The sequence below is a fragment of the Mastigoproctus giganteus genome, chromosome 11 (genome assembly GCF_048544385.1).
Source record: "Mastigoproctus giganteus isolate SK-2022 chromosome 11, ASM4854438v1, whole genome shotgun sequence".
NCBI classification, from domain to species: Eukaryota; Metazoa; Arthropoda; class Arachnida; order Uropygi; family Thelyphonidae; genus Mastigoproctus; species Mastigoproctus giganteus.
Genome location: NC_143585.1, coordinates 92,056,657 through 93,210,089, shown reverse-complemented (window position 1 = coordinate 93,210,089; position 1,153,433 = coordinate 92,056,657). Strand labels below are relative to the sequence as shown.

Below are 1,153,433 nucleotides of genomic sequence, written 5' to 3'. Positions count from 1 at the left end.
CCAGCGCGATGATTGAACCTATTAAACCACCCACTGGTTGCTATGAACTTGGCTTGGAGTTCGCCATACTTATCCTTAATATCTTCATAAATACTTCTTGCTTTTGCTTGAAAGACCATTGCACTCAGGGGCACTTGCTTCTGAATCTGATTTTTAGATCCATATTATTAATAGATTTTCCATCTTAGATATAGCCCACCTGAATGCTGTTTTGTGATCACTGTCGATCTTAAATGTGTTGATCCTTTAACATGTTCTTTTATATGTGCACTGTCCCTTAAAATAGTTGAAGCAGTGAGACCTAATTCCATTCAATAGATGACAAACTTTGTCCTGCTTCGTATTTCTTAATTAATCGTCTTCATTTCTAAATCAATTTTGTTTTGTTTCCTAGCACTGCCAGCACTTGCACATTCCATTGGTCCCTATCCCTTTACTATTGTAATAAGTAAATAGGAATGAAGAGAAGATTCTGAAAATTTATTTATGTTTCTTATATGTTGAAAATTTCAGTGAAGGGGAACACATTTCACTATAAATACCACAACATAAAAACCCACAGAAGTTCAATTATCGGTATTATTGCAAATGCAATAAGATCGAGTTTACTACCATTTATAATAGATTGTGCTAGCAAAAAAGTCCAATTAACCGGAAAGTGCAAATTGTTTTTATTGTTTTATGGTAGTGACCTCCAGAAATGTGTTTTAGAAAAATATCACAAAGACGTTAAAAATTGATTCTTAAAAAAGAACGTATGATAACGATGAAAGTGTAGTGCATTTCCATTATAAAAATGACCTTTCAGAGAGATAAACAGCTTTGTTATATAGCAGAAATTTCAACTTCCAAGGTCTTGGAATGAATTACCAAAAAAAAAAAAAAAAAGTGTTATTGGGTTCACATTACGATGTTTTCACAATACCTCCATTTATTCCTGCAGGATGCAAAATACGTTTCCATGATTTTTTTAAGTTTGCACTGGCGGACAAAAGCTTGTGTAAAGTTGAATTTCCATAAGTCGAGTATTACATTAGCCGAGGATTGGCTGTATATGTTGTTTTTGTGTTTGCTCATCTCCTTTGCTAAACCTGTGTCTCCTTCGCTTTCTAAAAAACTAATTATCATATCAAAAAGGTTTATAAATCTTGTTAGACAGTTTCCTTTAGAAAGCCATCTGACTTCTGTAAGCAAAAGAAGCCTAACATATTATTATTATTATTATTATTAGCCACATGGTGCAAGGAAGTCTGAGGCTTATGCTGCACCAGGCAAAAAAAAAAAAAATTTGAATTACCCAGAGAGAGAGAGAGAGAGAGAGAGAGAGAGAGAGAGTAGAAGGGAATCACCAAGAAAGAGAATGATGATATCCAGCTCAGGACCTTGGGTGTGCCAAGCCCATACTCACCGGATGTGAGCCCCCGGGACTGAACTGTTCTTCATTATCAACACAAAAGTTTCTGAGAAGATGATCATATTTGCTATGTGACTTTATTTTATTGATGGTTTTAATTAACTATACTGAGAGATTGATAAAGAATTGGACTAATATTTTTTGCAATCAGATGTTGGTGCACAATGCAGTGTATTGCAAGAACTTCACTTTGGGACATGCTTCCTTTAGGTGGGTTATAAAATCTTTGTCTTCCAACCATGGAGGTACTACCATCAGTGGCACAGGATACCAAATTTTCGAGTGGTACTTGTTTTTCATCAAACCGTGTTTTCATAGCAACAAAAATGGATGCTCCAGTACAGTCAGTTTCTATAGATTTTACAAACAATATCTCTTCTTGCAATTTACAATCATCATCGAAATAATGAATGTATGCAATTAGAAGGGTGAACTGTCAGTATCTGTGGATTCGTTAATCTGAATAGAAAATTTTCTTGTTTTTAGTTTGTCAATTAGCTGCTCTTCAATGTTAACTGACATCTTATCGATTTGTCTTCGAATTGAATCATTGTTCAATAGCAATGCTTTTAAAATACTGGAAGGATTTTGATGCATCAATGTTGAAATTACAGTCTCTAATGCGCAGGGCCATGCCGAGCCATTTTAGTACCTAAGGCAAGAATGAAAAATTGCACCTTACTGTTAATCATGGCAACTATTTAATCTTTCTTTTGGGGCTCCTTTCAGCTTTTAATCTGAGGCAAGAGCCTCATTCGCCTCACCCTTGGCATCTGTATGATACAATCATTCCATCATTATTCATTTGGTTGTTCTTCTTAAATAAGGAAGTAACGGTGTTATGTTGCTCAAAATTCTGTTTTAAATTTTTAAAATATTCTATATGTTTACCAACTTTATCAGGATGTTTCCTTTTTATGTGATCCCAAAGCCTTGATGGTTTCATAGCCTCATTGGGACAAAAACCTCTTAGACATAAGACACATAGGCTGTCTTGAGTCGAATGGGTTTTCAATAAAACCTGAGGCAAGATACAGTATCTAGATATTCATCCAGATACTGTCAACACTTTTTCTTTTCAGTACTTGACATTACCATTAGAGGAGACATATGATGTAAGAGAGCAAACTTATGCAGAATCAGCCAAATAAAAAAAAAAACAAAAAAAAACACACTCCCATTTCATCTCTCTGTTCATTTGAAATACCTGTCCAGCTGAGTCTTAAATTTATTTAGGCTATCAACTTCCACAAGGGATAGAAGTCTGTTCCACCAACCAACTACCCACTGGCTAAAGGCAAATTTCTACACATCTATCCTACATCTGTCTTTCCACAATTTGAATTTATGCACTCTCAGGTGATTATTCCGAGCAAGAGGAAGATTCCCATCAGCATTGAGCATGCTCAAACTATTCAAGGCTTTATACACCTCTATCAGATCACCTCGCTGGTGCCTAGTCTTCATAAGAGCAACCCTTTGTTCTATTCACTAATCTTGTTGCCCTTCTCTGTACTCGTTCCAGCAGCTCTACATCCTTCTCAAAATAGGCATCCAGACCTGTAGACAGTACACAAGGTGTGGCCTGACCATTGCCTTATACAAGGGAATAATCACCTCCTTATCCCTACTAGAAAAATTCCTGTATATCATTGAGAAGACACCATGAGCTACTCTTGCAGCCCGTCTGCACTGCTCAGAGAACTTCATATCTGCCTGCACAATTACGCCCCCCCCAGGTTCTTTTCATTTTCTACCACTGTCAGTGTAGTACCACACAGCTGATACATTGCTCTGGGGTTACTGTTTCCTATATGTAGTACTTTACATTTGTCAATGTTAAACTTCATTTCCCACCTCTCAGCCTATCTGCTCAACCTTTCCAAATTCTGTTGCAGCAGCATAGTGTCAGTAGTGTCCTTAACAACCCTGCCAACCTTTGTATCGTCTGCAAACTTGGACATTAAGCTTGATATACTATCATTTATAAATACAGAAAACAACAATGGAACCAACACTGAACCCTGAGGAACTCTACTAATAACTTTAGTCCACAATGAGCAGTGTCCATTGATTACCACTCTCTGTCTTCTCCCCCTCAACCATCCCTTTATCCATAGGAGCAATTTGCTTCCAATGCCACACTGCTCCAATTTGTGCAGCAGTCTTCCATGTGCAACAGTATCAAAAGCCTTTCTAAGATCCAAGTATACAGTAAACCCCCGCTATTCGCGGGGGTTACGTTCTTGAGAAATGCCGCAAATACCGAAAACGCAAATACTGAGTTATGGCTCCCATAGTAATAAAGGGGTTCCGTTCCAAAGTATGAAATATATAAGAAAAACTAGTCTAAAATTGTGTCTATGTATGTATTATATGTACCTTCATAATATGACTATGTACATAGACAGTGAAATGCAAGCATATGGCATCGAAATGAAAATAAGAAACAGTTTAATATTAAATGTAATATTTATTAGAAATTTCAAACAAATCTTTCAAACCAGCGCCTTTGCTAGCAAAACTTATCCCACCAGTGCTATCACCAGTTTCGCTAAAGTGTTGATAAAGGAGTTTTGCCTTTTCACGAATGATGAGTGAACTTAACAGAATTTTATTTTGAGTTCGGTCTTCTATCCACAGATTTAAAGCTTTTCCATTTTTTTCTAATTTAACATCACGAGTTACAGAGCAAATTTTTGAAGCAATTAGCACGTTTTCACGGACACTATGGCGGATTTTTTCTTCCGATTTCTTGATTGATTGTACCGTTGACTCATTGATTTTATAATGTTTTGTCACTGAGAAGACACTTTCACCATTAGAAATTTTGTCTAATAACTCAATTTTATTCGCCAATGTCATCACCTTCTTTGATAATTTCACATTCACATTTCCCTTGTTATTCGTAACCATATTTTTGTACGGGTTAGAAAGAACTTATCCAAATGTTTTACACTGCAAAATGGTAGATTTATCAATTTTGTAAGCATATCAATTTATAAATTGATAAATTTATTCAATTTTAAAAGCATATAAATTAAAAACAAACGATGAAACCTTCCATGGCAAGCGCATAACACATACCGAACAGGGATTAGCGAGAAACATCCACGCTCGTGATTTTGTCACCCTTCTCCCCCACCCACTGAGTGCTGTTTTGACCGGGAAAGATAATTTTAGCAATGCCCATGTTTTTTTATGGCGGAAAATGTTCACGGCACTTTAAAATTCATATTTTTTTAGGTTTCATTTTATGTTAAATCAGCGACCGCGAATACGCGAAAACAGATACCGGGAATAGCGGGGGTTTACTGTATATCAAAGTTATTCCATGCATCCAGTTTTTCTGTGACTGCATCACAGTATCCAATCAAATTGGTCAGGCAAGACTTTCCCTTAACAAAACCATGCTTTGTCCGAGCTATAACTGAAGTCTTGTCTAGATGATCCTGCAGTGCTTCTTTAACCAGTGCCTCCATTAATTTTCCTGGAACAGAAGTTAAACTGACAGGTCTATAATTACTTGTGTCAGCCTTTGATCTGCCTTTGTGAATTGGGATCACATTTGCACATATCCAGACTATAAGTACCTCCCCTGAGTCCAAAGAAGCTTTCATAATTATGGCTAAGGGTTTGCTTACTTCCTTTTCTGCCTCCTTTAATATAACTGGACAGATCCCATCCACCCTGGGTGCCTTTTTTATGTTTATCCTCAACAATTTCTCCTCCACCTTCCTCTCAGTTATTACAAAATCATCTAGATCACTGCCAGAGTTTACTTCACCTCTGGCATTCCCCTTCCTGAATAACTCCTCATGTGTGAATGTAGATGCAAAATACTCGTTTAGTTTTGTTAGCCACCTGCAGGATCCTCAACTGTTGAACTATCAATATCCAGTGGACCAATGTGATTCATCCCTTTCCTTCTAGAGTTTACATAGGTAAAGAACTCTTTTTTGTTTTTCTTTGCATCCTTTGCCAAGGACATGATTGATGATGGGTTGATTAACTACAAAGAATTAAGTAATAAAATATAAACTATTTTTATTTAACTCACATTGCCCATGTTACTCACAAAAAGCACTGTAGATCAAAACTGAACAACTTCCATAAGGAAACAAAAAATCAATTCTAAGTGTCGCTTAGAAAGTAGAAACAATAGACTGAAATATTTACTCATCCCATTTATGCCTCATATATTGACCAATGAAACAAAAGAATAAGTAAATAAACCAAGCCCACCAACAAGGTCGCAGCTGTTGGAAAGGCACAAACGGCAAGGATTGCGGAGACATTACCTCTGAAAGCATTTAGGCATTTAATGCCTATGAAAAGCAAAGGTGGTTTAATTAAATCACGCCCACTATCTTCCTTTTATCAAAATTTCTCAGTCACCCCTAATATAATATACCTATATATTAAAAAGCAGTTGTCTCAGGGGAAAAGAAAACCCAATGAGAGAAATTAAATATTAAGGAATAAGATGTCGTCAGGTAGGGTTGAACTTTGGAGCGCCACAAACCACTTTAATATCCATGATTTTTTTGCCTCCCGAAAACCAATTTTTTGTCCCCTTGGGGGAGATATTGCTTCCCGTTGAGAATCCCTGCTTTAAATCATGACTAAAAGAAGTTCTTTCTCTCCAGAGGAACACTGAGCAATAATCTAGGAATGTTTTTGGTGTATGAGATGCTATCCAAAGTTATGAGTATGGTGAGGTAGCTCTACTGATATTAATACAAATTTTTCAAGTTAGATAGAGCCAGCACATAATTCTGCAGAAATTTTCCTCATTTTATGCCACTATATGTATTCCAGTTACATATGTGAAGCTGTTTCAGGAAGAAGTGTACAAGATGCAGTGTGTTTTTGAAATGAGTGACTCAAAAAACCAAATTTGCAATAAATTTGTGTGCAAAGAGTGAGGACGCAAGTTTGAGCTTTACTAAGCTAGCAGCTATTCATAACATGCCATACAGTAGAGATACATTGGCATGTTAAGTATGAATAGCTTTGGATAAAGCATTGACCAGTTGTCTGACAGTTTTTGACCAATTACCAAACTCTTGTGGACTCTCGCTCCACAGACCTTGCTCCTTACAATTTCTTGCTTGCAATGAGGTATAATAAATAATTGAATAACTAAATTATCAATAATAATCTTGGAGATTCAGAAAAAATTTCAGGAAATAATAGTATTGTGAATCAAAGGGCTCAGTGTATGCAGATCCAAACGGATTATCTTGAAGCAGGTGTGAAGCAAATTTAAGAAGTTAAATTATTTTATTTCTTCTTATTATTTTTTAAAATACATTTTCATACCGTTTGGGTAGCAACCCATATGTGTGGTTCTGTGATGTCCAATTGTAAGGGTCTATACATAACATCTCAGTTGTAATAACGTGTTTTGTCCAACAATAAATAAATCTGTTTTAAATTATAATTAACATACTAGCTTTTTTTTATAATTATTTTCTTTGAAATGTTCTCCCAAATGAAAAGTGCTAACACCCCAAGGAAGGCCCTAATGTATGCAGTATTTGTATTTTCTCATTCCTCTCTAATAATATCCTGAACTTTTTGGATGGACAAATAAACTTAATATATTATAATTAATAACAATGAGAGATTAATAATCAGAGGGATATTTTATTTCTAAATATTTAAATACATTAAACTAACTGTAAAGTACCAACTGTTGTTTTATAACAAGATGGTTGGTTGGTTGGTTAGTTGAGTTTTATTGGCGCATCAGCAACTTAGGCTATAATGTGCCAAAACAATTAGTAAAACGTTCAGTGACCTAATGAATTAGGTCACTATTCAGAGTATAAAACAATTATAAACTGTAAAAGACAAATATCTGTAAAAAAGTAACAGTAGTAAATCTTAAAATAATAAGATTTTTTTAAATATGAGTAAAAAGGTTTACTGTTTTTAGGAAACTAAAAATAGCAGACACATTGTCATTGTCGGATAAAATCTGACTGAGTGTATACGGCTCAGTCAGATGGTTAAAAGCGGTAAAACGAGCATTTCTAAAATTGGTACAGTCACATAAAATATGTTTAATGGATAAAATGGTGTCGCACTGCTCGCACATAGGAGGGTCATCAGCCCTCAGCAAAAAGGAGTGTGTCACATGACAGTGTCCTATGCGGAGCCGCGCAAGAACAACTTCCTCTTTGCGATCCCTGTGTAAGCCGGACCGCCAAGGATGGATCACAGGCTTAATTTGACATAGTTTGTTTGTAGTAATCAGTCGATGCCACGAATGTTGCCACTGAGATTGTAAGTTACTACGGATCACTTGCCTGTAGTCTGTATAGGGGACTAACAGGTCAAGATTATCCGTCAGGGCTGCTGATTTGGCTGCAGTGTCAGCCAAATCATTTTCTCTAATCCCGATGTGACTGGGGATCCAGCAGAAGCGGATATCGAATCCACTTTCATAGAGGCTGTATATTATCTGCTGGATTCGGGACAGGGTTGGATGATTAGTGTGTGACATCGCTGATAAAGCCTGTAGTGCACTCAATGAGTCGGCATATATAATACACCGTGGGTAACGGTGTTTTCTTATGTGATCTAGAGCTAACTCTATGGCATGCAGCTCTGCAGTATAAATGCTGCAGTCAAGGGGTATCTGCTCTGATATGATATTATTTGGAAAGACAGCAGCAGATCCCACATACGATTCTGACTTCGAGCCGTCTGTGTAAACTGGCAAGAAGTCAGAATGTTCTGCACAGTGTTGTGAATAGAGCTGAAGGTAGACTGAAATTGGAGTATTTGACTTCGTCGCAATCTTGAGCGAGAAGTCACATGCTGGTGTTTGTGCATGCCAGGGTGGAATGGGTTCCTTTGGTGATTGAGCGACCTTGTCTACCGAGATGTTAAGCTCATTGAGTAGCTCTTGAACACGAATGCCGAATGGGCGGTTAGCGGACCGTCGTGTGTTGTAGAGATTTTCCCATCGTGGCTCGAAAACGGATCCACGTGGGATGGTTCGGCAGGGACTTCAGCTTGAAGCATATTGTAGAGACAACTGCATTCGTCGAAGCGACAAGGATGGTTCGTTTGCTTCGACATACAGACTTTGGCCAGGTGATGTTCTGAATGCACCAGTAGCAATACAAATGGCTTGATGATGGATGGGGTCAAGCCAACGAACAGCGCTATTTCTGGCAGATGCATATACCTGAGACCCATAATCTAATTTTGAGCGTACAAGTGCACGGTACAGACGTAGAAGAGTGCACCAGTCTGCACCCCAAGAGGTAGAAGAGAGAGAGCGGAGGATGTTAAGCCCTCTCGTGCACTTTGTGCGAAGCTGACGAATGTGTTGGACAAATGTCAGCTTTTTGTCAAAAATGAGTCCCAGGAATTTCGCCTCTGATACAATTGGAATGGTGCTTTGTCCAAGTCGTAATTCAGGCTCAGGGTGGAGGTTACGTTTGCGACAAAAATGTATGCAAACGGTCTTCTCCGGTGAGAACCTGAAACCATTGGCCGTGGCCCAGGAGTTAAGACGGTCAATAGCTTGTTGTAGTTGTCTCTCAATAACCCTCATATTGCATGATTGAGAGAATATGCTGAAGTCATCGACGTAGAGTGCACTGTTTATAGTTGGAGGAAGTTGTTCAGAAATAGAATTTATTTTAATGGCAAAAAGCGTGACACTTAAGACAGATCCTTGTGATACCCCCTCCTCTTGGCAAAAGGGCCGCGAAAGGGAGGATCCTACACGAACTTGGAAATAACGGCAGGATAAAAAATTTTTAATAAAAATCGGATGGTGGCTTCTTAGACCAAGGTTGTAAAGGTCTTTTAAAATACCAAATCTCCAAGTTGTGTCGTACGCTTTTTCCATGTCAAAGAAGATGGACACCAAATGTTCTCTTTTTAGGAAAGCATCTCGGATAGATGTTTCCAGTCTAATTAAGTGGTCCAGTGTGGACCTGTTTCTTCGGAAGCCGCACTGAAAGCGGGAGAGAAGGTCGTTCGATTCTAAATATCATAAGAGACGGGCATTGACCATTCTCTCCAATATTTTGCACAGACAGCTGGTCAGAGCAATGGGACGATAGTTTTTTGGACATGTAGGATCCTTTCCTGGCTTAGCAAAAGCAAGAATAGTTGCCTTGCGCCAAGAATCCGGAAAATGCTCTTCAAGGAAGATTCTGTTGTACAGGAAGAGCACATGGTCTATGGATTCTGGTGAAAGATGGTTGATCATTTCATAATGGATGTTGTCTGGTCCAGCACCTGTAGCCTTTGTACGGGTGAGTCGAGTGCTGTTTTCAGCTCATTGATATTAAACAGCCCATTGTATGGGTGGGAACCCTTTGATGTGAATTTAAGGGCCTGTTTTTCAATGTTGTGCTTTAAGACCAGAAACTCTGGGGAGTAAGATGATGTTGCAGAGATGTTAGAAAATGTTTCCCCAAGAGCATTGGCTATTGCAGTAGAGTCTGCAATAGTACATCCATTATATTCAAGGACTGATGAGGGGTGTGCTGTGTATTTTCCCTTCATTTTCCGGATTTTTTCCCAGACCACCTTAGTACTGGTCGTCTGGGTAATGGATGATGTGAAACGGATCCACGATTCCCGTTGACTCTGACGGCGGATGTAGCGTGCTTTGGCTCGGGCACGTTTAAAGGCTAATAGATTGACTGTGGTAGGATATCTTCGAAATATCCCCCAAGCCTTGTTTTGAGCCTTTTTCGCTGCTGTGCATTCTGGATTCCACCATGGCTTTGGAAATGGAGGAAACCGGGTGGATGTTTTTGGAATTGTGGTTGCAGCTGCATGGACAATATTTTCTGTTATGTACGTAACTGCATCATTGATAGGCTCCTGACTGACTGTAGAGTTGTCAAATTTTGCCAGGTGTTGAAAGGCACTCCAGTCAGCTTGATCAAACTTCCACCGCGGTAACCTGACAGGAAGACAAGGTCTCCCAGTAATTAAGGTGGTTATCACGGGGAAGTGATCACTTCCATACAGGTTCCCTTCTACCTCCCAAGGTAAGTGAAGAGAGAAGAGAAGGCGAGCTGATAGAGAGATCAATGGCAGAAAATGTACGGGTAGGCATGTGGAAAAAGGTGTTTGTTCCCACATTAAGAAGGCAGAGGTCATTGTCAATGAGCATACGCTCTATGACTCGTCCCCTTCTATTAATGCTAGCACTACCCCACAGGGTGTTATGTCCATTAAAGTCCCCAAGAAGTAAGAAAGGGGGTGGCAACTGCATTACAAGATCATCAAGGTCTTTCTGGCATGTGTCAGTACCAGGTGGCAAATATATAGAGCAAACGGTTAGTAAAAACCCCACTGTTATTCGAATTGCTACTACCTCTATGCTGGTGGTAAGTTGCAGATGCTGAAAAGGGGTATGATTGCCCACAACGATTGCGACTCCTCCATGAGCGGGGCCATCCCCAGTTCTATCCTTGCGAATGACAGTAACGTTGTGCATCCTGGGGTCATCATTTGCCCTTAGGTAAGTCTCCTGTATGCTAAAGCAAGATGGTTTGTGCTTTTGCAGGAGTGCCTTGATGTCTTCTGCATTTTGCCGGAATCCACGGCAATTCCATTGTAGGAATTTAGCCATTATTTTGGCTTGGTGGGTCCATCAGGCGGCTTCCGAGGTGCTGAGGGCTTACTTTTATCAATCTTGGGTTTATCTTTTTTGGGGAAGAATGGACGCTGTCCCGTGTCCATTTCCTCCTCCGCAAAGAGTTCCAAGACTGAATCTTCGGGTACCTCATTCTGCTCGACATCCATCTTTTCTTGGGTACTAGGGGGCACTTCCCTTTTTTTATTCTTTTCTTTCATAGTTACCTTTGGAACTTGTGGAGCATTAGGAGGTACCGATATAGGAGTGGCAGCTGATTGGTCCTTCTTCGCAGGTTTTTCAGAACTTAAAAGGTAACACGCGATGGGAGTGAAAGACTCCTTTGGAGGAATGGTCATGTCCGTCTGAGTTCCGACGGAACATCTCCCTGCCACCTTCTGGGCGTAGGTAGGTTTCTTGATATTCAGGGGTTTGACCGATTTCCTTGCCTCCTGGTATGATATATTTAGCTCTGCCTTCAGCCGTTAAATTTCTTTTTCTTCTTTCCACCTCTGGCATGCTCGTGAATAGGCCGGGTGTTTGCCTTCACAGTTAATACAGGTGGGTTTTGCGGCTGAACATGTTGTTGTTTCGTGGTCCTTTGCACCACATCGAGCGCATGCAAGGACTCCACGGCAGGCCATTTGAGAATGTCCATACTTCTGGCATTTAAAACACCGTAAAGGGTTCGGAATGTATGGACGCACTGAACAGTTGATATATCCAGCTTTAATCTCGTCAGGAGGTTTAGGAGAGTTAAAAGTCAGGATAACGCTCCTGGTTTTAACAATTTTTCCATCCCTTCACGCAGTAATTCTCTTGACGGCAATGACTCCCTGTGGTTTTAATTCGGAGCAGATTTCCTCCTCGGTTACGTCGAGAAGGTCCCACTCCGAAATGATACCTCTCGATGAATTGAGTGTTCTGTGTGGTGTCACTGTTATAGGGATTCCTCCGATTGATGTTGTTCGGAGGAGATGTTCAGATTGCCTGTCATTTTTAGTTTTAATTAAGAGGTCTCCAGAACGAAGCCTCTTAACTGATTTGGGTGAACCTGCTAACCCATCTAACCCTTTTTTGAATGAAAAAGGGCGACATTTTACCAATCGGTGTCTCATTGGTAGAATGCATGATTAAGAACCTTGGGACTGGCCCTGATGGTACTTCGGTTCGCTGCCTCTTTTTAGCAATAATGCTATCTGCTTCACTGTCTAAATTTTCAGATAGGGACCGGGTTGGGGCCCCTGAAGGAGTAAGTTTATCAGGATTCATAGAGGTTTTTTATTTGTTCAGTGCCCGGGTTCCCCACCCACCACGGAGCCCAAAGGGACGCCCACTACCCGGCATGCAATAAATGTGCTCGGGAGTGGGACGCCAGGGCTACCCAGACACTATACCCGCACCGCCGCCAGCCTGAATCCTGTCCCTCGGACCATGAGGGTAGGGGCGTGGCATTGACACGGTTGACCCTCGCAGGCGAGCCTACTAGCTGATTGATCCTAGCCGGGCCTTCCAGGACCACCCGTCTTGTCGAAGCAGGGGCCAAAGTGGTGTATTGAAGCTGGGCCCCTCAACCACCAGGATCCCCCTTTCCGAATTTCCACGGGTCGCAGCGCACGGCAAACACGCCGGATTCCATTGATGTAAGCCTGGAACCTGGGCTGTGGGCGTTGGATCCCAGTGATGCTAGTCTGGAAGTCCAGCAGCGTCACTGGGAGGTCCCCTCACCACGTACAGGTGCCCACGTCGAGGGGTTTTATAACAAGACAGTAATATAATGTCATTAGTCACAATGGCAGACTTTTTTACCATGCTTATGCTTAAAATAAAGGCATGAAATAATTCAAAATTATTGTTCACTTTTCAAAGCCAACTTTACTTTTAACCTATTATGAATACAGCTGTTAAAATCCAGTTTTCTTTTTATGAAAATATATATTTTTAATATTAATAATTTTTTTAAAATAAAACTCCCCTTTGCTGGGCTTTACATGTGCTTTTCATAACATGTTTTTTTGTCTACATTTAAGTGTTATTTCTATTGACAAGCAAAACTTGAAAGATACAAAAATATAATGAAATCATTGGTTAAAGAACTGTAGGATCATCTAGACAAGACAGCAGTTATACTTTAGACACAGCATGGGTTTGCTAAGGGGAAATGTTGTGACCAATTTGATTGGATACTATAATGTGGTCACAAAGGAACTGGATGCAAAAAATAATTTTAATATCATATATTTGGATTTTGGGAAAGCCTTTTGATGCTGTTGCACATAAAAGACTGCTGTACAAATTGGAGCAGTGTGGCAGTAAGATCAAGTTGCTGCTATGGATAAAGGGATGATTGAGTGGGAGAAGACAGTGGTAATCAATAGACCTGCTCTTTGTGGACTAATGTTATTAGTGAAGTCCCCCAATGTTCGGTGTTGGGCCCATTACTGTTCTCTATATTTATAAATGATATTCTTTAGGGCATATCAGGCTTAATGTCTAAGTCTGCAGATGATACAAAGGTTGGCAGGGTGGCTAATGACAATAATGACAGCATGCTACTGCAACTGAAGTTTAACATTGACAAATGCAAAGTACTGCATAAGGGTAACAGTAATTAAAGATTAACTTAATGTACTAGGTAGTAGATGACTCTCATCAGCCAGTGCAATACCACCACTTTGCTTATTGAAGACTTCAAGTGGTGGAACCTATGTTTAGTCTACAAAGCTAAGTTCCGGTCAACCCTTCTCTATCTCTTCCATCATGCAGTATGACTGATGACTTTTGAGGTTATGATGGAAAGTGTAAAGTGTGTTAGTTGTCTGACAACACCAGGGGTTTCCCCCCATTTCCGCATTGTATTCTTTGTGAGTGACACAGAACTCTGTGGAGGCCAGAGATTTAAAAATTGTGTGGGGGGAGTGGTCTGTTGTTTCTCTGACCATTTAGCTGTTGGGCCCCTATTGGGACCCATTGCTCACACTTTGCCATGAGGAGGCAGGTCAGGCACCATCGTAGATTATTTAAGTACTCTGGCAGGCTCCACCACCTAATTTTTCAAGGATTTCAGTGGCAAGGCCTATAAAAAAAGGGGGGGGACTACACTAGAATTTGGCCAAAAGAGATTTATAAGAAAACCCTAGAATTTAGACAGTGATTAGAATTTGGTGGCATTGTTAAGGGGTGTACTCAGTCAGTTTAGTGAGAGAATGGGGGAGACTGAAGACTGGGGGGAAAAACAGATAGAAGAATAGGGACGATAGAGTAGGCATCCCCAAAGAGGTCAGTGGAGACGAGCCCCACCAGGCGAAGTATGGGGATAGGCAGGGAGGAGAGGAGACAGAGAACTGTCTCCTCTCTCCCCTGTCCAGGGATGGGGTTTTAAAGGGAACCAGGTTAGAGTACCCAGTTCAGATTGCCAATGGCGTCAGCAGCAAAGCCGCAGAATGTCTTCGTCGGTGTCATGTCCAAGTAGTGTCAAATCCAGTAGGAAGGTCAAGCTGCCCATCCCACTCTGGGGGTGGGATATATTAGCTGCCAGTGGGGAACCCACCGGGCAAAGGGATGGGAGAGACACACATTTACTTCATTTGTAATTTGCATTCTATTTTTATACTTTTTTTTTTGAATACTTTTTCTTATATTTTATATGTATTAGATAGTATGAATCAGAGCTGTAATACTCAATACGTTCTACGCTGATAATAATATTTGTAAAATAATAAGAGGAGTTTACCTCAATATAGTACATAGAACACTTCCATATGATACCCTCCAGAAATTAAAATGGAAAAAACGAAAAAATTGACAACTTACCGGTACATTAGAGTAAAATATAAATAATTAAATAATTAAAAAAACAATTTAACGCAATTCAAATCAATTTAAAACAATTAAAAAACAAGTTAACGCAATTAAAAGAATCTAACGAAATTATTCAAAACGATTTTCCTTCCTGAAGCTGACAACGCTTTTCGACTTACGGTCGAAAAGCATTGTCATTTAATGTCATTTAATTTCATTGTTTTAAATTGATTTGAATGTACTGGTAAGTTGTCGAAAGTGTTCGACATACGGAAGTGTTCTACGTACTATATTGAGGTACACTATTCTTATTATTTTACAAATTTTATATATATATATATATATATATATATATATATATATATATATACAGGGTGTCTCAAAAATATTGGTACAAAGGTTTAGGGGAGGTAGGTAACATCTAAAGGAATGTGAATCGCATAGGAACGCATAACCGGAAACGTCACGGGAAAGTAGTAGCAGAGGCACAAGAAGCATAAATGACACAAGACAGTAATTAGTGGCAAACATTTATTTGACATAATATTAACAATGCAGTACGAGATAGATGCATTTCAAGATGTTACAACAGATGCTCGAAGGTTCCACCATGAGACGCAATGCGTGTATGACACCGACGCAGCATGGAGTGGCGGACACGGTCAAACACATCTGGAGTTTTCTTGACAGTAGCAGCAGTGAAGACGAGTCTCGCCACGAGATCCATTTCCGTCTCCACAGGCGATTCATACACGATAGATTTGAGGGGCCCCCACAGAAAGAAATCAAGGCTCGATAAATCAGGTGAGCGTGGGGGCCAGGCAACGGGTCCACCATGGCCAATCCATCGACGCCCAAAATGCCTGTTCAAATGGTCACGAACACACATTCCATAATGGGCAGGCACCCCGTCATGTTGAAACCAAATGTTGCGTCTCACATTTGCTGGAACATTGTCAAGTAACAATGGTAGAACTTGTTCAAGAAAGATCCTATATTTAGGGGAGTTCATGCGGGATGGTAACAGGTATGGGCCGACTAAGCAGTCACCGACCATACCTGCCCACACATTTATTACGAAGCGATGTTGTGCTGCATGGGGGCGCACACCCGTGTGGGTTGTCAGTGAGCCCACACATGAGCATTGTGCTGATTGAATAAGCCTTCTAGTGAAATAAGCCTCACCTGTGACCAAAATTCAAGTCTGGAAAATTCAAGTCTTGAACACTTTCTTGGAGAAACCACTGCACAAAAGCCACACGTGCAGGATGATCTTGGGGGAGCAGTAACTGAACCCTTTGGAGATGAAAGGGGTGTAAGGAATCGTCGTGCCAGACACGCTGTACATCACATAAGGTATGTTCGTGTCAGACGGCACCTGGGATTTCTCCCATCTCCGCGCGTGTGTTTCTCTGTATCGAGGACAGTACACTGTCAAGCCAGAGAATTGAAAGTGTGGTGGGCCGTGTCTGTGTAGTGCGATATGTTGTGCCCATTGTTTGTTCAGCTAATTGGCCACCAGGCCCCTAGTGGGGCCCGACATTGCCCATACCTTGCCACGTGGAGGCTAGCCGGGTGTATCCAGTATCACAACAGATTGCTCTGGCAGGTCCTGCCACCTAGTTTCCTGGGATTTCAGTGGCTAGGACCTAAAAAAAAAATAAAAATAAAAAATTATGCGTTTGACATTAATGCTTAATGGGATTGCTGTTGGGAAATCACTGGTTGGGGTTGAACGCTAAAGAAATGTGTTAAAGGCCTAATAGGTCGGGCAAATTTTTGATGTTATTAAATTAAAACATGTGAGGCTATACGCTAGATAAAAGCTAATAGTGTTAGTTGTCTTAGAGATTTACACGAAACCGGCAGAATTTAGATGCTGATTAGAATTTGGCGGCATTGTTAAGGGTGTACTCGGTCGATTTAGTGAGAGAGAGAGAGGGGGGAAGACTGAAGACTGGGGAGAAAACAGAAGAATAGGGATGATAGAGTAGGCATCCCCAAAGAGGTCTGTGGAGACGAGCCCCACCAGGCAAAGTATGGGGGATAAGCAGGGAGGAGAGGAGACAGAGATCCGTCTCCTCCCTTCCCTGCCTGGGGATGAGGTTTTAAAGGGAACCAGGTTAGAGTACACAGTTCAGATCGCCAATGGCGTGTTGGCAGCAAAGCCGCAGAATGTCTTCATCCATGTCATGTCCAAGCAGTGTCAAATCCGATATGAAGGTCAAGCTGCCCATCCTGCTTCGGGGGTGGGATTTGTTAGCTGGCAGTGGGAAACCCACCAGGCGAGGGGGTTTGAGAGACATATTTACTTCATTCATAATCTGCATTCTCACTCTACTTGCATTCTTTTTATTTTTATTATTATTATTCTTTTTATTTATTCATTTTATTTTTATTTAATTTTTTTATTATTATTATTTATTATTTTTTTTATTTATTTATTTTTTTAATACTTTTTTCTTATTTTATAATTTTTTTCCAAGTTTTTATGTATATATATATATTTTTTTTTTCACTCAACTCATTCATCTTTTTCTCACACACCAGGAGGAGATGCAATGATGTGTAATGTAAATTTAAATACTAGTTAAAACTAGGGTTAGTGTGTACTTGACTGTAGCATTTATGGTTTGTGTTCTTTTTCTCGCACTTTTATTCATTCTTCTAACTCTCATCTCATTTATTCGACTCTTACTTTCTGCACTGCACTCTCTGGGCACTTCAACTTACTGTTATTCTTCCAGTTGTGGTGCAGGCCTAGCCACAAGGCTTTTTTTTTTTTTTTTTTTTTCAGGCCAGGGAAGAATGCAGTGATAGTGTTTATGTGGTTAGTAAATGTTTGTTAGCACAGTATATATAAAGTAATGTAAGTTATTTTTAACTTTGTATTCTTTCGGCCAATTACATTTGCTCTTCCCCTCATTCCCATTCATTCTCTCTTTCCCTCATGCTAAGTCACTCTTTCTTTCACCAAAACTGCCATTTATCGCCTTTTACCATAATTCCTAGTTCACTCAGTGCCCAGCCTATTCATTCTATCTTTCATTTTCATTCATTCATTCTTCTTTCATTCTACACTGCATTCCCTTGCTACTAGCTTACTGATATTTTTCAGTTAATCTGCTTCCCTGGCTGGCGCCTCCGTAGCCAGGTGAGAAGGAGCAGCAGTGCGTAGCACACGCTTCTTGATTAGACCGGGGTTCGAGCCCGTCACCACCAAATACGGAGGATGCGGAAAGGTCAGGAATGACCACCGCATATTCACGGAGCAATATGGTCTTAGTTGCTAATGCTCCTAAAAACCAAATAACAACAACAACAACAGCTTCCCTGGCTGCCTGTACATCTCCCTCCCCTACATGGTTACTTATTTGGTGTGGGGCCCCAGGTTCCTACACATGGCAGGGTAGTCCTGGGGAGTTTTGTTATGTCAGGTTTCTGTCAGGGCGCAGAATACTGCTATCCTAACAGTTTTTAAGTCATCATCTGGGCGTGGTGGGAAACTTGGGCAATTTTACTATTGCAACGAGACACTCTTAAGGCAGAGGCAACGGCACGTGTGCTGGTAGTAGGATTATTCTGGATGGCACTCAACACACTTTCTTCCATGGCGGGAGTTCGCGTCGAATGTGGTCTGCCCACACTACTCCTGTTACCTCTAAATGACCCATAATCGCACAAATTTTGATGCACACGTGCAAACAAACAGTGGTCCGGTACATGTGTGTCTGGGAAGCGTTCTCCATAAATTCGTTGAGCGGCTTGTCCATTGCCCTCTGCTAATCCATACACTAGGTGCATGTCTGCCAGCTCACAGTTCGTATACCGATGCATGCTCTTCGTGCAGCGACTACTGCTTGAATGGGTAAACCAGAAATTTTCCCCCTCGTGAACTGATGAACAGCGCCGTATGCCGACTTACGGCGACGTTTCCGGTTATGGGTTCCTATGCGATTCACATTCCTTTAGATGTTACCTACCTCCCCTAAACGTTTGTACCAATATTTTTGAGACACCCTGTATATATATATATATTTTTTTTTTTTCCCAAGTTTCATATATATATATATATATATATATATATATATATGTCTTTTTTCTTTTTTCACTCACACTCATTTGTCTTTTTCTCACACACCAGGGGAATGCAATGATGTGTAATGTAATGTAAATTTAAATACTAATTAAAACTAGGATTAGTGTGTACTTAACTGTAGCATTTATGGTTTGTGTTCTTTTTCTTATACACTTATACTTTCAGTCATTCTTCTGGCTTTTATTTCATTTATTCAACCCTTGCTTCCTGCACTGCCCTCTCTGGGCACCTCAACTTACTGTTATTCTTTAGTTGTGGTGCAGGCCTAGCTACAAGTTTTTGCAGGCCAGGGGAGAATGCAGTGATAGTGTTTGTGTTGTTAGTAAATGTTTGTTAGTATATATAAAGTAATGTAAGTTATTTTTAACTTTGTATTCTTTCAGCCAATCACATTTGCTCTTCCACTCAATCTCATTCACCCTCTCTTTCCCTCATGCTAGGTCACTCTTTCTTTCACCAAAACTGCCATTTATTCCCATTTACTATAATTCCTAGTTCACTCAGTGACCAGCCTATTCACTCTGTCTTTCATTCTCATTCATTCTTCTTTCATTCTACATTGCATTTCTTTGCTACTAGCTTAGTGATATTTTTTAGCTAATCTGCTTCCCTGGCTGCCTGTACATCTCCCTCCCCTACGTGGTTATTATTTGGCATGGGGCCCCAGGTTCCTACACATGGTAGGGTAGTCCTCGGGAAGTTTGTCATGTCAGGGTGCAGAATACTGCTATCCTACAGTTTTTAAGTCATCATCTGGGCGTGGTGGGAAACCTGGGCAATTTTAACTATTGATTATTGTTTAATTGCTGGGGGGCTGAATTGCCATTCTTTGAATAGTTGTGTGCATTTCGAATACTTTATGTGTGAAAAATGTAAAGGTTTTATAATTTTCCTCTTCTATGATGAACAGACGTTCTCCTCCCCTGGGAAGGTGGCCAATCTGTGCTATTAGCTCTGTTCTGGGAATGTCATATATTATACTTTCATATTTAATGCATGCCCAATCTTCACTCTCGCCACAAGTGCAGTTTGGGCCATCAGTCAGGCCTAAGGAGGTTAGTTCCGCCTTTAGGGAGCCGTGACCTGTCAATATAAAGGTTGGAAAAAGTCCAGGGCATACCACTTAAATTGCCACCCATGGTAGAAACCTTTTAGTAACCAGACCTCTGGTTTCCTGCTCCCACTGTTTGCCATAGCTCATAGAGCTTTGTGGCTATTTTTTTTTTTTTTTTCCATCATTGAAGGTGTATCAAGGGCTATCCCCAGAAATTCTGTGGGTATGCCCTTTTTAAATCTATAATATTAGCCTCTTTTGGCTACTTCCAGGTAGAGTGGGAGAGCTCCAACAGCAACTGTAGTGCAGGCGTGCTTACTGTGCGACATGCTCTGGTAATAGTGAGTAGTATTGTCCTTTGTATCGATTCTAATTTATTCCTATTGCTTACTATAACCGAGCGGATGAACCACACACTGGCTCCACAGCTGATAACAGATAGGAACATTGCACAGTATGTGATTGACAGGGTCTTTCTTTTGAGCCTCCAGTCTGCACGGCTGATCCCGGCAATGATATCTGCATAATTTCTCCCCTTTTTCACCTAGTAGATCAAATGGGGGTAAAAAATTAATTCTGAATCGAAGACCACTCAAAGATATTTTAGTTCTGTTACCATTTTTATAGTGGTTGTGTTAATTTTGATTTGTGGACGTCTTATTTGTTTGGTTTTTTCAGGCAATATTTTGAGCAGGTGCATTTGTGCCCATTCCTGCAGCTGCAAGAGGGCGGCATTTGATCTTTGCTCTACAACCACTCATGTGTTACCTTTTACAAGGAAAATCATGTCATCTGCAAAGGCCAGGCTTTCTACGGGACCAAGATCCAATGCCAGAAATTCATCCAGAACAATGTTCCAGAAGAAAGGACAAAGGATTGAACCCTGCGGGCAGTCTTTATTCACAGGGCGTGCCAATTCCTGGAACCTTGTGCATACCGAGACACTTCTGTCTGTAAGGTTGTTTATTACCTTGTAGAGGTTTTGTGGAGCACTTGCCTGGCAGAGTCTCCTAAGGACAATAGGCCACCAGAGTGAGTCAAATGGCCCAGCAAAGTCAATAGAGATTACCAGCATATATTTCTCCTCTGAGTTTTTAACTGCTGTTCCTGTCAAGGGTTCTGACAGTAAGATCGCTACCGCTATAGCGATCGCACCATGCAGAAATACACTCAAAAACACAAAAATATATATGAACTATCAAGAACAAAACTCTTACCTCAAATAAATTATTTCTCTTCATCTATGGTTACCTTAAGAAATGCTTGAGGAAAATACACAATCCAACTGAGTCGTCCTACGATCACTGTCCGCCATCTACATCATGTGGAGCATCGTGCAAATGCGACTGTTCACCTCTGCGACTACAGGTTTGGTTTGTTTGGATTTTTTTGGCGCATTAGCAACTAAGGCTATAATGCGCCAAGACTAGGTAATATTTAAAAATTTAACCTCTCGGTGACCTAATTAGTTAGGCCACCATGTCCAGATAAATAATAACAATTATATAAAAAATAAATCAATAAAGAGGTAACAATAACATAAATTTTAAATACAATAGCAACTAAGGCTATAATGCGCCAAGACTAGGTAATATTTAAAAATTTAACCTCTCGGTGACCTAATTAGTTAGGCCACCATGTCCAGATAAATAATAACAATTATATAAAAAATAAATCAATAAAGAGGTAACAATAACATAAATTTTAAATACAATTAAAAACTTTTATTGATTTAAGATAGCTAAAAACAGCAGACACATTGTCATTGTTGGATAAAATCTGACTGAGTGTATACGGGTCAGTCAGATGATTAAAAGCGGTAAAACGGGTGCTGCTAAAATCTGGACAGTCAATTAAAAGGTGTCTGATCGTTAAAATTGTGCCACAGGACACACACACATAGGAGGGTCATCAGCCCTCAGTTAAATGACTGTGTCCTATGTGGATCCGGGCAAGAACAACTTCCTCCTTACGATTCGTGCGCAGACTAGACTGCCACGGTTCAATTACAGGCTTTATACGATATAATTTATTCCCAGTCTGTCTATTCCACGAGTCCTGCCATTGGGAGTGTAGGTTTTGGTGTATTATTTGCCTGTAGTCTGTATAGGGGACTGACAGGCAGCGGTTATTATTGGGAATTGCTGATTTGGCTGCGGCGTCAGCCAAATCATTTCCCCTAATCCCAATGTGGCTGGGAATCTAGTAGAAGCAGATATCATATTCACGTCCACGGAGGAAGTGAATCTTCTGCTGAATACTAGACAGAACTGGATGAGAATTATATCTCACAGATATTAAAGCCTGTAACATGCTGAGAGAGTTGGAATATAAAATGAACCGTTGGTATTGGCATTCACTAATGTGATCCAAGGCTAACTCTATAGCGTGCAGCTCTGCAGTAAATATGCTGCATTCAGAGGGAATCTGCTCCGATGTAGAGCTGTCTGTAAAGACAGCAGCAGATCCCACATATGATTCCGACTTCGAACCGTCTGTGTAGACTGGCGCGAAGTCGGAATATTCAGTTCGGTGTGCTGAATGAAGCTGCAGGTAGACAGATGATGGAGTGTCCGACTTTCCCCAACTTCTAAGAGACAAGTCACATGCCGGGACATGAGCATGCCAGGGTGGAAAGGGTTGCTTTGGTGTTTGTGCAACCTTGTCTACCTTGATATTAAGTTCTTTGAGTAGCTCTTGGAGACGAATACCAGAAGGACAATTGGCAGTCTTAGGGATATTATATAAATTTTCCCATCGTGGCTCAAAAACGAATGGCCACGTAAGATGGTCTGGCAGGGATTTCAGTTTTAAAGCGTACTTTAAAGACAACTGCTTACGTCGAAGCGATAACGGTGGTTCGTTTGCTTCGACGTATAAGCTCTGGACAGGAGATGTGCGATATGCTCCAGTAGCAATACGTAGGGCCTGATGATGGACAGGGTCCAGCCATCGAAGGACACTGTCTCTGGCTGAGGAATATACCTGGGACCCATAATCTAGTTTGGATCGCACAAGTGCACGGTAAAGCCGAAGAAGGGTGCATCGGTCTGCTCCCCAAGACGTAGAGGAGAGCAAGCAGAGAATACTAAGCCCACGTGTGCACTTTGTGCCTAGCTGACGGATAAGATCCAGAAAGATCAGCTTTTTGTCAAATCTGAGTCCTAAGAATTTTGTGTCCGCTGCTACTGGAATAACATTTTGTCTGAGCCTTAATTCGGGTTCAGGATGAAGATTAGCGGTAAAACGGGTGCTGCTAAAATCTGGACAGTCAATTAAAAGGTGTCTGATCGTTAAAATTGTGCCACAGGACACACACACATAGGAGGGTCATCAGCCCTCAGTTAAATGACTGTGTCCTATGTGGATCCGGGCAAGAACAACTTCCTCCTTACGATTCGTGCGCAGACTAGACTGCCACGGTTCAATTACAGGCTTTATACGATATAATTTATTCCCAGTCTGTCTATTCCACGAGTCCTGCCATTGGGGGTGTAGGTTTTGGTGTATTATTTGCCTGTAGTCTGTATAGGGGACTGACAGGCAGCGGTTATTATTGGGAATTGCTGATTTGGCTGCGGCGTCAGCCAAATCATTTCCCCTAATCCCAATGTGGCTGGGAATCTAGCAGAAGCGGATATCATATTCACGTCCACGGAGGAAGTGAATCTTCTGCTGAATACTAGATAGAACTGGATGAGAATTATATCTCACAGATATTAAAGCCTGTAACATGCTGAGAGAGTTGGAATATAAAATGAACCGTTGGTATTGGCATTCACTAATGTGATCCAAGGCTAACTCTATAGCGTGCAGCTCTGCAGTAAATATGCTGCATTCAGAGGGAATCTGCTCCGATGTAGAGCTGTCTGTAAAGACAGCAGCAGATCCCACATATGATTCCGACTTCGAACCGTCTGTGTAGACTGGCGCGAAGTCGGAATATTCAGTTCGGTGTGCTGAATGAAGCTGCAGGTAGACAGATGATGGAGTGTCCGACTTTCCCCAACTTCTAAGAGACAAGTCACATGCCGGGACATGAGCATGCCAGGGTGGAAAGGGTTGCTTTGGTGTTTGTGCAACCTTGTCTACCTTGATATTAAGTTCTTTGAGTAGCTCTTGGAGACGAATACCAGAAGGACAATTGGCAGTCTTAGGGATATTATATAAATTTTCCCATCGTGGCTCAAAAACGAATGGCCACGTAAGATGGTCTGGCAGGGATTTCAGTTTTAAAGCGTACTTTAAAGACAACTGCTTACGTCGAAGCGATAACGGTGGTTCGTTTGCTTCGACGTATAAGCTCTGGACAGGAGATGTGCGATATGCTCCAGTAGCAATACGTAGGGCCTGATGATGGACAGGGTCCAGCCATCGAAGGACACTGTCTCTGGCTGAGGAATATACCTGGGACCCATAATCTAGTTTGGATCGCACAAGTGCACGGTAAAGCCGAAGAAGGGTGCATCGGTCTGCTCCCCAAGACGTAGAGGAGAGCAAGCAGAGAATACTAAGCCCACGTGTGCACTTTGTGCCGAGCTGACGGATAAGATCCAGAAAGATCAGCTTTTTGTCAAATCTGAGTCCTAAGAATTTTGTGTCCGCTGCTACTGGAATAACATTTTGTCTGAGCCTTAATTCGGGTTCAGGATGAAGATTACACTTACGACAAAAGTGTACGCAAACGGTCTTCTCCGGCGAGAACCTGAAGCCATTAGCAAGTGCCCAGGAATTCAGACTATCAATGGCTTTCTGCAGTTGTCTTTCAATAACCCTCATGTTGCATGACTGACAAAAAATGCTAAAGTCATCAACATAGAGGGCACTGTTTACAGTTGGAGGAAGTCGTTCTGTGATTGAATTTATTTTGATGGCGAAAAGCGTGACACTTAATACTGATCCTTGTGGTACTCCCTCCTCTTGGCTGAAGGAAGGAGAGAGTGAGGATCCCACGCTAACTTGGAAAGATCGATTGGCTAAAAAGTTTTTAATAAAAATTGGGAGTTGCCCCCTAAGACCAAGGCTATGCAGATCTTTTAAGATGCCAAATCTCCAAGTTGTGTCATATGCTTTCTCCATGTCAAAGAACACCGACACCAAGTGTTCGCGCTTTAGGAAAGCATCCCGGATGGATGTTTCCAATCTAATGAGATGGTCCAAAGTGGACCGGTTCCTTCGGAAGCCGCACTGGATGTTGGAGAGAAGGTCATTTGATTCTAGATACCATATTAAACGAGAATTAACTATTCTCTCCAGGATTTTGCACAGACAGCTAGTCAGAGCAATAGGACGATAATTGGTGGTGACTTTTGGATCCTTTCCTGGCTTAGGAAAGGCAAGAATGATTTCCTTGCGCCAGGAATCTGGAAACTGCCCTTCAATAAAGATTCTGTTATACAGAAGGTGCAGATAATCCATAGATTTTGGTGAAAGATGTTTAATCATTTCATAATGGATGCCATCTGGTCCAACAGCACTTGCTTTGGAAGGAGTGAGGGCTCTTTTCAGTTCCTCTATAGTGAATGCCCCATTGTAGGGATAGAGGCCCTTGGACTTAAAATTAAGTGCCTGTTTTTCGATTTTATGTTGCAGAACCAGGAACTCTGGGGAATACGAAGATGTTGCGGAGATGTTAGAGAATGTTTCCCCAAGAGCATTGGCTATTGCTGTTGTTGTTGTTGTTGTTTGGTTTTTAGGAGCATTAGCAACTAAGGCCATATTGCTCCGGGATATGCGGTGGTCAGTCCCTGACCTTTCCGCATCCTCCGTATTTGGTGGTGACGGGCTCGAACCCCGGGCTAATCAAGAAGCGTGTACTGCGCACTGCTGCTCCTTCCCACCTGGCTACGGAGGCGCCATTTGGCTATTGCAGTTGGATCTGCAATAGTGCATCCATTATAATCTAGGATTGAAGAAGGGTGGGATGTATATTTTCCCTTCATTTTCCGGATTTTATCCCAGACTACCTTAGAGTTGGTAGACTGATTAATAGATGATGTGAAACGGATCCACGATTCATTTTGACTCTGACGGCAGATATAGTGTGCTTTGGCTCGTGCGTGTTTAAAGGCTATAAGGTTGGTCGTGGTAGGATATCGGCGGAATATCCCCCACGCTTTGTTTTGAGCCTTTTTTGCTGCTGTACATTGTGAATTCCACCAAGGTTCGGGAAATGGTGGAAACCGGGCAGATGTTTTTGGGACAGCATTCGCAGCTGCTTGGACAATGATTTCTGTGATGTATGTTACTGTGTCATTGATAGGTTCCTGACTGACTGTACTGAGGTCAAAATTTGCCTGATGTTGGAAGGCATTCCAGTCACCCTGATCAAACTTCCACTGTGGTAACCTAAAAGGAAGACATGGTCTCCCACTGTGTAACAAGGTTATCACAGGGAAGTGATCACTTCCGTATGGATTCTCCTCCACTTCCCAAGTGAGTGAAGGGAGTAGAGAAGGGGAGCAGATAGAGAGATCAATGGCAGAAAAAGTACGGGTAGGCATGTGGAAGACGGTGTTTGTTCCAGTATTTAGAAGGGAAAGGTCATTGTCATTGAGCATACGCTCTATGACTCGTCCCCTTCCGTTGATGTTAGCACTACCCCACAGGGTGTTATGTCCATTCATATCCCCGAGAAGTAAGTAAGGGGGAGGCAACTGCATTACAAGATCATCAAGGTCTTCCTGGGGAATGTCAGTCTCAGGTGGCAAATAAAGAGAGCAGACTGTTAATATAAATCCCACCATAAGGCGAATTGCAACAGCTTCCATGCTAGTTGTAATTAGCAAGGGCTGAACTTGGGTCTGATTGCCGACAAGGATAGCCACTCCTCCATGAGCAGAGCCATCCGCAATTCTATCCTTTCGAAAAATCGTGATGTTGTGCATGGTGGGATCATCATTTGCCTTTAGATATGTCTCCTGCAAGCAGAAGCAAACTGGCTCGTGCTTTTGCAGGAGGGCCTTGATGTCATCAATATTTCGCCGGAATCCATGACAATTCCACTGTAGGAATTTAGCCATTATTTTGGCTTGGTGGGTCCATCAGGCGGCTTCCGAGGTGCTGAGGGCTTACTTTTATCAGTCTTGGGTTTATCTTTTTTGGGGAAGAATGGACGCTGTCCCATGTCCATTTCTTCCTCCGCAAAGAGTTCCAAGACTGAATCTTCGGGTACCTCCTTCTGCTCAACATCCATGTTTTCTTGGATACTAGGGGGGACTTCCCCTTTCTTATTCTTTTCTTTCATAATTACCTTTGTTACTTGTGGAGCATTAGGAGGTACTGATATAGGAGTGGCAGCTGATTGGTTTTTCTGTGCAGGTTTTTGAGAACTTAAGAGATAACGCGCGATGGGAGTGAAAGATTCCTTTGGAGGAATGGTCATGTCTGTCTGAGTTCCGACGGAACATCTCCCTGCTACCTTCTGGCCGTAGGTAGGTTTGTTGATATTCAGGGGTTTCACCGATTTCCTTGCCTCCTGGTATGATATATTTAGCTCTGCCTTCAGCCGTTGAATTTCTTTTTCTTCTTTCCACCTCTGGCATGCTCGTGAGTAGGCCGGGTGTTCTCCCTCACAGTTAATACAGGTGGGTTTTGCGGCTGAACATGCTGTTGTTTCGTGGTCCTTTGCACCACATCGAGCGCATGCAAGGACTCCATGGCAGGCCATTTGAGAATGTCCATACTTCTGGCATTTAAAACACTGTAAAGGGTTCGGAACATATGGAGCATTGAACAATTGATGTATCCAGCTTTAATCTCATCAGGAGGTTTAGGAGAGTTAAAAGTCAGGATAACGCTCCTGGTTTAACAAGTTTTCCATCCCTTCACGCAGTAATTCTCTTGACGGCAATAACTCCCTGTGGTTTTAATTCCGAGCAGATTTCCTCCTTGGTTACGTCGAGAAGGTCCCACTCCGAAATGACACCTCTCGATGAATTGAGTGTTCTGTGTGGTGTCACTGTTATAGGTATTCCTCCGATTGATGTTGTTCGGAGTAGATGTTCAGATTGCCTGTCATTTTTAGTTTCAATTAAAAGGTCTCCAGAACGAAGCCTCTTATCTGATTTGGGTGAACCTGCTAACCCATCTAACCCTTTTTGAATAAAAAAGGGAGACATTTTACCATTCGGTGTTTCATTGGTAGAATGCATAATTAAGAACCTTGGGACAGGCCCTGATGGTAATTCAGTTCGCTGCCTCTTTTTAGCAATAATGCTATCTGTATCTTTTTCATTGATTTCGGATAGGGACCGGGTTGGGGCCCCTGAAGAAATAAGTTTATCAGGATTCATAGAAATTTTATTTGGTTCAGTGCCCGAGCTCCCCACCCACCATGGAGCCCAAAGGGATGCCCACTACCCGGCAAGCAATAAATGCGCTTGGGAGTGGGACGCCAGGGCTACCCAGACACCATACCCGCACCGCCACCAGCCTGAATCCTGTCCCTCGGACATGAGGGTAGGGGCATGGCATTGACACGGCTGACCCTCGCAGGCGAGCCTACTAGCCGACTGATCCTAGCCGGGCCTTCCAGGACCTCCCGTCTTGTCGAAGCAGGGGCCAAAGTGGTGCATTGAAGCTGGGCCCCTCAACCACCAGGATCCCCCTTTCCGAATTTCCACAGGTCGCAGCACACGGCAAACACGCCAGATTCCATTGATGTAAGCGTGGAACCTGGGCTGTGGGCATTGGATCCCAGTGATGCTAGTCTGGAAGTCCAGCAGCGTCACTGGGAGGTCCCCTCACCACGTACAGGTGCGCATGTCGAGGGGCTGGGACTACAGCGCCACCCGGTTATGATGGACATTATGGCGAGATCCAGTCATTACTTTTTGAGAGTACAGCTCTAAAACAGTGTTTTCAGGCTGGCAGCTAGTTAGTACACCGAACTGAACCTATTGGTAACTCTTTAGGAGGCAGGCTTCTGGATAAGCTAGTGTATAATCTTGCTACCTGTACTCTACCAGATAATGACTGGAAGGAGTCCGAATAGTATGTATGCGGGGGGCATTGTCGACGCCACGTTATGTCAAGGATCTGGGTATATTCTTACCATGTGTACACCATATCCAAATATTTCATTACTTCATACAGCACTTTTTCTTACTATTTTTTCTTACTTTTTCTTACCCCCTCCACTTTTTCTTACTATTTTTTCTACTTGACACCATGAATTGTCAAACTAATAGAGTAAGCTTATCTGCGAAAAGATCTAAACTTCCCAAACACTTCCTAGTTCATTTCACAAATATACGTGATCTCAATTCTAATCTCAATGATATTATTTGCTTTATGATTCCTTTCGCCTCAAAGGTGGCACTTGTGCATATGTCCGTTCCGATATTCCCTGTCAGAGACTTGGCAATTTGGAATCTCCTCTTTTCGATCTTTTCTGGCTTAAAATCTCTCTTATCTCATTCTGTCAAATTCATCTGCTGTCACTACCATTCTCCCAACTCCACTGATCATTTGGAGCTCTCTGACTTCCTCTCTTTGCAACTTGACTTTCTCCAGTCCAACTTTCCCAACAGTGAGGTAATTTTCCTTGGTGATTTTAATGTTCACAACTCCAGCTGGCTTCCATTTTCTAAGCACACCAACCCAGCTGGTCGAGATGCAGAGGCTTTTGCAATTACTAATGACCTTGCACAGTTTATTCATTTATCTACAAGAATACCAGACAATCCTAACCATACAGTTAACGTGCTGGATCTTTTTTTCACAAACAACCCTTCTAAGTACACGATCAAAGTGAGTGGTTCTTTAGGCACCTCGGGTCACAACTTGGTGATGTCTCTTCTCCAATGGAGCCTTTATCTCACGGCTATTCCCAACCTCGTGTTGTTTGCCACTGCAAGAATGCAAAATGGGATGACATGCAAGATTTCTTTTCCTTGATCGGATTACTGTTTCAAAACTTCTGATTTCAACATTTGCTCAGATCGTATCAGTGAAATTATTCTTGTAGGAATGGAATCTTTTATTCTACACACCACTTTATGTAATCTTGTCCATTACATAAACTTTGGTTTTCCAATAAATGTGCTAAGGCTGTTCAAGAGGAGAATGCTGCATATCCTAATTGGCTTGTTTCCAATTCTTCAGTTTCATTTTCTGCCTATATCAAACTCGCAACAATTATAAAGCAGTTATTAATCAGTCCAAACTAGATTTTGAACAGGCAAAGAGTAGAAAAATTTGCTTCTTGCCCTAATGGTAGCTGAGCATTCTGGTCTCTTGCCAAAGCTATTGGCTGCAACTTTTGCCCATCTCTGCCAAACCAGATGGTTCTGTTGTCATTTCAGCCAAGGATAAAACTGACCTGCTAGCATCCCATTTTTCTTCCAACTCGTGTATTAATGATCTTGGTAAAACACCTCCTGCCATTTCCAACAGTTAGTACACCGCTAACTTTTGGGAATGGTAGGTGTTTTCAATGCCTCCTGTGGTCTTCAGTCAAAAGGATTTGACAAATCTTAATGCTAAGAAATCTCCAGGTCCTGACGGTATTTCTCCACTTGTTCTCAAAACCTGTGCTCCTGAAGTTACTGCTGTTCTTTGCCACTTTTTTCACTTTCTTATTCCAAAGGTGTTTTTCCTTCTGCTTGGAAATTTGATCATATCAAGCCAGTTCCTAAAAAGGGTGACAAATCCCTCCAATCCAATTATCATCCCATTGCAATTACTTCTACTCTTTCTAAAGTAATGGAGAAATCAATTAAACCACTGGTTACAGGCTAATCAATAATAAAGAGTGTGATAAAAATCTCTTTAGACAATTTCAAAGGCAAACAACAGTGAGCATATCATTATGAGAGACTAATTTCATGGATATAAAAACAGTAGTTCTTAAATCATCAAGATGACTGTTATTTATTTGAACTCGTTAAAAAAATTAGAAGAAATATGTATGAGATCCATATAAATTATCAGGTGATAAAGAAGTCTATGGTAGATATAAACTAGTCAGTAATCAAATCACAAAGTAGGTTACCAAAGCTAAGGCAGATTATGAGAATCTTTGACAAAGGATTCAAAGAAAAACAGCAAACATTTTTCTACTTATGTAAACACTAGTAGGAAAGGAATGAATCACGTTGGCCCACATTATATCAGTGGTTTAACTATTGATGATTCTGCTCAGGTTGCTGACAAACTGAATAGGTATTTTGCAACTAAATTTACATATAAGGAATTCTTTAGAGAAAGGGATGACAGAAGTTTATAAAATTCTAACAGTGATGTAAATGATGAGTAAATGATAAGCTGAGTATGAAAAATAAATGGTAAGAGAGCTAAGAACAGGGAAAAAGGAGTTCTCATATATGAATTAAAAAACAGAAAGAAAAGTAGAGAGTAAATCTGATATGTGAACTTATAAGATCAATGTGATGGTATAAGTGATAATCCAACTAAAATGATCCAACTTCACAATCAACTTGTGAAGGGCTAAGTTTAATAGGTATTTTGCAACAATCTTTACTATTTGAAATAACATTACAGTTATGGGGGAACAGTGAAGTTAAGTTGAATCAGTGTAAAAAAAATGACAATGATATCAGAAAGGTGCCTATCTAAAAAATTATTCCTGAGACAGAGAGAGTAAAGGCACGGGAGCATGTTATGCACACCCAACCATACTGAAAAATGTGGCAAGTAAGTGCATCCAACAATTAGTACTGTTAATGAGATTATCACCGACTATTTTGGACTGGAGAAAGGCCAACATTTCCCAATCTATAATAAAGAACTAAGAAATGATGGTTAATCATACATAGACTGGTGATTGATTGATTTTTTGGTTTTCATGGTGCAAAAACACTGAAGGTTATAATACACAGACTGGTGAGTTTTACTTCTATAGTTGGTAGGATTATACAGACTACAGTTAAAGATTCAATACAGACCATATCCACAAGAATAGCATCCTAAATGCATCTCAGCATTTTGTGAAAGAAAAATTTTGCCTGAAAAAACTAGTATATTACTGTAACATGGTTCTAAAGACATAATTTTTTTGAAAGGCTCCTGATACAATTCCTCATTAGAGAAGGTCAAGGTAAATGGGAATCTCCACTTGTGAAATAGAAATTGGTTGAAAGGCAAATAGTAATAAATGAGCATTCCTCAGAGTAGAGCGGAGTAGTAAGTGGTGTCCCTTAGGGATCAGTGCTCAGAGTTCTTTTGTTTCTTATCTTCCAAACCTATTGTTTGTTTCTTATCAATGATATTGATGAGAGAATACACAGAAGCTTCCTAATGACTTAAAGGTAGAGAAGGTGGTTAACAACTGGAATTAGACAATGCTGTTTCAAAAGGATTTCTGGTTGTAAGTATAGTCCAAAAAATGACAGCTAAAGTTTTAGTGCTACCAAATGCAAGGTACCAGAAAACAGAAATCCAATCCAGGAGAAGTTTACAGACTAGAGTGAGATGAAATAAAAGGTGTTCCAAATGAGAAAGACTTTGGGATTATTATACAGAAAGACATGAAGTTCAACACGTAGTAAAAGCAAGTGGCAAGAAGGGAACGTGTTTTCTATCTAAGCCTTATGAGAATTCTGCAATTAGAATGGAGGAGGTCATTATCCCTGTGTGTGTGTGTGTGTGTGTGTGTGTGTGTGTGTGTGTGTGTGTGTGTGTGTGTGTGAGAGAGAGAGAGAGAGAGAGAGAGAGAGAGAGAGAGAGAGAGAGAGAGAGAGAGAGAGAGAGAGAGAGAAAACACAAATGAGGTAGAAATATACTCACTAGTTAGTGAGACATGAACCAGAGGGTATGACAATAAAATTTTAGGGAGTAATAGTAGACTAGATCCCGTGATGTTTATCTTTGGGTAGCATGTTGTGGTTTGCTGGAATAAATTGCCTGCAAAGGTAGCAAAGCTTGGCAAAATTGAAGGAAGAATTGGATAGGCACTTTTTGATGATGGGAATAATTTGTGTTTTTTTTTTTTTTTTTTTACAGATGCAGAATAAGTTCACTTCTTTCAATCATTTTAATACTAGCATGTATTATTTCTGAAATTTCCAAATAAAAGAGGCGACATGAAATAATATGTATTACTGATATACTTTGTTCCAAATTCTTTATTCACTATACATTATAGAAATTACAGATATGCTTTCAGCCTAGAAGTTTTTCAATTTACAGGCTCTGATCATATCAATGGCATTACAGTGGCTTAAAAAAATCCAAGATTGTAAATTTCAGCACTTAAAAAAATCATTTCAAAGATTTTTGTATGTTGATACCTTTCTAATGAACTCTGTTAGAGTCCTAGTAGGTCGTCCTGAAAAAAATTAAATGACTTACTTCATTAAAATTTTTACCAGAAGAGTTAAGTAAATTCTTATAAAAGTAATAACAACTATACTCACCACATGATGATATAAAACTCTGGACACACACACACACACTTCATAACATGTTTTATAACGGTGATAGGTGCAATATGGCCTAAGCAGCCCTTGCACCAAAAAAACAACAACAACAACAACAACAACAACAACACATACACACACACACACACACACACACACACACACACACACACACACACACACACACACACACACACACACACACACACACACACACACACACACACACACACTCTCTCTCTCTCTCTCTCTCTCTCTCTCTCTCTCTCTCTCTCTCTCTCTCTCTCTCTCTTCATAACATGTTTGCTGTACTTTCAGGATTGATTCAAGACCGGAAAAACACCAAAAAATGTTAATATAAACATATGACCAATTTTCAGCTGTCACAGAGCTATGACCGTTTGAATTTTTAAAAAATGGCAATGGAGTCTTAAATGGTAAAAAGTAATAAAATATATTTAAAAAATAGATAAGAATAAGCAGACATGTACTTTGTATGAATAAGAATTTTACTGGCATGTGTCTTCTTATTAGAAAAAAAGGGGTATTCATATTAAAATAATATTGCATCAACTGATGAACTGTTAAAATAAACTTTAATCAGTAATTACAATTACATAAATAAAATGTACAATGTCAAAGTGAGAGTAATATAAAAAAATAAAAGCATTAAAACTTGTATAAAGAAATAAAATAAAATAAAACACATAAAAATCAAATAAAACAATAAACTATTGGAAGTTTTATTTGATTTCTATGAGTTTTAATTTATTTCTTTATACAAGTTCTAATGTTTTTATTTATTTATTTTTTTATATACTCTCACTTTTAAGTTTATGTATTTAGAATTTCCAATTAAAGTGTATTTTAACAGTTTGTCAATTGATGCAATATTATTTTAATATGTGTCTGCTTATTCTTATTATTTTATTATTTTTTACCACTGAAAACTCCACAGCCATTTCTTAAAATTCAAACAACCACAGCTCCTATAACCATTTGAAATTGAATATGTGTTTATATGAGTTTTTTGAACTTTATTTCAGGTCAGCAATCAATTATGAAAGTATTACTCACATTTTATGAAATGCCCTGTACATATCTAATTTTGAAAGAATGTTCAAAAAATTCTTGGAATAAAGTGGGGAACAAAAAATTTCTAAGATAAAAGTGGGGGGGGGGGGAGTCACATAAACATCCTTCAGAAACTGCTTTAGTCAGCATTACGGACAGAAATGGTTAACAATAATCAACAGTAATCATTCAAGTTGTGTCCTTAATTGATGATGTAGGGAAGAGGAAGGTGCCAAATAGCAGTAATAGTATTTGCCAAATTGTGCAAGGAAGCCACAGGTTTTTGCTGCACTTACACAAAAAAAAAAAGAAAAAAAGTAGCTAAGAAAATGCAAATTACATGCTTCCTTATGCACACAGGTAACTATCCAATTGACCTATGAATGTATTCAAACTGTCAGCCTCAACTAGATGCGAGGCTAACTTGTTCCAGCAATCAGTGACTCGCTGGCTAAAAGAAAACTACCTACAATCTAATCTAAACCTCAGCAACTGTAATTTTAATTTATGACCCATAGTTCTGGAATTCTTTCCAACAGTGAGAATTCCAATGTCATTCATTTTACCAATCCCTCCCAGAGGTTTTAGCAAATCAGGTCACTTCTGAGGTGCCTGATTACCAAGCTCTGTAGCCCACATCACTGGAGTCTTTTCTCAAATGGCTGTCCTGCTGATCTCACCATTTGAGATGTCCTTCTTCGGACCCTTTCAAGAAGCTCAATGTCTTTTTTCAGATGAGGTCTCCATACTTGAACACAATATTCCAAATATGGCCTTACAATTGCCTTATACATTGGGATTATAACCTGGCTATCTCTACAGGATTTGTTCGATAAAACATCAATAGGACACCATGGGCTTTCCTGGTTGCCTGTTTACACTGTTAAGAAAACTTCATATCTGCCCGTTTTCTCTTTTCTCATCCACTGTTTTTTTAATTCAACCCTACCAACTGTTGTGTTCCATTTCAAAAGATAAATTGTTATTTTTAAAAGCTTGGAAAGAGAAGGTGGTAGTAGTGGCATGCAATGCAAGAAAGCAAGTGCTTTCTCGCATTGCATGCAAGAAAGCATGCAATGCAAGATTAATGACAGTAATGGCACGCTGCCATTACTGTCATTAATAACCTTGCTAACCTTTGTATCATCTGCAAACTTCGACACTAAGCCTGATATACCTTCATCAATATCATTGATAAATATACAAAACAACAGTGGACCCAACACTAAATCCTCTGGGACTCCACTAATAACATTAGTCCACGAAGAGCAGCACCCATTGATTACCACCCTCTGCCTCCTCCCACTCAACCATCCTTTTATCCATTGTAGCAACTTAGCCTTAATACCATTCTGCTCCAATTACCCTTAATACCATTCTGCTCCAATACAGTAGTCTTCCATGTGCAACAGTGTCAAAAGCTTTCCTGAAATCCAAGTATATGATATCAAAATTATTTTTTGCCTCCAGTTCCTTTGTAACCACATCATAATATCCTATCAAATTTGTCAGACAAGACTTTCCCTTAACAAACTCATGCTGTGTCTGAATTATTGCTGCAGTCTTGTGTAGATGATCCTGCAATGCATCTTTAACCAGTGACTCCATTATTTTACCCGGAACAGAAGTTAAACTAACTGGTCTGTAATTACTCGTGTCACCCTTTGATCCCCCTTTGTGAATTGGGGATACATTTGCACATCTCCAGTCCGTGGGGACCTCCCCTGAGTCCAAGGATGCTCTCATAATTATGGCTAGGGGTTTGCTTAGTTGCTTTGCCGCCTCCTTTAATATAACTGAATAGATCCCATCCACCCCAGGTGCCTTTCTTATGTTTAACTTCAACAATTTCTCCTCCACTTTCTCTCAGTTATTACAAAATCATTAAGCACCCTGCTACAATTTGATAACCTTCTGGCATTTTCAAACCTTAATAACTTCTCATGTATGAATGTAGATACAAAATACTCATTCAGTTTGTTTGCTATCTGAGCAGGATCATCATCAACAGTCGAACCATCGATATCAAGTGGACCAATCAGATTCATCCCCTTTCCTTTTCGAGTTTATATAAGTAAAGAAATCCTTGCTGTTTTTCTTAGCATCCTTTGCCAAAGATTTCACGTAATTTGCCTTCGCCTGCCTAACCTCTTTTGTGACTTGATTACAGACTAGCTTATATCTGCCATAGGCTTCTATGTCGCCTGATAATTTATATGCATCCCATGCATTTTTCTTCTCTGTCACGAGTCTCATTAGTTCATTTGATAATAATTTAGGCCTAAACCTTGAACAACATTTCTTAATAGGTATGAAACTTTTAGTAGCTTCCACGATTAATTCCTTGAATGGTCCCCACTTAGAATTTGCTGTTGGTAACATCATCAGTTGATCCTATTGTACAGAATTTAAAAACTGTCTGAGACCACTGTACTCACCTTTACGGAAGCAAAAACCCTTTCCTTTTCCCCTGATGGTAATTATATCTTTAAGTAAATCCCACATCAGTACACTGTGATCACTGCCATCTAGTGGTTCCTTTATCTGCAAATTCTTAATACACGAATGATCCCTGCTGATTACCAGATCAAGAGTATTACCCTCTCTGGTTGCCTCTCGAACATGCTGCTGCAGAAAACAATCATCCAATAAATCCACAAAAGTCTTACTAGTGTGCGAGTGACCAACCCACAAGTTCCTGTCAATTGTTCATTGTACTCATTCGATGTCATTAGGCCTATATCATACTCCTACTCTTATTTTTGCCTAGCAGTGCGTATGCCACACCAAACTGACTGAACAGTGCACTGTTCATCTATATCAACTGGATGCACTTCTTTTGATTTTATGTTTTTCTTAATTAACAGCATAACACCTCCTCCCTTCCTATTCTGTCTATCCTTCTGGTGCACATTGTTACTCCCCAAATTCTAATTCTGCATTCCTAATATTTGTGTGACACTACGTCTCTGATATCCCAAAATATCCGCCTTTGATGTCTTGACCAACACTTCAAATTCATCAAATTTATTTGCTATACTTCTAGCGTTGGTATACAAGCAAGGATACATGCACGTATTCTTATTCTTAGTTACCCTAATTCATCCCATATATCCGCCTGTTTCACGATGACTGCCATCAGTCCCTGAAATCCCCAGCACCCCTCGCTCCAGACTGCTGCGTATTCTAATAGAAGTAGTGCAAGAATCACCTTCAACTCTGCCTGCAGCTACTTTTAACCTTTTAATCTGCGAATCCCCCCAAGCTAGCAGTTTTCCGATCCACCTAACATTGCCTCGATAGCATCAGCAAATGTTCTTGCACCTTTTCTATTTAAGTGTATCCCATCCCTGTAGAAGCAGTCTCTCCTGTTAAGAAGCACAGACCACACTGAAAAAAATTCTACATTAGGTGACTAACTGGATCAGAAAGAGGAAGTAATATTTGATTTGAAGAGATAATTTTTGTATAACATTGTATAACTATATAGTGAATAAGAGTCAAAGTTGTTACTAGATGGTTAGAATAATCTACAGCCATTTGACTTAAATGGTTTCCGATGCTATAGCACAGAAAGCTACTGTTGAAATCTCATTTGGCAATTATTCGGTCCTTGAGGTTGTCACAGACATTCTCTCAGATATGCCAGACAAGCTGTTCTTGCTACCTGGGAGTCTAAAACGCTGATGGAACTGATATTCGGGTGACATTCAAGTCAAAGTGGACCCAATTTCGGCGAAGTCCGGACGGTCTATGACAGCCAAATCCTCTGCTTGCACCTTCACGATGGTGGGACTGTTAGTAATCCTGGGTATAACCTTCATGCACAAGTACATGGTGGGTGACCACCCAGGTGTGAACCAACGTAAGCAGGGGTCGAGGTGTGGCGCCCACACCACATGGAGGAACGCCGCCCCTCTATGTTACCAGGCAGTACTAGGTGGTAGATGACTCTCATCAACCGGTGAAATACCACCACTTTGCTTATTGGAGGCTCGAAGTGGTGGAACCCATGTTTAGTCTCTAGAGCTAAGTTCCGGCCAACCCTTCCCTATCTCTTCCATCATGCAGTATGATTGATGATTTTTGAGGTTATGATGAATGTCGTGGCGAGATCCAATAGTCCTTACATTTCGAGGGTACAGCTCTAAAACGGTGTTCGCAGGCCGGCCGCTAGTTAGTACACTGGACTGAACCTATTGGTAACTCTCTAGGAAGCTTCCGGATCAGCTAGTGTATAATCTTGCTACCTCTACTCTGCCAGATAGTGACTGGAGGGAGTCTGAGTAGTGTGTATGCGGGGAGCATTGTCGAGGAAAGTTATGTCATGGATCTGGGTATATTCTTACCACATGTACGCCATATCCAAAAATTTCATTACTTCATACAGCATGTCCCACCCACTTTTTCTTACTATTGAATACACCATGAATTGTCAAAATAATAGAGTAAGCTTATCTGCGAAAAGATCTAAACCTCCCAAGGACTTCCTAATTCATTTCACAAATATACGTGGTCTCAATTCTAATCTCAACGATGTCCATTTCCACTTGCAGTCTTCCAAACCCCATGTACTTTTTCTGACTGAATCTCAGTTATCAGTTGATTCAACTACTGCTCATCTCAGATGTCCAAATTATTTGCTGTATGATTCCTTTCGCCTCAAAGGTGGTACGTGTGCATATGTCCGTTCTGATATTCCCTGTCAGAGACTTGGCAATTTGAAATCTCCTCTCTTTGATCTTCTCTGGCTTAAAATCTCTCTACCTCATTGTGTAAAATTCATCTGTTGTCTCTACCGTTCTCCCAACTCCACTAATCACTTGGAGCTCTTTAACTTCCTCTCTTTGCAACTTGACTTTCTCCAGTCCAACTTTCCTAACAGTGAGGTAATTTTCCTTGGTGATTTCAACGTTCACAACTCCAGCTGGCTTCCGTTTTCTAGTCACACCGACCCAGCAGGTCGAGATGCTGAAGCTTTTGCAATTACTAATGACCTAGCACAGATTGTTCATTTACCTACAAGAATACCGGACAATCCTAATCATACAGCCAATATGCTTGATCTTTTTCTCACAAACAACCCTTCTAAGTACAAGGTTGAAGTGAGAGGTCCTTTAGGCACTTCAGATCACAACTTGGTGATTGTCTCTTCTCCAATGGAACCTTTATCTCATGGCTATTCCCAACCTCGTATTGTTTGGCATTACAAGAATGCAAAATGGGATGACCTGCGAGACTTCTTTTCTTCTTTTCCTTGGTCTGATTACTGTTTCAAAACTTCTGATGTCAACGTTTGCTCAGATCGTGTCAGTGAAATTATTCTTGCAGGAATGGAATCCTTTATCCCACACTCCACTTTAAAATCTCGTCCTTTATCTAAACCTTGGTTTTCCAATAAATGTGCTAAGGCTGTCCAAGAGAAGAACGTTGCATATCGTAATTGGCTTGTTTCTAATTCTTCAGTTTCATTTTCTGCCTACACCAAAGCTCGCAACAATTGTAAAGCAGTTATTAATCAGTCCAAACTAGAGTTTGAACAGGCTAAGAGTAGAAAACTTGCTTCTTGCCCTAATGGTAGCCGAGCATTCTGGTCTCTTGCCAAAGCTATTGGCCGCAACTATTGCCCATCTCTGCTCCCACCCCTGTCCAAACCAGATGGTTCTGTTGTCACTTCAGCCAAGGATAAAGCTGACCTGCTAGCATCCCATTTTCCTTCCAGCACATGTATTAGTGATCTTGGTAAAACACCTCCCACCATTCCTAACACGCTCCATTCAATGCCTCCTGTGGTCTTCCGTCAAAAGGATATCAGAAGGATTTTGATGAATCTCGATGCTAAGAAAGCTCCAGGTCCTGATGGTATTTCTCCACTTGTTCTCAAAACCTGTGCTCCTGAACTTACTCCTATTCTTTGCCGCCTTTTTTCACTTTCTTATTCCAAAGGTGTTTTTCCTTCTGCTTGGAAATTTGCTCATATCCAGCCAGTTCCTAAAAAGGGTGACAAATCCCTCCCATCCAATTATCGTCCCATTGCAATTACTTCTACTCTTTCTAAAGTAATGGAGAAATCAATTAACCGCCAACTCTTAAACCACCTAGAAACCTTCCGTCTGATCAACGATCGCCAGTATGGATTCCGTCAGTGTCGATCCACTGGTGATATTCTGGCTTATGTTACCCATTTATGGACTAATTCAATGGAAAGGTTCGGTGAAACACAAGTAGTTGCTCTTGACATCTCAAAGGCTTTTGATCGTGTTTGGCATAAAGGTCTTCTAAACAAGCTTCCATCTTATGGTTTGCCAACTGTTTTTAGTAATTGGTTATCCAGTTTTCTCTCTGATCGCTCACTGAGGATGATGGTAGATGGCTCTCTGTCTTCTAACTTCTCCACTAATGCCGGTGTCCCCCAAGGTTCAGTTCTTTCCTCCACTCTTTTCCTCTTGTATATCAATGACCTTCTTCCATTGACTGGAAATCCTATCCATAGTTTTGCCGATGATAGCACATTGCATTCAACTTTCCATTTTGAGAAACCTTGTCCAGCTCAATCAGCTTCAAGTTCTTGAAAATCTGCTGCCAATTCCTTAAATGCCGATCTTCAGGTAATTCTCCAGTGGGGCAAAGACAACTTAGTTGATTTCAACCCTTCTAAAACTCAATCTTGTCTTATATCTCACAAAAAGGATTCTTCTGCTCCTATGCTTATCTTTAGTGACACTCCGATTTCTAGGCAAAATGATATATCTCTTTTGGGGATTACCCTGACTTCTAATCTCTCTTGGCACAAGCACATTACAAATATTGCTTCCTCTGCATCTAAAAAACTTGGTTTTCTCTTTCGCTCTCGGCGTTACTTTTCTCCCAAACAGCTGCTCACTCTGTATAAATCGCAAATCCGCCCTGCCATGGAATATTGTTCCCACATCTGGGGTGGTGCCCCCAAAACCTCTCTCAGGCTTCTTGATTCCATTCAGAAGAGGGCAGGTAGGTTAATTAATGATTCATCTCTAACAGAGTCTCTCCACTCGCTTTCTCATAGACGCACTGTTTCTGCTGCATGCCTCTTCTACAGATACTTCCATGGGCACTGTTCTTCTGAATTGGCTTCTATAATTCCAGCTCTCTCTTCCAAGACAGTCCGAACACGTGCCGCCACCAGCCAACATCCATTTACTGTCCAACTTCAAACCCACAGAACCAACTTTTCATCTTCCTCATTTATTCATTCAACTGCCGTTTTCTGGAACAACCTTCCTTCATACGTATTTCCTGAAAATTACAATCTACAGAAGTTCAAGTCCAATATCAACAAATATCTTCTTTCGTCTTCTCAACCTCCAACCCAAGCACAGTACTAAGTGCTATAGGTTATAATACCTCTCGTGTTTGGGGTTCTCATAAAAAAAAAAAAAAAAATTTTTAATTATGAAGTTTCTGCCAACTTATTCCATGACAGGGGGAAACACAAGCTGATAATATATAAAACCATATGAGGTAATACATTACCTGATTTGAAGTAACAACAACAATTACGTACTAATTACTAATTTGAATAGCTTTGGTAAGAAGACATTTGCGCCACCTGATTAAATGTGTAACACTTATCAACTAGTAGAATTAAGCAAATTAGTAAACTAATATACATGTACAGCGTTAATAATAATGATTACTGCTTAAGAAATAAGGAAATATTACAAATTGGCTAATTTCTCCTTATGCCATTTTAACTGCTTATTCATAATATAGAGTTGAAATGAGGAGGGCAGTTATTCAATGCCACCTGGAATTTTAATAGTGAACTCTGGATATCAGTGATTCTGCATCACCTGAATTTGATCTAGTTGTATTAATCTATAGTGGAGGTGAGACAAATCACAGGCAAATGGAGACAGTGTTAGGGGAATGGACTATGGGTACTGCTTTAACATTTGAGCCATTTGAACAAGAAGCAAGTTTCTACCTTTAGACCATTCAAAATCAAGTTTGGATTGATTAACTGTTTTATAATTGTTGCAAGCTTTAGTGTAGACATAAATGAAGCTGAAGATTTCAATACAAGCTGATCTTGATATATGTTACACTCTTATCTTGAACAACCTTTGCACATCTATTAGAGAACAAAGATTTAGATAAAGGATGAGATTTTTGCATTAGTAGTAGCATATGATGCAAGAAAACAAACTTGTACAGCATTAGCCCAAAAAAAAAAAAAAAATAACACTTCCCATTTCACCCGTCCATTCCCTCCAAACATTTGTCTAGCTCTTCCTTGAATTTATTTAAGCTATCAACTTCCACAACAACAAATAGAAGCAATCAACTACTTCCTGACTAAAATAAAATTTCTGCACTCAATTCTGTAACCGTCTTTCTTCAATTTCAATTTATGCCCCCTCAAGTGTGTAATCTGAGCAAGAGGAAGAATCCCATCAGCACTGAGCTTGGCTTGCTCAAACCATTCGAAGCCTTATACACCTGAATCAGATCACCTTGCAGGGGCCTAGTCTCCAGACACTGCTATTTGCAGAACAGAATCCTTTCTTGGTAAGAGCAGCCCCTTTGTTCCCCTCACCAATCACATTGCCCTTCACTGTACTTGTTTCAGCAGCCCTACATCCTTCCTAAAATGAAGTCTCCGACCTGTATGCAGTACTCAAAGCAGTGTACTCCAAGAATGGGCACACCACCTGGTGAATTTAACTGACCACCCAGCTAAAATTTAAGTGATTCTCACGATACTGTATGATACTGCTCACTGATCTCAATCAATATTAATTCGAACATACTGTGCAATCCAGGTCAATGCGACAGGAGCATAATAATTTTTGACACTTAAGTCACATTGGGGCCTTACTGTATCGAAAAATTTTATAATATTGGGAAGTATTACACTTCTTCACCCGGTTACTTCATAATGCCACCCGGCTGACAAAATTTTTGGGGGAGAACACTGCAAAGTGTGGCCTGACGATGGCCTTATACAAAGGGATAATCACCTCTAAATCACTAAATCTCTGATCGCTAGCAAAATTCCTCTAAATCTCTAATCACTAGCAAAATGCCTCTAAATCTCTAATCGCTAGCAAAATTCTTTTGAATCTCTAATCAATAGCAAAACTGTATATCACTGACAAAACTCCATGAACTGTCCTAGCACTCTGCACTGCTCAGAGAACTTCATATCCGACTGCACAATTACCCCCAGGTCTCATTCTCCTCTACCCTGATTGTAGTACCATACAGTCGGTATGTTACTGTGGGGTAACTGCTACCCATATGTAGTATCTTACATTTGTTAAACGTCGTTGACACTTCTCAGCCCACTTCTCTGCCTAACTTTTTTGGTCCTGTTGCAGTAGTATACTGTCATTAACAACCCTGCTGACCTTCATATCATCAGCAAACTTAGACATTAAGCCTGATATACCTTCATCAATATCATCGATAAATATAAAAAACAATAATGGGCCAAACACTAAACCCTGGGGGCCTCTACTAATAACATTAGTCCACAACTGCTCTGCCTTCTTCCACTCAACCACCTCAACTTTATCCATAGCAGCAACTTGTCCCTTAATACCACACTAATACAATTTGTACAGCAGTCTTTTATGTGCCAGATGTATTTGTGAAATGAATGAGATAGTTTTTGGGGAGTTTTGCAGGTAAGTTTGTCCTATTACTTTGATCATTCGTGATGCATTCAGTAAATAAATTAAAAGTAGAGAGATGGGGATAAGCATGAATCAATGAAATCTTTGGATATACAAGTCCGAATCTACATAAGTTGGGGACTTACTGTATCGAAAAATGTTGAGCAACCTACATAAAATGTATGGCGATAGATAAAAAATGAAAAAACTTACCATGCACTACTCGCATATCCAATACGTGAGTAGTGCGTATTGGACATGCATTTATGTTTTACGATGTCGATTTTAAATCTAATTTACAAAGTCGCATATGGTTTGGTCACCAACATTATAATGGTTCATTAGAGATTTAACGGATGCACAGTTTTCAAAATTTTTGAATAATTCCAAGTTTTTGTTTAATTGAAAGCACAACTCTTGCATTTGCCCATCACTTTTGCGATTTCTAAACAAAAAAAAAAGAAAAAAGTTACTATAAAAAAAATTCCGACATCTCTGACATAAATAACGAAACAAAATTTGCACTTTTGCGATGCAACCGAGCATAACAATTGACGTGACGCACTAAAATTTTTTTTTTTTTTTTGACTTGAATACGTCTTTAAATTTGGTCCGGTATAGGGGAGTCTCTACGAAAACTCTAGCGACCAAAAAAATGGCAAGATTTGTCGCGCTTATATCTCGTAAACTATAAATGATTTAAATTTTGTTAGATAGAGGGTTTATGTCCGTATCTAAAATGGTGGGTAGTGGGGGTGTGCAGCGGTGAGGGTGTAGGGGTAGCGCTTGCGCATGAACACCAAAAATGGCGATGCCGCACGGCGTTTGGGCAGTGTAACTTTGGATTGCGAAGAGATAGGACGTTGAAATTGGTGTTGATTTGTAGAGAATAACAGGATCTACAATATTATTTAGCAATAATAACTGATAAAATAAAATTTGTAAAGTTATAAGCCGATAAGTGTGCTGAGTTGAAGATAATTTTCATAATGTCGAAAAAATTGCAAAGGAAATATGAACAGAAATGTAAGAAATGTATATCATCAGAAAGAAAAATTCAAAAGTTCAATGTGAGTTCAACTTGAAGTACATTTCTACATCACTCACTACTCTGGGCAACACTTGTATAGCTTTAACCTTTGTAAGAAACATCGATGTAAATACTATGCCATATGTATCTTACTTCTCCTATCATTGGCCTTTGATAAATAAAATTATACTTCACTTATAACCACCAAGACTTTATTCATTTACATCTTACCCTTCCTCTAATAACATAAAGACGGATTCACGCCTTAAACGATTGTGGTTGTGTCCCCGTACACACCCCACCCCAATTTTTTTTTGAGCGGCGGATGTGAAGACAGGGAGGATTGCAAGATAATAGGTACACTAATCCCCTAATGACAACTTATAACACCGCTTCTTGTCGCTTATTTACGACTTGCAAAACATCTGTTTATACATATTCCAGGTGTTACTTGAATTTTATGATTTATGGTTGATTTTTTTTTTTTTTTTTTTTTTTTTTTGGAGTCTTGAAGTGTCCCGGTAAATCGAGAGTCCGCTGTATATTCAATAAGCCCAAGGTGCTTTATTTAATTTTGGCATCAACAATTTCTCTTCCACTTTCCTCTCAGTTATCATAAAATCATAACATACCTTAAAACATTTTCATGTGCAGATATGCCACTGATATCCAGTAGACCCAATGCGATTCATTCCTTTGCTTCTAGTATTAACATATACACAGAAAATTCCTTGCTACCTTCCTTTGTATTCTTAGCCAAAGGCTTCTCACAATCTGCCTAACCTCCAATAACTTGATTACACACTAGTTTATTCTTACTGTAGGCTTATGTGTTTCCTGACAATTTATAATCAGCCCATGCATTTTCTTCTCTGTCACCAGCCTCTTCTTCAGTTTATTTTACATCCATTTAAGTAAGAAATATTGTTTACCATTGAAAAACATCTCTTAGTCTATATAAAAAGCACTTGACCACCTGGTTATGTCAGGCTTAAATATGAGTGTGCATGTATATATATATAAAAATTTACACATACTTGTAACAAATCATGTTGTTTCTTCTTGTGTTTCTTTTACTGAATTTGCCTCAAATGTTGCACATTTTTGGACCTTTTCAAGAAATAAAAATCTTTTAAGTCGTGGCTTCCATAACTTGGATACAGTATTACAAGTACCATCTCACAACTGTCTTACACACACAGTGGAATATAACCTCCCTATACTTACAAGCAGTTATTCAAAAATATCATCAACAGGATACCATGGTTCCACCTTGCCACTTCTCTGCACTGCACAGAAAATTTCATGTCTGCCTTTATTGTAACCCCCAAATCCCTTTCTTCCTCTACCAATATTAATCCAACCATTCCAAGTGTATAAATTATTTTGAGACTACTATTCTCAAGCATAACCCTTGCACTTTTCAGGATTCTGAGATGGCACTTATCTGACCATCCCAAAAGAACTGATTTTGGGATGGTTTTTTTCAATTGCACCACTTGGAAACTAGACATATGCAAGGTGTCCTGATTGAAGTGTTCACGGTTTTAATTGGACTGAATAAATTAAATAATGCTAATGGCATCCTTGCTCCTCTTTCTCAGATAAACATCAGGGGGACATAGCTTTAAATTAAAAACAGGTGGTAGCAGGATAGGCATGAAAAAATTTGCTTTGAGCCAGAGAGTAAATGATTGTTGGAATAAGCTTCCATCTGGTGTTGTGGAAGTTGGTAGTCTGAATAAATTTAAAGAAGGATTAAAAAATTATACCAGTCAACAAGTATTTTTCATTAGTAAAAAAACATGTGGACTAGATGGATCTTCAGATGCTGATTCCAAATCTGTTTTCAGATTTTTTTTTTCTCTAGCATTTTTTAGTTTTTGTTATGAGCCTGATTATTTGACATGATGAGACATTATACCACTCAAACTCATCAGCCAACCTATGTGAATATAATATGTATTTATTATTACCCTCTACAGATTCATATTTACATTCTACCATTTCCTTGCTATTTCATAATTTAAGTCTTTGATTATAAACTGTTTCGGGTAAGATCTGGTGAATTACTAAAACACATTCATCATCATGCCTCTAAAGGGTAAAAATCACCCCAACAAATTCTGCTATATTGAAGCTCTATCCTAACTAAATCACAACAACATACAATTATGATGGATATTAGAAAATTTACCACTTATACTTTGGTTTTTCTCTAGGTGATCAGATCACGTTATTTGTGACTGATTGAACAAAAGGAAAAGGTCTGTGTTTGTTATACCCATAATACGGAGGGAGCCAAAAGACCATGATGGCCTTTTGTAATATGACTGTAACTGGATTCTCATTGAAGAATAAGCATGACTGTTTATTGGTAACCGGATTCAGTGATGAGACAACCTTCTCATGATGACAGTATGCCAGTATCTCCACAGCACAGACTATATTCTTTAGAAGATGAAATGAAATGCAATAAATGTGTCATTGGCAGAGACATGAGAACTTCAGCTGATCCTGAATACACACCTGAGAAAGGACATCACAGTCATTTACACGGCAGCCCCGGAGAAGATCCAGCCTTCTCCAAAGATAAAGCTGAACTTTTCAACTCAAGACAAAAGCAGAAACACTTGGTTAAGAAGGATGTCAACATGTCTTACTATCAAAGAAGAAACTAAGTTTGGCAACATTCTTTAGAGTAAATGGTATCTTTACAGTAAATGATAACTCCATGATATCAATGGAGTTTTAATAGATTTGTCACAAGTACACATTGCATCTGAATGGCAACTCTTCATTGGAAACCCCCCCCCCCATAACCACAGCAAAGTTTGAAGCTGTTCTCTTGCATAATGGAATTTAAAGCCATTGGGCATGCAAGGAGGATTCACAAAATATTGTTGTTTCCTATGCCTATGGGACAGCTGTTTTATCGCAGACCCTTACATCAGATATGACTGGCCTCAGAGAAGCACAAGAGCCAGAAATGAGTAGTGTGCAGTATGTTCCATTAGTGGATCCCGTGAAGATTTTCCTTCCAGCTCTCCACACTAAACTTGGACTAAGTGAACAGTTTTGTTAAAGTGACAGGAAAGATGAATTTTATTGGATTTCATTACTTAAGTGAGAAATTTACAAAGATCAGTGCTGCAAAAGTGAAAGAGGAAATCTTTATGGTGTCTCAAATCAAAGAGCTTTTACAAGATGAAAACTATGGAAAATGTCTCAATACATTAGAATAAAAAGGATGGCAGGCTTTCAAATGGCTTTGCAAAAACTTTTTGGTAACCACAGGTCAAAAAAAGATGTACTTCAGAAACTGCTCGATGCATATTGGGAAATGGATGTAGTATGTTGATAAAACTTAATTTCTTGCATTCACATTTAGACTGAAAATCTTGGCATGGTTAGTGATGAACAGGGGGAACAATTCCATCCAGACATTAAGTCAATGGAAAATTGCTAGCAAAGAATGAACATATGTTGGAAAACTACTGCTGGATGTTGTACAGCAACATTCTGGATAAAGTGTATCAAATAAAACCACATGCACATTTTTAAATTGTATGCTTTTTTTTACAATAATATATTGTATTGTTTTAGCCATGAATATAAAGTGTATTAGGTTTAAACTGTAAAGTTTAAACCTAATACACTTAAAGTACAGGAAATTAGCTTAAAGTACAGGAACCATTGTCAGGAAGTGATCATGCAATCATCAGCTGTAAGATGAAGAAAGATGTTGCAGTAGTTAGAGGTAAAAGCATGCGTTTTAACTTCAGAAGAGGGGACTTTGACAGTTTAAGGTGCTATATGGCATCTTTTTCTTTTTTTTTTTTCTTTGTTAGTTGTTGGCGCATCGGCTTCTGTGCCCATAATGCACCTCCAAAGGTTTTTGCAGTACTCTGATCCAAGCCCTAGGCGGGATTCGAACCCGCGACCTTTGGGTTGCCAGACAGGCACTTTACCCACCCAGCTAGCCCGGTCGGCATATGGCATCTGTGAGCTGGGCAGATTGCTGAGGGATGTGAATACATTTGCATTATGGAATACTTTTAAAGCAAATATCACAGAAGCCATGAACACATACATACCTTTAAGAAAATATTGCAGAAAGAGGATGTCAAAATGGATGACTGCTGAGCTGGCTCGTCAAATAGAGCAGAAAAAGATAGCATGGGACAGTTACAAAGTGATGAAAAGTACCAAAGCCTATAATAGGAACAAGCTGATCTGTAATAGTACCACAAATAAGGTCAGGGAGGCCAAGGCTGCATATGAGAAAGCATTGGCAAAGAATGCAAAGAAAGGGTACAATGAATTTTTCATGTATGTGAATACAAGGAAGAAAAAAGCAAATCAGATTGGACCCTTGTGCACTGGATGTGGGAAAGTTTTAGACAACCCAGCTGATGTTGAGGATGAATTCAACAAGTACTCTGCATCTGTCTTTACTGACAAAAGACCCTTTATGCTGAGAAGAGGTTGTGTGAGTGAGGCTGAACCATATGAAATTAGTTATGCCGTAATTACTGATGTTGTCAAGACATCAAAGGCGGATATTGTTGGGATATCAGAGACGTGGTGTCACACAGATATAAGGAATGCCGAACTGGAATTTGAGGAGTACAATGTGTACAGAAAGGATAGACAGGATAGGAAGGGAGGAGGTGTTATGCTGTTAATTAAGAAAAACAAAATCAAAAGAGTGCATCCAGTTGATATAGATGAACAGTGCACCTGTTGAGTCAGTTTGGTGTGACATAAGCACTGCAAAAGCAAAAATAAGAGAAGGAGTGTGTTATAGGCCTAATGACTTGAATGAGTACAATGAACAATTGTACAGAGAAATAGAGTGGGCTAGTAAATCAGAATGTCTTATAATGGGGGATTTTAACTTCCCAGATATTGACTGGAACTTGTGGGTTGGTCACTCACACACTAGTCAGACTTTTGTGGATTTATTGGATGATTGTTTTTTACAGCAGCATGTTAGAGAGGCAACCAGAGAAAGTAATACTCTTGATCTGGTTATCAGCAGTGATTATTCATGTATTAGGAATTTGCAGATAAAAGAACCACTAGGTGGCAGTGATCACAGTGTACTGACGTGGGATTTACTTAAAGATTTAATTACCATCAGGGGTAAAGGAAAGGGTTTTTGCTTCCGTAAAGGCGAGTACAGTGGTCTCCGACAGTTTTTAAAATCTGTACAGTGGGATCAACTGACGATGTTACTAACAGTAAATTCTAAGTGGGAAGCATTCAAGGAATTAATCGTGGAAGCTACTAAAAGTTTCATACCTATTAAGAAATATTGTTCAAGGTTTAGGCCTAAATGGTTGTCAAATGAACTAATGAGACTCGTAACAGAGAAGAAAAATGCATGGGATGCATATAAATTATCAAGCGACTCAGAAGCCTATGGCAGATATAAGTTAATCTGTAATCAGGTCACAAAGGAGGTTCGGCAGCCGAAGGCAGGTTACGAGAAATCCTTGGCAAAAGATGCTAAGAAAAACAGCAAGGATTTCTTTACTTATATAAACTCTAAAAGAAAGGAGATGAATCAGATTAGTCCACTTGACATTGATGGTTCGACTGTTGATGATACAGCTCAGATAGCAAACAAACTGAATGAGTATTTTGCATCTACATTCACACGTGAGGAATTATTAAGGTTTGAAAATGACAGAAGGTTATCAAATTGTAGCAGGATACTTAATGATTTTGTAATAACTGAGAGCAAAGTGGAAGAGAAATTGTTGAAGTTAAATGTAAGAAAAGCACCTGGGGTGGATGGGATCTATCCAGTTATATTAAAGGAGGCGGCAAAGCAACTAAGCAAACCCTTAGCCATAATTATGAAAGCGTCCTTGGACTCAGGGGAGGTTCCCATGGACTGGAGATGTGCAAATGTATCCCCAATTCACAAAGGGGGATTGAAGGGTGACACGAGTAATTACAGACCAGTTAGTTTAACTTCTGTTCCTGGTAAAATAATGGAGTCACTGGTTAAAGATGCATTGCAGGATCATCTAGACAAGACTGCAGCAATAATTCAGACACAGCATGGGTTTGTTAAGGGAAAGTCTTGTCTGACAAATTTGATAGGATATTATGATGTGGTTACAAAGGAACTGGAGGCAAAAAATAATTTTGATATCATATATTTGGATTTCAGGAAAGCTTTTGACACTGTTGCGCATGGAAGACTAGTGTACAAATTGGAGCAGAATGGTATTAAGGGTAAGTTGCTACAATGGATAAAAGGATGGTTAAGTGCGAGAAGACAGAGGGTGGTAATCAATGGGTGCTGCTCTTCTTGGACTAATGTTATTAGTGGGGTCCCACAGGGTTCGGTGTTAGGTCCACTGTTGTTTTGTATATTTATCAATGATATTGATGAGGGTATATCAGGCTTAATGTCGAAGTTTGCAGATGATACAAAGGTTGGCACGGTTGTTAATGACAGTAATGGCAGTGTGCTACTGAAACAGGATCTGGATAATTTGGGCAGATGGGCTAAGAAGTAGCAACTGAAGTTTTACCTTGACAAATGCAAAGTACTGTATATGGGTAGAAGTAACCCCAGAGAAACGTACCAACTGTGTGGTACTACACTTAAGGTGGTAGAAAATGAAAAAGACCTGGGAGTAATTGTGCAGGCAGATATGAAGTTTCCTGAGCAATGCAGACAGGCTGCCAGGGCAGGTCATGGGGTTTTGTCAATGATATATAGGAATTTTGCTAGCAGGGAAAAGGAGGTGATTATCCCTCTGTATAAGGCAATGGTCAGGCCACGCCTTGAGTACTGCGTACAGGTCTGGAGGCCTAATTTTAGGAAGGATGTAGATTTACTTGAGCGTGTACAGAGAAGGGCAACAAGATTGGTGAGGGGAATGAAGGGATCCTCTTATCAAGAGAGGCTTAAGTTCTGCAAATCGCAGTGGCTGGAGACTAGGCACCTGCGTGGTGATCTGACTGAGGTGTATAAGGCCTTGAATGGGTTCAGCACGCAAAATTCTGATGGGATCCTTCCACTTGTTCAGATTACGAACCTAAGGGGGCATAAATTCAAATTAAGAAAGGACAGATGTAGAATAGATGTGCGGAAATTTGCCTTTAGCCAGCGGGTGGTTAATTGCTGGAACAAACTTCCATCTGTCGTTGTGGAAGTTGATAGGTTGAATAAATTTAAGGAGGAACTGGACAGGCATTTGGAGGGAATGGTGTGATTTTTTTTTTTTTTTTTGGCTGATGCTGCATAAGCTCATACACTTGCTTTCTTGCATCACATGACACTATTACTACTACTACTACTATTACAGATGATTGTATATTAGAAAAACTTTTGAGCATAAAAGCAAGTAAGGCTCCTGGAGTTGATCGCATGTACTCAGTAGGAAGGGAGCGAGGGAGTATACTGAACCACAGAGGTTAATTATGAGGGCATCTTTGGACTTGGGGGAGATTCCTTTGGATTGGAGAAGTGCCACTGTAGCACCAATACATAAAAGTGGTTCTAAGAGTAAAGCTGGTAACTACAGACCAATTAGCCTGACTGCAATGGTAGGAAAAATCTTAGAGGTAGTGATTAAGAGTGTAATCCAGGGATATTAAGATAGATATGGCATTCTGAAGGTCACACAAGGCTTTGTTAAGGGTAAATAATGTCTACCTAACTTAGTAGGCTATGTTGACACAGTCAGTCGTGAGCTGGATTTAGAGAATAATTTCGACATAGTTTATTTGGATTTTAAACAGCTTGGAATTAATGATAAGATTCCAAGATGGATTTCTGGGGGGATGCAAGGCAGAAGGCAGAGTGTTGTGATTAATGGATATTCTTCAGATTGGTGTAACGTCAGGAGTGGGGTCCCTGAATGATTGGTTCTTGAATAACTGCTGTTTCTCATTTTCATAAATCACATCAACAAAGGGATAGAAGGCAGAGGTCAAAATTTGCAGATGATGTAAAGATTGGAAGAGTCAATAATGATCAGTGCAAAACAGCACTCCTTCAAGATGACTTGAACAGATTTCAAAGATGGTCAGAGAAGTGACAGCTATGTTTTAATGCTGCTAAATGCAAGGTATTACACTTGGGGAATAGCAACCCACAAATAAATTATACACTTGGTGGGGTTGAATTAAAAACAGTGGAAGAGGAAAGGGGACTGGGAGTTACAATGGCAAATATGAATTTTTTTCTAAACAGTGTAAACAGGCAGCCAGGAAAGCCCATGGTGTCCTATCAATTATTTATTGAATGCTATCCTTTAGAGATAGGGAGGTCATAATCCCACTGTATAAGGCAATTGTAAGACCACATTCAGAATACTGTGTTCAAGTATGGAGACGTCATCTGAAAAAAGGCATTGAGCTTCTTGAAAGGGTCCAAGATGGCAACTTGAATGGCAAGATCGACAGGAAGACGACCGTATGAGGAAAGATCCCGATTACGTGTGCTACAGGGTTTGGCAACCAGGCACCTCAGAAGATGACTGATCGAGGTTTATAAGGCTCTGAGAGGGATTAGTAAAATGAATGAAGGTGGAATTATAACTGTTCTAAACAATTCCAGAACTAGGGGATCATAAAATTAAATTACAGGGCTTGAGGTTTAGAGTAGACTGTAGGAAATTTTCTTTTAGCTAGCATGTTGTCAGTTTAAATAAATTCAAAGGTCTACTGGATACTTACCTGTGTTAGGAGGGAAGCATATAATTTTTTTTTTTTTTTTTTTTTAATCTACTTGGAGGGTGTTTTTTTTTTTTTTTGCCAGCGCAGCAAAAGCCTGTGGCTTCCTTGCACTATATGCAAGGAAGCCACATATGGTAAATGCTACTTAGGAAATATTTGGTGGTTTTATATATATATATATTTGGTTAATGCTGTATAAGCTTGCTTCTTTACACTATTTGTCATTATTAATCCTAATACTAATGCCAATGTAAAAATAATAGAAGCTCCTAAATTTAATACATAAATATCAAATGCATTTAAATAGAATTATGAATATTTTAAATAAAAAATAACCATTATGATTATTAATATATTTTAGAATTATAGTGTTTATATAATTATTCCCCAAGGAAAAAAGTTCTATGTAAAATAATTATAAATTTCAGCACTATAAATTGCCAAGTTTTTGAGGTACCATGAATCTGCCAAGTTTATCAGAAGTTTACAAAAGTTTATCAGATTTATAACAGTTTCTATTAATCATTATTAATCATTATGATTAATTAATTAAATTAACAGTTTCTATTAATGTCATTATTAATCCTAATACTAATGCCAATGTAAAAATAATAGAAGCTCCTAAATTTAATACATAAGTATCAAAAGCATTTAAATAGAATTATGAATATTTTAAATAAAAAATAACCATTATGATTATTAATATATTTTAGAATTATAGTGTTTATATAATTATTCCCCAAGGAAAAAAGTTCTATGTAAAATAATTATAAATTTCAGCACTATAAATTGCCAAGTTTTTGAGGTACCATGAATCTGCCAAGTTTATCAGAAGTTTACAAAAGTTTATCAGATTTATAACAGTTTCTATTAATCATTATTAATCATTATGATTAATTAATTAAATTAACAGTTTCTATTAATGTCATTATTAATCCTAATACTAATGCCAATGTAAAAATAATAGAAGCTCCTAAATTTAATACATAAGTATCAAAAGCATTTAAATAGAATTATGAATATTTTAAATAAAAAATAATCATTATGATTATTAATATATTTTAGAATTATAGTGTTTATATAATTATTCCCCAAGGAAAAAAGTTCTATGTAAAATAATTATAAATTTCAGCACTATAAATTGTCAAGTTTTTGAGGTACCATGAATCTGCCATGTTTATCAGAAGTTTACAAAAGTTTATCAGATTTATAACAGTTTCTATGTAAATTAAAGGATGGTTGAATAAATACTTAGATGAAACAAGTGAAAAAAAGTTATGATGGATGATGTATAGATAGCTGTGCAACTTTACTTTCAAGGCTGAAGCTATATAAGCCTGGCTTTTTTCATCATTTTCCCTGTACCAAATGAACATTTATCTCACAAAGCTGGCCCACTTTTCAATGTGACTGCATATCAAACATTTCTATATATACAGAGTGTTTCAAAAGTGATGGTCAATAATTTAAATGTGAACTGTACAGATTATAATATGCAAAAAACCCTAGTAAACATGGATCCTTAAATGAATCGTTTTCGAGATATTGCACATTTCTAGTTGGGATCCACCACTGACTTGTTTGTTTAGGTTAGGTTATGCTCATTCTCTCCCTTTCCCCTTTCTCAATGCTCTGAGACGTAGCAGGCATACTAGTACTTGTCAAAGGATAGTCACCTTGGAAAGAGGTTACAGCAATGAAGAGTATGTGGACATGCACTTCATGTATGGTAAAGCCAACGGCAGTGCACTCGAGGTTGCACATTTGTACCAAGAAGCATTTCCCCACTGAAGGCAGCCGAACAGGTGCACATTCATAAGGGTACATCAACGCCTTAAAGAACATGGGCGCTTTGTACATGGAGTACGAGCAAGTAGGCCCAGAAGCATAACATCTGATGTTGAGGAAATGGTGTTAGAAAGAATAGAAAAAAATTTAAGGAATTTTGACAAGGAGAGTTGCTCTGCAAGAGCGTGTACTGAGTCATAGCAGCAGAGTGGCAAATTTTACATCGTCGATTACTGTACCCCTACCATATCCAGTGTGTACAAGGTCTCAGCAATATAGACTACCCTCCCAGTGTTCCCATAATAAGTGGCGGATCTTAACAGAAAATGTGCATTATCTCGAAAATGGTTCATTTACAGTCCGATGTACACTGGGACATTTTTTGCTTATTTTAGTTTATACTTTTTGCCTTTAAATTATTGACCATCATTTTTGAAACACCCAGTATATTAAACATTTCTGCAAAGTATATTTTTCCACAATATGAGAGATGCCTAGTGGTGTGCATAATGATTATATGAAATAATGTTAAATATACTTATGCACACTACTAGGTATCTCTCATTGTGGAAATATACTTCACAACTGGATTGTCGTGAATGCAACACCCACCCACCAACGATACGCCAATAAGCCTTGAAACAGTGCTGTCTGGGCAGTGATCTGCCGAGAATAAGTTACAATGTCTTCTCTATTAGTGAAGCATTACTTATTCGAGGCGGTGCAATATCGTGGCAACTCATTGTGAAGGTAGTCACGATATGGGATACAATTAAATCAATGTCATTTCAACTACTTTTGAGTTCACCACAAACAAAATATTGTGTATCTACACTGAATGTTCATTAATTAATTAGCATAATAATTTTGAACTAAATTTATTTTACCTGAGAATCCTTTTGATAAATAAGGTATTTCATCTTTATTTTGCATTACCCCGGCAATGTCTAAATGGAGCCATTGGTTGACATTCACAAATTCCTGAAATATTTAAAAATACATTAATTATTGCTTGGACATTATAGTCTCTATGCATGAAGAATTCTTATGTTTATGAATTTTTGTATAAGCCTGATGTATAATTTGACCAGAATTATATGCATATGATTTATAATCATTCTAATCATTCTAATTATATACTTGCTTTTACAACCAAACCTAACTTCTTCCTTTTTTATTATACAACAGTGATTTATACTTTTCACTTTTTTTTTTTTTTTTGACAACCACCTTTTATGACAAAAAATTTAAAAAAAAAAAAGAAAAAAAGTGTGCTTACATATCTGAATAGACTGATCAGCAGTACTCTTTGAACTGTAATTTTTTTCAAAAATAAATTAGTTGGTTATCACCATAATTGGCTATCAATATCCAACTAATTGTTGGATAATGTGGTTGGATAAATTGATTGTTGGATAATTTGGTTTGGATAAATGGATTGTTGGATGATTGGTTATCACCATAATTGTGAAGTAAATTATCACCATAATTGATGATAACCAACGTAGATTCAGAGGAGGAAAGTATGGAGTTGAAATATGCAGTATGTCACCCCAATTCACAAAGGGGGAAGTCAGAAATTGCAAACCTGCAAGCTTGATTCATGTTACAGGGAAAATAATGGATGAAATAACGGTTAAAGAAGTAATACAGGATCATTCTAGACAGGAATGCATTAATATGGCAATCACAGCATAGATTTCTTAAGTGGTGATCTTTTCTCACCAAGCTAAATGTATACTGTGATGCAGTAACAAAGGAACTGGATGCAAAAAGTAATCTTCATATCTCATACTCAGATTTCAGAAAATCATTTGATATCGTTCCACATAAAAGACTGCTGTACAAATTGGAGCAGTGTGGCATTTGAGGTAAGTGGATGGTTGGTTGAATATAGATAAAGGGGATGGTTGAATGGGAGAAAACAGAGTGGCTATTAATGAACACTGCTATGCTTGGGTTAATATTATTTGTGGAGTCCCTCAGTAATTCAGTGCTGAGCCCATTGTTATTTTCCATATTTATTAATATCGATGAAGGTATGTCATTCTTAATGTCTAAGTTTGCGGATGATACAAAGGTTGGAAGGGTGATTAACAACAGTAATGAAGGTATGCATGCTGCAACAAAATCTAGAAAAATTAGGCAGATGGGACTGAGGAATGGCAATTGAAGTTTAAAATCAACAAATGCAAGGCACTAAATATGTAGTATTAATCCCAGATTAACATACCACTCAGGTTAGTGGAAAATGAAAAGGACCTTGGGTTAACTGTGTAGACAGACACATTCTCTGAGTAGTCCAGACAGGCTACTAGGCCAGCTCATAGGGTTCTGTCAATGAAATATAGGAATTTTGCCAACAGTGATAAGGAGGTGATTATCCCATTGTATAAGGCAATGGCTGTATCTTGAGCAGGCAGGTCTGGAAGCCTCATTTTAAGAAGGATGTGGATCAGTTGGAATGGGTGCAGAAAAGAGCAATGAGATTTGTGAGGTGAACAAAATGCTACTCTTATAAAAGACTTCAGTTCTGCAAATTGCAACATTTGGAAATGAGGGACATGCAAGATATGATTGAGGTGTTTAAGCCCTTGAATAAATTAACTAAGCTAAACATTGTTTGCTAAATGTTGTTGAATTCTTTGCTTATGTTAACATAAGCAAAGAATTAATGGATTTGGAGAGCTTTAAAACTTAGTGGGGCAATTTGGGATGAACCACATTGACCCACTAGGTATGAATGACATAACTAATGATGATCCTGTTCAGGTTACTAATGAATACATATTTTGCTCCTACACTCACATGTGAACAATTTTTTAAGGATGGCAATACTACAAGTATACAAGCAAAATGATTTTGTTATAACTGAAAAGAAATTATTGAGGCTAAAAGTAAATAAATCATCTGGGGATGATGGAATCTATCCAATCATATTAAATGAAGTAGCAAGAGAGGTAAGCAAAACTTTGGCCATAATTATGAGAGCATCCTTGGATTCAGGTAAGGTTTCTATAGATTGGAGATGTGCAAAGGGTGAAGTGAGTAATTACAGACCTGTAAGCCTGACTTATGTTCCTGAGAAAATAATAGTCAGTTGTTAAAGAAGCACTGCAGAATCATCTTGACAGGAATGCAGTTTCATGGAAATCACAGCATGGATTTGTTAAGGGGAGATTTTATCTGACCAGTTACTATAACACAGTAACAAAGGAACTGAATGCAAAAAATAATTTTAGCAACACAGACTTCAGTAAAGCTTTGACACTCTTCAACTGAAAGCTTGCTTCACAAATTGAAGTACCATGGCACTGGAGATAATTTGCTGCTATGAAGGGATGTTTGTATGGCAGAAGACAGAGGGTACACATAAATGCACACCTATGTTCTTGAACATAGGTGTGCATTTTTTTAGTGGAGGTCCTCGGGGTTCAGTGCTGAGCCCTTTACTGTTTTCAATATTTATTAATGATATTGATGAAGGAATAGCAAGCTTACTGTCTAAGTTTTCAGATGATACAAAGATTGGTAGGATAGTTAATGACAGTAATCAAGGCAAACTAATTCAACAAGACTTACAAAAATTGGGACAGGGCGGAGATTTAACACTTTTAATCGCATTTTATAAATGTGCAGCAATAGTCCCAGAATAACAAACAAACTGGGTAATACCACACTCAGGGTGGTAGAAAAGAAAGAAACCTATATTCTTTTTTTTATTATTATTAGCCTTATTTTATTATTATTATGATGCAAGGAAGCCTGAGGCTTTTGCTGCACCAGCCAAAAAAAAAAAAAAAAAAAAAAAAAAAAATTCTGAGTTACCCCTGAGAGAGAGAGAGAGAGAGAGAGAGAGAGAGAGAGAGAGAGAGAGAGAGAGAGAGAGAGAGAGAGAGAGAGAGAGAGAGAGAGAGAAGGGAATCACCAAGAAAGAGAAGAATGATGATATCCAGCTCAAGACCCTGGGTGTGCCAAGCCCATACTCACCAGATGTGAGCCCCTGGGGGTATATATGTAATTGTATGCAACAAAAAGTTGCCTGAGCAGTGCAGACAGGCTGCTAGAACAACTCATAGAGTTTAGTCAATGATACAGGAATTTTGCCAGCAGGGACAAAGGGGTGATTATCCTATTGTACAAAGCAATGGGAAAACATTTGCTTGCACAGACAGGAAGAGCATGCTTCCACTATACAAGGGAATTGTCCCCACTAGAGGGCACAGAGTGGTAAGACGGCATTTGAGAACTGTGATTTTTTTGATTTTTATTAAGTTTTTCCATGTAGTTTCTTGACAGAAATAACAATCGCAGTCTATGTAAAATATGTGAGCACTGCGACACCTCCTCCTTCCTCACAAAATTTTGAACTATTACGACTGTAGCTATAATTGCCATTGTTGTTTGTCTACTCATAGGGAACAAATGTGTTATTTCAGAAGTGTTTTTTCCCTTATTTTCCTGCTTGGAAACAAAAACTGGTTTCAAAAATGCCAATACTGACATGAAAATTAAGTTGCTTAGAAAAGGCAATTCTGAATAATTAGTTCTGAATGCAGTATCTGAAAAGCTTTCATGTGAGTGTTATTTTCCTTAGTTTGGTTTAGTTTTCACAAAGTCCTCAGACATTTTCCCTCCTGTGCTACCTCTACAATGAGGATGACGATTGTTGCCATTGTCGTAACATAGTGATTACCAATCTCTCTGCCACTCATACCCTTTGTTCTCAACACTTGGTGAATTCTGACTATATTCACTGTAAAGTTGACTATAGTATCAAAAATCCCATTTGTAGTACTAAACTAAATGTTTGTGGATAGATTTCAGCACATGCAAATAGTGAAAATAACAATTGCAGTCTATGTAAAATACATGAGCACTGCGAAACCTCCTTCTTCCCCACAAAATTTTGAACTACTACGGCTGTAGCTATAATTGCCATTGTTATTTGTCTATTCATAGGGAACAAATGTGTTATTTCAGAAGTGTTTTCCCCTTATTTTCCTGCTTGTAAACAAAAATGATTGGTTTCAAAAATGCCAATACTGACATGCAAATTACAGTTGCTTAGAAAAGGCAAACCAAGCAGACATTACTGAGAACACTAACAGTAATGACTATACACCTGGACCTGCATCAAAGCAGAGGCACCACAGGCTATTCATTCACCATAAGGATCCCCTGACTGATCAGAAACTGAACAAACTGAACATGGCAAGAAAGGTGATACTTAGAAAAATAACAATGAACTTGACAATGAGGGCACTGAAATCATGACTACTAGCCCACTGGACATAATTAATCCAAATCGCATCTAATTAGAAGAAATCATGGTCTCTCAGACAGGGAGAATCACTGCTGCAGCCAGACTGCAAATAATAGGGTGCTGGCTGCCCTGCCTTTGTTCTCCACATGTAAATTGTAACCAACTTACATGTGGAGAACAAAGTTCTTCAAGCAAAATTAGTGTGCAACAGTAAATGTAAGGGAAATTCTCCCAACAAAATACCTTTACTTAATGAACAAGTGGCAAGAACAAGACAGCAGCAGACTAAAGGAAACCCATACAGAAAATCATGATAACAAAGACCAAAATACTTCAATTATAAAGTGTCTAGTGAGCAGCACTCTTCCAATGAAGCTGTAATCAATCACACAACTGCAGCTTCGCCTGAAAAATGTTAAAACCAAGACTCTGCATAAACCAAGAAATCAACGTATTGTAATTGAGACAGAAAGTAAGGAAGATGCCAATAAAATTAAAAACCTTAAAGAAATGGAAGGCATAGCACTAAAGGCAGAGTTCCCTAAGGACGGGAATCCTCCAATCTTAGTTTTTGACATAGAAAAAGATAAACCAATGCAACACTTCATGAAGGGGATTTATCTAAAGAACTCCGAAGATCACATGAGCCAAGAACAGATATCAAAAAAATTCATTTTAAAGAATCTACACTGGCTGGAACAGCCACAGATTCCAAGAGCAATTCCCCATACTAAAATGCTTCAGGTATCAAAAATCTCACAACCAATACATGCACAGAAAAAGAGTCCATGTGTGGTCACTGTGATACCAAAGGTATACATATAAAGACTGTTCAGAAAGACACACTGAACCCAAGTGTATAAACTGTAAATCTGCCAAGCTACTAAAATACATAGTTTTATATGTTTTAAAACATATAAAACTAAGATAAATTATGGATAATATCCAAAATACCACCCCTAACCAGGCACTAAAATTTTTCCAGCTGAATTCACAGTGTGCAAGAGCCATAGCTGACCTTCATAAAATCAAGATGGAGGAGAAAATTGGCCTACCCAGCTGGTCAGGTACCTTACACTCATAGCCCCTGTCCTCCCTATAGGGTTGTGAAAGCAACTACAGACACCACACCAAGTGTTCAAGAGCCATAGCTGACCTTCATAACTCAAGATGGAGGAGAAAATTGGCCTACCCAGCTGGTCAGGTACCTTACACTCATACCCCCTGTCCTCCCTATAGGGTTGTGAAAGCAACTACAGACATCACCTGGGTGGCCACAGTGGTCTGTAATCCTACACTCACAGTGACTAAAGTCAACATACTGCACATCCCTCTGGCAGTATATGCCCACATTGCTAGCCAGCTTGGCAGCTTCCACGTCATATCGCTCTATTGCAGATCCAGAGAGAACTTAGCCCCTACAATCCACTATCTGCAGTGGCTATTTTGCCTGGTGGCAGCCTGCTGGTATCAATGGATGCCAACTGTCACTCAGGTCACTGGCATAGCCAGACTGATGACCGTAGAGGCACTGACAACAGTGCCTCTACAGTCTAGCAGCTGGAAGACTTTTTAGCAACAACATTTGTGGTTTAAAACCACATCTACCTAACTTTAGCAGCACACTGTGGGAAAATAACGTTGATGTCACATTGGCCATGGGGTCAACCTCTAACAAATTCAAATTTGTCATCTGGCAGGTCCAGGAGGCCTGGACTACTTCTGACCACTGGGCTATAGCATTTAGCCTGGTGCCATGTAATGCCGTTACTGCCAATACATAACATAGTTAGATCTAATGTTAAGAATGCCAACTGGATGACCTTCCAGGAATCCCTGAGGATTCCTGGAAGGCTCCACCCAAGGCCTACAACCACCTGCAACAAGAAGACTATTGTAATAAAATAAGAGAAATACTAACTACAGCCTGCAACTCCTCTATGAGGAAAAAATGTCCCAGAAAATATGCTATCCCCTGTTAGTGCCCCAAACTTGAGAACCTTGGGCAAAGGGTCCACTGGGCCATAAAAGTTTTTTAGCAGCTATACTGCAACTGGACACAACAAGAGACATGCTTTAAGCAGACAATACCAAACCCTCAGGAACACTTATACGACAAATACCAGGAAAAAGAAAGGGGAGTTTTAGAAGGCCTTGGTTGGGCAACCGAGAATCTCTGCACTGTGACTTACCAAAATATGCTTTATGATCAAGTATCAGCCAGCCCGTGGTCTGAATGGTTCATGATAAAACAGTTACTACTAGGTAGGTGTCATATCCACAAATCCCAATCTATGTCTGAATAATTAAATTTCTCCAAAAGACATTCCAATTTGCTTGCCAATTCCAGTAGCACATATGGCCTGATCATCATAACCAACTGCAGTCATTAGGGTTGAAGCAGCATAGTTCTTAATCTCAATTCTGTTGTTTCACCCTTTATATCACAACCAAATTATTCTGATGTTCCCCACATGAATATTTCAACCATTCTTGATGTTACTTGATAAAACACATTCTGTGTGTGTGTGAAAGTGCACGTGTGCACAGAAATAAAGACAGGCTATTCATTTAAAATAGAGAAATGTAACGGTTATACAATACATTTTATATAAAAATATAGTGCACAAATATATATATATAAAAGTGAACACAATACGTATCACCACATTCACCTTAATTTTTCACAATTTCAACAGTTATCTAATGAATAATTTAACTATCACATACAATATGCAATGCAATATAACGTAGTGCAATACCATCAGTTTGCATAGGGCCATAAATAAAACAAAAAAACATAATTACACAATCTCATATTAGATAGTATGAACCAGAGCTATAATGCTATATTGAGGTAAACTTCTCTTATTATTTTACAATCTCATATTGTAAATCCCTTTGTGAGTTGTCCTCAAATAAGCAGCATTCCCCAAAAGGGAATTATACTGATATTTATTCTCAGTTAACTGCCACCACCATGGCACCATTTCAGAGATTGCTGTCTCCTTGTAGATGAGTGGGTGGATAGATGATGTATGATGTTTATTCATGAAAACTCAATTTTCTTTATTTATGACTGCATACAAACTGATGTCATTGTGCTACCAATATTTCAATTATATTTATGTAGCCTGAATAGGCTAAACAGAAATATAACACAAAGGTCTAAGATAAATTTATTCCTGAGAGAAACATACCATACCTTAAGAAAAGCAGCAGCAATACAAGCACCACCTGCACTGCCATATTTTCCTATATTGTTTAAGTCTGCCAGAGTTGCCTCTACTTGATTTGTGTAATGTTTAAAGAGTGGCATTCGCCAAACTCTATCGCCAGTCCTTGAACCTGCCTAAATATACAAAAGGAGCATTCCCACTTTATTTTACTTAAATATTCAATACAATGAATTATTTTGCTTAAATGCAATACTGTGTATAATTACAAAAGTAAATAAAATTAAAATCCCATTACAATGAACTTCTCAAAGGTGCACCAATCATTTCACTGCACAAAAATTTCATTCTAATAAATATCACTGAATATTATTTCAATAATAACACTAGCCAACAAAAAAATATTTTTTGTCATACCTCCACAATGAAAATATGTGATTCTGGAGGAAATAAACGTGCTGATTCCAAAAATCACCATAAAAAGTCTCTATCACATCTACATCAAAAGATGTACAAACGTTTAATGTTAAAATAAAGGGATATATACGTATAATTCAACTTTGTAATACAAGTGTAAAAAAATATTATATGTTTGGAGGATAGATTTACAACCCTGAGAACATGTCAGGATCAGTTAATACTTGGAAAACCTTGGCACAGTCTACAAAATTCCTCGCCAAAAATGCAGTACTCTTTTCAAATTGTAAATTGTTGCATCAGAATTTGAACATAAGAACCATAGGTAGAAGTCTGATTTATGTTTATCACAAGAAAACCGAGGCCAGAATCAATTGCTAAAATTAAGAGAATTAGCTTATATTTGTTAAAACAAATCAGTAAGTCATACATTACTGGCTAGCTTATACAAAATTGGCATATTTTGGTAAAATTTCTCTTCTATATTTAATAACTGTGACATGATGTGAAACTATCATGGTGATTTTCAAAATCTATGCATAAAACTGGTTAAAAACAGCATTTAAGTTCTTGGAGGTAAAAATCTTGTTGGGCTAGTGTAATTATTACCTATGTAAATAATGATTATTATTTAAAATTATCTCAATTATTAAATTATTGAAATAATTTTCAGGGAAAATTTTAATAATAATTGTTATTTTTATAAATAAATAAATAAACAATACAACTTGTTACTACTTTTCACTAATCAATTTGTCAGTTTTGTTTTTAATGTTTGAGTTTCTTTTCCACACACTAATAGTGCAATTTCAATTTTAGTGTAATTGAAAACATATGAGTACTGCAGTGATAATAAATAATGATAATAATAACAATAAATTTAAAAAAAACATGGTAGGTATGATGATGAATTTTGTCTCATTCTTTAAAATATCCATTTATTTTTTTTCACATGAACACATACAGGCTAAATAGTGCCATTCATAATTTTCTAATGAACTTTTTTATTTTGCTGTAAATCAGTACATTACACACACAGATGGAGTTTGAAAATAATTCATTCTATTGAATTTTCTGTCAATGCTATTTCATTCAAACAAGGCTTACAAAGCTCTAATAATAAGGAAGTCAGCTGGGACATAAAAATATTTTTGCTATAGTGAAATTTTCATTAAAATGGTATTTGATATAATGAAATTTCAGTGTATAACAGTTTAATAAATTGAAATTATACTAGAAACATCAACAGCAAGTAGAAATTTGAATTTTCTGTTTTTCACATATTAATACTGAAATATGGTAATCTAATTTTATTTTATTTGGATAAAATTTGTTATTTTGGATTAAAATTTTCTGGGTAACCAAAATCAAAATACATGCTGGAAGGTAAGTGGAGTGCAGTCCTGGGTGGAGCCTAGGTGGTAATTTAGGATAAACTTTGTGTATGTCCGGAAGAAATTTCCTTGTCACTTCTCCTTTGGTACTGTTTGTCTAGCAGGTTTGCCATTCTTGCTTCAGATGCCCCAATAATCGGGTCTTTTCGGTCTTTCTATCATTTGTAGGTTCGATGGTGTACCCCATGATGTGGCAGGCATCCCTTTAGATAGGTAGTACGACAGGCCACAACCGACAATCTCCAGGTCCAGTGGGAGAACCCACGCCAGCACCTGGAGCTCCTGCGTACTGACAGTCCTGCTTGCGCAGGTTATTGTTAGAAGGATTGATCTCTGGATTGAGTCAAGAATTCTTTTATTTACAGCCATTGGTGTCTTGTGGAACCAGATTGGAGCAGCATATCAGATTGCAGGTATAAATGCAGCCTTACAGTAGACAGAGAGTGTTCACTTTTTCAGGCCCCAGTTGTGCCTTGTAACACGGCGACCAGTGCAAAGTAGTTTCTAATTATTATTCTTAGTTGCTTGAGGTGAGGTTAGAAGGAAAGATTTTTGTCAAGAATGACACCTAGATATTTCATTTGGGTGGTAAGTTTTATTGTTTTTCCTTTTATTTTAATTTGCGAAGGTCTTCTGATATTTAATATCCTTTGAGAAGGATTGACATTGTTTTTGTCGGTTCAATTTGTAGGAAGTTTTCTTCTGCCCATTGTTGTAGGATCTCTAGGGCATGGTTTGCCTGTATCTCCAGTTGGGCCCTGGAGTCTGCTGCTGCCATCAGTGCGAGGTCATCTGCAAAGGCTTGACACTTTACTTCCCCCAGCTGGTGTCAAGGAAGTCGTCAAAGACTATATTCCAAAGCAGGGGGTCAGAAAGGACCCCTGAGGGCATCCTCTATGGATATTTCTTGTTATTCTTTGGAAGGGCACTATGACTTCAATTCTTCTTTGGGGCAGGTATGCTTTGTTAGTATTGTAAAGGTTTATGGGAGCATGCGCTTTGCAAAGGACACTCGGCCACCAGGGGAGTCGAACACCTCAGCAAAATCCACAGCAATCCCCAGAAAGTATTTAGTTTGGCATGCATTGGCAGTATTTATAAGGTTCCTGATGGCTTCGATTGTTGACAGTCCCAGCCTGAAGCCATCATTAGCCATTTTCAATCCACTGCAGGATGAAGCTCTCTCCAGCAACTTTCCAGTTCTTTCTGTTTTGAGCACTGGCCATCCATTTACTACCCACAAACTCATGAATTTCATCTATCTGTCTCCGCCTTTGTCTTCCAGGTTTTCTTCTAGCTCCTCTTGGGTACCATTCTGTTATTTTCTTAGTCCATCTGTCATCATGTCTTTGAGCTATGTGTCCTGCCCAAGACCATTTTAGTTCTTTAGTTTTGATAAGAATGTCCTTTACTTGAGTTTGCTGCCTAATCCATGTGTTTCTCTTCTTATCTAACAGTCTGATTCCCAATATAATTCGTTCCATTCTTCGCTGTGTAGTTCTCAGCTTCTCTTCCATTTTTTTGGTGAGTGCCCAAGTTTCACTTCCATAAGTCATGGTGGGGAGTATACATTGGTTCATTATTTTACGTTTCAGACAAACTGGGATATTGCTCTTCAGTATGTGACTATATTTCCTGAATGCTATCCATCCAAAATTTATTCTTCTCTAGACTTCCAGCCATTTATCATTATTACAGCTAATAACTTGTCCCAGATAAATATATATGACTCCATCTTTTCAATTACTGCTCTTTCAATCATTATTTCTCTTTCTGTGGCATACTTGTTCATCATTACTTTTGTTTTAGCCATATTCATCTTTAGTCCAAAATCCTTACTAACTGTACATAACTGATTAGGATTTTCCTCTAATTCTTTGGGATCGTGGCTTATGACCACAAGGTCATCTGCAAATCGTAAATGGTTTAGGTACTCTCCGTTCACATTGACTCCTTTCTGCGACCAGGCGACCAGTCTAATCTTCTGAAAGCTTCCTCAAGGGCAGCAGTAAACAGCTTCGGAGATATTGTCTCCTTGTCGAACTCCTTTCTCGATTTTAAATTTCCTGCTGTCTTTGTCTAGTCTAATAAAGGAGGTAGCACTCTCAAATATTTTCTTCAAAATCATAACATATGGAGTATCTATACCTTGTCTTTCTAGCGCCCGAAACATTGACTTATGCTGTATGGAGTCAAATGCCTTTTCATAATCCACAAATGCCAGGCATAATGGTGTTTTATATTCATTTGCTTTCTCCATTAGCTGTGATATTATGTGAAGGTGATCCCTAGTTGAGAATCCTGTCCTAAAGCCAGCTTGCTCTTTCGGTTGATTCTCATCAAGTATTCTTTCTAATCTGTTAGTAATGACCATTGTGAACAACTTGTAGATATGGGATAACAAGCTAATTGGTCTATAATTTCCAATTTCTGATTTATCTCCTTTCTTATGCAGCAAAACTATGATTGCATTATTTCACTGCTTAGGCATCACACCTTTTCTAATGCACTTTGTGAAGAGCCTTGCCAGTTTTTGTGTTATGTCTCTTCCTCCAAATTTTAACAACTCTACAGTAACTTCATCTTCCCCCGGGGCTTTCTGATTCTTAATTTTCTTCAATGCACGTTCTACTTCATCAGGAAGAATATCGGGTATGTCGTATGTGTTGCTACTTTGCAATCCATCTTCCCCACTGCTGGCATCATTCCCCTGCTCCTTGTATAATTCTCTATAGTAGTCTTCTGCTATTTGAATTATGCCTTCTCTGCTGTTTATAAGTACACCATCGCTATTCTTCAGTTTCAGTATCATTTGTCTTTCTGTATTATTGCTCATGGCTGCTGATTTAAATCCTTTGTTTTCCCTTAATGCTTGTTCTACTTTTCTTGTGTTAAATCTTCTTATGTCCTCTCTGAGTCTCTTTCTAATGGTTTTGCATAATCTGTATATTCAATTTTCTCCCTGTCAGTGTTTTTCTTGCTCTTCATTTATCGTCTTCAGTTCATCATGACAAGTGTTTTTTGACTAAGTTTTTTCTTCTTTGGATTTCTTTTTCCCTATAGGTTTTTTTGGGCTTTATCACTTTCAGAAAGTTGTAATATTCCTCGTCGATATCTTGGTCCTGAGCAGTCTGCAGAAGCTCAAACTTGTTCTTAAGTTCCAGTACATACTGCTTTTTTCTCCCTAGCAAACCAATATGGCCTGAAGCCATATTGGTTTGCTACTTTGAGGTTTGCTGTGGAGTAGGACTGTTGAAGCCACTTGTACAAGAGTCTTTCATAGAGCTTGCTCAAGACCAACAGCAAAGCAATGGGCCGAGAGGAGGTCGGAAGAGTTGGGTTCCTGCTAGGATTTTTTAGGATTAATTTAGTATTGGTAATTTTCCAGTCCTTGGGGAAGTACCCTTGTTTCAGACAACAGTTATAGAGTCGCAGTAGGAGTCCTGGTGTTAAATCCACAACACGCTTTATGATTTCCGGTTCAAGCATATCCTAACTCAGGCATTTCCTAGTTTTTATCTGCGCAGCAGTGCTCTGAAGCTCTTCCTGGTTGTCAGTGGCATAGTCATCATTTTCTTTACAAAGCCTGCATTGTGCTTGGGACTGCAGGTAAACCTGTTCCTTGAAAATGGAGTCAAGGATGTTTTCAATCGACTGCTCCCAAGATGCTGTAAGCAGTCCCTGTGGTGTTCTGGTAGTAGTAAGGACTTCCCCCCTAGAGAGTTTGTTGGTGGTAACCTTATACACCACCCCCCAGGGATCTGTGTTTCCCATGTTGGAGACGAGTTGCTCCCAGGAGTTTCATTTGCTTCTTCTGATCAAGTCAGGGGCTCACATCTGGTGAGTATGGGCTTGGCACACCCAGGGTCCTGAGCTGGATATCATCATTCTTCTCTTTCTTGGTAATTCTCTTCTACTTCTCTCTCTCAGGGTAACTCGGGAATTTTTTTTTTTTTTGTTTTTGGCTGGTGCAGCATAAGCCTCAGGCTTCCTTGCATCATATAGCCAATAATAATAATAAGTCTGTATACAGGTTTCTGGCAGCCTTGTAATGCTGTCTCGTGGCTTCTACTTCAGCTTCCGGCCAAGAGTGCCGGGCTCTTTGAAATTCTTTCCTGCGCATGATAACCTCCTTCTGCAGTGACTGCAGATCCCGATTCCACCAAGGCACTGCCCCTAGGGATGAAATTTTTTTCTTATTTGCTATCTTGCTGACTTTGGTGATGAGTTCTGTAATCTTTCGTTGAAGGAGGTCCAGATCCTCTTCCAGCATCAGGTCCTGCTGTCCAGCATTTACCGTTGTGAGGAGCTTCTCAGCAAACAGATTTCAGTCTGCCTTGTTTATTGCATATCAGTTGTCCAGTTGTCTTGGGATCGGAGTTCTGGTTAGTGCCCTAGATTTTCAGCATGATGACATGGTGATTGGCGGTTGTCCAGGAATTTTCCACCCTCCAGTCGAGATGTGGGCGGCCGTGTTGGTGGATGCAAGTGAGATGTCAATCGGTGCCTCTCACAGCTTATTGCAAACGGTGGGAAATTGGTGCGGCTGGTTGAGTATGGCTAGGGGTGACCCCGCAAGGAAGTTTTCCAAGAGCTGGCCATTATTTGTTCCTCTCCTGTCTTCAATTGCTGCTCGCTTTCCTGGCATAGCCAGGCAGGGAGCAGCAATTGACATCTGCTCCAACAATGATTTTCTGGTTTGGAAAGACATCCAAGAGGTGTTGAAGGTAGTTTATGGCGAAAGTGATTTCTACCCCCGGTCTAATATAAGGATACCACATAGAAGGATCCTATGGGTGTGATTATGTGGGTGCAAGCTGCCCAGGTTGTAATAACTGCATCACTTTGGTGGCTGTTATATTAGGATTCCTGATGAGAGGCGCCGCTGCCCAGGGAGTGTCTGTTTTGCGTTAGAATATGGCTCTTGAACAATAATTATATCGGCATTTTCCTCGTCAGCCTTCACTCTGAGCTGGTCAGCCACTGCTCTAGCCCGCTGTGCGTTGTGCTGAAAGATTTTGATTTCCGTGGTATTGAACTGTTTTGGCCTAGTTCCCATAATCGGTCCTACTCTGGTACATACTCTTGGCTTTTGTATATGACGGGCACTTAGGATCTCTTATGGAATGATTGCTATTCATTTTCGCTGCCTTGCAGTTCACACAGCCAGGTTCTTTGGACTTGTTTGGACAGCTATTAAAGTTGTGCCCCTTTGTCGGAGCAATGGCCGCATGTTGCTGTTGTTTGAACACAGGTGTGGGAAGTGTGGCTGAACCTGCAGCATTTAAAGCATTTGGGAATGATCACATGTTCCCTGAAGTGGTGACAGCTCCACTTGATGTATATTCTCGTTTGGGTTTTTATCGCTCGCCAGGCCTCCGGGGAGAACTCCACAATCCAGTTAGTGGCGTTTCTGTCTTTAGGCTTGGTCGCATATTTTGGAATTACTGACTTTTGCGGGTTTTGGTTGGGGAGCAGATCCCAAAGGTTCCTTGTATAGATCTCCTCCGTTAGTTGTTGTGGGGTAATATCCTTTCCAACGTCAAAAATAATGGCAGTTGGCTCCCTTCTCTTTGGCAGCTCTGCAGTTAAGCCTAAAGTTGCGATTTTAGGATTCCCTATTATTCCTTGTATTTCTTCTCAGTTTCTATCTCTATTACTGTACTTCTTATCTTCCTTATTGACTTGATTCGTGTTGTCTTGCACTGATTCCATTATTTTAGATTTAATTTCCTCACTGGTGGTTGCTGGTTCACTTGCATTCGGTCTTAGGATGACCAAATTTGGCCGCAGGATAGGTGGTTTCTTTTTTGTTTGTGCTACATCTGCCGAGGGAGAGGGAGCAGCGGATGTCCTCAGTGCAGCAGAGTAAGAGAGAGAGAGAGTGCTGTAGCATTTGCTTTTCTCTCCCTTCCATGAAGGCTTCAAGCTTAGCTTTCGTCTTTTCTTGTTGAAGGTGTTTGTTCATTAAGATGGTTTCTAGTTTGTTCCAAAGAATTACCATGTCTCCTCTGACGGCCGTAGTGATCCTATTGTTGTCTTTCATTATATTTTCCAGTTTGGTTTGAAATACCGAGACCTGATCCAAAACAGTATTTTTGTCAGTAGTGGGAGATGGGAGAGGGTGAGCTGGAGTAGCAGGGGAGGCCTGCACATATCTGTCCATGGATTCATTTGCAGCAGACGGCACACGTTGGACTGGAGTGGCAGTGTTTAAGCTAGGGGAGATAGCTGCAGTAGCCGAGGGAGCTGGTGTTGCAAAAACTCCAGCATGGAAGCAGCCACTGGTGTGGACATGATAAAGTCCAGTTCACCAGTGATGGACTTGTCCGGTTGAGTAGCAAAAGGGCTGCTGTTTCTCTGTCTTGTCAAGGGATTATTAGTAAGCTCTCCTAGGTTCGTAACAGATTCAGCATGGCTTCGTTTATCAAACTGGGTGGGATGCACCTGGCTGTCACTGACATGCCACCTTCTACTATGCTGCAGTGGGCAAGGCGGCGTCAAGCAGCAGTTTGGGAGGGGAACCCACGGCTCAGTGGGAAGGGATCCCTTGCCCATTCACCGGCTTTTTTCGGCAGCAGCATGAAATGAATTTTGCACGTGCTGCGCTTGATAATTTTTTCAGGCTTATGTAGGAAAAGCCTGAGCAGCTCTGGCAAATTTGGAATTTGCATTTGGATCATTTAATGTATGCAGCTTTGTTTGCTTTGTTATTTTCTTTTTTGCATAATCTGCAGATATCTGTATTTGTAAAACGAGTTGCCCCTTCCATAATTAACAAAATAACTGAAAGTGAAGACTACATATTGGGTGGTCACACAAAACTTAAGTCTGTTAGTCACTGCTGTAAAAAAAAGCTTTCTCCAAATGTGTACGGGACCTCCTGCTGTAGAGTGATTGCCGCAGGCAAGGAGGTGATATGAAATGGAGAGAGAGAGAGCAAGCAAAATGTTATTGGTCAGCGAAGCTAGTGTCCACTAACTGCAATTATGCTATACAAGAATAAGAAGCATGTCAAATGGACCCCGAGCAGTGGAAGTCAGTTATTTTCTCATATCAGAACAAATTCAACCTACATGGCTCTGATGGGAGACAAACAATTTGCCGTAGACAGAGTGAAGAATAACATCCAGACTGTATTCACATATCTGTCTACAGTGAAATTCCCTACCAGAAAATTATATGGGGGTGCACATTTCGTATAGGTCACTTGCAGTTTATAAAAGGTTTTGTAAATGCCAATGGATACCTGGCTATACTGGAAGGCAAATTGCTGCCAACTATTAGAGACCATTTCAACCTGCCAAGTAACTGCATCTTTCAGGATGACTCTGCTCCTTGTCACTGGGTGAAAAGTGTAAGTAGGCGCTTCTGTAGTTACTTTAGCTTCGTTTCTGCATTAGAGGTTGGGCAGTGTTTACATTTGTTACAGGTGAAAAAATGGTTGGAAGAATGGTTCATTACAACTCAGAGCTGGCCAGGAAACAGCCCGGACCCGAATCCTATAGAGAACTGTTGGCATCGTGTGGAATTTGCAGTTACCAGAAAGAAACCAAAGACCCTTCATGAACTTCAGGAAGCCATAATTCGTGTTTGGAACTACAAACTATCAACTGATTGTCAATGCCTTGATCTTGTCAGTGCCTTGAGAGTGTGCTGTTGTCATCAGGGCCAGAAGTGGTTCAACTAAATATTAGTGTTCACCCGGTGAACCTTTCATTTTGTTTTCCATTTAAAATGATCAACTGAAGAAGCTGAGGGCTTCTGATAACATTTCAGCCATAATTGTCGTGTTTACTGTTGTATAAAGGTTGCAAATGCTCAAATGCTCAAATATTACTTAACTTTGCCTTAACTTTTAATAAATATCATTTGTTTATATTTCTATTTGTGATGCTAGTCATTAATGTAACATACCATTGCAAAAAAGGGTTAGAAATGTGAAATTCCTAGGTGATGCACTTTCTTTGAACACCAGCGTACATGGCGCCTCGGTAGCCAGGTGGGAAGGAGCAGCAGTGCGTAGACATGCTTCTTGATTAGACCGGGGTTCGAGCCCGTCACCACCAAATACGGAGGATGCGGAAAGGTCAGGGAATGACCACCGCATATCCCGGAGCAATATGGCCTTAGTTGCTAATGCTCCTAAAATCCAAATAACAAACAAACCAGCGTACATGTACATCATTTACAGAATATCCATAATTTTTGTGTTCAGCTGATGAAATGTAACATTTTGCATCACTTTATTTTATTTTATTATTATTATTATTTTTTTATAAACATCACTTGTCTGTTGAAAATGATAAAGATGAAAATTTTATTATATTTTTAAAAGCTCTAGGATTAGCAAAAAACAGCAATTTGTGAATTCCAGTTACACTGCTGAATGTGGCTACTGTGATTCTTTCTTTGAATTTTTTGTATCATGTTGTTAATAGCTCTGCTTTTGTTTATTTACCATCAACGTTTTAGGTAACATCTCATAATTTAGGTCTGTTTTGTCCATATTATATAGCTGTTCTCCAATCAATTTTTCTCATTTGATACCATATTTTCCAGCTTATAAGATGCACAGGCATGCAAGACACACCCTAGTTTTGGCTACATATTTTGAAAAAAATAATAACCCTTCTATTATCCTTTGATACTGTTTACGGTGAAACTAAGAAGCGATCTTTTACCGACTGATGTAAACAAATATGGTGACATGGCGTGATACGGGACGTAATCAGGGGGTTGGTATTAAAAATAAATTAAATGGAGTTACATTTATTTTTTTAAATTTTTTTATTAAATGGACTTACAACATGGAGTTTTTATTCAATTCATAAAACACAAGAAATTTTTAAAAATATTTATTTGTTCTAAAGATTATGAAATGTCTGACATTTTCATTTATCCTTAAACCCTAAAAAGCCGTTACTGAAATTATCATAATACAAAGGTCGTCTTCCGTGCCGTCAAGAGCATTAGTTATGCCACACTTCTTAAACAATTGTACTATTGTCTCCATTTTAATTTCATTCCAAGCATTTTTGACCCACTGGCAAACCTGTACAATGGTAGGTCATTTGATGCGCCCTGTTGATGTTAGTTCATGCTGTGGGAGCATCATCCATTTATTCCATTCTTCACGCATGTAGTCCATGAAAGGCTTATTTATTGATACATCCAGGGGTTGCAATTGACCCATTAACCCTCCAGGAATTACAGCCATTTGCATGTTTAAACTTTTTAATCTTATCTTAGTACAATTAGTTAGGTGAGACCAGAACTGATCCCACACGAGAAGTGACGGCTTCTTGTTTGGGATCTCGATCATATTATAGAGGAAGCAAACACATGGGAAAATGAAACAAGTTTTTACTTACGTCTGATTGTGAGATTCATATCACGCAGATTTCAACAAATTTTCCACGAAAAAAAGATTACTGGTATGTATTGTTGCCATAGATTGTAACCACTGATAATTGTTAAAAATATATTTCAACAAATAAATCTTAAGTAAAATTGGTGTGAATTTCAAAGGGAAGTTTTCAGAACTCAGTTTACCGGCACTGCGTCATCGAAAATGCATTGCTGGTAGTCTTTAGGCCTAATCTGACATTGACCATATAAGATGCAGGGTGATTTTCCGAGTATTTCTTTGCAAAAAAAAAAAACGCGTCTTATAAGCCGGAAAATACAGTAAATTACTTTTAATCTTCTGTAAACTTTTCTTTTCTCACCCATACTGCTTTAATTTACATGATATTTAAATTAGATTATGTATTGTAGTTACAGTAACAAATAAATTTACTGGTTTAAAGAGTTCAGAACAAGCACACAAATGGCCTCTCAGGAAGCATGATGAGCTCCCAGTTAGGTGTAGTGTACTACACTAGCTTACTAACTGCAAGCATGCTGGATCAGTGCTGTGGCAATCGGAGACTATGTTTTAAACACGGAAGGAAGAGTTGTTTTAAGAGGACTTCTACTGCAGGAGCATATTATGTATGGTACAATTGACAATTATACAATCAGCATTTCAATTCTGAATTTGGATTGTTTAATAAATTGTAAAAACCTTTATCAACTATTCATTTAACAAGTATCGATAATCCATTTCTGCCAATTAGCATGGCAACTTCATGGAATGGAAAGAACATTTTTGAAGGATCATTTGACTGATTTTCATTGGAAAATTAGTCAAGCCAAGGGCACAGTCAATTAGTGCCTCAACTTCTTGCCCCAAATTCACAAAGGAGGATCAAAGGGTGACATGAGTAATTACACCTGACCTGTTAGCTTTACTTCTCTTCCAGAGAACATAATGGAATCACTAGTTAAAGAAATAATGTAGAATCACCTGCACAGTAATGAAGTTATACTGCAGTCACAGCATGGATTTGCTAAGGGGTGATCTTGTTTAACCAATCTGATTGGATACTATGACACAGTAACAAGGCACCGAATGTAAAAATAATTTCGACATCATATACTTAGATACTTAGCAATAACCTTTGACATTATATGCCTGGGTTTCAGTAGAGCTTTATAAGTGGTTTTTCATGGGCTTATTACAGGGATCTTCAGGTGCATTAAGGACTGGCTGCAGGGCAGAGACATAGGACAGTGATATATCAGCATATTTCAGAGTAGACTAGCATAGAAAGTGAGGTCCCACAGGTATCAATACTAGCAACCCCCCCCCCCCCCCGTTTTGTTTCTAATATTCCTTAATGACATTGATCAGGGCATAGAGGAGGGAATTTGTCAAGTTTGCTGATGATTTGAAACTTTGGAAGTGGCTAATGACCAGAATCAGGCTATTCTGCTTTGAAATCACTTGTCCTGGTTATAAATATAGTCTGAAAAATGGCAAATCAAGTTTAATGGTACCGAATATAAAGACTTGCACATGAAGAACAAAAAAAAAAAAAAAAAACAGGAGTAACCTACACACCAGGAAAGAGAAACTAATGGTAGTTCAGTATGAGAAAGACTTACTTGGGAGTTTAAACGAGACAAGAAAGGCACATGATGTCCTATCAATCATTTATCATACCTTTTCAACTAGAGAAAAAGCTGCCATTATTTCTCTACAAAAGAAGATGGGTAAGAGATCACATCTAAAAATTGACACAGGAAGCCCCAAATAAGGTTCAAAGAAGGATAACGAAATTGGTAAGGACAATAAATATTGTCTGTAAGAGAAAGAGCACATAAGGTGTGATCAGCAAACTTTGGAGTGGAGGGAAATCTGACTGAGGCACAAAAAGCTTTGAAAGGTAAAAGCTTTGAAAAGTAATCAATGACAGTCTTCTTTCTCAATGACAGGTAACACAAAGATGAGGGAGTGGGTGAGAGGATATAAATACAGAATCTCAGAAAATAACAGAGTAGATTTAATTTTTTTTGGGCAGCATATTGTAGATAACTGGAATAGTTAAATTCTTGGGTAGCTGATGCAGAGAGTTTAGCAATATTCAAGTATGTGCACTTCTGGCACTGGAAATATAAGTGATTGAGAAATTTTATTTATTTATTTATTCATATTTTTTATAGCCTTAGTTATAGGAGTCCATATATTGATTTAGAAAAGCTTTTTTCTTTCACAGTTTATTACAATTGTCATAATTAAAAGACAAACTCACCTGCAATAAAAACAACATAAATGTTTGAAACAATGGATTGGAATACTTCTAACAACCAAAAAAGTAGTTTAAACTGAAATACGAGTAACTGAATACAAGTCACTGCTTTCTTACTATTCACATTAAACTATTCTAACCATTATAAATCTAAATAAACTCCAAATATTAAACAGGCCTATTTCTAACAAAATTACAACTTGGAATTGTTCAAGCAAATAGTAATTTACCTCATGAATAGCATTCCACATTTCAGAAGTAGTAGTAAACACAGCTGTTGCTCCAGATCCTAAAGCAACACCAATGGCACCTAAACAGAAAATAAATATATTACTGTTATTTTATGGTATAATACAGGAATTACATTGTCTATTACATTGTTAGATAAGTTTACTTGCATGTTGCCAGATGCCTACACTCAGTCTGTTTTATACATATTTACTCATTCCACAGCACTATGGTCCTTGTAGAACCTTGGCTTCCTCAATGATTTTTCTTCAGCTGTCTCTGTCCCTGGCCATTATTCCCCATCATCTCACCCTAAGCTGCTGTAGGTCATTCTCTATGTCATCCACCCACCTCCTTCTCTTTCTCTCATTCTGCTTCCTCCCAGGTGCCCTTCTATTGCTTTCCTTGGCCACGTTTTCCTCCATTCATATCACATGGCCTGCCCGTCTAAGTCCTGAGCTCTTTATCACTCCTATTAGCATTAGCATTAGTAGAGGCACTTGATGCAAGAAAGCAAGCTTATGCAGCATCAGCCAAAAAAAAAAAAAAAAAAAAAAACCCACTTCCACTTCACCCCTCTGTTCGTTCAAAATACCTGTCCAGCTGAGCCTTAAACTTATTTAGGCTATCAACCTCCACCACAAGGGATGGAAGTCTGTTCCACCAACCAACCACCCGCTGGCTAAAGGCAAATTTCCGCACGTCTATCCTACATCTGTCTTTCCTCAATTTGAATTTATGCCCTCTCAGGTGATTTTTCTGAGCTAGAGGAAGAATCCCATCAGCATTGAGCATGCTTAAACCATTCAAGGCGTTATATACCTCTATCAGATCACCTCGCTGGTGCCTAGTCTCCAGACACTGTAATTTGCAAAACTTAAGCCTTTCTTCGTAAGAGCACCCCTTTGTTCCATTCACTAATCTTGTTGCTCTTCTCTGTACTCGTTCCAGCAGCTCTACATCCTTCTTGAAATGAGGCCTCCAGACCTGTATACAGTACTCTAGGTATGGCCTGACCATCGCCTTATACAATGGAATAATCACCTCCTTATCCCTGCTGGAAAAATTCCTGTATATCATTGACAATACTCCATGAGCTACTCTTGCAGCCCGTCTGCACTGCTCAGAGAACTTCATATCTGCCTGCACAACCACCCCCAAGTCCCTTTCATTCTCTACCACTGTCAGTGTAGTACCACAGAGTTGATACGTTGCTCTGGGGTTGCTGTTTCCCATGTGTAGTACTTTACATTTGTCAATGTTAAACTTCATTTGCCACCTCTCAGCCCATCTGCTCAACCTTTCCAGATCCTGTTGCAGCAGCATAGTGTCAGTAGAGTCCTTGACAACCCTGCCAACCTTTGTATCGTCTGCAAACTTGGACATTAAGCCCGATATACCATCATCAATATCATTTATAAATACAGAAAACAATAATGGACCCAACACTGAGCCCTGAGGGACTCCACTAATAACATCAGTCCACGATGAGCAGTGTCCATTGATTACCACTCTCTGTCTTCTCCCCCTCAACCATCCCTTCATCCATAGCAGCAATTTGCCTCCAATGTCACATTGCTCCAATTTGTGTAGCAGTCTTCCATGTGCAACAGTATCAAAAGCCTTTCTGAGATCCAAGTATATAATATCAAAGTTATTCCCTGCATCCAGTTCTTTTGTGACTGCATCATAGTATCCAATCAAGTTGGTCAGGAAAGACTTCCCCTTAACAAAACCATGCTGTGTCTGAGCTATAACTGAAGTCTTGTCTAAATGATCCTGCAGTGCTTCTTTAACCAGTGCCTCCATTAATTTTCCTGGAACAGAAGTTAAGCTCACAGGTCTATAATTACTTGTGTCAGCCTTTGATCCTCCTTTGTGAATTGGGGTCACATTTGCACATTTCCAGTCTATGGGTACCTCCCCCGAGTCCAAGGAAGTAATGTATTTATTTAACCGTACAATTTAACTGCTAACGAAGTTCAACTAACGCTATCTAGTACGGTATATAACCTACGGTATATCTAGTACGGTATCACAATGGCGGGAAAGTTACTAACGGTAGCGGTAGTTACGACACGTGGAAACCCTTACCGATACTTTTACAAGGCCGAGTAAAGAATAAATACACCAAATTATATCCAGTTCTCCATACAGTTCTTTTAGCTCTTCGTTTGACCTAATTTTTCACTGTTCCCTGGCTTTTACCAGGCCAAAGATTTTCCTTAATATCTTCCTTTCCCAACCATTTAAAGATTTTTCATCCTTCTTATTAAATACCCATGTTTCACTAGCATAAGTCATGACAAGTCGTACCACTGTTTTGTGTGTGGTGCCTCCGTAGCCAGGTGGGAAGGAGCAGCAGTGCGTAGCACATGTTTCTTGATTAGACCGGGGTTCGAGCCCGTCACCACCAAATACGGAGGATGCGGAAAGGTCAGGAAATGACCACCGCATATCCCGGAGCAATATGGCCTTAGTTGCTAATGCTCCTAAAAACCAAATAACAACAATAACAACAACACTGTTTTGTATAAAACTAATTTCATTCTTCTAGCAAGCAGCCTTTATCAAAAGTGTTTCTGCAGGGAAAAATATAGCATCTATTACCACCATTAAGATGAGCCTTAATTTCTGGTGTGTTACTACTATTGCATTTTTTTTTTTTTTTTTTTTTATGAAACCCCCAAACATGAGAGGTATTAGAACCTATAGTACTTAGTATCATGCTTGGGTTGGAGGTTGAGAAGACAAGTGTTGGATTATAGCTCCAAGATATTTGAAGGATTCTGTTCTATTGAAACTATGCTTTGGTGTTTGTAAGATCTGTTGGGTATTTTGTCTCTGCTTCCTACTTGTAATCATGTACTTTGTTTTATTTTCATTTACCTTCAACCCAACAACTTCTGCTTCTTTCTCAAACTCTTCAAAAGCTCCTCAGAATATGTGGGTTTCTTACAGTCATTCCTACATCATCTGCATAGGCTAAATGCTGGTAGAGTCTGTTATATATGATCCCATTGATAGTGGCCAATACTTTCCTCATAACCCTCTCCAATATCAAGTTAAAAAGGACTGGTGACAAAGGGTCACCTTGTCTCACTTTGAAGAACTCAGAGAGATTCCCTTGCACCCCAACCTTGCCCTTGCTTCCTTCCAGCATGATCTTCGCCAGTCTTATGAGTTTTTGGTATGCCCAGACTTCCCATTGTTTTCAACAGCTCCGTCCTAACCACATTATCACATGCCATGCTAAAAAAAATAGGCGCCTCCGTAGCCAGGTGGGAAGGAGCAGCAGTGCGTAGCACACGCTTCTTGATTAGACCGGGGTTCGAGCCCGTCACCACCAAATACGGAGGATGCGGAAAGGTCAAGGAATGACCACCGCATATCCCGGAGCAATATGGCCTTAGTTGCTAATGCTCCTAAAAACCAAATAACAACAATAACCATGCTAAAATCAATAAAGAGATGGTGCAGATCTACATTATATTCGTAGCACTACTTCAAGATCTGTCTGAAGGTGGAAATATGGTCAACAGTTGACCTCCCTACACGGAACCCACTTTGGTGTTCACCAACTATTCCTTCTGCTAGTTTTGATATTCTTCTAGTCAGAATGAAAGATAAAACCTTATACATTGTACTAAGCAGGGCAACCCCTCTATAATATCCATAAATTAGTTAATCTCCCTTCTTGTGGACTGGGATGATTACTGCTGTCTTCCATTCATTTGGCAATTCTCCTCTTTCTCATATATCCAATATAAGCTGATGCAATTTTTGGATCAGTTTCTTGCTGCCTGCTTTTATGAGTTCTGCTGAGATATTATATTCTCCTGGTGCTTTGTTATTTTTAGCCCTTTGGACTCCATTCCGTACCTCTTCTATCATTGGGCCCCAGATACCTTCAACATTATGTTTCTTCTTTCTCTTCTACCATTTCTTTTGGGCATGTGTGTTCTTTATTAAATAAGGAATTAAAATGCTCCTTCAAAAATTCTGTTATCTCCGCTACCCCCCTCCCATTATTTCTCCTTTCTTATTCTTACACAGGTTAAGACAAGGCTGGAAACCTTTTTTTTTTAATGTTTTCTACTTCTTTATAGAATTTCCTGATCTGCCCTGGGTCATATTCTTCTTGCATTTTTCCTATTCTTTTCTTTTCTCATTCTCTTTTCTTTTGTCTACATACTGACTTTCCTTCAGCTCTTTTAATCCTGCAATCCTTAGTATTCTTTCTAGTTCCTCTCTGCCGCATTTTCTGCCTGGCTTGGTTCTTCCAGGATCTGCTCACAGTCCCATTCAAACCAGTCATTTCTCACTCTTTTTTTGTTCCACTCCGAGCACCTCTTCTGCTGCTACACTCAGTGCTTGCCTTATATCTTCCCATTTTTTATCGATGGGCTCATCATCTTATGGTTGGTATTTCTCCAGCTGTTCCTCGACTTTCATTCTAAATCTTTCTCTAATATCTCCATCTTCTTTAAGCTAATCTTGTTGATATCTTTTCTTTGTAATTCTTCCTTAACCTCTATATACCTTTGAGAGCTTATTTCTTGGATGGCACTGTACCATAAAATGACCTGAGTCACAATCTGCCCCCCCATAATTCATCACGTCCATTACATCTGTAGCATGACAGGTATTAATGATGATGTAATCTATCTGATTTTGTGTGACACCATCAGGTGATTTCCAAGTTTCTTGGATATCACCTAATAGTGGTATCCAAGTGGATATTCTTATGTGGGAAATTTGTGTTACTAATGCTCAAGCTTTTCCCTCTTGCAAAGGTTATTAGCCTTTCACCATTTTCATTACTGGTTTCACGTAACCTGTTTCTTTCTATAGTTGGTATGTACTTTGTATACTTCCTCTCTCCCAAGCTTGGCACTGAAATCTCCAAGGATGAATTTTAAATATCATGTCTTGGGGCCTCATCTAATGTCCTCTCCAGTGCTTTGTAAAAGGTAACCTCTAAATCTTCTGTCAGAGCATGTACACAGATCATGAATGTGTTAAAAAGGCCCCTCTAAGCCTTAGCATACATATTCTTTCAATAATTACATTGTAACTCATCATTTGTGCTTTAGTGTCTTTCTTAATCATAAAGCCTGTCCCCAAAATGTTGTCTCTGCTTCCACTATTTATTAGGGTGTAGTGTCGGAAGTCTATAATTTCTAAGTTTCCCTGACTTATCTCTTGTAACGCTGCTACACTTATGTTATATCTCTTCAATTCTTTTTCCAATTTCCTGCTTGTTCCTAGTTGGTACAAACTTTGGATATTCCATGTGGCTACAAAAATCTCTTTAGTCCTTTTGGCATGCTTGGGTTAAATTTCATTTGAGACAGCCCAGCTATTTCCTTAAGGTTTTCTAACAATACGTTTGTTTTCTGGGGTGGAGTTTTTAGTCCCTCACCAAACCCCCAACCTGGAGGACCAGGGTATCTCTCTTAGTCTGAGTCACCTGTAACCTTTCCAGCATGGGGAAACCCTACTAGTAGTTAGACTACTGCCATTTTAGCTCACAAGATCATTTGGTCACACAATCCCCACCACTATGTCAAAGTGGAGATACATTCGACGGTGCAGATTATACAGCTGAGGTATAATCATGTCAGCTCTACTTTCCAATTAGTGGACAATGTGCTGCTATGATCAGATTTTTGAGGTTAGATGGGATCTACCCCTCCCAGATTTATATAAGACTGTTAGTACCATATGGATAAAATGTATTAATCAAATAAACATGCACAAATGGGTGGAAAAACTATTCAAGCTGTCTTAAAACTTTAACACTGGTAAACAACGATGATCAAATTAATGCTCTCATTCAAGAAAACATATAGATTACTGTACCTGCTATTGCTGGAAGGTTAGATATTATCAGCTATAGGTCTGCATATTTAACCATTAGTAGATAATACCTACAAATATCACAAAGTTTGTCCAAGGTGGGTCTCCAACTTTCTCAAGTATGAGCATAAATGGAAGCATTTGGAGATTTGCAATTTTTAGCGGCACTGTTAAGAGGCATTCCAAGAACAAATTACTGGGAAAAGAAGTGTGCGACACTGCAAGCCCAAAAACAAGTAGCAGAGCATGAAATGGAAACACATATCCCAAAAACCAAAAAATTCAAAAATGTGTCCTGTTGTTGTCTTTTAGACATAGCAGTTTAGACCAAATTGTGTATTATGTCTATACAAGTATGATTTGTGGGTCAATTTGCATACCATGTGGGCTGAAAACCCAGAATAACTCACAGGTGAAGTTGCTTAGACCTGAAATTGGCTTACTACAGCCTTCATTGAAGAGATCTTTAAAAATTCCTCCCTCCAGTCATTGACAGGAATGACTGGAGGAATTCTCAGAACTTAGTAATAGTAATATTTGAAGATTCAATGCGCAAGGCATAATATGATATGGGTTTAAATTAACTATATATCGGTGAGGATACACCATAGTTTACCCATAAATTAAACTACATATGTAGTGTGAAGGCATTATTTTTAATTGTATCTCTTGTGGCTACCTTCACAATGAGATAAATAACAGTAGCCTTCTCTAATAGAGAAGACTACTGTTATTTTTTCTCCGTGGATACCACCACCCAGATGGTCACCGTTTCAAAGCTGTTGGCCTATCATCAGTGGGTGGGCAGGTACCCTGATAATGCAAACATGCCATCACAGTTGCAAAGTGGTTCCACAATATGAGAGATGCCAAATGGTGTACAGAATGATACAATATTTGAAGATTCAATGCACAAGGCATAATATGACATGGGTTTAAATTAACTATGTAGTATCGGTGTGGATGAACCATACTTTTTCTATAAATTAAACTATGTACGTAGTGTGAAGGCATCGTTTTTAATTGTATCTCATAGGCCAACAGCTTTGAAACGGTAACCGTCTGAGTGGAAGTCTCCAGTGAGAATAAATAACAGTAGTCTTCTCTACTAGAGAAGCATTACTTATTCGAAGTAGTGCAATACCTGGTATCTGGTTGTGAAGGTAGCCACAATATGAGATACAATTAAAAACGATGCCTTCACACTACGTATATTGTTTAATTTATGCGTAAAATATATATGTAGTTTAATTTATGGGTATTGGTATCTACACCGATATTATATAGTTAATTTAAACCCATATTATATTATGCCATGCGCATTGAATCTTCAAATATTGTATCATTCTGGACACCATTTGGCATCTCTCATATTATGGAACCACTTTGCAACTGTGATGGCATGTCAGCATTATCAGGGTACCTGCCCAACCATCGATGATAGACCAACAGTTTTGAAATGGTGACCGTCTGGATGGTGATATCCACTTATCCACTGAGAATAAATAACAGTAGTCTTCTCTACTAGAGAAGCATTACTTATTTGAAGTAGTGCAATACCTGTTATCTGGTTGTGAAGGAAGCCACAATATGAGATACAATTAAAAAGATGCTTTCACACTTTGTACGCAGTTTAATTTATGGGTAAACTATGGTGTATCCACACCGATATTATACAGTAATAGTAATAGAGGCATGTCATGCAAGAAAGCAAGCATATGAGCTTATGTAGCATAGTCCAAAAAAAAAAAAAAAATACACGCAACTATTCCCTCTAAAAGTTTGTCCAGTTCCTTCTTGGATTTATTTAAGCTATCAACTTCCACAACGACAGATGGAAGTTTGTTCCAGCAATTAACCCACCGCTGGCTAAAGGCAAATTTCCGCACATCTATTCTACATGTCTTTTCTTAATTTGAATTTATGACCCCTTAGGTTCGCAATCTGAACAAGTGGAAGAATCCCTTCAGAATTCAGCATGCTCAACCCATTCAAGGCCTTATACGCACAGTACTTTGTATTTGTCAATATTAAACTTCGGTTGCGACTTCTCAGCCCATCTGCCCAAATTTTCTATATCCTGTTGCAGTAGCACACTGCCAATACTGTCATTAACAACCCTACCAACCTTTGTATCATCTGCAAACTTTGACACTAAGTCTGATATACCTTCATCAATATCAGTGATAAATATACAAAACAACAGTGGACCCAACATCGAACCCTGTGGGACTCCACTAATAACATTAGTTCACAAAGAGCAGTGTATACATTGATTACGACTCTGTCTTTTCATGCTCAATCACCCTTTTATCCATTGTAGCACCTTACCCTTAATACCATTCTACTCCAATTTGTACAGTAGTCTTCCATGGGCAACAGTGTCAAAAGACTTCTCTAAATGAGAGGCAAGTACCAAAACCACTATACAGTAACAGAGGACAAAAGTGTGCCTTCTTTTGGAAAAGTCATGTTGACACTGCTTTGGGATTAGATGCTTATTCTGGAACATTATCAAGAAACAGAGAGACTGTGAATAGTGCAAACAGAATTTTGCAGCAAGAACAATGCTCAATCTCATTCAGCCACTGAAATGATTCACAAAATTTCATTTTGATTTTTTCCCTTGCCCACCATACAGTCCATATCCCACACATTCAGCGATAACCAAAGTTCAGACCATGTGCATAAAGCAATGTGGACATCAATTTTTAAATGATGATTAAGTCAAGGAAATAGGTGCACAAGTGGCCTCAAGAACACCTGAAAATGCTTTTCTTAGATGACATTAAGAACCTTGTAGAACAATGTGAGCAGCGTTTGAAGAAGAAGAAAGGACTCTTTGTAAAAAATAATATACTAAAATTTTTGCATATTTTCTTTTCTTGATTTAATAAAAAATAAAGTGCCTTTACTTTTTGATTTGCCCTCATTTTTTATATATACAGGATGTTCCTAAACCACATCAACAAAATTATAAGATTAGTTCTTTTTAAGAAAACAAGTAAAAAAAGTTTATAGTTCATAACAATATTATGTCTAATTTTGAACAGTAATGATGCCATGGCTGTTTGAATTTTAAAAAATGGCTATGTTGTTTTGAATAGTAAAAATGAAAATAATAAATAATAATAAAAATAAATAAGAATAAGCAGACACATACTCAGCGAAATGTTATTCATACTAGGCTCATGCCTGCTTATTCCTATTTTTTTATTAATTTATTATTTTTACCTTTCACCATTCAAAACTCTGTACCCGTTTCTTAAAATTCAAACATCCATACTCTGCACCTGTTTGGAATCAGACATTTTTATATGAACTTTTTGCTTGTTTTGATAAACAGAACTACTCATAACTTTATCAGTGTAATTTAGGAACATCACTCACATGGCTTCAAAATTGCATGCAACAACTGCATAATAGAATATGTAGCATATTCTATCTAAATAAGAAAAAGTTCCAATAAATACATATTTCAAAAGTCTATATTTCTGAGATATTAAACATTGATCATAAATTACAAAACAACGTAAAACACTTTTATGGTCAAATTTGTCATAAAAATATAACAGTGAAATGGGCTTTAAATAGAACAAATTACACGCACCAATACCAATATGAATTAGTATGTTGTTCGTGCTAATTCCTTACTACTGGTTGTTTCCTTAGTTGCAGGTAACCTGTGTGGCTTAGTTTGGTTTGGGTTTTAATGGCGCAAAAACAACTATGGTATATAATGGACAAGAAAATGGTTGATTTTTCAAAAAGATCAGGATATTGGTAAACTTTTTTTTTTAAAGGTTACGTCATCAAAGGTTTATACACGTATATCACAATAAATAAAATATGCTATAACTGAAAATTGATTGCCTATTTTATATGTGTGTATATATGTTAATATCCAGTAGGAACTTAAAAATTGCTGACTCTTGATCACTGTCGGATAAAAGCTGACTGAGTGCATAAAGCTGTCAGGTGGTTAAAAGCAATAAAACGGGCATTTCTAAAATTTGTACATTTGGTTAAAATATGCTTCACAGATAAAACAATGTCACACTGCTTGCACATAGGAGGGTCATTGATCCTCGCCCATGTGGCAGAGTACATACTAGCAGTGTTGTTAATGTGTCTGTTACTTAGTTTCAGGTTCTATAATGACTGGCTCATTGTTTACAAAATGGCGTTTGTTAAATTGATATTAAGAGAAACACTACAAATCTTTTTATGGAGGACATTACATGACCAGCAACTGTATCCATTTTGCAATATGCCTATACAAAAACTGTTGCAGAAAAATACAAACAAATGCAGAAAATTTTGACAGTGGCTCATTTTGCAATGCACCCATTATCCTCAATTTCTCAGCCATATTCTGTTTACAGACAAATCACTTTTTTCAGGAAATGGCTTTCTCAATCTTAAGAGAATTCTCAGAATTCCATTTCTCAAGAAATGAAATTCTCAACTCTTAAAACACTCATACCTGTGCTGAAGAAAACCTACATACGACTGTCAGCACTCATTATGAATACACCTTTCTTTTATGTTTGGTGCAGTGTTCTTGCAAACAATCTTAATGTTCCTTAATTTTTTACTAGCAAGGCTAGGAGTGACATAACAACCCATTTTCCCCCATGATGTTTCTGACTTTTTGAATAAAGAGTACAATAACCGATGAATTGGTTGGAACCCTGTACAGTGGATACCATGATCACCCAACCTCACACCCTTAGATTACTTTGCATAGTATCGTGTGAAATCCATGGTTTATTTTGCACCTATTACCATGCAAGGTGAACAAAAAAGTAGCATTTTGGAAACTGCTTTAACAATTAAGAATAGCCCTGAAATGATAAAACATGGCAGGGAATCATGAATTCACCATGCTCAATGCTGCATTTAACAAAACTGAAATCACTTTGAACAGCTGTTTTAGATGTTTTCCTTTATTTTCCTTTCAGATGTTTATTTCAGTTTCTTTTATGTTTCATAATTCATGATTAATTTTTAATACTTTTGCGACATGTTTATAGAAACTTTTCTTTTTCATAATTTTAGTGAAGAATATGCTCCTACACTTGTTCCATGCAATTTTGAAACACCCTGTACACATACATATATATGCAGAGTGTATCAAAAAGATGTATGCAGATTTTCATCATAAATGCTTAATCATGTGTATTGATAGTTGAACTTAAATTTTTTCAGCTTTATTGGTATAATTTGCTGATAAAATATGCCACTAGTTGGTAAAATAAAAGCAAAATTATACTCATAATGCTAAGTGTAAACAACATGGTAGCTGGATGTTTTGCATCAAAACAAAGCAAAGCAATTTGAAAGTGGTACCAGAAATCCAAGAATGAGTGTGAAGTTCAAAGATAGAGAGGGGCAAATCTGACACAAATTCATCATCATGAAGAACAATTTCAAGGATTCAAGACATATGTTATTATACAAAATTTGTACAGGAAAAAATTTAATAGAAGACCCAACTCATCAGTGGGTAAGGAAACTTCTAATACAGTACTGCAGAGATATGCATGATCATCACAAAAACCTGTAAGGCACACTGCTTATGAGATTAGAATCAGTAGAGCAAGTGTACATCATATTCTCCACGAGCTAATTGGAACTTTTATGTGTCAAGATTGCTATATGATATTAATGAAGATGGTCCTGATTGCCAAGTTATGTTTTGTGAATGGTTTAAAGTGATGACAGACAAGGATGCAAGATTTTCCGACAAGACCATTTGGTCGAATGAGGGAGCTTTCAAGCTCCATGGTACACAGGTCACTTGGTAATGCAAACATTCATGCAGGGAAAGCAGTAAATTTACCAGAAGTTACAGTGTAGTGTGGTGTCTGATCCAAGGAAATTGTTGAACCATATGTTTATGAAGGAGCGGTTTCCAGTGATATGTACCTCCACACACTTCATGTATTCATAGTGCCTGCTGTTGAACTGTATGGGTTTGAAGTGGTTTACTACCAACAGGATAGAACATCCCACATTGTTTTCATGATGTCAGAGCCTGTCTTGATAATCATTTCACAGACCAGCAGATAAGCCAATGAGGAAGTGTCAAGTGTTCCCCACATTCACCTCATTTAATCCCACTGAACGTTTACTTGTGGGACTACCTGAATGCGGTGGTGTACAGAAGAAAACCAGCAACTTCAAGAATTAAAGGATGAAATTAAACAAGCATGTAAAACTACCTCAGCAGTTACACTGAAAAATATTTGTTATTCAGTTATTTTCTGCTGTAAACGGTGCCTAGAAGCAAACTGTGGATAAATCCACCACGTTCCACAAACTACTGCTTTTGTACATCCAAAATAATAATAGTTCCTTAGGTTCGTAATTAATTTTATTTGTTCCCTAAACTGTGTGTACATCTACAAGGAAGGGTTTGACAGAACAACCAAGTCTTTGTCATGATTCACAATCAGGAGTTACCTTCCTGCAGAGGGGAGAAGGTGTTCTGGAGATTGCAGGCAGTGGTGTATCATGATGAGCTTGGGCCGTGGGTGTAAGATAATTTTATCTTTTCCTTTACTTTTTAGGATTATGACCTGGCAACTTGACAGACAAAAGGTAACTATTTGTTTATTTATTATTTGTTTGTTTTCTTAAAAGATGATGATAAATAAGCCTGAATTACTTGCATTATTTTGCCATTATTATTTTTTTGTTTGTTTATTTTGATTCGAAAACCCAAAACAAGACAGGCATTAGAACCTACAATACATAGTACCATGAATTCAAACTTATAAGGTTGAAAACACATAGGACTTTAGGTGACATTAGACTTCAATTTCTGTATATTGTAATTTTAAGGAAATACACATGCCGACCGGGCTAGCCAGGTGGGTAAAGCGCCTGCCTAGCAACCCAAAGGTCGCGGGTTCGAATCCTGCCTCGGGCTTGGATCAAAGTACTGCAAAAACCTTGGGAGGTGCATTATGGCCACAGAAGCCGATGCGCCAATAACTACCAAATAAAAAAAAAAAAAAAAAAAAGAAATACACATGAAGAAAGGTTGTTCCAGAGAACAGAAGTAGAAAGGATAAAAGAGGAAGAGGAAAAACTGATTCTATAAGTTTAGAGTTGGACAATGAATGTATGTTGCCTGGTCAAGTGAAAGTTTCTTTTAGACTGGTTTGGAAAAGAGCAGTGGAATTACAGATACCAATTCAGAGGTCCAAGAAAGTATCTATAAAAAAAGGAATGCAGTAGAAACTGGACTTCTATGAAACAGAACATGAAAAGAGTTTGTAAGAGTTGGATCACTGATTAACCTAGCTGTCCTCTCTTTTGAATAGAGTCAAGGAACTTCAGTTATTTTGGAGCCACCACCCCCAGATGTAGGAACAATATTCCATGGTAGGGCAGATTTGGGATTTGTAGAGTCACTAATAGATAAGTGTTTAGAAAAAAAGTAACACTGAAAGCATAAAAAAAAAAAAAAAAAAACAATTTTTTTGGATGCACAGGAAGCAATATTTGCAAAATGCTTCTTGTGTCAAAAGAAATTAGAAGTCAGGGGAATCATGAATAGATATAAGTAACCTAGTCTAGAAATCTGAATGTTATCAAAGATGGCATGGAAACAGTCGCTTTTTTTTTTTTGCAAGAAATAAGACAGAAAGTCTTACTTCTTCCAAAACTAAGGTTTCCTTGCTCCATTGTAAAATTACTTGGAAACTGACATTAATGGAATTGGTGGTGGATATTCAAGATATTGAAGTTGTTTGTGCTAGGAAAAGTTTCTCAAACTAGCTGAAGGGTGGTATGCAGTGTGCTATCATCAGCAAAATTATGACTCGGATTTCAGCCAGTGGAAGACAGTTATTAATATACAAGAGGAAAAGTGTAGGGGAAAGAATTAAATGTTAGGGAGACATCAGCATTTTTTGAAAAGTTAGAAGACAGAAAGTCATCTATCATCAATGCAGTGACCAGTGAGAGAGAAAACTGGCTATTAAACAGCAAAACACAGATAGCAATCCATAAGGTGGGAACTTGTTTAGAAGACCTTTATGCCAAACATAGCCTTGGAAATGTCAAGAACAACTACTTGAGTTTTACCACACATTTCTGAATTTTTCCAAAGATGAGTAACATCTGCAATTTATCACCAGTGGATCAACACATAAAACCATACTGGCAATGGAAGATTTCTAAATAATTTATAAGAGTTGGTGTTTAATGAATTTCTCTCCATTACTCTGGAAAAGTACAGTTAAGTGCAATGGGATGATAACAAGAAGGGAGGGATTTGTAACACTTTTTAGAAAGTAGCTGAATATTAAGAAATTTCCATGCAGAAGAGAAAACACCAGTGGAATAAGAAACAGTAAAAATGCAACACAAAACAGAAGCAAACTCAGGAGCACAGGTTTGAGAACAAGTGAAGAAATTCTATCAGAATCCAGAGCCTTCTCGGTATCAAGATTGTTTAAAATTCTAATATCCTTCTGTTTGGAAGACCACAGGAAGCATTGAATGGAGCATGTTTGGTATGGTGGAAGGTGATTTAGCAAGATTATCGATACAAGAGTTAGAAGAAAAGAAGAATGCTGATAAGTCATATTTAAATTTAGCTGAGGATGCAACAGAACTATCAGTTGTAATAGATGCGGTAGTATAGATGGACAGAAGGCTGGACTACCATTGGACAAGAAGCAAGTTTTCTATTCTTATCTTCTTCAAAATCAAGTCTTAATTGATTAATAATTTTTTTAAAAATTTTTATGGACTTCATTGTAGCTAAAAAACAAACCTAGAGACTTGGATACAACCAACTACATTATGCTACATTCTTATCTTGTACATCTCAGCAAATATGCTGCATTATCTCAAACAATATTAGCATATTTATTGGGAAAAAAAAAAAAAAAAAAAAAACCAAGGTTTAGATAAAGGAAGAGATTTTAGGATGGAATATAGAATAAAGGATTTCATCCCTAAAAGAATAATCACTAACAAGATTTGAGCAAACATCAGGATCAGAAGATTTTGAACAGTAATCCAACCAAGGAAAAAAGGAATAGAAATTATGCAGATCTTCCTATTTTTGCTTTCCTGCATCTCAACCAGCTGGGTCAGTGTATCTAGGATATTGAAGCCAGCTGGAGCTGAGAACATTAAAGTCACCAAGGAAAATTACTTCACTGTTAAGAAATTTAAATTGTAAAAAGTAGTTTCAAAGAAAGAAAGTTCAAAAGTTCTGATTGAATTGTGGAGTTCTGAGAACAATGAAAGCAACAGATGGATTTGGCAGAATAAGATGAAGAGATTTTAAGCTAGAGGAAATCAAAAATAGATTTCAGGTGAGGAAACCTTTGACAAAGAATATCGCAGTGGACATATGCACAAGTGCTGCCCATAAAGCAAAAGGAATTGTGGAACAAATATAGCAGACACTGCTTACTGTGGACACTTTGAGATGAAGCCAAAATGATAATAATAACTGATTGATAACAGTAACCAGAGAAACAAGAATGTGGCTGTTCAGCACTGTATATTGATGCAGAACAGAAATGAATACATAAAAAGGAGAAAGAAAACATTAAAATCAAGCAATATAAAATACTTTAATTTGACTGTCTACTATTTCTTCAAGAAAGTCATTAAAATCTCTGTAAATCCATACAAACAATTAAAAACAAATAAAGAAAGTATTAAAATCAAGAATTAAAAAAGGGTTAATGCTCTAATGTAAAAACAGTCAAATACAGGAGAGCATTATACCCTCATGAGACCCAAGGCAAAATGTAATTTGGGGGCCCCATAATAAAGAAAAAACTAAATAAAGAACATTTTCAATTTCATTTTATTTTCAGTTTATTGTGACAACAAAAAAAATTATATGACATAAGAAAAATATCTAATCCAAAAGAATAATTTAGAAATAATACATACACTTAAACTAATAAGTATTTTTATACTACTTTATATGAACTTTTTGTGCTTTTTGGGCTGAGAAATTCTATATCAGTTCATTATAATCAATCCTGTTTGTGATATCATTCTCAATACAAATTATTGCCAAATTACTTAATTTTTATTGTCCAAGTGAATTTCTAATATAATTCTTAACTCTTTTAAGCACAGAGAATGATTTAAATTTAAATTGATTGTTCTGCTGATGGGTTCGAAACAGGAATTGACAAAAATATTTTAAAATTACGTTTACATTAGGAAAAGTTGATATCGGTCCTCCTTGAATTGCTTCGTACAGTAAAGAAGGCGAATATAAATTTTCATATTTTGCAAAATGTATAAAATGTGTTAATTCTTTAAAAACATTAGCATCAATGCCATCTGAATAAGTATTTATTAAATTACAGTGGCGGACAAAAAAACTGCATCACTTGTGAATTTTGCAATTAATGTGTTTTGCGCTGCATTGTGGGTTGCAAAAATGTTCGAAATGCATTTGTTAGATGGGATATATATCTCTGTGAATGAAATCCAATAAAAAGACTCCACCTGATATACCTAACTGTCCTAAATATCTTCCCAAAGGGTAAAATGCATAATTAATGGAAATATGAGAAATCATGCAAATGGCAATCATGACAACCAAACATACATTTTATTGCATTTACGTGTACAAACTGAAATGACAAGTTAACATAATAGTATTATGTACTGTAAATCAGCAAAATAAGTCCTCAATATTTTGTTGTTCTTCCTCAAGCTGCAATTACAGCCTTGCAATGATCTGGCATAGAGTTAATCAACTTCTGAATATACTCTTGCCACATTTCGTGGTACTATACCCTTACAACGCTTTCCTGCAGCTGGATCTTACTTGGCTTCTTCTGAGAAATTTTAGACAACATTATGTAACAACAATTTTCAATAGGGTTCAAATCTAGACTGTTGCCGAGCCAGTCCAACGCTGTAATGCCAGCATTTCTGAGGTATGATTGCACCTTAAGGGAGAAAAATGAGGGAAAACATTGGTGTATGTTTTAAGCCTTGTTCAGACAAGAAGACAAACTCATCATTAAATCTAAATAGCATAAAACTTATCAATTTTGCTGTATGCCAAGGTGCTGAGTCCCATTGAAAAATGCAGTTTTGGACATCTGTGTGGTGATCCTTAATAACAGATTTCAGGCACGCCTCCAAGATAGCAGTGTAGGTTTCTGCATTCACCGTTCCACTAATAAACTTAATTCACCCCACTCCTTTGCTTGTTATGCATCTCCAGACCATCTGACCGGCGGGAACTTTACAGTTGGTGTTATGCAGTCAGGATGGTATGCCTCTGATTTTCGATTTCTCACATATCGTTTCCCATCTGAGCCATGCAGGTTGAATTTTGTCTGCGAGGGGAGCACAGTGGTATTGTCACCGTCCACTCCACATCGGGTGGAAAAGCCTCGGGTTTGAATCCCGTCAATTATGCGAGGAACTTTAGTGGACTTTTTTCACTCCGTGGGTGGCTGAGTTATTCAGTCCCAGGAGTAGATAGCAAAGTTTCTCTCCCCCCCAGAAATGGGTTTTTTCATCCAGCAAACAGGTAAATCACCCAGAGAACACAGCAATTTACAGACAAAATAAATATATGGGTAGATGTAATCATTTATGGGGGACCCTAATATCATAATAAATAAATTCTTCAGAAAAGATGACAGTGTCCCATTGCTCTTTTGTCCACGAAAGATGTGTTTTAGTCCACGCAAGTTGCTTCTTCCTCATTTGTTGGGTTAACAGAGGCTTCTTCTTGGGATGATAGGCATGCAGACTACATTCTGAAAGCCGTCTTTGGATAGTTGGTGCACTTGTTTCAACACCATCTCCAAGTCCAGTTTTAGATCAGGAGCACTAGCATGTCGATTACTAAGTTTCACATATCGATCTTGGGAAGGCGTAGTCACTCTCTTATGGCCTGATCCAGGTCTTCTCTTCACATCACTGGTTTCACACTTTAATTTCAGCACCAGGGATACTGTAGACTTGTGGCAGCCTATTTTATCAGTGATAGCACGCATAGAAAGCCCTTCCTGGGACAGAGCAGCAGCTACACTATTGTTTTTCTTAGTGTCAACTGAACATATGGAGCCATGCTTACACCTCTGCAAAACAGGATTCTAACGAGTGTGTATACCCTTCCAATGCTGTATTTACAGAAATGGCTGATGCAATACCTTGCAATTACTGTCTGATGCAATACCTTTGCTTTGCGACAAACAAAATGACTATAATTAAACAATATCTTATATATTTCACAACAAATGTTACTTTTTTTTTAAGGTGATGCAGTTTTTTGTCCGCCACTGTGTATAATGCCAATGATTTTAAAAGATTTACAGCGTGTTGTAAATTCAAATCTTTATTTTGAAGATTTTCAAATTCATTTGCAAAAATATTTTTCTCTTCCACTTTCAATTATTATCATAGCCTGTGAGAAGTTTTAGCTGCATTTCGCTGCTAGTTCCGGATAATGGGTCACCTGAATTCTATGTGGGAACACCCTTAAGCATAAAGCTGTCAGGGGCGCTGGTTCCATACAAGGCAGTCTTTACTGAACTCAACTATTTAAGGAAGAACTAAATATAAAATTTCATCAGAATCAGTAAAACCATTTTTGAAGAAAACGTAATTTTCAAATTAATCTTCAAAGTTCATTTGACCTTCAAGTAGAAAGTCAGTTTCCAATAAAAATCACTTAAAAATATTAGTGAAAAACAACAATGAGGTTTTCAGTGATTCTGGGGCCCCCCTCTGATTGGGGGCCCTAGGCAGATGTCTTTCATGCCTATTGGATAACATGTCCCTGGTCAGATACAGTAGTTTCTTTCATGGAGTAATGACACTGACAATCATATGAATTGTACAAAACAACTGCAGTAACTATCTGCACAATGTTTCAGAGTTCAAGGACAAATCAGTATATTATATAATCACTTCCACTCCACTTGCTTAAATCATGATAAGGCAAAGTGATAACATAAACTGAAGCACTGATTATAATAAATGGTACTACTTCTATGTATTGTTATAAGTCTGATTGGGATCTCATAAAAGTGATAAATTAAATGAATGATAATATTAAGGGCAAATTGCTGTTATGGATTAAAGGGATGGTTGAGTGGGACAACACAGAGAGTGGTAATCAATAGACACTGCTCTTCATGGACTAATGTTATTAGTAGAGTCCCCCAGGGTATGGTGTTGGGTCCATTGTCGTTTTCTGTATTTATTAATGATATTGATAAAGATATATCATGCTTAATGTCCAAGTTTGCAGACGATACAAAGGTTGGCAGGGTTGTTAATGATACTAATAACAGTACACTACTGCAACAGGATCTAGAAAAGTTGAGCAGATGAGCTGAGATGTGGCAACTGAAGTTTAACATTGATAAATGTAAAGTACTGCATATGGATTGCAGTAACTCCAAAACTGTGGGGTACTACACTCAGTGTGGTAGAGAATGAAAACGATTTGGAGGTAATTGTGCAGTCAGATATGAAGTTTTCTGAGCAGTGCACACAGTCTGAAAGAGTAGCTCGTGGTGTCTTGTCAATGATATACAAGAATTTTTCTAGCAGGGATAAGGAGGTGATTGTCCCCTTGTATAAGGCAACAATTAGGCCACACCTTGAGTAATGTATACATGTCTGGAGGCCTCATTTTAGGAAGGATGTAGAGCTGCTGGAACAAATACAGAGGACAACGAGATTGGTGAAAGGAACAAAGGGTTGTTCTTACAAAGAAAGGCTTAAGTTCTTTAAATTGCAGTGTCTAGAGACTAGGCACCTGCGAGGTAATCTGATTGTGGTGTATAAGGCCTTGAATGGTTTGAGCAAGCTCAATGCTGATGGGATTCTTCCTCTTGCCCAGATTAGTTGCCTGAGTGGACATGAATTCAAACTGAGAAAAGATGGTTGTAGAATAGATGTGCGGAAATTTGCCTTTAGCCAGTAGGTGGTTGATTGCCTGAGCAAACTTCCATCTGTCATTGTAGAAGCTGACAGCTTAAATAAATTCAAGGTAGAACTAGACAAACATTTGGAGTTAATGGATGGGTGAAATGGGAAGGGTTTTTGTTTTTTTGGCTGATGCTATATATATGCTTATTTTCTTGCATCTTATTCCTCTACTAATGCTAACATTATCTCTGACCACAATAAGGCATGCATTGTAACTAGAACAATTGACTTGAATGGGTTGGGGTAAATGATAATTGAGATTCTGTCGGAAAAAGTGTGGCTTGGCAGATTGTAGATAGAAATGAACATCACTGAGACTGCTACTAAAACCTCACATATTTGGGAAATTAACAAGGAATTTTTTAGAAGTTTGGATCTTTTCTCAAATAAATTTGTTCTATGAGTTTGGAAATTCACAATGCATTGAGTAAATAAATTAAGAACAGAGGATTAAGGAACTTGTAGGAAATATCGAATTTTTTGACTATGGCATGTAGTATGCCATATTCAAAAATTATACTTAGGAGCTGGTTATAACTTTGCTTTGTGTACAAAGCAAAGTTATAACCAGCTCCTAAGATTACAGGGCCTTGAAAGAGACAGTTACCTATTGGTATCTAAGATAATTACCTACTGATAGAGAGAGTTATCTATTGGTATCTAAAAAGATAACAATAGGTAACTCTCTAGGAGGTATCCAGTCTAGTGGGCTATCTAGTGACTGGCCTGTGAAAATCATTTTAAAGCTTTGCCATCAAAACATAGTGAATACTGGATCTCATCATGATGCCCATACCTTCAAAAGACATGACTCATACTGCATGAAAGAGAAATGTGGTTGCCAAAGCATCTAGAAACTCAATATATGTTTCAGCGCATCAAAGCAAAGTGGTGGTATGTACCAGGTGATGAAAGTCATCTACTACCTACTACTGAATCAAACTGAACCTGAAAGAATGCTTACGACAAGCCTCAAGTCAGATACCTCCTGATCCAAATACTTCCTTGTGAGTTTCCAACAGGTTCAGTCTGGCATGCTATCTAGTAGTCAGACTGTGAAAACCATTTGAAAGCTGTACCATTAAAACCATGTCAAGTGAAAACCATTTGAAAGCTGTACCATTAAAACCATGTCAAGTGAAAACTTGTGAAAACCATTTGAAAGCTGTACCACTAAAACAATGTTGGGCACCATGTCAAGATCCATTACTGGATCTTGATATGGTGCCCAACATAACCTGAAAAGACATGATTCATACTGTATGACAAAAGAATTGGGGGAAGAAATTGCTTATTCCTATTAATACTAATACACAAGATTTACAAAATAAGACTGGATATTGACACAGCTATATAGCTTTATGTCCCTCAGATAATTGTCTTTGCTTCAAACATTTAAACAAAATGTTTAAAATGCTAAAGTTTTAATGAAAAAAAAAAATTGATTTCATTTTACCTGTTAGTGTAGCTATGTCAACAATGATATCAGGATTAAAAGAATGAGCATAGCAAAGAGCATCTGCCAATATTAGTCGACCTTCAGCATCTGTGTTTGTCACCTATAATGAAATCACAAAGAAATTAGTAATTAATATGGCACAGTGATGCAAGAAAGCAAACTTATTTTATGTCTGCCAAAAAAAAAAAAAGAAAAGAAAGAAAGAAACTCTTGTATTGTTGTAAACCATTGTCCCATTGCAAAATTGCCTGTCTAATTCCTCTTTGAACTCTGCCAAACCCTATTTCAGGAAACTTTACCCCAGTGTTCCACAGCATACTACCAAAAGGTAAATTTTATAAGATCTAGTCTACCATCTTTCCCTAACGTTTAATAGCACTAGCCAACAAAAAAATATTTTTTGTCATAAATCCACAATAAAAAAATGTGATTCTAGAGGAAATCAATGCACCGATTCCAAAAATCACCATAAAAAGTCTCTATCATGTCTACAACAAAAGATGTACCAACGTTTAATGTTAAATTAAAGGGATATATACATATAATTCAAGTTTGTAATACAAGTATAAAAAAAATTATACATTCTCTATAACTCATTTAACTCTGAAAAAATTATCATAAATCATAGTGAAATAGTTATACAGCAGACTCTTGACTTTATACAGGGATCGGATTAACCAGGACACTTCAAAACTCCAAATTTAAAAAAAAAAAAAAAAAAATCAACTAGAAATCATGAAATTCAAGTAATAACTAGAATAGGTATAAACAGATGTTTTGCAAGTCGCAAATAAGAGACAAGAAGCGCCGTTATAAGTCGTCATTGGGAGATTAGTGTACCTATTATCATTAATTTAGTTTGTTTAGTAAGTCGCGTGGTAATGCAAATGTTTGGTTTGTTTTAGCACGTCGATTGTTTCGTCGCACCGCAAAAGGACAAATTTTGTTTTGTTATTTATGTCAGGGATGTTGGGTTTTTTTTTTTTTTGTTTTTTTTTTGTTTAGAAATCACGAAAATCATGGGCAAACACAAGTTTTGCTTTCAATAAAACAAAAACTTGAAATTATTCAAAAGTTTGAAAGCAGTGTATCTGTTAAATCTCTAATGAACCATTATAGTGTTGCCAACCAAACCATACACGACATTGTAAAAAAAAAAGGGAAGCTATTTGATTTAAAATAGATATTATAAAAAATAAAAGGAAGAATGGCATTGGACATGCGGGTAGTGCATGGTAAGTTTTTTCATTTTTTATCTATCTCCATTTATGTAGGTTGCTGAACATTTTTCGATACAGTAAGTCCAAGACTTACGCAGCTTCGGACTTATGTTACATTAGACAGAATACGAGAAGCAGTGAAGAGATCAGCACCACCAATGAAGTCAACTGTAATAACCAAGGCTACGAAACACATATCAGTTTTTACAGTATAATAACATGCGTTTTTTCTTCCTTTTATGTTTTCTTATGTGCCACTCCGGCTACTTCACCGCTGTCCCAAATATAATTTAATTGAACTATTTTTTTTTTTTATGAAATCCACAAACACAAAAGGTATCAGAACCTATAGTACTTAATACAGTGCATGGGTTGAAGGAGAAGTATGAGGGGAGGGGGATGTCAGAAACTTTGCTCTAGAGACTAAACATGGGTTTCAACACTTCAAGCCTCCAATAAGCAAAGTGATTGTACCATAAGCCAAGGATACTTTGCACCATTTTTCATGATTTTAAAATGTTTTTCAGGAATAGCTTCATTGCAATGTGTGAAGAAAGTAACTTTATATTTTTTATGTATTCTAAGATTGGTAAACAAGCAATTCGCTCTCTCATTTGAACTCTGAAGAGGTTTACCTAATTAATATTAAAAATATATAACCATTTTTCTTCATTCTTCTGAGGATATTACATGGTTTTTGTAATTTTGGCATATCAGGGATATAGTAGCAATATTATATTAGTCATTTCTGAGTTCGTAAAACTTGTTACAGGACTTCTTTAGTAAGAAGTCCTGTAACATCTTATAAAAATAATGGTAAGATGTCATTTGGAATATTTATTCGATTGTCAAATTCTATTATTTAGCAATCAAATACATATTCCTGGAATTGTGTAATGTTGTGTTAGTTTTTTTTTTTTTTTTTTTTTGAGGCGTGATCTAAAGAGTATATTCTTCTGGTCTTGGCCTTCTGATTAGAGATAATCAGAAATAAGATGGATGATTGGGTAGTACATAATATTTTACTGGTGTGGTTCGCCACATGGTGCTTAGATGCGTTCCCTTTTTCGTGTTTGAATGTAAACATTACAGTATTATATCGAGTCATTTTTTCGTTGTTTGGATTTTAAGATAAGCCGTAGGAACAAAGAGTAAAAAATAATGGTGAGATATTGAGTTACAATTAATAAACCACTACAAATATTGTGTGCAGTGGTTTAATAAATTGTTTAGATCAGTGGCTGTCATTTTAGTGACATAATGACCTCTTTTAGCTTGAAACACTTTTCGCAGTCCAATAGGATTTTTTTAGGCCCCAAGTTTCTAGAACCCAGGGGCTGTCACCTGGTGAGTACGGGCTTGACACACCCAGGGTCCTGAGCTGGATATCATCATACTTCTCTTTCTTGGTGATTCCCTTCTACTTCTGACACTCTCTCTTGGGGTACTTCAGAAATTTTTTTTTGGCTGGTGCAGCATAAGCCTCAGGCTTCCTTGCACCTTATGGCTAATAATAACAATAACAACGTACTTTACATCTGTTGGGGATTTACTGTATTTTTGGATTAACTGGGAATTTCTTTTTACTATCTATCCCGGAAAATCGAGAGTCTACTGTATTTCAATAATATATAATCAGCATACCTGAAATTGTCCTTAAAAATATTTGCTACTAAGGGATTTTCTCTTGTATTCCTGCTTACTCTCCCTCACAAGGAACCAGCAGTAATCCCTCATCATTACAGGATCCCAGCGACCTTGGTACCGCTTTTCCGTCATGGAAATATCTTAATTAAACCACTCCCTTTGTTCGTCACTCACATCTCTCAGATTTTCGGAGGAAATTTAAGATGGGAATGAAGAAAATAAATTTTCAATGAAATGTGACAGCTCATGTTTTTGTAGCACTCAAATAAATTAGACACCAACTTTTCATTGTTTTCTTCTTTCCTATTATCCAAAAAACCATGTACAACTGCCTTAAATGATTGCCAAGCTGCCAATTCAACCTCCTTTAACTGGGTTTCAAACACATTGTCTTTCAGGAGTTTCCTAATTTGGTGTCCTACAAAAATACCTTCCTTAATTTGACACATGTTAAATTAGGAAACACACTTCTCAAGTATGCAAATCCGTTACCTTCTTTATCTAGTCCCTTCAAGAAATTTTTCATCAATCCAAGTTTGATGTGCAGGGGGTGGAAGAAGAACCTTGTTTGACTAAAGGAATATATTTTACATTACACTGTCCTGGTATGAACTCATCCCGCTTGTCCCAACGTTGCACAACATAATGTTCTTCTGTCGCAGGGCTGTCCCACAAACAAAAAACAACAATATTTTGTGAAACCCCCCTGCAAAACAATAACCTTAAGATCACTGCATATGTTTCAACCATAATCCTGGTATTTTATAGCAAGTAGAACCTTAGACGTGCTTTCATGACTTTCTTTAAGTTCAACTGAATGAAACACGGGAACTGATGGAAATTCTTTGCCATCATGAAACAAAACTGCTTTTAAACTTAATTTTGAGGCATCTATGAATAAATGCCATTCATCTGACTTATGCACGACACCTAGTTCTTTCAGAAGTCCAATAAAGTCTTTGCAAAAACACATACTGTCCTCGTATTTCGAAAACTTTTCCTATCACAAGGGCTGCACCCTCCTACTCTCGAGGGGCTGTTTATGTTTGGAGGATAGATTTACAACATATCACAATCAGTTAATACTTGGAAAACCTTGGCACAGCCTACAAAATCCTCACCAAAAACGCTAAGTGTGCACTCTTCAAATTGTAAATTGTTGCATCAGAATTTGAACCTAAGAACCATAGGTAGAAGTCTGATTATGTTTATCACAAGAAAACCAAGGCCAGAATTGAATGCTAAAATTAAGAGAATTAGCTTATATCAGTTAAAATAAATCAGTATGTCATACAATACTGGCTAGATTAAGTGAAATTGGCATATTCTGGTAAAACATAACTCCCTCTATATTTAATAACTGTGATGTAATTTGAAACTATCATGGTGATTTTCGAAATCTACGCATAAAAATTGGTTAAAAACAGCATTTAAGTTCTTGGAGGTAAAAATTGTATTGGCTAGTGTAGTTGTTCCCGCTAGCTCTCGCTTCACTGACCAGTGAGAATATCACATTAATTTTATTAATTCCCCTTATTCCCCTCAGGGAATTATATACTTAACTGAATCCTCTGCCACCTAAGCTGTCTAACTTTCTAAGCTATACAAATCACATCTTCTAAGCCGCTCCACATAAGAATAATGCCTAGCATTCTTTACTAACCTAATTGACTATTTTTTTGCACCTTCCTTAGAAGTCCTATATCGTTTTTACATGCTGTCTCCAGATCTGAACACAATATTCAAACTATGGTTTGGCCAACATCTCACAGAGAAGGATAATGACTTCCTCCTTTCCATTTGCATAATTATTGTTATTATTATTTATTATTAGCCTTATGGTGCAAGGAAGCCTAAGGCTTATACTGCACCAGGCAAAAAAAAAAAAAAAAAAAATTCTGAACTACCCTGAGAGAGAGAAATAAAAGGGAATCAAAAAGAAAGAGAAGAATGATGATATCCAGCTCAGGATCCTGGGTGTGCCAAGCCCATACTCACCAGATGTGAGCAATTCCAATAAATCACAGAAAGAACATTGTGCCTCTCTTACTACCTGTTTACACTCTATGTTAAACTTCATGTTTTTCTGTGTCACAATCCCCAAATCTTTCTCATCCTGACACATTCTTTAATTCGGCCACTCTGGTCTATAAACCATGTCTGAGTTTCTCTTCCCCAAGTACATACTTGCAATCAATCCAAATTCTTTTGAAGCAGCATACCTGGTTCCAATTGTTAACTATCTTCCCAACCTTTAAGTCATCAGTAAACTTCAACACCTCCTTGTTATCATTTAGGAAGATAAGAAACAAGAGGTCTGACCACCGATTCCTGAAGGACACCACTTGCTAATCCAGTTCACTCTGAAAACTATCCATATATGACTACTCCCTGTGTGTTGTCCTTCAACCAAATTCCAATCCACCAATAGATCTTCCCCGCTATCTTAACCTACTCTAATTTATAAAATAATCTCTCATGAGGAACAATATCAAAAAGCCTTACTAAAATCCAGATATATATATATATATATATATATATATATATGTAATGCCAAAGTCACGTCTTACATGTCAACTTCATCATAGTAATTTACCAGATTTTTCAGGCAAGAAATCCACTTTATGAAAACATGCTGACTCGTTCTGTTCAGGATGTTCCTCTATTGCATCTTTAACAACAGACTCCATAATTTTAACAACCACAGAAGTCAAACTCACTAGTCTATAACTGGCCATCGCTTCTTTAGCTCATTCCTTATGGACTGGAGAGACACTGAACTAAAGAGTTACCAGTTTCTCAACTGATACCTCTTTAGTCCAAGAGAATAATTCCCAAATCTAATGATGATGATCTCATTAACATTGTAAACTAATATAATTAATATTCACTCACTTGTCACTTTTTTTTCAGTATAAATAGATGTACATAATCCTTCCTAGGGCTTTACTTTCTCAACCTCGCTAACTTTTCAGATAGATAATTTCTGATATCGTTATTCACTATTCTCCCACAGTATCAATGTGATTTCAATAGTAAAGAGCACTGTAAAATACCTGTTCAACCCAGCCACTATTTTGCTGGGTAATTGATTATACTACCACTTTGATTTTGTAAGGGCCTATCAAATTTACTCTCTGGTTTTTTTTTTGTTTTTTTTTTGCATGCAATTAAGAGAAAAAAATCCTTTTTTAACTCTCTTTGTCAGTGATTATTTTTCTCAGCTTTTGCAAGTCTTACCTTCTCAGTTGGTGTTTCACATACTTGCTCATAATTATTGTATAAAGCAGTGTCATTTGATATCCTTAACTAACCCTTACTTTTTATTTTACTCAATAAAATCCTTCAGGCTTCTTGTGATCAATTTTAGTATCTTTCTTTTGTAGTACTTTTGAACTGGAACATATGTGTTTGTGGCCTACCTTAAATACTTCCCACAATGCTTTAATATCAAACAGCATATAGTAATAAATCCACATACAAAAGTTCAAGTAACAGCTGAGTCCACTGTAGTGCCCCTTCCTGTAATTAAAACTTTGACCTTTTCCTTTGATCACTGAAATTTTTCTCAAGTGGATTTGCTCCCACTAACGGTTCCTGAACTGTCATATTTTTAATACTAATTAGATGCTTGGTTAAGGAGAATTAGCTCAAGGACATTTGATCCCCTTGTGCTTTCCCTAATGAATTGAAATAAATAGCCATTATCTAGGTGATTCAAGAAACAACTCCCATGATGTGCAATGCACACCCATGGTTTCCAATCTTTATAGGGAAAAAATCAAAATCATCCATAGTGATGCATTTGCCCTTGCTGCCCATTTACTACAGAGATTTTAATCATACTCTTCAGATAAAATACTGTTAAAAACTAAAACATTATTAAAAATATTAAATAATAAACAAGAATCATTAGAAAATTACAACCATTTCCTTCAGTAACATATAAAAGAGAGGTAAAACAGAAACATATTTCTGAAGTTATGAATTATGTGAAAAAAGTAATGCTATTTCATTTGGATAAAGGCAATGTACATACTCACTGAAAAATACTTATACTTTTGGTTTTCCCCAAGAATATTATGTGTTCCCTATTTTTAATTCCAAAATATACTGGAGTTCATATTCAATAACAGTAACTTTAATATCATTAGAAGTATCTGTCAGAGAAACCATACAGAATTCCCATCTCATAATAAGAATTCTGTACAACTGTTCATTTATAAATGCATAACTGCTAAATTTTGAATTTCAAAAATGCTGGATATAAGGCAATTGTAAGCAGAAGGAAAACAGGAGATTTATGGGCCACAATATATGTGAAAAACAGGAGGTTCACACTGCTTCCTCATGCACTTGTCAGTTCCTCAACCAAGGACCACTGTACATCAGTTCCTCCTTTCATAAGAGTATCTGGTGGGTTCTCACACTGAAAATGTTGCAGCAAAGCATCTAATACTTCATCGATTTCTTTATATTTAATGACACCGAAGAGAGGACTGGAAACTTGTCCATAAAAAATTTCAAATTTGAAAATACTAATTGATTAAATTTGCAGTACCTCGGCATTTTTATCATTTTTCAATGGGAACTTAGGCACCACATGTATTTCAACGCAGCAATAAAGTACTTAGCATTAGCATTAGTAGAGGCATTTGATGCAAGAAAGCAAGCTTATGCAGCATCAGCCAAAAAAAAAAAAAAAAAAAAAAACCACTTCCACTTCACCCCTCTGTTCGTTCAAAATACCTGTCCAGCTGAGCCTTAAACTTATTTAGGCTATCAACCTCCACCACAAGGGATGGAAGTCTGTTCCACCAACCAACCACCCGCTGGATAAAGACAAATTTCCGCACGTCTATCCTACATCTGTCTTTCCTCAATTTGAATTTATGCCCTCTCAGGTGATTATTCTGAGCTAGAGGAAGAATCCCATCAGCATTGAGCATGCTTAAACCATTCAAGGCTTTATACACCTCTATCAGATCACCTCGCTGGTGCCTAGTCTCCAGACACTGTAATTTGCAAAACTTAAGCCTTTCTTCGTAAGAGCACCCCTTTGTTCCATTCACTAATCTTGTTGCCCTTCTCTGTACTCGTTCCAGCAGCTCTACATCCTTCTTGAAATGAGGCCTCCAGACCTGTATACAGTACTCTAGGTGTGGCCTGACCATCGCCTTATACAATGGAATAATCACCTCCTTATCCCTGCTGGAAAAATTACTGTATATCATTGACAATACTCCATGAGCTACTCTTGCAGCCCGTCTGCACTGCTCAGAGAACTTCATATCTGCCTGCACAACCACCCCCAAGTCCCTTTCATTCTCTACCACTGTCAGTGCTGTACCACAGAGTTGATACGTTGCTCTGGGGTTGCTGTTTCCCATGTGTAGTACTTTACATTTGTCAATGTTAAACTTCATTTGCCACCTCTCAGCCCATCTGCTCAACCTTTCCAGATCCTGTTGCAGCAGCATAGTGTCAGTAGTGTCCTTGACAACCCTGCCAACCTTTGTATCGTCTGCAAACTTGGACATTAATCCCGATATACCATCATCAATATCATTTATAAATACAGAAAACAATAATGGACCCAACACTGAGCCCTGAGGGACTCCACTAATAACATCAGTCCACGATGAGCAGTGTCCATTGATTACCACTCTCTGTCTTCTCCCCCTCAACCACCCCTTTATCCATAGCAGCAATTTGCCTCCAATGTCACACTGCTCCAATTTGTGTAGCAGTCTTCCATGTGCAACAGTATCAAAAGCCTTTCTAAGATCCAAGTATATAATATCAAAGTTATTCCCTGCATCCAGTTCTTTTGTGACTGCATCATAGTATCCAATCAAGTTGGTCAGGCAAGACTTCCCCTTAACAAAACCACGCTGTGTCTGAGCTATAACTGAAGTCTTGTCTAAATGATCCTGCAGTGCGTCTTTAACCAGTGCCTCCATTAATTTTCCTGGAACAGAAGTTAAGCTCACAGGTCTATAATTACTTGTGTCAGCCTTTGATCCTCCTTTGTGAATTGGGGTCACATTTGCACATTTCCAGTCTATGGGTACCTCCCCTGAGTCCAAGGAAGCTCTCATAATTATGGCTAAGGGTTTGCTTACTTCCTTTGCTGCCTCCTTTAATATAACTGGATAGATCCCATCCACCCCGGGTGCCTTTCTTGTGTTTATCTTCAACAGTTTCTCCTCCACTTTACTCCCAGTTATTTCAAGATTCTGTAACTTACTGCTAGAGTTGAATACACCTCTGGCATTCCCCTCGCTGAATAACTCCTCATGTGTGAATGTCGATGCAAAATATTCATTTAGTTTGTTAGCCACCTGAGCAGGATCATCAACACTTGACCCATCAATATCAAGTGGACCAATCTGATTCATCCCTTTCCTTCTAGAGTTTACATAAGTAAAGAACTCTTTGCTGTTTTTCTTTGCATCCCTTGCCAAGGATTTCTCGTAATCTGCCTTCGCCTGCCTAACCTCCTTTGTAACTTGGTTGCATATCAACTTGTATCTATCATAGGCTTCTGTGTCATGTGTTAATTTGTAAGTATCCCATGCATTTTTCTTCTCTGCCATATGCGTCATTAGTTCATCTGACATCCATTTTGGCCTAAACCTTGAACAATATTTCTTAGTTGGTATGTAAAGCCTAGTAGCTTCCAAGATAAGTTCTTTGAATGCTTCCCATTTTGAATTTGCTGTTGGTAACATCATCAGTTGGTCCCACTGTATAGAATTTAAATACTGTCTCAGTCCATCGTAGTCGCCTTTACGGAAGCAATAACCCTTCCCTTTACCCCTAATGGTAGTTACCTCTTTGAGTAAATCCCATTTCAGCACACTGTGATCACTGCCACCTAGTGGTTCATTTATCTGCAGATTCTTAATGCATGAAGAATCACTGCTGATAATCAAATCAAGAGTATTACTCCCTCTAGTTGCCTCCCGAACATGCTGATGTAGAAAACAATCATCCAATAAATCCACAAAAGCCCTGCTAGTGTGTGAGTACCCAGCCCCCAAATTCCAGTCAATATCTGGGAAATTAAAATCTCCCATTATAAGACACTCTGATTTACTGGCCCACTCTATTTCCCTGTACAGTTCCTTATTATACTCATCAGTGTCATTAGGCCTATAGCACACTCCTACTCTCAATTTTGATCTCCCAATGTTTATGTCACACCAAACTGACTCCACACTGCACTGTCCAGCGATGTCGACTGGCTTCACTTCCTTGGTTTTTATGTGTTTCTTAACTAATAGCATAACACCTCCCCCCTTCCTATCCTGTCTATCCTTTCTGTAGACGTTGTACTCCCCAAATTGCAGTTCCACATCCCTTATATCTGTGTGACACCACGTCTCTGATATCCCAACAATATCTGCCTTCGATGTTTTGAGCAATACCTCAAATTCATCAAATTTATTTACTAAACTCCTAGCATTGGTGTACACGCAAGTATACCTGCACCTGTTTCTATTCTTAGCTACCCTAACACAACCCATGTGTTTACTTGTACCACAATGGCTCCCAGCAGTCTCTGAAATACCATGCATCTTGTTTTTCAGGCTTCTGCTCATTCTAATAGAAGCAGTGCAAGAATCTCTTTCACCTCTGCCAGTGGCTACTGTCAATCTATTGGTCTTTGTCTCCCCCCAAGCTAGCAGTTTTCCGACCCACCTAACACTGCCTACTTCTTCACTGAACAATAGAACAGAATCTTCTCCTCTTGTTTTAGATCCTTCAAGGCCATGACAGTAAAAATGCCTATGACTAAGTCAGAATCATCCTTCTGATTTAGTATACTATAGTGATCAACTTCTAAAGTGGAAATGGGCAATTTAAAAACTGTTGGTATAATAAATTTCCAAATAACATTCTTCAACTATATATATGAAGGTCATTACCTAGGAGTAATGACTTCCATATATATTAACAGGAAATAAGTTGGATTGAAGACATATGTTGAGATTTTCAAACTTTATAATATTTAAATATTCAAACATATAATATTAGTATTAGCAATGGCCACATGGTGCAAGGAAGCCTATGGCTTATGCTGCACCAGACAAAAAAAAAAAATAATAAATAAAATAATAATAATAAAATAAAATAAAAAATAATAATGAAAATAAAATAATAATAATAATAATAAGAAGAAGAAAATTAAAAAAAATAATAATTACTAAGAGAAAAGGAAATTAGTAAAATAATAAGAGGAGTTTACCTCAAAATAGTTCGTAGAACACTTCCGTATGATACCCTCCAGAAATTAAAACGGAAAAATCGACAACTTACCGGTACATTAGAGTAAAATATAAATAATTAAATAATCAATTTAACACAATTCAAATCAATTTAAAACAATTAAAAATCAAATTAATGCAATTAAAAGAATCTAACGAAAATATTCAAAACGATTTTCCTTCCTGTGATTTTCCTGAATTTTCATTCCTGTGATCACGACATACGGTCGAAAAGCGTTGTCAGCTTCAGAAAGGAAAATCGTTTTGAATATTTTCGTTAGATTCTTTTAATTGCATTAATTTGATTTTTAATTGTTTTAAATTTTTAATTGTTTTAAATACTATACTGAGGTAAACTCCTCTTATTATTTTACTAATATTATTATCAACATAGAACATATTGAGTAGTACAGCTCTGATTCATACTATCTGAGAAAAGGAAATAGACAACCTATGAGTTTCCCTCCTCTCATAAGTAATTATCCAGCTGCACCTTTGAATTTCCCCAAAATGTCAGCCTCTACCACCCATGTAGTAACTTATTCCAGTAATTTATAACTCGCTGGCTAAAATAAAACTTCCTGCAATTAAGTCTAAACATCTCCCTCTGTAACTCGAAATTATGGCACCTAGTTCTAGAATCATTTATAACTGTGAAAATTTCATCCTCATTCATTTTACTTATGCCTCTCAGAGCCTCAACAACCTCAATCAAGTCCCCTCTAAGGTGACTAGTTTCCAAGCTCTGCGACCCACATATTCCATGTCTTTCCTCATATGAACACCCTTTTGCCGATCTCACCAGGCGAGTTACCTGTCTTTGGACCCTTTCAACAAGCACAATGTCTTTCTTTAGGTGAGGTTTCCATACTTAAACACAGTATTCCAAGTGTGGTCTAACAATAGCCTTATATAATGGGATTATGACATCCTTATTTCAACTAGTAATTGTTCAATAAATCATCGATAGGACACAATGGGCATTCCTTGCAACTTGTCTACAATGCTCGGAGAACTTCATGTCCGACTGTATTGTAACGCCCAAGTCCCTTTTCTCCACTACCAGCTTTAGTTCAACTCCATCAAGTGGAGTTGAACTATTCCTTTCATAAAAAATATATATGTGATTAGTAAATCAAGAATAAATCAACATTATTAGGAAATGGCTAAAATAAAACTTCTTGCAATCCACTCTAAACATCCCCCCCCCCCGTAACTTTATACAACCAAACATATTCGAAGCCTAGTAGCCTCCATAATTTTGGAAGCTACTAGGCTTTTCATTCCAACTAAGAAATACTGTTCAAGGCTTTAGGCCTAAATGGATGTCAGATGAACTAATGAGGCTTGTGGCAGAAAAGAAAAATGTATGGGATGCATATAAAGTATCAGATGACACAGAAGCTGTGGCAGATATAAACTAGTCTGTAATCAAATCACAAAAGAGGTTTGGCAGGTGAAGGCAGATTACGAGAAATCCTTGGCAAAGGATGCAAAGAAAAATAGCAAAGAGTTCTTTACTTATGTAAACTCTAGAAGGAAAGGGATGAATCATATTGGACCACTTAACATAGATGGGTTGACTATTGATGATCATGCTCAGGTAGCTGATAAACTGAATGAGTATTTTGCATCTACATTCACACATGAGAAGTTATTCAATGAGGGGAATGCCAGAAGTTTATCAAACTCTACCAGGGAGCTAAGTGATTTTGAAATAACTGAGAGCAAAGTGGAGGAGAAATTGTTGAAGTTAAACCTAAGGAAGGCACCTGGGGTGGACGGGATCTATCCAGTTATATTAAAGGGGGCAGCAAGACCAGGGGGTAAAATATAAAGTTCTCTGAGCAGTGCAGAGGGGCTGCCAGGGCAGGAATTTTGTTAGCAGGGACAGGGAAGTAATTATCCAGTTATACAAGGCAATGGTCAGGCCACACCTAGAGTATTGTGTACAGGTCTGGAGGCCTCATTTTAGGAAGGATGTAGAGTTGCTAGAACGAGTACAAAGAAGGGCAACAAGATTGGTGAGGGTCACAAAGGGGGTACACTCTTACCAAGAAAGGCTTAAGTTCTGAAAATTGAAGTGCCTGGAGAGTAGGCACCCGCAAGGTGATCTGATTGAGGTGGATAAGGCCTTGAATGGATTGAGCAAGTCGAATGCTGATGGGATTCTTCCTTTTGCTCAGATTAAGAACCTGAGGGGGCACAGATTCAAATGGAGGAAAGACAGTTGTAGAATAGATGTGCAGAAATTTGCCTTTAGCCAGCAGGTAGTTGATTGGTGCAACAGACTTCCATCTCTTGTTGTGGAAGTTAATAGCCTAAATAAATTTAAGGCTGAGGTGGACAGGCATTTGGAATAAATGGAGGGGTGAAATGGGAGTGTTTTTTTGGCTGATGCTGCATTAGCTTGCTTTCTTGCATCATATGTCTCTACTAATGCCAATGCTATATTAAGAAAGTCAGTAAAAGAGATAAGCAAACCTTTAGAGATAATCATGAGACTATCCTTGAATTCTGGCAAGAGTTCTGAATGGAATGGAGAAATGCAAATGCATCCTCAATTCACAAAGTTGGATAAAGGGATGATATAAGTAATTTTATATCAATTCTCCTTTGTTTCCTTTACTTTCTGCTCCAGACTAAATAATAGTCACTGACTAAAGAAGTAATGGAGGACCATCTAGACAGCAATACAGTTGTAGTTATACTACAATCTCAGTATGAATTTGCTAAAGTGCAATCTTGATACTGATAAATACAATGCAATGAATATTGGTAGCTGTAATCTCAGATTAATGTACTAACTGTGGTATGTTAATCTTGAATTACTGATTGCATTCTCCATTACCATGATTATTTGGTATCATACTCAGGGTAGCAGAAAATTTAAAAAATATGGGGGTAATTGTGCAGTCAGATATGAAGTTCTCTAAAGAGTGCAGATAAGTAGCAAAGGCAGTTCGTGGGAATTTGTCAATGATATACATGAATTTTTCCATCAGGGATAAGGAGGAAATTATGTCACTGAATAAAACAATGGTAAGGCCTCATCTTGAGTACAAGTCTGGAAGCTAATTTGAAGAATGTGCATATTTTGCCATGGGTGCAGAAAAGAGAAATGAGGTTGATGAAAGAAACAAAAGGGTACTCTTACGAGGAAAGGCTTCTTTTCTGCAAACTGCAGTGTCTGGAGACTAGGGACCTGTGAGGAGATCTGATTAAGGTGTTTAAGGCTTCAAATGGTTTTGAGTAAGATCAATGCTGATAGGATCCTTCCTCTTGTTCAGACTACACATACATCAAGGATACATATTCCAATTGAGCAAAGATGGTTGCAGTTGTGCAGAAATCTGCTTTCAGCCAGCTGGTAGTTGATAGTTGGAACTAACTCCCATCTAGTGTTGTATAGATCAATTTGTATGGAAATTTGGCTTCAGCCAATTGGCAGTTGGTTGCTGGAACAAACTTTCACCTGGTGTTTTAGGGATGGGTAGTTTGAATAAATTAAAGAAAAAAATGCTAAAAAAGTATTAGAGGTGATGGGCAGGTGATATAGGAAGGATGTGTTAGGTTTTTTTTTTTTTTTTGTTTATGCTCTATAAGCTTGCTTTCTTTCATCATTTGCCATACTAATACTAATAATAAATACATTTAACAAATAATTAGAGAATTTGAAATAAAACCTGTATAGTTTTTCCATTCATAGCTTTAACTACATCTCCCGGTTTTGTAGCTTTTCCACTAGGCATGTTCTCACAGAGTGGAATGAGACCTGCAATTATAAATATAATACTTCCCAAATACGACAATAATTTGGTTGAAAATATTTCCCATTTATCAACTGAATATTATTTAGTTAATAAAAAGGAAACTAAAATATTAATAAAATGTAAACAAGTAAATGTTCAAAAACATCTTTTACAGAAAAAAACTTTGCCACAAAACCATCACAAAAAAAAATAATTCGGTTATTAAAAATTATTCTTAATAACCAAAATGAAGACCATGTAGTTGTTTCAATTCAGCTAAAGCATCTACATTAACATATTTTTTAATTAGCTTTGTTTGACTACTTAAAGCTGCTCTACAGCTATCACATTCAAGAATTGCTATTAGTACTAAGAAAAATGATACAAGAAGGCAAACTTATATAGCATCAGCTAACAAAAAAATTAAGCTTTTTATCCATTTCATATTGCCTATCCCTACTAATAAAAATTTGTCTCATCCTTTAAATTTATTTAAACTACCCACTTTCATAACACTATTTGGAAGTTTTTCCAACAATCAGTTACACTGTGATTGAAGGCAAAGTTTTACACATCAATTCTATATAATTTTTTTTTTTTTTTTTTTTTTATAATTATGTCACTTATGTGTGCTGTCTAAGAAAGAATAAAGATGCCTTCAGTATATCGTTTACTCAACCTTTTTAAAGCCTTAAATTGTTCAATGGTTTTCAGATGAAAAAATACAGAATTCTAGTCCTTTTTTAAGAATACCTTTTGTGATCCAAACTAATCTTACAGTTCTTTTCTGCATCCTTTCAAATAGATCCATGTCCCTCCTATATGCTGTATTCACGATGCAGCCAAACCATTCTCTTTATAATGGGACAATCACCTCTCTGTCCCTACTAATAAAGTTTATATATATCACTTAAAATATCCCACGAGCCATTTAGCAGCCTCTGCACCACTCAGAACTTCATATCAGACAGTACAATTACCCCTAGGTCATTTACATCATCAACTGAAGAAGTTTCTCAAATGGTGCTAACCAAGTGGTACATTGCTCTGGTATTGCTGGTACCTTGCATTTATTAATATTAAATCTAGATGTCATTTTTTAGCTCATATGCACAGTTTACCTAGATAATACTGAAGTGACATACTCTGATTAGTGTCATTAAACATCCTGTCAACCTTTGAATTATCCAAAAATTTAGATATTAAACTTGAAATACCATATCAGTATCATTAACAAATATTAAAAACAGCAAAGGATCAAACGTCAAACCTTGTAACATCTCACTCATAAAATTAGTCCACTGAAGGGCAGGGGGTCATTTAAACTACTCTGTTTCTTGTCACTTAAGCATCCCTTTGTCCACAGTAGTTAACATATCCCTAATATTACATTGTTCCAATTTACATAATTGTTCACATGAAACAATAGACCAAACATTTTACTGAAATTAAATATGTGACGCAAAAATTATTCTTTGCATTGTATTCTTTACACCTTTAATTACTGACTTCATTATTTTTCCTGGCACACAGAACTCAAATATATAGGTCTGTAATTATCCAATTCACCTTTTGAACCACACTTGTGAAAAAGAGACACATTTGCACATATCCAACATATAGAGACTTTCCCTCAATCCAAGAATGCTCTTAGCATTATAAATGTTTGATTATACTTCTTTTGCAGCTTATATAAATAGATAGATTCAATCAGGCCCAGGTGGCTTATTCACTTTTAGCTGCTACCATTTCTCTTCCAATTCTGCAACCACTTCTCTTTCTCTTATTCCAGTTATCATAAAATCATTCAACTGCCAATCAGTATTAGACAGGCTTCTGGTATCCCCGTTCCTAAAAACTGCATGTGCAAACGATGCAAAATATTTATCCAGTTCATCGCCAACCTGCACAGGATCATTAAAAGTTATGTCCAGGCCTCAACAGATTTGGTCAAGACTGAGGTACCACCTTCAAAAAGACCGTCACCAGGTATGGAAGGAGGGGCTGTATATTAAAAAAAAGAAAAAAGAAAGAAATACTGGAACAGCCATTACGCAGTAAATTCTCCTCCTGGAGTCAGACAATGAGATGAAAATGTCCTCAAAACAGATAAATTACCAGATAACTTGCATAATTATGGACATTGCACATGCAAACAAAAGTCCATAATTCTGTTTTTTTTTTTGTTTTGTTAAATTTAATTTTGTTAAAACAAAAGTCCATAATAAAAACAGTAGAATGCTTCCACAAATGAGGTCTTAAAATATTTATTTATTTTTCCCTGGCTAAACAAAAAAAGGATAAAGTTTGTTGTATCAATGTTAGCATTAGCATTAGTAGAGGCATTTGATGCAAGAAAGCAAACTTATGCAGCATCAGCCAAAAAAAAAAAAAATAAAGTAAAATAAATAAATAAAAAATAACCACTTCCACTTCACCCCTCTGTTCGTTCGAAATACCTGTCCAGCTGAGCCTTAAACTTATTTAGGCTATCAACTTCCACGACAAGGGATAGAAGTCTGTTCCACTTACCAACCACTCGCTGGCTAAAGGCAAATTTCCGCACATCTATCCTACATCTGTCTTTCCTTAATTTGAATTTATGCCCTCTCAGGTGATTATTCTGAGCAAGAGGAAGAATCCCATCAGCATTGAGCATGCTCAAACCATTCAAGGCTTTGTACACCTCTATCAGATCACCTCGCTGGTGCCTAGTCTCCAGACACTGTAATTCGCAAAACTTAAGCCTTTCTTCGTAAGAGCACCCCTTTGTTCCATTCACTAATCTTGTTGCCCTTCTCTGTACTCGTTCCAGCAGCTCTACATCCTTCTTGAAATGAGGCCTCCAGACCTGTATACAGTACTCAAGATGTGGCCTGACCATTGCCTTGTACAAGGGAATAATCACCTCCTTATCCCTGGTAGAAAAATTCCTGTATATCATTGACAAGACACCATGAGCTACTCTTGCAGCTCGTCTGCACTGCTCAGAGAACTTCATATCTGCCTGCACAATTACCCCCAGGTCCTTTTCATTCTCCACCACTGTCAGTATAGTACCGCAGAGTTGATACATTGTTCTGGGGTTACTGTTCCCCATATGTAGTACTTTACATTTGTCAATGTTAAACTTCATTTGCCACCTCTCAGCCCATCTGTTCAACCTTTCCAGATCCTGTTGCAGCAGCACAGCATCAGTGGTGTCCTTAACAACCCTGGCAACCTTTGTATCATCTGCAAACTTGGACATTAAACTTGATATCCCATCATCAATATCATTCATAAACACCGAAAACAACAACGGACCCAACACTGAACCCTGAGAAACTCCACTAAAAACATTAGTCCACGTTGAGCAGTGTCCATTGATTACCACTCTCTGTCTTCTGCCACTCAACCATCCCCTTATCCATAGCAGCAATTTGCCTCCAATGCCACACTGCTCCAATTTGTGCAGCAGTCTTCCATGTGCAACAGTATCAAAAGCCTTTCTAAGATCCAAATATATAATATCAAAGTTATTCCCTGCATCCAGTTCTTTTGTGACTGCATCATAGTATCCAATCAAATTGGTCAGGCAAGACTTCCCCTTAACAAAACCATGCTGTGTCCGAGCTATAACTGAAGTCTTGTCTAGATGATCCTGCAGTGCTTCTTTAACCATTGCCTCCATTAATTTTCCGGGAACAGAAGTTAAACTCAAGGGTCTATAATTACTTGTGCCAGCCTTTGATCCTCTCTTGTGAATTGGGGTCACATTTGCACATCTCCAGTCCATGGGTACCTCCCTTGAGTCCAAGGAAGCTCTCATAATTATGGCTAAGGGTTTGCTTACTTCCTTTGCTGCCTCCTTTAATATAACTGGATAGATCCCATCCACCCCAGGTGCCTCTCTTGTGTTTATCTTCAACAATTTCTCCTCCACTTTACTCTCAGTTATTACAAGATTCTCTAGCTTACTGCTAGAGTTGAATACACCTCTGGCATTCCCCTCGCTGAATAACTCCTCGTGTCTGAATGTCGATGCAAAATATTCATTTAGTTTGTTAGCTACCTGAGCAGGGTCATCAACAGTTGACCCATCGATATCAAGTGGACCAATCTGATTCATCCCCTTCCTTCTAGAGTTTACATAAGTAAAGAACTCTTTGCTGTTTTTCTTCGCATCCCTTGCCAAGGATCTCTCGTAATCTGCCTTCGCCTGCCTAACCTCCTTTGTAACCTGGTTACAGATCAACTTGTATCTATCATAGGCTTCTGTGTCACGTGTTAATTTGTATGTATCCCATACATTTTTCTTCTCTGCCGTATGCCTCATTAGTTCATCTGGCATCCATTTAGGCCTACACTTTGAACAATATTTCTTAGTTGGTATGTAAAGTCTAGTAGCTTCCAAGATAAGTTCTTTGAATGCTTCCCATTTTGAATTTGCTGTTGGTAACATCATCAGTTGATCCCACTGTATAGAATTTAAATACTGTCTCAGTCCATCGTAGTCGCCTTTACGAAAGCAATACCCCTTCCCTTTAACCCTAATGGTGGTTACCTCTTTGAGTAAATCCCACTTCAGAACACTGTGATCACTGCCACCTAGTGGTTCATTTATCTGCAGATTCTTAATGCATGAAGAATCACTACTGATAATCAAATCAAGAGTATTACTCCCTCTAGTTGCCTCCCGAACATGCTGATGTAGAAAACAATCATCCAATAAATCCACAAAAGCCTTGCTAGTGTGTGAGTGACCAGCCCCCAAATTCCAGTCAATATCTGGGAAATAAAAATCCCCCATTATAAGACTCTCTGATTTACTGGCCTACTCTATTTCTTTGTACAGTTTCTTATTATACTCATCAGAGTCATTAGGCCTATAGCACACTCCTACTCTCAATTTTGATCTCCCAATGCTTATGTCACACCAAACTGACTCGACACTGCACTGTCCAGCGATGTCGACTGGCTTCACTTCCTTGGATTTTATGTGTTTCTTAACTAATAGCATAACCCCTCTTCCCTTCCTATTCTGTCTATCCTTTCTGTAGACATTGTACTCCCCAAATTCCAGTTCTGCATTCCTTATATCTGTGTGACACCACGTCTCTGAAATCCCAACAATATCTGCCTTTGATGTTTTGAGCAATACCTCAAATTCATCAAATTTATTTACTAAACTCCTAGCATTGGTGTACATGCAAGTATACATGCACCTGCTCTTCCTCTTAGCCACCCTAACACAACCCATGTGTTCACTTGTACCCCAATGATTCCCAGCAGTCTCTGAAATATCCTGCGTCTTATTTTCCAGGCTGCTGCTCATTCCAATAGAAGCAGTGCAAGAATCACTTTCTCCTCTGCCAGTGGCTACTGTTAATCTATTAGTCCTTGTATCCCCCCAATCTAGCAGTTTTCCGACCCACCTAACACTGCCTCGATAGCATCAGCAAACATTCTTGCACCTTTTCTATTTAAGTGTATCCCATCCCTGTAGAAGCAGTCTCTCCTGTTAACAAGTACAGACCAGGCTGAAAAAAATTCTACCCCTTGAGCCCTGCACAATCTTTCCAGAGCCGAACTGATCGACAGGGCTCTCATCATATACTCCCTCCTATCGTGTCTGGGCAGAATTGCAGACACTTTCAAATTCAACCCTAATTCACGGCTTTTTTTCATCAGTGACCTGTACTTGTTAAGTAATTCTGCCGGTCTCCTACTCTTAATATCATTAGTGGCAATGTGTACAACTATATCACCTTTTGTGCCCTTAAAAGATGATATCTGCTCTACAACGTCATCAACCTTTGCCCCTGGCAGACATACCCTGGTCCTGTTCCACCTATCCTTTTTTACAAAGCATGTTTCCTGTTTCACTGACAATAGAGTCACCAACAACTACTAGTTCCTTTGGGAACAGCGATGACCAAGTGCAAGCTCTGGCATTGGTGTGGGCAGCTGAGAGCTTGATGGGCATCCACCCTGTCCTTCAAGCTCTCATATAGGCCCATAACAACGCTGAGTTGTCGCCTGATTTCCTTAAACTCCTTGCATCGCGCACATACAAAGACACCCCCCATGGCAGTATCATGTCCCATACCTGACTGCTCCGCTAACATCAAACAAATAGTGCATCTTAAAAGGCTGTGATTCAGAGGGCAACTGCCCCCCTCAGTTCTCCCCTGAGCCACAGCATTCCCATTAGCTTGAGCCTTTTGCTTTGCTGCTCTGGTTTGAGTCATGCTTTCGATTTACTTTCAATAAAATTTCAATTTCGGTACAAAATTAAATCCTAAACTTGTATCCCAACACAGTTATAACGCTATATTTATGTTTCAGTAACGAGTGTTATCTACGAAATCTACGAGTGTTATCTACGAAATATTTATGTTTCAGTAACGAGTGTTATCTACAAAATATTTATGTTTCAGTAATGAGTGTTATCTACGAAATCTACGAGTGTTATCTACGAAATATTTACGTTTCAGTAACGAGTGTTATCTACGAAATATTTATGTTTCAGTAACGAGTGTTATCTACGAAATATTTATGTTTCAGTAACAAGTGTTATCTACGATATCCCTTTATATAACTTCCGTATCAAGTTATGTATTAATTATTTATTTTTACTAATTATTTATGTTACGTAACCTAAGTGGTTATATGTATAGTTAAAAGTACAATTTAATTGCCAATGAAGTTCGACAAGATTAATAGATTTTACTGATTAATTTTCCCGTAACAATGGCGGCTATTTACGAACGGTAAACATGTGGATTTGATACCCTTTCCGATACTAAGTAATACCTACAAAATCTCTCTCTAAGTTACTTTAAACTTAAGTACCGTAAATAGGAATATAAAGCTACTCTAGAAAATAAATTAATATGTCAATTTAAACTAATAAAGCAGAAAATAAATCAGAAAAAACTTCTCTGTTCCAAGAGCGGCAGAAAGGCACGTTCGCACCGGTAACTCTTGTCCTCAAACGATCAACTGTAATGTTGAATAAGAAACTAATTATTAAAGGCTCTCCAGGTAACTTTAGTTTAAGTTCCTATACTACTAGTCAAAAAATGGATATGACTGGTTGGGTTATTATTCATCATCCCATTTCTTCAACCAATAAGATTTGGTCTGTAACAGATTGATTAATAGTTTAGTATACAATACATTATACCACACCTGTCAAAAACTGTGCTAATCTTGAGTCAGATACAGACCTCAGTGACCATAAAACAAAGAACTTTCAGCTCAGTCTCACAGCTACTAGACTGATCTGTAAATAAAAGTCACCATGATGACTGGGTTTCTCCAGCCCTGGTTATGCCATTGCTACAAAGTGGATCAATCTGGTTAATCCCTTTCCTTCTAATGTTAACATAAGCAAACAATTTTTTGCTACTTTCTTTGGGGTCAACCAAAGAGTGTTATCTACCAAAGAAAAGTAGCAAAGATAACCTTATAATCTGCCTAATCCCTTGAGTAAACCGATCAATTTATACTTATTGTAAGATTATGTATCCACTGATGATTTATGATCATCCTATGCATTTTTCTTTCCTACCACAAAATTTGTAAGTTCATCTGAAATCCAGTTTGGGTTACCTTGAACAATATCCCTTGGTATAAAAAGTTTTTGCAGCTTCAATTACCACTTCTTTGAATACTTCATATATGCCATTTGCATTTTTTAACATCAGTTGGTCCCAATGAAAAAGAATTTTAAAAATGGCTAAGACCATCATTATCTTCTTTTTTTGAAAACAAAATGAAGATAATGATGCTTTCCTTTATTCATGACAGTAGTTACTTGAATGAATAAATCCTATATCAATACACTATGATCACAACTGCCCAGCTTCTTTTCCATGAACATTCTTAATAAATTATGAATCACAGCTGATAATCAGGTAGAGAATTCTCTAATGTTGATATAAAAAGAATCTAGAAAATTCGGAAATGTTCTACTGCTGAGTTAGCTACAAACTCACAAATTCTAGTCAATAACTGAAAGGTTAAAATCCTCCATTCTGATTTGCTGGCCCACTTTATCTGTCTGTATAGTTGTTTATTAGACTCATCACAGTTATTTGAACTACAAAGTGTAAAGTGTAAAGTGTATTTAGGGTCATACGGCACCAGGGGTTTCCCCCATCTCCGCGTTGTTTACATTGTGATGGGTGTGCCAATTTGCTGGAAATGCCAGAGATTTAAGTGTATGGATATTGTTCATATGTAGTGTCGTGTACCGTTGTTCATCTGGTCATTTAGCCGCTGGACCCCTATTGAGGCCCAACGTTGCCCCACTTTCGCCCCGTGGAGGCAGACCAGGTACACCAGTATTATAATTAATTTACTGTGGCAGGTCCTGCCACCTAATTTCCTGAGATTTCAGTGGCTAGGACCTTAAAAAAAAAAAAAATTTTAAAAAATAATCACACGTTGTATGTTGATCACATACATGTTTCCCGGTTTGAAGGGGTTGCATTTGAAAATTTAATGGCCGGGGAGAGGGCGAAATAATTTAGAGAAGCTAGAATTTTGGTGTGGGTCTTGCGCTGGCATAGAGATAGAGAGGGGAGGAGACTGAAGGCTAGGGGGGGGAATAGTTAGGAAAGACTGGGGTCAATAGAGTAGATGACCCCAGCATGTGCCAGTGGGGATGCCCATGCCCCACCAGAGAGAAAGATGTGGGATGGCAGGGGAGAGGCAACAAGAAGGCTGTCGCCTCCCCCTCTGCCAGGGAAGGGAGGAAAGTGTGCCCGGCAAGGGAGCCGGCACAGATCACCATATGGCCTGGCAGCTGCATGTCTGCTTGAGTCAGGTCCTTGTTGTCCCATCCGTGTATAGGTTCCTGTCTGTGGTTGTCACTTGGCAGCAGGACAGGTGCCTTAGTCAGGTCCGTAGTTGTGGGTATTTAGTCCAGTCTGTACTTATGTCTCTATCTGGAGTCATGGTCATTAGTTATTGGATCCTGGGTCCATTTGTTGGATCCAAGTTTGTCGAGTCCTGGTGTTTATTTTTGTTTTTTTTTTGCTGTTTCTTCCTGGGATGCAATCCCTTTGTGGATTGTCTTGATGGTGACTGTCCGTACACCTTATATGGTTGTTTGCAAAGTCATATATTGTGAGCCTGAGAAACGCTATTGTGGCTGTGGGGGCGGAAGAGTATGCCTTCTGTGAAAAAGATCTTATGCAAAGTTTGCTTTGTAGCTGTGCTCCTCCTCCAATAAGCGTTCCTCTTGATTCTCTGGTACATAATGTAATTCTGTAATTAGTCAGCATTGGAGGTCTTCATAAAGCTTGCAGTGGTACATTAAATGCTCCCACGTTTCCACTAAGCCACAATGACAGAGGGCAGTGTTGCTCAGTCCAAAGGTCATTAGTTTGAATCTGATGGCGCCATGGCCAGTTAGGAGGTACGTGGCCAGCAATCCTGGGGAGAGCCAGCTTGGGTATTTTGGGTATACAGCCGAGACAGTTGGGAGGAATTTTCGTGTTATTTGCCCTTTTGTTGAGTTTTGCCACTGTGTTTGCCAGGTTTGCTGAAGATGTACAGTTAGTCTTCTTTTCTCTATTTTCGGTACGCTGGCTACATTTAATGTGAAATTTAGGCAGGTATCCGGTATGCCTCTGGAAAGGCTGTAGAGGAGTCCACTGCGTATCACTTCCAGGTCCAAGGGGAGGGCACCCGTGAGCACCTGAAACGCATGTGTACTCACTGTTTTGCAAGCTCGAGAGATAGTCAGTAAGATGTACCTCTGTATGGTTTCTAGTTTTCTTTTATTAGTTGCAGTGGTTGCTTTCTTGTACCAGACACCGGAGGCATAGAGGATGACTGGCAGGAACACAGTTTTGTGAAAAAGAGCAAGGGTTTTCTTCTTTATGCCCCAGTCCTTGCAGGTGATTCTTGCAAATAGTGACGAGTAATTTCTGATTTTATTTCTGAGATAGTTAAGATGGAGAGTGAAGGATAGGTTTCTATCAAGGACAACCCCCAGAAATTTCATTTCTGTGGTCAGCTTGACGGTGGTTCCTTGTACTTTTATTTGGGGGGGTCTCCTGGTGTCCAGGGTTCCCCGAAGTAGTAGTAGTAGTGGCACTTGATGCAAGAAAGCAAGTGTAGGAGCTTATGCAGCATCAGCCAAAAAAAAAAAAAAAAAAAAAATCACACCATTCCCTCCAAATGCCTGTCCAGTTCCTCCTTAAATTTATTTAACCTATCAACTTCCACAACGACAGATGGAAGTTTGTTCCAGCAATTAACCACCCGCTGGCTAAAGGCAAATTTCCGCACATCTATTCTACATCTATCCTTTCTTAATTTGAACTTATGTCCCCGTAGGTTCGTATTCTGAACAAATGGGAGGATCCCATCAGAATTCAGTGTGCTCAACCCATTCAAGGCCTTATACACCTCAATCAGATCACCGCGCAGGTGCCTAGTCTCCAGCCACTGCAATTTGCAGAACTTAAGCCTCTCTTGGTAAGAGGATCCCTTCATTCCCCTCACCAATCGTGTTGCTCTTCTCTGTACACGCTCAAGCAAATCTACATCCTTCCTAAAATGAGGCCTCCAGACCTGTACGCAGTACTCAAGGCGTGGCCTGACCATTGCCTTATACAGAGGGACAATCACCTCCTTTTCCCTGCTAGCAAAATTCCTATATATCATTGACAAAACCCCATGACCTGCCCTAGCAGCCTGTCTACATTGCTCAGAAAACTTCATATCTGACTGCACAATTACTCCCAGGTCTTTTTCATTTTCTACCACCTTAAGTGTAGTACCACACAGTTGGTACGTTTCTCTGGGGTTACTTCTACCCATATGCAGTACTTTGCATTTGTCAAGGTTAAACTTCAGTTGCCACTTCTTAGCCCATCTGCCCAAATTATCTAGATCCTGTTGCAGTAGCACACTGCCATTACTGTCATTAACAACCCTGCCAACCTTCGTGTCATCTGCAAACTTCGACATTAAGCCTGATATACCTTCATCAATATCATTGATAAATATACAAAACAACAGTGGACCCAACACCGAACCCTGTGGGACTCCACTAATAACATTAGTCCACGAAGAGCAGCACCCATTGATTACCACCCTCTGTCTTCTCCCACTTAACCATCCTTTTATCCATTGTAGCAACTTACCCTTAATACCATTCTGCTCCAATTTGTACAGTAGTCTTCCATGCGCAACAGTGTCAAAAGCTTTCCTGAAATCCAAAAAATCAAAATTATTTTTTGCATCCAGTTCCTTTGTGACCACATCATAATAACCAATCAAATTTGTCAGACAAGACTTTCCCTTAACAAACCCATGCTGTGTCTGAATTATTGCTGCAGTCTTGTCTAGATGATCCTGCAATGCATCTTTAACCAGTGACTCCATTATTTTACCCGGAACAGAAGTTAAACTAACTGGTCTGTAATGATTCGTGTCACCCTTCGAACCTCCTTTGTGAATTGGGGATACATTTGCACATCTCCAGTCAGTGGGAACCTCCCCTGAATCCAAGGATGCTCTCATAATTATGGCTAAGGGTTTGCTTAGTTGCTTTGCCGCCTCCTTTAATATAACTGGATAGATCCCATCCGCCCCAGGTGCCTTTCTTATGTTTAACTTCAACAATTTCTCCTCCACTTTGCTCTCAGTTATTACAAAATCATTAAGCACACTGCTACAATTTGATAACCTTCTTCCATTTTCAAACTGTAATGATTCCTCACGTGTGAATGTAGATGCAAAATACTCATTCAGTTTGTTTGCTATCTGAGCAGGATCATCAACAGTCGAACCATCGATGTCAAGTGGACCAATCATATTCAGCCCCTTCCTTTTAGAGTTTATATAAGTAAAGAAATCCTTGCTGTTTTTCTTAGCATCTTTTGCCAAAGATTTCTCGTAATCCGCCTTTGCCTGCCGAACCTCCTTTGTAGGATGGAGCTTGTCTTAGTGGATGATATCTTCAGGTTATTTTCGTCAGCCCATTGTTGTAGAGTGGTGAGCCCCCCGTTTGCTGTGTTTTTCAGCTGTGCCCTGGAGTTTTCTGCCAGTGTCAGGACAAGGTCATCCGCATATTCATGGGAGGTTGCATTTCCGAGGTTGAGATTGAGGAATCCGTCCAGGACCACGTTCCAGAGCAGTGGGCCCAGGAAGAAGCCCTGTGGGCATCCTCTGTAGATGCGTCTGGTTATTGTACAGTAAGGAGCAGTGACTTTTACTGACCTGTCGCATAGGTAACTGCTGATGCAATTGTATAGATTACTTGGGAGTTTGGCCTCACGGAGCCTGCTGAGGACGCTTGGCCGCCAGAGGGTGTCAAACGCCCCGGCAAAGTCAACCGCGATGGCAAGAAAGTATTTGCGGTCTGTTTCTGTTGCAGCGTTGGTGATGCTGCGTAGGGCATCGGTGGTGGAGTATCCTTGTCGAAATCCAAATTGTTTGGGTGACTCTAGGCCTGCGTTTCTATAGTGCTTCTCTATCCTGTTTCGCAGGAGATGTTCAAGAAGCTTGCTGAGAACTGTCAGGAGTGCTATCGGGCGATAGGACCCTGGGAGGTCCTGCCTCTTCATGGGATTCTTCAAGATTAGCCGGAGCGTCGCCACCCTCCAACTGCATGGGAAGTAGCCTTCTTTGAGGCATTTATTGTATAGTTTCAGTATTTCCTCCGGGATAGTGTCCACTGCTTTCTTGATGATCTCTGGCTCTAGGAGATCTTCCGCTGGGGACGTTTTGTTTCTCAGCTTGGCCGCCGCGATCTCCAACTCAATCTTGGTGAAAGGTTCCTCAATTTGCTGGGTTGTGTATATCCTGTTCTGTTGGCAGAGCAGTACTTTTTCTGGCGTAGCAGGACCAGAAACATAGCATCCAAAATATTGTTGACAGTTTCGTGCCACGTCTTTGTGAACCCCCCTTGCGGTTTCCTCATTGCTGGGAGTACCTTGCCTCTGGGAAGCCTATTTGTAGTCACCCGATAGACCACTCCCCAGGGGTTCTCATTTCCTGTCGTGGAAACTAGGTGCTCCCATGTACGCTGTTTTCTTTCTCTGATTTTTGCTGTGTATTGATTCCTTGCAGTGCGGTATCGTTCCCGGAGTGCCTCTACTTCTGCAGTAGGCCAATCACGTCTAGCCCGCTGGAATTTTTTCTGACAGGTGTTTACTACCTGCCTTAGTTGCTGAAGCTCAGGGTTCCACCAGGGTACCGCCCCCCGGAGATGGTTTCTTTCTTTTGATAGATTTGTCTGCCGCTTCTGTGATAAGTCTCACCAGTTTTGCTGGTGTTGGTCTGGGGTTGTCTCTTCTGTATTGAATGTGTGGGCGGCCACCTGTATGGTTTGTTGGAATTTGGGCCAGTCTGCTTTTCCTATGGCGTATCTGTGCTGTATTTGTCTGGGAGTTGTGCTTCTGGCTATTGTTTGGTTTAGTTGGAATGTTATTGCTCTGTGGTCCGATGTTGTCCAGTTTTCCGTTACTGTCCAGGCTGTGATGTGATCAGTGACGGATCTTGTGGCAAGGGTGACATCAATTGTTGTCTCCCACATAGTACTGGAGAATGTTGGGAGGTTGTTTGGCTGGTTAAGTATATTATAGCAACTGTTTGTGAGGTACTCTTCCAGATGCTGCCCGTTCACAACGCCTCTCCGTCCTGGGGTTTCGCTATACCATGCCGGTGAGCGGCAGTTTACGTCTGCGCCTACAATTATTTTGGCGTTCGGAAATTCTGTGTGCATGGTCTGTAGGTAGTTAATTGTTGGGAGGATATCTTCCCCCGGTCGACTGTATATTGAGACAGCATAAAATTCCCCTAGTGCGGTGACTATGTGGGCACACGCAGCCCAGGGGAGGCAGTAGTTTGATAGTTTAGTCACTGTGTAATCCAGATTTCTAACTAGGATGGCTGCCCACGGGGTTTCAGCATCAGTATGCACAATCTTGTATTGCATGGGGTATCCCCTGACCTTTTTGCTGTGTGTATACGGCTCTTGCACGAGCATAATGTAGACATTTTCTTTGTTGGCCTTTTTTACCAACTAGGCGGCAACCGCCCTAGACCTTTGCGCGTTGAGCTGTGTGAACTGAACTTTTAGTTGGTTATACTGTTTAGGGCATGCTTCCATAGTCGAGTCTTGTTTGGTATACTCCCTTGGCCTTTATGTATACAGGGCACTTGTTGTCACGGATTGAATGGTCTGCCTGGATTTTGTGCGCCTTGCAGTTTGCACATGTTGGTGGATCCTCTCTTTTAGGGCATGTCTTAAATTCGTGTCCTACTTCAGCACAGTGCCCACATGTTGGTTGCGTTTGGGCGCATGTGTGGGTGGTGTGTCCGAAGCGGCCACACCGGAAGCATTTGGGGACTGTCACATGTTCATTGTAGCGATGACTGCCCCAGTTTATGAACACTCTGTTGTGTTTGTTTATAGTATTCCAGGCTGCAGGCGAAAGCCCAACCACCCAGTTTGTGGCGCTACCTATTCGGGATTTGATTTGATACCTCGGATTTATAAGTGATGCTGGATCTAACTCCGGGTGTTCTTGCTGGAGGTTTCTCATATACAGTTCTTCTCGAAGAGCTGTTGGTGTGAGGTCTTTGTCCGTGTTGAATATAATTATACTAGGCCCTCTTTTTTTGGGGGGGGCGCAGCCTCCAGGCCAAGAGTTTGTATTCTCAGATTGGCTATTATTTTTTGGGCATCTTCCTGCGTATGCGTTTCGATTATTATGCCTGTGTTGCGCGTTTTCCGTACTGATTTAATTTTTGTGCTTTGAGATCCTCTGCTAGTTTTGTCATTACTGTGGTTTTGACTGCTTCGCTGGATGTGTGCTCCTCTGTGGAAGTTGGTCTGAGGATGACCAAATTCGGCCTTGGGAGTAGTGTCTTCCGTCTGGATGCCGATTGGAGTGTCGTCTCTGGTGGTTCCTGGATTCTGGTCCTCAGCGCTTGAGCGTATGTGGAGGCACACTGTGGCATTTGGTTTGCCCCACATTCCATGTATGCTTGTAGTCGCGAGGTCGCTCTTTCACATTCGACATGAGTGTCTAGGAGTATTGTTTCCATTTTATGGAAGATCGTAACTATTTGGGCCCTAAGGCCTGTGGATACTCTGTTTGAGTGGTCCTTGAATAAGTTTTCGAGGGCCATCTTTAGGAAGAGAGACTTCTGGTAGACAGTACCCTCTGGGAGAGCAGGGTCAAGTAGTGAGTTCTGTTGCTTTTCGTCGTTCTGGTCCCTCTGTGAGGTTGTGTTGTGTAATTGGTCTCTCGCTTCAGTCTGAGACCGCGTTTCACGTTGTTCTGATTTTGGTGCCATTCGTTTGACATTCTTCCGTTTGGTTGAGAGGGCCCCCGGGTGAGTGTCCTCCAAGTCCTCTGATTGCTCTGTGGTTATCTGGATGTAGTCGCATTGATTAGGTTGCTGTGTGTCCTTCATTTTGTCTGTTTCCCCGTCCATGTCTACAAAATTCGGATTAACGGGGTCGTCCGAATTAGCGGGATTTTGTTGATAGTGTTTATTAGGGCTTGGATTTTGCCGGCGGATGATGTCAGCCACAAGTTTGTGGGTATATTAGTTGGCTTGCAGTAAGCCATTGAAGTTTGGTTTGTGCCCCCATATAGATTGTGGGGGGGGAGAAAACAGCTCGGTACAGAAATACTCCTAGGAGAGCAGGGTCACTTTCTTTGCGGTTTTTAGGGACGGCGAAGTTTCTGGTAATACTAAAAAGTTATTTGGTGCATCGGGAAAAAGATGACATTTCACCATTGTAAGTCTACGGTAGTGGAGGGGGGGGAACCGTTTTGGTCACTGTTCCTTAAAATGAAGAGTACGAAGATCGCTGAAAATTTGGGACTAGGTCACAGTCCGAGGTTACTAAGCTTGGGTCACCTCCCCAGTCAAGTTGCTCGATAGAAGCATGGCGACCGCGTTATGTCGGTTGCCTCTCTATATCCCAAATGTCAGCCACATGGTGACCATACGGTCTGGCACAAAGAATACAAATAGTGACGTTTCCAACCAGCCAAATTCCCAACAAAGCACAGAAAGTTTCTCCAGTGGACTTTGCACAGAAAGTCCACTGGAGTTGAGGAATCACTGTATATACTTTTGATGAGAAAAACACTTTAAACTGAAATCCACGAGTGTGAAATAAACAACGTGTCCGGCAGCCATATTAACGATCGTGAAGGCGGCCATATTGGCTCTGGCTCTATGCATACGCATTGCATACAGGCACAACGCTAACATATGTAAGAATTTAAAAACTCACATAAATTCTTTAAATCCAGACAGAAATTCACATAAAATCACCTGATGATTCAGTATCGTTAGTTCTTCAAGTCCGAATCTTTGGCGAATAGTAAATCCATGTTTAATCAACACTAAAATCACTTATTAATCAGAGCACATAGAAACGTGACCGCACGGTCGAAATCCCACTAGGTGATCCTCTCTATTTGAACTACATAGTGTTTTGTGAAAGGCGCCACCTGTGGTTTCCCGCATCTGCACCATGGTACTTTGTGAAGAAGTACAGAATCTCTGTAAAAGCCAGAAAAAGTGTAATGTCTGGTTTCTGTCAGAGTAGTGTTATGTTTTGTTGTTGTGTCTCTGGCTGCTTGGCCGCAGAGCCCCTAGTGGGACCCCACGTTGCCCGCCACCACCACTGGGAGGTGAGCCAGGCTGCCCATTATACTCTGGCTGGCCTTTGCCAGGGTTGCCTAAGCTTCCTGACAAAGGTCAAGTGAAAAAAAAAATAATAATAAAAATAAATATAATAATAAAATAAAAAATAAATAATAAAAAAATAATAATAAATAAATAAAAAATAATAATAAAAAATAAAAAAGTGTGGGGGGGAAGAAAACAGAGCAGGAGTACGAGTTAGAAGGAACAGAAAGAGGGAAAGGAGGACGGACTGAAGTTAAGGAGCAGTCCGCTCTTTGTGAGGTGAAAATAGGGATCTGGGGGTGGGAGTTAAAGTAGCAGGGGACAGGTGCCCCTGCATGATCACCAGAGGCCAATGGACTCTGTATCCCGCACTCAGAAGTTCTCCAGAGTGCCACCAATCCCACACCAGAATGGTGTCGGCTGATCCTACCCTATAAGGGGTTTGCAGCAGTATCCCGCACTCGATGAGTGCCAGCAGTCCCGCACCAGAATGGTACCAGCAGTGTTCCTACCCTTAAAGGATTTGTAAGTTGTCAAGGCAGTGTCCTCTAGCGGAGAAGGAGCTAACCCACGCCAGTCTGATTCAGGCCTTGGGCAGCATGATCCAATGTTGTTCTCATTTCAGCAATTTTGGCTAGCCTCAGTGCGAAGATTTCCTGCGCATACACAGTTAGTGCCCTGTATGTGTTTTCATCGAGCAGCAGCGAGGACTCTTGGTTACGTGGATTCCTTTGAATTGCGGTAGCAAACTTGATTCTACTGTTGTCATAGGCAGGGCACTCATACATGAGATGCCCCCAGGACTCTTCTTCTCCACAATGGCACCGCGGGTCTCTTTCAATCCCCATAGCTGTGAGTTTCTGACGGAAGGGGCCGTGTCCAGTGATAATAAACGTCATGTGCAGACCAGGTGAGAACCAGGGAGGGGGCTCTGGGTGAGTATGGTTTATAGTTGGGAGGAATCGCCTCGTGATGTCTCCTTTCTGCGTGGTTTCCCAGCTCTGTTGCCATATCGCTTGTAGGTGTTGGGTGATTCTCCTCTTCTCTATCTTGGGGTCATTTGCAAGATCCAGCTGGAGATTTACTATTTCAGCTGGTGTTCCTTTCCTAAGGTGGTAATACAGGCCTCGCCTGACTACTTCTAGGTAGAGTGGCTGACAACCTGTTAGAACTTGCAAGGCAGGGGTGCTAACAGTGCGGCACGCCCTACTAATTGATAGCAGCATGAACCTTTGAATTGTATCCAGCTTCTGTTTGTTTTTTGTTAGTGTAGCTTGTCTATACCAGGTGGAGGCACCATAGCAAACAATCGGGACATATACTGCTTTGTATATGAGGGTCAGAGCTTTGTGCTTCAGGCCCCAGTCGGCTCTGCTCACCCTCCTGATCATGGCCGCATACTTCCGGATTTTGGTGGCTAGATATTTCAGGTGGTTATGGAAAGTAAGACCTGAGTCAATGTAAATACCTAAGTATTTAACCTCTGTGTACAGTCGGATGGGGGTGAAGTTTAATTTCATCGTAGGTGGTCTTCTAATTTGTAGTCTGCCCTTGAGGAGAATGGATTTTGTTTTTTCTGCCGAGATGGTAAGGTTGTGCAAGGCTGCCCAGTTCTGGAGCTTCACAAGCGCCGCATTTGCAATAATTTCCAAGGTCGACCTAGTGTCTGCACGCACCAACAGGACAAGGTCGTCCGCAAAGGCCAAGGGCTCAGCCCCCCCCCCCCCCAAGGTCCAAGCCCAGGAACTCGTCCAAGACAATAGACCAGAGGAACAGGCCAAGCACAGAGCCCTGCGGACATCCCCGGTGGATGAATCTGGTAAATGTCTGATATTTGTTAGTAACTCGTACTTTTCTGTTGGTTAGATAAGACTTCAAACTGCTATATAGATTTTTAGAAACATTTGAGTGCTGAAGTCTCCGAAGAACGCTGGGCCACCACAGGCGGTCGAAAGCTCCAGCAAAGTCCACCAATATAGCAAGAGAGTATTTGAACTACAGTAAACCACCGCTATTCGCGGTATCTGTATTCGCGGTCGCTGATTTAATACAAAATGAAACCTAAAAAAATTTGAATTTTAAAGCGCCGTGAACATTTTCCGCCATAAAAAAACATGGGCATGGCTAAAATTATCTTTCCCGGTCAAAAAAGCGCTCAGTGGGTGGGGGGAGAGGGGTGACAAAATCGCGAGTGTGGATGTTTCTCGCTAATCCTTGTTCAGTATGTGTTATGCACTTGTCATGGAAGGTTTCTTCGTTTGCTTTTAATTTATATGCTTATAAATTGAATAAATTGATAAATTTATAAATTGATATGCTTAAAAAAGTGATAAACCTACCATTTTGAAGGGTAAAACAGACTTTCAAGTGTGTTAACGGAACAAAGTGACTTTATTGTGGACAAATTCTTTCTAACTCGTACAAAAATATGGATGTGAATAACAAGGGAAACGTGAAAAGATCAAAGAAGGTGATGACATTAGCGAATAAAATTGAGTTATTAGACAAAATTTCTAATGGTGAAAGTGTCTCCTCAGTGGCAAAACATTATAAAATCAATGAGTCAACGGTACGATCAATCAAGAAATCGGAAGAAAAATTCCGCCATAGTATCCGTGAAAACGCGCTAATTGCTTCAAAAATTTCCTCTGTAACTCGTGATATTAAATTAGAAAAAATGGAAAAGGCTTTAAATCTGTGGATAGAAGACCGAACTCGAAATAAAATTCCATTAAGTTCACTCATCATTCGTGACAAGGCAAAACTCCTTTATCAACACTTTAGTGAAACTGGCGTAGTACTGGCAGGATAAGTTTTTTAGCTAGCAAAGGCGCTGGATTGAAAGATATTTCAAATTTCTAATAAATATTACATTTAATATTAAATTGTTTCTTATTTTCATTTCGATGCCTTACGCTTGCATTTCTTTCCTACTACAAAATTTGTAAGTTCATCTGTTGTCTATGTATGTACATATAATACATACATAGACAAAATTTTAGACTAGTTTTTCTTATATATTTCATATTTTGGAACGGAACCCCTTTATTACTATGGGAGCCATAACTCAGTATTCGCGGCATTTCTCAAGAACGTAACCCCCGTGAATAGCGGGGGTTTACTGTATAATATATTCTTACTTTCATTTTCATTTTCCAATCTTATGTCACAACAGACTGACTCAATATTACACTTGCAACTTATCTCTAGTGGTTGTATAGTCTTATAATCTAGATAGTATGAATCAGAGCTGTACTACTCAATACGTTCTACATTGATAATAATATTAGTAAAATAATAAGAGGAGTTTACCTCAATATAGTACGTAGAACACTTCCGTATGATACCCTCCAGAAATTAAAACGGAAAAAACAAAAAAAAAAAAAAAAAACAACTTACCGGTACATTAGAGTAAAATATAAATAATTAAATAATCAATTTAACACAATTCAAATCAATTTAAAACAATTAAAAATCAAATTAACGCAATTAAAAGAATCTAACGAAAATATTCAAAACGATTTTCCTTCCTGAAGCCGACAACGCTTTTCGACCGTATGTCGTGATCACAGGAATGAAAATTCGTTTTGAATATTTTCGTTAGATTCTTTTAATTGCGTTAATTTGATTTTTAATTGTTTTAAATTGATTTGAATTGTGTTAAATTGATTATTTAATTATTTATATTTTACTCTAATGTACCGGTAAGTTGTCGATTTTTTCGTTTTTTCCGTTTTAATTTCTGGAGGGTATCATACGGAAGTGTTCTACGTACTATATTGAGGTAAACTCCTCTTATTATTTTACTAATAGTCTTATAATCTATATGCTTCTTAACCAAAAGCTGCCTTCGTTTATTATGAGTCTATTCTACACACATTGTACTGACATATTCAAATTCTACAATCCTATCTCAGAATACAACAAAACCATGGTAAATTGCACTGTTGTTCCAAAATTACATTGTTTATTTTTATATCAGGTCTGGCTAAATGGATCCCTCAATAAACTAACAAACTCATCTGGAGTCCTCAATAATAGCAAACCCATTTAGAATTATAAAATAATAATAAATATAAGTGAATAAATTTTAGAACAGTAAAATCTCCCCACTTAAGTTTTCTCTGGAATAATGTACATTAAATTCCATTTACTGTCCAACTTCAAACTCACAGAACCAACTTTTTATCTTCCTCGTTTATTCATTAAACTGCCGTTTCCTGGAACAACCTTCCTTCATATGTCTTTCCTGAAAATTATAGTCTACAGAAGTTCAAGTCTAATGTCAACAAATATCTTCTCTCGTCTTCTCAACCTTCAACCCAAGCACGGTACTAAGTACTAAAGGTTCTAATACCTCTCGTGTTCGAGGTTTTCATAAAAAAAAAAAAAATGTACATTAAATAAATAAGGGGGAGCTGCTGAATATTATTTATAATTGAAAGTGAGTTGCTGCATTTCATTCACTAAAAACGTTTACTTAAAATGTTCAAAAGGATTGACTCAGAATATGAACAGAACTATCCTTGTTTATGATATTAATCCTGATCCTATGGAAACAAATTTTTAATCATCAACAATATTCCCACATCATAAATAAATTTACAATAAATTAGCAATAATTGCAAATACAACTTATTGTAGACTATTCCAAAAGTAGATGTCGCTGGTGGTAAACATCAAAATGATCTTTCATTTTATTATCAAACTAAACACATACAGAATAAAAAATTATTTCATGTTTAGATTTTTTTACATGATATTTTGGGGACTCCCATTTTAGTATTACGTATTAGTATAAGATTCAAGGAAGCAAAGTTATACAGTTCTTGTATTTTCCCCCATCTTGTTAACTCCTATGACTTTATGTGGTCATTTCACAGAGTATAAATAGAAAATTCATTTATTTTAATCAGCCAAAAAAAAAAACTTCATCTATATACTGCAGCTAACAATTTTTCTAATCCTTCCTTGAATTTATACGAACTACTTACTTGCACATCAGAAGTTTGTCCCAACAATCATTTACTCTATGGAAAAAAACAAGTTTTTGCACAGAATATCCTGCAACTCTATTCTTTTTTCAATTTAAATTTATGTTCCTTTATATGTTATCCAAAAAAGAGTAACAAATATCAGTATTTAGTTTACTCAATCCATTTAAAGCTTTAAATGCTTCAACAATCAGTTTAAACCAGAAGTGCCTAGTTTCCAGGTCTACAATTTGCAGAACTGAAGCCTTTCTTGATAAGAGTGCCCTTTTGTGTCCCTGTTGTTGATATTCTCTGCACCCATTCCAAGAGATCCATATCATTCTTAAAATGAGGTCCCCAGACTTGTATGCATATTCAAGATGCAGTCTAACAACTGGACGCCTCCATAGCCAGGTGGATAGGAGCAGCAGTGCGTAGCACACGCTTCTTGATTAGACTGGGGTTCGAGCCCATGACCACCAAATACGGAAGATGCAGAAAGGTCAGGGAATGACCACCGCATGTCCCCGGAGCAATATGGCCTTAGTTGCTAATGCTCCTAAAAACCAAACAACAACAACTAACAACTGCCTTAGACAATGGGGGTAATCACTTCCTTGTCCCAACTGGAAAAATTCCTGTATATTACTGACAGAACTCCATGAGCTATCCTAACAATCTGTCTGTGTTGCTCAGAAAACTTCATGTCGGACCATACCATTACCCCTAGGTCTTTTACGTTCTCCACCACCTTGAGGTGTAGGATCACTCAAATGGTATGTTATTCTAGAATTAATGCTATCCACATACAGTACATTGTGCTTATCAATGTTAAACATCAGTTACCACTTCTCAGCCAATCTGCCTAAATTGTTTTTTTTTTCTAGGTCTTGTTTCAGTATTACACATTAATTTCTGCCAATAATCATCACCTTGTCAACCTCTGTACCAGCTACAAACTTAGACATGAAGCTTAATATGACTTCATCAATATCATTAATAAATACTGAAATCAGTAAGGGGCCTAGAGCACTGAACCCTGAGTGGCTCCATCAATAACAGTCCAAGAAAAGTAGTTCACATTAATAATACGTCTGTTTTCTGCCACTCAAGCATCCTTTTATTCACAGCAATGACTACTACACAATGCTCCTATTCATTCAAAATCTTTACCAAAATCTAAGTATACTATGTCAGAATTATTTTTTGCATCTAGTATCTTTGTCACTGGATCATAGTAGCTAATCAGATTAGTCAGACAAGACTCCCCATAACAAATTCATGATGTGATTTCTGTATAATTGCATTCCTGTCAAGATGAACCTCCATTCCTTTTTTAACCATTGACTATTTTCACTGAAACAAAAGTCAAGCTTACAGATCTGTAATTACCCACTGTGCTCTTCGTACCCCTTTGTGAACAGGCAAGACATTTGCACTTCTCCAATCCATAGCTAACTTCCTTGAACCCCAGGATGCTCTCATAATTAGAATCAGAGATTTGCTTGCCTTGGTTTGCTGCTTCTTTAAATATAGGTTCCATCAGCCCCAGGTACCTTATTTACTTTTAGCTTTGACAATTTCTCTTTTATTTTCTTCTCAGTTATCACAAAATTATTTAGATTCCATTTATAACTTGGTATACTTCTGGTATCCCCATTCCTAAAAATTTATTCAAGCATGAATTTAGATACAAAAATATTTATTCAGTTTGTCAGCAATCTGAACAGTTATGCCATCCATCAATAGTTAAGCCATTCATATCCAGTATCCCAGTGTGGTGCATCCATTTCATTCTAGTGTTAATATAAGCAAAAAACTATTTGCTTCCTTAGCTAAATACCTCAAAAGCTAGCCTAACCCTATTAGTGACTTGACTGCAGACTAGTTTGCACTTACTGTAGGTTTCAGTGTCCTCTGATAATTTATAATCATCCCATACATTTATCTTCTCTGCCACTAGTTTCTCATCAGTTCATCTTACATCTAGTTAGGTTTGAATCTTGAACAGTATCTCTCAGTTGGTATTAAAAAACCTAGTATATTTTATGATTACTTCCCTGAATATTCCCATTTAGAACAGCACAGTTGATCCCACTGAAAAGAATTTAAAAAATGTCTAAAACAATGTAGTTAACTTTACAAAAACAAAATCATTTCCCTTTATCCTTGACAACAGTTATATCTTTCAGTAAATCCATCATCATTATATTATGATCACTGTCATTTAGTGGTTTCTTTATCTGTGGATACTTCATGCCAAAAAGTCAGTACTGATAATTAGATCAAGAGTACACCTTTCTCTTATTGCCTCTCTAACCTGCGAGTGTAGAAAACAGCCATCCTACAAATCCAGAAAGTTTTTCTTCTGTGTATATTTGATCTTCTCGATGTATTCGATCTTTGAGTGGCCAAACCACAAATTCCAGTCAATATCTGGAAATTTAAAATTCTCCACTACAAGATATTCTGATTTACTGGCAGAGCAGTTTGCTTTAAAGTTCAATTGACCACAATAAATTTTAAAAAAATGTGGGTTACATTTTATCATATTTGCAAAGAAATTCAATGACATTATCACAATATTACTAAACAAAAACAAGTTCAGCCTTAACATTAGTGGTAAGTTAAAATTTAAATATTTAAAAATTTTAAAGGATGTAAAATAAACTAATATACAGTGATACATACACTGTGCTGCCACTTTATTAGGTACACCCCTGCTGTGCACATAAATGATTTGTCCCACAATGTTGCGAATGACATGACCACAGTTGTGGATATAAATGCAGCAGAACAACCTTTCTAGTATGTCAACAAATGTCCTAACAGACTTGGATCCAGTTAAATGTACAAACCATAGCAATAATGGAGAAAAGGAGTGATCTAACGCACTTCGAACGTGGCATGGTAGTAGGTGCAAGACACTGTTAGTTGCCATAAGAGCAATAAAGTGAAATAGTAGTAACAGTTGTTTCTGAAAGTAGAAAAGATCGTATTTCCTTTCTTCAATGTGTATTGCACCTACTAACAGAAAATAAAGAAAATTCATCTATTGGAAACGAGAAAAACTGGTGTAAAACTGATAACACTGCAATGCGCATTGGATAAAAAAAAAAAGTTTGCTCTATTGTAATTGTTTTTAGGGAACAATATAAAAACAGCAGTTTCCTGGATGTATATTTGATCTTCTAACAAAATTTCAAGAAAATATTTCTATTTATAGCTGCATTATAAACTTCAAAAACTGGTGAAAATGGCACTTCGAAAACGCCAAAGAAAATAAAATATATATATGCCCTAAGAATAATGGATGTTTCTTGAAATGTGTATTCTTCACAAAACTAATATTTTCTAACAATACAGAGCTAACAGATTATGACTAATGGGCTGCTCAAAGAGTATTGTTAGAAAATATTTGCTTGGTATGCTTTGAGGTTATCACAAAGGGAGAAATTCTGTTTTAGTACAGAAGCCGAATAAATTCTCATCTATGGTCATATGCTGTCTGAGCTGCAATAAAAAGATATACCCCACTGAAAAATAGATTTACTCCCTATCATTTCTCTTGTTTTACTGTGGTTTTTGGCAGATGTGCAATTTCACACAATCAACCCGTGACTTTCTTGTATTCTCTCTCTCTATCTTGGGATCTCTGACCATGTGGTCATCCCGGAGTATAAACAGAAAATTTTGTTTGTCGAAATGCTGCCCACCAATGGCACCAATTATCAACTCTTTTACTGTCCTTCTAATTTACATTGTGTTCAGATAATCTGCTTTGGGAAAATTCGAAAGTGCTACTTTAGGAGCAAATCCATTTCCATTCCCCCAACATAATGAATTACTTTAGGTACAATAAAGGACTACTACTACTACTTGATTTGACTGGAAGACACTTTCCACAATAAAACATCTTTATAAAGCGAAAACATGTGATCACTCAAAAGAAAGCAACCGTAGTCATTTGCATTCAAGGACAGGCTATATAACGATGTTTGAAATTTATAATGCAGTTCACTTGCCACTATTTGCAAAGGGATTATTGACAAGTACACGTTAGGAACAGAAAATGTTCGAGCAAAAAATTACGTAAAGCAATAAAGCAAAATATTGTAACAGGGCTATAATGCAAAATATTGTTAGAATGTAATAAGGCAATAATGCAAAATATTGTTAGAATGTAATAAGGCAATAATGCAAAATATTGTTAGAATGTAATAAGGCAATAATACAAAATATTGTTCCCTAAAACAATTACAGTAAAGCAAAATGTTTTTTTTTTTTTTATCAAATGCGTGCCAGACCAAAATAGGACTTATTAGAACTTCTGCATTCTTGGATGAAGCTGATTTGGGGCTATAATGCAAAATATTGTTGGAAGGTAAAAATGAAAAGTATTGTTAGAAAATAAAAAAGCAAAATATTGTTCCCTGAAACAATTACAGTAAAGCAAGTGGTTTTTTTTTTATAAAATGTACATTGTGTTATCAATTTTATGCCAGATTTATTTATTTTTTCTTCATTTTCCACTGTGGCTTCCAATAGACGAATTTCCTTGATTTTGTGTTATTAGATACAATACATATTGAAGAAAGGAAATACGATATTTTTGTTTTTCAAAAACAATTCGCTGCAATTCTTTCGTAATTGTTGCGAACAACAATTTTGAAAAGCAGTAAAGCAAAATGTTGTAACAGGGCTATAATGCAAAATATTGTTCGAAAGTAAAAATTCAAATTATTGTTCCCTAAACCATTATAGAAAAGCAATGTGGTTTTTTTTATCAAATGAACATTATTTGTTTTATGACAGTTTTTTTTTTATTTTTGTTTCCACTGTGGCTCCCAATAGATGAATGTCCCTGATTTTTTGTTAGTAGATACAATACATATTGAAGAAAGGAAAAACATTTTTTGCTTTTCAAAAACAATTCGTTGCAATTTTTTGTAAAGCAATTACGAAAAGCAGTAAAGCAAAATGTTGTGACAGAGCGATGCAAAATATTGTTCAAAAGTAATGATGCTCAACTGTTTGTTTTCCAAGAAAGTTGCTTACATTTTTATTTTCTCCTTGGATCACCTTGGTAACGCTAATGACATAAGCTTGACCAGTCAATTATGGCTCTGTGTGTGTGTTGATTCGTTTTAGCCAGTGATGCTGCAATGACGCGCCAAATTCAAACGAATTCAGTAACTCGTTGTATAATCAAAGTGCGGCCGCAGTTTTTTTCTGGTCATAATTTCATACATTGGTATGTGATCATACATTTTTGCTGTTTTCGAGTGAATTAATAGTTTTTGCTGCAATTTAAAGGTAGGAAATCAAAGAATATACTTCTGTTTATGTATATTGAGAGTTTCAATTCTTAAATTGAGTAGAAATTATGGAAATTATTAGTTTTTTTTCGGGGGAGGGGGCAATTTTCAAGTAATTAGGGTTACTGGGGGATGGGATAAAGCTAGGGTTAAACAAATCATTATTATAATTATAGAAATATTACATGAAATTATTGTAATGTAATTAATAAATTATTTTTTTATGTAGTCTGAGCAGTGACATAAATATAATGAAAGGGGATGCAGTCACTCTGCTCAAAATTATTCACAAAAGCTATTTTGGACACAAAATATACATGGATGTCAATTCTAATTCATTCTAAAAAGTTATGTAATCTTAAAAAAGAATAATTAATATTGCTATAGTTTAAAAGAGTTACATATACTCACCAATAACATTAACTGGAACTTTCAGGGTGGCTAAATTAAAAATAGTGCCAACAACACAGGCAGCCCCTCCTAAATCACCTCTCATAATTTCCATTCCAGCTGATGGTTTTATAGATATTCCTCCACTGAAAATGTAAAATCAAGTTTAAAAGGTATACTTTACAATAGGGCCTCTCTGGAATCCAAGGATGATCTCATAATCATGGATATGGATTTGCTTACCTTCTTTCCTGCCTCCCTTAATAAAATTGAATAGATTCCATCCACTACAGAGTATTGCTTCCTCATGTTGCTCTCTAACATGATGCTGTTTTCTACAGCAGCAAGTCAGAAAGACAACAGGAGGAAGCAATACTCTTGATCTGGTTATTAACAGTGATTCTTCAAGCATTAAGAATCTGTAGATCAAAAACCCACTGGGTGGCAATGATCACAGTAAAATCATTCTTACAAAAGGCTTTTGCTTCTGTAAGATAACTATTGTGGTCTCAGACAGTTTTTAAATTCTATGCTGTAAGACCAATTAATGATGTTACCAACAGGAAGTTCAAAATGGAAGCATTCAGGGAAAAAATCATAGAAGCTACTAGGCACTTCGTACCAACTAAGAAATACTGTTCAAGGCTTAGACCTAAATGGATGTCAGACGAACTGATGGAACTTGTGGCAGAGAAGAAAAATTATCAAGTGATACAGAAACCTATGGTATACATAAATTAATCCGTAGTCAAGTCACAAAGGGAGTTATGCAAGATAAGGTAGATTATGAGAAGTCTCTGGCAAAGAATGCGAAGAACAGCAGCAAAGACTTCTATGCTTATCTTAACAGTAGAAGAAAGCTGTTGAATCACATTGGGCTACTTGATATAAATAATTTAAATGTTGATGATCCCGCTTAACTTGCTGACAAACTGAATAAGTATTTTGCATTATCTTCACACATGACGAATTCTTTAAGAAAGGGGATGCCAGAAGTTTAACAAACTCTAATGGGAGCTAAATGATTCTGTGATAAATAAAAGGAAAGGAAGAGAAATTATTGAATCTAAACATATAAAAGGCACCTGGGATGGATAGAATCTATCCAATTATATTCAGAGAGACAGCAAAGGAAGTAAGTAAACACTAAGTCATAATTATGAGAGCATCCCTGGATTCAGAAAAGGTCTCTATGGACTGGAGATGTGTGAATGTATTTCTAATTCACAAAGGAGGATCAAAAGGTGATAAGTAATTACAGACATTAGCTCAATGTCTTTTCTTTGGAAAATAATGGAGTAACTGGTTAAAGAAGTAATGCAGGATCATCTAGACAGGAATGTAATTATACTGTAGTCACAGCATGGATTTGTTAAGGTGCAGTATTGTCTGACAAATCTGATTGGATACTATGATGCAGTGACAAAGGAACTGAATGTAAAAAATAATTTTGATATCACATACTTGGATTTCAGGAAAGATTTTGATACTGTTGTACATAAAAGACTGCTGCACAAACTAGAACAATGTGGCATTAAGGGAAAGTTACTGCTATGGATAAATGGATGGTTGAGTGAGAGAAGACAGAGTGGTTATCAATGGTTGTTGTTGTTATTTGGTTTTTAGCAGCATTAGCAACTAAGGCCATATTGCTCCAGTGCAGTGGTCATTCCCTGACCTTTCCGCATGCTCCGTATTTGGTGGTGACGGGCTTGAACCCCGATCTAATCAAGAAGCGTGTGCTACGCACTGCTGCTCCTTCCCACCTAGCTACGGAGGCGCCGGTTATCAATGGGTACTGCTCCTCATGGACTATTATTATTAGTAGAGTCCCCAGAGTGCAGTGCTGGACCCATTGTTGTTTTCAATATTTATTAATGATTTTGATGAAGGTATATCTTAATGTCTAAATTTGCAGATGATACTAAGTTCGGCAGGATGGTTAATGACAATCAGGATGAGCTACTGCAATAAGATCTAGGAAAATTAGGTCAATGGGCTGAGAAATGGCAGTTGATGTTTAACATTGACAAATTCTAGGTACTGTAAACGGATAGCAATAAGCCAACTCTGTGGTACTACACTCTGGGAAGTGGAAAATGAAAAAGACTTGGGGTAATTGTGCAATCAGGTATGAAATTTTTCAAGCAGTGCAGACAGGCTGCCAAAACATCTAATGGGATTCTGTCAATGATATACAAAACCTTTCTAGCAAGGATAAGGAGGCAATTATCTCCTTGTACAAGGCCATGTACAAGGGGATGGGATAATCCCCTTGTACATAGTTAGGCCACATCTTGAATATACTGTATATAGGTCAACAAGCCTTGTTTTAGGAGGGATGTAGATTTGCTGGAATGGGTGCAGAGAAGAGCAACTAGACTGGTGAAGGGAGCAAAAGGGTGCTCTTACCAAGAAGAGTCCAGTTCTGCAACTTTCAGCATCTGGAGACTAGTCACCTGTGGGGGTGATCTGCTTGAGGTGTTTAAGACCTTGACTGGATTGAGTAAGTAAGCTAAATGTTAATAGCATTCTTTCTCTTTCTGAGACTACACACATTAGGAGGCATAAATTCTAGTCGAGGAAGGATGGCTGAAGGATAAATGTGCAGAAATTTGCCTTCAATCAGCAGATGGTTAATTGTTGAAACAAACTTCCATCTGTTGTTGTTGTGGAAGTGGATGGTTTGAATAAATTAAAGGAAGAACTAGACAAATTCTTAGAAGGTATGGATGGGTGAAGCGTGTAGGGTTTTTTCTTTTTTTTTTTTGGCTGATGCTTTTTATGCATGCTTTCTTGCATCATTTGCCACTACTCATACTAATATTAATGGTATAAGCGAGATAATATAATATAATATAATATAATATAATATAATATAATATAATAATAAATAACAGGGTGTTTCAAAAGTTATGGTCAATAATTTAAAGGTGGACTGTACAGACTACAATATGCAAAAAAAGCCTAGTAAACATCCTTAAGTGAATCGTTTTCGAGATATTGCACATTTCTAGTTAGGATCCACCACTGATAAGGTGAACTGTACAGAGTTGGGATCTACCACTGACTTGTTTGTTTAGGTTAGGTTATGCTCATTCTCTCCCTTTCCCCTCTCTCAATGCTCTGAGACATAGCAGGCATACTAGTACTTGTCAAAGGATAGTCAACATGGAAAGAGGTTACAGCAACGAAGAGTATGTAGACGCACTTCATGTATGGTAAAGCCAATGGCAGTGCACTCGAGGCTGTACATTTGTACCAAGAAGCATTTCCCCATTGAAGGCAGCCCAACAGGAGCACATTCATCAGGGTACATCAACGGCTTAGAGAACATGGGTGCTTCGCACATGAAGTACAAGCAGGTAGGCCCAGAAGCATAACACCTGATGTTGAGGAAATGGTGTTAGAAAGAATAGAACAAAATCCAGGAATTTCGACAAGGAGGGTTGCTCTGCAAGAGCATGTACTGAGTCATAGCAGTGTATGGCGAATTTTACATCACCAATTACTGTACCCCTACCATATCCAGCATGTACAAGGTCTCAGCAGTACAGACTACCCTCCCAGAGTGAACTTCTGCCAGTGGATGCAACAACAGTGTGTCCTGAATCCCCAATTTTTAAACATTTTGTTTACTGATGAAGCTGAGTTTACTCGTAATGGTATTTTTAATTTTCATAACTGTCAAATTTGGTCTGACGAAAATCCTAATGCAATTCACGAGTCATGACATCAGCAATGTTGCTCGTCGAATGTCTTGGGTAGGACAACTAGGAGACCGTCTGATTGGACCACACTTTCCGCCAAACAGGCTAACAGGAGAGATGTACCTTCAGTTTCTGCAGAATGTTCTTCCAGATCTCCATCATGATGATAATGTTCCACTTCAGCAACACCAGAACATGTGGTTCATGCATGATGGTGCACCGGCACATTTTGCTCAAGTTGTGAATCAGTACCTAACTAGAAGGTATGGTCAATGGTGGACAGGTAGAGGTGGGCCTGTAATGTGGCCTTCCAGATTATCAGACTTAAATCCTATGGATTTTTGTATCTGAGGTCATGTAAAAAGCTTGGTGTACACTTCTGTACACTTCTGACATTAACACAGTTGAGAAATTGCAGAGTCAGGTTGAATGAGCCTTTCAGGAAATCAGAAATGACCCAGGATGCCTGAGAGGATTCGCAACTCGATGTAGAGAAGACTACAAAGCTGCGTATGGATGCAAGGACAGCATTTTGAACACCTTTTGTAACATCCTGTAACATGTAACATCTGTAAAATCCTGTGGCATTGAAACCAAAAATTAAAAATATATTATCTTATGTTTAATAAAATGACCCTTAGCAAAGGATTCACAGCTTTTTGCTAAACTATCACTCCCATAGTCAGTGGCAGATCTTAACAGAAAATGTGCATTATCTCAAAAATGGTTCATTTGCAGCCCGATGTTCACTGGGACTTTTTTGCTTAATTTAGTTTGTACTTTTGACCTTTAAATTATTGACCATCATTTTTGAAATACCCTGTAAATATGCACTCCTACCTAAAAGTTTGGGACCACATTTAATTTTTCTTAATTTTAAATTTTTTTATTAAAATAGGACCAACTTGCTTACTGCACCCAGGTGATTTGTAATAAAAATTTATATTATGTATAAAAATCAAAAAAACTAAAGGATGTTTAAGAAATGTTTAATAAATTTCTACAATATTTGAGAATATTCTGGAAAGCTAAAAAAGAAGATTCCTGAATGAGAATTATAGATGATTCTAGATATTCTAAAAAGTGGAAATATTGTTTCAATATTATAGAAGATTATAAACAATTCTAGAGTGTTTCGCAACAATATAAATTGAGGAATAAGAGCTGTAACTTATCAAATTGAACACCAGTCATTCAGAAAGAGTGTTTGATATAAGTTTTGTGTTCTGATAAAAAGGCAAGAAATACGGAACATCAAATTCATTATTTCTTGCCTTTTTTTCTTGATAACTCTGTATAAAAAAAGTTATTCTGTGAAAAGTATTACCAAAAAACTAGATGTTTCATATAAATGAGTACAAACTACAATTTGAATATTTAAGGAGATTGACAGTTTAAAGGACAAACTACAATCAGGACAATTGTGTGTAACAATGGAAGCAACAGGATAAGTCCATAACAATTTCTAAAAGCAATCAGTGACTTACTGTACCTAAAATCCACGCTGAGTTTAACAGGAACAGAGAAATTCCTTTGTCTACATTCAAAAGTTCATCTAAAATAAGCAGGACTTCTGGAGATACAGCAGTACGAAAATCTTTATTAAAAGTGGAAAATTGAAAGAAATGATTGGTTGTGTTGGGCATTTGACGACTGAAGAGTGGAAAAACGTACCAAATGTGATATTTTTGGATCCAAGCAAAGACTTTTAGCATTAGAAGAGGCATATGATGCAAGAAAGCAAGCTTATACAGCATCAGCCAAAAAAATAAAAAATAAATAAACCTTCTCATTTCACTGATCCATTCGTTCCAAATGTTTGTCTAGTTCTGCCTTGAATTTATTTAAGCTATCAACTTCTACAACAACAACAGATGGAAGTTTGTTCCAGCAATGAACTACCCGCTGGCTAAATGCAAAGTTCTGCACATCTATTCTATAACTGTCTTTCCTTGGTCTGAATCTATGCCCCCTCAGGTATGTAATCTGAGCAAGAGAAAGAATCCTATCAGCATTGAGCCTGCTCAATCCATTCAAGGCCTTATACACCTCAATCAGATTGCATCGCAGGTGCCTACTCTCCAGAAGCTGCAATTTGCAGAACTTAAGCCTTTCTTCGTAAGAGAACCCCTTTGTTCCCCTCACCAGTCTTGTTGCCCTTCTCTATACTAATTCTAGCAACTCTACATCCTTCCTAAAATGAAGCTTCCAGAGCTGTATGCAATACTCAAGGTGTGGCTTGACCATTGCCTTATACAAGGGGATATGCCTAATAAGGCATATGGCAGAGAAGAAAAATGCATGGGATACATACAAATTAACACGTGACACGGACGCCTATGATAGATACAAGTTGATCTGTAACCAAGTTACAAAGGAGGTTAGGCAGGCGAAGGCAGATTACGAGAGATCCTTGGCAAGGGATGCGAAGAAAAACAGCAAAGAGTTCTTTACTTATGTAAACTCTAGAAGGAAGGGGATGAATCAGATTGGTCCACTTGAGATCGATGGGTCAACTGTTGATGACCCTGCTCGGGTAGCTAACAAACTAAATGAATATTTTGCATCGACATTCACACATGAGGAGTTATTCAGCGAGGGGAATGCCAGAGGTGTATTCAACTCTAGCAGTAAGCTAGAGAATCTTGTAATAACTGAGAGCAAAGTGGAGGAGAAATTGTTGAAGATAAACACAAGAAAGGCACCTGGGGTGGATGGGATCTATCCAGTTATATTAAAGGAGGCAGCAAAGGAGGTAAGCAAACCCTTAGCCATAATTATGAGAGCTTCCTTGGACTCAGGGGAGGTACCCATTGACTGGAGATGTGCAAATGTGACCCCAATTCACAAAGGGGGATCAAAGGCTGACACAAGTAATTATAGACCTGTGAGTTTAACTTCTGTTCCCGGAAAATTAATGGAGGCACTGGTGAAAGAAGCACTGCAGGATCATCTAGACAAGACTTCAGTTATAGCTAGGACACAGCATGGTTTTGTTAAGGGGAAGTCTTGCCTGACCAATTTGATTGGATACTATGATGCAGTCACAAAAGAACTGGATGCAGGGAATAACTTTGATATTATATACTTGGATCTTAGAAAGGCTTTTGATACTGTTGCACATGGAAGACTGCTGCACAAATTGGAGCAGTGTGGCATTGGAGGCAAGTTGCTGCTATGGATAAAGGGGTGGTTGAGGGGGAGAAGACAGAGAGTGGTAATCAATGGACACTGCTCATCGTGGACTAATGTTATTAGTGGAGTCCCTCAGGGTTCAGTATTGGGGCCTTTATTGTTTTCTGTATTTATAAATGATATTGATGATGGTATATCAGGCTTAATGTCCAAGTTTGCAGACGATACGAAGGTTGGCAGGGTTGTCAAGGACACTACTGACACTATGCTGCTGCAACAGGATTTGGAAAGGTTGAGCAGATGGGCTTCGAGGTGGCAAATGAAGTTTAACATTGACAAATGTAAAGTACTACATATGGGAAACAGCAACCCCAGAGCAACGTATCTACTCTGTGGTACTACACTGACAGTGGTAGAGAATGAAAGGGACCTGGGGGTGGTGGTGCAGGCAGATATGAAGTTCTCTGAGCAGTGCAGACGAGCTGCAAGAGTAGCTCATGGTGTATTGTCAATGATATATAGGAATTTTTCTAGCAGGGATAAGGAGGTGATTATTCCCTTGTATAAGGCAATGGTCAGGCCACACCTAGAGTACTGTATACAGGCCTGGAGGCCTCATTTCAGGAAGGATGTAGAGCTGCTGGAACGAGTACAGAGAAGGGCAACTAGATTGGTGAATGGGACAAAGGGGTTCTCTTACGAAGAAAGGCTTAAGTTTTGCAAATTACAGTGTCTGGAAACTAGGTACCAGCGGGGTGATCTGATAGAGGTGTACAAAGCCTTGAATGGTTTGAGCATGCTCAATGCTGATGGGATTCTTCCTCTAGCTCAGAAAAATCACCTGAGAGGGCATAAATTCAAATTGAGGAAAGACAGATGTAGGATAGATGTGCGGAAATTTGCCTTTAGCCAGCGGGTGGTTGGTGGGTGGAACAGACTTCCATCCCTTGTCGTGGAAGTTGATAGCCTAAATAAGTTTAAGGCTCAGCTGGACAGGTATTTCGAACGAACAGAGGGGTGAAGTGGAAGTGGTTATTTTTATTTATTTATGTTACTTTTTTTTTTTTTTTTTTTTTTTTGGCTGATGCTGCATAAGCTTGCTTTCTTGCATCAAATGCCTCTACTAATGCTAATGCTAATGCTAATGATAATCACCTCCTTATCCCTGCTCACAAAATTTCTGTATATCGTTGACAAGACCCCATGACCTACTCTGGGAGCCTGTCTACACTGCTCAGAAAACTTCATATCTGACTGCACAATTACCCGCAGATCTCTTTCATTCTCCGCTACCCTGGGTGTAACACCACCCAGTTGGTACATTTCTCTGGGGTTACTGCTACCCACATAGTATAGTGTATAGTGTGTTTAGGGGTCTAACGGCATCAGGGGTTCCCCCCCCATCTCTGCGTAGTATACACTGTGGTGTGATACAGAACACTGTAGAGGCCAGAGGTTTAAAATATCCATACACCTCTGATTGAGGTGTATGGATATTGTGGTGTGTAATGTTTTGTACTGTTGTTCATCTGGTCTTTTAGCCATTGGGTCCCAAATGAGACCCACTGTTGCCCACACAACAGTGGGTCTCCATGAGGTATACAACCCACACAACAGTGGGTTGTATACCTCATGGAGGCAGACTGAGTACACCAGTATTTTTAGAGATTTGTGTAGTTTTGACAAGGGACAAATGCTAGTCGCAAGATAGCTAGGAGGGAAGGGAGACTGAAGACTGGGGGGTGAAAGACAGAAATATGGGGTCAATAATGAATATAACCCCAAAAGTCAGTGGGGCAGGCCCATGCCTCACCAGGTGAAGATAGGGAGGGGGTGACGGGGGGGGGGGGTACAGAGTAACCATCCCCTGCCCAGGGAAGGGATCGAAAGTGAACCGGGTGAGGATATCTGGTTCAGATCGCCTAATGATGTTTCGGCAGCAAACTGCACAATGTCTTTGTCAGGTCTTCCTATGCCATTCCTGGGACATGTTGTCCTGTCCGTGTGAGTGGTCGAGTCCAGATAATGGCTCCAGTTTAAGCCAGTGGTCAGTTCCAGGTTAAGTTAATGATTAGTTGTTCTTCAGATTGTAGCTGTTACTGCTACCCATATATACAGTACTTTGCATTTTTCAATTTTAAACTTCAGTTGCCACTTCTCAGCACATCTGCCCAACTTTTCCAGATCCTGTTGCAGCAGCACACTGTCATTACTGTCAGGGTTGTTACCCTGCCAACCTTAATATCTGCAAACTTTGACATTAAGCTTGATATACCTTCATCAATATCATTGATAAATATACAAAAGAATAACGGGCCCAACACCGAACCCTGAGGGACACTACTAATAACATTAATACACATAGAACAATATCTGCTGATTACCACTCTCTGTCTCCTCTCATTCAGCCATCCTTTTATCCATTGTAGCAACTTGCCCTTAATGCCAAACTGCTCCAATTTATACAGTAGTCTTCCATGCGCAACAGCAACAAAAGCTTTCCTGAAATCCAGGTATATGATATAAAAATTATTTTATGCATCCAGTTCCTTTGTGACTTTTTTTTTATGAAAACCCCAAGCATGAAAGGTATTAAAACCTATAGTACTTAGTACCGTGCATGGGTTGAAGGAGAAGTATGGGGGGAGGGGGGGATGCCGGAAACTTTGCTCTAGAGACTAAACATGGGTTTCACCACTTCAAGCCTCCAATAAGCAAAGTGGTGGTATTTCACCGGTTGATGGAAGTCATCTACCACCTACAAATTTGATCAACTGAAGAAAAACGGTGCCTACAGTCAAGCACAACGGTTGTTCAATCGTGATCTGGGGTTGCTTCTTTTTTTCTAGAGTGGGTGACATTGTCAAATTGAAAGAATTTTAAGAAAAGAAGGCTATAAAAATATTCATGAACATAATGCAATATCCTATGGGCTTTGGCTTTGTGGAAGAAATTTTATATTACAACAAGACAATAACCCCAAGCACAGCTATAAGCTGTGCATGGATTTTCTAGCAAATAAACAACAGGAAAAATTACTGCAAATTATGATGTGGTCACTCCAATCACCGACTTAAACCCAACAGATCTTTTATGGGATCATCTGAACCATCAAGTCCATGAAGTCTGCCCATCTTCACAAAAATTATGGGAAACCTTGCAGATCGCTTGGATTAATCACAAAAATTATGGGGAACCTTGCAGATCACTTGGATTAATTTTAGTCAAGACACTATTATAAAATTGATCACCAGAATGCCACATCCATGGAAAGCAATGATAAAATCAGTATAGTTGCTAATATTAATCATTTCAATATTTTCTTCTCTAAATTTTTCACAGCTTAAAAAAAACATCTTAAAATACTTTGTAGTGCGTTGTTTTTTTATATATTAAACCTTACATTGTCATAGCTAATTTCATAAAAATTAATTAAAACTGTTGTTGTGATACGTTGTGATTCCCGACTTTTATATGGGAGTGCGCTCGCGCACACACGTTGTACATATTGTTGTCCATTCAATAACGTTTTACTGATTTGCTGTGTTTTTTGGGAAAACTTGCATATTTAAAAAAACAAGTAAACTGCTTTTCTTATAAAGTATATTTTTCTTTCTAGGTCTGTCTGTGAACATTAACCAATTTAAGCCAAAGCAAAGAGCCATTATGAAATTCCTAATGAAGGTGGGATTTTCCACTAGTGACAGGCTAATGTGTATGGTGAAGAGAAAACAAACTGATGCCAGCAGTAGCCTAAGACTGGTGAAGAAATTTAAGCAGAGAGCAATGGGCAGTCATTTTGAAAGGCAGTCAGATGAAAACCAAAAATGGTGGGAAATGTGATTCTGGATAGGTAGACTACTGTCAGGTTTAACAGATACAATGTGGACATAACACTGTTAACACAATCATTAATGACTTAGATTTAAAACAATGTATACAATGCAGATTACCCATCTTAGAATGTACTTGATCTGATAATGCTGGTGATGTCTGAAGATCAAGGTGGAGAGCTTTATTAAATATAGCAACAGAAGGTGAAACACAGTTCAGAAACAGTATATGTGGAGGACAGATACAAGCACTCAAATGCAAGGCCACACCACTGACAAAAGTAATCTTAACCAGATTATATAGGCAAAACATGAACTATGGATAGATATCTATTTCTGTCCTATTTCTGGCATTTTTATTTATTTTTTATCATTATTCTCACTTAAGTTGTATCTCAAGTGTCATGTAGAAGAAAATGCTTTTTGCTGCCTATGATGTATGCTTTTACCCCTTTTTTATGTAAGATTCAGTTTTCAATTATTTCAAACATTATTCAAATATAAGTATATATATGTATAATTTGGTTAATCTAATTTCAGCTTATTTAATACACACAAATTCATGTCATTACTTACTGTCCAATACAGCCGTATCAATTATATTATTTTGTTACTTGCTGGTGACATACACACATCTACATGTATATCAAATTTAGGAACTAACAGCATTTTTCTCAATAGCAATAAGTATGTATATCAAGAAAAGGCTAGGATTAGGCTTTTGATAATTTCTACACTGAATTAATACTGTAAACAACATTGAAAAATTCAATGTATAAATTATCAAAAGCATGCATACTATGTACAGTGGAGGGCAAATAACAAGCATAATTATTAAAAGAGGTTTAGAAAAATAGAGTTCAGAGGAGATAAAATTTAGTCATTAAGCAGCCACCTTTTTTTTTTTTTTTTTTTTTTTCAATGTGAAAATGAAAAATTTGTATTTTATATTTATGATGAATATCAAATAACTATACCTGTCAAATGTGATACCTTTTCCCACTAAAACTACAGGTCTGTCTCCTTTCTCTCCTTTATAAAACAATTCTAGAAATACAGGTGGTTCTTCTGAGCCTTTGGACACGCTTAAAAATGATTCCATTTTTTTCTGCTCTGCCCATATCTTGTCTCTATCAATAGAAATTAAGAAAATGATACTCTTGAAGTTTTTCCCAACCAAACTAGTTTAATTTAAAAAACACTTCACCCATGTAAAGTTTAGAATATACTTATTACTAATAGAGTCTAAAAATCACATTTTGCAGATGTTTTCAAATCCTCTGCTTCTTCACTGATTATAATCTTGTTGTTGCACCATAACAAAAATCACTACAGACAAAACTGACACACTGTTTGATATTTAAAAAAAAAAAAGTGCCACAAGGAATAACATAATCTATACATTGTCCACAAAAATCTGAAAAATAATTTTGAAAGACTAGATGTTGTTAAAACACTTAAAATATGCTGATACAATGAAGACCAAATAGGACTCAGCTGAAATACCTGAACCAATCAATAAACCACATATAGTGATTTTTTATTCAACACACTACTTCTTTTCTTTCAGTTCTGTAAGCTTCCTTTTTTTTGTACCAACGTTACTCTGCAGAGAAAAGTTTGGAAATTTGGTTGCCAACCAAAATTGTTAGGATAGCATGAGAGTCAAGATGAATAATTCCCAACAGGTAAGAGGAATTTCTTTCTTTCTTTCTGCAAACAAGTATCATATACATTGCAATAGCTGAAATTTAAAAAGGAAACAGTGGCCATAATAACTAGCACCATCCTTTCACTAGTCCTATGACTCTAATATTGCTTATTTCACATGCTGCTGAGAAGAGTGAAAAACAGTTTCACTCATTGAAAATAGAATTTTTACTATTAAAAGGATTTACTTACAATGCTAATATTGAGTACAGTATTTCTACTAAGTTTAAGTCACTAGGTATAGCTGGCAGTGACCAAAAGTAGTGTTAAGTGGGGAAATTAATTTTGTAACTAAAAATGGTTGGATTCCCCTCCACCAACTCTGAAAATTTAATGCTAATTCTGGAACTAAAATTTTCTCTAAAATTTTATTGAATACCATGTCTTTAATTCAGTTATATTTTTTTTTTGTCAATCTATTGTAAGAATAACATGGAATTTAGATTCCCAAATATGTGTAAATAATTTGGGAAAACAATGGTCACAATCAGAACAGTTGCTTGTTAGTTTTTTTATATATTCTCAAATATTCATTCTTAAATAAATACTCACCTTCAACTCTGATTGTAAAAGGGTACAATCAACTGAATAGAACTTGTGTTAATAACAGATTAAACTGTTCTAATCATGTGTGCTGTTGATCTTAGATTAGATTAGAAAGGCCACTGCTGACCTTTAGACTTGATTCTGTTTGCTAATAAATGGGTATGTTTCAGGATGATCAATGCATCAGGCCATTGAAACAATAGATAATATATACAGTATATACTTGTTAACAATCAACATCCACCTATACAAGAAGACCAAGGGGTGATACTAAGTGAGGTGCACTGGGTATGGCAGAAGGTGGTATAGCTAAATCACTGATACAAGGGTTAGAATAAAGGTAGATGGACAGAAGTTGCAACCAACTGCTTTGGCCAGAGACCAGAAGGCTCAACTACAGTTTGGGAAAATTGAGTTTGGACTGATTAATAATTATTTTGCAACTGTTGCTGTTGTTGTTATTTGGTTTTTAGGAGCATTAGCAACTAAGGCTATATTGCTCCGTGATTAAGCAGTGGTCATTCCCTGACCTTTCTGCATCCTCCGCATTTGGTGGTGACGGGGCTCGAACCCCGGTCTAATCAAGAAGCGTGTGCTACGCACTGCTGCTCCTTCCCACCTGGCTACGCAGGCGCCACAACTGTTGCAAGCTTTAGTATAAGCAGAAATTAAAACTACAGATTTACAAAACCAAGGGTTTAGTAGATAAAGGACAAAATTTTAGAGTGGAATGAAAAATAAAGAATTTCAGGCCTACAAGAGTAATTTCACTCAATCTAAACAGACACTTAGGATAAGCAGATTTAAACAAAAAAAAAAAAAAAGCAATGAGGAATAGAAATTGCACAGATCATCCCATTTTCACATTCTCGTAATGCCAAATGACATCGGATGAGAAGCGCCATGGAAGAGAGGGATCCACTCAGTGGCATAGCTAAGTTTTTTGGGCCCTTACGCAAGAAATCATTTTGGGCCCGTTATTTTTATTAAAATAAATTTTAATTAGGTATATTTTATATAAAAAATTGTTGAATTATTTTAATAAAATAAATATGTATTTTATTTACGATTTCTTTATAACTTGACAAACATCAAAAACATGAAAATTAATATTACAATATGATACTACTTATTAAATACAATTTGACAAACATAAAAAATTATACTATACCTAATAAATTTACAAAAAAAGTTAAACTGTTACTTTTCGCACTTTTACATTTGCAAAATCATTAATAATCTTTTAAATTCATTTTACTGGCATATTTATGCTCAATAGCCAACACTGCAAGATTGCACAGTCTACTTTGATCAATAGCATTTCTTTTATAATCTTTTATTATTCGTAATTTACTAAATAATCTTTCGGCAGAGGCAGCTGACACAGGCAGGGTAAAAAATAACAAATAAAGTAAAAATTTCTGAAAAGTCACTTTCTAGGGCACTATATTTTAAAATTAACAAATAAAAAAATTGTCTGATAGACATGTCTGCTGATAAATCTTGTTTAATAAGTGGATTAAATTACAATATTGAATCGGCAGTTGGGTAGAGAGTACAGGTGAATACTTTTTTATGAGATTTTCACACTCACTTAATATACGATTTTCACACTCACTTAATATACAATTTTCACAATCAGCATTTGACATAGTAATAATTTTTTTGGTTCTAGTATTGCAATATAATTTTTTACTAACTTTATACTTTTGAAATGATTTTTAATTTGTGTTATAATTTTGTCTAAAACATAGTAAAAAACACTGATTTTAAAATACTGATCTCTATTGTCAAACAAAAAAATCTGAAGCTAATTCACTGTACTGTCTTTTAGTTCTACATTGTCATTTGTATTCAAATTTGGGATCTACACTGAATCCTTGGCAATTTGCTCAGATTCGAATTTAATTTGTTCGTATGAATTTCAAATGTTTTGTAAATTTTTACTGACTCGATCCAATACAGAAGTATATTCTTCAAGGTCTATAGCAAGCTTCTGTAGAGTTTTTGAAGCATAATTAATTTTGCACATCACGTTATTCAAAAATATACAAATGAAAATAAAATCATTTGCTTCATTATTCTAAGCACTTTGTCTAGGTCTGCTTTTAGTTGATTTAAGATTCATTTCTGTCAAAGCTTTTATAAAATCTGCAAAATGAACTTTCACAGCTGTTAGAGATTGTAATCTACCAGACCAGTGAGTAGGGTTGAGTTTTTTTAATTTAAATATATAAATAAATTTTAACTTCAGATTCCTCAGTAAATTTAGAAAGAACATCCCATCCTTTTGTACTATTTCCAATAAAAATTATACAAATTATGAAGAATGTTGAAAAATGATGAAACGTTATTACAACAATTTACACTATCATTAATAACTAAATTTAAATTGTGACTTGCACAATGAATGTACACTGCATTTGATTGAATCCTTTTAATGAGTGACTGCACACCATTATACACCCCACTCAGCATTAGCCCCACCATATCCCAGACCATAACATTTTTCAATGGGAATATTTAGTTTGGGTAATATTTTCATTATATTATCCGTCATCATTTCTGCCGAATGATCATTCATGTCATAGAATCCTAAAAACGTTTCATAAATTTCAAAATCTTTGGATTTTTCATTTTCACTGCAAATTACGTGAACATGTTGTACAATAACACTTAATTGATCTTTTTTTTGTGAGATCTTGAATAGTATCTAAAATTAGTGAATAGAATGGTGCGCTGAATTAATTTTGAGTGTTAATTCTTTTATTAATTTGGTACCTAAACATTCTATTAACTCATTTTGGATAGTGGGGCTTAAATAAGTTACTGAACCAGATGACTTATTAATAATTTGTTTCATTATGTCATCATAGTAGGAAAGTAAATGGACTTGCGATAAAAAATTGCCATTGTAATCTTCCGAAAATCCTTCCCAATGACAACGAAACTAAAGAATTTTTAGCCAACATAAGCATTATCCAAAATAATCGTTCTAGTATCATTTTCCAAAACGAGGATCTGTATCTTACTTTTTCCTCAAGGTCTTTTGCCACATTTCATGTATAGCATATGCCTTGATATGATGTTGAGAAACACTGTGAATTTTTATCCGAAAAGATAGATATTTCCAATTTCGTAGTCAGGAACACCACTGACTTTTTAATATTTAAAAACTGCCAGCATGGCTGGCAATGTGTAGCATCTAAAATTCGTGAGTAGCACAGCCACAAACAAGGAACTGGACCATACATTGAAGTAGAATAGTAGTACGCATAACTAAAACTTCTATTTTGTTGTTCAGGATCCCTTGGAAATGGTAATTTAGGTCTCTGAGGTAACAAACTCATAATGTTTCTTTTTGTTTCATCGGAAATGTTGATGTCCACGTATTCTCCAAGATCACTCGAGGGAATAAATGGTGCGGTGCATTCAACACAAATTTCCGACAAAGGCATATCTATGATTGCTGAATTGTTTTCATTTGATGACCCTGCTCGATTTAAATGATCTGCAAATATATTTACACCAGCAGCATTCTTTTCCACATTTTCTGATTCACTTCTGGACAAAATTCATTACTGTGTTTTGTAAAGAAATTATCTAATTTATGTAATTTATTGACTGCCTGTTCTTTTTCTTTCTTCATTGCTCTTTTTCGGGTTCCACTCTTTCCCTTTTTCTTTTCATCCATTTTTAACTAAAAATTTTATTAATTTAATTTTAAACTTTATATTTTAAATACAAATAGCAATAATAAACAAATACATTTTTGTATGTCAATTGCTGTTTTGATAATGATTTGAACTTGAAGAAACTTAAATTGAAATTAATCAACTAACAACTTCTGATCATTGTATATGGCTAAATGTTCATATACGTGGGGCCTATCCACCCCGTCCTGTTAAGTTGGGGAATCCTGAACACCATACAATATGACGCATACACATACAGTAACCGAACAGGTATCTGATCACTATACGAAGTTGCATTTGTAAAAGCGAAATAAAGACTGCCACCGCCTGAGTTTGTTATGCTTTGGTGACAAGATATAAAAAGAATTCCTTCCTTATTCTAGATGTATCACATTGTTGAAGAGCTCAGTGAGAAAAATATTTTCATTACATGTTGCATCTGTTTATAGGCCCTAGCAGAGTAGGGGTGGCCCCCTACTTGCATCTGTTTATGGGCCCTGGTGAAGTAGGGGCCCTAGTCTTTGCCTACTTTTGCTATACAGTAGCTACACCCCTGGCCCCAATGGAAAATAGACCATCACCAAGTTATGATCTGAAAAGTACCTAGAGAACCACAAATGTTAACTGTATACTTTGTGAAGGACTGTTGGTGAGGAAAGGATCAATTGTGTTCATGTGTGAGTAGGATTGTCTGATATTTTGGTAGGTAAACGAACAGGTTGTGTAAAGGAATTAGTATATGCAAAACTCTCAGGTTTTTGAACTTAAAACTAGAAAACTTGGTTCCTGAGGCTTGTCACAGAATTTCTAGATGTGACAGCTAGGGCTATTGCTTTGGAGTCTAAAACACTCGTGGAATTGATATTCTGGTCCTACCTCTAAACCAAGTGGATGAAAATTCAGCAGTCTGGGCATTCTGTTACAACCAAATCCATTTTGCACCTTCTAGGTGCTGGGACTGTTAAAAATCTTGTGTGTATTAAGCGACTAGAGAAAGCCACTGCTATGAGTGCTAAGAAACATTACTGTAAATGGTGGCCAAAGCCATTTTTTTTAATTAGCATTGAGCAAACTCAGTTTCATCTAAGTAGTAATGCAACATTTTAAATAAAATGGTAATATACTTCTCCACTGGAGCAGTGAATTTTATTTAAAGTGCAATACCAAGGCAACTCTGATCTGATTATCAGTAGTGATTCTTCATGCATTAAGAATCTGCAGATAAAGTGTGGCAGTGATCACAGTGTGCTGAAGTGAGATTTACTCAAAGAGGTAACTATCATCAAGGGTAAAGGGAAGGGTTTTTGCTTTCATAAAGTGACTATGGTGGTCTGAGACAGTATTTAAATTCTGTACGGTGGAACCAACTTATGATGTTACCAACAGAAAATTCAAAATGGGAAGCATTCAAATAATTAATCTTGGAAGCTTCTAGGCTTTTAATACCAACAAAGAAATATTGTTCAAGATTTAGGCCTAAATAGATGTCAGATGAACTAATTAGATATGTGACAGAGAAGAAAAATGCATGGGATACATATAAATTAACACATGACACAGAAGCCTATGATAGATATAAGCTGGTCAGTTACCAAGTTACAAAGGAGGTTAGGCAGGCGAAGGCAGATTACAAGAAATCTTTGGCAAGGGATGCAAAGAAAAACAGTGAAGAGTTCTTTGCTTATGTAAACTCTAGAAGGAAGGGGATGAGTCAGATTGGTCCACTTGATATCGATGGTTCAACTGTTGATGATCCTGCTCAGGTAGCTAACAAACTAAATAAATATTTTGCATCGACATTCACATGAGGAGTTATTCAGGGAGGGGAATGCCAGAGGTGTATTCAACTCTGGCAGTAAACTAGATAATCTTGTAATAACTGGGGGTAAAGTGGAGGAGAAATTGTTAAAGAAAGGCACCTGGGGTGAATGGAATCTATCCAGTTATATAAAAGGAGGCAGCAAAGGAAGTAAGCAAACCCTCAGCCATAATTATGAGAGCTTCCCTGGATTCAGGGGGGGTGCCCATGGACTGGATATGTGCAAATGTGACCCCAATCCACAAAGGAGGATCAAAGGGCAACACAAGTAATTATAGACCTGTTAGTTTAACTTCTGTTCCAGGGAAATTAATGGAGGCACTGGTTAAAGAAGCATTGCAGGATCATCTAAACAAGACTTCAGTTATAACTCGGACACAGCATGAGTTTGTTAAGGGGAAGTCTTGTATGACAAATTTGATTGGATACTATAATGTAATCACAAAGGAACTGGATGCAAAGAATAACTTTGATATCATATATTTGGATCTTAGAAAAGCCTTTGATACTGTTGCACATGGAAGACTGCTGCACAAATTGGAGCAGTGTGGCATTGGAGACAAATTGCTGCTTTGGATAAAGGGATGGTTGAGTGGGAGAAGACAGAGAGTAATAATCAATGGATACTGCTGTTCATGGAGTCCCTCAGGGTTCAGTGTTGGGTCCATTGTTGATTTCTGTATTTATAAATGATATTGATAATGATGGTATATCAGGCTTAATGTCCAAGTTTGCAGACGATACAAAGGTTGGCATGGTTGTTAATAACACTAATGACAGTACACTGCTGCAACAGGATCTAGAAAAGTTGAGTAGATGGGCTGAGAGGTGGCAAATGAAGTTTAACATTGACAAATGTAAAGTACTACATATGGGAAGCAGTAATCCCAGAGTAACGTATCAACTCTGTGGTACCACACTAATAGTGGTAGAGAATGAAAAGGACCTGGGGGGAAGGGTTATTGTGCAGGCAATGAAGTTTTCTGAGCAGTGCAGACAGTCTGCTAGAGTAGCTCATGGTGTCTTGTCAATGATATACAGGAATTTTTCTAGCAGGGATAAGCAGGTGATTATCCCCTTGTATAAGGCAATGGTCAGACCACACCTTGAGTACTGTATACAGGTCTGGGGGCCTCATTTTAAGAAGGATGTAGAGCTGTTGGAACGACTACAGAGAAGGGCAATAAGATTAGTGACTGGAACAAAGGGTTGCTCTTACGAAGAAAGGCTTAAGTTTTGCAAATTACAGTGTTGTCTGGAGACTAGGCACCTGCAAGGTGATCTGATTGAGGTGTATAAAGCTTTGAATGGTTTGAGCATGCTCAATGCGGATGGGATTCTTCCACTTGCTCAGAATAATCGCCTGAGAGGGCATAAATTCAAATTGAGAAAAGACGGTTTTAGGATAGATGTGCGGAAGGCGCCTCCGTAGCCAGGTGGGAAGGAGCAGTAGCAGTACATAGCACACGCTTCTTGATTAGACCTGGGTTAAAGCCCGTCACCACCAAAAAAAGGAGGATGCAGTAAGGTCAGGGAATGACCACCGCATATCATGGAGCAACATGGCCTTAGTTGCTAATGCTCCTAAAAACCAAATAACAAACAACAAACAAACAGATGTGTGGAAGTTTGCCTTTGGCCAGCGGGTGGTTGTTTGCTGGAACAAACTTCCATTTGTCGTTGTAGAAGTTGATAGCTTAAATAGATTCAAGGCAGAACTTGACAAACATTTGGAGCGAGTGGATGGGTGAAATAAGGATTTTTTTTTTTTTTTTTTTGTCTGATGCTATATAAGCTTGCTTTCTTGCATCATGTGCCTTTGCTAATGCTAATGCTAACTCATGGTGAAGGTGCCTCCAAAATATGAGATTGGTACACTAGGCAGCAAACTGAGTTTTCTCAATGTTACATAAGAAAAATGGCTTTGGACACCACTAAATTAACCTAGGGTATATACCCATGCACAAGGTCAGAAACACTGCACCTAGTATATTGCAAGGTAACCCAGGTGCGAACCAACATAAGCAGCATCACCTTACAGCATGCATATCACACAGAGGAATGGACAACCCTCTAATCAGCAATTTTAAACCAGTGTGCTGCGGCACATTGGTGTGCCACAAAGGGTCTACAGATGTGCTGTGGAGTTTGGGGGAAGGTAGAAAAGAAGCGAGAAAAAAATTGGAGAATAAAAAAAAATCGTTGAGGTAAATTTTAGAACTACTGTATATTTTTCTTGAAAGGCCAATAAAAATGAAAACAATAACAGTTTAATAAAAAAAAAAAATAATTATAGTAAAATTCCAAGAACTTCCGTCCTTGTTGTTCCAAATCCAAAATAACTCTGCAATGTACTTTTACCACCCCACCTTTCACCATTGTCAAGCCACCAGTGTCAGTCTTCAGTCAGCTGTTCGCATCGGGTGTGTTATTCCGTGTGAGTTTGCACTAATGCATTTTTGTTTATTTTTATTTCATTTTAATTATTTTGTTATTTCTGAATTTTGTTGATTTTTATTTTTATTAGGGCTTATTAGACATGGGCAGATTTCTAATTAAAAAACGTAAGTTAGATGATGACAATGAATCAAGTGTAGCTGGCACTAGTTCTAGTAGAATAACACATAGCGCAGTTAGTATTAGTTCTAAAACTGTCGTGTGCCAGTATAATTAAGACTATTTGTCTTTTGGATTCTTTTCATCTGGAGAAGAGCAGCCACGTCCTAAGTGTGTTGTTTGTGGTGAGAAACTGGCAAACCAAGCTATGGTTCCAAGCAAGCTGAAAAGACACTTTCACAAAAAACACTCACATTTATGCGAGAAACCAATTAAATATTTTAAAAGGCTTATAGCTGATCAAACATGCCAGGCTAAACAATGGATCAAAATCACAACTATTTCTGACAAAGCTCAAGAAGCAAGCTATGCAGTTGTTTAAATTGTGGCAAAAAAGATGAAATCACATACAATTGCTGAGTCAGTAATTTTACCAGCATATTGTAAAATTGTAAATATTATGTTTGGCGAGAAATATGAAAAAGAGATTTTGAAAATCCCTATGTCCGATAACACTATTAGCCGACATATACAAGACATGTCTGAAGACGTCGAGTCACAAGTGATAGCTAACATTAAACAAGCCGATTTTTTTGCCAGATTACGGCTAGATAGTAGTACCTGCCTCCCCGTGGCTGGGGACAGTAACATATTAGGATAAGTGGGACTGAGGTAACCAATACTATATCCTTCTTAGCTATGGCTAAGAGGTATAGTGCTCTCTTTAAGTTGAATTGGGTTTTGTATTTTTAATAGTTGATGTTTATAAAATAATAATAATGTTTTAATTATGGCAATAGAATAATACTGAAGTAGCATTATCCACATATAAGCTACGGCTTAGGAGGTGGATGTGCTGAAGGTGTTTCTGAATGAATGACCTGCTCAGTGATGAGACCTGGTTCAATAAAGTTGCTTTCCTAGCTAACATTTCCCAGGCCTTGAACACTCTTAACAAGAGTATGCAGGAAATAATGAAAAGATTCTTATTTGTACTGACAAAATTAACTCTTTTAAGGAAAAATTTAAATTGTGGGGATTCAAAAAAGAGAACAAAGTTGAAATGTTTGAGCAGATAAAAATTTGCAGACTGGACAAAAATCTTGTCGATTTAATTCTACAAAGTTTGTCACTGCTGAGTAAAAACATTGAAAAGTATTTCCCGTCACTTGATATATCTTCCTTGGACTGGGTAAGAGATCCGTTTGTATTAAGTGCATTGGAATCAGCAGAATTAACTGTTGCAGAAGATGATGAGCTGACAGAAATAAGAATGACAGAGGACTGAAACTAAAGCACTCATCAACAGATTTGCCCTCATTCTGGTTGTCTCTCCAACAGGAGTACCCCATTATCACAAAGGAGTCAATTGAAGCACTCCTTCCTTTCTCCACATCGTATCTGTGTGAGGCTGGCTTTTCTGCTATGAACACGATGAAGAGCAAGAACAGGTCGTAGCTTCAAAGATTGGAGAAGGACTTGAGGGTATGCTTATCAGCCATCTGACCTTGTCCAAGGTCAGATGGTTGATGTACATACCCTCAGCAAGACATCATGAGACAAAGTTTGTCACTGCACAGGTTTCCCATCACCAAGCACAGGTTTCCCACTGATACTGTTATACAGGGTGTCTCAAAAATACTGGTAAAAACGTTTAGGGGAGGTAGGTAACATCTACAGGAATGTGAATCGCATAGGAACCCATAACCGGAAACGTCACGGGAAAGTAGTAGCAGAGGCACAAGAAGCAGAAATAACACAAGACAGTAATTAGTGGCAAACATTTATTTGACATAATATTAACAATGGAGTACGAGGTGGATGCATTTCATGATGTTACAACAGATGCTTGAAGGTTCCACCATGAGACGTGATGCATGCGTGACACCGATGCAGCATGGATTGGCGGACACGATCGAACACACTTGGAGTTTCTTTGACAGTAGTAGCAGCGCAGACGAGTCTCGCCACGAGATCCATTTCCATCTCCACAGCTGATTCATACACGATAGATTTGAGGGCCCCCACAGAAAGAAATCAAGGCTCGATAAATCAATGAGTGTGGGGGCCAGGCAACGGGTCCACCACGGCCAATCCATCAATGCCCAAAACGCCTGTTTAAATGGTCACGAACACACCATTCCATAATGGGCAGGCACCCCGTCATGTTGAAACCAAATGTTGCATCTCACATTTGCTGGAACATCATCAAGTAACCCTGGTAGAACTTGTTCAAGAAAGATCCAATATTTAGCAGAGTTCATGCGGGATGGTAACAGGTATGGGCCGACTAAGTCACCGACCATACCTGCCCACACATTTATTTTGAAGTGATGGATGTTGTGCCGCATGGGGGCGCACACCGTGTGGGTTGTCGTGAGCCCACACATGAGCATGTTCAAGAAAGATCCGATATTTAGCGGAGTTCATGCGGGATGGTAAGAGGTATGGGCCGACTAAGCAGTCACCGACCATACCTGCCCATACATTTATTGCGAAGCGATGTTGTGCCGCACACTGTGTGGGTTGTCGTGAGCCCACACATGAGCATTGTGTTGATTCAATAAGCCTTCCTGAGTGAAATAAGCCTCATCCGTGAACAAAACATAAGCTGGAAAATTCAAGTCTTGAACACTTTCTTGGAGAACCCACTGTGCAAAAGCCACACGTGCAGGATGATCTTGGGGGAGCAGTAACTGAACCCTTTGGAGATGAAAGGGGTGTAAGGAATCGTCAGGCCAGACACACTGTACACTGCAACGAGACACTCCTAAGGCAGAGGCAACGGCACGTGTGCTGGTAGTAGGATTATTCTGGATGGCATCCAACACACTTTCTTCCATGGCAGAATAGTTCGCGTCGAACATGGTCTGCCCGCACTACTCCTGTTACCTCTAAATGACTCATAATTGCACTCGTGCAAACAAACGGTGGTCCGGTACATGTCTGTCTGGGAAGCGTTCCCCATAAATTCATTGAGCGGCTCGTCCATTGCCCTCTGCTAATCCATACGCTAGGTGCATGTCTGCCAGCTCACAGTTCGTATATCAATGAATGCTCTTCGTGCGGCGAATACCGCACCGTCTACTGACTTACGGTGACGTTTCCAGTTATGGGTTCCTATGTGATTCACATTCCTTTAGATGTTACCTACCTCCCCTAAATGTTTGTACCAATATTTTTGAGACACCCTGTATAAATAATATTTTAATCATTTTAATCATTTTTTTTTTTTTATAAATAGCATCTTTTTCAACTATATCTTATTTCAATAACTGGAATAATAATAAATATGAACATAAATTTTAAAAATAAATCTTTTGAAATCCAGATCAATATTATTTTAAAAAATAACACGATGATTAGAATTTTAGCTATTGAACTTTTACACACAATCTTAATACGCGGTTTTTTTTTTAATGATAAAATCTCTCCTGATGGTGTGCCTTGACAATTTTAGCACCTCGCTCAGTGTGCCATGAGTTGAAAAAGGTTGAAAATCGCTGCTCTAGGTCACCCACCAGGCAATATTAAATGGTACATGACTGTTCTCACCCAGTGCATTAAAACCACTTTGGAAGCTTGAAGTGGTTAAGCTCACATTTAGTCTTGGTGAGGGGCTGCTTTTCACATTTAGAAAAGCAGCCCCTCACCTCTTAATATACTACACCACACAGCTTTTGAGGTTATGATGAGTATCATGGTGAGATCCAATATTCCTTACATTTCAAGGATACTGCTTGAAAATGGTTTCAGGAGCCAGCTTCTAGACAGTGCACCAGACTGAACCTACTGGTAACTCTCTAGGATGTATCCAGATCAGCTAGTGAATTAACCTCATTGCCTCTAATCTGCAGCTAGTGATTGGAAGCAGGCCAAGTTATGTATATGAAAGAGGCACTGTCAAAATCAGTTAAGTCAAGAATCTAGGTATATTCTTGCTGCGTAGACATTTCATTTCTGCATGGAAATTTAATTAATTCATTCCTTTCCCTGCTCTACTTTTAAATCTACTCAATGAAGCATGAAGTCAAACAAACAGAACAGACTTATATGTGAAAAGATCTAAACTTCTCAAACACTTCCACATTCATTGCACAAATACATGTGGGTTTTCAGTTCAAATCTCAGTTACGTATATTTCCACTTACAACCTACCAAGGCTCCACATGGTTTTCTGACAGAATCTCAATTATCGAGTACTTTAACTCTATAATTGAGATGATTTTCTCTTACTTAAAATCGCTTTATCCCATTCTGTCAAACTCATGTATTGCCACTATCATTCTCACAACCCTACATCTCACTGAGAACATTTTTGACTTCTTCTATTTGAAACTCAACTTTCTCCTATTTAACTTTCCTAACATTAAGGTAATTTTCTTGTTGATTCTGATGTTCACAGCTCCAACTGGCCTTAAACACAGACCCAGCTGGTAGTGATGCTGTAGAGATATAGTATTCACCATATAGTGCAAGGAAGCCACAGGCTGCACTGGCAAAAAAAAAGAAAAAAGAACCAAATAGATAAGAAAATGCAAATTATATGCTACCCTCCTCACACAGGTAGCTATCCAATTGATCTTTGAATTTATTCAAACCATCAGCCTCAACTACCTGTGAGGGCAACTTGTTTCAGCAGTCAACGACTCGCTGCTAAATGAAAACTTCCTACAATCTAATCAAAACCTCAATCTCTTCAATTTAAATTTATAACCCCTAGTTCTGGAATTCTTTATAGCAGTAAGAATTCCATGTACATTCATTTTCCTAATCCCTCTCAGAGGGTATAGCAAATAAGATCACCTCTGGGGTGCCTGATTGCCAAGCTCTGTAGTCCACATAATCGGAGTCTTTCTTCATATGATCATCCTTCTGCCAATCTCACCATTCGAGTTGCCCATCTTTGGACCCTTTCAAGAAGCTCAATGTCTTTTTTCAAATGAGTTTTCCATACCTGAACACAGTATTTCAAATGTGGTCTTACAGTTTCCTTATACAGTGGAATTATGACCTCCTATCTCTACAGGATAACATTCAATACATCACTGATAGGACACCATTGTATTTCCTTGGCTGCCTGTTTACACTGTTTAGGGAAAAAAATTATATCAGCCCATATTGTAATTCCCAGATTCCTTTCCTCCTCCACTGTTTTTAATTAAAACCCACTAAGTGTATAATTTATTTGTGGGTTGCTATTCCCCAAATGTAAGACCTTGCATTTAGCAGCATTAAAACGTAGCTGCCACTTCTCTGACCACCTCTGAAGTCTGTTCAAGTCATCTTGGAGTGCTGCTTGGCTCTGATCATTAATGACTCTGCAATCTTTACGCAATCTACAAATTTTGACATTATGCCTTCTATCCCTTTGTCAATGTCATTTATGAAAATGAGAAACAACAGTGTTCCAAGAACCAATCCTTGAGGGAGCCCCACTCCTGACGTTGCACCAATCTGAAGAATATTCATTAATCACAACCCTCTGCCTTCTGCATGTAGTCACCCAGCAATACATCTTAGAATCTTACAAATCTAACCAGTAATCCCAACCTGTTCAAGCTTATATAGTGAGGGACTGAGTCAAATGCTTTGCTACAATCCTATGTTGAAACTGTTCCCTAAATCCAGCTCATTAGTAACTGTGTCAAAATAGCCTACTAAATTAGGTAAGCATGATTTACCTTTAACAAAGTCATGTTGTATGTCCTTCAGAATACCATATCTATCTAAATGTCCCTGGATTGCACTCTTAATCATTGCCTCTAAGATTTTTCCCACCACTGTAGTCATACTAAGCAGTCTGTAGCTACTAACTTCACTCTTAGAACCACTTTTATTTACTTGGGGACTTCTCCAATCCAGAGGAATCTACCTTGAGTCTAAAGATGTCCTCACAATTAACCTCAATGGTTCAATACACTCCCTCGCACTTTCCCTCAAAACTACAGAATACAGGCCATCAACTGCGGAAGCTTGCCTTTATGCTCAAGAGTTTTTCTTATAAACAATCATCTGTAATTATGACATCACTAATTTTACATGTCTCAGTCTCTTCTCAGTACAAAGGGTCTTTTGCCAGCAAAGACCAATGCAAAGCACCTATTCAATCCATCTGCAACATTAGCTGGGTTATCTAAAACTTTCCCACACCAAGTGCACAAAGGTCTGATCTGATTAGCTTTCTTCTTTGTTGTATTCAAACACATGAAAAATTCCTTGTTCTCATTCTTTGCTCTCTTAGCCAATGCTTTCTCACAAGCAGCCTTGGTTCTCCTGACGTATTTGTGGTACTATTACAGTTCAACTTTTACATGTTGTAGGCTTCAATACTTCTCACTGCTCTGTTACTGTCCCATGCTATCTTTTTCTGCTCTATTTGACCAGCCGGTTCCACAGTCATTAATTTCAGCATCCACCTTCTGCAATATTTTCTTAAAATGGGCTGAGAAGTGGCAACTGAAGTTTAACATTGACAAATGCAAAGTACTGCATAGGGGTAGCAGTAACCCCAGAGAAATGTACCAATTGGGTGGTGTTACACTCAGGGTAGCAGAAAATGAAAGAGACCTGGGGGTAATTGTGCAGTCAGATATGAAATTTTCTGATCAGTGCAGACAGGCTGCCAGAGTAGGTCATGGGGTCTTGTCAATGATATACAGGAATTTTGCAAACAGGGATAAGGAGGTGATTACCTCCCCCCCCATACAAGGTAATGGTCAGGCCACACCTTGAGTACTGCGTACAGGTCTGGAAGCCTTATTTTAGGAAGGATGTAGAGTTGCTAGAATGAGTACAGAGAAGAGCAACTAGACTGGTGAAGGGAACAAAGGGGGTGCTCTTAGAAAGAAAGGCTTAAGTTCTGCAAATTGCAGCTTCTGGAAACTAGGCACCTGCGAGGCGATCTGATTGAGGTGTATAAGGCCTTGAATGGATTGAGCAGGCTCAATGCTAATGGAATTCTTCCTCTTTCTCAGACTACAAACCTGAGGGGGCATAGATTCAAACTGAGGAAACAGCTGTAGAATAGATTGTGTGGAAGTTTGCCTTTAGCCAGTAGGTAGTTGATTGCTGGAACAAACTTACATCTGTTGTTGTGGAAGTTGATAGCTTAAATAAATTAAAGGTGGAACTAGACAAGCATTTGGAATGAACAGATTAGTGAAATGGGAAGGGGGTTTTTTTTTTTTTTTTTTTTTTTTTTGGCTGATGCTTATACAGCATCAGCCAAAAAAAATTAATAGAGCTAAGCATAAGAATCAGCTGTATTAATAGAGGCACATGATGCCTTCTTACATCATGTGCCTCTATTAATGCTAATGTCAATCATAACCTCAAAAGATATCATTAAAAAAAATGCATGATGGAAGAGATTGGGAGGGTTTACCAAAGCTTTGCTCCAGAGCAAAGTTTTGGTAATATGGGTTCCACGACTTCAAGCCTCCAATAAGAAAAGCGGTGGTATTGCACCGGTTGATGAGTCATCTACCACCTAGTATTGTGGGTAACGCAGAGGAGTGGCACCCCCTACTTACGTTAATTCGAACCTGGGTGGTCACTCGCAGTGTGTTTGGTTGCGTATTTCAGGACTTGCATATGGGGGTTGTACCCAGTGTTACTAACAGTGCTGCCATTGTGAAGGTGCAAGCAGAGGATTTTGCTGTCACAGACCAACTGGACTTCACCAAAATTAGGTCCACTTGGCTTGAGTGTCACCCAAATATCAGTTCCATCAGCATTTTAGACTTCCAAGTAGCAAGCATAGCTTGGAATATTCTCTCTTTTTATTCCAAGCTATTCTCTCTTTTTATTCAATAAAAAGAGAGAATTTATGACACCCTCAAGGAGCCTAATTTATCAATGTTACAGCTAATGACTTGTCCAAGATAAGTATGTGAATTCAATTTCATATTTCTACTATTTCTTTTCAATTTCTACTCCTTCAACGATTATACCATCTCTTTCTATGGCATACTTGTTTATCATTACTTTTGTTTTTGGCATATTCATCTTTAGTCCAAAATCCTAATTCTGCATAACTGGTTAAGGTTTTCTCTAATTCTTCGGAATCATGACTTATGATCACAATGTTATCTGCAAATCGTAAATGATTTCGGTACTTTCCATTCACATTGACTCTTTTCTGTGACCAGTCCAATCTTATGAAAGATTCCTCAAGGACAGCAATAAACAACTTTGGAGACATTGTGTCTCCTTGTAGAACTCCTTTCTCAATTTTAAATTTGCCACTTTCTTTGTATAGTCTAATAAAGGAGGTAGCATTCTCATATATTTTCTTCAAAATCATAATGTATGGGGTGTCTATGCCATGTCTTTCCATTGCCTGAAACATTGCCTTAAATTGTATGGAGTCGGATGCCTTTTCATAATCCAAAAATGCCAAGCATAATGGTGTTTATATTAATTTGCTTTCTCCATTATCTGTGATATTACGTAAAGGTGATCCATAGTCGAGAATCCTGTACTAAAGTCAGTTTGCTCTTTCAGTTGATTCTCATCCAGTATTCTTTCTAACCTGTTAGTGATGATCTTTGTGAACAACGTGTAGACAAGGGACATATAATTTTTTGGTCTATAATTTCCAATTTCTGATTTGTCTCCTTTCTTATGCAGCAAAATTATAATTACATTATCCCACTCCTTAGGGGTCATGTCTTTCCTAATGTATTTTGTGAAGAGTCTTGCCAGTTTCTGTGTCATATCTTTTCCTCCCAATTTTAACAACTTGATAGTAACTTAATCTTCACCTGGAGCTTTTAGATTCTTTATTTTCTTCAATGCATGTCTATCTCATCAGAAAGTATATTGGGCATGTCATATGTGATGCTAATTTGTGATCCATCTACCCCACTGCTGGCATCATTCCCCCGCTCCTTGTATAATTATTTGAAATTAATTCAATATAATTATTTGAAGGCATAATTCAAAAACTATTTGAATTATGCCTTCCCTGCTATTTATAAGAACATCATCACTATTCTTCACATTCAGTATCATTTGTCTTTCTGTATTACTGCTCATGACTACTGATTTAAGTCCTTTGTTTTCTCTTAATGCTTGTTCTACTTTTCTTGTGTCCTCTCTGAGTCTCTTTCTAATGGCTTTGCATAACTCAGTATACTCAATTTCGTTCTTGTCAGTGATTACCTTGCTCTTCATTTGTCGTCTTCGGTTCATTGTGACAAGTGTTTCTTGACTAATTTTTTTTTCTTTGGATTTGTACCTATAGGTTTCATGGCTTTATCACTTTCAGAAAGTTGTTGTATTCCTCATTGATATCTTGATCCCGAAAGGTTTGCAGAAGCTCAAACTTGTTCCTAAGTTCCAGTAGATACTGCTTTTTCTCATTTTCTGTTATCTCGAAGACCTTCATATTATTTACTAGAGTCAGTTTTTTTCCTTTCTTTTATTACATCTATATCAAGTGTGTATCTTACCATTCTGTGATCACTTCCAACATTTACCTTGTTCAGGATGGTAACATCATTCACAACATGTCTTCTGTTAGTGATGAAGTCAATTTCATTAGTTGTTAATCGATTTGGACTTTTTCATGTCGACTTTCTGTTCACCCTTCTCTTGAAAAAAGTTTCATTAGTGACATACCTCAAGATTCTGAAAATTGCACATCTTTCATTTCTTTCACCAATTCCAAAATTTCCTATTGTTTTCCATTTCTGTGCTGGTTTGTCTCTTTCCAACCGTAGCATTGAAGTCCCCCATAATGATGGTGTAGTGAGTTTTCTGTTCATCTAGAAGTCTCCCAATTTCGGTGTACATTTCTTCGATGGCTTCATCATCATCATGGCTTGATGTTGGTGCATATATCATTATAACCTTTAGTTTGTACCTCTTAGAAATCCTGAGTAGTAACCTAGCTATAATTATAATCATTTATTACTGACGTAAAGATTGGCAGAGACGATAATGAACACTGACGTTAATGATCAATGCCATGCAGCACTCTTTCAGGATGACCCAAACAGACTTCAAAGATTGTCTGAAGGGTGGTAGCTATGTTTTAATGCTGCTAAGTGCAAGGTCTAACACTTAGTGTAACAGCAACTCGCAAATAAATTATACACTTGGTGGGATTGAATTAAAAACATTGGAGAAGGAAAGGGATCTGCATGTTACAATACAGGCAGATATGAAGTTTTCCTAACAGTGTAAAAGACAGCCAGGAGAGCCCATGGTGTCCTATTGATGATTTATCAAACATTATCCTGTACAGATAGTGACGTCATAATCCCACTGTATAAGGCAATTGTAAGACCACATTTGGAATACTGTGTTCAATATGGAGACCTCATCTGAAAAAAGACATTGAGCCTATTGAAAGGGTCCAAAGACGGGCAACTCGAATGGTGAGTTCGACAGAAGGACGACCGTATGAGGAAAGACTCTGAAAGACTGTGGGCTACAGAGCTTGACAACGTTGTAAACCTCAAACCTGTTTGAGGTTTACAAGGCTCTGAGAGAGATTAGTAAAATGAATGAAGGTAGAATTCTCACTGTTACAAAGAATTCCAGAAGTAGGGATCATAAATTCAAATTACAGGGCTCAAGATTAGATTGTAGAAAGAGTTCTTTTAGCCAGCGAGTCACTGATTGCTGGAACAAGTTGCCCTCACAGGTAGTTGAGGTTGACAGTTTGAATAAATTCAAAGGTCAACTGGATAGTTACCTGTGGGAGGAGCAAATCATATAATTTGTGTTTTCTTATCTACTTGTTTTTTTGTTTTTTTTTTGCCAGTGCAGCAAAAGCCTGTGGCACTTGCACTATATGGTGAATACTATTACTACTATTACCTCTATTCTATTCTATTTTTTAGGTAACTTTACACCTTACCACACAGGTATGCCTTCAGTCTACCAGCATCCTGGACAAAAATTAAAATTGTAAAAAAATGGTTGCAGGATATCTTTCAGCCAGAGAGTAACTGATTACTGGAACAAACTTCCATTTGGTGTTGTGCAAGTGGGTAGTTTAAAATTTAAGGATTACACAAATTGATAGAGTGAATGTAAAGATGAGTTTTTTAATTTATTTTTTTTTTTAGCAAATTATGTATAAGCTTTTTTCCTTGCATCAGTTGCCATTACTAACACTGGAACCAATACTGATTCACAAAAATGAATTATCATCATTTAGTTTCAAAAATTATATAATAACAAGGCTCATAATCTACATTCTGAATATGAATTAGTTCCCTAAGGTAGAACTCTTTTTTAAATGATAAGCAGATTACTTTAAATGGATAAGACTTTTCTAAAATGCACTTATTTAGAGGCCCAATATCATGAAGTTTCTGCACTTTTAAAAATATATCTTGTGGAAAAACTATGCAATAAGACTTTTCTAAAATGCACTTATTTAGAGGCCCAATATCATGAAGTTTCTGCACTTTTAAAAATATATCTTGTGGAAAAACTATGCAAATATTTATGTGGAAGAAATGTATTGTTAATTCCATATCAATAATTAATTACATATATGTTGACATTATTTAACCCTCCACAAACAAGAGACACCATAACATTGATGTGTGATTAAAATGTAGGCCTACATTAGTTACGCACGTTGTTAGTTGAAATTCGTGCAAATACAAATACTGTATAAACATAAATGAAAATTTTAAACAAGCATATGTACTTATCACTTGTGGTTTTCAGAGCTCAATTAAGCTTTTCCAGGGACAAGTAGTATCTTTCTTTGTTGATGGTTGTTCGACTTTCCAAGAAATTGATAAAAATTATGCCTTTTAATAATTGATCTCAGAAGAAGGTTGCCATAAGTTCTGTCAATGATGTAAACACGACTTATAGCTTTTTTTGTGATGTTGAGTATGCCCATTTCACAGATTGTCATTTGGTTTGTGGGTCATAATGGAATACCCATGTTTCATCACATGTGACAATCCCTTTCAAGTACTCAGGACTGCTAGAACCAAACCTCTCCAGATCTTCACTGATCTCTTTCCTCACAGCCATCATCTCTCGTGAGCAGCTTAGGCAGCCACCAAGAGCAGAGTTTTTTGTACCCCAGTCTCTGTTGATAATGATCAAAACACTTCCCTTTGACATTTTCACAGTGTTCATCGCTTGTGCGGAGATGGGGGGGAAACCCCTGGTGCCATCAGACAACTAATACACTTGTCCATCACTTGTCTAATGGTTATGCACCTGTCATTTCAATAAATTCTTTGTTTTCACTGTTTGTGATAGCTGTTGGTCTTTCAGTTCTTGGTTTGTCCTTGATGTTGAAATTACCTTCCTGAAACCACTGGAGCCACCTCTGGATGTTAATTCAATCAACTGTCTAATTCCCAGGGAATACCAGGAGTTTCAATAGATAAATGTAGCCGAATGATCACTTGATTTGAACAGCAACTCCATACACTGCTGCCAGAAACAGCTGTCACTTTGTCCATCCATATCTTCAGAATCAAAAAGAAACCTGAAAAATTATATTAGGTGTGTTAATAGGTAAAAATTGATGGTACAACAAGTGTACATTCCCTCTTCTTCCTTATGCACTCACATATGTGAGAAATTATGCATTACTTATTGATTCATACTTGTACATATTTAGTTTATTTGCTGCAGAGGCACACAGTTTCGAAACCTTGTTTTTAAAGCTCTTAGTAATTTTGCTGATACAATGTACATATATGGAGAATTAGTTGATCTTATTTAAATTAATTTCTCCCTCATTTAAAATGTTTCCTGTATTCATTTATATATGATTAATTCTCAAGTGAAGTTTTGTTCTCAGGTGAAAATGGTTGAAAATATTTAACCAGATCCTTCTATTTAGGAATTAATTACCACAAGTAAAAAACATCTGTTTTCTAAATAGAGCACATGAATATAGGCAACAGCAGGTAGCAACAAAAACAAATTTAAAAGTGTACTGCTATCTAGCCAAAAACTATCTGGACTTATTACATACAATATATTGCATATTTAACCTGAATGCATTTCAATATGTAAAGAGCTGTATCAAGAAAGAGAGTTCTATATATATGGTCAGCTTGACTGTGTACTCAGAAAATTTATTACTTAATGAAGCACTAATGATTTGTGGCTTCCATTAAAAAAATCATATATTATATATACCTTATGATAATTTCTATTCCTAATGGCTTTAATTTCTCTGTAACAACTTCAGCAAACTTTGTAGGAGTCAGAATATTAGCAGGCATTTCCATCAGCAAACGAGCAAAATTTTGTCCAGCAGCTTTTGCAGCACCCATTTTCCACTCTTTTTCACTATCATGTACAACAGAAATACTTAACTTATAGCAAAATCAGAATTCTTTTAATATACAAAAAACGATGAATAAATTCTGTATCATAATATACTGACCATCAAAAAAACTATAAGCTTTACTTCATTTTCATTGACACCATGCAACAGAAATACAGTCGACTCAAAAGACATGTAACCCAAAATATATTTTCAGTTTTATTTCAGTTAATATTACAAATATAATTATGAAAGGGATTAGAATGAGTTAAATTTCAATTATCATTATCATTATAGTAATAAACACTGAAAGTGTCCTCTTTCCCAAATGTAAGTATAGGGGCAGCCAAACTTTGGTCCAAAACAGATAAAATACTGAAGCCCACAACTCACATGGGTTCTTATAAGAAGCAGTTTGCTGGCCACAAGAACAGTACCTTTCCACTATACATTTTTCAAAACAGAATTTAATATTTGTTATCAAATCTTACATTTACAATTTAATTTTTTTTTACATTTAACAATTAATTTGTAAAATAATAAGAGAAGTTTACCTCAATATAGTATGTAGAACATTCTAGATTCTTATTATTTTACAAATATTGATATCAACGTAGAACATACTGAGCATTACAGTTCTGCTTCATACTATCTAATTTAACAATTAAATATGAAAAATCCAACAATTATTAAATAATACTAATAACATTCTTATTATATGGTTACAATAGATATTGTTAAATACTTAGAAAGATACATAATACGTCATAAGAAAACAATGAAGAAAAATTAAATATTACTACAAATGATTATTATTAAAAAGTCAATGCAATATTGTATTTAGTAACACTTTAGTTTTAGATTCAGGGGACAAATAACCCTTAGGGCTGCCTACATGGTTGTGAGCATTATAGCATGAAGGGACAGACTGCAAACAACCCATGGATTGCATACTTCTGTAAAGTGCAAACACTCTTTCTACCATATTTGATAAGACTTGACATGGTGTTTGCAATTATAGTTGAAATTTCTGTTTCGATATTAACTCTTTTAAATCTTCCGACATGTGAAGGTAGTTAGTGTATATAGTACTATTACTTTTAAGTAGTCTTTTCAGCACTACCTGTACACAGACAAAAAAAAGAATAGAATGGAATCTTTAATTGCAGCATGATGTACAAACAATTAGTCCCGTCATGGCAAGGTGGGGCCAGGGGTTTACAATACATATTTCCAAAAGAGATACACATGAGAAAAACATATATGTTACATAAATCCAGATTATTGGAAGGCAACGAAGCACAGTGATGATGTTGTTATGATGTGGTTACAAAGGAACTGGATGCAAAAAATAATTTTGATATCATATATTTGGATTTCAGGAAAGCTTTTGACACTGTTGCGCATGGAAGACTACTGTACAAATCGGAGCAGAATGGTATTAAGGGTAAGTTGCTACAATGGATAAAAGGATGGTTGAGTGGGAGAAGACAGAGGGTGGTAATCAATGGGTGCTGCTCTTCTTGGACTAATGTTATTAGTGGAGTCCCACAGGGTTTGGTGTTGGGTCCTCCGTTGTTTTGTATATTTATCAATGATAGTGATGAAAGTATATCAGGCTTAGTGTCGAAGTTTGCAGATGATACAAAGGTTGGCAGGGTTAATGAGAGTAATGGCAGTGTGCTACTGCAACAGGATCTAAAAAATTTGGGCAGATGGACTAAGAAGTGGCAACTGAAGTTGAACCTTGACAAATGCAAAGTACTGCATATGGGTAGAAGTAACTCCAGAGAAATGTACCAACTGTGTGGTACTACACTTAAGGTGGTAGAAAATGAAAAAGACCTGGGAGTAATGGTGCAGTCAGATATGAAGTTTTCTGAGCAATGCAGACAGGCTGCCAGGGCAGGTCATGGGGTTTTGTCAATGATATATAGGAATTTTGTTAGCAGGGAAAAGGAGGTGATTGTCCGTCTGTATAAGGCAATGGTCAGGCCACGCCTTGAGTACTGCGTACAGGTCTGGAGGCCTCATTTTAGGAAGGATGTACATTTGCTTGAGCATGTACAGAGAAGGGCAACAAGATTGGTGAGGGGAATGAAGGGATCCTCTTACCAAGAGAGAGAGAGAGAGAGGCTTAAGTTCTACAAATTGCAGTGGCTGGAAACTAGGCACCTGCGTGGTGATCTGATTGAGGTGTATAAGGCCTTGAATGGGTTGAGCACACTGAATTCTGATGAGATCCTTCCACTTGTTCAGATTGCGAACCTAAGGGGGCATAAATTCAAATTAAGAAAAGACAGATGTAGAATAGATGTGCGGAAATTTGCCTTTAGCCAGCAGGTGGTTAATTGCTGGAACAAACTTCCATCTGTCATTGTGGAAGTTGATAAGTTAAATAAATTTAAGGAGGAACTGGACAGGCATTTGGAGGGAATGGTGTGATTTTTTTTTTGGCTGATGCTGCATAAGCTCATACACTTGCTTTCTTGTATCACATGCCACTACTACTATTACTATTGCTATTATTACAGTTCTGTGCTTTGTTGCCTTCCAATAATTTGGATTTATGTTGCCCTCCAAGAAGTTATAAAAGCAAACAGGTATACATGGTCTCTTTTAATAGTAATTCAGAAGAAATCAAAAACAAATACACTGAAATGAACTTCAACTAATAAAACACTAATACAGATCACACAGAAATAGCATTCTTGGATTTAATATAAATATTAATGAAAACAATTAAATTGAAATCAGATTATATGACAAAAAGGAAAAATTATAGCTTTGAAATAACAAATTTGACCCAATAGAAATCAAATATACCCACTAGGATGCAGAGGAATAAAATAATAAAGCAAATGATTAGAATGATTGGATGATTGTTTTCTACATCAGCATGTTCGGGAGGCAACTAGAGGGAGTAATACTCTTAATTTGATTATCAGTAGTGATTCTTCATGCATTAAGAATCTGCAGATAAACGAACCACTAGGTGGCAGTGATCACAGTGTTCTGAAGTGGGAATTACTCAAAGAGGTAACTACCATTAGGGATAAAGGGTAGGGGTATTGCTTTCGTAAAGGCGACTACGATGGACTGAGACAGTATTTAAATTCTATACAGTGGGATCAACTGATGATGTTACCAACAACAAATTCAAAATGGGAAGCATTCAAAGAACTTATCTTGGAAGCTACTAGGCTTTACATACCAACTAAGAAATATTGTTCAAGGTTTAGGCCTAAATGGATGTCAGATGAACTAATGAGGCATATGGCAGAGAAGAAAAATGCATGGGATACAAACAAATTAACACGTGACACAGAAGCCTATGATAGATACAAGTTGATCTGTAACCAAGTTACAAAGGAGGTTAGGCAGGCGAAGGCAGATTACGAGAGATCCTTGGCAAGGGATGCAAAGAAAAACAGCAAAGAGTTCTTTACTTATGTAAACTCTAGAAGGAAGGGGATGAATCAGATTGGTCCACTTGATATTGATGGGTCAACTGTTGATGACCCTGCTCAGGTAGCTAACAAACTAAATGAATATTTTGCATCGACATTCACACATGAGGAGTTATTTGGCGAGGGGAATGCCAGAGGTGTACTAAACTCTGGCAGTAAGCTAAAGAATCTTGTAATGACTGAGAGTAAAGTGGAGGAGAAATTGTTGAAGATAAACACAAGAAAGACACCTGGGGTGGATGAGATCTATCCAGTTATATTAAAGGAGGCAGCAAAGGAAGTAAGCAAACCCTTAGCCATAATTATGAGAGCTTCCTTGGACTCAGGGGAGGTACCCATGGACTGGAGATGTGCAAATGTGACCCCAATTCACAAGGGAGGATCAAAGGCTGACACAAGTAATTATAGACCTGTGAGTTTAACTTCTGTTCCAGGAAAATTAATGGAGGCACTGGTTAAAGAAGCACTGCAGGATCATCTAGACAAGACTTCAGTTATAGCTCGGACACAGCATGGTTTTGTTAAGGGGTAGTCTTGCCTGACCAATTTGATTGGATACTATGATGCAGTTACAAAAGAACTGGATGCAGGGAATAACTTTGATATTATATACTTGGATCTTAGAAAGGCTTTTGATACTGTTGCACATGGAAGACCTCTGCACAAATTGGAGCAGTGTGGCATTGGAGGCAAATTGCTGCTATGGATAAAGGGGTGGTTGAGGGGGAGAAGACAGAGAGTGGTAATCAATGGACACTGCTCATCGTGGACTAATGTTATTAGTGGAGTCCCTCAGGATTCAGTATTGTGTCCTTTATTGTTCTCTGTATTTATAAATGATATTGACGATGGTATATCGAGCTTAATGTCCAAGTTTGCAGACGATACGAAGGTTGGCAGGGTTGTCAAGGACACTACTGACACTATGCTGCTGCAACAGGATCTGGAAAGGTTGAGCAGATGGGCTGAGAGGTAGCAAATGAAGTTTAACATTGAAAAATGTAAAGTACTACATATGGGAAACAGCAACCCCAGAGCAACGTATCAACTCTGTGGTACTACACTGACAGTGGTAGAGAATGAAAGGGACCTGGGGGTGATTGTGCAGGCAGATATGAAGTTCTCTGAGCAGTGCAGACGGGCTGCAAGAGTAGCTCATGGTGTATTGTCAATGATATATAGGAATTTTTCTAGCAGGGATAAGGAGGTGATTATTCCCTTGTATAAGGCAATGGTCAGGCCACACCTAGAGTACTGTATACAGGTCTGGAGGCCTCATTTCAAGAAGGATGTAGAGCTGCTGGAACGAGTACAGAGAAGGGCAAGATTAGTGAATGGAACAAAGGGGTGCTCTTACGAAGAAAGGCTTAAGTTTTGCGAATTACAGTGTCCTAGTTGGAGACTAGGCACCAGCGAGGTGATCTGATAGAGGTGTACAAAGCCTTGAATGGTTTGATCATGCTCAATGCTGATGGGATTCTTCTTCTTGCTCAGAATAATCACCTGAGAGGGCATAAATTCAAATTGAGGAAAGACAGATGTAGGATAGATGTGCGGAAATTTGCCTTTAGCCAACGGGTGGTTGGTAGGTGGAACAGACTTCCATCCCTTGTCGTGGAAGTTGATAGCCTAAATAAGTTTAAGGCTCAGCTGGACAGGTATTTCGAACGAACAGAGGGGTGAAGTGGAAGTGGTTATTTTTTATTTATTTATTTTACTTTTTTTTTTTTTTTTTTTTGGCTGATGCTGCATAAGCTTGTTTTCTTGCATCAAATGCCTCTACTAATGCTAATGCTAATAATAAGGATTTGCAATAGTAACAAAAAAAGGGGGATATGAGGCATTGCACTCATTAAATGAAAAACTAAAGAAGAATGGAATACCAACCAACTTCATTAGATTTTACTTAAATAATGTGCTCATTAATAACAGAGTAAAAACCCTACTAAAATATAGAATATCGTCTAAATAACAGATTCAAGTGCAAGGTAGCCAATTTATGTATATAAATCAATTTCACAGCTACTGGTTACTTCTTTTCTCTATATCATGTAAAGAGAACAACCTCCAGGTAGAGTAATTCAGTATAGGCTGTTAGATGTACAGGCACTCCCTGACTTACGTAATACTCAACTTTATGTAAATTTTTGCTGTCAGATACAAAACTTAATGCACTGCACTTTCATCGCTTTCATATATTCAGTTATAAGAATCAATTTTGAATGGCTTTGTTGATATTTTTCTAAAGAACATTTCTGGAGATCACAACATAAAACAATAAAAACAATTTGCACTTTCCGGTTTATTGGGCTTTTCTGTTAGTGCATCTAATTATAAATGGGTAGTAAAATTATAAATGGGTAGTAAAAGTGATGCGATAATCCTGATAACTGGAATTGTGTGGGTTTTTAAGTTATTATTGTAAAATGTGTTTCCCTTTACTGAAATCTTCAATCATATAATAAACATAAATAAATTTTCATAACCTTCTCTACATTCCTATTTACTTATTACAATGATGAATGGAAAGCAATCAATGGAAAGTGCAAGTAGTGGCAGTGACAAGAAATGAAACAAAATTGATTTAGAAATGATCAGAAAAGTTGAAAATGATTAAGAAGTAAGAAGCAGGACAACGTTTGTCATCTATTGCATGGGAATTAGGTGTCGCTGTTTCAACAGTGAATACTATTTCAAAGGACAGTGCATGTATAAAAGAACATGTTAAAGGATCAAGGCATTTAAGATCAACAGTGATCACAAAACAGCAGGTGCCTACGTAGCCAGGTGGGAAGGAGCAGCAGTGAGTAGCACGCGCTTCTTGAATAGACCTGGGTTCAAGCCCGTCACCACCAAATATGGAGGATGCGGAAAGGTCAGGGAATGATCACCACATTTCCTGGAGCAATATGGCCTCAGTTGCTAATGCTCCTAAAAACCAAAACAACAAAACAGCATTCTGGTGCTATATCGAAGATGGAAAAGGGCACAATTAATAACATGGATGGAAAATCAGATCCAGAAGCAAGTGCCCGCCCCAAGGCTAATGGCCATTCAAGCAAAAGCAACAAGTATTTATGAAGGTATTAAAGATGAGTATGGCAAACCCCAAGTCAAGTTCGTGGCAAGCAACAGGTGGTTTAATAGGTTCATGCATCCTGCTGGTTTCCACAACGTTAAAGTATGCAGTGAAGTCGCCAGCGCCAATTCTGCAGCAGCAGAGAAATTTTGTGATGTGTTAGGAAAAACCTCAATCTAAATTTACACAGCCCTCAACCTCTGTAGTAGCATACTTATCAGCTGGAAACGTTAATTCTGGCAACAATGCTCAAAAGGTAAAAATTAGTAATGTTATGCCTGTGCCCTCCCTTTTTTTTGTAATTTTATAATTGCACATTTCTGTAATTTTCCCTACGCATGAAATGAAAAAAATTGAATAAATAATTTATTTACATGTTCATCAAACATTTCTTTTTCGCTTCAATCAAATTCAGCAAGCATAGTTGCGAGTGCAGCATAAGCATTTAGGGAAATCCTGACTTGTGCAAAACTTGACTTACGCAGAGTTCCAAAGAACACAACCCTCTCGTAAGTCGGGGAGTGCCTGTATATATATATATTTTTTTTTTATGTCACCATTACTGGTTACGTTTTTCAATGTTACATGTAAAGTAAACATCCTCCAAGGAGCATAGCTTAATATAGGCCATTAAGTAAATAATAAAAAAAGGTGGAATAGGACCAGGTTATGTCTGCCAGGGGCAAAAGATGATGACATTGCAGAGCAGATATCATCTTTTAAGGGCACAAAGGGTGATATTGTTGTACACGTTGAGACTAATGATATTAAGAGTAAGAGATCTGTGGACTTATTAACAAGTACAGGTCAATGTTGAAAAAAAGTCACGAGTTAGGGTTAAATTTGAAAGAGTCTGCAATTTTGCCCAGACAAGACAGGAGGGAGTATATGATGAGAAATTTGTCAAGAAATTCTGCCCTGGAGAGATTGTGCAAGGTTCATGGGGTAGAATTTTTCTCAGAGTGGTCTGTGTTTGTTAACAGGAGAAATTGTTTCTACGGGGATAGGATACACTTAAATAGAAAGGATGCAAGAAAATTTGCTGATGCTCTCGAGGCAGTTTAGGTGGATCGGAAAACTGCTAGCTTTGGGGGGGGGGGATTCACAGACTAACAGATTAATGGTAACCACAGGCAGAGGTGAACATGATTCTTGCACTGCTTCTATTGGAATGAGCAGCAGCCTGCAAAGCAAGATACAGGTGACCCCCGCTTAACGCTGATCATTCGTTCCGGAAAAACACGTGACTACAGTCATAACTTAGCGCTAAGTGAATCCGCGCTAAGCGAGCGCCGCTTTCCCATAAGGTAACATATGTATTTGTGAGCTGCGGTCGGTGCCATAGGATATTTCCTAATCAATAATAAACGGTAATGAAAAGATGCACAAATGTCGGTCAAAATATTTAATATTCAAATATTTGCCCATATAAAATATTCTGCATTACATACGTATAATTATGTGGTAACTACTTGCGTCTCAAAAGTAAACAAAATTCCAATTAAAATAATGAATTTAATTGATTTAATTTAATGGATGAATTTAATCATGAAAAATGTGTGGATTTTGAGTTGAACTTTGGCCCTCTTCCAAATAAACTAAAAGGGGTATTCATTTTAAATGGCCCGCAGCGTTACCACCCAACAATAAAGTCAACCGATCCTTCGCCGCTTTGAAACTTGGCATGTTTTTTGTTCTTTCAATATGAAACTTCTTTTATGCATTCGTTTCCACAAAAGTCCTGCTTCATCTATGTTAAAAACTTGTTGAGAAGTATAACACATAATACCCCTCTTCAATAATTTTAACAAGTTCTTTTTTGAAAGTTTCGGCTCCTTAATCTGCACTAGCGGCTTCTCCCGGGATTTTAAATCTATTCTACCAGTTTTAAATGGTTCCACATTTTTTTTTAGGCGAGTTTTCTTCAGATCATCGTATTGGCTAATCTCTTTCTCTCTCTCTCTCTTTTTTTAATATTTAATTTAACTGAATTCTGCATTGGAATATTATCTTCAAAAAAATTAGTCTTTCCATTTCAATCCTAATAGCCGGTCTAGTCCTAGTTGCTTGCAGTGGAACAGCTATCTTTCCCGCTGCTAAAATTAATTCTTTATTTTTTCATAATTGTTCTTATAGTTAAATTTGCGAGTCCTAAATTATGGCACACATCCGCTTGTCGTTGACCGGAATCGATTCGCTTCAAAACGTCTAATTTAATTTTCAAATTCAGTCTTTTTCTTACATTTATAGTCTTCATACTGCGCCCAGACGTTGTTGCATTTTCATTCCTGTCGGTCATTATTAGCTCTTCGAAAATATAACTGCGTTGGTTGAATTAATTATGATACAATGTTCAAGTAAACTGTCCGTTACGCACGATGTCTAATACTGTACTGAGTGATGACTAGACTTCGGATAAATGCATATAACGCAAATATTACAAGCAATATATTTGATCATTTTTTAAAATGTTGATCTCGGAACTACGTAACAAGTGACTGTACTTAAATTAGCGTGAGAGAAAATTTCACTGAGCGTGGGAAAATTGCTCAAGTCGGCGTGGGAAACGTTTTAATGCTGTTTTGCTATTCATTTTCAAGCTATCGACTCCATCAAATGAAACGATTTCGTTAAATATGTCAAAAATGTAATCTGTAAAAGAGCATTATAGTGATCTGTGACAGCGTTATAGTCAGATACGGGTTATAATATAAGAACAGCGTTATAGCGAATCAGCGTAAAGCGAACCGCGTTATAACGGGGGCCTGCTGTACTGGGAATTTCAACGGCTGCTGGGAGTCATAACGGAATAATTAAATACATGGGTGTGGTAGGGTAACTAAGAGTAAGAATAGTTGTATGTATACATGCATGTACACCAATGCTAGGAGTATAGTAAATAAATTTGAAGAATTTGAACTGCTGGTCAAGACATAAAAAGCAGATATTGTTGAGAAATCAGAGACATGGTGCCACACGGACATAAGCAGTGCACAATTGGAATTTGGGGAGTACAATGTGTACAGAAAGGAATGACAGGGCAGGAAAGGATTATGCTGTTAGTTAAAAAACATACAAAATCTAAGGAAGTGCATCCAATTGATATTGGAGGACAATGCAATGTTGAGTCAGTTTGGTACGATATAAGCACTGGAAAAAGGAAAATGAGAGTAGACGGGTGTTATAGGCGTAATGAATCTGATGAGTATAATGAGCAATTGTGCATAGAAACAGAGTGGGCCAGTAAATGAGAATGTGTTATAATGAGGATGTTAACTTTCCAGATATTGACTGGAGCTTGTGGGTTGGTCAATTGCACACTAGCAAGACTTTTGTGTATTTATTGGATTACTGTTTTCTACAGCAACATGTTGAAGAGGCAATGAGAGGGAGCAATACCCTTGATCTGATTATCAGAAGTGATTCTTCATGGGCTAATAATCTGCAGATAAAGGAACCACTAGATGGCAGTGATCACCGTGTACTGATTTGGGATTTACTTAAAGATGTAACTACCATCAGGGGTAAGGGGAAGGGTTTTTGCTTTCATAAAGGTGATTACAGTGGTCTTAGACAGTTTTTAAATTCTGTCCAGCGGGATCAACTGATGATGTTACCAACGGTGAATTCTAAATGGGAAGCCTTCAGGGACTTTTCATACCTACTAAGAAATACTGTTCAAAGTTTAGGTCTAAATGGATATCAGATGAATTAATGCGGCTCGTGGCAGAGAAGAAAAATGCATGGGATGCATGTAAATTATCAGGCGACACAGAAGCCTAGGGCAGATATAAGCTTGTCTGTAATCAATTCATAAAGGAGGTTAGGCAGTCGAAAGCAGATTACGAGAAATATTTGGCAAAGGATGCAAAGAAAAACAGCAAAGACTTCTTTACTTATATAAAGGGGATGAATCTGATTGGTCCACTTGGTTTGACTGTAGATGATCGTTCTCAGATAGTTGCCAAACTAAATAAGTATTTTGCATCTGTATTCACACATGAGGAGTTATTCAAGGAGGACAGGGCCAGATATTTATCAAACTCTAACAGGGAGCTAAGTGATTTTTGTAATAACTGAGAGCAAAGTGAAGGAGAAATTGTTGAAATTAAATATAAGGAAGGCACCTGGAGTGGATGGGATCTATCCAGTTATACGCTGGTGTGCAAAATTTAAGGACAAGTCAGGTTTTCACTTATAGCTTTTCATAGGAGTGGCCTGGATATAGGAAAAGTATACCAAAGGAACCTCGTGAGGTACAGAAATGATGAAGGAAACAACACCGACACAACAACGGAAACAAAACGGTACAGAGGGACTTTATTAAAAAATGGCAACATAGCACTGGCTGCCAAGATGCATCACTGCCAAAGATGGAACAAAGGGAACAGGTGGTCCTCAGTAGGAGATATGGACACCCTTAATGTCGATGCAGGCTTTGCACTGCCTGTCCATACTTAGAACAATGTTGTTAAGTTCTTGCGGTAACATCGTCCATTCCTCTGTCAGCACCATCTTCAGCTGGTGAACATTTTCTGGTGGGTGTGGACGTGCCGCTAGGTGTCACCCAAGAGCATCACATATGTGTTTGATGAGATTTAGTTTGGTGGAATGGGCAGGCCAATCCATACGAACAATATCTTCACTTTCCAAAAGCATATCAACAGCTGCAGTGCGATGGGTTGTGGTGTTATCATCCATAAACACAAACTCGGGGTCAATGGCACTTCGGAACAGATGTACACGGGTAAGGATTACCTCAGTACAGCAGCGTTCACCGGTTACAGTACCGCCTTCCAGTATCTGGAGTTGTGTACATCCATCCAAGATAACGCCTCCCCAGACGAGAACACCTCAACCGCCATATCGATCCCTTTCAGTGATGTTTGCGGGTTGATACCATTTGCAAACCTCTCGCCAGATTAGCTGATGTTCAGAATTGCTGCTAGACTGAATCTACTCTCATCAGTAGATTCAGTCAACACTTTAGAAATAGTGGTGGTCCTTAAGTTTTGCACATCAGTGTATTAAAGGAGGCAGCAAAGGAAGTAAGCAAAACCCTTAGCCATAAATATGAAAGCGTCCTTGCACTCAGGGGAGATCCCCATGGACTGGAGGAGTGAAAAATGTGTCCCCAATTCACAAAGGGGATCACAGAGTAACATGGGTAATTACAACCCTGTTAGTCTAACTTCTGTTCCAAAGAAAATAATGGAGTTACTGGTTAAGGAAGCGATGCAGGATCATCTAGACAAGACTGCAGTTATAGTTAAGACACAGCATGGGTTTGTTAAGGTGGATGTCTTGTGTGACAAATTTGATAGGATATTATGATGTGGTTACAATGGAACTGGATGCAAAAAATAATTCTGATATCATATACTTGGATTTCAGGAAAGCTTTTGATACCGTGGTGCGTGGAAGACTACTGTACAAATTTGAGCAGTGTGGCATTAAGGGCAAGTTGCTACAATGGATAAAAGGATAGTTGGGTGGAAGAAGACAGAGAGTGGTTATCAATGGACACTGCTCTTCGTGGACTAATGTTATTAGTAAAGTCCCCCAGAGTTCGGTGTTGGGCCCTTGTTGTTTTTGGTATTTATCAAAGATATTGATGAAGGTATATCAGGGTTAATGTCTTAAGTTTACAGATGTTACAAAGATTGGTCGGGTTGTTAATGACAGTTATGATAGTACGCTACTGCAACAGGATCTGGAAAAGTTGAGCAGATAGGCTGAGAAGCGGCAAATGAAGTTGAACATTGACAAATGTAAAGTACTGCATATGGGTAGCAGTAACCCCAGAGTAATGTATCAACTGGGTGGTACTACACTCAGGGTAGTGGAGAATGAAAAGGACCTGGGGGTAATTGTGCAGTCAGATATGAAGTTCTCTGGGCAGTGCAAAAAGGCTGCAAGAGTAACTCATGGTGCCTTGTCAATGATATACAGGAATTTTGTTGGCAGGAATAAGGAGATGATTGTCCACTTGTATAAGGCAATGATCAGGACATACCTTGAGTACTGTGTACAGGTCTGGAGTCCTCATTTTAGGAAAGATGTAGAGCTGCTGGAATAAGTAAATAAGTACAGAGAAGGGCAATGGGAGCAGTGAGTGGAACAAAGGGTTGGCGTTACCAAGTAACTAACTGAGGTGTATAAGGCCTTGAATGGATTGAGCAAGCTCAGTGCTAATGGGATTCTTCCTCTTGTTCAGAATACTTACCTGAGAGGACATAAATTCAAATTGAGGAAAGACAATTCTAGAATAGATGTGCAGAAATTTGCCTTTAGCCAGCAGGTGGCTGATAGAACAAACTTCCAACAGTTGTAGTGGAGGTCAGCAACTTTAATAAGTTCAAGGCAGAACTAGACAACATTTGGAGTGAATGGATGGGTGTTTTTTTTTTTTTTTTGGCTGATGCTATATATGCTTGCTTTTTTGCATCATATGCGCTACTAATGCTAAAGCTAAAAATGTGTGTGTGTGTGTGTGTGTGTGTGTGCGCGCGCGCGCACGCGTGCACGTACGCACACACACGTACATATATTAGTTGAAATCATGGGATCTTCAGCATCAGGTACTTCTTTTATTACTTTTCATTATTTTTTTTTTATGTTTATTTTTCTTGTACCTTTCCGGTATTTTCATAGTTTCAATTCCTGTTTTGTTAGCTCATTACCTTACTCTCATTACCTTACTTTTGTTAGCTCTTCCTTACTTTCCACCATCCCATTATGGTGATTGGGTCCATTCTGCTAAAATTTGCAGTGTCCCTGGTCCAAAAACCATTTAAATAAATTTTTTGTAACTTTCCTCTACAACCTCTTATTACATTTAACCCCAGAGGCTCACATCTGATGAGTATAGGCTTGGCATACCCAGGGTCCTGAGCTGAATATCATCATTCTTCTCTTTCTTGGTGATTCCTTTCTACTTCTGTCTGTCTCTTTCTCACTCTCAGGGTAACTCGGGATTTTTTCTTGGCTGGTGCAGCATAAGCCTCAGGCTTCCTTGCACTATATGACTAATAATAATAATAATAATAATAGCATTTTTTAGCATTTTTTTTTTAGCATTAGTAGAGGCATTTGATGCAAGAAAGCAAGCTTATGCAGCATCAGTCAAAAAATAAAAAATAAAGTAAAATAAATAAATAAAAAATAACCACTTCCACTTCACCCCTCTGTTCGTTCGAAATACCTGTCCAGCTGAGCCTTAAACTTATTTAGGCTATCAACTTCCACGACAAGGGATGGAAGTCTGTTCCACCTACCAACCACACGCTGGCTAAAGGCAAATTTCCACACATCTATCCTACATCTGTCTTTCCTCAATTTGAACTTATACCCTCTCAGGTGATTATTCTGAGCAAGAGGAAGAATCCCATCAGCATTGAGCATGCTCAAACCATTCAAGGCTTTGTACACCTCTATCAGATCACTTCGCTGGTGCCTAGTCTCCAGACACTGTAATTCGGAAAACTTAAGCCTTTCTTCGTAAGAGCACCCCTTTGTTCCATTCACTAATCTTGTTGCTCTTCTCTGTACTCGTTCCAGCAGCTCTACATCCTTCTTGAAATGAGGCCTCTAGGCCTGTATACAGTACTCTAGGTGTGGCCTGACCATTGCCATATACAAGGGAATAATCATCTCCTTATCCCTGCTAGAAAAATTCCTATATATCATTGACAATACACTATGAGCTACTCTTGCAGCCTGTCTGCACTGCTCAGAGAACTTCATATCTGCCTGCACAACCACCCCCAGGTCCCTTTCATTCTCTACCACTGTCAGCGTAGTACCACAGATTTGATACGTTGCTCTGGGGTTGCTGTTTCCCATATGTAGTACTTTACATTTGTCAATGTTAAACTTCATTTGCCGCCTCTCAGCCCGTCTGCTCAACCTTTCCAGATCCTGTTGCAGCAGCATAGTGTCAGTAGTGTCCTTGACAACCCTGCCAACCTTCGTATCGTCTGCAAACTTGGACATTAAGCTCGATATACCATCATCAATATCATTTATAAATACAGAGAACAATAAAGGACACAATACTGAACCCTGAGGGACTCCACTAATAACATTAGTCCACGATGAGCAGTGTCCATTGATTACCACTCTCTGTCTTCTCCCCCTCAACCACCCCTTTATCCATAGCAGCAATTTGCCTCCAATGCCACACTGCTCCAATTTGTGCAGAAGTCTTCCATGTGCAACAGTATCAAAAGCCTTTCTAAGATCCAAGTATATAATATCAAAGTTATTCCCTGCTTCCAGTTCTTTTGTGACTGCATCATAGTATCAAATCAAATTGGTCAGGCAAGCCTTCCCCTTAACAAAACCATGCTGTGTCCGAGCTATAACTGAAGTCTTGTCTAGATGATCCTGCAGTGCTTCTTTAACCAGTGCCTCCATTAAGTTTCCAGGAACAGAAGTTAAACTCACAGGTCTATAATTACTTGTGTCAGCCTTTGATCCTTCCTTGTGAATTGGGGTCACATTTGCACATCCAGTCCATGGGTACCTCCCCTGAGTCCAAGGAAGCTCTCATAATTATGGCTAAGGGTTTGCTTACTTCCTTTGCTGCCTCCTTTGATATAACTGGATAGGTCCCATCCACCCTGGGTGCCTTTTTTATGTTTATCTTCAACAATTTCTTCTCCACTCTCCTCTCAGTTATTACAAAATCATCTAGCTCACCGTCAGAGTTTAACTCACCTCTGGCATTCCCCTCCCTGAATAACTCCTCATGGGTGAATGTAGATGCAAAATACTCATTTAGTTTGTTAGCCACCTGAGCAGGATCATGAACAGTTGAACCATCAATATCCAGTGGACCAATCTGATTCATCCCTTTCTTTCTAGAGTTTACATAGGTAAAGAACTCTTTGTTGTTTTTCTTTGTATCCTTTGCCAAAGATTTCTCATAATCTGCCTTTGCCTGCCTAATCTACTTTGTGGCTTGGTTATAGACCAGCTTATATCTATCATAGGCTTCCATGTCACCCATTAATTTATATGTATTCCATGCATTTTTCTTCTCTGCCACATGTCTCATTAATTCATCTGAAATCCATTTAGGCCTAAACCTTGAACAATATTTCTTAGTTGGTATATAAAGCCTAGTAGCTTCCAAAATAAATTCTTTGAATGCTTCCCATTTTGAATTTGCTGTTGGTAACATCATCAGCTGGTCCCACTGTATAGAATTTAAATACTGTGTCAGACCACCGCAGTCACCTTTACGAAAGCAAAAACCTTCCCTTTACCCCTGATGGTAGTTACCTCTTTGAGTAAATTCTACTTCAGCACACTGTGATCACTGCCACCTAGTGGTTCCTTTATTTGCAGATTCTTAATGCATGAAGAATCACTACTGATAATCAGATCAAGAGTAGTACTCCCTCTAGTTGCCTCCTGATGTAGAAAACAATCATCCAATAAATCCACAAAAAGTAGTTCATTAAGTATTTTTTATTACTACAAAAAAACACAGAATCATCCACAGAAAAGAAGGGGACCAGTTCTCATTCTCGTCTGTGTCTGTACCATGAGAAAAATGTCTTGTGCTAGAAGATTTTTTAATTAAGTCTAAAACCAAGGAATTTGCCAGATTCCTTTCATAAATTTAAATCTCTTACCAGATCATTGAGTTCATGTTATGAAAACAGTTGAGGGCTGGACTCAATGTCTCCAGGTTGTGAAGACTTTTATTTCATCTTCAGAAGCTTCACTTTCAGCTCTCTCTCTGCAGCTACCTTGTCCAATATAAGTGAAGGCCATGGAATTGACAAGTTATTGCCCCTTATCGGACTGATATAATGATAGATGGAATATTAGGATATACAATGCCCTTCTTACTCTTTACATTATATCCCTCTACATTAACTAATCAAAAATAACAGTTATCAGTGTTTTGTAAGCTCCCACAAATCATGTGAATTGCAAATAGCATAGTCTTCTTTTTACCATTTTTCTATAATCTCAATCACAAGTTCAGCAAACTTTATATGGAGTCCATCATTTATCTTGCTCACCAAGTTTCACTCCAAAATAAGCATAAACCCATACCAACCATAATTCAGCCTGCGATTGACGGAGTCCCGATCCCCTGCGTTGAAAAGCAAAGAGATCTGGGTGTAATCTTCGACAGAAAATTACGATTCCATCACCATATAGAAGAACTCTGTGCTAAATTCAACAAGAAACGGTGGGTGGCCAAGCAGCACTTGCTACACATTCACAACAGAAACCTGATAAAAATGTATATCAGGATGATGATTTTTGGAAGTGTACTGTATGGAGTAGAGTTGTGGGGGCTCAGCTGCAGACACCACAATTAAACCATTAAAAGCCGTTGAATACTGGCTCCTGAAGTGGGCAACGTGGAAGTGTCATCTCCCACCACAGCAGCGCACAACACCGATGGCCAACGCGCTGAATTTAACCAGGTTTTTAGCATTAATGCACGAGAGAAGACTCATCTTCACCGTAAAAATGATTGCCGGAAGAGTCTCAGCACCCAACGTTTGGGACATCGTGTGCTGGCGGATTCCCCAACCAGGTCTCCGCTCCACTCCCAAGCTTTTTGCTCTTCCTTCGAGACTACATTTGAAAGATCGGTTCCTCCCTTATCAGAAGCTCCATCTGGTTCAATCCCTGGATGCTGACTTATTTAAAATCATAGATGATAAAAAGTATAGACGGATCATCCTAGATCTGCACGTGGTCTCCAGAACTACCAACTGATCTCAGATCGTTATGGCAGGGCAAGAGACTCTCAGAAAACTGGACTTGAGGAAAATCTTTTGTTATCACAATTTGTTATTTTTGTTATTTTGTATTAGTTTTCCTTTCAAGTCAATGTTATCTGCTATGAGTACTTTTTTTTATTTATTTTTTATTATATAATTTGCTTATAATTAATCTTTACAATTCCTTTATTATCTCTGCCGTTTGTTAACCCCTGGCATGGTGCCATGAAGGGTATTGTATAGTCGTGGTACCTGCGTGTACCGGTGAACTGTACAATAAAGATCTTATTTATAATACACATTTTTTTTATATATTCTGTAATATCTTTTCTTTGCTTGAGGACTACATAACTTCCACAAATATAACAAAATAAGTTTGGATTGGTGAAACACTTGCATGAAGACACTTTACTTCATGCAAGTGCTGGGGCAAAGTGCCTACCTGGCAACCCAAAGGTCGCGGGTTCGAATCCCACCTCGGGCTTGGATCAAAGTACTGCAAAATCCTTGGGAGGTGCATTATGCCCACAGAAGCCGATGTGCCAATAACTACAAAAAAAAAAAAAAAAAAAAAGCAAGTGCTGGCAACACTGCCTTCAGTCATTTATTTCTCAAGAAAACAAATGACTGAAGGTACTGCTGCCGACATGTGAAGATTTAGTTCTACTAAATCTTCTTAGATAGAGATTTACAAATTCCCAGCAAATACACTCAATAATACAACTCATGACATCAACTGAAGTGATTTGTAAAAATCACAGCACATGATAGAAAAAAAAAAAAAAAAAAAAAAACATTTCTGAAATCAGGTAAAAAACTGAGTTAAAAACAGCTATTAGTTTACAAACATTAAAAACCATGCAGATTGGTGTAATTTGTGATTTATAAGTTATAACAAAAAATAAGCAAAAAAAAGCAACAAAATTTTTATGCGAGAATTGAGAACATTTCATTTCTGTGACTCTACCACATTGCCATTCATTCCTCAAATCAGTGCATGGAAATAAACTTTCAACTACAATGCATAGCATATAGATAGTATACGTGATATGTAGTTGGCTAGAAGTTGGGAATGAGCGTAGCCTGTGCGGACGTAGATTTTTGCCGCTCCTGGAACAGAGACGTTTTTTCTGATTTATTTTCTGTTTTATTAGCTTAAATTGGCATGTTAACTTATTTTCTAGAGTAGCTTTATATTCCTATTTACGATACTTAGTTTAAAGTAACTTAGATAGAGATTTTGTAGGTATTACTTAGTATCGGAAAGGGTATCAAATCCACGTGTTTACCATTCGTGAATTGCCGCCATTGCTACGCGATACAAAATATCTCGAACTAGATAGCATAAGCTTAATATAGTATAGTATAGTACATAATATTGTCAATTAATCAGATAATTAATCTTGTTGAACTTCATTGACAATTAAATTGTACTTTTAACTATACATATAACGACTTGGTTACGTAACATAAATAATTAGTAAAAAATAAATAAGTAACACTTAACTTGATACGGAAGTTATATAAAGGGATTTCGTAGATAACACTCGATACTGAAACATAAATATAGGGTTATAACAGTGTTGGGATATAAGTTTAGGGTTTTAATTTTGTACTGAAATTGAAATTTTATTGAAATTAAATCGAAATCATGACTCAGACCAGAGCAGCAAAGCAAAAGGCTCAAGCTAATGGGAGTGCTGTGGCTCAGGGGAGAACTGAGGTGGGCAGTTGCCCTCTGAATCACAGCCTATTAAAATGCACTACTTGCTTGATGTTTGTGGTGCACTCGAGTACGGGACATGATACTGCCATGGGGGATGTCTTTGTGTGTGCACGATGCAATGAGTGTAAGGAAATCAGGCGACAACTCAGTGTTGTTATGGGCCTATATGAGAGCTTGAAGGACAGGGTGGATGCCCTCGAAGGATTAAAAGTGAGGGCCAATCAAACTCTCAGCTGCCCACACCAATGCCAGAGCTTGCACTTGGTCATCACGCAACACAGTGGCAGCCCCCAAGGCAGAATGCGCTGGTCCCAAAGGAACTAGTAGTTGTTGGTGACTCTATTGTCAGGGAAATGGGAAACATGCTTTGTAAAAAGGATAGGTGGAACAGGACCAGGGTATGTCTGCCAGGGGCAAAGGTTGATGACGTTGTAGAGCGGATATCATCTTTTAAGGGCACAAAAGGTGATATAGTTGTACACGTTGCCACTAATGATATTAAGAGTAGGAGACCGGCGGAATTACTTAACAAGTACAGGTCACTGATGAAAAAAAGCCATGAATTAGGGTTGAATTTGAAAGTGTCTGCAATTCTGCCCAGACACGATAGGAGGGAGTATATGATAAGAGCCCTGTCGATCAGTTCGGCCCTGGAAAGATTGTGCAGGGCTCAAGGGGTAGAATTTTTTTCAGCCTGGTCTGTACTTGTTAACAGGAGAGACTGTTTCTACAGGGATGGGATACACTTAAAGAGAAAGGGTGCAAGAATGTTTGCTGATGCTATCAAGGCAGTGTTAGGTGGGTCAGAAAACTGCTAGACTGGGGGGGGATACAAGGACTAATAGATTAACCGTAGCCACTGGCAGAGGTGAAAGTGATTCTTGCACTGCTTCTATTGGAATGAGCTGCAGCCTGGAAAATAAGATGCAGAATATTTCGGAGACTACTGGGAATCATTGGGGTACAAGTAAACACATGGGTTGTGTTAGGGTAGCTAAGAAAAAGAACAGGTGCATGTATACTTGCGTGTACACAAATGCTAGGAGTTTAGTAAATAAATTTGATGAATTTGAGGTATTGCTCAAAACATCAAAGGCAGATATTGTGGGGATATCAGAGACGTGGTGTCACACAGATATAAGGAATGCAGAACTGGAATTTGGGGAGTACAATGCCTACAGAAAGGATAGACAGGATAGGTAAGGGAGGAGGGGTTATGCTATTAGTTAAGAAACACATAAAATCCAAGGAAGTGAAGCCAGTTGACATCACTGGACAGTGCAGTGTCGAGTCAGTTTGGTGTGACATAAGCATTGGGAGATCAAAATTGAGAGTAGGAGTGTGTTATAGGCCTAATGACTCTGATGAGTATAATAAGAAACTGTACAGGGCAATAGAGTGGGCCAGTAAATCAGAGAGTCTTATAATGGGGGATTTTATTTTCCCAGATATTGACTGGAATTTGGGGGCTGGTTACTCACACACTAGCAGGGCTTTTGTAGATTTATTGGATGATTGTTTCCTACATCAGCATGTTCGGGAGGCAACTAGAGGGAGTAATACTCTTGATTTGATTATCAGTAGTGATTCTTCATGCATTAAGAATCTGCAGGTAAATGAACCACTAGGTGGCAGTGATCACAGTGTGCTGAAGTGGGATTTACTCAAAGAGGTAACTACCATTAGGGGTAAAGGGAAGGGTTATTGCTTTCGTAAAGGCGACTACGATGGACTGAGACGGTATTTAAATTCTATACAGTGAGACCGACTGATGATGTTACCAACAGCAAATTCAAAATGGGAAGCATTCAAAGAACTTATCTTGGAAGCTACTAGGCTTTACATACCAACTAAGAAATATTGTTCAAGGTTTAGGCCTAAGTGGATGTCAGATGAACTAATGAGACATATGGCAGAGAAGAAAAATGCATGGGATACATACAAATTAACATGTGACACAGAAGCCTATGATAGATACAAGTTGATCTGTAACCAAGTTACAAAGGAGGTTAGGCAGGCGAAGGCAGATTACGAGAAATCTTTGGCAAGGGATGCAAAAAAAAACAGCAAAAAGTTCTTTACTTATGTAAACTCTAGAAGGAAGGGGATGAATCAGATTGGTCCACTTGATATCGATGGGTCAACTGTTGATGATCCTGCTCAGGTAGCTAACAAACTAAATGAACATTTTGCATCGACATTCACACATGAGGAGTTATTCAGGGAGGGGAATGCCAGAGGTGGCAGTAAGCTAGAGAATCTTGTAATAACTGAGAGTAAAGTGGAGGAGAAATTGTTGAAGATAAACACAAGAAAGGCGCCTGGGGTGGATGGGATTTATCCAGTTATATTAAAGGAGGAAGCAAAGGAAGTAAGCAAACCCTTAGCCATAATTATGAGAGCATCCTTGGACTCAAGGGAAGTACCCATGGACTGGAGATGTGCAAATGTGACCCCAATTCACAAAGGAGGATCAAAGGGCGACACAAGTAATTATAGACCTGTTAGTTTAACTTCTGTTCCCGGAAAATTAATGGAGGCACTGGTTAAAGAAGCACTGCAGGATCATCCAGACAAGACTTCAGTTATAGCTCGGACACAGCATGGTTTTGTTAAGGGGAAGTCTTGCCTGACCAATTTGATTGGATACTATGATGCAGTCACATAAGAACTGGATGCAGGGAATAACTTTGATATTATATACTTGGATCTTAGAAAGGCTTTTGATACTGTTGCACATGGAAGACTTCTGCACAAATTGGAGCAGTGTGGCATTGGAGGCAAATTGCTGCTATGGATAAAGGGGTGGTTGAGGGAGAGAAGACAGAGAGTGGTAATCAATGGACACTGCTCATCGTGGACTAACGTTATTAGTGGAGTCCCTCAGAGTTCAGTATTGGGTCCATTATTGTTTTCTGTATTTATAAATGATATTGATGATGGTATATCAAGCTTAATGTCCAAGTTTGCAGATGATACAAAGGTTGGCAGGGTTGTCAAGGACACTACTTACACTATGCTACTGCAACAGGATCTGGAAAGGTTGAGCAGATGGGCTGAGAGGTGGCAAATGAAGTTTAACATTACATTTGTCAAAGTACTACATATGGGAAACAGCAACCCCAGAGCAACGTATCAACTCTGTGGTACTACACTGACAGTGGTAGAGAATGAAAGGGATACCTGGGGGTGGTTTTGCAGGCAGATATGAAGTTTTCTGAGCAGTGCAGACAGGCTGCAAGAGTAGCTCATGGTGTATTGTCAATGATATATAGGAATTTTTCTAGCAGGGATAAGGAGGTGATTATTCCCTTGTATAAGGCAATGGTCAGGCCACACCTAGAGTACTGTATACAGGTCTGGAGGCCTCATTTCAAGAAGGATGTAGAGATGCTGGAACAAGTACAGAGAAGGGCAACGAGATTAGTGAATGGAACAAAGGGGTGCTCTTACGAAGAAAGGCTTAAGTTTTGCAAATTACAGTGTCTGGAGACTAGGCACCAGCGAGGTGATCTGACAGAGGTGTATAAAGCCTTGAATGGTTTGAGCATGCTCAATGCTGATGGGATTCTTCCTCTTGCTCAGAATAATCGCCTGAGAGGGCATAAATTCAAATTGAGGAAAGTTGTTGTTGTTGTTGTTATTTGGTTTTTAGGAGCATTAGCAACTAAGGCCATATTGCTCCGGGATATGCGGTGGTCATTCCCTGACCTTTCCGCATCCTCCGTATTTGGTGGTGACGGGCTCGAACCCCGGTCTAATCAAGAAGCGTGTGCTACGCACTGCTGCTCCTTCCCACCTGGCTACGGAGGCGCCAATTGAGGAAAGACAGAGGTAGGATAGACGTGAGGAAATTTGCCTTTAGCCAGAGGGTGATTGGTTGGTGGAACAGACTTCCATCCCTTGTCGTGGAAGTTGATAGCCTAAATAAGTTTAAGGCTCAGCTGGACAGGTATTCCGAACAAACAGAGGGGGGAAGTGGAAGTGGTTATTTTTATTTATTTATTTATTTTTTTTTTTTGGCTGATGCTGCATAAGCTTGCTTTCTTGCATCAAATACCTCTACTAATGCTAATGCTAATGTATGAAAATAATTAATAATAAGATGTGGTATCCAGATATTTATAAGATGTGGTATCCAGATATTTATAAGATGTGGTATCCAGATATTTATTAGATGTGGTATCCACTTCCAGAAGGAGTAACTGTGATAGAAAAAGGATACTAGAGAAAAAACAAACAGACCACAGAAATTTACATGGGACTTTGAAACCAAACTGTAAATTTGTTGATGAGCAACTGGAATAATTTCAACGTAGACAAGCACCAATAATCCATATTGCTTCAACAGTGCACAAGGAACTGTGAAATATGGGATATGGCAGCCATCATCCTATCTATAAATTCTCTCTGATATTAGGCTAGGTTTGCCACTTTTCACTCATTTGGAAGTATGGGTTTGAATCCCATCAGAGAGTGGAAGAGTTCCTAAAGCCTTTCACAGTCATCTGCAACTATCTGAGGTGGAAAGGCAATAAGGTTATTTTTTTTCCCTGTGAGTTATGTTTGTTATTTGGTTTTTAGGAGCATTAGCAACTAAGGCCATATTGCTCCGGGATATGCGGTGGTCATTCCCTGACCTTTCCGCATCCTCCATATTTGGTGGTGACAGGCTCGAACCCCGGTCTAATCAAGAAGCGTGTGCTACGCACTGCTGCTCCTTCCCACCTGGCTACGGAGGCGCCCCTGTGAGTTATACCAGGATTTTCATCTCACACATGAAGATGAACATACGCATCCACACAGACATAATGCATTATTGCAATATGGACAATGAAAGTGATGCACTGTAAAACAATCACCAACAGTCTATATATAAACCATTGGCCAAAACTCAGAAACAAAAATTATAGTCTGCTGAATCCGAATTTGCACTTTTTTTTATACATATGACAGTGGATACCTCATGTGTTACCCTTATTACACAAGTTACAGAATGTGGTATAATTGCAGGGTTCTAATAGCATGAACTAGGTATAGTAATATGCCTGAAAGATGACAATATGATGCCACATATTTAAGAAATTTATCAGATCACACGCACCTTTCACTGCTTCATATTTACTCCAAAAGAGATGGCTACTTTGAAAATGATAATGTAGTTATTCATTGTGCTAGATCTGTTAGCGATTTGAGGATCATGATGGTGAATTTAGTCATATTCTATAATCCTCCCAATCTCCAAATCTGAAGCCCACTGAAAATCTATGCAATGCTTTAAAACATGGAGTATGGGCATTGAGTCCACTTCCTTCACCATCAATGAAAAATTATTGCAGGAGCAATGGCATAAAATTACACTAGATACCTTTTGGCTACTAGATATATCCATGCCAAACACAAGCACATGAAAGTTCTACAACAAGGGAGCAGTTATTACTCTTCCAATTTTGTCCCGTCAACCCACCTCCATTATTCCCGTTCCAAAACCTGCAAAGGAAATACATGGTCAAGAACAAGTTCTGAAAATCAATTCTGAAAAGATTTTGTTGTTTCACACATATTATATCCATTACAACTTTAAAATAAACAGGTGAAGTGGCATAAATAGCTCCTTGGCTAAGAAAACCACTGTCCTAGAAAAGGTGGAGGTTTCTAAAATTTTGGCCAAGCAGTGTGTAAGATCCACTTTGCATGATTTTTCTCTTTCTAAATTCAAATACAGTTTCAGATCAGCAATTATTTAATAACACAATGGAAAGCAGCTTAATATTACACTGGAACCTGTTCAATGTTATCCCACTTGGGAAATTCTGGCTGTTTCTAAAAAATGTCTCATAGCTCAAATATTTTTCCCTACTTAAAAGGATCTCCCAAAAATCCATTAAAAAAATTTTAGGCATACATGGGATTTTACTCACGTAATGTGTTTTCAATGGTCTGCTCAAATTATCACTGCCATACCATTACGTGTACCAGAACCACCAAATTGTCTGCTACAAACTACAGTGACTAATTCATGGGACCAGGAACTCTAATCATTTCTGACAATCATGAACTCCATTTAAAATTCTAAATATCTGGTGAGCAATATATACATAATGGTCATTCAAGGTTCATGCACTTTTGTTCCTGGGAAAGCAGCAAATAATGCTGGCAAAAATGAAATCTGATGTGGGAATATAAGAATTGGATTTTCCTTCACCTCATATTAAAGGTGATGGACAAATAAAATGAGTGAAAAGTATTTTCGTTTTTTTGTTTTTACAGCTGATGTTGTATAAGCTTACTTCCTTCCATCATTTTGCTAAAACTAATACAGATAAGTATTAAATTTAAAGAATATATAATATTCAGTTCTACATAATAATAATGTCACATTTAAAAAAAAATAAAAATGAAACTTTCATGATACATTACCCACACTCTTTGTCATAGAGATTCAAAATAACTTTGCGACTTCTAGATGACTTGTTTTTCAGATCATCGTAAACAAAAATTCTAAGATGTCCTCCTTCTGCAGCAGCTAATTAGAGTTACAAAATATGGATCAGTAAAATCTTTCAAAAAGAGAATTATCAATCAATTGCAGAATAAATGCAACTTGTACAGTTAAATAATGAAAAACAAAAATCTGTTGTTTGCAATGATATACATTTCACCACTCTAAAAGTAGAAAACTTACTTTTCAAATGGTAGTTGAGCATTCTGGTCTCTTGTCAAAGCTGTTGGCTGCAACTTTTGTATACCTATCAAATTGGTCAGACAAGACTTCCCCTTAACAAACCCATGCTGTGTCCAAGCTATAACTGAAGTCTTGTCTAGATGGTCCTGCAATGCTTCTTTAACCAGTGCCTTCATTAATTTCCCTGGAACAGAAGTTAAATTAACAGGTCTGTAATTACCTGTCTCCCCCTTTGATCCTCCTTTGTGGATTGGAGTTTAATACACCTCTGGCATTCCTCTCCCTGAATAACTTCTCATGTGTGAATGTAGATGCAAAATATACATTTAGTTTGTTAGCTACCTGAACAGGATTATCAACAGTTGAACCATCGATATCAAGTGAACCAATCTGATTCATCCCCTTCCTTCTAGAATTTACATAAGTAAAGAACTCATTGCTGTTTTTCTTTGCATCCTTTGCCAAAGATTTCTCGTAATCTAACTTCGCCTGCCTAACCTCCTTTGTAACTTTGTAATGCAAAATATTCATTTAGTTTGTTAGCTACCTGAACAGGATTATCAACAGTTGAACCATCGATATCAAGTGAACCAATCTGATTCATCCCCTTCCTTCTAGAATTTACATAAGTAAAGAACTCATTGCTGTTTATCTTTGCATCCTTTGCCAAAGATTTCTCGTAATCTAACTTCGCCTGCCTAACCTCCTTTGTAACTTGGTTACAGACCAGCTTATATCTATCATAGGCTTCTGTGTCACCTGTTATTTTATATGTATCCCATGTATTTTTCTTCTCCATCATATGTCTAATTAGTTCATCTGACATTCATTTAGGCCTAAATCTTGAACAATATTTCTTAGTTGGTATGAAAAGCCTAGTTTCCAAGATTAATTCTTTGAATGCTTCCCATTTTGAATTTGCTGTTGGTAACATCATCAGTTGGTCCCACTGTATAGAATTTAAATACTGTCTCAGACCATCACAGTCACCTTTACGAAAGCAAAAACCCTTCCCTTTACCCTTGATGGTAGTTACCTCTTTGAATAAATCCCACTTCGGCACACTGTGATCACTGCCACCTAGTGGTTCCTTTATCTGCAGATTCTTAATGCATGAAGAATCACTACTGATAATCAGATCAAGAGTATTACTCCCTCTAATTGCCTCCCAAACATGCTGCTGTTGAAAACAATCATCCAATAAATCCACAAAAGCCTTGCTAGTGTTTGAGTGACCAACCCACAAATTCCAGTCAATCTCTGGGAAATTAAAATCCCCCATTATAAGACACTCTGATTTACTGGCCCACTCTATTTCTCTGCACAATTGCTCATTATACACTTCTTCTTCTTCTTCAGGCACTATCTTTTTGTTTCAACGCGAAAGCAATTCAAAAACCAATCCTTAAAGATTTTAGCTGTCATCCAGGCTTTTTTGCTCAATTTCCAATGAACTGGTAAGGAGTTTTTTGATATTCCTTTAAAAGCACATGGATTTTCTGATGTATAAATTAGAAGCTGTTTACACTTAAAGTCACCCTCTGCATTGCCACATAACAAAAGTGTTAACCTATCTTTTGCAGCTTTGAAACCTGGGGCAGTTTTCTTTTCTTCTGAAATGAATGTTTGGCTTGGCATACGATTCCAAAATAAGCCAGTTTCATCAGTATTAAACACTTGACTTGCTAGATAGCCCTCAGTCACAATAACATCCTTTAAAGTTTTCAGATATAAAGAAGCAGCTTCCATATCTGCACTGGCTGCCTCGCCTGTTAATTTTAGATTGTGAAAACTTTTGAGGTTTTTTAAAATTTTCAAACCGCCCCTTACTGGCCTGAAATTGGTCTGTATTGGTAGGAGCAGCTTCTTCTTCTTGTAAGTGATTAAAAATTTGCACAGCTGTAGCACGAATAATATCTGAACTAAGAGGCATTCTCTTCTGATTAAGATCTTCTATCCAGAAAGAAAGAAATTTTTCAGTTTTCTCTCTTAACAAATTTCTCACTTTTGTAGTACTTTTTGCAGCCAATGATGTGGAACAGATAACTGAACTTTTAATTTTCTCAGCATTTTCCCTCATTCGTCAAATGCTAGATTCATTTATGCTGTACTTCTTGGCCAATGTCACAACCTTTTCGCCATTTTCTAACTCCTTAACAATTTTTAATTTTTCCTCTAAATTAAATTTTTTTTGTTGTAGCTTTCTTCATTTTAGGCACTAATTAAACACACACTTTATATAGACAAGCAATATTAAATCAGCAAAGGCAATGCTTCCCGATAAAAACACTTTATGTTGTGTGAACCAGTGTCTGAACAGCTAACGTAGGATAACTGATGAAGGAGGTTCCCGAATGAGGAAGTTATTTCAAAAATAACCAGACAAATTCATTAACCAAATATAACCAAATGTAGCAATATTCATTGCTACATTTGGTTATAAGAATCAGTTGTGAATGCCTTTGTGATATTTTTCTAAAGTACATTTTTGGAGGTCATGACCATAAAACAATTTGCACCTTCCGGTTTATTGGGCTTTTCTGTTAGTGCAATCTAAACATAAATGGGTAATAAACTCGATCTTACCGAAAGCTGGAATTCTGTGGGATTTTATGTCATTATGGTGAAATGTGTTTCTCCTTCAATGAACTCTTCAGTCATGTAAAAAAACAAATTTTCAAAATCTGCTCTTCATTCCTATTTTTGAAACTTTGTAAACAAGGTAGCAAAACTCACTGTGCAATCTAAAATTTGAGTAGTAAATACGTGACTGCATAACAGCAAAACTGCACAATAAAAAACCATGCAAATCGAAGGATGACTGTACTTATCATTAGCTGTAACAATGATAAATGGCTGGAAGTCAAGAGAAGAATAAATTTCGGATGGATGGCATTCAGGAAATATATTCACATACTGAGGAGCAATATCCCAATTTGTCTGAATGTAAAATAATGAACCAATATATACTCCCCACCATGGCTTATGGAAGTGAAACTTAGGCACACACACCAAAAGAATGGAAGTGAAGCTGAAAACTACCCAGTGAAGAATGGAATGAATTATATTAGGAATCAGACTGTTGGATAAGAGAAACATATGGATTAGGCAGCAAACTAAAGTAAAGGACATTCTGAACAAAACTAAAGAACTGAAATGGACTTCGGCAGGACACATAGCTCAAAGACATGATGACAGATGGGCTAAGAAAATAACAGAATAGTACCTAAGAGGAGATAAAAGATAAAAGAAAACAATGGAGACAGACAGATGAAATTCAAGGGCAGTAAATGGATGGCCATTTCACAAAACAGAAGGAACTTAAAAGTTGCTGTTGAAGCCTTCATCCTGCAGTGAATTAAAAATGGCTGATGACGATGATCAGCTAGTGCCCTTGAAGAAATTTCTATTGAATCAACCATATCAATTGTCAATTTCAGCAATGAAAAAAAAAATTAATGTAACAAGCAAAGTATTCTTAATATTTACCTTCTGAATCTCCACATGAATCAACATCAACTTCTGTGATGCCAGCACTCCGTAAATGACTAACACCCACTATAATAAAACATTACGTGACAAGTTGATATTAGTGTACAGCATATAACAACAAAAATATAGTCAAGCAAAAAGCTTAAATATACCTCAAGTATTTAATACAGCAGATACTATATGGCCTTACATATAAATTGGGTAAATCAAGAATTACCTTGTCCATCTACGTTCAGAAGACAACAGAAGCTATATAACCTTAGATATAAATTTATTAAATCAAGAATTATTTTGTCCTTCTATGTTTGGAAGACAGCAAAATTTTAATATTCATGACACACTACCTTTAAACAAATAGCATAACCAAAAGGCTATTCTGCTATTTTTTTAAAATATTGACACCACTATGCTGGCTTGTTTCAAGACTTATTGGTCATTCAGCTGATAGCAGCCAGTCTCAATTAGTGAATGCCTAAAGACTTACATATAATACTACACCTCATTACTGGTAAGTGATAAAATAATCATGAACTGGTCAGTGAAAGTGCTTTATACTTGACTATGCTTGATGCATTCCAGCAGAACTCTCAGAGACATGATATATTTATAAATTTATATATACAGGGTGATTCACTACCAGTGCGACAAACTTGCAGGAGGTGTAGGGGGCACAAAGACGAATCAGAATCACATAGCATTGCAGGGTCCGAAATTCCTTCATCGTGCAGTAGAGGACATTGAATGGGAGGTCACGTGAACAGTGATCCCGCTGGAAGTCAGCATTTGCGAACCGGTTCGCGAGGCAGTAGGATGAACGAGTATTCAAACGTTGAACTGGCCGACATGCACCTCGCGTATGGAACTGCGGACTGTAATGGGCACGCCGTCCTGCGCTTGTACTAGGAACGTTTCCCGCACAGGCGTGCTCCTCATCATACAATTTTCTCACATGTGCACAGAAGGTTACGTGAGACTGGCTGTTTCACGAGAGGTACCATGAATCGAGAGCGAACGATGAGGACGCCAGACAATGAGGAGAATGTCCTACGTCTTGCAGAAGGCAATCCGAGTACGAGTACTCGAGCAATAGGCCAACGATTGAGTATTTCCCAATCCACTGTATGGAGGATAGTGTCAACAAACCAAATGAGTTCATACCATCTGCAACGCGTCCAATCATTGGAGCCTGCGGATTATCCACTCCGGAGGACTTTTGCTACTTGGTTTCTTCAACAGAAATGGTTCACAAATGCTGACTTCCAGCGGAATCGCTGTTCACGCGACCTCCCGTTCAACGTCCTCTACCGCATGATGAAGGCATTTCGGACCCTGCAATGCTATGTGATTCCGATTCGTCTTTGTGCCCCCTACACCTCCTGCAAGTTTGTCGCACTAGTAATGAATCACCCTGTATATTGTATTTATAAATACAAACTAATGTATATTTTTAAGGCCAATATAAAAATGATAATAAGACTGATGATGCCACATTCATTTAAACTAGACCAATCTTGAATCTAAGATGACCTCTTCCCCTCCTTTCTATGACAAACAAAGTTAACTCACAAAAACTGTAATGTTTTCATTCTGTGAAATATACAAGACATGGGAGGGGGAGATAGTCATTAATTACCATTAAAGCTACAAAAAGGAGAAACCTTTACTAACCTGCTCAACAAAGTTTGAAGGGATACAAGAGTGATCCACGTGATGCCACAATTATCAATAGTTTTCATACATGGCACTCTGCAAATCGTTGGAAGACTATCGCATGGTCTACACAGTATAACACTAACAGAGACAAGAGTATTCATATTCACCCTATCTTTAAATCCATTTAAATGTGATATGACGAACAGTGGCCATAGGAAAACTAAAGTAATTTGTTAGGGAGTGCAAGTATAAGAAAAGAAAAAATTTGTACCTATTTACTCATATTTATTTTACTATATCCACAGAATAAACAATTACAATTAAAAAATATATAAATACATAGTTTTCATTTAAAACCATCAATTACAACTTCAACACTGGATGTAGAAATGTCTCCAGAAGCATTATATTTTGAAGACATTCCTGCATTGTTGTTGAAGGCTACTTAGATTTAACATGACATAACTACAAGAATACTCTTTCACAAGAAAAGTTTGTGGCAGGAACTACTGTAAAATCCATATTCACCTTTGTGATTTGTCACCTTTCTCACCCTGTGACAAATCCAGGACATTTAATGCCCTGGATTTGCCACATAAGTTTAACCATAAGTAAATCAGGTTCTTTACAAGATTTCTCTTTTGATTTTTGTAATGGTGAGAAATCTTCATTACCTGATTCACTGCTGTTTATAGCTATATCATCTGAACCGAACACAGGAGAAATCTAAAATAAGCAGAGGAAACTCATGTGTCCTTTTCTAAACACAAGTTTTCCTTTTCAATTTTTTCTTTCTTAAAAAATTCTAGGTAAGACTGCACTTTTGTTGTTTTTTCTGTAATGAATTTATTAGCTCATTTGCTAAACATAATTAATTAAAGTTAGCATTAGCACTTGAAGTACGAGTCCACATTTGTGCAAGCCATTCTAAGGCAGGGGCTGTTGCATTTCTTTCTTCCAAAACCTCTTTTAATAATGGTGAGAAATCTCATTTTTTCAGTATGGGAAAGCCACTTTTATTAATTCACCACTAATGTATTTATCTTTTCCAACCATGTTTTAATGAACAAAAAAAAAAAATGTGTAACATTTGGGAAAAGAAGAATTATGCCTTTATTAAAATTAGATAAACATGGTTATGCCTATAAAATTATCATTAAAATAAAGAAGCATCATTTACTGAAAGGATACCAAGAAAAATGCAGTATTTACTTCTTTTGTTCTAATTTTATGTGGTGAACTGATTTGAATTTGATTTATTTTTTTTATTTATGTTAGTTCTTTTTATTATTATTTGGTTTAATGTTTATTTGCTTTAGACCTGTTGAATGGATGGTTGAAGTTTAAATTTACATTTTTTTGTTATGTTTCCTTATTTAATCCACAGAGGGCAGTGGCAATAGCATTCCTTATGATTTGAGTTTGTTCATTACTTTTCTTTGTATTCGGGATCATATAGGCACATTCTTTTGGCTGGATAACAATGAAAAACTGAAATATGATCCTTATGGAATGCACAAGTGCTGTCCCTTGAAAATGAGGTGCTCGTGAGTTCACTGTCTTTGGTTTTTTATTTTTATAACTAAGTGACACTCATACTTCACTGGTTATAGGTTTACATCTCCTTGGACAGCGAGTCACGCACTTCACTGCTGGGAGTGCATGTTGCTTGGTTTCTTCTTTCTTTTATTTTATTTTGGTTTTATTTTATTTAAGGACTAGAGTTATGTCAGCCAGGGGAAAAGGTTGAGGATGTTGTACAGCGGATATCATCTTTTAAGGGCACAAAAGGTGATACTGTTGTACACACTGGCACTAATGATATTAAGAATAGGATATTAAGTCGCTAAAATTGCATTTTTAAGTTTACAGTGTTTTTAGTCATCAAAATTGCACCGACTCCGGCCCACAATTTGTTATGAATTTTCTATGTGGCCCTCCAATGAAAAAGGTTGGGGACCCTGCTCTAGAGGATAGATTCTAATTTACACGCTAAATAAAACCAGTTATTAAAAGATTGGTAAAAAATATTTTAAAATTACATTAAAACTTATTATTTGCTTCCAAATTTGCAAGTATCAACTACTAATGCCATGTGGACTACTGCTACCAACCAGTCAGTCTGACTTTAGCAGTAGAGAAAAGAATGGAGACAATAATAAAAGTGCATTACATATCATTTAGACAGAAATGAACTTCTGAAAGAAACACAGCATGTTTATTAAAGGGAAAATCATGTTTCACCAACTTGGTTAATTATTTTGAGAGAGTCAATTCATGAGTTCATGGTAGGAAATCATTTAAAAGCATTTTAGGGCTAAAGCCTAAGGCTGCAGAGAAGTCAACTGATGTACAGGTTAGTGCAAATGCATTATTTTAGCATGCAGTAAACTACTAAAGTAACTAAGAATTGGCATTGTTTAAATATATCTTATATTGTGAATACCTTCACAATGAGTTGCCATAATACTGAACTACCCTCAAATAAGTAATAACGCTTCACCAATTATTCAATAGTGCAATATCATGGCAACTCGTTGTGAAGGTATTGTGAATACCTTCGCAAAACTTCATAACTGGATTGTCATAATTGCAACACTAGGGTACTTTCCCACCCACCAACGAGAAGCCAATAAGCTTCGAAACAGTGCCATCTGGGTCGCAGTATCTGCCAAGAATAAGTAACAATAGTTACTTCACAATGAGTTACTCATGGTAACTCATTGTGAAGGTATTCACAATATGAGATATACTTAAACGATGCCAATTCTTAGCTACTTTAGTAGTTTGCTGCATACTAAAATGATGCATTTGAACTAACCTGTATGTAGGAAATCATTTCGACACTGTTTATTTAGATTCGGCAAAGCATTTGACTCGGTCCTATACAAGAGGTTACTATATAAGCTGGAACACAGAATCACAGAGGCAATCCTTCGATGGACTGCAGAATGGCTGGCAGAGGAGGAGGGCTGTAAATATATATATATATATATTTTTTTAGATTGGGTTAATATAAGAAGTGGGGTTCCTCAAGGGTTGGTACTGGGACCACTCTTGTTTTTGATTTTCTTAAATGACATCAATGAAGGCATAGGAGTGTAATGTCAAAATTTGCAGATGATATCAAGATCAACAGAGTAGTTAATGAACAGTGCCAAGCAAAGCTTTTTCAAGACAACTTAGATAGACTCCAGAGATGGTTAGAAAAGTGGCAACTATCTTTTTTAATGCAGAAAAATGCAAGGTGTTGCACTTGGGGAATAGCAACCCCAAAATAACTTACACACTTACTAGGATTAAACTAAAAAACAGTAGAGGAAGAAAGAAAGACATTTAGGAGTTGCAATACAGTTCGACATGCAGTTTTCTGAGCAGTATAGATAGTGTCCATGGTAATCCATCAATGATTTTTCGAACGTTTGCTTGTGGAGATAGAGAGGCTGTAATACTAACGTTTACGGCAATTGTGAGACTACACTTGGAATACTATGTCCAGGTATGGAGACTGCACCTAAAAAAAGACATCAAACTTCTTGAAAGGATCCAAATACAGGCAACACACCTGGTGAGATCAGCAAAAAGCATCCACGTGAGGAAAGACTTCAAATACATGAGCTGCACAGCTTGGAAACCAGACACTTTAGAAGAGATTTGATTGAGGTGTATAAGAACATGAGAGATGAAAATAATATGAACAAGTGTGAAATTTTCACTGTTATAAATAATTCTGGAGCTAGAGGGCATAAATTCAAATTAATTGGAAAGAGGTTTAGGCTGGATTGCAGGAAGTTTTCTTTTAGCCAGCAGTTCATTAATTATTGGAATAAGTTGCCTCCATGGGTGGAGACAACTTATTCCAATAATTGGTGAGGCTGACAGCTTGGAGAAATTCAAAGCTCAGTTGAAGAGAGCCCTACATGAGGAAGGATAAAATAGGTGGTTTATTATTATTATTTTATTTTTTTTGACCAGTGCAGCTAAACCCCAGGGCTTCTTTGCACCATATGACTACTACTAATACTAAACATTTAGCATACTCAATCCATTCAAAGCCTGAAGCACTTCAATCAGGTTTCCTCACAAGTTCTTAATTTCAGATACTGAATTTGCAGAACTAAAGTATTTCTTGATCTTTCTTGGTAAGGGTACCCTTTTGTTTCCATCACTTATCTCATTACTCTTCTCTGCATCCTTCCTAAAATAAGGCTTCTGGACCTGTATACAGTACTCAATGTGGCCTTATCATTGCCTTATGCAGTGGAATATGCCAAAGGCAATGGAAACTAAAAGGTTAGTTTCTTTCAGTTAAAAAACTGAAATATACATGCTGTTTATTAAAAAAAAAAATGATATCTATATATACTAATATAGGTAAAGCAGTGGGAATAGGGTGAAAGAAAAGGTCAGCATACCATGATATATAAAAAAAAAATTAGACCATATTTGAAAAATTTCTACTCTATAGAAACTGTAATGGCAATTTTTGATCAGATACTTTAAGCAGTTTCAAATCTTTTCTACCTATATGCAGAAACAAAACATTTTTATTTCCTAAATATATCTGTTTGCCAAACAATTAAGCATATTTAAATTTAAATAACTTACATCCAACAGCATTTCTAATATTCTCTTTTCTCTGATCAACTTCTTCCAATTCATCGTAGCAAGCATTGAAGTTTCCAAGGTTGACTACTGCAACACAGGTGTATTTCTATAAATATCATAAAAATTGAGAATATCCACCAAAACATATATTTAAAAAAAAAAAATCAGTATACTACAAATGCAATGAAGCTGATAAGTCATTAATACATACATAATTATTCAGAATAGTAATTATTTTAAAGAGAATATTATTATTAATGTGGGACCTAATGACATTAACTGCATATGAAATGACAACCTTGTTGCTAAGCAATGGGATACACTAAAAAATGCTATGAGTTGGATCGGAATGTACATGTGCTTGCAATTCTGGAAAGCCATGGCAGGAGAGTTTAGACACTGAAATCCTTATGTAATAACCCAGACTCGAGGGAGTGTGCAAGCTTTTTTTTTTGGGGGGTAATTTTTATTATTTTATCATCACCTGCTGCAGTAGGCAGAAGGTATATATTTTGTTGTTGTTGTTATTTGGTTTTTAGGAGCATTAGCAACTAAGGCCATATTGCTCCGGGATATGCGGTAGTCATTCCCTGACCTTTCCGCATCCTCCATATTTGGTGGTGACGGGTTCGAACCCCGGTCTAATCAAGAAGCGTGTGCTACGCACTGCTGCTCCTTTCCACCTGTCTACAGAGGCATATATTTTGTAGAGATGGAATATATTTGAACAATGACAGTACAATGGTAGTGCAAGACAACATGCAGGATTCTCCTCAAGGTTCTTGGTTGGAAGCCCTCCATACTGCTGTTGTGGGTTCCATAATTAATCACAATCGTGGAACCCAGATACCTGCTATTATGGAAGCAGTTATGTTGTCACCTGTCATCATGCTGCTCCTGCAGCATGACAAGAAATGGCAGGTTCACAATATGGTAAATGTTCATCACCTTACTTCCACAGAACCTGACGGTTGATAATTTCTTCTTCTTCTCTTTTCTTTTCCCCCCACATCTCTTCTTTTGCCATCCACGATTTGCACATGCTCAATGATATCTGATTTTCTTTTATATTTTTATATATTTTAATAAAGTTTTATTTCACTGTTTTGTTAGTTGTGACAATATTTATTCTTAACATGCTAAGTAACTTTAAGGAATGTGTGTCAGGGTATTGAACAATACAAGAAAACTCAATCTGAACTTGCCTGCAGAAAAAATATTCAGAAGTGTTGTCAATAAAACAAGCAAGTTTTGGATTCCTACTTAGGACAAGTGACACTGAAATAATGACGCTAATGGAATCTCTGTGTCACCCAGAAATAGGGTACAACAATTATCACTTTGACATCCAAATGTATTTAGGAAGAATAAGAGAGAAGGGATGGGTTACTGTCAAAAGCAGATTGTGTGCAATAACATGTAGAAATGTGACTAGTGAGACTGGCTAAATGGCACCTGTATCAGGAGTGATTTCAAATACGTGCACTACAGAGCTTGGTAACTACTTAGAAGAGATCTAATTGAGGTTTATAAGACTAAGAAGAGAAAGTAAAACGAATGAAGGTGATGAATGAAATAAAGAATTATATTGTACGAAGTTTTCCTACAGCCAGCAAGTTGCTAATCATTTGGATAAGTTGCCTCCATGGGGAAATTCAAAGACCTTCTGGATCAGTGCCTACAGGAAAAGAAAAACACAGAGCAGAGTTGTTTTCTTTTTATAGTGCATCAAAAGCTTCCAGTTTCCCTGAATTATACTAATACTCCCTCATCCCAGATAGAGATCTTTAAAGAGAGAGAGAGAGAGAGACCTGATCTGTATATTTCAGAAATGACATCCTTTACTCATAAGGTTGCACACAATTCTGCTGAATCATACATAATTTACTTAAAATTGTATATATTAAATTCATTGACATATACATTATTTTGCAAACTAATGCACTTTTGGTATCTGTATCTTAACTTTTGCCCATATGTGTACATTCCAAATTTGACTCATCATCCAATTTTGATAAAAAAAAGTTTTAACCAAGATTTTTTGGTAACAATCCATTGTGTTGATTCTCATGCAACACATGCACATAATTTCTTATCAATTCCATATCCATTAAACATTTAAACTGTGTAGTCACCTCTGCACCTGATATATTTAGAAGTATATTTGTTTTCCACAGTTCTGTATTTTCAATATGCTTATGCACATGTATTATTTTATACTGATTATAGGTGAGAGTTTTATGTACAAAATATCAATTTGTTCTTGCAGATATATTAGCTATAAGTTCTGCAATTAAATTTAATTTGTCCAAGATATTGTCAGAGTACCTAAATAACAAAGATCCCTAAGTTACACAATGTCCATTAAATCTCACATCCAGTGTGCAAATAAATATTTTAATTTCTAAATTCATAATAATGCCTGAATCATGAAAAGATTTGTTTTTACTTAAGTACAGAGGAACTAGTATTTAATTATTAGCCTAAACTAGTATTTGATAAATAATTTAATAAAAATCAAGTTAAGGTTTTTAGTAACATTTAGTGAAAATAATCATTTGAGAATTGAGAATTATTAGTAGAAATAATTTATAGTTTAGTAAGAATTTATATCTTACAGTTTTAGTATCATTTAATATTATGAAAATATCACCTCCATTCATTTTCTTAGTTTTATTAACATTTAGTGAAAATAATCATTTGGGTTATTAATATAAATAATTTATAGTTTGACATCATCTGTTTTATTAGATACTATTATACTGTATTTGCATTTTTGTTTAATTATGATGAGTTACAAATGAGACACAAACTGATAATAAAATCTTGGATCAATAACTGCAAAAGGGGAGAAAAGGGGTAAATCCTGATATAAATAATTGTAATTACCAATCAATCATTACCTACCTTGTCAAGACCAAAATATAATCTGCTTTTATCTTCTTTTGTAAATCCTGATCTAAAAAACAGTAGTAAATGAACACTGTTACTTAATAAATAAATAAATACAGATAATAAATAAATACTTCAAAATTATAAATAAACCTATGAAATCCTACAATCATTATTCTGAACTGAAGGAGGAAACCAATGTGTTTCAAATACGGCTAAATATCAGAAATCCCATACTGTATAGCTGCTAGTTTATTAGTTCATTGGTTGGTGGCTCTCGCTGTTTTCGGGATTATTTTATTTTATTTATTTATTTTTTGTTGATGCTAAAAAAAATGGAAAATTGTATTTCAACTAACAACCAAATGTTAGTGCTGAATAAAGCTTAAAACAGTAAAAACTGATAGAAGAGCTTAATAAAGCTGATTAAAGCATCTTACTTTATATTGTAAGTGCAGTGAGCAATTGTTTACAAATGCCTAAGAACAGGTGGACTGTTCTTTTGATTCCTTGTTTACCAGAAAATTGCATATGAACTGTGGACTGTTCTTTTGATTCCAGTTCAGAAAAGTTACTTGTTTACCAGAAAATTGCATATGAAAATTGCATATTCCTAGCACCCATACGTATCATTTGAACTTTTAATTGTTAATAAAGAATATAATGTTGGTTCTGCTGAAGAAGACTCATAACACTTCGTTATTAAGTTCAAAATTTTCCAATAAATTTTTCAAAAAAATTTATGAAAAACCGATGAAACTGAATAATTTCCTGATTCTGACTTCAAATTCACTAATAATAATAAAGACTCATAATAACAATCATCAGAAAAATTAGCCTGCCATACTGAGGGATCAGCCAATGTTACAGAATACAGTAAAATCCTGTTACAATTAACAGTTTTAATGAAAATTTCGATATAATGAAAATATTTCCAGATCCTGGATGATTTCCATTGTTATTGCAAATGAACATTGCAAGTCCCAGCTGAGTCAAATAGTTTGATCAAATATTTGGCACAACAAATTGGGGCTAATGCCACTTGTGGCATTAGCCCCATCATAAATATTCTCCACAATCGTAGTATTCGCCACATCATAAATATTCACCATTAGCCACACTCACCTCGCAGGTGCCTACTCTCCAGGTGCTGCAATTTGCAGAACTTAAGCCTTTCTTGGTAAGAGCACCCACCCCTTTGTTCCCCTCACCAATCTTGTTGCCCTTCTTTGTACTCGATCTAGCAACTCTACATCCTTCCTAAAATGAGGCCTCCAGACCTGTACACAGTACTCTAGGTGTGGCCTAACCATTGCCTTGTATGACAGGATTATCATCTCCCTGTCCCTGCTAGCAAAATTCCTTTATATCATTGACAAGACTCCATAACCTACCCTGGCAGCCCATCTGCACTGATCATTGAACTTCAATATTCGGCTACACCATTACCCCCCAGGTCTTTTTCACTTTCCACTTCCCTGAGTGTAGTACCACCCAGTTGTTACGTTTCTCTTCGTTATTGTTAGCCATATGCAGTACTTTACATTTGTCAATGTTAAACTCCAGTTGCCATTTCTCAGCCCATTTTCCTAACTTATCTAGATCCAGTTGGAGTAGCATAACATCATTACTGTCGTTAACAACCCTGCCAACCTTTGTGTCATCTGCAAACTTGGACATTAAACCTGACATACCTTCATCAATATCATTGATAAATATACAAAACAACAATGGGCCCAACACCGAACCCTGGGGAACTCCACTAATAACATTTGTGGAGTTCAAGAGTAGTGTCACATTGATTACCAGTCTCTGTCGTCTCCCACTCAACCATCCCTTTATCCATTGTAGCAGCTTACCTTTGATTCCATACCTCTCCAATTTGTACAACAGTCTTCCATGTGCAACAGAATCAAAAGCTTTCCTGAAATCCAAGCATATGATATCAAAATTATTTTTGGCATTCAGTTCCTTTGTGACCACATCATAGTAACCAATCAAACTGGTCAGACAAGACCTCCCTTTGACAAACCCATGCTGTGTCTTAACTATTACTCCAGTCTTGTTGTTGTTGTTCGGTTTAACAACACAAGGGCTACTAAGGCCAAATTGTGTCTCTTCAGCGTTAATTGACAAAAAGTATATTGTTAGAGAAATTACATTATATGCTTCCGTACAAACCAATATGTTTTAGATATAATAAAAGTTCTTCAATATTTGCTTCATTTCCTAAGATGCGAGATAAATCAGGTGATATATTCAATTTAGAGAGAGACTGAAAATTGTTTGACCGGATGGTTGAATGTAAGGGGCAATCAACCAGGAAATGACGGACTGTAAGTTGCGTCTGACAGGATGGGCACTGGGGTGGGCTTTCACCCAATAATAGAAAGAGATGAGTATGGTGAGTGTGTCCAATTCTGAGTCTTGCCAGTACCACTTCCTCTCATCTGTTTCTTCGGAAGCCAGACAGCCACAGCTTTGGATCTTCTTTTATCTGGTAAAGTTTATTGTTAAGGTCACTTTTCCAGGTCTGTGACCATTTATTGTAGCAGGCTTTGCATACGACAGACTTAAAATCAGAGAAAGGAACCTGAGGATGTTGTGAGAGAGCGGGTTGAGGATGTTTAGCGGCAAAGTCGGCACTTTCATTTCCCGGAATGCCTGAATGGCCAGGGATCCAGCAAAAACTAATTGACCAATTCAACACACTGCAAGCAAATAGCTGGGAATGAATCTGTTTCAATGTAGGGTGAGAAATGGAGGAATTCTTCCTTATGGCAGAGACAGCACTAAGAGAATCTGTGTAAATTATGGCAGATGAGATGGAAAGCTCAATTACCTTACTAAGCGCCAACTTAATGGCATATAATTCAGCTGTGAAGACGCTGCAAGTAAGCGGTAGTGTGGTTGAAATTGTACATAAAGGAAAAACTACCGCAGCACCTACCATACTCTCAGTTTTTGAACCATCGGTATAAATTTTACAGGCATGGTTGTCCATAGCATGAGCTGAATGTAACTGTCTGATGTTACAGGAAGGTATATTTTTCCCCCATTGGAGGAAGTATGTATCTTCAGAGACAGACACATATGTCCAAGGAGCAACAGGTGTAGTTGTGTCTTGGAAGATTTCATTTAAATCAACATTCCAAGTCTGAACAAGCTCTTTGATCCTGAGAGAGGCGGGTCTATTTTCATTTGGCTTGCTCTCATAGAACACATCCCAACGAGTATTATAGAGGTACTCCCAACTTGGGTGTGATGGTAGACTCTGGATCTTAGCAGCGTAGTGAAGCAGTACTGTTTTTCTACGCAGGTGTAATGGAGGATCATGCGCTTCAATATATAGACTTTGGATCGGAGAAGTCCTGAAAGCTCCCAACGCAGTCCTCAGAGCACTGTGATGGATCATATTTAGCCGTTTTAAAGTAGTGCTCCTGGCATGGTTTTATATAGCCTTGATATAATATAGCCTTGAACGGATTAAACTTCTATAAAGATGCAGCAAAGTACACCGATCAGCTCCCCATGACATAGATGATACGGAACGAAGTATATTCAAATGCTTTAAACAAGAAGTTCTCAAATAAGTGATGTGAGCTTGGAAATTTAGTTTGCGGTCTAATAGTAGTCCAAGAAATTTAACGGTATTAACGAGAGGGATTGGAGTGTTGTTTATTTGTAATTCAGGTTCAGGATGCAGAGCTCGCTTCTTGCAAAAGTGAGTGACAGTGCATTTATTTTCTGACAGTCTGTAACCGTTCCGTGAAGTCCAGGATTCTATTTTGGTTATGGCAAGTTGTAGCTGCCGTTCAATGGTATTCATACTTTGAGATTGACAGGAAATGGTAAGATCATCTGCATACATATAAGTTTGAACAGTTTTTGGGATATCTCGTGTCATGCTGCTAACTCGGATTGAAAACAGTGTTGGACTGAGTATTGATCCCTGCGGGACTCCCTCTTCCTGAATGTGAGATGTAGAGAGGACGTTTTTGTATCGGACTTGAAAAGAGCGCAATTGCAGGAAATTCTGAATTATTTCTGGCAAATGACCCCTAAGCCCCAGATGGTAAAGGTCCATAATAATACCATGCCACCATGTAGTGTCAAATGCCTTTTCAAGATCTAAATTTACCACGACTAGATGTTGTTTCATGACAAAGGCATTTCGGATATGAGACTCGGCTTTAATGAGCACATCTAGGGTTGATCTATTTTTTCGAAAGCCATATTGGTGATCTGGAAGGAGATTCTCTGACTCCAGGATGTAAGTGAGCCTAGTATGAACCATTCTTTCGAAAATTTTTCCCATGCAGCTTGTAAGAGATATTGGCCTGTAGTTTTCAACACAGGAAGGATTTTTTCCTGGTTTTGGTAAGGCGATAATGAACGAATGGCGCCATGAAGATGGATAGGCATTTTCAGAGTAGATCCGATTGTAAAAAATTAATAGGGTTCTTAAGTCTTCTCCAAGTAAATACTTTAACATAATGTATTGAACTCCATCTGGACCTGCAGCACTATTGGAAGATCTGTTTAATGATCCTTGAAGTTCTGTTAATGTAAACGGTTGGTTGTACGGGAATGAACGGCGCGTGGAGAAGTTAATTTTATACTGTTCTGCACCTGCTTTGATTTTCTGGAAGGTGGAGGCATAGGTGGCAGAAGCTGATATTTTTGCAAATGATTCTGCTAATGCATTTGCAACTTCTTCGGGAGTAGAAATGTCTTTCCCTTTCCAATGAAGTATTGGAGAGGGCAGCCGAGAAAATTTGCCATTTAGTGCCTGTATTCTTTTCCAGATCACTTGTGCGTCCGTGTCTTTGGTAATGGTGGAGGCAAAAGCAATCCATGAATCCCGTTTCGCTTTCTGCCTAACTTGTCTAGCTTTTGCTTTTAAAAGCAATTAGGTTACTAGTGGTGGGATACTTGCGGAAATGATTCCAGGCGCGGTTTTTATCCAGTTTGGCAATTAAACAATCTGTATTCCACCAGTTATTTCTGTGTTTTCGATATGGTGTGGATTTTGGAATGGAGGCCTTAGCTGCAGTCAGAATCTGATTGGTTATGTAAGTGTTGACATCATCAATATGTTGCCTTTGAACATAAAATCTGTCTAAGCGTATCTGGGCAGAATAGCCACCCCAGTTTGCCTTTTTAAACTGCCAAGTGAATCGTTGGTCAGGATTTGAAGTTACCCCTGTTTGTAGCGAGCAAATAATTGGAAAGTGATCACTGTTGAAGGGATCGGTTAATACCGACCATGTCATGATTGGAAATATGGATGGTGAACAAATTGACAAGTCTATTGCGGAAGCAGATCCGGTTGCTAAGTGGATGTAGGTAGGAGATCCAGAATTTAATAAATTAAGATCATTATTATGCATGAATTCCTCCATCAATTTGCCTCTTATATCCATTGTGGCCGATCCCCACAATGGATGGTGTCCATTAAAGTCACCAAAAAGACAAATTGGAGTTGGGAGTTGTGCAATGAGGTTGTCAAGTTCTGAAAGCAGAAGTGGGGCAGATGGCGGAATACAAATGGAAACAATGGTAAATGACGTACCAACTGCAAGGCGAGCAGCCACAGCTTCTAGGGTAGTTCTCAATTGGATCGGCTTGGATGGTATGTTAGTGTTAACAAGAATAGCAACTCCTCCACGTGCAGGTGATACCGAGTTTCTATCTCGTCTGTAAATGGTATAACTTGAAAATTTTGGCAAAACTTGGGGTGACAAGAATGTTTCCTGTAAGCATACACCTATGGGATTAAATTGAGCATTAAATCTCTTACGTCATCAGAATGAGTGCTTAGTCCTCTGCAATTCCATTGTATGATCTTATTCATTATTGAGGTTTACCTGAGGGTGATTCATCTGACTGTTTTCTGTACGTGGGACATTTTTTCCGGTCCTCTTTTGAGAATGTGGGGCGTCCAGTATCCATGGTGTCTTCTGCATGGAGTTCTAGAATAGGTTCCTCATTATCTAGCAGCTCATCTACATCCATGCTTTTGGAGGAAGATTCCGTTTTTTTTGAGACTGATTCTGATTTTAATTGTTCTTTTCCAACTGGGACTAATGGGGTATGAGTAGGAATGCTGATTGGAGTATTTGTGGCTTCGCTAGTTCTTTTTGGAGGATTATCTTTCTTTGAGGTTGAAAGCGTAGATTTGAGCCAGTTCGCTAGAGAGGTGTTAGGTGGAACTGATACATCTGTTTGAGCTGCAGTAGAAACGAAGTTCCGAGTGCGAGCTGCATAGGAACGACTACTAGGCAGGGTCAACATAACTTGTCTACGTGCCTCAGGAAAGGTGACTTTATTTTATATTTTGTACTTTTGAATTTTCTTTCCTGTAATCCATAGCTCACATGTTTTGGAAAAAAGCTGGGTGGCTTTCTTTGCAGTTTGGACAAACAGGGGTTTTGACAGAGCAATCCGCTTGAGTGTGATCTTTAGAGCCGCAGATGGGACATATGGCCTCACCTCTACATGCCTGCTGCGAATGCCCGTATTTCTGGCATTTGAAGCAGCGAACGGGATTCGGGATAAATGGTCTTATACGACAATTCAAATAGCCAGCTTTAATTGAGGATGGTAAGTCTGGCGTACTGAATGTTAAGATGATCGATCTTGTTGGAGTGAGATTTCCATCTTTTTTAGTCATAATCCGTTTCACATTTGTAACTTTTTGACTACTTAGTTCTTGAAGTAGCTCTTCTTCGGAGACTGTAATTAGGTCCCACTCACTGATTACACCCTTTGATGAACTTAAGGTTCTGTGTGGAGTAATTGATACTGTGAGCCCACAAAATGATGCTGTGTTTAAGAGCCGCTCAGAATGTTTAGCGGTGGCAGTTTCAATGAGGAGATCTCCGGATTGTAGTCTTTTCACCATTTTTGGTGATCCAGTAATTGATTCCAAATATTTTTGAATCAAGAATGGTGACAATTTTCCTACAGGTTGGGAGGATAAGGAATGAATCACCAAGAAATTTGGTAATTCATCATGGCATTCATGTTTCCTTCTAAGCCTTTTGGGCTGGTTGGTGTCACGGTCGTTGTCAGGAATTTCTGACCTTGAGCTTGATGGCTCTAAAGGTGGATAATTAGTCGTATCCATGTTAGCTCCTTTTGGCCCTGGGGGTATATTTTTACCACCCAGATTACCGGCCCCGCCACGGGGAGGCAGGAGCAGTGCCGCTTGTGGCCAAGCGTATAGGTTAGTACAATTAGTAAGACTAATTTAATTAAAGAAAAAGGTTCTTTCCTTCTTCTGGGCTCTCTTCTTAGTGCTTTTAAGAAAAAGAGCTACTTAATGAAAAAGTTTAATAATCAAGGGAGAAAACAAAATAGAACCTAGTCGCTTACAGAAAAACGCTTTTCTATCACACGAGAATCGCTTGGCCACGGAAACGCTTGGCACCCGGGACCCTCCAGTCTTGTCTAGATGATCCTGCAATGCTGCTTTAACCAGTGATTCCATTATTTTCCCGAGCACAAGCTAAACTAACACGTCTGTAGTTACTTGTGTCACCTTTTGAACCTCCTTTGTGAATTGGTAATACATTTGCACACCTCCAATCCATGGGGACCTTCCCTAAGTCCAAAGAAGCTCTCATACTTATTGCTAAGGGTTTGCTTACTTCCTTTGCTGCCTCCTTTAATATAACTGGATAGATCCTGTCCACACCAGGTGCCTTCCTTATGTTTAACTTAAACAATTTCTCCAATTTCCATACAGTGGGATCAGTTGATTCCACTGTACAGAATTTAAAAACTGTCTGAGACCTCTGTAGTCACCTTTACGAAAGCAAAAGCCCTTCCCTTTAGCCTTGATGGTAGTTACATCTTCAAATAATTCCCACATCAATGCATTGTGATCACTGTCACCCAGTGGTTCCTTATCTGCAGATTCTTAATGCATGAAGAATCACTACTGATAATCAGATCAAGAGTATTACTCCCTCTGGTTGCCTCTCAAACATGTTGCTGTAGAAAACAGTCATCCAATAAATCCACAAAAGTCTTGCTAGTGTGCGAGTGACCAACCCACAAGTTCCAATCAATATCTGGAAAATTAAAATCTCCCATTATAAGACATTCTGATTTACTGGCCCACTCTCTATTTCTCTGCACAATTGCTCAGTATACTCATCAAATTCATTAGGTCTATAACACACACACCTACTCTCATTTTTCCTTTCCCAGTGCTTATTTCACACCAAACAGACTCAACACTGCATTGTCCACCAACATCAATTGGATGCACTTCCTTAGATTTTATGTTTCTTAACTAACAGCATAACTCCCCTCCTCCCTTCCTATCCTGTCTATCCTTCCTATACACATTGTACTCTCCAAATTCCAACTCTGCACTGCCTATATCTGTGTGACACCACGTCTCTGATATCCCAACAATATCGGCCTTTGATGTCTTCACTAGCACTTCAAGCTCATCAAATTTATTAGCTATACTCCTAACATTGGTGTACATGCAAGTATATATGCACCTGTTTCTGCTCCTGCTCCTGCTCCTAGCCACCCTAACACAGCCCATGTATTTACTTGTTCCACTATGACTCCCAGCAGTCCTGGAAATCTACATTCCCTTGCTTACCAGTCTGCTGCCATTCTAATAGAAGCAGTGCGAGAATCACTTTTGCCTCTGCCTGCAGCCACTGTTAACCTTTCAGTCTGTGTATTCCCACACGCTAGCAGTTTTCCAATCCACCTAACACTGCCTCAATAGCATCAGCAAATATTCTTGCACCCTTTCTATTTAAGTATATCCCATTCCTGTAGAAGCAGTCTCTCCTGTCAACAAGCAAAGACTAGGCTGAAAAAAATTCTACCCCTTGAGCCTTGCACAATCTCTCCAAGGCGAATTGATTGACAAGGCTCTCATCATATACTCCCTCCTATCGTATCTGGGCAGAATTGCAGACACTTTCACATTCAACCCTAACTTGCAACTTTTTTTCAATACTGACCGGTACTTGTTGAGTAAATCTGCAGATCTCTTAATTTTAATGTCATTAGTTCCAACGTGTACAACAATATCACCTTTTGTGCCCTGAAAAGATGATATCTCCTCTACAATGTCATCAACTTTTGCCCCTGGCAGACATACTCTGGTCCTGTTCCACCTATCCTTCTTACAAAGTATATTCCCATCTCCCTGACAATAGTCACCAACAATAAGTGAGTGTGAAAATCTCATAAAAAAGTATTCACCTGCACTCTCTCTCCCCAACTGCCAATTCAATACTGTAATTTAATCACACTTATTAAACAAGATTTATCAACAGACATGTCTATCAGACAATTTTTTTATTTGACTTTTCAGAAATTTTTACTTTATTTATGTTATTTTTTACCCTGCCAGCTGCCTCTGCCGAAAGAAGATCATTCAGTAAATTACGAATAATAAAAGATTATAAAAGAAATGCTATTGGTCAAAGTAGATTGTGCAATCTTGAAATGTTGGCTACTGAGCATAAATATGACAGTAAAATGGATTTTTTTAATGATTTCGCAAATGGAAAAGCGCTAAAAGTAACATTTTAACTTTTTTCATAAATTTTTTAGCTATAGTATAATTTTTTATGTTTGTCAATTTGTATTTAATAAGTAGTATCATATTGTAATATTAATTTTCATGTTTTTGATGTTTGTAAAATTATAAAGAAATTGTAAATAAAATACATATTTATGTTATTAAAATGATTTAAAATTTTTTTATATTATACCTAATTAAAATTTATTTTAATACAAATAAGGGGCCCAAAATGATTTCTTGCTTAAGGGCCCAAAAAACTTAGCTATGCCACTAGCGATGTGCCTAAAAAATTCCAAAACGAACAAACAAACAATCAGTGTTTATCTTGCTCTTCATTTGTCGTCTTTGGTTCATCATGACAAGTGTTTCTTGACTAATTTTTTCTTCTTTGGATTTCTTTTTACCTATAGGTTTCTTGGGCTTTATCACTTTCAGAAAGTTGTAAAATTCCTCGTCGATATCTTGATCCTGAGCAGTCTGCAGAAGCTCAAACTTGTTCTTAAGTTCCAATACCTACTGCCTTTTCTCCTCTTCTGTTATCTCAAAGACCTTCATATTATTTACTCGAGTCAGTTTTCTCTTTTCTTAAGTCTATATCAAGTATGCATCTTACCATTCTGTGATCACTTCCAACATTTACCTTGTTCAGGACGGTAACATCATTCACAATATATCTTCTGTTAGTGAGGATGAAGTTGATTTCATTAGTTGTTAATCCATTTGGGCTCTTCTGTGTCCACTTTCGGTTCACCCGTTTCTTGAAAAAAGTGTTCATTACTGACATTCCTCGAGATTCTGCAAATTCCACAAGTCTTTCACCTCTATCATTTCTTTCACCAATTCCAAAATTTCCTTTCTGCACTGTTTTGTCTCTTTCCGACCTTAGCACTGAAGTCCCCCACAATGATAGTGTAGTGGGTTTTCTGCTCATTTAGAAGACTCAATTTCAGTGTACATTTCTTCAACCTCTTCATCATCATGGCTCGATGTCGGTGCATAAATCATTATAACCTTTACCTTGTCTTGACACCCTTGGTGATGTACTTTTGAATTCAAAATATTGTTTTTTATATCTTTATGGATCAGAAAGCCAATTCCACCTTTGCTCCTTTCACTGTTTCCATTAGGGTACAAGAGATTTCCATTTGATAAATTTATAAGTGATTCATTTCTTCTTTTTTCAGCCAAACCAATGATATTCCAATTCACAGTTTGGCTGAAACAACAAGAAGAAAACATGGATCACTTATAAGTTTATCAAGTGGAAATCTCCTGTACACCAATGGAAACAGTGAAAGGAGCAAAGGTGGAGTTCTTCGGAAACTAATCCACTATTATCCATACAAGATCAGTCGCCAGCAGCAGCTGCAAAGAGATGATCCCGAAAAACGAATGGCATTTGCTCTAAAGTTTTTTGGTCAGAATGGAAGTGGACGATGCCTGGCCATGGAACATTCTTTGGGGAGATGAGGTCCATTTTTATCTCGATGGGACTGTCAACACTCAAAATTGCCGAACATAGGCTTCAGAAGCACAGCATGCTATTCAACAAATCCCATTGCAATCGCCGAAAATCACCGTCTGGTGTGGTGTGATTTCATCCTAGAACCATACTTTTTCAAGGAATTCCACCCAGCAAGAGCAGCCACCTGTTCCATTACAGCACAAAGTTATCATCACATGCTGAGCACTTTCATTATTCCTCAACTGCAGCAAAGAGGATGCCTGGATGAGACAATTTTTATGCAAGCCTCATATCGCATGACCAGTACAGCAGCTTCTCCAGCATCAGTTTACTGCAGAAAGAGTCATTAGTTATTTGTTTCCCATTGCATGGCCACCATGTTTGCCTGACTGACCTTACACCGTGTGATTATTGGCTGTGGAGTCACCTCAAGGCCAATGCCTATCGAGGAAGTATCCCTAACCTGGCTTTCTTAAAGGACAACGTAATGCAGCATGTGCGGAACATTACTCCAGAGATGTTGCATTCTGCAGTTGAGCACACTGTGCATCGAATGCAATTTCTGGTCCAGAACAATGGTAATCACATCAAAAACCAAATCCGACATCAGTGACCACTGGGAGTAAACTGTGAAACCATTGTCGCTGGCAGTTTAGTTCAGTTTCTTTCTGTTTTTGCAAAGAACACAAATAAAAATTTGTAATTTCATTAAGGTTTGTCTTAGTTATTTATTTTTTGGTACTTTGTCATGTCTTTCCACTGGTACAGCACCATATTATTCCCTATCAGCAGATTTTGGAACTATTTTTTTTTTCACGGGATTCTTCTCCCCATACCTTGAATAGTTTACTTACTAATTTTGGTGGCATTCCGCATATTACTTAGAACTGCAGCGAGCTCTCAATAGAGATACTTTAATTATGGCCACTCTGTATATCCTTTTAGAACCAAAAAAAAATTTTATGCGAAAATTATGAAAGTTCCATGTACCCATACAGTAAAAATGGCAGATGTACTTTAAGCAAAAAAATGGTCTACTTTGGCAAGAAATGGTACGATATACAGTCACTCCATGACTTATGTAAGGGTTGCGTTCCACGGAACTTTATGCAAGTCAAATTTTACGTAAGTCGGTTTCCCTAAATGCTTATGCAGCACTCGCAACTATGCATGTTGAATTTGATTGAAGCAAAAATGAAATGTTCAATGAACGTGTAAACAGAATTTTTATTTATTTGATTTTATATCTCATGTGCAGGAAAAATTACAAAAGTGTACAAAATTACAAAAATTTTAAAATTATAAAATTACAAAAAAAGAGAGGGGACGGACATAACATCAGCAAGTTTTACCTCTTGAGCATTATTGCCAGAATCAATGTTTCTGGCTGATAAGTACGTTGCTGCGAAGGTTGAGGGCTGTGGAGACTTAGAAGGGGTCGGTCACTCAGCGTTACGAAAGAACATATTAATGGATGACGGCTTTTTCTTTTCTTCATAGATTTCTTTGTAGCAAGCAATCATATCATTCAAACCTCTATTAACATTTAAGAATCATTCGCTGTCAGGATCCATTTTCTCAAACCTCACCATTGCCAATGCAATTTCACGAAATGCCATTGCTATCTCTCTGGTGATGAAGAATTGCGGCTCCTCATTTGGTTCACCTTGGGTCTCATCAGCATTTTCTTCTCTCACTATCACTGCTTGCAAGTCAATAAGTTCTTCATTAGATAATACCTTCTCTTCTTCCTTTATTAACTACTCCACGTCATTGGCATCAACCTCCAATTGAAGTAGCACTGCAAGCTTTACAATCTTATCTGCAACCTCTTCGTATGATTGATCTTTTTCAAATCCTTTGAAGCCTTTTACGTGCCATGGGCATATTTTCTTCCATACACCATTTAAACAACTTTTAGTAATTTCCACCCAGGCTTTATTAATGTTTAAGATGCCATGGTAAATATTGTAAGCTTTCCAAAAGTTTCTTAACATCAAATTTTTCTCACCATCTACTGCAGACAATGCCTGAGCAAATGCTGTGTGAAAATAATATGCTTTGAAATTCGAAATAACACCCTGATCCACAGGTTGGATGAGTGAAGTCGTGTTGGGTGGTAGATAACTCTCATGTTAGAAATGAAATCATCTAGGTGCGTAGGTTGTCCAGGAGCATTATCTAATAGAAGCAAAATCTTGAAAGGAACGCTGTTGTCTTTACAATATTTTTCAACCTCAGGAATGAAGAAGCATTTAAACCAATCCTCAAAGAGAGATATTATTATCTATTCTATCTGGTTCGATCAGAAATGCACGGGTAAGGTGGCTTTATTGATGCCCTCAAATGCACAAGGATTTCCAGAATGGAACACAAGCAGTGGTTTCAATCTGTAATCTCCCACTGCATTAGTCCCAAGCAAGAGCATTGCCCTATCTTTTGAAGCCTTGAAACCTGGAATCATCTTTTCCTCTTTGGCAATGTATGTGCAATCCGGCATTTTTTTCCAATACAGAGCAGTCTCATCAACATTAAAAATTTGCTGATTGAATAGCTGCTTTTATCAATAATTTTTCCAATACATCACAAAATTTCTCTGCAGCTGCAGAATTGGCACTAGCAACTTCACCACATACTTTAACGTTGTGGGAACCAGCACAATGCTAGAACCTACTAAACCCACTATTGCTTGCCTTGGTTTGGGGTTCGCCATACTTGTTCTTAATATCTTCATAAATATTTCTTGCTTTTGCTTGAACGGCCATTAGATTCAGGGGCACTTGCTTCTAAATCTGATTTTCCATCCATATTATTAATAGCTTTTTCATCTCCGATACAGCACCTGAACACTGTTTTGTGATCACTGTTGATCTTAAATGCGTTGATCTTTTAACATGTTCTTTTATATGTGCGCTGTCCTTTAATATAATATTCACTGTTGAAGCAGCGAGACCTAATTCGGTGCAACAGATGACAAACTTTGACCTGCTTCGTACTTCTTAATCAGTTTCTTAATTTCTAAATCAATTTTGTTTCGTTTCCTAGCACTGCCACCACTTGCACTTTCCTTTGGTCGCTTTCCCTTCATTGTATATAAGTACATGGAAATAAAAAGAACACTGACGGCAACTGACACAGGGTTAAAAAGAACACTGACAGCACAACTGCAGGTCTCTGATCCGAAACAGTAGTAAAGTATGCATTCATTTGACTACAGTGAACCCCTGCTTTACAATTGGTTCACTGTACGATCAAATCACTTTACGTGGACAAAATAAAATATACTGTTTACTATACGATATGTAGTAAGCACCAGTCATTGTGATCACATTTGCGAATTGAATTTTAATTCTATTAAATGGCGATTATTATAATAAGCGAAAATAGGAGGAATATTAGTAGTAGTAGTAGTGGCATGTGATGCAAGAAAGCAAATGTATCAGCTTATGCAGCATCAGCCAAAAAAAAAAAAAAATCACACCATTCCCTCCAAATGCCTGTCCAGTTCCTCCTTAAATTTATTCAACCTATCAAGTTTGTTCCAGCAATTGACCACCTGCTGGCTAAAGGCAAATTTCCGCACATCTATTCTACATCTGTCCTTTCTTAATTTGAATTTATGCCCCCTTAGGTTCGTAATCTGAACAAGTGGAAGGATCCCATTAGAATTCAGCGTGCTGAACCCATTCAAGGCCTTATACACCTCAATCAGATCACCGCACAGGTGCCTAGTCTCCAGCCACTGCAATTTGCAAAACTTAAGCCTCTCTTGGTAAGAGGATCCCTTCATTCCCCTCACCAATCTTGTTGCCCTTCTCTGTACACGCTCAAGTAAATCTACATCCTTCCTAAAATGAGACCTCCAGACCAAGGCGTGGCCTGACCATTGCCTTATACAGAGGGATAATCACATCCTTTTCCCTGCTAGCAAAATTCCTATATATCATTGACAAAACCCCATGACCTGCCCTGGCAGCCTGTCTGCATTGCTCAGAAAACTTCATATCTGACTGCACAATTACTCCCAGGCCTTTTTCATTTTCTACCACCTTAAGTGTATTACCACACAGTTGGTACTTTTCTCTGGGGTTACTTCTACCCATATGCAGTACTTTGCATTTGTCAAGGTTAAACTTCAGTTGCCACTTCTTAGCCCATCTGCCAAAATTATCTAGATCCTGTTGCAGTAGCACACTGCCATTACTGTCATTAACCCTGCCAACCTTTGTATCATCTGCAAACTTCGACACTAAGCCTGATATACCTTCATCAATATCATTGATAAATATACAAAACAACAGTGGACCCAACACTGAACCCTGTGGGACTCCACTAATAACATTAGTCCAAGAAGAGCAGCACCCATTGATTACCACCCTCTGTCTTCTCGCACTTAACCATCCTTTTATCCATTGTAGCAACTTACCCTTAATACCATTCTGCTCCAATTTGTACAATAGTCTTCCATGCGCAACAGTGTCAAAAGCTTTCCTGAAATCCAAATATATGATATCAAATTTATTTTTTGCATCCAGTTCCTTTGTAACCACATCATAATATCCTATCAAAAATGTCAGACAAAAGTTTCCCTTAACAAACCCATGCTGTGTCTGAATTATTGCTGCAGTCTTGTCTAGATGATCCCGCAATGCATCTTTAACCAGCGACTCCATTATTTTACCCGGAACAGAAGTTAAACTAATTGGTCTGTAATTACTCGTGTCACCCTTCGATCCCCCTTTGTGAATTGGGGATACATTTGCACATCTCCAGTCCGTGGGAACCTCCCCTGAGTCCAAGGATGCTCTCATAATTATGGTTAAGGGTTTGCTTAGTTGCTTTGCCGCCTCCTTTAATATAACTGGATAGATCCCATCCACCCCAAGTGCTTTTCTTACATTTAACTTCAACAGTTTCTCTTCCACTTTGCTCTCAGTTATTACAAAATCATTAAGTATCCTGCTACAATTTGATAACCTTCTGCCATTTTCAAACCTTAATAATTCCTCGTGTGTGAATGTAGAGGCAAAATACTCATTCAGTTTGTTTGCTATCTGAGCAGGATCATCAACAGTTGAACCATCGATGTCAAGTGGACCAATCAGATTCATCCCCTTCCTTTTAGAGTTTATATAAGTAAAGAAATCCTTGCTGTTTTTCTTAGCATCTTTTGCCAAGGATTTCTCGTAATCTGCCTTCGCCTGCCGAACCTCCTTTGTGACCTGATTACAGATTAACTTATATCTGCCATAGGCTGCTGAGTCGCTATATTATCCACAGACTATAAAAATAAAGATATAAAGCACAAATTTACACTTTATTACCTTACCAATTAACAGAATCAAATGATACGTGAATAACAGAAGAATATTTTCCACAGGTTAGAAAATAAAAATAAATTTGTGCTTACATACACAGCTTAATTAATACTGTAGGTAGATACTAACATTTTTTTTTTTTAGGGTTTTAAAATTTAAAACAGTTAAAAAAGATAAGCAATCAATAACAAAGAACGGGGCACACAAATTGCAACTAACACGATACATGCAAGATGGATATAGAGTAACAAGCTTACAAAGCTTCAAAAAATAAAAGGAATGAAGAAAAGATTCAGAAAATTTATTTATATCTTTCATATGACTGAAGATTTCAGCGAAAGGAAAACACATTTCACCATAATAATGTAAAAGCACACTGAATTCCAGCTATCGGATTATCGTAAATGCAATAAGATCGAGTTTACTACCTGTTTATAATAGATTGTACTAATAGAACAGCCCAATAAATTGGACTCTGCAAATTGTTTTTAGTGTTTTATGACAGTGGCCTCCAGAAATGTGCTTTAAAAAACACATCACAAAGGCATTCAAAATTGATTCTTATAACCGAACATATGATAGCAACGAAAGTGCAGTGCATTAAGTTTGCACTGAACAACAAAAATTTACATAAGTCGAGTGTTACGTAAGTCAGTGAGTGGCTGTATAAAAAAAAAAAGAAAAACTGGGTGATGCACATGATTGTTACTTCCTTTTCCCCCTTTTATTTTTAGAAATTTTTTTTAAAATGCTCAAATCAAAGAAATTATGTGAAAAGCACTGCCCTAGAAACATTCCCATAAATGATCACTAATTCAGCAAAAAAGCATTAGAGAATAAGTAACCTAATTCAAATTGTTGTAGTCTGAACTAATATTTCCTGATTGCATTAAAGTTTAATTTTCATATTAATACATGAAAAAAACAAGTTAAACGTTAAAAATAAAAATTAACGTGTGAAAATTGTTAATTTTCACACGTTAATTTTTAATCCTGGACTGATGCAATAAATAGAACACAAAATGAAGAAGCTCAAAAATGGTTTTATTTTTATTCAAAGTAATCACCACCTAATTGAATGCACTTATTGCACCCTTCTAATTTCTGAAATGAGTCAAAGAAAGCATCCAAAGGGAAGATGTTCAGTTCAGCAGTTACGTTTTTTTATACCCTCAAAATCTTGAAATCTCTTTCCTTGAAGGGTAGCTTTCACCTTGAGAAAGAGGTCTGCTGCTGCTGCTGGATCGGGTGAGCAGGCTGGATGGTTTATCTGTACGATGCCATGTTTCATCAGAAATATCTTTGCAACAAGTGTGGAATGGGTGAGTGTAGGTGCTTCAAAAACTTCATTAGTTTTTGATGCATCTGTACACTGTACTGTTGCTAGAGCTTTTGCCGCCTGGGGCGGTCCTTGAGTTTACCACCCCTCTCAACACACACCAAAAATACTACAAAAAGTCAAAATGACGTATAGGGAAATAAATTAAAACACTATGTAAATTTATTTTTAAAGTAAAACTTTAATTCCAATGTTCTAAAATGTTATTTTTCTTGCTTTTCTGTTAATTAAGTAATAAAAATTAATAAGTTAACAAAAATAAATGAATCGTCGAAAAATAAAATTGTGTCTCACGTGAAAAGTGCCGACCGGGGTGGACTGCCGCCTCTGCCCTCCCCTAGCTATGCCACTGCTTGCACACAGAATGCAACACACTTTCTCTCCTTCAGGTACAACTGCCTTGTGAATCAGACCGTTTATTGAAAACCATGGTCAGCATCATCTTGATCCTGGACTTGTGTAAACAAAAATTTTTGGCCTTGGTGATGATTCTAAAGATTAGCATTCAGGGAACTGATAGTGGATATTCAAGAAATTGAAGCTGTTTGTGAAGGGCAAGATTTCTCAAATTGAAAGATGGAATGCAATGTATCGTCATCAGAAAAACTATAGGTAGGATTTCCAGTCAATGAGAGAAGATTATTAATATACAAGAGGAAAACAGTAAGAGAAAGACAGAAACTTTAGCATTAGTATTAGTTGAGGCGTATGATGCAAGAAAGCAAGCTTATATAGCATCAGCCAAAAAAAAAAAAAACTTTTCCCACTTCACCCATCCGGTCACTCCAAATGTTTGTCTAGTTCTTCAGCCTTAAATTTATTTAAAGTATCAATTTCCACGACAACAGATGGAAGTGGGGAACACCTGCATTAGTGGAGAAGTTAGAAAGCAGAGAGCTGCCTACCATCATGTGCAGTAAGCAGTCAGAGAGAAAACTGGATACTCAAATAAAAAAAAAAAAAAACAGTTGGCAAACCATAAGGCGCCTCCGTAGCCAGGTGGGCAGGAGCAGCAGTGCATAGCACACGCTTCTTGATTAGACCGGGGTTCGAGCCCGTGCCCACCAAATACAGAGGATGCGGAAAGGTCAGGGAATGATCACCGCATATCCCTGGAGCAATATGGCCTTAGTTGCTAATGCTCCTAAAAACCAAATAACAAACAAACATAACAAAAGCAAACCATAAGATGAAAGCTTATTTAGGAGACCTTCATGAGGAAACATGATCAAAGGCCTTTGAAATGTCAAGAAAAACTGCTTGAGTTTGGCCAAAATTTTCGACTGAATTTGTCCACAGGTGGGTAACATAAACCAGTACATCACCAGTGGATCAAAACTGATGGAATCCATACTAGCAATTACTGACCATGTGGAAGGTGTCTAGATAGTTTAGGAGTTGGTGGTTAATAGATTTCTCCATTACTTTGGAAAGAGTGGAAGTGCAATGGCAAAATAACTAGCTAGATGGAAGGGATTTGTCATCCTTTTTAGGGACTGGCTGGATATGAGCAAATTTCCAAGCAGAAGGGAAAACACAAGTGGAATAAGGAAGTGTAAAAAAGGCAACACAGAAGAGGAGTAAGTTCAGGAGCACAGATTTTGAGAACAAGTGGAAAAATACCATTAGGATCTGGAGCTTTCTTGGTATTAAGAGTGTTCAAAATTCTTCTCACATCCTTACAATGGAAGACCACAGGAGGCATTGAATAGAGTGTACTAGGAATGGCAGGAGGTGGTTTACCAAAATCATCAATACACAAGTTAGAAGAAAAGTAGGATGCTAGCAGGTCAGCTTTATCTTTAGCTGAGATGGGAATAGAGCCATCTGTTTTTGGCAGAGGTAGGAAAAGTGATGGGCAAAAGTTGCGGCCAACAGCTTTGGCGAGAGACCAGAATTCTTGGCTATCATTAGGGAAAGAAGCAAGTTTTCTACTCTTAGCCTGTTCAAAATCTAATTTGGACTGATTAATAACTCTTTTACAGTTGTTGCGAGCTTTGATGTAGGCAGAAAATGAATCTGAAGAATTGGAAGCAAGCCAATTACAATATGAAACATTCTTCTCTTGAACAGCCTTAGCACATTTATTGGAAAACCAAGGTTTAGATAAAGGATGAGATTTTAAAGTGGAGTGTGGAATAAAGGATTCCATTCCTACAAGACCAATATGGCAATCCTTTGTGTGGGTGGAAACCACACTTCAACCCCTGCTTACATTGGTTATGTTCAACCCCTGCTTACATCTGGGTGATCACCTTCAGCATACTAGGTACCATATTTCAAGATTTGCACATGAGGGTTATACCCAGAGTTACTAAGAGTCTCATCATCATGAAGGTGCAAGCAGAGGATAATGGTTGTCCCAGAATGACCAGACTTACCCAATATCAGTCTACTTGACTTGAGTGTCACCTGAACATCAATTCTATCAGTGTTTTAGACCAGGGATCGGCAAACTACGGCCCGTGGGCTAAATCCGGCCTGCCTCCTCTTTTTAATCCAGCCCGCGGGTTAATATTGTTTATTACGTGAAAAAAAAAATTAAAAATAAATCAAATTACGTGCTGCAATAGCTGATAGTTGAGTTGAGAATAATGACCGCACGTGGCGCTACTGGTGTCGCATATTCGCATTCTGTCATCTACCGTAGAACAATTGTTGCCAGCATTTCTCTCAGTTTTGCTTTAGCGGCGCACGTGGTATTGTCTGTCATGGCGCTCTGCAATCTTTTTTTTTTCCTTTTATTTATTACCCACCTTTTCTATGCCCTCAAAGCCAAATATGAAGAGAAAAGTGGACTTCGAATGTCGTGCTTTTAAAGCTGAATGGAGTGTGAATTATTTTGTCGTAGAAATAAATGACAAAGTATCATGTTTATTTATTATGTAATGACACAATAGCTGTGCAAAAAGAGAACAATATATGTCGTCATTACCAAACTAAGCACGTGGCACAATATTCAAAACTCACAGAAAATCAACGGAAGCTAAAATTGGTAAGTTTAAAACGTAATGCATCATCACAACGCAATTTATTCGTTAAAATAAAAAATGATAATGAAGCAGTAACTAAAGTAAGCTTACGAATAGCTCATTTATTAGCCAAGAAAGGGAAACCATTTACTGATGGTGAATTAATTAAATCATGCTTGCTTGTGGCAGCCATGCTTGTCCAGAGAAAATGGATTTGTTTCGATCTGTCAGTCTTTTGGCGAGAACAACTGTTAGAAGAGTTGAGGACATCGGGAGCCACATCAAGAGTCAATTTAAAGATGAGGCAAAAAATTTCAAATGGTTTTCGTTGGCACTTGATGAGTCTACAGACATTACTGATACTGCCCAATCGTTGCTGTTTATTCAAGGAGTCAATACTGAGTTTGAGGTTACTAAAGAATTAGCTTCTATGAGTCTGCATGGAACGACTACAGGCGAAGATATCTTCAAGGAAGTCGAGAAAACACTAACACAGTACAATTTGCAATGGAATCAGTTAAAATGTGTCACAACTGATGGTGGTAAAAATATGTGTGGAACGGGGAAAGCATTAGTTGGACAAATTTTAAGGCTTATGAAGAAGCTAAATGTTCAAAACCTCTGGTAATTCATTGTATTATTCACCAGCAGGCTCTCTGTGGGAAAGAGCCTGTCGTGTTATTGAACCAGTTGTGTCAATCTGTCATGTGTTATTGAAGCAGTTGTGTCAGCGGTTAACTTTATTCGGACTCGTGGACTTAACCATCGTCAGTTTCGTGATTTTTTATTAGAGATTGAAGCCGAATATCCTGATTTGCCCTACCATACAGCAGTTCGATGGCTCAGCAATGTAAAAGTTTTATTGAGATTTTCTGAACTCAGAGAAGCAATAGAAATTTTTCCAAATGAGAAAAACTGCCCACAACCACTATTATCTAACAATGAATGGCTATGGAAATTAGCATTTGCTACAGACATCGTGGGATATCTTAACGGATTTAATTTAAAATTACAGGGGAAAACAGTGCTCATATGTGAAACGTATTCTATCGTAAAGTCATATCGTCAAAAATTTGCATTGTTTGAAACACAAATCACATTAACCAAGTTTGACCATTTTCCATGCTGTAAAAAATTTCAAATATTAGCGAAATCCTCATTTCCACAAAAATTCGCGGCAGATATATTTTCTGAACTTAAACTACAGTTACAACAGCGTTTTTCGGATCTTGATGAAAGTGCAAAAGACATTTCCATATTTCAAAATCCATCCGGTTCAGATCACTTGAACCCCCACGTGCTCACAACTGTCAATGCCTGATGGCGATCTGTACCGGGCTCCCTTGCCTGGTACCTTTACTCCCTTTCCCCTGGTGGGGAGGAGGAGACAGTCTTGTCTCCCCTCCACCCCTGCCAACCCTTATTCTTCTCCTGGTGGGGCTTGGGCCTGCCTCACTGAAAATCCTGGGGTCGCCTCCTCTATCGTCCCCATACTTCTGTCTTCCCCCCCCAGCCTTCAGTCTCCCCCCCTACTCTGCCTAATATGCCAGCGTATAACCCCACACAAACTGCAAAACTTAACTTCGTCCAAATTAAACCGCATAAAACTCAATTGGCTTTTCTAATTCCAGTGCTCACCCGCTCACCCCCTATAGAGTTTTTTTTTTTTTTTAGGCCCTAGTCACTAACATCTCAGGAAACTAGGTGGCAGGGCTTGCCAGAGTAAAATTTCATTGTGTATACCTGGTCTGCCTCCACGAGGCCAAGTGTGGGCAACATTGGGCCTCAGTAGGAGTCCAGCAGCTAAACGGCCAGAACAACGATACACATATACAAAATCCACACATTTTTAAATCTCTGGCCTTCCCAGTGAACTAATATACCTACAATGAAAGCAACACGGAGATGGGGGAAACCCCTGGTGCTGTTAGACATCAATACACTTTACACAATCCATTTGGCTGTACAATTGAGGAGCTTCCATCAGACCTTCAATTGGAAGTGATTGATCTGCAAAATGATGATATGCTAATGGTTAGGTTTAAAGAAATTGATCTAACCCAATTCTATAAATATCTTTCGGAAGATAAATACGGTCAATTAAAATCATATGCACGGGGATTTATATCTATATTTGGGAATACTTACCAATGTGAAAAGACATTTTCGAAAAGGAAATATGTAAAATCGCAATGCAGATCATTATTAATGGATGACCATTTGCAAACAACTTTAATGATAGGAAGTACTAACTTCGAACTCCAGTATGATGAAATGTTATCTCAGAAAAAAACAATTACATTCATCGCATTAGTACAAAATTTAACCAGTTCTATAATACGTTTATTAATAAATGGAAATATTTTATTATTTTTTTTGTAAGTGTCAGCATGTGTATAAATATTATGTAAAATATCACTTCCTAATAAAAAGATTTTGAACCTGTTTTTTTTTGTTGTTCTACGAGTAGAATTATCCATGTAAATATCTTCAAGCTTGCTACCTGGCCCGACGAGCCTAAAAATTTTACGATCTGGCCCTTTCCAAAAAAAGTTTGCTGACCGACCCCTGTTTTAGACTACTGGATAGCAAGCTCAGCTTGACATACCTGAGAGAATGTCTGTGACAGCCTCAAAGATGCAATTGCAATACTACTCAATATCTCCCAGACATCAATGCAGCGAGTACAACTTTGCCAAATAAAACTTTTTGAGTTATACTTTCATATTCTGTAAGAAGTTTTATTTTGTTGTTTCCGGCATTTTGAAAATTATAGGCCACGGAAACCCCGACAATAATTTAGAATCACCCTGTATAATGACATTCTACTGCTCAACTATCCCATAAACACAGGAAACAACAATACTTAGTAAAAATACCCTATAGTCCAAGGAACAAAGCAATTATTTTTAAAACCACACAGATTTTTCCACAAATATTTCTTATAGTTTAAAGCATTTAATAGCAATTACATGCTATCATAGGTTTCTTTCATAGCAATTGAATGAACCACTGGGACCGACTGTTTGATATTACCATTGTGTATCAAAACTGCTTTTAAACTGAGTTTAGAAGAATTGATGAATAATCTCCATTCTTCAAGATTGTGTTCAAACCCTAGTTCATCCATCAATCCATTTACAGACACAAAGAGAACCTTCCATTTAATAATAACCTGGAAACTATTCATTTTGGTTTTTAATCACAGAAATCCTCATGGTTTATGCCAGCAAATTCCACTGTTGCAAACTAGATCCTAATAGCTCAGCCTGTTGCTTTGAAAGATTTAAATCCCTAACAAAATCATTAAGTTCACTTTGCTCAATTAAGTGTGGAATTTTGTCATGTTCAGGATTGTAACAAAGAGATCTGCAGACATTGAGGGGGCAGGTATGGGCTCTAGTGAATCTTGCTCTTCTTCTGGAATAGTGAAGGAATAGGGAGTTCTGGTGTGTATGTGGCACTGGTCTTATTGCAGAGGTAAAGTTAAGGTATTTTATTTTAACTCTATTTTTCCTTGAAAACAACCCTTAGTATTTGTGAGACAGAAGTAACAATCTTCAAGGTGACTTGTTGGTTCTTGCCAGATCATCCGAACAGCAAAAGGCATTTTAAAATTCTTCCCCTTCAACCATTCAGTCAGATTTACATAGCATGTTAAACAGCACAAATGCGGTGCTCACCTTTTATCCTGATCACCCACATGGCAAACAAAATAAAAATAATAAGCTTGTTTCACCTTGTCTGTGATTGATCGACACTGAGACTTCACTGTAAGTTGTCCACAAACATAGCAAAAACTGTTTGGCAAATTAACACATGCACAGCGTTTTTGCTCCATTTCACGAGTTTTCACAGACCAAAATGGAACTTTAAAACACCACAACATACCACTAGATCTCACAAATCGAAACTAACCCCAAAAATGTACATTTAAGGGTTAAAGACAGCTTGTAAACAAGTTGTCTTTTGCAGAGGTGCCTGGTCACCAGAAATATAGTAGGGTCCACACATGCTACTGCATAATAAGGATTATAACAATATAACTCAGAGTGGCCACTCCTCAGGGCCATAAAACTAAAAAGAGGTATAGGTACACCATTAAACAACATAGATATGTCTCTTTTGTTACAATAAATTCAACTGGAAAAGGTACAGAGTGCGATGTTGGATGATTTCAAAGCTATTTTATGTTTTTTTTTTAAAACTGTTTTTGCATTTTTCTAAAATATGTGACATGATAGGAACTTTTTACCATCATATTCGTAATTAGCATATACAAATTAACAAAAAATGCTTGATTTCATCCATGTTAGCAAAACCTTGTTGACCAGTGTTATTAGAGGGGATGGACAAATATATGTGTAATTTTTCCCCTCTTTTTGCTATAAGTTTGCTTTCTTACATCAATTACCATTACTAATAATTTGTCTGCAAGGATGGCTCAGGTGGAAAGTTTGGTAAAATTCAAGGATGAATTTGACAGACACTTTTTGGTGATTTGAATCATGTCTTTTTTTTATTTTATTTTATTTTTTAACTTGGATCATTAATCACTTTCCATTTTAATACTAATTATATCCCAAAGAAAGCTAAGAAACAGAGATACAGAATGGTAGAGGATACTTTATCACTGAAAACAAAATTTAACAGGTTTTGGTCCTAATGCTCATTACTGCATTAGGTCCATCATGTACCTTATGCAGTAATGAGTCTCAAATCTTTCAGACAAAGCTTTATTTAGTTATTTATATATTGGAAATAACTAATTTGATACATAGGCTTTCGATGATGTTGGAGAGTTAACTGAGAGATGGAGGAGGTAATTGGTGCCAAAAGAGTAAAAATTTAGAACAGAATCGCCAAATACAAAAGTACAGTGGAAATTGTTTAACATGAAACCATGTGGACAGAAATATTTTTTCGTGTTAAAAGAAGTGAACAAAAAAAAAATCACCAATGTTTTTGATGTTGTAATAATCAAAAGAGTTAAGATAGAAAGATTAAACAAGTTAACATTTTATGCACTATATAACACTATTAAGGGTAAGTTGCTACAATGGATAAAAGGATGGTTAATTGGGAGAAGACAGAGAGTGGTAATCAATGGGTGCTGCTCTTCTTGGACTAATGTTATTAGTGGAGTCCCACAGGGTTCGGTGTTAGGTCCACTGTTGTTTTGTATATTTATCAATGATATTGATGAAGGTATATCAGGCTTAATGTCGAAGTTTGCAGATGATACAAAGGTTGGCATGGTTGTTAATGACAGTAATGGCAGTGTGCTACTGCAACAGGATCTAGATAATTTGGGCAGATGGGCTAAGAAGTGGCAACTGAAGTTTAACCTTGACAAATGCAAAGTACTGCATATGGGAAGAAGTAACCCCAGAGAAACGTACCAACTGTTTGGTACTACACTTAAGGTAGTAGAAAATGAAAAAGACTTGGGAGTAATTGTGCAGTCAGATATGAAGTTTTCTGAGCAATGCAGACAGGCTGCCAGGTCAGGTCATGGGGTTTTGTGAATGATATATAGGAATTTTGCTAGCAGGGAAAAGGATGTGATTATCCCTCTGTATAAGGCAATGGTCAGGCCACGCCATGGCCTGGAGGCCTCATTTTAGGAAGGATGTAGATTTACTTGAGCATGTACAGAGAAGGGCAACAAGATTGGTGAGGGGAATGAAGGGATCCTCTTACCAAGAGAGGCTTAAGTCTTGCAAATTGCAGTGGCTGGAGACTAGGCACCTGCGCAGTGATCTGATTGAGGTATATAAGGCCTTGAATGGGTTGAGCATGCTGAATTCTGATGGGATCCTTCCACTTGTTCAGATTACGAACCTAAGGGGGCATAAATTCAAATTAAGAAAAGACAGATGTAGATTAGATGTGCGGAAATTTGCCTTTGGCCAGCGGGTGGTTAATTGCTGGAACAAACTTCCATCTGTCGTTGTGGAAGTTGATAGGTTGAATAAATATAAGGAGGAACTGGACAGGCATTTGGAGGGAATGGTGTGATTTTTTTTTTTTTTTTTTTGGCTGATGCTGCATAAGCTCATACACTTGCTTTCTTGCATCAAATGCCACTGCTACTACTACTACTACTACTACTACACAAGGGGCATTTTACAAACACAATTTATTAACACTTAACATGTTCATTGACTTCATCAGATAAAAAAAACACATACAATATGTAAAAATTTTTAAAAAATGTTAATTATTTTTTGTAAAAAAATCTGATATCTTTTTTTGCACCGTGTTATTTATCATCTTATTATCTACAAATTCTTCAATATCGTCCATCATTTGGTTCATTTCACCACTCGTATGTAGATCTAAATATCTGTGCATACTTTTTATCAATTTCTGCATTTCTGATATAGTAGGAACAGGAACTAACAAATCGATGTCATTGTCTACATTACCATCACTATCTTCACACATGGGATCCACTTCCATACGTCGTACGACATCCAAAATATCACTATCTGTTAAAATCGGCTCTGTACACAAATTAGTATCATCAACTGTGACAAATTCATCCAAAGATACCGAACTTTCTAAAAGGGATAAAATGTGCCCAAATATTTCACTGAATGTCAGTTCAGCTTCTTGATCGTCTTGAGACTCTTGAGTAGGTTTCCAAAATTTTCCAAAATGTTGGAAACATTTTAGAAAATCCCGCATGACAAAAACAATTTGACAGTCTTTGGTGTTAAAAGATTCCAAGCAGTGTGCAAACATATGCAATGCATCCAATAAGTTGACAGAGAAATCTTCTTTTGCTTCAACTGTCGCCAAATATTTTCTTAGCAATTATTTACAGTAATAAAATTTTAAATTCTGTATTATGCTTTGATCACAAGGCTGTAAAATGCTCATAGTGTTTTGAGGCAAAAATATAAGCTTTATAGTTTTTAATTCTCACTTCAGAGCAAGCTGGACAATTATCAACAATCATGGCAACTTTTCGCATAAAAAGTGCTTACCTAAACTCAAAAGCCAATCAGTAAATGTTGTCGTGGTCATCCACGCCTTCTTGTTTGGCATGTACTCAAATGGTATTTTTTCTACATTTTAACAGTGCGGATTCATGCTCTTCCCGATAACAAATAAGGGCAGCTTTTCAGATCCGTCCGAATTGCAAGTCACCATTACCCTCTCTTTGGACTTTTTGCCACCAAAACACTGCTGTCCCTTAAACAATAAAGTTTTATCTGGTAAGCAGCAACAGAACAACTCCATTTCATCGGCGTTAAAGACATCTCTCATGCTATATTCTTCAAGCACTGTGGGCAATGTAGACTGCAGCCAATCCGATGTCATACTCGGTGAAACTTGATTTGCTTCACCGCAAACATTTTTTAAAAACAATGCCGTTTCTTTTCTTGAAATGTTCCAACCAGCCTGGATTCACAGTGAATTCAATCCCCATTTGAATTGCAAACACATCCACTTTTTCCATTAATAGAGGGACCTAGCTTGTTTAAACCAAACAAGCAATGCAGCCTCCAAATCTTCGTGTTTTCTATCCAGTTTTCTATTGGTTTTCTATCCGGCTCAAACATGCTGCGCTCAAAAGTAAGTTGGTCTCTATTCTTTATGACTGCTGACAACGTAGAGTTAGCGATTCTGAACTTTTTACAAATGTCTGTTTTTGAAGAATTCCCTACATCTACTGCTTTAAGCAACTCCATTTTAACTTTAAGCGAAATAGCGCTTTATTTATGCCCTGATTTTTCCATTGGGGTGATAAATTTGCGGATTTTTTACTAAACACGAAATTCACCACTTTATACAGTATGTGTCACTCACTTCAAGACTGTAAATGAAATGTTTTGCCCACCAAAGGGTAATCCCATTTGTTTAAAATGATAAGGGTGGTGTGCGGAAAGTGGCATCCTTGTACTACCTACATATTGTTTATTATCAGATGTCAGCCTAATCAATAGAAAGTTGAGTCATAAAGTCATAAACAGTAAAAATTTAGTGACGATGCGGCAGCCTGTATATTTTTTTGTTCTTCTGAGATGCAAATCTTTTCATGTTAAGCATTTTTTGTTTCATGTTAAAAGAAAATAAATGTATGAAATAACATAGCATTTTGTCAGGATCAGAATATTTTTTCATGTTAAACATTTTCCAGTGTATTCTTAGAAGGTAAATTAGACTAGTCAATATTCATAAAGATCCTATTTTTTTGTGGGCAGGAGGGGGTGCAAACTATTCTACAATAAAAAAAATCTCTAAATTACATTTATTAGTATTTAAATGTAATTAAGTATCATTAAACTTCAGAGATTAAAACCACCAATTGTTTTTGTAGGTATTGTACACACAGAAAGGTCAGAAGCCAAATATAAAATTTATTTAGAGAGTTACTTCTCAGAAGAAGTACAAAATAACAGACAACAGTATTACAGCTTGACACCCTTTAGGGAAAGCAGTTCAAACTTTAAAATACCCAAAGTCTGGTTTTAATTATGGGATATTCCTACTGGACAAAAATAAACATTTTCTGCTAATCAAAATTAGCAGAAAATGTTAATAAATCTTGAGTAAAGTCTCAAAAAACAATAGGATATCACACTAAGCAGAGAGAGAGAGAGAGAAGAACTTAAATTAGGTTGTCCAATTTTTGTTAAGACTCCTTGCATTTTGATAAAAGCAATCAACTTGTTTAAACCTTCTACACAACTATATTTGCTTGAATTATTCTGGTTAAACAATTCCTGTGAAATTTAATTTTAACCTTTCTTGTCTTCCACCTCTAAATAAATGCTGCATACAAAGAAATTCACATGCTAATTTCAGCAGCAGATTATAGACATTTTGCAGATCTAATAGAAGATATTTTGAGTAGACTGCACTCATTACAGCAAAGTTCTGCATGATAAAAAAATACACTAACACAAATAGCATGTTCCACCATTAGACAAGTTGCACAGAATAAATATATGAGCCAAGACAGCAATATAGTTAGTGCAAATGAATGAAGAGAACTGGCAGATAAGCATCAGCCTTGCACATATGAGCCACGTAAAAAAACTATAGCTGTCCCCACTATAGCATAGTTCACTAAGCACTTGTTTGCTATAGCACTCTGTATTTTGTGATACCCCCCCCCAAAGAGTTGTGCACTGTTTCCCCAGAATAGTGCTCTTCCCTCAAATGCCTTGGGAGGAGTTACCCATTAGCATGTTTGGGTGCCTGAGAGACAATTGAAAAAAAAATTTTTTGGTGCTCTTCAAATCAAATTTCCAATCAATTGTTATGCACAGTACTTGCCCTTCAAAGGTGTGTTCTTTGATTTAAATTGACTTCAAACAGATACTGTAATTAAAGAAAAAAACGGCTGAATTGCAAGCCAAAGTGGAAATGCTGCCTGCAAAGCATTTCTAATTTATTTATAACAAGGAGATATTTCAAAAGTGTCTTTTAATTGCCCCAAAAGTTATTTTTTGTGTCCATGAGTAATTTATATCTATGTGTTAAATTTTCTCTACTGGCATATGTATCCTGTGTCCACAGCTAAAAAACAATATGGTCACATGCACCATTTCTTGCATGTTATGAAAATATACACTTTACATCCACACACCCAGTGATGTTATAGGAAAGGGAGCACCTGCTCCATAGTTCTAATTAATTGAAGTTTATTGAAGTGCTGTTTATAAAACTTCTTTAAAAACTGTCGTTTCCTGACATGGAGTTGCTTTCAGCTGCACACTGTGCAGTAGCAACACTCAGCAATGCTGAGTGTTGAGTGTTGCTACTGCACTCAACAATGTTGTTTTCAACTTAGTTTCAGTTTTCAGTCAGTTCTGGTTTACATATTATTTATGTGCATTTCGCATCCACGCAACTGATTTTAGTTTACCATGTAGGTAGTTCCTCTATTTTTTTAAAATAACCTTAAAAGAGACCAAATGAGTCAGCTAGCATTAACGATGCAAAGAAGAAGAAAAGCTATTGGAAAAACTTGTCGATGGAAACTAAATTGGACATTCTAGAAAGAGATTCAGGAGAGCACTTGATTACATTACTTTCAGTAATGTAATCAAGTTTTGAGAGATCTTTAACTAACTGTATTGCAAGCTATTATTATAAATAATGTAAATACAGTATACATATAAAGTTCTGCAATTTTAAGTAAAATTATTTTGAATTTTCTTGACCATGTTTTATTGCATAATTTACATATTTAAACGTAAATGTTTCTGCTGCATTTAATATTGTTGTTGTTGTAGTAGTAGTAGTGGCATGTGATGCAAGAAAGCAAGTGTATGAGCTTATGCAGCATCAACCAAAAAAAAAAATCACACCATTCCCTCCAAATGCCTGACCAGTTCCTCCTTAAATTTATTTAACCTATCAACTTCCACAACGACAGAAAGAAGTTCGCACATCTATTCTACATCTGTCTTTTCTTAATTTAAATTTATGCCCCCTTAGGTTTGTTATATAGAGAAATGGTACCTTAAAATCAGCCAGAAACACTGATCACACCAACCAGTTAAATTATTTCTTATGGATAAATTTCCCCTGCTTAATAAGGTTTCACTGAGCACTTTGGTTTTACAGCCCCAATTAAGAGTGCTAAGCAGGGGACACCAATACTTAATTTTATTTATCTATTTTGATCTCTAAAACCATTTTGTTTACCAGGGGTAATTCACAATGCTTGTCACGATAATTTTTTTCAAAAATATCTTTTAAAACTTCGAAAAATCACTATAACGGGAACAAAATGCATAGGCACTTATATATGATTTCATGTAATTGCTGGCTTAATGCACAATGTACTCTAGTGAGAAGGCATTCACATAATTATTTATATGATATATTAGTATTAGTATTAGAAATGGCCACATGGTGCAAGAAAGCCTATGGCTTATGCTGCACTAGCCAAAAAAAAAAATAATAATAATAATAAAAAAATAAATAAATAAAAAATAAAATAAATAAATAATAATAATTAGTAAAAGAAAAGGAAATTAAACCTATCATCCTATGCGCTTCCCTCACCCGAAAGTACTATCCAGATGACCTTTGAATTTCCCCAAACTGTCAGCCTCTACCACCCATGTAGGCAACTTATTCCAGTAATTTATAACTCGCTGGCTAAAATAAAACTTTCTGCAGTCCAATCTAAATATTTCCACCCCGTAACTTGAATTTACATCCCCTAGTTCTAGCATCATTTACAATCTTGAAAATTTCGTCCTCATTCATTTTACTGATGCCTCTCAGAGCCTTAAACACCTCACTCAAATCTCCTCTAAGGTGTCTAGTTTCCAAACTCTGCAACCCACATATTCAAAGTCTTTCTTCATATGGACACCCTTTTGCTGATCACCAGGCAAGTTACTCGTCTTTGCACCCTTTCAAGAAGCTCAATGTCTTTCTTTACGTGCGACCTCCATACTTGAACACAGTATTCCAAGTGTGGTCTAATAAATGCCTTATATAATGGGACTATCACGTCCCTATCTCTACTTGCAAAAGTTCGATAGATCATCGATAGGACACCATGGGCCTTTCTTGCAACCTGTTTACAATGCTCAGAGAATTTCATGTCTGACCGTATCGTAACACCCAAGTCCCTTTCCTCCAGTACTGGGTTTAGTTGAACTCCACCAAGTGAATAAGTTATTTTGGGATTACTGTTTCCCAGGTGTAATACCTTACACTTTGTTGGATTAAAGCACAGCTGCCATTTTTCTGACCATTCCTGAAGTCTATCTAGGTCTCTCTGAAGAAGCTCAGCTTGACAGTGATCATTAACTACTCTACCAATTTTAACATCATCTGCAAATTTAGACATCACGCCGTCTATCACTTCATCGATGTTGTTTATGAAAATTAAAAACAACAGTGGTCCTAATACTGATCCTTGGGGAACTCCACTTCTTACATCAACCCAATCTGAGGAATAGCCATTTATCACAACCCTCTGCCTCCTGCCCTGAAGCCATCCTGCTATCCATCTAAGGATTTTCCCAGTGATTCCAACCTGTTCCAGCTTATAAAGCAACCACTCATGTGGGACTGAGTCAAAAGCTTTGCTGAAATCTAAATAAACAATGTCAAAATTATTCCCCAAATCCAGCTTGTGAGTGACCCTTTCAAAAAACAAATTATTACAAATGTTCTCACTAAATTATATTTTTTTCCTTTTTCTACACAAATAAATTAGACCTAATTTTACCAGTTATCTCTAATTTCTCTCCTTACAAACTGTTTTTGGTCATTATTTTCACTCTTATTTTTCTCATATAATTTTTAGCATTCTGTTCTGCAATATAATGTATTTGGTATTTTATTGTAAAATACAACAACATAAGAACTTACATAGTGAGAAGTTCTTTCAACCTTCCATTAACCACAGTGTCGTATTTTTCAGCTTCTGGTGTCAACAAAATATTTCTTATATGATTTTCTCTAGTCTCATGTGCTCCTAATATCAAGCCTCGTTTCTGAAAATGATTATCATTTACATATTACAAATACATAATTTTTATTTTTTCATTACAGTATAGATAAATATACAGTAAAAACAGAAACATACAAAATATATTTGTGATTATTTAAACCCATTAAGCAAGCATGCCTGTACGCACTAGTTTCTCCTGGAAATCATTTTCACCCCAATGAATAGGGTCAAAATGATGACCAGAAGATAATTAGTACCTACAGGCATTAAATATATTTCTTGAGATATTCAAGAAATCTCCACTGAATGGAGATGTCTTGAATACAGAAATTGGGCAAAATATTTCTGGGAAGGTAATGCAAGTTACTGCTGGCTGAAAAGAGTAGTTTTATAGTGAAAAAAGACAGAGAAGAAACTAGGGTTATGTGCTCCAAGCACTTATTTCGTTCCAAGGATGTGTGTTGGGTGTATATCAACCTCTTTTTTTTTTTTTTTTTTTTTTATTACACTCTGCTGCACTCTAAAACTATTCTGTTCACCCAATAATAACTTAGAATATCTTCCCAGAAATGTTTTTCTCTTTTAAAATTTGAAGAAATCTCCACTTAATAGAAAAATGACCAGGTACAACTAGTACCATTATTGAAATGTATAAACATTCATAAAAGTAGTAAAATCCATTATTATAGCTTGTAAATTGGTAAATTTACATGCATTGATTGTAATTATTATAATACTATATATAATAATTATATAGGGTGTCTCAAAAATATTGGTACAAACGTTTGGGGGAGGTAGGTAACATCTAAAGAAATGTGAATTGCATTGGAACCCATAACTGGAAACGTCACGGGAAAGTAGTAGCAGAGGCACAAGAACCCAGAAATGACACAAGACAGTAATTAGTGGCAAACTTTTATCTGACATAATATTAACAATGGAGTACAAGATGGATGCATTTCATGATGTTACAACAGATGCTAGAAAGTTCCACCATGAGACGCGATGCATGCGTGACACCAACGCAGCATGGATTAGCAGACACTGTCGAACACACCTGGAGTTTCTTTGACAGTAGCAGCAGCGCAGACGAGTCTCGCCACGAGATCCATTTCCGTCTCCACACGCGATTCATACACGATAGATTTGAGGGCCCCCCCACAGAAAGAAATCAAGGCTCGATAAATCAGGTGAGCGTGGGGGCCAGACAATGGGTCCACCACAGCCAATTCATCAATGCCCAAAACGCCTGTTCAAATGGTCACAAACACACCTTCCATAATGGGCAGGCGCCCCATCATGTTGAAAACAAATATTGCATTTCATATTTGGTGGAACATTGTCAAGTAACCCTGATAGAACTTGTTCAAGAAAGATTTGATATTTAATGGAGTTCGTGCGGGATGGTAACAAATATTGGCCGACTAAGCACTCACTGACGATACCTGCCCACACATTTATTGTGAAGCAATGTTGTGCCGCATGGGGGCGCACACCGCGTGGGTTGTCGTAAGCCCACACGAGCATTGTGCTGATTGAATAAGCCTTCCCCAGTGAAATAAGCCTCATCCGTGAACAAAACATAGGCTGGAAAATTCAAGTCTTGAACACTTTCTTGGAGAAACCATTGTGTAAAAGCCAAACGTGCAGGATGATCTTGGGGGAGCAGTAACTGAACCCTTTGGAGATGAAAGGGGTGTGAGGAATCGTCATGCCAGACATGCTGTACACTGCAACGAGACACTCCTAAGGCAGAGGCAAAGGCACGAGTTCTGGTAGTAGGATTCTAGACGGCATTCAACACACTTTCTTCCATGGCGGGAATTCGCGTCGAATGTGGTCTGCCCACACTACTCTTGTTACCTCTAAATGACCCATAATCGCACAGTGTATATCGATGCATGCTCTTCGTGCGCCAACTACCATGCCGTCTACCGACTTACAGTGACGTTTCCTGTTATGGGTTCCTATCATATAATATTATTATACAGGTTGTCTCAAAAATATTGGTACAAACGTTTAGGGGAGGTAGGTAACATCTAAAGGAATGTGAATCGCATAGGAACCCATAACCGGAAACGTCACCGTAAGTCTGTACACGGCGCTGTTCATCGGTTCGCGAGAGGGAAAATTTCTGGTTTACTCATTCAAGCAGTAGTCGCCGCACGAAGAGCATGCATCGATATACAAACTGTGAGCTGGCAGACATGCACCTATTGTATGGATTAGTGGAGGGAAATGGATGAGCCACTCAATGAATTTATGGAGAATGCTTCCCAGACAGACATGTACCGGACCACCGTTTGTTTGTGCATGTGCATCAAAATTTGTGTGATTATGGGTCATTTAGAGGTAACAGGAGTAGTGCGGGCAGACCATTTTCAACGTGAATTCCCGCCATGGAAGAAAGTGTGTTGAATGCCTTCCAGAATAATCCTACTACCAGCTCACGTGCCGTTGCCTCTACCTTACGAGTGTCTCGTTGTAGCATACAGCTACAAGGCAGCCAGGGAAGCAGATTAACTGAAAAATATCAGTAAGCTAGTAGCAAGGGGATGCAATGTAGAATGAAAGAAGAATGAATAGGCGAGTGAACTAGGAATTATGGTAAAAGGGAATAAATGGTAGTTTTGGTGAAAGAAAGAGTGACCTAACATGAGGGAAAGAGAGAGTGAATGGGAATGATTGGAAGAGCAAATGTAATTGGTCGAAAGAATACAAAGTTAAAAATAACTTACATTACTTTACATATACTGTACTAACAAACATTTACTAACCACATGAACACTATCACTGCATTCTCCCCTGGCCGGAAAAAAAAAAAAAAAAACTTGCGGCTAGGCCTGCACCACTACAACCGAAGAATAACAGTAAGTTGAGGTGTCCAGAGAGTGCAGTGCAGAAAGTAAGTGTCGAATAAATGAGATGAGAGCTAGAAGAATGAATAAAAGTATAAGCGTGTGAGAAAAAGAACACAAACCATAAATGCTACAGTTAAGTAAACACTAACCCTAGTTTTAATTAGTATTTAAATTTACACAACACATCATTGCATCCCCTCCGGGTGTGTGAGAAAAAGATGAATGAGAATGAGTTATGTAGTGTACAGCGTATCTAGCACGACGATTCCTTACACACCTTTCATCTCCAAAGGGTTCAGTTACTGCTCCCCCAAGATCATCCTGCACATGTGGCTTTTGTGCAGTGGTTTCTCCAAGAAAGTGTTCAACAAGACTTGAATTTTCCAGCCTATGTTTTGTTCACGGATGAGGCTTATTTCACTCAGGAAGGCTTATTCAATCAGCACAATGAGAAAAAAAAAAAAGAAAAGAAAAGAAAAAAAATATAATAATAATAAATATTTATATATATATAAAAAACTTGGAAAAAAATTATAAAATAAGAAAAAAGTATTAAAAAAATAATAATAAATAAATAAAATAATAAAATAAATTAAAATAATAATAATAATAAAAAAAAAAAAAAGAATGCAAGTAGAGTGAGAATGCAGATTATGAATGAAGTAAATGTGTCTCTCTCTCTCCCACCCCCTCACCTGGTGGGTTCCGCACTGCCAGCTAACATATCCCACCCCCGGAGCGGGATGGGCAGCTTGACCTTCAATACCGGATTCAACACTGCTTGGACATGACACCGACGAAGACATTCTGCGGCTTTGCTGCCAACAAGGCATTGGCGATCTGAACTGGGTACTCTAACCTGGTTCCCTTTAAAACCCCATCCCCAGTCAGGGGAGGGAGGAGACAGATCTCTGTCTCCTCGCCTATCTGCCTACCCCCCCTTACTTCACCTGGTGGGCTCGTCTCCACTGACCTCTTTGGGGATGCCTACTCTATCATCCCTATTCTTCTATCTTTTCCCCCCCAGTCTTCAGTCTCCCCCCTCTCTCACTAAATCGACCGGGTACACCCTTAACAATGCCGCCAAATTCTAATCAACATCTAAATTCTACCGGTTTCGTGTAAATCTCTAAGACAACTCACACTATTAGCTTTTATCTAGCATATAGCCTCACATGTCTAAATTTAATAACATCAAATTTTTGCCCTACCAATTAGGCCTTTAACACATCTCTTTAGCATTCAACCCCAAACCAGCGATTTCATAACAGCAATCCCATTAAGCATTAATGTAAAACGCATATTTTTTTTTATAGGTCCTAGCCACTGAAATCTCAGGAAACTAGGTGGCAAACCTGCCAGAGCAATTTGTTGTGATACTGAATACACCCAGCTAGCCTCCCTGTGGCAAGGTATGGGCAACGTCGTGCCCCACTAGGGGCCTGGCGTCCAATAAGCCGGACAAACAATGGACACAAAATATCACATTGCACAGACACGGCCCACACACTTTCAAGTCTCTGGCTTGACAGTGTACTGTCCTCAATACAGCGAAACACACATGCGGAGATGGGAGAAATCCCAGGTGCTGTCTGACATGACCATACGTTATGTAGTGTACAGCGTATCTGGCATGACGATTCCTTACACAACTTTCATCTCCAAAGGGTTCAGTTACTGCTCCCCCAAGATCATCCTGCACGTGTGGCTTTTGTGCAGTGGTTTCTCCAAGAAAGTGTTCAACAAGACTTGAATTTTCCAGCCTATGTTTTGTTCACAGATGAGGCTTATTTCACTCAGGAAGGCTTATTCAATCAGCACAATGCTCATGTGTGGGCTCTTGACACCCACACGGTGTGCACCCCCATGTGGCACAACATCACTTCGCAATAAATGTGTGGGCAAGTATGGTTGGTGACTGCTTAGTCGGCCCATACCTGTTACCATCCTGCTTGAACTCCACTAAATATCAGATCTTTCCTGAACAAGTTCTACCAGGGTTACTTGACGATGTTCCAGCAAATGTGAGATGCAACATTTGGTTTCAACATGACGGGGTGCCTGCCCATTATGGATGGTGTGTTCGTGACCATTTGAACAGGCATTTTGGGTGTCGATGGATTGGCCGTGGTGGATCCGTTGCCCCCCACACTCACTTGATTTCTTTCTGTGGGGGGTTCCTCAAATCTATCGGGTATGAATCGCCTGTGGAGCCGGAAATGGATCTCGTGGCGAGACTGGTCTGCGCTGCTGCTACTGTCAAAGAAACTCCAAGTGTGTTCGACCGTGTCCGCCAATCCATGCTGCGTCGGTGTCATCACGTCTCATGGTGGAACCTTCGAGCATCTGTTGTAACATCATGAAATGCATCCATCTCGGACTCCATTGTTAATATTATGTCAAATAAACGTTTGTGCCTCTGCTCCTACTTTCCCGTGACGTTTCCAGTTATGGGTTCCTATGCGATTCACATTCCTTTAGATGTTACACCTCCCCTAAACATTTTTTGTACCAATATTTTTGAGACGCCCTGTATATTGGTATTATAATACCAATTATAATAATTGTAATTATAATTAAATAATCATTAATGATAAATTTGTGATGTTTTATGATAATGATTTGTTTTATGATAATGATTAACCATAAAACAAAATTTCACAAACATTCACCACAAATAAAGATCTATTTACACATATTCATGAATTATGTACCCTATGCAAAATAAATATAGCTTTATAAATGTAATAATGATAATGAAGATAAGAATAACCAATATACATTTGTGTCCAAAAGGTATGACCATGTTATTTTTTTTAAATATTATTAAAAAATAAATTTTCTGTTTTTATATTCTTAAAAATAAATTTCCTGAATATGGCTAAGGCCAGACGAGTAAACATATTCATTGTGACTGTATATATATATATTGAATTAATAATTATTAAGGGCAGCCAGCTTTCTTGATGCCACAGTTTGCAATTTGTTATAGAATGTGATATCCTGTCTTACTTTAAAATGAAAAATCCAAATACTGTATTATAAAAGAATTCAATTTTAAGTTCTGTACAATAATCAGGTATATCAACTTTTTTTTTTTTATTATGGCACCTCTGTACTTAAGAGTACCTACTTACAGGTTGGACACCATAATAAAATTTTTTTTTTTTAAATGTTGTTTAATGATGTTTTTTTGAGACTTCTTCCACAGATCACAAGGCTCAAACCGGGAAAAAATGTCATTTCTGGCCACAAGATGCATACTGCATTTCTCAATGCTTGTTTGCATTTATGGCATTTATTTCTTCAGATGATATGAGTTTGTGAAGTTGCATGGTGTAATATAAATGGAAATTATGTTTATTAATGAAGAAAATTTATGTAAATGCATTGAGAGATAATATTCAAGCTCCCCAGGTCATCAATTTGAAATATCTATATGATACAATGGCAGCAAGAGCCAGACAGGTCTCAGAGTGCAAACAAAACAAAACAAAACAAAACAACATGTGAAATGTTTTTGCTGATGGATTCTGTGACAAACATACACTAAAAAAGCAGTAATATATGGACAAAGGTTTTTACAAGGACTTCATTTGGACTAACACATTATTATTTAAATTTTTTTCAAAACTGTACACGAATACAATAATAATATGGGTATCTAGATGGGAATTTAAAGATTTTTATAAATTTTAAAAATCTCTGTTGTGATCCTAGTTATTTTTTCTTATCAGTTCAAAATAATATGCTTTATTATATTTACATTCCTGTCTTTTTCATATAGCTCTCCTTCTAGAATATAATGAAGGAAACATTAAAAAGGGATGTTCAATTGAACAGCCTAATTATCTATTGGATTTTCATATAACTGCAGGATAAAATATTCAGGTTCCTCAGGCCACCTACCTGAAACATCTGTAAGATTAATGCACAATGGGAAGCATCTAATTCCTCACAGCACTCAAGCAAATAAACAGATTCACACAATCCTAGGGAAACTTTGATGTGACTTAGCTTCCAACCTTGCAAAAAAGTCAGCAGGAAGACAAACATTAACAATAACACAAAAAGAGATTTAAGAGCTGAACTGAAAGCACTTAACCTATGTAAAATTTCAGAATCTATTCACTGATAACAGAATATGTTTTGTGTATATGTTTTCTTCTTCAGTGATTGTAATCTTGCATTTACACTGACTCAAAAAATAACAAAAGACCAAACTAATCAAAAATACAAATTAATCTTTGGTTGGAATTTTTCTATTTAACTCTCAGATAGTGCTTCTTCCACAGTTAAGGCTAATATAATGTTTAAACAGAATGCTGTACAGGTTATCTTTGATCTAAACAGCTAATCTGAAAGCAATTCATCTGTGTAAGTTTTAAAATGCATTTTTTGTTAATAGAGTCTACAAATCAAAATCATACATTTTGCTGCTTTCTCCTCCACACGATTACGATTTCTAAACTCTATTCATTAAAGATTCCAAAAACTTCAGACAGATGATGTGCTTTCATTTCAACTATTTAGATCAAAGATAACCTATGCAATATGCCATTCAAACATCATAACAGGGACTTGATAGTACTATTCAATTACCACAGTGTCATGTGTAAGAACTTGTAGTTTGAATTAAATTTTATTAAGATTTGGGCTTCATTTATTTTCGGAGAAGGTCGAAGTGAACTGTTTGCAGACATTGTTGGATTATCTGATATGTGGTGTCACACAGATATAAGGAATACAAAATTTGAATATGAGAAATAAAATGTGTGCAGAAAGGTCAGACAGGATAGGAAGGGAAGAGGGATTATGCTATTAGTTAAGAAACACCAAGGTCTCACATCTGGTGAGTATGGGCTTGGTACACCCAAGATGCTAAGTTGGATATCATCATTCTTCTCTTTCTTGGTGATTCCCTTTTGTTTGTCTCTCTCTCTCTCTCTCTCAGGGTAACTCAGAAATATTTTTTTTTGGCTGGTACAGCATAAGCCTCAGGCTTCCTTGCACCATATAGCTAATAATAATAAACACACAAAATCTAAGGCAGTGCATCCAGTTTACATGAGTCACCAGTGAAATATTAAGTCACTTTGGTGTGACATAAGCATAGGGAAGGCAAAAATGAGGGTAGGAGTATGTTATAGACCTAATGAACAACTGTACAGAGAAATAGGGCAGGCCAGAAAATCAGAATGTCTTATAATTATAATGTGCAATTTTAGTTTACCACATATTGAGTGGAACTTGTTGGTTGGTCACTCACATACCAGCACGGACATTCCTAGGGTATGTGGCACCCGGGTGCAAATCGCAATTTGGCATCCCCCTTAAAAATTTTCTTCATATGTACGTGTAAGTTTCAAGTTTTCAACTTGAAATTTAATGTATTGAATTGAATTGAATTTAATGTATTGTTTTGTGTTTCAAGTTTTCAACTTGAAACAAACATTGTTTTGTGTATTGTTTTAAATTGTTTTCATGTATTAAAATACATTGTTTTGTATTACATTTTAATTACATACATTAAAATACATTTCAATGTATTAAAATACATTAAAACAATACATTAAACTGATAAATTTTGAAAAAATTGTATATGTTTTTAAATATTTTTTTAGTGCGATCAGTATATTCTGAAATATATATTATTGTGTGTGAGCTATATATACCTTTCAGACGCATAACTGTAACTTTCGGTTAAATCAGCTGAATTGCATTTATCTACAGAACACTCATATCCATAAACAAGCTCATTAAACTTCAATTGCTTTTTTTTCTTTCCTTGCATTTTATTTCAAACAGCTAACATATTGCAATGTACTATATTTAATTAAAAAGCATTTTGTAATAGTGTGTGAAAATTTATTTCTGGTTTAAGTTTTTTTCCCCCCTGTCTTATTCGTGAAATTAGCATATCCCCAAATCAACCACAACACCGTGCACTCAAAACACCATACCTCAATGGTTTCCAAACAGTGGTTGTTTTTTTTTTTTTTTTTTTTTATGAAAACCCCAAACACGAAAGGTATCAAAACCTATAGTACTTAGTACCGTGCATTGGGTTGAAGGAGAAGTTCGTATTGGAACCAAAATTTTTCCCGCCATTATTACTAGAAAATAATAACATTACTTTATTTCTCCCGCACTCCACAAGCCAATGGAAAAAATAAATGAATCAATTAAGCTAATTATTAACTTCCAAAACACTGCTAACAGTTCCGTTCATCAGCAATGATTTTTCACGAAAATCGTTTCCCACATAGCAAACAACTACCTTTTTCGAATCAACCGAAACTGAAGAATCACTAGAATTTCTACGAATAAATACCAATCTGCTTAGAAATTTATTCACTTCGAGTGGCACCTGGCTGGGTCGTAAAACATTCAAAAGAAATACGCTTGAATTAAACAATGTACATGCCATTCTTTCACATACGCGCTAAAAACTTTCCTCAAACGTGCAATTAGTGTGAATCGGACGTACTACAATGTGAACTTTTTTTTTTTTTTTTTTATGAAAAGCCCAAACACGAAAGGTATTATAAACTAAAGTACAGTACTTGGTACCGTGATTGAGTTGCAGGTTGAGAAGGGGAAAGAACATTTTTGTTGACATTAGACTTCAACTTCTCTAGACTGTAATTTTCAGTAAATACGTATGAAGGAAGGTTGTTCCAGAAAACGGCAGTGGAATGAATAAACGAGGAAGATAAAAATTTGGCTCAGTGAGTTTGAAGTTGGACAGTAAATGGATGTTGGCTGGTGGCTGCACCTGTTCAGACTATTTTGAAAGAGAGAGCGGGAATTATAGAAAGGAGGAATTATAGAAGCAAATTCAGAAGAACGGCCCCCATGGAAGTATCTGTAGAAAAGAAACAGAAAGTTTCTTTTCTCCACTCTCTGTCTCATAGACTTTCTGCAGAAACAGAAAGTCTATGAGAGAGAGAGAGAGTGGAGAGACTCTGTTAGAGATGAGTCATTAATTAACCTGATTGCCCTCTTCTCAATGGAATCTACAAGCCTAAGAGAGGTTTCGGGGGCACCGCCCCAGATGTGGGAACAAAGTTCCATGGCAGGGCGGATTTGGAATTTCTAAAGAGTGAAGAGATGTTTGAAAGAAACGTAACGCCGAGAGCGAAAGAGAAATCCAATTTTTTTCGATGTAGAGGAAGCAATATTTGTAATTTGCTTGTGCCAAGAGAGAGAGAGAGAGAGAGAGATTAGAAGTCACAGTAATCCCGCAAAACAGATATACCATCTTGGCTAGAAATCGGAGGGTCACCAAAGATAACCTTTGGAAGAAGAATCGTTTTTGGGAGATATAAGACAGGACTGAGTTTTAGAAGCTTTGAAATCGACTAAGTTGCCTTTGCACCACTGGAGATAGACATTTAAGAAATTGGTAGCGGATATTCCAGAAATTAAAGTTGATTGAGCAGGGCGAGGTTAGTCAAACTGGAAAGTCGAATGCAATGTGCTAGCATCAGCAAAACTATGGATACGATTTGCGGTCAATGGAAGAAGGTCGTTAATATACAAGAGGAAAAGAGTGGGGAAAAGAACTTAACCTTCAGGGCAACCAGCATTAGTGGAGAAGTTAGAGAGCCATCTACCATCGCCCTCAGTAAGCGGTCAGAGAGAAAACTGGACAACCAATTACAAAAAATCAGCAAACCATAAGACGGAAGCGTGTTTAGAAGTCCTTAATACCAAACACGATAGAAGGCATTTGAGATATCAAGAGCAACTGCTTGAGTTTCACCGAACTTTTCAATTAAATTTGTCCATAAACGGGTAACGTAAGCCAGAATATCAACAGTGGATCAACACTGCCGGTATTCATGCAGGCAATCGTTGATACGGAAGATTTCTAAATACTTTAAGAGTTGGCAGTTCATTGACTTATCCATTACTTTAGAAAGAGTAGATGTAATTGCAATGGGTCGATAATTGAATGGGATTGATTTGACACCCTTTTTAGGTACTAGCTGGATATGAGCAAATTTCCAACAGAAAGAAAAACACCTTTTGAATAAGAAAGTGAAAAAATGCGGAAAATAACAGAAATAAGTTCAGGAGCACAGGTATTGAGAACAAGTGGAGAAATGCCATCAGGACCTGGAGCTTCCTTGGCATCAAGATTCGAAATAATCCTTTTGACAGAAGATCAAAGGAGGCTTTCAATGGAGTGTGTTGGGAATCTTGGGAGTTCTTTTACAAAGATCATTAATACATGAGTTGGAATGAAATTTGGGATTCTAGTAGGTCACCTTTATCCTTGGCTGAAGTGACAATAGAACCATTGGTTTTGACGGAGGTGGTAGTAGAGATGGGCAAAAAGTGCGGCCAATATCTTTGGCAAGAGATCAGAGTGCTCGGCTACCTTAGGGCAAGAAGCAAGTTTTCTACTCTTTTTTTTCCCTGTTCCAAATCTAATTTGGACTGATTAATAACTGCTTTACAATTGTTGCGAGCTTTGGTGTAGGCAGAAAATGAAACTGAAGAATTGGAAACAAGCCAATTATAATATGCAAAATCCTTTTCTAGAACAGCCATAGCACATTTATCAGAAAACCAAGGTTTAGATAAAGGACAAGATTTTAAAATGGAGTGCGGAATAAAGTATTTCCATTCCTACAAGAATAATTTCATTGACACGATCTGAGCCGACAAAGAAAAAGAAGAAAAGAAAACTCACAGGTCTTCCCATTTTGTATTCTTCTAATGCCAAATGACACGAGGTTGGGAAGAGCAATGAGATAAATGCTTCATTGGAGAAGAGACAATCACCAAGTTGTGATCTGAGGTGCCTAAAGGACAACACACTTCGAACATGTACTTAGAAGAGTTGAGCAAAAGGTCAAGCGTGTTGGCTGTATGGTTAGGATTGTCCGGTATTCTGGTAGATAAATGTATTCTGGTAGATAAATGAACAATCCGTGTCAGGTCTTTAGTAATTGCAAAAGCCTCAGCATCTCTACTAGCAGGGTCTGTGTGACTAGAAAACGGAAGCCAGCTGGAGTTGTAAACATTAAAATCACTAAGGAAAATTACCCCATCGTTAGGAAAGTTGGACTGGAGAAAGTCAAGCTGCAAAGAGAGGAAGTCAAAGATTTCCAAGTGATTAGCTGAGTTGGAAGAACGGTTTAGACAACAGATCAATTTGACAGAATGAGGGAGAGCGATTTTAAGCCAGAGAAGATTCCAAATTATCAATCTCTGACAGGGTATATTGGAGCGGAGATATACAAAATTACCACATTTGAGGCAAAAGGAATCATACAGCGAATAATTTGGGCAACTGAGATGAGAGTGGCTGAATTAACTGAGATTCTGTCAGAAAAAGTACAAGGGGTTTGGCTAAATGTAAGTGAAAATGGACATCACTGAGATTAAAACTCAGACGACGTAATTTCTGAAATGAACTAGGCAGAACTGGAACACGAAAGCAAAAATATCCAGTGATAAAAAAAAAAAAGAAGTTTTTATTGAGTACGGTAGTTATGGACTTTAATAACATCAGTAACTCTTTTGGAGCACACAATGCAGTAAGATACTACTCTGGTATCTATTTACTACTCCAGAGTTCTTGTGGGTATCACAGCTGGTATAATCACCATCCTTACAACACAGGGTAGAAAACACCTGAGTTCGAATCCGTCAATGATGCAAGGAATTTTTATCGGTCTTTTTCAGAATGTGTCTGAGTTACTTGATTTCAAGAGAGGACAGCACGATTTTAATTTCTTCCAGCAAACACAAATCGACCACAGAACACAAGCAATTTACAGACATATCATATACGGCGCAATATGGCCTAAGTCACGACTCTAAAACAACTTACCGGGTTATAAAGGAACAATCTAAAACATACACCCCGAAAACACTGACGATGAAAAATAAAAACAATATAAAAACCGGAAACATGCAAGAAATTAAAAAAATATGGAAAGAATATTACCAAACCCTGTTCAAAGGGGAAGGAAAAAACACTCTTGCCTCAGATAATAGAAGAGATAAAGCACCCTCGATTACAAAAGAGGAAATTCAGAAAGCAATTAGCCAAATTAAGAATGACAAAGCACCCGGAAATGATGGTATCCAAGCAGAACTATGGAAATTCGGAGGCGATGCAACGTTAAAACAGCTTGCACAATTGTTTAATTATAACTTTATTTACAGGTGATATGCCACAACTGGAAAAGTGGAATAATAGTACCTATACACAAAAAAGGAGATAAAGAAAATTGTCAGAATTATAGACTAATTACCCTTTTAAACCAATCACAGGGTGATTCACTACCAGTGCGACAAACTTGCAGGAGGTGTAGGGGGCACAAAAACGAATCGGAATCACATAGCATTGCAGGGTCCGAAATGCCTTCGTCATGCGGTAGAGGACGTTGAACTGTAAGTCAGCATTTGCGAACCGTTTCTGTTGAAGAAACCAAGTAGCAAAAGTCCTCCGGAGTGGATAATCCGCAGGCTCCAATTATTGGACGCGTTGCAGATGGTATGAACTCATTTGGTTTGTTGACACTATCCTCCATACAGTGGATTGGGAAATACCCAATCGTTGGCCTATCGCTCGAGTACTCCTACTCGGATTGCCTTCTGCAAGACGTAGGACATTCTCTTCATTGTCTGGCATCCTCATCGTTCGCTCTCGATTCGTGGTACCTCTCGTGAAACAACCAGTCTCACGTAACTCTCTCATCATACGATTAAAATCGTATGATGAGGAGCATGCCTGTGCGGGAAACGTTCCTTGTACAAGCGCAGAGCGGCGCGCCCGTTACAGTCCGCAGCTCCATACGCGAAGTGCATGTCGGCCAGTTCAACGTTTGAATACTTGTCCATCCTACTGCATCGGGAACCGGTTCGCAAATGCTGACTTCCAGCGGGATCGCTGTTCACGCGACCTCCTGTTCAATGTCCTCTACCGCATGACGAAGGCATTTCGGACCCTGCAATGCTATGTGATTCCATTTCGTCTTTGTGCCCCCTACACCTCCTGCAAATTTGTCGCACTGGTAATGAATCACCCTGTATATAAAATATTTATCAGGATCTTACAAAATAGGACACTTAACGCATATGAAGAAACAATAGGGGAAGTACAAGCAGGATTTAGAAAAAGCAGATCAACAATAAACGAAATATTCACAACAAACATCATTACTGAAAAATATTGGAATAAGAAGAAACCTCTTTATCTCTGCTTCATCGATTTCAAGCAGCTCTTTGACTCTGTAACCAGAGAAAATTTAATGAAGCAACTACAACAAAACCCACTTGATCATGAAATAATCACGTTTGTAAATAATTTCTACCAAAATACAAGAGTAATAGTTAAATTCAACAACCTTAGAACAGAGAAATTTTAAATAGAGAAAGAAGTCATGCAGGAATGCCCTTTATTCCCATATCTGTTTATTATCTACCTAGAAGAACTAATGAAATCAATTGAAGAAAAAAGAGACACATTAATAAATGCAAAAAATAAAAACCACATAAAATATGCAGATGATATTGTGATTTTAACAGAAACCAAAGAATAACTAAAAAAATATTAACAAACATCGATAAAGCAAGCAACAATTATGGAATTAATATTAATATAAATAAAACCAAAGTAATGCAAATCGGGAAAAACATAGAAGACATAAACATAAACATCGAAAATCTACAAATAGAACAAGTACAAAAATTTGTATATCTGGGCTTTCTAATAAACGGAAACCCAAGTAATATTGATCAAATTAATCACAGACTAAACATCCAATGAACAAACATGAACAAACTCAAAAACATATGGAAGGGCAATAAAATCTCGAATTGTCTAAAAATTAGACTATAAGAAACTGTCATCATACAGAGTAACTTATGGATCAGATAACTGGAGATTTTGGTTATGTTATTCAGCAATGATTCCTGAGCTGGAAACTCTTTAGAACGCTTCTGAAACAATTTTGCCCAAGTTAAAGGGAAAATTGGTTTAGTTTGCCTTAGGTTTGATTATCATTGTAGTCCACGGAGGGTTAGAGAGGTTTTTTTTCATTCAGTAAATTCCAATCTGAAGTGATCTCGTGGAATCTAATGCCTGCAGGTACATCGAAGAGAGGTTTATTGCTATATTGCGCCATTCACTGAGGCTGGAAGAGTCATTAGCATTATTATTATTATTATTATTATTATTAATAACAGCCATATGGTGCAAGGAAGCCTGAGGCTTATGATACACCAGGGTAAAAAAAAAGTTCCCGAGTTACCCTGAGAGAGAGAGAAAGAGAGAGAGAGAGAGAGAGAGAGAGAGAGAGAGAGAGAGAGAGAGAGAGAAGCATGATGATATCCAGTTCAGGACCCTGGGTGTGCCAAGCCCATACTCACCAGATGTGAGCCTCTCGGGGTTTCGTAGAGGGATACGATGCAAGAAAGCAAGCTTATGCAGCAATAGCTAATAAAAAAGAAAGAAAAAACCTCCCATTTCATCGCTCCATTAGTTTCAAATGTCTGTCCAGCTCAGTCTTAAATTTATTAAGGGCTGAGCTTCCATCTTCCAACAAAAGATGGAAGCCTGTTCCACCAATCAACTACCCACTGGCTAAATGCAAATTTCCACACATCTATTCTACAACTATCTTTCCTCAATTTGAAACTGTGCCCCCTCAGGTTTTTGGTCTGAGCAACACGAAGAATCCCATCTGCATTCAGCTTGCTCAATCCAGTCAAGGCCTTATACACCTCAATCAGATTACCTCGCAGGTGCCTACTCTCCAGGCACTGCAGGACTTAAGCCTTTCTTGGTAAGAGCACCCCCTTCGTTCCCCTCACCAATATTGTTGCCCTTCTTTTTATTCGTTCTATCAACTCTACATCCTTCCTAAAATGAGGACTCCAGACCTGTTCACAGTACTCTAGGTGGCGCCTCAGTAGCCAGGTAGGCAGGAGCAGCAGTGCGTAGCAAACGCCTCTTGATTAGACCGGGGTTCGAGCCCGTAACCACCAAATATGGAGGGTGCGGAAAGGTCAGGGAATGACTACCGGATATCTCCGGAGCAATATGGCCTTTGTTGCTAATGCTCCTAAAAACCAAATAACAAAAACAACAACAACAATACTCTTGGTGTGGCCTGACCATTGCCTTGTATAACAGGTTATCACCTCCCTGTCACTGCTAGCAAAATTCCCATATATCATTGACAAGACTCCATGACCTGCCCTGGCAGCGCGTCTGCACTGCTCAGAGAACTTCATATTTGGCTGCCCAATTACCCTCAGGTAATTTTCACTTTCCACTTCCTTGAGTGTAGTACCATCCAATTGGTTCGTTTCTCTTCGATTATTACTACCCATATGCAGTTCTTTGTATTTTTCAATGTGAAACTCCAGTTGCAACTTCTCAGCCCATTTTCCCAACTTATCTAGATCCAGTTGGAGTAGCATAATATCATTACTGTCGTTAACAATCCTGCCAACCTTTGTATCATCTGGAAACTTGGACGTTAAACCTGATATACCTTCATCGATATCATTGATAAATATACAAAACAACAATGAGCCCAACACCGAACCCTGGGGAACTCAACTAATAACATTTGGGGAGTTCAAGAGCAGTGTCCATTGATTACCACTCTCTGTTGTCTCCCATCTCAACGATCCCTTTATCCATTGTAGAAGCTTACGTTGATGCCATACCACTCCAATTGGTACACAGCAGTCTTGCATGTGCAACAGTATCAAAAGCTTTCCTGAAATCCAAGTATATGATATCAAAATTATTTTTGGCATTCAGTTCCTTTGTGACCACATCATAGTAGCCAATGAAATTGTTCAGACAAGACGTCCCTTTGACAAACCCATGCTGTGTCTTAACTATTACTGCAGTCTTGTCTAGATGATTCTGCAATGCTTCTTTAACCAGTGATTGTATTATTTTCCCCGGAACACAAGTTAAACTAAAAGGTCTGTAATTACTTGTGTCACGTTTTGATCCTGCTTTGTGAATTGGTGATACATTTGCACACCTCCGGTACATGGGGACCTCCCCTCAGTCCAATGAAACTCTCATAATTATGGCTAAGAGTTTGTTTACTTCCTTTGCTTCCTCCTTTAATATACCTGGATAGATCCCGTCCACCCCAGGTGCCTTCCTTGTGTTTAACTTTAACAATTTCTCCTCCATTTTGCACTCAGTTATTACAAAATCACTTAGCTCCGTGTTAATATTTGATAAACGTCTGGCACTCCCCTCATTGAACAACTTCTCATTTGTGAATGTAGATGCAAAATACTCATTCAGTTTATCAGCTACCTGAGCATGATCATCAATGGTCAACCCATCTATGTTAAGTGGTCCAATTTGATTCATCCCTTCCCTTCTAGAATTTACATAAGTAAAGAACTCCTTGTTGTTTGGAAGGCTCTGAAATTTGTATGTATAGTTTCCTAATAAAATTTTCCTCTCTGGGATGCAATGGTGGATCGTGAGCTTTTACATATAGACTTTGAACTGGAAAAGCTTCTAACACAATTCTGAAAACGTTGTGCTGGATAGGGTCAAGCGATGCTAGTGCACTCCTCCTTGCAGAATAACGGGCTGGATAGCCATAGTTCAGATGCGATCTGATTAAAGCTCAGTAGAGATTGAATATCAGCACCCCTGATTTTGGTAGATATTGCTCTAAGAATGTTCATTTTTTTATGAGCAGTCGTTCCGATTTGCTTTATATGAGCCTGGAATTCAATTTCTTTTTTTCCCGTCTAGTATTAATCCAGAATGGCCTCCGTAACCGAGTGGTCAGGAGCGGGAGTGCAGTAGCACACGCTCCTTGAATAGACCGGGTTCGAGCCCCTGACTGCTGAATACGGTCGATCTGCCAACCCGCACTTCACCAGCGTGGCAGATTAAGGTCCATTTCCCTCAGCATGAATTGTTGAGGAGGCTTCCATCCTGCAGTGGGTTGGTAATGGCTGCCCTTTACCTAGTATTAATCCCATGCAGCGCATGGTACTAGTGAAGGGAATGATATAGTCTCGTACATCCCCAGGGGCTCACATCTGGTGAGTATGGGTTTGGCACACCCAGGGTCCTGAGCTGGATATCATCATTCTTCTCTTTCTTGATGAGTCCTTTCTACTTCTGGCTCGCTCTCTCTCTCTCTCTCTCTCTCTCTCTCTCTCTCTCTCTCTCTCTCTCTCTCAGGGTAACTCAGGAATTTTTTTGGCTAGTGCAGCATAAGCCTCAGGCTTCCTTGCACCCTATGGCTAATAATAATAATAATAATAATAATAATAAAAATATACCTGAAGTTCCGGATATGTATTTCGTTTTTTACACAAATGTATGGCTGCTGTCTTTTGTTTTGATAGATGATGGCCTTTGTAATTTGTCCCTGTAGCTATTCTATTGATAGTGATTTGCAGTTGTCTTTCTATATATGACATATCTCGAGAGTGACACGATATTGATAGATCATACACAGAAAGTTATTTATACCGAATTGGGAATGTTATTCACCTCTGGTGAGTATAGGCTTGGCACACCGAGAGTTCTGAGTGGATATCGTCATTATTCTCTTCTTGGTGATTCCTTTCGACTACTCACTCTCTCTTTTAGGATACGGGGAATTTTTTTTTTCGCGGTGCAGCATAAGCCTCAGGCTTCCTTGCACCATGTAGCTAATAATAATAATAATAATAATAATAATAATAATAATCTGTGAGAAAAAAAGAGTAGAACTCAGTATTGATCTATGCATGGCGCCGTGTTTAAAGCTTCCACCTCGAACCACTAGATGGCAATAATAATGGCGAATCGCTGAATAATATATTATTCAGATGGTTTTCAATTGAAGTATTGCTATTTTGATCTTCCATTGTACGAAAATTATGGAAATTTCCGAGAAATAAAATAAGGAAGTAAAAAGAACAAAGTCTGGTGTATATGACGGCCTCTTATTTTTACATATCGTTCTGTTTTGGTCATGATTCATTTGGAAAGGTAAGTTTTTTAACTGGTGCCCCGCAACGGAACGAATGCACATGAACGTACCAGACATAAGTGTTCGTTACAGTTAGCCTTCAAAACATTTCCCTCTTTATGTTTCCCAGTTTAATAAATTGAATAAGTATTATGTTTTAGTGGTCGTTTAGGTTTCTTAATACATTTCAATTAATAAAATTTTTCGTTCTTGGAGTGTCGAAAGTCGCCAGTTTTTCCTTGAAGGATACACCTTACCATTCAAGACGTAAGGTTTAATGAGTACTGTATATTTCAGTTAAGTGGAAATCTTTTTTTCAAGGTAATCTGTACTCATAATTAAAAATCGAAATAAAGTTGATCAATAAAAAACGATAAAACTCCAGATCTTGGTTACTAGTATTTCCATATTTCGACAAACGAACAGGAACAGCAGTGATTGGCAGGTGCCACTCACTGCTTCTCCCACCCACTGGCCTCCTAGGGTGTTTAACCCCCACTTGCATCTGTTTTGAAACTGGCAACTCGTTTTCAGAAACAAAACGGCTTCACAATAATCAGCCAATCGCCGAACTTGACCGTACAATCACTCCTTTCTATGACCACGCCCACTGCGCAGAGACAATTGGTACCCAAATAATAGCTTTTAGGCTATGTATATAAAGTGCTTAGCATCATAATACACAGCCATTTCTGAATAAACAGAAAATTTTTTAAGGTGGCATCGTTTTAGGTTATATCTCATATTGTGAATGCCTTCACAACGAGTTGCCATGATATTGCACTACTTCGAATAAGTAACGCTTCACCTAAGGAGAAGACTAGTGTTACTTATTCTCAGATAGGTACCACCACCCAGACAGCACTGTTTCAGGGCTATTTGGCCCTTCGTCAGTGAGTGGGTAGGTACCCAAGTGATGCAATGATGGCAAAAACAGTTATGAAGTATAACTCCACAATATGAGAGATGCCTGATGGTGTATGATGTATTTAGACTAAGGCGCATTTAGGGCTAGAGCCTCAAGCTGCGAACAAATTTAGACTATGTAACCTAAAACGATGCCACCTTAAAAATTTTCTGTTTATTCAGAAATGGCTGTGTATTATGATGCTAAGCACTTTATATACATAGTCTAAATTTGTTCGCAGCTTGAGGCTCTAGCCCTAAATGCGCCTTAGCTTTTAGGCTAAAAAACTTATCTTGACTTGTTGGTTGGTACAAGGTAGGAGATAATTTACCCTGATCATGTAATAGTGCCTGGAAAAACTTATCTTGACTTGTTGGTTGGTACAAGGTAGGAGATAATTTACCCTGATCATGTAATAGTGCCTGGAAAAACTTATCTTGACTTGTTGGTTGGTACAAGGTAGGAGATAATTTACCCTGATCATGTAATAGTGCCTGGAAAAACTTGAGTGAGAGCTAAGAAGCCAAAGTTGAGATTCTTGTGTATATTCAGAATTAGATCCCTTAAATTTTGCCCTCCTTGCCTTTTTTAGACTTCATATTCCTGAATAAACTGAAGGGAAACTTCTTCAGTTTTAACTTTTGCACAATACTGTGTTGCACACTTTTTTAGGCGCTTCTATAGTCAGGTGGGAAGGAGCAGCAGTGCGTAGCACACACTTCTTGATTTAGACCGGGATTCGAGCCAGTCACCACCAAATACGGAGGATGCGGAAAGGTCAGGAAATGACTACCGCATATTCCGGAACAGTATGGCCTTAGTTGCTAATGTTCTTAAAAACCAAATAGCAAACCAACAACAAGCACACTTTTTTTTTCTCACCAGTTTTCTTCGGGCTGTGATGATACTTGTCAATGAGGTTATAATAAAGAGGGCACGATATGATAGTGAGCGTAACACTAAATTAAAGTGACTAGATCCTTAGTATTCCAATGCGGGACATTGATTTTTCAACCCTCCCTAACACAATATATATACATATATATTTTTTTTTAAATTTTTTATTTATAAAAAAGTATTTACATACAAAATATAAATTAAATATATATACTTCTTTGACCTATTGAATTTGAAATATTCTAATAAAAAATCACAGTTACATCTATTTCAAAATTTTGTATTCATCCTTTCAGGGTGAACGTCCCATGGACTTTAACCTTTTGCTCATGGGGCCCATTCACACCTTAGAATGTAACTCGCACCCTTGTAGCCAATGGCTGTCGCAGGGGTGTCCCTTCGACAGAGAAATAAATTGATAATAATAACTAAATTTATAAAATAAAATATCACACGTCTTAAAAAAAGCAAATATAGCCTATATTTGGGGTTTTTTTCACATATATAATTTGCTTTATTTCGCAGAAATACCTATATTATTTCACTATTTCTGTGAAACATAATAATAAAAATACATGTTTTAACAATAAAAACAATAGAAATTAAATAATATAATTAAATATATTTTTCCTCAAAATGAATTTTCTTAATAATTCTTCATTATTTGCTATTTCTTCACAAGAATTAGCAGAATTGAACTTAATGTGTTGCTTTCAGCATTTCTGTGGTTAGTTGTGTTTTTTCCGATGTCTACAACTTATTTACTACTGAAAAAACTTTTCAAATGCCTTCATGCTTATATCCTTTTTGTCAAAATGTTTAAATATTTTGACCCACCTCACATCTGTTTACATTCTTTCATCATTCTATTCTTTTATTTCACGTTGTAAGGATGCAGAATAAAATAAAAAATGCAAAATCGTGATTCATGATATAAGTATGGAGGATACATGTCCAATCCGGGACATTTTCTGGGACAGTTTTTAATGCGGGTGAAATGACTTAAATCTGAGACTGTCCCATATAACCAGGACATTTGGTCGCTTTACCCTAAGTAGACTGACGTGCATGCCTGCTTCTGTGATTCATTAGCTCCCAGTTTCCCTATTTTGCGAGTACTCTCTGGTACCAATGAAATGTTTTCGTTTGTAAAATCAAGGGTTATTATATTCTTATGTAAGTGTGTACATTTGCAAGTTCTTTGTGATAGGGTTGTGACATTTTAAAATCTAAAAAGCACATCAACCTTTTCAGATTGAAATATGGATTTTGTACATGATTAAAAATATTGAATATTTTGAAAATATATTAATGTTTAAAAAATAGGTCCATATTTTGTTAGCTTGATGGGTTTTTTGCTTTTTTGATTCAGTTTTATTTATTTTGTTTTCAATTACAGTTGTGTTTAATAGTCACCTTTTCATTTTTGACTCAGTATCATGCCCATACAATAAACAATACATTTAATATTGACCTTCACTATTTTTTTTCTTTTTTATGCAGGGGTATTCTTTTTCCTGCCATTTTGAATATAGTGCTGATAATTTCACCAGTTTTATATGGGCATACAATAAATAATAAAGTGCTTTAAACAGCACTTTAATTAACCAGTACTAATATGTAGGTTGGTGCAAATGCATCATTTTAACATAGCTATCTACTAAAAGGAATTATAAAATGTAAATTGGGATATCATCGGTTTGGCTGAAACAAGAAGAAGAAGAAGAAGAAATGAATCACTTATAAGTTAATCAAGTGGAAATCTGCTGTACACCAATGGAAACAGTGAAAGGAGTGAAGGTGGAGTTGGGTTTCTGGTCCATAAAGATTTAAAAAACATTTTGGAATTCAAAAGTACATCACCAAGGGTGTCAAGAATAATACTCAAGATTCAAGAGGTACAAGCTAAAGGTTATAATGATTTATGCACCAACGTCGAGCCATGATGGAGAGGTTGAAGAAATGTACACCGAAATTGAGAGTCTTCTAGATGAGTAGAAAACACACTACACTATTATTATGAGGGACTTCAATGCTAAGGTTGAAAAAATACAAAACAGCACAGAAAGGGGAACAATAAGAAATTTTGGAATTGGTGAAAGAAATTAAAGAGATGAAAGATGCGGAATTTGCAGAATCTCAAGGATTGTTAGTAATGAACCCTTTTTTTCAAGAAAAGGGTGAACAGAAAGTGGACATGGAAGAGTCCAAATGGATTAACAACTAATGAAATCAACTTCATCCCCACTAACAGAAGATATATCGTGAATGATGTTACCATCCTGAATGAGGTAAATGTTGGAAGTGATCACAGAATGGTAAGATGTACACTTGATATAGATGTAGGAAAGGAAAAAAACTGACTCGAGTAAATAATACAAAGGTCTTTGAGATAACAGAAGAGGAGAAAAAGCAGTATGTACTGGAACTTAAGAACAAGTTTGAGCTTCTGCAGACTGCACAGGACCAAGATATCGACGAGGAATATTACAACTTTCTGAAAGTGATAAAGCCCAAGAAACCTATAGGGAAAAAGAAATCCAAAGAAGAAAAAATTTGTTGAGAAACACTTGTTACGATGAACTGAAGGCGACAAATGAAGAGCAAGATAAACACTGACAAGGAGAAAATTGAGTATACTGAGTTATGCAAAGCCATTAGAAAGAGACTCAGAGAGGACATAAGAAGATTTAACACAAGAAAAGTATAACAAGCATTAAGGGAAAACAAAGGACTTAAATCAGCAGCCATGAGCAGTAATACAGAAAGACAAATGATACTGAAGAATAGTGATGGTGTACTTATAAACAGCAGAGAAGGCATAATTCAAATAGCAGAAGACTAGTATAGAGAATTATACCATGAGTGAGGGAATGATGCTAGCAGTGGGGAAGATGCTTTTCAAATTAGCAACACATACGACATACCCAATATTCTTCCTGATGAAGTAGAACGTGCATTGAAGAAAATGAAGAATCAGAAAGCCCCGGAAGAAGATGAAGTTATTGTATAGTTGTTAAAATTGGGAGGAAGAGACATAACACAAAAACTGGCAAAGCTCTTCACAAAGTGCATTAGAAAAGGTGTGATGCCTAAGGAGTGGAATATTGCAGTCATAGTTTTGCTGCATAAGGAAGGAGATTAATCAGAAATTGGAAATTATAGACCAATTAGCTTGTTATCCCGCATCTACAAGTTGTTCACCAGGGTCATTACTAACAGATTAGAAAGAATACTTGATGAGAATCAACCGAAAGAGCAAGCTGGCTGTAGGACAGGATTCTCAACTATGGATCACCTTAACGTAATATCACAGCTAATGGAGAAAGCAAATGAATATAAAACACCATTATGCCTGGCATTTGTGGATTATGAAAAGGCATTTGACTCCATACAGCATAAGGCAATGTTTCGGGCACTGGAAAGACAAGGCATAGATACCCCATATATTATGATTTTGAAGAAAATATATGAGAACGCTACCTCCTTTATTAGACTAGACAAAGACAGTAGGAAATTTAAAATCGAGAAAGGAGTTCGATAAGGAGACACAATATCTCCAAAGCTGTTTACTGCTGCCCTTGAGGAAGCTTTCAGAAGATTAGACTGGTCACAGAAAGGAGTCAATGTGAATGGAGAGTACCTAAACCATTTACGAGTTGCAGATGACTTTGTGATCATAAGCCACAATCCCAAAGAATTAGAGGAAAATCTTAATCAGTTATGCACAGTTAGTAAGGATTTTGGACTAAAGATGAATATTAGCATTAGCATTAGTAGAGGCATATAATGCAAGAAAGCAAGCTTTTTCAGTATCAGCCAAAAAAAAAAAAAAAAACACTTCCACTTCACCCCTCCGTTCGTTTGAAATACCTGTTCGGCTGAGCCTTAAATTTATTTGGGCTATCAACTTCCACAACAAGGGATGGAAGTCTGTTCCACCAACCAACTACCCGCTGGCTAAAGGCAAATTTCCGCACATATGGCTAAAACAAAAGTAATGATGAACAAGTATGCCACGGAAAGGGACATAATGATTGAAGGAGCAGTAATTGAAAAGATGGAGTCATATATTTATCTGCGATAGGTTATTAGCTGTAATAATGATAAATGGCTGGAAGTCAAGAGAAGAATAAATTTTGGATGGATAGCATTCAGGAAATATAGTCACATACTGAAGAGCAATATCCCAGTTTGTCTGAAATGTAAAATAATGAACCAATGTATACTCCCCACAATGACTTATGGAAGTGAAACTTGGGCACTCACCAAAAGAATGGTAGAGAAGCTGAGAACTACACAGCGAAGAATGGAACGAATTATATTGGGAATCAGACTGTTAGATAAGAAGAGAAACACATGGATTAGGCAGCAAACTCAAGTAAAGGACATTCTTATCAAAACTAAAGAACTAAAATGGTGTTGGGCAGGACGCATAGCTCAAAGACATGACGACAGATGGACTAAGAAAATAACAGAATGGTACCCAAGAGGAGCTAGAAGAAAACTTGGAAGACAACGGCGGAGATGGATAGATGAAATTCATGAGTTTGTGTGGTAGTAAATGGATGGCCATTGCACAAAACATGAGGAACTGGAAAGTTGCTGGAGAGGCCTTCATCCTGCAGTGGAGGCGCCTCCGTAGCCAGGTGGGCAAGAGCAGCAGTGCGAAGCACACACTTCTTGATTAGACTGGGGGTCGAGTCCGTTACCACCAAATAGGGAGGTTGCGGAAAGGTCAGGGAATGACCACCGCATATCCCCGGAGCAATATGGCCTTAGTTGCTAATGCTCCTAAAAACCAAACAACAACCACCTGCAGTGGATTGAAAATGGCTGATGATGATCTACCAAAGTAGTTAAATTAATTAATTAGTCATTTGACCTTGTAGCACGAGGCCTTTGCCCTTAAATACTTCATAGTTTAACCAGTACTGTAAAGCTTACTAGCTGTCAACGCCCTTCACACAGGACAATGCTTCTTGCTGTTGCTGTGGTTTCCACAGAAAGAAGATTATATTGTTATGTACAAGCACTAACTGGTATATACTACAAAAGAGATTGGACGAGGACAAACCTTAGAATAAACACATTCAGAATGAATTCAGTTTGAGGAATCTTACAAAATTGCTCTAAACACTTAGTCACATGAATTTTATTTTGTATTATCTTGGAAATCCAGACAGTTGTTTTCTGAGAGAGGACATATTTTCAGAAAGCTGAAGTGACTGGCTTAAACAAGATATGTGGAACTCTAGTGAGAGTATAGTGGTGTTGTCACTTGTCATTCTTTGGTGAGTTCTAGGAATAAGTCCTCTCAAAGACCAAATATATTTCCAAAGGCCCCTTAAGTTGGGGCTCTGATTGGCTGATCTCAGATAGAGGCAGTAGGGTTTTTAATGTGAATTATTCCAAGTTTTTCAGTTTGCACTGCATACAAATTTACTTGCAAATACCCACTTGTACATTTTTTTAAAAATTTATTCTAAAGGTGGTCTTTGGCAATTCTACCATGTATTTACAATGTCATACAGATAAAAGCCAGTTAAAAAATAACAAAAGAGTTCCTGTAATGATTACATCCAGATCATATTATAATACTGAGAGATACGATACCACATTCTAGAACTGATATCAGTGAATAGAGGTACTACATTCACTGATATCACATTCTAGAATATGTCATTGTAGGATTGACTGTAGTTAGTCCATTCCAATACTGAGTTTAAATTCTGAGAAGCTTGCTTATTACGACTGTGTCCACTTCGGAAAATGTAATGCTCACTGATAAGATGTCACATTCTAGAATTTGTTGTTAAAGTAGGGATGACTCTACATCATACAAATAAAAAAATTAGTTCTTCAGTTCCTGGTTTAAATTTGCTGAACTTTTCAAAGTTAATTAAAATCTTTTCTGTGATGTGTTCCACACAAGTACCATATAGTTGTAGTGAATATGCATTTTGAGGAGTCATACTCTTTGAACAGTCATCTAAATCATGAATGTGTGTTCGGGTTCACATATAATTTCACATGTATTTAAATCTCTCTAATTCCTTTACCTAACCATATAACGTTGCCAAAGATTCATGTATCCATTGAGCCATGCAGCATGTACCTATGTGCATACATACATATACACACATAAATAAAAAAAATAAAAAAAAACTGTCATATTCGAGTTATCCAAGAACAATTTCATCAATGCATGTGTATATGTCCATAAATTGCATGTGTTCTGTGGTGAGTTTTCCTGTTTTGCTAGTTTAGATGAAAAACCCAAATTTCCAGGTGAGGAAAAACCTTGATATCCTCCTTCATACATAGTGTTCCAATTAAATAATGAGACTGTGTGTGCTGTGCGTTTAGTATTAACATAAGAGGCCAAAATAGTACATGATTAGATCTGCTAGAGTGTGCTCTTTCTAATGAGTGCAAGTTGAAACTTGTCCAGTCAGTAGTTCTTGATTTATGACTGAAAGAGTAATAGTAGTTTTGTGAATGTCATCAGAAAATTGAAAATGGTGCAAACAACAGTTATCAAATTTTATTGTAAATTGGGCAAAAGTTCTATGGAAATTTCTGATGATTTAAAAAAAGTTTATATGTACTTTGCCATTAGTGTTATTCTTTTTTTTTTTTGTAGTAGTGTCAGTCTTGTTATTTAATTGGCACACTGTGTATAACAAGTGAAAAGAGCCCATAAAAAGTTCCTTGTTTCATTGATGGGATTTGAACCAGGCATTTTTCATCTGGTGGAGGTCAGTGAAACATATTATAACCACAATGCTACCTGTGAGGACACATTTGTACGGACATAATACACAGTGGCCATATGGCCCAAGTTACTGATGTAGCTGAAAAACCCAACAAGAATGACAGACATTTAGCATTAGTAGAGGCATTTGATGCAAGAAAGCAAGCTTATGCAGCATCAGCCAAAAAAAAAACCACTTCCACTTCACCCCTCTGTTCGTTCCAAGTACCTATCCAGCTTAGCCTTATTTAGGCTATCAATTTCCACAACAAAGGATGGAAGTCTGTTCCACCAACCAACCACCCGCTGGCTAAAGGCAAACTTTAGCCAGCGGGTGCACAGCTATCCTACATCTGTCCTTCCTCAATCTGAATTTATGCCCTCTCAAATGATTATTCAGAGCAAGAGGAAGAATTCCGTCAGCATTGAGCATGCTCAAACCATTCAAGGCTTTATACACCTCTATCAGATCACCTCGCTGGTGCCTAGTCTCCAGACACTGTAATTTGCAAAATTTAAGCCTTTCTTCCTAAGAGCACCCCTTTGTTCCATTCACTAATCTTGTTGCCCTTCTCTGTACTCGTTCCAACAGCTCTACATCTTTTCTTAAAATGAGGCCTCCAGACCTGTATACAGTACTCAAAGTGTGGCCAGACCATTGCCTTATACAAGGGAATAATCACCTCCTTATCCCTGCTAGTAAAATTCCTATATATCATTGACAAGACATATGAGCTACTCTTGCAGACCGTCTGCACTGCTCATAAAACTTCATATCTGCCTTCACAATTACCCCCAGATCCTTTTCATTCTCTACCATTGTCAGTGTAGTACCACAGAGTTGATACGTCACTCTGGGGTTACTGCTTCCCATAGGTAGTACTTTACGTTTCTCAATGTTAAACTTCATTTGCCACCTCTCAGCCCATCTGCTCAACTTTTCTAGATCCTGTTGCATCAGTGTACTGTCATTAGTGTCCTTGACAACCCTGCCAACCTTTGTATCGTCTGCAAACTTGGACATTAATCTTGATATACCATCATCAATATCATTTATAAATACAGAAAACAATAATGGACGCAATACTGAACCCTGAGGGACTCCACTAATAACATTAGTCCACGATGAGCAGAGTCCATTGATTACCAACCACTCTGTCTTCTCCCACTCAACCATCCCTTTATCCATAGCAGCAATTTGCCTCCAATGCCACACTGCTCCTATTTGTGCAGCAGTCTTCCATGTGCAACAGTATCAAAAGCCTTTCTAAGATCCAAATATATGATATCAAAGTTATTCCCTGCATCCAGTTCCTTTGTGACCACATCATAGTATCCAATCAAATTGGTCAGGCAAGACTTTCCCTTAACAAAACCATGCTGTGTCCAAGCTATAACTGAAGTCTTGTCTAGATGATCCTGCAGTGCTTCTTTAACCAGTGCCTCCATTAATTTTCCTGGAACAGAAGTTAAACTAACAGGTCTATAATTATTTTTGTTGCCCTTTGATTCTCCTTTGTGAATTGGGGTCACATTTGCACATCTCCAGTCCATGGGTACCTCCCCCGAGTCCAAAGAAGCTCTCATAATTATAGCTAAGGGTTTGCTTACTTCCTTTGCTGCCTCCTTTAATATAAGTGGATAGATTCCATCCACCCCAGGTGCCTTTCTTGTGTTTATCTTCAACAATTTCTCCTCCAGTTTACTCCCAGTTATTACAAGATTATCTACCTTACTATCAGAGTTTAATACACCTGTGACATTTCCCTACCTGAATAACTCCTTATGTGTGAATGTAGATGCAAAATACTCATTTAGTTTGTTAGCCACCTGAGCAGGATCATCAACAGTTGAACCATCAATATCCAGTGGACCAATCTGATTCATCCCTTTCCTTCTAGAGTTTACATAGGTAAAGAACTCTTTGTTGTTTTTCTTTGCATCCTTTGCCAAGGATTTCTCATAATCTGCCTTTGCCTGCCTAATCTCGTTTGTGACTTGGTTACAGACTAGCTTATATCTATCATAGGCTTCCTTGTCACCCACTAATTTATATGTATCCCATGCATTTTTCTTCTCTGCCATATTTTTCATTAGTTCATCTGACATTCACTTAGGCCTAAACCTTGAACAATATTTCTTAGTTGGTATGTAAAGCCTATTAGCTTCCAAGATAAATTCTTTGAATGCTTCCCATTTTGAATTTGCTGTTGGTAACATCATCAGTTGATCCCACCGTATAGAATTTAAATACTGACTCAGACCACTGTAGTCACATTTATGAAAGCAAAAACCCTTCCCTTTACCCCTGATGGTAGTTACCTCTTTGAGTAAATCCCACTTCAGCACACTGTGATTACTGCCACCTAGTGGTTCCTTTATCTGTAGATTCTTAATGCATGAAAAATCACTACTGATAATCAGATCAAGAGTATTACTCCCTTTAGTTGCCTCCCGAACATGCTGATGTAGAAAACAGTCATCCAATAGATCCACAAAAGCCTTGCTAGTGTGAGTGACCAACCCACAAATTCCAGTCAACATCCGGGAAATTAAAATCCCCCATTATAAGACTCTTATTTACTGGCCCACTCTATTTCCCTGTACAGTTCCTTATTATACTCATCAGAGTCATTAGGCCTATAACACACTCCTACTCTCAATTTTGATCTCCCAATGCTTATGTCACACCAAACTGATTCGACACTGCACTGTCTAGTGATGTCGACTGGCTTCACTTTCTTGTATTTTGTGTTTCTTAACTAATAATATAACCCCTCCTATCTTGTCTGTCCTTCCTGTACACATTGTACTCTCCAAATTCTAGTTCTGCATTCCTTAGATCTGTGTGACACCATGTCTCTGATATATCAACAATATCTGCCTGTGATGTTCTGAGCAATACCTCAAATTCATCAAATTTATTTACCAAACTCTTAGCATTGGTGTACATGCAAGTATACATAGGTGGTAGATGACTTTCATCAACCGGTGAAATACCACCACTTTGCTTATTGGAGGCTTGAAGTGGTGAAACCCATGTTTATTCTCTAGAGCAAAGTTCCCCGCATCCCCCTCCCTCCATACGTCTCCTTCAACCCATGCACGGTTCTAAGTACTATAGGTTTTGATACCTTTCGTGTTTGGGGTTTTCATAAAAAAAAAAAAAAAAAAAAAAAATACACCTGTTCCTATTCTTATCTACCCTAACACAACCCAAGTGTTTACTTTTACCGCAATGACTCCCAGCAGTCTCTTATATATCCTGCATCTTGTTTTCCAGGCTGCTGCTAATTACAATAAAAGCACTTTCACCTCTGCCAGTGGCTACTGTTAATCTATTAGTCCTTGTATCCCCCCCAAGCTAGCAGTTTTCTGACCCACCTAACACTGCCTCGAAAGCATCAGTAAATATTCTTGCATCTTTTCTATTTAAGTGTACATCTCCATCCCTGTAGAACAGTCTCTCCTGTTAACAAGTACAAACCAGGCTGAAAAAAATTCTACACCTTGATAGTAATTCTGCCGGTCTCCTACTCTTAATGTCATTAGTGCCAACGTGTACAACAAAATCACCCTTTGTGGCCTTAAAAGATGGTATCTGCTCTACAAAGTCATCAACCTTTGCCCCTGGCAGACACACCCAGGTTCTGTTCCACCTATCCTTTTTACACAGCATGTTGCCCATTTCCCTGACAATAGAGTCACCAACAACTACTAGTTCCTGTGGGACCAGCGCATTCCGCCGCTGTGTTGCGTGATGATCAAGTGAAAACTCTGGCGTTGATGTGGGCAGCTGAGAGCTTGATGGGCCTCTCAATTTCGATCCTTCGAGGGCATCCACCCTTTCCTTCAAGCTCTCATATAGGCCCATAACAACGCTGTCGTCGCTTCATTTCCTCACACTCCTTACATCTTGCGCACACAAAGACATCGCACTTGGCGATATCATGCCCCGTACCTGATTGCTCCACAAACACAAGCAAGCAGTGCATTTTAAAAACCTGTGATTCAGAGGGCAACTGCCCCCCTCAGTTCTCCCCTGAGCCACAGCACTCCATTTAGCTTGAGCCTTTTGCTTTGCTGCTCTGGTCTAAGTCATGATTCCGATTCAGTTTCAATAAAATTTCAATTTCAGTACAGAATTGTAACCCTAAACTTGTATCCCAACGCAGTTGTAACACTATATATCTATATATATTTTTTTAAGTGTCAAGTATTATCTTCGAGTTTCTTTATATAAGTTCCGTATCAAGTTATGTCTTAATTAATTATGTTACGTTCGTAAAATCTAAGTTGTTATATGTATTTAATTAAAAGTACAATTTAATTGACAGTGAAGTTCAATAAGATTAATAAATTTACTGATTAATTGATAATATTATATATTATACTATAATAAGCCAACGCTATCTAGTTCGGGATATAACGTATAAACAATGGCGGCAAGTTACGAACGGTAAATCTATGGACATTAAGTTACATTAGTTACATTAAGTAATCCCACATCAATATACTGTGATCACTGTGTATTGTGTCTGTACACTTCTTTTTTATTTTTTTCTTTCATCAAAATCATTAGGCTTAAAACACATTCCTACTCTCATTTTTGTTTTCTCATTGTATATGTCACTCCAAACTGACTCAACGTTGCGCTGAACACCCATGTTAACTTTATGCACTGCCTTAGCTTTTGTTTCTTAACTAAGAGCATTAAATTAGTATTAAATTGCTTATTCAGAAGATCACCAGTTATTAAAATCTATGACACTCATCAGGTCATATATTTTAATCCAAGAATTAAACTATCTTAGTATCATTTTTGATAGTAAGCTGTCATTTGCACCCCATATAGACCACATAGCCAAACAAAATTAGAAATCATGCTGCCTTGATTGCCAGAATCAGCCTTGCTGTGTGGGGTCTAAATAGGAAAACACTCAGCCTGATCTGTAAAGTAGTATTTAGTGTATAAGTGCAATATTGAAATATGAAATAAAGGAAGATTTAACTTTATCAAATACATTGCAATTGAAAAACAAAACTGAAAAAAAAAAAAGAAATGCATTGGGTTCACAACATAACTGTTTCTTTAAATACCATACTTCTTCAACAAAATTGTAAACAAACATAATTTCAATATTTTATTTTAGATGTATTATTAGAGGGGACAGACAGATTAGGTGGGTAGTTTTTTTTTGGATGGTGCTGTATGAGCTTCAGCTACCAGTACATTACACTAAATATGTAATTCTATGTAAACAATCAATCACTTCCAAAACTGTTTGAGTATGCCTTTAGGAAGATAGACAAACGAAAAGCAATAATGTGAAACAGGGAATTAATAGCTCAGTCAGCAAATCATCAGAGCATTTCCATATGCTAAAAACAAAGATCAAAAAGTTTTCCGGCTTGGGTAAAGAAAGCCTGCACGAGAACGACGACAAACGTCGGATAACTTACGCGGTAAATTAGTTTGCCGATACGGCACTCTAGCGCTGCTCACTCGGTAAACAGACGGTAGGTGTTATCGGACTGGAGCAAAGTCGAGAACGATATACTGATTGACAGGTAGGCGTGGCAAACAATGAAATGATTTATTAATAAACAATTTATGTGCTAGTCCACTCATGATTCTAAAGAAAAAAGGTTAGGTTACCCCCTCCATTTCGGGAGAGGTTCAAGCTCCCATGGGATTCAAGTGGAGGTAACCTGACCTATTTTCACCATTAGGGCATATTATTGAACAAGAAAATAAAAATACGGTCATAAAAAAATTTATTTTTTTATGAATGTATTTCTAAATATGACTGATTCTAAAGAAAAAAGGTTAGGTTACCCCCTCCACTTCGGGAGGGGTTCAAGCTCCCATGGGATTCAAGTCGAGGTAACCTGATCTTTTTTCACCGTTACAGTAAATGTTAGGGCATGTACGATTAGGACAAGTTACCATTAGTGCTGCTACAGTGATACTAAACCGATGTTATCGTGTGTTGTGTTCGCGCACCAATCAGCACGTCGTTTGCCACGCCTACCTGTCAATCAGTATATCGTTCTCGACTTTGCTCCAGACCGTTAACACCTACCGTCTGTTTACCGAGTGAGCTGCGCTAGAGTGCCGTATCGGCAAACTAATTTTCCGCGTAAGTTATCCGACGTTTCTCGTCGTTCTCGTGCAGGCTTTCTTTACCTTCGCCAGTTTTCCTAATATTATTATTAGTAGTACTGTATGGGCAAATATTATTAATACTGTATGGGTCTTATCAAGAAAGGCTTCAATTCTGGAAATTGCAGCATCTGTAAACTAGGCACCTATGAAGTTATGTGATTGAGGTTTTTAAGGCCTTGAGTGGATTGAGCAAGCTCAGTTCTAATGGCATTCTTACTTTTTGCTCAGACTACACACATGGGGGCAAGGGCATAAATTCAAATTAAGGATGGTTGCAGGATAGATGTGTGGGAGTGGATAGTTCGAATAAATGAAGGAAGAACTAGACAAATTATTGAAGGAGATGGATAGATGATGTGGGAGGTTTTTTTGACATGCTTTATAAACTTGCTTTCTTGCATCATATGCCACTAATAATAATAATGAATGATGCAATGAAGCAAGCTTATACAGCACCGTCCAAAAAAAAACAGAACTACCCACCTAATCTGCCCATCCCCTCTAATAATATGTGTAATTATTCCTTAAATTTATTCAAGTTGTCTACTTCACAACGCTATGGCAGTTTGTTGTTCCGACAATCAGTTACCCTCTAGCTTGATACTCTGATCATAAGACACTTCAATTAGGTCTCCTCGTAAGTACCTAGTTGTCAAGCACCACAGTTGCAGAACCAAAGTATTTTGTGGTAAATGTATCCCTTTTGTTCACTACCCTTCTCTGCACCTATCCCAAGAGATCCACATCTTTCTTGTCATGAGGTTTCCAGACCTGTATGCAGTACTCAGGATATGGCCTAACCGTTGCCTTATACAAAGAGATATTGATTAAGGATTTTTTTTACAAATTTCATTATTATTATTATTATTATTATTATTAATATCCATATGATGCAAGGAAGCCCGAGGCTTATGCTGCACCAGGGGGAAAAAAGTTCCCGAATAACCCTGAGAGAAAGAGAGAGAGAGAGTCAAAAGTAGAAGGGAATCACCAAGAAAGAGAAGAATGATGATATCCAAGTCAGGACCCTGGGTGTGCATTGGGCCCAATATCCTGGGGACTCCACTAATAATATTATTCCACAAAGAGGAGTCCATTGGTTACCACTCTCTGTCGTTTCCCACTCAATCACCATTTTATCCATTGTAGCAACTTGCCCTTACTTCCATACTCCTCCAATTTGTTCCATGTGCAATAGTATCAAAAGCTTTCTTGAAATCCAAGTGTATCACATCAAAATTATTTTTTGCCTCCAGCTCCTTTTTGACCACATCACAGTATCCAATCAAATGTGGGACAGGAAGTTGGATAGGTTTTACGGGTACCACTAAATTGCCAACGGTAATCTTTTAAGCAAAAGAGATTACCATTGTGCTTAGCAACAGCACTGTTGCCTAAATTTCTTGAAGGCGAGAGGGGCGAACAAGGCGTACCCAGTTATGTCTCTCATAATCCGTTAACCACGTAATCTCATATAGAAAATTTTCTTTGTTCTATAAGCACTATTTTAAATGTAATTGCGAAGGAAAATTCAAAAAATTCGCTAAACAGAAAATTCTTGTATAAAGAATTTCGTTAAACAAAAGTCAGACTGTACTTATTATTATAATTTTATTTACGCCCCTTTTTACGATGGTTTCACTAATTATCATAAAAAGGCGCATAGCCACGAATTTGCCGAGGGCGCCAAAAACCTAGCTACGCCTCTGCTTCCCCTTAACAAACCCATGCTGTTTCCTATAGCAGGAGTTTTGTCTAGATGATCCTGCAATGTTTCTTTAACCAGTGCCTCCATTAATTTCTCTGGAACAGAACTTACAGGTCTGTAATTTACCTGTGTCTCCCTTTGATCCTCCTTTGTGGATTGGGGTCACATTTGCACATCTCGAGTCCATGGGTACCTCCCCTGAGTCCAAGAGAGCTCTCATATTTATGGCTAAGGGTTTGCTTACTTCCTTTGCTGCCTCCTTTAAAACCCGAGGGACTTACATCAGGTGAGCATGTGCTTGGCACATCCAGGGTCCTGAGATGGATATCATCATTTTTCTCTTTCTTGGTGATTCCCTTCAACTTTGACTCTCTCTCTCTCTCTCAGGGTAACTGAGGATTTTTTTTTTTTTTTTGGCTGGTGCAGCATAAGACTGAGGCTTCCTTGCTCCATGTAGCTAATAATAATAATAATAATAATAATAAATTAGATAGATTCCATCCACCCCAGGTGCCTTTCTTAAGTTTATCTTAAAAAATTTTCCCCCCACTTTACTCTCAATTATTACAAGATTATCTAGCTTACTGGCAGATATTTAATACACCTCTGGCATTGCCCTACATGAATAACTCGTCATGTGTGAATGTAGATGTAAAATATTCATTTAGTTTGTTAGCTATCAGAGTAAGATCATCAACAGTTGAACCAGTGATATCAAGTGGACCAATCTGATTCATCCCTTTTATTCTAGAGTTTACATAAGTAAAGAACTCTTTGCTGTTTTTCTTTGCATCCTTTGCCAAAGATTTCTCGTATCCTGCCTTTGCCTGCCTAATCTCCTTTGTGACTTGGTAACAAACTAGCTTATCTATCATAGGCTTCTGTGTCACCTGTTAATTTTTATTTATCCCATGCATTGTCCTCTCTGCCAAATGTCTAATTAGTTCATCTGACAGCGATTTAGGCCTAAATCTTGAACAATATTTCTTAGTTGGAATGAAAAGCCTAGTAGATTCCAAGATTAGTTCTTATGCTTCCCATTTTGAATTTGCTGTTGGTAACGTCATCAGTTCGTCCCACCGTATAGAATTTAAATACTGTCTCAAACCACTGTAGTCACCTTTACGAAAGTAAAACCCTTCCCTTTTCCCCCTGATGGTAGTTGCCTCTTAGAGTAATAATGGGATGAATTTTTGTTATGCTAAACTGATATTTTCATTATGATGATATTCATTAAATTGAAACATTTTTATTTAAAGATATATATTAAGGCTGTTGATGGGAAGCTATTTAGTTATACTGAATATTTTGTTATTGTAGCATTCAATATACCTACATTTTAATGTAGCAGGGGAGCTGTCATTCTCTGTTGAGGAAAAGATCAAGAGCATTAGATATGTAAGAGGATGGAGAGTTCAGCTGTTTGAGTGTAACGTACATTAGTCCCTTGGTTTGGTGGGAAGAGAAGGTTCCTCTTCTCACCAAATAAAATGAAAATATTCTTTTGTTTTTCTTGAAATTCTGAGTTATGTAGGAACAGAGTTCATTCTACTTCAGCTCCTGAAATTGTTTCCTTTGGTCAATGAATTCACTAAATGTGTTAATTAATGTTGCTATTTGTAATTTTGTTAATCAGATTGTTTCTTCCTAAAAGCAGCTGAGACTGATTATTCCATTGTTGTTTGGGTTGATGGAAGATTATATGCAATCTTTGATATTGTAAGTTGCTAAATTATGAAACTGGTCCACTGCAAAAGCCAGCTAATGACAGTTAAGAGAGAAAGAGTTTCTGGGGATACAAGTTGCGATCTGAGCTGCCTGGAGGGTAGTTAACATTAACTGTTTAATTTGAAGGGTTGTTGTTGAGGAAAAGATCAAGAGCATTAGATATGTGATTAGGATTGTCTGCTATTTGTGTAGTTAAATGAACAAGTTGATCAAATCACTAGTAATAGCAGAAACTTCAGCATCTCCATCAGCTGGGTCCATAAATTAAAAATTTGCAGCCATGTGTATTGTGAATGTTAAACTCACAAAGCAAAATTGTTTGAGTTTCAAAGAAGATAAGTAAAAAAAAAACGTTCAGCATAACTAGTGATTTACTAAGTTAAGAGAATGCTAGAGGCAACAAAGGGATTTGACAGAATTGGGTCAAGCGATATTAGTAATGGCAAATAATGCAAGAAAGTAAGCTTATAAAGCATCAGCCAGAAAAAAACTACACACTTCAGCCATCCATACCCTCCAAGAATTTGTCTAGTTCTTCAAACCACCCACTTCCACAATAACAGATGGAAGTTTGTTCCAACAATCAGTTGGCTGAAGGCAAACTTCCGCACACCTATCCCTTGACTTGAATTTATGCTTTCTCATGTGTAGTCTCAGCAGAAGGATTAATGCCATCAACATTTAGCTTACTCAATTCATTCTCCTCAATCAGATCACCCCACAGGTGCCTAGTCTCCAATGCTGCAATTTGCAGAACTGGAGCCTTTCTTGGTAAGAGCACCCTTTTGTTCCCTTCACCAGTCTGGTTGTCCTTCTCTGTGCCTGTTCCAGCAGACCTACATCCTTCCTAAAGTCAGACCTGTATACAGTACTCAAGATGTTGTGCTCCCGAAGAATAAAAAGAGAATACTCCAGATTAGGAAGTTTCTGAACTTACTAATCTGTGTGGGACATGTTCATAAGTACCATCTTTAAAGCGGAAGGAATCATTGAGCAGATACAAATCTTGTAATTACCACAAATCAGATGAGTGATGGTTAATGAAATCAGTAATTTAGATTCTGTCATGAAGAGTAAGTGGATGAGGTTCAACTTGTATTCTGAGTATGAACTAATACCAATATATTTACACTTTATTACATATATATTTAATACGGTATACTGTGTCTTTGTTAGATGAAGACAGTTTCTGGAATTATTTTAGAGTTGATGTTTTCGAGAACTTGAAAAGCAAATCTGCTTTTCTGCTACGAATTCTTTCTGAAAATATGTTAAGAAAAAGCAGAAAAGTTGAATTAAAGGTAGACAGTGGTTCTTAATGCAGACATTACTGTAACACACCACTATGTGAGATGCCAAAGATGAATATAAAATAAGGAGCTGACTTATAGAGCAAATATATGATTAAGCATAAATTTTTGAACAACAAAATATATGTCAGAAAGAAGGCAATGGTTAGGTTGCATCTTGAGTACAACATAATACATATCTGGAAGCCTCAGATTAGGAAGGATGCGGATAAATTAAGGTGTGAAGGATAAAAAACAAGTTTAGTTGAACCTTCACATGTATATTCTGAAAATTACAGTCTACAGAAATTAAAGTCTAATATCAATGAGTATCTTCTGTCTTCTCAAACTTAAACCTATGCACAGTACTTAGTATTGTAGGTTGCATGAAAGCAAAAATATGCTTTCATCTAAACAGGAATTGATTTTTTGTACAAACTTCCATATGGTATTGTGGAAGTGGTAGTTATAATAAATATAAAGGATTAGTCAAATTATTAGAAGGAATAAACAAATGAAGTGGGTAGGTTTTTTTTTTTTTTTTGGGATGCTATATAAGTTTGCTTCTATGCATCATTTTGCCAGTACTAATACTGATACAAATTCAACTTATATGCTGTAATATATAGTAATTCTTTTCACAGATAAGTTTGTTCCATTAGTTTGACTAATTTGTGATGTGCTGATATAGATGAGGTAAAAGTTTGGGTATATGTGTGAATTGATGAAATTTTTAGATATGATGCACAGCAAGATATACCCAGCTAATTAACTACCATTTCCCTTGCATTCACACTATTTTAGCTCTCTCTCCACTCACAGTTAGCAGAGTAGAGGCATCAGGATAATACACTACCATATCCAGATGCCTTGTGGAGCGTTACCAACAGTTTAAATGTTGTGGGTTATCTAGCAGCCGACCTACAAAAAATGTTTTAAAGCTGTATCCTGAATGCATGGATTATTGGATCTTGCTGTAATGCCTATCATAACACCAAAAGACATGACTTATACTGCATGATTGTAGAAATGCTGGAGCTTTGCTCTAGAGACCAAACATGGTTCTTGCCACTTAAAGCACACATTAAGTGAGGTGGTGGCACAATACCATCACATTTACTTAATATGCTAATGTATGCTCAGTGAACTGCTTGAACCCTAGTTATATTGATTTGCTTCTGGGTGACCACCTGTAGTGCAGTATTTTTAGATCTTTACAGTTCATAGATATACCCAGGATTATTATTTGCAGTCCCATCACCACAAAAATGCAAGCAGAAAATTTGGTTGTTGCAAAATGACTAAACTTTGCCTGTTTTGTGCATGAGTCAAAAGTTGGCCTGAATATCAGCTGTATTTGTATTTTAGATGTTAAGTGGCATTGCAGCCTTGGCCATTATCATTGAAGAATGTGCATGAACAAGCCACAGGACTTGAAGTACATTATCATTCCATTCAGAACAATTATTTGTTAGTTGGTCCTGGAACACTGAAATTAGCATACTTGAAGAAAAAACAAAAATCACTTTTTTTATAGTCACGGATCACTTTTTCATGGCTTGTAGCTACATCGTGAATAAGCTAAAGAGCGAAGTGATATAGTCGAGAGAATTTCTCTAAGCAGTTCAAGGGTTTTCATGCTACAGTCCCCCCTTCTCATCATCAAACTGTTCGTCTAAGAAATACATTCCCATATGTAAGCAGTCAGTACGATGAATTATGTGGGTGAAACGTTTTCATGCTACAGTCCCCCCTTCTCATCATCAAACTGTTCATCTAAGAAATACATTCCCATATGTAAGCAGTCAGTACGATGAATTATGTGGGTGAAACGTATATGGAATAAGATTGAGAAGAGGGCAGCTAGTGAATGACTTCATTCACCTCTAGAATTTCTTTCCAATATGTAGGAGATAGAAACTGCCAAAACCTGACATTGAAATTTCAGGTTTTTCTTACACATTGTCAGGTGGATGGTCATAGCACTGAATGGCCTTTTTCAGTGGATCCCAAACATAATTTGAGATGAGTTGGGCAGCCGTGGGAAGACAGAGAATTCATTGTCATGTTCCTGAAACCAGTTAGCTACCTGCTGGGCATTGTGGCATGTTGCTTTGTCTTTTTTGATAGATGGCAGAGTTGTCCAGATACACTGTCATCATGAAGGGGTGTACTCAGTTGGCAACAATAGAAAGGTAGGCATTCTCATTGAGCCATTGATTAACAGTGATAAGAGGAACCAGGGTATGACAAGAACAGTACCCAAACCATAACACTACTGCTTCCAGACTGCCAAACACCAGCAGTGTATCTAATGCCATGGCCTCATGTTATTTCTCCAAATGCTAATATGCTCATCAGCATGGCAGGGTTGAAAACAGGATTCATCAGACCAGGCAACAGATTTGCTCATGTCATTGGTCCATTGTTGGTGTGCAAGGTGCAGTTTCTTGTGTCTGACTGTCGTTGACTTCTATAGTCTATGATACAAGTGTCTGACGTATTTTTGGACTGCAGTACTTGATGAACCTAGATCTCAGTCCAGTGGACAAAGTTGCTTTTGTGGATGAACTCATCCTCCTTGTTCCTCATCCTCAATCCATCCCTGTATAACTTATCTCTCCATTTTTTTTTTTTTTCTTTTTCTGAGCACTCCCTGAGAAGCTCAGGCAACCTGAGGGTTTGCTCCACCAGAGTACTTATTGCTTCCTGTCCCTATTGCACACTCTGATGGATGCACTACAGGGGATTAGTAGTATTCTCTGGGACCCCTGGCTAAGATATCAGATCAACAACTTAATAACACAACCCATCTCCAACACTACACAAGTGTGTGCTAACTCCTACTCTCTGGCTTTTACAGAGTTAGCATTAGTAGAGGCACATGATGCAAGAAAGCAAACTTATACAGCATCAGCCAAAAAAAAAAAAAAAATCCTTCCCATTTCATTGATCCATTCATTCCAAATGTTTGTATAGTTCTGCCTTGAGTTTATTTAAGCTACCAACTTCCACAACAACGGATGGAAGTTTGTTCCAGCAGTCAACTACCTGCTGGCTAAAGGCAAACATCCGCACATCTATTCTACAACTGTCTTTCCTCAGTATGAATCTATGCACTCTCAGGTTTGTAATCTGAGCAAGACAAAGAATCCCATTGTGCCTGCTGAATCCATTCAAGGCCTTATACACCTCAGTCAGATCACCTTGCAGGTGCCTAGTCTCCAGAAGCTGCAATTTGCAGAACTTAAGCCTTTCTTCATAAGAGCACCCCTTTGTACCCTTCACCAGTCTTGTTGCCCTTATCTGTACTCGTTCTACCAACTCTACATCCCTCCTAATAAAATGAGGCTTCCAGACCTGTATGAAGTACTCATGGTGAGGCCTGACCATTGCCTCATTTAAGGGGATAGTCACCTGCTTATCCCTGCTCGCAAAATTCCTGTATATCATTGACAAGACCCCATGACCTACTCTGGCTGCCTATCTGCACTGCTCAGAAAACTTCATATCTGCCTGCACAATTACCCCCAGGTCTATTTCATTCTCCACTACCCTGAGTGTAAATGTACCAGTTGGTACATTTCTCTGGGGTTACTGCTACCCATATGCAGTAATTTGCATTTATCAATGTTAAACTTCAGTTGCCACTTCTCAGCTCATCTACCCAGCTTTTCCAGATCCTGTTGCAGCTGCATGCTGTCATTACTGTTATTAACAACCCTGCCAATGTATCATCTGCAAACTTGGACATTAAGCCTGATCAATATCATTGATAAATATACAAAACAATAATGGGCCCAACACTGAACTCTGAAGGAACACTACTAATAACATTAGTTGACGTAGAGCAGTATCCATTGATTACCACTCTGTCTTCTCCCACTCAACCATCCTTTTATCCATTGTAGCAACTTGCCCTTAATGCTATACTGCTCCAATTTGTACAGTAATCTTCCATGTGCAACAGTATTAAAAGCTTTCCTGAAATCCAAGTATATGATATGAAAATTATTTTTTGCATATCCTTTGTGACCACATCATAGTACCCAATCAAATTGGTCAGACAAGACCTCCCTGACAAACTCATGCTGTGTCTGAATTATTACTGCTGTCTTGTCTAGATGATCCCGCAGTGCTTCTTTAACCAGTGACTCTATTATTTTCCGTGGAACAGGAGTCAAACTAACAGGTCTGTAATTACTCCTGTCACCCTTTGATCCCCCTTTGTGAATTGAAGATACATTTGCACATCTCCAGTTTATATGGACTTCCTCAGAGTCCAAGGATGCTCTCATAATTATGGCTAAGGGTTTGCTTACTTCCTTTGCCACAACTCGATAGATCCCATCTACCCCAGGTGCCTTTCTTATGTTTAACTTCAATTTCTCCTCCACTTTGCTCTCGGTTATTACAAAATCATTTAACTCCCTGTTAGAGTTTGATAAACTTCTGGCCCTTTCCTCCTTGAATAACTCATGTATGAATGTAGATGCAAAATACTCATTTAGTTTGGCAGCTATCTGAAAATGATCTTCTACAATCAAATCATTCGTAACAAATGGACCAATCTGATTCATCACTTTCCTTTTAGAGTTTATATAAGTAAAGAAGTCTTTGCTGTTTTTCTTTGCATCCTTTGCCAAATATTTTTCATAATCTGCCTTCACTTGCCTAACCTACTTTGTGACTTGATTACAATCTAGCTTGTATCTACCATAGGCTTCTGTGTCGCCTGACAATTTATGTGCATCCCATGCATTTTTCTTCTCTGCCATGAGTCTCATTAGTGCATCTGGCGCCTCCGTAGCCGGGTGGGCAGGAGCAGCAGTGTGTAGCACACGCTTCTTGATTAGCCCGGGGGTTCGAGCACATGCCCACCAAATACGGAGGATGCGGAAAGGTCAAGGAATGACCACCGCATATCCCCAGAGCAATATGGCCTTAGTTGCTAATGCTCCTAAAAACCAAATAACAACAACAAATAACAATTAGTTCATCTGACATCCATTTAGGCCTAAACCTTGAACAATATTTCTTAGTGGTAAGTAAAGCCTAGTAGCTTCCAAGATAAATTCTTTGAATGCTTCCCATTTTGAATTTGCTGTTGGTAACATCATCAGTTGGTCCCACTGTATAGACCCTAAAACATATCTGAGAACACTGTAGTCACCTTTACAAAAGCAAAAACCCTTCCCTTTACCCCTGATGGTAGTTACATCTTTAAGTAAATCCCACATCAATACACTGTGATCACTGCCTCCTAGCAGTTCCTTTATCTGTAAATTCTTAATGCAGAATAATCATTGCTGATAATCAGATTGTGAGTGTTACTTCCTCTTGTTGCCTCTCTAACATGCTGCTGTAGAAAACAATTATCCAATAAATCCACAAAAGCCTTGCTAGTGTGCCACAAGTTCCAGTCTATATCTGGGAAGTTAAAAACCAATCCACAAGTTCCAGTCTATATCTGGGAAGTTAAAATCCCCCATTATAAGACACTGATTTCTAACTGATTTACTGGCCTGCTCTATTTCTCTGTATAATTGTTCATTGTACTTATCAAAGTCATTAGTCTTATAACAAACTCCTACCCTCATTTTTGCTTTCCCAGTGCTTTTTGCTTTCCAGTGCGCAACAGTATCAAAAGCTTTTCTGAAATCCAGTATAATGATATCAAAATTATTTTTTGCATCCAGTTCAAAAAATATTTTTTTGAGGTTATTTATTTAAGGTAAGTAATTAGTAATGGCCACATGGTGTAAGAAAGCCTATGGTTTATGCTGCACCAGCCAAAAAAAAAAAACAAACAAACAAAAAAAAAAAAAAATAATAATAAAATAAAACAACAAAAAATACATAAAATAAAAGAATAGGAATAAAAAACAAATTAATAAATAATAATAAGAAGAAAATTAAAAAAAATTAAAAAAATAAAAAATTAATAAGAGAAAAACAAATGGACAAACTATGCATTTTAATCCTCCCTTAGGTAATTATCTTGCTCACCTTTGAATTTCTCAGACTGTCAGTCTCTATCACCGATGTAGGTAACTTATTCCAGTAATTTATAACTCGCTGGGTAAATTAAAACTTCCTGCAATCCAGTCTAAACAACTCCCCCTGTAACTTGAAATTATGCCCCTAGTTCTAGAATCATTTATAACCGTGAAAATTTCATCCTTATTCATTATGGTTATGCCTCTCAGAGCCTTAAACACCTCAATCAAGTCTCCTCTGAGGTGCCTAGTTTCTAATCTTTGCAACCCACATATTCGAAGTCTTTCCTCATATGGACGCCCTTTTGCTGATCTCACCAGGCGAGTTACCCGTCTTTGGACCCTTTCAAGAAGAATGTCTTTCTTTAGGTGCGGTCTCCATACTTGAACACAGTATTCCAAGTGTGGTCCAACAATAGCCTTACATAATGAGTTTATGAAGTCCTTATCTCTACTAGCGATTGTTCGATTAATCATCGATAGGATAATATGGGTCCTCCTTGCAACCAGTCTACAATGCTTGGAGAACTTCATATCTGACCATGTTGTAATACCCAAGTTCCTTTCCCACTACCACTTTAGTTCAACTCCATCAAGTGTATTAGTTAATTTGGGGTTACTGTTCTCCAGGTGCAATACTTTACACTTAAAGATAAAGGATTAAAGCATAGCTGCCATTTTTCAGACTATCTCTGAAGTCTATCTAGGTCATTCTGAAGAAAAGAATGACCTAGATAGACTTCAGAGATGTTAAAGAATTTCATTAACGACTCTACCAATCTTTACATCATCTGCAAATTTAGACCTCACACCCTCTATCCCTTCATCGATATCATTTATGAAAATCAAAAACAACAATGGTCCTAATACTGATCCTTGGGGAACCCCACTTCTTACACCGACCCAATATGATTAATAACCAGTGCTATTTTTGGGACGGTACAGTGACGTGTGACATTTGGAATGCAGTGCACTTCGAAATTTGTAATATTCCATAAATTTTTTTTCACATGTTTACCTACTATTGAAATAAGCATAAAATTATTTAACTAAATTTGCATTTTTTACTGTCTATTGTTAAGATATTTCAATATAAAACTGTATAACATTTTTATAATTCTAAATTACTCAGTCGGACCTCTGTTTAACAAAGTCCTTTTATAGCGAATTATTTTGACTTCCCCTTGGAAGTTACATTTAAAATACTTTCCGTTGAGCAAAGAAAATTTTCGTATAGCGAACGGATTAGGAGAGAATTAACTCGGTACGCACTGTTCGCATTTCTGGCCTTCTGGCAATTAAGGTAATAGTGCTGCTGCACGAATTAAGAGAGCTAACGCATTCTACAACTTAGTGGTGCCTGGTAAAACCTATCCGACCACCTGTCTCACATACGGAGGAGTCACACTAGTCAAGAGTCAGCAGATCAAGGTGTATTCCCAATGGGCTCTGACCCACCTTCTATTGTACTGGCGTCCAACCTTTTCCCGTACAGGGGCCATATTCAAAAAAATTCAAAGTTGTATTTTTTTCGCGGACCGCACTGAGTGATTAGAGAAAAAATAGTGTGCTACATTTTCCATATCTTGTTGCATGTAAAAGTAAAATTGAAAATATTCGAAAATTTTATTAAGTACAATACACAATTACATTTAGTGAATATTTACATTTAATGAGAATTTTTTTGATAATTAACAAAATTTAAAATGCTGTTTTAGTTCACTTTCCTCGTGGGCCGTAGGTTGGACACCTCTGTGAATCAACTATAAGTGCCCCGTTCGAGAATTAGAAAAGTGATTTTCTTTTACCCTGACAAATAATCATCTGTTTCGTGGAAGTGTGTTATCCACATTTTTCAATAAATTTTCCCTATCTCTGTTTACATGGTCACAGTACCTGAATATCCGAATGACACCGACATTTTGGACAGTTTCGAAAAAAGAAAAGAAAAAATTCAAATTTAAGAACTAGTGACAATACTGATGACGAGAGACGGAAAACGAGGACAATGAAGGTATTAATCCTTCTAAGCATGAATTGTTGGCATTTGGTGAAAGCAAAGTTAGAAAATTGTCAATTAGGTTACAGTTAAATGAAAGGGATGCAATTTGTGGATTTCGGGGATACCTATTTGATAAGGTTTCCCAAGAATTGAAGAACGCTCTGAGTACGATACCAATTTCATCGAGTGAATGTGAATGAGGATTTTCACTACTGTTTCTTAAAATTGTAGGCCCGCCACTGACCTGCTTTGATCCAGCAAAATATGTCGATTCATGGCTGCATCGGAAACATCATTCAGCAACCGACACACAAAGTGGAAGAAAAGAAGTCGGCATAGGACAGGGGTCAGCAACCTGCGGCTCGCGAGCCGCATGCAGCTCTTTTAACACGTAACTGCAGTTCTTTAACTTTACAGCTCGCATGAAGCACAATTTAAAATGGAGTTAGAGGACTTAAAATTCAAGGACATGTGGAGTGCAAGACTAAAATGCCTTAAAACTGAAATTGAGGATTTGGGGAGCCAAAAGGCTGTCCTTTTTCTACACAAATGGACGGTGATAGATTAGTTTAAAATGCAGACCAAATTGCATTTGATTCGTGGAGTAGCTTACTGGACCCGTATATAAATTTGAAAATATTTGCGTTTGGGCTTCTCAGTTTTTGGTTTGACGTATTTCTGTGAGCAAATATTTTTGAACATGAACTATATTAAAAATAAATCAAGAAACCGTTGTCTGAACAATGCAAGCATGTTTAAAGCTCAGCATGTTTAATTACAACATACTCGCATGATGTTGAGAGACTCGCTGAAGAAGTTCATCAACAAAAGTCACATTAATTTGTACCTAATTGGATGTTGTTACGTTTTTTCAGTTTAAATAAATAATATTTCAAAATATATATATTTTTTTAATAAACACCTTTCCACTCTTCCATTTCTTAAACTCTTGCCTCTCCCCTCCTCCTCCCAGCTTGAACTGAGGTGCAGCTCTTCGGATTCTTTCTTTTTTTTTTTTTTTTTTAATTAGATCAAAAATGGCTCTTCACTCAAAAAATGTTGCTGACCCCTGGCATAGGATGTCGGTGAGAACTTAATAAAAATTTGGTATATTCTACAAAAACTTTATTATGAAATTATTTTTACTTATATTATTATTTTTTACTTATTTTACTCACATTTTACTTATTTTTTTATATACTTGAATTTATGCTTAATAAACTGTTATTATACTTAATTTGTTGTTCTTATTCTAAAAACATTATTACTAAAGTAACAATATCAGAAAAAAATTTTTTTAGAGTACTTTTCATGTACTTTTAATTTTCAATTTTTCCTGATAGCAAAGAATGAGTACTGGTACCTATTTTTTTTACAAAAAAAGCACTGGGAATAACCATTTATCACAACCCTCTGCCTCCTACCCTGAAGCCACCCTGTTATCCAGTTAAGGATTTTCCCTGTGATTCCAACCTGCTCCAGCTTATAAAGTAACCACTCATGTGGGACTGAGTCGAATACTTTGCTGAAATCCAAATAAACAACAATATTGAACTTATTCCCTAAGTCCAGCTCTTGAGTGACCCTATCAAAATAGCTAACCAGATTAGTTAAACATGATTTTCCCTTTACAAAACCATGCTGAGTATCATTCAGAATTCCATTTCTATCTAAGTGATCCTGAATTCCACCCTTGATCATAGTCTCCATGATTTCCCCTACTACTGAAGTTACTACCGGCTGGTAATTTCTCACTTCACTCAATCCAATCCAACTCAATACAATCCAACGGAATCACTCCCAAGTCCAGTTTGATATCATATACTTGGATTAGTCCCAGAACAAACTCCTACCTTCATTTTTGTTTTTCCATTGCTTATGTCACACCAAACTGACTCGACATTGCATCCATTTATGTCAACTGGATGCACTTCTTTAGATTTTATGTGTTTCTTAACTAACAGCATAATCCCTCCTCCCTTCCTATCCTGTCTATCCTTTCTGTACGCATCGTACTCTCGAAATTCCAATTCTGCATCCCTTATATCTGAGTGACACCATGTCTCTGATATCCCAACAGTATCTGCCTTGGATATCTTAACGAGCACTTCAAATTCATCAAATTTATTTACTATTCCCCTAGCGTTGGTGTACATGCAAGTATACATGCAAATGTTCTTACTCTTAGTTACTCTAACACAGCCCATGTATTTACTTGTTTCATGACTCCCAGCAGTTCCTGATATCCCCAGTAACTTGCTTTCCGGGCTGCTGTTCATTCCAATAGAAGCAGTGCAAGAGTCATTTCCACCTCTGCCTGCTGCTACTGTTAATTCATTATTCTGTGAATCCCCCTAAGCTAGCAGTTTTCTGACCCATCTAACATTGCATTGATAGCAGCAGCAAATATTCTTGCACCCTTTCTATTTAAGTGTATCCCATCCCCGTAGAAGCAGTCTCTCCTGTTAACAAGCACAGACCACGCTGAGAAAAATTCTACCCCTTTGAGCCCTGCACAATTTCTCTAGTGCCGAATTGATTGACAAGGCTCTGATCATATGCTCCCTCCTGTCATTTTTGGACAGAATTGCAGACACTTTCAAATTTAACCCTAACTCGCAACTTTTTTTCAACATTTATTTGCTAAGTAAATCTGCAGATTTACTTAGCAAGTACAGGTCAGTGCCATTAGTGTCATCATGTACAATGATATCACCTTTTGTGCCCTTAAAATATATCTGCTCTACAACATCATCAACTTTTGCCCCTGGCAGAGATCCCCTGGTCCTATTCCACTTATCCTTTTTGCACAATATATTTCCCATTTCTCTGACAATTGAGTCACCAACAATAACTAGCTCCTGTGGGACCAGCACATTCTTCCCTGAACATTACTGCTATGTTTCCTGGTGCATAAGAGTGAGCTGAGCTCTGGCATTGAGTTTTGTAGCTGAGAGCTTGATGGGCCTCCCATTTCACTTCCTTCAAGGGCATCCACCTAACTCTTCAAGCTCTCATAGATGCCCATCAGAATGCTGAGTTGGGTGTCTATGAGAAGGCACTTAATTTCTTCACATTCTCTGCACCTAGCACACACACACAAAGACATCCTCCATGGCTAGATCATGTCCTGTTCGAGAGAGATCTGCAAACATGTCGCATTTTGCACTTTTTTTAGACTGTGATGAGAATCGTCCCCTTTGGTTATCCCACGAACCACAGCACTTTTGCTACTTTGCACGCATTGCTTTGCTGCTCTACTCTGGGGAATGATTTCCGTTTAAATACAATTTAATTAACAATAAAAATTAAAAGTATTTATAAATTTAATTGATTAATTGCCAATACTATATTAAGCTAACAGATTCCCACTACAGTGCTACATATTACGCTATCTAGTTTTATGTTATACCTCACGCTATCAAGTTCGAGATATACGTAATGTGATTCTGTATCGATACTACACAGTGGCGGCAAGTTTCAAATGGTACAAGTTTTACCGATACTAAGTAATAATCCACAAAATCTCTCTCTCTAATTTCAAAATAACTAAGTATCGTAACTAGGAATATAAAGCTACTTCTAGAAAATAAATGAATATGCCAATTTAGTCAAAGTCAAAAGATCTCAATGCCAGTTCATTCTTCCTAGGAGACACTTAAAAACTGATCACGACATGTGTGAACTACAATCCTATATCAGTTCCCAACTTTGAGCCTTCACTAGCATTGCAGACAACTCAGGCAATGAAATGTTTGAGCCTTCACTAGCATTGCATTTGTACACAAGGGGCATTGCTTAGTGCAGCGTTTCTCAAACTGTGTTCTGCGGAACACAAGTGATCTAATAAATAAATAAATAAATTTTGCATATTTGTAGCGTACACCACTTTTGTATCATTATAATATTTAACATAATTTTTTTTTCGGTTATTAATATACTGACATAGACTAATAATAGACCGTGGAACAATTTATTTTGGCGTGCTTTGCATAGAGGTAATGACATCTACGAAAAAGTAGCAATGTAGTGATCTGATATGCCATTCATATGTGATTTAGCCTGGAGTACACGGGTTGAGGGAGAGGGGGAAGCAAACCGATATCATAACTAAATTCACTTCCTTGTATAAATTTTTTTTGATAATATTAGTATTTCAAAATATCATTATTAAAATAAATGACCATGAATTTGTGGTTGAAAAAAGGAACGTTAAAACGAGAAGCAAAGTACTTCTAGTAGTGCAACTGTGGTCGATGAAAATGAACACACTTCAAAATGAGGATGAACAATCGCAGCCTTTTGTTCCCCAAAAATCCGAATTGATAAAACAGGGACCAACTAATAAAAGACCAAAACGAAAGTATGATGACAGTTATTTGAATTGTGGCTTTACATGTGTTGGAAATAAAGATGCTCCTGATGAACAGTTGTTGTATGTAATAAAATATTAGCAAACAATTCTTTGGCTCCCACTAAACTTGTGTTCCGTAAGTGTTCTGTGAATACATTTGTGAGATGAAAAGTGTTCCATGACTAAAAAAGTTTGAGAAACGCTGGCATGCATGTTTCCGATTGTTTTTAAATTTTTATATCAGTATAATTAATGCATCCTGACAGTTAGGCACAATTTATGTAAAGGCATGTATATCACAATTCTCATTTTACTTTTAAAAAACTTTCCACGATTTCTGATAATTATTTAATTTAACATTCCTAAGAATAGGTGCACTATAGCCACAGCAGCATGTGTGCCATTAAACACACACACACACACACACACATGATTTCTGATTTTTTTGGATAATAACTGATCTGCATTAAATATTTTCTGATTTATGATTTCTAACAGTTGGCATCTGTGGAAGTAGTTATGAAGCTGTAAACTGTTTTGACTGCAGTGGCCATACCAAATATAAATGGAAATTTATTTATTTCTGTTCTTAACATGCAATATATAATTACAGATAATGAAATCTATGCAGGATGAATTATGAAGTTTTTCATTTTATTGGATTAAATAAAATGGAAATTTATTTTATAATTGCAGATTGAATTTATATTTTTTTTGCCTTTCATTGCCATTTTTTTGTTATTCTTAAAGTGCAATATGGAATTGCAGATAATGAAGCTCATCATGCAAATATATTCAGGAAGTATTAGATAAAGCTTATGGATAAATTGATAGCATCTCAAAATGAAAATTCGATGGACTCTTGATTCATGTGCACAGCGTCTTTGGGAACGACTAAAATTTCAAGCATACTTAATAAGGTTGACGTGCTGTTCTCTGTGTTATAATGAATTTGCTGATAAGTATTATCTAAGTGATACATGTATGGAACCAATGTTCTGGTTTGTTGATCATTTTTCTAAGGCTCTTGGTCCGGTAAGTATAATTTAAATATTAGTAATGAAGTATTATGAACACAGAATTTGTTATTATTTCAAACTATTTGATATTTTGTAGTTGCACCTCACTTTATATGATTCCTTTTTTTCACACAGCTTTATTGTTGCATGTTGTTGTTGTTATTTGGTTTTTAGGAGCATTAGCAACTAAGACCATATTGCTCCGTGATATGCGGTGGTCATTCCCTGACCTTTCCGTATTATTGCATAATGATACTGTTAAGCTTCGTATATAATCCAATTTGAATCAGTCTTATTAAGGTTGCAACACAGAACTTATGAAATATTAATATTTATTTTTATTTTTTAGGTTAAAATATATATATAAATTTATAAATGCATTTATATTAATATTTCGCTTTACTTTTTTGTATCATCTACCCTAATCAGCTTAACATATTTATAATCTCATTTTGCATAAATTTCGCATAGCATGAAATTGTTAACCTGTCTGTCACATAAAATGAAATATAATTGTATTTAAATTTCTGAAATCATTTGCAAATTGTGCAGTGCCTTATTATTTATTTATTTTTTGTTGTTTTCTTCCTCTGAGCAAGTGATTAATTTTGCGTATTTAGAAATGAATTTAGAAATATATTTGTTTATATAAATTCTCATTAACTTCACTTTGTCAGCTTTAGAAATATAGCCATATTTACTGAAAACAATTAACTGATGATATATTAAGGAATCCTTATGTGCTGTGATCTAACAACTAGATCGTAGGTATAGCCTAGCTTAATTATCAGCACTCACCTCACAGTAATCCGCTTAGTTTGATGAAAGTTTCATGTACATAGTAGTCATGGAACTTTAAAATTCCGATTAGTAGCTATTTTTGAATTAAAAAAAAAAAAATAGAAATCACTAGGTTTATAATTTAAAAGTTTATAATTTAAAACTCATAATTTAGTAATTTCTAATTTTTTTTTTTAATTCATAATTTCTTTAAGTTAAAAATAGCTACTAATCAGAATTTTAAAGTTTCATAACTACTATGTATGTGTTGAAACTTTAATCAAACTAAGCGGATTACTATGAGGTGAGTGCTGATAATTAAGCTAAGCTATGCCTACTATCTAGTTGAAAACAATTAATTATTATATTAATTAAAAAATCCATTTTTATTGGAGCAAGTAATGAGTACAAAACAGTAATAGATCCTCTCATTTTATAATATGAATAGAGTGCAAAGTTTTTTTTTTGAAGTTTAAGATGGATCTGAACAAAGAAAGAAAACAAAGCAGCAGCTTTGTTTTCTTTCTTTATTCAGATCCATCACTATTGAGACTACCTTAACATGTCAAGATGACATGTGAGGTGTCATTAAAGAATTATTTTGTAATCTGCCAGAATACTAATCCTTAGTGGGTAGACTTTTTTTTTTTTTTTTTTTTTGGAGAAGAAAAAATTTTTTTTTTGTGGAAATATTCTTTTGTCTGGTTTATCAAGTATGATTTTATTAAGATCATGAAAATATTTTACATGCATAGGGCCATATTTTGGTGTAATTGCAGATATTGTCCAGCCTATAACCTGATTGAGTAAAATCACCTGATTTTAAAATTTATAGAGGTTAAAGTAATCGATTTCATATGCATTTATTTATTTTTTTTTTTAAATTAGAATATATTAATATTTCAGCTGCAATTAAATATTTCCTAAATGTTATTAATAACCCTGCAGTGTTAGTGCCCTTAGTTATAACAAAAAAGGAAGCATGAGACCTGACAGGTATCTACTTTGTTTTTAATTTTTTGAATTCTGCTTGGAGTATACCAATATTTCACCTTTTCTTAATAGACCAGAATACTTACTGTGTGCAATTTTTTAGTTTTTTAATAAATATATTAATTTGCAGAAAATTAAGAAAATAGACATAAAACATAAAGATGAAACTGTTAGCTTCTTGTATTTTCCATTTTAAAAAACTGTTTAATACCCAAAATTTCAAACATATTTTCTAAAAACTCTTTATATACATAATAGGCAGAAATACATGCACATGAGTATGTATATAAAGAGTTTTTAGAAAATTAAAAAAAAAAAAAAAGTGTATATATATATATATATATATATATATATATATATTAGATACTATTATTTACTTACATTTGCAGTTTTTTTTTTTTAGTTTAAATAACTCTTGTATACATGAATGTATGGTATATATATTAATATACAATACAGTTACCGCTACAAGCCAGGGGTTCATATTAGAGGGGAAAAAAACCATGAGAGGACATGAATGAATACAAAATAAACAGCAATACAAAATACAAAGATAAACTAAAGTTACAAAATTATGGATAAAATAATAGATTCCAATTATTCTCAAATCACACAGTCTACAGTGAAGAATCCATATAAGGACCCCTGGCTAGTGATTTGACTTAGTATTAGTAATGGCCGCATGGTGCAAGAAAGTCTATGGCTTATGCTGCACCAGCCAAAAAAAAAAAAAAAAAAAAACAAATAAAACAATTATAAAAATATAAATAATAAATAATAATAATTAATAAAAGAAAAGAAAATTAATAAAAAAAAAAAGAAAATTATGCGCTTCCCTCACCCGAAGGTACTATCCAGATGACCTATGAATTTCCCCAAACTGTCAGCCTCTACCACCCAGGCAGCTTATTCCAGTAATTTATAACTCGCTGGCTAAAATAAAACTTCCTGCAGTCCAATCTAAACATTTTTACCCCGTAACTTGAATTTATGTCCCCTAGTTCTAGCATCCTTTATAATCTTGAAAATTTCGTCCTCATTCATTTTACTGATGCCTCTCAGAGCCTTAAAGATCTCAACCAAATCTCCTCTAAGGTGCCTAGTTTACAAACTCTGCAACCCACATATTCAAAGTCTTTCTTCATAAGGACACCCTTTTGCCGATCTCACCAGGTGAGTTACCCGTGTTTGCATCCTTTCAAGAAGCTCGATGTCTTTCTTTAGGTGCGGTCTCCATACTTGAACACAGTATTCCAAGTGTGGTCTAACAAAAGCCTTATATAATGGGATTATCACGTCCCTATCTCTACTTGCAAAATTTCGATAGGACACCATGGGCCTTCCTTGCAACCTGTTTACAATTCTCAGAGAATTTCATATCTGACCATATCGTAACGCCCAAGTCCCTTTCCTCCAGTACTGGGTTTAGTTAAACTCCACCAAGTGAATAAGTTATTTTGTGATTACTGTTTCCCAGTTACCTTACACTTAGTTGGATTAAAGCATAGCTGCTATTTTTCTGACCATTTCTGAAGTCTATCTAGGTCTCTCTGAAGAAGCTCAGCTTGACAGTGATCATTAACTACTCTACCAATTTTAACATCATCTGCAAATTTAGACATCATGCCCTCTATCCCTTCGTCGATGTCTTTTATGAAAATTAAAAACAACAGTGGTCCTAATACTGATCCTTGGAGAACCCCACTTCTTACATCAACCCAATCTGAGGAATAGCCATTTATCACAACACTGCCTCCTGCCCTGAAGCCATCCTGCTATTCATCTAAGGATTTTCTCAGTGATTCCAACCTGTTCCAGCTTATAAAGCAACCACCCATGTGGGACTGAGTCAAAAGCTTTGCTGAAATCTAAATAAACAGTGTCGAAATTATTCCCTAAATCCAGCTCGTGAGTGACCCTTTCAAAATAGGAACCAGATTTGTTAAACATGATTTTCCCTTTACAAAACCATGCTGAGTATCCTTGAGAATTTCAATTCTATCCAAATGATCCTGAATTCCACACTTGATCATTGCCTCCATGATTTTCCTTACTACTGAAGTCAGACTGACAGGTCGATAATTTCCCACTTCACTCTTAGAGCCACCCTTATGTATGGGAGATACATTGGCACTTTTCCAATCCAACGGAATCTCCCCAGAGTCTAGTGATGCTCTCATAATTAGCCTCAGTGGTTCAATGTGCACTCACTTGCCGCCTCCCTTAAGATTATAGGGTATATTCCATTAACTCCAGGAGCTTTACTGGCCTGTAGGCTTGAAAGTTTTTTCATTAAATAATCTTGCGAAATCTCAATATCATTAATTACATATTTTTCAACTTCGCTCCCACAATTTTCTATTGCCACAAAAGGTTTTTCATTTATAAATATTGATGCAAAATAACTGTTGAGTTCATCTGCAATGGCAGCTGGTGTATTTAATACTATCCTCTTTCCCTTAAGTAAAATTCTGATCTGGTTTGTCCTGCTCTTCTTGGCATTTATATATATATATATAGAATTCCTTACCCCCCTCTGCTCTGTTTGCTAGTGATTTATCATAAACTGCCTTTGCCTGTCGAACCTTTTCTGTGGCTCTATTACAGATCATCTTGTAGCTGTTATAGGCTTCATTGCTCTGTAACCTTTCCATGCCACCTTTTTCTGCTAAAGTAATGTGGCAACTTCACTATTCATCCAACTTGGAACCCTCCTCGTGGAGTATTTTTTAATGGTAAATACGCATTCAAGGCATCTGTGATTAATGTTTTAAAAGCATACCAAAGTTCAAATGTATTCATTCTCTGTGCGATATCTACCCAGTTAATAGAAGCCATGATGCCGACCGGGCTAGCCGGGTGGGTAAAGTGCCTGCCTGGCAACCCAAAGGTCGCGGGTTCGAATCCCGCCTTGGGCTTGGATCAAAGTACTGCAAAAACCTTGGGAGGTGCATTATGGCCACAGAAGCCAATGCACCAAAAAAAAAAAAATATATATATATATATAGAGGCCATGTAGTACCTTAAGGCATCGTAATTTGCTTTTCTGAAATTAAAACCCATTCCTTTGCCTTTTACTGCTACTACCTCTCTCTCATCATCATCCACCGTAGAACTCCGTGATCACTTCCTATTACTGGTTCCTCTACTGTCAGCCCTGTTATGTCATCTGATTCATGAGTGATGATGAGGTCTAGGATATTCTTTTCTCAAGTACTTTCCCTGACATGTTGATACAAATAACAGTCATCTAGTTGATTTAAAAATTTTGTTCCCCATGTCGAGTTTCCTTCCCATTTACTCCAATCAATTAGAGGCAAATTGAAATCACCCATAATAAGACATTGATGCTTACTTGCCCATTCCATTTGCATGTAGAGGCTTTCGTCATAATCTTCACAATCACCTGGTCTGTAGATTACTCCTACTCGCATTATACCTTTGTTTCCAACTATCTCACATCATACAGATTCTATGTTAGCATGTGAAACATCTGAATCCGGGAAAGCTATTGTCGTGCTCACGCTGCTTCTGATAAGAAGCATTCCCCACCACCCCTTCTATCTACCCTATCCTTCCTAAATACATTATACAAGCCGTTCTGAAACTCATCACCCCCAATTTCCGGGTGGCACCACGTCTCCGTAAGCTCTATTATGTCCACGTTACTTGTTTTAACCAGCAGTTTGAATTTTCTCATTTTATTGACGACACTTCTAACATTACTATATAAACAATTAAGACTTACTGTTCTTGTATATTTAACTACCCTAACACAGCCCTTGAAGTTTTTTAGGCTCTCTTCCCTGGCATTAGCTACCCGCTCACTTAAAACATTTCTGCCCCCAGAACATCTAAATAATATGTCCAGTTGGGGTAACAGATAAGAACTCTTGAGGTATGTGCAAGAGTTACTTTGACCAATATTATCAGATAAACGTGTGTCAGTATTTCCGACATTCCCCCCTAACTAGCAGCTTTCCTGAACCTTTAAGGTATCCTCAATAATACTGGCAAAAACTTTTGCACCACCTTTGTTTAAGGGCCGACCGGGTTAGCCGAGTGGGTAAAAGTACCTGCCCGGCAACCCAAAGGTCGCGGGTTCGATTCCCGCCTCGGGCTTGGATCAAAGTACTGCAAAAACCTTGGGAGGTGCAATATGGCCACAGAAGCCGATGCGCCAATAACTACCAAATCAACCTTTGTTTAAGTGTATCCTGTCTCTCTACAAAACAAATTCCTTCTACCTACAATTGTGGGCCAAGCTAATAGAAATTTCCCCCCAAAGCCTTGCAGAGTCCTTCAAGTCTTGAGTTAATCCACAAGGCTTTTAACATATAATCCCTCCTATCGTGTCTGGGCAGAATTGCAGACACATAGACATTGTGGCCTAGCTCGCGGCATTTCCTCAGCATGGCCCTGTATTTTTCCGACAAATCGTCAGATCGTGTACGTTTAATGTCATTAGTCCCCACATGAATAATAATGTTCTCTTTACCCCCCCCTTAAAATCTGACAATCTGTTGGTGACATCATTAATAGTTGCTCTGACAATGGAGTCTCCTAATAAAACAATGTCCTTTTGAACCAGAGTAGTTTGCACTTGGTTTTTCTGTTTTGAGGCCCGAATCAGGTATGCATCACTTGGTAGATTGCTCGAATCTTGAGTCCCTGGCGAGCTCCCAGATCATTATTCTCGAGGGCAAGCATCCATTTTTTCAGTGACTCAAATTGTTCCATCAGTGCACCAAATTGTAATTTAAGATCGGTGCACTCCTTACATCGATCACAAAGAAAAGAATCCCCAGGTGAGCTATGATTAGTCACCAGGTTCACCCTGGAAAACATTCCACAGGTTCCACAACGGATTAAATTTTTTAATGAGCATTATATAACAACATTTACATAATTAACAAACTTTTAATAAGTCTCATAAAAATTATTTACACACACACACACACATACAGATTTCAAATTTAAAGTCTCATAAACTGTAATACATGTAATGTAAACTGTAATACAAGTAAATCTCTTCCTCTCATCTCACACACATAATCTACTATTCTCATATATTCCTCATATGTATATACAATTTACTTTGATTAGCACAACCCTTTACAGGTTTTCACATATAATTTTTTTATTAGTTGTCTCTTCTTTACTATAAATCTCCAGTGTCTGTCAAATCACCTATATATCAAATCAACAATCAAATCAATCATCAACCGGTGAAATACCACCACTTTGCTTATTGGAGACTTGAAGTGGTGAAACCCATGTTTAGTCTCTAGAGTAAAGTTTCCTGCATCCCCCTCCTCCCATACTTCTCCTTCAACCCATACACGGTACTAAGAACTATAGGTTTTGATACCTTTTGTGTTTGGGGTTTTCATAAAAAAAAAAAAAAATCTCCACTTATCACCTTACATCAGCAATATGTGCACTACAAATCTTATTTCTGTCAATTCACCTATCTATTCAACCCATATCAAATCAGTTTACTATTTCATCACCTTTCTTCAGTGGTACTTACAACAAATCACTTACCTATTAACACATATCAGTTCAATTACTATTATTATCACCTTACATCAGTAGGATTTACTGCAAATCACTTATTTCTACCTTAGTTACTGCTTTAGTTAGCATCTTTAGTTAGTTACTCTCCCTTTCTAATACAGGGCAGCATTCCCCTTTTTTCTGAAAATAAATTTCTTCTTCCCTTTACACATTAACACATTACCTAGAATCTTATCTGTCATATTATCATCTGTTAACATATTGTCTAGAACAATAATATAGGTTACCACATTCTCATCCTACTATGCCTATGATTCATTCTATTATTAATTACCTTATATTTTATTTCTTAGGAAGTAAACACCTGCGAATAGCGGGGGTTACGTTCCTAAGAAATGCCGCGAATACCGAAAACATGAATACTGAGTTATGGCTCCCATAGTAATAAAGGGGTTCCGTTCCAAAGTATGAAATATATAAGAAAAACTAGTCTAAAATTTTGTATATGTATGTATTATATGTACCCTCATAATATGACTATGTACATAGACAGTACATAGTGAAATGGAAGCATATGGCATCGAAATGAAAATAAGAAACAATTTAATATTAAATGTAATATTTATTAGAAATTTCAAACATCTTTCAAACCAGTGCCTTTGCTAGCAAAAAAAACTTATCCCGCCAGTGCTATCACCAGTTTCGCTAAAGTGTTGATAAAGGAGTTTTGCCTTTTCATGAATGATGAGTGAACTTAATGGAATTTTATTTTGAGTTCGGTCTTCTATCCACAGATTTAAAGCCTTTTCCATTTTTTCTAATTTAACATCACGAGTTATAGAGCAAATTTTTGAAGCAATTAGCGTGTTTTCACGGACACTACGGTGGATTTTTTCTTCCGAAAAATTTTGATTGATCGTACCGTTGACTCATTGATTTTATAATGTTTTGCCACTGAGGAGACACTTTCACCATTAGAAATTTTATCTAATAACTCAATTTTATTCGCTAATGTCATCATCTTCTTTGATATTTTCACATTTTTCTTGTTATTAGTAGTCATATTTTTGTACGGGTTAGAAAGAACTTGTCCACAATAAAGTCACTTTCTTCTGTTAACACACTCGAAAAAGTCTGTTTTACACTGCAAAACGGTAGATTTATCATTTTTGTAAGCATATCAATTTATAAATTGATAAATTTATTCAATTTATAAGCATATAAATTAAAAGCAAATGACGAAACCTTCCATGACAAGCGCATAACACATACTGAACAAGGATTAGCGAGAAACATCCACGCTTGCGATTTTGTCACCCCTCTCCCCCACCCACTGAGCACTGTTTTGACCAGGAAAGATAATTTTAGCCATGCCCATGTTTTTTTATGGCGGAAAATATTCATGGCGCTTTAAAATTCACATTTTTTAAGTTTCATTTTATATTAAATCAGCGATCACGAATACGCAAAACCGCGATATATCCAATATTTTAAATTAAATAAAATAAACCATAAGCCAGTAGTATGGCAAAAACTGTAGAGCGAAAATTAACATAAAAATAACCCAAATAAACAAACGAACGAAAAGAAAGAATAGATATAAATAGTAGCCCAGAAACCCTTGTATAATTTCGAACTTTAAATCCAATTAACAAAAACTATACAAAATTTAGGATAATGCCAATTACATATTAATTTAGCGGTAACCCCCCCCCCCCCCCCCCCCCCGAGAGGTACCAGTTCCAAAAGACGTGAAATATCACTAAAAGAGGGTTAAAGGAACTACCAAACGATAACAAAATCAAAATAAATTAAAATAAAATAGACTGACCATCATGCCCCGTATCGACAGAGGACCACGAGGCCAATAATGGTCATGGAATCGCTGCATTTCAGTCGCTATACAAATCGTCGCCATGGTGAAAAGATCGAAGTACCAATTCACCCTCCCTTCTCCGATCGATCCACCAGTGCAGAGGATTTGCACGGCGGTGGTCCTTATGCAGCGTAAAATAAATTATAGAACAGAGAGCACTCTAGAGCAGAGCCACACCACTGACATACTGTGAGCTGAATCAGCTTATATAGAAGCTAATTTTATTATAATTTTATTATATTTTATATTATAAAATATAAATAAAAATAAATTAATAATTAAGCATTCATTAGAGGCAGCAACTTGCAATTCCTCCATATGAAGCTTAAGGATCGCCGCCGTGCAAATCCTCTGCATTGGTGGATCGATCGGAGAAGGGAGGGTGAATTGGTACTTCGATCTTTTCACCATGGTGACGATTTGTATAGCGATTGAAATGCAGCGATTCCATGACCATTATTGGCCTCGTGGTCCTCTGTCGATATGGGGCATGATGGTCAGTCTATTTTATTTTAATTTATTTCGATTTTGTTATCGTTTGGTAGTTCCTTTAATCCTCTTTTGGTGATATTTCACGTCTTTCGGAACTGGTACCTCTGGGGGGGTGGTACCGCTAAATTAATATGTAATTGGCATTATCCTAAATTTTGTATAGTTTTTGTTAATTGGATTTAAAGTTTGAAATTATACAAGGGTTTCTGGGCTACTATTTATCTATTCTTTCTTTTCGTTCGTTTGTTTATTTGGGTTATTTTTATGTTAATTTTCGCTCTACAGTTTTTGCCATACTACTGGCTTATGGTTTATTTTATTTAATTTAAAATATTGGATGTATTTCAGCTTCATATGGAGGAATTGCATGTCGCTGCCTCTAATGAATGCTTAATTATTTATTTATTAATTCACTTTATTATAATTTAACTTATGTTAATATTTAATATAATTCAATGATAATATAATTCACTAATATAATTTAATATAATTCACTTGGTCATCGACTTACGACCTATGCGACTTACGACCGGCCGCACTTATGACCACAAAAAAAATAAATAAATAATAAATCATAGTTACATGTATCACAAAAATAGTAAAAAATCCATTATTTAAACAGTATAACAATTGATTAATTTTAAACTAAACTAATTATAACATTATGTATGTCATAGTACACTGCAAAAATTCAAAATGAATGTTTATGCAATCTTCAGAATCAGTCACGTTGGGATAATTAATTATTAGTACCTCCCTGATCGACACGCCCTACCCCCACTCTCCTAAAACATGCTATGCTACTTAAGTTAAAAATAAATTTTATATGTACAGTCTGTCCTCGTATAGCACGATAGATAGTTGTGTTCCTAGAAACTCTCGTGCAATGCAAAATCGTGCAATATAAACAACAGGCCCTATGGGAAAAGTGGGGTTAGGTGCCGACCACCCAAGATTGAACACACATTTGGAACCAAAACATTACCAAACACAATAAATAATCGGGTAATTTTAATCGTTATAAAATACTTACGTATTTTATAACGATTGTAAGTATTTTATAACGATTAAAATACGTAATAAAAAATAATATTATAATATTTTTTTATTTTTATTATAATATAATAAATAATAAAAAATATTTATTTTTTTATTATTTATTTAAATAATAAAAATTTATTAATAAAATAGTAAAAAATTTATTATATTAAATAAAACAGTCGTAATAAAATACTTATGTATTTTATTACGACTATTACGTAATAAAATATTGCTAATGCTTTTGCTTCTATCGTAAGCAAACTTGTTTTTTGTTTGATTTTCTATCCAAACAGATAACAGCCGTTCCGTCTCTTCCAATTCTTTGTGTCTTAATCTAATGGATTTTAATTACACTTTGAGTTGTTCCTGCTATGAAAGTTGTTTTTATTTTCTCTGCATTCTTTCTAATTCTCGGCGTTGCCTCATTTCGGTCTGTAGCACGTGCAATATCACATGGTCTTTCATTTTGCTCAAAGCGTTTCACAATTTCATATTTTATTTTTTCTCTATCGACAGAGGCGGACTGGCCATAAGCCTTACCTGGGTAACCCCGGTGGGCCGGAGGCCGGTTTGATTTTGGCCATAAACCGTAGTATGAGGCCACTATAAATTTTCCCGGGTACGAATTTTTGACCCAGTCCGCCTCTGTTTATCGATATTGCTTTTTTTTTTTTTTTTTCTCTCTCTCTCTCTGAATCTGCAGTGTCTTAGCCAGGACGCTTCCTTTTCACACCTTTTAAGTATTTTACTAATTTTTAGGGAATAAAGCACAATTACAAAACTAGGAGGCACGCTTGATACGCATAAACAAAGCTGCGCGTGTGTAGAAACTGAATAAACAACACCGTAAAGGCCGAGATACACTATTAACACCTCACATTTTACTAAAGCACATTTCTGGGGGTTACTACCATAAAACAATTTCCAGTTGCGTTTCTGCTAGTAGAATCTGTTATAAACTGGTAGTAAACTCCATCTAATTGCATTTGCGATTATATCGATAGCTGGAATTGTGTTGGTTTTTACGTTATTATGGTGAAATGTGTTTCCCCTTCACTGATATAAAAAACATAAATACATTTTCAGAATCTTCTCTTCATTCCTATCGTGTTGCGTTCGGTTGGGGTGATTCTGCGTTCGACTGCCATTTCTTGTAAACACAAAGGCGAATCGTGCATAAGCGAATTCGGTTCGTGTTATATAAGATATCATTCCCCTATTTATAAATCATGTATGATCGAATTCGTGTAATGTAAACACGTTATACGAGGACCGACTGTACAGTATTGCCTGGCGATATTTGTAGGCAATAAATTGTTTATGCGATAAACTGACGTGGCGGTAAACTGCTAGCGATTAATTGCTGGCGTTAAATTGCGAGCAATAAAATTTCTTAGACTCCTCTGTCACATACACTCAGTCGCTTTCAAGCATCTGTTGCGTGTGGTATATTAATTCAAATTCTATTGAAATACTGTACCCATAAAATGTTTAGTAAAAGGAAAATGCCTTCATCTACATATACGTCAGCTAAGAAGTTAAGGAAAACTATTGATTTAGAGTGTAAAATGAAAGTTATCCAGCAGTATGAAGGTGGAAAGAAAGTGAATACGATAAGTGGTGACTTGAAGTTATCACATTCCACGGTATCGACGATACTTAAGGACAAAGAAAGAATTCGGGAAGCTGTGAAAGGTTCTGCACCTATTAAGTCTACAATTTTAACCAAACAACAACAGGGACCCATCCATGAAATGGAGAAATTGTTGTTTATGTGGATGGAAGATTTAATACAAAAAAATACACCCATGAGTCTTCACACAGTGCAAGCGAAGGCTAGAAGTTTGTTTCAGAGTTTAAAATCACGCGCCGGAGACGATTACGCACAAGATTTTCAGGCTAGTACTGGGTGGTTTAAGCGTTTTAAAAAAAAGATTTGCTTTGCATAATGTACATGTCACAGGAGAAGCAGGAAGTGCAGATGAAGATGGAGCCAAAAAATTCGTTGATAGTTTCGATTCTTTAATCAAAGAAGAAGGTTATCTACTGGAACAAATATTCAACATAGATGAAACCAGCTTGCAATGGAAACGCATGCCTAATCGTACGTACATACACCAAGAAGCAAAAAGGATGCCAGGATTCAAAGCTTTTAAGGATCGATTAACTTTGTTGCTTGGTGGGAATGCCGCGGGTTTTAAGCTGAAGCCTTTTCTCATTTATCATTCAGAAAACCCTCGTGCATTTAAGCACATCAACAAGCACACACTGCCCATTTACTACCGTTCAAACCGTAAAGCTTGGATGACTCAAGCACTGTTCGAAGACTGGTTCATGAACTGCTTCATTCCCCAAGCTCGTGAATATTGTGCGGAGAAAGGTATCCCTTTCAAGATTTTATTGGTTATAGACAATGCTCCTGGCCACCCCCCTCATCTGGATGACCTTCATCATGATGTTAGAGTGGTTTTTATACCACCTAACACACCGCTCTTATTCAACCCATGGATCAAGGTGCTATTTCAGCATTCAAGGCTCACTATCTCAGAACGACATTCGCACAAGCCATCGATGCGATAGATTCTGATGCTGATTTATCTTTGCGAGACTTTTGGAAGCAGTACAACATTCTTCAGTGTGTCAAGAATATTTCGACCGCATGGGAATGTGTATCAAAGAATTGTATGTCGGGAATTTGGAAAAAGTGTCTAAAATGTTATGCGAATACTGCATTTGAAGGATCTGAAAAAGGAGAGGAGCTGGAAGTGATTACAGAAAAAATAGTTAACCTTGCAAAAAATCTTAAATTAGAATGTGAAATAGAAGACGTAGAGGAGTTGCTAGCCTGTGAGACAAAAGAACTTTCGGATGAAGAGTTGATTGAATTGGAAGCACAGAGAGTGGCACAAGAAAAAGCGAGGGAGGAAGAAGAGAAAGAAGAAGAGAAGCCAGAAAAGAAATTCACTGCAAAGGGTTTATCAGATTCTTTTTCGCAACTAAATAAAGCTCTCGCCAGTTTCGAAGCAATGGACGCTAATGTCGAACGATTTACAAAGGTTGAACGTATCATTCAAGACGCTGTGCGTTGCTATCATGAGATATATGAAGAAAAAAAGAAACAAACTGTTCAAACAAAGCTCAGCATGTTCCTCATCAAGAAAACATCTCCTACCTCAACTCAAGAAAATGACCCTGATGATCCACAACCCAGCACAAGCAAAGATTAAAAATTTGATTTTGTAAATTTCATTTGTATTAATTTTTACATTAATTTTAGATTGTATTTCTGTGTTTACAGTACATTATGTACAGTATTGTTTTTCAAATTATGACAATACTGTATATTTAATTATAGATCGTAGTTTTGTATTTTTTATAAACAGTATGAATAATAAACCAATTAAAATGTACAGAGCGTTTGAATTTAACCTCCTAGAGAGAGGTAGCCTAGGCGTAGAAATGAAGTAAAAGATAAAAGCATTACTGTATTTAAAATGAAAAATAAAAGATGATAAAAATTTAAAAGATTATAAAAATAAATTATAAAGATAATAAAAAGATTAGAAAGGTTAAAAAATACTGTTAATAAATATATGGTCGACATACGACCAGATCGACTTATGACCTGTCAGTCAGTATATTTAATTATAGATCGTAGTTTTGTATTTTTTATAAACAGTATGAATAATAAACCAATTAAAATGTACAGAGCGTTTGAATTTAACCTCCTAGAGAGAGGTAGCCTAGGCGTAGAAATGAAGTAAAAGATAAAAGCATTACTGTATTTAAAATGAAAAATAAAAGATGATAAAAATTTAAAAGATTATAAAAATAAATTATAAAGATAATAAAAAGATTAGAAAGGTTAAAAAATACTGTTAATAAATATATGGTTGACATACGACCAGATCGACTTACGACCTGTCAGTCAGAACAGAAGGCAGTTGTCGTTCACCACCAAATACGGCGGATGCGGAAAGGTCAAGGGAATGACCACCGCATATTCCCAAAGCAATATGGCCTTAGTTGCTAATGCTCCTAAAAACCAAAAACAAACAAACAAGAAGGCAGTCGTAAGTCGACGACCAACTGTATATATATATATATATATTTTTTATTTTATTTTTTTTCCCTTTACTACCCTTACGTTATTTCATGGTTATTAACTCTATCTGTAATCTAACCCAACTTAAAAACTACTCACTTGTATATTACGAAAGAACTTCTTTTGAAAGACACTATCAAACAAATTTCTCACAGAGTTTAGCTTATGAGTGTGGGGTTCAATAAAACTGGAACACACTTACATTACAAAATGGGCTGCTACTTTCAATTCTTTGGCACTCTGGTTTCCTCTGTAGCAGCCCATTGATGAGCCCAAGGAATGGCTTACTTTCCATTCCTTGGCACTCTGGTTTCTTTCGTGGCAAACAGGCTTACGGCATTCTGGTTCTTTCATGGCAGACAAGCTTCTCGCATCCATTTCAAATTTTTCTGATGGTCTGTCTCTTCTTTGGGGGCTCTTGGACTGGACACGTTTTCTCACTTAGATTTCTCGGCTTACATATCTGCACAACTGGATCTTTCTCAATAGGCCGGACCTTAGACGACTTGTGGATTCTTACTTATTTATTTCTTCTTCAATTTTTGACCACATTATTTTTCTTGGAACAGAAGCCAAGCTTACAAGTCTCTAATTACCCATTTTGTCCTCCCCTCCTTCCTTTGTGAATACACATGACATTTGCGCACCTCCAATCTGTGGGAACCTCCCCAAAACCAAAGAATGCTCCCATAACAATGGCTGAAGGTTTGTTTAACTCTTTTGTTGCTACTTTTAAAATAATCAGATAGATTCAATGAGCTCAAAAGTGTCTCTTTTTTATTTTTAGCTTCAACAATTTCTTTTCCACTTTCTTCTGAATTATCACAAAATCATTTAGCTCCAAATTATAACTTGATATGCTTCTGGCATCCCTTCCCTTCCCTAAAAATTTCTTCACGTATGAGTATAGAGCAAAATATTTATTCAGTTTTTTAGTAACCAGACAGGATCATCAATAGGTATGCCATTCATATCTGTGGGCCAGTGTGGTTCATCTCTTTTCTTCTAGTGTTTAACATAAGCAAATAAATTTATGTTTTCAAACAGTTTCAATTTGAAATTGAATTTGAAAACGTGAATTGTTTGAAATTGTTGAAAACATACTAATCAGTAGGCTTCCACTGCTTTGACTATCTTTTGGCCACTGGGTTGCAGAAAGGAATCTGTCACATCAGCGGCATTTGATTTGGTTCAAAAATCCTGCTGGCTCTGATCTGTGCTGAATGAGAAGAGACTAACGTGAGGCAGTCAAAGCTGCTTTTTTTTTTTTTTTTTTCATCCAGCATTTGTGTACCCATTATGAAGTTGCTTTCATCATGCACAAAGATTATATTGAATGTTACTTCTAGATATACACAGATGCCATCAATGTATATCAGAATGATCTATTATTGTTCATTATCAGTTCTTCCACTTGAGCTGCATTTTGGCTGTGTGTGTTATATATGTTTTCCAGCCTTTGAGTCATTTTTATATGCATTTGTAATTCTTTTGAATTCGCAAATCCATTTCCTGATAGTACAGTCTGACATTGCACAGTGACCCCATACAATATGAATTTATAGCACGTCACACAGTGACCTGCTATAAATTCATAGCAGTTTAGTGGTCTCAAAAACAAGACATGAATTAAGCAGCATTCAGTGGTTCAGTGAATGAGACTTGCATATTGTTTCTATGATGTAGTAAAATAGGAAGGGATTGATTGCCTACTGTTCTCTCAGTTGCTACAGTGGGTACGTGAAACTTATTTTTGGATGGATCTCAGTAGAATAAATTTTTTTCTTCATATGGTTCCATTTTTGTATCTGTATTTTGTATATAGCATGGTTTTTTTTTTTTTTTTTTTTTTTTTCCAGATTTTAGTAGTTGGTGTCATTATTTTGATGGCATCAATGATTGCTGTTGCTTATATTATTGGATTGCCATTTTGGTGGCAGAAAAGCAAGATGATGACTGCTGTAGTTCTTGTAATCGGTCACTGGATATTGGTCAATGTTGTCTTTCATTATTATATGGCATATATCACATCGCCTGGATTTCCTCCTGAGGTATATTTTATAAAATTATGAATAAATTTTATATAATTAATATTTTTAAAAATATATGTAAAAATGAATTATTTCATTGATTTGCTTTCCTTCTTCAGATTGACAAGTCCTTATTTTTACTTTGATATAACTAATGAAATTAAATGGATATAATGGTCATATGTGAAGCACAGTAATTGCCATTTTGTTGTTTTTTAGGTAAAGAATGACCAACTCCTTAAACATCCTGGAGTCTTGTGTAAATTGCAGCAAGATTGAAGTGTGATGGACTGTCATCAAAGTTTAAAGATGGTGATGAGCTATGCATAGAAGACAATGCAGTATTAGATGAAAAAACAATTAGAAATTTTCACAAAAAAGTAATGACCATGGGTTCAGTTAAAGATTGGAAGAGAGGCCTTTGACTTCACAAAGAGAAGAAAATGTTTGATCCATGTCCTTCCGCAGTCAATAAAATCCATATGACAGACTGCAAGAGAAAGTGGAATAACATGTTATACTGTGCTGAAACAAGGAACTGCATTACCAAGCATGGAAGTCATATTATGTTTAAAAATTGTTTGAGACAGATGCATAGAATTTGATAAACACATTATCTTGAAAAAAAATTACCTTGATTACTCCATGATTACCTTGTGCACATAATATTATTATTATTAGCCATATGGTGCAAGGAATTTTGAAGCTTATGCTGCACCAGCAAAAAAAAAAAATTCTGAATTACTCCCTGGAAGAGAGAGAGAGAGAGAGAGAGAGAGAGAGAGAGAACAAGAGTCAGAAGTAGAAGGGAATCGCCATGAAAGAGAAGAATGATGTGATGATATCCAGTTCAGGACCCTGGGTGTGTGCCAAGCCCATACTCACCAGATGTGAGCTGAGCCCCCTAGGGGTAAAATTTTCTATCTATACAAAGTGGCATTTTGCATTGGCAGGGCCATAACCTGCCACAGCTCCCATTATTGGGTAAATTATAATCCAGAATGACAGTGGAGAAAATGCAGTTTAAGTTTCACAAAAATTTACTTTTTGGTATGGCTTGACTACAATGCACTTTGTTGGTCCGTACCAGTTACAAAAGACACTATGCATGGAGAATGCTATTTGTATATGCCTGAAAATGTGTGGCCAAAACCTGTTCCTTCCTATGTGCTCTATTTTTGTAATTAAAATAAAAACAGGGAATTATTTATCAGACAACCTCAATCTTTTATTAGAAAATATAGACCATGATAAGTTTCAGGCCTAAGTTTAAATTAATTCATTTGTAGTTAGTTAATGCAGTTTCTATTAATGTCTTGTGAAAGATAGCAGTAAGCTTACAAACTTCTTTTTTTGTTAATCAGCTTAGCAGACATATATAAATATGTCAGTTAAGCTGAAAAATGATTTGTTTACTTCGACAAGTAAACAAAATAAGATAATGCATAGATCACTACAGTGGTTTTCAAACTTTATGTAGCAAAGCATCTCCCCACCCCTATCCCAACTCAGCAGAATAAAGTTTTAGTTGCAGATCTTCTTTACATTGAATAAAAATTATAAATTAACTTAAGTTACAATTTAAAATAATTTTTAGCATGAAATATAGCCTAATCCATCACACTTTCTCATTTCTATTTGTGTGTGATTTCTAGTTTTATTACTCATAGAATATTACTCATAGATATTGGTGATAACAAAAAAAACCCAAAGATAGGTAATGTATTATTTACTTGAAAATAATGCAATACATGATGGGTTTTTATTAGTGCTTAGAATGGATTGGAGTGTACTGGAATGCCATTCTGGTTCTTCACATGCATTGGTAATGTCATGTATATATTTGCATAACAGTCTTGATTGGGAATAAAAATATCATAAAATAAATCTTATCACAACCAATGACACTGAAAAAGCATTATTAAAAATTTTATGGATAAAATAAAATAACTAAAAACTAGCAGCATAAAAACACACACATAAATATAATAAAAGTGCCTAAAAACAATAAAATAACTGTAATACATTAGAATATGGTTCACAATTAATTATAATCTGCATTCTGATGTTTAGATTTTGGACTATGCTGGTGATTCTCATCATCATTCTTGGTTAGGAGCACTCCATGTGGGTATGATGAGTCCCAATATCAGTTGCAATAGAGGGACTCACCACATTGCTTTAAACCTTATGAGTGGGGCAAACTTTCTTATACTTTGACTAATATGTTTAATCCAGTTTTCCCAGAGTCTGACAGATGATGTTTTCTTTTCTTGACTCCTCTTCTTCCTTCTGTTTTTAATTCCTCTCCCCTTTCCTCTTCCTTTATTTATTTTTTCCTTTTATATTCACCAGTCACGATCTGCACTGGTTTTCTGTTATGTGCTTTTTGTTGCATGTTTTTTCAATTGGGTTCTATGATGTATATAATGGTGATTCACATACCATGTTTCTTAAAGCTGATAATGGAGCACATCACTCCAAAAGCTACTTTGTATATATATTGTTGTATACGTTTAAACAGTTTTAGTGCCTCTATTATTGCTTTTAATGCTTTTATTATATTTTCATGCAGTTTTATGGTTTTATTCTACAAGTTTTTAGCTATTTTATTTTATTTAACATTTTTAATAAAGCTTTTTCAGTGTTGTCAGTTATAACAAGATTTATTCTATGATAGGTATGTTTTTCATTTTAAAAATAGCATGATATCAATGAGCATTCTGTTTCATGAAATTTTCCATTTTGACCCCGATTTTTATATGAAAATATGAGCAATAAGCATTTTTAATATGGAGTTTTAAAAATCTGCAGGTTAGGCAATGAAATGTTAGCACACATCTCTCTCTCTCTCACTCACACACACAGAGTTCAGTGCATTCTAAGGTCAGCTTCTCTACTTATGGCTACAAGACTTGCACCTCCACCTGTTGCCAGTTGACACACCCTATTGAAAAGGCAACACCCTATTGAGTAGGCAATATAGGATTGTACCCACAGAGTGGTTGGGCTGCAGGGACTGAAACTCCTCCTAATGATAATGTCTATTAAATAAATTAAATAACATGTTTATTCAAATTACATGGCATTATTTTGTATAAAAAAACTTGCATTGTTATATATTTTCATTTACCTCTTACCATCTACAAATTTAGTTAGACTAAGAGATTTGGTTGGGATTCCCCCTGCAGGGAGAAGAAATCATAATATTGAATAAACAAAATTCCACTGTACCTTTTGAAATCTAGTGGAATTATTTGAGTACAGTGAAACCTCTCTATAGCAGACACCACTAGGCAGAACAAAGTGTCTGCTGTAGGGAGGTGTCCACTTTGCTGAGGTCAGTGTGTGTGTAGTCAGTTTCAATAATTAAACTAAAATGAAATTCACTGTAACTGATTACTTAACACAGACTTTTTTATTGCTTATCATTATACATTTGAGTTTCAATTAACTTTTAATAAATAACATTTTATTTGTGTTATTTATTATAAAATATCATTAACTTTTAGTAAAAAATGAATATAAATTGCTTTGTTTAGGGTATTTCATTTTGACAATTTCATTTTCATTGTGAATAATTAGATCACTTATTAGTTTCACTCCATACTTGAATATTAAGTAAAACTCGTTTCTGCTCACATAGAAATCTTTTAATGTGTTTAGGTAGTGTAATGCAAAGCATATTTTTTTAATTTGGGGTCACGCTATTGTTCATCCTTTTCAGGTTCTTCGTCTTCCTCTTTCTTCATAAGTTCTTCATTGTTCATAAATTCACTTACAATGTCTTTTACTTCAGTGTTTATGCCTTCCATTGCTACATTAGAGTCTACAGAAACATATTTATCACCTCTCAGTGAAGGATTTCCTAGTGTCCATAGCAAGCTATTAAGTACAGACTGCATCGGCTGCATCTGCAAAGTCACCATCACACTACCTAACTCTCAAATCAAATCTTGCTTTGTGGAAGCAGTTTTTAATTGTAGAGTGACTCACTGCATTCCATGTTGCACTAATCCAGATTATAGCTTGTAGTACAATGTACATTTAGTTTGCTTATAACAAGAGTTATTTCAGGAGCCCATCTTTTTCTAGAGCTGTGTGAAAAGAAAGACCCATTTCATCATCATTCAGTGTGTTTTCTGGTGAATATGCAACAAGTATTGATGGCAGCCTTTTTTTTTTTTTCCCCATTTAGAAACTGTTTTCAAATTAACATCAGTAGACTCCTCACAAAATGCTTTGAAGTAAATCTTTTGACATGGAACTTACCTAACCAGCTATTAGATGCTTTAAAGTCAGTGGTGCCAATTTCTTTAGCAATTTCTAATTTCTTTTTCTTTGGTTTGAATTATAGGACCAGAGATGGTATACTTCTTTCCATTTTCATTATCCTGCCACTGATTAACAGTTTCTTGATTTTTAATAATTGCTGTTGATGTATTTCCAATTTTGAAATGATCAGCTAACTTACGAACTCCACACTTTTCTTTTCTAGGATATTCTATCACTTTTCTTTCACAGTTAACTGTTTTCGAGATATACTGTAGTACAGTGCAAAAATGTAAATGTAAATTCTTACTCATGCCTGGAACTCTACACAGAATTTCATAATTGTCTAGATTTGTCCATTTGAAACTTACTACAGTTCTGTAATAACCACACACTCTGAGGAAACAAAACTTAGCCTTAAAGAATAGATAGATGGTAGCAAGCCAGTTTTTTTATTTTGAAGATCTAGAAATACCATATGTTTGGTGGTGATAGACTACAGAGAAGTTTCAATCAAAGTGTCCTATTAAGTTTGACTGACAGTTTTATTAATGTAGCATACAAATTGCGAATGCATTAGAGTCCATTTGTAGGATGTTAATTTTTTAAACACAAATTGCACAGTATTATACAATAAATTAGACAGCGGATTACAACTGTATTCTCACGTTCACACTGAAATTCTCCCCTTTCTCTCTCTGCAACAGCGTCTCTCAGGTTTACAATTTTGTTTCCTTGCTAAGTGATGTGCACGCCAGTGAACTACTTCAGACAGTCAAAATGAAGTTTGTAAATTCTATATCAGTAGTGATTCTATATCGTGACACTTAGCAAGGAGGTTGAAAAATCAAAGACGGCTATCAAAGTGTCCATGTCCATACTAGAGTGTCCTTTTTAGAGAGGTTACTTAACATACATATACTTATGGCTGGAACCCAAGCCGGACTGTCCACAACAAGGGATGTTCACTTTAGAGAGGTGTCTGTTAAAGGGGATTTTGCTGTATTTAATGTGAAATGTTAAATACTATATTATTTAAATATATAATTTATTGTGGGCTAAGCAGTCCCAGACAGTACCATTTGGTAAACAGTGGAAATGAGGCAGAACAAATTCTATGCACAATCAGATTGCTAGCAACAGACCTTATGTACTCGTACAATGAAAATGGACCAACAAAAACTTTCATAATGAATGATGAGAGAGTGCGAAGGATAGACAACAAATGCCCAAGGGCATTGAGAGTCGTGGAGATTACGGGAAAAATAGCCTCAGAGGGACTTCCTTTCCCTCTCTTTCCTCTTTTCTGTAATTTCCAATATCTGGGCTTCTTGCATGATGTCTGGGCCCATAGTTAACCCACCTCCCCTCTGTTCTTGACTTCCCTGCTAATGCCACCAAATGCTATTAAGTCTTATTAAGAACATAATGGAGAGATGCACATTTAAGTAGATGCTCAAAACTGCAGTTGGCTTCATTTTTTCTAGTGATATGGACCCACCTAATGGAGTTACTGAGGCGTTTGTGATTACAATTGACTAGACATTGGATTATATTCATTGCATACAAATGCACATAACAAGAATATTAAATATTGCTACTTATTTTTTTTACTTATCAGTAGTTCATATAAATGCATATAACAGGAATATTAATTAGTTTATATAAAAGCATATAACAGAAATATTACTGGTGCAACACTGCATATTTCACTGATTATTTGATCAGTTTTTAGATGTTAAACTTATAAGGTTGCAGAACTTATAAGATGTGATTACAGATGTCTTGGGTATTTTTAAATATCTGAAACCTCCCTTGCATTTCATTCTTCCAGTTGAAGTTGAGGATAATTCATTTTCTACCAATATTAACAGCAGTGCATCTAGTCTGTTCAACCTTCTCATATCAGTACCTTCAAGGATTAAACTGAGCAAGGACTTTATTTTCCTTCAGTCATTATTTTCTTCTATAGACTTTTAGGGGTAGCTGCAATATTGTTGCTATTTTGATGATGACAATAGATAAGAGAAATGTGTTGTTCCAAACAGTATTATTACTATTTAAATGTAACAATTTGGTAGTAGTTTTATGATGCATCAGTATCCTAGGCCATGTTACACCATTATATTATTTCTGTGGAGAAAATAACAAAAAAACCCAGAATAACTCAGAGAAAATATATTTTATGTAATATGGTACCCCAACATTTGTTTCACTGTGTTGCCATCTGATGAGGACAGATAGGCACTAGATCATTTAAACATGAAAGTAAAAATACAAAGCCAGATAAAAGTTGCTGTGTAATAATGGAGCCGTAAACTTTAAAATAATTAAAAAAGAAAGGTTCATAGGAAAAAATTAGGAATTTTAAAGTCTATAGTTTTTAGAAATAAAGGTTTCTAAAAATATATACAAAAATACATTTAGTATTATGAGGTGTGGCAATAAAGTTCCTGAACTGATGCTGTTGCAGTCATGTTCAATGACCTTGAAAATAAATAGAAGTATGTTGTAGTTCAAACTTTTCCGAAAATGATGGTACAGAGATCGTCCAGTAGGCTGACAGGTTACAAGTAACAACCAGTTTCATTAGTAGTGTTACTGTGTCACGATTTTGCAATGGCGCAATGAATGAATATAATTTAATGAATATAATTCTTGCTTTAAGCTGAGAAAATCTGCAACAGAAACACATGAAATGTTAAAAACTTTTATGGTGATGAAATGTTACATTGTACCAGTGAGTTTGAATGAAGTGTTTTAAAGAAAAATGTGAGAATGTTCACATCGGTCCAAGAAATGGGTGTCTGTAAACCTTTCATAATGAGGACAGAGTTGCAAAAGTTCAGGAAATTGTGGCAAGAGATTGTTGTTTGATTCTCAGAATGTCAGCTGATGAGTTGGATATGAATAAGGAGGCAATTCATGAAATTCTGTATGAAGATTTAGAGAAAGGAAGGTTTGTGCAAAACTTGTGCTATACAGCCTCATGGATGAGCAGCATGTCATCATGTGAAGACTTCATCCAGACTTGTCAAGACAATCAGAATTGCCTTAACTGTACTGTCATTGTAGATGAGTGTTTGGTATTTTTGCACAACAGAGACAGTGTCTGAGCATGCAGTGGACCCGTCGACGTCGGAACCTGTACATGGGGCGCCTCCATAGCCAGGTGGGTAGGAGCAGCAGTGCGTCGCACACGCTTTTTGATTAGACTGGGGTTCGAGCCCGTGCCCACCAAATACGGAGGATGCGGAAAGGTCAGGGAATGATCACCGCACATCCCCAGAGCAATATGGCCTTAGTTGCTAATGCTCCTAAAAAACCAAATAACAACTTGTACTTGGTGAGGGGACCTCCCAGTGATACTGCTGGTCCTCCAGATTAGCATCATTGGAATCCAATGCCCACAGCCTCGGTTCCAGGCTAACATCAATGGAATCTGGCGTGTTTGTCATATTCTGCGATCTGTGGAAATTCGGAAAGGGGGATCCTGGTGATTGAGGGGCCCAGCTTCAACACACCACTTTGGCCATTACTTCGACAAAACAGGTGGTCCTGGATGGCCTGGCTGGGATCAGTCGACTAGTGGGTTTGCCTGCAAGGGTCAACCATGTCAATGTCATGCCCTTACCCTCATGGTTTGAGGGACAGGATTCAGGCTGGCAGTGGTGTTGGGTATGGTGGCTGGGTAGCCCTGGCATTCCACTCCAGAGTGCATTTGTTACTTGCAGGGTACTGGGCAACCCTATGGGCTTCATGGTAGGTGGGAGAGCCCAGGCACTGAACCAATACAAAAAGACTCATGAATCCTGATAAAATTATTTCTTCTGGGGCCCCAACCTAGTCCCTAACTGAAAACAATACCTTAGATGTAGAAAATGCCACAGCAGCAAAGAGACCATGAACTGAAGTTCTGTCAGGTCCCATTCCCAGGTTTCTGATCATGCACTCCAACACTGAGAAACCTATTGGAAAAATGTCGCCCTTTTTCATTGAGAAGGGTTTAGAGGGGTTAGCAGGTTCCCCTAAAGTTAAGAGGCTTTGTTCTGGGGACCTCTTAATTGAAACCAGAAATGACAGGCATTCTAAGCAGCTACTCTGAGCAACATCAATCGGAGGAATACCAGTTACCGTGACACCGCACAGAACTCTGAATTCATCAAGAGGTGTCATCTCATAGTGGGAACTGCTTGAGATTACTGAGGAAGAAATCCTCCCTGAATTTAAGCCACAGGAAATAATAGCTATTAAAAGAATTTCTGTGCGTAAGGATGGGAAGTCAGTACCAACTAGAAACCTCATCCTTACATTTAATAGTCTCCAAATTCAATAAAAGCAGTGTACATTAATTGCAGAGTAAGGCCATATATTCCAAACCCACTGTGATGTTTTAAATGCTAGAAGTATGGGCATTCAAAGATGGCCTATCATGGAGCACCTGCCTCTGCCTCAGTGCAGTGAAAAAGACCACGAAAGCAATGCATGTACAGCCCTAAAACCCATGTGCCAACTGTGAAAGTGAGCACCCGGCATACCCAAGGGCATGCCAGCAGTGGAAACAAGAAAAGCAAATAGAGCAACACAAGCTGGAACTGAATATTCCTTATCAGGAGGCCTGGAATATCGTAATGCCAGTAAGTAGTAATAAACCTACTTATGCACAGATGGCTGCAGGGAAGCTATCTGTTGGAATTCGAACAGATATAACAATCCCACCAAAAGAGGCGCCTCCGTAGCAGGGTGGGTAGGAGCAGCAGTGCATAGCACACACTTCTTGATTAGACCGGGGTTTGAGCCCGTGACCACCAAATACGGAGGATACGGAAAGGTCAGGGAATGACCACCGCATATCCTGATGCATATGGCCTTGGTTTTTAGGAGCATTAGAAACTAAATAACAAACAAACAAACCCACCAAAAGAATCTTTTGCTCCAATTGCACACTCTTACTGAACACTCCAAAGCTACTTCAAAACACCCAGTCAGCTGCCACTCCCATATCGATACCACCTACTGCTCCACCTCTACCTAAACAAAATAATGAGGAAATAAAAAACCTGATTCGCTGCCCTTGGCAAATTAAGAAATGGAGATAGAAGTGAAAGAAACAAATGAAGACGTGGTCTTGGAACTTCTTGCGGACGGAGATATGGACACTGGACAATGTCTAGTCTTTTTCAGAAAGGATAAATCCAAGACTGAGAAACTAAAGCCCTCATCCCTTCGGCAGCCCATAGACTGACCCACCAAATCTAAGTAATGTCCACTTTCAAATTTCTGCAGTGGAACTGCCATGGTGTCCGTCAAAACAGTGAAGACGTCAAGACCCTCCTATGTAAGGGTGCTCTCACATAGAATGCAGGTGACCACTTACTTGGAACCAGCAGCGACATGCAGCTGAAGCTTCTCACTGGGTATGAACACATAGAACCAGTGCAACTTCTCACTATGCGGTGGGGTAGGTTTTACGGGCGCCACTGTATTGCGGAATGTTAATCCCTTTAGCTTTCAGGTAAACTGGACCGTAAAATTGCTGATCAACTCCGCCTGCAGTTCAGCGGGTGTCACGTAATTTTCAGGTGCAACTTATCAAAAGATAAATAATTAGGGAAAAGGAGAGGGAGCAAGTTGTTTAATGCCCAATCGCAAGATATTTTCTTGCATTGGGCATTTTATTCCCTTCCTCTTTCAATTATTTCAACAATTTGTTGAAATAATTGAAAGAGGAAGGGAATAAAATTTTTGCAAGTGAAGAATTTAAAATTTATCAACGAAAAAAAAAAAAAAAACGTTAAAGTTGTGAAGTATTCGGAAGCTATATATAAATAAGCATTATGTATTGATAGCAGTTGAGGAGAATGGGAAAGAAAATAAATTAGAAAAGAGGAGGAAGCATAGTTACAAATCGAAAAAGTAAAAAACATAATAATAAAAGACAAAAAAAATAATACATTTTGAACGTAAGATATAATATACATAAGTATATTGTCCCATGCCAAACAAATCTGGCATCTCTTCCAGTGTCAGCCACCAGAATTGTACAAAAAACGATAATCTTTCTTTTTTTTTTTTGTTGAGGTAAGCTGGGGGATTAACACAAGAAGCGATGCCACTGTCCACATGCTGTTACTGTATGCACTCCTATTGACTTACATTGTTCATTTAGGCTACTTGTAGCTGCTGGTCCCAAGTAAGCGGTCACCTGCATTCTATGTGAGAGCACCCTAAGTATGAGCCAGTGTGCTTCTGCTTACAGGAGACATATTTAAAGGCAAATGAGGACCTTCATATGTGTAGCTATTCTATCATTCAGAAAGACAGAACTGGGGATGGACCTGTGGAGGAGTCACCAACCTTGTGGGTAACCAATACCCCCTTTTAAACTATGCCACTGACTACCAATTTAGAGGCCATGGCCATACATCTTTCAGTAGGGTTTCTTCTCATCTATCTGCTCAATCTATTTGACACCTGGAAACGACATCCCCCAGGCAGACCTTGATAATCTCATTAACAATTGCTACCCATTTTTCTATTACTAAGGGATTTCAATGGACATAATACCCTGTGGGTATTATGTCCATTGAACATCAATGGAAGGTGTCGGATTATATAGAGCGATTGCTCGAAAACAACGACCTGATCCTTCATAATTTGGGATCTCATACCTTTTTCCACATGGCTACCCATTACCTGTTCCACATGGTTACCCGTTACCTTTACTGCCATTGATCTTTCCATCTGCTCCTCTTCCCTACTATCTATATGTACATGAAAGTTCGAAGGAAACTCTTATGGTAGTGATCACTTCCCTGTGATATCCACCCTTTGCAATGGGAGACCATGCTACCTGTCTAGGACACCATGATGTCCTAGATGGGGTAGCATAGATCAAGTCAGCCAGGAGTCAATTAATGAGGCAGTTAAGTACATAACAGAAAGTAATGTCCACGCAGTGGCAATTGCAATTCCGAAAACATCAAATCGGTTTCTGTCATTTCCAAAATTGTGGTGGAACAAAGAATGCACAGCAGCCAGAAAGGCACAAAACAAGGTTTGGGAGATATTTCATTGATATCCCACTACAGATAATCTAATAGCCTTTAAATGTGCCCGAGAAAAAGCATGTTACATCAGACGTCAGAGTCAAAAGGAATTTTGGATCCGTTTCACATCTTCCACCAACCAGACAGCTTGTTTGGGATAAAGTCTGGAAAATGAAGGGTAGATACACATCATTCACTACATCGATTCTAGATTATAATGGATGTGCAATTGTAGACCCAACCACAATTGCTAACACTCTAGGGGGACACATTTACTAAAGTGTCTTCCGAAGCATTTTACCCCCACCAGTTTCTGGCCCTGAAAAAAAAAAAAAAAAAAAAAAAAGGTGAAAAGCAGCATTTGAAGCTATCTTCTAATAACTGGGAGACATACAATCAGCTTTTCACAGAATGGGAATTGAAAGTGGCACTGTCTCTATCCCATGCGAGTGCATTTGGGCCAGATGACATCCATTATGAGATGATCAAACATCTTTCACCTATAATTAAACTGTGGCAGTCTGGTCTGCACAGGAACTGCAGAGAGGAAGTTGTTCTCGCTCGCCTCCGCACAGAGCACAGTCATCTTACACACCTGTTCATGCTGAGGGCAGATGACTCTCCTGTGTGTGAGAATTGTGAAAATGTTTTAAGCGTTTGGCATAAATTAATTGAGTGTCCATGAACGTGTTTTGTATTTTAATGATTTTAGTCATCTGACTGAGCCTTATATATTCAGTCAGATTTTATCTGACAATGAACACGTGTCAGCTGTTTTTAATTATTTAAAGGCCTTAAACCATTTTAGCCTTATTTAAAATATATCATTTATACCACTGATATACTTTTATCATTATCCCGTTTGACATGACCTAATTTTTTAGTTCACTGAAATATTTTAAACGTAATCTTTTCCACGATGTGGTTTTGTTGCATTATAGCCTTAGTTGCAATGTGCCAATAAAACCTAAACAAAGCAAACCAAAGCATGCAGTGGACTTAAAAATCATCAAGCTCCAAAAACGTTTCATTTATAAAATTCCGATTCAAGACAATGCTGATCATGTTTTAAGAAAAACAGGGTGTGATTCACAAGGAATTTGTACCCGAAGGGTAGAAAGTCAATAGTGTGTTCTGTGTACAGGTGCTTCAAAGACTGTTAAAGTGCATTCCTGAATAAGGCTGCAATTTTAAGAGAAAGGCATCTGGTTCTTGTTGCATGACAATGGCCCCACCACCCTACTTCCCTGATCTAGCACCAGCAGACTTCTTCCTCTTTCCCAAATTGAAACTGCTCTCAAAGGAAAGAGAGTTCAGGAAGTTTAGGAGATAAAGAAAAACATAACTGCCGAACTGAACATCTTTTCTCCAGACACCTTTCCGGCTCTTTTCAAAAACTTTTAGAACAGTGTAATAAGTACATTCAGTCAGGTGGTGATTACTTTGAATAAAAATAAAACCATTTTTTAGCTCCTTCACTATGTGTTCTTATTATTGCCACACCTTGTACAAAACTTTTTTTTTAATGTGCTTATGTCAGTGGCTTAACCTTACATTCTTAGGTAGTGCTGATTTATTATAGCTGCAAAATTTATTCTTTTTTAAAATGTTTTTTTGCTGAAAAATCCAAATGTTGAAATTAATACTGTTGTACATTTTGTAACTTAAAGTACACACTGATTTATAAGAAATTTTTATGCCATGTTTATAATGCACAAGGGTTAACATTGAACAATTGATTTTTTAGGCATCCTTTTTAACAAGTTATGTTTATTTTTTTTTAAGGGTGCACTCATTCCAGAAGCTGTATCCATCTGTAAAAAATGCATAGCTCCAAAGCCTCCTAGGACTCATCATTGTAGTGTTTGTAACAGATGTGTATTAAAAATGGACCATCACTGCCGTATCCTTTGGTTTGATTGGTAAATTATAATGGTTTAAATTTTACTTTATAGCTTGTGCTATCAACTGTATTTGTCAAGAAAGTACATTATAAGTTCAAGATATTGGGTAAAAACAGTATCTTGAACATGTTTGCCTGCAGAGTCTTAAAATTCCGATACTGCGAGCAATGGCGATTCCACATGTATATTCCATTTAAGCCTCATCAGATGCTTGATGCGGTTGAGACTTGAGGTTTGGGCTTTAATGGTATATTGTATTGACTTACTGAAAGATTCATCACTGTTAGGGAATAGCAGGAACTTTGATGGATGTATTTGGTCTGCAACATTCAGATATTCCATTACTTTCAGGTGTTGTTCTAGTTTCAGAGTACCCAAAAACTTCTGACAACATTCTCCAAACTTTATTGCCACTTTACTCTGTCTGAACCATTCACGTTGGGTCTATTGCCTCATGTTATTTTGAAAATATGCATTGTCCGCTATTAGAATAGTACTTAAGTAAATTATATTTGTTAAAGCCATATGTTGGTTTTTGATCATTTACTGTCCAATTGAAATACCAAGCAAGTTATCAGTGATGTGGGATTTTTTACTACATTACCCTGCAGGAAATGCATGTAGAGCGCCTAATTTTGTATTATGAGGTGAGTTTTCCACTTCAGGTGACCACTTAATGCTGATAATTCGTTCCCGAAAAACAGAGTGCTAAGTGAATCAGTGCTAAGCAAGCACTGTATTCCTGTAATGTAACATATGTATTTGTGAGTTGCGGTCTATGTCATAGGATATTTTCTAATCAATAATAAGTGGTAGCAAAAAGATGCACAAATGTCGGTCAAAATATTTAATATTAAAAATTTGTACATATAAAATATTCTCCATTAAATATGTATATAATTATGTGGTAAGTAACTACGTTATGTATCAAAATTAAACTTAAAATTCATGAATTTATTAGTCTGATGGTCCTGGGCTGTCGAGTTTTCGTAACTTTGTTCGATTTTGGGTTGTACTTTGGCTGTCTTCCTAGTAAACTAAAAGGGGTTTTACTTTAAAATCCCCGCAGTGTTACCACCCAACAATAAAGTCAACCGATCCTTCGCCGCTTTAAAGCCTGGCATGTTTTTTTCTTCTTCTTCTTCTTCTTCCAATATGAAACTTCTTTTAGGCATTTATTTCCAAAAAAGTCCTGTTTCACCTATGTTAAAAACTTGTTTATAAGTTTAACACCACTCTGCAATAATTTTTAGAAGTTCTTTTTTGAAAGTTTCGGCTCCTTTTCGATCTGCACTTGTGGCTTCTCCCTGGATTTTAAATCTATCTTACCAGTCCTTACTACCTTTAAAGGGTTCCACATTTTATTTTATTTTTTTTAAAGGTGAGCTTTCTTCTGATCATCATATAGGCTGATCACTCTTTCTTTAATAATATTCAACTTAACGGAATTATGCGTTGGATATTATCTTCAATAAAATTATTTAGAAGTCTCTCCATTTCAATTATAATAACCGGCCTAGTTGCTTGCAGTGGAACAGCTGTCTTTCCTGCTGCTAAAATTAATTCTTTATTTTTTATAATTGTTCTTACAGTGGAACCTGCCAGTCCTAAATTATTGCACACATCCACTTAACGTTGAATGGAATCGATTCGCTTCAAAACGTATAGTTTAATTTTCAAATTCGGAATTTTTCTTACTTTAGTAGACTTCATACCGTGTCCGGACGTTGTTCCTTTTTAATTCTTATCTGCCATTATTAATATTCGAAAATGTAACTGAGTTGCATTAATTATTAGCATTAGCATTAGTAGAGGCATTTGATGCAAGAAAGCAAGCTTATGCAGCATCAGCCAAAAAAAAAAAAAAAAAAAAACCCACTTCCACTTCACCCCTCTGTTCGTTCAAAATACCTGTCCAGCTGAGCCTTAAACTTATTTAGGCTATCAACCTCCACCACAAGGGATGGAAGTCTGTTCCACCAACCAACCACCCGCTGGCTAAAGGCAAATTTCCGCACGTCTATCCTACATCTGTCTTTCCTCAATTTGAATTTATGCCCTCTCAGGTGATTTTTCTGAGCTAGAGGAAGAATCCCATCAGCATTGAACATGCTTAAACCATTCAAGGCTTTATACACCTCTATCAGATCACCTCGCTGGTGCCTAGTCTCCAGACACTGTAATTTGCAAAACTTAAGCCTTTCTTCGTAAGAGCACCCCTTTGTTCCATTCACTAATCTTGTTCCCCTTCTCTGTACTCGTTCCAGCAGCTCTACATCCTTCTTGAAATGAGGCCTCCAGACCTGTATACAGTACTCTAGGTGTGGCCTGACCATTGCCTTATACAATGGAATAATCACCTCCTTATCCCTGCTGGAAAAATTCCTGTATATCATTGACAATACTCCATGAGCTACTCTTGCAGCCCGTCTACACTGCTCAGAGAACTTCATATCTGCCTGCACAATCACCCCCAAGTCCCTTTCATTCTCTATCACTGTCAGTGTAGTACCACAGAGTTGATACGTTGCTCTGGGGTTGCTGTTTCCCATGTGTAGTACTTTACATTTGTCAATGTTAAACTTCATTTGCCACCTCTCAGCCCATCTGCTCAACCTTTCCAGATCCTGTTGCAGCAGCATAGTGTCAGTAGTGTCCTTGACAACCCTGCCAACCTTTGTATCATCTGCAAACTTGGACATTAAGCTTGATATACCATCATCAATATCATTTATAAATACAGAAAACAATAATGGACCCAACACTGAGCCCTGAGGGACTCCACTAATAACATTAGTCCACGATGAGCAGTGTCCATTGATTACCACTCTCTGTCTTCTCCCCCTCAACCACCCCTTTATCCATAGCAGCAATTTGCCTCCAATGTCACACTGCTCCAATTTGTGTAGCAGTCTTCCATGTGCAACAGTATCAAAAGCCATTCTAAGATCCAAGTATATAATATCAAAGTTATTCCCTGCATCCAGTTCTTTTGTGACTGCATCATAGTATCCAATCAAGTTGGTCAGGCAAGACTTCCCCTTAACAAAACCATGCTGTGTCTGAGCTATAGCCGACCGGGCTAGCCGAGTGGGTAAAGTACCTGCCCGGCAACCCAAGGTCGCGGGTTCGATTCCCGCCTCGGGCTTGGATCAAAGTACTGCAAAAAAACCTTGGGAGGTGCAATATGGCCATAGAAGCCGATGCGCCAACAACAACCAAATCAAATCAAATCTGAGCTATAACTGAAGTCTTGTCTAAATGATTCTGCAGTGCTTCTTTAACCAGTGCCTCCATTAATTTTCCTGGAACAGAAGTTAAGCTCACAGTTCTATAATTACTTGTGTCAGCCTTTGATCCTCCTTTGTGAATTGGGGTCACATTTGCACATTTCCAGTCTATGGGTACCTCCCCTGAGTCCAAGGAAGCTCTCATAATTATGGCTAAGGGTTTGCTGCCTCCTTTAATATAACTGGATAGATCCCATCCACCCCGGGTGCCTTTCTTGTGTTTATCTTCAACAGTTTCTCCTCCACTTTACTCCCAGTTATTTCAAGATTCTGTAGCTTACTGCTAGAGTTGAATACACCTCTGGCATTCCCCTCGCTGAATAACTCCTCATGTGTGAATGTCGATGTAAAATATTCATTTAGTTTGTTAGCTACCTGAGCAGGATCATCAACAGTTGACCCATCAATATCAAGTGGACCAATCTGATTCATCCCCTTCCTTCTAGAGTTTACATAAGTAAGAACTCTTTGCTGTTTTTCTTTGCATCCCTTGCCAAGGATTTCTCGTAATCTGCCTTCGCCTGCCTAACCTCCTTTGTAACTTGGTTGCATATCAACTTGTATCTATCATAGGCTTCTGTGTCATGTGTTAATTTGTAAGTATCCCATGCATTTTTCTTCTCTGCCATATGCCTCATTAGTTCATCTGACATCCATTTTGGCCTAAACCTTGAACAATATTTCTTAGTTGGTATGTAAAGCCTAGTAGCTTCCAAGATAAGTTCTTTGAATGCTTCCCATTTTGAATTTGCTGTTGGTAACATCATCAGTTGGTCCTACTGTATAGAATTTAAATACTGTCTCAGTCCATCGTAGTCGCCTTTACGGAAGCAATAACCCTTCCCTTTATCCCTAATGGTAGTTACCTCTTTCAGTAAATCCCACTTCAGCACACTGTGATCACTGCCACCTAGTGGTTCATTTATCTGCAGATTCTTAATGCATGAAGAATCACTGCTGATAATCAAATCAAGAGTATTACTCCCTCTAGTTGCCTCCCGAACATGCTGATGTAGAAAACAATCATCCAATAAATCCACAAAAGCCCTGCTAGTGTGTGAGTAACCAGCCCCCAAATTCCAGTCAATATCTGGGAAATTAAAATCTCCCATTATAAGACTCTCTGATTTACTGGCCCACTATTTCCCTGTACAGTTCCTTATTATACTCATCAGAGAGTCATTAGGCCTGTAGCACACTCCTACTCTCAATTTTGATCTCCCAATGCTTATGTCACACCAAACTGACTCAACACTGCACTGTCCAGCGATGTCGACTGGCTTCACTTCCTTGGTTTTTATGTGTTTCTTAACTAATAGCATAACCCCTCCCCCCTTCCTATCCTGTCTATCCTTTCTGTAGACGTTGTACTCCCCAAATTGCAGTTCTGCATCCCTTATATCTGTGTGACACCACGTCTCTGATATCCCAACAATATCTGCCTTTGATGTTTTGAGCAATACCTCAAATTCATCAAATTTATTTACTAAACTCCTAGCATTGGTGTACACGCAAGTATACCTGCACCTGTTTCTATTCTTAGCTACCCTAACACAACCCATGTGTTTACTTGTACCGCAATGGCTCCCAGCAGTCTCTGAAATACCATGCATCTTGTTTTTCAGGCTTCTGCTCATTCTAATAGAAGCAGTGCAAGAATCTCTTTCACCTCTGCCAGTGGCTACTGTCAATCTATTGGTCTTTGTCTCCCCCCAAGCTAGCAGTTTTCCGACCCACCTAACACTGCCTCGATAGCATCAGCAAATATTCTTGCACCCTTTCTATTTAAGTGTATCCCATCCCTGTAGAAGCAATCTCTCCTGTTAACAAGTACAGTCCAGGCTGAAAAAAATTCTACCCCTTGAGCCTTGCACAATCTTTCCAGGGCCGAATTGATCGACAAGGCTCTCATCATATACTCCCTCCTATCGTGTCTGGGCAGAATTGCAGACACTTTCAAATTCAACCCTAATTCTCGGCTTTTCTTCAACAGTGACCTGTACTTGTTAAGTAATTCTGCCGGTCTCCTACTCTTAATATTATTAGTGCCAACGTGTACAACTATATCACCTTTTGTGCCCTTAAAAGATGATATTCGCTCTACAACGTCATCAACCTTTGCCCCTGGCATTATGATACAATGCTCGAGTAAACATTGAGGTGATTGGGTGCGAAAGTACATGTGAACAAGTGAAGTTTTTGCTTTTTTATTGACTTAAATTGGCATATTAATTTATTTTTTAAAGTTTCTTTATATTCCTAGTAACAATACTTTAGTTTAAATTGAATTTAATAGAGATTTTGTAGGTTATTACTTAGTATTGGTAAGGGTATCAAATCCACGTGTGGACAGGTTTTGCAGCTCCCTCAAACGAAAGTTTTTAATTATACTTAGCCGCTTTATTGACTTAATTGTTAGATTAAATTATTTTCTATAAGTAGCTTATAGACCTAGTCAAGCTCCATGGTTTATTTTGAATTTAGATAGTGCAATTTGGAAAGTAAATAATACCTTGTGTCCGTAGATTAACTGTTCGTACCTTGCGGCCATTGTTATATGGTACAACGTGTGCTAGTGTAAGGTTTAAGGGAAAACTAGATGGCGTAAGGTTTAACAGAAAACTAGATAGCGAGTATAGTAGTATTAATCAATCAGTAAAATTTATTAATCTTACTAAATTTCATTGTCAATTGAATTGTACTTTTTTAACTAAATAAATACAGCAACCTTGTTATTACAAACGTAACATCATAAATTAATACCTATAAGTTGACAGGGATAAGAAAGTCATATAATGTAACTTGGAGATAATATTCGATACTGAATACATATATATATATATAGTGTTATAACTGCATTGGGATATAGGTTTAGGGTTATATTTTGTATTGGAATTTTATTGAACTTGAATAGAAATCATGACTCATACCTGAGCAGCAAAGCAAGAAGCTCAAACTAGTGGAAGTGCTGTGGCTCAGGGAAGACTGAGGGGAGCAGTTGTCCTCTGCATCACAGTCTATAGAAATGCAATGCTTGTTTTGATGTTTGTGGAGCAATCAGGAATGGGACATGATATTGCCAAGGGAATGTCTGTGTGTGCACGCGATGTAAGGAGTGCGAGGAAATCAGGCACAAACTTGGCATTGTTATAGGCTTATATGAGAGCTTGAAGGACAGGGTGGATGCCCTCGAAGGATTTAAATTGAGGGGACCCATCGAGCTCTCAGCTGCCCACATCAATGCCAGATCTTGCACTTGAACATCACTCAACACTGAGGCAACCCCCAAGGTAGAATGAGCTGGTCCCAAAGGAACTAGTTGTTGTAGGTGACTCTATTGTCAGGGAAACGGGGAACATATTGTGCAAAAAGGATAGATGGAGCAGGAACAGAGTATGTCTGCCAGGGGCAAAGGTTGATGACGTAAGGCAGATATCATCCTTTAAGGGCACAAAGGGTGATATTGTTGTACATGTTGGCACTAATGATATTAGCATTAGTAGAGGCATATGATGCAAGAAAGCAAGCTTATGCAGCATCAGCCAAAAAAAAAAAAAAAAAAAAACACTCCCATTTCACCCCTACATTCATTCGAAATACCTGTCTAGCTGAGCTTTAAATTTATTTAGGCTATCAACTTCCACAACAAGGGATGGAAGTCTCTTCCGCCAACCAACTACCGGCTGGCTAAAGGCAAATTTCCACACATCTATCCTTTAATCTGTCTTTCCTCAATTTGAATTTATGCCTTCTCAAGTGATTATTCTGAGCAAGAGGAAGAATCCCATCAGCATTGAGCATGCTCAAACCATTCAAGGCCTATACACCTCTATCAGATCACCTCACTGGTGCCTAGTCTCCAGACACTGTAATTGCAAAACTTAAGCCTTTCTTCGTAAAAGCAACCCTTTGTTCCATTCACTAATCTTGTTGCCCTTCTCTGTACTCGTTCCAGCAGCTCTACATCCTTCTTGAAATGATGCCTCCAGACCTGTATACAGTACTCAAGGTGTGTCCGGACCATTACCTTATACAAGGGAATAATCACCTCCTTATCCCTGATAGAAAAATTCCTGTATATCATTGACAAGACACCATGAGCTACTCTTGCAGCCCATCTGCACTGCTCAGAGAACTTCATATCTGTCTGCACAATTACCCCCAGGTCCTTTTCATTCTCTACTACTGTCATTGTAGTACCACAGAGTTGATACATTGCTCTGGAGTTACTGTTTCCCATATGTAGTACTTTACATTTGTCAATGTTAAACTTCATTTGCCACCTCTCAGCCCAATTGCTCAACCTTTCCAGATCCCGTTGCAGCAGCATAGTGTCAGTAGTGTCCATAACAACCCTGCTAATCTTTGTATAGTCTGCAAACTTGGACATTAAGTTTGATGTACCATCATCAATATCATTTATAAATACAGAAAATAATAATGGACCCAACACTGAACCCCGAGGGACTCCACTAATAACATTAGTGCACGATGAGCAGTGTCCATTGATTACCACTTCTCCCCCTTAACCATCCCTTTATCCATAGGAGCAATTTGCCTCCGATGCCACACTGCTCCAATTTGTGCAGCAGTCTTCCATGTGCAAAAGTATCAAAAGCCTTTCTAAGATCCAAATATATAGCATTAGCATTAGTAGAGGCATATGATGCAAGAAAGCAAGCTTATTCAGCATCAGCCAAAAAAAAGAAAAAAAAAAAAAAAAAACCACAACCACTACTCCCATTTCACCCCTCCGTTCGTTTGAAATATTTTCATGCATTAAGAATCTGCAGATAAATGAACCACTAGGTGGCAGTGATCACAGTGTGTTGAAGTGGGATTTACTCAAGGAGGTAACTACCATCAGAGGTAAAGGGAAGGGTTTTAGTTTTCGTAAAGGCAACTATGATGGTCTGAGACAGTATTTAAATTCTATACAGTGGGACCAACTGATGATGTTACCAACAGCAAACTCAAAATGGGAAGCATTCAAGGAACTAATCTTGGAAGCTACCAGGCTTTACATACCAACTAAGAAATATTGTTCAAGGTTTAGGCCTAAATGGTTGTCAGATGAACTAATGAGACATGTGGCAGAGAAGAAAAATGCATGGGATACATACAAATTAAGGGGCGACATGGAAGCCTATGATAGATATAAGTTGGTCTGTAACCAAGTCACAAAGGCAGGCAAAGGCAGACTACGAAAAATCTTTGGCAAAGGATGCAAAGAAAAACAGAAAAGAGTTCTTTACCTATTTAAACTCAAGAAGGAAAGGGATGAATCAGATTGGTCCACTGGATATTGATGGTTCAACAGTTGAGGATCCTGCTCAGGTGGCTAACAATCTAAACAAGTATTTTGCATCTACATTCATGCATGAGGAATTATTCAGGAAGGAGAATGTCGTAGGTGAAGTAAACATTGGCAGTGAGCTAGATGATTTTGTAATAACTGAGAGGAAAGTGGAGAAGAGATTGTTGAGGATAAACATAAAAAAGGCACCTGGGGCGGATGGGATCTATCCAGTTATATAAAAGGAGGCAGCAAAGGAAGTAAGCAAACCCCTAGCCATAATTATGACAGCTTCGTTGGACTCAGGAGAGGTACCCATAGACTGGAGATGTGCAAATGTAACCCCAATTCACAAAGGAGGATCAAAGGCTGACACAAGTAATTATAGACCTGTTAGTTTAACTTCTGTTCCAGGAAAATGAATGGAGGCACTGGTTAAAGAAGCACTGCAGGATCATCTAGACAAGAATTCAGTTATAGTCAAGACCCAGCATGGTTTTGTTAAGGGCAGGTCTTGCCTGACCAATTTGATTGGATACTATGATGTAGTCACAAAAGAACTGGATGCAGGGAATAACTTTGATATTATATATTTGGATCTTAGAAAGGCTTTTGATACTGTTGCACATGGAAGACTGCTGCACAAATTGGAGCAGTGTGGCATTGGAGGCAAATTGCTGCTATGGATAAGGGGATGGTTGAGTGGCAGAAGACAGAGAGTGGTAATCAATGGACACTGCTCAACGTGGACTAATGTTATTAGTGGAGTTCCTCAGGGTTCAGTGTTGGGGCTGTTGTTGTTTTCGGTGTTTATGACTGATATTGATGATGGATATATCAAGTTTAATATCCAAGTTTGCAGATGATACAAAGGTTGGCAGGGTTGTTAAGGACACTACTGACGCTATGCTGCTCCAACAGGATCTGGAAAGGTTGAACAGATGGGCTGAGAGGTGGCAAATGAAGTTTAACATTGACAAATGTAAAGTACTACATATGGGAAACAGCAACCCCAGAGCAACGTATCAACTCTGCGGTACTACACTGACAGTGGTGGAGAATGAAAAGGACCTGGGGGTAATTGTGCAGGCAGATATGAAGTTCTCTGAGCAGTGCAGACGAGCTGCAAGAGTAGCTCATGGTGTCTTGTCAATGATATACAGGAAATTTTCTAGCAGGGATAAGGAGGTGATTATTCCCTTGTATAAGGCAATGGTTAGGTCACATCTTGAGTACTGTATACAGGTCTGGAGGCCTCATTTCAAGAAGGATGTAGAGCTGATGGAACGAGTACAGAGAAGGGCAACAAGATTAGTGAATCGAACAAAGGGTTGCTCTTAAAAAGAAAGGCTTAAGTTTTGCAAATTACAGAGTCTGGAGACTAGGCACCGGCGAGGTGATCTGATAGAGGTGTATAAGGCTTTGAATGGTTTGAGCATGCTCAATGCCAATGGGATTCTTCCTCTTGCTCAGAATAATCACCTCAGAGGGCATAAATTCAAATTGAGGAAGGACGGATGTCGGATAGATGTGCGGAAATTTGCCTTTGGCCAGCGGGTGGTTGGTTGGTGGAACCGACTTCCATCACTTGTTGTTGAAGATGATAGCCTAAACAAATTTAAGGCTCAACTGGACAGGTATTTCGAACGAACGGAGGGGTGAAATGGGAGTGGTGTGTTTTTTTTTTTTTTTTTTTGGCTGATGCTGAATAAGCTTGCTTTCTTGCATCATATGCCTCTACTAATGCTAATACCTGTCCAGCTGAGACTTAAATTTGTTTAGGCTATCAACTTCAACAACAAGTGATGGAAGTCTATTCCACAAACCAACTGCCCGCTGGCTAAAGGCAAATTTCCGCACATCTATCCGACATCCGTCCTTCTGATGGTAGTTACCTCCTATCCGACATCCGTCCTTCCTCAATTTGAATTTATGCCCTCTCAGGTGATTATTCTGAGCAAAAGGAAGAATCCCATCGGCATTGAGCATGCTCAAGCCATTCAAAGCCTTATACACCTCTATCAGATTACCTCCCCGATGCCTAGTCTCCAGACTCTGTAATTTGCAAAACTTAAGCCTTTCTTTTTAAGAGCAACCCTTTGTTCGATTCACTAATCTTGTTGCCCTTCTCTGTACTCGTTCCATCAGCTCTACATCCTTCTTGAAATAAGGCCTCCAGACCTGTATACAGTACTCAAAGTGTGGCCTGACCAATGCCTTATACAAGGGAATAATCACATCCCTATCCCTGCTAGAAAAATTCCTGCATATCATTGACAAGACACCATGAGCTACTCTTGCAGCTCGTCTGCACTGCTCAGAGAACATCATATCTGCCTGCACAATTACTCCCAGGTCCTTTTCATTCTCTACCACTGTCAGCGTAGTACCGCAGAGTTGATACGTTGATCTGGGGTTACTGTTTCCCATATGTAGTACTTTACATTTGTCAATGTTAAACTTCATTTGCCACCTCTCAGCCCATCTGCTCAACCTTTCCAGATCCTATTGCAGCAGCATAGCATCAGTAGTGTCCTTAACAACCCTGCCAACCTTTGTATCGTCTGCAAACTTGGACATTAAGCTTGATATACCATCATCAATATCATTTATAAATACAGAAAACAACAATGGACCCAACACTGAACCCTGAGGAACTCCACTAATAACATTAGTCCTCGTTGAGCAGTGTCCATTGATTTTCACTCTGTCTTCTGCCACTCAACCATCCCTTTATCCATAGCAGCAATTTGCCTCCAATGCCACACTGCTCCAATTTGTGCAGCAGTCTTCCATGCGCAACAGTATCAAAAGCCTTTCTAAAATCCAAATATATAATATAAAAGTTATTCCCTGCATCCAGTTCTTTTGTGACTGCATCATAGTATCCAATCAAATTGGTCAGACAAGACCTGCCCTTAACCATACTGTGTCTGAGCTATAACTGAATTCTTGTCTATATGATCCTGCAGTGCTTCTTTAACCAGTGCCTCCATTCATTTTCCTGGAACTGAAGTTAAACTAACAGGTCTATAATTACTTGTGTCAGCCTTTGATCCTCCTTTGTGAATTGGGGTTACATTTGCACATCTCCAGTCTATGGGTACCTCCCCTGAGTCCAAAGAAGGCTAGGGGTTTGCTTACTTCCTTTGCTGCCTCCTTTAATATAACTGGATAGATCCCATCCACCCCGGGTGCCTTTTTTATGTTTATCCTCAGCAATTTCTCCTCCACTTTCCTCTCAGTTATTAGAAAATCATCTAGCTCACTGCCAATGTTTACTTCACCTACGACATTCCCCTTCCTGAATAACTCCTCATGTGTGAATGTAGATGCAAAATACTTGTTTAGATTGTTAGCCACCTGAGCAGGATCCTCAACTGTTGAACCATCAACATCCAGTGGACCAATCTGATTCATCCCCTTCCTTCTTGAGTTTAAATAGGTAAAGAACTCTTTTCTGTTTTTCTTTGCATCCTTTGCCTAGGATTTCTCATAATCTGCCTTTGCCTGCCTAATCTCCTTTGTGACTTGGTTACAGACCAACTTATATCTATCATAGGCTTCCATGTCACCCATTAATTTGTATGTATCCATGCATTTTTCTTCTCTGCCAGATGTCTCATTAGTTCATCTGACAACCATTTAGGCCTGAACCTTGAATAATATTTCTTGGTTGGTATGTAAAGCCTGGTAACTTCCAAGATTAGTTCCTTGAATGCTTCCCATTTTGAATTTGCTGTTGGTAACATCATCAGTTGGTCCCACTGTATAGAATTTAAATACTGTCTCAGACCATCATAGTCGCCTTTACGAAAGCAAAAACCCTTCCCTTTACCTCTGATGGTAGTTACCTCCTTGAGTAAATCCCACTTCAGCATACTGTGATCACTGCCACCTAGTGGTTCCTCTATCTGCAGATTCTTAATGCATGCAGAATCACTACTGATAATCAGATCAAGAGTATTACTCCCTCTAGTTGCCTCCCGAACATGCTGGTGTAGAAAACAATCATCCAATAAATCCACAAAAGCCTTGCTAGTGTGCGAGTGACCAACCCACAAATTCCAGTCAATATCTGGGAAATTAAAATCCCCCATTATAAGACTCTCTGATTTACTGGCCCACTCTATTTCCCTGTACAGTATCTTATTATACTCATCAGAGTCATTAGGCCTATAGCACATTCCTACTCTCAATTTTGATTTACCTATGCTTATGTCACACCAAACTGTCTCGACACTGCCCTGTCCATCGATGTCGACTGGCTTCACTTCCTTGGATTTTATGTGTTTCTTAACTAATAGCATAATCCCTCCTCCCTTCCTATCCTGTCTATCCTCTCTTTAGACGTTGTACTCCCCAAATTCCAGTTCTGCATTCCTTATATCTGTGTGACACCACGTCTCTGGTATCCCAACAATATCTGCCTTTGATGTTTTGAGCAATACCTCAAATTCATCAAATTTATTTACTAAACTCCTAGCATTGGTGTACACGCAAGTATACATGCACCTGTTTCTATTCTTAGCTACCCTAACACAACCCATGTGTTTACTTGTACCGCAGTGACTTCCAGCAGTCTCTGAAATATCCTGCAACTTGTTTTTCAGGATTTTGCTCATTCCAATAGAAGCAGTGCAAGAATCTCTTTCACTTCTGCCAGTGGCTACTGTTAATCTATTAGTCTTTGTCTCCCCCCAAGCTAGCAGTTTTCCGACCCATCTAACACTGCTTCGATAGCTTCAGCAAATATTCTTGCACCCTTTCTATGTAAGTGTATCCCATCCCTGTAGAAGCAATCTCTCCTGTTAACAAGCACAGACCAGGCTGGAAAAAATTCTGCCCCTTGAGCCTTGCACAATCTTTCCAGGGCCGAATTGATTGACAAGGCTCTCATCATATACTCCCTCCTATCGTGTCTTGGCAGAATTGCAGACACTTTCAAATTCAACCTTACTTCACGGCTTTTTTTTCAACAGTGACCTGTACTTGTTAAGTAATTCCGCTGGTCTCCTACTCTTAATATCATTAGTGCCAACGTGTACAACTATATCACCTTTTGATATAATATCAAAGTTATTCCCTGCATCCAGTTCTTTTGTGACTGCATCATAGTATCCAATGAAATTGGTCAGGCAAAACTTTCATTTAACAAAACCATGCTGTGTCCGAGCTATAACTGAAGTCTTGTCTAGATGATCCTGCAGTGCTTCTTTAACAAGTGCCTCCATTAATTTTCCTGGAACAGAAGTTAAACTCACAGCTCTATAATTACTTGTGTCAGCCTTTGATCCTCCTTTGTGAATTGGGGTCACATCTGCACATCTCCAGTCTTTGGGTACCTCCCCTGAGTCCAAAGAAACTCTCATAATTATGGCTAAGGGTTTGCTAAGGAAATGCTAAAAATTACAAGACAATGCTGAAAAAAAAGGCCGTGAGTTATGGTTGAATTTAAAAGTGTCTGCAATTGTGCCCAGACACGATAGAAGAGAGTATATGATGAGAGCCTTGTCGATCAATTCGGCCCTGGAGAGATTGTGCAAAGCTCAAGGGGTAGAATTTTTCTCAGCCTGGTCTGTGCTTGTTAACGGGAGAGACTATTTCTACAGGGATGGGATACACTTAAATAGAAAGTGTGCAAGAATATTTGCTGATGCTATCGAGGCAGAGTTAGGTGGGTTGGAAAACTGCTAGCTTGGGGGGGGGAGATACACGGACTAATAGATTAACAGTAGCCACTGGCAGAGGTAAAAGCGATTCTTACACTACTTCTATTGAAATGCAATTGAGCAGCAGCTTGGAAAGCAAGCCAATGGGAATTTCCAGGACTGCTAGGAGTCATAGTGGAACAAGTAAATACATGGTCTGTGTTAGGGTGACTAAAAGTAGAAACAGGTGCATGTATACTTGCATGTACACCAATGCTAGGAGTATAGTTAATAAATTCGATGAGCTTGAAGTGCTAGTCAAGAGATCAAAGGCAGATATTGTTGGGATATCAGAGACATGGTGTCACACAGGCATAAGCAGTGCAGAACTGGAATTTGATGAGTACAATGTGTACAAAAAGGATAGACAGAAAGGGAGGAGGGGTTATGCTGTTAGTTAAGAAATGCATAAAATCTAAGGAAGTGCATCCAATTGATGTTGGTGGACAATGCAATGTTGACTCTGTTTGGTGTGACATAAGCACTGGAAAAGGAAAAATGAGAGTAGGTGTGTGTTATAGGCTTAATGAATCTGATGAGTATAATGAGCAGTTGCAGAGAAATAGAGTAGGCCAGTAAATTAGTGTCTTATAATGGGGGATTTTAATTTCCCAGATATTGACTGGAATTTGTGGATTGGTCACTCACACACTAGCAAGGCTTTTGTGGATTTATTGGCATGATTGTTTTCTACAGCAGGATGTTCTGGAGGCAACTAGAGGGAATAATACTCTTGATCTGATTATCAGTAATGATTCTTCATGCATCAATAATCTGCAGATAAAAAACCACTAGGTGGCAGTGATTACAGTGTGCTGAAGTGGGATTTACTCAAAGAGATAACTACCATCAAGAGTAAAGGGAAGGGTTTTTGCTTTCGTAAAGGTGACTACTGTGGTCTGAGAGAGTATTTAAATTCTATACGGTGGAACCAACTGATGATGTTACCAACAGCAAATTCAAAAGAGGAAGCATTCAAAGAATTAATCTTGGAAGCTACTAGGCTTTTCATACCAACAAAGAAATATTGTTCAAGATTTAGGCCTAAATGGATGTCAGATGAACTAATTAGACATGTGACAGAGAGGAAAAATACAAGGGATGCAGATAAATTAAAATGTTACATAGAAGCCTATGATAGATATAAGCTGGTCTGTAACCAAGTTACAAAGGAGGTTAGGCAGGCGAAGATAGATTACGAGAAATCTTTGGCAAAGGATGCAAAGAAAAACAGCAAAGAGTTCTTTACTTATGTAAACTCTGGAAGGAAGGGGATGAATCAGATTGGTCCACTTGATATCGATGGTTCAACTGTTGATGATCCTGCTCAGGTAGCTAACAAACTAAATGAATATTTTGCATAGTCATTCACACATGAGGAGTTATTCAGGTAGGGGAATGCCAGAGGTGTATTCAACTCTTGTAGTAAGGTAGATAATCTTGTAATAACTGGGAGTAAAGTGGAGGAGAAATTGTTGAAAGTAAACATAAGAAATGCACCTGGGGTGGATGGAATCTATCCAGTTATATTAAAGGAGGCGGCAAAGGAAGTAAGAAAACCCTTAGCCATAATTATGAGAGCTTCCCTGGACTTCGGGGAGGTACCCATGGACTGGAGATGTGCAGATGTGACCCCAATTCACAAAAGAGGATCAAAGGGCAACACAAATAATTATAGACCTGTTAGTTTAACTTCTGTTCCAGGAAAATTAACGGAGGCACTGGTTAAAGAAGCATTGCAGGATCATCTAGACAAGACTTCATTTATAGCTCGGACACAGCATGTGTTTGTTAAGGGGAAGTCTTGTATGACTAATTTGATTGGATACTATGATGTAGTCACAAAGGAACTGGATGCAAAGAATAACTCTGATATCATATATTTGGATCTTAGAAAGGCCTTTGATACTGTTGCACATGGAAGACTGCTGCACAGATTGGAGCAGTGTGGCATTGGAGGCAAATTGCTGCTATGGATAAAGGGATGGTTGAGTGGGAGAAGACAGAGAGTGGTAATCGATGAACACTGCTCTTCGTGGACTAATGTTATTAGTGAGGTCCCTCAGGGTTCAGTGTTCAGTCCATTGTTGTTTTCTGTATTTATAAATGATATTGATGATGGTATATCAGGCTTAATGTCAAAGTTTGCAGACGATACGAAGGTTGGCATGGTTGTTAATGACACTAATGACAGTACACTGCTGCAACAGGATCTAGAAAAGTTGAGCTGATGGGCTGAGAGGTGGCAAATGAAGTTTAATATTGACAAATGTAAAGTACTATATATGGGAAGCAGTAATCTCTGAGTAATGTATCAACTCTGTGGTACTACACAGACAGTGGTAGAGAATAAAAAGGACTTGGGGGTAATTGTGCAGTGAGATATGAAATTTTCTGACCATTGCAGCTGGTCTGCTAGAGTAGCTCATGGTGTCTTGTCAATGATATACAGGAATTTTTCTAGCAGGGATGAGGAGGTGATTATCCCATTGTATAAGGGAATGGTCAGACCACACCTTGAGTATTGTATACAGGTCTGGAGGCCTCATTTTAAGAAGGATGTAGAGCTGTTGGAACGAGTACAGAGAACGGCAACAAGATTAGAGCAACAAAGAGTTGCTCTTACGAAGAAAGGCTTAAGTTTTGAAAATTTCACTGTCTGGGCACTAGGCACCTGCAAGATGATCTGATTGAAGTGTATAAAGCCTTGAATGGTTTGAGCATGCTCAATGCTGATGGAATTCTTTCTCTAGCTCAGAATAATCGCCTGAGATGGTATGAATTCAAATTGAGGAAAGACAGTTGTAGGATAGATGTATGGAAGTTTGCCTTTAGCCAGCGGGTGGTTGATTGCTGGAACAAACTTCCATCTGTCGTTGTTGAAGTTGATAGCTTAAATAGATTCAAGGCAGAACTTGACAACCATTTGGAGCGAGTGGATGGCTGAAATAAGGGTGCGTTTTTTTTTTTTTTTTTTTTTTTGGCTGATGCTATATAAGCTTGCTTTCTTGCATCATGTGCCTTTGCGAATGCTAAACTGTGGGTTACAGACGAATACTGTACTGAGTGATGACTAGACTTCGGATAAACATATATAATGCAAATATTGCAAGCAATATCATTTTATTAAAATGTTGATCTCGGAACTACATAAGTTACCATAGTGCAATTAAATTAGCGTGGGACTGTATTGCATTACCTAAATCTCTCTCCTGGTAATTTGAATTTACAGTCTCTGGTTCTGAAGTCATTTATACCAGTGAAAATATTGCGTTCATTCATTTTTGCTATCCCCCTCTCAGAGCCTTGTAGAACCCAAAAATATTTTACCATTTTTTTAAAGTTTTTTTAACATAAATACACGTTACTTAGTAAATAAATACTTTATTTACTAAGTAACTAAATACTTTATTTACTAATTTATTTACTTAGTAAATAAATACTTTATTTACTAATGTTTTATGAGTATACAGGTTAAAAGACAAAGTATTAAAGGTTACGTTCTACTGCTGTTATGGACTTACATTTTATGTATCTGTTCTGAAACAATGATGTAATTTAGTTTGCCAGAACTAACAGCAGCATTTTTCTAGTACATAACTCTTAATAGCAGTCAGATGCAATAAATATTCACTGTCACTCTGAAGTTCTTGTTGTTGTTATTTGGTTTTTAGGAGCATTAGCAGCTAAGGCCATATTGCTCTGGGGATATGCGGTGGTCATTTCTTGACCTTTCCGCATCCTCTGTATTTGGTGGTGACGGGCTCGAACCCCGGTCTGATCAAGAAGCGTGTGCTATGCACTGCTGCTCCTTCCCACCTGGCTACGGAGGCGCCTTCTCTGAAGTTCTAACCATGACAACTAACCATTACCTCATTAATGTTTTCAAGCAATTTGTTAATTTCTGGTGCTTTTTTCTTAGAAGAGTCATCCAGATTATCCTCTGACCAATTTTACTTAATCTGTGATGCAATAACAAAGGAACCGAATGCAAAAATAATTTTGATATTGTATACTTGGATTTCAGGAAAGCTTTTGATACTGTTGCACATAAGAGCGGTGTGCAGTTTGGAGCAGTAGCCTTAGGTGCAAGTTGCTGCTATAGATAAAGGGATGGTTGAGTGAGAGAAGACAGAGAATGGTAATCAGTGGATACTTTTCTTTGTGAACTAATGTTATTAGTGGAGTTCCCCAGGGTTCGATGTTGGGCCCGTTGTTTTTTATATTTATCAGTGATATTGATGAAGATATATCAGGCTTACTGTCCAAGTTTGCAGATGATACAAAGGTTGGCAGGGTTGTTAATGCCAGTATGCTGCTGCAAAGGGATCTAGAAAAATCGGGCAGATGGGCTGAGAAGTGCAACTGCAGTTTAACATTGACAAATACAAAATATGGGTAGCAGTAACCCCAGAGTAATGCACCAACTGTGTGGTACTATGCTCAGTAGTGGAGAATGAAAAAGACCTGGGGTTAATTAAACAGATATGAAGTTCTCTGAGCAATGCAGACAATTATGGCTAAGGGTTTGCTTGTCTCCTTTGCTGCCTCCCTGAATAGGTCCCACCACCCCAGTTATATTAAGGGAGGCAGCAAAGGAAGTAAGCAAAATCCTTAGCCATAATTACGAGAGCATCCTTGGATTCAAGGATGGTCCCCATGGACAGGATATGTTTCTTACTACTGAATACCCCATGAATAGACAAATTAATAGAACAGACTTATTTGCAAAAAGATCTAAACCTCCTAAACATTTCTTATTAATTTCACAAACGTATATGGTATCAGTTGCAATCTCAGTGATGTCCATTTCCATTATCAACCCACTGCAGGATGGAAGCCTCTTCAACAATTCGTGTTAAGGGAAATGGACCATAATCTGCCACTCTGGTCCAGTGCGGGTTGGCAGATTTACCGTATTTAGCAGTCGGGATTGAACCCAGTCTACTCAAGGAGCGTGTGCTACTGTACTCCCAGTTTTGACCACTCGGCTATGGAGGCCTTTGTAGAAATCTGCAGAAATTCTATTCTGATGTCAACAAGTATTGTCTTTCATCTTCTCAACCTTCAACCCATGATGGCACTAAGTTTGTTATACCTTTTAAGTTTTAAGTTTGTTAAAGGTATAAAAGGTTGTTATACCTTTTGTGTTTTGTGTTGTTTCATTCGTTCTGTACAAATCTCAAATCCATCCTAATACAGAATTTTGTTCCCACATCAGGGGCGGTGTCCCCATAATCTCTCTCTCAGACTTCTAGATGCCATTCCAAAGAGGGCAGTTAGGTTAATTAATGACTCATTTCTAACTGAGTCTCTCCACCTCTGTCTCATAGCAGTTCTGTTTCTGCTGCATGCCTTTACTATAGGTACTTCCACGGGTAGTGTTTTTCTGTAATTCTCCCTCTTTATTCCAAACCAGTCCGAACATGTGCTGCAACCAATCAGCATCCCTTTACTATACAACTTCAAACTTACAGAACAGACTTTTCTTCTTCCTTGTTTATTCCTTCAATTTCTGTTTTCTGGAATAATCTCTCTTTGCACATTTTCTGAAAATTGGAATCTGCAGAAATTCTATTCTAATGTCAACAAGTATTGTCTTTCATCTTCTCAACATTCAACCCATGAGGGTACTAAGTGCTATAGGTTGTTATACCTTTTGTGTTGCCCTAAAAAAAAAAAAAAAAAAATAATAATAAAAAAAAATGAAAAGAGAAACACACCTCTGTCTTGCAGTCATCCTGCAATTCATCTAAGAATCTTACATGTGATTCAAATGTGGTCCAGGTTATATAATAACCTCTTATATGGAACTGGGTAAACTGACTTGCTAAAATTCAGATAGTATCAAAATTATTTCCTAAATAATTTTTGGGAAAAATAATTTTAATAAATTTTCCTAAATAACTTTTGGGTGATTTTCTAAAAATAGCTAATTAAATTAGTTTAACATGATTTTTCCTTTGCAAAACCATGTAGTGTTTGCTTCAGAATTCTCTTTGTGTCTAAATGTTTGTATTGCACTCTTGATCATTTTGTCCATGCTTTACCTTACCTTTTAAATGAAAGTGCCATGTTTCCTTTTAAAATTTTTTTTAAAAATATGTTTGTAATTTAAAAATATTTTATTCATAGTTCTAATGTTCTATATTTCTAATGTCATAGTTGTATCCATTATAATGTCACAGCTGACAACTCTGGATTCACAGCTTCCACTTTTTTTTGTCCTTCATACCTACTGTCCTGACAATTGTTCTCCATCTTTTTCACAAAAAAAAAAAAAAAAAGTAAAACTAAATACAAAATTAATTTCTGCAAATTTCTTCTTAATTTTATTTTTCATCTGTAGTTAACAAATTGACTCAAAAGTGCTGTCTGTGTATTGTCCACAATTTGTAGAATGTGTGAAATTGTTACATACCACAGAGTACAAATCTTAAGAACAATTTTGTTTACAATAAAAACAATTTGCAGTTTCCTGTTTATTCAGCTTTTCTGTTAGTGCAATCTGTTATAAACAGATAGTAAACTCAATCTTATTGCATTTGCGATGATACTGAAAGCTGGAATTCTGTGGAATTTTGCGTTATAATGTGAAATGTGCTTCCCCGTCACTGAAATGTTCAATCATATATAAAACATAAATAAATTTTCAGAATCTTCTTTTCATTCCTATTTTTGAGCTTCTTAAAGTTGTTACTCTATATCACTTGTGCTTTCATGTTAGTTGCAATTTGTGCATTCCGTGTTCTTTGTTATTGATTGCCTGTTTTCTTACTGTTTTAAATTTTACAACGAAAAAAAAAAGTAAGTGAACAGAAATATCAATTAGTTACACTATTAATTAAGCTAATAAGCGTAAATTTATTTTTATTTATTTATTAAATACGTAAACGTAAATTTATTTTTATTTTGCTAAGCTGTGGAAAATATTCTACTGATTTTCACATATCATTTAATTTTGTTAATTGGAGGAAGTAAAGTGTAAATTTGTGCTCTATAGGATTACTTTTATAGCCTATGGATAATATTCCTCCTATTTTCACTTATTAGAATAGCTGTTTAATAGAATTAAAATTCAGTTTGCAAACATGATCATAATGACCGGCACTTACTACATATCGTATAGTGAACCGTATTTTGTTTTGGAGAGTCCATCGTAAAGCAATTTGATTGTAGATTAAATTAAATTACTTATTGTATTTAGATTAAATTAGTTTTGAATAAATACTGTACTCTACATTATTATTCATTGTGTGTTTTTTCAGCTTCATTTAACTCTGTTACAAATCGTAAAATGCTGCACATGATGAAGTTTGCTGGGGGTTATATTCTCAGTGCATTGTACTGTACACATATATATCCACAAGGCCGAAGTTGGACTTGCATACAAAACAGACTTAGGTACATTAAAAAAAAACGATTAAGTACATAAGCTGAGGAGTGCCTGTACACAAGATTTTTTATGTATTTTAAAATATGGAAAAGATAACACATTTGTTTTGTGTACTGTATGTAGATATGATTTTTCTGCTCTAATTTAAAATGGCAATAAATGCAATGTAATCCGACATTTGCAAACATGTAAGCATAACAACGGTGTGCAATGTGAGTAGAAAATAATGTGAAAGTACATTGTAGCATTTCAAAGTAAGGATAATAGTATTAAAAAAAAAATCGGTTCCAAAACACATTCTCCTATTCCCTTGCTATTTATCTGATTTTACAATGGTAATCTGATTTTCATGACAGTAATCAGGGTATGTTACTTCAAGAGGATGAGAATAAATGCAGCAGATGTGCTGGAAAATGGCAGTTGAGTTTTACTAGTGATAAATGCAAGACACTGCATTTTGGTAACAGTAATACCAGAATAACATACCACCTAAGGTTGGTATTGTGACCTAATTGAAATAAACTAATTGCTGATGGGATCTTTACCAACACATAAGGTGGCTTAAATTTAAAAGGATGGTTGCAAAATAGATCTGCAGTTACATAAATTTTAAAGGGTTGTTGCATTCATTTACAGTAATTAACTGTTGGAATTAATTACAGTAAATAAGATTACAGAATAGTTAGTGCAATTGCATCATTTCTGTACGTAGCCAACTACTTAAGTAGTTAAGAATTGGCATCATTAAGTATATTTAATGAGAATATCTTCACAACACGTTACCATGATATTGCACTACCTCGAATAAGTAACGCTTCACCATAGGAGAAGACTATTGTTACTTATTCTCAGTGGATACCATCACCTATACAGCACCATTTCAGAGCTTATTGGCTCCTCATCAGTGGGTGAGCAGGTACCCTGGTGTTGCAATGATGACAACTGAGTTGCGAAGTATAACTCGACAATATGAGAGATTATCAAAATTACTGTAACTCAGAGCGAAAACGGATACAAAATAGATTGTCACAAGTTTAATAATAGGAAATATACATATATTAGATTAGATACATACAAACAAAAAGCTTTCGGTTGCTTTGTCAACTTTCCTCAGTTAAACTGACAGTTAAGAGAGAAATGACAGTTAAGAGTTAATATGAGGGATGCCTGATGGTGTGGAGTAATTTAGATTACAGAATAATTTAGCGCTAAAACATTATGCCCAACCACTGTTGAGGAGCCAATAAGCTCTGAAACTGTGCTGTATGGGTGATGGTATCCATTGAGAATAAGTAACAATAGTCTTCTCCTATGGTGCAGCATTACTTATTCGAGGTAGTGCAATATCATGGTAACTCGTGAAGGTATTCACAATATGAGTAGGCCGACCGGGCTAGCCTGGCAACCCAAAGGTCGCCGGTTTGAATCCCGCCTTGGGCTTGGATCAGAGTAGAAAATGCAAAAACCTTGGCCATATGGCCACAGAAGCCAATGCACCAACAACTAACAAAAAAAAAAAAAAAAAAACAATATGAGTATACTTAATGATGCCAATTCATAACTACTTAAGTAGTTGGCTATGTACAGAAATGATGCAGTTGCACTAACTTGTATGCTTAGTTACAGTTATAGTTACAGTCATTAATTGTTGGAATTAGTTGTTGGAACAGCTCACCTAATGTTGTGAAGGTGTGTTTGAATAAATTTGAGGAAGATTTGGGCAAATTATTGGGAAGAATAAAGAAATGAAGTTTTTTTTTTTTTTTGGTTGGTGCTGTATAAGCTTTGCTTCCTTGCATCATGTTGCAATGCTAATATTAAAGAATTTGTAATGTTATCCTAATTTTACACAGTTTCATGCATTCTTCTCATATTGTAGTACTAGTATGACAAAAAGTAATGTAATTAATTATAACAAGTGTTTATGTTAATTGCAAATAAATTTTTTTTATTTAATTTCATAAATCCTTAACTCGATACAGCTTGGCTAAATAATTGTATCGGTCACTTCAACCACCGTTACTTCTTTATGTTTTGCATATATATTTGGTTAGGGGTAAGCTTTGTAATGCTCTTTGGACTTCCTGTGGCTTGGGAGCATTATTTTGGAAAGGATTCTATCTTGCCTGTAAGTTAAACTTCAGTCATATATTTTGTTTTTAGTTAAACATAATTTCAGATAAGTAGTTTCACACATTTCAGAAATATTTTTAAGTGATCGCCATCATTGATAACACTGAAAGTGTTACCAATGATGGTGATCAATCAGTTTTCATCTATAATTATTTCAACATCTTGTCACCTGCTGCAACTGTTGCCATCAAAAGCAAGGTTATGATACAAATTTACAAACTATATGCATGAAAGAACTTAGTTTTTTGTTTTCTTTTCATTTCCCATAAAACTACAAAAGGGAAAATCTACATATAAAAGCAAAGTAAAACTTACTTTTATCTGCGAAATAGAGAATTTACTTGAAAGCAAATTTCAGTAATATGAAATCTGGTTAAACTGTACAGTGTGGTATCCCTTCTGATCGATCGTTGCTGAGGCTGTGAGACAGGCGTAACACCTCCCACTGGTTGCTTTTTACTTGGCATTAGAGTGAATCCCCCCCCCCCCACTGCTGTTTTAAAACTGGGAACTCATTTTCTGGTTTTAAAACAGCTGTAGGGGTGGGGGAGAGAATAAACATACTGACTAAAATGGATACCTTATACTGAAGAGATCAGAGCTTCCAATCACTGTGAGGAAAGCAAAGAATAGGAGAGGCTAGGCCTGTCAATCACTGCTATTTGCAGCGATCCATGAGAAGGGTTATCATGTTGTAAAGATTAGCCAAAAATGTTATTGAAATGTACTTAAAAATAAATTTCTAATGTTTCCAACTTTATTGATGGCTGATGCAGAAATGCTTTATTGTCCAAAAATGTTAAAAATATCACTTAGGCTGGTAATTCACAAATTTGAACCTCACAAAAAGTCTGTGGATGTAGTTAAAAAAAAAAAAAAAAAAAAATTGATGAAGAAAACCCTCATATGAGTTGATGGAGGAAGTAATTAGAGTATGATATCATGAAATACCACAGAAATATTAAAAAAAACCTTCATTGCTACATTTGTAAAGTTATTAAAAAGTATGTCGTCTTGGATATCCAACAAAATATGTTATAATATTTTGGTTTTAAGTGAGTAATAAAACTTTTTTTTTTAATTGCCATTAATGATTATTTTGTCCATTACTAATTGCTTCAATTATTTTATTTATTTTCTTCATCATTGTCACCCATGTCATTTCATAGTACCCATAGTTTTTCGTTTACAAAAAATTTATAAACAGGCAAGTTGTTATTAATTTGTCCAGCACTAAATGCAGCGGACCCTCGCTTTACGATATTAATCTATTTCGGAGACACCATTGTATTGTGAAAATATCGTAATGTGAACCCAATAACACATTGTTTTTGGTAATTCATTCCAAGACCTCAGAAGTTGAAATTTTTGCTATATAACTAAATTATTTATCTCTTTTTATTTTCAACAGTGTTGTACATACACAAATTCAGTACAGTAAATTTGTGTCTAATAAGCACAACAAAAAAAATCACTTCAACTAAAGGATGCAAAAACAAAACACGTGGCCAACACATTTACAAATGCTGCTATTGGCTGAGAGGAAGGACCATGTGGTCTAGTTGGAGACAATCGTAAGCCTATCGTAAAGTGAAATAAGTAGGTGCCGATTAATTTGATCACTGGTTAGTAGAATCAGCCGTTTTATAGAATCAAATTTCAAAAATTCAATTCATTAAAATGCACTACACTTTCATTGCTATCATATGTTCGGTTATAAGAATCAATTTTGAACGCCTATGTGATATTTTTTCTAAAGCACATTCCTGGAGGTCAACCCTAAAACAGTAAAAACAAATTGCTGTTTCTGGTTTATTGTGTTCATATACAATACACCAACCGATGTTATAAATAGCGTTATGTTTATTAAAATGTTGTAAATAAAATAAAATTCCAATAAAAACTGATAAAAACTGACTGTACAATATAATATGAATTTAAACTGCAAAGAAGTATTTACAATAAAACAATGTAGATGAAACACAGGATAGTATAAGCGCTAAAATACCGTAGCTTTCAGAGGCATCCACCTCCTTTTTCAACAGTGAGGCTTATTGTACGGCACATCCTTAAATATCAGCAGGCTCACGGTTCTCAGCACGTGGTTCCACAGGAGCATGAGCAGCGCTCTTCCCATGTGCACTGGAACCGGAAATGGCTCGGGAGCATGCCAAGCGGAACCGCTCATCCTGTCCAAGAACCACTGCCTCGCAGAGGGGATGAATGCAGATTCCCCTGTCTCTATTAATGGTATTGCTCTCAGAGGAACAAATCCGCAAGCTCTCGAGCCACTTGCGGTCCAAATTCTATGTGCCTATGTGCCCGGTCGACAATAACAGCTTCGTCTGCGGAGATTTGATGGTGCTCCTCCCAAAAATGTTCTGCCACAGCAGATCTTCCATAATCCACAGTCTTTAATGTGTTCATGTTGGTGAAACGAAACGGTGGTTCAAAGATCGTCTGGTTGGGGGGCATATGAACGTGTTAAAGACTGTGGATTATGGAAGATCTGCTATGGCAGAGCATTTTTGGGAGGAGCACCATCAAATCTCCCAAGACGAAGCTGTTATTGTCGACCGGACACATAGATTTTGGGACCGCATGTGGCTCGAGAGCTTGCGGATTTGTTCCTCTGAAAGCAATACCATTAATAGAGACAGGAGAATCTGCATTCATCTCCTCTGCGAGGCAGTGGTTCTTGGACAGGATGAGCAGTTCTGCTTGGCATGCTCCCAAGCCATTTCCGGTTCCAGTGCACATGGGGAGAGCGCTGCCGATGCTCTTGTGGAACCACGTGCTGAGAACCGTGAGCTTGCTGATATTTAAGGATGTACCGTACGATAAGCCTCACTGTTGAAAAAGGAGGCGAATCTTCTCTACATTCCTATTTTTTAAGCTTTGTAAATTTGTAACTCTGTATCTCACTTGTGTGTTAGTGGCAATTGGTGCATGCCTTGTTATTTGTTTTTGGTTGCTTATCTTTTTTACTGTTTTAAATTTTACAGCTCAAAACAAAGTGAACAGAAATATCAATTAGTTAGTATGCATATATTATAGTATTAATTAAACTAAGCATGCCAGCTTAAATTTATTTTTATTTTTGCTAACCTGTGGAAAATATTCACATGTCATTTAATTTTGTTAATTGGTAAGGTAATAAAGCATAAATTTGTGCTTTATATGTTTACTTTTGTAGCCTGTGGATAATATTCTTCCTAATTTTGCTTATTAGAATCGCAGATAAATAGAATTAAAATTCAATTTGCAAACATGATCATAATGACCAGCGCTTACTACATATTGTATAGTGAGCGGTATTTTTATTATGGAGAGTCCGTTGTAAAGTGATTTGATTGTACAGTGAACTAATCGTAAAGTGGGCATCCACTGTATATATTTTTCTAAATTAATACTATTTGTTCCATCATAAACTCTGCTGAGTTATCTTAGCTTAGAGAAAAGACTAATTGGCAGGTGATACTATAATTGCAAAAAAGTATTGTACTCAATCATTTAGGACAAAAGTTATAGTTACAAGAGCTATAAAACATTATTGTACAAGCAGGGTATAGCTTCACTGTATGTGCAATGAGCAGACTCTAAAGCCTTTGCCCTAAATTACTTATTTTACCTGCTGTACTTTCTTGCATCACACATATTGTAGATAATCTTCATAGTGCCTACTTATCCAATGAGGAAACCCCAATCAGGGTTGAAACTATGGTCTGGGTAGTGGCATGCACTATTAAATAAATAGTAATATACCTCTCCATTGAAGAAGTGCTTTTTATTTAGAGTGGTGCAATACCTGAGCAGCTTATGGCAAAGTGCATCCAACAATAAGAGATCAGCGAGATCCCGTCACCACCAAATACGGAGTATGCGGAAAGGTCAAGGAATGACCACCGCATATCCCGGAGCAATATGGCCTTAGTTGCTAATGCTCCTAAAAACCAAATAACATAACATCAGCGAGATCATGTATGTGGTAAGGCTGTATCCGACTTTTGCAGTAATAAATTATTGTTTTAATCCATAAATAGATGCTCAGTCTCTAGTGGGATTCTCTCTGGTTATAAACTATATCTGGTGCAAAAAGAGATGTCCATTCATGCCAATCTGATTATTTTTCAAGGACATTGTGATAAATGGGTCAGCATGTTTTTTTTTTTTATTATATGTGTGCGCACTGACAAAGGTGTACACATTGAACTTCAGAGGCCTAGGTAATTATCCACATTAGTTTAGTGCAATGTTACCATGACTTTTCTATGGCTTATAAAGGCTTGTGTTTGCTGTGTAACTCAAATTGATCCCAGAGATTCAGCATGTGCTTATAGGATGCCCATTCATAGGAGGGCCAGCTTAATGTCTGAAAGCCTTATGATTATAGTTTTCTGTTGTTGTATTATAGCCATATTCAAGTTGACAGTCATTCACTTCGACAAAGAAGCCATTCTATAACATAAATAAATAGTAAAAATAATATATATATAATATAAAATATATATATATTATATATAATATAAAATATATAACAATATATTATAATTATATAGTATGAATCAGAGCTGTACTAATATTATAATTATATAAAATGTATAATAAATAGTAAATAAACAATTAGATGGGAAGGGGCAATATGATATACCATCAGGGTAACAGATGCATAAACTGTCCATTAATTACTTATGCAGTACACATAAATATGCATAACTTCTTTTTTGTTATGCCTTGTATGCTTGCCTGACTTCATTTGCATTGTCTGACCTTTACCATTTATGACTCACCTATTCAGTATTATTAATTCATTGTGGAATTGAATATGATAAATGCAATAAAAACTACATTTCAATTTAGTTTGTGTTTGTTTATTGTTCTTTGATAAAAAACAATGTTCAGGAATTGCAAACCCTGAACCTCAGGTTAGGATTCGCTGGTTCCCAGTAGACTGCAAAAAGTAGGTCAGGTGCTGCTGACACTTATCTCAGGTGTGGGATGCCATTCTGGCACTTTACAGGGCAAGGGTGCCCTGTAAGCCTTCTACTTTCCCTAGGGTCTGAGTGGGCCTCTCAGCCCAGGAGGATCCAACCCTTTACCCTCTATTCATCAGGACCCTTATCAGGAGAATGGCTTATTTCCCCGTCCTTCCCACTTTTGCTTCCTCTCTTAAACTATCTCCCTTGCTCTCACTTTTTTTTTTTTTTTTTTTAACTTGGTCTCTGTCAGGAAGCTCAGGCAACTCTGGCAGGGACTAGCCAGTGATCAATGGACTGCCTGGCCCATCTCCCTGTGGTAGTAGTGGCCAAGTAGCCAGAAACATTTGAATGGTTTTTGGATGTATGGCTGTTTGCATTTTAAAAAATGGCTATGCAGTTCTTAATGGTAAAAACCTAGGGTGGAAGCAAAAATGCCGTAGTTCCTTTGGTCCAACCCATATGGATATGGTGCTATGCAAGTCAGGCCTCCCTGTGATAAATGGATGCCTAGTTGGTACATTTGCATTTTCTCTTGTCAAAGAAACTTTCCCTTGTTTTTTGATTTTAAAAAATCAAAAAACAGGACATATCTTGGCTAACCAGCAGCCCAAGACATTTGGCTGCTTAGGTCATACACAAAATGCAAGCATGTGACAGCCCATATGTAATATTTTAGAAATGTACAGTGTCTATCACAGATGATTATGCTTTTACTTACATTGCTGTTTACCCACTGTTTCCAATAGGCATGAGCTTATTAAAAACAGATGGTAAATTGGTAAATGTTATTTTATTATAGTTGTGTTTTAAATATTTTTTAACTTGAAATGTTATTCTCTTACAATATTTTTATGTAACTTCTAAATGGGGTGCAAAATGAGAACATTTTGCATGCCAGCTCATCCTTTGTGGGATAGAAGGACACTTTGCTGAAAAATGGGATTATTCATTCAAAATGTAGTAGCTGATTATCTTGGTGTGACAAAACTTCCAAAGGAAAGAATACACCTGGTGCAGCTCAGATGGATATGCAGATTTGTTTTTAACTTGGAGAGGAAACATTAGGTGCATTATCGCATAGTTTCCAGTTTTCATCAAGTTTGGTTCAGACTTGTTGTTCTGCCAAGCTCTGTTCAAAGAGTCTTTGTTGATCTCAAGCAAGAATCGCAGAATTTTCCCTCCAGGAACTCCAGTTTTTACCTGCACCCAAAAAAATTGTGTGTTTTACAGATTTCCTCTGTGGGAAACCAGCCTTTTCTGCTTCCTGCTCCTGCACTTCTAGACAGCGCACAACTGGTCATATAGATGGTGGGTTTAGAATAACTTCTGGGTACTGTGTTGAGGGACACTTCCGTAGCCAGGCAGGAGCAGCAGCGCATAGCACACGCTTCTTGATTAGACTGGGGTTCGAGCCCATGACCACCAAATGCGGAGGATGCAGAAAGGTCAAGGAATAACCACCGCATATCCCCAGAGCAATATGGCCTTAGTTGCTAATGCTCCTAAAAACCAAACAACAACTGTGTTGAGGACTTTGGAATGTACATAAATAAATAATGAAAACAAATGGGTCACAAAAAAGGTGACGTTTAAATAAAATGGCTAATAGAATCTTTAATTGCAGAATAAGATACAGCAGACTCTCGATTTACCAGGATCGGATTAACCAGGACATTCAAGACTCTAAATTAAAAAAAAAAAAAATCAACCGGAAATCACAAAATTCAAGTAATAAATCGAACAGGTATAAACAGATGTTTTGCAAGTCGTAAATAAGCGACAAGAAGCAGCGTTATAAGTCTTGATTGGGAGATTAATGTACCTATTATTCCGCAACCAAAAAAAAAAAAAAAAAAGAGAGAACAAATGTTTAGTTTGTTTTAGTGTGTCCTATGGATTGTTGTGTTCCATCACAACACAAAAAGACAAATTTTGTTTTATGTCAGGGATGTCAATTTTTTTTATAGTAAATATATATATTTTTTTGTTTAGAAATCGCAAAAATGATAGATAAATGCAAAGGAGTTAAGCTTTCAATTGAACAAAAACTTGAAATTATTCAAAAGTTTGAAAATGGTGCATCCATTAAATCTTTAATGAACCATTATAATATTGGTGACCAAACCATATGCAATATCATAAAAAATAAAGGGAAGCTATTAGATTTAAAATCAACATCATAAAAAATAAAGGGAAGCATTGTATTGAACACGAGTAGTGCGTGGTAAGTTTTTTCATTTTTTATCTATCGCCATATTTTTTATGTTGGTTGCTGAATATTTTTCAATATTTTTGGATTAACTGGCAAGTCGATTATCTGGGATTTTTTTTTTTTTTTTTTACTGTTGATCCCGGAAAATCGAGAGTCTACTGTGTATACAATTAATCCCTTAGTTGGGATTGGTGGTGGTGCCAGGGGTTTACAAATACGTATATAATTAAATAATTACATTATTATTATTATTATTAGCCATATGGTGCAAGGAAGCCTGAGGCTTATGCTACACCAGCCAAAAAAAAAAAAAAAAAAAAAAAAAAACAATTTCTGAATTACCTTGAGAGAGAGAATAAGAGTCAGAAGTAGAAAGGAATCACCAAGAAAGAGAAGAATGATGATATCCAGCTCGGGACCCTGGGTGTGCCAAGCCCATACTCACAAAATTATAACATAAATTGGCATTGAAATCTTATTGTGATATTACAGGCACATAACTATAAGTTCTTATAGAATAACTGTGATGTTGTATACTGTTAGTATAATGGTCCAGAGCTGGAGCTGTGTGACGTAGCAGTTCCGAACCTAGAGACAACTACATCACACAGCTGGATGGACAGAGCTGGAAGCACTTTGAGTCCTGGTGGTATCCCAAACATGGTTGGCCAGAGTCACATGTGCAGGCAACTATTGGCATCTTACTGACATGTCTGTGTTGGTCATCGGTGTCACTATTGGCAGGTAAAAGTGCAGTTGGCTGAGATGTGGTGTTCTAAATTTTTAGTGTGGTAAGGATTTCCTTTCTGTATTTCTTGTCTACCACTTTTTGGAGGTCACCGTCAGTCACTTGCAGTGAAGACAGCATTTGCTTAGGCAGGAATCTATTGGTGAGTGCTAGGTGGTTATGGTTTGCTAATAGCTGTGCTGAAAACTGGAGATAAAGAAGATTAATTCACTGAGAGTATTGATCCCAGAAATTCTGTTCTCTTATTTTAGCTCTTGATGGAGTACAGCAGCCTTCTTTTTCTAACGTAGGACTGTATTGCCAGTTGAAGGGCATTTGCTAACTGTTTGCTCTGAGAGGTAGGGAAAAGTGGAGTTTGGTGTTGGCCCATTTTAACAGCCAGAATTCCTTTTAATGTTGGATTTTGGCAGCTAAGGCCCACATCCATGAGGCATATAGGGCGACCAGGTATAGATTGGATACGAGCAGGTGTGGAGCAGCTATTGCCTTTTAACCCACCATAGAGAAGTTGGCCTTGAATGTGTAAGATTAACATGCTAGATGATTGATAGCTTAGAGTTGAATATGACTCCCAGATCTTTGTGCTTCTGATCACAGTGTGCTGAAGTGGGATTTACTCAAAGAGGTAACTACCATCAGGGGTAAAGGGAAGGGTTTTTGCTTTCGTAAAGGTGACTACGGTGGTCTCAGACAGTATTTAAATTCTATACGGTGGGACTAATTGATGATGTTACCAACAGCAAATTTAAAATGGGAAGCATTCAAAGAATTTATCTTGGAAACTACTAGGCTTTACATGCCAATTAAGAAATATTGTTTAAGGTTTAGGCCTAAATGGATGTCAGATGAACTAATGAGATATATGGCAGAGAAGAAAAATGCATGGGATACATAAATCAATCGGTGACATGGAAGCCTATAATAGATATAAGCTGGTCTGTAACCAAGTCACAAAGGAGATTAGGCAGGCAAAGGCAGATTATGAGAAATCTTTGGCAAAGGATGCAAAGAAAAACAACAAAGATTTCTTTACCTATGTAAACTCTAGAAGGAAAGGGATGAATCAAATTGGTCCACTGGATATTGATGGTTCAACTGCTGATGATCCTGCTCAGGTGGCTAACAAACTAAATGAGTAGTCAGTCCTCATATAGCACGATAGTTGTGTTCCTAGAAACCCTGGTGCAATGCAAAATCCTGCAATATAAACAACAGGCCCTATGGGAAAAATAGGGTTAGTTGCCGACCACCCAAGATTGTACACACACATTTGTAACCAAAACATTACCAAACACAATAAATAATCGTAATAAAATATTGCTAATGCTTTTGCTTCTATCGTAAGCAAACTTTTTTTTTTTTTTTTTTTTCTATCCAAACAGATGACAGCCGTTCCATCTCTTCCAATTATTTGTGTCTTAATCGAATGAATTTTAATTATACTTTGAGTTGTTCCTGCTATGAAAGTTGTTTTTATTTTCTCTACATTCTTTGTAATTCTTGGCATTGCCTCATTTAGGCCTGTGGCACATGCAATATCACATGGTCTTTCGTTTCGCTCAAAGCGTTTCGCAATTTCATATTTTTTCTCTATCGACAGAAGCAGACTGGCCATAAGCCTTACCGGGGAAATCCCAGTGGGCCGGAGGCCAGTGTGATTTTGGCCATAAATGCTAGTATGAGGCCGCTACAAATTTTCCCGGGTAAAAATTTTTGATCCAGTCGGCCTCTATTTATTGATATTGCTTTTCTTTTTCTCTCTGAATCTGTAGTGTCTTCACCAGGACACTTCCTTTTCATACCTTTTAAGTATTTTACTCATTTTTAGGGAATAAAGCATAATTACAAAATGAGGAGGCATGCTTGATACACAAACAAAACTGCGCGTGTGTAGCAACTGAATAAACAACACCGCAAAGGCAGAGACACACTATTAACACCTCACTAGCTCACATTTTACTAAAGCACATTTCTGGGGGTTACTACCATAAAACAATAAAAACAATTTCCAGTTGTGTTTCTGCTAGTGGAATCTGTTATAAACTGGTAGTAAACTCAATCTAATTTCATTTGCGATAATATCGATAGCTGGAATTGTGTGGGTTTTTATGTTATTATGGAGAAATGTGTTTCCCCTTCACTGATATAAAAAACATAAATACATTTTCAGAATCTCCTCTTCATTCCTATCGTGTTGCGTTCAGTTGAGGTGATTCCGTGTTTGACTGCCATTTCTTGTAAACACCAAGGTGAATCATGCATAAGGGAATTCAGTTCGTGTTATATATGATATTGTTCCCCTATTTATAAATCGTGTATGATCGAATTTGTGTAGTGTAAACGTGTTATACGAGGACTGACTGTATTTTGCATCTACATTCACCAATGAGGAGTTATTCGGGGAGGGGAATGTCAGAGGTGAGTTAAATTCTGGCAGTGAGCTGGATGATTTTGTAATAACTGAGAGGAAAATGGAGGAGAAATTGTTGAAGATAAACATAAAAAAAGGCACCCAGGGTGGATGGGATCTATATCCACTTATATTAAAGGAGGCAGCAAAGGACGTAAGCATACCCTTAGCCATAATTATGACAGCTTATTTGGACTCAGGGGAGGTACCCATGGACTGGAGATGTGTAAATGTGACCCCAATTCACAAAGGAGGATCAAAGGGTAAAAAAGTAATTATAGAGCAGTTAGTTTAAATTCTGTTCCAGGTAAAATAATGGAGTCACTGGTTAAAGATGCATTGCAGGATCATCTAGACAAGACTGCAGCAATAATTCAGACACAGCATGGGTTTGTTAAGGAAAAATCTTGTCTGACAAATTTGATTTGTTATTATGATGTGGTTACAAAGGAACTGGATGCAAAAAATAATTTTGATATCATATACTTGGTTTTCAGGAAAGCTTTTAACACTGTTGCGCATGGAAGACTACTGTACAAATTGGAGCAGAATGGTATTAAGGGTAAATTGCTACAATGGATAAAAGGATGGTTGAGTGGGAGAAGACAAAGGGTGGTAATCAATGGGTGCTGCTCTTTGTGGATCAATGTTATTAGTGGAGTCCCAGGGTTTGGTGTTGGGTCCATTGTTGTTTTGTATATTTATCAATGATATTGATGAAGGTATATCAGGCTTAGTGTCGAAGTTTGCAGATGATACAAAGGTTGGCAGGGTTGTTAATGACAGTAATGGCAGCGTGCTACTGCAACAGGATCTAGAAAATTTGGGCAGATGGGCTGAGAAGAGGAAACTGAAGTTTAACCTTGACAAATGCAAATACTGCATATGAGTAGAAGTAATCCCAGAAAAATGTACCAACTGTGTGGTACTACACTTAAGGAGGTAGAAAATGAAAAAAGCCTGGGCATAATTGTGCAGTCAGATAAGAAGTTTTTTGAGCAATGCAGACAGGCTGCCAGGGCAAGTCATGGGGTTTTGTCAATGATATATAGGAATTTTGCTAGCAGGGAAAAGGAGGTGATTGTCCCTCTGTACAAGGCAATGGTTAGGCTACGTCTTGAGTACTAAGTACAGGTCTGGAGGCCTCATTTTAGGAAGGATGTAGATTTGCTTGAGCATGTACAGAGAAGGGCAACAAGATTGGTGAGTAGAATGAAGGGATCCTCTTACCAAGAGAGGCTTAAGTTCTGCCAATTGCAGTGGCTGGAGACTGTGCGGTATTCTGAATGAGGTGTATAAGGCCTTGAATGGGTTGAGCACGCTAAATTTTGATGGGCTTCTTCCACTTGTTGAGATTACCAACCCAAGAGGGCATAAATTCAAATTAAGAAAGACATGTAGAATAGATGTGCGGAAATTTGCCTTTAGCCAGTGGGTGGTTAATTCCAGGAACAAACTTCCATCTGTCGTTGTGGAAATTGCTAGGTTAAATAAATTTAAGGAGGAACTGGACAAACATTTAGAGGGAATGGTTGTGTGAATTTTGACTTGCTTTCTTGCATCACATGGCACTGCTGCTACTACTACTACATTTAACCATAATAATGTAAAAACCCACACAATTCCAGCTATCGGTATTTTCACAAATGCAGCAACAGAAAAGCCCAATAAACCGGAAAGTGCAAATTGTTTTTATTATTTTACGGTAGTGACTTCCAGAAATGTGTTTTAGAAAAATATTACCGAGCTGGTCAAAATTGGTTCTTATAACAGAACATATGATAACGATGAAAGTGTAGTGCGTTTAATGATTTGAATTAGTAATTAATACAATTTACACTACAAAAACAACCTTTTAGGGAATTATATAGCGAAAATTTGAACTTCCGAGGTCATGGAATGAATTACCAAAAAATAATGTGTTATTGGGTTCACATTACGATATTTTTGCAATACGATAGTAACAGATTAATATCGTAAACTGGGAGTACACCGTATTGTATAGCTACGCGCGCGTGGTTTGAAATGCGGTATTTATGAATGTTTATCATTCATTTTTTGCAATTAATGGTGATATTTTCGATTTTGTTGATAACTTGACACTTGAAAAAAAAGAAAAACTTGTGAAGTGAAAACTTGCAAAGCAAGAACTGCCTGAAAAATGCGCACGTGTGTGTGTGTGCACGTGTGTGTGGATATATATATATATATATATATTCACACACACACACACATGTGCACATCTCCGGGGGCGCAAGTTCCCATCCGTATTAGTAATGGCCCTGAATTAGGTAGGTATTTCCTATTTGGAAAGAGTTGTCTTTGTCTCTCTGTATATATGAAAAGTTATGTCAACTCTAATGCTTAAAATAACCACAAGCTATTAACAGTAATAGACTCACTAGCCTTAAGAGCTCAATTTGTAAATGTAAAATATTAACCATTAAAATTACATTCTGAATGGTATTAACCATGAATTGTATTAACATTGTCTGTACACTCCCTGTAGCATGTAAAGTGAACACCCTCTGGAAAGTCAGCTTCATAGTGGCTTATTTCTTTGTTGTATTTAGTTTAATCTTAGTAAGTTTTGGTTTATTTCATACTTTTTTTTGCAAACATTATTGTAGAGTGCCTTTACCACATTGGTGACCGTGAGAGGTCGCCACCTTTGCCCTTGCCCTTGACTAGGGTGGCAAACTCAAACAATCATTCTCACTTTTTGGTTCAGTTTGCCACGTGCAGATTGGTAAGTTCTAGCAGGAAATTAACTTGATAATTGATCTTTTCGTTTTAATTGTAACTGCCGCTACCGTCAACAACTTATGTGTATAAATGTATAGGTAACTTAACATAGATGCCACAGTGTCCTGTACACAAAATAAATCCACGTTTTTAAACTTTTGGCCCTAACACTAAATTATATGGACAGGAAACTATTGAAACATTAATGGTGGCATATATGGACTATTTCAGTACATGTACTGAAATAGTGACATGGTGTGGCATCCTAAAGAGATACCATTTCACATATATCTGCCAGTTACCTAATTTCTAATTTTATGATAATTTTTATGTTTAATACAATTCAGAACATAATTTTAATGGTTAATATTTTAAATTTAAAAAATTGACTCTATTATTGTTAATAGCTTGTGGTTATTTTGAACATTAGAGTTGACATAACATTTCGGATATACAGAGAGACAAAGACAGCTCTTTCCAAATTGCAAATACCTACCAAATCTAGGGCCGTTACTAATACGGACGGGAACTTGCGTGCCCAGATTTCCTGAGCACCAACTGTATTTTCTACAATCATATTCTATTCACTGTCCTTCCCCTAAAATTCTTCAACACTCTGAGCTATTAGTGCAATACGAGGGCAGCAGTGTCTATTGCTATCCTAAGTAGTTTCCTAACTTCGCTTCCCATTAGCTATATAGCCAGACATGGACTGCTTATGGAAACAACCTACACTTAGAAAAGTCAATACAAAAATATTTACTTACTAGCTCTATTTTTGCAGCCTGCACAAGATAGGCAAGTATTTTCGAACAATTACAATTAGAATTAATATAAAATAATAGCTTGTGGTTAAAATGCACACACATGCGTGCGTGTGTGCAGATGCGCGCATATACACCGATGAGCCAAAACATGACCAGCAAGGCGTTTTGCCAATCAAAGCAACTGCTGGTGAACTATGGCACGGGTCAGGACACGGTATAAAAAACACCTGATACTGAGCTCCGTTAATCAGTGTTACTCTTGTTCTTCAGATGGCAAAGGCAGCAGACTTAGGCGAGTTTGATGAAGGCCAAACTGTAATGGCCAGATGACTGGGTCAGAGCATATCTGAAACAGCGCGACTGGTTGGGTGCTCATGGTCAGCCATAGTTAGTACCTGCTGAAAGTGGTCCGAGGAGGGGGAACCCATGAACTGCCGGCGAGGTGTTGGATGACCACGGGTCATCGATGCTCAAAGTGAGCAAAGGCTCTCCCGGATGGTACTTGGCAACAGAAGGGTGACTGTAGTGCAACTCACCGGTAATTGAAATGCTGGTGTCGGGAGTAATGTGTCACGGCATCGAACCCTGCTGAAAATGGGGCTGTGTAGCTGCAGGCTGCTCCAAGTGCCCATGCTAACCACAATTCACCAGTGACAGCTGCTACAATGGGCATGCAAGCATCGAAACTGGATCTTGAGTGATTGGAAGAAGGTCGTCTGGTCTGATGAATCATGTTTCCTGTTGCACCATGTTGACGGCCGGGTATGTGTGGGTCTTTTATCTGGGGAAATGATGGTGCCTGGATGCACCATAGGATGAAAACAAGCTGGTGGCAGCAGTGTCATGCTTTGGGCGGTGTTCTGGCGGGATACCCTGGATCCAATCATCCATGTGCCAGGCACTCTGATGTCTACCACCTACTTAAATATCATTGCTGACCAGGTACACCATTTCATGGCAACAGTCTTTCCCTCTGGCGGTGCCGTCTTTCAGCAGGATAATGCACCCTGCCACACTGCCCGGATTGTTCGCGACTGGTTCGTGGAACATGAGAAAGACTTCCAGGTATTGGCCTGGCTCCCAGATTCCCCAGACATCAGTCCCATCGAACATCTGTGGTTTGTGTTGGAACAGCAACTCCAGTCTGCAGCATCTCAACCACTGACCTTACAGGAGTTGAAGTATTTGCTGGTTACGTGTTGGTACCAGATACCACAAGACACATTTATAAATCTTGTAGCATCCATGCCTCGCCAGGTACGAGCTGTTCTGGCTGCTCGTGGATGACCAACATCATATTAGGTAGGTGGTCATAATGTTTTGGCTCATTGGTGTATATGTATATATGCAGACAAATGTATTTTATCAGTGTATTCGGTATGAGTGCTGACCTGTCAAGTGTAATTACAATGGAAAAAATTGAGAATGCCTGCAGAGTAAAAGCAGATTACCTGAAATTAAATAAAATTAAGATTAACATAAAAATAATAATGATAACAAAAATGATACCTAATGCAATGGGTTCTAGGACTTTAACTACTGCATCAGAGGGTCGGCAGCCAAAACCATAGGAGCCACTGCAATAAGCAGGGTCTCTGTTGTGATGTATACGTACGAAACATGTATACTTCCTGTAAAGATTGTAATGCTTATTTCAAGTTCAAGGCCTTGAATGGATTGAGTAAACTGAATGTTTATCGTATTGTTCCTCTCACTGAGACTACCCACGTGATGGGGCATAAATTTAAGTTAAAGAAGAATGGTTGCAGTATAGATGTGCAGAAGTTTACTTTCAGCCAATGGGTAGTTGATTGTAGGAACAGGCCTCCACCAGTTGTTGTGGAAGTGGATGGTTTGAATAAATTTAAGGAAGAATTAGACAAATTCTTAGATAGTATTGCTGGGTGAAGTGTATAGTTTTTTTTTTTTTTTTTTTTTTTGCTAATGCCATCTAATCTTGTTTCTTACATCATTTTCTACTACAATCATGCAGTACTTTCTGTAGCATTTACTTGTGTTTTACCATCACCATTGATATGAGTAATTCTTATTATATTCAAAATTTTGTATTTACTGATCATTATTGTAAGTTCATAACTGAGTTGTTACTTATTGCAACACCAGGGTACCTACCTACCCACCTATGGTGGATTGGTACCCAGGTGTTGCAATAAGTGACAACCCAGTTATGAAGTATAACTTCACAATATGAGAGATGCGCATGCCATGTGGTATACAACAATATAGACAAACAATTTGGAAGGGCTAGGGTTTCCCACCCACTGATGAGAGGCCAAACAGCCTTAAAACGGCCGTCTGGGTGGTGGTGGTGGTATCCACTCAGAATAAGCAACAGCAGCCTTCTCCACTGGTGAAACGTTGCTTATTCGAGGTAGTGCAATATCAGGCAACCCGTTGTGAAGGTATTCACAATATAAGGTATAAAAAAAGATGCCGTTTCCACCATTTCGGTTATTCACTTATGTGTAACAATGATGCTATTGCACTAACCATTACTTCAAATGAATTCCCCGTAGGTTGAGGCCATAGCCCTTCTAAATTTTCACTCTTATTGAACTTTAATCCTCTGTGTTTGTGTAGTATTTTCTCTGCTCTTGTTCATGTTGTTCTATGGCCATAAGGGACACACTCAGTGGTGTGCTGGAGCTTGCTTGCATGAGCCGATTGTTAAATTGTCAAGAATTTTGTGAACTGGTTGTTAAACTGACAATGGCTATAAACTGTAGAGTTGCACCGACTTCAGTCCACAATTGCTAGTAGCGTTTGGGCGATAATCTTGTATATGGTGACACGGAAAATCCAGCTGGGGCACGCTTATTTCGGCATCCTTTGTGCTTCATTTCCCTATGCAGCAGCCTATGTAGGGATTATCTCTGCTAGCCATTTTACAGGAATATTATTTCCAACAAACATCCTAGGCCACTTCTTCTTAAGGTAGTGACATTTCCATGCTCGACGTCTCTCAAAGATTTTGCATTTCTAGATTTGTCGTGATATTGTCACATATCAGATTTAATGATGATAAATTTATTGAGAAAAGAATTAGCAGACTGGGTTGCAACTCCATTTGACAAATCATGGTTGAATAGTAACCATAGATTGGCTATAGATACAAGAGCTCAGTAAAAGTCACCGAAAACGTTTTGTGAGAATCAATTGGCTATGTGGAAATTTTAATAAAAAAATTAATATTTTATTATTGTTTGAAATATTTGTATTCAGAATTGTTGTAAATCAGTGAAACTTACAATAAATATATATACACATATATTCTTGGTCTTTTTTTTTTTTTTTAATAGCAAGCTGGTTAAAAATTTATCAGCACACCACTGGACACACTCCTCCATGAAGTGTGTTAAAGGCAATCAAAAACAACCACACACACATATCTTAAGAGTGCTAATTTCGTGGTAATGTCAAGCCCCATATGTTACTTATGACTAGGGCTTGATAAACCCCTGTACTGGTCACCATGGTGACTAGTATTTTATGGGTAGGTCTAGCAGCTGTGAGTTGGAACTGCCAGTTCTTACAAAGATTGGTGACGAAGATAGTATGATGGACTATAGTATGGATACTGAACTATCAACGGCATTATTTTATGGAACAAATCTTATTGGTTGAAGGAATGCAATAATGAATAATAGTTGAATCAGTCATATCCAGCATTTGTTAGGACCGTGCAAAAATTACTTACCTGGAGCACATATTGTAATTAGTTTCTTATTCAACATCAGTAATCAAATTTCATTCTCTTCAAATTTTATTATCAGGATAAAAATAAATTAATATTCAAAGTGGTTCATTCATGAACACATACTGTTTATCTCATGGGGCTTGGTTTACATGTACAATTGTTGCAAATTGGGTATTTGTAATTCAGGGAGGGAGGAACTTGGCAATTTAATGATCTTAATGATCTTGTGCTTTTTTAGTTTGTTTTGCTTCAGTATGCTAGTAATAGACAATGTATCATTTATAATCAATTTAACATATAAATAAAAGGTTAGTCATGTAAATAAATATATGAGCTTTTTTTGCAGAGTTAATTATAAACATCCATCAAGTATCATAGTATGAGGTTGATTTCAGCTACCCTAGGAAATTGACATCATACACAGCAAGCAGGGTAAAAAGTGTTTTCACTTTGACTCAAGCTTACTGTGTAATGGCAGTTCCAGAGCAGTTCTGCTGCTCCTCCCTCCTCCCGGTGACTAGCTGTTTGCAGCAGCAACTAAATCTTAAATTTTTTTAAGTTAATGTTAATCTGTTAATGATATCTGAGGCTCAGTAGATTTGGATGGGAAATATTGGAACTTCCACAGTGTGGTCTAGATCTATCATCTTGTAACTTCTAAGTGTGTGGAGAACTTAAATAAAAGCTGAAAGCCATATGTTTTAACTTGGATTATAGAAATAATGTTGAAGTCATCAAATTTTATCTACAGACACAACATTAACAGGTTATTAATACATTGCAATAAAAGAATTAATGCCTTTGGAATGTATTTTTAAATAAATACCTTGGTTTCCTTTTGTATATCATGGAACACTTTTATTTGACTTTCCTTTCTAATTATTGTTATGAAAGATCAAGAAAAAAATTCTTTCTTTCTTTACAGCCTATTAATATGTCCACAGCAGTAAGTGACAGCCATTTATCTAGTGAAGATACAATATCTCAGGTAAGCTCTTTTGTAGCTGGAATATCTGTTTCTTTATGTGGTAACCTAATGTAGCTTAAGGATGGTAAGAAAGTTTTCTGTTTGAAGTGGATATATAAAGCTGATTTTATTTTTCAATGATACTTGCATAATCTTAGGTATTTCTTGAGCTGCATGGTGTGTTGGTAAACTGCATTATTTGAAGATTATGTACATATTTCAAATTCAGAAATAAACATACTTTATACCAAAGTAGCTTTGAGTGCTTTATCTTCAAATAATGCAGTTTACCAACACATCATGCAGCTCAAGAAATACCTAAGATTATGCACGTATCATTGAAAAATAAAATCAGCTTTACATATCCACTTCAAACAGAAATATATAAAGTAAGCTCTTTTGTAGCTGGAATATCTGTTTCTTTATATGGTAACCTAATGTAGCTTAAGGATGGTAAGAAAGTTTTCTGTTTGAAGTGGATATATAAAGCTGATTTTATTTTTCAATGATACTTGCATAATCTTAGGTATTTCTTGAGCTGCATGGTGTGTTGGTAAACTGCATTATTTGAAGATTATGTACATATTTCAAATTCAGAAATAAACATACTTTATACCAAAGTAGCTTTGAGTGCTTTATTATCTTCAAATAATGCAGTTTACCAACACATCATGCAGCTCAAGAAATACCTAAGATTATGCACGTATCATTGAAAAATAAAATCAGCTTTACATATCCACTTCAAACAGAAATATATAAAGTAAGCTCTTTTGTAGCTGGAATATCTGTTTCTTTATATGGTAACCTAATGTAGCTTAAAGATGGTAAGAAAGTTTTCTGTTTGAAGTGGATATATAAAGCTGATTTTATTTTTCAATGATACTTGCATAATCTTAGGTATTTCTTGAGCTGCATGGTGTGTTGGTAAACTGCATTATTTGAAGATTATGTACATATTTCAAATTCAGAAATAAACATACTTTATACCAAAGTAGCTTTGAGTGCTTTATTGTCTTCAAATAATGCAGTTTACCAACACATCATGCAGCTCAAGAAATACCTAAGATTATGCACGTATCATTGAAAAATAAAATCAGCTTTACATATCCACTTCAAACAGAAATATATAAAGTAAGCTCTTTTGTAGCTGGAATATCTGTTTCTTTATATGATAACCTAATGTAGCTTAAGGATGGTAAGAAAGTTTTCTGTTTGAAGTGGATATATAAAGCTGATTTTATTTTTCAATGATACGTGCAGAATCTTAGGTATTTCTTGAACTGCATGGTGTATTGGTAAACTGCATTATTTGAAGATAATAAAGCACTCAAAGCTACTTTGGTATAAAATATGTTTATTTCTGAATTTGAAATATGTACATAATGGAGTCAAACATTTTACAGTATTTCCTTACCACTTCTTCAATGACAGCTGTCCTTGCAATATCACCATCACAAAAGGTCACTTTGGTCACAAGTGGTCATTTTAGTTCAACAAGTGCTTGTGACTGAAGTGACCTTTTGTGATGGTGATATTGCACAGACAGCTGTCACTGAAGAAGTGGTAAGAAAATACTGTAAAACATTTGACTCCATTATGTACATATTTCCTTCAGATATGTGCATAAAATATATTCGCCGACCGGGCTAGCCGGGTGGGTAAAGTGCTTGCCTGGCAACCCAAAGGTCACGGGTTTGAATCCCGCCTCGGGCTTGGATCAAAGTACGGCAGAAACCTTGGGAGGTGCATTATGGCCACAGAAGCCGATGCGCCAACAACTACAAAAAAAAAAAAAAAAAACCATTCAAAAGTAAAAATGTAGGATCATCTTCACACAAAAATTTCTTTATACCTGATATATTAAATTAATGCAATATCTATTTTTTTCTGTCACAGGTCATTGAAGCAAAAAATAATTCATGAGTTGTTGACTGCTTATTGATTGCCCATCATGTGACACATTGTTATTAATCATTGGTATAAATAGTTCAGATATACTGTGTGTTTTGAATATCCTGGTGAACCACAGCGTTGACCTTATCAAGTAGTACAGGATACTTGTATTCAGAACCTGTTAGTTTTGAGTATCATTTTGAGCCATAGAGTTGACCTATCAGGATACTTGTATTCGGAAGCACACTCACAGAGGAGATGGTAAAAGAGTTTAAACAGTTGACCCTGTATACCCAAATTACTACTGAAGAGATTGTTCATAAAATACACTTCTGGTTGTATATTATTATCTCTTGCCTGATTACATTGTGTACAAAAAAGACTGACCTCTTTTACAACCTCTTTAAGGCCTCTCCTTAAAGCAGATGAGTTGTTGTCAGAAAACCTTGCATGCTGCCAACTGAAGCTGGGTTCAAAATGGAATGTTCATCGAGATAATAAAACAGAAGGCATTTAATATATATACTGAACTGTAATGGTGTCCCACTGTGGGTGCTTACCTGAAAGGACTAAATGTCTTTTAGGGATCTGTTAGGTAAAAGTATCTATTTATTTCTAAATGTCTTAATAACTTTTGTCATCTAGCAGCAACACATCACGTTACTGATAAGATGATTGTTGTTCTCCATTCCTGAAATGAAACTATCATATTAGTAGAGTTAGTAATCTTTGAAGGAAAACAGTTACAAAAGGCAACAAGTTCTGTGTAATAACTGCACTCTTGAATCCTAATTTAAGATAAGTATTTCTAATTGACAGATTCTTAACTGTTCTAGTGACCACATGGGTTCCAACAGACATAGATCTGAAATACTTGGTTTTAAAGGAACAACATGTTTCAAAATCTGAATAAGACATTTCTAATGATGAAATTCAGAGACAGAGGCAATTTCATTTTTAGAAAAGAGTTCATTTAATTAAGTTCAGTATAATAATTTTACCATTTACATATCTGATCAGGTACTTACCAAATAACAGCCTCAGCATATAAACACAGAATTATAAACCATATTGTTAAACTGCTAACTAAAAGGTGGCTACTGAGATTAAAACTAGTAACCATGTTAAATTCTCAGACAATTTATAACCATTTTAGATATATTTTAGAGATTTAGATTCCCAGTATATTTTATCATTAAGTAAACAGTCTGTAATCTTTAGTTATGGTGATGGAGGAATATCCTTTACTTTAAAATTCTTTACTTCTGTTTTGTTTAAATTAGTTCCAGATAATGGCCACTTTCAGACAGTTTTTTTTTCCCTTTAATGTGCCAACTTTGCTCCAATCTGTATTTCAAGATTACTCTAACTATTAGGAAATCTCTTACTTGTTTATCTTCTTACAAATGGCAACATTATTTAATGTTCCATACTTATTTATTAATCCTTTTTCTGCACTGGAAAATTAAACTTTATTTTATGAAAATCAGCTGGCAATAGAATGTTCAAATGCCATAGTTTCAAAGAACTTTTAAATTAAATACTGCTCTTGCTCTTGCCTCCTTGTTTATCAACAAATAACAAGAAATAGCCCAGCCTTATGAATGAAAACTAATTAATTAAATTCTTTTTACTTTCAGGCTTTTAACTTTCGTTCTTTTAACTAGAATAGTTTTCAGGCTCCATATAAATTCTCGAAACTTTCTTGTATAGCTGCACTAAACATGCATAACCTGAACAGATTAAAAAAACTTAACAAAGATACTCTTTCTTAATACAGTGCACATCAGTCATTGTGTTTGCAGATAGTTTTTATTTGTGTAATGTGATCACTTTTATGAAATACCAGCCAGATGTATACTGAATACATAGTAAAAACTCCATTTATAGTAACAGTAGTTTGGTTTATGTTATCGCATTTTTGCCTTATGTTTTAATACATATGCAGTCCTGATTTGTTCTAGAACCCTGATGTATTGTGTGGCGAGTTACTGATTTTGCTTTCATAAGTTTGTATAGTTGTCAGTGTCATTACTCTGTGAAAGAAAGTACTGTATTTGTACTCCTGCCAGTTTGACTGTTTTATGCTAGAGCATTAACCCTTTTCTAATCTTGATTTTAATATCTTCATTTATTTTTAATGTATTTCCAGAAACACAGACAGTTTCATTTTTATGGGTGACCTTTTCAAAGAAATAGTGTATAATCAGATTAAAGTATTTTATATTGCTTGATTTTAATGTTGTCTTTTGATATTTTCCTGTACTCATACACCTTTTTATGTTCATATTTGCATTCCACATAAATAAACAATGTTGAATAGCTGCATTTTTATTTCTTCAGTTATTGCTTTAGTTAAGTCCTGAAGTGATCACCATAAGCAGCATCTACTGGTATCACCAACCTTTTTTTTTTTTTTTTTTTTTTTTTTTAAAGGACAGTCACTTCTGGGCTCTATCATTTATATTGTCAAGCACATCACATTATGAAAAAAATACTAAGAATAACACTCTGACAAAAACTGTAAACTTAATCATTGGTTACAGAGTATTCAAACGGAACAATGTATTAAGCTTTCAGTATGATAACAGAAAACATTTGTGACTGAATTGAAGTGTAATGAATATTTGGAAACAAAGATGAAGTGTAATAATGGTTGTATTCATCAATACTTCTAATTAATTAGGATTATTTTGGTTTATACAATAGCATATGGATAAAGGAATACATAAATTATCCATAATAATAGCAGACAGAAAAATAAATTTTTTTGATTCTTCAAGGTTACAAATGCTAATCAGTTTGTAAAGTTCACTTTTGTTAGACTTATCGTTCAGTTTGTTTCTATAAAATAATATTACCATTAAGTTGAATTAGAGATGAAGGTGCTATTGATTGCACCAGCATTATCCCAAGCCTTGCAGGTTAGGGTAAAATTTCTGAATTGCATATGTATTGCATTAAAAGAATACTAAACTTTTTTAACCATAATACCTACTCGTAAACTTACCAACACATTTTAAAATATCTTTAAATATAGTATTTTCAGAAATATTTTATTATCAAATTAAAGGTATGAGGAATTATGCATATTTGTAATTGTTTTGTTTTCTTAATTTTACCTGTTGTACAACAAATTGTACGTGCCAATTCCAAAAATGGTATCCAGTTTTTCACAAAACAGTGTTTACTTTTACATAAGTTGCTGAAATTGGATCACATTTCATTTTGCTCTAAATGTTGAAAACTAATGGTTATAGATTTCTCTAAAACAATTACAATGAAAGAATATTCTTGATTATTCCTAGCTTGCTCACTGTCAACCTGAAGTGATAATGAAGGCAGAAGAGGTGCCACATGAATTCAGGAATGGCATTGGATGAGAAGCTCTCATTCAGCAGTAATACATGCTGTGGGTCATTTTAGAACTTATGAGAAACACAGTGCTGTGTATATAACTGACTTAGAGGTTGTGATTTCTGTATAGTACTTGATTTTGCCTACACATTGACTTTTTTTTTTTTTTTAATTTTCTTTATTTATGAGAATGGCAGGAAGAGTTTCAGTCAACAGTCCAGATCATTTTCCACTTCTAATACTAATGAAAACTGCTGAAAGAGAAGCATGGATTGCTTCTTGCTTGGACATAAAAATAGCAAGAAGCTAAATTACCGATATATTGTTAACAGTATGATTATTAAATTTAAAGAGTTCAGTTGTGTTGAAAACCTTGCCTTTAAGATTAAAAACCTTCACTTTAAGAGAAAGTACTAGAAGCAAGAAACATTAAGTAAAAATTTTTATTATTTAATGTACAATGGGTTCGTCACAATACATTGTTTTTGAAAGAACAAACTCTGTTTCTACTAACCATGATGACAGACCTGGAACAATTCAATAATAAGAAAGAAATTATTGGAAATAAGCTCTGGAGATGGTTCAAAGAAGAGCAGCCAGATTAGTGATGAGTGCAAATTGATGCACCTATGAAGGATAGTTTAAAATATGTGGACTACAAACTTTGATGACTAGAGATCTAAGGTGAAATCTGATTGAAGTATATAAGACTCTGAAAGAGTTGAATAAATTTACTGAGAAAGGTATGTTCTCTTTCATAGGCAAGACACGAACCATGGGGCACAAATAGAAAATTTCATAGACTAACAGAAAACTTGTTCTCATGAAATTCACCTATCTGCAGTGTGTTGTCAAACACTGGCAATAAGTTGCCTAAATATGGTAGAGGCAGCAAGTCTCACTGAGTTCAAGGCAGAATTGGGGGTTATCTTTGTGTAAGTGGAAATAGTATCAATCTATAGAATTTATTTTACTTTTATTTTTTGTTAGATAGAGAAAAGGTCCCATTAGCATTAGTAGAGGCACATGATGTAAGAAAGGAAGCTTATACAGCATTAGCCAAAAAAAAAAACCCCTTCTCATTTCACCCATTCATTCCCTCCAAAAGTTTATCTAGTTTTTGCTCTCAGTTATTACAAACTCATTTCGCTCCCTGTTAGAGTTTGATGAGCTTCTGGCTTTCACTTCCCTTGAATTTATTTAAGCTGTCAAATTTCACAATTACAAATGGAAGTTTGTTCCCATAATCAACCACCTGCTAGCTAAATGCAAATTTCTGCACATCTATTCTACAGCTGTCCTTCCTCAGTTTGAATTTATGCCCCTTCAGGTGTGTAATCTGAGCAAGAGGAAGAATCCCATCAGTATTGAGCTTGCTCAAACCATTCCAGGCCTTATGCACCTCAGTCATATCACCTCGCAGGTGCCTAGTCTCCAGACTCCGCAATTTACAGAGCTACTCTTGCAGCCTGTCTGCACTGCCAAAAAACTTCATATCTGACTGCACAATTACCCCCAAGTATTTTTCATTCTCCACTACCCGGAGTGTAGTAACGCACTAGTAACACGTGGTTACTGCTACTCATATGCAGTACTTTGCATTTATCGAGGTTAAACTTCAGTTGACACCTGTTGCAGTAGCATACTGTCCTTAACAACCCTACCAACCTTCGTATCGCCTGCAAACTTCGATATTAAGCCTGATATACCTTCATCAATATCATTGATTAAAACAGAAAACAAAAATGGGCCAAACACCAAACCCTGGGGGACTCCACCAATAACATTAGTCCACGAAGGGCAGTGTCCATTGATTGTTATGCTGTCTTCTCCCACTCAACCATCCCTTTACCCATAGTAGCAACTTGCCCTTTTTGCCATACTGCTCCAATTTGTACAGTAATCTCCCATGTGCAACAGTATCAAAAGCTTTCCTAAAATTCAAGTACAGTAAACCCCCGCGAATAGCTGGGGTTACGTTCCTGAGAAATGCCGCGAATACCGAAAATGCGAATACTGAGTTATGGCTCCCATAGTAATAAAGGGGTTCCGTTCCAAAGTATGAAATATATAAGAAAAACTAGTCTAAAATTTTGTCTATGTATGTATTGTATGTACCTTCATAATATGACCATTAGAAATGCAAGCATATGGCATCGAAATGAAAATAAGAAACAATTTAATATTAAATGTAATATTTATTAGAAATTTCAAACAAATCTTTCAAACCAGCACCTTTGCTGACTAAAAATCTTATCCCGCCAGTGCTATCACCTGTTTTGCTAAAGTGTTGATAAAGGAGTTTTGCCTTTTTACAAATGATGAGTGAACTTAAGGGAATTTTATTTTCAGTTCGGTCTTCTATCCACAGATTTAAAGCCTTTTCCATTTTTTCTAAATTAACATCACGAGTTACAGATCAAATTTTTGAAGCAATTAGCGCATTTTCACGGACACTACGGCGGATTTTTTCTTCCGATTTCTTGATTGATCGTACTGTTGACTCATTGATTTTATAATGTTTTGCCACTGAGGAGACACTTTCACCATTAGAAATTTTGTCTAATAACTCAATTTTATTCGCTAATGTCATCACCTTCTTTGATCTTTTCACATTTCCCTTGTTATTCGTAACCATATTTTTGTACGGGTTAGAAAGAACTTGTCCACGTGTGTTAACGGAAGAAAGTCACTTTCTTCCGTTAACACACTCGAAAAAGTCTGTTTTACACTGCAAAATGATAGATTTATCACTTTTGTAAGCATATCAATTTATAAATTGATAAATTTATTCAATTTATAAGCATATAAATTAAAAGCAAACGACGAAACCTTCTATGACAAGCGCATAACACATACTGAACAAGGATTAGCGAGAAACATCCACGCTCGCGATTTTGTCACCCCCACCCCCACCCACTGAGTGCTGTTTTGACCGGAAAAGTTAATTTTAGCCACACCCATGTTTTTTTATGGCCGAAAATGCTCACAGCGTTTTAAAATTCACATTTTTTTGGTTTCATTTTATATTAAATCAGCAACCACGAATACGTGAAACTGCGAATACAGATACTGCGAACAGCGGGGGTTTACTGCATATAATATCAAAATTATTTTTTGCATTCAGTTCCTTTGTGACCACTCAAATTGGTCAGACAAGACTTTCTCTTAACAAACCCATGCTGTGTCTGACCCATAACTGCAGTCTTGAGTAGATGATCTGCAGCGCTTCTTTAACAAGTGACTCCATTTGTTTTCCTGGAACAGAAGTTAAACTAACAGGTCTGTAATTACTCATGTCACCCTTCTATCCCCCTTTGTGAATTGGGGATACATTTGTACTTCCAGTCTTTGGGGCAATTTTCCTAAGTCCAAGGATGCTCTCATAATAATGGTTAAGGGTTTGCTTACTCCCTTGCTGCCTCCTTTAATATAACTGGATAGAATTCATCCATCCCCGGTGCATTTCTTATGTTTAACTTGAACAATTTCTCCTCCATTTTGCTCTCAGTTATTACAAACTCAATTAGCTCCCTGTTAGAGTTTGATGAGCTTCTGGCTTCCACTTCCCAGCATCGTTTGGATTTATACTTCATATCAATTGGCAAAACCAAATAAATTGCAACAGAATTTAATTATTAAACCTATTAAACATGATTTATTTAAGAAGACTGAGGCTTTTTTTTTGTATGTGCATGTAATATGAAAATACAGTAAACCCCCGCTATTCGCGGTATCTGTATTCACAGTTTCGCGTATTCGCGGTCGCTGATTTAATATAAAATGAAACCTAAAAAAATGTGAATTTTAAAGCGCCGTGAACATTTTCCGCCATAAAAAAAGCATGGGCGTGGCTAAAATTATTTTCCTGGTCAAAACAGCGCTCAGTGGGCTGGGGGAGAGGGGTGACAAAATCGCGAGCGTGGATGTTTCTCGCTAATCCTTGTTCAGAATATGTTATGCGCTTGTCGTGGAAGGTTTCGTCGTTTCTTTTAATTTATATGCTAATAAATTGAATAAATTTATCAATTTATAAATTGATAAATTTATTCAATTTATTAGCATATAAACACTGCAAAAGCAGTGTAAAACAGACTTTTTCAAGTGCGTTAACAGAAGAAAGTGACTTTATTGTGGATAAATTCTTTCTAACGCGTACAAAAATATGGCTACGAATAACAAGGGAAATGTGAAAAGATCAAAGAAGGTGATGACATTAGCGAATAAAATTGAGTTATTAGACAAAATTTCTAATGGTGAAAGTGTCTCCTCAGTGGCAAAACATTATAAAATCAATGAGTCAACGGTACAATCAATCAAGAAATTGGAAGAAAAAATCCGCCATAGTGTCCGTGAAAACGCACTAATTGCTTCAAAAATTTGTTCTGTAACTCGTGAAGTTAAATTAGAAAAAATGGAAAAAGCTTTAAATCTGTGGATAGAAGACCGAACTCAAAATAAAATTCCCTTAAGTTCACTCATCATTTGTAAAAAGGCAAAACTCCTTTATCAACTTTAGCGAACTTTAGCGAAACTGGTGATAGCACTGGTGGGATAAGTGTTTTAGCTAGCAAAGGCGCTGGTTTGAAAGATTTGTTTGAAATTTCTAATAAATATTACATTTAATATTAAATTATTTCTTATTTTCATTTCAATGCCATATGCTTGCATTTCTAATGGTCATATTATGAAGGTACATATAATACATACATAGACAAAATTTTAGACTAGTTTTTCTTATATATTTCATACTTTGGACCGGAACCTTTATTACTATGGGAGCCATAACTCAGTATTCGCGACATTTCTTAGGAACGTAACCCCCGCAAATAGCGGGGGTTTACTGTAGTGTTCATTTGATGCATTTGACATAATTTTTTTAAAAAATTCATGAAGTTTACTTCATGAATTTTGAATTGTCAAAATGGGTCACATTCTCAAAAAAGATTGAGAACACAGCATAAGGAATAATTATTTCTTATATGTATGCTGCTGAATTCCTTTTAGCATACTAACAAGCGGTTTTATTCCTGTACATTTTGTTTATATTAAAACAGATTTCCATGATTTTTACACTTTAATAACACTGGTATACAGTTTTTTTTTTTTTTTTTTTTTAATTCTGCCTTTTTAATGCAAATAGACAAATTTTTGCGATTTGTTCTAACTCTGTAATCAATCCTGTAGTAATACAGGCAATATAAAAAAAATTATTGCCTGTAGCAATACATGTCTGTGCTTGTATTTTGATCAATCAAGACAATTTTCATCACAGCGTATTAAGAGCAAATGGTATTATACATAGATAGTGAGTCATCTGTTATCTTTCTAAATTAGTATTTTATTAAGTGGTTTAGTACATTTTTTTTTTTGCACACATTCATTACACCTCATCACATGACTCCCATTTCAAACATCAACAGTAGTCTGCCATCATTGCCTAATTCCATTTATCTTAGTATCTTTTTCTTCCAGGCTTTTGATATCTTGGTGATAACTTCCATTCTGCTCCACTCATTGCATCAAGATTCTGTGGAAAGTATTCAAGGTGGCATATGCAGAAGTTAAACCTTCAGATGCCTGTTTTAACCTAATTGTTTGAAAAACCAGCAAATGTATGAATATATATTATATAAAAATGAGCATGAGAAGACTGTCAGCAATATATAAGCATATTGCTGACAGTCTTCTCATAGTCCTTTGATTTATAAATACCTAAAAGGTTTGTCACAACATTCTCAAATGCTAACCAAGCCTCTAATTCAGTGCTTCTCAAACCTTTTTGGATCACCACCCCACCTAAAAAAAAAAAAAAAAAAAAAAAAAAAAGCCCTCACCAGGGCTTTTTTTAGCCCACTAATATAAAGTGAAGCTAAATAACTGAAATGAATATTTGTCTGTTTGCCTCCAAAAACATAAATGCAGCCCTGCATGTATGTGTGTGAATTATGAAGAAAACTATTTACTGCACTTTATTCCTTCTTCATAAAAAATTCCAACTACATAAATAAAGTCAGTTATAGTTACATAAATAAGTCATGATATTAATGGAAATAGTTAAGTTAATTATATTTTAATATTTAATGCGATGGATGAGCTTGGTGGAGATTTATTAGCTTATCAATATTAGGTTTAATATCTGTAAGTAGAAGTCGTAAATTGCCACGTTTAACAACATCCAGACAATTTCTTTGTTTTGTCAGTAATTGAGATACAGCACTGAAACCGGTTTTGACTAGCTATGATGTTGGAAAAGAAATAAGTAATTTTTTTACAATTCCCCACAATGCAGGATAATGGTCAGGGACTTTCTTTTGTAACCAAAATTCCTGATATGAATTTTGAAATTTTGGCTTCAGTTCAACTTCAGTTTGTAACTCAATCAATTCTTCTTCTACAAAACGTTCACCATCGTCATTATTTAAAAAAGGATTTATAACCCAATCTGGAATTTTCAAATTAAGGAGATCTTCGAACCTTTCCTGCTTATCTCTGTGCAACATTCCTAGATGATTACAAAAAGTTAGTAGAGTTTCATCAGCTATTTTTTCTTTTTTCTCTATTTCCAACAGATTTGGAAATTGATATAATTCACGTTGTCCTATATTGTGCATAAAAAGCTTTAATTTTGAAATAAATGCTGAAATTTGAGTTTTTGCCTTAATAAGAGTTACATCTTGTCCTTGTAAATGTAAGTTCATTGAGTTGAATCTAGTAAATAAATCTGCAAGATAAGCAATATCAGTTTTCATTTTCTTGAGGTCATTACTAAGGTCGTTGTTCCTATCTTCAAAAAACTCGACAACAGTATCAAAGAGTTCATAAAATCTGTTGAGACAGTTGCCTTTTGACAGCCACCGAACCTCGGAGTGAAGTAGCAATCGTTCAAAATCTTCACTGTTTTGATCACAAAGCTTTCGAAATATATGATCATTCAAAGAATGTGCTTTAATTTTATTTATAGCAGTAATAACAGTTTGTAGAGAATTGTGCAGTTGATCACCAAGTTTTTTTGCAACTAAATGCTGATGGTGAATGACACAATGAACAGTAATAATATTTGGCACAGCATTTTTTAAATAAGCCATAAAACCCTTGTAACGGCCAATCATTGATGGTGCTCCATCCGTTGCACAAGCAAGTACATTTGTAAGTGGAATTTCCCTGTCTTTAAAAAACTTTTCAGTAACCTGAAATATAGACTCTCCTTTGGTATACGTATCTAGATATCTTGCAAATAATAATTCTTCGCTCAACTTTTCATCTTTTATAAAACATACGTATGCTAGTAGTAAAGATTCGTTACCTGGCAGAGTTGATTCATGCAGTTGTAAGGCAAATTCTGTTGTTCGTAAAATGTTGCATAGGGAATTTTCCGTGTCTTTGGCCATTTCGTCTATCCATCTCTGAACTGTATCATTGCTAAGTGGAATAGATTTTATTATATTGTGCGGTGATTTATGTAAAACAGTACTGATAACTTCAGAAATTGCAGGCAAAATGAATTCTTCACCAGTTGTATGAGACTTACCAGCTTTTGCGATCGACAGTGAAATATCGTATGAGGCCTGCAAGCCATCGTTGTTTTGTTGCATCGCAACAAAACAACGTTGGACTTTTCAAATTTGTCACGTTGCTTTTGAAAGTAAGACAAGTCATTATTTCCTTATCTGAATGCACCTTATTTAAGTGCTCCAGTAATCGGGAAGGCTTCATAGCCTCATTTGAATGTCTTTTCACAAATAAGGCACATTGGAAGTTGATTGTTTGCTGGTGCTGATATAAATCCATATTTTAGATATTCCGCAGAATATTGTCTACATTTCTTTTTCTTTTCTGGCTTGGCCATTTTTCTTCCTATTTAAAAAAATAAATAAATAAGAAGAAGAAGAAGAAGAAGAAGAAGAGCATATACGTAACATTAATTATTAAGAAAATTAAAAATAAGTTATAAAAATATTTGCGATAAGCTTGTTTGACATTATACTGTTTTCAACTTTTTTGTAGGGTCAGGTCTGGTCCAAGCTTGAAGCTGGAAACCACATATATAAGAACATATATGGAGCTTAGAAAAGGATGTTCAGGACTCAATTTAGAGTAGGAGGTCCGAATTGCTAGTTGTTTTTGTCTAATCGTGCCCCCTTGTATGCTATGCACAGTACCAGATCATTACTTCCGTTGTGAAATGTAAACTATACCTTACATGTCAACAAAGAATTATTTATTCAAATTTGTGTTGAGATGCTATTTCTAAGAACTCAAAGTAGTAAAAATAACTATAAATCGACTTTTATTATTTTCGTGGAATCTGCAAATAATATGTATAGGGTGGTCCAAGAAACTGTCACCTACACATCAAAATCGGCCGACTGTGGAGCAAGCAAAACGGTTGCCTGGGTATTGTACTGAATATAGGAGCGTTGTTTCCATAGAAAATGCATTCAATGTTACCTATGACAAAAACCTTATTTTTATGTTTTACACTTACCTTTATTATATATTTTATCCTAATAAGAAAAACCGTTTAGCAGACAAAAATTACAAACACACCACAGAACATTCAATGAATTGTAGAATAGTTCTAGAATCAATGTAACTAGTGAATGACCATCACCTGATCAACGCAGAAACAGTCTCGATCGGGAGAGCTCATTTTAATTTTCAAGGGATAGTTAGTCTGTAGCACGTTAACATGGGTGGCTCAGGCCATTTGTCTGTTCAGCCTAATCATATCATTTCTGTAGTCAGCATTTGGTCAAAGCAATTAAAGGCGCGAATTATTGCAAGCCGCCTGTTACACACAATCATACCTAACGCCCCCCTGTTTGTACACCGTCACGCCTATTGCCCCCTTTCATGCCTAACACCCCCACGGATAATTCAAATGCCTCTGTCGTACACCGTCATGCCTATTGCCCCCTTTCATGCCTAACACTCCCATGGATAATTCAAATACCCCCCAGGGGCGATATCGTCCACTTTGAAAAGCACTGCTCTAATTCTTTGAGTGGAGAATAGAAGCTGTAAAATTATCATCTTGCTGAAGTTCTCCAATTTATGGATCATTTAAAACACCAGTGTGTGGTTTTGCATCATTTATCTCAGGAAAGTTTAAAATGATATATTAAAACAGCCTCCCTGTTTATATGTAGTCTTAACAAACTGTTTTGATTAGTCCCAGTTTTATGTGTTTTTTTTTTTTTTTTTTTATTTCCAGCCAACACAAGCAATGATTGGATGAATGACATTATTGCATACACAACAATTTCTTGCATTCAGACGGTACTGGAATCTATATAACTTATTTTTAAGTTCAGGTTGTGTCATATTTAGGTTGAAAATTTTGAATTTGATTAAAATTGGACTAAGGAATACCATTTAGATTTTATGATTTCTAAATTTAAATTTAGAAATTTTGTCTAATTAATTGCTTTTTTGTAAGTGGACAAATTGTTTAGTCCTTTCCCATCCTAATCTAGAAATATTATCAGTGTACTACTGAAAGGAACCAATTTTGTTTTTGTGTGTGTGTGTGTGCGCGTTATAAATTTTGATATACAGTAGACTCTCGATTTTCTAGGATAGATGGTAAAAAACAAATCCCGGATAATCGATTTCCCGGTTAATCCAAAAATATCGAAAAATGTTCAGGAATGTACCTAAAAAATACGCTGATGGATAAAAAGCAAAAAAAAATTACCTTGCATTACTCGGATGCTAAAGTCTGCTAATGGTGGTGCACAATAATTTTCACAATAATTTTTACAAGTTTTGTTTTAACTTAAAAAGGCTATTGATATCTTAAAAACATGTTTTGTTTTAAAATTATAATTGAATTTTACAAAAAATAGAAAGAGATCAGCGAAAATCAGTTCACTTAAAGAAATAAAGTATTGAAGATTGTTTTTTTCCTTTTGCAACTTTTTGACGAATGGCGCTTCGAATATTTCTTAAAACCAGTTTTTCCGATAGAAAACTATCATCTTACTGCTCCAGGTAGTCAGGAAGTGCTTCTGCTTGGCGTAAAGCAACAATGGCTAATTTTTTGTGACAATATCAACTCTTCTTTCTCTTCTTCAGGTTCACCATCATTATTTGTGGTTGATGTAGTAGCCGTTACTTTGTATAAAATTTCTTCATCATTTAGTACTTCGTGGCCAGCTAAATCTTTGTCAGAATTAAACCAATCATGAATTGATTGCTCATTGATATCCCCACACCCCTCAATTTGTTTCAATTTTCGTAACATTTCTGGTAGATCTTTTTTGACAAAAACTGCAAATTTTTGCAGATTTTTGACAAAAACTGCAAAGATCTGGTAGATCCAGATCTTTGCAGTTTTTGTCAAATCCCAAGAATTCTTCATTGTTTCCCGGTAAAATTTTACGCCAAGACCTCTTTAAGGTTATGCTTTTTATTGAATTCCATGTTGCTGAAACTTCGTAAATCGCATCCAATACAGTCAGGTTTTTCCAAAATGTCAATAATTCAGGTTTTTCCAAAATGTCATTTTCTTCCACTAACTTGAGAGATAAATTTCTGCGATAAACTGCTTTCATTTGTTGGATAACATCTTGATCCATAGCATTAGCATTAGTATTAGCATTAGTAGAGGCATACGATGCAAGAAAGCAAGCTTATTCAGCATCAGCCCAAAAAAAAAAAAAAAAACCCTCTCCCATTTCACCCCTCCGTTCGTTCGAAATACCTGTCCAGTTGAGCTTTAAATTTGTTTAGGCTATCAACTTCAACAACAAGTGATGGAAGTCGGTTCCACCAACCAACCACCCGCTGGCCAAAGGCAAATTTCCGCACATCTATCCGACATCCGTCCTTCCTCAATTTGAATTTATGCCCTCTGAGGTGATTATTCTGAGCAAGAGGAAGAATCCCATTGGCATTGAGCATGCTCAAACCATTCAAAGCCTTATACACCTCTATCAGATCACCTCGCCGGTGCCTAGTCTCCAGACTCTGTAATTTGCAAAACTTAAGCCTTTCTTCGTAAGAGCAACCCTTTGTTCCATTTACTAATCTTGTTGCCCTTCTCTGTACCCGTTCCAGCAGCTCTACATCCTTCTTGAAATGAGGCCTCCAGACCTGTATATAGTACTCAAGATGTGGCCTAACCATTGCCTTATACAAGGGAATAATCACCTCCTTATCCCTGCTAGAAAAATTCCTGTATATCATTGACAAGACACCATGAGCTACTCTTGCAGCTCGTCTGCACTGCTCAGAGAACTTCATATCTCCCTGCACAATTACCCCCAGGTCCTTTTCATTCTCCACCACTGTCAGTGTGGTACCGCAGAGTTGATACGTTGCTCTGGAGTTACTGTTTCCCATATGCAGTACTTTACATTTGTCAATGTTAAACTTCATTTGCCACCTCTCAGCCCATCTGTTCAACCTTTCCAGATCCTGTTGCAGCAGCATAGCGTCAGTAGTGTCCTTGACGACCCTGCCAACCTTTGTATCATCTGCAAACTTGGACATTAAACTTGATATCCCATCATCAATATCATTCATAAACACCGAAAACAACAACGGACCCAACACTGAACCTTGAGGAACTCCACTAATAACATTAGTCCACGTTGAGCAGTGTCCATTGATTACCACTCTCTGTCTTCTGCCACTCAACCATCCCCTTATCCATAGCAGCAATTTGCCTCCAATGCCACACTGCTCCAATTTGTGCAGCAGTCTTCCATGTGCAACAGTATCAAAAGCCTTTCTAAGATCCAAATATATAATATCAAAGTTATTCCCTGCATCCAGTTCTTTTGTGACTACATCATAGTATCCAATCAAATTGGTCAGGCAAGACCTGCCCTTAACAAAACCATGCTGCGTCTGAGCTATAACTGAATTCTTGTCTAGATGATCCTGCAGTGCTTCTTTAACCAGTGCCTCCATTAATTTACCTGGAACAGAAGTTAAACTAACAGGTCTATAATTACTTGTGTCAGCCTTTGATCCTCCTTTGTGAATTGGGGTTACATTTGCACATCTCCAGTCTATGGGTACCTCCCCTGAGTCCAAAGAAGCTCTCATAATTATGGCTAGGGGTTTGCATACTTCCTTTGCTGCCTCCTTTAATATAACTGGATAGATCCCATCCACCCCAGGTGCCTTTTTTATGTTTATCCTCAACAATCTCTCCTCCACTTTCCTCTCAGTTATTACAAAATCATCCAGCTCACTGCCAATGTTTACTTTACCTACATCATTCTCCTTCCTGAATAACTCCTCATGCGTGAATGTAGATGCAAAATACTCGTTTAGATTGTTAGCCACCTGAGCAGGATCCTCAACTGTTGAACCATCAATATCCAGTGGACCAATCTGATTCATCCCTTTCCTTCTCGAGTTCAAGTATGTAAAGAACTCTTTTCTGTTTTTCTTTGCATCCTTTGCCAAGGATTTTTCGTAGTCTGCCTTTGCCTGCTTAATCTCCTTTGTGACTTGGTTACAGACCAACTTATATCTATCATAGGCTTCCATGTCACCCATTAATTTATATGTATCCCATGCATTTTTCTTCTCTGCCACATGTCTCATTAGTTCATCTGACAACCATTTAGGCCTAAACCTTGAACAATATTTCTTAGTTGGTATGTAAAGCCTGGTAGCCTCCAAGATTAGTTCCTTGAATGCTTCCCATTTTGAGTTTGCTGTTGGTAACATCATCAGTTGGTCCCACTGTATAGAATTTAAATACTGTCTCAGACCATCATAGTCGCCTTTACGAAAACAAAAACCCTTCCCTTTACCTCTGATGGTAGTTACCTCCTTGAGTAAATCCCACTTCAACACACTGTGATCACTGCCACCTAGTGGTTCATTTATCTGCAGGTTCTTAATGCATGAAGAGTCACTACTGATAATCAGATCAAGAGTATTGCTCCCTCTTGTTGCCTCACGAACATGCTGGTGTAGAAAACAATCATCCAATAAATCCACACAAGCCTTGCTAGTGTGCGAGTGACCAACCACAAATTCCAGTCAATATCTGGGAAATTAAAATCCCCCATTATAAGACTCTCTGATTTACTGGCCCACTCTATTTCCCTGTACAATATCTTATTATACTCATCAGAGTCATTAGGCCTATAGCACACTCCTACTCTCAATTTTGATTTCCCTATGCTTATGTCACACCAAACTGATTTGGCACTGCCCTGTCCATCGATGTCGACTGGCTTCACTTCCTTGGACTTTATGTGTTTCTTAATTAATAGCATAACCCCTCCTCCCCTCCCCTCCTGTCCTGTCTATCCTTTCTATACACATTGTATTCCCCAAATTCCAGTTCCGCATTACTTATATCTGTGTGACACCACGTCTCTGATATCCCAACAATATCTGCCTTTGATGTTTTGAGCAATACCTCAAATTCATCAAATTTATTTACCAAACTCCTAGCATTGGTGTACACGCAGGTATACATGCACCTGTTTCTATTCTTAGCTACCCTAACACAACCCATGTGTTTACTTGTAACGCAATGACTACCAGCAGTCTCTGAAATATCCTGCATCTTGTTTTTCAGACTTCTGCTCATTTCAATAGAAGCAGTGCAAGAATCACTTCCACCTCTGCCAGTGGCTACTGTTAATCTATTAGTCTTTGTATCCCCCCCAACTAGCAGTTTTCCGACCCACCTAACACTACCTCGACAGCATCAGCAAAAATTCTTGCACCCTTTCTATTTAAGTGTATCCCATCCCTGTAGAAGCAATCTCTCCTGTTAACAAGTACAGTCCAGGCTGAAAAAAATTCTACCCCTTGAGCCTTGCACAATCCCTCCAGGGCCGAATTGATCGACAAGGCTCTCATCATATACTCCCTCCTATCGTGTCTGGGCAGAATTGCAGACACTTTCAAGTTCAACCCTAATTCACGGCTTTTTTTCAGCAGTGACCTGTACTTGCTAAGTAATTCCGCCGGTCTCCTACTCTTAATATCATTCGTGCCAACGTGTACAACTATATCACCTTTTGTGCCCTTAAAAGATGATATCCGCTCTACAATGTCATCAACCTTTGCCCCTGGCAGACATACCCTGGTCCTATTCCACCTATCCTTTTTACAAAGCATGTTCCCCGTTTCCCTGACAATAGAGTCACCAACAACTACTAGTTCCTGTGGGACCAGCGCATTCTGCCTAGGGGGCTGCTTCTGTGTTGCCTGATGACCAAGTGCAAGCTCTGGCGTTGATGTGGGCAGCTGAGAGCTTGATGGGCCCCTCAATTTATTTCCTTCGAGGGCATCCACCCTGTCCTTCAAGCTCTCATAAAGGCCCATAACAACGCTGAGTTGTCGCCTGATTTCCTTGCACTCCTTACATCGTGCACACACAAAGACATCCCCCTTGGCAGTATCATGTCCCGTACCCAACTGCTCCGCAAACATCAAGCAAACAGTGCATTTTAATAGACTGTGATTCAGAGGGCAACTGGCCCCCTCAGTTCTCCCCTGAACCACAGCACTCCCATTAGCTTGAGCCTTTTGCTTTGCTGCTCTGGTTAGAGTCATGATTCCAATGTAATTCAATAAAATTTAAAACAAAAATTAAATCCTTAAGTTATATTATATATATATATATATATATATGGATATATATATTGTTTTTTTTTTTTTTTTTTTTTTTCGGTATCTAGTGTTCCCTTTATACAACTTCCGTATCACGTGTACCACTATAGTTATGTATTAATTATTTGTTACGATTAAGTCGTTATATATATTTATAGAGTTAAAAATACAATTTAATTGACAATAAAGTTTATCAAGATTAATAGATTTACTGAATAATTGACAATATTATATTATGCACTATACTACACTAAGCTTATGCTATCGTGTAAAAATGGCGGGAATTCACGAACGAGTATCAAGTATGTATTAATTATTTGTTACGTTTGTACTCTAAGTCGTTATATATATATAGTTAAAAGAACAATTTAATTGACAATGAAGTTTAACAAGATTAATAGATCTACTGATTAATTGACAATATTATATTATGCACTATACCAGACAAAGCTAATGCTATCGAATTCCGGATATGCTGTGTCGCGTTTCAGTAACGAGTGTTATCTACGAAGTCCCTTTATATAACTTCCGTATCAAGTTATGTATTAATTATTTATTTTTACTAATTATTTATGTTCCGTAACCTATGTGGTTATATGTATAGTTAAAAGTACAATTTAATTGCCAATGAAGTTCGACAAGATTAATAGATTTACTGATTAATTTTCACGTAACTATGGCGGCTGTCTATGAACGGTAAACTCGTGTATTTGATACCCTTTCCGATACTAAGTAATACCTACAAATCTCTATCTAAGTTACTTTAACTTTAAGTACCGTAAATAGGAATATAAAGCTACTCTAGAAATAAGTTAATATGTCAATTTAAACTAATAAAGCAGAATATAAATCAGAAAAAACTTCTCTGTTCCAGTAGCGGCAGAAAGGCACGTCCGCACAGGAAACTCTCGTGCTCAAACTCCCCATAGGTTGTATTAAAGCTGTCACATTGGGAGGTAAATATTTGACAAAAAAAATTTCCATCATCTGATTTTAGAATTTCTTCATTAGGATGACTTGGTGCGTTATCTAATAGCAGGACAGCTTTCTGTGGCAAGCCCAGTGACGCCAGATATTGGTGCACTGGAGGCACAAATTTAGTTTTAAACCAACTGGAAAATATCTCCCTGTCCATCCAGGCTGACTTATTGTTGTAGTAATCGGCAGGTAATTTTGATATTACCATACTCGAGAAAGCCCTTGGTTTTTTTGCCATTCCAGTTGCACGGAGTTTCAAAGAATGAGACCCGGCAGCATTTGCACAACAAAGAACTGTCAATCTTTGCTTTTGCATTTTATGTCCTGGAGCTTTTACCTCGATTTCGTAAGCTGAAGTTTTTGTTGGAAGACATTTCCAATACAATCCTGTTTCATCGGCATTGTAAATTTGATCCGGCACAAGTTCATTGGTTTCAATAAATTTTTGAAACTCACTGGTGAATTCTTGGGTGGCTGGTGCATCACTACTTAGATTTTCACCTTGAATGTAAATCTGACAAATTGCCATGCCTCTGTTTAAACCGCGTCAACCACCCAGAAGATGTGTTAAAATCACCCTGCAGTTTTAATTTGTCGAATAAATATTTTGCCTTTGCTGCGCAAACTTCCCCAGAGACAGGAATGCCTTTTGCTCTTTGTTGACTAAACCAAACACCATTGCCTTGTCGAGATCCTCACATGTAGACAGTTTCATTGTTTTCTCTTATTCATGTCTTGAACGCTATCAGACGTGCCCGCAAAATCTAATAGCTTCCCTTTATTTTTTAAGATGTCGCATATGGTTTGGTCACCAGCATTATAATGGTTCTTTAAAGATTTAATGGATGCACCGTTTACAAACTTTTTAATAATTTTAATTTTTTGCTCAGTTGAAAGCACAACTCTTTTACGTTTACTCGTCATTTTCGCAATTTCTGAACAAAAAAATTACTATTAAAAAATCGACTGAATCACTTCACTTAAATAACGAAAAAAATTTTTCTTTTTGCAGTACTACGGAACACAGCAATCCACACGATGCACTAAAACAACTAAACATTTGTTCTCTTTCTGTTGTTTATTTGAGCGGAGGATGTGAAGACAGCGTGAGTTGCGGGGTAATTTTTTCATGTATCAATCATGACTTATTATTATTAGCCATGTGGTGCAAGAAAGCCTAAGGCTTATGCTGCACCAGCCAAAAAAAAAAAAAAAAAAATTCTGAATTACCCCAAGAGAGAGAAGAATGGTGATATCCATGAGCTGGGGACCCTGGGTGTGCCAAGCCCATACTTGCCAGATGTGAGCCCCTGGGGACAATATAATGCTGCTTGTTTTGTCGCTTATTTACGACTTGTAAAATATCTGTTTATACCGATTCTAGTTATTACTTGAATTTTATGATTTCTGGCGGATTTTTTTTTTTTTTTTCTCTTCCTTATTACTTTGGAGTCTTGAAGTGTCCTGGTTAATCGAGAGTCTGCTGTAATTATTTACAGTAAACTACCATTGAGTGGTAGTCTCTTATGTTTTCTTTCTTTTTTCATTTTTAAATTCAGTTGGATGTTTAATTAACTTCTTTGGAGTGAATTATTCTATTTAGTCAGTTTCTATAGAACAAAGAAAATTTCCATATAACAAACAAATTATGAGAAAGAGACTTGTGTATTATTAGAAAATTAGGAGAGAGTGGTTTTTCTTTACCATAGCAGGTAGACACCTGTTGCTTCACAGAAAATATATAATGGCATATTGCCATCCAGATAAGTAAGTTATCAATACCTTTGAATAAATTTTCTTCATCTCTGTTTCCATGTTAGGTACAAGTGTACCCTAAAACAAAGAGCAAATCCTTGAGTGAAGTAGAAAGAGTAGAAGTGATTAATAGTGTGGATTTGGTATTTCCGTGCCAGTAGTTTGTCAGAAACAGTATGGGAATTGAAACTGTTGCAATTCTCAAACTGTTTGAGGAAACCACACTCAGTTGGAAGCATGCAAAATTATTCCTAGATGAAACCATTTTTAAAGGGTGAAACTGATTTAAGGTCAAAGCATGTTGTGATATCAGGGTCATTAATAAAAGAAAAGGCTACAGACTATGCACCTTTTGTGGGGTGTAAAGCATTCCAAGCAAGTTCTGGTTGGTTGGACAAATTTAAAAAGCATACTTGAAAAAGTTATTTCTGGTGAAAGTGGAAGTGCATAATCAAAGAACATTGTATTCATTGGAAAGAAACAATTTTGAAAAAGTATTTTGGAGGACTACAAGTCCATAAACATATTCAACATTGACAAAACAGGTCTATTTTTTAAGTATTTGCCAAACGAGGCACTGACTTTTAAAGGTGACAAAAGTTTTGGTTGGCATTAATATGGCTAGTATCGAAAAACTGACACTTTTAGTAATAGGAAAAAGTAAACCACCAAGATGCTTCAAAGGTACAAAGTCAATAGAATTGAACTAAAACAAAAAATCTTGGATAGCAGGTGAAATTTTTGAATAGAATATTTTAAATTTAGATAGAAAGATGACTTTCTATCTATAGTTATGTTTTCTTCTCTCAAATACCATGACTAAACTGCAGCCATTGAATTAAAGCATTATCAAGAATTTGAAAATGCACTGCCAAAGGTGTATGCAGGTAGGTCCCATTTTATGATGGTCCATTTTACGACTTTTCACATTAACGACTGTTTCAAAAAATTACCTGAAAAAATTGAAAATAACAAAAAAATCACAACTGAGTAACACGTTGCAGCAACACCTGCAAGTCCAAACAAGCACTAGGCATTTCTTTTGTTTTTCGTGGTGCATTGTGGGTGGAATGATAGCTACGCCAAGGGTTATTATTATTATTAATAGCCATATGGTGCAAGGAAGCCCGAGGCTTATGCTGCACCAGGAGGGAAAAAATTCCCAAGTTACTCTGTGAGAGAGAGAGAGAGAGAGAGAGAGAGAGAGAGAGAGAGAGAGAGAGAGAGAGAGAGAGAGAGTGTCAAAAGTAGAAGGGAATCACCAAGAAAGAGAAGAATAATGATATCCAGCTCAGGACCCTGGATGTGCCAAGCCCATACTCACCAAATGTGAGCCCCTGGGGTTCTTTGTTTACATTCAGTGTACCATGTTCGTTTCATTGTGAATTTTCTCTCAATTGTTAACGGGTTACACAGTGTTATTTCTCATTAATAATAATTTTTGTGTAACCGTGAGCTTTAAGCGTAGGGCAGTTTCTGTGCGGGGGGGGGGGGCAAAAAGAGTGTAAAATACTAACAATTAAGGAGAAAATGGATGTGATCGTCACATGGAGTCTGGTGAGCATCAGTCGGATGTGTGTAAGGCGTTGTTTAGCACCTTCTACTGTATCAACGATTATGAACAATGTTGATAAAATAAAGCGCACGCACACAGGGATAACAAGTGTGTCATCCTCCAGAACAACTTATTCATGCAGTGAGACAATGGAAAAAATTATTAGTGTTGTGGGTTGATGATATGAACCAAAATAACATTCGTGTTACACAGGTGGTAATTCTGGACAAGGCAAAGTTGTTATGTGACGAAATATGTGAGGAGTCTGGTAGCACTGAAACATTTACGGCCAGCAAAGGGTGGTTTCATCAGTTTAAAAACTGTTGTAAAATTCACAATGTGAAAGTGTCTGGTGAGGCTGCTAGTGCTGACGTTGCAGTGGTGGAAGAATATCCTTTCGAATTTAAACGCTTAATAGATGAAGGCAACTACCACCCTGATTTAGTTTTTAATGTGGACGAAATGGGTAGTGGAGTCATCACTTGAGTAAATACGTACTCAAGTGATGACTCCACAGGACCAAAGTAAAATTTTATTTTATTAATTATTTTATATATAAGTATAAATAAAACATGTGCATTAAATGTTTAAAATATTTAATTATTTATAAAGAACAGAAATAGTGCATACTTGGAAAAATTTTGGGAATTTTGGAACCTATTTCATTCAATTACATTATAATTTGGTCTTGTTTTACAACTTTTCATTTTACGACCTTGTTTTACTGGAACCTAACCATGTTGTAAAATGGGTCCTACCTGTACTGAGAAAAATTATACCGGGAATAGAACCAACCAACCTACAGATTGAGTTATAGATTTGAGAATGTGCATATCCAAGTGCAATAGCTTGGAGTCAAGCTGTCATGAAAATAAAGATTCAGAATTGTTTTGCTAAAGTGCTAATTAACTTTGATGAGAGGGATAAGCTACTACTAGATATTGAAAAATCTTGGGATGGACTCCAGGTGATATGTTTGATAAGTGGAGAAATTGTTCTTGATGAATTTTTAGGAATGATAATGAGCTACAGTAGCCAAATATCTGAGTGACTGACATTTTAGACAGTATTTAAAGAACTAGTGGCAATGTCAACAATAAGGTGGAGGAAAATTTGGAAGGCTTAACGAAGATAATAAGTCTTCCAAACACTAAGTTTTGCCTCACTTGAAACTCAAGAAACTGAAGAAAATGTTCCTGAAAATATATTTGTGTTTAAACAAATGCAAACCTTTTTATGAATGATGTACCCTAAATTCCCATGTTCAACAAAAAATAACCAAGTATTTTTGCAAAATAATTCTAAATGTACTAAAATTGTATGCATCATGTACATATGAAAAATTTATTCATTCCCACTTATTTATGATTTATTTCCCATCTTTTACTGTGTTTCTGAATATTGAATTCTTTTTCAGTGTTGAAAAGATCATATTTCTTTATAACAAAATTTCTGTTTAATAATTTTTTTCAAGCAAACAGTCAATTTCATTTTATTTTGAAAAATTCATAATAAAACTTGATTCATGTACCATATGTAAAAGATGTAATCCTTTGCGGGATACTTTAACATATATTTAACTAAAAAAAATGAATATCTGCCCAAACTAAGTAGTGCAAATTATTGTAAAGGTAAATGGAGATTCATTTATTTTTAGTTAAATGTATGCGATGTTTACCCCACAACTAAAGATAATGAAACAGTATTAAATTATTCTATGCTTTTTAGCAGTCTTTTTGTTTTATAAACTGTTTAATGTCCTTGAATTAAAATTTCAGCTAGTTACAGCAGAAATGTGGGAGTCTGCAGCCTTTCCTTCAGATACATCTATATTGTGAAATCCAGATAACTTACTCAAATTAAGTATCTGTTGTTTACTGATGCAGCTTGTTCCATAATTACATTAATGTGACCTTTCATATATTCATTCATTTTATACACTGTTACAATAATAAATGTATGAAATGAATATATTTATCATTATTCCAAGTTCGAATTCTTATGAAAATAGGCATTGAAGGTAGAAGAAAGAGAGGAATAATAATACACACATACAGAGTTTTGCATGCCATATATCTTGTTTCCGTCTGTTTGTTAGTTGTGCATTGACAGCGGCATACATTTTTAAAAAAATTCTGCTTTTTTAATGCATAAATGAATGTGCAAATACGTAATTTATGTTGATCTATCATATCAGTTTTTTTTTATTATTTATTTATTTTTTCCTCCTCTGTAATCAGTAAAAGGATATCCCAGGAATGCTGCTTGACCTCAGATTAGCATTGCTGGAATGCAAAACCTTCACTAATTGAATGTGATGTAGCCAGAAAAATGAGGAGAGATTGAGACAGACTGTTGACAGACAATATGATGAAGTTCAATGAAATCCAAAGTAGAGAAGTTAGACAGCAGATGCCTTTTCCAAGAACTACAAGAATCCAGTATGTTTGTAGCATGCTGTGACCCATGGACTTTCCAGAAGAGGGTAATTTTACCTGAGTATTGACAGATCCAGCTTTAATACATTACTTCAACCCCTACTTTTGCCAAGATAGGCAATCCTCATTTGGCCCAACTGAGATCGTTCAGTTTCCTAGGGTTAACCTTCCTCTAAGATTCTCTTGGGTCCTCGGACAGGGTGAAGACTTGATCCATTGGCAATATGGATATAGTGCACCTGTCTTCTACACCCCCCTCCCACACACCAGTACCTGCTGGTTTGTAAATGTTGTCATAGACATTCTCTCAGATATGAAAAGCTAAGGCTTCCTACCCATGAGTCTAAAATGCTGATGGAACTGATATTTGGATGATACTTGAGTCAAGTAGACAGAATTTTGATGACGTTTGGTTGTTCTGTGACAGCCAGAACCTCTGCTTGCACTTTCATGATGGTGGGACTGTTAGTATAACCTCTGTGTGCAAGTCCTGAAATATGTCATTTGGTATACCAGAAGTGACCACCAAGGTGTGAACCAATGTAAGCAGGGGAACACAGAGGTATGCCACCCCTCTTGTGTTACCACACTGCATAGGTGGTAAATAATTCTCAACTGGTGCAATATCGCTTCTTATTGGTGGCTTTGAAATGGTGAAATCCAAGTTTAATCTCCAGAGCAAAGCTCAAGCAACCCCCAATCTCATCTGTCATATGATTTATTTTTGAAGACTGGATCTCACCATGAAGGATCTCACCATGATGGTGAGATCCAGTCTTCTTTAAATTTCAAGGGTTCAGCTCTAAAATGGTGTTCACAGGCCAACCACTAGATAGCCCACCAGACCAAACCTATTGGTAACGCTCTAAGAGGCATCTGTTTCAGCTAGTGTATAATCTTGATGTGCTACTCTGCTAGATAGTGACTGGAGGGAGTTTGAGTCGTTTATGCAGGGACATTTTCGAGGCCATGTTATGTAAAGGGGCTGGGTATATTCTTGCTGTCTCTATGCCATATCCAAAAATTTTGTTACTTCAAACAGTATGTTCTCTGCACCTTTTCTTAACTACCGAATACATCACGAAGGATCAAACTAATAGAAAAAATTATCTGCAAAAAGATTGAAATGGCCAAAAAACATTTCCTTGTTCATTTCACGAAAATATGTAAACTCAGTGTCAATCGGAATGATGTTAATTTCCACTTACAGTCTGCCAACCCCCACCTTTTCTGACATAATCCCAGTCATCAGTTCATTCAACCACTGCTCATCTCAATTGTCATAATTATTCGCTTCAAAGATGGCTTGTGCATATGTCCGTATGTGCATGGCTTGTGCATATGTCTGCTCTGATATTCTCTACCAGAGACTTATTAACTTGGAATCGTCTCTTTTTGATCTTCTCTGGCTTAAAATCTTTCTACCCCATTCTGTCTAATTCATTTGTTGCCTCTGTCGATATCCCAGTTCCACTAATCACTTGGAACTCTTTGACTCTCGACTTTTTTTCCTTCTTGATGATTTTAATGTTCATAACTCCAGTTTGCTTCTGTTTTCTAGTCACATGGACCCAGCTGGCTGAGATGCTGAGGCTTTTGCAATTACTAATTACCTCACACAGATTGTTCATTTACCTACCAGAATACCAGACAACCCTAGCCAAAGCCAACACTCTTGACCTTTTTCTCATGCACAACCCTTCCAAGTAGATTGGTGAGGTGAGTGGTCCTCTGGGCACCTCAGATCACAACTTAGTGGTGGTCTCTTCTCCAGTGCAATCTTTCTCTCATGGGCATTCTTAGCATCTTGTTTGGCATTACAAGAAGGCAAAATGGGAATATCTGTTAGTTTTCTATTCTTCTTTTCTTTGGTTGGATTACTGTTTAATTCATCTGATGTCAGTGTTTGCTCAGATTATGTCAATGAAATTATTCTTGTAGGGATTAAATCCTTTATTCCACACTCCACCTTAAAATCTTGTCCTTTACCTAAACCTTAGTTTCACAATAAATGTACTAAGGCTGTTCAAGATAAGAATGTGTTGCATACCGTAATTGGCTTGCACCCAAATCTCCAGGGTCATTTTTTGACTACACCAAAGTTCACAACAATTGTACAGCTTTATTAATCAGTTCAAACTAGATTTTGATGGCCAAGATTAGAAAACTTGCTTCTTGTCCAAATGATAAGTTGAGAATTCTGATCTCAGCTTGTTCAACAGATGTTTGAAAGTTGTGGCTAAAGATATTGGCCACAACTTTCGACCATCTGTACTCCCACCTCTGTTAAAAGCTGGTTGTTCTATTGCCACCTCAGCCAAAGATAAAACTGACTTACTAACATTCTACTTTTCTTCTAATTCTTGTATTGATGATCTTGGTAAACTGCATCCTACCATTCCCAGTACACTCCACTCATTGCCTCCAGTGGTCTTAAATCAAAAGGATATCAGAAGAATTTTTAACAATCTTGATGCCAGGAAAGCTCCAGGTCCTGATGGTATATCTCCACTTGCTCTGCCTGAGCTTACTCCCGTTCTGTGTCACTTTTTAAGCTTTCTTGTTCCACTGATGTTTTTCCTTCTGCTTGGAAATTTGCTCATATTCAGCTAGTTCCTAAAAAGGATGACAAATCCCTCCTATCCAATTAAAACCCCATTACACTTACTTCTACTCTTTGTAAAGTAATGGAGAAATCCATTAACAGTCAGCTCCTAAACAATCTTGAAAACTTTCATTTGATCAGTGATTTCTAACATGGATTCCTTCAGTGTCGATCTACTGGTAATAGACTGGTTTACTATTGGTAGTAGCAAATGATGCAAGAAAGCAAGCTTATACAGCATCAGCCAAAAAAAAAAAAAAAAAAAAAAATTTAAAAAAATCCATGCGTCCCCTCTAATAGTTTGCCAGTTCTTGAATTTATTCAAACTATCCACATCAACAAGGATGGTTTGTTATTTGGTTTTTTTTTTAGGAGCATTAGCAACTAAGGCCATATTGCTCCAGGGATATGTGGTGCTCATTCCCTGACCTTTCCGCATCCTCCATATTTGGTGGTCACGGGCTTGAACCCCGGTCTAACAAGGATGGAAGCTTGTTCCATCAATCAAGTGCCATTGGCCTAAGGCAAACTTCTACACATCTACTCTGCAACCACCCTTCTCAGTTTGAATTTATGCCCCCTCATGTGCATAGTCATGTGCATTATATAAGGCTTATGTTAGACCACACTTGGAATACTGTGTTCAAGTATGGAGACCGCACCTAAAGAAAGACATCGAGCTTCTTGAAAGGGTGCAAAGAAGGGTAACTCGCCTGGTGAGATCGGCAAAAGGGCGTCCTTATGAAGAAAGACTTCGAATATGTGGGTTGCAGAGTTTGGAAACTAGACACCTTAGAGGAGATTTGATTGAGGTGTTTAAGGCTCTGAGAGGCATCAGTAAAATGAATGAGGACAAAATTTTCAAGATTATAAATGATGCTAGAACTAGGGGACATAAATTCAAGTTACGGGGGGGAAATGTTTAGATTGGACTGCAGGAAGTTTTATTTTAGCCAGCGAGTTATAAATTACTGGAATAAGTTGCCTTCACGGGTGGTAGAGGCGACAGTTTGGAGAAATTCAAAGGTCATCTGGATAGTACTTTCGGGTAAGGGAAGCGCATAGGATGATAGGTTTAATTTCCTTTTTATTTATATTTTATTTTATTTTATTTTTTAATTATTATTATTTAGTTATTTATTTATTTATTTTTTTTTGTTTTTATCATTGTTTTGTTCGGATTTTTTTTTTTTTTTTTTGGCTGGTGCAGCATAAAGCCATAGGCTTTCTTGCACCATGCGGCTGTTACTAATACTAATACTAGTCTGAACAAGAGGAGGAAGAATCTCATCAACATTAAGCTTCCTAATTGCATTCAAAGCCTTAAATACCTCAATCAGATCATCTTGCAAGTGTCTCATCTCCAAACACTGCAGTTTGCAGAACTGAAGCCTTTCTTGTTAAGAGTACCCCTTTGTTTCCCTCTCCTATCTTGTTGGCTTTTCTCTGTACCCATTCCAACAGCTCTACATCCTTTCTAAAATGAGGCATCCAGACCTACTCAAGGTGTGGCCTGATCATTGCCTTATACAATGGGATAATTACCTCCTTACCCCCTGCTAGAAAAATTCTTGTATATCATTGACAAAACCCCATGAGCTGACCTGGCAGTCTGTCTGCACTGTTTAGAAAACTTCATATCTGACTGCACAAGTACTCCCAGGACCTTTTCATTTTCCACTAATTGGTGTGTAGTACTGTACAGTTGGTATGTTACTTTTAGTTGTCTGACAGAACTGGGAGTTCCCCCATCTCTGCAGTTGGTATGTTACTCTGGGATTACTGCTACCCATATACAGTACCTTAAATTTGTCAATGTAAAACTTCGACTGCAATTTCTCAGCCCACTTTTCAACCAACCGACTTTTCTTCTTCTTCATTTATCCCTTCCACTTCTATTTTCTAGAACAACCTCTCTTCAGAAATTCAAGTTTAATATCAACAAGTATCTTCATTTTCACAACCCATGCATGTTTTAAGTACTGTAGGTTTTAATTACCTTTTATGTTTGGGGCTTTCATTAACTCCCATAGTACTCCATGGTGGGTGGAGAGCCTTGAAAACAAAAATTCTTATTTTACTTTTACAATTAATTTAGAATTTTCTTCTTTCTCTGTTGCATCTACCAGAGCTATACCTGAAAAAACAAAAAAAAAGTAAAAAGAAACACTTAACAGCAGCTACACTGCCTCCTGTACCTCTTTGACATTTTAAAGTAGAAAAGACTATTAGCACCATCATCCTTATTTATTCTGAAGAGCTAGCATGGTCCCCAAAGTTACCAAAAGAACTTTGAACAGAAAACCTTTTGTTTGAAATTTTCTTAGTATGACCTTTGGAACTGCTCCTCCAAGCAAATCTCTTTGACATATTTCAAAGTAGCAGAACACTTAATGCATCACATGGCATAATTGCTGAGTGGGATTTTCCTTGAAGGGGAGATTATTATTATTAGCTATATGGTGCAAGGAAGCTTGAGGCTTATGCTGCACCAGCCAAAAAAAAAAAAATTCCCGAGTTACCCTGAGAGAGAGAGAGAGAGTCAAAAGGGAATCACAAAGAAAGAGAAGAATGATGATATCCAGCTCAGGACCCTGGGTGTGCCAAGCCCATACTCACCAGATGTGAGCCCCTGTGGTATGCACCGAATTGAGAAACCAAAGAGTGACAGCTGTTAAAAGGATATCCGTGCATAAGGAAATAAAACTAGTTCCAACTAAGGTTTTTATCCATGCATTTAATACTCCTAAACTGCCCACTTCCATCAAAGCAGGGTATCTGATGTGTCCTGGGCAATGCTTTATTCCTACTAGAGGCCTGTGTAGGTCCACTTCATTAAACCAACACCCAACCTGCATTGTTTGTGCCTGCAACTCGACTCGCAACCACAAAACAAATACATTAAGAAAATTGCTATTAAATTTTATACACATCAGTAATAATATATAGTTAGCTTTAAATTAAAATCAATAATGTTAATACTTTATTGTATTGTATATAATACATAAAAATAACAAAAAATATATAAATTAAAAAAAAAAAAAAAGAAGAAAGAATGAAACATATTCATAATATAATTTGCAAATTTTTAGTAAGTTGCTGTGCAGAAACAGGACATCAGCAGTTTCTGGGTTCAGCTGTACTGTACTCTTCTTCCTTGGATGAGAAATCCAGATGCAGAAAACTCTTTCGCTTACTGCACTGGCACCAATGGCAGAGATGGCAAGAATTAAATCTGGACAGTAAAAAAATGAAAATGCAGATTACTTTGTATGTATGACGATAAGCTACTTAAATTATACAGTAATTTTGAATTTACAATAATGAATGCAATTCTAAATTAGTATTCATTATATCTTCAATTTTTGGGAAACTTTTAACGATGTTCTTCTTTCAGTTTTGTACTGAAAGATTTCATTTTTATTGTCAATTCAATTTCTAATTCTGTAGCACTGAGTGCAAAGTTCGTAATCAGAAGCGATATAACATAACATAATAGCAACAGCAATAAAATCATATTCAGAGCTGCCGTGGGTAGCACGAGGGCTCTGAATGTGATATTATAATTGCTGTCCTCCCCACGTGTTGATGTTGTTTGTACCTGTCAATGATAAGGGGAATTTCTATGGGCCTTTTTGACAATGTGAAAAGCTAAGTCTCAGGCAAGGGTAGCATGGTTTTTCTCCCAGAAACTTGGGTTTTTCATCCAATAAACAGCAAATCAACCACAGAAGACATGCAATTTGTAGACATATTATATACAGTGCAATATGGCCTAAGTTAAGATGTGCTTAAACTCTACAACCATAATAATTAGAGATAATTCAGAAATCGAAAAATGACATCTGTGTGTCTTGTGTTTTGGTCTTTTTTTCATGTCTGGGAAAGTGATACTGAGGTGAGGATCAAAAAAATAATTTTAAATCTAGAAAACTAATCATACCTTTTGAATACAGGTGACCCCCACTTAACGCTGATAATTTGTTCCCGAAAAACAGAGCACTAAGTGAATCAGCGCTAAGCAAGTGCCGTATTCCCATACAGTAACATATATATATGTGAGTTGCAGTTTGTGCCATAGGATATTTCCTAAGACACAAATGTCGGTCAAAATATTTAATATACAAAATTTGTACATATAAAATATTCTATATTACATATGTATATAATTATATGGTAAGTAATTATACGTATATAATTATATGATAAACTACATTACGTATCAAAATTAAACTTAAAATGCAAATTAAAATCACAAATTTATTAATCTCATGGCCCTGGGCTATCGAATTTTCATATCTTTGGATTGAAATCCTATTGATTTTGGGTTGTACTTTGTCCCTCTTCCTCTCGTACAAAATCATGTAGAGATTCATTTCTTACCTTAAATTTTCTTATTACCTTGGAACTTCGTTCCATGTCAGGGTCATTCTTCCAGAAATCATGCATTTTTTTAAAGTGTTCGAAAGCTTTACTAAGTCCTTTTGCAGTCAGCGACTCTTCCGGTTCTTCATCTGTAGGATCTTGATCATCTTCTCCCTCAATTGCATGCTCTTGTTCTTTTGTCATTTCCATCAGTTCTTCATTAGAGAGGCCATTCCTGTCATTGTCGATTATCTCTTGTATGTTGTCATCGTTAATTTCGTCCAGTCCTGCCTCCTTTCCGAGCTCAACAATTTGTGCTTTAACATTCTCTTGGGAATCCTTTATGCAATCCTTCCAAACTTTTCTCCACACTCCATTCATGGTTTTCTGAGTCACTTCATCCTAGGCACTTGAAATGTAATAGATGGCAGTTTTAATGTTGTAGGACTTCCAAAACTCCTTTAGGCTTGGTACATTTTCACCAGTGTTGATGGCTTTAATAACTTGGGAAAAAGATGCTCCTTAAGTAGTAGGCTTTAAATGTGGCAATAACACCTTGGTCCATTGGTTGGACCAGAGATGTAGTGTTTGGAGGCATGTAAAAAAATTTTATATGATTGTTCAAGTCTTTCTAGGCTCTTTTTGCTTGGATGTCCTGACACATTGTCCATGATCAAAATTGTTTTGTATTTTTTGCACAATATCTTTTCACTGCAGAACAGAAGAATTCAGAGTACCAATCAGCAAAAAGAGGCCTGGTAACCCAAGCTTTTTTATTAGCCCTCCAAATTACAGGTAGGTTTGATTTAGTGAAACTTTTAAGGGCCCTTGGATTTTCTGAATGGTAAACTAAAATGGGTTTTAATTTAAAATCCCACAGTGTCTTCTTTCAATATGAAACTTCTTTTAGACATTCGTTTTCAAATAAAGTCTTGTTTCATCTATGTTAAAAATTTGTTCAGCTGTATAACATTCCCGTCAATAATTTTAACAAGTTCTGTTTTTGAAAGTTTCGGCTCCTTCTTGATCTGCACTTGCGGTGTCTCCTGGGATTGCTATGTTATATGCCTGATGGTGTATAAGATGAATTAAGACTATAATCTTATACACAATCAGGCATCTCTCATATTGTGGAGTTATATTTTATAACTGTTTTGCCATCATTACATCACTTGGGTACCTACCCACCAAAGGACCAAATAGCCCTGAAACGGTGCCGTCTGAGTGGTGGTATCCACTGAGAATAAGTAACAAGTCTTCTCCTTAATTGAAGCGTTATTTATTCGAAGTAGTGCAATGTCATGGCAACTCGTCGTGAAGGTATTCACAATATGAGATATGACTTAAAAGATGCCGCTTTTGCAAATAATTTGCTAATCTAGAATTGGCTGTGTACTAATATGATGCAGTTGCACTAACTTGTACACATGGTCTAACTCTCTCACAGCCTGAAGCATAAGCCCTTAATGCATTATACTCTTCAAAAATGTAACTGCGTTGCATTAATTATGATACAATGTTCGAGTAAACTGTTTGTTACGGACGATGTCTAACACTGTACTGAGTGATGACTGGACTTTTGATAAATGTATATAATGCAAATATTACAAGCAATACTGCATATTCCTTAACTTGATCATTTTTTCAAATGTTGATCTCGTAACAAGTTGCTGGACTGCAATTAAATCACTGTAGGAGAAAATTTTATTGAGCATGGGGAAATTTCTCAAGTCGACATGGGAAACATTTTAATGCAGTTTTGCAACACTATTCATTCTCATGCTATTGACTACATCAGATGAAACATTTCATTAAACATGCCAAAAAGAATCTGTAAAAGAATTCAATTTAAAAAATTCAATCTTACACTGGTAAAAGAGCGTTATAGTGAGATACGGGTTATAATATAAGAACAGCATTATAGCGAATTAGCATAAAACGAGCCATGTTATAACGAGGGCTTACTATATACACAAATTTATGAATAAATCAAAATCATTGTGTCAGTATAAATCAGTAGCATTGTGTGCAATTATAACCACATAAAAAACACGATACTTGCTTCGTAAATCAGTAGATAACGTTACTTAGAAAAACTAATAAAAACAGTTACTTTATAAGTTAATACAGTGTAACCTCAATATAACATGGGTGTCAGGTGACAACTTTAATATCCACATCATAAGTGAAGTGCATTATAGCCAAAAAAATTTTACCATATTTTTCTCAGTTATTTTTTTAAAACTTAAATACGCTTTACTTAGTAAATAATTACTATTGTTTTATGAGTATACAGACTAAAAGACATAAAATATTAAAGGTTATATTCCCTTTACATTCTACTAATACACAATTCTGTTAGGGACTTACATTGTTATGTATACATTTTGAAATAGTCATGTAATTTAGTTTACTGGAACTGATGACAGCGTGTTTTCAGTACATAATTCTTAATTGTGGTCAGATGCAATAAATGAAGATGTTCAATGTCACTCTGATGTTCTGACCTTGCTATCACCTCATTAATGTTTTCAAACACTTAATTTCCAGTGTTTTTTCCTTACACAAGTCATCCACATTATCTTGTGAGTCACTTCCTATGTCACTGGCCTTCTGTTTGTCAGTCCTCCCACTATTCACTCTTTCCTACTTTACATAGCTGTGTTCATCCCCATAGTTTATTCTGTATGGGCCTGGTTCACTCGAGCCGCACTTGCAAGAAACACCCAAAAACTGCAGTCAATTCAACACACCATGCTTCTGGCCATCTCCAGAGTGTGTTGCACTGTCAGTACTCTGGCACTCTTACCCTGAAGGCCTCTACTACAAATTGAGGAAGTCCATCCACACCTCTATCCTGATTACACCATCTACTGCGCAAATAGCTCGAAACAAGAGAAGAAGAGATTATTCACTCATCTCTACCAGCTTTGGCAAACCTGCTGGGATGACTCCAAAGGGCACCATTGCCATAGGTTCCTGCCCCAAATCTCATCACCAGTCCCAAGTCTCCTCCCTGGTTCTCACCCTCCTTATCATGGGGCATGTCTCACTGAAGTCCAAACTGTCAAGTCTCGGCATCATTGATGATCCATTTTACACTTGTGGCTCCTCGGAGGACCGGGAGCACATCCTCTATCATTGCCCACTGTATGAAGATCTTAGAGCATGATGTCACCTCCATTCATGGCATAAAATACCTTTTCATTCTAGAACAGGACAACTGCTGAGCACCCTCCTGCTTCTCTCAGGAAGCTTTCACCCAACATAGGACCAGCATCTGAAACTTCACCTACGTTGCACCATACGCCATCTAGTTAAACTTGCCTCCTCCCAGGCAGCTCCTCCTGCACTGTGAGCTTGGGCTCACTTCTACTCAACATGTTAGTCACCACCCAGAGCTGACTTCACCACAAGACCTCCTCCTCTTAGTTATGACTGCTTTCTTCTTTTTTTTTTTTTTATGAGAACCCCAAACACGAGAGGTATTATAACCTATAGTACTTGGTACCATGCTTGGGTTGGAGGTTGGGAAGACGAAAGAAGATATTTGTTGATATTGGACTTGAACTTCTGTAGATTGTAATTTTCAGGAAATACGTATGAAGGAAGGTTGTTCCAGAAAATGGCAGTTGAATGAATAAATGAGGAAGATGAAAAGTTGGTTCTGTGGGTTTGAAGTTGGACAGTAAATGGATGTTGGCTGGTGGCGGCACGTGTTCGGACTGTTTTGAAAGAGAGAGCGGGAATTATAGAAGCCAATTCAGAAGAACAGTGCCCATGGAAGTATCTGTAGAAGAGGCATGCAGCAGAAACAATGCGTCTATGAGACAGTGAGTGGAGAGACTCTGTTAGAGATGAATCATTAATTAACCTAACTGCCCTCTTCTGAATGGAATCAAGAAGCCTGAGAGAGGTTTTGGGGGCACCACCCCAGATGTGGGAACAATATTCCATGGCAGGGCGGATTTGCGATTTATACAGAGTGAGCAGCTGTTTGGGAGAAAAGTAACGCCGAGAGCGAAAGAGAAAACCAAGTTTTTTAGATGCAGAGGAAGCAATATTTGTAATGTGCTTGTGCCAAGAGAGATTAGAAGTCAGGGTAATCCCCAAAAGAGATATATCATTTTGCCTAGAAATCGGAGTGTCACTAAAGATAAGCATAGGAGCAGAAGAATCCTTTTTGCGAGATATAAGACAAGATTGAGTTTTAGAAGGGTTGAAATCAACTAAGTTGTCTTTGCCCCACTGGAGAATTACCTGAAGATCGGCATTTAAGGAATTGGCAGCAGATTTTCGAGAACTTGAAGCTGATTGAGCTGGACAAGGTTTCTCAAAATGGAAAGTTGAATGCAATGTGCTATCATCGGCAAAACTATGGATAGGATTTCCAGTCAATGGAAGAAGGTCATTGATATACAAGAGGAAAAGAGTGGGGGAAAGAACTGAACCTTGGGGGACACCGGCATTAGTGGAGAAGTTAGAAGACAGAGAGCCATCTACCATCACCCTCAGTGAGCGATCAGAGAGAAAACTGGATAACCAATTACTAAAAACAGTTGGCAAACCATAAGATGGAAGCTTGTTTAGAAGACCTTTATGCCAAACACAATCAAAAGCCTTTGAGATGTCAAGAGCAACTACTTGTGTTTCACCGAACCTTTCCATTGAATTAGTCCATAAATGGGTAACATAAGCCAGAATATCACCAGTGGATCGACACTGACGGAATCCATACTGGCGATCGTTGATTAGACGGAAGGTTTCTAGGTAGTTTAAGAGTTGGCGGTTAATTGATTTCTCCATTACTTTAGAAAGAGTAGAAGTAATTGCAATGGGACGATAATTGGATGGGAGGGATTTGTCACCCTTTTTAGGAACTGGCTGGATATGAGCAAATTTCCAAGCAGAAGGAAAAACACCTTTGGAATAAGAAAGTGAAAAAAGGCGGCAAAGAATAGGAGTAAGTTCAGGAGCACAGGTTTTGAGAACAAGTGGAGAAATACCATCAGGACCTGGAGCTTTCTTAGCATCAAGATTCATCAAAATCCTTCTGATATCCTTTTGACGGAAGACCACAGGAGGCATTGAATGGAGTGTGTTAGGAATGGTGGGAGGTGTTTTACCAAGATCATTAATACATGAGCTCAAAGAAAAATGGGATGCTAACAGGTCAGCTTTATCCTTGGCTGAAGTGACAACAGAACCATCTGGTTTGGACAGAGGTGGGAGCAGAGATGGGCAAAAGTTGCGGCCAATAGCTTTGGCAAGAGACCAGAATGCTCGGCTACCATTAGGGCAAGAAGCAAGTTTTCTCCTCTTAGCCCGTTCAAACTCTAGTTTGGACTGATTAATAACTGCTTTACAATTGTTGCGAGCTTTGGTGTAGGCAGAAAATGAAACTGAAGAATTAGAAACAAGCCAATTACGATATGCAACATTCTTCTCTTGGACAGCCTTAGCACATTTATTGGAAAACCAAGGTTTAGATATAGGACGAGATTTTAAAGTGGAGTGTGGGATAAAGGATTCCATTCCTGCAAGAATAATTTCACTGACACGATCTGAGCAAACGTTGACATCAGAAGTTTTGAAACAGTAATCAGCCCAAGGAAAAGAAGAAAAGAAGTCTCGCAGGTCATCCCATTTTGCATTCTTGTAATGCCAAACAATACGAGGTTGGGAATAGCCATGAGATAAAGGTTCCATTGGAGAAGAGGCAATCACCAAGTTGTGATCTGAAGTGCCTAAAGAACCTCTCACTTCAACCTTGTACTTAGAAGGGTTGTTTGTGAGAAAAAGATCAAGCGTATTGGCTGTATGATTAGGATTGTCCGGTATTCTTGTAGAGAAATGAACAATCTGTGCTAGGTCATTAGTAATTGCAAAAGCCTCAGCATCTCGACCTGCTGGGTCGGTGTGACTAGAAAACGGAAGCCAGCTGGAGTTGTGAACGTTAAAATCACCAAGGAAAATTACCTCACTGTTAGGAAAGTTGGACTGGAGAAAGTCAAGTTGCAAAGAGAGGAAGTCAAAGAGCTCCAAGTGATTAGTGGAGTTGGGAGAACGGTAGAGACAACAGATGAATTTTACACAATGAGGTAGAGAGATTTTAAGCCAGAGAAGATCAAAGAGAGGAGATTCCAAATTGCCAAGTCTCTGACAGGGAATATCAGAACGGACATATGCACATGTACCACCTTTGAGGCGAAAGGAATCATACAGCAAATAATTTGGACATCTGAGATGAGCAGTAGTTGAATCAACTGATAACTGAGATTCAGTCAGAAAAAGTACATGGGGTTTGGAAGACTGCAAGTGGAAATGGACATCGTTGAGATTAGAATTGAGACCACGTATATTTGTGAAATGAATTAGGAAGTCCTTGGGAGGTTTAGATCTTTTCGCAGATAAGCTTGCTCTATTATTTTGACAATTCATGGTGTATTGAATAGTAAGAAAAAGTGGGTGGGACATGCTGTATGAAGTAATGAAATTTTTGGATATGGCGTACATGTGGTAAGAATATACCCAGATCCTTGACATAACGTGGCCTCGACAATGCTCCCCGCATACACACTACTCGGACTCCCTCCAGTCACTATCTGGCAGAGTAGAGGTAGCAAGATTATACACTAGCTGATCCGGAAGCTTCCTAGAGAGTTACCAATAGGTTCAGTCCGGTGTACTAACTAGCGGCCGGCCTGCGAACACCGTTTTAGAGCTGTACCCTCGAAATGTAAGGAATATTGGATCTCGCCACGACATTCATCATAACCTCAAAAATCATCAATCATACTGCATGATGGAAGAGATAGGGAAGGGTTGGCCGGAACTTAGCTCTAGAGACTAAACATGGGTTCCACCACTTCAAGCCTCCAATAAGCAAAGTGGTGGTATTTCACCGGTTGATGAGAGTCATCTACCACCTAGTACTGCCTGGTAACATAGAGGGGCGGCATTCCTCCATGTGGTGTGGGCACCAAACCTCGACCCCTGCTTACGTTGGTTCACACCTGGGTTGGTCACCCACCATGTACTTGTGCATGAAGGTTATACCCAGGATTACTAACAGTCCCACCATCGTGAAGGTGCAAGCAGAGGATTTGGCTGTCATAGACCGTCCGGACTTCGCCGAAATTGGGTCCACTTTGACTTGAGTGTCACCCGAATATCAGTTCCATCAGCGTTTTAGACTCCCAGGTAGCAAGAACAGCTTGTCTGGCATATCTGAGAGAATGTCTGTGACAACCTCAAGGACCAATTTTTTCACAAGACTTCCCTGGATTTGTGGTCCCCTGACTCAACTTACACCAGCCTTTGCTGGATCTATTGATGTTGCAACATTGCAGTGTGATATACTCCTTCACTCTACCACACAGGACACTCTGCTCCTTTTATGGCTTCACTAAGGTGCTCCATCCTCTTTCCCCCCTTCTACGACTTCATTTGGCTTCTGCCACTGACTGCTAATTGCTGCCTTATCTACAACCATCACTGTTTATTCCCCTTTTTCTCCTCCCTATGCCTATTCTCTAATGCTCCTTTCAATTTTTTTAAGGGCCTCGTGTGGAAAGCTCAGGTGATTCAGGGGTTAGCCCTGCCAGAGTTTTAAATCCCTACCTCTTAGACCACCTCCTCGTGGTCTGGCCGATAATTAAGGATTGGTGGTGTTCCACAGGCCCCTAGGCTAAGATTTCCAGAACAACAACGCAGCCTTACACAACGCAAACCACATTATGCACACCCTTTCTGGCTTCTGCAGAGTACTGTAATCTTCACATAGTAACTAATGTGGAGTGGTGGGTAACCACTGATGCCACCAGCCAAACTACACTATACACTGTAGACTATGTTTACAGAGGCTTCAATTTCTTACTTGCTCAGATAATGTGCAACTGGAGCTTCTGTGTCCATCTCAATCCAAGCAGCCAGATCATTTGCTCCAAGACTGCCATCAAGTGCATTATAAACAACCTTTGCTTCATGTTTTAAAAATGCTGCTAATACAAGGTTATTATCAGTAATCTCATCTTTTCCAATACATTTTTTCCAGCAGTTTTCAATTGCTGTTGAGCTTATTTACTCCCATGCTAATTCAGTATTGTATGCAACATCTTTCAGTGTTAATGTTAGAAATTCTAGAACTTTAATTTCTGAGTTCACAACACCAGCAAATAACTCACCGTGATAGTGGCACCTCCATAGCCAGGTGGGCAGGAGCAGCAGTGCACCTGCCCACCTGGCTATGGAGGGCAGGAGCAGCAGGGCATAGCACACGCTTCTTTGGTGGTCGAGCCCGTGACCACCAAATACAGAGGATGCGGAAAGGTCAGGGAATGACCACCGCATATCCTGGAGCAATATGGCCTTAATTGCTAATGCTCCTAAAAAAAACCAAATAACAATAACAAACCGTGATAGTAGGTTTTGCCCTGGTCCATAGGATGAATTAGTGCAGTTGTGTTCCTCAACAGAAAAGACTCTGACCTTGCCATCTTTCGATTTCAGAATATCAGCCAAAGGATGAACTGGACAGGATCCAACAATAACAGAGCCTTTTTTTCAAGTTTTTTTGAAAAGAAAGTGGCATCTCACCAATGATATAAATTTATTTTCAAACCATGAAGTAAAAATATCACTGATCATCCAAGTGTTGGAGCTATTTTTATAAATTACAGGTAGAGATTTCATGTTGACATGCTTAAAACACGAGAGACTGACTTTTACTGATGCACAATGACTTTAGCCTGTTTTTTTCCTATTTTGTTTGTACATAGTAATAGTAATTTTCTCTTTGTTAGTTTTCATGCTCACTTTGTTGGGTGCCTTTTTAATATCCACTGACTTGTCAGGAAGAAGTTTATAGTACAACGCTGTTTCGTCACAGTTGTACAACTGTTCACAAAAAGGCAAATCTACATTTTGTGACATTTGGTTCACAGATCTACATTTGGTGACATTACAGCAGCGGAAGCAATTCAGGAATTGCTTCCGCTGCTGTAATGTCACCAAATTTAGATTTGCCTACAAGAACATTTCCAAAGCCACCCTTCAGAAGCTTTAAATGTGTCATCATCTCCACAAAATAGCTTATGAAACTAAGTGCCTGTGCTTTCAAAATTATCCCATTTGTCGGAATTCTTTCACTATGCTTCTGTAGAAACCACTTGTGTAAATATTGGTCCACATCACTGTTTTTGCAGTCTAATTTTCCTTCTTTAGAGGCCTACTTCACCTTCTGTAGAGTCTACAAATTAATACAGTTTTTCTTCCTCTTTCACCCAACCATTTCTTCTAGAATTCTGCACTTGCAAAATATATTGTATTTTGTTTCTTCGCTTTTAACTCTTTCAATAATATTTTTTTCAACTGTATAATTTTTTCTTTTGGTAGCCGTTATTTCAATCCTATAGGCTTACTAATTTTGCCATGTATTTATTTCTTATGCCCTAGAATTTAACATGTTTTGAGAAAACTAAATCAAAATCAAGTTGTCTGGCCCACCATAGTGCCGAAATGAAGTCACGTGTTTTCTCCATAAATCACTTGTCAGTTCATGTATATTTTTGTCTAGTTTAGCCCTTAGCTTTTTTTTTTGCTACCCTAAGTGCAACTTCTATTTGAAGAAAGGATGTTATGTGCTGTTGTTTACAAAAATTTACTTTGTAACTAATGTAACACACTTGACGAAAAGTAGCCATATTCCCCTCCAGAGGCAACTGTTTGTAATTAGCATTCCTGTGATATACTCTTTTATTGCATCTCTAGCTGAGCAGAGAAACTTTGAGTCTACAGTAATTATTATTATAATAATTTAATAATAATTAGTTTACAAAAATTACTCAGCAACTGAATACTGAATATTTCAAAGTGAATATACAACAATTGTTAGCTAATTTCCCCTCTTGGAAATACAGCAGTAGGATGTACAGCAGATACAAGTATGTACAGTATTCACTGTTTCCAGTTTCCAATGTGAAATTTCTAGTTTTTTGATCACACTACGTTTTTTCATAATTTGTTTTGGGAGACATGATCATACCCACAATATATCTAAAACCATGGTTTGAAGAGGTGTGTTATGTTGATGTTTATACTGCATATTAATTTTTGGTGTTATTTTATTAAATTATTTACATTCAAAAAGTGGACCCGTGCCCGGCCCACAAGCTACAAAATTTCTGAAGATCTGACCTGCACCATTGGTAACTCACAGGTACCAGAACCAGTGCAGGTCTCTAATTCCTGCTCCACCATTGAAATGATTTAGATGCCAAAAATCTGATCACTCCCAGATGGTTTGTCATGGTTCTGTTTGTGCTGACTCTGGAAGAAAAGTAAGTGAGGCATAAAGGAATGCTCTGCCCTGAAACTGGCATGCTTGAATTGTAGAGGAGAACATCCTGCTTACCCAAGGGCATGCCAACAATGGAAAGATGAGAAGCAAAGAAAATCAAGACAAAGCAAAATATTCCAGAATTGGAAGTAAAGAAACAGACAAGACCAGTAAACAAAGAGAAATGTGCTTGAGTGGTTTTTTGCAGATGTTCTACTGATGCAGAACTTCTGCAAAATCGCATTCATCTGGAGCAAATATAAGATGAAAAAGCAGTTACCATCCCATTTCAATATTGACAAAGCCAGTAATCCAGGATGATACAGAAAAAAAATTAACACATTTGTATTATCAATTAAAACTGAACTATCAGTTGAATTTCATGGCCATATCCTCCAGTAGTTTTTAGAATATTCACTAAGCGACAATAAGTCACAATATGGCATGCTTCTGAACCCCACATGTACACCCATCAGTAAGCAAAATGGCAGAGGAGCCAAACTTCATAATTGACAGTTTTTTTTTTTTTTTTTTCGCTGTAACAAGGAGTGTAACTGTTATACTGAGAAGATTTTTTGCTGTTTTGAAACTCATTCACTGCCAGAAATACGATACTTTGTTTATTCCAGCATTTTGAAGAGGAAGACTATGTAAAGAAATGAAAACAACCTCATTCCTCCTCAACCTCCAGATAATGTTGAAGCCCTATGAATTGCAAAGCAACCTAGTCCAGGAAAATTAACAAGGAAAGCAACTTGTGAACTTGGAATATATCAGTCTTTCAACAAATTCTTCAAATTGAATGTAAAATTTTGGTATACAAATATAAACTGCATTATCTGAGATCTGTTGTTGGGGAGGGTTTTATAGTCAAAGTGAATTTTATTACAGAACAGCTTCCTCCATCAGGTATTACTTTATGGAGGAATCTGTTCTCTATACTAATAGCACTCTCTCTATACATGGCTTAGTATTTTTGTCACTCTTACATGAGAGTTATTGAACAATTTTTTGTTCAATAACTGTTAACTGTATTTACCATTAACTTTATTAACTATTTTTTGTCACTCTTGGAACATGAGTTATTGAAAAACTGCAACAAACTACTGACCACTTTATCTCTTGGGCATTAGCTAATGGGTTCAAGTTTGAGTATTTTTGTCAGAAATGAAATCTTGATCCAGAATTTAGACTTGAACAAAATGTTGTTTTGTTTCAGTGGTAGCCAAAACAAACTTTCTGGGACTCGCTTTTGATCAGAAACTGACCTTTCTCCTACATAATCATCAGCTCAGATAAAATGTATGAGATGTTTAAACTTGTTCTGTGCTATCTGCACTTCCTAGAGAACAGACAGAAGCACATTATTATATCTTTATTGGGCACTAGCCTGGTCTAACTTGACTATGCTACATAACTTTATTCTTCTGCTAGAAATTCATTTCAGCGGCTTGATACAGTCCATCACTTGGACATTTATTTTGCTAATGGAGCATTTCATACTTTTATTGACACTAACCTTTGTCTGAAAGCTAGTTAAATGTTATTGATACTTAGATACCAGTAGTTGTTATTTCAATGTGCAACAGAAATAAAATCCCTGTCAGACCATTCCACATAACATCTGTTTTTATCCCATGATGGGAAAATTTGTATAATACAAATTGCCAATCATCACCTTGGTATCAAGATCCAAGATCTAGCTCAAGACCTAAGCTTTACAACAAATGATATTGCACATCAACCAGACAGATTCTTCTTTGGCATATTCATCTTCCATCTTGTGACTTTACTCGTAGGAATTGGTGAAAGTTGATATCTCCTTTTATATATTAACAATGCTCTGCAGCCTACATAAAGCTGAATATTTGGACTTTTTGCCAGTATATGCAGGTGGCTCAAAGTCTGAATCATCTGTGGGATCTGACAGTGTTTTCCTAAGAACTACGATAAGTAATATGGATCCCTCATGAATGCGTACATACATACATTGCCAAACAGTATGCAACAGAACTGTCTTGTATCATACAAAAGCTCACAATACAAAGTTGTATTGGTATATGCAGCTTCTCCAAGTGTGATGCGTACCTCATCTTTGAGATACATCACATCCAATGTTGTATCAGGTACAGTAGATGTTACACGCTTTTAAGAGTTGGACTTTCATATAAGCTGTTGCACTTATTCTCTAGCCGTGTTGGAATTACAGGCAATGAATTAGATGACATAGAGCTAAATCAGCTGTGCTCCAGAATGACATCCCCTTATTAGTCCCTTATATATATATATATATACACTACAAGGAATTGGTGACTGTGTTTAGACTGGTTTGCAGGAAGTTTTATTTTAGCCAGCAAGTTGTAAATTACTGGAATAAGTTACCTACATGGGTGGTAGAAGCTGGCAGTTTGGGAAAATTCAAAGGTCAGTTGGATAGTTATCTACGGGTGGAGGGAAACGCATTGGTTTTCTATTTCCTTTTTTTTATTATTTATTTTTTTATTTATTTATTATTATTATTATTATTTTATTCTCTTTTTTCTTTCTTTCTTTCCTTTTTTTTTTGCTGGTGCAGCATAAGCCTTAAGGCTTTGTTGCACCATATGACCATTACTAATTCTAATATAAGCCTTTAATATATAGCCAGTTACTTTCCCAATTGCAATGATTTTAGCACAGGCACATTTGTGAATCTAGTCAGTACAGAATTTGTTTGGAGGAAGATTTTCTTGCTTGTCTTCACAAAGGACATAGTCACCTCACACTCTGATTTGTTGAGGGTGGATGAATCAACCATGTATAGATACTGCGGCACCTTTTTTAACAATTTGAATTGAATATACATCTTTTTTAAATTGATGCAGTCTGTCTTTTATTCTGAACTTTATACACTGCAAAATTTAATCCGACAGTCGTTTTTTTTTTTTTTTTTTTTTTTCCCAACGCCATGATTTTTTTTTTTTTTTTTTTTTTACTTCTTTGTAGTGCTCCCTCCCAAGTTTTTACAGTTTTATCAACCATTTTCACACTATAGCCACAGATGCTAATGTTCCATAAATATCTTAACCCAGTAATCTTGAAACATTTTTTTATGCACCTTTATTTTACTTAAAAGGACTAGCGTGCACCCTAGAATTAAAAATTAAATATATTAGTTTATTTTTTTTATTTTATTTATAAATCATTTACATGGAAGGTGTTATATCTAAAATCCACATTTATAAAATCACATATAATTTTAAAAGATCACAAATAAAAAAACAAAATTAAATTGAAGTTCAAGCACAAAATGATATGAAATCATTAATGTAACAAGTGTAGTAAATGTAATGTAACACTATTTGTTTTTTTTTTTTATAAATAATTTATATGGTATACATTATATCTAGAATCACATATAATTTGAAAAGCTCGTAATCTAATTTGATGCAAAAATACAAAACAAAATTGAAATTAAGTACAAGGTAGTACAAATCAACAGCATCTTTAATGGGAACAATGTGCTTGAATATTTTTCATTATTGCTATGTATCTTGGTTTATTTTGGGACACAACTAGCTGAAGATCTAGTTCCAAGTTAAGTTTATTTCTAAACGTGGTTTTAATAATAGTCATTGCAAAGAAAGTCACCTCACATACGTATGTTGATCCAAATGGAAGGATTGCATCGCTCGCTCTGCTTACCAAATCACCCAAGGATCATCCGTGCACCCCATGGATCATCTTGCACACATCCCTACTGGTGCATGCACCCCACTTTTGAGACCCCTGTCTTAACCAACCAACCAACCAACCAGCCAGTTTTTGCACAAAACAAAATATAAAAAATCTATGAACTGTAACAAAATATACATGTGTTTCAAAAATTCAGCAGACAGTTTTCAGTATAGAGTATTAAGAACAATTGTGGTGTGGTGAAAAGGTGCTAATGGTACTCAGTCATCTCACTGACTTAATAATTTATTCAGTAGTTTAACACATTTTTATTTATTTATTATTTTTTTTTTTACATATGGATGAATTTGCACTTTTCTGAAACTATTTTGAAGTTTTTTTGGATTTAAACTGCTTAGGGTTTAGTGCTTTTTTGCTCATCATATGATTCCCTTTTCATATACCGACAAAATCTGCCAGCATTGCCTCATTCCATTTACCCTGATATCTTTTTCCATATTCTCTGATATCTCAGTGAAATCCTTTAGCTATTTTAACTAAGATCCTGTGGAAAGTATCCAAAGTAGTTGTGCAGAAAATGAACTTCACAGCCATTGTAACCTAGTTTTTTGAAACTAGTCAGCATATTGTTAACAATCTTCTTATGGTCCTTTGATTTTTTTAATTGCCTAAAACACTTTTCACAACACTCCTGAATCATAACCAAGTCTCCATATCTTTTTGAGATACAGATGGTATGAAATTATCACCTTGCAGTAGTCCTCTGATTTGTGTGGTGTTTCAAAAACAAGGAGTTTAATATCACCTATCTCAGAAAATTTTGAAATAACGTAACTGCTCCTTTTATCTATTGCATAGCTATCAACTCACCAGATTTATGATACAGAATTGCTCTTTTTTTTTTTTTTTTTTTTTTTTTTTGACAAGCTGATCCCTTCTCTGCCTCATCATAATACAAACCAGCAATCAAAAAGATTCCAAGCTATGACCTTTCATATATATATTTCATGTGATTTTTCTTATTTATTTGTTTACAAATATCTGATTATATTGCATTTCTCACCACTCAAATTTTAAAAATATCATTTACACCATATAGTACACAAGACAAACCTGTTACCTTTCTCAGATTTTACAATACATGGAAGAGCTCTATTTCTCACTATGGTAACCTTTTGCATCAGGTGTGGGTTTAGTCCAGTATACTGTGAATTTACACATAATACAAAGAGCTGTGCTTTTGGCTATTAGCAGAACATTAACAATATCCACTATGGCACAGGAACAATGCAGGAACAATTCCATCAGATTTAGACATAGTTTATTATTATTATTTTTTTTTATTATTATTATTGCTAGCTATATGGTGCAAGGAAGCTTGAGGATTATGCTGCACCAGCCAAAAAACAATTCCCGAGTTACCCTGAGAGAGAGAGAGAGAGAGAGAGAGAGAGAGAGAGAGTCAAAGGGAAATCACCAAGAAAGAGAAGAATGATGATATCCAGCTCAGGACACCCTGGGTGTGCCAAGCCCATACTCACCAGATGTGAGCCCCTGGGGCCCATGGTTTAGTATACAGAATTAAAAAACAGATATCTATGCCCCTCTTTGGGATTCAGTTGGATACATGCAGTTCCAAAAGCTAAAAGGAAGAGACACCGGTATCATTTAGTTAAGAAATGGCAAGAAAGATGGGATTCTTCATTATCTCGAACAGTGACAAGATTATTTGTACCTGATGTTACCTATGTGATGGACAAGAAATCAGTTGGATTCAGTTGGATCAGATCTCTTCTGAATAATCGAATATAAGGTAAGATTAAATAAATTTAATCTTACCTTATGATTAAATTAAATAATTAAGATTAATTAAACAAAAAACAAAAAAAAATTAAACCAATCTCGGAAAACAGAAACATCCATCCAGACATTTTTATGATTTTTATACAAAACAGGAAAATTAGAAAGATTTTTAAATGCGCTCAGTTTTTTCGACTTACTGTTAATGAGCACAGACAATCTGTACATCCCAGTAGCATTTGCACACATAGCTATTGTAACTCGCTCTTTTCTTATCTTAAAGCCTGGTGCAAGCATTTTCTTTTAATGGCTAGTTTTTCTCCGTATTGCTTTCCATAATAAGCACATCTCATCAACATTATAAACGTTTTCTTTCTCGTAATTTGCTATAACTGATGCAAACTTACAAGGACACCGCTGCTTATTCGTCTGCAGAAAGTTTATCATCTTGAATATCTAGTTCACATATACTGTGTCTCAGTTTAAAGTTTTTCAGCCAACCAGTGCTTTCCTTAAAATCTTCATTACCTCTTAATTTTCAATTAAAATCCAATACTTTTCACACAACATTGAGCCAGACACTGGTTTGCCTAAACTTTGCTTCTGAAGAAATCACAAATAAAGTGCACTCTCTAAAGGTCATTTTCAGGTTTCAACATTGTCTGTTTCCTGCTGGATTCTACAAGGCGTCTCCGTAGCCAGGTGGGAAGGAGCAGCAGTGCGTAGCACATGCTTCTTGATTAGACCGGGGTTCGAGCCCGTCACCACCAAATACGGAGGATGCGGAAAGGTCAGGGAATGACCACCGCATATCCCGGAGCAATATGGCTTTAGTTGCTAATGCTCCTAAAAACCAAAAAACAACAACAAAAAAAAAAAAACAGCTGGATTCTACTTCACTATCCATAATTGACACAAATTCTGTTATAGCATTGAAATTTTTCTTGATGTAAATTGTTGAAGTCTCCACATTAAACTCTTTGGAGAGATTTCCTAAATTTTCACCTTTTCTAATTCTATTAATTTCCTTTTTTTGTTGCAATGTTAAAAGTACGCATTTTCATTTTGTTCACATTTTACTGTAAAAATTGAAAAAAATAATAAATTGCATAGTTTTGGGCCGATATTATTCTTACAGAATCTTGAGCTAAACTAATCTGAAATTCACTTATGGTTTCCGAGAAAACCCAGTAGTCTCTGTGATTTTTTTCTAAAGCACATTCTGAAGGTCACAACCATAAAACAATAAAAACAATTTGCAGTTGGTTTATTGGGCTTTTTGTTTGTACAATCTGTTATAAATGGGTAGTAAACTTGATGTTTCGTTTATTAGAATCAAAATTCAATTTGCAAATGTGATAATTATAACTGGTGCTTACTATACTACCGTTAATAAAAAAATAAGAAGAAAGATATGCCTTTCAAATTAACCTGCCAAAGTTCTACTGTATATAAGATAAATAGTATATTCATCATTTTTATTTGTAATAGTTTTTTATTGTTAGCATCTTCTATATTTTTTATATTGGTATTCTCTGTAGTCATTACTTATATAAGATGATCATTTTAAATGAGAGACCACAAAAATAAATAACTTTGAATAGATGAATACTATACATATGAAATTTACAAGTAACATTTGTAATATTGTGACATTACTTGTTACAAAATAAAAAGTTGAAGTGTTGAAAAAATGTTGCACACCACACTCCAAATTTCCAATGTAAATTCAGCATATCAGATTGTATTTATGGTGGAACATTACCTGAAAACAATCTCTCAAAACTACTCTGATTTTTGTAGGAAAATTCAATCCCATAAGGCAGGGGTTGGCAACCTTTTTTGAGTAAAGAGCCATTTTTGATCTAATTAAAAAAAAAAAAAAAAAAAAAAGAATCTGAAGAACTGTACCTCAGCTCAAGCTGGGAGGAGAAAGAGGGGGTAGTTTTTTAAGAAATGGAATAGAGTGGGAAGGTGTTTTATTAAAAAAAAACATTTTTTGAAATATTACTTGTTGATACTGAAAATATGTAACAAACATCTGATCAGGTATGAATTAATGTGACTTTTGCTGCTAAACTTCTTGAGCGAGTCTCTCAACATCAGGTAAGAATGCCACAATTGTCATCTTTAAACATGCTGTGAGACTTGCATCGTTCAGATGGTTTTTTGATTTATTTTTAATATAGTTCATGTTCGAAATATTTTCTCGCAAAAATATGTCGAACCAAAAACTGAGAGAAGCCCAGACGGAAATATTTTCAAATTTATGTAAGTGTCCGGTAAGCTACTCCAAGCATCGAACACAATTTGGTCTTGCTTTTTCAACTCGTTTATCGCTGTCCATTTGTGTAGAATTGCAAGGGCAGCCTTTTTGCCTATCCCAATCCTCAATTTCAGTCTGAAGGCATTTTAGTCTTCCACTCCACATGTCCTTGATTTTTAAGTCTTCTAACTCTATTTCAAATTGTGCTTTCTCAATTTCAGGGAATGGAGAAAAATTTAACTGAGAAGTACTCACTTCAAGAAGTTTGATTAAAAATGATAGTCACCTTTTCCTTCCTAAAATCCTCAAATCTATAGCTAAATTTGGTATGCATTTTGACAATTGTTTGTTCAAAAAATGACAAATTAATAAGATTGGAATTATTTTTAGTACCTCATAGATATATTTTTAACACTGAAAAATGTAATAATTTGACACTTCCTATGTCTCCTTTAAAAACACATAATTTGTGTTCAAATGAAAGCACTTCTTCCAAAAGCATAACTGTTGTGTTACTTTTTCCTTGTAATTTCTTATATAACACATTTAAATGTGAAGTCACATCTGCCATAAAATAGAATTTTTGTAACCAATCAGTGCCTTCTAGCTCTTCATATTCAGCATTGATATCTTTCTATCTTAAAAATAATTTAACTTCAAGACAAGCAGCAAATCACATCAACACTGCCCCTTTAGAAAGCCATCTAACACGGTTATACATAAGGTCAGTATATTGACAATCGACTTCATCAAGAAGTTTATTATTATTATTATTAGCCATATGGTGCAAGGAAGCCTGAGGCTTATGCTGCACCATCCAAAATAAATTTCTGAACCCTGAGAGAGAGAGAGAGAGAGAGAGAGAGAGAGAGACACAGAAGTAGAAGGGAATCATCAAGAAAGAGAAGAATGATGATATCCAGCTCAGGACCCTGGGTGTGCTAAGCCCACCACTCACCAGATGTGAGCCCCTGGGGTAATTCACGGAATTGTCGATGATATAGTGGTCTTGAAATTATTTTATTGACTATCTTTATGACCAAATCCATCACTGCTGTTATCTCTTTTGGAAACATTCGAGCAAAGTGCCTCTTGATGAATTTATACAGTGAAAGGAAAACACATCATGTGAAATGTTTTTTTTTCTAAATAAATTAACGAAACCTTTGTTCTCACCTCTCATACTTGGGGCTCCATTGGTTGCAATAAAAATTATTTTGTTCATATTAATTCCCTCATTCTTGTTGGTAATTGCAGTTTCTATATCCTCCATGCGTTTGTCTTGTAAGTGGCAGTAAATCAAGCAATTCTTCTTGGGGTCCTTGGGAATTTATATATTTACAAACGAGGACAACTTGCACAATATCACATCACACGACATGATTCATCACAGGCTATAGAAAATCCTGATGCTGGCTTTAGGTCCATAATATACTAACTGGTTACATCTTCAGCCATTAGTAAAGCTCTGTCCCTCACAGTTTTTGCAGATATTGGCATTCCTTTAATTTTCATAATTATTTTTTTGTTTTGAAAATTTCTGAAAAGAATTTCCGACATTTTAATAAAACATTCTTTTATGTATTCGCCAATCGTAAATGGTCCCCCCCCCATATTACAATTTCATGTGCAACTACAAAACTAGCAGCATTTGTATTTCTTGATGATTTAATCTACTTTCACAATGAATTATTTGTTAAAGACATTTTATTTAGCAACTTGTTGCTCACCTGCTGGACATATTTTGGCGAATGTATCATGTTTAGTCAAAAAATGTCTTTTTACATTTGTTTTTTTATCATGTAGCAAAAAGTTTTTTGCTACATGTTAAACGTAAGTCCTGTAGAATTTTCCACAAATGCATATGACTCAGTTCATTCCTTCTGAAATTCCTGATATTCTTGCTCAATCTTTCTCTTTTGAGTTGACATTTTAAAAATGATAGCAATTTTAATGTGTCATCTTATTTCGCTTGTTTAATAATACCATGTTACTGATTTAAAAAGTCAAATGATTTATAATATCAATTTACGTACCTATCACAAACACTATACAGACTTTATATTGTTCCTGTTTTCACTATTTTATATTTGCCACCGCTGCAATGATTAATCTTCGAAGCCTTGCACAGTATATGTGCTCTGCTTGTGATGCACAGGCAGACTAAACTGAGAAGTGTTTGTGGCTTGTACTGAAACTAATGCCATGTTCACGTCGCCACATGGGCACTTGTCATACATATGAGCTAAAAGAAAGTTAAAGAGCAGCAGTTACATGTTCAAAGAGCTGCAGGTTGCCGACCCCTGCCATAAGGCACCATTAAAATCTGTTATTAGCATTGACATTAGCAGAGGCATATGAAGCAAGAAAGCAAGCTTATATCGCATCAGCCAAAAATAAAAAACTTCCCATTTCACTCACCCATTCACTCCAAAAGTTGGTTCAGTTCTTCCTTGAATTTATTTAAGCTATCACCTCCCACAACGACAGATGGAACTTTGTTCCAGCAATCAAACACCTTCAGACTAAAGGCAAATTTCTGCACATCTATTCTGGAACTGTCTTTCCTCAATTTGAATTTGTCCCCTCAGGTGAGTAATCTGAGCAAGAGGAAGAATCCCATCAGCATTGAGCTTCTCAAACCATTCAAGGCCAAATCTCCAGATTCTGCAATTTGGAAACTTCAGCCTTTCTTCCCCTCACAAATCTTGTTGGCCTTCTCAGTATTCATTCCAGCAGCTCTACATCCTTCCTAAAATTAGGCCTCCAGACCTGTGTGCATTACTCAAGGTGTGGCCTGATCATTGCATTATACAAGGGCATAATCACCTTCTTTTCCTTGCTAGCAAAATTACTGTATATCATTGACAAGACCCCATGAACTACTCTTGCAGCCTGTCTATACTGCTCAGAAAACCCCATGTCTGACTGCACAACTACATCCAGGTCTTTTTCATTCCATTCTTGATTAGTACAGTTGGAATTTTGCTCTGGGGTTACTGCTACCCATATGTAGTACTTAGCATTTGTCAATGTTAAACTTCAGTTGCCACCTCTCAGCCCATCTGTTCAACTTTTCTAGATCCTGTTGCAGTAGCATACTGTCATTACTGACATTAACAAGCCTGATATACCTTCATCAATATCATTGATAAATACAGAAAATAACAATGAGCCGAAAACCAAACCCTGGGGAACTTCACTAATAACATTAATCCAGGAAGAGCAGTGTCCCTTTTATTACCACTCTCTGCCTTCTCCCACTCCCTTTATCCATAGCAGCAACTTGCCCTTAATGCCATACTGCTCCGATTTTTACAGTAGTCTTCCATGTGCAATGGTATCAAAAGCTTTCCTAAAATCCAAGAATATGATATCAAAATTATTTTTTGCATCCAGTTCCTTTTTGACCACATCACAGTATCCAATGAAATTGTTTAGACAAGACTTCCCCTTAACAAACTCATCTGTTTCTAACTATAACTGTAATTTTGTCCAGATGATCCTGCAGTGCTTTTTTAACCAGTGACTCCATTACTTTTCCCCGGAACATAAATTAAACTGACAAGTCTGCAATTACTCGTGTCACCCTTTGATTCTCCTTTGCGAATTGGGGATACATTAGCACATATCCAGTCCGTGGGGACCTCCCCTGAGTACAAGGATACTCTCATAATCATGGTTAAGGGTTTGCTTACTTCCTTTGCTGCCTCTTTGATATAACTATATAAATCCCATCCGCCCCAAGTGTCTTTCTTATGTTTAACTTCAATTTCTCCTCTACTTTTCTTTTAGTTATTACAAAATCCTTTAGCTCTCTGTTAAAGTTTGATAAACTTCTGGCATTCTCCTACCTTAATAACTCCTCGTGTATGAATATAAGTGCAAAATACTCATTCAGTTTGTCAGCTACCTAAGCAGAATCATCAACAGTCGAACCATCGGTACCAAGTGGATTAATCAGATTCATCCCTTCCTTCTAGAGTTTAAATAAGTAAAGAAGTCTTTGCTGTTCCTCTTTGCATCCTTTGCCAAAGATTTCTCGTAATCTGCCTTCGCTTGCCTGACCTCCTTTGTGAATTGTTTACAAACTAGCTTATATCTTAATAATTTATCTCCTAATAATTTATATGCATCCCATGCACTTTTCTTCTTTGCCATGAGTGACATTAGTTCATCTGGCATCCATTTAGGTCTAAACCTTAAACAGCATTTCTTAGTTGGTATGAAAAGCTTAGTAGCTTCCAAGAATAATTCCTTGAATGCTTCCCATTTAGAATTTGCTATCGGTAACATCATCATTTGGTCCCATTGCATAGAATTTAAAAACTGTCTGAGACCACTGTAGTCACCTTTACAAAAGCAAAAACCCTTCCCTCTATCCCTGATGGTAGTGACATCATTGAGTAAATCCCACATCAGTACACTGTGATCACTGCCACCTTGTGGTTCCTTTACCTGCAGATTCTTAATGCATGGATAATCACTGCTAATTATCATATCAAGAGTATTACTTCCACTGGTTTCCTCTTGAACAATTTGATTTACTGGTCCACTCTATTTCTCTGTACAGTTGTTCATTGTACTCATCAGAGACTGATTCAACTTTGCACTGTTTACCATTGTGATATAAAAGCTTGTAAAAATGCTTAGGGCCTGGGAATGTCAATGTAGTGAGTTGCATTCACACATGAGAAGTTATGGTTTCTGTGAAAAAATACAGTCCATAAATTTCTGGGTACCTCACTGAGAACAAGATTGGTAAAAAGGTGGCTGAATGTCATGTTCATTTAATACTTGCACTGTAAATTCACATTCATAGTTTTATAGTTGTCATCAATCAGATGGAGCTGTGTATAGAATAAAGAATGTAAGTTGTAAATTTCATGTTTCTGGTATTCAGAGTTATTTGCATTGTCATGGGGCCTTATTTGAAATGAACATCCTATACAAGGGTGAACTATGATGAAATAACATTTTGGTTAAAGAAGTGGTATTAACATATTTATTCGTTTTTTTTTTTTTTTCTTTTTAATGTATCAAATTCAAAGTGGTAACATAACAAACTATTTTATGTATATATTTTTTTCACAATTAGTTGGTGCATGTTAATTTGTGAAAAATTATAGTAAAGAATACCTTATCCTTTTTGCTAGCATGTTAAGTTAATTTATTTATTAGTATATTAAATACTGTTTATGGGTATGTTAAGTTATGGATTTTTATTTGGACTTAAGTAGTAGAATAGTTTGGTTCTATAAAGTAAGTAAATAAAAAAAAAATAATTGGCTAATTCATCATCATTATAAAAAATGTAGCTTACGAAGATGTAAATTGTATTCAGAGTTATTTGCATTGATATCAATATTACTTTCCAGATTAGATAATGTAGCATAGTATCAATCCATTATGTAACTTGAAAGTGCTAGGTGCAGTTCATTCAACTCTCTCTTTGAATAATTATTTCGGAAACATAATGTTTCTTTAGCTGTGCTATAATTCCACTGAAGGGGTTTCAGCTTGTGATTACAAAATTATATTTCATGTTTCAGTACATAATTACTGTATATCTCATATTTATTAGCAGAACTATAGGGAAGCTTGTTAAGCTTGTTAAACATTTTGATCTTAGTTGTATACACATCAAAAAAGGTATTATTGCAAAAAGTTTTATTGCCTATAGTTGACATTACTTTGATTACTGAATATTTTTAAAATTGTTATAATGAATTTTGTATATATTATTGCTAAAAAATTAAAGTTAAACCTCCAGGCAGTGGAAAAACTAAAAAATATATTTTTTAAACAGATTAATTATAATTATTGTTTTTTTTAATTGGTGTAAAATTACTGTATTAAATAAATGTTAATTTGAAATTTCTCTGAATTTATTTTGTATATTAAAACAAAGTTTATGCTTGATCATCTTAAATTGGATCTAAGAATGTGTTGATTAACTGAAAAACTAATTAATCTCAAGTTGCATTTCCAGCATGGAGAAAAAACAATACATAAATATTTAAGAAATGTATGGGATCATACATGGGATGTATGCAAAATTATGTGAGAAATCATAAGTGGGCATTTATTAAATAGTAAAATATTCAGTGTAGGTATTGAAAAAGCATAATCTACATACAGGATTGGTGAAGAGAGTAAAAGTATTATAATGCATTTTGTAAACATGGAAAAATCAATGAGAGAGCTGCCCCAAGTAGCTTACAATGATATGTACTAGAAGCAAAATTTTGTAGTTAGATAAGAATATGTATGCAGTAGAATTTGGAAACTTTAAAATTTAAGCATCAATACCATAAAAGCATGAGGCCTCCATAGCCGAGTGGCCAGGAGCAGAGGTGCAGTAGCACATGCTCTTTGAGTAGTCTGGAGTTAAAGCCCCTGACTGCTAAATACGGCCAATCTACCAACCTGCACTGGACTAGTGTGGCAGATTATGATCCATTTCCCTCAACATGCATCATTGAGGAGGCTTCCATCCTGCAGTGGATTGATAATGGCTGCAGTTTATCTTTTACTTTTTACCATAAAAGCCCAAATATTTCTGTGTATCAATGCTAAAGAAAATCTTGACCCTCTTTCTGTGTCACACAATGTTTTTGACTGTAGTTGATCCATCTAATCGGTATTAGAAATGGCAAATGATGCAAGAAAGCAAGCTTATACTGCAATGTCCATTGATAACCACTTTGTCTTCTACCCAACCATCCCTTTATCAGTAGCAGTAACTTGCCATTAATGCCACACTACTCCAATTTGTACAGCAGCCTTTTATGTGCAATAGTATAGCTTTTCTGAAATCCAACTATATGCAATCGAAATTATTTTGTGCAAGCAGTTCCTTGATTACCGCATCATAGCAACTCAGAAGCCTATGGCAGATATAAGCTAGTCTGTAATCAGGTCACAAAGGAGGTTAGGCGGGCAAAGGCAGATTATGAGAAATCCTTGGCAAAAGATGCTAAGAAAAACAGCAAGCATTTCTTTACTTATATAAACTCTAAAAGGAAGGGGATGAATCTGATTGGTCCACTTCACATCAATGGTTCGACTGTTGATCCTTCTCAGATAGCAAACAAATGAGGATTTTGCATCTACATTCACACATGAGGAATTATTAAGGTTTGAAAATGGCAGAAGGTTATCAAATTGTAGCAGGATACTTAATGATTTTGTAATAACTGAGAGCAAAGTGGAGGGGAAATTGTTGAAGTTAAACATAAGAAAAGCCCTGGGGTGGATGGGATCTATCCAGTTATATTAAAGGAGATGGCAAAGCAACTAAGCAAACCCTTAGCCATAATTATGAGAGCATCGTTGGACTCAGGGGAGGTTCCCAGGGACTGAAGATATGCAAATGTATCCCCAATTCACAAAGGGTGATCGAGGGTGACACGAGTAATTACAGACCAGTTAGTTTAACTTCTGTTCCAGGTAAAATAATGGAGTCACTGGTTAAAGATGCATTGCAGGATCATCTAGACAAGACTGCAGCAATAATTCAGACACAGCATGGGTTTGTTAAGGAAAAGTCTTGTCGGACAAATTTGATAGGATATTATGATGTGGTTACAAAGGAACTGGATGCAAAAAATAATTTTGATAACATATATTTGGATTTCAGGAAAGCTTTTGACACTGTTGCGCATGGAAGACTATTGTACAAATTGGAGCATAATGGTATTAAGGGTAAGTTGCTACAATGGATAAAAGGATGGTTAAGTTGGAGAAGACAGAGGGTGGTAATCAATGGGTGCTGCTCTTCATGGACTAATGTTATTAGTGGAGTCCCACAGGGTTTAGTGTTGGGTCCACTGTTGTTTTGTATATTTATCAATGATATTGATGAAGGTATATCAGGCTTAGTGTCGAAGTTTGCAGATGATACAAAGGTTGGCAAGGTTATTAATGACAGTAATGGCAGCGTGCTACTGCAACAAGATCTAGATAATTTGGGCAGATGGGCTAAGAAGTGGCAACTGAAGTTTAACCTTGACAAATGCAAAGTACTGCATATGGATAGAAGTAACCCCAGAGAAACGTACCAACTGTGTGGTTGGTACGTTTCTCTGGGGTTACTATACACTTCCTATACAATTCTTCCTGTAAAATTCCTATACACTTAAGGTGGTAGAAAATGAAAAAGACCTGGGAGTAATTGTGCAGTGAGATATGAAGTTTTCTGAGCAATGCAGACAGGCTGCCAGAGCAGGTCATGGGGTTTTGTCAATGATATATAGGAATTTTGCTAGCAGGGAAAAGGAGGCGATTGTCTCTCTGTATAAGGCAATGGTCAGGCCATGCCTTGAAGTACTGCGTACAAGTCTGGAGGCCTCATTTTAGGAAGGATGTAGATTTACTTGAGCGTGTACAGAAGGACAACAAGATTGGTGAGGGGAATGAAGGGATCCTGTTACCAATAACTTAAGCCTCTCTTACCAAGAGAGGCTTAAATTCTGCAAATTGCAGTGGTTGGAGACTAGGCACCTGCGCGGTGATCTGATTGAGGTGTATAAGGCCTTGAATGGGTTGAGCATGCTGAATTCTGATGAGATCCTTCCACTTGTTCAGATTACGAACCTAAGAGGGCATAAATTTAAATTAAGAAAGGACAGATGTAGAATAGATGTGCGGAAATTTGCCTTTAGCCAGCGGGTGGTTAATTGCTGGAACAAGCTTCCATCTGTCGTTGTGGAAGTTGATAGGTTGAATAAATTTAAGGAGGAACTGGACAGGCATTTGGAGGGAATTGTGTGATTTTTTTTTTTTTGGGCTGATGCTGCATAAGCTCATACACTTGCTTTCTTGCATCACATGCCACTACTACTATAGTAGTCAGTTATTCAAATTGATCAAATTATGTATGCAGTAGAATCTGGAAACTTCAGAATTTAAACATTAATACCATAAAACATGAGGCCTCCATAGCTGAGTGGCCAGTATCACTCTTTAACATATCCATAGTGTTGCTGCAGTATAACTACATTCCTGTCTAGATTTTCCTCTATAACTTCTTTAACCAGTAACTCCATTTTTCCTGGAACAGAAGTCAAGCTAACAGGTCTTCAATTACACGTCACCCTTTGATTCCCCATTTTTGGATTGGGGATACATTTGTACATCTCCAGTCCAGAGGGATTCAAGGATGCTCTCGTAATCACAGCTGAAGGTTTACTTTCTTCTTTTTTGCTGCTTCCGTTAATATAATTGAATTGATCCCATCCACCCAAGGTACCTTTTTACATTTACTTTCAACACTTACTCCTCCACTTTTCTCTGGGTTATTGCCAAATCATTCAGCTCTCTCTTAGAATTTGACACACTTCCATCCCCATCCCTAAAAATTCCTCATGTGTAAATGCAAAATACTTATTCAGTTTGTCACCAACCTGAGCAGGATCATCAACAGTTAAATCATTTGCATCTAGTAGACAAGTGTGATTCATCTGCTTCTTTGTAGTGTTTACAAAGTAAGGAATTTTTTCTTGCTTATTTTTGTTTTCTCTGCCAGGGATGTCTCGATAATTTATATGCATCCCATGTATGTTTCTTCTCTGCCCCAAGTCTGATGAGTTCATATGACATCCATTTAGCTCTAAGGTTTGAACAGTTTCTCTGAGATGATATAAAAAGCCTAGTAGCTTCCTTCACTATATGCTTCGCATTGGAATTTGTTGTTGGTAACTTCATCAGCCAGTCCCACTTCATAGAATTTAAAAGCATTTGAGACCATTGTAGTGACCTTAATGAAAGCAAAAACCCTTCCCTTTGCTCTTGACAGTAGTTACATCTTTAAGTAAACCTTACATCAATACACTATGATCACTACCTAATTTGTAGGGTCTTTTATCTGCAGATTCTTAATGCATGAAAGGTCACTCCTGATAATCAGATCAAGATTATTTAGTTGTTCATTATGTTCATCAGTCATTTGGCCTATAACATGCTCTTATTCTAATTTTTGTTTTCCCATTGCAATGGCTACCTATATCAACTGGAAGCACAACCTGAGATTTCCCTTGGTCTGGTCATCCACTTCAGCTGAGTGTGCATTATTTTAGATTCTGTATGCTTCTTAATCAAAAGCATAACTCCTTTCCCCATCCTGTCTGCACTACATTTTTATATATTATACTCACCATATTCAAGTTTCACATTCCCTATGTCTGAGTGGTACCATGTGGCTGATATCCTGCAAAAAAAAACTCTTTTAGGATTAACCAGTACATCAATTTCATCAGATTTGTTTACTATACTTCTAGCATACATGTACACGCAACTGTTTTAGCGACCTTAACGTGCCCATCTGTGATTTTCCCAAGACAACATCCCAGCAGCCTCCATAACCTCCAACTCCTGTTTTTTTTCCATGCTGTTCCATGTATTAAACTATTAGCCAGTGTTTTCCCCCAACCATCAGTTTTCTGACCCACCTAACTGCCTTTCGATAGCATCAGCAAAAATTCTATCTACCCAACGATTCTTGCACAACCTCTCCAGGGCTGAATTGATTAACAAGGTTTCCATCTTGTAATCCCTTCTATTGTGTTTGGCAAAATTGCAGATCCTTTCATATTTAATCCTAACCCGTGACTCTTTCTCAACATTTTTGTATACCTGGACCCATAAATCAAATAAATCCTCACACCCCCTATTCTTAATGTCATTAGTACCAACATGTACAACAATATTATATTTTGTGCTCTTTAAAAGATGACAGCTGTTCTATAATATTATGTTTTGCCTCTGGCAGACATACACTTTGGCCTTCTTCTGCTTATCCTTTTTTACATGACATATTTCTCATTTACCTGACAGTAGCTACTTCCTTTGAGACCAGACGTCTCTGATGTTGAGGATGTCGTTGTGTTGTGTAATGTCAACTCTGGTGTTGAAATGGGCGGCTGAGTGTTTTATTGGTCGCTCATTTTAATTCCTTTGAGGGCATCAGCCTTTCTTTCAAGCTGTCATATAAGCCCATTAGAATGATGAATTTACACTTAATCTATTTATTCAGTTTGTCAGCAGTGTAACACAGTTCAATAGTAATTCCATTCATATCTAGTGTATTAGTGTGTCCTTCCCTTTCCTTCTAGTGTTAACATAAGTAAAGAATTCATTGCTCCTTTTTTCTTTGCATTCTTAGCCAAAAACTATAATAATCTGCCTTTATCATAAAAAACAAGAGGTTCCTATGATTACTTCACTGAATGCTTTCCATTTAGAATTTTCACTTGGTAACGTCATCACTACCCCACTGAATAGAATTTAAAAAATGTCTAAGACCATTGTAGCCACCTTTACAAAAGCAGAATCCCATCCCTTTGCCTTTGAGATTAGTTATATCTCTAAGTAAATTCCATATCAATAGATTATGTTCATTGCCACTTAGTGGGTCCTTTATCTGGAGATTCTCGATGCATGAAGAGTTATTGATGATAAACAGGTAAAGAGTATTGCTTTCTCTCATTGACCCTCTAACATGCTAATGTAGAAAAGAGCCATCCAATAAATCCACAAAGTCTTACTACGTGGTGTGTGACCAACCCACAAGTCATATCTGAAAAATTTAATCCCTATTATAAGATATTATAATATACTGGCCCACCTCTATTTGTCTGTACAGTTCATTATGTTCATCACAGTCATTTGGCCTATAACAAGCTCTTACTCATTTTTTGTTTTTCAATTGCAATGCCCACCCATATCAACTGGATGCACTGCCTGAGATTTTATGTGATTCTTAACTAAGAGCGTAACTCGTTTCTCCATCCCACCCACCTCCTGTCCTTTCTGTATACTGTACTTATGCATATTCAAATTCTGCATGTCACCGTCATCTCGACAAAGTCTGCATTTGATGACTTAACCAGTACTTCAAATTGATGAAATTTATATATCATGCTCCTAGCATTAGTGTACACACAAGTATACATCCACCTGTTTTTATATTTAGTAACCCTAACACAGCCCATGTATTTGCTTATTCCACGAGGACACCCAACAGGCCTTGAAATCACCAACACTTTGCTTTCTAGCCTGCTGAATGTTCTAGTAGAAGCAATGAAGAATCATATCCCTGCCTGAGGCTGCTATTAATCTGTTAGTCTGTGTATTCCTCCGAGAAAGATTCTATCCCGTGAGCCCTGCTCAGTCTTGTCTGATGACAAGGCTCTCATCAGGTACTCCCTCCTATCATGACTGGATAGATTACAGACACTTTCAAATTTAATCCAAACTTGATGAGACTTTTTTGTCAACATTTTCCTTGTTAAGTAAATCCTTGGATCTACTCTTAATATCATTAGTACCAACATTTACAACATTATCACCTTTTGTGTGATATTGCTGCTCTACAACTCATTAACTTTTGCCCTAGGTAGACATACCCTGTTCCTACTCCACATGTCCTTTCCAGCTTATCTGAAAAATCACCAATAACAGCTACCTTGGGATCAGCACACACTACCATGGAAGATCCCATTGAGTCTTTGTTGTGCAAGTGTAGTCTCTAGCATTGCATTGGGCTGCTGAGTGCCTGAAGGGTCCATCTTTTTAATTTCTTTGAGGACACCAATCCTGTTCCTCAAGCCCTCATAATAAGCCCATCAGAATACTGATTTAGCACCTAAGATCCTCTCACTCTGTACAACAAAAGCTCCAAAGATATCCCCCTTGCCCCTATCATGTCCCACTACAAATAAATAGGCAGAAAGGCCACAGTTAGCACAACAAATGTAGCTATGATTCTCAAGGAATCACCATCCACAATTCTCATCTAGGTCAAAGTATTCCACTTTTTTTTTCTTTGCTGCTCTTGTCGCATGATTGTAGTCTGAGTTTAATTTAAAATTTAAAATTACCTCACAAAAGCTAAGAGGTAGCAGTATAACAAAGCTCGCTATTACCAGATTTTTGTTATGTAGTATGGGCTACGTTATTACATTTTTGAATAATTCTATTGCCTTTCTAATTTTTTTAGCTGAAAAATAAAATAATAAAATGAAAACAAATCTTCGAGTTACTACTTATTTACTACAGCTACTACTACTGATGCACTGCAACTACATGTTATGAGATGATATTTGTGCCGGAATCACCAATAACAAAGCTCAATGAATATTAAGTCATAACTTGCTAAATTTAAAAGTAAGCTAATGAGCATGACTGGGACTATTAATGAACACATAATATGTTAAATAAGTAAAAAATGGCAAACATTTTCACGAAACTTTTCCATTTCCAAAGCTCAAGATTCTTCAACTTAGTTGAAATGGCAATATATCAGATATATGGCAATATACCCCTATTATACTTATAGTACAGTAGGAGCATAATGTCTCTGGGAGAGGATTCCATTTGACCCATGGAACATTACCTAGGACTTTGGCAGGTATCCTGGTACACCCTATATATAAGATTGTTTCTACTGAAAACAACTTATTCAACAGTTGGGAAAAATACTTGTGTAAATACTCCCTCCTCATGTGTCAAGTGTAATGCAAGGGATCTCTATCACACATCTTTTCATTAATGAGACAGACATCTAACAAATCTGGAAATTCATTTCTCAAAAAAATATCAAATGTTTCCTCTTAGATGGTGATTGAAGGCAAACAGTCCAGCCAACTATATTATTGAGTAAACCATGTCATACATTCACCAAGCTTCTTATCTGTAAGTTATTTTTGTACATCTGGTGGTTAATAAATGTGCTAAACTTGCTTTCTCTCTCTCTCATGTTCTTTAAAACATCTTTCTCTGGAACTGTTCACCCTCAGATGAGTATATTTCATCATTTCAACTCCATTTGACCCATGAAACATTACCTAGGATTTTGGCAGGTATCCTGGTACACACTATATATAAGATTGTTTCTACTGAAAACAAATTGGCTCTGATGTTTAAATTCTATCAGACTTGTTTTCACTACAACTTACTTTTTTTAAATTTAAATATTAAGATTATTAAGGATGTTTTATTTAATTGGCTAAACCTTATTAATTTTAACCAATTATAGGTTGAAATATCTAGTCATATACCTGGTGAGCCAAGTACCGTTGGTTTATCCAAGAGATCTCTTTCCAGCTACCTCTACCATGTGGCAATAGTTTATGCCGGACTGCTTTGCATTGGTGTATTTATGGCTGTAGGAGCCCTTTCTGCTTGGCATGCTCGTCTTATAACTCGAGGTGAAACAAGCATTGAAGCCCACATAAACAAAAAGGAAACATTGCGTTTGGCTAAGGAAGGGAAGGTATGGGCACTTAAAAAAGGCAGAGTGAATCTTATTACAGGTTCTTTTAATACACTTCAATTTACTGTAATTTTTCATTGATGAATTAATGTTTATCATATTTTTAATATTGTCTTTAATATTTAATAGGTGTATATAAATCCATACAACTTTGGACCTAGAACAAACTGGAAACTTTTCCTTGGACTGTTACATGGAAGGTATGTCCAAATACCATTTCAGAGTAAACTGTAATAATCATAAAGCATATTAAAGTATATACTGTAGTAGATAAAACAATTGCAACAACTTCATATGGATCAGGAGTAACTATGTGGGTAAAAATTATCTATCTATTAAACTGAATTACATTGATTATAAGAATGGGGTGAAATAAGTTCTAATGTAACAGCTCTCTCTAAACCATATCTTATCTCTGGAAGGAACTACTCAATTTCCTCATTCATTCAATGAAAACCTCATTCATTTTACAAATATATGTTGTCTCAGGTCCAATCTGAATAATGTTCATTTCCACCTACAATCTGCCTAGCAGCCCCACTTACTTTTTCTGACATAATCCCAGTTATTGATTGCTTCAACTACTGCTCATCTCACTTGTCCTAATCTCCTTTTTGATCTTCTCTGGCTGAAAATCTCTCTAACCCATTCTGTAAAATTCATCTGTTGTTTCTGTTGTTCTCCCAGTTCCACTAATCACTTCAAACTCTTCCTTTCCTTTCTTTGAAACTTGATTTTTCCAGTCCAACTTTCATAACAGTGATGTAATTTTTCTTTTGTGATTTTAATGTTCACAACTGTAGCTGGCTTCATTTTTCTATCTACATGGATGCATCTGGTCATAATGCTTGTTTGTTTGTTTGTTATTTGGTTTTTAAGAGCATTAGCAATTAAGGCCATATTGCTCCGAGGATATGCGGTGGTCATTCCCTGACCTCTCCGCATCCTCCGTATTTGGTGGTCATGGGCTGAAATCCCGGTCTAATCAAGAAGCGTGTGCTATGCACTGCTGCTCCTTCCCACCTGGCTACGGAGGCGCCGGTCATAATGCCGAGGCTTTTGAAATTACTAACGACTTCATTCTGCTTGTTCATTTCCTATCAGAATACCAAAAAATCCTAAACCACCCAATCTCACCCATCACTAAAGAACCCTTTAAAGTACACAGTCAACCCTCTAGGCACTTCAGATCGCAAGTTGGTGATAGTTGATCTCTTCTCCAATAATGGCTTTCTCTAATTGCCATTCTCAGCTTCACATTGTTTGACGTTGTGAAAATGGAATGATCTGCAAGATTTTTATTCTTCTTTTCTTGTTTGGCTTACTGTTTTAAATCTGATAGCAATGCTTGCTTAGATATTATGTCAGTGAAATTAGTCTTGTGTGAATGAAATTCTTTATTCCAAATCCCACCTTAAAATCTTGTCCTTTATCTTAAACTTGGTTCTCCACATAGATGTGCTTAGGCTATTCAGAATTAGTGTGGCATATCATAATTGATTTGTATTCAAATTTCCAGCTTCATTCACAATGGTTGTAAAGTTGTAAATCAATCAAAATTAGATGTTTAACAGGCTAAGAGTAGAAAATTTGCTTCTTGTCTAAACAGTAGTTTAGAATTCTGGTCTCTTGCTAAAGCTATTAGCTGCAACTTTTGCCCATCTGTACTTCCACCTCTTAAAACCTGATGGTTCCATTGCTTCCTCAGCTAAAGATAAGGATGACTTACTAGCATCCTACTTTTCTTCTAAGTCTTGTATTGATCAAAAATAGATCCAAGCAACATTACCTAGAAGTATTCACATAAGTTAAGTAAAACATGTTTGATGATACTGTGGCCTTATAGAATTTCAGCATTAGTAAAGGCATATGATGCAAGAAAGCAAGTTTATATAGCAACAACCAAAAAAAAAAAAAAAAACCTCATTTCACCCATCCACTTGCTCCACATGTTTGTCTAGTTCTGCCTTAAATCTATTTATGCTATCAACTTCTACGACACATGGAAGTTTGTTCCAGCAATCAATCACCTGCTGGCTAAAGACAACTTCCACACATCTGTGCTACAACTGTCTTTCCTCAATTTGAATTTATGCCCTCTCAGGCAATTATTCTGAGCAAGAGAAAGAATCCCATCAGCATTAGGCATGCTAAAACTATTCTTTATACAATTTAAAACTATTCTTTATACACTCAATCAGATCACCTTGCAGGTGCCTAGTCTCCAGACACCGTAATTTGCAAAACTTAAGCCTTTCTTCGTAAGAGCAACCCTTTGTTGCATTCACTAATCATGTTGCCCTTCTCTGTACTCGTTTTAGCAACTCTACATCCTTCTTAAAATGAGGCCTCCAGACCTGTATACAGTACTCAAAGTGTGACCTGACCATTGCCTTATACAAGGGGATAATCACCTCCTTATCCCCTGCTAGCAAAATTCTTGTATATCATTGACAAGACACCATGAGCTACTCTTGCAGACCATCTGCACTGTTCAGAAAACTTCATATCTGCCTGTATAATTACCCCCAGGTCCTTTTCATTCTCTACCACTGTCAGTGTAGCTACAGTGGTAGCATGATCATCTGTGATGCACAGAGATGTTACAAGAAAAATTAATGTCTCTGGGCATCACAGATGATCCACGCTGCCACTGTGGCACTGACGAATCTTGGCACCATATAATGTATGACTATGAAGACTTGAGATGTATTCTGATCACAAAGGTTATTAATTTGCCAAAGGACCAAGAACATATACTAATTCATGCCCATGACAATTATAAATACTTCACCATTTTTGCACAGGATATCTTCAACAGACAAAGAACATTAAGGAGCCCAAACCACCAAGACCAATAACTTGAGACAGATTCTGTGCACCCCTTTCCAGTAGCATCTGGGGCTGCCTTCTCTATTATCCCCAAACCCCTGTCTTTTCTCCCCACCCTTCAGTCTCTCCCTACTCTGTCTAACTCACAGTGTACACCCCACACAACTTATCAATTAATAACATCCAAATTTAAACCATGCTTACATAAACCTCTCTTGGCCTTTTATATTCTAGTGTTAACCCCCTTTTTTATTTATTTATTTTTCATTTTTCACATAGGAAAAATCTTTGGAAACTAGGTAGCAGGGCCTGCCAGACTACAAAAAATCTACTGGGTACCTGACCTGCCTTTCCGGGACCAAGTGTGGTAATGGTGGGTCCCAATGGCTAAATGGTTAGAAGAACAATAGTACACAACACTACACATCCATCCACTCCCCACACACTTTTTAAATCTCTGGCCATCACAAAGTTCTGTGCTACACAAAGAGAGTACACAATGCAGAGATGGGGGAAACCCCTGATGCCGTAATACAGCTAACACACTTTGTCAGTGTAGTACCACACAGTTGATACAATACTCTGGGTTACTGCTTCCCATATGCAATACTTTACATTTGTCAAGGTTAAACCTTAGTTGCCACCTCTCATCCCATCTGCTCAACTCTTCTAGATCCTGTTGCAGCAGCATACTGTCATTAGTTTCATTAACCCTGCCGACCTTCATATCATGGTTATAACTTGAGCTTCAGCACCTGCTACCTCCATGCCTCAGAATTTTTTTTTTTTTTTTTATGAAAACCCCAAACACAAGAGGTATTAGAACCTATAGTACTTAGTACCATACATGGGTTGGAGGTTGAGAAGATGACAGAAGATATTTGTTGATATTAGACTTAAACTTCTGTAGACTGTAATTTTCAGAAAATACATATGAAGGAAGATTCCAGAAAATGGCAGTTGAATGAATAAATGATGAAGATGAAAAGTTGGTTCTGTGAGTTTGAAGTTGGAAAGTAAATGGATGTTGGCTGGGTGGTGGTATGTGTTCAGACTGTAGTAGTGGCATGTGATGCAAGAAAGCAAGTGTATGAGCTTATGCAGCATCAGCCAAAAAAAAAAAAAAAAAATTACAAAACAATCCCCTCTAAATATTTGTCCAGTTCCTCCTTAAATTTATTTAACCTATCAAACTTCCACAACGACAGATGGAAGTTTGTTCCAGCAATTGACCACCCGCTGGCTAAAGGCAAATTTCCACACATCTATTGTACATCTGTCTTTTCTTAATTTCAATTTATGCTCCCTTAGGTTCATAATCTGAACAAGTGGAAGATTTGTTCTGAATTTTGAAGACCATCAGAATTCAGCGTGCTCAACCCATTCAAGGCCTTATACACCTCAATCAGATCACCTTGCAAGGTGCCTAGTCTCCAGGTGCTGCAGTTTTCAGAATTAAAGCCTCTCTTGGTAAGAGGATCCCTTCATTCCCCTCACCAATCTTGTTGCCTTTCTCTGTATACACTCAAGCAAATCTACATCCTTTCTAAAATGAGGCCTCCAGACCTGCACACAGTACTCAAGGGTTGGCCTGACCATTGCCTTATACAGAGGGACAATCACCTCCTTTTCCCTGCTAACAAAATTCCTGTATACCATTGACAACACCCTGTGGCCTGCCCTGGCAGCCTGTCTGCATTGCTCAGAAAACTTCATATCTGACTGCACAATTACTCCCAGGTCTTTTTCATTTTCTATCTCCTTAAGTGTAGTACCACACAGTTGGTACATTTCTCTGGGGTTACTTCTATCCATATGCAGTGCTTTGCATTTTTAAATGTTAAACTTCAGTTGCCACTTCTCAGCCCATCTGCCCAAATTTTCTAGATCCTATTGCAGTAACACACTGCCATTACTGTCATTAACAACCCTGCCAACCTTTGTATCATCTGCAAACTTCGATACTAAGCCTGATATACCTTCATCAATATCATTGATAAATATACAAAACAACAGTGGACCCAACACCAAACCCTGTGGGACTCCACTAATAACATTAGTCCACGAAGAGCAGCACCCATTGATTACCACCCACTGTCTTCTCCCACTCAACCATCCTTTTATCCATTGTAGCAACTTACCCTTAATACCATTCTGCTTTAATTTGTACAGTAGTCTTCCATGCACAACAGTGTCAAAAGCTTTCCTGAAATCAAAGTATATGATATCAAAATTATTTTTTGCATCCAGTTCCTTTGTAATCCATCCTGCAGTGGATTGATGATGTGTTAATTTGCTTTCTTGTTTATTTTACTTGTATAGTTTGCCAAAGCCAGTTTAGCTAGCCCTACTTCCTCGTAGTCTGGGGTGGGCAGTCGGGGAGAATTCCCCGGCTGGTTAGACGGGCTAAATTGATTTTGTTTGATTTGGGATTTTGGAGAGCTTGTTAAAAAGCATTTCCATGCCCTTGAGTTTTGTTCCTGGGATCACAACCCGTTTAACTTGGGTGTGGACGGTTTTAGTTTGTTTCTGATAGATTTCAGAGATCTTTTAGTAAATTCATTCTGCAGCTGCATTTATTCAGTGTTCATTGTGCAGGACTCTCGAGCCGTGTACATATTGTAAATAGTTATTTCTCACTGTTGAGACTTAACTTTTAAATTGTATATATGGCAAGTATTGAAGAATCAGATGTAACGTCAAGTGAAGAAGAACTGGTGGAAGTAATATCTGAGGCTACAGATGATGAAAAGATGGAGATAACAGGAGAAGTTCCGTCTAAGCAAGTTCAAGAACTGTCAGAGACGCAGGTCTTTACTAGAAGAACCTTGTTAAGGACTCCTGCACGTCTTAGGTCCTCCTCTCTCTCTCTCTCTCTCTCTCTCAACTTCCCAACAGAATTCACAAAGTCATGGTGAAACTAAGAAAAGGAAAGCAAGAGCTGGTAATAGTGTTGAAAAGAACAATCAGGAAAGTGTAAAGAAAACTGGTTCTCATAAGAAAAGAACTGATGGGAGCAAAGAAAGATCCAAGTACGAAGGATTGGAATATGTCAAAGAAATAAGGGGAAGGCTTAGAACCTACTTTTATGATATGCAAAATAAAGTTCCCACAGCAGCAATGAAAACAATTTTAGATCTGTGGGATATCTTGGAAATGAAGGCTATGGATGTTCACATAGAAAACTTGTTATTAAAAGAAAAGCTAGAGGGAAAGAAAAGCTATGCTTATGTGGCTCAAGAATCAGTAAAAGAAACCAAGAAACCATCAACGTGTGTATTGATTAAAGCAGCAAGTGAAAGATTCAAGACAAGCGAAGACTTAAAACAAAAGTCTTGAAAAAACTTAGACCAGTTCTGAAAGAAGTAAAAGCAAAAAATATAAGAACAATAAGAGACTGTGGGATTGTGTTGGAAGCGGAGGGAGAGGACGACATTAAGAAAATTAGAGGATGTTCAAAGATACAAGAAGTTGGATTAAAATACGTAATTCCAAAAGTTGTTCATCCTAGGATTGTGGTTTTTGACATTGAAAAGTACATTCAGAAAGATGATTTTCTGGAGCAGGTTTGGATAAAAAATTGTAAAGAATATGGGGTATCCAGGAAAGAATTCAAGGAAAATGTTGAAATTGTCTCTATAAATAATGTTAAAAATGGGAATGTGTCAAATTGGATATTGGAGGTTAGATCGAAGCTTCTGAATATAATAAGACAGAAAGAAAGATTATGTGCCGATTGGATGGCATACAATTACAAAGAAATATTCTCTGTGGCTCAGTGTTACAAATGCTTAGGATTCAGTCATATATCCAAATATTGTAAAAGAGAAGCTGTATGTGGACATTGTGCCCAGAAGGGACATGCATACAGAGACTGTAAAAACAAGGCAGAGGGACCAGTCTGCTGTAACTGTAAAAATAGAAGCAGAAAATGTGATCACACTGCTACTGATAAGGATTGCCTTGAGTACAAAAGAGCTTTGGAATTATATAAAAATAAGATCAATTATGGCTGAAAAACTAAGTGTGCTACAACTAAATGCACAACAAGCAAAGGCTGTAGCGGCTCAAATTCACTTAGAAATGGAAAAGAAGGGTATTGACATAAGTCTACTGCAGGAGCCCTGTGAAGTAGGGGCCAATGTACGAGGATATCCAAGTAATTATAGGATTTTGACAGACAGAAAACAGAAAAAGCCCAAAAGTTGCGATAGTAGTGAGAACATGATCTTGTGATTACTAAGATCACAACCCTATCAAATGAAAACATGATATGTGCTGAAGTCATTGGCGCATTTGGTAGAGTGTACATGATCTCACCATACTGTCAGCACTCAGTTGATATAAATCCTTATATCAATTACTTGGAGAAGATAAAGGACGTACTTCAAGGTTACCATATAGTTGTTGGAATGGACTCTAATTCTAAATCTGTATTATGGGGTAGTGTGGAATCTGATGATAGAGGTGAGATCCTTGAGGACTTCCTATCTACTTCTGGTATGGTGGTTGTCAATACTCCTGGCCATATACTATAGCTCTGTACATGGGCAATCCTATATAGATGTTACAGTATGTACTACATCAATTCTTGATAAGATAAATGACTGGAAAGTAGTTGATTATTTGACTACAAGTGATCATAATGGTATTTTGTTTGAACTGAGTCAGATAGAGAAAGTACGGCAAATAAAGGAAACGGAAAGGTTTTCTGTCAAAACAGTTAATTGGGAAAGTTTTGATCTAGCCTTCAATCATGAAGTAAATGACATAAACTGGGATTTACTAAGTCCTGAAGAATATGTATGTAAATTTCAGGACATAGTTTATAGAGCTTCAAAATTATCAATGAAAAAGAAAAAGCTTGTAACCAGACCTGTAATGTGGTGGAATAGGAACTTGCAACAAATGAAGAAAGAACTAAGAAAAGCCAGAAAAAGATTCCAAAGGTATAGAAGGTTGGGGGACGCTCAAATGATGGAATTGTATAAGAATACGTATAAGAATCTATGTAAAAATTATGTTAAAGCAATTAATGATTCAAAGCAGACTTCTTGGAAGTCGTATGTGACAGAAAAAGGCTCGGAGATCCCTGGAATACTGTTTTTAAATTAATTACAGAAAAGTATATTTTTAATTCCATAAATTTTACTGTCAGAACAAGAAATATGGATACCTTAGGATGGAGTGGGTCCATGGACGTGATCCTGGATGAGTTGTTTCCTGATATGGACACACAAGAACTAAGCCAAGAACGGAAGGAAATGATACGAGGCAATGCCACTCAATGTTCCAATATATGTGAACAAAATTTTGCCACAGAAGAGGTCCAAGATGCTGTTGCACAGGCGGTTGACGGCCGGTTGCCTGGTCCTGACTTAATAGAAGTTAAAATAATGAAAAGGGTTTTTAATATAAGATCTGATTAATGGCAAGATGTTTAATAAATGCTTGGAGATGGGTTCGTTCCCCGAGGTGTGGCGAGTGGTCGTTTTGAAATTGGTTATTAAAAATCCGGATTAACTACCAAGTGAAGCGGGTTCATATCGTCCCATAGTATTGTTGTCTGTAATAGCTAATACTTATGAACGACTGTGTATCAGTCGATTAATGATTAAATATGATGAGAATCAAATGTCCTCTGATAACCAGTATGGTTATAAAAGAGGTAAGTCTACAGAGGATGCTATTTATCAGATGACAACATACGTTCAGAGCTATGAGGGGCGTTATGTTCTTGGAATTTTTGTTGATTTTCACGGTGCATTTGACATGCTTTGGTGGGAGGGAATCCTCTCCAGGATTAGAACCATTCGATGTTCTGAAAAATTGTATTCAGTTTTTAAAGAATATTTTTCAAATAGAAAGATAATTGTTAGGACAAAATATACTGAAATAAAAAGGAATGTTAAACGAGGTTGTCCACAGGGCTCGGTAATTGGTCCTCACCCCTGGACAATAGTTATGGATGATTTTTTGAGAAGAAATCACGTTGGTGTGAATGTAATGGCATATGCCGATGACTTATTAATCCTGGTATATAGCAATGCAAGGTCCCAACTAGAGGTACATGCCTCCCAAATAATGGAGGAACTGATGGAGTGGTCCACATTGTATAAGTTACAGATCTCAAAAACAAAGACTGTACAGATGCTGCTCAAGGGACGCCTGAGTATGAATAGAAATCCAGTAGTTAAAGCATTTGATATGTCAATTAGGTATGTGACCTCTGCAAAGTACCTTGGTGTGTGTGTAGGGGAGAGGATGGCATTTTTGGAGCACATGAAGTACTTAAAAAATAAAGTGCGAGTGCTATATGCCAAGCTGAGAAGAATGATCAGAACAGATTCAGGGATAAAAGGAAGAGGCCTGAATCTCCTTTATGATTGTGTATTTGTCCCCATAATCACATATACTTCTGTGGCTTGGTTGCACCGAATAACTAATACTGTTGAAAAGAAGTACTTGCTCCAGGCGCAGAGGTTCGCTTTCTTATGCACAACACGAGCCTGTAGAACAGTGTCGACAGATGCTCTGCAGGTGTTAGCTGGACGATTTCCGGCTGATTTGCAGACCATCTTGTCAGCGTTACTATATTGTACTAGAAAGAACATCAGGAAAACTGTGTTGGGTGTGTCCTCTTGCCCAGATCTAAATAAGATATATTCAAGATCTGATTATAAACAAGAAAAGGCAAGAATTAAAAATGAACTGATGGCTGTATGGCAGCAGAGGTGGGACACGAGTGAAAAAGGCCGTGTCACCTATATGTATCTACCAAGAGTTGACATATTAAATGTGCGAGCAAATCCTTGGCAGCAATTTGGACTACATGCCACTTTCCTTATCACTGGACATGGATTGACAAAAGGACTCCATGTGTTCGGCCTTGTGGAAAATGATTAATGTTCTTGTGGGTTACAAGAAACTAGTGTCCATATTATGCTCCATTGTGATCAATATGTTGATCTAAGGCATGAACTGGAGATAAGTCTAGATAGACTTGAACAACAAGATCTATGGATTATGTTCACGGATAGGGCTCTCCTATGGTACTTCAATAAGTTTGTGAGTTTAGTTTTTAAACGGAGAGCAAGACTAGATAGTAGTTCCCGCCTCCTTGTGGCTGGGGATGGTAACACAGCCAATTAGGATATGTGAGACGATAATAGCTAATACTATATCTTGGCTTCTTGGCTGTGGCTAAGAGGATTAGTGCTCTCCCAAGATGTGTTGTGTTGTTTGAATTTTAAATAGTATTTTATTATTACTATATTAACATTTTTAGAACAGCTTAAGATAATAACACTGAAGTAGCATAATCCACATATAAGCCTAGGCTTAGGAGGTGGACTTGCTGAAGGTGAATTGAATGAATGTGTTTATGTCACACCAAACTGACTCGACATTGCACTGTCCAGCCATGTCATAAAATCCAAGGAAGTACTGGCTGTACTATGCTATTAGTTAAGAAACACAAGATCCAAGGAAGTATTGGCTGTACTTCCTTGGATCTAGTGTTTCTTAACTAATAGCATAATCCCTCCTTCCTTCCTATCCTGTCTATCCTTCCTGTACACATTGTACTCCTCAAATTCCAGTTCTGCATTCCTTATATCGGTGTGACACCATGTTTCTGATATTCCGACTTTTAAAAGAGTACCAATTTTAATTTGAACACCAATTTTAAGAGTATTGTGATTTTGTTATAATAAAATCAAATTTTTTAAAAGCTAAGTTATTTTGCACAACTATGATAAAACACACTGAGCTTAAAGAAAATGAATAGAAGTTATTAGGTACTAATGGGAAGCCTAAGATACCTTTCTTTTTCCTAAACTTAGAAAATGATTGAACCTTTACCCTAATCAGTTAGTACATCATTTATCAAATTATTTGTGAATGATATGGTTATTAACAAACACTGCCCTTTATGGACTAATGTTATTAGTGGAGTCCCTCAAGATTCACTACAAGATCCCTTATTGTTTTCCGTATTTATTACCAATATTGTTGAAGCTATTTCGGGTATAAGTTTGCTGACAATACAAAGGTAGCAAAGTTAATGGATAGAATCAGGGTATGCTACTCCAAGATCTGGATAAATTGAGATGAGCTGAACAGTGACAATTGAGGTTTAACATTAATAAATGCCAAAGTATTGCATCTGGGTAGTGGTAATCACAGAATGTACCATTTGGGTGGCAATCACAGAATAATGTACAGTTTGGGTGGCAATCACATGGAGGGTAGTCGATATTGAAAAACAACTAGGGATAATCACATGCACATTGGTAAACAAAGATCTGCACACTTGATTTTAATTTGGAAATCACTGCCAGTATTTTAGCTGCTGCTGCATTTTCTGCATGCAACTGATATATTTCGGGTAGTTGGTTGGTGGAACAGACTTCCATCTCTTGTTGTGGAAGTTGATAGCCTAAATAAATTTAAGGCTCAGCTGGACAGGTATTTTGAACGAACAGAGGGGTGAAGTGGAAGGGTTTTTTTTTTTTTTTTTGTCTGATGCTGCATAAGCTTGCTTTCTTGCATTATATGCTTCTAATGCTAATAAAATGACTGTCAGTGTATTTAACAGTACTAAATTTAATAATAACACAGAATAACAAATTCAAATCCCTGGTTTCGTAGCCTTATAGTAACCGCTCACCTCAAGTAGGATGCCTAAAACTCCACTGAAAGCATTCTCATTAGTTAAAATAGGGGTGTATTTTCATTTTATTCAGTTGAAGCCTTTTTTTTATGACTAATGGAGTTCTTTTTATTAAAATTTTATTTACACAATCATCTTGTTAAATTTGCTACTAGATTATGCAACAATACCTATTATGCAGCAAATTTATACAATCCAAGAACAAGCCCATACATTGTCACAAAAGGTGCACAGCCCATTTTTAGCTGGTTTGCTTATAAATAAACTACAATAAAATAATTACAATGAAGTTGTAAACTCATCTGCCCTCAGCCATCTAGAGTATAAATGGAAATTTATTTTATTTTTACTTTGTTATTTTATTACTTTTTTAAAATTTATGCAGTTGTCTCCAACAAACAGGAAGAATAACAAATTTTAACTGACATTAACTTTAAAATTAAGTTTTGTGAAGAAGATTGACTCAGAATTTTTGTCTCAAAATTGCATTCTAGATAGTCTTAAGTTACACAGTAGATAAATAAAACACCCTGTATATCCACCAGCCACCCCACTTATCTTGGTGGTCAGCAATCTGTTTTCTCTCTCTCTCTCTCTCTCTCTCTCTCTCTCTCTCTCTCTCTCTCTCTCTCTCTCTCTCTCTCACACACACACACAGTCATGATTCTGTGTGTAATCTTATTTGAGTGTAATTGTGTCAGCTTTGCACTTATTTTCTCTTGATAAAGAAACTTTTGTGACATTACTTCTGATACCAGAAGAAAATGCTCTTAAGTATTTTTCTTAAAAATTCTTAAGAGCATTTTCATGACCTTTTGCTGTCAGGAATTGACTAGAATTTTTACATGGATTTCTAAATAATCCTATATATTTATTATTTTATTTTCTGCAGTAAAATATTTATTTTTATATGAATAAATGGATATTTTAAAGGGTTGATATACAGAATGTTTATTTTCTCAAAACTTCCAAATTCTACAAAAAACTCTACATTCAAGACTATTGCCATTAGCAGTGGCAAGTGATGCAAGAAAGCAAGCTTATACGAAAGCAAGCATCAGCCAACAAAAAAAAAAAACACCTCCCATTTCACCTATTAATTCTCTCCAATAGTTTGTCAAGTTATTCCTTGAATTTCTTTAAGCTATCAACTTCCACAACAGATGTAAGTCTGTTCCAGCAATAAACCACCCACTGGCTAAAGGAAAATTTCCGCATATCTATTCTGCAATCATCCTTCCTCAATTTGAATTTCTGCCCCCTGTGTGTAATCTGAGTAAGAGGAAGAATCTTATCAGCATTAAGCTTCCTTAATCCATTCAAAGACTTAAACACCTCAATCAGATCAGATCACCTCACAGGTGCCTAGTCTCCACTTACTACAATTTGCAGATCTGAAGCCTTTCTTGGTAAGAGCACCCCTTTTGTCCTCCTTGTCAATCTCATTGGCCTTCTGTGTATTTGTTCTAGCAGCTCTACATCCTTCCTAAAATGAGGCCCCCACACTTGTATGCAGTACTCAAGATGTGGCCTGACGATTGCTGTATACAATCGGATAATCACCTCCTTATTCTTGCTAGCAAAATTTCTGTTTATCATTGACAAAACCCTCTGAGCTCTCCTGGAAGCCTGTCAGCATTGCTCAGAGAACTTCATATCTGACTACTCGGTTGCCCCCCGGTCGTTTTCATTTTCCACTACCCCAAATGTAGCACCACACAGTTGGTACGTTACTCTGGTGTTACTGCTGTCCATGCAGTACTTTGCATTTGTCAATGTTAAACTTCAATTGCCATTTCTCCACCCATCTGCCTAACTTTTCTAGAACCTGTTGTGGCATACTCTTATGACTGTCATTAATCCACCCCCCCCCTCCGCCACTAACTTTTGTATCACCTAATGTGCCTTCATTAATATCATTGATAAATATAGAAAACAATGATGGGCCCAACACAGAATCCTGGGTGAGTCCAATAATAACATTAGTCCATGAAGAGCAATGTCCATTGATTAGCAATCTCTGTCTTCTGTTTATCCATAAGAGCAACTTGCCCTAATTACCACTGCTCCAATTTGTATAGCAGTCTTTTATGTGTGCAACAGTATTGAAAGCTTTCCTGAAATCCAAGTACATGTTACAGTGGTGAAACCCATGTTTAGTCTCTAGAGCAAAGTTTCCGGCACCCCCCTCCCCCCATTCTTCTCCTTCAACCCATGCATGGTACTAAGTACTATAGGTTTTGATACCTTTCGTGTTTGGGGCTTTCATTAAAAAAAAATCGGTGACTTCATTATTTTTCCTGGGACAGAAGTTAAACTAACACATCTATACTTACTCATATCATCCTATGATCCCCTTTGCAAATTGGGGTTTAAACATTAAATTAAATTATCCAAAGAAAAACTAATAACAAACACTGATGCCCACCTCCGTTAGTGAAAATGCATAATTCCATACCCAAGGAGACACATTAATCAAATAAGAATATCGGCACTCACAGTGGACACAATACAAACTATGGAAGAATAAATTAAATGAAAAAGGGAGTTCACAAAGACAGCTTCTTCAGGAACAATCCAAGTTTAGTTTTTTCATCATTTTCCTTCTTGTTGTCAATTCAGGTTAGGACAACCATTGTCATTTTTACTATATAGCAGTGAAAAACTTAAATACAATCTTTAAAAACTCAGTGGCAAGTGTTCCCAGAAAAAGTTGCTGCTACTACAGGTTTTTTGAGTTCATTTTATTTCATTTCTTCTTCCTTGAATTAGGTTAATTTTCATACATTAACCAAAGAAGAATATTTCCACTTACAATCTGCATTACTTTGGTTGGTGTGAAGGCCTTATCTCATTGGGTATAGAATAGTGTGTTTGCACTACTAGAAGTGGGGTCCCGGGTGCCAAGCGTTTCCGAGGCCAAGTGATTATTGTGCGTATATCAAGCGTTTTTCTTCTCAGCAAATAAGTTTTCCTTTGTTTTATCTTGCAGTTATTCAATTTTCTGTTAAGTAGCTCTAGTCTCTTATAAGAAATAAGAAGAGAGCCCAGAAGAAGGAAATCACCTTTTTCTTTAATTTAGATTTACTAACCGTACTAACTCTACGCTTGGCCACAAAGCGGCACTGCTCCTGCCTCACCGTGGCGGGGCCGGTAACCTGGGTGGTAAGGAGAAACCCCCAGGGCGAAAAGGAGCCATTATGGATAAAAATAATTATCCACTGTTAGAGCCTTCGAGCTCAAGAACAGACACTTATAATAATCATGACCCCAATCCTGACTTAGAAAATGATCATCCAAAGAGACAGAAGACTAATCAGATGGAGCAACCCTGCCCATCCTTTTTAATTTTCCACTCCCTTACTAGTCAGCCAATGAGCAAACTGTCTCCCTTCGTAATACAAAAACATCTCGAAGGTATTGCAGGATCTCCTAAGACTGTCAAGAGATTACAATCAGGAGACCTGCTAGTGGAAACTACGAACCACAGGCATTCGGAGAAACTCTTACAGTTAACAAACTTTGCGGGCATTCCGGTAAAAATATCTCCTCACCAACCCTAAATTCATCTAAGGGTGTCATATCCAGTTGGGACCTGTTAAATGTCACAGAGGAAGAAATTACCCAAGAGCTGCAGGGACAAAATGTAATTCAAGCCAAACGTATAATGACTAAAAAAGATAATCAACTTATCCCAACTAGAAACATTATTCTCACGTTCGATACGCCCAACTTACCGTCCTCTGTAAAAGCAGGTTATTTACTTTGCCGTATCCGCCCGTACATTCCCAATCCTTTAAGATGTTTTAAATGTCAAAAGTATGGCCACTCACAAACTGTATGCAGAGGAGTTCCTGCCTGTCCCAACTGTGGTTCCTCGGATCATATACAAAGTGACTGTACGACTACTAAAATGATATGTCCAAATTGCAAAGGTGATCATCCTGCCTATTCCAGAACTTGTGAAAAATGGAAAATGGAGAAACAAATTGTAAAATACAAGGTCGAGAACAAAGTGAGTTACCCAGAAGCGAGAAGACTAGTGGCACCTACTATGAATAAAAATATTTCCTATGCTAATGCAGTTAAAAAATACCAAACAGTCTCTACTCAAACTAATGTTACAGTTCCTATTATTTCAATTTCAGATTGGGCTAGAACTGTCCTCTCTGAGGAAAAACCAAATGTACGTAAACAACAACCCAAACTCTCAGACCAAGCAAATAATACTCCTCTTACAATACCAGCGGAATCTCCTCCTCCAATGAGTGCTAGCTACCACACCATGTATTACAAATTCAAATATAATCAAAAATATTCGAGACACAACCATGGACACAGATGGCACATCTATAGAGGAAGATCCTCTTTTAGAGATCCATGCCGAAGAAGAAGAAATGGACACTGGTCGGCCAGTCTTCCAAAAAAAAGACAAACACAAATTGGAATGCCATAAACCAGTCACTTTCAAAAAGCAGTCAGAATCAGCTCCATCAACTAAACACAAATAATGCCTTGTATCTTACAATGGAACTGCAGAGGCTTTCGTTGCAATACAGTCGATATCCAAGATCTAATAAATCGATTTTCTCCAGTTGCCCTTTGTCTTCAGGAAACTTACTTAACTTTGCAAATTTCTCCTTCGATAAAGAACTATTGCCTTTATCGAAGGGATCGTAATACAGCAAATGCTGCCCATGGTGGTGTAGCAATCGTGATAAATTCAGTGATCCCAACTAAACATATTCCACTTCAAACTGAAATAGAAGCTGTTGCTGTGCGTATAACGCTCCATATTGAAATAACTTTAGTATCAATCTACTTACAGCCAAACCGTACCTACTGTTAAAAGATCTTGAAGATCTCCTTATACAGATACCTCCACCTCTCTGTATGTTAGGGGACTTCAATGGGCACCACCCCTTATGGGGCGATCCTAAATTAGATAGACGAGGTCGACTCATTGAGAGCCTAATAGAGGCAGTAAACCTCACCATACTCAATACTGGCACACACACTCACATTCAGCTCCCAAATGGACATACCTCAGCCATAGATCTCTCCATTTGTTCCCCATTACTGGTCCCGACCATAGAGTGGTATGTTTTAAATGATATAATGGGTAGTGATCACTTCCCGATCGTATGCAACCTATTAATAGCACAGACTCCTCCAGCTCAACCCTGCAGAAAATGGAAAGTTGCCCGAGCAAACTGGGCAAAATTCCGGTCATCAATATCTTTTGATGAGGAAAAAATCCGTCTCCAGCCTATCGATGATGTGACAGAATGCATCACGTCACATCTCCTAAATGTGGCTAAAGAAACAATACCACTATCAAATCCCTCGGTTCATAAGCATTATAATTATTGGTGGAATGAGCAATGCACAAAAGCCAAAAAAGCAAAAAATAAAGCCAGGAATTTGTTTCGGCAATATCCAACAACACCCAATCTAATAAATTATAAGAAGGCAAAAGCACGCTTCATACAAAGGCAAGCCAAGAAAGAATCCTGGATCCATTTTGCATCAAGCATTAACAAAAACACTGACACCAAAATAATATGGAAAAAAATTAGACAGCTTTCTGGTAAGTTCCCTACTGTACCTTCACCAATTCTGTCCTGTAATGGGCAAGATCTATCTAGTCCTTTAGATATCGCAAATGCTTTGGGCAACACATTTGCTGAAATCTCAGCGACAGAAGCTTATACTCCACTTTTCCAGAGAATTAAAAACACTGCAGAACAGCACTCTGTTAACTTCCAAACTGCTCTCCTTCTGCCGTATAACAAACCCCTACAATATTCTGAACTCTTGCATGCTATCGGAACAGCCCACAATGGTGCTGCCGGACCAGACGGAATCTATTACATCATGCTACAACATCTTGATGACAGAGCATTGCATCTCCTTCTGCTCTTTTACAATCGTATTTTTCTAGAAAATATCTATCCAACTTCTTGGCATCATTCTACTGTTTTGGCATTCCTAAAACCTGAAAAAGATCCAACCAATCCCCATAGCTATAGACCAATATCCCTCTCAAGCTGCCTCAGCAAAATTCTAGAAAAAATTGTCCTCTGTAGACTCGTCTGGATCATTGAGTCAGAACAGTTAATGAGCAATAGTCAGTATGGCTTTCGTCAAAACAGGTCATGCCTGGACCTTATGGTTAAGGCTGAATTTGCCATTCATAATGTCTTTATTAAGCATGAACATCTAGTAATGGTTTCCATAGATATAGAGAAGGCTTTTGATACCACCTGGCGGCATGGCATACTAAGAGACCTTTACTCTCTTGGTCTGCGGGGCAACCTTCCTATATTTATAAAGCATTTTCTACACACTAGATCTTTTCAAGTTCGATACCAACATGCCCTCTCTGCAACTTACATTCAGGAAGGTATTCCACAGGGATCAGTACTGAGTGCCACTCTTTTTGCCCTAAGAATAGATTCTATCACTAAACAACTTCCAAATACTGTAGAAACTTACCTTTATGCGGATGACCTTGCCATCTCTTGTCATTCCCAAAATATGAGATCTATTGAACGACAGCTTCAGATATCATTAAATAAAATACAGCAATGGGCCAGCCTTAACGGCTATAGGCTATCACAGCAGAAAACAGTTGCTATCCATTTTTGTAGACAACACAAATTTCATCTGGATCCTGAACTTCACATCTCTAATATTTCCATCCCAGTTACTAGTAACAATTAGATTTCTAGGTTTAATCATGGACAACAAGCTAAATTTTTTAGAGCACATTAAAAAAGTACGTACTGCCTGCTTAAAAAAGATAAACATACTCAGATCTTTATCTGCACAAGCGTGGGGTGCAGACCGTACCTGCCTTCTTCGATTATACAGGCATTAATCAGATCCCGTCTTGATTATGGAGCTCCCATTTATGACTCTGCCAGAAAGAGCACTTTACGCTGGCTTGATCCAGTACAACACAGTGCATTGAGGATTGCACTTGGCGCATTCAGAACATTGCCAGTACATAGCCTTTACATTGATGCTCATGAACCGCCACTATCTTTACATAGGAAATTGCTATTGCTAAAGTATTCTGTCAAGATACAAAGTTGTGCCTCGCATCCCATTCAGCCATATCTTTTCAATCCACCATTAGAAAATCTGTACAGAAATAAACCTAGCATAGTAAAACCAGCTGGTCATCGCCTTCTTGAACTACTGCAGGTTTGGAATATATCCATCCATTCCGTACAACAAGTAGCCACTTGTACCCAACCACCATGGGTTCAAACTCCTATACTGACCTGTGACACTTTCCTCTGTTAGTGGGGAAAGAATATTTTGCAACCATCAAATGTTGTTCACACTCAAAAGTATATTGATTTTTTACCAATATACACAGATGGCTCTAAATCAAATTCAAAAGTTGGAGCAGCTGCAGTGTTTCCGAATACAATTGTATCAGTAGCCCTTCTTCCTGAATTCAGTATCTTCTCAGCTGAGTTATTCGCAATTAAACTAGCTTTAAAAAATCTCCCTCCTGAATACTCATTGAAATCAGTAGTTTACATTGATTCCCTCAGCTCAATCAACGCTTTGTGTAGTTCCTCAGATAAATTTCACCCTGTTATAATTGAAATTAGGAAATTATTACTAAAGATTAAAGAACGTCACCAACTGGTCGCCTTCTGCTGGATACCAGCACACTCTGGTATTTTAGGCAATGAACAGGCTGATAAAGCTGCAAAAAATCCAACCAGCTTAGATTTCACCAATATCCCTGTCCCAGCCTCAGACTATGCACTAATGATTCATGCTGCATGCCTAACAGAATGGACAGCACTATGGCATTCCCAAATGAATAATAAACTCTTTCAGATTAAACAGGTTCCGAAAATCTGGCCCTCCAGTGTCCGGACATCAAGACGAGAAGAAGTAATTCTTTCAAGAGTAAGAATAGGTCATACTTACCTGACCCATTTTCATTTACCAACAGGAGATGATCCACCACAATGTCCACATTGCTATATAAATATGACTGTTAAACACATTCTCATTGACTGCCCCTATTATAAACAAGACAGAATTTCCACCCTGCAATCACTGGTTATCCTTCAACAACCAATAACCCTAGAGAATTTGTTAGGTGACAAGGCAAATATATCTGAATTCTTCCATTTTCTGAAGCAAATTAGAATTTTTAATCTTTTCTGATTAAGGACATTTCAGGCAGTACGATTCTTTCCCTTTTCCTTTAATATAAATAAATAGGCGCATTATAGCCAAAGTTGCTTATGCGCCACGAAACCCCCACAACAACAACAACAACTACTAGAAGTGGGTGTCAGTGGGTGGGATCCCCCCCACATATTAAAACTGGGGTTTTGACCAGACTGTAAACTCAGAAGTAAGCGTGTGGCAAATGCTCACACATGTTGATCTCATAAGCTTCCTTTACATTTTTAGAAAGTAGACTAAAAACATATTTAATACACAATACCAAAAAGAGCAGCATTTTTATCTTGCTGTTATTCACCTTTGATGTAATTTCTGAATGACACAATGTGGAGAAATTTAACTGAATAGTAAAAATCATGATGTGGACCACATCAGGACTACATTTTAAGACTGATTACAATCATTTTTCAAAGCAACAGACTGCAGCTAATCGTGAGAAGAAAGCCTTGTTCTGTTCAGTGATGTGTAGTTTATGAGTATCAAACTAATTACCATTTCTGATATGATGCACATTTTTATCATCCAGTTAGAATGATAAAAACTGTCCATGTAAATTTTATAATCCAATTAGTCTTTTCCAAAAAAACCAAAATTAGATAAAAATCACATTTCAATGATTTAATATTAATTATCTTTCACTGATATATCAATTGCCATACCAGTGCAACTTTACTAAATATATAAAGTTAAATTAAATCTGTATTGTGTTAATTAATCCCTCTAATTTTGCTTTAAATTTATAGAACTTGGAGGCATATCCTTTTTCCATCATCACATAAACCAGAAGGTAGTGGACTTACGTGGCATACACGATTCAGTGCAGATGAAAGTGTTGCAGAGTTAAACAGCTAACAGTTTGTGAAAATATGGTGTGTTATATGTTTTCCAGGTGAAATTTAATTCCCCAGTTTTGATATTTCCTATGATCATGTTTTGTTAACTAAATTTGGATAGCTATACTAGGAGGTTGTTTATGTGAAGGATATTTAGAGCAGTGAGATGTTATTTTTTTAAAAGACATTTTGCTCAAATTGAAGATTATGTAGGAATGGCGCTAGAAATATACAGTTTGTATTTTCATACTCAATTGTTATTTTTTTTAAGTGAAGCAAACATTTTTACCTGTTAAGATTTTTATAGTTAACATTATTTTTACAGACTTTATTTTGTGCATTTTTAAATAAAGTTATATGACTGTCATCTCTTTCCTCCCAGCATTTTAATGCAGCAGTATGCCACAAAATGATATATTTAAAATAATGCATCTTCACCCAATTCATACAAATATATATTGTACCACAGTGTATTTATCGAAAGTATGTTTCAGTCTGATTTGCTGTGTCATCAAATAATGTTCGGGTGAGGATAACAAACATAGACAGCAGCCATGTACATTCTTTCTCACAGGAAAGAAGTCTAATTGTTAGTTGCGTACAAACATGATTAGATTATTGATATGTGGTTCTTAATAATATTACTAACGATAAAAAATCTTGTTATTGTTCCATATGGGTTTATTTTTGAAAAAGCACCAAACTAATATGAAGTTATATGAAGAAATCTAAATTATACTTTTATTTCAATGGTTTAATCTGGGATTTGATTATGGTGATATCTGAATTGATTGTTTAAAAATACTTGAGTCCTAAAAATTTGCAAAAATTCTTTGAAAAATGGACGTTTTGTCAGTAAACTAAATTTCATGAATCATAATACTTGTATATGCTAATGCATTGATAATTTAATTATCTCATTTCCTAATGATTTGGAAAAACAAAATTAGGAAAATTATGATATATTTAGGAACTTATATGCAACGTTTGATTTTTGTTGGCTGCTGGATGCTAACTGAATTAGTGGTATGCTTACTAGTGTTAGGTTGCAGTTGTAATATTTTTGTGAACTCTGGTATGTATACAAATATCTCATTGCTTTACCTTCTCTTTTCATTCTGCATGGATGGGGCAAGAGGGGGCCTGTTCTTGAATTGAGTAAATTATGTGTGTTGTTATACTATTGTCCAGATAAAATAATTGAGATATTAAAGTATTATTAATATTTACAAATGCAGTTTTAAAGCTATAGTATAACCAGTTAGGAAATGATGTATTAATGTATTTTCAGTCTGAAATTACAGTACAACCTCAAAATAATGTGCCTCATTACAGTTTGGTTTTGAATATAATGCAAATTGATTCTTATCCTTCAGAGAGAGAGAGAGAGAGAGAGAGAACTATTTAGCTTAAGTAAGATTCAGGTTTGGTTGCAATGTGCTTAAACATCAAACACTTTGATTCATTAATTACACTGGTAAACATACATTTTGTCACATAAACATTTCTTGTTAATTCTTATGTATTTTTTGTTGCTAAATTAAAAAATGCAAACAGAATTTCACTATCCTGTATAACTTTTATGTGACACATCGATTTTGTTATAAATAATACAGTAATAACATGAATGAATGCAAAAATGGTTGGTCTGACAGGCTGAGGCATGTTCAAACCAGATGTTTGAACATGAAACCAGATGATTTTGAGTTTGATAGTAAGACTCTTGATGACCATGAAGTTAATGATCCCACATATGAAGTGACATGTTCATCTTCAGAACCACAGCCACTTAATATCTTAAGAGAAACTAAATGATCTTGTCCTTGATCTGAACTTATCTAAAAATTAAGCTGAACTTTTGACTTCTAAGCTGAAAAGATGGAATCTCCTGCAATAGGAAATCAAAATATGCTATTTTCATAAACATCAGCAAACATTTATAATATATTTTCTCAAGAAGGCAATTTGTTTTACTGCAATTAAATTCTCTAATGGAAACTCTAGGCAATCTGCACAATCCAGCTGAATATCAGTTATTCAATGATTCCTCAAAAGTGAGTTTGAAAGCAGTATATTACATCTTAACAGAAATACATTATCATCTGTACCTTATGCCACAAATGAAAGAAATCTATGGTAGCATGAAACTTCTCCTGGCAAGCATTAAGTATGATCAGTTTTCTTGGCATATCTGTGGTGACCTTAAAATGATTGCTCTATTATTAAGCCTACAACTTGGCTCTACCAAATATTGCTGCTTTATTTGTGAATGGAGCAGTATAGATAAGAAAATTGTGTTAAAAACATAGGCCTCAAATAAAAAAACTAATTGCAGGAAAGAAAAATGTTGCAAACAAACCATTGGTTACTACTGATAAAGTTTTGTTACTGCCATCACATATTAAACTTGGCTTAATGAAAAATTTTATCGAAGCAGTGAACTGAAATGGAGTAGGTTTTCTTTACCTGAAAGAGAAGTTTACTATAATCAGTGAGAACAAAATCAAAGAGGGCATATTTGTGGGACCCCAAACAAAAAACTGATAAAAGATGAACATTTTGAAGAACAGTTAAATGAAGTTGAATGAACTGCATAGAACTCTCTTAAAGTTATTGAAATTTTTTGGGAAATTCCAAGGCTGAAAATTACCAAGAAATAGTCAGTGAGCTCCTGAAGGCCTGTGAAATTATGGGATGTAATATGTCCCTAGAGATTTCTTTCTTGGATTCACATTTGGACTTCTCAGAAAACGGCTATCAGTGATGAGCATGGGAACATTTCCATTAAACTATTTCCACAATGGAAAATAGGTACTAGGGCAAGTGGAACCCAAGCATCCTGGCTGATTACTATTGGATGCTGAGAAGGGATGTTCCACAGACAATATACAACAGGAAATCATCAGTAACTATGTTCTCTGTTCTAGTTCTTAAATTTAATAAATAAGCTCATCTTTAAAAAAGTGTTCTAGTGTCACCTATTTTAATGTTTGCATAAAACTGAAATCATGTTAAAACTGAGTGATGGACGAAAACTGATTTAATATTTGAAATAAGCACAAAAAATGCTTTCAACTTCATCTACTTTGATATATGTGACAGAAAAAAGTAGTCCTTTATTTATCAGTATTATTAATCTTAATACCGTCTGTTCACACGTCTGTTAATACTTTCTATAATGCTGTCACAAATGAACATTATTTGAATTTATTTTTATTTTCCACAGTCAGATACAAATAAATGAAAGTTACTGTACTCATTGTTTACAGAAATAACAGTCTAAAAGTAGCCATTGTTTGGCATTCCTGAGCCATGATGGGATTTTGTGTGCAATTTCTCTCACCCTAATAAAGATTATTTTATCTAAGGGCTATGAGACTGAAAACCTCTGCATTCTTCATCACTAATTATCAATGCCTTTTGCTCATAAACAGAAAGACAATCCCATGACCTGAAACTCATGAAATAGCCCACAGTAATCAGGTTGCAAAATCATAATAAAAATGTTATCTCTGACAACTTATTATGGAATTGGTTATTACATACACATAACTGGAACACAAGTATTCTTGACATCAAACTGAAACAAATAAAGGTTGCATAAAACATAGAAGGATTTCATAGCTTTGGTGCTATTGTGTCCTTTGGCAAACATTAAAAGTGACCCTGCTCAATACAGCAATTGCATTCAAACACAAAATATGTCAACAATCACCTGTTAACCAATGACCAACAAGTAGTATGGTGGAAGAATACTACGGAAATATACTACAAAAATATTCCGAGAAAGATGTGTATATCCACAGTCTCACACAAACATACACACACATCTTCAGTCACATATTTCATCTGCAAACCACATATCTGCCTCTGCCTACACAACTATTTACATATACATGTACTCTTACATGCATAAGTAAAACACACATGCATATACATAGCTATGCATAAAAAAGTTAGTGGATGGTTCTGCAGAATGGCAGATTCTAAAGTCAAGTTAATCTGTCTTCTGCTACTCCCATTTATGGTGCTGTGTAATATTTAGATGGAGAGTTTTAATCTCTTGTCTTTGCAGGTTTTTGTGTGGCATACTACAAGTTCCACATGGACCTTAATGGGCTCTAAGATTCAGTCTTTCACTTTCCTCTTAAGTCTTTCTCACAATCTGTGCAAGGGATGGTAATAAACTATCCTACTTCTTCTAATATCATCAGCCAGGGATTTGATCTTGGAAGGCCCAAGTAATACATTATGAATGTGTTATTGAACAGGATGGGTGTAGAAGATTTGTTGAACACAAGATCTGGAAAGCTACACCTGGAAAATCGATAATGTTGGGGTTACTGCAGCATGAATATGCTTTATATAATAGGACTCTGGAAGTGTTCTTGTAGAGGATAATGTATACTGTGCTATAGTGAATGAACTGCAAATATCATTCCCATATCTTTTCCTGACACCAATGGGTTGTAGGGCAGAGATTGATGACAAGGCTCAGTGAAAACCCTATTGGCTGCATCTGTGTCAGACTGAGTATTCATAAGTTACTCAAAATCTGTTTGGAACGAAGACAGTATCTTTGAATATACCCTTCAACCTTACCAAAGTAGTATATTTCAACACCGGACTTAAATAATTGGAAAGTTGTATGCATCCCTGTATTAAATGTTTATCGTGGGTAGGCACTGGTCGATATGGTGACAGCCTAGTTGGTATAGTACATCACTGTCACTTTTTTGTAGAGTTCTGGGTTCAATTCCCATTGATAACTGGAGGAATTTATAGTCCTCTTTGATAAAGGCTATAGATAATCAATCTCAGGCAAAAGCAGTTGTCTGAATTATTCACTGTACGATTCCTTTCCCTTTAAAGGTAGTACTTGTGCATATGTTTGTTCTGATATTCTCTCTCAGAGACTTAGCAATTTGGAATCTCCTCTTTTCGATCTTCTACATCTTAAAATCAATCTACCACATTCTTCAAATTCATCTGTTCCCTCTATCATTCTCCTAACTCCACTAATTAATCACTTGGAACTCTTTGACTTCCCTTCTCCGAAACTTGACTTTCTCCAGTTCTACTTTCCTAACAGTGAGTTAATTTTCCTTGGTGATTTTAATTTTCAAGCTTCCATTTTCTAGTTACACAGGCCCAGCTGGTCGAGATGCTGAGGCTTTTGCAATTACTAACGACCTCACACAGATCATTCATTTAACTACCAGAATACCAGACAGTCCTAACCACGCAGCCAACGTGCTTGATATTTTTCTCACAAACAACCCTAAATAAGTGGTTGAGATGAGTGGTCTGCTGGGCATCTCATATCACAACTTGCTAAGGGTTTCTTCTCCAATAGAGCCTTGCTCTCATGACCATTCTCAACCTCTTGTTGTTTGGCATCACAAGAATGCAATATGGGATGATCTGTGAGATTTCTTTTCCTTGGATGGATTACTGTTTCAAATCTTCTGATATCAATGTTTGCTCAGATCATGGCTGAAATTATTCTTATAGAGATGGAATCCTTTATTCGCTACTCCCTTAAAATCTCATCCTTTATCTAAACCTTGTTTTTCTGATAAATGTGCTAAGGCTGTTCAAGAGAAGGATGTTGCATATCATAATTGGTTAGTTTCCAACTCTTCAGTTTAATTTTCTGACTACACCAAAGCTTGCAGCAATTGTAAAGCAGTCCAAACTAGATTTTGAACAGGCTAAGAGTAGAAAACTTACTTCTTGCCCTAATGGTAGCCGAGCATTCTGGTCTCGTGCCAAAGCTTTTGCCCACCTCTGGTCCCACCCCTTCAGAACTAGATCGTTCTTTTGTCACTTCAGCCAAGGATAAAGCTGACCTGCTAGCATCCCATTTTTCTTCCAACTCACGTATTAATGATCTTGGTAAAACACCTCCCACCATTCCCAACATGCTCCATTCAGTGTCTCCTGTGGTCTTCTGTCAAAAGGATGTCGGAAAGATTTTGACGAATCTTGATGCTAATAAAGGTCCAGGTCCTGATGGTATTTCTCCACTTGTTCTCAAAACCTGTGCTCCTGAACTTACTCATGTTCTTTGCCACCTTTTTTCACCTTCTTATTCCAAAGGTATTTTTCCTTCTTCTTGAAAATTTACTCATTCCAGCCAGTTACTAAAAATGGTGACAAATCTCTCCCATCTAATTATTGTACTACTGAAATTACTTCTATTCTTTCTAAAGTAAGGGAGAAATCAATTAACTGCCAACTCTTAAACTATCTAGAAACCTTCCGTCTGATCAACGATCACCAGTATGGATTCCGTCAGTGTCAATCCACTGGTGATATTCTGGCTTATGTTACCCATTTATGGACAAATTCAATGGAAAAGTTTGATGAAACACAAGCAGTTGCTCTTGACACCTCAAAGGATTTCGATCGTGTTTGGCATAAAGGTCTTCTAAACAAGCTTCCATCTTATAGTTTGCCAACTGTTTTTTGTAATCAGTTATCAAGTTTTCTCTCTGACCGCTCACAGAGGGTGATGGTAGATAGCTTCTAACTTCTCCACTAGTGCTGGTGTTCCCAAGGTTCAGTTCTTTCCCCCACTCTTTTCATCTTGTATATTAATGACCTTCTTCCATTTACTGGAAATCCTATCCATAGTTTTGCTGATGATAGCACATTATTCCACTTTCCAATTTGAGAAACCTTGCCCTGCACAAACAACTTCAATTTCTCGAATATCTACTACCAATTCCTTAAATACTCATCTCCAGGTAATAACTTAGTCAATTTCAATTCTTCTAAAACTGAGACCTATCTTATATCTCGCAAAAAGGATTCTCCTGCTGCTATACTAATCTTTGATGCCGATTAAATTTCTAGACGATCATATATCTCTATTGGGTATTTCCCTGACTTCTAATCTCTCTCTCTCTCTCTCTTGGCATAAGCACGTTACAAATATTGCTTCCTCTGCATCTAAAAAATTGGGTTTTTTCTTTCACTGTAGGCATTACTTTTCTTTCAAGCACTGTACAAATGTTCACACTGTACAAATCAACCCTACCGTGGAATACTGTTCCCATATCTGGGGCAATGCCTCCAAAACCTCTCTCAAGTTTCTAGATTCCATTCAAAAGAAGGGAGTTAAGTTAATTAATGATTCATCTCTATCAGTCTCTTCACTCTCTGTCTCATAGACATTATTACATGGTCTTGGCGCATTATAGCCTTAGTTGCTAATGCGCCAATAAAATCCAAATCAAATCCAAATCTCATAGACATTCTGTTTCTGCTGCATGTCTTTTCTATAGATACTTTCATGGGCACTGTTCTTGTGAATTAGCTTCTATAATTTTCATTCTCTCTTTGAAAGCAAACGAATGTGTGCTGAAACTAGTCAGCATACTTTAACTGTCCAACTACAAACTCACAGATATAACTTTTCTTCTTCCTCATTTATTCATTCAACTTGCATTATCTGGAACAACCTTCCTTCGTGTGTATTTCCTGAAAATTAGTCTACAGAAGTTCAAGTCTATCTAATGTCAAGCCGACCGGGCTACCCGGGTGGGTAAAGTGCCTGTCGTGGGTTCGAATCTCGCCTCGGGCTTGGATAAAAGTACTGCAAAAACATTGGGAGGTGCATTATCGCCACAGAAGCCGATATGCCAAAAACTACCAAAAAAAAAAAAAAAAAAAAAAATCTAATGTCAACAAATACCTTCTTTCATCTTCTCAACCTTCAACCCCTGCATGATACTAAGTACTATAGGTTCTAAATACCCTCATGTTTGAGGTTTTCATAAAAAAAAAAAAAAAAAAGAGTAGGGTTTCCCCGTGAGCTGTTCCAGGTTCGTCAACCTGCACAAAATGCAAATCAGTCCACTTCTATAACTAAACATATGGATATAAACAATATGCTTATGTCCATATGTAGTAGTAGTAGTAGTGGCATGTGATGCAAGAAAGCAAGCATATGAGCTTATGCAGCATCAGCCAAAAAAAAAACAAAAAAACAAAACAATCCCCTCTAAATATTTGTCCAGTTCCTCCTTAAATTTATTTAACCTATCAATTTCTTTCACTTGCAAGATAATTTCTTGCTTCAGCTCATTACTTAAAAAGAAATTTTGCTTGGATAATTCATCTAACATGAATTCTGTTGTTATATCTGCAACATACAAAGTCATGTTTTCAGAACACAGTGATTCTATTGCTACCTTTATAGGCTGTAATGTAAATATTGTGTTTGAGAGCAGCACAAATTAATTTTCAGTAAAGGTCACATCTGAATTAATGTCAATGAGACTCATTCTAACAGAATTTTTTTACTTCTGAAAAATGCTCCAACATGGTCAACAAACTGCTTCGTGTTTTAGAGTCCAATATCAGAGACAGTTCCTTACCCAGTTCCTCTTTAATAAATATGCTTCTGAAGAATATCATTTTAGGGGTGACTTGCGAAACATTTTGACATTTCATGTTTTCATTATTAAAAAATTCAAATGTTCATCTTGTAAAACATTCATATCATAATCACCATCAATAAAATGTTCTTGTGTCACTTCTAAGCCATCGAACTCATTCGCAAAGACTTCTGAATCTACATCCTTATTATCAGGCTCAGAATCTATTTGTTCCTCCCTTTCTTGAAAATCACTTTTGTTGTAAAGTATTTTCACTACTGCCAACTGAATTCCATGAGTCATACACAATTGGTTGTTTGCGTTAATAATTTTTGCAGCCTTCTTCATTAATGCAGCAGCCCCATCATTTATTAAAGAAACAGTATTGTTGAAATAAGCATTAAATTCATTTAATTTTATTTCTAACAATTCAACACAGTTTTCAGCACACAGAGATCCATATATGCAAATCAAACCAAGATTCCAAAATTTATCACTTGCATTGTACATTCATATAGCAACGGTTTTTTTAGCAATGCAATTGATAACCGGTAATTTTATCGAGGCGTGTTTTCCACCATTTACCGGTTACGCAATCCCTAGTTCCATTGTATAGAATTTAAAAATTGTCTGAGACCACTGTAGTCACCCTTATGAAAGCAAAAGCACTATCCTTTACCCTTGACAGTAGATATGTCTTTTAAGTAAATCCCACATCAATACATTGACCATTGCCACCTAGTGGGTCTTTTACCTGCAGATTCTTTGCATGAAGAATTGCTACTGATAATTATATCAAAGGTATTGCTTCCTCTTTCAGATGCTGCTGTTGAAAACAATCACTCAATAAATCCACAAGTCTTACTAGTGTGTGAGTGACCAATCCACGAGTTTCAGTCAATATCTGGAGAGTTAAAATCTCCCATTATAAGACCCATTCTGATTCACCAGCCCACTATTTCTGTTTAGTTGCATGTTGTATTCAATTCAATCATTAGGCCTATAACACACTCCTCTCATTTTCCCCAGTGCTTATATCACACCAAACTGACTCGCCAATATCAACTGGATGCACTGCCTGAGATTTTATGCGTTTCAAAACTAAGAGCATAACCTCCCCCTGTCCTTTCTATATTCATTGTACTCCTCATATTCAAATTCTGCATCCCTTGTCTGGGTGGTACCATGTCCCTGACATCCCCACATTGTCTGCATTAGATGGTTTAATTGGTATTTCAAATTTATTTACTGTGCTCCTAGCCTTAGTGTACATGCAAGTATATATGCAACAGTTCTTAACCTTATTTTTTCTAACATAGCCCATGTATTTTCTTATTCCATGATGACCCACAGCAAAGCTTTAAATCCCTGATGCCTTGCTTTCCAGACTGCTGCATGTTTCAGTAGAAGCAGTGCAAGAATCACTTTCACTTTTGCCTGTGGCTCTAGTAGATCTATTATCCCTCCAAGCTGGCAGTTTTCTAATCCACTTATCCCTGCTTCAATATCATCATCAAATTTTCTTTCTCCCCTTCTGTTTAAGTGTGTCACATCCCTGTAAAAACACTCTCTCCTGTTAACAAGCACAGGCCATACTGAGAAAAATTCTATCCCATGAGCCGTGCTCAGTCTATCCAGGGTTGAATTGATTGACAAGGCTTTCAACGTGTACCCCTCATATCATGTCTGGACAGTATTGCACATTCAAATATCCTAACTGAAAACTTTTTCCCAACATTGCCCTGTACTTATTAAGTAATTCCTCAAATCTCCTATTCTTAATATCATTAGTGCTAACATGTACAAGAATATCACCTTTCATACCCTGAAAAGATGCTAAGTGCTCTACATCATGTACTTTTACCCCCTATTAGAGACATGCCCTGGTCTTATTCACCTATCCAATTTGCACAATATATTTCCGATTTCCTGATAATAACTACTCCTTTGGGACCAGTGCATTCTGCCTTGGGGATTGTCTGATGCACAAGTGTAAGCTCTGGCATTGAGTTGGGAAGCCCCCCTCCATTTTAATTTCTTCAAGGGCATCCACTGTTCTTCAAGCTCTCATAAGCACCTATCAAATGTTGCATTCGCACCTAATTTTCTCACACTGTTTGCAGCAAACACACACAAAGGCATTTCCCTTGGCTCTATCATGTCCCATTCCAGAGCAGTCCAGTAACCACACAAGTGGCGCATTTTGTAAGAGAACTATTATTCACAGAACTGCCCCTTCAATTCTCCCTCAAGTCACAGCACCCCCACTACTTTGAGCCTCGATGCCTCCATAGCCAGGTGGGAAGGAGCAGCAGTGCGTAGCACACGCTTCTTGATTAGACCGGGGTTCGAGCCCGTCACCACCAAATACGGAGGATGCGGAAAGGTCAAGGAATGACCACCGCATATTCCGGAGCAATATGGCCTTAGTTGCTAATGCTCCTAAAATCCAAATAACAAACAAACAAACTTTGAGCCCATTGCTTTCCTGCTCTAGTCTGATGCATAATTTCGATTTCATTTAAAAATACTACACTAAACTGATAGGTACCATGCAGTAATATGTATTGCACTATACTGCTACTTTCATAGAGTTTTAAATTAGTTATAGCCTTACTAGAAATAAAATTTCTTAGGTTGCATATATTTTTTATTTAAACTATGTGATTAGAACCTTCATGCTACTTATTACCACAATTAAAACCTTACAATTCCACTACTATGCACTACACCACTAGTTACATGAAAAGATATTTGCGCCAAATCACTGATACACAAAATCTACAGATATTAAGCCATTACTAACAAAATTTCAAGCTAAATTTAAAAATAAGCTAAAGAATGTGACTAGGACTATTAAGTTGTTTATTCAACACAATTTAATATTAAGTCAAAAAATGGAAAAAATTATTCTAAAAATCTTATCTATTTCCAAGAGCTCAATATTCTTCATCTTCAGTTTGTAAACTAAATGAATATAAGATTAGCTAGATAGGGATTTCCAGAAATGGGAGCAAGCATCTTTTTAAAGTTTTGTATGGTGAAAAAGGTGTCCATATTCATGTTACTGAATGATTTTGGAACTCTATTGAAGAACTCAGAAGCTTAAGTGTTTTGTGCCAGATTTGTCTATTATAAATGTTGGAAAGTGTCTTGTGCAGGACAATTGGCACTGATATTTTTTAAGAGCTGGGGAGAATCATTGAAGCTGGAGATAATTTTATTCAAAAGGCTGAAGGTCCAGTAGAGTTTGATGTTTTGAAGGCAGTGAATGAAAATAGGTACAGCAATAATAATAAAGGATTTAGAACTTCAGAAACTTCAATGCAACAAACACAGTAAGAGAACAAACTTGAACTGCATATTCCACGATGGGTAGAATAAATCTTTTGTAAATGGTAATCATAGGAGCAATGTTGTTGAAGTGTATGTAAGCCTAATCTACAAACAGAACATTTAGAGAAAGTGAAAACCATATGTAGCTGATAAAAAAATCATATTTAAGTCTAGTTTAAAAGGTTCTATTATTAGAATTTGTTCCCAAGTTATAATCAAATGTTATAAGAGATTGCTTATGGTGATAAATAAGAATAAATAATGATATAAGAATAATGCACTTTAAGTTTAGGTTAAGACCATTAGAGGTCACCAGTTGTTCACAAGCCAACTAAAGATTCATACAATCAGACAAAGTACATATAGCGGAGAAAATTTTGACATTATCAACATAAATGAGATGTGCAGATGCTCACAACCCAAGGAAATATTCAAAAAAATTCTAAACAAGAGTAGATCCATGGCAGAACTCTGAGGGAAAAGGACAACTGTTTAATTGAAAAGGATAGTAGCACACTTGTGCATATAGGCATTTAAAATATATACAAACCAGTTAATGGCCAAATCCTTGATGTCATAATTAGTTTGATTAAAAGAAGATCAATAGGAATAGTATCAACTGCATTACTCAAGTCAATGTAAGTTGTGTCAAGTCACACACTGCAAAATAAGATCAAAATAAAGTAGATTAGTTGTTGATCTTCCTGTCACTATGAAAAAAAAAAAAAAAAAAAATATTGCTGTATGAAAACAGCAATTTCTATCAATTTGGCCAAGGAATTATTTATATGGGACAATAAGATGAAACTAATTTGTCACCTTTTTTGAAGAAGGGACCGACCGTTTTAAGATTCTCAGAAAGAATTCTGGTTGAGAAAGAAGCTTTAATAACATGATATAATGGAGGACTAAGATACATGTGTGTGTGTTTCCAGAAGGCCATAGATAATTTATTGGGACTAGTATAATATATAGTATGAAATTGTTTAAAGCTAGAAGAATCAGATTGTCAGAAATTTCAAATTCAGTCATATTAGAGAGATCACTGAAGTTATTTGAGGGATAAGTGATTGATGTCAACTTATATAGGGTTTCATACAAAGAAGTAAATTTTGACACTGAAGGATGTGGGCTAGCATGAGTATTGGCAGCATGATTTCAACAGAATTTAGGTAAGCCCAGACAGGATTAAGGTTTATCATATTTTAATAATATCTCTTTAGACAGATATTATTAAATAGTCTCTTTAGAGAGGCAAGTTTGACATCTGCAAACTTTATTAGATTTTTGTGGGACAAGAAATTTATTAAGAAATTGCAGATGGCATCAAGATCTTGCATTTTGAAGTAATCATGCCAATTAAAAGTTTAAACTGTAATTCACGAGAAATCTGAAAACAATATGTCTACAGTTGAAGGAGTATGGTGAGGAGTGTGAAAAGGATATATTGATCTCTCTATTGAAAAAGTTCAATATAAAGTGAAATTGTAAAAGCAGATGATCTGAAGAGACAAGAGGATTAGCACAATCATCACATAGTTCAGTTTTAGAAAAGATAATGTCTAGAAAATCAGAGACATATGTAGGAAGAAAACAATATTGGTTAAGAATAATAAGTTGTAGGTAAGTACCAAGGGAGTCAGAACCAGCAAGGACCTTGAGTGGAATATGCTTCCGAAATGAAATCCCCAAAAGTAACAAATGTAGTATCTGAAGGAGATGCAGTTATATACTGTTCAAGTTTCATTTGAAGAGTGGAAGGCTGTGATATCTCAAAATAGGTGGGAAAAGGCAGATTGCAATCACCACTAATAAGCAAGTCACCAATTGTATGACTGCAGCAGTGCTTTCAAATTTGTCAAATATTTTGTCTTTAAGAAACAGTGATGCAGAATAATCGCAGCTCCATCACCTCATCCTGGGTTCTGTCCAACCTGATAATATCATATAACGAGGGTACAATTTATCTAAGATATTGGTGGTGAGCCATGTTTATGTTAAGATTAAGAACTAAAAAACAAGATTTTGAGCTTGGTGCATCAGCAGCTGAGGCTATAATGCACTGATTTCTGACTTATATCTTTGTTGTTTGTTTTTCTACTGATAAGAGTTCAGACAAGGTGATATTTATTAATCGATTTTATGAAAACAAAAAAGTCATCCACATTCTGACTGCCTCCTAGAACATTCTGCAGTGATTATTGAAAAGTGAGGAGAAAGCAGTTTTTCGTTCTGTTAGATATAGAACAGATGTAATGATTTCTGAGATGCAAGGAAGAATATAACTACAGTTCTGATAGCAAAAATTAAGATATGTTTCAGTACCACGGTTGTTATAATTGTATCGGCTTTGCTTGTTAATACAAGAGTTATGTACAAAGTAGCAGATTATGCGAATGATTATTGCACATAGCAACGACAGAATAATTTAATCTTTCAATATCTTTAGTACTGAATCTGTTTTTTGACCAAAGATTTCCATACAGCAATAAATATATCCCATCTGATTAAACAGCAGGATCAAGTAAAACACATGCATGGGATTCATTGAAAGTGTTGGAAGAAAGGTTGTATATTGATCAGCGTAACAAGAATTTAGTTTAGAGGCTTATATCTTGATTTGATAGTTTTCATCAAAGTAAGATTCAATATCACTTTCATTGGTATCTGGGGCCAAACAAATATGAACAAGGCTGATTATTTTGGGAACTGTCCTTAAGGCCTGGGTAGAAGCAGTATCTATAAATTTTAAATTCTTTAATTTTCCTTGAATACTCTGTTTATTATTCTTAATGTGAGCAGGAATACAGAGCAGTGTGCATTTTGGTATTATTCAAATTTCTAATTCTAGATGTTGACTTTGTTGCATCATGAATAAGGTAGTATTCTTTGGTTGTTGAGCATGCAAAACAGAAGTACAGTCAGTCCTCGTATAACACGTGTTTACATTACATGAATTCGATCATACACGATTTATAAATAGGGGAACAATATCTTATATAACACGAACCGAATTCGCTTATGAACGATTCGCCTTTGTGTTTACAAGAAATGGCAGTCGAACGCGGAATCACCCCAACTGAACACAACACGATAGGAATGAAGAGAAGATTCCGAAAATGTATGTGTTTTATATCAGTAAAGGGAAAACACATTTCACCATAACAACGTAAAAACCATCACAATTCCAACTATCAGTATAATCGCAAATGCAATTAGATCGAGTTTACTACCAATTTATAACAGATTCCACTAGCAGAAACAAAATTGGAAATTGTTTTTATTGTTTTATGGTAGTAACCTCTAGAAATGTGCTTTAGTAAAATGCGAGGTGTTAATAGTGTATCTCTGCCTTTACGGTGTTGTTTATTCAGTTGCTACACGCGTGCAGCTTTGTTTATGTGTGTATCAAGCGTGCCTCCTCGTTTTGTAATTGTGCTTTGTTCCCTAAAAATGAATAAAATACTTAAAAGGCGTGAAAAGAAAGCGTCCTGGGGAAGACACTGCAGATTCAGAGAGAAAAAAAAAAAAAAGCAATATCGATAAACAGAGGCGGACTGGGTCAAAAATTCTTATGCGGGAAAATTTATAGTGGCCTCATACTATGGTTTATGGCCAAAATCACACCGGCCCCCAGCCCACCGGGGTTTTCCCGGTAAGGCTTATGGCCAGTCCGCCTCTATCGATAGAGAAAAAAATATGAAATTGTGAAATGCTTTGAGCGAAATGAAAGACCATGTGATATTGCACGTGCTACAGACCGAAATGAGGCAATGCCGAGAATTACAAAGAATGCAGAGAAAATAAAAACAACTTTCATAGCAGGAACAACTCAAACTAATTAAAATCCATTAGATTAAGACGCAAAGAATTGGAAGAGATGCAATGGCTGTCAACTGTTTGGATAGAAAATCAAACAAAAAAGTTTGCTTACAATAGAAGCAAAAGCATTAGCAATATTTTATTAAGTAATAGTCGTAATAAAATACGTATTTTATTACGATTATTTATTGTGTTTGGTAATGTTTTGGTTACAAATGTGTGTTCAATCTTGGGTGGTCGGCACCTAACCCTATTTTTCCCATAGGGCCTGTTGTTTATATTACACGATTTTGCATTGCACGTGGGTTTCTAGGAACACAACTATCGTGCTATACGAGGACTGACTGTACCATATTTATGAATGATTGTTTGCTGATATGAGGGGGTATCAGAAAGTTCGTACCCTTATCTAGAAGTAATAGTCTTAGAAAGATGAAACTTCACAGGAACTTGAATCCTTTTCTGGGTACTTTCCATGTATTGTAACATTTCTACCATCTGTGGATCAGTTATTTAATGCCTTGATCATAGAAGTCTGCACTTTTTGCCTGAAATGATTCCACTTCATTAATGGATTCCTGAGATGAATCAAAGCAGCGTCCACACAATGGTTTCTTCATTTCTTGAAACAAGAAGTCTGACAATACTAGGTCAGGAGAATAGGGTGGGTGTTGCAGTAGTTCGAAGCCACACTTTTCAGCATAAGTAGCTTTTGAATTCAATGTGGAAGAGCTTACATTAGGTACTTCATATGTAATAGGTGCTTTGGTCATTTTACAAGTGTCTAAATTAGAAGGTATGGTAGAATCTGTAAGTGGAGAAGAAACCAGATTTTTAAGGACTTACAATTTTTTTTTTTTAATAGTACCCATAGTAAGTTACCAGTCTGGTCTTTTTCTGCACACTTCAAACCAACAAAATCAGCTTGAGTTGAGGTTTCTACAAGTGATATTTTGGTGAATAAAAGCTGGTATTAAATTGAGACGAAGACACAGAGATAGGCTGGACGGTGTGACATTCAACATTCATGACAGACAAGGGAAATGATGCAACTTTTGAAGAAAGCATTTCTTGCTCAGTTATAATTGAACAAATCATTTGCAAGATATTATTCCGAGTGTTCTTGACATGATTTAATTCTTTCAAGAAGATGGGTATTATCACAAGGTATAAGAAGGTTTTGTTCTATATCAATAGTATCTTTAGTACACCAGCAAGCTAATTATTTATGGATTCTACCATAGAATTGTGTGACACCTGAAAAACCTTTCCCAATAAAAAACATAGCCTTCACAAATTGTGATATTATATAACATGTTAGAAATATTTTTAATTTACTAATCACTAAAAAGAATTGAAAGGCATTATCTCTTCAACAATTCCAGCATTGTTGACTAAACAAGAACAAGAAGTTTCTGAAATTGAAAAAGGGTCAGAATAGGTATTTTATCTTGTACAACTTTCTTTTAAGTGGTAAGGAAATTAACATCTGAATTGTCAGGAGGTTTAGAGGGAGAAACGAGAGGTATTAAACATATACATAAATATATAAAAAAGACCTTGGGGTAATTGTGCAGTCAGATATGAAGTTTTCTGAGCACTGCAGATGGGCTGCAAGAGCAGCTCATGGGTTCTTGTCAATGATATACAGGAATTTTACTAGCAGGAATAATCACCTCCTTCTCTGTACTCGTTCCAGCAGCTCTACATCTTTCCTAAAATGAGTCCTCCAGACCTGTATAAGGCAATGGTCAGGCCACACCTTGAGTACTGCATACGGGTCTGGAGGCCTCATTTTAGGAAAGGTGTAGAGCTGCTGGAACAAGTACAGAGAAGGGCAACGAGATTATGAACAGAACAAAGGGTTGCTCTTACCAAGAAAGGCTTAAGTTCTGCAAATTGCAACATCTGGGGACTAGGAACCTGCGAGGTGACCTCACTGAGGTGTATAAAGCCTTGAATGGCTTGAGCAAGCTCAATGCTGATGGGATTTTTCCTCTTGCTCAGATTACGCACCTGAGGAGATATGAGTTCAAATTGAGGAAAGACAGTTGTAGATGTGCAGAAATTTGCCATTAGGCAGTGAGTGGTTGATTGCTGGAACAAACTTCCATCTGTCATGGAAGTTGACAACTTAAATAAATTTAAGCAGAACTAGACAAACTTTTGGAGTGAATGGCTGGGTGAAATGGGAGTTTTTTTTGTTTTTTTTCCTGCTGATGCTGTATAAGCTTGCTTTCTTGCAAAATCATATGCCTCGAATAATGCTAATAAACAAGGCAATTAATGATGCAGATACAAAGGAAACAATTTTGAAGAATGCTAAAATTGACTCATTTTGTTAGATAATTTTTTATTTACATTTAATGGCAACTTAGCACTTTTTGGATGCACGTGCCTCTTGCAAGGTTACAGATGATATAGCTGTAATTTTGAGCAAGAATAATTCAACTTTGATAGCAATTAATGAAAAAAATGGCTTATGTTACCCATTTATGGACTAATTCAATGGAAAGGTTCGGTGAAACACAAGTAGTAGCTCTTGACATCTCAAAGGCTTTTGATCGTGTTTGGCACGTGCCTCTTGCAAGGTTACAAATGATATAGCTGTAATTTTGAGCAAGAATAATTCAACTTTGATAGCAATTAATGAAAAAAATGTGTGTGTGTGTGTTTATGTTTAGTGGTGCATAAGCTGCACTGGCTATAGTGCACCTATTCAATGTAATGTGTTAGGAAATAATTCAGAATTGAAGCCATTTCAGTTTTATTTTAGAAACCTATTCAGAATTGATGATATATTCTGATTTTTTACAGAAAGTAGAAAATTTTCATTAATATTTGCCTCGTCGCCATAATTCAGAATTGAAAATTATTAGGAAATAATTCAGAATTGAAGCCATTTCAGTTTTATTTTAGAAACCTATTCAGAATTGATGATATATTCTGATTTTTTACAGAAAGTAGAAAATTTTCATTAATATTTGCCTCGTCGCCAATAATATGCTCTAGTGTTATTGGAAAGGTGTTAAAATCATTAAAATCTGGTGTTAAAATCATTCTGTACTGTGAGAATGATGGTTTGCATACAGATCTGGAATACATAAGGTGTGAGCAACTGCAGTTCATATTTATGTGCATAAGGTGAGCAACTGAGAAAAGAGATACTTCTCTATTTATTATCAGAAAGATAACCAAAATTTATTTATTTATTTATTTAATAACTAAGTTAAAATAGTTTCCATTTAACTTACTAAACTATTTACATCATTTTTTATTTCCAACTTTATTTAATTTATTAATTATATTATTTTAAACACTGAGGAAGATTCTGAGACAAGAACCATTACCAGGATCACATATGAGAGAGTCATTTGGCCTGGCATTAAGAACAATGTACAGGGTGTCCTGTAAGTCCTGTTATACCTATAAATACTACTCCAGTATTGTTAGGGATCCAAGGATCCAGTTTAAGAAATGGTCTAAAGGAAGCTGTAAAAGATACTTTTAAACGTGTAACACCTAAGATGTGAGGAGCATATCACACTGAACCTGGTGTTAAAATCATTCTGTACTGTGAGAATGATGGTTTGCATACAGATCTGGAATACATGATGACTTGTTTATGAATATCTCAGGGTATCTCATAAATTTGAAATCACAGGGGAAAATATAAAAATAGCAATACAAACCCTTTTATTCACAGAACATGCTCAATGGATCCATCATTGTTCCTGATACACAAATCCAGATGAGATACCGTCAGCAAACACATGGTGAATGAAGGCAGGAGTAATGATGCATGCATAAATAATGCACTGCTGCATATATTCAACACTGATTTTTCTCCATGTAGACCAGAGCCTCAAGTGACCCTCAGAGAAAAAAAAATCTAGTGGATTTAATGTGAGATCCAAGTTTCTCACTGGCCATTCCACAGGCCCTCGACATCCTATCCAATTACGAGAAAACCGTTAGTACAGAAACTCTCTTACAGGGATGCTGTAATGGGCAGGCACACCATCTTGTTGGAACTGTGTCAGAAAACCTCCATCTTCTTTCAAGATGGGGAATACTTACTTGTTGAGCATACATAAATAGGCATCTGCAGTGACATTCCCTTGAAAAAAGAAGGGACCTATGATGTGGTTTTTCCACATGCCACACCATACCATTACACAAGTAGCACTTTGTTCCCTCGAAGCAGTAAACCAGTGAAGGTTGTTTTGAGACCAGTAGTTGAGTGTTCTGTTGATTTACCTCACCGTTTGCATAAAAACCTCGTCACTAAGCAGAACTGTATTCAGGAAATTTTCATTTTGAGCATATTGTCCTCTAGCCCATTTACAAAATTCATGTATCAGTCTGGATCATCTTTGTGTAATTTCTGAATGATATGAAGTTTGTGTGGTTGTCACTTGTGAGCTTTAATGATGCAGTGAATGCAGCTTTTCAACACACTTGTCTCAGAGGACAATCTTCAAAGAGATATTTTTGGACTTTTGTGTAAATGAGGAAGGATGGCAGTGGCTGTCATTGGTGGCCCTTCTCAAAGGTCCAATGCATGGTTTATCCTCTATGGATCCTGTTTTCCTGAACTTTGCAACAGGTTTGCTAACACAGCTCTGTGTTGGCTTGCATTCTGGATGCAGTCTGTTAATTCTGCAGCATTCCCTCACTCCGACTGATTTCCTATGTGAAGAATTATCTGGACTCTTTCTTCCTTACTCAAAGACATCTTGGAGCCACTAAGGTGAAAAATATGAATTAGTTATTTTTCATTGTGATTCCGGACTTATGGGACACCCCGTATAAACTAATACTATGTCAAATTATGTATGCAATAAAATATTTCATGTTTTCTATTATATACAGTACTGCCATAAATATGTCACATGTGTTACTGCATGTAGCCACAAAATAAAATGACACAGGAACTCAAAACTCTGTGGGTTTATTCTTGAACATCCAACAAATGAAGCAATGCAACACTCATTCAAAATGACCCCTCCTGTTTTTTACACAAGACCTCAAATGTTCCGGCCATTCATCAACAGCAGTATGCACATCCAGTGGGAAATTGGCCACACCTTGCTCCAGTGATCTCTTCAGACTCTCCAATGTGGCATACCTTTTACCATCCCTTCCAAAATAGCCCACAAATTGTAATCAAGTAGATTAAGATCTGGGCTGGCAGGAGGCCATTCATCATGATTGATGAACTCCGGCACATTCTCAGTCAGCCATGTTTGGGTGATCTTTGCCTTGTGGGCAGGCACTGAGTCCAGTGCTAACCATTGAAGAGAGCCTGATTGAGGGGTCTCACATGTGGCTCCAGAATATCATTCGGGTTCACCCTTGCACTAGTTTTCACCCCCTGAACACAAAAATGCATCTTTGTTATATCTTCATAAGAGACTCCCCACCAAACCATCACTGATGCTGGATGATGACCCCCTTTCAATGGCCTGACATGCCTCTGCAGAGCTATGGGCATACACCTTCTCTCCATTCAATTAGAGCTGGAGTTAGGAACTGTCCTGTTCTCCTGTGGTAGGCACTCATCCCTAGATCACTTTTGATTATGCATGACATCGATCTTGGTGATATTCCCATTTCTCTGGACATGATTTCCTGTTTTCGTAGGGAATTCCTACGAATTCTGTTCTCCACTGCCTTGATAGCTGCAGGGTCCTCACAGTTCTTGGGTGGCTGGATTGGGGCCTGTCCAATTCTCTGTTGTTCATTGTACCTATCAATTGCCCTGTAGACAAATCTTCGGCTTATTCCAAGTGGTTTCAGAAGTTTGAAAATTGTAGGTGCATCATGTCCTGCCTTATGAAGACCTATGACAGTAGTCCTGTTTGCTTTGTCTCCCCATTCCATTTTTGCTGGCTTCCTTTACTAGTTGATATCTGTTAAAGAAAACCATACATTAGTACTACACATGATGCAGAATCCACAGCTCTGTGATATCATTTTCTAATTTTACGGGCATCTACTTTTGTGACAGTATTTATGGCAGTACTGTCTAAGTGCAGGACACCATGTATGTAATTTGTGAAAGAGTGCCTAAATTATAAGGTTTACATTCATTAAAATAAATCATAAAAATTAATAATAAATGGTAGGAATGTTTAGTGAAGGTGACCTGATGTGTCCTGGTTTTCAATATGTCACAAGAGTTTCTATTTGGTAAGATATACATGTCTCAGGTTTCTGAAATTTTAAACATAATGGTTTACCCAGCAGTCTTTATTGTCTCCATTTGCAGAAATTCATTTTCAATCTCAAACTAGATCTAAAATACAACTTTATGAAAGGTATCTGCATTTTTTCTGCTGGAAAAACCACTTGTTTAAGTTCACCAATGCCCAATTTTAAGAAAATAAGGATGACAGCTAGGTATATATTTTCTACCCTTTTTACTTATCCCTAAGCATCCAAGTGATGCAGATTTTGAGGGCACTTGCAGTGGCATCTTGCAAAACACTCTCCTGTGGTCCAAAAGCCAAAATTATTTGTACATTGCATTGTATGTGGGACAATCCACCTTGCAATTTTCATTGAACTTGCTCAAGGATGCAATGTTATTTTTATACCAATTCGTTGAACTTTGTAATTCTGGGAATTTTGTTCTTTAGAAGATGTAACCTATAACAGGTTATTGACTGGTTACATTTATACTAAACAATTGATTGGGTATTAAAAATTTTCAAGTACTAAAGGCATTTTTTTCTTGCAGAAGAAAAGTTGCCAAATTTTATTATAAAACTTTTTGAATTGCCATTAAATTAAGTATACTTCCATATTATGCATAGTGTTCTTGGCATATTTCAATAATTGGCATATTTCAATAAGCAGTTACTAAAAACTGCATAATAAGAGTTATGTGCATTAAGCTATTGAAATGCTTAAATCACATATTAAAAAAAAATTTGTGACTTTAAGTGCTTGCCAAATTTTAACTGATCACAAATTCATGGTGAAGAAATTGTCATTTAAATATGTAATACGTACTTGGTATATACAAAAAACTTGGGGACACCTATAAAAATGGATTGAACCCTTCAGTAAATTCAAATTTACAGAATGGATTCTTTTTAAAAGTTTGTAAATTACTTACTAATTTAGTAAGTATTACTGATTTAGAATTTCAAATTGACAAAAATGTATTATTTAGTTGGTTTTCTTTACTTATCTTTTCTTTACTTATTTAGAAGATATATTATATCTTCTAGAAGATATTTGAAAGAGAGGAATCATACTGAGTTGAGATATGTTATGGCCAGCAGTCATTGCTTTTTCTGAAGAAGTTCAATAAAATATGATTGAGTAAATAAAGTCTGGTTCCTGAAATGCATTGTGGGGATTCAGTGAAATGTAACCAAATGTGACCATTTGATGAGTATTTCTGTGAAGGGCATGTACTGAGGATGCAGTGCACATAAGCAGCACTTAGGGCAGAAAATTTATTTAATTATAATTCTTTGAAATTTATATAGTACCACTTACAGGAAGGTAAAAGAAGGGATAAAGTAAACTTCATTGTTTTCCTTTTTCAAAATATAGTATTATACATTTGTATTAAATTTCATGTCAGATCTCGTCTGTAGTATAATTTTATAAATGTGAATAACATAATTTAAATAAATAAATTCATTATGAGTTTTTCCTTCGTTTTGCAGATTATCTGGAGTTTTAATTACCCGGGCAGACTTATTTACCAACCCTCCAGATAATCAAGAGTCTCCTATAAATACTTTGAATTCAGAAAAGTTGCTGCTTTATTATATTTGCCAAGGCTTATTTGAAATCCAATTAAATTTTGTCTTTTTTTTTAACTAATTTAAAAATATGTTTAAGCAAAGAAATGGCATTAAAATTCAATGCAGGTGTTGAAATGATATAAAAATTAATCTGTGTTTATATTTTCTGTCTTTCCTCTATAGTGACAGGCTTGAGCCTTTTCTCACTTTAAAAATGGCATCATTATCCACAAGCCAATTTAAATTTTCTTTTAATCATATATACCAAGAAGTTTAAACTCATATTGTTCACCATTTGGCACCATACGGTGATGAGGAGTCTGAGATCTGAAACTGGTCACACTCACCTTTGAGTTTCTAGTAAGTAATGATTCTTCTAATAGGTCTGTTCTTTGATAATGATTTTACTAATTTTAGATAAACACATGGATAATGATGTTTCTGAAGTGAGCATAAACCCAAGCATGTCAATATCACTCATGGAAACAAAGCTTCCCCGGGAGAGCAAGATATAAATAAAACTACTGCTTTCAGAGAGCTCACTGCTATCTCTGATGAAAAGCCAGTGACCTCAATGAAACCAGTCACAGTAGTGCCTTGAAGTTTTTAATGAATAACAGATTTGCCTTCTAGGTGGCATTATATGATTAAAAATTATATTAGTAGGCTTATGGATAACAGTATCATTTCTAAATGAATGTAATCTCAAGTGTGCCACTGGAGAAAACAGAACTTTGGCAAGAAAAAAAAAATATAATGTAGAAAACTATTTATTATTGTAGTATTAAAAAGAAAAACAGATGTTAAGTGATAAAGTAAGTTTTTCCTGGCTTTTGTCACAACATGTTATTCATCATCAGCCATTTTCACTCCATTGTAGGATAAAGGCCTCTCCAGCAACTTTCCAGTTCTTTCTGTTGTGTGCATTGGCCATCCATTTCCTGCCCACAAACTCTTGAATTTCATCTGTCCACCTCTGTTGTTGTCTTCCAGGTTTTCTTTTAGTTCCTCTTAGGTACCATTCTGTTATTTTTGTAGTCCATCTGTCATCATATCTTTCAGCTGTGTTTCCTACCCAACACCGGGGTTCGAGCCCGTCACCACCAAATACGGAGCATGCGGAAAGGTCAGGGAATGACCACCGCACCGGAGCAATATGGCCTTAGTTGCTAATACTCCTAAAAACCAAATCCTACCCAAGCCCATTTCAGTTCTTTAGTTTTGATAAGAATGTCCTTTACTTGAGTTTGCTGCCTGCCTAATCCATGTGTTTCTTTTCTTATCCAACAGTCTAATTACTAATATAATTTTATTTTTCGCTGCGTATTCAGCTTCTCTTCCAGTTTCACTTCCATAATTATACATTGGTTCATTATTTTATGTTTCAGACAAATTGGTATATTGTTCCATAGTATGTGACTACATTACCCCAGGGGCTCACATCTGGTGAGTAAAATTGGCAAACCCAGGGTCCTGAGCTGGATATCATCATTCTTCTCTTTCTTGCTTTCTTGATGATTCCCCTTTACTTCTCTCTCTCTCTCTCTCTCTCTCTCTCTCTCTCTCTCTCTCTCTCTCTCTCTCTCTCTCTCTCTCTCTCTCTCTCTCTCTCTCTCTCTCTCTCTCTCGGTAATGCAGGAAATTTTTTTTTTTTTTTTTTTTGGCTGGTGCAGCATAAGCCTCAGGTTTCCTTGCACCATATGGCTAATATTTCCTGAATGCTATCCATCCAAAATTTATTCTTCTCTTGACTTCCAGCCATTTATCATTATTGCATCATTACATAATAATAATAATATTATTATTATGACTTGTCCCAGATAAGTATTATGAATCCACCTTTTCAAATTCTGCTCCTTCAATGATTATATTCCTTTCTGTAGCATACTTGTTCATCATTACTTTTGTTTTTACCAAAATCCTTACTAACACTACATAACTGATTACGATTTCCTTCTAATTCTTTGGAGTCGTGGCTTATGATCACAATGTCATCTGCAAATTGTAAATGATTTAGGTACTCTCCATTCACATTGACTCCTTTCTGCAACCAGTCCAACTTTCTGAAAGCTTCTTCAAGGGCAACTTCAGAGATATTGTCTCCCCTTGGCAAACTCCTTTCTCAATTTTAAACATGTTATTAAATGTGAATTGGAATATCATCAGTTTGGCTAAAACAAGAAGAAGAAATGAATCACATATAAGTTTATCAAGTGGAAATCTGCTTTACACCAATGGAAACAGTGAAAGGAGTGAAGATGGAGTTGGGTTTCTGGTCCATAAAGATTTTAAAAACAACATTTTGGAATTCAAAAGTACATCACCAAGAGTGTCAAGACTAATACTCAAGATTTCTAAGAGGTACAAGCTAAAGATTATAATGATTTATGCACCAACATCGAGCCATGATGATGAAGAGGTTGAAGAAATGTACACCGAAATTGAGTCTTCTAGATGAGCAGAAAACCCACTACACTATTATTATGGGAGACTTCAATGCTAAGGTTGGAAAAAGACAAAACAGCGCAGAAAGGGAAACTATAGGAAATTTTGGAATTGGTGAAAGAAATGAAAGAGGTGAAAGACTTGTGGAATTTGCAGAATCTCAAGGACTGTCAGTAATGAACACTTTTTTCAAGAAAAGGGTGAACAGAAAGTGGACATGGAAGAGTCCAAATGGATTAACTACTAATGAAATCGACTTCATCCTCACTAACAGAAGATATATTGTGAATGATGTTACCGTCCTGAATAAGGTAAATGTTGGAAGTGATCACAGAATGGTAAGATGTACACTTGATATAGATGTAGGAAAGGAAAGAAAAAAAACTGACTCGAGTAAATAATACAAAGGTCTTTGAGATAACAGAAGAGGAGAAAAAGCAGTATGTACTGGAACTTAAGAATAAGTTTGAGCTTCTGCAGACTGCTCAGGACCAAGATATCAACGAGGAATATTACAACTTTCTGAAAGTGATAAAGCCCAAGAAACCTATAGGGAAAAAGAAATCCAAAGAAGAAAAAATTAGTCAAGAAACACTTGTCATGATGAACCGAAGACGACAAATGAAAAGCAAGAAAAACACTGGCAGGGAGAAAATTGAGTATACTGAGTTATGCAAAGCCATTAGAAAGAGACTCAGAGAGGACATAAGAAGATTTAACACAAGAAAAGTAGAAGCAGCATTAAGGGAAAACAAAGGATTTAAATCAGCAGCCATGAGCAGTAATACAGAAAGACAAATGATACTGATACTGAAGAATAGTGATGGTGTACTTATAAACAGCAGAGAAGGCATAATTCAAATAGCAGAAGACTACTATAGAGAATTATACAAGGAGCAGGGGAATGATGCCAGCAGTGGGGAAGATGGATTGCAAAGTAGCAACACATGCGACATACCCGCTATTCTTCCTGATGAGGTAGAACATGCATTGAAGAAAATGAAGAATCAGAAAGTCCTGGGGGAAGATGAAGTTACTGTAGAGTTGTTAAAATTGGGAGGAAGAGACATAACACAAAAACTGGCAAGGCTCTTCACAAAGTGCATTAGAAAAGGTGTGACGCCTAAGAAGTGGAATAATGCAATCATAGTTTTGCTTCATAAGAAAGGAGATAAATCAGAAATTGGAAATTATAGACCAATTAGCTTATTATCCCACATCTACAAGTTGTTCACAAGGGTCATTACTAACAGATTAGAAAGAATACTTGATGAGAATCAACCAAAAGAGCAAGCTGGCTTTAGGACAGGATTCTCAACTATGGATCACCTTCACGTAATATCACAGCTAATGGAGAAAGCAAATGAATATAAAACACCATTATGCCTGGCATTTGTGGATTATGAAAAGGCATTTGACTCCATACAGCATAAGGCAATGTTTCGGGCACTGGAAAGACAAGGCATTGATACCCCGTATATTATGATTTTGAAGAAAATATATGAGAGTGCTACTTCCTTTATTAGACTAGACAAAGACAGTAGGAAATTTTAAATCGAGAAAGGAGTTCGACAAGGAGACACAATATCTCCGAAGCTGTTTACTGCTGCCCTTGAGGAAGCTTTCAGAAGATTAGACTGGTCGCAGAAAGGAGTCAATGTGAACGGAGAGTACCTAACCCATTTACGATTTGCAGATGACATTGTGGTCATAAGCCATGATCCCAAAGAATTAGAGGAAAATCTTAATCAGTTATGCACAGCTAGTAAGGATTTTGGACTAAAGATGAATATGGCTAAAACAAAAGTAATGATGAACAAGTATGCCACAGAAAGAGAAATAATGATTGAAAGAGCAGTAATTGAAAAGGTGGAGTCATATATACTTATCTGGGACAAGTTATTAGCTGTAATAATGATAAATGGCTGGAAGTCAAGAGAAGAATAAATTTTGGATGGATAGCATTCAGGAAATATAGTCACATACTGAAGAGCAATATCCCAGTTTGTCTGAAACGTAAAATAATGAACCAATGTATACTCCCCACCATGACTTATGGAAGTGAAACTTGGGCACTCACCAAAAGAATGGAAGAGAGGCTAAGAACTACACAGCGAAGAATGGAACGAATTATATTGGGAATCAGACTGTTAGATAAGAAGAGAAACATGGATTAGGCAGCAAACTCAAGTAAAGGACATTCTTATCAAAACTAAAGAACTAAAATGGTCTTGGGCAGGACACATAGCTCGAAGACAGGTTGACAGATGGACTAAGAAAATAACAGAATGGTACCCAAGAGGAGCTAGAAGAAAACCTGGAAGACAAAGGCGGAGACGGATAGATGAAATTCATGATTTTGTGGGTGGTAAATGGATGGCCAGTGCTCAAAACAGAAGGAACTGTAAAGTTGCTGGAGAGGCCTTCATCCTGCAGTGGATTGAAAATGGCTGATGATGATGATGATTAGTAGTGGCAAAACAATGCAAGGAAGCAAATAAAAACTGCCCACTTTCATGACACTAGATGGAAGTTTTTTTTTCAACAGTCAGTTACTTTCTGGCTGAAAACAAAATTTCACATATCTTTCCTTCAACCACCCTTTTTCTATTTAAATTTATGCCCCTTTGTGCATGCCATCCAAGAAAGAGTAAGGATTCCATCAGCATTTAGTTTATTCAACCCATTTAAAGGCGTACAAATTAGATCTTACGGATTTCTAGTTTCCAGACACTGCAATTTACTGAATGCTAATTTTTTTTTTGGTTAGAGTACCCTTTTGTGCCCCTGACTAGTCTTGTTACTTTTTGATATGGCTGTTCTAACAGATCTACATCCTTGCTAAAATGAGGATTTCAAACCTGGTTGCAGAACCCAAAATGAAGTCTAACCACTGCCTTATAACAATAGTATAATCACCTCTTTGTACCTGCTGGAAAAGTCATTGACAGCAGTCATGATGTTTCCTAGAAGTCTGTCAATACTCTTCAGAGTAGTCAGGAAAGAGGTGCCAGAATAAGGAATAGAATTACCAAATGCACCATTAAAAACTATTTCTGATCCCCCCCCCCCAAATACTGAGTGATTGCTGCACTCAGTTCACCTGCCATGTGACTTTTTTTTTTTTAGCATGTCTGTTATTGGCTTAATAGTACTGTTTGAGTTGAGCAATTTAAGGAGAAACAAAAAGCATTTTAATACATTTTTATTTATAAAATTAATCAAATTTTCTAGTGTAAAAGGAAATCGAGCTAATTACAATAGGCTATTAACAACCTTTATTTATCTGCCTTAAATACAACACTAGTACAATTTCCAATAGACCCACATTACAATGTTGGTAAAGTATGAGCTGACACTAATCAATGGCAAAACATACAGGGGTTTACTGCCCAGTCCTATCAGGCACAGCCATATTTAACACTATTTCCTTACACTATTGAGAAACAAATAGTTATTGTAAATTTTGTTATATTAAATATATAGTTCCATGAATGGACAACAAACACTTTCATTCGAGGATATTACAAGCCACATATTTTGGAAAGGAATCTTGAATAATTTTAAAAGTGGATGACTTACTGAAATGGAATATCATAATTACTAATTTTAAATGATTGTTTCAGGTCCCAAACAATTTTCTCCATGAAAGAACTTATATAATAAATAAACTTCATAATTTCCAAATAATGATATGACTATTAATAACTAAAATAATAGATAAATATTTTAAATGTAAGTTTTATGCATTTAGGAACTCAAAAAATTCCGTTATTTTGATTCTTACTTCATAGTCCAATTCTTTGTCAAAGCTCATGAATCTTTCCTTCACTTGCAGAAAGGAAATTGGGTAAAACCACTCCATCTTCAAATATTACACAGAAAAGTATATACAATGTTGGAGTAAGTTTTACACACACACACATATACACAATTTAGGGATGTGGAAACACTCAAGAATACACAAATACTGTAGCTACAGGTACTGGCACAGACATTTATATACACTGAGATAAACAAAAGAAATTACTGATCAAGGTCAGTAGATAGGTATAGTACAAAATTTCCATGTACAAAGTTTTATAAGCTTAAGCTATTATTTACAGCTGACAAAAATTATAATTTTTGGGAAAATTTAATGGAAGCAACTTTACAGCAAACTGATTATATTTTACATAAGGAACTGGCATATGAAGATTACCTGTCGGCTAGTAATTATTATTATCATCTTAAAAAATGGTTTGAGCCACTGGATATGAGAACTGAAGTCATTCTTTCTCTTATTCCCACTCTTCCCCATCATTGGGAGAAAATGCTAAATAAATAATGAAATAGTCACTGTTTAGAAACATGCTGCTCATTAATGGAGTTTTAAACAGATTAGTAATTGCTTAAAAACATCGTTTAGCAATCTTTGTCAAATAAACTTTAAATTATATGCAAAAATCTGTGTACTGTAGAATGTTAGGAGGGATGGTAAAACAAGGAAAGAAAATGGATGACAAAAGGAACTATCCCAGTTTAGTTTATGCACTATACAAATATTCTGTACAAAACAACCCATATATATATATATAATAAAACCTTGAGCATTAGTTATGAGAATTTAACGACCATAAAAAAATCTACAACTCTAAAAATACAATCCATGATTAACTGGTTTTAAGGACATTCACTGAATTCTATTTATCTGTTATAAATGCATGATCACATTACAGGATATAAGTACTTTGATTTTTTTTTTTTTTTTTTTTTCCCCTGGGAGAGAGAGAGAGGGAAGAGAAGGAATGCTTTTACTTCACCTTTTTTTGATTTGTATAAATTTATTCCTTGTACATAATTTTTATATACAAATCTCCTATTACTGAAATTGTTATTAATATTATAATTTTATTTTGACTGCATGATAATTATAAAGATAATGTTACTTGTTAATTGTGTTCCCTCTGATATAAATTTCAAATAAACTGATTGTTAGTGTTAGTATTACTCTTTCACTGTTAGCATCCCTATTACTATTAAATGTCATAGCATTCTTTCATGTTTTATTTTTTTCCCTGTACTTTCTCAAATGATTTCTCATGTTTAAAGAAAGTAGACTTAAAATTAAAGAAATTTATAAATGATGAACAGGAAACAAAGGTAGTGTACTATTAACTGCACAAAAAAGGGATAAAAGAAGTCACCTGGGTATGAGTAGTCTATATTAACAATATACTTCAGTACTGCTGCATTCCCAGTCAAAAACGAAGTACATAACTCAAAATGAATGAAATTAGATGCTAGTTTGTAAGTTTTTAAACATTTGAAGTATCAGCAACCATATTTCATAGCAAGAATATAGCACAGAAATGTAAATCTTGAAATTAATATTAAATTTCATTGCGTACGGCAAAAGGAATTTTTAAAACATAATATAAAAATTTACTTATGGTTATAAATTCAAATGTATCCTTCAAATTTGGAAAAGGACATGGAAACTATTTTTAAACCAACAAAAACAGCACTTAAGTATTAATATTTTTTTCATGTAATAATCTTAAAGTCAGCCTATTTGAAAAACTTATTGCTCCCTAAAGGCAAGCAGCAGTACTTTGTACCCAACCACTCAGTTAGGAGGCCTAAAAAAACAGCCTCCACAGCATAGGGAGTGCAGTGGCACACGGTCTTTGAGTAGACTGAGGTTAAATATGCCAATCCGCACGACCAGCACGGCAGATTATGGTCCATTTCCCTCAACATGAATTGTTGAGAAGGCTTATTTTAGCATTAAATCAGCTCACACACCAACCATAAGAATAAGTATTTACTGTAACTAAAATATTTACATATTAAAATAAAATAAAATAACTATTTACAAAAACTACTATTATATTAAATTAAATTATATACATGTAAAAACCTTAAAACTGTGATAAAATCCTTAAGATAAAATACACTAAAATAAACCGGATTAAAAGCGATAAAAACAATAAAAGTCTCTGGAGCTTTCGGAAGCATCGGCTTCCTTCCTCAGCAGTAACAAAACTTCCTGCAGTGGTCCAGAAGGGGAGAGAGAATGATGCACTCCATTGGCTTAATAGCTTCTTCCAATTTATACAATTTACCTCAGAGGTGGAAACAGGAGGTACCCTTCCTTTCTTGGATGTACTGGTCTCTAGGGTAGGCCCTAGGCTCAAAACTTCTGTGTTTAAAAAACCTATGTGCAGAGGCCAGTACACCCATTATAGTTCAGCACAAGCTGGGCAGCATAAGAATAGTGTAGTGAAAGCTCTACTAGATAGAGCAGGGTCACACTGCACCACCTCTGAGGACAAAGAATGTGAAATTAGACGAGTCACAGCAGACCTTAGAAAATGCGGATACCCCCAGAGGATCATAGACAGATTTAGTACAGGAATAGAGTCTAACCGTCAGGAACTGTTTGTTCCTGTGGCTACCGCATACATTCCTTACTATCCGGGCGTTACTGAGCATCTCGCTAGAGTTTTGCGGGGTTATAAAACACGCTGTGTGCAGCTTCCCGGGCGGAGGTTGCACACAGTGTTGTCTCAGGTAAAAGACCCAATAGCAAAGGACCTGAGTAGTGGAGTAGTATACAGGATAAAATGCCCAGATTGTGGGGAATGTTATGTGGGCGAGACAAAACGACGGCTCAAGGATCGTCTGGGGGAGCATGCAAATGCTATAAAAACCGCTGATTACAATAAGTCTGCTGTGGCCGAACATTTTTGGGAGAAGCAGCATCAAATTTCCCCAGAGGATGCGGTTATTGTGGATCGAGCGCATGGGTTCTGGAACCGTAAATGGCTCAAGAGCCTACGAATCTGTTCATCCAACCACAATATTATGAATAGGGACAGAGGTATGCGTATGCATCCTCTGTTTGAAACTGTCATCCTAAGTACGGATGAACGGTTCTGCTTAACACGTTCCCAAGCTATTTCCGCTTCCAGTTCAGACCATGCGCCGACTGCACCATGTGTATAGGTACCGTGAGCCTGTTATATATGGATGTGCTGCAGGAAGTTTTGTTACTGCTGCGGAAGGAAGCCGATGCTTCCGAAAGCTCCAGAGACTTGTTTTTATCGCTTTTAATCCGGTTTATTTTAGTGTATTTTATCACAGTTTTAATGTTTTTACATGTATATAATTTAATTTAATATAATAGTAGTTTTTGTAAATAGTTATTTTATTTTATTTTAATATGTAAATATTTTAGTTACAGTAAATACTTATTCTTATGGTTGGTGTGTGAGCTGATTTAATGCTAAAATATGAATTTTCCCAACCTCAGAAGGCTTTCATCCTGCAGTGGATTGATAATGGCTGCTTTACCCTTTCTTTTTATTGCTCCATACATGAGTATAAAAGAAGAGAATAAATGTTAGGTTATTCTGTCTCTGTTATCCATCCTTAATTAATGCACTTAGTTTATTTTGTCTAAAGAAGTAGCAGCAATTCTGTTCTTTAGAATTTTTTGGCATTTAAAGTAGTTTCCTGAAAGACTGTTCAAAAGTAACCGTCACAAATGCAGTTTGTAAGTAACCATTCATAATTCATTAATTTCTTTAAATTATGTATAACAAAAAAAATTTATGCTTTGAAATGCAAGAAATGGAATCTGCTATTTACTGGTAATTAATAGCATTGCTATACACAATCTGTTTGCCTTTATTACCTTACTAAGCTAATGTAACTTAAACAAAAAAAAAAAAAAAAATGCTTGTGAAGACACATTACAGTAAAACCTGCTTAAATTGTTTATGGAGAAAACAAATGGTTTTAACTTCTTAAGCAGAACAATATTCTAAGCAGGTGGAGCTTTTTTTTTTTTTTTTTAAATCCAAGTGAGAAAATTCTCTTTAAGTAATTAATGGTTTGCATTTTACTGTAAGCTTTTGGGTACTGATTATATTGAACAAGTACAGTTAACAGACAGAAATACAAGTATTTCAGTTTTCCATGGGGTTAGTGGCTTTGTATTTATCTAAAGGCAAAAGTTTAAAAGGTATGAGTTAAAATCCTGTAAGCAATTGGGGATATTTCTTAAGGCCTTTTTCACACAAGATAGTAGCTAGCTAGTTTCAGAGTTGCAGTTTCTTCCTAATGTAACAGTCTTGGTTTTTCATTTCACTTGCTCCAGTATTGGAGCATATAACACTCTGTTTGGCACTAAAATAAATAATTGGTAGTTATCATACAAAATCAGATTGCAAATTTTTATTTTTATTTTTAAAAAGCTGCCTGCTTAACAAAATGAATATAAGGAAGGTCTGAAAATTCAAAATGTACTATAATTGTAAACTTTAAAATAAAAGCTTCAAGTTTCATGCTTAGAAAAATTATAAACATGGTATATCAGTAGCATTATTTTTTTAAATGTAACTTTCTATTTTTCTCCCTTCCTTTTACCAACCCCCTTCAAGCTGAGGGGCATTACCTGTAAATCACAACTACACAATTGCAGGTAAGACAGCTAGACATGTCCATGCATGTCTTATTTTAGACTTAAAAACCGTGCCCTCATGAGTAGCACAGTTGGTATGATAACCATCTTCTCCATACTGGGTGAAAAAGACTTTGAATCCCATCAATGACACAAGGGATTTTTATGGGTCTTTTTTTCAGAATGCGGCTGAGTTAGTTGGTCTCAAGCAGGGGTAACATGGTTTTTTCCCCCAGGAACTTGAATTTTTCATCCAGCAAACAATAAATCGACCACAGAAGACCCACTAGTTACAGACTTATATACAGTGCAATATAGCCTAAATTGCTGATGCACCCAATAACAACTTACAAACCTTGCACAATATGCACCATTTGAGGCAACAAGGAAAAAAATCGAGGAAAGGATTAAAATCAGGCACATCATTGTGTGCTGCTACTTCTGCCTACTAGCAGAGTAACATAATGGAAAAGATAGAAAAGTTGCTGGCAACATGGCTGCATCAACAGAACAGACAAAACATACTGATCAGCTCCAGGGTGGTGTCAGCAAAGGCCACAAGTCTTATGAAAATTTAAGAACAGAAGAAGGTGAAGTAAAAGACTTCACTGAAAGTTCTGGATGGTTTAGCTAGTTCAGGGTTTGATATGGCTTCAAGAATATGAAACTATCAGAACTTACAAACCAAGGTTTGTATTAAGAATAAAACAATTTTTTGGCTGCCATTGTTCTCTATCTCACTATTAACTGCTAAAGTCGGTTCTTCAAAGTTGGAGAGCACTACATATAAGAAATATATGTTATTACAGCGGGAAAAAAATCTATTCTTTACTAATACTGTAATAATCTATGGTGTATCTATACCTATATTTAATAGTCTTTTCTAATGCATACCTTGTCTTGCTAAATGGAAATATATTAAAATAAGAATATGGGAATTTTTTTGGTAACAGCAATCTGAACTTCTTAGGTGGGATAATGTCTTAAACAAGTTCCACTACATGTCTTTACAATTATTTTTGGTACAAAATATGCTTCAAGAATCACATGAGCCAAATAAAATCATTTTCTGCAGTTCACTCAAAAAATGCATGCACTCTTCCTTCCTGCTCAATATTTAAGATTCTTTTGCTGCATTTTTTTTGGAAATTTATTTTAAAAAATGCAAGTGCTTTATTACGAATATACATTTAAGGTACCTTTTATAAATGGTAAAGTGCAAAAAAAAGACATTAGGATTGATGACAACAAGATATGGCATGTCAGCAAAAAAAAAAAAAAAAAAAAAAATGTACAGGTACATGCTTTGTTGCATCATTTTTACTGTGGTTCTCTATGTGTTATATACTTCTCAAAAAAAAAAAAAAAAATCAGAACCCTTAGTATTTTAAATCAATCCTGTCCTTTTACCTTAAAATGATTTTGAATGCCACAGAGTTATGATCTCTTAATACAAACTTACTTTTTTAGATTTTTACAATGATGTGTTGTCCATTTTTAACACAATGTTAAAAGTGAAATTCTTTGCATGCCACAGCATTTTTTTTTTTAAAGGAAAGGAGGGAATAATGCTAATTTGCTGAGTATTCATAATGAATTTTAAGACTTTTTCAACAATATTTTAAATTAAACTATATCACAGTAAATATCACTATTTATGTAAAAAAAAAAAAAAAAAAAAAAGTCAAAATCATATCTTTTCATTTCACATAAGACTTGAATGCTTCATTTTATCATCTGAATACAATGGTACAAATAAGCAAAATTAACGTATTCTTTACGTATGCAGATATGAAGATTGGTGTTCCTGTTGCAGGTGTATACCCAATATGACATATACAAATTAAAGGAATTAATATTTAATAAAATATTAAATAACATAAGAATGCATAATTCTTGTGTATGCATTTTAACCATAATCCAACCACAGTGATAACCACTTTTCTAACTATATCATTTAGAAAAGTAGTATGATTATCAAAATAAACCTCTAGGCTGCACAGGTAATGGTAGTTAAAGGGAAAAAACCTCTCAAGCAGTCTCTAATTTGTTTTACTGCGATCATTATATGCCATGCCCTAATTAAAAACTTGAGGAGGTGAAACATAAAATTACTGAAAAGTTCGTCCAAATCTTGGATATGTAGTATCAAATGCACAAGTAAACTTTTTTTTTTTACAGATAAAGATTATATAATTTACAATGATACTGCACTTTATCATCAACTGTTTGGGACATTACCTAATTTAACTAAATTTTCATTCCATTAATTAATTATGTTATTCTTGGTAAAAGAGTATAGTCGTTTTCTAACTAGAAAGCCAAAAAAAAAATTAAAGGAAATCATTTGGAAATGGATTTCCATTCTATTTCAAAAACTCTAACACTATTTGGACTACAAGTAACCCCGTTACTTTACATATCACGTTTTAAAGTTAGGTTTCAAAAATACAGTAAACCTTCAATGTAACAAACTTTGGAGATAATTAACAATGTCCACTGAACCAGACTTTTCATCTGTACAGGACCTAGTGACAATAATTGCCTTAGTCTGATGGTATTTACTACTAAAATATTTTCATAATAAAGCAAATTTAACTTGTTAATGAGATGGCTGGCCTTGTTTTCATTTATCTATACAGTATCTGAAATTAGATATAAAAACTGAAATACTGTTTGAAGCATTTTTTTTCTCTTTTATGAACTCTGAAGCAACTTGTTTAAATTTACTAAAAACAATCCTGAATTCAAATACCATACAAAAGTTGTGCATGAGGTGAGAAGTTTTTGCCTTATGTGATCCTGGTTTACAATGCTGTAATTTGTTCAGTATCAGCAACAAGAAGTGTGGTGAAAAATCTTCCAATTATGGTACTGGTTTTACAGTTTTCAATTGGGTGCTGTAATACAAAACTTTGCTTCTCCATTTTAATTTTTCATAATAGTATCTAGAAAGGGTGATGAGAAAATATAGTGTGTAAATCTAAACACTTCTGATAAATTGAAGTTTCAAAGCTTGAAAATTTCAGGCTCGTCTACTCCACACAAATGCTAAGTGCAATAATCTACAGCACGGGTTCTCAAATTGTGTTCGCAGAACACTAGAGTTCCGCCGATAACATTTGGGGTTCCACAAGAGCTCTAATTAATAGTTTAAAATATGTATGAAAAATTTATTTAAATAAAGTTTCAAAAATTATTAATATTTCATAGGGAGAGGGGGACCTGCATACAGACTCTGCACAGCTTGCATTTGTGGAAAATAAAATCTGGTTAGTCTAATGGTGGATAAATGACTCAAATACTTGAATTCGATTCTCCCACCACTAGTTGAGTCATATCCCCTGATGGAATCATCTGTAGTGAGGTGGGGTGCAGTGGTACAGCGTATGAGTGGGCATATCAGTCATAGATCAGTGGTGTTTTGCACTGCAATCATTTTGTGATGTCTTATGTACTTTTCATATAAAAATAAAGTGGGCATCGTATTAATTTATAATATTACGATTGTGCATACCCCAAATTAAAATATATAATGGATCGTTGTTTGAGAGAAGGAGTTTTAAAAAAAAGTATAACAAGCAGTTCACATGTTTATAGTGACAAGGAGACTGGTAAAGCAGATACTGACAAAAATACAGATCAAGGCACTAGCATTACTTGTGTAGCATATGAATCGAGGAAAAGGGAAGTGTTGTTCGTCAATACTAAAACATCGCTCAAGTCATAAAAAGCATAAATACAACTTGAGTTATTTATTACTCGGATTCACAACCACAGGAAATCCCAAGGCCCCAATGATAAGATCTTATTGCATAATATGTATATTATGCAATAAGATCTTATCAAATAGTTTGTTAGTACCAGCTAAATTGGGCAGATATTTTGAAACGAACCATTCAGATAAAAATAAAGATGTCAAATTTCTTGAAAGAAAACTTGAGTCTCTTGACAAAACTAAACATTTTATGTCGAAAATTTTGTCGAATAACGAAAGGGCAACAATGGCTTCCTACAAAGTAGAATTCATGATATGGCTGAGGATATTGAGCAGGGACTTATTTTAAGACTTTAGTCATGTGATAAGTACTCTACAATTAGATGAGACAACAGACGTTGCAAACCTATCAATTTTATTAGTTTTCGTTCGTTATTACTACAATACAATAATTCTATTGAAGAAGACATGTTACTCTATGAAAATTTACAAACCAATGCAATCGGAGAAATATTTAAATGTATCAACTATTTTATGAAGACTTGTGGAATAAGTTGGGACAAATGTGTCGATGTACATAGCAATGGTGCGAAGTCAATGATAGGATCTGTGAAAGGAGCAGTAAGACGAATTAAAAATATTGCTAAAACATGTACGAGTAGTCACTGTGTTCTTCATAGATATGCACTGGTTGCTCGAAATACCCCTTCATCTTTAAAATGTATTTTAGGTGAAGCAGTGAAAATTATTAACTTTGTGAAAACACACCACACCGTTAAAAACAAGATTATTCCAAATTATATGTGAAGATATGGGCAGCCAACATACATCTTTGCTGGTACATACTGAAATTAGATGGCTGTCACATGGCAGAGTTCTTGTCAGATTGTTTGAATTACGAGAAGAGCTCGCCATATTCTTACACAATGACAAATTTCTATTAGCAGATAGCTTTAGAAACGTTTCGTGGTTGAGTCAAATTGCTTATCTGATGGGTATATTCACAAAATTGAATGATGTTTCTCTCTCCCTTCAAGGAAAAAATGTAAATATTTTCAACACAAAAGATAAATTACAACCATTATTATGAAAGCTACAATACATGGCAGTTGAAAAAAATAATATGGATCCATTTCCAACTTTAAATGACTTTTTACAGGAATCGAACTATGAAATTGACGAGGAAATTCGAAAAGAAATTATTTCTAATCTAAAATCAATAACTATGGCATTAAATGAATACTTGATTTAATCACCTCCCTTATACAGAGGGAGGTGATTGTCCCTCTGTATAAGGCAATGGTCAGGCCACGCCTTGAGTACTGTGTACAGGTCTGGAGGCCTCATTTTAGGAAGGATGTAAATTTGCTTGAGCGTGTACAGAGAAGGGTAACAAGATTGGTGAGGGGAATGAAGGGATCCTTTTACCAAGAGAGGCTTAAGTTCTGCAAATTGCAGTGGCTGGAGACTAGGCACCTGCGTGGTGATCTGATTGAGGTGTATAAGGCCTTGAATGGGTTGAGCACGCTGAATTCTGATGGGATCCTTCCACTTGTTCAGATTACGAACCTAAGGGGGCATAAATTCAAATTAAGAAAAGACAGATGTAGAATAGATGTGCAGAAATTTGCCTTTAGCCAGCGGGTGGTTAATTGCTGGAACAAACTTCCATCTGTTGTGGAAGTTGATAAGTTAAATAAATTTAAGGAGGAACTGGACAGGCATTTGGAGGGAATAGTGTAATTTTTTTTTTTTTTTTTTTTGGCTGATGCTGCATAAGCTCATACACTTGCATCACATGCCACTACTACTACTTTCCTCTACTAAAAGATGACAATAACTATTGGGTTTTCAATATTAAAGAAAAACCAGAGGAACTACTTCTGTATCTACTTCAGAATATGAAAATCTCGTCGACCTGACATCAAACAGCCAAACAAAAGTTAAATTTAATGAAGTTTTATTAAATGAGTTTTGGTGTGACTTAAGAGAAAATATCCAACTTTATTCAAAAAAGGCAATTCATTGTTTGTTGCCTTTTAGTACCACATATTTGTGTGACACTGGATTTTCACTTTACACTGTGACAAAAACAAAATAGAGAAATAAGTTGGATGCCACTCCTAACATTAGAATTCCACTGTCCACAATTAAACCAAATTCGGAAAGAAAAGAAGACGTTTAATTCTTCACATTAATTCCAGTTCGAATTAATAATATTTGCTTTTCCATTATTAATCTGTTTTTTTTGTTTTTTTTTTTGTATTTTCAATTAATTATTTTTGATTTTTTGTTTTATTTATAATCAGTAAAAATTGTCAGGGTTCCACAATTTTTTTTCAAGGGTTCTGCAATTAAAATAAGTTGGGAACTGCTGATCTACAGTATAGTATTACAATCTATAATTTATTTATTTATTTTTTTAATTTCATAATACAGCATTTTGTTTATAGCATTATAACAACTTCTAAAATACTCCAAATTTTAAGGGGCAGGCCTCATCTCCACGCAGTCCATTAAATTGAGGTATTACTGTAATAGTCAACATATAACAGCTAGCAAAAAAAATGGATGATTTAAAAATATATATTTATTTAATATTAACTTTACTATGTCAACATTTTGTTATTCGATTTTACAAAATATAAATCACTTAATTTGTTATCCTATTCATTCTTTTTTCTGTTAAAAAAAAAAAAAACATAGCTACACACTTTTAGTTTAAATACAGAAAAATTATAAAATAACTTCTAAAATTTGAAGTCTCCTATTTCTCAAAGTACATGTTAATATTCTTATATTAGGGTGCATTCAAGATATCAAATACAGTAGAAATGATCTTATTCAACATGATTAGGACCAGTTGGTCAGTTAATTGAAAAGTCACTTACAGCAGGGAATCATAAACATACCTTAAAAATTTTATTTTCACTTAAAACATACATGTATACACTCATTTATATAAAATGAATCTGTTTATATGATGAAAAATGGGTTTTGCAGCATCGGTTAGGTTATGCTGTAAAAACTCTACTTTTTATAAATATCGCATGGTGATTGTTGAATCAGGCTGTTTTTCAATATAACATAAATTTGTATTTAGGGCATTTTTAGCACTGGATTTGATTCAGTCTCCTCTTCTTTATATTTAGATCTATCTGATTCTGTCATGGCACGTGTATGATTTCAGCTTTTTTTTTTTTTTTTTTTGTTGTTGTTGGCACATTGGCTTCTGTGGCCATAATGCACCTCCCAAAGTTTTTTGCACTACTCTGATCCAAATCGGGATTCAAATCCGTGACACTTGAGTTGCCAGGAAGGTACTTTACCCACCCGGCTAGCCCGGTCGGCACACTGACAAGTGCAATGTGATTATTTAGTGAAGCATTAGCTAGTGCTAAAGCTATGCTATAGAAATACTGATGTACATAATCTGTTATTATGGATTGCTCTGTTCTTTGTAAACATCAATCACTTTCCATGCACATAGTTTCATTTGTCTGCTTTTCAACACCAGTGGATTTTTGATAATAACAGATACCTAGAGTTTATATAGGGGTTATCTCCCCCCCCCAACATTACTGGAATTGAAAGTGACTTTAATTCTGCAAACATTCCAGGTAAAATGCTTCCAAGCTGTGAACAATTTGAAAATTTGAAAAGAAATTTAAATCGCAAGTTGCACACTGAATAAACCACATAAATACCCTTGTAACAATACAGAAACTGTTTCTTAAATAATTTTAGCAGTAGAGGAGCAAAAATTTAAAGGATACAGCTAATGTGCATGACGTTTTGTGTCATTTGGAGGCACGAATATTTGTAGTTCTTAATACTAATGACTAACTTTTCACTACACTTTCTTGCCATGTTATTTTATATGTTGTTGTTGTTGTTTTGGTTTTTAGTAGCATTAGCAACTAAGGCCATATTGCTCCAGGAATATGCGGTGGTCATTCCCTGACCTTTCCGCATCCTCCATATTTTGTGGTGATGGGTTCGAACCCCAGTCTAATCAAGAAGCGTGTACTACGCACTGCTGCTCCTTCCCACCTGGCTACAGAGGCGCCTGTTATTTTACAATATGATGACAGATAATGTAACAAATTTATGTCTGCCTACTTTATGACAGCTGATGTTTGTCCCCCCCCCCACCTTCACAATCTGCACTGATTTGCTGTAGCACATATATGCTGCACCTCTGCAGAATATAATGATGTATGTCATACTACTTGTCTTCTAAGTTGATAAAGAGGCACATCTCTGAAAGCTTATTAATGTATATTTTGTTTTTGTACTTATCACTTTTAGTACTTTTATCATTTATCTGTATATATTTTTATTTTTACTGTATTTTTAATAAAGTTTTACTTTATACTTTTATGTTTCTTCGGTAATGACAAGATTTGTTTCATTATGCTTATTCCCAATGCACAAGATCTTTTTGCTAATATTACTAAAATGGCAAGTGACTAGTTGAACAGGTAACAAACATCCCAGGCAAAATGTTTCCACCAGTGATTAGCCATATGCAGTGTGTTGCAGACATTTGTGGTGGTCACATATCAAAATAATGTTTTACAGTTTGTACCCAAAATAAATTGTCATGGGAGTAATTTTTATCTTTGTTAATTTTTTGTCCTAATATGTTGGCACTCAAAGACTATGAAAAAAGCAGAAAAATATGAATATATTTTTATATACAAATAAGAACAGAACCAAACTCATCATATATGAAACAAACAGTCTCTGCCTGATCCTGTAAACATGATCATACAAACTCTGTGTATTCACCTCTGCTGTTTAAACTGTTAAATCAAAAGAAGAGAAGGAAATAATTTGGAAGAAAAGTTATGATAAACTCTTACAATCAAAGCTTGTAGTAATGTTTATGTAAATGAATTTTCCCTTGAATTTAAACTCAACTTGGAATTAACTGGTTTGTAGAAATGTATTAACTCAATAATTTATCTGATAAATAATTTATCAGTACTTATCTGATGGCACCTCCGTAGCCACGTGGGCAGGAGCAACAGTGCGTAGCACACGCTTCTTGATTAGACCGGGATTCGAGCCTGTGGCCACCAAATACAGAAAGGTCAGGGAATGACTACCGCATATCCCCGGAGAAATATGGCCTTAATTACTAATGCTCCTAAAAACCAAATAACAAACAACAAACATCTGATCTAATTATGTGTACCCTTTACTTACATATAATTCAATTTAATTTAAATGCACCATTTACGCTTGCCTATAATCTTAGGTGTTCATCTAAGTATGTTTTATCTTGGTATTTCATTAGTCAAAGCAATTGTTGTGTTTCACTGCTTCTGTTGTTAGTATTGCTAGTAGGGAATATGGGAAATATTAATTTTCCATTAGCTTAACATCCGTGAAATATACTGTGTTAAAAAAATTACGTTCCTATACGGTTTAAATATAGAGAAAATAAAGGTATCAGAGTCACTGCCTACTTATGTATCTTGTGCTAGTTTAAGAAGATTTAGGAAAGCCTTTAATTATTTTCTTCATGAACTCTCATTCTTAGCACTATGTGGAATTTATACATTTAGAATGGAATCTAGCAAACAGAAAGTAGCTTACTTGTATTCTATTATGACATAAGCATATTGAATATCTGCCTCTTATTTTGTTACTAATGCTTAATAATATTAACTTACTGGTGGTCATAGTTGTATGTTTAATATTAAAATTTAACAACCTACAAAATGACAAGAATGACAACATACATATCCTCGGACAGGTCATTAATGATGTTGACATTGACAATGAGTGAAAATGGACAGTTCTGCATGAAGAATATTTAAATATTAAATATTTGGCTCTAATTTATTCTGAAATTTATTTGAATAATTTGTTTCTCAGTGAAATAGTAGTTTGTCTTTTTTTATATCTTTTTATAACTATTTACGTGAACCTTCTTATAATTGGGGCAGCCGCTTAATCGGGCCAAAGTGCACTAGTCCCAATGTGTCCAAATAACCAGAATCCACTGTATTCTTTTATTTGGGTTCAGAGCAATCATAACAAAAATCCTTTGGGTCAAATGGCACAAACATGCCCTTTTCAAATTCAAAATACTTTAGTGAGTAGGAGCCAACTGATGAATTATATTTCAAAATAAAACTTTTAACTTAAGGCATATAAGTATGATCTACTAGCATATTACACTGGCTAACAGCATTAATATATCAAAATTAACATTAAATTAAATTTAAAATTTACGCTTATTAGTCATTTAAACTGAAATTTGCTCTGCTTTAATATCCCTATTACCATTCTTCACAATTAACCCTTAGTTGCACATAAATAATCGATACATTAGAAATGCTAGTACATGAACGCAATTTATAGTTTGGCTATAGCTTGTATTATAGGTTATAACTCATGTAATGTTCAATTATTTAATGGCATTAATGACTGTTAAAGTAACAATGCATCTCTATCTTTACCTTAAATTAAGTCATCACGTTACCCTTATATATATACAGGAAGAAGGTGACAATGATAAAAGCATATAGTGGACAGGACCACTGCTAGTCGGAAAGAACCCATGACCATAATGAATACAAGAAATATAAGTCATAGAGTGAAGTGATGTAAAAAAAGCAAGGAAATCTATAGAAAAGAGTAAAGAGTATGAAAGAAATCACAGTATAAAAAAAGTTTAGAAATAAACAATATATGGATAGAAAATAATAAGAATATTGTTGCACACTTCTGTGCATTATATGACACTTCTATTCATATATTTTTTTATACCTTGATTTCTTGCATTCGTTTACTGTTTTTTATATATTTCTTTACTCTCTTTCTATATCTCTTCACTCTATTACTTATATTTCTTAACTTATATATATACATATATAAAATATTAAATAAATCTGCAACCACTGTCAATCCACTGCAGAATGGAGGCCTCCTCAATGTGACTCATTGAGTCACATTGAGGGAATGGGCCATAATCTACCATGCCGGGCCAGTGCAGGTTGGCAGATCAACCATATTTAGCAGTCAGGGGATTGAACCCTGGTCTACTTAAAGAGCATGTGCTATTGCAATCCCACTCCACCTGGCTACAATACAATAATTAAAATACCCAGGGCAAAAACTGTATGACAAACTTGGAATCCAAAAGAAGACTTTTAATCCAAAATTTTTAAACTGAATGATTTGCATCAATAATAATAAATGAAACCTTTTAACAATAATATTTAAAAAGGTTTATGCTAAAAGACTGACACCTAATAACCCACAATATGTTTGCTTCCTGCATAGATTTTATTTTTGTTCAAAGTGATGTTATATAAAAAATTGAACTTATGGAAAACTCATGGTCAAAATGGTTAATATGTGCATTGTAAATAAAATATATCATTAATTCTAGAGTCTCTATATTTGTTTCAAGTTGGTCATCACAGGAATGCTGAAAGTTGTCATCCTTAGACAGGCTTCTTTCTCACAACTGCCCTCCTGCTGAAGTATAGTCAATAAATTTTAGAAATTTATTGATTATGCTTCAACATGAGGGCAGATGTGAAATTTAGTATACTACTAAGTTTCACATTTTACCATAAGTGCTCAAGATTTTCTTTGAAATCTTTAGCACTTATTTATCAACCACTTTATATATTCAGATATTCTCACAGAAAATCAGAACATCAAAATATGAATTGATTGATAAATCATCTCTTTTATCATCACTGAACTTAAAATAACTGTACTGCCAAAGGAAAAATAATATTGTATTTGATACAAACAAAAGAAGTGTAATTAACATAAATTTATTTTCTTTTTATATACAAGTAATTTAGTAATGAACTTTGAGAAAAAAAACTACAAAGTAAGTCAATGAATAATATATATCCAAAAATATAACAAAATGATAATAAACAAAAACAAGTATTTGAGGTAAAGTAAAATAATAATAACGAGTCGAGTCCCATGAATAGTTTGGGAGCTTTACATTTAACATATATTCATGCTGTTACATTTGGCAGAAATCAGGATGCAAAACCCAGCACAATCCGAGCAAAGAAAAATGGAAACTTAATGGCAACGTTAATAGTGCACTCAGCAGTAGTATAAGAATATATCAGGTGATAGCCCCTTTGGTGGTCAGAAGCACTGATCAGCTACTTAGTGATGTTCAATTGTTAATCCAGCCATTTGACTAAACTGTGAATTTCTATTGTCAATCACTTTTGCCCTACATAATGCTTGGAAATTGTAAATAAAGAAACAGGATTGCAAGAACTGAGGCTGATGTGGGTTTTTATTTATTTTTATTTGAGAAAAAATTACTGCTTCTAGTAAATTTACAATGCACTTAATTCAAGAAACATTGACATAGAGTTCATTATTTCTCCTTACAGCTTTCAAATTTTTAATCATGACCCAAGAGTATATTATAGCATGAGTAAACAGTTTGCAGTACAATGTGTTCTTCTTATTAGTATTGGCAAATGATGCAAGGAAAGAAGCTTATACAATATCAGCCAAAAAAAAAAATACCAACATCATTTATTATCTCCTCTAATAATTTGTCTAATCCTTCCTTAAATTTATTCATACTACCACTTCCACAACACCAAGTGGTTGTTCCAACAGTCAATTATTCTCTGGCTGAAAGCAAATTCTTGCACTCTATCCTACAACCATTCTTTTCATCATCTGACAAAGAATAAGGATGCTATCAGCATTTAGTTTACCCAATCCATTTAAAGCCTTACACACTTGAATCAAGTCTACTTGCAGGGCCCACTTTCTAGATGCTGAAATTTACAGATCAAGTGTTTTTTGGTATGTGAACCCTTTTGTGCCCCTGATTAATCTTGTTGCTCTGTGCACTCATTCCAACAGGTTCCCATCCTTCCTGAAATGAGGCTTCCAGACTTGTATGTATGCAGTACTCAAGATGTGGTCTTAACCAATGCCTTACAATGCAATAATCATCTTCTTGTCCCTGTTGGCAAAATTCCTGTATATCATTAACAGAACTCCATGAGTTGTCATAGCAGCCTGTCTGCACTTCTCAGAGAACTTCATGTCAGACTGTACAATTACTCCTAGGTCTTTTTCATTCTCTGCCTTGAGTGTGGTACCACACAGTTGGTACATCATTCTCGAATTACTGCCACCCAAGTGCAGTGCCTTGCATTTATTAGTGTTAAACCAATGTACATTGCTGTCTCAGTTCATCTGCCTAATTTCTCAGGTCTTGTTGTGGGTAGCATATTTTGCTTCCTATCATTAAGAACCCTGCCAACCTTTGTATCAATTGCAAACTTTGATATTGATAGCTTACATAATCTTATGCCCAATTAACAGTTTAGTTGACCAGTTTCTCTAAACTAACAATATACAAATTAGTTATTTTATAAGTGGTTAGGGAAATTTGCAAAGGGAGCAGTCAGTAGTAAAATTTAGAATTAATAAAACTGCAATGGAGAAATGCATACAAAATGAAGGTCTGACTACTTGATGGAGGAGGTTACTGCATGCATTATTTTATTCTGAATGCAGGGCTGTTGGTAATATCTTGGAAAGGTAATTAATTCACTGTGTGCATTCGCATTGATTTTTTAAAATTTTTATTTAAAAAAAATTATGGCTTCAACTAAATTTACAGTGTTAAAATAATGTTGAAGCCATATTTTAAAAAATTGAAAATTAGGTATTTTTTTTTCAAAAAAAGGAACTTATTTTTTGTTAATTCTCAGAGCATGAAAATCGAAAAAAATAAAATAATAAAATAAAAAAAATAATAATAAAATAATAATAATACAAAAAACAAATATTCATTCCAAAAAGAATTCCTATTTTTTTTTATTTGCAGTATAATGTTACTAAAAATACCTCCTAAACTGCATGCATAACTTTGCTTCAAACCTGAAGTGGCAGGAGCAAGTCATGTGATTGAGTGATAGACTGGCAAGTGCATGTCAAACAATATCAATACTTAAAATGAGTGTACCAACTACTGACTGAAGCAGTCTATTTTCCTAATTTTTGTAAAAAATTTACTTCACGTATCAAATTGAAATTTTGAAATGCATATTGAAGGACATATGGATCTATCTGTAAACATAGATCAAAATATTTAATCAATAAACCGAAAAGCTAAGCAGGCACTGGAAATTATGCATTAAATTCTCTACTCCAGACATGAAGATTAACTGAGATCATAAATTTCATAATCCATTCAAATTGTTCAATGTATCACTTAACTAATGCATTCGGCTTAACTATAACCTTTCTCTTGAAAATTATAAGTAAATTAAGATTATACTGGGAAAAAAAAACAAGAGAAACTAAAGAAGAATCGTTAATTGAAATATTCACTTTGGCTAAAAGCTGATGTAGGATTTGCTGGAAATTAGCATATATGTACTTGTATAGCACAAGCTAAGTAATCCAGAAAACAGTGATATGGATAAGTGTGAAAAAACATCATGTAAAAAAATCTTGCAAGGAATGCATAATGTGACTTAATTTTAAATTATGATGACAAAGCAAATAACAAGAATCAGTTCATTTCCAAAATGTGGAATTAATTTTCCCAAAACGAAAAAAAAAAAAAAAAAAAAAAAGACGCATTAAATGTTTACGTAATCACTGATAAACTTGTTGTGACCTAGTGTGGATTAATCAGCTGAGTAAATAATGTGTTATTAACTAACATAAAACTGTTATTTTATAAAAGGAAAAACAAAAAACAGGACACAGATTTAGTTAGAAAGCAAGGTTATTATTTGAGAAAGTACAATATAGAGATGCTGGGAATGAGAGACTGTTACTTTCAAGGCAAAGCAAGTTTCCTTAGCAGGTCAAAATAATATTAAAAAACTTAAAACATCCATATAACTTTAACATGCACCAATGAGCATAAGCTGTCATGTACTTTTAAAAATTAGTTCCTTCAAAAGGCAAAAAATGCAATTTTCTGACCTAATGATTAACTTTTTCTTAAAATAAAAAAAAACAACTTTTATAAAAGAAGTACAAATTGTTTTGTTAATCATACTAGACTATTATTGATCCTCCTGAAAAACAAATTTGTGAGTCATCATTTTCATACTAAGTGAAAAGTAGTTTTTGAAGGCAATTACACTTGAAAAATACTGAATTGAGTATTTTTTATACTAAGTAGGAAAGCTTGATGTATCTGGCATATTTTGTGAAAATAAAATTACCTAAAAATTTGTCCGTATAACTAGTTTAAAATGATGCTCAGAGCAAAGCTTCATGTCAAAAAAACTTTCTTTAACCTGGGCTATAAAATATGGATGCAACTGTGATCAAAGGTATGCCAAAAATATTTAAATAAATGGTATCACTGCTTCAGGAATTAATAATTGCACATAAAAAAGTAGGCCTTTATAATAATAATAATACTTATTATTAATTTGTTTCATATTAATAGCAGTACTTAATGCTAATACATTTCTCAATTACATTAATTCTCTCTCAAGGTTTATCAATAAAACTTACTCTTTCAATCTGAATTATTTTTACTTAGTCTTTAGTTTGATCCACTATCAACAGATAGATATTTTATTTTCCCCTTATTTTGTTGTTAACATTATTGATTATCTAGCAAACTGGCTAATAAAGAACTTACATTAACTAATCTAGTCAATCACAGATATTAAAAATATGTTTATGACATTCTTTGAAATTCTAAAATTTGCCTGCTTACACTCTTCATAACATAAATGCTACAACATATCAAGTAATGAATTTAAAAATAGAAATAATATACAGTGTATAAAGGATTAATTAGGATTTTTTTTAAAATATGCACACAAGCCTGTTTAATAAGGATTATATCAAATAAAATACAGATAAAGAGAGGAGAATAAAACTGAATATCTCTATGTCTGTCTTCAACAGCTCACTTCAAATTCATTTTAAGGTAGGTTGCAATAATATGCACTGTTTAGTGGTTATACAAAGTTCTATTCTGTCAAAATCAGAATTATTCAAAATGTGTGTGTGTGTGTGTTTAACAATGATGTATGTATGTATCCATTTTGTATTTGTTACTATAACAGAATACTAAAATTATTAAAACTAATTACTGCATAGTATTAAAAATGGATATCAAGTGCCATATCTCTTACTTAAAACTGCTATTTGAAAAATGCTCTTGAATACCAATTTACAAACTGGAAACAGCACAAGTTCACTTAGTAAGTAATTCATTTGCATTTATGACTTTATTTCAGGCACTATTCTTGCATTATAATATGTATATATTTTTTAAATCTAAAAGCTATGTGAACACCAACTAATATGGGAATAAAAGGGTAGTCTTACCAAGAAAAGCATCAGTTCTATAGGCTGCAGCATCTGGAGACTAGGCATCTGTGAGATGATCTGATTAGTGTATAAGGCCTTGAATGGATTGCGTAAAATCAATGTTGATGTTCTTCTTCTTGCTCAGGCTACACACATGGGAGCATAAATCCAAATTGAGGAATGATGGTTGCAGGACAGATGTGCAGAAGTTTGCCTTCAACTAGCAGTTGGTTAATTGTTGGAACAAACTTCCATCTGTTGTTGTGGAAATGGGTAGCTTAAGTAAATTTAAGGAAGAACCACACGTACTATTGGAGGGAATGTAGGAAGGTTTTTTTTTTTTTGCTGATGCTTTAAAAGCTTGTTTTCTTCCATCATTTACACTACTAATACTAATACAGTACCACAGTTTTATGATGCTATAAAAGTTTGAAATTTTACTCCTTTCGGTCAAATAAACTGTCTTACCAATTTATCAAGGAATCCAGAATTCATTATCCAAATGACCCCCCGCTGTATGAAAATGAAATATTTATGATATGCTGGATTACACAGTACATCAGACCACCTATAAGAAGAGCTGTACATGCCTTAGTAGAATTATTAAAGGTATATATACCATGTGAAAGGCAGGTACCATTATGAAAGGCATATTCCTTGATGCTTCTGTAGCAAAAGTATCATTATGAGAAGTAGCAGAGTCTACCCATTTATCAAAACAGATAGTGCCTAGAATTATCAGTCGATGGATACTGTGAAGCAAAACCAACAATGAGAAGAACAAGTCTGGTTGGAATAAAATAGTCTACAACCAAGACCACAGATATTTGTTCTGATTTTGAACAGGCACCTGGTCTGTCATGTATGTGCAAAAATAAGAACAAATATTGGCAACACCAAAAATGCAGTGAGGTCAGTAAAATGAGTCTATGTGGCTGTTCATTTGGTAGTATTGGCATCAATGGTTAGTGAATCACTGCAAACATGTAATGTGGTCAAATGAATCACAAGCACAAGGAAGTGGAGGAAGCTACATGAGGCATTGGTTCCTGAATGCATCCTGTCATCTGTGAAGGTTGCTGGTGATGCTGTTCTCATGTGAAGACTGATTTCATGGTATGTATCGGTCCTTGTTATTCTGAACATTCTGCCAGATTTATCCCCTAATGCTCATGCTGGACCTGGATAATGATGGATTATCTCCATATGACAGTCCACATGGACACAACTATGCAGAAATGATAAGCAGGATACTTGAGTGATATGCCCCAGTTGCCATGGCCTGCACGGCAACAAACACAAATCCCACTGAGAAACTGTGGAATTATCTTGACTGGCATATCTGAGATAAGCCTTAGCAACCCCAACAAATCTGATAATGAATCTAAGGGTCAGTCTCAAACAGGAATGGAATATCATTTGGAAACCTGTACACATCTAGTTCCAGCCAAATCACAGAGGATTGTCAGTAACATTGCATTAAAGGTGAACCATCCATTTAGGTAAATTTTCTAACATTTTGGAGCAGAATATTTATCAAAGAACATAAATAAGGTAATTTGATAGAGAGAGAAAATTTTCTCTCTATCAAAATTGGAATAAAATATATATCTATTGGGAAAAGGCAAAGACAAAGAAGAAGAAGATATAGAGAGAAAATTTTGAGCTTGTCAGTTTTTGCAACAGCTAAATACCCTCTGTGGCAAACAATCACCTCTGAGTATATGATTATTAACTATTCCATATGTACATATCTCCATTATTTTAATGCTCTCTCTAAACAAAATTTTAAATATATGCATATATCAGATAAATTTGTGTTATCATCAAAATAGAAAATTATGATTCAGATCTGGTAGCAGAAATACTATTTCTGGGAAGGGATGAAAATTAACATAAAAACAGGAAATAATTGGGTATTGAGTGAAGTATAACACTTGATATTCAAATGAGATCCCATTTATAATGAAGTATAAAGTAGGAAATTAGAAATAAAAATTCAGCAAAAATATTTATAATTTTAGTCCAGGTATAAGACATTACTGTTAATGTTTTATGAAGATATTTTCATGTACATATATTTTTAAAAAAGTGAGCAATGAAATGAATTACGAAGGTAATAATTTTAAATAACTACAAAAGACAATATTCAAAATAACTATCTCTGAATATATCCAGAATAAAATATGAATATCAAATGGCAAAGACACTTTGTAGCTGTTTCATATTTATGTGTACAATACATGAGCATTCAAAAATTCAATAACAACTGAGGGGGGGAAAAATCTGAAATCAATGTCCAACCAAGAACTGTTCAGACTTCATGTTCTGTATACTGAAATAATTATTTTTTTTATACTCTGGGAAAATATACGAGTCATCTAGTGTTAATTAATTCTTGGACAGCTCATTTATTATTTGTTAACCTTTGCTAACAATTAAATTTTAATTTCTTTTACACAAAAATTAACCCAGAAAGTTAACATTTTCCTTACTATAAGTGAATAAAAAGTGAAAATAACACCAAGAAAAAAAAGAATAGAATAAGCCTTTCTGGTTTGTTTACTAAATTAAGAAAAAATATAGAACATTTTAGTAACCAGGAGTCAAAAGTACATATCTCTTTTTGGGATGTTTTTTAAAAATAATTTATTAAACTTTAATTCTTAAATTCATTTTCAGCATCTTATCTGTGCTCTGACTGACACCCCGACATACAGTCTAGAATTAGAGAGGCCATCGTAAAATTAGAAAGTTGATAATCGTAATTGGCACTTAAGGTAATGACTGAACTTTTAGTTAGTGTTTTGTTATTCAGTTTTACACTGCATTCCGCATTATGGAAGGATTTTAATATTAATCTTAGTATTTACTGACCCTTTAATCCTTTATTATTCAAGTTTTCATTCTTTAATGTTTAATTCTCTCAATGATGAAGATATTGTTAACTGTAATAATAGCTTACAAAATATACTTATTCCAGCTTATTCTTCTTATATATCTAGTATATATAAGAAGAATATATTCTTATATTGTTTATATGAAATTTGTCTTCCAAGGCCTACATATATTCATTTCACACATTCATCTCCACACAGGTGAAATAATTTCTGTGCTGCTGCTTACAAAATTCTTACGTTTCAAAAATGGCCTCTCATTCTGTCTCAAAATTTGAATATCTCTAAATATCATAATTTTTTTTTCTTTTGTTTAAAGACTAACTAAAAGTTTCCCTGTAACCTGCCATTAGAATGCATTAGCATTTCTTCTTATAATATTCCAGATCTTAGATCACAGTCTATCAATCTGATGGATTTTCATATCAATTATGGAATTTCATATCAATTGTTGAATTTCATAATTCCACAATTGCTACTTTTTATATATATATATATATATATTCTTCCTCCCATTACTACTGAATGGTAATGGAAGGAAATGCTCTTAAAATCTCATTTCTCCATTCATTAAGACTATATAAAAAGTATAACTGGTATTTTTCTTTTGCTGGGAAATAGTTTTAATTAATTTATTTTTTTCTCCATTTTTTTATCTTTTTCTGTCCTTGTGTTATAAAATACCTTCCTTTTAGAGGGGCCAATTCTGTAACTTTTGCATTTCTGCATTAGAGCTATGAATGGCTCTCCCAATATTGATTTGTCATTACTTTATCCATTATTAACTACATAAAATGTTGTGACCTTCCCTCTTCATTTGTATTGCTATCTAAAAAACAATCTCAGTTTAGGAATCTGTTTACTCAATTAAGGTGCCCCTCTCTCTCAAATAATTACAACCAAGTATCATCATGATAATATATAATTTCTGCTCCTGTTTCTGCCCCCCCATTACTATAGTTCCAGAATTACTAACACGGATTATTTGATGAATAGTGACATTACATTAAAAAAATCCAAAGTAATTTATTTCATTTTCTCAACCCAGTGATTGAATGTTACTTTGTTACTGTCTATTCTTCCAGTGTGATGAATAAAAATCTCATCTCATCTCATCTCATCTCTCTCTCTCTAAATTTTTTTAATAATACTTTATTTTATTATGCCCAGTATAATTAAAATGTGCTCACAATTCAACCGTAAAAATAAGCATTATTTTTGCATGATTAGTTATCACTACTAAAAAATCAGAACACTTTCATTCCCAATGTTCTCACATTTAAAAAAAAAGGCATTTTGTAAAATTTATTGCTCTTATTAATATCAGTTATTCTTTTATTTTTGTTTTTTTCTATGAAGAGTAACTTACAGTACTGTCAAATTTTGGATAACCCAAATTAATCTAGATCGCTTGCTAGTCAATAACTGACATTAATTTTCTTTCATGCTAAATATAAATCTGGACTAAAGCTAAAAAATCTGACGAATAAAAATGTTTAAAATCTTAGTGAAACTGAAATTTCAGTTTTTTAATATCTTAGTAAGTAAGATAAGATCTCAGATTTTGTTGTATTACAAATGAGATAATGCATGCTATTATTTATGAAAAATGGTACGAAGTATTTCTGACCATAAAATAAATATTAAATAATAATTTACATATGCTTTCAAGCAATTATTAACATGTCACCAAGATTTTTAATATCATTACTAGAAACAGAAAAGAAAAGTTCTATCAGTAAATGTATGTAAAAGATGTCCATAAATTTTTCAGTTAAAATTGGATAAAATAAAGATAGTATAAATACTTGGCAATAAACAGTGATATGACTGGAAGAATAATTTTGATATGAACAGATGCCAAGTTTCTGTAAAAACTTTTGTAACATTCTGTCCAATTTCATGTGATTAAGGAAAACTATGGTAGGGATTCAGTTTATAAAATTATTCAGCATTCTAAACCTAAATGTGTGCTTTGCATTTTTTCTGTATTCACAAATATTTTACATAAAATCTCACTGCTGATTGCAGTTTTCCGTACCAGAAAAAAGTTGTTCACATTTAGTTGCCTGCTCCATTTACAGCGGTCAACCTACACCACAGTTAACAAACTTTAGGTACAAGAATGTACAACACACATACTAGGGAAGCTCTATAAGAGGTACGAATTGAAGTTTGTCTGGCCATCTAGCCATTCTCCTTTTATGACTGAGGGCAGCAGTGTGGCCCATCCAAGTTATGCATAAGGTCCAACATCCACTGGCACTGTGAGAACATTACATCTCTGTTCTGGAGTGATGGCAAGGAATGTCTGGAGCTCAGCTGATAGGCGAGAACAGCTCCCAGCACGAACTGACAGCACTGGTTGGACCAGAAGCTGGCTGGGTGGAGACTGTTGAGTTGGGTTCTTCTGACGATGACAAACAGGTGCTACCATTGAAAATCTTCACTTCGTTGGCTGCTTGCCTGGATCAAGTAGCCAAAGGTTACTAACGTACCCTACGAACATAAATATTAGCAAATATAGGCAAAATATGCTTTAAAAATAATAAATAACTAATGACTTACATATAATTTTACACAGAAGTAGTATAGAATATTACTTTCAGTGAATGTGACTAGTACCCAAGTAAGAAAATTATTTCATTAATTTAGCAATTTATCCTTCTTCAGTGAATCATAACTGAAAGACTAAAGTGTAAAGAAAATAAAAGACACATTTTTCCACATGAATTAATGCAAAAAAGTTATGTAATCTCTCACTCTTTCCCTTTCCCTCCAAGTTGAAAAATAGAACTAATCACTGATTGGGAAAAGTGAATTAATGCTTAATTTAATTATTAATTTTTTACTAATTCACTTTTTATCTATTTTTGAGCAAGTGCAAAAATCTGAAATTGTTACAGAATGATGAATATTAATCAAACTGGATTATGATACATTAATATCATTTGAGCAATAACAAGTTTCAGATATGACAACAGGTGATCTATTATTATAACTTTAAGAAATTAAGGTTATAATTTTGTTTTAACCTAGTATGCAGTTAACTCAGATGCAGTTATTCATTTTGCTCACATGAACATTTACTGATTTTGTTTACATTCAAACAGCTTTTCTCTTTAATTTAGCTTTTATCCTCAGAAAACTAAGTTTTCTCACACTAAAACTATTAAGCACATGTTAATAGTTTTATATTTCGTCAAATAAATAAATAATAATAATAAGAAGAAGAAGAAGAAGAAGTAAACTTTTTATATAAATAATTATAATAATTGAGACAAGAAATCACTTTATATATGACAATTAAAACGTAAAATGAATGGCATCTAACTTCCATAGAAATAACATCAGCACAATCAGTGACAACATCGACCATCTGATGAAAACTGCAACTGTACACAAAGCCTTTTAAAGACAAAAATATAATATAAACAGTGGATTTAACCATCAGTGATAGATTAAGTACCTCTTGTATCAGCATACTTCCCATAATTACTCTGAGAAAATAATAACTTGTGACTTCCAAAACTACTCAAGTGAGGCTGTATATACACAGTGCACCAATTTAATAATGAGACTGTGCACTCTGTGTGTAGTATTAACGTAAGAGGCCAAAACAGTACATAACCCCAGGGGCTCACATCTAGTGAGTATGGGTTGGCACACCTAAGGTCCTGACCTCAGGCTTCCTTGCATCATATAGCTAATAATAACAATAATAATTAGATCCGCTAGAGTGTGCTCTTTCCAACGAGTGCAAGTTGAAACTTGTCAGGTCAGTAGTTCGTGATTTAAGACAGAAAGAGTAATAGTAGTTTTGTGAATGTCATCAGAAAATTGAAAATGGTGCAAACAACAGTTATCAAATTTTATTGTAAATTGGGCAAAAGTTCTATGGAAATTTCTGATGATTTAAAAAAAGTTTATGCTGATGAATGTTTGTCTCGACCAAGAGTGTTTGAATGGTTTCTCATTTTTGTAAAGGACATGAGTCATTAGAGGACGATCTCCGACCTGTCTTACCAATCTCTGTTTGAACACCGGAGATTGTCACAAAGGTTAGAAAAATTGTGACTGAAGACAGGTCAGTTTCAACGAGGTTGCTTGCTGAGATGATAGGTAGCAATAAGGAATCTGTACGAGAAATTCTAAAATAAGATCTGGGTAAGAGAAAAATTTGTTCCTGTTTTGTACTGCATTTGTTGAGTTTCAAGCAACGAGAAAAGAGAGTCAAGTGTTGCATTGATTTGATGGCATGTGTTGACAACGACCCAACATTTTTGAGTAGAATCATTACCGGTGATGAGAATTGGGTATTTCAATATGATACCGTGACAAAATGTCAGTGTTCAGAATGGCATTTGCCATCCTCTCCCCATCAGAACAAAGTGCAGTTAGAAAAATCGAGAGTGAAAAACCATGTTGATCGTCTTCTTCAATATCAAAGGCATTATCCATCGAGAATTTGTGCGTCGAGGGACAAAGGTCATGAAAAAGTTCTATGAGGAGGTTGTGGGATCGAATTTGTCGGGTGAGACACGAAATGTTCAACTCCAAAAATTGGTTGTTGTTGCATGACAATGCACCAGCACATTCTGCCATCAACATCAAGCAATTTTTGTCAAAAAAATCAATTCCAGTCATCGAACACTCCTATTTCTCCAGATTTGGCTCCTGTAGATTACCTTTTGTTCCCTAAAACGAAAACAGCCATGAAAGGAATGTGATACGGGATGATAGAGGACATCCAGGCTGCAGTGATCGACCAGCTGAAAACGGTACAAGAAGAAGAGTTCCAGAAGTGTTTTAAAAACTTGTATAAAAGATGTAAACAGTGTGTAATCATTGGAGGTGATTACTTCGAAAATATATAACCATACTTTGCCATTAAGTGTTATTATTTTTTTTGTAGTAGCATCGGTCTCATTATTTAATTGGCACACTGTATATGTAGGAAGGTAAAACGAGCAATAACCCCTAATTCCACACCCCCAGTAATTAATGTACAACAGATAGTTTTTCCTGATGGATTAACAGGCAGAATGAGTTTTCACTTATGCTAATAGTGCCTCTTTCTCCCCCACCCTTTTTTTTAGACAATGAGAATTAAATCAATTTTTTCATTAATGTTTAACAATGATACTGATCAACCTTTTAGGCTTGACAGTGCTAATGGCCCAGGTAAGGATATCAGGAACAGATGACTGTGTTCAATGAAGGACTGGTAGAGAATTTGCAATGGTTGAATGTGCAAAAGGCATGAGGGCTGATAGGATTTATCTAGTGATATTAAAGGAAACACCAAGACAGATAGCCAAACCTCTCTATTATAATGCATGGATCTATGGACTCATGTGAAGTCCCATCACATTTGAGATGTATAAATGTCTCTTCAGTTCACAAACATTGTTCCAAGAGTGAAAGAGGTAATTACAGACCTGTAATTACAGTCTGTCCTCGTATAGCACGATAGTTGTGTTCCTAGAAACCCTCGTGCAATGCAAAATCGTGCAATATAAACAACAGGCCCTATGGGAAAAGTGGGGTTAGGTGCCGACCACCCAAAATTGAACCCACATTTGGAACCAAAAACATTACCAAACACAATAAATAATCGGGTAATTTTAATCGTTATAAAATACGTATTTTATAACGATTAAATATATTATAATAAAGTATTTTTAGTATTTTTTAATACTAAAAAAGTATTTTTTTAGTATTAAAAAAATTATTATATTAAATAAAATAGTCGTAATAAAATACTTACGTATTTTATTAAGACTATTACGTAATAAAATATTGCTAATGCTTTTGCTTCTATTGTAAGCAAACTTGTTTTTTGTTTGATTTTCTATCCAAACAGATGACAGCCGTTCCATCTCTTCCAATTCTTGTGTCTTAATCTAATGGATTTTAATTACACTTTGAGTTGTTCCCGCTATGAAAGTTGTTTTTATTTTCTCCGCATTCTTTGTAATTCTCGGCGTTGCCTCATTTAGGTCTGCAGCATGTGCAATATCACATGGTCTTTCATTTCGCTCAAAGCGTTTCACAATTTCATATTTTTTTCTCTATCGACAGAGGCGGACTGCCCATAAGCCTTACCCGGAAAATCCTGGTGGGCCGGAGGCCGGAGTGATTTTGGCCATAAACCGTAGTATGAGGCCACTATAAATTTTCCTGGGTAAGCATTTTTGACCCAGTCCGCCTCTGTTTATCGATATTGCTTTTTTTTTTTTCTCTCTGAATCTGCAGTGCCTTCGCCAGGACGCTTCCTTTTCACACCTTTTAAGTATTTTACTAATTTTTAGGGAATAAAGCGCAATTACAAAACGAGGAGGCACGCTTGATACACATAAATAAAGCTGCACGTGTGTAGCAAATGAATAAACAACACAGTAAAGGCAGAGACACACTATGAACACCTCAATAGCTCACACTTTACTAAAGCACATTTCTGGGGGTTACTACCATAAAACAATAAAAACAATTTCCAGTTTCGTTTCTGCTGGTGGAATCTGTTATAAACTGGTAGTAAACTCCATCTAATTGCATTTGTGATTATATCGATAGCTGGAATTGTGTTAGTTTTCACGTTATTATAGTGAAATGTGTTTCCCCTTCACCGATATAAAACACATAAATACATTTTCAGAATCTTCTTCATTCCTATCGTGTTGCGTTCAGTTGGGGTGATTCTGCGTTCGACTGCCATTTCTTGTAAACACAAAGGCGGAATCGTGCATAAGCGAATTCGGTTCATGTTATATAAGATAACGTTCCCCTATTTATAAATCGTGTATGATCGAATTCGTGTAATGTAAACACGTGTTATACAAGGACCGACTGTACCTCTTTCACTCTTTCTATAGCACTGAAAATCATGGAAAACATGATTAAAGGTGCACTTTAGGATCATCTGGAAAGGAATGAAATTATATAAGGAATGCAGGATGGGCCTGTTAAAGAGGAAATCACCTCTAACTAATCTAGTAAGCTATTATTAGATTGTCACCAAAGATGCAGAATAATTTTGACATAGTGTATTTGCACTTTAGGAAAGCTTTTAATGCTATCCCATGTGAATGGTGCTTCCATAGCCAGGTGGGCTACACACTGCTGCTCCTGCCCATAGTGGGCAGGAGCAGCAGTGTGTAGCGCACGCTTCTTGATTAGACCAGGGTTTGAGCCCATGACCACCAAATACGGAGGATACGGAAAGGTCAGGGAATGACCACCGCATATCCCCGGAGCAATATGGCCTTAGTTGCTAATGCTCCTAAAAACCAAACAGCAAACAAACCCATGTGAATGCCTTTTGTATAAATTGGAAATGTGCCACCGGTGAGAAGGTGTCATGGTGGACAAAAAGTTGGTTGAATAATAACACTGTGGTTATATATGGCTATCACTCTAAGAGAGCCAAGTTATGGAGTTTCAACAAGACCTAGTTAAATCATTTAGTTGGTCTGAAAAATGAAAATTAAATCACAACACTGGAAAATGTAAGGTTTCAAATTTAAATAACAGCAAGACTAAATTTTCCTGTTACTTTGCTAGCAAAAACTTGGCAGTTGATAATGAAAACTATGTAATCTAACTTGAAGTTCTCTCAATGGTGCAGAGAGGCTTCCTTAATCAGACCACATCTTGAGTATTGTTTACAGGTTTGGAACTTCTATTTCAAAATGTGGTCCTGCTAGAAAAAGTGGTGCAAAGAGCAACAAAGTCAGTTTTTAATATAGAGAGGCATTTCTATAGTGAATGTGCATCCATGCATGAGAGAGACTTCAGTTGTGTAACATAACAAAGTTTTAAGATTAGACATCTGCATGATGGAGATGTGACTGGGATGTTTTAAGCTTTTAAAAGCTTTAGGAAATTAATGGGGATATCTTTTTCTGTTGTAGATGGCACAAACTAGAAGATATGCACTTCAATTGAAAGGATACTTATAAACCGGATATAATAAAATTATGGAAGGGCTGGACAGATATCTGGCTTTCTTGTATCAATTTTCCTTTAGTAATACTAACAGAAATATTCATTGGATCATAATTTAACAGATGAAATGGTAGTTGTAACAGAACAGCAACTTTTGCTGGCCTACTACAACCAATTTGTGAGCAGTTAACTTAGACAGCTGCTATTTCAAAATATTTTCTTTATACAGTTGCTTTAATTTTCTGTATTGTTCATGCTATTTAATTACACATAAATTAAGGTTTTTCCTTTATTGATAACAGAAATAGTGAGCGTATATGGAATGAAATTTTATACTGAATTCTGGATTACTGTAAATACTTTATCAACTACCTGTTTGTCTCCTCAAATCTATTTGCAAATCTAAGTTGTTCTTTTAGTGGCATAGTGTGCAGGTAAATCAAAATGGTGAATAATGAAAATCATGTGTGTGAAGTTGATGGTGTGATAAAGACAGCAATTCAGTCAGTCAGTAAAGACTTGGTACAAGTCCACAAAAGACTTGAGAATTATCTATATTCCTTTAAGTTTTTAATGACAGACTGAAGTGTTCTATGCATGTTGAAGTGCACAGATTTTCACTATCCTTCATAATTGTACATACACATGAGTTAAAAGGCTGCGCAAGCTAACTTAAATGAATTCATGTAAGCTATGAGTAAAACAGAATGTGAAACATTTAAAAATGGCCAACACAGCTGAATAGCCAAGTGCAATGGTACAAAAGTACACATTTTTGAATGACCATGGTTCAAGCCCATGTGGTTACTAAATATTATAACATTCTTGTATTCTCTCTGTCTTGTGAACTCCTCTGACTGTATGTGGCCATTCCAGAGTATAAACAGAAGATGCATTTTATTTATTCAATTAGATTAGAAAAGATTATTTCACCACAAATGGACTATGAGCTAATATTTCAATATACTCTGTAAGATGTTCATTATCTAATAGCAAAAAAATTACAACTGATTACAAGTGCAACTGATTATAAAAACACAATATTATACTTAATTAATAAATGAAGTGCAAATATATTAGTAATATATGAAAATAGTAATAAGAGAATGCCGATGATTTGGGAGCAATGTGAACATATTAACATGTATTATACTCTAGCTTGTGTTGCCCATCTATGGACAAATTCAATGGAAAAGTTTGGTGAAACTTAAGCAGTTGCTCTTGACTTGCCTTTTCAAAGGCTTTTGATCATGTTCGGCATAAAGGTCTTCTAAATAGGCATCCATCTTATAGTTTTCCAACTGTTTTTTGTAACTGGGTATCCAGTTTTTTCTCTGACTGCTCACTGTGGGTGATGGTAGATGGCTGTCTGTCTTCTAACTTCTTCACTATCGCTGATGTTCCCTAAAGTTCAGTTCTTTCTCCCACTCTTTTCCTCTTGTATGTTAATGACCTTCCATTGACTGGAAATCCTATCCATTGTTTTGCTGATGACTGCACATTGCATTCCACTTTCCAGTTTGAGAAACCTTGCCCAGTACAAACAGGATCCAGAAAAGTTGTCCCCCCCCCGCATTTCGCCCCCAGTAGATAATGAATAGGCTATAGAAATGTAAATAATACACCTAATTTTTTATTAATTCTAATTTTAATAGAATGAATCAATCAAATGTAATCAATCAATCAAAGGTAAAGGTAATCAAATTAGAGGTAATCAATCATAGAATAAATGCACATTATTATTGTTTAAAACTCGAAGTTGTATGCAATGCCTCTAAGGTAATCAATCACATTACGATTTTGAAAATCTTGGACTAGTCTTTTGATTCTAGTAGAAATTGCAGCATACTTCTTGTTCCATCAGAAAACCACTCCTGGCTAGGCGCCAATAACTGAAGATTGTTACTAGTGGAAAAAAATAGGCATGAGACCCGGGAGCAGTTCGTCCTGAGAATCATGCATTAAAAACTGTTTAATAGATTTGATAATTCAGAGCTATTAAGTGCTCGATAATTCCTATATTCTATTATATTATAAATCAACAGGGATTACCTTTATTTTAGATATAGGAAGCTTCTTTTCCAACTCTCCTAGTCCAACTCGCTAATAATTCTTGAGGATGGCGATATCAATTTTGCAAAACAGGTGGGACATCTTCCCCACTGTCAGAACCATAGTGTTCAGACCGTGCGGTCTCAACAATGCTCAAGACTTCTGTCTTCAAACACCATACCTCTGGCAGCAAGGAAACCATTACATGGATTGGCATAAAATTAGATTTTTGAAGGTCTAAACTGTTTAATAAATATGGACCGATTATTTCTTTTGGTCCTGTAGCTGGACTTTAGAGTTAAATTTAGGGGTCTACTCATTATTTACTGGGGGCAAAATGTGCGAGGCGAAATGTGCAGGAGGCAAAATGTGGGAGGTGAAATGCAGAGGGCGAAATGCGGGGGGGCCACTTTTACGTAAACCGTACAAACAGCTTCAACCTCATGAATATCCACTACCAATTCCTTAAATGCTGATCTTCAGCTAATTCTCCAGTGGAACCAAGATAATTTAATTGATTACAATCCTTCCAAAACTCAGTCCTGTCTTATATCTCACAAAAAGGATTCTTCTGCTTCTATGCTTATCTTCGATGACACTCCAATTTCTAGGCAAGATCATATATCTCTATTGAGGATTACCCTGACTTCTAATCTCTCTCTCTTGGCATAAGCACATTACAAATATTGCTTCCTCTGCATCTAAAAAACTGGGTTTTGTCTTTTGCTCTCAGTGTAACTTTTCTTCCAAACAGCTGTTCACTCTAAAAATTGCAAACCCACCCTACCATAGAAAATTGTTCCCATATCTGGGGCAAAAAAATCCCTCTCAGGCTTCTAAATTCCATTCAAAAGAGGGTGGTTGGCAGAGGCAGATTTAACGGCGGGCGCACCGGGCACGCGCCCTGGACCCCGAATTCTGAAGGGCCCCACAAAACCCCAACTTTACACTTTTTTCTAATGACACCAAGTTTGGTTTCATATGTGAAATTTTAATTACGTACAATTTACAATCAGCAGTAAAACCCGATAGTATGTTTATATTCCCTTATTTTCATTATTTCATTACTACGCTGCATACTATACACATACTACGCTGCATAGGCCCCACGCGGCTGCACCACCGGTCATCGGAGCAATAGAATCGTTTTTGCTACTTTATACTTACAAAGGTTCTCCTGCAGTGCAGGACTTACGATATACGTGTATATCGTATATTGTTGAAATTATATTAAGATAAAATTAATTCCTGTTGTTACATCAGCGCCTGGATTTTCATAGTTTATGAATAATTTTTGAATTTTAATTAATCGTTAATTTATTGCACTATAACGAAAATTCTCTTCTCTAGTATTCTAATCATTCAGACTATTAAATTTTATATTTTTACTTTCATTGGTAGGCTACCAATGGTAGCTAGAAAAATGAAACAACATATATCAGGGGCTGAAAAAAGACGCGAATATAATAATACATATATTATATTCAAATTTTATTGGAAATAAAACATTAATAGTACATAATATTTTTTTTATTTATTTAAAAAAATGGTTAACATGAATTTTTATTTTCCCTGTCTCTCTCTCTCTTTTTTTAAGGGGCCCAATATTGTCTTCTGCACCCGGGGCCTCAAACGACCTTAATCTGCTTCTGGCAGTTGGTTTAATTATTAACTTATCTCTAACAGAGTCTTTGCAATCTCTGTCTCATAGATATTCTGTTATTGCTGCATGCCATTTCTATAGATACTTCCATGGGCACTGTTCTTCTGAAATGGCTTAAATTCCTGCTCTCTCTTTCAAAACAGTTCGAACATGTGCTGCAACCAGTCAACATCCTTTTACTGTCCAACTTCAAACTCAGAGAGCAAACTTTTCTTTCAGGAACAACCTTCCTTCATATGCATTTCCTCAAAATTACAATCTACAGATGTTCAAGTCTAATGTCAACAAATATCTTCTTTCATCTTCTCAACCTTCAACCCATGCACGGTACTATACTATAGGTTCTAATACCTCTCATTTTGAAGCTTTCATAAAACAACCTCTATAATAAAAGAGTTTTGTAAATATTAATTTGTGTGTAGTCTCAATCACTGATCTAACCATAATTCAGTCACAAATTTAAAATACAGGATGTCTGTAAAGTCTTGCAACCCAAAACCAAAGAGATATACTGCAACTGCAGAATATAAGTGCAATAAATGCCATTCCCTGTTAGCAACAAAGCTAAACAGCAATGTGATAAATATGAGAAAGTAACTATACAGAACAAATGTGCAATACATTAACATGTTTGTTTTAGAGTAAGATATCATTCAATATATAATAATGAGTTTTTTTTTTTTTTTTATCATAAAAACTTATTTTGATTTATTTTATTTTTGTTACACAGAGCATTAAAACTATGATAAATGAATTAGCTTTCGGCTGGGTAGCAGCCTTCATCAGATTAAAATACTTTGAATGGCAGTTAGAATAGAGATGCACTGCCAGGATGGTGCGTGAGGCACGTGGTTAATTGTTTGTTGATGTTTGTGGCTGTGACGTATGGTGGTGACGTGGCCAGCGTTTGTCTATGGACATACGCTGGCCACGTCCAGCGTAATGGTGGGACTTGTAGACAAGTCCCACCATTACCTAAGGCGCACCTGGTTGGAATCGTTAAGTATAAAATGCTCGGATACCTCGTTGAACAGGAACAGTGGTTGTCAACTTAACCCCATCACAGAAACAGTAATTCTGTCCATAGACAAACGCTGGCCACGTCACCACCATACGTCACAGCCACAAACAACAACAAACAATTAACCACGTGCCTCACGCACCATCCTGGCAGTGCATCTCTATTCTAACTGCCATTCAAAGTATTTTAATCTGATGAAGGCTGCCACCCAGCCGAAAGCTAATTCATTTATCATAGTTTTAATGCTCTGTGTAACAAAAATAAAATAAATTATGAATCCAGAGCACGCAGGCGTGTTTTATTATGAAACTTATTTTGGGAAAAAATCTGAAACCGTGCTGTTTCAAATTCATTCAGAACTTTTAAAAAGTGCAGTCTTGCAACAAGATGACAATTCTTGTCTTTAATATTTAACAGTTTAGAGAAAGTGAAAGGATCTTTGCATTGAAAAGGACAATGCTCCCTAGTAATTACAATGAAACCAAGTGAGGAACTGAAGTAAAGAGTTGTGTATCCTCTTGGAAATGCTACATTATTAGGTACACATAGCCTTTTTGTGAAATGGAGAATCCTTCAGTAACAGTGTCACACATTCATACCAAGTGGGCAGATAATTAGGGATGGCATATGTATGTAATTCAGTGAAAGAATGAGCAAGATGTAAGATTCAAGTGACTTTGAATGTGGCATGGTAGTCAGCATCAGTCACACCAGTGTGGGTACCCAGAAACTGCAAACCTGCTGGGATTTTCAAGTATTTTCAATCTTAATACACCATATCTAGGGAGCATTATGACTGGTCCAATAACTAAATAACATTCAACCAGCAGTGATCCTGTTGCTGGAAACATCTCACTCAGAGGCCAGGGGAGGCTGACAAGGCTTGCAGGGTAACATGAAGGTTACAGTGTGTGTGTGTGTGTGTGTGTGTGTGTGTTGTTATTGTTTTTTTTTTTGAATTTTTTTGGAGCATTAGCAACTAAGGCCATATTTCTCTGGGGATATGCAGTGATCATTCCCTCACCTTTCCGCATTCTCCGTGTTTGGTGGTCACGGGCTCGAACCCCGGTCTAATCAAGAAGCTTGTGCTACACACTGCTGCTCCTGCCCACCTGGCTATGGAGGCACATGCGCGCGCGCGCTTGTGTGTGTGTGTGTGTGTGTGTGTGTGTGTGTGTGTGTGTGTGTGTGTGTGTGTGTGTGTGTGTGTGTGTGTGTGTGTGTGTGTTAATGGTGCATAAGCAACACTGGCTATAGTACACATATCCATAGAGATATGTTAGGAAATAACTCAGAATTGAAGGCATTTCAATTTCATTTTAGAAACTATTCAGAAGTGATGATATATTCCAATTTTTTTCAGAAAACAAAAAAGTTCATTAATTTTTGTCTGGTTGCCATTAATATGCTCTAGTGATATTGGTTCTTGCAGTTTAGTCAGAAAAAGGAGAACTGATGTTCTGTCAGTGAGCAGTGATATTGAGTACAGTTAATAAAACTATGCTTGACTGTTAGATGTTGTTGTTGTTGTTATTTTGGTTTTTAGGAGCATTAGCAAATAAGGCCATATTGCTCCGGGATATGCGGTGGTCATTCCCTGACCTTCCCGCATCCTCCGTATTTGGTGGTGACGGGCTCGAACCCCGGTCTAATCAAGAAGTGTGTGCTACGCACTGCTGCTCCTTCCCACCTGGCTACGGAGACGCCTTGTTAGATGTACTGAGCAGTGTGGACACTGAGGAGGATCATCACCTGTGAGTAGATGGAGGTGGGTCATATGAGTAAGCCCTATTCTTGCCCACGCAAGTACCACTTAGCATTAGCATTTTAGCATTATTAGAATGCATAAGATGCAAGAAAGCAAGCTTATGCAGCATCAGCCAAAAAAAAAAAATAAAAAACGCTCCGATTTCGTTCCAAATACCTGTCCAGCTCAGCCTTAAATTTATTTAGGCTATCAACTTCCACAACAAAAGATGGAAGTCTGTTCCACCAATTGACTACTGGCTGGCTAAAGGCAAACTTCCGCACATCTATCCTACAACTGTCTTTCCTCAATTTGAATTTATGCCCTCTCAGGTGCCTAGTCTCCAGACACTAATTTGCAAAACTTAAGCCTTTCTTCATAAGAGCAACCCTTTGTTCTATTCACTAATCTTGTTGCAATTCTCTGTACTCTTTCCAACAGCTCTACATGCTTCTTAAAATGAGGCCTCCAGACCTGTATACAGTACTCAAGGTGGGGCCTGACCATCACCTTATACAAGGGGATAATCACCTTCTTATCCCTGCTAGAAAAATTCCTGTATATCATTGACAAGACACCTTGAGCTACTCTTGCAGACCGTCTGCACTGCAAAGAAAACTTCATATCTGCCTGCACAATTATCCCCAGGTCCTTTTCATTCTCTACCACTGTCAGTGTAGTACAACAGAGTTGATCCATTTCTCTGGAGTTACTGCTTCCCATATGTAGTACTTTAGATATGTCAATGTTAAACTTCATTTGCCACCACTCAGCCCATCTGCTCAACTTTTCTGGATTCTGTTGCAGCAGTGTACTGTCATTAGTGTCATTAACAACCCTGCCAAACTTTGTATCATCTGCAAACTTCGATACTAAGTCTGATATACCATCATCAATATGATTTATAAATACAGAAAACATCAATGGACCTAACACTGAACCCTGAGAGATTCCATTAATAACATTAGTCCACGAAGAGCACTGTTCATTGATTACCACTCTCTGTCTTCTTCCACTCAACCATCCCTTTATCCATAGCAGCAATTTTCCTCCAATGCCGTACTGCTCCGATTTGTGCAGCAGTCTTCCATGTGCAACAGTATCAAAAGCCTTTCTAAGATCCAAATATATGATATCAAAGTTATTCCCTGCATCCAGTTCCTTTGTGACTACATCATAGTATCCAATCAAATTGGTCAGGCAAGACTTCCCCTTAACAAACCCATGCTGTGTCAGAGCTATAACCGAAGTCTTGTCTAGATGATCCTGCAGTCCTTCTTTAACCAGTGCCTCCATTAATTTCCCTGGAACAGAAGTTAACTAAAAAGTCTATAATTACGTGTGTTGCCCTTTGATCCTCCTTTGCGAATTGGTGTCACATTTTCACATCTCCAGTCCATCGGTACCTCCTCCGAATCCAAGCAAGCTATCGTGATTATGGCTAAGGGTTTTATTACTTCCTTTGCGGCCTCTTTTAATATAACTGGATAGATCCCATCCACGCTGGGTGTCTTTCTTACGTTTACATTCAAGAATTTCTCCTCCACTTTCCTCTCAGTTGTTACAAAATCATTAAGCTCACTGCCAGAGTTTAGTTCACCTATGGCGTTCCCCTCCCTGAATAACTCCTCATGTGTGAACGTAGATGGAAAATACTCATTTAGTTTGTTACCCACTTGAGAAGTATCATCAACAGTTGAACCAATGTGATTCATTCCCTTCCTTCTAGAATTTACTTTGATGTTTTTCTTTGCATCGTTTGCCAAAGATTTCTCATAATCTGCCTTTGCTTGCCTAACCTCCTTTGTGATTTGGTTACAGACCAGCTTATATCTATCATAGGCTTCCATGTCACCCATTAATTTATATGTATCCCATGCATTTTTCTTCTCTGCCACATGTCTCATTAGTTCATCTGACATCCATTTATTACTAAACCTTGTTCTTAGTTGGTATGTAAAGCCTAGTAGCTTCCAAGATTAATTCTTTGAATGCTTCCCATTTTGAATTTGCTGTTAGTAACATCATCTGTTGGTCCCACCATATAGAATTTATATATTGTCTCAGACCTCCATAGTCGCCTTTACGAAAGCAAAAACCCTTCCCTTTGCCCTTGATGGTAGTTACCTCGTTGAGTAAATCCCACTTCAGCACATTGTGATCATTGCCACCTAGTGGTTCCTTTATCTGCAGATTCTTAATGCATGAAGAATCACTACTGATAATCAGATCAAGAGTATTACTCCCTCTAGTTGTCTCACAAACATACTGATGTAGAAAACAGTCATCCAAGAAATCCACAAAAGCCTTGCTAGTGTGTGAGTGACCAACCCACAAATTCCAGTCAATATCTGGGAAATTAAAATCCCCCATTATAAGACTCTCTGATTTACTGGCCCACTCTATTTCACTGTACAGCTTTTTATTATACTCATCATAGTCATTAGGCCTATAACACACTCCTACTCTCAATTTTGATTTCCCAGTGCTTATGTCACACCAAACTGACTCGACGCTCCACTGTCCAGCAATGTCGATTGGCTGCAACTCCTTAGATTTTATGTGTTTCTTAACTAATAGCATAACCCCTCCTCCCTTCCTATCCTGTCTATCCTTCCTGTACACATTGTACTCCCCAAATTCCAGTTTTGTATTCCTTATATCTGTGTGACACCACATCTCTGATATCCCAACAATATCTGCCTTTCATGTTTTGACCAACACCTCAAATTCATCAAATTTATTTACCAAACAAACTCCTAGCATTGGTGTAGATGCACCTGTTCCTATTTTTAGCAACCCTTACACAACCCGTGTGTTTCCTTGTACTGCGATGACTCCCAGCTGTCTCTGAAATCCCCTGCATCTTGTTTTCCAGGCTGCTGCTCATTCCAATAGAAAGAGTGCAAGAATCACTTTCACTTCTGCCAGCAGCTACTGTTAATCTATTAGTCTCCCCCACAAGTTAGCAGTTTTCCAGCCCACCTAACACTGCCTCGATAGCATCAGAAATATTCTTGCACCCTTTCTATTTAAGTGTATCCCATCCCTGTAGAAGCAGTCACTCCTGTTAACAAGCACAGACCAGGCTGAGAAAAATTCTACCCCTTGAGCCTTGCACAATCTCTCAAGGGCCGAATTGATCGACAAAGCTCTCATCATATACTCCCTCCTATCGTATCTGGGCAGAACTGCAGACACTTTCAAACTCAACCCTAATTCACGGCTTTTTTCAACAGTGACCTGTACTTGTTAAGTAATTCCGCTAGTCTCCTCTTAATATCATTAGTACAAAAATATCACCTTTTGTGCCCTTAAAAGATTATATCTGCTCTACAACGTCATCAACCTTTGCCCTTGGCAGACATAACCTGGTTCTGTTCCACCTATCCTTTTTACACAATATGTTTCCTGTTTCCCTGACAATAGAGTCACCGACAACTACTAGTTCCTGTGGAACCGGCGCATTCTGCCTTGGATTGATGTTCAAGTGCAAGCTCTGGTGTTGATGTGGGCAGATGAGAGCTTGATAGGCCCCTCAATTTAGATCCTTCGAGGGCATCCATGGCAATATCATGTCTCGTAACTGACTGCTCCACAAACATCAAGCAAGCAGTGCATTTTAAAAGGCTGCGATTCAGAGGGCAATTGCCTCCTGAATCATAGCCACAGCACTCCCATTAGCTTGAGCCTTTTGCTTTGCTGCTCTGGTCTGAGTCATGATTTCGATTCAATCTGAATAAAATTAAATTTCAGTACAAAATTATAACCCTAAACTTATATCCCAATGCAGTTATAACACTATATATATATTTATTTTTTTTTTTTTTCAGTATCGAGTATTATCTCCGAGTTTCGTTATATAACTTCCGTATCAAGTTATGTATTAATTAATAATGTTACGTTTGTAAAATCTAAGTCGTTATATGTATTTAGTTAAAAAAGTACAATTTAATTGATAATGAAGTTTAACAAGATTAATAAATTTTACTGATTAGTCGATAATACTATATACTATACTAAGCTAACGCTATCTAGTATGGGATATAACGTTGTATTGTATAACAATGGCAGCAAGTTAAAAACGGTAAATCTATGGACCCTAAGTATTAATTAACTTCCAAAATCTCGCTATCTGAATTCAGAATTAACCAAGGATCTTGACTAGGTCTATAAGCTACTTATTGAAAATAATTTAATATAACAATTAAGTCAATAAAGCGGCTAAATATAGCTAAAAACTGCATTCGCTGGAGCTGCAAAAACTTGTAAAACATGTGGATTGGATATCCTTACTAATACTAAGTAATACCATACAAAATCTGTATCAAAGTTAAAAATTAAACTAAGTATCATGCTAGGAATATAAAGCTACTTCTAGAAAATAAATTAATATGCCAATTTAACTCAATAAAACAGCAAAAATATAAAAAAAACTTCTCTATTTGCTAGAGTCGTAAAAACTTCGCCTGAACAAGGCTACTCTTGTTCCCAATTTCTTCTTCCCTTCTAATTGTTTGGATGCTTCAGTGCCAAAATTTTGGTTCCTGTTTCAACTGGAAAAGTTTGCTATTAGTCTGGGTGTGCCATAGCTCTTTCCACTGTTCAAGGCATGCTGCTTTTATGATGATATCATGGTCAGAGGTCAAATCTAATGTGGAGGGATTTTTTGCCGATATATCTGCCAGTTCATTCCCCTTTATCCCTGAATGTGCTGGAATCCAACAAAAGTTCACTAATTGTTCACGTTGTTCAATTTTCAAGAGCAACTTCCTGATTTGGTTTAAAACTGATTTCGTATAGGAGAGATTTTGCATTGCTCTAATTGAGCTGAGAGAGTCTGTGTATATTAAATATTTTGAAGATGGGTAAAGATTCAAATTTTCTAGAGCTAATTTTATTCTATGTAGTTCTGCAGAAAAGTTGCTATACTCATGTGGAAGGGAAGCTGAAATAATAGTGGAGGGAAACACTGCTGCTGCTCCAACGGCTGATTGAGATTTGGACCCATCGGTAAATATTGGCAGGAAATCAACATAGCTCTGAATATGACTTGCATGGAATTATTTTAGATTGAGAGTAGGTAGAAGATTCTTACCCCATTGAAGAAAATAAATATGAAAGTTCAGTTGAGGAGGGAGTCCAAGGTGGATGAAAGTAATTCCTCACCTGTTGACTATTGTGAAGAGGAACTTTCCAACTATGTGATATTTCAAAAAACCATAGGCCTGCTGGCCTTATTTTATTAGGTTTATTTCTGTAGAGATTAGTTAGTTGAGTACTGAAGAAGTATGGGTGAATAGGATGCAAACAGCAAATTTAGACCAAGGGTATGCAAGTCTCTAAGAATGGCGTGATGCCAGGTAGTATCAAATGCCTTCTCTATGTCGATGGAGACCATAACAAGGTGTTCATTTCTCACAAAGGCATTGCAAATTGTAGACACGGCCTTGATCATGAGATCTAAGGCAGACCTGTTTTAGCGAAAGCCATGTTGACTATTACTCATTAGATTTTGGTCTTCAATTATCCAAACGAGTCGTCTGTGGACAATTTTCTCAAGGATTTTATCAAGGCAACTGGAAAGGGAAATTGGCCGGTAACTATAAGGACTGGAGGGATTTTTACTGGGTTTCAAAAAGGCCAAAACTGTGGCATGGTGCCAAGACATACGATAGATATTTTCCAGAAATATTCAATTATAAAATTGAAATTTTATAATCGAATAAAATTTCTTCCTGCACATATATTTCTAAAATCGGGTCTTCCTAGTTGGATGAGTAATTAGTATTCATGGAGGTGTCTTGGATATATATTTTTTTTAATTGGAACTTTTACTATGTGATGCTGTAGCAATCACTGGCAGGGAAGGAGATGTCACTGGTATTGTAAGAGAAGTGTTACATGCCTGTTCTGAGTGCTTAGTGATATTGGACTGTTGTTGAGAGAAGACAGCTCGAGCCCAGTTGGAAATTGATATGTTTGAGGGGACAGTAACATCGGTTTGGGTGGACACTTTGTTGTTTTTGTGTAATACTGGCATAGGTATGTTTGGGCATGTAGGAGCAATTATTTTCCCGGCTTCTTGATAGCTTACCTTGTTCTCAACCTTATATTTAACAATTTTTTTCTCAATTTTCCATCTGTCACACGTTTTGGAATAGACAGGATGGTTGCCTTTGCAGTTGGGACAAGTTTTTTCTCTGTTGCCAAACATTCAGATTGAATGTGATCAGAAGATCCACAGTTGGGACATACTGGGTTTCCTCTGCATGTCGTCTCAGAGTGGCATACTTTTGGCACTTGTAACATCTCAAGGGATTGGGTACATAGACAAACACGGCAAAGTAGATAACCAGCTTTTACTGATGACAGTAGGTTTGGGGAATTAAACGTAAGGACAATATTCTTGGTAGGTGTAAGGTTATTGTCTTTTTTAATCATGATTCTTTTTGCTGCAAAAACATTTTGATCTTGAAGCTCTTGAGTTATTTCTTCCTCCATCATGTTCAACAGATCCAAGCTGGATATAATACCCTTAGATGTATTTAGGGTAGCATGGGGAGATACTTTAACTGGTATCCCAGCAAAATTTGAAATTAGTAAAAGTTTCTCAGAATGTCTATGGTTTGCTGTTTCTAATAATAGGTCTCTAGATTGCAGCCTCTTCACAGTCTTAGGAGATCCTGCAATACTCTCCAGGTGTTTCTGGATGAGGAAAGGAGATAATTTATCGAGAGGTTGTTCTGAAAGTGAATGCAAAATTAGAAATGCAGGACACTCTGTTGTTGGAGAATTTGTTTTCAACCTCTTTGGTTGTGATACGTCACAATCAGTTGCAGTTTGTGGCCGAGAGCTTGTCGGCTCTAAAGGTGGAAACAGATTTTGCTCCATATTTGCTCATTTTAGCCCTTGGCAGTTCAACTTTTCTGCCAAGGTTTCCGGCCCAGCCATGGGGAGGCAGAGGTTAGTAAGGATTAGTAATTAGGAAAGAAAAATATAAAAGAAAGGTGGATTTCCTTCCTGACTCTCTACAAAAACATTTTGGTAGAAGAGCTTCTATGAAATAAACAGTTTTTTGTTCTGAAAGTTGAGTACTGGAACTTAAAATGAACTACTAGTCGCTTTATGAAGATCACTTACTGAAAGGTCACACAGATAATCATCTGATCACAATTTGCTTGGCACCCGGGACCCTACAGTTAGTCAAATAATAACCAGTGCAGCAGAGGTAATTCAGAATGAACAATTGTTGTGAATAGGGTATTGCAGGTGACAACCATATTTCGCTCCTGTCAGCAAAAAAACAAAGGTACAGTTAGAATAGACTCAAGAAAATCATCACCAGGTGATGGTTTTAGAGAGAACTATATCTCTTAACTTGACTCTCAACCTGAGTGTGATATGAAAACCTACCCTTACCAGATAAAGAGGATGCAGTCTTAGAGGTTAAGAATCTGGTATTATACTCCTTTAAACTGATGAAGGCTTATCACAGCAGACTCGTTGCACATAAGTTTCTTTACAAAAAAAAAAATAATAAACACCAGTGAAGTGCAAAGGAATCTATATTATGATACTTTTAATATGTTCTCTTAGTGCAGAAAGGCTTTAATAACAGCCTTTAAATTTTAACTACAACTCTTCCAATAAAAATGAATAATAATAAAAATCTATCCAGAAGTTGAAACACATAGTTTTTAATTAATTTCGAACTGATAATGTTGTTTGCTTGATATGACTGTCAGTGATCACATGATAAGCTTAATGATAAAATCACACTATAAACAGATAACATTTTCATATCTGTTTCGAAAAAACAAGAAATGCAAAAAATAATAATAATAATAATAAATATATACAGTAACTATATTTAGTAGAAATCTTGACAGATATCTTGGCATCTAACCAATTTCAGGAAAAAATTCTTGAAATATATCCACATCTAACAAAAAATTGATAAATGTTAACGGTTATGCAAAAAGATACTGGATTAAGCATAAAAATTCAATTACACTTTAAAAGAAGAATTTGTGACTTAGTTGATCTTTTAGAAAACACAGGTGTTGCCAGAGGACCTAATAGCAAGGCAGTGGTATAAAATTACACATGTGCTTTAAATTTTGGCATAGAGTTTGCTATCATCCAATAAAAATTCATGAAATACCTGTTTCAATTACAGTTTTTTCAAACTGTAATTTAAATATTTTCAATCTAAATAATTCATATTGCACAGTGTAAAATGCCATTCACTAACTGTCAGAAACTTCCAGAGCAGCTATTCACTCTAATGCTTGGCTGCTCAGAGAAGTTGCTAAACCAACACTTTGGCCTGATGTAACTTTTCCAAAAACTTACTCATAGGAACATTCCCCCCCCCAGAAAAAATATCCTGAAAAATAAAAGACCAATGATATCTTAAAAAGTTTTTATTCAAAATTATTTTGGAGAAAAATATTTATTTTAACAAAAATGATATGAAAAGAACACTTAGTGACTTAAGATTGATGCCTACCTGTTTTTGACTTTTTTCCTAAATGGAAAACATCCAGTAGTTTCTACAGGAGGGGGCTGATCTAAGATTAAGTCAGGGCTAGGAGTATTGTTGGGACCAAATATATTTAACTCTTTAAAACATTCAGTCTCTATCATCTGAAATCAAAAAGAACCATTTTTTAAAATAAATTGTTATCAGATAAATCACTATTATATAGATCACTAATAAATCAATATCAAGACTGCCATGAGAGATGGTTTGATACTAAAATCATCAACTGAGTAGAAACCATCAGGCCAATATGTAATCAAAGTGCTTTGAATGACTATATTCCCTCTGCTTTCCATAAAACCAATAATGTAATGACTTCATAAATTTTTAAATTAAATTAGGATTACAATGCAATCTTTATAGGTTTTTAATATTACAATAGTTGTTTAAAAAGTAGTAGTAAAACAGCTGTTCCCAAAATATTGAGCTTAATTTACAAATATTTGATGGTTACATTCCCTCAAAGTGATCTACTTGAACTGAGATAAAAAGTTTATACAACTTTATCCAAAACATATAGAAGGTCGCCAATACCATTAGCAGCTTAGTTTTGAAGAGCAGTGAGATAGCAACCTAATACTTGTGTGTCTTGTGTACACTAGCTGTTTCATTAAACTAAATTATTCACACTGATCTCTGAGCACTCCATCTTATGAAGTAAATCAAAGCTACAATGAGTCATGCTTTGGAAAGGAGTAGGGATGGGAGATGGAGGAAGTGCTCAAAGAGTTTCCATTGCCACTACAGTAATGCCTTCACAGAACCAGCCACACTGTTGTGAAAGATGATTAGCACTGTCTCCAGAAAATAGTGATATTTTCATAGTGTTACTAGACACAAATGCTACTCTAGAAATGAGTGGTGAAGTATATTTATGGCTCTGGCTTGTTGAATAGCATAACAAAGAACAATACCACCCTGATCATATGCAATAATTAGCATCACTTTCCCAGAAGTTTAACATTGACAAATGCAAGGTACAGTGGAATCCCACTTTCCGATTGGTTCACTGTATGATCAAATCACTTTACGATGGACTCTCCATATTAACCGTTCATTATATGATATGTAGTAAGTACCAGTTATTGTGGTCACATTTTCAAATTAAATCTTAATTCTATTAAATGGCGATTCTAATAAGTGAAAATAGGAGGAATATTATCCACAGGCTATAAAAGTAAAGGTAAAAAGCACAAATTTACACTTGATTACCTTACCCATTAACAAAATTAAATGATACGTAAAAATCAGAAGAATATTTTCCACAGGTTAGCAAAATAAAAATAAATTTATGCTTACATACATAGCTTACTATAATATGTATATACTAATTGATATTTCTGTTCACTGAAATTTTTTGTGTTGTAAAATTTAAACAGTAAAAAAGATAAGCAATCAATAACAAAGAACACGGCATGCATAAATTGCAACTAACATGATGCGCACAAGTGAAATATAGAGTAATAAGTTTACGAAGCTTAAAAAATAGGAATGAAGAGACTGAAAATTTATTTATGTTTTTTAAATGACTGAAGACTTCGATGAAGGGGAAACACATTTCATCATAATAACATAAAACCCACAGAATTCCAGCTTATGGTATTATCACAAATGCAATAAGATCAAGTTAACTACCTAACAGAAAAAGACCGATAAACTGAAAACTGCTAATTGTTTTTTTTTTTTTTTTAATGGTAGTGAAATGTTGTTGTTGTTGTTGTTATTATTTGGTTTTTAGGAGCATTAGCAACTAAGGCCATATTGCACCTGTGATATGCGGTGGTGATTCCCTGACCTTTCCGCATCCTCCGTATTTGGTGATCATGGGCTCGAACCCCGGTCTAATCAAGAAGCGTGTGCTACGCACTGCTGCTCCTGGCTACAGAGGCACCACCAGAAATGTGCTTTAGAAAATATCACAAAGGCATTCAAAATTAATTCTTATAACCGGACATATGATAAGGATGAAAGTATAGTGCGTTTTAATAATTTGAATTGGGTTCTTGAAATCTGATTCTATAAAGCAGCTGATTCTACTAACCAGTGATCATCTTAACTGGCACCTACTTATTTCACTTTATCATGGGCTTAAGATTGCCTCAGACTGGACCACGTGGACTTTCCTCTCAAGTCAATAGAAGCATTTGTAAACGTGTTGGCCAATTGTTTTGTTTTTGCATCTTTAGTTGAAGTATTTTTTTTGTGTTGTGCTTTAATTAATATATTAGTTTTAATCAATATGTACAATTATCATTATAAAAAATCACCTTTTAGAGAGATAAATAGTTTAGTTATATATCAAAAATTTCAACTTCCCAGGTCTTGGAACAATTATAAAAAAAAATGTATTATTGGGTTCACATTATGATGGTGTCTCTGGAATGGGAGAAAGATTAATAAAGTGGGGATCTACTTTACTGCATACGGGGAGCAGTAATCAGAGAGTAACTTATCAACTGTGTGGAACTACACTCAGAGTAGTGGAAAATAAAAAAGGTCTGGAGTAACTGTGCAGTTGGATATGAAATTCTCCGAACAGTTCAGACACGCTGCCAGGGCAACTCATGGGGTTTTGCAGTGATATACAGAAACTTTGCTAGCAGGGATAAGGAGGTGATTATTCTTTTGTATAGGGCCATGATTAGGCCACATCTTGAATACTGTACACAGGACTGGAGGCCTCACTTTAGGAAGGATGTGTAGATCTGCTGGAATAGGTGCAGCGAAGGGCAACCAGATTGGTGAAGGGAATGAAAGGGTGCTCTTACCTAGAAAGGCTTCAGTTCTGCAAATTTCAGTATCTTGAGACCAGGCACCTGCTGGGAGATCTGATTGAGGTGTAACGCTTTGACTAGATTGAGTAAGCTGAATGTTAATATTCTTCCACTTGTTGAGACTACACACATGAGGAGTCATAAATTCAAGTTGAGGAAAGATGGTTGCAGGTTAGATGTGCGGAAGTTTGCCTTCAGTCAATGGTTGGTTGATTGTTAGAACAGGCTTTCATCTGTTATTGTGGAAGTGGATGGGTTGAATTGGAGAACTAGACATATTCTGAGGGGTACAGATGGGTGAAGGAAAAATATAGTTTTTTTTTTTTTTTTGACTGGTGTTGAATTTTGGCTGTAAACCCTAGTAACAGTCCTTCACAAGTAAAGACCAAAGAGTCTTTATGTGAAAGCATTAATCATCGTGCACTGTGAACATCAGAGCACCTGCAGCATGCATTTTCACTTCCAGTGAAACAACTTTCCCATTCATTCATAGTTATAAACTGCTATTGCTGTACACTTTCTTTTCTCTTTTTATAAGTAGCCAGAGCATATGAGTGATTCTAAAAAATATGTGTAGATGCCAATTTTGGCACTACTTTTCACACACTTCTCATAGATTATTTTCTAATTTTGTAGCTGAAACTCAAGGATTAAAACTCGAATTTCGGTTACAGGCGATTTTGCATAATACAAAATAGCTTATGCAATTAATCAGCCTTCAACCCATGTTTGACACCAAGTACTATAGGTTCTAATATCTTTCATGTTTGGGGCTTTCATAAATAAATAAAATAAGGCTGATATATGTATATATTAGTATTATATTGATACTCAGCTGAAGAAAAGCAATAACTCTGAGCACTAATTATAATTTTAAGTGAGCTTGGACATTGCTTTTCATTATTAATTTTGGAAAAAAAAAAAAATCTGTAATTATATACTTTTATCAACAACTCTAGGAAAATTCAATGCCCACAATTACCCATCATCACAATTCAATGCACAATTCACAGCTCACAATTCACCACCTGGAAAATTTGTTGCCTGATTAAAAATATTATTTAACCACCGATTATTGTGATCATGTTTGTAAATCTATTTTTGGTTCTATTAAACCAATTCTAATATAATATGTGAATCCTGTCCACAGGCTAGCGATATAAAAATATAATGTATATAGTAATAGTAATCGTGACATGTGATGCAAGAAAGCAAGGGTATGAGCTTATGTAACATCAACCAAAAAAAAAAAAAAAATTCACACAACCATTCCCTCTAAATGTTTGTCCAGTTCCTTAAATGTTTGTCCAATCCTTAAATTTATTTAACCTATCAACTTCCCAACGACAGATGGAAGTTTGTTCCAGCAATTAACCACCCGCTGGCTAAAGGCAAATTTCCGCACATCTATTCTACAGCTGTCTTTCCTCAATTTGAATTTATGCCCCCTTAGGTTCGTAATCTGAACAAGTGGAAGAATCCCATCAGAATTCAGTGTGCTCAACCCATTCAATGCCTTATACACCTCAATCAGATCATCTCGCAGGTGACTAGTCTCCAGCCGCTGCAATTTGCAGAACTTAAGCCTCTCTTTGTAAGAGGATCCCTTCATTCCCCTCACCAATCTTGTTGCCCTTCTCTGTACACGCTCAAGCAAATGTACACGCTCAAGCAAATCTACATCCTTTCTAAAATGAGGCCTCCAGACCTGTACGCAGTACTCAAGGCGTGACCTGACCATTGCCTTATACAGAGGGACAATCACCTCCTTTTCCCTGCTAGCAAAATTCCTGTATATTATTGACAAAACCCCATGACCTGCTCTGGCAGCCTGTCTGCATTGCTCAGAAAACTTCATATCCGACTGCACAATTACTCCCAGTTCTTTTTCATTTTCTACCACCCTAAATGTAGTACAACACAGTTGGTACGTTCCTCTGGGGTTACTTCTACCCATATGCAGTACTCTGCATTTGTCAATATTAAACTATGTATAAATTTAAACTTTATTACTCAACAAGAATAAAAATTAAACTACACCTGCAAACTGGTAGGATATTGTCCATAAGCAAGCAAGCAAAATGAAATATTTGGTACCAATTCGTAAAACAGAATGGCCTCCAAACAAGATTAATGGTCACATTCCGGTAAGAAATCAACAGAATACACCTGCCACAAAACTAGAGTATTAACAAGTGGTAGCTTAAAAAAGTTTCACTGTATATGTAAAACTGCATTTGCTCAAATAATAATGTTATTGTTTCTGAGATTAAATTATGTAAATTTTTGTCACCTCATACCAAATTAGAAAAAAATAAATAAATGGTAATATGCAAAAAATGAGTGATTTAAATTTATTAAAATGCTCAGTTTTGAATAAATACAATCACTCTCAAAAATCAGTTTTGTTTTGTATTTGCACTACTTGATATATATATACTTTTTAATTTTTCAATCTTACATGTCATCGACGACGAAGACTGGTTTTCAAATTTTAGATTAACTTTCTTCAATTTTTTTTTTTTACCAAAACATTGTTTTCTTTCAATATTAGAATAATATTATATCTCTAAGAACATGAGCAGTTAGTACATCATTAATACTACCATTATCCATTCTCGTTTTTTCATGTGTGTGTGTTCACAATTTCAGGAAAGGAAATTACGATGGCTTAAGATGCTACATGCCACTGTTAACTGGGTAGATATCTTACAGAGAGTGAATACAATTGAATTATATATACATATTGAATTATGTATACACCTATAAAACATTAATCACAGAAGCCCTGAATGTGTATATACCATTAAAAAAAATACTCCATGAGGAGAGTGTTGGATCCATTGTTGTTTTCTGTATTTATAAATGATAGTGATGATGGTATATCAGGCTTAATGTCAAAGTTTGCAGACAATACGAAGGTTGGCAGGGTTGTTAATGACACTAATGACAGTACACTGCTGCAACAGGATCTAGAAAAGTTGAGCAGATGGGCTGAGAGGTGGCAAATAAAGTTTAACATTGACAAATGTAAAGTGTTGCATATGGGAACCAGTAATCCCAGAGTAACGTATCAACTCTGTGGTACCACGCTTACAGTGGTGGAGAATGAAAAGGACCTGGGGGTAATTGTGCAGGCAGATATGAAGTTTTCTGAGCAGTGCAGACGGTCTGCAAGAGTAGCTTATGGTGTCTTGTCAATGATATACAGGAATTTTTCTAGTAGGGATAAGGAGGTGATTATCCCCTTGTATAAGGCAATGGTTTTGGTTTTGGGTTTTTTTTTTTTTGTTTTTTTAGGAGCATTAGCAACTAAGGCCATATTGCTCCGGGGATATGCAGTGGGCATTCCCTGATCTTTCCACATCCTTCTTATTTGGTGGTCATGGGCTCAAACCCAGGTCTAATCAAGAAGCATGTGCTACACACTGCTGCTCCTGTCCACCTTAGGCTACGGAGGTGCCTAAGGCAATGGTCAGGCCACACCTTGAGTACTGTATACAGGTCTGGAGGCCTCATTTTAAGAAGGATGTAGAGCTGTTGGAACGAGTACAGAGAAGGGCAACATGATTAGTGAATAGAACAAAGGGTTCTTATGAAGAAGGCTTAAGTTTTACAAATTACAGTGTCTGGAGACTAGGCACCTGCGAGGTGATCTGATTGAGGTGTATAAAGCCTTGAATTGTTTGAGCATGCTCAATGCTGATGGGATTCTTCCTCTTGCTCAGAATAATCGTCTGAGAGGGCAAATTGAAATTGAGGAAAGACGGTTGTAGGATAGTTGTGCTGAAGTTTGCCTTTAGCCAATGGGTGGTTGATTGCTGGAACAAACTTCCATCTGTTGTTGTAGAAGTTGATAGCTTAAATAGATTCAAGGCAGAACTTGACAAACATCTGGAGTGAGGGGATGGGCGAAATAAGGGTGTTTTTTTTTTGTTTTTTTTTTTGGTTTTTTTTGGCTGTTGCTACATAAGCTTGATTTCTTGCATTATGTGTCCTTGCTATAATGCTAAATGCAGAACAAAAAAGAACTAATGGTAATTGTATAGTCCAAAATGAATGTCTGTTTGCTGGATGAAAAATTTCAGCTTCTGGCACACAAAAAAAAAAAAATTTTCCTTGGGTGTGGTACCACACAACGTTTCTCTAGATCTTTTTTCAATAGCAAGCTTGCTTTTATGGGTTCCCAAAAATACCTAAGTCCATCATTCCTTCACATTCAAATTGCAGTGCGAGGTTCTCCCACCTACAGAGGAAAGCACATTCCTCGCCTCCCCAATTTTCTCACTCTGGTGGGGCACGGGCATGCCTCACTACCTGCAGGGGCCATCTACTCTGTCGGCCCCTTATTTCCCATTTATTCCCCCCAGTCTTCATCCCCCCCAAACTTTTGTCTTGCACAGAGTTTAGCCCTACATGTCAAAATCAGAAGAGAACATCAAAATTCTTGCTCGAACCTATTTGGTTTTTAAAACTCACTTTCACCACACAGCCCCACGTCGCATACTATTAATACTAACTTGTTAAGTACAGTAAACCCCTGCTATTCGCGGTGGTTACGTTCCTGAGAAATGCTGCGAATACCGAAAACGCGAATACTGAGTTATGGCTCCCATAGTAATAAAGGGGTTCTGTTCCAAAGTATGAAATATATAAGAAAAACTAGTCTAAAATTTTGTCTATGTATGTATTATATGTACCTTCATAATATGACTATGCACATAGTGAAATGCAAGCATATGGCATCCAAATGAAAATAAGAAACAATTTAATATTAAATGTAATATTTATTAGAAATTTCGAACAAATCTTTCAAACCAGCGCCTTTGTAGGAAAAAAAAAAAAAAAAACTTATCCCGCCAGTGCTATCACCAGTTTCGCTAAAGTGTTGATAAAGGAGTTTTGCCTTTTCACGAATGATGAGTGAACTTAACGGAATTTTATTTTTTGAGTTCGGTCTTCTATCCACAGATTTCAAGCCTTTCCCATTTTTTCTAATTTAACATCACGAGTTACAGAGCAAATTTTTGAAGCAACTAGCGCGTTTTCACGGACACTACGGCGGATTTTTTGATTGATCGTAGCGTTGACTCATTGATTTTATAATGTTTTGCCACTGAGGAGACACTTTCACCTTTAGAAATTTTGTCTATTAACTCAATTTTATTCGCTAATGTCATCACCTTCTTTGATATTTTCACATTTCTCTTGTTATTCGTAGCCATATTTTTGTACGGGTTAGAAAGAACTTGTCCACAATAAAGTCACTTTCGTCCGTTAACACACTCGAAAAAGTCTGTTTTACACTGCAAAAGGTAGATTTATCACTTTTATAAGCATATCAATTTATAAATTGATAAATTTATTCAATTTATAAGCATATAAATTAAAAGAAAACGACAAAAACTTCCATTGCAAGCGCATAACACATACTGAACAAGGATTAGCGAAAAACATCCACACTGGCGATTTTGTCACCCCTCTCCCCCCACCCACTGAACGCTGTTTTAACCGGGAAAGATAATTTTAGCCACGCCCATGTTTTTTTATGGCGGATAATATTCACGGCGCTTTAAAATTCACATTTTTTAGGTTTCATTTTATATTAAATCAGCAATCGCGAATACAGATACCGCGAATAGCGAGGGTTTACTGTATCACTAATTTCAACCTCGATCTTTTTTTTTTTTTTTTGGTCTTAGCCACTGAAATCCCAGGAAAGTAAGTGGCAAGACCCGCCAGAGTACAAATATTGGTAACACCCGGCCGGCCTCCCTGTGCCGGGTATTGGTAACATCGGGTCTCACTAGGGGCCCGGTGGCTAACAGGCCAGGCGAAAAATGGGCACAACAAACTACATAGTACACATTCCACACACTTTTAAATCCATGGTTTGTCTGATACAGAGAACATACGAGGAAATGGGAGAAATCCCAGGTGCCGTCAGACCCCGAACATACCTAATACCTAACGTATCCTAAGGTGGAATCACACTATTATCACCTCACACAAGCTAACATTTTAGGAAAGCACATTTCTGGATGTCTCCACCGTAAAACAAAAACAATTTGCGGTTTCCAGTTTATTGGGCATTCTGCCTGACATAGCCGAGGTCAGGAGCACATGCTCTTTGAGTGGACCAGGGTTCAAGCCTGTGACTGCTAAATACAATTAGCATTGTATTGATTAATTCATTGTAAACTCCACTGACATGGTGGTCATGCTTGATTATAAACAGGAACATTTTTTTTTTCTCCTGCTGGTGGAATCTGTTATAAATGGGTAGCAAACTTGATCTTATTGCCTTTGCAATAATACCGATAGCTGGAATTCTGTGGGATTTTACGTTATGGGAAAATGTGTTTCCCCTTCCATGAAATCTTCATTCATAAAAAAAAAAAAAAAAAAAATTTTCAGAATTTTCAATTCATTTCTATTTTTTAAGTTCATGTTGTGTTCGTCGTTATTGATTGTTTGTATTTTTTTACTGTTTTAAGTTTTACAATCTAAAAAAAAAAAAAAATTTAGCAAACAGAAATATCAGTTAGTTTTAGTAAGCATATACAGGCACTCCCCAACTGAGTTAAGTGTTGCATTCCGCGGAACTCTACGCAAGTTGAATTTTACATAGGTCGGAATTTCCCTAAATGATTACGCAGCTCTCCCAACTATGCACGTTGAATTTGATTGAAGCAAAAAAGAAATGTTAGCATTAGCATTAGTAGAGGCATCTGATGCAAGAAAGCAAGCTTATGCAGCATCAGCCAAAAAAAAAAATAAATAAAATAAATAACCACTTCCACTTCACCCCTGTGTTCGTTCGAAATACCTGTCCAGCTGAGCCTTAAACTTATTTAGGCTATAAACTTCCAGGCTATAAACTTATTTAGGCTATAAACGACAAGGGATGGAAGTCTGTTCCACCAACAAACCACCCGCTGGCTAAAGGCAAATTTCCTCACGTCTATCCTACATCTGTCTTTCCTCAATTTGAATTTATGCCCTCTCAGGTGATTATTCTGAGCAAGATGAAGAATACCATCAGATCTGAGCATGCTCAAACCATTCAAGGCTTTATACACCTCTATCAGATCACCTGATCACTGGTGCCTAGTCTCCAGACACTGTAATTGCAAAACTTCAGCCTTTCTTCATAAGAGCACCCCTTTGTTCCATTCACTAATCTTGTTGCCCTTCTCTGTACTCATTCCAGCAGCTCTACATCCTTCTTGAAATGAGGCCTCCAGGCCTGTATACAGTACTCTAGGTGTGGCCAGACCATTGTCTTATACAAGGGAATAATCATCTCCTTATCCCTGCTAGAAAAATTCCTATATATCATTGACAATACACCATGAGCTACTCTTGCTTCCCGTCTGCACTGCTCAGAAAACTTCATATCTGCCTGCACAACCACCCCCAGGTCCCATTCATTCTCTACCACTGTCAGTGTAGTACCACAGAGTTGATACGTTGCTCTGGGGTTGCTGTTTCCCATATGTAGTACTTTGACAAATGTAATGTTAAACTTCATTTGCCGCCTCTCAGCCCATCTGCTCAACCTTTCCAGATCCTGTTGCAGTAGCATAGTGTCAGCAGTGTCCTTGACAACCCTGCCAACCTTCGTATCATCTGCAAACTTGGACATTAAGCTTGATATACCATCATCAATATCATTTATAAATACAGAAAACAATAATGGACCCAATACTGAACCCTGAGGGATTCCACTAATAACATTAGTCCACGACGAGCAGTGTCCATTGATTAACACTCTCTGTCTTCTCCCCCTCAACCACCCCTTTATCCATAGCAGCAATTTGCCTCCAATGCCACACTGCTCCAATTTGTGCAGCAGTCTTCCATGTGCAACAGTATCAAAAGCCTTTCTAAGATCCAAGTATATAATATCAGAGTTATTTCCTGCATCCAGTTCTTTTGTGACTGCATCATAGTATCCAATCAAGTTGGTCAGGCAAGACTTCCACTTAACAAACCCATGCTGTGTCCGAGTTATAACTGAAGTCTTGTCTAGATGATCCTGCAGTGCTTCTTTAACCAGTGCCTCCATTAATTTTCCAGGAACAGAAGTTAAACTAACAGGTCTATAATTACTTATGTCGCCCTTTGATCCACCTTTGTGAATTGGGGTCACATTTGCACATCTCTAGTCTATGGATACCTCCCTTGAGTCCAAGGAAGCTCTCATAATTATGGCTAAGGGTTTGTTTACTTCCTTTGCTGTCTCCTTTAATATAACTGGATAGATCCCATCCACCCCAGGTGCCTTTCTTGTGTTTATCTTCAACAATTTCTCCTCCACTTTACTCTCAGTTATTAAAAGATTATCAAGCTTACTGCCAGAGTTGAATACACCTTTGGCATTTCCCTCGCTGAATAACTCCTCATGTGTGAATGACGATGCAAAATATTCATTTAGTTTGTTAGCTACCTCAGCAGGATCATCAACAGTTGACCCATCATTATCAAGTGGACCAATCTGATTCATCCCCTTCCTTCTAGAGTTTACATAAGTAAAGAACTCTTTGCTGTTTTTCTTTGCATCCCTTGCCAAAGATTTCTCGTAATCTGCCTTCGCCTGCCTAACCTCCTTTGTAACTTGGTTACAGATCAACTTGTACCTATCATAGGCTTCTGTGTCACTTGTTAATTTGTATGTATCCCATGCATTTTTCTTCTCTGCCATATGTCTCATTAGTTCATCTGCTATATCCACTTAGGCCTAAACCTTGAACAATATTTCTTAGTTGGTATGTAAAGCCTAGTAGCTTCCAAGATAAGTTCTTTGAATGCTTCCCATTTTGAATTTGCTGTTGGTAACATCATCAGTTGGTCCCACTGTATAGAATATAAATACCGTCTCAGCCCATCGTAGTCGCCTTTACGAAAGCAATAACCCTTCCCTTTACCCCTAATGGTAGTTACCTCTTTGAGTAAATCCCACATCAGCACACTGTGATCACTGCCACCTAGTGGTTCATTTACCTGCAGATTCTTAATGCACTACTGATAATCAAATCAAGAGTATTACTCCCTCTAATTGCCTCCCGAACATGCTGATGTAGAAAACAATCATCCAATAAATCCCCAAAAGCCTTGCTAGTGTGTGAGTGACCAGCCCCCAAATTCCAGTCAATATCTGGGAAATTAAAATCCCCCATTATAAGACTCTCTGATTTACTGGCCCACTCTATTTCCCTGTACAGTTTCTTATTATACTCATCACAGTCATTAGGCCTATAGCACACTCCTACTCTCAAATTTTGATCTCCCAATGCTTATGTCACACCAAACTGACTCGACACTGCACTGTCCAGCGTTGTCGACTGGCTTCACTTCCTTGGATTTTATGTATTTTTTTACTAATAGCATAGCCCCCCCCTTCCCTTCCTATCCTGTCTATCCTTTCTGTAGACATTGCTTATATCTGCATTCCTTATATCTGTGTGACACCACGTCTCTGAAATCCCCACAATATCTGCCTTTGATGTTTTGAGCAATACCTCAAATTCATCAAATTTATTTACTAAACTCCTAGCATTGGTGTACACGCAAGTATACATGCACCTGTTCGTTTTCTTAGCTACCCTAACACAACCCATGTGTTTACTTGTACCCCAATGATTCCCAGCAGTTTCTGAAATATCCTGCATATTATTTTCCAGGCTGTGGCTCATTCCAATAGAAGCAGTGCAAGAATCACTTTTACCTCTGCCAGTGGCTACTGTTAATCTATTAGTCCTTGTATCCACCCAATCTAGCAGTTTTCCGACCCACCTAACACTGCCTTGATAGCATCAGCAAACATTCTTGCACCCTTTCTATTTAAGTGTATCTCATCCCTGTAGAAACAGTCTCTCCTGTTAACAAGTACAGACCAGGCTGAAAAAAATTCTACCCCTTGAGCCTTGCACAATCTTTCCAGGGCCGAATTGATCGACAGGGCTCTCATCATATACTCCCTCCTATCGTGTCTGGGCAGAACTGCAGATACTTTCAAATTCAACCCTAATTCACGGCTTTTTTTTAACAGTGACCTATACTTGTTAAGTAATTCCGCCGGTGTCCTACTCTTAATATCATTAGTGCCAAAGTGTACAACTATATCACCTTTTGTGCCCTTAAAAGATGATATCCACTCTACAACGTCATCAACCTTTGCCCCTGGCAGACATACCCTGGTCCTGTTCCACCTATCCTTTTTACAAAGCATGTTTCCCGTTTCCCTGACAATAAAGTCACCAACAACTACTTGTTCCTTTGGGACCAGCGCATTCTACCTTGGGGGCTGCCGCTGTGTTGCATGATGACCAAGTGCAAGCTCTGGCATTGGTGTGGGCAGCTGAGAGCTTGATGGGCCCTCACTTTTAATCCTTCGAGGGCATCCACCCTGTCCTTCAAGCTCTCATATAGGCCATAACAACGCTGAGTTGTCCTTACACTCCTTGCATCGCGCACACACAAAGACATCCCCCCATGGCAGTATCACGTCCCGTTCCCAACTGCTCTACAAATATCAAGCAAGTAGTGCATTTTAATAGGCTGTGATTCAGAGGGCAACTGCCCCCCCTCAGTTCTCTCCTGAGCCACAGCACTCCCATTAGCTTGAGCCTTTTGCTTTGCTGCTCTGCTCTGCTCTGAGTCATGATTTCGATTTAATTTTAATAAAATTTCAATTTCAGTACAAAATTAAAACCCTAAATTTACATCTCAACACAGTTATAACGTTATATTTATGTTTCAGTATCGAGTGTTATCTACGAAATCCCTTTATATACAAAGGGTACTAGGAAAGTTTTGCAATATGACGCAACAATGAATCACAGGAAGCTGCTTGTTGCTGCATGTTGAGACATGTTCATACGTGCATAGTAGCCGCCGCGCCAAGTCGATGGGCTCAGTTATTCATTAGTAGTGAGAGTGTAAAGTGCTTGCGATGGCATCGTGGTCACAAAATGAGATAAGGACAGTTTTGCGGTATAATTTCGTGCGTGGTTTAACCATAGACCAGTGCTTAGAAGAAATGACCCTTGCACTAGATGATGATTGTCCACATCGTACAACGATATTCAGGTGGTATAGAGAATTCCAAAGGGGAAATTTCACTCTGGAGGATTCTGAGCCTTCCCGGCCACGAACGTCAGTTACGGAGGAAAACGTTACTGCTGTGAGGAAAATGCTTGACGAAAACAGGCGAGTGACCTACCAACAGATAGAGGATACTTTGGGCCTAAATGCACCAGCAATTCGTTCGATTCTGCAAGATCATTTGCACGTGAAGAAACTTTGTTCTCTCTGGGTGCCGCATCAACTGACTGAAGAGCAGATGACATGACGTGTGACTTGGTGCCGGGAGATGTTAAAAAAGTTTGATAAGGGACAATCTCGGTATGTGAACAACATCGTGACAGGTGACAAGACTTGGCTGTACTATTACGATCTGCCGACCAAGGCTCAAAACAAAGTTTGGGTCTTTGATGATGACGACACACCCGTAATTGTCAGAAAATCCCGATCTGTAAAGAAGAAAATGATAGCTGTATTTTTCAAATCGAGTGGAATTGTGGAACGTGTCGTTTTGGACACGCAGAAGACAGTCACAGCTAAGTGGTATACTGAACAATGCCTGCCTAAAGTCATTGGATCTATGAAGAACCTGCGGCCAAAGTCAAGAATGGACACCTGGTACCTCCATCACGAAAATGCTCCAGCTCACCGCGCCAAAGCCTGCACCGAATATTTGACCACGACAGGACTGAAACTTCTCGAGCACCCTCCCTACAGTCCAGACCTTGCTCCCTGCGACTTTGCACTGTTCCCGCATGTGAAAATGAAGCTAAAAGGGAGGCGGTTTTCCAGTGATGAGGACCTTCTACGGGCTTGGGACAACGAGTGTGCTTTACTCCCTAGTGAAACTTGGCAGAACTGGTTTAAAGATTGGTTTCGGAGGATGGAGAGGTGTATTGAATGTAGAGGAAATTACTTTGAAAAAATTAAATAAACAAAGCTGTATTGCAAAACTTTCCTAGTACCCTTTGTAACTTCCGTATCAAGTTAAGTATTAATTATTTATTTTTTACTAATTATTTATGTTACGTAACCCAAGTCGTTATATGTATAGTTAAAAGTACAATTTAATTGACAATGAAGTTCAACAAGATTAATTATCTGATTAATTGACAATATTATGTATTATACTATACTATATTAAGCTTATGCTATCTAGTTCGAGATATTTTGTATTGCGTAATGGCGGCAATTTACGAACGGTAGAAACGTGGATTTGATACCCTTTCCGATACTAAGTAATACCTACAAAATCTCTATCTAAGTTACTTTAAACTAAGTATTGTAAATAGGAATATAAAGCTACCCTAGTAAATAAGTTAATATGCCAATTTAAGCTAATAAAACAGAAAATAAATCAGAAAAAACTTCTCTGTTCCAGAAGCGGCAAAAATCTACATCCGCACAGGCTACCCTCGTTCTCAAACCATGTTTGATGCACATGTAAATAGAATTATTTATGAAATATTTTTATCTCACACACAGGAAAAATTACAAAAGTGTACTGCAATTGGGCATCTATGATCGTATAGGTGTGCAGGGACAGAAGCATTGTATGGAGCATATTCAGCATTTCATTTAAAACTGATGAATTATGCTGTAAACACAACAAATGTTATATGTACTTCTTTTTTTTTAAGGCACTTGGCTTATGGAGTTACGTTGGCTATAAATTTTTGCCATCCCAGTTGGGTCCTCCATTTATTTCCTATGGGATGCAAAATACATTTGCACCGGCTGGCAAAAATTTCCATAAGTGTATATAGCTTAATTAATAAAAATAAATTTACGTGTCATTTTGAAATCTCTTGCTATTTCCTACCAAGCTTCTTACCATATATGCTGATCTCGTTTTAATATTAATATTTTCTCCTATTACAAAGAGAACATCGAGTAACGGGCAATGTAGCAACCAAGATTATGGAAATATGGGATGATTTAGAAATGGTCATAGTAAAGTTGGAGATAGACCTACAAGTGAGTAGGGTTGAAAAGAAAGATACTCAAGAACAAAATAAAAAGGAATATGCTACGGTGGTAAAAGAAAAGTGTGCTGCAAAACCCAGGGTAGCAATTATTACTACCAAGAACAGTAAACATAAATGTAGTGAAGATATTAAAAAAGATCTAATTAGAAATGTGAGACCTGAACTACAGAATGTTAAAGTCCAAAATCTAAGAACTGTTCTGGATAATAAGATCGTCCTTGAAGTAGAGTCAGAAAAAGATATAGATATGCTCGCTGATTGTCCAAAGTTTAAAGAACTAAAATTGTGTGTAGAAAAGGTACCGAAGCGAAATCCTAAAGTTTTGATTTATGATGTGGAACTAGATGTGAATAAAGATGAATTGAAAGAACAATTATGGATTAAGAACTTAAAAGATTATGGAGTAAACCAAGAAGTATTCCAAGAAAGTTTCAACGTGATATCTGTGAACAAAGGAAAGAGCAAGAATTTGAATAACTGGATAGTGCAGATAGCAGGTCCTGTCCATAAACAGTTGATCAGAAAAGGAAAAGTGTTCGTCAATTGGTCTGCCTGTCGGGTCCGTGACATTGTCACGGTAACCCAGTGTTACAGATGCATGACTTTTGGCCATATTGCAAAGTCCTGTAAAATGAAAGCGTTCTGCGGACATTGTTCCACCGAAGGACATTCCTATAAAGATTGTGTGAACAAGGAAAAGCCACCTTGCTGTATAAATTGCAAACATAGAAAACAGACCGCAGAACATAATGCTGTAGACCATACTTGTCCCGAGTATGAAAAGGCAATGGCCTTAAATCAAAGAAGAACAGATTATGATTAGAGATAGTGCTGTGCTTGGAGAGAGACTCAGTGTGAGACTACAATTTTATCATGATTAAAAATTTTTAACCGCCGTACGAGTAGAGGTCTTCCTCCACGAGGAAGGGGCAGTAACTGTGGTCACACGGGATATTTGCTTATCTCTGTGTGACCACAGGCTAAAGACCGATATAATGAACTATTTAATCAACAGAAATGTTTAGAATAATTTTGGCCTAATAACTATTGCAGTGATGATAAATCACACAAATAAAATTGTAATAAAACAAAAGATTAAGACTTTTGCGTAGATAGGCAAATTTCCTGGGTGGCGCACTGAAGGTTCTGTTGCTTAAATGGAATAAGTGTATATAGCTTAATTAATAAAAATAAATTTACGTGTCATTTTGAAATCTCTTGCTATTTCCTACCAAGCTTCTTACCATATATGCTGATCTCGTTTTAATATTAATATTTTATAGCACCTCGTACAATCTCACTTTTTCTATTAGCATTTCCTCTGCTCATGCTATCTTGCCTCACGAAATTTCTGTTTGAACAGAAAAATATGAGATCCTGAAAACGTTATCTTGTGAATACAGCCAATGACAATGGTGTATCTCTGACCAATAAACTTAATTGGGAAATACAGCTTCCATACATTTGACGTTTGGCATGTGAGCTTCCGTGAGGTGATAACAGTGTTTTTCTGCCCTTATTCTCTCAGTCAGCACCATGATAATGGTCAAAATGAAATTTTCTATAAAGAACTTCACAGGTCTTCAAATAGGCCTCTGGGGTTGGGTATACTCATACTATAATTTTTAGTGTTTTCCACCAACCATGGAATAAAACGAAAGACGAAAAACCCAAATTTTTAAAATATTTAATATTTACAATAAATGATTTACAAACAAAATATTACTGATAGTAATTTTAAAATAAAATAAAACAACTGTGATATACAGGATAATAATAAAATGCCGAATTTAAAATGCAATAAAATATACTGGGTTAAAAGCGCTAAAATACTAACTGAAGCTTTCAAAGGCTTCTGCCTTCTTTCTCAACAGTGTAATTTCTGTTCTGCGGTGCATCATTAAATACCAGCAGGTTCACGGTGCATCTCACGTGAACGTGTACTGTTCCCGTCAGAACCGGAAGTGGCTCGGGAGCGTTTCAGGCAAAAACGTTCATCCCCTCCAAGGATTACCGCCTCAAAGAGGGGATGAATGCGTGTGCCCCTATCTCTATTTATATTTTTCTCAGTAGAACTAATTCGCAAGCTCTTGAGCCACTTGCGGTCCCAAAATCAATATAAAGGAATAGAGTTATGTCTTTCGAGTACTACCATGGTGTTTAATAACACCATGTACAAGCAGGTTAACGGTGCAGCTATGGGCTCCCCCATCAGTGCCATCATAGCTAATTTAGCGATGGAGGAGCTCGAGTCCAGACTATTTAACACTACAGTTCTCCCTATGCGTCCGTGGAAAAGGTATGTTGATGATACGTTTTCAGTTATTCGGGAAGGGAGTGAGGATGATACGTTGAATTTTCTTAATAGCTTCTCCCCGTTCATACAATTCACCTCTGAGGTAGAGGAAGGAGGGGTTTTGCCGTTCCTGGATGTGCTGATTTGTAGAGAAGGCCAGCATTTGAAAACAAAAGTATTTAGAAAATCTATGTGCAGGGGCCAATATTCACACTACAACTCAGCGCAGACTAATTATCACAGGAACAGTGTAGTAAGAGCATTAGTGGATAGGGCAAAATCCCATTGTAGTACCTCAGAGGATAGAAACATGAAGTATGAACGTGTTACGGCGGATCTTTTGAAGTGTGGCTACCCCCGGAGGATCATAGAGAAATACATTAGTGGAGGGCAGAGTAGAAGTGAGTCCTTCACGCCAATAGCCACCGCATACATTCCCTACTATCCGGGTTTATCCGAGCGTTTAGCTCGCGTATTAAGGAATTACCAGACACGTTGTGTGCAGCTCCCAGGCAGGAAGCTGCACACAATCGTGTCACAGGTGAAGGACCCTGTCTTAAATGAAAATATAAGTGGGGTCGTATACAGTATTAAATGCCCGGAATGTGGGGAGTGTTATGTGGGAGAAACAAAACGGCGTCTCAAAGATCGTCTGGGGGAGCATACAAATGCGATAAGAAATGCAGACTATGGCAAATCCGCCGTAGCTGAACATTTCTGGGAGAAGCAACATCAAATCTCCCCAGATGAAGCGGTCATCACTGATCGGGCGCATAGATTTTGGGACCGCAAGTGGCTCGAGAGCTTGCGAAGTAGTTCTACTGAGAAAAATATAAATAGAGATAGGGGCACACGCATTCATCCCCTCTTTGAGGCGGTAATCCTTGGAGGGGATGAACGTTTTTGCCTGAAACGCTCCCGAGCCACTTCCGGTTCTGACGGGAACAGTACACGTTCACGTGAGATGCACCGTGAACCTGCTGGTATTTAATGATGCACCGCAGAACAGAAATTACACTGTTGAGAAAGAAGGCAGAAGCCTTTGAAAGCTTCAGTTAGTATTTTAGCGCTTTTAACCCAGTATATTTTATTGCATTTTAAATTCGGCATTTTATTATTATCCTGTATATCACAGTTGTTTTATTTTATTTTAAAATTACTATCAGTAATATTTTGTTTGTAAATCATTTATTGTAAATATTAAATATTTTAAAAATTTGGGTTTTTCGTCTTTCGTTTTATTCCATGGTTGGTGGAAAACACTAAAAATTATAGTATAACTTCACAGGGTTAAGGCGGAAACACTATTATCATCTCATGCGAGCTCACATTTTATTAAAGAACATTTCTAAAGATCACTACCAAAATACAATAAAACAATTTACAGTTTTCGGTTTATTGAGCTTTTTTGTTAGTGCAATTCATTATAAATGGGTAGTAAACTCTATCTTATTGCATTTGCAATAATACCGATAGCTGGAATTCCGTGGGTTTTTACATTATTATGGTGAAGTGTGTGTTCCCTTCACTGAAATCTTCAGTCATATAAAAAAAATAATAATAAAATTGCAGAATCTTCTCTTCATTCCTATTTTTTTAAGCTTCATAAACTTGTCACTCCGTATCTCACTTGTGCAATTTGTTCATGCCTTGTTTGTCATTATTGATTTTTTTTTTTTTTTTTTACTGTTTTAAATTTTACAATCCTAAAAACAAAAATTCGATTGGGTCATACTTAAACACCCAAACAGCCATCTCCAGTGACAGTACAGTCAAGGCAATTAGGATTTTCTTGACAAATATGGATGAAGCCTTTGAATGATGACACTTTTCATTGCTTCTGCTCATCCATGAGGCTGTGTATCAGAAATTTTGCACAGACCTTCCTTTCCCTAAATCTTCGTGCAAAAGTTATTCATATAAGCGTCTCCTTATTCATATCCAACTCATCAGCCATCATTCTCAGGGTGAAACAATGTTCTCTTGCCAGAATTTCCCAAACTTTTGCAACTCTGTCCTCATTTTGAGAAGTTTATGAATGCCCACTTCTTACAGATGCCCACATATTTAAACCACTTATACCATTCAAACACACTGGTAAAACTTGAAATTTCATCATCATAAACAGTTTTTAGCATTTTATATGTTTCTGTCGAATGTTTTCTCAGTTTTTAGCATTTTATATGTTTCTGTTAAAGGTTTTCTCAGTTTTTAGCATTTTATGTTTCTGTTGAAGGTTTTCTGAGTTTAAATCAAAATTTGATATTCATTTGTTACTTCATTGCAAAATCGTGATACGAAACATTAACACTACTAATGAAACTAGTGTTACTTGTAACATGTCAGCCTACTGGACAATCTCTGTACCCATCATCTGTTGAAGGAAGTAAACTACAACATATCGCTTCCATTTATTTTTAAACTCATTGAACTTGACTGCAACAGCAGCAGTCGGGGAACTTTATTGCCACACCTCGTACAATCTGTTCAAGTTTGAACCACTCAGTTTCAAAAATGAAACTAAATATTTTATAAGGTGGTACAAGTTTTTCTTAATGGATTTCATATTTGAAGACTTAAAGCCAATGTAATTTTGTTTGTGAACTTAATGATGAGGAAAGTTTGTATCATCTTACAATAATAGTTATAAATCTACAGTGAAAATTTACCAATATTCTGAAAAAAAAAAATAGATAAATAATATTAATCAAACATAATTAAAATTATACCTCATTTTGCCAAGGTATTGAGATGCTTCCCATATTAAACTTGCTATAGAAAGTGTCATCACTGGCATCTAAATTCACACCTTTTACGGTAGAAAACTGCTCAATATCCAACACATCTTTTGCATAAACTGCATGTGGCTATAAAATGAAAATCAGTGAGCATAACAAATTAATTTGTATTCAGAAATGAATTATTGTAAAAAGATTTGAACATCATAATTTCATACTTGTGATCTAAATACACAGTGAAGGGCCACTTTATTAGGTATGCCCATTCTTTTTTCATGAAATGGGGCACCCTTTCAGTAACAGCATCAAATGTTTGAAAAAGAGGTGAGTAGATAAGTATATAAGCAGATAATACTAAGTTTGTGCAAGAATGGGCAAGAGGAAAGATTTCTAAGTGACTTTGAACATGCATGGTAGATAGCACCAGTTGTACCATTATGGCTATCTCAGAAACTGCAACTCTGATGAGGTTTTCACACATAACTGTCTTGGATGAATCAAGATTGGTCCAATAACCAAATAATATCTAGCCAATGGCAATCCTATGATCGAAAACGACTCATTGATGCAAGAAATCAGCAGAGGCTGACAAGACTTGTGCAGGATAACGAAAAGGGTATGATCAATCAAATGACAACCCAGTACAACAGTGGTAACCAAAGAAGCATTTCAAATTGCTCAACTCACCGTTCCTTGTGAAGGATTGGATATTGCAGCCGATTACCTGTGTGCACTCCTATCAACAAAAAAACAAGAAGCTATGGTTATAGAGGCTCCAAGAACACTGGCAGTGAACAATGGAGGATAGGAAAAACATTGCCTCTTCTGAAGAACCTCTGTCCCAGTTTTTCACACTGACAGGAAGACCAAAATAAGGCATAAACATGGCCCCATTCGGCCAAGTTTCAACAGACTAGCAGTGTAATGGCTGCAGAGTAGTTTTGTGGTGCACACTGGGCCCTATGGAGGAGCAATATTTGGATACCACAGGTTATCCAAAAATTGACTCCGACCTGGCATATCCCTTCATAACTGCAGTGTATGGATGGGTTCTTCCAGCAGGATAATGAGCCATATCACAAAACCAAAACCGTACGGTACTGGTTTCAGGAACATGAGAGCAGATTCATCCCACTGTAGTGGCCAAAGTTACCAGATCTTAATCCAGTTAAACACTTGTGGGATGAGGCAAAACAATACCTTCAGAGCAGCAGATATCCACAACCATCCAATTTGTAACAATTATGGGAAGCAATTTGGCCAACATGGATCAGAATCCTCATGGCATACTTTCAACACTTCACTAAGTCCATGATAGGGCAAATCAGGCCATACTGAGGACTAAAGAGGATCCCACTTGCTATTAGATAAGTGTATTTAATAAAGTGGCCCACTCAGGGTATCAATATATGTGTGTGGGTGTCTGTGCAAGTGGTTATCCCAGAAAGGTGTTAAGGGTGCTATAGCCTCCCATGATAAAATTAATGTGGATTTGTTTTAATGCTACATAATGATTAAAGCTCAACTATTCCCCAAATTGCTTTAGCTTCCCCCTTCAGAAAATCTTGGGATCACCACTGTGTGTGTGTGTGTGTTAAAACCAAAATATATATAAGGGGTATGTGAAAAGTATATGACCTGCCATATATTTCGTTATTTTAAAATAAAATAAACATGATAACATTAATTACAATGATAATTTATATGCATGTAATAGTATTTTTTATGTTTAAATGAAAGTTACATTTAGCAAAACCAATAATTCACAAAAGAAGGGAGCCATGCAGTAATGAAATACTTCCACCCCCCCCCCCCCCCCCCACCACCACCAAGAGAACTTTATAGGAAGCAAATCCACATGTCTACAAAAATAAGTACATGATGATTCCATTGGGAACTCGGTTGCTGAATTCAAAAGGGGTCACCAAAGATGAATCATGGTTTGGATAACCCATGACTATGCCAACCAAAGAAACTGATGCTATTCATGACCTGATTTTGAAAGGTTGTCAGACTGGGTTATAATACATAGCAAAGATATTAAAAATATCTGTGAATGAGTTCAACATATTATTCACAAAGAATTAAGCCCAAGAAAATGTTTCAGCTAAATTTCACCAAAAGATCTGAATGCAGGCAAAAGGTGGAGTGTGCAAAGACAATTCTTCCAAAATTTTCTGAGGATTAAAACAAGTTTATCACCCTTGGCCAATTTGTGACACTACTCCAATTTGAACAACAGTCATTCAAGTGCAACAGTATCAAATGCTTTCCTGAAATCCAAGTATATCACATCAAAATTATTTTTTTGCATCCGGTTCCTTTGTGACCCCCATCGTAGTATCTAATCAAACTGGTCAGACAAGATTCCCCTTAACAAACCCATACTATGTCTGAACTATAACTGCAATCTTGTCTAGATGATCCGGTATTGCTTCTTTAACAGACTCCATTATTTTTCCCGGAACAGAAGTTAAACTAACAGGTCTGTAATTACTTGTAACCCTTTGATCCCCCCTTTGTGAATTGGGGATACATTTACATATCTCTAGTCCATGGGGACCTCCACTGAATCCAAGGATGCTCTCATAAATATGGCTAAGGTTTTGATAAACTTCTGGCCTCCACTTCCCTACAGAATCCCATATGTGTGAATGTAGATACAAAATACTCATGGACCAATCTAATTCATTCCTTTCATTCTAGAGTTTAGTACATAAGTCTTAGCTGTTTTTCTTTAAGTCCTTTGCCAAAGATTTCTCATGTTCTCATAATCTGCCTCTTCTTGCCTAATCTCCTTTGTGACTTGATTACAAACTAGCTTATATCTACCTGATAATTTATATGCTTTCCATAAATTTTTTTTTTTTTTTTTTCCCTCTGCCATGAGTCTTATTAGTTCATTTGACATCCATTTAGCCTAACCTTGAACAGTATTTCTTAGTTGGTATAAAATTCCTAATAGTGTCCAAGATTAATTCCTTGAATGCTTCTCATTTGGAATTTGCTGTTGGTAAAATCATCAGTTGGTCCCATTGTATAGAGAGGCGCCTCTGTAGCCAGGTGGGAAGGAGTGGTGCGTAACACACGCTTCTTGATTAGACCGGAGTTCGAGCCCGTCACCACCAAATACGAAGGATGCGGAAAGGTCAGGGAATGACCACCGCATATCCCGGAGCAATATGGCCTTAGTTGCTAATGCTCCTAAAAATCAAATAACAACAACCATTGTATAGAATTTAAAAACCGTCTGAGACCACTATAGTCATCCTTATGAAAGCAAAAACTCTTCCCTTTACCCCTGATGGTAGTTCCATCTTTGAGTAAATCCCACATCAGTACACTTTGATCACAGACACCTAGTGGTTCCCTTATCTGCAGATTCTTCACTGCATGAATAATCACTGCTGATAACCAGATCAATAGTATTGGTTCCTGTTGTTGCCTCTCTAATATGCTGCTGTAGAAAACAGTCATCCAATAAATCTACAAGTCTTGCTAGTGTGTCTGACCATTCCACAAGTTCCAGTCAATATCTGGAAAGTTAAAATCCCCCATTTTATGACATTTTGATTTACTGGCCCACTTTATTTCTCTGTGCAGTTGTTCATTGTACTTATTAGAGTCATTGGGCCTCTAACATACTCCTACTCTGATTTTTGCTTTCCCAGTGCTTATGTCACATCAAACTGACTCAACATTGCACTGGCCACTCATGTCAACTGGATGCATTGCCTTAGATTTTATGTTTCTTAACTAACAGCATAACCCCTCCTCCCTTCCTACCCTGTCTGTCCTTTCTGCAAGATGAAACCTTCGTTACTAAGACTTTCCTGATAATGACAAACTCCACTGGACACGACCACAATCCTGATCAAATCATGCTGGCCAGGGGGGCCTTCCTCCTGGCAGGATCATATGCTGACCTCCAGTTGGAGGTAGAAATACAACCTGCTGACCCTGGCTGTGCCTGGGTCGAGGTGCCATCTCCCACTGTCTCTAAAATACGTTATTTCATTCTTCTTGCTTATGTTTTCCGGGAAAGCCCTCTACTTACTACTCCAGGTTCCTATCTGTGTTCTCACCCCATCCAAACCCAGTACTTGTTCAGCTATCTCCTCACTCTGTTCTGCTTCTTTTTTTGGCCCTCCCCATAGCTTCTGCTCCAGAGGGAGGCTAGTTTGAGTATAGGGTAGCACCTGGCATGCCTCCGCATGGCAAGGACAGGAGGCAGAGAGCATCAGACCAGGTGTTGGATGCCCCCTGCCTGCTAAGATGCCAGACACTGGTCACACAACACCCCAACATGAACACTGCACCAAAGTGACACTTACCACGCTACATTCATATGACTGGCTAGGCTTTGCCAAACTTACAGATGCTACAGCAGTCAATGGGTTGAACCCTGCATCTATCAAAAAGAACTTTACACACTTTTTTTGTACTCTCTGCAACCCATAGCCAGGAGTTTCACTCCCCTGTTGGCCATGCATCTCTGTGACCAGAATGTTAGTTTTCCCTGTATCTAGAATGCTTGACATCTTCCATCTTAACATGGGATGTTGGTGTCCATATGGTGACCTCATGGGTTTTACCCATGACCTTTACTCCCCTTCTCCTTGGTGGGGGGAGAATATGCCCTCCCCACACTACCCCATTTCTGTCTGAAACTAACAGTTTTCCAACCCACCTAACACTGCCTCAATAGCATCAGCAAATTTTCTTGCATACTTTTTATTTAAGTGTATCCTATCCCTGTAGAAACAGCCTCTCCTGTTCACAAGCACAGACCACACTGAGAAAAATTCTACCCCATGAGCCCTGCACAATCTCTCCAGGGCCGAACTGATTGACAAGGCTCTCACCATATCCTTCTCCTATCGTGTCTGGGCAGAATTGCAGACACCTTCAAATTTAACTGTAACTTGCAACTTTTTCATCCTATTCACCTGGTATGGCCCCTTTGGATTACTAGCTGTTTCTTGAACGTAAAAACATTTGAAAGGACAACACTTTGGGCTAAATAAAGATATCAGTCATTGATATAAGCATAGTTAGAGGATCAAGACAATAAATTTTAGATAACAGATCTATAAAAGATGAAAATGTTGCATCAAGTGTGTGCCCCCTACAATGACTGCTGAATAAAAGTTGCTTCATGCTTTATAAGGCAGGCCACATTTCAAATACCCCTCATACACAGAGAACAAATATTACCATGATAATTAGAGAAAATCTGTGGTATGTAAGAAAGCGTCACAGCACATTTGTCCTATCTAAGCTTAATGCACAAAATTATGAATAATGAAGAACGTGATAAGTAAACTAAAAATATATTCAATCAGCGATTGCAAAATACATGACAATCCCTCGTTTTATTTACAAGTATTTTTGATTTACATTCACATAACTAGTTCTTCTTCATCCATAATCTTACACATATATACAGTAAATCCCTGCTTAACACAATAGATGTATTCCTGAAAAGTACAGCATCAAGTTAGATTGAATTAGGTGAACATAAATAATAATTATAAAGGTAAGGGTATGTCAAACCAAAATTTTATAATGATATATTTTTAAAAATGCTATGTTTCAGAATTACGCACTGACAAACCTAAATGCTTAAATAATATTAAAAGTATTTTATTAGAAAGGGAACATGGTAGAAAAATGCCTAACAAAACTGGCATTTTAAAACTGGCATTTGCCTTAGGTATAACAGCATTAGTAAGGATAGCAGAATGCATATCAGAGAGAGAGATAAATTCTCAAATCGTTATATGAATCTATTATAACAGAATAAATTAAAAAAAAAAAAAAAATTAAATAAAGCATGCAAATACTTACAAATAAAGATGACAATAAGTACTTTTTTGTTGATATTCATGAAATTATTCCATAACCAAACTACAATATTCTTCAGACGTAACTGCAGTGACTGGCAGTCAGCTATAGAACAAATATTTTTATAAATTTTAAATCATCGGCAAAAAACTGCCAACGAACTCCAGACTTGGTAAATTGAGTGCTTGTGTCATTAATAAAATTATAAATATTAAAATATAAATAAAAAGTATAGTAATTTATAATATAAATTAGAGTAAATGATAAATATAACTGTAATCACTAAATAACTGCTCCTATGAAATGTTTCACGGGTCGTGCAAAAACCATATGATACTAATGCATTCTGCATTAAAGTGAAAATGTTCCCTAACAGAAGAATCATACAATAACAAAAACACCTAGCACGTGAAATTGCATTAAAAGGGAATTACTGTATATATAAATTACTATTATTATTATATTACATAGATACATACATACATACAAAGTTACAGAATACTAGTCTTCTGTAAGTTTGTATGGTATTTTTATTTACAGACAAGGTTTTTTATTTATTTTTTTATTTTTTGAAGAACTAATAGCACCCTTTATTAAAGAATGTAAACTTACCTGGTTTATACAGAATAAGTTCCACGAATCTCATTATGCTTGCTTACCTTAATTTACATCTTTTCAAGTATGAGTTTCATATGTTACTATAATGAAATATTCCAAGCTTAATGGAACATTTTTTTGTGTTGACACTTCAGAATCACATATAAGGATCCTTAGTTTCAGCAATACAGAGTATGTATGACGTCAGTATGTGTGCAAGTTTGATGCAAGGGTTGCTTCACAGGCATGAATTTAGCATAACTGCAGTTAAAAAGAGCTGGATGCTTGCAGTTTGATCCAATTTTGCCCAGAGTGTTTGCCTCAATATTATTCTTAGCTCACCAGATTATCATGTATCATGATTAGCATTAATAGGAAGAAAAACAAACTACATCATATTGTTAAGGAAAAAAAAAATTATTATCACTAATGGTTTTGGAAATAACCACATGTAGTCATTTCTAGATTTACATATGACTGAACAATACATTAAGTTGGCTTTTCATTAGCAACACCTACTTAATACCTCATGGGGCCAACTTTTGTCCATAATACAGCCCATACACACATCTCAGCATGGAATTTAAAAGGTGTTTCAGGGTGTCCTGTAGTAGTGCTATCCATGCATTGTATATGCCCACACATTGTCAGGTGGATGGTTGAAGCATTAAATGTCCTTTTCCAGTAGGTCACAAACATGCTCAATTGGGCTGAGATCGGGCAAGTTGGGAGCCAAGGGAGCACAACAGTTGGAAATGTGATTCATAGACCAGGTGAGAGATTTCCACACGTTGGTGGTCTAGTGTTGGTGCTGATGTGCCCATGCAATGCTCAATTTATTCTGTCTCATAGTGAGCATTGTACCGGTGATGCTCATCAACTGCCATAGCCTACACAAGCTGTCCAGCCCATGGTCCATATGGATATTGGTCTTGCTATTCTTACATTGTACTAGGTGGTTAGCTAGGTGTCTGTTACAAGACACAGCAATGACTACATGTGGCTATTCCACAAGAGATGGGTTAGCCCCAACAGACCCTTGACACCACAGAATAGGAGCACCTAACCACATTGACTGCTAGCATCTGCATGTCTTTCCCCCCCCCCCACCACCACCCCACACACACACAATCATTCCATATTCAAAGTCAGAAATAGGAAAGCTACCCTATACAATTGAGAGTTCAACTGTGCATGGACAGTAAACAGACAATTGCACACTACAAACAATTTTTAATATAGTTTTCTATACTAAACTGAAAATATTTTTTCTCAGTATTAAACTGTAAGTTTACATTTTTGCACACTGTTCCTCCCTCCCAGTTTTTGGTGTTCTTGTCCTGCTTTATCAGGCCTGAAGGCAAGGTTTAGTAAATCTTGAAACACTAAACAACAGTGTTAATTCGTAACAGCGATATAAGAATGCTTCCTCTGTTTATGAGAAAACACTTATACCACTCGTTATAAATTTTTGGTGTTCTCATCTTACTTTATCAGGATTGAAGGTGAGATTTAGTAAGATTTCATATTATTAACAACACTGTGTTTGTTAATAATATGAAATGTGTTAAGTTTAGGTACTGAGGTAACCAAATGTCTAATTGTAACATTTCTATAAATTAACCTTAATTTCTAACAATTTAATCTTTTACAGTGATAAACCACTACCATTTTATTCAAACAATACTAAACTGTGTTACTTATTTAGTCTTGCCTAAAGTGTAGAAAACTCACTACTATAATGAACAAAAAGTAAAAACTCACTGAATAAGGAGTTTTTTTTCTCTTACTGAAGCAGTATCAATCAAACAACATGATGTATGTCACTCTTAAGAATTATGAGTGACCCTGCAGTGATAGCACTGTACTTGTGAGCTCTAACTTGAAAATAATGAGCCTGCATTAACTGTTGGTTAAAGATAAAAATGTGTGATTTTTCTCTATTTTCCTAAATATAGACATTTTACTTGATATTGTTTTTAAATTTTTTATCATTTTCCCAAGGTTATAAGCCTGAGAAGAATTGACTGGGCCTAGCACCACTACTACTACTACTTGTAACAAACTACCATGTTTGTTAAAAGTTAATTCACAATATCATAGGAATCAACACCTATACTACTACAAAATATTTCTTGCATGTTTGTTGCTAGCGGTTTCTGTTACTTTCATCTCTTGAGAAATACTTATTAGTCTTGAGGTGATATATTACTATTTATGCAAAATAATATGAAACATGATTTACTCTCCAGATTTTTATAAACTTTTTTTTTTTTTTATAACTATTCTTGTTTCAGGATGTTTCAAAAGTATTTCATTGCATTTGTTTCAGTGATTTCTATTCATACAGCTGGATATTTCTCTCTAGTAAGTTAGATACCATGTTTTCTTCTCTCTTTTATTATCATTGATAAAGATGTATTATTTTTGGATGATCACATAAGAAAGAGAGTTACCAATATTCACATTTTGCATGCAAATGCACAGCATGAGATATTTGAAATAAATTTTGAAAATGGAAGTAAATAATATTACCTAATATAAATTTAAATTTTTTAAAAACTATTCTTATATGTAATAAGCAGAAATATGTGCATGTAGGTTTGAAATTTCATGTGTGTAACAGTTAAACAGTTTTTTAAACTAGAAAATGGAAGAGGCTAGCAGTTTCATCTTTTATGCCTGTAGCATTTTTTCTTAATTTTCAGTAGAATTAATCTTTTTTTTTAAATAAAAGGTGTTAAAAACACCTGCATTTTTATATATTTAATTTTTTTTATTAAAAACTAAAAAAAATGCCTACAATAAGTATTGCAGTCTATTAATAAAGGAAAAAATATTGGTATACTCCACAAGCAGAATTCAATAAACTTAAAAAACTTTTTCCAAAAATTAAAAGAAAGTTTAGACCTGTCAGATCATGCACTACCATTTTTGTTACTTCTAAGTGCACTACCACTGCAGGGTTAATCAAAATATGCAAGAAATCACTTCAGCAAATGTCAGCTGACTCTGTCACAACAGGAGTTTTATAGATAATACTGGTTTGACAGTACTCCTTACTTACAAATCAGCAGTACGCAAAAAAATATGAACCAAATTTAAATATCTATTGAGTGAGTAAAAATTATGTGTGTGCACTATCTATAATAATCCATAATTTGTGAATTAAATTCCTCCCCCGGAAGATTGGCTGAAACCCACAGAAATGATGGAAAACACAATGTTTGATGAGAGAAAGGAGATTCTTAAATGATACTAGAAATTTGAAAATTTCGTAGAGGTTCAGCATAAATGAAAAAAAGAGACAATATAGAAAATGAAACTGTACACAATATCATTGTCTAGCCTGGATGCTTTTGTTCTCTGGGCCAGGCTTCACTTAGGGGGTAGCATTACTGCTGCCACCTGTACACACAAAGGTGTACAGGTGGCAGCAGTAAACATTGCTCCAAGATACACCCCCAGTTGGTCTAATACCCTCCCCTCTATTAATGAGAATCCAGTGCTGGCACTCACATAGTGAATGTAGTATTTGCACTTGCATTATAATGTAGTATTTCTAGTATGTAATATAGAATGTAATATTTGAACTTGCATTAGTACTTGGCTGTGTGAGAGTGCAAGAGTCAAGCCAGGATGTTTTCTTTTCCTGGGTTGGGCTGGACTGAGCTGATGCCAACTGAATGGCATGGGATCACCATGTGCTGAAACTTGCTGGGTGTGAGATCTACCTCTCAAGACTGCACTGCCTAGGCCTGGATGTTTTCCTTTCCTGGGATGCTTCAGCTGCTGAGACCTAGGGGTAATGCAGATGCCATTAAAAGACATGGGATTACAGTGCTGACACTTGGACAACAAGTGTGGGATGAAATGCTAACAGTAGACTGCCTGGTATAGGCATACCAGAGGCCAAACACCTAACTTGTGGGACATTCTAATCCCATGACTTTCACTTTCTTCCTCTCTGGGGAAGGAATGGGCTCCCACTTCTTCCAGGGTTCACCATATATTCTCCCCTCTCTTACCCCACTCTCTGGCAGATGCCTACTTCTTTCTTCACCTTGATCCTTCAACCTCTTCTACTATCACCCCCAATACTACACTTCAATAAAAACATAGGCACTCTGATCCTATGATTTTATCTTTCTTCCCATCCCAAGGGGTACAGATGAGCTCTCCTTCTCCCCCAGATTACCCCTCTACCTCTTCCAGCAGATGCCTCCAACTAACATCCACCACTTTTCTCTTCACCTGTTCCCATTCGAATTCCATGTCTATCTCTCCCTGTGCTCCCCTTCAATAAAAAATTACTATTATTTTCTTTCTTGAGAAAGCTCAGGCAACTCTGGGGTGGACCCTGCCAGAGTTTACCATTCTACTTTCCTGGCCTTGCTTCCTGTGCCCTTGATGGTAACTAGGAGTCGGTGGTGTTCAACAGGCCAGATGACAAACATAACAAATAATCCACACCTATACATACACAAACCACTCATTACTCACATTCTGGCCTTTAAAGAGTACTGTATACATAACAGAGATATTATAACAGAGTTGGGGGGAACACCCCCAGTGCTGCTAAAAAATTACACTACACACTGCATACACAATATCAATAAGACAAGGAGTGGGAGGAAAAGGACATCAATGTATACATGACATGACATAATAAAGGCCATGAATGTATATGAACAATCCCCCATTGAAGTCAACAAGACAATGTTCATAGGAATTGCAAGCAATATGGGAAGATGATCCAGATTGACAAACACAATTTTGTGGGTGGTACTGTCGTAAAGCTGGAATTGGCACTTTTGAGGATGCAACTGTATTGTCATACAAAGCCACATTCAAACAAAATGGCCATTCAAATCATCACAACTGTGTTTACCAGGCAAGTGAAAATTCTCATCTCACCCCCCGACCAGGCACCTCCATAGCCAGGTGGGAAGGAGCAGCAGTGCATAGCACACGCTTCTTGATTATTCCAGGGTTCGAGCCCGTCACTACCAAATACGGAGGATGCGGAAAGGTCAGGGAATGACCACCGCATATTCACGGAGCAATATGGCCTTAGTTGCCAATGCTCCTAAAAACCAAATAACAAACAAACATCATCTCACCCTGCAGAAAGATGTTAACCTACAAGGAATAACTGAATGGATGGTAATGTTCTCTTCTGGAATTATCAGACCTTACAGATGCAATGGCACTGTTACTGGGGAGAGCCATCTTGAAATGCTAAGGAATTAACATATCAGAAGCATGTTTTCGGATAAGATGGTGATTTTTTCAACAGGATAGCACACTTCCATATTTCCATACTGCTATCTGTGACTATCTGGACAGGTAATTTCATAAACAATGGATAAGTGGTAGGGGGAGTGCTTTTGAATATCCTCAAGATCTCTGGACCTCAGTCACTTAGATTTTTTTTGCATGGAGATATCTGGGAGTTCAGGTGCATGCTGAAAAAAACCAAAAACAGTGGAGGATCTTTGGATGGTGATACAGCAGGAAACATGCAAATTAAAACTTATTTGTTCACTGTTATATGTAGGAGTGCTGAAAAAAAGATGTCTTTTATGCATGCATGGCAGAGAAGGACACTTTGAACATCTTAAATGTTTTTTCTTTTAAATAAAAGCCAAACACATAATTCATCTATTAAATAAAAAAAGTATAACCACTTATTATGGATTGTTAGAGTGTATATACACAATTCTGACTCACCCTCTATATATATATATATATATATATATTTTTTTTTTTTTTTTTTTTTTTTATTTATTTATTTATCATTGATGACATTACAAACTGACCAATGCCATCAAACTAGGCAAGTGCCTGTTGAGGTAGCCACTATTACACATAAAATAAGGTTTATGAAAATGTTGAAAGTGCCTACAATAATATCACCATTTTTTGTTATCCAGAGCCTAATTAAACTAATTACTATTATAGCTATTTTTATGAGATGGAACTTTTGTTTGATTTATATTTTAATATTAACAATATTACATTAGTTGCATTACTAGAAACACAACAAAAAATTCTTTAGTATTTTTATAGGAATATGATAATTATTCATTGACTTTAATATATTTTTTCTTGTTCCTGAATTAAGATCATTACCTACACCGTAAAGCTAGCAGGCTGCATGGGGCTAGTGGGCCACATTTTGTTCACCACTGTTCTAAATGGTTTTAAAAATTCTTTCAATGATGTTCTTCTCAAAAACTTCTAGACATAAGGTAAAACTATCAATGAGAGAGAGAGACACATCAAGAAGTTTGATTATCAACAAACCACCTAGTAGTATCATGGATGAATTGGTCTGGTCTCAGTAAATGTACTTGTTCAGGAAGTGAAAACCCATATCCAGTATCCTACCTCTTCTGCTATTTCTTGACTTTGACACTTGCATATTTCGCATAATGACCTGTATCTTTCATTAATATCATTAAAAAAAAAAAAAAAAAACAGAAATAACAATAGCCCCAGCACTGATCCCTGAAGATCCTTACTTCTAACTCAATCTAGGGAATAAACTAAGTAAATAAAAAACCAACAAATAACCATTAATAAGTGAAAAATCCTCTGCCTTCTCTCCTGCAGTCATCCTGAGATCTATTCAAGAATCTTAACTTTATCCCAACATGACCCAGCTTATGAAGTAAACTTTGATGCTGAACTGAGTCAAATACTAAATGACAAATAACCAATGTCAAAATTCTTTCCTACCTCCAACTCATGAGTAACTCTATCAAAACAGCTAACCTGGTAACTTAAACAAGATTTTTTCACTAAAAAACCATTCTGGGTTCCCTTGCCAAACCATTTCTATTTCTATCCAGTCAACTTAACAAGTACAGGCCTGAATTACTTAACAAGTACAGGTCACTGTTGAAAAAAAGCCGTGAATTAGAATTGAAATTGTCTGCAAATCTGCCCAGACATGATAGGAGGGAGTATATGATGAGAGCCTTGTCGATCAATTCGGCCCTGGAAAGATTGTGCAAGGCTGAAGGGATAGAATTTTTTTCAGCCTGGTCTGTACTTGTTAACAAGAGAGACTGCTTCTACACGGTTGGGTACACTTAAATAGAAAGGGTGCAAAAATATTTGCTGATGCTATCGAGACAGTGTTAGGTGGGTCGGAAAACTGCTAGATTCGGGGGGATACAAGGACTAATAGATTAACAGTAGCCACTGGCAGAGGTGAAAGTGATTCTTGCACTGCTTCTATTGGGGGGGATACAAGGACTAATAGATTAACAGTACCCACTGGCAGAGGTGAAAGTGATTCTTGTACTGCTTCTATTGGAATGAGCTACAGCCTGGAAAACAAAATGCAGGGTATTTCCGAGACTGCTGGGAGTCATTGCGGGACAAGTAAACACATGGGTTGTGTTAGGGTAGCTAAGAATAGGAACAGGTGCATGTATACTTGCATGTACACCAATGCAAGGAGGTTGGTAAATAAATTTGATGAATTTGAGGTATTGCTCAAAACATCAAAGGCAGATATTGTTGGGATACCAGAGACATGGTGTCATACAAATATAAGGAAAGTATGAACTGGAATTTGGGGAGTACAATGTGTACATAAAGGATAGACAGGCTGGGAAGGGAGGAGCGGTTATGCTATTAGTTAAAAAATACATAAAATCCAAGGAAGTTGTTGTTTTTGTTGTTTTGGTTTTTAGGAGCATTAGCAACTAAGGCCATATTGCTCTGGACTATGCGGTGGTCATTCCCTGACCTTTCCGCATCCTCCATATTTGGTGGTGACGGGCTCGAACCCCGGTCTAATCAAGAAGCGTGTGGTACGCACTGCTGCTCCTTCCCACCTGGCTACGGAGACGCCCAAGGAAGTGAAGCCAATCGACATCGCAGGACAGTGCAGTGTCGAGTCAGTTTGGTGTGACATAAGCACTGGGAGATCAAAATTGAGAGTAGTAGTGTGCTAGAGGCTTAATGACTCTGATGAGTATAATAAGAAACTGTACAGGGAAATAGAGTGGGCCAGTAAATCAGAGAGTCTTATAATGGGGGATTTTAATTTCCCAGATATTGACTGGAATTTGTGGGTTGGTCACTCACACACTAGCAAGGCTTTTGTGGATTTGTTGGATGATTGTTTGCTACATCAGCATGTTTAGGAGGCAACTAGAGGGAGTAATACTCTTAATCTGATTATCATTAGTGATTCTTCATGAATTAAGAATCTGAAGATAAAAGAACCACTAGATGACAGTGATCACAGTGTGCTGAAGTTGGATTTACTCAAACCGGTAACTATCATCAGGGGTAAAGGGAAGGGTTTTTGTTTTCGTAAAGGCGACTATGATGGTCTGAGACAGCATTTAAATTCTATACAGTGGGACCAAATGACGATGTTACCAACAGCAAATTCAAAATGGAAATCATTCAAAGAACTTATCTTGGAAGTTACTAGGCTTTATATACCAACCAAGAAATATTGTTCAAGGTTTAGGCCTAAATGGATGTCAGATGAACTAATGAGACATATGGCAGAGAAGAAAAAATGCATGGGATACATATAAATTAATGGGTGACATGGAAGCCTATGATAGATATAAGCTGGTTTGTAACCAAGTCACAAAGGAGATTAGGCAGGCAAAGGCAGATTATGATAAATCTTTGGCAAAGAATGCAAAGGAAAAACAGCAAAGAGTTCTTTACCTATGTAAATTCTAGAAGGAATGGGATGAATCAGATTGGTACACTGGATATTGATGGTTCAACAGTTGAGGATTCTGTTCAGGTGGCTAACAAACTAAACGAGTATTTTGCATCTACATTCACACAGGAGGAGTTATTCAGGAAGGGGAATGCCAGAGGTTAAGTAAACTCTGGCAGTGAGCTAGATGATTTTGTAATAACTGAGAGGAAAGAGGAGGACAAATTGTTGAGGATAAACATAAAAAAGGCACCTGGGGTGGATGGGATCTATCCAGTTATATTAAAGGAGGCAGCAAAGGAAGTAAGCAAACCCTAAGCCATAATTATGAGAGCTTCTTCGGACAACAGGGAAGGTACCCATAGACTGTAGATGTGCAAATGTGACCCCAATTTACAAAGAAGGATCAAAGGCTGACACAAGTAATTATAGACCTGTGAGTTTAACTTTTGTTCCAGGAAAATTAATGGAGGCACTGGTTAAAGAAGCACTGTAGGATCATCTAGTCAAGACTTCAGTTATAGCTCGGACACAGCATGGTTTTGTTAAGGGAACGTCTTGCCTGACCAATTTGATTGGATACTATGATGCAGTCACAAAAGAACTGGATGCAGGGAATAACTTTGATATTATATACTTGGATCTTAGAAAGGCTTTTGATACTGTTGCGCATGGAAGACTGCTGCACAAATCGGAGAAGTGTGGCATTGGAGGCAAATTGCTGCTATGGATAAAGAGGTGGTTGAGGGGGAGAAGACAGAGAGTGGTAATCAATAGACACTGCTCATCGTGGACTAATGTTATTAGTGGAGTCCCTCAGGGTTCAGTGTTGGGTCCATTATTGTTTTCTGTATTTATAAATAATATTGATGATGGTATATCAAGCTTAATGTCCAAGTTTGCAGATGATACAAAGGTTGGCAGGGTTGTTAAGGACGCTACTGACACTATGCTGCTGCAATAGGATCTGGAAAGGTTGAGCAGATGGGCTGAGAGGTGGCAAATGAAGTTTAACATTGACAAATGTAAAGTACTACATATGGGGAACAGCAACCCCAGAGCAATGTATCAACTCTGTGGTACTACACTGAGAGTGGTAGAGAATGAAAAGGACCTGGGGGTAATTGTGCAGGCAGATATGAAGTTCTCTGAGCAGTGCAGATGGGCTGCAAGAGTAGCTCATGGTGTCTTGTCCATGATATACAGGAATTTCTTCTAGCAGGGATAAGGTTGTTTGTTATTTAGGAGCATTAGCAACTAAGGCCATATTGCTCCGGAATATGCGGTGGTCATTCCCTAACCTTTTTGCATCCTCCGTATTTGGTGGTGACGGGCTCGAACCCCAGTCTAATCAAGAAGCGTGTGCTACGCACTGCTGCTCCTTCCCACCTGGCTACGGAGGCGCCAGGCAGGGATAAGGAGGTGATTATTGCCTTTAGTACTTTAGTCTGGAGGCTTCATTTCAATAAGGATGTAGAGCTGCTGGAACGAGTACAGAGAAGGGCAACAAGATTAGTGAATGGAACAAAGAATTGCTCTTACGAAGAAAGCTTAAATTTTCCAAATTACAGTGTCTGGAAACTAGGAACCAGTGAGGTGATCTGATAGAGGTGTATAAAGCCTTGAATGGTTTTTTTGTATGGTCAATGCCGATGGAAATTTGCCTTTAGCCAGTGGGTAGTTTGTTGGTGGAACAGACTTTCATCCCTTGTTGTGGAAGTTGATAGCCTAAATAAATTTAAGGCTCCACTGGACAGGTATTTCGAATGAACGGAGGGGTGAAATGGGAGTGTTTTTTTTTTTTTTTTTTTTTGGCTGATGCTGCATAAGCTTGCTTTCTTGCATCATATGCCTCTACTAATGCTAATGCTAACCCTTAATTCCATTCTTAACCACTGCCTCCATGATTTTCCCTACCAATGATGCAGAATGATCAGTCTGTAATTATTCATTTCACTCTTAGGATCACATTTAATTATTGGCAATATACTGGCACTTCTTAAATCTGACAGAAAAAAATTCCCAAGTCCAATGATGCTCTGATAACTAATTTTAGTTGTCCAATGCACTAGATTATCCATTACAACAAAGACAGAAAAGTGTTTTGACTTCTCAGCAAAGAAACAGAGTTATTTGTAATGTTCTCATATTCCTAAGAGAAATCTAAATATATACAAACTGTCTTGTATACAAAGTTCTTTAATTAACCAAATCTATTTGCTCTCTGTTTTTAAATAATACCTAATCAATTACTCTAATACCCTGCATATAAAAATTACTTTAAACCTCATCCTGCCTATTCTAACAAAGCGGGTGTTTTCTTTTGTTTTTTTGAAGTAGGTCATTGGTGCCTAATATTTGGGAAACTTACAATAAGCATCATGGAACAAGAAACATATTAGTAATTAACCATCATTATAAGATCAAGTGCGCCACACATCATCTGCTTAATTAAAGACAGCACAATTGTAAACCAACCTCATTAAACTTTCCAAGTAATATGCTGAATTCTTTGTGATCATGTTTCTGATATTTGTGATTCAACTGCAGAATGCCAGGGAGTTACTTATAAAGGTCAAAAATAGGGTTTCAGTTTAATTTAACATTCAGGGGCTAGTTTATTTAATTAATAAATTTAGAGAGACACGCTATTTTATTTATATCTCTCATTAATAACACTTCATTAATTTTTCTTATAAAAGAATCAAGGAATAGGTCAGGGAGACTGTCTGGATTTGATCATATATACTCAATGTAATGAAAATATGTATGAAGCTATTTTATTCATTATACTACACCATGTTCAACTGTTATTATGGTGTATATAGTACCATGATTCTACAATATCAGTTAGTCATTCATGCAAATTCATTAATTATAATTGAATTTACATGAATAATTTAATATTAAAAAATTAACCCATTAAATTTTGGTTAATAAATTCAGTACCTGGTTTAGAATTTTCGAACGATATATGCTTTGTCTTTGTAGGTACAAAACTTTAGACCAAAATCATGAACAAACATACATGAAAGAGAAGCTCTGATAATATAATTCATAATATATTCCCTAATGGCAGCATATATTATTAAAAAAATAATAATAATAAATACACATACACACACGCAAATATATATATTGGCTCCATTGGGTGATTTTTTTATCACAACATTTAGAAGTTTTCAAAATATTCATGTGACTCCCCAGCCCCTAACCATCAAATAAAAATAGAAAAAAGTACTATAATGACTTATTTTCCCTTCAAAACTTGAATTACACAACAATTTAGAAGTATTCATTACTTTGAATCTAATCACCAACCACAACACATTTCAGAATTTCTTTTGCTTTTAAAAAGTTGATAAGTAACAATCATACAATAAGGTGCTTTACCAGACTATACATCATTTAAAAGAAAAATTGAGCTTGTGTGGATAGTGGGGGATATCAGGACCATGAAACACCTCAAAAATTCATTCATTTCTCCATAATAACTCCAGGGGCTCACATCTGGTGAGTATGGGCTTGGCACACCCAGGGCCCCGAGCTGGATACCATCATTCTCCTCTTTCTTGGTGATTCCTTTCTACTTCTCTCTCTCTCTCTGTCTCTCAGGGTAACTCGGGAATTTTTTTTTTTTTTTTTTTTGGCTGGTGCAGCACAAGCCTGAGGCTTCCTTGCACCATATGGCCAATAATAATAATAATAATAATAATAAATAATAATAATAATAACCACACCCTAGAGGTAGTGAAACTACTGAACAGACAATCAATCATTCTATGAAGAATGCTAAAATTGTTGCCATTAAACGAACACTATTTTTGAGCAGTAACCAGGTTTAAATCAATGGACCAGATATGTTCGGTAGATATCAAGCATCATGATGGTATTCTTGCATCCCATCCCCCAAGCTGAAACTTGAAAGTGTCAATTTTTTGTTGAAAATACGGAAGGTTATAGCATCCATTGTTTTTTGGGCAGGAAATGGTTTTAAAATTATGGATTCACCACAGCTCAAAGTGTCTATTTAATAGTTAACATGTTTGTTACAGGCTTGACTTATGACCTTCACATACTGAATTGAAAAATTCTGGGATTGGAGAGGGCACATACATTTTTGGGCTTTCTTCTCACTATGGCTGATTTAATCAGCCACTGGCAAGGATTCCTTGATTAAAAAAAAAAAAAAAAAAAAAAATCTGGTTTTTCTTCTATCAAATAGGAAGAAAATGGTCCAAGCCAGGTGGTTTTTCATCCAGGCAGATTAAAAACCCCTTCACACACACATATATGTATACAGTGAATTCCAGATAATAGGAACACATCGCAGAAAATAAAATGTGGTCCTATTATACGGCTGGTCCCCTTAACCGTAGCTTAAGAGAATACAAAAAAAAAAAAAAAAAAAAGTTCAATGTAAAATCTCATTTATTAAACTACAATGGAACTGATTAAAAACTTAGAATTAATGAAAAAAATGTTCAATTACGTTTAATTACGAACCTGTCCAAAGTTGATTGCCATGCACTCTCAACTGACTTCATATAAACAAAATCATAGTACTAATCCAATGCAGACATGGGACTGCTTTTGTTTCCTTCATGCATAAAATAGCGTCATAAGTCGGCACTACATTTCAATGCATCTTTGTTTTTCACTTGCTCAGGCTCAGACATATCATCTTCATCACTAGCCGAATCTTCAGATATCTTGTGGTGTTTTGCTACAATTTAGCATCAGCATTAGCATTAGTAGATGCATATGATGCAAGAAAACAAGCTTATGCAGTATCAGCCAAAAAAAAAAAAGAAGAAGAAAACCTGCTCCCATTTCATCCCTCCGTTCGTTCCAAATACCTGTCTAGCTCAGCCTTAAATTTATTTAGGCTAACAACTTCCATAACAAAAGAAAAGATGGAAGTCTGTTCCACCAACCGACTACCAACTGGCTACAGGCAAACTTCCGCACATCTATCCTACAACTGTCTTTCCTCAATTTGAATTTATGCCCTCTCAGGTGATTACTCTGAGCAAGAGGAAGAATCCCATCAGCATTGAGCATGTTCAAACTATTCAATTGCTTTATACGCCTCAATCAGATCACCTCACAGGTGCCTAGTCTCCAGACACTACAATCTGGAAAACTTAAGCCTTTCTTCATAAGAACAACCCTTCGTTCCATTCACTAATCTCGTTGCCCTTCTCTATGCTCGTTCCAACAGCTCTACTTCCTTCTTAAAATGAGGCCTCCAGATCTGTATACAGTACTCAAGGTGTGGCCTGACCACTGCCTTATACAAGGGGATAATCACCTCCTTATCCCTGCTAGAAAAATTGCTGTATATCATTGACAAGACACCATGAGCTACACTTGCAGACCATCTGCACTGCTCAGAAAACTTCATATCTGCCTGCACAACCACCCCCAGGTCCTTTTCATTCTCTACCACTGTCAGTTTAGTACCACAGAGTTGATATGTTACTCTGGGGTTACTGCTTCCCATACGTAGTACTTTACATTTCTCAAGGTTAAACTTCATTTGCCACCTCTCGGCCCATCTGCTCAACTTTTCCAGATCCTGTTGCAGTAGCATACTATCATTACTGTCATTAACAACCCTGCCAACCTTTATATCATCTGTAAACATGGACATTAAACCTGATATACCTTCATCAATATCATTGATAAATACTGAAAACAACAATGGCCCAAACACTGAACCCTGGGGGACTCCACTAATAACATTAGTCCATGAGGAGCAGTGTTCATTGATAACCACTCTCTGTCTTCTCCCAAACAACCATCCTTTTATCCATTGTAGCAACTTCCCCTTAATGTCATACTGCTCCAAATTGTACAGAAGTCTTCCACGTGCCACATTATTAAAAGCTTTTCTAAAATTCAAGTATATGATATCAAATTACTCTTTGAATCCAATTCCTTTGTGACCACATCATAGTATCCAATCAAATTGGTCAGGCAAGACTTTCCCTTAACAAAACCATGCTGTGTCCGAGCTATAACTGAAGTCATGTCTGAAGATGATCCTGTAGTGCTTCTTTAACCAGTCTCTCCATTAATTTTCCTGGAACAGAAGTTAAACTAACAGGTCTATAATTACTTGTGTCCCCCTTTGATCCTCCCTTGTGAATTGGGGTCACATTTGCACATCTCCAGTCCATGGGTACTGCTCGAGTTCAATGCAGGTCTCATAATTATGGCTAAGGGTTTTCTTACTTACTTTGCTGCTTCCTTTAATATAACTGGATAGATCCATCCAACTGGGTGCCTTTTTTATGTTTCTCTTCAACAATTTCTCCTCCACTTTCCTCTCATTTATTACAAAATCATCTAGCTCAGTGCCAGAATTTAATTCACCTCTAAATGAGTATTTTGCATCTACATTCACTCCTCATGTGTGAATGTAGATGCAAAATACTCATTTAGTTTGTTAGCTACCTGAGCAGGATCATCAACAGTTGAAGCATCGATATCAAGTGGACCAATCTGATTCATCCCCTTCCTTCTAGAGTTTACAAAGGTAAAGAACTCTTTGCTGTTTTTCTTTGCATCCTTTGCCAAAGATTTCTCATAATCAGCCTTTGCTTGCCTAATCTCCTTTGTGTCTTGGCTACAGACCAGCTTACATCTATCATAGGCTTCCATGTCACCCATTAATTTATATGTATCCCATGCATTTTTCTTCTCTGCCATATATCTCATTAGTTCATCTGACATCCATTTAGGCCTAAACCTTGAACAATATTTCTTAGTTGGTATGTAAAGCCTAGTAGTTTTAAAGATAAATTCTTTGAATGCCTCCCATTTTGAATTTGCTGTTGGTAACATCATCAGTGTCCCACCGTATAGAATTTAAATACTGTCTCAGATCACTGTTGTCAGCCTTTATGAAAGCAAAAACCCTTCCCTTTACCCCAATGGTAATTACCTCTTTGAGTAAGTCCCACTTCAGCACACTGTGATCACTGCCACTTAGTGGTTCCTTTATCTGTGGATTCTTAATGCATGAAGAATCACTACTGACAATCAGATCAAGAGTATTACTCCCTCTAGTTGCCTCCTAAACATGCTGATGTAGCAAACAATCATCTAACAAATCCTCAAAAGCCTTGCTAAAATGTGAGTGACCAACCCACAAATTCCAGTCAATATCCGGGAAATTAAAACCCCCATTATAAGACTCTCAGATTTACTGGCCCACTCTATTTCCCTGTACAGTTTCTTATTATACTCATAAGAGTCAAGCCTATAGCACACTCCTTCTCTCAATTTTGATCTCCCAATGCTTATGTCACACCAAACTGACTCGATACTGCACTGTCCAGCGATGTCGACTAGCTGCACTTCCTTGGATTTTATGTGTTTCTTAACTAATAGCATAACCCCTCCTCCCTTTCTATCCTGTCTATCCTTCCTGTACACATTTTACTCCCAAAATTCCAGTTCTGCATTCCTTATAACTGTATGACACCATGTCTCTGATATCACAACAATATCTGCCTTTGATGTTTTGAGCAACACCTCAAATTTATTTTCCAAACTCCTAGCATTGGGGTGCCTCTGTAGCCGGGTGTGCAGGAGCAGCAGTGCCTAGCACATGCTTCTTGATTAGACCAGGGTTCGAGCCCGTGACTACCAAATACGGAGGATGTGGAAAGGTCAGGGAATGACCACCGCATATCCCCAGAGCAATATGGCCTTAGTTGCTAATGCTCCTAAAAACCAAATAACAACAACGATCTAGCATTGGTGTATACGAAGTATACATGCACCTGTTCCTATTCTTAGCTGCCCTAACACAACCCATGTGTTTGCTTGTACCACAATGACTCCCAGCAGTCTTTGAAATACCCTGAATCTTGTTTTCCAGGCTGCTGTTCATTCCAGTAGAAGCAGTGCAAGAACCACTTTCACCTCTGCCAGTAGCTACTGTTAATCTATTAGTCCTTGTATCCCTCTAAGCGAGCAGTTTTCCAACCCACCTAACTGCCTCGATAGCATCAGCAAATATTCTCGCACCCTTTCTATTTAAGTGTATCCTATCCCTGTAGAAGCAGTCTCTCCTGTTAACAAGTACAGAATAGGCTGAAAAAAATTCTACCCCTTGAGCCTTGCACAATCTTTTCAGGGCCAAATTGATCGACGAGGCTAATCAACAATATCCTCAAGATCATTTTCATCGTAACATTGCAGATTTTTGTCGACATACAAAAACTCCACATTTGTAAATTGCTGCAGTGACAGCACAGTTTCAGTTTGAACTGGTGCTGTTTCAGATTTCTCTGTGTCTAATGCTAAAAGCCAACATGAGAAAAACAGTTTTTAATTGTCTTGCAATCGATCTCATGCCAGCTATCTGTGACATATTGCATTGCTTGTAAAATGGTCACCTTTGTACTGATTTCCTTTGCTGTTGATAATGATGTATAGAGATTTTCTTCTATGGCTTCAAGTGTCTAGTTAACCAGCTTTGTGTGATATGTCATCTTGAGATTCTTTATGATACCCATATCCATGGGTTTTAACAAGGACATTGTGTTGAATGGGAAGAATTCCATTTGAGTGTTGTCCAGATAATCAGAGTGAGGGTGTGCAGCACAGTTGTCAAGAAACAGCAAAACATTTCTTAAGTTCCACTGTAGTTCAGCATTCCAATTCTTTAGCCATTGCTCAATCATTTCCGATGTCATCCAAGCATTTTTATTAGAGAGATAGATAACTGGCAAACTGTCCAGTCTATGTCCCTTGAAACATCGTGGCTTTGCTCTTTTCCCAATCACCAAAAGCTTCCGTTTATCAGATCCCGACATGTTTGCACAGAATAACACAGTTACGTGATCCATAGCCTTTTTTGGACCCACCAAAATTTCAGGTTTGTAGACCAATGAACTGTCCAGTATGCAATGATAAAGCAAGCCTGTTTTGTAAGCATTGGAAATGTCATCAGCGGAAAATTGCTGAAGAAAATTGGGCAATATAATTAATTTCCAATAGTTGGCACTTACAAAATCTGCACTACCTTTCTCACCAAGTCCTTTCTTGAACTTAATTTCATGTTGAGCTTTCCACTGTGACAACCAACCATCCATCGCTTGGAAACCATTGCGCCCCAGCTTTTTAGCAAACTCCTCTGCTTAAAAAGCAGAGGTTTGCTAATACGTACACCTCGTCCAGGTACAACCGAGAACCATTCTTTTAGTGGCCCTTCTACATTGAGGTCTTTTCCTTCTCACTTCTTTTTCTGTGAAGTTCCTCACTGCCATTCACGTGATGCCCATGCATGTCACAGTTCATCTCATTGCTTAATTAAATGTACAATTGTTGATTTTGTTACTCTAAGTGTCTCTGCCAGTTGCCATTTACTGCTGTTAGATGGTTGGCTTTTGATCTTGTTTAGTAAGGCAATCTTCTCAGCAAGTGTCAGATATTTTCTTTTTGACATCCTGCTTATAAACAAAAAAATATTTTTTTTTTAGAATGAGCCATATGTCTAGTTGACTTTTTTTTGAAAAAGTTAAACGATTCTTATACTATCACAGGTATTCAATATGTACTTGATTAATGTACCTAGTATCCAATTAATTCCTTTTTTTTAAATTAAGTTACAATGCGTAGGTCTGTGTAAGAAATGAGGTTGCTCACAGGGTCTGAAGAGTTGCTTTAGTGGTCCACGAAGCTCAAAAATTTGAACAAGCACTACTGCTACACCACTGGTGGGGCACGTCTATAGTCAAGGCCATTACAGAATACGCTGCCATTGATGTACACAGTTAGTTACGTGCACGGAACTAACAGCAATTTCAAACTGCCACTCCCCCTTTCTCCCTACTATTTTCGCTAGTTCGAACTGGTTCTACTGGTCTGAATAAACAGCGTAAATGCCATTTATTCAGACCAGTAGAACCAGTAAATTAGGGTTAATTAATGCATTTTATGTGGTTCTTGCTCATTTGGACCTAAGTGGCTGGTCCTAATATCTTGCGGTCCCATTATCTGGAATACACTGTACAGGTAGTTCCCGACTTTAAGAGTTAATTCGTTCCTAGCACGTGCTTGTAAAGGGGAATTTATTTCCCATAGATGTAATGTTAAAAACAGGGGTTATTTTCAAAACAATGAAATTTGACCACAGTAATGTTAAATAATAGTTAACAAAAGAAAAGTTCAAGGTTAAACAATGATTTATTTATCGAAAGAAATGAAAACATAGCCTTTAAAATCAAGCAAATTATAATAAAGAAATTATTTATGTCATACAAATGTTCATGAATGTTTATTCTTCATCATCATCGACTAAATGCACACTCATTGATGGTTCTTCACTCATTGTTGAGTTGCAGCCATTAATTTGTTGGAAGCACAAGGAGTCATTTTCTTCTTCGGAAATGCTTCAAGAGTCTGTTTCCAAGACAGTATTCTCTTTTCTTTATAAATTTCACGATAGCATGCGTAAGCATTTTTTTAAATCTGTAGCAACTTTTCTAGCAAGTTTGAAATTTGTACCTTGTGACTCGAAAATCTCAATTACTTTTCTATACATTGAAAAGCTTCGCCAAGCCCCTCGAGAGTGAAGGAACGAACAGGAGTTTCAGGTATTAAACCTTCTTTCTCGGCTTCTTCACATTTTGGCATTTCAAGGTAGTCTTCATTTGTAAGCTCTCCATTGCATGTTTGAAGCAGATCAGTGACATCAGTTGTCACTGATCTGCTTCAAACTTTTTCCAATTAATATTGCTAATTCGTTAGCAATATTAATGACCACTTCTGTTTTATTTTAAAACAAAAGCGGTACGATCTCTGCTGTTCTTGATATCCATCAAAATTATTAATAAACTGATGACAGAGTTTATTCCAAACACCCTTCATGTTCTTCTCTGTAATTTTGTCCCAGGCTCGTTTTATTATTTTGATTGCATCTAAAATATGGAATTCTTTCCAAAATTCTTTAAGAGTTGGAAACACCCTCCTTATCTCTTCCTGAACAAATAAATGCATGCACAGCAGTAATGTGTTGTATAGCTACATGCGTGGTTTGAAATGTTGTATTTATGAACGTTCAGAATTTATTTATTGCAATTAATGTTCATATTTTCATTTCTGTTGATACTTGATATTTGAATACAATAATTCGTAAACCAGGGAACTCGTAAAGTGAAAACTCGTAAAGCAGGAACTGCTTGTGTGTATATATATATATATACCATAATTAGATAAGTTATAGTGCAAGAACCCTCCATAGTTTGAACTATAACTTATCTAATTATGGCATATCTAACGTCCGATGTAATGTTCTATCTCACGATGGCATTAATCGACTCGTTCTATATTTAACATGTAATATTTTATTTTAACATTTTAAACGCTGTAATATTACTATTCTATATATATATATATATATATATATATACACACACACACAAGCAGTGAATATGTTAAGCAAGGAATGCTTTGCTCTCAGGCACCTCCCTAGCCAGGTGGGCAGGAGCAGCAGTGTATAGCACACACTTCTTGATTAGACCGGGGTTCGAGCCCGTGGCCACTAAATACAGAGGATGCAGAAAGGTCAGGGAATGACTACCGCATATCCACGGAGCAATACGACCTTAGTTGCTAATGCTCCTAAAAACCAAATAACAAACAGCCTTGCTCTTAGATGACCTACTGTTTTAGAATTTGGATATACTTAGAATATTACCAAGTTTTTCAGGTACCATACTGCAAAAAAAAAAAAAAAAAAAAAAAAAAAAAAATGTAATTTAAACGATATAAATTATTAAATAATCTGTAAAATACTTTCTTTCCTTCCCTCTAGAGAGCTGCTAATTAAAAGCACACAGGCAATTTTATTATTATCACTTACATCTGGTACAAAAGGTGGATCTAGCATACCAGCTTCTAACCTCTTCCAGTTCAAGCATTTAAAAAAGTCATGTGCTTTCACTTCACATGCACCATACCTCCCATTGTTACATCCTAACCTCTCTTTAGGATTTTTCTTAAGAAGCTGAAAGGAAAAATACTAAAATCAAACAAAGTAAACATGAAAAACATCCATAGCAACATATCCATAAAGTTTTCAAAAATAAATGAAAATCTCATATTTATTTATATTATGAAATATTTCAAAATAATTTTATCTAGTATTATCCAAAAAATTTTAAAAAGATTAAGGTTTATTCATTATTTTTTTGGAAGAGGAAAGGTCTCTAATCACAATCAAGGGAGTTTGGTATTTTACCAAACAGAATGCAATTTTAAATGATATAGTCATTTAGAATAAATAAATTAGTCATTTCGCTAATTCTATTAAGAATCTAACTTAATTCTAATTCTATTATTAGAATCTTAATTCTAATTCTAATTCTTCGCTAATTCTATTAAGAATCTAACTTAAGTCATTCTTTTAGTACAATGCCTGAATGAACTCCATTAAACAGATTATGAGAAGGTTTACAATAAAATTTTAACTATCATAAATCTACTTGAAAGAATTTACAGGGGGTTCCTGGTATCCAATTATTCAACATCCGAGTCCCCACAGTTATGAAGATTTGAAAATTAAAGGACTAAAGGGAGCTCTTAAGAAAATTGGCCAAGCACTAGAATATTTTTCTGAGAATGACCCTCTTCGTGATCATGCAGCAAAAGTTAAGCCAAAGTTAAAGACATAACTAAATTAAGAAAAAGACAACTAAAATAACAACTAAGCTTGGGAGGATTCACAGAGTACAAGATTAACAGTAGCCACAGGGAGGGGTGAAAGTGATTCTTACACTGCTTTTATTGTAATGAGCAGAAGCCTAAAGAGCAAGTTGTGGAAGATTTCAAGAGCGACTGGGAGTCATCATGGAACAAGTAAATGAAATAAGAACATGGGCTGTGCTAGGGTAACTAATAGTACGAACAAGTGCATGTATACTTGCATTTACACCAATGCTAGAAGTATAGTGAATAAAGTAGATGAATTTCAAGTGCAGATCAAGACATCATAGGCAGATATAGTTGAGATATAAGAGACATAGTGTCATACGGATATAAGCAGTGCAGAATTGGAATTTGGGGAGTACAGAAAGGATAGACAGGTTGGAAGGGAGGAGCGCTTATTCTGTTAGTTAAGAAACGCAAAATATCTAAGGAAATTCATCCAACTGATGTTGGTGGACAGTGCAATGTTCAGTCTGTTTGGTGTGACATAAAAACTGGGAAAGGGAAAATGAGAGCAGGAGTATGTTATGATGCTGATCAGTACAATGAACAGTTGTGCAGAGAAATAGAATGGGCCAGTAAATTAGAATGTCTTTTAATGGGGGATTTTAACTTTCCAGATACTGACTGAAACTTGTGGATTGGTCGCTCGCACACTACCAAGATTTTTGTGGATTCATTTGATGATTGTTTTCTACAGTAGCATGTTTGAGAGCAACCAGAGGAAGTAATACTCTTGATCTGATTATCAGCAGTGATTCTTCATATGTTAAGAATCTGCAGATAAAGGAACCACTAAGTGGCAGTGATCAGAGTATACTGATGTGGAATTTACTTAAAGATGCAACTACCATTGGGGGAAAGTGGAAGGGTTTTTACTTTTGTAAAGGTGACTACAGTGGTCTCACAGAGTTTTTAAATTCTATACAGTGGGATCAACTGATGATGTTACCAATGGTGAATTCTAAACGGGAAGACTTCAGGGACTTAATTTTGGGGATACTAGGCTTTTCATACCAACTAAGAAATACTGTTCAAGGTTTATGCCTAAATAGATGTCAGATGAATTAATGAGGCTCATGGCAGAGAAGAGAAATGCATGGGATGCATATAAATTATCAGGTGACCCAGGAGCCTACGGTAGATGCAAGCTGGTCTGTAATCAAGTCACAAAGGAGGTTAGGTAAGCAAAGGCGGATTACGAGAAATCTTTGGCAAAGGATGCAAAGATAAACAGCACAGATTTCTTTCCTTATGTAAACTCTAGAAGGTAAGGGATGGATCAGATTGGTCCACTTAACATAAATGGTTTGACTACTAATGATCATGCTCAGGTAGCTGATACTGAATGAATATTTTGCATCTACACTCATGCATGGGGAATTATTCAAGGAGGGGAATGCCAGAAATGTATCAAACTCTAACAGGGAGATAAGTGATTTTGTAATAACTGAGGACAAAGTGGAGAAGAAATTGTTGAAGTTAAACATAAGGAAGGCACCTAGGTTGGATGGTATCTATCCAGTTATATTAAAGGAGGCAGCAAAGGAAGTAAGCAAACCTTTAGCCATAATTATGAAAGCTTCTTTGTACTCATGGGAGGTCCTCATGGACTGGAGATGTGCAAATGTATCACGATTCACATAGGGGGATAGTCTAGACCTGATAGTCTAACTTCTGTTCCAGAGAAAATAATGAAGTCACTAGTTCGGGAAGCTATGCAGGATCATCTAGACAAGACTGCAGTTTATAATTCAGACACAGGATGGGTTTGTTAAGGGGATGTTGTTGTTTTTATTTGGTTTTTAGGAGCATTAGCAACTAAGGCCATATTGCTCTGGAGATATGCGGTGGTCATTCCCTGACCTTTCCGCATCCTCCGTATTTGGTGGTCACGGGCCCGAACCCCGGTCTAATCAACAAGCATGTGCTATGCACTGCTGCTCCTGTGCACCTGGCTACGGAGACACAAGAGGATGTCTTGTGTGACAGATCTGATTGGATATGATGATATTGTCACAAAGGAATTGGATGCAAAGAGTAATTTGATATCATATACTTGGATTTTAGAAAAGCTTTTGATAATGTGGCATGGGGAAGACTACTGTACAGTTTGGAGCAGTATGGCATTAAGGGGAAGTTTCTACAATGGATAAAAGGATGGTCGATTGGTAGAAGACAGAGAGTGGTTATCAATGGACACTGCTTCATGGACTAATGTTATTAGTGGAGTCCCCCAGGGTTCAGTGTTTGGGCCATTGTTGTTTTCGGTATTTATCTATGATATTGATGAAAGTATATCAGGTTTAATGTCCAAGTTTGTAGATGATATAAAGGTTGGCAGGGTTGTTAATGACAGTAATGATAGTACGCTACTGCAACGGGATCTGGAAAAGTTGAGCAGATGGGTTGAGAGGTGGCAACTGAAGTTTAATATTGACAAATGTAAAGTTCTGCATATGGGTAACAGTAACCCCAGAGTAACATACCAACTGGGTGGTACTACACTCAGGGTAGTGGAGAATGAAAAAGACCTGGGGGTAATTGTTCAGTCAGATATGAAGTTTTCTGAGCAATGCAAAATGGCTGCAAGAGTAGCTCATGGTGTCTAGTGAATGATATACAGGAATTTTGCTAGCAGTGATAAGGGTTTGTCTGTTTGTTATTTGGTTTTTAGGAGCATTAGTAACTAAGGCCATATTGCTCCGAGAATATGCGGTGGTCATTCCCTGACCTTTCCGCATCCTCCGCATTTGGTGGTGACGGGCTCGAACCCCAGTCTAATCAAGAAGTGTGTGTTACGCACTGCTGCTCCCTCCCACCTGGCTACAAAGGCGCCTCAGTGATAAGGGAATGAATGTACCCTTGTATAAGGCAATGGTTAGGAGGCCACACCTTTAGTACTGTATACAGCTCTGGAGAGCTAATTTTTAGAAAGATGTAGAGCTGCTGGAATGAGTACAGAGAAGGGTAAAGAGATTGGTGAGGGAAACAAAGAGTTGGTGTTATGAAGAAAGGCTGAAGTTCTGCAAAGTGCAGCTTCTGGAGACTGGGCACCTGCGATTGAGGTGTATAAGGCCTTGAATGGATTGAGCAAGCTCAATGCTAATGGGATTCTTCCTCTTGATCAGATTACTCAGCTGAGGTGGTGTAAATTCAAATTGAGGAAAGACAATTGTAGAATAGATGTGCAGAAATTAGCCTTTAGCCAGAGGGTGGTTGATAGTTAGAACTTCCATCTGTTGTAGTGGAGGTCAGCAATTTAAATAAGTTCAAGGCAGAACTAGACAACATTTGTAGTGAATGGATAGGTGAAATGGGAAGGGGATTTTTCTGTTTTGTTTTTTTTTGGCTGATGGTATATAAGCTTGCTTTCTTGCATCATATGCCTCAACTAATTCTAATGCTAATGCTAATGTGCAAAAACATTCAAAAATAGAACAGATTAGCCGAAGAATAGAAAGAAAGTAAATCATGTAACATAATATCTTGAATTAAGAGAACTTTCCTTCAAAAGAAACAACAATATCAACAATAAATCTACTTGCTTTACTGATATCACAGCATCACATGTGACTATTTGACCAAAGTATTAAAGATGCAGACAAAGTATATCAATGCACAATTATCCATATTATCTAACACGGAAAAGTCAAAATGAGTTCAAACCATTTGTACCAAGCGGGTAAAGAGAAGTATTCTTGAAGAAAGAGCAAGGGCAAAGTTTTGATGTGTCTTGCAATAAGTGGTTTTTATTAATATTGAGATATATTGTTCAGAATTAACTACCTATAAAGTTATAATTCATAAAAAGTTTCTGATGTTTAGACATTTTCAGAAAAATCTGGAAAAGAAATTTCTGATATCCCAACATTGTGGTTAGATTTTCACAATCTTCCATTAAGTGATTGCAGACAGAGAGGAATTCACAATGGCTCTAATATAACAGAGAACTTAAAAGGTGTCTAAAATTCTTCAAAACAATATCTTTGCATATATTCTCCACATACTGTTCACACATTTAATCTTATGGGAGTTAATGCTGCAGTCCAGTGCTCAGAAACTCTCTTCCATCATGCAGTATGATCGATTTCTTTTGAGATTATGATGGACATCATGCTGAGATCCTGTCTTCCTTACATTTCGAGGGTACAGCTCTAAAACAGGGTTTGCTGACCAACTACTAGATAGTCCATCAGAACATGCCTACCGGTATCCACTTAGTGATTATACACTAGCTGATCTGGAACCCTCCTAGAGGAGGCTTCTAGATCAGCTAGTTTATAATCTTGCTGCCTCTACTCTACCAGACAGTTACTGGAGGGAGTCTGAGTAGTGTGTATGCAGAAGGAATTGTCGAAGCCACATTATTTCAAGGAGTTAGGTATATTCTTTCTGTCTGTACACCACATCCAAAATTTTATTATTCACACATGTCCTCCCCACCTTTTCTGTCTACTGAATACACCATGGATAGCCAAACTAATAGAAAAACTTATCTGCGAAAATATCTAAACCTCCTAAATACTTCCTCATTCATTTCACAAATATTAAAATTAGCATTAGTTGAGGCATACGATGCAAGAAAGCAAGCTTATGTATCATCAACAAAAAAAAAAAAAAAAAAATCCCATTTCACCCATCCTTCATTTCCAAATGCTTGTCCAGCTCACCCTTAAATTTATTTCAGCTATCAACTTCCACAACAAGAGATGGAGGTCTGTTCCAGCAATCAAATACCCGCTGGCTAAAGACAAATTTCCGCACATCTATTTTATAACTGTCTTTCCTCCATTTCAATCTATGCCCCCTCAGGTTCTTATTCTGAGCAAGAAGACAATTTCCCATCAGCATTGAGCTTTCTCAACCCGTTAAGGCCTTATACACCTCAATCAGATCACCTCACATATGCCTAGTCATAACTTAAGCCTATCTTGGTAAGAGCACCACTTTGTTTCCCTCACCAATCTTGTTGCCCTTCTTTGTACTCATTCTAGCAACTCATCAGGCGCCTCCGTAGCCAAACGCGCAGTGGAGCAGCAGTGCGTAGTACACACACACTTCTTGATTAGACTGGGGTTCGAGCCCGTGGCCACCAAATACAGAGGATGCAGAAAGGTCAGGGAATGACCACCGCATATCCCCGGAGCAATATGGCCTTAGTTGCTAATGCTACTAAAACCAAATAATAAACAACATGCAACTCTACATCCCTCCTAAAATGAGGCCTCCACACCTGTACACAGAATTCAAAGTGTGGTCTGACCATTGCCTTGTACAACAGGATAATCACATCTTCCCTGCTAGAAAAATTCCTATATATCATTGACAAAACTCCATGACCTGCTATGGCAGCCTGTTTCCACTGTCAGCAAACTTCATATCTGACTACAAAATTGCCCCCAGGTCTTTTTCACTTGCCACTTCCCTGAGCATAGTAACACACAGTTGGTACATTTCTCTTGGGTTACTGCTGCCCATATGCAGTATTTTGCATTTGTCAAAGTTAAACTTCTCAGCCCATCTGCCTAACTTTTCTAGATCCTGTTGCAATAGCATACTTTCTTTACTGTTATTAACAACCCTGCCAACCTTTGTATCATCTGCAAACTTGGACATTAAGCCTGATATACCTTCATCATTACTACATCATTACATTTTGTGTATTCATCAATATTACTGATGAATACACAAAACAACAATGGGCCCAGCACCGAACCCTAGGGAACTCCACTAATAAGATTAGTCCACGAAAAGCGGTGTCCACTGATTACCATTCTCTGTCATCTCCCTTTATCCACTGTAGCAACTTGCCTTTAATGCCATACTGCTCCAATTTATACAGAAATCTTCCATGTGCAACAGTATCAAAAGCATTCCTGAAATCCAAGTTTATGATATCAAAATTATTTCTTGCATCCAGTTCCTTTGTGACCACTTCATAGTATCCAATCAAATTGGTCAGATAAGACCTCCCTTTTACAAACCCATGTTGTGTCTTAACTATTATTGCAATATTGTCTAGATGATCCTGCAATGCTTCTTTAACCAGTGATTCCCCTATTTTCTCCAAAACACAAGTTAAACTAACACTTGTGTCACCTTTTGAACCCCCTTTGTGAATTGGGATACATTTGCACACCTCCAGTCCAAGCAGACCTCTCCTGAGTCCAAGGAAGCTCTCATAATTATGGCTCAGGATTTGATTTTCTTCCTTTGTTGCCTCCTTTAATATAACTGGATAGATCCCACCACCCCAGGTGCCTTCCTTATGTTTATGTGGTCTCAGTTCTAACACTTGTGTCACCTTTTGAACCCCCTTTGTGAATTGGGATACATTTGCACACCTCCAGTCCAAGCAGACCTCTCCTGAGTCCAAGGAAGCTCTCATAATTATGGCTCAGGATTTGATTTTCTTCCTTTGTTGCCTCCTTTAATATAACTGGATAGATCCCACCACCCCAGGTGCCTTCCTTATGTTTATGTGGTCTCAGTTCGAATCCAACGATGTCGATTTCCTCTTACAGTCTGCTAAATCCCAAGTACTTTTTCTGACAGAATCCCAATCATCAGTTGATTCAACAACTGCTCATCTCAATTGTCCTGATTATTTGCTGTACAATTCCTGTTGCTCAAACATGTTATTTGTGTATATGTCTGCTCTGATATTTCATACCAGAGATTCAGTATAGAATCACCTCTTTTCAATCTTCTCTGACTTAAAATTCCTCTATGACATTCTGTCAAATTCCTCTGTTGTATCGTTTTCCAAACTCCACCAATTACTCGGAACTCTTTGACTTTCTCTTTATAATATGACTTTCTCCAGTCCAACTTTCCTAACAGTGGGGTGATGTGATTTTAATGATCATAACTCAAGCTGCCCTCTTTTTTCCAGTCACATGCACTCAGCTGGTTGAGATCGTAAGGTTTTTGCAATTACTAATGATCTCACCAGATTGTTCATTTACCTACCAGATTATCAAACAATCCTACAGCCTTTTTCTTGAACAATGAGTTATGATGACCAAATTTTGTTTCTCCACAAATTTAATTCGTAGACTGCTCTACTCATCTCTTTTTCCAGTTCCATATAGGCCAACAGATCTTTGTCCATTTTGGATCTTACCAATTCTCGCATTGAAATTCCCCATTGCAATTTTATAGTGGTGGTTATGCTGGTTGTAACGATGCAATAAATCTTCATAAAATTCTTTAAGTTCATCATCACTATGGCAACCTGTAGGAGTATAAGCTTGAATAATTTGAACAGAATAGCAACTATTTAACTTAATAGCACAACAACCAATTCTTTCAGTAATAATTTTACTTTTATGGCTGAATCTGTTAGCCTTTTGTTGATCAGGAAACCAATTCCACCACATTGTCCATTTTTTGTTCTTTTGTAGTACAGTCACTGTCCACCTTCTAGTTTGACTAAATCTTCACCTTTTCTTCAAATATCACATAAACCGACACTGTCCCAGTTGATATTTTTCAGCTCCTGTAATAGTTCTTCAAGGCGTGAATCTGTACTCATAGACCAAATGTTAAGCGTTCCAATATCTAAAATCCAAAGGCAAGCCTGGTCGAGCCCAGTGATTCTTAGCACCTTCTGCATTCTTGCTGCCGAAAGTAGTGGCTCGCAGGCCTCTAGAGAAAGAGGGCCGTTTATTTTGTTTTGAAGCCATGTTGAGGGAATGGACCATACTCTGCTATGCTGATCCAATGAGGGTTGGCAGATTTTGGATCAATTTAGCCTGGTGTCTTAGCTTTGATCTGTCTATCACAGGTGGCTCTGAAGAAGTATATGTTCCCGATGGCAAAGTTCTCAACTTCATTGATAAGCACAAACACTCCCGCCTTGATAGGGCATCGATCCATGGGAGTGTGAAGTTCTAAAGTCTTTCATTAAATTTTAGAATTTTATAAGTACTTTATTTTGATTTTGTAAATAAATTATTTTAGTTTTTAATTCTGCTGTTTAGTTGGTTGATTTGATTATACTGGTATCAAAATTGTATTTATTAACACTTTTTAGATAAATAAATCTTAATACAGTAGACTCTTGATTTTCCGGGATAGATGGTAAAAAAAATTCCCAGATAATCGATTTCCCGGCTAATCCAAAAATCCAGTAAGTTCCCGACATACGTAAGAGACACATTCCCGGACTTCTTACACAAGTCGAGTTTTGCGTAACTCGGGAATGACTAAAAATATATTGCTACTATATCCCTAATATGCCAAAATTACAAAAACCACATAATATCCTCAGAATAATGAAGAAAAATAGTTATATATTTTTAATTAGTTCAATTAAAAACTTTATCTGGGGACAGTGCAGTCAGATATAAAGTTTTCTGAGCAATGCAGACAGGCTGCCAGGGCAGGTCATGGGGTGTTGTCAATGATATACAGGAATTTTGCTATCAGGGAAAAGGAGGTGATTGTCCCTCTGTATAAGGCAATGGTCAGGTCACGCCTTGAGTACTGCGTGCAGGTCTGGAGGCCTCATTTTAGGATGTAGATTTGCTTGAGTGTGTACAGAGAAGGGCAACAAGACTGGTGAAGGGAATGAAGGGATCCTCTTACCAGGAGAGGCTTAAGTTCTGCAAATTGCAGCAGCTGAAGACTAGGCACCTGTGAGGTGATCTGACGGAGGTGTATAAGAATGTTTGGCCATTTTCATACATCCTTATTATTTTAATTTTCTGATCCAACTCGATCGCTTTCCTTTTCTTGATAGATTTACTAATAAATCTTAGGTGGCACCATGATAATAGTCAAAATTAAATTTTCTGAAAAGATGATTCAGAGGGTTAAGGCAAAAACTCACTATTATCACCCCATGCGAGCTCACATTTTACTAAAACACATTTCTGGAGGTCACTGCCATGAAACAATAAAAACAGTTTGCACTTACCGGATTACTGGGCTTTTCTATTAGTGCATCTAATTATAAATGGGTAGTAAACCCGATCTTATTGCATTTGCGATAACACCAATAGCTGGAATTCTGTGGGTTTTTAAGTTATTATGGTGAAATGTGTATCCCCTTAACTGAAATCTTCAGTCATATAAAAAAAAATATATATATATAGGTGCCAACTCAGCATTCTGATGGATGTCAATGAGAGCTTGAGGTGTAGGGTAAATGCCCTCGAAGAAATTAATATGAGGGGCTCATCAGTCTCTCAGCTGCCCAGCTCAACGACAGAGCTCACTCCTGTGCATGAGGCAACACAGAGGCAATCTCCAAGGCAGAATGTGCTGGTCCCAAAGGAACTAGTTATTGTTGGTGACTCTATTGTCAGGGAGACGGGGAATATACTTTGTAAGAAGGATATGTGGAACAGGACCAGGGTTTGTCTGCCAGGGCAATGTTGTAGAGCAGATATCATCTTTTCAGGGCACAAAAGGTGATACTGTTGTACACGTCGGAACTAATGACATTAAGAGTAAGAGATCTGCAGATTTACTGAACAAGTACGGGTCAATGTTGAAAAAAAGTCAGAAGTTAGGGTTGAATGTGAAAGTGTCTGCAATTCTGCCCAGACACGATAGGAAGGAGTATATGATGAGAGCCTTGTCAATCAATTCGGCCCTGGAGAGATTGTGCAAGGCTCAAGAGTTAAAATTTTTTCAGCATGGTCTGTGATTATTGACAGGAGAGACTGCTTCTACAGGGATGGGATACACTTAAATAGAAAGGGTGCAAGAATATTTGCTGATGCTATCGAGGCAGTGTTAGGTGGGTCGGAAAACTGCTAGCATGGGGGGATACACAGATTAAAAGGTTAACAGTGGCTGCAGGCAGAGGCAAAAGTGATTCTTGCACTGCTTCTATTAGAATGGGAAGCAGACTGGAAAGCAAGGTAATGGAGATTTTCAGGACTGCTGGCAGTCATAGTGGAACAAGTAAATACATGGGCTGTGTTAGGGTGGCTAGGAGCAGGAACAGGTGCATGTATACTTGCATATACACAAATGCTAGGAGTACAGTTAATAAATTTGATGAGCTTGAAGTGCTAGTGAAGACATCAAAGACAGATATTCTTGGGTTATCAGAGACATGGTGTTACACAGATATAAGCAGTGCAGAGTTGGAATTTTGGGAGTGCAATGTGTATAGGAAGGATAAGAAGGGAGGAGGGGTTATGCTGTTAGTTCAGAAACACATAAAATCTAAGGAAGTGCATCCAATTGATGTTGGTGGACAATGCAGTGTTGAGTCTGTTTGGTGTGAAATAAGCACTGGGAAAGGAAAAATGAGAGTAGGTGTGTGAAAAATGAGAGTAGGCTCATTATACTCATCAGATTCATTAGGCGAATAATGAATTCGCCTAATGAATCTGATGAGTATAATGAGCAATTGTGCAGAGAAATAGAGTGGGCCAGTAAATCAGAGGGTCTTATAATGGGAGATTTTAACTTTCTAGATATTGACTGAAACTTGTGGGTTGGTCACTCGCACACTAGCAGGGCTTTTGTGGATTTATTGGATGACTGTTTTCTACAGCAGCATGTTCGAGAGGCAACCAGAGGGAGTAATACTCTTGATCTCTTGATCTGATTATCAGTAGTGATTCTTCATGCATTAAGAATCTGTAGATAAAGGAACCACTGGGCACAGTGATCACAATGTATTGATGTGGAAATTATTTACCTTACTCTGTAGTCACCTTTCATAAAGGTGACTACAGAGGTCTCAGACAGTTTCTAAATTCTGTACAGTGGGATCAACTGATGATGTTACCAACAATGAATTCTAAATGGGAAGCCTTCAGGGACTAAATTTTGGAGGTACTAGGCTTTTCATTCCAACTAAGAAATACTGATCAAGGTTTAGGCCAAAATGGATGTCAGATGAATTAATGAGGCTAGTGGCAGAGAAGAAGAATGTATGGGATGCATATAAAATATCAGGCGATACAGATGCCTATGGCAGGTATAAACTAGTCTGTAATCAAGCCACAAAAGAGGTTAGGCAGGGGAAGGCAGATTATGAGAAATCTTTGGAAAAGGATGCAAAGAAAAATAGCAAAGAGTTCTTTAATTATGTAAACTCTAGAAAGAAAGGGATGAATCAGATTGGACCACTTAACATAGATGTGTTGACTATTAATGATCATGCTCGGGTACCTGATAAACTGAATGAGTATTTTGCATCTACATTCACACATGTGGAGTTATTCAATGAGAGGAGCGCCAGAAGTTTATCAAACGCTAACAGGGAGCTAAGTGATTTTGTAATAACTGAGAGCAAAGTGGAGGAGAAATTGTTGAAGTTAAACATAAGGAAGGCACCTGGGGTGGATGGGATCTATCCAGTTATATTAAAGGAGGCAGCAAAGGAAGTAAGCAAACCCTCAGCCATAATTATGAGAGCTTCGTTGGACTGAGGGGAGGTCCCCATGGACTGGAGGTGTGCAAATGTATCACCAATTCACAAAGGGGGTTCAAAAGGTGACACAAGTAACTATAGACCTGTTAGTTTAACTTGTGTTCCGAGGAAAATAATGGAATTTCTGGTTAAAGAGGCACTGCAGGATCATCTAGATAAAACTGCAGTAATAGTTAAGACACAGCATGGGTTTATCAAAAGGAGGTCTTGTCTGGCCAATTTGATTGCTTACTGTGATTTGGTCACAAAGGAACTGAATGCCAAAAATAATTTTAATGTCATATACTTGGATTTCAGAAAAGCTTTTGATACTGTTGCACATAAAAGAATGCTGTACAAATTGGAGAGGTATGGCATCATGGATAAGCTGCTACAATGGATAAAGGGATGGTTGAGTGGGAGATAACAGAGAGTGCTAATCAATACACACTGCTCTCCAAGGAATAATGTTATTAGTAGAGTTCTCTAAGAGTTCGGTGCTGGGCCCACTGTTGTTTTGTGTATTCATCAATGATATTGATGAAGGTATATCAGGCTTAATGTCCAAGTTTGCAGATGATACAAAGGTTAGCAAGGTTGTTAACTCCAAGTATGCTACTCCAACTGGATCTAGATAAGTTGGGAAAATGGGCTGAGAAGTGGCAACCGGAGTTTAACATTGACAAATGCAAAGTACTGCATATGGGTAGCAATAACCGAAGAGAAACATACCAACTGGGTGGTACTACACTCAGGGAAGTGGAAAGTGAAAAAGAGCTGGGGGTAATTGTGCAGCCAAATATGAAGTTTGCTGAGCAGTGCAGACAGGCTGCCAGGGAAGGTCATGGAGTCTTGTCAATGATATATAGGAATTTTGCTAGCAGGGATAGGGAGGTGATAATTCTGTTATACAAGGCAATGGTCAGGCCACACCTAGAGTACTGTGTACAGGTCTTGAGGCCTCATTTTAGGAAGGATGTAGAGTTGCTAGAACGAGTACAAAGAAGGGCAACAAGATTGGTGAGGGGAACAAAGGGGTGCTCTTACTAAGAAAGGATTAAGTTCTGCAAATTGCGGCACCTGGAGAGTAGGCAACTGCGAGGTGATCTGACTGAGGTGTATAAGGCCTTGAATGGGTTGAGCAAGCTGAATTCTGATGGGATTCTTCATCTTGCTCAGACTAAGAACCTGAGGGAGCACTGTTTCAAATTGAGAAAGATAACTGTAGAATAGATGAGCGGAAATTTGCCTTTAGCCAGCGGGTAATTGATTGGTGGAACAGGCTTTCATCTTTTGTTGTGGAAGCTAATAGTCTAAATAAATTTAAGGCTGAACTGGACAGGCATTCGGAACAAATGGAGGGATGAAATGGGAGGTGTTTTTTTTTTTTTTTTTTTTTTTTGGCTGATGCTGCATAAGCTTGCTTTCTTGCATCATATGCCTCTACTAATGCTATTGCTAATGCTAATGCTAAATACATAAAAAAGTAACGTAAGTCAGGGACTTGCTATATCGAAAAATGTTCAGCAACCTACATAAAAAGTATGGCGATAGGTAAAAAAAACGGAAAAACTTACCATGTACTACTCATATGTCCAATACAATGCTTCCCTTTATTTTTTACAATGCTGATTTTAAATCTAATAGCTTCCCTTTATTGTTTAAAATTACGCGTATGGTTTGGTCACCAATATTATAATGGTTCTTTGGAGATTTAACAGATGTACCATTTTCAAACTTTTGAATAATTTCAAGTTTTTGTTTAATTCTCTTGTGTTTGCCTATTTTCAGAATTTCTAAATAAAAAATATATATAGTTACTATTTAAAAAAAATCCAATATTCCTGACATAAATAATGAAACAAAATTTGTCCTTTTGCAGTGTGACAGAACATCACAATCGATGCAATAAAACAAACTAAACATTTGGTCTCTTTTATTTATTTTTTTGAGCGACGCATGTGAAGACAGCGGAGGTTGCAAGATAATAGGCGCAATAATCTAATGACGACTTATAATGCCGCTTCTTGACGAACTTGCAAAACATCTGTTTATACCTATTCTAGTTATTACTTGAATTTTATGATTTCTGGTTGATTTTTTTTTTTTTTTTTTTTTTAAGTTGGAGTCTTGAAGTGTCCCATTTAATCCAATTCCAGTAACTTGAGAGTCTACTGTATAAGATTTTTAATTATTTATTTCACATGTGTACCCCCCCCACACACACACACCTCCTTTGCTAAGGACCTGAAATCCAGAAAGCCTCTTCCAAGCTTTCTGGATAAAGGATTTGGTACTGTACTTTTAAGTTTTAAATACATATGGCCAATGGTACATATGTACATATTACAATATATGTACCACATATGGCCAGTGGTACATATATACAGTATAAGGTACATATAGCCTTACCGTGCAGTGTAAGTACCCAGCTGAAACTGAATTCCGAAACAATGGTGAGCTGAAGGTAAGGATGATATTTCTAGTAGGGACTAGGTTCCCAACCCTATGCATGTATATTCGTTAACTGCTATTACTTCTTGTGATTTTAACTCGCACCAAATCTCCTCTTCAGACACTCTTCAAGACAATCCCATTCAAAGTTTGCAGCATAAGATGAGTTGAGTGTCTTATGAAGTCATTATAGTGACTGACATTCCCTCCCCCCCAACAGAAGTGGCTCAGAAGAATTGTTCTGACTACCCCAGGGGGGGGTATATTGGCCATACATATCCCCTAATAGAAAAACAGTAGAAGGTAGTTGCTGAATGAGATCATCAGGGTCTGCCTGGAGACATCGATCCCATGTAACAAATATACTCTCGTCTCCTGCTCTCCAGCCAATTTGCAATCCACCTAAGAACTCATCCCAATATGTTATAGCTTATACCATTTCTATTTATATGCCTCTTTATCGCATTTCTGATCACTGCCTTCATGATATTTCCTACCACTAAAGTCAAACTAACCAGTCGAAGTTTCCCCACTTTGCTCTCTGAACCACCTTTATGTATTGGCAATTCGTAAAAGTGATTAAGAGAGCAGTGTGGGTAACTCTAATGCACCATAATTTCTCCTTACCACTAAAGTCAAACTAACCAGTCGCAGTTTCCCCACTTTGCTCTCTGAACCACCTTTATGTATTGGCAATTCGTAAAGGTGATTAAGAGAGCAGTGTGGGTAACTCTAATGCACCATAATTTCTCCTAGCCCAATGATACTCTCTCTCAGAATTAATCTTAAGGAACAATGTATTCTTTCATAATTACGAGATATATGACATCAACTCCCTAGATCTTTCCCACCCATTGACTCAAAGGGTTTTCTAATAAGCAAGAACTGTAATTGTATTATCTAATTCCATACTGCTCAGCTTGACTTGCATAGTTTTTACTTACAGTGGAGTTCTTTTTTTTTTAAAGATTGACGAAAAGCATCTACTCATTTGTTAGTAAAATAAGCTGATTATCTGACTTTGTGAATTTGATTAAAGGAAAAAACTCCATGTTTCTGTATTAATTAGCCTGATTATTACAAATACGAATTGCACGTTTTATTTAAAACATCTTAAAATTATTTTAAAAATAAACTATAAATGTTTGAGCATGACTTCCAGCACAAGGTTTCTCAGTCATGAAGTCACTGATGAAATAACAAATCAGTGACTTCATAACAAAAATCAAACAGGAAATCAATCACTTTTCTGTCATCAACAAGGCCATTACTTTTTTCTTCATGAAGGCAATAGAAAATTACTTTTCTTTTGAACAATTATGATGCCACAAAGGCAGCAGAAAGTTCAGAAGTCTGTCTGATAATAGGAGAAAATCCATTTTCATAAGGAAAGCAGCTGAAAACAGGCTGTTTTCTTAATAAGTTATGAATTTAGAAGACGCTATCAATCTACAGTCAGTTAACAATAAAATAAATACAGTTATTAAGTAAAAATAAGAAGAGTTAACAAAAAATAAGTTTAAAAGAATTACCTCTTGGCAAACTGCTTTAGCTTCATCACTGAATTTAGAAGAATATCTTTCTCTATCTTCCTTAACTCTCCTTTCTACTTCTTCCCTCTTAACCTTTTCTTTTCTTGCACGGAATGGCGCCTTTATAATTAAGAAAGTTGTACATGATTTAATATTAATATAAAAGTGTGTAATGTAGATTCCTGTCCCAAAATTTAAATAATAATCTTTATTAACAAAAAAATGCAGAAAACAGTGCCTTAAACAAACTCCAGATCACTTTACAAATTCTGACATAATAAAAGACTAAACATACTATAAATCAAAAACACAATAAGAAATGATGACATACTAGATAATCAGTAAAATTACATGCAGAAGTTTTCATGCCAAAAGAAAGTACCACAGAAACCGGACATTTTCAAAATCAAAAAAATACAAGGTTGCTTTACATGTGGATAACATCAAGATTATCTAAAGTATTTCTTGATTAAGGAATACCTTAATCATTTCAACTGCAAATATTTAACAAGTTGAATTTTCATATTGATGCAGGGCGGAAAAAAGTTAAACATTAAAAACAAAATTTACATGTTAAGATGTGAAAATTAACGATAAATTCTATCTACTGCATCATATTTCTGAATGTGCAGTATTTCCCATAAATTAAATATTCTTTCAAAACAACTCTCTGAACAAAATATTTTTACTTCATAAGCACAGGTTCTTCATCATTTTATTTACTATCTTTCTTTCTTTATTTATTTATGTCATAATTTTATTTTAGTTCTGATACACTTTCCTAATATACAGTAAACTCCTTAAAATCTGGCAGGCTTAGGGATTGAGAGGTGCCAGATTTAAAAAATTTTTCAGAGTTTTGAAAAGTATACCTAGTGGTTGAGCAGTTTTAGAAAATCACATTTAAATAAACATTAAGCACAAACAACTGAATATATTTACATTTGTAAGCATTTATAATGACTAACTTGTTGTTTCATCTATTTTTGCAAGAAGAATTTAACTGCACAGAGAATTCAATAATCTTAATTCTCATGGCAGAAATAGCTTGCCTTTGTAATGAGTAATCTTCATATTGCACTACTTCGAACAGCTTCAAAAGCTTTAGCTAAATTTCAACTTTTAAATCTAACTTTGTAACCATATGACAGTCCACATCAAACAATTTCTTTACAACTCTTTTATCTGTGTGCATTAGCATTAGTTGTGGCATACGATGCAAGAAAGCAAGCTTATGCAGCATCAACCAAAAAATAAAAAAATAAAATAAAATAAAAAAAACCCTCCCATTTCACCCCTCCATTCGTTCCAAATGCCTGTCCAGCTCGGCCTTAAATTTATTTAGGCTATCAACTTCCACAACAAAAGATGGAAGACTGTTCCACCAATCAACTACCCGCTGGCTAAAGGCAAATTTCCGCACATCTGTTCTACAGCTGTCTTTCCTCAATTTGAATCTGTGCCCCCTCAGGTTCTTAATCTGAGCAAGAGGAAAAATCCCATCAGCATTCAGCTTGCTCAAGCCATTCAAGGCCTTATACACTTCAATCCAATCATATCACCTTGCAGGTGCCTACTCTCCAGGCACTGCAATTTGCAGAACTTAAGCCTTTCTTGGAAAGAGCACCCTTTGTTCCCCTCACCAATCTTGTAGCCCTTCTTTGTACTCGTTCTAGCAACTCTACATACTTCCTAAAATGAGGCTTCCACACCTGTACACAGTATTCAAAGTGTGGTCTGACCATTGCCTTGTACAACGGGATAATCACCTCATCCCAACTAGAAAAATTTCTATATATCATTAACAAGACTCCATAACCTGCCCTGGCACCCATCTGCACTGCTCAGCAAACTTCATATTCAACTGCACAATTACCCCCAGGTCTTTTCCACTTTCCACTTCCCTGAGTGTAATACTACACAGTTGGTATGTTTCTCTTCAGTTATTGCTACCTATATGAAGTACTTTGCATTTGTAAATGTTAAACTTCAATTACCACTTAGGCGCCTCCGTAGCCAGGTGGGCAGGAGCAGCAGTGCGTAGCACATGCTTCTTGATTAGACTGGGGTTCGAGCCGTGACCACCAAATACGGAGGATGTGGAAAGGTCAGGGAATGACCACTGCATATCCCGGAGCAATATGGCCTTAGTTGCTAATGCTCCTAAACAACCAAATAACTAACTAACTAAATAACTAATTGCCACTTCCCAGCCCATTTGCCCAACTTATCTAAATCCATTTGGAGTAGCATACTGTCTTTACTGTTGTTAAGAACCCTGCCAACCTTTATATCATCTGCAAACTTGGACATTAAACCTGATATATCTTCATCAATATCATTGATAAATATACAAAACAACAATGGGCCCAACACCGAATCCTAGAGAACTCCACTAATAACATTTGTCCACAAATAGCAGTGTCCACTGATTACCACTCTCTGTTGTCTCCCACTCAACCATCACTTTATCCACTGTAGCAACTTACCCTTAATGCCATATCTCTCCAATTTGTACACCAGTCTTCCATGTGCAACAGTATCAAAAGCTTTCCTGAAATCCAAGTATATGACATCAACATTATTTTTGGCATTCAGTTCCTTTGTGACCACATCATAGTATCCAATCAAATTGGTCAGACAAGACCTCTCTTTAACAAACCCATGCTGTGTCTTAACTATTACTGCAGTCTTGTGTTGTCTAGATGATCCTGCAGCGCTTCTTTAACCAGTGATTCCATTATTTTTCCCGGAACACAAGTTAAACTAACAGGTCTATAGTTACTTGTGTCACCTTTTGAACCCCCTTTGTGAATTTGTGATACATTTGCACACATTTAGTACATGAGGACCTCCCCTGAGTCTAAGGAAGCTCTCATAATTATGGCTACGGATTTGCTTACTTCCCTTGCTGCCTTTAATATAACTGGATAAATCCCGTCCACCCCAGGTGTCTTCCCTATGTTTAACTTCAACAATTTTTCCTCCACTTTGCTCTCAGTTATTACAAAATCACTTAGCTCCCTGTTAGAGTTTGATAAACTTCTGGCACTCCCCTCATTGAATAACTCCACATGTGTGAAAATGTAGATGCAAAAAACTCATTCAGTTTATCAGCTACCTGAGCATGATAATCAAAAGTCAACCCATCTATGTTAAGTGTTGCAATCTGATTTATCCCTTTCCTTCTAGAGTTTACATAAGTAAAGAACTCTTTTCTGCTTTTCTTTGCATCCTTTGTCAAGGATTTCTCATAATCTGCCTTTGCCTGCCTAACCACTTTTGTGACTTGATTACAGACCAGTTTATATCTGCCATAGGCTTCTGTGTTACCTGATACATTATGCATTATGCATCCTATACATTTTTCTTCTCTGCCACGAGCCTTATTAGTTTGTCTGACATCTATTTAGGCCTAAACCTTTAGGTCGTCTCTGGTATTGTTACCAGAGACCAACTGCTATCTTTTGAGGCACCAGTCAGTCCTGAAACAGGCTATCATAGTAGTCTCATCTTTTAAATAAATAACAATTAAGCTATCAGTGAGTCAGCTGTTTGAAAGTAGTGCAATGCCGAGCAACTTTCTGCAAAAGCAAATTTATTCTGCTAGGGGAATAAAGACCACTGCATTATCTATGAAGTTTAAATCCTGCTGGTTGCAAAAATAGATTAAAGGAGAAAAATATTATAAAGAAAGAAATGTCATTCTTTTTTGGATGGATTCTTAAAGACTAATGCAATCCTTAATACGAGTGCCAGATTACTTTCTTAATATTTCCAGATTATAAAATGTTGATTTTTTTGTAAAACAAACTGGATTTTAAAGTATTCTGAATTCTGAAGTATCTGATTTGACAAGAGTTTACTATAAATAAGAGTAGTGAAGCAGAATTTATTTCTACAAATAATGATTCTTTCGAAATAATTTTCAGCAATATTCATTAGAATGAAAATTCTGGTACAATAAAATGATTCTGAACCCCCAAAAAGTTTCCAGTAATGGGATATTACTGTATATATACAGAGTAATTCACAACCGTATGTCATAAATTCTACAGTGGATTAAGTGGATTCCTGACAGCAAAATAAATTTAAAATTGACTTAAGAGTTTTTTTTTTTAAATCAGTGTACTTTTCAAGAAATATCAATGTAAAGATTTGTAACATCATTTGTATCAGAAGATAAAAGCAAATTGAGTTACAGGTCACTGCTTCCTATATTTAATCAGTAGAAAGATGGCACAGGTTTCAGCAAAAACTTGTAGTGTGTGAGATGATACAATTATTATTCAAAACTGAAATGGGAAAAAAAAAAAAAAAAAACTCATGCTTACCATCGTACAAATGAATGAAAGTTTTGACTCAACTTAATTATGGAATACTAATTTAATAAGGTAGCTGATGTACACCTGATACTGGTTGAATATATGGGAGGCCAGGTGTCATGCAGAAAAATGCCTAATAGCCTGTACCATAGGCACATATTGCTGCAAATGTTGGTCGTGTTAAACATTTGTTGTGAGCATATCAGTTAGTACTAGAGCATCATATCTATAAGTAGCCAACTACTAAGTATTTAAGTATATCTCATATTGTGAATACTTTTCATAATGAGTTACCATGATATTGCATTACCTCAAATAAGTAACATTTCACTATTGGAGAAGACTACTGTTACTTATTCTCTGCGAATACCACGACCCAGAGAGCACTGTTTTGGAGCTTGCTGGCTCCTCATTGATGGGTGGGCAGGTACCCTAGTGTTGCAATGATGACAACCCAATTGCAAAGTATAACTTCACAATATGAGAGATGCCTAATGGTGTATAAGTAATTAAGATTACACAATACATTTAGAGCAATACCCTCAGATTATGCAGAAGTTAACTAATGTATAAGTTAGTGTGGCAGCATCATGTCTATACACAACCAACTACTAAGTAGTTGAAAAACGGCATCATTTAAGTATATCTCATATTGTGAATACCTTCACGAGTTACCACAACAACCCAGTTGCAAAGTTATACTTCACAACTGGGGTTGTCATCATTGCAACACCAGGGTACCTTCCCACCAATGAGGAGTCAACAACCTCTGAAATGGTGCCATCTGGATGGTGGTATCCGCCAAGAATAAGTGACAGTAGTCTTCTCCATTGGTGAAGTGTTACTTATTCGAGGTAGTGCAATATCATAGTAACTCGATGTAAAGGTATTCACAGTATGAGATATACCTAAATGATTCATTTTTCAACTACTTAGTAGTTGGCTACATATAGACATGATGCTCTAGCACTAACTTATACGCTAGTTAACTTCTATGTAATCAGAGGCTATTGTCCTAGATGTATTATGTAACATTCATTATGAATAATAGCAATTTTTTCACAAAGATCTAGTTTCCTATATATAATTTACAGCATATGAAATGCAGAGAGCATACCTTATAAATCAATTGGCATATGAAATGCAGAGAGCATACCTTATAAATCAATTGGCATTTTGAGTTTCCAATAAATTTAATTTCAGAATTCACAACAACAAACATGACAATATCATTTGTTATTTGCTGTATTCCAGCATAATCACTTCAGTTATGCATTTTTTTTTTTTTTTTTTTGTACCGGAAGCGGCATCGTGCAACTTTCACATAATTTTCCTGAAAATCTAAGTAGCATTCAAAAAATCTCTTAAGAACATTTTCAATTCATTTTGTTTTCAAAAGTCTACAGTGGAATTTGTAATATGCAATTCTGGATCACCTTGTACATATTAATTTTTAAATTATACATAAAATCCATACCTGTCCTTCAATCATTTCATAAACTAAACAGCCTAAACTGAACCAATCTGGACTAAAGGTATATTTTTCATTGTCAATTACTTCAGGAGCTGAAACAAAAAAAAAATATATATATATATAATTAGATATAAAAGCATAATGATGTATATAAATATAAATTTACATTAAATTTATTATTTTTATAAGCTTATGTATTTTAAATTCTTTAATGGTAAGCATTACACTTCATTTAATTTACATTTAAAGACTAGTAAACATTACATTTTATCATTCCTATTTTACAATAGGAACGATACCATCTTCTTTGAGAAAGAGAAGCAATACAGCACAGTTGAAGACATATGCATGTATGTGTGTGCTACATCCTATAGAACCCTTTAATTATTTAAAAAATAACTTCTCCATACAAAAGCTCTTTGCTTCCAGATGAAAAATTAAACGTTTCTAAATGTAGAAAGAAAACACTTCAAAGCATGAAACAGCAATTGATAACGAATATAACAGCATTCATGTTCTATATAAAAGAGAATGGCATCAGTTGCTATTGCATTTGCAGAGCATGTTATTGTACACTGGTGTTCAAGGAAAGTGGCACCTCCAGAGCCAGGTGGGCAGGAGCAGCAGTGCGTAGCACACGCTTCTTGATTAGACTGGGGTTCAAGCCCATGACCACCATATACGGAGGATGCGGAAAGGTCAGGGAATGACCACTACATATCCCTGGAACAATATGGCCTTAGTTGCTAATGCTCTTAAAAACTAAATAACAACAACAACACCAAGGAAAGTGCATCACCCCCTTAAAATTGTAATTGTCGTCCGAATAACGTAAGAATATGGCAATATTTCTTGCAGATTGCATCAGATAAGATTGACACACGTAGGTAATGATGTAATATTGCATCACCTGTTACTTTCAGCTATATAAGCACGATCGGCAAGAGTTGCAGTCGTTCCTTGCTTGTGTCAGGATGGCGAGTTACGTGATGCCACAAAGAAAGAGTGCTATTGTTGCTTTACGTGAGGAAGGATGTTCTTCCCATCATATTGCTTATAGAGTGTCTTGTAATCAGTCGACAGTGAGTACATTTCTTTCCAAACTCAAGAATACTGGTTCTGCTGATAGGAAAAAAGGAACTGAATGCAAATGAATGTCTATGCCATATTAGAATATTTTGAGAGCACCTGCAAAATATTACTTAGCTTTGCCTTAACTATTAATATCTTTTGTTTATATTTCTACTTGTGACGCTAGTCATTAAAGTAACATACCATCACAAAAAGGGTTACAAATGTGAAATTCCTAGGTGATGCACTTTCTTTGAACACCAGTGTATACATTGAAGTGTTCTCTTCTAGAGACATTTGGGATTTAAAAAACTGTTTTCATACTCTTATAATCCTGTGCTTACATGCTGCTTCAATACTGCCTTACCTTTGGCACTAATGCAATGATGGAAGATGTCAGTACAGAACAGTAGGCAGGATGTAAGCCAGTTTGCAATATTTTTTGGTCAGTTTGCTACAGACAAAGAGCTAAAGAAGAGATCGTAATGTATGGACTTTTAAATCTATATTCCAAAGTGTTAGTATTTTAGATCTCTAAATTTTAATAAAACTACTGTTACTGCATTTTCTTTCTGTATCCAGTACACACACATCTAATTGATAGTAATGGCCTTCAATTCCCACATTATAAAGCTAATACGTATTTCTGATAAAAGTTTAAAAACTGATACTTAAAATTAATTAGAAAATTTTTAGTGACCAACTGTTTGAATATTTATTATTTACTTTCTAAATTTCACAGTCATTTGTAAAAATACAAAATTCAGAATACCATTTTCTGGAATATTTTTGTCCAATTATAATTACAAATCATGACATCAGTACATACTGATATCATTTAGACTACACTATAAAAATCCTCTTCAAGACATAAGAAATGAGGCAAAAAAGTACCCGGATTGGTGCGATAAAAAGAACATTAAGTGAAGGACCTCAAAAATAGTTTTATTGCAATTCAAAGTAATCACCACCTGAATGAATGCAGGTATTACACTGTTTTAATAATGTCTGAAAAAAGTCAGCAAAGGCACTCAAAAATGATTGTATTCAGTTCAGTAGTATTTTTTATGTCCTCAACATCCTGAAATTTTAAATATTAGTTCTTCACTTATGTAAACTTTAGAAGGAAGGGAATGAATCAGATCGGTCCACTTGATATCGATGGTTTTACTATTGATAATGCTGCTCAGGTAGCTGAAAAACTGAATGATTACTTTGCATCTACATTCGCACAAGGAGATATTCAGGGAGAGGAATGCCAAAAGTTTATCAACCTCTGGCAGGGAGATGAACGATTTTGTAATAACAGAGCAAAGTGGAAAAGAAGTTGTTGAAGTTAAACATAAGAAAAGCACCTGGAATGGATGGGATCTAACCAGTTATATTAAAGGAGGCAGCAAACCCTTAGCCATAATTATGAGAGCCTCCTTGGACTCAGAGGAGTTCCCCATGGACTGAAGATGTGAAAAATGTGTCCCCAATTCACAAAGGAGGATCAAAGGGTAACACAAGTAATTACAGACCTGTTAGTTTAACTTCGGTTCTGGGGAAAATAATAGAGTCACTGGTTAAAGAAGTAATGCAGGACCATCTAGACAAGGCTGCAGTTATAGTTCAGACACAGCATGGGTTTTTTTAAGGGGAAGTCTTGTCTGACCAATTTGATTAGATATATGATGTGGTGACAAAGGAACTGAATGCAAAAAATAATTCTGATATCATATACTTGGATTTCAGGAAAGCTTTTGATACTGTTGCACATGGAACACTACTGTACAAATTGGAGAGATATGGCATTAAGGGTAAGTTGCTATAGTGGATAAAGGGATGGTTGAGTGGGAGATGACAAAGAGTGGTAATCAATGGACACTGCTCTTTGTGGACAAATATCATTAGTGGGTCCCCCAGGGTTCGGTGTTGGGCTCATTGTTGTTTTCTGTATTTATTAATGATATTGATGAAGGTATATCAGGTTTAATGTCCAAATTTGCAGACGATACGAAGGTTGGTAGGGTTGTCAATGACAGTACACTACTGCAACAGGATCTAGAGAAATTGAGCAGATGGGCTGAGGTGACAACTTAAGTTTAACATTGACAAATGTAAAGTACTGCATATGGGTAGCAGTAATCACAGAGTAACATAACAACTATATTATTAATCAAGAATGGAATGAAAAAGACCTGGGGGGTAATTGTGCAACCGTATATGAAGTTTTCTGAGCAGTGCAGACAGTCTGCAAGAGTAACTCATGGTGTCTTGTCAATGATATACAGGAATTTTTCTAGCAAGGAGATAAAGAGGTGATTATCCCCTTCTTGTATAAGGCAATGGTCAGACTACACCTTGAGTACTCTATACAAGTCTGGAGGCCACATTTTAGGAAGGATGTAGAGCTGCTTGAATGAGTACAGAGAAGAGCATCAAGATTGGAACAAAGGGGTTACTCTTACGAAGAAAGGTTTAATTTCTGCAAATTGCAGCTTCTGGAGACTAGGCACCTGCGAGGTGATCTGATATAAGGCCATAAATGGTTTGAGCAAGCTCAATGCCAATGGAATTCTTCCTCTTGCCCAAATTAATTGCCTGACAGGACTAAATTCTTGATTCACTGTTTTCTTGATTCAAACTCCAAAGGTATCACTGAATTAAAAACAGCAAATTCACATTGAGGAAAGAAAGAAAGACAAATTCACATTGTAGAATAGACGTGCGGAAATTTGCCTTTAGCCAGTGGGTGGTTGATTGCTGGAACAAACTTCCATCTGTCCTTGTGGAAGTTGACAGCTTAAATAAATTCAAGGCAAAACTAGACAAACATTTGGAGTGAATGGATGGGTGAAATCGATAGGGCTTTTTTTTTTTTTTTTTGCTGATGCTGTATAAGCTTGCTTTCTTGCATCATATGCCTATACTAGTGCTAATGTCTGAAAGCTACATATTAGAAAGAATGTAGATCTGTTTAAATGGATGCAGAAAAGAGTAATGAGATAAGTGAAGGGAACAAAAGGTCTTACAAAGAAAAACTTCAAATCTGCAAATTGCAGTATCTGGATGCTAGGATCCTCCACAATCTGAATGAGATGTTCAAGGATTCGAATGAATTGACAAGCTAAATGTTGACAGAATCCTTATTCTTCCTGAGGCAACATACAAGTAGCATAAATTTAAATTGCGGAAGGATGGTTGCAGGATAGATATGTGGAAATTTGCTTTTAGCCAGAGGGAAAGTGGCTGTTGAAACAAACTTCCGGCTAATGTTGTGGAAGTGGTAGTCTGAACAAATTTAGGGAAAAATTAAACAAATCATTAGAGGGGACAGATAGTACATACCTCAGAAAATGCGGGGCCCAATTGGGGCATGCTGGCAGGGCCCATTGAAAAATTTAATATTAACCCCTCAATATTATGAAATAATGAAAAACTAAAAGTATTAATAATTGTTTATTATTTTTATATTATTAAAATTTGTTAACAATTGACCAGACATTTTGATTATGTAAACAAAACTAATCAGAAGGATATTTTTCTTGCCCATTTATCGGCAAAATCCTGGAAGACTTTCTCAAAATTGAGATTGCTTGCTTCTTCTCTTTCAACGGATACAATAGCAAGGCTGGTGAGTCTCTCTCTCTCTCTCTCTTGAAGCATATTGATCTTAAATCTGTTTTTATTAACTTTAATTGGGAAAAGCTTCTTTCCCCAGATGCTACAGTCACTGGAATCGTTAAAAACCTTCATAGAAATATCAATAAATTCTGAAATCCAGTGGCTCTTTCATCAGTTGCGAGAAATTTGAAAATATTTAAAGGATTTTTGAAGTATGATTCTGGAAGAATTAGTTTCAGTGCTTCCATTTCCTCTGCTAGCATATGGCCATAAATATCTGCTAGCTTCACAGACTTGACCAATTCGATGCCCTCAATGATTCTGGCATCTGAAAGTGTGATTTCAAAACTTGCAGCGTGCTTTCTTAACTCATCGTCTGGAATTCTTAGAAGTTTACCCAAGAAACCAAAAAGATTATTATGTTTTCCTAACTGCTAGAAACATGACTCTAGAGACTGCAAAGCCTTGTCTATAATTTTATTAAAACATTTTACCTTGTAAGCTTCCTTAGGATTTGTTATAGGTTCATCATCAAGCTTGTAATTGAAGTGCCTCTTTTGTTTTTGTAATCTTCTTGTGTGAAATTCGGGAGATACTCCCAATTCTGTCATAAGTTCTGTGGCACCAACTAAGACTTGTTTAAAGTCAGTCTCTCTATGCTTTGACATCCAGCACAGAAGATTTTTAAATGAAGAAAGAGCTGTAGCAAGATCTGTAGAATCACTTTTCAGTTCTTTACTAACAAAATTTATGTCAAACAACAAATCATGCCAAAATACTATTGAAACAATAAACTTGTATTCCTTCATCTGGTTAGCTAGTGATTCAGCTTCACTTCTTGCTTAGGCATCTTCTAATGCTATTTCCGAAAGTGCATAATCGAAATCACCAACTGGATACCTAAAAGCCTTTCCACTTTGCATTTGACACTCCCACCTTGTTTCATAGTCTTTGCTGAACGATCCTTCATTACATATTTTTAGTAAATTAATAAGAGGAGTTTACCTCGATATAGTACGTGGAACACTTCCATATGATACCCTCCAGAAATTAAAACGGAAAAAACGAAAAAATCGACAACTTACCGGTACATTAAAGTAAAATATAAATAATTAAATAATTAAAGTAAAATATAAATAATTAAATAATCAATTTAACACAATTCAAAATCAATTCAAAACAATTAAAATTCAAATTAACGCAATTAAAAGAATCTAACGAAAATATTCAAAACGATTTTCCTTCCTTACTTATTACAGCTCTGATTCATACTATCTAATTACATATTTTTGTAAAACTGGCCATCTCTTTGTTGATGCTGAAAAGAGACCGTACAGCCTTTGAAGATTCCAAAAAAGGTCACTGCATGAGGAGAGGTTTTGGTCATGTCCCCTAGAATTAGATTGTAATTGTGACAAGCACATGGTGTAAAAAACACCCTTGAATTTTCCTGTAAAAGTCCTGACCTAAAACTTTTCCTTTCATATTAGCTCCATCATCATAACTTTGACCTCGGATATTAGTTATGTCTAATCCTAAATTTCGAGATCCTGTTTCAGTGCATTGTACAAATTTTCTCTGATACTGCTCTTTACATTGATAAATTTTATGAACTGTTCATACACACCAACTGGCATATTGGGTAAGATTCCATTAGAGACGTATCTAATTGTCAGAGACTTTTGTTCCTGACCAGTGCCAGGTTAAGGCAAAATCTAACAGGGCAGTCGCCCAAGGTGCCATTCTTACAGGGGCTCCAGAAGCTGATTATAGGTCAGAGTCGGCGCCCTTATGCAGATTTCTAGGATATGCAAAGGGACACAGAAATAATCTTTTTGCCCCAATTTTGGGTGCAGGAATACTTTAATCTGGACCTGTTCCTGATGGCCGATATAGGGCATACAATCAAGAATAGCAGCAAAATACTTGGTGAATTTTATTCGTACTAGAAAAATTCATTTTCTAGTGCTTCTGGGAACTCTCTTTTCCTCTCTTCCTTTTAGTGTAGCCGCTTAGTGTGCTTTTATTCTTTTTTTACCTTCTAAAGAGAAATTATAAGGCAACAGACAATTAGTAAAAATTTTCTTGCATGTTTTGTTTCAACTTACTTGTTGTAGAATAACAAAATTTAGAAAATAACTGCACTTTATGCTTTATCATTGATTGATCAAATGAGGAACTCCATCATTCATTAAACTATAAAGCTTCTTATATTTAACCGGTTTAACAGATGGGTGTGAGAACAATAAGAAAATCTGTTTCGTGGTAGACACTCATCAACACCACTAGCTGGAGTGAATGATATACACACTTGATAAGAAGCAGACAGGGAATCTCTGCTTTTAATTTCTTATACATCATTGTTAATACCAACCATTACACATACATTGTCAGTACAATGTGCAATACAATAAGTCTATGAAACACTAATCCATTATTTCTTAGCGATGATTTCAAAGATTCACATATTTCTTCTGCAATACATTCATTGAGATCAATTATGTCAAGAAAAGTTAGCACAAATCAATTCTTGAAATTCTATTGTACCATATTAAAATTCCCAACATTTTTATAGCACTGATGTCATTACTTTCATCAATAATTAAACTGAAGTTTCTATTTCCTAAATCAGGTTTTAAATTATCTACGAAATGTGGTGCTATAGTATTGCATATCATTGAAGTACATTTTGTTCTTCGCAGTTTGAAATCCTTATTTACCCTGCAGTCTGAAAAACGAAATTCACAATTTTTTTTTTTTTTTTTTTTTTTTTTATGGAAACCCCAAACACGAAAGGTGTCAAAACCTATAGTACTTAGTACTGTGCATGGGTTGAAAGAGAAGTATGGGGGAATGCAGGGATATTCTTAAGGTATGTGGCACCCAGGTACCAATCAAAATTTGGCACCTGAATGCCAATTGAAATTTGCCGTCCCCCTTAAAATTTTCTTCATATGTGTATGTAAGTTTCAGGTTTTCAGGTGCCCCTTGAATGTTGGCACCCATATTCAGTGCACCACTTTCACCCTCAGGATGGCCCTGACCCTGCACAAATGTCACTCAAATGATCAATTATGATCCAACGCACAATGCACAGCTATGAAAAATGCTATGCTGCTTTCTGCCTTTGCACCTTCTTTATCGTCAATTTTCTTGAATGGCAATACTCTCTGATGCTGAAAACTAAAGGGCTCTTCGTCTTTCTTGTGATTAGTTTGTAATTACGATGCCTTTCAATATCACTTAATTTGGCTGTCAGCGTGCATGTACAGTATTTACAATTTTTAAAATAATCACCATCTAATTTGCAAAATCAGTTCTTATATTTAGCGTCTTTGAGCAATTGATCACAAAACTTTCAGAGAAAGGAAGTTGAAGAGTTCTGAGTAATTGGTGCAAATTCATATTATAATATCTCTCTCTGATCCGAAAATGATCCAGCAACAAATTTTCAGTAAAAAAAAATACTGATATCAGAGTAATATCAGATATCAGGCAAGTGAGGCATGTGCTCTGGGTGCCAAATTTGGGGACGCCTTTTTATGGTTAAAAACTGCAAAAATTCCAAAAGAACAGTTTTCAAGCGGTGCCAATTTTCTTATTTGCCCTGGGTGCCATCAACCCTAGTTATGCCACTAGTATCAAAACTGGACAATGCCATGGATCATTCATAATTTGTGAATGGCCCACATTCAAATTATGAAAACTGGAATAATAAATTTACTTACATCTTCAGCCTTTCTATCACAAGTTGGAAAAAAAATGGTGGTAATGAGTAAAGTTTTTTGTGTTCTAAGAAACTTAAAAATGTAGAATCACAAAAATGTACATGATGTGCTGCAGAACATTTTCTGCCAAAAAAGCAAATGAAAATCTGTGATTGGCTGAATTTTTTTGTTTTGTTTCCCAAGTTACTCCTTCAAGTAACTTTGCAACAAATTTTCCCACCACAAACGAAAACAGAGCAGATACATATAAAAGCATTATAAAAAGTATTATTCATGGTCAGCGACAAAGTCATGGGCCTGTTGGCTGTATAGAAACAAAGCAACAGACAAGAGTAGAATGCTGTTGTGAAAATGGTAAATGAACCTCAAAACCATAAACTTAATGCTTTGGAGTAACTTAAGTAGATGCTTTACTCTGCCTGGCCAATGCTTATTTTGGTCTCTGAACACTACGGGATAAATACTGATAAACACTAATTACAGGAACGGTCCCTCCCAATACACTGATCATGTTCAGAATGCCAATAAGCGTTCTGAAGGATCAAAGGATCTGAGATTCAGATGTGTCTCTTGTTAGCATAGTAATAACTCATTCCTAGCCCTCATAGTTTTTCGTTTCAGATAAACAAAAAAAATAAGTAAATAATAAACTTAAAAAAAAATAAATAAAAAAGAAAGAAAGCCACATCTAGTGCGATAAGTTAAAAATGACAACACTATCCATAGCTAGACTGTTATGAGACAAATTTGTGTATTAAAATAAAACATATTGCCCTCCGACAACAATCAGAGTAAGCATGCATGCAAAAATTGTAAAATAAATTCACCAACACTAAAATAAAATCAGACTGTGATGTATACTTATATTTCACGACTATCTTTTATTTACTAATACAGTACTGTATTTCTATAAGCATGGCATCAGACTAAACAATACTCGGGTGGCCAGTTACTGGGTTGATAGAATGTGTTACATTTAATTTCAAAAACTTGCTCGTTTATTAATGAAATTCGTGAATTGTCTTGAGAAATGAATCTGTCTTCCGAATTTCATGGGCTCCTTTCAAGCTCGGCTCCAATGGAGCTTCACTGGCATAGTTATGCCACTGGGTTTGTGTTGCGTTCCAGCCCCAACTCAATAAATAAAATGAAGAATAATATAAATTTTACAACATAAGGAGCACAATTATTCAAATAAAAAAAAAAGCACACCAACATTACAAAACAACTTTCTGGCGATGCATACTGCATTCGGCGGGGCAAGTGGGGTTGCGTGCCGGACAAAAGTAAATAATTTTCATACATGTATACCCCACCTTATGTCTGGCCCATACCTAAAGTAGGGTATACATGTGTGAAAATTAATTACTTTTTATATTTTAAGGGATGTGTAAAAACTGGCCTTGAGATAATTACCCTAGATAATGTCCAAAAATTTCGACACCTTTATAAATTATACAGACTTCGCTTTTCACATATTATAAATTCAAAAATAATAATAACAATAAATGAAAACATTATTTTTGTCTCCATCCTTTGTACTCATTCATAAAATGCTAATCATATTTTCTAAACGTATGTAAAAAAAGTCATGTTTTGGGTTTCAGAGGAGCCCTGCATGATTTAAATACGCTTTAAAATTAATTCTTTAAGAAAGGGAAAAAAAAAACTTTTTCCTTTTTTTTTTTTAATTTTAATTTTTCTGCATGTGGGAGACCTTTTTTTTTCTGACACTGCATTGTGTGTGCGTGTAGTAGTAGTAGTGGCATGTGATGCAAGAAAGCAAGTGTATGAGCTTATGCAGCATCAGCCAAAAAAAAAAATCACACCATTCCCTCCAAATGCCTGTCCAGTTCCTCCTTAAATTTACTTAACCTATCAACTTCCACAATGACAGATGGAAGTTTGTTCCAGAAATTAACCACCCACTGGCTAAAGGCAAATTTCCCCACATCTATTCTACATCTGTCTTTTCTTAATTTGAATTTATGCCCCCTTAGGTTCGTAATCTGAACAAGTGGAAGGATCCCATCAGAATTCAGCATGCTCAACCCATTCAAGGCCTTATACACCTCAATCAGATCACCACGCAGGTGCCTAGTCTCCAGCCACTGCAATTTGCAGAACTCCCTTCTCTGTACACGCTCAAGCAAATCTACATCCTTCCTAAAATGAGGCCTCCAGACCTGTACGCAGTACTCAAGGCATGGCTTGACAATTGCTTTATACAGAGGGACAATCACCACCTTCTCCCTGCTAGCAAAATTCCTATATATCATTGACAAAACCCCATGACCTGCCCTGGCAGCCTGGCTGCATTGCTCAGAAAACTTCATATCTGACTGCACAATTACTCCCAGGTCTTTTTCATTTTCTACCACCTTAAGTGTAGTACCACACAGTTGGTACGTTTCTCTGGGGTTACTTCTACCCATATGCAGTACTTTGCATTTGTCAAGGTTAAACTTCAGTTGCCACTTCTTAGCCCATCTGCCCAAATTATCTAGATCCTGTTGCAGTAGCACACTGCCATTATCATTAACAACCCTGCCAACCTTTGTATCATCTGCAAACTTCGACACTAAGCCTGATATATCTTCATCAATATCATTGATAAATATACACAACAACAGTGGACCCAAAACCAAACCCTGTGGGAATCCACTAATAACATTAGTCCACAAAGAGCAGCACCCATTGATTACCACCCTCTGTCTTCTCCCACTCAACCATCCTTTTATCCATTGTAACAACTTACCCTTAATACCATTCTGCTCCAATTTGTACAATAGTCTTCCATGCGCAACAGTGTCAAAAGCATTCCTGAAATCCAAATATATGATATCAAAATTATTTTTTGCATCCAGTTCTTTTGTAACCACATCATAATATCCTATCAAAATTGTCAGACAAGACATTCCCTTAACAAACCCATGCTGTGTCTGAATTACTGCTGCAGTCTTGTCTAGATGATCCTGCAATGCATCTTTAACCAGTGACCCCATTATTTTACCCGGAACAGTAGTCAAACTAACTGGTCTGTAATTACTCGTGTCACCCTTCGATCCTCCTTTGTGAATTGGGGATACATTTGCACATCTCCAGTCCAAGGATGCTCTCATAATTATGGCTAAGGGTTTGCTTAGTTGTTTTGCTGCCTCCTTTAATATAACTGGATAGATCCCATCCACCCCAGTTGCCTTTCTTATGTTTAAATTCAACAATTTCTCTTCCACTTTGCTCTCAGTTATTACAAAATCATTAAGCACCCTGCTACAATTTGATAACCTTCTGCCATTTTCAAACCTTAATAACCCCTCATGTGTGAATGTAGATGCAAAATAGTTATTCAGTTTGTTTGCTATCTGAGCAGAATCATCAACAGCCGAACCATCGATATCCAGGGGACCAATCAGATTCATCCCCTTCCTTTTAGAGTTTATATAATTAAAGAAATCCTTGCTGTTTTTCTTAGTATCTTTTGCCAAAGATTTCTCGTAATCTGCCTTCGCCTGCCTAACCTCCTTTGTGACCTGATTACAGACTAGCTTATATCTGCCATAGGCTTCTGAGTCGCTTGATAATTTATATGCATCCCATGCATTTTTCTTCTCTGTCAAGAGTCTCATTAGTTCATTCGATATCCATTTAGGCCTAAACCTTGAACAATATTTCTTAATAGGTATGAAACTTTTAGTAGCATCCACGATTAATTCCTTGATTGCTTCCCACTTAGAATTTACTGTTGGTAACATCATCAGTTGATCCCACTGTACAGAATTTAAAAACTGTCTGAGACCTCTATGTGTGTGTGTGTGTGTCAATTACAGAAAATGGCAAAATGGCATTGTTTTTATCATATCTCATATTGTGATTATCTTCACAATGAGTTGTCTAATATTGCACTACCCCGAATAAGTAACACTTCACCAGTGAAGAAGACTATTGTTACTTATTCTCAGTGGATACCACCATCCAGATGGCCTTTTCAAGGCTATTTGGCCTTTCATCAATGGGTGGGTAGATACCGTGGTGTTGCAATATGAAGGTATTTACAATGCAAGATATGATCAAAATGATGCCGTTTTCAGTAATTCATACATACAAATATGATGCAAATGCGCTAACCCAGTGGTTTCAACCAGGGTGCCGCAACAACATTCCAGGGGTGCCACGTAATTTGGGTTAAATTACTTAAACTTATCTTTTTTTAAATTTATATATTTATTTCCTTATAAAAAGGTGTACAGTGTCTTTTTAATTTTATGGTGATCTATAATTGATGTTTACTTATTACCTCTATATAAAGAATAAAATTATTACATCTGTATATATATAATTTGTATTATGAAATATAATTTTTATAATTGTATTATTATAATAACTATCATATAACATATATATTTCAACATATATATATATACACACACAGGGAGAGAATGGGATCTAACAGGCAGAAAATTGAGTAAGGGTGCCGTTATCAAAAAAAGGTTGAAAACCACTGCACTAACCTATTATGTTTAGTGAATTTCCAATAAGTTGAGGCTTTAGCCCTAAATCATTCCAGTCTATACTGTTGTATACCATCTGGCATATTGTGAAGCTATACTTCACAACTGAGTTGTCACTATTGTAACACCAGGGTACCTAGAGGCCGCCATAGCCTAGTGGTCAGGCGCGCGGGTGCATAAGTACACGTGCCTTGAGTGACCGGGGTTCAAGCCCGTGACTGCTGAATACGGTGCTGTTTCTTGTATTCTGTGTATCTTGTAAACTCCTCTGATCGTTTGGTTGTCCCGGAGTATAAACAGAAAATTTATTTATTTTTACCATCCACTGGTGAGAGGCCAAATAGTCTTGAAAAGGCAGTCTGGGTGGTGATATTCACTGAGAATAAGCAACAATAGTCTTCTCCACTGGTGAAGCATTACTTATTTGACGTAGTACAATATCAGGAAACTCATGAAGGTATTCACAATATGAGATATGATAAAAACGTTGCCATTTTTGGTAATTCACTAGTTACAAACACGATGCTAATGCACTAACCTGTTATGTTTATTACATGAAATAAGTAATGGACAACTTTATATTACTATTATGACAGAAATAAAGTTAAAGAATAAGGAAGTAGAGACTATATTAGCCATATAATGATTTACTCAGAAAAATTAAAAATTAAAATTGAAAGAGCATTCTTTGGAGTTGCAGTATTAGTAAAACAGGAATTACAAAAACAAATCATATCATATATCTAGATCTCAGATTAAACTGTCACATTCAGATTAAGAACTGGAAGAAGCCATATGTCTATTTTAGGTGTTTATGCTCCATGTGAAAATACTAAATAATAAAAAGAATTACAAAAAAACAATTGACAGAAGCAATAGAAATAACTATATAGTAATTATGGGAGACCTAAATGCTAGAAAAGGCTGCAATTCTTTAACAGACTACACTGGAAAATATGGAGAACAAAAGTATAATGAAAATGAAAAACGACTGAAAGAATTTTTGGTTATATACGATTATATACGAGGGGTAATAATTTAATTCATGGACTGGTGCAAGGTTTTATGTTTACTGTGCAAACTTTCCATAACTGCCGTTGGAAGCATTCTGCCTGATTGCTACTGAGCATAGTCTGTGCATGCCAGTACTTGCCGAGCTAGTGTTGCACAAAGAGAGATTTTTTAGCCGCATGTCAGTGATGATCATTTTGAAGCAAGCATTCTGTCACACATACAGATTGAACAGCGATATGTGATTCATTGTTGTGTCAGACAGAGCTTAAATGCATCAGAAACAGTTAAAGAGATGAATGAAGTGTATGGTATTGAGTGTCTTGGTAGGACAGCAATATTTAAATGGCACAAGCAATTCAGTGAAGTCCATGAATCTGTTGCAGATGACCCAAGACCTGGTCAGCCTTCCTCCTCAACAACTGAGCAAATCACAAAAGCCCTGAAAATCTTGGATGAAGACAGGCAAATTATACTTTGTTACTTAGCTGTTAGAATGTCCATTTCATATAGTAGTGCTTACAATATTGTGAAAGATCACTTGAAAATGTTGTGAATGTGTGCCCTCTGGATTCCACACAATTTTACCAGTGACGGCTCGTAACTCTGATGTTTGGGGGTGTTGTGTTTTAAAGTTACATTAAATTGCCTTGGTTATAAGACATGTAGACATACACAGTAATAATAATAAGAAAGTTAAAAATATTACAAACATTAACTAGACATTTACCATTAATAGACTTGAACTTTTATTTAAAAACAAAATCCATTCTTTGGTTTTTATTTGTTGAGAATAGATTAATAACTTTTTCATTCAAGTTTGGTGCACTGTTGACCAAGCTTTTCTCTATTGAAAGCATTGCTTGATCATTTAGTCTTTACTGATTCATAGTGCTCCTTAAAAATGTTTTTATTCTTTTTAATGTTGAATGGCAGCATTTGGGCTCTGAAGTAGTCATCAGAATTGTCAAAAGAACTTTTATGAGTTTTGTAAGTTCACCAAGAACTTCAGTTAGATTATTTTCTGAGATAAATTTCAGCAAATCAGTTAATTTGCAATAATTGTATAGATCATGTCTGCTATAGAAAACTTGTAATTGCAAAGAAGTTTTTCACTTTGAATCATAGGATATGCCTCAGTAGTTTCCCAATACCTCTTCCATGGGCATTTTCATACGAAACATAACAAAGTTCTACTTGTTAAACAATTTAGCAGCGATTAATTGCTTTGTAAAAGAATATCTCTCACCTATGTCAACATTTATATAGTTGCATACTTCCTTCGGTTCGATCATGAGTGTTTTTGAAGGATTTTCACAGTACATTTAATTCCTGATTTTTAGAAAGGCATTCTTAAAGTTTCCTATATATTCATATATTTTAACTGCCTCAATTACCCGAGATTGCAATTGATTATAAATAACTTCCATGTGAGGCATTATATGATGGAAAAGTTCTAACCAGAACTCGAATTTTTCATTACTCAAGATGAGCAAAATTCCAGTTGCTTCTGAAATTGTCTTATCTGCATTTGCTGTTGCTTGTAGTTCCTCCATGCACTTTTTTAAGGATTCAAAATTTTCATGAATGCTGTTCACGGTGCATATATTGAAGTTCCACCTTGTGGGGGAAGGTCGGGCAATATGACTGTCCATATGCTTTCTGAGAACAGAGAGATGCTGTGGTGATCTCGAGAAAAATATTGGTATCGACATGAGGTTCAAAAAGAATATTCTTGAATCTCGGGTACTACTTGCTGCATTTCTCATCATCAGATTCAGTTGGTGTGAATAGCAGTGAATAAAATGTGCATTTTTGTACACTTCTTTTATTTTAGCCTGAACTCCCCCTTCCTTGCCTTTCACACTTGCATCATCAAATGTCTCAGCAACCAGTTTTTGAGTATTTCCTTCGAGGATTATGTCCAGCTGATCTAGAATGCACTTCACTATTCCATCTGCCGTTTGGTTTTCCGGAGTGAAAAAAAACCCCAAAAATGCTCAAAAATGTCTCCATTCAGTTCATATCTCAGAATAATTACCATTTGTATATGTTATGAAACATCTGTTGTGTCATCAACCGTGACAGCTATGAATGAAGCTTCTTTAATTTCTCTTTTTATTTTATCCCGGCATATTTGCAGAAATCAGTCAAGAATATCATTCTGAATAGTTTTTGAAATGCCTTTAAATGCTGCATTACTTTCTAAATGGTTCTTTAAATTGGAATCTAATGTACAGGCGAAATTTATTAATCCTCTGAATACTCCTGGATTTTTAGAATCGTCTTTTTCGTCATGTCCATGTAAAGGAATTTCAAACAGCCCACAAAATTCAATGCACAAAATTTCGATCTGCAAACATAACTTTTCTGTTATGTTTGCAGATCAAAAGTCTGTAGGCCTAACTAAGCTGTTCTTTAACATTTATGCTTCCTAAAAGTGATAGTGAAATCGCATTATCAATATGTTTCTTTGAACTCTCATGTTTTAGAGTTTTTCTTTCATTCTGTTTATAAAGCCACTTTTTGTCCACACCTCTGAACAGTAAACATGGAAAACAAAACAATGCATTTTTAACTTCACAGCCACAGAGCCAACTTTTCCTTTGGTACCCATTCAGTTTTAAAACTGCAAATATATTTCTTATTATTACTTATTCCCCGCTGAGAAATTTGAATCTTTGGTGTGGGGCAGCCTTCTTTTTTAATCACATTTTTTTTCTTGTAGAGGTAATTGTGAAAAACTAATTTGCTGAAGTTTATTCACTGTCATGCGATTTACTTCATAGGGAAGCATGGAGGCCATGATCGAATCAAATTTCACAAAATCGCGTGTCATAGAAATAATGTTTTACTTACACATCACCTCATAATATAACTTCAAACTTACCAAGTTCAAGCTCAATTTGCAGTTAAGCTGTAATCACATAATTACACTGCTGAATGTTGAGTATTGACTTAACACTGATATTATTTAGTTACTTAATGGGAATTCGGGCGAATAACAAAAAAAAAAAAAAAAAAAAAGAAGACACTGACATTGTGACTACACACCCATCATGGTCAACAATGAAATCTGCACTGTGTGCATTACAGTGACCTTGATTTGTTTCACCTATAAAAATGTATATTGGCAAGTTGCCAATATGCTGGTTGCCAATGGCAACCAGATATTCACTGGAATGCAAAACGTTTCACTGCCTGGCACACAGTGAGGCCTAGTTTCAGGTTAATTAAACTTCAAAATTGGAAATGATTTCGTGTTTTTATTCATTTATTATTGAAATGATTACTGGAAACAGAGGATGTGCATACTATATGCCGGTCCTGTTAATAAAAATATTCATTGTGCTGCATTGTTCTTCACAAAATTTCATATAACTTCATTCACTGTATATCTAGATTTAAGTAGCCGGGGGTGCCGCAGTGCCTATGGACAAGCTGCCCCTGAATTTGACTTCAAAATAAAAACAGCAAAGAGTAGACTTGTGCAAAAAAATGCTTGATCATTTTGAAACACAAGGTCAAAACTTCTTAACTCGAATAGTCATTTGTGACAAAACTTGGATTTTTCACTATGATCCAGAGACAAAACAACAGTCAAGTGAGTGGAAGCATTGGCATAGGTAAAGAAAGCCAACATGAGAAACATTGGATAACTTATGCAGAAAATTAGTTTCCCGATACGGCGCTCTAGTGCTGCTCGCTCGATAAACATATGGTAAGTCATCGGTCTGGAGCAAAGTCGAGAACGATATATTGATTGACAGGTAGGCGTGGCAAACAATGTGCAGATTGGTGTGCAAACACAACACACGATAACATCGGGTTAGTATAATTTTAGTAGCACTAATGGTGACTTGCCCTAATGAATGCTTTCCATAATGGTGAAAAAAGGTCAGGTTACCACCACTTGAATCCCATGGGAGCTTGAACTCCTCCTGAAATGGAGGGCATAACCTAAGCTTTTTTCTTTGGAATCATGTGGTCTAGCACATATATTGTTTATTAACAAAATATAATTTTTTTTTATTACTGTACTTTTATTTTTAAAGACACTTGTGCAGATACACATGTATCATAACGTCAATCGACACCTCAACAGCTATTCACTATATATATACAGTGGAACTTCTCTATTACGAACTTCTATTTAACGAATTTCTCTATATTACAAATTTTTTTTGCAAAACATTGCACCTTGAAATGAAAATTACATGTAAAATATAGCAAAGTGTTAGTCTCTATAACGAATTTTTAAAAAAATTAGTAAAACCATTTTTGAAGATTTTCAAGCATTTACTGCTAAACAGCCTCTCAAATATACGGCCTCCTTCCCTCCAAAATTGCACATTAGCATCTGGAATTAATCATCCTTTTAGTGAATACTTGTGGCCATCGACCCCTGTAGGAGGGTCTTTGTTTCATTTTTGTTACAGTTATAACACCAAATTGATTTTCTTAAAAGTGGTTATAAACTTTACAATAAATAGAATAGATTTGTAAATTTATGTTGGCTCAGGGAAAAACGAAATTTGCTGCGGTAGGTAAGCCTTTAGTTTGCTGCAGCAGCAATACATAGAATGCTACCATAGTCGGTTTTTAGGAACGCCTACTGAGTGACATTCGCTTCTCACCTCGACCATACCATGTGCCCTTCCTGTCAATTATTATATGATATATCCATTCTCATCTAACTGGACTCCCAGTAGATGATTTTCATGATTTTTTTTTTTTTTTTAATTTCGTTCTTTTAGAACAATTTGTCATCAATCACATAGGCTATATGCTCTTGTAATTTTTTTTTTCTGAAAGGTAACATAAAGCATACATTAACCGTAAATTTTCTTTCATGTATATATGAATGAAAGTTGTACATTTCTTCAAAGTGATTGATAGGAAAAGTCACGTGCTACTGTTGAATTGGTAAGTGAACATCATTGAGTAGGCGGTACTGTACAAATTGGAGCAGACACTGTACAAATTGGAGCAGAATGGTTTTAAGGGTAAGTTGCTACAATGGATAAAAGGGTGGTTGAGTGGGAGAAGACAGAGGGTGGTAATCAATGGACGCTGCTCTTCGTGGCCTAATGTTATTAGTGGAGTCCCACAGAGTTCGGTGTTGTTTTGTATATTTATCAATGATACTAATGAAGGTATATCAGGCTTAGTGTCGAAGTTTGAAGATGATACAAAGGTTGGCAGGGTTGTTAATGACAGTGATGGCAGTGTGTTACTGCAACAGGATCTAGAAAATTTGGGCAGATGGGCTGAGAAGTGCCAACTCAAGTTTAACATTGACAAATGCAAAGTACTGCATATGGGTAGAAGTAACCCCAGAGAATGCACCAACTGTGTGCTACTACACATAAGGAGGTAGAAAATGAAAAAGACCTGGGAGTAATTGTACAGTCAGATATGAAGTTTTCTGAGCAATGCAGAGAGGCTGCCCGCAGGTCATGGGGTGTTGTTAATGATATACAGGAATTTTGTTAGCAGGGAGAAGGAGATGATTGTCCCTCTGTATAAAGCAATTGTCAGGCCATGCCTTGAGTACTGTGTACAGGTCTGGAGGCCTCATTTTAGGAATGATATAGATTTGCGTGAGCATGTACAGAGAAGGACAACAAGATTGGTGAGGGAAATGAAGGGATCCTCTTACCAGGAGAGGCTTAAGTTCTGCAAACTGCAGCAGCTGGAGACTAGGCACCTGCAAGGTATTCTAAGTGAGGTGTATAAGGCCTTGAATGGGTTTAGCAAGCTGATGAAGAATCCCATCAATTCTGATGGGATTCTTCCACTTGTTCAGATTACGAACCTAAGGGGGCTCGAAATTGAGCCCCCTTAGGTTCGAAATTGAAATTGAGGAAGGACAGATGTAGAATAGATGTGCGGAAATTTGCCTTTAGCCAGCGGGTGGTTAATTGCTGGAACAAACTTCCATCTGTCGTTGTGGAAGTTGATAGGTTAAATAAATTTAAGAAGGAACTGGACAAATATTTAGAGGGGATTGTTTTGTAATTTTTTTTTTTTTTTGGCTGATGCTGCATAAGCTCATACGCTTGCTTTCTTGCATCACATTCCACTACTACTACTACTACTAACAATTCACTATATGGCCAGCACAGCGAAGTTTACGGTGTATGTATCAGCAAGAGCTGCAGTCCAGTAATTTTTACATTTGTCAAAGAGAAAGTGTTTAAGTATTAATGATAAAGTAAAGATTCTTCATGATACTGACCAGGGTTTTAAGAAAAAAGATATTGCGAAGAAATATGGCATTCCTGCAAGCAGCTTGTTTTTACCACCGAATGTGACATAAAAAACTCCAACCAATGGACCAAGGCATTATTAAAAATTTTAAATTTCATTATCGAAAGAGATCTATGATTTTAAAAAATCGAGAATCAATTTGAAATGCAATTGAAAGAGGAGCAGACAAGAAGCGAATTACGTTGTATATGTACGAAGATGTTAATAAAGCTGTTCTAAAATGGGTGCAAATGATACATGAAAAGAATATACCAATATTGGGTCCAATAATTAAGCAACAAGCTCTGAAATTTGCACAGTCCCTGGGACATACAGAATTTAATGCAAGCACTGGGTTGCTAGATAAATTTAAGAAGTACCACAGAATTGTGGAAAAGTGTTAATGTAAGCGAAGTAGATTGCAACAGTTGGAGGAATAATACCTTAAAGAAGATTTTGGAAGAATATGAACCTATGGATGTTTTTAATGCTGATGAAATGGGTTTATTCTTTAGATGTTTACCGAATAGAACATTTGCTTTTAAGGATGATAAATGTTTTGGCGAAAAACAAAGCAAAGAAAGAATCACTGTGCTAGTTGGAGCAAATATGACAGGAAGTGAAAAATTAAGGCTTTTAGTCATCAGAAAATCAAAAAACCCAAGTTGTTTTAGAGGCACAAAATCTTTGGAAGTTGACTACACCTTTAATAAAAAAGCATGGATGACAAGTGATATCTTTGAAGACTGGATATTAAAACTAGACAAGCATATAACAAAAGAAAAAAGGAAAAAATCGTGTTGGTAACTGACAACTGTCCGGCACATCCTGCCAGTATTTCTGCCAAACTTAAAAGTGTGAAGTTGTTGTTTTTACCACCGAATGTGACATAAAAAACTCCAACCAATGGACCAAGGCATTATTAAAAATTTTAAATTTCATTATCGAAAGAGAATAAAAATGAAGATTGTCAATGCGTTATCAGAAAATAAAAACTTCTCTGAACTGGTAAAAGTTTGGACAAACGATGTCACTGAATACACTATTCAAAATTGTTTTTCGAAAGCAGGATTTGCATTGAATACAGAACTCGAACAACTGGACGAACAAGATGAACTGCCCCCTTTCACAACCGAAAAACTTTTGGACATTATTAGAATCGTCTGGAAACATCGAAAATGAAATAACACTGAATAGTTATGTTTATGTTGATCAAGATCTGGCTACAACAGAACATCCAAATGAAGATGAAATACTGCTGAACAGTGTTAGATGCGACCATGATCGCAAAGAAATTAATGATGACGCTGAAGACACATCAGAACAACCAGTAGAAAAGCCAACTCGTGAAGAAATGATTAACGCTTTTAAAACTGTTCGTATGGGTCTACAGTTTTGTGAAAATGTTCCTGATAATGTTTTTAATGCTCTGAACAAATGTGAAGTTTTCTTTGAAAATCAGACATTTTTTAATTGTACTGTGCAAACGAAAATTACAGATTTTTTTAATATGTGATATATATACGACGAAAATTGTGTAAACGTAATTTAAATAAGTCTTTTTGAAATAAAATACATTAAAAATAAATGTAGATTCATTTTAATTTTCTAATTAAATAACAATTTCTAATAAAAAAGATATTCTCTGTATAACGAAATTTCTCTATAACGAATTTTTTTTTTCGCTCGATTTATCGAATTCGTTATGGGGAAGTTCGACTGTATATATATATACTTTGTATATATAGAATCTTTCTTTCCTTATATTATTTCCTAACCTAACATTTAAGGTTAGGTCACTAAATATAAGGAAACCGTTTCTATTATTTCCTAACCTACCATTTAAGATCAAGTTACGAAATATAACCTTTTTCCTTTTTTCGTAACCAAACCTAAATCAACAGTATAGTAAAAACACTTATGAACTCCAAAAATTTGCTTTTAATAATGAGAAAAAAACATAATAAAGAACATAAAAATGAACAGAACGAAACTTTTATTAATTTAGTTCTCAACAAAAAATCAACCAACGTTTTATTTTCCTTACAAATTTCTTCCATATTTAAAAGATTCATCACTACTATTACCTGTTTACCGTTCATTACAAAATTATTATGCACTGTTCTTTACTCATAAATACACATTATAATGCCAACCAATGACTACACAGTAGCTTGTCCTCTGTTGCGCCTGCCACCAATCATTTCATCGTTTGCCATGCCTACCTGTCAATCAATATATCCTTCTCGATTTTGCCTCCAGACCGATAACACCTACCATCTGTTTACCGAGTGAGCAGCACTAGAGTCCGATGTTGGGAAACTAATTTTCCGCGTAAGTTATCCAACATTTCTCGTCGTTCTCGTGTTGGCTTTCTTTATCTTAGCCGAAGCATTCTGATTCACCAAGACCTAAGAAATTTTGAGCTTCTCGTTCGGCTGACAAATGGTTCTTGTGTTTTTTGACATAAAAGGCATTCTTGTTACACATTTTGTGCCTAGTGGAACAACTGTGAATAAGGAAGCATACTCAGAGGTTCTCAGAGTCAAACTTCACCACACAATTCATGAGAAACATCAAGAACTTTCCTGTGTGAAATGGTTTCTCCATCAAGACAATGCCAGGCTCCATACAGCTAATATTTTGCAGGCAGTGATCGCTGCCATAGATGCCGAGATTCTGGCACATTTCCCTTATTCACCGCACTTAGCCCTGTGTGATTTATTCCTGTTTCCATGTCTGAAGAATGATCTGAAAGGCAAGCATTTCGTGCCCGACAACAATGCTTGCAGAGCCACAATGGAAGCACTTTGCAGCTTTCAAAAAATGGCTTGCAAGAAGAATTTCATACATGGGTACAACAGGAGCAAAAGTGAGAGTATTTCAAGAACGAGAAATTCACAGAAGATTCAGATGATGAAAATTAAGATAAGTTCTTGCACCAGTCTGCGAATTAAATGATTTCTCCTTGTAATAATCTCGGAATTACTAACACATATTTTAAACATAAAGATATCCACAAATACACGTGGGCAGCAAGAGGCACCAAATCAATTATAGATTATATAATAATAAACCAGAAAACGAAGTCATACATCACAGACACAAGAGTGAATACAGGCAGCGAAATAAATACCGATCATATGTTATTGATAAGTGATATAAGACTACTATACAAACATATAAGACCAAAAAAAGCCATTGCCACATGAAATTAAAATCCTTCTAAATATAAAATATATCTTTTAAATGAAGAAAATATCCAAAATTTATATGTAACTAGAATAAACAAATACCTACAAAGATCAGAAGAAACAAAAGAAATAGAAGTAGAATAAAAAAACATAAAAGAAACTATACCACTGGCAGCTTCTGAAGGTTTAGGTATAAAGAAAAAAAACATAAAAATTGGATTCATACTTGGAATCATGAATTAAAAGAGGTGATTGAAAATAAGAAAGAAGCTTATAAGAAATAGTTACATACAAAGAAACCAGGAGATGGAAAAAAGTATAAAAGGAGAGCAGCAATTGTTAAAAGACTGGTTAGGAAAATAAAACAACAGGATTGGGAGAAATTTGTCAAGTACTTAGAGAGAAATTTTACAGGATATCAAAAGTATGGCTTCAAAGTGCTCAATAAACTTAAATCGGACACAAAGGATAATCTCAAAATAAATTCAATTACAGTGAAAGAATGGGAGACACACTATTATAAACTTTGGAACAATGAAATTCCCATAAAAATAAGTAATAATCAATTAGAGAAATTACTAATAATACACTTACCAAAGAACACAGAACCATTATGGAATCAATTTTTGAAGAAAAATTGAAATTAGAATTAATAGAAGTTAAAAATAGAAAAAAAGTCCAGGCATACATGGATTAGTATTGAGTTAAGTAAATATGGAGCACTGAAGTTTCTTAATATAGTATGGAGAAAAGGTGACCTCTCTAATGAATGGAAAATAGGAGTGGTAATAAATCTATATAAGAAAGGATCTAAAGAACTTTGTGAAAATTATAGAGGTATAACACTTCTTGCAGTACATATAATTTATGAAAACATCTTAAAAAACAAACTTCTCAAATGTGTGGAAAATGTTTTAATTGAAGAACAATCAGATTTTCAGAAAGGCCAAAGCTGTACGGATCCCATCTTTATTTTATAACAAATAATTCACAGGAAAAAAGAATTCAACCAGCCAACTTTCCAGCTGTTTATTGATTATAATCCACCAACCAACTATCTCGGGGAAATTTTAAAAATTTATGGTGTAAATTCACAATTATTATTAGCAATTAAGATTTTATATGATAATACAGATGTAATAGTACAATTAAACATTTTTAAATTTTCAAACAGAATTAAAACAACTTGAGGATTGCGACAAGGATGTGGAATCTCACCTTAATTGTTTTATCGATATATTAGCATCAGCATAAACAGATATATATGATGCACAAAAGCAAGCTTATACAGGGTGTTTCAGTTAAACGTTTCAGAACTTCTAAGAGGGGTAGGGTACATCCTGACAACTCGAAATCATATAGCAATGTGGGGTCGGAAATGCTTTCCTGAAGCGGTGTTGTACACAGAAGCACCATAAAGAAAAGAGACCGTAAGTGAGAAATCGTTTTAATAATACATGAAAAGAAGCAAAAGGTACATGGATTAAAGTAAGTGTTCGAAGTTTCTTCCACAGGCTACAATGCACGCCTCACATCTCCGACGCATGGACATCCGAACATTCTGGAATACTCCAGGCGAATTTCGAATTTCTTCGGCAGCTACTGCGATTCTTGCAACCAGCTCCTCAGCATTGTCAACAGGGGTGTCATAAACTAGCGATTTCATATGACCCCAGAAATAAAAATCAAGACATGATAGGTCGGGTGACCGAGCAGGCCAACGCACGGGACCACCACGTCCGATCCACTGTTGACCAAATGTGACATCCAGGTAGTTACGAACATCTCCGCTATAATGGGCAGGGGCTCCATCGTGTTGGAACCACATTGTCTGTTGCGTCGATGCAGAAATCTGTTCATCTCTCAAAAGTTGTGGCAATACTTGCTGCAGAAAGATCAAGTAGATAGGTCCGGTTAGCGACACGGTAACAGGTAAGGTCCGATGAGGTGATCTCCCATAATACCGGCCCATACATTGACCGAAAATCGAATCTGTGCTGCACGACGTCGTATTGCATGCGGGTTCTCGACCGCCCAGATATGGTCGTTATGCGTCTTGAAAATTCCTTCCCTTGTGAAGGATGCCTCATCGGAAAACAACACTTCAGCAGGAAAAAGGGGATTTGTAGCACATTTTCCAAGGTACCACTGTGCGAAAGCAATACGAGGTGCATAATCCTCCGGTTGCTGTGTCTGGACACGCTGCACGTGAAACGGATGCATGTCTTGTTCTCGGAGAATCCTCCAGACGCAGCAATGGGAAACCCTGACTGCGTTTGCTAGACTTCGTGTACTCGTTCTTGGATTCCCCTGTACATGCTGCAGCACATTCTGTTCGACGGCTGGAGTCCATGCTGTTCTTACCCTGTCCCTGTCAGCTCTTTCAAATGAACCTCTCTCAGCTAACCTCTGGTGCAGTCTTGTAAAGAAATCATGACTGGGAATATGCCTCGTCGGATATCGTTCCGCGTACAAACGCTGTGCGGCTGACCCACTACAATTTGCAGCCCCGTACGCCAAATGCATATCGGCTAACTCTGCGTTCGTGTAATCATCCATCCTACTAACTTGGTGTTCTTGTGCGAAATTAAGATTCCCTGCACTAAAGCTCGGAATTTTCGATTCTGCCCATTGGTATATGATTTTGAGTTGTCAGGATGTACCCTACCCCTCTTAGAAGTTCTGAAACGTTTAACTGAAACACCCTGTATAGCATCAGCAAAAAAAAAGAAAAAATAAACTTCCCATTCCACCCATCCATTTGCCCACTTCCTTAATTTTATTTATGCTATCACAACCTCCACAATGACAGATGCAATTTGGTTCCAGCAATCAACTACTCATTGGCTAAAGACAAATTTCTGCACATCTATCCTACAACTGTCTTTGCTCAATTTGAGTTTATATCCACTCAGGTTTACAATCTGAGCAAGAGGAAGTATCCCATCAGTATTGGGTCTACTCAAACCAATCAAGGCCATATACATCTCAATCCGATCACCCAGCAAGTGCCTAGCCTCCAGCTCTACATCCTTCCTAAAATGAGGCCTCCAGACCTGTATGCAGTACTCTAGGCCTGACCATTTCCTTATATAAAGGGATAACCACCAAATTATACCTGCTAGCAAAATTCCTGTATATCATTGACAAGACCCCATGACCTGGTCTGGCAGCCTGTCTGCATTGCTCAAAAAACTTCAAATCTGACTGCACAATTACCCCTAGGTTTTTTTATTCTCCATCTAAGCGAAGTACCACACAGTTCGTAGATTTCTCTACAGTTACTGCTACCATATGCAGTACTTTGCATTTGTCAATGTTAAACTTCAGTTGCCACTTCTCAGCCCATATGCCCAACTTTTCTAGATCTTGTTGCAGTAGCATACTGACATAAACTACCTGTGACCTAGTGGTTCTTTTATCTGCAAATTCTTAATGTATGAATAATCACTGCTGATAATCAAATCACCCTCAGGTTGCCTCTCAAGCATGCTGCTGTAGAAAACAATCATCGAGTAAATCCACAAAAGTCATGCTAGTGTGTGAGTGACCAACCCACAAGTTCCAGTCAATATCTGGGAAGTTAAAATCACCCATTATAAGACATCCCGATTTACTAGCCCACTCTATTTCTCTGTATAACTATACATTGTACTAATCATTAGTCCTATAACCCACTTCTACCCTCATTTCTGCTTTCCCAGTGCTTATTTCACACCAAACTAACTCAACATTGCACTCTCCACCAATGTCAACTGGATGCACTGCCTTAAATTTTCTGTGTGATTCTTAACTAACAACATAACTCCTCCTCCTACCTTCCTACCTGTTTATCCTTTCTGTACACATTGTACTCACCAAATTCCAATTCTACATTCCTTATATCTGTGTGACACCACGTCTCTGATATCCCAACAACATCTGCCTTTGATGTCTTGACCAATACTTCAAATTCATCAAATTTATTTACTATACCCTAGCATTAGAGTACATGCAAGTATACGTGCACCTGTTCTTACTCTTAGTTACACTAACACAACCTATGTATTTACTTGTTTCGTGATGATCCCCAGCAACTTGCTTTCCAGGCTGCTGCTCATTCCAATAGAAGCAATGCAAGAATCACTTCCACCTCTACTTGTGGCTACTGTTAATCTATTAGACTGTGAATCCCCCCAAGCTAGCAGTTTTCCGATCCACCTAACATTGCCTCGATAGCTTCAGCAAATATTCTTGCACCCTTTCTATTTAAGTATATCCCATCCTTGTAGAAGCAATCCCTCTACTGTTAACAAGCACAGACCATGCTTAGAAAAATTCTACCTCATGAGCCTTGCACAATCTCTCTCCAGTGCCAAATTGATTGATAAGACTCTTATCATATACTCTCTCCTATCATGTCTGGGCAGAATTTAACCCTAATGGGCAAAAAGATTGGGCAAAATTATGCTCTAACGGAATCTCAATTTCAGCACAAACAAAAGTCTCAACTCTACTATATGCTGATGACCAAGTTATTTTAGCTGAATCCTAAACAGAATTACAACCTTCCCATTTCACCCATCCATTCACTCCAAAAGTTTGTATAGTTCTGCCTTGAACTTATTTAAGTTGTTTAACCTCCACTACAACAGATGGAAGTTTATTCCAACTACCAACCACCCGCTGGCTAAAGGCAAATTTTCGTATATTTATTCTACAATTGTCTTTCCTCAATTTGAATTTATGTCCCTTCAGGTGAGTAATCTATGCAAGAGGAAGAATCCCATCAGCATTGAGCTTGCTCAAACCATTCAAGGCCTTATACACCTCAATAGATCACCTTGCAGGTGCCTAGTCTCCAGAAGCTGCAATTTGCAGAACTTAAAAAAAAAAAAACCTTTCTTGTGTGTGTGTGTGTGTGTGTGTGTGTGTGTGTATAGATAGGTTTTATACATACAGTCAGTCCATGTATAGCACGATAGTGGTGTTCCTAGAAACTCTCATGCAATGCAAAATCGTGCAATATAAACAACAGGCCCTATGGGAAAAATAGTGTTAGGTGCCAACCACCCAAGATTGAACACACATCTGTAACCAAAACATTACCAAACACAACAAATTGTGGTAATAAAATACTTATGTATTTTATAATAGTGGTAATAAAATATGTATTTTATTACCACTATTACGTAATAAAATATTGCTAATGCTTTTGCTTCTATTGTAAGCAAACTTGTTTTTTGTCTGATTTTCTATCCAAACAGACAGCCGTTCCATCTCTTCCAATTCTTTGTGTCTTAATCTAATGGATTTTAATTGCACTTTGAGTTGTTCCTGCTATGAAAGTTGCTTTTATTTTCTCTGCATTCTTTGTAATTCTCGGCGTTGCCTCATTTAGGCCTGTAGCACATGCAATATCACATGGTCTTTCATTTCACTCAAAGTGTTTCACAATTTCATATTTTTCTCTATCAACAGAGGCGAACTGGCCATAAGCCTTACCGGGGAAACCCCGGTGGGCCGGAGGCCAGTGTGATTTTGGCCATAAATGCTAGTATGAGGCCACTACAATTTTCACGGGTAAGAATTTTTGACCCAGTCCGCCTCTGTTTATCGATATTGCTTTTCTTTTTCTCTCTGAATCTGTAGTGTCTTCACCAGGATGCTTCCTTTTCACACCTTTTAAGTATTTTACTCATTTTTAGGGAATAAAGCACAATTACAAAATGAGGAGGCACGCTTGATACACATAAATAAAGCTGCACGTGTGTAGCAAATGAATAAACAACACGGTAAAGGCAGAGACACACTATGAACACCTCACTAGCTCACATTTTACTAAAGCACATTTCTGGGGGTTACTACCATAAAACAATAAAAACAATTTTCAGTTGCATTTCTGCTAGTGGAATCTGTTATAAACTGGTAGTAAACTCGATATAATTACATTTGCGATAATACTGATAGCCGGAATTGTGTGTTTTTTACATTATTATTGTGAAATCTGTTTCTCCTTCACTGATATAAAAAACATAAATACATTTTCAGAATCTTCTCTTCATTCCTATAGTGTTGCATTTGGTTAGGGTGATTCCGTGTTCAACTGCAATTTATCGTAAACACAAAGGCGAATCAAGCATAAGCAAATTCGGTTCGTGTTATATATGATTTCGTTCCCCTATTTATAAATCGTGTATGATCGAATTCGTGTAGTGTAAACACGTGTTATATGAGGAATGACTGTATTTATATGCATTTCAGCTGTATTTCTAAACACGATGTACAGTGTAAATTTTAAATATTTCCCAAACCTAAAAAGATACATCATTGATCTTGAAACTGATGAAAAAAACAGACCATCAGAGCCTTCAAATGCTATGTCTGAATGTCATTGGGTCAACTATTGAACAGTTTTCTTCAAGCTTTGTCAAGTTCAGAGAACTGGAAGAAACTGCATAATTCATTAAGTTTGCAGGCAGCGTAAAACTAGCTGAACTGAACCTGAAAATGTTTCAGTGGATCGAAATGGATGATTTTGAGATGTGCAATTGATTTTCAGAGCACCTCAATTAGGAGGCAAAAATTTATCGATCTCAAAGCTGATTTAGAAAATATTGAAAGGGAATGATTAGTGACAGGATAGGCAAAGAAAACTGCAGAAAATGAGGTATTAAAGTTTAGAATTCCATTCCTGAAACTTTTGTCTGTTTAAAAAATCTAGCAACAGCATTACTAACAATTTTCTCACAACATATTCTTGTGAGTTGCTGTTCTCAGTGATGAACTTTCTTAAGTCTAGTCATAGGAGTATTCTCACGGATGAAACTAGTGATGCAAGCATAGCTCTAAAAGTTACAAAGATAAGCCTTATGTAAAGTATCTGTCATCAATGGTGCAGCAACAGAAGTCTCACTGATGTTTTTTAGTTATAAGAGAGATTTATCATTTTATATTAAATTATTTGTTCTGTAAGTTAAATGTTACATTTATATTATGAAGCATTTTATTTTAATGCCTTTATTAAAGCATCTTTGAAATAATTTCTTTTATTTCACTCTTATTTTGGTTACACTTTTGTCAAGCAAAATTCTGCAAAACTCTGTAAAATCCCGAGCAGCACGCAAGGGTAGTTTTTTTTTTTTTAAAAGATTTAGCCAATTTTCAAATGCACCCTTAAAAAGGTTTGCCACCCCTGTCCTAGAAGGTACATCATCTACAGTAGCACTGATATGGATCATCAACAGTGTGTTAGTGCCTATCCTCTACTATTACTACTATTCAGATGGCCTCTGTGGCCTCCAAACTGACTGCTGCCTTCTTGAATGGAGACTGGCTCACAACAGTTCTGCTTGATAAATAAAAGTTCACCAGACTAACTGTTAACTAAGCAATGTAAATGAATAATCTTATATTTAATCTAAGAATGTATAAATATAGATTTTTCTTGTTTACACCAACCTAATTACTGAACTAATTATTATGACTTGACTGTTACACTGAGTAATGATGCATGTTATTACTGTATTATCATAGTGTAACATATTTCTTTTCTCTTTAATTTATGTATTTCCTGATAGAGAGGCTAACTTGTATCAATTATTCATAGTATCCCCTAGTAAGGCTCTATTCGTTATATGGCAAGCAATCTTATAAATCAAATGTTCGAAAAATTTATTTTATTCATACACTAATTTCTTCTATTCTCTTGATGTGAACCCCTGGCCCCTTGTGGACAGTCATTTGTAACATGAATGTATAACCATCCTTCTGCTGCAATTAGGAGTCTCTCTCTCTCTCTCTCTCTCTCTCTCTCTCTCTCTCTCTCTCTCTCTCTCTCTCTCTCACACACACATGCACGCACCATAATTTCCATATTATAAACAAAAAATTTTAAGGTATTAAAATGACCTTGAAATGGTATTAAAAAATGAAATTTGTCTTAGGAACTAAATATGGAAAATGTAAACCAGCAAAAGAAGTTCTTAATTAAAAAAATTATCTACCAACTAGCAAAATATTCAAAAAGGCTGCTGTCATTGGGAATTTTTAGTACACTATTTAGACAATGGGCCTCCATGGCAACTTAGTCAGCACAATATATTGCCACCTGCCACTCAATTATAGAAGTCTTAAATTCACATCAATGACTGGAAGAATTTCTGAAGTCTTCTTCAATTAAGGCTGTAGTTAGCTGGTCCTAGTCAGGGTTTCCTCCTATGTGTTATTCTGCATTTTTCAGCCATCACAAAATACAAACTGCCTGTGAATACACACACTTCACAAACAAAATACACTAAATTGATATAAGCAACAAGTTCTAGTGCTATAAAAATTTCAATAATCATTTTACTCAGACAATGGGTGCTAGTTCATAGAGTAGTCCAGTTTATATGGGCTGATGTGTATTATATCTGTACAAGTTGACCAACTGCACATTCAGTAGGCTGAAAAACCCAAAGAAACAAACTTGACAAACCTAATCCTTGATTGAAGAGTTTTTTTAAGAATTCTTCCAGTTTGATAATATTGAAACCAGATCTCTCCAAGAAAGTGACATGGAAAACAACTATACTGTCATGGAGATTTATTTGAAACAAAAAGAAAGATACTGATGGCAAGAATAAAAGAACTAGCCTGCAACAATCTAAACAAAAGCAAATAGGTATAAGTAAAATATTTAAAGATACTACCAAGACAATATCAGAATTGGTAAATAAAGATTATCATTCATAAATTGTACAAATGATGGAAGACATAAATACAAAGATTTATAAGTAACAACTAAAATAAAAAGCAAGCACTAATGTCAACATCAACTACAACTTAATATTAGAATTAGAGGTGACATATGATGCAAGGAAACAAGTTTATACAGCATCAGCCAAAAAAAAAATAAAAACCTTACACCTTATGTATCCATCTCCTCTAATAATTTGTCTAACTTTTCCTTAAATTCATTCAAACTTACCCACTTCCACAAGACCAGATGGAAGCTTGTTCCAACAATCAATCAATCACTCTTTGGTTGAAAGCAAATTTTTGCATGCATTTCTGAGGATCTTGCTATCTCACTTAGTATAATTTCACAGCGCTTTTCAGTAATTCATTAGAATAAGACCAGAACCACTTCAAGAATTTAGGTTTAAGTGAAGAAATCAAGTAGCAATGTAAAATACAACCTATTAATGAGTGAATATATAATAAGGAGAAAAAACAAGAGAAACATATACATAAACAGTGGGGAAAAAATATTAAAGAACTGGAGACCCACAGGCAAACAAAGTAGAGGAAGACCAAGAAGAAGATTGGAAGATGATCTGTCCTAAACCCAATATGCTGAATGGGAAAAGAAGAGGGTGAAGAAAAAGATTTTCAAAAAATTATGAGAGAATGTTTCCATAATATGAATCATAAATTAATACTGCCAATTGAAAAGGGATTTGTTAAGTACTTCGAAATACTAAATTCAGTACAGTATATCATTTCTTCTGTATCTAAAAACATGGAGCATAGTCTATCTAGAAATTAGTTTCTCAAATGGGAAAATTTTATCCTGCCTGAGTCCCTTCTCAACATTAATCTAATAGAAAACATCTACAAAAAATAAAAATAAAAGCAAATGAAGTGAAAGCTTGCAAATGATGCTAGTGTGCAGCACCATTATCAGAGTGAAAAGCAACACTGGTATAGAGATTTTATATGAAAATTTGTCAATATTTGTTTAATAAAAACATTTTTAGTAAAACATTTGTTTAGTAAAATATCTTGACTTTGAACCCTTTAAAAAAGACTAGATGGGAAAAATAATCAGATAAATGCCCTGAAGTTAGTAACCTCAGGGCATTTATCTGATTTTTCTATAGCAGAGCTATCAAAAAAAAAAAAAAATCCAGCAGCAAATGGCTATTTGTTTTTTAGGCACATTCACATATGCAAAAAGAACCTATTATCTTTCTATTTGTATATAACTAATGGACTCCCAGTAGACAGATTTTTGTGAAATTTTATATTTGGCTCTTTTAGAAAGATTTGTGAGCCAACCCAAATTTCATTAAAATCAGACAAAAAATCTGGCAGTTATGTTTTTTTTTTTTTTTTTTTTTATCACATAGATTAACCATATGTTATATATATTGTAACTGAAGCACTGGCATAGTGTGAATGTTGCTACAAGCTGAGTGGAGGAACAAATAGACAATATGGCACATGAGCAAAAAAGAAAATTCCTCAGTTTAAGCACTGTGCCATCAGTGTGATTGCTTTTTGAAAGTTCATTTTTTAATCATAAATTTAGCAAATGCATAAATAATGAATTATTACTATTTGTTTATTACACTAAGCACAGCATATTTCAATTTTTATCAAAATCCAGAAATTGAAGTACGTTACAAAAATGACCTAACAATCACTTAAATAAAAGAAAGGTTTGAATTTCTCAAATATCACAGTTAATATTTTAATTAGTTGGATAAATTATAAATTCTCTTTTCACTTGAAAGGCCCCAACAACAAATGATTTTCTGCGGTGAATTTTTTAAGACAAAAAAAATATTCAAAAATGGTCAACAGGTCAACAAGAGTTGTAGGTATTATCTCCCACTGCTCATGGTCACCACTGTTTGCATTAGCAAGTTATTACCAAAAGCCAAGGCTCTGTTAAATAAACCTTACTTAAAAATAATGATACAAGGTGTGGCTATTAAGTAACAAGACTGTTGCAATAAAATAAATACAATGAAATATTTCTTACCCTACAAGTTATCCCCTTCCAAATAATTGCACTGGGCTTGCACATACTGTTCCATACATTTCTTCCAAGCACAGAGACATTTCTCGAAGTCATCTTCTGTATACCCTTTTAACACTTTGGTCATTTTTTTCTGAATGTCTCAAATGGACTGAAAATGGGTTCCCATTAGTACACTTTTCAGTTTAGGGAAAAGAAAAAAAAAAACAGCCACAGAGGGCTAGGTCTGGCAAGTAGGGCGCATGTGTGCAGGCATTGTCATGATGCAGTATCCAACCGTCCTTCCACAATTCAGGTCTCTTCCTTCAAATTTTTTCATGCAGACCTCTCAGAACTTCAATGCAGTATGTTTGACTGACAGTCTGATTTGGTGGGACATATTTAGCCATAATGATACCTTTAACATTGAAGGAAACAAAAAGCACGACTTTAATTTTTGATTTTGAAATTCTCTTTTCTGGTCTGGAGAACTGTTTTGTCTTTCACTGAATTCACTGTCTTTTAGTTTCTAAGTTGTACTGGAACAGCCAACCAACTTTCATCACAAGAAATTATAGTACTCATAAAGACTGGATCATCTTAAATTTTTTTAAAACATCTTCACAAACTTGGAGTCTTCTCATTCTTTGACCTTCATTACAAATTTTAGCATTATCTTGGCGCACACTTTTCTCATGCCCAAATTTTCAGTTAAAATATGTGTAATTGTTTCTTTGTCCATGTCGAGTTCTGATGCAACCATTCTAATGCTTAAAGGACAATCACTTCTAATCAATGTCCTTACCCAGTCCACATTTTCATCAGTTTTCCTGGATAATGGACAGCTTGGTCATTCACTGTCTTCCATAATCTTTCTTCATTCTAAAAATCTTTTATGCCATTCAAACATGCAAGCTCTTGACATAGTATCTTCCCCATAAACTTTACATAACAACTTTAACTGTTTTCTTTAGTTTTATTAAAAATCTTAGGTTGATTCATTGTTCAATTCTTTGGTCTGTCATTTTTCAAGAAAACTGCAAAGACACAAGGAAATGAAAACCTATCTTGCTGCAAAGTGAATAAGCGAGTTAGAATATGACTTCGCAGAAAACTAGGGAAACGTAGAAGTAGTAGTGGCATGTGATGCAAGAAAGCAAGTGTATGAGCTTATGCAGCATCAGCCAAAAAAAAAACACAACATTCCCTCCAAATGCCTGTCCAGTTCCTCCCTAAATTTATTTAACCTATCAACTTCCACAACAACAGATGGAAGTTTGTTCCAGCAATTAACCACCCGCTGGCTAAAGGCAAATTTCCGCACATCTATTCTACATGTCTTTTCTTAATTTGAATTTATGCCCCCTTAGGTTCGTAATCTGAACAAGTGGAAGGATCCCACCAGGATTCAGTGTGCTCAACCCATTCAAAGCCTTATACACCTCAATCAGATCACCACGCAGGTGCCTAGTCTCCAGCCACTGCAAATTGCAGAACTTAAGCCTCTCTTGGTAAGCGGATCCCTTCATTCCCCTCACCAATCTTGTTGCCCTTCTCTGGACATGCTCAAGTAAATCTATATCCTCCCTAAAATGAGGCCTCCAGACCTGTATGCAGTACTCAAGGCGTGGCCTGACTATTGCCTTATACAGAGGGACAATCACCTCCTTTTCCCAGCTTGCAAAATTTATATATATATCATTGACAAAACCCCATGACCTGCACTGGCAGCCTGTCTGCATTGCTCAGAAAACTTCATATCTGACTGAACAATTACTCCCAACAATTACTCCCAGGTCTTTTTCATTTTTAACCACTTTAAGGGTAATACCACACAGTTGGTATGTTTCTCTGGGGTTACTTCTACCAATATGCAGTACTTTGCATTTGTCAAGGTTAAACTTCAGTTGCCACTTCTTAGCTCACCTGCCCAAATTTTCTAGATTCTGTTGCAGTATCACACTGCCATTACTGTCATTAACAACCCTGCCAACCTTTGTATCATCTGCAAACTTCAACACTAAGCCTGATATACCTTCATCAATATCATTGATAAATATACAAAACAACAGTTAGCTCAACAGCAAACCCTGGGGGACTCCACTAATAACATTAGTCTGTGAAAAGCACCTTCCATTGATTGCCACTCTCTGTCTTCTCCCACTCAACTGCCTTTTTATCCATTATAACAACTTACCCTTAATACCATACTGCTCCAATTTGTACAGTGGTCTTCCATATGCAACAGTGACAAAAGCTTTCCTGAAATCAAAGTATATGATATCAAAATTATTTTTTGTATCCAATTCCTTTGTAACCACATCATAGTATCCAATCAGATTTGTCAGACAAGATTTCCCCTTGACAAACCCATGCCGTGACTGAACTATTACTGCAGTCTTGTCTAGATGATCCTGCAATGCATCTTTAACCACTGACTCCATTATTTTTCCCATAACAGAAGTTAAACTAACTGGTCTGTAATTACTCATCACCCTTCGATCTCCCTTTGTGAATTGGGGTCACATTTGCACATCTCCAGTCTATGGGTACCTCCCTTGAGTCCAAAGAATCTCTCATAATTATGGCTAAGGGTTTGCTTACTTCCTTTGCTGCCTCATTTAATATAACTGGATAGATCCCATCCACCCCAGGTGCCTTTCTTGTGTTTATCTTCAACAATTTCTCCTCCACTTTACTCTCAGTTATTACAAGATTATCTAGCTTACTGCCAGAGTTGAATACACCTCTGGCATTCCCCTCGCTGAATAACTCCTCATGTGTGAATATCGATGCAAAATATTCATTTAGCTACCTGAGCAGGATCATCAACAGTTGAACCATCGATGTCAAGTGGACCAATCTGATTCATCTCCTTCCTTCTAGAGTTTACATAAGTAAACAACTGTTTTCTGTTTTTCTTTGCATCCTTTGCCAAAGATTTCTCGTAATCTGCCTTCGCCTGCCTAACCTCCTTTGTGACCTGATTACAGACTAGCTTATATCTGCCATAGGCTTCTGAGTCGCCTGATAATTTATATGCATCCCATGCATTTTTCTTCTCTGTCACGAGTCTCATTAGTTCATTTGATAACCATTTAGGCCTAATCCTTGAACAATATTTCTTAATAGGTATGAAACTTTTAGATAGCTTCCATGATTAATTCCTTGAATGCTTCCCACTTAAAATTTACTGTTGGTAACATCGTCAGTTGATCCAACTGTACAGAATTTAAAAACTGTCTGAGACCACTGTACTCACCTTTATGAAAGCAAAAACTCTTTCCTTTACCCGATGGTAATTATACCTTTAAGTAAATCCCACATCAGTGCACTGTGATCACTGCCACCTAGTGGTTCCTTTATCAGTGAATAATCACTGCTGTTAACCAGATCAAGAGTATTACCCTCTCTTGTTGCCTCTCGAACATGCTGCTGCAGAAAACAATCATCCAATAAAGTCTTACTAGTGTGTGAGTGACCAACCCACAAGTTCCAGTCAATATCTGGAAAGTTAATATTCACCATTATAAGATATTCTGATTTACTGGCCCACTCTATTCCTCTGCACAATTGCTCATTATACTCATCAGATTCATTAGGCCTATTACAAACACCTACTCTCATTTTTTTTTTTTTTTTTCAGTGCTTATGTCACACCAAACAGACTCAACAGTGCACTGTTCATCGATATCAACTGGATGTACTTCTTTTGATTGATTTTATGTTTTTCTTAATTAACAGCATGACACCTCCTCCCTTCCTATTCTGTCTATCCTTTCTGTACACATTGTACTCCCCAAATTCCAAGTCTGCATTCCTAATATCAGTGTGACACCACGTCTCTGATATCCAACAATATCTGCCTTTGATGTCTTGACCAACACTTCAAATTCATCAAATTTATTTATTATACTTCTAGCACTGGTATATATGCAAGCATACATGCACCTATTCCTAGTTACCCTGACACATCCCATATACCCACCTGTTTTACGATGGCTGCCATCAGTCCCTGAAACCTCCAGCACCCCTCGCTCCAGGTCACTACTTATTCTAATAGAAGTTGTGCAAGAATCACCTTCACCACTGCCTGCGGCTACTTTTAACCTTTTAGTCTGTGAATCCCTCCAAGCTAGCAGTTTATCGACCCACCTAACACTGCCTCGATAGCATCAGCAAATATTCTAGCAACCTTTCTATTTAAGTTTATCCCATCAGAAGGTTCGAAGTCAACTGATATACCCTTGTTTCACAGGTGCCACCTGCTGTGTATATTGGATGCATGCACAGTCTCATTATTTAATAGTCACATCTTGTAGTGAATACATAAAACAAACAACAGAACCTGAAGAATTAAGCAGGCAGTTCTTACACATATAGCCAACAGTTCCCACTCTCCCTCGAACCATTTCTCCATCTGGTATTTCTACAGCAAGACCAAGATCTGATATTCTTACATGACCTAGAACAGAAATATAATGAAGAAATGAATTCACACATTAAAAAAAAAACAATTACTCAGTACTGCAATTCAGAATAATATAAAACATCAGAATAAGGGAGTGATATGACATTTATGCAAATGTAATGCAAAAGCTTCATTTTGTACATAACAAACAAGCACACTACATTTTCTAAAAACTTCTTATATTTTGAAGAAAATCAATTGTAAAAAACTTAATTTACTCCTCTGGTATGTATAAAATGATTTTTTTGCACTACATAATATGTAAGTGTTATAAAGCTCCTACAGACCAAGGCTTATTGAATCTAGAGCTAATTTAAATTTCAATATCCATATTTTTTAGCACCTCTAATATTGTAAAAATGCTGTATATCATGGGGTAGGGGCAAGAGCTGCATGCATTTATACATAATTTTCCACTGATGAAGACTTACCAAATTATTTTACACCAGGATGGCATTTTTTGTAATGTGTCTCATTAAAAGTGACACACATGGTAAATATATTACCTCTCCTTAGCAGAGCAATACTTTTTATTTTTATGACTGACACAATGTGTGATGTTTGCTTTCCAACATGGAATGCCTGATGTATTTGTAATAATATTTAGTTTGCTTTATTTTCTACATACAAAATGATGACTTTGTTCTCTACATGCGTAATTTTTACAACTTCAGGATAAAACAATCACTATTTTCAACTTCAATATCTAGCAATACAGTAATCCTATTTTTGTATGAACACAGTTAATGCACAATGAAACACATCCAACAATATGCCTAATCTACCTACGGAAGACACAGAGTAAAATTAATCTCATTATAGTTGTACCTCATATAGGATTATTTACCTAAAGCCTAGCTATTCTATTAAAATCCTCATATCACTCTTCAATTTTTTTTTTTTTTAATTAATTTCATAATACAAATTTTGAATTTTTTTCTAATTTACTTCTTTAAGACTTTTCAGGACAGTGTTACTAATCTGCTTTGGGAACTAAAGACCTAATTTTTTTTAAGTTTATGTTACATGAATACTTGTTTTAAAAATATGGAGCACTGGAATGGACTTTCAAAGGACTCAGATACAGACAACTTTAGGCTATTTCATAGAGAAAAGCCTGAACTTCCGGCCTTTGACTTTGCTATTCTGTTGCAGAGTGTTGCTGTCCAGTTGACAAAATTCTGCTCCCACAAACCTCATTGACACCCAACTAAATCAAACTATGAGAAACATCACTGGCACAATGATGGTTTCCAAGCTGATGACAGAGTGATTGCCAGTCCTTTCAAATGTTGCCCCTTCCCATCTCTGAAGACAGGAAAAGACAGTTAAACAGCTGCGGCATATCCAAACCAGCACAGGGCTACCTCTGCATGATAATATCTGAAATGCACCTCCACAACGACTGAACAGCAGGCACCCGATCTGGAATGATCCTTCACCATTTGAACAGGATACCCCAATCCATGTTGCTGGGCAGCAAGAATGGGATTTTAATTCTAATCAGATCCGCAACTCCCATCTTATTGACAGAGTGGACAAACCCATAGCAGGATTTGACCTTCCCAGAGATTTACTGAAAAAAAATAACCGCTTTAGAAGTGACTGTGTTACATGTGCCAAATCAGAACATAGATGGGGCTTCAGGGATTCTCTCCTGTGTTTGTGGAACTGTAGAAGGTGCTTCACATATATTGTCTGGCTGCACCTCCCTGGAGGAATCACTGCTCTGCATAATTGTACCAATGAGACATTAAATTGGCTTGACTCACATTAAATTTTTGGACTAGTTCAATTCCTATTTTTTGTATTAGTATCTGTTAATTCTTATTATTTAGTTGTCCTGTTGCATTTACTTTTTATCTTGGAATTATTAATTATTGGCTAATTACAATTATTGACTTTGATTAATTACAACCTATAAATGTTATTTCCTTCTTGTAAACTTTGTGCACACATCACTGTACTCTACACATTCGAATAAATAAATAGAGAAAAGAAAAAAAAAATCATTAAGTTTTTATGACTAAAATTTCCGAAAACTTTTATCAACAGTAAAGATAAAATCACTCTTTTTTTTTTTTTTTTTTTTTAATGGCAATCTCAGACATGAAAAGTAATTGAAACCAACAGTACTTTCATACCATGGATGGATTCAGTACTGGGGGACTTAATAACATTAGCCCTGATCAGAAAACAAAAGCAGAGAAGCCAAATTAAGAAGAATAAAGCCAGCATAGAATCCAAAGTTGTATTAAGAACTGATACAGTTGTCACACTGTATACAATGGGATCAATTGATGATGTTACCAGAAGCAAATTCTAAATGGGAAGCATTCAAGGAAGTAATCACAGAAGCTACTAAGCTTTTCATACTGATTAAGAAATACTGTTCAAGGTTTAGGATGATGAACGAATGAGACTTGTTGTTGTTGTTATTTGGTTTTTAGGAGCATTAGCAACTAAGGCCATATTGCTCCGGGATATGCTGTGGTCATTCCCTGACCTTTCCACATCCTCCGTATTTGGTGGTCACGGGCTCGAACCCTGGTCTAATCAAGAAGCGTGTGCTATGCACTGCTACTCCTGCCCACCTGGCTATGGAGGCGCCATGATGAGACTTGTGACAGAAAAGAAAAATGCATGTGATGCATATAAACTATTAGGGGACACAGAAGCTTATAATCGGTAACCAAGTCACACAGGAAGTTAGGAAAACGAAGGCAGATTACGAGAAATCTTTGGCAAAGGATGCTAAGAAAAACAGCAAGGAATTCTTTACTTATATAAACTCTAGATGGAAGGGGATGAATCAGATATCAATGGCACAACTGTTGATGATCCTGCTCATATAGATGAAAATCTAAATGAGTATTTTGCATCTGCATTCACACATGAGGATTTTATTCAAGGAGGAGAGGGCCAGATGTTTATCAAACTCTAATGGGGGTAAATGATTTTAAATGAAAGGCACCTGGAGTGGATGGGATCTATCCAGTTATATTAAAGGAGGCTGCAAAGGAAGTAAGCAAACTCTTAGCCATAATTATGAGAGCATTCTTGGACTTGGGTGGAGTCCCCACAGACTGGAGATTTGGAAATATATCCCCAATTCAAAAAAGGGGATCTAAGAGTGACATGAATAATTACATAGCAGTTAGTTTAACTTCTGTTCTGGGGAAAATAATCAATTCATTGGTTAAAGATGCATTTCAGGACCATCTAGACAAGACTGCAGTAATAATTCAGACACAGCATGGGTTTGTTAAGGGAAAGTCTTGTCTCACAAATTTGATAGGATATTATGATGTGGTTACAAAGGAACTGGATCCAAAAAATAATTTTGATATCATATATTTGGATTTCAGGAAAGCTTTTGACACTGTTGCCAATGGAAGACTATTGTACAAATTGGAGCAATATGGTATTAAGGGTAAGTTGCTACAATGGATAAAAGGATGGTTGAGTGGGAGAAGACAGAGGGTGGTAATCAATGGGTGCTGCTCTTTGTAGACTAATGTTATTACTGGAGTCCTCCAGGGTTCAGTGTTAGGCCTGCTGTTGTTTTGTATATTTATCAATGATATCGATGAAGGTATATTAGGCTAAATGTTGAAGTTTGCAGATGATACAAAGGTTGACAGGGTTGTTGATGACAGTAATGGCAGTGTGATACTGCAACAGGATCTAGAAACGTTGGGCAGATGGGCTGAGAAGTGGCAACTGAAGTTTAACATTGACATATGCAAAGTACTGCATATGGGTAGAAGTAACTGCAAGGAAATCTACAAACTGTGTGGTACTACACTCAGAGTAGTAGATAATAAAAAAGACCTGGGGGTAATTGTGCAGTTAGATATGAAGTCTTCCGAGCAGTGCAGACAGGCTTCCAGAGCAGGTCATGGGTTATTCCAGAGCAGTTCATGGTCAATGATATAGAGGAATTTTGTTAGTAGGGTAAAGGAGGTGATTACCCTTTGCACAAGGCAATGGTCTGGTCTGGTCACACCTTGAGTACTGCATACAGCTCTGGAGGCCTCATTTTAGGAAGGATATAGAGTTGCTTGAGTAGAGATAAGGGCAACAAGATTGGTGAGGGGAATAAAAGGGTGGTCTTAACAAGAAAGGCTTAAGTTCTGCAAATTGCATCATCTAGAGAGAGAGATTAGGCACCTGCGAGGTGATCTGATTGAGGTGTATAAGGCCTTGAATGGGTTGAGCAGGCTCAGTTCTGATGGGATTTTTCCTCTTCCTCAGATTACGAGCCTGAGGGGGCATAAATTCAAATTCAGGAAAGACAGTTATAGAATAAATGTGCGGAAATTTGCCTTTAGCCAGTGGGTAGTTAATTGTTGGAACAACCTTCCATCTGTCGTTGTGAAAGTTGATAGCGTAAAAAAATTCAATGAGGAACTGGACAAACATTTAGAGGGAATGGATGTGTGAAATGGGTTTTTTTTTTTTTTTTTGGCTGATGCTACAAAAGCTTGCTTTCTTGCATCACATGCCTCCATTACTACTACTACTACTATGGAAAGAGTATGTAAGAGAGGGGAAGGACAATATTCAATCTATGTTAGTTACTGTGGGTTCAAATTATGTTCAAATCATGGTGGAGAGTGGAGAAATTCTTGAAGTCCACTTCGCTTCAATAGGGGCTGTAATTCATCTTTTTCAGCCTGAAACAACATGAAGATGTGTGAAAAGTTCTGAGACCCCACTATTCAGAATTGAAACCGAGCATTCTTGCAACATTCTACCCACTTCTCAACATGTGCAATAAGATATTTTTAAACATATTCTTCAATGTTCAGCCAATTTTTATTCTTATTATTTAAGGTCAGAAGTGAGTGTTTATAATTATTTCCAAAACAAAAGCCTGAAGTTAGAAATGCCTAAAAATCTAGGGAGTGGATGTCCAGTGACTACGAGTGACTCTCATTATTATTATTATTATTGCTCTTATATTATTTCTCCCTGAATGAGAGTTCCAACTCGTGATGGGTATTGCCCCAAGGCTGAATGTGCTGGTCCCACAGGAACTAGTAGTTGTTGGTGACTCTATTGTCAGGGAAACGGGAAACATGCTTTGTAAAAAGGATAGGTGGACCAGGACCAGGGTATGTCTGCCAGCGGCAAAGATTGATGACGTTGTAGAGCGGATATTGTCATTTAAGGGCACAAAAGGTGATATAGTTGTACACATCGGCACTAATGATATTAAGAGTAGGAGACCGGCAGAATTACTTAACAAGTACAGGTCACTGTTGAAGAAAAGCCGTGAATTAGGATGGAATTTGAAAGTGTCTGCAATTCTGCCCAGACACGATAGGAGGGAGTATATGATAAGAGCCTTGTCAATCAATTCGGCCCTGGAAAGATTGTGCAAGGCTCAAGGGGTAAACTTTTTTCAGCCTGGTCTGTACTTGTTAACAGGAGAGACTGCTTCTACAGGGATGGGATACACTTAAATAGAAAGGGTGCAAGAATATTTGCTGATGCTATCAAGGCAGTGTTAGGTGGGTCGGAAAACTGCTAGCTTGGGGGTATACAAGGACTAATAGATTAACAGTAGCCACTGGCAGAGGTGAAAGAGATTCTTGCATTGCTTCTATTGGAATGAGCAGCAGCCTGGAAAACAAGATGCAGGATATTTCAGAGACTGCTGGGAGTCATTGCGGTACAAGTAAACACATGGGTTGTGTTAGGGTGGCTAAGAATAGGAACAGGTGCATGTATACTTGCGTGTACACCAATGTTAGGAGTTTGGTAAATAAATTTGATGAATTTGAGGTATTGCTCAAAACATCAAAGGCATATATTGTTGGGATATCAGAAATGTGGTGTCACACAGATATAAGGAATGCAGAACTGAAATTTGGGGAGTACAACGTCTACAGAAAGGATAGACAGGATAGGAAGGGGGGAGGGGTTATGCTATTAGTTAAGAAACACATAAAAACCAAGGAAGTGAAGCCAGTCGACATCGCTGAACAGTGCAGTGTTGAGTCAGTTTGGTGTGACATAAGCATTGGGAGATCAAAATTGAGAGTAGGAGTGTGGTATAGGCCTAATGACTCTGATGAGTATAATAAGGAACTGTACAGGGAAATAGAGTGGGCCAGTAAATCAGAGAGTCTTATAATGGGAGATTTTAATTTCCCAGATATTGACTGGAATTTGGGGGCTGGTTACTCACGCACTAGCAGGGCTTTTGTGGATTTATTGGATGATTGTTTTCTACATCAGCATGTTCGGGAGGCAACTAGAGGGAGTAATACTCTTGATTTGATTATCAGCAGTGATTCTTCATGCATTAAGAATCTGCAGATAAATGAACCACTAGGTGGCAGTGATCACAGTGTGCTGAAGTGGGATTTACTCAAAGAGGTAACTACCATTAGGGGTAATGGGAAGGGTTATTGCTTCCGTAAAGGCGACTACGATGGACTGAGACAGTATTTAAATTCTATACAGTGGGACCAACTGATGATGTTACCAACAGCAAATTCAAAATGGGAAGCATTCAAAGAACTTATCTTGGAAGCTACTAGGCTTTACATACCAACTAAGAAATATTGTTCAAGGTTTAGGCCAAAATGTATGTCAGATGAACTAATGAGGCATATGGCAGAGAAGAAAAATGCATGGGATACTTACAAATTAACACATGACACAGAAGCCTATGATAGATACAAGTTGATATGCAACCAAGTTACAAAGGAGGTTAGGCAGGCGAACGCAGATTACGAGAAATCCTTGGCAAGGGATGCAAAGAAAAACAGCAAAGAGTTCTTTACTTATGTAAACTCTAGAAGGAAGGGGATGAATCAGATTGGTCCACCACTTGATATTGATGTGTCAACTGTAGATGATCCTGCTCAGGTAGCTAACAAACTAAATGAATATTTTGCATCGACATTCACACATGAGGAGTTATTCAGCAAGGGGAATGCCAGAGGTGTATTCAACTCTAGCAGTAAGCTACAAAATCTTGAAATAACTGGGAGTAAAGTGGAGGAGAAACTGTTGAAGATAAACACAAGAAAGACACCCATAGTGGATGGGATCTATCCAGTTATATTAAAGGAGGCAGCAAAGGAAGTAAGCAAACCCTTAGCCATAATTATGAGAGCTTCCTTGGACTCAGGGGAGGTACCCATAGACTGGAAATGTGCAAATGTGACCCCAATTCACAAAGGAGGATCAAAGGCTGACACAAGTAATTATAGACCTGTGAGCTTAACTTCTGTTCCAGGAAAATTAATGGAGGCACTGGTTAAAGAAGCACTGCAGGATCATTTAGACAAGACTTCAGTTATGGCTCAGACACAGCATGGTTTTGGTAAGGGGAAGTCTTGTCTGACCAACTTGATTGGATACTATGATGCAGTCACAAAAGAACTGGATGCAGGGAATAACTTTGATATTATATACTTGGATCTTAGAAAGGCTTTTGATACTGTTGCACATGGAAGACTGCTACACAAATTGGAGCAGTGTGACATTGGAGGCAAATTGCTGCTATGGATAAAGGGGTGGTTGAGGGGGAGAAGACAGAGAGTGGTAATCAATGGACACTGCTCATCGTGGACTAATGTTATTAGTGGAGTCCCTCAGGGCTCAGTGTTGGGTCCATTATTGTTTTCTGTATTTATAAATGATATTGATGATGGTATAGCAAGCTTAATGTCCAAGTTTGCAGACGATACAAAGGTTGGCAGGGTTGTCAAGGACACTACTGACACTATGCTGCTGCAACAGGATCTGGAAAGGTTGAGCAGATGGGCTGAGAGGTGGAATATGAAGTTTAACATTGACAAATATAAAGTACTACACATGGGAAACAGCAACCCCAGAGCAACGTATCAACTCTGTGGTACTACACTAACAGTGGTAGAGAATGAAAGGGACCTGGGGGTGGTTGTGCAGGCAGATATGAAGTTCTCTGAGCAGTGCAGACGGGCTGCAAGAGTAGCTCATGGAGTATTGTCAATGATATACAGGAATTTTTCCAGCAGGGATAAGGAGGTGATTATTCCATTGTATAAGGCAATGGTCAGGCCACACCTAGAGTACTGTATACAGGTCTGGAGGCCTCATTTCAAGAAGGATGTAGAGCTGCTGGAACGAGTACAGAGAAGGGCAACAAGATTAGTGAATGGAACAAAGGGGTGCTCTTACGAAGAAAGGCTTAAGTTTTGCAAATTACAGTGTCTGGAGACTAGGCACCAGCGAGGTGATCTGATAGAGGTGTATAAAGCCTTGAATGGTTTAAGCATGCTCAATGCTGATGGGATTCTTCCTCTAGCTCAGAAAAATCACCTGAGAGGGCATAAATTCAAATTGAGGAAAGACAGATGTAGGATAGACGTGCGGAAATTTGCCTTTAGCCAGCGGGTGGTTGGTTGGTGGAACAGACTTCCATCCCTTGTGGTGGAGGTTGATAGCCTAAATAAGTTTAAGGCTCAGCTGGACAGGTATTTTGAACGAACAGAGGGGTGAAGTGGAGTGGGTGATTTTTTTTTTTTTTTTTGGCTGATGCTGCATAAGCTTGCTTTCTTGCATCAAATGCCTCTACTAATGCTAATGCTAAAAATGCTAATCCACAAACCGGGTATTCCCCTCATACCAATAGTGTCGTGCTGCAGTGCCCCAACGTATGAACTGTCCAAGCATATCGCGCGCCTCCTCTCACCTCTTATAGGTAATACCTCGCACACCGTTAAAAATAGCAGTGAATTCATCCACTTCATTAAGGACCTTTCAATCCCTGAAAACACTGTCATGGCATCATTTGATGTGATTTCTTTATTCACTTCAATTCCCATCCAACAGGCCGTGCACTGTGCCAGAAGGCTCCTCGAGACCGACTTAAGCCTCCAATCCAGGACATCACTATCCACTGATGACATCTGTACCACCCTCAACCTATGCTTATCAAGCAGCATCTTCACTTTTGAGGATTCAGTCTACCAGCAGGTACATGGCACTGCTATGGGTGCCCCTGTTAGTTCCGTAATAGCCAACATCGCCATGGAAGATCTGGAGGAGCAGACACACCGGAACCCACCTACACCTATTACAACATGGTGTAGATACGTTGACAATATTTTTACCGTAATACCACGTGGCTCTGAAACAGCACTACTGGAATACCTCAACTCCCTATCTAATTTCATTGAGTTTACTATAGAGTCAGAGGTGAATGGTACGTTCCCGTTCCTGGACGTCCTAGTGCATCGCGTAGGCCCACACCTAGAGACTTCAGTATACCGCAAACCTATGTGGTGCGGTCAATTCACTAACTACAGATCCGGCCACGCACCAAGCCATCTCAATAGCACTGCCCGCACCCTATTCTCCAGGGCTTGGAGCCATTCCAGCACTGATACAATTAGGCGTAACAAGATCTCCCGTGTGAAGGCGGACCTAACCAAATGAGGTTATCCATCCCATGTGCTAAGCAGATGCCTATTACAGGCAGAAGAACTCACATCCAACCCAAGACCACCGAACCAAGTCGGTATATCGTCCGCCTACATTCCCTATTATCCAGGCGTGTCAGGACAGATCTCGAAGGTCCTTAGAAATTACAACATCAAATGTGTGCAATTACCCTGGAGGAACCTACGTTCACTTGTCTCCAGTGTGAAGACCCCTGTCACACCTGTCTTACGCAGCAATGTAGTATATCGTATCACCTGTAGAGACTGTAACAGTTGCTACATAGGAGAAACATCAAGGCGTCTCCAAGATCGCCTTATGGAACACGACAGAGCAATCCGGCTTGCCGAAACTGACCAGTCCGCGGTCGCCGAACATTTTTGGGCCACCAACCACGATCTTGACCCCAAACGTGACTTTGAAATAGTAGACCACTCACGACACTTTCGCCACCGCCTATGGCTAGAGTCACTCAACATAGTAAACAATCCAAAGGCATTAAATCGCCAAAAAGGCATACGTCTACACCCCATCCTAGAGACAACCGTTTTAATGCTAGATGATCAGTGGAGTAGAAAGCAGTGCACATCCGTGCAACAACAATGACGCATGATTAACGTGCCTCACTCAGCTCATTGCACTTATCCGTTGTATTTTTGTATTTAAATGTCAGTTGATGAAGAGACACGCGTCTCGAAAGCTACTGTTAGTATATATTTGTATTCTTACATTAAACTGGATTTATAACTTATACATGTATGTTATTAAAAACCATGGACCCCAGTACACCAGGCCCATTCGTTACTAATTTCCTACTACTATTTATAACTTATACGTGTATGTTATTAAAAACCATGGACCCCAGTACACCAGACCCATTCGTTACTAATTTCTTACTCCTATTGCCCCAATGGTACTGGATTAATTGGCCTATCTCGACTCTTAATTTTTCTATCTTCTGCTGAAGTCTTCTTTCCCAAGCTGGCAGTTCCTTCTGTTTTCGGTTCTTCTGCTACTGGTCTCTTATTTCTCTTCCATTAATCCTCGTGGCTGCTATCGCAGCACAGTACATGGCTGTGTGGATGGCCTCCAGTGTGCACCATTGCTGTTGAGGTAATGCAGTATTATGTGCTAATTGAGGTGGTCTGTGACTCTCCACAAGGTTCTATTCGGCCTCTGCTTCGGTGTCACAAGTCTTTGTGGGGGCTCATTCCTTCGAATTCTGTTAGGGCCTTCTTCCACTCATCCGCTATTCTGGATATCATGACCTCATCTCTTTCCACTTCAGCTGCTGTGGGTTGTATTTCTTCTTGCTCTTCGTCCTCTGGTTCGGTGGTGGTATGTTCTTCCTCCTCTGGTTCCGTATTCTTTATCCTTTGTAGTTGATCGCTCATGTCCTGCTTGATTTTTTTCAATATTGCAGGAGCTATCAGGTTCTTCGTGACGATGGTCCTTCTCTGGTCCGCTATTCGCTGTTCAGTGACCTGAATATCTGGAAATCGTTCCAGCCACTTGGTATGTAGTCTCACCCTGTAAGTTGTCATATCGGTCTCCAGCTGCGTTATTTCGTAGTATGCTTGCATGATGTATGTATTCATTTCGGTGCTCCACTTCATGCGTTGGCATTTTCTCCATCCTGGGTGGTCACTAGCACAGTTGCACAAGAAGAATTTCCAGTTGGTGGGGCTGGATGGTCTTACCCTTTTCTTGTGGTAGCTAATTGGCACCCACATTATTATTATTATTATCTATATAGTGCAAGAAAGCTTATGCTGCACCAGCCAAAAAAAAATTTCTGAATTACCCTGAGAGAGAGAGAGAGAGAGAGAGAGAGAGAGAGAGAGAGCAAGAGTCAGAAGTAGAAGGGAATCACCAAGAAAAAGAAGAATGATGATATCCAACTCAGGACCCTGGGTGCATCAAAGCCCATACTCACCATATGTGAGCCCCTGGGGTAAACATGCTACATGTTGTGCATTATCCTGTGAACCATTGCTTCCTCGATATCTCTAACTCTGTTTCAAAATTGCATTGCATCCTCAAGTGATATTGTAGCACCTGCACAGTACCCATCAATCATCACTTAGTTACAGAGCACCAAGTATTACTAATAATGATGCCTATAGAATAAAAATAAAGGGAGAGATATATCAGCATAACTTTCCTCATTGAAGGACGCTACCTATGCATCATCCTTCTGCATTACATGAATACAAATGCACCTAAATACCAATGCCCTGCTTAATTCATGGTGTCCATAAGCTTTCTGGATAAGCAGCATCTCCAAGCCACTTTTTTTCCAGCTTCAACACAAAATTCAATCACATGCCCTTGCATTTAAGAATACAAAATAATATATTTGACTTTCTCTGCAACTGCAAATACATAATAACCAGGTTTAATGGCAGACTCTTGGTGCCTCTTCCACCCTCCTCCCCACCACTTGACATGCTTACCATTATACTACTGCTCATTACTTCAGTGAGGTGTGGTCAGCCTCAGAACCTACTGCAGTTTATTATTCATACTTGGAGCTAAATGAACTGTATCACGTTGTATCCAGATATCATCGTAAGGGGGGGACCATGGTGACCAGGCTTCTGAGTTTTTTTTAGAACACCTGCTGTGTTCATTTTCTTTAATTTAAAAATTGCGGTTGGGAGGTTCAAATAACTAACGTCCCAATGTTTTGTCCAGAAAGTAACACTATTCCATCTGTTTCATAAATAATAAAATTTTACTTCCTGTCATATCCAATAACATGCTATTCTTTTTGTTTCAAAGAAAATAAATTTTACTTCCTGTCCTATCCAATAACACACTATTCTTTTTGTTTCATAGAGAATAAATTTTACTTCCTGTACTATCCACAAATATATGCTTAGAGGCAACAAGAGGAAATTCTTTGCTTGCATTAACACTAGAAGAAAAGGTATTAACAACATTGGCCAACTAGCTATGATGGCATAACTACTGACGATCCTGTTCAAGTTGCTAATAAACTAAATAAATATTTTGCATCTAGATTCACATGTGAGCATTTAGGGATGGGAACAACAGAACTACACTAAGCTTTAAATGCACGTTAATGATTTTGTTATAACTGAGAAGAAAGTGAAGACAAACTGCTGAAGCTAAAAACATACTTTTAACATACCTTTATCCAGGTATGTTAAAAAAAGTAGCAACAGAGGTAAGCAAATCATAATTATGAGGGCATCCTTGAATTCAGGGAAAGTTCCTGTAGATTGCAACTGTGAAAATTCATCTCCTATTCTGAAAAGGGAATTCAAGACCAATATGAGCAAACTATCAACCTGTAAGACTAACTTCTGTTCCAGGGAAATAATGGAGTCAGTGGTAAAAGAAGTATTGCAGGATGATCTTAAAACTGAGCTATAAAACTAAACTGATATATATGCTACAATACCAATAAGTCAATAATTTGATTCATCATATATGAACAATATTTCCATAGCTTCATCAAGGGGAAAGTATAGACCAATATCCAACTGAATTAAATGGCTCATCAATTTCTGTTATCCACATTCATGAATAGGATGGAATGTTTGCCTGTCTAGATGAATTTAGATAGCTTCATACAACTCTAGGCCAAAATAACGTGGAAACTATTACATGGAAACTTATTAGTATTAGTATATAGTGCAAGGAAGCCTATGGCTCGTGCAGCACAAGCCAAAAAAATAAAAATAATAATAAAAGAAAATAAATAATAAAAGAAAAGAAAAAACACAACCTATGCATTTTTACACTGCCTCTCGCAGGCATAAATACCTCAATCAAATCTCCTCTACGGTGCCTAGTTTTCAAGCTGTGCAACCCACATATTCAAAGTCTTTCCTCATATGGATGCCCTTTTGCCGATCTCACCAGGCGAGTTACCCATCTTTGGATCCTTTCAAGAACCTTGTTTTATGTTTCATTTGTTAAATCTAAAGTTGACCTGTTTTTCCTGAAACCACATCAGACTTGCATTCATCATTTTTCTAGGATTTTTTGCAGACAACTAATTAGAACTATGGGATGATAATGGTTTGGATTTGTGTTTTCTCCAAAATTAGGAAAATCTTTTCCTAGTTTTGGAAATGCCAAAACTATTTCATGATATCATTGATTTGGAAAATAGTTTTCTAGATATACTCTGTTGAATAATAGAAGAAGTTATATGAGAAATTTTATTTCTAATTGTTTTAACATCATACAGCCTATTCCATCTAGACCCGCTGCACTTTGTTTTATCTGACAGAGTGTTTTGTGTAATTCTGTCAAATTGAAAGCTTGATTATATGGTTCATTATTTTTGGTTTAGAAATTCATATTATGTGATTCTGCTGGAGTTTTGCATTTCTGAGGTGTTATCAGAAATCACTGCAAAGGAGTTCCAATAATACCCAAAGGATGTTTGTGATGTCTTCTGGGTAAACTATCTTGTACATTCCATTCAATAAATGATGGTGAGGTTCACTGATATCTGTTGTTTATTTTGTTCCAAACTGGTCATTGTTAAAGCAAAATGTACTCAAGAATCATTTTTACTTTTTTTTCTAATGTATCTGGCTTTTCCTCTTGCTTTTTTGTATTTGATTATATTGTCTGTGGTAGGGTATTTTCAGAAAGTATTCCATGCATTGATTTTCTTCTGTTTCACTTGATAACGATTCATTCCACAACGGTTTTGGGCATGTGGGCACTTCTTTTAGACATTTTTGATATTATTAATTCTGCATCATTCAGTAACTTGTTTGTTAGGTAGTCAACTGCAGAGTCAATGGCTGTTTGTTGGATCTGTTGCTGTGCTAATATGGCCACCTGGTTTACTTTTCCCAATTTTCTCTCTCTAGCCTCCAGTTTGGTATTTTTTCTGATTGGTAAAGGGTAGTCTTCTTTAGAAATATCTTTACTGGACAGTGGTCAATGTTCAAAGAGTCGCTGTGTACTACCCACTCAAGTAAAGGATATATTGGAATACACACAGATAGGTCAATTGCTGTACTAGTTCCTATGAGTGATCTTGCATATGTGTGTTCCATTGTTTAAGGCTGCTAAGCTTGAGAAATTTTCAATATCCACCACCACAGTTTTGGATGTGTTCTCTTTTGTCCATGCTTGCATTTCCCTATAGAGGGTGTTGACCATTTAAGTCTTCCATAATAAAAAAAGGGGAAGGTAATTAATTGGCTAAGTCTCTCCTCATATCTTATATTTTGGTTTGGTGGCAGATAAATGGAGACTACTGTTAAATGAATGCTTATTGCAATGCATACTGTTACTGCAATCGCTATTCGGCCTTTTGGCTAAGATCAAAGTGTAGTGTTACAGCATCCAGATTATTTCTTAATAGGATCGGCTGGGTAGGAATGGTGGAGGTTACCAGAATTGTTATACCTCGTGTGCTATGGTATTTGTAATTCTATCTTTCCTGAATATATTGTAGTCCTTTAGTGATTATATTAATCTGTAGTTTAAGATAGGTTTCTTGTAAACAGAAGTATATCAGGTCATACTATGCTAAAATGGCTAGGATATCATTAAAATTGTTTAATGCAGAAAACTGTTCATTAATTGGGTTTTGGATTATTTTCATCCTGTTTTCTTCTGTCAAATACACAGAAAATACACATCTTCTGTATATCAGTTTTCTGTCTTCCCTTTCCCCCCTTGGGGGGTTGAGAGTATGGTTTGCCCGTGTTCATTTCTTACTCCACAAAGATTTTGAGTATGGCTTCTTCTGATTGTTTTCCTCTATGTTTCTGATTAGACCTCCATGTGATCTGTATTATGACTGTCTCTTCCTTTTATCTTTAATTGTATTTTTCTTTGTGGATTCAATAGTTGTAGTGCCTTGTGATATCAAGATTGGCACATTTATTGCCTGGGCTGTTTTTTGTTATTTTAATCCTGTAAGCAATGAATGTGCCTGGTCCAAGATGGACTGGATTGGTGGGATGGTCACATCTAGTTGTGATTCTACTGTCCTCTGTCTTTGTGTAATTTGTGCATATGATGCTCTATTTGTATTTTGCAGTTATACTGTTCTTTTTGCTTTTTGGTATGTTTCTTTTGAGTATGCATTGCGTTCTCCTGTGCAACTGGATCACCTTGGATTTTGGGCTATGCAACCTTGTTTTGAATGATCTTGGGATCCACATAAGGCATGTACTACTGGTCCCCTACATGCTGCATGGAAATGTCCACATATTTCTGGTAACTGTAGCATTGGATAGGGTTTGGTATATATGACCTGAAGCAGGCAATCCAGGTCTTTTAACGAGATTGATGGCTTAGGTGTGCTGAAAGTTAAAATTATACTTCTTTTGGAGTGATTATTCCATTCTCATTTGGTTTTTACCTTTTTTTTTCTTGAATAATTCTCTGTCCACGTAGTTTGTGTTGGATTTCTTCTTCTGATATATTGAGGTCTCACCAATTTTTTTTTCTTTGAGCTGTTATTTAAATTGTCACTGGTTTAAATCGTCACTTCTGTCAGAAGTGCTCCTGGTTTTAGGCATTGGACTGCTTTAGGTGACTCAGTTTATGTTTTCCCGACACCTTTGTATAAAAAAAAGGTGAAAGTTCTCTTGTCTCTCTCTCTCTTGTTGAGTTGTCTGTGATCACTTGTTGAGTGAATTATAAGGAACAAAGGTGCTGAGTTTGGACATGTATTAGTATCAGTTTTTTGTCGATTAGCTAGGTACAAGGAGCTTCCATCAATCTTGCAGCCAGTTTGGGCCAAGAGGATAGTCTCTATCAGTTGATTTACGTTCTTCACCGCTACTCCATTTTGTCCTGGGAAAGTAACTTTCTTCTTCTCCCAGGTTTACTGACTCCACCAAGGGGAGGCAGAAGCAGTGCTATAGTGACCAAGTGGATTAACAGTTAGCATGTTAGTATAAAAGAGAAAAAAAGGAAAGGTGATTTTCCATTCTGAAAACCTGCTTGCAATTTGTAAGTCAACAAGTACTTTTAAAATAAACATAAGAAAAAACTTTTAAACTTAATGAGAACTGTAGCTGTACCTTTTCAAAAATTGCTTTCAATTGGCACAGAGAGTTGCTCAGCCATGTGAGTGCTGGCATTCAGGGTCTCTTTGAACGTAGAACTAGAAGTGTAACTGAGTTAACATTGTGTAGTAAGTAGAAATCAAACTGCATCAAAGTGTATTAACCAATTACACCTTGATTCTTTAAAAGTGATTTTAATGCATATAAATTTTTCATAAATTGGTACTGTGTTTATAGTATTTGGTAAAAATGTATTAGAAGATGAAATGCACAAGGCATAATTTCTTATGGGTTTAGGTAATTAACTATATAATATCGGTGTAGATACACCATAGTTTATCCAGAAATTTGAACTACGTATGTAGTGTATGATCATCCAAAAGAATGTTCTCCGGCTTTAAATCTCTGAAAACTACACTACATACGTAGTTCAAATTTATGGGTTGTTATTGTTGTTTGGTTTTTAGGAGCATTAGCAACTAAGGCCATATTGCTCCGGGGATGTGCGGTGGTCATTCTCTAACCTTTCCGCATTCTCCGTATTTGGTGGTCACGGGCTCGAACCCCGGTCTAATCAAGAAGCGTTTGCTACGCACTGGTGCTCCTGCCCACCTGACTACGGAGGCGCCAATTTATGGGTAAACTATGGTGTATCTACACCAATATTATATAGTATTTGGTAAAATACAGGAAACAAAATGTGGGCCACAATGCTGTGTAAGTAGTAACATGGGTAGAATTTGCTAGTAACCTAAGCAAGGAGCAACATAAGTCAAGGAATGCCTGCACATTATTTGTTAATATTACTGTATTAAAATTTAAAAATATATTCTTTGTTTAATTACTAAGCTGCAAGTCTTAATAATTTAATTGTGCTACCAGCCAGTCCTGCAGCTAACTTTAATTTTATTATAAATATAGAGTTAAAGAGCTCACTATACCCAGGAGGGAGGGAGATAAAGTTGCAAAACCTAAAGTTTGGTACAATTCCTTCTCATTTACTTTTTTTTATTATTATAATATAAATCTAATGGATTACTAGAGTCATTTATCAGCAATATAAAAGCACAATGAAATTCAATAACAGAATATTTTTTAAAAAAATTTCTAAAATTTTGAAATTAATTTACTAATATACACTGTACGTGTATCTTTGCTGTGCACAGCTTACCATGGTCATCTAAAAGAATGTTCTCTGGCTTTAAATCTCTGAAAATATACAAATTTTAATCAAGACATTAATATAGACTACTGCATAAATTATTCTGCTATAGACAATTTTTGTTACTGAATAATCAATTTATTAATTGTTATAAATATAGTTACTTTTTCATTCAGAAGTATATCATAATATCCTCTTGGTTATAATACAGTATACTATACTTTGTAATACATGCAGGTAATAAAGACCCTGCTGTCTCCAATAAAGTTAAATAATGAAGGAAATAAATACTGCAAAAGAAAATGCAAACTGAAAAATTCACAATATAACAAACACAATTTATAATCTTGGGAAGAGAAGACTGACAATATACAGGGTGTTACAAAAAAAAAAAAAAAAAAAAAAGTCCATTGCAAATTCCATCAAAACACACACACACACACACACACACACACACACACACACACACACACACACACACACACACACACACACACACACACAATATTTTATTTATGATTTCAGTAGTTCAGCAAATGGGTGAGTGCATAGGGTACATTTGGTCATTTCATCATTTAGTCGGCTAGCCATTAAAAGCAAAGATACAAACACCGTTAACAGAGTGACCAAAAAAAATGGACTTACAGCTCACTAAATCAGAATTAAAAAGTAACTGCTATCACTTGCAACATTTAGGACTTAACAATCATTTGTCCATAAATAGTTCCAGACTGCAATCCATTCATGAGAAGGAGTTACCAGTACTGGAGCAGTGAAAATCACTTAATGAAGATTCCCACTGCATCAATATTGGTAACTGCATTTGTTAATAGGTTTGTTCAAATGAAAGTACACTTCATGACTGAGACATGTCTTTTAGATATTTAGATATAAATTGTGACAAACTGGTCACAATTTATATCTAAATGATAGCATCTATTTATAAAACTTAATTCTTCTGTAAAATTTACACCTTTTTTTTAGCACTCTAATACATAGACCCATAACTAACTTCTGCCTTTTGGGTGACAACTTTCTGAACAGACTGATGCAGACTACTCCCAGAGTTAGCTAAATTCAGTCAAAGTAAGGAGGAAATGCATTTTTGCATTTGCATCTCTTGTGATTATTTAAGGATCAACAGTGAGACTTGTCTATAATACTCCCAGTATCCTCAAAACATTGTATAAAATTCCAAACAAATGTGTGCCCTAGCTTTAGCATTTGAGCCTACATACAGCCAATGAAGTTTATTACAGGTGTCCCACTCATTTCTTCCAACATCATGCAATAATAAATCAAGCATTAAATTATATTGTGTAGAATGGCACTCTCACTGCCAAATAAAACATAAAAATGAATAACCAAATCAAGATGGCCAAAACAACAGAACTAAACATCATCTAATAACAAACTGCAGTCATTATATCCTCCTGCTGACAGTTCAAAATAATAGATTATTATTAATGAATATTAATGAGAGGGGAACGAGATTAGCTTGGTGCGAGCGAAGTTTTTATGGCTCCAACTAATAGAGAAGTTTTTCTTTAGTTTTTAATAAATTGGCATATTAATTTATTTTTTAAAAGTAGCTTTATATTCCTAGTTAGATGGAACTTAGATAGAGATTTTGTGGGTTATTACTTAGTATCGGTAAAACTTGTACTGTTCGAAACTTGCTGCCATTCTGTAGTATCGATACGGAATAGCATTACATAAAACTAGAGAGTATAATACGTAGTACTGTAGTAGGAATCTGTTAGCTTAGTATAGCTAACAGTGGCAATTCATCAATTAAATTTATAAATCCTTTTAATTTTTATTGATAATTAAATTTATTTAAATGGAAATCATGCCCCAGACTAGAGCAACAGAGCAACTTGTGCAAAGTAGCGAAAGGGCTGAGGTTCACGGGAGAACCGTAGGGGACATTTCTACAATGCTCCACGGTCTAAAAAAATGTTCAAAATGCGACATATTCGTGGATCTCTCTCAAATAGGACATGATCTAATCTAGCCATGGAGGATGTCTTTGTGTGTGTGTGTGTGTGTGTGTGTGTGTGTGTGTGTGTGTGTGTGTGTGTGTGTGTGTGTGTGTGTGTGTGTGTGTGTGTGTGTGTGTGTGTGTGTGTGTGTGTGTGTGTGTTAGGTGCAGAGAATGTAAAGAAATTAGGCACCAACTCAGCATTCTGATGGGCATCTATGAGAGCTTGAAAAGTCAGGTGGATGCCCTGGAAGGAATTAAAATGGCAGGCCCATCAAGTTCTCAGCTGCCCAACTCAACACCAGAGCACACTCTTATGCACCAGGCAACAAGGAAACACAGCAGCAGCAGCAGCAACCTTCAGGGCAGAGTACACTGGTCCCAAAGGAGCTAGTTATTGTTGGTGACTCAATTGTCAGGGAAACAGGAAATATACCATGCAAAAAGGGTAGGTGGAATAGAACTGGGGTATGTCTGACAGGGAAAAAAGTTCATGACGTTGTAGAGCAGATGATATCATCTTTTAAGGGCACAAAAGGTGATATCGTTGTACATGTTGGCACTAATGACATTAAGTGTAGGAAGTCTGTGGATTTACTCAGCAAGTACAGGTCAATGCTGAAAAAAAAATCACAAGTTAGAGTTACATTTGAAAGTTTCTGCAATCCTGCCTAGACAGGATAGGATGAATATATGATGAGAGCCTTGTCAATCGATTTGGCTCTGAAGAGATTGTGCAGGACTCATGGGGTAGAATTTTATCAGCATGGTTTGTGCTTGTTAACAGGAGAGATTGCTCTACAGAGATAGGATACTCTTAATTGGAAGGGGTGCAAGAATATTTGCTGATGCTATCAAGGCAATGTTATGTGGGTCAGCAAACTGCTAGCTTAGGGGGATTTACAGACTAATAGATTAACAGTAGCCACAGGCAGAGGTGGAAATTATTCTTGCACTGCTTCTATTGGAAAGAGCAGCAGCCCGCAAACCAGTTGCTGGAGACTTCAGGAACTGCTGGGAATCATGAAACATGAACAAGTTAATACATGGGATGTGTCAGAGTAAATAACATTAGCATTAGCATTAGTAGAGGCATATGATGCAAGAAAGCAAACTTATTCAGCATCAGCCAAAGAAAAAAAAAAAAAAAAAACAAAAACACACACCACTCCCATTTCACCCCTCCGTTCGTTCGAAATACCTGCCCAGTTGAGCTTTAAATTTCTTTAAGCTATCAACTTCAACAACAAGTGATGGAAGTCGGTTCCACCAACCAACACCCGCTGGCCAAAGGCAAATTTCCGCACATCTATCCGACATCCGTCCTTCCTCAATTTGAATTTATGCCCTCTGAGGTGATTATTCTGAGCAAGATGAAGAATCCCATTGGCACTGAGCATGCTCAAACCATTCAAAGCCTTATACACCTCTATCAGATCACCTCGCCGGTGCCTAGTCTCCAGACTCTGTAATTTGCAAAACTTAAGCCTTTCTTCGTAAGAGCAACCCTTTGTTCCATTCACTAATCTTGTTGCCCTTCTCTGTACCCGTTCCAGCAGCTCTACATCCTTCTTGAAATGAGGCCTCCAGACCTGTATACAGTACTCAAGATGTGGCCTAACCATTGCCTTATACAAGGGAATAATCACCTCCTATTCCCTGCTAGAAAAATTCCTGTATATCACTGACAAGACACCATGAGCTACTCTTGCAGCTCGTCTGCACTGCTCAGAGAACTTCATATCTGCCTGCACAATTACCCCCAGGTCCTTTTCATTCTCCACCACTGTCAGTGTAGTACCGCAGAGTTGATACGTTGCTCTGGGGTTACTGTTTCCCATATGTAGTACTTTACATTTATCAATGTTAAACTTCATTTGCCACCTCTCAGCCCATCTGTTCAACCTTTCCAGATCCTCTTGCAGCAGCATAGCGTCAGTAGTGTCCTTAACAACCCTGCCAACCTTTGTATCATCTGCAAACTTGGACATTAAACTTGATATCCCATCATCAATATCATTCATAAACACCGAAAACAACAACGGACCCAACACTGAACCCTGAGGAACTCCACTAATAACATTAGTCCACGTTGAGCAGTGTCCATTGATTACCACTCTCTGTCTTCTGCCACTCAACCATCCCCTTATCCATAGCAGCAATTTGCCTCCAATGCCACACTGCTCCAATTTGTGCAGCAGTCTTCCATGTGCAACAGTATCAAAAGCCTTTCTAAGATCCAAATATATAATATCAAAGTTATTCCCTGCATCCAGTTCTTTTGTGACTACATCATAGTATCCAATCAAATTGGTCAGGCAAGACCTGCCCTTAACAAAATCATGCTGCGTCTGAGCTATAACTGAATTCTTGTCTAGATGATCCTGCAGTGCTTCTTTAACCAGTGCCTAGATTAATTTACCTGGAACAGAAGTTAAACTAACAGGTCTATAATTACTTGTGTCAGCCTTTGATCCTCCTTTGTGAATTGGGGTTACATTTGCACATCTCCAGTCTATGGGTACCTCCCCTGAGTCCAAAGACGCTCTCATAATTATGGCTAGGGGTTTGCTTACTTCCTTTGCTGCCTCCTTTAATATAACTGGATAGATCCCATCCACCCCAGGTGCCTTTTTTATGTTTATCCTCAACAATCTCTCCTCCACTTTCCTCTCAGTTATTACAAAATCATCCAGCTCACTGCCAATGTTTACTTTACCTACATCATTCTCCTTCCTGAATAACTCCTCATGCGTGAATGTAGATGCAAAATACTCGTTTAGATTGTTAGCCACCTGAGCAGGATCCTCAACTGTTGAACCATCAATATCCAGTGGACCAATCTGATTCATCCCTTTCCTTCTTGAGTTTAAATATGTAAAGAACTCTTTTCTGTTTTTCTTTGCATCCTTTGCCAAGGATTTTTCGTAGTCTGCCTTTGCCTGCCTAACCTCCTTTGTGACTTGGTTACAGACCAACTTATATCTATCATAGGCTTCCATGTCACCCATTAATTTGTATGTATCCCATGCATTTTTCTTCTCTGCCACATGTCTCATTAGTTCATCTGACAACCATTTAGGCCTAAACCTTGAACAATATTTCTTAGTTGGTATGTAAAGCCTGGTAGCCTCCAAGATTAGTTCCTTGAATGCTTCCCATTTTGAGTTTGCTGTTGGTAACATCATCAGTTGGTGCCACTGTATAGAATTTAAATACTGTCTCAGACCATCATAGTCGCCTTTACGAAAACAAAAACCCTTCCCTTTACCTCTGATGGTAGTTACCTCCTTGAGTAAATCCCACTTCAACACACTGTGATCACTGCCACCTAGTGGTTCATTTATCTGCAGATTCTTAATGCATGAAGAATCACTACTGATAATCAGATCAAGAGTATTGCTCCCTCTTGTTGCCTCACGAACATGCTGATGTAGAAAACAATCATCCAATAAATCCACAAAAGCCTTGCTAGTGTGCGAGTGAAAAACCCACAAATTCCAGTCAATATCTGGGAAATTAAAATCCCCCATTATAAGATTCTCTGATTTACTGGCCCAATCTATTTCCCTGTGCAATATCTTATTATACTCATCAGAGTCATTAGGCCTATAGCACACTCCTACTCTCAATTTTGATTTCCCTATGCTTATGTCATACCAAACTGACTCGACACTGCCCTGTCCATCGATGTCGACTGGCTTCACTTCCTTGGACTTCATGTGTTTCTTAACTAATAGCATAACCCCTCCTCTCCTCCTGTCCTGTCTATCCTTTCTATACACATTGTATTCCCCAAATTCCAGTTCCGTATTACTTACATCTGTGTGACACCACGTCTCTGATATCCCAACAATATCTGCCTTTGATGTTTTGAGCAATACCTCAAATTCATCAAATTTATTTACCAAACTCCTAGCATTGGTGTACACGCAGGTATACATGCACCTGTTTCTATTCTTAGCTACCCTAACACAACCCATGTGTTTTCTTGTACCGCAATGACTCCCAGCAGTCTCTGAAATATCCTGCATCTTGTTTTTCAGGCTTCTGCTCATTTCAATAGAAGCAGTGCAAGAATCACTTCCACCTCTGCCAGTGGCTACTGTTAATCTATTAGTCCTTGTATCCCCCCCCAACTAGCAGTTTTCTGACCCACCTAACATTGCCTCGACAGCATCAGCAAAAATTCTTGCACCCTTTCTATTTAAGTGTATCCCATCCCTGTAGAAGCAATCTCTCCTGTTAACAAGTACAGTCCAGGCTGAAAAAAATTCTACCCCTTGAGCCTTGCACAATCCCTCCAGGGTCGAACTGATCGACAAGGCTCTCATCATATACTCCCTCCTATCGTGTCTGGGCAGAATTGCAGATACTTTCAAATTCAACCCTAATTCACGGCTTTTTTTCAACAGTGACCTGTACTTGCTAAGTAATTCCGCCGGTCTCCTACTCTTAATATCATTAGTGCCAACGTGTACAACTATATCACCTTTTGTGCCCTTAAAAGATGATATCCAATCTACAACGTCATCAACCTTTGCCCCTGGCAGACATACCCTGGTCCTGTTCCACCTATCCTTTTTACAAAGCATGTTTCCCGTTTCCCTGACAATAAAGTCACCAACAACTATTTGTTCCTTTGGGACCAGCGCATTCTACCTTGGGGGCTGCCGCTGTGTTGCATGATGACCAAGTGCAAGCTCTGGCATTGGTGTGGGCAGCTGAGAGCTTGATGGGCCCCTTACTTTTAATCCTTTGAGGGCATCCACCCTGTCCTTCAAGCTCTCATAAAGGCCCATAACAACGCTGAGTTGTCGCCTGATTTCCTTGCACTCCGTAAATCGTGCACACACAAAGACATCCCCCTTGGCAGTATCATGTCCCGTACCCGACGCTTCAGAGGGCAACTGCCCCCTCACTTCTCCCCTGAACCACAGCACTCCCATTAGCTTGAGCCTTTTGCTTTGCTGCTCTGGTCAGAGTCATGATTCCGATTTAATTCAATAAAATTTCAAAACAAAAATTAAATCCTTAAGATATATCCCAAAACAGTTATGTTATTTTTTTTTTCGGTATCTAGTGTTTTCTACGAGTTCCCTTTATACAACTTCCGTATCACGTGTACCACTATAGTTATGTATTAATTATTTGTTACGATTAAGTCGTTATATATATATAGAGTTAAAAATACAATTTAATTGACAATAAAGTTTATCAAGATTAATAGATTTACTGATTAACTGACAATATTATATTATGCACTATACTACACTAAGCTTATGCTATCGTGTAAAAATGGCGGGAATTCTCGAACGGTATTTCTACCGACTCGTAAGTATTGATTAGCTTCCAAATCTCACTATCTCAATTTAGAATAAACTAAGGATCCTGACTAGGTCTATAATCTACTTATAGAAGATAATTTTATATAACAATTGGTTAATAAATCGACTAAATTTGGTTAAAAAAAAAAAGACCTCTCGTTCAATTTGTAACACGTGGATTTGATACCGTTACCGATACTAAGTAATACCTACAAAATCTCTGTCTAAGTTAAACTTTAAACTAAGTATCATAACTAGGAATATAAAGCTACTCTAGAAAATAAGTTAATATGACAATTTAAGCTAATAAATCAGAAAATAAATCAGGAAAACTTCTCTGTTCCAAGAGCTTCAAGGAGCTTCGTCCGAGCTTCGTAACAGTAAGAATAGGAGCATGTATATGTGCATGTACACCAATGCTAGGAGTATAGTAAATAAATTTCATGAATTTGAAGTGCTGGTTAAGACATCTAAGGTGGATATTGTGGGGATATCAGACATGGTGCCACTCAGATATAAGGGATGCAGAATTGAATTTGGGGAGTACAATGTGAACAGAAAGGATAGACAGGATAGGAAGGGAGAAGGGGTTATGCTGTTAGTTAAGAAACAAATAAAATATAAGAAAGTGCATCCAGTTGACATATTTGGACAGTGCAATGTTGAGTCAGTTTGGTGTGACATAAGTATTGGGAAAGCAAAAATGAGGGTAGGAGGCCTAATGACTCTGATGTACATTAGGCCTCATGGTTATGTTTGTTATTTGGTTTTTAGGAGCATTAGCAACTAAGGCCATATTGCTCCGGGGATATGCGGTGGTCATTCCCTGACCTTTCTGCATCCTCCATATTTGGTGGTCATGGGCTCGAATCCCGATCTAATCAAGAAGTGTGTGCTACGCACTGCTGCTCCTGCCCATGGAGGCGCCACCTCGTTGTTATAGGCCTAATGACTCTGATGAGTACAATGAATAATTATGCAAAGAAATAGAGTGGGCCAGTAAATCAGAGAGTCTTATAATGGGGGATTTTAACTTCTCAGATATAGACTGGAACTTGTGGGTTGGTCACTCACACACTAGCAAAGCTTTCGTGGATTTATTGGATGATTGTTTTCTACAGCAGCATGTTAGAGAGGCAACAAGAGCAAGTAACACTCTTGATATGATTATCAGTAGTGATTATTCATGCATTAAGAATTTACAGATAAAGGAACCACTAGGTGGCAGTGATCACAGTGTACTGATGTGGGATTTATATAAAGTTGTAACCACTATCAGGAGTTGCGTGGCCAACCGCCTCCCCCAGCTGCCAGCTAAGGACCAAAGAAGAAGAAGAAGGAGTAAAGGAAAGGGTTTTTTCTGTCATAAATAAAGGTGGCTACAGTGGTCTCAGAAATTTTTTAGGTTCTATATAGTGGGACCAACTTACGATGTTACCAACAGCAAATTCTAAATGAGAAGCATTCAAGGAAGTAATTTTGGAAGTTACTAGGCTTTTTGTTCCAACTAAACTCTAAAAGGAAGGGGAAGAATCAGATTGGTAACCTTGATATCAATGGTTTGATTGTAGATGATCATTCTCAGATAGTGCCAAACTAAATGAGTATTTTGCATCTGCATTCATACATGAGGAGTTATTCAAGGAGGAGAGATGGCCAGATGTTTATCAAACTCTAACGGGTGGTTAAATGATTCTGTAATAACTGAGAGGAAAGTGGAGTAGAAATTGTTGAAGTTAAACATAAGAAAGGCACTGGGGTAGATGGGATCTATCCAGTTATATTAAAGGAGGTGGCAAAAGAAGCAAGCAAACCCTTAGCCATATTTATGAGCTAGCATCCTTGGAATCAGGGAAATCCTCATGGACTGGAGATGTCAAATGTATCTCCAACTCACAAAGGGGGATCAAAGGGTAACATGAGTAATTACAGACCTGTTAGTTTGACTTCTGTTCCAGGGAAAATAATGGAGTCACTGGTTAAAGAAGCATTGCAGGATCATCTACACAACACACCAGTAATAATTCAGACACAGCATGGGTTTGTGAAGGGGAAGTTTTGTCTGACCAATTTGATTGGATATTATGATGTGGGCACAAAGGAACTGGATGTAAAAAATAATTTTGATATCATATACTTGGATTTCAGGAAAGCTTTTGATGCTGTTACGCATGGAAGATTGCTGTAACAATTCCAGTAGTATGGCATTAAAGGCAAGTTGCTAGAAGGGATAAAAGGACGGCTGAGTGGGAGAAGACAGAGAGTGGTAATCAATGGGTACTGTTCTACGTGGACTGATGTTATTAGTGGTGCTGCTCAGGGTTTGGTGTTAGGCCCATTGTTGTTTTGTATATTTATAAATGATATTGAAGAAGGTATATCAAGCTTAATGTCAAAGTTTGCAGATAATACAAAGGTTGGCAGAGTTGTTAATAACTGTAATGACGGTATGCTGCTGGAAGAGAATCTGGAAAAGTTGGGTAGATGGGCTGAGAAGTGGCAACTGAAGTTTAACATTGACAAATGCAAAGTACTGCATATGGGTAGCAGTAACCCCAGAGAAATGTACCAACTATGTGGTGTTACACTTAGGGTAGTGGAGAATGAGAGACCTGGGGGTAATTGTGTAGTCAGATATGAAGCTTTCTGAGCAGTGAAGACAGGCTGCCAGAGTAGGTCTTGGGGTGTTGTCAATGATGTACATTTCTGTACATCAAATGTCAATACATTTGATGTACAGGAATTTTGCAAGCAGGGATGAGGAGGTGATTATCCCCTTGTATAAGGCAATTGTCAGGCCACACTTTGAGTACTGTGTGCAGGTCTGGAAGCCTCACATTAGGAAGGATATAGAGTTGCTAGAACGAATACAGAGAAGAGTAAAAAGACTAGTGAAGGAACAAAGGAGTGCTCTTATGAAGAAAGGCTTAAGTTCTGCAAACTGCAGCTTCTGGAGACTATGCACCTGTGTGTGAAGTGATCTGATTGAGCTGTATAAGGCCTTGAATGGATTGAGCAGGCTCAATGCTGATGCGATTCTTTCTCTTGCTCAGATTACAAACCTGAGGGGCACAGATTCAAACCGAGGAAACAGGTTTAGAATAGGTGTGTGGAAGTTTGCCTTTAACCAGCGGGTAGTGGATTGCTCGAAAAAACTTCTATCTGTTGTTTCAAAGCAGAACTAGACAAAAATTTGGAACAAATGGATGGGTGAAATGGGAAGGAGGGGTTTTTTTTTTTTTTTTTTGGCTAATGCTGTATAAGCTTGCTTTCTTGCATCAAGTGCCTCTACTAATACTAATTCTAATTAAATTTTCCTACAGTAATAGACTTTTTAATTAGGATTATTATTAAATTTTAATATACAAATGTATATATATGAAATTTTGTATAAACTTACATGCAGTACATAAAATTACATACATTTTTTTTTTTTCTCACCTGTAAACAATTCCTTGTGCATGTAGGTGCTCCAATCCTTGTGCAACTTCAGCCGTATAGAATCTAGAACGATCCAAATCAAAACCTGGTTCTCCTCCCATATTATAAATATGGAATTTCAGATCACCTCCATTCATTATTGTTAGCACCAAACAGAGAGCATCTTTTGTTTCATATGCATAGGCCAGACTAACCTGCAATAAAATGAATTGTCCATTCTCAAATTTCCAACATGTAAAGAAAGATACGTATTAAATGAAAAAAATCAAATGGACTGCTAAAAGGATTGTTAAAGAAAATTTTAAATTATTTATTTACTTTAGTATGCATCCAAATTTTGATAATCATTTTTGAAATGGTTCTTGTTTGATGTACTGATGTCAATGTTGTTGCCAATCTCTGAAAACTTCTAAAAATTCATTCTTTTACATATCCTTAAAAATTTTCCCAAACACTTGATCAATGCTTTTGAAACTGTTTCTTTTCTTTTTCATTTTTTTTAATGCTAGGAAAAAACAAAAATAAAAAAATAAATAAAAAGGTGTCATGTCTGAACTATATTTATACCTGACACCTGGTAGAATGTGGTACAATGATGGCAGTCAAGAATTCCGTGACAACTAGCACAATACAAGAACATGCATTGCCAGGATGAGCAACTAATCTGAAATGGCAATTAATACACAATAGATATTAGACCCTATGTCACCCCTGCCAGGTTAAGAATGCAATACAAATCAACAGCAATGATTAAGAATACAGGAAATTGTTAACAATAAAGAAATTCCTTGTTTAAATAACTTGGTTAACTATTTGTAGTGTAACTCATGAAATGGAAGTATAAATAATTTTGATATTTTTTATTTGGACTTAGCATAGCTTTTGACTCGGTCACACGCAAAAGGCTACTACTGTATAAGCTAGAACATTTGTTGGGATAATGGATAACATCCTTGGATTATATTATGGCTGAAGAACAGGAGGCAAAGGGTTATAACTAATTGTCACCCTTTAGAATAAGCTAGAATTACAGATGGGATTCACTGTCAATACTGTTTCTTTAATGTAGACAAGTGGTCAGGAGCATGTGCTCTTTGAGTGAACTGGGGTTCACCTTGTGACTGCTAAATACAATTAACATTTGTAGATTTGCTTGAGCATGTACAGAAAAGGACAATAACATTGGTCAGGGGAATGAAAGGCTCCTCTTACCAAGAGAGACTTAAGTTTTGCAAATTTCAGCAGCTGGAGACTAGGCACCTGCGAGGTGATTTGATTGAGATGTATAAGGCCTTGAATGGGTTGCATGCTGAATTCTGATGGGATTCTTCCACTTTCTCAAGTTACGAACCTAAGGGGACATAAATTGAAATTGAGGAAAGACAGTTGTAGAATAGATGTGCGGAAATTTTCCTTTAGCCAGCGGGTAGTTAATTGCTGGAACAAACTTCCATCTGTCATTGTGGAAGTTTATAGCTTAAATAAATTCAAGGAGAAATTGGACAAACATTTAGAGGGAATGGTCGTGTGATATTTTATTTTATTTTTTTTGGCTGATGCTACATAAGCTCATACGCTTGCTTTCTTGCATCACATGCCTCTATTACTACAATTACATTGTGCCGAGACACTTAAGCTAAAGAACAATCTTTCTGATATCACCAATTTTATACAGCAAGTGGTCAAGGTCTGATGAGAACATACAAAGCCTGCCTGATAAGTTATTTGACCTGAAACGTTGTTGTTGTTGTTTGTTTGTTATTTGGTTTTTAGGAGCATTAGCAACTAAGGCCATATTGCTCCGGGGATATGTGGTGGTCATTCCCTGACCTTTCTGCATCCGTATTTGGTGGTCACAGGCTTGAACCCCAGTCTAATCAAGAAGCGTGTGCTATGCACTGCTGCTCCTGCCCACCTGGCTATGGAGGTGCCTACCTGAAACATAGGAGGGGAACAATTTGCAGCCAAAATAAAACATCTTGGATGGTATTCCTAGTGTCATTACTTCTTGGTACAGTACTGCTTCAAACAAAATAACTAACAGTATCACAAAGATACTGTTAATGTGCAAGCGATGGAACTTTGAAAGTGCATATGTATTTTGTTGGAAAACTTAGAGAGTTTGTTAAGGTAAATGATGATGTTGCTACTACAGCAACTCCAAAGCAAAAGAGCTGCTGATCACCAAGCAAAATGAATTTTTTTATTAACAGTGATAAAAGTGAAAGCAAAAAATAATGTTTTTGCTGTACCTAAAAATGCATATAAGATCATGTAAGACCACGCAAATGAAATTGTATTCCTTCTTTAAATTAGAATAATTTGTTAAAGTCTTACTTGGTTTTACTCTTTTACTTTAATATTAATATTGTGATAATTTTGCTTTTATTTGTTTCTGTTATACTGATTATGTATTTTTCTTTCAACTATATTGTTTCTTTTCTCATGATTTTCTCTTATTAATAAAAGAAAATATAAACAAAATATTATTCTTATTATTGTTAGACAAAGCTTAAGTTAATATTAATAGATATTTACCACTGAAAATGGTCATTTTTACAATTCTGACAGAACTCATTATTACAAACCTTGTTATTACAAAACCAGAAAATTTTAGGTCTCTTGAACTTTTATTAACAAGGTTAAACTGTAATTCTACTAAAAAGCAATTGCAAAATTGAACTTGGAATACTGTATCCAAGTGGAAACTGCAGCTAAAAACAAAAACACATATCAAGTTTCATGTAAAGGTTAGAGACAGCAACACACCTGGTAAATCCAACAAAATGGAACTCATATGACAAGAGTGAAAGATTTCAAACATTGACTGTAGAGCTTGGTAAGTAGGTACTTTAGAGCAGATATTATTAGTAGTAGTACTGGCAAATGATGCAAGTTTACAAAGCATTAGAAAAAGAAAACCTAATCTGTCCATCCCTTCTAATAATACATCTAATTCTGCCTTAAATTTTTTCAAACTACCCACTTCCACAATGCCAGATGGTAGTTTGTTCCAACAATCAATTACTCTCTGGCTGAAAGCAAATTTTCACACATCTGTCCTGCAGCCATCCTTTTTCAATTTAAGTTTGTGATTGAGGTTTATAAGGCTCTGAGGGAGCAGGATAGTAAAAGAAAGAAAAATTAAATTTCCATAGTATTAAATGATGCTGGCACCGGGAGGACATTAAAATTACAAAAGAAGAATTACAGAATCGATTGCAGAAAGTTTTCCTTTAGCCAACAAGCAATTAATTATTGGAATAAGTTGCCTCTATGAGTAGATAAGGCAAATGACTGGGGGAAATGAAGGCATGCTAGATCACTTTGAATGGAATGGGGGTAGGTGCAGAAAAAGCCTCTGGCTTCCTTTTACCATATGATTAATACTAATATATACAGAAAGGCTTTTGAAACAGTTCCACATGAATGTCTTCAGTATAACTTTTAGAAGTGCAGAATTAGAGGTTTGGTTGCTACAGTAAATAAAGGGATTGATAAACTGACAGAAAACAAAGAGCAGTTATAAATGGATAATCCTCTGAATGGACTGATGTTTTAAGTGGGATCTCTGGCAGTTCTAGATTATGATTTTTGCTCTTTCTAATCTTCATTAATGATAATGATAGTTTTGCATCAAAATTTGCTGATTGTATTAAAGTAGGCAAGAACAAATTATACAGAAACACATAAATTATACAACTGGTCTAAAAATGGCAATTAAGTTTATGCTAGCAAATACAAGGTTCTGCATCTGAGTTGCAATAAAGCTAAATTATCAACTGGGGAGGGGGTGAATAAAGTTTAAACATAGTTTCATATGAAAATGATCTAGAAATTGTAACAAAGTCCAACAATTGTTAGATGCCACGTTTCAGTTGCATCAGTGACTTAGACCACAATGCACCACCGTATTTTATGTCTGTACAAGTGTGCAGATTTGCAGGACAATTTACATGTTGTGCAAGCTGAAAAACCAGGAATTAACTCATCAGGGAAACCTACTTCCTCCAACTGAGATTGGATAACTACAGCCTTGACTGAAGAAGTCTTTAGAAATTCTTCCAGTAATTGACAGGACTTAAATCCAAACCTCTACAAACACATAACAAATGACAAAATCACTACAGTCTCACAGAGGGCTACATAGCAAGTCAGTGCATAAAGTTCTGTCAATGATATAAAGAAATTCTACTCTCCTATAAAGAAAAAGATATAAAGAAGTAACTATCCCACTATACAAATCAATGATGAGATCACTTCTGAATAATGTACTCAGGCCAAGAAGTATCATTTTCAGAAATATATAAACTTCTTTGAAAGAGTATAAAGGAGAGTAATAAAACTAGAAGAAGGATTAGAGAAATGTCAGAAGTAGCATTAGCATTAGTAAGGGCACATGATGAACAAAAGCAGGCTTAAATAGCATCAGCCAAAAAAAAAAAAAAAAAGAAAAAACACCCCCTTCTCATTTCACCCATCCACTCGATCCAAATGTTTGTCTAGTTCTGCCTTGAATCTGTTTAAACTATCAACTTCTACAACGACAGATGGAATTTTGCTCTAGCAATCAACCACCCGCTGGCTAAAGGCAAATATAGGAAAAATATGAAGCAAGAGAGATAATAAATTAATACAACTTTTCATTAATCCATAGCTGCCAACTTTTAATATTCAAAAACCAGGGGATAGGCATTTGTAAGCAGCAGGTACAAGAAGAAAATTATGGCCAAAACAAGGTGTATGTTTGTTTTTTGTTTTTTTTCTGTATCTCAAAAAAAAAAAAAAAAACAGGAGGAAAATAGATTTTTTTGTAAAAAGCGTTTCCCCCCCCCCAGTCCACTACACTATAAATTTGATTTCACTAGTAAAATACACATTTTATATTAAAGTACAGCAACAGGACTGTTTACCACTAGAGTAAGCTTAACTAATATTTTTCTGTCCATAAATTTCTGTTTAGATATTCCATTAGACCCTGACATTGTGATTGCTTAAGAAAGATACTGTTGCAGAGCATTCTTCTTCAGAAATGTTAAGTCAAAGTTTTGTTTATAACAGTCGCCTTGCTGTCTAGACTTGGGTGTCGGGAGCATTTCCAAAGCTTCATTAGAAAGAGAAGAACTGAATTCAGTTTATGTTTTTCTCACCTCACTGAATATTCTCTCACACACAACAGTGCTGTGGAATTGTTAAAATGCCAAGCATGACTTGGTGGATTTTTCAGCTGCTCAAAAAGATTAAGTAGTTCTGATATTTTTACCATATTCTTTGTTAATTAACATACTACATTGTGTTCTACAGATATGAAATAGGTTTAGTAGCATTTGTTAGCTTATTTTTTAAATTTAACTAGTGATTTTTGTAAGTTACGACTCACCGCTCGTACCAGTATTGGCACCAATACAGTTGAACTTGCCGCCATTGTTGTAGTATACTAGATTGATACGAAATAGCGTAATGTACATCTTGAACTGATAGTGTAAGGTATAAAGTAAAATGTAGCACTGTATTAGGAACCTGTTAGCTTAGTATAGTATTATCAATTAATCAATAAAATTTATTAATCTCATTAAATTTCATTGTCAATTAAATTGTATTTAAAAGAAAATAATGATCCAGACTAGAGCTGCAAAAGAAATGTGCACAGATTATCGGGAGTGCAGTGGCTCAGGGGAGAAATGAAAGAGGGCGATTCGCCAAAGCACAGTCTCAAAAAATGTGCAAAATGTGAAATGTTTGTGGACTTTCTGGAACAAGACATGATCTAGCCAAGGAGTATGTTTTTGTGTGTGTGCTATGTGCCTAAAGTGTCAAGAAATTAGGTGCAAACTCAGTGTTCAGATGGGTGTCTACGAGAGTTTGAGGTGTAGGGGAGATGCCCTCGGAGAAACTCATAAATTGGGGGCTGGCTTACATTCTTTTTCTCCTTCTTGATGATTCCTTTCTAGTTTTGACTCTCTCTCTCTCTCTCTCTCTCTCTCTCTCTCTCTCTCTCTCTCTCTCTCTCTCTCTCTCTCTCTCTCTCTCTCAGGGTAACTCAATAATTTTTTTTTTTTTTTTGGCTGGAGCAGCATAAGCTTCAGGTGTCCTTGCACCATATGCCTAATAATAATAATAATAATAATAATAGTATGTGGGCCCATCAAGCTCTCAGATGCCCAACTCAATGCCAGAGCTCACTCCTGTGGATCAGGCAACACAGCAGCAATCTCCAAGGTAGAATGCCCTGGTCCCACAGGATGTACATCTGTAGGACCAGGGCATTCTTCCTTGGAGATTGCTGGAACTAGTTACTGTTGGTGCCTCTACTGTCAAGGAGACGGGGAATATATTATTCTGGTTCTGTTCCACAATTATACAGAGAAATAGAGTGGGCCAGTAAATCAGAGTGTCTTATAATGGAGATTTTAACTTCCCAGATATAGACTGGAACCTGTGAATTGGTCACTCGCACAGCTTTTGGGGATTTATTAACATTAGCATTAGTAGAGGCACACAATGCAAGAAAGCAAGCTTGTGCAGCATTAGCCAAAAAAAAAAAAAAAAGCTCCAATTTCACCTCTCCATTCGTTCCAAATACCTGTCCAGCTCAGCCTTAAATATATTTAGGCTATCAACTTCCACAACTAAAGATGGAAGTCTGTTCCACCAATCAACTACCTGCTGGCTAGAGGCAAACTTCTGCATATCTATCCAAAAACTGTCTTTCCTCAATTTGAATTTATGCCCTCTCAAGCAATTATTCTGAGCAAGAGAAAGAATCCCATCAGCATTGAGCATGCTCAAACCATTCAAGGCTTTATACACCTCAATCAGATCACCTCGCAGGAGCCTAGTCTCCAGACACTCTAATTTGCAAAACTTAAGCCTTTCTTCATAAGAGCAACCCTTTGTTCCATTCACTAATCTTGTTGCCCTTCTCTGTAATCATTCCAGCAGCTCTACATCCTTCTTAAAATGAGGCCTCCAAACCTGTATAGAAAAATTCCTGTATATAATTGACAAGACACCATGAGCTAATCTTACAGACTGTCTACACTGCTCAGAAAACTTCATATCTGCCTGCACAATTACCCCCAGTTCCTTTTCATTCTCTACCACTGTCAGTGTAGTACCACAGAGTTGATACGTTACTCTGGGGTTACTGCTTCCCATAGGTAGTACTTTACATTCATGTAAATTTGCCACCTCTCAGCCAATCTGCTCAACTTTTCTAGATCCTGTTGCAGAAGCATACTGTCATTATTGTCATCAACAACTCTGCCAACCTTCGTATCGTCTGCAAACTTGGACATTAAGCCTGATATACCATCATCAATATCATTTATAAACATAGAAAACAACAATGGACCCAACATTGAACCCTGAGGGACTCCACTAATAACATTATTCAACGAAAAGCAGTGTCCATTGATTACCGCTCTCTGTCTTCTCCCATTCAACCATCCCTTTATCCATAGCAGCAATTTGCATCCAATGCCACAATGCTCCAATTTGCGCAGCAGTCTTCCATGTGCAACAGTATCAAAAGACTTTCTAAGATCGAAATATATGATATCAAAGTTATTCCCTGCATCCAGTTACTTTGTGACCACATCATAGTATCCAATCAAATTGGTCAGACAAGACTGTATCAGATTGGGATGAATCAGATTGGTTCTTAACATAGATGGTTCAACTATTGATGATCCTGCTCAGGTAGCTGATAAACTGAATGAGCATTTTGCATCTACATTCACAGATGAGGAGTTATTCAGGGAGGGGAATGCCAGAAGTTAATCAAACTCTAACAGGGAGGTAAGTGATTTTGTAAAAACTGAGAGCAAAGTGGAGGAGAAATTGTTGAAGTTAAACATAAGAAATGCACCTGGGGTGGATGGGATCTGACCAGTTACATTAAAGGAGGCAACAAAGGAAGTAAGCAAACCCTTAACCATAATTATGAGAGTATCCTTCGATTCTTGGGAGGTCCCCATGGACTGGAGATGTGCAAATGTATCCCCAATTCAAAAAGTGGGGGGGGGGGGATCTGAGGGTGACACCAGAAATTATGAACCTGTTAGTTTAATTTCTGTTATATGATGTTATCCAGCTCAGGACCCAGGGTCCTGAGCTGGATATCATCATTCTTCTCTTGGTGATTCCCTTCTACTTCTCTCTCCCTCTCTCTCTCTCTCTCTCAGGGTAATTTAGATTTTTTTTTTTTTTTTTTTTTTTTGCCTGGTGCAGCATAAGCCTCCGGCTTCCTTGCACCATACAGCTAATAATAATAAATAATAATAATACAATACTATACAATACAATACAATACAATAATAATAATAATAATAATAATAATATGTCAACGAAAACTACACTAGCAAAATTTAAGCATTTATACTGCCAAGATTGTGGAGTATTTAAACTGAAGCAAAGATTCTATTCTTTTGTTCAGTGAGGAAGTAAGGAGCTTATGGAACATGGTCCACAAGTTCCCATCAAAAAATGATCTTATAAATGCTGAGGTAGCACAAATTTCATTAGCTCTATCAATTTCATCAATTGACAATAAATCATTTTCAATTTGAAATTTTTTGCAGACAAGTTTCCAGTAATTTTTGGTGTCATGTTCTACATCATTAGTTCTATCGATTTTAGTGTATGAACCTGCCAGATGCTATTATGAAAGAAGAAAGAATTGGTGTACCACAGACTTTCCATCAGAATCATGAACTTTAATTCATTAGAGAATATATAACCTTCTCCCACGTTTGAGTCATCCAAATGAAATTCTTTCAAATCCATTCAAAAATTGTTTTTTTTTTATTTATTTATTTTTTTTATTTTATCAATCAATAAAGGCTTTTCCTTGACCTATGTGCATTCAGGCCTGATTTGCAAAACACATTTTGTACAGTACGGCTACTCACATATCTCTTGCCACTCTCTTTTTAGGTCTACAGAGGTGAGATGCCTGTTTCCAAGCTCATTCTCTTAAGAACACAATCATCAGCCAGTTGACAATCTTTTATGACCTCTCCCTTTCACTCAGTCAATGTTACCAGTATCCCAATATTTTTTCAATAATCAATTCAGTTTTTTTCAATTCAGAGTAATGACAAAAACCTATTGTGGATGATATTTCTCTTGTACTTAACCCTTCTAATGACAATACCAGAACAATACATCAGGGTCATATTTATATATAAGCTAAACATTTCCCTGACATTTCCGCATCCTCCGTATTTGGTGGTGACGGGCTCGAACCCCGGTCTAATCAAGAAGCAAGAATTACAAGGAGCCTCATTCAATCTTAAAAAATCCTTTTTTAATATTGTCTCAGGTGAACAGTAAGAGAGAGAAAGAGAAAGGCCTCATACATGTTATAGCTTTGTGTCACAAGTTTAAATCCAGCCATGAATATACTGAAAGGACATGGGATACTTAGTTCCTGGGCAATGCAAAGCTGTCACCCCTCTCTCTCTAATGGACAAACTCACCGCTTGGCATGCATATAGGTACACTGAATCACTGCATTCACGTAATTCGATGTCAGTTTCAATAAATGTTATGAGTTAACCAACTTTCAAAGAGAGATGCCCAATGCATGGGTCACTATCACGGAGGTGGTACAGAAAATTGCACTATACCCGTTCGACAGTATCCAGAGTGTAATGGGAATATGCCATTTCCAGAATAACATCTCATCATGGATGTTATGGAGAAAGGTGGTGGATGAACGTGGTCGTCGGCATCTGTCTCACATTGTTTCAGCCAACCAGAGAGCAACAGTGGCACAAATCACCGCCAAATTCAACGAGGGAGGTGCCAGAAATGTTTCCACCAAGACCATTGGACGATAATTAGTCGCAAAAGGTTATGGGAGCCATCGACCCACCATAGTCCCATTGCTAACACCACGACACAGGACTCTATGCCTCAACTTGACGAAAGAACACTGGCACTGGACCTTGGATGATTGGAGATGGTTCTCTTGGTCCAATGAGTCCCATTTCCAATTATTTCGTGACATAGATGATTTAACTATTGATGATGAGGGTGTGTATCTGGCAGAAACCGCATGAAGCTATGCACCCGTCAGGTCAACAAGGAACTGTTCAGGCAGGTGGACAGTTGGTAATGTTCTGGGAATTTTCAACTGGCACACATTGGGACCTCTAGTACATCTAGATGCATCTCTGAATGGTCTGGGTTACATGTCCATCCTTGCAGACCACCTGTATCCCTTCATGATCATTGTGCACATACAGGGCAATGGACTCTTCAGACAGGAAAATGAAACTCTCACAGAGTCGTGGTGACTAGAACATGGTTCAAAGAGCATTCAGCAGATTTTACTGCCATGGAATGGCTCCCCGTTCACTGAACATGAACCCTGTGGAGCATCTTTGGGATACTGTGGAAAGGTCTGTTTCAGCTTTGGATCCTCCACCCAGGAATGCGACCAAATTATGGACAGCCGTGCAGCAAGCATGAATGGAAATACCTGTGGAATGCTTTTGTGAACTAGTAGATTTAATGCCTCACCGTGTGACTGCCCGTATCCGGGAGAAAGGTGGGCTTGTTTGTTATTTGGTTTTTAGGAGCATTAGCAACTAAGGCCATATTGCTCCAGGAATATGCAGTGGTCATTCCCTGACCTTTCCGCATCTTCCGTATTTGGTGGTGATGGGCTAGAACCCCGGTCTAATCAAGAAGCGTGTGCTACACACTGCTGCTCCTTCCCACCTGGCTACGGAGGCGCGAAAGGTGGGCCTACCCATTACTAGGCAGGTATCCCATGATTTCTGTCCACTCAATGTACTTTTCTTTCCTCACATTAATTCAACTCCCTTAACCATGATACATGTTTTGCTCTTACTCAATTACTGAGTATCTGACTAGGCCATATGGTTTTGCACACTGTTAACAATGAGATGATGCAACAAAACAGAAACTACTGCATCATTTTATATTCACATTGTTCTTGCTATCAAAACATAGCAAATATTTTTGATAGTAATAAAAAATATAAAAAAGATATAAGCCAAATTTAATAAAAATCACGGTGTTGCAATCATTATTTCCACAATGGTAAGGCAGAACATCTTCATTTAGCCTGCTATGGTAATTAATTTCCAAAGTGAGTTTCCAAGATTTAAAAACTGTAGATAAACTAAACTTTCACATAACATTCTTCAACATATTGAGGAATAATAACTTCAGTACATGGATATGAGGAACAGTGGATTTAAGAGCTATTTTCAGACTTTAAAATATAGTGGACTCTCAATTTTCTGGGATAGAGGGTAAAAAAAAAAAAAAAATGAATAATCAATTTCCCGGTTAATCCAAAAATACAGTAAGTCCCCGACATATGTAAGAGATACGTTCCCAGACTTCTTACGTAGGTGGGGTTTTATGTAATTCAGGAACGACTAAAAAAATACTGCTACTATATCCCTGATATGCTAAAATTACAAAAACCACATAATATCCTCAGGAGAATGAAGAAAAATTGTTATATATTTTTAATTAGTTCAATTAAAAACTTTATCTGGGAATAGCAGTGAAGTAGCACATAAGAAAAGAAAACATAAAAGGAAGAAAAAGCGCATGTTATTGTACTGTAAAAAACTGATATGTATTTCGTAACCTTGGTTATTATAGTTGACTTCATTGGTGTCGATCACTTCACCGCTTCTCTTATTCTGTCTTTCTCCTTTATTGTGTTCACCATTGCCACTGACAAATCTGAATTCCGCACAATGCTTGTTAATGTTTAGCCATTTTCATACATCCTTATTATTTTAATTTTCTGATCCAACTCGATCGCTTTCCTTTTCTTGATAGATTTACTAGTACCACTGTCACTTATTCTCTTAGTCGGCACCATGATAACAGTCAAAATTAAATTTTCTGAAAACAACTTCACAGGGTTAAGACAAAAACTCACTATTATCACCCCACACGAGATCACATTTTACTAAAACACATTTCTGGAGGTCGCTGCCATAAAATAATAAAAACAATTTGCACTTTCCTGGTTATTGGGCTTTTCTGTTAGTTCATCTAATTATAAACAAGTAGTAAACTTTATCTTATTGCATTTGTGATAATACCAATAGCTGGAATTCTGTGGGTTTTTAAGTTATTATAGTGAAATGTGTGTCCCCTTTACTGAAATCTTCAGTCATATAAAAAAATAAAAATAACATAATGTAAGTCCAAACCCCGTAAGTCAGGGACTTGCTGCATCAAAAAATGTTCAGCAACCTACATAAAGTATGGAGATAGATAAAAAAAGGAAAAAACTTACCACACACTACTCACGTGTCCAATACGATGCTTCCCTTTATTTTTTTACGATGCCAATTTTAAATCTAATAGCTTCCCTTTAATTTTTAAAATGACGCGTATGGTTTGGTCACCAACATTATAATGGTTCTTAAGAGATTTAACGGATGCACCGTTTTCAAACTTTTGAATAATTTCAAGTTTTTGTTTAATTCTCTTGCATTTGCACATTTTCGTGATTTCTAAACGAAAAAATTTATGTAGTTACTATAAAAAAAAATTCTAACATTCGTGACATAAAAAACGAAACAAAAAAATTTGTCCTTTTGAGGTGCGAAGGAACACCACAATCGATGCACTAAAAGAAACTAAACATTTGGTCTCGAGCAAAGCATGTGAAGACAGTGGGGATTGCAATAAATAAGCACAATAATCTCCTAAATAAGACGACTTATACGCTGCTTCTTGTTGCTTATTTGCGACTTGCAAAACATACCTATTCTAGTTATTACTTGAATTTTATGATTTCTGGTTGATTTTTTTTATTATTATTATTTGGAGTCTTGAAGTGTCCCAGTTAATAGAGAGTCTGATGTATTGGTATAACAACATTTAAAAGAAACTGCAAACTGCTATATTTTAGCTAGAAAAGAGATTTTCTCCAAGAGAATTATCTTGCCTAGAATTATCAGCTTGCTTAGCCTGTTTGGAATTGCTTTCACCAGATGTTTGCAATAGAGAAGTTCTTTAATTTCATCATCATCATCAGCCATTTTCAATCCAATACAGGATGAAGGCCTCTCCAGCAACTTTCCAGTTCCTTCTGTTTTCTGCAATGACCATCCATTTACTACCCACAAACTCGTGAATTTCATCTATCCATCTCCGTCGTTGTCTTCCATTTTTTCTTCTAGCTCCTCTTGGGTACCATTCTGTTATTTTCTTAGTCCATCTGTCACCATGTGTTCGAGCTATGTGTCCTGCCCAAGACCATTTCAGTTCTTTAGTTTTGATAAAAATGTCCTTTACTTGAGTTTGCTGCCTAATCCATGTATTTCTCTTCTTATCTAACAGTCTGATTCCAAATATAATTCATTCCATTCTTCGCTGTGTAGTCCTCAGCTTCTCTTCCATTCTTTTGGTGACTGCCCAAGTTTCACTTGGGCAGTCACTTGGTTCATTATTTTAAGTTTAAGACAAATTGGGATATTGCTCCTCAGTATGTGACTATATTTTCTGAATGCTATCCATTCAAAATTTATTCTTCTCTTGACTTCCAGCCATTCATCACTATTACAGCTGATGACTTGTCCCAGATAAGTATATGACTCCACCTTTTCAATTACTGCTCGTTCAATGATTATATCCCTTTCTGCCGACCGGGCTAGCCGGGTGGGTAAAGTGCCTGCCTAGAAACCCTAGTTACTTTAGCTTCATTTCTGCATTACAGATTCGACAGTAATGTGTTTACTTTTGTTACAGGTGTAAAAATGGTTGGAAGAACAGTCCATTACAACTCTTAACTGGCCAGGAAACAGCCCGGACCTGAATCCTATAGGGAACTGTTGGCTTTATGTGGAATCTGCAGTTGCCAGAAAGAAATCACAAAGACCCTTCATGAACTTCAGGAAGCCATAATTCGTGTTTGGAACCACAAACTATCAGTTGATTATCTTCAGAAATTGATCTTGTCGACGCCTCGACAGTGTGCCGCTGTCATCAGGGCCAGAGGCAGTTCACTAAATATTAGTTTGCACCTGGTGAACTTTTCATTTTGTTTTCCATTTAAAATGATAAACTGAAGCAAACTGAGGGCTTCTGATAACATTTCAGTCATAATTGTCGTGATTACCAAAACTGTTGTATAAAGGTTGCAAATGCTCATTTTGGAATAATTTGAGAGCACCTGTCTAATATTACTTAGTTTTGCCATAACTATTACTAAATCTTTTGTTTACATTTCTATTTGTGATGCTAGTCATTAATCTAACATACCATCATGAAAAAGGTTTAGAAATGTATAATTCCTAGGTGATGCGCTTTCTTGGAACACCAGTGTATGCATTGAAGTGTTCTCTTCTAGAGACATGTGGGATTTAAAAAAAAAAATAAAATAAAATAAAATAAATAAATAAAAATAAGGCCTCCAGACCTGATTACAGTACTTAAGATGCAGCCTAACCATGCCTTATACAAGGGGATAATCATCTCCTTATCCCTGCCAGTAAAATTCCTGTATATTATTGACAAAACCCAATGAGCTATCCTGGCAACATGTCTACAATGCTCAGAGAATTTCACATCTAACTGCCAAAAACACTCCCAGATCTTTTTCATTTTCCATTACCCTGAGTGTAGTACCACACAGTAAGTTAATCTGAGATTACTGCTACTCATATGCAGCAGAGCACCTTGCATTTGTCAGTGTTAAACTTCAACTGCCATTTCTCATCCCATTGGGTTAATTTTTCTAGATCTTGGTGTCTGTTTGTTTGTTATTTGGTTTTTAGGAGCATCAGCAACTAAGGCCATATTGCTCCGGGATATGCGGTGGTCATTCCCTGACATTTCCGCATCCTCCGTATTTGGTGGTGACGGGCTCGAACCCCGGTCTAATCAAGAAGCATGTGCTATGCACTGCTGCTCCTTCCCACCTGGCTATAGAGGCGCCGATCTTGATGTCACAGCCTACCTCGGTTACTGTCAATAACCACCCTGCCAACCTTTGTATCATCATGAATACTTAAATATTAAGTCAATGATTCTAATGTGCCTTAACTGGAAACAACAACAGGCCGAACTTCACTAATAAAAGATTCTTTGACTTCTTGAAGGTTACTATTGTTCTACCAATCTATTTATGCAATTACCCAGAGACAATCAATGTGTACCCAGGCTTAAAAATCTTTTTTACATCAGTGGTCTGCATCAGTGAAATGAAATCTAGCTTTTCCATTTGGCACTTCTCTTTAGATAGCTGTAAATGTTTATTAAGTATTCGCCAACTTTCACAGGAAGGCATGCAGCTCCCATTTCACACACATATTAATAAGATGGCAAGGAGAGCCTATTACTCTTCTTATTAATCTTCTTTCTTAATACTCTTGCTACTTCAGTTTTTATGCCTACCATAATATGTGCATTATCAACACAAAGGTCCAGACAGTTTTTCAAAGGAATTCCACATGCTTTCAGGTTATTCAGAAGATGTACAGTGTTGTATCCTATAGCGTCATCTTCAACGTTGGCACTAAGAGTAAGCTGCTTTTGATTTGACAATTAAACTTTTAATACAATATGTCACCACAATGGGATATATCTAGGAATCACTTTGACTACTGCTATCTGTATTGCTATTTTGCTACCATTAAACATATTTTTGGACAAAGCAGCTGCATGATGAGCACAACTAATAGGAAAATTACATTTTATGACAAAAGATGAAAATAAAACATTCAACATGTATCACATCGCTGTCACCATGAACGCAACATCTATTTTTTGCATTTCTTTCTTATGCACTGCATGCTGGTTTTTTTTTTCTCAAATGTCTGATTACATTGTGTTTTCCATTTGAAATTGAAAAATCGTATCTATATACAGTACAAGGCAACAGGCTACATTTTTTTCAGATTTTCAATACAGTAAACCCTCCATTTACCAGACTAATAGGGGAGAAGGGGTGTCCATTAATGCTGAAAGTCTGTTACATCGAATATAACCTGGGGGAGCATTTTTTATTGTTCTTAATGTAAAAAAAAAAAAAAAAAAGCTTTAATACAATATACAGTATATTAAGGTAAACTCCTCTTATTATTTTACAAATATACAGTACCGTACAATATAAAATTATTAAATTATAATAAAGAATATACAGTAAACCCCCGCTATTCGCGGGGGTTACGTTCCTGAGAAATGTCGCGAATACCGAAAACGTGAATACTGAGTTATTGCTCCCATAGTAATAAAGGGGTTCCGTTCCAAAGTATGAAATATATAAGAAAAACTAGTCTAAAATTTTGTCTATATGTATTATATGTACCTTCATAATATGACTATGTACATAGACAGTACATAGTGAAATGCAAGCATATGGCATCGAAATGAAAATAAGAAACAATTTAATATTAAATGTAATATTTATTAGAAATTTCAAACCAGCGCCTTTGCTAGCAAAAAAACTTATCCCGCCAGTGCTATCACCAGTTTCGCTAAAGTGTTGATAAAGAAGTTTTGCCTTTTCACGAATGATGAGTGAACTTAACGGAATTTTATTTTGAGTTCAGTCTTCTATCCACAGATTTAAAGCCTTTTCCATTTTTTTTTTCTAATTTAACATCACGAGTTACAGAGCAAATTTTTGAAGCAATTAGCGCGTTTTCACGGACACTACGGCGGATTTTTTCTTCCGATTTTTGGATTGATCGTACCGTTGACTCATTGATTTTATAATGTTTTGCCACTGAAGAGAGACACTTTCACCATTAGAAATTTTATCTAATAACTCAGTTTTATTCGCTAATGTCATCACCTTCTTTGCTATTTTCACATTTCTCTTGTTATTCGTAGCCATATTTTTGTAGGGGTTAGAAAGAACTTGTCCACAATAAAGTCACTTTCCTTCCGTTAAAAAACTCGAAAAGGTCTGTTTTACACTGCAAAACGGTAGATTTATCATTTTTGTAAGCATATCAATTTATAAATTGATAATGGCTGCAGTTTACCTTTTACTGAAAAAATATTGCGCATCAAGGGAAAAAAATAAACGCAAAGATAAAAAAAAATGATAATAAGATCAATTTATAAGCATATAAATTAAAAGCAAACAACGAAACCTTGCATGGCAAGCGCATAACACATACTGAACAAGGATTAGCGAGAAACATCCACGCTCGCGATTTTGTCAACTATCTCCCCCCACCCACTGAGCGCTGTTTTGACCGGCAAAGATAATTTTAGCCAGGCTCATGTTTTTTTATGGCGGAAAATATTCCTGGCGCTTTAAAATTCACATTTTTTTTAGGTTTAATTTTATATTAAATCGGCGATCGCGAATACGCGAAACCGCGAATACAGATACCGCGAATAGCGGGGGTTTACTGTATAATATTCCGTTGTAAATATAAAATGTTGCAATTTGGCCTTTGATTTACGGATATCAGAAACAGTTTCTTTTTTTATTCTGTAAATTTCACAAACGTGCTACTGAGATGCCTTTGTCTAATTTCTCAATTAGCTCTGATTTCTGTGCCACATTTAAGTTCACACACTTTCTTTTAACTCCTCTATCACTTGATGCTGTTTTAAATTGTAAGGATTGCAAAATTATTTAATAAATAAAATCACAATTCCGAAATCACAGAAACACTCTGTATACAACCTGACCGCACGACAGCTAGAGGAGGCAGACTTAGACTGAAACAAAGCAAGTCGGTAGACCTGCAGTTTAGTGTCCCGAGTCATGTTCAGCTTGCAAGTCACTGCTTGCTCTTATCTGTTATCTGGGAAAACAGCTATTTGAACATGTTTTCAGAAATAATAAAAAACAATTTCCTGAATTTGATTATAAAAATAAAAGTAGATAATTATCAAAACAATAATGGAAATAGGTAATTATTATTAATTTTTAATTAATAATAACACTGAAGTTTTGTATAACCTAAAAAAAAAATATGGTTGAGATTAATATGTACATTAGTGTATTATTATTTGTCCGGTCCATTAAATCGAAGATTTACTGTATATGTAAAATCTTGCATATATGCATTCTAAAATTTTACATCATATTTCTCTGGTGTCTTACTGAAAAACTGTTGGTGGTGGTGGTGGTGGTGGTGGTAGTAGTAGCAGTAATGGAAAATGATGCATGAAAGCAATCTTATATAGACTCAGCCAAAAAAAAAAAAAAAAAAAAAGTTCAGCCTTCTGTACTTTGCAAGAATTTGGCTAGTTTTCCCTTGAATTTATTCAACCCATTTCCCTTCCACAACAACGGATGAAAGCATGTTGCAACAATCAACCACCTACTGGCTGAAGGCAACCTTCCACACATCTATCCTGCAACCATCCTTCCTCAACTTGAATTTATACCCCCTCATGTGTGTAGTCTCAGCACGTGGAATACCATTAACATTCAGCTTACTTGATCCAGTCAAAGCCTTAAACACCTCAGTCAGATCTCCCCGCAACGTGCCTAGTCTAGAGATGCTGCAATTTGCAAAAGTGAGGTCATTTTAGGTAAGGGCACCCTTTTGTTCTCTTCATCAATCAGGTTGCCCTTTTCTGCACCCATTCAAGCAGTTCTACATCCTTCCTAATGTGAGGCCCCTCAGACTTGTATACAGTACTCAAGATGCAGCCTAACCATGGCCTTATGCAAAGGGATAATCACCTCCTTATCCCTGCTAGCAAAGTTTCTGTATATCATTGACAAAATCCCATGAGTTGTCCTGGCAGCATATCTGCAATGCTGAAGTCTCACAGCACAATTATCCCCACAAGGTCTTTTTTATTCATCAATACCCTGAGTGTAGTACCACACAGTCGATAAGTTACTCTGGGGTTACTGCTATCCATGTGCAGTACCTTGCATTTGTCAATGTTAAACTTCAATGCTATTTCTCAGCACATCGACCCAATTTTCCTAGATCTTGTTGCAGTAGCTCACCCTGATGACTGTTTAACCACCCTGCCAACCTTTCTTTCATCTGCAAACTTAGATATTAAGCCTGATATACTTTCACAAATATTATTGATAAATACTGAAAACAACAATGGACCCAGCACTGAACCCTGGGGAAATGCACTAGTCAACGAAGAGCAGTACCCATTGATAACCAGTCTCTGTCTCCTTCCACTTAACCATCCCTTTATCCATAGCAGTAACTTGCTCCAGTTTGTACAGCAGTCTTTTATATGCAACAGTATCAAAAGCCTTACTGAAATCTAAGTATATGATGTCAAAATTATTTTTTGCATCTAGTTCCTTGGTCCCTACATCACAGTAACCTATCAGACAAGACGCCCCTTGACAAATCCATGCTATGATTGCAGTATAATTGCATGCCTGTCCAAATGGTCCTGCACTATTTCCTTAACTAGTGATTCCATTATTTTCCCTTGAACAGATGTTAAGCTAACAGGTCTTAAAAGCATTTTAGGGACAAAGCTTCAGGTTGCATATAAGTTAACTGACATACAAATTAGTGCTAATTCATCATTTTATTATGCAGCAAGCCATTAAAGTAGCTAAGAAATGGCATCATTTAAGTATACTTAAAATATGCCAATTCTTAGCTACTTGAGCAGTTTCCTGCATACTAAAATAATAAATTATCACTAACTTGTTCATCAGTTAACAGGTCTGCAATTACTTACATTGCCTTTTGATCCCCTTTATGAGTTTGGTATATATTTGCACTTCTCCAGTCTATAGGGATATCTCCTCATTCCAAGGATGCTCTCATAATTACAGCTGAGGGTTTGCTTACCTCCTTTGCTGCCTCCCTTAATATAATTGAATAGACACCATCCACCCCAGATGCCTTTTTTATGTCATCCTCAACAATTTCTTCTCCACTTTCCTTTCAGTTATCACAAAGTCATTTAGCTCCTCGTCAGTTGGATAAACTTCTGGCATCCACTTCCCTAAAAAATTCCTCATGTGTGAATGTAGATGAAAAATATACCCATTCAATTTATCAGCAACATGAGAAGGTTTGTTTGTTTGTTTGTTTGGGGATTTATTAGGCGCATCAGCATCTGTGGCCATAGTGCGCCAACATGAGCAGGGTTTTTCTTTGCATTCTTTGCCAGAGACTTCTCATAATCTTCTTTAGATTAACCTCCTTTTTGACTTGAATACAGACAAATTTATATATACCAGAGGTTTCTGTATTACCTGGTAACTGATATGCACTCCATGCACTTTTTTCTCTGCACGTGTCTCGATAGTTCATCTGACATCCATTTAGGTCTAAGCATCGAACAGTATTCCTTTGTTGGTATAAAAAGCCTAGAAGCTTCTTTGATTACTTCCCTGAATATTTCTCATTTAGAATTTGCTGCTGGTAGCATCATCATCAGTTGGTTCCACTGTCTGAGACCTCTGTAGTCACCCTTAAGAAAGCAAAAGCCTTTACCCTTAACAGTAGTTATCTCTTTAATTAAATTTCACATTAGTACACTGTGATCAGTGCCACCCAGTAGGTCTTTTACCTGCAGTTTCTTAATGCATGAAGGATCACTGCTGATAACCAGATCAATAGTATTGCTACCTCTTGTTGTCTCTTTAACATGCTGCTGTAAAAAACAGTCATCCAAGAAATCCACAAAAGTCTTGCTAGTGTGTGAGTGACCAACCAACCCACAAATTCCAGTCAACATCTGGAAAGTTAAAATCCCCCATTATGAGACATTCTGATTTGCTGGTCCACTCTATTTCCCTGTATAGCTGTTTGGTATGCTCATCACTGTTATTAGGCCTATAACACATTTTTACTCTCAATTTTGTTTTCCGAGTGCTTATATCACACCAAACTGACTCAACATTGCACTCATCGCCCAAGTCAACTGGATGCACAGGCTTAGATTTAATATTCTTCTTAACTAAGAGCATAACCCTACACCTCTCCTGTCTCGTTTGTGCTTCCTGTATACATTGTACTCCCCATAATCAAATTTGTCATCATTTATGTTTGAGTGACACCACATTTCCGCTATTCCTACAATGCCTGCATTTGTTAACTTAATCAGTACTTTAATTCATCAAATTTATTTACAATGCTCCTAGTATTAGTGTATATGCAAGTATACATATACACTAATACTAGGTAATACTAATACTATATTCTTACTCTTAGTTACCCTAACACAGCCCATGTATTCCTTTGTTCCATTATGACCCATAGAAGGGCCTAAAATTCCAGACACCTTGCTTTCTGACTGCTGCATGTACCAATAGTAGCAATGCAAGGATCACTTTCCCCTCTGCTTGTGGCTCTAGTTAAACTATTAGTCTGTTGTGTATATCCCCAAGCTAGCAGTTTTGCAACCCACCTATCATTGCCTCGATGGCATCAGCAAATATTCTTGCACCGCTTCTATTCAAGTGGTCTCTCGTGTTAACAAGCACAGACCACGCTGAGAAAAATTCTATCCCTATCCCACATAGTTTGCATATTCTCTCCAGGCCATATTGGTCAACAAGGCTCTCAACGTATACTCCCCTCCTATTGTGTCTGGGCAGAATTGCAGACAATTTAAAATTCAATTCTAACTTGTAAAAGATCAGATGACTTACTTAGCAAGTCATCAGATCTTTTACTTGTAATAACATTAGTGCCAATATATACAACAATATCACCTTTCGTGCCCTTAAAAGATGATATCTGCTCTACAACGATATCTACTTTTGCCACTGGCAGACATACCCCTGGTGCTATTCCACCTATCTTTCTTGCACAACACATTTCCTGTTTCTCTGACAATAGAGTCACCAACAATAACTAGCTCTTGTGGGACCAGCACATTCTGCCTTGAAGATTACTCTTGTTCGATGCAGAAGAGTGAGCTCTAGCATTGAGTTGGGCAGCTGAGAGCTTAATTTCTTCGGTAGCATCTACCCTATCAAATTCTCATAAACTCCCATTAGAATGTTGAGATTTGGCTATTTGGTTTTTTTTTATTTATTTATTATTTTTTTTATTTATTTTTTTTTTTTAGGAGCATTAGCAACTAAGGCCATATTGCTCCAGGGATATGCGATGGTCATTCCCTGACCTTTCCGCATCCTCCGTATTTGGTGGTCATGGGCTCGAACCCTGGTCTAATCAAGAAGCGTGTGCTACGCACTGCTGCTCCTGCCCACTTGGCTACGGAGGCGCCTAGAATGTTGAGTTGGCACCTAATTTCTTCACACTTCCTGCAGTTAGCACACACAAAGACATCCCCCTTAGCTGGATCATGTTCTGTTCCAAAAACATCTGCAAACATTTCACAAGTTTCACATATTTTTAGGCTGTGATGTGTTGGAGAAACACCTGCTTTAGTTCTCCCCCCGAGCCAAAACACTCTGGCTACTTTGATGCTCTAGTCTGGGGCACAATTTCCATTTAAATATAATTTAATTGATTAACAATGAAAATTAATAAATTTAATTGACATGAAATTAAATGTAATTGTATTAGTTGACAATACTACACTAAGATAATAGATTCCTAAATGCAGTGATACATATCACGCTATCTAGTTTTATGTTATTCCTTACACTATCAAGTTCAGGATATACGTTACGCTATACCACAACGATTGTAATGTTAAATTAGTTATATACTTGCTAAAAAGTAAAAATTCCCTAGTTAAACACAAAAAAGATATATGCCCAACAAGTAATTAGAACTTCCGAGCTACTTATTTATTACAATTAAAACCCTACTATTCCTCTGTTCTACTCATTATGTGCTATGATATTCATGCCAAAACACTGATATAAGAGTGGCATGAACAGTAAGTCGTAACTTACAAAATCATTAACTAAATTAAAAATAAGCTAATGAACCTGACTAAGACTATTTAAACTACAGCAGACTCTCGATTTACTGGGATCGGATTAACCGGGACACTTCAAGATTCCAAATTTTTAAAAAAATCAACTCGAAATCTTATATAAAATTCAAGTAATAAATATAAAGGTATAAACAGATGTTTTGCAAGTCATAAATAAGCAAGAAGAAGAGGCATTATAAGTCGTCATTGGGAAATTAGTGTACCTATTATCTTGCAACCCCCACCACTAAAAAAAAAAGAGAAAGAGAGAGACCAAATGTTTAGTTTGTTTTAGTGCGTCGTTGATTGTTGTGTTCCATTGCACTGCAAAAAGGCAAATTTTGTTTCATTATTTATGTCAGGGATGTCGGAATTTTTTTTTTATAGTAATTATTTTATTTTTTTTGTTTATAAATCACGAAAATGATGGGCAAACGCCAAGAGTTGTGCTTTCAACTGAACAAAAACTTGAAATTATTCAAAAGTTCAAAAACGGTGCATCCATTAAATCTCTAAAGAACCATTATAATGCTGGTGACCAAACCATACACATCGTAAAAAATAAAGGGAAGCATCGTATTGGACACACGAGTAGTGGTTTTTTCATTTTTTATCTATCGCCATACTTTTTGCATAGGTTGCTGAACAGTTTTCGATACAGTAAGTCACCGACTTACATTACGTTATTTATATATTTTTTTTTATATGACTGAAGATTTCAGTGAAGGAGACACACATTTCACTATAGTAACATAAAAACCCACAGAATTCCAGTTATTGGTATTATTGCAAATGCAATAAAATCAAATTTACTACCCATTTATAATGAATTGCACTAACAGAAAAGATCAATAACCCAGAAAGTGCAAATTGTTTTTATTATTTTATGACAGTGACCTCCAGAAATGTGCTTTAGTAAAATGTGAGTTTGCGTGGGGTGATAATAGTGCATTTTTGCCTTAACCATATGAAGTTCTTTCCAGAAAATTAAATTTTGACTGTTATCATGGTGCTGACTAAGAGAATAAGTGACAGTGGTACTAGTAAATCTATCAAGAAAAGGAAAGTGATTGAGTTGGATCAGAAAATTAAAATAATAAGGATGTATGAAAATGGCTAAACATCAACAAGTATTGTGCGGAATTCAGATTTGTCAGGGGCAATAGTGAAACAATAAAGGAGAAAGACAGAATATAGAAGCGGTGAAGCGATCAGCACCAATGAAGTCAACTATAATAACCAAGGCTACGAAATACGTATCAGTTTTTACAGTATAATAACATGCATTTTTTCTTCCTTTTATGTTTTCTTTTCTTATTATGTGCCACTCTGGCCACTTCACTGTTGTCCACAAATAAAGTTTTTAATTGAACTAATTAAAAATATATAACTATTTTTCTTCATTCTTCTGGGGATATTATATGGTTTTTGTAATTTTGGCATATCAAGGCATATCATACCAATAAAAAAAATTATTCATGAAGCAATGTGTTATTTCTTAAAACAGTAGTATATCGTAATGTTCTTCTCTAATTCAATTACAAAGATGAATTTTTTATTTTTTTAACAGCAGATACTACATAATCATTGGATTCTGGTATCCTTCTCCCATTTTAATACCAAATACAAATTATTAAAAATGGAAAAGGAAATCAATGATATTCTCTGTACAGGCCAAAACAATTCTAGTATTTTAAGCAGGGCAATATCTATTTAAAGTTGTGATAAAAAGAAATTAAATAAATATATATGTATATAAATAGCAACTTACAACAAATCTTGAATTAATCTTCTGCAGAATTTGTTTCTCTATGAGAACCATAGATTCACCTTTCCTCTTCTTTATCCTTTTCTTTTCTAACTTTTTACAAGCATACATCTTTCCTGTAGCTCTAACTTGACATGCACATACTTCACCAAAACCTCCTTTGCCTAAAACCCTGTACATCCTAAAAGTTTTGGCTGTAATAGGCTGACTACAAAAAAAAAGGAAATAAGGAGTAAATTGTTTAAAATAAAATAATCTTCCAAGAGTACTGTATATATCTCTAGAAATTTTCCCTAAATGTTATTTTATAATGAAACCTATTCTGATTTTAATTCAATAAACATAAAGAAAAACAAGAGAAGGCATTTAACATATTCAGAAAGTTAGTTCCCAAATTTTTTGTCCTAAGTGCACATACACACAGCAACAATAATATGAAAAATATTATCATAGCATTCTAATCCACATAGTACTTTTATAATGCATGCATTGAACAACCTCGAAATGGAAAGTGACTTAAACACCATATTAGGGTGTCTCTAATAAATGGAAACTGCTTCAGAGTCCTAATATACTATAACCAATCCTGTATGTGCCATTCTTTGTTATTGTTGTTGTTCTTAGGATTTGCTTTCACATTAACTAATACAATCACAGTGTGCTAAATTCACATGATTCTGTTTTCCATCTTTATTATATGTATTAGATCCATATATAGTGTTTATTCAAGAGCCAAATTCCATGTTGTGTGGACTACAAAACTTGGAATAACTTGTGGGGGAACTCTTGTTGCCTCCACGTGAGATCAGCTAACTGTAACTCTGGGTGAATGAGCCTTTAAGAATTGCTCTAATCTTCAATGGAACGTGAACCTAAGCATCTCTAAATGAGTAGTAAATGGTAAACCCACTGTATTGTTACTGAGGAGTGCCATTCTTTGAAAATGGCACTCATTGTATCTCTCTCTCTCTCTCTCTCTCTCTCTCTCTCTCTCTCTCTCTCTCTCTCTCTCTCTCTCTCTCTCTCCCCCCCCCTCTTTCTGCATGATCTCAAATAAATCAATAAAGGATTAAAAGTAATTAGTATAACTTTTAATTGACAATACATTGATTACACTGAAACATTAGTACTGGGAACACACTGCAAGTAAGCAATGTTTATACAGTACCAACCAAACACGAAAAATAAAAGTTACTCACTACATTTGCCCATTGCTTCTAATAATTTGTATTAGTCTTTTTTAAGTTTATTTGAACCATTCCCTTCCACAACACTAAACTAAAATTTATTCTAACAATCAATTACTCTCTGGCTGAAAATAAATTTCCACATATCTAATTTAATTTAATCTAATCCAGCAAATCTACTTAATCTAACTTAATCTATCTTATCTAATCTAATTTCCACACACCCAAGAAGACAGCTTGATGTGTGTGTCATCTGAGAAATGCACTGGTAAACTGTCATTTTGAGTGTGCATCATCTGAGAAAGAGTGAACATACCATCAATTTATTTTCCTGAAGTGTATAAGGCTTTCTTTTAAAGCCTTATACACTTCAGTTAGGTAACCACACAGATGATTAGCTTCCAGAACTTATAGAACTCAAGTCTTTAGCATTAGCATTAGTAGAGGCATTTGATGCAAGAAAGCAAGCTTATGCAGCATCAGCCAAAAAAAAAAAACCCCCACTTCCACTTCACCCCTCTGTTCGTTCAAAATACCTGTCCAGCTGAGCCTTAAACTTATTTAGGCTATCAAACTCCACCACAAGGGATGGAAGTCTGAACCACCAACCAACCACCCGCTGGCTAAAGGCAAATTTCCGCACGTCTATCCTACATCTGTCTTTCCTCAATTTGAATTTATGCCCTCTCAGGTGATTTTTCTGAGCTAGAGGAAGAATCCCATCAGCATTGAGCATGCTTAAACCATTCAAGGCTTTATACACCTCTATCAGATCACCTCGCTGGTGCCTAGTCTCCAGACACTGTAATTTGCAAAACTTAAGCCTTTCTTCGTAAGAGCACCCCTTTGTTCCATTCACTAATCTTGTTGCCCTTCTCTGTACTCGTTCCAGCAGCTCTACATCCTTCTTGAAATGAGGCCTCCAGACATGTATACAGTACTCTAGGTGTGGCCTGACCATCGCCTTATACAATGGAATAATCACCTCCTTATCCCTGCTGGAAAAATTCCTGTATATCATTGACAATACTCCATGAGCTACTCTTGCAGCCCGTCTGCACTGCTCAGAGAACTTCATATCTGCCTGCACAACCACCCCCAAGTCCCTTTCATTCTCTACCACTGTCAGTGTAGTACCACAGAGTTGATACGTTGCTCTGGGGTTGCTGTTTCCCATGTGTAGTACTTTACATTTATCAATGTTAAACTTCATTTTCCACCTCTCAGCCCATCTGCTCAACCTTTCCAGATCCTGTTGCAGCAGCATAGTGTCAGTAGTGTCCTTGGCAACCCTGCCAACCTTTGTATCGTCTGCAAACTTGGACATTAAGCCCGATATACCATCATCAATATCATTTATAAATACAGAAAACAATAATGGACCCAACACTGAGCCCTGAGGGACTCCACTAATAACATCAGTCCACGATGAGCAGTGTCCATTGATTACCACTCTCTGTCTTCTCCCCCTCAACCACCCCTTTATCCATAGCAGCAATTTGCCTCCAATGTCACACTGCTCCAATTTGTGTAGCAGTCTTCCATGTGCAACAGTATCAAAAGCCTTTCTAAGATCCAAGTATATAATATCAAAGTTATTCCCTGCATCCAGTTCTTTTGTGACTGCATCATAGTATCCAATCAAGTTGGTCAGGCAAGACTTCCCCTTAACAAGAAAGACTTCCCCCCGTCTTTCTTGGTAAGAATAACCTTTTATGCCCCAACTAATCTTGTTGCTCTTCTCTGTATCCTTTCCAAAAGATTTAAGTCTGTCCTTCCTAAAATGAGATTTCCACATCTGTATGCAGCATTTCAGATTTGGCCTAACCACTGCTTTATGAAACAAGACAGTCATTTGTTTGCCCCTCTTGGTAAAGTTCCTGCATATTACTGAAGAACACTCACAAGTTGTTCTAGCAGCCTGTCTGCAATGCTCTGAGAATTTCATTAAAACTGTGCAATTACTCCTTAGGTTTTCTTCCTTATCAACTACCTTGGGTTTTAGTGCTACTCAAATATTACATTATTATTCCTGGATTACTGATACCTAAAAGCCGTACTCTGCACTTATCCATGTTAAACCTCAATTGCAAATTTTCAGCCTATCTGCCAAGTTTATCTATATCTTTTTGAAGTAGCATACCTTAAATGAATGTGATTAACCCATTAATGAATGTGATTAACCCATTAATGAATGTGAACTCTAATTAATGTAATTAATGGCCAACCCACCTTTGTTTTCATCAGCAAACCTATATCTTGATCACTGGTCCTGGACATTGAACTTGAAATGCCTACATAATCATTAATAAATATTAAAAACAATAAGAAGCCCAACACCAAACAAGCTGATATCTCACTGATAATATTAGTCCATAAAGAGAAGTGGCCATTTATAACTAGTCTGTCTCCTACCATCTGTTTATCCATGGTAGAAATTTTCTCTAATGCCACACTGCCACAATTTATACAACTGTTCATGTGGAACAATATCAAAAGCAATACTGAAATCTAAATATATAATATCAAAATAATTCTTTTCATCCAGTTCCTTTGTGACTCCCTCATAGCAGCTCATCAGATTGGTAAGGCATGATTTCCCTTTAACAAATCTATGCTGTGATTGCCTTATACATCCACTATTATCAAAGTGGTCTTGCATTGCTTCTTTAAATATTGGCTCCCCTATTTTCCCTGGCACAGAGATTAACTTACATGTCTACAGTTCCCCACTTTACCCTTAAAACCACCCTATGAACAGAAAATACATTTTCACGTCTCCAATCTGTACAGATTTCTAAATCTAAGATGCTCTCATTATTTCCGAAAAAAGATCTATTCAAACTGAATACATATTTTGCATCTACATTCACATATGAGGAATTTTAGGGATGGGGATGCCTGAAGTGTATCAATTTCTAACAGACACAAAATGATTTTTTAATAACTTAGAGGAAAGTGAAAGAAAAATTGTTGAAGCTAAATGCAAATAAATGTACCAGGGATGGATAGAATCTATCCAATTATATTTAAGTAGGCAGCAAAAGAATTAAGCAAACCTTTCACCATAATTAAGAGTGAATCCTTGGATTGAGGGGTGGTTCATATGGCCTGGAGAAGTGTGAATGTATCCCCAATTCAAAAATGGGAAGGGTGTGTAATTATTAAGACACCCAATTCAAAGGGTACCTTAATAATAATTACAGACCTGTTAGCATATCAGGAAAGGCTTCAAGTCTGCAAATTTCAGGATCTGGAAAGTAGGCACCTGTGAGGGAATCTGACTGAGGTATTTAAGGCTTTAAATGGATAAAGTTAAATGCAGATGGCATCCTTCTTCTTGCTCAGACAAGTGCCAGGGAGCATAAATTTAAATTGAGGAAGGACAATTGCAGGATAAATGTACAGAAATTTGATTTCAGCCAGCAAGTAGTCAACTGTTGGAACAAACTTCCATTTGGTGATGTGGAAGTGGGTAGTTTGAATAAATTTATGGAGGAACTAGAAAAATTATTAGAGCGGTTGAACAGGTGATGTGGGAAGCAGATTTTATTTTTTTGGCTGATGCCCTGTTTAACCTTGCTTTCTAGTATCATTTCCTACAACTAATATCAATAATACTAATATGAATTCTTTCTAGTTTCAAAACACTATGTTGCAACGTGCATGCAAATATTAATATTATCTTCAAAAGGATATTGCAGGAACAGCACTCAAATCTTTTATCCTGTTTTTTGCATAAAAAAAGGACAGAAAATGCTCCTACACACAAATAACAAGCTAATGTGCTATTAAAATATTCCACATCTGCCATATATTCCTAATCTTATGTCTTCAGATCTCTTCCTCTTTCTATCCCTGAACATTTTCATGCACGGCAAGCATTTTTCTGATGATGCAGTGATTTCTGATGCTTAGTCAGGCTTCAAGGAAAAACCAGAAGTGTTTTACAAATATGCTTTGGGAAGTGTATCTACTGATGGGAGAAATGTGTTACTGGCTGATAACTATGTAAAAAATGTCTAATACATGTGCCTAGTTTTTACCTTCTGTCAATCAATAAGAACTTTACTGTACAGATTGATCTTTACTAAACCACTCTTATATACGCACATTATTTGTATGGATTTCAAGTAAAAATTCTATGGAATTACTACTGCTATACAGAATTTAAAAAAAATATATAAAAATACCTTTCTAACCACTTCCACTGAAGATACCTATGGAAATACATGCTGTTTTCAAATTCTTTAAATGGTTCTCCAGCCAAAAAATCTTTTACTGCTCTGAAATTTAGATATTACATAAATAAGAATAATCACACAACAATAAAAGATGTAAATTATTTCTTAAATTCCTTAGTCTTTTTTTTTATAAACAAATAAAAGAAAAATAACAGAAATCATTAATATGTTACAGGAAAAAGAATATTTGGTATAGTAATATATTTGGTACAGTAATAAACACATTAGATTTTCAAAATATAAAATAAAATGTAGTTATTTTAGTATATATAAGAATGTATGTTAATCTAGAAAAAAGATTAATATATAATTAGAGTCCTTGTGTCCCTATTTTTTTGTTACAACATGAGTGTAAATTCTATTCTTGTTGGTTGGTTATTTGTGTTGGGTTTTAGGGTGCATGAAGTACGTAGATCAAGATGCACCATTCTATTCTTGTGTAAAGGCTCTGGATATACAACAGAAAATCACAAAACAAGTTTAACAGACTGACTTACTTACTTCCTTCCTTCCTTCCTTCCTTCCCACAAACCCAGTGAAGAACCAAATATTCACTAAGCTTATGGGTACACTTCCTTTAACGGCATATCAGATCTACATTCAAGGAATTAATCGTGGATGCTACTAAACGTTTCATACCTATTAAGAAATATTGTTCAAGATTTAGGCATAAATGGTTGTCAAATGAACTAATGAGACTCGTAACAGAGAAGAAAAATGCATGGGATGCATACAAATTAACACGTGACACAGAAGCCTATGATAGCTACAAATTGATCTGTAACCAAGTTACAAAGGAGGTTAGGCAGGCGAAGGCAGATTATGAAAAATCCTTGGCAAAAGATGCTAAGAAAAACAGCAAGGATTTCTTTACTTATATAAACTCTAAAAGGAAGGGGATGAATCTGATTGGTACACTTGACATCGATGGTTCGACTGTTGATGATCCTGCTCAGATAGCAAACAAACTGAATGAGTATTTTGCACCTACATTCACACGTGAGGAATTATTAAGGTTTGAAAATGGCAGAAGGTTATCAAATTGTAGCAGGGTGCTTAATGATTTTGTAATAACTGAGAGCAAAGTGGAAGAGAAATTGTTGAAGTTAAACGTAAGAAAAGCACCTGGGGTGGATGGGATCTATCCAGTTATATTAAACGAGGCGGCAAAGCAACTAAGCAAACCCTTAGCCATAATTATGAGAGCATCCTTGGACTCAGGGGAGGTTCCCACGGACTGGAGATGTGCAAATGTATCCCCAATTCACAAAGGGGGATCAAGGGGGTGACACGGGTAATTACAGACCAGTTAGTTTAACTTCTGTTCCGGGTAAAATAATGGAGTCGCTGGTTAAAGATGCATTGCAGAATCATCTAGACAAGACTGCAGCAATAATTCAGACACAGCATGGGTTTGTTAAGGGAAAGTCTTGTCTGACAAATTTGATAGGATATTATGATGTGGTTACAAAGGAACTGGATGCAAAAAATAATTTTGATATCATATATTTGGATTTCAGGAAAGCTTTTGACACTGTTGCGCATGGAAGACTATTGTACAAATTGGAGCAGAATGGTATTAAGGGTAAGTTGCTACAATGGATAGAAGGATGGTTAAGTGAGAGAAGACAGAGGGTAGTAATCAATGGGTGCTGCTCTTCTTGGACTAATGTTATTAGTGGAGTCCCACAGGGTTCGGTGTTGGGTCCACTGTTGTTTTGTATATTTATCAATGATATTGATGAAGGTATATCAGGCTTAGTGTCGAAGTTTGCAGATGATACAAAGGTTGGCAGGGGTGTTAATGACAGTAATGGCAGTGTGCTACTGCAACAGGATCTAGATAATTTGGGCAGATGGGCTAAGAAGTGGCAACTGAAGTTTAACCTTGACAAATGCAAAGTACTGCATATGGGTAGAAGTAACCCCAGAGAAACGCACCAACTGTGTAGTACTACACTTAAGGTGGTAGAAAATGAAAAAGACCTGGGAGTAATTGTGCAGGCAGATATGAAGTTTTCTGAGCAATGCAGACAGGCTGCCAGGGCAGGTCATGGGGTTTTGTCAATGATATATAGGAATTTTGCTAGCAGGGAAAAGGAGGTAATTATCCCTCTGTATAAGGCAATGGTCAGGCCACGCCTTGAGTACTGCGTACAGGTCTGGAGGCCTCATTTTAGGAAGGATGTATATTTGCTTGAGCGTGTACAGAGAAGGGCAACAAGATTGGTGAGGGGAATGAAGGGATCCTCTTATCAAGAGAGGCTTAAGTTCTGCAAATTGCAGTGGCTGGAGACTAGGCACCTGCGCAATGATCTGATTGAGGTGCATAAGGCCATGAATGGGTTCAGCACGCTGAATTCTGATGGGATCCTTCCACTTGTTCAGATTATGAACCTAAAGGGGCATAAATTCAAATTAAGAAAAGACAGATGTAGATTGGATGTGCGGAAATTTGCCTTTAGCCAGCGGGTGGTTAATTGCTGGAACAAACTTCCATCTGCCGTTGTGGAAGTTGATAGGTTGAATAAATTTAAGGAGGAACTGGACAGGCATTTGGAGGGAATGGTGTGATTTTTTTTTTTTTTTTTTTTGGCTGATGCTGCATAAGCTCATACATTTGCTTTCTTGCATCACATGCCACTACTACTACTACTACACCCACCCCCCCCACACACAGGTAAGATAGATGGCAGAACTTCACCTTATGTGACAAGGAAGCAGGTCATACACAATTCTAGCCCTCCCCAAGACAAAGAAGTGAGGGGGTACATACTTACTTTCAATCCACAACAGCAGCAGCAGTGCCTTTCCAGTGAAAATATATTAATCCCTGTCAGCAGCTTTTGGTTCACAGTCATTCTAAAAAAAGCATCTACCATTTTTAGTATGAAACTTACCTGGACATTTCTATATTCACAACAACCTCTCGCCCCCCCATGTAAGGAAGAATTTGTCATTGAACAGTATACTGGACAAAGCAACTGGGGGACAATCTGGATAATACAACAGCAAAGTACACAATCTTACTCTGCTGGGGGAAGGGGGGGAAGATGATCTTGTAACCCCCACTGATGATCAGTCCATTCATATCAGAGGGGTGAACATACAGTAGAATCTCTCTTATCCAACATAATCCGGACCAGTAGTTGGTTAGTTAATCAAAAAATTGGTGTATCATGTATTTAGACTCTAAAGCGTTTAGGGCATAAGCCTCAAGATATAGGAGAGTCTAGACTATGTACAACTATAGTGCAAGTGCATCAGAAATACATAGCTATATCAGAATAAATCAGAATATTATTCACAATATGAGATATAACTTAAAATGATGCCGTTTTAATAATATTCTGATTTATTCAGATATAGCTATGTATTTCTGATGCACTTGCACTATATTTGTACATAGTCAAAAAATAGGTTAAAACAGGGAATCATAAAAAAGATGCAGGTACCTTAAGAATTTTATTTTAACTTAAAACATATACAGGAACTCTGCGACTTACGTAAGAGTTGCATTCCACAGAACGCTATGTAAGTCGGGGAATTTTTATTATTATTATTAGCCATATGGTGCAAGGAAGCCTGAGGCTTATGCTGCACCACGCAAAAAAAAAAAAAATTTCCCTATTACCCTGAGAGAGAGAGAGAGAGAGAGAGAGAGAGACAGAGAGAGAGAGAGAGAGAGAGAGAGAGAGAGAGAGAGAGAGAAAGTAGAAAGGAATCACCAAGAAAGAGAAGAATGATGATATCCAGCTTAGGACCCTGGGTGTGCCAAGCCCATACTCACCAGATGTGAGCCCCTGGGGGTTTCTCCCATGCTTGTGCAGCACTTGCAACTGAACTTGCTGAATTGATTGAATCAAAAAAAAAAAAAAAAAAGTTCGGCAAACATGTCAATAGAATTATTTATTGTATTTATTCAATTTTTTTATCTCATGCACAGAAAACATTACAAAACTGTGCAATTAAAAAAAATTTCAAAATTAAAAAATTACAAAAAAAAAGAGGAGATAACATCAGTAAGTTTTACTTCTCAAGCATCATTGCCAGAGTCGACATCTTCAACTGATAAGTATGCCGCTGAGGAAGTTGAGGGCTGTGGAGATTTAAAAGGGGTTAGCCACTCAATCTTACGAAAGAACATAGTAATAGTGACTGGACGGTGGCTTTTTTCTTTTCATCGTAGATTTCATTATAGAAAGCAAGCATATCATTCACCCCTGTTAACTTTTAAGAACCGTTCACTGTCAGGATCCATCTCCTCAAACCTCGCCATTGCCGATGCAATTTCATGAAATGCCACTGCCATCTCTCTGGTGATGAAGCGTCTTGGCTCCTCTTGAGCTTTGTCAGCATTTTCTTCTTTCACTATCGCTGCCTGCAAGTCAATAAGTTCTTCGTTAGATAATTCTTTCTCTTCTTTCTCTATTAACTCCTCCACGTCTTTGGCATCAACCTCCAACTGAAGTAGCTCTGCAACCTTTACAATCTTATCTAAAACCTCTTCATATGATTAATCTTTTTCAAATCCTCCAAAACCTTTTACATTCCATGGGCATATTTTCTTCCATGAGCCATTTAAACAACTTTTAGTAATTTCCGCCCAGGCCTTATTAATGTTTAAGATGGCGTGGTAAATATTGTAAGATTTCCAAAATTCTCCTAACCTAAAATTTTTCTCATCGTCTACTGCAGACAATGCCTGAGCAAATGTTGTTCATAAAATAGTATGCTTTTAAATTCGAAATAACACCCTGATCCATAGGTTGGATGAGTGAAGTCGTGTTTGGCGATAGAAATATGACTCTCACGTTCGAATTTAAATCATCTAGATGCGTAGGATGTCCAGGAGCATTATCTAATAGAAGCAAAATCTTGAAAGGAATGTTGTTGTCTTTACAATAATTTTAAACCTCAGGAATGAAGCAGCATTTAACATTAAGCCAAATCCTCAAAGAGATATTGTTATCCATGCTCTCTAGTTTGATCAGAAATGCATGGGTAGGGTGGCTTTATTGATGCCCTTAAATGCATGAGGATTTCCAGAATGGTACGCAAGCAGTGGTTTTAATCTGTAATCTCCCATTGCATTAGCCCCAAGCAAGAGCATTGGCCCTATCTTTTGACGCCTTGAAACCTGGCATTGTATTATCTTCTTTGACAATGTATGTTCATTCTGGCATTTTTTTCCAATACAGAGCAGTCTCGTCAACGCTAAAAATTTGCTGCGTTGAATAGCCGCCTTCATCAATAATCCTTTCCAACACATCACAAAATTTCTCTGCAGCTGCAGAATCGGCACTGGCGACTTCACCGCATACTTTAACATTGTGGAAACCAGCGCAATGCTTGAACCTATTAAACCACCCGTTGCTTGCCACAAACTTGGGTTGGGGTTCGCCGTACTTGTCCCTAATATCTTTATAAATACTTGTTGCTTTTGCTTGAATGGTCATTAAACTCAGGGGGCACTCACTTCTGAATCTGATTTTCCATCCATATTAATAACAGCTATTCCATCTTTGATATAGCACTTGAATGCTGTTTTGTCATCACTGTTGATCTTAAATGCATTGATCTTTTAACATATTCTTTTATACACACACTGTCCTTTAAAATAGTATTCGCTGTTGAAGCAGTGAGACCTAATTCCCTTACAACAGAAGACAAACTTTGCCCTGCTTCGTACTTAATCATTTTCATCTTCATTTCAAAATTAATTTTGTTTCATTTCCTGGCACTACCACCACTTGCACTTTCCATTGGTTGCTTTTCCTTCATCATCGTAATACATAAACAGGATTGAGGAGAAGTTTCTGAAAATTTTGTTTTTTATATGATTGAAGATTTCAGTGAAGGGGAACACATTTCACCATAATAACGTAAAAACCCACACAATTGCAGTTATCAGTATTATCGCAAATGCAATAAAATCGAGTTTACTACCTGTTTATAATTAGATGCACTAACAGAAAAGCCGAATAAACTGGAAAGTGCAAATTATTTTTATTTTATGGTCTTGAACTCCAGAAACGTGTTTTAATAAAATATAACAAAGGATTTCAAAATTGATTCTTATAATGGGAACATATGATAATGATGAAAGTGCAGTGCAATTTCCATTATAAATATGACATTTTAGAGAGATAAATAGTTTAGTAATATAATGAAATTTTCAACTTCCAATGACTTGGAATGAATTACAAAAAAAATAAAAAATGTGTTATTGGGTTCACATTACGATACCTCCATTTATTCCTACGGGATGCAAAATACGTTTCCATGATTATTTTTTAAGCTTGCACCAGCCAGCAAAAATTTACGTAAAGTCGAATTTCCATAAGTCGAGTATTATGTAAGTCAAGGAGTTCCTATACATCTATATTCATTTATTCATTCATTTATATATATATTCATTTATATAAAATCATAATTTTCATATGTTTATAAGATGAACTGTGACATTTTGCAGCATAAGTACCTCTGCTTACTTTGTTAACACTGCATTGCCAACTGTTTAATCAGATATAATGTAAATCTTTATCTAAGGCATTTTTTAGAACTGGATTTCATTCAATCTCTTCTTCATATTTAGATCGATTTCATTCTGTCGTGATGTGTATGATTTCTACCCCATACACAATTTAATTTCTAATAAACTGGTGACAATTTGTTGGAAAATTTGGAAAACACCCTTGGATATATTATTGTATGTCTTATTTCTGTAAATCTTTGGAACCTGTAATTTTCCTGAAATCAGTTAATAAACTAGGTTCTTCATTACCTTCTTGTAGTTCAAAGCTTTAATTAGTATTGTCAACCTCCAGCCAGACTTTTCTCCAAAATTATTAAAAATTTTAAACTTGGAATTTTGTTCCATGCTATTGCTATGCTACAGTAATTCCGTGCGACTGTAAAAACATTTTTGACGTTGATAACTTTTTGTGATTCTACAAGACATATATTCATTTCTTCTATTTTTTGACAAAACTTAACTCAAAAATGCCTATGTCATCTCTTTTAACATTCTAGTATCCCTTGATCTGTAAGCTGGATCAAAGATGTTACATCTAGCAGTGGCTTTTATGTTCCCTTCTTTCAGTTCCTAGCAACTGGGATGTAAAGAAGTGTTATGTTGAAAGTGAACAGCGTTTCAGATAAGTTTATTTTCTTCAAATCTTTCCTTACAGAAGGTACAAATCCATGGAAAAACCATTCTTTGGATAATGCAGGATCCAAAGTCCATCCATGCTGATTATTGTGAGTATTAGTAAAACTGGCAATGATAAAAAAATTTATATTAAGTGATCTGGTATTAGTTGATTTACCAACAAAAAAAAAAAATTTTAAAAATGCAGGAATCTGCAGAGTTCCAGATACATTGCTGTAGGTGGCTACATGATTCTCTCTCTTTGGATCTTTATAATTTCAACCTGTTTTGTCCATATTGTAGAGTTGTTTTCCAATTAATTTTCCAGCTGATAAATGAATTTAAATCTTCTGTAAATTTTACAGTGGCAGGCCAATCAGCAGATAGCCACTCCCCACTAATACTCAATACATGAATAACATAACATTTTTCTAATAATGTAGCCATCCATCACTCAGTGTAAAAGTTACTTCACCATCAATACAGTATTTTGATGTGAGCCCAAGGTCTTTTCTTTGATGTTGCTTTTGTGAATCTGATGATTGGAGTTCTGTGCTGTCTTTCTTACAAAAACCGCAGCGATTACGCAATGTCTACTATCTCTAACTTTGGTTTCTTTAAAGCAGAGCAGAACTTAACAGCCTTGTAAAAAAAACTAAGGGGTCCTGACAGGTCAGCACCACTACCCAATACACTGAAAATAAACATTTGTCTACTTCAGGAACATACACACTGGTGTTTAAAGAAAGTGCACCACCCCTTAAAATTGTACTTGTTGTCCAAATAACATAACTATATGGCAATATTTCTTACAGATTGTACCAGATAAGATTGACACATGTTGGTGATGACATACCATTGCATCAGCTGTTACTTTCAGCTATATAAGCACGCCCTGCAAGAGTTGCAGTCATTCCTTGCTTCTGTCAGGATGGGGAGTTATATGCAGTTGATGCCACGAAGAAAGAGTGCTATTGTTGCTTTACATGAGGAAGGATGTTCTTCTCATCATATTGCTTATAGAGTGTCTTGTAATCAGTCAACAGTGAGCAGATTTCTTTCCAAACTCAAGAATACTGGTTCTGCTAATATGAAAAAAAGGAACTGGATGCAAATGACAAAATGACTGGACTCTACACCAAAACAGGACCACATTTTCAAGCACTTATGCCTTGTTGTTTGTTGTTTGTTTGTTATTTGGTTTTTAGGAGCATTAGCAACTAAGGCCATATTGCTCCGGGATATGCGGTGGTCATTCCCTGAATGACCTTTCCGCATCCTCCGTATTTGGTGGTGACGGGCTCGAATCCCGGTCTAATCAAGAAGCGTGTGCTACGCACTGCTGCTCCTTCCCACCTGGCTACGGAGGTGCCCCACTTATGCCTTAAAAACCGTAAAGCTTCTTCGTCTGAGCTGAAAAGTGAATGGGAAGAACATAGAGGAGTGGTAGCAAGTGCAGTAACAGTCAGAAGATGCCTCTTCAAAAATGGACTTGTAGCTCGTTGTCCTCAGAAGAAGCCCCTCCTCACACAAAAAAATTAAAAAGGCATAATTAATTTGGTGTAAGGAGCATGTCAAATGGACCCCTGCGCAGTGGAAGCCAGTTATTTTCTCAGATGAGAAGAAATTCAACCTGCATGGCTCTGATGGGAAACAAACGATTCACCATAGATGTGGTGAAAAATACCATCCAGACTGTATGGTGTCTACAGTGAAATTGCCTATCAGCCAAATGATATAGGAGTGCATTTCATATCGTAGAGTAGGTCACCTGCGGTTTATAAAAGGTTCCGTAAATGCCAATGGATACCTGGCTATATTGGAAGGCAAATTGCTGCCAACCATTAGAGACCATTTCAACCTGCCAAGTAACTGCATCTTTCAGGACGACTCTGCTCCTTGTTATCAGGCAAAAAGTGTAAGTAGGCACTTCTGTAGTTACTTTAGCTTCATTTCTGCATCACAGGTTTGACAGTAATGTGTTTACATTTGTTACAGGTGAAAAAATGTTTGGAAGAATGGTCCACTACACCTCTTAACTGGCCAGGAAACAGCCCGAACCTGAATCCTACAGAGAACTGTTGGCCTCATGTGGAATCTGCAGTTGCCAGAAAGAAACTAAAGACCCTTTGTGAATTTCAGGAAGCCATAATTCGTGTTTGGAACCATGAACTATCAGTTGATTATCTTCAGAATTTTGATCTTGTCGATGCCTCGATGGTGTGTTGCTGTCATCAGGGCCAGAAGCAGTTCACTAAATATTAGTTTGCACCTGGTGAACTTTTCATTTTGTTTTCCATTTAAAAAGATAAACTGAAGCAAAGTGAGCTTCTGATAACATTTCAGCCCTAATTGTCATGCTTACCAAAACTGTTGTATAAAGGTTGCAAATGCTCATTCTGGAATATTTTGAGAGCACCTGTCAAATATTACTTAGCTTTACCTTAAATGGGAATTAATATCTTTGGTTTATATTTCTGTTTGTGATGCTAGTTATTAATGTAATATACCATCACAAAAAAGGGTTAAAAATGTGAAATTCCTAGTTGATGCAATTTCATTGAACACCAGTGTGTGTGTGTGTGTGTGTGTGTGTGTGTGTGTGTGTGTGTGTGTGTGTGTGTGTGTGTGTGTGTGTGTGTGTACACATACAGGGTGATTTAAACAAGTGTCACAAAATTTACAGGTGCATTCTACACCTCAAATTTGTGAAAAAAGTCCTATTAAACATGGGTCCGCAAACTTCTTGTTTCCGAGATAAATCAATTTTATTTTAATTGCACAAGTAATCACAACAGATGTTCAAAATGTGTGCCCATAATTCTTAAACACTTTCTACTGGACTAGAATACACTACTGATTTCAAGTGACCCCACAAATAAAAATCAAGGGGATTTAAATCAGCTGACCAAGGGATCCATGCAACTGATACACCACGAACTATCAACCTCTCACAAAAGTTATGATTAGGATATTCTTGGACTACAAAACTGAAATGTGGCAGAGCTCCATCATGCATGAACCACAAGTGCATTCTTCTCTTGAGTGGAACATCTAATAAATTTGGAAGAACGTTTCTACCAAAATTTCTGACAACTCGCAATACAGAGATTCTGTTTTGCCTATTTGGCAAAACATACAGATCCATCAATGCATCTCCAAGAATGCCTGCCCAAATGCTGACGGAGATTTGATGCTGTTGATTTGCTTCAATAATCGCATGTGAATTTTCTTCACTCCAAATATGAGTGTTATGGAAATTAATAATTCCATGTCTTGTGAACATTGCCTCATCTGTGAAGAACACATAATGGACGAAGGGTTCTCTACACATTTATACAAGCACCATTGATAAAACTGTAGTCTACGTTGATAATCAGGTTCTAACAAAGCTTGTACATGTTTCAGGTGATAGGGATAGTCTGTTTCATGTACGATTCTCCACACAATGGACTGTGAAGCACCTTCAGTTGCATAAGAATGATCAGGTATTTCATCAGGGGACTACACCTGACCATGTATCAGGAACTGTTTCTATACTTGTCCATAGTAGTAGAGGAAAAATGAAAGGCCAAAAAGGAATGAAATGAAATTAGCACTTTCTAATACAGTATGGACACGGTAGTCCCAATGCAGTGTAATTTATTTCGGTAAAAATAAGTACTGAGTTGGGATAAAAATGGTTAATATCAATATGTTTAATATAAATAAATATATGGAATTTAGTGTAGGATTTAATTTTGTATATATAAGAAATCAATGTATTTTAAAAAAAATTTGAACAAGCAAATGGTATAAGGGTGAGGTAATAAATTGAGGATGGGGAAGGAAAAAAAGAGTATTTTAAATAAATAAAAACGAAAAATAGCAATAGAAGTAGGATAGTAGAAACGTTTGTTTCACCCTCGTATTACACTAATAGTTCAACGAACGGGAAGAAAGTTATAATTAGACAGCAGAAAGATAAAAAGCATAGAAAAAGCATAGCTAAGCTTGCTGGGGTTGTGAAGCCCAACCTTGTAGTAAGGGCTCTGGCACTTATAAGCTTTAGTATAAAAGGGAGCTAATACCAGATGCTTGTATTGAAAGGAAAAATATGTGTTGAGACATTGCCGAGAAACGAATCTAATTCGTTAGATTTGTTTCTCGGCATGTCTCGAGAAACCAAAAGTATTATAAGGCAGTGAAAGTGTACAATACCTGGAGTATTGCAAGAAATTCGAGGAGAAAAATGAGCTGGCGGGAAAAATAAAGGTGGGAAGTTGAGATGCACAAATTCAGTAACGTAGATGAATGTGTGCAGGCTTAAACCAAATAAGTAATATATCTAAATGAGAAAGCAATTTATAGCAGCGAAGTGGACTTAACAGTAAGCTGTGAAGAAATTGAAAATAGCGGGGAAAATAGAGACAGACCTCTATAGTCGTATTTAGAATTCAAGCGCATGGAGATAATTTATAATTAGCGTTGAAAAAGGAAAAGAAAAAGAATTTGGAATAGTATGGCTTTACAGTGATACAGTCATACAAAATTAAACATTACCGTTAATATATAAAGAATTATACGGTGGCAAAAAACATATACACGTAGGCCAAATGATGCGGCTATGTTATAATAAGCTGAAAAGTAAACGTATAAGAGTATGGTAAATAAGAATCATCAAATATTTTGAGAAATAAATAATTATAATCTATCCAAATTTGCATGAAAGTGCATCCAAGGAAAAAGACCAGGTTAAAATCCAATGAAATAAGTAACATGGTGACTTAAGATCCAAAGGAGTTGCATTTTATAGAATCAATTATAAAAGAACATGACATAAAGGAACAAGAAATAACATGCAAAAAGTCTATGATATGAAACAATTCCAAGGAAATATTTGTAGTACAGGAAATAATTCCATATATACAAAAAATTTGTATAATACTAGATAAATTCACAGGTAGTATTAAGTGTGAATTTACTCTGGAAATAGTAGTAAATGAAAGCAAGGAAAAAGAATCAGTTAACATTATACCCAATTATGAAGTGATATAACTCCAAGGATATAAGTAACATGGTGACTAAAAATGAAATAAGTCCATGGATATGCAACAATTCCAAGGAAACATTTATGGTATAGAAGAACAGGAAATAATTCCAATTTATGAAACTAGATAGATCCACATGTAGAATCAGGTGTGAATTTACTATGGAACTAATAGTAAATGAAACCAAGGAAAAATAATCAGTTGACTTCATATCCAAAAATGTAGTGATATCATTTCAGAGATAGACAAGACTGCAACAATAATTCAGACACAGCATGGGTTTGTTAAGGGAAAGTCTTGTCTGACAAATTTGATAGGATATTATGATGTGATTATGTGATTACATATTATGTGATTACAAAAAATAATTTTGATATCATATATTTGGATTTCAGGAAAGCTTTTGACACTGTTGCGCATGGAAGACTATTGTGCAAATTGGAGCAGAATGGTATTAAGGGTAAGTTGCTACAATGAATAAAAGGATGGTTAAGTGCGAGAAGACAGAGGGTGGTAATCAATGGGTGCTGCTCTTTGTAGACTAATGTTATTACTGAGTCCTCCAGGGTTCAGTGTTAGGCCTGCTGTTGTTTTGTATATTTATCAATGATATTGATGAAGGTATATCAGGCTTAATGTCGAAGTTTGCAGATGATACAAAGATTGGCAGGGTTGTTAATGACAGTAATGGCAGTGTGCTACTGCAACAGGATCTAGATAATTTGGGCAGATGGGCTAAGAAGTGGCAACTGAAGTTTAACCTTGACAAATGCAAAGTACTGCATATGGGTAGAAGTAACCCCAGAGAAACGTACCAACTGTGTGGTACTACACTTAAGGTGGTAGAAAATGAAAATGACCTGGGAGTAATTGTGCAGTCAGATATGAAGTTCTCTGAGCAATGCAGACAGGCTGCAAGGGCAGGTCATGGGGTTTTGTCAATGATATATAGGAATTTTGCTAGCAGGGAAAAGGAGGTGATTATCCCTCTGTATAAGGCAATGGTCAGGCCACGCCTTGAGTACTGCGTACAGGTCTGGAGGCCTCATTTTAGGAAGGATGTATATTTGCTTGAGCGTGTACAGAGAAGGGCAACAAGATTGGTGAGGGGAATGAAGGGATCCTCTTATCAAGAGAGGCTTAAGTTCTGCAAATTGCAGTGGCTGGAGACTAGGCACCTGCGCAATGATCTGATTGAGGTGCATAAGGCCATGAATGGGTTCAGCACGCTGAATTCTGATGGGATCCTTCCACTTGTTCAGATTATGAACCTAAGGGGGCATAAATTCAAATTAAGAAAAGACAGATGTAGAATAGATGTGCGGAAATTTGCCTTTAGCCAGTGGGTGGTTAATTGCTGGAACAAACTTCCATCTGTCGTTGTGGAAGTTAATAGATTGAATAAATTTCAGGAGGAACTGGACAGGATTTGGAGGGAATGGTGTGATTTTTTTTTTTTTTTTTTGGCTGATGCTGCATAAGCTCATAAATTTGCTTTCTTGCATTACATGCCACTACTACTACTACTACTACTATAAGTAACCTGGTGAATAAAGATCCAAAGGTGGTGTAGTCATGGATCCAATTATAAAAGAACAGGCAATAGGTCCATGTAAAATATTTCTAATATTTTCAAAATATTCGCAAAATATTCGATGATTCTTATTTACCATACTCTTATACGTTTACTTTTCAGCTTATTATAACGTAGCCCCATCATTTGGTGTACGTGTATATGTTTTTTGCCACCGTATAATTCTTTATATATTAACGGTAATGTTTAATTTTGTATGACTGTATCACTGTAAAGCCATACTATTCCAAATTCTTTTTCTTTTCCTTTTTTCAACGCTAATATAAATTATCTCCATGCGCTTGAATTCTAAATACGACTATAGAGGTCTGTCTCTATTTTCCCCGCTATTAGCATTAGCATTAGTAGAGGCATTTGATGCAAGAAAGCAAGCTTATGCAGCATCAGCCAAAAAAAAAAAAAAAAAAACCCACTTCCACTTCACCCCTCTGTTCGTTCAAAATACCTGTCCAGCTGAGCCTTAAACTTATTTAGGCTATCAACCTCCACCACAAGGGATGGAAGTCTGTTCCACCAACCAACCACCCGCTATTTTCAATTTCTTCACAGCTTACTGTTAAGTCCACTTCGCTGCTATAAATTGATTTCACATTTAGATATACTGCTCATTTGGTTTAAGCCTGCATACATTCATCTACGTTACTGTATTTGTGCATCTCAACTTCCCACCTTTATTTTTCCTGTCAGCTCATTTTCTCCTCGAATTTCTTGAAATACTCCAGGTATCGTACACTTTCACTGTCTTATCATACTTTTGGTTTCATTTTAGATTCATTTCTCGGCATGTCTCAACACATTTTTCCTTTCAATACAAGCATTTGGTATTAGTTCCCTTTTATACTAAAGCTTATAAGTGCCAGAGCCCTTACTACAAGGTTGGGCTTCACAACCCCAGCAAACTTAGTTTGTTTGTTATTTGGTTTTTAGGAGCATTAGCAACTAAGGCCATATTGCTCCGGGATATGCGGTGATCATTCCCTGACCTTTCCGCATCCTCCGTATTTGGTGGTGACGGGCTCGAACCCCGGTCTAATCAAGAAGCGTGTGCTATGCACTACTGCTGCTCCTTCCCACCTGGCTACGGAGGCGCCCCCAGAAAACTTAGTGTTATTTAATAACTTTTTCTATGCTTTTTTATTTTTCTGCTGTCTAATTATAAATTTCTTCCCGTTCGTTAAACTATTAGTGTAATACGAGGGTGAAACAAACGTTTCTACTATCCTACTTCTATTGCTATTTTTCGTCTTTATTTATTTAAAATACTCCTTTTCCCTTCCCCATCTTCAATTTACCATTTGCTTGTTCAAAATTTTTTTAAAATACATTGATTTCTCATATATATAAAATTAAATCCTACACTAAATTCCACATATTTATATTAAACATATTGTTATTAACCATTTTTATCCCAACTCAATGCTTATATTAAACATATTGATATTGACCATTTTAATCCCAACTCAATGCTTATATTAAACATATTGATATTAACTATTTTTATCCCAACTCAATACTTATTTTTACCTAAATCAATTACACTGCATTCGGACTATCTTGTCCATACTATATTAGAAAGTACTAATTTCATATCATTCCTTTTTTGGCCTTTCGCTTTTCTTCTACTACTATGGACAAGCATAGAAATGAGAAGGGCAACAAGATTAGTGAATGGAACAAAGGGGTGCTCTTACGAAGAAAGGCTTAAGTTTTGCGAATTACAGTGTCTGGAGACTAGGCAACGGCGAGGTGATCTGATAGAGGTGTACAAAGCCTTGAATGGTTTGAGCATGCTCAATGCTGATGGGATTCTTCCTCTTGCTCAGAATAATCACCTGAGAGGGCATAAATTCAAATTGAGGAAAGACAGATGTAGGATAGATGTGCGGAAATTTGCCTTTAGCCAGCGGGTGGTTGGTAGGTGGAACAGACTTCCATCCCTTGTCGTGGTAGTTGATAGCCTAAATAAGTTTAAGGCTCAGCTGGACAGGTATTTCGAATGAACAGAGGGGTGAAGTGGAAGTGGTTATTTTTTATTTATTTATTTTACTTTATTTTTTTTTGGCTGATGCTGCATAAGCTTGCTTTCTTGCATCAAATGCCTCTACTAATGCTAATGCTAATGCTAAAAAATGCGATTCCTGATACATGGTCAGGTGTAGTTCCCTGATGAAATACCTGATCATGGATCAATATTTATTTCTGCTGACATCAGATCGAGCATTTTTTGCATTACTTACATTAGACCTTTTACTAAAATTGTTCCCTCCCCATATCTGATGACAGCTATACCATTTTCATTTTATTTTTATTTGTATTTTATTAATATTTTGTACTAATTTTACTTTACAGTTCCCCCACTTTATATTGGCTTCGTAATTCAGCCCATAATTTACTTAATTCATCATAACCTCTAGGATGTTAACGTTCTTTCACCATCTACTACTCTTCTTTTTCTACTTTCCTCACCCTTAAAGTTACTGGCACCTTGTGTAACTTTCAGATCCATTTATACTTAATTTAATTTAATATTAATACAAATTACATATACCTTTCCATCCTTTAATGCTGCTTTGCACTTTTAGTTGCATCTATCATATCTAATTTATTAATATATATATCCATATACCCAGTGGTGGGATTTAGCCAGTTCGCACCGGTTCGGCAGAACCGATACCTAATTTTTTGTTGAGTTCGGCTAACCGGTTGTTAAAATGGCACTTGTGATCAGGATTCTCTCTAAGGTGGGCACCTGGTATTCTATGCCATTTATTAATTCAGCAAGAAATTTTTGTTTAGTATCGATAAAATGAAGAAAATGTATGTTCTGACTGATGTTTATGAATGGTATAAGCATAGTGCTTTGTTTATAAAAGTTTATGATATGACCACACGTGGACAGAACCAGTAAAAATATTCAAATATATTGGCACATATCCGCTCCTGCTCTATAATATATTAAAATGAAACATTTTTAAAATTTTTTGCAGTAGCCCTTAAAAGAACGAAAAGGCAACAGAGTTTGACAGATTTTTTTCAATAAGAAACCAAAATCAGAATTTGTTCTATTAGAATTGGCCTTGGATTCAGTTACATCACCAACAATTTTTGTTGAACTAGTTGAATTGGAAAAACAAGATGCAGAGACAATATGTTCTTCAGTTATGGAAAGTTTAAATAATGTTGGGCTTACTAAGAACTACCTAGAAAAAAATTTAATAGGATTTTGCTCCGATGGTGCCAGCGTTGTGCTTGGGAGAAAATCTGGAGTGAGCACTAGGATTGCAAAAGAGTTTCCAAACATAATAATATGGCACTGTTTAAATCATCGCCTCCATCTTGTTTTAGATGATTCGATAAAGGAAACAAAGCAAGTAAATCATTTTAAAATATTTATTGATAAGATATATACTATTTTTCATCAATCCAATAAGAACCAAATTGAACTTTCCAAAATATCCGAATAACTTGGAATTGAAATTATAAAGATTGGTAGAGTTTTGGGACCAAGACGGGCTACCTGTAGTTTAGGGTCAACCCTAGCTGTGTGGCGCGCTTATCCAGCGCTACATCACTATTTTTATTCAAATAAAAAGTACTTAGGTATGGCTGTCTGTCTTGAGAATATATATTTTATAACTGATTTGGCATTGATGATTGATATTTTAAACGAAATTTCTCTTCTTTCAAATGCACTGCAAGCAAGAAATATAAACATAATAAACGCTGAAAAACTTGTGATGAGATCTATTAAAGCATTTCAAATGCTTGGAAAGGAAAGGTGTCCTTACGAAAAAAAAGTTGATGAATTAATTACTTCAGAAACCTTCAAAAATATAAAATTTGTAGAAAATCATCGATTTGTCTCGGGCTTCCTCGGGAAAGACTTTTAGAAAACATCGTAACGAATTTGAAAAAAAAAAAAAAAGACTAATGGATTGTGAACATTTAAAAGCAAGTTGTAGCCAATTTCAAGATAGGAATAAATTACAATTTCTCAATTTTTTGGAGACAGATTACTGGAATATTGAAGAAATACTAGTTCCATGGAAAGCAGCTGAAGAACAATTGCTCGTATTTAATGACATTTTTAATTACCAAATTGATATTAATGATTATCGAGATTTCGTGGAAAACATTTCAAAAAATTCCCAGAATTATGCAATTCCTGAAAGTGTTCAAAGAGTTAAAAATATTGTCAAAACAATTGCTGTAAGTTCAGCAGAAGCGGAAAGGGGTTTTTCAAAGATGAACATAATATGTTCAGAAAAGAGAAGTCACCTAACTGTTTCTAATATATCAAACACAATGACTATTAGTCTAATTGGCCTACCTCTAAAGGAATGGGATCCTACTCCTACAGTGGTTAAGGATAAATCACTCAGTCGATGATGCTCGGATAAAAGTGAAGAAAATTGCAAACGAGAACGCCAATCAAGAAGCAATATGGAAATACCTTAAATAACAGTTTTATTGTTTTTTTGTCAGTATTATTTAATATTTTTTCATTAATATTTTAAAACTCTTTCTGATAACATAATCTAGTTTTGTGGACCTCTTTTATTGTTCTTATTTAAGTATTAACTGCATGAAATAATAAACTACCTTTCGGTATATAGTTTTTTTATACTTAGAACGGTCATTAGGGCAGTGAACCGGTTGTTAAATTATTTGAATCCCACCACTGCCTATACCTCTTCCACTCCCGATACCACATACTCCACACCAGTTAACCACTTCTCTTTTTAGTAATACACTCCTGTACCATTCCCAGGGCTTCTCACTGGAGAATGAGCTTTATCATACCAGCATACTTAAGTATTAAATTATAACCTTTCAGCAGGATGCTGCTTTTTATCCAACATATTTAGCATCATTGTCCATATTTAATTATTTGCCTTCCTTACCATTTACAAGTGTCACTTTTTTGCCTCTCCAAACGTTAAACATGCCAGTCCATCATATTACTGTTTCTTTTGGCCAGATATACACCTCTTAAAAAGTTTTTAAAATTAATTTCTTTATAATATTCCAATAAAATTTCAGAAAATTTCTAACAATTCACCATAGTAATATGTTATCCATACACTTCACTACAATCAAATGTAATTTACCATTAATTAATTTGTAATAAATTAGTTCAAAGCACACATTCTTGTATATATATATACAGTGGTACCTTGGTTTGCGAGCATAATTCGTTCCGGAAACGTGCTCGTAATCCAAAGCACTCGTATATCAAAGCGAATTTCCTCATAAGAAATAATGGAAACCCAGATGATTTGTTCCAAAACTCAAAAATATTCATATACTGTAAAAATGATTAATACAAAATACATACCTTTTTATATTTTTAATATTTAAATTTAATATACATAAAGCAATCTAATTTATTAATTATTGGGTAGGACGACTTTCACTGTCTCTAACGGAATCACTGCTATCTGTTGATTTTTTCTTTTTGTGCGACTTTAACAAGGAATCTTTCCAATGACACTTGCTTTTGCCTCCTTTTGAGGATTTCACGGAAATCAGATTCATCGCTCGCACTATTACAAAACGAGGAGGCACACTTGATACACATAAACAAAGCTGCACCGGTGTAGCCCGGTGGGCCGGAGGCCGGTGTGATTTTGGCCATAAACCGTAGTATGAGGCCACTATAAATTTTCCCGGGTAAGAATTTTTGACCCAGTCCGCCTCTGTTTATCGATATTGCTTTTCTTTTTCTCTCTGAATCTGCAGTGTATTCACCAGGATGCTTCTTTTTCACACCTTTTAAGTATTTTACTCATTTTTTAGGGAATAAAGTACAATTACAAAATGAGGAGGCACGCTTGATACACATAAACAAAGCTGCGCGCGTGTAGCAACTGAATAAACAACACCATAAAGGCAGAGATACACTATTAACACCTCACATTTTACTAAAGCACATTTCTAGGGGTTACTACCATAAAACAATAAAAACAATTTCCAGTTGCGTTCCTGCTAGTGGAATCTGTTATAAACTGGTAGTAAACTCGATCTAATTGCATTTGCGGTTATACCGATAGCTGGAATTGTTGGTTTTTACGTTATTATGGTGAAATGTGTTTCCCCTTCACTGATATAAAAAACCATAAATACATTTTCAAAATCTTCTCTTCATTCCTATCGGGTTGCGTTCGGTTGGGGTGATTCTGCGTTCGACTGCCATTTCTTGTAAACACAAAGGCTAATTGTGCATAAGCGAATTCGGTTAGTGTTATATAAGATATTGTTCCCCTATTTATAAATCGTGTATGATCGAATTCGTGTAGTGTAAACACGTGTTATACGAGGACTGACTGTACTCATATTGCAAGACTTCGCTCGTTTATCAAGATAAAATTTATTAAAAATTTTTGCTCGTCTTGCAAAACACTCGCATACCAAGTTACTCGTAATCCAAGGTACCACTGTATATATATATTAATAGATCAACATTAAGTTCACTGTATCAAGACCACCATTTTTTTGCCAATGCACACTTTACATTTATAACTGTTTTGTAATCCTACTTTTTCATACTTTTACTGTTCCATACTTTTGCCATAGCTTTTTTTTTTTTTTTTTCAATCTGCAACAAAATCTTTCATACAACATGAAAGTGTGAGACTGAATTGTTAATCTTTAGGCTCAGGCAGACTTCCACACAATGTCCAAACTTGTCGACCTCTCACACAGAGTTGAAGTTTCTTAGCATTTCCCTCACAGACAGGAAATCTATCAGGATTCCAAACTCACTCAAAACACAAACATGTCACATTACGCTTCTCTCATCCAAGAGAACATTCTTTTTCATGGTAGATTTAAATCTATCACCCCATCCAGTCTCTTGCACTTCTAAACTGAAGATCTAGTATATAGATAATATTCTGATCTTCTGGAATCATAGTATGGGAACCTTAGGACAATTCAACTCTGACATAAATGACAAAGATTCCAATGTCACTTTCACTCCAGAAATGAAAACTGACAACACTATTCCCTTTCTTGATGTGCTTGTCAGAATTCAAGAAAACACCATCAATGCTACAGCCTACATAAAAGAAATTGGCAACCAAATCAGTCCCTCACATTCAGCCCACCATCCCAGGATATAGGCCAAAACTCTCAAAAGGTCAACCTACAGAGGCCTATGGAATCGCAGTCCAGGAGACCTCAACAAGAAGTCCAACATTACCAAATCCATCTTTGATAGTCTATCCTCAAGATTTTATAGTAGGATCATGTCTAACACTGAATTCCACTATCCTCCTCCCTCAGAGAAGGGGATCTCAATCATGTCACTCTACAGCAGTGGTTCTCAAAGTGGGTGCCGCGACGTCAAATTTAGCATCAGCTTACATCATGGCTGTCGCTACAAAAGGTCATCATCACTAGAACAGATTTGTCATTATTTCCTGATATATCTAGCAACGGTTTTGACTGGATAAGAAATCTGTTTGTTGAACTGACATCTAATAAAATGGAGTTAAGCCTTAAAGAAGAAGAGGAATTAATACAAATTTGCAATGACTGTACATTACGATTAAAATACTCAGAAATTTCACTCGAATCCATTTGGATATTAATTTAAGAAAGAATATCCCAACATATGAGCCAGAGCACTTCAAGTTTTGGTACAATTTTCTACCTCTACATGTGCAAACTCGGGTTTTCTATGCTCGTTAATATCAAAACTAAAAAGAGGGAAAGACTGAAATCGGATGAACATGAAATGCGAGTATGTTTGTCTAAAATACACCCAAATATAAACGAACTATGTAAATCGCATCAAGCACATGAGTCACATTAATACATTTAGTTTTATGTGTTGTTCTCTTTTTAAGAATATATTTTTATTGTAATAAGCTTTTTTTCCTAAAATTAATAAAATTTCCATATAATTTTGTATATATATATATATATATATATATATATATATATTTTTTTTTTTTTTTTTTTTTTTGAATTATTTTAGTTTCTGGATATAAATTAGAAAATGTACTTATTGTCCTAAAAACATTAAAACAAGTATGAAAAAACTATTGAATATTATTTCTTTAATTTAGATTTTTTCATACAATTTATTATTCTTAGAGATATAGAAATTGTGCAAATTGAAATCTGACGTTTCCGGTTATGGGTTCCTATGCAATTCACATTCCTTTAGATGTTACCTACCTCCTCTAAATGTTTGTACCAATATTTTTGAGACACCCTGTATAGGCATAGTGAATACAATATGACCAATGCATATCTTTAACAGAAATGGGAGATAGAGAATGAGGAAGTCGGGGCCCTGCTCAACCATAAACCACTATTCCTCACCTGAGGAATAGACTAGACTGCAGGAAGTTTTATTTTAGCCAGTGAGTTATAAATTACCGGAATAAAGTTTTATTTTAGCCAGTGAGTTATAAATTACTGGAATAAATTACCTACATGGGTAGTTGTGGCTGATAGTTTGGGGAAATTCAAAAGTCACCTGGATAGTTACCTATGGGAGGTGGGAAATGCACAGGTTGTATATTTCCTTTTCTTTTATTATTTATTAATTATTTATTTTATTTAATTTTATTATTATTTTATTACTTTTTTTTTTTTGGGTGGTGCAGCATAAGCCTTAGGTTTCCTTGCACCATATGGCCATTACTAATACTAAATATGAACACTATTACCTACAACAGCAGACAAGGAGAGCCCTCCACAAGAGATTCCAACCCTCCAATCTGAAGAGGTTGATTGGAGCCAGAATCACAGCTGGGTTGTTATTAATGGAATGGAATGAAGAAGTTATTGGAATTGGAATGGATATTTAATGGTATAAAGGCTACTATAGCCAAACTGCACCATCACAGATAGGAACAGACAACTTAGTTCCACATGACAGAATTAATCTGAAGACCTGCACTTATCTTATTACTTCCATCAGTAGTAGCAGATGACATTGTCCATCCAACAAGGAGCTTCAGTTCATCTCCCCACCCTAACCTACCTCAGGTTTAGCACATAAAGGTCTATTCCTGACCACCTGCAAAACACTACAGAGGGTAAGTCCTCACACAAGAGGTGCTAACACTCAAATCTGAGGAGGTTAGCCAGAATCACAACTAACAAAAGACTACCCTGTTTTCAATTAACAGAAACATCTGGAAACTTGCAGAAACCATCTCATCATTTCCATCAGTTGCATGGAGGAGTCCATCCAATGGAATACTCCCTCCCCAACCCTACATTAGGATTGGCACAGGCTTCAGCTTTTCCAGGGCAAATGGCCAATGAGAACTCTCTCATACACTCTGCATCTGGATATTTGTCCACTGTCTGAAGAATTAATTTCTTTGTGAACCAGTAATTAAAACAGTAGGCAACTTCCTTTCTCCGTATTTGAAGATAATATACACAATTTTTTAAATTTACCAAAACTATACTTGAAAGGTTGAAGTAGTTTCCACAATATAAGGATGTATGGTGTATATTAAAAAATTCTTTAGATAGCGTGAACCAGAACTGTGATGCTCAATACATTCTACGTTGATATCAATAATTGTAAAATAATAAGAGAAGTTTACCTCAATATAGTACTCTCAAGAAATGAAAAAACTTACATTAGAGTAACAAATAGATTAAAAAATTAAAAATCAATTTAACACAATAAAACTCAATTTAACACAATTAAAAATAAGAAAATTAATTAAAAGAATTTAACGAAAAAAACTGCAAAACGATTTTCCTTCCTGAAGCTGACGACATACGGTCGAAAAGCATTGTCAGCTTCAGGAAGGAAAATCGTTTTGCAGTTTTTTTTCATTAAATTCTTTTAATTAATTTTCTTATTTTTAATTGTGTTAAATTAAGTTTTATTGTGTTAAATTGATTTTTAATTTTTTAATCTATTTGTTATTCTAATGTAAGTTTTTCGATTTTTCCATTTTAATTTCTGGAGAGTATCATACGAAAGTGTTCTGCATACTATATTGAGGTAAACTTCTCTTATTATTTGACAATTAAAAAATTTTAAATTGTTAATATATCTTTAAGAAGAACGTAGAACAGTGACTTTTTAAAACAGTTTTAGTTCCCACTCTGGAAATGTGCTTTTTAATTATTATATCAGACTACTACCTTGTCAAAAAGTTTGCAAATTACAATTTTACCAAATTACTATAGGTTCACAGTTGATTATGAAAGATAAAACTTGATTATGGAGAATATTTAGGTGTAAAAAAAACAAGGTATTAAGAAAGAAAAAAATTAATTTACAAAAAGCTTGATTTTAGTGCTATTACATCAATCCACAGTACCTTGCACACTCCATAAATAGTTCTTTACTTGCTGTGTGAAGATTTGATTTCCATCTTTCTATTAAGTCCTGATTTACAACCTCTACATACTCACTGGACTTGAAAACAGAAAAGAAATATATCAACAAACATGTTATCTTTAATGAACATTTATTTCCAGAGACAAAAAAAGATTGTGTCTAAAAATAATCATATTAGTAAAAAAAATTATCGTAATGAATAAACGTAAATTAAATGAGTATGTAAATGATGTAATAAATTACAGTTATTAAGAGACTTTCTAAAAAAAAAATTATTCTTATTATGAACAATTTGCAGATTTAAACATTTTCAAATTCAAATAGAACTACTTGTTTCTTTTAGCTTGACAGGTAAGGATTACTTTGTGTAATATAAACATTTGTTGTTTAGCTCAATTTCTTGCTATTTCTTTGTAATTTTGGATATCTTCATTATGAATATGGTATTAGTTTACTAATTGAATTTTCCTGATTTTTCCATAAATTTAAAAGAAAAAATTATTTGCATAAAAAGTACAGTGTTTACTATAAAAAAAAATTATTAAACACTTGAGTAAATTTAAGACAAAAGCCTCAATGCTATGAGAGCAATAGAACTACTCCAAATAAAAAGGCCTATTCCAAGGGAGACATATACCACTTCTCCCTTGGAACAGGGCTTTTTATTTAGACTATCAATATTGAGGCAATTCAAACTCAAGCAACTCCACAATGTGAGATTGATTAATTAATTAGCAAACCTAGTTTTTTCACTGCTGCATACAAAATAATGCTATGCTATACAAAATATTAAACCTATACATTAATCAATCTCACAAGTTTATCTAATTACAAAACAAGAACACATCTGTTTACCAAAGAAGGTCTATAAAACACCTAAGAACAAAAATCAAGGACTTAAACAAAGAATCAATAATAATGGAAATCAGCTGGAACCTAAAAGTATTTTTGTGTTAGTGATATTTTCATTAAAACAGTATTTATTGTAAAAAAGTTTAATGTATACTAGGGAGCTCAGCACCCCTCCTTCCTTGCCAACCCCAGTGCACGCTTTTCTACATAATAGGTAGAGGTATGACGAAGTAAGTCAAATATTTTCTACGTAAAAGACATACCTGTCGAAATGCACTGATCAATATCTAATCTAATATATAAAAGAAAATAGAAAGTGTAAGAAAAAACTATAAAAAGTAAAATTGTGTGAAGGTTCAGGGAATGAAAGTTATTATTAATTGCATGTTCTATCTTAGCCTCTTCACTGGACAGACTGATGACCATGCAGGCACTCATGGTTATCTAAGCTGACACTATGCTATAGCTTTTCCTAGCTGGCATGAAGTGGAATGGGATCATTAGGATAACCCCCTGGCAAGTGTGGTACAGACCTGCATAAAACACACTCCACCATAGGAATCTCTTTCTTATATTCTTTTATTCCTACCACCTGGGGTGGCTGAGTCTCCTTCCCCCAATCGCATTCCCCACCCTCTGTGGCCCCCACCCCCTTCTGCCTGGCGGCTCACCCTACCACCCAATTTCAACTCGCACCCTCTGGACCAGGACGGGCGTCCTGTACCAGGGCTTCCATTACTGTCTCCCCTTTTAAATCAGGCAAGTGTCTCAACACTGCCCCCTCTGTTCTCTACCCCTTTTATCCCACCCTCTTCATATCTCACTATTATCTCCTTTCCAATAAAAATTATTATTTTTTTTTGGGCTCTCCTTGGATGCCTAGGCTACCCCAGGGTTCCAGAGCTTTCTTCTCTTCTAATGTGTCCTGGCCCGCCTCCTTGTGACAGTGACGGTAACTGGGATTTTTAGTGGCTCTCCACAGCCCTCCAAGCTAAGTGGCCAGAGGAACAACACAACCCACATTTATCCTTCACAAATCACACACCCTGGCCTTATGCAGAGTATTGTATTCTACACAGAATAAAAATACGGAGTTGGGGGAGACCCCCAGACAAAAAAACAATGTCACTGTGATCGACATCTAATCAGGAAATGACCTATGTAATTATTTACCTGTGCATTTGTAGTGCACGGTATTTTCAAGGTCGAATAAATATCACTATGTAATTATTTACCTGCGTTCATATAGCTCACTTAGGAAATGGCCTTTTGCTTCAGGTTCCCATAACACATGAGGAATATTGTTGCATCCGAAAGAGCAGGATTAAAATATTTAACTAAAATATTTACAAATGATTAAACTATTTACAAAATACAATATTCATTAATACACAAAAAACGTTACAATGGAACATCAAATGTTAGACAGCAAAGCACATACACAAGGTTGGTGAAAGTTATGGAGGTAGTTGTCAATAATTAATTGCATTGCATTTGTAGTGACGCAATTGCCTCGCTCTCTTCTCCCATTGGCTCGAATAAATATCACTAGGAGGAAAACTTTTTTAATGTATAGAGAGATTCTGTATATATTATATATATACAGAATTATATAAAATTCTATATATATAATATTGTTGTTATTTGGTTTTTAGGAGCATTAGCAACTAAGGCCATATTGCTCCGGGATATGCGGTGGTCATTCCCTGACCTTTCTGCATCCTCCGTATTTGGTGGTGACGGGCTCGAACCCCGGTCTAATCAAGAAGCGCATGCTATGCACTGCTGCTCCTTCCCACCTGGCTACGGAGGCGCATATATAATATATACAGCAAATCGACTGTACATTTCTGAATGGAAAGCAATGGATTTGCTAATGCTGGCTAGGGCAGTAACTATATCCATTGCAATATACACTCAGTGATCACTGAATAGTGACCACTTACCTAATACTGTGTTGGGGCATTCACACAAATAACCGCTGCTATTTGCCTAGGCACTGACTGCACTAGACATCTGAAGACATCTTTAAAGATCAGCAGCCATGCTGTCTGGAAGGCTTTCCACAGTGTCGGAATAGATGACAGCTGCATGTCCATACACCTCACTTCCTGTTCCAAAACATCCCACAGATATTCAAATTGGATTCGAATTCGGCAAATCTGGAGGCCAATAAAAATATCTTAACTGTATTCCAAAAATTGCCTAAGCACAGTGCCAGCCCAACAACATGGTGCATTATCGTCAAGGGCAGTGTATCCCAAAAATTTAGTCACGGAACACTTTTCATCTCACAACATATTCACAGAACACTCACAAAACACAAGTTTAGAGGGAGCCAAAGAATTGTTTGCTAACATTTTATTACATATGACGCACTGTGCATCAGAAGCATCTTTATTTCCAATACATGTAAAGCTGAAATTCAAATAACTGTCATTATACTTTCGTTTTGGTGTTTTATTAGTTGGTTCCTTTTTTTTTTTCACTTCGGAATTTTTGGGAACAAAAGGCTGTGATTGTTCATCCTCACTTTGAAGTATGACAATACTGTGTTTGTTTTCATCGACCACAGTTGCACTACTAGAAGTACTTTGCATCTCATTTTAAAGTTCCTTTTTTCAACCACAAATCTATGGTCACATATTTTAATAATAATATTTCGAAATACTAATAATTATCAAAAAAAAATTTAAACAAGTGAGTTTAGTTATGATATCGTTTTGCTTCCTCATCTCCTTCAACCCATGTACTCTAGGCTAAATTGCATACGAATAAGGTCATCACATTGCTACTTTTTCTTACCTCTACGCATACTTCTCTATGCAAAGGCCACCAAAATAAAGTGTTCAGCGGTCTACTTGATTATTAGTCTATGCCAGTATATTAATAACCGAAAAAAAATTTAAGTTAAATATTATAATGATACAAAAGTGGTGTACGCTATAAATATGCAAAATTTATTTATTTTATTTTTTAATTATTAATTACGATTTTTCGCAGAACACAATTTGAGAAACACTGGTCTAGGAAAATCCTGTTTCTGTTCCAGGGTGCACATGGTTGACTAAGAGTTACTAGCAAACCTCACCAGTGAAACATTGGTCCATATGCACTGGGGATCCTAGTTCTTGCCAGCAAAGCATTATCCATATTCAGCAATCACTACTATACACCTGGATAGTGGGCACCACATACAATGGGTCTGTGGACTTGTATTTCTTATACCACACATGAAAATACTCATCAGCTTGTTGCGTCAGGTATTTGGACACATCTGACCTGCACACACATTTCCAGTCCTCCAGTGTCCAACCAGCGTGTTGTTAACACCACAGCTTTCTCCATCGACAATGATAATCAGTGAGGAGAGGTTGTCTCGTGGGTCATCTGCTGTGAAGCCCCTTATGTCTGAGAGTGCAGCACATTGTCATTTCGGATACTGTTCTTGCATTCTCATGTCAACTGTCACACAGTGACCTACCCTTGAACCTGTACAATGTGCTGCACCCTTCACTCACAGTGAACATCCACCTTGCATAATCCTTTAAAGTTCTGTCGGCAGGAGGTGATTTGGCCCATTCAATACCATTCTTTGTGCACCTTAACCACAGTGCGAAGTGAGCAACTAACAAGATGCGCCATATCCAATAGGGAAGCACATGAGACATGAACTCCCACAATCATTCCCTTTTGAAACTCCATTATATCTTTACTATATCCCATAACTACTAGTTTATCACTTTGACTTTCACAACCAGATGCAAATTACCACTCCTCTAGCATGTGAAGCTGTTCGGCTTTTCACACTATAAATCAGTGTTTCTCAACCTTTTTTTTAATTATCTCCCCCTAAAGGGATTTTAGACTTTTTTTTTTTTTCCCCTAATCACCCACCATGAAATTTTTAAACAAGAAAATACTTTATACCGGCAACCCCTGTATAACTCGGTACTTCAACAACACAGTTTCACTCTAACACGACTGATAAATTGCGACAATCCTCACACAGCACGTTACTTATATAACACGGTTTCGCTCTAAGACGGTTAGAGAATTTCGGTAAACCTCACATAAGTGGATGTTTTTGAGCTTTTGTGCGGGGGAAACCCTGCTATTATGTTGGATGTAATTGTTCAACATTTCCACTCTTTTTGAATCCCCGCTGTTGACTCGCTAGTCGAAAAAAATTATTTTTTTATTTTTTATTTTATCTTTTTGGAATTTTATTTTATTTTTTTGGAATTTTATTTTGTTGGAAAATCTCCATGTTACTCTCTATGCTATTGAACTTTTGGAAAAATCTAGATGTCAAAGTTTTATTACTATTGGATAGCACACTAGACCATCCAAAAGATTTAAGTCATCCAAATGTTGAAGTTAAGATCCTACCGCCACAGTTGTACTGGGTTAATACAACTTCTTTCATTCAGCCTTTAGATCAAGGCATTACATCCACCTTTAAAACTCATTACATCAGAAAATTGTTACAATGGATTTTGGAAAAAATTGAAGTAAGGGAGGCATGGAAACATTTCTCAATTGAGGACTGTATCAGAATCATAGCTTTATCGCTTCTTTCAGCAATAAAGCTATGATTCAACATTAAATGCGTGTGGAAAAATGTATGGCCAGAGTCAGCTCATTCAGGAAATATGGTCAAACTGGCAGAAAACAGAATCAGTGCGATAGTAAAACTTGCTACATCGGTAGGAGGGGAAGGGCTTGATGATATGACTAGTGAAAAGCCCTCGTGGGTAGCACAGTTGACAGAATCGCCCTCCTCCTCCCCACACCAGGTAGAAAAGACCCGAGTTCAAGTCCTGTTAATGATGGGAGGAATTTTTGGGTCTCTTTCACAACATGGTCGAGTTAGTCAGGCTTGAGCAGCATGGTTTTTTCGTCCAACAAAAAAGAAAATTGACCTCAGGACACACGCGATTTATAGACGATATACGCAGAGTAACATGGCCTTAGTAGCAAATGCTCTAAAAAAAAGATATGATTATGAAGATGTTCAAGAATTACTGTTAGAAAAAGAGGCTGGCGAAATGAATTTGGTGGAAATGGTATCGGAGGTAAAACCAAATCAATTCAGAGGATGATAGCTGATCTAAATTCTAAATTCTAAATTTTACGCTAAAATGCATACGGAAGGGCATAAAGTTAGCCAAGCAATTAAATCTTATTTTTTGAATGCAGATTCTTGAATGAAAGGTGCCCAAAGTTCAAAAGGTAGCTTCAAAAAATGCTTAGTTCCATACGATGAAATTCACAAAGATTTATCAAGCAAAAGCAACCCAGATTACTGATTTTTTTAAAGAGAGCAGAAGATACACGAAATGGCAACATTAACAGTATGAAGTTGCCCAAAAAAAAAAAAAGAGATATTTGAGCTAATTAAGTTACTGGTTGAGGCTAATTATATTTGTATTTTTGTTAGCTTTTGGAACTTAACTCCCCTTTTTGTACTTTTTCTTAGTTCTGTATAACACAGCTTCACACAACATGACCATGTTATACAAGGGTTACCTGTACTTACTCTTTTTATTCAATGAGCTCCCTGAGCCTGATGCTTCTTAGCTAAAAGTTCAATGTTCAGTATGATGTTAGTAAGATTAATTCTGTCTCCTCTTGAACATATATCAATTCTGTTTCTTCCGTTATTTAAGTACTTTGGCCATTTCAAACCATATGGTTGGATAAAGAAGTTTAGTTGTTTTTGATCCCCCACAAGTCAGCCATTCCACCTTTTTTGAATTTATATTTGCATTCTTCATTACATTTTAATTCAATGAGTTCTTGAATGCACTAGCAGATCCAGCATTCTATCCAATTGGATCTAACATCCATGGCGTCACTTCAAAAGAAAATTAATCTGAAAATCTATTTTTCATTTCACCTTTTAACTAACACAAATGATCTGAATAATTCTTAAAAATGCACTCAATGAGAGATTCATTGATATCAGCTTACTCTTACATACCATGAAATTGTTTTCTCATTAAATTTCTTTCAAATATTTCCAGTTTTTCAGTAAATGCTTTTAATACACATTTGTACTCTATCACTGTAATTAATTTCCCTTTAAGCTGAAGTGATACTTCATTAAATTTGCAAAAAATCCAAGCCATATAATACATGTTGTTTTTGTGTTTGCTGATCTCCTTTGCTAAATCTGTGTCTCCTTCGCTTTCTAAAAAACTAATTATCATATAAAAAAAATTTACAAATCTTATTAGACAGTTTCCTTTAGAAAGCCATTTGACTTCTGTATGTAAAAGAAGCCTCACATACTATTCTTCATTAGCAAAACAAAATTTTCTGAAAAGGAAATCATATTTGCTATGTGACTTTATTGATAGTTTAAATAACTATACTGAGAGATTGACAAAGAACTGGACTAATATTTTTTTCAACCAGATGATGTCAGTGCAGAATGCAGCACATTGCAAGAACTTCGGGACATACTTCCTTTATGTGGGCTATAAAACCTTTATGTCTTCCAGCCATGGAGTTACCACCATCAGTGGCACAGGATATCAAATTTTCCAAGGGTGCTTGTTTTTCATCAAACCATGTTTTACAACAGCAAAAATGGATGCTCCAATACAGTCAGTTTCTATAAATTATAAATTTTACAAACATCTCTTCTTGCAATTTACAATCATCATCAAAATAACAAATGTATGCCATTAGAAGAGCCTTACTTGTCAGTAACTGTGGATTCATCAATCTGAATAAAAAATTTTCTCATTTTTAGTTTGTCAATTAGATGCTCTTCAATGTTAACAGACATCTCATCGATTAGTCTTCAAATTGAATCATTTCTCAATGGCAATGCTTTTAAAATACAGAAATAATTTTGATGTATCACCACTGAACTTACAGTCTCTAATGCGGATCATACAGAAGTCTCAGAAACTGTGTGAGCACTACCAGTTTTTGCAATGATTTCTACAATTTTATAAGATGCAATCATTCCATCGTCATTAGTTTGTGTTCTTCTTAAACAAGGAAGTAACAGTGTTACGTTGCTCAAAATTCTGTTTTAAATTTTTAAAATATTCAATATGTTTACCAACTTTATTGGGATGTTTCCTTTTTAAGTGATCTAAAAGTCTTGATGGTTTCATAGCTTCATTTTCAAAACTATTACTATTTTAGAAATAAACAAGGAGTCGCCTTTTATTCAGTCAGTAGGATTTCTTCTTTACCAATTCTCCTTATGCGAATAAATTACGAAATGATACGTTAAAACCAGATTACATATTTGAAAACAATTTAAAACTCATAATGTGTTCCTCACTGTTGACACATGGGCAGTCCAATACTCCAGGATCACAGTGGTGAACCCCAACCCAGCCCCAGAAATATCAAAACCCCCATACAACCTTTAATGAAGGAAGACATTTTGTCTTAAACACGAATTTGAAATACGGAAGAAATACTATTAAAATGAGATAAAAGTACGACAAAACAATGAATTTAAAATGCACTAAAAATTCCTCCCTTGAGCGGACTAAAACTTTTCAACAAATGTCATATTCACAGGGTAGAATGAAACTAACAAACCGTGTGTGTTCGGAATCTTATAAATAGGGGATTAGTCTTTCGTAAGCATGCGTTCGAAAGACCACGAATCAGATAAGAGAAATGGGCGTCGAATGTTAATAGAGTTTTTTTGTAATTTCATTTCTAAAGTTTCGGCAATTAATAATTTAGTATAATTATACTGAATATTTAAAATTTTGCCTTCATTAAACAGGAATGTGTGGTTTCATTTATCGCATGGAATGCTAGTTCTGATGCATTCGCACAGACTGATGCTTCATGTTGCTTAACCCTTGAGTTTAAAATACATTGGTAGATCCAATTTAAGAAGAATCACAATCCTTACATGAAATGTGGTAGACAAGGTCATGTGTTTGTTTGAAAGTCGATAGTACCGTGTGATTTTTTAGTGTTACGTATAATTTACGGCCCGGTTTTGCTACTATTTTCATTTCTGTACCTCTAAAGAGGTTGTTAACTTGTCTATACCAGTGTTCACCATATTAATCCCGTCATGTTTGTTATTGATTATTTTGTCTTTAGCTTCTAATTAAATGCTACTGATAGAGGTAATCAGGTATACTCTATTTAGGAACCTATTCGTCAGCTACCGCTTTACGGGAATTAAGGGAAAATAAGGATATTGTAATTCACAAAGCTGATAAGGGGGACACTGTAGTAATTTTAAATAAAAAGGATTATAATAAAAAATTACAGGTAATTATATCAGATAGTTCCCCATACCAAGGAGGTAGACTCTTCCGTGTTTGATAATGAGGTCAATCAATACAAAAAAAATACTTACTTCATATCGTAAAAGGGACTACATTTCAATGGCGCAACTAAAAGCTAGAACAAATAATGTACCTATTCTCTTTGGATAAGTAAAACTACACAAATCTGGACACCATATTCAACCTATAGTATCATATAAAAATTCTTCTTTTTCGGCCTTGGCAACACATTTATATTTGATTATAAAACCTTTTTGGCAGGTATTAAAATATAATATAAAGAATTATGATACCTTATATACAAATTTAAGTGACTGTAAAATTGGGGGAGGAGTTAAATTATTTTACCTTGATGGTTTTTTTTTTTTTTTTTTTTTTTTTGGCACATAGGCTTCTGTGGCCATAATGCACCTCCCAAGGTTTTTGCAGTACTTTGATCCAAGCCCTAGGAGGGAATCGAACCCGCGACCTTTGGGTTGCCAGGCAGGCACTTTACCCACCCGGCTTACCTTGATGTAGTTTCATTATACACTAATGTTAATGTAATATATGCACTGGATGTAAGTTGGGATTTATTAAACAATAACACTATTAGCATTAACAGTACGAAGTTTCCCACAAAAAAAAAAAAAAAAAAAAGAGATATTTCAGCTAATTAAGTTACTGGTTGAGGCTAATTATATTTTATTTCCAAGTAAGAATTATAGACAGATTTTCGGTTTGCTTATGGGTTTAAACTTGAGTAGCCTAATATCGGAGTTGTATTTAAATAGATTAGAAAATATACATTTAAACAGTTTTTACCAAAAATTACATATTATGGAAGATACCTCGACGACATCCTCATTATAATGGATAATGACACTACAAACGAAGTTTTGCAAACTTTTAATAATATACACATTAGGTTAAAATTTACACTGGAGAAAGAATAAGAAGAAACAAAGTCCATAATTTTTTTAAACCTTACACTTAAGAGGGAGGGTGAAAATATTAATTTCAGTATTTATCATAAGCCCACAAATACGGGGGAGTTCCTACACTATAGTAGCTACCACCCATACTCATAAAAAAAAGGTCGCTCATGTTAAATCAGTTCCTAAATGCATTCAAATACTCTTCCACACAACTTGCCCTACAGATAGAAATAGAAGAATTGACGAATAGGTTCTTAAATGGAGGATACCTGATTACCTCTATCAATAGCATTAAATTAGAAGCTAAAGACAAAATAATCACTAACAAACATAATTACTGATTAATAAAAAATATTTTATTTCAATGCCATATGGTGAACACTGGTATAGACAAATTAACAACCTCTTTAGAGGTACAGAAATGAAAACAGTAGCAAAATCAGGCTGTAAATTATAAGCAACACTAAAAAATCACACAGTACTATCGACTTCCGAACAAACACATGACCTTGTCTACCACATTTCATGTAAGGATTGTGATTCTTCTTACGTTGGATCTACCAGATGTATTTTAAACTTGAGGGTTAAGCAACATGAAGCATCAGTCTGTGCATCACAAGCGAATGCATTGGAACTAGCATTCCATGCAATACATAAAAACCACACTTTCCTGTTTAATGAAGGCAAAATTTTAAATATTCAACATAATTATACTAAATTATTTATTGCCGAAACTTTAGAAATGAAATTACAAAAAACTCTATTAACATTCAACGTCCATTTCTCTTATCTGATTCGTGGTCTTTCGAACGCATGCTTACCAAAGACTAATCGCCTATTTATAAGATTCAGTTAGTTTCATTCCACTCTGTGAACATGACACTTGTAGTCCTCTTAAGGTAGGAATTTTTAGTGCATTTTAAATTCATAGTTTTGTCGTACTTTTATCTCATTTTAATAGTATTTCTACCGTATTTCAAATTTGTGTTTAAGACAAAATGTCTTAAACACACTAAAGGTTGCATGGGGGTTTTGATATTTCTGGGGCTGGGTTGGGGTTCACCACTGTGATCCTGCAGTATTGGACTGCCCGTGCACATTATAAGTTAATCCCCCATTATAAAACACTATTGTGTCCTATAATGGAGGATTTTAATTTCCCAGAGATTGACTGGAATTTTTTTGTTCGTCACTCGCACACTAGCAAGGCTTTTGTGGATTTATTGGACGATTGTTTTCTACAACAGCATGTTCAGGAGGCAACTAGAGGGAGTAATACTCTTGATCTGATTATCAGTAGTGATTCTTCATGTATTAAGAATCTGCTGAAAAAGGAACCACTAGGTGGCAGTGGTCACAGTGTGCTGAAGTGTGATTTACTCAAAGAGGTAACTACCTATGTAAAGCAAAGGTGGTTGAATTAAATCATGCCCACTATCTTCCTTTTATCAAAATTTCTCACTCACTCCTAATATATACCTATATGTTAAAAATCAGTTGTCTCAAGGGAAAAGAAAACCCAATGAAAGAAATTAAATAGTAAGGAATAAGATGTCGTCGGTTGTGTTAAACTTTACAGGGCCACAAACCATTGTAATATTTATGATTTTTCGCCCCACAGAAAACAATTTTCGCCCTCTTGGGGGTGATATCACCCCCCATTGAGAATCCATGCAACATAGTCCATTATGGATGGGTTGGTTACAATTTAGTGATCACTGAATGTGTACACACACACACACACTGTATATATATAACTAAACAGTGAACAGATTTAACACCACATGGCTCTGGCACTATCTAAAGGGTAATAGTTATGGTGCAAACATCCACTCATCAGCAAATTCAAAAGCCAGCATTATGCAGCAGGCATTCCTCAAAACAAGAACAGCAAGAGTATGCATTGCTTTCTCATTAATATTTGTATAATAAGGGAAACACTTGCTCTACATTAACCCAAAAAACAAATTAACCAAAAAAATTTAATGCGAGAGGAATTTACCAAAAGGTTTACTCATGTTACAGATGTACAAAAAACCATATGTGTTTCTATTAAAGTATTCTGATAAACTGCCATCAGTAGAGCTTATACATTACTGAAGAAACAGGAACAAGGAATGATGGCAAGAAACATTCACTTGCATTCAGTTACTTAAAAGTTAACATTAAGCATTAAGTATTTCACAAGGTGAGATGTTATCTGCTACTCCTTTTTTTTTTTCCCCCTACTCCTTTTTTCAGCCTTAATGCAACATTTTCTTCAGACTCATACAAACAACCTTTCCAATACAGATGATGTCAAATATTAGAACTTTTCATTCTCCTTTTGCATCTAAACAATCTCAAAAGTTTTGTTATAGTATACTCAAAGAATTCTCCTTCTATCTTATATAATCACTCAATTACCCCTTCTCAGCACCACCTATAAACCTCTTCCAATATGATTCTCATAACTTCTTATCACAAAGATTTAGAAGTGTTTATGACTCTTAAATTTACTTTTGCTCACCACTGGAACTATTTGGCCAATAAATTCACTCAAGCAATTTTAGCTCTATATAAGAGTTGCAACATGTTCGTCACTCTAATTTAATCATTAAATACTTTGGCAAAATGCTTAAACACAAAATTTTATAAGCCCCCCCCCCATCTAGTTTGGTGTTGCTCTATGTAACCAAATATACTTATTTTCTTGAATACTGGTTTTTATGGTGGGCATTCTTTAAATTCAACAATGAATCAGTGACAACCAGTACAATCAATGTTAAATGCTTTAACTGTAGAGAATTTAACATTATAAATAAAAATTTAGTTCCTCTTGCTAAACTTTACAATTCAGACATAGATTACCTGGAACTGTGAACTCCTGTAGGTTGGAAAGAAAATTCCTCACAGACCAGTTAGAATTAAAATCATCCTAATTAACTTTAATCCTCATCAACAACACACTGTGGACACCAGTACACCATTTTCCATTCAAAATTATCAAGAATGCAAATACTCTCAACACTGATTAATCCATAAAGAGCAGTGTCCATTGATTACCACTCTCTGTCTTCTCCCACTTGACCATTCCTTTATCCATAGCAGCAACTTGCGTTTAACGCTATACTCCTCCAATTTGTACAGCAGTCTTCCATATGCAATGCTATCAAAGCTTTCCTGAAATCCAAGTATATGATATCAAAATTATTTTTTGCACCCAGTTCCTTTGTGACCACATCATAGTATCTAATTAAATTGGTCACACAAGACTTAACAAACCCATGCTGGGTCTGAACTATAACTGCAGTCATGTCTAGACAATCCTGCAATGCTTCTTGAACCAGTGACTGCATTATATTCCCAGGAACAGAAGTTAAACTAACAGGTCTGTAAATACTCATGTCACCCTTTGATCCTCCTTTGAGAATTGGGGTTAGATTTGCACATCTCCAATCCATTGGTACATCCCCTAAATTCAAGGTTTCTCTAATAATTATGGCTAAAGGTTTGCTTACTTCCTTTGTTGTTTCCTTTAATATAACGGATAGATCCCATCCACCCCAGGTACCTTTCTTAAGTTTAACTTCAACAATTCCTCCTCCACTTTGCTCTCAGTTATTATAAAATCGTTTAGGCCCCTATCAGAGTTCGATAAACTTCTGGCCTCTACTTCCCCAAAGAATTCCTCACATGTGAATGCAGATGCAAAATACTCATGCAGTTTGTCAGCTAGCTGAGCAGCATCAACAGTCAAACCATTGATATCAAATGGACCAATCTGATTCATACTCTTCCTTTTACAGTTTACATAAGTAAAGATGTTTTTGCCATTTTTCTTTGCATCCTTTGCAAAGATTTCTCATAATCTGCATTTGCTTGCTTAACCTCCTTCATGACTTGATTACAGATTACCTTATATCTACTATAGGCTTCTGTATCGCCTGATAATTTATATGCATCCAATGAATTTTTCTTCTCTGCTACGAGTCTCATTAGTTCATCTGACGTCCATGTAGGCTTGAACAGTATTGCATCATTGGTATGAAAATCCTAGTAACTTCCAAGATTAATTCCTTGAATGATTCCCATTTAGATTTTCCTGATGGCAACATTATCAGTAGGTCCCACTGTACAGTATTTTAAAAGTGTCAGAGACAACTGTAGTGACCTTTATGAAAGCAAAAATTCCTTCCTTTTACCCCTGATGGTAGTTATATCTTTAAGTAAATTACACATCAGCACACTGTGATCACTGCCACCAAGTGGTCCTTTATCTGCAGATTCTTAACAAATGAAGAACCACTGCTGATAATGCGATGAAGAGTATTATCCCCTATTGTTACCTCTCGAAACCTCTTGAACATGTTGCTGTTGAAAACAATCATCTAATAAATCCAGAAAAAATCTTGCTAGTGTGCAAAGGACCAACTCACAAGTTTCAGTAATATCTGGGAAGTTAAAATCCCCCATTTTAAGACATTTTGACTTACTGGCCCACTCTATTTTTCTGTACAGCTCTTTGTTGTAATTGTCAGTGTCATTAGGCCAATAACACACTGCTACTCTCAACTTGGTTTTCCCAGTACTTATGTCACATCAAACAGACTTAAAACTACACTTTCCACCCATGTTAACTGGATGCACTGCCTTAGATTTTGTTTCTTAACTAACAGCATAACCCACCCTTCCTTCCTTCCTTTCTTCCTATCCTTTCTGTACATATTGTACTCCAAAAATTCCAATTCTGCATTCTTTATATCTGTGTGACATCATGTCTCTGATATCTCAACAATATCCACCTTTGATGTCATGTTTATTGTTGTTTGTTATTTGGTTTTTAGGAGCATTAGCAACTAAGGCCATATTGCTCCGGGGATATGCGGTGGTCATTCCCTGACCTTTCCGCATCCTCCGTACTTGGTGGTCATGAGCTCGAACCCCAGTCTAATCAAGAAGCGTGGGCTATGCACTACTGCTCCTGCCCACCTGGCTACAGAGGCACCAGCACTTCAAATTCATGAAATTTATTTACTACACTCCTAGCATCATTGGTGTAAGTGCAAGTATACATACATATGTTCTTAATGTACGTATAAATTAGTGAAAACGCATCATATTAGTACACAGCTAAACTCTGAATTAGCAAAAATATGCAAAGGTTGCATCGTTTAAGTTATATCTCATATTGTGAATACCTTCACAACAAGTTGCCATGATACTGCACTACTTCGAATAAGTAACGCTTCACCAAAGGAGAAGTCTCTTTTTACTTATTCTCAGCAGATACCACCACCTAGATGGCACTGTTTCAGGGGGGCTATTTGGCCCTTCTTCTGTGGGTGGATAGGTACCCTAGTGATGCAATGATAACAAAACAGTTACGAAGAATAACTCCACAATATGAGAAATGCCTGTTGGTGTATAATATAAATTAAGACTGAAATATGTTAAGGGCTTTAGCCTCAGGCTGCGAGAGATTTAGACAACTAAAAGTTGTCAAAATCTCTTGCAGCCTGAGGCTAAAGCCCTTAAAGTATTTCAATCTGTTCTTAATCTAAATTACGCTAACACGGCCCATGTATTTACTTGTTCCACGTGATGACTCCCAGCAGTTCTTGAAATCCCCAGCACTTTGCTTTCCAGGCTACTGCTCATTCTAATAGGAGCAGTGTAAGAATCACTTTTGCCTCTGCCTGCAGCACTGTTGATCTTTTAGTCTGTGAACCCCCCAAGCTAACAGTTTTCTGACCCACCTTACACTGCCTTGATAGCATCAGCATATATCCTTGCAACCTTTCTATTTAAGTGTACCCCATCCCTGTAGAAGCAGTCTCTCCTGTTAACAAGCACAGACCATGCTGAAAAAAATTCTACCCCATGTGATAATCTCTCTAGAGTTGAACTGATTGACATGGCTCTCATCATATACTCTCTCCTATCATGTCTGGGCAGAATTGTAGACACTTTCAAATTTACCCCTAACTCACGAATAAGTAGTAATGATGTTAAGAGTAGATCTGTAAGTCCACAGATCTACTCTTAACATCATTAGTGCCAACATGAACAGCGATATTGCCTTTTGTGCCCTAAAAAATGATCTCTGCTCTACAATGTCATCAACCTTTGCCCCTGGCAGACATACTGTGCCATATTCAGATGTCCAGTCTTTTAACCTGTACAGTCAACTTCCAATGATTGGCACTGAGCTCAAGCATCTTTTGATTTGAATTTTTTTTTTTTTTTATTATTACAAAAGTTTACCACAATGGGATATGGCTTGGAATCACTGATTACTGCCATCTGTTGCAACTGAAAATGCTCCATTTTTCACAGCCATCACTACCTTTGATTTCACTAACAATGCCTGTTGATTTTATTTCTTCTAGAACTATATTTTTTTTCCATTTCAGTATTGGAAAATATTTTTCGAACAACATGCCTGCATGATCAGCACAACTCAGAAGATGACGACGATTTATGACAAAAGATGCATATAAACATTCAGCACATAGGACATCACCATGAAATGCAACATCTATTTTTGCATTTATTTCTATGCACTGCATGTTATCCTTATGTTTATTTGTTTGCAAATGTCTGGATACATCATGCCCCCACCACTTTAAATTGAAATATGACATCTACATACAATACACAAGAAAAATGTATAACTTTTTTCAGATTTTACAATACATGGAAAATCTTGAGTATATGTCTTTTGAAATTTTATGTTGTATTTCTTTGGAATCTTACAGAAAGACACTGTTAATTAGCTTTACACAAGTACTATTAACTTACTCCAATAACAGAGAAAAATACTGATATTTTGTATTTTTATTTCACAATGTTGACTACCACAACACATGTAACATATGATTCTTTAACAAAAATAAGTATAAATTTGCAAAATTTTAAAAAATAAATAAATAAAAAAAACAGACCGAAACTTTCTCATAGTGTTATTTCACATATTTCACATGGAGACAGAAAAGGATCAAATGGAGTAAAAAAGACAATTTATACATCTGAGAGGCATTAGTAGAGGCATAAGATGCAAGAAAGCAAGCTTATATAGCATCAGACAAAAAAAAAAAACCTTCCCATAGCCATTCACTCCAATGCTTCTGCCTTGAACTTACTTAAGTTTTCAACCTCCATTACAACAGATGGAAGTTTGTTCCAACTATAAACCAGCTGCTGGCTAAAGGGAAATTTCCACGCATCTATTCTACGACTGCCTTTCCTCAATTTGAATTTATATCCCCTCAGGTGAGTAATATGAGCAAGAGGATGAATTCCATCAGCATTGAGCTTACTCAAACCATTCAAGGCCTTATATACCTCAATCAGATCACCTCGCAGGTGATCTGATTCAGGTCTCCACACATTGAAATTTGCAGGACTTAAGTCTATCTTGGTAGCAGCCTATGTTCCACTCACTAATCTCGTTTCCCTTCTCTGTACTTGTTCCAGAAGCTCTACATCGATCCCAAAATGAGGCCTCAAGACCTGTACTCCAGGCATTGCCAGACCATTGCCTTATACTAAGGGACAATCACACTGCTAGCAAAATTTCTGTATATCATTGGCAAGACACGCAATACTGAACCCTAGGGGACTCCACTAATAACATTAGTCAAAAAAGAGCAGTGTCCACTGATTACCACTCTCTGTCTTCTTCCACTCAACCATCCCCTTATCTATTGCAGCAACTTGCCCTTACTGCCATACTGCTCAAGTTTGTACAGTAGTCTTCTATGTGCAACAGTATCAAAAGCTTTTCTAAAATCCAAGTATACGATATCAAAATTAGTTTTTGCATCCAGTTCCTTTGTGACCCCATCATAGTATCCAAGCAAATTTGTCAGATTGCTGCCGGAACTATAACTGCAGTCTTGTCTAGATGATCCTGCAGTGCTTCTTTAATCAGTGACTCCATTATTTTTTCCTGGAAAAGAAGTTAAACTAACAGATCTGTAATTACTTGTGTCACTCTTTGATCCCCCTTTGTGAATTGGGGACACATTTGCACATCTCCAGTCCATGGGGACTTCCCCTGAGTTCAAGGAAACTTTCAAAATTATGGTTAAGAGTGTACTTACTTCCTTTGCTGCCTCCTTTAATGTAACTGGATAGATCCCATATACCCCCAGATGCCTTTTTTATGTTCAATTTCAACAATTTCTTCTCCACTTTACACTCAGTTATTACAAAATCATTTAGCTCCTTGCTAGAATTTGATAAGTTTCTGGCCTCTACTTCCCTACAGATTTCCTCATGTGTCAATGTAGATGCAAAATACTCATTCAGCTACCTCAGCAGGTTCATCAACAATTGAACCATCGATATCAAGTGGACCAATCTGATTCATCCCCTTCCTGCTAGAGTTTACATAAGTAAAGAAGTATTTGATGTTTTTCTTTGCATTCTTTACCAAAGATTTCTTATAATCTGTCTTCGCTTGCCTAATTGCCTTTGTGACTTGATTACAGACTAGCTTATATCTACCATAGTCTTCTGTGTCTCCTGATAATTTATATGCATCCCATGCATTTTTCTTCCCTGCCAAGAGTCTCATTAGTTCATCTGCCACTTAGGCCTCAACCTTGAACAGTATTTCTTAGTTGGGACAAAAAGCCTAGTAGCTTCCAAGATTACTTCCTTCAATGCTTCCCATTTAGAATTTGCTGTTGGTAACATCATCAGTTGATCTCATTGTATAGAATTTAAAAACTGTCTGAGACCACTGTAGTCACCTTTATGAAAGCAAAAACATCTGACGGTTACATGTTTAAGTAAATTCCACATCAGCACACTGTGGTCACTGCCACCCAGTGGTTCCTTTATATGCAGATTCTGAATGCATGAAGAACCACTGCTGATAGTCAAACCAAGGGTATTACTCTCTCTAGTTGCCTCTCAAACATGCTGCTGTATAAAACAATCATTCAATAAATCCACAAAAGCCTTGCTAGTATGTGAGTGACCAACCCACAAGTTCCAGTCAATATCTGGGAAATTAAAATCCCCATTATAAGACAAAGACAATCTGATTTACTTGCACACTCTATTTTCTGTATAGTTGTTCATTGTTCTCATCACAGTCATTAGGCCTTAAACACACTCCTACTCTCAACTTGGTTTTCGCAGTGCTTATGTCACACCAAACTGACTGAACATTGCACTGTCCACCCACAGTCAATATCTGGGAAAATAAAATATCCATTATAAGACAAAGACAATCTGATTTACTTGTCCACTCTATTTTCTGTATAGTTGTTCATTGTTCTCATCACAGTCATTAGGCCTTAAACACACTCCTACTCTCAACTTGGTTTTCGCAGTGCTTATGTCACACCAAACTGACTGAACATTGCACTGTCCACCCACGTCAGCCGGATGCACTCCTCGGATTTTGTGTGTTTCTTAACTACCAACATGACCCCTTCTCCCTTTCTATCCTTTCTGTACACATTGTATTCCCCAAATTCCAATTCTGCATTTCTTATCTCTGTGTTACACCACATCTCTGATATCCCAACAATATCCACCTTCGATGTCTTCACCAGCACCTCAAATTCATCAAATTTATTTACTATACTCAGTTGGCAGCTATGTAACACATCTTCCCATGACTGCAGAGAACTTGCATTTCAGGTGTTTACCAATGGTTTTCCTCCACATAGTTGATTTTAGTAAACTGCATTATACGGGCAATCGTTCAACAATATAGAACCATTTCCCAACTGATTTGGAAGAATGAGAGAGAGCAATAAAGGTGGCATACTGTATTTCCAAAAGGATAAATGAGTCATTTGTCACTGCAAAACTAATTAATATGTAGTTATACATATCTTTCGCATATAGTAATTTTAAACATTATATCTGTTCAAATCAATATCACAATATTCTCTGTTTTGAACGGCATACTTTTTTAGTCTCAAGATGTACCACAAAACTTTAACAATTCATATTACAACTCACTGTCCATTTCTGTTTAAAATAAAAAATAAGAAATGTGTGCCTATTCCTCTTAAAACAAATAATTATTTTTGTCAAATGAAATATCAATTAGAGACATTCAAGATGGTTCATCCTACCTCTGGAATGAGGTATTTGTTAAAAACTTCCTGAGCAACTGCAGCCCTGTCTTCATCAAGCTGGACTTCATAACTTTCCTAGAAAACCAAGGCATCATCAATAAATTTTCCTTTTAATTAAAATAAAGATATAAATGAGAAATTTAAGCTTTAATTGTTAAACATAACTTCTGCTTCTCAACACATTCTGATTCAGAATGTGTTGCTGAATGCTCCTAAAAAAATTTTCTTTAGGAGCATTCAGCTCCTAAAAAAAAATTTTTAAAAATATGATTACTGAAGACTTCAAGAATTACTGGTAGAAAAAGAGGCTGGTGAAGCGATTTGGTGGAAATAGCATCCAAGGTAAAACCAAATCAATTCAGAGGATGCTAGTCCAGATGAAAATTCTAAACTTCCAAATTTTACACTAAAAAGCATATGGGAAGGCATAAAGTTAGCCGAGCAATTAGAATCTTATTTTTTGAATGCAGATTCTTGAATGAAAGGAGCCCAAAGTTCAAAAAGGAGCGTCAAAGAATGTTTAGTTCCATACAATGAAATTCACAAAGATTTATCAAGCAAAAGCAAACAAACCCAAATTACTGATTTTTTAAAGTGAGTAGAAGATATACGAAATCTAGAATGGTGTATTTTTGTTATTTTTGTTAACATTTTGTTAACGAAATGATGTATTTTTGTTAGCTTCTGGAACGTAATCCCCTTTTTATACTTTTTCTTAGTCCCGTATAACACGGTTTCGCACAACACAACATTTTATACGAGGGTTACCTGTACTGTCAAGGGTAAAGGGAAGGGTTTTTGCTTTTATAAAGATGAACATAGCAATCTCAGAGAGTGAGACCAAATATTTTAAATTCTATAAGGTGGGACCATAAAGATGATGTTGCCAGCAGCAAGAGTTATAAACACTAAAGGAAACTTTTATAAACATTAACATCAAATGTTTTACATAATTGTTAACAATACATATTCGATTAACCTGATTTATTTTATCAAAAAGAAAATATTTACCTAGCAATACTTTTCATTCGAGCAAATTTTCTTTTAGCAGTTTTTAATTTTTTAGTGCATATGCATAAAATTCTTTGCATGACATATTGTGATTGGTTTTCACAAACAGTTCTTCAATATTCTTTAGGGATAATTTTTTTCTATCCTTTTTCCATGCATTAACCATTAAGCTAAATACACAATCACTCATTGCATTTGAATGAGGCAAAGCAAAAACAAAATTAATAATTTTTTCTGTATTAAGTACTTAATGCATTAAAAATGTATTCATTTAAAAATTTTATCCAAATATCTGTGGTATTTTTGACATCTTTTGTCTCAATTTTTATGGAATGATTTCAACAGAACATATCTTCATACAGCAAATCGATATTGATATTGGAAATTTTAAATTTAAAAAAAAAAAAGTTTGTTGCCTGAGCCTTAAAACATTGCAATGAAATAAAAAAGAAGTAAAATAGAATGTAAAAGGTTATAAAGTAAGCATAATATAAATATCCTATAACCCTCTTTGTAAACAGGATAGAATGTCGTTTTTTTTTTTTTTTTTTTTTTGAGTCTTTAAGGGTACATTTCAACAACTTTATCGTCAGTTCATTCTTTCTTCCTAAATAATCATCTAAACAGGGTGTTTTATGATTTCTGTTTTTTTAAAATACCCCATTTCAAATTGGAGTATCTTGGAAATTTATTATAATTCCAATAAAGGGGCATTATACCCCGAAATGGGGCACATCTGGCAACCCTACTGTAATGTTGTATATGTGTTATTCTCTTTGCCGAAGCAAAATGAATTGCCACAGTTCATCATCTTCTTCAGATTTTGAAGGTTTAGAAAATGCACATGCCTTTCTTAAAGCCGAGAAAACAAAAGAAAGAATGCGATGGATACACGACATAAAGTGGAAGAGAACAGAAAGGGGCGAATTCCATCAGTTACTGCAGGACTTAGAAGAAATTGTTTTAAGATTAACTTACGGATGAATAAAGAAGGACATAATTTCCTATATAATCTAATTAAGGATGACATTCAAGGTCAAAATACGCAATTTTGAAATTCAATCAGCACTAAGAAAAAATTAGTTGCATGTTTAAGGAAAATTGAAAAACAAAGTTTAATCTGAATATTTAATTTTGAATAAGGATTTATTCTGTCAAAATGCAAAACAAAAATTTTTAATTAAATTTAATAACAACAAAAAACTACTTCTCAATGCTAAAAATTGAACTTTTATGATGTTTTAAATTGTTATGAGTTATAGAAATTGAAATTATCAACTTGTTCGTCCTCTAAATTTATTAATTGTAATACTGCTGCTCTATTTTCCTCCTTTGGCCCTTTTTGAGTGTCTCTGTGACTGGACATTTGCGGTGAGTATGCCGAGTAGCTGGTCGAAGTTGAGGGTGCTTCGGAATAGGCACAGGAGAAATGTCCTTGATGTTGTTGTTTGTTTTCGGATATTCCTACTTGTGCTCTCAAAACAGCATTACTTACTTATAATTTAATTTTCTATTAACATTTCCTCCATTTTCCTTTTGTCACAAACAAAATTTCTGTTCTAACAGAAATATCTGAGCTCCTGAAAACATGATTCGGCCTTGAAGCCTGACATGTTATCTTTTGAATACAGCCAATGACAACAGTGCATCTCCGAGCAATAAACTAAATGGAAAATATAGCTCCCCCACATTTGACGTTAGACATGTTTACATGTGAAGTCTCATGAAGTGATAGTAGTGTGTTTCTGCCCTTACTGCTCTTGATATCTCCCCGTGGAGGGTGGGCTCCCTCCACATGGGGTGCCCCTCTATATCTTTAACTTCTTGCTTCCAGGTGGAAAGCCTTCTATCATCCACCTCTCTTATCTTCACCCCTTTTCTCCAATTTTTAACTATCATCCCAGTGCTCCTTTTCCGATAAAAATTTCTAGTGCTTTATTCATTTATTTTTTGATGTGAAAACATCTTTGGCGGCATCTACTAAATTTTTTGGACTGAAGTAAAACTGATTTGTAATGAAAATGCGAGACGGAAATGATATCACATCCTAAACTCATTCACTAACGTTGATTCAGTAGAGTAAGAAGCAGGCGTGGGCATAAAACATTACATCCTTCCTACTAAATATTTTGGACTGAAGTAAAACCAATTGGAAATGAAAATGCAAGACAGAAATGAGTATGTCACTTCCTAAATGATGCTAACTCAGTCACTAGCATTGATTTAGTAGAGTAAATAGCAGGCATGAGCATAAAACGTTGCATCGTTCAAACTAAATATTTCGGACCGAAGTAAAACTGATTGGTAATGAAAATGCAAGATGGAAATTATGCAAATGATGTCACTTCCTAAATGATGCTAACTCAGTCACTAAGAGTAAGTAGTGGGTGTGAACAAACGTTACATCATTCATAACTTCGGTTCTAGCTGTTCGACTTTAAAAATTTAAATGATTTTGATTTCCGCCAATTTCACATAAAATAATAAAATAAATCATCTTTCATGCATACAGAGTACACACTTTTTTTTTTTTTTTTTTTTTAAAGGGAACCCCCTGACAAGCCCAGAGTCCGTCCCAGCTAGAGTCTATATCTAAACCCTACTCCCGGCCTACCTCTCCAAGGTATGGACGGGCAAGAGGGATCCCACTAAGGACCCCCCACAGCTAAACAGAGGAACAACAGACAAACATAACATTATACAGACTACATATAAACTTACAATATCTCTGGCCTTGACAGAGTTTACACTTGGACACAGTACAAACTCTATAAAGGCCAGAGATATACACTATGTGGAGTTAGTGGGGGGGGCTTTCTTGTCTAGCTGCACCAGGAGTTCCAGTGCAGCTTGACAGAAAGCATTATACACTACAGCAGAGATAAGGGATTATCCCTTTGTACAAGATCATGGTTAGATTGCATCTTGAGTATTATATACGGCTCTTGAGGCCTCATTTTAGGAAGGATGTATATCTGTTGGAACAGATGCAGAGAAGAACAACAAGATTGGTTACGGAATGAAAGGGTGGTCTTACTGAAAGAGACTTCAGTTCTACAAATTACTGCATCTGAAAACTAGGTACCTGCAAGGTGTCTGATTGAGGTGTTGAAGGATTTGAATGAAATGAGCAAGCTAATGGTAATGGATTCTTCCTCTTGCACAGACTGCACACAAAGGGGGCATAAATTCAAATTGAGGAAGGATGGTTGTGAGATAGATGTGCAGAGGTTTGCCTTCAGCCAGTGGGGCGGGTGGTTGATTATTAGAACAAACTTCTATCTGTTGTTGTGGAAGTGGTAAGTCTGAATAAATTCTATTGGGGTGGGAATGGACAGGTGATTTAGGAGGATTTTCTCCCCCCCCGGCTGATTCTTTATAAGCTAGCTTTCTTCCATCACATGACACTACTACTACAAATAATAATAATAGCTGTTTTTTTAATGTAGCTTATTATTAGTCAACAAATTACAATTGCATTATTTTCTGTTTGCATTTTGAGAAGTTTTATGACTTACGTGCTATTGAGGATGTGATTCTACAAAAACTATTAATTATCAAAATAATAATTATTATTATTTAATATATTCATCAACATTGTGATTATATAAAATGGCCAGTGAATGTGAGAAATATATATATACACAGTGAATCCCCGCTTCATGATATTAATCTGTTCCAGAGACACCATCGTATCATGAAAATATCATAATGTGAACCCAATAACACATTGTTTTTCTGTAATTCGTTCCAAGACCTCGGAAGTTGAAAATTTAGCTATATAACTAAGCTCTCTAAAAGGTGATTTTTATAATGGAAATTGTACATATTGATTAAAAAAATAAAACTAATATATTGATAAAAGCACAACACAAAAAATCACTTCAACTAAAAGATGCAAAAACAAAACATACAGCCAACACATTTACAAATGATGCTACTGGCTGAGAGGAAGGACCACGTGGGTCGGAGACAATTGTAAGTCTATTCCTTTGTAAAGTGAAATAAGTAGGCGCCAGTTAACATGATCACTGGTTATGAATTAGCAGCTTTAATTTCAAAAAACCAATTCAAATCATTAAAATGCACTGCACTTTCACTGTTATCATATGTTCAGTAATAAAAATCAATTTTGAATGCTTTTGTGATATTTTTCTAAAGCACATTTCTAGAGATCACTACCATAAAACAATAAAAACAATTTGCAATTTCTGGTTTATTTCGGCTTTTCTGTTTGTGCAATCTATTATAAACAGGTAGTAAACCTGATCTTATTGCATTTGCAATAATACCAATAGCTGGAATTTTTTGAGTTTTTATGTTATTATTGTGAAATATGTTTTACCTTCACAGTACTCTTCAATCACATAAAAAACATCAACTAGTTGTTATGTACATGTTACAATACGTATTAATTAAGCTATAAATGTAAGCATAAATTTATTTTTATTTTGCTAACCTGGGGAAAATATTCTTCCAATTTTCACATATCATTTAATTTTGTTAATTGGTAATGAAATTCAGTGTAAATTTGTGATCTTTACTTTTATAGCCTGTGGATAATATTCCTCCTATTTTTGCTTGTTAGAATCGCCGCTAAATAGAATTAAAATTCATTTCCCAAACGTGATCACATGGTCACGGTGATCACAATATATATATATACTAAATGCCAGTTATAGTGATCACTTTAGCATTAGGATTAGCAAAGGCACGTGATGCAAGAAAGCAAGCTTATATAGCATCACCCAAAAAAAAAAAAAAAAAAACCCTTATTTCAACCATCCACTCGCTCCAAATGTTTGTCAAGTTCTGCCTTGAATCTATTTAAGCTATCAACTTCCACGACAGATGGAAGTTTGTTCCACCAATCAACTATCCGCTGGGTAAGGGCAAACTTCTGCACATCTATCCTACAACCACCTTTCCTCAATTTGAATTTATGCCCTCTCAGGTGATTATTCTGAGCAAGAGGAAGAATCCCACCTGCACTGAGCATGCTCAAACCATTCAAGGCTTTATACACCTCAATCAGATCACCTCGCAGGTGCCTAGTCTCCAGACACTGTAATTTGCAAAACTTAGGCCTTTCTTTGTAAGAGCAACCTTTTGTTCCATTCACTAATCTTGTTGCCTTTCTCTGTACTCGTTCCAATAGCTCTACGTCCTTCTTAAAATGAGGCCTCCAGATCTGTATACAGTACTCAAGGTGTAGCCTGACCATTGCCTTATACAAGGGGATAATCCAGTGGTGGGATTCAAATAATTTAACAACTGGTTCGCTGCCCTAATGACCGTTCTAAGTATAACAAAACTATATACCGAAAGGTAGTTTATTATTTCATGCAGTTAATACTTAAATAAGAACAATAAAAGAGGTCCACAAATCTAGATTACGTTATAAGAAAGAGTTTTGAAATATTAATGAAAAAATATTAAATAATACCTAACAAAAAACAATAAAACTGTTATTTAAGATATTTCCATATTGCTTCCTGATTGGCATCCTCACTTGCAATTTTCTTCGCTTTTATCCGAGCATCATCGGCTGAGTGATTTAACCTCAACCATCTTTTCACTATAGGAGTAGGATCCCATTCCTTTAGAGGTAGGCCGATTAGACTAACAGTCATTCTGAGGACAAGAGTTGCCGGTGCGGATGTGCCTTTCTGCCGCTCTTGGAACAGAGAAGTTTTTTCTGATTTATTTTCTGCTTTATTAGTTTAAATTGACATATTAACTTATTTTCTAGAGTAGCTTTATATTCCTATTTACGGTACTTAAGTTTAAAGTAACTTAGATAGAGATTTTGTAGGTATTACTTAGTATCGGAAAGGGTATCAAATCCACGTGTTTACTGTTCGTAAATAGCCGCCATTGTTACGGGAAAATTAATCAGTAAAATCTATTAATCTCGTCGAACTTCATTGGCAATTAAATTGTACTTTTAACTATACATATAACTATACGTAACATAAATAATTAGTAAAAATAAATAATTAATATATAACTTGATACGGAAGTTATATAAAGGGATTTCGTAGATAACACTCGTTACTTAAACATAAATATTTCGTAGATAACACTCGTTACTGAAACATAAATATTTCATAGATAACACTCGTTACTGAAACGTAAATATTTCATAGATAACACTCGTAGATTTCGTAGATAACACTCGTAGATTTCGTAGATAACACTCGTTACTGAAACATAAATATAGCGTTATAACTGTGTTCGGATACAAGTTTGGGATTTAATTTTGTACATAAATTGAAATTTTGTTAAAAGTAAATCGAAATCATGACTCAAATCAGAGCAGCAAAGCAAAAGGCTCAAGCTAATGGGAATGTTGTGGCCCAGGGGAGAATTGAGGGGCGCAATTGTCCTCTGAATCACAGCCATTTAAGATGCACTATTTGCTTGATGTTTGCGGAGCAGTCAGGTATGGGACATGATACTGCCATGGGGGATGTCTTTGTATGTGTGCGATGCAAGGAGTGTAGGGAAATCAGGCGACAACTCAGCGTTGTTATGGGCCTATATGAGAGCTTGAAGGACAGGGTGGATGCCCTCGAAGGATTACAAGTGAGGGGCCCATCAAGCTCTCAGCTGCCCACACCAATGCCAGAGCTTGCACTTGGTCATTGCGCAACACAGCGGAAACCCCCAAGGCAGAATGCACTGGTCCCAAAGGAACTAGTAGTTGTTGGTGACTCTATTGTCAGGGAAACGGGAAACATGCTTTTTAAAAAGGATAGGTGGAATAGGACCAGGGTATGTCTGCCAGGGGCAAAGGTTGATGATGTTGTAGAGCGGATATCATCTTTTAAGGGCACAAAAGTTGATATAGTTGTACACGTTGGCACTAATGATATTAAGAGTAGGAGACCGGCGGAATTACTTAACAAGTACAGGTCACTGATGAAAAAAAGCCGTGAATTAGGGTTGAATTTGAAAGTGTCTGCAATTCTGCCCAGACACGATAGGAGGGAGTATATGATGAGAGCCCTGTCGATCAGTTCGGCCCTGGAAAGATTGTGCAGGGCTCAAGGAGTAGAATTTTTTCAGCCTGGTCTGTACTTGTTAACAGGAGAGACTCCTTCTACAGGGATGGGATACACTTACATAGAAAGGGTGCAAGAATGTTTGCTGATGCTATCGAGGCAGTGTTAGGTGGGTCAGAAAACTGCTAGATTGGGGGGATACAAGGACTAATAGATTAACAGTAGCCACTGGCAGAGGAGAAAGTGATTCTTGCACTGCTTCTATTGGAATGAGCAGCAGCCTGGAAAATAAGATGCAGGATATTTCAGAGACTGCTGGGAATCATGGGGGTACAAGTGAACACATGGGTTGTGTTAGGGTGGCTAAGAGGAAGAGCAGGTGCATGTATACTTGCGTGTACACCAATGCTAGGAGTTTAGTAAATAAATTTGATGAATTTGAGATATTGCTCAAAACATCAAAGGCAGATATTGTTGGGATTTCAGAAACGTGGTGTCACAGATATAAGGAATGCAGAACTGGAATTTGGATTTGGAAAGGATAGACAGGATAGGGAGGGAGGAGGGGTTATGCTATTAGTTAAAAAACACATAAAATCCAAGGAAGTGAAGCCAGTCGACATCGCTGGACAGTGCAGTGTCGAGTCAGTTTGGTGTGACATAAGCATTGGGAGATCAAAATTGAGAGTAGGAGTGTGCTATAGGCCTAATGACTCTGATGAGTATAATAAGAAACTGTACGGAGAAATAGAGTGGGCCAGTAAATCAGAGAGTCTTATAATGGGGGATTTTAATTTCCCAGATATTGACTGGAATTTGGGGACTGGTCACTCACACACTAGCAAGGCTTTTGTGGATTTATTGGATGATTGTTTTCTACATCAGCAGGTTCGGGAGGCAACTAGAGGGAGTAATACTCTAGATTTGATTATCAGTAGTGATTCTTCATGCATTAAGAATCTGCAGATAAATGAACCACTAGGTGGCAGTGATCACAGTGTTCTGAAGTGGGAGTTACTCAAAGAGGTAACTACCATTAGGGGTAAAGGAAAGGGGTATTGCTTTCGTAAAGGCGACTACGATGGACTGAGACAGTATTTAAATTCTATACAGTGGGATCAACTGATGATGTTACCAACAGCAAATTCAAAATGGGAAGCATTCAAAGAACTTATCTTGGAAGCTACTAGGCTTTACATACCAACTAAGAAACATTGTTCAAGGTTTAGGCCTAAATGGATGTCAGATGAACTAATGAGGCATATGGCAGAGAAGAAAAATGCATGGGATCCATACAAATTAACACGTGACACAGAATCCTATGATAGATACAAGTTGATCTGTAACCAAGTTACAAAGGAGGTTAGGCAGGCGAAGGCAGATTACGAGAGATCCTTGGCAAGGGATGCGAAGAAAAACAGCAAAGCGTTCTTTACTTATGTAAACTCTAGAAGGAAGGGGATGAATCAGATTGGTCCACTTGATATCGATGGGTCAACTGTTGATGACCCTGCTCAGGTAGCTAACAAACTAAATGAATATTTTGCATCGACATTCACACATGAGGAGTTATTCAGCGAGGGGAATGCCAGAGGTGTATTCAACTCTAGCAGTAAGCTAGAGAATCTTGTAATAACTGAGAGTAAAGTGGAGGAGAAATTGTTGAAGATAAACACAAGAAAAGCACCTGGGGTGGATGGGATCTATCCAGTTATATTAAAGGAGGCAGCAAAGGAAGTAAGCAAACCCTTAGCCATAATTATGAGAGCTTCCTTGGACTCAGGGTAGGTACCCATGGACTGGAGGTGTGCAAATGTGACCCCAATTCACAAAGGAGGATCAAAGGCTGACACAAGTAATTATAGACCTGTGAGTTTAACTTCTGTTCCCGGAAAATTAATGGAGGCACTGGTTAAAGAAGCACTGCAGGATCATGTAGACAAGACTTCAGTTATAGCTCAGACACAGCATGGTTTTGTTAAGGGGAAGTCTTGCCTGACCAATTTGATTGGATACTATGATGCAGTCACAAAAGAACTGGATGCAGGGAATAACTTTGATATTATATACTTGGATCTTAGAAAGGCTTTTGATACTGTTGCACATGGAAGACTGCTGCACAAATTGGAGCAGTGTGGCATTGGAGGCAAATTGCTGCTATGGATAAAGGGGTGGTTGAGGGGGAGAAGACAGAGAGTGGTAATCAATGGACACTGCTCATCATGGACTAATATTATTAGTGCAGTCCCTCAGGGTTCAGTATTGGGTCCTTTATTGTTTTCTGTATTTATAAATGATATTGATGATGGTATATCAAGCTTAATGTCCAAGTATGCAGACGATACGAAGGTTGGCAGGGTTGTCAAGGACACTACTGACACTATGCTGCTGCAACAGGATTTGGAAAGGTTGAGCAGATGGGCTGAGAGGTGGCAAATGAAGTTTAACATTGACAAATGTAAAGTACTACATATGGGAAACAGCAACCCCAGAGCAACGTATCAACTCTGTGGTACTATATTGACAGTGGTAGAGAATGAAAGGGACCTGGGGGTGGTTGTGCAGGCAGATATGAAGTTCTCTGTGCAGTGCAGACGGGCTGCAAGAGTAGCTCATGGTGTATTGTCAATGATATATAGGAATTTTTCTAGCAGGGATAAGGAGGTGATTATTCCCTTGTATAAGGCAATGGTCAGGCCACACCTAGAGTACTGTATACAGGCCTGGAGGCCTCATTTCAAGAAGGATGTAGAGCTGCTGGAACGAGTACAGAGAAGGGCAACAAGATTAGTGAATGGAACAAAGGGGTGCTCTTACGAAGAAAGGCTTACGTTTTGCGAATTACAGTGTCTGGAGACTAGGCACCAGCGAGGTGATCTGATAGAGGTGTACAAAGCCTTGAATGGTTTGAGCATGCTCAATGCTGATGGGATTCTTCCTCTTGCTCAGAATAATCACCTGAGAGGGCATAAATTCAAATTGATGAAAGACAGATGTAGGATAGATGTGCGGAAATTTGCCTTTAGCGGGTGGTTGGTAGGTGGAACAGACTTCCATCCCTTGTCGTGGAAGTTGATAGCCTAAATAAGTTTAAGGCTCAGCTGGACAGGTATTTCGAACGAACAGAGGGGTGAAGTGGAAGTGGTTATTTTTTATTTATTTATTTTACTTTATTTATTTATTTATTTTTTTTTTTTTTGGCCGATGCTGCATAAGCTTGCTTTCTTGCATCAGTTGCCTCTACTAATGCTAATGCTAATATATTGGAAACAGTTAGGCGACTTCTCTTCTCTGAACATAATATGTTCATCTTTGAAAAACCCCTTTCCGCTTCTGCTGAACTTACAGCAATTGTTGTGACTATATATTTAGCTCTGAACACTTTCAGGAATTGCATAATTCTGGGAATTTTTTAAAACGTTTTCCACGAACCACGAAATCTCAATAATCATTACTATCAATTTGGTAATTAAAAATGTCATTAAATACGAGCAATTGTTCTTAAGCTGCTTTCCATGGAACTAATATTTCTTCAATATTCCAGTAATCCGTCTCCAAAATATTGAGAAATTGTAAAAATCTTGAAATTGACTACAACTTGCTTTTAAACGTTCACAATCCATTAGTCTTTTTTTCAAATTCATTACGATGTTTTCTAAAAGTTTTTCCCGAGGAAGCCCGAAAAATCAATGATTTTCTACAAATTTCATATTTTTGAAGGTTTCGGAAGTAATTAATTCATCAACTTTTTTTCCGTATGGACCCTTTTCCTTTCCAAGCATTTTAAATGCTTTAATAGATCTTATCACGAGTTTTTCAGCCTTTATTATGTCTATATTTCTTGCTTGCAGTGCATTTGAAAGAAGAGAAATTTCGTTTAAAATATTAATCATCAATGCCAAATCAGTTATAAAATATATATTTTCAAGACTGAAAACAGTTTACATCTTTTTGCTGGGCTGTAAACTGTATTAAATACTCTACAAGTAGCAGTTAAATATTTTTCCATTCATCGTATCTATTACTTTTTTGCCGACCAGGCTAGCCAGGTAGGTAAAGTGCCTACCTGACAACCCAAAGGTCGCGGGTTCGATTCTCGCCTCGAGCTGGATATCACAATGGTGCCGAATCAACCGGTTGGTTGGATATCCCGGCCACGATACACGAAGGAAGAAAGAAAAAACTGGTTCTTTCGTGTATTGATCACATCATACGAAATAAAAAAATTACTTTTTTTATTGAATCCTGCTCACATTGCTTTAAGTTCTCTTTACAAATGTTATGAGCTTTTGATGAAAAATGCTCTTTCAATTTTTTCCTTAGAGAAGCTTATTGTACCTCTATTTTTCCCTGATGCCTCAATCTGAAAACATTTCCATCCTTTTGACACATGAACACTTTTCTCTTTTATAAAGTCATATTTTGCACAATACTCGCAACCTAACCTTTTGTTAAAAATTACCAGTCCGTCATATTTTTCTTTAAAATTGTTAAATATTGTTGCACTGTCCATCATTCAGGAAGATTATTTTCAATTTTGGAGTTATCGTTTTTTATTTCAATAATTGACGTGCTGCTTTCTTCAAGTTGGAGTGGTTGTGCTTGTGACTGTTTTGTACCATCCTTTTAAGGGCTACTGCAAAAAATTTTTTAAAAAAATGTTTTATTTTAATATATTATAGAGCACAAATATATGTGCCTATATATTTGAATATTTTTACTGGTTCTGTCCACTTTTATAAACAAAAAAAAAACTTTTATAAACAAAGCACTGTGCTTATACCATTGATAAACATCAGTCAGAACATACATTTTCTTCATTTTATCGATACTAAACAAAAATTTCTTGCTGAATTAATAGATGGCATAGGCTGTGCAGATTAAATACGATAGAATAATGTGTACGACAAACCTGTTTGTCAAGGGAAAGTTGTGATAAAAACATCTTAATTACCACGTGCACACTGGCATAAGGATTCCAACATGGAAGAACATTCTTCCATGGCTTCCGAAATGGGCGATAAGATAACTCTTGAAATCTATATTTCTATTGGTTCATTGTGTTCCTATTGTTTTTATTGATCGGGGAACACCAACGCATTCATAATATCTCGTGTAATTTAGGGCATAACACAAAGCTGAAACAAATGACAGTGTGGCATCCCCTGGTTGTTTGGCACTTTTTCTCTTTACGTTATATGTTTGTTTACTTAAGTAATAAACGCGAGGGAATAAAAATGTAGTATTTCATCAAAGGTATAATGAATTTTATGAAATGAATAAATAAGTATTACAAGTATAGTTCCGTCTAATTTTTTTCACCTAAGGACAGAATGAAAATTACTACGGGCACTTGGAATGTGCTGTTGCATAGATGAACGTTAAAAAAGAGTAAGGAATGTAAATTTCCACAGTGGGTGGCTGCCCAGGTGCCCATCTTAGAGAGAACCCTGATCACAAGTGCCATTTTAACAACCGGTTCGCCGAACTGAACAAAAAATTAGGTATCGGTTCTGCTGAACCGGTGCGAACCGGCTGAATCCCACCACTGGGATAATCGCCTCCTTATCCCTGCTAGAAAAATTCCTGTATATCATTGACAAGACAACATGAGCTACTTTTGCAGAACATCTGCACTGCTCAGAAAACTTCATATCTGCCTGCACAATTACTGCCAGGTCCTTTTCATTCTCTACCACTGTAAGTGTGGTACCACAGAGTTGATACATTACTCTGGGATTACTGCTTCCCATAGGTAGAACTTTACATTTGTCAATGTTAAACTTCATTTACCACCTCTCAGCCCATCTGCTCAACTTTTCTAGATCCTGTTGCAGCAGTGTACTGTCATTAGTGTCCTTAACAACCCTGCCAACCTTCATATCATCTGCAAACTTGGACATAAGCCTGATATACCATCATCAATATCATTTATAAATACAGAAAACAACAATGGCCCCAACACTAGGGTTACCATCTTCTGCACTCATAAAAGAGGACATTTGCATGTTTTGGGGCGAATAAAAGAGGACAAAAAGTTCATCTTGGATTAAAAAAGAGGACAGAAAAGAGGACAAATATATTATGCAAATAATAAAATAAAGACAATGTAAACCACATTTACTGATGTTTAGGATTAGTACATTCATATTTGTCTTGAGAAATTATTTCTTTCAATAGCTCTGGATTGCCTCTCAAATATGTGTAAAAACAACGCATGACATATGTTTGAAATTGTACTGCAAAAACAAAATACTTTTTACAGAACTGACATTTAACCTATTACTTTCTTTCGTCCACTGACTTTGCATTAGAGAGAATACTCTCTTTACATTTGCATTGTAGGAGGAATTGCAAAGAAAAACTGGGCAATTTTCAACAATTCTGAATGGAATTCAATATATTTTGAATTACTAAAATATTTGGCCCACTTTTCATGTATAAGCATGTTTTTAAAGTCTTTATTATTCATTTGACCCTCAAAAAATTTCTTCAAATTGTTAAATTGGTCAAAACACTTAATATCATCAATTGTTACCCCTTTGTCAATCAAGTAGGAAATAGAATATTCTACATCGTTCCAGCTTGGTACTCAACAAGAAAATGGATTCCATATGGTGAAGCCACTTATCTAAATATTCCATGCAATTTCTATACAGATTTTTTGTATCACTAGAAAATTTTTCACATTCAAGTACAAGTCATGTTTTTTGTATAGCATTTCCTTTACTCTTAATGGCATGAAGTTGTGATCCAACCGTTTCGAGATAATTTCTTTCACTGAGACTACGACATCTAGCACTTCTGCAGCTGAGTTACTTTCCCTTTCAATTCGTTGTATGTGTGTATGGAATACACTCATAAGTGATTGCATGAACTAAAGATGAATCTCACTAAATCCATTTTCAAAGAACCTTTTAATCACAATGGGAGGTTTTTCTTGTGACAGAAAATAAGCCTGTAAAGCTGGAAACATATCTATAAGCCTTGTGATGCTTGGAAATAATGAAAGCCATCTCGTCTTGCTGTGAGAAAGGAGCTGTCTATATTCAATCTCAACAAACTCACAGTATTCCTTAAGCTCTTCAGTCCAGACTGTATAATTATGAAAATACTGGTAAATTTTAAAAACAATGTTCTCTACATCAACTTCCCAAAGTTCTGCGACATTCTGAAGACAATTGTTCAAAATATGTGCAGGGCAGTCCACTCCAATCAAAGTCTTGTTATGCAACAATTTCTTTAATTTTGCAAAGACATTATTCCCTTCTTCATTTCGTCTCAGTCCTCCAAACAGTGTATTGCAGTTGTTCCCAGTGAATGCAATACATTTTTCACACAAACAATTTTTTTTCAAGAGTTTCTTTAACATACGTAGAAATGGTATCTGCAGTCTCGTTAGGCATCTTCTGTAATTCAATTAATTTTGTTTGTAACCCTCCTTCATTTACATCAAAATACTGAATAATTAATGGAAAGATTTTTTTCAGAACGATGATTACTTCCATCAGTTGAGACCCCACAGTATGCAATTTTATTTTCTTTTAAAGTTTTTACAGTAACATTAAGAGAATGATTTGCAAGTACAAAGTTTACAATGGCTTCTGTCTTGGTTCTAGCGCAGGAAAATCTTTTTGCTATCTCAGAATCAAAAAATACATTTTTTAACATGACAGCTGTGCAATCCATTGATTTGTAACTACTATGATGTTTAAAAGTTTGGAAAGCAAAGGTACCCTCTGCAGCAGCCAGACCATATTCTATTTTACCGACAGCTTTGACAAAAAAATCTGTAACCTTTCCCAAAGAGGCCTAACCTTGAACTGCTTTCTTGTGCTTCTCAGTTTCAATGTGATGCTTCAAATCACCAACCCCTTTATTGACTACTGAAACATATGTCTCCATTCTGCAAACTTTACATTCAACTTTCCATTCCTCTCAGCCAGATACAAAACATGAAAATTTGTTTTTCATCTCTTCTTTAAACATGCACTTCCTTTTAGGCATTTTAGGGGATGTGTAGTCTTTATAATATTAATTTTTATAATTGAAATAATAATAAATATTTTTTATTGTAAGTAGTGAAGCATAAATTTTATTAAGGTTAGGTTATGTTTTACATTCACAACTAAACTAACCTAATTGCAGAAAAGTACCTACAGGTATAAAGATGGATAATAAATATTTTTGTAATTAAAGTGAAAAACAGTATTTTAAAAAAACGGTAACCTTTGGTATTAAATAGACTAGTGTCTCCCTCTTGATTGGATCATTCATAAGTATACCAAATTTAGTCGACAGTACGCAACTTTCAATCAATTTGGTGTACACACAGCTCAAATCCACGCTTTCATATGCTGCAATCAATTTCTAGAGAAAACAGTCCCACTAACTGTCAATATTTATTTGACATGCTGGATTTCCTGTAATTTATATATCTTTTTCTAGCACACCATCTGATCTTCACGCGTTATCTACTCTCTAAACCAAAATATTGTATTGCTAGACTATATAAAATTTATATGTGCGTAAATTCTGAAGCAGGCGTGGGTTGGTAACAATCACAATGCACTAAACTGAGCGTCGTCGGGGTCTTCCGCTTATTTTTGACAACACGGAAATTCGAATTGAAGAATCGTCTCCTATTCCGAAAAAGATTCTGTATAACGTAACTCGGTAGTTTTCGTCAAGCTTGCATAAAAAAATGGCGTATAATATAAAAATCCGGACATTTAGACAAATTTATAAAAATCCACCTGGACAAAAATTTTAGACAAAAAATCCAGACAAATCTGGTTAAAAGAGGGTGAATGGTAACCCTACCCAACACTGAACCCTGAGGGACTCCACTAATAACATTAGTCCACGAAGAGCAGTGTCCATTGATTACCACTCTATGTCTTCTCCCCCTCAACCACCCCTTTATCCATAGCAGCAATTTGCCTTCAATGCCACACTGCCCCAACTTGTGCAGCAGTCTTCCATGTGCAACAATAGTATCAAAACCCTTTCTAAGATAAAATATATAATATCAAAGTTATTCCCTGCATCCAGTTCTTTTGTGACTACATCATAGTATCCAATCAAATTAGTCAGACAAGACTTCCCCTTAACAAACCCATGCTGTGTCTGAGCTATAACTGAAGTCTTGTCTAGATGATCCTGCAATGGTTCTTTAACCAGTGCCTCCATTAATTTTCCTAGAACAGAAGTTAAACTAACAGGTCTGTAATTACCTGTGTCTCCCTTTGATCCTCCTTTGTGGATTGTGGTCACATTTGCACATCTCCAGTCCATGGGTACCTCCCCTGAGTCCAGGGAAGCTCTCATAATTATGGCTAAGGGTTTGCTTACTTCCTTTGCTGCCTCCTTTAATATAACTGGATAGATTCCATTCACCCCAGGTGACTTTCTTGTGTTTATCTTCAACAATTTCTCCTCCACTTTACTCTCACTTATTACAAGATTATCTAGCTTACTGCCAGAGTTGAATACACATCTGGCATTCCCTTCCCTAAATAACTCCTCATGTGTGAATGTCGATGCAAAATATTCATTTAGTTTGTTAACTACCTGAGCCGGATCATCAATAGTTGAACCATTGATATCAAGTGGACCAATCTGATTCATCCCCTTCCTTCTAGAGTTTACATAAGTAAAGAACTGTTTGCTGTTTTTCTTTGCATCCTTTGCCAAAGATTTCTCGTAATCTGCCTTCGCCTGCCTAACCTCCTTTGTAACTTGGTTACAGACCAGCTTATATCTATCATAGGCTTCTGTGTCACATGTTATTTTATATGTTTCCCATGCATTTTTCTTCTCTGTCACATGTCGGATTAGTTCATCTGACATCCATTTAGCCCTAAATATTGAACAATATTTCTTTGTTGGTATGTAAAATCTAGTAGCTTCCAAGATAAGTTCTTTGAATGCTTCCCATTTTGAATTTGCATTTGGTAACATCATCATCAGTTGGTTCCACCGTATAGAATTTAAATACTGTCTCAGACCACCGTAGTCACCTTTACAAAAGCAAAAACCCTTCCCTTTACCCTTGATGGTAGTTACCTCTTTGATTAAATCTCACTTCAGCACACTGTGATCACTGCCACCTAGTGGTTCCTTTATCTGCAGAAGATTCTTGATGCATGAAGAATCACTACTGATAATCAGATCAAGAGTATTACTCCCTCTAGTTGCCTTCCAAACATGCTGCTGTAGAAACAATCATCCAATAAATTCACAAAAGCCTTGTTAGTGTGTGAGTGACCAACCCACAAATTCCAGTCAATATCCGGGAAATTAAAATCCCCCATTATAAGACACTCTAATTTACTGGCCCACTCTATTTCTCTGCACAATTGCTCATTATACTCATCAGATTCATTAGGCTTATAACACACACCTACTCTCATTTTTCATTTCCAAGTGCTTATGTCACGCCAAACAGACTCAACATTGCATTGTCCACCAACGTCAATTGGATGCACTTCCTTAGATTTTATGTGTTTCTTGACTAACAGCATAACCCCTCCTCCCTCCCTGTCCTGTTTATCCTTTCTGTACACATTGTACTTCCCAAATTCCTGTTCTGCACTGCTTATGTCTGTGTGACATCAATGTCATCAACCTTTGCCCCTGGCAGACATACCCTGGTCCTGTTCCATCTCTCCTTTTTGCACAATATGTTCCCCGTTTCCCTGACAATAGAGTCACCTACAACTAGTTCCTTTGGGACCAGCGCATTCTGCCTTGGGGGTTGCTGCTGTGTTGCATGATGTTCAAGTGCAAGCTCTGGCATTGATGTGGGCAGCTGACAGCTTGATGGGCCCTCAATTTAATTCCTTCCAGGGCATCCACCCTGTCCTTCAAGCTCTCATATAAGCCGATAACAATGCCGAGTTGGCGTTGATTTCCTCACACACACACACACACACACACACACACACACACACACACACACACACAAAGACATTCCCTTTGGCAATATCATGTCCCATTCCTTATTGCTCCACAAACTTCAAACAAGCAGTACATTTCAATAGACTGTGAATCATGTTTGCAAATTGAATTTTGATTCTAATAAATGGTAATTCTAATAAGCGAAAATTGACAAATATTATCCAGACTATAAAAATAAAGATATAAAACACAAATTTACACTTTATTACCAATTAAATGATACATGAAAATTGGAAGAAATGATATGTGAAAATCATAAGTATAAAAATAAATTTTTATTTTTATACTTTGCTTTAAATTATCCCTACAAAGTCTATTTATAGATTTTTAAATATTGCATAACAGTCTGTATTCACGATCACTTGCCCCAGTTTCTTCCAACGCTTTCCTCAGGACGGCTATAGCTTCATGAGTTTGCCATTTTGCAACTGGAATTCGTTCAGGTTCATCTTCATTTACCTCCTCCTCAGCAGAATTATCAGTAACAGACTGGGCAATTTCTTCATCTATTAAAGCTGTAGTAACTTGTAGATCACCATATATGTCCATCCAATCATTAAACTCCTGTATACCCATGTCTTCAGGCTTTTCAACATGATCAGTATCATGACTTAGCTGATCCCCCATGAATAATTAATCCACATTTTTTGAAACAGTTGCTAATGCAGATTTTGGAAACTTCATTCCAGGCACTCATTGTCATATGAAGTGTATCTAGAACGGTTAACTGCTTTGCGATATCAGATGATGTTCCCAAACCTTCATCCATAGACTGGATGATTCTTCGCCTCATATCCAATCTATAAAAGGTCTTAAAGGTTTTTATTATTCCCTGGTCAAGATGTTGAACCAGTGATGTGGTATTTGAAGGTAGGAAAACTAATTCAATGTTTTTGAAAGTCAACTTTGGATGAGATGGACACGTGCCCAAAACCAATGCAATTTTTTTGTTTTTCTTATCCAATTGCAAATCCCATTTACGAAGATAATCTTCAAATAAAGAAGCTGTCATCCAAGCACTGGCGTTATTGGTATATTCAACAGGCAGCTGTTTTACTCCTTTAAAACATCTAGGCAATTTACTCTTGCCAAGAACTAATGGCATCATCTTGATTGTTCCTGTCGTTGCATGTTAAAAGAACTGTAATCCTGTCCTTTATTCTTCTTTCCTGTAGATGCAGAGGAATTTTTAAAAATCATGCAGTGGTCTGAGGTACCCTGTTTCATCTGTATTAAAAATGTCTTCGGGATTATAAGTGCCTAACACAGTTTGCCAAGAGGTTTTAAACTAGGTGTCAGCTGCAGAACCATCGGAATCCTGTTTTTCTCCATGAAGAAGTTTTTGTAAACGATATCATGCCATCTTGTTAGCCATCAGTACATCACCTTAAACTCTTTGTGTAGTTTTTCAGCAAAATCATTAACTTTTTGAAGAAGAATGCTACGAATGATTGGTAATTAAATGAACTGGCCTGTTTAAACCAAATGAAGAGAGCTTCATCTACTATTTGGCATTTCTCTTCATGCTTCCTTTTTCTAGTTGGCTCTCCTGCTCCTTTGAGAACACTAAAGTTGTAGCCTTTGCTGATGACCTTACGATCATTGTCTGGAAAATCTAGAAGTTCCACTGAACATAACCTCAATCTGTTCCTGTCCAATCTCTCCTCCTGGGCAGCCTTGAACAAACTCCACATTAACCCAAGTAAAACCAAAATTTCTTTAAGCACAAGCTAGACCTCAGGCAACCACCACAGATTAAAATCTCTGGAATCCGGCTACCCATAGTTACTGAAGCTACCATTCTCGGAGTGGTTATTGACCACAAACTGAGCTTCCTGCCCCACCTCACCCATCTCAGATCAAAAGTCAAGAAGCTCTCTGGCTCCATTATTCATATCTCTAGGAATGACTGGGGCTTTTTCAAGAGGATGCTTATGTGATAATCAGCAGATATGTGATAATCAGCAGTCTTCCTGCTGATCGTCACATATGTGGCTGGTGCCTGGTTTCATCGAGTTGGCTTGGTCAAGATGAGAGACAGATTGAGTTCCATCCAACATACACTGCTACTGGCAACCCTTAGAGTTTGTAGAACAGTATCTACAGCAGCCATTCAGGTCATAGCTAGAACTCCTCTGGATCTGTATGCCGCCTACAGAGGACTAGTATTTAGAAGTAAAACCAACATCCCCAAAGTTCCTTGACATTGAGCTTGATCTTGATGCTGACTCAAAAGCTGAAAAAGCCAGATGCTACAATGAGTTAGTGAACATCTGGCAGACCTGCTAGAATACATCCCAGGTTGGGAAAGTTACCAGAGGATTCCTTCCTGATGTCACCTTTTCATCCTCTAATTCTGTCCAATCCTAGCTTTCCCTCGCCATGGAGACTTCCTTCCTGGTTACAGGACATGGCTCTCTTAATGAAAAACTGCACCATCTAGGCCTCTGCACGACTGACCTGTGCTACTGCGGAGTTCCCCCCCCCCAAGTGTAGCTATGTTATTTTATTTTTGTTTTATTTTGATTATTTTACTTTATTTTTTTTATTTTATTTTTTTTTCCCTGTCTCTCTCTCTCTCTCTCTTTCTCTTGTGTACTTATGCCAATATTCTCTCCTCCTCTCTCATGTATTTTTTTTCCCCCTTCGCATTCTGTTTGGAATCATACACTCCAGTGTAGGTTTTTTTTTTTTTTTTTTTAATTATTATTATTTATTTATTTTTTATTATTATTTTTTTTTCTTTTTTTTTTCCTCATAACTTGCACCATGGGTGTTTTTTTTTTCTATTTTGTCTGTCCCTCTGGAATGGACCCCCATCTGGTCAGAGTCTCTTTTGAGACAGTACATGTTTTACTGGGACTGGCCCACCTTCCCGTGGTGTGACGAGTACCCAGAATCATCTCTCCAAGTGACTGATGCTTCTGGGTAGCCAAGCGGCTTGTTTGTTTGTTTGTTTTAGAGTTTTATGGCGCATTAGCATCTAAGGCTATAATGCGCCAAGCCAAGCGGCCAGAACATAACAACAGAACACACACACAATACACACAAACCTACACCAACACATTTCTGGCCCTTTTACAGTTGATTCTGCTCTTCACAGTGACACGAAGCAGAGTTGAACAGACGTTCTAGGTGCCACCCTTTACAAAAACACGTCCACATTCACTAATCAGATTAGTGTTTAATAAGTGACGTGATATTAATAATTTTGATAAAGATGACTAAGGTATTCCAAAATTGACTGCTGCTTGTTATTGTTATTGTTATTTGGTTTTTAGGAGCATTAGCAACTAAGGCCATATTGCTCCGGTGCGGTGGTCATTCCTTGACCTTTCCGCATACTCCGTATTTGGTGGTGACGGGCTCGAACCCCAGTCTAATCAAGAAGCGTGTGGTACGCACTGCTGCTCCTTCCCACCTGGCTACGGAGGCGCCCCTGACTGCTGCTTCCCTTTGAGACATATTGCCTAAGTTTAATTTATCGTACATTTCTATAATTCATAACTTACCTTTTACACTCAAATTCACTCTTTCTGTTCAGTGGCATTTTTTTTTTTGGGTAGTAAAATTTAAAACACAGTAAAACAGATAAGCGTCAATCAATAACAAAGCACACGGCACACACAAACTGGAACTAACATAACACACACAAGTGAGACGAAGTTTAAATATAGAAATGAAGAGCAGATTTCAATGAAGGGGAAACACAATTCATCATAATAACATGAAAACACAAAATTCCAGCCACCGGTATTATTGCAAATGCAATAAGATCGAGTTTACTATCCGTTTATTGCACTAAGAGAAAAGCCAAATAAACTGGAAACTACAAATTGTTTTTATTGTTTTATGGTTGTGACCTCCAAACCTTTAGAAAAGAATGTGACCTTTAGAAAAATATCATAGAGGCATTCAAAATTGATTCTTATAACTGAAAATGTGATTCTTATAAACGATAAAAGTGTAGTGCATTTTACTGATTTGAATCTGTTCTTTGAATTTGATTCTACAAAGCAGCTGATTCTAATAACCAGTGATCACTATAACCGGTGCTTAATCTATATATAATGTAATAAGTAAGTAGACGAAAGATGTAGAAATAAGAGAAGGAAGTATAAAAATAAAAAATCGGAGCACTAATTTAATATTCTTCAGTCATATACTGTTCATTTAACTAAACCTAAAATTTTCCATACTCTGGGCTATTAGTGTAATATGAGGGCAGGAGTGTTTATTTCTATCCTAATTACTTACCTAATTGTCTCCTGTTAGCTAACCGCTATACAATTGCTTACAACCACATGGGTAAACAACTTCTACCTAGTTGCTTCTCACTACTATTTCAGCTATTAACCATTGTCTACTCTCAATGATATAGCATTTCTATGGTTTCTGTTTTAGTTTCATTGTTCGTTTATATATTATCCTCAAGGGCTCACATCTGGTGAGTATGGGCTTGGCACACCCAGGGTCCTGAGCTGGATATCATCATTTTCTCTTTCTTGGTGATTCCTTTCTACTCTCTCTCTCTCTCTCTCTCTCTCTCTCTCTCTCTCTCTCTCTCTCTCTCTCTCTCAGGGTAATAGGGAAATTTTTTTTTTTTTTTTTTTTTGGCCAGTGCAGCATAAGCCTCAGGCTTCCTTGCACCATATGGCTAATAATAACAATAATAATAATAATAAAATAATAATATTTAGTCCTCTGTTGTGTCAATCCTAAATTACATGCCAGTGTTCTATAATTTTATCCCCTTATTGCTTTTTTTTTTTTTTAACCAATCTACTTTTTTTTTAAATTCTATTATTTATGCTGTTTCTCTTAAAAGTTTACATTGTGACATTTTATTACACTCATAGTAAACTGTAAACAAAGCAGTAAGTGTACAATACTCCCTTAAACTGTTATGTAGAAGGTCACAAAATCAAAACATACAGGCATAGGTGATGAATCATCATCCCTCTCATTGATTCTACATATGTATATACGCAGCTTTGATTAAACAAGCCATTCCTTTGTGCCTGTTCATTATTGTACTGCAAATTTTCTCTGTAAACAATACTTCGATGTGGAAGGGCATTTGCTTTAAGGAATTGACAATCTTTATGAGAACTCAAAAATTAAGCATGAAAACACAACTCTCAAATTCCCTGAAATTTTTGTCTAATGAAGATGATTAACAAATTCTTTGGTTTCAAAAAGTGAGCAGCTGTATATTTGTGTCATAATATCTAATGTAAAATGTATATTTGTTTAAAAATGTACTGGTATAAATTCATGTCTTGCTAACTCTAAACAGACACCTTTAATTCAAGTTTAGGATGTTATACTTTGTGTATAAGTGTATAAGTCAACCTTAAAATTTTAGATGATTTTTTAGCACCTGTAATAATGAAAAAATTCATTCACAACAACAACATTTACATTACTCCAAAACCCTGTGTTTGGTTCAAACTGCCAATATGAATTCCATCCAATATTGGCAGTTCTTTAAACAACTTATACATTTTGGCTCATGAGGTCTTGTTGATAGATGCTGGAGTTGTATGAATACACTGTCATCATGGAGGGTGGTACTTGGTTGGCAACAACAAAAAGGTGGGCATTCCCATCAAGCTGTTGATTAATAGTGATCTGAGGGCCCAAGGCATGCCATGAAAACAGTCCCAAAGCCATAACACCACCAACACCAGCATGCTGAATATCAACAGTGCAGTCAAGTGCTGTGGCCTCATGATTTTTTCTCCAAATGTGGATATGCCTATCAGCATGATAAAGTTGGAAACAGAATTCATCAGACCAAACAACAGATTTCCACATGTCAGTGGTCCAGTGTCAGTGCTGACATGCCCAAGCAAGGTGCAACTGCTTATGTCTTGTAATGAGCATGGGTACCCATGATGGTTGTTAACTGCCACAGCCTATATGAGCTAATGTCTAGTACTTTCCAACCTATACATCACTTTCTTCTTAACAGGGCATAGCTCCTTTGAGGCTAGACTTCATAGTTTTAGGTTTTTGGAAGATCTACTATGCTCCTGTAATGCCAATGAAGATTCGGAACACGTACTAAAGACTGCACAAAACCATAACAATGAAAGAAGTCAACTAATTAGCAAAATTGGCCCAATGCCAAAAACCGCAAACATCTTTTCACAACAGACCAAAACTATTACCAGGCCTTGGTTGAACATGCCCAGATGATACAACAATACAACAATACATGCTAACCAATAACTAGAACTGTCTCAAAATACAACTGAAAATTAATTAGATAATTCAACAACACTATTCTAGACACCAAGAGCCCATCCTGACCCAGATGTGACAACATACTGATGAGACGACTTTCTCTATTGTGACAAAAGGGCCTTATTTGGGGGGGGGGGTGCCTCAGAAACAGGTCACAACTACAACTTGATTAGACTGCTGATATTGCACTATGGCATGGCATTGCTGAAGTGTGGCTGGTTTTCTACCATGCACAACATCTTTCAGTATCTCCAGGTAAATATCAAATGGAGCTAAATCAGATGAATCTCAGAAATACTCAACACTTCCTCATCATCCTATCCACTAGTTAGTGAAATGATTATCAGGATGGGTTCTGGTTTAACACCTCAGGGCTGGTGTTAAATTGCTATTTGGGGGTTCGAGCCCATCACCACCAAATACGGAGGATGCGGAAAGGTCAGGGAATGACCACCGCATATTCCCGGAGCAATATGGCCTTAGTTGCTAATGCTCCTAAAAACCAAATAACATCAACAACAACATTGCTATTTGGCAAATGCTCACAATTATGAAAAAGGGCATAAAAAGGGGAAAGCCCTCACAGCAGGCCTATGACCACCAGCTTCTCACTAACAAGCGGCAACCACTGATTTTGACAGCTGATGTCTCACTTGGTATTCATATCCACACGGCATGGGATTGCTAACACTGGCCCCTGGGGACTAGTGAGGGAATTTGGCCAGTCTCAGGCCCATAGCAAGCCTAGCCATCGCTGGGATGGCAACCTGCCTTTACACAGGGTATCATGGCCTCGTGACTTTATCCTTCTCATGCATTGTGTGATCTCCCTCCACTACCACACCTCTTTAGTTTTGCCTAAAGGTGGGAGCCATAATGGGACCCCATCACACTGTCTTCTCCCAAATACAAATCTGGTGGATGCTTCCCCCCCCCAATCCACCCCTGTATAAGTAACTCCCACTCTTGTTCTTTCCCCTTTCCTTCTCTTCAAACAAAAACTTTTTTTTTCTTTTTTCTGGGCACTTCTTGGAAAGCTCGGGTGACCATGGGGTTCGTCCCACCAGAGTACTTATTCCACCCTACTGTCCCAGTTACATGACCCACCAATGGATGGGCAACAGGAGGTCTGTGGTGTTCCATGGGCCTCCTGGTTAAGAGGCCAGATGAACAAAATAACACAACCCATCACTAATACTACACAAACATACACTAGCTCACACACTAGCATTTGCAGAGTTTGTATATGAAACAGAGTTGGAGTGGACCCCTGGTACTGCTCATCATGTAACACTAAACACTGAAGTCATGTGGATATTGGTCTTGTTATTCCTACTTGTACTGGGTGGTTAGCTGGGCCACTATGCTGTGTCACTGCTGCATCACAAGGTGAGACATGACATAGAACAGCCATGTGTAACCTTTGCCTGGTAGTTCAACTGCTGTTGAGCCAGCCAAGGCAGACTTGTGATCCCACAGAACAGGAACATTTAACCATGCTGGGTGTTGTTAAAATATTGACACCTGCACATCTTGTTCCTGCAATCATTCCACGTTTGAAGTTGGAAAGATTTGACACCAACCTGTTCTTCCTTGCAAATACTCAAAAACTGATCAACACATATGCAAATTACACTCTATCAGCCGTTTCTGACTTGGAGCCTTCATAAAGCATCAGAGACCAATCCATTCCTATATAAAGAGGTACTGCTAATGCAAAGCCAACTCAGTGTACACCACATGTGATCAAAGCGTTGTATCTTGAAATTCTGATATCACGAGTTGCAAATGTTACTGCAACATGCTCAGTTGTTGTGCATGAATCACATGTTTATCTGAAGTCAATCTAAATTAGCATACTTTGTGTGCATTATGGGTTTTGTTGCATTTTAAAAGATTGATCCTAATGAGCAGTGAATCTGCATCAAATTTTGTTTTGAATTAGGGACAACAGTAACTCACAAAATGTTAAAAACAGATTTCAAATAAAATGCCATGAGTCTTTTGAATCAGGTTCACAAAGTTTAGAGAGGGTTGCTTGTCTGCCAAACAAGAAGCCCACTTTAAACTTATCTTTGGTCACCCTTCAATTTCCAAAACCAATGATTCAATCACTCACGTTTGTGATGCGATTAGCAGCGATCAATGTTTATCTATCCACAAAATTGCTAGTGAAATTGATATTTCTTATGGGACATTATCAATTTTAACACAAGATCTGGGAATGTAACACATTTCACCAAAATTTGCCATGCATTCTCAATGATGATCACAGAGGGGTAACAACTACCTGAATGACAGGCTCTCCATCAATGTGCTGCTGCACACTCACACTATGTTTCTTCAATCATTACTTGTGATGAATTATGGTTGTATGTCTATGACCCACAAACAAAGGCCCAGTCCTTGTGAAAGACTCCATTTTCTCAAAGGCCCCAAAAAAAATAAAGACAATCACAATCAAATGTGAAGATTGTGCTTGGTCAAATAATGAACCAGGATCTACAAAACAATGCCATTTTGAGAAAGAAGCCAAAAATTTAGGCATTGGGAAATTAGTACTTGAATCACAACAACACCTCTGCACACGCAGCACTTTCCATTCAAGAATTTCTTATAAAATACACCATTCCTGCCCTGTGTCCCCTATTCTGCCATGCTCACAGATTTTGCTCTCTGTAGTTTCTTTTCTTATTTTGTGTTCTAAGTGTAATCCCCCCCCCGAAAGGTCACAAATTTACCACGGCTGATGAAATCATTCAAAATGCAAAACAGGAACTATTACCAATTTCAAAATAAGCTTATCAGTAATGCTTCCAGAAGTTGCAGGAGCATAGGTGCATACAAACATCAAGAAGGCTATTTCAAAGGATTTTCATTTGAATGGCCATTAAGCCTCATCAATTCCTAAATACTGATTTACCCAAAAATTCCTGTCGCCCCTGTGCATGTATATATAGTATATTACTGTAAAAGCCCAAAATCCATGAAAACCCAGGATTTACCAATTTGCATTTAGTAAAAACCCAAAATTCGTACTTTTACCAAAGCAAAATTTGGTAAATCAAAAATATAGAATTTTTTTTTTTTTTTTGTAAAGTTGTCTTCACGAATTTTAGTATATTACAGAAACATAAATCACAACAGATATAACTGAATACCTTATTTGTTGTTACATAGGAAGCTTCCATGGCACTTCAAATTACATATCATGTTAGATGATGTACCTAAAAATTTTGTGCTGAAATATTTTTGTGTGCAATTGTTGCATATTTCGAATCCTTGTCTTCCAGAAAAACATATGTTTCCAAGCTCCTCTAAAACTGACTTCTTTGGATACTACATCCTAAAAAGATTGTTAGTAACATTAAGAAAATGGAAGCAGTGATAAGAAAGGATTTACTTAGCAAGAACAAGGAAATGTTGAGAAAACATTATGAGTTAGAATTAAATTTGAACCTCTCTGTAATTGTGCCCAGAGACCAATGGGGTGTGGGTACATGATGAGAGCCTTGTCAATTAATTCAACCGTAGAGAGAGAGACTAAAAAATTCTACTCTATATGCAAAACTCGTAGAGTAGGATTTTTATCAGCATAGTCTGTGCTTGTTAACAGGAGAGACTGATGTTTTTACAGGTATGGGATACATTTAAATAGAAGATGTGCAAGAATATTTTCTGATACCATCAAGGCAATTTTAGATGGGTTGGACAACTGTTAGCCTGAGATAATGGGACATTATCAATGTCCCATCATTATCCCATTATTAAATGCACAGGCTAACAGATTAACAGGAGCTGCAAGCAGGGTTGAAAGTTTTTTTTTGCACTGCTTCTATTGGGACATACAGTAACCTGAAAAGCAAGGTGCAGGATGGATTATAAGGCCTGCTGGAAAGCTTCATGCAACAAGAAAATATGTAGGCTATGTAAGGCTACTTACTAAAAGCAAAAACAGGGTTGTTTTTTTTTTTTCAGGAGCATTAGCAACTAAGGCCATATTGCTCCGGGGATATGTGGTGGTCATTCCCTGATCTTTCCGCATCCTCCATATTTGGTGGTCACGGGCTCGAACCCCAGTCTAATCAAGAAGCGTGTGCTACGCACTGCTGCTCCTGCCCACCTGGCAAAAACAGGTGCATGTATACTTGTTTGTAGACCAATGCTAGGAGTACAGTAAACAAATTCAATGAATTTGAAGTACTTGTATTTGTGAGTATTTGAAGAACTCACAAAATACAGAGCTAGTACGGATATTGCAGATGTGGTGCAAACATAGGGGATGTAGAATTTGAATGTAGGGAATGCAGTGAATACAATGTGTACATAGTATACAGTGTACAGTGTTTCTTGTCTAGTGGCACAGGTGTTTTCCCTACAAACCGAAAGTATGTTTTGTGATGCAGTACAAACTCTGTAAATGTCAAAGTATTTGTGTTACTTTGCACAGTGTAGTGTGGGTTATGTTGATCTGTTGTTCCTCCAGCATTCAGCCACCAAGGTCCCTAGTGGGACTCTGCATTTTCATTCACCACCTTGGGAATGCAGTCAGGTATGGTAGAAGACTAGCAGGGCAAACCCTGGACTGCACCTGAGCTTGCCAGGAAGGGGCTCTCAGTGTGAAAAAAAACCTCTAAAAGAGGAAGGCATGAAAGGAGTGACAGTGGAAGGGGAGGGAGCAGAACAAGAAGGTTAGGGTGGATGACAAGAAGGCTGTCCACACCAAGACATAGAAAGTAAAGGAATAGAAGGGCATGCCTGTGGAAGAGGCCCATCATCCACACAGGGGTGACAGACAAGAAAAGTAAAAGATTTGTTTTGTTATTATCCACCAGGCAAAAAATAGGAATGGGAGGTGGCGGAAGGGAGTATAGGTAAATTGAGAATAAAGCATAGGGCTAGCGTGCCTTACATTGGGCAGAGATAACACTGAGGACAGTGCTTCCCTATGAATAATCCCACGCAAGCCATACCAGCTGTAGCCGGTATCAGCATATCTCGTGCCATGCCACAAATGAGAGGGAATGACGTCAGCAATGCAGGGGGGGTCCACATAGGTTTCCCCCCGTTGCAGTCCAATTTGGAAGTGGGCCTGCTAGAACAACACATACTAACCATTTATACAATGTGTGCATCAATACAAACATTGATCATATTTAGCAGTCACGGGATTGAACCCCGGTCCACCCAAAGAGCACATGCTATTGCACCTCACTCCTAACCACTCAGCTATGTTAGGCCATACAATGTGAACAGAAAGCACAAGAAGAGGGGAAGAGTAATGCCCTTGGTTAAGAGGCAAACTGAATTTAAGGCAGCGCAAGGATGAGCCAGTCTGGTGTGACATAAGCAATGGGAAAAGTAAATTGAGAATCAGTCTGTTGTAGGCCTAATGACTGGGGTGGATGAGATCTATCCAGTTATATTAAAGAAGTAAGCATACTCTTAGCCATAATTATGAAAGTACCTTAGCCCCAGGGGAGGTTCCCATGGACTGGAAAATGTGCAAATGTTATGCACAAGTACCACCTTTGAGGCGAAACAGCAAATAATTTGGGAAACTGAGATGAGCAGTAGTTGAATCAACCAATAACTGAGATTCTGTCAGAAAAAGTACCTGGAGTTTGGAGCCAGTGGATGGATGAAATATGAGTTTTTTTTTTTTTTCTTTTTTGGCTGATGCTATATAAGCTTGCTTTCTTCCATCATGTGCCTTTGCTAATGCTAATAGCTTCTAGTACTTCTATACTTTTACAATGCTTTGGACAGCTTTTTCTTTATCAAGTTTCGAAATTCGTGTGTTTAAGAACTGTTTTTCCATATTTCACCTTAAAGTTCGCAATTATTTCTTTGAGAAACAGGTGTGACATTGGGAGGAAAAAGTACCATTTCAACATTATTCAGTTTAATGTGTGGGTGGGTGGGTGGGTGGGCGTGTGGCATTGTCAAGAAATAAAATAACTTTTCTATTCTGGCAAATCATTATTTTATCCAACTGGATCAGCCATTCTGTTATTATCACCCTATTCATCCAAATCTTACTGTTTGATTTCCAATGTACATTGAGTTTGCTTAATCTAAACTTTTAAAACACTTTCAGATTTGCTTATAACAAGAGGTATTTCAAGAGTAACCATCCTGCTTGTACATAAAAGCACAGTTAGATGCTCCTTTGCCACTTTACTTCCAGCAAACGTTTTTCCCTCTAGGGCACATTGTTTTATCCAGAACTGCAAAAAAAAAAAAAAAAAAAAAAAGACCTGTTTCATCAGCATTATATATATTTATATATATAATGGTGAGTATGGAACAAGTATTGGTGGCAGCTTTCTTTTTTAGTATTTTGCATCAGTAGACACACCCCACAAATTGCTGTGAAGGAAATATTGTGACATTTACGAAACTTGCCTAACCAATCATTAGATGCTTTAATGTCAATGGTGTGCCAATTTCTTTAGCAATTTTTGCAATACCAGGATGCCTGCCCACCCACCGATGAAAGACCAATAAGCCTTGAAACAGTGTCTTCTGGGTTGTGGTGCCAACTGAGAATAAGTAACAATAGTCTTCTCTATTAGTCAAGCGTTACTTAGTCGAGATAGTGCAATACATGGTAAGTGCAATACTTGTTGTGAAGGAGGAGCACAATATGAGATACAGTTTAAATGATGCCTTTTACATTAATATCATAGTTTTTCCTTTAAGAGTTGTCTATGGTGTTTTTTAACTGATATTATATAGTTAAAAAAACATATATATATATGATGAGTGGGAGGAGAGAAGAAAAGTTATTAAAGCAGATATTTTTTTAAGTAAAGTGAAGGAGTACTGCATGACAAACTCTCTCTCTCTCTCTCTCTCTCTCTCTCTCTCTCTCTCTCTCTCTCTCTCTCTCTCTCTCTCTCTCACTCACTCACTCACTCTCTCTCTCTCTCTCGGCGCCTCCGTAGCCAGGTGGGAAGGAGCAGCAGTGCGTAGCACACGCTTCTTGATTAGACCGGGGTTCAAGCCCGTGACCACCAAATATGGATGATGCGGAAAGGTCAGGGAATGACCACCGCATATCCCGGAGTAATATGGCCTAAGCTGCTAATGCTCCTAAAAAAAACCAAAAAAACTCTCTCTCTCTCTCTCTCTGAAATAAGCAGAAAACTTAATCCTACAACTAGAAGCAAGACATAGAGGAAGAAAAGAAATGGTAAATCGATGTTTTGAAGCCAAAAGCAGACACCACTGGCTGCAAATGAACACTATACACAAAAAGAAATGAAGTTATAAAACATTGATTGGTGAGAATTATTTGAAAAAGTTATAACATATGGTGACAGTATGATATAGGACATGTTGAACAGCATTACGCTGCTTTGTTTGAAATTTTACTATGCAATTCAACTGCTTACAGTAAGTCAAGTTTTCTTGAGCATGATCAGAGTTCACAGTACAAACGTGCAGAAAAGCTACAGCTGAGACTAATGCACACTTTTCCACTCAAACCAGAAACTGTATGTATAATATGCAGAAAGTGAAATTTTCAATGTTTAAAGGGAACTGGTAGTTAAATTAAAATATTTTTTATCTGGTGCGACCATGCTGTCAATTCCAGGCCTGTAACATAGCACCAGAAAGATCTGCACCTCCCCACTCCCAGAGGAGTGACCACTGGGGAGAATCATTCTGAGAGTGCACATGGCCAAGAAGAAGAAAAACAAAGGCAAAAAAACTTTCTTTGAACAATAAGAAATATTTTCATTTGATAAAATCTAAATATTTCTTACTGTTCAAAGAAAAGAGTGAAATGACATATTGCATGTTGAGAACTGAACTAGCATACATTAATTAACTGTTATGATAATTTCCACAGCTTTGTAAATATGATTTTATAAATGTATTTTAAAATTGCATAAACTGGGTGTAATTTTAAAATACATTTTTATATAGTTTTCCAGGGTTATTTAATAATGAGAAGAGTTAGGAAATTTATAGAAATCAATATATTTTGATAGTCCCTATAAGATTTTGCTTAACAAAATAAAAAAGTTTGTTGTAAATGATAATTAGCTCTAAGTTCCAATTAAAGCTATCACAGGGCTAATTTGCCATTTTACCACATGGAAGATGTGGTGACATATACTTATAAAATGAGAACTATCAATTTAATTAGTACAAAAGGCCTTTAACTAAGCATAATTAAATGTAAGTATATAAAGTGAAACCTCCATCTAGTGCACTCTTCTTTAAAGAAACCTCCTAAAATCAAAGTATTAGAGTGGTTCTCAAAAGATATGATGCATTTATATAAGTTTTAAAACTCTTAATAAGAAATTTACTTAAATTAGAAAAAAATTGCATATAACTTTCACAGAAGAAGCTTGTCATCATAAAATAACATTATTTTTATCTGCACTTCAAAGTTTTTTGTAAAACTTCAGGGTTTACTTTCATCTGATTTTTCACCATTAAAAAGGCTAAATAACTAGCACCAACTAGCACTGTACTGTACTGTAATGGTAAACCTGGCATATGAACTAAGTAGAATCCAGACTCACCTCACCAAGGAGGAGGAGGGATTATATAAATCACTGGATTAGTGGTGGGCAGGTGACAGGCAGTGTTTTCCTCTTGCATGTAAAACTTTTTATGTGAAGGTAATAATCATGCCAAGGAAAAATAATTTGCTCCAAAAGCAGATATCTTCTACTAGGTTTAACACTGTTTGTGCAAAATTGGATTTGAGCCATTGCTCCACCACCAAAAAATAATCTACAAATAGTAACAATGATTTGAAAAATGTACCCTCTCTTAATTAACATCCTTTAAAAACATCAGTAATACCATATTAAGCATGTATGGTAAGTTTTTTTTTTGTCAAAACTATGTTAATACAGTAATTTTGACTGACCTGTACAGTCATTCTGATTCAAGCAGGTGGCAGCCCTGAAGTTTTGACATAAAACTGCACTCACCAGTTTAGCAAGAGTTGATCTGTAGATACCCATTGCAGCAGACATGAAGAGGAAAAAGAGGACACCTACAGTATGTATAAAGGGGAAGCCAGGATATGTTTTATGGAACATCATATATAACATATAATGTTGTAATATCTATTAATGTTTTCACTTAACACTGAATATTGCAATACCTAATGATGGTTCTGTGACTAAACTTTCAAATATCATTAACTGTTAATGAACTGATATATTATTTTCCCATTTTACAGTGGATTCAATTATTTTTATAATGCTGGGCCCCCTGTTTAAATTCATCTCACAAACCAATGAAGCAGCTATTAGTATAATTTTTTTTTTTACATCTGTACCAGGTAACAGCACCCTTCTAACTGAACACATTGTTCTCAAATTGAATATCAGAAGTCTTTAAAAAAAAAAAAAAGGTATTACCTAAATTCAATTTGGGTACATAATTCGGTGTATCATTTTCATGTATATACTTTTATCCAAATAAGTACAAGTATTTTTATAATGTCTATATAGATATATATGCTGTAACAAATAGCATGTTGTGGTATTTGTCACTGTAAATAAAAATATGCAAACTGCATGATAGGCACAAGCAGAAGAATGGTCTGCATTTTGTTGTAAAACATCTATTTATGATATATAGGCAATTTTTAATAACAGGTGAATTTATAAATTTCAGAGCTCTTGGGAAAAATAACTGAATTTTTCTTTTTTAATGCAATAGCAATTACTGTCGGCAACATTTATTTAATTGCTTTGGGATTGTTACTACTAACAACAATGGACCCTGGGCAGTTGCCTCATTTTCCTATTTAAACGAGGTAGAAAAAGGGAGCTGTTTATGATTTGGCAGGTTTCACAATTTGAAATTTTTAAAAGTGGAGTCCCACAGGGTTCGGTGTTGGGTCCTCTGTTGTTTTGTATATTTATCAATGATATTGATGAAGGTATATCAAGCTTAGTGTTGAAGTTTGCAAATGATACAAAGGTTGGCAGGGTTGGCAGGATTGGCAGTGTGCTACTGCAACAGGATTTAGATAATTTGGGCAGATGGGCTAAGAAGTGGCAACTGAAGTTTAACCTTGACAAATGCAAAGTACTGCATATGGGGAGAAGTAACCCCAGAGAAACATACCAACTGTGTGGTACTACACTTAAGGTGGTAGAAAATGAAAAAGAACTGGGAGTAATTGTGCAGTCAGATATGAAGTTTTCTGAGCAATGCAGACAGGCTGCCAGGGCAGGTCACGGGTTTTGTCAATGATATATAAGAATTTTGCTAGCAGGGAAAAGGAGGCGATTGTCCCTCTGTATAAGGCAATGGTCAGGCCACACCCTGAGTACAGGTCTGGAGGCTTCATTTTAGGAAGGATGTAGATTTGCTTGAGCATGTACAGAGAAGGGCAACAAGATTGGTGAGGGGAATGAAGGGATCCTCTTACCAAGAGAGGCTTAGGTTCTGCAAATTGCAGTGGCTGGAGACTAGGCACCTGTGCAGTGATCTGATTGAGGTGTATAAGACCTTGAATGGGTTGAGCACGTTGAATTCTGATGGGATCCTTCCACTTGTTCAGATTACGAATCTAAGGGGGGCATAAATTCAAATTAAGAAAAGACAGAGGTAGAAGAGATGTGCGGAAATTTGCCTTTAGCCAGCGGGTGGTTAATTGCTGGAACAAGCTTCCATCTGTCGTTGTGGAGGTTGACAGATTAAATAAATTTAAGGAGGAACTGGACAGGCATTTGGAGGGAATGGTGTGATTTTTTTTGGCTGATGCTGCATAAGCTCATACACTTGCTTCCTTGCATCGCATACTACTACTACTACTACTATAACAAGCACAACAGGGTGAAACAATGTCAAACAGGGTGAGGAAAACTTCCAGATATTCTAAATTTGGCTACCCAAGTTTAAAGTATGAGAGCATCAGCACTGAAAGATGGCTGGTAACAAGCAATTGTAGAATTTCAGACAAATTGAAAAGCTTTGCAAATTTTAATAATAGGCTTAGTCAGTATAAACAAGGTTAGAATTCGTAAAACCTATTTCCCTAGGCGGCAAGTATGGGGGGGGGGAAGAAAAAGAGATGAGATGAGACGAGACACGAGAAGCGATTTACAGATTCTTCTCTGCAGTAATTCTGGTGGTTATGAAAAGTAACACGTGTGTAAAATATGGGTAAGGGTGTGATAAAGTTGACTTATTGTTATAACTCCATAAATTCTAAGATGATATTATCACTGTTCTAAAGGATAGCAGCATAGTGTAACTGCCTGTGGGTATAAGAAGAGAACTACAGGCACTCCAACGTACGTAATACTCACCTTATGGAAATTCAAGGTTACGTAAGTTTTTGCCGACCAGTGCAAACTTAAAAAAATCGTGGAAACATATTTTGCATCCCATAGGAATAAATGGAGGAATCGTGAAAATATCGTAATGTGAACCCAAATCACAGGTTTTTTTTTTTGGCAATTTGTCTCATATCTCGGAAGTTCAAATTTTCACTATACAACTAAATTATTTATCTCTCTAAAAGGTCATTTTTATAATGGAAATTACACTACACTTTCATCGATATCATATGTTCCATTATAAGAATCAATTTTGAACGCCTTTGGGATATTTTTCTAAAACACATTACTGGAGGTCACAACCAGAAAACAATAAAAACAATTTGCACTTTCATGTTTGTTGGGATCTTCTGTTAGCGCAATCTATTATAAATGGGTAGTAAACTCAATCTTTGCATTTGCAATAATACCGTTAACTGGAATTGTGTGGGTTTTTACATTACAAATTAGGGTGAAATGAATTCCCCTTCACTGAAATCTTCAATCATATAAAAAATGTAAATAAATTTTTGGAATCTTCTCTTCATTCCTATTTACTTATTACAATGGTGAAGGAAAAGGGACCAATGGAAAGTGCAAGTCCTGGCAGTGCTAGGAAACAGAACAAAATTGATTTAGAAATGAAGATGATTAATTAAGAAGTACGAAGCAGGGCAACGTTTGTCATCTATTGCATGGAATTAGGTCTTGCTGCTTCGACAGTGAATACTATTTTAAGGGCCAGTGCAGGTATAAAAGAATATGTTAAAGGATCAATGAATTGAAGATCAACAGTGATCATAAAACAGCATTAAGGTGCTAATCAAAGATGTAACACTATTAATAATATGAATGGAAAATCAGATTCAGAAGCAAGTGCCCCTGAGTCCAATGGCCATTCAAGCAAAAGCAAGAAGTATTTATGAAGATATTAAGGATAAGTATGGTGAATCCCAAGCCAAGTTCATGGCAAGCACGGGTGGTTTAAAAGGTTTAAGCATCGTGCTAGTTTCCAAAACATTAAAGTATGCAATGCTGATTCTGCAGCTGCAGAGAAATTTTGTGATGTGTTGGAAAAAACCCCTTCTAAATCTCCACAGCCCTCAACTTCCGCAGCAGTGTGCTTATCAACGATGCTCAAAAGGTAAAACTTGCTTACGCCTGTCTCCTCTCTCTTTTTGTAATTTCATAATTTTGAAAGTTTTGTAATTCTATACACTTTTGTGATTTTTCCTGTGCATGAGATAAAAAAATTGAATAAATAATTCTATTTACATGTTTGTCAAACATGTCTTTTTTGCTTCAATCAAATTCAGTACATATAGTTGCGAGCACTGCATAAGCATTTAGGGAAATTCCGACTTAAGTAAAATTCGACTTACGTAGAGTTCTGCGGAACGCAACCATTACGTAAGTCGGGAAGTGGCTGTATTGCTAATTTTTTGCATCAGTGTCCTGCACACGACATTAAAGAATTACATCTAATACACATCAGAATAGGTTAGTGACTTTTTTATTGAAGATTAGAAAGTGAAGCTAAGGTGGAAAGATGATTTGGCAGAGTATAAGAGCATAATAAAGGTTAGCTAGTTTCATCAGAGTGTAACAGGAAACAAGTAGAACATCCAAAGAGAAAAGAACTGAAAATGAAGAAACAAAGAAAATGAACCAGAACATGAAATGAAGATGTGAGCTATGCAAACCCCCAAAGAAATGAAATCAATGGTGTTTATGTTACTGTGAACCAGTAGTTCATATCAGATACACTCCAACTTACACATTCTGTAAGTTGTTTAGAGATGTGAAAACTACTTATATTAGTGAAATATTCTGAAAGGATACCTCAGATATCCGTGGGAAGAATATCATAGAACAGAACCAATTTGACCACAATATTTGAACAAATCCCTTTGGTACTGTAACACTGCTGACTTTATCAACTTAATGAAAATGGTAAAATAAAACAGAATAACTAAAATTAAATAAAAATACTTCATTTTTCAAAGTGTAGAATACATTACTATACATGAAATTACTGGTACACCCAAAGGGATTCCATGAAATTGAGAAGGCAACACCACAATCTTAAAAAAATTTCACATAGGGTAGCATATAAGTAATCAGGTCTGTATGTGACATTTAAATGGCACTGAAGATCCTTAGGTCAAAAATTAGTGATGTGATCTGCAAATGAAAGCAGACTGGTGCTGAAACCATCACAAAACAACCCTTAAATCCCTGAAGTTAATGGAACATTACAAGAGAGCCCTGCAAAGAACTGTCCATTCAGAACACAGGTTGACAAAGTTGCAGCACACATAGGCCTTCAGCCAGATGACTAGGTCGCAGGTCAGCACCAGTATAGTGTGCGAGATGTTGCATAATATGGTTTACCAAAGTCATGCTGTCCACAAGTCATTAATCACCCCAGGTAATGCCAGATGCCATCTAGCTTGGTGTAAGGACCACCATTCTTGGACCATAAACCAATGGAAAGGTTTGCTTTGTAATTTCAAGTCATGGTATATGATCCACCAGTCTGACGATCATGCCTGGGCATAGCACATACCCAGAGAAAGCTACATACCAGACTGCATCATCCAGAAAATGAAGTTTGACGCAGTGTGATGGTCTGGGACCATTTTTAATGGTTTGGCCAGAGCCCATTGGCTTTTTTGGACAAAACCATGAATGCTGAGGAGTATCTATTATTCCTGGTCAATGATGCATTATCTACATACTGGGAGCATGTCAAGGAAGGTACATACCTCTATAAGCAGGACAACACTCCATGTCATAACTGCTTATACTGGGACAGAATGGTCTGAGAAAGTGAGCATCGAAAACTCCGACTGCCCACCCTAGAATTATGACCACAGTCCTATAGAGCACCTCTAGGATGAACTGAATCATCAAGTGCGTGAGAGAAGCTCAAAAAACAGATCTAAACTGGTTGATGCTTTGAAGGTTGAATGACAGAAAATATCGGAGGACATTTACAAAAAAACTGATGGAGAGTGTTTCACAGAGACTAGAGGCTGTCATAAAGACTAAAGGTTTCAGCAACAACATTATCAGTTTTCCTGTAAATAAAGGTTATTTGCAGATATGTAGGTGTCCTTATATTAATAGCAGGTGTGTGTGTGTGTGTGTGTGTGTGTGTGTGTGTGTGTGTGTGTGTGTGTGTGTGTGTGTGTGTGTGTGTGTGTGTGTGTGTGTGTGTGTGTGTGGTGTAAAAAAAGGAAGTGAAGAAGTGAGCATCATTATATATAGATATATATCTATATATATAAACTATGAAATTAGTAGATTATGAAGAAAACTAAAAATAAAGCAATATAGAAATATTGATTTATTTCCATATAATATAGAAATATGGCTGCTTAGACATATGCAACAAAATGTTCTGTTGGATATGCATAATACATAATATAATAATAATATGCGTAATATATATATATAGAAGTAATATGAAAAAAAAGTGGAAAGTGAGCGAAGAAACAAATTAGTGAGTGCTATAGTATGTAGAAAGTGTGAATGAGATTTTTGTTTAATTCTATTGAATCTACGGTATACACCAGATGTGAATTCAACGAAATGGATAAGGAATGCAGCAATGTATGGTAGGATGAGGTGACCAGGTAAGAGAGAGACAGAAAAAGAGAGAGACAGATTGAAAAAGAGAGACACTTTGCAGTGTTTTTTTTTCACAATTTTAGTTCGCTGAAATTGTGAAAAACACTGCAATGTAGTCTTATTTTGGTAACCTTTTAATTTCCTGCCAACTATCTGTCTCTCTCTTTTTCAAATCTTACCTGGTCACCTCATCCTGCCATATCTCGCTACATTCCTTATCCATTTCGTCAAATTCACTTCTGGTGTATACTGTAGATTCAATAGGATTAGGTGCCTCCGTAGCCGGGTGGGTATGAGTCACAGTGCGTAGCACACGCTTCTTGATTAGACCGGGGTTCGAGCCCGTGACCTTCAAATACGGAGGATGCGATAAGGTCAGGGAATGACCACTGCATATCCCTGGAGCAATATGGCTATAGTTCCTCATGCTCCTAAAAAAAACAAAATAACAAACAAATAACAATAGGATTAAACAAAAATCTTCTTCACACTTTCTACATACTATAAATATATACACATTATGGCTGTAGGGTACGTTTTGCTAATGCAGTGTCCCTGATCCATAATCAACATTATCTTCCTTTTTGTACTGTTACTCTCCACCAGCTATGATTACTTAGCTTCTTAATACTATTATTCTTTTATTATATATAATATATATACAGAAGCTGCAATTTTCAGAAGTTAAGTCTTTCTTCATAAGAGCACCCCTATGGTCTCCTCACCAGTTTTGTTTCCCTTCTCTATACTCGTTCCAGCAACTCTACATCCTTCCTAAAATGAGGCTTCCAGACCTGTACACAGTACTCAAGGTGAGGCCTGATCATTGCCTTATACAAGGGGATAATCACCTCCTTATCTCTGCTTGTAAAATTCCTGTATATCATTGACAAGACTCCATGATCTACTCTGGCAGCCTATCTGTCCTGCTGAGAAAACTTTTAAAGTTTTCTTTTAAAGATTTTTAAATTTTCTATGAATATCAGTAGTACTTTTAAGAAACTTGGACTGTGAATGTTACATGAAACTGAGAGAGACTCTGGCTTTTGGTATTAGAAATAAAAACTCATTACCAGGTGGCATGCAATGCCACCTGGTAATGAGTTCTTAATTCTGTGTACTTCTTAACCAAGAGCATATCTTCTTTTCCCTGCCCCCATTCGAACAGGCTAAGAGTATAAAACTTGCTTCTTGGTCCAAATGGTAGCCAAGCATTCTGGTTACTTGCCAAAGCTATTGGCCACAACTTTTGCCCATCTCTGTCAAAACCACATGGTTCAAAATAAAGCTGACCTGCTAGCATCATATTTTCCTTCCAACTTGTGTATTGATGATCTTGATAAACCACCTCCCACCATTCCTAGTACACTCCATTCAGTGCCTCCTGTGGTCTTCTGTCAAAAGGATGTCAGAAGGATTTTGTTCAGCCTTGATGCTAAGAAAGCTTCTACAGAGATAGGATACACTTAAATAGAAGAGGTGCAAGAGTGTTTGCTAATGCTATCGAGGCAGTGTTAGGTGGGTCGGAAAACTGCTAGCTTGGGGGCATTCACAGACTAAAAGGTTAATAGTAGCTGCATGCAGAAGTGAAAGTGATTCTTGCACTGCTTCTATTAGAATGAGCAGCAGCCTAGAGGGTGGGGGTGCAAGGGGTTCTGGGACCGGTGGGGGTCATCATGAAACAAATAAAATACATAGACTGTGTTAGAGAAGCTAAGAATAAGAACAGGTGCATGTATACTTGCATGTACACCAATGCTAGAAGAATGATAAATACATTTTATGAAGTTGAAGTGCTGGTCAAGACATCAAAGGCAAATATTGTTGGGATATCAGAGACATGGTCACACAGATATAAGCAGTGCAGAATTTAAATTTGGGGAGTACAATGTGTACAGAAAGGATAGCCAGTATAGGAAAATAGAACAGGTTATGCTGTTAACTAAGAAAAGCATAAAATCTAAGGCAGTGCATCCAGTGGATGCACTGCCTTAGATTTTAGAAAGGTAAAAAAAAAGAGTAGAAGTGTGTTATAGGCCTAAAGATTCTATTAAGTACAACGAACAATTCAACAGAGAAAGAGTATGGGCCAAAAAATCAGATTGTGTTATAATGGGTGATTTTAACTTTCCAGATATTGACTGAAATTTATGGGTTGATCCCTCACACACTAGCAAGGCTTTTGGGGATTTATTGGTTTTCTACAGAAACATGCTCGAGACACAACAATAGGGAGTAATACTTTTCATCTGATTATCAGCAGTGGTACTTCATTGTGTTAAGAATCTGCAGATAAAGGAACCACTAGGTGGCAGTGAGCACAGTGTACTGATGTGGGATTTACTTAAAGATGTAACTACCATCAGGGGTAAGGGGAAGGGTTTTTCTTTTCGTAAAGGTGACTACAGTGTTCTCCGAGAGTTTTTAAATTCTATACAGTGGAATCAACTGATGATGTTACCAATGTCGAATTATAAATGGGAAGCCTACAAGGACTTACTGTTGGAGAGTACTAGGCTTTTCATACCGATTAAGAAATATTGTTCAAAGTTTAGGCCTAAATGGATATCAGATGAACTAAAGAGACTCGTGGCACAGAATAAAAATGCACCTGATAGTTTATATGCACGGGATGCATATAAATTATCAGGTTACACAGAAGCCTATGGCAGATATAAGTTAGTCTGTAATTGAGTCACAAAGAAGGTTAGGTAGGCGATGGCAAATTACAAGAAATCTTTGGCCTTTGATGCTAAGAAAAACAAAAAGAACCTCTTTACTTATACAAACTCTAGGAGGAAGCAGATGAATCAGATTGGTCCACTTGATATTGATGGTTCGACTGTTGATGATCCTGCTCAGGAAGCTCACAAAGTGAATGAGTATTTTGCATCTACATTCACACATGAGGAATTATTAAAGTTTGAAAATGGCAGAAGTTTATCAAACTGTAACAGGGTGCTTAATGATTTTGTAATAACTGAGAGCAAAGTGGAGGAGAAATTGTTGAAATTAAACATAAGAAAGGCACCTGAGGCAGATGGGATCTATCCAGTTATATTAAAGGAGGCGACAAAGGAAGTAAGCAAACCCTTAGCCATAATTATGAGAGCATTCTTAGATTAAGGGGAGGTCCCCATGGACTGGAGATGTGCAAATGTATCCCCAATTCACAAAAGGGGGGGGGGGATCTAAGGGTGACACAAGCAATTACAGACCAGTTAGTTAAACTTCTGTTATGGGAAAAATAATGGAGTCAGTGGTTAAAGATGCATTGCAGGATCATCTAGACAAGACTGCAGTAATAGTTCAGTCACGGCATGGGTTTGTCAAGGGGAAATCTTGTCTGACAAATCTGATTGGATACTATGATGTGGTTACAAAGGAACTGGATACAAAAAATAATTTTGATATCATATACTTTGATTTCAGGAAAGCTTTTGTCACTGTTGCATATGGAAGACCACTGTACAAATTGGAGCAGTATGGTATTAAGGGTAAGTTGTTATAATGGATAAAAAGGCAGTTGAGTGGGAGAAGACAGAGAGTGGCAATCAATGGAAGGTGCTTTTCACAGACTAATGTGAATTAGTGGAGTCCCCCAGGGTTCGGTGTTGGGCTAACTGTTGTTTTGTATATTTATCAATGATATTGACGAAGGTATATTGGGCTTAATGTCGAAATTTGCAGATGATACAAAGGTTGGCAGGGTTGTTAATGACAGCAATGGCAGTGTGCTACTGCAACAGAATCGAGAAAATTTGGGCAGATGGGCTGAGAAGTGGCAACTGAAGTCTAACATTGACAAATGCAAAGTACTGCATATGGGTAGAAGTAATCCCAGAGAAACGTACCAACTGTGTGGTACTACACTTAAGGTGGTAGAAAATAAAAAAGATCTGGGAGTAATTGTGCAGTCAGAAGTAGGGAAAAGGAGGTGTTATCCCTTTGTATAAGGCAATGATCAGGCCACGCCTTGAGTACTGCGTACATTCTGATGGGATTATTCTGCTTGCTCTGATTAAAAACCTGAGAGGGCATATATTTAAATTGAGGAAAGACAGTTGTAGAATAGATGTGCATAAATTTTCCTTTAGCCAGCGGGTGGTTATTGCGCGAACAAACTTCCATCTGTAGTTGTGGAAGTTGATAGCTTAAGTAAATTCAACGAAGAACTGGGCAAACTTTTAGATAGAATGGATGTGTGAAATTGTTTTTTTTTTTTTTTTTTTTTTGGCTGATGCTACATAAGCTCATATGGTTGCTTTCTTGCATCACATGCCTCTATTACTACTACTACTATAAGGGATACAGAATTTCAATATGGGGAGAGAACAATTTTACAGAAAGGACATATAAGATAGCAAGCAGGGAGGGGTTATGGTCTCAGTTAAGAAGCACATAAAATCTAGGGCAACCCTATCAAGTTGCCTTAGATCCAGTTGACATGGGAAGCCAGTGCAATGTTATGTCAGTTTGGTATGATATAAGAACTGGGAAAGCAAAAAAGAGTGTGTTATAGGCCTGACTCTGATGAGTACAACGAACAACTGTACAGAGAAATAGAGGGGGCCAGTAAATCAGAATGTCTTATCTTCTTCTTCTTTATCTTCGCCTTCTTCCCACGTTTATATGGGGTCAGCATAAATTAGAATGTCTTATAATGGAAGATTTTAAGAGAGATTTTAACTTTCCAGATATTGAAGGGGATTTGTGAGTTGGTTACCCACACACCAGTAAGACCTTTGTTGATTTATTGGATGACTCTTTTCTAGAGAAGTATGTTAGAGGGCCAACCAAAGGAAGTAATACTCTTGATCTGATTTTCAGCTGTGATTATTCATGCATTAAGGATCTACACATAAAAGAACCACTAAATGGCAATGATTACAGTATACTGATATGGGATTTATTTAAGATATGACTATCAAGAAGGGTAGAGGAAAGAGTTTTTGCTTTTGTAAAAAGGAATAGAGTGGTCTCATACAATTTTTTAAATTCTATACAATTGGACCAAATGATGATGTAACTCTCAGCCAATTCTAAATGGGAAGCAATCCAAGGAATTAATCACAAAAGCTACTATGATTTTCATACCAACTAAGAAATACTCTACAAGCTATGGGCCTAAAATGGATGTCAGATGAACTGATGAGACTCGTGGCAGAGAAGAAAAATGCATGAGATGCATACAAATTATCAGATGACACAGAAGCCTATGGTAGATATCAACTAGACCGTAATGAAGTCACAAAGCAAGTTAGGCAAGTGAAGGCAGAATACATCTTTGTTGAAGGATGCAAAGAAAAACAGCAAAGACTTCTTTACTTATGTAAACACTAGAAGGAAGGGGATGAATCAAATTGGTCCATCTGAATCGATGGTTCAACTATTGACGATCCTGCTTGGGTTGTGGATAAACTTAATGAGTATTTTGCATATACATTCACACATGAGGAACTGTTTAAGGAAGTGGAGGCCAGAAATTTATCAAACTCTAACAAGGAGCTAAATGATTTTGTAATAACTAAGAGGAATGTGAAAGAGTATTTGTTGAAGTTAAATATAAAAAAGACATCTGACAGTGAATGGGGTCTACCCAATTATATTAAGGGAAGCAGTGAAGGAAGTAAGCAAACCCTTAGCCATAATTATGAGAGCATTCTTGGATTCACGGGAGGTCCCTCGGGACTGGAGATTTGTGAATGTATCCCCAATTCAAAAAGGGGAATCAAAGGATGGCACAGGTAATTATGGACCTGTTAGTTTAACTTCTCTTCCAAGGAAAAGAATGGAGTCACTTTTTAAAAAAGTAATATGCAGGTTCATCAAGACAAGGCTGCAGTTATAGTTCAGACACAGTGTGGGTTTGTTAAGGGGAATTCTTGTCTGACTAATCTGATTGGATTCTATGATGTGGTCACAAAGAAACAATGCAAAAAGTAATATTGATATCATATGCTTGGATTTCAGAAAAATATTTGACACTGTTGCACATAAACGTCTGCTGTATAAATATGCTAGAGATAAAGGTATGAATGAGTGGGAGAAGACAGAGAGTGGTAATCACTGCTCTCTGTGGACTAACGTTATTAGTGGAGACCTCCAGGGTTCAGTGTTGGTCCCATTGTAGTTTTATACATTTATCAATGGTACTGATGAAGGTATATCAGGCTTAATATCCAAGTTTGGAGATAATACAACGGTTAGCTAATGATATTAATGACAGTATGCTACTGCAACAGGATCTAGAAAATTTTAGACAGATGGGCTGAGAAATGGCAACTAAAGTTTTAACATTGACAAGTGCAAAGTACTGCACATGGGTAGTGGTAATCCCAGATTAATATACCAACTGGGTGGTACTACACTCAGGGTAGTGGAAAATGAAAAAGACCTGGGGGGTAATCGTGCAGTCTGATATGAATTTCTCTGAGATACACTGCTCAGAGAACTTCACATCTCATGAGGTTTTGTCAATAACAAATAGTAATTTTGGCTAAGGTAAAGAAAGCCTGCACGAGAACAACGAGAAATGTCGGATAACTTATGCAGAAAATTAGTTTCCCGACACCAGACTCTAGCGCTGCTCGCTCAGTAAACAGACGGTAGGTGTTATCGGTCTGGAGCAGAAATCGAGAAGGATATATTGACTAACAGGTAGGCGGGGCAAACGATGGAATGATTGGTGGTGGGCGCGACAGACGACAAGCTACTGTGTAGTCATTGGTTGGCATTGTGATGTGTATTTACCAGTAAAGAATGGTGCATTATTGTTTTGTAATGAAAGGGGAACAAGTAATAGTAGCGATGAATCTTTTAAGGTGCTGATTGACGTTATGATACGTGTATCTGCACGAGTGTCTTTAAAAATAAAAGTACAGTAATAAAAAATTAATATTTTTTATTACTGTAGATGTGCTAGCCCACCCATGATTCTAAAGAAAAAAGATTAGGTTACCCCCTCCATTTCGGGAGGGGGTTCAAGCTCCCATGGGATTCAAGTGGAGGTAACCTGACCTTTTTTCACCATTAGGGCATGTTATTGAACAAGAAAATAAAAATACAGTCATAAAAAAATTTTATTCTTTTATGAATGTATTTCTAAATATGACTGATTATAAGGAAAAAAGGTTAGGTTACCCCCTCCACTTCGGGAGTAATTCAAGTCAAGGTAACCTGACCTTTTTTCACAATTACACTATTTCGTAATGGTGAAAAAAGGTTAGGGCACGTGCAATTAGGACAAGTTACCATTAGTGCTGCTAAAGCGATACTAAACCGATGTTATCGTGTGTTGTGTTCACGCACCAATCAGCACATCGTTTGCCATGCCTAACTGCCAATCAATATATCATTCTCGACTTTGCTCCAGACCAATAACACCTACCGTCTATTTACTGAGTGAGCAGCGCTAGAGTGCTGTATCGGGAAACTAATTTGCCACGTAAGTTATCCGACCTTTCTCATCTCATGCAGGCTTTCTTTACCTTCATCGAAATTTTGATAGCAGGGATAAAGTGGTGATTATCTCACTGTATAAGGCAATGGTCAGGTCACATCTTGAGCACTGCATACAGGTCTGGAGGCCTCATTTTAAGAAAGACGTGGAGCTGCTGGAACAAGTACAGAGAAGGGCAATGAGATTGGTGAAGGAAATTAAAGGATGCTCTTACCGAGTCAAGTTTCAGTTCTGCAAATTGCAGCATTTTGAAACTAAGCACCTGCACGTGATTTGACCAAGGTATTTAAGGCTTTGAATGGATTGAACAAGCTCAATGCTAATGAGATTCTTCCTCTTGCTCAGACTACGCACATGAGTGGGCATGAATTCAAATTGAGGAAGGAGGGTTTGCAGAATAGATATGTGGAAGTTTTCCTTTAGCCAGCGAGTCGTTGAATGCTGGAACAAACATACATCTGTTGTTGGGAAATTTGATAGCTTATATAAATAATTGAACACGGTGAATGCCCTCGAAGGATCTAAATTGAATGGCCCATCAAGCTCTCAGCTGCCCACATCAACGCCAGAGCTTGCACTTAGTCATCACGCAACGCAGCGGCAACCCCCAAGGTAGAATGCTCTGGTCCCAAAGGAACTAGTTGTAGGTGACTCTATTGTCGGGGAAACGGAGAACATGCTTTGTAAAAATGATAGGTGGAACAGGACCAGGGTATGTCTGCCAGGGACAAAGGTTGATGACGTTGTAGAGCAGATATCATCTTTTAAGGGCACAAAAGGTGATATAGTGTACACGTTGGCACTAATGATATTAAGAGTAGGAGACTGGCGGAATTACTTAACAAGTACAGATCACTGTTGAAAAAAAAAAAGCCGTGAATTAGGGTTGAATTGGAAGTGCCTGCAATTCTGCTCAGACACAATAGGAGGGTGTATATGATGAGAGCCTTGTCGATCAATTCGGCCCTGGAAAGATTGTGCAAGGCTCAAGGGCTAGAATTTTTTTTCAGCCTGGTCTGTACTTGTTAACAGGAGAGACTGCTTCTACAGGGATGGGATACACTTAAATAGAAAGGGTGCAAGAATATTTGCTGATGCTATCAAGGCAGTGTTAGGTGGGTCGGGAAACTGCTAGCTTGGGGGTATACAAGGACTAATAGATTAACAGTAGCCACTGGCAGAGGTGAAAGTGATTCTTGCATTGCTTCTATTGGAATGAGCAGCAGCCTGGAAAACAAGATGCAGGATATTTCAGAGACTGCTGGGAGTCATTGCGGTACAAGTAAACACATGGGTTGTGTTAGGGTAGCTAAGAATAGGAACAGGTGCATGCATACCTGCATGTACAACAATGCTAGGAGTTTGGTAAATAAATTTGATGAATTTGAGGTATTGCTCAAAGCATCAAAGGCAGATATTGTTGGGATATCAGAGATGTGGGGTCACACAGATATAAGGAATGCAGAACTGGAATTTGGGGAGTACAATGTGTACAGAAAGGACAGACAGGATAGGAAGGGAGGAGGGGTTAAGCTATTAGTCAAGAAACACATAAAATCCAAGGAAATGAAGCAAGTCAACATCGCTTGACAGTGCAGTGTTGAGTCAGTTTGGTGTGACATAAGCATTGGGAAATCAAAATTGAGAGTAGGAGTGTGCTATAGGCCTAATGACTCTGTTGAGTATAATAAGAAACTGTACAGGGAAATAGAGTGGGCCAGTAAATCAGAGTGTCTTATAATGGGGGATTTTAATTTCCCAGATATTGACTGGGATTTGTGGGTTGGTCGCTCACACACTAGCAAGGCTTTTGTGGATTTATTGGATGATTGTTTTCTACATCAGCATGTTCGGGAGGAAACTAGAGGGAGTAATACTCTTGATTTGATTATCAGTAGTGATTCTTCATGCATTAAGAATCTGCAGATAAAGGAACCACTAGGTGGCAGTGATCACAGTGTGTTGAAGTGGGATTTACTCAAAGAGGTAACTACCATCAGGGGTAAAGGGAACGGTTTTTGCTTTCGTAAAGGCGACTACGATGGTCTGAGATAGTATTTAAAATCGATACAGTGGAACCAACTGATGATGTTACCAAAAAGCAAATTCAAAATGGGAAGCATTCAAAGAACTTATCTTGGAAGCTACTAGGCTTTACATACCAACTAAGAAATATTGTTCAAGGTTTAAGCCTAAATGGATGTCAGATGAACTAATGAGACACATGGCAGAGAAGAAAAATGCATGGGATACATATAAATTAACATGTGACACAGAAGCCTATGATAGATATAAGTTGATCTGTAACCAAGTTACAAAGGAAATTAGGCAGGCGAAGGCAGATTACGAGAAATCTTTGGCAAGGGATGCAAAGAAAAACAGCAAAGAGTTCTTTACTTGTGTAAACTATAGAAGGAAGGGGATGAATCAGATTGGTCCACTTGATATCGATGCTTCAACTGTTGATGACCCTGCTCAGGTAGCTAACAAACTAAATGAATATTTTGCATCGACATTCACAGGGGAATGCCAGAGGTGTATTCAACTCTGGCAGTAAACTTGATAATCTTCAAATAACTGAGAGTAAAGTGGGGGAGAAATTGTTGAATATAAACACAAGAAAGGCCACCTGGGGTGGATGGGATCTGTCCAGTTATATTAAAGGAGACAGCAAAGGAAGTAAGCAAACCCTTAGCCATAATTATGAGAGCTTCCTTGGACTCAAGGGAGGTATCCATAGACTAAAGATGTGCAAATGTGACCCCAATTCACAAAGAAGGATCAAAGGCTGACACAAGTGATTATAGACCTGTGAGTTTAACTTCTGTTCCAGGAAAATTAATGGAGGCACTGGTTAAAGAAGCACTGCAGGTTCATCTAGACAAGACTTCAGTTATAGCTTGGACACAGCATTGTTTTGTTAAGGGAAAGTCTTGCCTGACCAATTTTATTGGATAATATGAGGCAGTCACAAAAGAACTGGATGCAGGGAATAACTTTGATATTATATACTTGGATCTTAGAAAGGCTTTTGATACTGTTGCACATGGAAGACTGCTGCACAAGTTGGAGCAGTGTGGCATTGGAGGCAAATTGCTGCTATGGATAAAGGGGTGGTTGAGGGAGAGAAGACAGAGAGTGGTAATCAATGGACACTGCTCATCATGGACTAATGTTATTAGTGGAGTCCCTCAGGGTTCAGTATTGGTCCTTTATTGTTTTCTGTATTTATAAATGATATTGATGATGGTATATCAAGCTTAATGTCCAAGTTTGCAGACGATACAAAGGTTGGCAGGGTTATTAAGGACACTACTGACGCTATACTGCTGCAACAGGATTTGGAAAGGTTGAGCAGATGGGCTGAGAGGTGGCAAATGAAGTTTAACATTGACAAATGTAAAGTACTACATATGGGAAACAGCAACTCCAGAGCAATGTATCAACTCTGTGGTACTACACTGACAGTGGTAGAGAATGAAAAGGACCTGGGAGTAATTGTGCAGGCAGATATGAAGTTCTCTGAGCAGTGCAGATGGGCTGCAAGAGTAGCTCATGGTGGCTTGTCAATAATATACAGGAATTTTTCTAGCAGAGATAAGGAGGTGATTATTCCCTTGTATAAGGCAATGGTCAGGCCACACCTTGAGTACTGTATGCAGGTCTGGAGGCCTCATTTCAAGAAGGATGTAGAGCTGCTGGAACGAGTACAGAGAAGGGCAACAAGATTATTGAATGGAACAAAGGGTTGCTCTTACGAAGAAAGGCTTAAGTTTTGCAAATTACAGTGTCTGGAGACTAGGCACCGGCAAGGTGATCTGATAGAGGTGTATAAAGCTTTGAATGGTTTGAGCATGCTCAATGCTGATGGGATTCTTCCTCTTGCTCAGAATAATCACCTGAGGGCATAAATTCAAATTGAGGAAAGACAGATGTAGAATAGATGTGCGGAAATTTGCCTTTAGCCAGTGGGTAGTTGGTTGGTGGAACAGACTTCTATCCCTTGTTTTGGAAGTTGATATCCTAAATAAATTTAAGCCTCAGATGGACAGGTATTTCGAACGAACGGAGGGGTGAAGTGAAAGTGTTTTTTTTTTTTTTTTTTGGCTGATGCTGCATAAGCTTGCTTTCTTGCATCATATGCCTCTTCTAATGCTAATTAATATTTGAAGATTAAATGCACAAGGCATAATATTATATCGGTTTAAATTAACTATATAATACAGGTGTAGATACTCCATAGTTTACCCATAAATGAAACTACGTATGTAGTGCGAAAGGCATCGTTTTTTTATTGTATCTCATATTGTTACTACAAGATATCAGGTATTGCACCTCTTCGAATAAGTAATGCTTCTCTAGTAGAGAATCCTAATGTTATTTATTCTCAGTGGATGCCACCACCCAGATGACACTGTTTCAAAGCTGTTGGCCTATCATCAGTGGGTGGGTGTACAGAATGATACAATATTTGACTTGTGCATTCAACCTTCAAATATTGTATCATTCTGTCCACTATTTGGCATCTCTTATATTGTGGAACCACTTCGCAACTGTGATAGCATGTTTTTATTATCTGGATACCTACCCACCCACACTGTTGACAGGCATACAGCTTTGAAACATTGCCGTCTGGGTGGTGGTATCCACTGAGAATAAATAACATTATTCTTCTCTATTAGAGAAGTGTTACTTATTCAAAGTAGTGCAATACCTGATATCTCGTTGTGAAGGTAGCCACAATATGAGATACAATAAGAAAATGATGCCTTTCACACTACATACGTAGTTTTAATTTATAGGTTTGTTTGTTTGTTTGGTTTTTAGAAGTATTAGCAACTAAGGCCATATTGCTCCGGGGGATATGCAGTGGTCATTCCCTGACCTTTCCACATCCTCCATATTTGGTGGTCATGGGCTCGAACCCTGGTCTAATCAAGAAGCGTGTGCTATGCACTTCTTCTTGCAAAAAAAAAAAAAAAAAATCCTGCCCACCTGGCTATGGAGGCACCAATTTATAAGAAAAACTATGGTGTCTCTACACTGATATTATATAGTAAATAATTAGGTTTATAGTAAATATAGCTTATAGTAAATAATTAAGTTTTTGTCCTGTTTGCTGAAGCTGTATAATCTTGTTTTCTTGCATCATATGTCACTACTAATGCTAATCAATTTTGGAATGCAAGTATTTTTCTAATTTTATAAGATATCATAATTAGTGACAAAACTTAATATATATGTATCACATCCTGAAAAGTGGGGAATCACCATATATTGCACATTTACAGAGAGAGAGAGAAAGATATGGTTATTCTACCGTATAAGGTTATTCTACCGTCCATCTCGAACACTATGTGTAGTTTTGGAAACAGCATTTCGAGGATATTGATCAATTATAAAAAGTACAAAGATAAGCAATGAGATTAGTTTTTGATGCAAAGGGGTATTCTTACAGGTTGAGATGACAGTTCTGAAACTGGCAATTGTGTAAATCAGGTATCTATATGGTAACCTAATTGAGGTATTTAAGAATTTAAAAAAGTCTCAGTATATGGTAAAATAAACACTAGAAATAACTTCTCCTTTTCTCAGGACACAAAGTAGGATATACAGATTTAAACTTAAACTAAGACTGGAAAACTGCAGACCAGATTAAAAAAAAAAAAAATTCTGCTTTGACTACTGTTATTTAGCTACTGAAAAAACTCTCGCCTAATCTTATGGAAGTGGAATGGTTAAGGGAAATTTTAAATTATGTAAATCTAAAGATCATTAGACAAAATCATAAATATTATACATAAAAGAATGAACCGAGGATACAACTGTTACTATTATACAGAATGTGATTTTTCCTGTTTGCTAGTCAGCATTTTCCTTGCATCATTTTGATAATACTAATATTAATGCTAAAAAAATATAATTCACTTCTTAGGCATTTTGATATTATGTGATTACTAAATTATAACTATTCATGAGATAATTTTTATATTTGTTTAACAATAAAATTTAATGTGGTCACTCAATACTCATGTTTCAGATAAGCGAGACAGTAGAATAATAAACAGTATGAGAAACATAACATTCAGTGGTACTAAAAACTGATACATTATAAGTATGCTTTTATTAATAAATAATTTAAGAATGATGAAGAATATTGGGCTTACTGAAAAAAAATTCCTAAAACATAGTACAGGCAACCCCCGTATAACACAGTACTTCCACAACACGGTTTTGCTCTAACATAATTGATAAATTGTGGCAATCCTTGCACAACACGGTACTTATATAATATGGTTTCACTCTAACACGGTTAGAGCAGTGATGTATTTGGCCAAACAACATTCCAGTACTTTTTTCTAAATGTCATAATAGAAAATCATTAAATTTATAGACCTAATATTATGAAACAATGGCATAATCAAAGGGGAGGGAGAAACATCTGTTTTACCCATTGCTACTAAAAATATATATTAATAGTAATCTTTAAAATTAATAGATTTCTTTAAAAATTTATTTAAAAACAAAAATATAAATTTTGCAAGGAAACTTGAACGTTTCTTACTAAAGCACAATTTTTTAGATAAAGAGATCCAACGAATGAGATATACTGTGATGCGTGCGAACGCTGCATTTTGATTCACCATGAGCTGAATGCTACAACTGGTTGTTCTATGAACTGTGAGTCTGAAGTCTGATTCAGTTACTGTACAGTCGATATGGCATTATCATATAGTCTTCTGGAGAACGAGTGTTCTGGTAGTATTTTTTTTTAGCAATACACCTCTGGGTTAGAGAATTGCGGAAAACCTTGCATAACATGGTATTTTTGAGCTTTTGTGAGGGCAAAACCCTGCTATTATGTTGGATGTAATTTTTCAACATTTTCCTATTCTTTTTGTGAATCCCTACTGTTGACTCGCTAGTCGATATGCAAATAAATTATTGGGACATCCACGTACTTTATTTTGTTGGAAAATTCCTGTATTAGATTCTGAGCTATTGAACTTGTGCTTGTTTGAGACTTTTAAGGTCATTTGGTTTTTATCTGATCATTTATAAATTTTTCTGGGTATGCATTACTAGACTTTGTCCTTAAAAATCATATTGGAATAATTTCTTAGTTGTGAATTAAATTCCAGCCCTAAACTATACTTTAAGAAAAGTAAAAAAGCACCGCTCAAAAAACACTTTATTTCTCTAGAATCAAAGATACAAATTTTGGAACGTCATAAAAAAAGGAGAAAGGTATCAAGTAAAATGAACAGAAAATTAGAACCGCTGTTGCTGCAGGATGTTTCATTTCACACAAATATGACAGCTCGTCCCCGAGCACTAATAATTGAGAAAATAGAAAAGCACTCAGCATTTGGATTGATCGATTCGATATTACTATTTTTAAAAAATATTAAGATTCTGATAGTTATAAAAAAAGGGGTGTATTTTTGTTAGCTTTTGGAATGTAAACCCACTTTTTGTACTGATTCTTAGTCCCGTATAACACAGTTTCGCATCACACGAGATTTTATAGGAACATAACTACCATGTTATACGATAGTTACCTGTACTCGACTGATAAACTACAAAGATTTACTTACTACTGCATCTAAAAAGGTGTTACATTTGCTATAAAGTGGTTTAGTTTCACAAAACTGTCTGAAGAGAAGCCATCCGATGGGTTGTTGCTCTACCACATAGCAGTACCTTACATCTAAATAATAATAAAAATATGAATTATACTTTCTAAGAAAGAACACTTCACTGCATGGCAGTAATATGTAAACAAAAACTTTAATCTAATAATATTACATGGATAACTGCTCTAATGTACTTAAAATACTACAAAACATTTAGGATTTCATGGCAGCTGGGAAACTTAGATTTTTTTTGAAACTGGATGAATAAATTAGTGCTGGTCATCATATGTACAGCCTGATTTCCAGGATCATCTTCTTTTAGCAAAATGTTGAATATAAACAAAAGATTTTGATCATGTACTGCTTCTTTCCATCTTGGTGCACTGATGAATATTGTTGCAGCAGTGTCAAGGGCAGTCCCAGGATTTTCTGGGGGAGGAGAGCTAAAGCAGTGTTCTGGGAACAAATCATTAAGCTTTAATCACCATTAAAAATATCCAGCTCATTCTGATTTTGGGAGGGGGGCTAAACCCCTTTAGCCACTACATGGAACCATCCCTGCATGTGGTCACAAACAGGAAAACTGCTGTTCTTCAGAGTGGTAATTTATTTATTTATTTAATAATAACATACAGTCAGTTCTGCTATAATGCGTATTTTTGCAAAGTGAATTTGCTCCAATGCAACTGATATATTAGGGAAAATGCGAGCATAACGAGATTTTTGTGTCGGCTTATGCGCGATTGCATCTGAGTAACACCAGGTGAATGCAAAACCCAGCACAAAGCTGAAAGTCACGACCTGCGCAGTAATACATAAAAAAGCATAAAAAATGTCAAATGTGTGAGAGCTATTTCCCATTTACAATAGTTGATTGGTCAGAGACACTGTTGCCATTTTCTGTATTCATAAGATAACAATTGAAACTGTAGGCTGACTCATGTTGCTCGCATTTTTCTGTTTGAGCAGAAATTTCATGACACGTAATAGCATGAGCAGAGCAGCACATTTCTAGAGGTCAGTACCATAAAACAAAAAAAAAAAAAAAAAAAAATTGCAGTTCCCAGTTTACTGGGCTTTTCTATTGGTGCAATCTATTATAAACAGGTAGAAAACTCTATCTTATTTCATTTGTGATAATACCAATTGCTGGAATTCTGTGGGCATTTATGTTATTATGGTGAAATGTGATTTCCCTTTCAGGAAATCTTCAATCATATAAAAAAGAAATAAATTTTCAGAATCTTCTCTTTGTTCCTATTTTTTAAGCTTTGTAAACTTGTTACTCCACATCTCACTTGTTCAATTTGTGTGTGCCATGTTCATCATTATTGATTGCTTATTTTTTTAACTGTTTTGAATTTTACAATAAAAAAAAGTCAGTGAACAGAAATATCAATTAGTAAGCATATATTACAGTATTAATTAAGCTATATACATAAATGTACAGTCTCCGAACAATACAAGGTAACTTGTCAAGGTAAATTGCTATATTTACTGTAATATTTATTTATTTATTTATTAAAAATTTGAGATGTTTAAACCTGTATTAGCAATTTTATTGGGTTTCTAACTTTTTTAGTGTTTTACTTACCAGAATGAACATTCTTTTGGAGTGATCTGCCCCATCCCTATTTACCCATAAGCCCTGTTGTTTTTAATGCGCAAAATACCATAACACGGAGATTTTTAGGAACAAATATACCGTGTTATAGCAGAACTGACTGTACATTAAAGCAATCAAGTCACTAGTCCTCGTGTATGCACATAACATGAAATAATAAAACACATTTCAAATAAACAACTGAACTTTTATTTATTAAATAAATAAATAACTACCATAAATTGTAAGCACAAATAAATTGCAATTACACCTTTTGAATCATCATCTCACATCTAGCAAAGCAAAATATTTACTGAATCCACTGGATCTGTTTTATTAATTCCACAGGATGTATCAATGCTTGGAATTCCTACCTGAGAGACAAACTCCACAGATGGTCCCAGGATTTTCTATTGGGGTGGGAGAGAGAATTAAAGCCTGCTCTGAAGAATCATTTAGCTTTAATCATCATGTAAAAAAATCCACATTATTTTCATTATAAGGGGGACTATAGCTCCTACTTGGGACTGCTGCTACAATGCGGTCACAAATATGAAAATTAACAAAAGGGTTATTATGGGGTCTGATTGGGTCTATGGGGTCTCATACTATCCCAACATCACGTGTTCTACCACACATGACGTTGGGATAGTAATGGATAGGTTCCAGGCTACCAGCTGCTGAACCTTCTAGCAGCTATTCTCAGTGGTCTCAGGTTTTGGTCTGTGTCTTCTATGGGCCTCAGCTAATTATACCTTAATTTAACAGCATGAGTAGCCACAGAACTTAATTTTCAAAGACAAAACCATTTGACTGACTACTGCTTTTCTTTAACCCAAAAGTGGTGGTGCAGCACCCCACAGGTGCCCCTCAAAAATAATGTTCCCATGTTACCTGTTACTCAATAAATTCTGAAATATTTTTTACTTTCCTAAATATAGTTTTCTTAGAAAAATTGAGTGCGAGAATCTGTCAGGTGGCTACCATCATCCTAGCAACTATTTGGATTCTGCTTGAAGAATGCCATGGTACCAGACAATACCATGTTTATTTAACATTTCATATTGCTTTTTTTCCTCTCCCACTAGCTAATAAACCTATATCACATTACTCTGGTTGTTTTTGTATGATTTATTATTGTTTTTCACAGCATAAAAACATTAACACAAAATCCAGTAATTGCTCAAAATGGCCACTACTCAGTGTGAAACAACATACGAGGGGATATCAAAACGTTCGTACCCTTACCTAGAAATAATAGCCCTGGAAAGGTAAAACTTCACAGGAACTTTAATCCTTTTCTAAGTACTCTCCATGTATAGTAATATATTTCTCCCATCTATAGATCAGTTGTTTAATGCCTTGATCATAGAAGTCCACACTTTTTGTCTGAAACCATGATTTCATTTCATTGATGACTTCCTGAGATGAATCAAAGTGGCATCCATGCAATGGTTTCTTCATTTCTTGAAACAAGAAGTCTGATGGTGCTAGGTCAGGAGAATAGGATGGGTGCTGCAGTAGTTCAAAGCCACACTGGGCAACAAAGTTGGTGGCATTGCTGATGCCTTCAGCAAAGGGATCAGCAATCTTGGAACTCATTGTGCAGAGACCTTAGACATGTGTAGATAGTCATGTAAAATGCTGTGGGCAGACCCATAACTAATTCTCACTGCATTTGTGATGAAATGAATTGTCACATGTCTGTCACTCAGCACCAGCTGCTCAATCTTTGCAATCATCTCACTGTCTGTCTATGTTAATGGCCTTCCTTCTCTTGGCTGATCAAAGACACTTGTACAACTTCACTGGAACTCCTGTTTCCACTTTTTTACAGTGTCATAGGATGGACAATTCTGCCCATACACAGCTTTCATTTCTTTGTCAATTTCCTGAATTTTCTTGCCCTGCAAATGCAGGAACTTAATCACTGCTTGACACTCCACTTTGTCAACCGTAGTGTCCTTCCTCAGATTCTGGGCTCCACCTCTGGTGTTTGATCATCTACAGGAATGAAATTTCACGTTAGTTATTGAATATGTAGACAATTTATATAAAAAATGGCATCTTCCTACTTATGTTTTATCTAGATCAGGGTACGAACTTTTTGATATCCCCTCATATGTAGTTTCAAATTTAGTGCACTGTGAAGGGTGCCAAATTTAAAACAAGCCTGAAAATGGAAGTAACTAATAAACAAAATGTACATAATGTTTTTTTGTACATTTCTTTATATGCATAAAAAACAGAAATATATGTGCATGTGCAGTTTGAAATTTGATGCACTTAATGGTCTCTTAAATTGAAAAATGGAATAAGAGACTGGTTTTTCTGTTTTATGTCTAATACATTTTTTGTAATTTTTAGCAAAAGTAATTCCCCCCCCCTAGAAAATAACAGGTAAAAAACAGTGTTTTAAAAATTTTAATATATTTTTTAAACTTTAAAAGTTACACAGAGTAAGTATTGAAATCCACTAAAAAAAAAGATGAAATATTGGCACTGTTCAAGAATTCAAAAAATTCCAAAATGTTTTACAAAAAAAAAAGGGGGGGGGGAAGGTACCTGTCAGGTGCCCAGCCACTGTATTTGCTACAAATGGGTGCACCACCATCCCTGGGCTAAGAAAAGTGGTACTCTGTGATTGCTTTGAATTTACACTATTCATTTTTCGTATATTTTAATTTACAGATTAGAAGTTGTAGGATATTATTAGATTATGTCTCATAGTAATAAATAAAATCTTGAAAATAAAATTATATAATAGTTCAAGACCTACTGAGTTAATTTTAATATGTACATTCATGTCCCACATGGCTCAGTACAGAAAACAGAAATAATAAATTAAAAATAAACAATAATAAAAAAGGTAAAAGTAAAAAAAACAACAAAATTACATACTTAAGTTAATACAAACTGTTACCAGACAGTGCTAGGTTGTTGTGATGGATGCTTTTTTGTTTGTTTTGTTTTTTTGATAGTTTTTAAAGCATGTTAATAGTTTAATCTGCAATAATTTTTACACATCTGAAGTTACCTCCCAGCTTATTTGTTTCTTGATGGTGTTTACAGTAGCACTGCATACCTATATGCTACTAGTAAGCAAAATAAAATTTGCTGCACTAAATATCGAATACTGATAAGCGTTAACCAATCAGAAAACAATATTGAAAAAAATTTCGCCGCCTTCTTCAACTGCCATCCATAAGCGACGTTTACCTTGCCTACCCACTTGCAGCGGCCCTGGGCATTTGTTTGGGTGCAACATAAGTACTTCTTAATCAACTAATATGTCTTTCTACAAATTGCTAAGCCAAATCACAGCATTATATGCCTTCATTTTATCGCTTCCTTATTTACTGTCAAATCACCTATCTCCAAAACTAGCAGAGTATTGAGTGCTCTTCTCAAATTGTCTTCTTGTTGAATAAAATCGAGAACCAATCAATGTAAATTACTTATTTAAAGCCAAGTCTTTTAGCCTTAAAAAGAAACTACTCATTCAAACCTGGAACTTTTTAACGATCTCATTGTATGCAAATCATTACATATCCCAGAAGCAAGAAATCTGAAAAAGGATGCAACACCTCAGCTGGAATTCAAAGATGTTCTTAATGGGAAGTAAAAACTGACCAACATTTTACCAACAGACTTGTATGCTGAATTCTAAAATAACAAGAAAACTTCAACTTTAGCAACAAAATATCTGTTCAAATAACACTGAAACCTCCGAATTCGAAGCATTCTAAATTAAAACTTCATTGAAATGATGCCACACTCTTGGAAAACCAAATTAAAAATAAGCAAAAGAAGAGATAAACCTTGCTTATGAAAAATCCAATTAAAAAATAACACACCATCTGTGAAAACCCTTTCAAAATGTAAGAAGTGTTTATAATAAAATTAACACCCTTGAAATGATAATCATGTCAAATTTTAATGATCTCATCTTACTAAAACATGGTCATCTGTGGAACAAAATGATTTTTTGTTACTTCATCAGTCACAAACTATAACTTAGCAGCTGCATGCAGAAATTTAAAAAAAAAAAAAAAAAAAAAAAAGTAGACTTGTGATCTTCATCAAAAATGTTTCTGAAATAATATCAGAGTCTAAGTGCCCACCAATAAATTTTAAAGCAATATATCTCAGAACTAAATTAGCCCATAAGGCCAGTAATCTCAACACCTACCCAAGAAAATAATATCCTTGCCTAAATCTTCTCTAATGCTGCCAAATCCACAGAATTAGTTTTTAGTTTCTTCTACCTTGGGCCATGATCTAGTATCAAAACAATTTGTCTTTTAACATGATAACTGATAATAATAATGAACCTATCTGTAAAAAAAAAAAACCCACCTTTAGTTTCTAACATTTGAATCAAAATATTTATGCTGATCTTCTTAATCTTTACCCTTCAGGAGGGCCTACTCACCCGTCCAATGCGGATACATCTTGTTTTCAATCTGAATGGTTTCCATCTCAAAATGTGCAGCATCAAGACTTTCTTATACTTCCACTATCTCAAATGCAGGGTGGACACCACAATTTGATTCACTTTTAAATTAAAGCAAACACATTTCAGGAATTTAAAAAAAAATACAACTCTGAGGATGATTACCTCGCCTTCTCATTATATTGTAATCAATTTAAAAAACTTAAAAGAAAAGACGTTCAACTCAGCCAAGTTTGATAGCAATTCTAGAATTTACCATAAAATCTCCTACTCAATGCTGGTAGATTTTAACTTCAACTGCTGGGTGAAACACATCACACATTTCAATGAGAAAGAAAATCCTTGCATCAAATTTAATGAAAGCATGTCATCAATTAACAATCCAAACATGATCTATATCTCAAAAGACATTAAAACTGTGACTAAAAATTTTCCTTCAAAAGGCATTGCCGGTTTGCATAACATTCCTCTCTTTATGATCAAAATCCCAAGTGTTTATATAATTGACCATAACATCTTGTATTGTTTTATAAATACCAATAATCCCCCTCAACTCAAATGGGTACCCTATAAACTTTTCCCATTACCAAAATGTAAAAATATTCAAAGCAATAAGCACATTAGCCCTTTCTCTATATCATCCTCTGTCCTAAAACTTCTTGAACAACATATAGTTGTTCAAGAAGTTCAAGAAATAGTTGACTCCCATTCCAAAGTAATCAAATTCATTATGGAATCAAAGGTACATCCAGCATGAATAACTTGCTTACAACTAATTTATTCTAATATTTTAAATGCACTTAATTAAAAATAAATGCAAATAGGCATAATATACACTGTTATAAATTCTGTGTTCAATGCAGTCTGAATTCAATCTTTGCTTAATTTTCGCAAACATTTTTGCTACCTTCCTGAAAGTAAGGTTCTAGTGTCCAATGTGAAGAATATATCCTATCATACCACATAGTCTGCTGGTATTCCTGAAGGAGATACCCTTTTGGCAACACTGTTCTCTGCTCTCCTCCAACCTTTCTTATTATCACATGAATATATGATTTCTTATGCAGATTATGTTAAAATTTTTGCTGCCTCTCATTCAATTCAACTTCCATCACTGGACAAGCCCTAATATGCAAAACTCAAAAGAAATTTCTTTGTATCTTCATTCATCAAAATTCGTCTTCAAATCTCACTTGAAAAGAACATCCTTCCAAACACAGCCCCTCTCAATTCTAAAATTATTCCTCTTGTCGATGAATAAAATAAAAATCTCGGAATGTACTTTGATTCCAAATTCAATATCTTCAAACATATAAACTATCTTTTGAAAAAAACTTATGAAAGCTATTTGGTGTGCTCAACAAAACTTACAACATAATCACTATGACCATATTATTATCAAATAATTTTCAATGATCAAACCTAACACTCTTTATGATTGACCAGTCTGGACAGTTTTTTCTAACTCAAACTTTAAAAAAATCTCGTCTATTGAATACCGGTTTCTTAGATGGACTTTTTTTTAAGTCTAGCTATGAACCTGTGAGTTTGCAATCTTTCATGGTCAACTGCCTCAATTATGTGAAATTGCTTTTTCAACTGATATGACAATCTATTACTTCTCTGCAAATTATATAACTCTGCCATTCACTGCCCTGAAATTTGTGAGTTCATGGCAAGGAAAATTCTCAAAAAAATCCTCAAAACCAACTCTTACCTCTTTATTAACTCCTACCAACTCTTACCTCTTTATTAACCAGACTGAGATTGTCTGAGAAACATTTTCATTTAACATTATCTTCATTATTAACTTTTTCAATTTAGACACTGCCTTATTAATTCGCAATAGAGCTCTTCTTTACTATACAGTAAAACTAATTCGAATGAATCTCAATCAGGCCAAAAACAACCAATATACTGCATCCTTTCTTTCACTCCACCAGGGCCGGATTTACAAATAAGCTAAACAAACTATAGCTATTGCATTACAAGGGGTCTCGGCCCACCTTAAAAAATCCTTTTTTTTTTTAATATTGCCATAGGTGAACTGTAAGACAGAAGGGTCTCATACATGTTAAAGCTTAGGGCAGTGGTTTTCAACAGGGGTGTCACAACAACATTCCAGGGGTGCCACGTAATTTGGGTTTAAATTAATTAAATTTATTATTTTTTTTTATTTTATTATAAAAAGGTGTACAGTATCTTTTTAATTTTGTGGTGATCTATAACTGATGTTTACTTAGTATCTCTATATAAAGAATAAAATTATATACTGTATATATATATATAATTTGTATTATGAAATGTAAATTTTATAATTATATTATTGTAATAAATATCATATAACATATATATTTTTAATATATATATATATATATATATATATATATACAGAGAGAGAGAGAGAGAATCGGATCTAACAGGCAGAAAATTGAGTAGGGGTGTCGCAAAATAAAATAAATTACTTAGGGGTGCCATTATTAAAAAAAAAAGGTTGAAAATCACTGGCTTAGGGCCACAACAAGTTTAAATACAGCCCTGCCCTCCACCCAGATTTCACGCTATAATCCCTTCTTGTCACTAAATAATACCCTTGTGAGGTATACTTACTTTATTGTATGATAACTCATGTTTTATTTTAATGTTTTTCTATGCTTTTTTCTGCAACTATATGTTTTTATTATAAATAATTTTATTGTTACTTTATTTATTTTATTAATCACCATCTGTGTAAGTCCCTACAGTTGTTCTATGGCTGCCTCAGCTGACTGTACTATGTTGCATCTGTGCTTGGTCTGCTCTGCTCTGCAATGAAATTTGAGCAACCTGTCTTTGCCAAACCTTTCTTCCTTAGGTTTTCGTATCAACATGACTTACTGTTTTATACTTCTAACTGGTAGCAAGTAAGTAGATATTATCATTATCATCAAATATATGTTTCAATAAAAAACCAGAGATAATACATGTGGTTTGACATTTTCTAAATTTATGGATATTAATTTTATTCAAGTGCTGTAATTTTTGTAATTTTATTTTTCTTCCTTTAGATAACTAAATGTATAAAAGTTATACCCAATTATATTTCAATTCAGTAGTCATTAAAAAATTTTAATATGTACAAGGAATTTCTCAATAGCAAGTAACAGATCCTTAAGGAGAAAGAAAAACTCCAGTTATAAGACAATTATTAAATCTAGCAAATTTCTAACTGAGTGAAAACTGATTTAAAAAACACGACAACAACAATAATAATAATAATAACCCCAACCAAAAGTAATAACAGAGGTGGCTAATGGACCCGAGTTTGAGTCCAGAGTGATGGAGATGCTTTCGGAAGCAAATGCATCTCCATCATGCTGGGAGACTGGTATTATAATAATAATAATAATAATAATAATAATAATAATAATAATAATACAATACAATACAATACAATTTTATTTATCAAGAGAATTCGTTTACAATAAATGAACTTGTTAAGAAAAGTAACAAGTTGTAATTCTTGACAACAAGTTGTAATTCTTCTTTACAACAGTTTTGTACAAATTTGTTATCTTACAGAAAAGACTATGAAGTCACTACACATAGTATATTCCACACTGTAAACAGAGGTAGTAGTTTATCTGCATATCAATTCTAATCTACTGTGTCACTGAGTATCAAGAATTTTCTTATTAGGAATTTTAATTTGGAGATGGGGTAACTTCTCCTGAGCCTGAAATCAATGCTAGCCAACAAGTTGTTTATTATATTCATTGTGAGCCTATCTCCAAATCTATTTAGTATCCTAGGGTGAGGCAAAGTAATTGCTTTTGGGTTCCTTAAATTTTGTGAGACATTTCTTTGCAGATTCGACTCTTCAAAAATGGTGTTAAGATTTTTTAAGAATAGATTTAACGTCAGTTTTTGAACTGGATACAGTATTTTATGTTTCAACAAAAATTGCCCTCTCTTGTTCAGGTCATTCCAAGAGTTTGTCCCCATTAAAAGTTTCAGAATCCTATTCATTAAGTTGTTTATTGCCCTTATTTCTGTTTTATTTGCTTGTGCCCATATATTTACTAAATAATTGAGTTGGGAGTCCACTAATGCATAAAATAAGGTAACTTTTGTTCTAAAATTTAACTTATTCTTAATGTAGTAGAAAAAGTACACATAAAATCTCATTTTTTTGTACAAGTTTGTTATATGCATTACCCAACTTAGACTGTAGTCAATCCATAACCCAAGGTAACAATGATTTGAAACTTCTTCCACAGTTAGACATTTGCAATTCTTGAAATTCTGATCATGTAGGCAATCATGTTTGTGAAATTTGATAGAGGGTTGAATGTCCAAGGCTTGATGAGGAGGTCTTATTACCAAAAATTTTGTTTTTTTCAAAGCTGAGTGCTAATTTATTATCGTGCAACCAAGTTTGTAAATGCATTGCATCCTATTGTAAATCATTCTCCATTTTTGTTAGGTTCTTTCCTATTGTATAAATTTATAAATTTTTATAAAGGAGTTCTTAATTACTTCGAATATGTCATTTATATAGATGTTGAACATGATTGGCCCAGCATGTGTGCCCTGAGGTACTCCTCTCTTTACATTATAAGATTTTCCCTTTGTATTTTCTACTTCTACTGTTATTTTTCTCTTGGTTAAATAATTTGCTAGGAGTTGATTGAGTCTTCCCCTTATACCATATTTCAGTAATTTCTGTTGCAATATTGGGATATCAATTAGGTCATATGCTTTGGTCAAATCTATAAATAAAATCAATATGAAGTTATTGTTGTTTAAATGTAAGTTTAGAGAGTCTACCAAGTTCTCTAATAACGTCTGCGTGCTCTTGCCCTTCTGATATGAGAATAGAGAGTTGTTTAACAGTCCATATTGATGTAAATATTTGCTTATATGGGAAAATATATAATATATATTATCTTATTTAAAATTGACTGTATTGTTATGGTCTGTAATTGCAAAAGTCATCAGGTGGTCCCTTTTTATATATAGGAATTACCTATAGGCCGCCATAGCCTAGTGGGTCAGGCGCGCGGGTGCATAAGTACACGTGCCTTGCGTGACCGGGGTTCAAGCCCGTGACTGCTGAATACAGTGCTGTTTCTTGTATTCTGTATATCTTGTGAACTCCTCTGACCGTTTGGTCGTCCCGGAGTATAAACAGAAAATTTATTTTTATTTTAAATGAGAGTAAATTTGTAGGATAGCTTCCCGACTCTAACATCCGTGCTATTAGCTCTACCAAGAGAACAGAGAACTGTTCTTTGTTTCTCTTTACCTCGGTTGCTGTAATACAGTCCAGTCTGTAAGATTTCTTGTTCTTTAATTGTTCTATATAATAATAATAATAATACAATACAATACAATAATAATAATAATTAATAATAATAATAAATAAAAATAAAAGCATTACAAAAGTTGCTTCAGTTCAAAGTGACAGCTAAGGCAGATTGTGATGCCATTTGGATTCGCTTCCAAGAACTAAAGACTACCACTGGATGTAAGCCAAAGTTAAACAGGTCCAACTCCATAGATGGATGATGTTGAAGAGAAATAATAACCATACTGCATCAAGTGGGCATAGGATAAAGTAACTCGCATTCAGGTCTTAGGCAGAGGGGTCGGTCTGAAAAGTCAGAGACAGTCTCCTGAAGAAGAAATAGTGTTTTTTGTCTGGCAGCACCAGCATCTCCCCCAACTCTGCATTTTTACTCTGTGTAGAATACAATACTTTGCATAAGGCCAGGGTGTGTGTTAGTGTGTGTTTTGTGGAAGTATTAGTGTGAGTTGTGTTGTCCACTGGCCACTTAGCCTGGGGGGGTCTGTGGAGAGCTACTAACATCCCCAATTTCCGTCACTGCCCTGGGGAGGCAGTCCGGGACACATTCCTGGCCTGCCTGAAGAAGACAGTGGGCCAAGTGCAACTGTCCCCTCTATGGCTACCATAAGAGAAGCATCCTGCCTAACAAACTGGAAGCGCTTCCTGTGCAACTGTGCTAGTGACCACCCAGGATGGAAGAAAACACCAATGCATGAAGTGGTGCATCAAAATGAATACATACATCAACATTATGCGAGCATACTACAGAATAACCACCAGGCTACAGACTGATATGACAATGTATGGGTCAAGACTACACACCAAGTGGTTGAAATGAATCTCAGATATTCAGATCACTAAACAGAAAATAGCAAACTAGAGAAAGATCATTGTCACAAAGAACCTGATCTTGGAAAGAATCAAGCAGGGCGTGAGTAATCAACTACAAATAACAAAGAATATGGACAACACCGAACCAAAGAAGAAAGAGCAAGAAGACATATAACCCAGAGCAGCTTAAGTTGAAAGAGTGGATGAAGGCCCTAACAGAATTCAAAGGAATGGACCCCACAAAGAAGCAGAGACTCAATAGAATCCTGTGGAGAGTCACAGACCACCTCAATCGGCAAATAATACCACAGTAGCTCGACAACAATGGTCCAACACTGGAGGCCATCCACATAGCCGAATACTGTGCTACCAAGCAGCCATTGGGATTAATGGAAAAGAAACAAGAGACCAGCAGCAGAAGAACCGAAAAAAAAAGAAGGAACCACCATCTTGGGAAAGAAGACTTCAGCAGAAATAGTAGAATTAAGAGACACGATAAGCCAATTAGCCCATAACCAATGGGGTAATAGGAGTAAGAATTCGATTGGAAAAGAGAAGATCATCCTCAAGAGAGAGACAGTGTCCACAGCAAACATGAGAACAAAAATCAGAGAATAGCAGAATACTTGGACACATTGAAGCAGAACCTCTTCACACTCAGCAATAGCCTATGCCAGTACAAAAGGGATCTCCCAGAGGAAAAAAAACAACTAAATCTTCGATGAAGACCAAAGAGACTTCTATAGGTCGGATAAGACGAGAAAGATGGAAACGGACTACCCGAGCAGAAGACGATCAAGGAGTTCTGGGGCAACATATTGAGCAATGAAGTATGACATAACAGCCAAGCTTCCTGGAGACAACTAGGGCAGAATAAAACCAAGGGCGTACAAGATGTGAGATCATGAGAGATTCGAGAGGAAGGAGTAAAACAGTTGATCAGGAACTCCTACAACTGGCGAACTGCAGGAATAGATAACGTCCACAACTACTGGTACAATAAGCTCACTTGCACACACACAAGCACCTAGCAGAGCAGTTCACCCAAATGATAAGGCACCCAGAGACAATCCCAAAGCTTCTCAATCAAAGAATCAATATCTGAAGCTAAAGGCCAAGATACAAGAAACATGGCGAAACGAGGTCAATCACCTGTCTTCCAATGATGTACAAGATCTTGATCAGCTGCATAACTAAGAAGATATCTGACCACCTGCAGAGCCAGAACATAATGACTCTCCAAGTGGTCTGAACAGTATAAAGGATGCAAGGAGCAATTATAACCATAGATGCTGCAGTTATAGAGAAAGCCTACAAGAAGCAGCACAACCTGTACACGGCCTACATCATTTACCACAAGGCCTTCAACTCTGTGCCTTATAGCTTGCTAAGGAGACACCGAAGATCTACAAAGTCAATCTCAGTGACAAACTTCCTAGAAGCAACCAGGGTGAAATGAAGTAACACCATCAAGGTCGAGAACATCACAACCAGACCAATCCTCATCAGGAGAGGAATCTTTCAGGGAGATGTCCTACGCCCACTGTGATTCTGTCTAGCATTTAACCCACTATCCACCATGCTCAACAGCAGCAAGTATGGATATAACCTCAAAGAAGGAAGAAAAACCACCAGTATGGTTCCAAAGACCCAGTAGAGCTGCATTTCTATGTGCCGCCAGTAAGCAAAATAAAATTTGCCACCCTAAATGTTGAATAGTGATAAACGTTAACCAATCAGAAACAAAATTGAAAAAATTTCGGCACCTTCTTGAACTGCCACTCATAAGCAACGCTTACCTCGCCTACCCGCTTGCGGCATCCCTGCAAAGACTCTACATAACAGCCTAGCAACAATAGCTCTTCCAGAGAAAACCTAAAAAGAACTCCAGAAAGTTGCAATTCTGAACACCTGTAGGATAGTCAGAGAGTTCCTCGTCCAACAGTAACACCAGACATAACAACCACCCTGTGTACTTGGCAGCAGTACCTGTCACGGAGTGGAACTTCCCAATCATGGAGAAATAATATAATAATAATAATTATACACAACCAAATACCCCATGTACTTGCTAATAGTACCTGTCATGGGAGGGAAAAAATCCCATAAAGCAGAAAAGGTTTCATAATAATAATAACAAAATTTTTTCCAACATTTAAAGATACAATAAACACCACTTTCCACATAGCAAGCAAAAGAATTTTTTTTTAACAATTCAGAAGTGCGTATCTATTTAAGTTATCTTTAAAAAATTCTATTTGAAATTCTTTATTACTAAAAAATTAGTATGAGAGGCGTATCTATTGTATCATAAAACCTAAACTTATAAAGCTGAACAGAATTCAAATACATCAGTTGATGATAAAATAAATAAATTAGAATAAAAATAACAACACTGATTCATATAAACATACCAGCTTTTATTTACTGTGTAAACAGGAAACTGAAAATGGAAAAATAGAAGTTGGAAGTAAATTTTTATTTTATATTATTATATTGTGTTATTCCATTATCATTATTATTCTTTTATTATTGGCAATTTCTAATTTTAAAATTTGCATTCATATGTACATATTTTATCATCAAGCTATACCAGCACCATAACTAGATACACAATTACTAGCATTAGCATTAGTTGAGGCATATGATGCAAGAAAGCAGGCTTATACAGCATCAGCCAAAAAAAAAAAAAAAAAAGTATTCCCATTTTGCCCATCCAGTCACTCCAAATGTTGATTGTCTAATTCAGCATTAAATTTATTTAAACTATCAACTTCCACAACAACAGATGGAAGTCTGTTCCAGCAATCAATTACTCGCTGGCTAGAGGCAAACTTCCGCACATCTATTCTACAACTGTCTTCAATTTGAATCGAATCTATACCCCCTCAGGTTCTTAATCTGAGCAAGTGGAAGTATCCCGTCAGCGTTGAGCCTAATCACACCATTCAAGGCCTTATATACCTCAATCAGATCACATCGCAGGTGCCAAGTCTCCAGATTAGCATTAGCATTAGCATTAGTTGAGCATATGATGCAAGAAAGAAAACTTATACATCAGCAAAAAAAAAAAAAAAACCAAAAAAAAAAAAAAACCTTCCCATTTCACCCATTCGGTCACTACAAATGTTTGTCTAGTTGCTGCAACTTGCAGAACTTAAGCCCTTTTTTTTATAAATGCACCCCTTTGTTCCTCTCACCAATCTTGTTGCCCTTCTCTGTACTCGTTCTAGCAACTCTACATCCTTCCTAAAATGAGACCTCCAGACCTATCAAGGTGTGGCCTGACCATTGCCTTATACAAAGGGATAATCATCTCATCTCTGCTAGCAAGATTCCTATATATCATTGACAAAACTCCATGACCTGCTCTGGCAACTTGTCTGCACTGCTCAGACAACTTCATATCTGACTGCACAATTACCCCCAGGTCTTTTTCATTCTCCACTTCACTGAGTGTAGTACCATACGTTTCTCTTGGGTTACTGCTACTCATATACAGTACTTTGCATTTGTCAATGTTAAACTTCGGTAGCCACCTCTCAGCCCATCTGCTCAACTTTCTAGATCCTACTGCAGTAACATACCGTCATTAGCAGCCCTGCCAACTTGGACATTAATCCTGATATAACTTCATCAATATCTTTGATAAATATACAAATCAACAATAGGTCCAGCACGGATCCCTGGAGAACTCCATTAATAACATTAGTCCATAAAGAGCAATGTCCATATATTACCACTTTCTGCCGTTTCCGACTCAACCATCACTTTATCCATTGCAGTAACTTGCCCTTAATGCCATACTGTTCCAATTTGTAAAGCAGTCTTCCATGTGCAACAGTATCAAATGTTTTCCTGAAATCCAAGTATATGATATCAAAATTATTTTTTGCATCCAGTTCCTTTGTGACCACATCATAGTATCCAATCAAATTGGTCAGCCAAGTTTCCCCTTAACAAATCCATGCTGTGTCTAAACTATTACTGCAGTCTTTTCTGGGTGATCCTGTATCACCTCTTTAACCAGTGACTCTATTATTTTCCCCAGAACAGAAATTAACAGGTTCATAATTTCTGGTGTCACCCTCAGATCCCCCCGCTCACACACTTTTTGAATTGGGGATACATTTGCACATCTCCAGTCCATGGGGACCTCCCAAGAATCGAAGGATGCTCTCATAATTATGGCTAAGGATTTGCTAACTTCCCTCGCTGTCTCCTTCAATATAACTGGATAAATTCCATTCACCTCAAATGCTTTTTTTGTGTTTAACTTCAACAATTCCCCTCCACTTTGCTCTTGGTTACTACAAAATCACTTAGCTCCCTGTTAGAGTTTGATAAACTTCTGGCATTCCCCTCCTTGAATAACTCCTCATCTGTGAATGTAGATGCAAAATATTCCTTCAGTTTATCAGCAACTTGAGAAGGATCATCAATAGTCGAATCTTCAATATCAAGTGGACCAATCTGTTTCAACTGCTTCCTTCTAAAGTTTGTATAAGTAAAGAAGTCCTTGCTGTTTTTCTTAGCATCCTTTGCCAACAATTTCTTGTAATCTGCCTTTGCCTGCCTAACCTCCTTTGTAACTTGATTACAGACTGGCTTATATCTGCCATAGGCTTCTTTGTCGCCTGATAATTTATATGCATCCCAGGCATTTTTCTTCTCTACCACAAGCCTCATTAATACATCTGACATTGATTTAGGCCTGGGCCTTGAACACTATTTCTTAGTTGGTATGAAAAGCCTGGTAGCCGCAAAGATTAAGTCCCTGAAGGCTTCTCATTTAGAATTCACTGTTGGTCCCAATGTATGGAATTTAAAAACTGTCTGTGACCACTGTAGTCACAGACAGTTTTAAGTAAAATACACATCAGTACACTGTGATCACTGTCACCTAGTGGTTCCTTTATCTGCAAATTCTTAATGCATGAATAACCACTGCTGATAATCAGATCATGAGTATTACTCCCTCTGGTTGCCCCTTGAACATGTTGCTGGAGATAACAATCCTCCAATAAATTCACAAAAGTCTTGCTAGCATGCAAATGACCAACGCACAAGTTCCATATCTGGAACGTTAAAATCTCCCATTACAAGACATTCAGATTTACTAGCCCACTCTATTTCTCTGCACAACTGTTTGTTGTACTCATCAGAATCATTAAGCCTATAACACACTCCTAATCTCGTTTTCTCTTTCCCAGTGTTTATGTCACACCAAATAGACTCAACATTGCACTGTCCACAAATGTCAACTGGATGCACTTCCTTAGATTTTGTGTGTTTCTTAACTAACAGCATAACCCCCTCCTCCCTTCTTACCCTATCTATCTTTTATGTACACATTGTACTCCCCAAATTTCAATTCTGCACTGCTTATATTTGTGTGATACCATGTCTCTGATATCCCAAAAATATCTGCCTTTGATGTCTTGATCAGCACTTCAAATTCATTAAAATTTATTTACTATACTTCTAGCATTGGGGTACATGCAAGGATACATGCACCTGTCCTTACTCTTAGTTACCCTAACACAGCCCACGATGATGCCCAGCAGCTCTTAAAATCCCCAGCAACTTGCTCTCTAGGCTGCTGCTCATTACAATAGACACAGTGCAAGAATCACTTTCGCCTCTGCCTACGGCTACTGTTAATCTTTTAGTCTGTGAATCCCCCCCCACAAGCTTGTAGTTTTCTAACCCACCTAACATTGCCTCGATAGCATCAGCAAATATTCTTGCACCCTTTCTATTTAAGTGTATCCCATCCCTGGAGAAGCAGTCTCTCTGTCAGCAAGCACAGACCATGTTGAAAAAAATTCTATCCCATGAGCCTTGCACAATCTATCCAGGACCGAAATGAATGACAAGACTCTCACCATATACTCTCTCCTATTGTGTCTGGGCAGAATGGCGCCTCCGTAGCCAGGTGGGAAGGAGCAGCAGTGCGTAGCACACGCTTCTTGATTAGACCCGGGTTCGAGCCCGTCACCACCAAATACGGAGGATACGGAAAGGTCAGGGAATGACCGCCGCATATTCCGGAGCAATATGGCCTTAGTTGCTAATGCTCCTAAAAACCAAATAACAATAACTGGGCAGAATTGCAGACACTTTCAAATTTAACCCTAACTCAAGTCTTTTTTTCAGCATTGGCCTGTACTTGTTAAGTTAATCTGCAGATCTTTATTCTTAAAGTCATTAGTGCAATGTATACAATAATATCACCTTTTGTGCCCTTAAAAGTTGATATCTGCCCTACAACATCATCAACCTTTGTCCCTGGCAGACATACCCTGATCCTGTTCCACCTATCCTTTTTGCAAAATATATTTCCCATTTCCCTGACAACTGAGTCACAACAATAACTACTTCCTGTGGGACCAGTGCATTGTGCCTTGGAGATTGCCACTGAGTTGCCTGATGCACAGGAGTGAGCTCCGGCTTTGAGTTGGACAGCTGAGAGCTTGATGTGACCCTCATATTAATTTTTTCGAGGGATATACCCTACACCTCAAACTCTCATAAACGTCCATCAGAATGCTAAGTTGGAACCTAATTTCTTCACAGTCTCTGCACCTAGCACACACACACACAAAGACATCCTCCTTGACTAAATCATGTCCTGTTCTAGACAGGTCTGCAAACATTTCACATTGCGCACATTTTTTTCGACTGAGATGCGTTGGAGATTCACCCCCTTCAGTTCTTCTGCGAGGCACAGTACTACTACTGCTTTGCTGGTCTAGTCTGAGTCATGATTTTGTTTCAGTATAATTTAATTAACAGTGAAACTTAATATGATTAATTGATAATACTAATCCAATCTAAAAGTTTTATAATACAGTGCCACGTATTTCGCTATTTAGTTTTACGTTAAACCTTATGCGATGAAGTTCGGGATTTATGTTAGCTATTCTGTATCATATAACAATGGCGGCAAGTTACGAACGATAAGATCTATGGATACTAAGTATTAACTTTCAAAATTGCTATCTAAATTCAAATAAACCAAGAAGCTTGACTACAACTATAAAGCTACTTATAAAAAATAATTTAGTATAACAATTAATTCCATACAATGACTAAATATATATAAAAACTTAGTGTTCGCCGGAGATGCAAAAATCTTGGCCAGCAATATTTCTGCACCCAGAGTAAAATAACAAATATGCATCCCCCTCCCAATTATAGAATGCCTCTAGCTATACACTCAATGATCACTGATTGTGATCACCCCATCTGTAATGGACTATGCCACATAACTCTCAATATAAAAAGCCGAACAGCATCATATGCTAGAGCAGTGGTATTTTGCTTTCTGATCATGCAAGTCAAAGTGATCAAGTAGCAGTTGGTAGCAATTAAAGTAAGGTGGTGTTGAATGGGTCAAACCACCTCCTGTCCACACAACTGTGAAAGATTATGCAAGGGTGGGGGGATGTTTATGGTGAGTGAACAGTGCAGTGCATTATATGGGCTCAACACCAGGTCACTGTGTAACAGCTGGCATCCAAATACAATATCAGGAGTGCAAGAACAATATCCAAAATAATGATGCACTGCAAACCCTTACACACAGAGTTCCACAGCAGATGACCCAAGGCCGACCGGGCTAGCCAGGTGGGTAAAGTGCCTGGCTGGCAACCCAAAGGTCCGGTTTGAATCCGGCCTCGGGCTTGGATCAGAGTAAAATGCAAAAACTTTGTGAGGTGCATTATGGCCACAGAAGCCAATGCGACAACAACTAACACAAAAAAAAAAAAAAAAAAAGACCCAAGAGATACCAAGAGATACTCTTCACAATTGATTACCATCGATGGCAAATGCTTTGGTGTCAATGACACTCTGGTTGGAAACTGGAGGACTGGAGATGGGTATGCTAAACAGATGAGTCCAAATACCTTGGGCAACATGCCTTCATGGTGCAGCACAAGCAGCATGAGTACATGGACCCATCATGCATGTTACTGACTACCCAGACAAGTGGCAGTGGTTGCTTAATATGAGGCATGTTTTGCTGCCAAGACCTAGAACTTCCCCAGTGAGTAGCGACCAATGTTTCACTGGTGAGGTCTACTGGCATAGTCTTCTGATCATGTGCACCCTGCCATGTTGCATTTTTTTCCTGGACAGAAATGGGATCTTCCAAGATGACAATGCACCGTGTCATCGGGTCAGCACTATGTATGAGTGGTTCAAGGCATACAGTGAAGATGCCACCCATCTTGATTGGCCTCCAAATTTGCCTGACCTTGACCCAATTGAATATCTGTGGAATGTTTAGGAATAGGAAGTGAAGTGTATGGACATGCAACTGTCATCTATTCCAACACCATGCAGGCAGCATGGTACAGATCCTTATCGACATATTCAGACATCTAGTGGAGTCAATGGCCAAGCATACATCAGTTGTTATCAATAGATATGGTGGCCCAACGTAGTATTAGGTAGGTGGTCATAATTCAGTGATCACTCAATGTATTTCTGTGTGGATTATTAGATCTGCTGGAAGTTCCAGGTAGGGAACTTCCTCTTATAATCAAAATAATAAATAATTTTATTGATATATGATTAAAGCTCAATGATTCCCTGGAACAATACTTTAACCCCTCTCCACCCCCACCACCACCACTGCCAACCTATAGAAAATCTTGAGATTGCCACTGGTTACATTCTTTACTTTGTTGTTGCATGTTCCCCACTGCCCTGCACGAGAATTCCTGAATCCCTGAATGAAGAATGTTTTTATTCCAGAAACATTATTCCCCATAAAGGATTACAAAGATATGATAATAATTAAATTTAAGCAGGATTCAAATGAAATATTGGTAGAAGACTAAGATAAATTTACCTCAATATGATACGTAGAACACTTCCTAATGACACTCTCCAGCAATAAACAAAAATAAAATTAATGCAAATTAATAGTTTTAAAATTAGTTAAAAAAACAATTAACAAATTAAAACAAGTTCAACACAAATTTTGTAAAAAGACTTCCCTTCCTGAAGATGACAGGGCTTTTTGACCATATGTCTTAATCAAGTGAATGGAAATTACTGAGTATGTGTGAGTCAGAATCTTAAATAGAGAGATTATTTGTCTTCAAGCATGCACGTAAAAGACCACAAATCGGAGATTAGATATGCCCGAAGAACATTAATAGAATTCTCATGTAATTTAATTTCGATGGTTTCTGCAATTAATAGTCTAGTATAATCACGTTGGACACTTAACTATTTTGGCCTCATTTAATAAAAATGAATGGTTTGCGTTAACAGCATGAAAGGCCAATTCTGACGCTGCTGAACAAGAAACACAGACTGTGGACGCTTGCTGTTTTAATCTCACATCCAGCGTACACCACGTCGAGTCCTGATAAGACGGCACAATCACTGCAAGAAATGTTGTATACCAGGTCAGTATAGTGATTGTGCAGCATAGCGTGTAATTTCCATATTGGTCTGGCCACGATTTTCAATTCGGTATCTTTAAAGAATCTGTTAAGCTGTTTGTGCCACTATTCAATGTATGGGACAGAAATAAAGTATTTTTTGATGTTACTATTGTTGGTTGGTGTAGTTTTTTGTATTCTATCCTTAGCTTGTACCTTAATTCAGTTTACAAGGGGGTAAATCCTGTTTAAGAATCTGCTGGTTAATATCTGTATTTCTGAGTCTAAAGCAGATTCCATCATTGAATATATATATAGGCATTGAGAAATTGATTAAAAATGACAGACTTCTTGTAGGTGAATGGGTGATAGCCATTATAATGCAGGAACATACCAATGTTTGTCTTTTTTCTTTTTTTTTTGTTAGTTGTTGGCGCATCGGCTTCTGTGGCCATAATGCACCTCCCAAAGTTTTTGCAATTTGCTCTGATCCAAGCCCGAGGTGGGATTCGAACCCACGACCTTTTGTGTTGCTAAGCAGCCGCTTTACCCACCTGGCTAGCCCAGTCAGCCGGTGTTTGTCGGTTTATGGTAGATTTTAAATTGAACTTTATTCACTTCCTGGATAAGTGTGAAATTTAGAAAATTTAATGACTTTGTTTCAGTATTTTCCCTTTCCAATGTAAAATTGAGTCTAGGATGAATATTATTAAACGAATGTAAAATGTCTAGAATAGTGCAACTATCAGTAATAACTAGAACTTTGTCTAAATATCTCCCATAATATGCAATACGCAGTAGAAAAGGTGTCAAATGTATACACTCAATCGCTGAGAAATAGACCTCCAATATTAAGCCACTTAGACTCAATCCCATTATCAAACCAAAAATTTGTTTGTATATCTTGCCTAGAAAGGTGATATAGTTAGCTTCAACTAAGAGTTTAATCAAGTGAAAAATTTCTTTAATAGGAAGCTTCGTATAATTAATCGGTATAGAGTTATTATTTAAGAGATCTCAAAGAATATCTAATACTAATCTTATACTAATCATATTCATATTTTAAACTCTTGTTGACTATTTCATTCACTTCTCTTCCTCTCCTAGCATAACTTATCGATACACACAATTATGAGAGATTTTTTGCCAAAATACATTACATTAACACTAAGATACTAAGACCAAATTTACCATATTTCTCTCCAAAAATACTGCCTTCAAAAAAACATTGTTCCAAAATTTGCCAGGGTCAATTTAAATCATAAAATTTCAGGCATAAAGCAAGCAGCACTTGCCACATCTTGTAATATTGTTAAACTGGCCTTAAAATCTCGGTACTCTGATAAACAAAAATACCTTTCTCAGGTTAGGAAACTTCAAGACAAATTTAAAAATTATCTGCATCCAAAAGACTGGTCGGTATTGAAAACCTCCATAAATTTTCAACATGAAGTCACAGGCCACAGAAATAAAAAACAGACACATTAACAAATTTAATAATTTATCGCGGGTACCAAACCAGCTTCATATGAGTGCTTCTGTAATCCCTTTATATATGTACAATGGGCCTACACGTGATTCAAACACATTCTCACAAACTTCAGGCCAAAAGTATATGAGTTCATTTACAATCCCCCCCCACATGCGTACAACGGGCTTACACACAATTGGAATGCTTCAGTTAGTTCTCAAACACCCCCACGTCCAAGGTGCAACAGGCGCACTATAGCCACAGCAGCTTGTGCGCCATTAAACACCCATACCACACACATACCAAGGTGCAACATGCCTACAGATCAACAGGTTACAAATCTTTCTTCGTATATGCTATCGCAGGACCAGACTTCACTTTCATCCAAAGGATTTAACTATAATTTACCACCTCGCAAGCTACCTAAAAACTGTTTGCAATAGATATTGAACTTGAACTTCGTAATGTCCCACAAAAAGATTATTTATTCAACAAGTCAACCAAGTGGTGAATAACATAAAAGGCACGCAGCTTCCGAAACTGAATAGGCATGAAATTTCAGCTTTACGTGACCTTCAAGAATATAAAGACATTATTATTTGGAGAGCAAAGGATATACAGTTGTAATATTTGATAAAACTGATTATATTAATAAGTTATATTCAGTTATATTAGATTCCTCCATTTACGGGCGGGCCTCGATTAACGTGATTAATTCGTCCCGCGAGCGCATCGCGCAAAGCGGAAACGCGTTAATCAAATATAATAACCAATAGGAAAAATTATAATTGGTCCTTGACTTTCTGGAATGTCCATAAAGAATTTTAAAAATACCTTTTAAATAACTTTTTAACTGTATATAATGTAAAAGATAATGCAAATAATTATGGAATTAAATGTTTATTGCATAAAACAGCAGTTCTTAAACTGTGCGCCGCGGAATATTTTAAATTTTCGAGGGAAACACAGCGATACTCGACATCTGTCAGACACCGCGCAAACTACTAGCTCGAGGTAGTTCACAGTTTCAGCATTTCTTATTAAGTTGTTTGGACCTAACTACTAAACGAAACTATTAGGTATTTCTTTTGGTCTGGGTGCGCCTTGAAAAAATTATTGAGACATTAAAGGCACCGTGAACCGAGAAACTTTGGGAACCTCTGACATAAAATACACAATGAAGAAATTACTGTTGCAGAAATATTTGAACAGTGCTGACTTTCTCTTTTCATCAATCAATTTCCGATAGCCGACAACAATCTTCTCTGGGCCCTGGCGAAATAAATATCGCAGAGAACATCAAACTTTTTGTTTAAGGTTCTATGCGATACGAAAGATTTCATCAATTCTTTTACAGTTATCTCCTTCGCGGTAACATTTTCATCTGGCTCATTTAAAAATTTGAATTTTTAAATGCAAGTCTGCATTGACTTTATTAGCAGGAGACAAACATGTCTTCTTCCGATGGTTGTTGGAACGCACCGAGGCGGGCAGCAGGCAAACGTTTGTTTATTGACCATACAACTCGCGGTAAGCTTAACGCGCGATTCAAATCTTTTTCAACTATCGCATAAAAAAAAAAAGATCGCGTTAACTGGAAATTTGCATCGTGTAAAGTGAAAAGTGGTATCATTTTTCAAATAGCGTTAACTGAATATCGCGTTAATCGAACTCGCGTTATGCGAGGCCTAGCTGTATCTTGAAGTAGACCCAGTACTATTTACTAACTTGGTCAATAGTACAATAAAACATTAACCACGTATCGTAAAAATGACTACATTACTATATGAGTATAAATGGGCCTGTTGTACTGGGATCCATGGTGAAATGAAATAATGATAACGTATAAATCCAGTAAAATATCTTTTATATTAAAGATATTTTATTGGATTTATACATTATCATATCTTAGTTAAAGAAACTGAAGGGCGGAACATAAAATGTGCCAGCACTTTATGGGCTGGTAAAACTGCATAAAACCGGATTTCCTATTCGCTCCATTGTTTCTTACAGGAACTCGACATTTTCATCCTTAGCTACATATTTACAGGGCTGTACTTACACTTTTTGGGGCTTGAGGCGCTAAGCTCTTGCATGGCTTCCTTTAATGATACCAGAGGCAAAAAAAAATCAAAAAACATTGCATTTATAACTATGATCGGGGGGGGGGGATTATTTTTACCAATCTGTTTAAACAGAAACATTGTAATACTGCAAAACATAAAGGAGAGTACTGAACTAGACTCTGTGTCGCAACAGCCCATGAGGGTATGATGACCAGCCACACGGCTTTGGTGGGCCATCACGTGGTCAGAGAATCGACTTCCATCGCCGTGTTTCATGACCAGTGTCTGTTGCCCTTTCACAAGTAGCTCCTCATTTCGCATCACGATATTTCATAAATTTGGGTCCCCACCGGAATTGAACACAGGCCGGCTGCACCGTCAGAAACAATCTACGGAGGGAGCCCGGCAACAATAACATATAACGCACAAATAAGCACGACAAATTAGTGTAATTACTAATTTTATTAAAAAACAATATCAAAAATTGTGTTACCAAAATATTACAAAAACATTCACATCTTGTTTGTCAGCAGTAAATAATATCAGGTATATTATAAAATAGCAATACAAGCTAAATTATGAGTTTATACAATTTATTTGAACACATATTTGTACCTTGGCAAAAATATCTATTAAATCACCTTAATTAATGCTATTTACTAGTTCAAAAATTCAATAAATAACAATGACAAATTGCTCATTTTATCTTGAATTAAACTATTCCTCAAATAGTTTTTTACTCATCTGAGAACAGAAAATGACCATTCTCTGCTTGCGTTATTAAAAATATTTTTAATACTGTTTCAACGGAAAATGTAGATTTTAGTCCATAAATGATATTCTTTTCATAGTTCTTCATTTCTTCTATTATTAAAAAGATGAAAATATTGCAGGTTGAACTCGGCTCCTTGTTTTCTATTGATTGCTGAGGTTGCAAACATTTTTATGAGAAAGGCTTTCTTGAATTTCCCTCTGTTGTTTTGCCTATCTGTAGAACGGATTCTCGTGTTCTTGAAATCTCAAGTATCACCACATTGGAAAGCGTGGAGAGCTGTGCTGGATTTTAGAATTCTTCCATATTGTACATCTTTTTGTGCTCTTTGATTCTGCAATGCAGACATCTGTATGACTCATCTATATATGTATCCCCAACACCTACAGTCTATTTTACAAATAGAACCCCTAGGATTGTCGAGGTTGTTGGACTGTTGTTTTATGATCTGCTTGTGGAGGCTGAACCATTTAAAACGGTGAAGATATCAAATTTCCTGGCTTCTTTAGCTATTTTAGTGCTGACTGACAGTATGTACAGTATACATATGGAGGTTCCCCTGTCACTGCTGGGTTGGGGTTGTGTGATAGACTTGGAGGTGCCTTTTATGGATTTGTTGATGACATGTACAGGAAATCCTTTCTCTTCATGGCATGCCTGGTTATTGTTTGCAGTTCCTGTTATAGATTATCTTTATTGCAAATTCTGTAAACTCTTACGAGGAAAGACTTTAGAATGCTGATTTTAGTAGAGAAAGGAGAGCAGAATTTGTAGTTTAGTATGATTCCAGTAAACTTCCATATGTAGTTCTGTGGGCTTTCTTTTGAACAGGATGTCCAGGAAAGGAAAGTTACTATTGTTTTCTATTTCCATTTGGTATTATAGATACAGGAACTCCCCGACTTACATAAGGGTTGCGTTCTGCGGAACGCTATGTAAGTCAGAATTTCCCCCATGCTTGTGCAGCACTCGCAACTGTGCTCGCTGAATTGATTGAATCGAAAAAGAAATGTTCAGCGAACATATAAATAGAATTATTTATTGTATTTCTTCAATTTTTTATCTCATGCGCAGGAAAAATTACAAAACCACGAAATTTTAAAAAATTTCAAAAAAAAGAGAGGACACAGGCATAATGTCAGTAAATTTTACCTCTCGAGCATCGTTGCCAGAATCAACACCTTCAGCTGATAAGTACACTGCTGCGGAGGTTGAGGGCTATGGAGATTTAGAAAGGGTCGGCCGCTGAACCTTACGAAAGAACATATGAATGGATGACTTAATGATTTTTTCTTGTCATCATAGATTTCTTTGTAGTAAGCAAGCATATCATTCACCCATCTGTTAACTTTTAAGAGTCGTTCGCTGTCAGGATCCATCTTCTCAAACCTCGCCACTGCCAATGCTGTTGTTGTTGTTGTTGTTATTTGGTTTTTAGGAGCATTAGCAACTAAGGCCATATTGCTCCGGGGATATGCGGTGGTCATTCCCTGACCTTTCCACATCCTCCGTATTTGGTGGTCACGGGCTCGAACCCCGGTCTAATCAAGAAGCGTGTGCTACGCACTGCTGCTCCTGCCCACCTGGCTACGGAGGCGCCACACTGCCAATGCAATTTCACGAATTGCCACTGCCATCTCTCTGGTGTAAAGTGTTTTGGCTCCTGATTTGGTTCATCTTGAGTTACATCAGCATTTTCTTCTTTCACTATCGCTGCCTGCAAGTCAATAAGTTCTTTGTTAGATAATTCCTCCTCTTCTTCCTCTATTAACTCCTCCACGTCTCTGGCATCAACCTCCAACTGAAGTAGCTCTACAACCTTTACAATCTTATCTGTAACCTCTTCATATGATTCATCTTTTTCAAATCCTTCAAAGCCTTTTATGTGCTGTGGGCATGTTTTCTTCCATGCACCATTTACACAACTTTTAGTAATTTCCGCCCAGGCCTTATTAATGTTTAAGATGGCGTGGTAAAGATTTCCAAATCTCTTAAAGGAAAATTTTTCTCATCATCTACTGCAGACAATGCCTGAACAAATGTTTTGCGTAAATAGTATGCTTTTAAATTTGAAATAACATCCTGATCAATAGGTTGGATGAGTGAAGTCATGTTTGGCAGTAGAAATATGACTCTCACGTTCAAATTGAAATCATCTAGAAGTGTAGGATCTCAAGGAGCATTATGTAATAGAAGCAAAATCTTGAAAGGAACATCGTTGTCTTTACAATCATTTTAAACCTCAGGAATGAAGCAACATTTAAACCAATCCTCAAAGAGAGATATTGTTATCCATGCTCTCTGGTTTGATTGGAAATGCATAGGTAGGGTGGCTTTATTGATGCCCTTAAATGCAAGAGGATTTCCAGAATGGTACACAAGCAGTGGCTTTAATCTGTAATCTCCCGCTGCATTAGCCCCAAGCAAGAGTGTGGCCCTATCTTTTGACGCCTTGAAACCTGGAATTGTCTTTTCCTCTTTGGCAATGTATGTTTGATCTGGCATATTTTTCTGATACAGAGCAGTCTCATCAACGTTAAAAATTTGTTGCGTTGAATAGTTGAATAGCTTTATCAATAATACTTCCTCTCTTAGGCCTGTGTACTTATTTAAAACTCTGCTGGTGTTGAGAACAACTGTGTCAATCAGGCAAGTAACCCTTTCATTCTTGTTGATGAGGGTTATGTCTGATCTGCTGTGTGGAATCATCACATCCATTATTATGGCACCGTCTTAGTATACTTTGTGAGTAGGTCTCAAGTACAGCCTGAGGTTCTTATTTATAATATGGTGTTCTTTCTTTGATCAATTGGTATATTTGCAGTAGCATCTGATGTATTATCCTGGCAAGCTGATCGTGTCTGTGAGTCTACTCTGTCTTGGTGATCACCCTGCATCCCACGGTAATATGTTGGATTGTTTCTGAGGAGAGGTGACTTTGGCATGTCATCTGTGATTCCAGGGTCATTGGCGATGCATTTCCTGTAGTTCCATTATTGAAATTCTGCTAGAGCCTTCTTCCACTCTTCTTCTATTCTAGATATCATGACCTCGTCTGTTTCCACTTCAGCTGCTCCAGGTTGTAGTTCTTAAACTTGCTGCTGCTCCTCCATTTCTGTTTCTGTTGTGCCCATATCCTTTGTTTCTTGTAGTTGGTCACTCACATCCTGCTTGATTTTTTCCAAGAGTGCAGGAACTATCAGGTCCTTCATAATGATGGTCCATCTCTGGTCTGCTATTCACTGTTCAGTGACCTGAACAGTCAGGAACCATTCCAACCATTTGGTGTGCAGTTTCGTCCTGTACATTGCCATATCAGTCTCAAGCTTCAATACTTTGTAGTATGCCCATATGATTAACATATTCATTTCACTCAATGAATTCATTTTTTCCATCCCACATGGAAATGGCTACCACAAGGAAATGCATTCATTTCCTTGTGGTAGCCATACAGTGCCACTTGCTCCACTGCCTTCCTCAAGAGATTATCACAGCTCTCCAATTTTAAACACACACACCAACCGTTTATGACTGATTGAATAATGAAATAAAATAAAATAAAATAAAATGATAGAAAAGACTGTAAAATAATATTTACAAAAACTTTTAATTATTTACAAAAAACTAAACTATAACAAAAATAAAATAAGTAAATAAGTTAAAATGCATTAAAATATAAATATAAAAGCGATAAAAAGACAATAAAAACACTATTAGAGCTTTCGGAGGTGTCTCCCTCCTTCCTCAGTAATAGTGAGACTTAAGCGACACATCCTTAAATACCAGGTTCACGGCACACGTGGATGACAAGGCGCATACTCAGCATTCCTTTCATTGTACCAGAACCAGAAGTGGCCTGGAGACGTGGAAAATTAAAATGTTTATCTCTGGCCAAAACCACCGCCTCAAAAAGGGGGTGAAGCCTAACTCCCCTGTCTCTGTTCATGCTATTGATACCAGAGGATCCAATCCACAGACTTTCCAGCCACTTGCGGTCCCAGAATCTATGTGCCCGGTCAAGGATGACAGTGTTGTCGGGGGGGAGATCTGGCGTTGTTTTTCCCAATAGTGCTCGGCAATGGCGGATTTATTGAGCTCTGCGGTCCGTATCGCTCGTGAATGTTCCCCCAGACGGCCCTTGAGACGCCGTCCTGTCTCCCCCACGTAACATTCCCCACAATCCGGGCATGTGATCTCATATACGACCCCACTACTAGAATCCCTAGTAATGGGGTCTTTGACCTGTGACACTACTGTGTGCAACCTCCCGCCTGGAAGCTGCACACAGCGTGTCTGAAAGTCGCGAAGCATCCTCGCAATGCGATCTGACAGGCCCGGATAGTAGGGAAACATACACTGTGGTAAGCGGTACAGGCGGAACTACCCGATTGGGCTCTTCCTCTCTGTTGAATTTATCAATGACCCTCTGGGGGTAACTGCACCTCATAAGATCCGTCATGATTTGCCTAATTTCTTTCTCCCCCTCCTCAGGGGTACTGCAATGTGTTCTCACCCTACCCAAAACTGCTCTGGCCACATTATTTTTATATTGGACAGTCTGTGCCGTCCTATAATGTGTGTACTGGCCCCTACACATTGGTTTCCTATAAACCTTAGTTCTAAGTCTGGGGCCTTCTCTATATACTATTTATCTATTTCTACCTCAGAGGTGAATATATAAAGGGGGAGAAACCATTGAGAAACGAGACCACATCTTATCTCTATATCTATTTCTACCTCAGAGGTGAATTTTATAAAGGGGGAGAAACCATTGAGAAACGAGACCACATCTTCCTCTCTCCCCTTCTTTACAATAGTGAACGTGACATCAACATATCATTTCCACTTACGCATAGGGAACTCCAATCTCGCGAAAACCCTATTCTCAAATTCCTCCACAGCCAGATTTGCAACAATGGCGCTGATTGGAGAACCCATGGCTGTGCCGTGAACCTGTTTATACATCACTCCTTGGAAAACCAAGGTTGTACTAGAAAGACATAATTCAACAGCACCACATATATCTTCTATGTTTAGGTGGGATCTAGCACTTAAGGTATTATCCTTTTGTAAAGCCAACCTGACACATTCTACCCCATGTGCTATGGGGATACACGTAAATAATGATATAACATCTAATGACATCATCATCTCGTCCTCCCCTATTTCTTGACTCCTTACAAATTTCACAAATTCTACACTGTCTCCAATGACCAACGCGGACCGCCCCACAACCGGGGAAATCAGCTGCGCCAGATATTTGGATAAAGCATACGTAGGGCTAACAATGAAGGAAACTATGGGCCGTAATGGAACATTCTCCTTGTGTGTAACCCATAAAACCTGGGCAGTCGACACCCTGTTGCATGCATGGACCAATACTTGTCCTTTGGAATCTTTTCCATTCTTAGCCAGGAAAGTAGCATCTTATTTACACACTGTTCTAAGCTAGCCAAGGGGTTTCTGTGGATAATCTTATAAGTACCACTATCACCTAATAAATCTAACACTTTCTTGTGGTAATCTTCTTTGTTTAATACCACTGTTGATCTGCCTTTATCTGCTGGTAGGATTATAATATCTTCGTCCCGTTTAAGTTCTTCTAGTGCTGTCTTCTGTTTCGGGGTAAGATTTGGAGCAATCGTTTTTGCTTGGCCCAGGATGGTGACAGCTTTAACACGAATTTGATTAGCAATATGTTCAGGTAATTTGCTAATTGCCCTCTCAATACCCATAGATCTTTCGGTAATTGGAGGTTTAGGGGGTAGTAATGCAAACTTAGGTCCAAGAGCCAATAGTCTCTCTTGTTCTTGGGTTAACGATTTTCCACTTAAATTCTGAATAAAGTTGGAATGGTCGCTACCCCTAAATACAGTGGACTGCTCCTCTAATAACGTGTGAAACTTCCTAATATGTCTCTGTTTATATGAATAGGTAATCCTATTCGTCCTCTCCAGAACTAACCTCTTCACACCTATCAGGTGTAGGGGGGACAATCTACTACTAATATCACCTAATGCTACATCAATCAATCTCCTACTATGTCTCAAGTCATCATGAAGTTTCTGAATCCATGTATTCAAAACCTTCTATTGATACCATGTGATAATCCTGGACAAACGGGCATCTTTAAATGGTGCCTTGATCCTAAATCCATGTGGCATAAGATTATGATCCCTGCAACGGTAGGCAAACCTTAAGTGCTCTTGCTGTTTGGACTCAGCTAAGCTATATCTTTGGAACCATCGGATGTGCCGCAAAACTGTATGGGATAATTTGTTGGGATAATTTTTCGCGAGATTGGAGTTCCCTATGCGTAAGTGGAAATGATATGTTGATGACACGTTCACTATTGTAAAGAAGGGGAGAGAGGAAGATGTGGTCTCGTTTCTCAATGGTTTCTCCCCCTTTATAAAATTCACCTCTGAGGTAGAAATAGATATAGAGATAAGATGTGGTCTTGTTTCTCAATGGTTTCTCCCCCTTTATATATTCACCTCTGAGGTAGAAATAGATAAATAGTATATAGAGAAGGCCCCAGACTTAGAACTAAGGTTTATAGGAAACCAATGTGTAGGGGCCAGTACACACATTATAGGACGGCACAGACTGTCCAATATAAAAATAATGTGGCCAGAGCAGTTTTGGGTAGGGTGAGAACATATTGCAGTACCCCTGAGGAGGGGGAGAAAGAAATTAGGCAAATCATGACGGATCTTATGAGGTGCAGTTACCCCCAGAGGGTCATTGATAAATTCAACAGAGAGGAAGAGCCCAATCGGGTAGTTCCGCCTGTACCGCTTACCACAGTGTATGTTTCCCTACTATCCGGGCCTGTCAGATCGCATTGCGAGGATGCTTCGCGACTTTCAGACACGCTGTGTGCAGCTTCCAGGCGGGAGGTTGCACACAGTAGTGTCACAGGTCAAAGACCCCATTACTAGGGATTCTAGTAATGGGGTCGTATATGAAATCACATGCCCGGATTGTGGGGAATGTTACGTGGGGGAGACAGGACGGCGTCTCAAGGGCCGTCTGGGGGAACATTCACGAGCGATACGGACCGCAGAGCTCAATAAATCCGCCATTGCCGAGCACTATTGGGAAAAACAACGCCAGATCTCCCCCGACAACACTGTCATCCTTGACCGGGCACATAGATTCTGGGACCGCAAGTGGCTGGAAAGTCTGTGGATTGGATCCTCTGGTATCAATAGCATGAACAGAGACAGGGGAGTTAGGCTTCACCCCCTTTTTGAGGCGGTGGTTTTGGCCAGAGATAAACATTTTAATTTTCCACGTCTCCAGGCCACTTCTGGTTCTGGTACAATGAAAGGAATGCTGAGTATGCGCCTTGTCATCCACGTGTGCCGTGAACCTGGTATTTAAGGATGTGTCGCTTAAGTCTCACTATTACTGAGGAAGGAGGGAGACACCTCCGAAAGCTCTAATAGTGTTTTTATTGTCTTTTTATCGCTTTTATATTTATATTTTAATGCATTTTAACTTATTTACTTATTTTATTTTTGTTATAGTTTAGTTTTTTGTAAATAATTAAAAAGTTTTTGTAAATAATTAAAAGTTTTTGTAAATATTATTTTACAGTCTTTTCTATCATTTTATTTTATTTTATTTTATTTTATTTCATTTCATTATTCAATCAGTCATAAACGGTTGGTGTGTGTGTTTAAAATTGGAGGTATGAATTATCCCAACCTCAGAGGCCTTATTGCAGATATAGATTATCACAGATTTTCTCCGCTCTACAGGATAAAGTCGCTTGCATTCAGGCCTTAGGATTTCTCATCTTCAATCAGCTATAGAGGTGGACCTGTTAGCTTTGGCTTTCTTTTTTTTTTTTTTGCCAGTGGTGGGTGCCAGTTATTGAGAGCAACACCAGATGGTGCTATGCTCTGCCTCAGTTATCATTTCGACCTACAGGAAGGCAGGTCCAATGAAGTGACTTTCACAATTTTTTCCCTAGCATGTGTTATTATTATTAGTGGCATATAATCAGCTTTAAAGCATCAGTCAAAAAAAAAAAAAAACCTCCCACATCACTTGTCTACCACCTCCAATAATTTGTCTAGTTCTTCTTTTAATTTATTCAAACTGCCCACCTTCACAACACCAAATGGAACTTTCTTCCAACAGCAACCACCAGCTAATTGAAGGCAAACCTCACATCTACCGTGTAGAGTATGAACAAGAGAAACAATGCCATCAGCACTGAGCTTACTCAATCCGTTCAAAGCTTTAAAAACTTTGATTATATCACATCCAGGTGCCTAGTCTCAAAACGCTGAAATCTGCAGAACTGAAGCCTGTACTGGTAAGAGCATCCTTCACAATGAGTTGGCATGGTATTGTACTACCTCGAATAAGTAACACTTCGCCAATGGAGATGACTATTGTTACTTATTCTCAGAGGATACCACCACCCAGACAGCACTATTTCAAAGCTTGCTGGCTCTTCATCAGTGGGTGGGCAGGTACCCTGGTGTTGCAATAGTGATAAACCAGTTATGAAGTATAACTGAGTTGTCACTCTATTGGCGGTGTTACTTATTCGAGGTAGTACAATACCATGGAAACTCATTGTGATGGTATTTACAATATAAGCTATAATCAAAATTATGCCAATTTAACTTTAGCGTTAGTATTAGTAGAGGCATATGATGCAAGAAAGCAAGCTTATGCAGCATCAGCCAAAAAAAAAAAAAAAAAAACCACTCCCATTTCACCCCTCCGTTCGTTCGAAATACCTGTCCAGCTGAGCCTTAAATTTATTTTGGCTATCAACTTCCACAACAAGCGATGGAAGTCTGTTCCACCAACCAACTACCCGCTGACTAAAGGCAAATTTCTGCACATCTATCCTACATCTGTCTTTCCTCAATTTGAATTTATGCCCTCTCAGGTGATTATTCTGAGCAAGAGGAAGAATCCCATCTGCATTGAGTATTCTCAAACCATTCAAGTCTTTATACACCTCTATAAGATCACCTCGCCGGTGCCTATTCACCAGACACTGTACTTTGCAAAACTTAAACCTTTCTTTGTAAGAGCAACCCTTTGTTCCATTCACTAATCTTATTGCCCTTCTCTGGACTCATTCCAGCAGCTCTACATCCTTCTTGAAATAAGGCCTCCAGACCTGTAAACAGTACTCAAGGTGTGGCCTGACCATTACCTTATACAAGGGAATAATCACTTCCTTATCCCTGCTAGAAAAATTCCTGTATATCATTGACAAGACACCATGAGCTACTCTTCCAGCCCGTCTGCACTGCTCAGAGAACTTCATATCTGCCAGCACAATTACCACCAAGTCCTTTTCATTCTCTACCACTGTAAGTGTAGTACCACACAGTTGATACGTTGCGCTGGGGTTACTGTTTCCCATATGTAGTACTTTACATTTGTCAATGTTAAACTTTATATTCCACCTCTCAGCCCATCTGCTCAACCTTTCCAGATCCTGTTCAGCAGCAGCATAGTGTGAGAAGTGTCCTTAACAACCTTGCCAACCTTTGTATCATCTGCAAACTTGGACATTAAGCTTGATACACCACCACCATCAATGTCATTTATAAATACAGAAAACAACAATGGATCCAACACTGAACCCTGAGGGACTCCACTAATAACATTAGTCCACAATGAGCATTGTCTATTGATTACCACTCTATGTCTTCTCCCCCTCAACCATCCCTTTATCCATAGCAGCAATTTGCCTCCAATGCCACACTGCTCCAATTTGTACAACAGCCTTCCTTGTGTAACAGTATCAAAAGCCTTTCTAAGATACAAATATATAATATCAAAGTTATTCCCTGCATCAAGTTCTTATGTGACTGCATCATAGTATCCAATCAAATTGGTCAGGCAAGACTTTCCCTTAACAAAACCATGCTGTGTCCGAGCTATAACTGAAGTCTTGTCTAGATGATCCTGCAGTGCTTCTTTAACCAGTGCCTCCATTAATTTTCCTGGAACAGAAGTTAAACTCACAGGTCTATAATTACTTGTGTCAGCCTTTGATCCTCCTTTGTGTATTGGGGTCACATTTGCACATCCCCTGTCTATGGGTACCTCCCCTGAGTCCAAAGAAGCTCTCATAATTATGGTTAAGGGTTCGCTTACTTCCTTTGCTGCCTCCTCTAATATAACTGGATAGATCCCATCCACCCCAGGTGCCTTTTTTATGTTTATCCTCAACAATTTCTTCTCCACATTACTCTGTTATTACAAAAATCATGTAGCTCACTGCCAGAGTTTAATTCACCTCTGGCATTCCCTTCCCTGAATAACTCCTCATGTGTGAATGTAGATGCAAAATACTCATTTAGTTTGTTAGCCACCTGAGCAGGATCCTCAACTGTTGAACCATCAATATCCAGTGGCCCAATCTGATTCAGCCCTTTCCTTCTAGAATTTAGCATTAGCATTAGCATTAGTAGAGGCATTTGATGCAAGAAAGCAAGCTTATGCAGCATCAGCCAAAAAAAAAAAAAAAACCACTTCCACTTCACCCCTCTGTTCGTTCAAAATACCTGTCCAGCTGAGCCTTAAACTTATTTAGGCTATCAACCTCCACCACAAGGGATGGAAGTCTGTTCCACCAACCAACCACCCGCTGGCTAAAGGCAAATTTCCGCACGTCTATCCTACATCTGTCTTTCCTCAATTTGAATTTATGCCCTCTCAGGTGATTTTTCTGAGCTAGAGGAAGAATCCCATCAGCATTGAACATGCTTAAACCATTCAAGGCTTTATACACCTCTATCAGATCACCTCACTGGTGCCTAGTCTCCAGACACTGTAATTTGCAAAACTTAAGCCTTTCTTCGTAAGAGCACCCCTTTGTTCCATTCACTAGTCTTGTTGCCCTTCTCTGTACTCGTTCCAGCAGCTCTACATCCTTCTTGAAATGAGGCCTCCAGACCTGTATACAGTACTCTAGGTGTGGCCTGACCATTGCCTTATACAATGGAATAATCACCGCCTTATCCCTGCTGGAAAAATTCCTGTATTCATTGACAATACTCCATGAGTTACTCTTCCAGCCCGTCTGCACTGCTCAGAGAACTTCATATCTGCCTGCACAACCACCCCCAAGTCCCTTTCATTCTCTACTACTGTCAGTGTAGTACCACAGAGTTGATACGTTGCTCTGGGGTTGCTGTTTCCCATGTGTAGTACTTTACATTTGTCAATGTTAAACTTCATTTGCCACCTCTCAGCCCATCTGCTCAACCTTTCCAGATCCTGTTGCAGCAGCATAGTGTCAATAGTGTCCTTGACAACCCTGCCAACCTTTGTATCGTCGGCAAACTTGGACATTAAGCTTGATATACCATCATCAATATCATTTATAAATACAGAAAACAATAATGGACCCAACACTGAGCCCTGAGGGACTCCACTAATAACATTAGTCCACGATGAGCAGTGTCCATTGATTACCACTCTCTGTCTTCTCCCCCTCAACCACCCCTTTATCCATAGCAGCAATTTGCCTCCAATGTCACACTGCTCCAATTTGTGTAGCAGTCTTCCATGTGCAACAGTATCAAAAGCCTTTCTAAGATCCAAGTATATAATATCAAAGTTATTCCCTGCATCCAGTTCTTTTGTGACTGCATCATAGTATCCAATCAAGTTGGTCAGGCAAGACTTCCCCTTAACAAAACCATGCTGTGTCTGAGCTATAACTGAAGTCTTGTCTAAATGATCCTGCAGTGCTTCTTTAACCAGTGCCTCCATTAATTTTCCTGGAACAGAAGTTAAGCTCACAGGTCTATAATTACTTGTGTCAGCCTTTGATCCTCCTTTGTGAATTGGGGTCACATTTACACATTTCCAGTCTATGGGTACCTTCCCTGAGTCCAAGGAAGCTCTCATAATTATGGCTAAGGGTTTGCTTACTTCCTTTGCTGCCTCCTTTAATATAACTGGATAGATCCCATCCACCCCGGGTGCCTTTCTTGTGTTTATCTTCAACAGTTTCTCCTCCACTTTACTCCCAGTTATTTCAAGATTCTGTAGCTTACTGCTAGAGTTGAATACACCTCTGGCATTCCCCTTGCTGAATAACTCCTCATGTGTAAATGTCGATGCAAAATATTCATTTAGTTTGTTAACTAAATGAGCAGGATCATCAACAGTTGACCCATCAATATCAAGTGGACCAATCTGATTCATCCCCTTCCTTCTATAGTTTACACAAGTAAAGAACTCTTTGCTGTTTTTCTTTGCATCCCTTGCCAAGGATTTCTCGTAATCTGCCTTCGCCTGCCTAACCTCCTTTGTAACTTGGTTGCATATCAACTTGTATTTATCATAGGCTTCTGTGTCATGTGTTAATTTGTAAGTATCCCATGCATTTTTCTTCTCTGCCATATGCCTCATTAGTTCATCTGACATCCATTTTGGCCTAAACCTTGAACAATATTTCTTAGTTGGTATGTAAAGCCTAGTAGCTTCCAAGATAAGTTCTTTGAATGCTTCCCATTTTGAATTTGCTGTTGGTAACATCATCAGTTGGTCCCACTGTATAGAATTTAAATACTGTCTCAGTCCATCGTAGTCGCCTTTACAGAAGCAATAACCCTTCCCTTTACCCCTAATGGTAGTTACCTCTTTGAGTAAATCCCACTGCAGCACACTGTGATCACTGCCACCTAGTGGTTCATTTATCTGCAGATTCTTAATGCATGAAGAATCACTGCTGATAATCAAATCAAGAGTATTACTCCCTCTAGTTGCCTCCCAAACATGCTGATGTAGAAAACAATCATCCAATAAATCCACAAAAGCCTTGCTAGTGTATGAGTGACCAACCCACAAATTCCAGTCAATATCTGGGAAATTAATTAATCCCCCATTATAAGACTCTCTGATTTACTGGCCTATTCTATTTCCCTGTACAGTTTCTTATTATACTCATCAGAGTCATTAAGCTTATAGCACACTCCTACTTTCAATTTTGATCTCCCAATGCTTATGTCACACCAAACTGACTCAACATTGCACTGTCCAGCTATGTCGACTGGCTTCACTTCCTTGGATTTTATGTGTTTCTTAACTAATAGCATAACACCTCCCCCCTTCCTATCCTGTCTATCCTTTCTGTACATATTGTACTCCCCAAATTCCAGTTCTGCATTCCTTATATCTGTGTGACACCACATCTCTGTTATATTCCAACAATATCTGCCTTTGATGTTTTGAGCAATACCTCAAATTCATCAAATTTATTTACCAAACTCCTAGCATTGGTGTACACACAAGTATACATGCACCTGTTCCTATTCTTAGCTACCCTAACACAACCCATGTGTTTACTTGTACCGCAATGACTCCCAGCAGTCTCTGAAATATCCTGCATCTTGTTTTCCAGGCTGCTGCTCATTCCAATAGAAGCAGTGGAAGAATCACTTTCACTAATAGATTAACAGTAGCCAGTGGCTACTGTTAATCTATTAGTCCATGTGTCCTCCCAAGCTAGCAGTTTTCCAACCCACCTAACACTGCCTCAACAGTATCAGCAAATATTCTTGCACCCTTTCTATTAAAGTGTATCCCATCCCTGTAGAAGCAGTCTCTCCTGTTAACAAGTACAGACCAGGCTGAAAAAAATTCTACCCCTTCAGCCTTGCACAATCTTTCCAAGGCAGAATTGATCAACAAGGCTCTCATCATATACACCCTCCTATTGTCTGAGCAGAATTGCAGGCACTTCCAATTCAACCCTAATTCACGGCTTTTTTTTTTCAACAGTGATCTGTACTTGTTAAGTAATTCCGCCAGTCTCCTACTCTTAATATCATTAGTGCCAACGTGTACAACTATATCACCTTTTGTGCCCTTAAAAGATAATATCCGCTCTATAACGTCATCAACCTTTGGCCATGGCAGACATACCCTGGTCATGTTCCATCTATCCTTTTTACAAAGCATGTTCCCCATTTCCCTGACAATAGAGTCACCAACAACTACTAGTTCTTGTGGGACCAGCGCATTCTGCCTTGGGAGTTGCCGCTGGGTTGCGTGATGACCAAGTGCAAGCTCTGGCGTTGATGTGGGCATCTGAGAGCTTGATGGGCCCCTCAATTTAGATCCTTCCAGGGCATCCACCCTGTCCTTCAAGCTCTTATATAGGCCTATAACAACGCTGAGTTGTCGCCTGATTTCCTTACATCGCGCACACACAAAGACATCCCCCGTGGCAATATCATGTCCCGTACATGACTGCTCCACAAACATCAAGCAAGCAGTGCATTTTAAAAGGCTGTGATTCAGACAGCAACTGCCCCCCCCTCAGTTCTCCCCTGAGCCACAGCACTACCATTAGCTTGAGCCTTTTTTTTTTTGCTGTTCTAGTCTGAGTCATGATTTCGATTTAATTTCAATAAAATTTCAATTTCAGTACAAAATTATAACCCTAAACTTGTATCCCAACACAGTTATAACGCTATATATATTTTTCAGTATCGAGTATTATCTACAAGTTCCGTTTATATAACTTCCGTATCAAGTTATGTATTAATTAATTATGTTACGTTTGTAATCTAAGTCATTATATGTATTTAGTTAAAAATTATAATTTAATTGACAATGAAGTTTAACAAGATTAATAGATTTTACTGATTAATTGACAATATTATATTATATACTACACTAACGCTATCTAGTTCGGGATATAATGTTGAATTGTATAACAATGGTGGCAAGTTACGAACAGTAAATCTACGGACACTTAAGTATTAATTTACTTCCAAATCTCGCTGTGTCAATTCAGAATAAACTAAGGATCCTGACTAGATCTATAAGCTACTTATAGAAAATAATTTAATATAACAACTGGTCAATAAAGCAGCTAAATATGGCTAAAAAACGTCTCGTTCAGCAGAGCTGCAACTTGTAACACGTGGATTTGATACCTTTACCGATACTAAGTAATACCTACAAAATCTCTATCTAAGTTAAACTTCGCTATCTACCAAAGTAGTTAAACTTAACTACTTTGGTAGATAGCTACGTTAATTGATGCTTTCGCACTTACCCATATGTTGTCACTCTATTGGCAAAGTGTTACTTATTCGAGGTAGTACAATACCATGGCAACTCATTGTGAAGGTATTCACAATATGAGATATAATCAAAACAATGCCAATTTTACTTAACTACTTTGTTGTTGTTGAGTTTTTAGGAACATTAGCAACTAAAGCCATATTGCTCCGGGGATATGTGGTGGTCATTCCTTGCCTTTCCGCATTCTCCGTATTTGGTGGTCACGGGCTCGAACCCCGGTCTAATCAAGAAGCGTGTGCTATGCACTGCTCCTGCCTACATGGCTATGGAGGCACCTTTAACTACTTTGGTAGATAGCTACGTTAATTGATTATTTCGCACTTACCCATATGTTAGTCATTCTATCTTGTAGCATGAGGCTTTTGTCCTTATATATTTTATAGTTTATACTACTGCACACCTTCAGGCATCATCTCTCATATTGTGAAGTTATACTTCATAACTAGGTTGTCACTATTGCAACACCAGGGTACCTGCCCGCCAATGAAGCGCCAACAAGCTTTGAGACAGTGCCACCTGGGTGGTGGTATCTGCCGAAAATAAGTAACAGTAGTCTTCTCCATTGGCGAAGTGTTACTTATTCGAGGTAGTACAATACCATGGCAACTTGTGAAGTATTCACAATATGAGATATAATCAAAATGATGCTAATTTGACTTAACTACTTTGGTAGATAGCTACGTTAATTGATGCTTTCGCACTTATCCATACAATAACTTATTATTGTTGAAATGCAGTCTCTACATGAACTTACAAAACTATTTACTATTGATTTCTGATTGCAAATATTACCTGAAAAGCATAGCTATTCAACATTAAACAGTAACTGAATAACTACCACTTCCGAAAATAGTTTAAAAGATTTATATTAAAATCAACCAAAAAAAATAATAATAATATTGGAAGATATCACTATCAGATGAATTTTTTTTTTAAATTCTTGAATAAACTGAATAATAATAATAATAATAATATCAAAGATGAATAGCGGGAATATGGTCAGAACCATAACACCACCTACACAGTCCCAGCATTAATATACTCCTTCAGGATCACAGATCAGACCAACACTGAGCTGGAGAATATTAGGAGACTCACAGGATAATGACAGCCGCCAACACCACCACCACCAGAAGTCAGCCATCTGACCACAGCCCAGAAAGAAAGATGAAGGGATTTGTCAGAACTCACTGAACAACAGAAGAAGGTGATTAAGAACCTGTAGGATTACTTCCAGCAAAACACAGCATCAATCTACCAAGCCATAAGGAAGACAGACAAAGTACACACCACCCAACCTCAACAAGGAAATCCCGCTCACACAGACAAAAGAAACAAAGATCCAGATGGACGAAGAAGGCACTCCATGACAGACCAACAAGAAGTTTAAATAGATAAGATGGCTTCTAATGCATAGCTTACAAGCGGGAGGCTCTTCCCTAAGATCGGAATGATGCTAATAACCCAAGACCAGGTAACCAACACCAGGAACTATATCACCAAGGACTGTGGAGTAACAAATGACACATGTCTACGATGCAACAAGGCCCCAGAAACAATCTAGCACATCGGTGCAGGATCACACTACAGTGTGATCCTCAGAAACACAACCAGGTGGCCGAGATAATAGAAGAAACTAGAGCAAAAATACCAGCTGATCAAAGAAAGATTACCAAATTACAAGTGTGAACCTCAGGCTGTAGGATTACAGCCTGAGGCTCACACTTGTAATGACATGCCATCATAACAGACAAGACAATCCCACACAACACACCAAACATAACCCTCATTGACAAGAAGGAAATGGCTACCTACCTGATCGACACAGCAGTGCCCAACACTGACAACCTCCAGAAAACCTACAAGGAAAAGACAAGGAAGTACACAGACCAAAGACAGGAAGTCAGAGAAATGTGGCATATGGAACAGTAATAACCATCCCGGTCACTGTGTCAATCACCAACACTGTGCCAAACAGCCTCCATAAGAATCCAGCAGCAACAGGCCTCACAGAACTCCAAAAAGCTGTGATCCCGAACACATGTAGGATAGCCAGAAAGTTCCTCAACCAACAGTAATAATAATAACAATAGAAACCGAACACAACCAACCAGCCCAAGCACTTGGTACCAATACCTGTGACAGGGCAGGAAAAATCCCATAAGGAGAAAAATAATAATAATAAATCAAATTAAAGATATACAACTCTTACCAATTTTGTTTCTCAAGTCTATACAGTGTGATATGTGTGGGAACTGAAGAATTTTCTTCCATTTTTTACTCTTACCCTTGTTACTATCAGCACCACCTGAAACAAATAAAAGTCATTTCATATAACAAAGGTTTCAAAATACTTAGCAATATCACATTATGTAAAAATTACAATAAATGTCCAAAGGGTATTTCCAAACCCTAAAGAACTAAATACAGTGGACTCTTGATTTTCCAGTTAATCCAAAAATATCGAAATATGTTCAGTAAGCTACGTAAAAAATATGGAGATAGAAAAAAAAAAAAAAACAAACAACTTAGCATGCACTACTCACGTGTCCAAAACAATGCTTCCCTTCATTTTTTACGATGTCGTGTATGGTTTGGTTACCAACATTATAATGGTTCATTAAAGATTTAAAGGATGCACAGTTTCAAACTTTTGAATAATTTCAAGCTTTTGTTCAATTGAAAAACAACTCTTTTGCATTTATCCATCATTTTCACAATTTCTAAACAAAAAAAAATATATTTACTATAAAAAAATTTCAAAATCCCTGACATAAATAACAAAACAAAATTTGTCTTTTTGAGGTGTGACAAAACACAACAATTGATGCAACGCACACAAAACAAACTAAACATTTTTTTTTTTTCTTTTTTTTTTCTTTTTTTTCTTTTTGAGCAGCGGGTGTGAAGACAGTAGGATTTGCGTGATAATAGGTACATTAATCTTCCAACTACAACTTATAACACCGCTTATTTATGACTTGCAAAACATCTATTTAATACTTGAATTTTGATTTCCAGTTGATTTTTTTTATTTGGAATCTTGAAGTGTCCCGGTTAATCCAATTCCGGTAAATCGAGAGTCTGCTATACCCTTAAATCAATTTCAAGAATTAAAAATTATAACAAGTTAATCTATCAATTTTGTCAAGCTATTAATTTTTCTTTTATTTAAAAATATAATTTAAAATATGACACAAGGATAAATCACACATCATGTTATCAATACAAAGTTGCTGAACAATGCCAAATTTAGGCACTGTTAGTCTGGAGCCCTGGTAAACAAACAGTAATTGCATCAACCCAAAGTTCTCTAAAAATTTGGAACCCCCAAGAAACAGTGCCACTGCATTCCAGTAAAACCAGAAGTGACTAAGGATAATAGCTATTTGATCATAACCTCTACACTGTCTGAAGAGTGCACTGGGTAGTGTGGAAGTACCCTATTTCAGCAGGTCACTATTTGAGCAGTGGGCTCAAAATTAACATGAAAAAATGCAATATTACTGTTCTGTAAATTATACAGATGCATATTGCCTGAATTTAGCTTTATTTAACATTGATATTTAAACTGATGTTTTCTCAATTTTTATATATATTGTTATACATTAAAGAAAAAAAAAAAGTACAAAATGGCAACTACAACTTATAACTATAAATCTGCAATAATGATCATTATTTAATATATTATCATACCAAAAGTTAAGACCACTTCAAGTTATGCACTAAATATGTATTTATTCCAAGAAATTAATAGCGTACTGGCCAACTGTTGGCCTGTTCAATGCATTGTGAAAGACTTGTAATTTGTGGTAGAAAACTATTGGTACTATGTCCCAATATTCCTTTAAATCATTTGTAAGCTCCAATAACAAAGAGAGTTGTCTTGACATTGCCCTAATTCTGCATTCCAGTTCATCCCAAATATCTTCAAATTAGGCTGAGGTGAGTGCTCGCCTCAGAGTGGCCACTATGACTTCAGATGTTATTCTCAACTTATGCATTCACAATCCTTGCATTATGATATAGAGCAGTCATGTTAGAAGATGTAATGGCTGCTTCCATAAAATTGTACTGGACATACAGAATTGTTCCAATTATCAATGTAGGGTGCAGCATTCATGGTTCTGTGCACTGCATGGTTCTTTGGCTATTTCTCGTGGTATGAATGGTATGAACGTGGTATCAACTGGTTGACCTAGTTCACACCATGAGAAACAGCCACAGATCATCGCTCCTCCTCCTAACTTCATAAATGGAACAACATACTTAGGTGGCAAGCTCCAGGCACCCTAAATACCCAAACACATCCATCAAAACAGAATGCAGGCAGCATGACCGGTCATTCCACAAGCCTGATTTCCACTGATCCACAGTCCAGGTTCAGTGTGTAGGCCCCATACCATTCCAATCAACAGAGTGAATTTGTCTTTGTTATCAGAAGCTTATGGACTGCAGCTCTTCCATGAAAATAAAATTCGTGGAGTAAGCTCTCAATCTGTCATGGAAACACTTACACCTATAGCCACTTCCAGCTCAAACCTCAAATTCTCAAGTCTGGTAGCAAGACGAAGTAACCAGCTATCTCAATGTGCATCAGCTGCTGTCAGTCAATATTAAGCCTACTTAGCCATTTCTTGGACTCAGTTTCACCTCTGGACTTCCATTTTTACATCAGTGACAACTGTCAACTTTGGAATGTTTAATTCCTGAGTAACAGAAAGCACACGTTTTCCTGACATAATATCCAACTATTCTACCACTTTGAAACTCCATTAGCTCCTACCATGTGGTCATTATCATTCAGTGCACAAATTTGAAATGAATTAACTGCTAATCACTTTTACAAGCCAATATATTTGCATATTTTGTAGTAACAATTTCTGCAATCAGAGAGGCATCCCATGACCTTTATTAGAATAACATATCTGTTCATATTAAATACAGGAAAATTCTAAATTAATAAAAAGTGAATTATGTGAAATGTTTTGATATAATGAGTACTTTAAACTGCAGTGATAATGCAATAAGAGTGGTGTGGAGTTATCTTATTTGAGCAGCCCCATTTCAGTAATTCGATTTGAGCAATCCTTATTTCAAATTAATTTCAGTAAAACTGGACTTATCTGGAATATATAGTACTTCAGCCATTATCTGGCTGGAATACTATATATTAAGTCCAAAATAACAACACACTTCACTTTAATTCAGATTTTCACCACTCTGATAAAGTAAATCCTAGTATTAAACAGTGTTGGTAAAAGCCCATTTAAATGTCATGCTCACATCCCAGAATAAAAGAAGGGCGGGGGAACATCGCTGTTCTACAATCAAGCCATCCTCACCCTTCAGAACAGCAACTCAGATGATTACGAAGCACTCTATGCACTGCTTAAATTGAGGTCTATTTCCATTGAAGTCGTTGTCATCTACATCCCACCCAATCCTACAAAGGAAACAATGCAAGCGGTGACCAACTGAATCCTTCACCACCTCCACACCTCACCAATGAAAATTGTCTGTGGTGACTTCAACCTCCCTCCATGTCTGGGTCATATGAAAATAACCCCGGGGGCTCACATCTGGTGAGTATGGGCTTGGCAAACCCAGGGTCCTGAGCTGGATATCATCATTCTCCTCTTTGTTGGTGATTCCTTTCTACTTCTCTCTCTCTCTCTCTCTCTCTCTCTCTCTCTCTCTCTCTCTCTCTCTCTCTCTCTCTCTCTCTCTCTCTCTCTCTCTCTCTCTCTCTCAGGGGGGGGGGCAACTTGGGAATTTTTTTTTTTTTTCGCTGGTGCAGCATAAGCCTCAGGCTTCCTTGTACCATATGGCTAATAATAAAAAAAGACTGCTCCTACCACAGCTAAGCACTGTAGCAGGCCTTACTATAGACAATGATGGCCCCACAAGGGGTACAAACCACTTGATCTGATCTTCACATCAATACCCTGTACACTTGAGACTCCTCAAGATGGTTACTTTAACTCACACCATGACCCAATCCTATTACAACTGGAACCACCAATCCCAAGTTTTAACGCAAAACAACAGGTGATACAGGTGATCTACAGTCCAAAATATCTGGATGTTTCCACAAATACATTACAGCAGCATCTCTCATCCCATGGTATGTCCTTGAGTCCTGTGATACCCTACTAGTGGCTGACCTGTTAACTAAATGGATTATCATGGTAGCTCAATATGCTGCTTCAAAGACAATCACAATCAATGAAATGAAGCAATGGAAGCAATCTGGCAAAATTAAGATAGGATAGCCTTTTAAAGAGCACGAGCCATTTTCTACTGCCAAAAATCCCAGTTCATCAAGAGCTATTTTGAATGGTTGCTAACAGCTGCAAAGACACCATACACAAAAGAAACCACTAGTTTCCCAGAGCATCTTGATCCCCAGAGATGGATTGACTTCATTACCCAATTTGAAGATGTCACGACATCCAACAATAATTTAGACTACATATTCAATTGAAGTAGACAAGACTTGCTGACATCCATCACTATATCTAAATGCCAAATCCTAGCAGCCTTGAATTCAACCCCATCCGCTACAGCTGTGGGTGCAGATGGAATACCCCACCTCATGCTCAGATGCCTAGGTCCATATATCATCCAGCCCTTGTTAACATCTTCAATGCAGTATTAACCAAACACACCTTTCCCCATCAATGGAATGTCTATTTGGTAAGGCCAAACTCACAAATAAGAACACCATCATTAGAGAAACACTTCAGACCCATCCCCAATTCCTCATGTCTCTGGAAGCTACTAGAAAGGACCCTCTTGCCAACTCTAACAGCTCACATACTTCCAGATGCTCATGTCTCTGGAAGCTACTAGAAAGGACCCTCCTGCCAACTCTAACAGCTCACATACTTCCAGATGCTCCACCACAAATTCATTCATCACTACCAAACAGGTCCACCATTACCAATTTCTTTGCCACCACCCATAGCATCCTTGCAGCTTTTGAGAGAAGAGAACTCCCCATAACCTACCTCGACATCAAAGCAGCATTTGATGCCATTCAAGTACCTGCCCTCCTATGACTGCTTGAAGACCACTACTCCATAGGTGGGGATGCATTCCATTTCCTCTCATTACTCCTTCAGAACTGTACAATCATACTCCATAATTCTAAAAAAACCTATACTAAGCAAATATCTACAGGAGTACCACAAGGGGAGTCCTCTCCAGCCTCCTCTTTACTGCAATTATCTCCCCTTTTATAATCCACAGACCAGATATATTTTCTTATGCTGACGATTTAAAAATACTGACCACCATCCAAACAGATACAGATTTAGATCTGATGGTGGTTTTTGACACAAAGCTGAGATTTAACCATCACATCGACAAACTCATCAGGCAGATGGTGCACCTGAAATGGAGAGCGAAGCAGCACCTGAAATACATCTCAGACAAGGTTACCAACAAAATATGTCAGAACCGGTTTCATCATATCCCCCCACTACTTTATGCAACAGAAATCTGGGCATCGGCACCACCCACGAATGCAAAACCCATCTGGGTAGCAGAGTACTGGCTCCTCAAGTGGATAACCTACAAACACAGGATATCACCCCCAAACCCATACGATTGAAATGGCTCTGGGAATTCCCAGGCTGCCCTCTCTCACTGAAGAAAGAAGACTGGTAATCACAATAACGATGCTGACTGGTCTCAGCATCTTTATCGTGATTACCAAGCCAACGCCCATCACATCACCTTCATTCTAGGATCTCTGTGGTTGGAGGATTCCCAGCCACAGAGGAGTCAAGCCATGTGAAATTGTATAATTTAAAAAAAAATTTATTAAAAATATACTATACAGTAGTATATATGAAACTGTATATTATATGTAGTATGTACTAAATTAATAAATTTATTTTATTTTATTTTATATTATTTAATAAAAGTATTAAACATTAAATAAAACTAGAAAAGTTAGGCAGATGGGTTGAGAAATAGCAATTGAAGACCAGGGCCAGCATAAGGCATGATCGAGCGGTTCCCCCCGAACAGGGCGCCAAAATTTAGGGGGTGCAAAATGCCCTGAAAATTCATTGATTTGTGGTAAATTTAAAGTTGGAGAGAGTGCACCAAAAAATCTCACACAGGGTGCTGATAGACCTGGGGTCGCTTCTGTTGAAGACCTTCGCAGTACTTTGCATTTTTCAATGCACAGTACTGCAAAGGTCTTCCAAATGCAGTACTTTGCATTTTTCAATGCAAAGTACTGCATATGGGTAGCCGTAACCCTACAGTAACATAACAACTGTGTGGTACTACACTCAGGGTAGTGGAAAATGAAAATGACCTGGGGGTAATTGTGTAGTTGAATATGAAGTTCTCTGAGTAAGGCAGACAGGCTGCCAGGGCAGTTCATGGGGCTTTGTCAGTGATATACAGGAATTTTTAGCAGGATCTGGAGGCCTCATATTTATGACGGATGTAGAGCCGCTGAAATGAGTACAGAGAAGGACAGAGAGATTGGTGAGAGGAAACAAACGGGTGCCCTTACCAAGAAAGGCTTCATTTCTGCAATTTGCAGCATCTGGAGAATAGGCACCTGCAAGGTGATCTGATTGAGGTGTTTAAGGCTTTGAAGGGATTGAGTAAGCTCAATGCTGATGGGATTCTTCTCTTGCTCAGACCACACACACGAGGGGGCACAAATTCAAATTGAGGAAGGGCAGTTGCCGAATAGTTGTGTAAAAATTGGCTTTAGCCAGCGGTTGGTTGATTGCTGGAACCAACTTCCATCTGTTGTGGAAGTTGATAGCTTAAATAAATTCTCAAGGAGGACTAGACAAACTATTGGAAGGAATTTTGATATCATATACTTGGATTTTAGGAAAGCTTATGATACTGTGGGACATGGAAGATTACTGTAAAAATTGGAACAGTATGGCATTAAGGGCAAATTGCTACAATGGATAAAGGGATGATTGAGTGGGAGAAGACAGAGCGTGGTTATCGGTGGACGCTGCTCTTCGTGGAATAATGTTATTAGAGTCCCCTAGGGTTCGGCCCATTATTGTTTTCGGTATTTATTAATGATATTGATGAAGTTATATCCGGGTTAATGTCTAAGTTTGCTGGCGATACGAAGGTTGACAGGTTTGTTAATGACAGAAATGATAATATGCTACTGCAACAGGATCTTGAAAAGTTGAGCAGATGGGCTGAGAGGTGGCAACTGAAGTTTAACATTGACAAATGTAAAGTACTGCATATGGGAAGCAATAACTCCAGAGTAACGTATCAACTGGGTAGTACTATGTTCGGGTAGTGGAGAATGAAAAGGACATGGGGTTATTTTTGCAGTTAGATATGAAGTTTCTAACAGTGCAGACAGGCTGCAAGGGTAGCTCGTGGTCTTGTCAATAATATACAGAAATTTTGCTAGCAGAGATAAGGGGATGATGGTTCCCTTACATAAGGCAGTGGTCAGGCCACACCTTGAGTACTGTATACTGGTCTGGAGGCCTCATTTTAGGAAAGATGTAAAGCTGCTGGAACGAGTACAGAGAAGGGCAATGAGATTGGTGAGTGGAACGAAGGGTTGGTGTTACCAAGAAAAGCTTAAGTCTTGCAAATTGCAGCTTCTGGAGACTAGGCACCTGTGAGGTGATCTAATTGAGGTGTATAAGGCCTTTGAATGGTTTGAGCAAACTCAGTGCTGAGGGGATTCTTCTTCTTCTTTCTCAGATTACCCACTCGAGAGCACAAGTTCAAATTGAGGAAAGCCAATTGTAGAATAGATGTGCGGAAATTCATCTTTAGCCAGCTGGTGGTTGATAGATAGTTGGAACAAACTTCCATGTGTTGTAGTGAAGGTCAGAAAATTAAATAAGTTCAAAGAAGAACTAGACAAACATTTGGTGAAATTTTAAGTTTTTTTGGTTTTTTTTGGCTGATGCTATATAAGCTTGCTTTCTTGCAGCATCATATGCCTCTACTAATGCTAATGACTAGGTGAAATGGGAGATGTCTTTTTTTTTTAAATCTTTTTTTTTTTTTTTTTTGGCTGATGCTTGTGTTTTTTTTGTGTGTGGTTTTTTTTTTTTTTTTTTTTTTTTGGTTTTTTTTTTAGGAGCATTAGCAACTAAGGCCATATTGCTCTGTAAGCTTGTGTTCTTGCATCATCTGCCACTACTCGTAGTAATGTTGACTCCCTGGGGTAACAAATTAATTGCTGAGATAAAAAGGGATTAAGTATTAAAACACATTTGGCCATACAAAGCTCTAAAGAGAAGATTCAAATCTCGAACATCACACAACTTCAGAAAGGGTAGTTTTTTTTCACTAGTTGTTAAAGTAGTTGTGTAAACTATAATTGTATAGGAACTATTTAACTTGGGATGGACTGCGGAATTAGAATAATATGAGAACATAAAGAACATTCAAATGACAGAGTAAAATTGAGTGAACTTAATTGAAGTGACTTTGTTTAAATAATTTAGCATTACAGAGATGCCTATTGGACAAAAAATCTTGGTCTGGAGTGGAACTTTGTCTTTTAAAAAAAGGGATAAGGGCTCCTTACAGAGAATCCTGTTTTCTTTTGGTTTAGTGAAAGGCAAGGTTTACAGTTAATGTATGTTTTTACAGTGGGAGCATAGGCAAGTATAGTTGAAAACTATGAAGGAAGTAACGATGGACAAACTGGAAGTCTAGGCAAGTAAATACCAGACCATTCCAGTAGTTATATCAAGAAGAATGGGTAATTTCACTATAGCAAGGATAACTTCAATATTATTGTGAAGAAAAAGAGAGGAGGAAAAAAAAAACCTTTGTTCTAATTTTGACCCAATGTTCAGTGAGCAATGACTACAGATTTTGCCCTCACTGGAAAGGTGGACTTGGCACTCTATTCTTTTGCTTAAGACACAGGAAGTTTGTAAAGACAGAACAAGAAAACAATGAACATTCAGGTAACATTTTCAATTAATTTAGCAGTATAGAGATACCTATAAATGTGGTTATTTGTTTGTGCAATTTTATTTAGAATGGCAAGGGTTGGCCTGTATACCTGAACTAATCCTGAACCTAATTAAGAAAGCAATATACATGTAACTAGGAAATTAAGTAAATTATCACAAGGTGTTGAAGTAGTTGTGTAAACTAGAACTGTATAGTAACTATTTAACTTAGGATGGACTGTGGAATTAGAATAATATGAGAACATAAGGAACAAGCAGGAAGTTTGTAATGACAGAGTAAAACTGAGTGAACTTAATTGAAGTGACTTTGTTTAAATAATTTAACAGTACAGAGATGCCCATACACTTAGTTTATTGCATTTAATTGAGAAAAGAAGTTGTAATCCCAATATTTGATGGGTTAAATTAGTCTTTTTGTGTTTATTGCCTCAACCTAGTGCTCATGCAACTAGAACAAACCACAAACTGATGGAAATCTGCTAGGCAAGAGCTGTTCCCACGCAAAGTTTTGAAACTATGAGTTCAGTTTAAGTAGGATACATTAGCTTGTGGTTTTTTGCACCTTCTCAAATTTTTGCAATTGCCTAATATTAACACAGGCTAACATCATTTACATATGAGTGGGTCAGAAGGATAGCGAATCAAGTCACTTTCAAATAGTGTTGAAAAAAATCAACTTTTGCGTATGAGCCAATAAAAAATTCACTGTTAGATAAATTTAAATAAATTTCAATATTGTTTGAAACTAGTTATTAATATCTTCTGTCTTTGAATTTCCTAAGAATTTGAAATGTTTATCCTTAAAATTTTGGTTTAAACAAAAACAAATGAACTTGGTTCACTTTAACTGGAATATTTATCCACTTCTGTTGTAGAATACAAAGTTTTAGGTGCCTCCGTAGCCAGGTGGGAAGGAGCAGCAGTGTGTAGCACATGCTTCTTGATTAGACTGAGGTTCGAGCCCGTCACCACCAAATACGGAGGATGTGGAAAGGTTAGGGAATGACCACCGCTTATCCCTGCAGCAATATGGCCTTAGTTGCTAATGCTCCTAAAAACCAAATAATAACATAACAAAGTTTTATTACTATTTTTATTATTTAGGATTGAATAAATGAGTAATATCACTTTTTCTTTTACCAATGCTGTTTTATTTAAACAAATAATGTGTTATGGAAATTAAAATCACAATTTTTTCGCACAAAAAAAGATAAAAGTTGGTACTTTTATTAGTCATACGTATATTCATGCATAATTTGAGACTTATCTTCAGGCACTTCAGCAGATCCAGTGTTCCTTTCCACTGACAACTCTTTGTAGAAACTATGATGACTAAGATTGATTTTTTTTAAGATCTGCCTCTGTGTAGAAACTATGATGATTAAGATTGATCAAGATCTGCCTCTTTGTAGAAACTGTGAGGAATATAAGGCAATAATGAAATCATGTCTGCTTTTTTTGCACTTTTTACGGGCTGTCAGTCTTTGTATAAGTGATTCTGTTTAACTTGCACCAATGAAGACAGAGGTCTACTGATTTTCTTCTTCTGTACATCAATTTCTTCGAATGGCATTAAATCACTTGGTGAGTTTTTGTATAATACTGAAAAGGGACACCCTCTTTTAAACTGCAGCCGTTGAAAATTAAGCCAATTGACAGGCTCCTTGCTAATGCCCCCCCCATGTTGATTATGGCCTTTTCTATAGGCTCTGATGACAAAAAATCATTGCGCTTAAGTTCAACTACTTTAAATGGTGGGTCTTTTTTCTTTGAATTTTTTATTATATTAATCCAGTTGTTAAGGCCGTTTATCAATGAATGTTTCTTACTAAACTTTTCGATAACTCCAAAATTGGCATCATTTGGTAGGCAGGAGTGACAAGAAACTATGAATACTATGTCAATTGTATTGACAGACATAGAAGGGTTGTTGAACAGCTTCAGTAAATTAAGTTCAACCTTTATATTTGCCCCCTTGCAAGCATCACAATAGAGAGTAATGTTGATGCATTGGTTGGCCTTATGTTTTAAATGCTTTGTAATAACAGTCGAGATTTCTTTCGACCCTCTTCCACCTTCTGACCCATTGCACACGTACATTACAGAGCATCCAAATTTAATTGGGTGGACGCCACAATTTTATATGTACAAATTTCTCTTGTAATAAGTGACGGATGTGGTTAGCTTTGGAAATGGCAAGATCTTTTTGCAAATCAAAAGTTCAAGCATAATAATTATCAGAATCTTTGTCGGCCTCTTTCAGTAACTAAAAATAATTGGACAATATTTATTTTGACAATAACAATTCACTTCCAATGATTCAAACATTATGGAGAGATAACTGCATGATTATAAACAAGGAGACTTGGATAACTTTCTTGCTGAATCTCGTGCAAGATGGACTTGGCCCACTGTAACAACGAACACTATCAGATGTTCTTCAGCATTATAAGGCACCACTGTTCTCTACTGGCTGGCTAGAAAACTGACTGTCCTCATTTTCACTGAATAATTATTGGCTTGAAGGGACTTGTACATTTAGTGTGCATAGTATTAGGGTCAGGTGCCACCTGTGGTTTCTCATATCTGTGCCATATGTACGCTGTGAAGAAATACAGAACACTGTAAATGCCAGGTTTTGTGTTGAAGATGTTATATTATGTTGGGTTCTGTTATGCGTCCTGGAATTTGGCTGCAGGGCCCCTGGTGGGATACCACATTACCCTCACACACTACTAGGAGGTAGCCAGGCTGCCCATTATTCTCTGGCTTGTTAGTATGACTTGAAGAAAAATTGTACTTGGTTTACTATACTTCTGACCCACTCATATTCTACAAAGCCCTAGGTATTTCTGCTACACCAGCCAAAAATAAATAAATAAAATAAACAATAAAACAAAATAAAAAAAAGACTACCCATGTGTGTTTCCCTCAGTAGGTACTGATCTAGCTGACCTTTGTATTTTCCCAGGCTGCCAGTCTCAGCTACCCATGGCAGTAACTTATTCTACCAATTAACAACTTGCTGGATAAAAGAAAACTTCGTACAGTGTGGCCTATACCTCTGCACCCATAATTTGAATTTATGTCCCCTACTTCTAGTATCATTAATAACCATGAAAGTTTTGCCTTCTTTCATTTTACTATTCCCTCTCAAAACATTATAGAGCTCATTCAGATCTCCCTCTAATATTCTTAATTACCAACCTGTCTAGCCCACATATTCAGCCTTTCTTCTTATAGATCAGGGGTTCCCAACCTTTTTCAAGCATCGACCCCTTACAAGAAGAAAAATTTCCATCAATCCCCCCTTTAAAACTTAATTATTACTATAACTCTAAAACGATATGTGTATACTATATAAACAGTGTTAAATTTAGATTTTGTTCAGATGGAAGAACAATCTATATATGAGTAAAATTTTAGTCTTCAACACAAAATTTTTGACTTCTTTTAATGCCTAATTATTTTCAATGGAAACAAACAGGATTCTTAGAGTGGGCATTTCCCTCTATATAGCACCCAAAACACATATTGTTAAAAATTTCAAGATAATTAAGATAAGTGTTTGGATTATTTAATTAGCTCTAATAAGATTTTGTTCGACTGATTGAAATAAGCAAAATGTTCCAATAAAAATTTATTGTACAAAATAATATTACATACAAGTATGAAGTCAGTAATAGTAATTAGGAAACGTAAAAAAATATTTATGAACAATAGTACAAAAAGTATATAAAAATAAAAGAAAATAATATTATATTTATATTATTAATGAGATGGTTAGGCTTGATGTTTAGATATAATGTTTGAAATGTTTGTTTCAAAATTACTTAATATTATTCGTAAATCTCCGCGTTCTGATATATTTAATCTACTTCTACTTTTTCTTAATAAATTATTCAGGTGGCTAAAACCTGCCTCCACTAAATAAGAACTCGGAAAGGCTAACAATAAGGGTTCAAATATATGTTTTAATCCTGGGCATTTTTGCCATATATTTTTTGAATTCCAAAATTTTGCCTATCCATTTGTTTTGAACAAAACTTTTAATTCGAGATCTTCTCTAATTTCAATTAATTCTTCTTGTAAATAAATATCTATTCCAGTCATGTCACATTCAAATGGCTCAACAATCCACGATGGTACATCCAAGTTTTCGAGATCTTTAAAGCGAACATTCATATCTTCTTTCAATTTTTTCAAATAATCGGTATATAATAGTATATCGTCAGCAGAAATTTTATCTTTTTCGAGAATAGACAGTTGTCTTAAATTTTCAAAATAACGAAATTCTGATTGCTTTAGTGTGGATAAAAAAAAAGATCAGTTTTAGAATGAAACCCAAGAATAATTGTCCGCACTTGAATAAGATTAATATCTTTTTCTTGTAACTTATTTTGGATATTGTTAAATTGGGAAAATATATGCCTTTTTAAATCTAATAATTGCATTCCCATAAGTTCATCAATTTGAAGGAGAAATTCTACAACTGTATCGAAAATTTTGACTAATCTCTGTAAACAATTGCCTTTGGACAGCCAGCGCACATCTGAGTGAAACAAATTATTATGTATTTTTCATTGCTATCACACAATTGTGCAAAAAGATGATCATTTAAAGATTTCGATTTTATAATATTTATAGTTTTTATGCACAAATCTAGAACATCGTGAAGTTTTTCATTAATTTTTTTTGCAACTAAATGTTGTCTGTGCAAAACACAATGCACTGTTCAAACATTCTGGACTTTTTTCTTCAGATGAGCTAGAAATCCTCTACATTTGCCAATCATTGCAGGTGCTCCATCACAAGCCACCACAATTACATTGGAAATAGGTATTTTATATTTGTCTAAAAATTTTTCAAAACAATCAAAAATAATTTCACTTGCCGTTTAAGTCTCTCTAACTGCTCAGCAGTAAGAAATTCTTCTGTTATTTCTTCTTTTCTTGGGCTATAATAGCGAACATAAATCATCAATATGCTCATCTTCTAAAAGTTGCCTTGTCTAACTGAATGGCGAATTTATTTGTTTGTAGATCAAATAATAAAGATTTTTTAATATCTTCAGCCATTTCATCGATGCGACGTTACATTGTGTTATTACTCAGCTGAATATTTTTTAATATTAGATCTGGGTCTATCTTCATTACAGTACTTATTACCTCTCTTACTGCAGGTAAAATTAATTTTTCACCAACTGTATGAGGATATCCTCCTTTTGCAATTAAAAGTGATATGTTGTAAGATGCTTCCATTCCACCTTCAACATTTTTAGAAGTGGATGATTTAAAAAATGACTTAAGTCCCATTTTTGAACGTAAAAGAAATTTTTCTTTTAAATTTTTAAAATATCTAAATTATTTTCTTTTTTATTAGGATGCATTTTTTCAACGTGCTCTTTCATCTTTGATGGCTTCATAGCATCATTAGTAAATGTTTTTTCACAGATGAGACATAGAGGCATTGCATCATTTCCCCCGAGTAGAAATAAACCCTAAGCTTAATATTCTTGGGAATACTGCCGGCACTTTCTTTTCGGTACTGACATATTTATTAAATTCCTTAAAATTAAATAAAAATAATCAAAAATAATGAAGCAATCATGTCTGACAAATAACTATTATATATATACTTACAACTATTCGCACAAATTAATATATTTTTATAAACTGCATCTACCATAAAATAAATATAAAACTAATGTATGTTTAAATTTCGACCTTACTCATTGCACTCTAAATCCATACTATAACTCTGGTCACTTCAAATAATATGAAGTTGATATTACACACCAAGAAATAAGTGAACATGCACTACTTCTCTACAAAGTGTCCAGTTTTACTGATGGACTTGTCCCAACGATGGATCCATTTATCAATACCAGTACTGAAGAAGACCGTGCCCACACACAGTAACCAACATCGCACCGCCTGATGAACTTCCTCATCCGTGGTGAAATGCTTTCCTGAAAAGTGTTTTTTCAGAGGGCCAAACAAATGGAAATCTGAAGGCATTAAGTCTGGGCTGTAAGGGGGGGATGCAACGGAGTTTCCCAATGATTACAGCACAACCACTCACAAGTGGCGTGGGCAGTGTGTGGAGTTGCATTGTCGTGCAACAAAATCATGCCGCTTGTTAAGAGTGCTGGTCATTTGCGCCAAAAATTGGCTTTCGGTTTTTCCAACATTGCACAGTAAAGCTGTGCATTGATTGTTCCTTTCTTTGGCAAGAAATCCACCAACAGAACACCTTGGCGATCCCAGAACACTGTGGCCATGACTTTTTGGAAACTGGGAAAAGTTTTGAATTTTTTTGCGCACAGGAGATTGTGGATGTTTCCAGGTCACAAAGTCTTGTTTGCTCTTCGGGGTAAAGTGATGAACCCACGTTTCATCTGTTGTGACTATGCGAGCAAGAAAATCCTCTCCTTCGTCGCTGTATCGCAACAGGTTCTCCACACATCCCCATGCATTTTGCTTTGTCTTCCACTGACAACTGTCGGGGCACCCAGCGGCAGCACACATTTCGAAAGCCAAGGACATCGTGAACAGTCTACTTACTCACATTCACTATTTGTACAATTTCACGCAGTTTCTGGTTTTCAAGAACAATGCCCTTAATGCGCGAAATGTCTTCTGTCTTGCTCGATGAAGACCTGGCCACCCGATGTCGATCTTCAATGACAACACAGCCCGCTTTAAATTCATTTGCACCAAAAACACACCTGCTTCTTTGTTATCACCTTTTTGCCATATACAGCAACCAGTTCACAGCAGTGAATGTCACTTGATGAAGACCCTTTTGCTTACAAAAAGAAAATAACTTCACGAACACCTGTTTTGGACCACACTCGCACGGTAGCCACCATTTTGCAACTGGAATCTGCTGTGAGACGACAGTACCGCAACACTACACTGGCAGACGTTTTGAATGTTATTAATGGGTCCATCTGTCCACTGCTTTTCATCTCATTCCCTTTCACCATTATTAAGAAAAAAAATGTGTTACCTTGCTTTTCGGAAACCCCTCGTACAATATTCATACCAAAGAAGGCTCACTCTAGTAATCCAACTGACTTTAGACCCATCACTAGGACTTCGGTTACTTTGAGATTATATCATAAGATCTTAGCAAGGAGAATCTCTTTCAAAATCAAACTTGATCTTACACAGTGGGCCTTTATTCCTACTGATGGAGCAGGGGAGAATGTATTTATTCTCCAGAGAATGTATTTATTTCTTGCCTCAATAGATATCCAAAGGCCTTTGATAGTATTTCTTTTACTGCCATCTTGGAAGGTTTGAAGAGGAAGCAGTTTCCAGCATCGTTTGTAAAATATCTTCTGCAATCTATGTGCTCTACTAGGATGAGATTCATGCAGGAATGCTCGGTAGTTAAACCTTGTAATGGAGTTAGGCAGGGTGACCCACTGTCACCTATGTTATTTAACTTCGTGTTAGACATGTTTTTGAAGGAGTTACCTGCCTATACAGGTTATGATCTAAATAATGTAAGAAAAAACGCCGTGGCATTCGCTGACAATCTCATCCTGGCAACATTAACGTCGTTGGGGGCTACAATGTCTTTTGGCTAAAACAAATAATTTCTTTACGAGACAAAGCTTTTAGCATTAGCATTAGTAGAGGCATTTGATGCAAGAAAGCAAGCTTATGCAGCATCAGCCAAAAAAAAAAAAAAACCACTTCCACTTCACCCCTCTGTTCGTTCAAAATACCTGTCCAGCTGAGCCTTAAACTTATTTAGGCTATCAACCTCCACTACAAGCTTAAGAATTAACATGAAAATGTCTTGGACTTTATCTACGGTCCCCTCTGGTCATGATAAAAAGCTCAAGGTGGATAGCTGTAGCTTCTTAGTTGGTGACCTAAAGCTTCCAACCAGCGAACAGCTACTGCATCATGGAGATATTTTGGGGGTTGATTTTACTCCTTCTGGAAGGGCGCCTGCCTCAGCCTCCCTAGATGTCCAGCTGGTATGGCTTAGGAGAGCTCCACTCAAGCCCCAGCAGAGGCTGTTTATCCTTCACACTTATCTTATACCTAGATTTTACCATCCTTTGGTGCTAGGCAGGATAACGGCTACCAGGTTGAATAACTTGAATACAAAGGTGAGGTCTGCCGTAAGGCAATGGCTGCGTTTGTTTGTTTGTTTGAGAATTTTTTAGATGCATGGGCGTCTATGGCCATAGTGTGCCAAGCAATGGCTGAGTCTCCCCCCATGATGTGGTCACTGGCTATTTTCATGCAGACATCACAGAGGGGGTTTCAGGATCTCATCCTTTAGATGGACCATTCCCCTCTTAAAGAGATCAAGGTTAGAGAAGCTGTGGGTTTCCCCCTTGGCTTTAACCAGAAAGCTTGCTAGTACTTCTAGCTTTCAAAGAGAACTTAGATATGCAAACCATTTGGTTAAGGATGGTTCTGTGCAGCATGAGTCAAAGGCATCAGTGAAGGGGCAGTAGAGCCATCTCTTGCACTCATCTTTTGATGGTGATGACCTTAAAGAGTCAGAAAAGGTGCACCCTCAACATAGGTGGGTGGGTAATGGGATCAAGTTCCTATCCGGCCATGCTTTTATTGACCTCATTCATTAGCATTAGCATTAGTAGAGGCATTTGATGCAAGAAAGCAAGCTTATGCAGCATCAGCGACAAAAAAAAAAAAAAAAAAAAAAACCACTTCCACTTCACCCCTCTGTTCGTTCAAAATACCTGTCCAGCTGAGCCTTAAACTTATTTAGGCTATCAACCTCCACCACAAGGGATGGCAGTCTGTTCCACCAACCAACCACCCGCTGGCTAAAGGCAAATTTCCGCACGTCTATCCTACATCTGTCTTTCCTCAATTTGAATTTATGCCCTCTCAGGTGATTTTTCTGAGCTAGAGGAAGAATCCCATCAGCATTGAGCATGCTTAAACCATTCAAGGCTTTATACACCTCTATCAGATCACCTCGCTGGTGCCTAGTCTCCAGACACTGTAATTTGCAAAACTTAAGCCTTTCTTCGTAAGAGCACCCCTTTGTTCCATTCACTAATCTTGTTGCCCTTCTCTGTACTCGTTCCAGCAGCTCTACATCCTTCTTGAAATGAGGCCTCCAGACCTGTATACAGTACTCTAGGTGTGGCCTGACCATTGCCTTATACAATGGAATAATCACCTCCTTATCCCTGCTGGAAAAATTCCTGTATATCATTGACAATACTCCATGAGCTACTCTTGCAGCCCGTCTGCACTGCTCAGAGAACTTCATATCTGCCTGCACAATCACCCCCAAGTCCCTTTCATTCTCTACCACTGTCAGTGTAGTACCACAGAGTTGATACATTGCTCTGGGGTTGCTTTTTCCCATGTGTAGTACTTTACATTTGTCAATGTTAAACTTCATTTGCCACCTCTCAGCCCATCTGCTCAACCTTTCCAGATCCTGTTGCAGCAGCATAGTGTCAGTAGTGTCCTTGACAACCCTGCCAACCTTTGTATCATCTGCAAACTTGGACATTAAGCTTGATATACCATCATCAATATCATTTATAAATACAGAAAACAATAATGGACTGAGCCCTGAGGGACTCCACTAATAACATTAGTCCACAATGAGCAGTGTCCATTGATTACCACTCTCTGTCTTCTCCCCCTCAACCACCCCTTTATCCATAGCAGCAATTTGCCTCCAATGTCACACTGCTCCAATTTGTGTAGCAGTCTTCCATGTGCAACAGTATCAAAAGCCTTTTTAAGATCCAAGTATATAATATCAAAGTTATTCCCTGCATCCAGTTCTTTTGTGACTGCATCATAGTATCCAATCAAGTTGGTCAGGCAAGACTTCCCCTTAACAAAACCATGCTGTGTCTCATACAAGGATCAAGTTCTCCCACCCTCTCCAGGTCATCTCGAGGATGTAATATGAAGAGAGCATGCAGGGTTGGATGCAATGCAGTTGAGTCACCCGCCCACATTGCTCAACAATGCTTCAGAACACACAGACTGAGAGTTAAAACGCATGTTGTGAACTTAGTTTCCAACAGGCTTCACCAGATTGGTTGGTTGATTTGATGTTTAATGGTGCATTGGCAGCTGAGGCCATAATACACCAAGTCAAGGCTTCACCAGAAAGGATGGGAGGTTAAGAAAGAGCCTAGGTTCAACACACGGGAAGGTTTACAGAAACCAAGCTCCTGCGTGCAAGGAATGGCTCTCTGTTCCCTCTTGACACCCAAGTTGTGAGCTCAGGCCAGGACCTCAAGCACAGTCATTGTATTAAGTGTAATTATTATAATGATAATAGTCACTTGAAAGAGTTAATAGCTCAGGAGTACAGCACACAGCTGGCCTTATCTACCATTACTGTTAGTTATAAGGGAGTTTGGAGCAAGACATCTGCTGACTTACTCCTGAAAATGGTTTTATCAACTTTCGATATTAAAATCATTGCAGCCCAGGCTCTCCAGGGGACATTTATCTGCTGGGCGGGGGACTCATCAGCGAGTGACCACGGTTAGATTCCGCTGATGAACTTGATATGTTATCATTGTGGCTAGACATTTGTAAGGTTAACCTTTGCCGTAATGAAGGGAAGATAAATAAAAAAAACTTTGTAAGTTTTATTAAAAGACAAAGGGAAAAATTAAATAAATAAATTTATTAATTTAGTGCATACTACATACAATATACAATTTCACATAATTTTTATTAAACAAAATAATGTACAGTAATTAGTTTAATAAAAAAATTTAAAAATTATTCTGTATATACATTTTATTGCAATTACTGTAAGTAATAAATATTGTAAAAGTTTAAATAAATACCAAATTCCCAGAAAAAATTGGCTAAAATTTTCTGTTATCCGCAGCAGTCTTGGTCCCATTCACCTCTGATAATCAAAATCTCAGTTTCCTTGGCAGAGTACCAAAAAAGTCTCAGTGTACTCGATAGAGTACTAAAATGATCTTACACGAACCAAAATGAAACCTCAAACTAGTAATGGATGTCAAAATATAGTTTCATTACCTAAAAGTTGTGAGTACCTTTTATTTGTAATACAGTACAATATATTGTCACCCTGCCCACTGCTCCAGTAATTCTGTCATCTCATCAAAGATTGGCAGACACCACTTGGCAAAACAACTGTTCATTTAAAGAGATAAATGACAGTACAGGGTGTTCTGAATTTACACCAGTTCAATTTACATCAATGTGAAATTATTATATTACTGTATATATGTATTACATATATATAATTTGTAAATAATAGGGAGAAAAATAAATTATTTATAAAAATGATACTTAAATAAAAATGAATTATCAACTCAGCAGTTAACTATCCACATAATTTAGGGTTACAAGATGTTCTTGTTTCCGAGAACATGTCCTAGTTTTTAAGGCGTCCCGCGGATTTTACATTTGCACCCTAGTTTTTTTGTAATTGAAAAAATCATCTCATAAAATGAATTTTCGTTAAATATTCTGTGCATTGCACCTTCAGTCAATATAACAGAATAAATAAAAACAATGCACTAGTTGATTAAGTGGCCTGTATTATCCCAACATTGCACAAGTGGACTGTATCATCATCATTTTTCTAATTTAAAATCAATGATGGTAGATTTTGATCAATTTATTAATTTTACGGAATTTGTTTCTGAGAAAAAGAAAGATGACAATTGGGAAAACTTATTAGCCCACAGAAATTGGGCTGAATAATCCCAGAGGCTCACATCTGGTATGGGCTTAGCACACCCAGGGTCCTGAGCTGGATATCATCATTCTTCTTTTCTTGGTGATTCCCTTCTACTTCTGACTCTCACTCTCTCTCTCTCTCTCTCTCTCAGGGTAACTCAGGAATTTTTTTTTTTTTTTTTGGCTGGTGCAGCATAAGCTTCAGGCTTCCTTGCACCGTACAGCTAATAATAATAATATTTTAATCAATGCAAGAGTTCTGAGCTTTTAAAAAATTGCTTAATATGCATTTTTTATTTTTGCTCAAAATGGAAAGGTAGAGCTTGTATTTTCTTTACTTAGCAATCAATGAGCAACACTAGAAATAAAATGGAAACAAATGCTGAATAGTATTTTGTTGGTTACTTATAATTTGAAAATGGATTGTACATATTTATTGGCGGTAACAATAAATATGTACAGTATTATAATTTTTAGTAATAAATATAATTTTTAAAATGTCATTTTTAAAACTAAAAATGCCTTAGTTTTTTTCTATTTTATCCTAGCTTTTGAATTCTAGATCTGGTAGCCCTAAACTAATTTCACTTGATCTTCAATTAAAAGCCTTGTTTATTAAAGCAAAACTCTTTTTCTATTGGCACATTTATCAAAAAATTGTTCTCCATAATTCAGCCACCGTCAACAAACATTGCCACCAAATGTCAGAGATAATACTGCTTAATATTATAACGTACGTACTTTCCTAAAAAGTACAACTAAGGGCATGGCGAATATAGCTAATGCAGCCATTGTTACCAATTCAAGGAGTTAAAGTGACCAGACGGTCCCAGATTTCAGTTGTTTGCCCCGCATTGCATACTGTCCCGGAAAATGTCCAGGATTGGACTTGTAGCCTCCATACTTAATGGCAAATATAATGCAGATGATTTGCATTGTTTGCCGAAAACCAATGGTACGGAAAGAGTTTTTTCGGCAGTAAATATGCTGTGGACGTCAACAAAAACTAAAGGGACCAGATTTCCGAAATTATGCGGGACAGTCCCGGATATCAGTCGTTTGCCTCGCATTGCAAACTGTGCCGGATTGGACATATAACCTCCATACTGGCAAACATAATGCAAATGATTTGCATTATGTTTGCCGGGAACCAGTGGTAGAACGGAAAGAGTTTTTTCGGTAGTAAATAAGCTGTGGATGTCAATAAAAACACAGCTAACCGTAGAAACGCAAAACTATAAGTTGTGTAATTTTGCTAATTCGTGTGAAGAATTTTACGAAGATATATTAATTAAATGAAATAGGTTATTTTTTTATGTACGAGTAATCATTAAAAGTGTTTTACAAACTACGCTGAAACAAGTTCCGTGTTCACAAAAATGATTGAGTAAGAGTATACCAGCTTAACAAACTAGTAGTAGATGTATTCAATCAAGGTATTCTTGAACAAGTATTTCAATTGAATACGCAACCGCTACGATGTAAAACTAGGATATGGCCCCTAAAAAAAATTGTAATTTCTTGCAGCTTGCATTTTGCAACCTGTGAGCAGGATATTCTGGAACTCTTAAACTGTTGAAAAAGCACAGGTTATAATGAAAAAGTACATACTTAGTTTATGTTAATTACATTTATTCTATTTATATTACATTATATTATAATTGATTATTCTCCAGATCCTGATGGTATTTCTCTACTTGTTCTCAAAATCTGTGCTCCTAAACTTAGTCCTGTTCTGTGTCGCCTTTTTTCGCTTTCTTATTCCAAAGGTATTTTTTCTTCTGCTTGGAAATTTGCTCATACGCAGCCAGTTCCTAAAAAGGGTGACGAATCCATCCCATCCAATTATTGTCCCATTGCACTTACTTCTACTCTTTCTAAAGTAATGGAGAAATCAATTAACGGTAAACTCTTAAACTATCTAGAAATCTTCCACCTGATCGACGATCACGACTATGGATTCCATCAGCATCGATCCATTGGTGATATTCTGGCTTATGTTACCCATATATATACAAAGGGTACTAGGAAAGTTTTGCAATACAGCTTTGTTTATTTAATTTTTTTAAGTAATTTCCTCTACATTCAATACACCTCTCCATCCTCCGAAACCAATCTTTAAACCAGTTCTGCCAAGTTTCACTAGGGAGTAAAGCACACTCGTTGTCCCAAGCCCGTAGAAGGTCCTCATCACTGGAAAACCGCCTCCCTTTTAGCTTCATTTTCACATGCGGGAACAGTGCAAAGTCGCAGGGAGCAAGGTCTGGACTGTAGAGAGGGTGCTCGAGAAGTTTCAGTCCTGTCGTGGTCAAATATTCGGTGCAGGCTTTGGCGCGGTGAGCTGAGCATTATCGTGATGGAGGTACCAGGTGTCCATTCTTGACTTTGGCCGCAGGTTCTTCATAGATCCAATGACTTTAGGCAGGCATTGTTCAGTATACCACTTAGCTGTGACTGTCTTCTGCGTGTCCAAAACGACACGTTCCACAATTCCACTCGATTTGAAAAATACAGCTATCATTTTCTTCTTTACAGATCGGGATTTTCTGACAATTACGGGTGTGTCGTCATCATCAAAGACCCAAACTTTGTTTTGAGCCTTGGTCGGCAGATCGTAATAGTACAGCCAAGTCTCGTCACCTGTCACGATGTTGTTCACATACCGAGATTGTCCCTTATCAAACTTTTTTAACATCTCCCGGCACCAAGTCACACGTCGTGTCATCTGCTTTTCAGTCAGTTGATGCGGCACCCAGAGAGAACAAAGTTTCTTCACGTGCAAATGATCTTGCAGAATCGAACGAATTGCTGGTGCATTTAGGCCCAAAGTATCCTCTATCTGTTGGTAGGTCACTCGCCTGTTTTCGTCAAGCATTTTCCTCACAGCAGTAACGTTTTCCTCCGTAACTGACGTTCGTGGCCTTCCCGGCCTCTCAGAATCCTCCAGAGTGAAATTTCCCCTTTGGAATTCTCTATACCACCTGAATATCGTTGTACGATGTGGACAATCATCATCTAGTGCAAGAGTCATTTCTTCTAAGCACTGGTCTATGGTTAAACCACGCACGAAATTATACCGCAAAACTGTCCTTATCTCATTTCGTGACCACGATGCCATCGCAAGCACTTTACACTCTCACTACTAATGAATAACTGAGCCCATCGACTTGGCGCGGCGGCTACTATGCACGTATGAACATGTCTCAACATGCAGCAACAGGCAGCTTCCTGTGATTCATTGTTGCATCATATTGCACAACTTTCCTAGTACCCTTTGTATAGACAAATTCAATGGAAAAGTCTGGTGAAACTCAAGCAGTTGCTCTTGACATTTCAATGGCATTTGATCGTGTCATAAAGGCCTTCTAAATAATCTCCCATCTTATGGTTTGCGAACTGGTTTTTTTTTTTTTTTTTTTTGTAATTGGGTATCCAGTTTTTTTTCTGACCGCTCACTGCGGGTGACAGTAGAAGATAGAGGTCTTCTAACCTCTCCCACTAATGCTAGTGTTCCGCAAGATCAGTTCTTTCTCCCACTCTTTTCCTCTTGTATATTAATGACCTTCTTCCACTGACCAGAAATTCTATCCATAGTTTTGCTGATAATAGCACATTGCATTTCACCTTACAAATAATGTTTTCTTTGCATCTAAAAAACTGTGGTTTGTCTTTCGCCTCGGTATTACTTTTCTTCCAAGAAGCTGCTTACTCTGTACAAATCGCAAATCCACCCTACCATGGAATATTGTTCCCACATCTGGTGTGGTGCACTAAACCTCTCTTGGACTTCTAGATTACATTCAAGAGGGCAGTTAGGTTAATTAATGACTCATCTAACACAGTCTCTCCACTCTCTGTCTCGTAGACGTGCTCTTTCTGCTGCATGCCTTTTCTACAGATACTTCCATGGGCACTGTTCTTCTGAATTGGCTTCTACACTTCCCGCTCTCTCTTCCAAAGCAGTCCGAACACGTGCCGCAACAATTTTTTTTTTTTTTTTTTTTTTTTCGTTGTTGGCGCATCGGCTTCTGTGGCCATAATGTACCTCCCAAAGTTTTTGCATTTTACTGTGATCCAAGCCCGAGGCGGGATTCGAACCCGCGACCTTTGGGTTGCCAGGTAAGCACTTTACCCACCTGGCTAGCCCGGTCGGCGCCGCAACAATCAACATCCTTTTACTGTCAAACTTCAAACTCAAAGAACTAACTTTTCTTCTTCCTCATTAATTCGTTCAACTTCTGTTTTCTGGAAGTTGAATGAATTTTGAAATTTATGAGAATTTATCCTCACATAAATTTCAAAAATTTATATAAGGATAAATGTCTAATTTTTCTTTTGTTTCTAGTTTCTTTCTTTTTTTAATGTTGGCAAATATCTTCTTTCAACTTCTCAACCTTAAACAATGCATGGTACGAAGTACCATCGGTCCTAATACTTCTCGTGTTTGGGATTTTCATTAAAAAAAAAATTCTTTGGATAGGTAAAACCGAAATGAATTCCTCTGTGTCTGTCAAAATCTGGGATTTTAGAATTTGATCGCGGTTCCCCCCCCCCTTCACAGTTTAGGTGGGTCGCGTTATTAAAAAGGTTCAGAAACGCTACTCTATGGAAGAGGTATAATTATTGTTCAAATTTTTCATGCCATGATTTGCATTCCTTAATCCCTATAATTCAACTAAAAGGTAATCGCCGGAAACTAAAAACGTAATAAAATGATAATAATTGAAACACACAGTTTACAGGGAGAACTGCCAAGCTAAAAAACAAAATTCCAAGTAACGTCATTTTTCTCCCCCACCTCCCCAGGTCTTTTTGCACTTAAACAAAGGAACAAACGATCTACTCTTCAACTCACACAAGCGCGAAATATGGATATAATTTCAACTGGGGAAAGTGCGCTGCCCCTTGTGGCGAGTTTCAGGTATACAGCAAAGTAAGTATTGTTTTCTAATCGCCTTTTTAAACCCGATCTGAGCTGTGCACGCAGATATTCACGTCTTCTCAGAGAATATAAAAGCACAAATGGCCATTTTAGAGGTAGCGTCGATCAGAAGCTAGCTGATCACTTTAATCAATTAGTCGGAGCAGTCATCAGAACTGATTAGATAAGTTTTAAAAGTCACAAAAGAACACATGTAGTTAACCTCCGTAAACTCAGTCTAAAAATCTACTTTCGAATAAGTAAACAAAGGAGGTTATTTTCTCCAGTGCTGATGTACTCAAATTTCCAGAAACTCAAAGAGATATAGGCTTACTACGAAGTAAAATGGCAAGTAAGTGTAACCGTTCAATTATCAGATACTCTGTGCAAATTTATATACAGGGTACTGTATACCAAATATACAATAATAATTGCAAGTGTGTACATTTATACGATGTATACTGTGTGTCACTAAGAGTTCTAAAGCTTTATATGATGCTATTTCAGGCTCAACCACAGCCCTCACAAATGGCTGGTCAAAGAGTTCTGACCAGAATATATAAAATGTATTAATAAATTACAGAACAGATCATTCTGGTAGCTTAACGTGTTATAAAATAAGATGAAAACATCTATATTAATGACTTTATTTATTTTTTGTTGTTGTTTTTTGGTAGGTGTAAAAATTAATATATTTGACTCAGCAAATCGATCGTCGTTCAATAATCGTTTTTGACCAATGAATGATGCAAAAATGCTAATGAGATCCATGAAAGAATGACAGCGCTTAGGGACGTATCACTCAGTTATGCAATTGTCACAAGATGGCCGGCAGAGTTGAAAAGTATTGAATTATCGGGTGACTATATTGAGGGAAAAAAAAAAAAAAAAAACAGAATTTTATAACTGTCTTTTATATTCCGTTCTCAAAACTTTTTAACCACCCCTCGTACCTATTGACGAGTAGAGTTACACACGCAGGGCTGGCTTTAGAGTAAGGCTGCATAAGACTGGCCTAGGGCCACCAAGGTTTAGGGGAGCCAACACCGCCCTATCCTCCCAAAAACAAAGCTAACAAGAAATATTTTGTGCATGTCATGCGTTAACATATTAAAAACAAATATTAAATTCAAAAGGAATTAGTTTTACATATTTTTAAACAATATTTCGGCGCCTCCGTAGCCAGGTGGGCAGGAGCAGCAGTGCGTAGCACACTTCTTGATTAGACTTGGGTTCGAGCCCGTGACCACCAAATACGGAGGATGAGGAAAGGTCAGGGAATTACCACCGCATATCCCCGGAGCAATATGGGCTTAGTTGCTAATGCTTCTAAAAACCAAATAAAAACAACAACAAACAATATTTCTAAATGGCGCAGCAAGTTATGTTGTAGCCGTGTCGTTTTTTGATAATGTACAGCATCCTTACACTTTTTTCTCGTCATCTCCAGAAAACACCCCAGGGGCTTACATCTGGTGAGTATGGGCTTGGCACACCCAGAGTCCTGAGATGGATATCATAATTCTTCTCTTTCTTGGTGATTACTTTCTCTCTCTCTCTCTCTCTCAGGGTAACTCGGGAATTTTTTTGGCTGGTGCAGCATAAGCCTCAGGCGTCCTTGCACCATATGGCTAATAATAATAATAAGCTGGAATGTTTTTAAAGCAATATGTTAAAGGATTAACCTTAAAAGCACTTAGTGATACCTGATGGGCCAGTCGTCTGGAAGCACTAAAAGCATTGAGATACCAACTCAAGAAATAATTGAAGCTTTAGAAAGTTTTTGGAATGTGCAACAACCAATCGCAACTTTAATCAATTAAATAATAATAAATAAATTTTCTGTTTATACTCCGGGACGACCAAACGGTCAGAGGTTAGTCGGAGCAGTCATCAGAACTAATCAGATAAGTTTTAAAAGTCACAAAAGAAAATATGTAGTTAACCTTCGTAAACTCAGTCTAAAAATAGCGGGAAAAAAATCTGAGGCAAGCGCTTTATTAAAGATTATTGCAAATTTTAAATTACTTTATTAATTATTTGGTGTGATGTGTTAGGCAACGTGAATTAACGAGCTAACTTTTACAATAAATCGGTTTAGACTTGATAAAGGCAAATTTTCACATTACTACGTCGTTGAAGTATCTTCAAGATTAAAGTGACAATAAAATCTAAAAACGCCAGTATCGCTTCCCTTAATTTCCCACTTGCTCGCAAAATCAAAAACAATTTCAAGATGAATTGTTGAAAGAAGCATTCTTGATCGTTGCTGATAGCTTTTTTGAAGGGTTTTGTTACAAGCGTGAGATTATGCAAGAAAAACAAGACTTGCAGTTATCTGATAACACAGTTAGGACCAGATAAAAGTAATTTCAAGTGACATGTAAGCTCAACTGAAGAGTGGCTTGAAACTATGACTGCTTCTCACTGCGGTTTGACGACTGGACAGATATATGGGATACTGCACATTTGGAAATCATGGCAGAATGGTATTCAGTGACTTCACTATAAAAGAACAACTCGCGAATATATTGCCTACGAAAAGGCAAACAAAAGGTGAGGATAATTAAAGAACATTAAAACTTATGCAATGTAAATCAAAGATTCTCTCTGTTTGCCTCTACACAAGCTGTCTGCGATCACTACTGATAGGGCAGCAGCAGCAATGTTAGGCAACAGAAATGGATTCGCTGCCCTATGTAAATATGATGAATCTCTCCGGTTATTGTTGTTGTTATTTGATTTTTAGGAGCATTAGCAACTAAGGCCATATTGCTCCGGGGATATGCGGTGGTCATTCCCTGACCTTTCCGCATCCTCCGTATTTGGTGGTCACGGGCTCGAACCCCGGTCTAATCAAGAAGTCTATGCACTGCTGCTCCTGCCCAACCGGCTACGGAGGCGCCAATCTCTCCGGACTAGACGTTATCACTGTATTATTTGCCAGGAAACTTCCGTGTTAAAATACTTCCATTTGGACATTTCGTAAATGTTTCCAAAAAATATATTTAACTCTGTTAACGTCGAACCTTTGCAACACCAACTTTTCATGGCCCTGGTGATATAATCTGAAGACAAACATTGAGATCTTATTTTATACACTGCAGTGCGATGGCTGAGCAAAGGTACAATGGAATGCTGGAAACGTGTTTGCTGATCGGATGAGTCCACATACCTGGTGCAACACGCCGACGAACGCCTTCGTGTGTGAGTAGTATAGGGATATACTACGGTTTGAACCAAATGTCAGTATGGTAGGTTCGCCACTCAGAAGGTGGGGGAATTTTATTTTTCCTGGCATTATTTTGTTTTTATCTCGGTAGATGGCGTTAGTTGTAATTTCAGAATTCAATTCTCAATTTATTCTTGGGCCAGAGTGCAATCTGGTTGTTGTGTTCAGCGGACATTGACGTTTCCTCACGACTGTGCGGGTTCCCCTTTAGCTGGTCTTTGAATGTATCGGTTGTGACGTCAAAGTGAATTTTGTGTATACAGTAATTTTAATGTTAATTATGTGGCGTTGCATTGTGGGTCTTAATTGGGAACACATTTTGGGGGTGGTTATGCTGTGGGGGAAGGGCTGTGGGGGTCGCCGCATCTTCTGGGAAGGTTTATGGTTTATTTTGGAGTGGTTATAGTATGGGGGGGGAGAGGGCCGCCCGGCCGCCGACACGGCATCTTGTTTGTTTGTGGGATGACAAATTTTTTTTTTTTTTTTTCGAAATTCGGTCGTACCTGATAGATAAATATTCCTTGTTGTTGAGATCTGAAAATAAAATTATCTGCATTCTTAAAGATTTCTTTTTCTTGGCCAAGGTCCGCCTGTTTTTGAAAAGCTGAAAAATTAAAACTGTTTGAAGCCTTATCAAGTTTATCTGCAATGATTGTTATTTTTTGAAACCTCTGTATATACTTGATGTGTAAAATCTATTTCAAAGTAAAGAAGCTTAAATGTGCACAAGTTTAAAGTTTAGATTTTTTTTCTTGACAAAGTTGCTCTCTGTTGTCACTATCAGAAAATTATGTTTTCTTAAAGTCTACTTAAACTTCGCGAAGTATTAAGAGAACCGTTATTATTGTCATCAGTTTTTTATTTTTGTTTGTAGTTAATTTTGAAAAGTTTGTATTGTTAACTCTGCGTGCGTGCGTGTGTGTGTGTGTGTGTGCACACGCATGCGCGTTTATGGTTTTTCTCGTACGATTAAAATTTTTACAGAGTGGTTCTGACGTATATTTCTGGTTATTTTTGACAAAACTATTTCGCAGTGAATCCAGTTAGTTTTTCCTTAAGATTGTAATTTTGTCGTTTTAGATGATACCACAAGATGTTAATGTGAAAATTCCCAACGTTAAGTTTGATATTTTAGCTGTCGCAACAAAAATAAAAGTGTATATTTAAGCGACATCAAGTGTGTTTGCTTAAATGAGTTTAAGTAAAAATTACCAAAGTTAAGGACCTGCGAATGCACCGTAGTTCACTTGCAGTTGCTTAAATTTGCATAACGACTCGCTGGTTATAAAGTTTTGGCTCATTGGTATATATGTCAATGTTCTTAAATTCCTCTCTGTTGTAGTTAATGGCTGAAATTAAAATTGTGAAGATCATTGATGGTTCCCTTGCTTGAAAGTTGTAAAATAAAAGTTGTTTGACGTTTTTTCAATTGCATTCTTGCATTGAGGAAAAAACCTTTTTCTCTCAATAAGAATACTAAGGAAACTCACAGACGCAAATAAAAATTTATCTGCGTCTGTGAATAATTTCAAAAGAAACAGCCAATTTGAAACGCAAAAGAAAAAAAAATATATAATTTTACATGAAAATATGTTGGTACCCATCTACACATCTAAAACACTTGTGGAAATAGCCTTAGTGATGTTTACGCACTGATGTAACATATCCAAGACTGTCTTATAAAAGCCTCCAATCAGTATGGATATAAGGAATAACAGCACTCACTACTATTGTTGAGGTAATTATTGCCAATATAGATGGCCGAATACAAGCTACTGCTACAAGCCAATGGGATAAAACTGACGATGGTTGAGGTAACAGAAATATATAACAAACATGACATAAGATTACATGAAGAGAATACTACCAAAAATTGTACCTTTTAAACACAAGTGTGGATTCATATGTTAAATCAGCATAGCCAATCAGATTGCTGGAAAATTTAACCAATGAAATGTAACGTTCAGACGGAATGTATGTGTGTGGTAAGAAAGCCCCTTTGTTTCCTTCAGCAACCTCAACGTAACTATCAAAAATCAAAAGGAAACACACGGCCACGCCCGAGAGTCATCACGAACGTGACGACCTGGGAAGGAAGGGGAGGGGATCGTCACCGAATCCCAACTACACTCGTCCGCTTCAAGATGACTAGTCTTCCATATCTTGGGATGATATAGAGCATTACGTAGGGCGCATTTCTGATTTTTGCCACCGTCCTTCTGCCAACACAGAGAGGTACCGAAGGTGGGACCTACTTGCTACCCGAACCGACCAAAGAGCACCCGGACGGGGCCTCCAACCATCCCACGCAGCTGCCGGCCTTCTGCTAATGTTCTGTATCGTCTCAAGATGTGGAAGACGTCATCTTGAAGAGGACGTATGTGGTTGGGACACGCCCATGATCCCCTCCCTTCCTTCCCAGGTTGTCACGTTCGTGACGGCCCTCGGGGGTATTGCACGTGTGTTTCCTTTTGGTTTTTGACAGTTACGTTGAGGTTGGTGATGGGAACAACGGGGCTCTCCCCCCAACACACATTGCGTCTGAACGTTACACTCTCCAGCAATCTGATTGGCTGTGCTGATTTAACATTTGAATTCGCACTTGTGTTTAAATGGTTTGATTTTTGGTAGTACAGAGGAAACCCAGGAGCCCGTAAAACTTTAATAAAATACTTTGAATACTTGAGTATTCTCCTCATGTAATCTTATGTTCTGTTTGTTATATATTTCTGTTACCTCAACCATCGTCAGTTTTATCCCATTGACTTGTAGTAGTAGCTTGTATTCGGCCATCTATATTGGCAATAATTACCTCAACAATAGTAGTGAGTGCTGCGGAAATTGGTGTTCTGGGGAGGACGCTGACCTCCTTGAAATTGTTGGTGAGCTAGAACTGAGCTTTGAGTGCAGTGAGGCTGAAAACCCCATATATCATCCAAGTTTGTTGCACTTGAATTGTCTAGTACGTCGTATGTGGTAACATATCAGACCTGTCCTCAAACAACAATATGTCTCTATCAGTATCCATTGAGCTTGGGCCAAATAAAAGCCTAATCTCAAATGAATCAGAATCGTCAGCATACCATGATCGTGATATAAATTCATCTGATATTGAAATTGTAGGTGAGTACTTAGAAGAAGAGCCAGATTATGTAACATGAATGCCGGTAGCGATAACGATAGTGCATTTTTGACATCGAGTGGCACCACTGTGGCTCTTAATTGGAGCAATGAAAGTTTTGAATTTATTACGACAGATGGATACTACACCTAAGTTTATATAAGTTTTTTTGGACACATGTTGTTGTTGCCTTTAAAAAATAAATAAATAAAATAAAAAAATAATTTTTTTATTATTATTATTATTTTTTGACTAGCCGACCATTAAGCTAGCCGACCATTAAGCAGAATGTATAGTTCCAATGAAAAAGAACAGAAGATTTGTGTTCTTCTCAGAAAAGTATAGTGACATGGACTTGCGACAACCTCGGATTTCACTGTGGTCCTGCCCTGGTGAGTTTCGGACTTAATGCTTAATTTCAAACTTTTTTACTTTGGGAATTTCACGCACGCGTGCACACAAAAAACTTAGTCTGGATTTTTTTTTTTTTTTTTTTTTTTCCGCACTTTGGAAACTAAGAAGGGAAAAAAAACAGTTATTTGCTAACTGAGACAAAAGTATTTTTTTTTTAATTGCCAAACTGTTGATGCTGTTTGCTGGCCAGTTAAGAAGCAGATGTCAATGTTAATACTGTATTGGTAATTTTAAGTTGTTGAGAAAAACAGTGTTATTTGGTGGTCACTTTAGAAGCACGTCGGTTTTGCATACACTAATTGCTTGATAAAACTAAATGGTTAATCGTAACATGTTTGGCTCGGTTTGTTTTTGGAAATTTAAGTCGGCTCGAAAAGCACACTTGATAATGTTAAAATATACAATTTTATTCTTGAGGTAACATCTTAAAAAAACTAAATTGCGTAATTTTCACTTAAACTCATTTAAGCAAGCACACTTCATGTCACCTAAGACACTTTTATTCTTGTTGTGGCAGCTAAAATATCGAACTTAACGTTGGGAATTTTCACATTAGCATCTTGTGGTAACATCTAAAACGACAACACTGCAATCTTCAGGAAAAACTAACTGGAGTCACTGCGAAATAGTTTTGATAAAAATAACCACAAAAGACTAAGTAAGAAAACACATTTGAAAAAGGGACACAATTTTCAGGTAGTGACAACAGAGAGCAACTGTGTTAAGAAAAAAAAATCTAAACTTTAAACATTTGCACATTTAAACTTCTTTACTTTGGAATAGATTTTACACATCAAGTATATACAGATGTTTCAGAAAATAACAATCATTGCAGATAAACTTGACAAGACCTCAAACAAACAGTTTTTTAGCTTTTCAAGAACAGGTGGACTTTGGGCCAAGAAAAAACTTTAACAATGCAGATAATTTTATTTTCAGATCTCAACAGATGGAAACAGCAAAATTGAATTTTTATCTTTCTGGTACAACTGAACTTTGTCTAAAAAAGTTTTTCATCCCACAAACAAGATGCCGCGTCTGTGACGCTGACGTGTGGTGGCCGAGGGCAGACTCCCCCCCCCCCCAACAGCATAACCATTCCAAAATAAATTTTCCCAGAAGACGTGGCGACAGCCCTCCCCCACAACATAACCACCCCAAAATAGACCTTCCCAATTAAGAGCCATAATGCAAGGCCGCATAATTAACATTAAAATTATTCACAAAATTCACTTTGACGTCACAACCAATATATTCAAAGACTACATCGTATCATTTGGTTATATATATATAATTCATTCTATAACATGTTGACTGATGTAGCAATATATGAAAAAATTGTATGAATAGAAAGGAAAATTCATTTACGTAACATATTATATATATATATATATATATATATATATATATATATATATATATATATACACACACACGAACGCTCCGTCTATCCTCAATCCTATCGCTATTTTCGCCTTCTTTTGACCATCTTTTCCTCCCTTCCCTTCCCCTCCCCAAGAATTTTACCATCCTCTATATCAATGACTTGTCTAAACATTTTCGTTCAAATTTCTCTGAATTTTAATTTTCTACCACTATAACTTAACCTTTCACCCCTTCCGCACATCGCATTTGTATTATATTTCACTTCACACGTATGTAAATTTGTATTTATTTTAATTTACATGATTAATTTTATTTTTACACTGCGTAGGGACTACTCTGTCTATTAATATTACGATTAAGGCTGCATATTTGCTCCCCCCCCCCTTCTTCTAATACTATAGACAAATTTGGAAACGCAGTGACTGGTACGTGGTCAGGAGTAGCCCCTGATGAATTTCCTAATTATGTATCATTTCTTCATCTATTATATTCAGATTTTGCATATTTGCCATCCCCTGATTCGGCCTCTTGCTAAAAACTGCCCTCCCATATCTAAATATAGTGTTATTGATTTATTTATTTGTTATTTATTATTATTATTTTATTTATTTTTTTTTTTTTTTGCTTCCTCAGTCCCAGTTCATTTTTGTACTAGGTTTTTCAAATTCTTTCACCTGTTTCCACTACTTCACTTCCATTTTCGACTGTCCCTTAAACTTCTTAGTTCAGGCACCTTGTGTACTCTTCATTTCCATTTTCCCAGACTATTTATCTATTTTACAAACCACACATTATGTACTGTATATCCTTTTGCTTCCTTCACTGTTGCACTGCGCGTTTTGTGTATATATATATATACATATATGTATATATATATACTTGACTATATATATAGTCAAGAATAATGATATAGCTTCTCTATATGATATGGGGAGGGGAGGAAATTAAGTTTGAAATTAGATAAGTCTGAATTACAATAACATAACTTATGGATCAGGGACACTGCTATAGCAAAACGTACCCTACAGCCATAATGTGTATACTTAAAATATAAAATATTTTAAGTATAAAATATTGTAGGTAGAACATGTTAACGAGCTTTATGTATAAAATTAAAACTAATGAATATACCGTATACCCTGGGAGCGATATATGTTGTGAAAGAAAGGGGGGGGGGGAATGAACCGGAAAATAAAACGATAAGATTTGCACAGATTGAAACAATACCAAATAAATTTTTGAAAATTCGACCAAGGTGGAAATAACATTGCAGTGTCTTTCATAATTTTTGTGTCATCATATATATATATATATATATATATATATATTTAAGAATGTGTCAATTGAGGTAGGATTACATGAGAAAATTATATGAATAGAAAAGGGAAAAGTTCATTTACGTAACAGATTGTATAATTTGGACATATGTATATATTTCCTTCAATAGTGATATGTGTTATTTTAAATGTGTTCGTTACCTAAATATGGTGTGGTTGGTCTCCATGCCCTGCTAACTAGCCGTTTTACACATCCCCCAGAGCTTGGATTTTCTGAGAAAATAGCAGTCACAATTATGTTTTGTGTGCGCCTGTGGCTTCAATAGGGTGGAACGGCGATCACAGTGCTAACATAAATGCGATAAGAATAAAACTTCAAAAGTTGTGCGGCCCTTTGTATAACCCCACATGGCAGTTTGGTTTGCTGTGAAAGTTTTCTGTGTGACTTTCCAGCAGATTGCAACAAAGATTAACGAATGTGATCCAGTATTCCATTATTGAACATTAATGGTCAACCGATTTACTTCTTACCGGTGACGTTCCATATCTCAAAGACGCGACCAACGAGATGCTTACTGTTGATCTGTTCGAAACCGGATAGCCTTGAATCGTCTATATGCAATATAATAATATTCTGTAAAAAAGTGATGCGGAAAGTTCAACAATGAACACGTTATACAGTACCTGCAAATAGTTCCTTTTTGTGTAAAACAGTTTACAAACATAGTAGTGATGGCTGAAATCATGAGTGCCTAATACTGTAGTATTAGGCACGCATGAGTTACATTATGATGATTTATATTACAAAGATTAAGCACGCATGATATGCATTGCTTTATAAAATTCCCGCATAAATAGTTCTGGAAGAAAGGTAGGTCAAGTCAATTGTCTATATTGCGTGATCTTAAGATCATCCTATACAACCCAACATGTAACTTCAGGACGTCGACACAGCTACAGAGTTATCTGCACTTAACAGACAAAGCTAGGAGATCAGAAAATAGCATTCAACTCCTACAATCCGACCCTCTAGAACAGTGGTTTTCGATCTGTTTTTTTTAATAATGGCACCCTTAAGTAATTTATTTTATTTTGTAGTACCTCTACTCAATTTTCTGCTTGTTAGATCCGATTCTCTCTCTCTCTCTCTATGTATATAATATTACAAAATGTTATATGATAGTTATTATAATAATATAATTATAAGGATGCACCTTTTTATAATGAAATAAATACTTAAATTTTAAAAAAATAATAAATTTAAATAACTTAAACCCAAATTACGTAGCACCCCTGGAACGCGGCAAACTGGGGTGCCGTGGCACCCGTGTTGACAACCACTGCTCTAGAATCTAGATGATGCTTGCGATGAGCTCTATTGAGCTGTGCAGAAAAACCACAATAAAAATTTCAATCGTTATCTACAGATGACGGAAAGATGACTAATATACATGTAATTAATACTACGATGTTTGTCATCATCATACTGAAATTGACAAATTACCTTAAGCTCACCTAACTATAGATGTGTTATTTCCGCGGATGTGAACAGCAAATCGACACAAAAAAAAAAAAAAAAAGAAAGAAAGAAAAACCCACAGTTACACAAATTTGTGAGCGACTTAGATGGGTTCGGAAAATTGGCTATTTGTAGAATATGACCGCGTGATATACTCCACTTCCTAAGTCTACGCATTTAAGTCAACATGAAGAGATAAGGTCTCACTAAGATTGACACACAAGCACCCACTTCAAATGCATTTATATTGTCAGAATTCTACAACTAACAATTTCAAATTTCAAAATCCTTTCTGTTTACGAATGCTAAGAATATTAAAATGACTTCCTTCTAATTGCGTAAATCAGGGAAGGAAAAAAAAGGGGGACTAAAGGAAACACACAATAACATCCGCTATTATTATTATCATCAGTTTATTAACACAAGGTTCACCCCCTGTACAGCTAGTGGGCTAGGAGGGTGCACTATCTTGCATACAGAAAATTATATCGGATTACTAAGCAAATTTCAAAATATATAAAGCGAGAATAAATAACTAAGCTAAATTGTAATGTCTCTGATCGTAGCTTTAATTTAATAGGACAGTCGATCCGGTCACTAGAAAGTATTAAGCAGACACAGCTTCCAACATTAGTCACAATAGTGAGCCAATTACGGTATACACGAAAGGATACCGAACTAAATTAGGAAGTAACAGGGCACGAAGAGCAACTATTATCTGCGAATCAGACACAACTAATTTGTACTTGTCGTTACTGGATAAGATTAGTTCAGAGCTCCGGGATCTTCATAATAACATTCACAATACCCTTAGCTTCGTCTGCTAACTACTACTAAATACAACACATAACACCGAAACCTGTTAGGTACGGAATTTCTCTAACAAACTGGTGGCCTAATTACCGTATTAGTATACGGTATTCTATATTTCAACTTGACTCCAACAGTGCACAACAAGAATTTTTTTTAGTTGTTTATTTTTCCCCCGCTTGCTTTCATTAAGCCAGTTTTCGTTAAATCTTCAGCTTGGATTTAAACTATATTCAGAAACCCTGGGATTTGTGAAAAATTATCGCACCCGCCATCCACGTGTCGGGAATGGGTACAAAAGCAACTGCGTTCACGCTGGAAGCAAACAGATCAGCGAAATACAGTAGGCAAGTTGAGCTTAGCGACTTCTAACGAGGAGTCATTATAGAATGCCATATTAGCAATAAATCTGGTTCTGCTATTACAGCAAAACTGCGATACCCTAGATCAGCAGTAGCTGATGTAATCAACGTTCGAGTAGACGACAAAAAGAGACCACTGGGAGCTCAGATGAGTACGTAGATGTCCTCACTGAATGTTGTCAACCAGGTGTTCTGAGAGGCTGCAAGAACTGGATTAGTAAAAGGACGATACGTATGGAGCCACAACACAAAAAAAAAAAAAAAATTACAGTGTCCATGCCTATTGCACAGCCCATTGTAATCGGTCTCTGGAACATTGGAAAGCTGTGCCATATGAAGTGTCAAATCACGATACCTGATTGTCCGATCTGGAAAGTCTGGAGAACATCTCTTTAATTTGGATCTAAAGGATGCCAGGAGAAAGTTAATTACGAGTGTATAGTCTGATAACACACAGGTATCCTGTGTGTTATCAGACACTCAGCCTAAAACACTGATGGATCCAATATCTCTCTATTACAGAAGATTTAGGAGAAGTCCGGTTGACCTGCCTCTCTAAAATCCACTCATGCACACCTTCTCGATGGTAAGCCCTGTTACGTCACTTAGGTGGCAACGAACGTGTAGAGTGATTCTCTTCAAGACGCCTGGTCAGCGTGAAGAGGAAAAGACCAAACCCTCCAGCACATGAAAGCACGACGAAACAAATGGCCCTCAGTCCCCAGCAGCTTTCACTCTCCCTCTTACGGCAGCCAGAGGATCAGAGTGGAAGCAGAGGGTGCTAAGAATCTCTGGGTACGACCAGGCTGCCATGCACGGAAACTGAACTTGGCCTGTTATAACGTAAGAACACTCATCGGTGAAGACAGATATTAGAGCTGGAAAAGGAATTGGAAAATGTGAATTGGAATATCATTGGTTTGGCTGAAACAAGAAGAAGAAATTAATCACTTATAAGTTTACCAAGTGGAAATCTGCTGTACACCAATGGAAACAGTGAAAGAAGTGAAGGTGGAGTTGGGTTTCTGGTCCGTAAAGATTTTAAAAACAACATTTTGGAATTCAAAAGTACATCACCAAGAGTGTCAAGACTAATACTCAAGATTTCTAAGAGATACAAGCTAAAGATTATAATGATTTATGCACCAACATCGAGCCATGATGATGAAGAGGTTGAAGAAATGTATACCGAAATTGAGAGTCTTCTAGATGAGCAGAAAACCCACTACACTATTATTATGGGAGACTTCAATGCTAAGGTTGGAAAAAGACAAAACAGCGCAGAAAGGGGAACTATAGGAAATTTTGGAATTGGTGAAAGAAATGAAAGAGGTGAAAGACTTGTGGAATTTGCAGAATCTCAAGGATTGTCAGTAATGAACACTTTTTTCAAGAAAAGGGTGAACAGAAAGTGGACATGGAAGAGTCCAAATGGATTAACTACTAATGAAATCAACTTCATCCTCACTAACAGAAGATATATTGTGAATGATGTTACCGTCCTGAATAAGGTAAATGTTGGAAGTGATCACAGAATGGTAAGATGTACACTTGATACAGATGTAGGAAAGGAAAGGAAAAAACTGACTCGAGTAAATAATACAAAGGTCTTTGAGATAACAGAAGAGGAGAAAATGCAGTATGTACTGGAACTTAAGAACAAATATGAGCTTCTGCAGACTGCTGAGGACCAAGATATCGACGAGGAATATTACAACTTTTTGAAAGTGATAAAGCCCAAGAAACCTATAGGGAAAAAGAAATCCAAAGAAGAAAAAATTAGTCAAGAAACACTTGTCATGATGAACCGAAGACGACAAATGAAAAGCAAGAAAAACACTGACAGGGAGAAAATTGAGTATACTGAGTTATGCAAAGCCATTAGAAAGAGACTCAGAGAGGACATAAGAAGATTTAACACAAGAAAAGTAGAACAAGCATTAAGGGAAAACAAAGGAATTAAATCAGCAGCCATGAGCAGTACTACAGAAAGACAAATGATACTGAAACTGAAGAATAGCGATGGTGTACTTATAAACAGCAGAGAAGGCATAATTCAAATAGCAGAAGACTACTATAGAGAATATACGGCCTCCGTAGCCGAGTGGGCAGGAGCGGGAGTGCAGTAGCACACGCTCTTGAGTAGACCGGGGTTCAAGCCCCTGACTGCTGAATACGGTCAATCTGCCAACCCGCACTGGACCAGCGTGGCAGATTATGGTCCACTTTCCCTCAGCATGATTTGTTGAGGAGGCTTCCATCCTGCAGTGGGTTGATAATGGCTGCACTTTACTTTACTTTTTTTTACTATAGAGAATTATACAAGGAGCAGGGGAATGATGCCAGCAGTGCGGAAGATGGATTGCAAAGTAGCAACACATACGACATACCCAATATTCTTCCTGATGAGGAAGAACATGCACTGAAGAAAATGAAGAATCAGAAAGCCCCGGGGGAAGATGAAGTTACTGTAGAGTTGTTAAAATTGGGAGGAAGAGACATAACACAAAAACTGGCAAGGCTCTTCACAAAGTGCATTAGAAAAGGTGTGACACCTAAGCAGTGGAATAATGCAATCATAGTTTTGCTGCATAAGAAAGGAGATAAATCGGAAATTGGAAATTATATATCAATTAGCTTGCTATCCCACATCTACAAGTTGTTCACAAGGGTCATTACTAACAGATTAGAAAGAATACTTGATGAGAATCAACCGAAAGAGCAAGCTGGCTTTAGGACAGGATTCTCAACTATGGATCACCTTCATGTAATATCACAGCTAATGGAGAAAGCAAATGAATATAAAACACCATTATGCCTGGCATTTGTGGATTATGAAAAGGCATTCCATACAGCATAAGGCAATGTTTCGGGCACTGGAAAGACAAGGCATTGATACCCCATATATTACGATTTTGAAGAAAATATATGAGAGTGCTACCTCCTTTATTAGACTAGACAAAGACAGTAGAAAATTTAAAATTGAGAAAGGAGTACGACAAGGAGACACAATATCTCCGAAGCTGTTTACTGCTGCCCTTGAGGAAGCTTTCAGAAGATTAGACTGGTCGCAGAAAGGAGTCAATGTGAACGGAGAGTACCTAAACCAAATACGATTTGCAGATAACATTGTGGTCATTAGCCACGATCCCAACGAATTAGAGGAAAATCCTAATCAGTTATGCACAGCCAGTAAGGATTTTGGAATAAAGATGAATATGGCTAAAACAAAAGTAATGATGAACAAGTATGCCACAGAAAGGGAAATAACGATTGAAGGAGCAGTAATTGAAAAGGTGGAGTCATATACTTATCTGGGACAAGTCATTAGCTGTAATAATGATAAATGGCTGGAAGTCAAGAGAAGAATAAATTTTGGATGGATAGCATTCAGGAAATATAGTCACATACTGAAGAGCAATATCCCAGTTTGTCTGAAACGTAAAATAATGAACCAATGTATACTCCCCACCATGACTTATGGAAGTGAAACTTGGGCACTCACCAAAAGAATGGAAGAGAAGCTGAGAACAACACAGCGAAGAATGGAACGAATTATATTGGGAATCAGACTGTTAGATAATAAGAGAAACACATGGATTAGGCAACAAACTCAAGTAAAGGACATTCTTATCAAAACTAAAGAACTAAAATGGTCCTGGGCAGGACACACAGCTCGAAGACATGATGACAGATGGACTAAGAAAATAACAGAATGGTATCCAAGAGGAGCTAGAAGAAAACCTGGAAGACAAAGGCGGAGATGGATAGATGAAATTCATGAGTTTGTGGGTAGTAAATGGATGGCCAGTGCTCAAAACAGAAGGAACTGGAAAGTTGCTGGAGAGGCCTTCATCCTGCAGTGGATTGAAAATGGCTGATGATGATGATGTATAGTCCAAACTGAAGTTTGGTGAAGGTACAGTATGCCATGCGATACGTTGACATTCTGGAAAATTCCGCTCTTCCTACACAGTGGTAACAATATGGTGGGCCCGTTTCTGTTTTAGTATAGTAATGTATTATATAAGGATGTCCTTCATATTTTACATTATAAATAATGCACCATGGCATTCTGAATAGCCTGTAGTTACTTAATTAAAAAAAAAAAATCAAGTAACTACAGGTTGAAAACATAGGCGTGCAAAAACTTCACTGGCCTCACGAAGCACCGATATTATCAAAAACTGTTTTGGAGTCTATCGACAAGGAAACAGTGTGTAATTAAAACCAATGGTGAGCCGACACGTTATTACATATTGTATCGATAAAAAAAGATTCTTTGAAACATACAAGTGCTGGTTACTTTGAACAATACGGTATATAAATTCAATGAAATTAATTTTTTAAACAGGCCGCTCGGTAAGACTAAGCACCAAAGATAACAAACACATATGAACATCAATTTAGAGCATAAATCGCGTTTTATCCTACAATTTAACGAGAAACTGCAATTCTCAAAGAACTGTTCCACGTCTTCAAATAGTTATATTTTGCTATCTGAAGTTGGTGCAAACGCGACACCAGCAGAGTATGAGTAAGTGATGTACATGTTATGCTGAATTATTATTTATTTATTCTGTTATTTTATTTGTTTATATTTTTGAGAAAAAGAGATGACAAAAGCTTTTATAATTTTCATATTTTGTATCGTTTTCCACCTCCCAAAATTAAATTCACGTAAGTTGATGAAATCTATTAAGAGATCAAATAAGCAATTCTTAAAAGTTGCTTTTAAGAGTTGGGAAATCAGTTGAGTTGCTAAAGCAAAAATTTTAACATGCATGATTAATTAGGTTTAAACAAGGAAAATGATTTTTTCATTAAATAAATAACCATTGCTCGTATGACAAAAATTAAGATTTATACATCCCTCACTGGATCTTCAGAAATTAATTCGATTTTCTGAAGTAGCTAAGCGAGCAATTTGGGTAGCATAGAACTGGCTAACTCCATGGGCTACTACTCTGCCACAGCATGTAGTACCTTCAGATTTGGGTTCCCGTTCCGAAGACGTAATCAATCCAAGACATGGACTCACACGCCATACTTGCATCATCTTAACCTTATGAGCAGAAGTTCAATCCTGCTGTAGAGCCCAACAGCATATACGAAACATGGTTTGGATAACAAGTTCTGCAAGTTTCTCAACAATGTCTTATAAAAAAAAGGCCTAGAATCATAGACGGGATTAAAAGCTGGGCCTTTGTAGATAATTGCAAGAACATATTATTAGCAGATACGAATGATAACCGCAAATTTAGAGTATTACTCTGCACCTCGTTCTCCCACAATATGTGCCAGATCGAAGAAAGACTATGAACGAACCTCTGAATGTTCGCAAGTGAAGATATTATCCTAGCTAATTTCAAATGAATCTTCTCAATTAAATTGGTTGTTACTGTACTTCGCCTTTTAGTTATCACTGTTAAAATTGCCGAACGATCAGCAGTCATGGTCGATATACCAAACCGTAAGTAAAATTAAAAAGCCAAAGATTCGCTGGAGAGCCACAAGCAACGCACAGAGGCGTCTTCCGATAACAATTAATTTTATTACTCAACAAAGAAAACTGAGATACTTTTAATGCAACTTAGTTCTGATACTAAAGCAAATTAACTATAAATGTTACTATTCGCATTGTTATTCGGTTAACTACTGGCCCTTTGAGTTCGAAGAAAAAGCAAGACTCCCTTTTCAGTTTATATTTTAACATCTACATTCTCGCTGTAAGCGATCTGATTACAGCTTAATAACAGCACTTCAAAATGTTGCGAGATGCCAATTGAGATGTTCCAGTTCTCAAAGTACACTTTGTTAACCTCAAGTGCTATTTAATCAACAAAATGGGGACCGTTTATTGATCCAATCTTCTTACCCGTCGTCCAAAAATGACCAGGACGTGTCGCACAGACTAATACAGTTATTCGGTACTGCACAAACTTGTTTCGGTTCATTGTTCAAAAGTAAAAGACAGAGGAAGAGGGGGAGATGCTGAGTAATTCTTACTGAATGAAACATTCTGCTAAACTGTTTGTTACCGCAGCTAAATGTGGTGTGGAAAGGTCAGAAAAATTTTTAAAAAATAATTTTCCTGCAAACCAATATATTATTATTAAAAAAAAAAAAAAAACATTCACATTTTAAATATTTTTAAGTTAGATAAGGTATGCCAATGTTACACACATATATCCAACGGTAATGAGATGTTTGTAATCTTTATGCAATTCTGTTCAACCTGCGACTACGAACAAGATTTTACGGTTTCTCAGTTTGGATTTTATATACTGTATACACACATACACAGTAGAACCACATTAAGAAGTTTTCCTAGGGAGTGGAGGTATAGAACTTCTTACGAGGGAAAATTTCTTAGAAGGGGAAATGACCTAAGTGTATGAAATATTAACACACAAATTAAAATGAAAAGATACACATACATAAGTTAAAGATGTTTAAGTACTATTTCAAAATTTATAAATATTTTATTGTGCATATGGGAAACATTTTTAAACTGAGGATTTCTAATTAATTAATTATTATTATTAATTAAATTAGAATTTCTAATTATAATTAATTAATATTTGGAACGTTAAAATAAAACTGCCAAGAAGGAATGGAAAAATAATTAGGGCCAGTACGGTAGATATACAAAAATATGGTTATTCTTTAAAGAATTACCAAGAGACTTAAAAAGGTTTAAGGGATGAAAGCCTCTGACTACAGAAAATTCACTAATCGAACAAGTTATTGCATAGCATCATATTAATTCGTTCGTAGTAAACCACCGAAGTGGGCGAAATGGCATCGTTTTTGATACATTTCATATTACAAATGCCTTCACAACAAATTGCCCTGATATTGTACTACCTCGAATAAGCAACACTTCATAGCATCATATTAGTTCGCCGTTCACACTGTCTGGCATCTCTCATATTGTAGAGTTATACTTCATAACTAGGTTGTCACTTATTGTAACACCAGAGTACTTACCCGCCCACCGATCAGAAGCCAAAAAAAGCCTTGAAACGGTGTCGTCTGGGGGTTCCTGATAGTATCCTTCGTTACCGAAAATAGGTAACAATAGTCTTCCATGTCTAATAGAGACAGATGTGGAAAACGGTGTTTATTATCCCACACACGTTTACAAATGGTGCCATCTGGGTGGCGGTGGTATCCGCAGAGAATAAGTAGCATTAGTCTTCTCCATTGGCAAAGCGTTGCTTATTGAAAGTAGTGAAACTTCAGGGCATCATCATCAGCCATTTTCAATCCACTACAGGATGAAGGTCTCTCCAGCAACTTTCCAGTTCCTTCTGTTTTGAGCACTGGCCATCCATTTACTACCCACAAACTCATGAATTTCATCTATCCATCTCTGCCTTTGTCTTCCAGGTTTTCTTCTAGCTCCTCCTGGGTAACATTCTGTTATTTTCTTAGTCCATCTGTCATCATGTCTTCGAGCTATGCGTCCTGCCCAAGCCCATTTTAGTTCTTTAGTTTTGATAAGAATGCCCTTTACTTGAGTTTGCTGCCTAATCCATATGTTTCTCTTCTTATCTAACAGTCTGATTCCCAATATAATTCGTTCCATTCTTCGCTGTGTAGTTCTCAGCTTCTCTTCTATTCTTTTAGTGAGTGCCCAAGTTTCACTTCCATAAGTCATGGTGGGGAGTATACATTGATTCATTATTTTACGTTTCAGACAAACTGGGACATTGCTCTTCAGTATGTCACTATATTTCCTGAATGCTATCCATCCAAAATTTATTCTTCTCTTGACTTCCAGCCATTTATCTTTATTACAGCTAATAACTTGTCCCAGATAAGTATATGACTCCACCTTTTCAATTACTGCTCCTTCAATCATTATTTCCCTTTCTGTGGCATACTTGTTCATCATTACTTTTGTTTTAGCCATATTCATCTTTAGTCCAAAATCCTTACTAACTGTGCATAACTGATTAAGATTTTCCTCTAATTCTTTGGGATCGTGGCTTATGACCACAATGTCATCTGCAAATCGTAAATCGTTTAGGTATTCTCCGTTCACATTGCCTCCTTTCGGCGACCAGTCTAATCTTCTGAAAGCTTCCTCAAGGGCAGCAGTAAACAGCTTCGGAGATATTGTTGTCTCCTTGTTGAACTCCTTTCTCGATTTTAAATTTCCTACTGTCTTTGTCTAGTCTAATAAAGGAGGTAGCACTCTCATATATTTTCTTCAAAATCATAATATATGGGGTATCTATGCCTTGTCTTTCCAGTGCCCGAAATATTGACTTATGCTGTACGGAGTCAAATGGCTTTTCATAATCCCCAAATGCCAGGCATAATGGTGTTTTATATTCATTTGCTTTCTCCATTAGCTGTGATATTACGTGAAGGTGATCCATAGTTGAGAATCCTATCCTAAAGCCATCTTGCTCTTTCGGTTGATTCTCATCAAGTATTCTTTCTAATCTGTTAGTAATGACCCTTGTGAACAACTTGTAGATGTGAGATAACAAGCTAATTGGTCTATAATTTCCAATTTCTGATTTATCTCCTTTCTTATGAAGCAAAACTATGATTGCATTATTCCACTGCTTAGGCGTCACACCTTTTCTAATGCACTTTGTGAAGAGCCTTGCCAGTTTTTGTGTTATGTCTCTTCCTCCCAATTTTAACAACTATACAGTAACGTCATCTTCCCCTGGGGCTTTCTGATTCTTCATTTTCTTCAATGCATGTTCTACCTCATCAGGAAGAATATCGGGTATGTCGTATGTGTTGCTACTTTGCAATCCATCTTCCCCACTGCTGGCATCATTCCCCTGCTCCTTGTATAATTCTCTATAGTAGTTTTCTGCTATTTGAATTATGCCTTCTCTGCTGTTTATAAGTACACCATCGCTATTCTTCAGTTTCAGTATCATTTGTCTTTCTGTATTACTGCTCATGGCTGCTGATTTAAATCCTTTGTTTTCCCTTAATGCTTGTTCTACTTTTCTTGTGTTAAATCTTCTTATGTCCTCTCTGAGTCTCTTTCTAATGGCTTTGCATAACTCAGTATACATGTACTCAATTTTCTCCCTGTCAGTGTTTTTCTTGGTTTTCATTTGTCGTCTTCGGTTCATCATGACAAGTGTTTCTTGACTAATTTTTTCTTCTTTGGATTTCTTTTTCCCTATAGGTTTCTTGGGCTTTATCACTTTCAAAAAGTTGTAATATTCCTCGTCGATATCTTGGTCCTGAGCAGTCTGCAGAAGCTCAAACTTGTTCTTAAGTTCCAGTACATACTGCTTTTTCTCCTCTTCTGTTATCTCAAAGACCTTTATTATTTACTCGCGTCAGTTTTTCCTTTCCTACATCTATATCAAGTGTACATCTTACCATTCTGTGATCACTTCCAACATTTACCTTATTCAGGACGGTAACAATATTACAATATATCTTCTGTTAGTGAGGATGAAGTCGATTTCATTAGTAGTTAATCCATTTGGACTCTTCCATGTCCACTTTCTGTTCACCCTTTTCTTGAAAAAAGTGTTCATTACTGACAGTCCTTGAGATTCTGAAAATTCCACAAGTCTTTCACCTCTTTCATTTCTTTCACCAATTCCAAAATTTCCTATAGTTCCCCTTTCTGCGCTGTTTTGTCTTTTTCCAACCTTAGCATTGAAGTCTCCTATAATAATAGTGTAGTGGGTTTTCTGCTCATCTAGAAGACTCAATACATATCTTCAACCTCTTCATCATCATGGCTCGATGTTGGTGCATAAATCATTATAATCTTTAGCTTGTACCTCTTAGAAATCTTGAGTATTAGTCTTGACACCCTTGGTGATGTACTTTTGAATTCCAAAATGTTGTTTTTAAAATCTTTATGGACCAGAAACCCAACTCCATATGACCACAATGGCATCTGCAAATCGTAAATGGTTTAGGTATTCACTCCTTTCACTATTTCCATTGGTGTACAGCAGATTTCCACTTGATAAACTTATAAGTGAATCATTTCTTCTTCTTGTTTCAGCCAAACCAATGATATTCCAATTCACATTTTCTAATTCCTTTTCCAGCTCTAATATCTAATACTATGCATATATATATATATATATATATATATAAATAGAAACTTCACTAGTTGTAATGAGAAGAAAATTAAAAACATTAACATCACAAACATCGGGGCTGCAATAGTACATAATGCACCGCATGCTGCTTATCTCTCTATTAAAAAACTTTTCCTCCTAGTGATATTTCTTCTAGCCAATGGGAGAAGAGGACGGGCAATACGTCACTACACATGCGCAGGTAAATAATTACTTAAGTCATTTCCTGACTAGATTTCGAACAGTGCGTTATAATGTTAGTATATATATATTTGTAGTTTTTTTGTAAATATTTGTAGTTTTGTTATTATTTGTATAATAATAACAGTATACTAATATCCTAATATACAATTTATACTAATACTAAATTATTATAAATTGTACACAATGTATATAATACTTTCACGGCGGATAGGGGAAACCCTGGAGCCAGCCAAAAAATAATAAAATACTTTGAATATATTAGTATAATGTTATTATTATACAAATAATAACAAAACTACAAATATTTACAAAAAAAAACTAAAATATTTAGAAAATACTAAATTATTTAAAATCATACCTCTACTATATCGGGACGATGGGTCCCTTCGTCAGCTGATATTAATATACAATAAACGTTACAATGGAACATCAAATGATGCCGGGCGTGTATTAGACAGTGAAGTACCTACATGAGGTTGGTGAAAATTAAATGGAAGGTACACAAATGAATTACTGGGCAGAATCAGATACTGCCTGTTCACAATGTAGAGCACGTATGTGGGATGCGTTGGAAGACAACTGCCTCGATAACGTTCACCAACCTCGTGCACGTGCTTCACTGTCTTATACATTACCATGCTCAGCATTATTTGATGTTCCATTATAGCATTTTTTGTATACTAATTTCAGCTGATGAAGGGACCCATTGTCCAGATATAGTTTGTATATTTGTAAATAGGTTTTTTTTTTTTTTTTGTATGTAAACCCCAAACACGAGAGGTATTAAAACCTATAGTACTTAGTACCGTGCTTGGGTTGGAGGTTGAGAAGACGAAAGAAGATATTTGTTGACATTGGACTTGAACTTCTGTAGACTGTAAATTTCAGGAAATAGGTATGAAGGAAGGTTGTTCCAGAAAATGGCAGTTGAATGAATAAACGAGGAAGATGAAAAAAGTTGGTTCTGTGAGTTTGAAGTTGGACAGTAAATGTATGTTGGCTGGTGGCGGCACGTGTCCGGACTGTTTTGAAAGAGAGAGCGGGAATTATAGAAGCCAATTCAGAAGAACAGTGCCCATGGAATTATCTTTATATACAGGGGTCCCCGGCATCCGAGTCCCCGCAGTTACGAGGATTTGAAAATTAAAGAATTAAATTAAAGTTTTTTTCCCTTGAGGAAAATTGACCAAGCACTTCAATATTTTTTGTGAGAACAATCTTCTTCATGGTCGTGCAACAAAAGTTAAGCACAAAGTTAAAGACATCATTAAATGCTACAACACAATTTTACCGAAAAAATACTACAAATGCACAAGTAAATAATTACATAAGTCATTTCCTGATTAAATATCGATCAGTGCGTTTTACAGGTGTCTGGAATCCGTGACGTTTGATTTGCTAATGTAGTAATTAACACAAGGAAAAAGGGAGATACTTCCAAGAAAACATTCGCGGCTACAACAAACTTTACGCCTTCGCGTCTTTTAATGCTGAAAACACGGACTTTCAAGGTGGCGGCGGCCACTATACCATGTGAATACGAGGTGCCATGGTGAAAGGAACTACAAGTTTAATGTCCGTTAGAGACGTTCCACGATTCGGCCAAATCTACATTTATTAGGAAGACTGAATTTCAAAATGTGCAATAACTTGCGTATGCAGATGACCTTGTCACCTTGGTGAATGGAAACTCACGATCTGATTTAGAACTCTATGCCAATAAAGTACTCTTTGAACTATCGTCTTGGTCCTCTAAGAACAAATTGAAATTATCCCCAACCAAATCGAAGATCATGATTTTTAAACACAAATTAAGACCATGGCAGACCACCAGTTGTAAAACTTAACATGAAATCACTTCCACTTGTCCGAAGCATCAAATTTTTAGGAGTCGTCATCAACGACCGCTTTTCCTTTACTGCACATACTCAACATCTGTCCGTCAAAGTTTTGCCGCAATACTGCTCGAAATTACCAGACAAGACTGGGGATTGAACACTAAAACCCTACATCTATTTTATAATGCTGCCATAATCCCAATTACAACCTATGCTGCCAGCCTTTGGTTTAGACGTACTGCACTTAAAACTGTACAAACTAAGTTATCCACTACTTCACGTTTGCCGAACAGTTCAACTCCAGCTCTACAGACTCTTGCAGGCACTTTACCACTTGATCTGAATGTTGTGTTTAGAGGGCTTTGCTTTTACATCTGCAGAGGCACTTCAACGGAATTTCAGGGAATCATTATTAACAATCAGGCTGATCCCAAAACTGAACGAACCCGATGCTGGAATTTGTTGGTAAACACCTGGCAGAATAGATGGAATTCTATAGAAAAAGAGCTATTACCAAAAAATTCGTTCCCGACGTAACTGCACTACTTTCATCATCCACCAGAAAATGGTTTTCACCCTCACTGTTTACCTCCTATACTAACTGGACATGGTACGCTTAACGCAAAACTCTACCAGTTCAGTCTTTCTAATTCAGTCCCCTGTCGATGTGGGCTACCGGAAGACTCTCCTCACGTACTTTTTGAATGCTCCATTTACGAGGACCTAAGATTGGCTCTTTTTTAGGGCGCCTCCGTAGCCAGGTGGGAAGGAGCAGCAGTGCGTAGCACACGCTTCTTGATTAGACCGGCGTTCGAGCCCGTCACCAACAAATACGGAGGATGCGGAAAGGTCAGGGAATGACCACCGCATATCACGAAGCAATATGGCCTTAGTTGCTAATGCTCCTAAAAAACCAAATAACAAAACAAAAAACAAAAGATTGGCTCTTAAGGCAGCAGTACCAAACTTGTCTCCCGGATGTGAGAAGACACTCATATCTGTCAACAATTTCCAGGCTCTTCAAACCTTCTGCAATGCTGCTTTTAATCGCAGGAAGTCTTTCAATGTTAATGCAAGCGATCAAACTGAAAACACTTCATAAATGAAAATGCAATCTGTTGCCTCGTTTGCCGTCTTGATGGCGTAATGTCCAAAATTTTGCTGGTTTTCAAGAACACACGAAGATTTAACAGATGCTACACTTTTCTGGTTATTCATTCTTTATCAAGACTCTCCACAACTAAATCCTTCCTCTACGCAGTGATACCGTCATCAACCAGTGACTTCTGATACCACTCCAGATTAACAGAATTATATCTAGAACTTGTTTCTGATGATCTTTTTTTGGATGACATTACTACTTTTGTTTGACAGTACACCTTTTTCTCTTTGTGGTCTACTTTGGGCAGCACTGCATAAAGACGTGGGCAAAGACACAGATAAAGATTTTATTTTTATTATTGATTTTTTTTTTTTTTTTTTTGCTTTATGCTATTCTCTTTATTTCTTCGTTTTCTGCTGTCCTGTCGTGTGTGTGTTGCCGGCACGGGGTTCTTTTGAATGGCTCCAAACTCGCTTTGGACATTCAGTGCGTGACTGTTGAGGTTGGCCATGGCACATGCGTTGTTGTGGCCCACAGAGTATCTGTGGGCCACAACTTCTCTGTGGTTGTGGCCTACCTCCCCGTGGTGTAGACGGACACTGGGCAGGCTTTCCAGGTGATCGCCTGCCTAGTGACAAAACGGCCAGAAACAACTAAACAACACACACACTGCACTAACATAATACTGTATTACACACATTTCTGGCCTGTAACAGTGCTCTGTAACCATCACAGTGTAAAAGACGGAGTTGAACTTTCGTTCAGGTGCCGTCCTACATAAGATACTATACATGTCTACAAATCTACATTTATGACGACGGAGAAGCGTTGATGGAACGCAGCGAGCGTGGGGATTGACGAGCGAAGCGAGCAGAGCCCCTAGTTACTATTATATATTTTTTAATGTATTATGTTGCGTAAGTTTTGCTTCCTTGCATCATTCTGCCAATATTAATACTCAGTTACGTAGCTAATGAAAGTTTTATCAATACCAAATTACGCATGCACGACGTCAGTTACAAAAGCTACAAACTTAGTCGCCAAAATGGTCATCGATGACTTCTTTAGGACACTTGTGCTTCATTAGGTTGCACTGTGTCACTGCTATAAGATGCCAACAGAATAAGGCAAAACTAGAAGAAAACGTTCATCGTAATTTCACTGTAGTATACAAAATGGAAACTACGGAAACTGACACCCACTCTTTACATCTCAAATACCATGCGATCAGGTTAATTCATCGGCAACTCATTGTTTTTGAATCGTTCTGACATCTTTTAATTTTTTCTAAGGTAGGGTTGTGTCGGTTTGTTGGGGTCTTTCAAAACAAACAGAAAAATCTTCAACAGAGATTTTAGCTGAAAATGAATAATTAATAAACCTTATTGTTATAAATATTGATACAGGATTTTCCAGATTTCAGTACCGTTTGCATGTGATTGCAGCAGCGGTAGAGGTTATTTAACGTACTGTTGAATAATAAATGATTATACCGTGATGTAACGATCTTTATGGATAAATCTCCCCCCATGAAGAAAGCGACTCGTTCAGTCTTGATCAAAGCTCTTATTCTCAGTTTGTTTATCAAAAACATTTAAGAAATGAACTCGTATTGCAGTGCTGTCACAACATTGCATTTTTTTTTTAATGTCTTTATACTAAGGAAGATTACGATTATCATGAAAAGAAACTCACAAAGACGACTGAACCAATATCAATAACTTGTTAATAATGCTAACACATGGCAATTTTAATTTTATTCTTGTATTTATCCTGTGGCTTGTTAGACAGCATGAATCATTATTAAATGAGATGGATACTGTACCCTTAATTACTGTGAGTAACTATATAGAGACTCAAGTAAGTAACGCTTATATAGTCCGGAGCATATAGCAGTTTTATGGGTACTGTATATGTTTACGTCCTTCGACGTCTTCGTTCAGCCCTAAATGATTTAAACTAAATAAAGCAGCAAGGGCATCCGGACACCAACGTTCAAGAGGTACCTGAAACTTACATGCACATATGAAGAAAGTTTTAAGGGGGGATTGCGATTTGAACCCGGGCACTATTCCCTAGAAACTCCCCTGTAAAACAGAGTGCATACATTAATCATTATACATGTACTGTATCTAGATTATCTCCAGGGACTCCCATCTGGTGAGTATGGGCTTGGCACACCCAGGGTCCTGAGCTGGATATCATCATTCTTCTCTTTCTTGGTTATTCCCTTCTATTTCTGATTTTCTCTCTCTCTCTCTCAGGGTAACTCAAAGTTTTTTTGTCAATAATAAGTCCGGTGGCAAACATGTGCATTGGCTAAGTAACACAACTCGACTTCACCACCAAGGCACGCAGTTCTTTTTCGATTTTGACGCCGTTTAAACATTAACAGATTGAGTGATGAAGCCTTTCATTAGTTACCCTCCTGAAGCTGAAGGAAACCAAAACAGCATATAGTCTCAAACACTACACCAATGTTTATAGGTTGAAATATATCAACCTCTATGCAATATATCAAATTACCCATAACCAGTGCCGACCGGGCTAGCCGAGTGGGTAAAGTACCTGCCCGGCAACCCAAAGGTCGCGGGTTCGATTCCCGCCTCGGGCTTGCATCAAAGTACTGCAAAAACCTTGGGAGGTGCAATATGGCCACAGAAGCCGATGCGCCAACAACTACCAAATCAAAAAAAAAAAAAAAAAAAAACCATAACCAGTGCTGTAGTCGTAAAATTAGCAGAAGGTATACCTGTAAATGTTACGTATGCAGAGAGTATACTGTGCTTATTAATCGAATTCCAGAGGGTATACGGCGTATAACCGTATATCTATCTATCTATATATGTATGTATTTTTTTTTATAATATTTGGGGGTTTTTTTTCCCCCCAAGTTTTTCAAAAACCATAAGGTATACGTTATTCACCTAAAAAAAAATCCAGAGGGTATGCGAGGCGTATACCCTCTGGATTTTTTTCAGACATGTACGTATAAGATAAGGAATTTAAATTTCGCACACAGTTTGAAAAACAAGAACTGTCATACATTGATGGAAGCAGCGTATCAGATAATACTGTAAGACAGTCTTACAAATGTATAGAGTAAATATGTTTGGCGGCATGACACTTCGATATAGGCAGGTGTGGGGACAGTATGATTGAAAAGTAGTTTTCGAAATAAACAATTGACAACAGATGGAGCGGAGACCTTTTGGTTCTTAAAAGCGGGAGGTAAAGGGGTACGAGTAAAAAGGAGGGAATTTTAAAAGGGTACTTAAGGAGGTTAGGCAGATAAACAGCTTAATCTGTAACATACACCGCTACTTAGGGATGCCGACACTTGTGGTATTTTGGGTACGGCGCCGCACTGTAGCAGCCTCATTGTCACTGTCAGAGGAAGGCTTATGGAAACAGGTGGAAGAGTTCCGTTGGTGACGAAGAAAAAAAGTAATGGGAGGTGTGAGCGGAATTCGGTGTGCCGCAGGAGTGATGTAAGAGTGCTAGCCCGAAGTATGTAAGTATATTACATATTGTGGCTGAAAGAGATATGTATTGCTGAAAAGATGTGGAATTCCGTTAGGAGGAGAAAATGGAAAGGGTTAATTCAGCAAGAGAGCGGATTACAGAATAGCTGATGATTTCCAGAAAAGGCTTCGAAAGACATAACTGTCTTCAGATTAGAAATTTTCAGAACTTTATTTAATTCAGGAACAGAATTAACATTAACCAAACTAGGTGTAAAGTTAAAAAAAAACACTGGAGTGTGAATAATATAAAGAAAATATTATGATTATTATAGGAATGAAATGTATATAAATGAAGTTAATATATGCAGAAATGAGCTATAAAAATGATAATCTTCAAGGAATTAAAAGAGATAAAGGAACAATTTGTACATGATTAAATATGTTAGTTTTTTGGAAGTTTTAAGATATGAAGTTAACAGGAATTTTTTTGTAATAGATAGTACCTTATAGATTAAAAAAAAAAGGGAAAAAAAAGAAAAACAGGAATAATACAAATTGGGCGGAAGAAGCTCTGAGAATAGAATATGATGGATATCAATCCGTAAGAGTAGCATTGTGGTTTAATTAAGTTTATCAGTGAAAATGTATATGAAGTAAATTTGATATTTAGCTATGATGACTAACCATTTTATCTGTATATATATTATTTTGTACAGTACTTGCTTTGCATTGTGGATGAATATCATTAATGTGTATACCTGTAAATACTTTGAACAATAAATGTCGGTTTTCTAATATCGTGCATGACACGTATATATGGAAATATATACGTGGAAATATGTATATACAATATATGGAAAACCCTCAGCTCATGGTAATCTTCTGGTCCTTTTTAACGCAGTCATGTAGCTTGTGGACCACAGTGAATGAGGGGAGCTGTTGTCTCAACTGAGTACTGTATTACCAATAGTTGCCACTAAACCTCAGTATTGCCGACATGTAGACATGTATCATATTTTATGTAGGGCGGCACCTGAACGTTAGTTCAACTCTGCCTTGGTACAGTGTGATGTATACCGATCTCTCTAAAAGGCCAGAACTGTGTATAGTGTAAAGTGACCAGACGTCCCGGATTTCAGTCGTTTGCCCCGCATCGCAAACTGTCCCGGATTGGACATGTAGCCTCCATACTTAATGGCAAACATAATGCAAATTATTTGCATTATATTTGCCGGGAAACAATGGTACAACAGAAAGTTTTTTTCAATAGTAAATAAGCTGTGGAGTCAACAAAAATACAGCTGACCATAGAAACGCTGAAAGCAATACTATAAGTTAAGTGCAATTTTGCTAATTCTTGTGAAGAATTTTACCAAGAAATAGCAAACAATTAAGAATTATTAAGAAAAATTCACTGAGCGGAAAAATATTTAATTTTTCATGTTTTTATTGTTAAAAGAAGTATGTATTTTATTATTATTTCACAGAAAAAATCTAAATTTTTTTCACTAAACAATAATGAAAATCGATTAAAAACAAGACTCCTCTAATAAGTGTTTTTTTTTTTTTTTTTTTTTTTCCTTCTAATTACAATTATTTTTTTAAGTTCACATTCTTCACGCAACCTTCTGTTCGTTACGTAGCGTAACACGAAGGGAACCGTATGTTCAATTTCTGCCTTTCTGTGAAAAAAAAAAAAAAAAAAAAAATATATATATGGTGTAACTATGGTGTATCCACACCGATATTATATAGATATAAAACTCTTACTCTTAACATGTTATGCCTTGTTGCATTTAGTTATTTTAACAATTATATATATCCCTGGCAAGCACAGGCGACGTCCAGAGATCGCCCCATTCAGAGTCTTTACCTGCACTCGGCCTACCTCCTCCTGGTGGACGTGAAACAGGGTTTCCACTAGGGTCCCGCGACGACGAAATGGCCGAGGAACACTACACTACGCAGAATACGGCAACATTCACTATCTCTGGCCTTTACAGTTTGTATTGCAACACAAAGCATACTTTAACGCTGAGTTGAATGTGGGGGGGGGAACTAATGCCACTTGATAAGAAATAATATACATTATACATAATATGTATATACAGTACAACACGGATAAGGAATTCCCGCATAATTAGTTTTCCCCTGTAGTAGGTTTGGTTTCTTAATTCCAAATTTCAACTGTATATATTGTATGTATCGCAAGAAATTTCCGGGTAAAAAGCTTTCCCGCATAAAAAGTACGTGATAAAGAATACACGATGTATTAGTTTATGAATATATTATTTTAATGACGTTTTCCCACTTAATACGTTTCTTAATTATAGAAATTCTTTATTTTCATATAAAAAAATAAAAAATAATATAAACATTTTTGGAATCGAACAAGTTAGTGCACAGCATCATTTTAGTTCGTAGTAAACCACTGAAGTAGGTGAAATGACCATCGCTTTTTTTACATCACATACTGTGAATGCCTTCAGAGCGAGTTGCCCTGATATTGCACTACCTCTAATAAGCAACGCATTGCCACTGCAGGAGACTAATGTTACTTATTCTCGGTGAATTCTCGAACAGGCAACACTTCACCAGTGGATTCTTTGCCGGGAATCCACTGAAGTGTTGCCTATTCGAGAATCCACTGGTGAAGAGTTGCCTATTCGAGAATCCACTGGTGAAGAGTTGCCTATTCGAGAATCCACTGTCGGAGGTAGTTCAATATCAGGGCAGCTCGTTGTGAAGACATTCATAATATGATACTGTATAACAAAAACGATGTCATTTCACCTATTTCGGTGGTTTCACCTATTTACTACGAACTAAGCCGACCGGGCTAGCCAGGTGGGCAAAGTGCCTGCCTGGTAACCCAAAGGTCGCGGGTTCGAATCCCGCCTCAAGCTTGGATCACAGTAAAATGCAAAACCTTTGGGAGGTGCATTATGGCCACAGAAGCCGATGCGCCAACAACAAAAAAACTACGAACTAAAATGATTCTTGGCACTAACTTGTTGATTAGTGAATTTTCCGTAGTCAGAGGCTTTCAGTGCTAAAATCTTTTTAGTATAAACTTTTTGATATAATGGAAGAGACATATATTGCAATTGTTTTCATCGATATCCATAATTGGATACGTCGATCACATTAAACGTTAAGTTCGATGGTTGTGAACAGTTCTGAATTACTTAGTGGATTGTTGCTCTGTCTTGCGTTACCTTTTAAGGTATGTTGAAACTCCAAAGAAACTCATTCTTCCAAATTGGTAATAAGTTTAATGAAGAAAATGTTAAGAAATTAGAAATCCTCGGTGTAAAAATGTTTCCCATAGGTAGAGTAAAATTTAAATTCAGAAATAGTACTTCGAAATGATATATATTTTTTTTCTGTTTATACTCCGGCACGACAACCGAGTCAGTAGAGTTTATAATGGAAGAGACATATATTGCAATTGTTTTCATCGATATCCATAATTGGATACGTCGATCACATTAAACGTTAAGTTCGATGGTTGTGAACAGTTCTGAATTACTTAGTGGATTGTTGCTCTGTCTTGCGTTACCTTTTAAGGTATGTTGAAACTCCAAAGAAACTCATTCTTCCAAATTGGTAATAAGTTTAATGAAGAAAACGTTAAGAAATTAGAAATCCTCGGTGTAAAAATGTTTCCCATAGGTAGAGTAAAATTTAAATTCAGAAATAGTACTTCGAAATTATATATATTTTTTTTTCTGTTTATACTCCGGCACGACAACCGAGTCAGTAGAGTTTACAATCAATCGTCAATACAAATATTTATTGTATTTAGTAATCACGGGCTTGAACTCCGGTCCACTCAAGGAACGCGTGCTATGCACTCTCGCTCCTGACCACTCGGCTACGTCAGGCCAATCTTTTAGTTACATATGTGTATCTTTTAATTTTATTTGTGTAGTTAATATTGCATACCCTTAGGTCATTTTTCACTTCTAAAGAGTTTTCCCTCGTAAGAAGTTCTAAACCTCCACTCTCTTGGAAAACTTCTTATCCAGGTTCTACTGTATACTGTATTTATATTTTTTTTAAATCGAGGGCTCTGTAGTGCCGTTTTTGTTGCATTTTTTTAAAACATTACCTTGTTTTATAGCGAAGATCTCTTCAGATTTCTTGGCTCTGTCAAAATTATCGTAAAAATGAACTGTAAATTATAACGTTTGCAATGATTATCTAAATATCTAATGTGGTAGCCATGATAACTTGGGTTTTTTTTTTTTTTTACTTTTGCAAACTCGGAGGAGGTGGAAGTTATGAAGAGAACGCTGTAATCCCCTCCCTCCTTCAACTTACTACGTGACAACCCACATAACTCTCAACCACTGGAGTCTATTAGGAATTCCAGACGACGTTCTCATGTACGCGTGAATCTGATAACATAAATTTAAAACAAGATAGAACTTGTTGCTAATTGCGAAACGAGGACGTGCACACCAATTTTTAACAAGTGTCCGAAGTCTAGCACGCGTCCCACGTATCACTAAACTTAATTTGCTAGTCGCTTTAAGAGTACTCGGTTATTCTATCTCTGGAATGACTCAGCTTAGATAAATTAATTAATGTTGAAACCTTCCACTACTCACGTGATGAGCATAAAAGGTTAGTGTGTCGCAGTTACACGCCTTTTTATGCCCACCTAATGGATTTATCTGACACTGACAACAAAAGAAGCGTTGTTTTAAATTCTGACAGGAAAAGCAAGGCTTGCGGTCAAAATATAGACAAATTTTACCATGTTTTCTAAGCAATGAATTTCCCACCTTTCCAATTGAAGAACCTTTCAAAGAATGACTTTCACTTTTGGATTCTGGGTGGAAGGGAAGAGTTCTCAACGTGAAAATTTTGGTAACTTGGCTTAATTTAAACTGAGACAACAGCAACAGCGCCGGAACTAGGCATTTTTTATGCCTGGGGGATATTAAATATGCGTCCCCTCGCCAATTACAGAATGCCTCTAGCTATATTTTTGTATAGATTCTTATACCCCTGACTCTGTTGAGCCTGAGGCAAATTTCCCGTCTGCTCCGAACTTATTTCCCCACTGAGCAGGCAAAACAGATCGGATCAAATGAAAATATACCCTACAAAGTGGACCTTGGTAATCAGAATGATGAACCATACATCACGGTAAAAAAATGAAAACCAAAAGTTCAAAAAAGAAAATAAAAAAAAAAATCTTTTGTTATAATACCTAAAATATACAGCTCTACCTTTTAGGTTTTTACTTTTCGAATTGCGAACAATTTTCACAAGTGGAAAAGGCGTCTCCGTAGCCAGGTGGGAAGGAGCAGCAGTGCATAGCACACGCTTCTTGATTAGACCGGGGTTCGAGCCCATCACCAAATACGGAGGATTCGGAAAGGTCAGGAATGACCACCGCATATTCACGGAGCAATATGGCCTTAGTTGCTAATGCTCCTAAAAAAAAACCAAAATAACAAGTGGAAAATTGCTCGCCTTTCGATTTTGTTTAGGTTAACCTAAACAGAATTATCGCTTCCAATGTCTGTTTGATGCCCCATAGTTTATCTATTTAATTATATCTCGGAATTCTTTAAATTTTCTTGGAATTAATTCTTTCTTGAAGTATATTCTAAGAATTCGTTTGTGTCAGAACTAATTCTTCGTATTAGTTCTGAAACAAGGGCTATTGACCTCCTCGAAACCGATGACCAAAGTCACTGAATGCGACTCAATTCATCTTAAAATCTTGGGTAATTTAAGGCTGACTTCTAACTTCAAAAGTAAAAATCCGACCAAAACCTACGAATCCTCTAAATTCTTACCAATATGTGAAGTTAATATTTCATTTTAAAATTTACAATTTAAAATTAAAGTCATTATTTGCGGTTTCAAAAAACAAAAATCTAAACACACCACATATATAAAGAAACTAGTTTCAATATCCCCCCAAACTGCGTGTTCGAATCCACTTTAAAATTTAAATATAAATTATAAATCATTATTAGCGGTTTCTTAAAACAAATCCACACGCACAATAAAGAAACCTTACTTTTAATTTCCCGCAAAGTTCAGTGATCGAATTCACGTGATACCACTAAATATGGTAAAATTCTTGTAAATCATTATCTTCACTTGACTCCTCTAATCCTGGGCCTCCCGGAATATAAACAAACAAACAAAACAAAACAAAAAAAAAATTTATTCACTGCTACTTCCATTCCTTTCTATGATTCTGAGAATCATGTTTCTAATCACGGAATACTTTACAAACATGCTTTATTCTTAGACAAAATGACACACATCATTTAAAGCAACATTTTATCAAATTACTATATTGCTGAACGATATATCAAATGTGTTCCTTTCAGTTCTTTTATCATGGTTGATGGGGTCATAAGAAACAGCCTAATACAAAATAAATGATTTGTGATGACAAGACATCGCACTTAAGGTATCATAATAACCATTCTTCGTGAGCTGTCTTCTAACGATAACAGTAGACCTTACCACATTAGGGTTATCGCGGTCATGCTTCTAGTACAAGGAGAATGATGCAACTAAATTACAGTCCACTCGATTTTCCATGGGAAGATTAACCGTGCTGCGATGCAGGAAACTGCACAGGCTTCTATTTCAAAGCACAGCCATTGAAATGGAACATACAGGGCAAAATTGCTTCCCCCAGTTTTACCCTATGTTTCCTTTCCTTCCCCCCTCTCTGTCTTATTTAGTATTAGTAAATTACATTAATAATAATTATTAATGTGAACCTGTCCGTCGCAGCCTAGAAGGGCTGATACATCACTGTCTGCCACAGTTCGGAGAGGTCTTAAGTTCAATTCCCATCGAAGACTGGAGAACTTCCTCAAGTCCTGTTCATTTGAGGCTGTAGTTACCTGATGTGAGGCGGAGGATGTAGGGGGCCCCTTGAGTTATTCCCGATTTTTCAGCCCCCCTTATATACAAATCGGCCCGTGAACAAACACATTTCTACAATCATAATTTGATAGTACATAACAGAGCTATGGTGCTCATAGCATAATACATTTACGATTATGAGCTGACGCCTGGAGACCGTTAATACCATTTCTTTTAACATAAACTTAATTTATTAAATTCAAATGAAATATTCCAACAGAAAAACCCAACGAGCATGATTTAAAAATTTAGTATAAAATAATTAACATATAGGGATTTTCACAACTAGTCTTCAACTTCGTAGAAGGATGGGGTGCTGCAGGAGATACAGTACTATCAAGTATAAAAATGTTAGTACGACATTGATACTACATATTTACAACCGTTGAAGAGCTATGGACGTTAAGGTTCGAAAAGAAATTATTCCGTAAGGACTAAAAATTTAATTGGAATCTATGTTGAGTGTTGCTTTCAACGTCCTGGATTTGAGGATTTTTAAACATCATTAACTGCTAATAATTAACTGAACTTCTGACGAACGAACTGCCGCTTTTTTGAGACAAGGAGCCTCATCATTTTGGTCGTCGAGCTATTGCTTACTTAAATACATATTATAGGATTCGTGCTGGTTCAATATGTTGGCAGCCGAGAGATTTCGGAACCTAACCCAACTTTTTTTTTTTTTTTTTTTTTTTTTTTTTGAGAGAGAGTCTACTGAAAAAATTGAGTAACAAGACCAAAGTAGGCACGAAAGAACTTCTTGAATAGGAATTGCACTGTTAACGTTGTTGCTTACGTACACGAACACTCCCAAAACAGTTTAACAGCCACTAAAATATCCTATTTGGAACAAACCAAGTTGTGAACTAAAAACTATGGAGGACACCTCGAACAGTTATTATAAAATTGGGAATAAATTCAGCTGATTAACGCTCTCATTTATTCTTCTTGAATGCGCCTTTAAATTTCCACAGTTCTTCAAAGGTTGAAAATAGGACCAATGTTGTGTTAACGTTTTTTACTCAATATCACCACCCGAAACAACATTCTACCCTTCCCACATCCGAGTATGGAAGACCGGTTGTGGAAAATATCTTACTGTTTCCGCACAAATAATTAAATATTTATAATCGCTATAATAAATACCGATCATATATATTTTTAGCAGGTAGAAGCAAATTATGAAACGAGCAAAAAAAAAAAAAAAAAAAGACCCGCATTAATGTCTATTGATAATACCAGATTAAGAAGATAATTATTTCATACAAAGTCTGGTAATTTTGAATACCAAGTGTTCGATATACTGTAAAACAAGCAGACACCTTGCTTTATTATCAGCCTCCTTTCTAAAAATGAAAAGGGGACCACTAGCCGTGAAATAATAACATCCTTCACGGCCAGTGTCCACGTATTGAAAGATATATCGTTCAGCTGCGTGTATGGCGTATGTCAATTTTATGGTATTTATTATAGCGATTTAAAACCAGACTAATCGTGGGTGGGGACACAATATTGTGTACACTTTGCAGGTATAAAAATTAGCAAGCATTCACTACACTAATTGGGGAGACATTCTAATCACCATGTAACCCAACGCCGACCGGGCTAGCCAGGTGGGTAAAGTGCCTGTCTGGCAACCCAAAGGTCGCGGGTTCGAATCCCGCCTCGGGCTTGGATCAAAGTAAAATGCAAAAACTTTGGGAGGTGCATTATGGCCACAGAAGCCAATGCGCCAACAACTAACAAAAAAAAAACAAAAAAAAAACACTAATTCGGCCACGATATGAAAAAATCCATAGAAATTCTTTCCGTCCAGATGTATCTTGCAGTAGTAGCGAAACTAGCATACCGCTGCAGAGGGGGAGGGTTCAACTGGTGATATGGTACAGTCATCAAGTACCAAGGATTAACTGTGATGAATAATAATAATTAGCGCCTTCTAATTTTTATACTAATGCTAATCTAATTTCAGTATTTCTATATTATTATTATTATTTAATTACGTTCTTTTCATTCAGTTTAAAGTTAAAATGATCATAATTTTAAAAATCGTCAATCAGTAAAAAAAAAAATCGTTGATATAGTTATTACAATACATACTGAAATTGTAATTTTATTCAAATGTTTAAAATTTAACGTTCTTTTCTGTTTCAGAACGTATATTTGACTATCCGCTGCAGAGGAGAGGGGGGAGAAGAGAATTCAACCGGTGATATGGTACAGTTATCAAGGACATTCGAAAAAATCGCGGAGGGGTATACAATTTGTAGTTAAGCCTCTGAATCGAACCCAGGCTTTATCCACACGGTACGGAAGAACAGTAATCGCAGCCACTTATCAGCAAGTGCTGAATGTATATTCACACCCAGTAAGTTTATATACTTTTAAATTACATCCTTTCCAAAGCTATCGGACTGTAAAAGCTTTAATAATTGATATACATCACTAGAGTTCACGTTATATAATTCAATGACAATTGTTGCTAAAACCATGGTTATAGAAGGGAAGTGTGGTTTAAGATCCCGTATTCTTACATCGTTAAAAAATTAATTCATTATTTAAAATCATTATTTTAATGTCGTTATACTAATTTTATTAAATTAGTAAAACGCTTGTAAATTAGTAAAATCGCTATGATAATAAATATTAAAAATAATTTAAACTTACTTCTAATCGTTGCACATCGAGTAATTCTTCAAGGAAAAGACGATTTTTGTTAAAAGAGCACAAGGGACAACTCATTTTCTCTGCTTGAACAACTGGATGAAGTAGTTTAAGAAGAAAAAATGAGCTCTGCACTAAAAGTCTCCGAAAGGAGGCGATTCCTTCGTTTATATATCTAATTTCAGTAAAAAAAAAAAAAAAAAAGTATAGCAATTTACATATTAAAAAGTTAAACATGAATCGCTTCCCCCCTACCCTTCTACACATGCCAGTATTGTAAAAGATAACTAAAGTTTAATTTGTGCTCTGCACTAACAATCACAAAGCTCAGTAATAATTGTGTTGGAAAAGATAAAATCGCGAGTATCGAATTTTGCCATCACTGAAAATAAAAGGTACAGGTATTCGTGTTTCAATCTGCCACCTAAATTATAAGATAGTGCCCATTTAAAACGTTTGTGTTATAATTCGTTCAAAAACAAATTTTCAGTACTAGGGGATGGGGACTAAGATATTCTCTGATACAGGAATTTTTATTTCAAGTTGACACTTAAAAACAGGATTGAAATCGTACATTACCATATAGCGAAAGAATTGGAAAATATGCTTCATTAATGGGTTCTACTTAAAACATCTTGTTTCATTTTTATAACGTTCAAGGAGGAGCAAACATGTATCCAATCACATTTACACTGATATTTGTATAGAAGACCTGTGATTGACAAATGGTCATGAAAATCTCTTTTTCATTTATTTTGTCTTTCTTTTTGCAGTACTTCTGGAATGAAATATGTTAGTGGCATCCAGAATAATTCCCACAGTACTTTCGTTAGCTTTGTCCAGTTAAGAACCCAAAAAGTACCTCAATACAGTTTCCTCCATTCCTTGAAACTGATGCCCTCACTCTTTTATTTGACCACTGAAATGTTTTAAAACATCACCCATCTTATGAAATTGTTGTCACTATCAAGTTTTTGATACAGTTTAGATTCTTGGTGAGAAACGGGTAGAATATACACGTCTTCTTTGGCATTCTGGAATAACTGACAGTCGTCCAGTTCGATTAAAACACTGATCCCACTTTTGGCATACTGCTGTACACGATTTCTGGTATATAAGAGGTAGGTTAACCAAATGTCACCCATAAGGAGATACTCATACTTGCTTGACCATTCAAATATAAATTGGCTGTTTCCGACTATAAGACGGCCCATAATCACATATCTATCAAGAAAATGAAGTGCAGAAGTCCATCAAACTGCTAGATCGCCTAGAAAATGTCAGCACTGAGGAAATATGATGTATGAAATATGAGCATGTTTCTACCGGTTAACGTATGCCTTTGATAAGTAGAACAAGTTCAGTATAAATACTCATCCTAGTAGTAATGATTAACACAGAATGTCGTAAATACACCAATTGCGCTATGAAGGACTTCATCGAGCTGTTGATTAAAATTGGAAAGTCAAAGCGTGAGTTTGCACTTCTGCCTTGTAATTCTAAATTTTACCCACATACTGGATTACGCTCAAAAGGCTTATCTCATAAATGCCGTTAACTCAAAACGACAGTACTGTGTGCACTTGGGGCGTGAAAAGAGTGTGTATGCATTCACTAGTTAAGTACACAATCCTGAACATTAAAAGTAACATATAAAGGGAATTCTTCAAAAGGCTCGTCTTTTGACCACTAAAAAAAATAAAATAATGATTTTAAATGTCTTATCAACATCTTATGGTTTTTCTAGTGTGACTCTCTTTTTATATAGACATTGGTGCCTGCAAAGATGACTGTAACGATTAACAGCATATTTGGAGTTCCAAATAAAAGAAAAGGGGGAAAAATGCGAAGGGCGGTTTATCACCATGTGAAACACAGATTTCACTTTGACCTAGAAAACAAAAGAGAATCGCAGCCCCAATTCCTTATTAATTAAAATACGAACCAGTTGAAATAACATCATACAAACAGGGTGAGTTAAAGTGTAACACGTAATTATCTGGAAAAATAATATAGTCAGAATCGGATTTTGGCCAACATGCGCTAAATTGAAATACAGTACTCACCCGCTGGAACGTATATAATAAATTATTTTTCATAATAATACGGTAATAATTGTAGTCTACCTTTTATATATTTCCTTGCAGAACGACATACATACTGACATCAGTGGGGCTTATGCGGTTAAGAACTTTCTTGCATTCTTCCTTTGCCATTTTTATTTCACCATAAAATTTATTAATTAATTTATTTTATTTTCCCTTTATTTTTTTCGTCTTATTTTTTCCTGTTAATATTTAAGTATGTGTAAGACAAGAATAAAAAAAAAAACTTTTAACAAAGCCAGCCAGTTTATTTAGAACTGATATTTACAAAGCAACATAGAGACATATATACAAGTGCAATAAACAGTTAATATACACAACATAAAATAGGATTACATTTCTCTGCATCTCCAAATATGGTTGGCAGTTCTTTCAGGCTCTCCTCACCACAGTCTAGAACTACGATGTTCTAAAACTGTACGATGTATATCATTACACTCAAGATGTACACAGGGTGTCCAGGCTAGAGGTATCCACTATATCTATAAAGTGTATTAAAATAATTTTTTTGTTATTATACAGATAACTCACCAAGTTTTTATGATGGTTAGTAAAGTTCAATGTGGGCACCTTTTGTAGCTCGGCAGATGTCAAAACGATACTCGAGCTCTTGCCAAGTGTTTTCCAGCATCTGAGGCTTTATTAGAGTAACTGCTTCAACGATACGCTATTTTCGCCTAGATTTCCGGATATGACTCCATTGGACTTTTTTCACGGGGCTTTATTAAAGACTGTGTGTACCAGGGAAAAGTTCGGGACTTGGACGATTTGAAACAGCGTATCGTTGAAGCAGTTGCTCTAATAACACCTCAGATGCTGGAAAACACTTGGCAAGAGTTCGAGTATCGTTTTGACATCTGTCGAGCTACAAAAGGTGCCCACATTGAACTTTACTAACCTTCATAAAAAATTGGTGAGGTACTCTGTATTAAAAACAAAAAAATTAATTTAATACACCTTATAGTATGTGTGTATTTTTGGATACCTCTAGCCCGGACACCCTGTATATCAATATAAGCCCTGTTGGTTATCAATACAGGATAGTTATTCTTCACCTGTAAAAAAGAGAACAGTTAGAATAATGGAAAAGTTATAAAAGAAATGCTCTAAACCTAAACATTGTATATTAATAAGCAAATATTATGGTATAGAAATACAAATATCCCCCAAACATGTCTGAAAATATCTGCTAATTTTGCGTTTGTTAAAATATAAATCAGAGCTAGAAATTCACCTCGTATATTAATTTTCCAATTTCCGTTCTTACCCAAGCACAGTTAGGGAAACTGTGCATGGGTAAGAACACTGAAGAGAAAAATAAATAAATACTTCTAGAGGTATTTTAATCTATCTTTAAATCTATTTTAATCCAAATCTTGTTAATTCAGTAATCGTGATGTTCAATCATTACTCAGATTTGAAAAAAAAATTATCTGTAGAATAAGAAACGACAAGAAAGTGCCAGTAACTCAATGTTTATCCAAGCATTCGGAAGAGAGGGGGGGGAATATAACCCTTGCCCATGAACGACTAACTCGATCATGTGTGCAAACAACTCATAAAACTTCTTTTTCTCTACTGAAAATAACCCTTAACTTCGGCCGGTAACGGAGTTGACCAACCCACGCTTTTCCACGAGGTGTCAGCTTGCAGCGAAACTAACCTGATATAGACAGTAAGACCTGAAGTGTTACTTCAGGTCTTACTGTCTATATCAGCGTCACGCAAACTTTTTTGGCCACGGTCCCCTTTTGATTCCTAGCTTTACTGGTAGACTCCAAATTAAAAAGGTGTCAAAAACTTGCATCTCAGAATTAGTGACCTATCTTCTGGCGGACGATAATTCGCGTGCCACTAATCTAAATCAACTATCTTCTAAAAAGCGACCAAGGAGTAAACAGTCAACTAAGCACTACAATTTTTTTTTGCAAAAAATACATATCATTTGATGCTGTTGTTATACAAATATTTACTAACTTGTAAAATGACCGCCAGTGCGCTAGTGTCACATGGGAATTCCCAAATCACAAAATGAATTGTTCAATTGTTTTTATATGAATCTGTCATCAAAACTTGATAAACTTTTCCTTAAGTCTACAACCTGTCTCAAAAGTCCATGGACTGATTTTTTAATGGCAAACTTCAAGTGAATTCATTACTAAGGAAGCAAAACCAGAATCATTTTCCGCAATTATGTTTATCCGATCGCTGAAAATGGGATCGGCATCACAGTTTGTGCCCGTGAACTCTTAGCTAGCTGATGTGCGAAAATGGAAAGGCAACAAGTGAATACCAAATACTGCTTCCAGTTGAATAAAAGTGTCATCAACACGCATAATGCAGAAATCTTACAGTAATGCAGCTTTATCAGGTTTAAGCCCACCGTGAGTTGTACGATAGTTTTCGCAATGAAAAGAAAAATGTTCCAGACAATCCCAGATTGCTGACCACAATTTCAAGTGTTTTGATGCATCTACACGCTGGTATTTGTCATGGTAACTTCTGAATGGCGGGCATCATTTCGCCTGCATGGCTAACAGAGAGGTCAGTTACCGAGTGGTCATGCGTTAGGGTGCATAAGTACACGTGATTTGAGTGACCGGGGTTCAAGCCCGTAACTGCTAAAGACGGTGTTGTTTCTCGTAGTCTACGTATCGTGAACTCCTCTGACCGTGTGGTCGCCCAGGGGTATAAACAGAAAAATTATTTATTTTATTTATCTTGCAATCGGTCTGTAAACGTGAATACAACATTCAGTTAAAGTCCCATCCAACAGTTTCATGAAAGAAACAAAATTTGCAAAACACTAAAAAACTTATCTGCAAGCAGCTGCTCCGAATCTGTCATTAACAAAAGTAAATAAATAAATAATAATACGATACAGCTGAATGGTTAGAAGCTATATCGGAGCTTAAAAGTGCCAATTTGGTAACTGCATTTGGGAGCAAATATACGGAACTAGCGCCACAGTTATCTATGAATTCAGAACTTTTTGTTAAGCGTATAGGCTCGTTTCGCAATGTGCATAACTGCATCCGCCTATGTTCCTCCAGGATCACAGTCAACCCCTTCATGTACTCAGAATACCATATTTGGTATTTACCGAAGTAATTGAGTTATATCCGAAGAAAAAAAAAAAAAAAGTGGTCGCTACTATGGTCATAACAAGCACCTTCTTAATCACAGTTTTAGTATTTCCTGTACGAGATTAACAAAAACACTTACCTTTGATGGATTGCTCAACTGGTGGAACATTCCAAAAGTGGGTAATGCCTGATTTGAGTTACCAGAATAGCTGTGACATAGGTAACTGCTTCAGCCCCACACAAATGATGGAAGGATGCTGTGAAAGGGAGAAAACAATGTACTAAGAAACAGCACTCCAGGTACTAAAAAAAAACAACAAAAAATAAAAAACAAACATCAAGAAAAAAAACTTACGTTTATCAGTTGAAGATTCCATAATGATGTAAAAATGATGAATGATAGTCATCAGAGTCACCAGTCTGTCACATAAATCTTGGACTAAACTATGCTCCCTAAGTTTACGCAACCAATCAATAAGAGATGCGCTAACTAATAAACACCAAAGTCACGTGATCGCGTCTCTCTTTTGCTGTGCAGGTAAAAGGATGTAAATTTACATAAGCGGCTGCTCAAGTTATAAACTTTAAACAACTCTGTAGCGACATTCACAAGGAGAAAACCCTCGCACTTGGCGGCAGTATGTTATCGGTAAAGCAATGGCATGTTTCTCTTAAGCCAAGGGTTCTTATGCCTTGCAATACCGCGACACATCCCCTCCAAAATGATAAATGAATTGGTGTGATTCCCCTATAAATAAAACTAACGATTTCATTTGGGTTAAAGCTGGACAATAAATATACCAGTCACTCTTAATAATTAAATGTTAATTTATGTATTAAATAAAACAATGATAGAACTTTCCAACTTCATAAAATAAAAGCGTTTCATTAGAAATCAACTAGATTTCAGCTCTGATTCATACTATCTAATTAATTTTCAAACTCTTATTGACGATTTCATTCACTTCCTGTCTCTCCAGTAGTATACAATCGATACACACAATTATGGGAGATTTTTTGAATGGCTTGGTACAAAATTACATTAAATCTACACTAAGGTACTCGGCCCAAAGTTACCATATTTCTTTCCTAAAATATTGCCTTCAAAACAACATCGTTCCGAAATTTGCCAGGGTGAATTTAAATCAAAAAATTTCAGGCATAAAACAACTATCACTGGCGACATCACGTAATATTGTTAAGCTTGCCTTAAAATCTCGATATTCGGATAAACAAAAATACCTTTCCCAGGTTAGGAAGCTTCGCGATAAATTAAAAAATTATCTACATCCGAACGATTGGTCTGTATTGAAGACCTCCATAGATTCGCGACGGGAAGCACAAGCCTCAGAAATAAAAAACAGACACGTTAATAAGTTGCAAACATTATCGAATAGTTCAAGACACGTTCATGCGAATTCTAACACATTGTCGCGAGCTTGCGACCAAGTTCACACGAGTTGGGTGACATCCCCCCCACAGACACATAACGCACTACCACAGAATATGTCGGCTAGTTCACGAACACCCCCTCACCCAGTATCCAACGAACCGACATATCAACAGGTTACAAATCTTTCCTCGTGTACACTATCGCAGGACCAGATTTCACTTTTATCCAAAGGATTAAATTATAATTTACCACCTCGAAAGCTGCCAAAAAAACAATGCGTAATTGATATTGAATTTGGACTTCGTAGTGTTCCACAAAAAGATGTATTTATTCAACAAGTTAACCAAGTAGTGAATAACATAAAAGAAACGCGACTTCCTAAATTGAATACACATGACAGTTCAGCTTTACGGGAACTTCGAGAAAATAAGGACATTATTATACAGAGGGCAGATAAAGGAGATACAGTGGTAATACTAGATAAACATGATTATATTAATAAGTTAGATTCAGTTGTATCTGATACCTCCACTTATTGTGAAGTGGACCCGACTCTGTTTACCAATTTGGTAAATCAATACAATAAAACGTTAACCACATATCGAAAAAACGACTACATTACTATGGTTCAGTTGAAGGAATTGAAGTCCAGAACATACAATATTCCTGCACTTTTTGGTCAGGTAAAATTACACAAGCCTGGATTTCCGATTCGACCTATTGTTTCCTACAGGAACTCGGCATTTTCAGCCTTAGCCACACATGTATATAACATTATAAAACCTTTTAGACAGGTTATACAATTTGGAATTAAGAATTACGATACATTATTTAATAATCTTAAAGACTGTAGACTCGGCGACAATGACAATTTATTCTCATTAGATGTTACCTCATTATATACGAATGTAAACGTTGAATACACATTAGATATTATTTGGGATATGTTAAATAAAAACTCGACACCGATTAATTATACGAAGCTGCCTATAAAGGAGATTTTTCACTTAATTAAACTATTAGTTGAGGCTAACTACATCACCTTTCGAGACAAGGTGTACAAACAAATTTTTGGATTACCAATGGGTTTGAGCCTGAGTGGCTTAATGTCAGAGATCTATCTCTCAACGATTGAGCAGATACATTTGACACCTTTTCGTCCCCGTATCACATACTATGGGAGGTATTTAGACGATGTTCTAGTTATTACCGATAGTAGTACTATCCAAGACATTTTACATTCGTTCAATAATATTCATTCTAGACTCAAATTTACATTGGAAAGGGAAGATACGGATACTAAGTCATTAAACTTTCTAAATTTCACGCTTACCCGGGACTCGAACAAAATACAATTTAGCATCTATCGAAAACCCACAAACACCGGCATGCTTCTACATTATAATAGCTACCACCCGTTCACCTACAAAAGATCGATTATCTTTAATCAATTTCTAAATGCCTATAAATATTCAACGACGGATTCTGCTTTAGACTCAGAAATACAAATATTAACTAGCAGATTCTTGAACAGGGGTTATCCCATTAACACAATAAATCGAATTAGGGTACAAGCTAAGGATAAGATACAAAATACTGCACCAATCAACAATAGTAATATCAAAAAATACTTTATTTCTGTCCCATATGTTGAACAGTGGCACAAACAGCTTAACAGATTCTTTAAAGATACCGAATTTAAAATTATAGCTAGGCCTATACGGAAGTTACACACTATACTGAACAATCGCTCGGTTCTTTCGGCGTTCGCAACACAAATTAATGATCTAGTATACAACATTTCTTGCGGTGATTGCGACTCGTCTTATCAGGGTTCGACGCGGTTTTCTCTTAATATCCGTGTAAATCAACACGAAGCCTCAGTTCGTGCTTCTCGTTCAGCAGCGTCAGAATTAGCCTTTCATGCCATTAACGAAAAACATACTTTTTTATTTAACGAGGCCAAAATACTTAACGTTCAACGTAATTATACGCGACTATTAATTGCAGAAACCGTTGAAATTAAATTACACGAGAATTCTGTTAATGTTCGGCGGCCATATTTGATCTCTGATGCGTGGACCTTTACGCGCATGCGCGAAGACACATAATCACTATTTAAGTTGCAGGTTTAGCCGGATTCGGTAATTTTCATTCCTGTGATCACGACAGTCGGTCGAAAAGCATTGTCAGCTTCAGGAAGGAAAATCGTTTTGAATATTTTCGTTAGATTCTTTTAATTGTGTTAATTTGAATTTTAATTGTTTTGAATTGATTTTGAATTGTGTTAAATTGATTATTTAATTATTTATATTTTACTTTAATGTACCGGTAAGTTGTCGATTTTTTCGTTTTTTCCGTTTTAATTTCTGGAGGGTATCATACGGAAGTGTTCCACGTACTATATTGAGGTAAACTCCTCTTATTAATTTACTAATATTAGAAATCAACAAAAAAAAATGCAATCGAATTTAAAACCAGATAAAATTTTGCGACTATCCCCCCTCCAGTTTGAGAACCCCGTCTTAATATGCTCTTAATACAAGAATCACCTCGTGATTCTCCGTCTTGATCACGATGTGATCCAGATGGAAAATGATTAAGAACTTAACTACAGTACTTGTACAGTTAGTGTCAAAAGGGTGTTTTTGTTTTGTTATTTGGTTTTTAGGAGCATTAGCAACTAAGGCCATATTGCTCCGGGATATGCGGTGGTCATTCCAAAAGGGTGTTATAATGAAACACTGCAATACTTTAATAAACATTCGTTACAAGGTCGTGAATCCAAGTGTAAAAAGGCAAATTTCTTGTTGATATAGAAGACACTGTCGTTTCAATTTAATGCTGCATTTTAAATGCAATAAACATAGCAGCATGCCAATTCTCCTTAGAATGATTACATGGTGATCATTCTAAGGAAAATCCAACAGCAAAAATGCACAGGCCTCATGCACAAGATAGCTCGAGAGAGAGAACATTCACCTCTGATGTCCTCGGCACTGTTACTACCGAGACTCATGAAACCTCTGGCTAGACACTATCAACCAAATTCTTGAAAACTTATTCCCTATGGATAATCCTTCTGAAGATTCTCCAGAGCTGGCAATTCGTGAGACAAATAACAAGTACACCACTGAAGAACGTAATAAGCCATTTACTTTAGAGGAACATACCTCGGAACTTATCAACGTGAAGTGTCCAGAAATGGATATGATTGAATGTGTTCATTTTCAGGCTGTTAAAATTAAGACCTCTTTACCTGCTCTTGCTCATCAATAATTGCCTCATGGAAGGCATCTTTCCCCTCTGTCTGGAAGGCTTCTTTGCTTCGTCTCATAAAAAAGCTGGATAAGCATGGCTCAAATCCACTTGCCTACACACCAATTGCGCTGCTTACTAATCTTGGAGAGGCGTATGGTTCTTATGGAGCTAACAGCTCTATTTCAACAGCAAAATCTCTTTTCCGTCTGTCAATATGGCTTCACTCCAGGTCATTCTTGCGAGGAGACCTTGTCTGACTTCCTCTAGTAAACTGAAAATTCTAAGTCGATATTTGAACTAGCTATTATAGTCAACTTCGAAGTTGGATACTGTCTAGTGGGGCAGCGCCCTTGAACGTCTCCGGTCTGCTAGATGCTCCTTTCATATGTACAAATTATTTCAAAGTCACTTCTCTGACCGCTCAATAATTGTTAAATTAAAATTTCTTCAAGTCTCTAGGAAGGTCTTTTGAGGGTGCCTCCAGAGTTCAGTCTTCAAGACTCGCTCTCTCCAGAATTGTAAAATTTTTGCTGTCGCCGATGACCTGACAATTGTGGTCTCAGGCAGTTCTCGTGCGGTGTTGGAGGGTAAATGCAAACCAGATTTTAACTCCCCTTTGCACCTGGTCATTGGCTGACAAACTCAAAATTAATCCAGTGAAAACAAAAATTATGCTTTTTAAATCCAAGTTGGAGCTCAGGCAGCTTCCAAAAGTCAAAAGTTTTGGCAAGCGGCTCCCTATAGTCACTCAGGCAAAACTCCTTGGGGTCCTTATTGACCATAAGCTTTCCCTCATCTCTACCCTCATCTGATTCACGAGTACTAAAATCAAAAAAATTCACAGGGTCAATTATTAGATTTTCCGGGGGGGGGCGGAGTCTCTCTAGGAAATCACTCTTTCTTTACTATAATGCTATTTTCCTTCCCATAGTCACCTTTGCAGCGGGAGCTTGCTTTCACCTGGCCACCAGTTTCTAAAATGAGGTTAAAACTGAATTCCATCCAGCGGAGCATGCTCCTCTCTATCCTTAGAGTCTGTAGAATGGTTTCCACCACTGCAGTGCAAGTTATTGCGGGGTCCCTTCCTGTGGATCTATTTATCATCTATCGTTGCCTCTGCTTTCGACACAAAACACAAATACCTTCAGAATTACTTGATATCCAGCTAAATTTCAATGAAGATCCTAAAAAATCTAAATGCTTTAACGAGCTAATTAGAATCTGGCGCACCAGATAGGACACCACTCCACTTGAAGCTGCCACAAAAAAATTCCTACTTGATGTGACCTTCTTACTCTCTAAATCGACTAAAACCTGGTGCTCCTTAACTATGGAAACTTTCTTTCTGGTAACTGGACATAGTTCTCTCAATCAAAAAATATCTGAAGAGCTGAAAAAACCATCTTTCAACTCTTCAGAACTTTGCATCCCAGGTGTTTGCTCGCAGAAAGAGAATCAACGCCGAAGTGGCGAACCAAAATAGCCTACCAAATACACCTGTGTGAGTGGACAATAGTTTGCTTCTCTGCTATTCTGGATGACAAAACATGTACTCTCAGAGGACACTCAGATTTCTGTGTAGTGTTGGGCTGCTCATGAATTAGGCATAACTGCACCGAAATTAGCTATATTTTTTTCTATGGTACGTGTACGCAAAAATTGCACTGCACTGATCCTAAAGGACACCAGTTCGGCTTCTGAATTATCCTGGATGTAAAAACAAGAGTACTTATTGAAGGCTACTTTTTTTAAATTTATTTTTTTTTTTTGTAACCAGACTTTTTTTTTTTTTTTGTTAACCAGCATCACTGTCTTTTATTATTTATTTAGTTTTTTTTTTTTTTTTTTTGTTAACCAGCACCAATATCTTTGATTTTTATTTTTTTTTTCTAACCAGCACTACTGGCTTTTTTATTTATTTATTATTTATTATATTTTTTTCTTTCATAACCAGCACAACGGGTTGTCTTTCTTTCTTTTTTTTTTTTTTTTTTTTCCTTCTTTCTTTTCCTCTGGAATGGGTCCCAGAGAATCCTGACCCACCTTTTGATAACACTAGGTGGGTTAGAGTCTCTTTTGAGACAGTGTGTGCGCTCTGCTGGAACTGGACTCCCTTCCCGTAGTGTGGACGAATACCCAGAATCGAATCATCTGTCCAGGTGACTCATGTCTCTGGGTAGCCAAGAGGCTGTACTGTAGCTAGAGATTTTGACACCCGGAGCGATCCCTGAGTTTTCCGCCCCTCTCAGTACACACCAAAAATACTACAAAAAGTCAAAACGACGTATAGTGAAATAAATTAAATATGTATAGTGAAATAAATTAAAGTATGTTTATTTTTGAAGTAAAACTTTAATTCCAACATTCTAAAATGTTATTTTTCCTGCTTTTCTGTTAATTAAGTAATAAAAATTACTAAGTCAACATAAATAAAAGAATCGTCGAAAAATAAAATTGTCTCGCGTGAAAAGTGCCACCCCAAAAAAAGTGACGCCCGGGGCGGACCCCCCCCCCCAGCTACACCACTGCCAAGAGGCCAGAACAGAACACACACAAAACTACACTAACATATTTCTGGCCCATTTACAGTTGATTCTGTTCTTCACAGAGACAAAGAGTTGAACAGCGTTCCAGGTGTCGCCCTATACATATATACACATGTCCACAATATGAGTCCTCAAACCTTCGCAGCTGACGTCTTTGCTCGCCGGAAAAATCTGATTGGCCCACCAACTTCAAAATTTCTGCAGGTGATGGTAGTTGAACTTCCAAACTTGAAGACTAACCTCTCTCTCTCTCTCTCCTTAATGCTCTAGTTTATATATAACTCTGTATCGCCTCTATTTCCCCCCTCTGGTTGTGTGTGTGTACACCACGGGAATTTTTCCCCCCTCTGGCGTGGGTCCCCCAGAGGAATCTGGCCCAACTTTTGGCAACATCAGGTGAGCCAGTTTCGAACTGAGACGGTACGAGCTTTACTGGGACTGCCCCACATTCTCGTGGTGTGGAGGAGTATACAGAATCATCTCTCCAGGTAACTGATGATTCTGGGTAGCCAAGTGACCAGAACATAACAACACACACAATCCTACGCTACTCACATATCTGGCCCTTTTTCAGTGGTACTGTTCGTCGCAGAGATATGAGGCGGGGCTGGACTGACGTTCTACGAGCAGCCGCTAACAAAAACACATGTCCATTTCCATTATGAGTTCCCACCAGAGCAGAGTCAGCCTCGTAAATGTTTCTCTTCTGTTCTGGCTCAGCTACTCGTGCCGTGGACAGATGCTAGAAGGTGTCTTCCTTGGCGATCGTTCCTCCCAGTAACAAAGTGGCCAGATGAACAAAACAAACAGCATACCAATACACAACTGAGGGTACCCAACACAACTCTCACTCATCTGGCTTTGCAGCCTTGCATCTTCAGAGTGCCACTAGGTGCGGTTTTGCGGAAAAAACCACTCGCGCCGCGTTAAAAAAACACTATGTCCACTATTGTGAGCCATCCTTGGCAGCTGAGTGGGCATGATTCATCGCCGTATTCCACTTGTTTGGTGGTCTGAGTTCGATTCCCATCGACGACTGGAGGAATTTCCAAAGAAAGTTCTCTTCAATCGAGGCTACAGTTAGCCGATTTCAGACGGAAGGAATAGTTTCCTTCGTGAGTTACTTAAGTTTTTCAGCACACCGATTAACGTAAAACCGACTCGTGAAACGCCTGGAAAAGTTATAAAGGTTTTCTATCCTGCATTAAATTCACAGTAAATTCAGCACAAAGAGGGAAAAGTATCAGGAACTTGAAATATGGAATTTGTTAGTTTTATTCTGCACTTCAAATAGATAAAACGATGCTACAATAGTTTGTCATTATGGTAAAATCAAATCAAATCAATGATTTCTGCTTTTAGAGTACTGTGGATGTCAGTCATAAGACTGATGAGTTAAATAACCGGATTATAAAAAAGATCTATTTTTCTAAGAGAGAGGAAAAGACCAACAATGGAGAAGTTTTCGAATGGAATACATAAATGCACAATGCCTGATATGACTTGTTTTGTCATAACACGTGTCAAGAGAACTGGCATAAGAATATTAAGAACTACCTGAAATATTGACTGACTACAGAAGTAATAAGAAAAATGCAAAAGTAAGCGGTCCTAACATTTTTTAAAAGAGTATGAAAGCGTTATCTAAACTAGTTGTTGGTTTTACGGCGCATCAGCATCTTAGACCATATAGGCTTGTATTATGTCTACAAGTGTGTGTTAGGGGTCGATATGCATGTTGGGCGGGATGAAAAACAAGGAATAACTTGCAGACATAACCTATTTTCTCCTCTTGTGATCAGCTAACTAAGGTACCATCTGAGGGACCTTTAAACATTCCTCAGTCTTTAACGGAATTCAAAAACCCCTGCAAATAGCAAAACCACCATACTGTTACTATCGGCACGTAAATTACAGCCAGGCTTTTACCTGTTTTCATAGAGGCCATTAGGAACAGTACTTAACGTTACACAATATTGTGCATTTCCTAGTTAAATATCGACTTCTAATCGAATGTAGAATACTAAAACAAAAGTATTCACAAGCAGGACGTTAAACTGTAGGTGGTAGATGACTTTTATCAACCGGTGAAATACCACCACTTTGCTTATTGGAGACTTGAAGTGGTGAAACCCATGTTTAGTCTCTAGAGCAAAGTTTCCGGTATTCCCACCCCCGTACTTCTCCTTCAACCCATGTACGGTACTAAGTACTATAGGTTTTGATACCTTTCGTGTTTGGGGTTTTCATAAAAAAAAAGAATGAAAAGTGAAGAAGAGATCAGATTGTGTATTTTTCTTTTAAAGTGAAACTTCTTAAATGCATTTTTTGAAACCTTTGTTTACTTTGTTTACAATGAATTGTAAAAGAATTTTACAATTCATTAACCGCGCGTAATGCCCAGTTATAAGAGTGAATTGGCCAGATGTAGCCGAGTGATCAGGAGCGAGAGTGCAGTAGCACACGCTCTTTGAGTGGTCGTAATTCAAGCCCGTGACTGCTAAATACGATTAACGATTGTGATGATTTACTGTAAACTTCATGATTTACTGTAAACTCCTCTCGGAGTACAAACAAGAATTTTTTTTTTTTAAAGGCTGCAACCCCTGCTCTAGACAATATTTTTCAATTCATGTCACTTGTTTTAATATGGATAATTAAAAATGAATAAATACTTAATCAAAGAATAAATAAATATTAAGATAAAATAAAAAGCCTAAAAATAATCAGTGCCCAGAAAAGGAAAACCTTCATAAAACCGATAGCGCTCCACAGGGAAGCATTTTCTACAGGGGAACATCGGAATAAAAATCAGACCTCTCTCTCTCTTCAAAACGTGTAACTTTCTCTATAAGGACAGAAGTGGCGTATCAAGAAAGAGAAAAATATCAAATTTTTAAAAGAGAAATAACATGACCAAATGATGATTTGCTTAATCCTTGCAAGTAGAATTATATGAACTGGAAAGAGGCACATAGAGCGCGTAAGGCAGTGGTCTTCAACCTTTTTTTTAATAACGGCACCCCTAAGTAATTTATTTTATTTTGCGGCACCCTTACTCAACTCAATTTTCTCAATATATATGATATTAAAAAATATATGTGTTATTTATTACAATAATATAATTATAAAAATTACATTACAAATTATATATATATATACAGTATATAATTTTATTCTTTGTATAGAGGTACTAAGTAAACATCAATTACAAATCACCACAAAATTAAAAAGATACTGTACACCTTTTTATAATGAAATAAACATATAAATTAAAAAATAATAAGTTTAAGTAACTTAAACCCAAATTACGTGGCACCCCTAGAATGTTGTTGCGGCGCTCTAAGGTGCTGCGGCACCCTGGTTGAAAACCACTGGCGTAAGGAGTACCAGCGTCACAGAAATTGGCCGCCCCAACACGTTGAACAACTGCATGCCATTTACCTCGCTAAAAAGAACACCTTTACCAAAGCGGTTACAAGAAAAGACAATCCCGGATGGACTTCGTCAAGTCCATCCGGAAATTCTAACCCATGGGGACTCCTTTATAAAATCTCCAGGGGGAAGACATACACCCCAGATGTCTTTGGCTCGGTACAGCTTCGCGAACAGGAAAACCATAACCTGGCACGATTCGATCACAGCCATAATTTATGAACTTTTCCCCACTGACGATCCAATGGAAGACCAACTTGAACATGCAGATATCAGAAGAAGAAATTCACTCTACACATCAACCTCACCTGATGAACCTTTTACATCCCAAGAACTGGAGACAGCAATGAACAGAATCAACCTGAATAAATGTCCTGGTATTGATCTTATTGAGTATGCATTCATACAAAGGGTGTTCAAACTGAAACCAGAGCACCTACTTCTCCTTTTTAACCGCTGCCTTAGAGAATCTCTCTCTTCCCTGAACCCTGGAAAGTTGCCCTTCTCCAACTCATTCCGAAGCCTAACAAAACACCAACAGAACCTCGGGCACTTCGCCCCACTGCTCTCTTACCCAACCTTGGTATAAATCTTGAACGACTCATAGCGATAAAAATTGTAAGCATATTTTAAGAAAAAGGACTTATCTCTCCTTCGCAATATGGATTCACACAGGGTCGCTCCTGTGAGGATGCACTCTCAGAAATAATACTCCATCTGGAAACCTCCAAGGCCAAGTACGAACTGGCCGTCTTTATAGACTTTGAGGGGGCCTTTGACCGGGTATGGTTGGAGAGCGCTCTTGAGAGGCTGCGCTCTGCTGATTGCCCACCACAACTCTACTGATTAATCAGAAACTACTTCACCGACAGAACCGTTACAGTACAGGCAAGATAGGCAACTAACACGACCAAGTGACAGAGGATGCCCACAGGGCTCCGTATTGGGCCCCTAATATGGAACTTGGTTCTTCAGGACTGGCTTCGCCGCAGCTTCGACAGTACCAAAATCATTGCATTCGCAGACGATCTCACCATCATCTTCTCGGGCCACTCTCGGCGAGCCCTTGAGACCACTGAAAACCACGTTCTTGACGACCTTGCCGACTGAACTCAAACCAATAAGCTCCGAATCAATCCAACAAAAACCAATATGATGACCTTTGGAGCCAAACTCGACCTTCGAAAGCCTCCCCAAGTTAAAATCCAAGGCACGCAACCTCTTGTGACCCAAACCCGAGTCCTAGGGGTCATCATTGACCACAGACTTACTTTCCTCCCTCACCTTCAGAATCTCAACATAAAAGTAAGAAACTTCTCAGCCTCAACTGGGGGCTCTCCAAGCGCACAATACTCCTTTACTACAAGGCGATGTTCCTCCCATAATCACGTTCGCTGCAGGGGCGTGGTTTCACCGGGCAATTAAGTGTAAAATTAAAGAGAAGCTGAACTCTGTCCAAAGGTGGACTTCTCTTGGCCACTCATCGGATCTGCAGAACAGTCTCCACAGCAGCAACACAAGTCATTGCAGGGGTTCTTCCACTGGACCTCTTGGTAGTTTAGAGGGGACTATGCTACAGAATACGGAGGAGGATTCCTGCAGCAATTCTAGGCATCCACCTTAACTTAGACACGGACGTGAAAAGAGAGAAGCTGCGCTGCTATAATGAGCTAGTTTATACAGGGTATTCACTACCAGTGCAACAAACTTGCAGGTGTAGGGGGCACAAAGACGAATCGGAATCACAAAGCATTGCAGGGTCCGAAATGCCTTCGTCATGCGGCAGAGGACGTTGAATGGGAGGTCCCGTGAACAGCGATCCGGCGTAAATACTAGTACTTCACTAGATGAACAAAGTAGCGAGAAAACCTTTCACTGTCCACGACTATTCTTGTTCTCAAATCTCAATGTGTGCTTGTCAAGAAAGTGTCTCAACATAAACAATACATTAGCACAAATGATCATAGCAAGTGCACAGATTCCGCATATTGCAGTTCTACAACACAGCAATCGAAGACTTTCCTAATAGCGATCAACATGGAATATTTGAAACAGATGTTCCCAGAGAACGTGGAAATTTCCAACACCTTGTCCACTGATCCAGAAAAATACCATAGTGACAGAATATATAGAGATGAGGAGTCCACGCAAACAGTTTATCCGCCATTTCCCTTTGATACTTTTTATTGAGTGGTGATATGTAAATACTGTATTAAAATTTAAATAAAGATATGAAATGTAAAATTTATCGTAGATGTGGAATGTAAAAATCTAAGCATTTATTTCGAATGCATTTCTAGTCAGGATCCTTCTTGGATTTGACTTGCTAATAGCACCCAGCCTTGAGACTGACTAACTCAACATACTGAGGAGGAAATCCACGACTACGAACACAGCTGGTCTCGAACCCCGCACACTCCACTCAGTACAGCCTTGTGCTCTTGCTAACATGGCTACCGGGGCCCATCTAAGCATTATGAAGTACAAAATAAAGAATAAGATAATTTCAACAATAGTGTATAATATTATATAAGACCATCGAATAATGTAATTGAGCTATCGTATGTTCAGAACAGTACTGTTACTAGATAAATCGTTAACGGAACATGTTAGATATAGAAGGAAATAATAATAAGTAGTACAAATGTTCGCAATGTAGACAAATATTCACTACTAAGCATTAGCTGTCCGGTTTAATTATTTGTATATTTTACAGATCATTTCGTGCAAAAATATAAGTGTATAAAAATGCACAAACCACCCATCTAGCCAACGGCTTTGCCACAGTGATGAGTACAAGTAAATAAGCAGATATTCCATTCCTTCAATTTATTAATAAGAACAAAAAAAATTATGAACTTATGAGTTTCTTAAAAACAAACAATTTAAAAGAGAAACTGTAAGGGGATTGAGATCAAATATTTTTATTCATTAATACAGCAAAAATAAAAGGGGGGGGGGAGCCTATTGCGTTAAACCTTAGCTTTTCAATTTTGCATTATCTGCAAATTTTTTTCTTTTTCACAACTATTACATTTTGTTTCATATACGTTGCAAGTCCCATGCACCCATTGCAAACACCGAATACCCTTAATTAAATAAGCTTTTGATAAAGTAATAATCTCTCTCTCTCTCTACAAAAGAAATTCGTAAAATTCTTTGTTTTCTATTTTATCCTTTTCTGTGGTTTTACTTAGAAAATCTTTGATTCGTTGTTTGTTTAGGTACTAATCAAATGTCAAAAGAGTTAGACACCTATTTCTTTGGCTTTCTGTGCAGGCCAGACGTAAATAGAGACTGTGTACGATACTATCCTTTTCCAAAGTGAGTGGTGAAAATTCAGTGATGCCTTTAGGTGTTCATGACTGTAGAGTGAATTTAAACAGCAGTGTTTAAAAACAAATGCAGATGCTGAGCAAGAGTTTGAGTGTGCAACCCCGACTTACGCGAACTCGGAGTTACGCGGTTCTTGATTTCGTTTGGCAACACTGCCGCCCACTATCTTCAAGATCGTTTTTCATATGCTATCGATATGCGGTGCGACGGCGGAGAGTGAGAGCGAAAGATGAACAAAATTCAACTTTGCTGCCGCATGAGCTGCACACATATACAAGAATTTGCATTCCAACTGTCATATTTATATGTGTGCGTTCGAATTCGTGCTCAACTTTTGTCGGAAATTACATCGTTTTCACGAGTAAAAAAAACTTTCCAAGCTTTAAGGTTTCCAAAGACCGACTGACAATGATGGTCGGCGGGAATGCAGCTGGTGACTGCAAGTTAAAACCTCTCTTAATTTATTGCTCCGAAAACCCAAGAGTTTTAAAAAATATATCTAAAATTAGCTTACCAGTGATTTGGAAGTCAAATCATAAAGCTTGGGTGACAGCTTCCGTTTTTGAGGACTGGTTTGGTCAACACTTCATACCCGAAGTCGAACGTTATTGCAAGTCTAAACAGATTACATTTAAATTGATCCTTCTTATTAACAATGCACCAGGTCACCCTCCTGCCACCCTAATTAATTTCGACCGACGTGTGAAAGTTGTGTTTTTGTCTCCAAACACAACCAGCTTGCTTCAACCGATGGACCAGGGAGTCATCAAAACATTCAAGGCCTACTACACGAGGCGTTCGTTTGCACGTCTGAATGAAGCTATGAGACAAAATAGTGAGATATCTGTTAAAGACTTTTGGAAACAATTAAATGTTTTAGATGCCGTAAGAATCATTGAAGAATCTTGGGATGAAATTCACAAAAAAACATTGAATGGTGTCTGGAAGAAACTTTGTCCATTTTTTTTACAAAAACGAGACGAAAACAACGCCAGAAACTGATCATGTCGCTCATATGATAGAAGTTGTTAATCTTGCCAGGCAATTAGATTTGGAAGTCAATGGTGATGATGTAAACGAGCTGTTAGATTCACATAGTGAATCCAACTGCAATTGTATAACCAACTGTATAAATAACTGCAATTTTATTAAATATTTTTCTTTTAAACAATGAATGAGCTCATAGAGATGCGTGAGCAAAACGTCACTGAATTATCCGACACTTCAGACTCAGTTCCACCAGAAAAACACATGACAATTGCAAGCTTGACAGAAGGTCTCAGCTTAATTGAAAAGGGCTTAAAAATTTTAGAAAACATAGACTCCAACGAAGAACGCGTTATAGCTACAAAGCAAGGAATAAAAAATTATTAGCTTGCTACGAAGAAATTCTGCGTGAAAAAAAGAAGGCGCTGTCGTCAGACGAATTTGTTAGATTTTATGAAGCCATCGACATCGAAATAACTTTTTTACGTAACTCATTTATTTTTTTAATACATAATTTGTATTAATATGTACAAATAATAACTGCAATTTTATTAAATATTTTTCTTTTAAACTAGTGTTTTTTTTAGTCCTTGGTCCCAATTAAACAAAATTTATATGTATTTATATGCAAAGTTGTACCCCGACTTACGCGAATTCGACTTAAGCGATTTTCGTCGGACCCACCTATCGCGTAACTTCGGGGTATTACTGTATACCAGCATTCCTAGAGCCACTTGCTGAAGATTGAAAAATGAAAGGAAATTGTCGGAAACTGAGGAAAAACTGTTCAGACATGATAATAATAAAATCAGATGGAAAACTGCCAGTGATTGTAAATCCAGATAAGCCATTTTAAAGTAAAACAAGTGCCTGACAGCCTCACCAGGCCTTACCAACTAAATGCCCTACTTTATATCTACTGATGTTTTTAGGTTCATTGCGACGCGTCCATGCATGTGCTTTCGTGCATGTGAAAGTCCATGCATGTGAAAGTTATCGATACAAGCTCCCATCTAGTCGCATGGCTATGCAAATATAATGAAAGTATCTCACTGAGAATCGCTTCCCTTGAATATGTATAGCAACTCTCTTCACACTTGAAGGACAGGTCACGCTCAACCAATGTCTACGCCTAACTGAATTAGTCCTAAAAAAGAAACAACTATTTAAATAGGATAGTAAGAGCATTAAAAAAATAATTTGCCTGGTTAATAATGCTGTTTAAACACTAAATCGAAACCTTCAAGTAAGACCTGTGACACTCTCAAAAAACATCATAAATGGCTTCTTATTTTTAAAAAGAAACTGTCACTCACTACGAAGGCGCACTAATATCGTTCCGAGCAATAAGTATAAGTAGAGACTGGTTATCTACTGATGTACAAAACAAACTTCATAATTACGACATTTCTTCTTCACTTAACCTATACTCCTGTCTTTAGTGCGCGAAGCGGGAATGGAATTTTTTTTAAAAAAAAGTCCATTCAAATCAAGGACTACTCGCCTGACGTTTACAAAATAGGCAAAAAACATCTGACACAATGAAGTGAATCACTTGAAATGAAAGTGAGATACCTATTCACAGAAATTTATGCAACTTAAAACACCGATTTAGGATTCATTGAGATCGTAATGCAATTTTTCTTGAAATTCTAGTTATCCTAATCTCATTAATTAAGCTCAACCTTTTTATCAGAAATATTACTGATGCGTACCAATACGTCTGATAACATCCAAATGAAACGAAGTCAAGCACACTATGTACTTGTAAAATCGCACTATTTTCAATCGCAGTATTATGAAAATAATATATATAAAGATCGTTGACGCGTCTTCAATTTAGACAGTGAAACAAAAATTTCATATTTTTATACCAGGCGCACCCCGATTTTAAAATTGGTAGAAGAGAAACAGAGTAGGATGACAAATACACGTGGTAATAAGACACTGTGCTTACTTCATAATGATTCTAATAATTATATAACTTCAGTATTATGCCAATTTATTTCTGAACCTATTTAACTGGTAGATGAGGAATGGTTAGTATTATCCTCGCAAGCATCTCAGGCATCTCTATACGGTATACGAAAATTGAACGATGATGTAGTACAGTACTCTAAACAATAAAAAGGAGAAACACGCTAAGCACCTCTTTTATTCACTTATGCCGGAAATATTTGTATTTGTGCCAAGCACCAATCCATAAAACTGTCATTCTTTTCGGCTGCCAAAATAAGTGTTATCAGATATGCCTCTGTCATCAAGAAACACTTGTGCCACTCCATTACTGTAACATTACCCGATTGCACTTGAGGGCCGATGAGAGACGTAGTGATGGTGTGTAGTAGTAATACATGCTTCATTCTTCAGGAGAATTCACTTACAAAGTACGGTGTTTAAGTCGATAACTGGACTTTCGTAAAAGCGGATGAAACAAAATGACATTTTGAGGAGGAGGAAATTTAAAAAAGTTTATACAAAATACACGCTACTAGTCTGGAAACACTTACTAGATATTCACTTTCTCTATTTTCTTCTACGATTTTTAATATCAAACAGCCAGAAAGAGTTTAAATTAAAGAACTCAGATATACGAAACAGTAGCGTACCATGGAACTGCAGTTATTACTGGTTCACGGTGCACCAGCATTCATATTCATAGAATATTTTGCTACTGGACGATTCAAAATTATGTAACCACTTTAAACTGCTATATACCTTAGATGACACGATTAATGTATTTAAAAATATTTGCATTTTAGAGGAAAGAATGTGTTTTGGGTAAATCAGTGAATAATAAACATGCAGAAAAAGCAACTGACATACACTGAGCACAGCGAAAAACATTTGAAAATTGGTTTTGAAAGCTTAAAAATGTTAGAAAAGACCAGCGTGCCATGAGAGCATCAATACAGGAAAAAAGGGCTGATGCATCTGACAATAGCCTGCTATGCAATAAATCTGAAGAGCATGTAAAGTGCTAACATCAATAAAGATAGATGTGGAAATAAAGGGACATCAAGTGTCAAAAATATCCAAGCTGTCACGGACCTGCGAACAGTCACCTGAAATGTCAACAAAACAAAGAAAAGTGTTCTCGAGAACTACACATGAATGAATCAATCAAACCTTAGAATTTTAAAGGACTTGAAGTACAAACCCTACATACCTTGGCATTGCATGCAATTCAGGAAGACGATCCAGATCGACATGTGCAATTCGGTGAGTCATCATAAGAAAGACCAAAAAGACTGATTCTGAGAATGTAATTGTATGATCACAGCCACATTCAAAGTAAATGGTAACGTGATTCGTCACAACTGTGTGCACTGGGATAATGAAACTCACACTTTTTTTTCTTTTTTCCTGAAAAATGTTAACTTGATAGAGTATTTACTGTCATGGAATAATCAGATCTTAATAGTTTAAACAGTTACAGAATAAAGTTATCTTGAAATAAAATATAAAATACTGCTGAATAATGCAGGTCCCGGTAATAAGAAAAGTGTTCCCACTGACTGATTTTTTAGCAGTATTATGCAATACCATATTTTCCCAGAATATCTGTTCTGTGCCTATCTGGATACCGAATTTCCTGGATGGCGGATAGGTCGTCGGAGGAGGGAAACTGATGTGCACGCTCCAAGAGGTCCCTAAATCTTATATCTCTACACTTTTTTTTGTATGGAGTTACTTAAAGATAACATACTATTATAAACCTAGACTACTTCCTGATTTGGAAGGATATACAAGAGGAATAACGTAAAATTATAGTTAATATGCAAGCTACTGTTTTCGATCTGTTTAGACACGATACCTTTCATGAATGAAACCGGTGGTGGACACTTTGAACATCTGACCTAACCTTTGCTATGTATAATATTTCTCCATTCCATTAATTGTATTTAAAATTGGGGTTTATGATTACTCAATAAACCTTTGGAGACACAACATCTCAAAGTGTTCATATACATTTTTGCCTCACTCCGTATCTAAAGTTCTTTGGTCCTTAAGGTAACAAAAGCAAAAAATAAAATTTTAATTAAAAAAAGGAATTATATTTAGTAAGATGGAAAAATATGCAGTCAACTTAATTCGTTAGAAATTATTTTTGAGATCAAATCGGGCCTATGTTACAAGGAACATTTGCATCTACCTGTGTCACAATTACAAGTTATTTTATGGGTTTCTCGTACCACTCGAGAGACCCATAAACCTTTCTCTGGAGAGTAGGATGGCTAAAAACAATCACAATTCGAGAGGTAGTCGAATTTAAAGTTATTACCAGTCTTCGGGCCTCGTGTTAAATCTATCAGAGAAGACAAGATTTCAGAAATATATTTATTTTAAATTATGGAAAGTACAAAACTGTGTCGTAAAGCATTCCAATTGAATCCATTGCTAGCAACATCTGAAGAATTAATTATAAATATGGTTGTTTCGATATCTTTTTTTTTTTCCGATTTTTTTATTATTTTAAAATACCCTATATTCTCAATAAATACATCGTTCCATAAAAATGATTGGATCAAAAAGAGATAAAAATATACAACCAGAATTAGTTAATGCTAATCACAGAAAACAAATGAACAATATGTTATTTTTCTATTATATTATTAAAAAAGGGATTTACTAACGAGTGCTAAACAATTGAGAAAACGCGATGTTTCAAGAAACTTGAGAAATAACAAACCCCAGTTAAAGCAGTTACTTCCTTTAGAGAATCAAACATTAGTCACAGAACAATGGAAGCGAATCAACTACGGTGGCTTTTTGTCCTGCTCTCTGTATTACGACTACCTATGCTATTCCCTCCCTTAGATTGCATATGACAAGTCAGACAAAAAGAGATTATGGTTCCTATGGCAACCGAATCATGATGTTGCGGTGAGCACGGCGCATAAACACACACACACGCAGGATAGAAGAGCACATTAGCAAAAAAACAAGTAGACCTAAGAAAGGTTTTCGATCATTTGGGTCAATAACTGAAAGTAAGGAAAGATGATAAAAATAAACTTAATGATACTATTGTACAGCAAAATGCAAGAAAATTGCCTCGTGGATAGCTAAGTCGTATATTAAAAGGCAAAGAAGCCTTCCATACGCAACGTGGTTGGATTTTATTAAATAAAATGTCAAAATTCGTTTCAGCAGCATTTTAAATTTTATTTAAATTATAAAAACATCGAAAAAATATATACAAACTTGCAAATTAGCCAGGATAGCTGACGGGTGAAGCAATGTAAATCTAGGAAAGTAATAATTAATCTGTAAACCATTAAAGGCAAAACATTGAAAGCAAATATCCATATAAGAGAAAAATTTCAGAAATATTCTGAGATATTAATTCATAAGGGTAAGACGACGGCATGGAAATTGTATTCGGTAAAGAGGCTTGAATGTAATAATTTTTATTGCACTGCACTACATGACGCGTATTTCACTAGTTCTATAATAAGTATATAATACAATTAGTCTTCAGTGTATCTGGAGGCATGCTAATCTGACTAGTTAAACTTCAGAAATAAATGTAAATACAGCCACAGAACTTTTTTTTTCAGGAATATCTGTTAAACCAGTTTTCATCCGTAAGAGAAACTGGAACTTCTATTTAAGAATAATAAGTAAAATTATAAACGTAAAATTGGAGTAACAAGTAAAATTATAAACGTAGGATATCGATATTTTCCAATGCATCTGGAAAATATCGACATCCTGCTTTTTAAAATTTATTAATAATTCATGATACTTTAAATTAACGAGTCTTCCTAAAGTTTTTAGACCATTCCTAAGGAGCGCGCTGTCTGGCTTACTGTATTCCGCTGAGCTCCAACCATCTCTAAACACAATCCCTCCCTCCCCTTTTTTAGGTAATGGATAAGTTTATGTTGGTGACCTGATTTCTAATGTAATAGACTATCTATGTTAATCTTGCCTAAAGCTAAACCCACATAAATGTGTTCAAATTACACTCTCGACGAAAGTAGCTTTGATTCGCTAATTATTTTGGTAAAATACTGAACTTCGCTTTACATAAAAGAACGTTTATATAATATGATACACCTTCGTTGAGAACAAAATAGTGCCTACTTTATACACTGTATTTATATTCTGAAATTTACTCGTCTCTCTCCCTATATAAAAAATAATAATAAATAAATAAATAAAATAAAACTTTATAATGTGATAAACTTTTCATGGCGAAAAACTCAGAAATGATAAACAGAACTGAGGAAGTTTGGATCATAGCAAAAGATCCCATTACAGCACTTTCTTCCCAAGTCCCCAAAGCACGCACCGAAACTAGGGGGATCGACGAGGGCCACGCCCAGACAGTAATTTGCACGAACGATGAACAAATAATACCACACGAGGGCGTTTCCCCGTTTCGGTACCGGGATGAGTGCTCCTTTTGCTTTTCCGTGCTATTGGTGATGCTCGACTACTTACCACAATGTTACTTTCAATTTCAAAGATATTAAGAAAATGAAATGGTACACAGAAAAGAGAGTATGATTGTGAAAATCATACATCTTCGTAAGCGTCTGACAAATTTTCATAAAAGCATTTGAATGTAATTAATTTGTTCATGGAGTGTGCTGTTATTTACAATGATCAAAAACAAAATGTGGTATTTTTGCACGACCTTAGCACTAGGCTGTTTAAAATCGTACTACAGTCTTAGCTATATTCCTATTTTACTTCTTTTGAAATAAATACTCCGCTTCAAAGCTCTGTGGTTTGGTCGTTTGAAAGAGAAACTAACGTGCTAAATGGCGAGAAAGCAAGTATTGAGAGAGTTATTGGTGAAGAAGGTATAATAGCCCAGGTCCACGCACGGCGGATTTTATAGCAGATAGTAGATTTGAATATGAAATATCCCTTTTATTTTTAGTATTATAGCCATGTACTTTAAATAAGCAAAAATAGCAGTCATCTGCGCGGCTTCTCGGTTTACACTAGACCATGAAAATAGCAAAAAGGCAGACTTTGTTACTTTAATTCTGATTCCTCAACTGTTCAGCACCAATTTTTCTTAATACCAATCTGTGTGGAGCCTATAGTTCATCGTAGTGAACCTTTTCATCTTTTCACCCGATATACACACAACACACCTTTTTTAACAAATTCTGCAATTTTTGACTTCGCCTTTTTTGTTCAAGAAAGGTACAACAAAAGTAGCAAAATGTTAGATTTATTTACTCTGCCTTTTGTTGCCATACTCCGCTAAAAACTGACAAAACACAGTTTCATCTGGTTTGTTAAGAACAAAAACGCACTTTCTTCCATCTTCTCTCCTCTTACATAAATATTTCATATTAAGGTTACCCGACAGAACAAATCCATACACCACGTGTATTATCTAGTCGGTATGTCCGTTTTGCTGGACGGAAAAACATGACTATCCTCGCCTGAGACCGAATAACTAAGCCACAGTGTGAAAAAGGCCCATAAAAGTTCCTATAATTTATTCAAAACCATAAAAAGAGTAGTCTCATGTTTTGCGAAAAATCTGCAGGTTGACGTAATTTTTTAACTTTGCATTTAAACTTTTAATTACTGAAAGATATTATTATTATTTCGTATGGCAAAAATGAGGATACATTTGTAACAAACAATGTCAAAAAAAAAAAAAAAAATAAATTACAATAAGCCTAAAAACAATATTTACAGAAAAAAAATTATAAGTAACATTTGATGAATTAAAATGTAATGTCCAGTTTATTCAGCCACTTAATAGCATCATCAGTAACACTATGTAGATCTTGGATGGAGCCTTCAAATCTCCTCTTTGGGCACTCCGAGATGACATGCTGGATGGTCTGGGGCACGTTGTCACAGTCGCAGAATGGGTTTTCAGTTTTTCCCCACTTATGCAGCCAAAACTTGCATCTTCCGTGATTTGTTCGGATTCTGTTCAGGGATGTCCATTCCTTTCTTGGTAAGTTGAAACCTGGAACAGCTCTGCATGGATCACTGACTAAGCCCAGGTGGTCGGGATTTGAAGTAGTCCAGTCTTCGCGCCAGGTCTGGTCAGCATTAAAATGTGACTTGATAAGTTTCTCGCCTAGCTTCCATGAGGGGTTCCTAGATTTCAATCTCTCCGGCTTCTGGGGTTTGCAATCCTGATGTATGGGCAATTGAGGATTTCTTTGACATTTCTGCCATTCTTTCAGCAAGGCTATTTCTCTTCTTATATGAGGGGGATAGATGTTAGATAACACTGGTAGCCATTTTAAAGGTGTCGATTTAATGGTGCCTGATATTGTCCTCATTGTGTCATTCAGTTGGATATCAACTTTTACAGAGTGTGCACTATTAAGCCATACGGGGCAACAATATTCTGCAACTGAGTAGACTAGGGCAAGGGCTGATGTTCGTAGCACCGTTGCCTTTGCTCCCCAGCCTGTTCCACTGAGTTTATGCAAGATGTTATTCCTAGTTTTTAATCTTTGCTGCAATATTACAAAGGTGTTGTTTATACGTCAGTGTTCGGTCCATTATAATTCCCAGATATTTTGGGCAAGGGTTGTGTTTCAGTCGTTGCCCTTTATATTCCACTTGTGGCATATAGTTAGCCCTATGATTATCCAGATGAAAACAGCTAACTTCGGTTTTTATTTAAATTAGGTTTAAGTCGCCATGTGTGAAAATATTTATTCAGGTTATGAAGATCCTTTGTAAGTACAATTTCGGCTGCATTGAAGTCAGTAGACTGGGCAGTCAGGGCTATGTCATCTGCGTACATGAATTTCCTAGAAGCAGTTGCTGGAAGATCTGCAGTATAGATATTAAATAATAATGGGACTAGAACTGATCCTTGTGGTAAACCATCATTTAATATATAGGGCTTGCTCACTCTGCCGTTTAAGTGTACTTCAAACACTCTGTTGCATAACATATTGTTAAGTAGGATCGCGAGGGGCTTACAGGGAATAATCTTCAAAAATTTCAGAATCATTCCTTGTCGCCATACTGTGTCATAAGCTGATGTCAAGTCCACAAAGACTGCAATGGTCTTCTTCTTATCTTGGAATCCGTTCTCGATATGGCTGATAAGTGCCAGTACCTGATCGCAGCAGCTTCGGCCTGGTCAGAATCCGGCTTGTTCAATTGGTATGTGTTGGAAGGTTGTGGTTGAAATTCTATTGTAAACCATTCTTTCAATTAATTTATAACATATATTTAAAAGTGCAATTGGGCGATAATCTTCAGGGCAAGGTCCACTTTTCCCAGGCTTTAGGATGGCAACTATTTTAGTTCTCTTAAACAAAAACGGGAACCTACCATTCTGCAAGATGTCATTAAAAAATTTAGCTAGCCAATTCAGAGCTCTTGGACCACGATGTTTCAGGAACTCTGGATATATTCCGTCCACTCCGGCTGCTTTGCCTGGTTTTATTTCCTTCAGAGCTGTTGAAATCTCTGCAATTGTGAATTCTCCTGAGAATTAGGAGGTTGGTTCAGCCAAGGATAGTCTAGTTCTTAATTCCTTCTTAAGTTTTTTGACTTCATCTTTGTTAGTATCGGTTGGTCTCTTGGAAATGTTGACAATTCTCTTGGCTACTTTTCCTGGGGATACTTCTGAGCTCTTATTAATATATTTGGGAGTACTACTTCCGAGTTTCCTCAGAAGTGTCCATGCTTTTCTGCTTGAGTGTTGGAAATTCATACCTGCTGTCATTATGTTCCATTTTTCTTTCCTAGCAGAGTCTAAGCATTGCAATAGTTCATCAACTGAAAGATAGATATGATTAGGCAAAACCAGAATCATCGTATACCTGTAAAGTACACTGGCAGCCAAAAAAAAAAAAAAAACCTATAATGCACTCATTCTGTTCTGTTCTTGGGTTTAGGGAACATCAACGACTTAAACCATATTGCGGTCATTGTGTGTATATTGTCTGTACAAGTGTATGTTGTGTGGGGGCTCAAAAAGGAAAAAAAAAAAACTCCTTCCGCCTGACTACAGCTAACTACAGCCTCTGTTGAAAAGGATTTTATAAATCTTTTCACTCGTAGACAAGAACTGAACCTTCAAACCTCTCCAAAAGAGTGACAAATTCCAAAACTGCTGTACTGTGAAGGAGGGCAGAAACTCCTCTCTAGAATGCGTTAGAGCTGATATGAGTAATAATTTTTTTATATCAAATATTAATAATACTTGATCGTCTAAGGGTACTGAATAAGTAAGAAACAAGAAATCGCTTCATTATACTAAATGATCTACTTATGAATACAGACACTGATGTTAGAAGTCAATACAAGATATCTAAAATTGAAAGTTTTCTCAATTAACGTGATCTTTTATAATTTTGTTGTTTTAGTGGAACCTCTCGATAGTCACTCTTTTATATATAAAAAAGATTTTTTTAAATTTATTTATATATATATATTTTTTTATTTATTATTTATTATTATTATTTTTTTTTTTTTTTTAGGTGTACCAACGAGTCCCAACTTAAAGAATATTTATCCATCAATCTACAATTTTAGTTTCGGACAGTGCAATATATATAGTACAAGAGCAATTATCAAAATTAAACTTGTGAATACGATTGTCTTTTCATGAAATTCAATCAAAGTAATTATGTCAATAATAATAAACATTATTATACAATAAATCCTCGCTTCAAAGGGCCGCAATGTAACGAACGATGTCCACTGAACCAAGCTTTTCTTCCATACAAAACTTGGTGACGTAACTGCCTCAGTACAGTATTTACAATCACATGAAATATTTTCACAATAAAGGTTTGCATGAAGCCAGGGATCTTTTAACATCAGACTGTTGCGTGTCAAACAACAGTAAGTAGTTATCTGATCCTCCAGGAAGGGTATTCCAGAGCTCTTTAACTTCTCAATAAGCTTTAGTGAGTTTCAAGGATGCTCTCATAATTATGGCTAATGTCATCCATGCACATCAGGTGAAAGACGAAGTACAGATTCTTCCTCCCTTCTTTCAGGGTATATAAAAATAAATAAATAAATTTTCTGTTTATACTCCGGGACGACCAAACGGTCAGAGGAGTTCACAAGATAGACAGAATACAAGAAACAGCACCATATTCAGTAGTCACGGGCTTGAACCCCGGTCACTCAAGGCATCTGTACTTTCTGTTGTTGAGCATGGTGTACAGTGAGTTCTGTGCTACACAGAGCCATAATGGACTCAGGGCATCGCCCCGAAAGAGTCCTCTTCTGGTGGGGATTGGTCTGGTCGAGATATCATATAGGTCAGGTACTGAGTAAAAACATAAATAAAATATAAATGCTCAAAGCATAATATATTATGAATTTAAAATACACTATAGTAGTGTAAAGGCATCGATTTAATTGTATCTCATATTGTGACTACCTTCACAAGAAGTTACCATGTATTACACTGCCTCGAATAAGTAACGCTTCACTAACAGAGAAAATACTATTGTTACTTATTCTCAGTGGGCACCATCACCCAGAAATGGTATAGGATAAAATCTGTGTTATCCACACACTGTTCCTATTAGACTTCAGAAAGCAAATAAGGTGTAGGAAAGTGATAGTACGAAAGGAAGCAGAAGAAATGCCCTCGAAAGAGGAAAGGTACAGTTACTCCTCACACTCACTGAACTAACTCCTCACACTCACTGAACTAACTAACCACTCATAAATCCTCCGATTTATGAGTGGTTAGCGCTTCCCCGTTAGAGAGACTGTTGTTCCTATTCGCGGTAACGAGGGCCCCATTAGAGAGAGTGTTGTTACCTATTCTTGGTAACGAAGGCCCCATCAAGAACCCCCCCACCCCCCACGAACGGCGCCGTTTCAAGGTTTGTTGACCTATCCTCGGTGGGTGGATAGGTACACTAGTGTTGCAATTATGCCAACCCAGTTGTGAAGTTATTTCCACAATATAAGAGATGCCAAACGGTGTGCAAGATAATACTTAAATAAAATATAAACGCTCAAGGCATAATGAGTTTAAAATACACTATAAAATGTCGGTGTAAATACACTATAGTGAACTCATAATTAACAACTACATAAGTAGTGTAAAGGCATCGATTTAATTGTATCTCATATTGTGACTACCTTCACAACAAATTACCTGCCAACAAGCCTTGAAACGGTACCGTCTGGGTGGCGGTGGTGCCCACTGAGAATAAATAACAATAGTCTTCTCCATTAAATAAATAAATAAATTTTCAGTTTATACTCCGGCACGACAACCAAGTCAGTAGAGTTTACAATAAATCGTCAATACAAATATTTATCGTATTTAGTAATCACGGGCTTGAACCCCGGTCCAATCAAGGAACGTGTGCTATGCACTCTCGCTCCTGACCACTGGGCTACGTCAGGAAGCGTTACTTATTCGAGGTAGTGCAATATATGGTAACTCGTTGTGAAGGTAGTTACAATATGAGATACAATTAAATCGATGCCTTTACACTACTATGTAGTTTTTCATTATGAGTTAACTATGGTGCATTCACACCGATATTTTGTGTAAAAACATGGAAACCGCACCTAAAAATGACATCGCGCTTCTTGAAATGACCAAAAGACGGAGAACGTGCCAGGTGAGTTTGACAAGAGAAATTCATATGAGGAAAAGCTTCGAATATGTGGGCTATAAAACCAGGCAAGCCACACATCTTACAGGGAACGTGACTGAGGTTTACACAGCTCTGAGACAGGGCAGTAAAATGAATGAAGGGGAAATTTTCACTCTTATGATTTCTGAACTAGAGGTCATAATTTCAAGTTACGAGGAAAACATATAGACGGGATCGTAGGAAGTTTTCTTTTAGTCACCGAGTTGTTAATTACTTTTAAGTTACCTGCGTGAGTAATTGAGCCTGATAGCTTGGGGAAATTCAAATGTGAGCTGGGCAGACACCTATGTGAGGAGGGAGTAAAATAGCTAGTTTTATTTTATTATTTATTTATTTAACTAACGTGTAAGTTAGTGCAAGTGCATCATTTCTACATGCAGCCAGCTACTAAGTAACTAGGAATTGGCGTCATTAAGTACACCTCATATTGTGAATACCTTCACAACGAGTTACATGATATTGCACTACCTCGAATAAGTAACGCTTCATCAATGGAGAAGACTATTCACCACCGTACGTGATTATAGGATACTGCTGCACCCATATGACTTGCGCTTATTCCTATGGGTGCTTGAAATATTACATTTAGTTTAGTACGTGTATGGTTTGGCCCGCCTCCTCGTGGCGTGGACGGGTACTGGGAAGGAACCTTCCTGGTGATCGCCGCTTCCTGGTAGCAAAGCGGCCAGAAACAGCTAAACAACACACAGACTACGCAAACATAACACTACACTAATTTCTGGCCATTGTATAGTCTTGTCTATCATCACCGAGAAACATGTCGGAGATAAACTGAAGTTTAGTCAGTTTATCTCCTTGCGTAAGACACAACAAATGTCCACAATGGAGAAGACTACTGTCCACCACCCAGACGGCACCATGTCGGACCTTGTTGGGTCCTCATCAGTGGGTGGGCAAGTACCCTGGTGATGCAATGATGACAACCAGTTGCGAAGTATAACTCCACAATACGAAAAATGCTAGTGGTGTGCAAGTAATCAAGATCACAGAGCACTTTAGGGCTAAGCCTCAGGTTGAAAAATAGTTAACTGATGTGTAAGTTAGTGCAAGTGCATCATTTCTACAAGCAGCCAGATACTAAGTAACTAGGAATTCGCGTCATTAAGTGGCAACCTGAGGCTTATAGCCCTAAAGTGCTCTATGTACCACATACATGTGTATGGTCTATGTACATGTACTGTACCACGTTGTGCTGTTGTAAATCCGTATTTTCAAAACCATTCCTGATTACCTAGAGGAAAGTACGAGAAGAGTTCGCTACTGCTGGGCACAATGGAATAAGGCATTTAAAAAATCACATGAAAAGTTATAATCAGAAATGTGGCTTATGCGGATCACACAGAAAGAGAGTTAATTTAGTTTGATGATAACATCAGTTCGATTCTGTTCACCAGCTTTTTTTTTTTTTTTTTTTTTCGATTTTGTAATCGATTATTTTAATAATTGATTAAGAATCATTCGATTCTTAATCAATTAATCTTCCTTAATCTTCCTTCCTATTTTTTTTTTTTTTTTTACGTTTTATATATTTTTTAAAATTTTTTATTTTATATTGCAGCAGGCCCTCGTTATAACGCAGTTCTCTCGCAGATTCGCTATAACGTTGTTCTTATATTATAACCTGTATCTCGCTCAAACGCTGTCGCAACTCGCTATAACGCTCTTTTACCAACGTACAGATTGAATTTTTGGCATGTTTTGGCAATGAAAACGTTTCATCTGATGTAGTCAATAGCTTGAAAATGAATAGCAAAACAGCATTAAAACGTTTCCCATGCCGACTTGAGAAATTTTCCCACGCTAATTTAATTCCAGTAAAGTGACTTGTTAAAACATTTAAAAAATGATCAAGTATATTGCTTGTAATATTTGCGTTATATGCATTTATCAGAAGTCAGTACAGCGTTAGACGTCATCCGTAACTGACAGTTTACTCGAACATTTGTATAATTAATGCAACATTTTCGAAGAGGCGGATAAGAATAAAAAGCAGCAACGCCTGAACGCGGGATGAAGTCTACAAAGGTAAGAAAAAGACTGAATTTGAAAATTAAATTAGACGTTTTGAAGCGAATCGATTCCGTTCAACGACAAGTGAATGTGTGCAATAATTTAAGACTGGCAGGTTTAACTGTAAGAACAATTATAAAAAATAAAGCATTAATTTTAGCAGCTGAAAAGATAGCTGTTCTACTGCAAGCAACTAAAGTGGTTAGGGCTAGGCTGGCTATTATGATTGAAATGGAGAGACTTCTAAATAATTTTATTGAAGATAATATCCAACGCATAATTCCGTTAAAGTTAAATATTATTAAAGAAAAAGTGATTAGCCTATATGATGATCTGAGGAGAGCTCACCTCAAAAAAAAAAAAATTTTTAAATGTGGAACCATATAAAACTAGATAAAACTAGTAAGGATTGGTTCGATAGATTTAAAATCCAGGGAGAAGCCGTAAGTGCAGATCAAGAAGGAGCCGAAACTTTCAAAAAAGAACTTGTTAAAATTATTGAAGAGGGGTGATACTTCTCAACAAGTTTTTAACATACTGTAGATCAGGGGTGGCCAACAAGTTGATCGCGGCTTTAATTTCGGTTAATCACGACGAATTTTAAATATATATAAAAAATAGATTAGTCAAAATCTAAATATTATTATTATGCGCCCCACTGCATACTCTTATCACAAATCCGTTGATCCACGTGACTATTCTTGTCGCCACGCAGCCGCTAGGCTTGTCTAGTGAAAATTCACGCAGTTACGTTATGGAGAGCACAGTGTATGTGTCGAATTCTTATTTAGCTTACTTAATATTAAAACAGTACAGTACTTATACGTTAATTTAATACCCTTTGATTTAAAAATGAATACCACGAAAAAGAGTAAAACGTATCATTTTCATCAAGAGCCAGAACTAGAATGCTTTTTTGTAATAAAAGAAAAATGGTGTTGTTTGATTTGCAATGCTTCCGTGGCATTACCCAAAAAAAAGGAAATTTAGAAAGGGACTCAATGCACTCCATGGTAAATGCTAATCGGATTTTCCGCCTAATAGTGACCTGAGAAAAACTAAATGAAAAGAACTTAAATCCAGATTATTCGCACAACAAAATTTCTTCATGACACCTAATTTACAATTTAAAATAGTAACTGCAGCATCATTTAAGGTGAATCATCTTCTTGCAAAAAAATGCAAACCATTTTCTGATGGTCAATTCATCAGAGACTCATTTTTAGAAATAACAGATTCTCTTTTTGAAAATTTTAAGAATAAAAATGAAATTAAAAGTGCTCTTCAAGATCTGCAATTATTTCGAAATACTGTGATGCGACGTATCAAAAAAATGAGTAAAAATGTGAGCGAACAATTGCGTGTCCTTTTTTTTTACAACTGGATGAATCTACAGACGTCAGTGACATAGCTGGACTGCTCGTTTTTATTATTATGGTTTTCGATGATACTGCCGCTAGAGAAGAACTGGGTATTGTTTCGTTAAAAGAAAGAACTAGCAGTCTTGATATATTTAATGCATTCAAAAATTTTATTGAAAAAATTAAATTACCACTATTTAAGCTCATATCAATAACAACAGATGGAGCTAATGCAGTGACGAGGCATCTTAACGGATTCATCGCATTGTGCCAAAAGGATGATGAATTCCCAGATTTTTTGAGTTACCACTGCATCATACACCAACAAGTGTTAGCCAGCAAAAGATTAAATACTACAGTGTTATGGACATAGCTTTAAAATCGTGAATTCCATCCAAGGACAAAGAGGACAATCTCTTCAAAGGAGACTTTTCAAAATGCAACTCGATGAAAAAGAACCAGATCTGATATTACGTACAGATGTGAGGTGGCTGAGTCGGAGTAAGTTTCTACAGAGAATTCGAAATTTGCTGAATGAAATTAAAAAATTGGTTGATCAAAGGAAAGATGATTATCAGCAGCTACAAGATATGGAATGGTTGTGTGATCTGGCTTTTTTGGCAGATTTTACCAGTAAATTAAGTGATTTGAATTTGGAATTACAAGGAAAGAATAAAAATGTGGGTGACATGATTAGTAGTATTTCTGCATATAAATATCAATTTTTGGCAATGGCTAAGGATTTCAAAGAAAAACAATTCGATCACTTTGCAAATATGTAAGATCATTTGCAAAAATATCCTGTTTTGAATTTAATAGCGAGAAATAGGTTTCTGAAATTGAGAAAGTTGTGAATGATTTTGAAACTAGATTCAGTGATTTTAAAACAATTGAAGCCATTATTCAATATATTTCTTATCCATTTAATGTCGACTTAGATAGAAATAAATTGCAGGAAAAAATCGCTGAGATTTTTCACATGGAGAAAATATTACTTGAAAATTAAATTATTACATTGCGAAACGATATCTTCCTAAAAGCCAGATCATCAGAAAAAGACTTTTGGAAATATGTTTGCCGAGAAAAGTACCCAAATGTAAAAAAATGCAGTGAACTTTTAAATTCCTTTTTTGGTTCCACATATCTATGTGAATGGGCCTTTTCGTATTTGAAACAAACAAAGACGAAGAATCGCTCTACTCTTACGGACTTGCATACAGAAGATTCTTCGCTGTTGGCCTTATCGCAATATATCCCAGATTTTGAAAGCTTGGCAGATGACATGAAGACAAACTTCACATATTTAAAAATGTATGAATTTTAAAATAAGAATTCTGAATTGTATTTAAATTTAATTTATAAACGACATTTTCCAATATGTGTTGATTAACTTTTTTAACTCTAATTAATAGCATAGCTTAATTTGCGGTACTCACCTTTTTATATAATCTGCAATTTACGTGTTGAGATAGGATAAAATGGTAGTTGAGTTTAAAAATTGGAATTAATATGGATACGTTTAAATTTTGGAAACGAAGTTTAAAATATGCTCAAGGAAATAGAAGTGCACGTCTTCATCCTTGGTTGTCATGAATTAAAAGTTGAAATGATAAAGCTAGGAAAGTTAAACTGAGGCGCTTTATCATTTCAACTTTTAACTCCAAAATGTCACTCAATGTGAGATTCAGCAAGGATTGTGTGTTCTGTTTCTGACTTGAAGCCTACTCATTTTTTCATTTACAGTACTTTGTATTTTGTTTTACTACTTTTTTCTTCATCTGTCTTTATATTTAAGTATTTATTACTGCCCCTGAAATGAGTTAGGGTGAGACATTTCGTCACATTTTTGTTTTTGTAACAACCGAGTCAATAATTCATGTTGCTTTTTGGATTTGAGATTTAAGTTTTTACGGTTTTTTAATACTGTGTATTTCACATAAATTTCCCTTTGCGTCTTTTTAAAAATAGCTGTGGAACCGTGTAATTAGGATGGATGGGGTTACAATTGGCGTGAAATGGAAATGAAATGATCCTCGTTTTTAGTAAAGATCAACGAAAGCTTCGTCAATAAAAGTATCGATGATATAATCGCTGGTTCTATCACTTTGATTTCATATTCAGGTAACGTTGTTTTAATAATACTGTTTTTAAATTATCCCAGGTCAGATAATACTGGAATAAAAGGCAGCAAGGAGTTTTCTCCTTGATATCTTTTTACCCTCTTCACCTTTGTTTTGGTTTGGGGTTATTTTCTGTCCTGGGTGTGATGCACCACACCCAGGACAGAAAATAACCCTAAATATCGGCCTTGAATACAGTGACCGCTAAATAGACTTATTTAGCGGTCACTGTATTCAGGTCTATATATATATATATATAGACCTGTAAATAACTGGCCAAAAATGTACTCTGTAATCAAACGTCCAATTTATATATACAATGCAATATACAATCGAACGCTCCATCCATATACGCAATTGCAGCTCTGCACAGACCATTTAAGTTAGTTTTGCACGAGAAAAAAAATAATAAAAATACATAACTAATCACAGTTCACATCGCTAATCATAAGGAAGTTTTCGTTTCGATTTGTTTTTATTTCCATATGTTGCAGCGTGTTTTGAGCACTTTCCAAATCTTTACGTAGAGAAAGTGTAATTCTACAATGTCCGTTATTATGTATTTTGTTTCATATACTTGAAGCCTACAACTTCCAAGTTACTGATTGTCACTTAAACATGCATGTAGCATTTTACTAGGTTTCTCATTAGAGTCATCTCTTGCTTTTCATTTTACCACTGCAGACATTTTCTGCCGCTTAAAAATGTCACTCAATGCAAGGTTCAGCAAGGATTGTGTGTTCTGTTTCTGATAACGAACTGCTTCCCTGAACTCCACGCTTTTCAAAGAGCCAAACACCTTTTAGCATTAGCAGTATACGATGCAAGAAAGCAAGCTTATGCAACATCAGCCAGAAAAAAAAAAAAAACACTTCACCCCTCCGTTCGTTCCAAATACCTGTCCAGCTCCGCCTTAAATTTATTTAGGCTATCAACTTCCACAACAAAAGTTAGAAGTCTTCCACCAATCAACTATCCGCTGGATAAAGGCAAACTTCCGCACATCTATCCTACATCTGTCTTTCCTCAATTTGAATTTATGCCCTCTCAGGTGATTATTCTGAGCAAGAGAAAGAATCCCTTGAATAAAGAATAAAGCCTTGAATAAAGAATAAAGCCTTGAATGGTTTGAGCATGCTCAAACCATTCAAGGCTTTATACACCTCAATCAGATCACCTCGCAGGTGCCTAGTCTCCAGACACTATTTTGCAAAACTTAAACCTTTCTTCGTAAGAGCAATCCTTTGTTCCATTCATTAATCTTGTTGCCCTTCTCTGTACTCGTTCCAACAGCTCTACATCCTTCTTAAAATGAGGCCTCCAGACCTGTATACAGTGCTCAAGGTGTGGCCTGACCATTGCCTTATATAAGGGGATAATCACCTCATTATCCCTGCTAGAAAAATTCCTATATATCATTGACAAGACACCATGAGCTACTCTTGCAGACCGTCTGCACTGCTCAGAAAACTTCATATCTGCCTGCACAGTTACCCCCAGGTCCTTTTCGTTCTCTACCACTGTCAGTGTAGTATCACAGAGTTGATGTGTTACTCTTCGGTTACTGCTTCCCATATGTAGTACTTTACATTTGTCGAGGTTAAACTTCATTTTCCACCTCTCAGCCCATCTACTCAACTTTTCTAGATCCTGTTGCAGCAGCAGCGTACAGTCATTAGTGTCTTTAACAACCCTGCAACCTTCGTATCGTCTGCAAACTTGGACATTAAGCCTGACATACCGTCATCAATATCATTTATAAATACAGAAAACAACAATGGACCGAACATTGAACCCTGAGGGACTCCACTAATAACATTAGTCCACGAATAGCAGTGTCCATTGATTACCACTCTCTGTCTTCTCCCACTAAACCATCCCTTTATCCATAGCAGCAATTTGCCTCCAATGCCACACTGATCCACTTGCTGCAGCAGTATCAAAAGCCTTTCTAAGATCCAAATATATGATATCAAAGTTATTCCCTGCATCCAGTTCCTTTGTGACTACATCATAGTATCCAATCAAATTGGTCAGACAAGACTTCCCCTTAACAAACCCATGCTGTGTCAGAGCTATAACTGAAGTCTTGTCTAGATGATCCTGCAGTGCTTCTTTAACCAGTGCCTCCATTAATTTCCCTGGAACAGAATTAAACTAACAGGTCAATAATTACTTGTGTCGCCCTTTGATCCTCCTTTGTGATTGGGGGTCACATTTGCACATTTCCAGTCCATGGGTACCTCCCCTGAGTCCAAGTAAGCTCTCATAATTATGGCTAAGGGTTTGCTTACTTCTTTTGCTGCCGACTTTAATATAACTGGATAGATCCCATCAATCCTTGTTGACTTATGTTTATCTTCAACAATTTCTCCTCCACTTTCCTCTCAGTTATTACAAAATCATCTAGCTCACTGCCAGATTTTAATTCTCCTCTGGCATTCCCCTCCATGAATAACTCCTCATGTGTGAATGTAGATGCAAAATACTCATTTAGTTTGTTAGCTACCTGAGCAGGATCATCAACAGTTGAACCATCGATATCCAGTGGACCAATCTGATTCATCCCTTTCCTTCTAAAGTTCACATAGGTAAAGAACTCTTTGCTGTTTTTCTTTGCATCCTTTGCCAAATATTTCTCATAATCTGCCTTTGCCTGCCTAACCCCCTTTGTGACTTGGTTACAGACCAGCTTATATCTATCATAGGCTTCCATGTCACCCATTAATTTATATGTATCCCAGTCATTTTTCTTCTCTGCCACATGTCTCATTAGTTCATCTGACATTCATTTAGGCCTAAACCTTGAACAATATTTCTTAGTTGGTATGTAAAGCCTAGTAGCTTAAAGATTAATTCTTTAAATGCTTCCCATTTGAATTTGCTGTCGGTAACAACATCAGCTGGTCCCACCATATAGAATTTAAATACTGTCTCAGACCTCCGTAGTCGCCTTTACGAAAGCAAAACCCTTCCCTTTACCCCTGATGGTAGTTACCTCTTTGAGTAAATCCCACTTCAGCACGCTGTGATTACTGCCACCTAGTGGTTCCTTTATCTGCAGATTCTTAATGCATGAAGAATCACTACTGATAATCAGATCAAGAGTATTACTCCCTCTAGTTGCCTCCCGAACATGCTGATGTAGAAAGCAATCATCCAATAAATCCACAAAAGCCTTGCTAGTTTGTGAGTGACCAACCCACAAATTCCAGTCAATATCCGGGAAATTAAAATCCCCCATTATAAGACTCTCCGATTTACTTGCCCACTCTATTTCCCTGTACAGTTTTTTTTTTATTATACCCATCAGAGTCATTAGGCCTATAACACACTCCTACTCTCAATTTTGATCTCCGAGTGCTTACGTCACATCAGATTGACTCTGCACTTCCTTGGATTTTATGTGTTTCTTAACTAATAGCATAACCCATCCTCCCTTCCTATCCTGTCTATCCTTCCTGTACACATTGTACTCTCCAAATTCGAGTTCTGCATTCCTTATATCTGTGTGACGCAGGTTTGTTGTTTGGTTTTTAGGAGCATTAGCAACTAAGGCCATATTGCTCCGGGGATACGCGGTGGTCATTCCCTGACCTTTCCGCATCCTCCGTATTTGGTGGTCTCGGGCTCGAACCCCGGTCTAATCAAGAATCCTGTGCTACGCACTGCTGCTCCTGCCTACCTGGCTTCGGAGACGCCCATCTGTGTGACACCACGTCTCTGATATCCCAACAATATCTGACTTTGATGTTTTGACCAACACCTCAAATTCATCAAATTTATTTACCAAACTCCTAGCACTGGTGTACACGCAAGTATACATGCACCTGTTCCTATTCTTAGCTACCCTAACACAACCCGTGTGTTTACTTGGACCGCAATGACTCACAGTAGTCTCTGAACTTCCCTGCATCTTGTTTTCCAGGCTGCTGCTCATTCCAAAAGAAGCAGTGCAAGAATCACTTTCACCTCTGCCAGTGGCTACTGTCAATCTATTAGTCCGTGTATCCCCCACAAGCTAGCAGTTTTCCAACCCACCTAACACTGCCTCGATATCATCAGCAAATATTCTTGCACCTTTTCTATTTAAGTGTATCCCATCCCTGTAGATGCAGTCGCTCCTGTTAACAAGCACAGACCAGGCTGAGAAAATTCTACCCCTTGAGCCTTGCACAATCTCTTCAGGGCGAAATTGATCGACAAGGCTCTCATCATATACTCCCTCCTATCGTGTCTGGGTAGAATTGCAGACACTTTCAAATTCAACCCTATTACTTCCTTTTTACTACAGCATCTCTACTTTTCTTCTCCGCTTAATACTGAATGTTTAAAGTAAAAGTTAAAATCTCTGCATAATGATAACGAACTTTCACGCTCGCTCATAAATTGCCTTATTTCTGACATCGCTACGTGTAAACGCATTTCCCACAAGATGTGCTATCGTTTCTTCAGTTTTAGGGGAATTTAATACTCTCGTCGCCAAAATATTTACAAAGTCTCAACTGTTAGAATTTACACCTTTCAGGATATATATATATATATATATGGGAGGATGCTATAAACTTTGCTCTGGAGACTAAACGTGGGTTTCACCACGTCAAGCCACCGATATTGAAAGTTGTGGTATTGCACCAATTGATAAGAGTCATCTACCATCTAGTTGTTAGTATTATATTATTATACGATAGTATTACATTATTAGTGTTATATTAGTATTAGGACTAGTATTAACGTGCATGTATTGACGATGGGGTTGGAGGCTGCCGGAAACTGCTCTGGAGACTAAACGTAAGTTTCACCACTTCAAGCCTCCAATAAGCAAAGTGGTGGTATTATACCAATTGATGAGAAACACCTACATATATGAATGGAGTTCATATTCGTATCAAATATCCTAATTAGTTCTGTTTTCTAAGTTAGTCCATGCCATATCCATAAGGAATGGATCTGTACAAATCTCCGTTAGATTTCTTTATTCTATGATTAAAATCTGTTCCATCTCCATCATCTTACAGCATACACCTTAGCTTTTGAGATGGATCCGCAAGTAAAAAAGAAGTTCAATGTGAGCGGTTTGTTGTGGGTATTCTACTAATCCCTGCCTTCCAATTCAATGTTTCGAGAACTCTTGATCCAATCGTTCTCTGACTGCTCGGCTGTAATGAACCATTCTGGGACCATTCCAGATATTTCGCCAGCAACTTGCCTACACAGGAATGAGTAATTGGGGGCCATGCTGGGTGATGTGACTTTCACACAGCAGAATTACTTCCATACTCTCGTGTTTATTAAGTACCATCACAGCAGCAAAAAAAATAGGGTGTGGGGATGGAAGGCAAACCGTATGGCCTAAATTCCAAATACAGGCACTCTCCATCGCTCGGAGAAAACCTGTAGGTAACGGTACCCTCCAATCGATGGAAGAGGTAAACCAGTAATAGCCAATAATTAACGATCTTTTCTTATACTTTCTTTTAATTTTTATAAAAAATATAATTAGATTTTCATACACAAATGTGACACACTAGATAAGCACATAAGAATATTATCTTTTAAATAAATACTTTCAAAAAAAAAAAAAAAAATGTCAAAGTAATAAAATTACTCAGATGTTTCAGGCCCAACAACATAAGAAGTTTGATATTATATCCTGCACCAAACGCAATGTTTGCCTTCCTGAACTCGGCATCCAACTGTGGGTAGTACGCGGTGCTCCCACCATCGCATCATAACATACAGAATTCCATTATGCATGCCCTTAATGTGAAATATCCTAAAAATAAATTTGATCATAAAATATAGTTGTTGACGTATATTCTTTAATTAGTTGATCATCCCATGAAAAAATAAAATAAATAAGTAAATGAGATTTCTGAACCTATACAAACAACCAGCAACATGAAAGCTTCATTCCGTGCCGAAATAAATTCAACACTACACTTCCGCATTACTATCAACAAAAAATAAAAGAATAAAAAGCATTAGAAAACAAACCCATGCATTAATAGTCTGAATGACGTGAGTGCACATAATACCAGTCTTTCGTAACATGTTTAAGCTGCGTCATATCTTTAGCTATATATATATTTATTATTCTTTTTTTTTTAATTTCTGAAAGGGGCGAATACTAGACCATCAAACCGAAATTTGACAAAAAAGCTCAATATTTTATGTATGAAAATATACACGTACTTAGACTTGCTGGTCGTATCCGTCTAAACTTTCTCAAAGTAACAATTTTTATTCTTAATTATTCTTATTAAGAATTACTGGTATTCTTAATTATTAATGGTCTCAAAAAAGACCATTCTCCGTATTCTTTTTCCATATGAATGAATAATCTTTACTAATATGTATTAATTTATTTATCTTCATAGCCATAAAGACAAATAAATTATAGTCATATTCCTTAAATGGTTATGTATTTGGAAAATTAAATGCACTAGGCATAATCCTTATGGGTTTTGATAATTAACTATATAATATCGGTGTAAATACACCATAGTTAACCCATATATTTGAGCTACGATTGTAGCGTAGACGGCATCGTTTTAAATGTATCTCATAATGTGGTTGCCTTCACAACAAGATAGCTACTATTGAATTACTTCAAATAAATAACGCTTCTCTAGTAGAGAAGGCTACTGTTATTTATTTTCAGCGGTACCACCACCCAGACGATCGTTTCGAAGCTTTTTGGCTTCGTCATCAGTGAGCGGGTAGGTACCCAGGTAATACAACAAGCCATCTCAGTTGCGAAGTTATATCCACATTATGAGAGATGCCAGAAGGGTGTGGTGGTAATGTATTTGGAAAATTAAATGCACTAGGCATAATCCTTATGGGTTTTGATAATTATCAAATTTATTTTGATAATTATCATATATCAAAACCCATAATCCTTATGGGTTTTGATAATTATCAAATTTATTTTGATAATTATCAAAACCCATAAGGATTATGCCTAGTGCATTTAATTTTCCAAATACATTACCACCACACCCTTCTGGCATCTCTCATAATGTGGATATAACTTCGCAACTGAGATGGCTTGTTGTATTACCTGGGTACCTACCCGCTCACTGATGACGAAGCCAAAAAGCTTCGAAACGATCGTGTGGGTGGTGGTACCGCTGAAAATAAATAACAGTAGCCTTCTCTACTAGAGAAGCGTTATTTATTTGAAGTAATTCAATAGTAGCTATCTTGTTGTGAAGGCAACCACATTATGAGATACATTTAAAACGATGCCGTCTACGCTACAATCGTAGCTCAAATATATGGGTTAACTATGGTGTATTTACACCGATATTATATACTTAAATGGTTAATAAAATACATGTCAAAATTTTAAAAAAATTAAATATATCAATTTACATATATTATCAGGCATCTGGGATATAGAGGGGATGGTAAACATAAACATGATATTAATCGAGAATCATTTTACACGCATAGTAAAAAATAGTAAAACACAGACAAAGGGAAGACAAAGTGAAAGCTCACATAGCCATTCACATCCAGGCACGGATACTGCGCTACGGAAGGAAAGTGCTGTAACGTTCAGTCTACAGCCCAAACCTCTCGTCCTGCAACTACTGCATTTCAAGCTTCATAAGATGGTGCTCAAAGGTCATTGTTTTGCTCTGTCGCTGAGGTGAAGACCGCCATACATTGGTTTCACCAACAACAAGGTTGTATCTCACCTGACACAATGAAATCGATGTCATAACGCCGATAGTGTTTACAGTAGGGGTGCAACATTCTTAATTCCAAAAAAGGACAACTTTTCAGAATGAAATATGGGCTTTGAATATATAAAATAATAATTATAAAAAAATATTTTGTACATAAAAACAGGAATAAGTTAGTATTAGCCATATAGCATAAAGAAGCCAAAGGCTTTTGCTGAATAGCCAAAAAATAATAATAAAATTAATAACTAAATAAAAATAAACAAGAAATACAGTATGTAAAAACTTAAAAATGCAAAAGAGTTTACCTCAGTACTTCTTCATAGGATGACTTCTACGCTCTACTCTCCACGAAAGGCCGATTTAAAATAATTTAAAATGTATAAAAACTTCTTTAAAATAATTTAATGTGTTCATCACTCTTAACACATGAACGATCAGACGCTCCGGGATCATAATCGAAAACCATAACCCGACCCATCAAACCCTCCACAAACCTCGAGTGACTGAAGGCATTATGTCAAATATATAAAAACAGACGGCTGTATTTTCATAAATTATTTTCGTCGTTGCGTTCTTAATTTTAGCAATTTTTATTCCACGATATAATTTTTATAACCGTCCATTTTTAAATTATATATTTGACATCTAATGCCTTCAGCCACTTGAGGTTTGTGGAGGGTTTGATGGGTCTGGAGTCGGGTTTTCGATTGTGATCCCGATGGGTCTGATCGTTCATGTGCTAAGAGTAATGAACACATTAAATTATTTTAAAGAAGTTTTTATACATTTTAAATCGGTCTTTCGTGGAGAGAGTGTGTAGAAGTCATCCTATGAAGAAGTACTGAGGTAAACTCTTTTGCATTTTTAAGTATTAATAAAACTTAGGATATGGAACTAAGAGCCATAGCAGCTCTTAGTTCCATATTAATATAGCATATAAAAACAAAATAAATAATAAAAAAAATAAACAACCCATGTGTTTCCCTTCTCAGCTATCCAGCTGACCTTTGAATTTCTCGAAGCTGTCAGCCTCAACTACTCAAGCAGGTAAACAGTAATCAACAACTCGCTGGCTAGAAGGAAACTTCCTACGATCCAGTCTATATCTCTTTCCTCGTAATTTGAATTTATGTCCCCTAGTTCTGTAATCATTTATAAGAGTGAAAATTTTGCCTTCATTCATTTTACTATCCCCTTTCGGAGCTATATAGCTCTCAGCCAGGTTCCCTCTAAGGTGCCTGGTTGCCAAGCTCAGTAGCCCATATATTCGAAGTCATACGGGTGGACTTTTGCAAATATCACGCGGGCTGGCGTCTTTCTGTCTATTTTTTGGTGCGGTCGTCATACGTGGATATGGTATTCCAAGTGCGGTCTTAAAATTGCTTTGCGTTTGTCGCAGAACGGGATCGCACTTTCGATTTATTTATTTATTATTATTTTTTTTAATGTTGGCTTTGTTCAGATTTCTAAATGTCACCGCTTTAGGAAAATGACTTCTGTCTACGCATAAATGCTTCTCTGCCTATTTTTATAAACTGTGCTGGTCGAATTGCATCTACTAACTTTCTGTGTTCTTCGCGGATTAGGAAATAAACATAATATATATTTTAAAAAGCTGTCAAAAATGCGACTTCAAATTTCTACCACAAGGGAACTTTTTTTTTTTTTTTGTGAACGAAAGATAGCAAACATGCAGGTCGCAGATTTAACACTGACCAAAAGACTAGTTTTGCTTCCTTGAGCCTGTGTAAATACAGCAAATTTGTTTTATTTCATTTTAATTGGCTTTTCTTCTTCAATAAACATAGGTGTTAAGGTTACTAGGAGCAAAGAAGAAGGCCACACAGGTAAGAGAAACTTAAGTCAATAAATTAATGGATAAGCATTAGGCAGAACATCCTAAACATCCATCCTCGACCAAAGAGGATGGATGGAGTGTAGGTGACAGCGGAAAGGCTGCCCGATTGCATTTAATCAATAACGACAAAAGGCCTCCCTGGTTACGAACTTGTGGACTACAGGACCGTTTAACAAGCTTCCGTTCATGCCGACGAATTAGCTAGACAGTAGTGACTTGTTCGGGAAGCAAGTACAGCAGAGGTAAGATGTTTCTTACATGGCTAGGCGGAAGCTAGGGGTTCTGCCACCACCACGCTACGAAATACAGATAAGACTACATAATTGGATCTGACGTGCGAACATGCACAAGTACCTTGACGCTTAATTAAAAGTTATTTTGAAAACGCATAAAGGTCAATCGATTCACGAGGTTTCCAAAATAAAATTCCATGAAAAAACAGTGTAATTATATAACTGCTGGTGAAAATAACACCATAAATTTACGAAAAATACGTAGGAAAACCATTAGGACAAGAGCCTGAATTTTCTTGTTGCATAAATAAAATCGAATGCACTTGTTCTATAACTTTCGATTTCATTATCCTGAAGTATATTTGCATGCTCAGATAGCAGTTGTTTAAAAAAGAAACTATAGAAGATTAAGTAAATTCATACATAAGTTATAAAACAAACATTATAAAAAAAAAATAAATAATAACAGGAGTACAAGGAGAGAAATGCAAGTTATTAATAAATAAATAAATTTTCTGTTTATACTCCAGGACGACCAAACAGTCAGAGGAGTTCACAAAATAGAGAGAATACAAGAAACAGCACCGTATTCAGCAGTCACGGGCTTGAACCCCGGTCACTCAAGGCACGTGTACTTATGTACCCGCGCGCCTGACCACTAGGTACGGCTGCAAGGTTACTGTAACTGAAACACCTCTTATAGAGAATAATAAATAAATAAAATATAATCTAAACTATCTGAACATATTTTCATTATAAATATTGTTTTGTAATAGGGATTTTTTTTTTCCCCCCTTCTTTTTGAATCGTAACTTTGAAAGACTCGTTTTGTTCTTCTTGGGGTGTTTCCATATAGATACTGGTTAATTCACCACTTTTACTCCACGATTAATTAATTTTATTAAAGCACTAAGTTGCAAAGCCTTTCCTGGACTAGCCTGGATTTTAATATATGATCAAGAAATCGGCAGAGGTTTTGAAAAAAAAAAATATTTTTTTATTATGCATAATTAAAATTAAGCATTTATGCATCGTGATGCATTGATAAAACTATATGGAAAAAAGCAAAACTTCTCATTGATATACAAAAAAAAAAAAAAAAAAGGCTGAAAGCAGTTTAAAAACAGCATAAACTGCGTAAAGGAACTAAATGAGAGTAACCGAATTTCAGCACACTTTTTTAGATAAGACAAAGTACCATATCTCATGATTCATCATTGTCTGCATTCCAACTAGTGATGTTTTTTTTTTTTTTTTTTTTGTTGTTGTTTCGTTTTGATTCACCATCCTCCTCTCTAAAAGAAAAATACAACTGAAGTCTAGAGAAGTACTTTCGAATATCAAAATTATAATTGAAACCAACCACATCGTGAAATTTTCTTGCGTTTCGGCTACAACTTCCACATTAACTGTACGTACTTAACATTAGATAACGTAGTCTCAAAAGGACCTATGTAATTACTTGGATTGGATTAGTTAGCATATAACATCCGTAGCAATCAACTTTTAACCACCTTAGGGCCATTTTGGCAGGGACTTGCCCTGCAAAGATAGCCCTAAAGCGGTTGAAAGTTGATTGCTACGGATGTTATATGATAATGTTGTCATTATATATGAGCTACATGGACTTTGTTAGTAGCACTTAAAATGAAGAGTAAACTTACACCTCATTATTCACAATTAACTTACAAGAATGCAATTTTTTTTAAAACAAGAAACAGCCATATTTTTTTAAATTTTATAATGTGTACGCGCAAGCAATCTATATTTTTTCTTTTGTAATAAGACGCACATGTCCTTATATGAAAAAGCTCTGTTTCCTTAAAAAGAGAAGCTTTTGTAATAGTCCACAACGAAATTTAACGTGTACAGTTATCAGAACTAAAAGCATTCTAGTCAGGTATCCACAACTTTGTTTTACAACATGAGACAACTACAGTATTCTTCTGTCTATACAAAGAAGGTATATGCAAACAGGTATAATGATTTTTTAAAGAATAAATCACACATGAAAAATTTATTTTCGGGAATATATATATATTCGCACAATATGAGCTCCACAGATCATTCTGACGGCGAACAGGAATATCTAAATTCATGACACACACATATACAGTCCATCTTTTCTATCGATGGATGCAGTAGAAAATCGAAAATATTTTAAGTCACACGGGTCTACTGGAAAGGTTCATATAAAAGGATGGATATAATGTTTTACGAACATCCGTCAGAAGATTCAGAAAATGCTATAAGAATATACTCACCTCAGATGAGATATAAACAGGAAAGACTGACCATCCCACCCTAAGCATTATCTCAAGTTCACGAGTCGCGAGAAGAACATGTAGTGACGCGCGTCTCCACCTGCGATGCATCTTGAACAATAACAGCTTGAAGAAGCACTTCTCTGCAAATACTTACTCAACTACCTTGAATATTGATCTCGATAAGTTCGGCACTCATGAAGCATACAGGAAAAGAATTCTGAAAAACTCTCGTGAGTTTATGCAACTGTGAAATTCACGAACCGTTAAACCAATAAAATAAATGGAGTAATTTTAGACCACGTATCTTAACCTCCAGCAGTTTGGTAAATCATATATTTATAATAGATTTTCTGGTAAAAAAATAAATACAAACAGTAAGGATGCATCGAAGAACAGATTGTGCAAATAGTTTATCTGCTTATTATGATCCTCATAACTGTAAATAACCACGAGTAAATAAATCATATGTTGTTAAATGCATCTGTAACAGTTATAAAAATTGTATATATTTTTTATGTTAAATATAAATATGTTTTAAAAAAAAAGTATAACTTTCTGTAAGTTATCAAAATTATCTGAAATTTTGATACTATGTAGCACGCAGCTAGCCGATGGGTGTTGACAACAGTGATGGTGAATATTGGGATTTTCATTCATTCTATACAAGGTGTACCAACAATTTGAGCATGGGCTGGGTATTTGTAAAACGATTCACGAAGCTGAAATAATCAATAAAAGCGAGAAAAAAAAAATTCGAAAAATCTCTTCCCAATAACATATGACTCTACAATAATAACAAGTAGAAGTTAAAGAACATTAGTAATAACTTAATGGCACTCTTCACAATATTTAAAACTTCAGCCAATGGAACGAACTTATTAGTTGGTAACTAAGAAAGGTTATTTTTCAACCACTAATTTGTTACTGCTTTTCCTTCATAGACCGTACCCATTTTATACCATTTTAAAAGTGCTTGAAATAATCCAACTTCTTCAGAATACATTTTAAGAGAGATCGCTCAAATGCCAACGAAGGATAAGCAAAATTTAATCCTACTCTTCTTCCAAATTCAACTGCATTCCTTAAATGTTTTCTACTGACCAAGTGACAGAAGCAGCTTGTATAAACATAGACTCACCTAAACGAATATTTAGAGGCATTAAAGACACAATCAGTGGGGAAGACGCGAATCAAGGATGCATATCCCCCAAACAAAACAAAAACTAAAATCGGATTTGGTTTTAAAAATTGTAACATGTTTCATGTAAAAATAGCTTTTTTTTTTTTGTGTGTGTGTGTGTGGATGTTTTCCGTTGTGTTCTTATTCCAAATCATTGTTTGTGCCGCTGACCGGTTATCTATTTTTTTATTATTATTTTACATTGTATTTTATGTATTTATTATTATTATTATTTTGTTGTTGCGTGGGTGGTTTAATTGAGAAAAAAATTATTTTTGGATCTCAAGTAGCCGAGGTAAATGTGCAGTAATACATTCATTTCAGTTAACGTGAATCAAAACCGCTTTCGTGACCGCTAAATACTGTTAATGATAATATTCCTAACAAAATAATTAGTTGTAAACTCCTCTGACCCGTGCTATGCCTGGGCATTATACATACTCGAAAGGAGTGATAAAACGAATCCACTTTCACCATTGTTGTCCTTAAAAAATACATTTTCTTCCAAAAGTTATAAAATTTACTTTAATGCTAACACTCTTACTGTGACTATTCAAATACCAGTTCCGGAAGAAATGTTACTACTGTATTTTACTAAACAGTCACCCCCCCTTTCTGGACGGTTTTCCTCCTCCCCTCTCTTATGATACTATGCCAGTGCTTCCCAAATCTTTTTGAAGCCTACATACCATGTACGTGCCAAAAATCAGTCGCCACTCCAACCAGAATTTTGTAATTATTCGACGCCCACCCCTTTGGTTCCTTATCTTAACGATAATAATGCAATGGTACGCAACTTCCTTTGTTTCGTACCAAAACATGTAAGAGAGGGAAGATGTGAGGTACTGAGAATAAGCTTAACCAAGGCCATTGAAATCGACTGCCAGTTATTATTAGCTTTTAAAGAGAAGAACGTCTCCGAGCTCACCGAGTGCAGAGTATGAAGCACAAATAAATAAATTTCACGAATTTTTAATGTTTTATTCAATAACTGTATTATAGTCAATCAGCATATGCAGTGAAAGGGAAATCGGAATAAACACAATGCTCATATGATGCCAAAATTTGGCAATACTCTGTGGGACATGACGCGACACTCACTTTGGAAAGATCTACACTAGGCAGTGAAACAGTGGGCATACGTTGTAAAATCATCCATTTGTTCTTGTTTCTCCAATTCTTTCCTTGGGATAATGTCCTCCACTTGCACATAGTGTTTAGGGTTATGCAACACCGGTGGTTTCCCACAACTCCTTCCACTTGCACATGTAGACATATATAGTATCTTATATAGGGCGGCTTCAGAACTTTAGTTCAAGTCTGGCGTGGAACACTGTGATGATACAGAACTTTGTAAACAGCCAGAAAGGTGTGTAATATTGTTTATGGTCACTTAGTCACCAGGAAGGTGATCGCCTGGAAAGCCCGCCCGGTATCCGTCTACTCCCACTTGCACATGTGTTTTTGTAAAGGGCGGCCTAGAACGTCAGTTCAACTCCGCCTTGTTTCTCTGTGAAGAACGGTACCACTGCAAAAGGGTCAGATGTGTGAGTAATAAAAATTTCTGTTTATACTCCGGCACGACAACCAAGTCAGTAGAGTTTACAATAAATAGTCAATACAAATATTTATCGTATTTAGTAGTCACGGGCTTGAACCCCGGTCCACTCAAGGAACGCGTGCTATGCACTCTCGATCCTGACCACTGGGCTACGTCAGGCCCCATATGTAGGTTTGTGTCTATGTGTGTGTTCTGGCCACTTGACTACTCAGAACTCAGTTACCTGGGGGGGGAGATGATTCTGGGTTCTCGTCCAGACCACGGGAAGGTGGTCTCAGTAAAGCTCGTACTGTCTCAATTCGAGACTCTGTCCCCCCTAATATTGCCAAAAGTGGAGCAGATTCCTCTGGAAGCCCACTCCAGGGGAGAGGGGGGAATGGAGAAGGAGGAGGAGAGGGAAAAAAACTCCCGTGATGTTGAAAAGAAAAATGATGACAACCACAGAATATCTGTGTAGTAATCATTTAAAAAAAAAAAAAAAAAAAAAAAAACACTTGCACAGTATGCCTACGTGCAAGGAAATGCAAAGAAAACGATCCTACTATACACTTGTCAACTGATGATGAAATTATACCTGAAGTTAATACTTCAAAATGAGAAATGCGCTAATATTGGTGTTATCAATTTCCACAATTATGCGTATTAATTCCTAATCTCTCACTATAAAATAGGTATTTCCACTGAGCAATTTTTTACGCCGAATTGCTGACACAAAGCACAAACTTCTCAATAACAATAGAAAGGACTACGACTACAAATATATTGTACTATACTAAGTTCTATGTCTCTCAATTATGCTGTAAAGAGTCGCAAGTTTTACAGCATAAAGGCCATTCTACAGGGTCGTGCAGAATTACCTTTAGACAACTCCACAATCAGTATTCAGCAAATTTCCAAGCTGGATTGCGAAATTGGTCACTTAGTTTCAAAAGTTCTGCAGATGCTTCTTCCATTAAAATAATCTCTTAAAATACAGTAACTCTCCGGCGAATGAATACGTGGGCGCTCCTATCCTGTTGAAAGATCAATTGCTCCACCATCTTCCCCCCTCTCTCTGCCTCAAGCCCAACAGAAAACACTTCCAACATACAGTATCTACATATCTCTTTGTACAATCACGGATACAGTATCGAAGTTTCCATTAACAATTTAGTTAAAAATTAAAATAAGAATACGGCCAAATTATGAAAGTAGATGTTTAACCGCACATTATACTGTTGCCCATCATTTTAATGCTTTGTCTGTTACTGGATGTCGGTTTTGTTAGGTACACACAACACAATTATGTATTAACAGCATGAAGATAAAAATGGATTCGTCCAACCAAAAAACGCAATCTGCCCGTCGTTGGTCATATTCAAATTGGGCGATGCACAAGTGTGCCAAAATCAGAAGGATAGATGTGTCGGAGGGCGCCCACTCTTAATCTGTTTCGAATTAATAAGGGTGGTTTCAAGATCTTGGTCACGTCTTTAGGTATATATGAGTATATCTCGGGTATCTGTAAACGTCTGAACATATCATCTCCACTACGTTTTCATACGGGTAAAAGTTATGAAACAATTCGGCTAAGCTCGACAACGGTTTATATCTTTGTCGATAGATTTCCCCCCCCCCCCTTGATCAATAACTCATCCAGTCTGTTCATACTGATATCGAAGTATGAACAGACCACTTTTCTTCATTCTCTTCTATAGGCTTTTAGGATAGCCGTAGTAGAGGCGGATTTAACGGTGGGCGCACCGGGCGCGCGCCCTGGACCCCGACTTCTGAAGGGCCCACGCAAAACCCCAACTTTATACGCAAAACCCCAACAAATTAGTTGAACATATTAGTTCAAAACTTTGTGATTATTATTATGCTATTATTAATTATATTATATTCAAACTTTATTGGAAATAAAACATTAATAGTACATAATATTTTTTATTTATTTAAAAAAAATGGTTAACATGTATATTTATTTTCCCTGTCTCTCTCTCTTTTTTTTAAGGGGCCCAATATTTTCTTCTACGCCCGGCGCCTCAATCGACCTTAATCCGCTCCTGAGCCGTAGCATTACTCATCATAATTATTAGTGTTCTGCCAAGGGCGGATCCAAACAAGCGACTCAACAACTATTTCTAAATATCTCCCCATCCTCATCCTCCTCTTTATCTCCCCATATATCCCCTCTCAATTCATCAATCACTGTTTCCTCAATCTCCCTTTGCAATTCATCCCCTCAATTTTTCTCTCTGTCACGTCCTTCATCAATCCCTTACCTCGAAATCCATGTCAAATCCAATTTCTCTTCTGCCCTCTTAATTATTTTAGTCAAAAAAAAAAAAAAAAATCACCCACCCTTCTCAAAACCTCATTCCTCACTTTATCAGCCCATCTTATCTTTTCTTTTCCATTCTCCTCCACATCCACAACTTTCCAATCTGGAAAGTAAGTAAGTAACAAAACATACTTAGAAAGTATGGCAGTGGCGGGGGGAGGTACGTTCGTTTTGATAACTTGTTAACTTTTAGTGTTTCTCGCTACACAAGCAAGTAAGGTTGACATAAGAAATGGGTGAAGCTATTCTTCCGTTTGAAATTACATGTTTCACGCCTTAACCGTATATGTTCGCTAAGCGTAGGCTTAGTGAACGGATAAGGTTAATTAACTTAATGTAAATGTTACAAGTGAACAATTATTCTAAGTGATCTAGTAACCATACATATACAAAGCAGACAATCAAGAGCATTCTGTTTCTGAATTGAATCGAATATGTTCAACTTAATAATGACATATTCAGTGAAATATTTATTTTAGCATCCTTCCTGTTTTTTCATGAGTTCTTATTAAAATAAATTTTTTAATAAAATGGAAAATATATTTTTAATAGAAAGGACATCCGAAGTTATTTCAATTGGTGTCTTTCTTACGTTTGCTTTCCTCTCAGTACTGCTGTAATCAAGTGCTCACAAAATAAGAATTCTTTTACGTTTTTTCTTTCATGAGTAAACTTTTTTTAACTTTTTTTTTTTTCCATTTATCATATTTATTCAAAATTCGAATGCCGTGAGGATATTATGTATGTATGTATGTATGTAGAACGCCAGTTCAACTCCATCTCGTATCTCTGTGAAGAACAGAACCACTGTAAAAGGGACTGATGTGTGATTAGTGTAGGTTTTTGTTGTATTATGTATGTTTTGTTCTGGCCACTTGGCTACCCAGCAGAAGCAGCAAGCACCTGGATAGCTGATTCTGGGTACTCGTCCATACCACGGAAAGGTGGCCCAATTCCAACAGATAGACTCAGTATGTCCTATTAGAGACACTCTTCACTCACAGCATGTGCTAAACCAGTAAGTGGAGAAATTCTCTGGAAGCCCATTCCAGAGGAAAAAAAATTCCTGTACTAAAAAAAAAAAAAAAAATCTTATGACCACCACAGAACAAATTGTACTGGTTTAATTGATTGTACTGATAAAGCAGAGCAGTTTGGACAGCACCATAATATATTTTCAATTACATAAACTTCCAAACCATTCCACTTATACCCACGCTCTCATATGTCTTCTCTTGAAAGCTGTAATAGCAAATTTCTCTAACTCTGAAAAGCTGTTTTATTCAAAATAAGATTTTGTTCAAAACCTGGTAAAAAGTTCAGAATATTAAGCTGCAACAACATACGAAGATCTATATAATATGAACAGTAAAATAAAACGTTTCCAATTTTCAGGCATACCACATAAATACAAATGTTTCATGCAGCCCGAGATGAAAAAGTTTTTCATTTAACGATCCGTTCCGGTAAGAATAAACGATGTTTGAAGACTCCCCGAGAACCAAACTCTTGTTTTCTTATTTAGCAAGAAAGTAACGTCCCGTATAAATTGTTTGGTTACCTGTGCAGTTGTAGACTCGTCCCACCTTGTCTGGTATACATTTATCAGTTCATTCCACCATTTTCTTTTTTCAGCCCGAGGATCACTCTGCAAGTTCATTTGGATTCCTAAATAGTAGTTGGTATTTGTTTTTTGATGCTATAACATAATCCTCTAACGATTATAAATAAATCCAAGGGAATAGCTCCAGTTAAGGCCAGTAAGTCGATATTGTTCTACAAACTCGATTTAATACTGGTAACATTAACCTCTGTAAGGACTGTAATTTCATCTGAAATCTAACTATCCCCACCCTATGGTACCATGATTCTGCCGAGTTAGATCATGCTACCATAGGGACAAAAACAGCTGAATAAAAAAGCAACGAGATATTCCTGAAATAGCCCAATCTGTTCTGGATATTCATACAATTGATCCTGTATATCTTTTAATCTTTTCAGTGAGATGTATCAAATGAGAATAATAAAAAAAAAACTTCAGCTTACAATCAATTATTACTCCTAAATATTAATTTTCTCTGACAAATGGTAATCGAACAGAGTTAATCTTTATTATATGCTACAATTCAGTTGCGATTTAAATATTATCATCTTAGTCTTCAGAAGACTAATTTTCAATTTACTGTCAATATACCACTGATACAAATCAGACAGAACAGCATTTGCTGGATCCTCCATATAGCCCTGGAATCACCTCTGATAATCACAGAAAAGTCGCCCGCAAAAGCAAGAATTTTACAATTTTCAAAGATACGCTCTAACCTTTCAGAAATGATCATGTTCCATACCAACGGCCCTAAAATTGTATTGAATCGAATATGTTAAAGTTAATAATCATATACAGAACAATTTAAATGAATATTTATTTTAGCATCCTTCCTGTTTCCTTATCAGTTCTTATTAAAATAAAATTTTTAAATAAAAGGGAAAGTACAGTATATTTTTAATTGAGAGAACATCCCAAGTTATTTCTATTAAATGGTGTCTTTCTTACGTTTGCTTTCCTCTCAGTACCGCTGTAATAAAGTGCTCACAAAATGAGTGATACTTTTACGTTTCTTCTTTCATGAGCAAGCCTTTTATTTTTTTTAACTGAAACTTTTTTTTATCATTTTTCTTCTCGAACTCGAATGTCGTGAGGATAATCAAAGAACAAGGCCCATATTTTTAATTTGGCTCTCGTCTACAACTACGTCAACACCTTCCCTGTGGTACTGACATTCCTCGCTACTTCAAGCTTAGCCCACCACTAGTATGTTTACGCCCTCCAACGAAGAGCAGAAACAGGTCTCTGTATCACCTTTTAAGGATCGCTCCATCAACATTTGTGTTTTGAATTACATTTACAATGTTAGTTTATGATTCAGACTTCATCATTCATTTATCCCTAGCTGTTTAATTAATGTCTTACGTGTTTCACTTTATTACCTTTATTACAGTAGCTTGTATTTCACTTTCCCTATTAGTCTTATTTAGGTTTAGGGATTTCTTCTGACGGTTCGGTTCATTTTCCTTTTCCATTTTAATGCGCTGTATGCATTAAAACATCCACTGCAGTTTGAAAAAAAAAAAAAAAAAAGCCAGCATCGGTCGGAAGCCAGCATTCAACTCTAAGAAGGAATATTGAACAGATTCTACCAACGAAAGAATTCCTTTAGTAATTAAATGGACCGCCTACAATGACATTTTGCTTGGCATAGCACACGCATGCACACTTATTTAAACTGATATATGAGCTCTTCTAATTAATTGTGACTTTTCTTGGGTAGCTTATATAATAAATAAGATTTATTTTCGCCAGTAGATAGGAGTCGACGCAAGTTTTTCTGCATTCGAGAAGAAATTTGTTTCTCAACGTTGACTTTTAAGAGTCCTTCAGCTGGACTGCATTGTTTTAGTTTTTATGAAGATCAGGATTGTTTAATTATTCACAGTTGCTCTGTACTAATAAATTTATATTATCATCTACGTATGTACGAATTAGTGTTACCTAGAGTATAAAACACATTTTGTCCCTCAACCGATTTGAAATTTAATAATTCGGGTGTAAGCAGAAAAAAATTAAACAGATAAGGGAATTATTTTATTCTTATGAAGAGCGAACTTTACCAGGCTATCCTAATCAAGCCTGTACCGGTACCTATCAACGATCTTCCACGTTTCCACTAAGAATTAAAAATGCATTTGGGACAGACTAAATTCCTACCTCCTGCGTGTATTTTATACATTCCCTCTCTCATATTAAAAACACTAGGGATGCTATAATGCATATATGGATAATTGTAATCTAGACTAGGAGGCACTTGCCTTCCAATTGTGCCTTGCTTTTCAGTAGTCTGGATGTACGTTATTTAACATATCCATTGATTACTGAAGTTATCTCAGGTCTAAAAACAAGCTCTTGAGTATATACACTGTACTTTGTTAAATAGACGAGTGCATTTCAACGTGAAGAGGCGGACAGTCTTAATATCGCTAGAATATACAAGTTAGTGCAACTGCATCATTTCAGTACATAGCCAACTACTTAAGTAGTTATAAATTGCATCATTAAGTATATCTCATATTGTGAATACCTTCGCAACGAGTTGCCATGATATTGCACTATCTCGAATAAGTAACACTTCACCATAGAAGACTACTGTTACTTATTCTCAGCGATACCATCAACATACAGCACCGTATCGGAGCTTATTGGCTCCTCATCAGTGGATGGGCAGGTTAAGCTTTAAGCTTTGGTTGGTTTTTAGGAGCATTAGCAACTAAGGCCATATTGCTCCGGGATATGCGGTGGTCATTCCTTGACCTTTCCGCATCCTCCGTATTTGGTGGTGACAGGCTCGAACCCCGGTCTAATCAAGAAGCGTGTGCTGCGCACTACTGCTCCTTCCCACCTGGCTACGGAGGCGCCTGGATGGGCAGGTACCTTGGTGTTGCAATGATGACAACCCAGTTGCGAAGTATAAATCCACAATATGAGAGATGCCTGATGGTGTGGAGTAATTCAGATTACGATATACACTGATGAGCCAAAACATTATGACCAGCGAGTCGTTATGCAAATCGAAGCAACTGCAGGTGGACTACGGCACGTGCGCGGGTCGGGACACGGTATAAAAAAACACCTGATACTGAGCTCCATTAATCATGTTACTCTTGTTATTCAGATAGGAAAGGCAGCGGACTTAAGCGAGTTTGACAGAAAGAGTCTATGCCCAACATTTAGTAACTCCAACGGAGGATTTTAATGAGAAATTAAAATGGTACACTTAAACAATAAACCCTCCATTTAACGGACGAGAAAAGTGACTGACACCAGAATGTATTGTGAGGTGCTCATGAAATAGTCAAACCGGGAAACCGAGAACTCAAGAGTCAACAGCAAAGTCCCAGTCTGTTTATGGATAAGCTTGTTATCAAATCGTTAAGTAATCGTCTGTGCCCTGTTTCTTTATTATAACCTCACTTTACGTGCATCATCATGATTCAGAGAAAACTAGTGAAAACAGCAAGAGCGTGCACATCTGAGTGTTGCACAGAAATTAAGGCTGTTAGTGAAGTTACTCTTGTGCCTCTTTCAAGCATATCTGAGGAATACAGTGGGGGAAAAAAACCCAAATTGTATCAGATATAACAAGGCTAAGCTTATATAACTACATTCTACACTGAGTGGACAGAAATCATGGGATACCGACCTAGTAAACGGTAGGCCTACCTTTCGCCCGGATAGAGTCCACTAGTTCACGAAAGCGTTCCACAGTTATTTCCATCCATGCTTGCTGCACCGCTTGTTTGTTTGTTGTTATTTGGTTTTTAGGAGCATTAGCAACTAAGGCCGTATTGCTCCGGGGATATGCGGTGATATCTCTCATTCCCTGACCTTTCCGCATCCTCCGTATTTGGTGGTCACGGGCTCGAACCCCGGTCTAATCAAGAAGCGTGTACTACGCACTGCTACTCCTGCCCACCTGGCTACGAAGGCGCCTTGCTGCACCGCTGTCCATAATTCTGTTGCATTCCTGGGTGGAGGATCCAAAGCATCCCAAAGATTCCCCACAGGGTTTGTGCCGCGTGAACGGGGAGGCCATTCCATGGTGGTAAAATCTGCGGAATGCTCTTTGAACCATGTTCTAGTCACCACGGCTCTTGGGGAGGCGCATTGTCCTGCTGGAAGAGTCCATTGCCCTGTCGGTGCACGATGACCATGAATGAATGCAGATGGTCTACAAGGATGGACACGTAACCCAGACCGTTCAGAGATGCGTCTAGACGTACCAGAGGTCCCGACGTGTGCCAGCTGAACACTCCTCAGACCATTACCGATCGCCACTTGCCTGAACAGTTTCTTGCTAACAATAACGGGGGCATAGCTTCGTGCGGTTTCCGCCAGATACGCACTCTCCCGTCCGCTCGAAATAACTGGAAACGGCATTCATCAGACCAGGAAACCTGTCTCCAATCATCCAAGGTCTAATGCCGATGTTCTTTTACCAAGTTGAAGCATCGAGTCCTGTGTTGTGGTTTAGCAATGGGGCTCTGATGGATCGGCAGCTTCCATAACCTATTGCGGCTAATGATCGCCTGGTAGTGTTGGTGGAGACATTTCTGGCACCTCCCTCGCTGAAGTCGGCAGTGATTTGTGCCACTGTCGCTCTCCGGTTAGCTGAAACAATGCGAGACAGACGTCGACAGCCACGTTCATCCAGCACCTTTTTCCGCCCACAGCGCTGTCCACGATGAGATGTTATTCCGGAAACGGCGTATTCCAGGTACACTCTTGATACTGTCGAACGGGGACAGCGCAATTTCTGTACCACCTCCGCGATTGAGTGACCCATGCGTCGGGCACCCACTATCAATCCTCTTTCAAAGTCAGTCAACTCACGATGTTTATCCATACTGATATCGAATTACCGTCTACGTAAATGCAGTGCACCTATATACCTGTCAAGCGGCAAGTTCGTCCACTGGCTGGAGGGGTCACAGCGTCGCGTCGTCCAGAAACCCGGTATCCCATGAATTCTGTCCTTTCAATGTATTCTGCTATTCTTTATTCTCACGAATTGAATAGCGCAATACCAGTGAAGTGCACTGGTACTGCAATACTTTGAAATGAATGATATCTTCCATTTATTAAATAACTATAGGCAGCCTAAAATCAAGTAATACTTAAATACAAATACAAGCCGACATCGCAAAATTAAGGAGTTTTTGATGATGTATAGTGTCGATAGAAGTAATTCAACAGTTGGGAATAAGAAAGCACTTGAAAGGACCAACCAGTATTAACTTTGAAGACGCAGTTTATAAGAGGTTTATAAAGAGAGTAACATTAAGGGCGAGAAGCAGAAAACAGCAGAATCTTTAGACAAGAGAAGACATCCTGAAAATTCCAGATCAAATAAAACCTTAACGTGATTAGTTCGTCATTAGATTTTTTTTCATTTCAACAATTTTGTTCGTAGTGCCTCGGTTCATAAGGTATATCAGGACCCGATTTGCATATGTTGTGCTCACTGAAAAACGAAATAACTCAAGGTGGGGATCATACTCCTTCCATCTGAAATTAGTTAACTACAGCTTAAAGTGAAGAGGCCATTAAGAATTCTTATAGCCTACGACGAGGATATTAACTCAGATCTCTCCAAACAAGTGACCAGGGAAAAATAACTAGCCTGTCAGTATAAAATAAATAGAATAAGGTGTTTCCCCTGTCAGGTCTTCTTCACTACTCAAAGCGAGAGTCGAGAGAAAAAAAGACAATTAAGAGAACTGTCACCTAAATGTTTTCATTATAAGTTCAAAAACATGAAGACCGTACCGTATGTTCAATAAAGAATGATCATAATTTTTTTTCACAACATACCTTTATTAATCATTCATATTTTGATGGTCCTTTTCAAAGAAGTCCACATTTGATGAAATGCACTTACTCCAATGTTTCCCATTCCTCAAAAACATGGTGGAAACCATTTTTGACATGCGTTTGAGAATCGCCTCCAATTGTCTTTTACAACTTCTGACTGCTGGAAACGTTTTCCTCACAGCTTCTTCTTTATCTTTGGAAATAAAAAATTGCAGAGTGCGAGGCCAGGGCTGTAGGGAAGGGATGAGCCACACATCTGACATTAATACTGGCTAAGTATTCGATGACAGTAAGAGCAATGTGAGGTCTCGCATTGTCGTGATACAATATCCACCCACCTGCGGGCAATTGTGGTCATTTACGATGAATGTGATCCCGCAAAGCGGGCAGTACAGTTCAATAGTAAGGTCCCATCACAGTCGTACGACGTGGCACACAGTGTTGCCAACTCTTAATAATATTTCCCGCTAGCCGCATACTCAAAATCCGCTATTTTTAGCACTTGACCCGCCAAATTTTTAAAATTTTCATTTGTTTTGAGCTTTGAGCGAAATGAAAGACCACGTGATATTGCACGTGCTACAGGCCTAAATGAGGCAACGCCGAGAATTACAAAGAATGCGGAGAAAATAAAAACAACTTTCATAGCGGGAACAACTAAAAGTGTAATTAAAATCCATTAGATTAAGACACAAAGAATTGGAAGAGATGGAACGGCTGTCATCTGTTTTTATATAAAATCAAACAAAAAACAAGTTTGCTTACGATAGAAGCAAAAGCATTAGCAATATTTTATTACGACCTTTACGTAATAAAAAAATACGTAATAATCGTAATAAAATACTTACGTATTTTATTACGATTATTTATTGTGTTTGGTAATGTTTTGGTTACAAATGTGTGTTCAATCTTGGGTGGTCGGCACCTAACCCAATTTTTCCCATAGGGCCTGTTGTTTATATTGCACGAGGATTTCTAGGAATACAACTATCGTGCTATACGAGGACTGACTATACTAAGATATTATTACACTGTGGTTATTAGAAATAATTATTACCTATTGCTCTGTGGTTATTAGAAATAATTATTACTTATTGCTCTGTGGTTATTAGAAACGTTGAAAGAGATGTCGGTAATTCGGATCGCATTTCTTGGAAGCCAAACAAATACGACGAAGAAAAATTATCCAATGCCATTCCTTTGCGGTTTCAAAAAAAAGGCGTCATTAGAATTTTTTCCACATTTTTAGATTTGATTCAACAATTTAAAGCTATGACCCAACGATCAGGTCGTTTGACCGCGAGCGTAACTACGTAAAATTGTTGGGGTTCTCCTCAGGGAAATCCAGAATAATATAAAACCGATTCTTCACTTTATAAAAAAAAAACTATGAAATATGATATCCCTACTATTTCAATTATGAATTATTTTTAGTGTTAATTAAATAATTGATTGAACAATTAATTTAATATTTCTTAAATTAATATTTCTCAATTTAAATGTTACATTGCCAAAATACATAAAATGCTAAACATTTATACTCTTCCCGCTAAAAAATCCGCTATCCGCTATTTCATATTTTTATCCGCTAAACCTGAAGCAATTCCGCTAAATCTAGCGGGAAAACCGCTAAAATGGCAACACTGGTGGCACAACATGCTGGCAAACCATTCCTTGAATGTGAAAAAAAGATGACCATAACTTTTCCTGCAGAAGCTACAAATTTTGCATTTTTTCTGTGTTGGCAATTACAGACTTCTAAACAGGGCTTTGTTGCTTACTCACTGGGTTGAAATGATGAAACCATATTTCATCCGCCATTATCACTTTGTACAGAACCTCGCCATCCTCAATAACAATCCATTGCAGCTCCTGACAAACGGACTTGCTGTTGATTGAGTAGTCTTGGAGCCCAGCATTCACAAACACCTGTCATATGCAAATATCGTGGAGAACCGTGCGTTCTTCTTACTGATATTATCAACATCTCTGCAAGTTGCCTTACTGTTATACGACGATTTCTCTCAAGATTACAGAAGCAGCGTTTATGGTTTCTCTCGTGACAGCCACTTTTTAACATTTCATACCCTTCAGCTGATGTTTTCTTGAAATAGAAACAAAATTTGAGCGCAACATGCTGCTCCTTGCGTGTCACGTCCACTGTTTCGTAGGCGAAACAACAAATTTTGACCGACCGCCAAGATCACCCCGTGCGCACGAGTCAACTGTACACTTTTTATGAGATTCAGCTTGGTCTTCCGCAGCTCAGCTAAAAATAGCAAGCAGTACGGTTGTTCATGAAAAATTATGATCATTCTTTATTGAACAGCCCTCGTACTTGAGACTTTATAATAAGCCTCGAAGTACAGCTTAGACAAGTTATTCCAAGGATATCCAGAAGTAAACCCACTCCTTCTCAACTTACTATATCATATAAATTTCAATACCTTAACTATGCCATTGCGCCTCTTTCAGCCTTGCAACAGAAGCAGTTTCCTCGGACTAGCTCTGACTCAAATTAAACCTGGACACGACATATCACTTTTATACCTTAGGCTTTAATAAAAACTCAAACAACTTTCGAAGGATGGGGAATAAATTAATATCTGTTTGCCTCTATCAAAGTGGTGATCGACCCAGAATAAGGCAAACTTTGATATCCATCACGCTGACAATTTTTTTATTTAGTGAAACTGAAGTAAAAAAAAAAAAAATGAGCACAGAATCGATGTTACTGTTTTGAATATGCGCAGAAACTTCATATATTGTAAAACTAACGAAATGATAATGTACATATACAATGAAGCAACTGAAAAAAAAATTAAAAAAAAAAAAAAAAAAAAAAACACAGATAGACCCGTGTATGTATATATTCACTCGCACTCTTGACCACTCGGCTACGTCAGGCTACGACTGTATGATTTCACCAAAAACTCTACAGCACCGAATAAAAACAACGCACTTCTAGGTTTTCTGTTTCTTTTGGCAACCGAGACAGATTCTCAAAATCGGTTCACCGCTCTCGTGAACGAGGACACTTATTTTTGCCTTGCGATTCGACTTTTGGTTAAACATAAAAGCAAAAGAGGAACAGTATCCCAAAGGAGTGGTGTTCCTGCACGCAACTGAAATTGAAGTTCTGAATAGCAAACTTATTCTTAAATATCATTAAATATTTAAAGAGTTTTCTTCAAAAAGCAAACTATGGCTTCTTTGCAATTTCAAATGTTGCACTTTAAAACTGCTGCGGGAAAAAAGCATCTTTGCTGCTGCTCCAACTTAAGCAAAATTTGCAGGACAGTTTAACAACCCTAGTGATAGTGCATTTACTATCTTGATAAAAGCATGAATCAGTTAGCCATATCGTCAATATTAAGGGGTGGAAAAACTGATTGGCCAGGCGGTACGCGTTCATTAAATTAATGTTGTAACATGTTAAGTACCATGTACATAAAACTGTACCTGGTACTTACATTAATTTAATAAACGCATAATTTAATAGATGAATTTATTACATTAAAATTTACTAATTAGTTCAGCTTAAAAATTGCGCACTTGTATTCGTTCTGAATAATTATAATGATATTTCTATGGTGCACATTATACTAGATAACTCAATTTGTGTTAAGTCCATCATTGTGGCTTTTCGGCTATTGTCTAAATCTATTCGTAATATCGCTGCAAAATATTGTGTTGCGTCAAGTACCCATTTTTAATTATGCCGTTTGTTTTAGAACAATATAATATTTCGTGTATTTACGTGAGCCAGGGCCTCAGACTACCTAAATCCGGAATCGATATCTTGATGTGATAATCGGCCAGAAAGAAAAAGGCCACTGCTTTATTCCTTTATGTTGAATCTAGCATCATCAAAATGAATTTTCCTATTGTTAAAGGAAAACTAGTTTATAAAATGTAAAGAATATTGAACTACCTTTAATGAATACGCGGCTAATTAAAATAATATATAATAATAATATAATAAATCCTCAATTCAATGGACTTCAGAAATAATAGAATGGCGTACGCTGAACTGGGCTTTTTGCCCGTACTGGACCTAGTGACGTAACTGCCTCAGATCAATGGTATTTACTACCAGTTAAAACATTTTAATTACCAATAAAGCAAAGCCTAACTCAGAACTAAGAGGCTGCCCTTGCCTTCTTCTATCAATACTGTATCATATATAAAAACCGAAATACTGTATGAAGCATTTTTATTTTCTTTTATATGTCCACTGCAATAACTTGTTGAAATGCTCATCTAAAACTTGTTTACAGTTTCCTTTTGTAGTGAAGAAACTGTAGGAGACAAAACTAAATTCACATGTCCATCATAAGATTCACATCGTAGAGAGTGCTTGGAGTTAGGATTTTTCTCGTCATCATCTTCCATCAAGCCTGCCAAGCGTGTCAGACATCATTAGGTTGTCATCTGAATCTCCAGAGATGGTACTCGAGAGCTCTTCAGACTGAATAAGCTTCAGTCAGTTTCCACTGCCATTTTACGACGCGACAAAATGTTAATGCTCTGCCATCCACACAACAAGTTTAGGAAAACACAGCATCACAACATTTAATATCGTTTATTTCATAATACAGTACTTTCTCATAACATTTTAGCAATTTCGGAAACTACCTCTATTTCTTTCGAGTTTAAGAGAGAGAGAGTCGGATTTATTGGCCACGCCTTACCCTTAAATAGTCCATTAAAATGAGGTTTTACTGTACTATGTGGCAACTATTAATATAAATAAAATACTACATACAGATATATTGCATATTGTAAATAAATTAATTTCGGCGTTGTATATTTTGTAAATACACAGCGTAACCTTATATTTTGCTACAGAATTATAAGCACAGCAAATAAAATAGGTTTCGGATTCGGGATAACAATAAATACAACCAGCTAATGCATAGTACAGTATGTTAGTTTTTAACACAGATGCCATACACTTACTACTATATACCCAGTCGGTTAATTATTATAATCATTAAATTAAAAAAACAAAAAAACTTGCCTATTCGATTAATTAGACCATCCTCTGTACTTACATTAAATACGTTTTACACGCACGCGCACACAATAATAATTTATAAACTGTTATTTATGTTTTCCAATATTAAATTTCATTTTCGATATTCTCTTTTAACTTGAGAACTTTTTCTCAATACCATAACTTTGTTTTGATTCACTGCATATTCTATGATTGCTGCAGGACCCCACCTCATAGTTCGGGCAGTTATGCTCCTGGTACGTCCGAGTACCACTGGCATATGCTTTGCTTTTGTTTTTATGCTTTCATATTCTAATTTTATGCCCCATTAATTATAATAATATTCGACATAGGGTATTCTTGCTATCCTATTACTTACCCTAAATTACACACACACACACGTTCAGCCTGCTATCTGCTGGGCTCGCTGATGTACTGCCAGTAAACTGCTAAATTTCGATAAAGTTTGATAAATTGTTACATTTTTCTTACCAAGGCCCATTGATCTATCGTTAGGTCCTGCAAGCTGGCAAGTATCAATTAGAAACAGAAGCTTTTGCAGATTATTATTTAGATGCATTGAATGGTGTTAGCCCTTTCATAACGTATCATTCAATTTATCCTTTTCTGATAATTACAAATAATTTTAGTAATTTCATTAATTAGTTTTTTTAAGGGTTTCTCTTTCCTCTCAGTATTATTAACCATCCTAGTTCTTATGCTGAGCACTAATATTTGATATTGGAATTCTTAGCTTTCATTTTTTTTTTCTTTTTTGTTTCTATATTTTCTTTTTCTCTAATATCACAGTCTGATGTAACATTTAATCGATAACATTCATCAGTTCTGTTAAATTTAATTTACATAATATCATTCTTCATTTACATAACCTTTTACTTTATTTCTTGAACCGTTTGTTCAAAAGTTGTTTTACTGTATATACATGTATATTATTCTGTTGTGGTTTGGTTCCTTGAGTGATGAATTGTTTTTGTATAAGAATGTATCTCGAATCGCGCACCCAGGGATGTATCCTTTTCGTTAGACGAAGGGCACTTGTAATCTCAAAAACAGCATGAATTAAAATTCAAGAGGAGCGAGAATGAAGTCCTTTATAAAATTAAGCAATGAAATCTTTGACATCACTATGAAAAAAAAAATCGTCTTAGCATGTAACGTTAGATAATATTGCGCAGTCATGCTCTTCAAACACCAGAGAGGGAGGGGTTAAAAATAGTATCAACTGTATCTTGTGACGCATGTCACGAACCCACTACAGTACTTACCCACTCCAGCAGAGGTCATCATCACGTGTGAATACATACAAGGGTGAAGTCGACGTGGTTGTTTATTCGGTGGACCTTTTTACTAAATTTACTGGTCAAAATAAGTAATAACAAGTTGGTTACTGTACACAGTGCGTTAGATTTCGCGAGTGATTACCAGAAGTAAAAAGCAAATATAGTTATCCCCAAATCAATATTACTGACATTATAATTTTATAGAACACTTAATAAAACTTTACAGTGTCTTAACGGTCTCTAAACTTAGCCGTTCAGCTTTATTATAATACTGTATTTAGTAATCCACCGGTAAACTCGTTTTTTTTAGTTTATTTTTCTGTCTATACAGTATATATATGAATCTCTTCGCAAGCGATGGCATGGTCACAAGTCTATGTAAAGCTAACAATACCGCACGAATTTCTTTTTGATACAATTAATTATCTCTCTCTCTATACATTAAAAAAAATTTTCCTCCTAGTGATATTTATTCGAGCCAATAGGAGAAGAGAGCGGGACAATTACGTCACTACAAATGCAATTAATTATTGATAACTGCTTCCATAACGTTCACCAACCTCGTGCTTCACTGTCTAACATTTGATGTTCCACTGTAACGTTTTTATATATTAATGAATATTATATAATTGTAAATACAGTAGTTTAGTATTTTGTAAATATTTTTAATATTTGTATAGTTCGTAAATATTTCAGTTAAATATTTTAGTCCTGCTCTTTGGGATGCAACAATATTCCTCATGCATTATGGAACCCGAAGCAAAAGGCCTTTTCCTAAGTGACCTATGTAAACACAGGTAAATAATTACACAGATTATTTCCTGATTATATATCGATCATAGTGACAGTGTTTTTTGTCTGGTGGCACCGGGGATCTCCTCCAACTCCGCGTTTTTACTCTGTGTAGAATACAATACTCTGAATAAGGCCAGGGTGTGTGTTTTGTGAAGTATTAGTGTGGGTTGTATTGTTCCTCTGGCCACTTAGCCTGGGGGCCTGTGGAGAGCCACTAACACCCCCAGTTTCCATCACCGTCCCGGGGAGGCAAGCCAGAACACATTAGGAGAAAAGAAAGCTCTGACGGGGTGAACCCTGGTGTAGCCTAGGCATCCAAGGAGAGCCCAAAAAAATAAAAAAATATATATTGGAAAGGAGATAATGGGGAGATAGGAAGAGGGTGGGATAAAGAGGCAGAGAACAGAGGGGGCAGTAGTTGAGGCCCTCGCCTGATTTGAAAGGGGAGACAGTAAGGGGGCCCTAGTACAGGGGGCCCATCCTGGGCCAGAGGGTGAGAGTTGAAAGTGGGTGGTGGGGTGAGCCATCACGCAAAAGGGAGTAGGGGCCACCCAGGGTGGGGGAAGTGGTTGAGGAAAGGACACTCAACCACCCCAGGTGGTAGGAATAAAAGAACATAGGAAAAGAGATTCCTATGATGGAGTGTGCTTTTCGCAGCTCTATCCCACACTAGCCTGGGGGTTACCCTAATGGCCAGTGTCAGCATCCCACACCATTCCAGCTAGGAAAAGCTACAGCATGGTGTCAGCTTGGATAACCATGAGGCCTCTGAGGGCCTGCATAGCCATCAGTCTGTCCAGTGAAGAGGCTAAGACAGAACATGCAATTAATAATAATAACTTTCATTGGCTGAACATTCACACAATTTTACTTTTTATAGTTTTTTTCTTACACTTTCTATTTTCTTTTATATATTAGAATAGATATCGATCAGTGCATTTCGGCAGATTCTTTTACGTAGAAAAGATTTGACTTACTCCATCATACCTCTACATATTAAGTAAAAAGCATGCGCGGGGGTTGGCGAGCAAAGCGAGCAGGGCCCCCTACTTATTATTATTAATATCAATTTATTTCCGAAGAAATTGTCCCTTTACAGGTATGCAGCTAAAGGACACAGGGGACACAGGTTACATACAGAAATTAAATAAATAATGATAGACAAATGCATTGTGTACAGAGCCCAGATAAAATACACGGCCTTAAACAGCCTCTGGTGAAGATACATAAACATAAAGATACAACATATAAAAGTACATACAGATACAGCAAAGTGTGGATAGAGCAGCATCTCCGAGAGTCCACCCAGAGCATTACGAGGGGCATACATGTCTGCAAGAGTGGAAGATCTGTAGGTTTTGTCCTTGCAGAGCTTCTCAATGTCTATGGATAACCTATTCAATATTTGTAAGGAGTTATGTGGAAACATTGTCCAGAGAGGACATGCTACGCAGCTTCGATCTGTATGGGGATGCGTTGGTCTGGCATCGTTTTCTATCTGACGGTCTGGCGAGGATATCCCTGATATCAGGTGAGCTCAGTTTTCCAGATAGAAGCTGAGAGAGGGTAAGAAGGTTCCTAGAGATGATGTGATACCTCCGAGGAAGCATATTAAGATTGGTGACTAGAACAGATTTTGAGAGTGTTAGACCGGCAATCTTATTTAGCCATTTCAAAATCCAGTATTCCAGGTATAGGAACCTGGCTTGGTATGATGAGGGAATTTGTATGATAAGAAGAAAAAAGAAAGAAAAGAAATATTACCAGATTTCTATTTGTCCAATTTTAACGACATCTGGGATGAACCGCCAAATATTTTTAAAATGCCCCCCCATACAGAACTTCATGAAAATCCGTCCACTGGGTCCTTCTGTTACATTCCGGCGACAGAGAGATGAACGGACATGGCGAAGACAATAATATATATAGTATATGCATACACTGTACTGTACGTATATATATACAAGCGAACGAGCCTAAAAGCACGCATTATATCAGTCTGATGTACAAGTGGATAACGCTATTTTTTTTTTTTTTTTAACGATACTTATTAATCTTATTCATATCGTATTATACACAAAACAAATAAACTGCAATTCAAATGAACTGAATATATTGACATTTTTTAATTTACTGTAAAATGGCAACATAGTTTACCAAAAAAATCATACAGATCAGAGACACTCAGATCGCGGTAAAACTTTATCGGTCCGGTCTAAGGTTTCAACCGCGGTCGCCAAAGAACTCTGAAAATTATCGCTCGTTAAATTAGATATCCTAGAGACAAAATATGGAACAAAATTTCAGATGTGCAAGTCAGTTTTTTGCATAAAGAAATATTATGTATAAAATATGCAATAAATATCATTTATTTATTTTGTTGTAAAATAAAGAAACACCAGTTACCATGAAACAAATAAGGCAAATTAATGCTACAATTAGGGTTATACTTAGCAAGGTGCGATTCTGTATCTGAATGCAAAGCTAGCCTAATAATCAAAATAAAATGAAATCATAAAAACAAGAAAAATAAAAAGCAACGCTCACACGATTTCTCACACAAGGAAACATACCCTCACACTCATCAGGGTTTGGGTGACACTTTCATAATAAATAAACGAATAAATGGAATTATTCATATTTATTAGAAGCAATGTATAACAGCAGGTAAATCAATCTGCTTTTCCCATTTCAGAACCCAAAAACTCCAACACCAACTATACTTTGAAAGGGGAATAATTATGGATGACAGGAGAAAGGTGTCACTTAAACGTCATCATGGAATGGCGAGCTGTTCTCTCAGTTTATAACAAAAATTTATAAAAATACATTTCCGTTTATAATCCGGGATAGCCAAGTAGGGTAAGAGGAGTTTAGAAGGCCGAGCATAAAAGAACATTACAGGAACACTGTACTGTATTTCTCAGTAGCGTAAACTGGAACGCACTGTGTGAGTACTATGGCATTGAATTTCTCGCCTACGGACTTGAGTGTGATTTTATGTTACAATGTGTTTCATCTATCGATTGGTTTTGGTTATTATTATTGTTATTTATATACAGTAGTGTACAGTATTAGCGCCTAAGGCCATATTGTGCTGTGTGCGTGTGTGTTTATCGAGATGATTTGTATATCGTGCAGGCTGAAAAACCAGGAGTAATTCACAGGGTAGACTCTATACTACCTCCACCCGTGATTGGCTAGGTGCGATTTTGCCATATGAGTACCAAAATACCCTAGTTTTTAAATAACTAGATTAGGGAGTCATTAATCGTGACTTAACAAACTTCAAGTGAATATTAGTGTTGTTCAACCGCTATAGGGTTTAAAAATAAATAAATAAAATTAATTTGGAGTGACATTTGTTCTGCTATCTGATGTCCATCTACATTTATTTCGAAGGGGACTGCAGGTTTTTGTCTCGTCCCATCCTGCTGCCACTTGTCTTCTTCAGTCTGCTATCCTCAAACACTGCTACCATGGTAAACTGTGTCGATGATATAAAAGATCGATGTCTCCAATAAATGCAGCATTCAGTAGCAGATATATCTGGAAATATTGTACAATGTGAAGTGTAGCAATCATGTGTAAACACCATGAAAACAGACTTTGAAAGAGACAAGACTGTAAATAGAGAGAGTGAAAGATGCCACTAAGATTTTGAATACCAAGGAAGAGATACTGCCAAAGCCGTGGATGGTGTTTCCGCACATCTGCTGGAGGGGTTTAAAAGAACTGGAAACTAATAGCAAAACATGTAATCTTATATAAGTGATGGTAGGAAAACAATTTATAAATGAATGATGAGCAGAATATGTTCTCACCAGCTGGACAGTGACAGCAAGGGAATTCATTAAGCAATAAAACAACTCGGCAGTGACAATTCCCACATTCTAGCAGCATGATGGATGGCCTCCACCAGGTGAAGTACAAGTAGTGTCCACAAAGATACCCCTGCATGTCTAAGCATCAGAGGAAATAGTGAATTACGTTGTGCTGTAACATCACGAAGACAAACGATCGTACTGAAATTTGTACCAGGCAGATGTCAAGAATATTTACATAGTGGAAACGACAGAGTCAATGTACTCTTCGTGCATGATGGAAACAATAGACGCCGGCAGCAATGGTATAATTGTTCAAGTGATTTGTATGTTGGAAATCTCTGATCCATGTGCAACAAGGCTGGCAGACACCGAACAAACCCTTGCTCCCCAGTGACGATAATGATCACGTTTTTTAGAAGGCTAGTGCTTCTTGTTACTAGGTCAAAAATGTGAAGACATGGTTCCAGGAGTTTTTGAAAGGTTCTGTGCTCTTTCCATTATTATCTAATTCAGTGGTTCCCAACCGGTGCGCAACGATATTTGGTTTTTAGGAGCATTAGCGACTAAGGCCATATTGCTCCGGGAATATGCGGTGGTCATTCCCTGACCTTTCTGCATCCTCCGTATTTGGTGGTGACGGGCTCGAACCCCGGTCTAATCAAGAAGCGTGTGCTACGCACTGCTGCTCCTTCCCACCTGGCTACGGAGGTGCCCACGAGATTATGAAAAACTACACTGAGTTCAATGGCAATCACAATTTAGGTACGTCGTGAATATGTGTTTTTTAATTTCAAGTGTGACTTAGTGACAAAAGATTAGGAACCACTGGTCTGACTTCTTGGTTACGACCAAATCTAGCATTTATAGTATGAGATGGAGAGGGCTGGTAAAGTATGGATATGTCACCATTAACAGTAATGGAATATTTTTCAGAGGCAACGTCATCGTCTTCTCGTGGAGTCCATGCCATGACAGGCCTAAACATTACCATACCAGTCAGAACAGACACACGACTAAGCAGGTATTTCAATGTGAATGTATAGATTAGAGCATCTCTGAAAATTCTGTGTATATCATTTACAAAGTACAGTACGCATTTCTTGCATTGTTATACAATTACAGCTGAAAATGAAGGTTAATTTCTAGCTCGTACCCCCAGTTTTCCAGTGAATCTGAAAAATTCTTCCCACAAAATAGAGTTCATGAACCTTTGAAGATGTATTTTCTTTTCTCTGGTATACAGATTGTTTTAAATAACTTAAAATTCGCTGGGGTGGAGAAAATGTTAAGGGGGAGAAAGCACCGAACTGCCACCGAGTATTCCTGCTATATTCAACATGTTTCCTGGGCAGCTAAGCAAATACTGTATAGTGAAAAGTCTAATGCTGCCTATTAATAACTTAAATTAATTACAATACAGGATCCAATTAAAAGGCACCGGGTAGGGGGTCTATCCGCTTAGTTTTAGATTTAGGCTATTCATCGTCTGGACTTCCCTGTCATATTTGGGCTGAAATTTTTTTAATTTAATGTTAAAACTGGTCTATTGCCATTTAGATTTCACGATTTATAAATTTAAGTTTTTCCCAATCAACTTTTCCTCCTCAATGGAAAAGTTCTTTCCCGTCTTCGGTTTAACCTAAAGAAGTCATCGGTGTACTTCTGAAATGAACATAAATAGCTTTTGTTTCAATAAAGAAAGAAGTTGTATTGGATGCTCGTTCTTCAATACGCACGTTTAGCTGTAACGAGGGCAGTAATGTGTTGGCAGTAACCCTGTCATGCTTTTACAACTATAACTATTGTTAGGCAAAATTAAAATTTAGAAATCGTAAAATCTAAACGATAATACTTAGTCCAATTTTAACATCAAATAAAAAAAAAAAAAAAATCAGCCCAAACAGGTTTAAGTTTTCGTGTGTAACACACGACAACTTAAACCTAAAAATAAGCGATATAAACCTCGCATAATGCAATAAAAATATATAATTATTATATCTAATGTAGTCAAGTGTAGTGCGTTAGACTTGACCGTCGTTCGAACTCAGGTGATAGCCAAATACAGTTAATGACTGTAATCTAGTCGAAATGATTAGCTGTTAAATCCTCTGGTCGCGCCGAGTATAAACAACTTACTATTACAATTAGGTTAAAATCTAGGTATTGCAAACAAATTTTAAATTTATTAGCATCGATTTTAAGTGTAAGCAATATTAGGAATATAGATTTTAGAACTTTTTAAGAAGAGAACTTTGTATTTTTACCTCCAACATACAAAGTTTTATTGTCAAAACTAAAAGATGTAAAGTTCACAGGAAGTTTAAAATACAACCAGTCATCTGGTTATAATCGTTTCATATAACATTAATAATTATATATTATAATTATTATTACACATAAGATTATTTAATATTTATCGTTTTATTCAACCTGTATTCTATTTTATTCTTCATTTATCTTTTATTGTACTAGTTATTATTACGTTGTATAAAAATTATCTGTGATTGCAATGTTTAATTAAGAACAAACAAAACTATCTGGACTGATGTCAAAGTAGTAAATGTCTGAATTCTTTAGACACGCTAAGCGGAGTTACTTACAATGCTTACGTTTCAGGATAACGATAGCGTTTTTTTTTTTTTTTTTTTTTTCATCATTGTAGAATGATGAATAAAACTAACACACGTATGTTTTGGTTTGTTCTTTTTTTTTCACTTAGTGAAAACAAACAATAGTAAACAGTAACTCGTAATTAGATGAATTCCGTGTGATCTGCATATCTTACTTATACTAATGTTTACACAGATATTACGAACATTTCGCCTTTTCTATCAACGTACAGATGAAATGATTACAATGGTTAGTCTCTTAAAATTGAAATATATTAGTCTACTGACTAGTTGCCAAAATACTTATGTGCTGCACACTTTACAGAGACTTTTCTGCGTTTCTATTACACACTGGAAGGATAAAGAAAAAGCGGAAGTGACGATCCTAAAACTCTTTCCGGCCAGACCTTGCTAAACAGACAGTTCAGGGAATGTCTAAAGATAAGTATATACATGGAAGCGAAAAGGAAAATCGGGTATCGACTTTTGTACCACCTATTGTAGAAAACAGTAGCAAAATTCAATTAGCAGAAATCAAGCAAGAATGGAGTGGAGGATTGTGCACAATTCCCTTCAAGCTATAGACTGGTATATTGTGATATAAAACAGCCTTTGCTGTTTTATATCACAATATACGAGTTCTAATTTATGAGTTCTGCGGATATAAAACAGCAAATGCTGTTTTATATCCGCAGAACTCAAACAGATAGAAGACAATTATCCAGAATTTCGGCCATGTACAGCCGTTTCCCTCCGACCAACGTTTGTGTCGAAGGAAATGACGATCAAAGATTTCAGTTCTAAGGCAATAAAAATACACTGATTTGCCACTTTAGTAGAATCATGGCGGTTGGATTATATAGAACAATCTATGAAAAAATATGTAAATGCAAGAAAGCGCTGTAAACTGTGTGACATGGTTAATGCCCGAATACGTTCACCGACAATGAGGAAAGGACAGGAGCTCACAGACTTTCAAAGAGATATGATTGTCGGTGCTCATTTAGCATCTGCTACAGAAAACGATCCGACTCCAATTGGCCAGTGTTCAAGGAGAAACGTCACTCATTAAAGACTTTAACGAATGGAAAAATACTCCTGGTAAACAACGTCCATTAACATACAACTGCTGCCGAAAGTATTAGATGACAAAGCGAGGTGCTCGATATCTGTAACGTATTATCAAGAGAATCGTCGCCAATAAACAGAATGGTTAACCTCCGAATTTAATGCGAGAACAACATAAGATAGTGTTTAGTGTGTTTAGGGTCTAAGGCACCAGGGGTTCCCCCACCTTCGTGTAGTATACATTGTGGTGTGATACAGAACACTGTAGAGGACAGAGGTTTAAAAACGTTTGGATATTGTGGTGTGCAATATTTTGTACTGTTATTCATCTGGCCTTTTAGCAGTTGGGCTCCTAACGGGACCCACCGTTGCCCACACTAAACCCCATGGAGGCAGACCAGGTACACCAGTATTTTAGATATTTACTCTGGCAGGTCCTGCCACCTAATTTCCTGAGATTTCAGTGAAATTAGAAATTAGATTAGACCGAAAGAGATAAAAGTTATGCAGAGTAGAGTAAAAAAATTGAGTGTGGGGCTTGTGTAGTTTTGGCAAAGGTGTCAAACGCTAGTAGTGAGATAGCTAGAGAGGGAAGGGAAACTGAATACTAGGGGGTGAGAAACAGAAGTATGAGGACAACAGGGAAGACGGCCCCAGAGTATCAGTGAGGCAGGCCGATGTCTCACCAGGCGAAGAGTGGGGGAGGGGGGAGCACACCGTCTCCTCCCCCCGGCCAGGAAGGGGAAAGAGAGGGGCACCTCACCAGAGAATGAGGTACAGATCGCCAGCATAGCTGAGAGTTTTCACAGTAAGTGTTAGAGTCCATATCAGTTTTCGGAGCTCCGCTGTGAGTCATTCATGGGGAAGTCCCATCCGGTGAGGTTGTCTTGATGTTGGTAGTTTTTGGTCTAATCGAAGTCCGATTTGAGTGACTTGTGGGTTATACGTGTGTCCAACCAGGGAGTGGAATGTCCCAAATTTAGAATTTCCTCTGTGTGTTGTCTCTTCTTCATCTAGTTCGAGTTGTGTTTAGTTGCTACCGTGTGGCCTGACGTAGCCAGTTGTCAGGACCGAGAGTGCATAGCACGCGTTCCTTGCATGGACTGGGGTTTAAACCCGTGACTACTAAATACGATAAATATTTGTATTGACGATTTATTGTAAACTCTACTCACTTGGTTGTTGTTCCGGAGTATAAACAGAAAAAATTAAATTTTTTTTTTTTTTTTTTTTTTTTTGAACAGCAATCAACGTTCTTCTCCGGGAGAATAAGTCCTGGGCGAAGCGCGAGAGCGCTCTGTAGTCGTCCTCCATTTCGAGTAAGTACGACTCTTAATTCAGCGGCGTGTATCGTGTCCTTGTTATTAGGAGGCATCGCAGGTACTCAGTGTTCACATCGGTGTATCAGATGGTCCCATGTCTTCGCCTGCCCGCAAATACATATTGGCCTGGTATCAGAAAGCAAACACAGCAGTCAACAAGAAAAAGCTGGAGTCGATCCACCGATCCATACTTTTGACAACAACTAGAGCCTGCTGCACGGTGAGCACCCATGCGCTCCAGGTCCTGGCAGCCCACAGCGCACGATGGAGATTGTGCGCTGTTGGCTGCTACACCAACATTCGAAAGGAAGAACCACAACTTATCTAGGTTACACAACAGATCCACAAAAAAGCAAATCCTCAGAAGATAAGAGGTTAACGGAACACCTGCAATCTATCTGGCAAAATAGATGGAATCTTACCACAAAAGGGCAAGTCACCAAAAAATTTATACCCGATATCAGCAGGGTATATCCTATTTCCCCGTCCTGGTTTTCCCCTGGCTTGCACACCACCTTCCTTCTTACGGGACATGGCTCCTTCAGAGGAAAACTCCACGAGCTGGGAATCTCTGACATTCCGAGCTGTAACTGCGGTCAGGAGGAAACATGGGAACATCTTATCCATGACTGTGACAACTACGAGGACCTCAGATGTCAGCTATATACACGCATCAACTCCTTGCTAAAAAACCGAGAAGAATTAATATTGCAAGAAGAAGATAATTACCGGGCTTTCACCGTCTTTGCCCGCGAACTCTTTGAAAGACAAAGATCCCTGCCACATATCACTAACCTATGAAAGACTGCGAAACTCTGAACTAGTGACCACCTGAGGCAGATACAACACATGAGCGTGACGAACTGGACCTGACTTCTGGACTTGGACCACCACTGAACCAATGCAAAGACGAAGATTGCAACTTGGACTCGGACCTTGAAGATTACATCTTATAATGCCATACAGCCATATAGTGCCCTGGCTCTGTCTAGCCTGCTTTTTACTCCTCTTTCCCTAGCAAGGGGGGGAGGGTACGGCCTGCTGTATCCTCCCCCTCCTGCCACCCCTCTTTCTCCTCTGGTGGGGCATGGGCATGCCCCACTATTTCAACAGGGGTCATCTTCCCTATAGACCCCTTACTTCCAATTTCCAACCCCCAAGTCTTCCACCTTCCCTCCCACCTTTCTCTTTACAACAGTGCCTGCCCCACACGTACAAATTTAAAACACCAAAATTCATGCCCGACCCATTAGGAAATATTATTACCTCCAGCGCTTATCCCGTATAGCCCCTCTAAGTTGCGTATAATGTACCATCTGTGCCCAAAAGAAAAGAAGAATTATTATTTTAATGTTTTTTTTTTTTTTTATTATTATTTTCTTTTCTTTTTTTTTTTTAATTTATTTTATTTTATTATTATTTTTATTTTTTTTTTTTTTCCTTTTTTAGGTCCTAGCCACTGAAATCTCAGGAAAATAGGTGGTAGGACCTGCCAGAGCAAACTATAAGGGAACACCTGGCTGGCCTCCACGTGACGGAGTACGTAAACAACAGGTCCCATCTGGGGCCTGGCGGCTAACAAGCCAGAGGAACAAGGGGCACAACATTACACAATACATGATCCACACACTTTTAAACCTCTGGCCTTGACCGCGTACTGTCCTCGATACAAAGAACATACGCGGAGATGGGGTAAATCCCTGGTGCCGTTAGACCCAAAAAAATACTCTGTACTCTCTGCCCGCAAATACATAGTGGGCTATCAACCAAGTGAAAAGCTGCCAATTTGGCGTTGTATGGGCCATGTCCTGTGATTATAAAGGTCATATTCAGTTCTGGATGAAACCAGGGAGGGGGCCAGGGGTACACCCTGTCAATATCTGGTAGGAATTTCATTGTCACTTCTCCTTTCGTCGAATGCGCCCATTTGTTCTGCTATGCCCACTTGCTACGTTATGTTATGTTATTTGGTTTTTAGGAGCATTAGCAACTAAGGCCATATTGCTCCGGGGATAAGCTGTGGTCATTCCCTGACCTTTCCGCATCCTCCGTATTTGGTGGTCACGGGCTCGAACCCCAGTCTAATCAAGGAGCATTTGCTACACACTGCTGCTCCTGCCCACCTAGCTACGGAGGCGTCTGCCCGCTTGCAGGTGTTGGATTAGGGTGGCTTTTTCTGTCTTCCGATTGTTTGTGGGATCTATAGTGTATCCAGCAAAGGTGATGGGGACTCCCTTTGCAAGGTGGTATAGCATGGCTGTCTTGATTACTTTTGGCCCAGAGGGAGGGCTCCCGCAAACGTCATAAGATAAGTGTAAAGTGTGTTTACAGTCAAGCGGCACCAGGGGTTCCCCCCATCTCCGCGTAGTTTAAGTTGTCAGGTGATACAATACACTGTAAAAGGCAGAGATTTAAGTGTGTAGATCTTGGGGTATGTAATGTCATGTACTGCTGTTCTTCTGGCCATTTAGCCGCCAGACCTCTGCTGAGGCCCGACGTTGCCCACACTTCGCCCCGTGGAGGCAGACCAGGTACCCAGTAATTAGTTTACCCTGGCAGGTCTTGCCACCTAGTTTCCTGAGATTTCAGTGGCGAGGACCTAAAAAAAAAAAATAATAATAATAATAATAATAAAAAATAAATAAATAATTTTTCGTTCGATTGCAAAGGGAGATCCAAAAGAAAGAGTGATCCAAATCACTCTCGCCCACCCGAAAGAGTGGGCGAGAGTGATTTGGATAAAGTTAGATTTTGACATGTGGGCGTACGCTAGCTTGCAGATAAAGAAGGTGGGGCGACTGAAGGCTTGGGGGGGGAACAGAAGTATGGGGTCGATAGTGAAGGCGACTCCAATCAGATGTCAGTGGGGCATACCCATTCCCCACCAGAGAGAAGGAGAGGGGTGGCGAGAAGGGGGAGACAGGGGAACCGTCATCCCCCTTTCCGCCGGGGAGGGAAGAGACAGTGAGCCAGACAAGGGAGCTGGCTCAGATCGCCAGTATAGCTCTGCAGTAGCATTTCTGCTATTTGTTATATCATGGGTAGAAATGTCCAGGCAGGTTCAAGCGCCAGGTCTGGCTGTCCATTCAGTGCATATGTCATTCCCAGAATCGGGTCTCATCGAGGTTAATTTTGGTTAGTTAGGTCTCCAGCTGAGCTCAATACTTGCTAGTTGTCTGTCAGGTGCAGATTTTCACTTACAGATTTTCACTAACGTCATAAGATATCAGTAACCGCACTATGCGAACAACCCTACAAAGAATGCGCTACAGGAGTAAGAAGACCTTCACGGAAGCCACTGATTTGCGACCACCAACCAGAAGATACGGCTGCGTTGGTACCAGAAACACAAAGGCCAAATTCATATTCAGAAGGCTGGCTGTAAGCAGGTAATGTGGTCCGATTAATGCTTTTCTGCACCAATGAGAGAGTGCACATATGGAGAAGGTACCATTAATGCCAGATATGCTCTGGCATTAATGGTACTCTCCAGTGGGATTTGGAAACCAAGAGTGTCATACCATTAATGCCAGAACATATCTGAACATCGTTGTGGATCAGATAATCTGATAGTTACTCATATGGACAAGAGCACTTTTAGAACAAAAATACAACTATCCACCGCGCTGATTGTGTGAAAGGAGTGGTTTGAGGAATATGAGGGAGACTTCACCATCTTCTCTGGCCAGCTCAATTCTCGTATTTGAATTCCATTGAGCATCTGTACATGAACTCTCAGATGCTCAATGGGACACAATCTTCTGCCACCGTCACTCTTGGAAGTGAGGATAGTTTTGTTACATAAATGGTCCAATATTTCTCGTGGAACTTTTCAACACCTTGTCGGCTCAATTACATTTCGGAACAGCGGTTCGGGCCAACGCGATATTAGCTCCTGGTCATAATAAAATCGCTGTGTAGTGTAATGACATCCAGGTGCAATGTCTCCACGACTGCTAAATTTCACTTAAGGATAACAAATTCCTGCAGGAAGAAACGTGCTAAACACAAAGTTTTTTTTTTTTTTTTCCACTTGAGTGCCAACTATCGACACACACACACACACACTCTCTCTCTCTCTCTCTCTCTATTTCATTTTTAGTTCGCGCCCCACTTCCTCCTACGTCAAATGATCTTTACATCTGTAAACACACCATTCAGCACTTGTAAGTAAGTGTAACCACAGGTCACTGTGCAAGACAGTTTTTCAAAAGTGTTCACGCGCGTCTCTCATACATCTCACCACTCGCTTTAATTAGCATCAGTTGTGATGAATCGATAATGTTCCATTCTTCGTATATACCCATGATTTTACTTTTGGATCGGAATGTGTAATCACATTATTACATAAGATAGGATAGCTAAATAATTTACTTCTTTATAGCCGATAATTACTAAACTTTCTTGAGTTTATCAAAGATGATCACAGGCTGAATTTTAAAACCGGATTCTCCACATGATGCTAATCAAAAGCTACAGAGGCTAGTGTTAGTTGACATCCGGTTGTAATGCTCAAGACGCAAAACAGCACCAACCTATCCTAGATGTGTAAAATATTGATATGTATAATTGTTGTTTTTTTTTTTTTCGTTTGTGAAAATAAAACCAGAGCATTCAGACAAAAAAGGCTCACACCCACAGTAACCTGAAACCAACTATCACAGCAACTGACCAGAAATTTTCTGGGAAGTGTCATTAAATATATCTGTGTTTGCATTTCACTCGCAAGGACTACACAAGAGGATTACTGTGCAATCAGCCTACATAATGACTGTTGTAAATGGCAAAGATAATTACAAAACATCAGATGGAACTGAATACTATTCAATGTATTTAAAGTTTGTTATTTCCTTTCCTCAATTATCCTTCGATTTGCAAGTTGCATGATAATTCCATTAAAAGATGCAAATTAATTAAATGTTATATTTAATTAAAAATTTACATCACTAATAGAATTAAATACACAACTTTTCATTATAAATAATTCATTTTTAAAAAATAAAGAGAAAGCAGAGCACACCCACGAATATCATCTAACACACACACACACAAAAAAAACTCATCACAAAATATTCATACTAAAAATATGTAAAATAAATGGTATTGACGAAGACGACTGGAGGAAATAATGCTGTAAGTGCCGCCGGTTTGGACTGGTAAATATATGTATTTAAATTTTAAAAAATTAAGAATTTGCAATAAATCAACAACTAAATGAAAACGAAATTAGCAAAAGCTTTTACACACACGAAACTTACCTCCAAGATTAATGCTATGCTTCAATAGCAAACTTAGACTATGTCCTACATGTACAATGTATGCCATTGATTAATTTAGCGTGAATCAAGACGTAATAAAACTTCCTTTTTTTCATCAAAATTTTCTTTTTAATTTTTAACCAATGGACTAAAAGTAAAAGAAACGGTGTAGACGTTCCCTCTTTCTTTGACAAAATAAAAACGATGAGCATGCCCTTCATAATGCAAGAATAGCCATAACAAGAAATCAATAATATAACACATATTTAGTTTATAAAACTATGCAAAAAGTATATAGACGGCTTCTGTTATTACAGTAATCATAAATTCATTTAATTTAAATAGTTTCCAAAATTTTCTCTCACTCAGGCTATCACGAAGGATAAATCTGAACTCGAAAGAGCCTTCGCAATTAAACAGACCAGAAACAATGGTTGCAAGTTGATATTATGTGAAAAGTTGCATTATTTTAATTCTAAAATACTTTTTTTATTACAATTATCTCATCCAGGTCGAAAGTTAAAATATTTTCAATGTAGTGCACTTTTTGAAGTATTAATATTTTGACGATTTTTCATCTTACTTTTTTTTTGTCATCACTGGAATTTTATGAATTTGATATTAAGTTTCCGTTTTGCTTCTTGAAGCTCCTGATATTTCCAATTAATAACGAAACTTCTTTCGAGTGCATAGTTACCTTCTTTTTTGGGTATAGTTTATAAAAAAAAAATGATAGCGTGAATCAAGACGTAATGCGAGTAATAAAACCTTTTTTTCATAAAAACGTTTTAATTTTTAAATTATTAAGTTAAACAGAAGCAAAATTACTTTCTAAAATTATCTGTTAGCTATATAAATTTACTTCTTTATAGCCGATAATTAGTAATTATCGGCTATAAAGTAATTAATTATTGGCCTGAAGTGAAACAGATGCCGAAAAGAGTCCCTTAATGACAATTTTCTGCTTGTAATCTTGATGTAATTTCTTTTGGGAAGCTTTAACCCTACAAAAATCTCCGTTATCATTTAAAAAATAATCTTAATTACTTTCTGCTAACAAACTGCAGAAATCCTGACTTGCCAAAAACTTTACCAAGTACTACTTATAGGACAATCTGCACAAGCTTATATCTTATTCTCGGATTCGAATTTTTGAACCATTTAGTGGATGAGGTGTCCCAAATCATTTATTTGAGCCATCCCAATTGCGTCTTTTACTGGTAACTGTAGTGTACACTACCCTAAAAAAAAAATGTATCCGGATACAGGTCCGTTTCACACTGACATCACTACCACGCACTTCAAATAACGTCGGTATCCTTTTGCCAGCCACAATATGCTCCAATCTGTGGGCTTTCCATCAGAGAACGATGGAATGCGGCGGGTACAGTCCTCCATTCCTTCTGAAAAACAGTGAGCCACTGAAGTGAAACTTATGTTAGTTTAGCCCTCACCTAATGTTCAATGTTCATCCTAGAGGTGTTTATCGTCACCGTCCTCCCCACACTGGGTGTAAAAGGCCCGAGTTCGAATCCCGTTGATGACGCGAGGAACTTTAATGTGCTTTTTTTTTTTTTTACTCGGTAGCTGAGTTAGTCGGTCTCATGCGTAGATAGCAAGGTTTTCCCCCCAGTAACTGGAGTTTTTTCGTCCAGCAAAACAGGTAAATTGACCAGAGAACACACGCAATTTACAGACACAAAATACAGGTTTATGTAATGAATTACGAGTGACCCTAATATAATCCATAGGTGTAGATCAGTAGTGTTTTCTGAATAACATGTACCCAATGATCCTAAACTTTATTTGCTATTTTTAAGATTTGGTTCACACTGGGCATTTGAAGAACCAGGGAGAAGGCAGAGATGAATATTTGGTATGAATATTTGGTAATATTTGGCACATACTATGGTATGTGCCTAACAGACAGTACGTGTCCTACTACGGGAACTAGCCTACCTTCCCGTGGAATGTAGGAGTACAGTACTCAGAAGCAGCCGTCCTGGTGATTGCTGCTTCTGGGTAGCCAAGTGGTCAGGACAACACAACAGGAATTATTCACACAAACATACATTACACATATGCCTGGCCTTATTACTGTCTGTAGTTTCACAAAGAAACAGAGTTGAATTGACGTTCTAGGAGCCACCCTACCCAAAATACATATACCTGATCGGAATAGGATATAGAATTTTTTTACACCACAGAACCGATTTCCATTTCTCAATGGCCCAATTGCAGTGTTCTTTGCAAAATGCAAGGATAGACCTGCTAATTTCGAGCAATAATGTTCGGCTTGCACCACCGCTCTCCCACAAAGACCGAGGCTTTAGAGCCCCCGTACAAAGTACGTTCGTACAGACTTCAAATCCTGTTGATGCCTTAAACTTCTGGTTGGTTTTGCAGAGATGTCTGATGAAATTATCGCACTACCTTTCCCAGTAGTACTTTCTGTTCACGTGGAGGGAGTGTCCATACCTTCCTGTGCGTTGCCAGCGGTACCATCACTTCTCCATTTAGTGATAACATGATGGTCGACTTTGGATGATGTAGGCTGTCAGCAACTGCACGAATCGACAAGCTAGCAGTGTGATATCATCCGACAATAACATCCCTCTCAAAATCAGTCAGTTCAGTTCTATCTACCATCAAGACGACTAAAGTGTGGCTCAAGCAACTGAGACCGGTTTCCTTGCAAACCGGTCTCAGTTGCTTGTTTATCTGGAAGGACACCTCTGTTTTCATAGTCCAATAGACTAAAAACAGGTGTCAGACTTTTTGGAGGTTAGTGTATAGGCTGAACATCATATCACAGAAGATGGTTTGTGCAAACAATACCTAATGCGTCCATAAATTTATCATTTTCAAAATTTTACTGACTTCAAAACATAACTAACTTTATGACAAAGGACCCATTGGTCTGAACAGTATGGTGCGAGTAGCAAGGATGACAAGTGGCTCTTACAACCCAATTGATAAAAAAACGAACTGCATATTTATAACACATCGCAACTGCGATGTTCATATCGTTACCTGCATTTTACCTTCAAATCTTGGTCAACTACCAATGTCATATCCTATTAGCTTCAGTAAATGAGAGTAGCACAAGAAACCACAAACGAATATGCACTTTCTTAAACCTCCCATATCAAATATTTCAACTGAATTCCCAAACAATCTGGGATAAAATTAAATATTCATCTCTATTTGGTAATTTAATATATAAAAATAAATTAATCTTATGTAATACCACTAAAAGTAATATTATTAGTAAAATAATAATAACACATTTCAGCGCCAGACTTTAAACTTGTTCTAGGCTTAGTATATTGTTCGGATCTCATATAAGTACTGTGGCTGTCCGTACAACCTAAATAGCCTCTCTACGCACAGTCATCAACGATGTCAAAATATCACTTATAGTCAAGTGGCTGCAACCTAAGTACTATAAACGTTGCACCCCGAAATGCATCGTGACTTGGGAAAATAAAGGCTTACTGTTAATCCATTGACCATAACTCAACTAATAAATAAATGCCAAATTAAGTTTCTTGTCCTGGTGAAATATAATACATAGTGCTGATGGCATAACAGATTACGAAAGGCGTACATTTAAAATACTGCTAAGTAATTGTTTCGTGTTACTTTTGTTACTTCCTGTAGTAGAAGCAGTTAATGGGCTAAGGGTTCAAAAGCTTATATAAGGTTAACAGGCTAATAAGAGTAATCATATGAAGTATCCACTTAACGATTCCACATCACTTAAAGCAGAATCATTTAGAAAATATAACAATAAAGCAAGAGTATACAACATACGGCCTGCTGCTTCTGCTGTATTTTTACTCCGATTATACAGAACTAATTTTCTACTTTTAAAGTAAAACATCAGTGCGCAAAATTCTTATTGTAGGTCTTCAGTGGCAGTATAATTTTCGCCACTTGTCAATCGTTTAGATGTCTCGGTTCGAATCTCATCGGAAAGTGGAGAAATATTTAAGATCTCTTCAATAGGAGCTGTAGTTAGCCTATCTCAGGTGGAAGGAGTATGGTTTTTTTTTTTTTTTCAGTCCTCACAAAATGCAAACCGGCCCGTGAACAAGACAGCATACGCTGAGAGAATATAACCTAAGATACTGATGCCACCACAACCGATCAAGTAACGCACAACGCATTAACTTACCCTCGTTCCTCACCAAAAGTTAAATGTGAGGCCCGCAAGGCCAACAAAATCATTTGGCCCGACTCTGAATTGTGCACTACTGCAGTAAACGAAGTCATAAAAATCAATATAATTTTTCAAAAGTTAAATTACAACTGTGTTTTCATTATTTTTTAATGTTAACTGGGTAATTTTTAAACAAAATATGAACGTAGAGACTTCTTTAAGGATAAATTACAGTAGTATTCTGACGTATATGACGTCAGAATATTACTATAATCTTAAGGACATGAAACCTTTCTATAGTGCTGTCGTACTTCAATAGAACTATAGAACGTATCTAATGAGGTTGCCTCTTTTTTTTGGCAGTGATCTATGGAGGCGTCATAATGAACAGTCACGCTAATGTTTGAGGAAGCCAACTTAACTACTCAAAAAATACGGTACGAGATTTTTGGGAGCTACGTGAGACTTTCAGAAGCTCTGAATCAGGGGTGGACTGATCCGGGCAACTAGGCAGAGATCGCAGCCGGGGCCAATAGCATTTGTAGCATGCTACCCGACAAAGAGGCCTCCGTAGCCGAGTGGGCAGGAAGCGAGAGTGCAGTAGCACACGCTCTTTGAGTAGACTGGGGTTCAAGCCCCAGTAAAAGTAAAGTGCAGCCATTATCAACCCACTGCAGGATGGAAGCCTCCACAACAATTCATGCTGAGGGAAATGGACCATAATCTGCCACGCTGAATACGGTCGATCTGCCAACCCGCACTGGACCAGCGTGGCAGATTATGGTCCATTTCCCTCAGCATGAATTGTTGTGGAGGCTTCCATCCTGCAGTGGGTTGATAATGGCTGCACTTTACTTTTACTTTTTTACCCGACAAAAAAAAAAAAGATAATGTTCTTTCACATGTGTGCTCAACCAGTTTGTTGTTTGGTTTTTAGGAGCATTAGCGACTAAGGCCATACTGCTCCGGGATATGCGGTGGTCATTCCCCGACCTTTCCGCATCCTCTGTATTTGGTGGTGACGGGAACGAGTATCAGAGAAATCTTTATGTACAGGGAGAAGTTGTGAAATAATAGCAAAGGCTGTAGTGCCACAATCACGTTACTTGATTATCAACCATCACAGGATTTAACACCATTTTTAACTTGTTCCTACTTAACTTATAAATTAATCTCTATTAGAATGAAATTTCGATACAACGAAATTAGTGCACCCTCGAGAAATTAGTTGCAAAAAAAAAAAAAAAAAACCGAAAAGAATGAAGGGGTAGCATCCGTGTAATATAGTAAAATATTTCTACTTCTGCACGTATACTGTCATTTTGTTTATTATAATTGATTTTAACAGTCGATATTTGACAGTAAAATAAAACACACATTACTATGTATATATAATATTTATTTATATTAAGTAATGATTCTTTCTAAACAATTTTAAGCCATATTCATTAGAATTGAATTTCTATATAACGAAATGATTCATGCAACCCGAAGAAATTCGTAACATTTTACCATACTCGGAAAAAAAAAACAATAAAGAATGAAGGTGTGTCCTGTTAAGCACCAAAGCAACTACTTCTGCGAGGCGTCAACACACTATCAGTGAAGTTGTACGTCCATATACCATCTGGCTATTCACAATTCAGTATATGTTTACTAATGAAGCCGCCCACCAGCTGATGAATAGATTCACACTCAAGGCTTAGAAACAGCTGTCCTCGAAGTATCTCAGATTTTCAAATACACTGCTCGACAAAATTAATAGAAGAAATGTTTTTCATGAATATTTCATTGTGAACAGTATCGCCAAAGGCGAGTATTTGATATAATACGCATCCTGGCATGCAAATATCCAATAGAAATCAATCTACCGCCTTACAGAACTGCACATTATGCAAATTATTCATGCCTATAAAAAAACACGGGTTGTGATCACATCACTTCATTCTCGTTTTTAGGGTTGCTCGGTAAAAGAGCCTCCAGAAATCAAAATGGCAAGTTCATTGTCGTTTAGATTATTCTTTGAGATGGCAAGCCGTTGGATGACTTGAAGCTAGAAGGTCAAAGGTGGAGACAGCACGTCGGCTTAATGTGTCACGCAGTGTTGTCTCAGCACTACAAAAACGGTTTCAGGAGACAAGAAACCAATGCAAGAAAAGCAGGCAATGTCAATCAGAACGGACCGCTATCTGGCTCTAACAGCAAGACAGAACCCTATGATGTCCTGTCATCAACTGCTCTTGAGGTTGTTGCAGCCACAGGTGAAAACAATTCCCAACCGGACTGTGTTAAGAAGACTCAATTCAAGTTTGTATAATTCCTCAGCTTTAGAAGCAGCTTGTTCAATAGAGGATGCATTGGTCAATTTAGTTCAACACTGTATGCAGTCTACAGCGAAATACGAACTGGTATGTAGAAGATTCGCCTATTCAGGGAGACGTTATACAATACAATAAAAATACTAGCAATTTAGGCAGAGTCGTAAATAATGGTATTTGTCTCTAAATTGAAGGAGTATTCACCACTCAATCTTCAAGTCAGAACGTCTCTATGATTAAAATCGAACATAAAGGAGTACGAAATTTGATTTTATTCCCTAATGTAACATAACCTAACATGATGAAACTGTTATATATAATTAAATTAGTGAAACAAACTAAGAATCAGATAAAAATGTACAAACAAATCAGTTAAAGTTAACAGCTCCTCAACAGCACAAAGCTACTAGCATGTCATCCATTTATCTCTATTTCGATTTTGCCAAAGTTAATTTGGTTACTTTTTGGAGGATTTCTAGAAGTTACCTGATGTCCATCTAATTATACAATTTTAACACTACCTAACGTTATCGAGTCATGACATAAGGTAGGTTTTAACCAATGTGAAACAAGAATATTGTTCGAATATTCAAACAGGTATGGTAATCAAACGTACGCGTTCCTTGAGTGCACCGGGGTTCAAGCCCGTGACTACTAAATACGATAAATATTTGTATTGACGATTTATTGTAAACTCTACTGACTTGGTTGTCGTGCCGGAGTATAAACAGAAAATTTATTTACTAGCACACCAAGTTCCAACTAGATTTTCCATGTAGCTAATAAGTTTTTAGTTAGTATATAATCTATAGAATTTCTGTGTAGATGTTCATTTACAAGTTGCACTGAATCCAGACATGTACAATAACTTGGTGTAATGGGACCCTGAGGAGGCCATTCAAAATAATAAAAATAACTAAAAATTACAATATTTTGTAAATTTTAAATTGGCATGTAAACCTGAACTGGTCATATGGATTAGGCAGTGACACATAGCATTCACAGTTATTCTGGAGATAGCTACAGATAAGAATTTAATTTATATATTAATCGATAAAAATTGTCATAACTGCTCAACTAGCTCCAGTATATGCTTACACCAAATTCTTCATATAATCACCTCATTAGCCCAGTGTATTCTACTCGATTCATACTTCTTAAATCTGTAACAGAGAACCTACAAACTTTGTGTTAAAAAGGTACTGTAAATTACAAATGGATGAAAACAATGATTTTACAGTGCAAAAGAACTAAAAAAAGGAAAGATATTAAAATGAGTGGAAGTAGGTAAAACATTTGAAGTTTTTAATCCTGTCTTTCCAATTCAGTCAACTGAAAAAGAAGTTCATCTTGGCAGATAGCATTTGAGATCATATATTTGGGAATCTGTGAAATAATGTAAATCAACATTGGTTAAATGATGAATTTCAGAGAAACTGATTTTCTGTTTAACTATAATTCAGCTAAAGTTTCTAAATATTTTAGATTAATGACACACATATTCATCTTCTGGATGATAACCAGAAATTCTGAAGGGCATGGAGACAGTTATGTGGCTTTCAGTAACAGAGACATTTTGTTGCATATAAGTAGCTAATTATATTTTAAAGCCTATCCTAAGAAAACTTAAAAATTACATAACCAAGTAACAAAGCAAAAAAAAAACAAAAAACAGGAAACAAGTGCACTGTTAACAAGAGCAAATGTTTAATAACAAACAGAAACAAAGAGCACTAATATTGTTTGGCCAACAGATATCAGTTCTCTTTGTTTCTGTTCATTATTAAGAGCCAGAAGCTCTCATCTAAACAATAACTTATGTGTAAATATTACAATCCAGGCCAAGATAGCAACTGCCCCCAATTCAGATGTTCCAAGATGATTACCAGTTGCAGGCTGGCAGCCTTCCAATCATCTGCAACTCACCAGTCCTTGAGCTCAGGCGAGAGAAGACTTGCAGATCACACAATCTGTTTAACATTATGTTTCTTATTCTATTCATTGTTTAGTGTTTGCTGCTTCTTGATATTCTTTGCTTTTATTACCTAATCAGTTACATAATTTAAGTTTAATGTTGGCTATGTGCATTGTTAAGGACCCTTCCTTTATACTTTACATTTTAGCATCAAAAAATGTACTTTTAAAATAAAAGCCTACTTATTCACAGTGATGTGCCTACTACTCTTCCTTCACTTTAGTTTTCAGCTGAAAGTAAAGTCAAACCAATGCATACAGATTCAATTTTCTCTATGTGTATTCTTTAAGTTCACCTTAAAACAGAAATTCTCCAGGAAGTAGTTAACATCTGCCACACATTCAAGAACATTCATTACATTCATGGTTAGGGAAACTTATGTGTTATACACTTTTCACTCTCTTCAAATGATATTAAACACATGCAATGGTAATTTACCTTTAACACATGCACACAGGAAAATCTTCTGCCAATCAAAGCATTTGCTTATATTTCAATTAGTTTGGTATTCATTACACCATCCCTCCATATAAAAATTCACATTTTGGCATATCATCAAAACTCACTCATGCAAATCCTTTATATACAAAAGTAATATGTTTCTGATCACAATTTTGCATGTTGGCTTTTGTTGTTTAGGAGTGTTCAGAAATTCCAAAACCTCTCATGATATATTTACTGAATCAAGTAAAATTATTCAATTTTACAATTAGTCAAGTGTAAAATATAAGTTAAAAAGTTAAGTCTGATTAATGAGTGGGCTGAATATATAACCCGGCATTCCTTTCCAGGTCAGCAATAAAGGCAGCAAGCTTGTGTTCCTCTCCTGCTAAAGCAGACAGTACGTACCTTTTTGTATGTCATCATATTTCAGCCCTAATATATGTATATACCATTTTGTATATATAAAATAATAATAATTTTGTAAAAATAATAATTTAACATTACTGCATTACATATTCAATCATGGGAAAATTTCTGCTCCCTCAAAAGATGAAGGCCAAGAACTCGGCATTAATGATTGGTCTTATGTGCAACTTAAATGTGGCTATATACAGTTCCACATAAGTAGTTAATATCTTTTTAAATTGTAATAGTGTCACCTAAACAGGCAAATCTACCATGCCTTAAAAATCTGAGACACCACAAGGCCAGCTGCTTTTATCATTACTAGTTTCTTAAACAGCCAGCAGGTGGCCTCTGGTAGTAAACATATGCTGAAAGTGAATAACGTATTATGTCTAAGTTAACAGACAGGCAATATAATGAAGAAAATTTCCACTTAAAAACATAACCATTGTGCCATGCACCTTGGAAAATAACAAGGAGGGGGGCAGGAAGTTCACTATGATTGCATACCTAATACAGTAATGCACCTTAAATATGTCACATTTTGTTTTATGCATTACAGTATTCCCTACAAATGTATTTATCATTATACCATTTTATCTTATCTTTTTGTTTGTTTGTTTTTTCCCCCACTAATGTAGTTCCCAGATCAAAGTTAATTCTAACTCTGAAGAAGGAAGCAAAACAGTTTGATATATTAGATGTGTTATAATAACATTTTCCAAATTCAATATCAGTAAATTCTGTTTAGTTAGAATGTAACATAATTCCTCAGAAAAATGCCCTTTAACACTATATCAGAGTTGAGCATATCACTGCATAAAATTTTATAAGGGATATATTTTATATTAAAATCATTTATTGACTTTAATGAACCTGAATAGTAGCTTTATGTTTCTAAGAATTCAGTAGTTCCATCACAATGGAAGGGATGTTATGAAATAATCAGAAGTAATACATAGAGAAGTTTTACTTTTAAATAGTAATAACATTCCACAAAATACAAATTGTATGTTTTCTATAAGTTATCCAATGGAATACAATAATAAAAGTGGAAACTTGCAACTTAATATCACTACCTCGAAATCTTTGATCAAAATGTCAAAGTTCAGTGTCATCTGGCAATACCATGCTTGCACAGGAAAACATTTACCACTACCAAATTCTTTAAAAGGGCACTCAGTAACAGCTGAGCAGAACTAGAGAATATGCTAAAACATTCCTAAAACAACTGGTATCTGTGTTGTCCTGTGTACAATATTGCTATTTAAATGTTTTAAATATTATGAGATACAAAAAAAAAAAAAAAACTCACAAAACTAATAACTACCTGATTAGACAATTATGTTTAAATTTTCTATATATTAATAATTATTTGATAATTATTACACTTAAATCTGTCAACAGCTCTTTATCTAGGAATGAGAGGGGGATACCAAGTGGGCCTAGTACTCTGGTTAAAAATATATAGCAAAAACGATACTAATCTAAATTTATTAAATATTAGACACTAGACTCAACATTATTTATGTATTTTTAAATGGTTTATTGGTCCAAAAAGTAGAAATTGAAAATGGGCAAGTCAAGTGGATCCCAAAGTTGGTTATAGGTTCTCTCATATTTCTGCTTAAAACAAACTTGGAGATCGTTTAAGTATAAAGTCATCAATTTTCATATTTCTCTTTTTTTTTTTTTTTTTTTTGAAATCCCCAAACACAAAAAGGTATTACAGCTTACAGCATTTGTACTTAGTACCATACATGAGTTGAAGGCTGAGAAGATACCTGCTAATTAGACATGAATTTCTGTAGATTGTAATTTTTGGGAAATACAAATGAAGGAAGGCTGTTCCAGAAAACAGAAGCTGAAGGAATAAATAAGGAAGATAAAAAAAGTTAACACTGCAAGTTTAGAGTTGTACAATGAATAGATGATAATGCTTGCACCATATATTTGATCTGATTTGGAAAAGTTTGGGGGGGGAGATTACAGTACCCATGGAAATATCTATAGAAAAGGCATGTACCAGAAAGTTATCGTCTGTGAGACGAGTGGAAAGACTTTGTAAAATATGGATCATAAATTAACCTGATCGCTATCTTTTGAATGGAATCAAGAAGCTTGAGAGAGGTTTTTGGGATGCCATTCAGATGTCAGAACAATATTCCACGGTAGCACTGATACTATAATGGCTAAATGAGGCAAGGAAGCAGACTTTTTTCTGCACCAGCCAAAAAAAAAAAAAAGAGAATAATATATATCACTCTTACCTTCCCTATCACGAAAATGTTCATATCCAATTCCACTTTGAACTTTACCAAACTATCAACCTCCATGGCAGGTAATTCATTCCAATGATCTACAACACAATGCCCAAACTAAACTCTATGAGATTCAGCCTTCTTTTACTTCCCAAAATTTTGCACCTGTGCCCCTGGGTTCTTCTCTCACTTCTGCCAGTGTAAACATGCCTTCTTCATTCATTTCACTGATTCTCTTCAGGATCTTATATATACTTCTCAGGTCCCCCCTCAGATGTCTAGTTGCCAAGCTTTGCAGTTCACACTTTTTAAACTATTAATTATATGGATAGTGATGAAGATCCTTATTTAAAAGTTGCATGTCTTTTTGCTAGTTCAAGTCTGGTGAACACAATATTGTGTTCTGAAGATGAGCACAGAGCAGTTGACTCTTTCTTGTAAGAAATAAAACAGGACTGAGCTTTATTAGGATTAAAGGTAACTAAGTTTTCTTTGCCCCACTGGAGAATTGGAGATTGGCACTTAGGGAACTGGTGGTGGCTCTTTAAGAAGTTGAGGCTGTTTGTGTAAGGCACGGTTTCTCAAACTGGCTTAAATTGGAAGGTGGAATGTAGTATGTTGTCATCAGCAAAGCTATGGATAGGATTTCCAGTCAGTGGAAGAAGGTCATTAATGTACAAGAAGAAAAGAGTGAAAGAAAGGAGTAAACCTTGGAGAAGTTAGAAGACAGTGTACAATCTACCATTCCTCACAGTTGACAGTATGAAGCCAGTTAGACCTTTTTGCCAAACAATCAAAAGCATTAGAAATGTCAAGTACAACTGTCTGAGTTTCACTGAAGTTGTCCAAAGATGAGTAACATAAGCTTATAAATCACCAGTGGACTAACACTGATGGAATCCATGTGATAATCATTTATCAGACAAAAAGTTCCGACAGTTTTAAGAACTGGTAACTGAAGGATTTCTCCATTAATCAGGAAAAAGTAGCAGTGAGGAGAGATTCCCCCCACCTTTAGCAACTGGATGGAGGGGAGCCGACTACTACTTGTTTCAGCTTATTTTCAACACACAATATATTTAATACTAATCAACTTATTTTGAAAACGATTTCGGTGTTACGACACAAGCAAAGGTTTGTTATTTGTTTGTTATTTAGTTTTTAGGAGCATTAGCAACTTAAGGCCATATTGCTCCGGGATATGCGGCGGTCATTCCCTGACCTTTCCGCATCCTCCGTATTTGGTAGTGACGGGCTCGAACCCCGGTCTAATCAAGAAGCATGTGCTACGCACTGCTGCTCCTTCCCACCTGGCTACGGAGGCGCCACACAAGCAAAGGCTTTATGTTATGGAGTCCCTTGATCAAATGCAACAACATCAATTAATTTTAAAAATGTAAAACTAACTGATGACCATACACCATAACAATCATCCAGAAAACTACATCCAACCTACATCCATAACAATCCTTGATGCAATCTATACAAGTGATGGAAAACCTTTTCCAGCCTGTGCCAAAAATAAGCCAAAACAAAAAATAAATAATTTTTGGGCGCCACAGGAAAAAACTGATTAAAATTAGCAAACAGTCTCTACTGATGTTATAAGATGTTACAAAAAGGTAACGATATTTGAAAGTTTCTGATGTGAACTTCATTTCTGCATAACTTTGCACACAATTTCATTGTGGTTTTCACCATTGGATATGGTTAAGAGACCATAACGAGATTTGTTTTCTAATTTAAAAAAAAAAAAAAAAAATTATGGTCATTATGTTTCCTAATTTAAAAAAAAAAAATTATGGTCACAGACACTCAAAAATGTCTACAATCATCCAGAAATATCCAATTTAAAAATGTCAAAAATTTTAAAAAAGAAACTGACTATTTATGAGTAGCCTCACATTGCCACTGGTTTTCCATTGCTGATCTATATTCAGCTCTCAAAATTCTCCCTTTTTCCTCATTTCTTCTTCAGAAGCATTGGCATTAGTAAAGGCACATGATGCAAGAAAGCAAGCTTATATAGAATCAGCCAAAAAAAACCCTTCTCATTTCACCCATCCACTTGCTCCAGATGTTTGTCTAGTTCTGCTTTGAATCTATTTAAGCTAAACTTCTACAACAGATGGAAGTTTGTTCTAGCCCACTACACCTCTCAAGTTTATGAAAGTATCACATACTTTCTGACAAGAAGCAAGGGATTCTACAAGGTTATCCAAACGAAGTAACCTGTTAATGGGAAACTTTCCATCAAAGCATTCCCGTCTAATAACTTAAGAAAACCCTAAGAATATTCCATAATTGAGATTATAAAAAGTAAGCATGAATATTAACTAGTCTGTAATCAAGTAATTCAGGGTGATGTTTGCATGCTAAGGGAGATAATGAGCAGTCTTTGGCTAAGAATGCAAAGGAAAGTAGTAAAGAATTCTTTGTGTATGATAACACTAGAAGGAAAGAGTTGAAATCGCATTGGACCACTGAATAAAAATGGATAACAACTTACAATCCTGTTCAGATTGCTGATAAACTGAATAAATATTTTATTTGCATTCACACATGAAGGCTTTTAGAGATAAGATTAGCAGATGTCTATCTAATATAGATTAGTAGTTAAAATTAGTGGAGTCACCTCAGGATTCAGTGTTGGGTCCATTGTTGTTTTCTGTATTTATAAATGATATTGATGATGGTATATCAAGCTTAATGTCCAAGTTTGCAGATGATACGACACAAAGGTTGGCAGGTTTGCTAAGGACACTAATGACAGTACGCTGCTGCAATAGGATCTAGAAAGGTTGAGCAGATGGGCTGAGAGGTGGCAAATGAAGTTTAACATTGACAAATGTAAAGTACTACATATGGGAAGCAGTAACCCCAGAGTGACGTATCAACTCTGTGGTACTACACTGACAGTGGTAGAGAACGAAAAGGACCTGGGGTAATTTTGCAGGCAGACATGAAGTTTTCTGAGCAGTGTAGACGGTCTGCAAGAGTGGCTCATAGTGTCTTGTCAATGATATACAGGAATTTTTCTAGTAGGGATAAGGAGGTGATTATCCTCTTGTATAAGGCAATGGTCAGGCCACACCTTGAGTACTGTATACAGGTCTGGAGGCCTCATTTTAAGAAGGATGTAGAATTGTTGGAATGAGTACAGAGAAGGGCAACAAGATTAATGAATGGAACAAAGGGTTGCTCTTATAAAGAAAGGCTTAAATTTTGCAAATTAGAGTGTCTGGAGACTAGGCACCTGTGAGGTAATCTGATTGAGGTGTATAAAGCCTTGAATGGTTTGAGCATGCTCAATCGTGATGGGATTCTTCCTTTTGCTCAGAATAATCACCTGAGAGGGCTAAATTCAAATTGAGGAAAGACAGATGTAGGATAGACGTGCAGAAGTTTGCCTTTAGCCAGTGGGTAGTTGGTTGGTGGAACAGACTTCCATCCTTTGTTGTGGAAGTTGATAGCCTAAATAAATTTAAGGCTGAGCTGGACAAGTATTTGGAACGAATGGAGGGGAGAAATGGGAGCTGTTTTTTTTTTTTTTTTTTTTTGGCTGATGCTGCATAAGCTTGCTTTCTTGCATTATATGCCTCTACTAATGCTAATGCTAAAAATGCTAAAATATTTTATAGTGGAAAGGAAGAAAGTTTGCATTGAGAAAAAGAGTAATTTTTTGTTGGAACAAACTTCCACTTCTCAGTTAATCTGCTTAATTTTTCTAGGTCTTGTTCCAATAGTTCACCTTGATTCCTGCCATTAATTACTCTGTCAATCTTTGTATGATCTGCAAACCTATACAATAAGCTTGATATTCCTTCATTGATATGGAATATGAAAAAGAGATTTTGAAAAATTCCTATGTCTGATAACACTAATTAGCATTAGTAGAGGCATATGATGCAAGAAAGCAAGCTTATTCAGCATCAGCCAAAAAAAAAAAAAAAAAAACACAACCACTATTCCCATTTCACCCCTCCGTTCATTCGAAATACCTGTCCAGCTGAGCCTTAAATTTGTTTAGGCTATCAACTTCAACAACAAGTGATGGAAGTCTATTCCACAAACCAACTGCCCGCTGGCTAAAGGCAAATTTCCGCACATCTATCCGAATCCGTCCTTCCTCAATTTGAATTTATGCCCTCTCAGGTGATTATTCTGAGCAAGAGGAAAAATCCCATCGGCATTGAGCATGCTCAAGCCATTCAAAGCCTTACACACCTCTATCAGATCACCTCGCCGATGCCTAGTCTCCAGACCCTGTAATTTGCAAAACTTAAGCCTTTCTTCGTAAGAGCAACCCTTTGTTCCATTCACTAATCTTGTTGCCCTTCTCTGTACTCGTTCCAACAACTCTACATCTTTCTTAAAATGAGGCCTCCAGACCTGTATACAGTACTCAAGGTATGGCCTGACCAATGCCTTATACAAGGGAATAATCACATCCCTATCCCTGCTAGAAAAATTCCTGTATATCATTGACAAGACACCATGAACTACTCTTGCAGCTCGTCTGCACTGCTCAGTGAACTTCATATCTGCCTGCACAATTACCCCCAGGTAGTTGATACGTTGATCTGGGGTTACTGTTTCCCATATGTAGTACTTTACATTTCTCAATGTTAAACTTCATTTGACACCTCTCAGCCCATCTGCTCAACCTTTCCAGATCTTGTTGCAGCAGCATAGCATCAGTAGTGTCCTTAACAACCCTGCCAACCTTTGTATCGTCTGTAAACTTGGACATTAAGCTTGATATACCATCATCAATATCATTTATAAATACAGAAAACAACAATGGACCCAACACTGAACCCTGAGGAACTCCACTAACAACATTAGTCCACATTGAGCAGTGTCCATTGATTACCACGCTCTGTCTTCTACCACTCAACCATCCCTTTATCCATAGCAGCAATTTGCCTCCAATGCCACACTGCTCCAATTTGTGCAGCAGTCTTCCATGCGCAACAGTATCAAAAGCCTTTCTAAGATCCAAATATATAATATCAAAGTTATTCCCTGCATCCAGTTCTTTTGTGACTACATCATAGTATCCAATCAAATTAGTCAGACAAGACCTGGCCTTAACAAAACCATGCTGTGTCTGAGCTATAACTCAATTCTTGTCTAGATGATCCTGCAGTGCTTCTTTAACCAGTGCCTCCATTAATTTTCCTGGAACCGAAGTTAAACTAACAGGTCTATAATTACTTGTGTCAGCCTTTGATCCTCTTTTGTGAATTGGGGTTACATTTGCACATCTCCAGTCTATGGGTACCTCCCCTGAGTCCAAAAAAGCTCTCATAATTATGGCTAGGGGTTTGCTTACTTCCTTTGCTGCCTCCTTTAATATAACTGGATAGATCCCATCCACCCCAGGTGCCTTTTTTATGTTTATCCTCAACAATTTCTCCTCCACTTTCCTCTCAGTTATTACAAAATCATCTAGCTCACTGCCAATGTTTACTTCACCTACGACATTCCCCTTCCTGAATAACTCCTCATGTGTGAATGTAGATGCAAAATACTTGTTTAGATTGTTAGCCACCTGAGCAGGATCCTCAACTGTTGAACCATCAACATCCAGTGGACCAATCTGATTCATCCCTTTCCTTCTTGAGTTTAAATAGGTAAAGAACTCTTGTTTTTCTTTGCATCCTTTGCCAAGGAGTTCTCATAATCTGCCTTTGCCTGCCTAATCTCCTTTGTGACTTGGTTACAGACCAACTTAAATCTATCATAGGCTTCCATGTCACCCATTAATTTGTATGTATCCCATGCATTTTTCTTCTCTGCCATATGTCTCATTAGTTCATCTGACAACCATTTAGGCCTGAACCTTGAACAATATTTCTTGGTTGGTATGTAAAGCCTGGTAGCTTCCAAAATAAATTCTTTGAATGCTTCCCATTTTGAATTTGCTGTGGGTAACATCCTCAGTTGGTCCCACTGTATAGAATTTAAATACTGTCTCAGAGCATCATAGTCGCCTTTACGAAAGCAAAAACCCTTCCCTTTACTTCTGATGGTAGTTACCTCCTTGAGTAAATCCCACTTCAGCACACTGTGATCACTGCCACCTAGTGGTTCCTTTATCTGCAGATTCTTAATGCATGAAGAATCACTACTGATAATCAGATCAAGAGTATTACTCCCTCTAGTTGCCTCCCGAACATGCTGGTGTAGAAAACAATCATCCAATAAATCCACAAAAGCCTTGCTAGTGTGTGAGTGACCAACCCACAAATTCCAGTCAATATCTGGGAAATTAAAATTCCCCATTATAAGACTCTCTGATTTACTGGCCCACTATATTTCCCTGTGCAGTATCTTATTATACTCATCAGAGTCATTAGGCCTATAGCACACTCCTACTCTCAATATTGATTTACCTATGCTTATGTCACACCAAACTGACTCGACACTGCCCTGTCCATCGATGTCGACTGGTTTCACTTCCTTGGATTTTATGTGTTTTTTAACTAATAGCATAACCCTTCCTCCCTTCCTATCTGTAGACGTTGTACTCCCCAAATTCCAGTTCTGCATTCCTTATATCTGTGTGACACCGCGTCTCTGATATCGCAACAATATCTGCCTTTGATGTTTTGAGCAATACCTCAAATTCATCAAATTTATTTACTAAACTCCTAGCATTGGTGTACACGCAAGTATACATGCACCTGTTTCTATTCTTAGCTACCCTAACACAACCCACGTGTTTACTTGTACCGCAATGACTTCCAGCAGTCTCTGAAATATCCTGCATCTTGTTTTTCAGGCTTCTGCTCATTCCAATAGAAGCAGTGCAAGAATCTCTTTCACCTCTGCCAGTGGCTACTGTAGCATAGGTAAATCAATATTGAGAGTAGGAGTGTGCTATAGGCCTAATGACTCTGATGAGTATAATAAGATACTGCACAGGGAAATATTAGTCTTTGCCTCCCCCCAAGCTAGCAGTTTTCCGACCCACCTAACACTGCCTCGATAGCATCAGCAAATATTCTTGCACCCTTTCTATTTAAGTGTATCTCATCCCTGTAGAAGCAATCTCTCCTGTTAACAAGTACAGTCCAGGCTGAAAAAAATTCTGATATTGTTAATAAATATTGAAAATAGTAAGGACCTACCTGGCAATGAACTCTGAGGTACTCTACCAATAATATTAGTCCAAGAAGAGCAGCAGCCCATTTGTAACATCTCTCTTCTGCCCCTCAACCATTGTTTTATTCATAGCAGTAGCACTTGCCTCTAATGCCAACACAGCTCCAATTTCATGTGGAACAATGTCAAAATTTCTTCTTAACAAATTCATGCTGTGATTTCTTTAGAACTGTATTCCTGTGAAGATAATCCTGAATTACTTTAGGATTATTGTAACAGGAATACAGACTTTAATGATGGCTACATTATTTTCTCTGGACCAGAAATTAAGCTTACAGGTTTTTAATTATTCCATTTGCCTTTTAAAATACCCTACCCCGTTTGTAAATAAGAGACATCTGCACATCTGCAATCTGAAGAGATCCCCCCCCTCCCGTATCCAAGGATGTACTCATAATTATGACCAGGATTGCTGCCACTTTTCTGCTTATTTTAATATAAGTGAATAGATTCCATCAGTTTCAGGTGCCTAATTTTCTTTCTTTTTTTTTACTTCTTTTTCACTTAGTTTCTAGTTATAACTTGTTATACTTCTGGCATTCCCATCCCTAAACTTTTCCATGTGTGAATTTAGATGCAAAATACTAGAGAACAAGTAACGGTTAGTCTACAATTTGGTACCCCTGTTGACCAATCATTGCAAGTAGCAGTAATTGACAGGCCTACCCCTTTCTACTTGTTGCTTTCCTCACAGTGCCTGGAAGCTCTGACCTTTTCAGTATACAGTACCCATTTTAGTTAGTGTGCTTATCCTTTCCCCACCCATTGCAACTGTTTTAAAATCGGGAACTCATTTTTCAATTTTAAAACAGTAAAACTATGAGGGAAAGATGCACTCCTATGCTAAGTAAAAAGGAACCAGTGGGAGGGGCTAGGCCTGTCAATCACTCCTACTCAATCGATCTGAAGGGGTACCAGATTGTAAAGACTAACCCAAATAACACAAAAGAAGTCTAATTGGGAACACATAGGAATTTAAAATCTCACTTTATTTATACTTTGACTACATTAAAACTTTTGATAATATAAATTTTTCTTTCCCCCCTCCCGCAATTCAGTATAGCAAACTGTGAACAGCTTGGAATGCATGGGTTTTCCAAAACATGTAACAACTGTTTCAAGATGACCAATTCTACATTAAAGTAGAAAATGAGCTCTCGGACTATTTCAAAACCCAAAAAGGAGTCAGCCACAGGTGTATCCTCTCTGTGGATCCCTTCAGTATCTATGCTGAATAGGGGCACCTCCGTAGGCAGGAGCAGCAGTGCGTAGCACACGCTTCTTGATTAGACCGGGGTTCAAGCCTGTGACCACCAAATACGGAAGATACAGAAAGGTCAGGGAATGACCACCGCATATCCCAGGAGCAATATGGCCTTAGTTGCTAATGCTCCTAAAAAACCAAATAACAAACAAACAAACTATGCTGAATATATTATAAGAAAAGTTTTAGATCATTGGAAATTGTCTGGAACAACTGCTCACACATAAGGGAAGCAACCAAGAAGAAATCAAAAATAGAGAAATTGGCTGCACAATGATGGTTCAATTATTAAAAATTTGGAAACTCACAAGAACATCAATCAAGAAAAAAAATTAGTCTTGAGTCAACCCTTATTTTCTCAGTGGCCTTATACAGGGCTGAAACTTGAACTCTCACCAAATCAGACAAAGAACAGTTTTGAATTCTGATATGGCAGAAGGATATTAAGAATCTCCTGGGATAATGAAAACAATAAAACATCTGAAGATAACTTGCTGGAATTCTGAAAGAAGGAAACTTTCCTAAGTTGGGCACATTTCCAGAAAAAATACATCTACAGTACAAGGAAAGGTGGAAAGGAAAAGAAGACCAAGAAAGAGTGATGAAGAACATGACCAAACTTAAACAAGACCTAGAGGGATACAAAAAAAATTGATTCTGAAGAAAGGTAAAGTATTTTGTAAATGGATTTGTAAAATTAGGTTCTACTCTTTCCCCTTTTTATATCATATCTCTCCTTCCCCTAGATGAGCTAATCAGAACAAGCTGTCACTGTCAACTATTTGAAATAATATTTCATTTAAAAATCTTTGAATAGTGTACACCCAATTCTTATTAAGTGAACTCCATTAAGCTGTAAAATGAGATGCATAAATTAATAAAAAGAAATTGTAACCTCATATATGATGAGATCTGCTAATAACAATCTAATCAACAAAGATTTATTGGTTAAAAAATATAAGGTAAAAAGATTCTGGAAAAATACTGAGCATTCTTTAAAACTAAAATACTAAAATTCTTTGAAATAAATTCCCCATACTTATAAATTAATTTATAAGTGTTAATTCAATTAATATAATTATGATATAAAATACCATTGAACATGTGAATATTTTACATGTTACCTATAAATTTAAAGAGAAAATATCATTCCACTGTACTACAATTATGAATGAATGAACAAAAAACTATTAAAGCTAATTCTTATTAATAAACTGTTGGATTGATGGAAATAAAGCTCTCCTGCAATGAAATTTCCCCTGACTACAAAAGAGCTTGAAGGTTGAGGTAGTATGTTACTGCCCTTCCAAACAATGATCAAATTTCAAATAGAATTTGTAACTGGGCCTTATCCCTGCTCCAGCTTTCAATCATTGGTAAATTAATTAATAATTAGCTTAGAGTTAAAGTTTTCCTATTCAACAGAAGTCAGTTAATCAGAAAACACAAAGACATTTAAAGAAAACATTTAACATAAAAAATATCGATTTATATTGAACTAGTTTTGCATCTCTCTCAGTCAACATAAAAGTCTGGAATGTACACCCAAAAAAATCTTCCTCTCAGGCCCTGTTGATAAGCTTTTGCATTGTTGGATGATAAATTATATATAATAATTTAATTATTATGAAAAAGTAATAGTTTTAAAATACTACATAAAAAACATTACAAAATATAATTTTTACATCTATCTGAAAAGCCTGCATTTGGAATACACATAGCTGATTAAAATAGCCATGAAGAATAAAAATGATGGGTACACAAAATTTTTATGGCAGATTTCATGCAGACTATTATTTTTAATTTGTTTTAATGCAGACTGTTATATGTTCGCAAAATACACTTAAGTGCATTCAATGATAAGACAACTGGTGTCTTTTATAAGCTGAATGCCAAAAAAAAAAAAGAATATCTGTACATAACTGGAAATGGTGAATTAATGAGCACTTAAACCTGTGTGGTATAATCTGCCTTTAATTTCTTAAAGAATTGCAGATTATTCTCAGACATTTTTGGTACTTCCTGTAAGACTTCTTCAGTGACTGTAAAAACAGCAGAACTGGTTAATTATGTTGATATGATTTACATAAAGCTCTTAATTTTTTTTGCACATTATTTTGATTATACATTTCTTATTTATTTAGGTTAAAGTTAAGGATTAGTCTTGAATCAGTAACAAATAGCCATTAGCAAACATCAGGTAAAGATTTAAGTTTTAACGATTTTAGATAATTTTACATTAGTTGTTAATTTGGTAAATAAAATTAATAAATCAATTAAGATTAAGTAAATGGATAACTTGGAATACTTAGTTAAGTGCTCATTATTTCATCAATTTCAAGTGCTTGATATACCTGCACACCATGCCACTAAAAGAATATTTAAAATAACTGTAGAGAGAAAATTAAAAAATATATGGAGAAATAATCTGAAATGCTTCGACCGATTTTGAATGATTCGAGGGAAACCGAATTTGTTTTTAGGGCTGTGTTAGGAAGGAACTTCCACCTGAAGTTTATTTGTGTTCAGCGCTGTCTGAATATTTTAGAAGCTTTTTTTTTTTTTTTTTTTTTGGCACACACTATATATCCACCTCACTTTATGATACAACACTAATATTGCATATAAATATTTACATGTTATTCTCAGTTGAAAATATTCACAACTGCATCTTATGAGAGCAAATAACTATAGTATAATACTTTTTAAAACAGTTTTTTTTTTAACGTAAAGCATTTAATAATGGATTCGTGCGTGTGATCACTTGTTGCACTTCGTTAAACACAGCAACAACGCCCCTGGCATTTTCAACACCAAGGTATAATAATTTCTTTAGTATCTCAAACTCATCTGAATCGAATTATTTCCAAATCAATGCAGTGGCGCATCATCACGAGCATGGCTCGAAAAGAAAAAAAAAAAATGCGCAAGGTGCATTTTTTAAGCGCCTTTCATTTTTCTCCTTTCCTTTTGCTCCCCTCCCCCTTTTGAGCTCAGATCTGTAGTGTAGCACCATTAGCATCACTTACATCACAGGATAAAATACCACTGTGGTGTTAAATAAGGGTTGCTACAGAGGTTAATTTTGTCAGAATTGACTTAGCTTTCACTTTATTTATTTATTTATTTTTTATTTTTTTTTTGTTTGCTTAGATACGTAAGCAAAAATAAAATTTCAAGGAAAATGACAAATACAACAGCTTAAAATTACATATATATGTTAAAACAAGGCTGCCAAGAAATGGCTTCTTTTTTTGTTTTTTTTTACTTACAAACAAAAAGTTCAAGCTGCCACTCGTTTTATAATGTATTTTCTTACTGTATCAAAGCAAATCAAAAGGGAAAAAAAATTTTTGCAGAGGTGAAGGGGCAATCCGGTCTCAGAAAGTAAGCAACATTGAATGCGTGTTGTTCTATATAAACAAAAAATGGATTATTTTATTCTTTTTTTTTTTTTTTTTGCATTAAATGTTGCATTCTCTGCGAAGGAGATGAGTAACGCAATCTGGTTAAACACCGTGTGAAATTATCAATCCTTAATAAATTTATGCTTTTTAGCCGTTTCCTTTTAATCCTTAATTATAATAAATGCATTTATTCTGTTTTTTCTCATTTGGAAATGTACTTTCCTAATATTATCCGTATGAATGAGAGAGAGAAAATAAAATTCAACATGTGTTTCCGATTTTACAAACAGAACAGTAGGTACAAACAGTTCACTGCTATGAATTGAGATCTAGTCCACTGTCAGTGTCGGCTTGCGTGACAGTAATAATAGCGCACCCATACGGGCGAAGGGAGGCTTAGCCGTGCTACAACTTACAATGAGCTCGCTGCCTGCTACTACGGATAAGGTTACTCACCTTCTCGTGCCTTCAGATAAACGGTATTAGCAACGATGTTCTCTAATTCCATCAGTTCCAGCTTGATATATCCAAAGTAAGAGGGTCCGTAATGAACCCCTCACCCACAAACTAGACGTTTTCGCACTAAAATTACCGCCGACGCCACTCCGTCTGGGTGTGGTGATTCTAAAATGGCGACGACCAACTGGTGAGCATTCATCTTTCTGATTGGATGAAATGCAAAGCATTTCGGTTGGAGGACGCCGGTTATTTGACAACCGCGCGGCAGTGAGCATCTATGTGGTAAAAAGCTCCTTTTATTTATTTATTTATATTGTAACAAGACACCGACTAATATTCGTTATTCCTTCATCCTTCACTTTACGATCTCTTGTGAGTAGTGTTAGTGCAATATGCAAGACATCCCGCTGTGGCAGATGTTTAAGGCATAACTGCAAGCGTGCTAACTGGTACAAACTGGGGTAAAAGTATAACGTTAAACATTTTAGTGTTTGATGCGCTTTCTGTGGTATTACTCTTCTCATCTTTTCCTTACAGAAGATACCTCTTATTTCTTCAGAAACCACCCAGCTTTAGTCACGGTTGCCATCATCTAAAGCAGTGGTTCTCAAACTTTTTAATGTGAAGACACCCTAAAGCCATTATAAAAAATTCCCGGTACCCCAGCACCGGGTACATGGGCGCTGGAAGAATATTTTGTAAGGTGCGCTGGAAGAATATTTTGTAAGGTGGTGCATGTGCAAGGAGGTTTTTTTTTTTTTTTTTTTTTTTGAAAAATGCATGAAAAAAAAAAACGTTTGGCTTTTGGTACAGGATTTTTAAACAAAAAAAAAAAATTATTTAAAAATTGGCCTCATACCGCATTTTATGCACAATTTCTATCTCTTAAGAATAATAAATTGTATGAAAAAATCTAAATTAAAGAAATAATATTCGATTGTTTTTTTCATACTTATTTTAATGTTTTTAGGACAATAAGGACATTTTCTAATTTATATCCAGAAACTAAAATAATTCAAAATTTTAAAAAAATGAAAAAAATACAAAATTATATTGAAATTTTATTAATATTAAGAAAAAATGCTTATTACAATAAAAAAAATATTAAAAATAGAACAACACAGAAAACAATTAATGTGAATCATGTGCTTGATGCGATTTACATAGTTCGTTTATATTTGGGGGTATTTTAGACTAACATACTCGCATTTCATGTTCATCCGACTTCAGTCTTTCCCTCTTTTTAGTTTTGATAGAAAACGAGCGTAGAAAACCCGAGTTCGCACAAGTACTATACGAGGTATAAAATTGTACCAAAACTTGAAGTGCTCTGGCTCCTATGTTGGGATATTCCTTCTTAATTAATATCCAAAAGGATTCGAGTGAAATGTTTGAGTATTTTAATCGCAACGTACAGTCATTGCGAATTTCTATTAATTCCTCTTCTTCTTTAAGGCTTAACTCCATTTTATTAGATGTCAATTCAACAAACGGATTTCGTATCCAGTCAAAACTGTAGATAGATATACTGTATCAGGAAAATAATGACAAATCTGTTTTTCTAGTGATGACGACCTTTTGTAGCGACGGCCACGATGTAAAAAAGTAAAGTGCAGCCATTATCAACCCACTACAGGATGGAAGCCTCCTCGACAATTCATGCTGAGGGAAATGGACCATAATCTGCCACGCTGGTCCAGTGCGGGTTGGTAGATCGACCGTATTCAGCAGTCAGGGGCGTGAATCCCGGTCTACTCAAAAAGCGTGTGCTACTGCACTCCCGCTTCAGGGATGGTCAGAAAAATGGCAGCTATGCTTTAATCCAGCAAAGTGCAAGGTCTTACACCTGGGGAACAGTAATCCCAGTAAGCCAATAGCCAATGCTAAATTTGACGTCGCGGCACCCACTTTGAGAATCACCGATCTAAAGGAAAACAAAATTTAGCGACAATGAAGATTTACTGATTACAGTACTATTTATTTATTATTATTATTTTTTTTTATTTAGTGGCGTTCGTTTTTCAAACTTATTCCCAGCTGACTACTTATTTGTTTTTTAAGCGTGCAAAAATAAATAAATAATAAGAATTACTATCTAAAACCTCCAGTTTTTTTCTCTCATTGATGCGAGGGCGAAATTGACAGATATACTTAATTACTTACTAAGATTTAATTACTAAGAAAACCTCTGATTAACAGATTTACTAGATTTGCTGAGCAAAAGTTAATTCTTTCCTTTAAGTTAAAGAATTAAAGTATGCAGATACAGCTTATGGTCATAAGACACGATGAGTACAAACTGATGAAGGACCTCCATGACAGTGCAACGGCTCTCAAACTTTTATCTTTACTGGACACGCAGCATACTCTGAGAACGTCAGGCTGACACGACTATAAAAACACGCGAAATATAAATACCGAAAAGCAAAATGAACTTATATAAATAATCAACATAGATTTTCTACTTGGAGAATGACATGTAAGTAGTAACCATATTAATGGAATGCCTGATACTCCATTTTGACAGATAGCTGTTCATATTTGGGAGCGTGCGATAACGTTCCAACTTTAGGGTTCCAGCTATCTAGATGGGTGTCAATTATTATTGAATGGCTTTTTTATCTAATGGCTAATCTTCATTGACAGGAAGAGATATTCACACAGAGAAGCTGATACAAAGTTGCATTTTGTTCTTAAAGCTTATTTTTAAAGGAATGTTGCGTAAATTGAGGAATTTGGCAGAGTCCACCAACTGCCAAAATCCGTCTTCTTTTGCTGGGATTTGTAACGGGGGAAAAAACTGTGGTGATAAAAAAGCTAAGGAAAATAAGCCGATGAATGCATATATCCCACATATGGAAATTACCAAAATGGAAAAGTGAATGAACTGTTAATGTGGAACTTTTTTTTTACTCTCCAGCTCTTTTTTTATTATTTTTTTTTTTATTGAACAGCTTTTTTCTTTTTACGGAATTCTATTAGTTCAATCTTCAGCTCAATCTGCAATTTCTGGTAAAAAGAAGTTGCGGATTGATTGTTAGTCAATAGAATAAATCTTTCGTTGGATTTCATTTTAATAATTTGTAGCACGGGAATTAAGTGGGTGGCATTCATCTCAGTTTCACTAAACTGCAGTGGTTTTCAATCGGGGTGCCGCGACACACTAGGCTGCCTCAACAACATTCTTGGGGTGCCACGTAATTTGGGTTTAAGTTACTTAAAGTTATTATTATTTATTTTTTTTTTAAATTTGTACATTTATTTCATTATAAAAAGGTGTACGGTATCCATTGTACCGTATCTTTTTAATTTTGTGGTGATCTATAATTGATCTTTATTTAGTACCTCTATATAAAGAATAAAATTATTATATAGGTATATATTAAAAGGTCGAAAACCACTGTGTTAGATATTTATTTTAGCCTAGGGGTGCCGTGAAAAAAATTACTAAGAAACTAAGGGCGCCGTGAACCGAGATAGTTTGGGAACCTCTGCACTAAAGCATTGCCGACCGGGCTAGCCGGGTGGGTAAAGTGCCTACCTGGCAACCCAAAGGTCGCGGTTTCGAATCCCGCCTCGGGCTTGGATCAAAGTACTGCAAAAACCTTGGGAGGTGCATTATGGCCACAGAAGCCGATGCGCCAACAACTACCAAAAAAAAAAACTAAAGCATTGCGTGACGTGGGAAATTCTCCGATGTTTCATTTCTATCTAATTTTTATATTGGTTTACCACCTTGGACTGAGGCGGCGGGCTCATGATCGTCTGCCAAAAAGAGATTCCTATCTCAAAAATCAAAGTCTTGGCTAACATTGAAGGAATTTTTCTCCAACTGGGCAGTGGCTCTTATACCTGCTATGTTATGCTTGTCTACCTTCCACCACCTATAGATAACACTCTTATGATGGAATTTGAGAACACTATCGACCAAATTCTTGATCAACATCTGGGAATAGACCATTTAATTGTTTTAGGGGACTTAAATATGCCACATGCCTACAATGGGGATGTAATGCCAATCCAACTAATGTCTGGACACTTAAGGGTAGATTTCAAAAAAATTTCATCTCTCTCTCTAAATCTGAATCAGATCTGTGAATTTCCAACTAGAAATGAAAACTATCTGGATTTAGTCTTCACCAACTTTCCTTTGGTGGTCTTCAAGCCAACTAATATTTTAAAATCAGATCACATTCCCGTGGCCTTTTCCATCAAGAAAAGATCAGTTAACGATACAGATTTGGAACAAAAACAGAAGCTCAATTTCAATAAAGTGAAATGGCCTGATATCAGAGGCGGATTTAACGGCGGGCGCACCGGGCGCGCGCCCTGGGCCCCGACTTCAGAAGGGCCCCTCAAAACCCCAACTTTACACTTTTTTCTAATGACACCAAGTTTGGTTTCATATGTGCATTTTAATTAAGTACAAGTTTACAATCGGCGGTAAAACCTGATAGTATGTTTATATTCGCTTATTTTCATTATTTCATTACTACGCTGCATAGGCCCCGCGCGGCTGCCCTACCGCTTATCGGAGCAATAGAATCGTATTTGCTGCTTTGTACTTACAAAGGTTCTCCTGCAGTGCAGACTTACGATATACGCAAATACGCGTATATCGTATATTGTTGTTGAAATTATATTAAGATAAAATTAATTCCTGTTGTTACATCAGCGCCTGGATTTTCGTAGTTTATGAATAATTTTTGAATTTTAATTAATCATTAATTTATTGCACTATAACGAAAAATCTCTTCTCTAGTATTCTAATCATTCAGACTATTAAATTTTATATTTTTCTTTTCATTGGTAGGCTACCAATGGTAGCTAGAAAAATGAAACGACATCTATCAGGGGCTGAAAAAAGTCAAATTAAGAAAAGACGCGAATATAATATAATACATATACGGTATTATATTCAAATTTTATTGGAAATAAAACATTTATAGTATATAATATTTTTTATTTATTTAAAAAAATGGTTAACATATATTTTTAAATTCCCTGTTTTTCTCTGTTTTTTTAAGGAGCCCAATATTTTCTTCTGCGCCCGGGGCCTCAACCAACCTTAATCCGCTTCTGCCTGATATGAATTATGCATTTAAAAACTGTAATTGGGAATTACTATTAAAAATCAATGATCCTCAAGAAGCACCGGACTGCTTTTACCAAATCATTAATGAAGTAACTAACAACCTTGTTCCATGCTTTAGTGTTCCTGATCCAAATTACCCACACTGGTTCTCTAAGGAACTAAAATCCCTACTCGCAAAAAAAACGAAAAATGCATAGTAGGTTTAAGACAAATAAAGAAATATATGCCTTTACAATAAATGTTCCTCCTTAAGAAGACAGGTTAAAATGACATTAAAACAGGACTACAACAAATACTTGTGCTTTGTCGAAAAAAGAGTCTTCGAGGCAAAAGATATTGAAGCCTATATTCAGCTATTTCAAGCAAAAAATCAAAATGCGGCTGTAAACGCGCTAGATATTCCCAGTGAATTGTCATCTTTGTCTGAGGCAGACTACCTTGCTAGCAGTTTTGAAGAAATTTACAAAACAGATACAGCAGATGACGGGATGGAAGGTAACGAAAATTTTCCTCTCAACTACATTGATACACTAACAGCATTTGAAATCAACCAAGCAGAATTATTGAGCACAATCCACAGTATGAAAAAGGACCTCACACGAGGCCCGGACGGTATCCCTACCTGTCTTATGGTAAAAATGTGGAACCACACTTGTAAAGCCATTACTTCACTTAATAAAATTGGTATTTGAGAGTGGAATCTATCCAGCTCAACTGAAAAAAGGCCTTTGTTACCCCTCTTTACAAAAAAGGAGACCCATCCTCACCCAACAATTACAGACCAGTTTGTCAATTGAATACACTCTCAAAGATAATTGAATCCATTGTAATGAAGCAGCTATTTAACTTTATGAAACTTAATTTGTCAGGTTACTCTCACGGATTTATCAAGGGGCGTTCCACCTGCACAGATATGATTTCGTTTGTTTCGAATATATCCCAGGCGCTTGACGAAGGAAAGCAAGTCGACTCCATCTTCCTTGATTTAAGCAAAGCCTTCGACAAGGTAGTCCATCAGAGACTAATCAACTAACTGCATCACTATGGTCTCAGAGCACAGGCACTGAACTGGATTGAAAACTACTTGGAAGACAGAGAAATGTCCGTGACATTTAAAGGTAAAACCTCATATCCTTTCAGTCCTGAAATTGGTGTCCCACAGGGTTCATCCTTAGGCCCGCTATTATTTCTTATCTACATCAACGACCTGCCAAGCACCCTTGGAGACTACCAAATCAAAATCAACGTATTTGCAGACGACATAAAAATCTATAAAGCAATTCGCAATACCAATGACTGCATCATCCTAAACAAAGCTCTTCAACGAGTTATTCAGTGGCCGAAGGAGAACAAAATGGCAGTCAATGAAAACAAGTGTGAGCTGATGAGCTTTGCTAATGCACACAAGAAAAACAAACTTAATTTTTCTTATTATACCAACAACAAGGCAATCAAAAAAGTTAGTACAGCCAAAAAGTTAGGTATCTTTATTAAAGAATCATTTTCCTTTGATGTCCATGTCTCTAACATTGTGAAGGTAGCTAGAAAAAAACTAGGTTTCCTGAAAAGAATTAACCGAGACTTCAATCAGTTGGCACTTTTCATCTTTCTTTACAAAATCTATGTTAGGCCAGCCCTAGAATTTACCTCACAGGTCTGGTCCTCACATGTTGCTTACCAAATAGAAATTGAAATTACCAAAAAAAAAAAAAAAAAAAAGCGCAATACAGTACGTCTGCTTTAAAAGTGGCCTTGAATACAATGAGAAATCCTACCAAGAGTGTATTCTTTGGACTCGAAACGCTGGAAAAAGAAGAGATAAAGCCGACTTGTCCGGTACATGTCTGTCTGGGAAGCGTTCTCCATAAATTCGTTGAGCGGCTCGTCCATTGCCCTCTGCTAATCCATACACTAGGTGCATGTCTGCCTGCCGACCGGGCTAGCCGGGTGGGTAAACTGCCTAGCAACCCAAAGGTCGCGGGTTCGAATCCCGCCTCGGGCTTGGATCAAAGTACTGCAAAACCTTGGGAGGTGCATTATGGCCACAGAAGCCGATGCGCCAACAACTACAAAAAAAAAAAAAAAAAACATGTCTGCCAGCTCACAGTTCGTATATCGATGCATGCTCTTCGCGCGGCGACTACCGCGCCATCTACCGACTTACGGTGACGTTTCCGGTTTAGGGTTCCTAAGCGATTCACATTCATTTAGATGTTACCTACCTCCCCTAAACGTTTGTACCAATATTTTTGAGACACCCTGTATATTTGAATCGCTCTGAATTAAAGGTACATCCGAAAGATAAAACTTAATACCAATATATTTAAAAAAAAAAAAAAAAAAAATTCTTGTTTATACTCCAGCACGACCACAAGAATTTTACAAAAAATCATGAATACAATCGTTAATCGTATTTATCTATCACACGGGCTTGATCCACGGTTCACTCAAAGAGCGTGTGTTATTGCACTCACGCTCCTTACCACTTCATTTATTACCCATAAGCCAAAACATTATGACCACTCCTGCTCCACGAGTGGCGCATGCCACAGCACTTAGGAGTGACGTCACCAACCGGCGCGCAGCATAAATAGTGACGGCACAGTAGTGCCTGTCAGTTCGTCAGTACGAAGACGTTGTAATGAGAAAGGAAAAGCCCTGACGGAATTTTAATGAGGAATGATTTGAGGCGCTAGGAAGGTGGAGACAGCATCTCAGCAACCGCAAGCATTATGAGCTGTTCGAGGACCGCCGTAGTGAAGGTGTGGCGGAATGGTCCGAAGAGAGACACAACCACCCAACGTTTCGGGACGGGGAGACCACCACTGGTTGTCACGTGGTCCGGGACAATAGACAGCTCATGATTCCCAAATTATCGGCAGGCTGCAACTAGGGAGCACAGAAAAAAACGTTCCGATCACACTATCCAGCAGAACCTTGTGGATAGGCTAGGCAACCTGTTCATTTACCAATGTTGTCAACCGTCATCGACACCTCCGCCTGAAATGGGCATCGAAGCACCATCCTTGGACATTCGACAACTGGAAAAGAGTCGCCTGATCTGATGACTCAAGGTTACAGCTCCATCATTCCAATGGATGAGCGCATATGCGACGGCAAGCAGGTAAACATCTGCGACCAGACAGCACGGTTGGACGTAAACAGTCCAACGGCTGTAGTGTCATGATTTGAGAATGTTTTCATGGACAATACTGGGTTCCCTCATCCCCACCAAACACACCCTCACCAATAGATCCTACTTCGACATTGTTTCGGATCAGATTTTGCTCTACGTGATATCCAGATAGCACTGGACTCGGTCAATTAAACTACGCCCCATGCCAAAATTCCCTCAATGTGCAGGAATGGTTCGTTGATCATGTCTAAGCATTTCGTGAGGTCCCCTGACATCAATCCCATCGAACGTTTGTGGGATACGGAGGAATGCAGCATTCGCCAGTCCAGGCCAGTGCCTCGCTCAATTTTCAGGTCCAGGATACCTTCTGCGGTGTCGTGCAGTCGATGCCACGCTGGGGGCAAGCGGTTATCACGAAACCATCTACCTGATATAGCGTTTTGGGTAACGAAAGGTGACCCAAAACGCTATATTAGGTAGGTGGTCGTAATGTTTTGGCTCTTGAGTGTATTTGCAAAAATAAGAAGTATGATAAATAGTTCGAGAACTGATTTTGTATCCTGAAACTGAGGGGTCGTGACGAACTCGCCACAACGCCTCATATATTTTTGGCAGGCCGTTTGTGATATATATTTTAAAAACGACCGCGGGCCAGATTACGAATGAAGTAGGGAACTAAGTCCATATGACTAACTGAGGATTTTGGTTCATTCAAAGGATGGTCTCCAGAAGTAAAAGGTTGGAGAAACATTGACTTATACGAACTGTATGGTTTGCACTCTAAATAAAACATAAATGGGCGGGGGGGGGGGTTAGATTTCAAAGCGATTTTATCTGGTCTCTTATTTGAAGGTAAAAAACCACTCGAAACCTACTCTTTCAATGGAATATCTTTGTTTATTTTCGACCTGGAAATATACGGGGTAAATTACCCCGTACATAACGGGGTAAAAACGTAGCGTGACATTTTCTTACTACTTCTTCAGTGACTGCAAAGACAGTAATTAAGGGTTTTTACTATGGAATTCTTAAACATTCTTAGTAGAATTAAAAGTTTTAGTAAATCAGACTAACATATAATCCGAAGAATTTAGTTTTTAAGGTTAAAATTTATATAGTAAATAGCAATAATACATAAATACTTACCAGCTATCTTTGCACAGCAGCTGTTTTTGTTTTTACTATATAAAAATAATTCTAAAAACAAAATTCAGATCAGTCTGATTTATTAAAACTTTTAATTCTGTTAAAAATATATTTAAGAATTCCATAATAATAACTCTTAGGAGTCAGTGAAGAAGTGGTATGAAAATACAGTACCACGAAATGTTATGTACATATTTCCAATTAGGAAATAAACATAATAATACCAACGTAGGTAGTGTTTTATTAACTTAAAGCAACACAGTTTACCTAAGCATCATGCAGCTCAAGGAATACCTTAAACTATCTGGTCTCTCCTTTTCATATTTTAGAAAATTTTTATACGAGTATATACTTAAATTGGTTCAGTCCATTATATATACAGTACACACTATATTTTCGCCTATATGTACCATTTTTATTTATTTATTTAAACTCATTCTATACTTATAACATTTCAGCAGTCTTATCTTCTCAACATTCAAACACAGTTCCAATAGCCTTTTGTGTTTGGGATTGCCATAAAAAAATTCTTGATAACAAGTTTCTGGATACTGGGTAGCATTCTCCTAGTTGGTCTTCAAACCAGAGCTCCACTAATATCTTTCCTGAAGCACAGAAATTCGCCCATACCACCCATTTAAAAAAAAAAAAAAAAAAAAAAAAAAAACGAGGTAAGAAATCTCTATTATCTATACAATTATCATCCTACTTCAACCTACCATATAACAACCGTCCTATCAATGGAATATCTTTCTAGCATTTGGAGAAGTTTACCCAATATATTTAAAAACAGTTCACTTTATTTAAGATGTAATAATTAGCTTAAATAAAGTCCCTCTGTACCGTTTTGTTTCCTTCATTTCTGTACCTCACGAGGTTCCTTTGGTATGCTTTTCCCATATCCAGGCCACTCCTATGAGAAGCTACAGGTGAAAATCTGACTGGTCCTTAGTAGAATTAAAATACTAATATTTTATAAATTAAAAGAAGAGAACTCAGTGTTTTTTATTTATTTATTTATTTTTGTTAGTTCTGTGGTAATCATTACAAAAAATCAAGTGTAATTAGTTAAAATGCAAAATTCATTTTTTCCAAGAATTTTAGTATTTCGGAATTAAAAAATATATTATGCTAAACATTTTAAGGGCATTATTTATAAGAACTTCGATAGAAATATTTAATGATGTTAGAGTTCGTCTACGAAAACTTTTTTTTTAATACTTTAGAGAAGACGTCGACTGTAAACCAGTGTATGTCGTATACATTAAGCACCCATTCATTCAGCGTAGTGGAAAATTTTATTAATACTATTAAGTTTTGCTGTTTTGTATAAAAATACATTAAAAGGAATTTGATACTAGAGAGCTATTAAGTGCTCGATATTTCCTATATTCTATTATATTATGAATCAACAGGGCTTACCTTTATTTTAGATATAGGAAGCTTCTTTTCCAACTCTCCTTGTCCAACTCGCTAATAATTCATGGGGAAGGCGATATCAATTTTGCAAGACATTGTCAAAAAGTTAGATTTTGGAGATCTAAAATCTAATTAGGATGACATCCTAATCATCACAGATCACTTGACCATAAACAGTATTCTACAGGTTTTTAATAACATCCATCAGAGACTAAAATTTGAATTAGAAACTGAAGCAGCATCCCACTCCATAAATTTCCTTAATTTTACCATACACAGATTAGACCAAAAACTAAATTTCAGCATATATAGAAAACCCACTAATAAAGGGATGCTTCTGCACTTCCACAGTTACCATCCCCAACCATACAAAAAATCGGTCATGCTGAACCAATTTCTAAATGCCTTTAAATATTCTTCCACCCAGATTTCTCTAACCACTGAAATAAATGAACTAACTAGAAGATTCTCAAACAGGGGTTACCCACTAACCTATATAAACAAAGTCAAAACAATAGCCCGTGATAAAATAAATAACAACAACCTCGCAACAAACATTGCAAAAAAATCCGACAAGACCAAAATATATTTCATCACCATTCCATATATCGAGCACTGGTACAATAAACTTAACCAAATATGCAAGGGAACCGACATGAAAATCATAGCAAAACCCATGAATAAATTATACACATTCTTCAGAAATCGACCTTCAAATACCACATTCCAATCACAGCATGACCTAGTATACAGTATACCATGCAAAAATTGTGACGCTGTCTACGTAGGATCCACCATGGGAGTGGCACAGCTTCGAGCAAAACAACACGAAGCTTCAGTGCGGGCGGGTCGTTCAAATGCATCGGAACTTTCTTTCCACGCCATAAATGAACGACATACATTCGGCTTTAAGGAAACTAAAATTATAAATATTCAACACAACTACTACAAACTACTTATTGCAGAAACCTTAGAGATGAAACTACATGCAACTTCAATCAATATCCGTAGGCCATTCCTATTGTCCAACGATTGGTCACTTATACGCATGCGTGAAGAACAAACACAACAACATAAGACAAAAGTTTCGGATTAATTGTGAGTAGCTCTCTTCCTGTGAACATGACACCCCGAAAAGTTCTAGTCCGACTTAAGGAATGTAGAGAATAACCCCCACCCCCACCCCATATCCAATTATTAGACCCTTAAATTTAACTCAAAATTCCTGCCACAGCACCAAAAAGAAAAAATCGATCCTTAGCCAGTTTAGACCTCCAAAATCTAACTTTTTGACAATGTCTTGCAAAATTGATATCGCCTTCCCCATGAATTATTAGCGAGTTGGACAAGGAGAGTTGGAAAAGAAGCTTCCTATATCTAAAATAAAGGTAAGCCCTGTTGATTCATAATTAAAATGAATATACCGGTATATCCAGTTGGTGAAGTATCCTCTATGTCCAATTTTCATCAGCTACACAATATTGACACAGTGCTTCCTTGTTAATCATACTTTGTTTGATTAAAAGGGAATTTTTACTTGGAGAAGTTTTGGTAAATGGATTACTTTGATCATAGTACATTACTGTGTATTAAGTCTGTACAAGTGTATGTGTTCACGGTCGATTTTTGTGCTTTTCTGGACAGTGGTGATTCTATTACGATATTACGATTCTATTTCATGATTACATTACCGACGATCGACTTTGGATGACGTAGGCTGTCAGCAACTGCACGAACCAACAAGCCAGCAATGTGATAACCGACAATAACACCTCCTCTAGAAATTAGTCCGCTGGGCTTTAAGTGCCATGGCGAGAACCAGTAACTTGTGTAGCTCACATGTCTTCCTTATATACAGTAATCTTCTAAGTCACTTATTTATCCCGGAGGGTTCAATGGATTATAAAAAGAGGGATACCCGGATACTTTTTGGAAGATAGTGTATAGCAGAGCAGTATATAAAGTGCAGCTGAATTGCGAGAAACTCTCAAGGCATTCATCATCGAAGTGATTCATTCCATTTAGGAAGAAGAAAACAGGTTTGGCGTGCTCGGCAGAACCGAAGAAAGCAGCACGGGATAATTACAGTGACGGGTTATTCAGATCCGTATAATAACACTACTCAACATGATTTTTACCTCCGGCAAATCAATGGTTGTTATGGTGAGGTTTAATGTATAGAATTTGAAATCAATCATAAAAATTTCCTATCACGTCTCAGTTTTAAGATATAGATAGATAACTGGATTCTGTACAAAGATATCATTACTGTTTGAAATACAATTTTTAAACTTATTTGTTTAAACTGTTTTGTTTATTGGACTAAAAGTTAAGCAAGTACACCATTACTGTTCTTGCAATACAGTATATTTTGATTTTGATGCACTTTTCCAGATAAGACAGTATTTTTATTAATTTTATTACACGATTCAACTGTTCAATATATATTGTATGATAAACCAAGCTACAAGAATTCACATTCTGTTCAAATTTACCAATTGCTTTTACTGTTTTTAGGTTAATGCGTTGTTAAAATGGAGAAGACAAAGCACAGAACTTGCGCCAATTACCCAGACAACTTCTGCTGTTTGTGGACACTTAACCCCAAAAACTCAGAGGAAGAAAATATACAATGTCACAAAAGTTGCATACTCATTGTACTTCGGCTGCAAAATCGGTGACCAAGAAAAAAAATTGGGCTCCACATATCTGTTGTATTACTTGCACAACGAACTTAAGGCTGTGGTTATATGGCAAGCTGAGAGCATTACCTTTTGCCGTTCCTATGGTGTGGCGCGAGGCCAAGAATCATTTCGACGACTGCTATTTCTGCATGACAAAAATAAAAGGTATTTCCAAAAAGAGCAAGCACTGCATCAAATATCCAAATATCCCATCAGCAATTAGGCCAGTGCCACACGGTAAAGAGCTGCCAGTACATGTGCCACCAAAATCTTGGGCTATTGGAAGTAGTGATGAAGGTACAGAAGAAATCGTTTTACCAGATGTCGCGGAACTATGTACTTCACATGATTTGGACTACGAGCCAGAAAAGGAAAAGGCCCCACACTACATTGAATAAGAAGAATTAAGCGACTTGATCAGAGACTTGGGCTTACCCAAAGAGAAGGCTGAATTACTCGGATCCAGACTACAACAGTGGAACTTACTCACCAAAGGTACAAACATTACAATATACCGTAAGCGAAATGAAGAGTTTCCAAAATATTTTGCAATGGAAAACAACATGTGTATCTGCAAAGACGTCGTTGGTCTTATGCACGAACTGAACATTGATCACAATACCTCTGAATGGCGTTTATTCATTGATGCGTCAAAGCAAAGTTTGAAAGCAGTATTGCTTCATAATGGAAATACTTTACCATCAATTCCTCTTGTTCATGCTGTTGGCCTGAAAGAAACTTACGATAGTATGTCCCAGATTCTTACTGCTATACGTTACAATGACTATGGTTGGAATATCTGTGATGATCTCAAAGTGATTGGACTGCTTGTTGGGTTGCAAGGTGGTTTCACTAAATACTGTTGCTTCTTGTGTTTGTGGGATAGTCGTGCAACAGCCAAACACTACGTCGTACAACACTGCGATAAGAGAGATGAATATATTCCCGGCAAAAGCAATGTAAAGTATGTTCCATTGGTTGATCCACAAAAGGTTTTTCTTTCCCCTTTAACATCAAGCTTGGACTGATTAAGAATTTCACTAAGGCAATGGATAAACAAAGCGGAGGATTCGCATATTTACTGAAAATGTTTCCAAATTTATCTCATGCAAAGCTGAAGGAAGGAATTTTCATAGGTTCTCAAATAAGAAAGCTCCTAAAAGATGAAGAATTTCAAAGAAACCTGAATGATGTCGAACTGGCTGCATGGAGATCTTTCAAGGCTGTAGTACACGGATTTCTCGGAAAGAGAAAAGATAACTATGGGCAACTGGTGACAAACTTGCTGAAATGTTACAAGAACATGGGGTGACGAATGTCATTGAAAATGCATTTCCTTCATTCCCATCTGGATTTCTTTCCTGAAAACTTAGCAGATGTCAGTGATGAACAAGAAGAGCGCTTCCACCAGGACGTATCTGCAATGGAAAAATTATACCAAGGTCGCTGGGGACTCTGCCATGATGGGAGATTACTGTTGGTTCCTTAAACGGGAAAACAATCTGGAGTATAAAAGGAAATCATTGAGTGGGAAACATGTCTAAGTAACATATATTGTGTGTAATAATTACAACCATGTATGCTGATATGATTATGGTCCATTTTCCCTCAGCGTGAATTGTTGAGGAGGCTTCCATCCTGCAGTGGGTTGATAATGGCTGCACTTTACCTTTTTTACCTTTATGCTGATATTGTATAAAAACAAGGAATTTAAAAAATGCGTATATCTTTTGATGTAGACGTGACAGAAGTAAAAGATTGATATTTTCATAATCGGGAATTTTGTTCAGAATTACCAACTTTCGTCCCAGAGGTATGACGAAAAAAAAAATTTGTCGGGTAGTGTAATTATAAGTTGATTTGTAACAAAACTACGGGGGGAGGTTAAAGTAGGCAAAATCCGAATATGAGAAATCACTAGCCAAGGAGACCAAGTATGAGGACGAGGAGTTTTATGCATACATAAATACAAAAAAAAAAAAAAAAAAAAGAGGAAAAGATAAGAACATATAGGCCCTTTGCTCGATGGAACGGTACAATCAATATGATATGCTATGTAAAGGTATGCATAGCTACGCAAAGGAAAAAATCTTGTTTGACCTTTATAAACTACACTGCTCGACAAAATTAACAGAACAGAATGTTTTCATGAATATTTCATTGTGAACAATCGCCGAAAGCGAACAATTGTATAATATGCATCCTGGAATGTAAATTCCGAGTATCCAATAGAAATCGATCTACCACTGCACATTATGCAAATTCTTCATGCCTATAAAAACACGGGTTGCGATCACATCACTTTTTTCCCGTTTCTTGGCTTGGTCAGTGGGAGAGCCTCCAGAACTCAGGATGGCAAGTCCATCATCGTTTAGATGATTCGTTGAAATGGCGGGGCATTGGACGACTTGCAGCCGGATGATCGCAGGCGGAGGCAGCACGTCGGCTTAATGTGTCACGCAGTGTCGTCTCGGCAATACGGAAACCGCCTGTCTGCATTAATTGCAAGAGGCACAAACATGAAGCTAATCATTAGGTCAAAGAAATCAACTGTCCTGAATACATAGAGGCTCAAGACACAGTAAGGCAACGAACAATTCCCATCTAACAACACAATCTTTTCGAGTTCAAGCACTTCCCAGCCAAATATCTCGACTGTCAACTTAAAGTTTCTGCAAGCCAATGCTCACCAGTCACGCACCATGGCAGATGCGGTACGTCGTGTGTCTGAGGAGGAATTCATTGACATTCTTATTCTTCAGGAACCATATCATAGTAAAGGACGGAACTGTCGGATATCCTTGCTCTACTCGGATTTTACAGCCAACTCATCGAGATCCTAAGGTGGCCATCGTAATATTTAATAAAAATGTTGACGTTTTACTTTTGTCCTGTTTAACATCACAGCTGCTATTTGCATTCAAGTCTTGAGCCCTAATCACTCGACTTATGTTATCTCAATGTATTGGCTTCCGTCATCTGACATAATTCCTCACTTACACATATCGATTCCGTATTCAGTTAATAGGCCCTATTCCTCTGTTAATTCTACTCGACTCAAACTTCAAGTCTGCATTGTGGCATAGTTCTTTCACAGATGCTCGGGGATTACTGCTTGACGATACCATCTTCTCCCATCAACTTACTGTCTTGAATCAACCAAACCAGCCATGTACCTTTTCTAATTCCCTGGGTGACTCAAATATAGACATTTCTCTGGCCACAGCCCGTATTGCTACTTATATTACTGACTGGCACGTAGAAACTGAACTAACAACGTGACCATCGCTCTATCGTCTTCCTACTGGGATCAACTCTTCCTCTTCAACAACCTCTTCGTAATCGCATACGTTACTCTCTCTTAGAAGCATAAAATGGGATCGTTTTAATCGTTCTGTTCTCTCTGATTTGCCTGAAGACAACCAAGAAAATTTTAATTCTCTTACCGCCGAACAATTAGCACTGCAAATTCAAAACATTATCATTACTGCAATTTAGAAATCTACGCATAAAAAGAAGCTAAAAACTAACTGCCCACCTTGGTGGGGACAACAAACTTTCTTCTACTCGGAAACTTGTACATAAAGTCAGAAGAAATTTTCAGCGCAAACGGCGTACTTGGCCTCAAGAAGAAGTTAACAGATTACATGAAGAAGAAAAACTCTCAAAAGAAAATACGTAAAATTGATTTATGAAAGCAAATTGCAATCCTGGCACAATTTTGTCCGTACATCTGGGAATAATAATCCTTGGGCTGTCATTTATAAAATTGCTAAAATTAAAATGATCCTGGGTGACATTTTTAACTCCATTACCTCCAACAGTATGGTACGTTAAAAGACTATAAATGCCATCTTGGACAAACTGCTGCCTAATGATGATCTCACTATTGACACTTCATACCATATATCTATTCGAGATTTAAACCAAAAATACCTTCCTTTAGAAGAAACAAGTCCATTCACTCCAGAGGAACTTACTTCAATCCTGAAAAAATTTCAGTCAAACAAATGTCCTGGCAATGAACTGATTGATAATATATTTATCAAACATTTTTATTACCTAAGGCCCAAAGTTCTACTTAAATTATTCAACAACTGCTTAAATACTGGAACGTTTCCCAAACCATTGAAACACGCCATTCTTAAGATTTTACATAAATCTGGTAAGCCACTAGACAATGCCAGATCCTACCGCCCCATAGCCTTGCTCTGTCACCTAGGAAAAGTTTTAGAGAAACTAATCGCTAATAAAATTACCACACTGCAGGGAGCTACAAGCTCCACATCCTCTCTTCAATACGGTTTTAGGCAAGGGCTTGGACGCGAAGGCGCCTTATTAGAACTTCACCACACCTTATTGATAGCTCCACTTCCAAGTACTGTACGTTATGGCGATCTTTATCGATTTTGGGGGCGCTTTTGATACTTTATGGTGGGAGAGCACCCTCAGTAGACTCCGTTCCAATCATGCTCTCTTCAGCTTTATAAACATGTTAGAAACTACTTTGCTGATTGCACTGTCACCGTCATCACTAAAAGCATGAAGGTTCACAGATCTGTCTCCCGTGGATGCCCCAAGGATCAATTTTAGGTCCCTTGATTTGGAACCTAGTTCTTGATGACTGGCTGCTTAGGACGACTGAATTTCAAAATGTGCAATAACTTGCGTATGCAGATGACCTTGTCACCTTGGTGAATGGAAACTCACGATCTGATTTAGAACTCTATGCCAATAAAGTACTCTTTGAATTATCGTCTTGGTCATCTAAGAACAAATTGAAGTTATCCGCAACCAAATAGAAGATCATGATTTTTAAACACAAATTAGACTATGGCAGACCACCAATTGTAAAACTTGACAAGAAATCATTTCCACTTGTCCGAAGCACCAAATTTTTAGGAGTCATCATCGACGACCGCTTTTCCTTTACTGCATATATTCAACATCTGTCCGCCAAAGTTAAGAGTTTTACCGCAGTGCTGCTCCAAATTACCAGACAAGACTGGGAATTGAACACTAAAACCCTACATCTATTTTATAATGCTGCCATAATCCCAATTACAACCTATGCTGCCTTTGGTTTAGACGTACTGCACTTGAAACTGTACAAAATTATCCACTATTCAACGTTGTTTTCTCCTTAGCCTACTTCACGTTTGCCGAACAGTATCAACTCCAGCTCTACAGACTCTTGCAGGCACTTTATCACTTGACCTGCATGTTGTGTTTAGACGGCTTTGCTTTTACATCTGCAGAGACATTTCTACGGAATTTCAGGGAATCATTGCTAACCCTCAGGCTGATCCCAAAACTGAACGAACCCGATGCTGGAATTTGTTAGTGAACACCTGGCAGAATAGATGGAATTCTACCGAAAAAGGAGCTATTATCAAAAAATTCGTTCCCGACGTAACTGCACTACTTTCATCATCCACCAGAAAATGGTTTTCACCCTCACTGTTTACCTCCTACATGCTAACTGGACATGGTTCGCTTAACGCAAAATTCTACCAATTCAGGCTTTCTAATACAGTGTTCTGTCGATGTGGGCTACTGGAAGACTCTCCTCACGTACTTTTTGAATGCTCCATTTACGAGGACCTAAAATTGGCTCTTAAGGCAACAGTACTAAACTTGTCTCCCGGATGTGAGAAGACACTCATATCTGTCAATAATTTCCAGGCTCTTCAAACCTTCTGCAATACTGCTTTTAATCGCAGGAAGTCTTTCAATGTTAATGCAAGCAATCAAACTGAAAACACTTCATAAATGAAAATGCAACCTGTTGCCTCGTTTGTCGTCATGATGACGTAATGTCCAAATTTTTTCTGGTTTTTAAGAACATACGAAGATTTTAACAGATGCTGCAGTTTTCTGGTTATTCATTCTTTATCAAAACTCTCCACAACTAAATCCTTCCTCTACACAGTGATGCCATCATCAACTAGTGACTTCTAATACCACTCCAGATTAACAGAATTATATCTAGAACTTGTTCCTGCTGACCTTGTTTTTGGATGACATTACAATGTTTCTCTTTGTGAACTACTTTGGGCAGCACTGCATAAAGACGTGGGCAAAGACATAGATAAAGATTTTTTTTAATTTTTTTTTTGTTTGTTTTATTATTTTTTAAAATTTTTTTTGTTTTATTTTATTATTATTTTCACTTTTTTGTTTTATTTTATTATTATTTTTTATTTTTACTATTATTTTTTTTTTTTACTTTATGTTATTCTCTTCTTTATTTCTTTGTTTTCTGCTTTCCTGTCTCCTGGAGATGATTGTACGCGCATGTGTGTGTGTGTGTATGTGTGTGTGTGTGTGTGTGTGTGTGTGTGTGTGTGTGTGTGTGTGTGTGTGTGTGTGTGTTGTTGCCAGCTTGCTGACACGGGGTTCTTTTGAATCGCCCCAAACTCACTTTGGACATTCAGTGCGTGACTGTTGAGGTTGGCCATGGTACATGCGTAGTTGTGGCCTACCTCCCCGTGGTGTAGACGGACACCACGTCTACACCACGGGGAGGTAGTTTCTGGCCGTTTTGTCACCTGCCTGGTGACAAAACGGCCAGAAACAACTAATCAACACATACACTGCACGAACATAATATTACACACATTTCTGGCCTGTTACAGTGCTCTGTAACCATCACAGTGCACAAAGACGGAGTTGAACTTTCGTTCAGGTGCCGTCCTACGTAAGATACTATACATGTCAACATGGAAACAGTTTCAGGAGACAGAAAACCATTATAATAAGAGCTGGCCAGGGTCGCCTGAGGGCTATGTCAACCAGAAGAGACTGCTATCTGGCTCTAATAGCAAGACGGAATCCTTCGATGTCCTGTCACCAACTGTCTCTTGAGGTTGCTGAGGCCACAAGTGAAATCATTTCCAACCGGACCGTATTAAGAAGGTTCAATTCAAATGGACTCTACGCAAGGAAGTCAGTGGTTTGTATCCCATCAATCCGTGTGCTCGGTAGCATAGTGGTATCGTCATCGTCCTCCCCACACCGGATGGAAAAGGCCCGGGTTGAGGAACTTTAGTGGGCTTTTTTCACTCCGTGGCTGAGTTAGTCGGTCTCAGTTAGTCGGTCTTTTTCGTCCAGCAAAACAGACAAATCGACCAGAGAACACACGCAATTTACAGTCATAATACATATATGGATATATGTAAAAGATTACGGGTGGTCCTAATATAATAATTTGAATCCCATCAAATCGTCTGCACGGGTAGCACAATGGTATCGTCACCATCCTCCAACCGGGGCCTTTTCCACAACGAGTGGAAAAGGCCCCGGTTTGAATTGCGTCGATGACGCGAGGAATTTTTATGGGGTTTTTCACTCCGTGGCTGAGTTAGTCGGTCTCAGGCGTAGATAACAAGGTTCCCCCCCCCAAGAAACTGGGGGTTTTTCGTCCTGAAAAACAGGTAAATCTATCAGAGAACACACGCAATTTACAGACATAATACCTATCCGGATATATGCAAGAAATTACGAGTGGCCCTAATATAATAGTTTGAATCCCATTAATCCCAAACCGCTGCAGAACTCGTCGAAATTGGTGCCATGAACATGTGACTAACAAATGGGGTACAGTTCTGTTCTTTTACGAGTCTTGTCGTATTAGCCTACAAACAGATTCTAGACGTTATTTCATCTAGAGACAACGAGGAATACGGTACCTTCCTTCCATCATCAGAGGAAGGGACACTTACGGTGAAGGCGGTGTTCTCGTGTCGGGCGGAATAATGATCAACGGCCGCAACCCTCTTCACGTTTTGATAACGATACCGTAACTGCGCAGAGGTACCGAGAACCCATGTGCGACTTTTTTAGGGGTGCGATTGGCCCAGATTTTGCTTTCGAGCACGACAACGCCACTGCACATAGAGCTCAAGTGATGAAGGATTATCTTAAAACTAGAGATATCCAACGACTGCCGTGGCTTACACGATCAACAGACTTAAATCCGATCGACATGTGTGGGACACCCTTGGGCGTCGCATTGCACACCGACAGGCAACTCGGTCACTTGGTGAGCTAAGGTCTGCGCTAGTGGAAGGATGGGATTTGTTGCCGTAGAATCTTATAGGCACCTTTATATCGAGTATGGTTCACCGCTGTCAGGCCTGTTTAGCCGTTGGAGGGATCGTACTGATGTCATGTGACCATATTTTCGAGCATCTTGTATCAACTTCTGTAATGTGACCTTTTTGGCAAAATCCATACAACCCTTATAAATGTCCCTTATAACTGCCAGAAGTTTCTCGCCGTCTCCTCATTTCATTGTTATGTAACGGTACACCACCATATCAAATTTTGTCCCTTATCATCGCAAGCTGCACGAGTTACACCATGTTTTCTACGTGTTCTGTTAATTTTTTGGAGCAATGTACTATAGCACGTTAACACTGGAGTTAAAAACAGTTTTGAGATTATATAAACTTAGAATTTAGCAAAAAAATTGTAATGGTCCCACATGGAAGGCTGATATAAAAACTGAAGCATACTGGGATTGCGGGCAAAACTCTGAGGGCTGAAGGGTAGGAGGCAGGCGTCTGTTATAAATTATCAACCTTAGAGTGGGCCAGTGTAATAAGCAGAGTTTCTTAATGTTCGGTGATAAGGCTACTCTTTGTTTTTAATTTTTTTGACTGATATCAATGAGGGAATAAAATGTACGATGTTGATATTTTAATTTAATACCGTAATTCGAATATATCTGAATTTAAATAATTCAGATGACATCATGGTCGGCAAAATGGTGAAACAGGTAAGTCTGGCTGAGCATCAGAATAATCTTGTAAGCATAAATTCAGTGATGGTTAGAGAAATGGCAATTACATTTTAAAGTTGCCAAATAAAAGAGTCTACATTTGTGAAATTAAAACTAGAAAATGTCTTATGCACTGGAGGAGGAGGAGAGAGTAGATGAAGGGTATATGTGTGACCCCAGTGTTGTGATACAATCCAACGTGAAGATTATCATGCAATGTAAGCATGTTGCCAGGAAGGCACGGTGTCATATCAATGATTTGTTGTACTTTTTCATGTAAGAAGAGTTATGTTATTATACCAGTTCATTATGAGGCCATATTTGAAATACTTTGTTCGTACACGTACAGGGTAGCCATTCGTGCTATTTTATAAAGGGCAGTCCTATTTTGTGCTACTCTTGAAGCATTTATGTCATCTGTGTTTCCCTCCCCCCCAACTTAAGACATCCAAAATTTCAAATTAAAATTGAATTTGACACCATTGGTTCATACTGACTAATATAGATATTAATTCAAGAGAATATCCCAACTCTGGATGGCGCCTCCGTAGCCAGATGGGCAGGAGCAGCAGTGCGTAGTACATGCTTCTTGATTAGACCGGGGTTCGAGCCCGTGACCACCAAATACGGAGAATGCGGAAAGGTCAGGGAATGACCACCGCATATCCCCGGAGCAATATAGCCTTAGTTGCCAATGCTCCTAAAAACCAAATAACAACTCTGGATAATTTTCGGGGAAAATTCTATATTCATCACTAACTCCGGTAATAAGTTATGTTGACAGCGCATATGAGATCCTCCATATATCAAAATGTGTACTGTAAAAATCTTAACCAAGAACTATTATACCTTCAAATACCTAATAAAACTCGATTTGTTACCAAATGACCTATTTTGTCCTCTTTTATCAAAATTTGTTAATCTGTTTGTTTCTATTTGTGTAGTCGAAGTCTAGGTACCCTAATCATATTGATCCACTGCTCAGGATGGACTGGAGTGCACAAGAACGCCGTTCTGGTAATCACATGCATCAGTAATGTCATCAGTAATGAATCCCTAGATATTTGATTATTAAAAATATATTTCATCAACGTGCGTTCCATTTCAACCTCTGATTAGAACCTATTATGCTTCTCGTTGTAGTTGTTATTGGGATTTTAGGAGCATTAGCGACTAAGGTTAGTTACCCGATGGGTATACTCCACCTTATCGCGGTAGGGGGGGGGGGCTTGCGTGTCCCAATAACCCGGAGAGTGAAACCGCGGTAGCTTAGCTACTGGTAGGGCCTTCCAAGCCGGACAGATCAAAGGGTAGGGGCCAGACTAAGAGAGAGAGAGAGAGAGAGAGAGAGAGAGAGAGAGAGAGAGAGAGAGAGAGAGAGAGAGAGAGATACCCTGGTCCTCCAGATTGGGGATTGCTGCAACGGGCTAGGTCCTCGTTCAGGGTAAAAAATACACAAATGCTAAACGACCTACAAGTGGAAATGATTATTGATACTATCAAAGAAAAGCGCTTAACATGGTATGGACATGTAAAACGGATGCAAGAAACCAGATATCCAAAGGCCATTCTGGAATGGATACCTCCAGGAAAAAGGAGAAGAGGAAAATCTAGGACATGGATGGACGGAATATGGGAGTGCATGACAGCCCGAAGTTTAACTAACCAAGACATTCCTACCAAAAAATAACTTGTAGGCTGAGGAAACCCATTGTAAATGGAAACACTCCTCTTCAAGAAGAAGCAGCGACTAAGGCCATATTGCTCCGTATATATTGTCTGTAAATTGCGTGTGTTCTGAGGTCAATTTTCTGAGTTTCCGGGAGAAAAAACATGCCCCTCGCCTGAGACCGTCTAACTCTGCCACGTTGTAAAAATGGCCCATAAAAATTCCTCTCGACGGGACTCGAACCAATGTCTTTTCCACCCGGTGTGGAGAGGACGGCGATTCTACCAACTCTGCTATCCACGAGGGTTTATGCTTACCGTAGGAATGTCTAACAAAGCATCGCTATGAAAGATAAAAACAAAAATTATAAATAAATAATAATAATAATGCGTATCCTATTTCTCATTCGTTTCAAGTCCCATAACATGCACTGCAGCAATTTCATGAATTGTACACCCATTAAAAAATAAAAAAATCAGTGGATAGTTTCATTATACATATATCATTCATGACAATATTGTAAGAAAAAAACTCTATTATGCTACTAGATGATAAGTGGGATCAGAGCGGAATAAAATAGCTTTAGCTCAAAATGCTTTCCAGAATTGCAAAAAACAAGAGAATAAATGAAAGGCAAAGTGTACATTCATTATAAACATTGACATTGCTAATCAGCTATGTTTAAAATGCCATTTATTTTCTTATTTTCTACTTATATGACTGCACAAGGTGATGAGGAATGACTTGCTTAATGAGATGCAATAGCACAGTTCCTTTTGTGTCAACTGCAAATAAGAGCACCTCAAATTTATCTGTAACGAAATTGCGTATTTTGCTGAGTGTTCATGCAGTCTTTATTATTATTATTATTATTATTATTATTATTATTATTAGCCATATGGTGCAAGGAAGCCTGAGGCTTATGCTGTACCAACCAAAAAAAAATTCCAGAGTTACCCTGAGAGAGAGAGAGAGACAGAAAGAAAGTAGAAAGGGATCACCAAGAAGAGAAGAATGATGATATCCAGCTCAGGACCCTGGGTGTGCCAAGCCCATACTCACCAGATGTGAGCCCCTGTGGTGTAACACTAAATATAATATGCAATATTAAAATATTCATGGACCAAAACTTATTTTTTTTAAATTAAATGCCCCAGTCTTATACTGCGCACTGATATCAACGAAATGTACAACTAGAACGAACGTACAACAAATGTTTAAAATTTGCATAATGAATCCTATTCGAAATGTTAACAACAAAATCAGAAAATGCTGTGGACATTTTTGTCAGATGAGAATCTGACAAACGCAGAAGAGAATTTTATTAAAATCAGACCATAAAGATATAATTCATAACATCGAATTTAATAATAATGATTATAATAATGATAAATGTATCATTTTGATTATAACGATAATAATTTTTTTTTATCACGCAACCAAAACTTTTGAATAAAATATTTCTACATAAGGAATACATGTATACAAGCATATAAAAATGCTTGAAAACCGAATATGAATGCTTAAAACTATTATACTGTATATATGTCTGAATTTTCTCCCCCTGTAATTAATAGAAATTAAAAGTAAATAACTTTTACTTTTAATTCCATTTACCAATTTTAGCTTCTAACTTCATGTTACTAATTAATTACTAATAAATTAACTAATAACATATGAAAGTAATTGCTTTCACATACCCCACAACATAATATTCATTCAACGTTCTGTAATACTTATTTCTTCCTGGATCTTTAATAAAAGTTGAAATGCAACACGTATTTCAGAGATCTGTAATTTAACAAAAATAAACAAATAGCAACATGTACCTCACATCAGAGTATAGAGTTCGTTTTTGTAATGTGAATTATTTTAAGGACAATTAAAAGATAAGAAGTATTTCATGTTTCTGCTGTGAATATAATTAGAAAATTATAATTAACAGAATAATAGGAAATAATAACTCATGGTTTATATATTTATAAACTTTTAACAAAGCCTGCTCCTAAAATAGCAACGAGTTCATATGTGCAAACCAAGATCATTTCTTTTCTGCACATTCGTCATATTGCCAAATCAGGGCAGTATGGCGTACTGTAGTAGTAGTGGCATGTGATGCAAGAAAGCAAGTGTATGAATTTATGCAGCATCAGCCGAAAAAAAAAAAAAAAAAAAAAAAATCACACCATTCCCTCCAAATGCCTGTCCAGTTTCTCCTTAAATTTATTTAACCTATCAACTTCCACAACGACAGATGGAAGTTTCTTCCAGCAATTAACCACCCGCTGGCTAAAGCAAATTTCCGCACATCTAATTCTACATCTGTCTTTTATTAATTTGAATTTATGCCCCCTTAGGTTCGTAATCTGAACAAGTGGAAGGATCCCATCAGAATTCAGCGTGTTCAACCCATTCAAGGCCTTATACACCTCAATCAGATCACCGCGCAGGCCTAGTCTCCAGCCACTGCAAATTGCAGAACCTAAGCCTCTCTTGGTAAGAGGATCCCTTCATTCCCCTCACCAATCTTGTTGCCCTTCTCTGTACACGCTCAAGCAAATCTACATCCTTCCTAAAATGAGGCCTCCAGACCTGTACGCTGTACTCAAGGCGTGGCCTCACTATTGCAGAGGGATAATCACCTCCTTTTCCCTGCAAGCAAAATTCCTATATATCATTGACAAAACCCCATGATCTGCCCTGGCAGCCTGTCTACATTGCACAGAAAACTTCATATCTGACTGCACAATTACTCCCAGGTCTTTTTCATTTTTTACCACCTTAAGTGTAGTACCACACAGTTGGTACGTTTCTCTGGGGTTACTTCTACCCATATGCAGTACTTTGCAGTAGCACACTGCCATTACTGTCATTAACAACCCTGCCAACCTTTGTATCATCTGCAAACTTCGACACTAAGCCTGATATACCTTCATCAATATCACTGATAAATATACAAAACAACAGAGGACCCAACACCGAATCCTGTGGGACTCCACTAATAACAGTAGTCCACGAAGAGCAGCACCCATTAATTACCACCCTCTGTCTTACTTCCTCAACCATCTGACTCAACCATCCTTTTATCCATTGTAGCAACTTACCCTTAATACCATTCTGCTCCAATTTGTACAATAGTCTTCCATGCGCAACAGTGTCAAAAGCTTTCCTGAAATCCAAATATATGATATCAAAATTATTTTTTGCATCCAGTTCCTTTGTAACCACATCATAATATCCTATCAAATTTTTCAGACAAGACTTTCCCTTAACAAACCCATGCTGTGTCTGAATTATTGCTGCAGTCTTGTCTAGATGATCCTGCAATGCATCTTTAACCAGTGACTCCATTATTTTACCCGGAACAGAAGTTAAACTAACTGGTCTGTAATTACTCGTGTCACCCTTCGATCCCCCCTTTGTGAATTGGGGATACATTTTCACATCTCCAGTCTGTGGGGATCTCACCTGAGTCCAAGGATGCTCTCATAATTATGGCTAAGGTTTTGCTTAGTTGCTTTGCCGCCTCCTTTAATATAACTGGATAGATCCCATCCACCCCAGGTGTCTTTCTTATGTTTAAATTCAACAATTTCTCCTCCACTTTGCTCTCAGTTATTACAAAATCATTAAGCACCCTGCTACAATTTGATAACCTTCCGCCATTTTCAAACCTTAATACTTCTCATGTGTGAATGTAGATACAAAATACTCATTCAGTTTGTTTGCTATCTGAGCAGGATCATCAACAGTTGAACCATCGATATCCAGTGGCCCAATCTGATTCATCCCTTTCCTTTTAGAGTTTACATAGGTAAAGAAATCCTTGCTGTTTTTCTTAGCATCTTTTGCCAAAGATTTCTGGTAATCTGTCTTCGCCTGCCTATCCTCCTTTGTGACCTGATTACAGACTAGCTTATATCTGCCATAGGCTTCTGAGTCGCTTGATAATTTATATGCATCCCATGCATTTTTCTTCTCTGTCACGAGTCTCATTAGTTCATTTGATAACCATTTAGGCCTAAACCTTGAACAATATTTCTTAATAGGTATGAAACTTTTAGTAGCATCCACGATTAATTCCTTGAATGCTTCCTACTTAGAATTTACTTTTGGTAACATCGTCAGTTGATCCCACTGTACAGAATTTAAAAACTGTCTGAGACCACTGTACTCACCTTTACGGAAGCAAAAACCCTTTCCTTTAGCCCCGATGGTAATTATATTTTTAAGTAAATCCCACATCAGTACACTGTTATCACTGCCACCTAGTGGTTCCCTGATCTGCAAATTCTTAATACACGAATGATCACTGCTGATAACCAGATCAAGAGTATTACCCTCTCTGGTTGCCTCTCGAACATGCTGCTGCATAAAACACTCATCCAATAAATCCAAAAAAGTCTTACTAGTGTGTGAGTGACCAACCCACAAGTTCCAGTAAATATCTGGGAAGTTAAAATCCCCAATTATAAAACATTCCGATTTACTTGCCCACTCTATTTCTCTGTACAATTGTTCATTGTACTCATTCGAGTCATTAGGCCTATAACACACTCCTACTCTTATTTTTGCTTTCGCAGTGCTTATGTCACACCAAACTGACTCAACAGTGCACTGTTCATCTATATCAACTGGATGCACTTCTTTTGATTTTATGTTTTTCTTAATTAACAGCCTAACACCTCCTCCTTTCCTATCCTGTCTATCCTTTCTGTACACATTGTACTCCCCAAATTCCAGTTCTGCATTCCTTATATCTGTGTGACACCACGTCTCTGCTATCCCACAATATCCGCCTTTGATCTCTTGACCAGCACTTCAAATTCATCAAATTTATTTACTATACTTCTAGCATTGATATACATGCAAGTATACATGCACCTATTCTTATTCTTAGTTACCCTAACACATCCCATATACCCACCTGTTTCACGATGACTGCCATCAGTCCCTGAAACCCCCAGCACCCCTCGCTCCAGGTCGCCACTTATTCTAATAGAAGTTGTGCAAGAATCACCTTCACCTCTGCCTGCGGCTACTTTTAACCTTTTAGTCTGTGAATCCCCCCAAGATAGCAGTTTTCCGACCCACCTAACACTGCCTCGATAGCATCAGCAAATATTCTTGCACCCTTTCTATTTAAGTGTATCCCATCCCTGTAGAAGCAGTCTCTCGTGTTAACAAGCACAGACCACGCTGAAAAAAATTCTACCCCTTGAGCCTTGCACAATCTTTCCAGGGCCGAATTGATTGACAAAGCTCTCATCTTGTATTCCCTCCTATCGTGTCTAGGCAGAATTGCAGACACTTTCAAATTTAACCCTGACTCATGACTTTTTTGCAACATTGACCTGTACTTGTTAAGTAAATCTGCAGATCTCCTACTCTTAATGTCATTGGTGCCAACGTGTACAACAATATCACCTTTTGTGCCCTTAAAAGATGATATATGCTTTACAACATCATGATATATGCTTTACAACATACCCTGGTATGTCTGCCAGGGGCAAAAGTTCCATCTATCCTTTTTACACAATATATTCCCTGTCTCCCTGACAATAGAGTCACCAACAATAACTAGTTCTTTTGGGACCAGTGTTGCCATTTTAGCGGTTTTCCCGCTAGATTTAGCGGAATTGCTTCAGGTTTAGCGGATAAAAATATGAAATAGCGGATAGCGGATTTTTTAGCGGGAAGAGTATAAATGTTTAGCATTTTATGTATTTTGGCAATGTAACATTTATATTAAGAAATATTCATTTAAGAAATATTAAATTAATTGTTCGATTAATTATTTAATTAACAATAAAAATAATTCATAATTGAAATAGTAGGGATATCATATTTCATAGTTTTTTTTTTTTTATAAAGCGAAGAATCGGTTTTATATTATTCTGGATTTCCCTGAGGAGAACCCCAACAATTTTACGTAGTTACGCTCGCGGTCAAACGACCTGATCATTGGGTCATAGTTTTAAATTGTTGAATCAAATCTAAAAATGTGGAAAAAATTCTAATGACGCCTTTTTTTGAAACAGCGAAGGAATGGCATTGGATAATTTTTCTTCGTCGTATTTGTTTGGCTTCCAAGAAATGCGATCCGAATTACCGACATCTCTTTCAACGTTTCTAATAACCACAGAGCAATAAGAGTAATAAGTAATAATTATTTCTAATAACCACAGTGTAATAATATCTTAGTATAGTCAGTCCTCGTATAGCACGATAGTTGTATTCCTAGAAACCCTCGTGCAATGCAAAATCGTGCGTTTAGTAAATCCACCAGCCGACAAAATCAATTCAAATATTTATACAGTGCCATAAACGATGGTGCAGATCCGAAAAAGATAGTTCATTCGTGTCAAACAAGGTGGTTATCCATTGAAGTTGCTATAACAAGAATTTTAGAACAGTATATTGAATTAAAAGCCCATTTTGAAATAACTCGTTTGACTGACAAATGTTATACTGCAGAACTTCTTTATTCAATGTTCAAAGATGAAAGTAATTTAGCATATCTTTTATTTTAAAACCTATCTTATCTGAAGTACAAAGAGTAAACAAATCTTTTGAATCAAATACTGCCGATCCTACATTATTACTACATGATTTAAACATGCTATTGTCGATGATTGCCAATAAAATGTTTTTACCAAATAATGAAAGAAAAATAAATGAATTAATAATGAATAAACTTATCACAACAACAACAGATGAAATGGCAATAAGAGAGAGATGCCGTAATTTCTTGATTGATTTGTATCAACAATTAAAACAACGCCTTCCGGACAACATAAAAGAATTAGAAAAAATGTCATTAATCTCAGTTAACAATATATTAAAGAAACAAAAAGAACCACTGATAAATTTATTACAAAATTTAAAATTGTCTGAAGTAGAAATTGAAAAAATTGAGCAATAGTATATAAACATTACTCTCGTTAAATGGGAAAACATCAACAATACAATGAAGTTTTGGTCAGAAGTTTCGAAATATCGAGATGCAAGCGGTAAAAATCCATTTAAAGAAATTAGCGAATTTGCATTGGGTATTTTAATTTTGCCATTATCCAATGCAGATGTGGAAAGAATATTCAGCAACATAAATCTAGTAAATAACAAAACACGCAACAGAATGAGTGTTGGCACGGTTAATGCAATCTTATCAGTACGATACGGGCTCAAAAGAGTTGAAAAGTGTTGTAAAAATTATGTTTTACCTGAAGAAGTGCTTCGCAAAATAGGCACACAAGAAACATATGATGAGGAGGTATTGAATTTCGAAATTAATTTAGATTTTTAGATATTGATTTTATATTAAAAACAGAAAATAAATAACTATTTATATATACTATTTGTTTGTTTGTTTTTATTCACTACAAAGTACAAACAAATGAAAATTTTAAAAATTTGGCGGGTCAAGTGCTAAAAATAGCGGATTTTGAGTATGTGGCTAGCGGGAAATATTATTAAGAGTTGGCAACACTGTTTGGGACCAGCGCATTCTGCCTTGGAGATTGCCGCTGTGTTGACTGATGCCCAGGAGTGAGCTCTGGCGTTGAGTTGGGCAGCTGAGAGCTTGACGTGCCCCTCATATTAATTTCTTCGAGGGCATCTACCCTACGCCTCAAGCTCTCGTAGACGCCGAGTAGAACGCCGAGTTGATGCCTAATTTCTAGACACTCTCTGCACCTGGCACACACAAAGACATCCTCCTTGGCTAGATCATGCTTTGTTCCAGAGAGTCGGCAAACATTTCACAAGTTGGACATTTTTTTTAGGCTGTGATGCGTTGGAGAATTGGCCCCCTCAGTTCTCCCCGAGTCACAGTACACCTGCCACTTTGTGCCCGTTGCTTTGATGCTCTAGTCTGCTGTATGATATTTTAAATTAATAAGATCAATAAATTTAATTAATTAATTGTCAATACTATGCTAGTACTATGCTATCTAATAGAATCCTAAATGCAGTGATGCGTATTACGCTTTATAATTATACGTTAGAGCTGCCTCGTTACCACAATTAAAAATTTGAATTCCCTACTACTCTATACAAAAACAATGCAAGATTCGAACGAAATAACGGTTTTATGTATATTAACTAGTAATCTACAAAAACTCTTTATCTAAATTAAAAATAACAAGCGTAACAATATAAGACTAAGTTTAAAGTACAATATAAAATAACAGTTAGGTAAATAAAAAGGCAAACACTTATCTTTTTCGGAGCCTGTAATTCACAGCTGTAATTTTTAAAGAGAGTCAACGCCCTCTCTTTAAAAATCTGTGTACGGATGAATCCAAATTTGAAAATTGTGGATCTGAGCATAGAGTTTATGTGATGCGATCAACTGAAAAAAAATGCTGTCATAGTGGTAGTGCCTACAGTCAAGCACGGTGGCGGTTCTATCTGTGGTTGCTTCTGTTTTTTCGGTGTGGGTGGCATCTTCACAATTGAAAGAATTTTAAGAAAAAGAAGGCTATAAAAATCTTCATTAACATAATACAATATCCTCTGGACTTCGGCTTTGTGGAAGAAATTTTTAATTAGTAAACTGATGATAAAAAAGTTAGGTAATGCTGATAATAAATTTACATTTCAGGCACGTTAGATTTTTATTTCTAAAATTCATTTGTTTCTTTTCTGTGATTAGCAGAAGTGGAAAATAAATAACTAATTATGTTGTTACAAATTAATTAATCAATAATATATAATAGTAATTGTTTTTACTTCAATGCGCATAGCTCACAAAGTTAATATTCACTCAACGTTTTTGCAATGCTTATTTCCTCCCGGAATTTCAATAAAATTTAAAATGCAACAGTATTTCACGGATTTCTGTGCTTAAATAAAATAAAACGAATTTAAATAATATACTCAAATAAATTTTAAGACTAAAAATAAATCAATAGAAACCAATAATGACATTTAAAATTTTTAAATGTTTTAAATATTATCAGCTTAAAATCAATTTCATGCATTTTTTTGATTTAATGTTATAAAGGAGAGAAAAATAAAGAAGGTGATGTAACTTAAAATAGATAAAAATGTACATTAAAAAGACCTCTGTGGTCAGGAAATCTATCTATAATTGATGCCGTCAACTCTGACCAATTATAACTTTATAAAAATAAAATAAAATTACAAATAAAATACATAAAATCGACTGTAAAATATAATATAATTTAAAATACAGTAAATCATACGTATATATTAAAAATATAAATAATAAAAGAAATCGTTGTATGTACTCAATATTTTAATAACAATTGAAAATAACATATTTCACGTTTCGCTGTCATTAATATAATTCATGATTTATATATTTAGTATACTGATAACAAAGAAAAGAGCTGTTCAAAAAGCAAAGACTTTCATGTGTGAACTCCTTAAACTGAGAAGATTTTTTTCCGTGCATTCGTCATGTTGCCAGTTCATTTCTTCAGCTCACAGCAAGAAACATAATATCCAGTAATGGATATTATTTTATATTCATATCATGTATATTATCTAGTATATACATAGCTTATGTGATATACATGAAAGAAAAGGGGGGGGGGGGTAAAAAGAATATTAATTGGTTTCTAGCAACGGTTCTCCCCCCCCCCAGAAACTCAAGTTTTTCATTTCACAACATGACATTCCAATCACAAAATGTATGCATTTTACTGATAGGATATGCTAAAATACACGCCACTATTCTCATATTAGTTTTATTTGGTTTAAACATTTACCTTAAACTACTATAACGAGGAAAATACCAGCTTTCGAAGGCCCATCTACAATAAAAGAACTAGCCTTTTTTTAAAGTGAATTTCTAGATGGCAGAGCTTATCTTTTATTAGCTCACAGGAACTGCTTATCACAGGAAACGCTACTACCAACAAGAAGGGAAAAAAATCTACATAATTAAGTTCAGTATATGTAAATCGGTACTACAGCTACTGCTTGCTTTCGTATCAAACAACACACAGCAGTCAATGCTCGATAACTCAGGCGTGAAAAAGTTATTCAGATCTTTGGCGGTCGTTCAATTACTATAATGGGATAATAGCACTGCCACTTACCACAGGCGGTTAAGTATCCCAGTAACACGTAATAGTTGCATGCCGAGTGGAACACAATTTGAAAAAGAAAGAAAAATGTCCTTTATTAAACTGCTCATTTCGCATGCACTGTAGAGCGCACATCAATTAATAAAGATGTAACCGAAATAAAACTATTATTAAATTACAGCTTTTTGAGGTTCAGTAACCGTTCAGAAAAATTTCAGGGGAACCGATTTTAATTAATTAATGTGAAAATATTTCATACTTAATAATTCTGGCATATGTAGAACATCAATAAAATAGCTGTAATTGTGTGGAGAAGTTCAAACATCTTTTTGAACAGCAACTAAAATTTATATCCAAAATGATCTACAATATTTAAATACATATTCTACGGAATTCGAACTTGGGCCTTTTCCACCCGCTGTCAGGACATAATAAAAAAGAATTTATTCTTTGTAACATTACAACGTTAATAAAATAAAAATAAATTTTCTGTTTATACTCCGGGACAACCAAACGGTCAGAGGAGTTTACAAGATACACAGAATACAAGAAACAGCACCGCAGAACCCCGGTCACTCAAGGCACGTGTACTTATGCACCCGCGCGCCTGACCACTAGGCTACGGCGGCCTTACCATTACAACCTTCTGGGCCATGTTACGACGAAAGCTTGCAGCAACTGCATCCAGGACTCCACTTACTAGCTCTCAGTGGTGGAAAAATGAGGAGTATCGGCTGGGCCTTTCAATATACAAGGCGTCGACAAATTTAATGCAGTATTACTAAGATTCTTCATGCAGTGGAGAGAGGTAGCATTTTCTTTTTTGTATTTACTCGTCCTGACAGCATATTTCCTCAGAATTAGCATTACCTTATTGGATTTATGCCAGTCCTTTGATCACATGTACTCGCTCTCGAGATGAAATGCGGTTAGTTAGGACTTTTATTTAGGGTTTAATATCACACAAGTTAATAACTATTATGTGACTTTTCCCAGATTTATTTCTTATTCAATTATTAGTAACATCTGAATTATGATTATCTAATATTCTTGTATCTGACACATTTTGGCCATATAATAATAATATATATACATGTATATATTATTATTATTATTGGCCAAACTCCACTTAGCGGTACACCCTTCAAAATGGCGACGAGAAGTGGGGAAAAGCAGTGATCGACAGGTTTTGACTCCGCCTACTCATGCGTCCCCCCCTTTCGTTTCAGGCGGACTTCACGTGACACGACGTCATTTGCAGCGGTAAATGCGAAATTCATATCGTTTCGTAATCACATTTGCTTGCGGGTGTTTGCTTGTTACCTCGTGTCGTCCTGAGTTAAAGAAAAGTGAAACCTGGAAATATTCATAAATTGTTCATATTTTTCCTTTAACATCTTTTTAATTATCGTAAGTGCCCAAAAATATTGGGTTAGCTTGCCACGTGGTTCCTCCTGCCGTCCTGAATTTGTGTCCTTTTTCCTGTTCCATCCTGTAGGTCACAAAATACAACTGTTTCATTGCTTTTTGCTGCCGCATGCCAAGACAGATGAGGTGAGTTTTCTTTTCCCATCTCATTAACCCTAGTATTGTGTCACGTTCTTACGTTCTTTAAAAAAAAAAAAAAAAAATTCTATTGGCATAATATATACAAAGAGGAATTTTATTGTTAATTGCACGTATTAGTCGACTTTCATTTGTGTTTAGTGAAAAAATGTTATGTTTTTACGCGCTTCGGTAGGGATTCAAATAAAAACTGGTCGTTGGAAAAAAAAGACAATTAAGAGGGGTTAGTGTTTAATCGACTTTCATTTGTGTTTAGTGAAAAAAGGTTAAGTTTTTAGGTGACTTCGGGAGGGATTCAAGCACAATCCGGTCGTTGGAAAAAAAAAAAATATAAGAGGAGTCGTGTGTTTAGTCGACTTTCATTTGTGTTTAGTGAAAAAAGGTTATGTTTTTACGCGACGGAGTGATTCAAGCAAAAACTGGTCGTTGGCTGCACGTGGTATTACTTTGTTTCTTATTTAAAAATAAAAAAATGGTGTTTCGTGTTAATTTTTCTTCGTTTTAACTCTGAGATGTTTTTATGTTACGTGACATTTTGTCTGCCCCGAATAAATTGCATTTCTGTTACTTGCTGCTCCAAAAAAATTGCCCTTTTGCCGTTAATTTTGTTGTTTTTGAGCTTGGACATACTGTTATGTCACATGATATCCGCCACGTGCAGTCGTCGAAAAAAAGAGGGGGAAACGCAGTGAGTGGGCGGAGTTACGAGCCGTACGTCACTGCTTTTCCCCTCCTTCTTCTCGACGCCATTTTTTAAGGGGTACTCTACTCTGGTATACTGTATTACCTTATTATTACATAAATATATAATATTTAAATAATATGAAGAAAAATAAATTATTTATGAAATGAAACTTAAATAAAAATGAATTTCCAACTAGGCAAGTAACTATCCACCTAATTTCACTTGATCTTCAAATAAATGCCTTGTTTCTTAAAGCAAAATTATTTTTCTGTTGATACATTTTATCAAAAAATTGTAACGAAACGTACGTACGTTTCGCCAGCAGTACAACTAAGTAAAGGAGTTAATGCTGTAAACGTAATGGAGTTAAAGAAACATTCAGAATTCATGAATTTAATTTATCTTAAAGAGATGACTACAACTGTTATTATTTAAATCAATTATTTCAAAAGCTGTATGGATAATAAATAAATTAAAAATAAAAAAAAATTGCCTTTAGCCAGCGGGTTGTTGATTGCCCGAACGTTGCTCCATCCATCGTTGTTGAAGTTGAATTCAAGGAGGAACTGGACAAACGTTTAGAGGGAATACATATGCGAAATGTTTTTTTTTTTTTTTTCTTTTTTAGCTGATGCTACATAAGCTTGCTTTCTTGCATCACATGTCTCTACTACTACTTCTACTTCAAGAACGAGTTTTTGATATTTGGCCATATGTGCCAAAAATCATAGCTACAGAACTGCGTTTCGTTTCATAAATTATAAATACGCAGAACAAATGCGTTACTCATCTTTTCGTAAGGCGCTAACTCAACCTAGGCTTCGAATGGAGTTGAAGAAACGTTCATAACTGAATTCATTTTTTTTTTTAAAAGAAGGCTACATTTGTTATTATTTTAATCAATTATTATAAAAACTATATTCTTCTCGATAACAAGCCAGTAACGCTACATTTTTAAACTTGTGATAAATCCAAGCGACACAAGATATAAAATACGAAGTGAGCAAACAGCAACGATAATGGAACGCAATCTAGAGAAATTCTGAGCTCTAGAGTATTTACACAAGTTTGTGATATGGAAAATTCGCATATAAATAGCCAACACAAATGTAACTGTGAGCAGAGACAAAACAAAATCAGAAACGAAAATTAAAAAAATGACTAAAAAGTAATTTAGTATTACCGAACTCTTTTAGAAAATTCTTTACAAAGAAAACTGAATATATTAAAAAGCAAGTTTTTAAATAGTAATCTAAGAGGACTTTTTATAACTCCCGTTTGCAAAATTTTGCAAATACTGCTTGTAATTTTTTGCACACAGGACTAGGATATATTCACAACAAGAGTAGGATCCTCGATTAAATAATTTAAAAATCCCGCATCTGAATTAAAAAAATATTGTATTAATTTTACATTCATTAATTAACCTTTGCATAATTTGAAGAACTAATGCGAAGAATTACCATAAGTAACATTCATAGGAGTAATCGTTTCATATATCTATAGCCAAAGCCGACTCCAGAAGCAGCGTACCTAAAATTCCACAAAATCATCAGGTCGACAACGAAAAGTCGAACCAAAACCAAAACACAGAAACCTCAAAACAGCGGAGGATTCGACTTTCCAACGTGTCAAAATGTTGACATAATCTAAATAAAGGGTTGTTAATGGCAGTGTGCTACTGCAACAGGATCTAGAAAATTTGGACAGATGGCCTGAGAAATAGTAGTAGTAGTAGTGGCATGTGATGCAAGAAAGCAAATGTATGAGCTTATGCAGCATCAGCCAAAAAAAAAAAAAAAAAAAAAAATCACACCATTTCCTCCAAATGCCTGTCCAGTTCCTCCTTAAATTTATTCAACCTATCAACTTCCACAACGACAGATGGAAGTTTGTTCCAGCAATTAACCACCCGCTGGCTAAAGGCAAATTTCCGGACATCTATTCTACATCTGTCTTTTCTTAATTTGAATTTATGCCCCCTTAGGTTCGTAATCTGAACAAGTGGAAGGATCCCATCAGAATTCAGCGTGCTCAATCCATTCAAGGCCTTATATACCTCAATCAGATCACCGCGCAGGTGCCTAGTCTCCAACCACTGCAATTTGCAGAACTTAAGCCTCTCTTGGTAAGAGGATCCCTTCATTCCCCTCACCAATCTTGTTGCCCTTCTCTGTACCCGCTCAAGTAAATCTACATCCTTCCTAAAATGAGGTCTCCAGACCTGTACGCAGTACTCAAGGCGTGGCCTGACCATTGCCTTATACAGAGGGATAATCACCTCCTTTTCCCTGCTAGCAAAATTCCTATATATCATTGACAAAACCCCATGACCTGCCCTGGCAGCCTGCTGCATTGCTCAGAGAACTTCATATCTGACTGCACAATTACTCCCAGGTCTTTTTCATTTTCTACCACCTTAAGTGTAGTACCACACAGTTGGTACGTTTCTCTGGGGTTATTTCTACCCATATGCAGTACTTTGCATTTGTCAAGGTTAAACTTCAGTTGCCACTTCTTAGCCCATCTGCCCAAATTATCTAGATCCTGTTGCAGTAGCAGACTGCCATTACTGTCATTAACAACCCTGCCAACCTTTGTATCATCTGCAAACTTCGACATTAAGCCTGATATACCTTCATCAATATCATTGATAAATATACAAAACAACAGTGGACCTAACACCGAACCCTGTGGGACTCCACTAATAACATTAGTCCAAGAAGAGCAGCACCCATTGATTACCACCCTCTGTCTTCTCCCACTTAACCATCCTTTTATCCATTGTAGCAACTTACCCTTAATACCATTCTGCTCCAATTTGTACAATAGTCTTCCATGCGCAACAGTGTCAAAAGCAACTGAAGTTTAACATTGACAAATGCAAATACATATGGGTAGAAGTAACCCCAGAGGAAGTACCAACTGTGTGGTACTACACTTAGGGTGGAAGAAAATGAAAAAGACCTTGGAGCAATTGTCCAGTCAGATATGAAGTTTTCTGAACAATGCAGACAGGCTGCCAGAGCAGGCCATGGGATTTTGTCAATGCTATACAGGAATTTTGCTAGCAGAGAAAAGGAGGTGATTATCCCTTTGTATAAGGCATTGGTCAGCCCACGCCTTGAGTATTGCGCACAGGTTTGGAGGCCTCATTTTAAGAAGGATGTAGATTTGCTTGAGCGTGTACAGAGAAGGGCAACAAGATTGGTGAGGGGAACGAAGGGGTCCTCTTACCGAGGGAGGCTTAAGTTCTGCAAATTGCAGCGTCTGGAGACTAGGCACCTGCGAGGTGTATAAGGCCTTGAATGGGTTGAGCACGCTGAATTCTGATGGGATTCTTCCGCTTGCTCAGATTACGAACCTAAGGAGGCATAAATTCGAATTGAGGAAAGACAGTTGTAGTATAGATGTGCAGAAATTTTCCTTTAGCCAGTGGGTGGTTAATTGCTGGACCAACTTCCATCTGTCGTTGTGAAAGTTGATCGCTTAAATAATTTCACGGAGGAACTGGCCAAACCTTTAGAGGGAATGGTTGTATGATTTTTTTTTTTTTTTTTTTTTTTTGGCTATTCCTTCAAGACTTCGAAATGTCAACATTTCAAAATTCCAACAGCCTGCTTATAACAAGTTAAAATGCCGATAGCCTACAATAGGTTAAACATATTACGTGACACAAATAGATCGCGTTGTCGTTACATAATATGTACTTAGTACCACAATCAAAAAATTTCTGACAAAATTTTCATATGTTGGACCCCTAGTCTGGGATGGAACTGTTTATGAGACAGAGCCCATGATTATCTTTCATAGAAAGCTCTCTCTCTCTCTCTCTCTCTCTCTCTCTCTCTCTCTCTCTCTCTCTCTCTCTCTCTCTCTCTCGTGGGTAGCACAGTTAGTAGAATTGTCGTCTTCCTTACACCGAGTTGAAAGGCCTCAGTTCGAGTCCCCTTGATGATGTGAGGAATTTTTATGAGCCTTTTTCAATGTGGCCTAGTTAGTCGGTCTCAGGCGAAGGAAGCGTAATTTTTCTCGTCAAAGTAAGGTTTTTTTATTTACCAAACAGAAAATGGACCTCACAATACACGGAGCAATACGGCCTTAGTTGCCGATGCTCCTAAAATCCTATTACAACAACAACAATTACACAGCAACTATTACAAGGGGTGCGTGTGCACTTTTCATGAGTTTCCCAGTTGTTATTATCCTAATATCTGTAATTCTGGTTGGTTTCTCTTGAATTTTTTTTAAGGGTCAAGAGCATTTATAATCAGTATCACACAAACCGTTAAATTAATAAAAAAAAGTCCGACAAGAATTTTTCTTTGATGAACTACATGAATAAGCTGTGAGTGGTAAGGATCACATTATGCCACTAGTGCTGAGTGTAAGTGTGTTTAGGGTCAAGCGGCACCAGAGGTTTCCCCCATCTCCGCGTAGTTTACATTGTGGTGTGTTACAGTACGCTGTAAATGCCAGAGATTTAAAAGTGTGTGGGTCTTGGATCGTTTAATGTCATGTACCGTTGTTCTTCTGGTCGTTTAGCCGCTAAACTCCAATTGGGGCCCAACGTTGCCCCACTTACGCCCCGTGGAGGCAGACCAGGAACCCAGTAGCTTATATGCACTCTGGCAGGTCCTGCCACCTAATTTCCTGAGATTTCGGTGGCTAGGACCTTAAAAAAAAAAAAAAAAAAACGGGGACACTTAAATTTAGAAAAGCCAGGAGAGGTTGATATGATTCAGTTTTCAGTTTAGAAATCGTTAATTTTGATTAGTTATGTGGGGTTTACGCTGGCGTATTAGTCAGAGTAGGGGGAAGAGACTGAAGACTGGGGGGAAAGACAGAAGTATGGGGTTGATAGGAAAGGCAACCCCAGATGGTCCGTAAGGCATGCCCATGCCTCACCAGGTGAAATATATGGGGTGGTAGGGGAGGGAGGAAACAGGAAGACCATCTCCTCCACCCCCCTGCCAGAGATAGGGAAAAAAAAAGGTACCAGGCAAGGGAGCTGGTAGAGATCGCCATTTGGCTACATGGCAGTGAGGCTGCATCAGTCGTCGTGTAGTCATAAGTCCGGTAGTAGAGTCACTCGTGGGACAGTGTCCCGTCCAAGTTGAATGTTTTTGTTTTGGTTCTCTATCTTCATTCAGTATATTTGTCAGTTTCACTTAGATCTCATATTTGTTGGTACATAGGCTGGGTTTCTTGGTAGACAGCTAGTAGCTTCCACATAATTTTCATTCTGGGGTGTGTCCTAAAGGATGTTTTGATTTGTTATCTGGCTGGTCGTCTTTCACTCCTGGTGTATTGCATATAGTGTTCTCCTTCTTGAGAAGAGCTCTTGAGCGAAGTTGGTCAGGGCTCTGTATTCCTCCTCTGAATCCAGTAGGTGAAACTCTTGCCCTCTGGGGAGGTATCTTATACTCGTGATTAGAATGCACCTGAGATCCTCGTATTGCGGACAGTGGTACATGAGGTGTTCCCAGGTTTCGATCTCTCCACATGTACAGCATGGGTCCTCTACAAGGGCGAAGTACATTAACTTTGCGTTAAAGGGGCCGTGTCCAGTTAGCAAGTATGTTGTTTGCAACCCCGGAAAGAACCAAGTAGGCGATTTTGGATAGATTTTTTCAAGTTGCGGTAAGAACTTGTGGGTGATTGCTCCTTTGGTTGTTTCTGCCCACCTGTCCTGCCACACCTGCAGCAGGTGAGAATGAAGCCGGATCTTTTCTGCCTTATGGTTGTTTGTTGGGTCTATTGTAAATCCCAAGAAAGTGGTGGTTATTCCCTTAGATAAGTAGTAGAGGAGTCCTGTTCTTGCGATTTCAAGATCAAGTGGAAGTACTGCTGCTATCACCTGAAGCGCTGGGTTACTCACCGTTCTGCAGGCGCGGGTGGTAGTGAGGAGGATGGTGCGTTGAATTGCATCCAGGGTTCTCTTATTTACAACCAAGGCAGTTTTGTCATACCAGATTGCTGAAGCGTATGTAATTATTGGGAGGAAGGTTGTCTTGTAGTATAAGGCTAGGGTACGCTTTTTGAGACCCCAGTCTCGCCCTGTGACCCTAGCTACCATGGCAGAGTAGTTTCTGATCTTTTGTCTTAGGTATTTGAGATGTGGTTGGAAGGATAAGTTATTGTCTAGTATGACACCCAGGTGTTTTAGTTGACTAGCAAACTTGATAGTTGTCCCATCAATCTTAATCTGGGGTGGTCGTCTCAGTTGCAGGGTTCCTTTGAGCAGCGCCGACAATGTCTTTGTCGGTGAAATTGTTAAGAAATTCTTCTTGGCCCACTGTTGGAGTATCTTCAGGGCTTGATTAGCTAAGATTTCCAATTGGGCTCTGGAGTTTGCTTGCACTGTCAAAATCAGGTCATCTGCGAAGGCCTGCACCCCCACTGCGCCTAGGTCCATTCTCAAGAACTCATCAAATACCAAGTTCCAGAGGAGTGGGCCCAATACAGACCCCTGTGGACATCCTCTGTGTACTGTTCTTGCGATCTTTTTGTATGGAGTGTTTATCTCAATTTTTCTTTGTGAGAGATACGTTTCTATGACTTTATAGAGGTTGATAGGTACTTTAGCTTTCCTGAGTCTGCCACTAGTGCTGAATCAGCTAGGATTTTGATTGCCGGTAATTTCAACTGAAACTTGTACGTTCTCATTCTCGATACAATCATGTTTTCACTTTTCATCGCCAACTTAGAAGACTCAAAACTTCGCTGCAAACCGTCTGACATACTGTGAATGGTATCATTGCATTTCTTTTATACACCGATGAGCTAAAACATTGTGACCATGTTCGTATCTGACGGCACCTGGGATTTCTCCCATCTCCGCTGACCAGCGAGTCGTTATCCAAACATTGTGACCATGTTCGTGTCAGACGGCACCTGGGATTTCTCCCATCTCCGACATCGTGACCAGCGAGTCGTTATCCAAATCAAAGCAACTGCAGGTGAACTGTAGCGCGGGTCGGGACACGATATAAAAAACACGTGATACTGAGCGCCGTTAATCAGTGTTACTCTTGTTCTTCAAATGGGAAAGGCAGCGGACTTAAGCAAGTTTGACAAAAGCTAAATTGTAATGGCCAGACGACTGGGTCAGAGCATATCCGAAACGGCACAGCTGGTGGGATGCCACAGTCATCCGTGATTAGTACCTACCGAAAGTGGTCCGAGGAGGGGAAACCCACGAACCGCCGGCGAGGCGTTGGACGACCACCACTCATCGATGATCGAGGTGAGCGAAAGCTCTCCTGGATGGTACGTGGCAACAGAAGGGCAACTGTGGCGCAACTCGCCGGTAATTGGATTGTAGTGCTGGTGACGGGAGTAATGTGTCACAACACACAGTACATCAAACCTTGCTGAAAATGGGGCTCGTAGCCACAGGCCACTCCGAGTGCCCATACTAACCACTTTTCACCGGCGAAAGCCCCTACAATGGGCATGCGAGCATCGAAATTGGACCTTGAGTGATTGGAAGAAGGTCGTCTGGTTCGATGAATCACATTTTCTGATGCGCCATGTGGACGGCCGTGCACGTGTGCGTCGTTTACCCGGGGAAGTGATGGCAACTGGATGCACCGTGGAACAAAAACAAGGGATGTTCTACTGCGTGAGATGTGGATGGAAACGTGAGATGTTCTGCTGGGATACCCTCGGTCCAGTCATCCATGTTCCGGGCACTCTGACGTCTACCACCTACCTAAACATCACTGCTGACCAGGTACACCCTTTCATGGCAACGGCATTTGTTGTATATCTTTCTTGTCTTCCCCTCTGGCAGTGCCGTCTTTCAGCAGGATAATACGCCATGCCACACCACCCGGATTGTTCGAGCTGGTTCGCGGAACATGAGGAAGACTGCCCTGGCCTCCAAATTCCCCAGACATCAGTCCCATCGAGCATCTGTGGTTTGTGTTGGAACAGCAACTGCACTCACTCACACTGCAGACCCATTCGTAGAGGTTCTACTTGCATACAGAGGATACTGGTGGAGATGGACGTTGGTCCAGGTGCACCTTATATATATATATATACATAAACATCATTGCTGACCATGAAAGGGTGTAACCATTGCACACCAACCGAATTGTTCCAGACTGGTTCGCGGAACATGAGGAAGACTTCCAGGTATTGCCCTGGCCTCCAAATTCCCCAGACATCAACGCCACCAAGCATCTATGGTTTGTGTTGGAACAGCAACTCCGATCTGCGGCATCTCAACCACGGATTTTACAGGAGTTAAAGGATATGCTGGTTACGTGTTGGTACCAGATACCACACGACACATTTAGAAATCTTGTAGCGTCCATGCCTTGCCGGGTACGAGCTGTTTTGGCTGCACGTGGAGGACCAACATCATATTAGGTAGGTAGTCATAATGTTTTGGCTCATCGGTGTAGTTTCTCTATACTTTAAAATTGCAATAAAGATTTTTATATAAATCGTGCTTAACCATTGGCCAGAGGTTAATCGCCGGTTTGGTTTGCCCCCTTGCTTTGCCTTGTCTATAATGTCATCAACATAATACTGCAATTACTAGACACGTACAGTGAAATAGCCATTTCGTTTTCCATATTTCACTAGTTTATTATTCGTTATATTGCAGGTTATATAACATAATACTGAGTGTTCCTTAATGGCAGCTTTCAGTTTTCTCTTTACCTAGTCTGCACAGGTACCATTTACCTTAAAGTTCTCATACACAAAAGAAATTCTTAAATAAGCAATATCGACATGTTGCTTACTGGAACCAATGTGTCGACGATTCACACTCTGAAATAATGGTCGAAGATTGACACTGTATTCACCGTTACCTAAATCATTCAAGCAAAGAAAGCAAACATTATTATCAGAAAATCGACAAGGGAATTTTAATGGACGTCAGAGCTTCGATTGTCAACGCCAGAAATTAATTGGCTTCGCTCAATAACAGACATTTTGTCGGTGGAGAGATGTCCTGCATTTTACAGGCCTTTCCCAAACTCTGTGAAGTCTGTCAGCGGTCGAAGTTTATATATATGTCTTAAGGAGATGAAGGGAAGTTTATGGACCTTTTCATATCATAGCCGAGTTAGGCGGTTTCAGAGAACGAATCTCGAACTAAGATCGAACGGTTTTCTCTTTGGTTGAAAAATAAAAGGAAATTATAAATAGCCTTGGCACAAAATCTATACAATCGGATTCTCAAAATCACATTTTTTTTTAATGATTTCGTTCCTAATTTCAATTGCCATTCAAAAATCATATATGGTCTGACCAAAAAGTCCCTTTACTGAATTTATTTTATTTGTAATACCATACACTAAAATTTATACTATATATATTAAAATATATATAGTAATAAAATAACGCTATTATACCACGTGAAAATTCTTAACAAACAGGTTTTATTAAACGCGTATATAATACAAGATCAATACTACACAAATTGGTTAACAGGTGACGTTTCGGGATTCTTGCCGAACACCATCTTCAGACCATAAGTGACTTTGGAGAAACCAGACTTCTTTCTTCCTACACTGCAATACAAAAAAACATGGATAATAGTGCTATTTTATTATTATATATATATTTTAATATACATGTATATAGTATAAATTTTATCGTATGGATAGAAACTATGTAACGTCCATTCACAATTATACTATCATACACATAAATAAACTAATTAATCAAATAATTCCCTCAAAACACTGTGATTCTGAACGAAATCGCGAAGAGAAAAATTTTTGAAGCTGTACCACATTCCAATGGTAACTTGCGATCCCAATTTCGCCACACCTAGCTCCAGTAACCTTTCCTTGTTCTTCTGAAAACTTCCCCGAAAGGACGACGGTTTCAGGAAGTGGATAGTCAAAATAGCAATGACGCTGGAATCACTGCATTCTTTCAGGAGGATAATAACTGAGAGAAATGTGTTTGATTAATTTATATCTGTAATTTTTTAAAATAAATTCAGTTCCATAATTTTTTTTTATCACACCTCACGAAATTTTAATTTTTTTTTGTTTTTTTTTTTTGTACGTTTTTGAAGAATATTCGCTCTCAGAATAACAGGGAAGAGTTTTTTTGGTATGTATTTCGTTAATATCCCTAAGAAAATTTCAGTAAGTGTTCTTGACCTGCATACTAATAGAATTCTTTGCTGGAATGTAATTAATGGCTTAAAATGTCCAAACATACAGTAAAATCTTACTAATTCTACCCCTCTATAATTCGAACTGCTTTGTTTTTTATGTATTTATTTCATTTAAGCAAAACATGGATTTTATCTAAACGAGAATTTAATGATACTGTTCCGAGCTTCTTTCAGAATGATGTCAAAATCACTTTGTAAACGAAGTAAACGTATACAAAAGGGAAAAAATCCAAATGAAAATATTAAGGCATTTATATCATCGTTAGACAATGCACCTGCACATCCTTCAACCATAGTTTTTCAAGCGATGATGGCAATGACTATTCATTGCCATCATCGCTTATTTCAAGCCACTTTCTAAGAAAGCCCCTTGTCGTTGCCATGACTTCCATATCACAGCCCTCAAACAACCTATTGATCAGTGAACCCATAGCAGTTGGTTTGACAGACATTTGGTCGACAGTTCATTTAGCCGACACCTGTATTTGTCTCATTTTTTCTTTATCTTTTGGATCTTGAAAATATCTGTTCTGTCAGTTTTCTCATGGGGTAAGGAAAATTTCCGATTCATTCACAGTTTTATGAAATATGTCATTCATGTGAATGACATATTTGGAGGATATTAGGAGCTAATAAGTTGAAATGGGAGGATGATACGTAGTCTACTATCATTAAAAATAATTAATTTTTTTTGTTGGATTAGGATAAACAATAGGGAGGAGATCCACCATATTGGCCGCTCTCAGACATTGAAAATGAACCCTTTTGCTGTATTTCAACTTTAAATCTTAATAGTGAAAGCCGAAACACGTGTTTAATCTACACCTAAACATTTAGTTCGCTATGCGATTTACTCGGATGATTTTCCTGTGCTCAATACATTCCAGGTGATTAAAAAAAAAAAATCTTGTTTATACTCCGGCACGACCAATAGAGTTTACAATAAATCATCAATACAAACCTTAATCGTATTTAGCAGTCACGGGCTTGAACCCCGGCCCACTCAGAGCGTGTGCTAGTGCCCATTCGGCTATGTCAACCTTGACAAAACTTCGTAAGTGGCCTGCTACACTCGCTTACGAAATTCTTCACTGTTAAATACACAAATACAATTTACAAGCATTTGTGTATTTGCAAGCTCCTCTTTAGTTTCAAATCCCTTTATCCTTTGAAAAGTTTTATTTACGTATTTAAAAACATGCCTGTTAATAATTATTGGCTGACGAGCAGAAGCATATGAGCAGTACTAACGAGAAATCCTTCACCTGATTGGTTAATATTCAATAGTGTGGGGTACTTAAGAACTTCCCCAATATATGAATAAAAGTGAATAGTTAGGAGACGCTTAACTCTTTCATAAAATTTATGCTTTAGTCTGGATGTGGCGTGCGTATATCATGATTTAAGTTGCGTGTATTCTGTCTCCGAATTGCCTGTTTAGTGGAAGAAAAACCGAGAGTTCGGATATAAAACCATATGACCTTCGCCTGAGACCGATTAACTTAGTCATTTCGTCAAGAAAACCATAAAAATTCCTCGCGTTATCGATGAGATTCGAATCAGATCTTTTCCACCCAGTGTGGGTAGAACGGTGATTCCACGAGAGTTACACTATCATTACCAAAAGCATCAATTCAAAGAATGAACGGTGGCAATGGATGTACTGTAGTACAGTTTACTTGTCCTTGACGAAGTAAACTTAAGAAATATCCTATAAATAAAATACAATATATAGTAATCGAGATTGACATGCTGGCGATTGGAAGCCTGTTTCAGTTTTTTATTATTATTATTATTATTTATTTATTAAACATAAAGGCGGCACCCAGAACATAAGTTCCAAATTCACCTAAAAACTCTCCACTGAGTACCTTACATCTTTCATAAAATAAATAAATAAAACATTGTAAAAACATAAAATATTATTATTTATTATTAGCTATATGGTGCAAGGACGTCTGAGGCCTATGCTGCACCAGCCAAAAAGAAGAATAAAAAAAAATTCTGAATTACCCTGAGAGAGAGAGAGAGAGAGAGAGAGAGAGAGAGAGAGAGAGAGAGAGAGAGAGAGAGAGAGAGAGTCAGAAGTAGAAGGGAATCACCAAATCACCAAGAAAGAGAAGAATGATGATATCCAGCTCAGGATCCCGAGTGTGCCAAGTCCATACTCACCAGTGTGAACCCCTGGGATAATATAAATTAATTAAACAAATTTAAAACAACAACAACACATAAAATTTATATAGTAACTCATCCATATCTTAAACAATTGTGGCTATCAAGAACTCTAACATCAAAAACAGACGTTTAAACTCTAAGTATTGTCCAGGTTTTCTTGGTAAAACGAATCTTATTGTCCGATTTTATCTTCAGACTTGATTGATCTGGGGCAGAACCGGGTTCGCCCCCAGAATAAGCCTCTTCCTTCGAGCAAAAACTTCTTTTGCAAAGGCCTGGAGTGCTGCAAGATTACTTGGTGTTTGAATTAGATGTTCCACTGCAGTTGGGGACGATCCCTGGACGTTATTCCTCAGCTCTGGATTCATCATATATTGCACAGTCCAAGAGTATGTGGGACCAGTTCTCCCTCGATCCACAGAAACAAAGGTCTGACTCTGCAAGCCTAACCTAAACTGAAACAATTTCTCATTGAGGGCCCCATGTCCTGTGACTAGATAAGAGGTTTCCATCGTGATAGTAAACCATTTTCTAACGGATTTTGCATTGGCAAAGGCAACATCCGGTATGAAGTTTTTCGTGACTAGTCCGTATTGACCTTGTTGGTTGTGTCCCATCGCGTCTGCCATATATGAACAGCAGCACAACTTCTCTCTCTTCTCTTATTATAGCAGCGCAGCTTCTCCCTTTTCACGTCCTTTTCACTCCCTTAACACTAAGTCCGTGTCTAGGTGGATGCCTAGGATTGCTGCAGGAATCCCCTTCCTTATTCTGTAGCATAATCCCCTATAAACTACAAAGAGGTCCAGTGGAAGAACCCCCGCAATGACAGTGTTGCCGCTGTCATTGCGGGGGTTCTTCACCACAGTGTTGCCGCTGTGGAGACTGTTCTTCAAATCGGATGGGTGGCCAGAAGAAGTCCCCGTTGGACAGAGTTCAGCTTCTTTTTAATTTTACACTTAATTGCCCGGTGAAACCACGCCCCACGCGAACGTGACTATGGGGAGGAACACCGCCTTGTAGTAAAGGAGTATTGTGCTCTTGGAGAGCCCCCAGTCCCTCCTGGAGATCCTGACTATTGAGGCTGAGAAGTTTCTTACCTTTATGTTGATATTCTGAAGATGAGGGAGGAAAGTAAGTCTATGGTCAATGATGACCCCTAGGACTCGGGTTTGGGTCACAAGAGGTAACTGCGTGCCTTGGATTTTAACCTGGCCTGTTTCAGTTAGTTTTTAAAGTAGATATCAAGTGACATCATAGTCTGACAATAATAAGCCACAATCAACTCATTATGTGATTAGAAGAGAGATGCCAACCTTTTCATTGTGGCGCTCTACTTTTGATATATTTATTAAATGGTCGCGGGCACCAAAGAATTAATGGCTTTACATTGGAAAATATAAACTAGAAAAGTAATACATACATTACATACTCTGTCATAAATAATGTTATTTTATTATTTTACTTTTTTAATTAATAAAATAAAATTTAATTAAAATGAATGTGAAACTTGTGATTACATTTGTTCAGTTATGGAACGAAAATCTGCAGCGTAAGATGAACACTCAGCTCGCAAACAATCAATTAGATATACATCTGTAAATCTAGATCTATTATTTGACTTTATGAACTTCATGCTAAAAAATAATGACTCACAGAGGTACGTCGAACCAAAGCAAGAGTTCACCATTAGCGCTACATCTTTTAACAAAGGATACTTATTCTTGCCCACCCGATTCCAGAAGTCATCTTTCTTATATGATTATAAAACAATGTCACTTTGAAGGTTAACAATTTCTGGTTCAGTTTCTGCAATGTCTGTTTTAAATAAGTTTCCAGTTAATACTGAAATCTCAGAAATATCTACATTGTTGAAGGGATTTAGAACGTAATTCACAACTGGTTCAATTTTCTTTAAATCCTGGAAACGCCATCTGAATTCTTTCTTTGGCTCTTCCAGATGTTCCACAAAAGGCTGAATATTAAAACTCTTTTCAGTGGCAGTTTCGATAATAAACTTTTTTATTATCGAAACTGCGACTTTTTTATTATGTCAGATACCCACAAGTTTAGTTTACCTATTGAATGCACTGATTAAACTAATCATTTCAGCAATATTCTTGTCTTTTCCCTGAAGTTTAAAATTTGATACATTAAAAAAGTTTCAGATTCATCTGTGAGAAATGCCAAATCTCGCAACCAAGTGTGGTCATAAAGTTGTTGATATTCCTCATTTCTGGATTCGAGAAATACTTGAACCTCGGGAAGTAACTCACAAAATCTTTTTATAATCTTCCTCAACTTAACCATCGTATTTCGTGTGAAATATCAATTCTGAATACTGTACTCAGATTCAACTTCTTTCAAGAGATATCCTGCAATGACCAGACAAACAAACACGGTCCGAGATTCTACGGCGCTCCGATTTTTCACGCAGGCACATGAAAACCCTTCGGCGGGCATCTTGGTGCCCGCGGGCATACAGTTGGCGATCCCTGGATTACAACTTCAATTTCAACCAATCAGTATAATAGATGCCAAAAGGTGTCTGATACACCTTTTGGTGGCTCTCATCGATTGGTTGAAACTTGTGCTGTAAAGAATTTTTATGTTTTTGTTTAATTATTTATTACGTTTCAAAAATTACCATCGCGTAAGATTGATAATTCATGCTTGTTTGTGATTATAATTGTAATTGTTGGAAATACACTGGTGGGCAAAACTTAAGGACCAACACTATTTCTAAAGGTTACAACCACAAAATCTTTACTTAAGGTACTCTTTACTGATGAGTAGAATTAGTCTCACCAGCGATTCTGGACGACAACTAATCTGGAGAGAGATTGGCACACGATATCACCCCGCAAACATCACTGAAAGGGATCGATATGGCGGTCGAGGTGTTCTCGTCTGGGGAGGCGTTATCTTGGATGGACGTACACAACTCCAGATACTGGAAGGCGGTACTGTAACCGGTGCACGCACTGTACTGAGGTAATCCTTCCCCATATGCGTCTGTTCCGAGGTGCCATTGGCCCCGAGTTCGTGTTTACGGATGATAACGCCACATCCCATCGCACTGCAGCTGTTGATATGCTTTTGGAAAGTGAGGACATTGTTCGTATGGATTGGCCTGCCCGTTTCCATCGAAACGGGCAGGCCAATCCATACGAACCAATAATCCAATTTATAATCCATTAAATTCCATCGAACACATATGGGACACTATGGGGAGATGCCTAGCGGTACGTCCACACCCACCAGCAAATGTTCACCAGCTGAAGATGACGCTGACTGAGGAATGGACGATGTTACCGCAAGGACTTATCAACAACATTGTTCTCAGTATGGACAGGCGGTGCAAAGCCTGCATTCGCATTAGCGGTGACCATATCTTCTACTGAGGACCACCTCTTCCCTTTGTTCCATCTTTGGCAGTGATGCATCTGTATCAGGGCAGCCAGTGCTGTGTTGCCATTTTTAAATAAAGTCCCTCTGTACCGTTTTATTTCCGTTGTTGTTTCCTTCATTATTTCTGTACCTTACGAGGTTCCTTTGGTATGCTTTTCCCATATCCAGGCTACCCCTATGAGAACTACAGGTGAAAACCTGACTGATCCTTAAATTTTGCACACCAGTGTAGTATGACACGATAATGTATCTGTACTTCTTTTATTTACTATACATTTGAAATTAATAAAAGAAATTAATTTAAGATTATTACTATAATTAATACCACTCATATACCATGTGAAATTAATATTATATTTTATTAAGCTAATCGCCTAAATCACTATACAATTTAAGGTGACGTTTCAGGCATCTAATTATAGTAAAAGTGCATACAGGTTTCTTTTTAGGTTTCTGGGAGCATCGGCAAGAGAAGTCTGACAGCAGTATGGTTTTATGATGGGTCGGTAAGATACCTGAAACGGCACCTTAAATTGTATAGTGATTTAAGCAATTAGCTTAATAAACTATAATATTAATTTCACGTGGTATTTGAATAGTATTAATTATAGTTATAATCTTAATGGAAAACAGCCACCTAACATCCTTCCCTAACTATATTAAAATTTATTTATTAAGGCTGTTTTATTATTATTATTATTATTATTATTATTATTATTATTATTATTATTATTAGCTATATGGTGCAAGGAAGCCTGAGGCTTGTGCTGCACCAGCCAAAACAAAATTCCCGAGTTACCCTGAGAGAGAGAGAGAGAGAGTGTCAAAAGTAGAAAGGAATCACCAAGAAGGAGAAGAATGATGATATCCAGCTCAGGACCCTGGGTGTGCCAAGCCTATACTCACCAGATGTGAGCCCCCTAGGGATATTTGTTGATCACTGCTTCAGTGTCTTTAATACATCGCATGGTGTTCACCTACTAACTATGTTCAACTGTAAACGTTTATACCGATTTCAAAATTGAATCGTGTTTTTTTTAACCGTTCTGATAGCGAGTAGGGTACGTAAGAGGCAAAAAGAAAGCAGCCAACATTAAAAATTATAACATAAAAACTATTAGGAGTATGAAAGTTAGTTTTAAATAATTTACAACTGGGCTACAAATTGTAATCAAGTTCAAACTGTAAGCAAATTGTAAAACAATAAGTTATCAATGATTCAGAAATGCAAGGGTTTACGATGGCCATATTGTGACTTAGAAGTTATTTTTATAAGTTTTTAGATGAGCATGCTGACTAGAAGTGAGAGAACATACTTATCTTCTTTCAGTTGAAAGTAAATTGAAACCAAACTTAGAGTAATTCCAACTATAACACTAACTGCATCTGCTTTCGGTAAGGTCTGTGTAAAAATTAATCTAGATGGAAAACTGGAATTGATCAACATGGCAACTCCGCCATAAGTAGCTTGTACATCATTTCTGTCTCATCTATATAAGGTGTATTTTTTATTTATTTTTTTTTATCATAGGATTTACTAGGGAAGTAGGGTATATTCCTTCAGACAGATGCCAGCTGGGTTGTATTCTTTTATTAAATAGTAAATATCGGTATTGCTTCAGAAGCCTTTGCAGTTTCATTGAATTATGTCATTCATCTTCTTGGGACAGAATATTGAATCTGACAGTTTTTTCTGGTATTATTTTTGCGCTTCTCAATTTTATTTCGTTCTTTTTGAAAGAAAAGGTTATGTTTGAATTCATTTAAATTTCTGTATGTGTCTCAAAGGGTTGATTCCTCTTTTTGCTCTAATTGGAAATACAGCTCTGTGTGTGAATCTTCGGGATCAATAGTTGTTGTTGAGGCAGTTTTTTTTTGCTTTAAGTTTGGCATTAGTTGAAGACCCAGCTACTGGAGAAATTGATAAGACGGTGTTACAGGCTTGTTCTGCATTCGTTTGATTCGTGAAAGCAACAGTACAGCCCAGTAAGGGATTGAGAAATCAAGCGAGACGGGAACCCTCTGCTTCTTCTGAAGGGATATGGTATGAGAAAATGGGATACGATTTTTAGCTCCCGTTAGATAATTTTGTTTCTCTACTTTACATTTTTGAATTTTTTCTGATCTTCCAGCGTTCAGATGACTGGAGTATGCTGCATGATTTCCATTGCAGTTTCGGCATTCATTATTTATCTTTGTTGGACATCCTGTTTTATTATGCTCATCATCATCAGCCATTTTCAATCCACTGCAGGATGAAGGCCTCTCCAGCAACTTTCCAGTTTCTTCTGTTTTGTGCAATGGCCATCCATTTGCTACCCACAAACTCATGAATTTCATCTGTCCATCTCCGTCGTTGTCTTCCAGGTTTTCTTCTAGTTCCTCTTGGGTACCATTCAGTTATTTTCTTAGTCCATCTGTCATCTTATCTTCGCGCTATGTTTCCTGCCCAAGACCATTTTAGTTCTTTAGTTTTGATAAGGATGTCCTTTACTTGAGTTTGTTGCTGAATTCATGTGTTTCTCTTCTTATCTAACAGTCTGATTCCCAATATTATTCGTTCCATTCTTCGCTGTGTAGTTCTCAGCTTCTCTTCCATTCTTTTGGTGAGTGCCCAAGTTTCACTTCCATAAGTCATGGTGGGGAATATACATTGGTTCATTATTTTACGTTTCAGACAAATTGGTATATTGCTCCTCAGTATGTGACTATATTTCCTGAATACTATCCATCCAAAATTTATTCTTCTCTTGACTTCCAGCCATTTATCATTATTACAGCTAATGACTTGTCCCAGATAAGTACAGTATATGACTCCAACTTTTCAATTACTGCTCCTTCAGTCATTATATCCCTTTCTGTGGAATACTTGTTCATCATTACTTTTGTTTTAGCCATATTCATCTTTAGTCCAAAATCCTTACCAACTCTGCATAACTGATTGAGTTTGATATTATGCTCAGTTGATCCAAATGTTTGGCAGGCTGAAACTCCACGACATGCTTTTTGAAAATAGCCATATATTTGGCATTTGTAGCATTTTAGCGGAGTAGGAATGTAAAGACGCACTGAACAGTTTAAATAAACAGCTTTTACTGAGCATGGTAGAGCTGGGTTATTAAATGTAAGGATAATGCTTCGTGTGTGTACTAGAATGCCATTCTTCTTAATCAGAATATGCTTAGCTTAAGTAACCTGTTGATCACTTAATCCTTGTACAAGCTCGGCTTCTAGGATATTAATGAGGTCCCTTCAACAATTACACTTTCTGAGCTATTTAGAGTCACGTGTGATGTAACTTTTATGTTTACTCCGCCGAAGGAGACGAGTTTCAGAAATGTAAAAGAATTTGCCCTTTTTTTCTGATTGTGTTTCGAACAAAAGATCTCTGGATTTAATTCTTTTTAAGTTCTTACTATTTTTGTCGAGTCAGCAGCATTTTCTGGGTATCTTTGAGTGATAAGTGGAGAGAGTGGCTAGTTGGCGAGTCAGTGAAATATTAAAAAAGTAGGATAGATTTGATTGGCTGCCTCCACTTTTTGTCGCATTGAACTAATGAGTAAATTGCCATTGATGGCATTTTGATGCATGTTGGAAAATACAGCTGTGAAGATAGGAAGTATCACTCAGTTAATAAGCATTCTTTGGTATCATTCATTCCCAAACACTTCATCAGATTGCAAAAGCGTGCAGCCGGACTCTGACTCCACACGACAGATACTCTCAGAAACCTAGAGAGGCCAAGCGCACTCAGTTTTTTTTGAGGCTTCTGGCATAATTAAAAAGTGAAGATACATGATAAAACATAAAAAAATGAGATATAATTTTTATGTATTTATTTTTCAACAAATGCTTCAACTTTTTTTTTTTTTTTTTTGTAAAAATGCACTAATTATTAAGGAAAAATCTATTTGAGGACAAGCATTCCCCCATTTCCCCGATAGGAACTACGAGAGCCACTGCAGGTTCCAGGGGAAAACGCCTCACCGGGCTCATGTTTCCTCTCTAAATCCTCTTTTCTAACTGATGGCAGTGGTCCGAGCCCCTACACGATGTCCAGGCCTGAGGCAGCTGACTGCCTGTCCCCCCCCCCCTCTTCCCCGACTAATATTGGGTTTTAATAGTTTCAGGCCCTGGCGCGTTTGTTTTTTAGACCCTATAGGAATCACAGTACCTTACAACTTTATAAAATAACGCTGTTGCATTGGAAATATAGAAAAAGAATCATATATAAACCGGAAGAAAATTAAAAAAAAAGAAATTGTGATTTTTCCTCTATATTGATCGCGACTCCCCCATGGAAATCTCGATGTAATTATTATTATTAACATATACAGTATTTTTGATAAATGCAGTAATGTTTTTAAAAATATTCTTTTCGATAGAAAGCCATTTAACTTATTTTGGAAAGGCAGTCCTTTGACTTATCTTCCTTAATAAAATGCTTTGATATTAATTGTTATTGGGTTTATGGTGATACTGGCTGGTATCCCTGCCCTTCCAGTTGAGTGGAGTCGATAAACTGTGGAGATCATTGGCCTTTGGCGATTTGATTTTACTTTTACCATCATTTTCGGCCAGTGTGGAGTGGATTATTCATCATGATGAGTGCTTTTTATGTTGGGCTTCTGTGATCTCCGCAGTAGACAGCAATTATCCTTCACTCATAAAAATTAGTCCGTGATGTTATGCTATTAAACAGTTGGCATGATCTAATGTCAGTTTAATTTAAGCAGTTCACTAGACGGGGTGTCATGAATGGACGCTTTCAATTTGATATGAAATCTTGCACACGTACATGCATTAAGTTAATTGAAAACGAATTGGTCCTGGCTACGCGCTTGATGCTTGAATTTTAAATGTGAGTTATAATTGCACTTATGAAAATTATATCTTTTTTTAGATTATTAGATTTTTTTTAGATTATCTTAGGGGGAAATTCTAAAAAAAAAAACGAAAAATATTCACGAATTACGTAAGACTACTTTTTAAAGTTTTGACTCCCCCAATAACATTTCGTAACAACAGTTTTAATCTCTTTTTCTTCTCCATTATTGCGGAACGAAATATATGATCTCTCACCCCTCCTCCTTTCGGCCCTTAACACTTTCGATAAAAATATAGCAGTTTTGCTCAACGATTTTATCTATAATACCAGTAAAACGAGTATTTGTAAAGCCTGGCATTGTAAGGCACTTTGAAGTGTCCTAAATACTCACAACGACAATTGTCCAAATATCCTAGCATTTATATACTCCATGTATTTGCATGAAATAAATTATTAAGTTTTGATAAATATTTAAACTGCCAAAACTTTACAGAGAGAAAAAAAAAATATTCCCAAATATAATAAGACTATTCGGATATTCTACCGCAAATTTAATACAAATTTTGTTTTATAAATAACATGCGTCATTGCTATGATTAATTGATTAATGCATATGATCTTCAAATAAAACTTGGGGGAGAAGAGGAAGAAAGTAATATAAAATATACTAAAACCAGAACACTTCATGTTCTGGTTTTAGTATATTTCAGTCGTAATAAATAAACCCTAAATCGGGTTTCCCAGTTTCAATTTCTAAAATACTGATTTTAAAAATTTGTGCAGCTAACGCCTAGTTTTCTAAAACCTAGATCTGAAGTTATACAGTACTGTACATTTGTAAAATTGGCACAATAGATGCTGATGCGCCATAAGACTCCTAACAACCAATCAACATTTGTAAAAAAAGTATGTTGTTCTTCAGTTTTCAAACAATGTCAACTGTACTGTGTGGCTACTTTATTAGAACCATTAACTAATAATAGCGTGTTGAATCGCAGTTGGTACAAACCACTGCTCTAACATGTGGCATGACAGGGGAGCAGAGTGGGCATATGACCCCCTCCCTTAACCATGCATATAAGTGTATACGTAAAAGTGTTCCTAGGTCTATCTAAAAAAATACTAAAAAAACTGGTCGTTAGGCCCTCCCCCCTCCCCTTACGATAATATTTGGATACGACAGTGTGGCATGGAGTTAACGAAGTGTTCAAAAGTGATACGAAAATTATTGGATCATTCATGTAAAAAAAAAAGTCCTCAGCTCGTGGAGTGACCTAGGCAGAGCAGTATGCTGACGAACATAATTTGACACTGCCTACCTTAATTCCACAGATCCGAGGACTGGGTTGCTGGCCAGGGTAGATGCTTGGAGTCTTTCTCGTACTCCTCAAACTTCTCTTTCAAACTTTCAAACTTGCTTCTTGCCCTAATGGTAGCCCAGCATTCTGGTCTCTTGCCAAAGATATTGGCCGCAACTTTTGTCCATCTCTGCTTCCACCTCTGTCAAAACCAGATGGTTCTGTTGTCACTTCAGCCAAGGATAAAGCTGACCTGCTATCATCCCGTTTTTCTTCCAACTCATGTATTAATGATCTTGGTAAAACACCTCCCATCATTCCCAATACGCTCCATTCAATGCCTCCTGTGGTCTTCCGTCAAAAGGATTTTGACGAATCTCGATTCTAAGAAAGCAGAAACAAGTTTTAACACTTGTTCTTAAACCTGAACCTACTCCTGTTCTTTGCCGCCTTTTTTCACTTTCTTATTCCAAAGGTGTTTTTCCTTCTGCTTGGAAATTTGCCTATATCCAGCCAGTTCCTAAAAAGGGTGACAAAACCCTCCCATCCAATTATCGTCCCATTGCTATTACTTATACTCTTTCTAAAGTAATGGAGAAATCAATTAACCGTCAACTCTTAAACTACCTAGAAACCTTCCGTCTGATCAACGATCTCCAGTATGGATTCCGTCAGTGTCGATCCACTGGTGATATTCTAGCTTATATTACCCATTTATGGACAAATTCAATGGAAAAGTTTGGTGAAACACAAGCAGTTGCTCTTGACATCTGAAAGGCTTTCGATCGTGTTTTGCATAAAGGTCTTCTAAACAAGCTTCCATCTTATGGTTTTCCAACTGTTTTTTGTAATTGATTATCCAGTTTTCTCTCTGATCGCTCCCTGAGGGTGATGGTAGATAGCTGTCTGTCTTCTAATTTCTCCACTAATGCTAGTGTCCCCCAAGGTTAAGTTCTTTCCCCCTACTCTTTTCCTCTTGTATATTAATGACCTTCTTCCATTTACTGGAAATCCTATCCATAGTTTTGCCGATGATAGCACATTGCATTCCACTTTCCATTTTGAAAAACCTTGCTCTGCTCAATCAGCTTAAACTTCTCGAATATCCACTACCAATTCCTTAAATTCGATCACCAGGTAATTCTCCAGCGATACAAAAACAACTTAGTTGATTTCAATCCTTCCAAAACTCAGTATAGTCTTATATCTCGCAAAAAGGATTCTTCTGCTCCTATGCTTATCTTTGGTGACACTCCGATTTCTAGGCAAAATGATGTATCTCTTTTGGAGATTACTGTAAAATGCCCACATTTTTCATATTAATTTACAGATATTTCCCATGCATTTCCCCCCCCCCCTTTGCTGTGCCCCTTCTTGCTAAAGAGTTGTTTTGACCGTTTCAGCAGAAAATATAAATGCCAATCGTACATGAGTAACCGCTATCAGTTTCTTGTCAAATATAGAATGGTTAAATTCGACTTAGTTGCTTTCTCAGTTATAAATTCCCTTTGCCATTATTTTCCTAACTGAAGATAACAGTCGCTACGTAGAAGTAAGTTCACAAGTCCACGAAAATACGAGCTTCGCTCTCCCTGACAAATACTGGTCAGTGTGTCTGATGTTGACCGCGTGAGAAAAGTGTCCCACCCTAGTTCAAGCTCGGTGTGAGGCGAAAGTTCATGCGATAAGGAGCATATACCCTGGTGGACGATGAGCGAAAGGTTGTTGTTTTGTGGTGGCTTTTGGTAGAAGCAGTCGGTTAGTTAGTCTGTATGAGAGAGAGTGAAAAAATACAGTAAGTTTTTGGAAACGGGAATTACGTTACAGAATGACTGTACAGAGAGAAGCTTGAAGAACAGCGCAAGAAGATCCAGAATGAGCGAGCGAAGATAGCAGAACCCGAAGGAAGGCTGCGAAAGCACGGAATCCCCTCACCGAGTTCCGCCCCCCGTAGAATGAGTCATCCGTATTTAGGTAAGTTATCCCAACAGCTATACATAAACCTTACTCCTCAATAATATAATTAATTATGTTAGCATTGATAAATTGTAGAATACCCTAATTGCTGCTATCTTAAATAGCTTACTACATAGTATTTCAGTCTATCATAATTTACTATTGGTAACACGATGTGTCACAGGGTAAAACCTATTTTATGTGTGCTATCCTAAATAGCGCGACATTTTAGTAATAACTCCCATTACTTCTTTTGACACTGAATGTAACCAGTATGATTTATTATGATGGTATTGTTAAGTATAGAATATCCTAATGCTGCTATCTTAAATAGCGCACCATTTATATTGTCGTCTATCGCAATTAACGATAGATAAAATAGTGTACAATAAGTTAAAACACATCTTATGCAGTATTTTTAGTATTGACCCCATCATGTTTGTACAACCATTATGTCATATGCTAGTCCTTGCCTGAGATGAAGTATTCACACGAAGAACACCTATGTGAAGAACCCATTAATTTCCAAAACATCAATAAATGCTAAGAACTCTTAAATACTTCCATAAAGTCAGTTTATATTATTGTAACCAAATGATTTAGGATTTGCTTGTCACTGCCGCTAGGGCAGTAGTTTTCATACATGTATCAATTCTATAGTGGAGTATATTAAACTATATTTTTGTTTTAAACATATGCCTCAGGCCTATCCTCTATTCACATGAATGAGTAAGCAAAGAATTATATAATAGAACTGATACCGCGGGTACTCGAATTTCTACCTATAACTGGACAGAGTTTGAGTATTTTCACAACGCCTGATCGAAGCTGCAGTTCCTATTCCCTTGAATAGTTTACCGAGGGCCGAGATCATTGTCCTAATATGAAAAACCACTAGACAATCACATGAGTATACTGGGGTTATCATTGAACAAATGATTAAGGAAGGAAAGTGTCCCGCCATACAGATGTGTTGTCCAGAGAAGTCCGAACGAACGAAAGTAAGTAATTAATAAGCAAGCAAGAAGCATAATAAATAAAAAACACCCAGTATAACATTACCCTGACTTCTAATCTCTCCTGGCAAAAGCATATTACAAATATTGCTTCCTCTGCATCTAAAAAACTTGGTTTTCTCTTTCGCTCTCGGCGTTACTTTTCTTCCAAACAGCTGTTTACTCTGTATAAATCGCAAATCCGCCCTACCACGGAATATTGTTCCCACATCTGGGGTGGTGTCCCCAAAACCTCTCTCAGGATTCTTGATTCCATTCAGAAGAGGGCAGTTAGGTTAATTAATGATTCATCTCTAACAGAGTCTCTCCACTCGCTGTTTCATAGACATACTATTATTATTATTATTATTTTAGGGTTTCCCGTAATTAAATACATTAACCCGTATTTGTGTCTGTAAATTGCGTATGTTCTAAGGTTGATTTGCCTGTTTTGCTGGACAAAAAAACCCCAGTTACTGGGGAGAAAAACCTTGCTATCTACGCCTGAGACCAACTAACTCAGCCACGGAGTGAAAAAAGCCCATTAAAGTTCCTCGCGTCATCGACGGGATTCGAACCCAGGCCTTTTCCACCCGGTGTGGGGAGGACGGTGACAATACCACTGTGCTACCCGCGCAGACTCATAGACATACTGTTTCTGCTGCATGCCTCTTCTACAGATACTTCCCTGGGCACTGTAATTCCCGCTTTCTCTTTCAAAACAGTCCGAACACGTTCCGCCACCAGCCAACATACATTTACTGTCCAACTTCAAACTTACAGAACCAACTTTTCATCTTCCTCATTTATTCATTCAACTGCCGTTTTCTGGAACAACCTTCTTTCCTACGTATTTCGTGAAAATACGTAGTCTACAGTCTACAGAAGTTCAAGTCCAATGTCAACAAATATCTTCTTTCGTCTTCTTAACCTCCAACCCAAGCTCGGTACTAAGTACTATAGGTTCTAATACCCCTCGTGTTTGGGGTTTTCATAAAAAAAAAAATTCGAGCGTTAATGGTTGCTTACTATATTAAAAATAACCTCCATATGGGTAAACAGGCAACATTTCCAGGTGTACTTGATATCAGCAACGATATTCAGATATCCTCTAGCGTTCACGGTGCCCACCAGCAATCAGAGGACTAAGAACATGCCACGGAAACATCCCTCGCATCATTACACGTCCTCCAGAGGTCAGTATTGTCGGTACATAATAGTTGGGTCTCAGTGCCTGTGGTTTCACCATATGTGTACTCTTCCAATGGTGAAGAAAACTTAAATCGGTACTAATCGGACTGCGTGATTTGTTTTGCCTCCTGTGTCCATTATTTGCATTCCTGGAACCAATGCTCCTTTGTGGTTGTAATAAAGTGGCCATGCAGTGTATATACATATAAGTGTAAAAGTTCTGTCCGTTAGTTAGTCTAAGAAAACCTCAATTTTTCTATCAAAAAAAAACAAAAAAAACTGACTTTTAAAACCCACAATTTACAGATACAATAGTTATCGTGCCGCAAGTTACCTTTGCAATAAAAGTATAGTATGAATAAATAAGCTTGATAATAGGTTCTGGTATCCCCGATTTTGAAATTTCGGAGGACTATACACGCGATGTTTATTTAATAAGATGTAACATAGCCGTAATTTTTTATTGCCAAGATAGTGAAGGGAGGGGAGCATTTCTGCAAATGTACGGTTTGCATTAGCATTTAACTAAACGCATTTATAAACTCAATACGCAATGTGTAATAATATCTCCAGCCTCCGGCCGCAATTCTAAATTTTCTTATTAAAAAGTGATTCTAAATTTTCTTATTATTATTAGCTTAATTTACAAAAAGCGTTTGTTAAGTTTGTGGTCTGAGTATGAAGAGTTCACTTGATGAGTCTGATAATTACTTTTAAACATAGTCCTCTCTTTGGAGTCAATACTCCTGGATATACAAGAATTTTTCCAGTAGGGATAAGGAGGTTATTATCCCGTTCTAAAGGCAATGGTTACGCCATATCTTGAGTACTTCGTACAGGTCTGGAAGCTTTATTTTAGTAAGGACGTGGATCGCTTGGAACGGTGCGGAGAAGAGCAACGAGTTAGCGAGAGGAACAAAAGGGTACTCTTACCAGGAAAGGCTTCAGTTATGAAAACTACAGGGCCTGGAGACTAGGCACTTGTGAAGAGATCTGATTGAGGTATTTAAGGCTTTGAATGGATTGAGTTAGCTCAATACTGATGGAATCTCCTTCCTTTTGCTCAGACTACACACACATGAGGAGGGGGCATGAACAAACTGGGGGAAAGAATGAGGTAGATGTGCAGAAATTTATCTTCAATGGAGGGTGGTCGATTGTCGAAACAAACTAGAATTTAGAAGGGAAGAGCAGTTGATATAGGGAAGTGTTTTTTATTTCTTTATAATGACGATGATTATTATTTTCTGCATTTTTAGACTACAGTTAAATGTTATATGGAATCGATTTACACATGACAGGAACTCTATAAGTAATGACTCTTGGCGATGATTTGAAACATTACAGAATTGCATTACATTATTGCGCCGATTTGGGCTATTCTATCATGTGCGTAAGTATGTGTGTGCGTGTGAGCGCACAGGTTACGTGTTCTGATTTACATCTGTTTACATACCCTGTGTATTCATTTCTATCATATACTTACAGGACATCTGTGTAACCCGAGCCAGTTCTTCCTGTTCGATGTTGTTACGCATCATTTAAGCAACCTTTGTATTTCCTTGCCTTCCTCACGATGCCCACAGTGACCTCATTCCGAATACATAAGGCAAAACACAAAAAAAAAAAAACGTATACGAGTTTTCAAAGCTACAGAAGTAAAATCTTATCGACGTATTACTAAATGCGTAAACAATCATTCGATTATTTTATCATTACGTAAGCATTTTCAGATTGCTTTTTATCTATGCCTTGACTGTAGTGAACAAGTGAAACGTTGGTTCTCATAAATGGAGCAGATAATCTCGCGTTTACACGTAACCGTGCAGGTTAATGCTCTTTGGTATTTACTCTCACACCTCCTCTGCGCTGACCTTCTATTTCAAAGGTCTCAGTCTTGCTGGTGCCTTCTTCTAATCAATGCGCACGAGAAACGTGCAGCAGAAAATATTTAGAGCGACGCCGATGCAAGGAAGGAGAAACAGCTAACATTGGGACATTAGCGGAGGGGCCCATAAAGCACAGAGGTAACAACTGTCACGCCGACTGGAATGGCGTTAATTTAGAGGACATTTTAAGTTCTGCGCAAAGGGGCTTAATGAATCTGCAACTTTATGCTTGACATTTCACTCAGTTCCACTTTAACAGAGGAAAGAGCGCAGCGTACAGAAAAAAATAAATTGCTGCATAAATGAACATATTAAAGTGAATTACAGTATACGTTTCGGCCTGGAAATGCTTGCGAGAGTGAGAATTTGCCTTGAAATAGAATTTCGCCCACTCTGAGAAAGCATGCCATATCATTAAAGTTTCTCATTTGATACACGGTAGAGATTTTCTCTGTCATTAGGACTCTTCCTTCTATATTGTGTCATAACTAAACACTGACTTCCTTCCCTTTCATGTTAACTATATCAGATGGGGGTTGGTAAAAGCAATGGAAATTCTCTGATTAAAAGAAAAATATCAAACAACAAATAAATTCAGGTGCCATCTGAAAGCTGCTAATTTGTACTACAATATTGACATGAGCTAACACTCTACAACACAACTCCTTGAGTCCTCTATGACAATGTACTGGGCTTGCAACTAAATCGTTAACCGTTTAGAAAGGTCTGGGTTCGAATATCCTGTCATAGACTAAAAGAATTCTTCAATATCTCTTCAATAGGGTTGTAATGCTACTGAAATGGGCGAATAACAAGCTTCGGCTACCTCCCGCTACCACAACTACCATGATGGCACAAGCACTCGACATCCCGAGGTTGAAGTTCCTGATCGTTGAAAAGAGGCTGGTCTTCACAGCCAAACTCATCTCAGGCCAAATATCATCTCCAAATATTTGGAATGCTTGCTCTTGGAGGATTCCACAGCCAAGCCTAAGGTCGGTACCAGCACTTGTGGCTCACCACAACAGGCTTGTACTCACCGAAAGATTTCTGCCCAAGCAGATGCTCGCTGCCCTCAACCGTGTGGACATCGACACCATAATAAGTAAAAAGAAGGACAGACACAACTTTATCAAAGCTCTTGAAACCTGAATCACTGCCAAGTTGTATTTGTTTTTCTTTATTTGTGTTCAGCTTCTTGTTTTTATGATGTATTTGTATTTCTTTTTGCATTTGTAATCTGTATTTTGTAGCCTTTTGTATGTGTTCGCTATATTTTGTAGCCATTTGAATTTGTACTTATGTTATCTATATGTGAACCCCTGGCGCTCGTCGCCGTGATGGGATATTGTGCTGTAATTCTACTTCACAATAAAGATTTATTTATTTATTTATTTAATTATAGCTGATCTTAGACAAAAGACCTCGTGTGTTATTCGGGGTTTTTAACCCTCATAACATTCAAATATCCAGTATGTTGTGTATGTAAATTGCATGTATCCTTTGGTCTATTTGCTCGTTTTCTGGACTATATTGTATCATAACTAAACACTGACTTCCTCTCCCCCTTTCATGCTAACATATTAGATGGTGTTTCCGTAAAAAAAAAAAACATGCAACCCTCGCCTGAGGTCGACTAACTCAGCCACGCTATGAAAAAACTCAGCCACGCTACGATATTGCAAATGACGCAAAATTCTTTGCGTCATTTGCAATATCGAGCTTCAGCATTTTCAATCCAGTGAGGGGAGGACTGTGATTATATCTACTGTTCTACTTGCGAGGGCCATGAATGCACACAGACAAATACACGATAAAAATATAAAACAAACATAATGAAAAATCGATGCAATGTGATCAAAATAGTTGATGGACGAATATCGGGAAAATCCCTAAAAACAACAAAGAGATCTGTAGAACGAAGTCATAGAATACAAATGTGAAAGCAACTTTACAATCAAACTGATAATCGACCGACCAACTGAAAAAAAAAAAAAAAAAAAAAAAAATACAGTAGTGGTTTATGCACTGATTTTTGATAACTAATGTCATGTACCACGTAGATCCGAACATTTGAAACCAACGAGTTTTATAAGCAAAACTTAAAATATATATATTTAATTAATTCAATATTATTTTAGTTTAAACGGTTTTATTTAATTAAAAAAGTTTATCTATGTGGCCCTAAAAATGCCAAGTTATCAAGAATGGCATCAAATGTAGTTCGAATTAACAATAATTTTAAAGCATTATTAATTTAAAGAATTATGACAATAATAAAGATTTATTTATTTATTTATTCCTACGGAGGTTTGACTAGAAATTGTGGAATTGAGGAATTCGACGTTCGAGATAGCGAGAGTTTACATGTTTTGTAAAAGCAGCACGGCCGTTAATTCACTCCTGTCAATCAAATCACAAAACTTTTATTATTTTTTTAAATAAAAGTTGTGTGGTTCTCGATTCATAAAATATTGTAATGCAGCAGCACCTCTCAGTCTTTTTCTGCAACGGAACCCTTTTATACACCCAAATTTTCTGCGGAGCCTAAAATAAAATAATGACATATATGCTATAAATTAAATAAAAGACTCATAAAAGACTCATTCTAGGTGGTAGATGACTCTCATCAACCGGTGAAATACCACCACTTTGCTTATTGGAGGCTTGAAGGGGTGGAACCCATGTTTAGTCTCTAGAGCTAAGTTCCGGCCAAGCCTTCCCTATCTCTTCCACCATGCAGTATGATTGATGATTTTTGAGGTTATGATGAATGTCGTGGCGAGATCCAATATTCCTTACATTTCGAGGGTACAGCTCTAAAACGGTGTTCGCAGGCCGGCCGCTAGTTAGTACACCGGACTGAACCTATTGGTAACTCTCTAGGAAGCTTCCGGATCAGCTAGTGTATAATCTTGCTACCTCTACTCTGCCAGATAGTGACTGGAGGGAGTCCGAGTAGTGTGTATGCGGGGAGCATTGTCGAGGCCACGTTATGTCAAGGATCTGGGTATATTCTTACCACATGTACGCCATATCCAAAAATTTCATTACTTCATACAGCATGTCCCACCCACTTTTTCTTACTATTGAATACACCATGAATTGTCAAAATAATAGAGCAAGCTTATCTGCGAAAAGATCTAAACCTCCCAAGGACTTCCTAATTCATTTCACAAATATACGTGGTCTCAATTCTAATCTCAACGATGTCCATTTCCACTTGCAGTCTTCCAAACCCCATGTACTTTTTCTGACTGAATCTCAGTTATCAGTTGATTCAACTACTGCTCATCTCAGATGTCCAAATTATTTGCTGTATGATTCCTTTCGCCTCAAAGGTGGTACTTGTGCATATGTCCGTTCTGATATTCCCTGTCAGAGACTTGGCAATTTGGAATCTCCTCTCTTTGATCTTCTCTGGCTTAAAATCTCTCTACCTCATTGTGTAAAATTCATCTGTTGTCTCTACCGTTCTCCCAACTCCACTAATCACTTGGAGCTCTTTGACTTCCTCTCTTTGCAACTTGACTTTCTCCAGTCCAACTTTCCTAACAGTGAGGTAATTTTCCTTGGTGATTTTAACGTTCACAACTCCAGCTGGCTTCCGCTTTCTAGTCACACCGACCCAGCAGGTCGAGATGCTGAGGCTTTTGCAATTACTAATGACCTAGCACAGATTGTTCATTTACCTACAAGAATACCGGACAATCCTAATCATACAGCCAATACGCTTGATCTTTTTCTCACAAACAACCCTTCTAAGTACAAGGTTGAAGTGAGAGGTCCTTTAGGCACTTCAGATCACAACTTGGTGATTGCCTCTTCTCCAATGGAACCTTTATCTCATGGCTATTCCCAACCTCGTATTGTTTGGCATTACAAGAATGCAAAATGGGATGACCTGCGAGACTTCTTTTCTTCTTTTCCTTGGTCTGATTACTGTTTCAAAACTTCTGATGTCAACGTTTGCTCAGATCGTGTCAGTGAAATTATTCTTGCAGGAATGGAATCCTTTATCCCACACTCCACTTTAAAATCTCGTCCTTTATCTAAACCTTGGTTTTCCAATAAATGTGCTAAGGCTGTCCAAGAGAAGAACGTTGCATATCGTAATTGGCTTGTTTCTAATTCTTCAGTTTCATTTTCTGCCTACACCAAAGCTCGCAACAATTGTAAAGCAGTTATTAATCAGTCCAAACTAGAGTTTGAACAGGCTAAGAGTAGAAAACTTGCTTCTTGCCCTAATGGTAGCCGAGCATTCTGGTCTCTTGCCAAAGCTATTGGCCGCAACTTTTGCCCATCTCTGCTCCCACCTCTGTCCAAACCAGATGGTTCTGTTGTCACTTCAGCCAAGGATAAAGCTGACCTGCTAGCATCCCATTTTTCTTTGAGCTCATGTATTAATGATCTTGGTAAAACACCTCCCACCATTCCTAACACGCTCCATTCAATGCCTCCTGTGGTCTTCCGTCAAAAGGATATCAGAAGGATTTTGATGAATCTTGATGCTAAGAAAGCTCCAGGTCCTGATGGTATTTCTCCACTTGTTCTCAAAACCTGTGCTCCTGAACTTACTCCTATTCTTTGCCGCCTTTTTTCACTTTCTTATTCCAAAGGTGTTTTTCCTTCTGCTTGGAAATTTGCTCATATCCAGCCAGTTCCTAAAAAGGGTGAAAAATCCCTCCCATCCAATTATCGTCCCATTGCAATTACTTCTACTCTTTCTAAAGTAATGGAGAAATCAATTAACCGCCAACTCTTAAACTACCTAGAAACTTTCCGTCTGATCAACGATCGCCAGTATGGATTCCGTCAGTGTCGATCCACTGGTGATATTCTGGCTTATGTTACCCATTTATGGACTAATTCAATGGAAAGGTTCGGTGAAACACAAGTAGTTGCTCTTGACATCTCAAAGGCTTTTGATCGTGTTTGGCATAAAGGTCTTCTAAACAAGCTTCCATCTTATGGTTTGCCAACTGTTTTTAGTAATTGGTTATCCAGTTTTCTCTCTGATCGCTCACTGAGGGTGATGGTAGATGGCTCTCTGTCTTCTAACTTCTCCACTAATGCCGGTGTCCCCCAAGGTTCAGTTCTTTCCCCCACTCTTTTCCTCTTGTATATCAATGACCTTCTTCCATTGACTGGAAATCCTATCCATAGTTTTGCCGATGATAGCACATTGCATTCAACTTTCCATTTTGAGAAACCTTGTCCAGCTCAATCAGCTTTAAGTTCTCGAAAATCTGCTGCCAATTCCTTAAATGCCGATCTTCAGGTAATTCTCCAGTGGGGCAAAGACAACTTAGTTGATTTCAACCCTTCTAAAACTCAATCTTGTCTTATATCTCGCAAAAAGGATTCTTCTGCTCCTATGCTTATCTTTAGTGACACTCCGATTTCTAGGCAAAATGATATATCTCTTTTGGGGATTACCCTGACTTCTAATCTCTCTTGGCACAAGCACATTACAAATATTGTTTCCTCTGCATCTAAAAAACTTGGTTTTCTCTTTCGCTCTCGGCGTTACTTTTCTCCCAAACAGCTGCTCACTCTGTATAAATCGCAAATCCGCCCTGCCATGGAATATTGTTCCCACATCTGGGGTGGTGCCCCCAAAACCTCTCTCAGGCTTCTTGATTCCATTCAGAAGAGGGCAGTTCGGTTAATTAATGATTCATCTCTAACAGAGTCTCTCCACTCGCTGTCTCATAGACGCACTGTTTCTGCTGCATGCCTCTTCTACAGATACTTCCATGGGCACTGTTCTTCTGAATTGGCTTCTATAATTCCCGCTCTCTCTTTCAAAACAGTCCGAACACGTGCCGCCACCAGCCAACATCCATTTACTGTCCAACTTCAAACCCACAGAACCAACTTTTCATCTTCCTCATTTATTCATTCAACTGCCGTTTTCTGGAACAACCTTCCTTCATACGTATTTCCTGAAAATTACAATCTACAGAAGTTCAAGTCCAATATCAACAAATATCTTCTTTCGTCTTCTCAACCTCCAACCCAAGCACGGTACTAAGTACTATAGGTTTAATACCTCTCGTGTTTGGGGTTCTCATAAAAAAAAAAAAATAATAAAAATTTACGGAACGATTGTGGAATTTCTGAGATCTCCTTGAGGAATACAGAGTGGTAACATTGTGTTAGTGCGTAATATAAAACTTTTCCCCATATCTCAGTACATTTTCTACTGTAACTCTGAAATTGTTATTCTATAGAATACTGAATTAAATTTCATTATTTCAAAATGCGTGTTAGTTTAGAGAATAGTAGCTTCACTGTCCTGTCAACGAAAATCATAACTTACTTTTCAAATGAGTTTATTATGCTTTTACATTTTGTTGGAGAGCTGTGTTCTTCAATTTCTTGCATTGCATTTGCATCTCATTAGCATATCGTCAATATTGATTTAATTGTGCTTGCTCCTACGTCTCCTGTTGCTGTTTGTTCTCATTTACAAACGTCAAGATTGTTTTTATTTGTAATTTAAACATCTATCGTGTTTGTTTTTGTGTTCCCTTTTCTTTTCGTGTTTTATAGTTCTTTTGCTCTGCTCAATTCGTTGTTCATCGAGTTATTTTAATAACCAATTAATAAATAAAAAAAATGCAGTGTCAGAATTAATTAAAACTAAATCGCGAGAACGAACGTTTCGAACGAGCTCAGTTGAGACAATTTTTATAATGCTCTCGAAATGTTTCACTTTAATGTTTTTACTTGACGCATAAAACGATGGGATGCTTCCTGCTGGATGATTTCTGTTGCAATAAGTGCCTAAGATTTTCTGTAGTTTTGAAAGCTGAAACTGTTCGAGAATGTTTCGATAAGAATTTTCGTTCCGGTTTGCTGAAAGTGAGTGTTTTTAGAATTTAAACGGAGACTGATAGTTAAATAGAAGATATGTATAACTTTATTTTAATCGAAGTAACATAATATTACAAGACTTAAGAAGTTTTTTTTTTTTTAATTTTTATATCTCAATATAATAAAATTAGATATATATTTATTTTTGGTATATTATTTTCATTTTACGACCCTCCAAAATTTTGATAAGCGGTAGAATGCTAATATCAGGAATGTCGAAGGGAATTGGAAAAAAATTAACTGTGACGCGCTCCTCCCCTACTCTTCTATTAACGTTGCAATGTTACTTCAACATAATAGGCAACCTCACTGCAGTCGCGCAACGTTGGCAAAATGTCGTCCCTGGGATTTGAAGTTGTTCCGCATCCTCCCCATAGCTAGGTTTGATCCCAACTTTTTAATTTTGTTTCAAGCTTAAAGAACATCTCCGAGGCAGCAGATATGACTCCAATGAAGACTTTAAGGCAGCTATGAACTGATGGTTGACTTCTCAGCAGAAAGAATTTTACTTGGACAACATACAAAAACAGTGGCGTATCCAGATATCATCGTAAGGGGCATGACGACCAGGTTTTTGAGTTTTTTTTTTTTTTTTGGTTCAAATTTTTGGTTCAGGGGGCATTTGTCCCTGAATACGCCCCTGTACTAAAACACGTTAAGCCCCTTACGAAAGGTGTCGAAATGTTAGGACAGTATCATTTTCAGTCTACCTTTGTATATTTTATATGTTAGAAACAATACATAACATTTTTAAGATGTTTCATTTTCTATGATATTTATGAAATTATTTCTAACTCTCCCCCATATCTACAACCCCTTCTAGATATATAGTCTTCCATAATATGAGGTCTGCAGGGCATTCTGTTACGCCTGTTTCCAGCCCATCCCTTAGTAAAGTGCAGTTGTTGGAGAGGCTACATCACTCTGAAACCAGACCATGTTAATCTACATATTGTATAAGAATAAAATCAGTGCCATCATTTTGGGTGTGTAATGATCAGCTACTTGCATGTTTACAATATACAAACATGGAAAATATGTTTGGTCAGTTGTATTGCTTAAGTTTTGGGAACCCGTATATAAAAAATTCATTCCTTTGAGTTGCTTTAGTTTTTGATATCCATCGTCTTCGAAGTATATTTTTATGATTCGCCTAAACTGCGTTATTTGGGCAACCTGAAAAATATAAATATATCATAAAGGATTATTCAAAGTTAATTCTGTCTTCGAAATTACGCTGCTCCCGTAAACAACGTTACGAAATCAGTTTAGAGATTTTAATGAGTGTTTGTACTTCATTTATGTACCGGTATATTGAATTCCTTTTATATTTTACGAGCACCCTAAGTTATTTTGAGTAGGATGAAACAGCAGAAATCACCACTAATTCTGTATATGGCAACGATCTAATAATAATAAAGCATATTTCGCTCACCGGCATGTATCAACTAAACGAACAACTTTAAAACGTGTACTTAATAAGGAGTTGATGTTACTGCGTTCCATGGAAATTTTCCAACTTTTATGAGCTTTTCTAACATGACTGTGCTATCCATTTAAAATATGCAAATGTATAGATTTACCATCAAGAATTCCAGTTTAAGTATCACAAACTAGGCCACATCGAAAGTACTGTTAGACCAGGTTAAATTTTTACGAGGGGTACTTGAAAAGTTTCTGGCATGCCATATATTTCATTATTTGAAAATAAAATAAGCGTGATAATATTAAATTACAAACCCAATTTTTAGATTTATATATAAAATATTATTGTTTTAGGTATAAAAAACGAGTTATGTCCTTCGAAACCAATAATTTCGCAAAAGAAAAGAGCTTTTTAGTAATGAAATACGTTTCTTCGAAAGCATGATATGATGGAGACATTACGCGAGGTCTCCACCATATCGTGAAATACGAATGAAATAGCTTTTATCGAAAGTAGGATATGATGAACACATTACACGATGATTGTCCATCATGCAGCACCATCAAGAACTGGACTGCTGAACTGATCAGGGCAATAATAAATATTATCAAAGATGAATCCAGTCGACTCAGAAACCATTTATGCTGTTCATGAATTCATTTTGAAAGATCGTTTGATTTGGTACATAGCACAGAGGAAAGCGGTACTAAAAGACTTGAATGAAAGGGATGAACTTGTAAAGTCCAGCAAAGACCATGCTTCCGAAATTTGCCTAGAATTCAAAGAAGTTTGTTAGCCAATTATGGATGAAACTTGGATTCGTTATTCTGATCTAGAAACCAAAAAACAGTTTATAGAGCGGCATCATGATCTCCTCGCCATAAGTAATTTCGAAGCGCGCCATTAGCTACCAAGGTGATAGTATCAGTATTTTATTTTTTTTGACAAAGAAGGGATGACATTTACTGATTACTCTTAAAAGGGATAAATCCATTACAGTTAAATATTGTTCATCCTTGCTTCTGAAATTTTCTGAGAAATTAAAGACCATACGCCATGTGAAACTCAAGGATCCTCTTCTTGAATGTTAACGCCTTCAGTCACGGTTCTGGTAACTATGAAGGTAAATGACGATGTAGATCATGAACCGTTGTCATATCCACTTAAGATGTACCCCTTAGATTGCTACTTTCATTTACTGAAAAATCATTTGAAATGGCGACACTAGGACAAGTAATGATGCTATTAATGCAATCAAGGAGAGGTTATTACAAGACGAAGAGAGTGGATTCTATATGAGGGGTCTAGAAAAGGTGAAGTGCTGTTTCATAACATGTATAACACTTAGAGGTGATTATGTTGAATAAAAGTTTATTGATTTTCAGTATTTTCTCTATGGTAGGCCCCACACACACACAACAATCTGGTAGACGACTTATGGCAATCACTTGTGAAATATCGTTAAATAAATAACTAATTCATTAATTGATTAATAAAATAAACTATATGAACTGGTACATTACGAAAATGAGTCCATGCATCAAAAATTCCCAAGTCATCTAGCATAGTGGCTACGACAGCTGTTTTTCTGTGTTAGTTATCTCTTCTTCAAAAACCAAGATACTCTTGATTAAAGGCACCCTCAATATTCACCGGCCCCCTGTCATTTGGCTACAAGGTACATCCCTTAAAATGCATTCCTTTTGCAAATATCTCAAAGTGATTTACGACCACAAGTGGTCTTTCTTACCCCATTTAGAATACGTAAAGGGCAAAGTCAAGAGATATACACAGCCATGATAGCCCGGGTCCGTATGACTAGGACTGATTGGAGGCTGAAGGGCAGGACTCTCAAACTAATGTCCTTATGCGTACGAGTTCAGATATCCATTGGACAAGAAATCAAGGAACGTGTTACTAAAAGCTTGAAAGAAACAGTGACAAGGACCAATACACCCACCATATTTCTTGGAATCACATCAACCTGAAGGAAACTTTGCCTGGAGAAGAAAAGGCTGTGGTTGGAAGTCTCAAAATTCTAGCAAGCCCGCTGGTCCACAAAATCTAAAGGTGATATCACAAGCATATAGCTCCCAGATGTAGCTTTCCTTAATAAATATACCCTGACTTTACTCACTCCCAACATGGAGACCACCTTTTTGCTCGCCGAATGGATCTATCAAAGCTCGACTTAAACTTACCGTCTCTAAAGATAATTGCATCTTCGGGGACATTGAAAACCGAAGCCATCTTATGCTTGACTGTCGCGTATTTTGGCCTCAGGCAACGTCTTCTGCAGTACAATCTTCCATCCATCCAGCCTTTCCATTCCCTGATGAAGACTAAGAAAGCCTTCAGCGCCTTCGTATATTATTGCACGGCACTCTTCAAGCAGAAAAGATACTTTGTGATTGCCTTTGCTGCACCTGCTATTCTCCCTGTACTAGACTAGAACACTCCACCGTTGATCTCTTGGACGGACTCCTATCTTCTGATATGGATCTTCCGGACTCTCCTTTTGCTAACCGCACTGGGGTAGGATCTCTATTCTGCTTGCGCTAACATTCTAGCGCGAGATTTCTCCACTGAAATCTCCTGAATCAGTGGCTTGGCAAACTCCTTGGGGTAGGACTTGCAACTGCTGACGCCTCCTCTGTAGCATGGGATATCTGGACCCAGGCCCTTTCCCGAGGCCTGCTCTTACCCAGTGCTGTAGTCGTAAAACTAGCAGAAGGTACTCTATGAATGTTATGAAAAGCAGAAAGTATACTATACATATCAGGCTTATTAATGGAATCCCAGAGGGTATACGGCGTATACCCGTAAATACACTGTGCTGCCACTTTATTAGGTACACCTACCTAGTAGCGTGTTGAGCCTCCATTAGTCTTCAAAACAGCCTGAATTCGTCTACGCATGGATTGAACAAGGTTCTGAAATCGTTGTGCAGGAATGGAGTACAATGCAGACATGATTGTGTTACGCAGTTCCTTGAGATTCGACGGAGGTGTAGAGGAGATGAGCTGGAAAGGGCAGCGAACAGCCTTTTTCCAGCTCATCCCAAAGATGTTCAATAGGATTGAGATCCGCCGACTGAGCGGGCCACTTCAGAAAAGAAAAGTCATTGTCATGTTCCTGGAACCATTCCATAATGATTAGGGCTTTGGGCACGGGCGCATTATCCTGCTGGAAGTAACCATCTGACTGAAGATAAACTGTCAACATAAACGGATGCACTTGGTCTGTTTAGGTACGATGTGGCATTCAGACGTGAATCTATGGGTATCAATGAACCCAACGTGTGCCAAGAAAACATTCCCCGCACCATAACACTGCCCCCATCACCTTGCACAGTAGCCGTCAGACATGACGGGTCCATGGATTCATGTTGTTTTCGCCAAATTCTGAGCCTTCCATCAATATGATGCACCAGGAACTTCGACTCGTCAGACCAAGCAACTGTTTTCCAATCCTCGAAAGTCCAGTGCTGGTGTTGCTGTGCCCACAGGAGGCCTGCTTTTTTGTTCTTCATTGATAACAAAGGTACGCTATGTGATCGTCGGCTGTTGTAGCCCATTCGCGACAAAGTGTGACTAGTGGTCCGTTGCGATATTTTGTTCTGCGCACCAAGGTTGTATTCTGCCGTGATGTGCGACATTGTGGCCCCTCTGTTTGCTTGCACAATTGTGGCCATCCTCCTCTGACCTCTCTCATTAACAAGCGATTTTCTTCCACAGGAGTGCCGTTGAGAGGATGTTTTCTGTTCGTTTCACCATTCTCGATACACCCTTGAAACTGTGGTGCGTGAAAAGTTCAGGTGAACTGCAGTTTCAGAGATGCTTTGTCCAGCACGCCTTGCACCTACTACCATGCCACGTTCGAAGTCCGTTAGATCACTCCTTTCCCCCATTTTTGCTACTGTCTGAACGCTTAACTGATACTGGAAAGGTTATTCTGCTGCATTTATATCCACAACCGTGGTCATGTGACTTGCAACGTTGTGGGACAAACCATTTATGTACACAGCAGGGGTGTACCTAATAAAGTGGCAGCACAGTGTATATACGGCATACATATTAAAAATAATAAAACTATAAGTATTGCCTAAGAATGAAATTCTAATAAATTTATTTTTTTCATTTGCAGTATTTTTATTTCAAGTTTTTTAAAAACCAGAAGGTATACCCTATTCACCTAAAAAATCCACGGGGTATATGGTGTATATCCTGCACTACAGCCCTGCGCTTACCCCTTGCAGACAGAGTGTTTCTCTCTGCCAACTTTACGGTGATTTCTTTCCTTCTCTACCTCTTTGCCATTGCTCAGGTTTCCCTTCATCGAATTAATCTATCTCATTTTGCCTTATTGACTTTCTGCTGTTCTTATGCCATCCTTTTATTAGGATATGCCCAATAGCGGTTTCTTAACGTCCTGCTCGTCTTTGGGACCCTCCCTGTGGTCTCAACCTGGTCTTATACTTTACTGTTTACTGTACGTCCTCCCCACTTCTTTTCATGGATCCTCACCCTCCTTCCTCTACTGACCTGGCCCAGTTCCTTGTGCCGTGTGGACTGATGGTTGAGTGCCCCTTACTGATGATGAGGCCTTCCAGTAACTAAATGGCCGGTTGAACAACGCGAACAACAAAACAACAACGATTATTATTATTAGCCATATAGTGGCTAATAATGCTTGAGACTTATGCAGCCAAAAGAAAATTTCCGAGTTACCCTGAGAGAGAGAGAGAGAGAGAGAGAGAGAGAGAGAGAGAGAGAGAGAGAGAGAGAGAGAGAGAGAGAGGAATCACCAAGAAAGAGAAGAATAATGATATCAGCTCAGGACCGTGGGTGTGCCAAGCCCATACTCACCAGATGTGAGTATGGGCTTGCCTTGTCAGATTTTGCTTCTTCACAGTGATACTTCTCGCGGTTTTGTGGGGAATCACTGGGACTACTTACGGATACACACAATGTCAGCAATGTCCATCTGGGAGCGGGAAGGATTTTAATAAACCTATTACACACCGTGACAGAGTTAGTCAATCTAGAGCGAAGGTTGTATTTTTTTTCTGTTTGTCTCTATTGTAAAACAAAATATTCCATTTCGCATACCAGGCTTGTTGGCTAGTCAGTTTCCCTGTTTTGCGGGTTAAAATCCTAGTTTTCTGAGAAAAAATAAAATTTCTGTTTACACTCGAGAACGACCGCACAAGGCTAGAGTAGTTCACAAGGTAGAGAGAATATACTTCGTGACTACTAAATACATCGCCGTATATAGTTGTCACGTGGGCTTTAACCAATGTCACCTCAAATACGTGTATACACTTGTATACCTTTGGGCTTCACCACTCCGCAATTATACGATGTTCACCAGGACGTACTAATTTGGCCATGGTTTTAAAAAGCCCGTATAAGTTCTTCCCATATAGACGCGACTTGAACCCATGCTTTGTGAAACTTTTTTTTTTGTTCGGTAACAAACACTGTCCGTTGCTGTAACAAAAAAGGTAACCAATTTGAGCATCAGATGTTATCGCTGAAAGTTTTTTTCTTTTATCAACTCAAACTTCGTTATCTCTCAAAGCTATTTCTTTTATTTTGTCAGTGTTGAACTAAGAGAGCTCATAGGCTCTCTAATAAGCCAAGTACGCTGAATGGCAGCAATTGCCGTGTACACCCTAAAATAAATAACAATATACTCTAATTTACTCCTGTTTGGATTAGTACTGTTTATCTAAAATACGCTCAGTTTTCGGCATCTTGCCGGTAATTGAAAGATGGTACCTTGTGAGAGAAATAAAATTAAAAAAAAAACTTCCCAAAATCTTGTTTCCTTCACAGGTTTAATCTACATAAATTCATATCTTTCAACCACTTTACTTTATGATTTTCTGTTTTTCTGCATTATTATTAGAGCATTTATATACATTTAAGGAACCTTTTTGACTTTGGGACTGCCATTAAAAAAAAATAATAAAAAGTACTTGTTCAGCTTTCTCATTGGTTTTACTACACCTAAGTTACGAACTACCGTAAATATTTTTATTCCGTGAATTTTATCTCTGAAAAACACATTTCTATGGTAGCTCTATGGTTTAAAATAAAAATCTGTAAACCTAATTTAAAATTCTAAATAAATGCATTTTTCATTGTTTATGAGAAAAGCAGGAGCCAAACTCGAAGTTTCTGTTCATATTATTTCTACGAGTTACTGGCGAGGAAAAATAACACGGAAGGACAAAAAAAAAAAAAAAAAAAAAATTGAAGTATGCCAGACCTACTAAAACTACCATTAAGTCATATTTCTTTAACTAGTTTATTTATTTTTAAAATTTTTATTTTTAAAACTTGTTTGCTTCATTTGTACAGAATTACTGTTTTCCTGCATATTAATTCTTAGTGTTTTCCTTATACAGTTGTTTGTTTCTGTTAACGTCCATTTATCTCTTTGACACTGCTCACGAATTTCGTAATATAGCTAAGGGTAAATGGTTTTTGTTTCTGGTTTTGAAATTTAGCTGTACATCTGCATTTTAACCTGTTTAGCTCTAAAATTAATGAACATTCCGCTTCTTTATCGAAATTTTGTCTACAGAAAACGCTGGTGCATAAATAAATTATGATCCTAATAAATTTGTTTTCTGAATAATCTTTACTTATTCCGGTAAGATGAAAACTAATAAGGAAGTAATATGATTTATTGTTAATTTCTGAAAGAAAAAAATCAGAATATACTCTAGACATCAGTAAATTATGAGAATCTGCTTGATTTTGAACAGCAGATACAACATATTTGTTTTATATAATGCAATCATTTATTGAGCATTCATTTTCTAGACAAACCCATTACTCAGAACCGCAATTTATGAGACAGTTCTTCAAATACTCGTTACCATCTCAACGCACCATGTCTATATGTATGCAATATTTCAGTTTTTACGTCGTTGATACTATCTTTAGAAGTTGAACCTGAAAACACGCTATATATTTTTTTTTCAGAACTACTTTTACAGTTTGTTGAATATTACATTACTGCTGATAAATCACAACGATTTTAAATTATACCAATTTTTTTCTTTGTTAAAAGCTGATATCTTTCAAGAAAAGGAACTTTAGAAATCAGACCGATATACAAATTTACAACTAAGCACAATTTCTGAAATTAAGTCGCATAAATAACCAAACATATACGAATCAAAATTACTCTTATTACAGAATGATGTCTATATAAGTTTAAATAAGTCCAATGTAGCATTCGCAAGCAATAGAAACTGTAAGATCTTCCTTGATAAAAATACCAAATTAAATACTCTCTCTCTCTCTCTCTATATATATATATATATATATATATATACATATACAGTATTTGAATAACGTTTAAAATAGTTGGAAACTGAATCTTTCATAATAAAAATAAAATAAAAAGGTACAGAAAACATCATTTAATGTATATATATTAAATAAACCTGTGTAAAATTTATGACGGTAATTGTTTTACACGTGATTGACATCCCTACAGGCTTTTATTCATCTTTACAGGTTATAAAGTTATAGATTAACTTCATCTCCATGAGATAAAATTTACATTTTCTTATATAGACATTATTATTATTATTATTATCCATATGGTGCAAGGAAGCCTGAGGCTTATGCTGCACCAGGAAAAAAAAAGTTCCCGAGTAACCCTGAGAGAGAGAGAGAGAGAGAGAGAGAGAGAGAGAGAGAGAGAGAGAGAGAGAGAGAGAGAGAGAGAGAGAGAGTGAAAAGTAGAAGGGAATCACCAAGAAAGAGAAGAATGATGTTTTCTGGAATGACTTTCTGAAACGTGAGATCAGAACATGCACGGAATTGAAAAACGTTGTAATTATATTAAGCCCCCAGGGTTAAATAAGAGAGGGAAATCTCGAAAGAAATACCATTTATGTTTTCATTAGAATGAAATATTAGAAAATTAAAATATATATATAGAAAGCCCCCGTGGGTATCACAATTGGTATGATCACCGTCCTCCCCACACCGGCTGGAAAAGACCTGAGTTAGAACCCCATCAATAACGCCAGGCATTTTTATGGCCTTTTTCACACTGTGGGTAAATTAGTCTGTCTCAGGCGAGGATATATGGTTTTTCCTCCCGGAAACTCTAGGTTTTTTTTTCCAGTAACCAGCAAATAGATTACAGAACACGTACAATTTATAGACATATTATACGGTACAATATGGCCTAAGTTGTTGATATGCCTACCCTTCCCCTAAAAAAATACATAAAAATAAGAGCAATAATACCTCTAGCGGAAGAACCCGACAGTTCAGAAAAGTCAGTTTTCCTGGAATGACTTTCTGAAACGTGAGATCAGAAAATGCACGGAATTGAAAAACGTTGTAATTATATTAATTATATGTAATTTTCCTACACATATTTTATCATTATTCGGTATGATTACCGAAGGCAAACTTGCTGAGAAAGTGGACTAATTGTCGATATTTTTTAATCTTTGAAAAACCGACCAAACTGTTAGAGCAGTGGTTTTCAACCGGGGTGCCGCAACAACATTCCAGGAGTGCCACGTAATTTGGGTTTAAGTTACTTAAACTTATTATTATTTTTTAATTTATGTGTTTATTTCATTATAAAAAGGCGTACAGTATCTTTTTAATTTTGTAGTGATCTATAATTAATTTTACTTAGTACCTCTATATAAAGAATAAAATTATTATATTAGTATATATAATTTGTATTATGAAATGTAATTATAAAATTGAGTAGGGGTGCTGCAAAATAAAATAAATTACTTAGGGGTGCCGTTATTAAAAAAAGGTTGAAAACCACTGCGTTAGAGCATCACGGCAGGTAGAAATGAAATTGATTTGCACGACAGTCTGGTGGTCTTTTGTGGGTTAGAGATTCGCGTACAGAACACTACCTTAAAATTATGGTGGTATCGGATAGGCGCGTCAGTAATATGTATTTCAGATATTTGATATATCTGTGAGCATCTTGACAAAAACTACATCTTATGCTCATTTTTAGTTCAGCTTGGTGTAATTCAAGGCTACTACGATTTCTAGATGTGCGAACTTTTCTTGGCAGCTACTCTCAAATATAAACCATCTCAGGGACCAGTAATCATCTGAAGAATTGTTGACACCAAGAAGCCAAAATTTTATTGGCGTATATGGCTGCTGGCTGAATTTACACTTGTCTGTGCAGTAAAATAGCACAGACAATAAAGCGGAAATTTATTCAATCACCTTCTCAAAGGTTCTGCGGAGATGGGGGAAACCCCTGGTGCCGTTTGACACTAAACACACTTCTCAAAGGTTCTAATGCCTTTCTTTTCTGGGACTTTCATAAAAAAAATGTTCGAATCCACGCAATACTGTATTAAATACGGTATTGCAACACGATGGATTGCAACACGCAATACAATAAAATACGGTCTGTCATGTTTATAGAAGTGTGTGTGCTTACGGTCCGAGTTGCACGATATGCGTGCTGAAAAACTCGGAATATCAGCTCATGGGGAAGCCTGCTTCCTCCATCTGAAATCCACTACCTATCCCCCCCCCCACAACTGAAGAGGACTTTAAGGATTCATTCATTCTCCAACGGGATTCGAACTCGGACCTTCCCAAATGCACGACAAGTGGCGAAACTACTGCACTATCACGTGGGATAATATTCTTCTAGTCTCTGTTTATTCACTCCAATGAGGCTGTTCCATCTGCACAGGTTCACAAGAGTGCTAAAATAATAAAGATAATTATTAAAGATAAATAAAAAAGATAAATAATAAAGATAATTATAGAATTATAAAATCACAAAAAATAATCATAGAAGTAAAAGAAAATAATCAATAGAGTTTAAAATAAGAAAAAATAATCATATGGATATAAAATGATAAAAAATCATATAAGTAAAAACTATTAATAATAAAAGGACTTGGCCAATCACACTATTTTTAAAGAACAGTGGTATTTCAGCTTACAGCACATTTACCAAAAAGGCATTTTTCAAGGTTATTCCTCCGACAAAAGGGATATGTCAGGTGACTCGGAATAATCTTAAAGAACACCACACTGCACTTTGAGTCTCTAATACTGTACAGTTCTTTTTAAGTGCAATAGGGACGCTTCATTTTAAACCATAAAAAATCTTAACGTTCAAAAAGTAAAGTTCTATACTAACACCATAATCCACGTCTCCACCAAATCGTTTATTTTAAACAACTGGAATTTTGTAACTTCGCCTTCAAAATGTGACAGACTGTTGATAAGGAAATGTCTACACCGATGGAAACAGGTAAATGATTTCTTTAGTCTTCTTTAAAATGCTTTTCGAACAGGTGTTGTGCTCTTTTCACTGATAGCAGACATATTGGAAGGTGATATATCATGCATTGCACTTGTCTCTTTAAATTTAAGATCCAATCTTTTATTTCGGGTTTGTATGGTGGATTTTTGCATCTCGTAACTGCAATACATTTCTAATAGTCCACTGCATTCTATAGTTTACTTTTTTTTTTTTTACTCATAGTCATTAAAAATACACCGAACTGAACAAAAAATAGCCAAAATTATAAAGCTGTAAAGTATTTCCTTATTATGTAAAATTATTAAGATCAAAATTAATAAGTTTAATAAAAGTGCTGAGTATTTTGTTATAATTAGAAATCATGTCAACCTTTCTTGTTTGTAGCAGATGAAGTTTTGTAATCTGCAAACAAGTTAACAAGTTATGGAAACTCTTTCTGTTTAGTACCAAAGCTAATGCATAGTTTTAGAAATATTCAGGTTACAGATGTAACATAAATTATTTTCAGTTTCTACGCCAGGAAGAATCTGCAGAAATCTATTAAGTTTTAAATTTCACGAGATTTTCTTTGCCTCTAGTTTTTAGCGGTGCAAAATGAGCAGATACTGATAAAGAAAGTTGAACATCGTCGCGTTAGTCCTTTACTTTTTTTTATGGCGATTCCAATTAGTAAGGTACTGAACGTAGGAGATCGAACGTCGAGATGACAGAACACAGCTGTTGACGTCGGATTTCAATTCCTGTAGATTCCATTTTCAGAAAATACATGCGAAGGGAGGTTGTTTCAAAGTAGAGAAGCAAAATGAATAAAAGAGGTACAGGAGCAGTTAGTTCGGTGAGTTGGAGTCAACCTATGAATAGATGTTGATTCGTTCAGGCAGTGTAGAGATTGGTCTGGGAGCAAACGATTGAATTACAAATGCTAATTCAGAAGAACGGTGCCATGGAAATATCTATAGAAAAGGCATGCAGCAGATAATGCATGTCTGTGTAATAGAAAGTGGAAAAAGTTTTTAAGGGATTAGTGATTAACTGACTGCCCCCTTTTGGATAGTTTGCTGTCTACCACCACGGATATGGAAACAATGCCGCATGATGAGATGGATTTGTGATTTGTACGGAATCAGTAGTTACTTAAAAGAAAAGAAGACGCTTAAGTGAATGAACAGAACCCTGGGAGATCATTAAGGTGGAAAACCGTTATGTTAAACATGGTTTTGATAATGCCTTGAAACTTCGAATGGAAATCGCTCGAGTTTCTTCGAACTTTTCCACGGAATTTGTTGACAGATGAATGTCACAATCTGAGTGATCATCACCGTATTGATACTGGCGGATTTCAAAATGCCAGTCATTAATCAGATGGAAAGTTTCAAATAATGTGAGAACTGCTGACTGGTCTCCGTTACTTTGGAAAAAGTTGAGATAAGCTCAATGTAATGATAATTGGAAGGAAGAGTTCTTCAACATTTTCGGGATTGGCCGGATACGAGTAAATTTCTGTATAAGGAAACACCAGTGAAATAAGATAGTAAAAAAGGCGACACAAAACACGAGTTAACTCTGGAACATATGTTTTAAGAATATTGGAGAAATTGGAGACTTCTGGTATCAACTTCTGGTTTCTGTCTTTCCGTCAGAAAAATCAAAAAAAAAAAAAAAAAAAGAAAAAAGAGGGAGAGAATGAAATGTGTTAGGTAGAGTAGGAAATGGCTCTGTAAGTATTATATGACTCTGTATGTCTGTAAATGACATTGTAAGTATTCATTATAATGATCAGAATATAAGAGATGTGAAACTATGAATGGGCAGACGTTGCGGCCAATCTTTCCGGTAAGGAACCAAAAGGAGCGAATGCTGTTTGGGCAAAAAAGTAAGTTTCCTACTTTTTTGGATTTGTTAATAATTTTTTTACGACTGTTGAAATTTTGTGTGTGTGTGGGTAGACAAGAAATGAAACTGGATGTTTGGATATAAGCCAACTGTGATAACCTATTCTTCTATGTTCTTCTTTTTGAACATGCCGGAAAACCATGATAAGGAAGGAAAGTATATAGGGGAATGAGGAACAAGAGGAATTCATCCATACAGAATAATTTCACTAACACGACCTGAGCAAATATTTGGATTAAAAGATTTTGAAAGAATAGCCCAACCAAGGAAAAGAAAAATATCATGCATCCTACTTCGCATTCTTGTAATGCAAAATGACAAGAGGCTGATGATAATGGTGATGAATCAGGACCTCTACTGAGGAACAGGTCACCAATTTGTGATTTCAGGCTAGAGAATAAAGCAAAACTTTCCACATTAACATTAACAGTGTACTTTGAAAGGTTTTCATTGAGAAAAGGTCAAAACTGTTAGGTACGTGTGTGGTTAGGATTGTCTGGTATTATAGCAGATAAATGAAAAAGTTATTTGAAGTCAGGAGTTATATCAAAGCCTCAGTATGTCTACCAGCTGTGGTGTTCTACAACTAAAAAATTGAAATTGACTGGAGCTGTGAATATTAAAATAGTCATGGAAAATTATTCCCCTGTTAGGAAAGTTAGAATGGAGAAATCGAGTTTCAAAGAAAGAGAGAAAAGTTTTAAGTGATCATCTATAGTGCTGAGAGAACGCTAACAAATGAATTTGGAATGGGGTAAAGAGATTTTAAGCCAAGGGAGATTAAGAAGGGATTCCAGATTAGGAAGTCTTTGACAATGACTCCCGGTGCGATTATATGTGCTTGTGCAACCTCTACAGCGGAAGGAATCACAGAGCTAATAATTAGAACAAACGATAGCCATAGCAAGACGCTAAACGAGTAATGGTTAAGGCAACTGATAATTAATAATCTGCCTGAAAATGGAAATGGGACTTGACAGGCTCTAAATGAAAAAGAACATCACTGAAACGGTTCAGAGACAGTTTACAATAACTAAAAAGCTTAGCACTGTTTTCTTTGCAAATAGTGTTTTTCTCTTAACAGTTTTCCAAATTATTGGCTATGAAAATCCTAAATAAATGCACCCAGTAAAAAAGATCTTAAGAAAAGTGCTTAGCAATATATTTGACTTTTAGAAAATTTCTTAAGACTAACACCCTTTATTAATACTTGCCGATTATAAAATAAAAATTTCCGTCATTGGTAAATGATTTCTTAATATTTTAAAGATAATAAAAATAAAAACAAGTTTGCTTTCTGTCAATTAAAAATAATAATAACCAGAGCATAACCTCATAAATGAGTATGGGCTTGGCAAACCCAGGGTCCTGAGCTGGATATCATCATTCTTCTTCTCTTTCTTGGTGATGCCTTTCTACTTCTCTCTCTCTCTCTCTCTCTCTCTCTCTCTCTCTCTCTCTCTCTCTCTCTCTCTCTCTCTCACACACACACACACACACACACACACACACACACACACAGGGGGTAACGGGAATTTTTTTTTTTTTTTTTGGCTGGTGCAGCATAAGCCTCAGGCTTCCTTGTACCATATGGCTAATAATAATAATAATAATAATAATAAATTTGGTCAGAATTAATCGGATTAAAGGAATGAGTACTGGAAGAAAATTATAAGAATCAATTCAGTATAGTTTCGAGCCTGTGTTTTATTTGGTATGGAAGTGATTTCTGCTCGATTTTCGAAATGTGTACTTCGCAATGTTTGTCTATTTGTAATTCGTTTTATCCATTATACAATTATCACAGGAAGGGAAGCGATAAGTGACGGAAAATGGGTAAACACAAGTGTGATAAGACACAGATGTCGAGTGATGACATAGGCAATTATCCAGATAACAAAAACAAACACAAGTTATGGTAAAGATATAATAACACATTTTGTTATGTTAGGTATGATATGAATTGTCGCAAACTTTGTTATTGGCGATGACGTTACAGGAAACGAAAGAGGGAATTTAAATGATGTCGTCTCGTTGGGTGTGGGTAGTTTTGCTTTATCTGGAATGAACACTCTTACACTATGAGGACTGATGCTTTAGAAATTGATGCTTATGCTCTAGTTGTTATTTTAAGGTAATGTTTGCATTATAAACTGAAAGAAGGCTTTTCCTATAGCTAGGTGGACGCTATCTAACTTCCTGTGCAAGTTTTGTCTATTTTATCAGGTATTTCCTTTACATATTATAAAGTTTGTCTCATTAGGCTTAGCATTCTGCTGACCGTATGCTAATACGTTATGTCACGGGTTGTTTCACCGTAAACGCAGTGATTAGGCTTAGCGTGTTCGCTACTTGCTACTGCTTTAACACCAGTTATTGAGTCCGCTGATGTTAGTGAATCACTACCACATCCTGCAACATTCCAAAAGCTCAATCCTGACATAGAGGTGTAACCCTGATAATCCGAACTGTTCTCGATTCACCGGATTACACTAAAATGGAGGGAAAACAAGGTAAAAACGGCGATAACCAGTTGCAGAGGAAGAAGGATGATCCTGTCATCATTTACTTGCAGGAGGAGGGGGAGGACATCCCATCCGGGCTCACCCCAATGAAGCGGAAAAACCGCAAAGAAAATGTCCCAATACCTGAACGGGAAATGCGTCCAAGACGGAGAACAGGGAGCTGCCAGAAGCTACTTCGCTGCAAAAGAACACCAATGAGGACAAGCAGCAGGACTCACCCCTCGACTCTGCCCTACCACAAGGAACTGTTTACGAGAAGACCCTCTTCCTTAAAACGGCATTAGAAAATATATTTAAGGAGAATTCAAACAGAGTGTCCTCCGGACTTAGATCTCAAATTGTGACAATTTTCCACAAGATGGAAACAATACTACATGACCAGTACCTTGAAAGTGAGCGAGCCACCACTCGACTTCATGCTTACATAGAATGCGGGGCAAGTAAAATGCCACAGCGCCCCCCGACATATTCTGAAGCGCTGAGGCATAAAGGCGCCACTGCTGCCGATACCATGACCACTACAACCACAAAATCAGCAACTAGGAAGACGCTGCTCCCCACCCCACATCTCGTGCTACTCAAACCGACCAAATCAGATACGTTGAAAACAAGTGAAGATGTCAAAAAAAAAGGTTATTGACTCGCTAACGCAGGAATTTAAAACAGCCAGAATCCGCTCCATACGGAAAACTAGAAACACTGGTGTGATAATCGAAACGGAAAATAAAGAAGACGCTAAATTGATTATCAAAAACACCAAGGTCCCTACACTCGGTCTCATGGCGGAAACTCCTAAAGAAAAAGGTCCCTCAGTCATCATATTTGGCGTAGACCCGAATCTGACTCCGGAGACAATCTGTAAAGAAATCTTCATGCGAAATCTGCAACAAGACTCCCGCCAACGGAGATTACAAAAGTTTAGTAGTGCCCAAACATCAAACCAGGACCAGGGATGGCAGCTCGAACAACTGGGTGGTCGGATTGACCCCTGAAGCGTGGAGAGTCATCACAAAACAAGAAAGGATCTACATATGCTGGAGCTCCCACCGCTTTAGGGAACACATCGCGGTGCCAAAATGCTTCCGATGTTGCCGATTCGGTCACACCACCCACACATGTGCCCAACAGGAACCAACCTGCGGACACTGTGCCGAGAAGGGGCACAACTATGCTAACTGCCCGAACAAAGGAAAAGAACCAGCCTGCGCAAACTGCAAGTGGCAGAAGCTTCCCCACACGCACTCTGTTCGAGACAACAAATGCCCGGTATACGTAAAAGCAAGAAGTGCACAACAAATAAGAATAAATTATGGGAACTCTCCCTAAAAGGTACAATAACAACTGTATCAAATTTCTTCAACTGAATGCGCAGCGGGCTATTGCTGTAGCTGGCCAAATTAGACAAAAAGCTGAAGAAGAGAACCTGGACATCCTTCTGCTGCAGGAGCCCTACACCTGCGCGGGTGCTGTCCGGGGTTACTCACTCAGCTACAAAATTGTTCAGGTAGAGGGAGCCACCCCCTGGGCTGCGGTGGCTGTCAGGAATCCCGACATAACTGTGACAAGAATAACACACCTGTGCTTGGAGTGGGCGGCCTGCGCTCACATTGTTACTCCACTGGGAGAGCTATATATCTTCTCTCTGTACTGCCGCCCAGGAGCAGACATCCAACCAGCCATCCAATACCTAAATCAAGTACAAACAGAACTTGTGGGTTCTAGGATCCTCGTATCTGCGGACCTAAACTGTCGATCGCCATTGTGGCATAGTGAGACTCCTGAACATCGAGGAACTAGGAATGGCCAATATATGGAGGAATTCCTGGCTAACAGCAGCTTCGTTGTCCTAAATCGACCAAACAATCTCCCCACATTTAGTTCCACTCTCTGGGAGGTCACTATAGATGCAACAATGGCTACCAGATCCCTTGCTGGGCACCTAAATGATTGGAAGGTACAGGAAGACTGGACCTCCTCAGACCATAGGGCTGTCACCTTCACGATGCACAGATCGCTTCACCGGGCTCCAACAAACAGCTACAAACTCAACAGATATGCCGTTGATAAGGCCAACTGGAACAACTTTAAAGAAGCCATAATTAGGAACACAGAGAACCTGTCTTCCAATAACCTCCACAACCAAACCCCCGATCAACACCAGCGTGCTGTCACTAATGCCATCCTACAAGCAGCGGACCAGTCGATCCGGAGAAGGGCCCCCCCCGGCCAGGCGCTGTGCCGTGGTGGTCGCAGGAACTTGACCTACTTAGGAGAGATATGAACAGGAAAAGACGTGCCTTCCAAAGAGCCAGACGGTCCTGGCCTCCTCCTGAGGTTGAACCCCTCAGACAACAATACAGGGAGATTAGGAATAACTACACTGCGATGATCAGGCAGCGGAAGAAACTGTCCTGGGAGCATCTGGTTTCCACAGTCGGCAATACAGACCCATGAAGCATCATATATAGAATAACCACAAACAAGTTACCAAGGGGAGAGGTCACGCCCTCCACCATCACCCCACAAGGCACCATGACAAAAAACTGGCACGACACCGTCAACAACATTCTCAATGCCACCTTCAAACCCATCGAAGAGGACAACACACCTCAACAGCATCAGCTGTGCCACGCCAACAAAACCTACCAATCGGCCCGAGTGGAACAACCATTCACTCTGCAAGATTTATAAACTGCCATACAAAAAATAAAAAACAAAAGAACCCCAGGACTGGACATGCTTGAACCAGAACTGGTAAAAAAGGTGGCCGAGTATGTCCCGAACTTGCTGTTAGACTTATATGACCACTGTCTTCGTCAGGGCTGGTTCCCCTCCGACTGGAAGGTAGCCAGCATAAAATTAATCATAAAAAACCCATCAAAGCAGCAACATATACCGGAGTCCTACCGACCTATATCCCTCCTGTCTGTACTCAGCAAAGTCCTGGAACAACTTCTTAGACAGAGGCTTGAAGTACATTACACCGCAGCAAATTTAACAACAGACAAACAATTCGGATTCAAAACGGGGAAATCCACTCTGGATGCACTAGAATATATCATGAATGCCGCGTCAAACTGCCAACGAAAGTACCTTCTTCTCATCTCTGTGGACTTTGCAGGGGCGTTCGACGCCCTCTGGTGGCAGAGCGTCCTCGCAAGACTAAGAGCTGCCAACCTGCCATCAAACCTATATGGATGCATTCAGAGCTACCTGAACAATAGGAAGGTCCTAGTGCAGGCTCCCTACTGCAAGGTTGAACGTCAGGTACACAGGGGCTGCCCTCAGGGCTCTGTACTGGGTCCCCTCCTTTGGAACTACGTGCTGGATGAGTTCCTCTCCCTGGAACTGGGGGGTGTGCAAGCGCTCGCATACGCAGATGACCTCTCCCTAATCCTCTCTGCTGATTCAAGAGCACAACTGGAAACGCTTGCCAACTCAGCACTTTCTACACTAAGAGAGTGGACCGAAACTCATCACCTTAATATCTCTGCCACCAAAACCCAATCTATCCTACTAAAGGGATATCTAACTCCTACCAGACCACCGCAGATAAAAATCTACAACAGAACGATCAAGTTGGCCACAGAACTCAAGTACCTAGGAGTGATCCTGGACCGAAATTTATCATTTACACCCCACTTAAAATACATCCAGAAGAAAATGAAAAACTATGCTGCCATGCTTGCCAGGATTACCCGCCGCGACTGGGGGCTGAAAAGAAGAACCCTTGCAATACTTTACAAAGCAGCCATCATCCCTGCGATTGCATATGCTTCTGGTGTCTGGCACCATAAGGCCTCTACGGCGGTAAATCGTCGGCTACTCAACATCATTCACCGACCGATTTTATTAACTCTCACCAGAGCGTGCCGCACTGTATCTACTCATGCGCTGCAAGTACTCACTGGGACCCTCCCTCTTGATCTTGAAGTGATTCGCCTAGGCATGTTACAGCAGCTTAGACGGGGAAATCCAACTACCTTCCAGGATCACACCACAGACCCAACTGCAAATCGGACAGTGGAGAAGAAAAGACTCCAGATCTATTTGCGATCGATATGGCAGCAGCGCTGGACGACCTCCACAAAAGGGGAAGTCACGCGGAGGTTCCTCCCCGATCTACAACAAATATACCCACAGTATCCGGTATGGCTTTGCCCTGGATTGTACAGCACGTATCTCCTAACGATCGGAGCGATCCGCCACAAATTACACCTTCTCGGACTCGAAAACAACCCAATGTGTGCATGTGGCTCTGTGGAGACCTGGGGACACCAGATGTATGACTGCGAATTTTATGAAGATCTTCGTGTTGAATTAATCATCCAAGTGCGCCTTAATCCCAAACCCCGGGAACACTACTTACTGGAAGATGAAGCCTCATATATAGCGTTCACCAAGTTTGCCCAGAACCTGTATGCTAGACGCTTGACCATTTCTCTGCCTGCAAACTTCGAATAGATGTGTCAAACAAAGCTTCTCAGAGACCCCCAACCAGATGTCAGGTTTGACTGCTTGATCCTTCATGCAAGACAAAACTGGAACTCTTATGAGAAGTGAGAAAACTCCACTTCCCAGAACACTGACTACCGAACGGGACAACAGTCCCATGAATGACTCCCAACTGTGACATTTTGCACAACCTGTTCAGCCAAACCAACATTGGATCGCCTCTGCTGGGCCTCAAGTTTTTCTGGATGGTGCGGACCTGACCCTGCGGTCTGGTTTGCTCCCACCCATGCACACAGGCCACATTGGCAACCTGAGCCCGCTCTCTTGTCTGGCTCACTGTCTCACCTCTTCCTGGCAGGTGGGGAGGGGACAGTAATCTGTCCCCTCCCCACCCTGCCACCCTATTTCTTCCCTCTGGTGGGGCATGGGCATGCCCCACTGTAAACTGGAGTTGCCTTCCCTTTCGTCTCCATATTTCTGTCTATTTGTCCCCCAGTCTTCAGCCTTCACCCCACTCTATCTGATAGCAACGTGAATACGCCCCACACAATCTAAAATCACCAATCTAAACTAATTTTGCCCAACATTTTGGACTTCTAGCGCTCCCCGCGACGCGTACGCGATTTTTTTTTTATTTTTTTTTAAGGTCCTAGCCACTGAAATCTTAGGAAATTAGGTGGCAGGACCTGCCAGAGTGAACTATATACTAGTGAGTACCTGGTCTGCCTCCACGGGGCTAAAGTGGGACAACGTCGGGCCTCAGTAGGGGTCTGGCGGCTAAATGACCAGATGAACAACGGTACAAGGCATCAAATATATACAAAGTCCATACACTTTTAATTCTCTGGCTTTTCCAGTCAACTGGTTCACCCACAATGTAAACTACGCGGAGATGGGGGAAACCCCTGGTGCCGCTTGACCCTAAACACACTTTACACTTACACTATGATTGGTAATAATCACACTTTTTCCTTTGTAGCACAAATGGCAGAAAACAGCGCAACGTTTTCGAAATTTTATGAGCACATGCGCTTGTAAAAGTGTGTATTCTCACGGATGTTTCACTTCTCCCCAAGATCTCCGAAAGCTTAAGGAGTCTTTACACGCATCACATGCATGGAAGGGATGGTGCTTTCTTCAGAACTGACTTTCATCACATAAACAAATTTCCTAGTACAGTACTGTTTTATCCTTTAATAAGGATAAAACAGCAGACAGATTTTGGAATGTTCTCTCCAAGGGTACTCGGCAATATGATGAATCCGTGATTCAACTCCAAACTGTTCGCTGATTCGTGATAGATCCTTTTTTCCTTTTATGCACTGACGACCTCCTCTTTCGATTTAAAGTTATCAGGAAAACTTTTGTTCTGGTGGTGGTGCTTCCCTCCTGTTCAAACAATAAAAATAAATAAGTGAATAAATAAAATAAAATAACAAAAAAAAAAATGAAATGCCCAACACTTTCAAATTTTAAACATCAGAGGCACATTCGTTTTTTACATTTCCGTATTATCCGTTTTGTTCTACCCAATGCTGATCTCTTTGGAATTCAGCTGATGCCGACATGGTGTCCAAGTTTTTTTTTTAAAGATATTTCCCTCTGATGATTACATCTGGGACTTAATCTTTATTTCATTATTATTTTAGACACTACAGTATAATATTCTTTCAGAGCTATGCAGTTAGTAAAACGAAAAGAAATAAATCAACGGATTAATAAAACTGAAATTGGAATCCACGAAACTGAAGTTTCGTGGATTCCAATTTTCATTTGGGTAACAACGCACGATATTTTATCTAATGATTTTTCCGGAACACTTGGGCGGTATTTTCTTTTTTTCGATAATCGAAGAGATTAATCCTGTTAGTCTTGTAAACGCTAGGCAAGTGACATTTACATGTGGGGCGGGCAATCATTTGATATTGATTAACCATTAACATAAAAACAAAGCTGCACTCCTCAAGAACTTCATAAATCCACGAAGGCGAACTGCAGTAAGCGCTCGAAACAACAGTTTCTCAGAACGACGTGGGCACCGTTATTTATAGGATTACCGAACGTCCTTGCATCAGAACCTCCAGGCATTCGATAAAAAAAAAAAAGGCAAGTGAAGTGAGTAATTTCGCGAGTCACATAAAATTCCCTTCCAAAAAAAAAAAAAAAAAAGCTTAGCTTCTTTTTTTAAAAAAAAACAAAACAAGCTGAACTTTTCAGAGTGTGTTTTTACTCCAAAGCACGGACAACATTGTTTTTGAAAGGACGTCAATGGATATGTATAGATAACAGCATTATATGAAAAAGTGATGGAACATACTGTACCTTTTTAGAAAACGGTCATACCCTCACAATAGACCTTGTAAATCATTATTTACTGTATAATCCAAGGTTATTTAACTCCTTGTATGGCAGTTTTCATTAGGATAGGCTAGTCGTCCATTTTAATTTTACAATAGCATATGACGTCAGCTATTTTTTAAGATTCAACAAGATGATCCCACAGACATTTTGTAATACTTTTTCTATGAATGTGTAGCTGATAAAACGAACTCGGAAGTTCCTTTTTTATGTTACTGCTGCTCATGTTCGTTCCGTCGATTGCTCGATGAGGTAAGTCGTATACCCTGATAGCAGGGTGTATGATTTAGCTCATGACACGGATATTTATGACACTTATGATGATACTTATGACACTTATGATACTCATGATACGTATGATGCTTAGGACACTTTCACTGTTAGAAAAAAATATAAAAAATAGTTCACAATGGAAAGAATACTATGGACAAGTACAGAACCAGTAAGAAATACTACCAGCTTTGGAAATTTATATTCCATCTGACAACATGGAATATAAATTTTTCAGTGTTTCAGGTTCGCATACTGCTAAAATTATAATGACGGATTCCTAGTACAGTACAGTATTTATATACAATCGAAACTCTTTATAGGCACCCTCTTTTTAACGTCCCATATGTTATAACGTCCTACGTGGTTGGTCCCGGCCATTTTCTCATTAACCTAATGCTAGTTTATGAACAAGCGATATAACCGTTTTTTCATTCCATGATGGGTCGTTATATAGAGCTTCGACTATATATGGAATGTAGGTATTCGGAGTTAAAATATACCTATAGGGCCAAGTATTTTAAGTAACCTTAGTTGGACTTCATTGTTATACCCTATAATTAAACACATATAGGTATATTTTTACTCCGAATACCTATATTCCATATTCTTATTAAATTTCATTAGTCATATGATTCCCTTGGTATTCAGTTCAATAAATTCTGTAATATATATTGTATATATATTACATATATATAATAATATTATTAAGCATTATATTTTCATTAAATTATTATTACAATAATAATTAATGAAATTTTTATTCGATCTGAAATCTTGTAAAACATGTTATATTCATCATCATTTATCATCGTTCAGCTTTTCCACGGGTCGACGTATGAAGCCTCATTTATCATCGTTCCGCTTTTCCACGGGTCGCCACCATGCCCTGTCCGTGTACTTCTCTCCGTCGTTGATTTCACTCCAGTTTCCTCCTCTCTTAATTAATGACATTGCTCTTTATCATGTCTTGCTATCTCATTCTTGGTCTCTCCCTTGGTCTTTTGTCCCTAAATTGTAAATCAAACATTCTTCTTGGCAAACGCCTCTCGTTCATCCTCTTGACATGTTCAAACCATTTCAAACGGGACCTTTCAATCCTATTCTGGAGTTTTTCAACTTGAATTCTCTCCCTAATCACATCATTCTCGATTTTGTCGTCTTGTCTTTCCGGCTATGCTCCTCACAAATCTCAGTTCTGCCCCCTGAATTCTGCTTTCATCCTTTTTCCTCATAGTCCAAGTTTCAGATGCATAATAGGCCTGATATATAGCCTTCTTACATTTCAGTGGTATGTACCTGTTCCAGATCAGATCTCTTATCTGCCTATAGAAATTCCCGCCCGCTTCTATCCTTCTACTTATTTCTTCGTCTATCACTCCAGTCTTTGTAACGGTGCTTCCTAGCTACTTGAAATCGTTAACCATTTTTAGCTCTTTCCCTTCCATTGTAATGTATCCGTCAAGCTCGCCATTCCTCTTTAGAACCATTACTTCACTCTTCTCCTGACTGAAAACCAGTCCAAATTCATTGGCCATACTAGCCTATATATATCAACTGGCCGTTGCACTTGTTCCCTGCTCTCTCCCCATATGCAGACTTTCATCTGGTCCTGTACAAGTTGTTCTACCACTCTACATTGCACATCATTCATGACAGCTATGAATAGCAGTGGTGATAGGACGCCTCCTTGCCTCAAACCTGAAGTTATTTCTCCGTCAAACCCACCACTGTGTTTACTTCGCTCAATGTATTGGTGCACATATTCTCAATTCTCTCCACAAGATGTTCCTATATCCCAAAGTTTCTCAAAACCTCCCACACTTTCTCTCTCTTTACGGCATTAAACGCTTTCTTTATATCCAAAAATGCCATCCATAATCTTTATTGTGTTCGTAACACTTTTCCATCAGTTACCTGATGCAGAAAATTAGATCCACCGTCGATCTGCCAGGCATAAAGCCATACTGTTCCTCGGCCATCCTATTTTCAATCGTTCCTCTTACCTTCCGCTCTAACATTCTCTCATTCAGCTTACTCACATGTGATATCAGTGTGATGCCTCTATAATTTGAACAATTTTTCCTGTTCCCCTTCTTGAACAACGGGATGATCAAACCTTCTTTCCAGTCCTTCAGCACATGTATCTCATCTCAGATCTTACGGAAAAGTCTGTATGTCCACACTATCCCTGTCTCGCCTGTAGCCTTCAGCATCTCTCCATTTATCTCATCCATGCTAACAGACTTACCTGTCTTGATGTATTTCTATGCCTGCACTACTTCATTCGACGTCAAGTCTATCTGCTCTCTCTCCCCGTATCTTCTCTCCCATCCCCTCTTCTATGATCAGCCTGCTTTTGTCCCTTTTGCTGGCTGTCCTGCACGTTCAACAGATTTTCAAAATACTTTTTCCATGTTTCTCTTATCTCTTCATCCTTGGTTATTAGGTTCTCATTCTCATCAATCAAGTACACTGTGCTGCCACTTTATTAGCTACACACCTGCTGTGCACACAAATGGTTTGTCCCACAATGTTGCAAGTCCCATGACCACAGTTGTGGGTTGTGGATATAAATGTAGCAGAACAACCTTTCTAGTATCAGTTAAGCGTACAAACCGCTTAACTGATACTAGGATAGGGAAAAGGAGTGATCTAACGGACTTCGAACGTGGCATGGTAGTAGGTGCAAGACGTGCTGGACAAACCATCTCTGAAACGGCAGTTCTCCTGAACTTTTCACGCACCACAGTTTCAAGGGTGTATCAAGAATGGTGGAACGAACAGAAAACATCCTCTCTAGGCACTCCTGTGGAAGAAAATAGCTTGTTCATGAGAGAGAGAGAAAAAAGTGTAAAGTGTATTTAGTGTCTAATGGCACCAGGGGTTTCCCCCATCTCCGCGTTGCTTTCATTGTTGGTGTACCAGTTCACTGGGAAGGCCAGAGATTTAAAAGTGTATGGATATTGTACATGTGTAGCGTTGTGTTCGGTTGTTCATCTGGCCGTTTAGCCGCTGGACGCCTACTGAGGCCCAACGTTGCCTACATTCTTCTTCTATTCCTTCTATTCCTCATCATGAGAGAGAGAGAGAGAGTAGAGTGTATTTAGTGTCAAGCGGCACCAGGGGTTTCCCCCATCTCCGCGTTGCTTTCATTGTAGGTGTGCCAGTTCACTGGAAAGGCCAGAGATTTAAAAGTGTATGGATATTGTATGAGTGTAGTGTCGTGTACTGTTGTTCTTCTGGCCATTTAGCCGCTGGACCCCTGCTGAGGCCCAACGTTGTCCACACTCAGCCCCGTGGAGGCAGGCCAGGTATATCAGCATTATAATTAATTACTCTGGCAGGTCCTGCCACCTAATTTCCTGAGATTTCAGTGGCTAGGACCTATAAAAAAAAATAATAAATAAATAAATAATAAAAAAAAAAAAAAAAAAAATTTTTGATCTTTCGCGTGGCGGGGGTAACAGTGCTAGGATTTGAAAGGCCGAAACTATTGGCAAACAGTAATTTGGACATGATTAAATTTGGACGTGTAGGGCAATCGCTTGTGTACAGATAGAGTAGGGGAGGGAGACTGAAGACTGAGGGGGGGGAGAGACAGAAATATGGAGTCAATAGGGAAGGCGACCCCAATAGGTGTCAGTGGGGCATGCCCATGCCCCACCAGAAGGAAAATTGGGGGTGGCGAGGAAGGGAGGAGACAAGAGGACAGGCACCTTCCCCCCCCCTGCCAGAGAAGTGGAGTGGAAAGAAAGCCAGGAAAGTGCCCAGCTCGGTCGCCAATTGGCGCACTGGCAGCAAATCTGCTGTTCAAGGTGGGGAAAAAGATATGGGTCCAACGAAGCAGTCGGAACCAGTTCCCCTATGTCATTCATTGGCTATGTGGTGTCCATCCAGGTAGGTTGAGGTCAGTCACATTTATGGGTTATATACACGAACAGGGTAGTCTCGTGGAGTGTCTCTTTTGCATCCCGGATGGGTGTGGTCAGTTGATCCTGTTTCCATCATCAGGAAGGGTGGTCTAGTGCTGCTTATAGTACGGTGTTGTGGAAGTTTAATGTCTGCTACAAGGCATACTGTGCCCTTAGTTCCTGATCGCAGAACAGGTTCTTCTTCTGGCAAAGAGTTCCTGTGCAAATCTGGTGAGGTTCTTATATTCTTCGCTTGTGTCCAAGAGATGATGCTCCTGGCCTCGCGGCACGTAGGTCAATCTTGTTATTAGATTTCCACGTAGGTCCTCGTAGTTTGTACATTCGTGCATGAGGTGGGTCCAGCTTTCCGGTTCGCCACATGAACAGCTGGGGTCTTGGAGGAGGCCCAGAGATGTTAGTTTCTCGTTGAAGGGGCCGTGACCCGTCAATAAGTAGGTGGCATATAGGCCTGGGTGGAACCATACAGGTAGTTTTGGGAAAAACCTGTCTACATCAGGTATGAGGCGTCGTGTCACCTCTCCTTTGGTTGAGTCTGTCCACCTGTTTTGCCATTCCTGTTTTAAGTGTGCCAAGAGCCTAGCCTTTTCCATTTTTATATTGTTTGTGGGTTCAATCGTAAAGCCCGAGTAGGTCACAAAGATTCCTTTTGATATGTAGTATGCTAGTCCGCATCTGATCACTTCGAGATCCAGGGGTAAGGATCCAGTAAGAACCTGGAGCGCCTCCGTGCTCACAGTATTGCAGGCTCGGGTTGTTTTGAGCAATATTGTTCGTTGTGTTGAGTCCAGTATTCTTTTGTTGGTGGTCAGTCTGGTTCTATGGTACCATATTGGTGCACCGTATGTGATCGCTGGGAGAAAAGTAGTCTTGTAGTATAGCATCATGGTTTGTTTACTCAGCCCCCAGTCCTTGCGTGAGACTCGCGCAATCAGGCCTGAGTAGTTCCTAATCTTCGTCCTGAGTCGCCTGAGATGCGGTTGGAATGTGAGCTTGCTGTCAAAAATGATCCCGAGGTATTTCATTTGTTGGGCGAATTTGATTGTAGCGCGATTTATTTTAATTTGCGGTGGCCTCCTTATGTCCAATGTTCCCTTAAGCAAGATGGAAGTCGTTTTGGCAGGCGAGATCTGTAGAAAGTTCTTCATAGCCCACTGCTGTAGAGTATACAGAGCTTGATTTGCTCGAGTCTCAAGTTGTGTCCTATTATCTGCCGTCACAGTGAGAATTAAATCATCCGCAAATGCTTGGGTTACCACCTCCCCAAGGCCGGTGTTCAGAAAATCATCAAATACTATATTCCACAGCAGTGGACCGAGCACGGAACCCTGGGGGCACCCCCTGTGGATGTTCCTGCTGATCTGTTGGTATGGTACTTTCACTTCTATTTTTCTGTGTGAGAGGTAGCTTTTGATATTATTATAAAGGTTGCTTGGGACCTGTGCCATTCTGAGCCTGCCCAGGACGCTCGGCCACCAAAGTGAGTCGAACGCCCCGGCAAAATCCACTGCAATAGCGAGAAAGTACTTCTGTTGGCAATCATTCACTGATATCAGTAGGTTTCTCATCGCATCGACAGTCGAGTGACCTGGCTTGAATCCGAATTGGTTTTTTGCCTCAAGGTTGGCAGTGGAGTAGTAGTGTTGTATCCGTCTAAGGAGGAGCCGTTCATATAGCTTACTTAAAACTGTTAGGAGCGCTATGGGTCGATATGATTCCGGGAATGCCGGATTTTTGCTTGGGGATTTTAGAATTAATTTGACATTTGCTGTTCTCCACTCCTTAGGGAAGTAGCCAGCCTCCAGGCAGCAATTGTACAGCCTTAAGAGAAGTTGGGGTTCTAGGTCAGCAACCTTCTTTATGATTTCAGGTTCAAGCATATCTCTTCCAGGGCATCTTTTGGGCCTAATCCGGGCAGTCGCTTCTTGGAGTTCCTCCATTGTAAATGGTTGTTCTATCTGTTCCGTGAGGTATTCTTCATTTTCTTTGCACAGCTTGAGTTGTTGTTCACTGGTTGGCTGTGCTGGTTCTTTCAGTATTGCGTTTAGGAGGTTGTTGACTGATTCCTCCCACGTTGTTGTTAGAGTGCCTTGTGGAGTTCGAGTCGTCGTGAGGACTTCTCCCCTGGGGAGTTTATTCGTAGTTACTTTGTATATAACCCCCCAGGGATCCGCATTTCCAGCTGTGGAGACAAGTAACTCCCAGGATTTTCTTTTACTCTTTTGGATTTTGTCTGTGTATAGATTTCTTGCCTCCCTATAGCGTTGTCTTAAGGCCTCCACCTCAGCCTGCGGCCAAGACCTGCGGGCTCTTTGGAATTGTTTCCTTCTATTTGCGACCTCCTTCCTAAGGGTCTGCAGTTCCCGGGTCCACCATGGGACTGAGAGAGAGAGGTCAGAGGAGAATGACTAGAATTGTGCAAGCAAACGGACGGCCACAATGTCGCACATCACGTCAGACTACAACCTTGGTGCGCAGAACAAAATATCGCAACGGACCACTAGTCACACTTTGTCGCGAATGGGCTACAACAGCTGACGGCCACATTGCGTACCTTTGTTATCAATGAAGAACAAGAGAGCACGCCTCCTGTGGGCACACCAACACTAGCACTGGATTATCGACGATTGGAAAACATTTGCTTGGTCTGACGAGTCGAAGTTCCTGGTGCATCATGTTGATTGAAGGCTCAGAATTTCGAGAAAACAACATGAATCCATGGACCCGTCATGTCTGACGACTACTGTGCAAGGTGGTGGGGGCAGTATTATGGTGCTGGGAATGTTTTCTTGGCACACGTTGGGTCCATCCATAGATTCAGGTATTCAGGTCTGAATGCCACATCGTACTTAAAGATCGCTGCTGACCAAGTGCATCCGTTCATGTTGACAGTTTATCCTCAGTCAGATGGTTACTTCCAGCACCATCTGACTGATAATGCACGGTGCACAAAGCCCGAATCACTATGGAATGGTTCCAGGAACATGACAATGAATTTTCTTTGCTGGAGTGGCCCGATCAATCCGCGGATCTCAATCCTATTGAACATCTTTGGGATGAGCTCGAAAGGGCTGTTCGCTGTAGGCCTACACCTCCGTCGAATCTCAAGTAACTGCGTGACACAATCATGTCTGCATAATACTCCATTCCTGCACAACGTTTTCAGCATCTTGTTCAATATATGCCTAGACGAATTCAGGCTGTTTTGAAGGCTAAAGGAGGCTCAACACGCTACTAGGTAGTGTACCTAATAAAGTGGCAGCACAGTGTATTTGCTCTCTTCACCATCTCTTCTTCTATTCTTCATCATACCAGAAGAGATGGCAGCACAGTATATTTGCTCTCTTCATGATCTCTTCTTCTATTCCTCATCATACCATACAGCGTCTTTTTATTACCATCGATACGGAACTACGATCTTGTCGTAGAGTTTCACTCCATTCTTCCAACCACAGTGTTCTCTCCTCGTTAACTATCCTCTTAGCCTCTCTCTTCACGGTTTCATATGTCTCTTTATTCTCACCATTTCTGTTCTGAAAGTAGGTCCTGAATGCATTATTCTTGATTTTCACAGCCTCACTCGTCCTATCATTCCACCATGGGGTTTCTTTCCATCTCCTTCTATTGCTTGTCCTTCCACAAACCTGCTCCGTCAGTCCTACTACACAGTCTTTGAATGCTTTCCATTCTGATTCCATGCTGTTCACCAGTGTCTTAAGTACAACCTTCCTGAACTCTTGTCTGAACATCGCCCCTTTTTCTCTTCTTCAACTTCCACACCCTCAGTTTTCTCTCTCTCTTGTTATTTTGATCCCCTTCAATTTAGGGAATCTTAAAACTCCAACAACTAACCTGTGATCACTACCCAAGGAAACACTAGCATTAGCATTAGCATTAGTAGAAGCATTTGATGCAAGAAAGCAAGCTTATGCAGCATCAGCCAAAAAAAAAAAAAAAAAAACCCACTTCCACTTCACCCCTCTGTTCGTTCAAAATACCTGTCCACGTATATCCTACATCTGTCTTTCCTCAATTTGAATTTATGCCCTCTCAGGTGATTTTTCTGAGCAAGAGGAAGAATCCCATCAGCATTGAGCATGCTTAAACCATTCAAGGCTTTATACACCTCTATCAGATCACCTCGCTGGTGCCTAGTCTCCAGACACTGTGATTTGCAAAACTTAAGCCTTTCTTCGTAAGAGCACCCCTTTGTTCCATTCACTAATCTTGTTGCCCTTCTCTGTACTCGTTCCAGCAGCTCTACATCCTTCTTGAAATGAGGCCTCCAGACCTGTATACAGTACTCTAGGTGTGGCCTGACCATTGCCTTATACAATGGAATAATCACCTCCTTATCCCTGCTGGAAAAATTCCTGTATATCATTGACAATACTCCATGAGCTACTCTTGCAGCCCGGCTGCACTGCTCAGAGAACTTCATATCTGCCTGCACAACCACCCCCAAGTCCCTTTCATTCTCTACCACTGTCAGTGTAGTACCACAGAGTTGATACATTGCTCTGGGGTTGCTGTTTCCCATGTGTAGTACTTTACATTTGTCAATGTTAAACTTCATTTGCCACCTCTCAGCCCATCTGCTCAACCTTTCCAGATCCTGTTGCAGCAGCATAGTGTCAGTAGTGTCCTTGACAACCCTGCCAACCTTTGTATCGTCTGCAAACTTGGACATTAAGCTTGATATACCGTCATCAATATCATTTATAAATACAGAAAACAATAATGGACCCAACACTGAGCCCTGAGGGACTCCACTAATAACATTAGTCCACAATGAGCAGTGTCCATTGATTACCACTCTCTGTCTTCTCCCCCTCAAAAATTATTCCCTGCATCCAGTTCTTTTGTGACTGCATCATAGTATCCAATCAAGTTGGTCAGGCAAGATTTCCCCTTAACAAAACCATGCTGTGTCTGAGCTATAACTGAAGTCTTGTCTAAATGATCCTGCAGTGCTTCTTTAACCAGTGCCTCCATTAATTTTCCTGGAACAGAAGTAAAGAACACTAGGAATGACCTTGACGTCCACTAGTCTTTTGTGTCCTCTTTATCCACGAGTATATAGTTAAGAAGGGATTCGGGATTCCTGTTGACCGTCCCACAACCGTATCTTGTCACTTTGTGACTCTTTCTTTCTTGAACCAGGTGTTTCCTGTGACCAAGCTGTCCCATTAACAGAAATCCAACACCCTGTCACCATCATCATTCCTAAGTCCCCAACCATGCGGACCCATAAAATATTCTAGTCCTTGTCTCTCCACTTCGACTTTTGCGTTCAGGTCACTCATGACAACTATATCGCCACCTGTGATGTTCTCTTCGAGCTTGTCCTCAAACTCCAACTTCTCCATTTCTTTGCAACCAGTTTGTGGTGCATAACATTGTACTATCTCCAATGTTTCGCTGTCGTCCATTTACATTTTAATTGACCTGACTCTGTCACTGATATTACTCACCTCCAGTAGCCTTTCCTTAATCCTGTGGTCTATAATGGTGGCTACACCCTTTCTCCCTACATCATCCCCAGACCAATGATAATAGCTTCCTCGGTAATAGGTAATAGCTTCCTGGTAACTCTTTACACCCATTTCCTTTCCATTTTGATTCGCTCAATACAAGTATGCTTTTTTTCTGTCCTTTAAGATGTTCACACACTCCTCAATTTTTCCTGACAATGTCATAATATTGAGTGTGGCTAGTTTAATATATGTCGTCATCAACTGATCTTGTTGGTTGCAGATACCACCACGTCCGTGCTAATTAGTTTTGAGGCTTCTTTTTCTATTAAAGGCAATACATTTAAGCTGCCAATCTGCCAAATCTGTCGCAGCCATATAGATGTGGTAACTCTTATTCAATGGTGAAGCAAGCAGGTTATGGTAAAGCAAGCAGGTTATTCAGTGTTGATGTCCCTATCCCCGTCTTCCCAGATTCAAATAACCCTTGAACTCTTATCAATTGTAAAGATGTAAATTAACAATTTTACGCAATTTATGCCGATTTGCTAGTCACCACTGAACAAGCATGTGGCACTGCTGTAGTTCTTTTATTTCATGGATAAATCCAAATGGCTGACTCGGTAGAATTACTGTGACCTTGAAATTTACAAAAAATTAATAACTCAGTAACACGTGAGTATTTTGAAATACAATTTGGTATTCTGAAAACTTCTACAGCAAAGCTATCAAGTAGCACAACCATTCTGTTATGAACATGTTAATCAATGTAAAAACCACATTTGTTATAATTGTTATCTTGCCTTTTTTTTTTTTTTTTTTTTTTTTGTTAGTTGTTGGCGCATCGGCTTCTGTGGCCATAATGCACATTCCAAAATTTTTGCGTTTTACTCTGATCCAAGCCCGAGGCGGGATTCGAACCCGCGATCTTTGGGTTGCCAGGCAGGCATTTTACCCACTTGGCTTTGCCCGGTCAGCTTTGCCTTTTGTACACTCATTTAGTCAGTTGACTGTGTTAAGAAGTAAACGTAAACTTTACCGAAAAAAGCAAAGTAATAATAAATCGCGATGAATTCTTGAACAGCCTTTTTAAAGAAATTATAGAAACAATGATTTGCAGATAATACAAAGATTGGCAAGCTGGTTAATGACAGTAATTAAGGTAAGCTAACTGCAACAAGATCTAAAACAATTATGTAGATGGGCTAAGAAATGGCAGTTGAGGGTATGTAAATGCAAGGTACTGTATGTAGGTAGTAGTAATCTCAGATTAACAACTGTGTTATATTCAGGTATTGGAAAATGAAAATGACTTAGGGACAATTGTACAATCAAATATGAAGTTCTCTGAGCAATGCAGACAGGCTGCCAGGACAGTTCAACCAGTTTTGTCATGATATACAGGAACTTCGCTAGGCGGGATAAGAAGCTGATTATCCCATTATATATCTACAAATTTAGAGGTTAGAGATTGATTATGTACAGATTTAGAGGGTTTCATTTCAAGAACGGATGTAGAACTGTTGGAACGGGTGCAGAGAAGGGTAACGAGATTGGTGAGGGGAACAAAGGTGGTCTTAACAAGAAAGGCTTCAGTTCTGCAAATTGCTGCGTCTAGAGACTAGACACCTGCCAAGTGATATGGATGGGGGTGTTCAAGGCTTTGAATGGATTGAGCAAGTTCTTCCTCATTCTTCCTCTTGCTCAGGCTACACATATGAGGGGACATAAATTCAAATTGAGGATGGTTGCAGGATAGATGCGCGGAAGTTTGCCTTCAGTCAGCGGGCAGTTGATTGTTGGAACAAACTTCTGTCTTTTGTTGTGGAAGTGACTGGGTAACCTAGTCACAATTGTGTAGTCAATTTAATGAAGTAAATTGATTGAAGGACTAAACAAACTATTGGAGGGAATGGAGATGGTGATTTGGAAAGGGTTTTTTTTTTTTGGGTGGTGCTTTATAAACTTGCTTTCTTTCATGATTTGCCATTACCAATACAACCAAAGCAGCCCTTTTTTGTCAGATCGTATATCAAGGCCATTCTGTACCTAAAGTAAAGTCATGCCTCATAGAGCATTCCAATTCTATGACATTATCGTTCTTCTCCCCTGGGAAGGGATGGGAATCCCATTTCCCCTGAGGGTACGCGTCTATCTCCTCTTTTCACTCCCTCTGATGGATGCCTCTAACTTACATCCAGCAGTTTATTATTCATCGATTTCTATCGAGCCCTTTGACTACCTCACTGTACTCTCCTACAATAAAAATTAATTCTTTATGGGCCCTCCCCAGAAAGTTCAGACAACTCTGAGATTGTGTCTGCGAGAGTTTTCGTGTTCCGGCACCCAGTGCCGCCTTATGGTAACCTTACTCCAAAACCTACACATTACTCACATAAGTTGAAGTTGTGGGAAACCCCATGGTGCCGTTGACATGATACACTATGCACTAGGTACTTTCCTTGCCACTCGTTTGGAGATGTCTGGGCTCGATTCTCTACCTTAGGAGAAATTTCTAATGGCCTCTTCAATTTATTCTATTTATTTCTTGTTATCCGATTCAGACTGGCTGGCCATCGGGAACTGTACAGACACCTATTAATCCACCTCCGTATAACTGAGCGTTGGATGTAATTTAATGATGTATATTATCCTAAAAAGTTTTTAATTAAAAAAATTTATATCGAAGTTCAGCCTATCTCCAGCCCTTACTTGTCTATATCCATCATCTGTACCTTACTGAAAATTAACACAATGCCCTCGACAGGGCCCAATATTAAATTGTTATAAATCTAAAGCTTAAAACGCAAATAGTAAACGTCATATTTACGAATATTCAAACAGAATAATTTCAAATAATCGAATAAGCTATAAAAATTCAAATCTTGTCCTACTTTTCATTCTCAATAGATTTAATTTAGTATCGTTTCACTCATATTTTCTTAATATTAGAAATGGCTGGAACGTATAAAAATCTCAAACAATTTTTGAAATGTGGCTTTCGAAATAAAGTGTATGACAAAACACTTATTGATTTGTTGACTTAGAATGTTGGCTGTAAAGAGACACTTGAAATTGTGTTTATCCAAATAGTCGCAAATACAGCACACTCTTGTATATTTGAAAATTATATTTACTTTCCTTTTAAGTTTGGTATTTGTTACTATGGCGATCTGTGCCTCCATCTTGTGTAGAGAAAGTAAACGAAATTGTAAAATGAATGCGATATTTTTGTTTGCAGAGTTCTGTATTGTCGATGTGAGCGAATGAATTGCTATCAGTTTATTAATCTTGTTGGTTCTCCGATAACAGATGGTTCATACAGGATCGGTCCCAAAATTTGTGGTACCTTGTTCAAGAATTACTTGCGGCGGCAGGCTCATTGATAGAAATGCGGAAAAGAAGCGGATAATATTATTATTTAGAGTTTTCAGACAATTTGAGCGCTGGGCCCTGTTCGACAGAACTGGTTGAACATGCTTCTGGTCGGTCCTGGGTTCATAGCAACACTTTCAACAACGTTCAACAATACACTTAACCGTTTAATAGGACCAACAATACAAGATATCGAAGCCACAAACTTTAGTGAATCAAAGAATAACAGCCTACTTTAGAGACAAGGGGAACTAAGAGTAACAGGTAATATCATATTAAAGCAATTCTTTTACAAAGCTTAAAGATAGAGCATAGTATACACTGAAAGTACAGAATTCCTAGGATACCTGGTTCCTGAGCAACGCGACGCTGTCACCCCTCTTGATAGTGGACAAAACCACCGCTTGATAGGTGTATAGGTACAGTGCATTACTGCATTCATGTGTAGACGGTAATTCGATGTCAGTATGTATAAACGTCGTGAGTTAACCGACTTGAACAAGGGATGATAGTGGGAGCCCGACGTTGAAGTCGGCGGTGATCTGTGCCACTGTCGGTTGAAACTATACGAGACAGACGTCGACGCCACGTTCATCCACCACATTCCTGTACCACCTGTACTGTCTGCGCGGTAGCACAGTGGTATCGTCACCGTCCTCCCCACACCGGGTGGAAAAGGCCTGGGTTCGAATCCCGTCGACGACGCTAGGAACTTTAATGGGCTTTTTTCACTGCGTGGCTGAGTTAATTGGTCTCAGGCATAGATAGCAAGTTGTTGTTGTTGTTGTTGTTTGGTTTTTAGGAGCATTAGCAACTAAGGCCATATTGCTCCGGGATATGCGGTGGTCATTCCCTGACCTTTTCGCATCCTCCGTATTTGGTGGTGACGGGCTCGAACCCCGGTCTAATCAAGAAGCGTGTGCTACGCACTGCTGCTCCTTCCCACCTGGCTACGGAGACGCCGTAAATAGCAAGGTTTTTCTCCCCAGTAACTGGGGTTTTTTCGTCCAGCAAAACAGGCAAAACAACCATAGAACATACGCAATTAACAGACACAAATACGGGTTAATGTATTTAATTACGGTCAACCCTAAAATAATAATTTTTGTACCACCTGTACTTCCTGTACCAATTTCTGTACCACCTCCGCAAGGGAGTGACCTAGAGAGGTCACTTCATTGCGGAGGTGGTACAGAAATTGCACTGTCCCCGTTCGACAGTATCAAGAGTGTATCGGGAATACGCCATTTACGGACATCCGAACATTCTGGAATACTCCAGGCGAATTTCGAATTTCTTCGGCAGCTACTGCGATTCTTGCAACCAGCTCCTCAGCATTGTCAACAGGGGTGTCATAAACTAGCGATTTCATATGACCCCAGAAATAAAAATCAAGACATGATAGGTCGGGTGACCGAGCAGGCCAACGCACGGGATCACCACGTCCGATCCACTGTTGACCAAATGTGACATCCAGGTAGTTACGAACATCTCCGCTATAATGGGCAGGGGCTCCATCGTGTTGGAACCACATTGTCTGTTGCGTCGATGCAGAAATCTGTTCATCTCTCAAACGTTGTGGCAATACTTGCTGCAGAAAGATCAAGTAGATAGGTCCGGTTAGACGACACGGTAACAGGTAAGGTCCGATGAGGTGATCTCCCATAATACCGGCCCATACATTGACCGAAAATCGAATCTGTGCTGCACGACGTCGTATTGCATGCGGGTTCTCAACCGCCCAGATATGGTCGTTATGCGTGTTGAAAATTCCTTCCCTTGTGAAGGATGCCTCATCGGAAAACAACACTTCAGCAGGAAAAAGGGGATTTGTAGCACATTTTCCACTGTGCGAAAGCAATACGAGGTGCATAATCCTCCGGTTGCTGTGTCTGGACACGCTGCACGTGAAACGGATGCATGTCTTGTTCTCGGAAAATCCTCCAGACGCTGCAATGGGAAACCCCGACTGCGTTTGCTAGACTTCGTGTACTCGTTCTTGGATTCCCCTGTACATGCTGCAGCACATTCTGTTCGACGGCTGGAGTCCGTGCTGTTCTTACCCTGTCCCTGTCAGCTCTTTCAAATGAACCTCTCTCAGCTAACCTCTGGTGCAGTCTTGCAAAGAAATTATGACCGGGAATACGCCTCGTCGGATATCGTTCCGCGTACAAACACTGTGCGGCTGGCCCACTACAATTTGCAGCCCCGTACGCCAAATGCATATCGGCTGACTCTGCGTTCGTGTAATTATCCATCCTACTAACTTGGCGTTCTTGTTCAAGAAATTCGAAATTCGCCTGGAGTATTCCAGAATGTTCGGATGTCCATGCGTCGGAGATGTGAGGCGTGCATTGTAGCCCGTGGAAGAAACTTCGAACACTTACTTTAATCCATGTACCTTTTGCTTCTTTTCATGTATTATTAAAACGATTTCTCACTTACGGTCTCTTTTCTTTATGGTGCTTCTGTGTACAACACCGCTTCAGGAAAGCATTTCCGACCCCACATTGCTATATGATTTCGAGTTGTCAGGATGTACCCTACCCCTCTTAGAAGTTCTGAAACGTTTAACTGAAACACCCTGTATAAAGGATGTATGTAATCATTTATGGGAGACCCTCTTATAATAATTTTTTTTCTTTTTATGTAAGAAGATTAGCTTGAATAGGACCAGGGTATGTCTGCCAGAGGCAAAAGTAGGCGGCTTTGTATAGCACAAAATATAAGGGCACAAATGGTGATATTCGCAGTAATGATATTAAGAATAGAATATCCGAAGACTTACTTAACAAGTACAGGGCAATGTTAGGGAAAAGTTGCGAGTTAAGATTGAATTTGAAAGTGTCTACAATTCTGCCCAGACAGATAGGCGGGTTGAGAGCCTTGTCAACCATTTCTGCACTGGAGAGAATGTGCAAGGGTCATGGCATAGGCCCTCCTGGGTATCACAGTTGATAGGATCGCCCTTCTCCCCATACTGGGTGGAAAAGATTCAAGTTTTTAGTCCCTTCGATAACGAGAGGAATTGTGATGGGTCTTTTTCACAACGTGCTGAGTTAGTCTGTCTCAAGAGAGGGTAGCATGGTTTTTTTCGCTCGTAACATCTGGTTTTCTGTCCAGCAAAAGGAATATTGACCACAGAATACGAAATTTACAGACAGTATAAACGGAGTAATACGGCCTTAGCCGCTGATACTCTTAAAACCCTACTACAACAACAACAACAACATCACGGGATAGAATTTTTCTCAGGATGGGCTTTGCTTGTCAACAGGAGAGATTGTTATTACAGGGATGTAATGCGCTTAAATAGAAGTGATGCAAGATGATGCAGTGATAGGTGGGTCGGAAAACTGCTAGCTTAGGAGGATATACAGACTAATAGATTAACTAGCTCTGCAGGCAGAGGTGAAAGTGATTCTTGCACTGCTTCCTATTGGAACATATAGCAGCCTGGGAAGGCTGCTATACGTTCCAATAGGATGTGTTCCTGGGAAGTGTTGGGGATTTCAAGCCCTGCTGTGAGTAATCATGGAACTAATAAGTAAATACATGGGCTGTGTTAAAGGAACTAAGAGTAAGAACATGTGCATATGTATACATCATGTACATTAATGCAAGGAGAATTGTAAATAAATTAGATGAATTTGAAGTACAGTATTGATTAAGTCATCATATGCAGATATCGTATGGACAGTAGAGATATAGTGTCACTCGGACATAAGCGATGCTGAATTTGAATATGAGAAGTACAATGTATACAGGACGGACAGACAGGATAAGGGGGAGCGGGGCTATACACTTAGTTAAGAAGCACATTAATGACAAGGCACTGCATACAGGTGTTCCGTTTTTCCTCTTCTGTTGTGGTAGGTTCTAATTTTGGTAGGTTGTGTTAACAGGATGGCTCGTACTAAGCAGACCGCTCGTGAGTCTATTGGAGGGAAGGCCCCAAGGAAGCAGTTGGCCACTAAAGCTGCTAGGAAGAGTGCCCCAGTTACTGGAGGAGTGAAGAAAATTCATCGTTAGAGGCTAGGTATTGTTGCTCTTCGTGAAATTCGACGTTATCAAAAGCCATCTGAGCTGTTGATAAGAAAACTCCATTTCCAATCTCTTGTTCGTGAGATTGCTCACGATTTCAAGACCGAACTTCGTTTCTTCGTTTTCAGAGTTCTGCTGTAATCGCACTGCAGGAAGCAAGTGAAGCTTATTTGGTAGGTCTCTTCGAAGATACAAATTTGTGTGCTATCCACGCAAAGAGAGTTACCATTATGCCGAAAGACATTCAGCTTGCCCGTCGTATTCGAGCAGAGCGAGCTTAAGTTTAAAACTACTTAAACAACCAAAGTATAAGAAGAGAAGAATCCTTTTTGCGAGATATAAGACAAGACTGAGTTTTAAAAGGATTGAAATCAACTAAGTTGTCCTTGTCCCACTGGAGAATTACCTGGAGTTCGGCATTTAAGGGATTAGTAGCGGATATTCGAGAAGTTGAAGCCCAATCAGCAAGGCAAGGTTTTTCAAACAGGAAAGTGGAATTTTCCAGTTTGAAAAAGGTCATTAACATACAAGAGGAAAAGAACTGAGCCTTGGGAGACACCAGCATTAGTGGAGAAGTTAGAAGACAGAGAGCCATCTACCACCATCCTCAGTGAGCGATCAGAGAGAAAACTGGATAACCAATTACTAAAAACAGTTGGCAAACCATAAGATGGAAGCTTGTTTAGAAGACCTTTATGCCAAACACGATCGAATGCCTTTGAGATGTCAAGAGCAACTGCTCGTGTTTCACCGAACCTTTCCAATGAATAAGTCCATAAATGGGTAACATAAGCCAAATATCACCAGTGGATCGACTGACGGAATCCACACTGGCGATCGTTCATCAGACGGAAGGTTTCTAGGTAGTTTAAGAGTTGGCGGTTAATTGATTTCTCCATTACTTTAGAAAGAGTAGAAGTAATTGTAATGGGACGATAATTGGATGGGAGGGATTTGTCACCCTTTTAAGGAACTGGCTGGATATGAGCAAATTTCCAAGCAGAAGGAAAAACACCTTTGGAATAAGAAAGTTAAAAAGGCGGCAAAGAATAGGAGTAAGTTCAGGAGCACAGATATTGAGAACAAGGGGAGAAATACCATGAGAACCTTGAGATTATTAGCATCAAGATTCATCAAATTCCTTCTGATATCCTTTTGACGGAAGACCACAGGAGGCATTGTGGTCTTCCGTCTTCCGGTGGGAGGTGTTTTACCAAGAAATATTGTTCAAGGTTTAGGCCTAAATGGTTGTCAGATGAACTAATGAGACATGTGGCAGAGAAGAAAAATGCATGAGATACATACAAATTAATGGGTGACATGGAAGCCTATGATAGATATAAGTTGGTCTGTAACCAAGTCACAAAGGAGATTAGGCAGGCAAAGGCAGACTACGAAAAATCCTTGGCAAAGGATGCAAAGAAAAACAGAAAAGAGTTCTTTACATATTTAAACTCAAGAAGGAAATGGATGAATCAGATTAGTCCACTGGATATTGATGGTTCAACAGTTGAGGATCCTGCTCAGGTGGCTAACAATCTAAACGAGTATTTTGCATCTACATTCACTCATGAGGAGTTATTCAGGAAGGAGAATGATGTAGGTAAAGTAAACATTGGCAGTGAGCTGGATGATTTTGTAATAACTGAGAGGAAAGTGGAGGAGAGATTGTTGAGGATAAACATAAAAAAGGCACCTGGGATGGATGGGATCTATCCAGTTATATTAAAGGAGGCAGCAAAGGAAGTATGCAAACCCCTAGCCATAATTATGAGAGCTTCTTTGGACTCAGGGGAGGTACCCATAGACTGGAGATGGGCAAATGTAACCCCAATTCACAAAGGAGGATCAAAGGCTGACACAAGTAATTATAGACCTGTTAGTTTAACTTCTGTTCCAGGTAAATTAATGGAGGCACTGGTTAAAGAAGCACTGCAGGATCATCTAGACAAGAATTCAGTTATAGCTCAGACACAGCATGGTTTTGTTAAGGGCAGGTCTTGCCTGACCAATTTGATTGGATACTATGATGTAGTCACAAAAGAACTGGATGCAGGGAATAACTTTGATATTATATATTTGGATCTTAGAAAGGCTTTTGATACTGTTGCACATGGAAGACTGCTGCACAAATTGGAGCAGTGTGGCATTGCTGCTATGGATAAGGGGATGGTTGAGTGGCAGAAGACAGAGAGTGGTAATCAATGGACACTGCTCAACGTGGACTAATGTTATTAGTGGAGTTCCTCAGGGTTCAGTGTTGGGTCCGTTGTTGTTTTCGGTGTTTATGAATGATATTGATGATAGGATATCAAGTTTAATGTCCAAGTTTGCAGATGATACAAAGGTTGGCAGGGTTGTCAAGGACACTACTGACACTATGCTGCTGCAACAGGATCTGGAAAGGTTGAGCAGATGGGCTGAGAGGTGGCAAATGAAGTTTAACATTGACAAATGTAAAGTACTACATATGGGAAACAGTAACCCCAGAGCAACGTATCAACTCTGCGGTACTACACTGACAGTGGTGGAGAATGAAATGGAACTGGGGGTAATTGTGCAGGCAGATATGAAGTTCTCTGAGCAGTGCAGACGAGCTGCAAGAGTTGCTCATGGTGTCTTGACAATGATATACAGGAATTTTTCTAGCAGGGATAAGGAGGTGATTATTCCCTTGTATAAGGCAATGGTTAGGCCACATCTTGAGTACTGTATACAGGTCTGGAGGCCTCATTTCAAGAAGGATGTAGAGCTGTTGGAACGGGTACAGAGAAGGGCAACAAGATTAGTGAATGGAACAAAGGGGTGCTCTTACGAAGAAAGGTTAAGGTTTGCAAATTACAGTGTCTGGAGACTAGGGACCAGCGAGGTGATCTGATAGAGGTGTATAAGGCTTTGAATGGTTTGAGCATGCTCAATGCCGATGGTATTCTTCATTTTGCTCAGAATAATCACCTCAGAGGGCATAAATTCAAATTGAGGAAGGACGGATTTCGGATAGATGTGCGGAAATTTGCCTTTGGCCAGCGGGTGGTTGGTTGGTGCAACCGACTTCCATCACTTGTTGTTGAAGATGATAGCCTAAACAAATTTAAAGCTCAACTGGACAGGTATTTCGAACGAACGGAGGGGTGAAATGGGAGTGGTGTGTTTTTTTTCGCTGATGCTGAATAAGCTTGCTTTCTTGCATCATATGCCTCTACTAATGCTAATGCTAATGCTAAGATCGTTAATACATGAGCTGGAAGAAAAATGGGATGCTAGCAGGTCAGCTTTATCCTTGGCTGAAGTGACAACAGAACCATCTGGTTTTGACAGATGTGGGAGCAGAGATGGGCAAAAGTTGCGGCCAATAGCTTTGTCAAGAGAAGCAAGTTTTCTACTCTTAGCCTGTTCAAACTCTAGTTTGGACTGATTAATAACTGCTTTCAAATTGTTGCGAGCTTTGGTTGTTGTTGTTGTTATTTGGTTTTTAGGAGCATTAGCAACTAAGGCCATATTGCTCCGGGAATATGCAGTGGTCATTCCTGACTTTTCCGCATCCTCCGTTTTTGGTGGTGACGGGCTCGAACCCCGGCTAATCAAGAAGCGTGTGTTATGCACTGCTGCTCCTTCCCACCTGGCTGCGGAGTCGCCTTCGTGAGCTTTGGTGTAGGCAGAAATTGAAACTGAAGACTTAGAAACAAGCCAATTACGACATGCAACATTCTCCTCTTGAACAGTCTTAGCACATTTATTGGAAAACCAAGGTTTAGATAAAGGACGAGATTTTAAAGTGGAGTGTGGCATAAAGGATTCCATTCCTGCAAGAATTATTTCACTGACACGATCTGAGCAAACGTTGACATCAGAAGTTTTGAAACAGTAATCCGACCAAGGTAAAGAAGAAAAGAAGTCAATCAGGTCATCCCATTTTGCATTCTTGTAATGCTAAACAAGACGAGGTTGGGAATAGCCATGAGATAAAGGTTCCATTGGAGAAGAGACAATCAGGTTGTGATCTGAAGTGCCTAAAGGACCTGTCACTTCGATCGTGTACTTAGAAGGGTTGTTTGTGAGAAAAAGATCAAGCGTATTGGCTGTATGATAGGATTGTCCGGTATTCTTGTAGGTAAATGAACAATCTGTGTAGGTTATTAGTAATTGCAAAGGCCTCAGCATCTCGACCTGCTGGGTCGGTGTGAATAGAAAACGAAAGCCAGCTGGAGTTGTGAACATTAAAATCACCAAGGAAAATTACCTCACTCTTAAGCAAGTTGGACTGGAGGAAGTCAAGTTGCAAAGGGAGGAAGTCAAAGAGCTCCAAGTGATTAGTGGAATTGGGAGGACAGTAGAGACAACAGATGAATTTGACACAATGAGGTAGAGAGAGAGAGATTTTAAGCCAGAGAAGATCAAAGAGGGGAGATTCGAATTGCCAATTCTCTGACAGGGAATATCAGAACGGACATATGCACAAGTACCACATTTGAGGCGAAAGGAATCATACAGCGAATAATTTGGGCATCTGAGATGAGCAGTAGTTGAATCAACCGATAACTGAGATTCTGTCAGAAAAAGTACATGGGTTTGGCAGATTGCAAGTGGAAATGGACATCGTTGAAATTAGAATTGAGACCACGTATATTTGTGAAATGAATTAGGAAGTGTTTGGGAGGTTTAGATCTTTTCCCAGATAAGCTTGCTGTATTAGTTTGACAATTCATGGGGTTTTCAATAGTAAGAAAAAGTGTGGGACATGCTTTGTGAAGTAATGAAATTTTTGGACATGGCGTACACGTGGTAAGAATATACCCAGATCCTTGAGATAACGTGGCCTCGACAATCCTCCCCACATACACACTACTCAGGCTCCCTCCAGTCACTATCTGGTAGAGTAGAGGTAGCAAGATTATACACTAGCTGATCCGGAAGCCGTCTAGAGAGTTACCAATAGGTTCGGTCTGGTGTACTAACTAGCGATCGGGCTGCGAACACCGTTTTAGAGCTGTACCCTCGAAAGGATTATTGGATCTCGTAAGGAATATTGGGTCTCGCCACGAGGTTCATCATAACCTCAAAAGTCATCAATCATACTGCATGATGGAAGAGATAGGGAAGGGTTGACTGGAACTTAGCTCTAGTGACTAAACCTGGGTTTCACCACTTCAAGCCTCCAATATGCAAAGTGGTGGTATTTCACCGGTTGATGAGAGTCATCTACCACCTAGTACTGCCTGGTAACATAGAGGGGGGCGGCGTTCCTCCCTGTGGTGTGGGCGCCACACCTCGACCCCTGCTTAAGTTGGTTCACACCTGGGTGGTCACCCACCATGTACTTGTGCATAGAGGTTATACCCAGGATTACTAAAAGTCCCACTATCGTGAAGGTGCAAGCAGAGGATTTGACTGTCAGAGACCGTCCGGACTTCGCCGAAATTAGGTCCACTTGACTTGAGTGTCACCCGAATATCAGTTCCATCAGCGTTTTAGACTCCCAGGTAGAAAGTACAGCTTGTCTGGCATATCTGAGAGAATGTCCTTGACAACCTCAAGGCCTGTTCTAGTTAATACTTGAATTTTATGATTTATGGTTGATTTCTTTTTTTTTTTTTTTTTTTAATTTGGAGCCTTGAACTGTTCCGGTTATTCCGATCCCGGTAAATCGATAGTCTGCTGTACAATTTCTCAAGTTGCCCTAATATGACAGTCCTTTTTTATTTTTTTTGCCCATTCAAGTTACCGAATGAAATTTTTGTCATACTCTTCGAAATTGTTTGGTCTGTAAAATACTAGGACTGTTACCTTCCTCTTACCGCAATTCATTTTGAACCACACAGATTCAGCAGACATCTGAACTTAATCCGACGTCGGGTACAGTCGGATCTCATTAAAAAATAATAATAATAATAAATAAAAAAAGAGCTTTTGATAATATGCATGATTCTTGTTCCGCTTTGATCTTCCCTGTATTTCTCCTGTACTGGCTATTACTGACTTCAAAGAAATTCTTCAGCCTCTCTTCCTGGAAGGCATCACGTCTCCGTCAGTGCTTTTTTCATATTTTATATTTTTTAATGTGAAAAAATCTTAAAATTTCTTCATGAATTTTTTTAATGGTCAAAAAAAAAAAAAAAAAAAAACGAACTGACTTGCAATATTTGGAACGATGTGAAAAATCTTTTGAAAATTAAGAAAAAAGAAGCTTCTCGACTGATGTGAGTTCCTAGCGGATTTGCGGAAAATTTCCAAACGCTATTAAAATGCTCATAGATACACAATCAAATCTGAACCTGAAAAGAATGAACAGAAATATCATAACGCCAATAGTGATAAGAAAATTATCTCTTCTTGTGCAATGTGAAACAAACAGGCAAACTGTCATGTTCCTTACCAAATTCCACTACTTCTGAGAAGTATACAAACTTATAACTCCTTTCAGTCCAATTTAGTCGATTCATTTTGTATAAGAAGGATAAGGTAATTGTATCGGTTCTTCATTTCTTACATTTTAGAATTTGTATCGTTGCAATAAATTCCATCATTTTTAAGGGTACCTTTGAAGTTGGATTCGGCAAATGGAATTTAAAAATATTTGTCAATGTTATTATCTTCCTTTTACTTTGGTCTACTTTCACTAGGTGGCTGAGTAAACCCGCATATTACTTTTTTAAGTACAGTAATTTGTCAGTTAGCCAGTCTCGGCTGTGGGTTATTGTGTTTTTGCGGTAAAACATAACCTATGAGGTGAAAACGTTTGTTTTCATAAATTGCTTGTATTGCCCTTTCGGTAGAAGAGTGGTTATAATCAGGTTATAGCATTAGCATTAGTAGAGGCATTTGATGCAAGAAACAGGCTTGTGCAGCATCAGCCAAAAAAAAAAAAAAAAAAAAAAACCACTCCCACTTCACCCCTCTGTTCGTTCGAAATACCCGTCCAGCTGAGACTTAAACTTATTAAGGCTATCAACTTCCACGACAAGGAATGGAAGTCTGTTCCACCAACCAACCACCCGCTGGCTAAAGGCAATTTCCGCACATCTATCCTACATCTGTCTTTCTTCAATTTGAATTTATGTTCTCTCAGGTGATTATTCTGAGCAAGAGGAAGAATCCCATCAGCATTGAGCATGCTCAAACCATTCAAGGCTTTATACACCTCTATCAGATCACCTCGCTGGTCCCTAGTCTCCAGACACTGTAATTTGCAAACCTTAACCTTTCTTCGTAAGAGCACCCCTTTGTTCCATTCACTAATCTTGTTGCCCTTCTCTGTACTCGTTCCAGCAGCTCTACATCCTTCTTGAAATGAGGCCTCCAGACCTGTATACAGTACTCAAGGTGTGGCCTGACCATTGCCTTATACAAGGGAATAATCACCTCCTTATTCCTTGTTCATGGTGCAGACGGACGTGATTATTCACGCCCGTCTGTACCATGAGCTACTCTTGCAGCTCGTCTGCACTGCTCAGAGAACTTCATATCTGCCTGCACAACCACCCCCAGGTACCTTTCATTCTCTACCACTGTCAGTGTAGTACCACAGAGTTGATACGTTGCTCTGGGATTGCTGTTTCCCATATTTGTACTTTACATTTGTCAATGTTAAGCTTCATTTGCCACCTCTCAGCTCATCTGCTCAACTTTTCCAGATCCTGTTGCAGCAACAGAGTGTCAGTAGTGTCCTTGACAACCCTGCCAACCTTCGTATCGTCTGTAAACTTGGACATTAAGCTTGATATACCATCATCAATATCATTTATAAATACAGAAAACAACAATGGACCCAACACTGAATCCTGAGGAACTCCACTAACAACATTAGTCCACGTTGAACAGTGTCCATTGATTACCACTCTCTGTCTTCTCCCCCTTAACCACCCCTTTATCCATAGCAGCAATTTGCCTCCAATGCCACACTGCTCCAATTTGTGCAGCAGTCTTCCATGTGCAACAGTATCAAAAGCCTTTCTAAGATCCAAGTATATAATATCAAAGTTATTTCCTGCATCCAGTTCTTTTGTGACTGCATCATAGTATCCAATCAAATTGGTCAGGCAAGACTTCCCCTTAACAAAACCATGCTGTGTCCGAGCTATAACTGAAGTCTTGTCTAGATGATCCTGCAGTGCTTCTTTAACCATTGCCTCCATTAATTTTCCTGGAACAGAAGTTAAACTAACAGGTCTATAATTACTTGTGTCAGCCTTTGATCCTCCTTTGTGAATTGGGGTCACATTTGTACTTATCCAGTCTGTGGGTACCTCCCCTGAGTCCAAGGAAGCTCTCATAATTATGGCTAAGGGTTTGCTTACTTCCTTTGCTGTCTCCTTTAATATGACTGGATGGATACTATCCACCCCAGGTGCCTTTTATAATCAAAGCCCTTCCCACACCATGTATAAAACGCTAGTGTTCGAATCTCGACAGTGATACTAGGAACTCTGATGAGCTTTTTCACACCCTGGCTAAATTAGTCGGTCTCGTGTAGGACAGCAATGCTTTTCACTGTGAACAAAACGATCAAACCGACTACACGACAAATGCAATTTACGGACATTATGCATAAGTGTAGATGAGAGTGCATTAGTTTGTTGTTTTAGGTAATCCTAATATGAAAAAAAAAATTTGTGTTCTAACGTAAATTTGTATGTTTTATTGATAACTTGAGTTTTTGAAGATAATGGAACCGAACTCTGAGGTGTTCTGTTATCCTGAACTCAGGGAGTCCAAAAGGAAATATTAAAATTAATAATATAAAAATAAATAAATGACTTAGCACCATGGCCTAAGCGTTTAATTGGATACTATTGGAGTCATGTTGCCTTCACCTGGCCTCGCTTGTAGCGAAGTGGTTATATCAGCCCTTGCAACTCGGAGAACATTACCTGAATTCGTATCTAGTTAATGACGTGATGAATTTTGATGGGCTTTTTCGGAGAATACATGGAGTTAAAAAAATTTATTAGGGTCATCCAGAAAGTTATTTCATCTACCCATGCGTATAATGTCTGTAAATTGCCTGTGTTCTCTGGTCGATTTTCTGGACGAAGAACCTCGGGTTCAGGGAGGAAAAAAAATATCTTGCTATCTATGCCTGAGATCGATTAACTCAACCATGGAGTGTTTTTAGCCCATAAAAGTACTTCGCGTTATCGACGGGATTCGAACCGGGGCCTTTTCTACCCCGTGTAAGGAGGATGGTGACAATACCACTGTGCTACTGCACAGGTAATACATCGAGTTAGATAAAATATACTTAATACTCATACGTGAGTTGCTTTTTCGCTTAACGCGCTCTCAGACACTTACGCACACAAAAACGCACACACGATTTATAGACATATTATATTTAGTGCAATATTGTCTAAGTTGCTGATGCGCCTAAAACTCTAGAACAACCAAACAACCTCCAGATGCGATCATCAATTGATGTAGGGATATTTAGGCGCTTCCACGACTCAAGCCATATTACGAATGATATGTTAAGCCTGTAAAAACTGCTTGTATTCTGTGGTCTCTTTTCCACTTTTCTGGAAGAAAAGCCCGATGTAAAACAATGGTAGCCTCGCCTAAGACCAACCTACTCGGCCAAGTTGTGAAAAATGCCCTTAAAAATTCCTCATGTTATCGACGGGATTCGAACTCAATTGTTTTCCACACGGTGTGGGAAGTACGGTGATTATACCAACTGCGCTCCCCAGGAGGGCATGCGGTCATTCATCCACCGCGATATCTAGTCCTGAATCTCCTGACTTAGTTCATCATAACGATGAGAACCACAGTGCAACTAGGGAGGGAATCGGCAATGTTTGTTCTCTAAATTACGCCACCTTACGGTGATTGTGTCAAAGACGACCAGTTGACGTTGTAGACATGTGGGTTATTAGTTTCACGTGAAAATTGCTTAGAGATGGGAAGTTTTGGTGTTGAAGTTATTTTAGGAGGAGAAGAAAATAATCCACATTGCCCTCATGGTAAGGTTGTAATTTTGTTATGGTCTTAGATGTGTTTCATTATTGTTTAGTTGAGTGTTTCGGAGTCCAAGTGTTCCGCTGAAATTTTCATCAAAATTAGCGCTCTGTACCTTTCAACCTTTTGGTTTGTTTATTTTAAAATAAAAAGAAAATATGCTTGACGTAACTTATCGAAAATAGACTTTCTTGATATAATTTAAGTATTGTTTTTTCTTTCAGCCAAGGAGGCAATTTCTTTTTTCAGTTTTCTCGACTGTTGTTTAGAATGCCCCCCCCCCCCGCTCCCTCCAGACTCCCTCAGTCTTAGGGTGTTTATTCCCTTTCCTGCTATTTTAAAATAGGAAAACGAGTTCCCGATTTAAAAACAGTGGTGAGGGGGGATAAACACCCAAACTAACACTAACCATAGCGGGTTAGTCATGCAATTACTGCCTTCTTCCTCATCTCGCCGCTATTTTGTAAGGAGGCTACCGTTCACCAGCAAAAAAAAAAAAAAAAAAAAACATTCCCATTTCACCCATCCATTTACTCTAAATGTTTGTCTAGTTCTGCCTTGATGTTGACCTCCACTACAGCAGATGGAAATTTATTCCAACTATCAACACCCACTGGCTAAAGGCAAATTTCTGCAAATCTATTTTACAATTGTCTTTCCTTAATTTGAATTTATGTCCTCTCAGGTGTGAGTAATGTGAGAAAGAGTAAGAATCTCATCAGTTTTGAGCTTGCTCAAACCATTCAAGACCTCGTACACCTCAGTTAGATCACGTTGCAGGTGCCTAGTCTCCAGATGCTGCAATTTTCAGAACTTAAGCCTTTCTTGGTGACATCACCCCCTTGTTCCACTTGCCAACTCATTGCCCTTTGCTGTACTTGTTCCAGCAGCTCTACAACCTTCCTAAAATGAGGGAGGATGTAGAGTTATGCAATTTTTTTTTATTAATGAGAAAAAATTGTAAAACACTGGTGTAGTTGCTAATTTTGTTGGCAACAATAGAAACCGATAGTCAGTGGATGTGATTGTGCATTCATTTTGCCCACATTCCACAAAAATGTACAGCTTTAAATGGAACATCGATTGCTTGTTGTCATTGAAAGAGAGGGTATTGGCAATAACTGCTAATTAGCATTGGCATTAGTAGAGGCATATGATGCAAGAAAGGAAGCTTATATAGCATGATCATCAAAAAAATAATAATAATAATTCCCATTTCACCCATTCATTCACTCCAAAAGTTTGTCTAGTTCTTCCTTAGGTAAAAATGCATCGAACTGGACAACATGGCTGCCAAACCAGAAACTGCGTGACGTACATACTTTTGGCGCAGGCACCGAGGAAGAAGAAACAAGCCACATCCCATACAATTATTGTTTCTAGAGGATGTCACATGACATAACAAAACTCGCATGCTGGCAGGTACACTTCATGAAACATCCACACTGAAAATACTTGTATTCTGCGGATGTCAAACACTCCATTCAATTACAGTCTTACATCCATCCTTTTGCAAACCATGAACATGGAATAACAATAACACATAATAACTGAGGACAGCAGAGCAGCAAGACAATGACTAAACAATAGGATAATTTCGCATTTTCTGCAAAAATACAATTAAATATTCAGAAACACATATTCTGGAGCTCAGCCATGTGAACTTTCCCACTAACATGCGGTGAGAAGAAGGGGAAGCAGTGAATTACTGGTCAATCACTACCTTCTTCTTTTCAAAGTTATCTTTAAAAAGAAAACAAATAAAATCAACTTATATTTCAAATAAATAAAAAAAAAAAAAAATCAACTTACCTTTCCAATAAAATGAACAAACAACATAAGAAAAGAATGAACAAATTATCCAGTATCGAAAGCATAAGACGCAATCAGACACTTCCCACACCCCAACAACACCAACAGTGAGTCACGTGTTCCTCCCAATCATTGTTGGCTTCACTCCCCCTCACCAGTGCCAAGGGTATGTAAAGCAGTTTCCAGTTTTGGTGGCCATGTTACTCCATTCAATGCATTTTGACTCTTCCTTGAATTTTTTTAAGCTATTAACTTACAAAACAACTAATGGAAGTTTGTCCCAGCAATAAACCACCCGCTGGCTAAAGACAAATTTCCGCACATCTATTCTACAACTGTCTTTCCTCAATTTGAATTTATGCCCCCCTCAGGTGCATAATCTGAGCAAGAACTAGAATCCCATCAGCATTGAGCTTGCTCAAACCATTCAAGGCCTTATACACCTCAGTCAGATCACCTTGCACATGCAAGGTGATCTGACTTTCTCCAGACGCTGCAATTTTCAGAACTTAAGCCATTCTTGATAAGTGCAACCCTTTGTCCTTCTTACCTTCTCTGTACTCATTCCAGTAGCTCTACATCCTTCTTAAAATGAGGCCTCCAGATCTGTATATGCATTACAGCATGTTGGGTGTTGTGCCATAATGCTTATATACATTACAGCATAGCTGATATCGTTGAATGCTTATATATGTCAGATGCAGCTAATGTGTTAAATTTATTCAAACTATTAACTTCCGTAATGCAAGATGAAAGTTTGTTCCAGTGATAAATTGCTCTGCATTACTTCAGTGACATTCAGATTTTTTGACAAGAACATTTGTCTTTATTAGGGACTAAAGACTTTTAATCTCTCTCTTGATGTAAGCACATCACGATTTCTGCTTCTTCTGTTTAAAAAATACTGGATTTCTTTTTGGCTCTGTGTTATTTTGACATTAAAAACGTTTTTACTGGCATTATTCCAAAAATTTTGTAACGAAAAACCATCATGTGAAAAGTGTTACGGAAGTGACATCATCTTCAACTTCTGCCAGAAGTGAATTATTGCAACTTGTATTGTCGGAATCATACCTGTATGGCAACAACAATAATTTATCTTCTACTGGACCAAATTTAATGAAATTTTGCACAGAGCTTCATCTTATTTCTATACTAGAGGCAGAGCCGGAACTAGGCAATCCCATGCCTGGGGCAAAAGTGTTATTAGTATGCCACCATTATATGCAGGTAGTCAATCTTTCAGTAGTGTGGCTAGGTCATTGACGCCTGTCTTCCTGTCTTCCTAGCACCCCTGATTGTGATAGATAATTCCTTCAGTTTGTACCCCTAAAGCTAGCCGCCCAGGAAAATCCCCCATGCACCCCCATTGCTATGCCACTACAATCTTTATGAATTTATAAAAATTATTATTGTAATGGTATATGATTTGCATATATTTATTAATAAAATAATTTAAATAATACAATGAATATAACAAAATATCAAAGTAGAGTAAATATCTATTTACTCTACTTTGATATTTGTAGAGTAAATATCTATTTACTCTACAAAGAAAGTATGTATAACTACAAAAAAATAAGAAAACCAGATAGTTTGTTTATACACTGGTATGCAAAACTTAAGGACCAACACTATTTCAAAAGGTTAAAACCACAAAATCAAATGAAACAGCCTGCGGGGATTGGCATAACTGTGGCCGTTCAGTAGAAAGCTGGTGCACACGCAAAAATTTGAATCGTGATGAGAGGGCTCACATAAACAGGTAAAAGCAGCAGTTCAACAATTATGTGAAAATTACCAAATGGTGAGCATGATTGTTACAGACATTCGATTGGCTTCATACAGTGCTACAGACAACGAAATGGCCAGTAGACAACATCTGGATGACTTTACCCCTGGTCGAATAATTGGGAAGGTCAAAGTGCGAGAAGTGTAGCTGCAGAGTACAGTATTGCCCATAGCATTGTCTCACGTGCGTGGTTGGCCTTCAGAATGACATGTACAGCTGTTCGAAGGACCAGTGGTGGTTGTACATGAAAACAATGCCCAATGATGAACGCTATACACCAGACAGCGGGATCCATTGCAAACCAGCTGCACAGGATGCAGGATATCGCGATTTACTGTGGCCAGGCGACTCTGCAAAGGTGGACTGTTTGCCCAACGGCCAATACGCTGTGTCCCTTTAACACCTGCCCATTGGAGACACCGTTTACACAAGGGCTGGACAGCAGCAATGGGGTAAGGTACTCTTTACTGATGAGAGTAGATTCAATCTCAGCAGCAATTCTGGACGTCAGCTAATCTGGCGAGAGGTTAGCACACAGTATCACCCCGCAAACATCACCGAAAGGGATCGATATGGCGGTCGAGGTGTTCTCATCTGGGGAGGCGTTATCTTGGATGGATGTACACAACTCCAGATGATACTGGAAGGCGGTACTGTAACCTGTGCATGCTACTAGGGCTCACAATACGGGTCAAAATCTTAATACCGGTATTTTGGTATTTTTAATTTATGAAACCGGGATACCGGTATTAATGCTGGTATTCCAAAAAAAACATTTTTCGCAATAAATTTTGGTGAAAATTAGGTGCAATAAAGTAAGGAAAAAAAACAAGTAATTACTTGAATTCATGTTTTAAATCAAACTTTTATTACAATAATAAATATTATAACAAAAAATTATTTAACATACAGTTATTCTAAAAACAAAAAAATATATATACATATTGAAACTGCAAATTTGGTTGTCTAAGCATTCACACTACCTGTCCGAATAAAGTGAGCTCTTAAGAAACTCAAGTGTTATCGTTTAAACTGGATCTAATTTTGGTACATATTTAATTAGCAGCAGAAAACATCTTTTTGGATTCTGTGCTGGTTGGTGCTTTGTACTGAGATAGTCTTAGGTGAGTCGCAGTTTAATCCTCCCTCATCTTGAAAAAATCGTATTCCCTTTTTGACTTTTTATGGCACTATATCCGTATTAACAAAAGAAAGGGACTGACAGTTAAGCTTGGGGTAGAAACCAAATCTAAACTGTGTGGGAGTGGGATTTATTTATTTAGTAATTTTTATTTCTCTGTACCTTAATATCGCCATCAGTGGCCATTGTTATGATTTTCGTACATCAGCTACCCTCAAGCACTATGCTCCACAAGCCACCTGACTGCATTAAAAAATGAGAATTTCCAGGAGCTGAGGGATATTCCCCCCACACACGAGTATATACAATATATTATATATCATATCTATATTATATGTGAGGTGTCAGTTTCTCAAGAGCAATGACACACATAAAACAAGTCATTTATCATACAAAACTACTTACAATACATAACTGGTATTCATTTACATCTAATCTATTCATATTTCTTATTTAATCTGTTAATACATGCTATCATTTCCATAAAATTTCTCTCAATTAACAATCTCAACTCTCTCTACAGCTTAAAACACTAAATTAATTCAATCTCAATCACCAATATCAATTCTCTTCACAACAGCAATCCATAAGTTGCTAACTTGATGCTAACAATTCCATGTAATCTTTCTTAATTTAGCAATATCAATTTTCCTTATAATGTCAACCAATCAACCAACTCAATACTAAATATTTCCTTATTTCTCGTGTTTCTTCAACTTCACTCTTATTCTAAAATAATCTCCCACTTTATCTACGTACCGTTTCTGAAACAACACAGTTCAGAGGACTTGCCTTCCTTCTCTTTCACGGTGGGATTCCTTTGTGTGGGTTTCTTCCACGGAGTGCAGTGATCTCTCTCTCTCTCTCCCTCCCTCCCTTCCTTCCTTCCTTCCTTCCTTCCCTTCTTCTTAGTTGAACTCTGCATCTCTGCTGTATAGCTCTTCCAGTACTATCTTATTTCGGGATTTCAAGAACAGTTCTCTGTTAATACTGAAGGAAATTACCACAGCAGTAGTAGTAGAAGCCAGGGCACAATCTGACTGGCTTGTTATTCAACTTCTGGATTAACTTCTAGCACAGGAACAGGCCCGGCAGAACCCTTCACTATTCAGCTGGACGCTCCCAGAACAGGATCCAAACTGAACCCAGAACTACCACTGGAAGTCTGCAACCCCTCCGAACAACAACCACAAACCCCTCTTTTGTTGCGAGCACCTTATTTATTTCCTTCTCATTTATTTATTTATTGAGCTGATTGCAAGTTACAGTTGCTCCTTGTACTACTTTTTTTATATGCAAGCTTATGTGCAAATAAGCACATAAGCTTAATAAGTTTGAACATAAATTACTCTGGTGTTTGCACATAAGCTTGTGTATAAAAAAGTAATTTAAACCTGACCCAATCACGGTGTCATTCTTTAAACTTACTCTTCTTCCTTTGGTGGAAAAACAGAATATTTTTCCCACACAACTAAAACACTTTGATCTTTTACCTCAAGATCACCTATTCACAATACCTTTGAACTGCTCCATACTGACACTCTTTCCCAAAATCCACTAAGTGTCATATCCTCAAATAGCGATGTAATAGAGGGATTAAACTATTGTTTAGAAGCTTTTAATTTTAACCTTTCGTACCTGCCATACCACTGTTCCCCTTTTTTTTCCTTAATTGCACTACCAGGCCTACTGCCACTAATGAAAATATTTCCATAATGTTTTCGTTATTCCTTAAGTGCCTTACTTCCACACACGCTATACTTACTAAGAGAAATATATTTGTAAGATTTTGTCTTGCAGTTTCATGACATCTTCAGGTTTCCGTTGCATTTGTACCGTGTATAACAATCCTTAATTTGCAAATTCAGCAGTATTAATGATTTATTGTTTTCAATTTTATAACCTTTATGTGAATAAATCATGGATAATTATTTTTTTAATTAGTACCGAAAAACCGGTATTTTTGTATCAATACTGGGATTTGAATACCAGAAAAAAATGACCGGGATCTGGAATCTCGGTATTATAAGCCCTACACGCTACTGTACTGAGGTAATCTTTCCCCATGTGCATCTGTTCCGAGGTACCATTGGCCCCCGAGTTCGTGTTTTTGGATGATAACGCCACACCCCATCGCACTGTAGCTGTTGATATGCTTTTGGAAAGTGAGGACATTGTTCGTATGGATTGACCTACCTGTTTCCATCGATCTAAATCCCTTCGAACACAAATGGGACGCTCTGGGAGATGCCTAGTGGCACGTTCACACCCACCAGAAAATGTTCAGCTGAAAATGGCGCTGACAGAGGAATGGATGATGCTACCGCAAGAACTTATCAACATTGTTCTAAGTATGGGCAGGCAGTGCAAAGCCTGCATCGATATTAGGGGTGGCCGTATCTCCTACTGAGGACCACCTGTTCCCATTGTTCCATCTTTGACAGTGATACATCTGTATCATGGCAGTGTGCCATGTTGCCATTTTTGAATAAAGTCCCTCTGTACCTTTTTGTTTCTGTTGTTGTGTTAGTGTTGTTTCCTTCATTTCTGTACCTCATAAGGTTCCTTTAGCATGCATTTCTCATATTATGCAGAAATTTGTCTTTAGCCAGCGGATAGTTGATTGATGGAACAGACTTCCATCTTTTGTTGTGGAAGTTGATAGCCTAAATAAATTTGAGACTGAGCTGGACACGCATTTGGAATGAATGGAGGGGTGAAATGGGAGTTTTTTTTTTGGCTGATGCTGTATAAGCTTGCTTTCTTGCATCGTATGCCTCTGCTAATACTAATTCTAATATCCAGGCCCACTCCTATGAGAAGCTACAGGTGAAAACCTGACTGGTCCTTAATTTTTGCACACTAGTGTATATCTAGTATAAAATCATAGAAACAAAATATTGTGAAATATAGTACTTTTAACATTATAACATAAACTAAAAATATGCAATGGTGTATTATTTTAATTGAATTTTTCTCGCTTTGAAGGACCTTTCATAAGCTACTGTTACAGGCAGGGTAAGAAAAATCCATAGTGCTATTTCTGTATTTAGATAAGATTCTATTAGACAATACTCATGAATGATTTGGAGAAGTTGTAAAGGGATTACAGATTTTGTATCCTGCAACATTGATAAAACACAGTTTTTCAAATATCTGTTGAAATATCAATAGATATTTGAAAAATTTTGTTTTACCCTCCAATGGAGGACAAACCGAAAAGCTCCAAGGTGTGATGTCACAAAATGGGCTATACTTTATAGAGGTTTGTAATTGGAGTTTCTCTGTTATTTTCAAAATTTGTAAAACACTGTTCCTCCCTGATATTTTTTTCCGTAAATGATTATAAATCCCGAATTTATAATGTTTTTCACTCACAAAATCATAAAAATTTCTGCAATCATAAGTAGCACGTACATGACCAGAAGCTATTATCCATGTTGGGAATACACCTTAATCTTTTGACTGGCTATAGAAAGAATTTGATTAGCATGACTTCTCGGTATGTGTGTTAGGTGGCTGCTTTTATGTTTTAAGTGGAATGGTAATCTCTTTAAGCCTTAATTTGCCTTTCTAATTGCCTAAAGGCTAGAGATGGAAACAAAGCAAATAAAGTTAAGTATCTCATAATCCATTATATGGAAATTTTCTTCATTCTACAGAAACTTTTAAATGTAATTACAAAAGGAATTCAAAAATTTGCTATAAAGAAGTTCGTTAAACACAGGTCTGACTGTAATAAAATCAAAAATGAAGCAATTTTAAAATGTATAACTGGTTGAATGCACCCTTAAAATGCTGCACCTGGGGCTGGCACCCCACTCGTCCCACCCTAGTTCCAGCTCTGACTAGAGGAAAAACTTTTAAACCTTTGAAAATTGCAGTAGCTTTTCCAGGATAATGGAAAATATGAACATGTGATCAAGGAAATTTTCTCATGTAATAAATGGGATAATGTGGCATATTGTTAGAAAACTAAGGGATTTAGAAACAGAAATATTAAGGTTTTAAGATACAAAAACTTTGGAAACTGGGAAATGTGTTAATTCGAAAATGCATCTGGTTTCAAGTTACCTGGTGTTTTCAAATTGAATGTAATTTTTTCTTTACAATTAAACTCTGAGGCTGGAAAAGAGTTTCTGCACATTTATGAAAACTTTCTTTAATTTGGACATATCATCAGATCTTTTGATAAATACTACATGTAATGGAGCAACTATAGATGGTTTATTTAGTCGTGAACTAATATCTCTTCAATGTAAAAATTATATATCTCACTTAGTCATCACAGACCAATACTTTCAGCAACCGATATGTGATTATTCTTAATAAAATAAAAACATTGTTATATTATTATCCATGAATTTTAATAATGTCTGAAAATTAAAACGTTTTTAACGCCTGCTGATGATGACCCTTAAATGTAAAACATGTTAAATATGCTAGCGGCAGGACATTATGTACCTGGTACAGAATTTTCCATGTTTCTTCCAAACTGCTACTCACTCTGTACAAATTACAAATTAACCCTACCAAGCAATATTCTTCTCATATCTCCAGTGGTACCTACAAAACCTCTCTCAAGCTTTTTGACTCCATCCAAAAGAGGGCAGCAAGTTAATTAATGACCCATCTCTTACAAAGTCTCCTCCAGTCTCTGTCTTGTAGATGTTCAGTTTTTGCTCCATGCCTTTGCAACTAAGGCCATATTGCTCCGGGATATGCGGTGGTCATTCCCTGACCTTTCCGCATCCTCTGTATTTGGTGGTGACAGGCTTGAACTCCGGTCTAATCAAGAAGCATGTGCTACGCACTGCTGCTCCTTCCCACCTGGCTACGGAGCTGCCTTCAACCCATGTATGGTCTTAAGTGCTCATAGTGGTTTTGTGGGAAATCATGCAGTGTCAGCGGTTCCTCATAAAACCGCACTTAGTGGCACTGTGAAGATGCAAGACTACAAAGCCAGATGAGCGTGAGTCGTGTTGGGTACAACGAGTTGTGTGTTAGCATGTTGTTTGTGTTCATCTGTCAACTTTGTTACTGGGTGGAGCAATCATCAAGGAAGGCACCTTCCAGCATGCCACCATGGCATGAGGAGCTGGGTCAGTATAGAAGATGTACATTTATGAGCTGGCTCTGCTCTGGCCAGGACAAGAGCAGAGGAGGAATAAAGAAGAGAAAGGAATAAAGTCTAGAGAAAGGAATAAAACATATAGGAGAGAGAAGAACAGCTAAGGTTGGAGGGATAACAGAGAAGGTTTCCACCTGGTGAGTGTCAAGGATGAACGTCAATTAGGCGGGTGCTCTAAAGAAGGGTGGGATAGGGTACGAAGAAAAGTAAAAAGATGACAAGCAGAGAGACAGTGTTGACAGGATGATCACCTAATGCCCACACAGGAAGGGTCCAAGTGACCTGAACGGAATGGAGAAACTCAGTGAGGACAGTATAGGGCCAGCATGAAGGAGGCTGAGACAGCAGAGGTGCAAGGCAGGAGCCCTAGCCAAGTGAAGCAGCAGAGGTGCCAGGCACAGGACAACAATCTGGGTGGACCGAACCATCAAAAAAGAAGCAAGCCAAGTGAAGGTGGTGAGATCACAAGCACTTGTTGTAAGAGGCATGGGCTGCAGCTGGAAAACTGCACTTGGGGTAGTGCAAGCAGGCACAAAGTGTTCAAAGTAGTTGCATTCACAATGGATGTAGTCTTTGCCTTTGAAAGGTGTGGCATTGGAAGACAGCTTTAGCATAGGAGGTGAAGGCTTTTTGGATGCAATAAATTGATGTTCAGTTTGCAGTGTTGTGATACCCAGCGCTTGCAGTAGCGCTGGGTATCACAACTGCGTATCTGAGCCTCCCAGATACGTTTTTTTCTTCTGACAGATATCAATGCCTGTCTTGGTTTATTGAAGATCTCTGCAGTTTCATTGTGTTTAACGGCATGAGAGAGCCTGCAATAGGCAACGTGGAAGTCGAGGGAGTGTCTCTGTAAGGACTTGAAGGGCTACGGTGGAAGTTGTCCAATATGCCACGGAAAGTTGAAGGATGGTTCTCTGCTTGTAAGGAAGTTGTTTAGCTACAGTGATTTTATCTGTGTGGGGGAACCAAGCCACCACTTCGTACGTGACAATAGGGATGAAAACAGCATCATACATCAAGTGAAGAGTTCTGCCCTTCAAACTCCAATCCCTTGTAATTCTGGTGAGAAGAGTAGTGTGCTGCTTCACTTTTCTCTGAGGTGTTGGATATGCAACATGAAAGTGAGCTTGTTATCCAAGATAATGCCAAAATGTTTGGCAGAGCAGCAGTTTTGGAGATAGTGATCCCCGCTTTATGATATTAACTCGTTCCAGAGACACCATCGCATCGTGAAAATATGATGTGAACCCAATACACACTGTTTTTGGTAATTCATTTCAATTCCTCGGAAGTTGAAATTTTCGCTATATAACTGAGCTATTTTTCTTTCTAAAAGGTGATTTTTATAATGGAAATTGTATTAGTTTTATATAGAATACTGAATACCATATTTTCCAGTGTATACTACTCACCTTTTATTTAAAAAAAGTAGCCCTAAAATTGTGTGCGACTTATACATGGAATAAACATTAGAACATGATACAGGTTTGAAAAAAGATAAAAAAAAATGCTGAATGGTGCCACATTTTTACTTATCCCCCACCCAAAAAAATGTTGTTTAAAATGATAATTGATAACTATAAACATTAAAAAAACAAGAATGGTAATTTTCATTTAGCTTACACTGGAAAAGCTGTTTCAATGGTGGTGTGGTGATGGAGTTGGAAGAGAATCTTTTACTATCAAGGTATCAGGATAACCTTCAGGATCTGGTGTTCTTTCTGATTGCTGCCTCTTGCTACTTATGGTATAAAAACTGCCTTAAGTGGTTTGCTTTTGGTGCTTTCTCTGAAGGGTTCTTGAAGTAACTTAACACCTGATCTTCAAATTTGCAGGTCATCAATTCAGTGGTTTTAATATCTAGGTTTTTTCTTACTGTCCCCTTCACAATGTCCCATGCAGCAAACATGTCCTTAATTTCTTGAGTTGTTGCTACACTGTCATTATCCTCGTGTTCCTCATCACTGTCATGCTTGCCCATATGCTCTAATTCCTGGAGCTCCTCTGTTGTCAACTCCCTTCCATGGTCCTCAGTTAATTCCTCCACATCTTTTGCATCAATCTCAAGAGCTAAAGACTCACCAAGAGTGATAATTTCCTGCTCTAGAACACCTTCAGCTTCAAAATCATGGATGACTGAAGGCCACAAGTTCTTCCAGACTGCATTGAAGCACCAAACTGTAACTTCATTCCAAGAACTGACAATCATTTTTACACGGTCTAAGATGTTAAACCTGGTCTTCCAGAATTCCTTTAAGGTGATGGCTCTTTCTCCTGAAGTCCTTCAAAGCGCTTGGCAAGTATCTTCTTCGTGTAAATTTTTTTAAAGTTGGCAATCCTTGCTGATCCATTGACTGAAGCAGAGGGGTGGTATTGGGTGTGAGAAATTTAACTGTAACAAAGTCAAATTGCTCCTCCAGAGATTGGGAAAGTTTGGGATCGTGGCTTGGAGCATTATCCAAAATTAACAGTGCCTTTAAAGGAAGTTTCTTTTCTAAGTAACTTTTGACTGAAGGACAAAACACTTGAAATACTTATTCATTGAAGAGGTGTCTTGTCACCCAGGCCTTCTTGTTACACTGCCAGAAGACACCCAACCTGCTTTTGATGAACTTTTGCTGTCTAAACACTCTTGGAGTTTCTGAGGGGTAAACCAATATTGGCTTATGTTTAAAATCACCAGAGGTGTTAGACCCCAATAGCAGAGTAAGCCTATCCTTCATAGGCTTATGCCTAAGCAACGAGGCCTCGTCTTTTGTGATGTATGTTTGCCTGGGCATTCTTTTCCAAAATAGGCCCATTTCATCTGTATTAAAGACTTTTTGAAGAAGGTAACCCTCCTTCTCAGCGAGCTGTTAACTCCACCTTAAGTTTTCAGCTGTTTCCTGATCAGCACTGCATGCCTCTCCATGCCTTATGACACTTTTAATATCAGACCATTTTCTAAAATGGTCGAACCAACCTTTGCTGGCCTTCAAGTCCCCATATTGTATATCACTAGTTGAAGGTGTTTTAGTCTTTAAGTCCTCAAAAATCTGCTTTGCATTTTCACAAATGTATTGTCCAGGAACTGCATCACCCTTCGTTTGTTTTTCTTTTATCCACAGCAACAAAAGCCTTTCCATTTCTGCAATGAGTTCTCTGCATTTTTTGAACTGTGTTAGATTCATCACTTACTTTAACTTTTTTAAGGTTTTCTTTTTGTTTTTCTATGGTCGAAATGGTTGACTGGGAAAAACCACATTCACTCACCAATGAACTAATTTTAGCACCATCATAATGTTTTTTTCACCATTTCTTGTTTAATTTTAATTAATTTTCTTTTTACTACTCTCTTTAGGGGCCATATTATCAGTTTACACAATGTTATATCTTCAAGAATTCAATACAGCAAATTTATGAAAAGTAAGAACAACACAAAAAATCACTTCAGCTAAACGAAATAAAAAAACAAAACATGTGCCCAACATATTTACAAACGCTGCTATTGGCTGCGAGAAAGGATTACGTGGTCTGGTCAGAGACAATCATAAGCCGTCGTAAAGTGAAATAGTAGGCACCAGTGATCACTGGTTAGTAGAATCAGCTGCTTTTTAGAGTCAAATTTCAAAAACCAATTCAAATTATTAAAATGCACTACACCTTCACCACACCATAGCATTCATTAGTTATAAGAATCAGTTTTGAAAGCATTTGTGATATTTTTCTAAAGCACATTTCTCAAGGTCACTACCATAAAACAATAAAAACAATTTGCAGTTTCTGTTTTATTGGGCTTTTCTATTAGTGCAATCTAATTATAAATGGGTAGTAAACTCGATCTTATTGCATTTGCGATAATACTGATAATTGGAATTCTGTGGGTTTTTATGTAGTAGTAGTAGTGGCATGTGATGCAAGAAAGCAAGTGTATGAGCTTATGCAGCATCAGCCAAAAAAAAAAAAAAAAAAAAAAACACCACACCATTCCCTCCAAATGCCTGTCCAGTTCCTCCTTAAATTTATTTAACCTATCAACTTCCACAATGACAGATGGAAGTTTGTTCCAGCAATTAACCACCCGCTGACTAAAGGCAAATTTCCGCACATCTATTCTACATCTGTCTTTTCTTAATTTGAATTTATGCCCCCTTAGGTTCGTAATCTGAACAAGTGGAAGGATCCCATCAGAATTCAGCGTGCTCAACTCATTCAAGGCCTTATACACCTCAATCAGATCACCGCTCAGGTGCCTAGCCTCCAGCCACTGCAATGTTATTATGGTAAAAAATGTTTTCCCTTCATCGAAATCATATAAAAGACATAAATAAATTTTCAGAATCTTCTCCTCATTCCTATTTTTCTAATTTCACTTATACCTTTCGTTAATAAAGGTATAAGTGAAAGTTAATAATTGAAAGGTATTTTATTATGGAGAGTCCATCATAAAGTGATTTGATTGTACAGTGAACCCATCGTTAAGCGGGGTCCACTGTACTTGTCTTGGAAGCGAATCATGGGAGTTCCGCGTACATCAGCCTTACCTTTCAGCATTAATGTGCAACATTTTCTAGGAGAAACTGTAAGCTTGAGTGCAGGCCCAAGTCAGAAGCTTCTTTAAGATATTGTTGGCAGTGGTTTCCAAGGCTGCCGTTGAAGGTCCATGCACAACAATGACCAGATTGTCAGCATAAGAGGACATAGCAACATTAGGGAATGAACGAGCCTTCCACTCATCAAGGACCATGTTCCATGCCAACAACTAATCCAGGAGGCAACCCCTGGTGACGGGTGTAGAAATGCTGTGAAACTGGGTTGAGATGGTTATTTTCCTGTTGGAAAAATAAATCTGGAGACAGAGATACATCTTTTTAGAACCGCTAGCTTCACATGCCCTCCGGATAACACTGGGCCACCAGACAGAGTTGAAAACACCTTGGAAATTAAAAAATTGCACATACATACTTGGAAGTAGAAGCGGTGGCACTCTGTAAGGTGCTATTCAAGGCCTGAGCAGTGGAGTAGCCTTTTGCATGGTACTAAGTGCTATAGGTTCTAATACCTTTCATGTTTGGTGTTTTCATAAAAAAAAATAAAAAAAACCTTGATTGTTGTTATTAATCACCCAGCCAACCTTTGTGTGATCTGCAGATTTAGACATTAAGCATATGCATTCATCAGTATCATTAATAAATATAGAAAACAATGCTGGGCCCAGCATTGAACCTGGGGTAACTTCTCCACTCAACCATCCCTTTATCCATGTAGTAACTTGCCTCTAATGCCATGCTCCTGAAATTTGTATAATTGTTTTTTATGTTGAGCAGCATCAAAAGCTTTTATTAAATCTTAGTACAGGCACTCTTGGTTTACGAACAAGTTCCGTTCCAAGATGTTGTTATAAGTTTTGTTCGTTGTGTGTATCTTGTATTCCTGAGCTTTTACGATATGTATTGCTTAAGTTAGCAGCCATTTTAAAGCATTAAAACTATCATTGAATGGTCTATACAATATGTTTTATTATAATGTAGATATGCCTTATGGTTTATCATATACAATATGTAATGTAAAATAAAGTAAGGAAAGAATAAAAAAACAAGATATTGTACTTGTTAATTTTAATTAAAAACATAAGAGTTACAAAATAGAAATAAAGAAATGCTGTAGTCAACTTTTACTCGTCAGTATCTTCATCAGAGTTCAATATTTTTCACATAAGTGACACTAGGTGCAGATGAGGTAGATGGAAGGGCATCTGATAATGAAGAAACAGCTGGGTTTCCACTTTTTTAAAATATGTTTTTTATAGAAGATTGCACGGTTACTTTTTTTCTTCAAAAATCTCACTGTAGCATGCTAGACAGTCATAAATGTCCCTTTTCACTTTTGCAGTTTTCTCCATATTTGCATCTTCTTAAAAGATTGCCAACCCCTCAGAAATTAATTTAAAAGCTGCAGCCATTTTCTCCCACGAGAAAACATTTTACGCAGTGTGACATGTAAACCAACATTTTTTTTTTACTGTCTAGATTAGTGTTATTAACCAAGAACAGTTCAGTATAATTATCATATAATACTTTTCTGATAATTATTGTAATAAGTACATTTTTTAAAAGTTTATTTATTTAAATCTTACAATTATGTTCACTATAAGTTTGGCTTATTATGCTTCCTGTTAGAATTTTATACATTTCTGCTATCATCCCCATCTCTAATAATTCCTCTTATGTGAATGTGGATGCAAAATATCTATTAAGTTGGTTAGCAACATGAGCTTCCTTTTACTATTTACACGAAGAAGAAAACGTTAGAAGTTTTTTATAGGTTTTGCTACTTTTTGCATTTTTTGCCTGATACTACTTGTAATCTGCCTCAGTTTGCTTAACCTACTTTATGACTTGATTGTACCCAAATTATTATCTACTGTAGGCTTCTGTATCATCTGATAATTTATATGTATCCATGTGTTTCTTTTCTTTGCCACACATCTGACTAGTTTATCAGACTTTTTAAGTCTATGCATTGAACAGTATCTCTTAGTTGGTATAAAACTCCTAGTAGTTTCTCCTGTTACAACCCTGAATACTACTCAAAATTGACAATACCCATCATGAAATGCCTATTGCATTGCTTCTTTTTATGCTTCAGTGATTTGTTTCTTAACCCCCTGACACTCACCAAAGAAAATTCCTAGGTTTAGAATATTGGGTCCTTAGATGGTTAAACAGAGTTGCATGAAAACTCCTTACCACCAGTCAGTTTAAGCATTGTACTATAGTCACACCAAATCATGCTATGAAACCTTTAATACTCTCAAATTATTACTAGATATTTGGAAATAACTATGGCAGACCAGCTAATCATATTACCTCTCACATCATATGGAACTAATGGAAATACATGCACCCTTCTGCTCTAAGTTGTGCAATGTGATGCCTCTAGAACGTTCTTCAGCATTCTTCAACTTGTGTTTTGATGTTTACACTATAAGAAGGGAAATCTCATAGGAAATTAATTTTCTTCTAATTGTATATCATATTTCAGCAGTAGGTGTTGATGTTCATCACAGAGTCTCTATGAACAACATTATGTTTGTATTACTAGCTTGTTTATGAAGTGACTTTCTCATGAAGTGATTAATTATCACAGAATAATAGTGGCTAAAATTATAGTTAGCATTAGCATTAGCATTAGTAGAGGCATTTGATGCAAGAAAGCAAGCTTATGCAGCATCAGCCAAAAAAAAAAAAAAAAAACCCCACTTCCACTTCACCCCTCTGTTCGTTCAAAATACCTGTCCAGCTGAGCCTTAAACTTATTTAGACTGTCAACCTCCACCACAAGGGATGGAAGTCTGTTCCACCTACCAACCACCCGCTGGCTAAAGGCAAATTTCCGCACGTCTATCCTACATCTGTCTTTCCTCAATTTGAATTTATGCCCTCTCAGGTGATTTTTCTGAGCTAGAGGAAGAATCC

At 37.2% G+C, this 1,153,433-nt stretch overlaps 5 protein-coding genes across 10 annotated transcripts in view; 3 read left to right on the top strand and 2 right to left on the bottom strand.

The window, feature by feature from the left end:
- Positions 1-33,167: 33,167 nt before the first annotated feature.
- On the bottom strand, positions 33,168-256,324 carry LOC150078263 (cytosol aminopeptidase-like). Its single transcript, XM_090385107.1, has 15 exons — positions 256,170-256,324; positions 246,947-247,071; positions 213,937-213,988; positions 211,030-211,135; positions 204,766-204,834; positions 201,012-201,117; positions 175,430-175,582; positions 152,938-153,090; positions 141,304-141,428; positions 113,865-113,953; positions 99,036-99,138; positions 77,755-77,834; positions 64,107-64,253; positions 56,523-56,616; positions 33,168-33,284 (listed from the first exon to the last, which is right to left on the bottom strand). Exons 1-15 carry the CDS (start codon positions 256,317-256,319, stop codon positions 33,223-33,225), a joined length of 1,614 nt encoding a protein of 537 aa, XP_090241233.1. The 5' UTR covers positions 256,320-256,324; the 3' UTR covers positions 33,168-33,222.
- Positions 256,325-298,482: 42,158 nt separating this feature from the next.
- LOC150078262 (palmitoyltransferase ZDHHC16) lies at positions 298,483-457,764 on the top strand. 2 transcript variants are annotated; one of them, XM_090384671.1, is made up of 8 exons: positions 298,483-298,723; positions 315,374-315,565; positions 328,651-328,768; positions 352,445-352,590; positions 371,100-371,162; positions 436,807-437,043; positions 437,173-437,243; positions 457,519-457,764. In XM_090384671.1, exons 1-8 carry the CDS (start codon positions 298,532-298,534, stop codon positions 457,625-457,627), a joined length of 1,128 nt encoding a protein of 375 aa, XP_090240797.1. In that variant the 5' UTR covers positions 298,483-298,531; the 3' UTR covers positions 457,628-457,764. The 2 variants fall into 2 exon arrangements, with proteins under 2 accessions (XP_090240797.1, XP_090240799.1); XM_090384673.1 differs by lacking the exon at positions 436,807-437,043.
- A 29,751-nt stretch (positions 457,765-487,515) lies between these two features.
- Positions 487,516-1,015,329, bottom strand: LOC150078261 (G protein-coupled receptor kinase 2-like). 5 transcript variants are annotated; one of them, XM_090385326.1, is made up of 16 exons: positions 1,015,054-1,015,329; positions 843,407-843,502; positions 800,125-800,237; positions 744,882-744,959; positions 724,720-724,817; positions 700,582-700,674; positions 695,205-695,409; positions 670,610-670,803; positions 659,867-659,904; positions 642,131-642,220; positions 603,675-603,763; positions 597,873-597,992; positions 581,656-581,799; positions 554,612-554,749; positions 533,704-533,840; positions 487,516-487,682 (listed from the first exon to the last, which is right to left on the bottom strand). In XM_090385326.1, the coding sequence occupies exons 1-16, from the start codon at positions 1,015,103-1,015,105 to the stop codon at positions 487,667-487,669; spliced, it is 1,701 nt and encodes a 566-aa protein (XP_090241452.1). In that variant the 5' UTR covers positions 1,015,106-1,015,329; the 3' UTR covers positions 487,516-487,666. The 5 variants fall into 5 exon arrangements, with proteins under 5 accessions (XP_090241452.1, XP_090241451.1, XP_090241454.1 ...); XM_090385325.1 differs by lacking the exon at positions 487,516-487,682 and adding an exon at positions 512,818-513,224; XM_090385327.1 differs by lacking the exon at positions 487,516-487,682 and adding an exon at positions 513,108-513,257.
- Positions 1,015,330-1,126,008: 110,679 nt separating this feature from the next.
- On the top strand, positions 1,126,009-1,126,427 carry LOC150078260 (histone H3, embryonic-like). The gene is given in 2 exon segments (XM_090385478.1): positions 1,126,009-1,126,260; positions 1,126,263-1,126,427. Coding segments are annotated over 2 exon segments (417 nt in total).
- A 9,561-nt stretch (positions 1,126,428-1,135,988) lies between these two features.
- LOC150078259 (rRNA N(6)-adenosine-methyltransferase ZCCHC4) overlaps positions 1,135,989-1,153,433 on the top strand; it is a 109,157-nt gene continuing 91,712 nt past the window's right edge. The window contains exon 1 of the mRNA XM_090384770.1: positions 1,135,989-1,136,102. Within this exon, the coding sequence (XP_090240896.1) occupies positions 1,136,039-1,136,102 (64 nt within the window). The 5' untranslated portion in view covers positions 1,135,989-1,136,038. The remainder of the gene's footprint in view (positions 1,136,103-1,153,433) is intronic.

What these genes read in the sequence shown, in the direction of transcription:
- LOC150078263 (XM_090385107.1), bottom strand. Translation starts at nt 256,319, where the DNA reads ATGGCATGTACATTGTTTAATTCAAGCGTATTTCTTTTGAATGTTTTA. An exon ending in TGAATGGAAAAACTATACAG is followed by an intron (nt 99,139 to 113,864) that starts GTTTTATTTCAA and finishes ATTTCATTATAG; the next exon opens with GTGACAAACACAGATGCTGA. An exon ending in TTTATCAAAAGGATTCTCAG is followed by an intron (nt 33,285 to 56,522) that starts GTAAAATAAATT and finishes AATTTTTTTCAG; the next exon opens with GACGACCTACTAGGACTCTA.
- LOC150078262 (XM_090384671.1), top strand. Translation starts at nt 298,532, where the DNA reads ATGAAAATTCGATGGACTCTTGATTCATGTGCACAGCGTCTTTGGGAA. An exon ending in TTTCTAAGGCTCTTGGTCCG is followed by an intron (nt 298,724 to 315,373) that starts GTAAGTATAATT and finishes TTTTTTTTCCAG; the next exon opens with ATTTTAGTAGTTGGTGTCAT. An exon ending in CGCCTGGATTTCCTCCTGAG is followed by an intron (nt 315,566 to 328,650) that starts GTATATTTTATA and finishes TTTTTTTTTAAG; the next exon opens with GGTGCACTCATTCCAGAAGC.
- LOC150078261 (XM_090385325.1), bottom strand. Translation starts at nt 1,015,105, where the DNA reads ATGGAATTAGAGAACATCGTTGCTAATACCGTTTATCTGAAGGCACGA. An exon ending in ACACCTTTTTAGATGCAGTA is followed by an intron (nt 744,960 to 800,124) that starts GTAAGTAAATCT and finishes TTGGTTTTCTAG; the next exon opens with GAAAGTTATGAAGTCCAGCT. An exon ending in AGGAAAAAAGTCAAAAACAG is followed by an intron (nt 513,225 to 533,703) that starts GTAGGCATCAAT and finishes TACTTGATCCAG; the next exon opens with GCAAGCAGCCAACGAAGTGA.